This window comes from Camelus dromedarius, chromosome 8 (assembly GCF_036321535.1).
Source record: "Camelus dromedarius isolate mCamDro1 chromosome 8, mCamDro1.pat, whole genome shotgun sequence".
NCBI lineage: Eukaryota > Metazoa > Chordata > Mammalia > Artiodactyla > Camelidae > Camelus > Camelus dromedarius.
Genome location: NC_087443.1, coordinates 78,333,254 through 79,486,686, shown reverse-complemented (window position 1 = coordinate 79,486,686; position 1,153,433 = coordinate 78,333,254). Strand labels below are relative to the sequence as shown.

At 46.3% G+C, this 1,153,433-nt stretch overlaps 4 protein-coding genes, 3 long non-coding RNA genes and 3 other non-coding genes across 16 annotated transcripts; 6 read left to right on the top strand and 4 right to left on the bottom strand.

Annotated features, from left to right (window-relative positions):
* The first annotated feature begins 44,970 nt into the window (after positions 1-44,970).
* On the top strand, positions 44,971-48,904 carry LOC105104534 (uncharacterized). The gene is made up of 3 exons (XR_010382016.1): positions 44,971-45,079; positions 45,344-45,440; positions 47,525-48,904. It is a non-coding gene; the product is annotated as an uncharacterized LOC105104534 (long non-coding RNA).
* A 7,240-nt stretch (positions 48,905-56,144) lies between these two features.
* On the bottom strand, positions 56,145-60,913 carry FOXI2 (forkhead box I2). 2 transcript variants are annotated; one of them, XR_010382014.1, is made up of 3 exons: positions 60,418-60,913; positions 57,603-59,679; positions 56,145-56,994 (listed from the first exon to the last, which is right to left on the bottom strand). XR_010382014.1 is itself a non-coding variant. In XM_031461996.2 (2 exons), the coding sequence occupies exons 1-2, from the start codon at positions 60,911-60,913 to the stop codon at positions 59,237-59,239; spliced, it is 939 nt and encodes a 312-aa protein (XP_031317856.2). In that variant the 3' UTR covers positions 56,145-59,236. The 2 variants fall into 2 exon arrangements, 1 of the variants encoding a protein (XP_031317856.2); XM_031461996.2 differs by having other exon boundaries at positions 56,145-59,679.
* LOC135321851 (uncharacterized) lies at positions 59,699-71,946 on the top strand. Its single transcript, XR_010382015.1, has 4 exons — positions 59,699-60,402; positions 64,729-64,835; positions 65,468-65,645; positions 70,731-71,946. It is a non-coding gene; the product is annotated as an uncharacterized LOC135321851 (long non-coding RNA).
* Positions 71,947-150,370: 78,424 nt separating this feature from the next.
* TRNAA-CGC (transfer RNA alanine (anticodon CGC)) lies at positions 150,371-150,449 on the top strand. The gene has a single exon. It is a non-coding gene; the product is annotated as a tRNA-Ala (tRNA).
* A 120,660-nt stretch (positions 150,450-271,109) lies between these two features.
* On the bottom strand, positions 271,110-755,655 carry DOCK1 (dedicator of cytokinesis 1). 2 transcript variants are annotated; one of them, XM_031460760.2, is made up of 52 exons: positions 755,496-755,655; positions 706,180-706,263; positions 699,185-699,225; positions 696,040-696,095; positions 693,854-693,950; positions 691,399-691,547; positions 686,901-687,036; positions 685,851-686,008; positions 684,602-684,683; positions 683,902-684,037; positions 678,891-678,963; positions 675,617-675,759; positions 669,460-669,585; positions 665,194-665,318; positions 663,951-664,049; positions 662,958-663,030; positions 657,845-657,948; positions 657,266-657,449; positions 651,758-651,855; positions 645,928-646,017; positions 645,483-645,583; positions 641,443-641,577; positions 632,828-632,936; positions 588,316-588,386; positions 585,982-586,088; positions 568,789-568,916; positions 567,016-567,111; positions 452,543-452,644; positions 445,759-445,853; positions 371,255-371,333; positions 364,992-365,092; positions 356,644-356,702; positions 344,532-344,680; positions 333,776-333,861; positions 333,431-333,587; positions 327,917-327,957; positions 326,480-326,570; positions 322,813-322,932; positions 312,510-312,599; positions 311,554-311,658; positions 307,201-307,342; positions 306,994-307,072; positions 305,274-305,358; positions 302,546-302,632; positions 300,708-300,884; positions 299,746-299,829; positions 294,094-294,231; positions 286,984-287,129; positions 283,186-283,384; positions 278,221-278,374; positions 275,371-275,522; positions 271,110-272,115 (listed from the first exon to the last, which is right to left on the bottom strand). In XM_031460760.2, exons 1-52 carry the CDS (start codon positions 755,539-755,541, stop codon positions 272,020-272,022), a joined length of 5,661 nt encoding a protein of 1,886 aa, XP_031316620.2. In that variant the 5' UTR covers positions 755,542-755,655; the 3' UTR covers positions 271,110-272,019. The 2 variants fall into 2 exon arrangements, with proteins under 2 accessions (XP_031316620.2, XP_064344604.1); XM_064488534.1 differs by having other exon boundaries at positions 675,617-675,696.
* On the top strand, positions 457,846-457,918 carry TRNAA-AGC (transfer RNA alanine (anticodon AGC)). The gene has a single exon. It is a non-coding gene; the product is annotated as a tRNA-Ala (tRNA).
* Positions 500,950-558,379, top strand: INSYN2A (inhibitory synaptic factor 2A). Of its 3 annotated transcripts, XM_031461994.2 has the most exons (4): positions 500,950-501,108; positions 520,392-521,583; positions 541,546-541,617; positions 557,736-558,379. In XM_031461994.2, the coding sequence occupies exons 2-4, from the start codon at positions 520,397-520,399 to the stop codon at positions 557,917-557,919; spliced, it is 1,443 nt and encodes a 480-aa protein (XP_031317854.1). In that variant the 5' UTR covers positions 500,950-501,108; positions 520,392-520,396; the 3' UTR covers positions 557,920-558,379. The 3 variants fall into 3 exon arrangements, with proteins under 3 accessions (XP_031317854.1, XP_064344601.1, XP_064344602.1); XM_064488531.1 differs by lacking the exon at positions 500,950-501,108 and having other exon boundaries at positions 520,338-521,583; XM_064488532.1 differs by lacking the exons at positions 500,950-501,108; positions 541,546-541,617 and having other exon boundaries at positions 520,338-521,583.
* Positions 755,656-809,222: 53,567 nt separating the features above from the next.
* On the bottom strand, positions 809,223-809,295 carry TRNAS-ACU (transfer RNA serine (anticodon ACU)). Its single transcript has one exon. It is a non-coding gene; the product is annotated as a tRNA-Ser (tRNA).
* A 119,939-nt stretch (positions 809,296-929,234) lies between these two features.
* Positions 929,235-1,140,853, top strand: C8H10orf90 (chromosome 8 C10orf90 homolog). 3 transcript variants are annotated; one of them, XM_010993280.3, is made up of 10 exons: positions 929,235-930,034; positions 952,372-952,444; positions 1,063,821-1,063,912; positions 1,071,710-1,072,829; positions 1,114,258-1,114,542; positions 1,117,756-1,117,934; positions 1,120,045-1,120,222; positions 1,136,615-1,136,678; positions 1,139,745-1,139,844; positions 1,139,932-1,140,853. In XM_010993280.3, the coding sequence occupies exons 1-10, from the start codon at positions 929,531-929,533 to the stop codon at positions 1,139,968-1,139,970; spliced, it is 2,634 nt and encodes an 877-aa protein (XP_010991582.3). In that variant the 5' UTR covers positions 929,235-929,530; the 3' UTR covers positions 1,139,971-1,140,853. The 3 variants fall into 3 exon arrangements, with proteins under 3 accessions (XP_010991582.3, XP_010991583.3, XP_064344600.1); XM_010993281.3 differs by lacking the exon at positions 1,114,258-1,114,542 and having other exon boundaries at positions 929,238-930,034; XM_064488530.1 differs by lacking the exons at positions 1,114,258-1,114,542; positions 1,117,756-1,117,934; positions 1,120,045-1,120,222; ... (1 more) ...; positions 1,139,745-1,139,844; positions 1,139,932-1,140,853 and adding an exon at positions 1,100,321-1,105,914 and having other exon boundaries at positions 929,239-930,034.
* On the bottom strand, positions 990,233-992,399 carry LOC135321850 (uncharacterized). The gene is made up of 2 exons (XR_010382013.1): positions 991,312-992,399; positions 990,233-990,480 (listed from the first exon to the last, which is right to left on the bottom strand). It is a non-coding gene; the product is annotated as an uncharacterized LOC135321850 (long non-coding RNA).
* Positions 1,140,854-1,153,433: the final 12,580 nt, after the last annotated feature.

Below are 1,153,433 nucleotides of genomic sequence, written 5' to 3'. Positions count from 1 at the left end.
CTGACCAGTTGCAGGGGTGGACTGGAGGGGAGAGGCAGGCCAGGGATGCTCCTGTGGTTCTAGGGGTGGGGAGGGTGTGGGTAGCGGACCCTTCACTTGGATGGGTGACTGAGGAAGAGCAGGTCCGGGTCAGTGGGGAAGAGTTCACCTTAGGAGATGCTGTATTTAGGTGCATTTGGGATCCGGGAGGGAGGCTACCCAGGAGGCAGGTGGTCGTGTCAGCCGGGAACCCCAAGGATGATCTAGCTGATGCTTCTGGAATCTTGAGTCTGGGGACGGGTGATGGAGGAAGACATGGGAAGACATGAGATGTGAGAAGAGGCCAGGCTGAGAGCTGAGCCCAGAAGTTGTGCAGCTTCCCCCTACCCTCCTGAACACACTCTCTCCTCCAGGGCCCTGGGAAGCAGTTTCCCCGACACTGAGCAGGGCAGAGAGTGGGGTCACTCTGCAGCCCCCAAGGAACCTTCTCGCACCCCCAGCAGACTGTCCTGAAAAGGCCAGTGTGGAGCTCTCCCCAGATCAGTTTCAGAGCCTTGAGCTGCTGAGTGACAGCCCTTGATAGAGATCCCCCCTTGTTTACTGTCAACAGAAACCCGCTAATCTCTTCCTCTGCTGCCCCCTCATTTAAGCAGAAGATGACAGGGATTAAAAGGCCCCCAGAGAGGTGAGAAGCACAGGGCTTTGTCCTTTTCTGAGGGAGACTGGGGTGCCTGGAATCGCTCCCCCCAGGGACTCACGTCCCCCCTCTGTCCACACAGACCCAGCCTCAGCCCTGGGTGTGCACGGGTGAAACTAGCACACGGACTGTCGTGGACTTTTTCAGGGAATGATAAAGACCACGCCGAGTCCCTGCATCCTGTTTGTGCAGGAGAAATCGTCCCCTAGTGGGCAAATGGATGAACCTGGACATGATTCCACTGGAGACGATGGGAGAAGGGAAGCTGGGTGCCTCCGAAGTTGACAGGAAGGCTGCTCTGGGGTGGGGGCTCCCTCTGCCCTGGTAGGGGCTCCAGGTCCGGGCAGTCTTCCCGGGTTGACCCCTCACCTCCACCAGGGACGTCGGCCCTGGACCCCAGTTCCTCTCATTCACCTTCAAGGAAGAGAAAGCACTTATGTCGAGTTTGCAGGGATGTCTTTGCTGGGCTTCTGCATTTTCTCATTTCTCTGATTAAATTCTTTCTTTGGCTAAAGCTTTTCTACAGACAAGAGGCAGGCAGAGGACATGAGGGTGTGTCGGGGGGGCTGTGCTGGGAAGGTCCCATATGGCCCTGCTCAGTGACAGGCAGGCCCTCCGCTCATCCTCTTGTGCTGTCTGAGCTGGACAGAGCGGCTGCGACGTGCTTCAGAGGGAAGCTTCTCCTCCATCCTTCATTACGTCAATTTTTCATTCACTCAATGGTTTTCTCTCTCTTTGTTGAATGCTGTCTCCTGGGTACACAGTACTAGGGACGCAAAAGACAGAAGACAGGACATTTGTCCCAGGGGACCTGTTGGCATCTCACAAATCCCCTTTAAACCTCACCTGTTTTCCAGGTTTACAGAGGAAACAGCTGTGGGATAAACTCTTCGCTGAAAAGCACGCTAAACAGGCAAAGCTTTCAAAATTAGACACACGCATGCACGTACACACACACACACACACATGCACACACACTTGCATACGCACACTCTCTCACACACACATTTTGTTTTGCAAGTCATCTTAATCATAAAGGCTGAACCTGTGTGACAGATTTCCAAATGCCACATTCATTTTAACATTGGGACCCTGGTCTATGGTTTTTTCTCTTTTTTCCAAAGCACAAATTCATAAAACGGAAAGAGAAAACTTCTGTTTCAGAGAGAAGCATCACTCAACATCTAAACCTTAGTAGACAGGGACTGAAGCAAGTGAAAACCTGCAGTCACGTTCCTACTGCCAGACGTCAGAGGGCGCTGTGTCACGCTGGACCAGGTGGGGACACCACTGAGCAGGTCCAAGACCCTCAAGAGGACCTGCAGCCCCCATCCTCACACGTCCACAGCTGGCTTCCCCGGGTCGGTCACCCAGCAGCAAGCGACGAGCCTGCAGGGCAATGAGACCCAGTGCCAACCAGGCGTGGCGGAGGCGGCCGCGCTGGGAAGGCCAGGCCTGGCGCCGGGCTTTGAGTCTGGCCTTGTCCTGCTGCACATCAGCCCTGGAACCTTGAGCAGGTCAGTTCTGCGGCTCCCGCCTGTCTTTCCCAGGATATTGAGGATCAGTTCCCCGCAGTTAAGAAATGAGTGATTCCTGGATGCAGAGCCCGGGGACACCCCCAGTGTGTCCTTATCGACCTGTGCTGCTGGATTTACCTGGCCGCCAGGTGAAAGCCACACCGTGGGCCCTTAAATCACCCTGACGGGGGACCTGCCAAGCTGGCCCCATCCATCTTCATTCGTCTTTCGCCAACGCAGGGGAGCCCTCGGCCAGCGGGGCCTCCAGCGCATCCCGCCTCCCCTCATAGTAAGTGATTTTCAAAGCCCCCCAAACAAAAGGCAGCTTCTGATGGCGACTCCTCTCGTCACTTCTGAGCTTGCATTCTCTGGCTGAGAGGAGGCACGTTTATCGGAAAGCTGGGATTGTTGACGGAATGAGATGAAAATACCCACTCTTGCTCCAATAACTCCTTGCTGGTTCGTGTTTTAATTTTTAGGAAATGAACTGCCTTTCCTGTTACACGTTGACAGACTAGAGACATTTGAAAACATTTTAGTTTACACTTAAGAATATCATAGCTTATCTTTCCTACGAGGAAGGCGTGTGAAGCACACGGTTCAAATTGCACGCTCTCCAGAGTACAGATTTTGCTGAGATGTTATGTTAATAAAGCTGTTCAGTAGATCTCAGTGACAGCCTTCTGTTCTCAGAACGAGGTAAGGTTTCTGGCATTGTGAAATTAATACAAATGCCTGGGAGCTAAGGACCAGGGAGGTGGGGAGTGAGGGACGCTTTGAAACCAAAGCAGAAGGCAGCGTCCTCCTGCGAAGGCAGCGTGGGAAGCCGGCAGCTGTGAGTGATGGGGAGGGAGTCCCAGGAGCCGACGATCTGGTGCAGACCTGCCTGCTGTGTAGCTGGGTTGACTGGTTTTTTTCCCTATCGAATATCTTTTGGCAAACTCTGGATTCTGTGAGTTCTGTATTTTCCTAAATTGAGATCTAGGCAGCTCCCTCCCACGAGGCTGCAGCTCTGGGGACCAGAGTCCAGTTTCCTCTTTGAGTTGAAATCATTCGTCCTCCATCTGCGTCCCCACCGGCCCGCTTGCCCCAGGCCGATGGCTCCTTCACCTCTTGCCATCACGGGAGGTACAAGAAGGATTTCCTTGGATGCTTGCTTTGTGGTGCCTCTTCTCCAAGAAAAATGTCTAAAGAAGGAGCAGGGTTCGTTCCTTAAAAAAACTATTTCAGGTAGGTGTCCAAGGACCTCCCTGCTGTACAATTTCAGCAGGACACCTTCATCCACATCTCTCAGCTACTGTCTGGAGAATCTGGAAAGCTTGCTAGCAAAAGACAAAAAAAAAAAAAAAAAAAAAAAAAGAGGAAAGAAAGGAAGGAAGGAAAGAAGCAAGCGAGCATGTGGACACTCAGCCATATTAACAACTTGGAAAAAAATTTTAAATAGCAATGTTATAATGAATTCTCAGGTGAAATTTTTTCAGTTATGAAACATCTATTTTGAATTTTTAAATATTTTAAGCATTTTATTAAGGCATGTAATAAGCTATTCTTTGAAACCTGTTGGGCAGAATGAAAATTTAAAGCCATAACAGTGAAAGATGGCATGCTGATTGTAGAATGAGCAGAAATAATAGTGGCTATTGATTTTTTGTATCTTTTGTAACATAATTTTCTAACAATGCAATAAAACTCTTAAATTTGTGAAAGAAAGAAAGAGAAAAAGAGAAAAAGAAAGGAAGGAAGAAAGGGTTAGGGAAGGGAAGGGAAAGAAAATGAGAATGTTTAGAGGCTCCCTTTTGTTACATTCCTTTAAACAGAAAACCAGTTGTAACCAGCTGTGTCCTCAGTAACTTGCACCGCCAGCCTGCGGGAATGAAGGGGAACTAAATTTCTCCCCCAAACTTTTCCAAACTAAATGACGACTTTTTACGATTTTTAAAGCCTACCACTTTGGTGAGAGAAGTGTACACTCCCTTCATCTTGGCTTTTCTTCATGTTTTCAGGTGAACGTGATGGAGGAAAGTCCCAGAATTACGAGGCAGAATGTTTTACTTTGCACAAAAATTGCCTGGTGTCTTTCATTTGTACTGAAGGCGAGGTGACCCCAGTGAGAGTCCCTGTGATGGAGGAAGGTCACAGCACTGAAAAATTAGTCTAAATTAGTGAGAAGACAAGTTTTCCAGCTGTCAAATGACATTTCGATTGTCTTTACACTATCATCCATCTTTTAGAATTTGAGTGTTTCAACCCGAAGAAAAGGTTTTTAACACCAGACAAAGAGAAAACGGACTCCAGGTTGGTAGATCCATTCTGCACCTGAGGGTGAGAGGAGTCACACCCTCGCGCAGGTGCCTCCCGAGCATTCTTCTGACCTCCTTAATTACCGGCAACTTTTAAGGGCTCCGAATGGGCCGCAGCAACCCCTGTTGGCATCACCAAAGGAGCTGGATTTGGAGTTCCCACTAGAAGGAAAAATTGGGCTGTGCATCACTGATGGACTGTGTGTGTGTGTGTGTGTGTGCATATGCGTGTATGTGTGTTTACTACAGAATCTGTACTCACAAAATAGGTGAGGAAGAGGGGCTGCTTTATCAAAAACAGGCATCTCTGTGTCAGTGCCTCGCGCACCGATGTCAGTAGCAGATTATGGTCTGTAGAGGCTTTGAGGGGTCTCACCAGGGAAGCGGGCTGGAAACCCCAAGGTCTTTTTTTAGCAGAAGTGTGAAGGCGGCTTCATAATTTTCCAGCAGGATTTCTCAACCCCACACTATTGACATTTTGGGCCTGAGGCTCCTTTGTCACAGGGACGGTCCTGTGCGTGACAGGACGCTTAGCAGTGTTGCTGACCTGTACTCGCTGGATGCCCGAGGCCCCCCTCCTTCCCCTGGGCTGTGGCAACCAAAGGTGTGTCCAGACATGGCTGCATGTCCCTGGGGCGAAGTCGCCCTGAGTGAGGTCTGCTGGTGTAGGGGGACCTGTGTGTGTGTGTTTTACTGGTGACAGGAAGTTAAAGGGCCCCACAGATCCCAGAGAGCCCTCCACCGGGCTGACCCCAAGCCATCTGACACTTCTCTAAGGGACAGTGTTTTTTTTTTTTTTTTTTTTGTCCTGTTTACCTTATGGGCAGGTAGCCAGCTGGTGTCTTTGGGAACATTAATCAAATGCCTCTTGGAGAAGCTGCTCTCACTCTGCCTTGGGGCCCTGCCTTCTGCCCCACTCAGCCCTGATCCTCCTCGACCCCCACCTGATCCTCAGGATTCTTTGGGACAATGGTGACAAGGAGTGTTGATTTCAGAAGATGCATGAGCTCCGGGGGCTCCTGGCGGTTCCCAGGACCCACGTCTCTGCCCTCAGCCGCGGCCCTAACCCCCCAGCCAGTTTCCGCAGCCCCGACAGCACTTTCCTGATCAATGAGGGACAATCTGCCTCGAGACGTGGCTCCTTCCTTCACGTTTTTGGGAGGCAGCCGACTCTCCCACATTCCCCAGTTTGCAGCAGGCTGGCCCTGCTTGCAGCCACTGGTCTTCGGTCTCCTGGAACCAGGAGCCACGCACGCTCTGGCTCCTGGCCGTGATGCTGCTGACGATAAAGCTGTGGAAGGTGAGCGCCAAACAGGACTCCTGAGACCGTCCTGGAAGGCGAGGGAAGCAGTCCAGACTCACTTGGGATCACACAGCTGGTGGAGACAGAGTCTCCCGTGGCCTCCTCAAAGTCAGAAATGGGCGTCACCGACAGGTCAAGAATGGCCACCCTGAGCAGCTCCATCAGCCCGCCCTCCGGGGCGCGTCCTTTCTCTGAGGACCAGGCCCAGCGACGCAGAGGGGAAGAGCCACCCTTTCTGGCCTTGAAGACAGAAGTTCATGGCGTGCGGGTGGGGGCGGGGAGAGGGGTGGCGGTGAGGAGGACAAGGGATGTACCTCCAAAGATTTTCTCATGATCCGCCCACCACCCAGCCACAAATCGCAGACCCCCGACTCTGCCGTGCCCTGGGCCCAGGGGCTAGGACTCACAGACGCAAAGACGTGGCTCCTTCCCTCCAGGGTCTCAGGGTCAACTGGCTAGAGGTGGGGAGGGTGGACCATCAGCTCTGCTGTGGCCAGACGCCAGGCCCGTCGCGGGGGCGGAGGACAGGCAGGTGGCACCCACCTCCTCTCTCTGAGGAGGCCTCCCACCCAGTCCCTGGAAGGGGCCTCAGGGCCACGACCCCTGGCGGGGTCAGCCACCTGCCCCTGCTGGGGTGAGCTTGGCAGAACTCTGAGCTGGTGGCGGAGACTCGGCCCACCTGCGCCCCCGCAGAGGAGCTTGGGTGCTCCTGAGGCGTCTGAGTGGTTGTGTAAAGGAAGAATCACTAGGCTGAGGACGGGAGTGTGCGGGCGCGAGGACCGACGCCATGAATCATCTTAAACACTTTCATGAAGATGTTGTCCTTGTCCCTGCTCCCTGGGGACCGATGTCCAGATCCCACCTGTGCCTCATTCAGGGGAGAGAGGACAGTGGAAACGCAGCTCCCCAGCAGCTCAACTGGGGAGACTTTTGCCCCTCGAGGTCTTCGCCAGCCCGGGACCCAGGCAGTGGAGTTAATCCATTGAGCACATAAAAATATCAGACCTAATGAATTTTAGATAAACAACAAATAGGACGTATTTATACTAAAATTATTTGTTGTTTATCAAAAACATCCTGCATTTATCTGGCGTCCCCGCCAGGCATGCTGGGTCAGCTGACCCCTCGGGAAGCCCCCCAGCCTCACCCCAGGGTCAGCTGAGGGTCCTGCGCTAGCCGACCAGCAGGAGGGTGTCCGTCTCAGCCCACACCAGCCGCCACCAAGTGACCTGGAGCGGATCGCTTCGCGCCTCAGCTGCTGCTCTGGGACAAGGATAGCTCGGCTGGGCCATCTCCAAATCATCAGTCCATAGTTTAATTTCCCTTGGCTTTTTAAGTGCACCATCCATTACGTTAAATCCTGTCCAGCCTGAGAGAAAGCAAAACCTTCAAAGAAACTGCCAGGTTTGTGTCTCCAGCCCCACTGTTTTCAAACTGTATCCTTTAGGACAACAGTGGTTTAGACAAAATGAAATATGTTTTCTCCCCTCAAAACCACATTATGACCTGCCGAAAGGAAGCTGAAAATATTCTACAACTCTTTTCAAAGAAAAACGACCTGTCAGCATGAAGCGAGGCGTGCGAATTGCCAAGCCCCGTATTCAACCCAAAGCAAACACGCGGTGAATGTTAGCTGGAATTATTATTATTATTATTATCATTATTTTGTATTTTTCAAAAATTTGCTTGAACAAAAGATTTCTTTTATTGTGAGTGTCCCATGTGTGAGTCTGTGTGAGTGAGTCTCTTCTGCCTCGTTATGCTAGAAGCTCCGAGCATGTGGTTAATGTCCGTTATGTATTTTTTTCTTCAAGGCATAAAGTATTTGTGGTTGCTTAGTAACTGCTGTTGACTAATTAGCTGCTGTTCCATCGTGAATTATTTTTAATTTCAGAGTTTTTTTTTTTTTTACTTGAAGTACCATCAGTTTACAATGTTGTATCAATTTCTGGTGTACAGAATCCTGTTTCATACATATACATACGTATATTCTTTTTCATGTTCTTTTTCAGTTTCATTATAGGTTACTATAAGATATTGAATATAGTTCCCTGTGCTGTGCATTATGAACTGGTTATTTATCTATTTTATATGTAATAGTGTGTATCTGCAAATCTCGAACTCCCAATTTATCCCTTCCCATCCCCTTCCCCCCTGGTAAACATAAGTTTGTTTCTGTATCTGTGAGTCTGTTTCTGTTTTGTAAATAAGTTCATTTGTGTCTTTTTTTTAAGATTCCACATAGAAGTGATATTGTACATAGTATTTTTCTTTCTCTTTCTGGCTCACTTCACTTAGAATGATGATCTCCAAGTCCATCCGTGTTGCTGCAAATGGTATTATTTTATTCTTCTTTATGGCTGAGTAGTATTCCATTGTGTGTATGTGTGTGTGTATGTATATATATATATATACACCACATATTCTTTATCCAGTCATCTGTCAGTTAACATTTAGGCTGTTTCCACGTCCTGGTTATTTTTAAATAGTGTTACTATGAACACTGGGGTGTGTGTATCTTTCTGAATTAGAGTTCCCTCCAGATATATGTCCAGGAATGGGGTTGCTAGATCATATGACAAGTCTATTTTTAGTTTTTTATGGAATCTCCATACTGTTTTCCATACCATTACTTTGTAAGACATGACTGTTCTCTGGAATACAGTTTGGTAAACTCTGCCCTGCCCTATTGCCTCTGAATCAATTTTAGCGATTTTTTAAAAATTTGAATTAGCCAGTCATCTGATCAAGATGGACTCAAATCATCAAGGTTGGACATGAAATTGTTAACAGTTATAATTTCAGTCAAATAAAATGTGGAATATACACATTATTATACGTAACATAGATAAACAACAAGGTCCTACTGTACAGCACAGGGAACTAAATTCAATATCTTGTAATAACCTGTAATGGAAAAGAATCTGAAAAAGAAATGTATGCATTTATTTATATATACATGTATAACTGAATCACTTTGCTACACACCTGAGACTAACACAACATTGTAAACCAACTACGCTTCAATAAAAATTATTTTTAAAAATGCAGAAGCCATGCCATCTTTTATATGTTGGAGCATCTGATCTTCCTACAGAGCCATAAGCCAGGTTCCCCCAAACCCAGCACTTCCTGGGGCCTATTTGGTGGACTCAGTAATGGTCGTGCTTAACACCCCAGGCGTCTGTATACAGCTCTTAGATTATCTCAGTTATGCTAATGTCACCACGGACACTAATTTATAGCTTAACTACATCCCTTCAAGACCAAAAGACACCCCCTCCCCAGTCTAATGGGATTAAATTATCAAAACCATTACCAATGTGGCTAATCAGGAGCGGGCCTCTTGTACAGGGAGCCGCCTTGCGGAAGTTGCCGTGCACACATTCGTCATTCCAGGTGTGGAAAATGATCCTGGCTTCTTGCCTCTACCTGTCATCCTCAGTGTCCCACCGGCCTCGCCAGTCCCCGGCCTTTGCCCTCTCGCCTGCCTCGTCTCCACACAGCAGCCGCGGGGACGCTTTGGAAAGGCAGAGCTGACCTTGCAGTTTTCCTCTCTCTCAGCACCTAGAGCTGCTCCCTTTCTTAGGAGAAGGTTTTTCGTTAACACCCGAGACCATGGCTGCCTGGCCCCTCACTTCTGCCCACCCTCCTTGTGCTGCATCATCCCCGTTTCTCTGCACCCCCATTTCAGTGCCCTTAGAGCCCCTGGGTCTTCCACTCCCCCTTCTGCCCCAGGGCCTTAGCACGTGCTGTTTAATGACTGAGAAGTGCTTCTCTTTCTCCTCGCTGGTGTGCGTTAGTTTTCCTGGGCTGCCGTGACAAAGTATCAGACTGTGTGGCTCAAACAAGAGAAGTTTATCCTCACAGTTCTGGGGTTAAAAATCCAAGCGCGAGGTGGCAGTAGGGTTGAGTTCTTCTACGATTTCTCTCCTTGTTTTGTAGATGACCGCTTCCGCCCTGTGTCCTCACATGGTGCCCCGCGGTGTGTCTGTGTCCTAATCTCTTCTTGTGACAACATCTGTCATACTGGATTAGGGCCACGCTAAGGACCTTATTTTACCTGAATTGCCTCTTTTTTAAAAAGCCATCTCCAAATACACTCACATTCTGAGGTTCTGGAAGTTAAGACTTTCATATATGAATTTGGAGGGACACAATTCAGTCTATAAAACCATGCTGATTTCGCTCAGCCTTCAGACCTCTGTTACCCCCGAGGAGGGTGCACTCCCACTCAGAGGCACCCAGAGCCCCAGGTTTCTCTCCTTCGAGGCACTTGGCAGATGCAATTTTTGTGGCTGACATGGGGTTATGTGACTGGGGGCCGCCTCCCCCTTAAACCACATTGCCGTGTGGGCAGGCACCATGCTAGTTTTCCTGTTTGATTCTTTTGGTGACAGCTGCCAGCACATAGCAGGAACTCAATAAGAATCTGTTGAATGAAGGTGTCTCCACCAGGAAGGGCAGACCAGAGCTGCACTCCAGGCCTCCTCCCGGGACACACGCTGCCCCGCCGCTATCTTGCAAAAGGAAGTTATGGTCCTATCTTGTTTGTCAGGGGCTGAGACTCAAGCAGATCAGGAGTGCAGTGTGCGGGTAACAGAGGGGACTCTGATACCCACCCCCCCATCTTTTCAACAACTACTATATATAAAATAGATAAACAACGAGTTTCTTCTGTAGAGTGCAGGGAACTGTGTTCAATACCTTATAGTAACCTATAATGAAAAATAACAGGAAAACGGACATATGCGTGTGTACGCAGGACTGAAACGTGGTGCTATGCAACTGACACAGCCTTGTCACTGACTGCACTGAAACTAAGAAAAAGAACTTTAAAGAAACAGGATAATAGAAGCCTTGCATGATTTTTCACTGCAGAAAATGAAAAAGTATTTGTCACAAGTTGAATTGAACCCCTCTCCTTAAAAAAAATAAACAAATAAACAAATGAATAAATGAAAGGTCTGCTGAAGTCCTAACCACCAGTGCCTGAGAACGTGACCGCATTTGGAAACAGAGTCACTGCCTGTGATGAGTGAGGATGAGGGCACACCGGGGTAGGGCGGTCCCTCCCCCAAGGTGCCTGGAGTCCTCCTAAGAAGGCCACGTGAAGACAGGACACGCGGGAGGAGGCCACGTGGCCATGCTGGCAGAAATTGGAGTTTTGCTGCTGCAAGCCAAAGGACTCCAGACTTTGCCAGCAAACCATCAGAAACTATGAAGAGGCGAGGAAGGAAACCCTACAGGTTTCAGAGGGAGCACGGCCACCAACACTTTGATTTTGGACTTCCCGCAGCCGGGACAGAGACAACAGGCTTCTGCTGTTCTAAGTTGTCTGCTGTCCCGGCAGCCCCAGGAATCTAACCCAGTATTTAATTAGCATACATTTTTAAGGGATTTCTTTTTAGGCTTTTTTAAGATTAAAAATCTTTTTTTGTTGTTTTGGGGGAAGGTGATTAGGTTTGTTTGTTTATTTGTTTTTGATGGAGGACCTGGGGTTTGAATTAGGGCTGAACCCAGGACCTCATGCATGCTAAGCGTGCACTCCACCACTGAGCTGCACCCTTCCCCTTAGCATGCATTTTTGTAAGCCCAAATGTATGACATTTACTTATTACAAAGGCAAATCACCGGACAAGAACTACTGTTTTGGTGAACACCAATGTGTTAAATTTTGGTGTTCTTAAGGGAGTATGTAATTTTCTAAATTACAGCATTTAGAGAGTTAAAATAGGTTTGAAAAGGAAACTTGACTAATCTCTAGCAAGCACTTAATTTATGCCACTTACTTGGGCTGTAACTCTATGGGCTCAATCAGAAAACATTTTAAGACAGAAAGATGGTGTGAGTCACACCTCCCGCTCTGGTTCTTGCCAGGTGCGTGTTCCAGAGCGAGTGTGGGCAGTGACCCAGCCCGAGAGCCTGCAGGTTTCCCCTGGAGGCAGGAGAGGACGATTTTAGCCCTTCAAGGTGTGGATGCGATGTTGCCCAAGGTGGCACCTGGAAATACAAGGCGGCTCCTTCAACCAGCGCTCAGACACGGATCCTGCGACCGGTAGAAGGAACCCGGTGATGCCGAGTTACTGATGGGAGAGGTCATGTGAGGCACTCACTTAAGGAATATTCGAAGGAATGTTTTAGACTAATTTTGATCAGATTTCTTTTTTAAATTTAGCACTTTACTAGTTATCGACATCCAATTTAGCATCCGAAGACCACAGTAGACATGAATATTGCACATTGTTTCCTTTGGACAAAGGAATTTGGTCACTGCTTGCTGGCTGGTTCTACCTTGGGGTCTCTTTGAGGTTGCAGTCAAGATTTCAGGGGATTTACAGGATTCACAGGGATTTCAGGGACTGATGGGGGGTATAGTCACCTGTCTGCAGGTCGGACTGGGGCTGGAGGGACCACTTCCAGGAGGATGCACTCACATGGCCGTTGGCATGAGGCCTCACTCCTCACCACGTGGAACTCTCCACCAGGTGGTGTGAGCACCCTCACAACACGGTAGCTACCTTCCTGGGGGCAAACGATCCCAAGGAGAGAACAAAGAAGGTTCCTGAAGCCTTTTATAAGCTAGACATATCCACCGTGGTCTAGTCACTAGAATCAAGTGGCTAAATCCAGCCCACACCCAAGGGGACAGGAATTTGGCTCCACCCATTGAAGAGAAGAGGGCTAACAAACTTGTGGATGGAGTTTAAAATGACCACAAGGATAACAAACTCTAAAGCTACAAGAGGAAAGCCATCTGGTTTCAAGCTTCAGCCAGAGGGTCGAGTCGGGGTTCTTGCATCTACAGCTCCCAGGACCCAGCTCTGCCTCTGCTCGGGGCCTGAAGGGGACGGCTCCTCTCAGGGCATCTCTGGAAGCCCTGGGCTGGCAAAAGTCTCCAGTATTCATGTCCTGGGAACCTGGGATGTAAGCTGACCTCCCAGTCTGGGCGCTGCCCCTGGTGCCCACAGAGCTGCAGGCAGAAAGACTGATGGGGAGGATGGCCACTTGGGCTCCTGGGCTCCCTGGGTGCCCTCTCTTCCAGCCTCTGAGGAGACCGTGATGAGGTGGGGGCTCCCCAGAGTCACTGATGTGTGTGGAAGAGGACATTCTGCGGTCAGCTAGGGCTTGGGAGAAAGGAAAGAGAGTGGGAAATTACAACCCAGAGGCCGCCAGCGAGGAAGGCGGAGACGAATCCGGGCTCAGCTCTCTGGTCTCTGCAGTTCTACCTTCAGGGGACCTGAGGTCTTCTAGCTGACCTGCTCTTTGAACACAAATGGACACCAGACTAGGGCTCACTTTGGGAACCCAAGGGCCTCTTCTGGACCACGGGGCCTGGGCTTCTCTGACTGGTCCCCAGGAGGTCTGCTGTATTGATGGATGCTAGGATGGTCCCCTGAGAGTGTGTGACAGATTTTTCAGTGGTCAACCACAATTGTAACTGTCACACTCAAACATCATCTCTTAGGACAAGCCCTCAGTTCTGGGGACACCACTGCTCCCAATCACCACCCCCTGATCCTCTCAGACACCCTCTTCCCCCGTGAGGCTAGTGAACATGTCCCTCCTGGTCCCCCTCAACCCTCAGCTCTCCTTGTCTCAGGCAGCAGCTTCTCTGGGTCTGTTTCTCGTCTCAGGCTGTTGTTCTCTGTCCAGTGAAAAGCCCTCCTCCAGGCCCCTTGAAGGCTTTCATTCCTGAGCAGGGTCCCTGAGAATCAGAACAATAATAGAGTCAATGGTGACTGATACTTTTACTCTGAACCATGAGCTAAAGGTTTCACCCCAGACCTGTGCCCCCCGCAGCAGCTCCGTGAGGGAGGAGGGACGAGGCAGGCAGGTGCTCACTCACCCGTGTGTGGAGGACCAGCTGTGGGAGGCTCAGTGCTGTCTGACAGTCGGTGCTGTCTCGCAGAGCTTTCAGCGAGGGTGGAGACATTCTACCGTCCACACTGTCCAGGGTGGCAGCCACCCGCCGCACGTGGCCCTAGAGCATTTGAAATGTGGCCAGTGCGACTGAAAAGAACTGAGTTTTCACCCTTATTTAATTTTACCTTCTTCAGATAGCCATGTATGGCTAGTGGCTGCCGTATTGGACTGCATGCACCTTGGTGGTCCTGCCCCTTCATTGTTCACCCATGGATACTGAGATGCGGAGAGAGGAAGCCGGCTGCTCATGACCGCACAGGAGTTATGGAGAATAGAGTTTCCTCTGGCCGCAGAGTCCTTCCCACCCCACAGCAGCTTGCCGACAGAGGCGGGTGTCTGCCTAGCTGAGCAGCAGACAGGTGGGATGGACAGGTAACCCCTGCTTTGTCTGGGCCGGCTCCCAGCTCTGCTGGAGAACACAGAATCAAGACCTCCGATCTTCAAAAAGCAGAAGAGGGTCGAATGTGGGGACCTCAGCATGGAGCCCCAACGCAGCCTCCAAGGGTCCAGGCCTCTTCTGGGGGCCTCGTTTCAGGGCCTGCAGCACTCTGGGGACGATCTCTTCCCAGCTGACTCCCTCAGACACACCAGAACCCCTAAATGAGCATGCAGGTTGTGATCGCCCCTCCAAGCAATGTGAGAGCCTCTGACAGCCAGGCTAAGCCACGATTCCGGGGGCTTTCATTTTTCCCACTTAAGCACACACATAACGCTCTCTGATTGCACAAGGGCTTGTGGGGTATATAAGCCAGAGGTTTAGGCAAAGGAGTCGAGCCTGTTTGGCTCAAGCAGTCTGAAAAACCCAGAGTTGCATGTCAAGTATTATTATTTTTAAATGAAATAGGGATCAGGGTGAGTAAAAGACTAACTTGGACTAAATTGGCAAATGCATATAATTTACAAAATTATGCAGAAATAAAAGACTTCAGTTTCCTTTCCATCAAGGTGTATTCTGTGAGCAAAATCAAATCGTCTTACAGCCCTGCATTTGTGCTGTCAGGTGCTGGGACTAATTTGGGGGATTTTTTAGTGGAACTCTCGAGCAGTTCACCCCAGGAAGTCCATGCAAACTCTCAGGGGCTGCCCAGGGTGCTGCAAAGGCAATGAACTTCTGCTGGCAATAATTCTCCTTCTGCGAGCTGTTACCGTGGCAACCCTCCCCGGTACCCCGCTCCTCCCCAGGTGTTCTGAAACGCAGAGCACTCTCTTCAGAACCGGGATGCTCTCAGGTGCCGGATCCTCCGCCTGAGGAAATTGCTTTACTTTCCTCTGAATAAAAATTCATTCTTGCGGTGTCCTAAATTGAGAAAGACAAAACTGAATCATGTGAAGGTCAGAGGACCTTAACGGAAGCCAGCGATGAGCACCGTGGAATCATGGTTCCCTGCTTGTTAACCCCGCCCCCCGCCCCCCCCGACCCCCGTCCATTTCCACCCTCTTGGCTCTGCTCTGTGCACAGCAGGCTGACTTCTAAGTGGTATCTTCTGAGGGGAGAGGATGGGATATTTCTACTTGCTTCCTGCCCAGTGCTGCTTTGGGGGTGGTGGGTCCTTCTGCAACTCCACTCCTTTGAAATGAGTCCTGGACAAGCATAAAGGCACGAGGGACCCCTGCTCGGGTCCCCCACATCACAAGGCCCCAGGTGTCACAAACATGCACACACATCAATTCATTAAGGACCAAATGGTTGTCTCTGTCCCTTGAGAGGCGTACTGGAAAGGACCACCCAAAATGTGCTTTGGCACGGGGACTGTTTTTGAGCTAAAGGCAACCGAGAACAGGCAGATGCAAGAAAAGCTCTTTATCTCCCTGTAACTGCCTAAAAGTAGAGTTTGAATTTCCCCTTTTGTAAAGGACATTTATATTTATAAAGGAAATTTCCATTTATAAGGATTTCTCCCACCAGGAAGACAGCTACTCACTCAGGCAGACAGCTCTCATCACGCAAGAAACTCTTGTCTGCGCAACAAGACAGCCTGTATTTAACATACATTTCCCCCCCTTCCCAGCACTTGCCTCCCCACCTAGAAGTCTGACCCCCTTTTCTTCCTTTAGCCTAAGCTGGTATATAAGCCTCAATCTTCCAGCTGCCTCCTTGAGACACATTTTTCTTATTGATTGATTGATTGTTTTCTTGTTTTCGGGGGGCGGGGGAAGAGATAATTAGTTTATTTATTTATTTATTTTTAGAGGAGGTACTGGGGATTGAACTCAGCACCCTGTGCATGCTAAGCACGCACTCTACCACTTGAGCTAAATCCTCCCCTGCGAAACACACTTTTCATTGTGATTGTCCTTAAAGCTGTGTTATTGTTGCTGTTTTCTTGTTAATGTCTTTCATCAGCTTGACACTGGGGCCCCAGCCTAGGAAGGTAGAGGGGAAACAATTTTTCTTGCCCTACACTCAAGTGCCCACCAGCACCTGTCCCGTGACTCAGTCCTTCAGGCCCCAGGAGACACACCTTCACATCTCTTCCCCGAGTTCTCACACTGGAGGGCAGCCCGGTCCTCCGCTGTCCGGATTTGCGGCTGCACCACCACCCAGGTGGAGATGGATGCTGCTTCGGAGAGCAGGGAGGACTTGAACAGCAGAAGCTCTCAGACAGAGAAAATTCAGATTCATTCCTCATCAAATGCTTCCTCTCGGGAGCAGAGATGTGGAGACACCCGCATGACGGGGCATCAGTCACCCGTGGTGCCCAGCACACTTTCCATCTTCTCCTCCTCTGGTGGGTCTTACACAGCAGGTCTGACACCTTTGTCCCCAGGAGACGTGGCCTCTATTCAGCCAAAGCCATGCCATTTTGGGGACACCATTCTAAGGTCATGAATGCTGTCTTCTGCGTCTGCCTACAATGGGACATTTTGGTAAAACATGTATCAAATTAGACTTTGCAACCACTTGGGACACACAATGGAATGTTGAATAACTGCTGTGAAAGCACTCAGGTTTAACTTACATGAGATAAGAGACACACTGGAGGGTTAGGGAATAATGACAGAAGATTCTAGAACAATGTTTGAGTTCTGGTCTTTTGAGAAAAATCAAATTAATTTTTGAATTTGTGATGCCCACAGTTATTTGTTAACTGTTGCTTGCTGTTAATTAGTAAAATCAAACCCAAAAAAGTCAAGTGGATCATAGTTTGAGTATTTTCAGTTTTAAAAAGATTAAAAATGGTTTACCATTTTTCAGAGGAAAAATATCTAAAGTGAAAGAAACTACATGTGAGATATAAAGCTAAAGGGATATTCTGGAAAGCATATTGGAAAATTAGAACAAGAACGAAAAATTCTGCCTGACTGTAAAGGAGAAATTTCATAAAATAATCTTGAAATTAGCATCTGTAAATAAAATTGTGACGTCAAGTAAAAAAGAGAATTGAGCAAGTTGAACTCCATGTTGCTAGTTTCAGGTTTGTTTGTTTTATTTTTATAGAATTCCAGCTTTGGAAAATTTGACAGAGAAAGAACTAACACTGTGTACATTGAGCTATTGCTTTAAGAGATAGTGAAATTGCTTAATAAGTGAGAATATTCATATGATAAGATGAACATATTTTGAGTTTTTTTTTCAGTCAGGATAATTTATCATAGGAGATCCCATTACGGGTTTTGAATACGGCATGTAAAATTTATGGTTCGTTTGTGAATTTGAGCGTTGCTTAAAATTTTATCGCTGGTTCTAGTTGCTGCAGCCTCCGTAGGGCAGGCTTCCTCCAAACTGAATTTAAGGAAAGACATAACTAACTAAGAACTGCAGAAACGTTAGAAATGTTGTCTACTTGGGCATTATCGTCAATGGAACACAAGTTATGTAAAAATTTTGACTATTAAACATAATTTGTGATTTTCCGGAAATGAAGCCAGGAAAACAGATCCGGTGGGTGAAGTACATAAAAAGGTATGGATTTTGGGGCGTTTAACTATTCACCCGTCTACTGCTAGCGTATCGGCAGAGCATGCAGAGGTGGGTAAGAACAATCCAGCTCAGAAACTGTTGGTGTTTTGTTGGCTTTCAGACACGCACAACCACAGCTTCACGTGCGTTTTTCTATTTTGTCAACATGAAGACGTATTTATCATGGTAGGAGGCTGGAACACGTTTTATCTGGCAATTTGTTAGCTTGCTACGTCAGTTTAAGACATGCAGACTTGACACGTGGGCCTCCCCTGTGCACTTGCTGGCCTCTCCCTCCTCCCTGGCCTGCCTATGGCCCTGCGGATCCCACTCTGCTCCCACCCCTCCAGGCCCAGGAGCTTCTGGCTTCCCGCTGCTGCTGGTTGCAGGGGCCTCCGCCTCCTCTGCCGTCCCTTAACCCACCCGCGTCTCCGTCACCATCCCGGCCGTCAGAGGTCTGCGGACCCACCCTTCCGCAGGCTCTGCTTGTCTCTTTCCAGAACCCTGACTGATAGTCCCGGCCTGTTAGTGTTTAAGAGAACACCCCCTTGTCGTGCGTCCTTCGGCCCTTCCCACGTGCCCCATTATTCCCCCCCTGACGTTACAGGATGGGCAGGTTGCTGAGTGTTGCCTGCCTCCTCCCTAGACGTGAGCTCCCTGAGGGCGGGGCTCGACTTCCCTGCAGGAGCGCCAGGGCTAAACACAGTGCCTGCCCTGGAGGAGCTCAGTAATATCTGTCAGGTAACTGACTGAGTGAACTTGGATGGAAGGAGGGCGCATCTAAGTAACGTCTATGAGAACATCATGACTCTAAAATTCTCCAAGAACTGCCCCAGGGCACAGTTGTATAAAATAGCCAGTAAAATGAGCAGGAAAGTGGGAACTATTTCGAAAGGAACTGGATGGCCACCTGCCACACTCTGCGGGTGAGAAGGCTGAGGTAAGACCCTGAAATGCCACAGGGCCGGGCTCATGGCGGGCGTTCAGCCTGCACAGTTCTTGGTAAGTCCCCCTCTTAGTAAGAAACGGGAGGGATTTCTAAAGGCCCCTTCCCACCTCAGTTACTTTCTTAGATCAACTGCTTTAGATGGAGGTCAGGGTGTTAAAATCAATGCGGTTAAAACTGGCCGCGTGGAGGATTATAATCTTGAATTGAGAAAAACAGTTTGTGGCTCAGAAGAGCTCACCATGTCAGTTAAAGGAAGAACCCTCATTAGAAGGAGAGCTGCCTGATGTTTGGCTCCTCACCTAGATCCTTTTTTCCTTCCCCTCCCACAATGAGTTGCCAAGGACCGTGATGTACGGTCACATGGCAATTATCTGGAACCCCCGGCCCGATGAACAGTGTTCATTAGTTACAGGGATTTCTGCAGAAAATGGATAAGGTTGTGTGCGGGTCGGGCTGCCTGTGTGAGGAAGCCCTGATCGCTGTCACTCAGAGGGAGCGGGGAGGGTGGCCCCAACCGCGGAAATGGCTCCTTGGCGGTGCAGGGTGACAGGCGCACACTGCGCAGCTGTCGGCCGGCGTGGGAAATGAATGAGTGCCGTGGCAGGGTGTCAGGCTGTCTGTAAACAAACATTTTTGATGCATGCCATGAAGAGCTGGAGCTATTTTGGTGATCAATTTTGTACTCCCAGGAAGCAGAATTTAATGACTTGTCTGATCTCCAGAGCCCTCCATCACGCCAGCACCCACTGCGGGGAAACAGGGTCCCCACCTGCAGAGGTGGCAGCTCTCTGATGCGAGGGTCTTTATTTCATCACTCACTCTTTTACAATAAATCCATCTCCACCAGTTCTTACTTAAAGGCCGTTTAATTTTGTTTCTAAAGTCAACCCCAAAGGCCCCAAACATCACTGAAAGGTGGCTGCAGACAAACAACTGAGTTCCACAAACTTTTATTGAGCATCTACTGTCTACCGTATTCCTGGCTCTGTGTGGGGGCTGCAAAGACAGCGCCGAGATACTCACAGATATCTTCCCGTGCCATTGTCTCTGCAGCAGAAGGTGGAAAAGAGCTGCATCTCAGATTCCACGGGCTCCTGACTGATGAAGCCTGAGAAATTCTGCCGCCTTGATGATCAGGGAAGTGAGATGTGTGTCTAAGAATCCAGGTCCTCTGTAATGCACGTGGTCTTCATATCAGCTGGGCACTCCATGATGTGGGAACACATGGAAAAGGGTGCTTAAAAGGATTATATTTCTTAAAGCAAAGCAACCTCAACCTCCTCCCTGCCCCACCATCCCCGGAGATTCGGCGACAAGGAACTTCAAGAGGTTAGCACAATTTTCAGAACACAAGGGCCACTTTCCCCAGCTACACGCCAAACCTCCAAAATGCAGTAATTGCATAATTCCCTCCAAAATCTTATTTGAAAAAAGGGTTAAAAATGGTCAGTAGAGAATGGTTAAGTTTAGCTTACAGAAGCTCTGCATCCTAGGGGTGATGGAAGGCTGGTCTCACCCTTGAGAGGCTCACAGGCACCGTGAAAGAGACACGGAGGCAGTGGAAGCAAAAGCTATCAGACAGGCCTTGTCAGCCGGACATTTCACAGGGCTCTGGGTGGGCATCAAGGGCCTGCCTGCCTTCCTCTCTCTGCCCCCTCTTTTCCCTTTCTTCCATGCTCCCTGCTTCCTCCCTCCCTTCCTTCCTTCCTTTCTTCCTCCCTCCTTCCTTCCTTCTTGTAATGGCCAGTCTCAAGAATCTTCCAGCAGAGGTCACACTTTCCTTTGAGATGAAGCAGGTATTTTTTTTATTTGAGAGAATAACTTAACTGATTGTTCTAGGCTGTAAATTTCCACAATATCTGGAGAGATTCCACCGCGACATGAGGCCATTGGAGAGGTACGGGAGACAGTCTCAGAGATCCAAGCCACCAAACAGCTACTCATGCTACATCACGATAAAGGTAGTAACACCCACTCTGTTCACAGCCCGATGCCCAGAGCTGGCATTTGTGTTTATCCCCTCTCTGACGCGTTGGCAGAACTTGTGATGGGGACTCCCGGACGTTAGCCTTTCCCTTAGGGGTGTGAGTATCGCTGGGGCTTCCTTATCAAAACCTGTCCTGCCCACAGACTGCAGGGGCTCCTTGAATTCCCCGGGGCGGTTGCTGCATGGTTCAGCAGGGTTCTGCAGGGGAATCTGAGTGTCCCAACCGCTTCCAGTTTGCTGGGTTGTGAATTCATTGCTCATGAGGTTAGAGAGGGCTTCATGGACGGGGTGTGAGGATGGAGTATGGCTTTGGGAGTGTGTCGAAACTGGACTGGTGGAGGGAAAGAAGAAAGACACTATAACTCAGAAAGAGTGTAAGCAATTTACTCGAGATGTCGCATGGGGCATTCCTCTGGGTGGCAGTCCAGTATCTAGCACTAAATATCTAGCACTAAATACCGAGTGCTAAGATTTACGGAGCACTTCCCAAGTCCACTGCTCTGAGCTACGTGCCTTCCAAACCTTATTTCACTTGGGTTCTACAGATGGGAAAATCAAGGTTAAGTAGTCTGCCCAAGACTGCGTTGCTTCTAAGCAGTCAGACCCAGTAGCCTCATTGAAGGGAGTGAACTTCTAACCGTTACTCTAAGCTGCTCTCTCATTATACCTCAACTCGCAGCACAAGCGTTCAGCTTCACGTGGGCTGGTAAATACGGCCGGGGGACTGGTGTTTAATACGTGTACAATATGACAATCTTAGTACACGGTCAACTCTTCAATACGATCCAGCCCATTTACATTCAATTCACATACGATTCACACACACGCACACATGCACACGCACACGTAGACATACATACACACACACGCACACACGCACACACACCAGCTTTAACACTTTAAAGTGAGCTGGAGGCAAGCTTCCGGGAGTTTGGTCCTTGGCTACTTTGCTACTATAGAGTTGATGTCACGTGTCTATAAAGTGAAGGTCTCAGGGCCCCACGGAGAGGTCACAGCCCTGTGCAGGGGGCTTCTCCACACTTCCTCGTTTCTTATAAGCTCCCGTACTTCCCGACAGAATTTATGAACCCATTGCACTGAGGACATACAGGATGACAAAGTAGGAATGTTCCTTAGCTGCCAATTTGGGACACAAGGGGAGAGTTTAATGGTGTTACACAGGAAGTGCCATGAACTTACACACAACAGAGGCCCTATTTCTCACTTAGACCCCGCATGTGTTTCTAAGGAGATTTCACAGTCTCTCTCCTATCACCACAGCCCAGGAATCCTGCTCACGGCAGAGGATCCAAGACAGGGTCCGCACAGGAGAGCACATGGAACAGAGGCTGCGTTGGTCCCAGAAGTGCTGAATAAAGCCTGGTGCCTCACTGCTGGCCCCAGCACTGGGCGTACAAAACCGCAGGTGCCCAGAACGCACACCGCAGAAGAGCCAGTCAGAACTGTGCCCGCAGCGTCTGCGGAGGGTTATCACCAGCCCCTCGGGGAGAAGAAATTAAAATTCAGCCGCAGGACCTACTACGTGCCCTTCACAGCACTTTGCAGATAGCCGAGTAACTGCACACAGCTGTCATCAAGAACTGCCTAGACTCCAGCCGCAGGCTGCAAGTCCTTTTGTCTCGCCTTGGAATCCCTAAGTAAGAGCCCCTGAAGTAGTTTTATATTTTTACCTAAAGGATCTCCATATAACCATAAAACTCTAGATTCTGGCGTCCAGAGTGGGCAAACCAGAAAAGAAAAAAACCCCAAAACCAAAAAAGAAAAACAAACAAACAAAAAATCTCTTTTCTTTTAATTGAAGTATAGTTGATTTACAACGTTACCTTAGTTTCTGGTGTACAGCAAAGTGATATATATATATATATGGTTTTTTTCAGATTTTTTTTCCATTATAGGTTATTACAAGATATTGAATGTAGTTCCCTGTGCTGTGCAGTAGGTCTTTGTTGTTTATGTATTTCATACAGAGTAGTGTGTGTCTGCTAATCCCAAAGTCCTAAAGGGGCCCATATGTGTCTGGATCCAGACTGACCCTGTGTGCACAGCTGAACGGGTTCTTCTGTCCTGGGTGTTTCATGCCTTGCACACATGTGGTGGCCCATTTCGCTGTCCGGCTGAGGGAGAGGAACATGGATGGGTAAAGATGCTGAAGGGAGTGTGAGAGTTGGGGTGCTGGAAAATCAGGGTCTTGGCCAACCAAGATCAGGGGGAGACAACACTGACTCACAGGGACACTGAGTCTTCACAAAGCCCGTGCCCACGGTGGACACTCAGTTAACATTTGCTGAATAAGCAAATGAACAAAAATTATACTTTAATGCCACCTTTCAGGATCCCAGCATAATACGTATCCTACATTAGATCTTTTATATATTTATACAGATCTTATATATACACGTACTATTGTTAATACAGAAATCCAGAGAACGCGGAATGCTGAGTAGGTGAAAAGGCTGGGACATCGAGTGACCTAATTACAGAGATTCCAAAACACCTCCTCTGTGTGGGGAGTAGCTGGTGGACAGAGTACCAGATTCAGAGCACTCAGACCCTTTGGAATCATTCCTTAAAATCCCATGAAGCGGATAGAGCTTTCTTCTGGAACAACCCAGGACCCCAGTTCGCTTGGAGCAGCTGGAGAATGTTAAATCTTCTGTGTTGTTTGTCTACTGGGGGCTCCAGGTCACTTTTATGGATGACTCGTGTGCCCTGGAGTCCCTGACTAAATTTGTGAGTTTTCACTAAAAACTCATAGCAGCCCTAAACCTAACTATTCTCTTCAGATCTTGGGGATTGCATTCTGACATCACAGTCTGCCATCTCCTCTAATGTTTCCCATTTTATTGTATTCAGCACTTTCAACATTTTTTTGGGAAGCAGTGATCTGTTGATTTCCTGGCCTCCGGCTCTCCGTTTCTCTGGAATGAAGTCTCAGGGATGTTGGCATGCGGTTATTTTCAGCAGAAACCCCGCTCCTGTTAAATCACCATCACCCTGAGGCTCAGATCCCCTGGTCCTGGGGTCCTGCTGAGCCATTTGAAAGCCGAAGCCTGGGGAGGGGAGGCGAGACAGGAGAAGCCTGGGGTTTAAACTTGCATTTGCTGCCGTGCTGCCTGCGGGAGGTCACGGCTGCGTCTTTCAGACAATTCTGGTCTCCGCAGTGGGATGCTTATCAGGCAGAAAATGGTAAAGGAATTGCGCTGTGGGCTTATGGAGGCACTACATGGATCTCGGGAGAGCCAAGAACCTGCCTTCTGTCCCCTTTCTCATGTGTGCGAACCTGAGATTAAAGTGCAGGCAGGCAGACCTGGCCCCGGGGAGGGGGGGGGGGCACAAGAAATTGGAGCTAAGGGAGTGCTCTCCAGGGCCTGAATCAGCTTTATCCACCGACTCTCCCAGAAACTGACCAGAACAGGAAAGGACTCCTTGTTCAATTTTTTGTAACAGTCCGATCACACACTAGCTTACTCTTTACTTTTTTCCCCTCCTTTGTGTGGACTATTTCAGATTTTCCAGACTGTTTAGGAAATAAACAGCACCATTCACTCCAAAATTTAACAGCCACTGAGCTTTTCCCCAGTAACAGGTATCACTGAAATGAAAAGTGTTTTTCCCTCATCATCTGCTCCTGAGATAATACAGGCTTCTCAAAGCAGAAGAACATTCATTCGCTCAACAAGTATCTATTAATAACCTACGATGTGCCGGGGACTAGGCTCGGTGCAGACACAAGCCCTTGTCACCATCAGTGCTATGTTACCGTGGAAGCAAGCACAGCACACGTGAGGAAGACAGCATCCACGTGGCGGGAAGCACTATGGGGAAGCTATGCAGAGAAGGGGGTCGGGAGAGCTGGGAGCCTCCCTGCAAAGGTGGCACCTGAGTTTCAGTGATGGACGGCGCCCCCATGAGCAGGTGGAGTCTGGGACACTGGGATTTTGGCCTGGGGTATAAAGTCAACAAAAGGCGAGGGCATGGCCTTGCAGACCCTTCTGTCCAGACCCTTCTGTCCAGCTCCGTTCATTCCACTTGTGGAGACACTGACCCCTAGATGCTAACTGACCGAGCCTGCAGACATGGGGTTCCACAAGAACAGGCGTGGGGTCCAGGAACCTTGCGCCAGTCCTGGTGGCTGGAGTTTGAGGTGGGGATGGGAGAGTGTGGTGGGCACCGAGGCCACACGCCGACTGGGCCCTGTGAGAAAGGGGCTGCCTGTCCTGCTGTTCTTTGGGAAGTGGAGTCATTGCCTGCACAGATCCTCATCTTCAGGGGTGAAGACTGTCACAACCTGCCTGCCGGTCAGAATCATGAACCTAGAACTTGGGCTCCTACGGACGTGCAGAGGGTCCCCCCCCACCCCCAGATCACCACCTCTCACGTCCCCACGTCAGAGAGCAGATTTGCAGCTGTTCTAGGATGGCTGACTGTTAGCCCCCCTCCAAAGCCTGTCTCTGCGCACCAGCTCCTCCCTGCATCCACCTGGCGGCCGGAGCTCTCTTAACTGCAGAGATCATTATCAGTATAATAACGAGATGGGTTCCACCGCGGAGTCAGACCCCGCTGCGCGGCTGCGAGGTCCGCCCAGCTCAGTGCCCGGGTCCCTGCATCATCGTCAGATGCATCACTGGCCGACAGAGCTAATTGGGAGCTGGCAGCTTTGCCGGCCCTGAGATGGTAGTGGGTCACCGCAGCAATTTCGCACGAGTGCAAAGGGCAGCGCTGGGTGGTTTTCAGCTTTCTCTGTGAAGCAACAGAGCTGTTTGAATTCATCTTGTGTCAGGAGCAGAGGGTGGGCGAAGCCACAGCGAATGTGACAAACAGATCTCCACGTGGAATCCTTCACGTGCTCCTGACGGCTGTCTGGACCGCAGGCGGCTGGGTGTGGAGACATAGCTCCTCTTTCCCTCTGCTTCTGCTTTCTTCCTTTAGAACTACACCCTCCGTGAGAGGAGGCCATCCGTCAGACCGCAGCAGAGAAGCAGCCTTGTGCTGACCCTTTCTTACAGAAGCCAAAGGCACATTTAGACTCCCCCAGAGTAAACCTAACTGTTCATAACAAACCTTATTTTCCTAAGTGCTTATCCATACTATTCCTAAAGCATAGGCTCCACAGTTGTAATTAAAAACCAGAACCTTATTAAGAACTTAGCTTCCATTAAAAAGCACACACAGGATGAAACAATCCCACAAACACTGGCTCAGAAAGAGAGGGCTCTGTGGACGCAGGAGGTGGCATCTTAAAAATACAAGACGAGCTGGAGATCGCGATACTAAGTGAAGTGAGCCAGAAAGAGAAAGAAAATGTCCATCGTATGAAATCACTTATATGTGGCATCTAAAAAAAAAAAAGGGACACAAATGAACTTACTTACAAAACAGAGACAGTCTCACAGACACAGAAAACACACTTACGGTTGCCAGCAGGGAAGGGAGGTGGAAGGGTAAAGTTGGGAGCTCGGAATTTGCAGATTCCAACTACTATATATAGAAGAGATAAACAACAAGGTCCTACTGTGTAGCACAGGGAACTATATTCAATACCTTGTAATGGCCTATAATAAAAAAGACTATGAAAAGGAATACATATATGTATGTATATGTTTAACCGGATCGCTCTGCTGTACGCCAGAAATTAACACAACATCGTAAATTGCCTGGACTGCAATTAAAAAAATAAATAAATGGAGAAGACCAAATGGGGGTAGTGGTGGACGTGTCCCAAACCAATCAGTCAGCTCTAGAAGATTCACCGAGGGCAGAACAGGGCATTGCTGCTTAGGGTTACAATGAAAAGACAAGGCACTGTCACTAGGATAATAAGCTTTTCTAGAGCAGCATTTTCGACAAGTCCCAACGGCGGACACTGCCCACATAATGCGGTGCATTGTGGGGCGAAGCAGTGGGCAGTGCTCAGCAAGGGGCTCTGACTCTGCTCCTGTGCCACCCGCCCCAGGCAGGACGGTCCTGGAAACCCAGCATTCTAGGGCTGCCAGGAGGCAAGCAGAGATTGGAGGTGAAAAAGGGCTCAGGGGCTGAGGAGTGAGGTTCCCAAGCAAAGGCAAGTCTGGCCAAGGATGGGAGGCACACGTAGCCAGTGACGAGCGGAAGGCATCACAGAGAGAGGGAGAAAGCAGGAGGGCTTCCTGGGAACCTCCGGAGGGAGGCTCTGCAGGCCCCGCGCAGGACCAAGGCTCTGCCTGAGCTGTTTGTCTGCACACTCTTCCCGTCTGCTGTATCCACAGTAATTCCCAACTCCGTCCTCTCTCAGAAGAGCCACGGGGCAGCAATTATGATCCCATCTCATTAACTGTGCTTCCCTCCCTCCCCCTGCCCCCGTCCACTTCTGGGTTTTTTCCCACCCAAATCTTCAGGAAGGAATGCCATGGGAGATTCTAGAATGAAAAACCCATCTCTTTGTCTTTTTGACCAACCCAGTGGTCTGAGCACAGCCTTGGAAGCTGAGGTCCTAACCACATGCACTGGAGGTGACCTTGGAGCACCCCTTTGTTTTTGTCCTCTGTATTGACAGTCAACAGGGAGGAGCGTTGTCCCAGCTGTTTAGACTGTCAGCGGAGGCAGGTGTGGGGCTGTTATTCTGACCAGCGTAAAAGTAATATTTACTGTAAATCATTCGGGTTGCGTCGTATCTTCTAAACACAATCGAAAAGGAAATTGAGTTCTCTGTTCGATGACAAAAATTATGTCTCAGATAAGTGACTGTGTGGTCAATTCATTTTCATCCCAGGAGCTCTTGGCATAGGGGTGGCAAGAAGAAATCTGTAGAAAGTACAACTCCAGGGTCATTTAAGGAAATCTCTGCTGTTGCATAGCTTAATACTTCAGTTTCCAGAGAAACACTCTGATAAAGAAATCATATTGATCTGCCTCTTTGTCATATCAGAGCTCTCCACACTGAAGGAGTGGGATGGATTTAGGAATGCTGTCCTGTTTTTTCACTGGAAAGGAGACAACATATTGGTGTTTACCAGGCTGCAGGTTGTGTCAGAAACTCAAAGCTGTTGCCGTGGCAACCAGATGCTTTCGCACCTCTCTGCAATACTGCCTTGGCTTTGCTTGGACTGCTTCCCAAAGTGTCTGGAGGGTTATTTCCCAGTGGACATTTTGACCTGACGTTGCACTTACAGAATCAACCAAAAAACTCATGCAGTGAGTATTTATCTTAGATTCGGAAATGCTCAGAAATTTTGCCAAAAAAAAAAAAAGCAATGGTCAGTCAAAAGTCCGTGTGAAGCCTGGCTTAACAGCTAGGCAGGGTAAGAGGTCAGGACATTCTCTTCTGAAGAAACATGAATCTGATCCAAGAAAACAAGGAGCCATTTGTCATATATCATAGATGAAGTCAAACTTAAGAAAAAGCCATGACCCGACACAAGGTCTCAAAGCCTCTGCTGCAGGATGCAGCAACCCCAGAGGGAGAGCAGAAGCAGAAAAAGAAGAAGAAAGAGGAAATTTTTAGGGAAATGGATGCATAGATGTAGTCTTGACAGACTGTTCAAATCTGCATAAGAAGCCATGATCTTTAGCATAACATGGCCTACACCTGATACAGGTTCTGCTAAGTATTAATTCTGTGACTTTGAGAAGGTTACTTGACCTCTCTGAGCCTCAGTTTCCTTACTGGAAAAGTGTGGTTTACATTTTTAACTCCTGCAGGCTTTGGGGAGAAGCAAATACTGTACCACGTGTGAGCCCTGTGTCATGGTCTCTGACACACAGTAAGTGCCCAGTGATCCCCTTGGCTTTCTCATTCATCGTCTATTGGGCATTGTCAGGTGGTGCAGACATTCAGATAAACAAGTTTGAATGACTACTTTCACGGAGCTGACAGCCTAATTGGGGCAGGGTGAGTGTTGGTATTCACCTAATGTTCATACAGTGTGACCAGTCTGAGAGCAAAGGAACAAGGTGGCTCACCATACCAGAAGAGTTGGCTGAGGCTCCAGAGGAGGTGGCTCCCAAACCATGCTTTGCAAGAAGCTCCAGAGTTTACCAATGGTGATATAGCTGCAAAGGCATTCACGGCCAGAATGGCAATGGTGCAGAAGGTGGGGCTTCTTGTGGAGGAGCTTCAAGTGATGAGGCTGCAGCATTGGGCAGTCACCCAATGCCTTTCAGCACCACGGCCTCTTGGACAGTTCCCTGATCACTGTGTATATTTTGGGGGTGCTAAGGGACCACAGATTACCTTAAATCTATGAGTTCTGTTGTCAGAAAATCAGTATATACTAACCACTTGCTTATTTTTTAAAATAATAGTTTGAGATAGAAGTCACATACCATACAATTCACCCATTTACAATATGCAGTTCAGTGGTTTGCAGTATATTCACAGAGTCATGTAACCATTACTACAGTCATTTTTAGGACATTTTCATCCCTTCAAATGGAACTGCCTGTACACATCAGCGATCACTCCTCATTTCCTTCCAATTTTTCCATACACAACCACTAACCTATTTCTTTCTCTATGGATTTACCTATTCTAAATGTTTCATATAAATTAAATCATATAACATGTGGTCTTTTGTTACTCAGTTTTTTTTACTTAGCATAATGTTTCCATGATCCAACACTGTTGTAATATGTATCAGTACATATTCCTTTTTATGGCCAAAGAATTCCATTATATGGAAACAACACATTATTTATCCATTAACAAATTGTTGGATGTTGGGTTATTTCCCCCTTTTTGCTGTTATAAATAATACTGCAATAAGCATTCATGTCCAGGTTTTTGTGTAGGCATACGTTTTCATTTCTCTTGGATACATACCTAAGATAGAGTTGCTAAGTCATAAAGTAACTCTACATTTAACTATTTTAGAAACTGTCAGATTGTTTTCTAAATTGGATGCTCCATTTTACATTCCCACTACCAGTGCACAGGGTTCTGTTTTCTCCCCAACCTTGCAATACTTGTTATTGCTCAGCATTTTTATTTTAGCCATCTTGGTGGGTGTTGAGTGGTTTCTTGTCGTGGTTTTGATTTGCATTTCCCTGATAGCTAATGATTCTGAGCATCTTTTTCTGTAATTATTGGCCATTTGTGTACTTTTTTGAAGAAATGTATTCAGACCCTTTGCTTATTTTCCTTTGGGTTGACTTTTCATTATTGAGTCACAAATATTCTTTATATAATCTGGACACAAGTCCCTTAGCAGATACATGGTTTGCGATTTTTTTCTCCCATTCTGTGGATTGTCTTTTCACCCTTTGATGATGTCTTCTGAAGCACAGTGGTCTTTAGTTTCAATGACATCCAAATTACCTATTTGTTTTTTGTTGTTTGATTATGATTTTAAAACCTAATTATAGATGGCTTTGAAATTTTGGAAGAGTTCAGCTCTCTACATATTTCTTTTAGCATGTGCAGATAAGAACCGACCATAGTGTCTGGCAGAGAAAAAAGTGCTCAAAGAATGTTAGCTACAAAAATGGACAAAATAATAATAATACAATAAGGGAAACAACAACAAAAATAATACTAATAAAGAACAATAATTATTATTATACAACATTTGGCAAATTATTTACCTTCAAGATTGTTGTTTTCTTACCTAGAATGGATAAGGAAAGAAAAAGGAACTTTTAGTTTGGCACCTTGCAAGGTACTTAAACAGGTCAATGAGAATCCTGAAACCCAGAGAGGTTAAGTAACATACCTGTGAAAATTAATAAACAGAACCTCAGTTAAACAAAGTCAGGAGACCTGTAGCGGAAGCTGTCATGCCCTGCAACCATAGCAGAGCCCAACAGGAAGAAGGAAGACTCCTCTCCTGTCCTGCAAGGACTCAGCCAGTGAGAAGCCTTAGACTCTTTGTACACTGCAGCCCGCCTGACCTCCTCTTCCTCTCTGTAAAGTGTCTCCTTCCCTTGCCTTGCAGGGACTTGCACGTGGCTCGCTGTGGTTGCAGACCCCTAACTGCAATTCTCTGAATATCCCAAACAAACCCATCTTTGTTGGAGAAATACCTGGCATCCATTTGTTTCAAGTCAACATATCCAAGGTTACACAGTGAGCTGTGAAGTGGAATGGATTTGATCCCAGAAAGGACTGGCTCAAACATCTGTTCTTTTTCTACCATCAATGTAACACGTCATCATGAGGCATAAGAAAGTCTTGAGAATAATTTTATTAAAACTCCGTTCTACAGTCAGCACTCACAGAGTGTCAAATGTTTCGGTGGAAACTAAGAGGAAAGCAATCAATGATACTCCTTGAAAATCCGAGGTTACGAGATTTTCTTTCTGTTCTTTGCAAGTTGAAACTCGACTGGGTGCCATCTGCATAATGACACAAAATTCACTTATAAACTAAATTCCAGAAAAGATTCGTCTGGAGCAAGAAGGGAGGTCAACCAAGGCGGTGGGAAGGGTGCAGGGAGGTTCATGTGAGAATTGCATGATATCAGGTGTGAAAATCCCCTCAAAATGCTTGACCCTTGGGGTACCCCATTTTCCAGAAAATCTGGTATGAAGTGGGGGGATGGCTTGGTGGAAACTCCTGTGCAGGCTTCCTTCGTTTCCAGCATCACCTTGATAATGTCTCTGCAGGCAATTCATTCTGAGAAGTCATTGCAGTGGACCTGAGAATCAGAAATTGATTATTTTGAAGTGCTGATTTAAATTGCACATTGGCAGAAGTTGAATGCTGCAGGACCATGAGTTTAATTGATGGCAAGAGGTAGTCTCTTTTTGAGATGATGCAATCACCACATTAATTTTGCTGCTGATGCCTGTCTGGCAGGCAGGATGTGAGGGTGGGAAGTATTTGCCACCCCCAACCCCCAACCCCCTACCCCACGTGAGCGGTAAGAATACCCGTTACAGTGATCAATTCGCTCTCTGGGCCTGGGGCACTTCCTGTCCTAGTGATAAGGAAGTATTTAAGGCCCCAACAATCCCCTAAAAAAAGGCTCTCTGCAAAACAAGCAATCCCTCCAGAGTGCCTTGGGTTCTGGCCATGCTGTCCTGACACTGGAGAAGTCCAGCTTGCGTGCTCGTCCTGCCCCAAGCCAGAGCAGGTGCCAGACGGCGGCCCCTGGGACCACTAGGAAAGGTGCTGCCATCTCTCCCCTGGTGTTTCTGTGCCCAGAGGGTGGAGGTGTGCCGGGCTGGGCACACCCCCCAGGAGGACCCCGTGGAGTGATGTCTGCGGTACAGGCCTCCTTCTAGCAGCCCCTCTGCCTCCTGCACTTTCCGCCTGACTCTCCGAAGCTTGAGGAACAGCAGAGTTTTGCTTCCCACATTTCATTTCCTGTCGAGTTCACACACGGTTCTGTTTCTGGGGAGGCTGCCAACTCCTTGGGTGGAGCAACCCCTCTCAGCAGTTTCAAGTCTGATGTTGGCCTTTGGGCAAAACCCTAAGAAGGAAAAATTTCCCAAGGCTGCCTTTTTCTTCTGAGAAACAGCACCAGTTTCTCTGCAAAATGAACTTTGGATAAAGCAAAACAAAACAAAAATAACACCCCAATTCCCCGAACTGTTGCTTTAGACCAAAGGAGTGCCTGTCTGCAGCCTCCAGCTTTCCAAAGGCCACATCCAGGGTACACAGAAGGACGCTGGGGCGTCCCCTGACCTGCTCAGACAGCCTTGGGCCTGGAGGGGTGCACAGAGGAGGAGGGTGGGTCTCCTGCCAGCCTGTGGGCAAGGAGGTCTCCCACCCTTAGCCCTCCTCCCACTGGGAGAGGGAAGGCGGGTGTGTAGCATCCTTGGACACGACTCCCCTGGGAAGGCTCTGCTCTGCTCCTGGAAGATGAGTTTCCCCTGTCCCTGCAAGGACCCCACTGCTTCCCTACTCCTCCATTTCTTCAAAGTTCTGTTTTAAAGCAGACCCATCTGGCGCCATAATTCGGAGATGCCTTTTTTAAAAAGTTGAAGTGTAGTCAATTTACAATGTTGTGTTAGTTTCTGGTGTACAACGTAGTGATTCAGTTATACATATATGTATATATTCTTTTTCATTATAGGTTATTACAAGGTATTGACTACAATTCCTTGTGCTCTACAGTAGTTCCTCACTGTCTGTCTATTTTATATATAGTAGTTTGTATCTGTAAGTCCCAAACCCCCAGTTTATCCCTCTCCCCTCTTTCCCTTTCGGTCACCATAAGTTTGTTTCCTATGTCTATGAGTCTGTTTCTGTTTTGTAAATAAGTTCATTTGTGTCACTTTTTTAGACCCCACATATAGAGACACTACTTAGTCACTGATAATTTATTTTATTGACCTGGTAGCATCCTTCATAGATGACGAGGATTTATAGACAATATTGCCTGGCTCTCTCAGGTTTGTACATAAGGCCCAGAGAAGTTAGCTGTGGTCCCAGGCAGACAGCTAGCGGATGGCAGGCCCAGAGCTAGACCCCGGTCTCCCGGCCCTTGTCCAGGGCTTGCTTGACCAAGACAGACTGTCTCCATATGATATTTTAAATGGTGGCCGGGTGGGGCCTGGAGCAAGGGGGTTGGAGAGTGGAGAAATGAATGGTTCTGCCCAAGTGGAGTAACTGACAAAACGGTGGGAAGTCCAGGACCAGACGGGAGGCATTTTCAGACCAGCTGGCCTTGTGGTACCTTCTTCTCTCCCGGGTCCAGAGGGCAGCACCTGCAGCTTCTGTTACGATTAAAGGTCAGACACACATACGCCTGTGCTGAAGAGAAGCGTGACGTAGCGGACTTCATTCCCACGCATGATTCACAAAATCACTAAACTGACCAAAGCCTATTCCTGGCAGGGATTCGAGAACTTTACCTCACAGGAAGAGCACGTGGCTTCAAGGTCTTCGAGGAACTGGATGCAATGTCGTTGCTTCAGTCATTGTTGTTCTAGTTGGACACCAGCTTTTGTTTATGCCCAATTTTCCTCGTGTTCTGACATTTTCTAGAGCAAAGATGGAGATTATAAGTATTTTTTCACCTTCTGTCAACTTTTCACACTATTGTCCGGATGTGAACTTTTAAGGAAGAACAAGAGTCCCATACTGAGTGTTGAAATGCTCTCAGGAGCGAGAATGTCCAGTATTGGAGAGTCTGGAGCCCGGAGAACTTTCTCCACGACAGGAAGGGACTGCTCCTCCTTGTCCTGCAGGTGCCTGAAAACATCTGTGCCAGAGGAGAAAGCTGGTAAGTGGCTTTACCAAATGGCAGCTGGAGCCCTTCAAAGACAAGCTTCTGTCCCAGCCTTGGTGCGCATTCCTACGGGCATCGAGTTTCAGTGGGAAAGCATCAGTAAATAATATTTGCTTTGTAGGTAAATACTGGGTTAGGAAGCTGAGGAGCAAGAACTAGTTTGCTCTGGTTGTATGCAAATTGCTAGTCAAAGTGCAAGCCACGGGCTCTGAGTGGCCAAACCTGTCCAGCATGACCAGCTGAGCCATCCCAGAGGGTGTGTCTGTGCACGCATGCATGTGTGTGTGTGTCTGTGTGTGTGTGTGTGTGGGTGTGTGTGTGTGTGGTTGAGAGGGGGAAGTATAATTCAAAAGTTATTGTTTCCAGGCAAATGAGGAGGACCGTCTTCTCGTCCTCCCCCCATCCCCCGTTCTATGTCTCTTTTCTTCCTTCATTATCTTTTCAACAAACCTACTCAGAATCTCTCTGGTCCAGGCATAAAATAATGACTTCACCCTCTTCTCTTTGTCAGCACAAAATGGGATCCAAACCTGGTGATATGACAGCAGGACTGGAATGTCACTGCTGGTCAGTGGGACTGAGCATGCACACACAGTGCTGCACATGCCAGACACTCAACAAACGTTGGAGGTAGGAATGCATGAACTGGTGGCTCAGTCATCATTTTCTTGATGATACAATAGAGGTACAAATTGGCAGTTTTTCTTTGGCCCGGCCTCAAAGAGTAAGTGAGACAGAGCTTGGGTGTAAACTGACAGTTTGCCTTCATCACCTCCCCCGACCACCCTCCCACATCACTTCCCAGGCTACAAGAACTTTATTTATATTTCACACATTTATTTTGAACTTTGGCTAATTTTCCCTGGAAAGTCACGTTAAGGATAAGCTGAAAGTTTGCACTCAGTGAGAACCATCTGCAAGAGGCCAGTCAGGCCTGGTACGGTGGTGTTTCCACAAAATCATCAGGATTCCAGATGCCTTCCACCTTTCTGCTCTGCGATTCTCAGGGCCCCTGAACCCCATCCTCATACTCTCAAAATGGCTCCTAGAACTCCAGCCATCATGATTGTATTTTAGGCAGGAGAAAAAGGAGGGAGACAAAGAACAAAGGGCAAAAAGGCACACCCAATCTGAATGTGCCCCTAAAAGATTTTTTAGAGCTTCATCAAACAACTTCTGATCATATTTCATTGGTCAGAACTTAGTCGCAGGGCTACCGTATTTCCACAGGATGATGAGAAATGCAGGTTTCTTTTTATTAAACCAGATATATCTTCACCTCCCCAGTGATATTGGGATCTTATAGATGAAAAAGGGAGATTAATTATTATAAAGGTGATTAACTATCTCCATTTTCAATTAAAGCATTTAATGATGATCATTAAGAAAGAAGGCCTTTCACCAATATACTTAAAATACATAACCCACTAAATTTGAAAATATATGCAAATAAAACTTTAGGGATTTTTGTTATGACTGTTATATTCAGTTTTTTAAACTGACATATGGTTGATTTATAATATTGTGTTAATTTCTGGTGTACAGTATAGTGATTTATTTATACATATATATTTTCCTTTTCATATTCTTTTTCATTAAAGGCCATTACAAGGTATTGAATATAGTTCCATGTTATACAGTAGGACTTTATGTTTACCTATTTTATATATAGTAATTAATACGATTGAGTCATATTGCTGGGTATTTTTAAGGGAGAGATTAACTTAAAAATCAAAGTTAGAATTGTAAATGTTTTTAAAATACATTGTGCTTCATGGCTAAGATTTATTACATTCCATATGACTTCTTGTTAAAAAATTATTAAAGAAAATAAATCTGTAGTCAAATGCTATTGGTTAAAGAGTCACTAAAGTAATATTCAGAATTCCATCCCCAAAGTGGAGTGACGCGGGAATGAGAGAGCATGTTTAACTGTCTGAAGAAGAGGTTTTCATGTTTCAGTGTATCAGCAGCCCCGTTTTTATTTTAAGAGGCTTTCTTATTGAAGCTTATCTGTATGCATCACTTTTAAAGCCCTGAGAGACATTCTCCATTTACCCATCAGCTACTATTTAGATAGAATTTACAAAATAGCATAAAAGTCTACAATGCAGCATTTTAAACAATTCATACTTGCTTTTCTTTCAGTTAATCTGAGTGAGGTTTTTTTTTTTTTTTTTTTTTTGGTAGAGAGAATGCATTCTGATGACACTATATCTAAAACTCAGCAAGCGTGCACCCAGTGTCTGCTCTGGGACAAATGTGTGCTGGGCTCCGAGAACAGAAGACGACCAACGAGGACCCCCGCCCCCGTAAGAGCTGGCCACAGTGTAGACTGGAAATCGATGAACTGAAGGGTTCTGAAAGCAGGGAGCAGGGCACTGAGCAGGAGGGCTCCACACAGTGTTCCACAAGCCTCTAGATGGATGCGAGTAACTGCTTTCTTCCCAGGAAAACAGTCCTCAGTGATTCACTATGGCCCCTTTACTGTGCTTAATCACCACCCACGGGTGCTTTGCTGGTACTTTGGCTGAAGCTGATAAAACCAGGAACTGGCGAATGAGCAGGAGGCAACCCTATCTGGAGGTTCCTACCAAAACTCTGCAGCAGAGAAAGCTCTTCTCTGGGAAGTAGTATGAGAGGGAGGAGGGGAGATGGTGGTTAAGATACAGGACACATGCATGCCCTACCTGGTACAGAACATCTGAAAAATGCCTTGAAAGAACTTGTACCCTTGGGCAAACTAATCTCTAAGTCTCTGATCCTCTCCTGTACAACTGGTGATGGTAATACCTTCCTTACAGAACTGTTAGAAGGCTTCAATAATATCATAACATTACAGTGTTTGTCTTGGTGCCTGGCTCACAGAAAGGACTGAGTCAAAGATAACCTGTCTAGGAATGTTCACAGACTCAGAGAATTTGGGTCACGTGAACTTGTATGATGTCCAGTGATGCTGAGTAACCCTCTGCTCCGGATCTCTGCTGAGCTTGCTGTACATTTCAGCATGGATGTGAGAGGATTCAGAAGGGATGAGCAGCTAATAAGGACATAAAACTATTTTCTACCTTGCCACATGCTCCTGTGAAATCGTGCAGCAAAATTCAATTTAATGATATTTTATATCAGAAAAGAAACACACAGATTAGTTGTAAACAAGAAAAATCATGTCAAATGGCCTGAAAATGCAATAAAAAAATTTATCATTGAAAAAAATTACTAAGCAGTCTTTCATAACAATAAAGGTACATTGTAGAATAAGACTATAACTGCCATAAGTCTTTTTGTACCAAATTATATATAATATCATTAGCATCAGTATGCATGTATATAATAATGATAGCATCAATATGCATAAAGTGTAAACTCCAAAAAATGTAAGAAAAATGTAGACAGAAACACAACAGCAGCATAATAATTAAGGGAGCCTTAAGTAACCTCTAATAGCCCATCACAGACCTAGAACACAAAAAAATAAACAGATGATATGGAAAATATTTAAAACATTATTGATATGTCAAGCTTTATTCCATTTTACATAACTGGGAATACATTTTTTTCAGTGCCTGTGGGGTGCCATTAACATTGACTATATATCAGACCACAAATAACAACTCAGTAAATTCCTTCCAAAATGCAATTTCTCTGACATAATGAAATATGCTTGCAATTTTTAACAGATACAAAACTAACAAATCTAGAAAAGAATAATAAATAATACAAGTAATTGAAACTTCAGAAAAATCTCAGTTTCCAGTCCTGGCAGAGAAATTAAGTGGACATACAAGTCCCTATAGATGACAATACAATAAATTGGGTGAAATAAAATAACCAACTATTTAAAGACATTAGAAGGAATCCAGAGATAAATGGAAGCTAGTGAGGTTTAATTTCAAAAGACTGAAAACTGGAAGAGATGAATATTGTGAGTTTGTGGCTCACTGGACCAAGGATGCTGATCAACCCCAAGGCTAGGGCTATAAGCAGTGGTGGCTGCACAAAACATGATTTTACTTCCAGAGAACAGAGTTCAGAGCTGGCTGGGAAAACAGCTGACAATTGAAAGTGGAAATTACTGCAATATGAGAACCTCAGAAAGAATAAGACCCAAATTCAAAGAATAGACTCCAAAACTCTTCCTGACAGCTAATCATGAATATACAGAGAGGAAAGAGGAAAATAGATTCTTGAGAGATAAGCTGTGCAGAAACAGACTAGTGATTTTAATGCCTTTAGTAACAGCATGCCTTCTATAACCATGAGGAGACTTAGTGGCAGAAAACTGAAGCTGAGAGGGATTAAAGTGTTAGAGTACAGAACTCAAGTTCAGCAGAGCAGCTGAAAATTAGAGGAGCATTTCTAAAAGCAAGGAAAACACATAGAGGTTGACCCTCATCTCTGCTCAAATTCTTGGCTGAACACTGCATTTCAGAAGCACAGGGGAGATCAATAGGGGCCAGCCTCTGAAAGGAGTAGAAGAAACCACAAGAACAGGTAACAGCAGCTGCCTACTAGATGGAGACAGAATTTGCAGCTTGAATCCAGACAAAAGCCCAATAATCCTCAGAAGAATCCTGAGTCATTATCACATGTCATTTACATTGTCCAATTTTTAACTGAAAATTACTAGATTATGCAAAGAAATGGGAAAGTGTGATCTGTACTCAGGGGGGAAAGCAGCCAATAGAAATAGTCTTCAAATAGAACTATTTATTGGATTTCGCAGACAGAGACTTCAAAGCAGTAATTACAAATATGTTCAAAGAATTAAAAGGAAAATACTAAGATAATTGGAAAAAATACACTATCAATGAATGGATAGAGAATCTCAATAAAGAAATTAAAGCTATAAAAAAAATTGGAGCTAAAAAGCTTGATACTAAAATAAAACTTTCCTAACTGAGTTCACCAGCACTTTGGAGATAGCAGAAGAACCAGTGAATTAGATCAACAAAACTATCTACTCTGACCCAAAAAAGAGACTAAAATATGGAAGAAAAACAGAACTTCAGAGACCTGTGGACAATATTAAGTGGCCCATTATACATGTAATTGAAATCCTAGGAAAGAAGAGGGGGCAGGAAAAAAGTATATTTGAAGAAATAAATCTGGTGGAAAACATTATTTTACAGATTTAAAGATCTCAACAAACTCTAAGAAGCATAAAAGCAAAGAAAATTGCTCCTAAACCTATTGTAGTCAAACTGCTTAAAATCAAACGTAAAGGGACCATCTTGAAAGCATCCAGAAACAAAGTTACACATTACTCCAGAGGGGCAGTGATAAGACCAATGTCTGACTCAAATCACAGAAACTAGAAGACATTGGAACAACATATTCAAAGTGCTGATTTAAAAAAAAAAAATAGCACTGTCAATAATTTAAATAAATGAGCAAACCAAACCACATGAAGACAGACACATAGATACAGAGAAAAGAGTAGTGGTTACCAGAGGAAAAGGGAGGAAGGGGGTAAATGAAATGGTTAAAAAGGGTCAACTGTATGGAGATGGATGGAAACTAAAGCTTTGGTGGTGAGCACTCTGTAGTGTAGACAGAAGTCAAGATATAATTTCATATGTACAGAATGTAAATAATGTTATAAATCAAGCAAATATAAATACAAATTTTTTAAAAGTTGATATCCAGTGAAGTTATCCTTTCAAAATGAAGGCAAGATAAAAATATTTTCAGATAAATGAAACTTGAGAGAATTAATCAGCCGTAGACACGTTAACAGAAAAATGCCAAAGAAAATCCTTCAGGCTGAAGGGAAACAGCACAACTAACGTATTTATCAGAGGAAGGAGGGATACCAGCAATGTTAACTATGTGGGCACATATAAAATCTTATTTGTATATTTTCTCTTCTTTATTAAAAGATATAGGAGATGTTAGTACTGTGTCGATGAGCTATACCATCTATAGATGTAGAATGTAAGTTATCAGTATCACTAAGACTGTGTATGGAGATAAACAGGAACATACTGTTTTAAGCTTCTTATATCTTCCTCAAGTGACTCAATATTAACTCTAAGTAGTTTGATGTGTATTGCAGTCCTTAGAGCAACCACTTAACATCATGCAAAGAGATGTCTACAAAGCCACCAGATGGATTAAAGATGGACTATGAAAACGCTGATGAGCACACACGCACGTGCACACTAGGGGGTGAAGACGTAGGTGACAAGAAACAGATAAGACAAACAAACACCAAATAGCAAACTGGTGGTCAAATCAAATATCAGGCATGAGGGGAGGGTGTAGCTCAGTGGTAGAGTGTGTGCCTAGCACACACAAGGTCCTGGGTTCAATCCCCAGAACCTCCATTAAATATACTCTCTCTCCCCTCTAAATAAATAAATAATAAAAATTAAATATATATATATATATAGATAATGAAACTAAAGGCAAATGGACTGAACACCCTACTGAATGACAGGATACAATTCAAGAACCACCCAAGAATACACAGGGAACTACATTCAATATCTTGTAGTAACCCTACAATGAAAATGAATATATGTGTGTATGTGTATGAGTGAAACCATTATGTTGTACAGCAGAAGTTGTATACTGACTATACTTCAGTAAAAAGATATGCAAAAAACCCCAAAAACATTTTAAAAAACGAACCAACTATATACTGTTAGAAGATATTTACTTTGAAAAAAAGAAATAGATTGAAAGTTGAAGACTGGATAAAGATCTACTACGAAAATTTGAAACAGGAGTGGCTTCATTAATATCACACAAAATAGACTTAAAGACAAGGAATATTACTACAAAAAAGAACCTTTTTTATATCAAATAGTTTAAGTTTACTGTTTTGCCATGCAAGTCTTTTTCTTGTGAAATCAAATTTATCAATTTTTTCCTTATTGAGTGTGGATTTTGAGTTTTTCCCACTGAACCTGTATCAGCCTATTCAGATAGATGCACTCATATTTTCCTCTAGTGCATAACAAGTGTTCATTTTTTAAAATACGTACATCTCTGATCCATTTTCACCAGCATCTAAAAAGCAGAATAGCCATTAGAAACTTTTGCCTCAAAATATAGCAAAGGTGTTGATACAGTGCAACTGAATTACGCTGACATTTGATAGTTAAGAATGACTGTATTTTCAGTCGTATGTCCTTGTGCATTTAATTCATAAATAATCAGCAAGCACTTTTTGGATATGAAAGCAAAACTCTCCAAATATGTTCTCGGTTCACATCAAAGGGGTGGGAAATTTCACAAGCGCGAAGGAGCTCAGGTTTCTTACAGCCTTCTCGCTGGGATCCTTTAAAGTCAGCAGGAGGCTGCTGGGTCACGGCTGGGGAACGGATCACTTCTGGAAAAGGCAGAGCTGTGGTTTTGATTTCCCAGCATGACTGTGGTCATTGTGTCCTGCTTTGTTATTAGTAGCTTTCAGAGTGTCTCTCATAACTGTCCAAAGGGTGATGTGTGCCCTCTGCTAAGCCCAGCCCTAAAGCCTGAAGACGGGTCAGGTTATACAGCAGCAACGATCCAGGCAGACACCCGTGGGGGGCCAGGAACCTCCACGCAGGCACTCTCCATTCTCAGGGGTCTCCATGTCTGGCTTTTCACAACTACGATTTATGTGTGGCATTAGTGAGATCCTGGTTAAGGTTCTCATTTTATGGAGAACTCACACAGCTCCTATTTCTGTCTATTTAGAGAACATACTTCAGGATTAGGATACACATACTTACATTTTGTCTTCAGTCTTTTCTGGCTCTTAGATCAAGGTTTACTACTATGCTATTTCTTGTGAAAACCACATTGATTTGGATAGCCGTAATTATTACCAAATAATACTTATGAATAGACTGCTGAAGTCTATATGTAATGTATCTACAAATAATGACATCTGTATAAATCATTATGCACATCGCAGTTCCTAGGATTAGCGAACGTGGGAGCACATGAGGACCTTGCGGTCAAAGGCACTGATTCCGATGGTTCTAATGCATCACAGGCAGCAGGCTTGTGGGGAGAGTGATGCTCTTGGAATATTCTGCAGTTACACAGAGCTTCCGCAGACCTGCCAGCAGATGTGTGCTCTAGCACTTGAACTGGAATCTGCGTTTCCTCATCTCTGAGAGTTGGGTGTCCCATGGGGTGTGTGGATAGGATCCAGAAATCGAAGTCTTCTGGCTAAGGCCAGACTCCTGCTGTGGTTTCTTTGAGGTGAAATGCTCAGGCAGGGACCAGCCACTTAGATTGTCAGCCTCGACTTCTGTGTGTAGAAGATCATGATGGAAACAATCTACCTACCTTAGCGGGTGCTTGTGGAGCTCAGACGGATAATTTATGCACGACAGGCAAATTGGTCTCCTGGTTGTGGGAGGATCGAGCCACACTCTTTGGGTTCAAATCCCGGCTCTCTACTTAGCTGCTGTGCCATTTGGGCAAGTTACTCAAACCTCTCTGTGTCTGAGTTCCCTCATCTATAAATTAAAGATGGCAATGAGTGCTACTTCACAGGGTGACAGGGTGACAGGAATCAGCTGGTAAAAATCAGTTAGAATGAAGTCTGGCAAGTACTATGCATTGTTATTACAAATAAAGAAATTTTTTAGAAATGTTCTGGAACTGCAGAATAAATGATTAACATGTATTGTGCCCCTACCAAGGGTCAGGCACCTCCCAGGCAATTTATGTATATTTCCTCATTCAGTTCTCCCAGAATCCCCGTGAGATGGTATCCTGGGGAGAAGAGAGACCCTGGGAGCTTATGAATTAAACGATTTCCTCCAAGTAGCCCTGACAGCAAACACAGAGCCAGCGTGTGAAGCCCATGCCCAAGCCCTTTACGCTGGCCCATGGCTGTCTCCAGAAGCGACCGCTTCTGTCTAGTCCTCACCTCGCTAGGCCAGCCCCTCTTGGCAGCAGAAGCATCCTCCCCCTTGTCCTGGGGGTCAAGTCCCAACTGCCCAGAGGACTCAGCCCCTCCTTAGTCGTCCAGCCTCATCGCGTGCAACCCCTAAGCGTGGCCGCAGCCACGCCGCTCTTCCATGCCCCTGACACATGCCATCTCCTCTCTTGCCTCCCAGTCTTTGTACTTTCCTGCTGCGTGGAATACTTTTAATATTCTTGTTCAGCTTTTTGCTTAAACAAAATTATAGGTCACCTTGACACATAGGCAAAAGGCTTGGAAAACAATCTCCAGGACCTAAATTTATTTTGTTTGTTAGTGGCCTGTGCTGAAAATCGTCCCTCTCTGCAAGAGGAAATAGACAAGGACACAGAATATTTCTTACTCAGTGGGCTAAACACAGAAGGCTGTTTATCTGACGAAATCAGGCTGAGGCCATGGACCTAAGTAAGGATAAACTTGACTCTCCTTTGTTCTTTACCGTTAATTAGAGATTCTCTTCTGTTTTCCTTGACATTCAGATACGGAAGAAACGACTCGCTGAAATGTCAGATTATTTTACTACAGAGCCTGTTTTAATTTCTTAGGAATATGACCTTTCAAGCAAAGGCTTATGTCAACTCTGAAGGTGGTAAAACACGTTTTAGAAAAGCAGTATGAAATCATTAAAATGTTTATTGCAGGAGAGCAGTGGTTCATAAAAGACGCCTGTGATTATTGGATTAAATTGGGAGTAAACACACTAGCCTTTTATCTTTTCTCCCTTTGTTCCTCTGAAAATATGACTACAACCTGGGAACTCTGGCGAGGAAAAATGCACCCATCCCCAACTACCTGTATTTAAAATGCCTCTACACTGTTGGTGGGAATGTAATTTGGTGCAGCCACTATGGAAAACAGTAGGTAGGTTCCTAAAAATAAAAATTAAAAATAGAGTTACCCTATGATCCAGCAATCCCACTCCTGGGCATATATCTGGAGAGAACTCAAATTTGAAAAGATACACACACCCCAATGTTCATAGCAGCACTATTTACAATAGCCAAGACATGGAAACAACCTAAATGTCCATTGACAGATGATTGGATAAAGAAGTTGTGGTGTGTGTGTGTGTGTGTGTGTGTGTGTAGAGCATACTACTCAGCCATAAAAAAGAATAAAATAATGCCATTTGCAATAACATGGATGGACCTAGAGATCATCATTCTAAGTGAAGTAAGCCAGAAAGAGAAAGAAAAATACCATATATAACTCATATGTGGAATCTAAGAAAAAATGACACAAATGAACTTATTTATAAAACAGAAACAGACTCACAGATTAGAAAACAAACTTATGGTTACCAGAGGGGAATGGGTTGGGGAGGGATAAATTGGGAGTTTGGGATTTGGAGATACTAACTGCCATATATAAAACAGATAAATAGCAAGGTCCTACTGTACAGCACAGGGAACTATATTCAATATTGTGTAGTACCCTATAAAGAAAAGAATGTGCAAAGGAATATATCTATATGACTGAATCACTGTGCTGTAACCAGAGACTGACATGACATTGTATATCAACTATACTTCAGTAAAAAATAAAATAAAATAAAATGCCCCTGGAAGTTTCTGGTGCAAATATACCCGAAAGATGTCTTTCTTTCATCCCCTAAATTCTCTCTACCTGTGCTGGGGACAATTTTCTGATGCTTCCAACTGTCACTCCGAGAATCTGAGGCTCTATCTGTGCTGATCTGCTGGTGCGGACAGGAGAGGCTTCCTCCCGGAGGGCGCAGCCGGCGTGCACTGGGTGACAAGCATTCACTCAAGCAAGCGTTTCCGAGCACCGCCCAGTGCCAGGCAGCGCTCTTACCAGGGCTTCATGCTTTGCGAACCACACGCACTCTCTGCCACCAGTTCTTCTTTGGTTTTTGTTTGTTTGTTTGGCTTTGCTTCCAACCCTCTAGAAACTTAAAAACCATTCCTAGCTTGGGGCTGTATAGAAACAGGCAGCGGACTGGGTTTGGCTCCTGGTGGTGTTTCAAGGTGATCCTGAGATGAAAAACCCAAACACAGCCCCGCCCTCAAAGAGTGATGAGAAGTGCGCTGAGTCATCTATGAGAGGAAGGCAGGGGGTTGTGAAAACAAAGACCCAAAGGCCAAGCCCAGAGAGGGCCTCCCGGAGGCGGTGCACCGCCTAGGCGGGGTGAGTACGGGTGGTGAGGACGACCGCAGCGGGCACCCCGGGAGGAGGACGGGCCAGGAAAGGCTGTATGTGCCAAGTCAGCGGGCCAGAGAGAAACCGGAAGGAGTAAGGCCCTGTACGGCCGCTCCCAATAGACTGGGGGGGGGGGGGAGGGGCAGTGTCAGAGGAAGGCAGAGCCTTGTAGGGGGCTCAGAACTTTGGGTTTAAAGGGAAGAAGGAGCTGTGAAGGGTGTTAAGCCAGGATGTCAGGAGCCATGAGCCTGAGGCTGCAGAGGTGGGTTCATGGAGGGAGGGACAAGGGCAGGTGCCTGTCCAGAGGGAGGAGGCAGGGAGGGGGGCAGGAGAGGGAGGATGGAGCTTGGTCCTCTCCACTGACCTTGACGCTTGCCAGCCCCTCTTGGGCAAATCAGAGACCAGACAGAATGACTCGGAGGTGGCCCCAGGCTGTCTCCTCTGGGAGAAGTGCTTGCAGAGTAGCAAGAGGAATTTGGAGGTCGGTCTGGCTCTGACCCTTCCCCCCGCCTCTGGGATCTTCCAGAGATGGATCAAGACCTCATGCTTGCCTATCGACTTCATGCTGGAAAGCGAGGCTCTGCTAACAGACAAGCGTCCCCGCCCTTGCCCTGTGCTTGCTGGTAAGAGTCCCCCAGTGCGCCCAAGTCCCGGGTCTCGGGAGTCAGAAGAGTAATCAGTCTACGTTGTCCACAGAGAGTTGGCAGTGCAGTTAGGGAGACAGGTAGGCAACGTAGGGCCAACACAAGAAAGAGTAAAATGAGGTTAATCATTGGTGTTAGGAAGGAAGTTACGTGGGAAGAGGTGGGATGATGATTTTACAGGAAGGCAGTGTCCCAAAGGCCCTGGTGCTTGAAGCTGGAAAGGGTTATTGGTGCCTCTACTAATGGCATGTGAGTTCTGGGCAGAGTTGCACAGTTTTCTGGACATGCTCAATATTTCCAGAGGTGAATGAAGTGACTCTGTTTTGGGAAGCCAACCTTGGTCAAAGTCAGAATCATGCCTTGGGAAGAGGAGCGAAAAGCGGGGCAGAGACCCCACCTAATTTCAGCTGGTATCATATTCATGTGGACGAGCGTGGCTGCCTGTCCATCGGCTTGTGCCTGGAAAGCAAGGCCACCGTGTGAATGAACCTTCCTTCTCTTGTGCTGTTTCATGCCGGCATAGCCTCTGTCCTGAGCGCTGGAGAGAGTCACCAACATGCCCGAGTCAGAGAGACAAGAGCTATTTGAGGATAATGACTCACATTCATTATTAAGTGATAGTAACGATTCAAGCGAGACTAATGACAAATTTTCCTTTCCCTCGAAGAAGGAACTTTGTGCTAAACTGGTTTTTGATGATGCTTGAAAGATACTAAGAGGTCATTAAAACGCTTCTGCCAGTTTTGTGTTTGTATTGTACAAAACTTTAAAGAATCAGGTAGATTTACAGCAGGTAAAAGCGTGTAACTTTTAGGTCTTACATCAGTTATACGTGTGTTGATGAAATGCGCAGAAACGTGCATATGATTCAGCTGAACGTTTGATTTTGCTTTTTACAAAGGTGTTTTCTCCAGAATGGTGGGGTCATCAGTATGATGCTGAATTGGGGCACAGGAGGACAAACTCAATACCATTTCACATTCTATACTCATTAGAGGACCATTTGCGACCTTCCTAGAAAAACTCAGGCTCTAAATAGAAAGCAAATGTGATGGCCATTCAGGGCAGCCAGATAAAGTGGACCCTCTTGTAATTTCACCCTGTAGTTCTTGCAGGTGGCGGAGGGCGGAGGGAGGTTCTTACAGGAAGCACTGTTTAAAGTTCCATTGTTAGGATGAAATACTCCTATTTGTAAACCTCAGTGAAGTTGAAATAGTGAGTCTCTGACCAACATAGTCTTCAGCTGGGGAGAGAGATGGAGAGACATTCTGAAACAAGCTTTTTGGAGGCATGTCTGATGGAGGAAAGTTGTGTTGGTGGGAAGAGAGAAGCGAACTTCAACCTGAACTCTGTCCTATCACCAGCACATGACGTCATCATCAGACTGGTCATCTGGTACCTGCACCACTGCTTAGACAAGCAAAAAGGTCGGGAAGTCTGGTTTTCAGCCAGTGTAGCTAAATAGAGCTATCCTAAATATTTCATATAAAATTCAATTTAAAGAGGTTTTTGTAGTTATAAACCTTTTTCTTTCTACTGTTGATCAACTTATCTGTACATTAAAAAGGAGGCTATTCAGAGATACAGTTTTAAAAGTATTTTCATTTTTATTACATTTTTATCCCTTCCAATTTCAAGAGAACAATAAAACTTGATCATATATGTAATTTGATCAGATTTTTGTAGAAGCTGTAAGTTCCATATCATGATTATTTTCAGTTAACTATCTGGAGCCTGTAGGGAGTACTTAGGAGAGGAATTTTGCCTATCAAATATCACCTTCAGAAGCTGTGTTGCACCATCAGCTCTGAATTACTTCTGCTGATATTCAATGCTTGAGGTTGGCTAAATCTTGGACATGGTAATGCCCCCTGCAGCCCGAGTGGTGAGATGTATCACTTGCAAAGAGAACGTGAGCAAGATTTATCTGGTGTCTGACTGTTAGCTCATCATTCATACAGAATTTGAGTGTCAGTCTCTGGACAGAATAAATACACCTGTGAACATTGCCTAGACCAGTTGAAATTGGAGTAAAATAAAAATGTTAATGACAGTGGTTGCAGATCCTCTTTTCCAGGAAGGCTGTCGTGTTGCTGGGAACAGGCTTCTGCAGTGGAAGCACCTCGCTCTAGGCCTGGAATGAACAGACGCTCAGTACTAGGGGAGCCAAGGCATTCGGCACCTTGACGGAGGTGGAGGAGATACAGCCAGAAGTCAGCGGAAACACAGGAACCAAGTTTCACGGCAAAATTCTAGCTCCATAAGCTTTTTCCCTGGGAAGGTCTCCCGAGAGGTTACTCTGGATTCTTCCAACATCAGTGCCCTTGGACTTGGTTTCCAGTCCTTTCCCATATCAGGTCCCTCCTCAACTGATGGAACCTCACTAACAGGGGTCACATGCTCACCCCCACATCCCGCCAACATCTACCTGCTGTTCCAAGACTCTTAAGTCTTTGCTTGCCTGGTTTTTGCTACCAGAGGTGCCTGTTATTCAGCTCACATGGCGAATCTCAGCGCAACCTTCCAGGGTTCCTGAGTTGGAGCTGCCTCGAGGTGAAGCCTTTGCCGGCCCACACGCTACTGTGGAGATGGCTACAGCCCCTCTCCCAATTTCACTGGCCTCCTTGATTTACTTACTACTTTTTCTGACTTGCCTGCCAGCTGTTTTTCTGGAGTCCCAAGTGTATACCAAACACTCAAAGTTTGCAGAGAAAATAAATACATAGACCTGTTCATAATTTTGATCAGCTTTGTTCAAGCCCCTTAAATAGAACACTGATTCGGTCCCAAAGTAATTAATCTGTCTGATATTTTTCCCCTCTCGACTATTTAAAAAATAACGTGACTTCAGCTTAATTAGCCAGAAGCCGCTGTCTATTGTTTTATGAGGCAAGTCTGAGTAGATTTTAAAGCAATTCATGGACACTGTGTTTACCTTCCTCGTCTCTTTCTCAGTGAACGCCTGGCATTCCTTCATGGTGGGTCTTACACATTTACGTCTGATAATTTACTTAAGAAATGAAAACATGCAAATGAGGCAAGTAGGTGTTTAAAGACGTGTGGGGTTCTGCTTATTCCTGAGTTGTATTATTGGTCAAGACAACATTCGACTGCTGACTTAGTGTGTTTCTGTGAGGCAGGGATGGTAAGAGGACTGAGTGAACCGGGGCAAACCTAGAAGCCAGCCAGGTGACCTCCAGGCCAGGGTGAAGATAAAGGTCAGTGACACTTTTATCCCTCCATCTTATAATAGCAAGCCTTGTTTCTGTGCAGTAAACTCCCATTTTCAATTACAAGTTGCAATTTTCATATGGGTGCTTAGTGCGGGGGCTAATATTTTTTGCCTGTGGGTTTCCTGCCAGCTTCTCATATGGCAAGACATAGATAAGGGATTTATGTTCTGGGAAAAAAAAGTCACATATTTTTTAGTGGAAAAGAAAAAAAATATATGAATAGTCACTCCTTAGGGTGTGTTATGGTCTGAATGTGTCTCTCCCATTATTTATACACTGAAATCCTAATGCCCAATACAATGGTAGTAAGAGGTGGGGCCTTTGGCAGGTGCTTAGGTCATGAAGGTAGAACCCTCAATAAGTGGGATTGACGTTCTTATAAGAGACCCCACAAAGCTCCCTTGCCCCTCCTGTTGTGGGAGGTTAAAGAGAAAAGATGGCCGTCTCTTGAGAAACGGGCCCTCCCCAGACACCAAGTCTGCTGGCGCCCTGTTCTTAGACTTCAAGCTTCCGGACATGTGAGAAAGAATCCTCTGTTGTTCATAAGCTACCTTGTCTGTGGGATTTTGTTACGGCAGCTCCGACGGACTAAGACAGAGTCTCAGGCGTCACAGAAAGCATGTGTGTGCGTGGGGTGGATGTAAACGTGGAAAGGGAACTAATTCCTTTTGTCTGAGACTCAAGGGAAGATCCTTAAGGCTTGTTAGGGAAGTGGTGGAGATGGGAAGACAGAAAGGACACTCTAGACCAAAGGACTGGCCCTGGCACACTTGGCGGGGAGGTGGGAGGAGTTATGGTGGATGCAGAGAGGAGAAGTGTAGGGCCAGATGGTAAAGGACCTGGTGATAAGGCCCAAGTGATGAGGAACTTGACTTTATCTGACACTCATGGTATCTTAAGTTTGGTGGTACCCTGCGCAAAGGACTGGGGGCCAATGAAGTCAGGAGACTATTAGAATAGCCAAGACAGAGATGGTACGAACTTAAGCCAAAATTGTGGCAGGAGAGATGGAGAGAAAGCCTTTTAGTTAGGTGTTACCTAAGAATTAGGTTTGTTGAGAAAATAGTAGGATGTAGGGGAGGGAGTGGTCTGGTGTCTCGGAGGCCCATGGTGAGTCCAGGACTAGCAGCTGGCTTAGTAGTGAGGCACTGGCTTCTAGGCTGGCAATAGTGAATTTGAAAGGCTGATGTGGCATCCTTCTAACAGCTGGAGATGTGGGTCTGAGATTGAAGGAAGAAAGTGAGACTGGAAATGCTTTAGGACTCCCCAGCCATCTGTGTGTCACTTGGGGCTACAAAGCAGGGATTTTTTTTCCTTGTGTTCATCACTTCGTGACCAGACACATAGTGGGCATCCAATATATGTTGAGGATGGAGTAGGGAGGACTTCTAATTTCAGCACTGACATGTAAAGAGCTTGTAAGTCATTGCTCCCATCCTCACAGTGAGAGAAGGCTGAACCAACAGAAGACCAAAGACTTTTCTTGGAACCATCAGAGAGCTGAGGTCACAGGGCAAACTGCTACCCAAAATCTAGAAAGTCCCAGCCAAGATCTGCTTAGTTAGATCAGAAGCCACTGGAGAAATAAACTGTTAGATACACTTAAATGGGAACCTTGATGAATTGCTTGAGGCTAAACGTAGATTAGAGTGAGAGTGAAAAGCTCCCAGGGTCACAGTCTTAGTTTCTCCTGGACTTCCCCGAGTTTGTCTCCAGGGATCCCACCAAGTTATCATGATGAGGAGCCAAGAAAGTCCCATGATCATCTAGCTGGAGAAGGGAAAGGATAACCACTGTGAAATAAACCCAGAATGTTCTCCTTAACAAAAGCCTACTTTGCAGAGAAAATGAACTTTGCTAGAGCCTTACCTCCCTAGGGGAAGAGAATTTCTCTGACTCTAGCACCCACTGGTATTCTTGTCTAAGAAAAGAGAGGAGGTGCTAAGAAACACCTGTGAAGGTCACAGCCCAAGGACACAGGCACCCTCAGATACTGAGACAGAACCACAAAGTAACAGAATGTTTCTCCCCCACACACTTTGCCACCACACTAACAGGGGTGGATCAGAGCTGAAAGAACTACAAGATGCAGCTGTCTAAGGAGGAGGACTTCAGGAAGCCCAGAGACAGCAGGGGAGACAAAAACATGGACACCAGAGAAGCTTGAAAACTCTGGTGCCTACAGCAAATCTTAAATGCAGCCCACACTCTAGCCAGAGTAATATATGGCTTCACAATAAAGGCCAATTCACCTGTTTCTATTACCCAATCCATCATGTTTGGCTTTCTGCAAAAAATTACCAGGCATGCTAAAAGGCAAGAAAAAAACAGTCCGAGGAAACAAAGCAAGCATCAGAATAGGTCTCAAACATGACACAGATGTTGGAATTATCAGCTAGGAGATTTAAAATAACTGATTAATATGTGAAGGACTTTAATGGAAAATATAGACAACATGCAAAAACAGTTGGGTAGTGGAAGCAAAGAGATGGAAACCAAGAGAGAATTCAAAGGAAATGCTGTAAATTAAAAATACTACAACATAAATGGAGAATGTCTTTGATTGGCTCATCAGTAGACTGGCCAAGGAAAGAATCAGTAAACTTGAAGACAGATCAGTAGAAAATTTCCAAACTGAAATGTACAGAGATAAAAGAATTAAAACAGAATAAAACAGAACTGTGGGGCAATTGTGAAATGCATAACACCCAGGTAATTGGAATAACAGAGGAGTAAAGAAACAGTTGAAGTAATAATGGCTGAAAATTTTCCAAAATTAACGACAGACACCAAACCACAGATTTGGGAAGCTCAGAGAACACCAAGTAGGATAATTACCAAAAAATCTCCCACCCAGGCATATCTTATTCAAAATGCAAAAATAAAGAAAAATATAATATTAAAAGACACCAACGCAAAACAAATCACCATACAGTGATTACTGAAATATAGAGATATCTGCTACTTTTCCACAGTATATTAGCATAATAAAATGGTAAACTGAGTTGAGTAACATAGAATCTATGCATAGCTCTCCCATTAACTAGAAGACCAACTTTAAACCAATTATTTGAGCTTTTTCAAACTTCACATATCTTATCATGGCTGGAAATGAATTTAATTCCATGTGTGAACTCTGAGAGATAGGCAATGGCTTCCTAAAGGACAATGATGAAAAAGACTCTGAAGATGGAGCAGGTAAGAGTCCAGTGATTGATTATTAATGTCTGCCATGGGAGTGGGAAATGGAGAACTAAGTGTAGTGTATTAGCCATCCCTGAGATAATGATCTCACAGGGTCATTCTAGTTCTGAAATGCTTGGATTTTTAAATTACTTTAAACCAGTACAACTTTAAGTTTTCAGTTGGGAACAAATTTGATGATACTCATCACAGGTGTTTAATTTTTAGGTGGTGCCTCAATGCTGCAGACCCTCTGCTTGATACCAGAATTCAGATCTGAATAAGGAGCCTGTCCCAGCCTTCACGTAGAACCTCGGTGATAGTCCCCTAGACTTTTAGGGACAGTTAGTCATCACCTTTTGTTATTCACCACTATATTCTTCTGGACCTTCTCTTCTTAAGACTCACTTTCTCATTTCTTAACTCCTCCTTCACTCCCTCCTTACTTAACTGCTACCTTTCTCGACAGATGACTTCACCTTTTGCTTCTCAGAGAAAGTGGAGCCTCAGATGGGAACTCGCCCACCAACCCCTCCAGGTGGCAACTACAGTCTCTCTCACCTCCTTCCCTCTGATTGCTTCCTGATGATTGCTAATTGATTCCTTTTTTCTTTTCTTCTTGATCTTTCTAAAATTTTGCCCACTTTATTCACTTTTTAGAGAACCAGTGCTTGAGTTTTTGGATTGCCTATATTGTTTTGTTTTTCGTTTCACGTGTCTATGTTTACTGTTATGATTTCCTTCCTTCTTGTTTCTTTAACATCATTTATCTTTTCTGGCCATTTTTATTGAACACAGAACTCAATTATTTTTTATATCCTTTGTTTTTTCTAAGTAAGTTCTTTGAATAAATGTTACACTAATTGGAGGACACCCACTTCACAAAGCCCACAGCACCGTCTGGTTCTGTGCGAGCCTGTGCCAGTGGATGGTGAACAGGACACGCGTCTCAGCACTGGCTCCCATCCTGTCATTCTACACCCAGTTACGCTAAAATTCTTTCTTTCTTTCTTTCTTTTTTAACTGTAGATGACCCAAAGGGAGGTGGGAGGTTGCTGTATGAATGAGCCCATGTGAAATCTGAGCTGAAGAGGAGGGTCCCTCCTGAGAGGTTAGAAGAATGTGGAAACATCCATCTTGCTAGTTATTTGAAAATGTATAACTTTTTCCTGCTATAAATCTCATTTTAATTTTGTGACTGCACGAATTCATAAATATGATATGTGTACTAACAGCCTTACACATTCAAACTCTGAAAATGAAGAAAGTCCTGCCAGAATTGAAAAAATCCTGTTAATAAAGAAGTATTATTATTGCAGATTCTTACATGTCTTACATTTCCTACAAATCTTTCATGTATTGCCTATCCTAACCCAGACATTGTAGAAAAACTTAAAGCAATAGTGAATGAAAAACAGTTTATCTCTTAAGAACTGCATTACAAATGATTCTTTAGAAGTTTTTCTCATCCCTTCCCTTATAATTTCTTTCTTATGTTGCATTGTTTAAGCAATAGGCCAAATTGCTTTTAATTTCCCTCATTTAAAAATACAATGTGATTTGTTTTTAACAGACATTTACAAATAATCAATCAAACAAACCAATGTAAGTAAGGCAGTAAGGCCGTCTTGGTCCACTCCGGATTACAAAAAGAGCGTAAAGAATTAAGCTCCGACCTGTCAAGAATACTGAAACAGAAACCTTTCATTAAAGTACTAATTCTGCTGACTCCAGAAGCCTATCTTCCCCTAAGCTGACCTGCCCTTAGGCTTCTGGGAGTAAAGCGTTCCCAGCCCAGCAAAGTGAGGTCCAGTCAAAGGGCATTGTTTGATTCAGGGGCAGAAGTTAATGTGCGCCTTAAGGCAGAGGCAAACCGTGGTGCAGGCAGGAGTGAGGGCCAGCCACAGGTGATGGATTGCTGGGACAGATTAGGGGCCTAGAGGCAGGCAGACACCTGAACTCTTCTCGAAGTTGCAGTAAAAATTGTACACACACTCCCCTCGCCCCATCTTTCAGTCTTGTTAAGCCCAGGCCCTGTGGGGGGAACCCAGGAGCATGATCCAGTTCCTGTCTTCAAATCCTTCCTGTCTTTTGGAAGCTAGGTCATGATTTAGGTCCGGGGAGAGCAGAGGTGGCAGGGATAGGTGGCGCGGAAAAGGCCCAGCCATCGCTGGTTGATAAGGAATCACCCGTCTGACAGAGGTGTAGACATACATAGCTAGCCTCTCATCCAGGTGTGGCCAGCAGAGGCGTCAGCCTGGACTCTTCAGGGCATTGTTTGTAGTATTACTATTGTGCTCATGTTCAAAGTGAGAAACTCACCCGACCTTACTGGCTTCATATCCCATCATGTCTCTGACTTTTCCTCAGCACCCAGCCCTCCAGCACAGTGCACTCTGTCCAACAACCGTTGTTACCAGGGCTGTGTCCCATTCATTTTTGTACCTGCAGGGTCCAGCTGAAGTCTGGCTCTGCGTATGGAGAAGTCAGGAGACCAGGGGACCTCTAAAAGGAGGGAGAGTGTCTGGAAAACTTAGGGCACAACTATGCTCACTCATACACTCACTCATGCATTAATTCATTCAGTTTCTACCACCTGGGTGTCTACAATATGCCTGGCGCTGGGGATGTTCCTGTGAAATAAAGCAGGTGGCTCCTCCCCACATAGACCCCAGGAGAGGACGTACACAACTCCGGGGCCTTCTGAGGGGTGTAAGGCAGCACATCCAGGGGCCACAGGAGCAGAACTTTCCCTGAGATCTCTTTTAGGACCTGTACCTGAAGCAGGGAAGTCAGGGACAAGTGGTAGGTAGGTTCTTGCTAGTATAGCTCAGTATTATCTGTGGCTTCTGGAAAAAAACCACTTAATCTGTCTGAGCCTCAGTTTCCACATCAGTAAAATGGGGATCAGAATACTTTCTTCCTTGTGTGGTTGTGAGGGCTTAATGAGATGATATCCATTACATTTACCAGAGTCCTTGTCCTCTTGATGTTCAGTCAGTGTCGGGTGAAGGGGTGATTCTTGGGGATAGAGAAAGCTTCAAAGACCCATCAGTTCAGTTTGCGCTATATAAAGATGGGCTACAAATCTGATTTTTTTGCGGGGTGAAAATCTAATTTAACATACTGTTAATTTACCCCTGTGAACTGGATGAAACGAAGGGCATTTCACAATCTCTGTGTTCAGTCCCAGACGACAGTTCACCAGACAGGGCAGTCAGTTTACTGCAGGTGCTAGGCAATTAGCCTTGAGGGATGTTGTCTAGCAAATTTTACATTAAAAGAGAAAGAATTTCCCAACCTTTAACTAATGGATGCAGGGATGCACCAAAGGAATCCATACGTAGGAGCCTTGGAGAAGGGCCAGCTGTGGTCACAGTAGACGCTGTCTTCTGTTAACCATCAGATGACAGAACTTCTAATAAGAGGGCAGGTTTTATGTTAAGATTTCTAAATGATGCTGTTGGGGAAGGAAACAGATCACACTTGCTCCAGCCCAGGGCGACGTTCAACTCCTGGCCTAAATCACAATGAAGCTACAAAGCTGAGAAAGCAAACCCTTACTCCCCGAGTTACGGAAGTCTGGAATACACAGTGAAGTGTGCTTAAAGACGCAGTGTGGTAATTGTGTGTTTACAAATGATGGCTTATTGACTTGATCACAAAGTTACTGGCTTTGAAAAAAAAAGTTTTTGAAAAAAAAAGTTACTGTCTTAAAGCCAAATGGCCACAGTCCAGCTGGTAACTGCACATTGATCTCTGTTGCTCCCACTGGAAGCAGGCTCTGTGAGGGCAGCAGTGGCCCAGGGCGCTCACCGCAGGGCTTACAACAAAGCCAGGTACATGGCTGAAACTCAGAAAACTTACTGACTGCATCACATTTTACTAGGCTATGTGACTCAAGCCCGCCTGCATTCTATGTTCGCAAGTGCTCCTCTCCATCTGAAGTCAGATCTTGGATACAAATGTGATATTCTCACAATATTGTTTGAAAATATTACACCTTTGAGTATCATGGGTAGGTGCTGACACCTAAGGCTTGTCTCTTGAGGATGCTGGCCGTGACATGGCTTTATGATGTGAGTGTGTGTGTGTGCACGTGAGTGCAGATTTGTGCAGGGGAAGGTGCACTTCTGAGTACAGGTCATAGAAAGGTTGTGTGCCTACCAGGGACCCTTTTCAGTTTTCATCAGATCAGCTTCTGAAGACCCATTAACCCTTTGACTCAGCTCTTTTATCAGCAAAATCACAATGAACTTGTCTCTTGTTTCACTGAAAAGTTTTAATAATCACTGTATGGCCATTGACCTGAATAAAAAATGCCATTTAATTATAGTGGATACACTTAGGAAATTAAAGTTTAAAAGTTGAGCATGAACATCCCAGGGCAGCACCTTGTGTTCATCATAAAAATGGACACACTCAATGTTTAATCAATATGTGAATTCATATCTTGAAATCCAGTACTCACTTTTTAAACCTCTAGTTACCACACTCTTCAAATACTTATGACAAATTTTTGAGACTTCATCATTAATGGCTGTCCTTTGCACAGGGACTCCTTGATTAGTAAGTTTCCAGGGGAGGTAACATTACAATTTATTTTCCTATTATGCTCTTTGGTTTTTCAATCTGAAAATTCCACTACCATTTGGCAGTGGAGAGAATTCCCAATCATCTGGTACTCTGGCAGTTTGATCTTTCCCCTCTGAAGTTGGAAACACATCATTAACCTATTCAGTGCCACCAGAAATGTTAATTCAAACCAAGAACTGAGAACTTCAATGATACTCCGTTGTGTGCTTGTAACGTCATACCAGGGCACTCCTTTTGTAAAGGCTTACAGTTAGTTTTAAAACAACTTGGAATGTTCAAGAAAAAAGCCAGAGATTACAGCACCCACCCTTGACACGCAAAAGGGACAGTATTTCGCTATTTCAGAGACCAAAGAGACAGAGGTGAAGACAAGGCCTGGGCTCCGCGATGGGGCTCCAAGTCCCAGAGAGAGGATTCTCCTGGCCTCCTGGTGGCATTTCCTCCATCTGACCAACAGGAGCTGGTCCTTCAGTCTCCCATGTGCAGCCTGCTTTTGAAACTAAGATCAAATTCACTGAGTCCTGGTCAGAAGAAAATATTTGATTATAAACCAATTACAGGCTGCTTTGTGCTTTTAACACTTTGAATTTAGCAGTTTCTTTCCGCTGGGAAAATATTCCTTTGGGATAATGAGAAGTGGTTCTAAAGCTGATTGCACCAGGGCCCTGGAGGCATTCTGGCCCCCTCCCCCCAACCCCACCATGAGAAAACATATCCAGACACACGCACTGTCACAGAGGAGGCATGGATTCTGGTTTCCGAACACCCTGCGCTGCTAGAATTACTTTAAACTATGCATTTCTCACGGACATTCCATCTACTTGTTTATACCATTACCTACTAAAGGGAGAAAGCTTGAAAGGATGAACACATTTTTAAACATCAAAAAGAGACTTTTAGTCAAACAAACTAAAAGTTGAAAGATCATTTTGAAACTTTTTTCCCTCTATTTTAACAACAGAAAAACATGGTTGGAAGTAAAAAAAAAAAAAAAGGCAGCTTTGTACCAATTCCTAGCAGTCATGCAGCCATACTATACACTTTCATATACATATTTATCAGCCAATTTTCTCAAATCTTCATTAATTGTAAATTGTACATAGTACTTTCCCAATGCTGTCAAACTTACTTTATAAAATTCTTTTTCTCCAAGTTTCTTGCAAATGCAAAGTCTAAACTGAAAACGTTGGGAAGTGGTGGTGGAGTCTTTTAATGTATGAAACAGCATGTACATTCAAGTTACAGTACGTCGATGTTTATTTTTAGCATTTTAGTTTGTTAAGCAGGACTGAGATAATATTCTTTCTTTCATAAGGTAAGGATTTTCTTAAATTGTATTACGTTCTGGGAGTGTTTCCCCTAAAGAGATTTTGGCTTGGTTGTGTAAGTTTGGCCGGGCAACGTGGTATTATTACCACAGAGCTAGCACGTTGCAGGCCTTCCTGCAGCCGGCAGCAGAGAGATGCAATGCCGAGAGGTCTGCAACTTTCTGCCCCAGAAAGGTTCAGTGAAACACAACCCAGGCTCCAAATTCACCCCAACTCTTGGCTTGTCCTATACATGCCCCCAACCTCTCCATCTTTCTCTCTCCATCTCTCTCTCTCTCAAACACACAAGCGGTTCATCAGGACCACTGCTGGCCCAGCTCTAAGGAACTGACACAGAGCACCGCCATCCTTCCCAGCAGCAGCAGAAGCAACAGCGCTGGGCCCAGCGGTCAGGGTTGGAGTTCACCTCGGAAAACCTGCGCGGCCTACCGGGGGCAGTGGCTTGAGCTAAATCCTCTGCCCTACTCCGAGTTAACGGTGTCCTCTCCCTGCTCTCTCCCAGGGAAGGTGCCTCTCCCGAGTCCCCAGAGCAGAGAGGGTGGGCGCACCAGCTAAGCTCCTGCAGCTCCAGAAGGCACCGGTGACCCCCGGGGCCCTCAGCCGCCAGAAACTCAGGGAGGTACCAAGGCCAAAATTTCTCCTCCCAGTGGCTGTTGGCTCCAAAGAACCTTGTGCGTAACTACAAACGGAGGGAGGCAGGGGCTTAAATTCACCCAGAAGGCAGCTGGTCAGTGCAGGGAGGCTGCTAGGGCCCAAAACCAGGAATGAGGGGCAGGAAGGGAGAGGAAACCAGAGTGGCTTCTCTGGCCCGCCTCCCCTCGTGGGTTTGGGTGTGGCTGGGTGGGGGGAAAACCTGAAACCATCCTGTGACTCTAGGATGCTAGACACAGGTCTGGTGGTCCCTGGAGGCGCCTGGTCTTAGGACAGGGTCAGGGAGGCGGGTGCTGAGTGGCAGGGGAAGGAGCTGGTGTCCCCAGGGCTGCTGTGCTGGCAGCGCTCCCTCTTCCTTCAGCGCAGATCCGGCCATGAGAAAGTCCCTCTTCCACGTGTCCAGGACCGACTGTCCCAGGTCCAAGCTGGAAAGGAGGAGAAAATCCGCCAAAGTCTGGCCGGGGCATCTCCACTAGCACGAGTAAGAAAGCTCTTTGGAGGGGGCCAAGCTCCCCCTGGAAAAGGTGGAGCCCCCTGGGAGCGCGGGTTTGAGGTCCAGGCCAACTGGAATGCCAGAGGGCAGAGAGAGCGCCCGCTCGCCCCATCTGTACGGTCGCCTGCGTGAGGGGTGCACGACAGGCTGGCTCTGTTCCCTGTGGCCGGACCCCGGGACCCTCCCTCCGCTGCACTGACCGCTGAGGAGGCCACACGTGGGGCCCTCACGCGGCGGGAACCCGCGGCCTGAGCTCGGCGCCTCTGGACAGAGACAATCCCCCGCCTCCCTTCAAACTTCCGTCTCTTCCCGACTGTAGAAGAAGTGACCGACGCGGAAGCTGGTGGCCGCCGTCTGATGGCCAGCGGCGGGGCGGGGCGCGGGGCCGGGGGCCTGGGGACCGTGGGCGGCGACCGTGGTCGGTCTCCCGAAAGAAAAGTCGCCCGCCAAGGGCCCGGGAAAGGTACCAAGGCCGCCAGCCAGGGCGCCCATGGCCGAGGCGAAACTGGAGAAGCAGGCGGCAGCCTCGGGCGCGGGCGGGGACGACGAGGCGGGCGGGTCCGGGGAGGCGGCGCCCAGGGGCTCCAGCTCCGGCGCCGGGGCTCCCCCCGGGCTCCGGGTGCCCGAGGGGGCGGCCGCGCTCGCCTCCCCTCTCCTCTTCCTCTTCCTCCGGAAGTTCCCGTTGTCGAACATCTTCTCGCAGTTTGGGTCCAGGGTCCAGTAATTGCCTTTACCTGCGTAAGAAGAAAAAGGCTCAGCTCAGAAAACCCGGTGTTTGACGGAGGTGACAGTGAGAACGTGAGAAATGGAGGTCAGCTTCAGAAAGAGGCTCCCTCCGGCCCCTCCATGCGCCCTCACCCCCATCCCAAACCTTGAGCTGGCGCTTCCTACGGGATGGGGCCACCACAGCCAGACTGGAAAGAATGTGGACATCCCAGAAAGACCGGGGAAGGGCGACCCCCCGGAAATACAGAACCCTGCTAAGTTCAAGGTCAGAAAGAAGACCTATGAGGTGCAGAGCCAAGCAATCTCTACTCTGGCAGTCACTGCCGATGGGGCAGAGCCCACCACGCCAGGCCTCTTTGCAGACCCCAGTGCCTCCCAAAGCGGCTTGGCATTTGTCTTCATAGTCCGGGTAGGCACCCCATTTTACAGCAGAGGACGCAGGCCCAGAGAAGGAACTCCAAAGGTCGCCCAGCAGGCTATCTTTCCCGCTTCTTCCTTCGTGGGAGCGAGGAGAGAATGAGAGACTCACCCAGCACTAGACCTGAAGTCTACTGCCGTCTTGGAGCCTGTCTACTGGAGGCCAAGTACGTGTCTTCTTCCCATCCTCCTCCCCACCTCAGCACCCCCAAGCTGTGCAATAAAGACTAAGTTGTCCAGGGCCGCCCCCATCCACAGAGTGCCAGCAGCCCGGGGCGGGAATCCGCGGAGTCCTGGACAGGGCGATCAACCAGGTGAGCTTCTATTACCTGGGTCGTCCTCGTCGCGGGGCACCTTCTTGAAGCAGTCGTTGAGCGACAGGTTGTGGCGAATGGAGTTCTGCCAGCCCGCCTTGCTGCGCTTGTAGAAGGGGAAGTTGCCGGCCACGTACTGGTAGATCTGGCTGAGCGTCAGTTTCCGCAGTGGCGCGCTCTGGATGGCCATGGCGATGAGCGCCGAGTACGAGTAGGGCGGCCGCACCAGCCGCAGCAGCTCCTGCTGGCCCGAGAGGCTCAGCCACGCGAGGTCAGCGCCCGCCAGACCGCCCGGGGCTCCGAGGAGCGGGCCAGGGGCCGCGTAGGGCGGCGCGGGCGCGGGGCCGGGCGCGTAGGGCGCGGAGCTGAGAGCGGGCGCGTTCAGCCACAGGCGCGCGCCGACGCCCGCCGCGCCCAGGTCACCGCGCGCGTGGCCCGTGGGGTGCGCTGCCGCCCGGGCCTGGCCGTGCGGGGCCGAGCAGGGCCCCGAGCCGTCGCAGTACGCGGCCATGTCCAGCCGCTCCTGGGCCGGGGCGGGTGGCTCCGCGCCGAAGCTCATGGGCGCCCCATCCAGCTCGGCCGCCAGCAGCTCCCGGGTGCCGCCCGCCGGGCCCCGCCTTCCCCTTTAAATGCCGTCGGGGCCGAGCCCCAGGTGTGTGTCGCTTGCGACCCCCCTCCCCCACCTGCTTTGGAGGAGCGAATCCTCCATCCCCGCCGCGGGGTCAGCTTTCCGCCCCGCCCAGGTCCCGACGCGCCCTGGAGCCGCGCCAGTAATTCCCAGGCGCTGCGCTGCCTGCGCCGCCTCGGGCCAGAGTCGTTCGCAGCCTTTGCCGCCAGCACCCTGCGTCCCCAGAGATCTCACCCACTCTGGCCTCGTCGGGTTTTAAGGCCCCGCGGCTCTGGCTAACCTGCACCCTCGGGCAGGTACCACGCCTCCCGCGGGTCCCCAAGTATGCAGCGTGGGATCCCTGTCCAACGCGAGGTCCCCTTGCTCGCCCACCAGGGACCCCTTGTGCCTTTGAGGACAACGGGCTAAGAACGAAGGGCCACTGTGCTGGCCAAAGAGTCCCGATGAAGCCCAGGGGATGTCGTGGGGATGAAGCGGAGTGCAGAGGCGGCGCAGCGAAGGACACAAGGCCCGAGGCAGGGCCTGGCTGGACGCGGACAGTGGCTCTGGAATCGTTGGGGGTCGCCGCCCAATCAGCTTGAAGGCGGACCAGACCCCTGTAAGGGTGGAGACGCTGGAAGCTCGGGAGGCCCCAGTCATCCGAGGAATCCTTTACTCCGAAGCCCCGGGAGCCCGAGATCCCGCCTGGCTAGTCTGCTCGGTGGCTCGGGCACAGGGCGCAGCGGGTGGCAAAACTCTCCGCGGGGTTTCCCGGGACCCCGGGAAAACAAGGGCGTCTCTCCTGTGCCCCCGACACCAACCGCTGCGCCCCAGCTCCTCCCAGACTCCTCGGCAGCCCTGCCAAGGCTGATGCGCCGCGCAGGACTGGGGTACCTGGGAAGAGCAGGGACCCCGAGTTCTGGCCACTTGCCCTAGAGCGGAGAAGCGGTGATCAAGGTTCAGAGGAGAGGGCCCTGAATTCAGCGCCCGCGGTGTTAATACCAACCTTGTAGAAATGAGTCTTGCCCTGGGACCTCCCCAAGATTTCCTGGGGCTGTGAAGAGTCATGGTGAATGAATGTCAATTCATTTAAAAAACAAGGGTTCCAATTTTCCTGATGCCGACCCCAGCCATGCCGCCCCCTGCCCTCCACTTCTGGCGGTGTGGAGGAGGAGGCCCGGAGTGGGGCTAAAGATTAGATGGAGTAGAAGGCTGGGGCTCTGAAAATAAGAGGCCTAGTTGGAGTCAGCCCTTTACTGCTGGTGTGGCCTTTAGGCTTTCAGATTGTAATTTTAAATTTTATGTAAAACAAACAGTTTGTGGAACACGTTAACAGTTTGTGGAGCAGGTTAACAAATAGCCCCTCGGGAAGTTGTTACACTTCAGGGTGGTTGTCGCGGCCTCTGCAGGGACTTTGGTCTCTCAGACAAGGACAGGAAAGAAGCGGCTGGAACTTGTACATCGGGCCCCTCTGCTGGCCTGTGCCGGCCCTCCCCTTTCCACCTTCCCAGGGACTTCTAATTGTGGCAAAGGCTTACAAGTTGTGAGGATCCTGGTACCTTTCAGGACCCCGCCCCCCATCGCTGCAGGGACAGTTTTGTGGGGAGGGGGATGTCAGCACTTAGGATGGGATGATTTTTCTTGCTTCTGTCAAAACCAGCAGCCTGAACCACCTGCCTCTCAGTTTTGAGATTTTCAGTATGTCCTCACAGTTTTAAACACATATGTCCCCGTACATGGGACAAGATTTTCGGTGACTGTATCCTAAAGAAAGTGGCTTTCCGTCAGCAAAAATGGTTGCAGGCATGACTTGGCTGTGCTCGTTGGGAGCACACTGAGAATCAGCTCCCCTCCAGAGTAACCACACTTAGCTCCCTGAGAGTGGAGCAGGTTTCCAAACCTGACACTTTGAAATGGCTGCTGGTGAGGAGGCAGCTTTCCAGAAACCATGCTTCACGAGGATGGAGCATCACAGAAGTTGTGCAGCTCTTCTTGACCGGAACTATGCAGGTGATGGAGAAAAAGCGTGAAGAAGGGGAATACAGCCAGGTGGGCGGGCTTGACCCCACAAAGGGCAGCCCACTCTTCCCTTTGTCCCCGCAGCTGCTGTGTGACAGCTGCAGGGACACCAGGAAAAAAACTGGTGCTCCTTGTGCGGGCTTTTGACTGTCCAGGACTTCAAATGTAGAAGACGCTTGTCTTGGTGGAGTGACACGATGACTCGGAGAAGGAATCAATTGTATCTACAGTTAACTGTACTACGTGATAATAAAACCAGAGATCTTGAATGGACAGCCTAAGTCATGTCTTGTAATGTAAAAGAATTTAAAAGGATGAGAGTTCTTTCCAATTTCCTTTCATTTTAATAACCTTTCTTTCTGTTAATGTAACTCTTTCATTCCTGTGAGTTTCAGGACATCTAAGAAAATTAGATGACTCTTCATGTAATTTCCCTCAATTTTACATTCTAAAAGCCATCACGGTTTGTGCTGTGCAGGAGTGGCCGTGTTTTAATCACCTTTCTTTGCTTTCTGAGCCCAGTGCCCATCCTCCACCAAAACTGTAATCATTTCCTTATTTTTCCACACGTTGGACTCATGAGTATCAGTCGATGGAGTACAGTCACTTGGGGAAAAAAACGTTTTAACATTTGAGTCAGTCTTGGATGGAACTCTGATGAGAATTCTTTCCAAGAGGAAAAATAGATAAAAACAAGAACAACAAAAACTCAGCAGGAGGACACAATAAGGAACAAGGCTTTGCCTCCAGAGTCTTCCACTTCTCCTGGGTCCTGGGGCCTCTGCCCAGAGTTCCTAAACAGAACCGGTCCCCTCCTCAAACCTCTGCCCTGTTGCCTTCTCCTTCATCCTCGAAAGTGACTCCGCTGCCCACTTTGTGAGTAGGTCTCCCCAACCTTCCTCTCCCAAACTTCCAAGTCCACCTGCAGCTGCGTCACCCCTGTCTTCCTTCCTCTGGTCGCCGTGGGAGAGGCGTCCCTTCTTCCTCCCCACTGTCTCTCTCTGCTTCTCAGCAGCCCAGCTTCTCGAAGAGTTGCCTCTGTTGGCTGTTGGCCTGTTACCCCTCTGGAGACACACTCCTTCTGCAGCCCAGACGGGAGTCCACCCCCACGACTGCGCCGAAACTGCTCAGGCACCGTGTCCACTGGCCTCTGTCACCCTAAGTCCAATGATCGCTCTTCCTCATTTTGCTTGCCTCTCAGGAGCTCTTCGTACATTCCAGAATCACAACCCTTTTTCTACTTGCTTTTTCATTCCGTCCTCTGGTTTATTTCCTCTTCTCTGGCTCCTTCTCAAGCTCCGGGGTGGCCTGCCCTCCACTTAGAGCTCTGTTCCAGGCCCTTTCCTCACACTTGTGGCTTTAACTACCCACCATTAATTCTCGGTTTCTCAACGTCATCACTATTGGCATATTGGGTTGGGTAATTCTGTACTGTCCTGTGCACTGTAGGATGTTTGGCAGTGTCTCTGGCCTCTACCCACAAGATGCTGGCAATAACCCTCTGTTGTGTTAACCAAAAATGTCTTAAAGTATTGCCAGTGGTTCCCTGTGGGGCCAAAATCACTCCTGATTGAAAACTTCTGCATTAACTAATGATGCTGTCGTTTTTATCATCCATCTGGGCGTGCATTGCCTTCCCCCACAGCCATCCAGGAACTTCAGTCCAACAGCCACAAGGAACTGAATTCTGTCAATTGCAGGAATGACCTTGGAAGAGGACTAAAGTCCAGATGTGATGGCCAACACCTTGATTTTAGCCTGAGCAGAGAACCTAGCCATGCCTTGCTGGATATCTGACCTACAGAAGGTGAGCTAATGAGTGATACTGCTTTAAGCTGCTAAGTTTATGGTAGTTTGTCACACAGGAATAGAAAACTTAAAAACAAAAGCCAAACACCAAATGGAGCCATGTCACCCCAGTTCAGTAACCTCCACTTTGTGGTGACAAGGAGGTTCCTGCTTCTCATGGCGACTACGCCTTTCCTGGGCAAGACCCTGCCCTGTGTCCTTACATCTCACCGTGCCCTGTGTGGTACTCCAAGTAAGGCACATCCACTGATGTTCAAGGCTGACTGGTGGCTTACCTTTTTAAACATTCAAGATTGGAGAGAAGTCAGGGGTTTTTGGTGTTCGAATGGATCATTTACAATGTCAGCAAAAACTGTCCTTGATTTTAGCAGTTCTTGTCTTTCAAAGAGTGTTCCAAGCTCCAGAATTAGATATGGGTGCCCAGTTTTTCATTCTAGAAGGGGTCGGGTCAGGGGTTGCTGTGGTCAAGGGCTCAGGCCCGGTTATCAACCCAGTTTTGGCCTGAACCCTGTCTCTAGCAATGGGACTTAGGTCAATGATTCCACCTCTGAATTCCATTTCTCCCCCCACCTGTGAAGTGCTTTGATGTATTAAGTCTCTCAATTAATATTTATCCTGTTTCCTCACCAGCCCATGGTAGTTCATAACTGAAATTTACTTCAAACTCTTACCACTGAGAAAAATAATTGAAGCAACGTTGGACTGTGCTGACTGCCACACCTTTCTTCAGCTGACAAATGTAGGAGATGAGAACTTTAGCTACGGATAGACTTGGACTCAAGTCTTGGCTCTAGTCCCAAACACCTGGGTGAGTGAACTGTTAAACTTTCCAAGTCTCAGTTTCTCCATCTGCAAAGAGGCGCTAACAGTGCCCATCTCATAGGCTATTATGAAGACTAAATGTGATCACGCATGCAGAATTACTCACTGCATGGTATGTACTGGTATTCACTTTTTCTCATTCAGTCAATCGTCCATTGGTCTGTAGAAGGGGTCCTGACTTTACAGTTTGTCTCCCTACATGTTAAATATACTTTTGTACCTAAATATGTTATCCACATCCTTGATATGAAACTGAGGAAAGACTTTTTTACAATATATTTTCTCCAAGTATTCGCTAGTGTCTTACGAGAAAAAACCTGGCTGTACTGAAATACAATGTTTAAACAGATCTCACCTCACTGACTTTAAAACTATTCTAAATTTTATATATTTTCACTTTTATTCTAAAAGAGACCAAACAATGAACTTAAGTGTGTAAATTGTTGCTGCCTTTGCCTCACCTCTGTGTATGTGTGTACTTTGTTGTTGAATCCTTTAAAGGTAAAATATAAATCTTTTTGATTCTTTACCCTTAAACGCTAATCACTCTTAAAAAGAGAGACATTTTCCTATGTAACCACACCATTATAATCACAAGTAACCAATTAGCAGTAATTCTTTCATATTATCTAATACACACTTCATACTTAAATTTCTTCAATTTTCCCAAAGTAACTTTAGAAAGTTAAAAAGCCCTTTTCTTTTCAGAGCGGAGTCCAAAATGCCCATGAGAGCTTTCCTGGGTTTGTCGGGTTCCTTTTGTTTCTTTTATTCTAGGACAGCCCCTTCCTCCTGCTGCCCTCAAACTGTTTATTTAAAGGCATTGACTTTTTGAAAGAGCAGCTGTGCCATCAGGATTTGTCTGTTTTCTCCTGGTGATGTGTAACTTGCAACCATATTCCCTGCATTTCCTTTAGACAGGAAGTTAGGTCTCAGGATTGGTGCAGACTGAGATTACGTGGTTTTACCCCATCACATCGGGAGGCATGCAGTGCCAGGTTGGTCCCCTCTCTCTGACTCTGGGTTTGATCATTGGGCTAAAGGAGTGACATTGCAAAGGCCATTAGGAGCTAATCCATGGGATGATACTCAGATACAATAAAAAAAAAATCCAGTTCCCCGCATAGAGGTATCCACAGATAAGGATTGCTATTGACTTTTTTTTCCATTGATAGTTGCTGCCTGAATCAATTACTCTATCAGGGGCTGCAAAATGGAAATGTTCTAATTCTGCTATTCTTTAACATTCATTAACTGTCATTTTTCTATAAAATAGAGCTTTCTGTCATCAACTGGATTTACTTGGTTTACCCTTAACTATGATTTATATTAAAAACACCAGAAAATTACATGATTCTTTCCTTCACTGACCAATTCTAAGAGGAAGATGTTGGTGAAATAGTCATCTTTATTGGAAACAAGTTTTTTGTTTTGTTTTGTTTTTTTGGATTCCTCCTTGAGTATCATGATGGATGCATAAATTTTAATATGCACCCATATGCATATGTCTTAGGAAATTATAATTATTTTTGTGACGCTTATATTGTCCCAAACTGGGGCATTGGGAGTCCCTTTGAGCTGGCTGCTGCATCCTTTTGACATGGCCCCCGAGAGTCTTTGGATGTTTCTTTGCTGTTTGACACAAGCTATCCCGGCTTATTTTGTACTTTCTCTGACCCAGATCTTGAATCAGCTCTTTCTCTGGTGGGCCCTGGCTCCTTTTTAGAGGAGACCAAAATACAAGATGTAGGATATTTTCCTGGAGGGGGGTAACATTGCTTCTAGACCTTTCAGTGGACAGAGCTAGGAAATAGACTTTTAAAAATCATGAGTTAATATACTTCTTGTTAAAATTTAACACAGTTAAAAAAAAACTTTTACTCTATACCTGTATCTTATTTCTCTTACACTGACATCTGATTCCCAGCAACATTGATGATGTGGCTACTTCTCGCTCTGTCTCACAGTGTACCCCTGTGGCTTCAAATAACAGTCCTAGTAACATTATTAACAGAAAAACTACTGAATGAGATTTAAGATTCCTTTGCAGTTCTTTTTTTATCCTTAAAATACATCTCACTAATGAAGTATAGTCAAAGGAATACGTTATAAAGTCACTTGAAAATTTTCTCTTCTCTGTGTGGTCTGTTGCTGTTTTGACAGCTGAATTCACCTCATTTCATTTCATGCATGTTTAAAGCCTTGAACGTGCTGAGAAGTAAGAGGCTGGAAAACACACTTGGTAATTTACGTGTGAGGTGTTTATTTTCTTTTGTGTGTGTATTTAACAAATAGGTGTGATGGCATTCACGTAGCGTTACTTGAATGTTAAAAGTTATGGCAACCACTGGGATCATCGAAGGCTGTTTTAAGTTTTCATGGTAACACTCACTATCTTGCAGACAAGCAGACACTTTCAGAGACTGAGTGGGACAGTGCTAACAGTGGTAGGCTTTGACAACGAGGAACTGTCAGAGTGACTGGGGGTTGAATCCTGGTCCTGCCGATTATTAACTGTGATCCGGGCTGAGTTAACTTGGACCCTCAGTTTCCTCATCTCTACTACAGGAAGAGAAACCATCTCCCAGGTCCTCCCCTCCCCACTGGGCAGAATGATGCACACATGTAAGGCATTTTGCACCTGTCTGGGCACAATATATGTCAACGAATGTTATTAGAGTGACGAATAATTGTGCTTTTTCTCTCTTCACTAGTCTTTTTTTTAAAATAATTTTTAAAAAAATAATGAGCATGCCTTGCCTTCATTGTAGCAAATAAACAGCAAACTCCAGCAAGCTGGGGGTATGACAATGAATTCACCCTCTTTAGAATCACATGGTGGCTTCGTTGATTGATTCAGCCTCTTCTCTCTGTAATTATGTGACTGTAATGCCATCTAGTGGAAAGTTATAGAGTCTATTTCCTCAGGTAGCCCTATTTGATAAGGAAAAAAAGAAATCCCGTGTTTACATAACATAGTAGGGAGCTTAAGTTCCATTGCTTTCTTTTTATAAAGGTAATGAAATAGACAAGAGTAAGTAATATTCAAAATCCACAGTCATCAATAAAGATATTTTTGAATGAAAAAACTTTAAGGATATAACCTACTCTACAGAGAGGGTAGGCGTCTTTCATTATAAAGCTTTCTTTTATATTTTTTATGTTTGTATTAAAAATTCTAATGCCAATTTTTATGATAAACCTATTGAATATTTTTTAGCATCTTCAATACACAGGACTTCACAACAAGCATAGGTATTTTATTTAAGAGAAAGACCTATTGTAGTTAAACACCATGAATATTCCTTTGTTTTTTTTTTTTAAAGAATAATGTGTTTGGTAGACACAGAATACAAGCTTGTGGTTGCCTGGGGGGAGGGGGATGGGAAGGGACAGACTGAGAGTTAGAAATTTGTAGATACTGACAGGTATATACAGAATAGATAAACAAGATTGTACTGTATAGCACAGGGGAATATATACAAGATCTGGTGGTAGCTCATGGTGAAAAAGAATGCAACAATGAATATATGTATGTTCATGTATAACTGAAAAATTGTGCTTATACTGGAAATGACACAACATTGTAAACTGACTACAACTCAATAGAAAAAAGAATAATGTGTTTGGAATGAATATAAAGTTGCACCATTTGGGATGCTAAGCCCATCCGGCTTAGCAGCGGCGGCAGTGGGAGTGTCTGGGGGCCAGGGAACCAGAGTTCCCGTCTCAGTCTGCCTTTCCCCTCCTGCGTGACCTCTGGTGGGCAGAGTCCCCACCCCAGCTTCATCTGTAAATGATCGGGTTGGATGAGAAGGTCTCTCATTTTCCATCCTGTGCATCCTTTAATCCTGAGCTACTGGTTTGTGAAGTGAGGCCTGCTCTTTAAGACCACAGCTTAACAACTGTAGGAACATCTAAGTCCTGTTTTTACTGTGAAATGTACATAGTAATGTACCTGTAATAGATCAGGGTGGGGACAAAGATGCTCACGAATAGTGGATGGGGCATTTCTCCTCCTCCTGTGCTGCTGCCCAGATGTAACTCTGACTACGTCTTGTCATGACGAAATGTCAGAAGACCGTTTTCTTCTCAATTTCTTATCATTTGATTTCTTAAGATTACTCAGCTTCCCCTGATTCCTGACCACTTTGGTTCAGGAGTGAGTCAGGTCAACATATGCAGGAGGACAGAAGGGGCTGGGCTCCTGTCTTCTCCGTGCCCAAGATGCAGGTGGAGATGATGTGAAACCCTGGTCTGTTTGGCCACAAAGAGAAGGTACAGCTCTCACGTCTGAAGGTTGCGGTGCCCCCGGAAATGAGGAAGGCCTGAGTGGTCTTCCAGACCTTGCCGATGCTCAGACCGCCTCTAGCTGCTGTCCTGTCCTGACACCGAGCAGGAGCCGAGAGTGCCTGTGCCAGGGGTCAGAAGGACACAGGAGCTCACATCCCACCTCAGGGGCAGTGCAATGAGCATTTAAGAGCCTGGGCTCTGGAGTTGGGCAGTCCTGGCTTTGAGTCCATGTCCTTGCTCTGTGCCTTTGCCTGAGATACTAAACCTCTCTGAGTCTTACTATCCTCATGTGTAACATGCATATTGTAATAGTACCTCTTCACTGGGTCATGGGAGGATAGATTAAGTAATGAATGCTAAGCACCTGGTTAGTGCTTAATACATTGTTATTAAAGAGTAACTAATCTATATGAAATCTATTAATATTAATATAGTAGTTACATTTTATATTTTATCATATACTTTGTTATATGAATATAATTATAATTATTATAGGAATATATCACTTATATATTATATAAATTATTTATTATAGACTATATTATTTAGTAATATATTAGATTAAAATATTCAATTACATATTTATTATATAGTGCTACACTGATATGTTAAAAACTTTGTTGATTTGTTTATTTAGTTGATTTTCTAGGGTACCTGCGGAAGGAAATGATGCTCCTATTTCCACATAATGATTGCCCATCATTTGTTGTTAGCTTTTGCTATTCCCACATGTCAATTAGATCCATGTGGCTCTTTTTCCTCTTGTTGCCGTTTCCAGAAATGGAGCATTTTTCAGGGGCCACCTCACTGGGAGTTTGCTTTAAACCTTTGGATTTCTGCAACTTGGACAATTTTGTGTGTATGCTGTGTGATGCTCTCTGGGATGGACTGGTACCCTCTGCGCATCCCCTTTGACCTCATGGACTTCGTCTGAAGGTCCCCTGTGCACACACCAGCTCGAGCAGTATCTATGATGATCTGGAACTGAACTAAAGTGCTTTGTGACCACAGGACTCCCACCCCAAGCCCTTTGCCTTCCCAGCACTGCCTTCTCCTGGGTCAGTGGCCAAGAGTTGCTCTATTTCCATCAGGTTCTCCCAGGGGCTGGCGGGAAAGAAGTCATTTTCCTCAGCATTTTGGAAACATCCCCTGCATCTCTAGTTACCTTTAGGTAGCTACTGAGAGAACGGTGGCTCCACAGACATCTGTCCAGGTTGGCTGCACATCTGCAGAGAATTGCATTAAGAAAATTAAGCCAATTGAATTACAGGATGATAATTAGCTGTGTGTCCCTTGGGCACGGTGGAGGGGGCATCGGTTCAAGCTGGCCCATTCACCAGCAACGTCGTGGGGAGGAGCTGTTGCAACGACACTACGTGGGTTATAAGGAACAGGGCTGGTGGTCCAGCTTCCTTTCCCACCCAGCCTGGCTTTCCTGTTCACTGGCACTGTCTCTACCTCAGAGGTGCTCCTGAGGGGTGGACAGCCCGGCCAGGGAGGCGAATGAGCTGCTCTCAACTCGCGGTCAGGCTACTGAGCATCCCTGGGCCAGTGGGCACGTCCCTTAAACTTTCCCAAGCCTCAGTCTCTCCATCTGTAAAACATGCCACATCTCAGAGGGGTTTGGGAAGGATAAAAAAACAAAGACGTTGTAACAGCACTTGTAATGTTCTTTACAAGATGATGGGGATATTACACGTGGAATCTTTAAAAAAATGACACAAGTGAACTATTTACAAAACAGAAACAGACTCACAGACATAGAAAACAAATTTATGGTTAAAAGAGGGCACAGGAGGTGGAGGGATAAATTGGGTGTTTGAGATCAGCAGATACAAACTACTGTATATAAAATCGATAAACAACGAGGTTCTACTCTATAGCACAGGGAACTACATTCAGTATCTTATAATAACTTATATTGAAAAAGAATATGGAAAGGAATATATATGTATATATGTATAATTGAATCCCTATGCTGTACACCAGAAACTAACAACATTGTAAATCAACTATATTTCAATTAAAAAAATTTTTAAACTTAAAAAAGAGATTATGGGTTTTTTTTTTTTCCTCCATAGAAGACACTTCGTTGAGAAGTAAACATACACACCTTTTAAAAAGAAATGACATTCAATGACACCTCTACAAAACCAGAAACATTGTCAATGTTTACACTTCTTACCATTTATTTTTAAAGGAAAGAAATGGAAAGCTAACTTCAGCCTGACTGGTCTAAGTTTCCCCTCCAATATCAATGGGGTTGCAGCGATCAGGACTGGTTACTTTTTAAAAATAACAAATGTTGACTATAGTGCCGGATATTATTTCTAATTCTCATATATGCTTCTGCCCTTCGAGGTTTTTCTGTTGTCCTTTTGTTCTTCGAGGACAGAAGCCTCTGGAAGCAGCTCTCCCATCAGAAGCAGGGTTTCCGTTATCTTCTGCCGATATGAAGTTGCATCAGGCAGGCCGAGGTATGAGCTGCTCTGCTTCGGGGATGCCTGCCCCTGAGGCAGGTGCAGGAGGAGTCAGGGGCAGCAGCGGGGGAAGCCGCGAGCTCTGGCAGGAGCACCCGGAACAGCAGCGGGTGAGCTGGGCTCTTCCCTCGGAGGCGGGAGCCAGCAGAACACGGCTCCCGGAGTCCTGTTCAGGAGAGCAGGGACCGCGGGCTGGGGCTCAGAGGGGCGCTGGCTCCAGCAGAGATGGGGCAGCTTTCTGCAGCTCCTGAAGCCGCCGAATCACCACCTTGGTGCAATTGGTTTACCGTCTCAGTCCCCCGCGTTAAATCCTCTCTGATGATAATACCCGGAGCGGTGTCTGTTTCCTAATTAGACACGGACCCTTGGAGAGTTAATTTGGCGCTGGTTTCTGGATTATGTTGCTGTTTCTGTATTACTTTTAATGGTATGATTCTGAATCAGTGCTACCAGCCAAAATTGTAACACTTCACATCTGCACCTGCTTTGTGCGCAGTTTTTTTTGTTTTTAAAGCATATTCCTTTTTTTGGTCTGGGGGAGGTAATTAGATTTATTTATTTATTTTGTTTAAATTTTTTTTTTAATGGCGGTCCTGGGGATTGAACCCAGGGCCTTGTGCATGCTAAGCACACACCCTGCCACCGAGCTCTGCCCTCCCCACCCTGCACGTGCTTTGGAACACACAAAACCTCCTTACAGACATCGTTCATTTGAGATTTTTCCTGTGGTCCACGAGACAGGAAAAGTAGATGTCATTATCACCTGTATGCCAGTAAGGAAACAGAAACCAGGAGTGGCTCAGTAAAGCCTCTGAACTGCAAAACTCCAGCTGAAGGGTTATTTCACTTGTCGGAGGCTGACGTGTGGTACCCAGCAGTACCCGCCCCCAGAAAGCGCTCCCAGTGGGGGAAGGTGACTTCTCCACTTGAAACTTGACACGTCTCCTCCACTCTTGGTTGCGCAATGCCCTCTGGGTCATTTCTTTTTCCTCTAGGCTCCTCCATGGTCACCGCTTTAACAAGGTGGCCCCTACATGAAAGGTGCGAGGTTATGCCAGTTTCTGTGATTTTTTTCCCCTTGTCCACACATCTTGATCCTTATAAACTGCCACAAGGACAGGTGTAATTCTCAGTCAACAAGACTTTACTCAACACCTACTGTGGACCAAGATCTATGTTGAGCCCTGGAAGCCACGAAGCTGTCCGGAAGCCAGTGAGCCAGTGAGGAAGGTTGGAGGCAAGCGTCTACCTGCAGTGCTGGGCAGAAAAGGAAGGAACAATGCAAGGGCGCCATGTTACTTCACTGTGGAAACGTGATGTTGGCAGGGTCAAGAGGGCAAGGACGAGAGTCATAGGAAGAGAGGATGGAAAGAACAAAGGCACCAAGACAGAAAGACCTGGGACAAAAATTTGGAGCAGGCGAAGGTAGCCAAGCTTGTTAAAATTCTATGTCTATGCTCTATTTTCTTCTCTGAACCAGGAATTTGATATGTGCCCAAGTTACATTGGAGGTGAACATGCCTAAAAATATATCAAGACTTCTTCCCTGGTTCAATTCATTATTAATAAATGTTATCAATATTTCTCCAGGAAAGTCCACAAATCGGGTGTACAGCTTGGCAAATTTTCCCGGAGTGAATTCATCCCTGCAACCAGCACCCAGAAGTTCACGGCACTTGATCAGACGCCAGAGGTCTTCCAGCTCCCAGTCGTGGCTGCCCCTCTTGGAGGGTAACCACCAAGCTGACTTTTAACTTGGGTGAGTTGTGCCTGGGTTTGAACTTTATGTAAATACTAACGTTAGTATGTGTTGTTTTGTCTAATTCCTTCATTTAACATTTTTTATGTGTGTGAAATTCAGCCACATTGTTGCAAATACTTATAGTTCTTTTTTTTTTCTATAATATATTCCATTGTGTGACCATATCACAATTCATTTACTCATCTCTCCTGTTGGTGAATATTTGCACTGTGTCCAATATTTTGGTTATTAGGTATAGAACACCTATGAGCATCCTGTACCAGTCTTTTGCTGAAGATGTCTATGAATAGAATTACATACTCATGAGATATGTTCAGATTTATTTGATATTGATAACTTCCCAAAGTGACTTCCTAGCCCTGTCTGAAATTTGCAATTGCCCTGGTCCTCACCAACACTTAATATGTCCGATTTTTCATCTTATTGACTCAAGACCCTTTGGGTGGATGGTAAGGGTAAGGTATTCTCTTCAGGATTCATAATAGTTAAGTTCCATAAAGGAAGTCTCTTGCCCTGGACCCTGGTAGTGAGATTAGCAATGGGCTTTGTTTCGCTGGAGCATGTCACTGAGTTTCCAAATCTCGGACATTTTCTTCCCTGAGACCTCATATTTCTGACATGAGAGCTCCTTGTTACAGCCTGACACAGCCATATACTCTAATGCAGGCCCCCACATCCAGGTCCTGGGGGGACATTTTCTTTTCAACATAACTGCTTTTGATGTGAACAAGAACTTGAGCAAAAGTGAAATGTTAAGACTTGAAAAATCTAGTCGCAAATGTCTTCGGAACATTGCTCAGTGCTGCTGCCATTTTGACCAAAAAAAGTCCGTGAGCCCCTTTCTGCAAACGTCTACCTGCAGGGGAGTCACGCAGAGGAAGGGTGGAGAGCAAAGGGTTTGGGTTTGGGATTACTTAGTCTTGGGATTACTGCTCCTCCACGTGACCACCCCATAGCACTTTAAACACCAAACACGGTGACTCATGTAAGAGTGGGTCAGTAACTGGCACTCAGAAAACATTCAATATTAGAGTTAGCCAGAGCATGCTCCTTTTGGAGGGTTATTAGATATTTCGACATTTATTTTTCACATTGCTTTAATAAATTTAAATATGTTCATATTTAACCCTGTAGTTATTTCGTGTTCGTTTGTTATTAAAGTAATAAGTTATTAAATTAATAACATGTTTGATATTTAATGTGAAATATCAAAATTCCTTCCCCCGTCACTAACTCTATTCGCAGAGGTAACCGCTTTTGATTTTTTCTGTGATAGATGTTCTGAGGTTTCCTCTGTATCTCTAAATTATATACTTGAACGTGTTTTCTTTTTAAAATTAGTTTTCTATTTCTAAGTAATCGGGGCTTATAGCAAAACTTATTTGCTTCCCCACCCCTTACCCCATTCTGCTCCCTATGAATAATAACTTTTAAACCCTTTCACTTGATTTTTAAAATATTTATCTCCACCCTCCAAATAATATATAGATATTGTTATTGCCTGATTTGTCATTTTTTAGCTTCATCTATTGACTTCATTTTAAGAGATGAATTTTTTTTTTACTTACACCTAATCTTCCAACCCATTCTCTTAGTTTTGTATCTTAATTTTTACTTAAATGTATTTCCAGTGTTTCAGTTATTTTAATTATGTAAATATTATTCACTGCTGACCAAGCAGAATGGTATGATTACATTTTCTTTTATGTAAATTTTTACTCTGCCAAGGGTTAACAATTGCCTCTGTTTTTTAAATTTACATTCTTTCTCTTGAACATCTGACTGAGTCTTTCTAAACCTCCACACCCTCTACAAGGCTTCTCAGTACAATTCTTCACATAGTCTAACCTATGAGATAATAAATGATCTAGTTTTGTGTATGTATCTGAGAAATAGTCTTTCTGGAGTCCTTCCTTTAGATACTTTCTCTAAACCAGGCTGTTATTTTCATGTGGACTTTGCTTTGTCATTATTACAGGGAATTTCTTTTTTTTTCTTTTCTTCTTGAATCTCCTGCTTTCTGGGTCTCCTATCTTCTTCCTTCTTGAATTACTCACTTCTTTTAAGGTTGAGCACATTTTCTTGTTGCTTCTCAAGAAAGGGTGATTGGGAAGTACATGTTTTTCAGATTTCATACTTTGAAATTTCTACCTTCACTTTGATCTATCTGGGTATAGATTTACATGTTGCAAATTATTTTTACATAGACTTTTGAAGCTATTTTTCCATCATAGTTCAGTGTCAAAACTGCTGAGAAGTACAGAGTTATTTAGAATTCTTGATCCTTGGGTTATGGTGTGTTTTCCCCCCCTTGGAAAAGTTGAAGGTCTTCCCTTTGTTCTTGGGATTCTGAAGATTCCTGACTATGGGCTTCTATTTCTCTGATTATTTTGAGTACACTTTCTATCCAGAGGCTCATGTCCTCTGATTATAAAAATATTCACATCACCGTTGTTTTTAAATCATTTTACTCCATTATTCTCTCCTCACTCCTTCTGTGATGCCTGTTAGTCAGATGTTGGACATCTAAGGTTGAGCCACTATTTTCTCATCTTTTCTGTACTCCTAATCCTCTTTTCTTATTATCGTTCCACTTCCTGGGGGAATCCCTTGACTTTATGCTCCAGTCCTTCTATTAATTTTTTTTTAAGTTTTCTTTTTAACCAGAGTAATTTCTAATTTTTTTACAGTTTCTTTTGATAGCTTCTTATTCTTATTTCATGGATGCAAAATTCTCTCATATCTGTTTAGAATATTAACTGTAATTGTTTTGAAATTATTTTCTTTATCCTCTGTTTCCTTTGAGTTCATTTAATTTTTTAACATTTTAATCATTTCAATCTGTATATTTTATATAGGAGCCTCTCAAATGTCTAGTGATCCTAGGCTGCCCATTCATATTTAGGAATGAGGCAATAAAAAAAAAAAAGGCTGGTAGTTGCATAGGGGTGTGTGTGTGTGTATGTGTGTAAATCAGGGGCATCTTTTGAGTTGGAACCTGAATGTCAACTCAGAAAAAACATGGGGGCAAATTTCCTCAGTCTCCTGCCTGCCTGCAGAGCCTGCTTGTGGCAGTGTGCAGCTGGCAAGGGGATGAGGGCTTGTGCTTCCCTGTTCACTTTGTAGCTTTTCTCTCAATCTCCCCGGCCTCTCCCATCTTTCTCTGTGCCTGATGCTCTTCAGTCTGAGACCCAATGTTTTAGTTGCTCCAGAAATTGCGTTCTTTCTTTTGTGGGGATCTAAATGCTCTTACACCATCCCTCTGGCTTTAGCCCCTGATCCATCCCTGCCTTTTTCCCTAATCGGTACGTTCAGTTCTTAACATGCATTAGCATGTTCCCAACAACAGGTGGAGTCTAAAGTTTTCTAAGAATTAGCATCTGGGGACCGGATTCTCAGCATTTCCTGCATCCTCATCCTTGCCTTAATCACCAGCTCCTCTATCTCTGCTTATCTAGACTTCAAAACCTGTGAGAAGTTACAGAAATTCTAAAGCAATTGCTGAAACCAGATCTTCTGACCTATTTCTGTAAAATAGCTGGGCTAAGCATTAGATCAGGGCCTCCCTGAGTTAAGACTCAATGATCATCTTACCATATTAAGTAACAGGAGAATAATTTTGTGGGAACCACAAGTGTATAGAGTTGAGTGTCTGTAACCTGTTAGAGGGAGGTGTAACTTCCAAACACCTGAGTGTCACAGAGGAGGAAATGAATTGGAAAAGAACCCCCCTTGTGCTTCAGGGAGACATTCTTTGTCTGATTCCACTGCAGGGCGCAGCAGGGGTGTAGCTCAGAGAACACCCTCTTGTTTCAAGGACGCAGCTGACACTGCCTCCAAGCACTTAACAGCCCAGCTGGATGCTTTTGGGGAGTCATTATAGCACTGGTCCCTAATGAGGAGCCCCCTCAGCAAAAGTGAGTGAACCCCATGTAACTTAATCCTCAGGGCACCTTCCCTGACTCGCAGAAGACCTAAGTATGGGAGGCTTGATCACAGGCACAGTTTAATTACTCACATTAAGAATCACTCTTGGTTGGTGAGCCGACGCCCCAAATAGCAGGACTTCTCTTGTCAACAATTAATTACCCAGGGGGGAAAATTATCAGGGCTCTCATCAAGTCAAAGCAGGATGGACGCACAAATTCTTTCAAGAAGTTACCTGGGGTCTAGAATCTGCCTTGAAGGAAACATGGTTTTATTTTCAAAGTACCTTCCTTGAAGTGCAGAGGTGATCAAATTACTAATTACAAAGGACAGTTCCAGCTTGGAATTAACAACCCAAACCACCTTTGAACCTCTGCAGTATTAACTTCCTATCATGTGCAGGGTTGTTAATTTTGCCAGGAGCTACAGCGGGCTGAACCCCCCCAATCGGCTCTCCAGCCCAGAAACAAGCACTGACAGTGCTTTAGTCGATAACAGTGTCTGTCATTTCTAAAAGAGAAGGTCGCGCGCGGACTCAGTCTTTGCTGCAGCCAGGTGGATGTGCATTATCCGGCTCTTTATAAAACTGCTGCTTTCTGGAAAAAGCCGACAGCCGCATCATGTGTCCTGTACAGCGACTGATTAAATAGCTGTCAAAAGCCAGACTGGATCCTTCTGGTTCTGATTTTATCTGAGGCATAACTGAACAGCCCACATGCTGCCTGGTTTAGCATAGCAGCCCTGAAGCGCTGGACAGCGACCCTCCCGTTGAAGAGCAGGCCTGGTCCTTCCTGCCCCCACTGCCTTGTAGGAAATGCGGCAAAACAAAGTGACTTTTTAACAATCTCTTTATTTATTTACTGAGTGTTATTTCTGCACACTGCATTTCAAAAGGGGGTTCATAAATATTGTATAATTCCTTTAAATACCAGATTATTTTTTTAAACAGAAAAAAAAGATGTTAAAAATGTGTCTTATTGTAATTTTCCTGGCGAATAAATGCATGCGAAATTGCTGTGGAGGATGCCACAGTCAGAAAGCGTTTTGTGGGTTTAAAGACAAGTGTTGAAATGTGTTTTTTCATGGATTAGTCATATTCTTATTGTAAGATATCACTGCAATTTTTTTTTTTTGGATGAAGTCATTGGAAGGTAATTTAAATTGAATTGGTAAAAATGTCCTCTTCCCTCAAACTGTGTTTTAAAAAGTGTCCTGTGTGCTTTCTAAAGTGGAGTGGCTTTTCGTTGTTAATTGATTTACATGCTGTTTCAGACTCCTTCTGAAAAAGAATTTTTAAGAAATAAGATGCCCCAAACTGTTGATCTACTTCATTCTCCTTCACTGAAGTTTCAGAGAAATCTAGGAAGTAGAGACATCTATATTAATGTGTACATTCAAAATGAACAGGCAAGCCTAATTTTAGCTCTATCAGCCTTGACCGCTCCTTTTTAATCATTTGGGTTTGAACAGATATGCAAATAGAGGAATGAGACGTAAAGAACTCACAGTTTAGAAGTCACATTAGTGCTAAAATCACTGGAGAGGTGCACAGATTTGTAATTCATTCATTATGCTCTGATTCCAGAAACCTATGGCTCTATTAAAAATGGAAACCGGAAACCATCCATAATGTACAGATCCGTATGAATGACATGCTTGTTTGTAAATGTCAGATCTGAGAGGCCACGGATGCCCTCTGCACAGAAAGGCTTGGGTTTGCCTGTAAGCGGAGTGTCCGCCCACCCCTTGGCACTGGGAAAATGAAGGCTGATAAATAAATGAAGCCGTTTAGCATCCTCCTACACAAGTCTTGGGGGGGATAAGTCGAGCCTTTTAAAACTCCATAATAGAGTTTTTTAAACTTGGACTTCTACCAGTTCTCTTATTCTCAAGTCAAAATTAGTCATGTACTTTATACCAGTTGAGTAATAATATAGTTTGACCTCAATGCAAATGGAGGAGGTAAGAATCCAAAATGTATATCTTCTAGGAACCAAAGGAACCTCAGGGATCTAGTCGTGTGTAACGTTAAAGGAGAAAAAGTTTAGTCAGGTGTGAGCAAGGTTTTATTTTCTGGAAGAAGCAGGACACTGCGTGGCTGGCAGTATTCCAGAGGCATTTTCATTAAATCACGGCCTCTGTCTGAGCTCTGATGCTGGGGCTATGGCACCACAAGTCATCCGTCTTCTGGGCTAGTAAACCACCGTATGATCGATTCCTCTGCAAAGGATGGTCATAAAATTTTTCAGAGGTAACTGCAGAATTCTCATTTCATGAAACATCATGAAGTGATGCATTATGATCAATGTTTAATCAAAGGCAGGGATTAAAATATACAGCCAAGTCATGTCATGGCGGAAAAGGCACTTCTGAGATGTGGGTGCTAAGCAGACACAAAGCAGGTCCAGCTGGGCGGCTAATGGGCCTGGCCATTTTCATCCTGTGGCTTCTATGCAATGACTTCAGGCTTCATTTGACACATCCTCCCCCTCACTCCTCCCATCCCACTCCACCCCGCTGGCCCTTATCCTATGAAAACTTCACATTAGCGCTAACTTATACCTCCGCTGGAATTCTCTGGCAATCAGGCTTGAACTCACCAGGCAGGAAGACTGAGCCACCCACACAGAAGCAGAACAGAACAGATGCCAGATGCCTCAGAGACCGTGGTCCCCGAGGATGCTCTGTGCTGGCCCCAAGTTCCTGGGCAAAGAGGTGGCATTTATTTCCCTATGGTCTTTGAAAATAGGACAGGTGTAGAAATGGACACTCTGGAATCCCCTTCAAGTTCCAGGGTGTTTGCTGTCTCATTATTACTCAGCTTCATCACACAAGACCCTGGAAAGAATGAAAATGCTTCATTATTTATATGGTCCCACAGCAGCGGCACACAGATCACTCTGTTCGGTGCCAGTTTTTCTTCATGTTTTATGAATAAAGCTAAACATGGGGAAAGAAGAATACAGTAGTGTGCAGGAAAAGCAGTCTGACTTTGGAGGGAACTCAAGGCAAAGGGAGTCTTGCTTTAAAGGAGAGAACCTGAAAACACACAGGGGAATGATGAACATTGCCTGTTTCAGAATTCCAGGCGGTGGCGCGAGCTCTCCCGTCCCGTGACTCTCCCGCTCTATCTCCACTCTCACTTCCCAAAGTCAGCCAGTGGGCGTGACCGTTTCTTGATGGGGTCATTTTTTGGCAGCCAGGAGGCTCTCAAGTCACCTCCCATGGTCAGCTGACATTCATTTTCTCTTTGTCTTTTCTATTCCTTCTTCTTCTCTCCGAGTGGTGCACACACACGTAGGTGTCCTCATGATGGGGGCCCTCGGGTGACATATTCTTTGTAGCATACAACCCAGTGGCTTCACCTGGTGGCCACTCAACAGGTAATTCTCAGCGTCTTCAGCATCATATTTTATACTGGTGAGCGGGCTGCTGCTGATACCTGACACCTTTCAGGGGCCTTGAATTCTCTTTGCGAAGACCAGATAAACAAACACCACAGACCCTTGTCTAAATTACTGTTTACAAAGGACTTGCGTCCTATTGTTTTAGAAAATGACTAAAAGCATTTTCTTCCTGTATTAGTATTTCAAAGTTGATGAGTCAATACTTTGAATTGCATTGCTGAGTAAGCGTTTTTTAAAAAGGTAAGGAAATCTATACTTAAGTGTTATCTACCACGATCAGATGTCTTCTGTGCCTTTCAGTTATATTCTGGTAGCATCAGCACGCTGATAAAATTATGGTGAGTGGTATTTTAAGAAGCTGGGTAGTATACCTTTAGTGCAAAGTAAAATAAAATGAGGTGCCACTTTTAAAAACAATAGTAGGTAAAACTAAAAAGACACGCTCATTTCTTCATAAACACACATGTATGTATATAAACACGTGCATATGCATAGAACATTCGCATGGACATAAACATATGTGTGTACAGACACTTTAAATACAATTATGTCTATTGCTTGGCATTTCAGTTCCTTAATTTCATAGTGTCTCAGTCCTCTGTCTCCTTTGCAAGAGTGGGTTGGTTTCTTAATATCTGCCGATGAGTTTATTACATTTTCTTTGCTGCTATTGAAACCCTGATTTACTTTCTCTTGGGGCTGGGTTGGAACGTAAACAAAAAATATTAAACATCAGCAGGAAAGATGACTCGTCTCCTCCTCAGGTTTCAATCTGTGCTTCTGTTTATTTTGTTTGATCTCTAATTCCTTTTAACTTTCATGTTTTCACTCATCCTACCAAGAAGTAAATTTCATTTAAAAATAAAATTTCTGTGGATGTTTACAACTAATTGAGCTGTCTTTCCCAGCCGTTTAGTTATACTGTAGCAGGATTGCTTTTGCATCTCAATAGATGTCAGCAAACAAACATCTCCTGGAATGTTTGAATGAAATGGAATGAAATGAAGCCTCCTAAATGCATACAAAACTCAGTATTGTTTTTAAGTCTACGGTCCTTTAAAAATGTTTTTCACTCTCTGATCCTCATTCCCAGCACATTTTAGTTTGGTCTCGAAAGCATCTGCATATTCATTTACTTAATTAATGAATTTATTCTTGTAACACTAAATTATTTTCAGTTGACTTTTGGTAATGATAAGCTATTGCAACTGAAATGTATCTCATTGATCTTATTTTTAAAACATATGCATTTATTTTGACATACTTTAGAAAGTGGACGTGGGAGATGAAACATATTATTTATAGGGGAGGGCAATTGCCTGAACACTTCAGAACAGTGCTCATCTCTCTAAAAACATCTGCATCTTTCACTGAGCAGAATGTGCTAAGAGGAATATCTTTAGCCAAGGGCATGGGCCAGGATGGGGACAATTTGAGTTACCCCAAGAACATTGTCATCAGGAAGCTGGCATGTGCTGCAGCCAGATGCCCTTAATGGCCGTAATTAGAGTAAATAAATGGAGAAAAATGTTCGCAGAAGTGATCTATTAAAGTATAATGCAGTTGAAGCAACTGCTCCTTCAGACTAGTCCTAATACATGTTAACATGTTCAACGAAGTCCGATTAATCAATCTAGTTTGGTGCTGAAAGAAAGATGGACAACACAGTGGAACAGAACAGCAGATTAACAAAAGAATCAAACCAAAAGGGTAATTTATAATATGATATAAGTAAGCACTTCAAATAAATAGGGAAAAGAAAGGTGATTTATTAAAAATTATAACCAAACTATACACTGGTCTTTAAAAGGAAAATAAGAGAGAGATAAAGAGAGATTTCTATTTACTTCTTGAATCATAATCAATTCTAAACAGATTAAAGAGTAAAGCATAAATAAAATAAAATGAGATAAAATAAAGCTATAAAGCTATAAAAGACAAAAAAAAAACCCTACACATGAATTTATATATAATCTTGCAATATGGAAATCCTTTTTAAGGAGGGCATGGAACTCAAAGCCATAAAAGAAAATTGAATTTAATTACTTAAGTAAAGCCAAGAGACAAATGACAAACTAGAAAGAAATATTTGTGACACATATGGCAAATTAAGGGCTAATTTCCTTAATGTACAAAAAGCTCATAAAATAAATAAAAGAAAGACAACCCAATAGAAAATGAAGAAAAGGCAATAAACATGAAGTTCGTGGCAAAGAAAGTCCCTGACTAATTAACCTAGAAAATCTTATGCATAATTAAATAAACATAATGACATAGCACTTAAAAATCTATCTGATTGTTAAAAGTTTGACAGTACCAAGTGCCAGCTTAAGTGTGAAACCTGAAACCCTAGTTACTGTTGGTCAGAATATATACTGTGACAGCAATTTTTAGAGAGTTTTATTCTAATGTTTTAAAATTTAAGAAAATATGAACCAAGATGTCTGCTTACAATAATGGGGTAGCTTATTTTAGACTAATCCACACAAGATAATTATAAAATATTTTTTAAATGATTATTTGAATATACTAGAAAGTGATCCAAAAAAAGCAGAGAGTGGAGAGAGTTGAATGTTGACATGAAGGAAATGCATTGGGTGAGATTTGCATTAATGCATCCTTTTGCTTGAAGGCACTCACCAGTCTTCACTGGATGTGGTAGCTAGAAATGAAACAGAAATCCACGGATTTACTGCCTTGAATATTCAAGGCATAGAATTCAGACTTGCAAGATTTGCTGGAAAGTTATGAGGGGATATCCTAATACAGAGGAACCTGCAGAGGGAGGAGACCCAAAATCTGAATATGAACTCCACTCCAATCCTTGCTGACTTCTAAACTGCATATGCCTGGGAGAAGACTCTAAGGGACCTGACAGAAAGCAAAAATGGAAGATTGAAAGAAATGAGTAGAAATTTTAGCATCTGTCCACCCCAGGACAGAGTGTGGAGTTTAATTTATTCAAGTTTTTTGCATGCTGGGAAAAAAATAAATTATCTTCAGAGAAACATAACAAAACCCGGGGTCTCTACAATGTATCATCCATATTATTCAGCATATAATCTTAGAATGCTAGAAATAGGAAGGAACAGGAAAATGTGACCCATAACCAAGAGGAGAGAAAGGCAATATAAACTGACACTTCTGCAGGAACTAGATGTTGGAATTAGTATGTAAGAATTTTAAAGCAGTTTTATAAATATATTCAAGGACTTAAAGGTAAATGTGGCAATATGAATGAACAGATAGAGTATCTTGGGAGAGAGATGGAAACTAAAAAAAGGACAAAGTGGTAATTTTGGATCTTAAAATAATAATAATATATGAAATATAAAATTCACAGAATAGGCTTAACACAGCTTGGAGACAGCAGGAAAAAAAATCACTAAATCTGAAGATAAATGAAGACAAATTATCCAAAATAAAGAATAAAGAGAAAAAAGATTAGAAAAATATTAACAGACCCTCAGTGATCTTAGGAGCACTATCAAGTAATCTAACTGACATGTAATTGGAGTCCCAGAAAAATGGGAGAGAGAATGGAGCAAAAATATATTTGAAGAAATAAGGGTAACATTTTCTAGATTGGTAATATCTTAAACCTGTAGATCCAAGAAGATTAGCAAATGCCAGCACCACACATAAAAAGAACAAAAATCATCTAAGTGCATCATAGTTAAATTGTGGTAAACCACATATAAGGGGACAATCTTAAAGTAGTCAGAGAAAAAAGACACATTGGACACAAAGAACAGCAACAGAAGTAACAGCTGACTTTTCATCAGCATCAACAGACACCGAAAGATCATGGATGATGCTCTGAAAGCACCAAAAGAAAGATGCACTGTCAGTCCAGGAGTCTGTGTCCAGTGAAAATGTTCTTCAAAACGGAAAACAAAATCAAGACGTATTCAGATACAAGAAAATTGAGAGAATTTTTCACCATTAAAACTGCAATAAAAGAGAAGTTAAGGGAAATTCTTCAGGTTTAAGGGAAATGATATCACATGGAAAACTAGGTCTATAAAAAGGAATGGAGAGTACCGGAAATAGTAAATATGGGGGTAAATTTTTTTTAAAAAAACATATGTTTTTCTTCTCAACGTCTTTACAGCATATGATTGATTAAAACAAAAATGGCGCCACTCTATCGTGTGGTTTATAACATAGTTAGCTGTGCTTATATGACAACAAAGCAGAAGGGATGCTAGATCCTGGCCAGTCTCTGAACACGTGCCGTCGTGAGTGAATGAAGCCCGAACAAGGAAGAAGGCGCCTTCCTCTTCCGGGCACGTCCGGGCTGATGAGCAGAGTTTGGGCGGGACTTAGCCTTCCCTGGGCCCCTTGATTGGGCAAAATCATCTTCCGTACAAACTACCCAACTGCACACACAGCCCCTGGAGGAAGCCACAAAACCCTGGAGGGTGGTATGACTTTGACCTAGAATCCCAGCTTCAGCACTGGACAGCTCTGACGTTTGAATCCCACGTGCTCCAGGCGCTCGGTAGCTGTGAGAGCGGGAGCTAAATATTTAAAGTCTCCTTCTTAACTAAGAGAAGAGAAAGTCAAAATGTGACTTTTGCTGATACATCATTACTGAGTTTTTTGTTGTTTTTCTCTTTAAGTGAAAATGCCTGGAGGCATTTACCTTAATAGCCTTTTTTTTTCCAAGTAGCAGATTTATTGAGATATTAGTCACATGTAACTCACTCATTTAAAGTGTACAACTCAACTGTTTTTAGTATATGCAGAGTTGTGCAAACATTGCTATGCTCAATTTTAGAACATTTTTATCTCTCTCAAAAGAAAGCCCGTACCCTTTAGCGATCACCCCTCAGACCCCAACTCCATGCTCTGACCTGAATAACCACTAGCCGACTTTGTATCTCTCTGTGTTCGCCTAATCTGGACAGAGCGTAAATGGAATCAAAACGTGTGGCCGTTGGTGGCTGGCTTCTCACACTTAGCACTGTTTTCAAGGTTCACCCCGGCTCTAGTGTGGATCAGTACTTCATCCCATTTCATTGCAGGGTAATATTTCATTGTATGAAGAGACTGCACTTTACAACCATTCGTCAGTTAATGGAACTTAGTTACGTTTGCTTCCATCTTTCGGCTGCTCTGAATAATGCAGCTATAAACATTCATGTACAAGTTTTTGTGTGGACATAGATTTTCATTTCTATTTGCACTTAAGACACAACCACAAATCCACGTCATATCCTAAAGGCCCTACCTGATTGTCTTGCTCCCTTACTAAGCCCCAGACATATTGCCAATCTTCCACCTCCTTAAAGAAACCCCACCAGGTCTTCTGCCTGTGAAGTTTATCTGCTTGGAATGTTCTTCCCCCAGGATTTACCTGCCCGGTCCTACTCTTTTTTTCAGATCTCAATTTAAAAGTCACTCCTCAAAGCAGCCTTCCCTGATCCCCTTCAGAAGCTAGGCCCCCCTGCTATCCTCAGAGTAACTTGTCCTCTTTCTTGGTAATCTTTATCATGAAATGTGACTGTATTTTTATTTGTGTGATTATGATTTGTAATAGGAGTCTTATGAAGGTATATTCTCCTCTCCAGGGCAGGGATCAAGTAGGCTTTGTTTTCCATTGTATTTCCAACACTTAGTGGAGGCCCTGGCAGTGGGTAGAGGCCTGGCAAGTACTGAGTGAATGAATGAATAAGTGAATGAGTGATTGCACATACGGATGGATGAATGCATGAGGCAGAGGAGGTAGACCTCTTAGAAAAATCGGGTTTTAAGAATGGCCCAAGACTCAGTGTCACGAAAGGGTAGTCTGAGTGTGGACAAAAGCAGATCTCTTGACATCACCCTCCCTGCGGATTCCAAACATTCAGCCCCATTCTCTTATCAAGGTAGCGGTTCCTAGTGCTTGACTCCGAGCAAGGTAACGTGATTCGTGTCACGGCCTTGATGTGTCCTTTCCGAGAGCACTAGCAATCAGTGTGTTTCCTGATTACCTTTATCCACCATGAATAATTATTAATGTTATTCTTAGACCTAAAATGTGACTAACAAACTGCCCTCTTGAAAGGCCTCTTACATTATATATAAGGATCCTCAAGGTGCTGTTGACATTAGGTTGACGAGGCTGGGAGTTCTCCTTGGACTTTCTTTCAGGACTGGAGAAGGAACCAGGCCCTTTAAAGGGGGTTTCAAAGACCTTGTTCCTCTAAGGTTAGTGAGTGATACATTCTGATAACCTGAAATACGCAGGGGCTTACCACGTGCAGAGGAACACGCATGTGATTCGTTCACATGTGCTTCCTCATTTAATCTGTACAGTAACCCAACAGGATGTCGGTGATGTTGTTATGGCCATTTTGTGGTGAAGTCACAAGCTAAGTGGAGTGGGAGGACTTGCTCCAGGGCACCCAGAGAATAAGTGGCCGGGCTGGCGGGGTCCAGAACCCACAGTCTCCAAAACAATCTTACTTGTTGGACTTGAGAGACGATTCTGTTCTCTGACGTGATGGACGTCCACAAGATGTCCAGACATGGTCTCCAGAAGGCTCAGCAAGGCCATGACCATGACCCTTTCCTAATCAGCTCACAGTGTGGGTGACTGAAGAAGTGTCCAGACCACCTGGCGGTTCCTGTCACAGACGCCTCCCCAGTTTCCCACGAGAGTCTGCACACAAGACTCTCACTCTGGGCCCAACGGGGTAAAGAATCGCTTTCAACTTTACTACTCTTCACAAAGTGGTGAAACGACACAGCATTAAAAATACGATTCATCTAGGTTTCAGGTTTTCTAATCTACTCCTCTGGGAAACCATGAACCTCAGCCAAGGTCACTGCTTAAAAGGGAGGAAATGAGCAACTCAAGTATGTTAAAGGTAAGATTTCTCAATTTAGAGAAGCACGAATACTGGGGATGGTACAATTAGGGAAAGGCTCAGGAAATGACTTCCAGGATCAGGGAAGATTAATTCTTTTCAGACTGTGAGGACTTCAGGGAACTAGTCAGAGTCAAGGAGCCTCAGAGCTCGAAGTGACATTAGCGATAATCTCGTCCAATCTGTTCTTCTGACTGACGAATCTCCAAGCGGGATCATTTCCCACTGACTCACTGGATTGGCTGTTTAACACAGAGCTCCCCTGCTGAGAGCTGACTCTAATTTTTATCAAGTAACCACGGAATAAAATTAGCAGGACAGGAGAGAATTGTCTTGGATTCAATTTCACTCAACTCAGGGCCTGTGTTCAATTTGGCTTTTTCTTCAAATGAAAGGATGCTGGGATAGTTGTTCTTTTATGATATAACTAAAGTGTCAGGCTAAAGGTTTGCACTGCTTTTGGAGGCTTTTTTTTTTTTTTCCCAGAAGCAACCATGTAGTCCTTATCCTGATAATCCAGCGAGGCACAAGAAAAATAAATCATTTTTAGCCCAAATGGTACTGATAACTTCAGTAGATAGAATTTATGCTGCAAGCATTTTTATTTGCAAGGGAGCCACAAAGTAGTTTAGACACTTTTTTTTTTCAAGAAAAAATATTTTCGGGAAAAAAAATTGACCTAATAGATTACATGAGTTGAAGTCACTATTTAGAAGCTTTCTTATTTTCTGTGCTTGATAACAATTGCCTTGCCTGCTATTATTTAGAAAGTGATTCTTGGCTACAGAGAACAATTTGTCTTTGTTTTGTTTTTGTTTTTTTCTGTATATCGTCACTCTAAAATGCAACACTAGGTAAATAGAAATTCAAAAGCTAGATTTCCACTCATCTCATTAGATTTTTTTTTTTAGTGTTGAAAATAAACATGTTTTCATATGATGCCACATTTAATCATTTTCGATTCCTTGTCAGAACTATGTCTGACAGTCATTTAAAACGGGCTTGAGCTGGGCTATCACCAGATAAATCCATTCCAGAGGAAGGCTATCTCTTCTGCTGTGGACTCTGGAATTACACCTTTTAGCTCGTATTTTACCACATGCTGCAGAACTAGTGGCAAGCTGCAAGATGTACTGTCCTCTTGGGCATTTTTTCAAGGGAAAAAAGTCAAGGACATTACTTGCCAGAAAAATGTTTTTACGTGAAGCAGAATACATTTGTGATGTTCCACGGAAACTCCCCCTCACTAGCAGCCTCCCCCAAGCACAGCGCAAGAGCGACGGCTTCGACCTTCTTCCTGCCTCCCGCGGTGTCTCGAATGCGAGCCAGGGTCATGGGTATCATGTAAGGGCTCTTGGTGGACGGACTACCTTAGTGAAGGATGGAAGTGCTGGAGGCAGGAACTCATAGGGAAGGACTTTCAGACTCCACTTCTCTCACGGCAAGCTGCCTCAAACCTGAGTACAGAAAATGAATTCCGAGACAGAAAAAGGAAGCTCAATTTTCAGTCCCATTGAATAAGGGGGCTTAATAAGACAAGCCAGTCCTGCAAGAGAGCTTCCTGACAGGTTGAAGGACTTCTTTGTGCATATGGCAGCCTCCTGTCCAGTGGATGGTGATTAAGCTTAAGAAGGGTTCCTGGTTGTGTTCACAAGCAGTGTTCTGTCCCTGACAACTTAGGCCAGCTTTCAAGTAATTAAAAGATTTCAACAAATGTGAAACACAGGAGACAGGAGAAGAAATCCAATTGTAATGCACCTGAATTTTAGCAGGGTTGATGTGTGGGAACAAGGGGAACTGTGAAGTGGTTTAGTCCATTGAATGCTTTATTTGTTTTTAATGAATTTTGATAGATGTATACACCAATGAAAGTACTACCACAATCAAAATAGCTAACATTTCCATCACTCCTCAAAAGGTGCAATTTTCGAATTCCCGTTTTATAGGAATTGGGAAGGGCTTTGGAGAGTATCTTTGGAGTGTAGGGCTTCTACCCCATTTTGTGGATGAGAAAATCGAGTCCCTGCATGGGGAAGAGCTTCAAGTTTCCATAGCAAGTCTGCCCTTTTGATCCTATACTAACTTTGTTCAACAGGACCTTCTACAAGGTGGGGGGACTGGATGTAGCAAGGCCCTCTGGAGGCATAGGGGTTGCATACTCCGATGCCTAATGGAATCAGGCACATAAAGTAAAGGAATGAATTGGGTCAACATAAGGCAATTGTTACTCTCAATGCTGGGGAGGCAATAGGGAGTGGTGAGGTGTGAGGCCCATCCAAAGGGGACAGCTACTACCCAGCTCCAGCCTCCCATGCCCGTAAGTTAGCAGGCCCAGGGTATCAGCTGTCTCTGCTTTCCAAAAGAAGCCAGAAAACAGTGTGTTTGTGTGAAATTCTAAATTTTAAATTGTCGGTGACTAATTTGATTATGAAATTTGGTGAAGTCAAACAAAACACATCAGCAGGCAAAGTTTAGCTAGTGACTTACAGGTTGGAACTTCTGATGGAGAGGACGATCTGAGCTTGCATCCCAGAAGGCCTGCCGCCTCCAGGCCGGCCAGCCTGTGGACCGAGGAGAGTTCCAGCGTGGAGATCTTCATCTTCTTGGTTAACCAGCTGCTGTGAGTCAGGGCTTGAGAGGTGAGGCACAGCCTCTGGGCACTAAGAAGAGCTTTGTTCTGCTGTTGTTCCTTCAAGAAGAAACAGTCTGAACTACCCCACAGGCGTCTAAGCAGACATCTCTACCACTTCAGCATTGCTTAGCCCAGAGAGGTGTACACTCATTCATGCTACCTGCTAGGGGCTGGGTCCCACCCCCAGGGCTTGGATGCAGAGCATCCAGGAGGAGCCATTGCTCAGCTGGCCAGATGTTTCCTGTACCCTTGGGGTCCTTATACTTCCACATTAAAATGTTTCTGTATCATGTTGAGGAAAAATGTGGTATTCCAGCCTGCTTCAAAGGAGAGAAGAAACATTCTGTCCTTTCTTTTTGACTCCCAAATAGAAAAATGTCATAGGGTTTCTAAAAAATTATAAAATATGTTTGCACATTGTACAAAATTGCAATTATTTTCCTACCCTCCAGACAAAAGTAAACAAAACAATGCTAAGTTAGTTACATCCTGTTGTCACCAATGCATGAGACTCAATTCTTTTCATTCTTGCTTCTTCTCTTATATTTTCTTTTTCTTTCCCCTCCACGTGTTTTTCCGTGTGAGCCATTTCATTTTCCAGCAGTTTCACCCTGCACGATTTGAAATGGTGTTCAATAGCCCTTGCCAATGGGCAGTTTTCCCTATTTGTAACCTAAGAGCTCTCGGTAATGGGTTAAGCCTTTGTTCATTTTTCCTCACGGGTTGAGAATATCTTGAGAGCCCTGGGATTTAATTCCACAGAAATTCCTTAACTTCCCCGGGATCCGTTTTCTCTGCATAAAATGTGGGTAGGAATATATCGGACTGTGAGCTGATGTGAGAAGGTAGTGGGATAAGACAACTGTGAATGCAAAGAATCTGCCCAGTACTACATCCTCAGCTGGGTTAGTGCATGGAACATATATTTACCCACGAATAAATTGGAAAAGCAATTCAATAGGTGCATATGCTGATAGTCAGGAAGCACAATTTTATACATGAAAGGCAGAGTATTATATTAAACATTTTATTAATATAACTTTTAAACTAAATTATAGCCTGACTCCTCTGCTTTACTTTCCAGTTCATTTCATCATCTTTATGACTTTCTTATGGAGGCTGCCAAAAAATTCTCCATATTTCTTATAATATTATTTTTACCAAAATAATTTGCATAATCTTTAAATGAATAAATGGCTAAAAGTTTCCCTTATATTCCCACAGTTCAAAAATAATTATTTTATTTTTCTGTTCACTAATAATATTTATCCATATGGAAAACTTAGTAGAGGTATGTAATCATGATAAGCATTTTTATGTTTTGATGTATTGAAATATTATTTAGCAAGCAAAATATGTTTTATGCTTTCTCTTCACTTTTATGAATTTTAATGTCAGTAAAATACCTCGTAAGTTATTTCCTTAGAGTTAATACACCATAATTCCTGAAACACTCCCCCATTGGTGGGTACTTAGGTATTTCTCGTATTTTAACCTCTCACGTCTGACCACAGATTCTGAGAGGGTGAAACCAAGTCTGATTTACCATTCGTGAATGTCAGGGTCCAGTGCAGGGAACCAAAAGCACTCTAGATATTTTAAGAAGAAAATTTAGTACAGGGAAGTAGACGCCTACACAACTACGTGTAAAGGCTGAAGGCTGACAGATGAGGAATTAGACATTGTCACAGGAACCACTCTTCATAAGAAGAGAATACCCCCAAAAGCCAAGAAGGCTACTGTGGTCCCCACCTCTTAAGACCCACATCTCCGCAACCTGGCCTCCCCACAGGAATGGCCAAAAAGCAGAATCAACAATGGTCTCCACACACCTTTTGCTTCCCACGTCTCCTGGGAGTGCATCTAATTGCTGGGCCCTGATTTGCATCCAAGTTCCAAGCTGCCAGAGAGGCTGTAAAATGCTAGTTCTACCTTCCCCGGCCTCTGCAGCGAAGAAAGGCACACCGCATAGAAGTGGGCGTGGATGCTCAAAGCCCACCTCCTGCGCTCATCGCCCGTCATGGTCATAATCCCAGGAGTGATGCTTGGCACGTGGAGGTGCTGAGTCGTTCTGTTTTGAGTGAACGTACTGGTAGCTAGTTCTCCTCTCTGAAGGTGTTTGTGGCCTTTCTGGGAGACAGGTATGAGGCAAACTACAGTAAAAAGCTAATCAAATAATTTCTCAAGGCAGTACAGAGGAAGTGGCAATTCTCCGATTAGAAAGTCAGAGAAGGACTTTGTAAAGGATTACTATTAGTCATATGTAACACTAAAGGTACTTAGCAGTGAACTCAGACAGCTCTTAAATTAATTTGTCTGGCCATCTTCCCCCTTCCTTTTATGACATTAAAGCAGAGTGATACCAGGAGACATTTGCTGATTAAGTTTTCTTGTCTCTGTTGCCCCCAGTAATGTCTGTGGAGTACCACCACGTATACCAGTTCCTTCTGATGGGATCTGGCCCACCAGTACATACAACTTAGGTGACTATAGAGATTATCAAAGCCATGTAGAATTTGCTGCTGATTTTACACATCAGTGTCTTAAAGAGTGAGATAAGACCAGTATGTAATCTCCGGTCAGAAAAATTTCGTTCCGTCCCTTTGGGATATGGGGACTGCCAAGGCACAGGAAAGAAAAGTACTGGATTTGGGGAAAGCTGAAAAAAACTGTTTTAACATTCTACCTATGGAATATTTGGGAACACTTACCCCTCGACATTACTGGGTTCTCACTTGGGCGGAGGAGATACGACCTAAGTCATTGGTTTGAATATTCTTCCAATGAAATGATGTGCTATGTTACCTTGGTTAGTCCTCAGCAGGGGAAGGGTTGCTTGTTAGGGATCTGACACACCCAGTGGGACTTTGCCACAAGCAAACATCTCTCAGCAAGCAGGTTCAGTGTACCCGTGGAGGGGCTTGGTTCAATAGGGTTGTTTGGGTTTGTTTGTTTTTTTTTAATTATGGTAAAAAACACATTACATAAAATTTACCATTTTAACGGTTTTTAAATACACACTACAGTAGTGTTAACTATATATGCACGTTGTTGTGCAGCAAATCTCTAGAACTTTCTCATCTTACAAAACAAACTCAATACCCACTGAACAACTCTCAACCTCCCTTGACCCAACCTCCGATAACTACATTCCACTTTCTGTTTCTGTGAGTTAGACTATTCCAGGTGCCTCACGTAAGGGGATGCATTCAATATCTGTCTTTTTGTGACTGGGTACTTCATTTAGCATCTTCCATGTTCCTCCACATTGTACTCTATGACAGGAATTCCTTAGTTTTTTTAAGGATGAATAATATGCCATTGAATGTATATATATATACACAGACCACATTTTCTTTATCCATTCATTTATCAGTGGTCAGTTAGGTTTCTTCCACCTCCTGCTATTGTGAATAATGTCACAATGAACATAGGTGTGCACATATCTCTTTGAAACCCTGTTTTTAATTATTTTCTGTGAATACCAAGAAGTGATATTGCTGGATGGTATGACAAGTTTTTGAGGAACTCCCATACCGTTTTCCTTAGCAGCTGTACCATTTTACATTCCTACCATAAATACTCAAGTATTCTAATTTCTCCATATTCTTGACAGCACGTTAGTTTGGTTTTTTTTCTAATAGTGACCATTTGAACTGGCGAGAAATGATATCTTATTGTAGTTTTGATTTGCATTTACCAAATAATTAGTAACAAGAAATATCTTTTCATACGTCTGTTGGCCATTTGTATGTCTTCTTTGAAGATATGTTTATTTAAGTCCTTGGACCATTTTTAAATCAGGTTATTTTTGTTGTTAGGTTGTAGGAGTTCTTTATAAATAGAAAGGAATGAAACATTCTTTTGCATGTGGAGATCCAGTTTTCTCAACATCATATGTTGAAGAGATGATCCTTTCCCCATTGTATAGTTTTGGTTCGATAGAATTTTAAAATTAAAATTGTTTGAGAAGGTGTTATGTATTAAATTGTGTCCCACAAAAGTTCACGTGTTGAAGTCCTAACTCCTCATATCTCAGAATATAACCTTATTTGAAAATAAGCTCACTGTAGTTGTAATTAGTTCAGATAAGGTCATACTGGAGTAGGGTACATTCCTAATTCAATATGACAAGTGCCTTTATAAAAGAGGAAATTTGTACACAGATGCGCATACAGAGAGAATGCTGTGTGAACTTGAAGACAAACATGTACAAGCTAAGGAGACAGACCAAGTCATCTCTCTCAGCCTCACAAGGAACCAGTTCTTCTGACACCTTGATTTGGGCTTCTGGCCTCCAGAACTGTGAGACAATAAATTTCTGTTTTCTAAGCCCCCTAGTTGTGGTACTTTGTTACAGGAGCCCCAACAAACTAATACAGGAGGGATATAGTAGAAAAGTGGTTGAAAAGGGCGATTAGGGGCCACATCAAGAAATGCGGATATTTTGTATAGAAATTACATAAAGGGAAAAGTGAGAGTGATAGTTTAGGGTAGAAAGAGGAATCTCATACCTTGTGCTTTAAGAAAAAGGCACGTGGAGAGCTGATTGCCATGGTTGGGATAGGAGGCTGGGAGCTTCAGGGCCTCTCCTGTGGTCCAGGCAGGAAGAGAAGGGCCTGGGGGAGGCGGGGCTGTGGGACAGGTGGCTTTGTTGCTGATGAACTTTGAAAGTACTGCAAGGGAGGGAGTAAACCAGGTTCTGAGGTTGCAGCCTGGTCAGCCTAAGGAGGAATGGTTGTCAGGCATTCATTTTGGAAATACTGTTTTTGTGGAAAAAGTCCATCCGTATGGAAAGTGCTCAGTCATTTATGAGTTTGGAACTGGCCCTGAAGACAAAGCTGGAGATGTCTACTCCAGAGTTGGCAGCTTTAGGGTAAAGCCGAAGCTAGCACTGTGGACAAAAGCACCAAATCAGGGCTATAGAAAGAGGGAAGAGATTATGGTGTCTGTCTTTGAATGAGTCTCTTAGGTGAAATTCTCAGAAGTGAGGCTAATGGGCAAAGTCCATGCATATTTTTATGCCTCTAAATGTATGTTGCTCAGTGACTTTTGACAAGGACTGTACCAACTTATGATGCCACAGACTAGCATTGCACAAGTAGATCTTTTCCTATTATGTTTTACAATCGATTTGTGGTCTGTGCTTGAGCCATCCTTGACTTCCTGGGGGTAAATCTTGCTTCACCAAAATGAATTATTCTCTGAATGCGTGATTTGATTTCCTTTATTAGAAGTATACTGTGGTTCACTTCCCTGTTTTTACCATGATCACCATGATCATCACCATCAACACTGCTGTCATGTTATATTAGCAAAAAAGCTGGGGCTCACCCAGTGTTCCATGTCAGATTGCCAGGGAAGTCCTGAATTCACAGATGCAGTGGACGTTCATGTATCTGTTCCCTCCTTTCTCAATCTCTGCTTTATTCACAGACTAGATGTGACAAGGAGCATGGAATAGGACCAGCCATGCACAACATTGGAGTGAGGTCATTTGGGAGCTGAGAAAACAAGGAGCAGAATCTGAGGCAGCAAAGGAAAAGGAGGCTGGATAGGAAGAAGCAGATGATATCAATGATCCAGGAGCACCATCTGACTGATACCATAGTTCTGTTTAACTAGAGTGCCCCTCACAGACAAACTGCAGCAAGAAAGGGCAGCTCTGTGATTACCCGAAGTAAACTCATGTAGAGCATTCTCTGTGGTCACCAACCCAAAGCACCATCCGGTAAATCAGCCATTCTGGCATGTTATCCTTAGAACCCAGCACACAGCATAGGGATCCTCTGGACTCAAATGCAGTCAAGGGGGTTTGTTACATATGCACTTGGAGGTAGAGACTGAGGCTTGGAGAGAGATGGTACAGACCAGCCTCTCCCACAGAAGCATGCTGAGATCTACTGGACCAATATGCTGCTCTTCTCTATGACCTGACCTTTTGTGCTATGCTTCCTTTATGACAGTTATATTCCTAATTCAATGCCAAACCAGATAAATGCCTTCACCATGGTAAGTGTTGCCTAAAGAACTCATCTCTAACACAAGAGCAATTATGTCCATAGAGAATAATTTGTAGGGTGAATTTTTCACTTACTGTGATGCTCCTATTATTCTTTTACCAAGTGCAGTTATTATGATGTCAATGCTATGTTTTAATTAGTTTTTGTACATCTGTTAATCCAATTAGCGGCATTTTTTTTCTATGAGCATGATGAGTAGAGTTTAGCTAATGAGGTGCACATACGCACACAGAGCAGGTAAGATGATTGATGGCCTCACAAACATGGCATATAAAACATTTGACAAGCAATCTTCTGTTTTTAATAACATGAAACATTTTGAGGGAAGAGAAACAGGGAGGAAGATAAATCTATTTTTATAGAGCAGAGGAGGCAATGAAACACCATATGAGAAGGCCAAGTATGTGTTCAATAGGATTATCATTATAGGTGATTTCAATTATTCCAACCTAATTGAAAAACCTCTAAGGTATTCTGCACCACAGCCTCTGTAAGAAAGAGACATGCAGCAAAGAGCTCAGATATCTTCTGATTCAGAAACTCCCCAGAGCAATATTCCACATTCCTCACCTTGACCAAGATGGTGCCTGCGAATTAGAATTAGCCAAAGACACCAAGGTCAAATTGGGCTGCAGATTTATTACAAAGATGACAGGAGATTTAATTTAAAAACAGTATTTCTCTCTGCTCCTAGGAAAGTGCCTTCCACTGTGTGGTGCTTGCTGACTGATTGTAGACTAGGTGGAAGCCTTCCAGTCGCCTTCCAGGCTACACAGGCTCTTCCTGGAGTCTCACTTCCATAAGTGGGGCCATCTTTTGGGTAATACATCATCGGTGTGTCCTGTGCAGATTATCACACTAATATATCATTAGACCAACAACTTGCTTTGGTGATGGATGGCATAATAGACCCTGGGAGGAGCAATTCACTTGGTGATGGAATGCCCCCTCATTCTGATATATACGCACAGTGCTGCCCCGTGGCTCCTCTGTGAAGGAAAAAGGACAGATTTCGGAGTGGGTTTTGTTTAAGGAGGCACAAATGAAGCTCTTTCCAGTGGAATGTTCCTTGTAGATCATCCCAGAATATGATTTGTGTTCTGATTGTCAGGTGATAAAAGGACAAAAGCATATAAATCCAGCATTCAGCTAGATTCTAAAAAGCCCGTATCTTGGGCAGGCTGTATTCAAAGTTCCTAAAGGAGTGACCTCTTTAGGACATATGTGCCTCAGTCACTGGGGCAACAAGGGATTCTCTTTGATTTTCAACGAATGTGTTGCCCTTGGTGTCCGGTATGTCAGTTTTAAAAGGAGAGCTAGAGCAGCCTTATTTTCTAATAGATTAGGTCCACTCTTAGGGATGTGGGACATTCCTAAAAGTCAAACTCTGTCAGTCATAAGAAGGGTTTGATTCCTGCCTGGCTTAGCTATGGATTGCAGGTAGATCCACTTCAGCGCAGGAAGATAGGCACCATATTCATATACAGGCGTCACTCACACCCAGTCAAGTCTCTTGCTATTCCTAATCCTTAGGCTTGTCATTTAGTAAATCAATGAATGAGATTTCTCAAGTTTCTGGATGATTCTTTTGCAAGAAGCTAGTAGCACAAAAGCAAACTTGGAGCATCTTTTAACCATCTTTGGGTATTGCTCTAGTTTGGCTATTTCAATGAGTAGGGATAATGAAATGTATTAGGATATTGACATGCACACTTTGAATCATCATGGACATGATTAAGAACAACTGCAACCTCATATTATGAGTGTTTTAAATTCTAAGAAGTGTAGTCACATCGCTATCCAATTTTGAAGGCTCTCCACACATCAACCTATCATATGGGTTGGGGAAGAGTTATGATCCTCTTTTACAAAAAGGAAACTGATATGTGAGGGTTTAAGGGCTTTACCCAAGACTGTCATGCCCCTTTGGGTCGGAGTCAAGGCTGGCCACACGCCTATGAAGTAACGAGTCCCCCATCTTTCCATTATATCATGCACCTGCTGCTGCTACCCCATATATCATTTCAGAATCCCTGAAGACCGGAATGGTCCTTCCAAGTGAAATCCCAGCAAAATCAGCAGCAGCAGCAGCATTGTGAAATAAAGTCATGTGTAGAGGTGTTTTGCTGGAGTTATTGGAGTTATTTCAGCTGAAACTAAAATTCCTACAGTGAAGTAAATAGGAACCTCAGTGGACCTGAAGGACCTCAATGTTCCTGAAACCGCAATTGGAATGACACATTTGCCGGTTTAAAACTCCGTGTTGCATTCAACTGGAAAGAGACTTTTTGTTCACTTAGAAATACTCCTGAAACTAGGGAGGATAACACAGTCCTCCTCTCTGCCCCTCATGGATAAATAATGCCCAACTCTCAGACTTCGACAGACTCTGCTTCTGTTTAATTAAGATTGTATTACGGGCTGAATGTTCTTCCTGTTGCTTGGCTTCTCTGGGCAAGATCTCGCCTAGGGCGATTCTCCCCTACTAGGCACTGATGCCCGGGTCTGCCACTCATGCTGGCCTCCCACTCAGCTCTCTCAGCTTGCCGGGGAATTTCTACCCACTGGAGGTGAGACCTTTCCCCGCAAATCATGACTGTTTAATGTCACTCCAGCTATCTCCTGGTTCCCACTTTGATGGCAGAGAGCAGTCTGGCTGACACAAGCATCTTCTAGTCCCTCCTTTCTCTGCTGCCTCAGGCTCCTTGGTCGCATAGAATGGAAGGGTTCAAACCCAATGCCTGCAAAGGCAGCTCACAGTCCTGGAATAACCCCACGTCCTCAAGAATGACTGTGGAATCCAAATTTTGGTTTGGGTAGTCATTTATCCAACAATCCAACTCCAGTCCTTTGAACAAAATTAATTTTCACTTTTATCAAAGTGTTACAAATATATATATATATATAGTCCAGAGTTACAGAGTATTCACAAACTTCAAGAAAAAAAGCCTCTGTCTCCCCACCTCCTCCACCAGTGTCTCACTTTCCAGTGGGCAGCTCTTGTGATGGTTTCTGTTCTAGCTCTTTCCAGAATTACCTTCACAACCCTGGATAATACACATATACCTTTATTTCCGGACACATCAACGTTAAGTATTTTGCCCTCTATTAGATTTTTAGTTATAAACTCTTTTGTTATTTTATAATGGTTACACTGCAGATCACATTATGCTTCATTCATGTATTACGACCCACCGTAATTCAGTACTTTTAACGCTTCCTGGATGATCAATACTGTACTGCATTTGACTTCGATTTCCTCTCGCCTCACCTTTGTGTGTTTCGTGTCATCCATTTTCCTTCTACCCATGTTCTAAATGCCGCGAGACATCACAGTGGACGCTGCTTTCAACAGGCAACGTTCACGTACATTTACCCAGCGTTTACCCTTTTGGAAGCTCTCACTTCCTTCTTGCAGGTCATTGCTTCCATCAACATTCTTTTCCTTCAACCTGAAGAAATCTCTTCAGCATTATTTATTATGAAGTTCTGCAGGTGATAGAATCCCTCAGTTTTTATTTGTCTGAAAATGTCCTTATTTTGCCCTCATTTTTTAAATCCATAAAACTTCTTCTTTTGCCTTTTTAAAAATTGAATGTTACTTACACAGTTATGTGCACAAATCTTAAGTGTATATAGCTTGATATATTTTTATAAGTAACTAAGACCCAGAATAAAATCTAGAGTATTTATACTAACCAAAATTGCTCCCACAAACCCCCTCCCAGTTGCTGATCCCCAGAGGAAATTACTATTCTTTTATTACTCCGGAATACTTTTCTCTGGTTTTGAACTTCATAGAAAAGGAATTTTAGAATATACACTCCTTTACGCCTGGCTTCTTTCTCTCAAAATTATGTCTGTGAGATTCCATGCGTGCTGTTGCCTGAATCCGTAAATCAATCTTTTTCCTTATTGTGCAGAATTCCACTGTGTGGATTTACAATTTATCTATTTTTTTTTCTTGATGGACATTTAGGTTGTTCCAGTTTTTAACTATTATGAATAGTGAGGCCTTAAACATTTTTATACATGTCTCTTCTTGAACATTTGCACTCATTCCTCCAGCAGTGCAATTTCCAGATCACAGGGTTTATGTGTCTTTAGCGTTAGTATATACTTGGTGTCTCTTCCTGTCAGGACACTAATTGTATCGGCTTAGGGCCCCACCCCTATGACTTTATGTAACCTTCATTACATCCATAAAGGTCCTACCTCCAAATGCAGTCACGTTAGTGGTAGGGCTTCAACATAGGAAATTGGTGGCAGGGGGACCATTCAGTCTCAAACACAAATATTCCCTATGCACTTCAGAAGGAGTATTCTCTATTTTTATTTATAAAGTTTGCTATATTTCCACAAGATGCATCATTTTAGAGACTTATTTGTTTTATTTGATCCTCTGGATCTGACCTGCACTGAGAGTAGTATCTTAGTCTCTTGCTATTAATCTTTCTTTCTATAACTCCTTACATATAGTATAGGCTTTATAAAAATAATTTCTCTATATTTCTGTGCACAGGCATACTTTTTTTATAACTCTATTATTAATTATGGTTTTTAACACTTGAAAGTATACTTCTTTGTCACATGTAATTTTTTAGCTTGAATTCTACTTTTTTTCTAACATAAGGGATGCAAACCCTGATTTCTTATTTCTTCCGTTTGCCTAGTATTCTTTTGTCTTTCCCTTCATGATAGTCTTCCTAAATCACAGGGCTCCAAGTGTGCTTTTAGATGAGTTATTTATATACATCATTAGGTTGGGTCTTGCTCTGTGAGAAAAATTAAAAATCATTTTTTAATAGGTGAGTTACGTCTATTTGTGTTTACTGATGTGCTTGGTCTCAACTTTGTTATATTATATATTATAATTTCTATGGTTATTATGTAATATGTGCTGTGTTTTCTTCTCTACAGAATGTACTTTAAGAGAGCCTGTATTTTTGTTTGAGTGCTTGCTTTAATGTACTTAGCTCCCTACTTTTGTAAGCATTTGCTATCTGGTTGTTGTTTTTAATAGTATCCTTTGACCCCCACATGGTGTCTGTATGGTTTAAAATGAATTTATTCTATTTTTCTCTTTCCCTCTTCCTTGTGCCCTCATTTTTAGTTGCATTGTTTTTACTTCATCAAAACATTGTATCTGGATATTATTCCTCCACCTTTGTTTTACTCTTACATCTATAGTTAAATGTTCACAATCAGTTCTTTTCCTTCTATTTCCCTAATCTTCTCTTGATAGGATACAATTCACTCTCTAGAGCAAATCCTTGGCTCATAATTTCTTTCCTTGACATTCTTGAAAATGGTGCTCAATTTTGCTTTGCTTTATCTATTTTTTTAGAAGCCTGATGCTAGTTGATTTTTTTTGTTTGATCTTTTTGTTTGGAGAGACTTTGAATATTTTCTTTACCTTTAAAAAATCTAATCATTTTACTTAGGTATGTCTCAGAGTTCATCATTGTGGGTCAATCTCCTAGACACCCATGGACCTCTTTCATTATGTAGAATCAGGTCTTCTTTTTATTTTCAGAAAGGTTAACTGGATTATAGTTTTAAATAACAGTTCTGTTTCATACTTGCTTTCCAACTTTAGGGGCACCAATTAAACACATGTCAGGTCTTCTTTGCCTGTCTGACATTTCAATCACTTTTCCTCTAAACATTTGTCCTTCTCTTCCTCTTTTTTAACCTCATTTTTTCTTCTGTATTTTCTACTTTTATCTTCATGAGTACTCATTATTAAATTTTTATTCAAATATATATACTCTCTTGGGTACCATGATACATTGTTATCATTTGTGAGATGATAATTGTCTTTGTCTTGTATTTCTTTTCCAAATTCAATCCACTCTTGATTTATGTCTTCTTTTCATAGATGTAGAATTTTTTGCTTTGTTATGGTTTTTCATATCCCTGGGTTCCTGTTTAATAATGTTTAATTTAATTTAGGTTTGTTTGTTTGTTTTTACATCTTTATTCTGGTTTATGGTTATTTGAAGTGGAGAGGAGGAGAATTGTTATCAGTTAAAGTGTTTTGACTTTAATTTTGTGATTTATTCTTAAAGGAGCTTTGTAAATGAAGATTTCCTATGTTCCTACCATCCATAGACACAGTGGTTTGGGATGATTACAAGAGCATGTTCTAATGTGTAGTACAGTTTCTTTGATGGATGGCTTCTTTTTGGAGAGGGTGTGCACACTTTGATTTTATTTTTATTTTATTTGTCTTGCAGAATTTTAAATTTCCTCCCTTTTTTTCCCCATTACCCAATCTCCAGAGTCTCTTCCCTGTTGTCCTTTTTCCTTCAGAAACATAACTTTTCAAGCTGTCTATACAGGTCCCATGCCCACTTTTATGCTGGCCAGTGCTTTCATTGGCAAAGACTCTTTTTCAATATTTTCACTTTTACAGTGTACTTTCTATCTTTCAGGGTAATTTATCTCAGTGCCTTCCATTCTTTCTTGTGCAGCTTTTTCAGAGCTTCTACCAGTTCTCTTGGCAAACATTTGGGTAGACATTTGAAAAGCCATTCTGCTGGATCTTGATGTTTGTTTTTCACATTAATTAGCAGTATCCAGTGTTCTCTGCTTTTTATTTTTGAAGAAAGCATGGGATTTATGTGGTTTTATTTACTCTGTTTGTTGACTGGTGAAGTCTGCGGCAGATGTGTAAAGAGATTTATATTGAAGTACGTAGTCTCCACTGCTTTGGCTACCAGGAAATCTACCTGATGTAGTTCTAATTTAATTTAATCTGCATGCAAGGCCATTATAGAAAGAAAAAAAGATGCCTGTAATAATTTTCTTTAAAATTTATTTTGTGTAAAACAGTTAAATACTTGACAGTAAGACACATTTGTTTTGTAAACCTTGACTAAGAGACAATATAAATTCAATTGTTAATAAAATTAGAATATCAGTCAATACTGTGTCTCTTATTGAAAACCTCAGAATCACATGTTTAGTTAAAATTTCTGTATTTCATGACACTTGAAATTCTGGGCTGTGTATGAATCCTTTCTGTAGTTTAACTATGTCTCAACACAGGTTTCTTAAATATAATACCCATCATGCTTTCTAGAGATGGGTAACAGCAGCAGAACCAAAGAGAATTAAATAGGATTAAACTCTACAACCCACAGGATTTAACATTGTTGAAATTTTTTCAGTGTTACATGCTCATAAATAACTTCCTAACAGTGAGTAGAAGTTTGTTTATACAATATAATTACACTGCATAATGAGTCTTCCTGTTATTCAGATAATAAAGACAACTGTGATGTACTTTGGAGAAAATGCTGAAGTTTATTAAAGATATAAATTATGGATACAACAAATGGAAAATAATAAGCTTGAAACGTATTGTTCATATACTCACATAATTATTCTCCTATTTTCTTCTAATATCCTGCTGTTGTCTGAAATTTTACACCCTATTAATCTTCCTTGACTTTTTCCCAGAGGTAACATTACTATTAAACACACACACACTGATATGCACACAGACATTCCCATACAAACAGGCACCTTAAGAGAATAATTATTAGCATTGAAAGTGAATAGCAGTAACACTAAAATACAGAAGAGATAACAGATGTATCTTCTTAACAATATAATGGACTATTTTCTAATTTTCATCCTAAAATGTGTGAATTAGGAAAATGTGAACTTGGGGGAAGTCCTTGTACATGGAAAATACATAACTAGAATTTGGACTGTTATTTTTGATGTGAGTCTTTGAGCTTGGCAGGAATTCAGGTTAAAGTGATTTTGAATAACACCTGGCAGCCCAAAGGTTTCTGGGGTGTTTCTTTCATAGCCACAGAGAAATCTTGATTAAATGACTCTTCCTTATGGACCTTCATAATTCCTTGTGAGAGGCATGATTCAAGTTAATTTAATGTCACTTGAGGAAAAAGGGTAAACTTATTGACTAAAAGTCACTATCTATGTGTAACATTTATTCTCTAAGCATGAATAATCAAGAGTTGACTATGGAATCAATTCACCTTATATTAAATCACATCTTTTTCTGAAGTATTCAGAATATGTGTAACAGAGCAGGGTGGAAAGAAAGTGTTTCATTGCAAAAACATTCTGTGATGCTTTACAGGTTTTAAAGTGCATTTATGTGCACTAGCACTAAATGACCCACCTAAAACCTGTGGAATGTGCAGAATAGATATCATTATCCCCCATTTGATACATGGGAAACCTAAAGCTAGATTAAGTTGTTAAAATCCCTTGGCCAGACTAAGATAATGGGGATTGGGCAGACGTCTTCTGTCTCCTCCTTCAATGTTCTCAACTATATCCTTCCGCTTAATTGCTTGCAAATTGCTCCAGTATTCTCTAGTTAGAGAGTATTTTGGGACCCAGAACTAATGCTTTCCTCACGGCCAAGGCGTCTTTATTAACTTAGCGTCTGAACTGTTTCTACATCCTAAAGAGGTTTGGGGAATGGACGAAGAGAAGGAATCGGGGAGTGAAGGGATAAAAAATTATTGATCACTCAGTTACGGATGAGACATTTAGTCCCCACACAAACCCAGAATGGCAGCTCAGAGTTTCCCCCTTCTCTGATGTAGCTGAGATGTGTATACTCCATCAAAGGAGCAAAAGTCCTTGATCCTTTGGGGTGGAAAACTGTGCCTGCGTAGCCACTCTTCAGTCAACACAGGGACAGTAATTTCCGATGAAGCCTTCAGTGTCTGAAGTCATCGGGTGAATTTCCTTCCAAACCATTTTCTGGGCCAAATTTCGCCTCTGTTCATATGTCTTGATCAGATCAATATGAACCCAGCGCTCACACTTTCTGACACATTCATCTAAATCATATTTTTTTTTCTTTTTCTACTATGGAAAATCTATCTTTAAGACAGAGGTGAAGCATATTTTTCCACGTTAAAATAGTGCACACAGTAAGTCCCCATTACTTTTTTGTCATGTGTAATAGACACATTATTTTCACTGGAGGAAGAGCCAGATTTGATTCCTGTAAAGGAAGGGTCAGTAATAAGAACTTTATGAGTTTCAATCCCTATTCAGACTTCTTTAAGAAAGATCAACACTTAAAGCTCTGGTCCTGTGGTCTGAAACCCCATGTGCGTAAGAACAGACACACACGTGTGCACATGTGCACACACACACGTTAATGAGGATTAAGAGTCACACAGCATGAGACAGAATCAGTGTTACTCATTGCATTTTTATACTGACTTATGCCATAATTTGGGCTGTGAAGTCAGTATTTCAAAGAAGATATTTAAGGACGTAAAGGTATACGGTGTGGTTCTTTTTGCACTAGAAGTTAAGACCCACTTTCTAGATTCATAGCTTACCCATAGGAATATATTTCAGACAGATATTTGACACATGGCATACTCTTTGATTTATTAGAATCCACTTGATGCAATTTTTGGAGATAGCAATTTGGTATTTGAAAATTCAGGGCCAAACACTTTGGGTCGCATTATTGCTTGCCGTGTTATCATGGCAGCTATAATTAATACTTTTAATTGGGTCTCTCCAGGGTATTTTTAAACAATATTTTGATCTAAGTCTGTTAAGTGTGAAAATGCTGAGTTTCCCCTGGTCTGAAAGTGAGGCTCACTCAGGTGTAGAGGCACATCTTTCTGCAGGCAGCACGCTCATCACACGGAAGATATATATGCTTCTTGATATGCATTACGTTGACTTTTCTGGAGTAGGAGAACTTTCAATTTATACATAGGTCATAAAACAGCTTTGCCAGCTTTCTAAGTGGTTATTTAGACTAAAATGGAATCACTGAAATTTTGGAATTCTGGCTGAAATTCTTCTAATCAAGACAATTCATTTCCTGGGTGTTGAAACTTGGCATTCTGATATATATGATAAGCTGAAAATGATTAGAAAAAAGTAAGTGGACAACAACATACCCTTGTGTTCCAGCAGGTTGGAGCATTTAGACATTTCACAATGTCCTTTTCTGTAACTTGATGAAGCTCTATTATGTGTGTGTTTAATTTTGATAAATATAGTATTTTGTTATTTCATTCTCTTTCTTAAATGGAAGGTCTAGATATGCCTTTTCTTCATCCTTCTTTAAGCACTATTATAAATTCTGTTGGAGTGTTTCTAACTTTAAAATTTTATATTTGATATACCTCGATTTATACCACTGCTCTCTAAGTTAGGAACTTCAAACTTTCATTTTTCTAAGGTCATTTTTCATCTTTCCTGAATTCATCATCCAACTGAATTTAGAGATTTGAGTACTCCAGGGTAAATCCATCTTCTCAAGACTCAGAGACCTGCCTTCAGGTCTCATGGGTACATCTCACCTCTCAGCCCTACTCCCCAATACTCCATCCCTAGGTATTCACTGTGATTTCAGCAATTTGATTTCCACAGTCTATGAACGCTTGATGCTCTAAGCAGTGGTCTCCAAATGATTTGGTTCATTTACTCCAAAAGAAGAACTCTGAGAAACAACCTACCTCCTAAAATATTTAAAATTTTACATCCAAATGCTTTCATCATATGTGTAAAAGAGGCAAACAGACATAATTTCCAGATTAAAAGAATTTACATTTAGGAATAAAATAGCCTTCTGTTGCATAAATTTCAATTGCCCCAAAATGTATTTGCTACATTTTGCTGTTGTTTGAAGTACTGCCTCTTAACATTCTTTGTTAATCCATTCTTTTTAATGGGTCTAGTGGAATCTGATCACCATAGTGATTCAATTATCCACTATCATCCATTTAAGAAATATACAAACTATCCTTTAACAGTTAGAAATTACATATATTTTTACTGTTTCTATTTGAACTTGCATTTTTATTCCATTTCTGGAACAGAATTCTCTGAGTCTAATATATTTTAGGATTGAATGTTTTCTATTGATCAGCCTTTAATGTTTCTTTGTAAAAAACAAATATAGTATATACTTAAATTTAAATTAAAAAAAATTTACTGTGGTCATAAGGCTGAGTTAAAACAATTTATTCTGGCTGAGGCCACTGTTAAAGTACTATTAATATTGCAATTGACCAACACAGCATAACATATACACTTTAATAAGTAATTATTAAATGTATCAAATGTTATTGGAAATACATCTTTTGGTAAAATGGATGAAGATTTTTATAGTTGATTTAAATATGCATAACGAATATGGCTGAATATGACATTGCTGGAAATGTGACAGAGTTTGCATCTATCTCAAAATACATGTAAATACCGAAAGGACTTGTGACATCAGTGAATTGGTAAAAGGAGTTTCATGCTAACAATTCACTGGAATGCTTCTGAATTATATGTCAAAAATCTTAGTAATCTAAAATTTCAAAAAAATTAATTATCTGTCAGCTACTAGCTCTATTAATTTCTCCTTTAGTATTGTTAAAAGCAAAGGATTGGGAAATGCCTGAATTGAAAAAGAAATTGGTACCTATTCATTAGAGTAATTCACGTTCTCACGGTGACCTGGATATTTCCAATTACCCTTTGTGTAGGGCTGGGCTTTAGACCCCAGAGCAGCACACCAAAGTAAGAGATGTGCCTTTTTTTTTTTTTCCTGTTAAAGGGAGAAGGTGATTGTGATGGAAAAGGAAGGAAAGGAGAACTTGCATTCTCAGGGCTTTTTTTGGAAAGAGTAAATTTGGGATGGAGATTCCTTAAAAAACTTGGTTGGTTAAGCGTCCCTTGAAATGTTCAGGGACCTGAGTCCCCCACTTGAAGGTGCCTGAGCTAAGGCAACACGGTGGCATTTTGTGGTTCATAAACTTGAGTATATAAACAGAAGTTCTATCTTGGGGGTGAGGAGAGGCTGGTTAGACAAGTCTGTGGCCAGGTCCCTTCTTCCTCTTCTTGCTTGTTCTTTTGAAAATTTAGTATGCCTGAGAGGTATCCCAGGAATCTGCATCTTAGACAACATCCTCTGGAGATTTTGTTGCAAGAGTCCTGGACAAGTCTTCCTTTGAGAAACACTGGATTGCAGGAAAGATCTTGGCCAGGAATCTTCACTCCTCTGCCTACGAGCTGTGCAGACCCTGGGCTAACAGACGAATCTCTCTACACCTCAGTGCCTTCAGGCAGCTTTTGGAGGAAGTGATCTCATGAAGCAGAAGTAAGGGACAAGAGGGAGTGAGGGAATATGGATGCCTTGTGGAGCTGGCCACTGTGGATGACCAGTGATGCATTCTACTGGGACTTTTGAGGAGCCCTATAAATGATGTTTCATGATCATCCACCTGAGGTCAAAACTTAGAATCATTCTGCCCCCACCCCAAGTGCTAAGTCCCCGACACTTGCAGGGAGTACAGGTGAGAGCACCTGAGAGGGTGCCCGCGGCGCTCCACATCATGGGGAAGGATGGAGGGGCCCCGGAGGGAAGATGTAAGAAGCATCATGATCGCTCCATCCCTGCAGCCAACATCCTGGTGGGTAAGCGGTCTGGGTAGGAGATCTGGCGTGTTCTAAGGGATCTTACTGTTCTCTTTTTAAAAATTATGTCTGTCCCCATCCTGACTTTCAGTTCCCTCTGACCAATTTTCATTGTACTCTTTTCAATCAGAAGATTTTCTCTTTACAAAGAAGAAAAGAGCAACACGGGACCCAAATGGTCTCCGTCACACCCTTAGCACTGACAGCTGCCACCTGTCCTCCTGCTCATCTTTCTGCTTTCTCTGAAATTCTAAAAGCTCTTAGTTGACCTTGACGTTGATTAGGACCCAGTGTTTCCTTCAAATCTCTGCTGCTCCTTCTAGTCTTGGCTCAAATACCACCTCGTTTTGAACAACTCTCACTGCACATTTAAAATTGCAACTCACACCATGTCTCACTCTTGATTTTTCCCTCTTCTACTTAAATATATATATCTCACTTAGCACTGTAAAACACATTGCAATTTCCTTATTTATTATGGTTCCATTTAAGTTCCACAGGACAGAGGATTTTGACTTTTAGGTTCACTAACGTATCCCCAGCAGTTTGAAGAGTCTGACGCTTAGTAAGTGCTCAGTAAACATTTGTTGATTAAGTGAATAAAGTGTAAATAGTTCTGACACATTCCTCAGTAAATAACAGCCGGGTCTGACTTTCAGTAAGCATGTCGGAGTTTTCTATGGATTGAAGCTCGATGAATACAGTCACTGTAATCAACGCGGAGGCCTTAGTTGAATGAATAGCTTGCCTTGAGAATAAAAGCTCAAAGAGACAGCTCATATTATTTTTGACTGTTAACCATCAGGAAGAGATGGAGAGCTGGCGGAGGCAGCTGGCTCCCTTCCCAGCCCAAACGTGAAGGTGCCAAGAAAAGGAAGAGGAAACTGTATGGCTTTGGAGAAGGAAAATAAAGCCCATGAGGACCCCTGGGGACTCAGATGGAGTTATGACCTGTTTTAGGGAGAAAATAGCAGTAAACAGCGAAGGAGCAGATGGTGGGCTGGGCTGGGGGAGGAGCAGGTCGGGCAGGAGACATTAGTCGCGCTGCTGTCTCTTTGCTGCGCTGCCATCGCTCTCCCCGTCACCAACGTGGGCCCGAGGAGCAGCAGTGCCATCTCAGCACTGCGGGGGTGAGGGTGGGGGACTGAGTGTGGAAGAGCGGAGAGCCCCCCCGGGACAGGTGTGGACGTTCCGAGTGGCCCCTTCCCCTCTCTCTGCAGCCTGGGTCATTACAGAAAAGGGGAGGTCTCGCTGAAGAGGGTAGAAATGGGATTTTGGTTTGGACTATATTGAATATGAACAAAAGGACCACACTGAGTTGGGCTGAGATGAGATAAACCTGATTCCCCATCTTTGATGTGCTCTATGAACTCAAAGTGAGAATAGCTAGCATTTATTGAGCACCGACTGTATACCCTCTACTCGCGCCTCACCACTCAACTCAGCGTCGGCAATACAGATGGCAATCTCCCACTTTTCAATGGGGAATATGGAGGTTTTGCGTGGTAATACGTGTCAGAAAAAAGGGCTTGGCCCCAGGCCGGTAAGAAAGATCTTGCCCTTCCTTCTGCAACTTGTCTGCGTTTTCTCCTGCTGGACCTACTGTTGTATAAAAAGACACCTCAAAACTCAATGGCTTGTTATTTTTCTATGGAATTCAGGAGTGGTCAGCGAATTCTTTTGGCCTGGGGTCTCTCCTGTGGCTCAGTGGATGTTAGCCAGGGCTGCGGTCATCTCAAGCTTGTGTGGGGGAGGACCTACTTCCAGGACGGTGCATTCACATGGCCAGCAAGTTCCTCTCCACGTGAGCCCATCCACAGGCCTGCTGAGCACTTTTAACAGCATGACTCTGTCTTCCCTCAGAACAAGGGACGGAAGAGCTAGAGAACCAGGCAGAAGGTGTATTCTCCTAACGACTGAGCCTTGGAAACGACGCAGCATCACGTTCGCACTAAGTCTGGTCCACGTTCAAGGGAAGAGGAGTGAGGTGCCAGCATTTGAGGGAAGGAATGCCAAAGAATTTGTACATTTTGTTTTATATTCAACATGATTTTCCAGTATTTTTTAAACCATGGCAAAAAAAAAAAGATCAGTTCTAGCTTCAAACATAAAATGTTGTAATTTATGATTTGATGTAGAAGCTTAGTATACATCCTAATGTTTTTTGCCATGTTCTCTATATTTGCCCCTAAACAAAGTTTAGATTCAAAGCTACAGTTTTAAACAATAGCTATATTGTCATGTGATCAAACATGACGCAGAGTTCAGTATACATACCTGGCATAAGGTGGGATTCTCCCATGTGTGACCATTTCAAGTAAATATTTTGTATATAGTCTGACTTTGTGATTTGGGTTTATTTCCAGGGTCTTAGTTGATCACATTTTGAGAGTAATCTCTGTATCTACAGTAAAGTGGATTTACATCCAGAGAAGCATAACTTTTTTTCCGTACGGTTGGCCTATGAGGCTGTAATCTCTATAGAAAGAGAGAGAGAAAAAATTTTGAAAGAAAACTTATTGGTTGTTTTCAAACATTTACCCAAAATCCCCAAAACACCTCTCTCTCCTTAGAACTGCTCTCTCTCTCTCTCTCTATGTCTATATATAATATTTTGAGTTTATAGTTATTACTTCATAATTTCATAATCTAAGTATTTTTTAAATTCAGTTGTATAGCAGTTTATCAAACTTTAAACTTATAGTTGAACATAAATTTATTCAGTCAAATTTCAAATCTGCTTATTTCATATACGTGTCATAGCATAGAGTATCAGTGAAAAATCATTCTTTGTATCAAAAAGAAGCAACGTACACATTCTTTCAATGCACATTTGATTGAATTGTTGGAATCAGCTCCAGTCTACTCATTCGTAGTCACATGCACAGACCCTCACATCAGGAAGAATAAAGCACGTTATCAGGCTCTTAAAGTCTCTAATGAGCTGAGCATTTTCGAGCATCCCACACCAGTGGTGCCCAGTGCGTTAACAACCCCAAGGAAAACGACGGGTTCTGAGTTCAGGTCTAACAGGAGTGTGCTGAAGGCTGCTTCTGCTTCTGGAGTAAGAGCTTCTAAGTGCTATTGTCATAATTATCTCTCAAGCACAAAGTCCCCAACCTCATATTTCAAGCACATTCAACAAGGAGAGGAAATAAACAAAGGGATTACTTAAAACTCTTTGAGTGGTACTAAAATATAATCCCCCCAGCATTTAACAGAGCGAGCCGTTCAGCGTATAATGAACAGGACCTCCTGAGCAAGGAATGGGATGTTTCCAACAGGGGAGCATCCTGATGCCCCAAAGACAGGGTGTAAAACAGCAGCTTCTAAACTTGCGAAGTACAGGCGATTCACCAGGGCCGTGCTTTCTCTTATTTGACATGGTCCTGTAAGTTTCTAAAAAATTAGAGAAAATGATGGATTTTGGTTTGCTCTCGGTCAGCTTCTCTCTCTCTTTTTCCTTCTCTCCTTTATTTGCTTCCATATATCATATATACATATATATTTTTCAATAAATATTACAATCACTTTGAATTAAATACTGAAAGTAGAAAAAAAGTCCAAAGTCTTATGACCCTAATAAAATAACTGACTGTCATTTTGGAATATTTCTCTTACTTGGTTTCTTTGTTGCCTAGATTAAAACACACACACACATGTGCGTGGACACACGTGTGCACACACACACACACACACACACACACACACAATTAACTATAAATTTTCAAGACCACCTTAGAGTTTATTCAACTTTTCCCACATCGGTCAACATTTATTTTTAGTTTTTCTAAATGACAAAGAATGCTGTATTATATATCTTTGTGCGTACTTCCCCCCACCCATATTTAGAATTGCTGCCTTCAAGAAGTGAATTATTGGGTCAAAGAGTATGAACTTTTTAAAGATTTTGTACCTATTGCCAAACTGCTTACCAAGGAGTCGTGTCATCAGCAATGTAGAAGTTTGTCTGTGGTGCCTCGCCCATGCCAGCAGATTGAAATTAAGATTTATCCTTAACTTTCATGGGGTGAAATGGGGCCCATTCATTCAGCAAAGTCTTATTAATCACCTGCTGAAGACGATGACAAAAGACCCACTGCCTCTGTCCCTGAGGGTCTTACTGTCTAGGGGTGAGAAGGCTGCGGGGGAAACTTGCTCCCTTCCCCCTTCCAGGGGCAGCTTTCCCGAGCCCACGGGCCCAGGCAGACTGCTCTGGCTTGTTGCCCTCAAGGCTGCTTTCTGACAAAATATCGGCTAGTCTGTGGGATTTTTCGACTGTTCCCAGATTTCTGGGGATGTAGTCAAAGGTGGCCATGGACTCCGCCGGCTGGGTTCCTGTGCCCTGTTCTCACCAGCACAGTTGCCTAGACACGCTGGGTCCTTACGTGGAACCCGCCTATGAGCACGTGCAGCCGTCTCCAAACCAGTCACTCATTTCTGAGAATAACCCAGGGTGGATTTAGATTAAGGAGGAACCTGCTTCTCGTCTGTGGTTCCATTGTTCTGCAGAGGGGTGCTTGCTTCTTCCCTGCTTCTCCAGGATCCCGCCTGATCACAGAAGGTGAAGGGCAGTGCTGCACAAGGATCAAGGTCAAGGGCTTCTCTGTGCCTTGGGTGTCTCATCTGGAAGGTGGGTATAGCGATCATGTCTACCTGACAGGTGGGGTGTGAGGAACAAATGAGGTAAGGCATGGATAACCTAGAATTGTATTCTAGAATTATTTCAACTGTATTTCCATGCCCTTCTCCTATAGATGATTTTGAAACAAATCCTAGCCACATCATTTTATCCATAAAAATGTCAGTATGTATCACTGCAAACTAAACTCTCTCTCTAAAAAATACCACCACAGTACTATTACCAGACTCTAAAAACGAGCACTAATTCATTAACATCACATGTCCAGAGTTTGAATTTCTGCATTGTCCCATATTTATTTTAAGACTTTTTGTTTGAATCAAAATTCATATAGAGTTAATACATAGCAATTAATTGATAAATCTCTTTTAGTTCACAAGTCAGCCTCTCTCCCTCTCTCCATTGTAATTTATTTATTGAGGAAACAGAGTCATTTGTACCGAGACCTCCTCTCAGTCTGGGTTATGAAGAGTCTATCCCCACTGTGCAGATTAATATTTTCTGTCCATTGCATTCCCTGAAAATTGGTAGTTTGGTCCAGGGGCTTAGATTTTGTTTTTTTTTTTAACTAAAAAGTATGAGGTCAATGTTTTACAACCAATTAAATCATTTTTGCTGTTCATATTATCCTAAATTTGATTAGTAGGGGTCCCTTTAAGCTGACTCCTGTGTCCTTATTTTTTCTATCAATGTTGTGAAAATACATCTTATGTATAATAAATCGCATCCATTTTAAGTGTACAATATGACGAGATTTAATAGATGTATATACCTATAAAACTACTGTTATGAACAAGACACAGAATATTTCCATCAGCAGAGAGCGTCTTACGTCCTTTTACGTTTCGCCTCCTCCCCCTCCTCTGTCCCTGGGCAACCACTGATTTGGTTTCTGTAGACATAGATCTGGTTGATTTGTCTAGGATTTTACATACATTGAGTAATGGAGGATGTACTCCGTTGCATCTGGCTTCTTTCCCTCCACCTAACACTGCTGAGAGTCCAACTGTCCTTATTTGGTTCATTCTTTTTCATCGCTCTGCAGTACAACGTGTCGTTTGTCTGTTCACCCACTGTGGGCATTTGGGTTGTGCTCATTCTGGGACTCTTAAGAATAAAGCTGCTGTGAACATTTGGGTGGAAGTTTTGGGTGGACATATGTGCTCCATTTCTCTGGGGTCCTACCTAGTTTTGAAACGGCTGAGTGTATAGTAAGCGTATGTTTACTTTGGTGAGACTCCTGCTCAAAGCTTTTGCCCATTTCTTTTTGGATTGTTTGTCTTTTTATTAGCACATGTTCAGTGTTCTTTATATATTTTGAGCATAGGGACTTTTGACACGAATATATGTGTGTATTATATCATATATAATATTTTCTCCCATTGTATGACTTGCCTCATTGTTTTCTTAGCAGAGCCTTTCAAATACTAAAAATCTTAAATTTTGATAAAGACCAGTTTATAATTTTTTTCCTTTAAAGTCTACATTTTTGTGTTCTGCCTAAGAAATATTTTCCTTAACCAAGGTCACAATATTTCACCTATATTTTCCTCTAGAAGTTTCATGGTTTTAGATTTTACATATAAGTCTACCATTTATGTTGTGTAAGTTTTATCTGTCAATTTTTGTTTTTTTCCATGTGATTATCCAACTGTTTCAGCACCTTGTGTTGGAAAGACTTTTCTCCCCCCTAGAATTGCCTTGGTAGCTTCGTCAAAACTCAGTTGACTACATATGTGAGGGTTTGCTTTGGGACCCAGTTTTGTTTTGTATCTATTTCTTCCTTCAATATCATATTGTTCTTATTACTGCAGCTTTATACTAAGTCTTCAATCATGTAACATAAGTTTATTCTTTAAAAATTACTTTGGTTTTTCTAGCTTATTGCATTTCCATATAAAATTTATAAACAGCTTTTCAGTTTCTAACAACAACAACAAAAAGCCTCCTGGAATTTTGATTGAAATTAGACTGAGTCTATATATCAGATCCTAGAGAAGTGACAAGTTAATAACATAAAATCTACCAATCCAAACCAGGTCTATCTCTCCTTTTATTTAAGTCTTTTTAAATTTGTCTCAGCAATGCTCTGTGGCTTTCAGTGAAGAGGTCTTGCATGTCTTGTGTTAAATGAGTCCATCACAACTGGGATGAAGTTTAAAGTTTTCTTTCTCTGGTTTCTTTCTCTTCCGCATCCTATGACGTGCTCTCTCCCCAGGAGTGCTTGAGTGCTGTCTTGCTTCCTAACACAGTGAGATGTACTTTTCTAGCCTCAAGCCTGGAATGAAAAATGTTTCCAGGTAATTCTAGTTCCCCTTTTAGTGGAGAATGACATTTTGTCTTTAGGTTTTATCCCACTAATGATGCACAATCAATGTACTGAGTTCAAATACCTTGAAATAATATCTTATGTTACTTTTTAAATATACTGTTGGGTTTATGTGATCCCATTTAATTTCAGTTTTAAGTTTGCTTTTTCCTACTGATTTAATTTCAGTTTCTGCATATGTATAATGCTCACTTGGCTCAAAAGTTCCAACTGTGGGATCTTAAAGAACTCTTACATCCTCATCCCTCCGTTATTTCCCATACGATAATCATTTTTATCATCCTGTACATTACCTTTTTGAAAGCTTTGCTTATTATTATGGGTTCTTAGTTCCCCTTCTTTGTTATAGAAATTTACCATGATATCTATCTTGCCCTTCATCTTGTTTTTATCACTTAGTATATTGTGGAGATGACTTCATATAGGACATAGACGACTTTCACACTTGTTTACATGGCTCTATAATATTCCTTTGGATGGATGTAACATAGTGTCATCAACCAGCCTCCTGCTGAGGGAAATCTGGGTTGCTCCACATCTGTTGCTATTGTAAATAATGCCATTATTAATAACCTCATGTATGCATGGCTTCATATTTGTGAAGGGATATCTTCAACACAGGTTCCTAAAAGGATCGCTGGATCAAAAGTAAGTGCAGATGTAATTTTGTTAGATATTGCCTCACTGACTTAAGGTTTCCACTATTTTGTATCCCCACTAACAATACGTAAGAATGCCTGTTTCCCCAAGGCCTCACCAGCAAAAACAGTGATTCTTTTAGCTGTAACTAGAATATTTTCAGGGACTACTACATTTTTCAAGGATCATAGGATAAAACACACAGATAAAACTTGTAATGTTAAGACTTTGTGTGCATTATTCAATAAGGCAGTTTAGACCTATTCTAATCAAATCATACAACCAGGTATTTGTTCTTTTTACATAACTTCTCACTTCAACTCAAAAATCTTTTATATTTTCAACCTCCTGGTAACAAAATTTTTGAAAAACAAGGTCCTAGACAGTTTGGGTTTTGGCAACACATCATTTTTTTTTTAAATTAAATATGTAGGAAAAGTTTGATATTGAAGTATATTGAAATTAACTGCATTATTGCTGACTTAATATCCAATTTTTTAAATTATTTTCAATAGCCAGCCACCAGGGTTTGACACAAGAGCACACAAACACGTTGACTGCAGAATGCCACATCACTTTCATTCTTTATAACTGATTTGTAATTTTAGTTATGAATTAGTTAACTGTTATGTATAATTACTTGTAATTTTAGCTCTGCATTGCTGTATTAATACTAATTACGTACTGAGACATAACATGTTTACCTTGTTTTAAAAATTAATACAGATCCTTTCCCCATTTTTAAACAAATTGTTTTCTGCTACTGAGCTGTGTGAGTTTCTCACATATTTTGAATATTAGCCCCTAACTGGATATGTGGCTTGCAGATAATTTCTCCTGTTCTGTAGGCCGCCGTTTCATTTTGTCGATTGTTTTTCAGGTTCATCGTTCATGATGCTGACTTTCCTCCTACTGTGGAGATTCCTTTTTGCCCACTGATATGGAGAGCATCAGGCTGGGAACTGAAGGAGGAATTGGAGAAGTTTTCTTCTGTGCTAACGATGGAGGGCCGGGGTTGGGGAGCCAGATTGCCTAACGAGCAGTTCTGAAAGCGGGTTGTTTCTATTGGAAAACTTAGCATTATGTGAGTAAGAGGGGAGCAACCCTAAAAGTTAGTGATGTATCTAATGAAGGGATCAGGATGCTTGAAAGAGAATCATGATTAAACGCAAGCGTAATTAGAGAAACATTGCCTCCGTTAAAAAAAACTGATTATATGCAGATTGAAAATGGGCATCATGCTCCAGACAAAATTAATTAGATGATAATCACATTTTTGAACAAGGTAATTAAAGGATGGATCCTTGAAACACCTGAGATAGATAAGGCATGTTGCTCATAGGAAAGAAAGCTCAGTTGGTCTCAGACTTCTTTGAAAAACTGAAGCCCGAAAAACAGAGCATCACTCTTCACATGTTCTTGGGAGAGAAATGCTGTAAGGTCAAATTTTATACCTAGCCAAATGTTGACCCTGTGTAGAGATAATGCCATGATATCCTCACCTGTGCAAGGTCTGAGACAAGGTCTTTAAAAACTTACGTTGACATATATGCCCTGGCTAACAGAGAAATATTGTCTCATTAAATATTCCAGGTTGGGTTACTTATTAAAGAACAGCTTATAAGAGGTCAGCCAGTTAAACTGACAGCTAAATATGAATACTTATAACTGTAGTTCTAGAAAGACTGTAAATATAAGTAAGTGTTTATATTATAAAACCGGAGAGCCACCCTGCAAGGAATGCATTCTATATGGTTGAAATGCAAAGTATTGATAATAATAATAATTATGGCTTCAAATCAAGAATACGTGAAGTTCTTTCTTTTACCTGGAGCAAGGAGAAACAAGAATAAATTAATTCTTGACTTTATAATGAAAGAAATGCCGACTTAACTGTTTCTAAGAAAGCTTAAAGGTATACTCCATTAGTATTTTTTTTTAAAAGAGGAAAATTAGCTCAAGGAAAAGTAAACAAAGAAGCATAAAATGAAACTAGGTATAAAATAGGATGAGGGAAATGAAGTGGAAATTTCCAGTTGTGGTGAGAAGTGAAATGCTTTAATCATCACTAAGCATGTTTCTATGGATTGGATGTTTCAGAAAACTGGTTTTTGCCATTAAAATGCAGACTCCTGGGCTCTACAGGAGCTGGGTTTGCTAAAGTAGAGTCCATAGAAAAGAGAACAAGAACTTGTAGTTAAACTAATTCCTCTGTAAGTTCTGTTTGAGAACCTTGACTTAAATATTTGCAAGAGTTTGGATTAGATTTCAGAATATCCAACTGCACACGGCCTAAAGACATACAACTAAAAATAAAACTACAATCAAATGTCAAGCTGAAAGGATAAATAAAAAATTGATTAGGCAAATATAACCATAAAAAAGAGTGACCAAATTGATCTGAAACACAGCAGAATTTAAAGCCAAAACCACTAAATAGGAAAAGAGTAATTTGATATTGATAAAAGTTGTCATTCACAGGGAATATAATAGTTAGTAGACTATGTTGAAATGAACAAAAAATGTATAAAACAAAATATAAAGAAATTGTGAGAGCCCTTAGCTTTTCTCTCTTTCCCTCTCCCTTTCTTTGTATCCTAAAACCAAGGAATATTTATGAAAATTAGGAGCATGTAATATGTGATAAAAATGAACAATTCAATAAATTCTAAAAAGTAAAATTGTTGTTCAGATCATCTGGCCGTGCTGTAATTAATATGTTTTTAGCTAGCATCTATTGAATTTCTACAATGTACTTACATATTGGGCCATCTCTATTTATTATTGCCATCCTTACTGTAGGCTTTTCAGAAAAAAGCATTATATTTACTCAATGGATTAAGAAACTGTGAATCAGAAATGTTACAAAATTCGCCAAGGTCACTCAGAATAAGAGTGAGAACTTAAAGCTGTGTTCATCTGGGCTTTTTTTCTCTTATCACTGCAACTCACCCATCCATTAATTCAACACATATTTTTTGAGCATCTGAAATGTGCCAGCCATAGTTCCGGGTGTTGGAGTCCAATGATAAACGAAACACACATGGCCTTGCCTAATGTTCTTACAAGACAGTGAGGAAAACAAACATTAAAAATATGCATTATTAAAATTGGTAGTACAGGCTAGGCACAAACATAACTAGGTGGGTGCATTTTTAGACCCAGTGAACAAGGCAGACTTCTCTGAGGAGGTGGCCTGAAAAAGGAAACTTGAAGAATGAGAAGTCAGCCTCACACACAGCTGGGGAAGGAGCATTCCTCCAAGGGGCCCAGGACGGGGAAGGACTCTGGTGTGAGAGGAGCTTGCTGTCGGAGCCGGAAGACCAGGGCAGCAGGTACAAGCGGTTGAGAGCGGGAGCAAGAGGAACTGAGCCTTGAGAGTGGACGTGACCTCACTGAGAGTTCTTGAGAGACTCCACAACTGTTTGGATTTCATTCCAAGCGATTAGCAAGGTGAGAAGACCTTAAACAGGGGTTTAAAATCATACAATTATGTCTCTAACTGCTGCCTGGAGAATTGATTGGAAGGGAAGTGGGCATAATGGTTAGAAATCTATTGAAGTAGCCTAGCTGAGATATAATGGTCAATTGGATGGGGGTATAGGAGTAGAAATGGAGAAAAATCAGTGCATTCAAGCTATATATTAGTATAGAATACACAAGAATAGGTGATGGATTGAATGTGAGGAGAGACAAATAAGATGCTAGAATGGCTCTCAGTTTTCCGGCCTGAGCAATTAGATGGATGGCAGAACCGTATTTTAAGATAAGAAGATATTCTTTATTGTTTTCTGTATACATGCACATGTATCAGTCCCAGTCCAAAGAAACTAATAAATACTCGGGCTTTAAAAAAATAGTACAGAACAATAAAAAGAAATGAGTTAATAAGCCATAAATAGACGTGAATGAATCCTAAATGATTTTGCTTAGTGAAAGCGTTCAGTCTGAGAAGGCTATGCACCCTGTGATGCCAATCACATGACATACTGGAACAGGCACAAATAGAACAATAATTAAAGAAAAAAAGATCAGTGATTGGTGGGAGTTTAGGAGAAAGGGGGAGAATGAATAAATGAAGTACAATGGATTTTTTTATGGTGGTGAAATGATTCTGTATGATACTGTATGTCATTTGTCATGGTATTACGTATTGGTCAAAACTCCTAGAACTTTATAGAATCAAGAATAAATATTAATATAAGAAATTTTTTTTAAAATCACTTAGGAGATTGAGGGACCCTAGGATGGAATGTAGCATGTAATAAATGAGGCTAATTGTATGTATTACAAATATAAGAAACCACCTCACTGAAGGGGTGGGAGAGCAAGGTGCTGAGGAAGTAACATTATAAATGATACTGTAAGAGGGAAGGAAAAAGAAACGGCACACAGTAAGCTGGTTGATTCGTTGCTACCAATGGAGGTTCAGATTAACACAGCTGGTTGCACAACACATGGACACTGGACTACTGAACAATTAAGTTGGATGGATTGCAGATGGTGGAATAGGTTCATCACTTCTGTCTTCAAGTTCACTCGTCTTTCCTCTCCAGCTTTGTTCACTGATAACCTCTTTCAGTGTGTTTTTCTTTTCTTTCTTTTTAATTGAGTTATAATCATTTTACATTGTTGTGTCAAATTCCAGTGAAGGGCACACTTTTTCAGTTTTACATGAACATATAAATATAAATATATATATATATATGTATTTCAGTTATACATGAACATATATATATTCATTGTCACATATTTTTTCTCTGTGACCTGCTATCTTGTATATATTTCCCTGTGCTATACCATATAATCTTGTTTATCTATTCTACATTTTGAAATCCCAATCTGTCCCTTCCCACCACCCACCCCCTTGGCAACCACAAGTTTGCATTCTATGTCTATGAGTCTGTTTCTGATTTGTATTTATGTTTTGTTTTGTTTTGTTTTTTTAGATTCCACATATGAACGATCTCATATGGTATTTTTCTTTCTCTTTCTGGCTTACTTCACTTAGAAGGGCATTCTCCAGGAGCATCCATGTTGCTGCAAATGGTGTTATGTTGTCAGTTTTTATGGCTGAATAGTATTCCATTGTATAAATATACCACATCTTCTTTATCCAGTCATCTGTTGATGGACATTTAGGATCTTTCCATATGTTGACTATTGTAAATAGTGCTGCTATGAACATTGGGGTGCAGGTGTCTTTTTGAAGTAGGGTTCCTTCTAGAAATGTGCCCAGGAGTGGGATTCCTGGGTCATATGGTAAGTCTTTTTTTTAGTCTTTTGAGGAATCTCCATACTATTTTCCACAGTGGCTGCACCAAACTGCATTCCCACCAGCAGTGTAGGAGGGTTCCCTTTTCTCCACAGCCTCTCCAGCATTTGTCATTTGCAGATTTTTGAATGATGGCCATTCTGACTGGTGTGAGGTGATACTTCATTGTAGTTTTGATTTGCATTTCTCTGATAATTAGTGATATTGTCTTTCAGTGTGTTTTTCACTTCAGGTAATATTTTTTATTTCTGAAATTTGATTTGGGCTTTTTCAGTATTTTCCACTGACAAATTGGCACTGGCAAATGAATGCGGCACTGGCAAAAAACAGACATATAGATCAGTGGAACAGTACAGAGAGCTCAGAAATAGACACACATAAAATTTGCCAAGGCAATTGGTAGTAGAAAAGACAATGTTTTCAATATATAGGGCTAGAAAAATTGGATTACTAAATGCAAAAAAAAAAGGTTTCTATATCCCACCATGGAAGAAAAGCCAAAAAAAAGACACAAATGTACCTTAAATTATAAAATTGCTGGAATAAAACAATTTAAAGAATTATTTTTTTTAAATTGCAGTAAAGTCAGTTTCCAGTGTTGTGTCAATTTCTGGTGTACAGCTTAATGTCTCAGTCATACATGTACATACATTCATTTTCATATTCTTTTTCATTATAAGCTACTGTAAGATATTGAATATAGTTCCCTGTGCCATACAGTATAAACTTGTTTATCTATTTCATATAAAGATTTCTAAATGCTTTGCTTAAGAGAAAAATTTCTAAAATAGGACACAAAACCCCCCCAACTATTTACAAAACTTATAATTTAGATCCTATTGAAATTTGAAATGTTGGCTCTTCTAAAGACACTTTCATGAAAATGAAAAAGCAAGCCATAGACTGGGAAAAAATATTTGTAAAACATAAGAATGTGTAAAGAATCTTTAGGCTACAATAAGAAGAAGATAAAACAATCCAAGTGAAAATGAACAAAAGATTTGGACACTTCACCAAAGAAGACATCCGAATGGCAAATTGGCTCAACATCATTAGTCATTAGGGATCTGCAGATTAAAACTCTAGTGAAACATGACTTGATACCTACAGGAAGAGCTGAAATTAAAATACCCGAAATTACAAAGTGTTCATGAGGCTGTGGAGCAATGGAGCTCTTGTACATGCTGGCAGAAATGTAAAATGGTGCAAACATTTTGGAAAATAGTTTGCCAGTTTTTTATAAGGTAAACATGCACCTGCTATATGATTCAGCCGTTCTGCTCTTATGTATTTATTTACCCAAGAGAAATGAAAGCATTTGTCCACACAAACACTTCCACTTGCATGTTTATAGCAGCTTTATTCATAATAGCCAAGAACTGTAAAGAATCCACATGTCCATGAACTGGTGAATAAAACTGACCTAAAAACTAAAACAAAAGCACACCTATGCAAATGATTAAAAAATGATAATAATTAAAAAGAAGAAATATTACAGGTGATTTGAATTTCAATCCTAAGTATGAAATGATCAGAAAGCATCATAAATTTACACTAAAATCACTATCTTAAGAAAAATAAAATTTACTTCTTTTCAAGTGAATTAATTTTATCAGGCTAATGTGCAATAAGTGACTCTGCTAATTGGAAGATATTTTAATTAGTCTATCAATTTTGTATGCAAATGAATTCATGAAAACACTTTGTTCTCTTGAGTAGTTTAAACAATCACTCTCTAATCTTATTTACCTTCTTAATTTGCTTTGCAAATTCTTCATTACCAAGGTAAAATCCAAGTGGTCACAAATAGAGATGAGAAATATTTGAATTAATGAGGTTTTCTCATATCTCATTTTTAGATTGTGTTCTTCGTGGCTTCTTAAAAGAGAGGAATTTGGTTCCCAAGTTCCCCTGGAGACTGGCCGACCTCATTCTCAGCTCTGTGTGCAGATGCCTTGGCCAGATATGTGTCAGTGGCTCCATCTGCAGAAAACATCAATTTGACCGTGTTTCCCGCAGAGCTAAAATTGTATGTTATAGAGAGTAAAGAAAAGCATGAAACAATATTTTGGAGAGCTTTTCAGCATTAAAATTTTTCAAAAAAAAGGTTTTGGGTTAAATTGTGTTTAAATGTTTATTAATTTCATTAAAATGTTGACTTCCCTTCAAAACGATCCTTTGGGTTTGTAATCCTGGATTCTTTTCTGACATCTCTCTGTCACCTGTAACCCACTGACATTGTAGGAGTGCAGTTGTCTCCTTGATTTAAGACACTTTAGTCTGACCCGCTCCCTCCCCCAGGGTCTGAACTGCAACCCTCCCAACCTGCCCGCCATCAGGTCCCCCACAATCCACTCTTGTCCCCTCCGGAGAGAGTCCTTTCCTCTGCTCTTCCTAATTTTAACTCTCTTTATTGATTTTTAATTTGTTCACCTACCAGGTACTTCTTGAGAGCAAAGTCTGGGCTTACTGAAAATTTCATGGTTGCCAAATGAATGAAAGTTGTACCTCACGACTAACATATTCATTCAACAGATTTTTACGGAGCTCATGGAATAAAATGTGAACAAAGCAAAGTCCTGGATTTCACAGAGTTAACATTCTAGTTGGGTGAGCAAATGAAAAATACACAAATGTTAAATATAACATTAGATGGTGATAAGAACTCAGTAAACCATTGGAGCAGGGTCAGGGGATGGGGTGGCCAAGGAAGGCATTACTGATGCAGGAAAGTGGGGCGCGAGAGCACGGTCACGTCCCAGGCTTCGGCTGAGTCCCTAGGAGGTGCCCCGTCAGGTTCGCTGGCTTCACTCAGGAAAGAATTCAAGAGTGAGCCATAGTAGAGCGAAGGTAGATTTACTCAGAGAGATGAACACTCCATAGACAGAGTGCAGTCTGTCTCAGAAGGCCAGAGAGGCCACGAGGTGGGAGGTGGGGGACGTTCAGTTTAAAGTAAACGTGGATATGAGACAGGAAGGGGGCAGGGCACAGCCATTCCAGGGATGATGCAGCAATTAACATCAAAATGGTGAAAGGTTCAACCCCCCTAGGCCTTGAGGCTCAAGATGGTGGGAGATTTGACTGCAGCAGACCTTGAGCTGCATTATATTCCCATTGTAGTATATTAGCATGGTGAATAACATGCCCCTGGGCGCAGTGACAGTCCTAAGGCTTGCCACAAAAGGTCAAAGAGTGGGAAATGGCCAAATGTCTGGGAATCCCAGCCCCTTCCCCAGGCTAGTTAGCTTGGTCCTTCCAGCACCTTGTGGCCACCTCCACACTCTCTCTCTCCCCCTTGGGACACGGCCCGAGCTCTGTCTATGAAGCGTGTACCTACTTTTAATCTGAGCACCCAGCCCCCAAACCTCGTGGCCTTTCTCTTGCGTTTCAAAGTGTCTCTCTGAATAAAGCTACTTTTACTCAACTGTGGCTCCCTCTTGAATTCTTTCCTGCGCGAAGCCAAGGACCCACACTTAGTGGGGCACGTCCTAGGGACTCAACTGAAGCCTGGGACACGGCCCTCTTCATGCCCCACGTCCATTTTTCCTGCGTCAGATACACATTCCATAGACAAGAGACCGGGCCACCTCCTAAGGCTATGGAGCGGGGGAGAGACCTCGGGGTGTGGGGTTGCTGGTTATTACGGGCTCAGTAGCTTCATATGCTAACAAGTGGCAAGTAGGAAGATGATTCCAACTACTTTGGGGAAGGGGCGGGGATCCCCAGGCACTGTGCATCATCCACTTTTTGACCTTGTACAGGGAGCCTTGAAAGTGTCCTGGCACCCGTGGGAGGACCATTTAGCAGCTATTGTATTTCAATGAGTGGATATTGACACTCAAGGTCCACTGGGAGTTGAATCTTTCCGGGCTGGGGGCAGGAGTGGTGTCGGGGGCAGTGGGAGGTTACTGGCTACAGGGGGAAATGAAGTTGGGTTGGCTCATCGGTTACCAGGGAAACCAGCAGAGGGGCTGTCCCTCACCACCCCTTTTTATAAGCATAGTGGAGAGCTCTGATGTAAAGTCAGAACGATCACTGGCTGGGCCTGGGGCAGGTATGTAGGAAGGTCGGCCATGTGAGCAGGTGCAGGAGAAGCAGGCACTGGTCCAGCAGGGGATGTACAGAGAGCAGGAGAACAGCCATCTTTAGTAGCCTGACCACACCACCAGGGACACAAGAAACTGGGAAAGGTGAGGAACGGAGCCTCCGGAGGGGGCGTGGGCCTGCTGTGCCTTGACTCAGGACTTCCGGCCTCCAGAACCGTGAGGGAATAGTCTCAGCTGTTTTCAATCACCCAGTTTGTGGTAATTTGCTACAGAAGCCCCAGGAAACTAATTTAGGGCCTGACGAGTTTTGCTGGACCACGTTATGACGACCCCTTCTGCTGGACCCTAAGTGTCGCTTCTGCCCTTGGGGCCGCTTTAGTGCTTGACGGAGCAGTCTCCTTAGACACCTGCAGGCACTACGATCAGGGGATGGAGGACCTCCTGGCTGGTGAGGGGACAGGTCTTCTCGGTCCTCGTCCTGGTCGAGGTGCCCCCACCTGCACTGGCTGCCAGCTCAGCACCCTGCTGGACACGAGGAGCGGGTAATAAAAGTGACCTACCTTTGCAGCAACTTTACTTACATCTTAGGTCCATGGACATCTTACACGTCCACCTCCCTCCCAGCCATCTATTATGGTTAGTTGTCCCCTCCCCCCCACCAATGTGGTAAACGCTTGCATTGTGTGTAAGAAATGGGACCTAGTGAGTTTCCTGGTTTTATGGAGCTCCTACTTTAGGAGTGGGCACCAGACAGGAAGCAAATAATTAAATGAGATGATTTCAGAGGCAAGTGACAGAGGTCCATTTCAATCGGACTAAAGCTAAAAGAGAATTGTCCAGGTCATGTGATTGGAAAATCCAAGCGCTAAACCAGCTTTAGGTTTTAGGTAAACAATGTCATGGCGCCTTCCCCTCTTCCTGTTTGATGTGACCTGTCCTTCTGGGCTCACTGCCAGTGGTCTCTGCACACAGAGCAGCTGCGTGTCCACCCCCTTCAGCCTTTCTCCCCAGAAGGGCTCTGAGTGGCCTGGTCTGGTCATGTGCTCATCTCCCAGCCAATCGCTGTGGCTCAAAGAGTCATGTGCTCACTCCTGGGACCAAGGAGGTGAGTCCAGCGTCTCCAAAATCAGAGGGATTAAATAGGGTTACAGTGAGATGGAGAGCCTGACTCCCCAGGGAGGGCATGCTGATCAGATAAACCTGTCACCACGTGGTCCTTACTGCCACAGCACTCTCCATCTTCACACTGATACTCTGCTTTCATACATCCCCCCATGTCCCCCCACCAGCCCCACAGAAAAAAAGAGGAAAACAGCCAAGAGAGGAGAGAGGACAGCCAGCCCGGCTGCATTTGCTCAGTGAGTTCTCCCCTTGCTTTGGGGGAAGCTGGGAATTCATTCGTTGCGGGTCTCACGAGTGTCCCATTGTCTTGCAAGGAGGGACAGGGGCTCCAGAGCCTCTGGCCCAGGGCGGTTTTCAGCGCCTCAGAGGAGGAGCGCTAAGGACACGTTGCAAACCAAAGGCACTGGCTCTTTCGGGCTTGCGTAGGGTGCGGATTCCCTTCCTTACTACGCCCTCTTTAAAAAACGAAACCACAGCTGCCCAGCTGTAGCCAATGGGGTCATCTCAGAGGGTTTTGCCAGGGAAAGCCCGCAGGCTGGCATTAGCTTCTCCCGCAGCGCGCCGTCGGGGAGGCTGCGTTCACCTGCCCGCCGGCCTGCCGTCCACGCGCCGCAGCTGCTCCTCAAGCAGCTGCCACCTCACCAGGCCGGGGAAAACGTCCTTGGTGCAGCTACCAAGGGCCTCGCCAGGGTTTACGGGAGCAGATTAGACCCTGAAAGGGGGGCAGGATTCGAGCTATCATTTGAACCGGGACCTTGTCACACTTACGTGCAGCTGTCGCATTCAGAAATACAGCATCTTTTTTTCCTTCTAAATAGGCTGTTTGTCTCATCTGCTTCATTTACTGCCTTTTCCCCCTCTTTGGCAGCTGGGGATATAATAACATAACTGCTCAACTCTCTGCTGTTAACAGCCTTTTTTGTGTGGCCTTCTGTGGACGGGAGAGGCACTTTTGAAGAAAGAAATGTTTCCCCTTTCTGTAGTTTCGTCGATCATGATTTTCTTTTTAACAGCACTTCATTTTTTCCTCGCACGGCTTCAAATCCCCAGGATAAACAGAGTGGATCTACCTGCTGTTACGGAAAGACCCAGATGGCACGAGAACGTGGCCAGCTCTTTTCATCACGACGGTGTTTAAAAGAAGTGAAAGTACTTCTGTCTTGAAGTGTTACCGTCTGAGATGCTGAGACCACTCTGGTGCTGTGGGGTGCTTTCCTTGTGTTTGTAATGAGGAATTAATTCCGTTTTCTTCTTGTAATAAAGAAAGGGACGAGTCCCAACGTCTGAACTCTGGCGTGGTCACGATACTCCACTTACCTTCAGCAAGCTGATTCCTACAATTCCATGAGTGTTTATTAAGCTACGTATAGGCCTCTGTATCCCAGGCAAGGGGAAATGCAAAGATGAATTGTTCACCCCCTGCGCTTGGGGAGCTTGGTCCCCAGTGAGAGAGTCAGGCAGAGAAACAGCTACCTCTAAAGCAAAGCAGAGCATGGATGCTTTGCACAGCACAGAAAATATAGCCATTATTTATGATAATTTTAAATAGGGGATAATCTATACAAACATTGAATCACTGTGTTGGACACCTGAAACTAATATAATACTGTAAATCAACAATACTTCAATTAAAAAATGAAGGAAAGCAGGACACTCAGAGGGTTACTGAGTAGAGAGACACCCACTGCCCACAGAGCAGGACACTGAGGGAGGCCCCTTGGAGGGGCTGCGTCCTCTGGGCTTTAAAGAGTGAGCAGATTCGCTCTCAGGGGATGGGATGGGTGGTCAGGGGCCCAGCAGCATCGATGTCAGTGTTTCCAGGCAATGACGAGCGGGCAGGATTCCGCAGCCAGCAGTGACGGGGAGAAGGTGTGACTGCTGGGGACAGACTTTGGGAGAGCCTGATGGATCAGCCCAGGAGGCTGCAAAGTTTTCCAAAGGTGAGGGATTCCCCGAGCTCATCTGAGCTTCAATTTTCTTCTCAGAAAAATTTGACCCAGAATATCCTTCCCTTGGTGTCCTCATTCTTAGGAGGGGCATGCCAAGGAATTCGGGGGTGAAGTCTCATGTCTGCAATTTATTCTCCAATAATCCTGCAGAAAATGTCACCTACATACACAGAGAGAGAGAGAAAGAAGCAAAACATTAACAAATGTCAAGTCTAGAGGGAAAATGTTTGGGTGTCCACAGTGCGGGTCTTTTAACTTTTCTGAAAGTTTTTACGTTCTCACAATAAAGATTGTGAATAAAAGACAAAGCCTCGATTCTATCAGGGAGTATGAGAGGGTATAGACTAGTCAGTGATGTCCGGGTCTGGTGATTCAGCTCTGCTAGCAAATGCTCTGTTCCAACAAACACTGCCAGCCTCACCCCCGGGAGCCACGGGGCCGTAGACAAGACACAAGTCACTTGAGCATCAGTGTGGGCATCTGGCCCCCAAGGCTGCAGGGAGATTAAAAGCAGAGACTCCACTGTCTGAAGCGCACAGTGTGAGACCTGGCACACACCGCAGCTCAGGAAACAGCGCTGATTGTTGTTATTATCATCACAACTATTATTACTAAACTTGACCCTGAAATCTTGTGCAGTCCTGTTTCTGCCCAGCATCCGTGACTCGTGTTACAGGCTCAGAGCGGCGTCCCAGCGACTCTGAGGATGCAGTTTCCTGCAGTCAGTGCTGCGTTACAACACTCACCGCATCCCGCACTGGAAAACACGCTCTGTCTGTCCAACGTGATACACGGAAATGACCTCCCAAATCACACTGGTGAGCAGACTGTGAATATTCAGATCAACTGTAATGTCTTCAGTGGGGTAACCACTTGCTTTAAATTTTTTAAAAAATTCAAATAAGAAGAGAAAATAGTACTGCTTTTTCAACTGCTTCAGCAGCACCACAGTCCTTTCCACAATTTATTGTTTTCACACAAATAAAACGTTTCAGTGTGACAATAAATCGTCATAAACATGACGTGACTGCTCTGAAGACAGCCAGGAGAATCTCAAGGAGCATCTTTTCCCTGGTGCATTCTGGCCTTTCCCTCATCCCACTTGTCCCTGTAAAATGGCTTTGCACTGAACCAGGAGGCATTCTGCATTTAAAGTAGAACATTTAAGAGCATTGGCTCAACTCATCAAAAGTAAGCTCAAAAAATTCTCTATTGAAGCCATGTGTGTCTTTGTTTTGATGTTTGCAAATGTGAATAAACAGACACGTGTGCAGATCCCTGAATGCGAAGCAAAATAAAATGAGAGCGATTTAGTGCCTGTATTACTACCTGCACAACTGCCGTGCTCCGAGAAAATGCGACTCAAACTCTGAAGGTAACTGAATAAGAAAACCAGCCGAGTAAGACCGCCTCAGTGCAGCCACAGGTAAATTCTAGGTCACCAGAAGGCCTTTGTTCATTATCTCTACTTTTAAGTAGATTTTATTTTTTAGAACTGTTTTAGATTTACAGAAAAATTAGGAAGATGGGACAGTTACCTTGTACCTCACATGAATGCCCCCTATTGTTACATCTTACATCATTATGGTACATTTGTTACAGTTAACAAACCAATATTGATGTGTTATTAACTGAAGTCCGTACTTTATTCAGATTTCCTTTGTTTTTACCTAACATCTTTTTTCTGCTCCAGGTCCCATCCAGAGTCCTACATTACATTTATTTATGTCCCCTTAGACTCCTCTTAGCCGTAGCAGTTTCTCAGCTGTCCCCTGTTTTTTGTGACCTTGACAGTTTTGAGGTATCTGCATCCAGTTATTGGCCTCATTGCTCAGCCTGCCTATTTCTACCCACTTTTCCTTATAAAACTAGAAGCCTGCAACGTTGCTCAAAATCTTTGGATGACCTTCGCGAAAGACTTGTATTACCATGTCAGACAGAGCAACTGTGATTGGCTAGTAGTTAACACTTTTAAAATGTGCTCATGTTTAATAACAGATAAGGGCATGGGTGCTCAAAAGTTGCTTTCTGGTAATTAGATATTTTGAGATGTGTTGCAGGACCCCAATTTTCATTTTATTTAAAATTACAGTTTACTGCAATTTTAGACAAAATCCAGTCACATCAGATGAGTCTGTAGCTTTTATGCATTATGGGCATAATTACAACTGTCCTGTACTCATGCCCCTCTCACTCCGTAAACATATAATAATTGCCAGAAAAAGCTAGAGTCGGAGAGAAATTCTTAGAGGGAAGAGCAGGTGGATGGCATCTCATCCTTCTGTCTCCTTGCCTCCAGTTCATAAAGTCCCAAATCACAAAAACCTACGTCAAAGGCCTTTTGCCCTAAAGAGCTATTAGGTCTTTGACGTCCATGGGCCTACATCTTCCACTTACCTGAAAATATACCCAAGTGCCCTGTACCAAGTGCTTGGCATGAACAGGACAAACACTCGTACCTGCCTCTTGGATGAGTCTGTTCAGGGAGACAGACTTAGAGTGGGTAAGTCACTGTAGACCTGGTCTCCCTGTAAGTCAGGAGAGTTGCCAGCCTTGTGTTCCACTCTTTTCTCGTCTTCTCCAGTCTCTCTGATGCTGGCCTGTCACCCAATGGCATCTGTCTGTGTGCTGTTGTGTCACTCAGTACCCTGCTTGTGACCTACACCAGGCTGCCTCGTCATGGGTCAGCCCCCTCCAGTCCAGCTTGACGCTCAGTGTTGACTTGTTTGAGATTTCTCAGCTCCAACAGCTGCCCGCTTTGTTAGCCAGGCCCTGCTGCCCGGCCTGTGGGACACTGGATGGTATTCATGGCAGATACGACATTGCAGGAAAAAAGAGTGATTGAGGACATAGTAATCAAGACTGTCCAAAATAAAATGTAGAGAGAAGAAGATGGAAAAAGATTAATAGAGAATTAGTGAGCTGTCAGAAATTTTCAAGTGGCCTACTGCACGTGTAATCGGAGTCTGTAAAGAAGTATATCTAGAAAGAGGAAGCGAGAAAAAATATTTGAAAAATATAACAGCCAAAAATTTAAAAATCTTCAAGCGAAGTAGATTTTAGGGCAAAGAATATTACCAGAGATAAAGAAAGACATTTCATAGTAATATCGGAGTCAACTCAACAAGAGTACGTCACAACCCTAAACATGCATGTATTTAAGAGTTTCAGATAGAATTGGAAAGAAAAATAGGCAGGTTTAAAGTTGTCAGAGATTTCAACCCTCCTTTTTAATAACTACTAAAACAAGGAGACCAAAGATCAGTAAGGAAATCTGAAATTCACTTTGATAGGAAGGTAGCTGATTCAACTTTCTTTCGATCAGTGTAAATGTATCTTTTACCAGCGTATTACTTTTAACCTAGTTCCGTCTTTGTGTTTAAAGTGCGCGTCTTATGCGCAGCACAGAGTGGAGCCGAGTCTGTTATCACAGTCTGCTTTCAACCACATGAACACGATCAGCTGTTTAAGGACGCCCCACCAAACACAGCAGAATACCCGTTCTTTTCACATCCACAGAGAACATTTGCCCAAATTAATCAGATTCTGAGCTTGAAAACATGTCTCAGTCCATTTGAAGGGACTTGATTTATATAAGGTGCATTATCCAGCTACAGTGGAATTAAATTGGGAATCTGTGACAGACAGATGGCCACACCCCCCAGACCTCTTGGTCACACAACACTCGCCAAACCTGTTAGTTCTTTCCATGGATCAAAGAAGTAGAAATGGAGAGGAGGTAGTTAACAGATGACCAGCTCTCTCCCTAGCTTCCCCATGAGGAATCTCGAGAACAAACCGCAGGGACAAGGTAGCATCTAAGGAAAGAGCACGTGGCGTTGACAAGCCTGCACAGGCTGGGAGATGGTCCCTGGTCTCAGTGATTAACTGAGATCACTCCCCCTTTTCCCTTTAAAACCTTTCACGACTGAGCAGCATCTTCAGGGTTGGTCTTTGGGGAACCTGAGTCTGCCTTCTCCCCAGGCTGTTGGCTACCTGATTAAAAGCAACTTTCCTTTCTACCAACACCCACGCTTCAGGTATTGATTTCCCAGAGGCCAGCCGCCAGACCTGAGGTCAGTTACAATTTCTGCTCCGACATGTCAGGATGTTGGAAATTGCCACTCAGGTCCTCGCAACAATAAAAAGGCTGAACAAACTCTTGCTAGATGTCAGAGAACTGAGTTCACGTTAGGCACAGGAACAGCTTCTCCCAACACTGGAGAGAAAGACGAGTGAATATAGAGAATCACAGCTTCTGGGGACGATTCCCGGGGGTCCAGGTGGCCACTGGAGCCGGGGCTGGAGCATAAGAACCTGAGCTGCAACTGCCCAATGGCTGGAGGCTCCCCAGGGGCCGGCTTGAAAGCTAAAAACTCCAAGGGGACACAGTCGGAGCCCCACCCACCCACTCACATACACATCTGCAGGGGTTTTACCACTTGGAACCCCACCAGGTTCCCAAGGTGCAGATCAGAGAAAAATCATGCTTCTGGCAGGAGTAAGAGAAAATCAATCATTTTGAAATACATCCAGAGTGTTCTGTTCTCCATCACACATATCTTCTCAGCCTTTTGGCTAAGATCAAGTGTTCTCCATCATAAAAGCCAGCCTTAAAGGGAAAGTGTTTACCAGAGCTTGACCACCTTGGGTTTTACCACAAGGTAACCTACCTGGGGGAGGGAAACGCCCAGCTCCAGCCCCTCTAGCCTTCCTGTCCCACCTACAAGGGAAAAAGGAAAACAAAGTGAGCAGCCCTTGTGAAGGCCACACCCTGGGGACACAGGATCCCTGAGAGACGGAGACCCAATCATAGGAGCACAAGAGCCTGCCCCTCCCCTCTGCACCACTGCCGCTAGGGCTCCTGTGTGGTGACAGAGGCTACAATGGAAAGAACTACATGTCTCAGCCCTTCCTGAAGAAGAAATGTCTAGAGAACTCCAAAGACAAAGGGAGTGGGATACAGACACCAAAGGAAAGTAGCCTCTGACACCGGGAGCTACAGCAATTCCAAGAGAAACTGGAACCCCAACTTCTCCCTCACCTCCCTCCACCCAGTACATCATGCCTGCCTTTCAATAAAAAGATTGAAAGTGACTGAAAACAAATAAAAGCGAAAGGAAGTACATTTTTTTTAAGAGGACATATATGCACATATCATTGGAGTCTCCCGTTTCTTACCAACAGCATTGCTCCTACCCTGGACCCTGCTACCATCATCTCTTTTTCAGTCATCCTCTACTTCTGGTCTCATCTCTCCTCTACAATTTAGTGTCTCCTCTTCCTCCCCTGACCTTGGAGGTCAGGAAATCCAAACACGACTCTGTCCCCTGCACACGTTCCCTGAATGCTGACTTGTGCAGTCAACAGCAACACAGGCTTGACTCACAGGACTCCATCTTCATGGGGGACCCTCTTCATCCACCTTGGCAAATCTAACCCATCCTTGAAGATTCAGCTTCCCCTCCAACCTGCACATCCTTCCTTTCCACAACCCTCCATTCTGAGCCATCCTGGGAGAAGCCATTTCAGACCCTCTCCCACTCTCCACAAGAGTGATTCAGCAGGAGGGCTCCACAAGCGGGGGTATCCAGGTTCCTGGTTGTGCCATGCCCTCACCTGATGTGACCTTGTGCAAAAGCCACCTGTTTCTCTTGAGCCCTAGTGACTTCAAAATGAAAGAAATATCTCTCGGTCATTATCTCAAGATTACTGGGCAAGATCTTTTTTGTGAAGAATGTATGAATTCATAGAATATGGTTATTAAGAAATCATGTTCCATTATTTTATTTTCCACGCATTTGTCTTTTCTCTCAACTAATTTGCAAACTCCCTTCGGGCAGAGTCTCTACACTTGCTTTCTTTGTGATGCGCTGAGCAACATGTCCTGAAAGGTGCACGTAGCAAGCTCACAGTGAAGGCTTTTCTGAAACAATCACTGCTTTGTTGACTCAAAAAGACATTTCTGCAGACTGAGACCACTGTCATGTCATCCTTTCCTCATCTTCAGCAGCAATGTTTGCCATTGCACATTATGGATGGAAATCTTTGCAAACAAAATCTGTCTCCATAACTGAGTTAACATTTCATTATTTTCTACAGTGCTTTGTTTTGTTTTACAAGCAAAGCAACATGAAGTGGCTTTTAAATTTTTTTCAATGCAAATATGAAACGAATAGTCTTTTCTGGTCAGTAATGGCATCATATTTTTGTTATTTATCATTTTATATCAGGCATATTTCTGGGAAAATGGCAGCGATTGTGTGGTTAATTCTGGGACCATGAACATGGCAGGCTTCACACAGACTCCTAGCCATCAACTAATCAGAACTTCAAAATATACAGATATCTATGGGCACTTAATAGGATTTTCCTAAAATTACTGTATTTGAGGAAGGTAAACTATACATTCCATATTAACCTGTTACAAAATATACGAAACAGCTATGATTTTTCTTTTCAGTATTAACTTTTATAAAACTATATGCCAGGTGCCCCAATTTTATCTCCAACTCCTCAACTTCTTGGCACCAAATTGCCCTTTAAACTGAACCAGGAAGAAATAGAAAATATGAACAGACTGATTACCAGTACTGAAACTGAACCAGTAATGAACAAACCCCAGGACAACAAACAGAAGTCCAGGACCAGATGCCATCACAGGCGAATCCTACCAAGCACTTAAAGAGGAGTGAACACTTATGCATCTCAAAATATTCCAGAAAATCGCAGAGAAAGGAACAATTCTGAACTTACTTTATGAGACCTGCATCACCCTGATACCAAAACCAGAAAAAGATGTCACACAAAAAAAGAAAATTACAGGCCAATATCACTGGTGAATGTAGATGCAAAACCCCTCAACAGAATACTAGCAAACCAAATCCAGCATTACTTTCAGAGGATCTTACACCATAACCAAGTGGGATTTATCCCAGAGATGCGAGTCTTTTTCAATATCCACAAATCAATCAATACACCACATTAACAAATGGAAGAATAGAAACCATATGATCATCTCAGTAGTTGCAGAAAAAGCTTTTGATAAAATTCAACAACTATTTGTGATTAAAAACTCTTCAGAAAGTCAGTGTAGAGGGAACATACCTCAAAATGATAAAGGCAACATACGACAAACCCACAGCTAACATCATACTCAGTGGTGAAAAGCTGACAGCATTTCCTCTAAAGTTGGGAACAAGACAAAAATGCCCAGTCTCACTTTTATTTAGCATGGTTTTCTGGAGAAGAAAAAGACATAAAAGGAATCCAAATTGGAAAGCAAGAGGTAAAACAGTCACCATTTGATATGACATGGTACCACACATAGAAAATCCTAAAGAAGCCAGCAGAAAACTACTAGAGCTCACCAGTGAATTCAGTAAAGTTGCTGGATACAAAATTAACATGCAGAAATCTGTTGCATTTCAAAACCCTAACAAATAAAAATCCGAAAGAGAAATTAAGGAAACTATCTCATTTACTACCGTATCAAAAAAAAAAAAAAAAAAACAACCTAGGAGTAAACCTACCTAAGGAGACAAAAGATCTGTATTTCAAAAACTGTAAGACGCTGTTGAAAGAAACTGAAGACGACACAAACAGAAGGAAAGATATACCGCATTCCTGGATTGGAAGATTCGATCTTGTTAAAATGGCTATCCTACCCAAGGCAATCTACAGATTCAATGCAATCCCTGTCAAATTACCAATGGCATTTTTTCCAGAACTAGAATTTAAAAATTTTAATTTGTATGGAAACACAAAAGACCTTAAATAGCCAAAACAATTTGGGGAAGAAAAAAACAAAGCAGGGGGAGTCATGCTTTCTGACTTGACTATACTATAAAGCTATAGTAACCAAAACAGTATGGTACTGGCACAAAAACAGACACATAGATTAATGGAACAAGATGGAATGCCCAGAAATAAGCCCACGCACTTACAGTCAATTAATCTACGACAAAGGAGACAAGAATGTACAATGGAGAAAAGATAGTCTATTCAACAAATGATGTTGGAAAAACTGGACAGCTACACGTAAAAAAATGAAATTAGAACATTCTCTGACACCATATACAAAAATAAACTCAAAATAAATTAAAGGCCTAAATGTAAGACCAGATACTATAAAAATTCCTCTCAGAAAACACAGGGAGAACACTGTTCAACATAAATCAGAGCAATATTTTTTTGGACCTGTCTCCTAGCGTAATGGAAATAAAAGCAAAACTAAACAAATGAGACCTAATTAAACTGAAAAGGTTTTGCACAGCAAATGAAATCATAAACAAAATGTAAAAACAACATACAGACTGGAAGGAAATACTTGCAAATGATGCAACCAACAGGGGCTTACTTTCCAAAATACACAAACAGCTCATACAGCTCAACAACAGAAAATCAAACAACCCAATCAAAAAATGGACAGAAGACCTAAAGAAGCATTTCTCCAAAGAAGACTAGCAGGTGGTCAACAGTCACATGAAAAAACGTTCAACATTGCTAATTATTAGAGAAAAGTGAATCAAAACTATCACCTCACACTGGTCAGAATGGCCATCATCAAATTCTACAAATAATAAATACAGAAGACAGTGTGGAGAAAAAGGAACTTTTCTACACTGTCAATGGGAATATAGAATTGGTGTAGCCACTATGGAGAATAGTATGGAGGTTCCTTAAAAAACTAAAAATAGAGTTACTTTATGATCCAATAATCCCACTCCTGGGCATATATCCCAAGGGAACTCTAACTCAAAAAGATACAGGCACCCCAATGTTTGTAGCAGCACTATTTACAATAGCTGAGACAAGGAAGAAACCTGAATGTCTATTGACAGATGAATGGATAAGGAAGATGTGATATATATATATATATATCTACAGATTCAATGCAATGAATATATATAAAACTCAGACATATATATATATATATTACTCATCCATAAATATATATATTACATAAAATAATGAAATTTTGCCATTTGCAGTACTATGAATGGACCTAGATTATCATCCTAAATGAAGTCAGACAAGAAAGACAAATATCATATGATACCACTTATATCTGGAATGTAAAAAAAAGATACAAATGAACTTATTTACAAAACAGAAATAGACTCACAGACATAGAAAGCATACGAAAAGGGAAAGGTGGGGGGATAAATGAAGAATTTGGGATGAACATATACACATAACTATATATAAAATAGATAAACAACAAGGACCTACTATACAGCACAGAGAACTGTATTCAATATCTTGTAATAACCTATAATGGGAAGGATCTGAAAAAGAATAAATATATATAACCAAATCGCCTTGCTGTACACCTGAAGCATTGTAAATCAATTATACTTCAATAAATTTAAAAAATAGTGTAGCAACAAATATATAAATAAATAAATAATTTTTCTTAATTTAAAAAATTACCCTTTAAGACAAACTTTAAAAAATAAATTAACTGCGGTATGTTTATATAATGAACTGATAGTCAGCAGGAAAAAGTAAGAGTTTTTGATAGATGGAACAATATAGGTGACTCTCAAAAATATTATGTTGTGGAAAAGAAGTGAGACACAACATGATACTACGAATTTTTAACATGAATTTCAAAAACAGGCAAAAAAAATCTATGGTCATAAAATCAGACTAGTGGTTACACGAAGGGCGATGAGGGGGACATGTTCAGCGGGGTGCTGGCCACAGTGAGCGCACAGAAGTATAAGATGCTCACTAGCTGCTCGTTGAAATGTGGGGATGTTTCTGTAAACTATGCACCAGGAAGTCCCACTGAAAAAGACATCGTTGCAAAATTTAAGATAGTTGATTGTACAGTAAATGGAATACAAGCCTCTCTAAAAGAAGAGTTTGTTCAAAAATAAAGCTGATACTTTTGTTAAAAAAAAAAAAAGCAACAAAGATTAAGTGAAGACTCCCACTTCTGGAAAGGTGCAGTAGACGTACTTTGCCCTATTCTTCCAACTACGTACAACTCACTACCCCCAACGTTATATATATATTATAAGAAAACTCTAAAAGTGTGAAGAATGAAACTCGAAACGTGTGAAGAAGAGGGCAAACTATTAGGGACCTCGGGACACAAGGAACGAGAGAGGGCAGGGTTCCCTGGGCTTTTGTTTTGCCTCGTGGACCCCAAGCCCGGAGCGGGAGAAGCCGCAGCTGGGATCAGGCTTCATCACTGGTGAGCATACAAAATGGTGCAGCCATGGTGGAAAACAGCTTGGCAGTTTCTTAAAAAAATAAAAAAAGAAGGCTGCAAGTCCGCATGACCCAGCAGTGCAGTCGTGCGCATTTATCACAGAGAAACGAAGATGCTTTTCACACAAATACCTGTAAACGAGCGTGTGCAGCAGCTCCGTTTGCAATAACCAAGGCGGGAAACCACCCAGGTGCACGTCAACAGGTGAGCGATTGAGCCAGGCTGCCGTGACTCCGTTATCAGGGACAACTGCTGAGGAACAAGGAGGAGACTACTGATCTGTGCTGCAACCTGGATTAACCTCCAGAGAATTACACCGAGAGGGGGGAAGCCCATCCAAAGGCTCACATACTGTATGATGCTGTTTATAGACTATTCTTGAAACAACAGAATTATAGAAATGGGGAACAGAGAAGTGGTTGGCAGGGGCCAAGGAGGGTGCTAGAGAGGTTGGAAAGTGGCTTTAAAAGGGCAACGCGAGGGACCCTTGTGGAGAGGGATGTGTTCTGCGTCTTGACTGTATCCTGGCTGTGAAATTGTGCTGTAGTTTTACAAGAAGCTCCCCTTAGAGAAAACTGCACAAAAGGCACACAGGCTCCCCCTGTGTTACTTCTTAACAACTGCGTGTAAATCTACAATTATCACAAAATAAAAACCTTAGTGAAAATTTTTAAAAAGTCATGGGCGAGCCGGGTTTGACGGGGGCAGGGTGTGAGGGCACCTTCTGTGGAGGTGACACAGCTTCATACTTCAGGCGGGATTTGGGTCACACAGATGGGTGCACTTGCTGAAACTCAGCAAACGGTAAGGTTTGTCCACATGAGTGTGGAGACACTTCACATTTTAAAAAAGAATTGAGTAAAAGTGTCTGGACAAAAGCCACCATCCTTTCCAACCCTCTGTGGAAGCTTGTGGAGGAGCAGGGACTGGGCTTCTCTTGGTTCCCCTGGTTCCCGGATTGTCCTTCCATTGACCCTCCATCCTGCCCCTGCCTCTGTGTGTTTCTCTCCCCACTGCATTGCTTAGCTGGGCCCCTGCCCTTCACTCAGCTCTGTGTGCCACTGACTTAAAGGCAATCAGCTTAAACCTGGGTGTTAGCACCATCCCTGTCCTGAAAAGCTGCTCAATCGTTTCTGACTCTGGGACTCTCCACTGGTGGCTTCTGCTCAGGCTCTGGCCTCTTGTCAACTTCTGGACCACTTTTATTCCCCTCCCCCCTTTTGTCCTCCTCCTTGACTATCTGACCCTCCACTCTAGCTAGTTCTTAGAAAAAGCTTTCTGTGTCTCCCCCATCGCCCAGCCCGACCCAGGAATTGGGATAGAAGACAGGAGCTTGCCCAGAGGTCGCCTTCCTGGAATGACCTGTCTTGCTCCTAGGAGGTGTCAAGGCCACACTGGGATGGCTCTCCTTCCCGGGTGCATTAGGCCAGCCTTAAATTGTGATGCGCAGATGCTCTAAGGACCACTTGGACTTTCTCTTTCCAGAATCTCAGGCCTACATGGCCAGTGAGAAGTAAAGTTTCAGATGGAATTAAGGTTCATATTCAGCTGACCTGGAGATGGAGAGCTTTCCATGAATTATCCAGGTTGGTCCAACATCATCAGAAGATTCCTTAAAAGTGGAAGAGGGAGGAATTAAAGGGAGGATAAGAGGGGGTGTGATGGGGAAGCAGTGGCAGGGAGAGACAAGGTTGCTGGCTCTGAAGATGGAGGAAGGGGCCGCAAGTCAAGGGGTACAGCAACCTCTAGAAGCCAGAAAGGGCCCAGGAATTGAACCTCCAGAAGGAACACAGCCCTGCCGACCCCTTGATGTCAGGCCAGTGAAACCCACGTCAAACGTCTACCCAAGAGAACTATAAGATAAGAAATTTGTGTTGTTTGAGCAGCTAAGAGGAGGTGACTTGTTAGAGCAGCCGTGGAGAAGGATGTATAGGTCCTGTGATGGGGGAGTCGGGGGCACTGAGGAAAAGAAACACTGCCCAGGGGCTTTACAATGGAGCGGTTCACTTTGACACTCTTGTAATAATGTTCAGCAGTCACTGTTGGACCATCTCTGGGAAGTAGAACAACCTCACCAGGGTTTTAATGACTTTTTAAAAAAAAAAACCAGTTACATCATTCTAGGGGAGTCAGTTTTACCCCGACCAGACATTGCTATTTGAAAAAAAAGAGAAAAGAACGCAGGGGGTGGAGAAAAAGTCATTACTGGGGTGGTTGTTTTATAGGTGTTTTGGGTTTGGTTTATTGACTTCTGAGTTTTGGAAGCTGAGAGGATCAGAAGCTGGAAGAATCTTTGCAACTAAAATTCTTCTGCATTTTAATGACTTTTCCCTACACTTTTATAATGTTTTCAATTCTTTTTCGAAAGCAAGGTTCAAAATGATTTGCCTTTATCAAGTCCTTCCCAAAGCATTCAACTCGGTTTTCATAAGAAGTGCAACTATTTCTGCATTTATATTTCAAAACACTTCAAGGACAACAGGCAAGAACAGATTTGAGAACAGACACAACTGACTCCGTGTGAGCAGGAAACTCAGCAGGTGGAGCAGGCAAGTGCGTGGAGCATCTCCCTGGGGGTGAGGGTTCAGGGGCCACGGCCATCCATAGACGAAGAATCGATCTCATGTGCAAGGAACCTGTCCAGGCCATGGGAGGGACCGAGGAATGGGTGTGCTCTCATGGTTGTTGTGAAACCGACCAAAGCAAAATATGGAAACTCTGATCAGCCTAGACTACCGCCTGCCGATTTCTGCTGCAGGTTCTCCTTCCTGGGGGTGGCGTGCAATGCCTACAAGCAATATTTGGGGTTGGCTCCAGGAAGCTGATTGAGGATGTGTTTTGTTTAGGTTTCGTGGGAGATGTGATCTTCAGCTCCTTTCATGGATAAAGTTATCACAGCCAGTTTCAAGCCAGGAAAACAGAGTTGGATCCATACCCAGGTTCAGAGGTCTTGAATTCTAATGGTCTTAACCCTGCCCTGAGTGGCCCTTCATATGCTACCGAAGTGTCGGGGATTGAGAAAGGTCTAGACTCTCGCCCCACCTGCACACTGACAAGTGAGCCTGCGTGTTTTACAGGTGCTGGCACAGAGACACGATGCGCTGAGCCAGGGACCGAGGACTCTGGCATCCACATCAGACCAGGCAGCATGCACCCCATGTTCACATCAGCCCCCCTCCTCCCCCAAGTCCCACAGGGGTGACATGGAGTGGCCCTGATAGGTGCTGTCCACACAGTGTGTCTGTGGATTCCAGAGTCTAGGAGAACCCAGAATGTTGTAAAGGGCCACCAGCAAACTTGCCCAAACTTTATCTCCACGGGGAGACATTTGATTATCCTGGCGAGGACACAAATCTGCCCTTTGCCAGGAGACACTCTCTCTGTTTTTGAAGGTCACTTGCTGTGCAAACGTCCTTGGAAAGACAGCCCTGGGAAAAAGCCATCGGTCACTCCACTGAGAAGATGTGCAGAAATATTAGAGATTGTGGAGGATTGTCTCCAAGGTAGAGATTCACATACAGGACTTGAAACTGGCCCCAAAGGCAGGGGGCTGCTCCAGGCCTCTCACCGGCAGCAGAGCGCTTTCCCAGTCCCCTCCTTGACTCTCACCCACTTATCCAGTCTTATCCAGTGCACCCTCTCCACTTTGCTGCACACCATCCATTAAAGGGACCTGCCCAAGCACATTTATACAGGTTCTTTTTCAATTTCTTGCTGATTCGTCGTGAAATTCTGACTTCAAAATAAGAGAAGCCAATAAGCTATTTCCTACAATGTAAGTCCTGATGGCAAACTGACTAGTGAGGGTCCTCATTTCAAAGAGTAGTTAAGATTAATCCCTGCAGAAGAAAACTTGAAACGACCGGAAACTTTACAGCTCATGTAGGAGAGATTTGATAGAAATTTTTCTAAACTTGACAAGAAGTCTAAACAGTTCATAACATTACTGATAACTGAGTTTGGGAAGCTTAAAAACACACTTTCTAAATTATCAATAACAGAAAGTAAATGTTGGCCCACTAGGACAGAGGAGAGACTCAGTGGTCTTTCTAGTCGTGAGAGAGCCACTCAGTCCCATCTGGCAGCAGCTGGCTACATGAGGCCACAGAGCCCTTGGGATGTGGCTAGTGTGACGGACAAGGGATGTATGTGCAAGACACACACCGGGTCTTGAAGACTTAATAGGGAAAAAATGTAAAGTACACCCTTAATACATTTATTAGTGATATGTTATCATCAAATTTTGGCTATATTGGGATAAATGAGACATATAATTAAAATGACATTCATTTCTTCCTTTTTTTAATCTTTTACATTTTTAAGTGTGACCACTACCAAATTGAAAATCATAAATGTCACACATTTGGGGTTTGCATTCTATTCCTATTGGACAGCATTGCTTTTTAGAAAATGATGGCCAGATTGCTTTTGTATGAAAAAATAATCAGAGGATGCAGCCAAATACAAAGGAAAATCTTTCTTTTCGGGATCTTGTAATTAACGTTTGTGGATTTTTTTCAGGCTTTTTAAAATTTGTAATTTGCTATGATTTATCATTTTAAATAAACATTTATTTTTGTGCGTATTTATGAGTTTATCATTCTGCAGTCTTCTTAAAGAAGCACCGCTAAATTGTGTAAGCTTCATGCCCTACCAAACCTGACTCTGCCACGGGTGTCACGCTCCATGCTCGGCAGAGGGACTGGAGAAGCTAGTTAGTCCAGCGGTCGGTTCCTGGAAGTTGATTAAGAGACCTTTTAATGTGCTCTTTCCAGTTTGCATCTCATGAGGTCCAACGTAGCTATAGGAGGAAAGACAGAAGAAGAGAGGCGGACAGACGGGTGGAGAGGGGAGGTGGGCGAAGGGGCGGGGAGGAAGAGAATGAGTGAGGTCAACAACTATGGAAAGAAATACCTGTTCTCTATTCTGCTATCATCCCATGCAATATAAAGTCCTTCCTTTTCATCAGCACTGATATTAAAGAACAGGAAAGAATGAGTTAATGGAATTCAGTTCATAGAAATAGAGCAAGAACAGACCTCTTCTGGAAAGAAAGGAAAATGTTATCATAAAAAAGGCTGAGCAAATCTGCAGGCAGGACTGGTGATGGGGGAAGTCAGACGCAGCTCATTGACGAGCCTAAGTTTACACTGCAGGAGGACGCAATAGGAAATTTTCCAGTCATTGAATTTAAGGACAATGCAGAAAGGAGGAATTAAGAGAGCCAGGTGACACTGAATCAGAGACCTTCTTTACGCTTCAGCTTTGAGTACTCTGGTATTGAGGCTGTGCTTTCGCCCGCTGCAGTGCAAGAAGCGAGAAAATAGCAAAAATAGATGCAAAAAGAGAGGTCAGGTATTCCTGGGATATTAGCTAACCCGATGATGTAGTATGTAGCACACTACAGTGTGTAGTCTGTGTACAGGGCACAGTGTGCCGCAAGTATAGACACTAGGGTGCATAGTGTTCCTTTAAAAGAGAAGGAAGGAGAATTAATGTACCATTTTATGATGAATAAATAATTTCTCCAACTTGTAGGGGGTAGGGCTCAGAATAATCTGATGATCAGTTGAGACACTGCTGAGTCAAATGGTACACCTTAGTGGTGCATCACTCAGTACCCAGATTCCAGTAATCATACCTGACCCTGGTGATGCTTCCTCAGTCATTGTACATCATTCTAGCTCCAATGTGAGTTCTTTTCAGCCTCCTTCCTTTTTTCTTTATCTCCCATGCAGTCAGCCATCCACTTCTAACATTTTTTTCTTGGAAAGTCTCTGAAACCCACCTCTTCCTTTGCACTGTCAGCACCCTGGACAGGGCCTCACCCTGCTCATTTGTGGATTGCAGATTAAAAGCCATCTGTTGGAACAGCACACTGTAAGCAGTAAGTGCCATCCACACACATATGCAAAGTAATCTGCCTCCTCATCTCCTGTGTTTCCCAAACTTAACTCCAACTTTTCCCAGCACAAAAGGTCCATGTGGCCAGCGCTCCTCCCTGGGCTGGGAACGTAACATGATCACTTTGGTATCCATGTCTTTTTCCTCCTGCCCTTTCCCCTTCCTCCTACTGTGTCCTTCCCCCAACTGTCCATCAGTCCATCATGCACCTACCTGCTCACCTCTTCAGGCAGCAGCTCAGTTCCTCCTCCAGTCAATCACTGGTCCCTGCACCTGCATGGACCTCTGCCTGTGGATATTCCTGCTTTGGGAATCATTCCTGTTGGAGCCACATGGTGGTCCTCACTACTTCTGGTTTATACCTTACTCTCCCAGCCCAGTACAGTGACTCTGGCTTGCCCTTCCGTTGCCTCTCTGTCTAGGAGAGATGCACCCTTGGCCTTCTTTAAAAACATTCATGGAGTGGGTCCTGATGTGTGTTCTAAATCATCAAAGAGGAATTCAATTCAATATATTAAACTACTTAATATTTCTTATTTTTGTGTTTTTAAAAGTGGAAATCCACATGACCTAGTTCATGCCATAACACAATCAGTTTCAGTGTTTGAGGTCAGTCCTTGAGGGACAGTGTCTCCATCCATCATTCTGATGTATGGTTTCATAAGCAAACAGAGCTCTTGGTTAATAAATGTATGGAATTACTGGAGAGACCCCACTTAGAAAGGCAGAAATAGGCTGTAGCATCACCAACATAACTACTAAAATTACAGTTCATGATAATCAGAAGTTCCAATTCAAATCAGCTTAAGCACAAAACAGGGTAAATTGGCCAACAAAACTGGGAAGGATAGGGCAGGAAGGAAGGGCTTAGACACCACTGAGCCTTGAGTTCAAATAAGGCCCTTATTTTCGATTTTGGATTTTCGATTAAGGATTTTCGATTCTGTGCATCATTCCTTAGGTCCTCTGTCCCTATGTCGTCCTCATCTCTAGGCTCCTCCAGGTGATGGGGACATAGATTCTGCAGCTATGGTCCCACTCCTGCGCTGCCAACTTCTCCCCACCCACCTCTCCGAGTCCTTACCCAATTGCCCATGGCGGAACTCTGGTTGGCCTGACTTGGCCACGTGCTCATCCCTGGACGCATCACTTTGTTGGCACTTGGAAACCTGGATTGGTTAGGCCCACGGGGTCCCACATGGGGTCCCACGCCCACCCATATGGTCAAGCAGAGAGAAAGAAATCAGGCTGAGTGGGTGAGGGACAGTAAGCACAGTTATGGGCAGAAGCAGCATGCACGAAGCACACCAAGCAAGTAAAGAAAATGTGCCCCCTGCATCTAAACATTTACCTGGCTCAGTGTATTTGCTGGTCGTGAACAAGGACGTGCTGGAAGGGGCAGCATGAAGAGCTCAGGACGGTGATGTGTCAGTTAGGTCCTCTCAGATCTTCTCCAGATGCTGCCTGCTATCACTTAATTTGCCTTTGGTTTCTCGCACGGTGACCTACACCTTCATTTTCTTCCTTGTTCACGTGGGATAACCGAAGTCCTGTTCTGCCCCCTGCAGCTCTAGGGATTGCTGCTGTGTCTCCTCTCCAGTAAACATGCTTTGTTTGGCATCATAAACACTTCAGTATAAAGTACCCTTCTCTGGGACTGTCTCCTTGAAACTTCCAAATACCTCAAGATTACCAAATTCTGCAGTTTCCCTTCTTTTCAGCTCAAACACAGAAACTGATGAAAGAACAGAGCAGGTAAGACTGGCGACAGAAGGTCCTCAGAGGACCTTTGGTCATTCCTTCCAAAAGGGGTGGTTGTTGGGTAAACACCTTCCATGCTGAGATTCACACCGGAACTTCCTCCTCGTTCAGCGTCACCACACTGTCTTTGCTAAGCCCCACTCCAGTTTCACCAGCTCAATTTCTTAAAGGAATTATGCCATTATTTTTTAAATATCCTACCTCTGAATTATTTGAAACTTACTTTGAACCTAAAAGCAGTTTCAAAGCAGTGTTTACACAACGGGTTTCTCCAACCACACAACTGAGTGACCGACAAGAGCCTACTTCCCGACTCCCATTGAAACAGAACATGTCCTTGTGTCCAGGTTCTCTCCATCCTCGTCTTTCCCATTTTTCTTTGTATAAAAATTGTATCTGAGTCAGGGAAATTTATCCCTTTGTAAAGAGGAAACATTCGTACCAGTAGGTTAGGGAAATACAAAGACTGGTGTGGGTCACTTAATCACACGTACATCTCAAGACTTTCCATGGAAAACAGTATCAAGTTGGTATCCTCGGAGCCTGTTTCTGGTCTTGGCTTACAAGTGAGGCCCAGGAAACCTCTTTGTAACTTTGCTTCCTGGAACCTGGACACTCTGATTGCTTGAGTGTTTTTAATCCATAGAAGTAACTACCATTTATTGAATGCTTGCTATAGGACTGGCTCCACTCTAAGTGATTTCACTTAAACCTTACTGCAGCCCCTTAGCTGGACCCGAAAATCCTCCTTTGATAAATGAGGAAAGTGTGGCTTGTAGAGATGGAGTGCCTTGCCCCAGGTCAGCCAGCTGGCGGCAGGTTCCTAGGGCCAGAAACCACATGCCCCTAAGAGCTGCTCTGTCCAGTGCAAGATGGTCTGGGTACCAGCAGAACTTCATGTAGAAATGTTTTGTTTTTAATTCTTTTCCATTCATTTCACTATTATCCTTCGGTCTCTATAATGTCACTCAGTCTTCCCTTTACTGATAACATAGGCTCTTCAACTAGAGGCAAAAAGGATTCCTTAAGAAAATATGTAAGCATTCTAATTCCAGAATAATTATTGGGACAAAAGCTTCTTCTCCTGATGCTGTTGCTCAGCGTGGTCTACAGGAATGTAAGCTTGCCTATGCTTCTCGCCGACACAAGTCTTGTAGTGGGTGTGATGAGAAAGTCCCACGTTACCTTGACCAAAGATCTCAGAGCTCCCCAGTCCTGTGGCTAAAAATCACACACACAAACACACACACACACACACACAGAGAGTGACAATAACTCTTTTTAACTGTTTATGTATATTTAAAACCAGCTGTGAGATAAGTTTTCATTTAGAAAATTCACTTTCAGCATGGCAGCAAGAGAAAGGAGAGCCTTTGAAATTTTAAAACTTGTTAGTGATGAGTGATAAACAAAAGCACACACGACAGTATTTTGCAAGTCCTGCATCAACAGGACTTTGCCGCCTATGAAACGATGAGAGAGTAATGAACAGAGGTTGGACTCATCTGTCACCACTAAGGAGATCCCACGTTGGCAGCAGTTTATGAATTTTGGAGTATTTCCCCTCGCACGATTGGAAGCGTCATACGTTAGCAGTGTCAGTGAGCAGCGGTCCTGAGGCAGTGGCTTTCATTATTTATCTGGCATAATAAAAACACAACTCAGTACACAGAAAGGCTCGCAGAAGGGTATATAAAGTGAAGTGAGTTCACTCTACTTAGTAAAGAGATCGATAAGCAATGTGCCTTCTTAACCTGGGTGGAATGATAAGCATCTTACCTTTCACAAAGTTGTTTTCGAAGAGCATCTACACCGGGAATGCGCTGGGTTATTAGATACACGACACCTTTAATAAGTAAATGGCACGTCTGTGTTTTGATGAGCAGCCTGGGGTGGGGATGGTCGCAGGTGATGCAGAGCAAAAGGAGTGGAATGGAGGCATGGGCTGGACTGGAGAAGACCTGCTACCTGCAGACCCCCTGGCGAGTTGCGGCCCCCACCAGTTTTCCCTCACCGCACCCGTTCTCAAGAATATTCAGTCTCTTGAAACCCCTTATGGGTTATAATCAGGTCATGGGTTTTTGTAAGTATCTTACTTAAAAATGTGTTTCATCTGTAGAATGTTTGCTTTCTGATCAGAGTCCTATTTATGATTTTATTCAAATTAATTAGCATAATCTTGAATGTTATTTATAAACATGTCAGGCTTTTTCCCATTTAAAAAGAGAAGCATGCTCTTTACATTCTCTTACTTTTTTTTAAAAAAAAGCATAATTTGTCATAGATAAATTTTTAAATTACATATGGTGTCGCCTTTGGGGTGGGGACCAAAAACGTACATTAAAACATGAGCTGATCATTAATAACATGTGGTGGCTGCACTCCCTGGAGATTACCAGCTGTCTTGCCCTCCCCATCCGGAGCGGGGAGATGGGAAGCCCCTCTCTCCATCATTGGCCGCAGAAGCCTGCTTCCCAGTCCCCCCTTCAGCTCCCCTGAAAACACTGAAGCCAGACATTCCCAGCCTTGAACTGCTGACATTTTGACCTGGATGGTTCCTCACTGTGGGGCTGCCCTGTGCATGATGGGGTGTTTAGGGCACCTCTGGTCTCTACCTGCTGGATGTCAGGAGCGCTTTCCAGAGCCAGGCTGTGACAACCTAGAATATCCGCAGGCATGGCCAGTGCCGCATGGCGGCCAGTGGTTTTATACCTTCACCTCCTCTGCTCTCTGCTGGCCTCCAATCCATGACCCATGTTTATCCCATTTTATATAAGCACAAACTTGCTAAAATTTTGTTTTAAAAATCATTTTCTTAAGGGGTCCCCAACAACTATACTTCAATTTAAAAAAAAGATTCCTAAGAAAGTATTTTCAATTCTAACCAACAAGGGTTTACTTAACACCCACCTTTTGCAAAGCATTGAGTTGGTCCGTGTTTCTCTTTAATCAGACTTTTTCGAGCTGGTTTCATGTTTCTTTATCAAAGAAACAATTTCCGGGGGTAGTGGGGGTAGCTCAGTGGTAGAGTGTGTGCTTCGCAGGCACAGGGTCCTGGGTTCAATCCCCAGTACCTCCATTAAATAAAAAATAGATAAATAAAAATCAAAAATTCCATAAATGATAAACGCTGGAGAGGGTGCGGAGAAAAGGAAACCCTTGTACAGTGTTTAAAAAAAAAGAAGGAATGAAGGATGGAAGGACCAATTTCCAAGGCCGGAGACAGCCTACGAGAAGATTATCTTATTTTGCCTTTAATACTAATAAAAAATACTTTAATACTAATTAAATTTTTCTTTTGCAAAACCTTTCTTTTTGTCAGAGGAGGGAAGGAACTGAGGCCCCGGATTTAACTTGTTTCTTGATATGCACACTAACAGTATAAAGATTTGATTTTGCAAACTTTTGAGAGGTTTTGCTCCACCAATTCCACTGAAGGTGCAGAGGTATAAATCTTGGAGACGAGAGATGGATCCCGGAATCACCCCTCACTTGGGTCCTATGCTATCAACTTAGACAGCGAGTGAAGGCCACGTGCCTCGTGCGGCACAACGCCTTTCCCGTAGACCAACACTGCCACGTGTAGCTAACATACGAGACACATCAGCCAACTAAAAAGGCCAAGAAAGAAACATCACTTGCTTCAAAATAACCTACCAATTCAGCTTGCTTTCCTTTACAAAATCATAAGAATTAAAATAAAAGCCTTTGCTAGCATTTTTCTGAAAATACGCTAGGAATCTGAGAAGGCAAAGCAAACTTTTTTTGTTTTGTTTTATCCAGTTATTTAGAAATAAGAAAGCATAGCTTCAGAATTCAGTCTGCGGAGTCAGGAAAGAACCAGTTCATAGAAATGCTGCCAATGCAAGGAAAACAAACAAACGGACAAACCTTGAGCTTTTCCAGCAGAGATGGTTCTGAGAGTGCCTTCCTTCAGCTAGTTTCTTGTCTAGGTCCGTTCCTCGGCCCGTGACCCCCAAGGCTTCTTTGGAGCCAGGTTTTCCCCTGGGCTATTTAGAACCAGCTTTGCTGTGCGGTGCAAACTCAGTTCCATTTAGTATTGGTATCTTTTTTGTCCATCCTCCCACCCACCTTGTCCATCCATCCATTCATCTATTCACTTATTTATCAGACATTCGTCGAGCAGCCTCTCCCTGCCTTTGTGTGGTTTCTCTATGCCACATACTGTGGCCGGGGTGGAGATTCAGAAATGCAATGGCTCTGGCCCTGCGCCCACAGACCCTGCCGTCTTAGTGAGGGACTGCCTGCACACTCTGGGCTTTTTAAGACTAACAGAGCCACGTCCCCATTAGAAGAATTAGAAACGTGTCTCGTAAATATGGTTTATGTGGAACTGGGTAATTTAGATTCTTTTCTGACATTGTATCTGGGAGGGGCTGTCTGTGCTCAGGAATCGTTAGCCACTCACCAATCCTCTTGTCCTAAATTAGCAGCAGTGGTGCCAATAAGAAATGATTTCTTCCAGACTCAACCTCTAACCTTCACTTGCCTCCGCACCCACTTGCCAAGCCCTCTCGACCAACTGTGCGGAGCGCAAGAACCTGTCATTTCGGGACTGCAATACCCAGTATTAACCCCAGCACTTTCCGTGCCATAGAATTTCTCTGACATCTCAATGGCTTATTCTGTGGAATCACATTTGGTAAAGGGAAGAAAGCATTGGTGCTTAACCTTCTAGTCTAGAAAGAGCCCCCAGCTAACAGAGAAACCAATTGAAAGAAAATCTTCTTTCTCAAAATGTTATCTCACCAGAGTTCAGTAAAACCTGAACACCCAAATCAGCGCGAAGACAATGTATCCCATGAAATGTTGCAATATTTATTGACTAGCTTCCAAAGCATTTCCTGGATCTCTACCAATTAAAGGTTCCTTAACAGTCCATGAGGTTTCCCAGTTCACCGCAGCTTCACGAGCCCTTGATAGCGTCATTTTGGCCAATCTGCTTGGAAAAGAAATGGATGCCTATTAATACTTTATGCATATTTTCCTGAGTATGAGGGAACTTTTTTTCATCGGTATGTTGCTCATTTTTATTTCTTTATCAATTAATTGCCCCTTGGAATTCTTTCCCTATATTTATTTTGAGTTGTTTGGCTTTTCCTTTAATGTGAGAGTTTTTACTTCACATTTTCTGAATTTTCCCCCAACGGAATTCCCGGTCTTCCCCTTCCTTCCAAACGTGCTTTCCCCATCGTCTTCCCCACCCTGGGGGTGACGACTCCATCCTTCCCATCACTTATTGAAAAACACCCAATTTCAGTCACCCTTAATGTTCCTAGCAGTTTTTGTAAATTTACCCTAATTAGAACTTTTACTCATTAAAAATAAAAAAAAAAAAAGCAAAGTTGTGTTCAAGTTACTGCAACTCGGCCTCCGTATATGCTTTCAAATCAAATATTGGAGAGTCTTTGCACCTTGTTAGCCCCCACAAGGTGGAAGTTAGGATGACAAACACACACTGGTAGCGGGTGATCAGGAAGCTGTGTGGCGGTCCCCAAGACCACAGGAGAGCCAGCCTCTGTGCTGTGGCTTAAATTCCACATTTGAATGGTTTCTGTTGGGGGCACCATTCACTGGGCCCTCCTTCTTGTTACCGCAGAGGACCCACCTGTATCCTCATCTGAAGCTGACCTTCCACGTGTGCACTGCCGACCCTCCCTCACCCAACTCAAGATGGAGCTCCAGTGAGATCATCCTCTCTCTTCCAATCACCAGCTCTCCTCGCCCCCCCCCCCCGGGATCATTCCATAAATACATGGACCCCAAACGCACTAGACTTTCTCCTTCATTAAGGAAAGTAACACACAAAACAACCCAAACAACAACAACAAAACCCTTCCCTTTTCTAGCATTCATTCCTTGGGCCGTTTAGAACCCTGCCAGCCCTCAGGATGCTAAGTACCCTGGAGGGTGGAAAAAAGAACAAGCCACAGCTCATCCTGAAACCAGCTTCAGGAAGGGAGGTTAAGGCATTGGTCAGGGGGTCGGGGTTTCCTTGGGAACTGGGCCAGGGCGGGTATGGGCAACCAAGTTTCTGCATCTGTATTTTGTATTTGTAGTTTCAGCAATGGGAATTTTACTAAGTCTCCAGGTAAAACGATGTCACTAAAACGAACATAGCTCTTTTTTCAATCTGGATTTGCCCCAAGTCACCCCCACTCATTTCAGAGGCCCTCTGAGACCAGGTTGGCTGGGAGCTGAGTCTCCGTGGGTGGGAATCACACCGACTACTCCAGTGAGCCCCAGTGAGCTCAGGGAACAGACCAACACACTGGAACGTGAGCAGCTCCAAATGTGAGAAATTAATCAAAGTGGATTCTAAAGGTGTAATTAATTGTAAGTTCCTGATTAATCATTATTCATGTCATGGGATGTTTTAAGTCCCCCTAAAACAGATGCGCAGAGCACAGAGTTCTTTTTCAAGAGTCCTTCGGCTTTCTAAAGTGAGTTGAGTTTTCTGAGCTCTTTGCTGATTGGCATGGCCCAGTACCCCTTTGCGGCATATAAATTTGGACAGAGAGCTTCTTGGCACGTTGACAGTAGTTAACAGGGCACTCAACAGATGGCCCAATTGGTTCATGTTAGAAATAGACGGTGTTTGGAGAAGCTGTCACTGCGTACCAGTGACTTACTGAGCCGAGTCCAGGAGGGTGGCGGGGCTTGGGGAAGGGGGGCTCCTTGTTGCTAAATCTGCCCCACCTGCTCTGCAAGGGGCTCTGGAAGGGCCTCCAGGAGAGCTGCAAGGGGAAAAGCAGGAGCTGTCAGAATCAGCTTCCCCAGTCTGCCGGGGCTTCGTGCGTGCTTGACGTTCAGTAGGTGCTCAACAAGTGTTGAAAGCCAGGCTTCTCCTCCACTGGTGATTCAGTTTTGTTAAGGCAGAGTCTTAGTCTTGTGTTGGGGGATACATGGCATGGCTCGTGGGGGAGATGGGGTCAACTGCATGCACAGAGGGTGCTCAACTGTGCCCCTCACATTGGCACCCTGGCTCCTACTCTTACTCCAGTAACTTCCACCAGTGAGCTAGGTCGGTCCACTGAGACATCATGTAGCTGCTTGACCCCAGCCCCCTGGATGCGTGTTCTAAAGTGGGAGCCCCCTGGCTTGGGTCACCCAGATGCTCAACTGTCTTTGACCCACTGAGTATTTCTTAAGAGCATACCCCTGCCTGTAGTCCTTTCCTGGGAGCTCAGTGCATTTCCTCCCAAGGGAGGTAAGTGTGTGTGGCCCAGGGCTCACCTTCAACTGGGGGCTGAGGCTTAGGGAGCGATGAGATTGTCACCAGACGAGCTGGTGTTGAATTCAAAGACTGCCCTTGGGTCCTGCCCATCAGTTCACCTCCTTGAGGAAGTTGTGCCCCATAAACCCTTTGTTTACCAAAAAAAAAACACAGCTCAGCTAAGGCTCAGCCACAGAGAGTTCCCTGATGGCACAAACGCACTAAAAAGTGGAGGGTTTTATGAGTTCCTGTCATTCTTCATTTGCCATTTTAAGGTGTAATAATTTTTTTTTAACAAATTGATTTTCTTCTGTGCTTTAAAAAAAAAAAAACTGTCATTGGGAGTTTACTTGGAGGAAGTAAAAACTTGTCCTCGGTGCAAAATCTTGAACTGGAAGCCATTTTTCAAGAGAATGTGTCACTTCCTGAGCCAATGTTCGATTACAGAAAATAAAACTGGCCCACACAAGCTGGTTTAACTTCCTGCCATTCTTGCGTTGGCTCAAATGTTTTGTTTATCAAAATGCAACTCTGCCTGGTTCCAGCTGCAGTGAATTCTCGTGACAAAAAGGTTGCAAATTTGGCTCTTGCTGGTCAATGCCATTCTTTGTTTGCCCTGTTAAAGCATTATAATTTAAGAATTATATTTTAGATTGGGAACTTGAAACATGTAGCTTCAAAAAAGGGAAGGTAGAAGTCTAAGTTTGAGACAAGTGAAAATATGCCAAGCAATGAAGGCATTCAGAGCTTTCCGGAGGGACTGAGGTTTAAGACAGACATACCTCTGTCTCTGAAGCTTCAGACATTGAACTTGATGCAACGGAAGGTGCTTCAAACTCCACCAACACATCAGAAGTCAGAAGGATCAGCCAATCAAGAAGGCATGGATGTTCTTAGAAAGTTACTTCAAAGGTGAATTTTATAATTGTGGCAAAGCAAATACGCTTAAGTCTTACCATCTCTGGTGCAACAAAACTGAACGATAAGTTGTACCAAACCAAGACCATATGGGATATCTGAACACAAATCTGCAAGGTTTAAAGGAAATCTAAGAATATTCTTGTGTCTGGAAAAGGGTAGTCTTTTGACTACAAACAATGAATGAAAAGTGCAAGAAATAAAACTTCAGCTAAGCAGTTGTCTGACTCTTCCCTCAAGCTTGGTTTCAGAAATCCCTTGAACAATGAAATTCACATTACAGGAGAAAAGCAGTGAAGCCCTTCCCTGTCAGTGTGATTGATTCTAGTTTGGAACCGAATACAAGCAGCCTTGCTGGATACATACCCTTCTCAAATGGTGTGATAAGAACGCATCTGATTCTGATTGAAAGTCACCCTCTGCTCACATGAATGCATAAGAGACTGAGTGTATCCCAGTCCTTTCCCTTGCAGTTGGTGGATCCTGTTACATCAAGCAGTGTTCACAGTGCTTATGATGATGAAACCTATAAACACTGACCATGCTGCAAAGCACCTGGTGGCTAGGTGTGGCACAGAAATTTTCAATAACAGGTGGTTTTTTTTTTTTTTTTTTTTTTTTTAGTAATTGCAAGATTGACTGGAGGGAAAATGTACATTTGGATGCACTGATTGGGCTAAAATGATGACAGTTGATGTTTTAGTTTGGGTTCCTGAGAATCATCCCCTGAGATGATGTCTGTGAAAGTGTTTTCTTAAGAAGTGAGCATGAGGCAGCCTCCAACAAAGAGAGCTGTCACTGCCTACTGCAGTGAAAGCAGGTGTGCATGGCCACGGTACAGAATCAGAGGACGTGAGCATTGCTAGTACATCTACTGAGCTCCACTGCACACTTTATTAAGCATAGCACCCCTCAAATAGCCTATCTCTTGATTTCTGTGTCTCTCTTGGTTGCCTAGCCAATATCTGTTCCCCTCCTTTTCTGCATTAATGGGACCTTGATTGTGTCCCAGGCACAAGGTGCCCAGCTAAAATATGCACACTTCCAGCCTCCCTTGCAGCTACCAGTGGCTAAGGTAATACTTCATCTCTCTTCTGTCCTTTTTTCTTTCTGGTTGATGCCAGCCTGCAGGGACACCTTGTGACAGAAGATGACAAGAACAATGATGAGGGGACCACCATAAAGGCAGTGCAGGGCAGACATGAAAATGTGGAAAAGACTAGATCCTGGAGGCACCTGTACCAGCCCTTGATGGCCATCTCCTAAATTCTTGTGTTGTGGGTGAAATAAATTCCAAGCTAAACTGTTGCTAGTCATTATTTGCAGAGTGCTATTTGCAGCTGGAAGTATTCTTAACCAATGCCGCATTCAATGGAGTAGTTAAAACCAATCTCTTGAACAAAATAGACAGAAATTTGTTGTTTGCTTTTTTTTGGTCAAATTTTAATAAAATGAGAAGTGGCCTTGAATTTTTGTCCTGATCCATGAATATTAGCTGACTTGGATGAAAGAAGGCACTGACCAGAGTTTTCCTATTCATGGCCAAATTGTTTTTCTTCAAGGAGGAAAAAACACAGACATCATTTGGATAAGGGGAATGAATTCATTGTTCACCAAAATGCTAAAGAGTAGCTCACAGATCTGGTTTATTTTAGCAGATGTTTAACACTCTTAATCAACAATTTCAAGGGAAAATGGAATACATTTATTGCAGATGACAAGATTGTTGAAATGAAGATGAGCTTGGGAACTGGATGAAGACAATTGATCATGAAGACGATTAATCACTGGAGACTGTTGGCTCATTTACACGTGATGAGATTTACTGCATTTGCAGCAAAATAAAGTACATCATCAATCATCTTTCTTCTCTGAGAAATAGTTGTGATGACTGTGTGAAGGACTGACCAGGGTGCATCCCCATGTGCTCAGACCCCAAGCCCCCCGTTGTGTGAGTTGCAGCAGGTGTGATGGCCAACCTTCTCCACCAGGCCCTGAGCTCCAGGAAGGAAGGATGTGTCTCTCATTCCTTGTTTTATTCCTTTCCTTGGCCATATGATGGACTCACAAATATGAAATGACTAATCACAAGAGGGTCAGAGACCCCTTCAGTCTGCCATATGCACAGACAGTTGGCCCCCAATCAGAAGATGAGTGTATTGAGGTCCCCCCTCAGTGGGAACCTAGACACTGCCCTGCACAGTACCTTGGACAGCGCTAGGGGCTTCTCTCATTAGAACAACTCCAGCAATGGTGATAGAAAAGGCATGAGAACACTGATGCCGTTGGTACTCATGCATTTATGCCAGCCTGGACTCTTGAGACACTGAGCTAACAAGTCTGAAGGAAAAAGGACTCGGATATAGAACCTGATATACAGAGACAACTTTTTGCAGTTCAGTCCAGTTTGGGGAAATTTGCATACTTACTGCACCAGCATTTCACCTGTTAAACAACAAAGCAGGAAGAACATTTTTTGATGTATTTAAACTATTATTTTTCATGTTAAAGCACTCATAAACACTGAACTGGAATACAGAATTTGCTTATGATTGAGTGGCAGCAAGAAATTCCCAGGGGAAAAAATACCAACTGAAAAAAAAATCAAAAGAAATTTAAAGTGTTTTCCATTTAATTATCCCTCATGGTAGAGGGGAGGAACTGGTATGCCCACGGGTGTATGTTAAAGGGAAAAGAGGCCTTTTGGATATAAAATTTTCCTTCAAGTCTAATAGTTCATAAAAATGACATTTTATAGATTAAATTTCTTTTAATCTATAAAAATCAGAATAGTAGGATAAGTATGTTGACGGAATAAAAATTATATACATTTGTTGTTATATAACATTAAATTCTAGTGCTGAAGGATTGGCAATTGCATGTCCTTTTTATCCTTTTGTTTATAAAGGAGAGTAATTCAATGGAGAAAAAATACTCTTCAAAAACCATGCTGGAGTAACTGGACATTTACATGCGAAACAATAAACAATGAATTATACATTATACCATACGCAGAAAGTAACTCAGGGTGGGTAGTTCTAAATGTAAAACCTAAAATTATGAATCCACAGGAAGAAAACATACAAAAAAACCTTTATGACCTTGAGTCAGGTAAAGATCTCCTGGATACAAGCAAAAGCATGATTCACAAAAGAAAAAAAAGATATTTGGACTGTTCTTTGAAAGATACCATTAAGGAAATGAGAAGACAAGCCATGGACTGGAAAGACATATTTGTAAAACACATAACTGATAAAGTAGTTGTACCCAGATTATATAAAGAATACTCAAAACTCAATTATTAAGAAAAGAAAGAATCCCCATGGGCAAAAGTTTTGACCAGATACTCAGGCACTTTACCAAAGAAGATAGATGGATAGGAAATAAGAATATGAAAAGATGGTCAACATCATTAGTCATGAGGAACGTGCCAGTTAAAATGACAAGATCCAAGGCATACCTTTTAGAACAGCTTAAAAAAAAATAAAGAATACAAAACAGACCATCAGTGCTGGCTAGGATACAGACAGAGCAAGTGAAACTCTCATGTGCTACTGAGGGGAATGTGAAATGATACTTCACTTTGAAAAACAACTTGGTAGTCTTTTATAAGATTAAACATACATTTCATTTTAGACCCAGCAATCCTAAGCCTATATATCTACCTAAAAGAAATTAAGTGCACAAAAACCTGCACACTAATGTTATAGCAGCTTTATTCATCATCCTCCCAAATTGGAAATAACTTAAATGTCTATCAATTGGTAAATGAATGAACAAATTATGTTCCAGCCATGTGATGGAATGCTACTTAGTGGCAAAAAGGAACAAACTGCTGATAAATGCAAGGAATTGGGGGACTCCCAAAGGCATGATGCTAATTGAAGGAAGTCAAACTCAACAGCCTACATACTATTTTATTTCATTTATATGAATTCTGGAAAAGGCAAAACCTTAGAAATAGAAATCAGATCAGTAGTTTCCAGTCCCCAGGAGAAGGGGACTGGTTATCCAAGGGCTATAGGGAACTTTGTGGCATGATGAAAGTACCCCGTATCTTGAAACTACCACCAAGGTAGTTTCATTACTGTGTAGATTTGTCAAAATGTACAGAACCAAACACCCAAACAAAGCGACTTCTACTCAATGTAAATTCTCCCACAATAAATCTGTGGGGTGGGGAAGGGAAGAGACATGATAACCAAGTGCAGTGTGTGACCTCCACTGGATCCTGATTCAAAAAAAGCAGCACAGTGACAAAACAACAACATTAAAAAAAAAAACAGCTATAAAGACATTATTGGGACAGCTGAGGGGAAAAATTGATGCCCTATATGTAGGTCAATATTACTCCATAAATGGTGAATTTCTTGGACATAAGAGACAGCATGACTGTGTAGGGGAGTGTCTTTTCCTTGGCGCTGCAGGCTGAAGTGTTTAGGGGTGAGTGAGATATCAGGAAGTCTCCAAGTTACTTTCCAAAGTTTTCAATTGTTTAGGGAACAGACTGTGTGTGTGTGTGTGTGTGTGTGTGTGTGTGTAGTTTTGAAATTTTTCAAATAAAAACTTGGCAAAAGGATGTTTTAATCCTTTTTCATACAACAGGGTACCTTTGAAGAGGTTTATCCTAACAAAATAATTAAAGCTGTTAACAAAGATGCATAAAAATATACTCAACACTACAAGGTTCATAAAGCTAAAAATGAGAAAGTCTGAGATGTCCAACAATACAAAGTGGCCCCTGACACAAAAGTGGCACTCAGTACATCTTGGGGAGAGGGTGGGCAGTGCACAGAAAGAGCCTCCTTACAATTTGCTTCCACCTCTTATTGTTCTTGTGCCAACTGAATGACTTCAAGTAGTGGTAAAAACTTTCTTTTGAAGTCGTATGGCTTGAGGGAGTGAGCACAAAACAGGAGAGAAACTGTAAAAAGCCCAAGTGGAAAATGTTTAAAAATGAAGAGCTCTTTGTCAAAATCTTCCAGCCAGAGGCAGCCCTGGGGTCTGGATCCTGTCCCCAGGGATCAAGTCTGGGTCACTGAGTGACAGCACAAGGGCCCTGGATTTCAGACAAGTCCCATTTGCACAGCGCCGGTGCATCCCATGGAAGGGGAGGGCAGTGCAGGGGCCCTGGGCAGCGTTGAGGGGAGAAACTGGCAGATCTGAAGCACAGTAAGATGCTGCTTCTGATTTGCTCAAGCTTTGACCCCAGAAGCCAAGATGCTGGGGTGATGACGCAGAGGCAGAGAGCATCTAATGTGGGGAAACTGGCCTTCAAGGAGGTGTTGGGGATGCATTTGCTTCAGGGACTTGATCACTAGAGGAGAAGCCCCAGCAGTCTAGACTCGAGAGGAGCAGAGCCAGGAAAGCCAAGCACATCCTTCTGCATCCTGAAGACTCCGCCGGGAGGACCAGGGCCCGTGGCAGAGAGGACCTGGAATGCTGCGAAAGAGCTGGGACCATTTAACAATTGATCGCCAGCTCTTGCTAAAACCAGTACCGTCAGTTCCTTTAGGTCTTGATATCACTAAAGTGTCAGGCAGATTGGGTGTGAAGGGAAAAGCTTGGCAGCATTTCAGAAAGAATTTTTCAAGCAAATTGTCCTTTAACAAATTACAAGACTCATTTTATTTTTTTGAGATAATCTTTGAATATAATTTTAAAAAAAATTTTTTTTCTGGGGATCACTATGAAACCCTGAGGGAAAGTCAAAATGTTTGCTCTGCCCCTTAGTTTAACATTAACTCTACCATGAAGTTCAAGCATTTATAATATCCTGAAAGGGACACTTGCCCTGAAATATCGTTAACAATGTTGCAAAAATACTTTCTTGCCTGTAAACTCAACTGAGTTAAGCATTAAGTCTAAAGAATTCTAGAAAACCATGTAGCTAAAAGATAACATTACAGCGTAATGCCAGTGCTGAGGGACCTTTGAGAGTTTTTATCCTCCTATTTTAAGTTCTTAATGATTCTTCTCCCTTGCTTTTTTTTTTTTTTTTGGAGAAATGAATCTTGTTATTCAGGAAATCCTTAATATTTTCCTCATTAGTTGAAGGAAAGGGGCCCCAGTGAATCCATCTCTCTCTCCCGCTTCTATCTGACTGAGTTCAACTGAAACAACTGAAATTAAGTTTCAGTGTGAAAATGTAGTTCATGTGATTGTGATGTAGGGGTGGGGCACCTACACACAGTCCCAGACTAAGCTCTTACTGCAGTGAGCGCCCTGTGTGCGTAGATGAGGGTGCGTGCACACACACACGCACGCACACAATCACTGTTGTAGGAAACCTTGGAACAGGAGAACAGCTGAAGTCCTCACGCGACCATTCTAGTCCAGCCCTTGCATTTTACACATCAGAAGACTGAGGTTCAGAGAAGGCAGGCAAATAGCTCAAGTTCACCTACAGGTTCTAGACAGCCCTGAGATCACTGCCTCGTCTCCTTGTCCCTCTGTCCGGCCACATGGTGTGGAGGGAGCAGGAACTCATGAGTCTGAATACCAACCAGCCCTCTTGCTCGCCCACTCTGTGCGCTTCTGCAGGTCACTTATCTTTTCTGAGCCCGTTTCCCACCCTCAAAGTGGGGCTGGCATCACCGACCCCACAGGCTGAGAGATGAGAAGGGGTCATGTATCTCACGAGGTTGTTGAGGTGCCTCATTCAAAGCAGATTCCCAGAAATGCTGGCCTCATTACCTGGCCCCTGCCTTCAGGTCCATCGTGCTGATGCTGCGGCTGGACTGAGTGTGGACGTGGTCATGAGCTGACCATGGAGGAGACACAGTTGGCACTGCCAGTCTCCCAGCGTACATTCCGTGGGCACAAGTCCTGCTCCAAGCTCAGTAAAAAGGGACTTTGTAATGGAATAAACCGGGGAAACACAACACATTGTTCAGCTTTGGTTAATTCAGCACTTCCTGGATCCCATCCACCAACAACCTCCCGAACTAGGGTGGTCAGAAACACCCCAGATTCTGTTCTTCCAGCTGAAGGAAGCTAAAATCAAAGTAAACCTCAAGAAAACAAAGCAAAGGCCACCTCCACGGCTGAGATTCTCCAACACGGGCGAGCTTAGGTCACCCGCCCCCATGCTGTGGCCGCTGGGGCTGCCTCCGCCCACACGCCCCCCGGGACCCCAGCCTCACGCGTGACCCCTGCCCCGCCTCCAGTGCTCACATGAGCCTGGCTGCAGTGGGGGCTCCCGGTGGGAGCACTCCCTGCCCAGCCTGAGGAAGCGCCTGGACTGTGCCTGGCACACAGGACATGTTTAGCACGTGCTCCGTGAAACGGGAGCTCCCTCGACGCCTCCCAACCCTTCTTGGTAAGGAGCATTTCTGAACAAAGCGATGAGCTCCTGCTCCGGGCGTCACATTTGACCTGGATGAATGCGTGTAAGTACTGAGGTGGTGGCTCTGATTTTATAAAAGTTCATTAGGTCTTCAGTTCTTTCCATGCTTGACAGGTGTAGCTGTTTGTTCTGTTTTGTTTTGTTTCACTCTTTCTCCGTTGCTCTGTGTCTTAATACTTGAAGAAATCTCAGGTCACTTAAAGATGCTCTAAAGCCAAAATAACTGCTTCGGGGTATGTCATGTGCAAATTCAGAGATAAAGCTGGATCCCATTTCAGTGGGGAAGGAAGGACCACCCTCCGAGCCCTGAGAGTTTTGGAGGCTGCCAGAGGACATCGGCTGTGATGGTCAGGTTCCTAACCTGGGCTCTCCTCATTTTTATGGGAGTGAGGACAGCTGTCCCATGAACTGGGTGAAGTGCCCTCTGTGACTGAAATAGTGAAATTCAACGATTCCCATCGTTAACCACCAGTGCCCTCGAAAATGCTTTGCACTGTCACTCAGGGAGGGAAAGCAAAGACCTTCTTCGGATCATTTTAACTCTACCAAAGATTGAAGAATGACAGGCATTATGAGATGCTATTAATTTCTATGAGAAGAAGAAAAATTACCGTAAACTAGAAATTGTGATCTCTTTTCAAATGAAGGTGAAATGACTTGCTTATTTCACTCAGTGTAAAAGAAGGCAGTCAGAACCACTTCCTAACCAGCTGGTGGCAGTGTTCTCACTAAGAAAAGATAAAGTGCTATTATGCATACTTTACTTCTGATCCATTTTATCAAATGTTTAAGAGGATAGATTTTAGGTCCTTCTCACTAAAATGCTTGAAATGCCAACTAAACAATGCGAATCAGAGTTTTTGATAGATCCTGAGTAAGTTTCCACCACCAGGAGATTACATAAGTTGCATGAAGCAAGCTTAAGATATTCGGCATCTTTTCTACTGCGAGCCCCTCTGTTAAGGTTTCTACGAACGGACAGCGGTCCTGATAGGCTGGGGCTGTACTTGCACTGGCTAGTTTAGCCGTTGACTTGAGCTGTATGGCTAAGATGCATTCTCGATGGCTTAAATATTCCTCTTTCCTGCGTCCTGTCAAAGAGGAGAAGACAGTTGTATTTGCTTTCTCCTCTAAAATTATCCAACAAATCCTTTTCTCACGCATTTCCTGCAGACAGCACCACCGAGTCATACGTCACAGACACGCGGAGCGTCCCAGGTTTTATTTCTGTAACACAATCAGGTGAGAAACACGCCAGCATCCTTGCCAACGTTCAAGTTGCGTTATGCAGGGAGGATTGCCAATCAGGTCTGGGAATAACGTTGTCCTCCCACTGAAAGGCACCAAAAATATCCACAGCCTTGACCTCTCCATCTGGGGATAGGATTTACTCCTTCTCCAAGGGACTGAGTCCTCCCACCCATATGTGCTACTGGCACCATCTGCACCGTCTCCATCTGGGAATTGGATCCTGAACCCACACAGATGTACTCAAAGCCAGTGCCTGTACCCAGCAGACACCCTGACCCCTGAGCCCAGAAGGAAACATTGAGCCTCCCTGAGCAACTTGTCAGTTGGCATTGTCCCTCCTAGTCTGGACTCTGTGTCGTCTTACTCTCCCTGGGATCAGAACTGGGTTACTCTGTGTTCAGAGTTTTATTTCCAAGGGTACATTGGTCCCATCGGCATTGCATTTAGGATGATCTTTACTAACTCTTATCACAAAGTTCCCTTGTCCTCCCCTGCTGCCTATAAGATGCAGAGCTCTCCATACGGATGGAGGATTGGGGTCACCTGCCCAGGGCTGCACAGCAAATTCTAAGAAGATGAAACTGGCAGCCTTGGATTTGCAGTTTTCAGTCCATGAAGACCACTGCGCGTGAATGAAGTGCGCCCTGTTGATTTACATAAGCAGGGGTACAGAACCGGCCCCAAGGGCAGGAATGGCGTGGCCAGGAGCAGATGGGCCTTAAACAGTCTTCAAGTGGTTACTCCTGTCCTTACACCGTTCAGTCTCACATGAGCTTGCAGAGATGACTAAATACGCATCATGCTTGTAACCAAAACTGTTACAGAGAACTTACAGCAAGGCCATCCGAGGACCTGCGAACCCACAATGGCCAGGAAAGAGGAAAAAGCTTCCAAATGTCCTTGACGGAGACCTTGGCCAACGATCCAGGACACTCAAGTCCTCACGGGTGCTGGTGCTGGAAGGTGCGTGACATTTGATGCAGAAATGGAAGTAATCAAGACACTGAGTGACAGCACAGGAAGGCTTGGGGGCTCAGAGTAGCTGCTTTCAAATGCTCTTAAGGGGCATCAGATCAAAGAAAGGAGTGGACTTCAAGAAGTGGCTGATCCCAGCTCAGCGTTGGGAAGAGCTTTCTGACAATTCAGACCACCCTGTAGAGATTACCCCAGTGAGATCATTCCTACACGAAGCAGCAGAATGACTGAGTGCCTCAGCTCTACGTCTCTACTTACCAGCGGGCTTAGCATTTGGAGGGTATTTAACTCCTCTGATCTTCTATTTTACCTGCTCGTCCTACCTTTCCAGGGTAGTTACGCTGGCCAAATAAGAATGTGTATGATGGGTCCCAACTGGAACTGTAAACAGTATTGCGTGAAACGGTCCTCTTCTTTCAGAAGTGGAACCAGTGGCTGTCAAGAATATAGATAAGACAGTTCATCTGATAATAATAGTTTCATTCATTGAACAACTGGTATACCAAACCCTGTGCTCTGTCTGTGTATGTGATCTCAGGTAAGCTTCTCAGGAATCCTTGAAAGAATGCTGGGACCCTCATCTTATAAATAAGGAACTGGTTGCTGAGAGAGAGGACATAAATAGCCCAAATGAATGGGAATGCTGAGATGAGATTCCCAAATCCAGGGATCCACTGGACTCCCCTCCCACTCACCTGCTCTCCGTCTCTCCCACACCCCTTTTAGTCTAGAAAGAGGGTTGATATCCAGTGACTCTGACAGGGTCACTTACAAAGCAAAATAGAAGGAGGATGGTAAAAAGACGTGCGCACCTTCTTACAAGTCTCCTCCCACTGAAGTCAAATCATAGCCAGGAGATCAGCCTTAATGTAAAGATTGTTTGCTTCTAACTCTTCCACAGACCTGCCCTGCTCCTCTCTCCCACACGGCAGCCAAACCTGCAAGTGTATAAGGCTTGAGAAGATCAAAGGGCTGTCTGCAAAAATCTGTTCTAAATGGCTGTAAAATTATCCTTTAATCTGAATTGGAAATTCGGCAAATGTAGCCGTGATCTCCCAAGCGTACCACAAATGCGTGAACAGCTGGGCAAAAGCAAAAGCAACACTGGTGTTAATTGACTCACCTCAGACATGTCCGTCTTAGCCCAGCCTAAATTGGGAGAATTTCCCTGTGATATTCATTTGGTTTGTTAATGAATGATTATAGTCAGTTCAAGAGTGAGCTAAACCTTACAATTAGTGTCGTGAGGAAAGGAGGGGAAACGTGCCGGTGCGCACAGAGCAGACCAAATCGTGCATCTGCCAGTTCTGCAGCCCGAGGTCCAGGGCCCTGTGTGCCATCAAGACCATGGATCGATCAACCAAGGTGTCTGCCCAGAAAAAAAGTGTCTACGTAGCCTTTTCTTTCATTCTTTTCCTCCTCTGTCCTTTCTTCCCCTGCTCTCTCTTTTTCTGTTAGTTTTTAGTTTTATCAAACTTACACATGTGCATAGAGTCCATTCATCATACACACTTCCTTATAAAAACTGAAATCCCCCACTTCTCACCCATTTCCCCCCTTTTCCAGAGGCAACCACTTACTTCCATCACCTGCAGCTGATTATTTTGGAGTTCACCTCCATTATCTCCAAAGATAGGCTTGTATCACTTCCTGGTTTATTGGTTTTGGGCGTTATCCAGCTAAACCATAATTTTGGTGAGATCATTGTGGGTTGTTTACATGCTATGTCTCTGCTGCACCGTCACAGGTAAGCCACAGGCAAAGCTAAGGTTGCTTTTCTCTTCCCACACAACTTTCATTTTCCCTTGAAGTCATACTTTCTCTCTAATTTGCCTGATCGTCTACACATTTATCATTAATCCAGCCACGAAATCACCATTAATGGCATACTCTCCTCTCAAGACATTCAGACACATCAGGATTTTTATGGATTGGAACTTCCTGAGGAAGCATCTCCCAGAGCCTTCTGACCTGCTCCAACCTGGAACAGTTCCCCTTCATGCTTGGTTACAATTGTCCTCTGGATGTCCCGTCACCATCCCTCACAGGGTTCCCTTCATTTCTCTTCTAGCAGGATCACCTGCTTGTTTATCCCTCTGTCCCTACATTTCTCGATCTGTTCTCTAGTTGGTGTGAAGCACAGTCTTCTATAGGGTCCTGAGCAGGAACCCATAAAAAGCACAAGTCAGAGACCGCGCTTCTCTGCAAACAGCTTTATTTCACTCTCATGATTTACTGATAAGTTGGTTGGGTATAGAATTCTACCCAGAAAAGAAAGGAAATAATTTTCTTTGGAATTATAAAGATCCTACTCCATTGGCTTTCAGCTGTTCATTAGTGTTATTGAGAAATCTGAGAACTTTCTGGGACTGGATCCTTTGCAAGTCACCTTTTTTATTCCTTTCTAGGAGCTTATAGGATTTATTTTGTCCTAAATGTTCTGAAATTTCATGATGTGTTCCTTGGTGAGGTCTATTTTCAACTATTATGCTGCATGTTTAGGGTTTTCTTTTGAAATAGAAATTTAGGTCCTACATTTATGGGTTATTTTCTTGAATTATTTCATTGATGGTTTCTTTCTCTGTGTGCTCCCTTTGGGGACTACTGTTGTTTAAATACTGAACCTGTTGGAGTGGTCCTCTCATTATTTTCTTCTATGTTACATTTTCTCGTCTTTTTGTTCTGCTTTTGGGGAGATTTTCTTGACTCATATTCAAAGATTTCTATTGACTTGTGATCTCTGTTGCTGTTTTTCTTTACCAATAATGTTTTTATTCCTTGAATGTTCCTTTTATGTAGCATCCAGTTCTTGTTTTGTGGTTTCTTTATATTCTCTTATCTCCATAAGGATATTACTGATGGTCTTTTTTGTTGTTTTGGTTTTCTTTGATTTTTGATGTTACTGTTATTCTGCAGAGCTGTATTTCTTCTGAGTTGAGTTTTTCTATTTGTAAGTGTTGATAACTATCTTCCCTGCTAGACATTTTTCTCAGACTTCTCTTCATCCTTGTTTGCCTCCTTCTATTAAGGAGAGGGAGTTGCAGAGCTGATTGAAAGCTCCAAACATTGATGGAGGTTGTTATCTGTGAGCCCTGCTGCTGGATGAACTGGCTGACTCCTCATTTGGGAACTTTCAGTATTAGTATTTTTAGGTCTTTCCTTTTGCCCAAATAACCAAGGAATAGTCTCCCAGTGTTCTGACTAGAAGGTGAGGTTCATCCTTGCAGGATATGATGAGAGCAGAAGGTTGAAGTAGGTTCCCAGCATCCAGGATGGCCACATCCACCTGACCCATAAGTTCTCAGTAGACCACTCTTGCATTTAATCATGTCTAATTCCTCCAACCCAGGGACTCTCTTTTTTAAAACCATTGCCAAAGAATAAACTTCCAGTCCTGGACCATGCAAAAGGGCAGGTGAGTGGCGGTCACTGAGAAGACGAGAGGGGATCTGGAGGTCCAATTTCTTCTTAAACAGACTTCTAAACGTCCTCCTTGTTTTAGTCATCCCACTTTAACCTACTTCCAGAGGCATCCAGTACCACTAATTACTGGGCCTTTTGAGGATTCTGTGGTATAAATCAACTTAATTCTAATTTTTTCCCAGTCAGTTTAGGGTCAAGTTTTCTAGGGTCTGCTAGGTCATTGACCCCTTTCTGTCTTCTTTCCAACTTCCCAAATTTGGTTGCTTTTATTTCCCCTCTCATTCCCTTAGCCTGATGAGTTTATGCCTGCTTTAAAAAATTCTTTTGTGATGATTTTAGTGCAGGTACTGAAAGATATAAACAGATACATGCGTTCCTCCTTCTGTTTTTAACCGGAATGCCCACCAGTGTTTCCCTGATAAAGGCATTAAAGATCAGTGTTATCAGAAATCATTTTCTTACATCTACCTCAAATATCACATATTAATGTCTCACTCATTTTCTCTTGTCCTGTTTTCCATGAAGATGAAAGACAGCTAATCAATGTCTTCCTTGTTCACACTGTCAAGTATTCTATTAAACCACTATCAAACGTAAATGGAAGTGACTCCTCTCTTTCATTAAGAATCATCTTAATTTTTCATTTGTGCTGAAGTGCAGTTTGATCCATTGTGATTCCTTAGGTCTCTACTTATGCCTAACCAGTCATTTCTTAAAAATAAAGCAAGGTATAAGTAAGCAAATGATTCATTCATGTAGTCAGTAAGTATTTATTATTTTCCAGTCACTGTGTTAAGTGTAGGGATGGCAACAGTAAGCAAGAAAAATACGCTCTGTCCACAAGGACTTTACAACCTGTTCTAGTGGAGCACAGATTCTAGTGGTCATTTTCATACTGATCATTAAAATTCGGCATGACTGGTGACTGCTTCCCAAATGTGTTTGTGGTCACTCTGAATTCTGTTCTGCAGTGTGACGATACCACTAATGTCTCAAAAAAGTTCACAGAAGAACTGAATGATCATTTTGGATGCCAGTTTTTGAGACGGAGGGAATTCAGATTTCAGTTTCCATCAACTTGCAGGGGGAACATCGCTGGTCTTCTTGGCACATTTGTTATCTTTTATATGTAACATGGAAGTACCAGTTCCCAAATCTTCTTTCCCCAGTTCTAATGGATATATAATAGAAGAAAGTAACATGTTGTATTCTCTCATGGTATAGACTTAAGCTTAAACATTTTACATAATACATTTAGATTTGCCTGCCACTAAAAACTGTTAAAATACTTATGTGTTCATAAGAACTATGTTTGGGGCATGGTTATTACTAAGGACAGAAAATAAAAATTGAAAATGCAGTGTATGAAGCAAATCAATTTCAGCCGCTATATTTTTGCATCAGGCTGGAAGGCTGGCACCAAACTTGCACCTAGCAAGAAATAAGAGAACCATGTTGAAACTTGGAAATGAGCGTGCACCTATGTGGGCACCATGGATATACTTGGTTGTGGACTTGCCTGAGGGTTTCCTAATCACCCCGTGGAAGTGGCTACTCATGCCCCGTGTGCCATGCTGTCCATGGCCAGGAACCCAGGGAAAGCCGTGTTCTTTGAGGCAAGCATCCCTGGGTGCTTCCTCTTCTGCCTCAATCACCCTGTATGTCGTGAGTTAGTCAGGGTTCCCCAGAGAAGCAGGACCTATATACACACATATAAAAGAGGAATTGGATCAAGTGGTTGTGGAGACTGAGCGTCTCACAACCTGCTGTCTACAAGCTGGAGGCCCAGGAAAGCCAGTGGTGTAAGTCAGTCCGAGTCAGAAAGCCTGAGAACCAGAAGCTCTGACGTCCGAGGGCAGGAAAGATGGATGTCCCAGCTCAAGAAGGGAGAGAAAGAATTGGCCCATCCTTCGCCTTCTTTTCCCCTACTTGGGCCCTCAGTGGATCAGTCTACTTGGTCAAATGCTGATCTCTTCCAGAAACATCCTCATAGACACACCCAGAAATACAGTTTGCCAGTTATCTGGGCAGCCCTGAGCCCAGTCACACTGACACATAAAGTTAACCATCACATACCCTTTCTCCACTGAAGACTAGAATGTCAGTGCCCAAGGAAGGGCTGTAAAAGGAAGCCGGCCCAGGAGGGATTGTAAGGGTGACAATATCACCTCTTATTGCTCAGGTCACCTGCCCTGTTCCAAAAATCTGAGGGGAGGTGCTTAGATATTGAGAGTGACGAACCTCGATGACCAGGTCCAGTGCACAGGACATCAAAACAGCTGGCTGCTTAATTGTTTTTTCTTATCGATTCATTCTGGCAGTTTGATGCTTTATAGACTCTCTGGAAGACTCAGAGAAAGACTGTTTCGGAATAAAAGACCAATGGACAATCCACCATGAGGCTGTCTGCCCTGAATGGCTCCATTTTAAGAAGGACCTTACACAGTTTCAAGGTTGTCACCTATAAGTGGTATTTGTACACGTATATGTGGCTCATACATGCGGTTCAACATGGTACACACCACGTTCACAATGAAAGGCCCAACCCCTGGCCCTGGCCGACTGACCCAGCGGAGGCGCCTCCTTGTCAGTGGCTGAAACTGTTAGATGGCCCCGTAGCCAGCTACGCGAGGGAAGCTCTTGTACACAATGAGAGAAGAGTGAAGCCAACACAGAGGGAGAGTGGAGGAGAGCTATCCAGACAGAGAGAGCCTGGCTGAGGCTGAGCCCTGGTTCCGGTGGCTTCTGAGGTCCAGCCACAGTCCTTACTCCACATCCTTGTAACACACATCTTTATTCTTAAAGCGTGTTTGGGTTGGGTTCTTGCTGTCTAGCACCAAAGCAGTCTTAACCAGTACTCACCCCTACCTCCAGCGAGCACTGTCCCACCTTCCTTAGAGGCAGCTGTTACTGATTCCCTGCGGTTCTTCCTACCTCTGGCTCATGAAGCCAGAACAACATTTTGAGAGGCTGGCGTGCCTCTTCCATTGGTGATGCTCTATTCCCAGGGCTCACTTGGAGCAGCGTTTCAAATCCCAGTGAAGAAGGGGAGAAAAATAGGAAAGGAGAAAGTCTGCTGGGATCAAAGTTGCATTGAAACACACAGGACATGTCTCTCTCAGCCAGAAGTGGTGAGGGAAACCAGCTTCCAGGAGGGGTCACAGCCGCTCAGAGGGGAAGCTTCTTCCTCTGCTCATGAGAAACCTCCTTTCTGGAGCATGGAATCAACCGAGGGTGATTCACCACATGTCCTTCTGCCCTGGTTTACCTGCTCCCGCGATATTTCAACAAGCTTCCCGCGATATTTCAACAAGCCTCCCGCGATATTTCAACAAGCTTCCCGCGATATTTCAACAAGCCTCCCGTGCGATGAGAGCTGCTTGAGGACCAGGGTGCTGATTCTACCCCCCACCCTTCTTCTGTGACTCCTGCGATACGCCGCAGCGCGCAGCAGACCCTGGCATATTAATAGACTGTCAAGTGTCTTCCTTCACCAAGGATCTGATTGTCAGGCAATAAGCCAAATGTTTTTTCTGGTGCCCAATAATACAAAAAACTTGCCATATGATTCTGCCCATATCCCAAGAAACCAGAATTATTATGTTCTGATGTTTTGTATTAGTGGTTTCTCCTGCATCAAATCCCGAAACTAATTATATCACAACCAAAAAAAAAAAAAAAAAAAAAAAAACACTGCACAATTCAGAGGGCTGTCTGCAGTTTCAAAATTGCTCGAATTTTGGATTTCACACTCACAAAGAATTGCTGTGTCACCTGGATTTGGGGGTTAATAATAGCGCAATATACACTTAGCTTTCTACGTGTAAATTTTTCTGCAGACTTGAGTGCCAGCCCCAGATTAAACGTGGAAAAATAAACTTGTTCCCACAACTTAAGCAAATAAAATTTAGCTGAAGGTAAACAGACATCCTGCACAAACAGACTACTATAAGAACTCTAAAGCCTTACGACTTTTAAACTATGTGGTCTAAATTTTATAATTACTTTTCTTCTTTCTAGTAACTTACTATAGAGAAGAAGAGGCAGAGGAGAACAAAATAGATTTTTTAAAATCTACTTTTCTTAATTTTTAGCTTATTTTGCTGCAACATCTGTCTCATCATTTCGCCAAGAGGGAAAGACTTTCTTTTCTTTCATTAAGTCTTACATTTTGGAGGTTCAAAAGCTTTCAGCAGAACTTTTCAATAATATTTTCTTAGTGAAAATGTTTTCTTAGGAGGGGAGTCTCCTAATGGCAAGTGATTTCCCAAGCCACTGCTAGGTTTTTGTTTTTTTTTTTAATGCTTAATCTTAACAAGGAGGCATTAATCAGCAGGACTTGGCAAACAAAGACTTCAGATTTAGCTCCAAGTAAAACGCGGAGTCCTGAAGTTCCTCTTGGGCTGTGCAGTCTTAGAGCCCCGTGAGAAACACAGTGAAAGGCAGACAACGGCATCAGACGTTGGGAGACCAATTTCAAGCCACCGAGGATTACGGTGACAAGATGGGTAACAGCCACGTGGCCCGCCAACTTGTTAATTGGGTGTTTCTAGAGCAGCTAAATCATTTGGCTTGAATGACATAAGGCAGCATGTTAGTGTAAAAAAATGATACCTCTTGGAACTTTTTATTCTGACTCCGGTGTGCGATGCTTGAGGTCCATCCCATGATGCAGACAAGCAAGGTCATGGACCACTGGAGTCACAACAGTAAATTGCGGCAGATCACAGGAGGATAGGTAGTTAGACTTCCCACAAGGAACCCGACTTAGTTGATGACAAGAGACCACGATGGTGAGGTTGACGATGGTGGTGTGGTGTTAAGATGCTGCCAAGAGCAACAGCAACATTTGTTGACTGTTTACTGAGTATCAGGCCTCCTACTGAGTTTTTATATGTCTCATTTCATTTTATCTTTATAAAACTCTGTAAAATAGTTGCTATTATTAAAGGATATTTTACAGAATAAGGAACTAAATGCTAGAGAAATAGGCAATCTGCCCAAGGCTGCCAGCTAGTCACTGGTGAGCTGGCATTGCCTCTGGGTCTATGATGCAGAGCCCATGATCCTGACAGAGACCGGATGGGATCCAGGGCCTCATGATTCCAGCCCCACCTAATTCTGGTCATTGTTCTGAGGCCTGGAGCCCAGGGAGATCCACCTGCCCACACTCTCTCTGCAATGACATAGCAGTTTCTATTTCATAATCAAAGGACAGTTGAACTTCAACTGTCATCTTGCAAATGTCTGTCCCTCCTACCTGATACAAACTTGCTGCTTCTGACATGATAGCCTTAAAAAGACATCAAATTGGATAATGATTTAAACCTTCCAAAACTTCTTCTAAAATATCGAATGTAGCCTTTAATTAACTTTAAGAGTTACTAATGAGAACTTCTGACATCAACTGTAATGCTGGCCCTTTGCAAAGTCCTTATATAAATTTAAACTTTCTGGGATCCTGAACAAGAGAGTCCGTGTCCTCAGTGGCAAGTTTGTGCCTACTCCTTTTGAAATACAGCATGTTAATATCATTTGTAAATCAGACAACAGAGACAGTGCTTGCCATGAGAAACCACAGAGTCTACTACTCAAAAAAGTGTAGATTCATAATTAGTTCTAGGTCCTCAGCTTACTCCTGTAGATCCCGCTTTCATCAACTGTAACAGAAATTGCAGTATTTTTTCTCCCTATGTCTGTTCACATACTGGATGCGAAGTCTCCTTGAAAACTAAAAGGGGGAAGAACTTCATCCAAATGGAAGCCATTATTTTTTATGGTTATATCCACAAAATAAAACAAACAAAAAAAGAACCTTAAAAGTCTCATCCGCCTCCTCCTCCATTATGTCATCATTTTTCATGCTCTTTGGCAGGAGTTTATAATGGAAGATGCCACTGCCTGTTTTACTCCTTGCTGCTCCCAATTTATACGAGGTAGACTTTGAGTGTGCATTTGAGGTGGAGGGTAATTCAGGGCCTTCTTAGACCCACTCTCACCCTGGGAGTATGTTAGCATTCGTTCTGAAGCTGAGGGAAGGAAGTCTCCCACCTAAGAAGAGGATACCTTCATATTAATTTTGCTTGTTGAAAGCTTTATGTAATATTTTTAGTGAAACAACACCCTAAGGCAGGTTCCTTGGGCAAATGAAACGCTATGGCCAAGGTATTAGAGGACATCAAAGCTGTTTAGTAGAAACCAAGACCTTGGAGGAAGGGCTGGCATCAGACTTCAGCAGAAACAGGGAACAGTGAAGCCCTTGCTCAGGTCCAAGCTGCAGAGCCACGCAGGGTAGGGTAGAAAGCAAGGGGATCTCATTGGCTCACGTCAAGGGAAGGGTTGGGGGAATATGGCTTTAGGCATCACGAAATCCGTGGCCCCTTTTCTTCAGGGCCCAGTATTTCTCCATAAACCCGTACCACTCACCATCATTTAAAGTCTTCCGTCATCATGGACAAATGGCTGCCAACAGTGCCTGTCCTCACAACTTCAAGGCCACAGAAGAAAGACAGTTTTCCTTCTAAGAAGTTCAGCGGAAGTCTGGGCTTCACGTGCTAATCTCTGCACCCTCTCCTGTAGTAGCGAGCTAAGTGCACTGACCGATCACCTGAGAACAGGAGCGGAGCCCTTGGGGAACCACAGGTGGTAAGGGAGTGTGTCTCCGAAGCAGAATCTTCCTATGGCATTACCAGAAGAAGGGCGATGGGTGCTGGGTGGTAACAGACACTCCCCTGAGTCACTACACAAACCCATGTTTACCAAGTCAGTCATTTCATAACACTCCCTTGATTTCTGGAAACGAAGTCCAAATGCTAGACTTTGTGGTTAAAAATCAGGCTCTTCTCTGTCCCTAACGGAGAGACCATCTCACCAGCTCTGTGCCCACCGATATCCCCAGCACCCTCAAATGTTATCTCTGGAAAACTAGAGGAAACTGCCAACAAAAAGAATTTAAAATTTTGTATGTTAATCTGCAGAGATGTATACGTTCCTCCCCTCAGCCCACCTCCCATTCCCCGCCCCTCCCATTCCCCGCCCCTCCCATTCCCCGCCCACCTCCCATTCCCCGCCCACCTCCCATTCCCCGCCCACCTCCCATTCCCCACCCCTCCAGGGAAGGCACGTTATGTTATCAAGACAGCACCCATCACCCTGGCCTGAAGATTTGCATTTAGCCAGGGTCTGGTTGCTACGCTGAGGACACAGAGTAAGTACTTGGCTTACATGTGGTGGTCAAGAGGGCTTCCTGAAGTGGCCCCTCCTAGAACAAAGAAATAGTCTACACCAGAGATGTGCCCCACTGTTTGAGTTCTGAGAGACGAAATCCTAGTTTTTTCCTGCTTCTGGTGCTTGTTGGTTCATTGCATCCTGCTACCCAATCAGAAAAGGGTTGCAGGGAGAATGCCGGGCATTTGTGTCTGGTTTCCAAAATTTCTTTTTAGCAGATCTGTTGGCCCAAGTAAAGAGAAAGAGAAAGTATCATGGCAGAAATTAAAAGTGTTTTAGAAGCTGCAGTTATCAGAATCGACACTACAGAAACCAATTTAATAACATTCGGGACAGGAATGAAAGGTCACAGACCACACAGAGGCAAAGACAAAGAAATAAAAGGACAGAGAAAATGATGGCACTGGACCCAACAGATGGGCCTCCCAGTTTCTGGGCAGCACACAGCGGGGCTGCTTCGGGAGCCCAGTCAGGGATGCTGTCTGTCCTCACCCAGAGCGGCCGGCCTGGACCGTGGCACCCCCAGCTCAGATCTCAGCAGTGCAGCCAACACATACACCTGGTCCCAGGCCCACCCTCGGCCATTTCTCCCAAAGTCACCGGCTGTCTGCATCTGCATCCAACTCAACAGGACAGGAAGCTGCTGCTCTCCCCACTTCCAGGCTCTGATGAAGCTTCATATGATGTGACAGGTCACATGGTTTCCCTGGCAGCTGCTGGGGTGGGGAGCGGGGTACTGCTGGGCAATGCAGACCACAAGTACAGAGAAGTGAGTACCCCAGGGGCAAACTTTGATGGAAAGGAGCAAGCAGATCAATCTGACCGAAGACTCGGCAGGCAAATGATTTGCGCCTCCACCGCTTCGCCAATGAACCGTCCTAAGACCAGTGGCTCACGCAGCCGCAGAGTCCCAGCTGCGCTTTGTGACGGTGGCATGACCAGCTCATGGTGCACAACCTCGCGTTTGTTGTCCCTCCTTCTTTGCCTCGCTTCCATTTTCCTTTCATCCTTGCTGGCCTGGGGCTGCACTCCAGACAGAGGGCTGCCATGAAGTTGTGCTCATATTCTGTATCCTGGGGAATCAGACTAAGGTAGTGATCAAAATGTGATAGACATTGGATATTGAATATGGATATTGGTTTCCATAAATTATAGAATATGCAAGTAGAATTAAATGATAATAAAAATGTCAGAGATGACAACTTTCAAGAAAGTACCCCGACCTGGACAATTAACAGAAAATGATAGATACTGACATTTATCCTGATAAGATTACTGAACTTTAAACTGAATTTTTAAAGAAACTAAAATAGTTTACAAACATTCAGTAAGAAGAATTCAGTAAGACTCACAAGCAAAAGAAAAAAAATTAAAGACTGGCTAGCATTCTCAACAACCTCACAATTCCAAAAGAAAATGAAACAATCAAATGTCTACAAAATTTTGACAGAAAAAAAGTGCTAACCTCAATAGGAGTACTCAACAAGCTGTTTTCACATTAGAAGTCAGCAGAAGGGCATTCTAAATATGCAAAGAAGCCTGATGTACCTTTATGAAAATACACTTGAGGATATAATCTAACTCAGCAAGAGACGGTGTCCTGGATCAAAGACTTAAATAAAATCTTAAAACCTTTTATTATCTTGGAATGGGAACATTTTCTTTCCTGTGACCCAGTAGCCAGAAAATGTGAAGGAGAAAAACAAAAGATATTTGCAAGCTAAATACAAATAAAACAAAAATGTAATTACAAAATATGACAAAAATGCTGAATAGCCTATTACATAAGGGAGTTTTAAAATCAATAAGAAAAGATATCTAGTGGAAGAATAAGCCAGTTTCATGAAAAGGCAATTCATAAAAGAATTCCAAGTGTGTGTGTGTGTGTGTGTGTGTGTGTAAGTAAATGACAGATAAATGTTTATCCTTACCAGTAATCAAAAATTAAAAAGTGCAGATTTAAACAGTGTGATACTGTTTCTTACCTACAGTACTGGGAAAATTGAAAAAGACAAACGATGTTTAGGGATGTGACCGTTCCAGAGGACACCGTAGCAGCGTATGTTGAAATTTTAACCATTTTATAGGACACAGTACACAGTCTCACAACACACAATTCACAATTTAAATGTAGATACCTACTAACCAGCTTTCCCACATCCAGCATTTTATCATTACAAAGTAATTGGCCAAATATACAAAAGTATATATCGCAGCATTTTTCCTATTAACACAATATTGAATGATTAAAATGGCCATTCACTGAGGATGATTTAACTAGCTGTGATACACGCATGCAGTTGAATACTGTACAGACCTTAAACACAATGGGATATGTCAACATTCACAGGCATAGAAAGCAATCTATGCATATTGTGAAATTGAAGAAACAGATTTCAGAATGAGACTTAACATAATCACATTTATGTAAAAATGTATGTGTGTGAGTGCATGCCTCTTCTCCAAGTGCACATCACAAAGATGTCCAAACATGCTGAGAGAGGTCACCTATGGATAATGGGATTAGGGTTATATTTTTGGGGTTTTTTTGCCTAAGTTTTCCAAATGTCTGCTTTTTATATTTACAGTAAGATAAGTGAATATGTGTCTTTATTTTTAGAAAAAGACTTTAAAAAGTTTATGCCAACAGATTCACCAATGCAGTAGACTTCCTGGGAAGTTTTTCTTAATGTATGCCACCTTGGTTGTATCTATTTGGTGGAGACAAACGGACTAACCAAATTGGAATAAACAGGCTATTCGTTAACAGCTTGCCTGAGCCAGGGAGTTTGCCACCAACACTTGCGTTCAACAGAGACTCAAAGACAGACAAGAAGAGCACAGAAACCTGACAGTGCAAAAAGGGAAGGCTTAGGGTGAGCCCTGATTGGAGGCTGTTGTTCCTGGAGAGGTTGGAGGCTGGCTAACAGAACTGGGGATGTGTTAAGTGATTGGTTTGGGAGCATGTTTGACTTTCTCTGTTGGTTCTGAGGTGGATTTGAGAGTTAAAAAAAAAAAAATGGAGAAACTGGCAGTCATTGACCAAGTCCTGACCGTTCTGCACCAGTTGCTGCAGAAAACGGCTTCCCAGGCTGGCTGCTGCGGAGGCGTGGGTCTGAGTTGTCCCACTTGGTCTGGCCATTGCTTGTCTCTATATTGCTTCTCAAAGTACTTCGATTAATCTACATTATTAGCCAATCTATTTCCAAAGAACTTAGAACATTTCCCTTGCAGTCAGCCATACCAGCCTCCGTATTAGCTTAGCAAAACACTCGGGATAACATCCAAGCCACATTTCCATCATCAACTAACAATGCCCCCCTCCAAATCTTTACCAACTTAGTTTACCAGTGTGAGTTATATACCCAGTTTTGCATGCAGTCTTAAACTGGGATGTTCAGCACTCTCCTGCCGCAGCTGGCGGCCGTTTACAGAGCACTCAAGGGACTCAGCACTGTGTTAGGTGCATGCCGTGTATTGTTTCTCTCACTTCTCCCTGCCACTTTATTATAATATCACTGAGGGTTCCATTTTACAGATGAGGGAACTGAGGCTTGGAGAAGCCCAGGCTCATGTCCACAGACACAAGCTTATCGGGTGGGATGCTGTTTGAGCTCACACAGGTCTAAATCACAGCTCGTGCTTACACATCTCAAGAAATAACGAGACCCCTCGGAACTGACTTGGCCACACACGGCCTGGGTCACCAAAGCCCAGAAGAGACTGGGCACAGAACAGAGTGCACCAATTCTGAGCTGCAGATTTTGTTTCTTAATGGCTATAAAAGCACCTTAACCCATAATTCTTTTATATACCTGGAGGGTTTCCATCATGGTGGCAGGAAGCAGGATTCTAGCTAACGTCATCCTTTGGCAGTGGCCATAACTCAGTTTGATAATTACTAACCCACTTGCCCAGGGATATGAAAAGGCCCATCACGGACAGGAGAAGAGTTACACACCTCCTATCGGCTGTCTTCTCCAGTAAAACTTTTAGCAATTTTACTGCTGGGGAAAGAAATACTCTCTCTCTCTCTGTTCTTTACAGAAAAGTTAGTTTACAGCATCACGCCGGTGCTTGCCAAGGACGGAGGCAGCCCCTTCTAAATTCCAGGAGTTTCTAATTGAACGGGATCCAGTCATCTCCTAATTGCTTCTTTGCTCTCTCCCATGAGAACACATTTCATCATGGGAAACACGTCTTGGAAATTTCAAATACATCTTCATTTCCTTTCACTGTGTCCTTTTGGCCATGTTGCCTTTCTCTCAACGCTGTCTCTCCTACACTCCTGCTGCAGCCAGCTTTTCTCCAGCAGCCAATGCCACTCAAAACTGCCGAACTCTCCAGGGAGACAGCAAGGGTCTCAGTCTAAAGGCTTCAGATGCTGGGGTGGGAAGCCCTCCATCTCTGGAGTCAGACCACCTGGGTCCCCACCTTGGCTCTACTGCTCACAGACTATGTGATGCTGGCAGGTTACTTAACCTCTCTGCCCCGATGCCTTACCTTCCAAATAGGCTGGTGAGAGCACCTACCTTAGAGGGATTTGACTGTATTTTTAAAGGAATTATGGGAGTTGAATGAGCTCATACAGGCAAACTTTTCAACCCGTGCCTGGCATATTGTAGGACTCCAATAACTTAATTTTTGTTCTGTGGGAAAGCCTTAAAGTCAGTCTGAGTCTCAGCTCCAAAGTTGTTTGACAGGACGTGGGGTGCAGGCTGCTGCAGCAGCGGTGAAGAGGCTTGTCTCACGTGCAGAAACCTGCTGACCAGGCACCTCACAGACCTTCCTGCAGGCGTTGCTCGCCTACCGCCAACCACATTTGATGTGCAACTTACCCCTTCTCAGAGCTCTGGTCTAGAGGCAAGCGGGCGCCTCCCATAGCAAGGCAGTCACCCATAACTTCTGTGTCGACTCTAAAGAGACCCCCATGACCCTCACCTCCTGGGGTTCACACCCTTGGGTAAACCCTCCCCTCGAGTGTGGGCAGAACCTGTGACCTGCTTTTCGTCAATAAAGTGTGGCAGCGGTGATGGGTGTCACTTTCATGATTATGTTACATAGGGTGGCCACGTCCACTTGCTGGCAGATTCTTCCTCTTGCTGGCTTTGATGAGGCTGGCAGCTGCAGTGGGAGCCCACCCGGTAAAGACCAACAGCAGCCTCTAGAAACTGAGGACAGTCTCCTGCCAGAGGCTGGAATGAAATGGAGGCACTCAGGCCCTCAGCCACAGAGAACCGAGTTCTGCCAACATTTACGTGAGTTTAGAAGTGGATTCTTTCCCTGTTGAGCCTTAGAAGTGGCCTCAGCCTTGGATGACACCTGTATTGCAATCTTGTGAAGCCCTGGATTAGAGAACTCCCTTAAGCTATGTCTGTGATCCTGACCATCAGAAGATAACAAACGTGTGTTGTTTAAACCAGTAAGTTTCTGGTAATTTTTTTTTTTAATGTAACAACAGAAAACTAATACACAGTGTTAGTCAGGGTTCTCCAGAGAAACAGAACCAGTAGGGTGTTGTCAACAAAAAATTAATCAGTTGATCTAAGAAAGAAATAGAAAATTTTACTTGAGCCAAATTTGAGGATCGTATCTCAGGAAGAGCATCTCAGAAAGCGCTAAGAACTGTTCCACCCGTTTGAAGTCAAGGACAGTTACATAAAGTTTTTGAGACAGAGGACTCTATATTAAATGATGCATTATTGAGTTTACACATCCAGATCTAAGTGCCATGTGACCCCTTATCAAGACAGAATGTTATCTTTAAGGAGTTGCCTTATTGATGTGAGGAAAATGTTGTTCTTTATGGTTGAGCAGGTGTTTCTGCTGATGGTGATGTCTGGTCAAGGAGTAATGCAGATACACAATGCACAGAGAGGGCAAAGAGGATGCCAAAAAGCAGAGAACTTTTTTTTTAATTTTAAATTTAAAAATATAAATTTAAATGCTTAAGTTTCAGTTTTTCTTGTCTTGCCATAAAATATGAAGTTTCCTTCATAATGTATCTGTAACAGCCCATGCAATTATGCGGGCAGGGAAGTCCAGACCCAGGACAGCCGACAGAATGGGTCAGTCTGAGAGGCAGAGAGAGCGAGTTCTTTTCTACTCAGGCTTTCAGTCTGCGCAGGCCTCCAGGGGCCTGGCTGAGGGCCCCCCACATCTGGGAGGGCAACCTGCTTTACTCAGTCTGCTGATTCAAATGCTAGTCTCATCCCGAAACAAGAACACACCCAAAATAGCATTTAACCAAATGCAGAGACACCCCATGGCCCATTCAAGTTGACACATAAAATTGACCATCACATACATCTTCTCTGATTTCTTTTTCCTCTTCTTCATTTCATTGCCTGACATCATACTGTGGGCAGTTGGACATCACAGGTCACATGGCACCTTCCCTGGAGTCAGGGAGACCTGCCATTTACCAGGTATTGGACCTTGATCTCCTATGAGAAAGCCACTGGATCTCTCTGAGCTTCAGTTTTCTTGCCTGTACATGGAGACTACAGCATCCCAGTGCCCTCTCCCAGGGCTGTGGAGAGTAAATGGGATGCTATATGGAAACCACTTTGAGCAAAGCCCCACACCTGGTAAGTGGGAGCTTGGATATCACTGCAGAAGACTCTTTTTCTAATCAAACATTGAGTCCCACTTAGCAAAGCTTCCTTTAGGTTTGACTGGGTTTTTTTGTTTTGTTTTGTTTTTGCAAGTTTTCTTCATCTAAGGCATTAGCCTTTAATGGGCAGGGGTCAGCCAAGAATGTGTCAGTGAAAGCTCAGTCTCAACACCACACGGTGGAAGGCAGAGCTCAGAGGCAGGAGGCCCAGCAGCTGGACAATGCCTGGGGGCCCTGGTCTGCGTCCCAAGGAGAGGCGTGCTTGTACCTGCATAGCTGGATCCATCACAGTTTGTGCTCCAGGACAGACCCTGCCAGCCATCTCACTTTTTGTAGGTCAAGCAGGAGAGTGGATTTGCTTGCTGGGGAGAAACAGACTGAGCTGGATAGTCAACTGCTCAGGAAGGTTGCACATCCTGGCACTTATGAAGAAGAGGAGGCATGGGTCACAGTGCATCCCAGGCAGCCCAGGGGAAGCTGTCAGACCACCCAGAAGACAATAGTTATTCCCTATAAGAGCAGTAAAGCAACAGTCTTCCATCAACAGAGAAACTGCCTCTGCACTTAGCATGTGAGTTTACATGCAAATTAGCAAAGACAAACACCTTCAGAGGGAGGGGCAGAGAAGAGCCTCCTGGATGTTTCCTTTTTACTGTTATTGTCTTCGGGCCAAAAGGGGATGAGAATATTGAATGTAGAAATGGGACTTTGATGTCAGATTGCTGTATTCTGGGTCTTACTATAAGTGGGAGGTGAAATTCAATTGTTTTCAAGTTCTCTGTCCCTAAACTGTGGCTCCTTCTATGACTGCTCAAAAATGAATGAAGCTGAGTGTTTGGAGTGGAAAATTTGTAGCAGACATCCTTGTTTGTTTTTTAATGTTTCTGCATTAGAAATAAATCACCAACAGAAAGAAAGTGAGATGAGCATCTCAAAAATTCAAGTGTGTGAGTTTAAATCTTAATTCTTGTCTTTCTTTGCTTGGCCTTTCTAACCACAAACTTACACACTAATGTATCCTTCCTCAAAATTTGGTATGTTTCTATGGAAATCTCAGTTAAATGTTTATGAGAACAAAATGTTCCATATTCTTACAACTAGAATCCAGTGAAACAGAATTTCACCTTTAAGGCAATTTTCAGTTGATGGGACAGGAATATGACCCTCAGCCACGTTCTTTCAGCACCTTGGAGAGTGACAGCTCTCCTTTCTGGTGTCTTTGCCCAGTCAAGGGCGCCAGCTCAGTTTAATTATTTCCCAGGGCAGGACTATGAAATAGGCAGGGAAGAAAGGGAACGTGAGTTCCTGGATGTCAATCATAAAATTACTTACTGCTGCTATTGTTGAGATCTACTATGCATGCGTTTTATTTCTCATTCTTACAGATCAATGAAGGCTGAAAGATATATTTGATAATGTCATGTCTCTGCTCAAAACTCTCCAGTGCCTTCCCACGTCATTCAGAGGGAAAACAAAAGTTCTGACAAGACCATACAGAAACCTCCTACCTGTCTGGTACCATCTCCTTCCACTGTCTACCTGTTCGCTCACTCTAGGAATTTGGGGACTTTTACTGATCATTTTCAACAACACCTTCCCTGATGCCCCCACTCCTATCCTTCAACCCTCCCTCTTCCACTTCCTTGCTATTTCTCCCTATCACTTACTCCTTATCACCATCCAATGTATATAATCTTCTTGTCTCCAACCCCTCCTACTCCACTAAGAGATCAATAAGAGCAGGAATTTGGTCTGTCTGCTTAACCACTACATTCCCATTGCCTAGAACACTGTCCCTGGAATACAGTAGGTCTTCAATAAATACTTGTTGAGTAAGTGAGTTGACAAACCAGTGAACAAATGAACAGTCCTGTAAAGCAAGTAATATTAGCTCTACTCATAGGTGATGAAACTTGGGTTCAAGAAGATTCTCGGAGCTTGAGTGAGGTCATGCAGCTGAGTAGACACGGGCTCTGGGATCCAAGCATGGTGTGTGCCCTGGGGGTCCTTGGCATCCTGCCTCCCCAGCTCCTGCTTTGTGGTCCCCTTCTCCACACTCTCTCCCAGGTGTCCCCAGTCCTCAGGGATCTTTTCCTTCCCCTTCAATAAAATCTCTCCAGATGAGAAATGAAACTTAAGCGAGTGATCAAAATGAACCCACGGTGTTTCATCCCTTGGGATGCTTGCATTCTGGGGGCTCCTAACACCTTGCCTGAGGCTTTCGGCTCTAAAGGTGAAATTCAGGCCTCTGCCAACACCCCCTGGGAACAAAAGGAAGGGCAATGGGTCACTAACATCTGGTGACCTTCTCATTACCTGTGAACCGAGGCCATTTTGCGTGAAACCTTGAAAGAGGCAGCCTTGCTCATGACCCTGCAGAAACTGGTGCCAATGAGTGAATGTGACTCACTGGCCACTCAGGCACTACATTGCCTTGGGGTTCACTTTCTCCAGAGGTTTACATGGTCAGCCTTTGATCACCTCTCTAATGACACTATCTAAACACCACTTTTTTTTATCTTAAACACTTTATTCCTGAAACCTTAGCAAGAGGTTCAATTTCTTCTCAAAAAGGAGATTTCCTACCCACCAGCTTTTCCTCTGCTATGATTTTTAGAGTGCAAATACTTTCTCATCGGCCTTTTTCCCCCCGAGGTTAGAATGAGATTTCAAATCCAGAAATGGGGAGAGAATTTTTCCAATTATGTTTTCGGTGTTTTATTATTCCAACCAATCCATATAAATGCAAATAGAAAATTAGGATGATTCCCCTGCAATAAAAACCTTTCTCCTCCCTGCACAAGATGCCCGATCGACACCATGCTTACCATGAGCTTATTAATGCAGTATCTGTTTTTCAACTTTTCAGGAGTAAATAATATGTATTGGGCCATCTAATTAGCTCCCCCACCAACAATGCTCGGCAGATAGAGAGTATCAATTTCCCTGACAATCTTCTGCAGATTTTCCAGTTTACAGGGAGGACTTTATACCTCACACGTTAAGGCTCCTAGCACAGCAGATCCTGTGCGCCGGCAGGAAATCACTAAGGGATGCCTTCCTTCCCGGCATTTCCAGATGCTCAGTGGGGAGTCCAGGCTTGCAGTGGAGGATAAGAGAGTGGAGCTGCCACTGGCCAGTTGGTTAGATTTCTAAAGCTGCCCTCATGGGAACAAAGGCCAGGACCACAGGGACAGAAAGCAACAGGACATAAGGATCCCGAGTCCTAAAACGCATTAGGACATTTTCACTTCATCAGTATCTACACCAGTAAAGTGGAAAGTGTGACAGTTTTCTTGGTAAGAATGCCCTTGGTGTGCTGCAGGATTGAACATGCACACACACATTTATTAACTGAGATCATGAATCAGAGATTAATAACACATCATTTATAGCCAATTTGGCATTATCCTTTTAAAGAAAGTAACACCAAGAATTCCAGTGGGGGCGGGCCAGGTCCTTCCTGGAGTGGGGGGGCGGGGCTTCCATCAGCACAGTTATGGGGAGCGACTCACAGAGAGCGCCCCCCACTCTACGCCACTTCTGGGCTACCAGCAATCGCTCTGTTGTCTTTATTGTTCCTGGCAATATTTCTAAGTTTTAAGATTTAAAAAGAGGACAAATTTCAGAGACAAACAATAAGCCATGTCTAATATATTTGGTGGAAAAGGGTTCCAAGAGACACATCCAGAGGGCTCAGGTAAAGTTTTATTTCTGGTATCCACTGATCGAGGAAAACACAGTTGTATCATGAATCTTAACTTTGGTTTATTTCACAAGACTCTCTTGGAAGCTCAAATAACACATCCCAAAAACATTGGCCCTGCTAAGTCATTTCCGAAAACCACGTTTAAAAGAAAAGTATTCAGTATTATGATTTTACAGTATTACAGGCAGGGGAAAAAAAAACATGCCATTGTCATTATAGTAAAAAATTTATACTTTCTGGCCAACTTCAGATCAAAGCAAATGTGCCCTTCCCTACTCAGGAAAGTTACTCACTGATCACGTAAATATTTTATTCTCTCACAGTCAAAGTTTGACACAGGTTTACATTTTTTTAACTTAATTTATTCTGTATCAACACTGAGAGAAAAGACTTTTAAGAACCAAGAGCAGACCATTACTTAGTGAAAAAGATATAACCGACCTGCAGCACGTTAGTCGCACCAGACAAAGTCTGAGATTAATTCCCAGAGTCCTTTGCACACGTATTCATGTTTTTGCTCTTCGAAAGGAAGTTTTTTTCATCCCTGTGCCGACTCCGTTGCGGAAGGACCTTTTCATAGACATCTTCTCCAACACGGGCTGTAGAAAATCTAGTGTCTCGCTCCTGTCCATCCTGGCTGGGCGGCTGTTCAGCAGGATGAGAAAGTAATCAGATTTTCCAGACCCCTGACAATTGAGATGGGGGAGGAGGGAGGGAACACAGCTTTAGGGTTAAAAGCTTATTTCAATAGTAGCAATTTTCAAAATCTCATGGCAATAAATCCAGTATATCTAATACTTAGGGAGGGATTTGCTAAAATACATTATGTATTTTACCAAAATACAGAATACTATTTGGAGCTGTCTCTCCCCTTGTCAAATTTTTACACGACTTCTGTAATTACTGCTATTCAGTATTTTATCATTCACGGTGCATTTATCTTGTCACTATTACTTTATAAAGAATCTTTCAAGTGGTATTAATTAGTCTTGGGGATAGTTTTTTTTTTTAATTCACTAAGAAAAACAACCTATGATGGCAAAACTCCAGGTCTCAGTGGGAACCACTTTCCTTCTGGGGCCTGTCCTGGGCCGTTTGCCAAGTTTCTCCACGAGGATGTCTTTCTACCTGAACTTGAAAGTTGACATCTTCGTCTTTTCAATTTGGTTTACCTCCTCATCAGGGGTTCAGTGGCCTGGATAATGTAGGATAGTGTAGGGGAGGCTTGGTCACGGAAGAGATAAGACTGGATTCTTAGAGTTCAAATTGGCCATTGAGAACCTGCAGTTGAACCCCAGGCTTGGCAGATGAAGAAGCCGAGTACAAGAGCAGAGGGGCAATCGGTGGTCTTCTTCGTGCACATGCTTTATGGGCATCACCTAATTGTGTCCCCTCAGAAAGCTCTGTGGAGTAGGTACTACTGTTTACTCAGTTTTAATTTCCTTTAAGTGAGGAAATTAATTAAATGGCTTGCAGATACAGCAGGGATTTGAGTCGAGGCATCTGGGAAGAGTCAGAGAATTCCAGAAGTATTGGTCATGGGAAAACCAGTCAATAATTCTTACACAGTGTTTTACCCTGTGTTAACAAAGGCGCTCTAAGTGTGATATGATGCCATCTATTTTAAATCCCCAGCAAGGAGGGGCCTATGAGTCATTTCAAGCAATGAAATCACAAGTCTACAGTTCTTTCCAGAAATTCCCATGATATCACATTTATATTGGAGAAATAAAGCATGCAGTTCTAGTTATGAGATCCCCAAAACATCACTAAACATCCCCAAAAAGATACTGATGCACTTTGTTAATCAATGAAGGGACCCCTCGTCGAGCAGACTTGTTAACTGAACAATATGCTGCATTTGCCTGATTGATAAAGTTTATGAAGTTCACAGCAAGTATTATAGAAGCCTATACGTCCTTGGTCCACATAATCACTCACCCTAACGAGTCGAATTGGCACCATTACTACATGATGGGGTTATAACAAGAACAAAACTGTCACATGAAAAATTAGAAACATGGAAAATGCCTTGAAGGAACAGACATTTCATTTATGGACAAGGAGATCTGATAAGAACAATAGAAGAAAGAACACTCTTAATTAAAAAAAAAGTTGCTCACAAGTGCTTCTTGTTCAACAGAATTGTCATGAACAAAACTTCAGGGGAAAGAATAGAAAGCAATTAGGAAGACACTCGAGAAAATGCACTGATTTGTGGATTGTGACTCATCAACATGATCAATGCGGCGTCTTATAGAATCAATGACTGAATCAGTAGGGAATGCTCGTGGGAGTAAAACGGAAAAAGAAGCTGGCGTCAATAAACAAGAAATAGAAAAGTGACAGATGCAAAGATTAGTGAGAGGACCCGTAGGAGAAATAGTTAGATCATTATATTTGGACATGTATTTATTATTTAAGATTCATGTAGCATCTCATTATCCTAAAAGTGGTTTCCTAAATTACATTGATTTCAGGTTAAGTTTTAGTGAAAGAAAGGTGAAGTGGAAAATGCTCTCAGTGACAAAAGATATTTAAAAATGTTAAACCAAGTATTGACATAAAACAACTGAAATACCGTGCAGAACTAGCACTAAAAATTCCAAAGAAATTCATTTTCTGAGTATCTTGAACAGCTCAATGAATATTGTTAGGAGTTCAGTCTATATTCTTGAATAAATATATGAATTAATATTTTATATGATATTTCATTGAGAACTGGCATATTACCTATGTCCTGTACATGAAAAAGTTACCATCTTTGTAAAATTAAGAAATTTGCTATTTCTGAAAAATAATCCATTGCATTTTTAATATAGTTTTCAATGGTTAAATGTTCACTTTGATTATGAGTTGAAAGCATGTGGAACAAATAATTTGTCATAGGCAAAACAATTTACATTTTACATTGAAATGAATATTTTCCTATGCAAAGGCCAACTCCTAAATAATTCAAAACACATTTTAATCTATTTTGTATTATCTATAGTCACATAAATATTTCTTTTCACTAACTTCATGACTTGACTTATATTTTTTTCATTGTAAGCTCTAATAATAAGGGAAATTACTTTTCTGTCACGTATGCCTTGAGATTATTTTGAATTTACATACTCCACAATTTTAGTCATTTAGTCAAGCATCAAAAAAGAGAGGCAAAACTCTTACCTTAGGAGACAGAACTGGGTAACACCAGAACACAGGCATTGTAGAAATCAACAGAAGTAGAATAAGACTGAATTTTAACGAGCTGCAGGGTAGGAAAAAAAAAACCCTCAGAATAGTCTTATTTAGGCAAGTATAAATTTAAAAGCATATACAAATTCAATATTTTTCTTTGGGGAAAAATGCAGTCTTTTACCTAGTCATTATGGACTTCCCAAAATCTCTGTAGATGAGCGACTTTATTGCTAAATTCCTCACTCTTACTGTCAGATCCTCCCTGGGAGATCCTTTTATACCAGAAAAGTTCAGCAGTAGAAATATCATCACATCCCATCATATGTGACTAATTGGTCTGGCCGTGGCCTTTTGTTCTTGTTAAGTTGGAAAAGGACAATAACACAGGCATTGTCACTGAGCTACCAACGATTGACTTCATTTAAAGTTTGCCATTAAAAATGCCCTTCAAAAGCATTATCTTCTAAACCACATCTGTGTGACATAGGTGGTCAGAGGTCTCAAAAGGAACCAAAAGTTTGTTTAGCTCAGAGTTTAAACACTTAGGAAGGATAACAGTATTTCCTTGTATATCCAGACATCCTTTTTTCACAGATTAACACAAAAGGAATCATTACAAAAATAAATAGCATCCACCCAAGCAATGTGCACAAATTCAGCTTTCTACAATAGATTTCCTTCTTTTTTAGGACATTGGAGATTAAAGCAGAGAAACAAATGTCACCCACCCTTTCTTTGCCATTAATCATTCAAATAAAGGAAGGGCGTTATCTCCCTCCTTTCTATGTTCACCCCCAAAGTCCCCGGCCCAGAACTCTGGGAGAGCCTGCCTGCTGTGGCCTCCTTGTTCCCTCTAGGACGTGGAATTTCTCCAGGAAGCCTCTGCTGCCATTGCCCTCCAATGGGCATCCACGTTAAGAAGCGGATTCAGAAGCGCTGTGTGTGAACAGATGTTGTTGAGGCTTACAACGGAGGGAAACACCAGGGGAGGTGCTTTCTGCTCGGATAACTAGTGTTTATGAGATGGAGCCAACATTTTTTGACTACAGAGCAATGGAGGAAAACCCTTGCCTTGTCAAGATCAGCACTTTTTGGAGGACAGAGCTGCCCTCTGTCTGAGGCATTCGCTGCCCATCTGTCAGTCCACATCCTTTCTCTGCAAAGCTTCTACTCGGGATGATTCTCACATAGCTGTCAATCATGTCGTCAAACTGTGCCTTCCGCAAGGAGAAGCAGGCGACCCAACTCTCAAGAGAATCCAGATCACAGAAATTAGTGCCAGGCTGGGAGCTGGGGCATGTGACCCAACACCTTTGATCAAAATCCTTTTGGGGGCATCATATGGAGGCTGGGAGATAGCACCCCAAGAACAAAAAGAATGGGAGAGAAGGTGACAGCAACAGGGTTTTGTTGAGCGATGAGCAACTGATGGAGTAAATCTGAGAAAGGTGCCCATTAAAATGGTAGTTTAGTAACAGATCCTCAACAGACAAGTATTCATGGCAACAGTTATTTTCGAATGTGGTGAAGGTGGCAGTAAAAAAAGGACAATCAGCTGGATTTTTAGGAGACACTTCAATCGCACCTCCCCTCCCCTCCCCACGTCCCAAGTCCAGACAACTTCTGCTTTGGCAGAAGACCACATATTTATTCAAAAAAGATGGTAAAGCAGAAGGCCCCCTGACTGAGGGAACCAGCACAACACAGAGGCTTGAGGGGCACTTTTGGAAAACAAAGGTTGAACAAGTATTTTGCTTAATGCTGAGCCCCGTGGACCTCTTCCTTGACACAACTCCCAGCACACGGTTGGCTCTTTACCCTCAAGACAAGTGGAGGGAAGACCCGTCTTTGGGGCCCACCCTAACCTTTAAATGTCTGGTGCAAGGTGTTTCTTTCAAGCAGGATTTGATGGTGGTGAGAAGATAGAAAGCCAAGCACTGGATGCCTGAAAAGTGGGGTGGATTCTGGGCATTTCATGGAGGGGGAAATGGGGCTGGAGCCAGAAGCCTCCATAAAACTGTGCCCAAAAGTGGCTCACGAGGATTTTGCCCGGGGCTGACCATCTCCTTTGGTGACCCTGCCCGTCATGTGATGTCTGTGATGAGTATTTAATGTGCGAACCTGCAGAGACCCATTGTCAACGCCTAAAGGTTAGCACTCAACTCAGTCTTGGAATTTAGTGGACTTCTTATTGAAAATTATTCTCTTATCTGTCACAACATAACTGTCTTAGTCACCCAAGCCCTTTTCACATATTTCCTCATGACATCAGAGTGAAAGTCAGAGAGAGAAGGAACAAATTCTTTTTGACTTTTTTTCTCATCGGTCAACCCTAAAGTTGAGAGACACCTTCTGAATCATGCTTCAGAAGTTCAAGCACATCAAGTCAGACATATTTTGGACTGAAAAGATCAATGGAAACCTTTTCTCTTCTAATTTCCAGAGTTTCCTGTTACAACACCAAGAAACTTCCCCAAAGCACCAACTTTATCGTTGCTATGCTTGGCTCCTTGCAAAAAGTAGGACTTGGAAATGTGTTAAAATGATTTTAAGGGAACAAGTAACAAGCTGGAAAAGTTTAGCAGCTCAGCATAATTTAGGGTTTTGGTGTCTTAAAAATAATTCCACAATTGATTCCCTCGTCCCTAATTATAACACACATTAAGCCCTGCATCTTTCAGCATATATGGAAGAATCAATTTAATTTTACTGCTTCTTAATTCATACAACTGTTAGATACTCTGAAAGCATAATTAAAATGCAGAATGTGGCTAAGTGCATTTTTTTGTTTTATACTACAGTAGGCCTGAGCAGAGCTTAGGTTAATTTATTGAAATAAATCATCTCTCCAATTCCTGGCTGTTCCTAAAATGCTTTGTTATAGTTTTCACATGGGCATTCAGAACAGGCTCAGTGTTTAAGATCAAGGTTCTATGGAAATAAAAAGCAAAGAAAATCCAAAGGTGAGGGTGGAATGTAAAAAATGCAAACGATTGTTCTAGAGAGCTGTTTCTCAGGGTCGGTGCTGTTGACATTTTGGGGCTAATGATTCTTGGATGTTGGAAGCTGCTCTGTGTGTTGTAGGATGTGAGGCAGCTTCCCTGGCCTCAGCCCAGTAGATTTCCACAGCATCACTACCCCAGCTGGAACACCTGAAATGCCCATAGATACTACCAAATGCCCCCTGGGGGACCCGAACTAAATCACCTCCAGTGAGAACCACTGTTTAGAGATAAACAATCTCTTCTCTGTCTGTCTGTCTGCCTGCCTGCCCTCCTCTCTCTCTCTCTCTCTCCTGCCGGACGTGGAGAGTTGGCACAGACAAACCTTTTGCAATCATGGCATCACGCTTAACTGGCGGCATGTTTTCCTTTCTTGGTGATGCATAAAAATGGTGGTGTATCTTCTAATCGATAAAGTCTTAGATTCAATGAAATAGTACTTACTTTTAAAAACCATCAAAAGCAGTATTTGAGATAAATGGCTTGTATGTTACATGTTGATTTAAATAATCAGTAATAAAAATATGCTATTTTTTTCACTGATGTGTATTCTTAGTTACACACTTCTACCCGTTGTCCTATTTTTCTTACACTTTGGTTTTTATTTTAATAATACTCTGAATTTGTTTTTAAGAAGGCAGATGTTACATTAGACATTGTTTCATCATATCATGAATGGCATTTTGTGTAATAAATTCCATTCGTCCCTGATGTGATGTCTACAGCATACTACTTGGGTACCTGATGAATAGCAGCCTGAAATGGCCTTTCTAAAGAATCACCATGAGAAGAGAAAGTCCTGCTATAAAGCACCTTGTTCTGCCAGCGACAGCAGCCTCCTGAAAGCACTTTCGGGAACGATCTTGGCAGCAGCCAACACTTCTTTTATGAATTCATCAAAGAATCAATGAAGGCCCACTATCTGCCAGGAGCTGTGTGAGTTTCTGGGGATGCAGTGATAAAGAAACTCCACAAATAGTAAATACAGGGGAAATGAGAACTCCAAGGTCTGAGTGGGGGTGGGCACAGCACTTAACAGAGCTTGACCTTGACTGTGAGCAAGGGCAGAGCAGCATGTGCTCTCCTGGGACTGGGAAGAAGCCCATGGTCATCTGAGGACCCAAAGGTGGCTCAGTCTGGCTGTTGCAAAGCCCCCTTTGGGGAGATGTGGGGGGTCCCCATCACGCAGAGTATGTGCACCCTCGAGTTGATTCTGAGGCCCACAAACGCTGTCAAAGACCTTTAAGCTCAGGGAGCAGATCAGATCTGTGTGTTAGAAGAATGGTCTGGCTGCCAGGAGCAGGCAGAAAGGGAAAGTCAGTAACTGGGGAAGAAAGACCCCTCTGTGGGCTGTGCAGTTAGGGTCTCCAGATGAGAAGATGGGACTGTGCACTGGGCGCTGACAATGGAGCTGGAGAGGAGTAGATAAAACCAAGACAGTTGGGAGACAGAAGTTACAGGCACCACTACTGATTGGATGTGTGGAGTGATGAGATGATTCAGGATGATCTTTCTCGCCAGCTCATTGTAGTCACTCAAAAATGCAGTATCTCAACTCTGGCCACTCCTGTCCACAGCCTCCCACCCGCCTGCCCCTCCTTCTCTCTAACCACACAGGCTTCCAGTGTCTCTTCCTGCCACATCCTCACCATCCACTATCCTCCCGAGGTCCTCTCCTGCCCCATCACCCAGCTCAGAACCCACAGTCCAGCACTGTAATGATGTCCCCTGAAAGCACTTCTGTCTAACAACTGGCAAAACGCCAACCTTGTATGAACCCAGGTGACCCCAACTCTGAGCCTCACTCAGGGGGTGGCCATAGAAAAACCTTACAACAACAACGTTTCCTTGTCTGCTGTGAAAATACACAACCACACAACTCCAGTGAGCCCCAGCCTTGCCCATTGAGCATAATGTACCTGGTAAGTCAGTCCATCCTCTCAGTACATAAAAGGGGGACTCCACTCCTTCTCCCCTCTAACACTCCTGCAGTCCGTGGTCCTCCCCACACCACCCACCAACACAAATCTGAGCTGATGGCTTTGCCTCTTTGTTGAGAAAGCAGAAGCAAGGGCTCAGGAACTCTTTGGTGTTCTCACCATAAAAGCCATCAACCCATTCATAACTGTACCCGTGTGCTGGTTCCTGCCTTGCTGCTGTGGATAAACTCTTTGCTCCTGTTGGGGGCCAAACCCCTAGCTTCTCGAGGACTTTGTGCCCACACTTACCTCCCCTCTCTCTTCTGCACCCTCTCTCTCTCACAGATTACTATCATCTGCTAACAAACATGCTCACAGTTTGTATCAGAAAGGACATCGGGATGATTTTAAATATTGCCCAAGTGAGCTTCCCAGCCCATTCCTGCACCTCCACCAAGACCCTTTCTGTTAAAGGAAACAGAGATCTTACTAAACTCAAGGTCACCTCTCTGTTTCTATGTCACCGGATCGCTCAGCTGCATTGGACCCCGATCACCAGCCTCAGTCCTTCCTGAGACGCTTTCTCCTCCCAGCATCCATGATGCCACATCCTCCTTATTTTTCCGTCCCTCTCTGACTGATCCTTTGCCAACTCTTACTGGCTTTTCTTCCTCTTCCTGTTCACCTTTGAATGCTCCAAGAGCTCAGGCTCTCCCATAGACATCCTTGTCTCCCTGTGCAATCTCCAGAAAGAATCTCATAGGACCTTAGAGGTTTGCCTTAGCTCCCCAGATTTTATCTCCTCCTCTGACGCTCCCTAGAGTGTCACGTGCATACAGCCAGCACGCCTGACTCAGCCTCCGCTTGTGGTCCTAAAGTCATGTCCAGTCGTCTCCATCTCTATAAGTAGTGACACGACCCCTCCCTTGCTCAAGCCAAATATTCTTGGCTTTATCTTTGATTCTTTCCTTTTCCATAGCCTTCACATCAGCAAGTCCTACCAACCCTTTCCCCAGGGTGCTGTCTAAGTCCACCCACCCCTTCCGTCCGCCCACCGTCCTGCTCCCTGGGCACCTGCAAGGGCTCGTAACAGGGCTTCACTGCTGCTGCTCCTGACGGCCAGGGTCTCTGATGCACAATCGCCAGAGAGGTCTGTAACCATCTTTAATGATATAGATTGGACACCGTCATGCCAATGTCTTCTCATGGCACTGAGATTAAAATCCAGGCCCTCAACCCTAGGCTACAAAGCCCTGCTCAGATGGAGCTGGCCTCCTAAGGGGGTTGGCGATTAGAGGCTTGCACGTCTTGTTGTCACAGTTACTTGCAGGTAGTATCTGCCCGTAGTGCCCAAAGCCCAGAGGCAGTCCCACCTAACGAGCAACTGACCTGCTCAAAATGCCACTGCGCCTCACGACGGAGAAACAGTGCCTATAATCAGGGCTCAGCCCATCTCCCGGCTTCATCTACCCTCTCCTCCCAACCACACTGGCCTTCTCACGCTCTCTGAGCCTGGGATGCAGTTCCCTACCGGGCATGGAATTCCCTCTGACTCTGCGTGCTTGGCTCCACTTGCATTAGATATTGCCCTCAGGACCACTTTTTCAGCAAGGGTCTCCCTGAGCCCCCACTGAACCACCAGGGAACCCCGCACCACATCACCATCTCCACCTTATATCTTTGTTTCTTTTGTTTCTTTTAGGTAGTCTGCCTCAACAGACACGCAGAGAACACAGGATTCAATCATTTCTTGTTGAATGAGCAAACAAACGAAGGAAGGAAGAAACAAAGGGAACGAGTGTCTTCTAAGCAGCAAATAGATTGTGCAAAGGTTCATTTTATAAGAAGAGTAAACTTGTTCCGTTTTATTCTAGAGGAAGAATGTGTTTATTCAATGAATACATTTTAAGCGCCTGTGGCCGCATTTCCATATCCTGTTCTATCGATCACAGGGTGGCTGGGAGGGAAATGTGAACTATGAAATACCGGGTTGTCTTCTTCCTGCCTTTCCGGCCCGATGTGCCTCCAGTCACCCCCTCCCCACACCCTCTTCCAGCCACGATGGGGGAGCGGGAGCGATGCCCATGCAATGCTGATGGGGCCGTTGATCTACTTGGGTGAGGTGTGTGTACAAAAATGCTGGACAGTCACAGTCCCCAGGCTACACAGAATTTCCAGCAAAGGGAAGACAGTGGGAGCAGTGCCACTGGCCATGGGTGTCCAAGAGTCTTGAGAGGTCATACAGGGTACCCATGAGGATGCGCCTGGGGTGGCTGACCAGGTGTCCCAATTGCAGGGTGTCATGACCAAGTGGAGCCAAGAGGGATGGATGGATTAAGTGTGGTCATGGGCTTGAGGGGGAGGAGGACACCATGGTACTGACGGAGCAGAAGTGAGGAGGAGGCAGAGGAGGAAACTGGAGCCTCCTTCTTGGTGGGTCCCGTGACACTGAAGACACCAAGCAGAGATGGAAGTCTGGAAGCTGAGAAGGAGAGGTCAGGGTAAGAGGTGGCTATACCTCCTTTCTACGCATCTCTCTCCTCCGCACCCTCTCCCAGAGGAGACTGGACTAAGATGGCCTGGGGAACCGAGAACAGGGAGGACCCAGTATCGAGCATTTGACACGCACTGCCTCCTTTCATTCTCACCACAGCCTCACGAGGCAGGGGCTATTTCCAGTCCTCATTAACAGACGTGGGCCTGGAGACACCACCTGGACTCGAGTTTAGACATCCCGAGTCTCTTGTGATGCTCCAGCCAGGGCAGGACCCACACAGCCATGCCCAGGGAAGACCAGAGTTTGCAGAGATGACCATCAGCTCCTGGGGCTCAAACCTGACTCTCCTGCCTGCTCCCCTCCTTCACCCTTCAAAGGCTGTTTCCCAGGTGGTCTGAGCATCGTCAGGAGGAAAGCAGACACGGGGAAAAGGAGCAGCCCTTGCCGGGCCACTGATGCTCCACCAGCCCCCTCGTGGGCCTGGGGCCAGGAAGCGTGTCCCTGACAGCCCGGGATCCCCGCCGAAAGGCTCATAGTGGGGAAAAAACCCTCAGCCACTGAGGGCTGCTGAGGGGGGAACCAAGCCGTTAGATTTGCCGAGTGAAGGCTCTTCCCTGGAGGCAGCCTTCCAGGTCTCAGTAATTCCCGCAAACCCTCCCTCTCAAGGTGAACCTGCTGACTGCATTCATGCTTTTGACCTCTCTCCTTGTCTTTCTCCCCCAAGGCTTAGACAGCACATCCATAGATGCTACCATCTAGTTTTTACGAGCACCACGCTTATTTTCCAACTCTGTACCCATTTAAACTTTACAGTCTTTTATTAGGGTTGTATTCATGGACAAGTAAATACAAAGCACTTGAAACTTTATCTACTGGAAGCTTCCCCCTTGGCCCACAAGGTGATCCTGATCTCCCAGCTAAACTAACTTCACGTCATTATCTCTGGAAGAGAGAGCTTTCTGAGCTTCAGGTGCCTAAACAGAGTGAAGATAAATTTCTGTCTAACTGAAACTCTTGTTATTTGTTTTTTTACCATTTTGAAAGTTACTTTATTAAGATTTCTGAAGCTATCAATGAATATTCTGTATATATAATTTTCCTGCAAAAAGGAACATTAACCTGATTATAACTATGAAGTCTACACTACATGCGTTTTGAGTTTGGGGTGGACGGTTAACGGTCCGCGTGGTACAGCTGTTGCGTTGCCACGTTGTTATTTAGGCTGATTGTTTGCATACTGTTATCTGTGAACATAATATTTCAGCCATACCCTTCTGGCTACAACATGTAAAAGGCACTGCGATTCACTCCTGCACAAATGAAAGGTTTCGGAGCCCAATGAAAGCATCTCATTTACTTTAAATACGTGTGTCATTTCTCCTGATCTTGACTGATGTTTAGTTGAGAAGCATTTGTAATACAGATGCTGGCCGGAAGGGAAAATTAAATACCGGAGAAGTGTGGGTACGTGGGAGGAAGGAAGAGGGAACAGGAAGTTTCAGGCATGGAGCTGCTTCATCTGAAAGGCTAACCGAGCTGAGCAGCAAAGCCAGAGCACGTGGTCCCCCAGCCCGGGACAGAAGAGCCCCAGCCCCGGCGGCGTGACGCGAAGGCTTACGACGGTTGGAATCGTACTTGTCTTAACTCCCTGCCCTTTTCCTCTGCTGGCTGAGGATCTGTCACTGCGATCTACAGGTTCTACACAGTATCTCTCTTCCCTGAAAGAAGGTGGGAATGATACAAAGGTGGAATTTCACAGAGACGTTGCCTTTGGGGCTCCAGTCTGAACAGCACTAATGATAGTGTGTGTTCAATCTCGCTTTTGGAAATTACGCTCATCTTTTTTCAAATGTGCTTTGAGGCATTTGATCCTTAGAACCACTTTGTAAATTTCAGAATGCTTATTTTTGTTTTACAAATGGGACGGCTGAGACATAGGGGTAAGTGAGTAATCATCTTCGCCTCTCTGTTTTCTCTATCTGGTGGTTTCTTTCTCTCCAAGATCCACACCAGGATCCTTGGGGGAGAGGGGGTGGGGAAGGTGTCGGGAAATATGTTAAACTTGCCACTTAAAGGTAGCTCAGTTGCCAATAAGGGCCTTTTTCTATTTAAACAGGTGCCTTCAGGTGAACCAGGAGTGTTGGGGTAGGGACTCCATCCCTGGGGTTTCTCCTGCTGCCTTCCCCTCCCATCCCAGAGCAACGAGGTGAGGTAGGAAGCAACTTGTGGCAGCTGGCAGGGATTCCTGTTTATGGGCTGGTCCTTCCTGGAGTCGGGGGTCTAATACTGTAAACCCCTGAGACTGGCCTGACTCCTCTCGTAGCCTGCCTTGGCCACCCCCTCTCTCCCGGCCTGCTCACAGCCTTGCTAAGGGCCCTGTCCTCTCCGTGCCCTGACCACTCCATGCTGGGGCGACGACGCTCTACTCTTAGTTACTCTGTACATCTGTATGCCTTCTCTCAGGAGCAGCAGGAACTTCCAGACCTCTCCACTTCTACCCAATGGCTGATGGAAACCTGGGGAGTCATCTTCACCTTCTTTCTGGCTCAGAAAACAGCAGCAGTTTCTTTTCTTTTTTTTTTTTTTTTTGAGATTCATTTTTTTATGGTGCTTTTTTGTTGAGGGACAGTTGATTTAGAATATTGTATTAGTGCCAGGTGTACACCAGAGCGATTCCATCTTTATGTAGATTATACCCCACTTAAGGTTATTGTAAGATATTGGTTATACTCCTTGTGTTGCACAATAGATCTTTGTAGCTTATCTCTTTTATGCATTGTAGTTTGTACCTCTGAAGTTCCTACCCCTGTCTCGCCCCCACATTGTTCCTCCCCACTGGTAACCACTAGTTTGTTCTCTATATCTGTGAGTCTGATTCTTTTTTGTTACATTCATTCCTTTGCTTTATTTTTCAGATTCCACATATAAGTAATAATGTACAGTATTTATCATTCTCTTTCTGACTCATATCACTAAGCACATACCCTCCAGGTTCATCCATGTTGTTGCAAATGGCAAAATTCCATTCTTTTTTATAGCTGAGTAGTATTCCATTGTGTGTGTGTGTGTGTGTGTGTGTGTGTGTGTGTACACCACATCGTTATCCATTCATCTGTTGAGGGATGCATAGGTTGCTTCTGTATCTTGGCTATTCTAAACAGTGCTGCTATGAACACTGGGGTGCATGTATCTTCTCAAATTAGTGTTTTCATTTTCCTCAGATATATATGCAGGAGTAGAATGGCTGGATCATATGGTGGCTCTATTTTCAGTTTTTTGAGGAACCTCCATACTGTTTGCCACAGTGGCTGCACCAATGTACATTTCCTCCGATCGTGCACAAGGGTTCCCTTTTCCCCACGTCCTTGCCGATGTTTGTGGTCTTTTGATGCAAGCCACTCTCGTAGGTGCCATGCCCATCCTTGCAGGACTCCTTTTATGCTCTAAGAAGCTTTCCAGGCTCCTTGGCGCTGCTTTCATCTTTTCTGATTGTATATGCTTCCCAGGAGACTTACCAGCCCCAAAGTCCTTTTAGTAGTTGCAATTTTTTCTTCTTTTAAATACAGATTTCTGGGTGAACCCTCAGGAACGAGCAGGGTGGAGCAAAGGCGGACTATACTTTCACGATTTCCAGCCACACAATTGCACCAGTTCCTCAAGGAAGGGCCACAGAGAGGTGGAGTCTCCCGAGTAGGTCCTGCTCTGTTCCCAGGCTGTCCTGCTCCAGCCAAGGGGACCCGCCAACTGGGCACTGAGAGCTGGGAGGAACTTTAAGCAGCCAACTTCAACCCCAGATTTGAGCACCACAAATAATCTGGTTTGGAAAGATTTGTTAAGCCTTTTGGATTCTACTCCTTTTGGAATTATTTTATTTATTTTCCATGAATGCCCATTAGAGACTTGCCCCATTCAGCCCAAAGCATCCATGCATCTACGCGGCAGATCATTCATTTCCTGGACATTCATATATGTGCTCCAGGAGGAGGGCAGGGAGGTTCAGGCAGCAAACAGGGCAACCTGGCAATGTTCTGGATGTGACTCGGAAGCCGAGGCTGCACCATCTCTTCTTGGCAGCAGTTAGAAGGCCTGAGGGGCTGTCTCTGCCAACATGGATTATGATTTCACAGGCCGCTCTGAGAGATTCTAACGGAAGTTGCTGCTTGAGAAAGATGTCAGCATTACGAAAAAGACACCTGTCAAAGATGAAACCTCATTTCACTTTAGAATAAAGAGCTCCTTTGGATTCTCAGCTGAGTGTATGATAAACATGTAATTTCGCAGTGCAGCCACAAGAGTGAATTCCCAGTAACGCTGTGAAAACGCAAAGTTGCAGGAACGTGAACATATTATTTAACTTTTAACTTGAATGACAAATGCCCCCTTTTTCTGAATACCCACTGCGTGGCAGGTCCATGCCAGGCAGGACGCAGGTATCATTCTGTCACCACACCCCAGTGTGACAGGCATTGTCACCCTGTACAGAGGAGTCCCTGACGCCCTGTCCATTTAGAGTTTTGCAGTTGTTAAGAGACGTGTGCCCTGGCTTAATCAAGCCTAGAGAGATTGTGGGAGGCTCACAGAATTGAAGGAGGGTTTGAACAACTGTGCCTGAGGCGGGGGCTGGGCAGACCAGCATCTCAGTAGCAGGAACTCAGACCTGCAAAGTGGGATGTGGCGCAAAGCTGCCCTGGAGGAAAATTCCCACAGAGGAAGTCCGTTGGCCTGGCTGGGTCGTTAGACCTCACTGGATGGGTTCAGAGTAAGCAAGAACCATTGCATCAGAACCATCTGGAAAGGGGGCGGGGCCTTCCCCAGAGGCCAAGCAGAGCATCACTACAGAAGCAGCCCAGGGCCGCTGGGCTGCAGAAGGTGCAGACTGACTCGGGGGAGCAGACTCCTGCCTGAGGAGCAGCAGAGCGTAGGGCCGTGTGAACAGAGTCTGGAGCCAGGCGGTCCTGATGGACCCCTGTGCTCCCATGTCCTAGCTCTGTGATCTTCGACAAGTGGATTAACCCCTCTGTGCCTCAGTGTCCTCATCTGTAAACCAGAGCCAATAACAAACCCCAACAACTGCCTCATCAGCTTGCCAAGAAATGCTTTAGCACAAGCAGGATGCTCAGAACAGGGCCTGGTGCTGCGCGACAGGGCTGTGATTGCTCTCACCGTCCAGCCGCAGATCCCTGAACCGCTCCATAATCTGCTGAGCCGAGGATGAAATGAAAGTGTGGGGCCTTGTTCAAAAACAGTGGGAATGTCTAGACAGTAGCAGCAGATCGTCACCGCAGCGCAGGCCCTCGGGAGCGCGGGGCGCCAGCGGGTACACGGACCACAGGCAGCAACCGGCCCCGCCTGCATCACACGGCGGGCCAAGCAGGAATCTCAACACGGGACCGTCTCCTTACAAAACTCCAGCATCTCCTGCTCCCCCGCATCTCCTCTCTGTACCATTTATGGTTTTCTTAAGCACTACATCTGAGAAATAGCTGGGTTCTGTCAGGAGCTCAGGAACAAGGGGACAGGAGAGGCAGAGCCCGGTTCCGACAGCAGCCTCCCTCTTCCGAAGGGGGTGAGCAGCCCCACCCAGACAGCCGGGAGCAGACGGTGGGGTGGGCTTAGCGACCGCAATCAGCCAGCCGGCGCGAAACGTCTCCGGCCTGTGGTTCTAGGGGGAACCTGTGTGGGCAGAGTTAGCTATCAAATGATGGAAAGGACACCGGGTGGAAAGAAGAAAGGCCAGGAGTTCAGCCTCGCACCATCTCACGGTGGCGCGCTTTGTTAAGAAGTGACTGGCAGGAGACGGAGCCACACAAATTGTAAATGTCAGTGGGAGGCCGAGAGTAGATGCCTCTCATTGTCTGTCAAAGTTCCCTCTCAGAGACAGCGGTGGCGTCACAGCCGCATGGCGCTCCCAGCCCGGGTGAGGAGCCTGGTCTGGGCCTGAGCCCCTGGCTGGGCTTCCGCTCAGGTGCGGACACTCGTCCAAGGAGATCAGACACTCCCATGAGTGAGCATCCCAGTCTCGCCCCCTTTGCACCAAGTCTGAGACGCCTGCCTCGCAGGCATCGTTTCTGGACCTTGGCTGCTTGGGCCACAGATCATCTCCTCTAGTGATGTGGGACAATCTGTTGGAAGGCAGGAAAGAATGAATGCATTTCTTTCCTCTCCAAGGTCCCTAAGTTCACCATTTTTTAAGAAAGAAAAGTGGTACTGACTCCCTGCTGAGCCTCAGTGCTGGTTCTCATTGGCTAAGGTCCCAGGTGACCACATCATCCCTTTTTCTTGCCGTCCTTCCTGCTCCTCACTTAACCTTTTAGGGCTTATCTTTCAGCTACAAACAGGGGGTCAGTCCTCTGCTCAGCTGCTCTCCTGTCCCTGTTTGCTGATTCTCTGCCCCGACCCTGGGATGGGCTTTCCACGGCCAGTACCCGAGGCCCCCGGAGCAGAGGGCCGAGTGCGGAGAGCTGACATCCCTGGGTAGTCGTTAACCAGGAGCCGTCCCTGCACGGGGTGAGAGCGCGGCCGTCTTGCCCCCATTCGGGACCAATCTGAGACATCACTTAAGTGTCTCAGCCTGAAGCAGGGCCACATTGTGCTTTTCATGGTCCCCTTCCTCCCAAAAGAAATATAAAACTTCCTTCAAAAGCATCATTTAAAATGATGTTTTATGACTGCATTCATATAAAGGCAAGTTTAATCCAGGCCAGTTTATATTCTGATTTTAAGGGAGATATAAACACTTTTGTGGGCGCTGAACATATCGTGGGCCCCAGGCCCTGCCCCTGCTCTGCCTCGTGGGCCAGCCAGGGGGGCTGAAGTTGACTCTGTGGGAGGGTTGCCAGGGCTCACAGCCTCCCTCCTCCCCCTGCACCGCCTCCTCTGCCCCTCCTGGACTCTCCCGGGAGCTCTTCCAGCCCGCCTCCACCACACTGCTCCAGACACCCCGATCCACAGCTGCCGCGTTGCCTGTCCAAGCAGGGTCTGTCTCTCCAGCAGACCAAGAGCCACAGCTCTCCAACAGCATGTCCCAGTACCTCGCCTGTGTTAGACCCATAATAAGGGCACACAGCCAAATGTTACTGAATTTATCCATCCATTCATTCCTGAACAGTCCTTCAGGATAAACTGATGTCTGCAGACACTTTTTTTAACCCAAAAACAATGATGTGGAGAAAAAAAAAACACCCTGAACCTTAATTCCAACTTCGGGAGAATAAGGAACATGATTCCTTTGAGTGTCCTCTCTGTTGTTGACCATTTAGCCTTGGGAGGTATTGACTTTCAGAAAGAGGAAAAAGTCATTCAGAACCAGGGCTGAGAATTCAGTGGGGGATCAAACCGAGGTCTACTATTAGGATACAAGATGAGGCATGGCTGGGAAGCCGCGGGAATGATTTTCTGGCATATCAAATAATGTGGCTTTGAACAGCAGATCGAACCTTTGTCTGAGCAATCACTGCAGCACTGGAAAACACGGGTGGACTCAAAAAGTGATGCTTCTGAAAGGCAGTGGCAAGCTCCCGTGTGCATCAGTTCTGGGTTGTATTAAAAAGCACAGTCTTATCCCAGTGCCATCCTATCTCATTACATCTCTGAACTGTGGCATGTGTTGATAATCTGATAGGTCTTTTAAAATGTGATGTGCTTTGCAGATTAAATCAACAGAATCGCAGCTTATTCGAGCATGTGGGTAATCACCAGTAACGACCTGGGACCTCGCTAAGCTCTTATTTCCGTGATAAAGTGGGAATGCGATCACACACACACACTTCATAATGCTTCATTATCACTAGCGTCGAAGCCGGGGAGGCAGGAAATTCTGTGGATGTGGGACGCAGGCCATTTCTGATCCAGCAAAGGCTAAATCTTTCCAATTTGGCAACAGCCGGGACTCTTCAGTCTTCCCTCTGTAGTAAGTCTTTGACATTCTCAAGTCTGATTTCCACGCTGGAGTGCTAATTTGTGCTATTTCAGATAACTGCCGTATTATCTGCTTCTTTTAGTAACACTGCACAGCTTTCAGTAACACAGTCAGGACCACGTTTTGAGAGGCTTTTCATGGTGTGGGTGCGCTCGGCTTCCTTAAGTGATGCTCCGGGGATGGCTCTGCCCACAACGGGCCCCGCCCCACGGCCCCACCTAACTTCCTCGCATGGAAACGAGGATGGCTTGAGACAGGAAGAGCCTTGTCAAAATAAGCCAAAAAGATGGAAAAAACAAAAAGACACCATGTCATACATTTTATTTAGCTTTCTCCTGCTGACACTGACTCTCTTACAGTGATTTCACAGGTGGGTCATGAGACGGTATTAGTGGGGAGTTTGTCCTCTCAGTGGGACCCTTTGCCTGATAAAAAAAAAAAAGGAGGGAGAGAGAAAGAGCTGCCGAGCTGCTTCTGGAAGCTTCTTTCTCTTCTGCCCAAGGAAAAGCTGCTCTGTTCCACCCCCAAGGGAACTTAAGCGCTGGGGTCCCCTTGCTCATTTGGTAGGGCGGCGTTTCTCACTCCTAGATCCTGGCTTTGTGAAATCCATTCCTTTCCTTTCCCTGAGGAATATTCTGCACTGCCAACCAGTGCTTTTAGGGTTTTGCCTTGTGTGGCAGGGTTGGAAAGAGGTGGGGCAGGTACCCAGAGCAGGTGTGGAGAGGCAGGTAAGGAGAGAGACGCCGGGGGACCTGGGGCACGTGAGACACGCAGACAGAAGAGGAGCGGGTGTCGCCAGGCACTGGGTGTGCTGTTCACGTGAACGGAAAGTGCGAGGAAGGGCTGCGGGTCAGTTTGAAATGACTTCCTGTTGTTGAGCTGATACCTCACCTTCTGAGATTGGACTCCGGGGCTTTGGATTCAGGAGTGTTCATTTCAACCCAGGTGTCCTTCCCTCCTTCAGTCTTAACCCCAAGCTCTGTCTGAACCCAAGTTCTGCTGAACCTTTGTCCCTGTTGTGATACCATCAACACTGACCCCATCGTCTTTGACTTCCAACCCCATCATCTCCCATCTGGATGATGAGAGCAGCCGTCTAATGGATGCCTCTGCAGCCCCGGTCTGCCTGCTCCACACCAGCCAAGGTGATCTTTCAAGTGAGTATATATATGAGGGAATACTATTCAGCCATAAAAAGAGTAAAATAATGCCATTTACAGCAACATGGATGGACCTAGAGATGATCATATTAAGTCAAGTCAGACAGAGAAAGACAAATATCATATGATATCACTTATACATGGAATCCAAAACAAACTGATACCAATCTTATTTACAAACTAAAATTAAATTCACGGACATAGAAAATAAACTGGTTACCAAAGGGAAAGGGCAGGGGAGGGATAAATTGGGAGTTTGGGATTAACAGATACTTATTACTATATATAAAATAGATAAACAACAAGATCCTACTCTACAGCACAGGGAACTTTATTCAATTTCTTATAATAAAGTATAATGGAAAAGAATCTGAAAAATATATACATATGCATGTATATGTATGACCAAGTGGCTTTGCTGTACACCTGAAACATTGTGAAGCAACTGTACTTCAATAAAAAATAAAACAAAATTTAAAAATCACATTAAACTAACATTGTAAATCGACTACTCTTAAATAAAAAATAATAAAAAGAAATAAAGGGAAAAAAGATCACTGGCTTGGGCTGGTCTTTCATTTTCTCAGGAGCCACGTGAAAAATCCTCACCATGGCCTCTGAGTCCTTCCACCTCTGGACACGCCCCATTTTTAGCCCCATCCCTAAGCCTCCTCCTGTGCACCCTAACCTGTCTCCCAGCCACACCCTTCTCCAGATGTGACCGCACCACCCCTAACAGTCCTGAGAGAGAAACAAGCTGTCTTCTACCGCAAATGGCAGCTTTCTCCTGGAGACGCCAAGTTGTCCAAATTTCCCTCCCCCCATTTCTCTGTTGCCTTCGCTGACTCCACATTCCTGCATGTGAGTGCTGCTCAGGGCTGGGTCCTGGCCTCCCTCCTCCACCTGCACTTTCTCCCCAAGGATCTGTGTGCGTTCCCATAGCTGGAGCTGCCATCTCCGTATTGACGGTCTCGGGCGGGCATCTGAAGCCCCAGCTCCCCTTAGAGTTCCAGGCTCATACTTCAGCCTTGCTGTTTGGCATGTCCAGGACACTCTCTCAATTTAACAAGTTCAAAACGGAACTTTGGCTCTCTTCTGCGCACCCCTTTCTCTTTGTAAATAAACTACCTAGTTGTTCATGCTTAAAATCTGAGAGTTGTTCTTTTCCCCAGCTCAGTTCGTCAGCAGTTCCTGGTTATTTAACTCCCAAACACAGCTGACACTTGTCTTTGCTAGCAGCGCTGGAGTCCACGTCCCATCACGTCTTATCTGAATCCCTGTGACACACTCCTAACTGGAGCACCTGCTCTCTAAGGCTCCTCTCAAGCCCTTGTCCCCACCACACTCAGCTGCCAGAGTCATCTTTTAAACTCAGCCCTGGGGCTTCCCCCTCACTGTCCCAGGATAAATCCTGACTCTTGACTGTGTCTGTAGGGATCTGCATGACCTTGTCTCTGCCTTCTCTCTGTTCCTCAAAGACTCTCATTCCTTTGTGCCTCTGAGCCTTTGCACATGCTAATCCCTCTGCCAGAAATACTTTTCCCTCCCTCTAGGTCTGGTTCTTCCCATCCTTCATAGAAGCATACATGTTACTGAACCAAACTTGGGTCTGCTCGCCCATGTGTAGTAGAGCCAGCCTCCTGCTCCTGAGTTGTGGTGAAGGAAATTGCAGCATTATTCCAGGCGCCAAGCAAGGAGTCCAGGCAACTAGTGCCTGAAACACTCAAACTCCCCTATGGCTTTCAAGAAAAGGGTTTTAAAACGGGGGTGGGAGGGCTGGAGTGGGCGATCAACTCGTGGCTGTTCTTCTGATTGGTTGGTGGTGAGCTCACTGGGAGTCGACACCATCAACCTTCTGGTTCCAACTGGAGTAGGGTCCACTTACTGGTGGTCAACATACAGTTAACTCCTTCCTCTGGTGGGGGTGTCAGTATCTGCAAAACAGCTCAAAGGACATGACTCAGAATATCATCTACAGCCCTTGAGGAGGAATGAAATATCCTTGGCTTTGTTCAGTGGCTAAACTACTATTATTTTGCCTTGCTTGACTGTTTTTTCCTTCCTTTCTGTGTTTTCTCACTTCTCTGATTATTGTTTGGAACTTGGAGGGGGCCTAGGAGGCTAAAGTTCTTCTGCAGGCAAGAGGCAGGCAGAGGATGTGCTGGGTGGGTGTCTGTCCTGGGAAGGCCCCAGAGGGTCCTGCTCAGTTACATAAACACCACTTCTTTGGAGCTGCCTTCCCTGAATACCCCATCTAAAGTACAATTCAGCCCCCTTTTTGATTTCTTCATAGATCTTACAGCAGTTTGTAATTTTTTTTCATTGATTTCATTTCCATCTAACTTTCCCTATATAATTCACAAATCCATGATGGCAGAAATTACAACCCCCTTATACACGTTGGTGCTCCCAGAGCCAATCAGAATAACACTCAACAAACATTTGTTGAACAAGTGCTTTTTTGGACCCCATTCACATGCAGAATGATGTGTGTGTTAGTCAGCTTAGGTTAGGCTACAGTAACAAATAGACCTGCATATAGACCATGGATCTAATACAGTGAATCTTGCTGCTGCATCATCTATAGCCTGTTCCTGGTCAGCTGGGGGCTCTCCTCCATGCAGCAGTAAGGGACCAAAGCTTCTTCCATCTAAAGACTCCAAAATCACCAAGGGCCTTATAATTGTACTCAGCTGGCAGAAGAAGACAAGGGACAGAGGAAGTGGTCACTGCTCTGAAGTCTTGGTGCTGGGCTGGCAGCCATCACGCGTTCGCTAGAACTCAGTCAGGGGACGGCAAGGGGGGCTGGGAAAGAAGCCTTGGAGAGGAAGTGGGTTAGGATAAAGAATAGCCATCTCTGCCATGGTGTGAACACAGTGACGTTGCCTGGGGTAGGAGAGGGGACTGGAAGGCGACCTTGGCTCGGTCATGACCCCCCTGAAAGGCCCAGAGCACTTCACTTGGAGCGCCTAGTTTATCAGCCAAGGGGGAGGGTTCCGTGAGGCCCTGAGAAAGCACGCTCAACGTCTGCTGCAATTAGAACGGTCCAGGGGGTTTAGGCAGCTCTGCTTTCTTGCAGGCCCTTTAACTCTGCTATCATGAAACTCCTCTCTTTGGCTGTCCCTTTCTTTAAAGACCTGTGATTGCAATCGTTAGCGGGCAGCATTAATTACAAAGTTCTTCTTTGCTCCGAAACACTTAAGCTCCCACCTGGTGTTGCGTCCCCTTATTTTTATGCCCGTAGAACTGTTCCCGGTTGGAGCTTTAAGTATAGGTAATTGAAACTGTATCTTGTAGCTGGGTAATAAGTGGAGAGCCCATCCATCTGTCGGCAAAGAAGGTGGGTACTGTTTACGTCTCCATTGAATCTGCCTTTTGTAATTTGGGTTGCAGACGGCACCATCTGTTTCCAGAATCCACTTATCTGCAGTCGAACAAGAGGGTAATAACCTTCCTGGGCTGGATTCAATCCGCCCCTCACTCTGGCCTGCCGCCATCCTCCTGTCCCATCTGCAAGCATGGTTGACAATGGACAGCTGGGACCCCAGGCCAGCTCAGCCAGGAGAGCCCCACTTTCCTCCAGCAAAGGGGATGCGTCCTGCTCCCAACCAAACCCTTCAGTCCAGGGAGGAAAAAGGCCGGGAAAGCACCCCGAACTCGGTGAATCCGAACACATTTCTGTTACCTGGGAAACGACTCCCTTTGTGTCCTGGGATCTGCACAGACACAGTCTATAAATCTCCCTCTCAATGGTATTCGCATCTCGCCGATGTGCAGCATATTGAGAAAACCCTGACATTTGATAAAACTTGGATGGCAATCCACTAAATCTGATTAACCCCTTTTAGCATTAACTGTCACTTCCTGACACCCACAGCAATGCTAAAAGCTGGAAGCATGAGTCCAACTCATTTCAAGTGAGAACAGCACACCTCGGCTGCAGGACAGACAGCCTCCCTCACTTTCCAGCTTGGCCCGGGGAGGAGGGTGAGGGGGTGCCTGGAATAGGGTTTAAACCATCTGGTGTATTCTTAGCGAACCAGAAAGAACTCTGTAAGATAAGACAGCTGGTTGGTCGTCATGCCAAAGAAAGGTTTGGGGAGAATTAAACACTATCGATCGATTTTGCTGAGTCATCTGTGAACGATGTTTCAATATGAGATCATCGAGAAGAGAATTGATTAAAATTTGAATGCTTGTCAATTCATCCTTAACAACAGCATGGTTAAGAGTTTGGAATCATTATTCCTGCTAAATCCGAACTCACAACTGCCACTTTCTCAGCATCCTATTCCGTGTGCTCATTTCAAAAATATGTACTAAAAAGGACTCCCAGTGTGTCCATAAGTTTCCAGTGGTTGTTTCCCCAAGTTGCCAGCTATCAATGTCTCTACCCAATTTAGAGGTGTTATCCTGAAAGACTGACTTGTGCACGACTCCTTCAATGCCAGAATGAGATCACTGTTATTTGTGCATATTCAACCCTAATAGGAGAGGCTTCTAACTTTTGGAGAGTGGGGTAAAAAGCACTCACGTGGAACTGGGAAAGATCAGCAGAAGGGCATGGACGCTGGTGATCCAGGCAGGTTCATTTATGGGCCTGGGGCTCCCTGCTGTGGAGGGAGGAGAGAAACCAGACAAGGCTGCTCCCCAAGGGGGTTAACAATATACATTAAGAAACTCTGGTTCTACTTAAGTCAGTATTTCTATTTCAATATTCTGAGAGCTATAAGACAGCACTCATCTATAAAAGCCCTACTATGTGCCAAGCACTGTGGTAGGGACTCAAAGGCATCTATGTCCTGGTTTCTGACCTCAAAAGATTTATAACAGAGCTGGAGAGAAGTGTGCACAAAGAAGATGGATGGTTCAAAGCCTCATTAAAATGCCGGCAGGATGGCATCAGAATGGGAAACCCGTGATGTCATGTCTCCTCCCCGTCATGACCACGCAAGCAGATCTGATCCATCATGGCACTCACTTTGTCGGCACTGAGAAGTAGCTGCAGTTTTGGGGTTTTTTTTCATTGCAACTATCATGTATTGAAAAACATATCTCCTTGGAAGGAACCCTGGTGAACCAACCAGTGTCATGCTTATTTTGAACCTTTGTTTTTCTTCCTTTGGGAGGAGGCGAGGGCTGAGCACCACCCAGACTAGTCACTTCACATCAGAGCAATCAGTACTCCCTGCTCACCCCTCCTCCCCAGGGTCCTAGCCAGCTGCCACTTTACCTCTCTTTGCCTTCAATCCAGTGCATTGCCCAGGCAAAGCTGCTGCCCTTTCTTTACCCACATTCTGGGCCCTATGCTCTAGTTAGCCTCATCATGCTGGGAGGAGAACGTTTAACAGATTTCCTAAATGTGTCTGGTAGCGCTCAAAGCATTTTCAACATGTGTGGTTTGCACTGATCATAACACAGTGGGCTTGGATTTTTCCCAGCGTGGTCCTCCATCCAAGCAGCCACTGATCAGTTGTAATTGTCACATCCAAGGACACCCAAGTGCCATCCCCAGTGCAGAGAGCCTGTGCTGGGAGGAGAAGGAGATGCCTCCATGGGTCTACATCCCCTGATATTTCAAAGGCCAATCTGCCCACCCACTCAACGCTGAACCAGAGGTGACAGAGAAGGGTTAAAGCTCTGGGGGAGCCAAGTACCTGAGTGTGGAAGAGGCACCATGACTCCTCTGGGTGAGCCCAAACTCCCTGGTGGTGGGCTGGTGAGGTCTGGGGTGTGGTTCCATCCTGGTGACAGAGGAAGCCACCTGTTCTAGGACATTTGAGAGAGGGCAGCATGAGGGGATCTGACCTGCATCCCCAAAAATAATTTCAAAGATGGGCCAAGAGTGCAGGCTTGCCTGGAAGGGGCATTGTCAATGTCACATCGAGGCTCTCAGTCCTACCACTTGGCTGGGAGAAAGCATGATCCTCGGGACAGAATTGAGACCTGCAGGGAGGTTGCTGAGATGGGCATGCTTTGACCTTGACAGAGAACCTAGCAGGAAATCATACTCACATTTTGCAGAGACCAGAAGCCAGGAACGGCCAGACTGAAAAAATCATAGGTCATTGAGATTGGCAGATGGTCAGCCTAGGAGCAGACGTCATTTTTAAGAAAAGTCCTAAAGCAGTTCATCCATCAGCAAGTATCTCCTGCGTGTCTACCACAGGCAAACCACAATGGCAAGCAAAATCGACCTGGATCCCACACTCGTGGGGTTTACAGTCCCCTGGGAGGGACAGCAGTCTTCACCCCACCCCACAAACGGCGACGGGCCACTGAGGAACAGCTTGCTGTTGCTGCTATGACACATTGCCATAAACGCAGTGTCTTAAAAGCACTTCAAATTTATTTTGTTAGAGGTCAGAGGTCCAAAGTGAGTCTTCTAGGACTAAAATCAAGGTACCAACAGGATGAGAAAGAAGGAAATCCTGCCATTTGCCACAACACGGACGGACCTTGAAGGTACTTTACGAGGTGAGGTGAGTCAGACAGAGAACAACACTGCGCATCGCTTCTACGTGAACTCCAAAAAGCTGAACTCATAAAAGTCGAGAATAGACTGGGAGACACCAGGGGCTGGGGGCACAGGTGCCCTTGGGGACACGTTATTTAAGGGTAAGAACTTGCAACTAGTGGATAAATAAGTTTTGGAGAGCTAACGCACAGCCTCGCGACAACAGACAATCCTGCGTGATAACCTTCAAAGTTGCTAAGAGACGAGATGGCTATTGCTGTCACCACAAAAAAGAAATTACAATTACGTGATGTGATAGAGGTGTTAGTGAACATCGCAATAAATAAATGGAGCAAATCAATACTGCAAATCAGTACCTTAAACCAACACAATGTTGCATGTCAATTGTATCTCATTGAAAAATACATGAATAAATAAATAATAGAAACCCCATTTGATTAAAAAAACAATATTTCAGCAGGGCTGTGTTTCTTCGGGAGGCTTCTGGAGAAGATCTACTTTTTCCTTGCCTTTTCCAGCTTCTAGAGGCTGCCCACATTTCTTGGCTCATTTCCACTTCCTCCATCTTCAAAGCTCACCTCTCCAAACATTGTTTTTGCTGTCACATCTCCTGGTTCTGATTCTGACCCTCTGGTCTCATCATAAGGACCCTTGTGATGACACTGGGCCCCCACCCCAGATAATCTGGGACAATCTCCCCATCTCAAGGTACTTAATCACATTTGCAGAGTCCCTTTTGCCAGTAAGGTACCGTCCCAGGTTGCAGAGATTAGGACATGGTCATCTTCGGGGGCCACAATTCAGCCTATGATAATTTCTATTTGTTTGTCCTTTTAATTCTTTTCACTTCCTCCCCTCTCTCCACCATTCAAGCAGCAAGAAGGGCTTTCTCTGTGACAGACCTCCCCACCCCCCAAAAAAGTAGCAATAGACAAGAGGCGACCATAGCATATGATGATCTTGAAAGCTAAGGTGCTCCATTGCAAGAACCAGGCCCTTGAGAGAGAAAGGCTGATTTGAATTCCAAAAACCTCCATTTGGGAAGTCAAAAGCTCAAGTCTGAAGGGTGAGGGCATCATGCAAATCCATTAGATTAGAAAGAGAACGCACTTGTTTCTGTGCAAAAGGGGATAAAGTTTTTCCCAGCTGGGCGCAGGAGAGAGACCAGAGGCACTGGCATGGATTTAGGAACAGCAGATGCCTGAGAAATCCACCAGCCTGACCCCCGCTGAGGTCAAAACCTTGGAAAACGTCTGGGCTGCATGAACCATCAGCTGCCAGGTCCCTGTTAGCTGCCCTCGGGCCTCTCTGATGCTCAGAGCAGCCAGGTGTGGATGCCACTCCAGGTTCCCATCCTATGCAACCCACAATCCTGTGCCCTCCCTGGTGGGGCAGAAGGGCACCTGAGACTTCATTCCCCTCCAGATGGGAGTAGAAGAACTTGAAAAGGACTGATGGGCCCCACGGTTTAGGAAAAAGAGGGGGTGGTCAGCTTTCAGGAGCAGCTGTTGACACAAGAATGGAATGGGAGGGAGGAGCCTCACCCCAGAAGAAGCCAGCAAGGACCAAGCCAGCCCAGTTCCAGGTGACACAGGTGCTCCTCCGCCCTGATGGCATCTGGACTGCCACCCGAGAGTAGGCGCAGGGAAGGAGGAAGGGGACCCTGAGTTGCACAAGCACAGGCCCCATTTTGAGCATATTTAAAGCAGAAAACAACTGAGTTACCTTTAATGAGACTGACGGAGAAGTGGGGCTGGTGATTTTGGTTACAGAGAACTCTTATCACTTAGACCATAAAACCAGGGGAGAGCCTGGTCCAAATGGGATCGGTGGGCCATGCGCAGGGAATGATGTCTGAGCGGAGACCTGCAGATTTTATGTCATTTTGTAATTATCAGCTCTTTGATCCCCCTTAATACTTTTTGAAGGTGTCAACCTGGTGTCGTGTCTGTACCCAGGGAAAGAGCAATCATAACCATCACTAATTTAGGGAGGACAGTCGCTCGCTCAGCACTTTGTGGTATTGTCTCATGAACTCACCACCTTGGGCCGAGGAAGCAGGCTCCCTCATGTCTGTTCTGTGGATTAGGAAATCGAAGCTCAGAGAAGTTGTCACCCGCTTGAGGTCCCAGAATAAGGAATTCGCTGTCTGGCCAGAGTTTGTGCCTGGAGCCAATACAAAAGAGATCTGTCTTCACCCAGTTCTGAGGTGGGCAGCTGGCTGGGACCACACGGGGAGATCAGAAGAAGGAGGTTAATTCCTTCAACCTTCATCCTGGTGTCCCAGAGCCTCACCTGGAACTCAGCATCCTACCAGCTATTCTCTGCTTCTGACATTGATGTGCCTGCCTTCAGACAGGGGGACAGTTCTTAAAGTTCCTGGATAAACATTGCACAATTTCCTACAGCACCAATATTCCTGCAAGATTTGAAAAAGAGTAATGAGGTATTTGATTAGAAAATAATTTCAATGTTTTCTTAAGAATATAATTAAGCATACCGAAAGTTTGAGCATAATCTATATACAGACAAGTTGAAGGAAGAACAGCTTGTCCAAATAAACACCCACCATCTAAACCCACACCTGTCAATCATGGCCTTACCTGTCCAGATCAGTTGCTGTTGAACCATTTTTTAAAAAATTTTATGGAAGTGTAATTGACTTACAGTGTTAGTTTCAGGGGTACAAGAAAGTGATTCAGTTATATACATATACATACATATATACATTTTCTTTTCAGATTCTTTTCCATTATATATTATTACAAGAAATTGAATATTGGTCCCTGTGCTGTACAGTAGGTCCTTGTTGTTTATATACTTTATATACAGTAATGTGTATCTGTTCATCTCCAACCTCTAATTTATCCTTCCCCACCCTTTCCCCTTTGGTAACCATAGTTTGTTTTCTATGTCTGTGAGTTGTTTTTGGTTTATAAATAGAATTTGTAGGATTTTTGTTTAGATTCCACATATAAGTAATATCATATGATATTTGTCTTTCTCTGTCTGACTTACTTTACTCAATATGATCATCTCTAGGTCCATCCATGTTTCTACAAATGGCATTATTTCATTATTTTTTAAGGCTGAGTAATAGTCCACTGTGTATTTATACTATATCTTCTTTAGCCAGTCCTCTGTCAATGGACATTTAGGTTATTTCCATGTCTTGGCTATTGTAAATAGTGCTGTTGTGAACATTGGGGTGCATGAGTCTTTTTGAATTATAGTTTTCTCCAGATATGTTTATATACTGATATGTCTCCTTCCAGGGGAACCAAAAAAGGAAAATGAACTAAACATTTCATCAAGAATTTGGGGGTTTTTGTTTGCTTGTTTTTTGTTTGGGGGGAGGTAATTAGATTGATATATTTATTTTAATGGAGGCACTGAGGGTCGAACCCAGGACCTTGGGCATGCTAAGCATGTGCTCTACCACTAAGCTACACCTTCCCCCCTTTCTTAAGATTTTTTGAACTGTATGTCATTATCTGGAATTTGAGGACTCAAATCAATTTCTGTCATGATTAAATTTTAAAATATTAAGAATAAAAAAAGTAAGTTGCACACATCCTGACACTTTACTACTAAATATTTCAATCTGTATCACTTGAAAAAATGAACATTGAAAACATGGGTCATTATCACTGCTAAGAAAATGAACGATAATTTCCAATCTTGTCTAATGTTTAGTTCATGTTTATATTTAATCTGTGGTCCCCAAATGCCTTTTACAGCTAGTCTGTCTTCTCACCAGGATGCCATCAAGTTTCATGTACTGCATTTACTTTAGCTATGTCTCCAAATTAAAATAATCTGCCACTTATTTTTAACGGCTTTGGCTCTTTGAAAAGACAAGCTCAGTTGTCTTGAAGAATGTCCCATATTCCAGATTTGTTTGATTGTTTCCTTGAAGTGTGGCTTAATTTGTCTTTTATTCATGGACCACCAAACTTTCATAACTCATATTTTTTGAATGTGCATATTTTATAATTTGCACAATTTATATACAGTTGCAACCAGAAGGCTAAGAATTTGCTCTGAGCCAGGTGATTGTGCTAAGGGCATCAGCTGCATTGTCTCGTGGAATCCTCACAGCAACTTATGAGAAAGGCGTCCTGACATTTTGATTATGTCCATTTGGCAGTGACTGGTCTTTGAAGTGTTCATTTACCTTCTCAGGACAATAGAGTAAGTAGTTGCATCCGGATTTTAACCCAGATGCCAGAGCATGCTCTAAGCCTCACGCCTGTGCCCGCAACCAGAGCACAAGCCCTGGTTTAACCTCTCTAGACTCCTGACACATGGCACAATGCCTCTGCCTCTGTACAGACTCAGAAAGAGGAATGTTCAGTGAAGTTAGCCCTCTCCTGTAGCCCGTGATGATGTCACATAGGACACACATTTCTTGAATGAACGAACCAATGAATAACCATCTTTCAGGTTATCAACACAGCCTTAGATATTTAAGGTTCATAAAAATCCTAGATTGAGGAGAGAGTAATGAACAGGATGGGTTTTAACACCTGGTCAGTCCAGGTTGTCCTTACAGACGACTCATGTACATCACGTAGGATGGTGCTTACTTTACCGTAATCATGTAATCCTTTTGCAAGCATCCCAAGGTTTTAAACAGTATATTACAAGGAACAGGTAGTTTTGATGCTTCACACCTTGTCACAGATCCCCGTTTACTAAAACATTTTCTCCAAAGTAAGATTTTCCTCCCATGATCCTTTGCGATCTTGGCACCTGGGAAGCTGACTTGGATGAGTAAGGACAAGCCGGCCCTTTCTGCAGCCGGAGCCCTTGCAACACCAGCGCTGATGAGACAAAATTCATCCATAACTCTCGGGAGGCCAGAGGTAGGTGGCTCCCACGCAGTGACCATGAACTTCTGCCTTCCTGAGGGATGACAGGAAGTGGGTGTGCTGGAATCCAGCAGGGAGGGTGCTCTAAGCTCACCCTGGCTTTGCGCACTGAGTGCACACTGTTCAGAATTAGAGGTGTATATATGCATCAAACAGTGTGTATTTTCAGAGTGTATTAAAATATTTTGTGTTGATTTTCTCCTGAGAATTCCAAAAAGGAAAGCAAAAGTGCTCTCATGGTTGTTTGATCACTGTTTCTCCAGCAGGACAACGTGAAGAAAAGTCTGTGTCTGACTCCCCGACCTTTCCCAGCAGGAACCTGCAGGGCGTCTGCCCAGCATAGGTGCTCATCTTGCTAAAGCCACACTGAACAAGTGAAGGGTCTTGGGAGAAACTGAGATAGAAAAGAATGATTTCACATGGACTCAAATAGCACACTCAATTTCCTCCGCCTTGTTTGGTTTTTCAAAGGAGAAACCTAAACCCGTGTTCATCTCTTTTCCTGAAAGGCAATCCCTCCTTGAGTAACTCAGCGAGCCTGCTGACATTCAGATCGCCGCTCAGAGCTGCGGAGCTCACAAAACAGACTCTCATTTCTGGTCTCTGCTCCTAGAGCTTCTGATTCAGCAGACCTGGGATTTTTGCTCAGAAATCTCCACTTTTAATTACCTGTTGGGATGATTCTGAGTAGGCCCATGGTGGGAACCACAAATTTTTATTATTATTCAAAGCTAGCTGCAAGGTCAGCATACTTTCAAGGATTAATTTATTGCAAGATAAAATCTAGATCACCTCAGATGGCAGCTGGGCACTTAAAGCATCTCCATCCTCGGTGCACATTTGAATCACTTAGAGGAGCTTTATATATATATATATATATATATATACACACATATATATAAAATTCTTATTTTTTTATTGGAGTGTAGTTGATTTACAATTTTAGTTTCCAGTGTACAGAAGAGTCAGTTATACATCTACATACATACATTCATATATATATATTTTTTTTTTCCTTTTTTTTTTTCCGGATTCTTTTCCACTACAGCTCATTACAAGAAATTGAATATAGTTCTCTGGAGGAGCTTTTTAGAAATATGATGCTTTGCCCTCTTTCTAGATCTCTTGAATCAGAATCCTTGTGGCAGGGTCCGAGTGCTATTTTTAAGAGCTTCCCCAGAAGCTTCTAGAGCAGCCAAGGTTAAGGAGGACAGGGCGACTGAGTTAAATAAACCTGCTCAAAATACATCAATTCGGTTGCCTTGTGCTGACTTTCCAGGTCAATCAGTCAAAAAAAAAAAAAAAAAAAAAAAGTCCGTGCTTGTCATTTACCTTCATAATGGTCTACACTTTACAGAGAATAGTCCGTAACAGTCTGAATCAGGCAGGCCTAATCTTAGCCCGTTTTTCACAGACAGTGATGCCCGGAGAGGTAAACAGCAGTGCACAAGTTATCTCGGCTGCAGGCAATGAAATCGGCATGACGTTTACAGCCCCACGCCCGGGGCTGCTCCACTCAGCCTGCAAGTTATCAAAGGCGTGCTGCTGAGTGTGATCTCCCTCCAGTCAGGGGTTATTTGATAACTGCTTTTAAAAAATCCATGTGCTTTTTAAAGGTTGACTCTGAGTGGCAGGTAAATGTTTAGGGCAGAGGGGAGAATCCCAATCACGTGCTCTCCAGGAAGCCCGCCCGCCAAGGAGGGCCTGAATTTTCTGTGATGCCCATAATACACATCTTATTAAAATATGATCCGAAAAGAAAATATCTTCAAAGACAAGCAGTTAAATGAATCAAAAGTTTGTAATGAAAGGAATAAATGACTCAGGGAAAGAGAGAGCAAAAACAAGATGAGAGACTATATATTTAGGATCAGGCTTCCTAATTGACTGCAATCTGTAGTGCTCTGAATTTGACTACACTGGGTATAATTATTTCTGTCTAAATAATTTTGCAGACTTGCAGCATAATAACTCAGGATCACAAACAAGAATCAACTCTGCTGTGCTCACAGCACAGCAATAATTATGTTCTTGAGTTGGTACAGCTCCTTACAGCTTGGTGCAAAGTAATTATGTTTTTTGCTTGGTGCAAAGCATATTAACCTGCGGAAATTACAAACCATGAAGTGTAAAAACAAAAAAAAAAGTCTGTTTCTAATGGGAAAAATACCAAATTTGGCCTACTAAAATTTCCAATCTAAGTGAATTAGCTGGTGCTATGAGGCCTCCCTGAAGGAAACAGACCTGGTCAGTTCAGGAGCATCCCACATGGAGAGCACTTTTCAGTGGACTGATGTGAAGAGAGCTACCTCCATGCCCAGGAAAGATAGAAATGTGCACTTCATTGCAGAAAGAGCGCTGGGGTACTCCAGATCTGTGCAAGCTGATACGTGTGGTCTCAGTCATTCACTATTCTGTGAATGTCCTATAACGTGCTTAACAATTAGAGGTTGCCTCTGGGGAGTGATGAGGGTTGGTGTGGCATTGAGTAAAGTGTAATTAAAGAGAAGGACTCACTGGGTTTCTGCTGCAGTTGTGACGCTTTACTTCTTAAACTGGATGGTGATTTTGCAATATTTGTTATAGCATTTGCCATATTTTTGTCCATCTGAAATAATTTATAATTTCTGTGATGGTTAATTTTTATGTGTCAATTTGACTGAGCTAGAGGATACCCAGACAGCTGATGAAACAGTATTTCTGGGGTGTTTCTGGGAGAGATTAGCATTTGAATTGATGAACTGACTAAAGCAGCCACCCCTCCCAACGTGATGGGCATCATTCCATCTGCTGAGTACTCACATTGAACAAAAAGAAGGTAGGGGGGCAGTTCATGCTCTCTACTTGGGCTGAGACATCCATGTCTCCTATCCGCAGTGCTCCTGGTTCTTCGGCTTCCAGGCTCAGGCCACAGCATATACCATCAGTCCCCCAGTTCTCAGCCCTTTGGACTTAGATGGAATTACAGCATCAGCTTTCCTGTTTCTTCGTCCCGCAGATGGTGGGACTTACTGGCCTCCACAAGCACAGGAGCTACTTCCTGTAATAAATCTCTTCTTATCTATGCCTCTCTCTATATAATCTATATCTATATCTATCTCCTATTGGTCTGTCTCTCCGAAGAACCCTGACTAATACTATTTTGTTAGACAAAAGAATACAATTCAGGGAAGATGACAGGGGGTATATTTTGGGATTTTCCCATAATCTCTACATAAAATTAGGTAGAGAAACTACGCTGCTAGTCAAAACTCACGGACAAAATTTACAGCAAAACTAGGCAGTGAGATAGTCCTGCAGACTCCAAAATGCAAGCAAGTAGAGAAGAATCTCCAAAAGCCACCAGACTTCTTGGTGTCAGTATGGGAGAAAGTAGAAGAAAGACCTGAGAAAAGAAAGACCTCAAAACCGGTGACAGGTATTTACTGGTAGGCATAGCCTGCCAGTCGGAGAGCAGCAGCTGAGTCACGGAGAGGGTCTTGCTTCTTCCAGCAGTGAGAGAGGGCCAGGGACCCAAGTGAGGAAGGCTTGAAAGGTTTGAAGAGTCTAGCCTGTGAATTCCTGAAACTGACCCTCAGGACTCTTGTCCAGGACAGAGTTCCAAATTGAGAAGATATGGTTAGAGGTGCCCCAAAAATTGAGCAAGAAAGGGGTCCCAAATACAACAGAAATGGAAAATGAGATAAAAGCATAGAGGTGGAGGAAACAGAGCCAAGAAACAGAAAGCAGGCAGCCCTATTTCAAACATCGTATTTAAATAACAGATGACGGGGTTCTGTGAACTTAGGAAAGCTGTCTTTGAACCAGGTGTCCTTCTAAAAGTTAAGAAAAACTACCTTCATTAGGAAACAAAAACCTAGAATATAATCAAGATCAAATCCCATACAAAGTTACAATAATTAAAAACAGATTATGGAGTAGAATAACATAGTATCCCTTCAGACAATGAAAGCATTCCCAAAATTCATATTAAGAAAAAAAGAAAATTTCAAATTGCGCTGAAAGACATTAAGAAAACAACACAATGCACAAAAGAACATAAATCAGAATTAGAAAAACTCAGAAGGAGGTAACAGAACTCAAGAGACACTGGGAAATAAAAATTTAAACACAATCGGAAATGAGGATTCAACTAGAAGCAATGCAAGCCCAAATAAGCAAATAATTTCTTCACAAAAATAAGTGAAAATTAGAAAGAAATGAAAAAAGGATTTTTAAAAAAGATTCAAGATAATATGACAAATATTGAGGATAAACAAAGAAAATCCAACATATAAACAATAGTACCCAAGGAAAAAACTAAAGAAAAGACGCAGAATAAATTATACAAACGCTAATGCAAGGAAACTTTCTTGAAATAAAGAAAAGGATATGAAACTACATATTGAAAGAACATGCTATTTATCTGAGAATATTGACACAGAACCAATGAGAAGATATATTCTAGTAAAATTACTAAACTTCCTAAAAGAAAAAATGTGAGGAAAAAATCCTTTTATTATCTAAGCAAAAAGAAAACGTCATTTATAAGGAAAATAAAATTAGATGATTAATAAACTCAGATGATTATCAGATTATTTCTCCAGCACTGTTTCCATGCCAGAAGAAAATGAAGAGACATATTTAAGATATTTAAGGAAAGAAAATGTTAGCCAGGATATTATATCCAGCAAAGCTGATCTTCAACTAGAAAGAGCTCAGACAAATGGCTACCAGGATAAAAGAACTCAGGGACTATTGTTCATGTGAGATCTTTCCAAGGATTCTAGTAAATAACGAGCTTCAGAAAATCAAAAAGATCAGAGTCAGAAGCATAAGGACTGGCGGTGAGCATTAGATATATAGTTACTTGTGGAAGCAGAACAGTCTAAATGAGAGCTGGAAGGCAAATAGCGTAGTCTGTAATGGCCGAATAACCCGAATTTTAAATGTTTTCAATAATCACAATTGGTAGCAGTATTAGAATTACCATTATGAAACTCCAGTGTGTATAAGCGGAATGAACCTAATGAGCAATTTTGGAATATTCTATTTTTATCATCCTCTATGTACTTTAGAATCAAGACTCTTAGTGTAAAAGAAAAGATTCAGATGTTAATGCAGTTAAGGTCAAGTTAAAACCCTGCGGCCTTGAATACAGTTTGGAAATATCAGTGTGAACTCACATGTTATCGTATCTTTATTTGGGAGGAGAAATACACATATTTCCTGACTCTATACGCTGGATCTATAGACGTAGAGTAGCAGTGGTCATCCAAGAACCCAAACTGTGGTCTTGAGATACCATTTCCCAATAAAAGAAACCAGGGCTTAGAGAAATTATTGATTCCAGGTCTGGAGCAGGAGATGTATAAGACGAATTTGGAACATCTTGTCACAACCAGGTAAAAAGGAAACTGCTAACACTGCTTCCACTGATCAAATATGGGATAATTAAAGTGAGCGTCAGTAAGAATAAATATTGCAGTGGGTTGAAGGCTAACAAATGTATTTAATTCCAGGAAATATTAACAGGAATCATTTCATCGTCTTGGAAGCTGGGGAAATAGAGAAAAGAATCAAGCACTCCTTCTGTCTTTCCTGTAAGAACTACGCCTCTGGATGACCAAATAGTAGGTGAAGGAGATATCTCCTTAGAAAATTATTCCAGGGAATCCATGCAAGCCAAACAGTAGAATCAGAACAACACTGTTCTACAACCCCCAGTGAATTAACAGATCAAGGCACTGAGCACCATGGCTGCCAGCATTAAAGAGAACACGAACCAGATCCTCTTTCCTCCTAATGAAAGAACACAACTTGTGACCTTGCCAAAGAGGCCCAGCCTGAGTCTGATCCAGCCTAGGATCCAGCTGCCAAATTCCAGGAAATACGGGGAGGGGGGCATACTGAGCCACACTATGGTCGCACACTCAGCAGAGTTCAATCTATGGGAAACTATAGGTCAAATGGCTACACAAATTGTAAGGGGAAGACAAGGATGTAGATTACACAAAACACATCGTTTCCAAATATGGGCAAGATTAAGCTATAATGTCTAGAGATGACTTGAGTGACAAAAACATAAAGGCTCCCACGGATGGTTACTCTAAAAGTCAGATAGAAGTGACTTCTGGGCAGAGGAAGGTCTATAATTGCAATGGAGGGGAATGGAGGAATTCATGAGGTGACTGGCCAAATTCTATTTCTTGACTGATGGTTGCAAGATTATTTGCCTTATAATAAATCACTAAGCTATTCAGTAAGCGAATAAATGGTAAAAACAAGGATTACTAAATCGGGGATTAGAGTCCCCTAGGAGTAAAAGCCTGTCTCTCTCTCTCTTGCTAGCTGTCTCACTGGGGCAAGGCCCTTAGCTTTGCTGAGACTAAGTTATTCTCTCCATCAAAGTGGAGTTGAACTTGCAGTCTTAACAGTAAAAGAAATGCTCCCACCTCCATATTTTAGTCAAGATGGAATAGAAATGTGATAACGTAAGTAAGTTTCTCTGAGCCTCACCAGCACTTACAAAGATCTTGGGAAGGGATCTTGGAACATGAATATGGATCCAGAACATCTTGAGGCAGCTTTGATTTGGAAATAAGACTTCAACCATGCCTTTAGTGACCAGGGAAGATCGCTTGTAAAATGGGAATAAAAATGACACCTGTATGCCTGGGTGACGGTGACAACTGAGAAGATGAGTGGGGACCCCTGGTGAACTGTCGATGCCTCCACAGAGAGCGAGCCACCGTCATTGCCCTCCAGCGCCCTGGAAGGGGAGTTCTGCGTAATGGCAGGTGGAAGGATCAGCCGAGCCCCCTCGTCACTCCAGTCTCCACAGCATTTTCAGATTAATCCGTTGTTGTTTCAAAGTCACAGGAAACCTTTACTGCGTGATTGCTATGATTTGGGTAGCAGTGCTGGGCAATTTTCGTGGATTAGAGCATAAGCAACAGTATAAATAGAGTGAGACACAGTGGGGTCAAGTCGCAAGCTCGGGACGCAGTTGGAGAAGCGGGATTTCAGGCCCAGGGCTGGCAGCAACACAGCCCAGCTCTTCATTGCTAGGAGCGCCTGGTAAAGGAGTGTAGATGAAAAAGAAAAGCAACCCTCCTCAGGGCTTTTCCACCAGCTCCCTCGGCCCCTGTTGCCCCCACGTGCAAGCAAACCTGAGGCGGACCTTGCTCAGGGAACCTCCAACCACAGGTGCACCCATCGGCCCCGTGTCTCTCTGTCACTCCTGCCATGGGGCCACATAGGACTCATAGCCTTAACTCTCAGGTGGCTTGGGTTTTCCTTGACCCTCTACAGCCATGTTTCTGTCCCCAGGGGCAGGTCCCTTTGTCATCTCTTTTGTGGTCACTCTCTGCCAAGATGCTTCAACATGCTGTTGCTGTGTGAGCACAGGTGGGCTTGCAAAGGCTCTTACTGGAACACTGACCTAGTCTATACTGCCCTTTAAAAGTCGGAGGCAAATAGCCCAGAGGGTAAGGGTTTAGACTTGATTTCAATCTACTGGGGTGAAGTGAAGCCCAGGTTGGGAAGGCATGACCTGTCCTGCCTCTCAAACACCCTCTGAAGTATTGCAAAGAAAGGTATGTCCCTTAGCATTGACCCTAAGAGAGAAAGCTCTTTAAATCTCATATTTTATGTTCAAAATTCATATGATTTCTTAAATTTTTATTTTTTAGAAGACTTTATTTTGTAGAGCAGTTTTAGGTTGACAGCAAAGTTGGGGGGACATACAGAGATTTCTTATCCACCCCCAGGTCCCCCTACATGCACAGTCTCCCCCATGATCAATGCTCTGCGCTGAAGCAGTACATTTGTTACCATTGATTAACCTATGCTGACACGTCATAATCACCCAGAGGCCACAGTTTGAATCAGAGTTCACGCTTGATGTACATTCTGTGAGTTTGGACAAATGCAGAATGACAAGGATTCATCATTAAGGTGTCATACAGAGCAGTTCCACTGCCCTAAACATCCTCTGTGATCTGCCCACTCATCCATCATCCCTTCCTGCCAATTCATATGATTTTATATTTTACTTCTTTGTTTTCTGGGAGAAAATAGTTGCATCTTAAATCTAAGACAAATAGTTAAATCTTGTAATATAAAAAAAGTTATTTAAGAAAGCAAGAATAAAGGGGCCATAAACCTGATTTCAAAACTAGGCACAAAACACAAAAAGTTTAGAATAAAATAAGATAAGAGACCATTTCAATATATGAAAGCATGCTCCATCTCAGTCATAAAAACAGAAAGGTGAATTAAAGCTAACTGAAATATGATTTATTACCTACTTTATGAAGAAAGGCAAACATTGAAGAACACACTATTGGGAAGCCTATGGGGAAATAGGCTCTCTACATATTGCTGGTAGAAACACAGTTGTATGAACTCTATGTGGCATTAGCTAGCAAAATTGCTGTATTTGCCCTTAGCCAAACTATCTCCTTTCTAAAAAGTTTCCTTGAAGATAAACCTTCACAAATACAAACACACAGATGGTCAAGTTTATTACTTGTGGCCTCTTTTCATAATTGTAAATAATTGGAACCAATCTAAATGTCATTAACAGGAGACAAGTTGAATAAACCATGGTAAGTCCATGCAATAGAATACTATGCGGTCATGAAAAAGATAGGAACATCTCTATGCATTGATTCAGGGTGATCTCAAGCACATGCTGTTACACGAAACAAAGCAAAGTGCAGAACAGTATATATAGAATGCTACTTTGGGGGTAAGAAGAAAGGGGAAATACAAAGAAATTTATTATTTGCCTATTTTTGAAAAATAAAAAGAAATCCTGCAAGGATAACTGGAAATGAATGATGTGATTGTCTAGAAGAGGCAGGGGAGAGGAAACAAATTGAGAGCAGACAGTAATGGATAGGTGATTTCTCAGAGATTCTTTTACACACACACACACACACACACACACACACACACACACACACATTTATCTTTTTTAAATCATGAAAATCTTTTATATTTTCAAAAAGGAAAATGAAATACAAAAAGACAAGAAGAAAACTGAAAACTAAAAATCAAATGGAAGCTATAAAACTAACCACATATCAAGTTGGTAAAATAATCACACAGAGATGAGTTGTTTCAAGTGACATTTGAACACAATACTCAGAGTCCTGAATCCTCTGAGATCTATCACCTCAACAAAAAGAAAAGGAAATAAATTTAAACTTCACTTAGTGACTTCACTGATAGAAATCATATTGATGTAGTAATTCCAGAACATTTAGTGTAGAGTAAAGCAAATAAATTAATATGTTATTAGGAACCAAGATGTTTAGTGTAAAAGAAGAGAGATACAACTATAAAATCTAAGGCCTTTTAAAAATGTTAAATTTGAATTTAAATATCAATATTGAGTCATCTTTTTGAAAAATTCTAGCTTTTCCTACTGAGAGGGCTCAGAGGCAGTGATCCTACCTAGCACACAGATCTTGGTCTCTATGCACCGTTTTTCCCTGTAAGGAAATAAGGTTTCTTAAGACGGGAAATAATGATTCCAGATAAGAAAAATAAATGATGAGCCCGGGACATAATTTTGAGCCAGAAAACATAGAAATGCTCAAAGACCAAATAGACCTTGTCAAAATGCCCCAGGAGTCATCCTGGAGCCCCACTGACTAAACAGGGAATGGGTGGCAATCTGAACTTCAAACAAATGACTAATTCATAGAATAATAAAAATCTATGAGTCCATAGTGAAACCCTGGGATTGGGGGGGGGGGGGTTGCGCGGGGCAGACCATTTCCCAGTGTTGGAGATAACTTTATACCAACTTCTTACTCTGAAAATGGAGGAGAAAAATAAGCATTAACTCTGCATTTTTTTGAGAAACTTTATTTTTTTTCTCTACTTTATACTGGCAAGTTCTTCTTTCATAAGAATAATAATACCAAACGTAGAACTAATGATAAAATTATAAAATCACCCTTCTGCAGTCCTCAAGGAAATAAGTGATACAGGCAAGGAGAATCAAATGATGCCCAAATCATTCTGAAATGTTGGGAACAAAATATATTGCCTGGTGCCAGAGGTACCCCTTTACAGACTCCTGACTTCTCACAAGGGGAAACCCTACCTTTGCAGGGAGAGATCCCACTGTCACCTTTTATCCAAGTGGTCAGTTAGCATCACTATCAGAGACACGGGCCAACAACAGGCCCCCTAATGTGATGCATTATAACCTGCACATCATCGTCTAGAAAGCATTCTTTCCAAAGTTGTTTAGCCTGAATCTAACCAAGCCCTAGAACTCTAACTGCTGGTGTACGAGGGATAAGGGAACATACCAGACAGTGTCACAGGAGGAAATCATACCAAGCCGAACACTATGGGGTTTGGCGGGCTTAGTCACTCAGGATGGCTGTTTCTGAGTATGAACTGAGTCCGAAGCAGAGATTAAGACTTGGCCTCATCCCCAAAGGGCTCGTGTTCTGCTGGGGGACCAGAGCTTTTACAGACAGTCAAGGCTGAAATCCTGGTGCAACCACTTACTCTGTCGACCTGAGAAGTAACTGAACACGTCAAAGACCACGTCCTCGTTGTGAAAAGACATAATGAAAGTACTGAGATGTCTTCTTCCTGAGTTGCCTTGAGGCGTCCATGAGACGATGCATGTAATGCACTTAGCACAATTACCTGACTCAGGGCCAATGTTCAGTACATTTCGCTTTCTTCTTCTGGCTCCCATTCTTCTTTCTATAACAGCTTGAAAGCCATGACGTCATGGAGAAGGGCCAGCAGCCCCTGGAGATCACAGCTGGGGGGACAAGTCTCATCACACTTGGCAACTCCAACTTACTGAGGGGAGAGTCTGGGAGTACTGTGTGGGGAAAAAACTTTTTCTGAGATAGACACTTGATCTCTCAGAAAAGGAATTGCTTAAAACCTGAGTCTGCTGGACCAGAAGGGTTGTTTCCTGAAGTTTCTTTAGAGACTTTCTGATTTTGAAAGTAGATTTGAGACAGAAACTTGTATCAACTTCTAGAAATTCCTAGCATTAAGGGAAAAATGTTACTTCTTTTTCCTTCCAATTGTAATTCTCCCTTCTTATGTGCCTGATTTGATGGAGATAATGTCAGGGAAATAGAGTCAATAATGAGTTACGTGTGTTGCGATTTCCTGTGTCAGAGGTGAATGAAGACGTCTCCTGTTGAGCTGGTGCAGGAGCCACACGGCACAACAAACCCCATCCCCACCCCATCCTCCACTGGAACGGTCTTTGATACAGTTGTGCGCACAGGGATGGAGGGCGTAGGGAGATGAGTGCAGCCTCCCAAGACCCGCCTGTGGTTCTCTCTCCAAATCACTGGAATCCATGAAGGGAGGGCTCAGAGAAAGGACCTGTGAATACCAAGTCCATCCTCCTGGTACCCTCCACACCAAAATTAAGCAAACCCAGGATGCTCTGTGATGAAAGTTTACATTTTTTTTAAACTTATCTGCTATATCAGTGGTGGCAAAGCATTACAAAGTCAGAGGATCCAGAGCTACCCATTTTAAGGACACATTCTAGAGGTTCAACAGTGCAAAAGGTAGTCAGTAACATAGCCTCTTCGTACCCCAGACGCTCAGTCCTAGAAGAAGCCATTGTTAACAGTTCCTTTTGTATACTTTCAGAGATTGTCTCTCTAAGTATATAATAAACTTACAGTGGGCATCTTTGTCTTTATCCTGATCTTATTGGAAACATTTCTAGCACCTCCCCCACTAGATGGATGCTAGCTTTTAGCCTTACATTGAGAAAGACTTCCATCATGTCCTAGTTCATTAAGAAAAGTTTTCTACATTGACAAGTTTGGATGTTAACTTTTATAACATATATATTTTGCCCCCCATGGAGAAGGTCATTTGATCATTCCTCTTTGATCAACTAATATCTTGAATTATATTAATGGATTTCCTAATGTCAAATCATCCTTGCATTCCCAGAAAAAAACATATTTGGTAGTAGTAGATTTAGGTTTTTGTGATAGATTGCTAGAATCTATTGCTAATATTTTATTTCAAATTACTGCATCAATATTCATTGCCTTAGTCTTTTCGTTGTTTTATGCTGTATTTGTCAAGTTTTATTTTCTATGTGATTCTGGTTTCAATAAATAATTTAGATTATGTGTATTTTGAAGTTTTGGCAAAATTTGCCTCTAAAACTTACTGACAATTCTTTTTCTTTCATAGAAATTTATATACTTTGATGCTCTGGATCTTTGGACAAGTTTTCTGTTGCTGCTATAACAAATTACCACAAATTTAGCAGATTAAAACAACATCCATTTACTGTCTCACAGTTCTGTAAATCAAAATTCTATGCACGTTCACCTGTGTCTTCCGAGTGGGGTTGGGCAAAGCAGAGATCAAGACGTCAACTGGCCCGAGCTTTTAACGGGATCCCCAAGAAGAGAATCTGCTTCCAGGCACATTGAAGCTTTCAGAAGAATTCAATCCCTGGTGGCTGCAGGACTGATGCTCACATTCCTTGCTGTCCATCAGTGCAGGTCCACACTGCTCCCAGAGGCCACCTGCATCCCTTGACTTGTGGCCCCTCCACCCCCCATCCTGCAGGGGAGCCATGAGTCCTCCTTGTTCTTCCAATCTTTCTGACTTTCTCTTCTACCACCAGCTGGAGATAGTGCTCTGCTTCAAGGCTCATGTGACAAAAAAAAATCGATCGACGTAATCTCCCAATCTTAAGGTCAACTGTGCCAAATAACAGAACACAGTCATGGGAGCAGTATTTCACAGGTTCCAAGGATCAGAGTAGAATATCCTGGGGAGACTATGTTAAATATTCTACCACAATTTTTTAGGGCCAAAGGCTGGTAATTAATGTTTTCCATAAAGCATCCATTCCACCCAGGGTATTTATGCATAGTGTTAATGAAGCATATTCTTATTATAACACTTATTTTAATTACATTTATATTTGCTCTAGTTTTTCAATCTCACTTGTGATTTTTCTTATTGATGCTCCTCTCCTTCTGTCTTAATTATGTTGGCTAGGATTCATCTCCTCCACTGCAAAGAACTGCCTCTGGAACTAATGTATGAGTTCTACTGGGTTTCTATTTCTTATACATTAATTTCTACTTTTATCTTCATTATTTAATTCTGATTTTATTCATCTTAAATATTGTTTGATTTTATATTCATTATCTAAATGACAATTCATTTATTTTTTCAGCCTTTCTTGTTTCCTAACATAGGTATTTAAAGTTATGGAAAAAATTGTAATCTCTTGGCTACCTATAAGTTTTGATACATAATTCTTTGCTTATTATATTTTCTAGGTAATTCTGGTTGTTCTCTCCTCTCCAACTTGTGTTTGAGAGCTTTTAAATATCCAGGTGATAAAAAGTGTTTGGTTATTAATGGATAGTTATATTTCACTTTGATCAGAGTATATACTCTGTATAATTCCCACTTTTAATTTTAATTAAAATCCTGCATTTTGATTCTTTCAGGAGTTACAAATACCTTTAACATATTTAAACATTTCGTTCAGTTATCATCTTTATTTGCTTATTATTTTTGAAAGCATCTATTAAAAAATGAAGAATCCATGTATGTACACTTCTCCCACCTCCTCTACTTTATGTTTAGATGATTATATTCATGTTTAGATGATTCCACATTTCAAAGTTTGCAATATTTAGTCTGTTCTGTATACATAATTATCATATTTAGATAAATGTAATGTTAACCAGTAATCTTTGCACCCGGATTTTTTCATTTTTGCTAGATTTTGTTGTCATGTAATATTTTAAAGAAGGGCTCAAATACCCTGTATGTACTTATAAATGATTCAATTTTTATTCTTTTGTGTCTGACATTTGTACAACTTATTCCTCATCTTTAAATCCTAAACCATCTCTCTCCAGTTTCAATTCTGTACCAGTTCTTTTTGTTGCTATTCCCAAGTTCACATTCAGTCATTCTATTATCAGAGGCATTTTCTTCTGTTATATATTTGAAAATGTTTTCAGTTCCATTTCATCTTTGCTTTTTCCAAGGACACCCATTTTCTACAGTGTGCATCTCTCTTGTCCATCTTCCGTATAACATTTTCCTTAAAATCTTTTAAACTCTGCTTTTTTTCCTTTTTACTCCCCCCAATTTTTCCTTCATGTCCCTGACTGCAGATTTAGCAATGTCAATCTCTTTTTTACTGATTCTAATTTGGCATTTATTTCTGTAATTACTTGATTTTTCTTTTTCCACTTACTTCCTAAACTCTTCCAGTTCACTCATCACCACCTTCTGCTGTCTTATCATCTGCCTTTGCGTTTTTATAGCTCATTTATGTGTGCTTATTTCAGGGTGACTCTGCTGTCTTTTGTTTGCTAACATAGAGAAGTGTTGTCCACAAGTATCTGCTGTCTTGTGGCAGAATTCTTCCTCAGTTGTGATTTTGGATCTACATTCAATTTAGTACATTCTTTTTATTTTGCAGTATCAATTTTATTGTTCAGTTTTACTTCTGAGACCAACGTAGATTTTTTTTTTTTTTTTTTTTTGGTTGCTACTCATCTTTAAGTGAGTCCTTTCAGGGCCAGCCATTTGCTCAAGAATAGCATGGAGGAAGGGCCAGGAGAGTAAATGGAGAGAAGAAACTGATGGACATTGTCCCATCCATCAGGCCATCTGCCCTCAAGACAGGTCTCTGCCTTGGGCAAGCAAGAGCTTTGATTGGCTCACAGAGAAACAACTATTTACAGATCCTTCTGGTGGTAACTTAACGTTTACATCTTTTCTGTTGACTGAAGTCAACAGCTGCAGAGCCGATCACCACCAACTGTCTTTCTTACAGCATAACCCTCAGACAATCATCTTGCAAACATGCTGTGTCTGCAGGAGTCCTGCCTCAGCACTGCCTTAACCAGAATTCTGCAATGTCACAACACGCTCAGCAATGCTCCACCAGAACCCATGGTTCCAAATGGTTTGGCCACTTGGTCCTTCAGAACTTGGTTTACTGCCCAACATCTGCAGAGCCTTGCTCTTTCTTGGCACCCACATGACATTCCCCTGCTGCTAAACTATCAGGGACACAGGTGTGTACCCTCCGTAAGCAACGTTTGCATCCTGGTAAAAAGAGAGCCTTCTCACTGGAAAGCCACTCATTTTACAATAAGCCAAGACGACGTTTCTAAAAACATTTCTTTGAAGCCCAGAACTAACAGGTGAGGCTCTAAGTACCGAAACATAAAATGGCTTCGGGGTGCTTGCTGTTTATCGTTGATAAATTCAGTAGGAGTATTAGCATTTTATTGTTTTCCTGAGAGTTTCCACTTCTTTTATTTTTCTGGTAGCCAGGAAAATTGGGTCATACTATGCAATAAAAAATCTGCTGTCTGCATGTCTTCCCATGCAGTTACAGTGAAACAGCAGCCCCCTAACAGGACAACTCAGCTGTGATGACAATGTGTCTATGTCAACCTTCCCAGTATTAATATGGGAAATTTCCTGACACACAGCATAATGAAAGTGGAAGTGATGGATACAGCAAATGATTACATGTCAGAGGCATTATCAGGAATGCTTAACATCTGGATCTATTTTCGCCTCATGACCAAGATGGTATTAGGAAATCAGTGAGAGCTAGGCACTGGGGTCAGGCTACTGCACAGTGATGAAACTGCTGTAGTGCGGAAATTTTTTTAAAATGCTATTGGCAAAAATTAAAGAGTGTGACTCTAGGAGGCAGGGAGGGTGCTGGTGGAGCGCACACAAGTCAGAGGGGTTCAGGTCCTGTGAGCCTCTTGCATCTACCGAAATAGATCAAACAGAAGCAACGGCTTCTCCGAGAGGCTGGGATTTGTTTACCCAAATAGAAATACAAACACAGTTGTGGGAAAATGAAAGGTTGATTATAGAAAGGAGTTTGCAAGAAATAACAGATATGGTGCTGCATTAAAAAATGGTCATCTTCACTCCGAAATGGAATTGGACTTCCAGAGTAAAAGGAAAATCACTTCCATCGGGAGATATGATTGGAGTGGACGGGATTACTGACCCCACTCCTTCGTTCCTGTTATAGGGTTATATACAAATACAGCCATTGCTACAGTGTATCCCCTCCCGCTGTTGGAAGAAGTCTTCCACTGCCCACTGTTTTGGTCTTGGCCATATGACTCGAATGAAATGTTAGTGGACTTGACATGAGCCAAGGCCTTACATGCTCAGTTGGCTTTGGTCTCTTGTGTTCCTGCCACTTGCTATGAGAAACCCATGCCCCAGGGAGCTACTAGCTCAAGGAAAAACCCATGAAGAAGACCTGAACCCCACTACCTCACATCCTGGAGCCCCTGCCAGCCAACCTGCCACTGACAGCTGTTCAACCAAGCCCAGTCTAGATTCACCCCACAGCTTATTTCAAAGTGTTTTTTTTTAATGAAACTCAATAAAACTCAAGTCTCTGATACCTAGTCGAAAGTGGTTTGTCTTTTTAATTAATCAATTAATATATTTATTTTTTAATTGAAGTACAGTCAGTTTACGATGTTGTGTCAATTTCTGGTGTATAGCATAATAGTTCAGTCATACATATATATACATATATTCATTTTCATATTCTTTTTCATTTTAGGTTACTAACTACAAAATATTGAATATAGCTCCCTGTGCTATACAGTATAAACTTGTTTATTAATTTTATATGTAGTAGTTAGTATCTGCAAATCTTTAACTCCCAACTTATCCCTTCCTACCCTGCTCCCCACACCCAGTAACCATGAGAGTGTTTTCTATGTCTATGAGTCTGTTTCTGTTTTGTAAATAAGTTCATTTGTCTTTTTTTTATAGATTCCACATATAAGTGATACCGTATGGTATCTTTCTCTTTCTGGCCTACTTCACTTAGAATGACAATCTCCAGGTCCATCCACGTTGCTGCAAATGGCATTATTTTATTATTTTTATGATCTTTTTTAATGGCTTTATGTTTTGTGAAAATTCAAAAATCCTAATTATATGAAAAAGTTTACAACTTTTCATAAGATTTATTTGTATTCATAGCACATATTAAAAATTGTGGTTAAATATACATAATATAAAATTTACCATTTTAAGCATTTTTAGGTTTGCAGCTCAGTGGCATTAAGTACATTCACATGGTTGTGTGACTATCCCCACCAGCCACCTCCAGAACTCTTTTCATTTTGTGAAACTGAAACTCTCTATTCATCAACCAACAGCACCTCGTTCTCTGCTCCCCCATCTTTCTGTCTCTATAAATTTGTCCACTCTAGGTGTCTCACATGAGTGGAGTCATACAGACTTTGATTTTTGTCACGGGTTTATTTCACTTAGCATAATACCGTCAAGGTTCACCCATGGGGCGGCATGTGTCAGAACTCCCTTCCTTTTCAGGACTGAGTAATAGTCCGATGTATGGCTACACCACATTTGTTTATCCATTCATCTGCAGATAGACATCTGGTCATTGCCACCTTTTGGTTGTTGTGGATAGTGCAGGTGTGCACGTGGGTATGAAGCTATCTCTTGGAGACCCTCCTCTTAATTCTTTGAGGATATATACTCAAAACTGGAATTGTTGAAAATATGCTAATTCTATTTTTAATTTTTTGAGGAACCACCATACTGTTTTGCATATTTCAAAGGTTCTTAGAACTATTATGTTTTGGAGGCAGAAACAACCATACAGAGCACAGGTCAGGCCTCACATATTTTAAATGAGGAAACTCAGTCTTCAGAGGAGACTTCTATGTTACTGGTAGGTAGCTTTGTTAATTTCAGTTTTTGCTAGAAAACTTTAAATTTCGGTTCGAGAGACACTTCCTCTGCGAAACCTCTCCTGACTCCCCCAGTGGGCACTGCCTACCTTGTACCGAGGCCCCACTGCACCCTGTGTGCGCCTTTGTCTTCCTTTCTGTCTGTCCCCCATCCTGTTAGCCCTTGGGAGGCAGGGCCATCAATTTTTTTTATCTTCTTTTTTGAATCTGCAGTGATTTGCATAATTCCTAAGAGCTTAATAGATACTCATTGGAGACCTCAGGCAACACTCACCTCTGAATCTATCTCTCCCGCAGCCTCGGGCCACCAACATTTGGACCGCATCCCAGCTCCGCACACTCACAGCCCCTCGTGAGCTGGTTTCCTGTTCCACCAAAGCACAGGGCGGGCTTGGTCCCTCCCTCTGGGCCGGCCTCCCTGGCCTCGCCTCTCCTTCCCTGCTTGGTCCTGCTCTCTGGTCACTGCTCCTCTTTCTCAGGGTCCTTCATGGCTGTGTTCTCATCCTTGACCTTTGCTTGCTAGTCTCCTGTCCCTGAGAGAGTCGCGCACCCACAGTTTCCCCCAACCTCGCACCTAAGCACTGGCCGCTGACGTCTCCTCTGAGCTCAGGACCACTTTTCCAGGGGCCTGACAGAGGTTCCCACATGGAGAGACTTCAGTCCTTTACCCCACTCCCCTTGTCCTGAGCAACTTATTTTTGGTAATGGCCTTGCCATCCTCATTAAATCCAGAGGTCACTGCCATCTCTCTCCCTGACATCTGCTCTCCTGGCTCCCTTCCCTGTGCTGGTACCTCCGTTCAGGCATCTGCCGCTCCATCTTGCTGCCTCCAGTTTATCCTGCTCACTGCTCCCAGGGTGGAATTCCTTGAACGCCACATGAATCAGGCCAAACCCTGGCTCAAATGTACTTGCTGGCCTTTGACCTTACAGCCAGGCAGACACCTGAGCTGCCGGCGGCCTGCCCCATCACCCTCTTCTTTGTCCTGTTAGCTCTCGGCCAGGTGCTGGAGGGGCATGAAGAGTCTATGTCCTGGTCCCAGCTGTCACTTAAAACATCCCCTGGGAGAGAGCACACACACCCAAGTCACGTCCCCATCTTTAATACGGGTCGCTGTTTTCCGGTCTAAAGAGAGAGATCTCAGAACATTCCATCTCTGCCCAGACTTGTGGCTTCGTCCCTTCTATGGCAGAGTCCTGTGGAGAGCACCTCTCGCCCCCCACAGCTCCCTGACAAGCTGCCTCTGGCCTGCTTTTGGCACAGAATTTCATCCCAGGAGTGATGAGATGGCAGATCACCCTCTGACTCCCCTTTTCACAGCAGCAAATGTTTCCACCCAGACGTGGGGTGCGGACATCAGCCAGGTCAGGAGCTGCATCGTGGGCGCCTGTCCCTTTGACGGCTGAGCCAGCTGCCAAGCATGGTTCTGCGGCTGCTCCAGCCCCACGGGCGTGAGGGAAGGATCACGTGAAGAGGCTGCTGCCCGGGGCCATGCGGTTTAGCGAGGGACAGATGGTCTCCCATCTGGCAGCCTTGACATATGCTCGGCCTCAGCTGGAGATGAAGCCCTGGGCTCCGCTAAGTCCGCTCTTGGCCCTGACCCAGCAGCCTGAGTGCTACCAGTCAAGATTCACAAAGATGCAACTGTGCTCACTGCGGTCCGCACCGGGAAACCCAGCCGCGCTCTGAACCCACCAATCCGCAGATGCTGCAAGGTCTGTGGGGCTAACGAGCCTCTTCAATCAGACAAGATTAATTTTCAAGAGGCAAAGACCATTAGGGAAAAGAGGACACACTGCAGGGATGGAGGGTCTCAGAAGAGCTGATCCGTTACAGGCACAGATCCGCACCAGTGACAGGGCCACTTCCAGGGCCCCCAGTCTGGACCCACAGGCCCAGGGCCACAGCAGAATAGATTTAAACTCCAACAGCTGGGAACCAGCTGGCCTGATACGGCCCGCATGTGCACTTCAAGAATAAATTCAGGCCCAGACACTTCCTTCCCTGCATCATGAAAAAACAATTAAATCCCCTCTGCTCTAAAGAGCAGCAGATAGTGTACATCTCTCGGCCGCCCAGAAGGGCACGGGCGGCTTGGGAAGCTGCACTGATGTCCTTGAGTCTCTGAAGTGGGCTTAAGACACTGTCAGTGACGCTGCATACGAAATCAGCTATTTGGATTCTTCAGAGGAAACGCTGACAGGCTGCTCCTCCTGGCGAGCTCCTGTGTCAGAAATGAGCCCAGGGACAGAGCCAGGGGCGTGAGAGTCAAGAAAGCACCAATTCATTACCTAACGCAGATGTAACTTACCCATGGCCGCTGATGGAAGCGCTGGTGAGGCACAAGAGAGGAGGCAGGTGACATCTAGCTGGCTGTCAGGACGAGCCCCCCAGCGCAAGCCCCCCAGAGGAGACTGGTATGGCTTAGAGTGGGGGTGGGGGTCGAACCCTACACAAAAAGACAGAGCTGACTCGAGACCTTGGAGGCCAGAACCTAGCACTGCAAGTAATGACATCAGAAAGTTGGTGCAAATTTGGATGAAGATAAGAAGCCAGAAAATGTCTTCTAAGAAGCCCCAGGAAAGAAAATAAAAGGACGTACACATACCCCAGCAGAACTGCCGAGCAGGAAGGCTCAAAACCGTTCCAGTGAACAAAGGACTGTAAACACATTAGCTAATTTCACGCATTTAACAAATAATGACTAATCCTTACAAAGCACTTAGCAAGAGCCAGACTCTGAAGTCCTGAGTTTTCCCTGTGATCTTTACAAGGTAAGGATTGTCACCCCACTCCACAAACTGGGAGACACAGGGGGATTAAGTCAATCATTCGAATCATACAGCCAGTAAGTGCATGAGCTAGGGGTCTCCCCCAACCCGCCGCTGTCCTGCCCCAGTGTCTTTATTCTTAGCCATCACACCGTGAATCACACCACCAGGCCAAGAGCCCAGCGCAATGCAATTCTTACCATATTCATCGTGCTGTTTTTATTGTTTTCTTTCAAGCTAGTATAAAAATAGATACACGGTATGGTGGGCAGAAGAATGCGTCCCTCCCTAAGATGTCTATGTCCTCATCTCTGGAAACTGACTGTATTGGGTTACATGGCAAGGGGGATTAAGGTTGCAAGTGGAATTAAGTTTCCTGATCAGCTGACCTAAACCATCTTGGATTCTTTGGTGGGCCTGATATAATCACAGGGTTCTTAAATGTGGAAAGAGGAGGCAGAATTGGGAAAACCTACACTCTTCCTTCCGTTTCCCTTTACTCTTGCCTGGCTACCGCATTCGCACTTCTCACACCAGACGCGTGGTCTCTCCCCCACACCAAGCGATTCTCTCTAACACCAGCCAGATGTCCTATGGTTCAATTTAATCCTGACACTCCTGGAGTTCACGCACACCCCACAGGTGAAGGATTCATCCACAAGACAACACCTCACCCAAGACACCAATTCCAAGTAGCAGGTTCCAAGTTTACCCACAACTTCTGTCCAACTTCACTACAAATCACATGTTCCCACAATTTCCTTTCTGGGCTCAATTAATTTCCTAGAGCTGCTCACAGATCTCAAGTAAACAGTTCACCTTGTAGACTCCCAGTTTATTATTAAAGGATGTAACTCAGACATAGCCAGATGGAAGAGATGCAGAGGGCAAGGGGAGGGGTGTGGGCCGCCATAACTTCTCAGGGCTCCCACTCTCCCAGCAAATCCACGCGTTCAGCAGCCTGGCGCCCTGTACTTTGAGATTTTATGAAGACTTCATTGCGTGGCCGTGATTGATCATTTACTCAATCTCCAGCCCCTCTCCCCTTCTTGTAGGGGAGCGGATGAAGGTTTCAAGCTTCTAACCATGGCCTGGTCTTTCTGGTGACCCGCCCCCATCCTGAAGCCACCCACCCAGAGTCGCCTTATTAGAACAAAGACACTCCCATCACCCAGGAAATTCGAAGAGACTCGGGAGCTCTGTGTCAGGAACTGGGATCAAAGCCCAAATATCAGAACAGGAAATAATCCTAGCGCTTCGGTCACTTGGGAAATTACAAAGGTTTTAAGATCTCTGGGCCTGGAACGGGGAACAGAGGCCAATATATGTATTTCCAATTATTTCAAAGAGACAGAGGTGATCAGAGAAATTATTTGTGAGAAGAACTTGACCTGCTCTTCCTGGCTTTGAAGGAGGAGGAAGGGGCCACACACCAAGGAAAATGAGTGCCTCTCGAAGCTGGAAAAGACAAAGAAATGGATTTTCCTCTAGAGCTTCCAGAAGGAGCCAGCCCTGCCCAATTTAAATTTACTCCAGTGAAACCTGTATCATATGCCTAACATACTGGACTATTAGCTAATAAATTTGTGTGCCTTTAAGCCCCTGAGTTTGTGGTAACTTGTGACTTCTGCAACAGAAAACTAATCTCTAAGAAATGACATTTACTCAACCGTCCATGTGCCAGGTCCTCAGGTGTTTTCTTGTTCGATCCATATGACAATCCTAGGAGAACACCTTTATTGACTCCATTTTAGAGATAAAGCAACTGAGTCATAAGGAGATTATTGCTTAAACAATAAAAGGTGTCAGGACCAGAATCTGAGCATAGGTTTGTGGAGTCTACCTGCTTCCCACCAAGGGTCTGCAGTTAGAAAGGGAAGGAGGCAGGAAGGCCTGCAGGTCAGTCCAGAGACTCTGATGCCTCAGGGAGAGTTCCCAATGGAGAGGAAGATGTCAGTGTGTGGAGCGCCTGCCCAGAGTCCCTGCAGCTGGAGGTCCTGGACCCGAGCTCCTGGTTCCCAAGGGCTCTCTCAGCACGTTCCTTCTCTTGTCTCCAGATTCTCCCACAGGCCCATGAGCTCATGGCAGATGGTTCCCCAAGTCAACCTCAAGCTCCGTCTCCCGGCTCAGCAGGTGCTCACCAGGGTACCGTTGTGACGTCAGCCTATTGAGGTTCCGGCCCCAGCTCTGCTCCTGTGACCGCGGCAGCCAGAGGAGGTGCATGAAGCCCCAGGCCTGCATCCTTCCAGAAGGCTCTGTGTCAGCTGTTGCAGTGGCTCATGGTGATGAGATAATATTCTGCTCTTCTCGTGAAGTTACACTGCTGATTCAGCTGCCGAAGGGAGTGAGAGAGTTTGAAATTGAACTATTTTGCCCCCACTTTTGTTCCAGTGAAATTTTGAAAACAGTGAAATCATAAGGGAAAAATAAAAACCTGAGGACCGAGATTCCTTTAGAGTCTAGCAAGATTCCCCTTCTTTGTGAACGTTGAACCCCTCCAGACAATTACTTGTCGCCTAAAACTAGCAGAGGGAAGGCGAGTTCACCTCCAGATGAGAAACAGTGGTCGTTATAAATATAAATCACGCACTTTTTATAATAGACAGCACCTATCATTGGATAACGTGGAAGATGAAACACAGATCTGTGTTTGCAGAACAGTAAGTTACCACTGTGGGAAAGGGGGAGGGGGAGAAGAAGGAAGGATCGTAGCAGCAGAGATGGACCACTCATGGGACATTTAGGAATAAGTGGGCTGAAAACTAGGAAAGGTCATGTCACCGCCAGGGCCCCATCTTATTCAACTGGCTTTGAATTTAAATGGTAATCTATGCAACCCATTGCAACAGACGCTAATTGTGAACCTACTGTGTTCCAGCGCACATACACAGAGACGTCCACACCCGCAAGGAGCTCACACCTTGATGGAGGCATAAGATGGGCTGTATACAAACAGAAGCAGGACTTCAGGAATCCCATCTCTGTCATTTCTTATATCAAGAGGATAAATGGGAAAACCATATGGCCACCTATACGGATGCCAAAAAGGCATTTTCCAAGATTGCACATCTGCTTCTGATAAAACCTCTAAGTAACTGGGAGTGAAAATACAGTTTTGAAAATTAAGAGCATCAATTAGAAACATCAAGCAGGCAGCTTACCCTATAATAAATCATCAGACATTCCCATTAGAGTCAGAGTGGCAACTTGCCAGAAACGGCCACACAGGCGCACCCTCCCTCCGCTTGTGTGCCCTCCTCGGCGGTATGGCTTTGCCACTAGTCCCATGAGTGGTGAAGACTCTGCCTCCACCTCTTGAATGTGGGCTGGACTTGTGACATGCTGTAACAATGGAACGGAGTGGAAGCGACATCATGTGAGTCTGAGCTGAGGACCCTGGAGGCCCTGAGTTCCTGCTCAGGACCTCCGGGAGCACCTTGTGAAGAAGCCGGGTCTCGCCCACAGGGGATGCGAGGCCACGCGAAGCAGAGAAGGGCTCTCCCCGCTGACGGGTAGTACCAGCTGTTAGACTTGCCACTCTGCCCTGCCAAGCTGCAGGTGATCACAGCTGTACGCGGGATGCTGGGGGAGCCCCACGAAGGACATTCTAGCTACGTCCAGCCCAAACTGCTGACCCACCACATGATGAACAAATGACACAGTGGCTGTTCTAAGCCACCAAGTTTTGGGTGATTTGTTACCTGTGTTACTTTGCTAGGACTGTCAAAACAAAGTACCCAAACTGAGTGGCTTCAACATAAATAACAAAAATGTGTTCTCTCACTGTTTTGGAGGCCAAAAGTCTGAAATCAAAGTGTCGACAGTTCTGAGGACTGAGATGGAGGGAGCTGTTCCAGGCCCGTCTCCTTGGCTTGGAGATGGCCGTCATCAGGGTTCACATAGCATCCTCCCTGTGCGCATTTGCGTGACCAGCTTTCCCCTTTTAATAAGGACAACATCTTATGGGATTGGTGTCCACCCTACTGACCTCATTCTAACCTGCTGACCTCTGTGAAGCCCCAGCTCTGAATAAGGCCACATTCTGAGATACGGGAGGGTAAGACCTCAACATGCAAACTGAGGAGGGGGCATAGAATTCAAGCCCTGCCACCCTACAACAATATGGTCAGGAGCATAATCGCTGTTCTCCAACTTTTTTCTGAAAGTTTAATTACTGTAATAAAGCAAAAGTAAGAGGCAAATGTTTAAGTATCAGAAAGGAAAAGACAGGATGGTCCTTCCTGGAAGATTATCCTGCTGTCTACATGGGAAGTCAAAGAGCATTAACTGAAACTCTATTGAAACTAAGAAGAGCGATTCCTGAGATTCCTACATTTAACAGCAAAACATGTTTAAAAACACTTTCCTTTATATCGGCAATAACCAATTTGAATATATAATTTTAAAGAAGATACTTACAAAGCTTTGTATATAAATGTTCATAACAGCTTTATCAATAATAGCCCCCAAATAGAAAAAAAATCAAATATCCATCAGTAGTTGAATGTCTAAATAGCAGTATATTGATACAATGGTGGTTACTTTTGATAATGCATACATGTGTGGTATACACATATTTTATTAAAACCTGTATTCATTGTGAGTATAAAACTCATCAAACCTGTACCTAATAGAGATGCATTCATTCTACTGTATGTAAATTATACCTCAATAATATAACTTTTAAACATTCTAATGTTATTAAAGGGATAAATCTAAAAAAATTAGAAGACATTAAAACACAAAAAGAAAATTTAGAAGAAAATTTTATAACCATATGGTAAAAAAGTAAGTTAATTATCATGACAGCAGAGCGAAAGCCATAAATTAAAAATTAAAATTTTACCTTATGTGAAACATTTCAAACAATGTATCTATCAAAGGACATCAGCAAAAGAGTTTAAACATCAGCCACAAACTTGAAAAAATTGCAACATGATTGGCAAACAGTGGAGCCTCATGAAAAATGCTGGTCTAGGGTGTGAAGTGAGAAAAGGAAAAAACTCTTGGAATTGTCGGAAGTTAGGAGATCCAGGAACAGAGAAGATGGGGAATTTAGATCCACATGGATCTCCCAGGGAGGGAAACGGGAGGCTAGGCCGGCAGATAGGTCCTGCACGAGGTGCTCACCGTCCAGCCACGTGGGGTGGGAGCGGCAGGGAATACTCTCTCCTGTGTGTTTAGCTCGGTGCACGGTGACCTGGCTTAGCAGCTAATGTGATGCAGTCGATGACCTAAGAGACTGCACCTCCCCCTCCTTGGTTAAGTGTGAGGAATGATGAGAAACACGTTCTCTGCCAGCAGTTCCCAAACCTTTTGGTCTCAGAAACTTTACATTCTGAAAAACTACTGAGGACCCCCATAAGCTTTGGTTTATAAGAGTTCTGTTTCTCAACACTGTATCAGAAATTGAATTGTTTTAGAAATTACAACTAAAAATGCTTCTCGATTTTATTAATACATTTTAGAAGAATGATAAAGCCATTATGTGCTAATGTAAACAAATTATTTTGTAAAAATTAGCTATATTTTTCAAAACCAAAAAAAGTGATGAGAGGAACAACATTCCTGCGTGTCTCTAATGTCTGGCTCCGTAGAAGACAGCTGGATTGTCACATCTGCGTAGGAGCAGATGTGACAGAATGGGTTGTGATCTGTTGTCTTGGTTGAAGTGTATGAAGGTAATCACACCTCACACAGTCATGTCGTTGGAACAGAGCAATATTTTATAGCTTTTCAGATCACTGTGGCTCTCCTTCTTGCATGCTACACCAACACTCAACAAGCTATAGGTTTTTAAGGTTTAGCTGTAATGTGGAACCCAAAACCCCCAGCCATGATCTTTTTCTACTCCAAGACATTAAACACCACTGACCCATCTTGTACGTTGAATGAATTAATTTCTCACGCACGATTTTGTACCATCATGCACTGGTCATTTGGAAAACTGTTGGTTCACTGAGTTTGCAGGTCTTCCAAGTGTCGACACAATTCATTACACAATATTAAAAAGAAGTCGTATTTGTTAAAATCACCGCCCATCTCAGGAATCAAGTCCTGAAGTCCCCAGAAACTATACGGCTGATACAAGCGTTCCGCAGCTCCAATTTTCGCTTGAAGGCTTGAATTTTATCCCTGGCAAAAAATACTGTCAGTTGCTTTCCTTGAATTGACAAGCTCACTTTGTTCACTTTTGAGAAAATGTCTAGCAAATATTCCAGTCTGAGCAGCCCCAGCACGTCCGCCAGTCATGCTTTGAAGTCAAGATGGGGTCCCCCGGAAGAAGTGGCTTGTTCAGCTCAAAACAGAAAGCATTGCACGAGGGCTTTTCCTTGGGACAATGCACATCCCAGGGGAGACAACAGAAAGACTTTGTGTGCACGTCCCAGAATAAGAAAGAGACGTACACACAAGGGTCAAAGTTTAATAAAATTAATAGTTTTTGCTGCTTCATCAAAGGCATCCTTAATGAATCTGGCCCTTTTTTTTTTTTAATTGTGAATACATGAAATGGCCGTGAGGACAATTTGCTGCCACTGCTTTGATCCCGGCTAAGGCATAGGCTGCTCTGCCCACCATTGCTTTTGCACCATATGTGCAAATGTCGACACCATGAAGGAGAGGAATGGCATCTTAATATTATGAGAAGAATTTTGACTTCACAGAACCCCTGGAAGAGTCTCAGGGACCCTTGGGGTTACACTTTCAGACACACTATGCTAGGCTACTCCAAGGAAATCATCAGAAGTTTGCTCTGAGGTTTGGTCAAGCAATTCACTCCTGGGTATTTATCTGAAAAAAATGAAAACACTAATTCAAAAAGATACATGAACCCCAACATTTATAGCAGTATTATTTACCATTGTCAAAGTATGGAAGCAACCTAAGTGTCCATCAACAGATGAACAGGTAAAGATGTGGTGTGTGTATACATATGCAATGGAATGCTACTCAGCCATAAAAAAGAAATTTTGCCATTTGCAATAACATGGATGGACTTGGAGGGTATTGTGCTTAGTGAAGTAATTCAGACAGAGAAAGAAAAATACCATGTGATATCACTCACATGTGGAATTTAAAAAATAAAACAAACTAGTGAATATAACAAAATGCAATGGACTCACAGATCTAGAGAACAAACTAATGGTTACCAGTGGGGAGATGGAAAGGGGAGGGGCAATGATAGGGGGAGGGGACTAAGAAAAACAAACTACTGAATATAAAACAATTTAGTTATAAGGATATATGTACAGCATAGGAAATATAGCCAATATTTTGTAATAACTATAAGTGGAATATAGCCTTTAAAAATTGTGACTCACTATGTTGTACACTTGAAATTTATTTAATACTGTACATCAACAATTTAAAACATTTAAAAGATGTATGGTCAAAGATGTCACTTTCAACATTGAAACCGGGAAAAATTGAAAATAATCTGAATGCTCCAAAGGAGGACACTGTTAACTGACTGGTGGTGCATCCACACAGTGAAATGCTATAAAGCAAGTTGGGTGTCAGGTGAATTGGACAAAAGACAAGAGATTTTCACCATGGAGGTTTGCTGGGACATGCACCCAGAAGCATCCCTAAGGACAAGGAGGAAGCAGGAGTGAGTTGATGCTGTTGTGAAAGAGGACCGAGCTCGCCACACTTTTCAGAGGTAGCCAGAGGTCAAGGGCCCCAGGCTCTGCACCCTCCCCTCGGCCAGTCATGCGAGTGAGTGAAATGTGGACGGGCAGCCCCCTTCCTCCCTGCCGACGTCTGGGTCTGGCTCCGCTTTGAGCCAGGAGACAGCTCTCAGCCGCTGGGGGAATGAGTGCTGTCACCCTGCAGGGGGTTCTGGGTGGCGTAGTACAGCATCCATTGCAAGTTACTGAAGGAGAAGAAGCAATCCTATAACTCTTAATATGAAAAGATGTTTTCAAGTGGAATATGTTTCTAGTGTAAGTTCACATTCTGTACTAAAAAATAAGATCTCAAGAGTTTGTAATAGAACAGCCTGGAAGATAAACAACAAACTGCTCACGGAATTACCTCCGGTGGCAGCATTTAAGGGGAATTTTTTCTTTAAAAGCTGCTGGATTCTTCTAAAATGTTAACTGCATATATACTACTTGTTATTATATGAAGTAGAGTTGATTTACAATGTTATGTCAGTTTCTGTGTACAGCAGAGTGATTCAGCTATGCATATACATGTTCTTTTTCATACTCTTTTTCGTTATAGGTTATTACAAGATATTGAATGTAGTTCCCTGTGCTGTACAGTAGGACCTTGTTGTTTATCTATTTTATATATAGTAGTTTGTATCTGCTAATCCTAAATTCCTAATTTATCCCTCCCCCACCCTTTCCCCTTTGGTAACTATAAGTTTGTTTTCTAGGTCTGTGGATCTCTGTTTTGCAAATAAATTCATTTGTGTCCCTTTTTTAAGAGTCCACATGTAAGTGATAACATACGGTATTTTTCTTTCTTTGTCTGGCTTACTTTACTTAGTATGATGATCTCCAGGTCCATCCTTGTTGCTGCAAATGGCATTATTTCATTCTTGTTTGTGGCTGAGTAGTATTCCAGTGTGTATATATACCACATCCTCTTTATCCAGTCATCTTGTCGATGGACAGCTGGCTTCCACGTCTCAGCTATTGTAAATAGTGCTGCTGTAAAACATTGGGGTGCCTGGCATATATACTACTTTTATGACCATAAAAATATTTCCGGTTTAAATAAAAGCATAATGAAAGCTGCGTCCCCTTAGCCACGGTATCATGAGTACAAATGAAACAGTGTCCAAACCAGTCTCTTCAGACCTGAGAAAACCTCACCCGAGAGGCAAAGGGGCTCATCCATGTCATGCAGAAAGCGTCTGCATCCCCTGGGCCAAGAGTCCCATCCCCCTGACTCCCTGCTCAGTTCCCAGAACTTTCATAAACAAAGAGCTGGGGAGGGAACAGCAGAGGCACCCCGGGGAGGACCTGGGGTGTCGGGACTGATGGAGACAGCGGAGAGGGCCTTCGAAGCAAGGGAGTGAGCCCAGGTAGAGGCAGTGAATACCAGAGAAGGTCCTGGGAATGAGAAGTCGATCCATTTGGCCGTGCAGACGAGTGAGGAGCAGGTGAGTGAGGCTGACTTGGTGACCTCGGCAAAACCGTGGCACCTCAAGGACATATCGCAGGGAAGGGGACAAACAGCGAGGCAGAGGGGCCACAGAAAGTGTTCGAGCAAACGATCCTAGGATTCAGGGATGGAAGTCACACTCCAGGAAAACTAATCTGGCAGCTCAATGGTCCAAAGAGACAAGACCAGCAGAAATAACAGTATTGGCAATAAGCGGAAAAATGAGTTAATGGGATTTTGGAACAAGGATACAGCCTTTGGAAGTGAAGCCTCTTGGAGCCATGTAAGTGACCTTGAGGTGCTATTCTGCGCCTGGGCTCGGCCAAGGTATGGAGGGCTGTCAGAGAGCACCCATTTGATCATCGCCCGATTACCTCATTTGCCCCATTCACATTTCATGAGAATCTCCTCTGTGCCAGCAGGTGTTTGACCACGTACGAGATGTGATTAAGCTTCACATCTCAAGCATGTCCAAACTGCCCACGCAGGTGATCCAAGAAATTTCAAGCATCATTTGAGCAGACTGGGAAACACAGTCATGAACTCTGAGTAGCTGCGTAATTGTGTTATTTAATCCTGGGAACACAGAGAAGTCACCTCTGCGAAACTATTTTGCCAAGACAATGACGCCAGGGACCTAAGTTGTATGATTCAGCGAGCGTGAGAATGGGAACAGCTGTGGTGATGGAACCGAGCAGAAGCCCCGGATGTGGGTGACATCCACGATGTGGCTCGGCATAAAGACCAGCCAGTGGGGCACCCGGGGAGGCCGAGCCAAACCAAGGGCCCTAGACGCAGAAGCAGAAGAGCTGGGACACGGGCAGGGCTGTGCTGCTCCCAGGAGGAGACACAGAGCCAGCCCCCACCCCCCGCAACGGGCAGCCTTCCGCTGGGGGTGCCAACTGCGAGGCTGTTGAAGACTCTTGTCACTGGCTGGAAAGCCTGTTCAGGTCCATAACTAGGCCAGGCATCGGGGACTGAGTGAGAACAATCCCCATCTCCAGGATCTCAGATCCATTGATCTGGAAGCCACACATCTAACCAGCTCCAGCCCAAGTCAGCTGCTGACAGGTGTGTGACGGGGGGACAGACAAGGACAACGGGGTCTGATGGTGCCCGTGGCCTTTCGGAAGCATTGGCATTTCTGCTGTTGAGGGTGATTTTAATTGAAGGGAGGTGTTGCGATGAGGCTTTCTGAAATAGGAGATGATTTTCCCTATTTTTGAGCATGAAATTGTTTGAACACCCCTCCCTAAGAAAGTGTGGTCTTGCGTTTAGATGGCCCCCTGCCGCCCCTTCTCCTGTAAACAGCCCCTCCTGAATTCCAGGCTGGCCGAAAGAATTGCCCCACTTTGACATGTCACCCCACCCCCAGGGCAAACTCCTGCCATGAGTCTGCATTTGGAGTTCTTTATATCAATGGAACTGAGAAGTATTCTCAGAAAAATGTGAGGGAACCCAGTTTTTGAAGCAGCTCTCCTAAGAGGGGGCTGGGAATTGCAGAGCCTGGCTCCACTAGAACCCAGCAAGTGGCCCACGAGAGCCTGGACAAGGTCCGAGGGGAGCCCAAGACGGGCGGGACTGCGTGGGTTGGGCGGTTTCCAGACATGGCACCCCCATGAGTCTGGAGGGCTTGGTTTCCCTCCAGAGAGAGAGGGAGACATTTAAAGGGGACATTGGCAAATGGGGAGCCATAGAGGGGGCAGAGCAGGTGGAGGAGAGTCTGGCCTCCACGGAGATGAGGAATGATGGGAAGCAGGGGGGGTGGTTAACCTGGAGCAGAGTCTGTGGGAGCTGGAGCCCTGGAGGTGTCCAACCAGTCTTCTGTCTGCACCTCCTGAGAGCAGGGGGAGGGCCAGTAGCTGAGTCCTGTGGAGCCATGTTGACTTGGGCTCAGGGAGGGGACGACTTCCGGGTAGATGACGGCATAGTGAGCAGAGAAACCTGCTTGCCCGGCATTCACAAATGCCCTGGTTCTTCCTCACCCTTTGTCCTCCCCGAGTCTCTCCTTGGAGACAGTGGTGAAGCATCGCCGTGTGCTGGTCCTCAGGCTAGAGACACAGAGGTGACCAGTGGAGACACAGTCCCTGTCTCCGCGAGCCACACAGTCTAGTCAGAGAAGGGCTCAGTGTCTGCCCTCCTAGCGCAGCAGGAGCGCAGCAGTGTCGTAGAGACGGGCTCAGCAAACGACAGGCCTCAGGTCAAACTCAGCCTTCTGCCTGCTCTCTGAATGGTTTTACTGACACGCCGCCATGCTTCTTTATTTAAGTGTGATGATTAAGGCTGCTCTCAGGCTCCAAGGGCAGAGTTGAGTACCTACACAGAGACCGGCCCACGAATCCTATAATATTTACATTTAAAGAAAGTTTGCCCATCTCTGCTCTGGATGGGTAAACAGGCTGTCACAATACAGTGTCCAGGTACCTTACCACCCCTCAGGGACTCTGGGTGTATTAAAGGAAATAATTCATGCCAAGTGCTTAGTACAACTCTAGTGGCATAGTAAGTGTCCAATAAACCACAGCTATGGAGGAAGAAGAGGAGGAGAGGAAGAGCCCAGGATGCTGCAGGAACACAGAAACAGCAGCAGTGGGGGACATCAAGGAAGGCTTCCTGGAAGAAGTGATGTCTGAGATGATACCTGATGGATTCGTTGGAATTTCCAGGTGAATTATGGTTCCCAGGAAGTGGAAGCACATGTAAGAGGCAGAAGTGAGGGAAGACAGGATCCGTTTGAAACAAACGCAGCTTGGCCGGCGTGGCGGACGTGAGAGGTGATGTCAGGTCTGGGCTGGAAGAGCCAAGACACACATGAGGTTTATCTTGAGGCTCATGGGAATCTGATGAAGGCTTACTGGGGGTTGATGTCATCAGGCTTGCACTTTAGAAAGAATTATTCTGACTGCAATGTGGAGAATGCATTAGAGGGGCAAGTGTGATGGTCAGGAAACCACATTGGAGGCTTTTAGGGTGTCCGGGCAGGAGGTGGTGGTGGTGGTGGACACAAGGCTGTGGTGGTGGGATGGAGAGCTGAAGGACACAAGGTCCAGAGGAGCTTGGATGGAATGGAGATGGGGGTGAGGGAGAGGAAGAAGTAAAGGAGGTGCCCCCGTGTCCCAGCCAGTCAACATGGGTAGTGATGTGCTATTCGCTGAACCAGGGGATGAAACAGCAAGTTGGTGGATGAGGGGCAGGTTTGGCGAGGAAAAGCAAAGCGCCAGTGGGGACATCGTATTGGTCAGCAGGGAACAGTAGGCACACCCATCAGGGTAATAGGGGGATGACAGCCAAAGCACCAGTGATATGGGTGTGGGCAGGATTTAAGGGGCAGGATGGGATGATGATTGTCAAGTGGCAGGAAGGGACGGGCACTTAGTAGGTGCACTGTATGTTCATCGCTTCCCCCAAACTCCCTACATGTTATAGGAAACATTCATCTTACCTCTGCCATCAACAAAGAAGACTTGAAACCCATAAAGACATAGAAAGTCAGAGGAAATAAACTGACACTGCGACTGGGGAACCAAACTACGTAATAACTCACCCTTCTCCTGAGACAATAATTCACCATTCTTCTAAGACAATCTAGTGCCTTTTTTGGAGGAACATTTTAATCCGCAGACATTTTGACAATGGAAATCCTTAATGACTTAGAGCAACGAAAGCAAAATGCTTTATCAGATAGCATTTCACCTGATATTTAAAATAAACCCACAATAAAACTTTTTGTCAGGTTATTCAATTTTCCTTTAATATTGATTGTAATTAGTTCAAGCTGCAGCTACCTAAATTGTCTGAGGGAAAAAAAATAAAACAGAGCCTGCTTAAAAAAAATTAGCTACTAGCAAAGGATTGACGAGGGCAGGGAGAGGGCATTCTGTGTTTCTCAGCATCTCTTAACTGTTTTTGTTCGACAGGAATTATTTTATTGTCAACAGATTTGTTACAAATTTATGAACCATTTTAACCTTTTTCTGTTGCAGGGGGAACATTTCCTGGTGAAAGAATTTGAAGAAATTGTTCAAAGCAGATTCTTAGGTGGCATTCCCCTGCCCTCCCTGGAGACGTCCTGGGAGTGGGACGCACTCCACAGAACATCGCGAGAACAATCACTCGAGTCTGTCAAAACGAGCGTAATATTTAGGACGTTTAGAAGTCATCTTTGTAATACAATAAATAGAATGAAGCACCATGAGATTATGTGTGCCTATTGACCTATGAAAGTGAAAGAAATATGTGACCACATTAAAAAAAAAAAGAAGAGGAAATAAAATTCTTTTTATGGAAACATTTTTAAACACTTTACATCACTGGTCAAACATTTTCATCACTGGTCAAAATACCCCCACATTATTACTGGTTAATCTACTTTTCTCAACCAAAATTCACCTCTGACGTTCAGGAGAGGGCACAGCTAACAACCACAATAAATGGCTAGAAGGAGAGATGTGAAGGTCCATCAAGTTGATGACATGGCCCTCTGTAGGCAGTGGTCTCCGTCAGAGAGCTCTGACACAAGAGAAAAGGGCAAAAAGCCTCCCCGCTGCTTTTATTGCACAGTGAGGCGAACTGAAACATTTTCTTTTGTGTATAAATGTCATCATCTCACATATGAGCTTTGAGGATGAAAATTAGAATATGATCACTTGGCCAAACAGTTGCTCCTTTTCTTCTAAAGAATGAAAGCTCCCAAGTCAAGTTTCCAAGCAGTAATTAGACACTTGCTGTGTACAGTGCCTTAATTATGCCTTTCAACCGATGACAGAGTTGATCTGGTGAGTATTCATGTAGGCAACATGATGACAGCAGACTTTCAGTGTTTTGACCCAAGGACCCTTTTGCAAATTAAAATGATCTCCAAAGGAAATTCTGCCTTCTAAAAATCCTTGAAAATGACTATCATAAAGAAGAAAGGGTTACAACCTAAGCTCCTGATCATAAAATCAAAATAAAATCATATAAAAAGAATTGTACTCATAGAACATTTAAGGTGGTGGTAAATAGCCTTTCTTAAAAAAAATCTGTATATATCATATGGTATCTTTCATATGCCACGTGGAACAGTAGTTAATGCTACTAGGTAAGCACTGGGTTAATAGTTAGAAATTGAACATCCCAAGGCTGTTAAATCTACTGTGCACATTAGACTATTACAGTTGGTAGCAATTCATCTGGTCGTATACTGTAGGAACCAGGTCATTAGAACAAGGCAGTGGATGTCTTTTCAACCTCCAACTGTCAGACTGGATTGAGAATAATAGAGCTTGACAAGACTCAAGCTGAAAAAGGGTTCATCACAATGGATCTGCTGCAAGGTCTGAATTTTAACACTAAGGTAATATTGTTCTTTGGCTGAAAAGTTAGCTAATCTGTGTGTTTTTCTATGAAACACAACACTTCACAGAGAAAATGTGCGCCCAACCGACTCGAGAGTTATTGGCTTTGGAAATACATTATTCAATAAACATTTACAGATGTGTGTATTTGAATAATATGTTGCTTTAAAAAGACATTTGCTACTCTGTGTTGAGTCAAGTCCTCACCCCTGGGGGTTCAAATAGAAGGGAGACCTAGCCTGTCTTCAGAGAGGAAGGAAGACACTGACCCAAACTGGTTGGAATCACTCCAATCATGGTAATATAACTAAGTGCTGTGAGGACCCAGAGGTGATTCCGGAAAATTCTCTCCTTTATCTGAGGGTCAGGGAAAGCTGTGGAGGAGACAATGTTTGATTTTATCTCTGAATGAAGACAGAGTATGACAGATGAATGGGGAAGAGACATATTTAAGGCAAAAGGAATAGAGTGATTGTATATAATTTAATTATATTAATATTAATATATTTATATTTATATACACATACAAATATCTAAGTAGTAAAATAAAATATAAACATATGCAACTTTCTATGCCTTTGATAGTATACATTATTCCAAAATATACACAGGCCATGCACAAAAATTTAAAACATTCTAAAAAGTAAAGAATGTCTAGGTCACCTTCTCAGATCACAATGCAATAAAATAACAAATGTATGATTGAAAAAATCTAACCATTTTGGACATAAAACATTTCAATCCTCTAATTAATACTTGAGACAAGAAGGAATTCAGAATTTCAGTTACAGAATGTTGATATAATAATGACAATGGGAACTTTAAGGTAAAATCCTTAGTTATATACTCTTAGGTGCTTTTTATTATTAAATTTAAAAATTCTAATATGCTTATCATTCAACTAAAGTAGTGAAAGAGAAAAAACCTGAGAAAAACATGATGAAGAAATTAATCAAGATAAAGAGAAAATAATGAAACTGGAATATATTTTAAAAACTCAAAACATTGGCAGGTCCAAGCAACAGTTCTATAAAAAACAACAAAACAGACAAGCCTCTGGAAAATCTAATCAGGAAAAATTATTGATGACAAAAGCACACAGTTATGAGAGAGAAAAGATCATTACAATCATTTGAGAAAAGATCATACAATCATTTCAAAGATAAAGAATAAACAACTCTACGATAAGACATTTCAAAGTTTGAAATGGATGATTTTTAAAGAAAACATAACTAAACCAAAATCACTCTTAAAAGAAGTTGAAGACAAACAAGCCAAGAACAATTTTTAAATCTATCAAGGAGCTATCACAAAATCAAAAACTCAAATAAGTCAAAGAGAAAAATTAAAATCTATCAAGGTTCGACTTCCAAAAATTTTTAAAAAACAAACAAACAAACAAACAAAACCTCTTGTACCAAATGGATTTGTGAGTGAGTTTTATCAAACTCTCAAGAAATAGATCATTTTTATGTTCTTTTAATCATCCTAGAGCGTAGGAAAACATGGAAAATGTCCCAATTGATTGTTCCAATTTAAGAGAACTATATTAGTTATCCATTACTGCATAATATACTACTCTTTAAAAAACGAACATTTATTATCTCACAGTTTCTGTGAGTCAGGAATTTATAAGCAACTCCGGTGGGCTGTTCTGCCTCACAGTCTCTCGTGAGGCTTGACTCAACATTAGTCAAGGTTTTGGCTGGGGCTGCAGTCATCTGAAGGCTTGGCTGGGGCGGAACGATGAATTTCCAAGATGGTTTATTCTCATGACTGTTGGCAGAGGCCTCAGTTCTTTTCTGGCTCTTGGCAGGTGGCCTCAGCTCCTCACCATGTGAGACTCTCCATTGTGCTGCTTGGATATCCTCATGAAATGGCTTCCTCTAGGATGAGTGATCTGAAAGAGAGAACAGAGTGGAAGTTGCAGTGATTCTTATGATGTAGGCTCAGAAGTGACACATTATCATTTCTGCTTTATTCTTGCCATTAAAAGGGAGTCACTAAGTCCAGCCCACATTCAAGGGGAGGGGAATTAAGTCCCCCATCTTGAAGGAAGGTGTATCAAAGAGTTTGTAGGCCTACTTTAAAACCAACACAGTCTACCTTCTGGCCACACATTATTGACTACACTTACCTCTTCCCAAGAAGACTCCCCAAAGTCCATTTCCTTAGCTCTGTCAGCATTAAGTCCATCGCTTTTCACCTAAATCAGGTCCAGATAGAATGAGGCTCCTCAGACAAAGTTCCTTAAGTACAGATCCTCAAGTACACTTCGTCTTGCTTGGAGAACTGGGAACTATGGAGAAAAGTTATCTGACCCTCACACATCCAACACACAAGGGTGGGATGGACAGGAAATAAATGCTGACACTTGTTCAACGGGGGAAATGGAAGGCACAGAGAGGTCACCGTTCCAATTCTGAAATCCAGCCAGGAAAATGCTGTGAGGCGTTTTGTTTGTTTGCTGTTTCGTTCTGTTTTTTTTAGGACTCGGTTCTGTTCCTGTCTGCACTCTTGGCTCTATCCTCTAGACTCTTGGTTCTGCTTTCTGAGTCATCTTTTCTTTTTCTGTAAAAGGTAGCCACTTTTGCGTAGTGAAATCTCAGCTTGCTTCCTGCCAGTATAACTTTGGGGGTCAAAGTCCTCCTCATTTTGTCCTTTCAGTCCAAGGCAATGTTATTCTGCCAAAATGCTTCTTTTTGAAAGTTTGTGGGTCTCCCACAAATTTTATTGAAGATCCATCCCATTAGACAAAAGTCACAGTCATAAGCATCTTTTGAGATAAATCCTATTCTATCTTGAGCTTCTACTAAGGGAACACTCCCTTAAGGACCCCTATTGATTGAATAATCCTCTGAAGCACCACGTTGTACCTTTCCGAGGTCTAAACAAAGGATTCTAAGTAATACCCTTGACTTGCTCTTAGGCCGTACTTCCCTACGCGTGGCCTGAATTTAATCTTTACTTGAAAACCACTTCTTAATTTCAGCATTGCCTATTATCTGGAGAGATTTAAAAGTTTAAGAAACATTAACTTCTCACTCCCTTAATGTCTCATGATCTTTTCTTTAGGTTAACTCTCTCCCCTGACATTTTAGTACAAACAGCAACAAGGATCCAAAATGGATATGGATACCACTCCACGACCAAGCCATGTGCTTGCAGAAATGAAATGATCATTCAATAACAGAAAGCAGACTTCATCTTTATCACTTTGCCTAGAAATCTCCTTAGCCGCATCCTCCAGTTCATCATTCTACTTTTGACACTATCACAGGCGGCAGTGTTGCTGAACTTTGTGCCACTATATAACATGGAAGTCCTCTCCTCCAGTTTTCAGTAAGATTTCCCTCACGTCCTTTAAGCAACCACACATATCAAAGGCTGCCATGCTCCTGCAATTGGTCTCTTTAAGGCTTTTCAAGCTTTCACTAGCTTTCTTCAAAGTCATTCCAAGTTCAGCCCTCTGCCCAGTCCCAAAGCCACTCCCCCAGGTTAAGCTTTTGTTATGACAGCACTTGACTCTTGGTCAAGTATCAGTTAGGGTTCAGCCAGAGAAATAGGTCGCCAGAGCAGATCCAAAGGGACTTGACCGCACCGATTGTGAGAGCTGCGTGTCTCCATAAGAAAACTGTTTCCGTGTCTGAGTGGGGCTTGAAGTCCACAGGGCAGGGAGTTGGAAAGAGTAAATGCATGTAAAGTGGAGGAGAGTGAAGGCAAACTCGAGCCCACGAGCACAGGCTGGCTCAAAGCCTGAGAACGGACCAGAACCAACAGCCCCTTGTCTCTCGATGGAATGAGGGTCCTATATCTGCAACACTGCATCAAAAAACTAAACACACGTCTGGCCCTGGAGTCAGAGGAGCTAAAGGAGGATTCCAAGGGTGAAGCGTCTGCAGCCCCGCTGCAGCCCCATGCAGGTGAGGTGAGCCCGCTGACGGGTGACAAGGCGTGTGAGCTACAAAAGCACCTGCCCTGCCCTTCCGTGTGTACAAACAAAACTGGCTGCTGCTTCATCTGTACCCTCCAAATCGTACCCACATTGTCCCGTGGCCACACTAGCTCAAAGCGTACAAGGAAGATAGTCTGGCTAGCCAAGTGGACATGGAAAGCCACACACAAGTCTCCTAATACCGAAATGGGAAACCCTCAGGACACAGGTCACCTAAAATAAGATGATAAATAAATCTCACTTACAAAGATAAAATTAAAAATTCTAACTACAATATTAGCTAATGAAATGCATGAGTTTGTCAAATGGATATGAATGCCACTCCATGGCTAAGTAATGTATTTGCAGAAATGAAATGATCATTCGGTAATAGAAAAGTAATGAATATCTTTTCCTTTTTCCAATAAATTGACCGAATTATATCCCAATTGGTTTTGAAAAATGAACGAGTGAAAATACATTTGGAAGTCTAAGTCAGTAATAAGAGCCAAGAAAGGAGGTTAAGAGTAATGAGAGGAACTTGCACTGTAAAATCTCTAAAAAGACAGGTTTTTACTTCAAATATTTAACAGCCACCAGGCATGCCTTGGGCAAGACTGAAACTACACTGTGAAACATTACTCTGAAATCAGTGTGGAGAAAGCAGCACGATGTTCTGTGCCTCCTGGAACCGAAGGAAGTGTCTTTGAAGCCATCGAGTTCTGATGCTATCGAGCAAGTCTGTCCATCACATTTAATTCCATCACTGCCTACCACAAACCGTGGTGTTTCCCACCGGCACAGCTACTCCAGCTCCCTGTCACCCTGTCTCTCTGTCTCTCTGTCTCTCTCTGTCTCTGCCTCTCTCTCTCCCTTTCTCTCCATCTTTGTCTCTTCTTCCTGTTCGTCTTCGTTTCTTATTTTATAGAAATTAGTCTGCATCCTTCTTTTTCAGGTTTTAACTCTGAATGAAACATTGCATGGAAACAAGATAGGAAAATAGATGTAGCCGTGTGTGTGAGTGTGAGGGACACCCTCGTAATGCTTCGTTTACTGTTATCTCTTATGAGAAGGTTTACTTTGATTCATCCAGATTTGCTTTATATGCAGGTTTCCAGGAACACACGTGCCGCTGAAAGCTGCTTCAATTTAAAGCCAGTTGTGCAGTAAGTACCCGCTATTCTCAGACCAAACTTGCTTGTTTTGATCATCTCTCCTCCTTGATGTGTTGGGGGCTGGTGAGTGCCTGAAGGGACCACGGCTTGTGCACCAGCAGTGCCTTGGACCTGAGAATGGAGTCTCTGCAGCAAAGAGCTGCCTGGGTTGTTTGCCTGTGGAGACCGAGGGGGAGGGTTTTGCGTCCAGGTTGGATTAATTCCCAGAACGGAGACAGGAGGTTTTGTCAAAGTGGGCTTCCAGGTGGTCCTCTAAATCAGGCCTGCATTGCTACTCTGTTCATTATTTCCATTTCCTAGGGAAGAGTTCCTCCTCTCCACATGCTCCACTTGGGAGGATGCGGTTCAGGCCACTCATCCATTCAGCCACCCATCCATCACTGCGACCGAGCATCTATCATGGGCAGAGATCCAGGTGCTGAAAGGCTGGAAAGGTAGACCAGCTCCTGCCCCCGCCATAGGTGGACTCTGGCCCTGAGGCGAAAAGCAGGCAACCTTGCGTACTGTATCCTCTAGTAACGGAGCAATACACACCCTGGGGTCACCAAGCCCTTTTCTCACTGACCAGCACACTCCAGGCCTTAGTGTCACAGACGGCTTCCCTGGAGAAGAGGTCTGTTAACGCCGTCTGAGGACACAGCTTGCAGCCCTCCTAACAACATTGCTTCCACGGTGAGCGGACAGTACCCTTAAACATCAGGCAGTCTCCGGGGCTGCGAGGGAAGGAGCGGGCTGAGATCAGAGACCAGAGGACGCCGGGAGACCCCTCTGCGGGCGTGTGGCTCAGCTAGCGAATCAGGGCCAGCATGCTCAGGTGGTGGGGTGCGTTCCTCCTCTGTGCTGAGCCCACCTTGGTGGGGGGGGCTTCCCTGCAGGATTCTCAGCCACCTCCGAGGAGCTTTCTGACTCAGGGACCACGCCTCTTAAAGGCCTGCCATGCGACCAGAGAAAGACAGGCCTCCCAGGGGCACAGCAGAAGACCTTCAAAGGGAAAGCAGGAATCGGTGCACACAGTTCAACAGTGCTGATGTGAATGGACTCGGCCAGCCTCGACCAGGACGGCTGTCATCATAACAGCCAGGGATGCAGAGCACCGTGGCTCTCTCCAGCCTGCCCTGGGTATCCAGCTGTCATCTGCTCCAGCCTTGAAGCAAGACTCCTCCAGCAAGCACGTTCTAGGATGGGCAGAGAGAGAGAACTGGAGGCTGGACCTTGATTTAGTGAGTAAGCAGAAAGGCTGTAGACGTGAAGTGTTTCCCTGGGCTCATGGAGCTGACCATGGATCCACACAAGAACTGAGGCAGAAGACTCTCTGTTCAACAACTACTCCTTGGTAAGGCTCGCATGAACTCTCATGGCCGGGCAGGGCTCAGTGCGGACGTATTTCAGATCCTGGAATTCATTACAGAGGAGCTTAACATTTTATTAGAAGAAGAAATTCAGCAAGAGAGGCACTTGGATGCTTCCAGAGTCAATGCGCTCAGGACAGAACCGTACATCACAGGTTGTGGGGTTTTGAGGGCTTTTCCCTTGTTATTGCTTCTGACACTGGCTTCTGCTGACTTCCCTTTTCATTTTCATAACTTAGCGCTGTGTTTTAGCTCATTCAGCAGTTACTAGTTGTGTGCTCAATGTATAAAAAACCAGGAATGATGAAGTAATGGGAGCCTAAGAAAGTTAAAGAAAGCCAAGCCGAAGGAATGCTAAGCAGACTTTTAATGGGAGTGGAGTTGGGTTGAGCTGTGCGTCCAGGAGCAATTTGGACCAGGGGCTGAACTCAGTTTGAACTAGGTTTGGAAGGAAGGGATGGGCATGGCCTGATGGACCTAAGACAGGAAAGCATGCTGGGTAAGAGGGTGGGGCTGTGGGGACAGTATGAGACAAGGTGAGAAGTAGGGCTGTGTGGACCTGCAGGAGATGGAGGGGCATGGGGGAGGCCCCAAGCCCAGAGCCCACCTTCCCATCCAGGGTATGGCAGCCGTGCTCCCCAGGGCCCTCTGCTGGCTCGCTGTGGGCACTGCAGGTTTGTCCTGTGCAACTCCCTGCTGGTTTCAGAAGGCAGGCGGGCTGAGCTCTTGGTGAAACCCGAAGGCCCTGCCACAGGCTGGTCCAGCACACAGGTGGAGGGGCTCTGACTGCTTCCTTCTGGTTGCCAGTCCTATGTTGTTCTGTCCACTGAACCCACCTACCCCCACACTGGCTTGGCTGGCCTTGGTTTCCAATACTCTGCCCCCTCGTGGTGGGTCAGGGGTCCCTTCCCTGGGACCTCCCTCCACATTTACTGTCTAATTCATTGGGCCCACAGCCTCTGGTTTAGCCCAAGTTCCACCAAAGTGTAGAACCCGAGACAGGTAGTTTATTTTGGGAAGTGGTTTGCACACACATAGGAGATAAAGGGGCCTGCCCTCACCTGCCCACCTCAGGGCCGAGCAGCTGTAAGCCGGTCCCAGTACACACGCAGCTGACACTGACGGCCTCTTAGCGTGGCTCCTGGGCCCCGTCACACACCGCAAAGACGCCGTGTCTTTTCTACACTCTGGCCTCCTCCCGTGACCCCGTGTGCGGGGGCCAGGCCCTGGGAGCTGGGGGAAGGAGGCTGAAATCTCCTTTGGGCCCCAGTGGGTTTAACGCATCCGCATCACCTCCTGAAAACAGCCGAGCCGGGGTCGAGTGGAGGGTCCAGCGTGAAGCCAGTTAAGTCGGGGGTGAAAGTCTGGGTCTCGCGCAGCCTGTGAAGTGGATATAATCTGGTCTCACAATGCAGAGAAAGCGGCTGGTGCCCCGAGAAACAGAAGCAGGCACTCAACGAACGACCTTTCTGTTTTAACAGCTACTTGTGAGCAGCAGTTTCTAAAACACACACACACGCACACACACTCAAATGCCCAAGGTCACAGGAGATGAGCAGCTGCAGTGTTTTCCAAGAGCTAAGCCGGGAGTGCCGTGGGGCTCCTGAGTCTTCAGCTGTTGCTCAAAGCACCTGCTTCTCCCCCATGGTCTTCACTTACAAAGGGCAAGGAGTGGAGATGGCTGAACATTCTAGAACCACTCTTCTTACTCTGTGCAGGGGGCACGTGGCCCCCCCCCCCGGCCACTCCACAGAGCAGAGGTGTACTAGGAGACACTCGTGCCAAGCTCCCTGTGCTCTTGTGAGCATCACGGGGAACACGTGTGTCCTGAGCAAAATGCTACCTGGCATGTCAGCGTGGAGATGGGGACCTTGCTTTCATGGTGAAGCCTTGGCCACATTCTAAGTGAAAATTATGATTAAATGAGAGTTAGAAAGGCTCCCAGTGGTTCCCCACTATTTCATCAGCGCTCAAACACCAGTGGTGTGCTGCTGGTGTTAGCCAGGCAATTTGGGAAGCTCACTGAAATGAGATGGTGCTTTCAGGATGAGCGGAGCTGGGCTCCTTCCGACCCCAGAGATACCTTTAGTTACCAGCTTGGGTCAAGTACAGGATGACAGTGGTGCTATAAGAGCCTCACGCCATCTCAGGCAACGGAGGACCCCCCCAACATCCTGCAGAGTTAGGAGTGTTCCTTGTATCCAACTGTCTTCCTGCAGAAAGAACACCCACCCACCCATGGTGGCACAGTGACTGGTCACTTCCAGCGGCGCTGCCCCATTGCTTAATGCTCTTTGTCAAGCAGGAAGAAGAGCGGGGGAGGCAGGGCAGATCTCAGAGGAAAGTTGTTCCTTTAGTGCAACTGTGATTGAAGAACAAGCAAAGAGACGTAATGATGTGTCGGGTGGCGCTGCCGGCCGCTCAGCAGCAGTTGCACTGCCCATCAGGGATGCTGCCCTTCCGTCAGCCTCTGGCCAGCGCCCATCCACAGGCAAAGCCGCCATCGGCTCAGGGACACTCTGCTGACAAAGGCAAGTGAGGCATGGGAACATGGGGCTACGGCCAGATGGCCTAACTTAGGAACTCCATCCAGGTTGGAATCGCAGCTTTTCCCCCATCAGCTCTGAGATTTTGGCAAATCATCTTTTCAGACACAGCTTCCTCCACTGTAAAATGGAGTTAATCACAGCTCTTACTTCCCTAGGTGCTGGTGTCCAACATGAGATGGTCAAAGGACGCCGGTCATTCACGGTGGCCAGCGCTGACTGCGCACACCACACAGACTGTGTTGCTTCATCTTCTCAGCCACCACACCAGGTAGGGGGCCAGGCAGCATGCTTGCAGCTGTAAGGACCACACACCCAAGAGAAGGGCAAGCTAAGTGCCTAGCAAACAGAAGGAAAGAAGTAATGGAGAGGAGTGCAGAAATAAATGAAAGAGAGGGTCGAAGACCAGCAGAGAAAACCACCAAAACCAAAAGTTGGTTCTTCAAAAAGATCGACAAAACTGACAAACCTTTTGTGAGATGGACCAATCAAAATGAGACAACTCCAAACGCTAAAATCAGAAAGGACAGAGAAGACATGGCTGTCCCAACCTTGTGAAAACAAACATGCAGCTCAAACATTAAGAGAAGGCGTTATTTCACATGATTGTAGGTCCGGAGGCAGGGCCAGGCATGGGAGGTGACGGCTCAGCACTGCCATTAGGGACCCAGGTTCTCTCTGCTTCTCCGCTCCGTGTTCACCCAGTATTTCTCGGCCCTCTGCCTTCAGCCCATGGAAGGACTACACTACCCGCCCGGCACCCCTGCATGACTTGCTTTGGTCAGTGAAATGTGGACAGATGGCCTGGACCGCTTCTGGGAGGCTGTGCTGAGGCACCACCGTCTTTTCATCGTGCTTCTTCCCCAGCTGTGACGGGTTGTGGAAGCCGGTGTTGAAATGGAGCCTCTGCTGCCTGGGCCCCTGAGTGACTACGGTGAGCAGGTGCCTCGTCTTCTGCAGACAAGTCACGTAGCGTGAGTAGGACAGGCGCCTGTGTTGTTTTAATCCACTTAGGTTTCAGGGTGCTCGGTGCGTGTGGCTGATAAGCCACCCTCTGTGCCAGCATCATGCTGAGGTCGGTCCTCCTGATGATCACAAGAGAGCTATGCAGTGGGGCCAGCATCCCCATCACGGAGAACAAAAGCCTTCACTCTCAGATCCACCAGGAGTGAGAGAACCTCTCCCCCAAGCATAAAAAATAAATCTCTATAGTCTAATTGGGTCAAGGCAGGTGTCATGTTCACCTTCGGGTCAATAAAGGTCGCCGGGGTTGGGGGTGGATGTCCATGCTGATTGGCTGGAATGGTAATCTGCTGAGGTATCCACCCCGATCTCCAGCACATGGATTCCTATTATTCATATTACTAGCATCATGATTGATGCTAACGAGGGTGAGGCGTAGGTTTATGAGTTTGCTCAAGGTCAATAACTTGCACACGCGGCGAGTGGCAGAGCTCTAATCACGCTAGGCTGTCAGGTTCCAGACACAGAGTCCTTAGCGTGACTGAAGCCCTGAAAAGAAGGAAGGACTTTTATCTACTCATTCATTGCTTTATCTCCAGCAGCTAGAAAAACAGACAAGTGTTGAATGAATGAGTAAGACCTGTTCCATCCACCGCATAGGGACGCTGAGAAGATTCAGCCAGACGTTGTGTGTTTTAGGTTCCATCGGATGCTTGGCCGGGCTCACCGCTGGTCCGTGGTAAGCCATGGGGCTGGGCTCTGCCACAGCCACGTGTCCCTCAACCATTCCTTGCCTCAGTTCCTCTTCCATAAAATGGGAAGGGAAATACGTTGCCCCCCTGATCTGCTTACAAGGCAGTTTTGAAGAGCTGATGAGCTAACGAATGTGCAAGTACTTTAGAGAGGAAAGAGACTGACAACAAAAATAAATTATTATTATTATATTTTACATACAATAGCAATTCACCAACATTATCATTTTCTTGACCCACTACTGCAGTGATTAAAGCAGTGATTAAAGTTTGATGAACATCTTTCTTCTTTCCATTTCCCCAAACTCAAGATGGCATTTCCAGTCCCACCAGAGAAATTTGGAGCAAATGGCGAAAAATTAGCCTTGCCGAGAGCGGCCAGCCAGGCACCCGGTGCCGTTGGCCGGGGCTTGCTTCCTTTGGCTGCTCATTCTATGCATGTGACACCGACGACAGGTTCCCCAGTGCGTGCAAATTAGGCAGAGACGCAGGTCAGTTAGCCCCCTGGGGCCACCTGAAACCAGTGACTCTAAGTGTCCTACAAACTCACTCTCAGGTCAGGTGTACCTAGGGCGGGGGTGGGGGGGGTGAGGATAAGGCAAACCGCTGGCCACCCAAGGGGCGGGTTGACTGTGTCTGCTGGTCCTACACAGGGCGGAACGAGGGCAAGGATGGTGCACTGATCTGGTGACCGTCTACCGTTGACCCAAGCTGCAGCTCCAGTGCAAATGGACAAAACCTCCCTGCATCCATTCTGCCCCTTCGCCTGTGGAAGGAGCAAATGGTTCCCGAAGATACGGTACGAGGGGCCAAGCACACGGTGGAAACAGGGTAGCCCATCACTCTCCGTCTGCAGCAGGAGCGGAGGATTAGCAGAGGGTCCCATGGGTGCTGCCCTGGGTGGAGGGGACGCCGCCCGGAGGGGAGGGGCGGTGGCTGGCAGGGCGGATGCCCCAGTCCTTGCTCAGAGGCATCATCCCTCCTCTGCCTCCATTTGTGTCATAATCACAGAGCAGGCACTACAGAGAGGAGGGGGCAGTCCTTCCAAGCTCTTCCCTCCCCAACTGGGAAGAGCCTCCGATTGCCAGACTTCCCCTGTGGCCTTCAGGGCGGCTGGCAGGACCCTGGGAGCAAGAAGTGGGGACCTGGAGGGAGGAGAAACCTTCGAAAGTGGGGAGAACCACATGTGGAAATGCACAGACAAACGTTTTGGGTTAGGAAGCAGTGAGCTCTCCCAGGGTCGCAGAGGGAACCGGGTGCTGGGGAAGAGAGCGTAGGGGCCCGGGTGCGTTTGGGTTGAGGATAAACGGCAACAGGGATGGGAAGAGGGCATTTTTAAGCTGCTTTGTAGGGCTTTCAACAAACATGCCGACTGCTCCTCCTCTTCTCTTAAATTCAGCGGACTTCTGCGAGACCATTGGCTTCAATTATATTTTTCTATCCAAATGCTGCTTCTTTGAATCGACTTTTCTCAAAGACTAGCTCACCCAAGGTCCTGGCCACGGTGTGAAGACCAGCCCTGGACGGGACCCCCTTCCCCCAGCGCAGGGGGAAGCATTGTCTAGCCCGGGAAAGAACTGTCCACGTCGGCACGTAACAGTGCTCTCTCTCTTTCAGCGTGGTTATCCGCAAGAGGTGATGTGAAATGATTGCTACCCAAGTTATTGGCAGGATAATAACTCTGAGTAATTAACATCCACACAATTTGGTAGGGCGCTGCGGCGCGAACAGTCGTCTTCGTGATCTGCAGCCCAGGCTCGCAGCCGCACCGTCGTTAGAACACCAGCCGCAGCCCTGCGGGCTACTTTGTGATACTTGTAGAGAGAAGAATGAAGTGGCTCCATAAAGCAGCCCAATCTGCCGCTGATTTTTCGTACTGAGTTATGTTTAACACCAGCTTGGGGAGGCTTGGAGCCTTAAGAAAAATAAAAGGCTCACTGCTAAACTGCCCATTTCTGATCCAAAGTGAGCTCTGAAGATGCTACCATTGAGAAAAGCAGCTCGTGTGATGGGGGAAGCCCTGTGACCATTCTCTGCCTCAGCCCTTGCGGATGCACACCAAGTATTCTGTGGGTGGAGAACCTCAAAACTGAGGACTCCGCACCACACACGCCCTCAGGGTCCTTCCTGAGACAAAGTTCTGAAATTCACTTCCTACTTTTCCAAAACACACGTCTATTCCCGTTGGGGGCGCCCCCATCTCCCTGACTTCTGACAGCCGAGCAGCCAGAAGGGTGACGGCGGTGACCGCATTTCAGAGCCCGTCCTCACGGGCACTGCAGGTTCTGAAAGTTCGAGGCTGCCTCACGGAGGAGGCGAGCTCTGGATGTCCTGTTTCGTCTCTGCTGTCACATCTCTGATGCTGATCTGCGGGGAGCTGGGCCTGGAATGATGCCCAAATCACTGACCCTTTTCCAGAATTCCATGCAAATCCTTCTCTTGTCTCAGCCACGGGGACCAAGGCACCCGGGACCTGCACAATCCAGTCTTAAGTCTTTGCGTTGGATTCCCAGCATTCCTCCCCTGGGGCGATGTTATCCAAGGGGTGTTCAAAGGAAGAAAAGATGCAGCCACATGTCTCATCCTCTGCCCACCTGGCCTCCCAGCATCCTCTGGAGGCCGTCCGACCAAGGCTAAAATAGCAGGTCTTCCCTTCTATTGCAGGACACTCGTTTCGGAACACTAATGCTTCTGAAAAACTGAGAGATGCCTTTAATGTTGCTTTCTCATCATGATAGCTTTGCCTTCCAAAGTTTCCTTTCCATGCGAAAAGCCCTCAGCAAGGCAGCGAAAGCCCACAGACGCCGTCTGTGGTCCCTGCAGAGAGATCACGAATATGTCGGAGCTTAAAAATAGCCCTGCCTTTTCCAGGCAGCTCCCCACTTGGTATTAAGTGCCCTCCTCCCCAACGCAAGTGCTCAGAATGCTAGATTAACACGTATTTTTAAATAGTATAATTTATGCTGATTCAGAAATAGTTCCGTTCCCAAACTAATTATTTTTACCTCCCAGATTGCCACACTTTTGCACCAGCAGCTGAGGAGCCGGGGAGCCGTGACCAAGCATCTTCCCGAGTGGCTTCTGGACTCCTGGTCACCTCCACGCGTGGTCTCCGCAGGTGCGTCGGCGCAGCTTGCATACCATGTGCTCTGGACACGACCTGTGATAATTACAGGAGAAGGAAGGAGGCCACGAGCGCCATCCTCAAGGTCAGGGCGGCAGGGGAGACCCATCTGCTCCTGCCCAAGCCAGCACTGTGGGGCTGGAGGGGCTTGGTCTTGCTTGTTGGTCCCTCCTGGGGGTGCCATGTCTCCCTGCTCACCCCCAGCAAGCGCATCACAGACTCTGACGGCGAGGACACAAATCCAACGCCCACTGCCACCTCGGGGGCTTTTTGCTTTCGCTGAGGCGTGGCCCCGGTGAGGCTTCGTCTAAAGGAGGAAAGCTAGGAGGCCCCGCGGTCACACTTTCCGTTTCCCTCCAGTCCTTCGAGGGAAGGTCCCACCCCCCCTCCCCCGGGGAAACTGCTCCTCTCTCCCCGCTGTGGCCTTAGCGCCGACACCCGTGGCCTCCTCACCCCCTTCCCCAGCATGGATGTCTACTTTGTTGGGCCTAATAATGACCCAAAGACAAAACTGTCCAGGAAAGAAGGGAAGAGGAAAGAAATGAAGAAATGAGCCTTATTTTTTGAAGCATGAAATCCCTGAGAAGGTCTTAATGGAAGGAATCAAATGTCCCCTCAGTCACCTGCGATGGGGAGCACGTCCACGCGGTGAGACCTGGGGGTGGGGGTGGGGTTGGGGAGTAATCCTGGGACCGCAGGTGGCGCTGCTGCTTCTCAGGTCCGTGACTCCACCTGAAGGCTGAGCAAAGCCCGTGAGGAAAACGGATGCCACTGCCCTGAGCGCAGCTGAGGGTCACTAGGACGCAATGTGTGAGGGGAAGGCTCACCTGTGGTGCCTCCACAGGCAGGTCCCTCAGGGGCATGGGATCCTTGTGCTCTGGAGCGCATACAGTCCCCGACATGGCCCCAGCCTCGTACTATCTACATTGGCTTTCATTAGCCATTCTCCATACTCCAGACTCCACCCCGCTCCACCCATCATACTCCTCCGTGCCCCACCGTGCTCCCTTGTATTCTATCATGCTCCTTCATGCTCCTTCATGCATCCTCATGCTTCATCATGGTCCCTGTGGCTCCAATTAGAGGAGAACATGACATGGAGACTGTGTGGGTCCTCCCACCCTCAACACTGGCCCAGGGGTACACAGGACAAAGCCCAGGATGCTCACAAGGGCCTGGGAGCATAGGCCAGCCCCATCTGGACGCCACCCAGCTCCCTGAGTTCCCTCACCGCTCCTCCACACTGGACCCACTCTGCTGGTCTTCTGGAAGTTCCTTCAAAGTGCGGGGTTCACCCTCATGTCCGGGAGGTAGCATGCACTCTTTCTTCCACTGGAACCTCTCGTTTCCCTGACCCTCTTCCAAGTCAGCCCAATTCTGCTCATTCTCCAAGTGTCCCCCAAAGTCTGCATTAAAGGCCTCTCTGCTCTGCAGTGCCTGGTGGTCACCATGTGTCCTTCAGTAAACTGAATCCTGCTTGGCTGTTGGCTCATCCACTCCATCACCAGATTCTGAGATACAGGAAGGCAGGACAGGGTCTCTCTCCTTCACCCTCGTGCCTAGCAAAGGACCTGACATGTAGCCATAGACACACTTCAAACGTTTTATAAAATGGCACAGCCAGTTAAGAGAAAGGACAGAGAACAAATGAAACCCAGCGCTTCCCAATATTGAAAATAAATGTTAATTAGCAGCAACAGCTGAACAGGTAGAAACAGGTGTACAAAACTAAAGGAGACCGGGGAGGGGAGGAAATGATGCTGACGCTCGAAGGAGGATGGGATTACTTCCCAGCGGGAAGGGCAGCATGATTGCTGGAGGGCTGGGGGACCAATTTTGGAATCTTCAAATCTTACGAAGGTAGTGAGGAGAAGAAAAGAGGAAGAAGCAGGGCTCCTGTTTGAGGCCATTTTCAGGACTGGCCAGCTCCAGAGCCAGCCTCCGAGGAGCAGGGGGACCAGTGCACCTGGCCGCTCAGTGAGAGGCTGCAGCTTGAGGGGAAGCAGAGACTGTGACGGCGGGAGAGGGGGATGCCGAGAAGGGTACCCCACACCCCTGCTAGGTCACACGGGAAGGTCATGGCAACAGCCTCACTATAATGTAGCAGAGGAAATAAATTCTGTTTGCTGTTTAAACAGGGAAATCCTTGACCATGCAAAGTAGCCTCCTAAAGATGGAAATGAAAGACAGCCATGGGGGCGAGAGAGAGACAGAGACAGAGACAGGGAGCGAGAGAAGAAGACAGAGAGACACAGAGACACACAGAGACAGATAGACACAGAGAGACATAGAGAGAGATATAGGCACAGAGACACACACACACACACACAGACAGGGACAGAGACAGAGAGAGACAGAAACAGAGAGAGATAATGACAAAGAGACAGAGAGAGACACAGAAAAATGAAGACAGTCAGAGAGAGACAGACAGACAGCAAACACAGAGACAGTGACAGAGACAGAGAGAGAGAGTCCGGGACACGATGCTCAGCCAGCCCCACTGCCAGCCCCACGAAGGAAGCCGCTTGGGCTCTCCAGCTCCGGGGAACAAAGGACGATGTGGACAGTTCGTATGATTATCATTTGACGGAGGGAGAAACTCCTGAGTGGCAAGGCTGAGCGGTGGGCCTGAGTCTCCAGATTCTGGGCTTCGATCCAGGTAGCTCGACTCTAAAGTCACCTCTTTCTGCCAAAATACCGCTTTACTGGAGGAGGCTGGTTATGCCTTGTCCTTTGTGAACTGTCTGTTTGGACGCCTCATTATTCTCCAGCATCACGATGCGCCACAGAAACAGAACCAGTAGGAGACCCAGACATGCGATGAGAGGGATTTATTTGAAGGAATTGGCTCCTGTGATCGGGGGAGGGGGGGCTGGCAAGTCCAAAATGTGTAGGGCAGGCTGTAAACAAGCAGGAGCTGATGCTGCAATCTTGAGGAAGAATTTCTTCTTCTCTGGGAATCCTCAGTCCTTGCTCTATAGGACTTCAACTGATTGGACGAGGCCCACCCTCCTTATGGAGGGTAACCATATCTCCTTTACTCCAAGTCAGCTGGTTGGAGGTGTTCACCACACCTAACAAACACCTTCACAGCAATACCTGGATTGGCGTTTGATTGACTAGGTGCTATAGCTTAGCCGAGCTGGCACAGAATGCTAACCAACCATCGCAGCTTTTGCCCCAGGCTGACACTAACTCCTCAGTATTATCGCCATGAGCTCTGCTGTGCCGCACGCACACTTCCACAGTCCTCATTTCCCCTCTCAAGCTCGGGTCACTACGTGATGGCCCTCACAGGACAAGTGGGGAGCAGCTGCTCCTTTGTGCTGGTGAGAGACGAAAAGGGAGTGCCAATTTTCACTTATCTGGGAGAAAGGGGTCATTGGTCCAACAGGTTCCCTGTTATTTTTCTGAGTCATCACCAACTAAACAGTAGGTGTTTAAATAATTCGTAAAAGGCAGATTGAAAAAAAAATTACTTTAAAAAGCAACTAAAGTCCTAAAAAGTAATTAGAACTAAAAAGCAAAAGCTAAAATCCATTCCATCAGCAAAGACTTCAGTCCACGTGAAATATAAAGCCCAAAGCCCTTAAAGCCTCCAGAGCCAAAGAGCACAAAATCTGTAAGGAACTGAAAAAGATCAGATCTTTACATGAAAGAATAATCTTAACATTGACTTAAAAAAATACTTTCTTTAAATACTAGGAAGCAACTGTCAAGCACCAAGAGTGGTTTTTAAATAAGAAAAGTTTTTACACTCGTAAGACGCAGCTTATATACGATCTCCTTTTAAAATAGATTTGAGCAAGGCACATATTGAATTGGATAGTTAAGATGAAGATGGATGTGTAATAGACCAGGAGGTCTTTTGGAAGGTAGAAGAATTAAATCAAATTTAATGAATATATGAGAGCTGAATTTGGGTTTGAGCTTCCTGGCAACCAAAGCAAAGATAGAACATAAGATCCTTACCATTCCTGTTTTAAAGCAAATATTCTCAAAGAGGCAGAGGCAGTATTACCCCTAAGGTGGTGAAAATTGGTTCATGGGGGACCAAAAAAAAAAAATCTTACTTTGCTAATGTAAAAAGCATAGATAGTCATAAAGTACTTACATATATAGTATATGTTGTTGAAACTTCTTGATGGTGAATAATTAGAAAACAATGTTTAAAAAGGTTCCTTAGGGGGCAGTAATGAAGAGGTTGAGAAACACTGTTTCTGAGTAAAAGGAATATGTCATCGTATCTAGAGCGGCAAGCTGTCCCCTCAAAGCTCATTCTAGATGGAAAGTCTCACGAAGATACTTGATGACACAGAGGTCTGTTTCTCCTTGACTACAATTTTATAGCCCAAACTTGATTTAAAAGGCAAAAAAAAAAAAAAAAAAAAGAAAGTTGTGTCTGCCTAGTTTGAGAGGTTTTGTTTTTGTAAATACACTTGCATTTCTATAATTTATATTAGTAAATTTCTGTAAGACTTGTAAAAACGTGTCCAGTCTTCCTTTTCTAGCTGTTGTGTTTGTCACCAACTGTCCAGCTCTGGAGCCCAGGGAGGCCGGCCTGGAGGCTGGGGGGCTGGGGCTGAGGGGGAGGGAGCCCCTGGCGAGGCCAGGGAGGCCGGCCTGGAGGGCGGGACCGAGCACGCCCTGTGCTCTGGTGGAACAGGAAACCTGCACCAACAGCGCCTACACCACGAAGTCTGCAACCACCACCCACCCCCCCTCCCCTTTTAGTGTAAAAGGAGCCTGAGTGCTGACTCGGGGAGGACGGTTCTCCACGACGTTAGTCTGCCATACTCTCGCTCTGCTGGCCTTCCGAATAAAGTCGCAATTCCTTGCCCCAACTCCCCGTCTCCCGATTTACTGTCCTGCCGTGTGGCGAGCAGAACGAGTTTGGACTCGGTAACAAAAGCAGGACAGAAACAGCGGCTTTTATATTTGACACTGAGGGATAAAGACATACTTCGTCAGACACTGTGAATCTTTTTAAATGACATTTTATTTTTCATTGTCAATGATTAACTTTTGAGCCTACTAGAAGAGTATCATGATTATAGTGAATAAAAAAATATAGATGATAGAATACAAATATTAGGTTATACATTGTTAGTTTTTTTTTTTTAACTCATTGTCCACGAACATTTTTAGGACGTCAGCTTTGAAAAAAAAAAACCAACAAAACTTTATTTCCTTTTTTTTTTTACACTTCCCCCACTTAAAACTTCAGGACACACACTGAGAATCATTTGCAGGCACCTATTAACAGAAGGACCACAAAAACGAAAACAATTTCTAAAGACCATCATATATACACACTTTCTGTACAGAATGAGGACAAGAAGGAATCACCTACTTAAACCATCTAATGTAGTACTCATGTTTTTTTTTTAAAAAAAAGAGAGAAAACTGATCTTCCTCTACTCAGGTTTATTTTTCCACTTGATCCAGTATTTTTAATGTTGTTTTCACTCCATAAATTAGTAACTGTTCAGTAGCTGAGAAATATCCTATTTTAAATGATACCGAAGGAATTCAGGAACTTCCCCGAAAGGGCTGACCTTAATCGCCTGGTGGAGGTTGAAGAGACAGTCAATCAACACCATGTTACACAACCAGGTGCAGCGAGGGGGTTGATAAAACATCCTGCAGGAGGAAGCTGGGGTTCGGCCCGAGCAATGAGGGCTCGTAAGCTCACTTTCTACACAGGTGCTCCAGGAAAAGCCTCATCGCTCCTTACTGGGCTAAACTCACATCCATCAGGCTCTTGGCTAACGTGTCATTTGGCACAAAAAGAACAGACTTTTGGGCAAGACTTGGGCTCTGTCAAGACAGACAGACTCAGAAGCCTCCAACTTTGATAAACACGACAGCATATCCCAGACCAATAGCCACCTCGCCCCACGATGCGAAAGGCCACGCACCCCACGGCTGGAGCCGAGCTCCTGTTAAAGGAAAAGCAATTGCGCTAAGTGTCAGACATCCTGGGCCCGGTGAGGTAACCGGCAGGCGTGGAAGAAGGCGGGAGCGGGGGAGGCTGACGGCTGGCCCTGCAGACGGTGCCGCGGTTTCACTGCACGATCCCGGAGTCCACCGAGGTCTGCTTGCGGGTCGTCTTGGGCGGGGGCGGGGGCGGGGTCTTGCTGGGCAGCGGAGGCGGGAGATGCTAGAAGACAGAAAACGCACATTGTTGACGCTCCGACAGGAAAGAAATGGCCTCTTGGTAGGTCTGACCTGGCCCGGTGGTGGCGAGGGCAAGTCAGTCTGCACCCCTGGGCAGGAACTGGGAACTGGGAACCGCCCCCTCCCTGCGGCGGGGGCTGGCAGGTCTGCTGCTGGTGGCCACAGGCCTGTCTCTGATTAGCCGCTTTTCACAAAGCACTTCAGGCGTCTGCACAGCCCCTGAGAAGGGTGACCACTGGTCTTCACACATGCGATTTTTTAAAATCCACGTGCGACTGATCTAGGGCCCCTGGAAACAGACCAGTTTCAGAGCTGGGCAGTGTACGTGGTTAAGGACAGGTGAATGTGGGCAAAGCAGGACCCAGGGCCACCCAGGCAGCCTGGCTGTGCCACAGCTGGGCCTCCCTTGATCAGGACCCATGTGTCCCTCTTCATGACCCCTGAAGACGTCCCGAAACTGTTCAGGGACAATCAAGTCCTCTGAGGTGCTCTCCAGGGGTGGGTGAGAGGCCTTCCGTGCTCTCTGAAATGGAAAGGCCCCACTAGAGCGGGCCGGCCAGGCGATGGGCACCAGTGGTCACCATTCCAAGTCACCCACTGACAAAGGAGTTTTTCATCCACAGTCTCTTGCAAAACTGCAAATGGAGGGGGATGAACAAAGTTAGGAGAAAAGGTATAAACTCTTCATAAGAGAAGCACAGGATGTCATGAAATGGGTGAAGCCGTGTCCCAATAAAACTTTATTTACAAAAACAAGTGATGGGCTGGATATGGTCCATGAGCCACAGTCTGCGTTAGATTCCCAGGAATGAATTTACAGCTGGAAAGGTGATGGGAAAAACTGAATGGACCTGCCAGGGTGTGACTGGTGGAGGGCAGCTGGTCCCTTGCCCTGGGAACCCTCACGCCCATCACGGACACCGGACATGCACGAGAGGTTAAGATGTGTTGACCAAATAGGTAAATGAATGAGTGAGCGAGTGAACAAGTGAATGAATGAGTGAATGAATGAGCAGATGAACAAATAAACAGCAGGAAAAGCGCGGGCACGCCGCAGGTAGAACACACCAGAATGAAACCACAAAGCACTGTCCTCCAACGAAGGGTGAGGGTGGATTTTTAACAGCCTCTCCGTGGAGGTTCACATTTAGCTCAATGTGAGAAAAGGTGTTTCAAGGACATAATAGTGATGAAGCAGTCTCTTGCTCACTGCCCAGATTTCCCCCTGATTCGCAACAAATAAATACGGAAGTGATCTAGGGCCTAACGGAGAGTAGGGAATAAATGCAGAAAAGCAGAACTGATATGAGGGCATTTAACATTACAACAGGGGCAGTAAAAGAATTGACTTGTACATTTTTTAAGTTGGTAAGAGCACTGAAGAGAAGCACCGATTTCTGGGTCTGATAAATGTTGCTTGTTTACTCGTGGAAGCCACAGGTGACACAGGGCCAGGCCAACAGCCGGACACAAGCACATGCTCTGGGTGCCCCTTGGCGCCAAACACGAGCATGGCGGGCTCTTCACTTCTGAGTGACATGATGGCTCAGATTGTTGGTTCCAAGAGCCATTCTGAAAGAAACGACAGCTTAAAGGGAGAGGACTAGAGTTAACTATAAGCCCGGGGCCAGTCAGTGAGAGGGATGGGGATGTGGCTCATCCCCATATAGGATAAATCATCCTTATTCTACAATGGCCCCCTGAAACCCTACTGGTTCCAGTGACGACATCCAAACCCACAGGCGGGCGTCCTGCATGTGCCCTCGGCTGCAGGTGAACCAAATAGGAAGCCAACAGCAAGGAGAGTCGGGTCATCAGTGGAGTGGAATTCACCACTCCACTGTCAATGGGGCCCAAGCGTGTGTGCGCGTGTTCTTCCCTCCGCCCACAGTGGTGGCATCGGTGTCTTAGACGATGCCTCCCAGAAGCTGAGATGATCAAATGTTGCTGTTGAGTTGATTTGTAACAAAAATGAATTTGCTCCCACTTCCAAGTTCTGAGTGTTCAGTTCACGGGGGTATGGAGACCAGGGCCGGGGTGGGTGGAGGTGGGGGGTTGTTTTTCCAGTAAAATCAAGATATGAAAGTAAAGATGTCATCAGTTGGCTAAGCTGTTAGGAAAACAACACCCCAACCAGCCAGTGTTCTCTCTCAGCTCCCTGTGTCTCCTTTCATTCTAACTTGTAGTTGAAATCTGCAGGAAAGAGCAGGCTTACGTTTCTTTAGTTGCTATGAAACATTCCAGCTTCCTGAAAAGCCACCATGGGGCACCGGGTCCCTTCACCAGGGCTGGTCCCCCGTCGTGGCACCTCTAGGGCCAGAGGGTAGATCTGAAAGGCACTGCAGCCTCACAAGGACAGTTCATCCCTCCAGCACCAAAGATGGGGCCCCTCTGCATGTTTAGTTTTCTTGCACAAAAGGAATAATTCAATAATATTCTGTAAAGAGATCCCCTCTCTCTTCCACTCCTCTCACAAGAAGAGGGAGCTTTTTTTTTTTCCCAGTGGCTTAAAATAACAAACAAAAAAACATAAATGTTTGTTATTTTAAGCCACTAAAAAAAATAATAGGGAGAGGGTGTAGCTCAGTGGTAGAGCACATGCTTAGCATGCACAAGGTCCTGGGTTCAATCTGCAGTCTCTCCATTAAAAATAAATAAATAAAAACTTAATTACCTCCCCCCAGGAAAAAAAAAATTTAAAATAATAATACATGTTTGTTATTTTAAGCCACTAAAAAAAAGAAGGAGGAGGAGGAGAAGGAGAAATAATAAACTTGGAATTCAGTGAAAAAGTCTCCAACAATAGCAGTGGCCAGGGCGAGGGTGGGGCTGCCTGCAGGAACAGCTGGGACAGGGGCTTCTCGAGGGCCGGGCTGGGGTCCCAGAGGAGCACGTCCCTGTGCAGCGCAGCATCGACCAGCTTCTTAAGAAAGTCAGACAGACCTCTCCATCCCAAAGCTACTTTTCAAAACCAAACTGTCATAAGAATTGCACCCCAAGTGGAATGCCCTCGCAGGTCAAGCCTGGCCCTTCGATCCACCGGCTGGAACATCCCCCTTTGCCTTGTTCTGATGACACAGGAACCATGGGTCACACACCCGGGTTCTACCCCTAGCGACCTCTTTCCTCCAAATCAAATCTCCGCCTGCCCAGAGTAAACACGCTAATATCAGGGAGCAGGTTTCTATTTTGTGGAGGGAAGGACATGAAACCCCCGCGATTCCGAGTCCTGACTTACCCTCTGGTGAGGAGGCGGGGGTGGGGGCGTGGGTGAGCCCATCAAGTCCAGGTTCTCCGTCAAGGTCCCATAGTCGGCCGTGGTGCCTTTGAGAGGCAGAGGGGGCGGAACCTCGGCCACGTCCAGCCCGGTCATGCCATTCAGCTCCAAACCTGGAAAAGTGGGTGGATTCGAATCAAACCCACATTCCCACCTGGCGTGAATGCACACCGGCTGCTTGGTGCTCTCTCGGGAGAGGCAGGGAGGCGGGAGCACTTCATCCCACAGAAATGCTGGTTCACAGGGCAGAGGAGAGAGCAGGGAGGGGCAGGGCACGCAGGGCTGACATCCCCTCCCGAGGGCACGTTCTAGAGAGAGAACACTAACCGCCATGAGACCCCTAAAACCTGAGCTTAAGGGAGACCAGACCACTGGAAAAACAGCCGATCCCGCCTCGGCCCCCCTGCCTTGGTGGCATCTACACAGCTCGGTGTCACAAGGACTGCCTAGACTTAGAGGTTTCAGAGCCCGGCCAGGACTCTGCACCCCGCCTCCTGCATGCAGTGACTCCCTGGGGAGCTTCACTAAGCCACGTCTGATGGTGCAGCCCGCAGCCAGCCACCTGCCTTTCAAAACCCTCACAGCAGGAAAACCCGTGATTGTACGAAATGAAGTTGTTAGCAGTGGCAGCCCCTGAGGTCACTGCCTTACAGACACCAAGGGGGAAGCCCAGTTGATTTCTAAAGCAATCCGAACGGGGGTCGTTTACAAGCGGAGGAGGGACGATCATTAAGACAACGTATTTTCTCAGACTCTTAGAAAGAATTTGTCTTTTATGTTAAAGAGAGAAAAATGGACATTGTTGCTGCTGGGTTTCTTTTAAAGTTTTCCTCGATGATCCACGTGGTTACAAAAAAAATACCCTCCACGGCCTAGGAAGAGCTGTGTCGATTCACCAGGAAGCCCCGCAGCTGACTCAGCAGTGAGAAGGCCTGTGACCGAGGGACTGCCCTCGTGACCGGCTGCTCAGTCGTTTTCACTGGGTTACTTCTTTAAAGATGCCATTTTCACCATTGTTAAGTGTACACGTCGTGGCACTGATCACACTCATAACGCGCTGCCACCGTCACACACACATCTGTTTCATCACCCCACACACAAAAGTTCTGCCCACAAAGCAGTGGTTCCCCCTCCGCCCTCCCCACCAAGCCCTGACAATCTCCAGTCTACCTTCTGTCTCCAGGAATTTATTTTATTTCATATAATTTGGATCATCTAATGTTTGTCTTGGCTTACTTCACTCAACAGTGTTTTCAGGGTTCCCCTGTGTTGCAGCGTGTACCAGAACTTCTTTTTCTTAGTGGCTGGATAATATTCCATTGAGTGGATGTTTCTCTGGATGCACGTTTTTGATGAACTATTCATCAGTGGATGGAGATTTGGGTTGTTTCCACCTTTGGGCTACGGTGGGTATTGCAGTTATGAACACGCGCGTGGAAGTATCCGCTTGAGTCCTGGTTTTCAGTTCTCTGGGGCAAATGCCCAAGAGCCGACCTGCTGGGGCACATGGAGGTTCTGTGTTTCACTTCGAGGAACCACCAAAGTGTTCTCCTTAGCAGTTGCAGTGGTGCCCGTTTTCAACTATTTATAAAAAAATTTAATAAAATGTTTTTGAAGATCATTTGGTTATAGCATAAGGATGCGAAGCCATGACACCCAGAGACCGTCTCCTTTCCAGCGCCCAGAAACTCTCAGCGCCTCAGCCTCAACTGCTGTTGTAACCTTGACTCAAGACTGACCGGATGCTCTGGAATCACCACTGCTGCCCTTCAGCAAGAAGGAAGCAGGTGCTGAGGACAGGCGTTTGCGGCCCTGCACAAGCCGCTCCACAGCGCAGAGCGCCCGCCCCCGGACTCCTCCGGCCGCTGGAAGGCAAGTGGCTTCTCCTGGCCTCGCCTGCTCTGCGGCCGCCCTCACTCCCTGCTACCTTCTTGCTGCCGGGATTTCAGCTCCCTGGCCGGCCTGACCTTAGTGGTGGAAAGCTGGTTGCCAGCTGCAGCGGGTTCCACGGCATCCCTCCCCGATTCCCATCCACCCAGATCCCCAGAATATGGCCTTCTTTGGAAATAGGGTCTTTGCAGGTGTGACTGTTAAGGATCTCGAGGTGAGACCACCCTGGATTTGGGGTGGGCCCTAAGTCCCAAGACTAGTGTCTGTAAGAAGAGGTGAGAACACGGAAACACAGAGAACAAGGCATGTGAAGAGAGAGGAGGGACTGGAGTGATGCTGTCACAAGCCAAGGAACACCAAGGATGCCACCAGCACTGGACGAGTCAGCACAGATTCTCCCTGAGCCTCCAGAAGGAAGCAAGGCTGTCGATGCCTTGATTTCAGACTTCCAGCCTCCCGGCTGCGAGAGAATGAATCTCTGTTGTTCAGGCCACCAAGTTTGTGGCGATACACTGCAGCCCCCTAGAAACTGGGCAAAGCTGGAAAGCAAGTTATACCCTGAGCCCCTCAGCACAGCCCGGAAGTGGGTCTTCCCTTCCTGTTCCTCTTGGACACAAGGTCCCTGTGGGCGGCGTGATCCTGTGACAGGAAACGGGGGGCACTCCCTGTGCCTCCGTCTCCCCAAGGGCACAGGAGGTTTGGAGAGCCTGGACCAGCCCCACCCCTTTCGCCCAGGACGCCAGGAGCCCGCGACGGGGCTTTGGCCTGATTTTCTTTGCGGACACTCCCCGTAAGTCAGGTGCCTGTCAAAACTCTCTCCATCGGCTGGAAGGAGAGGAGGTGGGTCTAACTTCAGAGCCTTCGGTCAAGGGGGAGGTCACAGAACAAGGTCATGAATTCGGATGTGAAGGTCCCACTTACTGGACTGCAAACTGAAGCTGAGCTTGGCCCGCGGCGTGACCGGAGGGGGCGTGTGCTGGGAGGACGGCGACGACGGGGACACGGAGAAGCGCCTTTCACTCCCGATGACGTTGATCACCTGGCTCTTCGGTCTCTGGGGCCGCAGGGGACTTATCTATGTCGGAGGGACAGAAGCAGAGTTAGGGTCTGCCACGGGCTGAGTTATGTCACCACAAAAATTCAGATGCTGAAGCCCGAACTCCCAGGACCTGTGAATACAACCTTAGCTGGAAACAGGGTCTTTGCAGATCTTCAAGTTAAGATTTGGTTATTCTGGTGGGTCCTGATCCAATCTGATTGGTGTTATTATATAAGGGGGTAATTGGGACACACACCCATGCACACAGGGGCAGTGTAACAGGGAAGGACAAACCTGACTCCGTATTAGATCTGCTCCTTTGGCTCTAACCCTGGGCTTAGTCATGCTTAGTCATGCTGGTTCTGCACCTTCTATAAAAGAATGCTGCCTAGAGTCTGAAATACACAGGGTACCTATCCTGAAGGCTCTGACCTGTAAGCGTAGGACACTTTCCCATTCATACAGAGATAAAAAGTTACAGAACAGAAAATAACACGTCTTACTGGAGGTTTACAGGGACATCACGACCTGACCCAGGTGGTCAGCGGCAAGAACAAAGGATTCCAACACCAAGCAGTTTGCAACAACCACCCACACCCGCTCCCCTTTTTAGTATAAAAGGAGCCTTAATTCTGACTTGGACGAGATGGTTCTCCTGGACACTATTCCCCCGTATTCTTGGTCTGCTGGCTTTCTGAACAAAGTTGTTATTCTTTGCCCCAGCGGCTCACTCCCGATGTGTTGGCCTGTGGTGTGGCGAGCAGAACGCGCCTGGGCTTGGCGACAAGAGCACCGTGTGAAGATGAGGGCAGAGGTCAGGATGACGCTTCTACAGGACGAGCCACGCCAGAGACTGCTGGTAGACCATGAGACGCTGGGGGAGGGCCTGGAACAGACTCCCCTCACAGCTCAGAGGGAACCCGCCCTGCTGACACTTGGAGCTTGGACGTCCAGCCTCCAGAACCGTGAGGCAGCCAAACCCTGCTCCCTAGGCTGCCCAGTGTGCAGCACTTGGACACAGCAGCCCAGGGATTGCAGGCCTCCCGGGAGACTCCTCACCCAGTCGGGGGGGGGGTGGGGTGGGTGGGTGTCACATCACGTGTTTCTGGAGCATAAATGTGAGACAGCAGAGTCCCGCATGGGCCACTCAGAGCAGGTGAGAGCACACAGGGGACGCTCCAAAGGGTCAAGAGTGGAATCAGAGACCAGCTCAGCGGCCAGCACACCGCAGGCTCCTGGCTCCTCGGTCCTCCTTGGCAGGTACGTGAAAGGCTAGAAGCTTACTGAAGGATTCCCTTTACTCACTCCCTGTCTCCTTGCTCACGCTACACTATTACTGGGTAGGGATGCTGTCTGCTTTTCATCGCGCTTTTTCCTGCCAGTCTCTGACTTTTGGATGCACTTGACTTTTCCCACCTAAGCCTTCTCCTTGTTTGTAACACCAAGAAGTTTTATTTCTCTATTTCTGAGAACTTGGTCTCAGATCATGAGGCCTCGGGGAGCACGAGCAGTTCAAAACACTGTGAAGGAGGAGTAATTAGAAAAGTTATTAACCCAGCAGAAAAGGGGGAATCAATATCTCCCCTCTGGGCCAGGCGGGGCAGGCAGGCAGGGCTCCCAGGCTGGTGCTGGGGCTTGATTCCCGGGCCTGGTGGGTGGACCTGCTGGTGAGGGCCCGCGGCAGAGCAGGTGGGGGGCAGTGTGGGCCCTAAGTGGTCTGCAAAGGTAGGGCCTCCCTGGAGGCTACCGAGGCTGGAGGGAGGAGAAAACGGCTTACGCCTTTTGGTAGGTGGGGTGAGGGAGGGGACACTGGCCACCCGGCTGCCTTCCAGAACGATCCTGTGCCAGTGAGGCAGACTCTGGATGCCAGGCGTCATCCCTCATCTGCAGGAACCGGCGAGGTCCCTGCAGCCCAGCTGCCGTGGGAGGCCGGGGTAGCCTGGTTGACCTCGGGGCCCTGCCTGGGTGCGCGTGTGTGGGAACTTCTTGGGGCCCTGCCTGGGTGCGTGTGTGTGGGACCTGGCGACAGGGACTCAGGCATTGCTGGGTGCGTCTCCTATCGTCCCGACCCCATCCTGACGGCTCAGACAGCAGCAGGATACTTCACTGGGGAGATGCACACTGCACCTGGAGGGCCCCTCTCCTGCCCAGGCTCTGAGAGGCTCAGCTAAAGGGCATGAAATTACTGATGATGCAGATTCAGGAAGGAAGCTGAGCTCAGCCCCGCAGAAGTGTGGGGAGGCCCAATGGATGCAGAGCAGGGCAACCCCAGAGGCCCAGAGCGCCACTCCAGGAGTGGGGCTGCCGCCGCCACCCAGCAAACCTCCCTCCCACAGACCCCACCGGCGCACCTGCTCTGTCCGGCAGCTCTTGGCCAGTCCCATGCACGTGGGTGACAGGGAAGAACAAGTCTGACCCCCTGTTGGCTCTGCTCCTTTACCTCTAACCCTGCGCTCTGTTGCCCGCGCTCAGTCATGCTGGCTCTGTGTCTTTTGTAAAAGAACGTTGCCTTGAGCCTGAAATGTACAGGGCAGCCCATGCTCAAGGCTCTGACCTTTAAGGGCAGAACACTTTTTCCTTCATATAGAGATAAAAAGTTACAGAACAGAGAATAACAGTTTGTCTTGTTGGAGGTTTACAGCGACATCCTGACCTGACCCAGGTGGACAGCTCCAAGAACAAAGGATTCTGACACCAAGAAGTCTGCAACAACCACCCACACCCCCTCCCCTTTTTAGTATAAAAGGAGCCTGAATGCTGACTTGGGGAAGACGATTCTCCAGGACATTAGTTCCCCACCTTCTCAGTCTGCTGGCTTTCTGAACAAAGTTGTTATTCTTTGCCCCAACATGTCATCTCCTGATTTATTGGCCTGTCGTGTAGTGAGCAGATGAGTTTGGACTCGGTAACCCATGGAAGCTGGAATAGGAAACAGGCTGCAGGTGCCTAACTGTACTCACAGACTTGGCCAACACCTGTCACGCTGGATCAAGGACAGCAAGTCTGCCCACAGTGAGAGGTCAGATTTCTGGCCCCTCGAGCTGCAGCTGTGGTCATTCTGAGAATCCTTGGAGGCTGGCATTGGGGGGGGGGTCAAGGTTCTGGTGCGTTCTTGTGGATTTGCTGAGGGTACTCCAGGCCAGCTACTGGGGGCCCCACTTTGTGCTGAACTCAGCCCATCTTTGCTAGTGGTGTCTCTGCAGGAGAGCAGAGCCACGGCGGGGAGGGACAGAACTTGTACTGTGATGGCCAAGCCAGGAACGTCCTTTGACTTCACACAACTTAATTCTCATCAGCTCTGTCACTTGGCTCAAATTCTCTGAGGCCCTCGATTTTAACAACTCGAAGTAGAGCTTAAATAAAAATGTATGAAAGACTTGCACAGTGTCTGCACTCAGTAAATATTCAAAAAATGTTTCTGTTAATTCCTCCACCCAGTTACGGTGTCGGGAAACTTGAGAGAAAGGCATGTTGGCCAGTCCCAGCAGGGTTGCTAGCTTCTCAACTTCCCAGAAGAGCGGACAGGGAACACGGGATGGTCGGCAGAAACCTCTTAGCCCCCCTGTGGGAGGTCCTGCACCTGAGTGCTTAGTACTAGCCTCTGGCCAGTCCCTCCCCAGGGCCCCCCACCCTTGGGGGCCTGCCTGCTGCACAAACACACAGCCCAAACGCCTCACAAGGGCGTCCGCCTTCATGAAGACCGTAGTCGCAGCTCTGGGGTCTCCTTGACCAGCGTGTGACTGCTGGTCTCGGTGGCGCGTAATCTGGATGAAACATACCCTCTGGTGATCAAGAAACAAACAAGCAGTGAAGCAGGTCTTATGAAAAGGTGGTCCCACCCGAGCGCTCTGATCAAGCAGCCCTTCAGTGACAACCAGGACAGGTCGTGGGCTCCCACCCAGGGGAGGCACACCCCTGGCCGCCGCCTCTCTTTCAAGGCGGAGGCAGCCCTAAGCCTGACTTAACCTTTGAAGCTGACAGCCTATGAGAGCCTCTTCTTTATTTGTTTCCAGTCTACAAATAGCACTTTCTGAATAAAGTTCATCCCAGAAGCTGTCTGTGCCTCATCTTTGCGCTCAGACTCTAACCGTCGCTCTGCGCTGCTGGGAGTGGCAGCCTGCAGGTGCAGCCCTGGGACGAGAGCGTGCTGCCTGGGTCTCAGGGCCGTCACACACCCCGGACTCGGGATGAACGAGAGTCCCTGCTGGGATCCGTTTTTAATGTCAACTAACTGGCACGCGTCCTGTTAAGTCCCCGAAAATCCTTCTGAAAAATGGCCAAGGGATTTAAGCAGGGAGCAGACGAGGCAGGGAGGATAACACAGCACACGGGCAGCTGGCACCGCCCCGCGGGAAGGGGCTCCGGGACACTGGCCGAGCAGATTATAACACCCGGGCAGAAACTGTGGCTTAGCGATTTCTGGTCAGGAAGGGGCGAGGGAACAGTGTTAGCTGGGCACAGAGCACAGTTTTCTGACAGCAGAAGCATTCCTGTTCACCTCCTGAGATGTCTGAATGTATCATGGAAGCAAGTCCAACTTGGCTGGAAAGCCTAGACCCATGTGGGTCCTGCTGACAGCTGGCCCCGCACTGACCCCTTTCAGGATGGAGGATGGAGGCGAAGACAGGCGTCCTCAGAAGAGAGGCAGCTCTATTCTGCGCCTCTGGATGCCAGTCAGCATCAGGTTATATAAGGGGAGGGCTGCGGGAGACGCCAGAGTTTTAAGTGACTATTTCATAGCCAATTCAATGAAATCCAATTGACAGCCCCCTTGGCTATATGTAGAGGAAAGACAGGTCCCGGCAGCTACCGTACAGCGAGGGAGGGAAGGCTCCCTGTGAAATTACCGTTTCTGAAAGGATCACAGCCTCCGACTGCTGCAGGGGAATGTCGGTGGGTTTAAATTCTTTATCAAATATCTCTTGATGCTTGCTGTTCCTTTTTTCCTTCTTCTTGTCCTTCTTCTCTTTATCCGGGTCGTCCTTGTCCAGCTTGTCCTGGGACCGGGAGTGCATTTTCTTTGGCAGGAGCGGCTCCAGAGCGAACCTAAAGGAAATGGTTCTTTAAATCATTGACATCTTAATAGGACAACCGCTGCTGTTCACCCTGCAGGCACACATAACGTCACTCAACGTGAGCCAAGCGCTGACCAGGAACTGCCCAATTTTACAAGGAAAGAAATGATTTTAAAAGGGAGACCAGTGGAGACTTCGGTATGTATTACTGATTGCAATCATTGTGGTTTTGCTTCTCGATAAAAATAAACTGGAAAAAACAGAACACCTGTAGGACCATGGGGGAAACGCGAAGTCTGGCTGGATCCGTGATGACAACATCCAGCGACTATTGTTCATTTACGAGGGGAGGGTGGTATTGGGGTCTATTTCAGAAGGGAAGCCCTCATCTTTTAGAGATTCATACTGAAATATTCACGCATGCAGTGAGGAGAAGTGGACAGATGCTCAAGCAGGGGCCATCTGTATTGATACACAGGGAGATGCCTCCGTGAGAAATGAGCCAAATGTGTGGAGATGCCCTCAGTTCTTCAGCCGAGAACCGAGCTTGAAACAGAGGATGTGGGTTCCAGCTCTGCCACCTACTGGTGTCACTGCACGTCCTCTGACCACTGTGGGCTGGATGGCCCCATCCACAAAATGAAATGAAGTGAAAATGGTATTTGAGAAGAGATATGATCTCTTAAAAGAAGCCAGAGTCAGTCCCGTAGGAAAAACAGCCTGAATTGTGATTTGATTAATGTGTTTTCAGAATGTGGCTACCCATTGGTCCCACACGGTGAAGAGAAGCAAACGGTCGGCCACAGGGGTTCACGGAAGCCCCCCGCTGCCCAGTGTCCAGGCAGTCCCTGAGCCCAGTGGGGAAGCAAACCCCAGCCCCCGAAATGCGGACGGTCAGGACCGGGGTCTGGGGAGCCTGCCCTTGGGAGCTCTCAGTCCCCACTGCGACCTTCCAAGCCTGACTTCCTGGAAGGCCTGGAGACTAAATTGGCTTCTTCAAGGGGAGACTGACTGAAAGAAAAAGAAGCGTGGAAAGCCAATCACATTTTCATCCTTGCTGTGGTTTCTTTTAAACTCATTTGTGAATGGGACATTTACAGCAAAACCACTGCTCTGATTAAAAAGATCATGACAGCAATGTGGCTTACCAACACGGGAGAGGTAACGTGGAAATCGACACTTAGGTGCATCATTCACAAAACCACATTTCAAATCCACAGGAGATACAGATGGCCAAGAGCAAGAATCACATTTCCTAACTTTTGTTTCTCCCAATAAAACTGGTCGGGCAGCAGGATTTCAACAGTAATGGTACTGAATGCAGGCACTGATTGTCAATAGCTGCTAACAACACTGGAAGAGAGTCAGACACGATGTCCTTCTGAATGAAAGAACCTATGAAGTTGTCCTGTCCCCAGATCAAGCCTGAATCTGATCAAGCCACTAGGAGTGACCACCAGTCTGCAGGAAATACGCAGAACAGAGATACACATTCAGTAACACTATAGGGCGTGCAATCAGCAAACTCCAGGCTACATCAGAAAGCAACCTAGATTCTTCAACAAATGAATTATAAGGAACAGAAAAGAAAAAGGTAGAAGGGGAAACTTATTGATGAAAAGAGAATGAAAGAACTGTATCAACCAACCACAAGGTGAATATCTTATTTGGATAGGTTTCAAACAAACCGAAAAAAAATTGACATTTATGACACAACTGGAAATTAAAACCAGTACTGGATGATAATATGGAATGACTCTTCATTTTTCGCATGTGATAAGGGTAGTATGATTGCGGTTAGAATGCACACTGAAATGTTTATGGAGGAAATGACATGATTTTGAGATTTGCTTCAGAGTAATATGAAGGAGGTACAGGGTGGGGCATAGACTGAAACAGCTGGGCTAGGAGTTGAGGTTGCTGAGGTTGGCTTATGGGTGGGCACAGGTCCCCATTATCTCTTCTGTCCCCTTTGTTCATGTCTGAAATTTTCCATAATAAATACTTGAAAATGACTGATGAAATACACCAGTATTGACTGTGATCATTAAGGCATTCTGGGACACCTGGACTTTTCCAGCTGGATATACAAAAACCAATAAATCAACACCCAGAAGGCGTTAAAGATTATATCTATTATATTACAAGCAATAATCAAAAATCTTCATGATTTTATTCCAGGTTTTGCAGAACTTGTGATAATTCATGAAGGAAAAAAGAAAAAAAGGATTAGTGGACATCTTTTAGCTCAGGGGAAAAACCTGTGCTGTGAAATCCAGACGAGTGTATAAAGAACAAAGAGGAAGACAGGCTGAGTTTAAAATTTTTCACATTATGAGAAGCAACTACTGGCAGAATGAACTTTATTTGGCACATTACCTGCACTGTTTGGGACCAAAGCTTCATTTCCTCCACGTTTGCTACGTAGGTAAGGGTGGCAACCCTGAGAATGCACAAAAATCTGGACTCTGATAAAGATGGCTTCTAGTTCAAGGCTAAACAGATGACTCCTGGGAAGGAGGCAACAGCCGGAACTCATGTAGTTACACGTGCGGGACACCAGTCTTCTGCCTAAAACCTCTGGATCTCTTTCTACCCTCCTTGCTACATTTCTGGAAATATAAAAACCTTTTCATAACTAGCCTGGGGATTTTCTTGGGGAGAAGTCAAATTAAATTTCTTTAGCAATCTTGCTCTAAGTGACAAGCACACATGATTTAAATACTTCTGAATGGAGAATTTCCATATGGTCTTGGCCTTATAAGGAACAGACACTGATAAAAGTTACTGTTATGAAAAAAAAATGTGGGAACAGTTTTCAACCATCCATTGGGCACACTGGTCGGTGGAAACCACGGGCACTTGGATTGGAACTGTCCCTCGGGGTGCCCTGGAAGTTTGTGTCTGCACGTCGCAGGGGCCATGAGACTACGGGTTTGATAGGATGATGGATTGTAAACCAAACGGGCTTGGATAAACCCCACACTGTGCAAACTGGGTGGTAAAACAATTAGAAGATTTTCTCTGATGTTTAAATTGCATGTGACATTTTTTCTTTCAGTATAATCAGAACAAACTTTCCATGTACGCAACCCCAAAACACACCAGAAAAGTCAATATTGAAGTTCTCTTTGCAGGAGACAGCGGGAGTTCAGTGAATGTTTGTCTATTCCGTTCTTGTTCCCTTTTTAGTTGCTCTATGCCATCCTGTGCTTGAGAGAAAAACTGGGTCTCCAAAAATATCTTGCAGAAAGAAGGTGGCCCTTCCAGCCTACATGGGTGTGACAGCCCTGCCCTTGTATGACACTTTGGAAGGGAGCAAATGATGAAAAGTACAGGCAGACAGCTGGCAAGAAATGCACCACGTGCTTCTGGGACTTGTTGAAAAGGACTGAACACTCACTGGAGGTTTTAAGATTTCATGGAAATCTTACCAAAGTGGTACCCAAAGTCAGAATTTTTTCTCAAAGACTCACAAGACCCTGCGAGTCTTAGTGGGCCCTATGGTTGTAGAGTCTTGGAGAGTCTTCATTTCAAAGAGAGTCTGATTTGTACAAATCCTCTCAGTTGTGGTGAAACAAAGCCAGGGCCCCAAGTGGCTCCTCCAGGCCCCTCACCCATCAGACTCACCCATCAGAGCCCGGCCTGGAAGGGGTGCTGTCCGATGACAGGGACGAGACGGAGGCCACCGACAGGGGCCGGGAGGAAGAAGGCATCGTGAAGGATCGCACCATGGACCGGGGACGGCTGCCTCTTCTGTCATCCAGACTTGAGGGCTTGGGGAGACAGACAGAGAGGGAGAGAGACTTGGTCAGTGGTCTTAGCAGCCTGGAATCTAGACCAATATTGTCGATACTTTTATGAACAGTACATGTTCTTGTTCAGAGCTGAAGATGAAAATAATGGTATTTGGAAAGTTTTTTGAAATCGCATTTGATATTATGAAAAATACCAAAAAGAGCTGATTTTTTAAATTTTAAATGCAATTTTCTGTACCAAGACCACAATGCATCAACCTGTACCAAAGTCACATACTGATTAGAAATTTTAACTTATAGAATAATATCTATCATGGGACTAAAGAATTTGCAAGATCTTTAGATGAACTTTGTACATTTCTGCATACTGAAAAGCCATGCAGATCACCAAAATACATGGGTGCATAATGCCTGACCTTCTCTAGACTAAAATAAGATGCCCCAGCTGATTAACTAATTAATTGAAGGCAGATTTCCTCCCCTCCAGTGACTGGTACAATGGATTAGATGAGTCCATGGCAGAGCTGCTAAAACTCCTCCTACTCGCCAGAGAGTGGACGAGGGATGAATTCTAGAGAAAAACGGTCTCTGGATAGAGTTTTCCATCCTTCTTTGACATACCATTGTATATTAACAAAATAAGCACCACTGAAATACAGCACATGTCAACATCTAATTAGCTACAAAATGCCAGTGTACCCACACCCCTAGCCAGATGTTGGCACATCTGGGACCGCAGCTGCTGCAGAAGCTCCTTCCTTTAACCTGAGGATGCAGAAACCAGATTCCCATGGGGCACCCGTCTCTGTGTGGCTTCGACCTCCCTAAGCCCCAAACCCACGCCACCAAAGCTGGCATTTAATTCAGCCAATCACCTAGAGAAGACCTGCTTGGGACCACGGTTGATTACAGATTGTATAACCTCACTTCCAGGTCTGACAAGTGGGCCTGTATCTTAAACATATGTTTTGTATATAAAATACTGTTTGATCTATACGCTAACTCTTTAATGGTAAAAAGTTCAGAATTGTGAAAGAACAGTTTGAAGCAGGCACTGGTCAACATTTTCTGCAAAGGGCCAGATAGTAAGTATTTCAGGCTTGCAGGCCATAAAGGTCTCTGATCCAAGCGTGAAAACAGTCATAGACAATACAGAAATAAATGAGCACCTCTGTGTTCCAATAAAACTTTATTTAGCACCTCTGTGTTCCAATAAAACTTTATTTATAAGAACAGAGGGCAGGCCATAGTTTGCTGACCGCTGGCCCAAAGCAATATGCAGCTAGAATTTGCCAGCACGAAGGGTCTGGTCAGTCTTGGGCGTAGTACCAATGATGGTGTCATTGTCCATATCCAGGGAGACAGCCACTGTCATTAATTGGCTTTTATAAGGAAACTTAAAAGGAAATGGTTACTTGTAGATTCGCCCCAATTGTAAAAATGTTTCTGGAGACTCCAAGTCTACAATATCTTCTTCTCACCTTTTTTTAAAGGTTATATCTCACTTTATATTATTATAAAATACCGGTTACAGTCCCCGTGTTGTACAACTTATTTTTGCAGCTTATTTTATACCTGATAGTTTGTACCTCTTAATCCCCTGCCCCTAATGTTGCCCCTGCCCCTCCCCACTGGTAACCACTAGTTTGTTCTGTGAGCCTCCTTCTTTTTTGTTACATTCACTAGTTTGTTGTAGTTCTTAGACTTCACACATAAGTGATATCACTCAGTATTTGTCTTTCTGTCTGACTTATTTCACTTAGCCGAATGCCCTCCGAGCCCGTCCATGTTGTTGTAAATGGGAAAATGTCACTCTTTTTTATGGCTGTGTGGTGTTTCATTGTATAAATACACCACAGTTCTTTTTTAACCCATTCATTTGTGACGGACACTGGAGTTGCCCCTACACCTTGGCAATTGTAAGTAACGCTGCCGTGAACATCGGGGTGCATGTATCTTTTTGAATCAGTGGGGCTTTTTCATACATGTACCTAGGAATGGAGCTGCTGGGTCGTACGGTAGTTTTATTTTCAGATTTCTGAGGAAACTCCATACGGCTCTCAACAGCGCTGCGCCCATTTACGTTCCCGCCAACAGTGTAGGGGGTTCCCTTTCCTCCGCATCCTCGCCAACATCTGCTATCTTTGCGCTGACAGCCATTCCGCCAGGTGTCAAGTGGCATCTCGCTATGGTTTCGGTTTGCGTTTCCCTGATGAGAAGCAACGTGGGGCATCTGTTCACGTCCCTGTTGGCCGTCTGCACGTCTTCTTCAGAAGAATGCCCATTCAGGTCTTCTGCCCTTTTTTTAATCATTTTTTTTTTTTTGATGTTGAGTTGTATGAGAGGTCTATAGTTTTGGATGTTGACTCTTTCATTCATGCAATTTGCAAATATTTTCTCCCATCCAGTAGGTTCCCTGTTTTAACACGTTCAGACGGCAACCCAAGGCTGGAAGTGTTCATCTCGGCCAGCCTCTTGGCTGGGCCCTGGGAGCCTGTTTTGTGTCCTGTGGTCCCTGACCTTCCCAAGGAAGAGTCCTGCCTGCTACTCTAGGTGCCCCCCGACCACCCCGCCCGCCAGCCCGGCACCACTTGCCCAGCTCGGCCACTGGTCTGCTCTCTGGCATCTCCGTGCAACGCTGAACCCTCTGTACACTTGGAGTGAGACCTGTTTGCAGCCTCTGCCTTTCAAAACCCACACTCGCGCGGCAGCAGCATCTGAGGACGGCTCAGAGGTGGGGAATCAGCATTTCCGAAGCCAGGGTTTGTCTTTCTGAATCCCACCTGCTCGAGCCACCTACCAACCCAGGAGGGGCTGCCTTTCCCACCTCTCCCTGGCAACCGCCTCAGCTTGACTAAAACCCCATCCTCTCTGGGCCCAGGTGGGCGGCAGAAGGGAAGAGAGCCAGCAAGCAGCCTTGCACTCAGGTGACCTTTCTGGCTTGGCAGATGCTGCCTCTGTGGTCCATCGTCCACTGGGCACATGGAGACACAGTTCCAGGAAAGGCAGCTCTATTTACTGTGGAGAAGAAACACAACCCTTCTGACCTCTGGGTGCTGTGAGCCCCGTTGCTAAGAGAGCCCGGCATGACAGTTTCCATTTCTCTGATGAAATGATCTTCACAGCAGCCGTGTGATCCCAGCACCGAGTGAGTGGACGCACAGGAGGGAGTTGGTTATGGACCAGAAGGTGCAGACGGCCAGCAGGACAACCTCGTTTGGCTCTCGGGAAGGCTCAGAAGCAGCTGTGAGCGCCCCAGCCCCACCATAGAGGGCCGGCGCTGTCCCCCGAGGCAACCTTGAGTCCTGGTCGGGAGGCAAAAGCACAGGCGGGGAAGATGGGGAAGGATAAAAGAGGGACGGCAGAAGCGGGCTCCGGTGGAGGAGGGACAGAAGCCACTACTGGTCCTGCATTGGCAGGGCCCCCACTAGGTGTGGCCCTGGGCTCCCCTGGGCCATTCGCCTCATAATTCCTTCTTGACCGAGCAGCGCCTCCAGAAACCGAGCAACCAGGACTTGTTCTTTTTGCACCTGAAGCCGTTAGTCCCTCCCAGTCCTGACAGATGTGGCTCCGGCTCCAGGACGCTGTGAGTGAAGTGGTGTCTCTGTCCTGGCAGCGGGGCTGGCAGTGGGTGGGGAAGTTAGAGCTAGGGTAGAATTTTGATTCTGTCACGGACGATGTGACCTCGCATAAAAGTGGAACCACTCGACTCTGGACCTCAGCTTCCTCCTGGGCACGCAGGGAGTAACCATCTCACTGAGGGCCGGTGTGAGGATGCCACTCTGTGCTCATCTGGCGGAGGGGCCCGGACGCAGCAGGAGAGATGGGCCTGGCTGCCAGAGACTTGAGTGCTCAGCACTGGGACTGGGTGGTGGTAAAGCGACGAGGTGGATGAGAGTGGAGAAAGCTTCCCTGTTCCCCAACAGACTTGAAGAGGAGGATGAAGGACCGGCTGAGAAACACGGAAATCTTTTTCAGAAGCTTGTGGACAAACAAATGCCTCCTGTGTGCCCCTGGGCCAGCGAAGGCATGGGGGCCAGTGCTGAGTGCGGCTGAGGCCCGGGGTCCCTCCTCTGGGGACCCTGGCGTCTGCCCTCCTCACTCCCTAAGTATCAGGAGAAGCCAGCCTCCCGGGCTTTCACACAGGGAGCCAGCGAGATGAAGGGCAAAGCCGAGGGGCAGCCGGAGCCGTCGTGGCTTAGGAGTCAGAGGGCGCCCATGTCTTCCCTTCCCACGGCCTAGGCTGGCTCAGAAAACCTGACAAAATCGTTTATGTCCTTCCTATGGGGTTATTTTTAAATCCATCTTTTTAAAAACAGGATGATACTATATTGCTTTTCAAAGTATTCTGAGATGCTTGAGAGTTCTCAGAGTAGATATGACAGGAAAGCCTCATCCAGGCTGCTTTTTATCACCACATTTTTTCAGAGAATGACAGGGTATCTGTCTGGCCCTTTGTCTGCTCAAGGGAGGCTGGCGGCGGGGAGAAACTGCCTGCGGGGTCCCAGGATGGAGGGGACTCAGGAAGGTGGCTCCGGGGATAAAACACCCACGGGTGGGATACGCACCGTTAATTCTGTTCCCGATCGCGCTCCCAGTAGGCCTGATCAGCCCCTGGCTGGGGGGGATGCCCTGGCCACCCCTGCCGAGGGGCGGGACTTTGGTGGACAGGATGCCGTCTCAGAGTGTGGCGGAAACGGCTCACCGCCCGCCGCGGAGGGCGGCCCCACCACCCACACGGCAGCCCTGCCTTCCCGCCCTGGCTTCCCTCCTCCCCGTGCCCAAGCGCGAGCCTGCCCCCAAACTGTGAATCGCAGCAGAGGAAGGGCTGTGGAGGACGCTTCGTGACCCAGACAGGTCTCTGTTGTTTGAAATCCACATGGAATGACTGATCAAAGAGGAGGCTTTCACTGAGCGAGAGAACTTGGAGATTTCCCAAGTGTTTATTTCTTAGAAAGAATTAAAAGTGGCATCAGACTTTGAAAGAGATGCTTTGTGATACCCTCTGCAACTCTTCTTGCCACTCGACTCTGATTGTAATGAGTTGCAGGCTCCAAAGTGATGAAGCACTGCTTGCAGATGCTGACTTGCACGAAGGGTCCCCCCACGCAGCCCGGCAGGAGAGCACCCTGATTTCCAAGCCTGTCCCTCTGCAGCAGCTCCTGCCTGGCTGACAGTCCCAGAGTCCCGCCCGCGGAGTCTTCAGACCACAGCCCAGCAGTTGTGTTACTCATGGCTTGGTCAGGGTCATGCTCTGCTGGGGTCAAGGTCAAAGACATCTCATCTGAGGAGCTCTAGGTCCTGGGCTTGGAGGCACTGGGACCAGCCATGGCCGGCAGGGGTGGGGAGGGTGGGAGAGCACAGAGTGTAATCACAGCCAAGTTAACCCCTCGCAGGGGCAGGCCTGCTCTCTTATGTGTGTCTCCAACCACAAGGGCAAGAGAAGGAAATCTCCGCCACTTGCTAGTATGTGACCTTGGGCCAGTGAACCTTCCCGTGTCCCTGTTTCCTCATCTGTAAAATGAGGATGTCCCCTGCGCCTCCTCCCTAGCGTTGCAGGAATCAAGCAAGCTTGTATTTGTAAAAACCTCGGAAAGGTCCCTGGACCATGGTAAGCACTAAATTAGTATTTGCTAAATGAGATAAAGGTGCAGGGGAAGAAAAAGAAGTGAATTCAACAGAGAGCAGTGGAGGACTTCAGAGAACGGCAGGAAGATGGAGCTGGGCCAAAAAAGAAACCAAAACGGTGCACCACGTTGGACATTTTGGTTCTTTTATGAAAAGTGGGCTAACTTCCGCAACCACCTTCCTTTTGCAGGACAAGAGAAGACCCGTGTGCTTACATCCCCTCATGCCAGCAGGTGGGGGTTCTAGGAGATCAGAGAGGTCTCGCCGCCTCGTTTTGCCACACTGATGCTCAACTCCGAACAATGGGGAAAGGGGCCTCGGGCCATCTGCTCTGCCAGGCGTCTCCCGAGCCCACAAGCAGTCAAGGCTAGGACACACTGAGGCTCCCAGAAACTGTGAGTAATGATGGAAGCCCTGCTCTGAACCGCACACCACGGGGCCACAGTGATGCGTGGCGTCTGGTCCTGCCCCCAGAGCCTCTAAGACATGGCTCATCAAGACTGTCTCAAGCTGGCCATCAGACTTAAACTGTCAGGTATTTTGCCTCAGTAAGAATTACACGCCACTCTTTTACCATGCTTCTGACCTTAGCCCTGGCTCAGAAACCTTCCAAGAATTCTCAGCAAAAGCTCAGGTCTTCCCTTCACCCTGGAACTGAGCCTCCTGCCCCAGACTGACATTCCAGGCTCTTGGAAGTGGGCATCTTTCCAAACCCACCCTACAATTCATCTTCTGCCCGAGGCACAGCTGTGTCTGCATTCGCCTCTGGCCTGCCACTCAAGTTCGGCCTCCAGCCCCTGCGGAGTGAGCCCTTTCTCCCGGCAGTGTCCTCCCCAGCTCCTGCAATTTACCCTTGGCCAAGGTCAGCGGCCACTTCCTCCAGTAACAATTTCAGACCTCGGTAATCCACTCCTCCCCTCAAGGACTCTGACCGTGGCCTGGGCACAGGCTCCTCCTTGGCTTTGGGACACCTCGAGTGCTGTTGCCCTGTGTGTGTTATTTAACCCTTTGTGTGTGGTGTGACTGAAGGCGTGGTCTCTGTGAACCAGCCCAAGTCTCATGGGCCTCTGTGAGATTTTTAATGTTGTTCCACCGTCCGAAAGGGAAATGGTGCTCACAGCAGTGAGTAGGGTATCTGGTGATCTAGCAAATTCATGGAACTTTACTCACCACATTTGCAGTTATTGAAAGGACGTTGCTAGTTTTCTGGCAGATGAACTGATGAAGGGGCTGAGGGTCCCACTTCCCAAGCAGGCGTCACGTACACGACTCCTACTCTGCCCTGTGAGCCTGTCACAGTCAGACAACGTGACGCGGAGACACGCCCCTCCCCTCCGGCACGCTGCCCGCTTACCATGGTCCGGACGCCGTATTGCTTCTCCACTTTTTCCTTTAACTGCTTGAAACAGGCTTCCATTCTCTCATGAAACGGCCTCAGTGCTTCTGTGACTTTGTCTCCATGAATCCTGATCCCTTCGGCCAGAAACGGAATCTGAAAAACACAGAAGTTGAGATGCTTATTTCTCAGTTAAGGGTCTAGGGAGAGAAACGCGTGCCAGGTGGTAAGTGGTAACGTGCAAAACGCATCTGCTTTGGTTTCCCAATCAAACCGGCTGATTAAATTCATCAGCAGGCCCGTTACTCCCCCGAATCAGAATGTCTAAACGAAAAGCATTTGTGTTTGAAACTGGACATGTCCAGTGCGGTGCGTGGCACACGGCAGCCGCTCGGTCGCCGTGCCTGACTCGCACTTGACGATCAGCCTCAGAATGGACTCCTCTGTGCTTCCCACTTGAATTTGGGAAGAGCCGTGTCTTGGATTTGTTTAGCTATAATTTGATCTATTAGCAAAGGGTCATCATGTCACAGTGCAAACATTTTTTTCGCTAAGAATATTGCCTCTATTGTAGGGATTTGAGGACCTGATTCCAAAATGTAAAAATCTAATTATATGTGATCTATGGTCCTGAAGGATATTCTTATTTGGAAAGGAAAACCAAATTTGCTCTTCCTTAGAACTAAAAATAATCACATCTCTGCCAACACTGCTGTCACAAATATCCATGCCAACACTTCACCGCCAAGTGTGGAGACGCAGCTGACCTCTACAGACATCGCAGAGGCATTTTTATTCCGACCCAGGGGACCCTCCAGAGTCACTGCGGTTGGGGGTGGGTGCAAGGAATTTTCCTTTCTTTCCCTGAGGCTCGGACTGGGAGGTAGACACTCTTCAATGCAATCAAGCGAAGAGGCTTCCTCTTAATAATTTATAATTAAATCAAAATACTGATTAAAGACAGATTTTCCTAATAGGACAGAACTCCAATCTAAATGAGCAGACTTACTGGTACGAAGGATAACAAGTACACAATTGAATTTCATGTGAGCAAATTCAAGAAATCTTATCAAGATGAATCAACGCATAAAATTTATTTGGTTGCCATTTATAGCACGCAGCTGCTGCCGCGCGTGGTCCTCCAGGAGAGGAGGGAGCCAGTGAGCCCCGCCCCCACCCCGCGTTTCCAGCCCACCCCGCCCGCTCCTGGGCTCCACCCGCACAAAGTGCGGGACTATACCCGAGGTACACGCCAGGTTCCCCCTTTCGGCCAGTTATCACCAAAAGGACAGTGTTCAGGTGAGATTTCAAAAGAGATGGGACGTTTCACTATTCCATACAAATTCCTCTTGCAGACGGCGGCCTCCCCAGGGCTAGCTGAACCTTGTTCAGGTTCAACAGGAGCAAACGCTTGCAGGAATCCTTCTGCTTCCTGAGCTCCGCCTCGGGGGACAGCAGAGGCTGGCTGGGGACAACTTTAGGTGGGATGATGAGTGTGTTGTAAATACAAGTATGGGGTGCGTCTCAAGGTTAAAGCACAGACATTGTACACACAGAGAGCATTCTGATGCAGAATGGACCTTTCTCAGAGCTGCAAACTGTGGGCTGATCATTTCTGTGTTTTTTGGTTCGTCTGATAAAAACTCTTACCTGGCCAGATTCTTGACATCCAAGAAGCTACTTACTGGACGGAAGTTAAGACCGTTTAGTTCAGGTCTTGTACTGAATGAACTGAGACTTGGCAGGTGAAATTCATGGCGTATGAAATCTACCCCTCAACAGGCCCCTGTCATGGGTCAGAGAGCTTTCTACAAGGAGGGTGGGGTCTGGCCCTTGTTGTGTGTTTGCTTGGGGCTCAATTGAAGCTATGAATAAAAAGATGCTCTGTGCAAACACTCTAACATATGAGCTGCTTAATACAAATACAAATAGAAGGAACTGTCTTTGGGTTTCAACCCGCCTGAGCCTCAAAATCTCTCAGGCAGATCCCTGAACCCCACGCCCAGAGTGGATCCTAGAGTTTGCTCCAGGAGTCTGCGTGTCTACAGAGGCTCCCAGTGCCCAAGGAGCGGGGACAACTCCCCCAAAGTCACACCTCGAGTTGTTCAAAGTGAGCACGTGCGCTGCTCTCAGAAGACGCCCTTCTGGGCGGCAGTGCTGTGTCTGAGGTTTGCTCCTGTGTGTCTCCTGCGCAGATTCACGGCCTGCCAGCGGCACAGAACACTTGGAAGCAGTGCCAACGCGCCAGGAGCAACGCCCCTGGCGACCCCGGCTGCGCCTGCCATCAGCTGGGGATGGTGAGTGAGCTTGGTATCCCCTCTTTTTGCCTCTCGAAAGAGAAACACGCATGCCCCACAGCGGTTGGATGTGAGTCCGTGCGGATTCATCTTTGGACACACGGCAGGGATGCTCAACAACACAGCTGCGTCAGGGGAACAATGGAGCCGTGCCTTTGAGGAAGGGGCTGGTGCTCATGCGTGACCTGGTGTCAGCGGCAAGCCTAGGAGAGACCTGTGGCAGCCTGCCCGCAACCGCAGCTCCCGCCTGGGAGGAGCAGGTCAGCCCCACCACCAGCTGCCAAAGCAGAGCCAGGAGCTGCCTGCGACTTAATGACCAGCCTCCACACATGACTTTCGGCACTGCGATGGGCTGATTGTCCGTCAGTGACAGAATCTCTGCCAAGGAGCCCAGGGACTCCCACGAGGGAAGCCTCACTCTGCCCTGATGGAGTTTCAGGAAACAAACCAAACCAATTAACAAACAAAAACAGAGAAAAGCGTTCAGATAACCCCAAATACTTACTTTTAATGACCGTGTGACTCAATTACTGATACCAGGATACAGGTTTTCAAAACATTTGCAAATGAAGGCAAAATTGCAGGTAATGTTTTGAATATGTATTTTTCATCACTCTTTGATTTAATGAAGTTGCTAGAAAAGATTCTCTCTCTCTTTTTTCAGCTTTCCTGTGAGCAGCTTTAAAATTCATCCTTTAATATAGTTATAAGGGGTGACGACATAATGCTAACATAAAGTTCTCTCTGGGGAACAAATTATTTTCCTCCGTAGGACTTGAAACTCTTAAAATCCAATTTGCTGTAAAAGCTTACAGGAAAAAAAAAATCAATAGAACTTTTGCAGACCAAACTAGTTTTTGTGTGGCAATGGTTTTATAGCCTTCAGTGGAGTTTTGAATGTTGTACCCTTTGGTTTTTACAACATCTAAAATGCAGTCATTCAGACCTTTAAACCCTCTGCCTCTTTTTCAGTAACGCAAGGAGACTGCCTGCTTGAGGCTTATAATCTGTGCAAAGAAACCATCGCAGCCAAGGAGGTCCCTTAGATTCAGCTCCCAGGGTGTCTTATCAGAGAATAATTCCAAGGCAAATTGGTATCAAATGCCTATGGATTTGTGGCAAAGTCACATGCATTAAGATGGTTATTATAAAACAAAACAAAACAAAACAAAAAAACCCCAAAACTGAAAATAACAAATGCTGATGAGGATGTGGAGAAACTGGAACCCTTGTGCATGATTGGCAGTGGGAATATAAAATGGCACAGCTGCTGTGGAAAATAGTACAGGGGTTCCTCAAAAATTTTTAAATAGAATTATCATGCAATCCAGCCATTCCACTTCTGGGCGTACACGTAAAAGAAGTAAAGCAGGAAGTTGAACGGGTATTTCTGTGCCCGTGTTCACAGCAACATTATTCACAGTAGCAAAAGGCAGAAGCAACCCGAGTGCCCATCAGTGAAAGAATGGATAAATAAAATGTGTATACAGACAAGGGAATATTATTCAGCCTTAAAGAAGGAAATTCTGACATGTTATAATATGGGTGAATGTGAAGATACTATGCTAAGTGAAATAAGCCAGTCACAAAAGGACAAATCATGTATGATTCCATTTATAAGAGATCCCTTTGATTTGAAAAATCAAAGTCACAGAGACAGAGAGCAGAATGGTGGTTTCCAGGGCTGGGGAGAATGGAGACTTATTGTTTATTGTGTACAGAGTAGTTTTGCAAGATGCAAAACTTCTGGAGATGGATGGTGATGATGGTTGCATAGCAATGTGAATATACTTGATGCCACTGAACTGTACACTTAAAATGTTTACGATCGTACATTTTATGTTTTTATCACAATAATATACATATATATTTTATATGTATAAAATAAGTACTTGTAACTTGGCTTGAAACCAAAGTTCAGCCCTGCTCTACACGAACAGATCATACAGTCCAGGTACTGATGACAGAGAAGCCAGGACCAAAGTGCCACAGAGACATGTGGTCGGAGGAGTGGCCTCAGTGTTCACAACAGCACTACATACAATAGCATCGACAGACTACTGGATGAAGAAGTTGTGGTACAGATATACATAATGGAATACTACTTAGCCATAAAAAAGAATGCAATAATGCCATTTGCAGCAACAGAGATGGACCTAGAGATGATCATACTAAGTGAAGTAAGTCAGACAGAGAAAGACAAATACCATGTGATAAAACTTATCTGTGGAATCTAAAAAAATGATAAAAATGAACTTATTTCCAAAACAGAAACAGACTCACAGACATAGAAAACAGACTTACGGTTATCAGTGGGGGGAAAGGTTGGAGAGTGGGGAAGGGATACATTAGGTGTTTGGGATTAGCAGATACAAACCACTATATATAAAACAGATAAACAACAAGGTCCTACTGTGCAGCACAGGGAACTATGCTCAGTATCCTGTAATAAACCATAATGGAAAAGAAAATGAAAAAGAATATATATATAGGTATGTATGTATAACTGAACCACTATGCTGTAGACCAGAAACTAACACAACTCTTTAAATCAATTATACTTCAATTAAAAAAAATATATATATATATTTAAAATTAAAAAAAAAGAAAAGGAAGCCTAAAGAAGCGAGTTGCCCAACGTCCAGAGCAAGTAGGCAGGGCTTCCGCGAGAACCGGATCCGGGCACCCCCAGGCTCCAATAGGCACAAACGCACGAGCGCTCGCTTCCAACGGAGCACGGGACACCCCCAAGATCCACCCGGCCTTTTCAGACCATGTCCTCCAAGGAGAGACCCAGAAGGCCTCAGGAGCATGAGTAGAGAAGCCAAATCATATGTAGAATTACAGCTGGGAAAACACAAATGAAAACCTCTTCCCTCGACCCTGACCACAGGCGGGGGAACCGGAGGCAGGCGCCGGGTGGCCTCCCACCTCCGCCTCTCACACCAAGGGCATCAGCTGCAGCGCCCCTCCCAGGAGCGGCTGGAGCCACGCTCTCTAAGACATCACAGCCCTGACCTTGTGCCCAGTGATCTGTTCTGTCCACACCAGACAAAGGTTTTCCAGCAGGCACTCACCTGACCGAGGGGAGGAAACAGACTAGGCTCATCTGCAAGAGAGAACTTTCTAGGTGTTCAAATTCATGACTCCACCCAGGAGTTGAGTTAATCGTGGCAGTGGTGGGTAGGTTTATCTAGGAAAAACGTGGTCACACGCACTCTAGCCAATGTCCCAGGCCTCCATGCTGGCAGGTGTGCCAAGGTGGCCCTGGTTCTGGACTCAGCTTTCCTACCTGTCCTTGCCCCAAATGTCCCAAGTTCCCCCCACCTGTCCCATTCCCGAATGTCCCTGCAGGCTGCCATCGGACACCTACCTGCCATGCAATCAGGTCCTTGAGCTTCTCGATCTTTTCGTGGGCCTCCGGGTGCTCCTGCAGGTACCGCTCTGTAAAGAAGGCCTGGTGGAGAGAGGGAGACACACTCAGTGTGCCCGCTCAGCCGACACGCGTGTCTGCACACGTGCTGTGCACCAGGTCCTGGGGACAGAGCTGTGTGGGACACAGACCCACCGCCCGGCCCTCCCACAGCTCACTCCCCTGGGGTTGGACCCTCCCCATCAAAACAGCCAGTAAGGTCAACACAACAAATGGAGTCTGTTTCTCCTCAGTGATGTCCCGGTCCACGGGGCCCAGCACAGCCACCGCTGACCCAGGTCACTCAGTTCCCTGGGCGGCAGCTCCCAGGGGCTCCTGCGCCCGTGACCCCCACCCTGTGCCCTCCTTGGGCTGGCAGGCACAGAGCATTAAGGGCCTCAACTCTGCTGCTGTAGCAGAAAAATAGCCACCGACACCAAGTCAATGAAAGGATGAGAGGCCGTGGTCATGCTCTGAAGCTGATTTCCAAAATCAGGTAGCACTTGTAGTGAAGACCCCGTGTCTAGACCACACCCCACGTCGTTCAACTTCTGCCCAATCGATCTTACTGAGATATTTTCCGGGGAGACCTGCTGGCTGTCCCCACCATACCAGCTCCCTCTAAATATTCTAATTCTTTTGTCTTTCACTAAAACTGTACTGCTGGCCTTTAAGAATCCCAGGTCTCTGGACAGTCACCCGAGGGTCACTCTCCAGAGCTCCATCAGTGCAGCCCGGCAGGGGTGGAGGCATATGCCTGGGGTAGGGCCTTCACCGTCTGCAGCCTGCAGAGGCCGCCTCTGGGCTCAGGCACTGCTGAGCTGGCTCAGTGAGACCAGGGTGGTCTCTGGGCTTGGAGACGGTGTCTGGGGCCAGTCTGCCTCAGGACAGTGCTGTAAAGAGGAAGCTGGCGTGTCACGTGCCTTTTCGTAATTGGCAAAGCCGCCCATGACGGCGGGGTCCACGATGCCGTTCAGGAGCATGGAGAGGGGATTGATGGGGAGGCTGGGGTCGTCCAGGTGCTGCTGCACCATGCTGTTCAACTTGTCGTTGGTCAGCTGCATGGTCTCGATGGCGTTCTCCAGCGGGCTGATCTCCACCTGTGGGAGGGGGAAGAGGCCACGTATCAGGCAGCTGTCACATCCCCTGCCCTGCCCGGGCCTCCGCGGATGCCCTCAGCTCCTCGCCAGAGGTCAACACTTCCACGTGGGGCAGGCTTCCTATTCCCCGTGCACCTGTCTTCCTGATGGATTTTTTGGGCACAACCCATCACCCAACCCAAGCAGCCAAACGGACTCCCCAGGGCAGGGCTCCACTTCGACTGGCCACTAACTCCCGTTGCTGACCCCATTTGAGTCAAGAAAGAACAGCATCCGATTTTATCAAACCAGCAGGGCCAGCCCCTGTCCCAGAAGGTGCACCCAAGGCGAGGGGGGCAGGGGTGTCGACAGGAGGATTATTTCCGTCATGTGATTCTGGGATTACTCAGCTTCCAGCCCTCTTAGTTCATTAAAAATGGCAAACAGAGCCCGCGGCAGAACCACATCCTGACAGAAAACCGGGCTCCCCTCTCCACCGCGAGCTGCTAAGCGCCTTCCCCCGGAATCCCCGATTACAAAGGGCTTACGGGCAGAAGCTCATTAGGAGGACTGGTGTCTGTTCATGGAGGGGCCTCCTCTCCTGTCTGCTCTGACAGGCGTACCTCACCAGCTCCAAGTGGTGCCAGCCAAGGCTTGTCCTTCTGCCACCTGCTATGTCTCCTGGGCCTTTAACGGGTCAGGGCCCGCCTGGGTGTGACGGGGACAGAGTGGGAGCTCCCAGGGCAGAAAATGGAGGCGCCCACGGTGGAAGGAGGGAGGCACAGAGCCCAAGGGCTTCAGCGCAGGAGGAGGGGCGCCTGGGATGAGGGGGACCCCGCTGAGCACGGGCACACCCACGGAGAGGCCCAGAGCTCAACCAGTGTGGATGGGGGGCAAGAGTGGGAACAAGGCTGGGAAGGGAGGCTCCCGCCAGGCCTTAGGACCAAATCAGGAGTTTCCAAGGGGGCTCTCGGTAAACTGAACAGTAGGCACCACCCCTCTGGGTAAGTTCCTGCGAGGTTTTCACCAGACGTCTTGAGACACGGGAACCAAGCTTACATGTTCCAATCAGACCTTTTCATACCGGCAGTTACCACACTTTGCTGCTGCTGCCAGACATTCACCAAGAATCTTCTGGCCAACTCTGGTTCGTGTAAATGGAACTGCCCAAGAGCTCACCAGTGACGAGAGTTTAGCCAATGAGACGCGAGTTGCTATTTCTTTAAAAAGTGCCGGCGAGGGAGGGGTATATTCACAAGCTATTCTTGTTCAAAATGAGCAAGTCCTATTAATCAAGTTGTTTGCCACGTAAACGGCAGTAAAACCATCAGGAGGAAAGATCTTAAAACGTGTATGGAAATGGGAACTCGTCTTAAACTTTTCATTTAGTTTTAACAGAAAGAACTGTCAAAACAGCACAGCGATGACCAGGTCTGAATAATTTGTAACAGACGAAATCGCGGTTCTGGTTTGCTTGCACGCTGGAGGTGGCTGTGGTTTCGCAGCACGTCCCCTCCAGTGTTCCTGCACGGGGCGCGCGATTCTGGGTGAAGCCTGATGTGGGCTCTGCAGTGTGCGTGGCCGGCCACGGTGACCAGGTGGCACTTCCCAATTGGGGGACGAGGGTGTCAGGCTGCAGAAGAGGGGAGGACGGGCAGTCCCTTCTTGGAGGGGGTGCTTACCATGAAAACAGACTTGACTTCAAACCACCTTAAAATGCCAGGTAATTTATAGGCAGTTGTGTACACCGTCCTCTCGATCCACATATTCTGCAGAGGGAACACACACCACACGCGTTAGAAGGATGTTGCAGGTAGGTGACAGCTTCTGTCCTCACGGGGTCTGCAACGCTCTGGGAGGCAGGTCCCCCAGGAGCACAGGTAACATGTCACAAGCCATGCTCTGCTGCACTGTCAGTCACATGGGACACTGCGGTCCCCGGTTTCCTGGCCAAAGGTACCGGCTTCCTTGGTATTTGGCCAAAAAAACAATAATAGAAGAGTCGGGGAGAATCATCTACGTCCAAACGAGAGCGGTTCCCTCTGAACAAACAGGTTTTTGGAAAGGCTCCAACGAGTTTTGCTCAGTGTCTGAAAGAAACTCGAAGATGCAAATGCACTGAGGAAGACTGGGCTGAATAAAAGGACCTCTCCCATTCCGACAGCATCAGCCAGTATTTTAAGCTTGACTTTTTTTTTTTTTTTTTTGCATAACATATAGGTTTACATCAGAAAATAAAGATATGGAAACAGAAGGGAGGAAAATCACCCACTCCCCAGAGGTGACAACCTAACCTTTTACTGTCTATTGTTCAAGGCTTCTCACTAAGTATTAAAAACTGTGTGTCTGTGTATTTTCAATAAAAATACTGTTTTCAATCCGTATTCTTCCTAAAATGGTACATTACACATTACAGGGAATTATTTAACGCCAATAAATAGAACTCCACCCCTCTTTAAAGGTTGCACAGAACTCCACTGCCGGGGAACAGTCATTTTACCCGCCTCTTACTGCGGGATGTCTAGCTGGGTAACCTTAGCCTGGGGAACCTCCCAGTAACGGGGAATCATGGAGCAGTTTGAGTGTCAAAAGTGATCTAGATAAAAATAGACAGTACAATGGGATGTCAACATTTCTGGAGAACTGGACTGGAACTTAGAAAGCATCTCCTCAAACTTCTTAGATTTGAGGGGAGGGACCCAGCCGAGGCCCCCGGGACAGTGTCCCGGGGCGGGCTTCCATCAGCGCCGAGCCCCCGGGCTGATCTGGAAGCCTGGGGCTTTGTCGAGCATATGAAAGACTAAATCCTGTGTGCGAGGACCTGACGGGGCCATTAGGGGATTTCGGGGCCATTTAGGAAAAGCGCAGCCTCTGAGGCTCAGCGCAGCTCCACGTCAGCGTCCTATTATTCTTAGCTCTGCCCCGAATGGCTGCACACCTGGCGGCCTGACCTCCCTGTGTCTCTCCCTTCACAGGATGAGACCCGCCATGGCTGCCTGATGTGAGAGGTGTGAGGGAAACTCAGCAACTGCCCGCACATCCCGCGGTCCAGACACCACACAGACGACCATGAGGCTGACATGACGGAGCAGAAGCTGCTCCTACAGTCCAGCCCTCGGCCTCGGCGCCCAGATCGGGCCCTGCCCCTCATGATTACAGATAAGGATGCAGTGACCAGTCACTCAATAGCACGGGTGCCACAGTAACCAAGAAATAGGGCTTTGGTTTTGAAATAGCCAGTGTTGGGACTGGGGACAGCTTTAGAATTTCCCAGCTCCAAGGTCCCAGCTGACACACAGGAGACTGGGCTTGGGAGGGGAAGGGAAGTACCCTTTAGGAGCCCACTGGAGATTCACCGTCATTGCCCTGAGGACCGAAAGATGATAGGAAACAGGGCTTCAACGGGAGGGGGACAGAAGGCAACTTTGCTGGAAGTGCTCCGAGCTTCCCTTTGGGTCAGCAGCATGGTGCTAATTTGACCTTGACCTCCTGCACCCACAGACACCTATGTGTCTCATAGGTGGGTCCTCGGGGGTCCCGGGACTAATGCCTCCTCGAAATCTCGGTCTATTAGGGATTTCCAGAGGAGGTTTTCGGGGCAGGAGAGACAAACATTACCATTTCTTAAAAACTATGCTTTGTTTCATATCTTTTAAAAATGGAATCCGGGGGAGGGTATATAGCTCAGTGGTAGAGTGCATGCCTAGCATGCATGAGGTCCTGGGTTCACCCTCAAGGACCTCTGTTAAAATAAATGAATGAATAAACCTAATTACCTCCCCCCAACAAAAATAGAATAAAATAAATTTTAAATTAAAAAAAAACCTTAAAAAAATGTAATCCATTAGACCAGTTGTATGCATATTTTGTTTTAACAGACTACATGGATCTGTGTTCATATTTCCATGACTCTGAGGCAGTGTTTTCAACAAGGAACAGACACTGAGCAATGTGTGGAAACAGTTTTGATAGATTGTCACCACTGGGGAGGCTCTACTGGGTGGAGGCCAGGGAAGCACTCAACATCCTACGATGCCCAGGACAGCCCCCACCACAAGAACTACCCCGCCTGAGACTCAGCAGAGCCCAGGGGAGCCCTGCTCTAGTGCATTGTGCCATGGTGAAGCTCAGGTGGGGGCCCCGGACAGTGAGCCATGTAAGCACCTGGCGCCTCCGTGTGCTGATTTATAACAGAGACACCAGCCCCTGCTCCAGGACCCTGGGCCCAGAGGGCGACTCAGGTACAGGCAGGAGGGAAGCAAGTGTGCTCCGAGCAGTATCTCAGGGTCTCTGGACATCACGCACAAAGACATTTACTCCTGTACTGTGGTAGCCTTTGAGAACACGCTTTTCCATGTGCAGTTCTGCGGGGAGTGGAATAAGTTTGGGGTGGTTTTTTTTTTTTTTTACCGCAAATTCATTGTCTGGGTTTTTCTCTCCCTTGCGGATCGGACGAGAATATTCAAATCGCTGAACCTCGTTTACTCTGTAAAAACTGTAGAGAGACAGAAAAGTCATTAGACACTTAACCTGAAGAGGGGCTGATTTGCTGTTAGACACTTTTAGATTAGATACTTCCTAGAATTTTTGCTCTTAGATTTGCTTTTAGGGGTCTGGCCTCCCTATAGGTCACTGCATCCTTTAAAACATCCCCAACCTTGACCTGGAGCAAAAGCTGCTCGGCTGTCTCTCCCTGCCAGCCTGGAAGAGAGACGGCGGCAGGTGGAAACATTACCTTGAAGTTTTGCCTCTTCCCTGTCCCTGCAAACCCTCAAGGGAAAGAGATGCTGAGTAAGAGTGAAACGGGCAAAGACAGAGAAAAGGTGAGGCAAAGGGGAGATAGAAAAGGCCTTCATTCTCAATCTATATGTTTATCATTTTAAAATTTTAATTGATAACTCAACAATGAATTAAAACAATTTATTTTAATAATTTATTATAAAAATTTTTAAAAAGCCTTTGTTATTTTTAAAGAGGTCTTGTACGCTTCAGATTCAGATCTACAAGAGGCAGATTTGCAACCACAGAGAGCGGCACACACGGATGGACGGTGCACTCCCTCCCTTGGGGATGGGTGGGTTTCACGCACTCACCCCCCTGCGCTGAAATGCAGGCGGGCGCCCCATGTCAAAGGGAAACATCTGACTACCTGCTACGGTTTATACTACTTAATGCTTCTCTCTGAGAGAAAAATGCTGCGAAACTTTAAACGTGTGCCTTGTGAAAATGATCATCAATAAAGCACGTCCTGATTTACTTCTCATTTCTGTTGATGAAAGGTTAAAGAAATGCTAGTGAATTTTGTAGAAGAACCCAACCCACCAAACTTCAGGATATAACATAAATGCATTATTAGACCATCAAAGAGGTTAATGTTTTCACCGTAACATGGATCGAATAGAAGAGAAAATTCCTAACATCAAAGAGACATCTAGCGCAGGTGCTTTTACATCACTGCTAAGTCAGGTGCAATTCAATGGAGAGGCATAAAATCTTACTCAAATTCAGACAGCTGACTTGTACGTTTTAAAGAATCCCATATTATGTAGTCACCCTGTTGCAGGGGTGAAGGGTTTTTCTCATCCCCCACCCAGCTCTCCATCACGTGTCTGAATCCCTTTTCCTGCCTTATGGAATCTGAAGGCTCAGACCACACCCCAGGCACAGACTCAGATCTGTGGGGTGTGGGATGGGGCCAGTGCACTGGGGAAAAGGTCTGCAGGGGCTCTCCCACCTGGCGGGTCATCAGGAGACCTGTGCCCCCTCCTCCCTCTCCTCGTCTCCTGACCTTGGGGAAGGAAAAGCCTGCATACCCTCCCAGCCACACTTACTAACTTCCTTCCCTTCTTTGATGCCAAAAATAATTTGCTTCCCTGCTCTTCTACGTAAACAGAAAGAACATCTAAAAAGTTAATCGAAGGTTGAGATCCCTCCGTGACAGGTAAAATTTTTTAAATTTTTGCTGACCTTATGGATCTTTCCTGTATTTTTAAATTTATTTTATCCAAGTATAGCTGATCTACAATGTTGTGTTATTTTCTGGTGTACCGCGTAGCGATGGAGTTAGAGGTGAGATCTGCATTCAGCCTCTCACCACCCTCGTGTCGGGCAAGGAAAACGGGCTGCTTACCTTACAATCTGCTCTGACACAGGCCTGTGAAACTTAGGAGGCAAGTCGAGTTTGGGCTTTACTGTGAAGCACTGAATATCTGAAGATGAGGGGGGTTAAGGATCAGAAGGCAGTGTGGACATCAGGCAGGAGCGGAGCCCCGCCTGCACCCAACCACCCGAGTGCTGTGGTTACGTTACACCCGACAGGGCCGTCTGGAAAGGATACGCTGGCCGGGAGAGGCTTTAATATCGTCGCCTGGGGGAGACGTTGTCTTCATTTTCTCTGCGTTTGGAAACTGAGTTAACAGCCGAGCCTCGAAATCTTCCCGGCGTTCATACTCTTTCCCTCGGTAGATGAAGACCTTCCCCTGGAAACAATGACATTCATTAAATACCACCACAAGGGATGGGCCAGCAAAAGTTCACACCTACATGCACTGGTCTTCAAAGTGTGCCTGACGGTGTTTTGTTTTTTTTTTTCTTTAAATATCACTGAACTGAAGAACAGCTTGTAACCGCAGTGATCTTATTAATCAAGGACACAGGAACACAAGCCAGGTAAGTGAATACTGCTTAAGAAGCACCGAACACACCATGACTGAAGTCTGGTCGTTCATTTCAGTCTTAACAGTAACGAGCAATTTACAAAACCATGAAACACCAAGTGAGCAACTGGAGCCAGACTCTAGTGGACAGGAAATGGTCAGATGGGTAAAGACAGCAGGGCAAGTGGAGGATGTGCTGTATCTTTTTTTTTCCCCCAAGGCAGGCCCTAATTGAACAGTTTTCATCCTGCCAAAAAGAATTCAAGAGAGCATGAGATTAAGCTGGGGCCGTAGAGCCTAAACACCAAGTTCCCAGCTGACTCCTGTAGGTCCCAGTCAAGAGATGAGCAGAACCAGAGGGAAAGGTCCAGACCAGAGCAGAGAGGTCTGAGGCTCTTGGCTTCCCCTGGGGGTGGATGGCCGGACTTCCCTCACTGCCTGTTTGGAGTTGCTGGGTAACCATCCATCAGCGCATGGCAGGGCAGGATGCACAGTGTTCTCCGCCTACAGGCTGGGTTTTGTCCCTCTCAAATGTCACTCCTGTCACCTCCATGAACTCTGAGTTGGAGAGTCCCTCTAGGGGTCGTTTTGGATGGCCGAGCTGGGTGACCTTGGGGTGGGTGCCAAGCATACCTCCTGCCTGACACAGGCTGTCTTGCTGAGCCCCGTCTTGTGACACACGGTCACTCTCTAAATGTATCTGTAAGGAAAGTTCGGTTTCCAAGCTGAACAGATCTCCACACCTTCACGTATTCAACAGGTGTGCTCTGAGGCTCAACTGAGTCACAAAAAGGTGTCAAAGGGTAATGGGATGCTACGGCTGGTTCCTGAAGCCCACTACCTCCTACCACGCATCCTGCTACCTCTTGGGGCTGTCTTCTCGTCCGTGAAAACCCAGCAAGGAAAAGACATGGAGCAGAAGCCGCAGGACCCCCGTGCTTTCCCTCATTGGCCCTGGTTGTTGTTTCAAGCAGGGACCCTGGGCGAGAGGCTCCGGGCCAGCTGGTCGTGAGTCAGGTGCAGGCTGTTACCTGCTGTGACCACCGGCAGATGCCAGAGTGGAGCTGGGTGTGGGGGAGGAGGATGAGGACAAAGACAGAGGGGTCTTAGAGACTCAGCTCAAGGCCAAATTAAAATCTGTCTAATTAATGAATGTTCAAGAAAAAAAAAAAAAACACCGCAGCGATCCTATGGCACTCGATTTTCCCCCTTCCTTCGTTCAAAGTTATTTTGAGTTCTTATAAATCACTAAAGAAGGAACAATTTAAAAACTGAATTTTTTTTCACTTTGTGCTTAGGTATGTCTTAAAGTACCCATTACAGAAGAAAAATGTTCTCTTTCTCTGAAAAAAATAATGTCAAGCAGAAACCAAAGTAATATGGAGTCTTAATTAAAAATATAAATACACAGCATGGGCATCTTTTAAGGCCATAGAAAGCCAAACATTTCAGAAATTCAGGATGATTTAACGCGTAACAGGCCACCACGAAACTAGCATGCGTTTATTATGCTTTGCACTAGGAGGAAGACATAATAATAAAAATGTATATAAAGGCTTTAATAGAAAAACACTAGTGAGTTATAGACGAAAATGCTAACAACATTTTCTCCAAATGTCAATTACTTTGCATTCTGAAGTGATCCCTTCAAACCTGAAAACAAGAGGGAAATGTACATATAGTCAAAGATATTTCTTCCTTGTAAGAAACATAAATGTTAATCTGGATGCAAAACAAAATGGCAAAACAAAACACCCCAATGCGACTAATCCTTAAAGAAAAACCAAGCAGAAGGGACAGCGAGTCAGTTCGCAGAGGCTGTGTTCCCAGCACTGCATTAGGCAGCCAAGCATTCCACCCACTTTTTGGTAACTGCTCATGTCATTGTCAGACTGACCCCTGACAGGCGATCTGTGAAGTGTAATAAATATATTGCTACAGCCCCACAAAATTATTCAGCTGTGGCGGGAAAGTCAGTTCAATATTAATCAAGCCCGTTAAACTCTTTATTCGTACTTTGTATTCTGTCCTTTTGACGGGACAGGTGACCCAGTGTGGTCCCTGGAGCACGTGTCTTGTGTGCCCTCCCAGCACATCCTTGGCGTCCACCGGCTCAGGGACTGCCAAGTGCTCTCCCCGCCTTGTCGACATCTCACGATGCCAGGACAGAGCCGTGGTGGCCTTAAATCACAGCACTGTCCACAGAGCCCCCCGACCCCACGACAGATCCCAGCACAGCACAGGTCTGCTGTGATTTAGGGCCTGTCTCTCTGTCTCTCACTCTTTCTTAGACACACACACACACACACACACACACACACGGAGGTGCATGCACAGATTCACACACATTAATTAAAGCCTTGAGCAACAGTAGGTGACCTCAACTCCAAGCTCATTATACCCCTTGGGTTGTTTTTTTTACTTAAAATGAAGTTAACTTCAAAATCCTCCCTAGTTTAGGGCTTACAACCAAACATCTTTTATTCATTCTTCGGCAGGCAGGACTTTCTCCAGAATCTGGGTTTGCAATCTATCTCTGTCTTAGACATGTGCAGCCACAGTTGAATGATAAGGGTGATGGTGGCAAGGTGATCAGCAGTGACAGGGACAGGGCCAGATGCCCTGGGCACCCAGTCAGGACCCCCCATGAGTGATCAACCAATAGGTCACCTTGTAGGGCAGGTCAGCCCTGCAAGGGTAACTCGCTAATGTTTATCTAAAGAATGACAGGTCCTCACCAAGTGGGTCCTTCCTGCTGGTCCCAGTGTGAAGGGATGTCATGCCATCAGGGACTCCTGGGGGGTCAGAAACACTGGGGCCAAAGGAACATACCTCTGAGACTAGGAAAAATCCCCCAGCTGGCTCTCACTGCCCCACACAGCTGTGCCCTCCTGGGCACAGAGCTTCTGCCTCCCTAAAACCAGAGGCTCCCGCATGGTCTCCCAGGATAAGAGAAAACCATGTATCATTAAGAAAAAGGCTGCAACAAATGGCAGAAAATCATGACCCACAGGTCAATGGTATCCAAGAAGGAGTCTTTAAGAAACATGTAACAATTCTACTAGTAGGCGAGGCAGAATTTATTTATATAATTTCTGGCCTCCTGATGATAGGAAAATGGGCGTTTGGCCGATGGTCACAATATTTCTTCCATCATGTGTCAAGCAGCACATGCCTGTCTCAGGCCGAATCTGAGTTTCTAGCATTGGAAATCCATTTCTAATTTCTCATATAATTAAAAATACACATGTTCATAGCCGTGTTATTCATAATAGCCAAGACCACTCAAAGTCCACCAAAGGACCAACGGATAAACAAAATGTGGTTCATTGTCGTGAAGACACTGTGCTCCGGGAAGCAGCCAGACACAAAAGGACAACTCTGCTGTGACTCCACTTACATGAGGTTCCTAGTGTAGGCAAATTCTGAGACAGAAAGGAGAAGGGCGAGGTCAGGGTCTTGGGGGGAGGGGCAGAGAAGGGGGGGTTATTGTTTAATGGGCATTGAGTTCCAGTCTGGGAAGATGAAAAAGTCCTGGAGAGGGATGGTGGGAACAAATGCACAGCAAAGTTAACCTACTTGATGCCACTGAGCTCTACGCCTAAGAATGGTGAAGATGCTAAATTTTCATCGCATATCTTACCACAATCTTAAAAATACACATAAATATCTGAAGAAGAGTTCTATTAAGGAAAAACGTGATGGAAAGTTTATATGCAACTAAAAAGTATTATCAGAGCGGGGAGGGTGTAGCTCAAGTGGTAGAGCACCGGCTTAGCATGCATGAGGTCCTGGGTTCAATCCCCAGGACCTCCTCTAAAAATAAATCTCATTACCTCCACTCACCACAATAAAACAAAGTGATACAATAGAACAAAATATTAAAAAAAAAAAGTGCCATCAGCCCCTCTCTGGTACCCGAAGCCAAGTACAGAGCAGTTAAAGGACAGGGAGTCAGACTCCGAGCCACGGCTGTAAAGTCCAAATCCTTCCTGGGAACAACCTTGACCCCATCGAAACAGAATCAGAGTTACCCGAAGGAACGTGGGGAAGCCTTGTCCGTAGTAACCGACGGCAAAGTAGTCAGGCTTGGGTCTTATCACCTTGACGATGTTTTCATAGAACTGAGCCTGTTTTTTCTGAAAGGAAGAAGGAAAATGCATTTCAGGTTTGATTCAAGTATTTGAGCATCTGTTCATCTGGATTCTCCCAGTGGGCTCTCCCAGCTTCAGCGGTCCCAGGGGGTGGGAGGGGAGCGGGTGGAGGAGCGGTGCTGACGCTGGCGTCTGAGTGTGATCTCACCAGGAAGCTCTGTCAGCCCTCTTCACTCACCTTCCAGCATTCAGCAGGGGAAATGGACCCAAAAGCCAAGTCCGGCAACTCGTTGTGACTTACAGGTGTTTTAATAACCAAATGGGTGCCACAGAAATGACTTTTCTTCTGATTAAATGGCTGGTCTTTAGTATTTAAAAAAATGGTATCAGTCAGATACTGAGATACATCAGAAAAAAGAATTTAAAGGGCAAATTTCTGCTCCAAATGAATGATAAAAGTAACAACATTATTAAGTGATCTGCTGAACACAGAAATGACGCAGCAGAGGGCAGGAATTAGAAACTGACAGCTCCAGTGGCAGGAGACAGGTCCGGGCTGCCCTCCACCCACCACCCCCACAGATGGGGTCACCGTTTTAAACCCGTGGATACTGGTGGAGACTCTGGGCCGTGAAGACCATGGCACCTGGGCTCAGCGCTGTTTACATATAAGTCCTTCATAGGTGCCCGAGAGTTTGGTTACAAGGGCTCAGCGGGGAATAAAAAGTGAATACTCGTGGGCCAGAATCCAGCAGCAAATAAATCACTGCTGTCCTCCTGGACCAAACGGAGGACAATGGCCGAGGTCTGGGGAGACTCGTAGCATGAAACAGAAAAGACAATTCCAGGGAACAAGTTTCGATCCCGTGTTCACTGAAAGAGAAAGACCGACCTACCAGCAGCTCGCTGAGCTGTTCGTAGTCAAACATCTCGTTCTCGTACTGCTCGGCAAGTTCCTTGCCCAGGGCAATGGCCTCCTCCCACATCTGGGAGGAGAAGGAGAGAAACAGGGGTAAGAGAGACGCAGACCTGAGGCAGGTGGCCAGGTCGGAGACCCGTGACACGGCCATTTGTGAAAAAACGAGCTGGGAGAACGTTTGCTTCATCTGAAAACATCACACAAATACAGAGATTTTCTAGAGGCTCATGTCCTTTGGCTCGTACCGGGCAACTGTTGACCAGACTGGTCAGCTACTGGCTCATCCATCACGCTGGCTGCCGCCCCGGCCCGAGCAGTTGGCCGGCCCGCCCTCTCTCTCCTGCCCCCGGCCTCTGACCCCATCAGTGGGAGCCGCTGTGCAGCCCAGACAGGGAGCTGCAGGGTGACGGTGAGAGGAACATTTAAGTAAAAACCATGGGCCTGATTTTGCTACTTTCCCACATCATCCCCTTTAATCAGTGTCCATGGTCAGAAAGACAAGATGTGTTTCAACTCTAAATGAAGGCTTACAAGAAGTTTGTGTTACGCTTGCAAATACCATGAGGATATAAAACCTGCCATCGTTTTCAAAAGGAGAATTTTTTATGGTAATACTTTAAGAGTCGGTTTCCCAATTGGGTAACATTTATTAAAATGCTGATAAACTTTTGATGCATGTGGAATAATTTATTCATATGTACGGTAGGCCTCAATTTCCCTTATTTTCCTTGGAAAAAATAAAATGCAGTGGTTTACTTTAGAAGAACATGGAAAATATGGAGGATTTATCACCTCCAGGAAGCCTTCCTGGGTGCCACCCATTCTCCACCTCTGTGCTTCCATGAGGACCCAGTTTCCCCTACTTCAAACCTTTTGGTAATATGTTGAAATTAGAATGCTCCTTTGTCTTCCTCCTCAGAGGTTATAAGCCCCTTGAGGGCAGGGACTGAGCATTCTCAAAACCTCTGGAGCCCAGGACCAGCTCAATAATGTTTCTCAAACAGAACTGAAGGTTGTTGACTTGGAATCAAGAAAGTGTCACACCATCCCACATACTGGGCCCCCAGACACGCACCGCCCACTTCTCCACTGGAACCATCCCCACAAGATGGTAGCACTATCTTCAGGGCAAGTGATGTCAAGCTCACTGTATGTCCAGCAAGATGTCTTGTTAATGTCCTTCTCTTTGTCAGGTGGACATTTTTTCAGGTGGACATTTTTATTCTACCTGTTTTGCAGATAAGGAAGTTGGGGATCAGGCAGGTCAGCTGCCTGCCCAGGGGCATACAGTGGAGTGTCTCGACCCAGCTTGGTTGTTTTCCAAAGTTCTTGTTCTTGATGGCTATCTTAATTGGAACAGACTTTTTTTTTTTTTTTTTTCTCCCAGTTTTGGAGGCTGAGAAGTCCAAGGTCAAGGAGCAGGCAGATTCAGCTCTTGGTGACCTGTAGACAGCTGCCTTCTCCCTGTCTGCTCACATGGCCTTCAGAGAGCTCTCTCTCTCTTGCAGTTCTTATAAGGGCCTAATCTCATCACGGAGGGGCCACCCTAATCATGAGCCAATCTAAACAGAGACACCTCCCAAAGGCCCCGACTCCAAATACCAGCACGTGGTGGTTGGAGTTTCAACACAGGAATCCGGGGCAACGCAAACACGCAGCCTGGAACAATGACCATGTGTCAGCACTCCCAGCTGCCCCCCCACCCCCTCCTGCGGGGATGGGTTTTACAGAATGCGAAGATGGCCCCCAACTCCAGGCACCCACTGGGAACTCAGGGACCAGGTCCCACACCTGGAACACCCCTGGCACTGAGCCCTCGCCTGCCCGCTACTCTTTGCCTTTTCTTAGTGGAATCACCCTATCGAGGGGCTTACGTGGTTACTGAATCACCCAACAGACTTAAAATACTCTTTCCACAGCTACTACTTAAGAAACCATCTGTTATTTTTGATGAGAAAAAGCCATTCTGAAATTGCATTTTAATACTTTGAAAGACAATAAAAATAAGCCCAGAGTAGACAAAAGTGGCAGGGGTAGGACCAGCGCCCAGAGGAGAGAGAAAACGGCCCAGATGCCTTTCCTCGGACCACACACTTCTCTTCCCAGAACCCACACCGGCCTCCTCCATCCTGCTGAAGCTTTAAAACACGCCCTGCATCCTTTCCATACCTTGATCTGCTGCCCCAGGCAGCTCGGGGCCTTTGCCAGAGCCCAAGCTCACATTTCTAGGAAGGAAGCCCTTCTTTACATTGAACGTTGTTGCTTTTATGCTCCAATGACCAGTCCCTCCCTCGGCATATCTCCATTTCAAAGAAAACATCACCTTCAGTGGTAGTTTTCTTTCCCTGGATTTTTCTTTAGTTTTCCGCAACCTGATGCACCACTGTCTGAGCTGCCCAGAATGGTAGGGCTTCTAATTCACTGCTTGATCTGGTTTATCCTCCACGACAGATGAGGTGCTTTAGATATGTATCAAAAGTAATTGTTTTTAAAAGAAATATAAGTCTTGAGCAAATATTTTATGCAACTCACCCAGAGGTTACACGATTGGGTTTTCTACCAGATTTTCTATAAACACACATTCTCCTCTGTCCCCAACGTGTTCTCAAGGATTCTGCATTAAGGAGACTTTCATCTGATTTTAATTGGGTAGGGCTCTACAGGGTGTGGGTAACTCTTATTTCCAAGCTGAATATCTTGGAAAATATTTCTGTGCCAGAGAGAAAACAGATTCAATACGACCTAGATTCAGATGCTCTCGGTAGAAGAATCACTTTAACCCGTGTGACTGAACGCCCTGCCCTCGCTCCATTCTTAGACGTGCACTTGGTTTATGAGGTTTTTCACAGCCCCAAATGAAAAAACACCCTCTCAACACTCAGCTTTGTTTTCTGACGTGAAACCCTTAGTCCATTTCACAGCGTTCTTGGCATCGTTAGTTTACTCGCAATGTGGAGCATGACATTTCCACCTCCTCTTTTCATCGCATGGTCTTAGCTACGTTGTCTTGAGATGATCAACTTTTCTTAGCCTCCTGGGTTCAGGAAGTTCCATTTCTTCAAGTTTTATAAACAGAAATCTTTTTTTTTTTTTTTTGATAGAACTCCTTTGTTAGTTCCAAGACTGAAGTGGCCGCAGAAAACATATCAGTGATGGACTTCCTGCAAGGCAGACGTGTGACAAGTCGGGAAGGACAACAACAGTGACCTCACCGGATAAGCGAGCAGCAGCAGATGCAAGGGGAGGTGGCAGCCTGGACAGCGGCCTCTTCCAAGCAATTCAGGCCGGGATATCGGTGGGCAACTCTGGTGTAATTCGCTAACTAGTCGCAAGTTACTCACCAGTGAAGATGCTTCGTGGGAGGCTTGACCTTCAGCCATGTGGAGGTCAAAGCGGCACCGCACAGCCCGGGGAACCACTAGCTGGAAAGCCAATTCCTTTTAAAAAGAATTAACGTGTGGCAGGAATGCAGCCTCATCACTCAGAGCTGCTTCTGCGCCGTGAAGGAAACAAAGCCGCCCCGGAATGAGCAGAAGTCCGCTCCCTTCCAGCTCTGCAGCCATGTGAGGAGGCTGATCCGAGGTCTGCTCCAGGCGTCCGAGCCCCGCCAGGTGCCCGCCGCCTCCGGCAGTTCACACATCTGACGCTGCCCCCATTTGAGGGACACGGTGTGATCAGCTGACTGCCAGTCTCTGGAGACGCACCTGCCTTTCCTCACCCTGACTGCCACCTCCTCTCCCTGGGCCTCCACGTCTCAGGCCTGGACAACCGCTCCACCCCCACCCCCAGGCCCTCTGCCACCTTAAAGCCAACGTTACTTTCTGAAAAGAGGAGAAAAAGGCATCGTTGTTCACCTTCATAAAATCTCCTTGTGCCTTATGAAGCAAGTCAGACCTTCAGGAGACAGCCAAGGCCATGGCCAGACTGGCTCCCGAGTTCTCTGCATCTGGGTCTCCCAGGACCCAGCCTCTCCCACCCCGTTCCCGGCCAAAGACAGACCTCTCAGCTTCTCTAGAAAAGTGAGATGTCTTCAAGCCCCCGCCTTTACTAGCACGGTTCCTACTCTCTGGTGTCCCTGTCCCTCCCTGCCATCACCCAGTAAACGCTGTCTCGTTCTTTAAGGGCCAGTTTAAATGTCTCCTTCTCTGTGAACTCCCCCCACCCTCTCTCAGGGGAGGGACTCACTTCCACACTTAGGGAGGCAGACTCAGCGCCCAGGAGGCTGACAGACTGGAGGAGGGTGTTGGACACGTAAGCCCTCGTGACGTCACGCCTGGGGCGGGCCTTGCCCTCTCGCCCTGTTGCTCACGGGTGTGGGGTGGCACCTGGCACTCAGGAGGCCTGGTACCACGGGTGAGGGGTCCTGCTGGGCGGGACGTGAGGGAGCAGTGGTGTCACCGTCCCTAAACCTTGATTTTCTCATGCTTTTGTAATAAACGATTCTTTTTCTTTTTCTTGCTGGAGCAAATCACAATTAACACATGATCTCCTGGAACACTCTGGCCAAATTCTTGCTAACTGAACAGATTCTGGCGAACACCAAGATTTTAAAAAATGTTGGAAATGCTGGGAACAAGCCAAGAAGAGGGTGAGATTACGTTCCGACCTGCAATTCCTCTTCATAACCACTGTGCTCCTAAAAGGAAACTCGGAGGATGAGAAAGTCTCACCCCCAACACTTAGAAAAGAACTCCAACCATCTTGCCAGAAGTGGAAACTGGCTTCCAAACCCCTTTTTTTAGTTCACAAGATGACGCAAGACGCCTCGTTTTTTGACTCGGGCGCAAGGCAAAGTGTGAACTTGGTCGAGGCGAGGTTATTTTAAGGGAGAAGAAAACAGAGCTCCAGTTGGAAACAGTCCCAGAGCCGCCTCCACCACGTGGCTGTCAGCGACCTGTGCCGGCACCGCCGGGCTGCGTCCCGGTTTCAGGGGTGGTTGACGTTGGTTCCTGCTGACGCCCTCACTCCGACTACCTTTTCCTGAGAGCAGGGCTTCTGTTTTCAGTGCACTCTCCATGGAGAAGCCTGGCAATTTTCAGTGAAGTGCTTGGATTAAGGGCTTTATTGAAAATTACTAGGCCTCAACCAAACACAATGAGACAGACAATTCAGAGCATCTTCGGGGAAGAACGCTTGTCTGCCAAGATAAAACCCGACAGAGGGCTTTGTGGGGGGGGGGGGCGCTCCAACGGGCAGTAAAAAGAGAGAATGGAGAAGGAACCCGGGGTAATTATTAGCCAGGAAGGAGGAAGTGCTGAAGAATGAAAAGAGAAGCAGATGGAAATGACGTTCTGCGGAGAGAGAGAACCGGGGGGAAAGACCCAGGGCTGGGCTGAAAGACATTCAGAACTTTCTAAAACGGTGAAAAAGCAAAAATAAAAGAGCGATTTTGTGCAGAGGAAATACAGAAAGATAACAGAACATAATTCAGAAGCTGGGGTGTCCAATATAAAGGAGCAGAAAATCCATTCACTGTTGCCGCTTTCAGAGCACAGAGGTAGCGACACTTTAATACAAGCCGAGACCAGCCCCTCGCGGGCGCCGGGCCCCCCCACAGACGCCGCAGCGCGGTCCGGTCTGCAGGCCCGAGCTCAAGGTGTGCAGGACACAAATCTGCCCTGGGTTCTCTGAGTCCCTGCCACCCCTGAGTAGCGGTGTAAACTCAAAATAGCGAAAATTAGCTCGAGGATGTGTCAAGTTTCCACCTGTGAAGGACGTGATAAAGATTTCCTTAATCACATACGGTGACAGCCAGCATCACCGGAGCTATGACTGAGTCAGACCTTTGCCGGGTGGAAGGACTGTTTATCTAGGTTCCATTTTACCACCTCGTGGTCACCAGCCATCACCGGTCTGCAAGTTCAGCTGTGGTATTAAGGCCCCTTACCTGCATATATGGTTTTAAACCAGAACTGCATTCTTTTCTTCCTAATATGAAACAAGTGTAAAATCAAACCAAAGAAAGTCTTGTGATTTAAACAGTCATGTGCCCCTACTCGTGACAACCTCAAAGGTCCCCTGTGGGTCCTGGCTGAGAACCACTGTTCCAAACTGAGCACGTTCATTTGTTTCCCTCCATATGAGGCTACTTTTGCTCAAAACAAAACAAAGTAAGCCAGGCCATCCTTCAAGTTTCCATGGATCACTTGTCACACGTCACCCATAAGCCATTTCGAGGTAATTCCCCCAAAGATAACTGGGCACAGAGAACAGAGATGTGCGCGTCTAGTCCCTTCTAATGTCCAGGCCTTAATCTGCAGCAACGCCCTGAGCCTTGCCTTTTCCAGAAAAGGCACGAAGGATATTATTTGTCAAACCCCCTCCGACACCCACACCTGGCAGGTACAGCAAGACGACGTCTCGGTCTTATTTCCTAAACGAACGCGATTCTGAATCTGGCACAAAGGGCCAACTTTATCTCCTGCTGTCACCTCCTGCCGCCCCCGCTCCCCGCCTGGTGAGCCCCCGGCAGCAGGGAACGGGGGCCCGTCCTCTGGAGCTGCCTCTCCTGCGGTGCCCTGCCTGGCACACCGTTCCCAGCCCCTCCTGAAGTGACACAGAGAAATTCAACTATGGAGGAACAGGGCCCAAAGCCCAACACTAACTCTGGGGACAGCTCTGGTCTCACCTGCCCAATGGCGGGCAGCGTGCCACTGCGGGGAGCAGAGCAAACAGTAGCTTTTCTAGAACACGCACAGACGTAGGGAATTTCTTGGTTACTGGTAATACCCAAGAGTCCTTGGTTAGAACCCTGGGAGACGGGGGTGCCGCACACGCTGCCTTCCCTTCCCGGCACGTCCCCACTCGCTGAGGCTCCCTGTGGCCACAGGATTTGCTTCAGTCAATGACACGAGCAGAAACGCATGTGTCATTTCTGGGCAGAGCCTGCAGTGGCCGGGCGGTGACTCACTGTCCCTGAGGGGCTGCGGCCCTTTGTGGTGGAAACTGCTCACCTGGGTTCCCAGAAAGGAGGCTGGACCATCAGCAGAGGTGAAAAATAAACCTGGGATGTGCAGAGCCATTAAGATGTCAAGAGATTGAAACTCCAGCCTGCTCCAGCCCATCCTGGCTGATACGGAAGGTGAATAATTACTTCCTTCTGTTATTTTTTTCCCCAGGAAACTTAACGCTTGTTGATGTTAAACTGATTTCTTTCTTTTTTTTTTTTTTTCCTGCTTTGCAGCTAATCATCTGGGTACTTCAAATTTCATTTGATGAGATTTTCTCCCTCACCTGTACTCACCCTCACTTTAGCTTTAGAAAGATGAGTGAACTTCCGTTTCTTTTTAACATTCTCATGGAAAAGTTGCGGGTATTCAAAAGTGGCTTTGCAATCTGTTTTGCCAAGACAGCTCTGACAGCTGCCGTGGGGACAGGCCTCCTGGCCTGGGATGAACGAGTCCCTCTTCCTGACCGCAGGTTAGCCAACTGCTCACTTTCCCAAAATCACGCCTCCTCCAAAGCACAGGGACATGTGAAGACATTCCTTCAGCCCATTTCTCTTTTTACCTGCAATACTTCATCATTTGAATCTGTTTTTTCTTTTTCAAAAACCAGGATTTCTCAACCTCACCAGTGTCAATGGCACTACTGACATCTGGGGCTGGATACACTGTGTGTGTGGTGGGGAGGGGGTCAGGGGGCACTGTCTGCACTGCAGGGTGTCAGCAGGGACGGGAGCAGGGTGGGGGGCAGCAGGGGGCACTGTCTGCACTGCAGGGTGTCAGCAGGGATGGGAGCAGGGTGGGGGGCAGCAGGGGGCACTGTCTGCACTGCAGGGTGTCAGCAGGGATGGGAGCAGGGTGGGGGGCAGCAGGGGGCACTGTCTGCACTGCAGGGTGTCAGCAGGGACGGGAGCAGGGTGGGGGGCAGCAGGGGGCACTGTCTGCACTGCAGGGTGTCAGCAGCACTCCTGATCTCAATCCTCTAGATGCCAGTGGCATCTGTGCCCCCAGCCATGACAGCCTCAAAGGTCCCCTGTGGGTCCCGGCTGAGAACCATTGTTCTAAACTGAACACATTCATTGTCTCCCTCCATACGAGGCTACTTTTGCTCAAACCAAAACCCACTTAGTCCCTCAGTTTACCATTTACTGCCAGTTGTCCTGTTGTACGAACGTGGGTGTGTCTCATCTGTCAGAAATCACCCTCAAACACTGAGTCTCCACCCATTTGTTCATTCGTTTATCCATTCATTTCTTGATTCATCCAACAAGCCCCCCACCACCCCGTGTTAGGTGCCCGGCACCGTCTGCGACCCAGATGTGTGGTGGGGGGTTAACGTGTGTGGTCTCTAACCTCACGGAGCTTACAAACCCTGGGAGCCTCGCCAAAGAAACCCCCGTGCAAATCTATAGCTGCAAACTGTGGTAAGTCCTACAGAGGAGGAGAAGGGGACACCGTGGGCATCGGAGAAGAGGTGACACTAAGCTGATGGGAGGAAAGGAGCCACGGGCAGGAGCAGCAGAGGCCTGGCGGGCGGAGGCGGGAGGGCTGGTGTGGACGAGGACCCCAGGGGGTGGTGGTCAGGACAGAAAGAGGGAGGACGGAACAAGAGTTAGACGCGGCTGGCGAGCTCTCGGGGGCCAAGGCTGCGGGAGGCCGGAGAGCCCAGAATGGCCCCCAGCAAAGGCACACACGCCTCCGGCCCTGGTGACCTCGGACCCTCAGACTTCCCGGGCCTCCCCCTCCTGTTCTGCCCAACCCAGAGCATCCCCACTCAGCCTTCTATAGAACATAATAAGCCAGGAAGACAGCGGGGGAAGGGACGGCTCCATATTTTTAGCAGTTTGTTGAGAAATAGAATTCCCCTGGCTATGCTAATAAAATTGGAGCAATTGGCCTTAATCGTGAAAAAATCTCATTTTCTACGAAGAAATACGTTCTGTTCTACTACAGGAACAGGTGTCATTCACAGACCATTTCTGATCCTTATTTTCAAGTGGCCTCCGGCCAGTCCACACGCTATTCTGAGTATTTTGATTTTTTCATCCTGTGTTAAGGGCAGTAGGGAATAAGTAAAACACACATGATGTTTTTTCAAAAGGGTTTGGCTTATGTCAACAGTCACAAAAAGGGGCGCTATCCCCTTTTCCTGATAGAGGTGTTGTTTTGGGGAGAACGGTGTCCCCCCTACGGAAGAGATGTTGAAGTCTTAACCCTTGGTGCTTGTGCACGTGACCTTGTTTGCAAACAGGGCCTATGGGTGTGATCGAGTTAAGATGGGGACATACTGGACTGGGTGGGTCCTAAATCCAGTGACGGGTGTTCTTAGAAGAGGAAAATGTGGACGCAGAGACACACGTGGGGGGAATGCCATGTGAATCCGGAGGTGGGAACTGGAGAGATGTGTCTTCAAGGCGCAGGACACCAAAGATTCCTGGCCTCACCAGAAACTAAGAGAAAGGCCTGGAACAGATTCTCCCCTTGAATCGCGCTCTTGCAGAGAGCACGGCCCGGCCGGCGTGTTGACTTCAGGTTGATGGCCTCCAGGACGGTGAGAGAACAGATTTCTGATGTCTAAAGCCACCCCGTGTGCAGTACCGTGTGACTGCAGCCCGAAAAATCCTTAATACAGGTACCTTCGCCGAACTCTCTGTTCACTTTTCTCAAAGTGGAAGAAAAGCAGGTGACTGAGAAGGGTTAAGAATCCTGATAAAAGCACAAAATGCGCTTAGAAGTCACTTTGGTGGCAGATTTTAAAAACTTCTGAACTGAAGTCACCCCCTTTTCAATAGTTACTACTTATGTGCATCCCAGGAACTATGGCGATGAGCTCTATTAGCGGTTGATTGAAATGATGGCAGGTTGCCTTTCAGCAGAAATCAACAGCCAATTAATGGAGAAGCCAATTTTTGAGCCAATTAATGGAGAAGCTGCCAACAGGAGCGATATTGTTCCTACCATGGGATTAACATAACGGTGACAAAAGTAAAATGCAAACCATCAAAGGAAAACATTAGCTCCAAAGTGGCCAGAAACGTCCCCCCATCAGCGCCCACACATGGTTCTCTCTGGCAAGGACTATAAACATTCTTGTGCTTTTCAGTCCTGACTTTCTGCAGAGCATCTACAAACGGCATCTGACTTTTTTTTTTCAGTAAGATTTCTACTTAGAAGTGCTAGCTGGAGGGCCACGCATAAACCCTCCTGATACACAATTTGTAACAAATTTCTGGTTCCACAAACATCATGTGTTAAAAAATGTGTTCACAACGCTGCAGGAAGGTGTACATCAAGAAGCCACAAACAAAAGTAACTTTCTTTTTTTTTTTTTTTTACCTTGCCTTTGTCGAAGTAGTGGATGATTTCCTGGTAGAGCCGTTCTTTCAGCTGTCCCTGGGTCGCCGCCTGGTACCCGTCCCGCTGGGTGAGGTGCGCCGCGCACACGTCCTCCGACCACTGGGGGCAAAAACAAAGCGTGAGCAGTGCCAGGCGAGGGCACAGCCGTTGCCACCATCAGTCTACACTCAGGTCAGAAGGCACAGGAAGCTCTAAACTGGGCTCAGGCACGCGGGCCAGGATTCTGGGACCCTTGGAGCTACGGTCCTCAGGCTGAAAATGAGGCAGAACCTCTGGGCAGAGGTCTCATGATGGATGAAAGACCAGAAGAAGGCAGAGCTGGGTTTAGATTGATGCAGAAGAGAAACCTAGCAGGTTCTGGAAAGCACAGAACGGTCTGTCTGCTTGCTGATAATGCCTCGTAACACCTGGGGTGAGTTATGAACCAGGTGATTTGTGGCTGCCACAGTGCCTCACACAGGGCATCCCTGGGCACTGGCCTCGGTCCTGCATGGCTCAACATTTTAATCAACAGCAGAGGACGCACACAGATGCCCCTTACAGGTCATAAAGAAAGCTCCTGACAGACAGGGAGGTGTCTCTGTGTCATTAGCCCCTAAGCACGCTGCCGCAGAAGCAGGGCTCAGCTGCTGTTGGTGGAAGTGTCAGCAGGCTCAGGATGTGAAGGAAAGAGGTTCAGCAAGCTGGGGAGACACACCCAAGTGAAGGCAAGCTCATCTGAGACCTAAACTCCTAAACTTAGGCTCAACGAATCAGTGGCATTGAATACCAGGTTCAATAAAATTCAATATTTGGTGAGGACCTACTATGTGCAAGGCACTAGATCAAAGATGGATCAGAAGGTGCCTGAGCCAGAGAGAGTGCTATTACGAATCTGAGCACCATGATATATCATAACTCTGCAGAAAGGATTTCATGGGCATTTAACGGCCGAAGGCAGGTTGACTGCACACTAGGGGACCTTGGGAGGCTCCTTGGGGGAAATAATAAGGATAGGCTGGCTTATTATCAGTTGGACTCAGGAGGTGGCACTGGACCTGTTTTAAGACAGGACAGTGAGGACGCTGCCAAGAAAGCAGCAGGCCTGCAGGCTACCTGGGCCACACCTGGGGTGGAGGGTGCCCCACTGGACTCAGGGCTGGTCAGGCCACATCTAAGCAATGGGACCAGTTGTGGGGCCACATTTTGGGGGGTTTGGTCTGCAAAAACAGGGGGTAGGAGCCTGGGGACTGTGCAAGGCTCCCTAAGAGACTGGCTCTCACAGCACACATCCCTTTCCACCTTCCAGAAGTCAGAGGGCGTTCGGAGCACCTCGCGCTGGGCCCCAGAGCTCCAAGGAACGGGGTGCAGAGCAGGGGGCCAGAATGGCTCCCCAGATCTAGGAATGTCAAGTAAAAATGTGAAACCTTTAGGTGGCTGCAAATTTTTTCACCTTAAAATGAGACCTGCACTTCCCCACCAAGACTGGAAGTTAACAAACTAGACTATGGAGTATTCACGTGGCCAGATTTCTACTTTCATGAGAGGTAACAGGAAAATTCCACACGATTCTGAAATGTAGCCACAATCAAATAAATAAGAATTAAAAAGTTCACATTGCAAATAACTTCCTTGGCATTCAAAATCACCCAAAAAGTATTGGAGAAGCCAAACCCTCTACACCTTTCACTTAAACACTGAGATGAAATTACCTGATGGCTAAGCTGAAGGCTTATGTTTTGACAGCCCTTGTTTTTTGACAAAATGTCCTCAACCAAAAAAAGATTGTATTTGAGGATTTCTAGTTAACGAACAGGAATATAAAGACATGTTGAAGGATTTTCATAAAGATACGAATAATGTTCCTTAGAATGTTGATTAACCAACAGGAATTCACATTTACAGCAACATCAGAACATATTTAGCAAAAATTGCAAAATGTAGTGATGGAAAAAGTACGGAGAGATTAAGGTAGCATTCACCATCCAAGTGGAAAATTCAGAACCCCAGTGGAAAAGCTCATGCAGTCGGGCCTATTGATTTGGGTTGTGAAAGGTCTTCGTATGGTTTGTGAGGAACCCATCCGTGCTCAATAAGTGCAATGATTAAACAAATGATTCTTCGCACACATCTATCTATTTAACATTCACACACACGTATAAAAGTTTATGTACTAAGAGAGAGTAAGAGTGAGCCGGCAGCTTGTCAACCCCATTTTAATTTCCCTGGGGTAAAAGAAATAGCTTCGTAGTTTCCGAACCGCCTTGTTACTAAAGTTTGGGTCTCTAACAAATGAAGCCTGTTAGTGGGACGGCTGGGGTGAGATGCACTGGCTGAAATCTGTCTTTGTAAATGATGTTTCTTGGGAGAGATTCACATGGTGCACAGCCAAAGGGGCACCATGGGTGACTACTGATGAGGCGTTCAGAGTGAATGCAGTAATTTTCTTCGTAATGGACTCTCGTGTTCAGGCAACTCTCCCCAGTCCAGGGTCTTGAGAGCAGCTTGTGTGTATGCGTGTCACACAGGCTCCTGGAGAGTCCAGGGCTGGGCCAAAGGCTGGAGGGTTCTTGCTGGAGTTTCACTGCCCAACGCGGTGTCCTCCTTAACCCTTTCATCGCCCAAGAGACATTGCCTAATGCTCATTTTTAACGTAATCTTATGTGGCTTTCTTTCATTCAGTTTGTGGTGTGCTGGGGGCTAGTCTGAGTTTAGAGACAGAATTCCTCAAATGAGCAGTCTTTATGGAAAGACACTCAAACACAATCCTCATGCTCATACTGTTCCTCTTTATCTGGTTTTCTCAATTTTTATGAGGACACAGTGGGAAAGATGAGGTCATGACTTGCTAAAGTTTTAAAATATAAAACTAGAAGTTGTACAGCAATTTTGTCATCTACCCATCCATCCACCCACACATCCATCCACCCACACTTCCTTCCACCCACACATCCATCCATCCATCCATCCATCCATCCATCCAAACATTCACCAAGCTACTTAGTATGGGTCCACTCTATATGACTAACGGGGCTGAAGTTGGACATGGTGAAGAACACTGAATATATTACTGCAATAAATAAAATAAAAACCCACACAGAAGCCAATGTCCAAAGCTACTTGGGTAACAAAAGAAACACGGAGAGCAGCTGTCATGTCAGACCTTCCAGGAAGCCAGGCAGGAGGTCTAGCTGATGGACCAACTGGAGATCTCAATGGAACTCCTCAGAAGTCATGGAGAGAGAGGTCTCGATCTAGTCCCTACACTCCAGGCTAAGACAGAGAGGGGTAAGTGTCATCCTCTCTCTTAGCTGCCCTACCACAGAAATTCCTTCTTACCGATGTTGCTTCACCATCACTGAATCCTGCTGGCAGGAATAAGGAATCACAGAATCCCTAACTCGCTGAGAGCTGACAGAACAACGACCAGGGTTTAAGATGCTTAGTGGTAACGTGCTCCGACGTCTTGTTAAATTTGCATTCAGTCGGGCCAAATCTATAATCAAAGTACCTCCAAAGTACCTTGGTTTATGTCATTGCATTTAGCCGATACCCTTAAAATCTTAACTTAGAGGTTTACTAAAATTTGCGTCGGACAAACCAAATTTTAAATGATTGTATAATTTATAAGGACGGACTCACAGAAGCATGTGGGAATTTTTACTACCTTCAGAAGCTTTGCGTGGAGAAGCAAGGTGTAAGCCGCTTCCGTGTAGTTATCGCACTCCTTGTGCAGGTCACACAGCTTGTACAGGTACCTGAGATGATAAAACAGAGGCCCCTCGTAAACCACCGAGTAATTTGTGTTGAGAATTGCAAGAGCTAAATTCTCCCTTCAGTAGTAAATCCTGTCTTCTTCCCTCCAACGTTCACAATTCATAATGCTTTGGAAGCTTTGCATGCACGAAGCACTAAGAGAAACCAAAAAGAGTAATATTATATATAAACATAATTAATTATAACTAATATATAAATATTAATACATAATAACATAATATAATATGTATTAATATATTAATAATATATATATAACAAATATAATGTATAAATATTAATTATAATTAATAATATTAATATATATTAATTTAAGTCTTCTCTTTTCAGGGCAAAACGAAGATGGCACAAGGAGGTGGAATTGTGCTTCAGGGTTTCTCATTCTTTCTCATATTTTCCAGAGTTTTCTTCATACATTTGAAATGACATGCCACAGAGTTTGACTGTGATTTCTTACGTTCCTTTTGAGTCCAAATGCACAAAAAAAATCCATAAAAATATAAATCCATAAGAATAAAGCATGCAAGTGATCAGTCAATATGATCAAAAGAATTTCTCTGCCATAAAGAAATAAAAGTTGCTTTTTAATATAAAGCATGTTATATCCTACATGTTGGATATAAGAAACTGATTGTTTTCCAAAAGGCTTATTGTATTTATATGGTACTGTAGCTAAAGGAGAAAGTACAAAAACAGTCTTAGAAATCAAAAGTTAGAAAATCATGCTTGAGGTAGTAAACCCATCATTAAGCACTAATGCCACGTGGGTCACATCACCAGTCTGGTCCTCTAAGTGGTAATCTTGCCGAAATTTGACACTAGCCCCTAAAAGTGACCAAGGACACGCCCACCATCCTTGAGAAAAAGGCAAATGAAGGAGAAAAACCCAGCAGAAAATATAAAACATGGAATATGGTGTCAAAGTAAGAACAGATTGAAAATGTATAATATTGCCTATTTCTGATAAAGTTAAAGCCGGATTCTCATGTAATCATATGGCTTACTGGGAAACACTAAAATTTGTGGTGGTGCCTATATTCAAAAGGGTCATAGGAGTCAGTGAAGAGGAACAGAAACCCTGTGAAATAATCATTCATGGCTTTGCTTCTGAGCTGGCTAAGTATGACCCCCGCCCCAAATCTCCACGTCAGTGTCAACAAACGGCGCGAGGCCTGCCAATACCCATAGGACCCCACCACACTCCAGCTGTGAGCCTCATGACTTCCGACCAGATCAACCCCTGTGGTTATGAAACGTATCTCAGCACGGGCTGGACAAACGGCAACTACAATAAACACGCAGAAGGTGAGACAAGCACGATGCTTCGTACCTTATGTACATTTCTTCTCTTTCAATTTCTTTGTAGAAATTCTGAAAAATCAAACCACAACATTGTTTTAAGAAACTGGCTCTACAAAAGGTGTCACAAGCACATGAATTAAAAATTCACAGTTCTTTAACTTGTGGCTGAAACACAGCCAAGTGGAACCAGCTCTTTGGATGAGAAGCGTACATTCATATAAAATGCAAAAACCTCTTATACTGTTCTTCATTATTTTTAGGGGGGTGGTCGATTCTAATGAATACATTTCCCATACTTTAAACACTGTGACGGCTTAAATCTACTTCTGTCATTTGAAAGTCACCTGTCTTCAGTTAAAACAAGGTACTACCCACAGATATGCTATCTCAACCATTGTAATCTCATTAGAAGTGAAAAAAAAAGAAAAATGAAAGATCCCAAATTTGGGAATAGGCACCATCAACATGATGGAAAGCCTGCTGGGCTCAGCCTCAACACGAACCACAGGAAGGCAAGTGGCACTCTAGATCTGAACTGTCCAACATGGGAGCCACTAGCCACATGCATTCAAATAGAAAGTACACTTAATTAAAATTAAACGATGTTAAAAATGCCCGTCCAGTTGAACTTGCCACACACTTTGAGGCTCCACAGCCATATGGAGCCAATATTACTGTGTTGAAGAGTGCAGATACAGAACATTTCCATCATCACAGATATTTCTCTGGGATGGTGCTGTTCTAGACAGACCTTCCAAAACAGGGAGAAGACTGGTTGCCACTTGAAAAAACACTGTGTATACAGCACTGATGGAGAAGGTAAGTCAGCAGATTGTAAACAGTGGGCTATTTATGCACACTGTAAAATATTTTCAGAGTGACCATAAACATTTCGATCAAAATTCTATTTCTGAATGTGAACATCTCTATAAACACTTTAAAGTCTTTATCGTACACAAGGCACCAGAAAGGTACAGAAGAGCCACCTAAAAAGGCTCAAGGTATGGAAACGCCGTTGCCACTCTCAACGTGACATTTAGCACGTGAACAACGATGTTAGAACTCCTCCCATGGGTCTCTGCGCTGACTAGTGAACGTCACCATTATAAAGGCATCCAAGTATCCAATAAGATGAACTAGCCTGTTCATTAGCAAAAGAAGACATTGTTTCCACAATTTATCTCTCTGAAAAGAAATGATAAATAAATACAGAGAGTGAGAGGGAGAACATTTAGAAAGATGGACCAAGATTTTCCCATTTTGTAGCATCTGAGATTTGAATGTCCTCTGATTCACACGTTGTGTCTGGGTAATGAGGACATTTTCAGCTGACAACTCAGAGCAACGTAACAGAGAGAATCTACATCAAAGGCAGAGGATGAGCCCTTCCCTTCCAACTCTTAACCCGCCAGTGTTTACAAGCTACGATTTCACACCATCCTCTTTTGCACCACTATTTTTAATCCTTTCCTAAGCTTTTGATCATCCTCCGTTACAATTTCACAACGGGGATCTCATGCGCCCTTCATTCGTCTCTCTGAGATATGGAAATGTCTTCTATCTCCTGCCTGGGCAGAGTTCTCTTCCCTTCCCAGGACTTCAAAACCTCCCTAGAACCGAAGGACGTGCATCTCAAATCCCAATTTCTATATAAAACCTTTGCATTTCTTCCGCTCTGGCGCTCCACTTCTGAGCTCTGCAGGCAGCCTCCGCCCCTCACAGTCCTCTCGGCACCCGTGCTAATGTCTGTGGCTCCCCAAGTGGCCCCGTCGGACCAGGCCCCCCAGCTGCGATGCACATGCATTGATCTTTCAGAGCTCAGGCATTTGCATTATAGTCCAATTTTGTACTCCTTCATGACTAAGACACATCCAAAGATTGTTAGAACTCTAGCTGAAACCACCTTAATTAGCCTTGTAAAGGGGCCATGAAGAGCATACTTACGTCTATTAAAAAAAACAATGACTCTGCCACTCTCAGTCTGGGATGAGATGATAATTGCATAGAAGAACTAGGGGATATACACCCAAATCACTGACCAGTTGTTAAAGATTGCACGATTGTGAGGTGACAGTGCTATTTTACTTAATTACAAATGTTCGTTTTGTCCGGTGGAAACCAGTCCAATACATGTACAGACTTGCATGTGGAGGTACTTTAGTTTCATCGGGCAGAATCCCTGCTCATGTGCCTTATTTTTTAATTTTAATTTGTTTTTGTAAGTGACAGGAAGAGTAGAACATTAATGAGCCCACACAACCTAGAATGTTCCACCAAGTCCGTTAAAAAAAAAGTAACAGGGCTGGTTCTAAAGGAAATTTGGCAATGGATTTATGTTTATTTATTGATGAATAAATTCTGTGGTTTTTTAAATAGGTTTTTTTAACCTTAGGATTTTAAGGGGACTTCTGCTTAGCAGTAAATTGAGTACTTTATATATTTTTAAACATGTTTCTATATCCATTTTCATCTGGAGATGAATAGACAGATAAACTTTTATGAAACTATCTGTTTCACAAGAAAAGTACCAGAAGAAAAGGTAAAAATAGATCAGAAGTGTATTTATATGGTTAAACGTGATCTCAGCAGTGAATATTAAGAGACAGAACACGTTTCTGCAAAAATCCAGTTTCCTTGTTTCTCGTTACTCCATAGATCTACTCTGTTTTTTTAAATGAAAGAATTATGACAGGATGGGACCCACCATATCCTTCCCAGGAGATCGTTAAGAGTAGAACACTTGGCTCTTCGTGGGATGACTCAGGACGGGCCAGACTGGTGGAAGTTACCAGATGACAGACCATCTCAGGATGGGGGAGGAACACACGTTACTGCCAGGAACTGTGACCGCAGGTGTCATGACAAGAGCTTATTTTTCTAACCCTGATTCTGATTCTGATAAAAGGCCACGTTCAGAGCACATCACCGTTTCTCCACTAGGTTTCACGTCCTGTGGACATGAGAGATCTTCCTTAAAACAAAGAGTAGTCTCAGTCATCGAAGTTGGAACCCTAATAGACATAATAACAATTCTTCCTTCTGCACACACAAATGGGCCTCTTAGATCCCATCTGTTTGATCAGAGGGAGCAGTAGAAAAGATGTCCATAGCAGGGAATGATTTGGAAAAGGTTTCTGTTTCTCTCCTGCAGAAAAGTACTGATTTCTGTTTCGTGTGAACCACGCCGGCACCATGAAAGTAAATTACTTTGAATAGAGGCGAAAATGCAAGAAGACGACCGAGCAGGAGCCAGGCTCAGGTCTGTGCAAATGAAGGAGGCCCTTCCCGGGGGCAGAGCGCCCTACTCAGCGAGCACAGTCAGGCTACAGGTGGACGGGAAGGCAAACATAGCCAGTGGGCCAGATCTCGGGGATAGAAGCCAGTCATTCAGACAGTGGCCCAAGACCCTAATGCAAACGTACTTAATGTTTCAAGCTCACTGACCCTTTCCTGGGCCACGTCCAGTCTATTGATGAGACCCTTCTTCATTCCATTGTTTCAGATTTCTAGCATTTCTTTTGGACTCTTTTCTTAGAGCTCCCACCTTCCTGCTTGTATGACCTGTTTTTGCACAAGGCCTACTTTTTCCATTAGAGTCCTTAGCACATGAATCATAGTCATTTCCAATTCACTGTCTGATAATTTCAAACCCTCTGCCATATCCGAGTCCAGCTCTGATGCTCTGCCTCTTCAAACTGCGTCCTTTGCCTTTAGGATGTCTTGTAACTTTATGTTGAAGGTGGACGTGATGTACGGGGTGAAAGGAGCTCAGTGCTGATCCCTGCGGCAGTCTCTGCCCCAGAGGTTCTGCTCTGGGAAGCTGGGGTTCTCTGTGTCACCCTGTCTCTCCAGTTTTGAGGGCAGTAGCTTTCCTGGTGGACCGAAGAAGAGTGATCTAAGAGTTGTCGATTTTCAGTTTGCCAGCTTTCTTCTTGTGGTGCGGACGAGAGCAACAACTTCCAAGCTCCCTTTACATGTTGGACCAGAAACTGGACATCCTTTCTGTTTAGATTTTCAAGGAAGAGAGAACTTGCTACAGAAAATGTTGATCATTAGCCAAAACAGGTGGCCCCACAACAGAAGGACCGGGCTGAGACTGCACGAGCTTTCAGCCGTGAGCTCCTCACAGACTCCGTGCTGACGCTCAAGTGCATGGAAGGTAAAATACAGTCCCTTTTGTTTACCTTTTTAATCCAAACACCTCCGGTCATTCTCAAGAATGAATGATGTGGCCTGTTTCCTCCTGGCACAAAAATCCACTTCCAAGATCTCGAAGTGCCTGCAAGCCCATACAGATGGTGGGAGGCAGGGCAGAGCGTCAACCAGCCGTCAACGGCCGGGTGGTGATGAGGAATCCAGAGGCCTGAAGGAGTTGTGTTCTCCTGCATCCCTGCCCTGAGACAGGCAGAGGAAATTGAGGAGAACGCTACCAGGTCCGGGAGTCTGCTTTTCTGGCTCCTTATGGGAGCAGCAGAGAAGGAGGATGCAGAGAGATGCAGAGAGTTTGGGGGCCAGATCCAGGAGTCACAGGGGTCCTGAGAGCCATGAGGTTTGCCACCCACGCCCTCCAGTGGAGCTTGTCCAAAAGCTTCCTGAAACATCACCCTTAAGCATCATCGCCCCATGCGTCTCCCGATGCACCATGACTACATCAGAAACGGGGTGTCCAACAGCCTGGCCGTGCCACAGTGACAGCAGGTGCGCAAGAGGTGGATGGATGGTGGTGGCCACATTCACCCGAGCTGAAGTTATCCACATGGCCAATGTGAGTTTCTTGTGGCTTCCGTAACAAATTACTGGAAACTTGGTGGCTGAAAACAATAGCTAAACCGTCTCTCACAGTTTCAGAGGCCAGAGTCTGAAATCAAGGTGTCAGCAGGACCGCATTCCCTCCGAAGGCTCCAGGGGAGGATCCGTCCTGCCTCTTCCAGCTGCTTGTGGCCCCAGACGCTCCTTGGCTTGTAGTCACACCACTCCCATCTCTGCCTCCCTCTTCTCCACTGGGTCTCTGTCTTCTCCTTTCCTGTCTCTTATAAGACACTTGTCAGTGGATTTAGGGCCCACTTGGGTGATCCAGGATGATCTCATCTCAAGATCCTTAACTTTATCACATCTGCAAGGAATTTTTTCTCCAAATAAGGTCACATGCACAGGCTCTGAGGATGAGGGTGTGAACCTATCTTTCGGAGGCCACCATTCAACCCACTACGGGCCACGTTTACAGTCTCCGAGTAATGAAACCCTTCAGATCCGTAATCAGCAAGGATGCTACCCTGGTCACACAATGAGATGGCTCGTCAGTCTGAACCAACGGGAAGAGCACAGGGAAAGCATCCCGAGGGGAGATGCTTTTGCAGACGCGTCTCGAGCAGCTCTGCAAACACCTCTCCATCCCTCCCTCCCTGCAACAGACGAGGGAAACAAGCAAAGGAAACTGATTTCTGCAGCGCAAAGCTCGGTGACCAGCTGTTGTTAAGGCTTCGAACTTCTGGGTTCAGCTTCCGGCTTCCTGCAAGGATGAGAGATTTAGCTTTTCACTCACCAGCACGTTGACGGTGCAGCTCATGCGGTTTTCTTTGTTCTCATCGTGCATGATGGTTCTGTAGTCCAAAAGCCTCTCCATCAGGCGCACGACGAGCCTGACGAAGGTTTCTCCCGTTTTGGCGAGGTACTTGTGCTTCCTGCAGTGCTCCAGGAGGCTGGAAAATAATTACACACACCTCGCTCATCACCCTCAGAAAAAAGAAACCTGACTAAGGTGCAGTTAGAAATATTTTCCGTTATTAACACATTTTAATTATTTTCTGGGCTGCAAAGTTCATTGTCGTCTAATTGCAGCCTCTCTGACTCTATTCTGACATAAGTCTCACTGTTAATCAACACTTACATTTTATCAAATAACACTTTGTACTGCTCATCGCCTCTGCCTCCCTCCACTTCGTGATCCAGCTTGGTGATGATCTCATTTTCAAACTATAATGAAACAGAGAAGCGTAAATAACCAGCATGGCGGATATTTCATTTCGTGACTTGAGCGTCAAAGGTACATAAGTCGCATCATCAGATAATTGCCCGGTGCCTTTGAAGCCTGATTTCATTTAAGGGCAGCCACCCCCCGAGCCCCTGGGGATTTCTGATGGTTTCCCGCCCCAGGGGGAATCTTCCATTTCCTTCCCTGGTTAATGCAGCCTCCATGCATATTCTGAGAGCAGGAGCAAGAACCAGGGAAAGACAAGGAAATCATAGGAATTAAAAAAAAAAAAAATCAAGTCACAACATGAAAAAAAAAGTCCGAAACTTCATCTCGAGGAACAGTAACAGCTAAATTGTTTCCTCGAAAAGAACAGATGGTGTCTCACTTGCCAGCAGAGTTCTCTGCAATCTGGAAACATCCAAAGGGCCACTTCCCTGCCATTCCTTGATGGATCCTAGTGAAATAGCTCACTCTGGTTGAAAAATATTATTAAAAAAACAAGAGGAGCGATGCCTCTAAAGACAGACCAGCACACACCTCAAGCATCCACCCCAGGCCTCTCCTTGAATTCCCCAAAGCTCCTGGTGAAACTTCCAAGAGTATCAAGGTGGCAAAGGGTCCCCAGAACTGACGGATTGTCTCTCTGTCCCATGCTTTCAGGAAAACTTTGAATTCTGGAGAGGGGTCAATCTCCAAAATGTTTTCATGGAGGTCATGAAGCACATGGCTGATCAGACTGGAAATAACTACCTCAATAGTGACGGCCACACATCCCCATCTTCCCCACCAGTCCCCCATCCCCGCAGAATTCAGAGCCGCTTCAGTCCTGGGATAAGTGTACTGGCCAGGTGAGTGGCTGTGATGTGGGCCAGGTAGGAAGGAGGGGTCCCACACAGATGGAGATGCCCACACTGGACTGAAAGAAGATGGGCAAAGGAGAATTGAAGGAAACAACAGCTGGAATCTGGGTTCAGAAAGCAAGCACACCAGGCGTGTATGCGAGGGCCTCTGGGATCCCTCTGAAATACACGCTGACATTGCTTCCCCAGACAGCAGCCCCTGAGCCTCCCACTGTTGTTGGGATCCCATAAGAATTTCATCTCCATGAGAGAAAGACTTTTCTTCTCCCTTGGTCACTGCTGTATTCCCAACTCCTAGAACCGCGCCTGGTGTTGATGCTCTAATGGGATGAGTTACTGGATAGAGCTGGTATTAAATTGGAGCTGGGGAGGGCTCAGTGCAGCAGCAAAGGAGTGGGCAAGCAGGCTGCTAAGACACAACCTGCTCTCTTGGCCACGCAAGCCAAGTGGTGAACACACTCATCGGAGTGTCTGTCACAGGTCCTACAGGCACCATCTACTGCACTGAGGACTCCGCACCGCTATGGCGGTGACAGCTGAGTGTGACCCCCTGTGAAGCAGGAGGCAAGGGGTCTGCTGAGACCCAAGGAGAGGCCTCGAATGCGACCTTGATCAGGACACGCTGCCCGAAGCCACAATTTTATCATGCGACAGACGAAACGAAGGCTTAAAACAGGACTGGAGAGGAGTATTGATTCTTGCTTGACATCAAGGACTCAGTAACGTCACAGAAACCAGGACTTCAGTGAATCCTGGCCATTCTCTCCTTGATCCGTGCCATTGTCCCCTCCCCAGTAAACACCCTCTTTTTGATTCTGTTCAGCTTAAGAAGTTCAGGGATTTTAGGAACAGAGAGAAGAGATGATTCTGTTGAAGAAGAAAGAACAAGTTGCTTTTTTTTTCTTCACCTGAGGTCTCATGATAATGGCCTTTACTATAAAATAACCCTTTGATATTAATCCACTAATACTCTGTTCTTTATAGAAAAAAAAAAAATTCTGCCAAAGGCTTTTTTTGGGGGGGAAACTAGCAGAAGAGAGATGGCTTGCCACTAGACCAGAAGTTGGTGTTTCAAGGCAGCCCATCTTCCAGGTGGCACCTCGATGGGGAAGGCCAACTATTAAGAAGCAAGCACTGATGTTTAGAACAAATCACTGAGAGACAAACTAAGACTCAGTCTAATTAAAACACGATTCAATCCCACACGTTTAACGAGCATACAACTGAGAAGGCACAGAGACTGCAGAAAAACACACACAACCTAGGAAAACAAACACACACAATATTTCAACTTGCTCAGCACTGGTTAATCAGAAGGATTGGAACTTGGAGTCTACTTTATGGAAATGTCAGGTTTTCTGTGCTTCCACGTAAACCACGCTGTCACAAACAAGGGCAATAAAGGAGGCCCCAGCTTCTTAAGGATGCTGCTTATCAAATTTTGACTGATGAATTTAATGTTTTCTAAAAAGAGTGGATGAATGATAAGGAACGCAGAAGAACACAGCTGATTCTAATTTTACTAAACTCTCGTCTAAACCAGGCAATTTGCACAAACACCTGGCAGCCCTTTTCTGTTTATCAGCCAGGATTCAATGCCACGGATCTGCAGCTAGACTCGAATTCGAGGGCCTCCGTTAATTTTTACAGAATATACTAGAATCAATTTGCCACTCTGCTGTGAACTGTTATCATAATCAGAATTAAATGATCCTGTCCAACTAAATTGGAGAAAGTACATTTGCTATAGAGCCGAGCTGGTTTTTATCAGAATCATGTTTATTATCTGACTTGTAAATGCCTGCTGTCTGGTAATTTGCAACAGGATTCTGTACGTTTAAGATAAAATTAGCAAGGATTTACTGTGTTGCTCAAGGTGGGGGTGGGGGCAGAGGCTCATTCACAATAAAATCATTATATTTCCTCTCTTTTCTGAATCACCAATATCACTACAAAAATATCCACAGGGTGTCCAGCTTAAAATATTGAACAGAGCGTCTCTAAGCATCTGATACCAGCGGCCCTCTGAGCATATGAAACATAAGAAACCACATGTAAAGACAGGAATTTTTAGAAGGTTGCTGTTAAATTGAACACAGTGGAGGGTGTGGGGCGGGAGGGGCTGCGCTCACAGCGGTATTGTGTTAACACCGCCATTAACGCAATTAACTTAGAAAGGAACCATTGCTTTCACCACTCAGTGCCACCGTTAACCATGGGTTATTGGCTCCAGTTTAAAACATCATGGAGTGAAGGGTCTCCACAGTGGATAATCCAAACGCCAGTCCGCTTGACTCGGAATGCACAACTTCTGTTGGGGGTTAGATTTACCACTCTTGCTAGAACACACTTACAAATGTATTAAGTAAGACCAGACCTGCGTTCTCTGTGGTCAGCTCAGCGCATCAGCAGAGGGGTATCTCTGACCCTTCTACAAATAAATCTGAGTGCAGACATGCCTCCTTCTACAGCCCTCTGCTTTGCTGTGCTCTCAGAGACTGCGTTTTTGACAAATGGAAAGTTTATGCGTTGAGCATGTCTACTGGCGCCATTTTTCGAACAGCATTTGCTCCCTTGGTGTTTCTGCGTCACATTCTGGTAATTCTCGCAATATTTTCAACTCCCCGCCAGCAAAAAGTTTATGACTCGCTGAAGGTTCAGATGATGGTTAACATTTTTTTAAAACAATAAAGCATTTTTAATGAAGGTAAGCGCATTGCTTTTTTAGACACACTGAACAGACTACGGTATAGTGTCAACACAACTCATACGCACTGAAGCCAGAAAATTTGTGCAGCTTGTCTTATTGAGATGCCCCTTGATCATGGTGGCCCGGAACCAAAGCCGCGATACCTCCTAGACCTGCCTGTGTGGTTCCACTGTTAACTTTCTCCTGATTTTCAAGAATAGCCCCTCACAAGATACTGGAGGTATGACCATGGTTTTCAACCACCCCCTGGCGTTAGTTCCAGAAATGAGATCCTCTTTAGTTCTGCACCCCCAGTTGGAACTGGCGGGGCTGACAGAATTGCAGAACCACGCCCTTCTCTTCAGCATTACAGGAGGCATGAGTGGAAGAAAGTCACTTAGCCAGAAAACGTGGCCAAGAAGAAGGCACTGGTGTGGCTGGGCAGGGAGCAGCCTGGCTCTTCGACACCCTCGGGGCCCTGGGCTCACATGCTGAAACCCGAAAAGCAATGGATCCCCCCAAATCTCTCACTCAGCCTTGAATCCCTATGCTCAGACGTGCTGATATTTTTATGTATACGGTATTCCTCTTGCTTAACCGCTCTGTAAACTTAATTACACACTTAATTAATCTCTGGCGCTCCGCATCCCATGTTCCAAAATCCCTACATCCTTCCACGTCTGACAAGCAGGCAGCTCACTGACCTTGACGCTTCTGTGAAATGCTCATGAGCCTAGAGGCCCCAAGCCCCAGACCTGGAGTAACCTGGCTGGGGAACTGTCTGCTGCAAGGCTGTCACACCTGGAAACCCCTGAGACAGGTGCAGCTGCTCCCAGTTTCTACACAACCTAGACCGAGGACTGACCTTGGGGCTGTATTCAGTGACTGTGGACTCCAGGAACATGCCTGCACGGCGAGTCCTGTTAGATTTGATTAAAGGGGATTATGGGCATCTCTTTGCTGGGGGGCTTTTATAAACAGAATTCAATGTCATCAGCACTCTCAGGGTCCTAGTTTCCATGATCTCTCAGGCTGCTTTTGGGTCTGGGACTCAATGAAATAAAAGCCTCATTCTTGGGCCACATTTCCCCTCTAACCACCCAAAGCAACAGAATCAACCATTATTTTTTAAATGAAAGCAAAAGTAAACCAACCAACAAAATCCCAAAGAACTGAAGAATAAACAAGATAAAATCGCCACCAAACTTACTCACATTCACATTACAGCGCGAAATATATTGGCTTTGCCACCAAGTGGCAGAAGCTGCCAGCATCCACTTGGGTTGTTCAATTATTTGCTTCAGGTTACCAGCATGGGCAGTAGGAAGAGATTATTCAAGCAGGAACTCAGAAACCTCGCAGACACCAAGATCACTCATGTTCTAACACCGTTACAGTGAAATGGGAATTTCTGACGGTGGCGGAGCACCTCCCTGGCCCTCACAAAGACAGCAGAAAACAGCTCCATGATTGAAAACATTATTTGGCTGTGGAGCCTTTTCCATCTCATGGTTATTAACGGTATGGAGCCCAAATGGTCATTTGCTGCAATTCTCAGCTGTTAGTTTGGTGTTTTCCAACATTAACAAATGGAATTCTTTGAAAAGGTGCCAGGAGAGAACTTAAAGGTACACTTTTCTTAGGATGCAAAAGCCAGTGAGGCCAAGACTCAGAATGGTACTGATGTGGGGGCAGGGTTAGTTAAGGCCAGGTGAGGGCTCATCCTGTGATATCGTGGCTCGCAGGTCACCGTGGATGATGCAGGAGACACCAAGACAAGGATGCCTCCAAACCTCTCCGCGCTAGCCTGGCGGATGCTGAAATTCACTCATAGAATCTCCCCTTTGGAAAAAAATCAGGAGTTCCCAAGGTCCTCCATTTCAGTGTAAACTGCTACTCTGGGATTGGGGTGGGGTAGGTGGGCACAGGGGCCAGTGCACAAACCTGCAGGGGTGACCTGAGGAGTGGACGAGTGCCAAAGAAAGTGAGAAAGAATGCGTCTCCTGGGACTGATGGGCAGGAGAGGAGCAGCGGAGGGAGATGCTCCAGGAGAACAGGTGCCGCATCCGGGAGGTAAGAGTCTTAGGCCGGGAGAACCAGGATGCCCAGGGCGGCCGGCGTGCTGGAGGCTCGCAGAGCCAATGGGAGAGGCAGGGAAGATGAGAAGTGGGCTCCTGTGGGGTGGAGGCGCAGCATGGCCCCGTGGGCAGGGCAGAGGGATCACATGCGCGCATCGAGTCGTGATGGATGGTGGCTGGAGGGCCTGCGGTCAACAGTGGCCACTGAGGGGTAGGGAGCGGCCGCCCGTGAGGGACACAGCTGGAGTGGACATCCAGCGGAGGTTCGTGGTTGCACCCTGTCTCCCTGCTGATGGAGCGCCTACAACACAAGCACTAGGGGGTAAGGACAGCCTCAGAAGAAGGCCCCATGCCGCCCTCACTGCACCAACAGGGGGAGAGAAGGAACCACGGGAGGGATGGTTCTGATCACAGAAGTTACACGGCACCAATCCTTTCTACGGACCATAGATCCATAGCTGTGAACACCAGCCAACACAGAGCATATTATTTTGTAGGTGAGAAGGATTTCTAGAGTTCAAGGTCACTTTGCACGCATGTGGGCCTCCCAGTTCATGTGCTTCTGTCTGGTCCAAGCCCCTCCACGATGGGTCAGATCAGCTCTTCCCATTGGTCTCGAGCCCCTTCCTGCACATGTGCTCTGACAGGTACCTCCTTGGGCATCAGAGAACCTCAGTCAGCGAGTCTGTGCGGGGCTTACTCGCACCCGGGAGGACCTGCCTGGAGCAAGTGACGTCCACCTGACTAAGGCACGGCCTGCAGCCCTGGAAATACTGTCCTGCATCACCAGGTGGGCATGGGAACAGGTAACCCCATGCCACGCTATCCCACCATCATGCTGGACCATTCAGTGCACGGACCCTGGAGAGGCAGGAACAGCAGTTCCCCAGACACAGACAAGGTCATGCCTATTCTGGACGGAGATTAATGCTCTTTCTTGCAAAAGTGGAGACAGGAAAGAAGTAGCCTCTTGGAGAAACACACGTGTAAGAACATTTTAATGAAGTGCCCTCTATGGCAGCTGAAGAACACAGAAGCAGCAACTCTGGGGAACTTTAGAAAAGCCAGTTTGCAACACATGCTTTTGAAATACCAGTAATGGTTTGATGCAATTTAATCTTGGGTAAAATGGCAAGTTTTTCTTCTGAATCCTGCGGGTTCCCTTCCCCATTGCAACTGTAAGAGTATAAAACTGGACATAACGCACATTTCCCGAACAGCAGCATCCAAACAGCCCCGCTCTGAAAGACGCAGCAAGCTCTAAGAAACATAAGCTACATCATATGCTCAAAACACTAAGGTTTTGGAGGGAGCGTAATAGCTCAGTGGTAGAGCGCATGCCTAGCAAGCCCGAGGTCCTAGGTTCAATCCCCGGTACCTCTACCATTAAAAAAAAAAAAACCAAAATTTTGTATAAATGAAAAACCTTAATATCTCCCCTCACCCCATTAGGTTTGCACATCCGCTATGAAAGTGAAGCCCGCCTAAGCCCTCGTGGATGTGACTAATAAGGTCAGAGAACTGGACTGGTGGCGGAGTAAACAGCAGCCAGCCAGCCCCAGCCTGGAAGCTCCCTGGGCGGGAGGGCAGGCACAGCGGTGCCCTGCTGCTCTCTGCACCTGCCCACTCCACACACTCCCCAAGGGCAGGCCCCGAGCCTCAGGAAGAGCAGCCAATGGAGGACGAGAGTTGAACTGAGAACAGGAAGGAGTCAGAAAGGGTCCAGCAAGTCGAGAGACAAACACTGTGGTCCAGGAGAGCCCCGGAAGAGGCGTGGAGGAGACAGAGGGAAACTGACAAGTGACGGCGACCCACCACGGAGGCCAAGGGAGCAGGGCCAGGCCAGGCTGGTGGGACGGTGCCCATAAGCCGAACGGCAAGGAGCCTGGCGGAGACGGGGTGATGGGGACACGGCAGGTCTTGGGGGGATGGATGACATTGCACGAGGCATTCCCCCAGGGGGCTGAGACAGACTGATGGAAAAAAAAACGGAGATACCCGCCATGGAAAAGAAAATTGATTATTTCCCAATTCACAGGAACAGATGAATATAGCAGAGATTTTTCTCCAGTTTCAGCTTTCCTGTCCTGACCTTACCTCTGGTCTGTCCTACCATCTGTCTGCGAAGGCACCAGAGGTGACGATACAGATGAACAAGTGGCCAGTGACTCCTGAGCAAACAAGTCAAGCAGCTGCTCCTACTTACTGGCCTGAGTGGGGGCTCTTTTGCTGGACCTAGGTCTTCCTTTGTGTTTTTATTCACACACATCCAAGTGAGGCGTGTTTAATGCTAGTGAAATGGGGAAGAGTGAAGCGAATTCATGGTGTTACTCAAACAGTTTGGTTTTCTGGAAAGATGTCTGTTGATGTTGGAGAGATTCTGAAGCCACCACTGGGCACCGAAAACTGAGAATGGAAGCAAAAGTGGTGTGACTTTTGTTAGCTTTGTGCCATTTACTGACGAACCCAAGAGCCCTGTGATCTGGAGAAAATGAAGCACGTGTGCAGAAGACTGTCAGGTATTTTAAAACTACGGTGGAACAGGAATGAGAGAAAAAGAATGGAAGGAAAGGGGGAAAATTCAGAAACCAAACTCTCTTTCACACCTTTATTCCAATTGCCGTTATTCTGACCCAACGACTGCTTAAAAAAATGACAAATGACACGTTTTCAAGGCTTTTGGTCTTACATTCCTGGCTAGTAACATTCATCTATATAAACATGTTTTTCTCCTTTACCTGATTCTTTAATAGCATCTTTCCATAAGGTCCTTCTTTGAGCCTTGATTCATATAAAATTCAAAACGTCAGATGCATTTTCAGCCTGGGTAAGAGCATTTTAAATCTCAATGCCCAGTTCTGGTGAGCTGTGCAGTGAGACGGGACCGTGATTTAGTGCCAGCGGCAGGGGCAATGGGTTAAATCTCACAGCAACAAGATGGAACACTTTGGCAATCGTGTCCAAAGTTACAAAAAAATATTTTGAATCCACAATTGCATTTTTGAGACTGGACGCCAGGAAAACTTTGAAAAGAAATTCAATGAATATATTCACTGCACACTGATGCAGAGTAGTGAGAAGCTGCGAACGACCTACATGGCCAACTAGAGGGGATGGAGCAGAAAGAACAAGCCGCTCACTCTGTGAAACGTTGCAGCATCATTAAAGTCAGGTAACTGCACTGTAACCAAGGAAAACGTCCTTGACAGACTGACAAACAGAAAGACAATAACAAAAATGGGACAATATTTACATGACATCACACATGTACAGAGACTGATGGTCAAGGAGAACAAACCCAGCAGCTCTTCCAAAACCGTCTCTTTCTTCAAATAATCAAACGTAGGGAAATCTTCCTCACCCGAAAGGAAAGAAGGAAGGATGGAAGGAAAGAAAGAAGGAAGGATGGAAGGAAAGAAGGAAGGAAGGAAGGAAGGAAAGAAGGAAGGAAGGAAGGAAGGAAGGAAGGAAGGAAGGAAGGAAAGAAGGAAGGAGGGAAAGAAGGAAGGAGGGAAGGAAAGAAGGAAGGATGGAAGGAAAGAAGGAAGGATGGAAGGAAGGAAGGAAGGAAGGAGGGACGAAGGGGAGGCTGTATGGGGTTTGACTTTATTCACATCTCACATCTCTTCTGAGTAGCTTCTGTTTCATACCAGTTTCACAGCTCTGACCCGGATTCATAAAGATGCTCAGCGATCTGCTCAGGACCCCGCTAGCTCCTGGTTAAGCAGGGCCTCAGGGTCTGCCTGACTTCAGTCCACTCTTACTTACAGAGCAGGGGCACTCTGAACTTTGTATCTGCTTTTATTTTTTAAAAACAGGAGGAAAGCATACTCGTTTATTTAATACAAGTTTTATGTGAAACGGAAGCCTTCATAAGGAAATGGAGGTCTGAAGACACAGCTGGACCTGAGAGTTTTCGTGCTGGGACTGATGGCGAGAAGACGGCGGTGGAGGGATGTGGAAGGTCAAGGGGTGGGAGGTAAGTGTCGTGAACAGGGAAACGCAGCAAGGCCTGCTCGCTGGGGTTCTTGCTGGTTTGCATCTCCTTTCTGTTCTGGGAAGTCGCCCAGAACAACACAGCAAAATTGTTCTTCACAGCTGCTACTTCCGAGCAATAATGACAAACGCTGACCAGTTAAAACTTATAACCTATTCAGCTCTCTAAAACTGCAAAGTACAAAGGTGTGGAGGGAAATCTACTCTAAATACTAGATCGCACTCACATCACGTTTCCTTGATAGATGCAGTTTTGATTTCCACTCAGTGCAGGAATTTCTCACAAAATTCCTCAAACATCCATGTAAAGTGCTTAGTACATTAGCTTCCTTGAGTTACTATAAAATTTTAACAGTGGAAGCTTTCAGTTTAGAGGACCCACTCGCCTCCTGCCAAGCACCGCAACCAAACCGTCAGAGTACAACTCACTGTGTGCGCACGTGTGGGAACTCGTGTGGGTGTGAGGGTGTGTGTGTGGTGCACCCCCACGTGAATCCTTAAACACCGTATTTTTCTCATGGAATCCAGGGAAGGAGACTGTGCTAGTTTTCATGCATCAGTTATTCAGATTTTGTCCTTCCCCGTGTGAATACAGTATGCTTCAAGTACTTTACACACTCTTTCTTTAAGGAATTCTCAACAGCTTCCATTGCACACATAAAGAAGACCAAGACACACACTTAAAAGAATAAAGGTAAAGGCTCTGGACTTAAAAAAATACCGTTACTCGGCAAGAAGCAGCCAGTCTGAGAGGTTGCAGTGACATCTGATCAAACGCTCTGAGCGCACATAGGAAGGAGGGTGGAAGACAGGCTTATTTAGTTTGATGTGGAAGTAAATCCAGATAAAGTAAGTAGGTAAAAGCTAGCAATCCTCCCCAAGAAGAGAGGCTCTTCCACAAGGAAAGTCCCTGGACTTTTCTCTCTTAAGCTGGAGGGACTTATGTTTTCCACGCTCAACACGTGTAACTCGAGAACCATCTAAAGTCCTTCTCAAGGTTTTTGGGCTCTTCCCCTGTTCTCTCCAAGCCACGCCCACGTCCTTACCATCTGGAAGCTCCGGGTGGAATGGAATTCACACTGCATCATGTCGAAGAAGATGGGGATGGTAGCTTTGCGCAGTTCGGTCTCAGGAATCAGTGTCATTTCTAATATCGGGCCGACCATTTCCGGAATGAACTTTATCTTGTGTTGACCTTGAATAAAGAAGTGCACGATTCAGAAACTTTTTTGAAAAAAAAAAAAGGATTCTGAAATGGGCTTCAATGAACAACAACAAAAAACCTACAAAGATCATTGTGATTTTGAATGCGAGGGTCTTGGGAACGTGTATTCATTTCTCACCTGCAGGCAACAATTTTGAACGTGTCCAGCCTTTAGTATAAGATGTGGACTATATTCCAAACGTTGTAAGTGAAGCTATTAGAAAAACCCATCCACTATAAGGCCTGCAGTTACGATTAGTCTGTCATAGACGATAAACGTTGTTTCACAAATAGACAATCAAATCGCACGCATCAGGGTCATGGGCGGCTAACCGGCGCCCAGTTTGGGAACGAGCAGGGCTGGGGGACGGGCCGCTCAGCATCTCATTTTGTGGACAATTAGCAAGAGCTGATATAGTAAAGGACTTAGAGTGGATGGTCTCTCGGGCCCCCCTCTAGCTCCAACCTCGTATGAAAAAGAGTTTACCATCTGGACACCCCATGCACAACGCTGAGTGATTTCTGTAACATTCCCAGTGACTGCAACCCAGGAAGTCACAGCTGGGCCTCAGAATATGAAGCTGTGAAGACAGAAAGGATTCTGCCTTCTTTGACTACGAAGTGATAGGAAAATGCTTATTTAAGTAAGTAGTGTATTAATCTTAGCTCACCTATCTTGTCCACATTTGACTTTTCTAAAGAATTCAGGAAAAGGATTCTCAAATGTTGTTTTTTAAGCAAATACTATTGCCATTGTGAATAATAATAAACACTATAATATTAGTTAATATGTACTAAGTACTACCACCTGACAAGCCTTGTAGAAAAAGTCTCATTAAATTCTCAACATAAAATAAATTTCTTCTGTGCAGCACAGGGAACTATGTTAAGTATCTTGTCATAACCTTTAATGAAAAAGAATATGAAAACGAGTATATGTATATGTATGCAGGACTGGGACACTGTGCTGGACACCAGAAATGGACACATTGTAATTGACCTTACTTCAATAAAAAATTTTTTTTAAAGTAAAAACTGAAAATAATACATCATACCACCTCACAGTGCTGATAAAACAATTTAAAAAATAAAGTAATAACTAACAAAATAATTCTCAACATAATTTTATGAGATGGCTACCATTCCTCTTTTTTAAAAATAGACTTTGTTTTATCTTTTAATAGGCTTTGCAGCAAAACTGAGCAGACGATACAGAGCTTTCTCCTATACCCTGGCCCCCATTATCAACAACCTCCACCAGAGTGGGTACCGTCCTTAACTCTGTTTTACAGATGAGGAAACTGGGCCATTCCCCAAGCCAGTGTGCCGTACGGTGGAACTGGCGGAAATTCAGCAGGACTGGAACCCAGGTCTGTGGTTCTGAAGCCTCGGCTGTGCCCCTCATTCCCTGCCTGCTTGTCACGGGGTCCTTCCAGGACACCAGGACTCTCCATCTCCCCGTGATAGAAAGGATGCCGGCCGGCCGCATCACTCCCTTATCTGTCTGCTGTAATAATAACCCAGACGCAGAGGACGCGACCTGTCATTTCATCTAGCATTACTGCAGTATCACATGTCTAAACTGAGTCCTCCGGAACGCAGAGACTGGCTTCCTGCAGGCTCCAAACCTTTAGGTTTATTTATTTTTCTTTTCTATTTCAATTGCTTTTGTTGGAAATCTGGGTGTCACACCTTTTGAGGTCTCTGCCTTGGATTCAGACACTGCAAACTAAAAATCTCTATTTTTGATTTTTTTTTCATTATTTGCTGCCATTGGGTCTCACCCAGCAGTAGCCTCCCCACCCTGCCGCATCTAAATCCCCGAGGGCTGGGGGTGATGTAGGGGTTGCTTAGAACTTGAAGTGAAACACGGCACGCAGAGGGGAGAGGCTGGGACCCCCACTACCCGCTTTCACTGCCTGGAGAGGAGCTGCTGAAAACTCATTTCTAAAAAAAAAAGACGGGGCTGGCCTTATTTAAGGTGACATAATTAGAGGTAGGCCCCATCAAGAAAGTGGTCTTTTTATAATTCCAGCAGCCTTCTTGTCTTTAATTTCAGGAATCTTGATTTATTTTCATTTCACCCATTACAATTTACTTCATTTTGTTTCCAACATGTAACAGAATGCACAAGAATTAAATGCTTGAATGAATTATTTACAACATTTTTCATTAATGCTCGTAATTCGTCCAGAGTTATGCAATCTTACTAACATTTTTACACAACCAGGAAATAGAATGGGTACTCTAAAGAATTTAGTTTACTTTGTAACTCAGCTAGCACAGATTTCTGTAAAGAGACCCATCAAACAAATTTGGCTATTACAAACAAAGACACTTAACAAAACATACAGTCCTCATAATTGGCCTAAATTAATGTGTGGCTGAAATTTGCATTGGGTGGTCACATCTACAAAATGTAACCTTCAGGAAGGAATCTGAATATAATTAAAATCTTATTAACCTTTACTAAATAAATAATATTTTGACAAAGGCTCTAATAACATGATTCTCATCACTTCCCCAAATGCTGAATGTTTCTGAAAAGTATGTAACTGACGCAAAGTGTTCTCTTAAAAATGCTATTATAGTCCATCTCTCAGGTGACACTTTTCTTGTATTATGCCTAAAAAATGTCAGAGCCAATGTTTCAGAAAACAGATGATGGTGACAGCGAGTTGTTCATCACCGCAACTGGAGTGCCACCGAGGGCTCTCCGTCACAGACAGCCAAGCGGGGAGGCCTGAGCATGTAAGGGAGTGACAAGCAGTTGTGGATGCAGGGTTTGGAAGAACACATTACAAAATCCAAGGTGTCCTAAATGAACTTACCCACAAACAGAAACAGACTCACAGACATAGAGAACAAACTTATGGTCACCAGGCAGGCAAGAGGGTGGGAAGGCACAAATTGGGAGTTGAGATTTGTACCTCTTTGGGGAGTGCTGGCAATATTAGCTATCCTGATTGCGGTGATGGTTTCATGGATGTATACACCTATCAAAATTCATCAAATTGTACATCTGAAATATGTGTAGTTTACTGAACAAGAATCCTACCACAAAAAAGGTGCTGTAAAATAAAAATTGAAACAAACAAAACAATACAACAAAACAAAGGTGTCCTAGTCTCGATTCTTATCCCTCCCATTCATACGGGAGCCACTGGCCGGGGGCCCAGCGCTGAGCTCTAGCCTCTGTCATACCCCCGGGGGTTTAAACTTCAAGCACCAGTGATCCTCAAGGTGAGTGAAGGCCGGGTGATATTCTCCAGTATTCATCTCTTTTCCCTTTTTTCTTGGCATTTGCATTATGGATTTCCCCTGGAGCATCTCTTGTTCAAATTTAATGATGAACTCAGGTTTGGAATCAGTGGGGCTCAAGGTGAGTCCTGAAGTGTAGACTTCAGGAAAAAGAGGGCGCACCTTTTTTTCTCCCCTTTTGAGACAAAGGGAGAACAGACTAATTATCGGATCAGAATGGGGACCTTTCACCTCTGGTCACCTTGCCAAATTCCTGGTTACCACTCCCCGATTCGTGACAACCCGGCGAGTCTTTCTTCGAGTTACAAACATGCAGCTTCTTTCCTGGGAACCCGACCATGCTGTCTCAGGGCAGCGGGGACCTCCCTCATCCGCAGCCTCCCCCCGGGTGTTTGGATGACCTCCTGACAATCACGAGCGTTCAGAAATCTGGGACATTAAACATAGTCCAATCCCGGGAAAATCTCCCTAAACACACAGGTAGACAGAGCAAAAATTTCTGTCACCCAGTCAAAGGGATTAGGCCCCACTGTATACATATGGGTTTTCATGAAAAGCACACAATTTTTCCCAGTCTCCAAAAATACCCATGAAGGGAATCCCTGCATGACAAATATCCCAGGTGGAACCTGGCCGATAAAGATCTTGCCGTGAGCACATTTGTTCCGGCCAGACTGGACAGCCGGCGCGGGCTCCAGTGTGCTGTGTGTGATCAAGAAAATGCAAATCGAGGCAACGGAGGCAAAAGTCAGATCAGGTGCTCAGCAGGCAGGCACGCGGCGCGCGCTTTGATAAATAACTGAAGAGCTGGGTAAATAAGCACATTTCCCCCTCCTTTTTTGGAGAGAGTCTGCCTTTGATTTCTCCTTTCACACTCAAAATGTGACAGGTTTGGGAGGAAAAAAAAAGTGCTGCTCTGTCTCACGGGGCAGCGCTGTGTCTGCACTTGCATTAAATCAAGCAAAACAGACCCGGATCCTGGCTCTGAAGCGCTGCACGGAGGCGGGATCGGAGCCGCTCAGACTAGACGTGTTACTGGAAAGACTCAAGGAAGAAACCGTCTCACGGAGCATTCGGCTTGGGGCCTGACCCAGGGATAGGTGACTAATTGTAAGATGGTAAATACATCTGACTTCTATTTTTAGTTTCTTGGGTGAGCTGTCTAGATCAGATGGTCAATATGTTATCAAACCTGAGCCCATTTAGGGGGGAAAAATAGCTGTGTAGGAAATAGGTTGTGGACATCTTGGGAAATTAAGATGTGCCGTTCATGAATTTCTAGAGTGGCGGCCCCAGCAGTGACACTGGCAGGCAGGTTCCAACACCTGAGATTCACAGCAGGAAAGAAACAGCCAGGCTGCCAAGGGGACCCCTGAAGGTGACCCCACAGAGCTAACTTTAGCCATTTTGAGGGGCTGCCTGGGGCAGATCCCATGAGCCGCCAATACGTTTATTTTTTTTTTAACTTTCAAAAATAGTTTAACTCTTTTGTAAGCAAGTAATGCAATCATGTCGGTTAATGATTATTTCTTGCTGTTACCAAATCCCTGCCCTGAACTGACCACAGTCATGGTCTATAATTGACCTCTTGGCCACTTCTCATGTCAGAGTCAAAGATCCCAGCTAAAAAGCCGTCCAACACAGGTCTGATACATTCATTACTGTATTCAAATCAGCAACTGAAAACGGGACATTTGCTCTCTCAACTGCATCCTTTTACATGGTGGATCAAAAGTCTCCGCTGCTTGACTCAGCCTATTTGGAGCATAATGACAGATCAGGTCAAGAGGACCAACCGTTTTAATTGGTCGAGCCTTCACAAGGGCCTGGAGGTGGCTTCTCAGAGAAGCTCACCTTCCTTCGCTGAAATCATGGACAAGGAGCAAAAGAGGAGTCAGTTTCAAGCGGTGGTCGAGCTCAAGGATTCCAGAGATGACCTTGAACATACTTTGAAAAAAAAAAGAAAGAAAGAGGAGAAACCCTGAGTGTCAGGAGTGCCCGTCCGACAGGCCAGCTGGGCTGGGCGGGTTTGGGAGCTCCTCAGTGCCAGGTGGCGGCCCTTCAGGTGCCGGCCAGAGAAGACGGAGCTGAGCTGGGACAGCAGCTACTATTGGAAGGAATATATCTCAGTATGTTAATCATCAGTCTGAACATCTCCCTGGTGTCTCTGCTTACCCCAAGGATGAAAAAAATATTACCAAGGGGTTTTGGAACGAAGCATTTGAAAACACCTGAAACTGTCCTTTTAGGGGAAATAAACTAACTCAGAGTTTGTACATTACAGCTGACATTGAACAGTTCAGAAGACGGTGTTGGTTCTCTCTTAGGAAGGGCCAGGGTGAAGATGACCTCAGAGACGGCCCCCGTGCAGAAGTGCATCTGGTCCCCGCGAGAGCCCGGCCAATGCCGGGCGGAGTTCGGATCCCCTCTCGGTGGGTCCTGGCACCTAGAACAGCCGTGGGCTCCCACTTGTCCAGCCGAGAACAACTCCCTCCTTGCCCTCTCTCTGGATGTTCCTTCTGGCCCTCGCCGGCCCCTCCCTGTAATGGGGCTACATACAGAACCCTCCTGGCGGGAGTCCCGCAGTGTCTGGGCTGCCAGGAAATACGACAAATGCACCTGTCAGAGCCAGATCAATTAAAATGAATCGTGAAGGGTCCTCTTCCTTGTTCCAGGAGGCTCAGCTCTTCACTACTGAGATCATTTTATATATATATATATATATATATATATATATATATATATATATATATATATATAAAGAATTATTGAGCCTCAGGGTTGGAAGGCTCTTGAAAACTTCCATCCCATGTCTTCATCTTACAGCCTAGAGTGCTGAGTGAGGGAAGCCTGGGCCGACAGAGTCACGTAACTGAGGCCATGCAGCCAGGCAGGGACAAGGGAGCCTGAAAACTCAAGTGGGACTCAGCAAGTTACCTGACTCGAGCCCAGGGCGCCCATTCTCTCCCCAGGGATGGCAGGAGGACCAAGCGCAAGACAGTGCCTGGAAGGTTCTGTGTCGGAGATGCTTTGACACCAAGAGTCAGGACTTAGATGATGGACGTTTAAGCTGCTGCAGCAAAGTCCTAGCAGAGAGTTTCCTTAAGGGGTCAGCTGATGCCAGGACTGACACTCACACTGCGAGGTGAGTGGGATCTAGTCCCACTGAGAGTGCAGGGAGAGCTGCCTTTCCGACCAGCTCCTCTTCACCTGGGAGCTCTTGCGGGGGATTTTCAGTCTTGCAAACCCAGCTGCCACCTCATGTTAAACCAAGGTTCTTAAGTTCCATGTTGTTGGTATTATCCACAGAGTACCTTACCGTCTTTCCTCCCAAAAGTGTTGTATGCTTATTTTTTGGGGTAAAGACCTATTTGAAAAAAGACTCCAGTATGACTGAACCACTATGCTGTACACTGGAAGCTGACACACATTGTAGACTGACTTACACTTCAATTTAAAAAGTTTAAATAAAAAGGCTCCATCCTTCATATAAATGGAAGGACCAAGAACATTTGGAAATTCTAACGTTCCCTAGAGAGGCAACAGGACCTCCTTTCACACGTTTGTGGACATCCGGGCACTCGAGAAGAATCAGGTGTGACTGAAACATGCTGTACATCAGATGCTGACACAACATTGTAAACAGACTAGACTGCTATTAAAAAAACAGAATTCAAAAAAAAAAAAAAAAGAATTAGGAGTCAGAGTCCCCTGAGGAAACCTGGCTTCGGGTGAAATGAAGTCGCCGTGAACTCGCTGACCCTCAGCCAAATGCTGGCCCTCAGAGCCCCGTCTGCTCGGAGGGTGGTGGAGCCAGTTCCACGCCTTCATCGAAAACCACGTTGCCTTGTGGCCTTCTGCTCACGGAGCGTAGATCCATCGGGGCCTCTTTCCAGCCACAGAGGGAGCTATTCCAGAAGCAAGCAGGTTGGGGTGCAGCTAAGTTGCCCAGACCTGGTGGAACAGGTGAAACCCAGACACAATGGGGTGACCAGAGAGTGGGTGGGCGGCCGCCTGTCTCCTCCTGGGGGAGAAGAGTCCTGGGGGAGATGGGAGAGCGGAGCCCCACTCCCCCCACAGCAGTCCAAGGTGGGCCGTGTGTGCCAATATGAGGGAAGACAGCAGAGTCCTGGTGACTCTTGAGGCTGAAAATGCAACCAAAGCCTTTCCCAGGACCGAGTGGTGCTGCAGAAAGATGCCCGGGGCCCCCGAGCACAAAGCAAGCTGAGGACAGGGGCCAGGAGGAGCTGAACCTCAACCAGGAGAGAGGCCAGGTTCACAGAGGACACACAGGTGGTGAAGAGACACCAAATCATAGTCAGTTATTCCTTTTCTTTTTAAAAAAATATTTTTCCTTTTTTTTTTTTTAACAGATTTGGGTTTTTTTGGAGGGGAGAAGTAATTAGGTTTGTTTGTTTATCTATGTATTTATTTATTTATTTTTAATGGAGGAACTAAGAATTGAACCCAGGACCTTGTGCACGCTACTCTACCAGAGTTATACCCTCCCCACGTTTATTCCTTTATAAGGAACTTACCCCACAGAATGACATGTCATAGTGGCTAACATTTTACTAGAGAATTCCTCGTTATTTTAATTCACTTATTAATAAAATTGTATTGATTTCTTACCAGTTTTACTTTTTCTTTTCTTATTCATTGTGGGAAGAATAGACTGAAGATGAGGTCCACCTTCTGACATTTTCATACGAACAATACGGGATCGTTAGCTAGAGGCATGTGGGTGTACAGCGGATCTCTAGAATTCACGCATCTTGCGTAACTGAAACTTTGCACCCTGCCCAGCACCTCCCATTTCTCCCTCTGCTCACTCCTGCCCCTGGCGACCACCCTTCTGGTCTCTGCTTTAATGCTTTAGTGAGTTTGACTCCCTTAGGGAGCTTACATAAGAGGACTCATGAGTGTCTGTCCTTCCATGGCCGGCTTAGTTCACGCTGCACAATATTTTTCAGCTTCTTCCACATTTTTGCATATGACCAGGATTTGTAGTTTTTCTAAGGCTGGAAAATATTTTATTGTGTATATATACGACATCTTTACCCATTCCTCCATCGATGGATAGATAGGTTGTTTCCACATCTTGGCTATTGTGAATAATGCTGCAATGAACAGGGGAGTGTAGATACCTCATCCAGATTCTGATTTCAGTTCATTTGGACCTAGAACCTGGAGTGAGATTGCTGGATCTTACGATGGTTCTATTTTTAATTTATGAAGGGCCCTCCATACTGTCTTCCATAGTGGATGCATCATTTTACATTCTCACCAGCCGTGTAGAAGGGTTCAAATTTCTCCACATCCTGGCATATGTGTGTTTATCTTTTATTTTTTTCATAGGAGCCGTCCAAATAGGTGGGAGGTGATAGCTCATTGTGGTTTGGGTTTGCATTTCCATGATGATTAGTGATTTTGAGCATCTTTTCAGGTATCTATTGGCTATTTGGATACCTTCTTTGGAGAAATGTCTGTTCCAGTCCTTTGCTCAATTTTAAATTGGTTTATTTGGGGGTTTTTTTGCTATAGACTTGAAAGAGTTCCTTATATATTTTGGATATTAACCCCTTATCAGACATGGGGTTTGCAAATACATCCTCCTAGTCCATAGCTACCTTTTCATGCTATTGCCTCCTTCTTTTCTTGTGCAAAAGCTTTCTAGTTTGACGTAGTCTACTTGTCTTTTTGGTGCCACTTCCAAGGAATCACTGCCAGGGCCAATGTCAAAACGCTTTTGCCCTATGGTTTCTTCGAAGAGTTTCATCGCTTCAGGTCTGATGCTTGTCTTTTGTCCGTTATGAGCTGATTTTTGCACATGGTGCTAAGAGTCCAATTTCACTCTCTTGCATGTGGATATCCACGGTGCAGAGCACCATCTGTTGTTCACAAGCCACTTGTTGAAGTGGCTCTCCCTTCTTTATTGTGTGTTCTTGGCTCCCCTGTCGAAGATCAGCTGACTGCGTATGTGTGGGCTTATTTCTGAGCTCTCTATTCTGCTCCACTGGTCTAGAGAGCTGTCTTTATGCCATTACTATGCCATTTTGATTCCTATAGCTTGGTAATGTATTTTGAAATCAGGAAGTATGATGCCTCCATCTTTGTTCTTCTTTCTTTGGATTGTGTTGGCTACTCGGGGTCTTTTGTGGCTCCACATGAATATTAGAATTGATTTTTCAATGTCTGTAAAAAATGCCACTGTGATTTTTATAGAGAAAGCATTGAATCTGCAGACTGCTTTGGGTAATACGGACACTTTAACAATATCAAGCTTTCCAATCCATAAACATGAGATGTCTTTACATTTATTTTGTGTCTTTTTAAATTTCTCTCATCAATGTTTTGTCGTTTTCAGTGTACAAAACTTTCGCCTCCTTGGTTAAGTTTATTCTTAAGTACTTTATTCATTTTTATCCTATTGTAAATAGGATTGTTTTCTTAATTTCCTTTAGACAGTCTGTGTAGAAATGTAGCTTATTTTTTTATGTTGATTTTGTATCCTGCAACTTTTCTGAAGTTTGTTTACTAGTTCTAACACTTTTGGGGGGAGTCTTTAGGGTTTTCTACATATACGATCATGTCATCTGCAAACAGAGATGGTTTTACTTCTTCCTTTCTGGTATGGGTGACTTTTATTGCTTTTTCTTGCCTAATTGGTCTGGCTATGACTTCTAATACAGTGTTGAACATAGTAGGGGTAAGTAAGCATCCTTGTTTAATTCTCAACCTTCGAGGAAAGCTTTCAGTTTTCCACCACTGAGTAAGATATTGGCTGACAATATATAACTTTTATTATGTTAAGTTACATTCCTTCTGTACCTATTATGTTGAGAGTTTTTATCATGAAACGCTTTTGAATTTTGTCAAATGCTTTTTTGGCATCTATTGAGATAATCTTATGATTATTATTCATTCAATTAATGTAGTGTATTGCTTTTATTAATTTGCACATGTTGAATCATCTTTACATTCCAGAGATAAATTCCCCTTTTAACGTGCTGTTGAATTCGGTGTGCTAGTATTTGGTTGAGGATTTTTGCATCTGTATTCATCAGAGATGGTGGCCTATAGTTTCCTTTTTTTTTTTGTAGTGTCTTTGTCTGACTTTGGCATCATGGTAATGCTAATGTCATGAAATGAGTTTGGAAGTGTTCCCTCCTCTTCAGTGTTTTGGAAAAGTTTGAAAAGGACTGGCATTAATTCTTCTTTAAATGTTGAGTTGTATTCACCAGTGAAGGCATCTGGTCCTGAATTTCTGTTTGTTGCAAAATGATTCAGTCCCTTTATTCATTATTGGTCTGTTCAGACTTTCTATTTCTTCATAATTTAGTCTTGGTAGGTCATATGTTTCTAGGAATTTATCTGTTTTTTTCTAGGTTATTCAATTTGTTGGCATATAATTGTTCATAGTAGTCTCTTATGATCCTTTTTATTTCTGTGGCATCTGCTGTAATGTTTCCTCTTTCATTTATGATTTTATTTATTTGAGTCTCCTCTCCTTTTTTCTTAGTAATCTAGCTAAAGGTTTGCCAGTTTTATCTTTTCCAAAAAAAAAAAAAACAACTCTTAATTTTGTTGAATTTTTCTATCCTCCATTTTGTTTATTTCTGCTCTAGCCTTTATTATTTCCTTTCTTCTTCTGACGTTAGGCTTACCTTGATCTTCTTTCTTTCTTTTTTTTTTTTTTTAAAGTTCCTTGAGGTGTAAAGTTGGGCTGTTTTATTTGAGATCTTTCTTCACCAGTAAGTCAACACTATAGATCAAATGGACCTAACAGACCTATACAGAAACATTTCACCTAACAGCAGCAGAATAATCATTTCTCTCAAGAGCACAGGGAACATTCTCCGGGGCTGATCACATGTTAGATCACAAAACAATTCTTAAAAATTTTAAGAATACTGAAATCGTACCAGGTATCTTTTCCTACCACAATAGAATAAAGCTAGACATCAGTAACAGAAGGCAAATTGGAAAATTCACAAACATGTAGATGTTTAAATTTGCACTCCTGAACAACCAAGGGGGCCAAGAAGGAATCAAAGAGGAAATCAAAAGTTATCTTGAGACAAGTGAAAAATGAAAACACAACATACCAAAACTGAGCTGCAGCAAAAGCAGTACCGAGAGGGAAGTTCGTAGTGATAAATGGCTATGTCAATTTCTTATCTTAAACACACGTTATCTCTTATTGTTTTGATTGTGCAAGTATTTATGCAACCACCACTTGGTGGCAGTATACCTAAATACAGGGTCCAGTTTTGAATAAGCAAATAAAGTCTTTTGAAGGGAGATGATGTGAAAGTAATTACAACATGCAGTGTCATATATAACAGTAGGATGAGCTACATCCTACTGGATGGCTTGATTCATGAGGGAACGGTAGTGATGCCCAGGAGTAACAGTTCCAAGGCAGAGCTGTGCTCACCTGACACAAGAAGACACTCTATTGATTTTTCTGTACCGCCCCCCTCAACCCCCATCAGATTTTCTTCCCTTCACTTTGGTCTCCCATCACCTGTTCACTGAAAGCAGTTACTGCAAAGGTAGCAACTGCTCGCCGAAGAACAGAAGCTGTTCGGATTTTTAAGATGCCCAGATGCTGACAAACAGGACTAGTATCATTGCTCCCCACTTATTCAAGAGATTGACTGTGATGCCTTGAAATACCGGTTACTCACCAAGGTTGTACCACATGTCCCTGATTTCGAAGCCAATCTGTCTCCTCATATCTCCGTACCTGAAAACCAGGGAGAGGAAAAACGCTGAGTCACTCTATGGAGCATCTGAAAATCAGACCTGAATTATTTTTAAGTGTAATTAAAGTCTCCCTTCCCTGAGACAAACGGAGTATCAAAGCTTCAATTTCTTTTGCCACCAAAGGGAACTGAAGGAGGAGGGACCACACTGGGGAATCTCACTCCCCCACACCACAGATTACAGAGGCTCCGCCCTCTGTGGGAACCTGGGGGAGGTGTGGAGAGAAAGGAATTCAGTCTCTCCTGGCAGGAGACAGACACCTGGCTTCTTCGGCCTGAGGGGGAGTCTGTTTTCCCTGCCTGTCGTTAGCATCCAGGCACCACAGACACCAAAAGACTTCCTACAACCCTGCACACAATAAACAGTTCTCACATGTTAAAATTAAGCCCTGGAGTCTTAGAAATAGCTCCAAGTAGCTCCCGTTCCTCTTTAAATCATTTTCAAGGTAAGGAAGGGCATAACACCAAAAGATGTCAGCAAATACTCCCCCCATTTTTGTTTACCATGGAAAATAAATGCTAATTTCCCCCCCAGTGGGTCAGTACAGGGGGAGTGTGCTTCATGAGTAAACAGAATTTGATGCTTCAGAAGATAAACCTTCATTAGTTTGTGAGCAGTTTAACTTTTTTCCTGTACTGCCTAAGGAAAAGCTGATTATATTAAAAATAATAATTTGCAAAATTATCATACAGCGTTACAGTTTAGCAGCTGTGTGATGGAGCCTGCTCTGTGAGTCCTTGTGTCAGCTGATGTGGAAAGAAAAGCTCTGATTACAGACGACTGAGTTGTGACTTTATAGGTGAAGATCCCGGCTGATAAACCTACCACAGCTGGCTACCACCTTACCAGTCCCCAGTGCCCTGAACATCTGGGTGTCGCTTACAGCAGGAAAGGACCACAGACAGTGCGATCATCTCAACCAAGGAACATAAACCCACCGCGCAGCTCCTGGTGGGCGAGGTCAACCTTGGGAGCATCACAGCTGGACGGCAGGTACCACGGCACTGTACACACGGAGAGACTGAACAGAGAGGGGGCAGCTACACCCCGACCTCTGAGGACAAGTTGGTCCTGAGAGGTGTATGTGTTACCTTCCAGCCTAGCCCGACACCAGGTGGGCACAGATGCAGGTTAATTCGATGAGTGAGAGTGAGCCGCTCTCTGCCCAGGAACGCTCCAGTTACCCACTCCACAGTGAGGAGTGGCCTGCCCACACTTCAGTCACTAGCTGGCACCCCAAAGTGCCCAGGGGCACCCGATCTGAGCACCAGTAAGGCGAGAATCCTTTTGAGACTTGTAGAGCCACCTTCCAATCTGCTCTTTGCTCCTACGGAAGTGACACAGGGATCCCAGGAGCTCAGGCCCGGAGAGGATGCAGTTGGCTGCCTGGTGACCGGGGAGATGGGCGTCCTCCCGGCATTTAGCAAGGGGAAGAGGACCGTGAAGAAGAGGACGGTGCTCCATCCAGTACAGATGCTTCCTTCTGAGGATGGTGGGGGACGAGGTGCCTCTCAGGGGAGCAGGTGTCTGGGGAGTTGAGGAGCGTGGCATCGCAGGCAGGACCCCGAGAACGCAAACACCCCGGCCCCTGCCACTACGTGTTCAGACACAGCGAGGAGGCCAGGGGCCCAGAGGAGGTGAGACTCGGTCCCAGGGGTTAGACTGTAACTTACAGACTAACTCAAGCTTTAAAGACTCTGCCAACCACCAAGCAATTCCTCCTCATCCCAGGAAGGTATCTCTTGAAAAGTCCGCAAGGTGAACACTAGGCTGATGGTCACCAGTGGCTGCCCCTCTCTGGCCCCTGCCTGAACTCCCTCGCTCTCTCAGGTCTTACAATGATTCTCCATTCAAATTATACCCCGAAGCTCAGAAGGAGAAAGTGCAGGGGAGTCTCGGCACTGTTTGGGTTTGGATCACCAGGAGTGACCCGATGAATGTCTCAAGACATACAGTGACCAGAGCTGGACTTTTGTCCAGAGCTGGACTTGACTGGGAGGCCCAGGAGGAGTGGGGAGCAGGCCCTGCTCCCTGGTCTCTGTGCGGCGCCTCTGCTCACGGTGCCAGCGGAGGGTGGGGGGGTGGGCAAGGATGCCTGGGTTATATTTTTCAGTCACACATTACTCTTGTTCATGTGGAAAATGACATGACTTCACAGTATTTGAGAACAGGGGATCAGCAAAGATCTGAATGCATATCCCTCATGAGAGGCAGGCCTCCCGTATAAAGCTGCTAAGAACGATGTTTTCATAGTCAAAGAAGACACAGGTGCTCGAGGCTGGTGCGAAGGTCACAAGAGGAGAAAATCGCTGGGAGGTGAAGGGCAGGACCGAATCTTTTCAGCAAGACTGATCTTTTCTCTAATGTTAGTAAGAAGGCAGCTCTGACGAACCCCTACACGTCTCAGCGTAATCCCCAAACAGAGTTACAGCTGTCACAGGGACTTGAGAGGGATTCCGGACCATTTGTATTTCTTCTCCCAAGGAGGGGAGAAAAGGCAATGATGGAGAGTATCTGGCTACTGCGCTAGCTGGAGACAAGTCCAGAGCCGGCGGCAGCCTTGGAGATCATAACCAAGTTCACCCCTAGCAACTTCTAGTCAGGGGAACTGGGCTAGTCCTGGAGAGAGAAGCGGAATGACATGGCCAAGGTCAAGGGGCAAGGAGAGGAGAGACTGCACGTCCTCGACTCCCAGATCTGTGCGCTTCCCCCAGAGCACACCCCTTGAGGACCAGCAAGGGCAGGCTCCCACGATGTCACGGCACAGCACTGCGTCTCCCCTCCCAGAGTCTATGTGCCTCATCTGATTCTCACAGTGAGACTAGGAGGGGAGGAGGGCGTTCTGCAGGCATCCTCCCACCAAGGAAGCAGTGATTCCTGGCGGTGAAACGATAGGCCTGTCTCTGCAAAGCTGGGGTCACCTGGCGCTCCCCACTATGCCCTGCTCACCCAGTGAGTGAACACCTTCAAACTACCAGCCCAAGGGAGCCCCCACGAGACAACCTGTAGACAGCCCAGGCAAATCTCAGATCCCATATCCAGGCTTAGAACTCTGACCCCAAATAGCAGGAATCTAGTCTCTGAGACCTTCTCTCAGCACCTAGTTTCCTGAACCTTTACCCCAAGAAGCAGAAAACCCATGTCCACCAGAGACAGCCCAAAGTTGAAGGTAAGGCCAACCTGAACCCAAATCTGAGCACACTGAGAAAGTTGCCTGACCACTCCGGCCCTCGGTCTCCTCATCTGTCATACTGGGATAATGATGGTATGATGCCCATCTCCCAGGCTTTGGTGAGAATGAGGAAATGTTGCCCTTGTCTGTCCTCACAAGCAATGAAGCCAGCCGGGGTCCTTCCATTAAAAGTTCAGACTGGGCCTCATCACAGCATCCCCTCACGGCTGCAATGATCATTTAGATTAATTTGTTCAGAGTACATTACTCATTGATTCATCAGGTACTGCATACTTACTCGAGGCCACACACAGAGCTAATATGGGAACATGAATATGGGAATATGAATATTTATAACGTGTCGAGAATAGGCAAGACCCATAGACCTTGGAAGGCTGTTAGCTTGGTAGTAGAGATGGACATTAAACAATCACACATACACATATATGTATATATCACAATTTTTTTGACCTAACCCCCTATGCCTGTGAATGTGACCTTATTTGGAACAGGGTCTTTGCAGATGGAATCATGTTAAGATGAGGTCACGCTGGGTTGGGTGGGCCTTAGGTCCAAGGACTGGCATCCTTACAAGGAGAGGGAAACAGAGACACAGGCACACAGGGAAGAAGGCCACGTGAAGGGGGAGGCAGGGCCTGGAGGTACACAACCCAGGAGCATCCAGGATGCGGCCACCAGCAGGAGGAAAGAGAGAAGAGGTCTCCCCTCTGCACCTCCCGAAGTAACCAACTCTGCTGGTGCCTTGATTTTAACCTTTGACATCTGTCTATAAGACAGTGCACATCTGTTGTTTCAAGCCATTTACTTTCTTTGGCGATGACTCTAAGAAATTAATACAATGGCCCATTAAGTTGCTTTCCTGGCCCAATAAAGGGTTGAGATGCACAATGTGAAAAACGCTATCTTAAGGAGAGAGAATAGAACGAGAAGGCCCAACAGCAAGACTTGAGGAGCTCCACCACGTAAGGGCTGGATGGGGGAGCCTGAACCCGACAAGGGAGCAGAGGGGCCAAAATGCCAGGAGGAAAACCTGGAGTGGGGCTCTGGGAGCTGAGAAAGAGCTGGAGCCCTGGGGCTGCAGCCAGAGCTGGGAGCAGGTCGGGGTGAGGAACGGGGAGAGGCCTGCAGGTAGCTGGAGGGAGATGATGGGTGAGGTGAGACATTTTTATTTTTATGTGAAGGACTGATAAGTTCCTGGGAGGTGGGAGGAGGCGGGACCCCAAACACCACTGATGGGAATGAGCCTTATTAGACACAGGGGTCTGATATGTTCTCCACTGCATAAAGCTTTATCACATTCAGTAGACTACAGCATCACTAAAAGAGGCCATGGTATAGATTTACAATGGAATACTACTCAGCCATAAAAAAGAATGAAATAATGCCATTTGCAACAACATGGATGAGATTATCATACTAAGTGCAGTAAGTCAGTCAGAGAAAGACAAATATTATGTGAATCTAAAAAATAATACAAATGAACTTACTTACAAAATAGAAACAGACTCACAGACATAGAAAACAAACCGACGATTACCAAAGGGGAAACGGGGCAGGGGAGGGATAACTTAAGCATATGGGATTACCAGATACACACCACTATACATAAAATAGATAAGCAACAATGATTTATTGAATAGTACAGGAAACTAGTTAGTATCTTGTAATCTAGAATGGAAAATAATCTGAAAAAATATATAACTGAGTCAGTTGGCTGTCCACCTGAAACTAACACAATATTGTAAATCAACTATATTTCAATTAAAAAAAATAATACACCATGACTAGTGCATGTGGGACACAGCTTGTTCAAAAGGACCCTGGCACAGGTCACTGCTTGTTGAGTCTGTCTCCCTGGGTCCCCTTCTGACTCTTAGTTTGTAGGGAATTTACTTGGGATAATTTGATCCTCTTGAAAAAAATCAACATAAACATAAACAAACATGGTGAAGCCCCTCCTCAGATGCACTCAGTTGGATCCATGGACCTATAGCAGCAGACAGGCTGACGCGGAGGCAGCCAGAGGCTAGTGTACAGGTGGGCATCACTCCACTTTCAGACCCCAGGGCCCTGCCTCTAGAAAAATAACCACCTGAATTATGCTCCGCTGAGCCCCAATCAGCACCCAGCCCCACTCGCTCAGACTAGCGGGGCTCATGCCCGCGTCGGCGGGCCCCTCGCCCTGCCTCAGTCCAAGTGCTCCAGGCCCAGCCACTCACTTATGCTTCACCCACCAGCATGTCTCTGCGAGTAGAGCCGGCTGTGCCCCTCAGAACCCGATGTCCCCTTTGGAGACTGGCTGCCTGCTGACATGGGGCTCAGTCAGGCAATCTGGCAGACACCCACCCCAGCTGCCTTCAGCACCAGCCCAAAGCCCACGCTGATGGCCTCCCGGGCTGAGTCCCACACGCCCACCCAGTGAGCACTCACGTTCCCCTCCCAACATTTATTTTTGCACGTCTACCTCCCCCCATGACTGCGAACTTCTTATCTTGGGGTCCCTAGCACCAGGACCTGGCCTGAGTACAGAGCACACTTTTGAACAAATTAAAACATTTCTAGGCACTGGGAAAGTTAAGCATTTGGCTAAGACGGTCTTCTAATATAATTTACGTAGATTTTGCTGTTTAGAAATTAAAATTGCATGTAGCTTATAAAGTGTTTAACGTAAAGCAAGAAGCATTAAGAATACAACAAAGACAGATGAACCCGCCCCACGTCCTGGCCACTCACACGCATCTCACACCCTGGAAACACTTTGTCCTCAGCGGTGGTCACCCACAGAGCCTGCGCCCTGGGGCAGCGCCCCTGGGGCTGCACAGGGGATGAGACAGTCCTGCCAGAGTCTTGCCAAGACAACTTCTGAAGTGCTTGGCACTTCTCTCCTCGGGGGAATCCGCGAGAAAATTTCAAAGGGAAAATCCTGACTCTCTTACCACCAGGGTTGTGAGAAAGAATACAGAAAGAGGGGGAGATGCCAGCCGGCTGTGCTTAATTTCCCCTGGCTTTGAAGCTTCAGAATGCACAGCTCGACGCGGGAAGCCAATGTTCCCCTCGGCGGCCAAAGCCCTGTGTGGGGAACGCATTTATTGGTGTTGCTTTAGCTTAGATGTTAACATGCTCACACCAACAGGAGAAAGGGCCCCAGAGAGAGGGCCCTGCCCTGGCCCCGAGAATGGTTCTCACAGTCAAATGGTTTTCTTCTACAAAAGGTGAAGCTCTTTCCAGGCAGATTTCTGGCTTAAAAGCACTTCTCCACAGGCCTCTCTAAGGGTAGGATGCACCGTGAGCTTGGCAAAGGAAGGGCCCCATCCTTGGCTGGAGCTGGCTTGGATCCCAAACTCACCACCCCCAGGAGGCCCCGCACACAGGTGGGCAGGAGAGTCACCTGCTGCCTGACGGCATGACCAGGGCCCAGGCCATCGGGGCCGCAGACAGGACTGGGAGTCCGCGGCGGTGCTCCCAGCGCGCGCCCGGCATTAGTGTTCCCACTACAGACAACCTTCACCGTGACAGCACCTCATCAGGGACAACAGCCACGTAGCCGTCCCCAACTTCCTGCCACACCGAGGGGATGTGAAGTCCCGCAGAGTGAGAGCATCCTCGCTGAGCCAGCCCCCGGAAGGTGCAGCCTGGACAGTCTGTCTCCAGAGCAAAGGCACGTGATAAACCCCACTGGCTCCGCAGTGGGGAGGGAGGGGGACACTGCCGCTGCTGCTGCCGCTGCCCCGCGCCTTCCCTGCTGTCACCTGTAGGCAGCCACTGGGACCACGCCACTCTGGGTGCATTTCCCTTTTTGAACAATGACCACCTGCCTACATCGATGACCAGAAGACTTGAGGCTTCCAACTGTGGAAGCCTAGAGGAAGATGGCCAGGTGAACGCTGACCTGACTTAGACGGGCTCAGGGAAGGACTGAAGGAAGGTTCTCGAAGCAGCACAGGTGAGCATCTTGGGCTCAGAATGACTCAGCGTGTGACACTGGCCAGGTGACTGTTCACTATGCGTTTCACCTCGTCATCCGGAAAATAAAGATAAGAAGACAGCCTCCGGAATAGCTTCGGTTTTTGTCTGATTCCAGGTGAAAAACACACTTAGAAAGTCACCGGCAGGTGGCGCGTGCTGGGTAAATGTTTGCTGAAAGAATTCTTCTCCCCCGGGGACAGTGCGCCTTTGATTTGGCCTGCAAGTGAGACACATGCTCATGGGACATGAGGAGGGCTGCACAGCGGTCACCTTCTGAGATGCCCTGAAATCTCGAACCTCGGAGACAGCAGGGGGCTGGCACCACCTTGCACCCGTCCAAGTAACACGAGGGGATTACAAAATGACAAATAGGGACCCCACAGCAATGCAGGGACAATCTGAGAACCCTTCTCCAGAGCACTTATGAAAGGGGCACTCAGAGAACTAGAAATTAGTGAAAGGGAGGTGGGAAGAGAGAAGGCAGGGCCCTCCGAGGGCCCAAAGCTTGGGAAGAGACCCAGGCCAGAGCTCTTCTCCTGAGTCAAGTCCAGGGGCTGTGTGGGATGCCGGGGGAGGAGCCCAGCCGGGATCTTGGCTTCCCTGGAGCTTCTGAGAGGCTTTTAGGACAAGCGAAGGGCTAGTCAGGCCGTTCAGATCGCCCACCTGGAAGAGGGGAGGGTGGTCCCTTGCAAAGAAGGAACCCCATACAGCCCTCACTCCGCAATGAGTAGTTCAACCACGCCACTGGTGCTTCCATCGGAAGCTTCCTCGGTCGAAGAAGCACTGGAGAACGAAGCAACGAAGTAAACCACACGCCGAGTGACGTCAGCACACCGCACCACGAAAGCAATTCTCTCCCGAAACTCCCACGCTGTGTGGCCCTAACAGTCTTGAACCACACTGACTTGGAACCCACCAGAAGGAATCCTGCAATTTCAGATCTTGATTCATGGGTTGGAAAAGGCAATACTCAATTCATGAGTTGAAACCACCCTTTCGTTACACCGTGATTACATCTCAACTTACACCCAGTTGGCTGAAAGGCCACAAGAAAGCTGTGCTAACAGTACTGCGGGTCCCACCCGTGACATCAGGGCTCCGTGGACTTACTTGTTGAGGATTTTGGCTCTCTTAGCACTTGAAAAATTCTCCAGTTGCAAGGACTCTTGAGTCAGGAAAGCGACAGCCAGGTGAAAGTAGTTGTTCCACAGCTGAAAACCAAACAGGGAGATGCTAAGTGTTGAACAGATTAATACAGGATCTCAAAAATGCCCTGAGATGTTTATCATTCGCCTGCATCCACACCTGAAATGTTATGATGGGTAAATTTCTGGAGTCATGAAATGAATACTCGCTGAGTATGTCCATGTTTCAGACCAGGTAAAGAACATTTAAATGAAGACAGGCTTCTGGGATCATGAATGGGGACTTTTGTTTGCTCATTGGTGTTCAATAAACGTCACTGGTGTGCACCTCGCTGCCCGTGGGAGAAACCTGGGACTCATTCCGGGATTTGTCCTTGGCGGCCTCCCATCATTTCAATCAGCAAGTCCTTCTTCTTTCTCCTTCTCCATCCCTCCCGAGCCCACCCACTCCGTCTCAGTGCCGGGATATCACACAAGCGAGGTCAGCATCCCCCTCACAGACCAGAGCAGCCGGCCTCCTGTCTCCCGCCCTGGCCTGGTCCTCTCAAGCCCACTGTCCCCGGCCCAGCGGGAGGGAGCTGACACCATCTCAGCCTGCTTAAACCTCTTCAGGAACTTTCCAGGCTTCCGTGCTCAGAATAGGCTTTGAAGGCGAGTCCCGTGGCCTTGCCCCCCTCCCTCCCCATCTCAGCACCCCCATCCACACTCTGCACCCCTGCCTTCCCACCAGACGGTTGATCAGACCCTTGGACCTTTGCAGACGCCGGGCCCACGTGCCTCTCCTACACCTGGACTAGGTGTATTTGCCACCTCTTTGTCCCCGCAGCACCTTGGTCTGTTCCTACAGGGACACGGATCACCCCCAAATCGCCCTCTCTTTCGACGCACAGTGCGAGGGGTGGGGGCCAGACCCCAGGCCTGGCACAGAGCAGCGGTCCCTCGGTCATAACTGGTATTTGAAGGATGAGCCCGTGGGATTTCTCAAATGCAAATTAAACTCTACGGACACCTCCTTCGCATGGCTCCCACCACCTGCTCCTTCTCTCAGGGGGTGGCACCCACGGCTGGGACGTGGGGGGAGCAGGTGAGAGACAAGTGGGGAGACCCCCCCTCCACCCCGGGAGCTGCAGAGAGGGGCTCATTACAGACACTCCCCCCCGACTATCATTGTGCCACAGGACATTTTGAAGGAAGTTTCACCTGCCCCCGGTGGGCGAGAGCCTGGCAGTTTCCAGCCCACGTCCAAGCTCCCAGGTGCTTTCAAAGCCCTTCGGAAGAAATCTGTGGGTGTTGATTGTCTCATTGACAGAATAGTGATGATATTTATTCTATCAAATGAGATAGTTACAAAGAGTTATATGAAAATAACATGTTCACAATGTGATCGGTTCCCTGAGAAGTAAGTGGGCATTTTAAAGCCTGGATGCAGCTACGACTGTGCCAGGCTTCATTCATCCAGGACTCCTCATGAACAGGCACGTTCTTCAGGAGGACAGCCACTCATCTGATGCCGCATGACGAACCAGGTAAGTGCCAGTCCTCCCCTTTCCCAGATGCGGTTCAGAGACTTGCCCCAAACCGCAGAAAATACATGATGCAGCACAGGGGGCTCCAGTGGGCCTTCGGGGATGTCACAGGCCACACGCCTTCCTAACCACAAGATGCTTTCTCTTTTAGGCCCCTTTACCATAGAACGGGGGGCTCACATCAGTAAAGTATGAGTTGCTTCTTTTGTTTCTGGAACTAACACCTCCCACTACGGCCGTCCATCCCCTAGTGACGCCCCACCCTCACTGCATGGGCAGGGTCACCACTGGCCACTTTCGGGTCAGGGGCAGGACTGCAAGCAGGACCCAGATGTATTTTAAGCATACCTGCTGCCCATGAAAGCAACGTTAGCACAAACAACGGAGCTGTCTGTTTTAACGCCAGCTTCACGTGCTTCCTGTTTCTCCTCTTCATTCACAGGGCAGCCAGGACGCCAGCTGAGCCTGGGAGCCTAAAAATCCTGCCTGGGAGATACTGATGGGAACAGGGTGGTCAGATGCCCTGAGGAGGGACGTTCCCTCATGGCCTGCATGCCTGGGGACACAGAACGTCCACCTGTAAAGGAAGACTGGGACCCACAGGAGATTTTATTTCCTTAGGAACGAGGAGGCTGTGTTGTAGGCATCTCAAAAAATCTCTCGGCCATTGTCAGAGGCAACGGGGCGCCCGGGAGGTAGAAATACATCACATCACGACTTCTGTGATGTTCTTCCGAAGGGCACAGCCCGGGTCTAAGCACTAGGGAACATGAAACAGCCCAACTGCGGGGCCGTCTGCAAAGCCAGGCCTGTGCTCTGCGGAAGCGCAGCCCAGGACGGGACGCCCAGAGCGAGGAACCGCTCTCGCCTGGAGGAGACGAGAGACACGCAGGACGGAACGGGGAGCGGGGTGAGCAGGCAGAGCACAGAGAAGTTTTAGGGCAGTGAAACTATCTGTATGATACTGTGATGGTGGACGTGTGTCCTTGTAACAGTTGTCCAAACTCAGAACGTCCAGAACATCTACAGTGAACCCGAATGCAAAGCCAGGACTCCGAGTGAGGATGGTGTGTCCGTGTTGGTCCCTCAGCTGTAACAAAGGTACCACCTTGTTGGGGTGTGGGGTGGGGGGAGGCTCTGTGCTGGAGGCAGGGGGCGTGCGGGAAATCTCTGTACCTTCCTCATAATTTTGCTGTGAACTTAAAACTATCATCAAAGAATAAAGCCTTTAAAATCATATAAAAATACAAACATTAAAAAAAATGGAGATATGAGAACTAACGGACTTGGGTGACGCTGACCTGTGAAGGAGGTGCCCGGGACAACTGAACTTGAACACGGTCTGAGGACTGGTTAGGAGTTATGACAATGTGCGTTTCCTGAGGGCCTTGCTTGTAGGAAGTCTTCACTACAGATCTGAGGAGGTGACAGGAGTCAGAAGTGGCAGCTTACTACGAGAAGGTTAAGAAGAAAAGTTCTTGGTCCTGTACCTGCCGGAAATGAGAGGTGGACTGAGGAGGGACAGAGGGAAGCAGAGGGGACATCACAGCCCACAGGGAGGAGCAGCTAAAGGAGAAGGATGTGCTAGGGGAGAGAGCCGTGCAGGAGACACGAGAACGTCAGAACACAGAATGCACCTTGCTGGAGCAGCCACTGCCTGGCGCACACGCTGAAGGCTGCTCGGCCCTAGGGCACCCCAGCCTCCCGCTGGGGGTGGCAGGCTGAAGCCCTCCAGCGTGGGACAATCAAATGCATTTCACACTGGCTAAGAGACAAGGACCACAAGAGCTCATCGCAGTATGTGGGTGGGTGTGCATCCAGAGGACGGTACCCATGAAACAGTGTGCAAGGGCAGTGATAACCAGTAAACCCACACTCATAGCAGCCACACCTAAAATACCCACAATCCACCAGCAGGCGATGGGCAAGGCCTCCGTGGACAAAACGAGAAACCCTAGTGAAGGACACACACAAAAACACACCTAAAGATTCCTGTGTGGGGTGGAGAAAAATAAATGCTGCTAAGCAGTCCCCCAAAGGCCGTTACATTTTCCTCACAATTATTTATAAATCCAATAGCATCCCAATTAAAATAGAAACAGCATTTTTTAAAAAAGTTTTAATGAGGTGATTTTGAATTTCACCCGTGAGGGAAATACACAAAAAGAGTCAAGATAATTTTGCAAACGCACAGTAACAAGGAAGTCCTGGCTCTATCAGCTGGGTATAAAACCAGTAGGTCACAATGCAGAAAACAGCTGAAACACACATGCATTTGTAATGATGGGTTTTCTCAGCCACATGTCAAATCACTGGGAGAGAAGAACCTACTCACAAAATAACGTGGGCAAAAGTGAAGTTAAACTCTGACCTCTAACACTAACTGTATAAATCCCAAATGGATTAATTATTGGAAAGTTAAAAAAAAAAGAACTATAAAGGTATTAGCAGATACTAACTACATGAAACAAACAGTGAAACTGAAAATCAAAGAAGGATTTGTCAAATAAAACATAAAACCCAAAAGCAATACATGAATAGGCAGCTTTGACTACAGAAAAACTAAGTATTTCTGTATGATAAACCTAAACCCACCACTAGGCTACATCAAGAATTTCAACTTACAAAAAAGTACGATAAATAGCCCAAGAGAAAAATGAGCAGAGGAAATGATCAGACAGTTCATCCTAGAAATCCACACACCAGTAAGTGCTCTCAACCCAACTAGCAATCAGAGAAACACCAACAAAAATAAGAAGCAACAATTTTAAAGAAATTGGTTGGGAGAAGATGCTAGACAATGTCTGCTCTCAGAGAAGGCTGGTGAGATTGCAAATTGCTGGAGCATTTTAGGAGGGTAATTTATCAGTGTCCATCAACCTTGAAATTTCTTACCATTCAGCCTGGTGATTATGCTTCCGGGAACCTATTCTACAGCGAAGCGGCACCGAGATGCCTGTGTCACACCATGTACAGAAGCGCCGCGTGTAAAGGGGAAAAACTAGAATAGCACGCGGAAGTTCGCAGGAGTTGGTGCTGGTGCGTTTCTGCTGCGGACTGTGACGGCACTGAGCGACACGGTAGGTGCCACCCAATTCACGGGAAAAGCCGAAAGCAAGCAGGTGCAGGGCCAGGTCCAGGTCCAGCTGACCCTTGAGCAACTTGGGTTTGGACTACTCGGGTCCACTTACAAGTGGGTATTTTTCGGTAGTAAGTGCTGTCCTACCACACAGTCCGCGGTTGGTTGAACCCGCGGATGCTAGGAACCATCAATACGGAAGACTCACTATAAATCATACTTGGATTAACCACTTTCCCAAACCTCTCCCACACTGTCCAAGATCAACTGTAAATGCTTAAAGAAGCCTCAGGAAGAACAGACAACAATTAATTACACGTCACCCGACGGAAGGGAAAAGGGTGAAAGGGTGGGAAGGGGTCCTTCACATTTTATTCAATGTGCCAACTTACACAGCATAAACATTTGATGAGAATGTATCTGTGTGTTAGGATATGTGAGAACAAACATTAAGCAGAGAAAATAATACAAAATTTTAAATTGTGAAAAATAATATGCCCAGATACATGGTACCTGATATATTATTATATAAAACAAACATTGGGAATTTAAAAATGATAAAAGAGGGAACTATATTCAATTTCTTACAATAACATCTAATGGAAAAGAATCTGAAAAGAAAAAATATGTATGTATGTATATGTATAACTGAATCACTTTGCTGTACACCTGAAACTAACACTGTAAATCGACTACACTTCAATAAAAAATTAAAATAAAAAAATGATAAAAGAAATAAGGGCACCGGCCCCTAAGAACTTAATGTAATAAACTAAGGCTCATAGTGGCTATAAAATTTCAAAAGACAATGAAAAGGGAAGGCAGATGGGTGTGTAAGTTGTGTTATCTGGTAACCTGTTTTTGAGCTGGATGGCCGTCTAGGTGCACATAAATTCTTCTGGCTCCTTCTCAGTGAGCAATCCTGCCCGGGGAAACAAACTCCTCTGCACCGGGATGCTTTTACTTGCAAGCTTTAGTAAACAAAACTAAGTAATAATGATGATGACAAAATCATATTAGCAGAAATGTACCCGCAGTACAGTATGAGAGCCACCAATACCAGATACACAGCAAGAAATCATGCCAGGCAAAAATCCGTCCTTACCGCAAACACACGCATGCACTCTGCAAACACACAGCCCTGGGTGTCGGCAGGGTGGGACGTTCTGCTGGGCGAAGGCCACTTCGGGTAGCACAAAGCTGGGAGAGGATATATCGGGGCAAACTGAGTTCTACAAGCAAGCTGGGCTCAGTGATGCAAACCCACCTCCCCTCCTGGGCTAGCCCTTCGCTCTCCACACTAGGACGGTCTGAGACAATCTTGGCAGCCACCCCTCCTGTGAGACACGGCGGCCTCCCAGCTCAGAGCATCCCTACTTGTCACTCTGATTCAATACTTTCACTCTGAGACAGCTCCGTCGCCTTCCTTGCTAAACAGAACACATATCCCAAAGACATAATTTTCAATCCTCGGGTTCCAATAGCACATATTGTAAATTCCATTTCCACATCTTAGATGGGAAACCAACTAAGCTCAAGGATTAGAAAGAAAAGAAATTGGCGCAGACTAGCAATTTGTTTTAACATGATTTCAACAAAGGTCGTGTCTACCTCTTCTCTTACCTGCAGCTCAAAGTTGGCTTGATCCAGAAATTTTTTGTTCAGCATATCTGCATACTGATTAATCGCTCGCAGGAAGACTCTGAAAGATCAAGAGAAAATTACATAATTACACACTTCTGCTCCGGCACTTCTGTAGGTTTGGCATTTCAATTAGCTACAATCCGAGACCGTCTGGAAAGTAAACTCTCTAAATCCCATAAAAAGCTGCGAGGTTTGGCCAATGACAAGCCCAGAGATTATATGCAGATATTCTCCAGATTAATCAAGGAAGTGAGTGCAGGGAGCATAAAAGATACAGACCAAAATAACAGCATCTGAAAGCAACACATGAAAAGTGTCATAACAATAGTCCAACTTTAAAAACAAAGAAAAGGTGCAAGTTAAGTCTTTTTTTCTCATCTATTATTAAATTGGTCTTTGCTTAGTTGGCTTTTTAAAGTTAAGCATTTGAAAGTGCTGTTCCATGCCCCCATCAGGCTTGGAACAGTTTGGTGAAGCTTGGAAGCATGGCTGATGCCAGTATCATTTGCCCAACGCTCCAAATGCTAATTCTGGTCACTGTTTACTTGTTCAAATAAAATTTTAAAAAAAAGCTTTAGTAGAGATAAGAATGATTAGACAAGAATTCTAGCAGGAACTTTATTCATTGATTTCATTGATCAATCTTAAACAAGCAGAACAAAATATCACCTCTTCCCAATATGTTGCCCTTTACTTTTCTATGATGGAATCTGCAACCTGGGGCTGTCGTAAATGACTCCAGAGTACTAAGCCTTTCACAAGCTTGCTCCTTCAGTAGATTTGTTTTATTACTCTTGAGTGTGTTTACAATAATAAAGCCTAGTCCAGACACTTCTTTTTAAATGACCCTTCTCCCTTTGCACAAAGGCAAGATGCAAAGAATGAGCATTAGGTCACAGATAATAAACTTAATTACCCTTCTGTTTAGGCAGCAGGAAACAGCCAGAGAGTGTAAGCACAATCTAGGTTACTTACTAGGAACTGGTACTCTCTGACAACCTGACCGCTTTAGCTATGCATGCCTGGAGAAGCTCCCCAGCCCTGACGGTCCCAGAGCCACTGAAGGCCAGTCAGCCTGGGAGGAGGGAGAAAGGGAAGGTCCAGCCTGGGAGGATGGAGCAAGGAAGGTCCAGCCGGGGCTTTAAGGAGGTCCCCAGCACCACCTCCCACCAGAACCTCCTGCCCAACACCCGCTGTCATCCCAGCTTCCCTCGCATTCTGCTCGAAGAAAGAGCATTTGCAAGCATCACTTCACTGAGACCTCTCAGTGGGATCCAGGACCAAAACGAGGGTGACAAATGGCCTGTGCAGGAGTTCGCTATCCTAGTCACTGAAGAAAACCGTAGCCAGAGTTATTTGAATTCTTCCCCGAGGGTATTAAGAAATCACCGGAAAGGAGGAATCTGTGTTGTAAGTGACTGTGCACGGAGGGACAGGAGGACCCTGGCCTTGACCATGAACCAGGAGCAGACTGGGCAGCAGGATCTGTCAGCCACAGGGCTGCCGGATTTTGCCACTACTGGATGTCTAGTTAAATTGGAAAAATAGCTCTTCTGGCTGAATTCTGTAACTTATTGAAAAAAAAAAAAAGCTAAATATAGTGAAATAGAGTAGGGCCCTCTGGGGCCTTCCCAGGACAGACCCCCCCTCCCCCCGACCACCCAGGTCCTCCACCTGCCTCTTGTGCCTGTATACATACACACATGTATACCATATGCTGTCACTAGTGTGTGGAATTTTAAAAAAAGGACACAAATGAACTTACCTACAAAACAAAAACGGACTCACAGACATAGAGGACTTATGGTTACCAGAGGGGAAAGAGGGTGGGAAGGGATAAACTGGGAATTTGAAAACTGCACCTCTTGGGGAGTGATGGAAATGTCAGCCATCCTGACTGTGGTGGTGGTTCCGTGGGTGGATACATCTATCAAAATTCATCAAATTGTACGTCTGAAATATGCGTAGAACTATACAGGGGCCACACCACAGTAAAGGTGTTAAAAAAAGAAAAACTTTACTGAAAGAGTAAGTTTCATCAGCGAAATAAGAAAACACAGAAACAAAGGGAAATAGTGAAGCGAGACAAAACGATTGTTTAGTCATTAAACGAAGGCAAGGACATCTAGTTCCGCCTCAAGGGCTGTAGATAACATTCTGAGCCCTGTCCTTCTAGCTGTTTTGTAGATATTGAAATCCCCACCAGGTGGGAAAAGTTAACTACATGATGACCAGACTGCAGCCGTGACGGAAGCTGCCACAGTTCCAGGAACTGGCCTCAAAAAATGGGAACAGACCGACCCTGAACTGGAGAGTAACTGTACTGAAAACAATCAGGGCGATGCTGCCCAGATGACCGATGTCAAGATGACTGTCAGAGCTGTCTGTGCCGTTCTGCACGTAGCAGCGCCCCCTCCTTCGGCACACCTGAAACTCCCCTTTTAAAAGTTCTTCCCACTGATCAGCAGTGGGGAATTGGCCTTTGGACTCAAGTTTGCCTTCTTCCCTGGTTGCCGGCCTCTGGAATAAAGCGAACTTTCCTTTCTAACAACACTTGCCTCTCGAGTATTGGCTTTTGAGCAGTGAACAGTGGAACTTAAGTTTCAGTAACATTTACAGTATCCTGACAAATTCATCCAGGACCAGGACTAGATCCAGCGAAAGCCTCGTATGTACAGGTCACCTGGAAACCCGAATCAGCCATCCAGCCTTGGCCTGTGGTCACCTGAGTCATGTCCAGCCCTCAGAAGCGTGGGATGCAGGGCTCAAGAGAAGATGCTCTACCCCATCCACATGACCCTTGGCAACCGAGTTCAGGTAGCATCTGGGTCGTGCCCTGCCCTGACCCCGGTAACCAGAGGAGCTCCCCCAAGTGTCAATGGCCACAAACACCCTTTTTCCCCTTAACTTTTCCTTCAGCTTTGAACTTGGTTGTTCATTACAGCACCCCAGGGTCCTCATGAGCTTTAAATGTCATGAGCCCCGCCCCCCAGCCTCTATGACAAAAATGACAAGTTCACTTGAACATGCATTATTATTACAGGCTAATTATCTTGCCTCCAGATAACACCCAAACAGTTGCAATATGCTACTTCTAATTAAGCTCTGGAACAATTTCAGCTAGTTAAATAAAGATATTGCTCAAAGAGACTTAAAAAAATATGCCACGCTGAAATAATATGAAGGCAAAACAAAAACTTTTTAATGAACAGACAACTAAGAAGGACCAGTGCTGAGAGAGATTCTATCATTTAGATTCATTATAAATTTTTTTGAAAAGCCAAGATTAAAAAAAAAAAACAACAAACAAATAACACAGAATGCGATTTGTAGGGGGAACTAAAGGGAAGATCAAATAAAAACCTTAATCAGCGCTGCAAACAACGCTGAGCCACTCAGTCTCCGTGCAGCAAGGACCCTCCGCCACAGAGCCACCTGGGACACAACGGACATTATCTCCTACCTTTCACACTTGATGGGATTCAAAGTTTAGCAATGCCCCAAGTCCACGAGAAGATAAATCAATTGGCTAGGGAAAAAAAGGCCAGAAACAGAGGCTAACTTTTAGGTCAGAACATTTAATAGCTGCTGTAACTCACGAGTTATTTCTCATAAAGCTCAGACTAGGGGAGATACATCAGAAAATCACATTAGAAACTTCTGCAGAACCACTGGAGGGACAGGAGGACCCTGGCCTTGACCATGGGCCTTGCTCTATCTCACATTCAGTCGAAGACTGGGGAGAGGAAGAGCCAAGCAGCTGGACGGCAGGCCGCCTGGCCAGTCTGAAGTGAGGGGCCCCAGCCCAGCAGAGCTGAAGGCAACGAGAGGGGGACGGGGTGCAAGCGGGCTCTCCCCGGCGTCCCTGGCGACCCTGTCCGCGCCAGGCACTGCCGGAGCTGTGCGCAAGGACAGGGAAGCCCTCCAGACTGTTCCCAAACTGTCCTGTCTGTTTATTCACCCGTGTGCCCACAACGCCAAGTGGGCATCTGGCACCTCACGTATGTTCACTGTGCACGAGCCACAGGAATGAATGAGCAGAGGGATACGGGTGGGTGGGTGGGTGGGTGGATGGACGAGCTGACCCAGAAGATCAGGCCCTGACCACAATCAGGGGGCTCAGAGAGGCTAGAATGTTCCGTAGCCCCCGGCTCGGCCTGGAGTCCTTGCATGGCTACTGTGTAGACTTTCTGGTGTCAGGTTCAGCTCTTTCGAGGTTCTCACTAACCAGATTTCTCATTAGGCACTTAGCATTTATGGCTGAGTATTACTCCCTCAGCCTCCTCTCCGCTTCCGGAGCTAGTTCCTCGATGGCAGAAACCTTGTCTTTTACACATCAGGACTCACCCACTCCCAACCCCGCCAAGCACCTGAGAGGACCCCTGGCCACTGTGCATATTCAGAAATGGTCTGATGTAAGGAAACGTTAGTTTGTAACTGCACTAACAGATCTCTCAGAGCCAGCAGTAGGTCCAGAAGCCCCCACCAGCCAAACAAAACACACACACACACGCACACACGCACACACACACGCACACACGCACACGCACACGCACACACACACATACCCGGAGCCTCCTCTGGTCGGGGGGAGGTGAGAATCCACTCTCCGGCAATCTGAGTTTCTCTTTATCCTCCCCATTCAACATTATTACACATAAATGCCAGGACACAGTGATTAGAGGTCATGCCTACTGTTCATAACGTTCCTGGATCCCAAGAACATGAGGATGAGGTGTCTGCAGGGGATGGACGGGGGTGGGGGTGTGGAAGGCAGAGAGTGGGACACAGCACTGCTTCTGCACTGCAGAAAGGGAGGGGTTGGGGAAGAGATCAGTCACCCCATGAACCAAGCGAGTCATGTCTCATTCCAAGCCATGAGAAGTAAGTCATTTCTAAAAATTACTAATGGCCTGAAAACTAAATGCTTTCAGGGATGCTGGCCCACGAGGCCAAAATGACTAAGAAAAAGGGGAAGCCCGTACTTCCTAGAGCTCTTTTCAATCATTTTTAATCTCTGAAAGGATTTATTTATAATCTAAAAACTTTAAAGGTAAAACCAGACGCACAGAATAAATAATGTAAAGAGAGCCCAAGGCAAATTAAGCCGTCTCCCAAAGCCTCGAAAGTCAGAAGGTCTAGATGCAGTGCCTCTGAGACATTCAAATTATGCACGGCAAATGGCTGCAGATTTTATTTCCAGTGACCCCATGGAAAGAACTTTCGCTCACTCTTCTGGGAAGCAGTCTTGTCTCCAGAAAGTCAGAGTCAGCATCTTTACCACTCTTGTCATAATTCGGGGGCACCATGAGATAGAGAACATTCATTCCCAAGGCTCATACAATTAAAAACAAACCAAAAAAATCCCAGGAAGCTTCCCTTGACCTCCTCCTCTTCTACCTGCACAGTTAACTGTGGTGAGCTCCCACCAGGAACAAGACGCTGTGCTGTGATTCGCGATGGTGTCAGATCAAATGGTAGCAGTGTAACTGATGTCTACATGTGCGTGCGGACAGACCCCATAACAGTCTTCATCCATCCAGTTCTATCAACTGTCTGTCTGTCTGTCTGTCTGTCTCTTTACATTCATGTAAACATTCAGCTACAACAAGACCTCCAAAAGTTGCTCAAGTTTTTGAGGTTCTCATATTCTCAACTAACACGTAAAGGTACCAAATTATGGGGACTCAAGCTCCCTTGAACTTTGAATCTAAGGGTTTTTTTTTTTTTTAGCTTTGAGGTTAAAGATAAGAAAGAGGTAACGACACATAATTATAAGTCATTTGAACACTGTGACCTCCACTGACACTTTACAAAGGGTGAAAAGGGGAGACATACCCGATGACTCTACGGCCGCAGGTGTTTAGGGGACAGGCTGACGGTCATTGGGCCGGGCTCTATGCAGGAGGTGGCCGCGGACTTCCAAGCCTGCCAAGTCCAGGCATTTTCCACAGGGCATCCCGCCGGCCCACATCCCCACTCTGTCGCTGAGTAAAAGGGCCGCGGAGGGCTGGCGAGCCCCAGCAACGGCCCGCCCCTAAAGCTACCTATCGGAAAGCAGTGTGTACTGATCAATGAACGTAGCACCGTCCTGAATAATTATGTGTTAATTGAGTAGAGGGGAACTTTGACAGCGGAACATAAGCAGGAACCAATTTAACTACTAGAAGCTCCTGGCACAATTACAGTCACTAAAATGACTTTATTATGACAGAGCCGCCGGCATTTCTCTATCTCTGCCACCCGGTGTTTGCTGCCAATAAAACTGGGAGATGAGGGGCCTCGTTACTACACAGGGAAACACATCGGGAGTGTGCAGGGCATCCGGTGCCAGACAAAGCCCCATTTCTCAAAAGGTGACACCGTGGAGCTTTTCCTATCCCTCCCCCGAACTTACCTCACGTTGCATAATTAGGCCGTACAGTTCAACACGAGGGCATTTAAATACCTCCGCACTCAAACAAGAGTCGCTCTGGGGCGGCCAGGAGGGAAAGCCCTGCGTCTTTTCACAAAACGTTTTGCCCAAAGTGGTTGGAAAAAAGGAAACACATTTCAAGTGACAGGTTCCATCCCTGCAGGACAGCCAGTCGAGGAAAAGCTGCTGGAAACTTGCCTGAAACCGACTGCCGCGGGACTCAGGAGCGCTGGGAAGGAGAGGCGACTTAAGGTGAGGTGATGAGAGAGATGCTGCGGACGTCGCATCAGTTCCATGGGATGAGCACTCCCCTCCAGCTGACCAGCTTTGGTCAAGTCAGTGACTAAACAGGATCAGCTGCTCCCCATGGTCAGATCTTGGGTGGGGAGTGAAGACTACTGCACACAGAGAAGTGACTTCTAAGAAAGACCCTGGTGTGTCGAGGTGGCCCAGTGCACAGAAGGCGGGGACCTGGGTGAGACCTGCCTCCAGTCTTTGCGACTTGGGAACCAGTGGGAAGATGGGTGTCGCAAGAACTTTCTGGGAATGAGGCTGGAAGGGGCGGCTGGGGCCAGACTGTGGGGAGTTGGAGATGCTGGGGTACAGAGTTGGCTCCTTTCTTCTTCAAATCAGTAAGCCTTCAATGTCCATCAGACTCAAGTAAAATCCAAATTGCTCTGAACCTTTCCGCTGGCCAGCCCTGAAGACGCCAGCTGAGTCCGTGAGTCCCCCAGGAGTGCAGGGAATTCCCAGGGAGCATCTTCTCCAGACTTAGACGGTCTCATCCCTGCCGGGGTGGGGGGAGGTGTATGGGCTGGGCGGGGGGGTGGTCTCCTTGAGCAGAGCTCTGTGGGCCCTGGGCTGCTTGTCTGACGCGTGCTCAGTGCAGCTGCACTCCGGACACCTCTTCTACCTCAGGTTCCCACCAAAACAGTGCGTGCTGCCCACAAACCACAGCGGGCTGAGGACCAAGCACCCTGAAAGTGGCTGGACCGACCCCAGCCCTCCTGCTTCCTCTCCTGCTCGACCACCCCTTCCATTCCTGCTGCTCTGCTGCTGAGCATCTACCGAGCACCTTGCATGTTCCACACAGTGTTGTTATTTCATAGGAGTCATGGGGTTTAATGCTCACAAATCTCATGCGGTATGAATCACCTAATATTTTTACAAATAAGGAAACGGAAGCTCATAGAGGCAGACGTGCATGTTTCCCAGCAGGCTTAGGTCAAGGTCACGATCGGTCACAACTATGCTGCCTTCCTTAGGGACATCAGTCAGTGTGGTCATCATGATACAAGTGTCACCCTACAACCGTGGCCCTTTTACACCGTATTAAGGAAACTTTCCAACAGATACGAGCAAAGGAACCCACGTGCTCTTCACCTGGCTTCAACAGTGATCACCTTCTGCCCTTGACTGCTTCACTTCTTCCCCATCCTGTACCTGCTCCCACATTGTGACTGTTACGATTATTTTAAACAGACTTGACTTCTAACAGCAGTTGTAGGTTCTGAGCAAAATTGATTGGAAAGTACAGAGAGTTCCCATGACCTCCCTGGCTCCCCGATTACTGACATCCCGCGCCAGAGCGGCACCTGTGTTGTAACTGATGCGCTTACACGGGTTCATCATCATCACCTGCAGTGCAGGCTCATTCGTGGCATTGGACACTCCATGGCTCTGGACAGATACACAATGACACAGAGTCACCACTGCAGGACCATCTCGAACAGTTTCACTGCCCTAAAACTCCCCGTGCCCTGCCTGCTCGCCCTCCCTCCCTCCCATGAGCCCCTGGGCCCCCGATCTTTATGGTCTCCATAGATCTGGCTTTTCCAAGGTCTCACGTGGTTGAATCATACAGTATGAAGCCTTTGCATTTTGGCCCCTATTATTTTTAGATGCTTTTCTAAGTTAGTTTTTCCCAGGTTTAAGGCCCTTAACACTGAAGGCACTTTACTGCAAAGAATTAAAACACATTCTCTTGTCAAACTCTTTTCTAACTCATCTTGGCAGCAGAAAGGGCTTGCCTCCCACAGGGTTCCTGGGTCAGCCAGCCTCCGAGCGTCTCTTGCCCCACACTCCCAGCTAACGAGCAGGAGGCTCGTGTCACTGATGGGCTGGATGGTTTGGGGTGGGTCGCTCTGCAGAAAATAGGCTTTTAACATGGACCTCCCCGGGCTTCCCTGAGGTCTCCGTGTCTGCAGAGGAGCGGCTGCTGTCTCCCGCGTGGCATCCATTACCGTTATGACTAAGACACACACGCACGTCGCTCTGTGCATAACTGGAAGACGAACCCTCCTCCGGCTACTTCTCACCAAGCGCGCTGGCCTCAGAGACCTCTCCCATCCTTCAAATGGGAGGGTTCCCAAACCACAGCCTCCGGCCCAATTTTGTAAATTAAGATTTAGGCGTCCTTTTTTTTTTAAATAAAGGCTTTAAAAAATTGTGGTAAAGTACATATAACAAAAATTTACTATCTTAACCATTTTTAAATGTACATAAAGTTCAGCGGCGCTAAGCCCATTCACATTGTTGTGCACCCATCACCACCCTCCATCCACAGAACTCCTCTCTTAAAGCAGACACTCTGCACCCATTAAACAGCCACTCTCTGCTTCCTCCAGCTCCCGGGCCCTGGCAACCACCATCCTACTTTCTGTCTCTATGAATTTCACTACTCTAGCTTCCTCGTATAAGTGGAATCACACAATATTTGTCATTTTGCGTCTGGCTTACTCCACTGAGCGTACTGTCCTCAAGGTTCGTCCATGCCGTGGCCTGTGTCAGGATGTCCTTCCTTTTAAAGGCTGAGTAATATTCTATTGTGTGGATGATGCCACGTTCTCTTTATCCCCTCATCCATGGATGGACACTTGGGTTGCATCACCTCTTGGCTACTGTGAATAATGCTGCTATAAACACGAATGAACAAATATCTCTTCAAGTCCCCGCTTTCAAACCCAGAAGTGGGGTTGCTGGCTCATGTGGTAATTTTGTTTTAATTTTTTTTGAGGAACCAACCAATTTTCCACAGCAGCTGCACCATGTTACATTCTGGCCCACAGTGTACAAGGGTTCCAATTCCTCCACATCCTGGCTAACACTGCTGTTTGTTTCTTTGTTTTTCAGTCATTCTAATGGGCCTGAGGTGGTACAAATAAAGTTTTATTAGAACACAATCATATCCATTCAAGGATATTCTATGGCTGTCTTCTCACGACAGCAGCAGTGTTGAGCAGGTTTCTGGTCCTTTACAGAAAGTCTTGCCAAGCCCTGCAAAGCTGTGCTTCAACTCTGATCTGTCTCTGACACAGATTTTCAGAGTTCTCCGCTTATTTCAGGCAGGAGCCACAGCTCACGTCTGCTTCCTGGTATCAGAATATAAAACTTGTTGATCAGAAGGAATTAAAAAGCCCCCTCGAAAGCTTAGAGAAGAGAGCTTCCCTCTTCGCGCCTGGAAGTGGTCTTATCAAGAGTCAGGGGAAGAGATTTGGAAACCAAAGCAGGTAAGTTCCCTCCATGTGCACCTCCAGGCACCATGTCTTAACTAACAGCCTTATTTCAGGGTCAAGTTTTAAAAATGAATAAAGCCCTCCCCGCTACTCTCCATTACCTCCTTCTTCCTACTCTCCTCTCCTCCCCAGTCCTGCCTGCCTCACTACTGCAACATCACAAAGTAAGTGTTGACTGATGTAGGGGCACTTTGTAGAGGGGAAAAGTCCCTAAGACAGAGACATCAGGAATGCCCCCAGCAAACCCTAGAAAGTGAGACGTCTCTACCGATGGAGGGGCATGCAAGGGACAGAGTATCCTCACTCTAGAGTCAGCCACACCAAGCAAGCGAGGGTCCTGGCTCACCCCAAAGCCCCTCCACCAGCACCCCAGTGTCCGTCCGGCAGGCCTCCTCCCCCTTCTCCCAGGGCCTCCTATTGCTCCCCTGATTACCAGCTGGAGGTGTCGAGTACAGCCACGGTGGACCCGCCCAAGGACAGCCTTGGGGAGGACAGGCCAGAGGGCAGAGGAGCCGGGAGGGAGAGGTGACCAGAGAGCCGGCCCTTGGGCGTGGGGACCGACTGCACCAGAAGATCTGCCCTCCAGGGTGTGAGAGTGCGTGGACCTGTCACTGGGGTGTTTTCCGAGTTCCCAGTATGTGGGGTGGGGAGGAGGGGGCAGAAATGAGGAGTCAGGAGTTTCTATTCAGCGATGACGTATTTGGGGGATAAACAGCGGTGATGGTTGCACACACGGTGAATGGAATTAATATCACTGAATTGTGTATAGACACGTGGTTAAAGTGGCAAATCTTGTGTTATATATTTTACCCCAACAAGAAAGAAAGGAAGGAAGGAAAGAAAGAAAGAAAGAAACAAACAAACAAAAACACAAGAAGGAAAGAGAACAGGATATTTGCGGAAGCTGCAGCAGTGAGAGCCATGATTTTTCCGTCCGCACCCCCACTACCAGTGTGAGTTACTGCCGTGATTTCCAAGCCAAGCCAAGCCAACACACACAAACCAACTTGGGAATAAGAACCTGTGACCTTTACTCCCCAAAGAACCAAGCTGTTCAGATCTGTTCTGGAAGGAGTGGGGCATTAACAAACAAACGTAACACAAATAAGTAGGAATATGATAATAATAACAGCCACCCACGAGACCTTTACGCCCCTGGTATGTCATTTCTCCCTAATCCGACACAGGACAGAGGTCACTTAGCAGGGCATGTCTCAAATCTGCTGCAAGTCCATGGAAGGTCCAGCTGTGCTGAACCTTCATTCTCTACAGCCCCCAGCCATGTGTCTTACATAAAATACAGTATAACTGAACCCACTTGGTAAGCCCATGAAAGCATTAAGTGGTCTGAGGTCTTGAGCCAGCTGCAGGGCTCAGGGCAGGTAGCCTTAAGAGAAACTAGGACAGTTACACCAAGGGAATGACTCTTTCTAGTTATTCCCTGCTCGGAACATACTAGCGAGGCCTAGAATTTTCCTGGTTCATTTTCAAGACTTGCTAATGGGCACTGTCATCATTGAGCAAATGAATGTCATTTGCTTTGGGCTCATTTGCCAAAGGCTAAGAACTGGAACACGGTTTTCTGCTCCCTTGGGGGGCTGAGCGCGTGCGGGGAGCCGCCACCTGGCAGCTGGCGGTGTTTTCAGCAGCTCCCCGTCCTCACTGGCGGCTGGGGACCTCCCTGGGCTGGTGGGCCTCCCTGAGTGCGATGCCCCCTCGGAGAGGAGCTGAAGGAGAAGCACAAAAAGGGAGGGACGTGGAGAGACCGGGAGCCTTGAGCCCTGTGCTTAAATCTCACCCCGTCACTTACAGACTGTGCACATCCGTGGGCAAGTGAGTGAGCACCTCTGAACTCCAGCGTGCCTTACTGAGGGCCGTGGAGGGGGCAGTTAGAGGACTCGGTGTCTGCAAGGGGCCCGGGTCATCCTAGCTGCTCAGTATTCGGTAGGTGCAATCGGGCACGTGATAAACAGACAAAAGATGAAGGCCTCGGTCCTCTTCTTTGCTATTTGTTACAAAAGAGGCCTGTGAAGGATCTCAGCTTGTAGAGAGCACAGGAGAGTGGAGCACATCAGCGCTCAGGGAGGCTCAGGTGCTGTCCAAGCTCTTGGGGAAGGAGAACATCTTGAAACTTCAGCTCTTAGATTTCTGAGGGGCTCAGAATTCTCATCACTCACTTAATGAGTGTATGGAACCTTCTTCAACTATCTTTGTCCACGGAGAGCAGTTCAGACAGTACCCAAGACTTTCATGGGAGGGGCAGCTTCCCAAGGCAGAAGTGGGGGGGCCGGTGAGGCTCACGTCTGGGTTTTGAGACTGGATCCAGGTCCAACAGGCACCGCGTGAGGGCCTCCTGCCCCCGGGTAGGTTTTCTGCTGATGCATCACAAAGGACCACGAACGTAGTGGTTTCAACAACGGTGATCTCATGGTTCCGCGGGTCAGAACCCCCTGGGGGTTAAACTGAGTCTCCTGCTTCAGGTCTCAGAGGCCGAGGCCCAGATGCTGGCCAAGGTGGATTCTGGGGGGAGGCTCTTAACTCCCAAGCTCATCCAGGTTGTCGGCAGAAGCCAGTTCCTCGTGGTTGTAGGTTTGAGGTCCCCGTTTCTCTGCTGTCAGCCAGGGTCTGCTCTCTGCTCTTAGGGGCTCCCTGCACTCAATCCCAAGACGCCATCTTCAACTGGCCATGCTGAGCCTTCTCACTTAAACTGTCACTTCCTTCCTCTGCTACGAGCCAGAGAAAACTCTCTCCTTTTAAAGGCCTCCAGGGACCACACCAGGCCCGCCCAGATAACCTCCCTATCTTAAGGTCACCTAATTATATCTGCAAAATCCCTTTTCCCAAGAATGATAATGTATCTTATTTATAGTTTCATTCACACTCTATCAAAGGAGATTCTCCAGCGCAACTTTGGAACCACAACCTCCATGCCAAACGGGTTCTTCTGGGCCCCACTTTCAATCTTCTACAGGAGACTAGCCCCAGAGAGAGAGAGAGAGAGGCTGTCATCATGGAGTTCTTTCCTTTGTTGGCCCCTGGGCTGTTCTGAGCATTTGTGACAAGACGAAAGAGTCCCTGGAGTGAAGGGGCGGCGGGAAGATAAAGCTGGAAATACCAAACTGAACCAGGTCATGCAAGAATGAAGTGGCTGTTTCAGGAGGCCACTGTCTGCAATCCGCTGAGTGACACTTTCTATTAAAAGGCATAACCGTATTCTGAGCCCAGGATGTCATCGGATTCCAAGTTAATTTGTTCGCTGGATTTAGGGTAGCAACCCAGAACACAAGAACTCCCAAACTGAATAATGATTTTCTTCCCCATACAGTCCATAAAATCACCTAAATAGTCCCTCATATTTACCTAAGTCCTCTGATTTATACTAAAGAGATGAGGCTTCCTTTTTAATGAGAGTAGTGTGGTCCTGCACACTGAGTAATGGAACTAGAGATTCCTCTGCGCATGTTCTAACCCTAAGCAAGCAAATGTAAAACTGGACAGTATCAAATCTCAGCGGTCAGTCAACTACAGCCCATGGGCCAAGTCCAGCTCTCTGCCTGTTTGTGTAAATAAAGTTTTATTGGCACAGAGCTATGCCCACTCATTTACATGCTGCAACAGAGAAGGAATAGGCCAGAAAGCTGAAAATCTGGCCTATCTATTACTTAAACAAATGCTATTCAAGAAGCAAAGATCTAATTACCTACTCCGATCACTAGGAATAGTTCCCACTACTTTTTCCCTGTAAACCAATCAATCCCTCCCTATTTTCTAGTTAAAAATCTGTTTACTTTTTACTATGAAGACCGTTTGATCTTGTTTATTCTTTCCTGGATATAACAGTGAGCATTCCCACATCCTCAGCCCCAGCCATCAAGCATCCCTGAGCTTTTTCCTCAACAAAACCCTTGCCATGAGCCCAGAAGGCTGGGATTCAATACTTGGATGCTGAGAGGCAGGCAGCGCAGTGGCTGAAGCTGGGACACCAGGGATACACGGCCTGAGATGAAATCCAGGCTCGACCACCGACCAGCTGTGTAAGCCTTGAGCTGGTTTCCTCATCTACACAAAGGGTGTCAGGAGTACACTGACCTGCTAGGTGAGCAGAAGGCGTGCACAGTGCCTAGCACAGTGGCTGGAGCACATTAAGCACGAGGTAAGCATCAGGAGGTCTGAAAATCACCCCAAGAACTTCAACAGACAGTGCTAGTTTAAGGGATAAATTCTAAGTACTACTGTGGTCAGTTGGTCACCAGCCTTTGATCAGAAACCCACATTCCAGCAGAGATTTGGGCAAATGCTTCAGCTAAGACTTATTTTGATTAAAAGCAGAAATGTGAGAATAAAAATTGTTTTTATTATTTTCTTGTATGAAATCTGTGCTTTCTTAATGAACGAAATGGGTAACAGAAATGGGCTCTCCTAGCGGAGCTCAACGTTATGCAAGGTGAGTGGATGAGCTAAAATAGTTTAGAACCTCTGCCCGCTTACGTGTGAACAGGGTGCATGGGTCTCAGGAGCCCAGTATTGAGGGAAGGGGCCCAAAGCCCGACCCTCTGCTCCAGCATCAAGCCACTGGTTTGGACAATTCTGGTTGCCTGATGGTGACTATAACCTTAAATGAATCTTGCCTCCGGAGACTTTCTCAACGCCTAAAATGACAGAGAAGTGGGGCTTCTTGAAGTCTCAGAACAGACTGTGTGCATCGACTGTTGGTTTCTTAATAAATGTCTGTGTGGTGGCACTTTTGAGACAGGAGGGAAATGGGCAGGGCACAGACATTCAAGGAGTGACAGAGCAATTAACACCAAAATGGTGGAAGATTCAACTCCCAGTTGGCCTTGAAGCTCAAGATGGCAGCAGATTTGACTTCTAGTAGACCCCGAGCTTCACGATATGCTTATTGTATTATATTAGCATGATACATATCATGCCCACAGGCGCCAGGACAGTTCCAAGGGTGACCATAGAAGGTCAAACAGTGGCCGGTGGCCCAATCCCTGGCAGTCCCAGCCCCTTCCCCAGGGTGGTTGGAATGGTCCTCCCACTTGTTGGCAAGTGAAGCTGCCGAGCCCATAAAAACTGGCAACGGCGTGCCTCGTGGCTGCCTCTCTGACTCCCTCGTCTTCGGAGACGGCCCATGCTCTGTCTGTGGAGCGTGTACCTACGTCTGCTTTAACCTGAGCACAACCCCCACGCCTCGTGGCCTTTCTCTCGCCTTCTGAAACAGCCTGCACTCTATGTAGTATGTACCTCTCTAAGTAAAATCTACCTTTACTCAGCTGTGGCTCGCTCTTGAATTCTTTCCTGCGCAAAGCCAAGGACCCACACTTGGCGGGGCACGTCCCAGGGACTCAGCTGAGACCTGGGACATGGCCCTCCTCTCGTCCCACATTCGTTTTTCCTGCATCACTTTGATCTGACACTTTCTTTCATTATCATCTGGTAGCAAAGTGGTGGAGAACAGCTACACATTTTAAATGAAGAACAGCTAACAGCATCTAAGAAACAGAACCTAGAACTTGCCTTTGGTCAATTCCCAATAGGAACTGGGTTTCTCCCATTTATGGAGCAGTAACAGACAATGGACTGGACTTCAGCTCCTACGTCTGCAAAATGGGCTTAGAGAGAATGCTGCCTGGGCACTGACATACACAGGGGTCCCCAGTCCTGCCCCGGAACCTCAGTGGGGCCCAACCAAGCTGTCTTCTCAAGCTGCCCCTTAGGAAATCAACTTTCCTGTGGTTTCTAAATTCTAATGTTGACACGCTACTTTAACGAATGCCCAATTAATGGCAAGGATGAGATGACAGGGATGACAGTGAAGGCTGCCTCATGTCTCCCAGGAGATGTGGCTGGTGCTAGGTTGTCAGCGGAATTTGAGATGGGTTATTTCTGCTCAGCCCATCTCTGTCATTTCAGGTCCAGGGGTTGAAGGCATCAGAAGCAGATTTCTCATCCTACAACGGTCTCCTCTGAGTCAGCATATCCAACACACTTCTCCAGGGCCTTGAGAATGTCTGTGATCACTCGCTGATTCCTGATCCCGTGACAGCACACAGGTAAGCTGGGGAGAGCCAGAGGACCCCTCCTGGCTCCCTGAGAACCAAAACCCAGCTCTGTGGGAGCAGCAGCCTCCCTGAAATAGTTCTTTCCACGTCTGCGGCAGCCTCTCCCCCTGGAGGGGTGGCACGAGGCTCAGATGCACGGTGGATTATCTCACAGATGACTCTGACCCCACGCAGCAGGGAGAGAAACGCTGAACACCCGCTGAGATGCCGAAATGCCCCGTAGGAGAAAAGTAGGCTCTTGCTCAGCACACACGAGGACGAGAGGGCTGACCCCGACCAAGTAACTCTTAGGACTCTCCTGCATGCTCGTGGACCGGCCACGACGGACAGGCGGGAACTGTGAGGTCAGCGCTCGCCCAGGCCACCCAGACAGCAGGCACGGAGCCCAGAAGCCCAGTTACTGCCCATCCTTCTCCCCGCCCCATGGCTCACTGGCCGCTTGGTGCGGAGAAGGTGGAGGCCAACACCTAGACTCAGGCCCCCCACGGATACAACTGAGCTGCCTGGCATTCCCCGGAGGCACCCTTCACAGGGCATTTACATTTGGCCTTTAGAAATACGTGAGGGAAACTGCTGCTGAAATAGCCTGCCTTCCTCTTCCACAACTGGCTGGAAGGAGAAGCAGGGACTTTGCTCGAGTCCCAGAAGCATCCCTGGGGAGACAGCCCTGACGGAGGGACGTCCCCGAGGCTGCGGGGGGCGTGCGTGCAGAGACCACGTGGAACAGAGTCTTCCAAACACTGTCCGGCTCGCTCGGGGAGGGGCTGGGGGAAGGCCGCGTCTCTAGCTTGCCCAGGAAACGTTGTTTTATACACTGGGCAGCCCAGCCCTGGGTGCACCACACTAGGGGTTGGGGGCTGGGGTAACTGCACGGGGGCCGCACAACTCCAGAAGGTTACACGGAAAGCGTGGGTGGACATCATTCTCCACTTTATACTTGAATGTGCAAAAGGTGGAGGAGAGAGGGGTGGGTGGCAGAGGTGGGACTTTGTACCCACGGGAAGTGGCTGAACTCACCACCTGTAAGTGACGTGTGGGCTGGATGATCCTTAAGATTCTTGGGCACTAACGTGGGGCGACCCCATGATATCTGGGCACACGGGGAAGCCCTCATCGAGGGCCAGACCAGGGGACCTGTCATCTCTACTCGCCCTTCCGCTCTCCGTGCCCCCACCCCAGGGAGCGGGTGGGGCACCGTAAAAGGGGAGCCCAGGATGGAAGGAAACTCGGGAAGGTCTGTGGAGAGAGGGGCAGAGGCTTCTGAAGAGCGGAGGGTGGGGGGAGAATAAATGCTGTTCCCTCTTCTCCAGGCTGTCATCCCACTTGCCCAAAGTGAGAAGCGGCATCAAACATTTATGACCGTCATACATCTGATTATTTTTTTACTTTGAGATAAAGAACATCTCGATGAAACCGCCATTTAGAACAAACTCCACAAATGTCAAATTAAAAGAAGCAGAGGGCACAGCAGTCCTGCTTCGTGCCGACTGGTTCTCAGGGTCACAAGCAGACATCACGGCGAGTCCCGGACTGCGGCCTGGCCCGGGTTGGAAAGACAGAGGCCAAGGACAGGGAAAGTGGAAAGGACGTGGGACCAGCAGAGGGGTCTGGAAACCAAACCCTAGAAACCAAAAGGAGTTTCCAAGTAGGAAATTCCACAGGGGCCCAGCGACGTTCCTGAGTGCACTGCTTTCTTACTGCTGCTGTAGCAAATCGCACGGTAGCTGCATCAAACAACACAAATTCATTATCTTACAGCTCTGGAAGACGGAGGTCCAGGAGGGTCTCCCTGGCTAGAGCGGAAGTGTCAGAGAAGCTGCACTCCTTCCGGGGGCTCTACGGAAGTTCCACTTCCTTGCCTCCTCCAGCTTTCCACTTGCCACCTGTAACCTTGAGACCCCTGGCCACGTAGCATGATGGATTCACAGGGACGGGGAGGATGTGGGCATCTCTGGGGACTTCTGCTCTGCTTACCGCACTGATATAATCAAAGGAGCTGGCGACTGTAACCATGGAGGGAGGTGGAGGAGAGGGGAGGGGAAGGGAGGAGAGGGGAGGGGAGGGGAGGGGAAGGGAAGGGTTCCTGTAGGCTGGGCTGGGGCTGACTCATTTCCACACCAGCCAAGTCACATCGACTGTCCCATAAATATTTCTAGAGCAAACGAATGCCGAAAGGAACACATGAGATAGATTTTAAACTTCAGATTTGTTGCCACCATTGCTCCAGCCCCTTCACTGCTCTTCCCAGGTCCAGGTTTTGGGCTCCTTGCCCTCCCCGCCCACAGGCTGCACACCCCGTCTGCCTTGGGCCCATTTCTCAGCTTGCTCTCTGGTTTGCCGCCCCACTTCCTGGCTCTGACCTCATTTTGGACCTTCATCGGGTCCACAGTGTTGGATTTGATGCTATCAAACCTGACGTGCTCCCAGCCACGTGGACGCGCGGGAGGGAGCCCTGGGCGTCCCGTTCCACTTCCCCAGCCGCTCTCTGGCTGCGCTGGCCCCTGTGTGTCAGCAGCCCCAGCCTTCCCAGCCAGCCTTCTGGAAAGGCTCAAAATAGATTAAAAAAAAAAAAAAAAAAAAAAAAAAACCAAAAACCTAACTCCACATCTGCCCCTGCCTCCCTGCCAGATTCCTTCTGTTTTGTTTTGTTTTGTTTTTTCCTAAATGACCCTTTTTCTTTTTCCATGCTCTTACCCTAACTACAGGTCTGTGCTAAAGAGGGAAGGGGTGAGCCAAAGGGTGCGAGTCTCCACAGCCAGGCCCCAGAATCCTCTGCTCAGTAGATGGCTGCTGGGACAGAGAGGGAAAGGAACCATGGGCGTGGACTGGGTGGTCCCTTACTGACCTCCGCCTGAGAAGCCCAGCGGGCAGAGTCCAGGGCCGGTAAGATGTGAAGGGTCAGGGCTCCGCATCACGGGCTGATTCCAGATTGAGAGCCAAGACGAGTGGATACGGGCTGGCACCCCGATTTCCCCTTTCTCGAGGAGACTGTGAGGCACTCGTGCAGGAAGCAAGCCAAGGAGGAAAGACCCAAGTCTGTTTGTGCCAAAGCCTCCGCTCTTTAGATGCCATTAATAAAACAAAGCTGTTCAGACACACGTGGCCAGGCTGTGCTCTGCTTCCAGAAAGCCTGGTGACCCAAGGGCTACCTTTTCACATGACTCTGATTTTCGGGAATCAGACACTGCTCGGCCCGAAGGAGATGGAATCCAGGATTTCCTTGTTCAATCTAGTAAATTGCATTCATCAACACAATAGTTCCAGTCTCCACATTACTCCGCTTTTCACCCCCCGACTGCGGCCACAGCCACGGCGTGCACTGACTTTGCTACTAACAGGAGGCAACTGGGTGATCATGGGCTGATGGCCATCCACCTCACTATGCTAAGTGGCTTATTACCCAAGAACACATGTGGAAAGTGCTCCGGGAAGCCCCGCCCGCTGAACACATGCAAGTCAAGCCCCTTAATTGAAAATATAATCTGTATTGCAGAGATTAAAATATATTGGATTCATTTTGGCTCTATTCTTCCCCATTGTCCCACATACATTTTCTTTATGCTACACAATCAAATTAGTTCCCCTGCTATGGAAATTATTTCCACACAATAAATCAATTTTATGGTGAAGCGATGACTGAATGTCCTATTTAAAGGAAAAGCAAATCAGGGATGGAAACAGTTTTCTTACTGATGTGATCAGTGTTCGCACCGTAGCCTTTTGGCGATATCTGTCGGTCTTATCTCTTTTGATTACTTCGTTTCCTTTTCCTCCCCTTTATCTCCTTTGGGGAGGCTTCAGTTTTGTGTGGGGGACAGGAGGAAGGTGGGAGCAAGTCAGAGAGGAAGAACCTCTGCATTCCAGCCTCGGGTCAGGGACGGCGCATTCCCATCCTCCCAGGAAGTCATCCTGGACCCCCTGCCGGGAGCAGCACAGCCCCCCAGGGGCTCTCCAGCCCCTCGTAATCGTTACTTCTTCACAGCATTTATTAGTTGCTGAGTTATATGATCTAGTTATATGTTTGCTGGGTTAATGTCTCAGCCCCCACCCAACCAGAGTAGAAGGCAAACTCCCTGAAGGCAGGGGCTGGCTCCGTCCTATTCAGCCTCAGATTCCCGGCCTCTGCAGGAGGGCCTGGCACAAAGCTGGACAGACAGCCAAAGACCTTACAAAAGGAGATGACGCTGTGACACGGAGGCCAACGCACGATGAGCTTCATTCCGACTGGGGGTGGGTGAGGGAGGAGAAGTGTTTATCAAAGGGGTCTTGGGGCCCCAGCACACGGACTTCTAGAAGGAACCTAGGCCCCACCGACCTTGCAGTGCTTCCCATGTGCAGGGCCTTTGCATATGCTGTTCCCGCTGCCTGAAGGGCTCCTGCTTCCTGCCTGGACACACCTGGGTAATTCCTTTCAACTCCCAGCCTTCCCAGACCCACTCATCCCTCATAACATGCTCCTACAGGACCATGTACCTCTCCATCAGGGCACCTGAATTTCATTTGTCATTAGAGAGTCACTTGTTTGGTGGTTTGAGCGGAGTCCGGCATCCTCTCGCCGACTTTCAGCTCTATCTTTGCTTCCATCTGTCCCCAGCACCTAGCCCTCTATGTGGCCTCAGCAGGCACTCCGTAAACACCTGACCAGAGGGAGAATGAACAAATGCAGCCACGAAAATGATCCACAAGCTCATTCATCACTTTAAATTTGAATGCGGAGGAATTTAGTCAGTTAGTGTCCATTTACGGACATCCCTACGGACATTTCTACCTTAAGGTGGGACAAGAGAAGGTTCATAACTGCTGAGCCCGGACTGTGGCCCAGATATGCAGCAAACTGCACAGCAGACACCCTGCCTGCCTTCAGAACAAAGGCTCGATGATGACCCAAAGGCCCCTGTCTTCCTGACCCTTCAGCATCCTTAAGGCCGAGCCTATAGGCACGAGAGCAGCAGCAAGTTCCACAGCTGGCGACGTAGCGCACCTCCCAGCGTGGGGAGGCTGTTAACACCCTGGGTGAGTCCAAGTCAGAACTCGGTCCTCCAGGAACACATGGAGCCAGGGAAGACACCAGCATGTTAGCAGCATGCACAGAACAGTCAGAAGTTGGAAAGACTTAATGTTGTAAGAGGTTCAAACCCAAGTTCATTATCTCAACTAACCAAACCCCATGAGATGGCGCCAAGAAACATCGCTGTGTTGAACTGCCATCCAGGAAGCTGTAGCACATGGCGGGGTTTCAGGAACTACCTTTTCAGCGTTACTCGTGAATGCATTTGATCTGGACTCCAAAGCCGGATATTGGACGTGGTGAGTGCGTTCTCGTGAGCTGACTGTCAGTTCGGTGGTTATAAATGAATTCAGGTGATCAGAGGAGCAGTGCCCTGCGTGAGGACAAAGATACCTGGACTCCAGGTTGGACATTCTAGAATTAGGTACCGGGCAGGCAAACAAAGACAGAAAAATCTGTACCATTTCAACAAATCAAAGGATTCCATATTATACATCGAGTTTGAGGGGAAAAAAACTCTCATTTCAATGCTGTTTTGCAAAAGGTTGTAGTGGACTAAGCCTTTCTCTCTGGGTCCAAACAAACTCAGATGCACAAACTGCATGAGAAAAGCACGGCTGTTTTTACCTCGGGATCCATGCATCAGAACAGAGCGCGTGTCCTCGCTCCCAGACCCACGGGCTTATACAAAAATACACACTTAATGAGGTCACAGAGCTGGGACTGAAATGGCTGAAATACATAGTGTGGGCCCAGAAAAACTGTCAGCAGAGTCTCAAAATAGCTTTACTAAGGTCTGTCAAATTTGGAGGAATAGTTCAGGAAAATGATACAACAGCGCGCACGGAGGCCGCCGCTCATCGGAGCACGAGGCGGCCCGGTGAACCAGGCTTGGGGTGAGACATCTGATTACTGAAGGGGAATTTCTGTGTTCCACGGGGACATTTTTCATGGCCTTGGCATGAGGGGCGAGGTCTTTGTTCTCGGCGGGATGGGCTATTCCCAAGTCTGTCTGCAGGTGTCTGCAAATGCCCTGGGGTGGGGCCGGGGACGCGCGCAGCAGAAGAGGTGGGGCTGCCGGGGGAGGGGAGAGACGGCGGCCTCAGACCCGTTTTGTGGTTTCCCCATCCTTGCGTGTTCGTTTTTCCGCAGAATAACGCTGCGTCGTAGACCCTCACTCAGTTATCTTGTCAGCACCACCCTTTTGAGGTGAAAGTCATACATCTTTGTTAAAATCACCCACGGTCCGAAAAAATAAACCCCAAGGTGTCACAAAAATAAGAACCCAAACACAGCACTTTCAAATACAAAAAAGGGAGAAGAAATGAAGCTTTTGGTGTTTAATGCTCTATTCAGAAGGAATCCAAATAAAAGCTAAGCAGGATATGGATGGCTTTTTACAACTTTTTCTCAACATGATTTCTGATTTCTCAAAAAAAAAAATCTGTAATTTCCTCTACCTTGTCACCAATGTTGCAGTTTTGCTATTGGAGAAATACAGTCCACCCGTCTCCTTTTCACTGGAATGCTAAATAAAAGTAAGGACTCAAATGCTTGCTTCCCAGTGGTTGAGAAGGATGCATGGAACCATGAGACCCAGCTGATGGGACTTCAGGGGCAGCCCTCATGAAAGATGAAGAAAGCAGGGCTCCGTATTCGTTTGCTAGGTTTGCTGGGACAAGGCGCTGCGGACTGGGTGGCTGACACAACAGAAATGTACTTGCCCGCAGTTCCGGAGGCCGGGAGCCCGAGCCCGAGGTGTCAGCAGGGCTGGTTCCCAGTGAGGCCTCTCTCCTCGGCTTGCAGACGGCTGCCTTCCCCCGTGTCCTGCATGGTCTCCGTCTGTGTGTGTCTGTGTCCTGATCCCCTCTTCTCACAAGGACACCAGTCACATTGGATTAGGGTCCACTCTAATGACCTCATTTTAACCTTGATTATCTCTTTAAAGGCCCCTTTTCCAAATCCAGCCATATTTTGAGGCACTCGGGTTAGGACTTCAACATACAAATTTTGGCTGGGACACAATGCAGCCCATAACAGGTTCACCCCATGGAATCTTTGCCGTGGGTCCCGTGACGCACCTATGGGTACTGCTGGTGTTACTTTTTCCCCTTGTCAATGCTCCAGGCCACCATATCCTAATTCCTGGTCCCAGGGAGGGGACAGCTCGGCATGGTGCCAACTGGATAGCCCCTTGGCACAAGGAAGAAAGAGCTGGCTTGGTCCAAGCCTAGGACCAGGAAGCACCCCTGGCCCAGCTGGGCGGGAACGGGGACTTGCTGCTCCCAGGGTTCGCTGCTCACGTCTGCAGTCATCACCTTATCACCATCACCATCGGTTTTACGGGTCTATCTGCCCATTTCTTTGAAAGCAGAGCCCAACTCCTTCATCTCTGAATCCCCGATTCACAGAGTAAAGATACAACACACATATTCTGAACAGCAGCCCCTACAGCGTGTGGATTCAGGGTGTGTCAAGCACCTGTGTAGGTCCTAGGAGGGGTGAGCCAGGTCCGGGTTCATACATAAATGAACTTTCCGATGAGACAGACAAGGTTCCTTCCCCCACAGCCATTGCTAGTGCAATCTGCAGAGACTCAGAAAACCAGCTCCCCTTGGAGGTGCTTTCGGGACCCAGGTGCCCCCTCCAGATCTGGTCACATTGTGATTCCTAGTTTTCAACAGAAACCTCACGTTGGAGACAAGATACGTGTGGCTTTGCCTATATATATACACATGCATTCAAAATTGCTCAGAGGAGCGGCAGCTCTGCGGCCAGAGAGCATTCAAAATAACTGACAGCTGAACGAAACCCATTTACAGTGGAAACCGCCAGACTTGATTCGGACCCTCCCCAACACCAGTGTGACGCTCATCTCAGAAATCAGCAGGTGCGGCCTTCCATGGCTCATCCAGAACGCGCCCCAGGGGACCGTCATTCATTTCGGAGAGGTTTTGGTCCTTTGTTATTCCTTTTCCCTTCCTTCAGCTCATAGCTGAGAAAAAAATGATCTCCCAAATCATACTTAAACACACACACAAACACACATCCCAACCGACTCTAAATATTCCCACTCCTGAGAAAAAGCATTTCCACGGCCTGCCCTTCCTTGTTTTCAGGATGCCCTAAAAATAGACATCATTACAGTAGCCCAGGTCCCCGGAGGAATTTCATGTCATGAGCAGGCTCGTCAGCCCCCGTGTAAAAACAGGTGCGTGTGAGATGCTCTGAGTCAAAAGGAGTATTTCCAGTTTCAATATTCTTGGGCATGAAAAGTCATTTTCTCTAAAGAGTGCAGTGCTCCAAAAAACACCACATAAAATCTGTTCCACACAAAATCTCTTAACAGAACAAATCAATTGTGTACATCAGAGAGCTGCTGTATACAAAAATAACACACCGAGACCGAGCTCAAATGAAAATGTGCACAAGCTCAGAGCCACGCCAGATGGGAGCCCGTGCGAGCCAGGAGTCCGTGCAATCACCGGGCAGGAGCTTTCCTTCCAGATCAGCTCCCTCTGCCTTTAGGTGGATCCATCTCAAGAAAAGGCACCTGGCGATACACCTCCAAAGGGAGGTTCCAGGCAAACCCACATGGACGTCAGGCAATGAGAAATGAAGTCATTGACTCAAGGAGGAAATACTTCCTTTGACAAGGGCTTTGCTAATGTACGGGGATTTTGGAAACATCACTGGCTATTTTGCTGACTTCAAAAACCTCAAACTTGAGCAGTCCACAGGCTCCGGCCTTTAGCCCCCTTTGACGTCTCCGTAAGTTCACGTCTTAGTGGGCTTCGGGGAGCCAGTGCTGCCGGCAGCCTGCAGTGAAAGGAGAAGGGGCCAGAGACCTGCGGTCACACTCCACTGCTGCCTCTTGACAAGTGCCTGAGCTCCGCTCTGAGAACTTCTATCTACAGAACGAGCATCGACTGAGCTGCGTGAGGATTATATGGGGAAGCCGATGTAGAGACAAAAATGAAACAAACGCACCTCAGATCCATTAGGATGGCTCCTGCCAGGAAGGGAGGAAGCGGGGAAGGGAGGAAGGAAGGAAGAGGAAAAAGGATTGGTGAGGACTTGGAGAAAGTGGAATTTTCCTTCACCATTGGTAGGAATGTAGACTAGGGTAACCGCCGTGGAAAACAGTAGGGAGGTTCCTCAAAAAGTGAAAAACTAGAATTACGATCTGCCCCAGCAATCCCACTTCTGGGTATATATATATATACCCAAAATAACTGCAGGCAGGGTCTCAAACAGGTATGTACACACTCATACTCACAGCAGCATTATTCACCACGGCCAAAAGCACAAGCAACCCAAGTGACCACCGACAGATGCACGGCTGTGGTCTACCCACGCAACGGGACAGGAGTCTGCCTCAAAAAGCAAGGGGACTCTGGCACACGGACGAGCCTTGAGGACATTACGCTCAGTAAAATAAGCCAGTCTCAGAAGGACAAATACTGTCTCATTTTCCTTACATGAGGCATCTAGACTGGGAAAACTCACAGAAACAGAAAGTAGACGGTGGCTGCCAGGGGCCGGGGGAGAGGAAAACGTAGAGCCAGTGTTTGACGGGCACCGAGGTTCAGTTCTGCAAGGCGAAAAAGGGGCCAGCACAGTCATGTGAACATACTCAACGTGAGAGAATTGTGGGCTTTTTTTGTTGTTTCTTTTAGGGGGGAGACAATCAGGTTTATTTATTTAGTCAGTTTACTGGAGGTACTGGGGGTAGAACCCAGGACCTCGTGCACGCTGGGCATGCGCTCCACCACTGAGCTCTACACCCTCCCCGAGAACGGTGTACTTTAAATAGTTTATGATGGGAAGTTTTATATTATGGATATTTTGTCACAAGTAAATTTTTTAAAAATTTAATTAAAATTTAAAAAAAAATACAGTCAGCATGCCTAAGGCACAGGAAGGGCTCACGACATTGTTTTGTCAACATCAGCCCATGGGTTTTGCTGCTGCACCAAAAAGTCCATTCCTAGGTGAGGAAACAGCAGGGTAAGGGGTCTCTTTTTGCTCTGTGGAAAGGGGGAAGCCTTATCTGCTGCGGGTGCCAGGAGCCCTGGGAGAAGATGACGTAAGATTCACTGATCATCAGAGGCTGCAGGATTGGAGACCATCCCAGATAATCAGAGAGATCGTGAGGGGCCAGACTCAAGACCACGGCTCACAGAATGCTTAAAACAAGTCCCAGGACACCGGAGGAAGGGAGCGAGCATGACCGGGCCTGAGGAGAGCCGGAAAGGAAACAAGAACTTGAGCTGTTTCATAAATCCTGGACCCACCGCATGAAAGGCGGAGGGACCTTCCTTCTCCTCACTGAGGCTGAGTGACAAGGGACTGAGGAGCAGGTGAACCGGGAGGGCGTCAGGCTGGGTGGGGGCTCAGTCCCATCTCTCTTGGGAGAGGCCCCAAGTCATCTCTCTGAATGGTGACTTGCAGCAGTTGGCAGCTCTGCCTGCGATCAGCAAGGATGGATGAGAGCCCTGCTCTTCAGCGTGTGCCCCACGGAAGAGCTGCCTTAGATGTACCTGGGAACTTGCTAGAAAATGCAGAGTTCCAGGCTCTTTCCCAGATCTTTTGGATTCAAAGCTGCATTTTACTAAAATCTCCAGGAGATTCGTGTGCACAGTCAAGTTTGGGAAGCACTGGGGTAGAAGGTCCCCTGGCCTATTCTACTTTGCACCTCATCATATCCAAGTATCTGTGCATGAAAAAAATAAAACAAAACCCACTAAAGGAGCTTTAGATCCAGACTCAACTTGAACTTAAGAGCAACACATGCCTGCCTGCATCACACTCATTTGAGATGAATTTTCTGCCATCGGCTTTGGTCAGCCATTTCTCTTCTCCTCTTCTGACTGTCATCTAATAAGACGTAAGAAGGGATGAATCAGCCGCCTAGTTTGGGGCATAAAGAGATTGTAGTGATGTGTTCTAGCAGCCCCCTGGAGTTCACTTCCTTCTATTTCATGACAACCGAGGCATTAAATAGTCTTAAATCATCGGGCTGTCCCTTGCCTGCTCTGTGACCGCCCCTGTGGCTTCGGAAATCCGATATGAGGAATCGTTCTTCATGGCAACCTCCGTAGCTGCAAGCCGGGCGATTTAGAGAACGTTTTCACGAGGACAGTTTCTCCAAACTCTGCTTCTGTTACAAATTACTCCCTCGTTTTGACAACACTTACAAAATATGCAGTTTAAGTAATACAAATGGGTTATCAAATTTCCATGATGTAAACCGTCAGAAAAGTTGTTCCCTATCAAAAAATCCATAATAAGGCAGCGTCAAAACTCAACTATTAACTTCCCACCCAGCTAACTGGGCATTCAGCTATTGGAAGGGAACGTAATACGCGTTTCCTTCATTTCCCAGGGGCGGTGGGGTGTGGGGTTCAACATGCGACAGCCTCCCATTCATAGGAAACCCCCAGTCCTAGCTCTCTGCGTTAATGATCACCAGAACCTTCATTAAAAATGCAGAACACGGTACTCCCGTGACCTAGACCATAAGATGTGAAGGGAAGTTTTTAACATTGTGAATCATCCCATTGAAAATTAAAACGGTCCTTCAGAAGGCTGGACCCTGATAAGTCCCAGAAATGGTCAGAGAAACAGAGAAATGTGGTCACAGCTGTGTAATGTCCTAACGATAAGATGTATATAATCCCAGACTGAGCTCAAACAGAGAGTGGGTCCTGCATCCCAGGTCCCCCCCACCACGGATGAAGAGCAGGGATGCAGGGTCCGTGCTGGAGAGGCAGGTGGTCAGATGCCTACACACCGACCACGTCCCGGCGGGCACGCAGAGACTCACAAGGATTAGCAGAGGACAGTGCGGCTCCGCCGCGCCGTGCCAAGAGAGAAAGCCCCGTGGCAAGTCAAGTAGTTTCTTTTTTTTGGGGGGGAGGGGTGATTTTTTAATAATTTCCTTTTTTTTAATTCTTCTTTTGTTTGTTTTTATAGTTGTTGTTTTTTAGGGGGGGATAATTAGGTTTATTTTCATATATATATATATTAAAAATGGGGATCCTGGGGATTGAACCAGGACCTCCTGCATGCATTTTACCACTGAGCTATACTCTCCCCACCTCAAGTGGTTTCTGAATTTCCACAAACCATGGAGCCCACAGGATTGGATCAAGAAACACAATCTGAGACTCATCCTACGGTGCTGTTAGAAACAGAGCAACCTAGTCCACCACCAAGTAGACAGGATAACTCTAGTCATGTCCCCAGGGATCTCCTCCTGGTCCACGAGGCTGTCTTAAAGGGAACCAGCCCACCAGGGGCCATCCCATCACCACACGGGGGCCACTTACAAAGCCAGCCAGAGGGCTCCCTACTCCAGCCCCCCTCCCCAGAGACTCACCTTCTGGGCTGTGGCAACCCCAGGAAAACAAGTGGCAGAAGAGGTAAGAGATGCTCCTGAGGAGACAACTCCCACAGGAAGACTTGGTGGCAAGGCAGCAGGATGTCCCAGAGAGGGAGGCATGGCCTGGGGTGTGTCTGAAGAGTGAGGGTGGGGAAAGCAAGCGTTTAAATGCAGCCTTGTGAAGCCCGGGACGTGGGCCAGGAGCTCTGCGGTGGAAAGGGTCAAACGGCGCTCAGACTCAGAGCAGGGCCTCCCGGGGGGAGAGGCCAGGGCCATGGAGTGTCCGGCTGCCGCTTACGCCCAGGCCACGGCTGTGGGAAGGGCACCACCCTGCACGCCAGCCCTCCCAGGATCTGGGAGGAGCGCAGCGACCTGCAGGCGGCGGGCCAGGGGCCCTGTTCACCAGGACAGACGGCGCGTGGAGCACGAGGATCCCTTCTGAGGATTTGGTATCCAGTTTCAGAGACCAAGACCTAAATCATCACAGAGGAGTGGGTGGGCGGGAAAGGACGGAAGGTCCCGCCGAGAAATGCAGACCTGGAAAAGGCAAAATGGCAGAACATGACCGTGTTGCACTCCGTGTGGCCATGACACCCCATGCCAAGGACCGAGCTGCCCGAGTGCGTGCAGACGGGGGGAGGATTTTCTCCTGTTTTTCATAAAATGGCAAAGCTGTCAATCAAAGTGATGAAAAGGCAGAAAAATGAGGTGCCTTCCGCTGACTTGCACACTTCAGTGAACTCTCTCAACCACTTTCCATCCACTTCAAAGTAATGCATTGAAGCCATCAAATTAACATAAAAAACTGAAATGAAAACATTTTCTTATAAATGGATCTTACTTTTATTCCTAAAACGGTTCCCAAATTATTGTCTGTGTATTGCATCTTTTCAATTATAGCTAATTTAACGGTTACACTTTGCACGTAATACATGTAAATATTTTTCTTAATTCTTATCCAGAGAGACATTACGGTAAAATTCCTTTTAAGAAACCAGGACGTTCTGATTCTCAAACTTCAATTTTGATGCCTCCCTCATGGCTTTACTTTTGGTTTAATTTCGTAACGGCTAAAAATCTAGCATATAGAGATAAATTTAAAAGCCCCCCAAACAGTTATCCAAGCTTCCCATGATGCAGTCAATACAAACAAAACATACTTCCTTGATAAATTCATGAGACCATAAAGTGCCAAAGTCAGAGAAAGGAGACCTAAGGCTGAATGTAGGACAAGCTTCCACATGGAAAAAAAAACACCTCATTTCCAATGACACTAATATGTTTTCAGGGAGTCAATCTCCTGAGTGCCCCTAAGACCCCCTATGATACCTAAAGCTTTGCTTCTGCATGCAATTATGAACCAGGTTTTTGTCTGAACACCCACAATCACTGCTCCTGAATGTGTGGGCCAGAGGCACTGCATTAGCATAAAACACCATGAGCTCATTTAGATCAAAAAAGTAAACATGGAGACGTGTCCCAAAGAAGAACAGTGTTTCTGATGACCCACTTCTGAGGTGTTCAAGTTGGTACACCAACTCAAAATCAAATACATATCTAAACTATCCTTGAGTTAACCACATAAAACATTCAATCCCCAATGGCCTTATCTAGGTACACAGATGCCACGATCCTGGATTCAAACCACCTGATCAACCATGTAAAGTTCAGGGGACCGGTCCATGAAATGAGCAGATGAAAAGAACCCAGCTCTGAAGAAAAAAACTCCCTCTGAGACCAGCCAGAAGAGACGGATCAATAAGCTTCCGCCTCAGTGTAGAAATGCCACAGCCGAGGGACATCCCGACCCTGCAGCTCAAATGCAGTCCCTCTGGCTTCTTTCCTGCTGGCAACGAGCTTGCCAAGCTAACTTAAGATTTTGTTCTTGAGGATGAAATTTTGAGGCTGGAGAGCATTTCCTAGTTCCTTTTTGCCTAATCTCCTTGAGGGCACATCAACTTTTTTGCATTGTGTTCCCAGACTGCCATCCTGTGTGCTAAACATGCATGCCCTTAGGGCAGGACCGGGTCATGCACATCACAGGTGTTCCCCTCAGCACCTAGCACAGGGAGAGGCATGTGCTGGGCACTCGGGTACTTTAGAAATTCTCTTAAATCATTTTCAGGGAAACAGGTTCCCGAGTTCGCCGACACTCAGAGTATGCTGACCAGTGTCCAGGGTACAGCGATGCCACTGCGGCCCCAGGCTCCTTCCTAGACCTCTGGGCTCTTCTGGCCACACTCTTCAGAGCACATCATCCCAAGGTCCTTGCCGTAATTAAATAAGATATGAAGCAATGAATTATAAGCTTCCCAAAAGGAAGAACCATTTTTTTAATTAAATGGAATGATTTGAAAGATTATAAAGGTAAATAGCTTCAAATTGCCTGCAAAATGAGGCATGGGCAAGACAATGGGAAAAAAAAAGAAAGAAAGAAAGAAAGAAAATGTGAAGCTCTCCTAACTTAACTTTAAAGAAATCATAGATAGAACTGATTGCATTACAAAAGTTCATCAGTAGAGTCACATTCAGAAACAGGCACTGGCCCTCCATAAAAAGATCAGAGGAAGAAAAAGAGAAAAAGCTAGATTTGTGTGTTTTATATAAAAATAAAATGATTACAGTATGTGATAATCATAAGAATAGCTTCCATTTTTTTCAGTTAAACACCTAGACTTCTGGTCTAACTGCACTGCAGAAAATTCCTCCTACTCTTGACATCTAACTGAAAGTCACCAGTGGATAGAAGACACTTCCGGAAAGGAGCTGACGTTTCTCTCTTCGGTATGACTACTGAAATTGCAAAAACACACTAGAATTTTGCTGGTCATAAAGGAGGAAATTATTTTCCGAAGTACATGACGGACTGCTAAGATCATCCCACATCATAGACAGCTAATAACAAGTTGCCAAGGTAACACCTCACAGAATAGCATGGTTTTGATCATTTGATAATATGGGTAGAGGTCCCCCCTGCCTGCCGTTCAGTTTCAGCTCCTGCCCCTCAGTGCCCCTTGGGCCACGTGGAACTCTGCATCCTGAGAGGCAAGAAAGCTCTTGTGTTCAGCACCACTTCACATGCTGTTCCTTTACCCCCACGCCCTCTCCACTCTCACTCTCCCCCTCCCAAACCGCTAAACATCTTGTAAGAACAATCCCCAAAACAGCTTCTCCGCTGAACTCCCCCAGTGTCAGGCTGCCCCAGAGTGAATCCTACCAGTCAAAGAGCCTACACTGGGTTTTGAACATGACCCCAAGTTTGCACATTTCAGTGCACCGTGATTACATAATACCCTTTCATCCTCCACAAAAAAAGATTTTTAAACCCCAGGACCCAACCCAGAAGAGGTCAGTAACTGCTGAGTAATAAGACTAAATTAAGTGCCTACAAAGACTCTCTCTTGATGAAATTTGATTCAGTCTCCGCTGAGCCCTCTCCTTGACTTTAGCCCCCCACACTTGCTGGGCCTTAATAGGCCAGTTTTAGCAAGAATCCTGCTAAATCAATTTAGATAGGATCCCCCTTCCTCAATATCTAATCAAATTCTTCACCCCCCACTTTGGATATCCGGTCTTCCCTCCATATCCCTGAGTTCTTCGTCCATGGATTCAACCTTTTATATAAGGTGCTTGAGCATCCTCAGATTTTGTTATCCACAGGGGGTCTTGGAACCAATCTCCTGAGGATATCAAGGGACCGCTGTCCTTGGCTGGCCTTCAGCAAGAATCCTGCTAAGCTTCTCCAGCAAGAATCCCCCAACCCTGGATGTCTCAGTAATTCTCCATCCACTGGTCCTCCCAACCGGTTCCTTGGCTGTAAATCTCTACTTGCTCTTATTGCCCTTGGAGTTGAACCCGATCCCCCTCCTGTCATAACTGTCCTGACACCCATCACAGCCATCCTGAACAAAGTCTTCCTTACCATTGTGACAAGTGTCAATATATTTTTAAAACAATGCACAGAGTTCTTGTATTGTATTGCAAACAAAAACACAAGATTTAATCATGCTACCTTTTGGTAAAAAATTTTAATATAACACTAGTATCTCAAGGGGCTAGAAATTCATAGGAGAAGGCAGCTTTTCCAGTGTGCTCCCAGCTGCACTTTTACTGCACACAGAGCAGGCGCCCACGTCCACCTCACATGCTGTCATGACAAGACCCATGTGGAAACGTTTCTTTGCCACGGCTGTTTAAACACAGGCATGCATACCTCCTTCAGGTGAGAGCTGAGAAGAGGCTGGGCCTGGAAACAGTACACATACAAACTCTCATCACTGACCACAGAGACTTTAACGGAAATAATACAGTTAAAAACCCAAATCGTTTGGTTGGTCCCCTTCATCACTCACTCCCGAAACGACCATTTGCACAAGAGGGCCTAGACTTCCCCAAAGAGCCACATGAGAATGGATTCTGCGGGGAGACACCCTTGCCATCCTCAAAGTGACTTTAACCATGGGAACAGCCGCCGCTTTGATTCAGAGGCCAGCAGAGCTAACAGAGAATGACAAAGTCTCAGAACCCCCTCAGAGAGTGCTCCAGCCCCACAGGACTTTCCTCCTGGCTCCCTCCCTTCAGCTCAGGGCCTGTCTGTCTGTTCCGTGACGCCGGAGCACGCCTCACCCACCTGCCTTCCTGCACACTCTCCCTGGGGCTTCAGGTGCCTGGTGAGCTCGGGTTGGCCAAGCAGAGAGGTCCAGGCTGGCTTGAATTTCTCCAGGGCAGACTGAGGGTGGGAGACACAGGTCCAGCATTTGAGACTCTTACCATATGGGCAGAAGGGACCCTGGATTCTGAGACCTGCGGGCTGACCCAGAGGACTACTGGAAAGAAACAGGCCCATGAGATCATCACCAAACAAAAACACACAGGTCTAGTGGCAGCAGGCTCCCAGGGTGCAGTTGCACATCCTTAAGTAGCTGACTTGATATAAACCCTTGCCCACAACACATTCAGTCTTTTTTCGAATACTAAACCCTGGATGTACGCATTCACAGGTGACCCACAAAGCCTTGGGAAATTATCCCACCCGATGAAAGGGAAGCTGTTTTGCAAACACCTGTCATTTCTCCTACCCACCCCTCAGTTTAAACAAACAAACAAACAAACCCGATAGTATAGTACTCGTTAAAGTTAGCTTTACAAACTAATAGTCATTAAATCAACCAAATATTTGGGTCATTTTGCTGGGCTCAATACACAGAGCTAGAAGCTCAACCAAGGAAGCAAAATCTACTTTTCAAAGCTCTTGTTGAATCACGTTCTTGGGTAAAATGGGCTTGAAGAGATACAACCATTAGCAACTGGACGGAACCGACGCGCTGGCCCCAGCATCCCCAGTGCCATGGCAGCCGCGGCCCCGCGCAGCCCAGAAATGCACTTCAGCCTCTCAACTGCAAAAAGCTTCAAAAAAGCTCCCCTTTGTTGGTCTTGGCTTCTTTTCTAGAGATTCAATCACACCGATGCTAAGTTGTCTCTGCTGAGACAGGACCAGCGGCTGCTCCTGCCAGGGGAGGTGTGATGCTAACATCGCCCAAATGGCTCCAGTATTTGAACAAGGCTGGAAGGTTAGGAGAAGCTGGTGTCAGTTCTGTATCTGTATCTGCAGTGGAGGGGGGTACCTGGCCCTCACGCCAGCCTGGAAGCGTGGTGGGGGACTGGAAGGGTCTGTCACCCCCTTCAAAAGGGCCGGGAAGAAGGGATAGAAACTTCCACCACAAACACAAAATAAAGAAAGTCGGGGGGATGCCCCAGGGAGGACAGACAGGCCAGCTGGAGAAGGGAGGGCGAAGGCCTGGTACAGCCGTCCCGGGGGCGGCCAGGCTGCAGACCAAAGGCCCCCCTCCGCCCCCTCCAATGAACCGCGAGGAATCCCAGGGCCTGCAAAGGAAAAAGAATGTACACTGGAGCAAAGCCCCTGGCCCCAGCCTGACCATCAAGCTCATGATGTAAAGGGGAGGGGCAGCCCTGCTCTGTTCCGTGGCCTGACACAGCTCTTCCGGAGGGCAGTCCCCCATGGACCGTGTTCCTACGCATTTTCTTGAGTTCCTGCTGTCGCCTCCAGGGTCCTGCGGATGTCTTTGTCCATATCCAGTCTCTCGGTGGCTCTTTTCCTACCTGACTTTTTCTAAGTGACTCAGAAAAGAATCAGAATTATCGGGAAAGCACAAGGAGGGTGGGGCTGGGTGATGGAGGGGCAGGCAGAGGGGAGCCGATGTAGGAAAGAGGCTTTCCGGGTCTGCCTTTCAATGTCCCCCTTCACATGGTGAATGCTGTCTGGCAATTCTCAAGAGCTCCGTGGGGACGTGGTTCCCGTGCCGCAGTCCACCAGGGTGGGCTGTCAGGGGAGGATGCCAGCTCAAGCCTGAGGCTGCCACTGGCCCGTGGAATGTCCCTGAGAGGAAAGGCCAGAACTTGCTGAGCCTATGGACGTCACTGGTCACCGTCCCTTCTGTGGTTCCCCCAGCCTTTCTGCCTGGATCACCTCCTCCCAGCACACAATGAATGTGTGGGAGCTGGCTTGGGAGACAGTCAGCCCCTTCAGGCAGGGATGTCCCAAGAAAGGACACAGAGTCTGGGAGAAATGACACTGAACATTTTTTAAAATCCATCTCTCCAGAAAGGCAGAAGTAAAGGGACAGGGTGCAAGGTCTGGTTTCACTGAAGGAGGCGAGTATGTGGTACCAACACTTAGCTGAACTTAGCAAGTCTTGTCTACCTTTGACTACAGCATGGTGACCTTCCAAAGTCACCAAAATGATCCTGGGAGGTCACATCAGGACTCAACCAGACTGGCAGAGATGATGTGCCAGTGTCCGCGGACTGCCATAACAAATGACCACACACAGGTGGGTAAGACCACAGAGGTCTATTCTCTCACAGCTCTGGAGGCCAGAAGTCCAAGATCAAGGTGTCAGAGGGCCACACTCCCTCAGAGGGCTGTCTGGGAGGCTCTGTTCCATGCCTTCGTCTGAGCTCGTCGTGTCCCCGGCATCCACTGGAAACCCATCACCCCATCGCTGTCTTCACTGTCACACGGCATTCTCCCTGCATGTCTGTTTGAGACTCTATTTCCTCTTCTTATAAGAACACCAGTCACGGGGTTCGGGCCCACCCTACTCCAGTATGACTTTAAAACTTGATGACATCTGCAAATAATGTTGTATTCACAGGTACCGGGGTTAGGAACTCAGTGTATCTTTGGTGGGACATAATTCATCCTGAAACGGATGCCTTAGCTGGCTGCAACACACCTCCCCTGAACACCCATACGTCATCTGTCACATTACGGATGAAACAATCACCAGGCTTCTTGTCACCCCCGGGTAGATTTTCCTCTTGTCTCTCACGAGCAGGGTCTTCATGCTCCTTCCCCAGGCAACCAAAATGCAGGAAATCCCTGACAAATGTGCCCAGCTGACTTTCCAAAGCGATGTTCTGCTCACTGCAGGCGCTGGGCCTCGTGATGTAAACCCAGAGAAGTTTGCGAGGTATTTCTCTTGAAATCAACCGAATCAATCAATCAAAGCGGCTTTTATGCATTTTCATACCATTTAACAAGGCCCAGCTCTGAGCAGATTGTCATCCTCCGCACTCCCCAGAAGCAGACAGCAGTCTTGGTTGCAAGACTATTCACGGCCCAGTCGGGGAAGAGAGGAAGGCTGAGGGGAAATGCCTTCTGGCTGACAATGGTCAAAGCAGTGGCCTGGTTCACGCGTGGAGAACTGAAGGATATGCCAGCAAATTTTAAAAGAAAGGAAAACTCCCATTAACTCCACCACGAGAGATAATTTCACGAAAAGATCTCATTTCAGTTAATTTATTAGAAATGCAAACAAGCTCACCCTGTGCTAGCATCAGCACTAGGAGTTCAAAGGAGGGAACGCACTGCCCAATCAGGCCCGGACGGAAACCAGCCCTAAGCAGAGGGACTCACCTGTGGGACATCTGATGGGCCGGCCTGCGATTTTTGATGAGAATTACCATGCAGACATTATCTGGGCGGGTGCTAGGTTTTGAGGGCACGGAGCACGGTATGAGAAAGTGTGCAGGGGCAAACGCTGAAGTCATGGTGCTCCTAACTAGGAGCCACTCTGATCTTAATAACAGCGTTTCAATTCACACTGAGTCACACATAATGGATTATTTTCCCCACAGATAGCTTATGATACAGGCTGGGAATAACTGCTTTTCCCATTGTGGTGTGTGGTGAGATCAATTAAGTAGTGTGTGTTTCCCCTCAGGTTAATGGAAACCAAACTCTGACATGAACACCATTCAGACCAGCACGTGGAGAAGGCCTCCCGGTGGGCAGCGGGGTCGGGGGTGGAATTGGACTCTCGCCTCCACAGGATGCTCACAGCCACCATCACCTTCTTCTAAAGATGCTGCCTGCACATCCCTTCCCAGTGAACGGACTTTCATGGCAAGGGCTTCCCAAGCTAACGCGAGGGGAGTTTGGCTTACAGTTTCAATATTCCAAAATGCTGAAACACAACCACGGAGAGCTGCTAAAATGTACTGCTGTAAAACTGGGAGAGGGGTGTAGCATGGTTGAGAGGTGCTTTGTATCTCTGAGGGATAGCATTCCGTTGTTTAATTATAAGAACTCAATGAGGACACATCCCACCTAAGGCATCCTTCCTTGGCTTCAGGCCGGTCTTCTCTCTCCTCTGCAGCTCACTGCCCCCTTCCGTGAAGATGGTCCCCAGGACAGTGTCCCACATCTCCCCTGGGGCCCCAGTCAGGGCTCAGTATTCTCATGACCCCTCACCTCTCTGCTACCTACCAGGACCAGCTGTTCCTCCAGATGCTACTTGCTTCTAAGCTCCAGGCCTGTCCTCTCACGTTCCTACTGGTCAGCTCATCCTCCCTGCAGGCATCTCAGACTAGGCATGTCCCAAAGCAAATTTACAGCGGCTTTCTTCCCTTCCAGACCGACTCATCTCTAGTAATAGCGTCCAGCCTTGTCTCCTCTAGGCCCCCTCCTTGCTTTCTACGGCTAGCCAGCTGGCGCAACAATGGATTCTAACTCCTGAACACCTCTTGCTTCCTTCCCTCCCTGCTGCTGATGTCCTAGGAATTGCGAACTGCCCACCCTCTCCACCGGCCTCCCCGTCTCCACAGCAACCTCACCTGAGGCCACAGCAGGTGGTCCAGAACACCTAACGCAGTCTTCTCCTGGTGGAAACTTGAACGACCCCGCCTCCAGCCACGAACGGGACACGGCTCGCATCTCACACGGGTGACGGGGCCCTCTAGGATGTACGCCAAGCTGCTTCACTGTCACGTGCCCCTGAGATCTGGCCACACAGGGCTGGCTCCCCCCACACACCAATCTCTGCCCTCCGTGGGAAGGCCCCCTCCTTCCTCACGTGCATGCCATGTGAAGGCCACCTCTGCCGGTCTCGCTCTTCGCTCTCTCTTTCTCTAACAGTATCATCCTGTATGTTTTAAAAAGAAATCGGTGGACACAAGGGAACAGGTGATTCTCATTTTCTTCTCTTTGCTTGCTTGTACGTTCTAAGTTTTCTATGGGAGTTCCTGCTGGAACTCTCTTGGAAAGACTGGGAATGACGCCACTGTCCCAGAGCGTGGGTTTCCACACACGGACCCTGTCTTCTTTAGATCATGCTCAACAGCTGACCAAGAACATGGTGTGAAAAGCCACGACATGCCATCCTGTGAGCAGCCTGACGCAGACACCCAGGACATCGTCAGCTTCACCTTCAGAGACTTGACCCAGGAGTCCCTGCGGGGATGTTAGCCACACGCATGCTTCCAGGAGCCCTGTGGCTCCAAGGGATTTCACCCTCACAACCTCGTCCTGAAACTGGCTGCGCACAACCCTGGCCTGTCCAAGGGACCAGGGGTTTGCAGAAGGTCAGCAATGAAGGAGATGAGCAGAGAATACGTAGGGTAGCAACTGCGTTCCAGACACATGAACACGGAACCAAGACCAAGTGCACGTGGGGACCAGGAAGACTCCACCTTCCATACGGGCACGGGGCCTGGGTGGCACCTCGCAAAGCGATGGCAGGTTTCTGGTTTGCTTGCTTGGGCAAGGACGCATGCCACGTCCGCCTTGGAGCCAACACCATTGCTCTGTTCCCTGAGAACAGACCATGAACCTGGGCTGGACTGAGTGCGCCAAAGGAGAATGCAAGTGACATGCGAAACTCAGTCCTGGCCCTTTGGGGCCCAGACAAGGGGAGCAATGTTCCTTCACCTCCCGAGCCACACGTACGGGAGGGCACATCCACCTGCCGGCCACCTGGCTCTCTCCTCAGAGCAGCAACTCAGTGCAAAGGGAGCCCCACGTCTCTGAAGCTCCCGGACCCCAAATACCACCACCCTCCTCGCCAGTGTGCCATGCAGAGGGCGCCCCTGGCATCCCACGGGGAGCTCTCAGCCAGCTCTGCCGCTAGCAGACCCCTTTGTCCCCTTGTCCTGCTGAGCTCCTGGCCAGCAGGTTTGCCAGGGCACTGCTGGGGCTCTGAAATTTTTTCCCCCTCTGAGCCTTTCATGTTACAAATTGAGCCTGTCAAGTTGGGACTTGCCGGCCCTGTTTCTAATGTCCCTAACAATGGCGAGGCGGCAGACGGGGGGCCGGGAGACAGGGCATGAAATCCATCTGCCAATATCAACTCTCAGGGGGTCGAGTGTCGCTTCTCATCACCAGCAGGTTCCCCGGCAAGCACAAAACACAGAGCTGGTCGCCGCGGGTGAGCCATGGGGACAGTTTTTATTTCTTGTTACATAAATGCAGTCAATGGCCTGGCAAGCGGGCAGGCTGCACCTTTAATCGGTCACCTGGAATCCAGAGACGGAGACACAATGTCTCTGAAAATAAGCCCCTCACAGGTAGTCACACCACACCCAGGACTGGTCAGTTCTCACAGCGTTAACACCCATTGTTTTGAGGCCTCGGTGCCATGTTATTTGGGGCAAGTGACCCCAAAGCTCTGTGACAAACGCTGGGGGCCTATGTCTCTTGTCAAGACACGTAAAGTCCCAGGAGCACTGTTTCACACGCCCACATCCACAACTCTGCAGCGAGGTGGCCAGAGGACATCGGCCACAGCGATGTCCCAAGCAGCAGAGAGCATCCTGCGTCCCTCTGGTCCTGGGGCCCCGGGAGAACTGTCAGCTTCTTTCCCTGGCGCTGGCTTACGGGTCAACAGAGCCCACGGGGGCTGGAAATATCCTGTCTTGCGTAGACCTGGAGGCTCCAGCAAACATTTACAGATTTTAAAAGGGGAAAAAAAATGGGGAGGCCAGGATTGGTCACACTGGAAATGCACATACTGAAAACTGTCCAAGATCAGAGTGGTCTGTCGGGGGCCAGCGGTGACTCAGCTCAGGGAGGGGGACGAAACACACCCAGAGGCGCGGTGGGCACGCGCACGCAGACTTTCCTAGGATCTGCTGCTGCCGTGTGCTCGTGAGCCACAGACACTCGCTCCAGGGTAGCGCCGGGCAGAGCCTGACGCGGCCAGGGACCGGGGAGGGGGGGCACACCGCGCAGGCAGAGGCAGGGCGGAGAGCCCAGCGTCTCCCCGGCCCTACGCAGGCCCCCTCCTGCGGGGGCCCTTGTTTAATAGACTGTTACTATTCATTAAACAATTAGGTGGGGTGGTTTACTTATTTCTTAAATGAAGTGCCCTGTTGCACTGGACCTGGCTTGTAACTGGACGTGCTGTCAGGCCTCAGGTTCCATCTACCGAAGCCGATCATAAGCAGGTCACGCCCACTGCGACAGGAGGCCAGGCGGCTGGGCTCCGCCTGCCCCGAGAGGCGGAGAAATAGCAGAGCCGCGGGATGGGAGGCCGCTGCCCGGCGCTGGCGGGCGAGCCGCTGAGCCCCGGGGTGGCCGGAGCGAGCCTCCCCCCCCAGGTTCTCACAGCGGGCGGACCCAGCACGGCGCACCCCTGACCTGTGACAGTCCCCCTCCTTGGCTGCCTGCTCGCTACACACGGGGACGGGTACCAGGCCTCGGAGCCACCGAGGCATTTGGAATCCCACTCAAGGACTGCGAGAACGCACGCTGAGGGGCAGGTATAAATTTCTGTCGGAGAACGGGAGCTGTGTACATGATACCGAGCGGGCGGGCAGCCGTGTTCCCGGCCTGCCTCAGGGACGGAGGGGGACAGTGGCAGGGAGAAATGACGCTGGCACACACGAGAGGCAGCGAGGGGAGATGCTAATCAAGCCACCCACGCTGACCTTCCCCGGATGTCCCTCTAACCCACGCCTCACCCGTGCCCGCGTGGTCCCCCCCGTAAGCCCACATCACGCCTGCACTCCTCTGGGCCTGCGTCCCGACCCTTGTACCAAGAGGCGGGACTAATTCAAAAGATGTGGATGAGAGGATACATCACACCTTGCCAACCTCGACCCGTCCCAGGAGCACCCAGGGTCTGCGTGTCCACGGGCGAAGCAGGAGGTGCTGCCACGTCCCAGTTACAACATGCAGCTCCAAGGCCCCAGCACCCCAAACCCTGTGTCCCAGGTGCTCATAAAACTGCACAAGCAACCACACGTGACCCCGCAGCTGGGCTCTCCATGCGTTTGCACAAGAGAAATGAAAACTTACGCTCACAAAAGACCCAGGCGTGAATGATCACACCTTTATTCATAACAGCCCCAACGTGGACACAATCCACCTGTCCCTCGATGGCTCAAACCCCGCAGTACGTCCACACTGGGCGAGAGTAGGCAGCAATAAAGGGAAAACTGCAGGGACATACAAGCCCGCGGGTGGATCGCAAGGGGACTATGATGAGTGAAAAAAAACAAAGCCAGTCTCAAAAGGTCACACACTGTACAATCCCATCAACATAACATTCCTGAAAAGTAGAAATTACAGAGGTGGACAAGCCACTAGCGGTTGTCAGGATCAGGGAGGGCGAGGAGGAGGGGAGCGGCTGTAAGAGGTAACAGGGCGGAGCTGGTGGGACAACCGTCTGTGTCCTGGTTATGGTGCTGGTCACATGAATCTACACATGGGACAAAACCGCATAAACCTAACTCTACACACATGGGCACACAAACAAATTTAAACTAGTGAAATCTAAAGAAAGTCCATGGATTGTATCAACGTCAATTTCTTGGTTGTGATATTTTATAGTTAAAGCAAGATTTTACCATTGGAGGAAATTGAGTGAAGGGTATACAGTATCTCTCTGTATTATTTCTTGTAACTGCATGGAAACATACAGGTATCTGAAAATAAAAACTTTCAGAAATACAAGTAAAAAAACCTGTTTCTCACTCAAAACTACCTTTGCCTTCATTCTGAATCGCACAGAAAAGGGCCTTGATTGTATTACATACATAGACACACAATAAAAACGCATGAAATGAAAAGAAAGAGTAAAGCCTCTCAGGAGTAAAATTGTATGATTCACAATCTCAATCAACACCCTCTGGGTAGATAGATAGATAGATACGTAAATAGGATCTCTGGCGTTCCTTTCGGAAAAACCCAGGCATTAAATAAATCAAGATATGTTCATAGACCAAGACCCTCTTATCCTCTCAAAAGATGACAGAAACAGGCCCACAGAGAGTTTCAGGGCTTAAAAGGCTGGACAGAGACTTCCAGTTTCTGATTAGCACAAATAGCCCAATGAAAATTCAACAATAGAAATATGTAACGCAAGGCATGGGTTCACCAGCAGATTACATCTCAGAAGAAGAAAAAACTAGAAGATATTTCAGCAAAAGCCATCTACCCTAAAATACAGGCATAAAATGGATGGAAAATACAGACAAAAAAGAGCATAAGGGATGCAAAAAGTCTAACACACATGTAACTGAGCTCCAGAAAAAGGAGAGGAAGGGCGTGAGGGAGAAGGGATAACACAGATACCAGCTGAGGGTTTTCCAAAACATTACGAACTCCAAGCACTACAGAAACCACACACCGAGGTATATAAAGCTACATCGAGATGCCTTTTTGCATGAGATAGGTTGGCAAAACCATGTACGTTTGGTGACATGCTGTGTTGGAAAGACTGGGGGAAAACAAGCACGCTCGTTTATTTCCAGAAACGCTCCACTGAGCAGCCCAATGGAGTAGGACGGGATATTTACCAAAATGGCACAGGCACTTGTCTTTCCATCTAGTCGGCCCACTGCAAAGAATCCATCTCAAAAACACACTGGCGAAACCATAAAAAAGCATGTGCACAAAGCTTTCACTTGAAGCACCACACAGCAAAAGAACAAAAACCACCAAATGTCCGTTAGTAGGAGGCTGGCTGAGTGAACTACAGAATATCCGTGCAATGAAGGACAACACAGGGGCAAAGACAGTGAGAAATAGTCCTATATGCTGCTGCTAACTGGATCTCCAGAATGTAAAATTCGATGAAAAAACCAAGTATGTATAACACGCTATCACTTAAGGGATGATAAGAATGGGAAGGGAATACAAATAGGGGTGTGTTTACTTATATTAAAATGTAAGTAACCATGTACCGAGAAAGGGAGGGGAAGAAATAAAAGCACTCTAAAGACATCTGTTTAGTCTATCTGAAACACATAAGTGTACAAGAAAATAAAACAGCAATCACTAAAAATCTAACAGAAGAAATTATGCTAAATATCAAATCGATGACTTTAGTTATACAAAAGGAATCACCTCAAATGTGCGCAAAACACAATAATTTGACCACATAGTTCTTGCGGAATACTAAAGAAAAAAAAACCTATTCTCAACAATCATTTTGTCAGTAATAATGCTAGTATTGCTATTCTGAAACATTTTCATCCTTGTGTGTGTGAGAAAAATCTACATTATATGCTGTGTATTCTATATCCTACACTATGTATTATAAATTATTAAATATTGTGTCACTTAGGTACATACATATGGACAAAGCAATAAGTAATTATGCTAATGTCATTAGAAACCAAGATTTTTAGTGTAAGAAAAAAATGACAAATAAAACAATCAAAGAAGCTAAGTAAAAAAATCCCTAATTCTACAGTTGGAATTGGGACCATCAGTGTGAATTCACACTGTTGCTTTTTCTACTGAGAATGTATTTTCAGCACTGTCCGCTAAAAGACCTAGAAACAATGACTAATTCAGTTTCAGTGAGCACCCTTATTCCCCAGGTTATGACCTCTAAATACCAACTCCTGTGAAAAGCCATGAGGCTTCACTGGCTAATTCCAGATCTGGGGCAGGAAATGTACCAGATCAGCCCGGGGCACCTTGTCGTATGAGAAAGCCAAGCCATTGTCCAGGATGACTTGGGCTGGGTGAAAAAGACCCAGGCATCCACACGAAGAGAGGCCAGCTGGCCCAACATGGGACAATTTGAGCAGCAGAAAGAGTAATGATGTAAACAGACTGAGACACGTGATGATTCATGATAATCCTTGTTGGACAGATGCTAGGAACCCAATCACTGTTCAGAAAATAGTAAATAAAAGAGGCAAGCATTTATCCTTTTGTTCCTTTGAAAACTGCTCTTTGGGGTAACCAAATCTTTTGTGAAAAAAAAAAAGCTTTCGACTTTATGAAAGAATCCAGCTAATAAATGCAGATAGAGTAACAGATTAAACAATAATATATTTTTGTAAGCCTCCCCCAAATAATGGACATAGTCAAAGATCATCATCGGTTGCTAAAAGCATGGAGTGAACACTACTACACGTGTAATAAATCTCAATGAATGGAACATGCTGACACCGCCTGAAGACCCTAATCAATTCAGCGTTTGGGACAGACGAGAAGCGCTTCCCAGTGTCCGGCAACACAGAGAACCGCCTGCCCGCCTCAGAGGGACTCTTGCCGAACAACAAGAAACAAAAAAATTAATCTCATTGTGTTTGTAGATATATCAGTTTACTGTGGACAGGGAGATCCAACTTGCAAAATCCAGAATGTGGGAATTTCTACAGGACAAACATGGCAATATTTTCAGTAAATAATTTTTTTTTTTTAAGTGAGAGGCTAAACCTAAAGATGATAAGAAACTCATTAGATATAATAACCAAATGCAATGTTTGTGCCTTGTCTAGACACTGATTCGAACTCTAGGAAATGCACGCAAGATAATGTTTTTTAAGGTATAATAATACACTGCGGTGGTAAAATTTTAAAAATTCTTATTTTAAGAGATACTGAATTATTTATGTATTACTTGGGATTTGATTCAAAATAGCTGTGAGAAAGACAAAGTTCGGCTGAGACCCATCACAAGTTTAGCCATGGGTAACAGTTAGAGCCAGATGATGGTTGTAACAGGGAGTCATTATACTCTCCTAATTTTCCGTATATGTATAAAAGCTTCCAAGTTAAAAAAAAAACAAAAAAGAAGAGTACATAGGCATTAAAAGCCCACTGGAGAAAAAGAGCCTTTGCCTGCAGATGAACTGTAAGACTTTGTAGAATAAATGAAAATCAAAAGGTAGAGGAATGATGGTCTTCAAGAAAATAATTTGTTCAAGCTGGAAAAAAAAAGTATGTGCCCGCCTAAAATGTTTTTCCTGAAATACGCTTCAAAAATGAAATCAAAACAAAGACAAACAGTAAAGACAGAATTCAAACCGGCAGAGACCCCAGTGTTTCTCACGCAGGAAAAAAAATGATCCCAGGCTGGAAAGCAGGAGACGCACAAAGGGTCATCATTCAATTACCGCGCAAAGGAAACAAGACAGAGCTGCCCGGGAAGTTACCCCGAAGGAAGGCAGGAAAGCGGAGTTGCAAAAGGCAGGCTGGCAGCCGAGTCCAGGAAAGCACACTAGGGGCTGAGTCCCCCAGGAAGGCCCCTAGAAAAGGGGCACTCGGGGACACCCTGCACCAACCACAGGAGGACACCTGTTCTGGCTTTTGAAGGATGATTTGAGAGCGAGGTGCCACCCCTAGGCTCGCTGGAGCCCAATTCTATCACAGCAGCTCACGGAATAATCTGCTTAGACAGTGCCACTGAGCCCGGAGTGAGGTCTTTCAGGTAAGTTCTTACTACAAAGTCACCGTTTCACAGAGAGCATATATTCAGGCGCCGAGGCGGGACCGCTGAAGTGTGTTCTTCAATCTGAAGAGCATCCTCAGATCCCCCACGTCACAGCCACTTTGCCCGCAGCCGCTGATAAAGACCCCAGCACCCAGAGGACAACATGACCTTAGTGGTCCGACTGTCCCTTCACCGAATGACCCCACCTGCCCCCCTAGCTCCCTGGACCTGGCCCTCGGCAGATGGGACAGATGGCACTGGGGGTCCTCAGCACGAGGTCCCTCTCTAACCGCCACACTGAAGGTGAAGCAGGGTTGGGGAGCTGAGCTGAGAAGCGACCCCCACCCACTGTTAAAGCCAGGAAAGGAGACAGATGCACACACACCGGAGGGGCTGCATTAAATGGTCATGTGTGGGCGGCGAGCCACTTCACTTTCTATCTTCCTATACCTTCCCTAATAAACACTGATTTCCTTCACAAAATAAACAAACATGTCAAGCATAAAATTCAGCATCATAAGATTTGCCTGTTTCACACTCATATCTAATGCAAATCCAATCAGAACTTGAAAATAATAATTTTTGATGGGAGATTTAACAGAATAATTTTGAATTTCATTTGGTAGAAAAACAGATGAGAACACTAAAGAAGAATCAGAGAATGAGTAATAAGGGAGCACTGGTGCTGTTAGAGATTAAAACACACCATGAAGCAGTAATAATTAAAACAATGTAACCCAAGAATAAAAGATTTGATCATGGAAGCAACAGATTGCTCAGAAATGATCGATGGCATTACCTAAAAAAAAATTAATTAACACTTTTAAACTAGGGAGGATTATTTAATAAATGATGTTGTAATAACTAGTTGCAATTTAAAAGTAAATTCGGGAATATTTAGCACAAAAAGTCAAATTCCAGATAAAACTAAAACCTTAAGTATACAATTATAGAATAAAAATAAAACCTAGAACTGAGTACCAAGTTTATGGATAGACGATGCCACTATGGAGAAATCACAAAGAAAAAGATGGAGAGATACAATAAGTTTAAAAATTGGCTATAAAATAACAAAAGTATATTTTTAAACAACATAACCAAATGAGGTGGCAAACAACAACACAAGAAAAATATCTGTAGAAATATTAAGTCAGTTAATATGAGCATTGTATTAAAATGCTAGTAAGATTCTTAAGAAAAAGCATTAAAAGCCAACAGATAAACAGGCAAAGAATATGAACAGTTTACAAAACAGAAACTATCATTAGAAAGAAAATGAACACCAACTATTTTCTCTTGGAAATAATTGAAAAAATGCAAATGCAAACAAAATGCGGCAACTTTTTGCCTGTTAAATTAACAACACTTTTTTTTTTCTCAAAGATAATACTGAATTCTGGCAAGGGTGCAAGAAAATTGGTAAAAACCCTTTTGGAAAGCAATTTGACAATCCCTATCAAGCCCCAGTAATCCCACTTCTGGGAATGCGTTCTAGGAAGTTAATCCAAAATCCAGACAGAACCCCTAGGCATGAAGACACTCATCACAGCATTATCTGCAAGAGATGAAACCGGAGAGCAAGCTAAGCACGAGAAATCGAAGAGCGCCCTGGCGCATCCCTCGACAGAGTCACGCGGCCAGTAAGGACCGTGGCGATGACAATCCTGTAGCAACACGGGAGAGCGTCCGGGATGGACAGGTAAGTGAAAAGACTTGTACAGAATATACTTCTACCACGATTACCAGGAAGCAAAACACACATGCAAGAGGTCTGCCCGCAGCCAATTTGAGAAGAGGATCATAGGTCCTGTTTTCACTCCTTTCAGGCCAGGGGCAGGATGGGTTCATCCCTCCTATAATATGAATGTATATGATGTATTGAAAGGATACACTGCGATTCTCCGCTGCCCTGCGAGACTGGGCGCAGGTAGCACGCCTTCCGGAGGCTTCGGTAACTCCAGGGTGAGAACTCGGGTTAAGACCACAGAACTGGGCTTGGCCCCTGCTCTGGGCTCTGCTCCGACCTCACTGGCTCCTTTGGCTCCACGCCTCCCCTCCCCACCATGACCTGCTCCTTGCAATAATCACTGCTGGTGGCAGACAAGGAGCCCAGCAGTCCCACCCAGAAGCAGGGGCGTGAAGGCACAGCTGGGAAAAGAAAGCTGAAGATTCATTATTCAGTGCAGCCGAGCAAAAGCCCAGTGCGACGCTCCGTGAGACTGGCGTTCAGGGCCTTTCTGCAGAGCTAAGCAAAGGGCACCAGAGCCCAACACAGCCGCCAGCGGGGCTCCCTGTCTTTGCAAGTAGGATCCACAGAATGCATTGCTCCTTTAGCACATCCAGAACCCACAGGCCACGTGGGCCTTGTGTGGAGCACCTTCCACATTTATCTGTTCTCACCTGGTGGGGAGGAAAATGGTGGAAAAGGAGTTGGTAAACCCATGACTTCCCTCGGTCCCCTCTGACAGTCCTCAATATCACACTGTAGAGATTGTCTTTTTTTCTTTTTTTTTCCTTAAAAAAAAAGAGTCTGCCACTAAAAAATGACAACGGGTTGTCACCAAAACAGAGCATGCTCTCAGGACTCAGGATGATGTTGGAAAAAGCTGAGGGAAAAAGAATAGGGAGCCAAGAGAAAGCTCACTGCTGCTGAAGAAGCAAAGAAAGGAACCAGGAGGGATGGGAAGACTGAGGGGAAGGGGACTGGAGGGGGAGGGGAGGGAAGAGGGAGGGGGAGGGGAGGGGAAGGAGGGGCGGAGAGAGGAGAGAAGCTGGCTGGAGACATGGCGTTGACGGAAAGGTGAAGGTGTGCTGGGGCTTCCCTCGGGTGATCTTAGGTTTACACTGGCTTTTTTTTTTTTTTTTAATTAATCTTTGCACTGGAATTCTGACCACTATTTATTCCTGGCAGATCACCATCTGGCGGCTGGAGCCTCAAGGTTTCTGAGCACATGTCGGCCGGAAGCCAGCTGACCACATGCTTACCTGCACCGCCCCGTGATGGGGAAGGTGGCCGGCATCTCTAAGGTTCACAGGGGACCACCAGCCACATCCAGCGACCACAGAGTCCCATCCCTCTGCGCCTTCAGCCTCTTCCAGAAAGAGGAAAAGGCCCCAGCAGAGGCGAAAGGCCCCAGGGTCATCTGTGCTAAACTCAAAGGCCCCAAAATTTGGAGCCTTCTGGAAGATTCTCAGCTCTGTGTGCCCAACATCCTGAGAAATAGGACATCACTGAAAGACGAAATGACAGCTGTATTTTCAGGCATATGTGATTTTGCCAGTCAAAGGAATCAGAATCACTGTGAATAAAGATGCTTCGCAGGATTTTAAACTCCACACATTTCCACTCTTTCAAACTCATTCTCCCACTATGATCTCAGAATCAAGTAGGTTTTGAGAACAATCTACTCACTTAAAGTGGGTGGATTTTACTGAATATGAATTATATCTCAATAATGTTGATTAAATAAAAAAGTCACTTACAGAGGGACTGGCTCCAGCTCCCTTGAAACAGGGAAGCTGCTATAAGCGGTAACTGATTACTTCCCCTCTTGGAAGAGAGATGAATGCTTTCCCCTTTGGTTCCTCACAGACACTTGTAGACCTCCCCTCCTCCCCCTAAATAAAATAAAATAAAAAGAAGGTTTAAAAGCATCAAAGCATTAATTATGCCTGTTTACGTACATGAAACGTCACATACTCTAACCAACACTCAAGATAACAAAATTGTCTTTGCTGAATAAAACTCTGGTGGCAGACAAAGCAACTTAAGTCCTCCCTGACTTTGGGGGTGATGTCATAGTCTGGTAAGATTTAATAGGTGCCAAAGAGCCTAATGCCGAAGAGACAGCGCAATCTGCCTTCGAAGAGGAGACTCAAAGAAGGGGGATCATCCCCACCGAGGATGAGACTGCGTGGAATTTGTATGAAAGGAAAATGTGTGGTCAAAGCCCCCATAAACCTTGCACCAGAACATCCTAGAAGAAAACAGACATGTAGATACATACTTGTATCTCCTGGTGGCAGGAGGAGAAAAGGAGACGAAAGTGAGCAGGTGCTGTACCGACCAGCATTCCAGGGTAACTTCCGAGCACCTAGTAAGCGGCAGGTCCTGTTCTAGGCATTCATATATTAGGGCCAACAGGACAAGCCTTGCCCGTTTCAGCAGGTGGAATGACAGCCGCCCCCCCCCGCCTCCCTCAGAGATGTCTGTCCTGCTCCACGGAAGCTCTGAATGTGTGTTGGGTCACGTGGCAAGGGAGCAATCAGTTTGCAGAGGAAATTTAGGGTGCTGATCAGGTAACCTTTCATCCTGAGTTTGTCATTCAGGACTCCTGTGATCTGGCCATGGAGTGCCTCCCCAGAGCCCTGTCCTGCTAAATCCTGTGGACCCCTCTGCTCAGCCAACCGGGGTGACCAACTGATTCCCTAACCCGGGCCCTGCAGAGCTCTGAGGTCTTTGCGTACTCTCTTCCCTCAAGTCAGAAGAACCTTTTCCCTGCTTCTCTGGCCAGATCCTGCTCTCCTCCCGCAGCCCAGGTCCCAGATCTCCTCTGCAGGTACTCTTCCTGAGCCCTGGTCACGGGATCCCTGCACTCGCGCCCAGAGTACCTGGTCTGTATCTCCGTTCAGAGCCCACTTCTTCCCCATCCCGAGGTTTAGCCTTGACAGTTTCCACACCCTTCCTAGACAGGACTTCTCCCCGAGAGAGGGAGACAAGGCGGCAGGGAGGGGGGGGATCAACCAAGCTGGGAGCTGCAGTGTCTTCTACAGTCCCTTCCCAGAAGTGATGCGTCATCTCTGCCCTACAGGGTAGTCAGCGTCCTCACCCCTGTTACCCCAGCCTCAGGGATGGGGCCAGGGTGCCCACGGTGCCAAGTCAGCACCTGCTCATATGACTCAATGGCTACCTGCTTCATTTGTTTCTCAAAGCATCCCGTTCCAACTGGTACCCAGCCCTCGAGACGAGAGTCCTTGAGCATGAGATTGGCTTGAGGTGGCTTCTGCAGGCCGTTCACTCCCACAGGCTCTTGGGGGCCCTCAGCAATGCCAGGGGAAGCACAGAGTCAGGAGATGGGAGGAACCCAGCCTCACATGTGCACCTTCCAGAGACGTCACACCTGCCAGCCGCGCCCATGGACAGCACCGACCCCCGCATGCAATGAAGGACTTGTCTCCTAGTCCCTTCTGCAATGATGCGTCCTTTTCTGTGGCCCCAGCAGGGCGACAAGCCATCCTGTGGCAAATGCTCCCAGCAAAGGCGGTCTCTGTGTCACTGCCCGAGAGCTCACGCGCTCTAACCCCTCTATCAGCCTCTCGACAAGCCACAGGACTGCCTGAGGCCGTTACAGGATGCTACGCCATGGCTCGACAAGCCAGTCCCTCCTTCTTGCTAACTTTCTACCAATTAGGACTTTGGCGACACATTTCAGGAAAGCCGCCGCTTTATGAATTGGCTTCTGGAAGGACATTAAACAAATCTACTCTTCAATTTAAAAATAAAACTGGATCCATGTGGCAAAGCCCAGGGGTCTCCACTTCCAACCATGTCAGAAACACAGAGGCAAAGTCTCCAGCACAAACCAAACAAGGAAGCCAGGGAAGTTATCTAAAACAAACACCCACTAAACGGAAATGTATTAAAGAAGGCTTCACTGTAAATTCCAACGGAGTAACTTGCTAAACTAAACAGTGTCAGTGATTCACCAACTTGAGGAATAAAACAGAGACCATGGGGCTGAGCTTCATTTTCTTTGGATTATTTTACAAGTGGAAATGCTGAAAATATTCCTTATTTTTCTAACCTTAGAGTGGGAAAAAAATGAAAGGGAGGAAAAAAGATAGATATCTTTAATTTCAAACCAACACAGGTTACCGATGGCTGTCTTAAGCCTCTCAGTGATGCTGGAGAAGCAGGGCATTTTGCATTTCTGCTCTAAGCCTCGAACTCACCTGCACATCACTGGGCTCTGCAGCCACTGATCTGTGTTCTGAATTCTCTGATGTCGAAGTGCCTGGCAAGAGGCTAAGTGCCTTCAACAACAGGGAACAAATTGCCAACTTTGTCCCCAGCAGTTGTCAAGGCTGAGTGAACCCCCTGCATTTTGGCCTTCAATTTCCCAAGTGTCTGAAAGCTGTCTGAATGCCAGGTGATGACCAAGGGTGACGATGATGCTGTGTGAAATGTGTATTTTTGTCTGAGTTAAAAAAAAAAATCCTCTTCAAAAAAAAAAAATAGAGGTTTACTACCAGGGCATTTCACTCAAAGAACAAAGGTTTCTCCCTTTTTTGAAAAATAAAACGTGCAAAATAAATGTTTTAAACCACAAACACATTTCTTTAAAAAATGAATGTGCTCTCAAAGCATGATATTTGACTCAATTTTCAGGTCATGTGTCTACCATTTTACTTATAAGGAGATATTATGGAAAAGCCGCTGCTGTGAAGAATGAGAAATGATGGAGGGAGATCAGTGTTTTCCTTGCGTGTGATAATCCCTTACGCACGGCCATGCTCCTGCGTCCCTCCCGAGTTCACAAGTACAAGACCTTGAGCTGCCATCTCCTAGTGTCGCTGCAGGCTGGGGACAGTGCAGCCGGCTGACAGGACCTTCCTTCTGGGCTGTTTTTCTAAAGCACATTGCAAAAAGCTCTGCCGTAGACAGTACCACATTCCTCTACTTGAATTCCAGCCACATTTTCTCCTTGAGCAAACTCAGGCTCTCCTCGCAGCTGGGTCCTGACCTGTCGGCTTCCGTGTTCGTCTCTGCATTGCCCAGTTTTACCAAGAATCTGGCTAACTCAGGTTAGGCAGAATCCCCCACCCTCAATATCTGACTTATGAGCCTTATGACCTGGCATGTGATCTGCTAAATTAGCCTCAACTTCAGCTTCCTCACCTGCAAACTACAGGTCACAGCCTTCTGTGGCTGCTGAGAGGACTGAACGAAAGGGTGCAGGGAAAAGTGCAGCCCAGACTACAGGCTTGATAAATATCAAATGCTTTTATTATGATCTTTATTATCCTGGATAATAATTCCCATAAGATGCCCTTACTCATAGAAGCGTCTAGTTGGGGCTTTCGAAGCTGTCGCAAAGCATCATGAATACTATTTTACTGTGAAAATGCCAACTGCATTGATTTATATCCCTTGGTAGAAGATACTACATTGGAAAATTATTAAATATAAAGCAGAAACAATAGATTTATCACATATTCCTTGGGAACCCAGATGTGCAGGGCACTGAGCATGAATCCCAGGGGCACAGCAGCTGCACTAGGCGGTGGGTCTCACGCTGGGATGTCTGTTGTTCGTACCTCAAGAATCCAACTCGGTATTTATTTTTGCACCACCTTTTTATAAGCAGCGGATCTAAATGCTGGATGTCATCTCCCATTTTATCACACGAAGGAAACTTTCTACTTGGTAAACAATGAGCTTCTCATTAGTTTGCTAACATCAATGACTACATTTTGACAAGAAAAAGCACATCTGTTGAAAGGAAAGCAAAGTAAGCTTTTCCTCTCTTCTCTCTTCACCTCCCCGGGCCCGGCCCCCTCCCTGGCCGGTCTCACAGCCTGGGTGGGGCTCTACCACGTGCTCAGTTAGCACCTGATCAGGTACCACGCCAGCCCAACAGCTACTATGTGATCTCATCTGTTACCGCGGGATCAGGTTCAATCCTCACGGCTAGGGAAGTGAAGTCCACTTTCTTTTATAACTTTCTGAACTTACTTTCCCGGCACTCCCTCAATCTCATGTAATTTCCCCCAAGATCAGACGAGAGATATTCAGGGGAGAAGTGCGAACAAAACCTTCCGGTTCACTGAATTCTAGTTCTGCTCTATTTATTATTTTTCTCTCAGATCTTAATAAAACCTGGCCTCATTTTTTGAGGATCTGAGAGCTCAGCAACCCCCCATCTCTGAGAGGCCAGCAAAGAGCTAATTAGAAACAGTAAACACCAGGAGGTGTATAATTACCGGCACTGTACTCAGTGCTAATTTAAGCATGCCAATGTCCCTCTTCTTGGGATGTTCAACACTATCTGGTTACGTTTCTTTCTCCTAATGTACACGAATTTAAGGGACATCTGTATGCAAAATCCTTTACACCCAACACCAGTTAAGGAGGATCTAATTTTCGCTTTAACGGAGATTTTTCTTTTTTTTTAGTGTATACAACAGTGACACCACGGGTTCCACTAAGAGCTCTCCTGGGATGGTATCCTGGGACCTCTACAGCGAAGAATACAGTGCACACACACAGATGGTACGTGCACACAGTGTGTGTTCCCACCCCGCTTTATACCCAAGAAACCTGTTCTCCTAACTGCATAAGTTACTCAAAAATTATACGAAATGACAAAACATGACCATGAAAAGAAAGCGGACTTTCATCTGAAAATGAAGTCAAAGCTTTGAAAAGACCAGAAGGATGACTCACTTTAAAAACTGCTGTAAGTCGAGGCGGCCATGAGGCAGCTGGGAGACTCCCTGGAAATCCAAGAGCTCCAACTGCTCTGCAACTGCTCTTCAGTCTTTCAGTTTTAAAGGCGTGAAAACTCACTTGTTGGAGATGATTTATGCCAGAAAGACAAGGTGAAGTGCTCATCAGTAAACCCAACTTAAATGAAATAAACAAGGTACAATGACTTGGCAAACAAATGGACCCTGTGAAACGAATGTGCATTTACATCTTACGGGGTAACGTGTGCAAGGTATGCATGTATTACCTTTGTTCAATGATCTACCACCTTCACAAATGTTTTAATGAACAACCAATAGTGTTCAAGATTGTATTGGCTGAAACACTCCTGCCGTATTGAAAACAGAGAAATTTTTTTAAACTGAAGTATAGTTGACTTATAATATTGTGTTAGTTTCAGGCATACAGAAAAGTGATTCGGATATACACATATACATACACACATATATATATTCTTTTTTTCAATTCTTTTCCATTATAGATTATTAAAAGATATTAACTATAGTTCCCTGTGCTATATAGCAAAGCCTTGTCATTTATCTATTTTACATGCAGTAGTGTGTATCTGTGAATCCCACCCTCCTAATTTTATCCCTCCCCTCCGAGAACTTTTTAAGTCCAAAGGCCATTAGAATTTCTGGTGCTTGAAAGATTTTTCTAGTTTAGTTTTTTTCTAAAAGGGAAACTGATTATGTTCCAGCTGAGCTTGGCTCTGGACTCATGGAGACAGCCGAGTAGAAGTCCCTTCACCACGGCTGCTCCGGCCGACAGCAGCACCTCCAGCTGGACCAGAGAGATGAGGCACTTGGACATGGACATGATCAGTAAGATGCATCTAGGCCATGAGCTTTCCGAGCTCTCTGCACCCTGACCTGCTCCTCGCTGGCAGCAGAGACACGCATCTTATGTCACTGAGGAACTAGGAAAGTGAAGTCAGCAGTTGGTAATTGCCCATAACACTCAGCATGTAATTGCTAAAACTCCTTCCTGCCTCCTGCAACTGAGTCGTTGAAAAAGCAACGGCCTCATGGAGACCAAAGAGTAACAGTGATGATGTAGGAAGAATGTGGTTCTCCAAATGTCCGCTGCACCCAAGACTTCCTGGGACTGATGGAGAAGCTCTGAAGAGAGCTGTACGTTCTACAGCTCTAAACAAAACAGAGAAAGGCTAGCAAGCCGCCAGCCTGAAGTATCCCATCACTGGGACCTGAAATGTTCTCTAGGCCAGAGTGCATCCTGGGTCCCTGCTTTTTCCTCTGTAAGGATGCAGGGGTGAGGAAGACAGGAGGAATGGAAGAAAAGAAACAAGACCCCAGTCTTCCAGGAGTTTCTAAACTGAATCAGCAGAGGAGGAACACCAGGGCAAATGGTCATGGAAGATGCCCAAGCGCATAGAACTCACAGCCAAGGGGAGGGAGAGCAGCGAGCAGGTCAAGGTACCTCCAAGCAGATGTCTGATGAGCCCCCATTCAAAAAAAAGAATGCCCCTAAGCTGAGCCTTACAGCGGCTGCGCGCCCACACGTCAGGAAGCCCTTGAGCACAGGACAGCTGCAGAAGGGAGGGGGGCCCTGGATACAGGTCCTCTCCCGGGGGCTCTGGTCCCTACTTACCTGGCTGACATCCCAACCCAGTTCTCCAGGGACCACACAGCAATGATGCAAGAGTGTGGGAGGGAGCTGGAAGAGGGCTATTTTGAGAGCGTAGAGGGTTTTGATGGCTAATAGAGTTTGCTGAAGCTTAAAAGACAAGATCCATCTAGAAATGTTCACAGAAGGATGATTTTACATGAGTTATTTAAAGCAGTGTATCTTGTTAGACTCATCTGCTTGTGAGGCCTCTCCTGGGCTTTATGTAAGCTGGCGGCATGAGCCACAAGGACCTCGTAAGTCTGCATCCGTGAGTGTGTGTTCGCAGGGAAAAGGGTTGCGGGGGAAAGATTCATCTGGACATCATACAGGTATCAGTGTATCATTATCACTGACTGTTCTCCAAACCCCTTCTTGCTAATGACTGGCTTCATACTTTAGTGAGAAAATATGAAAACGAATATAAGTATGTTCATGTATGACTGAAACATGCTGTACATCAGAAACTGACACAACACTGTAAACTGATTATACGCCAATAAAAATATAGATAATGAAAAAAGAAAAGGAAATAGAAACCATGCTGAAATTTTCTCATCATCCAACCCTCACATCTACACCTGCATTGACATTTGTATCCACTCTGTCTAATCTCCTGTGACAATGGATTCATTGTCCTCATTCCTATCAAAGGCCAGCCCCTCCCCATCCATCCCTTCGACTCTGACCTTATGGCTCCCCCGACCTCCTCCACCACACCCACCACCATCCCTCATCTGCTTCTCTCTTCACCGACTGATTCCCCCAAATGCCCAACCATCAACCACAAATACTGTATAAAACCCACCTGGCATCACAGTTCCCCGGACACCACTGCATCACTACATCCTGATGGAGGTGCCAGGCCGGTGTGTCCACTCTCCCCATGACCCCTGTGGGCTGGTTTCCCCTGTGACAATTCCACGGACACGTCTCTGCTCAACAGAGGCAGAGACTTCCGTGTGGCCGGATCCTCTGGTCACTTCTCTGTGACCTCACACATCCTTTCATCAGAATTCAACATCGCCCTCCCTCTCCTGACTCTTCTCCTTTGGTGACCTGTCTTGCTCTGTTCATCCCCTCCCTGTGAGCATGCCCTGGGGCTTCCGCCTGGTCTGCGTCTCTCCTCCAGCCTCGTTCCCTCCCCAGGTGGCAGGTGGCCTCGGTATCAACCCAGTTGTATCTCCTAACCTTCCCTTTCCTTTGAACTCCAGTCTGAATTTTGGTTGCTGGATGAACCTCTCTATCTGGCTGTCTCCTGGGCATCTCCTGATTTAACCAGGCCGTGCATTCTCAATGGGATGAATCTCCCCTAAGAGGGTGAAAATTGATTCTCGGGGACGGTGAAGAGCGTTTTAGACATTATACTGGACTGTGGTCCTTCAAGCATACCTTCCCCTACAAACCCTTATGCTGTAGTACCTCATGTCTCTTCTTAATTAAATTTAAATCTAATTTAATCCTTCTCCTTAGGAGGGTGATAATGAAAAAAAAAGTTGATAAACATGGAACTTGGCCAAAACAGAGCTTGTGAGTACCCCCACCCCCAAAATCTGATTCTCCATCACATTAAAGTTTCCACCAATCCCTTTTGACTCAAGCCAAAAATCTACGACTTTTCCTTGATTCTCCATGTTCCTTCCCTCCCTCCATACAGTTTGTAGCAGGTTTGTTTGACCCTGCTTCCAAACCATGCCCCAAATCTCCCACTCCCCTGTCTCTCTCCAGGGACCATCTGAGCCCAGGCCACAGCCGTCTCTTACCTAGATTATTCCAAAGGCTCCTAACTGGACCTCCAGTTGGCAGAGTTTTCTCTTATTCTCTAGTCTCTGTAAAGCAACTCAAACAGTCTCATAAAAACAAAAATCCCCGATGCCATTCCTCTGACTTAAAGCTCCCAGCAGCTCTGCATGTCAAAATAAATCTCTGATATGACAGCAAGACCAGCCTTCTTCCTGCTCCTTCTCTCCTGCATCTAGACCCACCCGAGGGCCTGGGTACCACCGGCTCTCTCTGACGGGGACACACTTCCATGTCCTTATGATATGGGCCCCAGGCCACTCCGCTGGAGAGCCCTTCACTGAGCCCCTGGTCTGAAGGATGCCACCTAGCTGTGCCTCTCACTGACTCCCATTCAAATTCTCCCAATGGCCCTCACCACCATCTCACGTCTTCCAAGTTGCCTCCTTCATTTATTGAAAGTTTTAACTAAACTTAAATCTCAGAATAGGTTTAGATTTACAGAAGTTATCCGGAGAGTTCCGGTCCGTACACCTCACTGTTTCCCTGGATGTTAACATCTTACGGTACCGTTGTCTCTGCGATGGAACCAGGACTGCCTCCCTGCTATTAACTAAACCTCAGGTTATTCGGATTTCACTAGTTTTCTCCCCATGTCCTTGCGCTGTCCCTGGATCTCAGCCCAGTTACCACGTCGTTCACAGTCTTCCTGTGTCTCTGGGTTCCTTTTAGCTGCGACAGTTTCCCGGCTTTTCTTGATCCTTAATGACCTTGATAGGGTTGAGGAGCACCTGTCAGGTATTTTGTAGACGGTCCCTCCATCTGCACTTGTCTGCAGTGTTCCTCTCAGTGAGGCTTAGACGCGCTGACGTGCTTGGTGGTGTTTCTCGGCCATCTTTCCCCAGAGTCCCTGAACTCAGAAGGCTGAAATGCCAGCAGCTCCTAGAGGCTGAGTCAACTCTGCCTCGTTCATTCTGTGTCCCCAGAGCCAGACCAATGCGCGTCCCACGGTAAACCATCAGCACACGTGCACTGACACACGAACTAGGACACGCTGCACAGCACAGCCCGCGCCACAGAAGGGTTCCTTACGCGTTACAGCGCCACGCAGAATCTTACATCTGCGCCTGAGGGCTTCACGCTGGGTTAACGATGCTCACATGTAGTTAAGATAAAACTCCATCTTTTGTCTACTGGCAACATCTTTCTCTCTCCTTATCTCAGTGGGAACAATGTGATTTTGAGAAAAGCCTTCCTTCTTAGAGGCACCAAATGCTTTGTTATTTCCTGGTTTGGTCTGGTTTTGTTGGTTTGGTTTTGCCTTTATTAAGATACTGTGTGTCTGCTGCAGGCCAGTGCCTGGCTGTACAGTATCTTCTGGACTGCTCATTGCAAGCCAGGAGTATCTCCACTTCAGGAATGAGGAAGCTGAAACTTGAGGAAGCTAGCCTGAGCCTCAAGCTGGTCCCTCAGCTTTTGTGACCATCCATCCCCTGTCTCCTCGTTTTGCTTCCTTGAGCAGCTGTGTGGCTGAAAGAAGCTAGGACATTTCCTGAAACATGAGGTCCATCAAATGCTTCAGATGGAAGAGGAGAGGGTACAAAACTCAAAGGAAAACACCAGGAGGGAGCCAGGGAAGGGATGGAGGCACTGAGAGCTGGAACTGGAAGGTCTCAGCAGTGAATGTGGAGGACAATAGGGTGGAATTGGGGCAAGACATGCAAGCAAAAGTTAAAAAAAAAAAAAAAAGGCGACATAACTAAAGAGACAGGGTGACCCAATGCCCATCACTTATGGAGTGAAAAATAAAGACACCTCAAATCACTTACAGAAGGTGTCATTTCTGCAAATAAGGATCGCCAAATTATAAAGTCTGGGAGCTGGCAAACTTGAAAGCTCGTGTGCTATTTTCATCCCTTTGTCGAGGATTTCCAGAAGACAGGAGGCATCTTTAGATGTCCCTTCACCTCCACAGCCATTCAGTAACAATTCTTTAAATCCCAAATTCGCGTGCGGCTCCATGGTCAGCGCTGGCCTGACCCTCGGCAAAAGAGGGGAAAGACCTGTTCTTGAATAGCTCAGCTTTGAAGCCGAGATGGGTTATTTCAAGAAGATGAATCTAGAAATTCAAAGGGAATTACTTGAAAGAAATAAAGGTCTGAAGAAAGTGAAATTTAGCAACACAGTAGAACAGGATCGTTCGTCTAAAAGAGACACAGCCATGTGCACATCACCCCCACCACGGGACCTAAAGGTGGCCTCCTGCTTCCTATGGGGCTCTCTGTAGAAGCCCCTGTGGGCCCCCCCAAAGCATCCAAACACAGTCAAGAGTGTAAATAACTAAACTGATGAATATTCCCTTTGATGAGCAATAGAATCATGAAGAAACCAACAGAGTGAAAAGGAAGCATGTGCCTGAATCGCCCAGGCAACAGGACGGTGGTGCCTCCTCACCCACCTCCCCTTCATCAAAGCGAAGCCTCGTGACCGTGGGTACAGAGTGTGTCCTTGTCCCCCAGACCTCACTCCTGCGTCGGGCATTGCCTAGCCCTCGGAGCACGTGACCTTGAATCATCCCTCACAGAACACATCAGAAATCCCACCAAATAAGAAGAGTTTTTCTGGAGTCTAAACTCAGCAATTTTCACTGGTCTCAAGACAATTGCTGCAAACTCTGCCTCTCACTGGGGCATCTGGGGTCGCGGGCGGGTGACTTTCACACTCAGTCCCGCGTGTGGCTGACTGGAGGCTGACAGGAGCTACCAGATCCTTCTTCCTCTCCCTCACGCCCCGAGCTCTAAGCTGCCCTGGCCCTGGAGGCCTCGCTGGGCTCCGACCCTGGGCATGCTCATTCCAAGGGCAGGTAGTTCACAGACCTGGGTGCACTGATGTGCAAGGTCACAGCCCCTCTGACAAAGGATCACACCTCCGCGGCCCCAGGGGACCTGGTCACTTTCCTCCAGGAGAAGTTTCTGGCCCCAGCGCCCCGCAGATCTGCAAACTGAACAGGAGGCAGCCCTGGGGGGCGACATGCTCTTCAAAGTTGCTCAGATTGAACAGGAAGGTGAAGGGCGCTGCCCAGTGACGACCCCCGAGCCCGCAGCACGTAGAGCAAATTCTCTTTGGGGCCATGGTTCTGGCATCCTCACAACTTCCACTGTCTGGGGTGACAGAGAACTCAGGTTCGGGGACACCAGTGTTGCTAGACAAAGGAGGTCAGGGTAGCCAGAGGACAGGGGCTTCATCCCCCAGCAAGACCACGAAGGGACATGTACCCGAGGGGTGTGGAGAACAGCCTCCTGGAGCCTCAGGTGGGCCACACAGCAGGACTGGCCCCTGGCCCCTTTGGCCTCGCCGCCAGGACCAGAGTCAGGGTCAAAGGGAATGTTGATCCCCTGAAGGTCGGGGAAGTGGACGTGCACGGCACTTAGCACGCAAGGTCATCCCAGCCCACAGGACGGGTGGGGGCGGGGCTCTCTCAGGGCAGGAACACGTTGAATCACAAAAGTTTGCCACCTGCAGTCCCCACTGTGGACTTATCTCCCTCCATGAAGCGGGATCACTGGCACTGCAGAGAGCTCGACACAGACAGCCCGCATGCCTGTGACCCCGGGCCAGCTCCACTGACCTCAAGGCAGAGAAAGGGGGCAGAAGCCCCCGTAGCTGCTGGCTCTCCAGGCTCCCAAAGCCCCACCCCTGCATCCTGCTAACTCAGTGACGACCATCCAGGAACACTCATCATGGGAGTGGCGAGGACACGCCCCCCAGCGCTGGCTGAAGGTGACTCTCTGCTGGGCAGTGGCACGCACCGCCGTGAATCCTTGCAGGCGGCTGGGAGAAGCCGAACCACTGCCCCTTGGTGTGTTTGAACCAAGGTCTGTCAAAAAAAGCAGGTGTGCTTCTCCACCTACGAAAGGAGCTCCTTACTGATGCAGCCTTAGTGACCTTGATGGTAACATTACAGAATTGGGGTTCGCTTTTCCACCCTGACTTTCACCCAGGTGACCATGGGTAACATGCAAAGAAGGCCTCGGTGCCCTCTTCAGATCTGACATTGAGGACACGTTCTATTATGTAAAACAGAGCAAAAGCAACTCCAACCTCGCCTCTAAGAACCTTCCTTAGAAATTATCATCAGGAAAACATGGGCCTCCCCTGGGGAAGGCAGCAGCTCCTCTCAGATCAGACCCCAAGGAAGACAGCACTCACACTGCCCCGCACTTGCCCGGGCATGGAGACAAAGCCCGTAGGGCTCCCTCCAGCCCCCACTTCCCCCAACATTCCCAGCTCACTGCATGTCTATTTTCAAGTGCCATGTTGTGTATATGGTTTCTTTAAACTGAAAAACCACCCCAATTCTCGTTACAGGCAGAACACCAATGATAAACAGGACATTTGCCTTCTCTCCCGCTTTTCTCAGTATGAGAGACTCACTTCCTAATGCACTGGATAGTGGGGATTAGCTCCATAAGAGAACACCTGACTATCTGACAAACACCACTCAGAAATGCCAGGCTCATAAATTATATGCAAATCATGTTTACTTCCAAGGGTAGCTCATAAAAGAGAAGCACTCCATTCTCTCCAAATCAAGCTTAAATCGTAGGTTTAATATCCAAAATAAAGAAATCTCTCCAATATTCAGCTTGCTTCTCATATTCCATTTCCAAATCATCTGCAGGTTAATAGCTAATTAAAAACACCTAGCACACAATGCACTGCAGGATCAGATAGGAATGAGACAGCCATTTACTTCAGTCGAGTAATAACATTCAGCTGGAAGAATCAAATCAGGCTCCTGACCCCTCAGTCTCAGGGACATTAGGGAGAGCAGAGAAGAGGCCCGCTCCCTCCTGGCAAAGGACGAGACCTTCCAAGGAAGAGCCGAAGCCGCCACCTGTCAACACCTCCTGGCTGCCGAGCCCTCTGCAGCCGTGACAAAGGAGGGTCATGACAAAGGTGTGCAGGAAGAAGGTGTGGAAAGGTCCCCAAAGCAAAGCCACCCTGGGAGGTACAGATGTTTCAGCCTCCTTCAAAGGAGCCCAGCACCACCCCCAACTTTCTCAACACATACCTCCCATCCCCCCATCACAGGTGAGGAAGTCAGTCTGATAACTTCAGATTTTCTGGCTCTCGCATGAAACCTCACTAAGTGCTTTTCCCCCTGAACATGATGAATGAGGAGAGAGACAGTCTGTCGAGTACAATCACAGAAAGGGAAAGATACAGGGGGCTTCCGTAACTTCCTCTCCCAAACCTCTGCATCCCAAGCAGCCTCAGGCTAGGGACACAATGGCAGCAATTCAGAAAAAAATGGGGAAAAGACCATTTCTGCATCGAAGTTGATTGAAAGCTGAGAAAAGTGGCACATGCTAAAAAGCTACCGTGAGGTCAGGCAGCCTGAGCGCTCTGTGGACAGTTAATATTTACATGCACAAATATTAACCTTTAGCACTTTCTATCCCATCCTAAGATGGTGTGTACCCACAGAGTCAGTGCACAGTGCGGGTCTTGAGCAGGAAGAACGGCTCATGGTGTCTCTGATCCAGAAATGCAGGGAGAGCCTTTGGGTGCGGGGCTGTTGTTTTGAACCATTAGAATCCACTGAACTGAAAAGAGCAAGCTGTCAGAGTTCATTTTCTTCCTAAATCAACCAAACTGTAGAATAACACAAAATATTTCACTTTATGATATAATTTGTATTTTCAATTTACTTGCAGCTCCGGGAATTTGACAGGTACAGTATTAAGTAAAAACCCTCCTCTGAAGTCTCATTGGAAAGGTTAACCAGAAACAGCAGACTCCCACAGACAGCAGTCTCCCTGCAGTTTACAGACCTCCAGTCAGAGGCTGGCTCGCACAAACACAGGTCTCTCTCGTACATTTTTGTGGTAAACTTAGAACAACTTTCAATTAAGGAAATTCACTTGCTAATAGACTCTCAAGAGAATAAGAGGCATGATTTGTTTATCATATTCCTACATCTGGAATTATTTCTTTGTGGACCCCCAAATCACAAGGATAACTGCGCTTTCTTCCTGGAAAAAGAACTGCTAAACAGTACGTCATGCGTTTTATCAGCTGACTTTGTAATAAGAACATTGCTACTGGCATTCACTCTTTTCAGTCAGGCAGTTACTCAGCCACTGTCTGTTCAGCACCTACTATGTGCTGGACAGCGACACCGGACCCTGAGTACCACTGAGATGATGCGTGATTTCCCTAACTTAGCATCCAAGAATCATGCACAAATATACAGAATTCCACGAAAACATGCCAAGTGACATGGAGAAGCATCTTATATGAGCAAAAATGTATAGAAGCTGTCACAATCTCAACATTCTGATTCCATGGAGAAATGACATTAAGAGTATTATCATCTCTTAATAGATCTGCAAATTTACTACATGTGTGATTTTTTTTTTTTTGTTTAACTTAAGTATTCCACGGTCAGGCTGAAGATGGAGACAAAATATTATTCAACTTTATTTCCTATCTTGTGTCTAGAAAAGAGCAGAAACTTGATAGATAATCGTGTAATTCCAAGTTCAGTCTTCAGGGTGATTTCACGTCAAAAACTGCATTTCAAGGAGCTTTCACACAGAAAAACTGTTAAGCCCTGCCATCTGGATGGTCACCATGCTTGTTAAGACCCACTGACCAGCAGGAAGTCCACTCAGTTTCTTTCTACAAGAGTCCTCAAGGATTTTTTTAAGGAAATTTTTTCAAATAAAAAATCTTAATGTCAACCAACAAAAACCACTATTGAGAGGGGAAAGAATAAAACAAAAAAGAGGAAAAGATTTCTGCAACACACATCCTTGAAGCAAGGTTCAAAGATGCACAGATAAAGAAGATGTGGTGTGTGTGTGTGTGTGTGTGTACAGAATGGAATATTTATCAGCCATGAGAAAGAAGGAAATCCTGCCACTTGTGACAACATGGAGAGAACTGAGGACATGATGCTAAGTGAAATGTCAGACAGAGAAAGGCAAATACTCTATGTTATCACTTCTATCTGGACTCTCACACACACACACAAACTAAAATCTGCCAGAAGAGACTCGCTAATATTTTCCACATGTCTTATGTACCAGGCACTGGCAGGGGCAGCCCTGCGATCTACAATCTTATTCGTGTGACTCCAACACCCACCTTATTCTCATCATCACCTGAACCTGAGCCACGCCCACAGGGATCTGCTGTGAAGCCGGAGCACCTGGCAGGGCGTCTCGGGGAAAACTGCCTCCAGTTCTCAGGCATGACCCTATGCAAGAAAGTGTGCCCCAGGCATCCTCAGGGCACGGCTGCCATCATTTATCCTAAGGGTTCCTGTCTTTTCTGGGGTCACTTGAAGGGTGGCTGAAAAATGTGGAAATAGAGAGAAGAGGGTCATTGAAATGGATCACATATATTTCTATTATTGAACATTACTGAGACCCAGTTTTTCCATCTATAAAATGGGAGTATAATTGACTTTTTTTTTTTGAGTCAAATGATTCTTTGCAGTAAGGGACTCTTACGGACATGGAAGGATGTTCAGCAGCATCACAGGATTCCACCCACAGGATGTCCAGTTGTGATAACAAAATTGTGTGTGGACATTACCAGATGTCCTCTAGGGGGCAAAATCGCCTCTGGTTGCGAACCACAGAACAGACACCTATGACAATGCTGTCAACACAGCAAGCAGTCAATTGCCCTCGGCTTCCTTCTCTGCCCAGTCTAGACATAAAATAAAAAGCATAAGACCAGAGGGTCTCACTCTGCACAGGCTTTCTTCAGAGTCCCAGGAACTCTGGAGGTAAAAATTCAGGATGGAAGAATCTGGAGAACGACCTTAATAAGATATATTTCCTCCATTTCGTTTTGCATTGAGAGCATTTCATGCAAGACAGAGAGGGCACTTGGCTTCATTCCACTTTGCGTGAAGTACATCCTCCAGCATTAAGTGTCAGCAGGATGGGGTCGTCAACACCAGCCAAGAGCTCACAGCAAGGTGTGCACTGTCTTGGAGAATTTTAAACAGATTTTGCCCTTTCAAAACTTTCCTTTCAAGCAAGCTTCCCTAAATAAGAGTCCTGGCTAAGAGTGCTTCATCACTGCCATTCCTTGGAGAGTACTTTGATTTTTCATCTCTGAGTTAAATAAAGAGGCAATTTGAATAAAACCCAACCGTATAAAATATCTATGCTATGTGTAATAAATTGGTTACCAACAACCAAGTAAAAATCTGGAATTATGTTTTAATTTTACGCCAAGCTTAATTATTAAGAGCAAAAGCAGGCACATCATAGGATAACTGCATGGAAAATGATAAAATAACTTATGAAAGCGCCATGAAGGAAAACAGAACTCCAACTAACAGCAAAGCACATGCGCGTGGGCGCCTCTTCGGGCCATGGAATCCAGAGCGCATTCCTAGATCCAAACCAGTATCTGTCTTAAATTTCCGGTGCTTCAAGTTGGCACCATCGCCCGGAGGAAGAGCTCACATGTTTCTCCAAGAGATGAGCCAGAAATGCACTCAGTGACAGCCCAGGTGGGCCCACCTGAGGAAGCGGGCCTGGGCCTCGGAGCCCGCAAGCTGGGCTCTGAGCTGCAAAAGATCTCAGCTGAGGCCAATTTCCCGGGAGCGGAGTAAGGCTCAGAGTGACGTTATGAAGTGTATGAGCGAAGTAAAATGTGCGCATGCTGAGCTCTACGGAAATTTTCATTCCAGAATGTTTTCATTATACTGACTTTGAATTCCTATTTCTTCACCTCAGAAACAATCTGTATTTTTTTTCCTTTTGGTCCTGAGCGAGTTGCTGTTGTGACAGTGTTTGTCAGCCACTGCATACTGTTTCTGAGGAAAAAATGATACTTATATGTACTTAAAATCATCAAGCCATTGGATATGCAAAACCTCAAAAGGAAAGCAGTGATTTAAAAAAATTAATTAAAGACAACATCAATTAACCCCCAGGCTTCAAAGAAAGGGGGAAACAAAGATGTTGAGAAGAAATTATCCAAGAGTCTCTTGAGCCCAAAACGTTTTATGTCAGCGTTTTTCACTTGCACAAAGATTTCAACTGCATGACCTTTCACAGGTGAAGCGTTTCCTGGAAAGGAGGTTGAGCTGGAAAGAACACACGCAGTTCTCTCAGACTTGACCATCTTCTGATTGTGGATGGTGCCATGGTCCTTGAGGCAGGTCCTCAGAAAGTGGGGACCCCCACCATCGTCGCTCTCTAAGGCAAAATGGTACATTTTCTCTGATTGATGCCAAGGCACAGATCGGGCAAAGGACTAAAATTCTTCCACAGCACTGAAACCACATGGTACCTGCAACCAGCCTACCCTGCAAAGTCGCTTTCCAAGCATTTCCATGACATCCCCCTAAGGAGTCTGGCATCACAAAGGCGGAATCCCTTTCTAAGCCTTACCACCCTTTCCTGTCCTGACTATATGCCAATTTCATCTTGGTAGAAACATTCGTGAGCTTGCCCTCCTAGAGGCTGATACAGCTGATGGACACTACTTATCAGTGGGGAAATGTGCCATCTTTAAAAAGAGAAAAATGGTCCAGTAATACAAACATGCATGGAAAATTTACCCGATGAAAGGGACGGCACGTGACTCCAACTGTGTAAGCATGTCTTGTATACATTAGGTTGGTGGAAAGGTAACGCATTATGTTCATGGACTGAGGAAGACACTTCCTCGTCCAAAGATCCCTGAATCACAGGTGAGAGAGGGAGGAGAGGAAGTGAGCCTGCAGTCAAAAGGCGCCGAGAACGCAGACCATGCTCACATCATGCTGGACTGTGCTGTCTCCACGGGGCCATGATCAAAAAAATGAGAAATGCCCAGACACAAAAAATCAACAGCAACGTGAGCTCACAAATTCCAAGCTGGGAAGAAATTTCAGGGCTTAAAGGTACAAATTTAAGAGTAAAACTTGTTCAGACGACATCAAACCAGACAACAGTTTCTGATTGGCGGTCTCCAATATTTAAATGGTCAACAACCAGACAAGACGAACTTGGGCAGGTCAGCAAAATCCACTACGTTCGATAAGCTAGTCTTTCAAACGGGTCCAATTACAACCTACCTCTCTTATGGCCAGCGTGCTGACCAGTAACATCTTAAGCGTCTCAAAACTGAAATAGTAATAAAGTCTCCCATTTTCCGTGGGCACAATTTTGAGTTCTCAACTATTCCTTAACTGTGATATTCTCTTGCTCAATGTGTCACATAGAAAGATCTGCATCACAAATGGCCCGTCTCCGCTGACAAATCGCAAGGATCTTTTTTATCACCCAGGGAGAATTCTGCAACCCATCACATTTTCTTTTGTGCTCAGTCTCCCAGGCAGCTTCAAGTCTTCTGGCTTCTAAAAAGCTTCAACTCTTCTCTTCGGTTTTGCGTGGTCTACTTTGTATTCACGGTCTACGAATCCTTACTTGTAAAACATACCAAGTTCTGTAGGAATGTGTTTAGGATATTAAACCACAAATTATCATTATAACCTCCTTTAGGCCCCAGCTAAATGTGGACAAAGGCAAGAAGTATGAGACACACAGTCGACACTGAAAGAGAAGGACCCCTGAAGGCAGTTGATAATCATAGCTGCGAACTGTGATAGATCTGAGAGTGAAACAATGGTGGTCTAATTTATTCTTCATCCTGAGAGGAGGAGGAGGCAAGTGGCAAGGGATCGTGACAAGGTGAATCCAGGGAGTTGAATTTCTTAAAATTCTGCTGCAAGTCTGAATGGTTGACAAATGTAGGAAAGGTTTTACTCTGCGTTCCGCAGTCAATATGAATACGAAAGTCTAATTTAAAATCTGAAAATTATACCCAGTCTTGCCAGTCCTGCCCCCTGTTTTCACCCTGTGGTATACTGCAGAAATGCCTTTTGCAAGTAAATTAAAGCAGTTAATAACAAATGCTTCCTTCGAGGCGAAAATTCAGTCCAACCAACACTCATTTCCTACCAGGTCACTCCTATGCTTTAAAATCCTAGTCGGGTTTAGTAGTGTACCAACCCTCTCCTGGGGTGAATTCAAGCCCTAAGATCAGAAGAAAGACACGGAAACTCAACCAAGTGGTCACACTCCTGTTAACAACCAGAGGGAAGCGGCAGCATAATTCTTCAACATCAGACTAGGCTACACACACCACAAAGCATAAACCTAAACATTGTAGCTGACAGAAGTTCAAGGGTGGCTACCAGCACTTGCATGCTAACAGCGAAGGTCTGTGCTTCCAGTACAACTTGAGAGCTTAGCTGGAAACTTCGCCTTTGCTTCTCTCTGGGCAGATTAAATAGCACTTCTGGATGTGAACGCACAAGCACACTTCTACTGTGTCTGAATGTGCTTACCTTAAATGTCACCTTGGCATCTGGAACCATCCTCTCCCAGAGCAGAGCTGCAATGTCAGGCCATCGCCAATCAGTTTCTGTCTTGAATACAGCAACCAAGTGACCACCATCCTTTGGGATATTCATTATATCCCATAAATATGATTCTTGACTTACAAGTTGTTGCCCAAAACTAATGGATGCCGTCTTTAATTACATTTTATGAGCCCCATGTATCAAAGAACGGTACATTTGCAGAGACAAGGCTGGACAAGCACACAAATATTCAAGAGACTGTAGAGGCCGATTCTGTCAATTTCTAAGCTGTGGGTGGTAAAACTGCATGTCCAGCTGTGCCATTAAAGCTTAAATACAGACTCCGGAAGCTTCCGAGACTCACTGCTTACCCTACAGAGGCAAGGAAGTCTCTGATGCATGACAGGAGGAGGAAAAGGGAGGTCTGGGAACATCCAAGACAACAAGCTATTAAGTGACAGGAATAAAAAAGTGCAGATAGATGATGACATGGACATAGTGTTCTATGGTGTCTGTAATTTCTATAGAAAATGGTTGTATTACAGTATCAGTGAGATTCTGCCTTAGAAGTTCACAGCAGGACTCCACAGAGCTCAGCGATGAATGGTGTCCCCAACAGCATATATTTCTTTTTTTCTTCTGATTATATGTGTTTAAGTATAGTTGGTTTACAATATGTTAATTTCTGGTGTACAGTACAGTGGTTCAGTTATACACACACACACATATATATATATTCTTTTTCATTATAAGCTATTACAAGGTATCGAATATGGTTTCCTGCGCTCTGCAGTAGGACCTTGTTGTTTATTTTATATATAGTAGTTAGTAAATGCAAATCCCAAACTCCCAATTCTCCCTCCCATTCCCTTCCCCCCTGGCAACCATAAGCTTGTTCTCTATGCTGGTGAGTCTGTTTCTATTTATAAGTTTATTTGTGGCCTTTTTTGTAGATTCTGCATATAAGTGAAATCATGTGGTATTTTTCTTCCTCTTTCTGGCTCATTTTACTTAGGAACAGCATATACTTCTAATGGCACCAAAAAGCTAAGTAGGAACATCTTGACTTCAGTGCTTAAAATTTACTCAAATAAGTAGTAAACCTTGGGAAAGTTTTTCTTTTTTTTTTTTTTTTCTAAAGACACTAGAATTAAAAACAAAACAAAATGAAATACTCTCTGGGAAACAGGAGGCTATGGGTTCTGGGAGGTATGGCCTATATTTAAAAACTGGCCCTACCACTTCCCAGCTGTGTGTCTTTTGGCAAGCCAAGAAACCTTCATGCCTCACCTTCTCCATCTGTACAGTGGGCATGAAAGCAGAGGCTGTCTCAGAGTGCCGCCGGGGGACTGAGGACAAGACCACTTGCATCTCCCCACAGAAGCGGGAGCACATCAAACGTCAGCCCCTCCTTAGCCCTAGGATGCAAACGCATCGCACAGCACAAAGAACGTGGGTGCCAAATGAAAAATGAGATCAACTCGTCACTCTGAAACAGGCATTGAAGCAATGATGTTAAAGCAAACTGACAGGTCACCAAGTCAGATGTCAAGATAGTTTTAAGTTGTACCTCGTTGACTGCACAGTGGCAATACCTCCTTCAAACACCCAACTGATTCAGCTTCTAAAATCCAATATTGTGTGGTAATCGAGGGAAAGGGGGTGGGAACAGATAAACTGGGAGTTTAGGATTTGCAGACACTAACTACTATATGTAAAACAGATAAACAAATTTCTATTGTAGAGCCCAGGGAACTATATTCAATATCTTGCAGTAACCTATAATGAAAAAGAACACGAAGGGGATATGTGCACATGTGTGTATAACTAAAACACTATGCTGTACACCAGAAATTGACACGGCACTGTAAAATACTATACTTCAACTAAAAAAAAGGTAAAAATAAAATAAAATAAAATAAATAAAACCCAGTATCATTTACTCAACAGAGGGGTTAGTATTTTGAGGCAGTGGGGACGTAAGAGTGAAAATGACCATGATCACAGCCCCGGCTTTGACCAGCAGGTCAAAGGCCCCCTCCGTGGCCTGCTGTTCGGCTGCTCACGTTGGCTGGGGAGCTCCTTCCTGCAGGACGTGTCAGCTGTGAGGGGAAGACAGGTTTGCTGGGGCTTCTCAGGATCAGAATCTCTGCAAATAATAGTGCTCTACTTGGTATCAACAAAGCCCCCCTACACATGTACACAGACACATACCCGTATGTGCCTGCACACACGCACACAACCACACGCATACACAAACGTCCCTACACACACCACACACACTCACACAAGCGCGCGCGCACACACTGCTCATCCTTTGGAAGCGCTGATGGAAGAAACGCTGTCGGCTGGAGGACGTGGCCTCAGACTACTAGAATTCTTGATGAGACAGTTCTGTACAACATTTTATGTACAACATAAAATAAACCGCAGGGATTTTGACATTCCAAGTGTTTCCCTTGGCGTCATGTCTTTTAGGGCTGCAGCCCACGTGCACACTGCACAGGAGAACGGGACAGCCTTCCGGCTCCACACTCTAATGCTATCATCACCGACGCAAGACTTTATCCTCAGACGTCTCCAGCATCTTCCTTGTTAAGAGGACACAGCAGACTGGGGCGTCTCCCTGGCAGAGCTGTCTTTCCCAGAGGACAAATAACTCTCCTCCGGTGGCTGAGACGCAAAGGTTTGGGTCCGAAATGCCACCGCACGCCTGCACCTCGGTCCCGCGGCTGGGCCCTGCAGAGGCGCACGTGAGGGTGGAGGCAGGGACCGGGCTGGCACTGGTGGGCGGTGGGGGGGGGGAATGCACGGTCCCTGTGAGCCGCCCCCTCACCCGGAAACAACAGAACATCCTGGGAGAAGCGGGACGTGGTCTCCGGAGGAGGAAACTGACCGCAGCGGTCCGTGCTCTGAGTCACAGGCCACGTGGCTTTCACCCCCGTGCAGTTCCGGACCTCAGTGCCGGCAGGAGGAGGCAGCTGACGGGGTAGAAGGAAGAGGAAATGCAGCAACCATGATGTGACAACTGAAAACAGACTCTCGGGCATCATAAAAACAGCATAAAAAGAAAGTGTGGCTGCACATTCCTCGACGGGGTGACAGTTAACCTCGGTGGAACCACTGGCAGTGGGGTCACTGAGTCACACAACTTCGGAGAGCAGACGGCATTTGAGCTTTGCAGGAGCAGTGCCCCCCGCTCCCCTCCGGTGTGTGGAAAGCACAGCCTGGGTGCCCGGACACGGCCACTCTGCAGGGGACATGCAGGTCGAGTCCACACGGCGTGCCCATAGTCCACACCCACCGTCTCCCCGACCGCGTGTGGGGCTGCCCAGCGGCCTGACACCAGCGTCCTTTAGTTCTGCTGGGCGGTGGGACGGAATCTGTGGTTTCACTACTGACATGGCAAGTCTGTCTACCTGGTCTAGTTAAAGCAGAGGCCCCCGGCCACCTCACTGCTAGACAGCGAGACTGGTTTGCCATTTGGGGCTACGGCCCCCGGCAGAGCCAGGAGCAGCTGAGTCTACGCACAGATCCGAGACAGCCGACGGCGTCTGCTGTTTGCATGTTTGGTTACGTGGAAAACAGGCCGTTAGAAACGTGAGCACTGCAGCTCTTCAGACTAATTCTACATTGTCACCCACAAAAGGTGACCCTGATAGAGGGAGAAGGAAGACTACTCCTGCTTTAAGCTCCTCCCTTTCTGGGTGAGGATTCAGATCCCAAGAGAGACCAGGTGGGAACACAAGAAGCCGAGGCCAGGACCTGGGTGCTGAGCAACCCCCAGGCCACATTTCTGTCTACAGCTATGAGATGCACTCTGAATTCCCAGATGTTGTCTGATGCGTGGAAGATTTCAGCCATGGCAACCTATGACGTAATTTGGTTCTGTGGTGGTTGTTTTATGGGGGGTAATTAGGTTTATTTATTTATTTTTAATAGAGGTACTGGGATGGAGCCCAAGACCATCACGCAAGCTAAGCACACACTCTGCCACTGAGCTATACCCTCCCCACAATGTGACACTTTACATGGACAACACTCCCTTGGGCTCCATCGTAGCAGAGGCCTGCTCAGAGCCCTGCAGCTTACGGTCCACGGGGCCGGTTTCATCCCTGCTGTCCCAGAAAGTCGCACTACCCAAAAAAAGGCAAAGGGAAAGGTCCCTGCTGCTGTGAATTTGTTCACAGGGTGGACAAACTCATTACAAAGAGGCAAAGCCATCAGGGGAAATGCAAATTAAAACCACAGTGAGATACACCACACATCTATCACAAGGGCTAAAATAAAAAGTGGTGACAACAGCAAATGCTGGCAGGGACGCGGAGAAATTGGATCACTCTTACATAGCCAGTGGGAAGGTGGGACGGGGCAGCAACGTTTGGCAGTTTTTTGCAAAACTAAACAAGGAATCACCATGTAACCCAGCATTTGCATCCCTGGGTGTTTGTGCCAGAGAAATGAAGACTTAAGTTTACACGAAAACCTGTACAGGAATGTTCACTGCAGATATACTTGGGTCTTTTTTTGGGGGGAGGGCTTAAACTCTACATTATTCAGCATCGGGATTGCAATCTCTGCATTCTTTTATTTTTATTTTTTTTCTCTTGTTTTTAATTGACATAAAGTCAGTTTACAATGTTGTGTCAGAGCAGATATACTTGTAAAAGCCCTGAATTGGAAATAGTCCAGATGCCCTTCAACAGTAAAGCGGTCACACCATCTGTGACACAGCTCTGCTAGGGACACTGCTCAGCAGTGACAAGGAACAAACCATTGATACAGCAACTTAAACGCACCTCCAGGGAATTAGGCAGAGGGAAAAAAAAAAAAACAGCCAATCATCTCCTAAGGTTACATACTGTAGGATTCCACTTATGTAACATTTTTGAAATGACAACATTTTATAAATGGAGAATAAATTAACGGTTGCCAGGGATTTGGGAGGGGGTGGGGCAGTGTCACTAATAGGAAAGCACCTCATGGTGAAGGAACGTTCAGTGTCTTCAACGAGGTGGTGGATTCAAGCATATACACGTACACGTGTGAAAAAATTGTATGAAACTAAACAGAAACACTAAGCACAAGTAAAACTGGGACAATCCGAGTAAGACGAGTAAATTGTACCCACGTCGGCTCCCCGGTTGTGGGATGACGCTGCGGCTGCAGGAAGCTCGTCACGGAGGGAACCTGGGTAAAGAGCTCACACGCCCTCCTGTCTTACTCCTCCCACCACACCGACTGTGAATCTACGACTGTCTCTGTAAACACCGCAGCAAGAAAGAAGGGGAAAAAAGAAGCCATCACAAGCTTCTTCTAGAAACCACATGTGCTGGAGAATCCTATGATCTTTGTCGGCACTCACAGAAATTATAAAACCCGACCGCTGGCCAACTAACCAACAGCGCCCACAAGGAAGATGATGAACGCAGCACATGTTTCATATTTAATAAATATAATGAAGATGCTCATGATTTTTTTAAGCTGAAATATGCAAAACGCAAACACTTTTCAAAAACTCCCATAGAGCTGAGAATCGCTTTGGCTAATGCATACAGATGGTTAACGTTAGATGGGAAAACCAAAGGCAAACAGTACCCCTCTGCCCTCGACAAAGGCTAGAGGGAGGGCAGACCCCGTTCACATCTGTTCTTCTCCAGTGGGCAGAGCCGGAGTTCTCAGCGCCAGAGCCCGGTGCTGGCTCAAGGAGAGCACCAGGTCTCCAGGCCCATTTCTCCAAGGAACTATTTGCATCACGGACGGCGGAGCCCCCTGCAGGTGGCGGGAGCGCCCCCGCGGCATCCAGGCCACACCAGCATCCCCACCAGACGTGACCGGGCACCTCCCCAGAGGAGAGCGTCCCCCTGTACTCACTTATTCTGCATCATGTTCATGATCACCCAGTCGAAAGGGTAGACGTTCTTCCCAATGAGGTTCTTAAACATGATGAATGTTTCCATCAGGAAATCCTGAAATGCAAAAAAAAAAAAAAAAAAGACCATTGAAATAGCCTACCCAGAAAAAGGTGAAGACCAACCCCCCCAACCCGTGAATAATGACATTATAAATGACCTCATTTGTTTTTTTAGTTGAATGGAAACATACAAAAAAGTAATGAAGATGTACTTCGCAGGGGCTGTGTGTTACACTTCCTCCTTTCTGTTTGCCTGAGCACCTCCTGTCCCAGAGAACTTCTTCAAGGACATAATAAAAAATAATCTCTGGGCATGTCTCTCTAAGAGTCATACAGAGTAAATCCCCAGAGGTTACAGAAGTATATATGCATACTCTTCCTGCTTAAAGGAATACGTTTTTCCAAACACAACATGCAGGTTGTAACTATTTCTTCCATTTCCTCTACACACATTTTTCATTGCGAACAGGGCCTGTCAGGTTGATTCTGTGGTATTATTACCCTTTCCTTTTCCTTATGTAATTTAACAAATGAAAGGCTCCAATAGGAACTCCTGACCATCTGCACCTATTCAGCTGTCCGTAAATCATTAGAGCATGTGGTCACGCTGCCAAACTCTTCTGTGTGGCAGCACTAAATCCATGGGCTCCCCAGTTATGCCTCTGCTGTCTGGTGGATGGCTCTCCGCATTTCACTAGTGGTGCCCTGATGCCCCATCCTGCTTCCACGCTGATCAGACTGGCCCTGGCATCAGGAAGGAGAAGCCATCTCCTGGTGGGGCCGCTCGGCGCCTGTCAGAACTAGAATTTCTTGAATTTGATGGCTTAGTGCTTGTTCTGAGCTACCCTGAACGAAGCAAGTGGTTACCCTGAAAAGCACACATCCCGGGGTTCCAAGAGGCACCACCCCTCAGGATGGGGTGGGAACGGGGCAGGCGACGAAGCATTCACACAGGCAAATGGGGCCGTGTTCAGAGTTGGTCCAATGAGCGGATGTTTCTCATTTATTTAATCTACTGAATTATAATGAGGTACAATGGCTGTGAAGACCAAGGTGGTGAACAGAATGGAAGCAGCCAAGAAAGAAATTCCCAGCACAAAGTTCTACCCAAGAACTTCTTGCAAAGAGACACGATTTCCATTACAGAGCAGCAATAAGCCGGTGTCCAAAGACACGTTCTCTGCAACGTTAACAGCAATGCCAGGTGCCAGGGAGCCACGTCTGTCACGTGAGATTATGTCTCGAGCCCCCTACCCTGAATAAGAACGTAAGCAGCAATCGTGATCACCTGTTTTATAACAGAGGCCTCCAGTGCAGGAGAGGTTAGGAGCCTGGGCAGAGTCAAGACGGAGAAGTCAGCCCCATGTCTTCCAAACTCTGCCCACAGGAGCTCTGACCCCCAGGTCGCGTGAGGAGGGGTGCTCCAGGTGCCCCCTGACGCAAGAAACAGCTCCCCTCCCCACTTAAATGACTGAAATTCCTATTTCACTACTTAAGTTTCCCCACTTTGTCAAGAGTTTCACGTTTTAATGACCGGGTTGCCTACTTTGCGGCTGAGAGCCATAATTTCGTCACATCTCTATTTGCATGAAATTGCTGGCTTTCTTGCTGATCACTCCTCAAAGCCTAATAATTGAGAGACAGGGTCTGGTTTTTATTATTCTGGAAGAGAAGCATATTTTCCTAACTCCATTTCTTTTTTTTCTCTAGGAAACACAGTCCCATTCTTCATTAGTATGGCTCAGCTGTTGAATTTTGGTGCTCTGCTGATCAAACAAAACGCTGCAGATTGTGGGAGATGAGGTTTTGCAAGGCTTCCCTGTCGGTCTGCATAATTCACCAGCCATGGCGGCGGTCCCCACCACTGCCTTTGCCTAGAACGGCTGATGAGACTGAACAGACGACTGCACAGCTACCTCCAAGTCGACGAGGGGAGGTGGAGGATTAATATGGGATAATTTGTGAAAATTCCATCATTTAAATCAATTCATTCTGGTTGCATTTTTTAGTTTGATTATTCACAGGATGCTCCATACAATAAGTGGACAGCCCTAACCGCAGCCATTAATGTCTTCCATAGGCACAACCTTAGTTTATAAACCCGTCTGCTTCTGTCCATCCCTAGCCCCACTTACTTGGGTAACTGGTCATCCTTTTTCACCTGGACCATGGGAGGGGAATCCTAGCCCACCTACCTATGTCCATTCTTGTCCCTCTTGGTCCCCACGCTTCACTTAGAGTGAACTTTTCAAATTACAAATCTGATCAAACTATCAACACTTCAAACTCCCACTGAACTCATGTCCCCAGGGGCTTCCCAAAGTCTTAGATTAAAGCCAGAGTCTTGATTCTCAGAAGTAGGAAGTCACCATTCTGGAGTAACTATTTCAGACAAGGATCATCAATAGATGCTAAACTTATCAGATGAAAGATTTCCATAGGACCTTTGCCAGCGTTCTGTGGATGCCAAAATATCACCTAATGATTACCTAATAATTGCAAAGGGGCATGTATCTTCACCATAGGGGGCTCTGGCAGAAACTCCCTTTTAACCACGTGATCAAACCTAGCATCATCGGTAGCAGTCAGCCTGGCATTTCCAGCCTCCCCACAGATACAACAGGAAATACGTAACACTAACTTCTATTTCACTTGCCAAAAGGGTGAACTTGAACTTTAGATCAAGCTTTCAGTTTGCAGGACGTAAGCCTTCGCAGAAACAAATCTGCATCCAAGGCAGCACTCAAAACTTCCAGAACTGGGGACAGTCTGGCTTTCTCTCTTCAAAATAAATAAATTAATAAATAACAAAGTAAATTGAAATGAAGTGAAATAAAATAAAATAAGCAATGCCATGAAAGGAAAGAAAAAAACAGGGTGATAAACTTATTGTAGGAAAAAAAATAGATGAAAGAGAAACAGCCAAATATAATGGGTGAATCTGGACTGGCTGCAGACTTGAGAACGCCCACAGCAAGGACAACAGGCTAGGGAGAACTGAGGAGAAATCTGGATACAGATGTTGTGAAGAAATGGTTACGTTCTGGAAGGACCATCAGGCCACTGGACATCGTCTTCGTTCTTGAGAGAGATTTGCTAAACCACTTCCATAGGTCTCGTGTACTTACAGGATTTGGCTACAGAGAAGGAGATACATGGAGATACGCAGAGGAGGCGAATACGACAAAGCGCCTGCAACTGCTGAATTCAGATGACAAGAACAATGGCTTTCACTGCACTGTGCTCTCCACCTTTCTGTATGTTTGAAGTTTTTCATGATAAACAGACGAAAGAGTACAACCGAGATGGGAGAGTCAACTTGAGACCAGCAGACTGTACCCCTGGTTTTGATAGTGTCCTATAGTTTTTGCAAGATGCCGTTGGGAGAAGCGGGGTGAAGCACTCGCAGACGCTCTGTGGTACTTTTTACAGCTGCATGTGACTATAATTATCTCAAAATAAAAAGTTTACTCAAAAAATAAATGCTTTCAAATAATTTTAAAACAGGGGGAACATAGTAAATAGATGACATAGGATTTGAAACCAAACAAGCAGAAAAACACAAAGCCTCTTAGCATGACCCACGGGCTCCTGTGCGGTTTGATGCCCCAGCACGACTCCGGGCCCACCTCACCCCCCATACACTCGGGCCCCGGGCACAGACTCCTGCACACGCTGCTCCCTCACCTACAGTGCGCTTTCTTCTGTTCCTCAATCTTCCACAATCCTCTCCTTTGCAAAGAAGGCTTCCTGAGCACCTGACTCAGCCAGCCTGGCTGCTATACAAGGACCATCCTTCTGGACCATGGCTAACCTGGGTTATCTGATGGACTCCCTGACTACCTGTAATAATCTCCACTAGCCTGGGGCCCACAAGAGCAGAACCTGTCCGCTGTCACTTCCTCCACCTTGTTAACACGAAGTTGGTCTTCAGTACATTGCTATTCAATGAATTCAGTATAAAAGGATTCTGCACCCTAGACTCATCCAGTGTACAGAGTCTTTTTATAAAGTTTCATTTACAGGGAATGGCCACAAGAAATAAAGAAACAGATGCTCATTTCCATCACACAGATGATTAGATAAAGATGTGGGGGGTGTGTGTGTGTACACATATATATGTATATATACAATGGATTACTATTCAGCCATAAAAAAGAATAAAATAATTCCATTTGCAGCAACATGGATGGACCTGGAGATTGTCATTCTAAGTAAAGTAAGACAGAAAGAGAAAGAAAAATACCATATCATATCACTTATATGTGGAATCTTAAAAAAGAAAAAAAAAAGACACAAATGAACTTTTTTACAAAACAGAAATATATTCACAGACATAGAGAATAAACTTACAGTTACCAGGGAGTAAACGGAGTGGGAAGGGATAAATTGGGAGTTCGAAATTTAAGGATACACACTACTACATAGAAAATAGATAAACAGCAAGTTTCTACTGTAGAGCACAGGGAACTGTATTCAATGTCTTGTAGTAACTGAAAATGAAAAAGAAAATGAAAAGGAATATATTGTGCTGTATGCCAAAAACTGTTTCCTTGTTTATCTATTTTCTATATAGTTGTGTGTATCTGTTAATCCTAAACTCCCAATTACCCCTCCCCTCCAGCCCTTAACCCTTTGGTAACCAAAGTTTGTTTTCTACATCCATGAGTCTGTTTGTGGTTTGTAGGCAGTAATCATGAGGGGACGAGAGTACGAATGCAGGGTGTCATTCTCTTTCTTTTCTGGTCTTTCCACCTCATGTTGTGTTCCACCCTCTCACTGTCTTGGGGTCCAAGGGCCATGTGAGAGACTGCACAAGTGACAGCTCTGAGGCATGTGACTTTGGTGTTGACAATAGCTGTGATTTTACATCGGAATGACTCATCCAACTTTCAAAAAAGGGCTAAATTTGAAAACCTGAGGTAGCACTTCATACGAGGAAGCAGTCTTGAGAAAATGAACTAGGCTCTTTTCATATCGCATTACTAATTATCCCCCAATTATTTAACACGAAATGATCTTTTATTTTTGTGAGCGGTTTTCAGAGCAGAAAAACAGTCAGTCTCCGAGTGGAGTTAATAGATAGGGACACACTTTACAAAGGTTCCGACAGATGAACAACAATAAAAAGGGTTTACCATCCTTGTAGTATGAATTCGTGATATTCAAACCACAAATGCCGTTTTATCACGGAAATCAAATCGTCTGCAAATAGCTGATGCTCTGAACTACCGTGTCTAAGGAAACAACGTCCCTGGGGAAACCAGGACCACGACACGTACCGAGTAGCTGGTGGCCGCTCTGTGCACAGAGAGAGGGCACACACTTGGAATCCAGCAAACGACGGTCATTTTCAAACACCATTTTGTATAATCACTTTTCACGACACACTGAAGCTCCCTGTCAACAGCACCACTTAGCAACTGAAACACTTTTAACAGTTTTCAGGTGTCATAGGATTTGGATCATGTGACTGTTCTGATAAAGGGCAAATTATGAACTGGGGTCTTAATGTGTTCAGCATGGCTAATGCTTCTCACTCAGAAAACTTTATTATTCAGCCTGACCTGTGGTCCAAGAAATTGTTCACGTGGGTTCAGCTACACTTATGCTTCCACTGATCAAGACAGGGTGGAGGGATACATGCAGCCTGAAGTGTTTCACATCTCAAATCTGATTTTATGAAGCCATGATCACTGAAGACTCACAGGACAGAAATGTGGTACATATGACACTGGTCAGTATACCCCTAGGTTAAACTGCTCGTTAATATTAAAAATTAAAACTAAACACACAGACACACAAACACATACACATTCCTGCTCCTTGACTTTTATTTGAGGAAAACTGCTGTTTCTTAAAGCATAGATTTTTGTCTCCTTAGAAATTTAAATACATATATTCATTATTATTTATTGTAGTACTGTATATAGAAATTTAAGTATGTACACCTGCACACCTATATATAGTAACAATTAATAAGGTATTTTTTTTAATTAGAATTAATCCTTTTGTAGAAAGTATTAAATGCATTGTCCTCTTCCCATCCCTTAATAAGACAGATGTCACTGCAACCAACCTTGTCCTACAAACACCAGTAGAACTTGCTGTCGTCTGTGAGATCCAGGGGCCTTAGAAATGGAATCTGTGCTCCCAGACACCAGAGTCGAGGTGAACCTCTCCTCGGGGACCCTGCGGACACATTTTGGTCGCAGCTTTGCAGGGGACATGTCCGGTGGTCAGGGACGTAGCCCCTAAGCGATAAATCCACCTCTATCGTACTTTTCCTAATTAAGCTCCATCACAGTTGTACCGAGGGGGACTAGAGAACTATTTCGAGAAAAGCTAATGAGCTTCCATGATTAGAGCTAATTAATAACAGAGCACGACTTAAGGCTGAAAATGCTCTCTGGCTTCTGCTATTGAAAGTCAATCAATAAATGTACTGGAGTTATGGTAACATCTCCACATTTTCCATGACTCCAAAGCATGGGAGAGAAAAGAACGGAAGTTCTCTGGCCTGACACCCTGAGTCGCTCCCCAGGTCGGCATGAGGAGCCCGTGTGCACGCCAGGACCCTTGTCTTCCTACAAACACACCTTTAGTTAGACCGTCCGAGGTGGCTTGTGAAGTCAGGTGCAGGCAAGTCCAAAATCATATTTTAAACAGAAATATTTACATCAGTGTCTTTTCAAAAAGGCTGGCCTCGACACACGGTTATATGAAAGTCAAAGTTACACTCACCACCACGTCTGTCCTCATCTTCCCGAAAGTCTTGATTAAATGGGCGTAATGATAATCTTCCATTTGCCGTAAAATAGCTGTCATACAGGCCACAAAGTTCCCCTGGAAACAAATCAGAAGGCTCGGTTAGACGAGGGAGAGCGACACTCACGGAAGAAGGAGACGTAAACCGAGCCTGGGCTCAAAGCCTGTCAGGGAGAAGCCGGGAGCGTGGCTGGCCGGCTAAGGACCGGGCACTCCAGCCTCACCACCTTCTGCTACCAGTCCTTCACTCTAACTACATCCAGCGCTGCCTGATAGATGGCTGTCCAGTCCGGAGAAAACAAGTTCTAAATATTTTTGCATTAAATATGCAAAAATGCAAGACAGGCTTGAAATCACCGCCACTTGCGTTTTGTGCTCTCTGCAAAGTCGCTGCCCTCACTATCAGACGCAATGCGTGTGCAGCCCCTCCTCTTGGGCTGTGGCAAAGAGAGGGCTTTTATTTCTCAAAATCTGCCTGTGTCCCCCTTGACCAATTTGAAGGCAGTCACCACCAACTCCACAATGAGTTATGGTCCAGTTCTCCTCCAGGAGGAGAATGTGAGGAGGAGGGCGGCCTCATCAGAATGTAAAGCGGGAGAGACGGGACTTCTCCTTCCAGGCAGAGCCGGGAGGAAAGCAAACGAAGGAGGGAAAAGAAACCAAACCAAATCAATACATGGAGAAAGTAAGGGGCCAGGGCATTTAGCAACAGAAGCAGCCAGGGTGCGCGTGGCTGCAGGTGTGGACGGGTTTGCGTGCGCAAGTCTGTGCACGTGTGTGTGTGTGTCTGTGTGGGGGCCAAGGGGGATTTGGTCCGGCGGGTAGTCAGGCGGTTAAACAATCCTGTTGCTGTTAACTGCCATGTATCACTTCTGAGGTTCATGGCTAACAACGTCCTAAAAGCCTTTCTTGCTTTTAAATAATTTTCCCCTAAATTAATGACATTTCAAAAAACGTGGCACATTATCCTTTCTCCCACTAAACCAGTACAAGTCTGGCAAAATTATAGGAGGAGACATACTTTGAGACATGTCCCTAATTCTGCCTTATTAAATGAGTTCACAAATTGCATTCTTTCACTAACTCTCCTTTTACAAGCAATATATTTGAACGCCTAAGTGTCTCTTGTATTAATTTCAAATGTACTCTCTAAAGTGAAATGCTAAAGTCCAGTTTTTTTCTGATCCATTTTATAGCTGTAATATACATGTATGCTTCCAGATGAGTCCCCAGAGGGTACATTACGTGAGTTGAACAAATACATTAATGATAATATGGTATCTTCCGTTTGCCCAGAGACGTACATTATTTGAGAATGGTAATAATTACTGAGATTTAGATTCCAAGTTGGTATTCAGGGAAAGAGCTAAGTAATGCTGGTTTTACACTGAAAGAAGGATCTGTAAAATGGCAAAATGCCTATTTATGAACATGAATTTTTAAAATTTGTAAATATTTGGCATCCTCTTGAGTTCAAGAGGAGCTACATTTGTATCTTCTTTACACTTCATGAGATGCCATCTTTTGGATAACGGTCTTCACAATGTTACATGTTGATAGATTACAATGTGTCAGGCACTACGCAGATTACAATGTGTCAGGCACTGTGCTGCAGCCATTGGAATCATGGCTCCATTCCATCACACCACAGATTCTCTTCTTGTCCCATTTTATAGGCAGTAAAACTGAGGCTGAGAGCTGTTTCCCTCTCAGTGAGTATATCAAAAACCAGCTGTGAACTCAGCACACCGGCTACAAGTTGGATGCTTACCAGTGGAGCTAATTTTCCTCTTTTTTTTTTTTTTTGGTATATCGAAGTATAGTTAGTTTACAATATTGTGTCAATTTCTGGTTTCCAGCATAATACTTCAGTCATATATGAAAAAACATATATTCATTTTCATATTCTTTTTCACCATAGATTCATTTTTCATATTCATATACTTTTCTACCAAGATATTGAATATAGTTCCCAACATTCCTCTTATCTTTTTAATTCTTTTTCCAAGAAATCTGAGGTCCCTGCCAATGGCCAACATGAGGCAGAGACTCCCTTTCCTGTACGTCTGTGGTCATCAGAGAACGCTGGGAAGAAAATACAGAAATGTAAAGATGGCCATAGACAAGGCCCCACTGTCTGCCCTGTGCGGGACTTTCCCTACTAGACAAGGCACTTTTCTAGAGCAGGAGAAGGCCTCTGTCGGTCCAGGTGCACCTGGCAGGAGCTCGTATTCATTTTCTGCAGGTTAAAAGAGTAAAAGAATAGGGCCTGACACGGTAGAATCACCGAAATCAAAGTCAGCTACATAGAATTAGAAGCAATAAACCTATGTACTGTCCTAAAAATGCTAAGCTGAAAGAAGAAAGAAAAGAAGACCCCAGAGCAGTCTTGAAAATGCAAAGGGCATGAGCACTGAGTAATATTAATGAAAAAAAAAAAAAAAAAAAGCTAGTTCATCAGGAGTCCAGCCAGACACTCAAACAGGTGACGTGGACATACTCAATTTAGAGAGCAGAATGCCATATAATGCTGAAAAATTCATGCAAGGCAAAGGCTAGGGGAACTGACACGATGTAGAAAATGAAAAACTGAAGAGAACAGAGCAATTTCCATAAAGCAAGTCTTGGGAATTCTTCAGTGGCGGGTCAGGAGGCCTGCTTGTGGAAGGGGACCGTCACAGAGAGAGAAACTAAATCTTAACAGCGATGAGAAGTGACTGGAGTAGCTGGAGAAGGAGATCAAGGGAGGTCACCATCACGAGTCAGAGGTCAAAAGGCCAGGAGGTGCAAATGAGCTCTTTACTTAACCTAAGGAAGTGTTCCAGAAGCACAGTGTACTGTTCAGCCTTTCCTTTCTTAGAGGAACCAAGTCTTGCTACTTTGGTCCCTTCCTAAGCTGAAGCTGTGGACCTCACTCCCAGAGAGTTAACACGCCTGTCAGATTTCACAGAAATGCCCCTCCCTTTCCTTCGGGATGGAGTCCCATCCATGGGGCCAGTATCTTTAGAGAAGAAAGTGGCGGACACCATGGAGCGAGACTGCTCTCCGCGGAACCCTGCAGGGCAGGCTGGTGGATTCTGAGGGCAGATGCAGTAGGTGTGGAGAAGCTGCATTTGAAACCAGCAATATACTAGAAACAGGCATGGGGTAGAACGGCAAAAAGAAACTTATTCTGTAGGCTCAGAATAAAATCACTCTTCTGTGCTTTTCAGTTGATTTATTTGAAATGCATTTAGAAGTCATGGGAAGCTTTTATCTTACACAGTGGGTAGGCTGGCAGTAGGCTGGGGATGATTGTGCAGAACTCCTCCTGGAACCTGAGCCTGGGGACCGGGTTCCAGCCCCAGTGGCTGGGTAAAAATGAGTAAATAAATAAAAATAAGACATATTCCTTATGGCTTCAAAGCCATGCAAAAGAGGAGCAGAGAAGTCAGGAGGCAGTTGCAGAAAATTTAAAAACCAGGACACGGAAGGCCTCATAAACAAAAAAAAATGTGAACTTCATTAGTAATCAAAGATGAAAATGGTATATCATTATTTGCCTGCCAAAATAGCAGAAGAGTATTTAAGTGGTGATAATGGTAGCAAGGACGCAGGGGATGAGCACTCTTACACGCCGCTTGTGGGAGCACAAATTGCTATAACCTTTTTAAAAAGCGATTTGGCAACAGGTCTGAAAAGTCTTGGGAGAAAAATACTCATCTCCTCAGGATAATTCGACTTCTAGCAATGCACCTAAGGCAGTCATTCAGCACGAGAAATGTTAAGCCCAAAGATGTCTGTTGCATCCCTGAAAACATTTGAATGTCCAACAGCTGGAAACCGTATAAGCCATATGGTATTTTGTAGGATTCCGAGATACGATGCAGGACGCCCAGTTCGATTTGAAACTTAGATAAATATGCCCCAAATATTATCTTGGAAATGTTGCATGAGCCAGTCCTACACTAAGAAAATCATGTGTTGTTTATTGCAAGTTCAAATTGAACTGAGGGTCCCATATTTTTATTTGCTAAACCACACGGCCGCACCATAGGGGCAATGATTAAATATTATGCAACCTTTAAACATTAATCTTGAAAAGAGGAAACACTTTAAGAGCACGAGAAAATGTTCACAGATGAAAAGCAGAGCTAAGTATGGTACATATTTCAGCAAAATCAAGAATACAGCACAGGAATTAAAATAAATAAAAAGAAGAAACAACTAGAAGAAAAGATACGAGAGAGTCACTGGAGTGGGAGAATGACCCCAGGTTACTTTTATAAACAGGAAACAGACTATTATTTTAAAAGGTGGTCCTGAGAGAAAAAGATGAGTTCTCCTTTTCCTGTCCCTGTCCTGAGTCCCCACTTCCCACGCCCTTATCCTCAAAACTCTCCTTCACGGGGCTTCCTGGTCCATGTGGACCAGGTCACTGTTCTCATGGCTCCTCCAGCCCAGGACTGACCTTGCCTCTGAGCCCTCCAAGAACTACCCCCCACTCCCCAGTCTGACATCTGCGTGGGACCCCAGTGCTCTGGGCAGGTGGGTGGGTAGAACGGAGGACAGGTAGACTGGAGCACTGGTGGTGGCGCAGGGGACACAGGCAAGTGAATATAAGATGTCACTATAGAATACGTAGACCAAAGGGTCGGAAAAAAAAAAAAAAAAAAAAAGAACAGATTTTGGAGAATGGGAACATAGGATGAGTCCTTTTAAACGGTATCTTTTGTCCTCTTTGCCCAGTTCAAGGTCTAAGAATGAGCAAATGAACTAGAAGGACAAAGTCCAAGGTGTTTAATTCACGGTCCTGAGTTGTGAAGATGCACCTCCTTTACATAATAAAGTCAGACTGAGCCCTTTGACTTGAACAGTAAAGTATGAAACGGCTCTTTGTAGTTCTGTCAACCAGTCTAGAATGCTTCCTAGGACCCTGGGGCTCACATTTTGCATGGGGCACGTGGGCTGGGCAGAAACTTTAACGCTCTTCCAAGTGCTCAAAACACCCAGGGATTTTGGAGCAGGTCCACATGAAAAAGCCGTTGGAGCTGCAGACAGAGCCCCAAGAACACGGAGTCTGGAGGGTGGGCACCAGGTTTGAATAGGAGGAAAATTCCATTTATGAACTAGGGATTCCACTTCATGATGGCCAGTGATGACCTGTGGAAGTTCTAAACATGCTTTCACACAGGCAAGCACTCTGAAGAGGAACAATCATTTGTATGTTTCATTTCAAATATATCGATGAAAACAAACCTGATTCATAATCATCAATAAAAATGAAAGAAAAAGTGGGGGGAGGGTATAGCTCAGTGGTAGAGCGTGTGCTTAGCATGCACAAGGTCCTGGGTTCAATCCCCAGTACTTCCATTAGAATAAATAAATAAATAAACTTTATCCCTCTCCATTTTTTTTTTATTACAGAGAAAGTAATCTTCCAGTGATATTGCTAAATGAATCGTAGTGAAGGTGGGAAGATTTATGACTTGGTGGATACTGAATGACTTTCATTTTGGGGGACATTCCAGCCAAAGAATCGATGCTGTATGGCAACATTATGAAGACAAGAATATAGAGAAAGGGGATGTAGCTGAGAGTCGAACCCTCTATTTCAGAGGCAGATGTGGCATGAAATAAACCCCTGTATGGATAAGCTCTTGGACAGGTAAGATGCAAGCCCCTGAGAGCACCAAGGCTTTTTGTTTTCGAGAAGGAACACCAATGGTGAAATGTTTAAAGATCCCATTGGCTATGAGGAAATTTAAAAGAGAAAAATAGGGAATCTAAAAAGATAACAGAAGGAATATCTCAAAATGTCATTAATTGGCCCATAGTTTTCTCCAAAGTTTCTGCAGAGATGATGTTTGTGAAAATATACTTAGGGGCTTCTACACAGCAAGTGAAAAACAATTCAAAACATGCACTCATCTGTTTCCTCACTGAAAATTGACAATAAAGAACATTTTTTAAGTTCACAAACCTACAAAGACCAAGAGAATGAAAAGAGACACAGCTGCAGACGTGACAATTCTGGAAGGTGGCAAGTGCATGCAGGGCTGGCTGCCCGCTGCTCCAGAGGAAGGAAGGGGGTGAGTAGCTACCAGGACTCCTGTTGATTCTGGGCACAGAATCCTAGGAAGGGTCAGAAACTGGACATGCCAGGGACTCAGAAAGGGAGGCACATGTGAGTTGGAAGTCAAGAGCACTGATGTCTTTAAAATGTGAGCAATATGCCCAGTCCCAGCATGTCCACCAAAAGGAACCTGCTCACTCCCGGCTGGGGACCATGTGTTTATCGTCTGGACAAAGCAGAAGAGACAGCGTGGCCAGAGCCTGGCTGAAACTATCCAGTGATTAGAAACCAATCACTGCAAATTCTCTACTCTCCGCTCTGATCAGTTCCCAGGAAAGCAGCAAGGAATTTTCAACTAAGCCCTTCCTTCTGCCAGGCTTCGTCCTAAACTAAACTGAAACAGGAGGCTGAAAAAATCCTCTTTGGAGAAACTGACCAGCCCAAGAGCATAATCCACTAACCTCCCATCGAGATTCTGACAGTGTGAAAAGCTCAACTCACATGGGCTTGCCATGCAGTGAAGCCCACCAGCCTCCAAGCTCCGTGCACACATGGCAAACAGAGGGTCAGATCAAGACCGCAGCACCTCATGAGTGAAGTCAACCAAGCATTGATAAAGGAGACCAGAACAAACAAAAACAGAAGCCAGAGGAATGGAAGAATATTTAGAAAATATAAGAGCATTCAAAGAGCTATCATTATGACCCTCAGGTAGACACGAGATTATATTCCTAAAACAAGAACATAATGTTATGAAAAGAAATAAGGAACAAAGACAAAGGAAGGTTTTTGGAATATTTAAGCTGTATAAACAGAAATAAACATTTTAATAGAAGTGTTGGGATATAAAACTAATGAAATCCTCCAGGAAGTAGAATAAGAAGGCACACACAGGGGAAGAGAGAGAGGGAGAGAGACAGAGAATAAGAACATCAGAGAATCCATTCAAGAAAGTCAATATCTAACGACAAGGAATTCCAGAAAGAAAGAACACAGAAAATGGAGACAAAAGTACTTTTACAAAATGATAGAAGACTCATTAAAAAACGATTAGAACTAGAAAATGAGTTCATCAGATTGCAAGATACAGGATCAAAATACAAAAATCAACCATCTTCCTATGCATTAACAATTTTATCCAAAAATAAAATTCAGAATAAAAAATCCATTTACAAAAACACCAAAAAAAATGCTTAGGAATAAATTTGACAAAATTATGTAAGACTTGGACCCTGAAAACTACAAGGTAGTGTTGAAATAAATTAAAGAGGACCTAAATAAATGGAAAGGTACCCCATGTTCATGGACTAGAAGACATAATATTAAGATGACTATACTCCCCGAATTGATGCACAGACTCAACACAACCCCTAAGAGGCCGAGTTCCCCTGAAACTGAGGTCCTCTGCCCAGTTTATGATGAACTTCTACCCAAAATGCTACTCCCCTTCTCGTCCAACACCTATTCCTCTCAAGATCAGGGGCATCAAAGGAGAGGGGGGATTGCAACTAGCTGCAAGCCCCTGTGTCCCTGCCCTTTAAGTAAAAGGATTTGGTTCAGTCTCCTGGGCATCCCCCGAGTCTCAGAGGGCTGGCTCAAGAGTTACTGATTAGCAAGAGTGAAGATGTGGAAACCAAGAATACCCACTGGGCCAGGAAACTGGTGCTAACTTAGACTGAACACCAGCCACATAGCAGAGTCATAGAAATACCAGTCCCTTAAAAGAGGTAAAGGTCTGACACACAGTCTCAAGTCGCTTTTAAAGGAAGCAGACCCTCCCAGATGGAATCTGCTGGCTGCCAGCACACAGACCCCAGGTGGGTGGGAACCAGACAACTGGTGACACTCAAACCTTCACTCTGATGCCAGCCAATCTGGGAATTGAGCACAAGTTGATCACACATCCTCCTTCACGCTGCCTCTAAAACTTTTGTCTCCTAATTGGTAACTTGGAGATGGTCTTAGAACATGAGTCCGCCATCTTCCCAGATTGCTAGCCTCCTGAATAAAGCAACTTTTCCTTTTCCACCAACACTTGTCCTTTGAATATTGGCCAGTCGCCAAACTTGGGTCCTGTACCAGCCTCATCTGGTCACACCTATCAAAATTCCAGCTGGCTGCTGGGCAGAGATTGACAAGCCAGTCACAGATGATGAGATTTTGCATGATTCCACTTCTAGAAAATGTCCAAGGTAGGCAAACCTATAAAGGCACAAAGTTAGATTCGTGATTTCCATTGGAGGCTTGGGGGAAACAGGGAGTGACTCCTAATGGGTATGGGTTCCTTTCAAGGTGATGACAATATTCTAAAATTTATAATGGCAACAGTTAAACAACCCTGTGCATACTGAAAACTCTTAAACTGTTCACTTTAAATAGATGGACCTTATGGAATACAAATGATACCTCGATAAAGCTGTCAAAATTTTTTCAAATAAAAATTAACCAAACAATAGAAATAATTTTTCTAAACTGGCACACGTATCCAGAATGAAACAGCCCACTGAGTGTCAAGCATGATCAAGACTCATATTTGCAAGAGTTTGGAACACTGGGGATAAAACAAGGATTCTCAAACATTCAATGACAAAAGAAAAGCAGAGAGTTGTAGGTGTGGATCAGGAATTGATCATGGAGAGGATGGCACAGGGAACATCTTTTCCTCAGGACAAGGCAAACTATTCACCCTTGTAAACCAAGTAATGTACTACTCAGATTTAACAAAATAATAATGTGCTCAGAAAAGTCCATGCGAGTTCCAGGATCCTTGTGAAGTTGTTCTTTCCCTTCAGATTTGTGAATTGGATATGAGAGAGTATTTTCCACCTTTGCTTTGATTTCTTCACTTACTTATTTTCATACCACACGAAACTACTTAACCCTTTTAGGATGGGGTGGGGGGTGTTTAAGGAAGAAAGGATAATTGAAAATGCAGACAAACGATGTTGTAAAATGAAGAAGACAGGTGCCCTGTGAAATACATCAGAACGCTGAAGATTCACTGCTGTTCTTTGCAGAGTGTTTTATGTCTCATTAACTAAAGATGTGATTAAGTATAAGATATAATAAAAAGGCTGAATCAGGTACCATGTTAACACGAAGATTCTTGAAATATGGATAGTCACTCACATCATTTGAACTTATGACACCTTTCCCAGAAATACAAATCAGGGTAAAATTGAGGGCTGTGTTCTGTTCCTTTTCTCCTTTAAAGAGAACTTCAGTCCCATGAATCTTTGATCCAATGTATGGTTAATTTTCACTCATTTAGTTTTCAGAATACTGTGATTCCTGATTTTATAAAGAACCATAGAGTGAAGAATGTTTGTAAAAAGAAGCTATACAAAATTAAAAGTAGTGTGATTCAGAAACTAAACCACCGAATTCTGCGAGCTATTTCCAACTACTAGCAACAAAATTAAACCTGTATCTTAAATTTAAATTGGGTGCTTAGTTGAATTCATAGCGTACCAGTATTTCATACCATTGCAGACATTATAAGGAAAGAAATCTAATTTTAAAAACAAAATCAATTTCAATTTTATAGTGGCAGTAATCGTAGGAAGATGTTTATAGGCCAAATACACCAAAAGGGAGTATCTGGATTTCACGTTACCCGTAACAATTACTTGCTGCTTATCCAGGAAAATAAATTAAACACATATTCACATTGGGTATGAAGGATAAAAACAAATTACAATCACATTTTATGTGTACAACTACACTCCACGGCACAGGGGTCGAGAATATATACTTTGTATACAGTTTCTTGATATAATTCATTTGTTGCTAACACAAGTCAGAGAGTAAAGCAGAACATTTTATATTCATTTTCATTAACTCAGTCAATCAGATACTATGTATTAGAGCCTTAGAGAGTTTAGGATTTTCCCAGTTTTGTCCCGTGATGTACAGCACCTGTAGATAAACGGTAACAGAAATAAGAATAACTCCATCTTAATAACATTTTGCCTTTGAAGGAAGATGAATATGCCTGAACATTTTTAAAATTGATTTCTGTCCGTAAGGACACTATTATCACCAGAGTTATAGATTAAAGTTGAAGCTCTTTCTTGGATAAAATGAAATTCCTCTGTATGAATCATAAAAGGATACTGTCTTCAATATTATTTATTTTTGATGAGCTTTGAGAAGAAAGCTATGTCACATACCAAGTATTAAAAAAAATAATGAATCTTAAAGAGCATAAAGCATAGTTTGGAATAGGAGATTACTGTAGAATAGAAATAGAGATAATCTCATTTATAAGACATTACTTCTTAGGAAATAGTTATTTATCCCTAAATATATACATCAGTTGTGTGCAGCTATATGCTCAAATGCACCACATCACGATACATCACCAGCAGCTTCTCTGGTTAACACTGCGTAAGCCCCCAAAGTGATGCTGTTGCTAAGGGCCTTGGTTTTATTTTCAAAACCTCCTACTATGGGGAAGTGTGACTCAATCGGGGAGGACGCAAGAGAAACTTTGCAGAGCAATGTCCCTGCCTAGCAGGTGTGTAAGAAAACAGCGAGCAACAAGCACATGCCCCTGGGGCTCCATGTCCACCCCGTCCTCCTCTTTACCACTGCCCTGAGGAAGCTGAAGGTCCCCAAGATTCTGAGGAAACGAGGCCACTTGGAATACGCCAGAAGAAAGTGAAGGGGTAAGGCCAAAATGATGAGAAGATTCAAAATGGTACAGAGTATTGACCAGTAAAAACTCAGCAGACACTCAAAGAGCAGGCGCTGTGTTGAAAGCGTGGGGCTCCGGGCGTGGTCAGAGGGTGAGCCGCACACAGCCCCGGCCAGGATGAGCCCGCAGGGGCTGGGACACAACGCTCTCCCAGACCCATGGGACCGAGTCAGAAGGACACGGGAGGGCGCTGGAGGGGGTTCCCCTGGCCACAGTGGGACAACTGAGACAATCTCAGTGTGAAAATGAACACTGAGAGCAGTGGATTAGAACACTGGGAATTCTGAAAAGTCCATGATTTAATACTGACACACAAACAAGGGTACTGGGGGTTGAGGGAGCGTTGGAATAAAAGGCAAAGGGAAGGCTCTTCCTCACAGACCAAAAAGTGCAGGACAAAGTTAGGAAATCGCAGTTTCCACTCCTAAAGGGAAGGCTGATTTCAGCAAGGATCCTCGATGGAGGCTGAAAATGTCAGGTCAAAGGGCCTTGGGGAGGAAGCTGCTCACTCAGTCTGAGAGCATCACCCCGCACATTCTTCCTCATTACTGTCTGTGCCCCCTGGTGTGATGGAATGTGAAGGACACATTATCCCTGAGTAGTATCTTGTGCCAAAAATGTTAAAATCTTAGGGCAATGAACTGAAAGACCCAGGTTATGGGACACTGGACAAGACAACTGGCCTGGGCTCTTTAAAAAAGTTAGTGAGGATGAAACAGATAAACAACAAGCTTATACTGTACAGCACAGGGAACTATGTTCAATATCTTATAGTAACTTATGGTGAAAAAGAATATGAAAATGAATGTATGCATGTTCCTATATGACTGAAGTCTTGTGCTGCACACCAGAAATTGACACAACATTGTAAACTGACTATGCTTCAGTAAAAGTACATTTAAAAAAAAAAAGTCAATGAGGAAATTTCATTTGGAGGAAATATTAGATCATATCAGGAAATTGTTAACTTCTGTAGATGTTCTATAGACCAGGTAGCAGAATTATTCTTAGGAGATGAGAGAAATAACTAGGGATGATGTGTTGCGATGTCTGTGATGAACTTTTGGTTAAAAAAACAAGTTTACAATTCATATTTACAAATTTTACAAATTTACAAAAAATTTACAAATATACAATGAAGGAAGGGCAGGGTTAAAGCATATGTGACAAAGTGTTAGTAAGCAGTGGATCTGGTTGACAGGTACTTAGGTTTTGACTGCAATATTTGTTCAACATTTCCGCACCGACGAAAAACTGTAAAATAAAATAACTTCTACCCACAGTCTGCCGGAGAAGACGGTGACATGTGACAACAATTAATTAAGACGCAAGGTTACAAATATTGTAAGAGGGAGTTGTCACAGGCGAACAAGGGAATTCTAAGGAGGAAGTATTTCTTTTCCAACTATTACTGATTATAATCACTGGAATATAAGCAACGATTGAGCTATTTTAAGACACAACTGGGGAGCAGGGAGGAGCAGTGGAGAGCCGCAAGCACCCCAGGCCCAGGAGTCTTCACTCAGGAAAATGTCTGAGGAGCGAAAATGTAACTCGATGGAGAGTTTTACTGCCTTTGCGTATAAAAGCTCCACCACACGCGTTCTCCTTAAATGCGAGAACGGTTCGTTTGTTTGGACGGCTCATTGTGGATGTGTGTGCTGGCCTTGACAAAAATACTCTCCAAGGTAGGAAGAGTGACAATATCCCATTTCCCTGCCAAGTATAGATCCTAGTGTCACTCGCATCCCTTTCATTAGTTTACAGTACTTTTCTTCTTGTAGTCAAGGTTTACAGGTGTGTGTGTGTGACAGAAATTTAGCTTAGGAGACACGCGTGAAGGCTTCAGAGGCAGACACTTCAGAATAATCACTTAGCCAAGATCAAGAACACTGTGTAAAGTAGAGCAGGCTATTCAACCTGTGTCTTTTTTAGGCACATGAAAACATTCTAAATCTTGTATTTGGTGGTGGTAACACAACTGCACACATCCTTCAAAATTCAGAACTTAGAAGCGTGGATTTAACTACATAATCTTAAATACGTATGCAGAAGGAAGAAAATTTGAAAATTGTAAAATCCGCTCACTACAAGTGGTATGCAACCAATATAGGTATTTTAGTGGGTTCCTTCTTGCTCTCACATACATACAAACAGACTAGTTCTAATGCACACGGGATCGCACTGCAGTTACTGTAGCTTTGAAATGGTCCTGATGTGTCCAAGTCCTGCCTCGGTACTCTGGGGTTTCGCTTTTTCCCTGAGTGCCCGTGCCAATTTATTCTTTCACATGAACTCTAGAAATACATTATTGAGTTTGAAACAAGTCCCACTGGAATTTAAATTGGGACGGCATTGAATTTTCAAATTAATTGAGAAGGCTCGTCGTACCAGCCTTCTCATTTACACGCACACAGCGTCTCTCCTTTTGTCCAAGTCTACTTTTATGCCATTCAGGAGTACTTTTGTGGTTCTCATCCTATGGATTTTAAACGGTCCTTTTCTAGTTCCTATTGGGAGGAGAGCTTTTTTCCAAAAAGAAAAACTTTAATTTTTTCTCTCTATTTTTATTTGTATATTTGAGGAAACAATCGAATTTGAGGTATAAACTTTGTAATGGAACTTAGAGAACTCTGTCATGACTCCCTAGAGCTTTTGTTATGGGAGGGGGCGAGGGAAGATGTCAAAACAAATCAACCCAACATCTGTCAATAACTTTGTGTTGTCCTTTCCAGTTACTATGTCCTATTTCTGTTTCTAGACTTACTACAGAGGCTCTCATCACCAAGACGAAGACCAATGGTAACAGTAAGAGCCAGGATCTCTGTTTTCTTAGAGACTTTAATGGGCATGCATGCTTTTAAGGTCTAATTTTTTATTTTTAATTTTTTAATTGAGATTTAATTGGCATAGTTTAAGGCATACAATGTGCTGATTTGATAATTTATATACTGCAATAGGATCACCACCTTATGGTTAGCTAAGACCTCTATCACATCGTATAATTGCCATTTCTTTTTTGTGGTGAGAATAGTTAATACCTAGTCTCCTGGATATTGGCTTAAGAAAGACTTTATCGGGGGGAGGGTACAGCTCAAGTGGCAGAGCACATGCTTAGCACACACAAGGTCCTGGGTTCAATCCCCAGTGCCTCCTCTAAAGATAAACAAAATAAGTAAACCTAACTACTTCCCCCCACTAAAAAATAAAATAAATAAGTCAAATATATAGATACATAAATAAAGAAAAAAGAAAGACTTCATCAGGTTAAGGAAAATTCCTAAGCTGGAGACCATTGATGACAAAGTATGTGAAGCTAAACAAATAGGGTTATGGATGTTAATACCCTATAAGAGCCTTATGACTGAAGAGCAAAAGGTTCAGCAATGAAGTTATGCATCAAAAGAACACATAGAGACGCTTTTAAATTCCGGGAAGAAAGGTGCTTCCCCCCAAAATAAATGTGTAAGGTCAAGCTTTAGTAATACAAAACTTAGAAGAGGGCCAGCTCATTTCCTAGGAGGGGAATCATTTGACAAACAATGACAGAGGCTTACTGTGTATCAGCCAGTTTTCTCAAAGCCCCGTGAAGCTCCCATCTATTGGCTGTTGATAGGGAGCGTATTGTCAGCTACATTTAAACATCAGCTTCACTTGTCAGAGTTGAGGTGAAGTAGCACCTTAAGGAGACCCTCTTGACTTGGCAAGTACCATCATGACTTGGCAAGTATACACTGTAGATATTGTCACATCGCATTTTGCAAAAACAAGACAAAATCAAAAAACTTTCTCGGATGTCCAGTTGTTGAGCAAAACACTCAAGGGGCTATTAATCAAAATACACAGCAAGTACCCAGAGTTACATAAACATTATTCACATCTCCTATGTATTTCTGCACAGACGTAATGAAAATTCTAGACGAAGCCATTCCACTACTCTTATCAAAATTTAGAGCTGCTGTTTGTAATTACCAATCATAATGGTGACTGCCGCAATTTTAATTAGGGCATATAAAACCCTGTTTTTTTTGAGATTAAAATTCATATATTTTGAAGATTTAACTTTTTAACATGACAATCATAGACATTTCAGTTACTTGACTCACGTGTACAAATAAAAAGGAACCGCCACAAGTCACATCAATTTCCCTTCACCTGAGCCCGAAACTCTAATCACAAGTCATAGTGAGAAGATGTAAATTGGGAGCCACTTTTCGACAGATGTTCAGCCAAGATTTTTTATTTATGTTTTATTAATCTTGCTCAGATGAGATCTTAACAGCATGTAGTGGAAGGTAAGCCCACAAAGTCGTACCCTAATGACTAATTTTAATTACTTTCCCGAATCACTCCTTGTTTGCAAAATTGAGTATGTTTTTCACAAGCTAATTATCTGGCTACACAGTGAAAGGTTTGCAAAATGTAATGCTCCAAGTTCCTGCCTCAACAAGCAGCATATGAGATAATGAAGCCCAGTAGTTTTGAATTTAAATCATCTGTTTTGGTGTCATGGTGGGGCAAAAGCAGAAATCTAGGTTGAAAGGTTAAAGAGAAGCATGGTCAATAGGAGGTATGTGTTTGAAAGAATCGGAAACCTCACACAACTACGTGGAAAGGAAAGGGATTCTGGAAAGGAAATCATCATTATTGGGGATAAAATCATTATCACAAACCAAAAGCAAAGTGCAGCGCCAACGGGGACCAGTGCACAGGCCTATAGGGCCGTCCAGGAGTTGCCCCACCCCTCCCCGGCCTCTCCCTGACTCCGCTGCTGATATGAGCTGAAGTGTGTGCCTCCCAAATTCACATGTTAGTCCTAAAACCCCCCCGACCCAGAGCCTCAGAATGTGAATGTATTTGAAGGTGGTGTCTTTAAAGAGGCAAAAAAAGGTAAAATGAGGTCCTCAGGGTAGACCTTCACCTAATATGACTGGTGCTCATTAAAGAAGAGCTTAGGACCCAGACCCACAGAGGGAGGACCATGTGAAGACGCAGCAAGCAGGCAGCCGTCCACAAGCCAAGGAGGGGGACCTCAGAAGAAACCAGCTCGACAGGATACCTTGAACTTGGACTTCTGGCCTCCAGAACCATAAGGAAATGAACGTTGGTTGTCGGAGGCACTTGCTCTGTGGCGTTTGCTACGGTGGCCCTAGGACCTGATAGAACCTCCTGCCCCTCATGGCTGCAGTCCCCCTCTCCACGGGGCCCTAGAACACGCCGGCTCCTCCCCTTAAGAGGCCGCCTGTGTCCTCTGTGTCCTCCGACGAAGGCTCCTCCCCACTAAGACGGCCTGAGCCCCGCCCTCCGCTCCTTCAGAGCTTGGCTCCAAGGCCCGCCTTCCCGGTGCTGAGCCAGCACAGCCCGGGCCCCGGCCCCGCCTTCGCCTGCCCCAGTCACCTTCACACACATCACATCGTCCACCTGCTTACTAGAGCCGTGCTTTATCAACGCTCCCCACCAGAACAGAAATCGCATGAGGGCAGGGATCGTTGTTTCCCTCGCCAACGGGCCTCTGATACCTAGAAAAGGTCAACAAACCTGTGACTAGACGGACTGAATGCCCATTCCGTTGTCATTAAAAAAAAAATTAAAGTGAAAGAAAAGAAGGCCTGATACAAGCAAATAAAAATTACTCAGCCTGGCAAAGGCCATGATTCAAAATACGGAGAGGGAGATTCTAGCAATTAAAAAGAGAAGGCACTTCTCATCTAGTTCCCAGATTCTTTCCAGTCTTTTTAAAGGTCCCTGAAACCTCCTGCTAAATAGCACCTGTTCTGAAGAAATTCAGGTGCCAAAGCATTTTTGACAATAAACTTGAGATGTGTGTTCTGAGACACTGACACCACCACCACAACTTTTTTTGTATCTAAAAGTACCGAGTTCATGTTTGCACAATGTCTCTGGGGCAGGGTTTGCCACGAGGGTGTCTGAATGTTGGAAACACCGAGGATGCACCTAGAGCTGCTCTCTAAAGAGCACTCTCTCTCCATGACATCCTTTTCAAAGCAAATTTAAACCCTGCCCTGGGAAAAAGAACTGCCTGGTGACTCTTTAAAGCATATCTGCCCGGTCGTTTAACGGCAACTGCATTAACAATGACAATGTGATACGCTAGAAAACGTGTGCAATGGTGGACGTGGAGTGAACGCCCCCGGCCCCATTGTAAGACAGAAGCGTGGTCTCGGAGTCTATTAACTGGGCGGCCACAGGTCCCGCTCCAGCACACAGGGCCAGCCGCGGCTTCCATCGCCGGCAAAGCTTCACTCGTGACTCAGTCACACCAGATCCTTACAAGCCTCCTTCAAATCCCAGGGCCAAAGCAAAAACCAGAGAGGGCTGGTAGCATCACAGACAGCCGCGTAATCCATAGCAACGAGGAGGCAGCAAAGCCCATTTTGCTAACAGGCTTGTTACAGCACTTGAGAGAACCGGGGTGCCCCCTGCCTCGCAGGATGGAGAGAGTCTTCCCGCCACATCGGCGCCTGGGCAGCGCTGCTGTGACTCGGACACGCCTTCCTGGAGCGCCTGCCGGGCACACCTCACCTCCGCTCCATCAGGAAGGAGGGAAGCCGGGCAGCCCAATGATCCAGCTCCCCTCAGTCTACAACCTGCGAGCAAAATCCATCTGTAGGAAAAAACAGGCACGGCAAACGTGGCTTGCTTTGAAATATTAAACTTATCTTCAAATTTCTAATATTTTCACATGACTTTGCCAGATGGAAAAATCTACTTGATGGCTACCAAATACCAGCCACAGGGTGGGCAGTCCAAGTCCAGCTAAGGGTTGGAAGGTTACCGAGGAGGAAGCAGCCAGAAGCCAGGGGAATCCAGCAAAGCGGGCTCCTGAAAGGTCCGGAAAGTCCTGTCTTTGCCACGTGTCGCTCGGAGGGAGCTGAGGGGGATGGCTGGGAAAGTCACCGTGAGACTTGGCTTCCGATACGACTGTGTCTGAGCCTCGGTGAAACCTCACTGTCAGTCCCCCAGGGGAAGAGTCACAAATCAAAGGAGGCCTCACTCCGACTCCGCCAGCCTGGCATGATGCACGAGGTGCTTTCTGCCTGCAGCCGTGACAGATGGACATCACTGTGGCCGCACCCCTTTCTGTGTACCACCTTCCTGGGGCAAGAAGGAAGCCTTTTTCAATCAGAGGGCAGCATTTCCAGTCCAGGATGCGTAGGGGCATTTCCATGGGGACAAGAATCAGTGTAACATGTCCAGACCACCCACTGCAGCTGAGCATCCCAGATAAACAGCTGCTAGAAGATGGTTCAGGATGAAGATAGTCGGGGCCTAGTGAGACGCTCACACCCATCTCATGTCTGCTTCCTGCCCATCAGACGGGTGCTCGGGGCGTATCTGAGGACACAGAATGGAAGCCTGAGGAACACTGCTTGTCAAATGTGCCGGATAGAAATTGCTGCCAGCCATGCCCAGAGCCGAGGGAGGCCCACATGGCAGAGACCTCCAGCTCTCATCTCACCTTGCCCCTGCCCTCAGGGGCTCTTAATGATGGCCAGGTGTCTTCACCTGGCAAGTATATCCGTGCGGTCCTGACCCTGGAGCAACAGGACCAAAGACCAAGGCAAACGCAACCGGTGAAGAAGAGGACGGGCAGGGCCACCAGTTGCAGGTGTGGTCGGCAGTGACGGAGGGCTACACGGTGAGTGGCAGGAGTCAAGAATGGCTGCGCTGGGCGTCAGTGTACACAAGGACCTCGGGATCATCCACTCATATCAACAAACACACGCATGGCCACTTGCTACAGGCCCAGTCCTGTGCTGGGGCTTGGAATATGAATGGAAATCAGCCATCACGGTGCCCCTGTGTCTAGTGAGAAACGACCCGTTAAGTGAGCAGTTGTGCGCAGCGTGGCGGGGCCAGGATGGGGTGACACGGGTGCTTTAGGGGAACAGGGCAGGGGCACCGAGCCGGGGGGAGTGGGGGTGGAAGCGGGAGAGGCTCAGGCCAGGCAGAGGTTTCCCCAGTCACAGTGGTGAAAGTCTCAGGGTCTGGCAGCTGGGTGCCTCTTTACAGGAACTGATCAGAGAGGCAGGAAGTGGGACGGACGCAAAGGCAGGGCCATGGGTACCCGACAGGGGAGGCAGGGGGCTGTGGGCCAAGAAGACAATGGGCCTGGCCAGGAGCCCCTCCCCATCCCACTTTTACATTTGACCCTTCATCAGAAGCTAAGAAACAAGAGGCCGGTGGGGACCTCAGTGCTCGATTTTATTTGCCTTCAAGTTTCCTGTCTCTTACGCACGGTCATTCTACTTGCAGACTGGACGCTACTCTAGTCCGCAAGCACCATCAACATGGTGGGGAAAGTTGCCTATTAGGGAAACGTCAAAGCACCGACAACTCTGGCGTTCACTTAGAAATGGGCTTACTGTATTAACTACTTCCTATGGGTGGCAGGTTTTATTTGGCTTTCTGTTTGCACACTCTTGTACAGGAATGCAACTGCTTTCCTGGCAATGACAGAGTGAGACAGTGAAAAAGGTACCTCTGCAACTCCCAGGCGTAGGTAGGAAACAACCTCGTGGTTACCAGGGGGAAAGGAGGTGGGGAGGGTTACACTGGGAGTTCCCGACTTGCTGATACTAACTACTATATATCAAACGGATGAATAGCAAGGTCCTGCTGTACAACACAGTGAACTATATTCAATACCTTGTAATAGCCTATAATGAAAAAGAAAATGAAAAGGAATATGTGTATGTATATATGTGTGTATAACTGAATCACTATGCTGTACACCAGAAACTAACACGTTATAACTCGACTATACTTCAATTAAAAAAAAAAAAAAGTACCTCTGCAGCAACTTGTAAATTTCTTTCTTTCTTTTTTTTTTTTTTTAAACTGATTAAGCCCTGCATTTGGTTTCTGGCAGCCTGGGTCAACAGGAGATGGTGAACGGCATAAACAAAGAAAAGGACAGGCTTGGCTGCGTCCTGTCTTGTGTCCTGTCTCTGGGATTAAAAGGAAAGAGTGATGACCAGAGAAAAGTCAAGATTTGCACACCGGAGGACACACCGTGTGTTGACCTTTTCTCTTCGGGGAAGTCTTTGTACACACCCGCCTCTCTCCTGCAGCATTGATGGGGAAAGTGGGACAACACTTTGCTTGACTGACTCAAACATACTCCTTTCCTGTCATTACCAATAAAGCATTCAATTGTGTGTGTGTGTGTGTGTGTGTGTGTCAGTTTAGTACTTAGAAAATTCAATCACCTGCTAACAAATTACAGCTCTTTTTCCATCAATTACTTTTTATATTTTTGACACATGCAAACATGACTTCCAAATTTACTGGCAGAGAGAGAGCACGCAGTTAATTGGTGGAAAATGTGAATTTCAGAATATATTTTGTAAACATAGGTTTTATGTATATAAAGTAACTTACTCAAAAATAGACTACAAGAATATATATAGTAATTTTCGGATACTTCTTGTTTAATGGTTACATATAACTTTTTTCTTATTCCAACAGCCCAGTTAATATATTCAAGTTCATTAAAATGCATTTGAACTTTCTATTTTGAGTTTCTGAAAATTTTTATTATATACACTCCTTGCCCTCCCCAAAACTCCTGCTTCATATTTTCATTTATTTTTATTTGAAATTCTTTATTACAAATAATTTAAGCCATGGTAAAAAAAAATTATATGTGCATTTTAAAGCATTAGCATTTCTTAATAGTCTTTTTTCATCCTAAAAAACATGGTCCAAAGTTGTCTTTGGATATAATTAAAACAGGTTATCTTTTCTTATTAAATAATTAATGGCTTTTCAAAAAGCTGACTTGCCAGCGACAGAAAGTAAATATATAAATTTTTAAGGAGCATGTGAGCCCAAAGCACGGCTATAAACACATATCCAAGAAAACATCAGGATCCTATTTTTGTTGCGAGTCTCCAAGTCATCTGGATCAGCTAAGTGGCAGAAAGCAAACCCCAGCTGGCGGAACTCTCAGAGGGTTATAGTAGCTCCTTTCTCACTCAACAGCACTTCTCAGCATCATTTCACTCTATCCTTTCACCCTTGGGTGAGCCAGGAAACGTGGCGCCACCCCGATTCTCACTGTCAGCTAAGAATTCCTGGTTCCCCTGCATACAAGGCGAGAGGGGTGGGCTAAAAGGGGGACCTAAGGAGAAAGGACCGGTGTCAGTAGAAAGGCCAGTGCCCTCCAGGCACACACATGGCTCAGCCGGGAGCTCAGTGCTCTCCGAGAGCTTGTAGGTGATGCTCAGCCTTCTCTACCGGTTCCCTGACGAAGGATAAGAGGTGTTCATATTCTACTAAATAACTAGGGACTGAAGGAATATTAGCAAAATGGAATTAACAGGCTCAAAAAAAAATGGGTTAAATAGCAGCATGCAATTAAATGAAAGGCACTAAAAGACGACTTTGACAGGACTAACTGATTTTTAGCTTTCTAAACAATAAGCATCCACAATTTAACAGTTAATTTTTTTTTTTTTGGTACGTATTCCTACAACTAAGCCACTTCCTTTCAAAATATCCTCATAAGACGCTGGTTTCTGATGTTCCAAACTTTTTGCAGATCATTAACATGAAATAATCAAACATGTTCATCACAGAGTGGTCTTCAGGGTTGACTGCTTCGCTGTGACCCACGTGCCGCAGTCGTCTGAGGTGCTGATGGGGAAACTGGGCGAGCGCTACGTGTGAATGCACCTTGGCAACTTTTCTGTGTTCTACATCATAAAGCAAATTTATTAAAATAGGAGAAGAGGGAACACCAAAAGCGGGGGAGGGGGAGTCTCTATCTAGAAAAACTGTAAAATTCATCAACCATGAAAACTTGTTTATTAGGTAAAGACTTCTAATCAAAAAGATTAACAAAAAGACTCTTGCATGAGTCAGCCTAGTGCTGCCCGATGAAGTCCGTCCTCATGTCAATTCAACACACTCTGATCTGAGAAGTTTTTTAAAACTTGGATCCAAACGCAAGCTTGAAAAGAGATATTTAAATTTCACAATCGCAGTATTCGTGGGTATGCCAAATACTTCTGTAGTTCCTAGAAGCTTATGGTGAAAAAAGGCAAACTGTGCTGATCAGGCAGTGATGGGGTGACTTTTTGCAGAGATGTGGAGAGACGCATGACAGAAAATGATTTAGTAAGCAAATTACGCAATTACTTACAGCAGGCCATTGGTAAGCACAGATCTTGATTTACAACAAATGCTGGAAACATCAGCGTGCGTACAATTCAACATCTGTACCCCTTCGTGCTGCTCCTGGAAGCTCAGACACAGCAGCTTCCCTCCCCACACCCGTGGCTAAAGGCTACAAAGACGAAAGTCCGGAAAGGTGCTATTGGATCAGCACCTCTCCGATGGAACCTCACTGAATTAGAGTCCAACGCTCCCACCACGGCGGTATTTGGCTGCTCAGGAGGTCAGCCTACACATGACTCAGCACTTCACTCTCTTCTGAGCGAGGCTTCAGAACAGAAAAGCTGAACACCACAGGATGCAGAACGTCCCTCGTCAAAGGTTTACTTCAGTAGTTTTTAATTGAAAAAGCCCTAAGCCCTATATTAAATGAAGGGAAAAGCTGAAGGAAAGACAGGCCACGAGGTGCAGGTTCCACACAAGAGATCATCGTTTAGAGGCACATTCTGACTCCGGAACTGCCCATTGCACTGCTGCTGCCCGAGGCCGGATGGGTGAACTCTGCCGGAAAGCCCCTGGGAAGCTATGATTCGCAACAGAGGCCAAAACTGTTTCACAGTGACACCTCAAAGGAAGGGACATTTGACCTGGAAGGAGGTGAGACTTTTTGGACATCCCCCTTTCCACCGTTTCCATGGTTCGCTGTGAGCACTGGAGGAAGGAAACTGAGGATGAAAGCATTCGATGCTGAACAGAAGCCGAAGGTGGCAGGTCGCGCTGCCACGTGGTCCTCGGGAGAAGCCCCCTCGAGGATTCCATCAGTCAAACCGCAGCTTAAACTGGAGACGCACTGAACACAAACACACACGCCTTTTGACTCTAACTGCACACACGTGAGTACCAGGACCTCACGTGGCCCTGGATTAGTGTGCTGGGGGTCCCTGAACAAAATACCGCACGCTGGGTGGCTTGAGCCCAGCAGTTTTCTCACAGATCTGGAGGCTCTAAGTCCAAGATCAAGGTGTCGGCGGGGCTGCTTTCTTCTCAGGCGTCCCTTCTTGAGGTGCTGTGGCCGCCCTCTCCTGCTTCCTGATGCAGTCGTCCCTCTGCGCACCTGCGCCTCTGGCATCTCCTCCTCTTCTTACAGGGACACCAGTCATGCCGGATAAGGGGGCCCACCCTGCCGGCCTCATTTTAACTTAATCACTTCTTTAAAGACTTGCTCTCCAAATAGATTTAGAGTCTGAGATACTGGAAGTTGGGCTCCCAGTGCCAACTCATCATTGTCTCATAAATCACACCCAGACTTCATTCTCTCCAATGACCTAGTACCCCCCACCCCAATCACCACCACTTATGGACAAAATGGCCAAGAGGTGAGTCAGTAGAATGATGCGGGATGAGGAAGTTAGCAAAAAGCTAACTAAATAACCCCAAACAGCAGTGAACATAACCGAAGCCTCTCCTTCTGCAGGGCTGCTCTGAACAGATAACGAAGGTCCACGTCCACCCTCCTTAGGACTCGTGTGTTTCAGCAAGTCCAGTCCAACCACAAAGAACCAACAGTTTCTTCCTGACCTGCCCTCCACCCCAAATCTTCCTTCACCTAAAAGGAAAACCTCATGGATAATCCACAGACCCAACTCAGAATCTGGAGAACTAAATAAATAATATCCTAGAAGTCTGATTGTCCTTTGATTGGGAAATGAAAGCACAAAATAGGAGGAAAAATAGCGAAACAGCCCTGAATTTCAATATGGCGGAGACAGCAGGCATCAACTGTGCAGAGACGTGTGAACTGTGAAAAAGCCCTGCCTTGCCTCAGTGCAAACTGTGTGATCACTGCCAAGAGCACCCCTGGCAGGTGGAGCACACGTGTGGGCAGGAGACTGAGCCGGGCAGAGGTCAGCAGCCACCCGTCCTAGTCTTTGACAGCAAGCTATGCAAGTTACCAGTTTTTCTCATTTAAAGACGCGTCCCCCATCCCCCGCCCCAGGCGAAAAATTAAAAAGATTCCTCCAGAGCAGAAGGTTACAACGTGATTCCATTGTGAACCAGAGTTCTTCATCTGGCTCTACTATCAGTGATACAAAAAGCAAAGTAGCAGACTCTGCTTCGACACCTCAGTGTTCTCCACTGCACGGTCTCACATGTACTTACTGCATCGTAAGTCAAATGGTGCTCGCGTGTCTATAAAGGAAACCACACTCAAATATTTTGATGTTCTCTTAATGGAAGTAATTACATTCTAAAATTTTTCTATCTCATAAAAATCTTTTCCATGTGGCATTTTGCCCTCAGATAAATGGTACAAGGATACAAGAAAACTTAATTCTTCAATTTGCAAAAGCACATTTAAGCGCACTCAAATTGCCAGTATGTTGGCCTTATATGTCTGAAGCATGACTGTGCTATTGTTTCCATGAGGATCTCCAGATAAGGAACTGTTAAGTGGACTTACCATTTATCTAACTGGACATCTTTTAAAGATACACCTTTGCTTCTGTAGACTGGGATGAAAAATCCCTAGGCGCTCTGAGTCTCCTGGCAAAGCACAGTATGCTTGACAGACCACCAGTACACACAGTAGGCTTCTCATTATTTTGGCTTCCAGCAAATTAGCATATTATCAGTTTATGAGAATTATAATCCAAACACAGTACCACTAATGAAATAAAACCCAGCGTGAAACTGCTTAAACTGCTTATACTATGCAGTTCCAAGGAAGTAATGTGCAGAATCCAATTAAAAAACCAGTTTTCATCTCTTAGAGCTGAAAATCATGAACAAAGTCGAGTTACAGTGAAAGGAGAGGGTGTTAGCAGGTGTCCCATGAACAGGTTCTGGGTCCAGTAGCATGAGATGCCTGGCTTTGGAATGTTTCTTGCTTTTCCCTGCCCAAACCTTTCCCCACCTCCAGCCTGCTACCCCTCTGTCATAACAGAGCCTCTATGAGGACACGGGCAGGGCTGCTGGCTGCAGCACTGAATGCCTAGCACCTAGAACATGGGCATTGGTGATCACCTGATAAACGCGGCGGCAAGTGAATGAACGAGTGTCTCCTCCACCAATCCCCACTCTCCCCTCCTAGTCAGCCATCAGCTGGAGGGAAGAGAACAACGGCCAGTGCGCACCTCTCTTTGGACCTGACTGGATCAGAGGTGCAGGATGAACTACGCAAGAACACCAAACCCTGCCCCTGATACAGACACAGAAATGGGAAGGCGAGGGCTGCAGTCAGCAACTGGGAGGCACTGCCCTGCTGGAGTAGGTCTCCCCAACCAGTGATTCCTCCCCGTGAAATTCTGCTCAGATCCTCACCTGACGCCAGCCATTCCTAGGAGAACTCGACCATCTGACAATGGTAGCCTTCTATAAATTCCTCTCCCTGGCTACAGTTGTGAACACAGTGCTCTGAAGGCCAAAAATTTTCTAGCAGCAGGCAAGAGCATTTAGGAAATTAACGAACCAGAATCCTATTACCAGTAAAATCTTGCTTTAGTGTAAGGACCAAGCTGGTGCCATCGTGGGACTGGGCACCTCAGTGGTCGACAATATGGAGTATGGAATACGACCAAGAGGTAAAGTGATGGAGTTCAAACACACTTGGAGCAAGGCAAGCTCCTGGCTGTTTACTGAGGTCCATGGCTGGCTTTGAACCAAGGCAACATTGTTGCTTACCAACATGATGCATAATAATACGTGGTACATAAAAAGCCATTTAGACTTTTTCTGATTTGTGGATATCATTTCATTTATATCGTTCAGGCTTGCGATTAAAATTTGATTTTCTGTTTTGCTCATCCAGTCTCCCAAAGTGACATATTTAAGTACTTCTTCAAAATGTTTTTGACCCAGCAACACTGCTTGTGGGAGTTGATCCCAAGGAAATAAACCTAAATAGAGAGATATTTTGGCCAATAGATGTTCCATGAAGCATTATTTATCCCTAAAAATGACTTAAATATTTCATAGTTATAAAATAGTAAAGAAAAATAAAGAACACTCAATTGGTTGAAAAAATTCATCATTAAAAGTGGGTGTCTGCAGAGCTGAGGATACCATCAACAAAACAAAAGACAACCTACAGAATGGGAGAAAATATTTGCAAATGATGTGACTGACAAGGGACTAATTTCCAAAATATGCAAAAAGCCTATACAGCTTAATATGAAAAAAAAAAGTAACCCAATCAAAAAATGGGCAGAAGACCTAAACAGACATCTCTCCAAAGAAGACATGCAGATGGCCAACAAGCACATAAAAAGATGCTCAACATCACTAATTATCAGAGAAATGCAAATCAAAACTACTATGAGGCATCACCTCACACCAGTCACAACGGCCATCATTAAAAAGTCCACAAACAATAAATGTTGAGAGGGTGTGGAGACAAAGGAACCCTCCTACACTGCTGGTGGGAATGCAGTTTGGTGTAGCCATTAATGGAAAGTAGTATAAAGATTCCTCAAAAAACTAAAACTAGACTTACTGTATGATCCAGCAGTCCCACCCCTGGGCATATATCCAGAGGAAGATATAATTTGAAAAGACACATGTACCCCAATGTTCATAGCAGCACTATTTACAATAGCTAAGACATGGAAACAACCCAAATGTCCATCAACAGATGACTGGATAAAGAAGTTGTGGTGTACATACACATACACACAATAGAATACTACTCAGTCATAAAAAAGAATAAAATAATGTCATTTGCAGCAACATGGATGGACCTGGCGATTGTCATTCTAAGTGAAATTAGTCAGGAAGAGAAAGAAAAATACCATATGATATCACTTATATATGGAATCTAAAAAAAAAAAAAAAAAAGGCAGACACAAATGAACTTATCTACAAAACAGAAACAGACTCACAGACATAGAGAACAAACTTATGGTTACCAGAGGGTAAAGGGGGTGGGAAAGGACAAATTGGGAATATGAAATTTGCACCTCCTGGGGAGTGATGGAAATGTTAGCTATCTTCATAGGTGTATACACCTGTCAAAACTCATCAAATAGTTCATCTGAAGTATGTGTAGTTTACTGTATAGGAATCATGACATGATAAAGGTGTTAAAAGTTTTTAATGATAAAAAGTGGGTGTTAGGAAGACAAAACAACAACAAGAGAAAAGTGCCTGTCGTGGGAGATCAGAGATGAATCACCAGTAAGACACACAAGTGAAGATCTCTAGCAAATGGTGGGAAATGCAGGTGCAAAACATAGACGTTTGCAGAGAAGTCAAGCTTTGTGCAGGGGGGAACAGAAGAAATAAGAGAAGTTGAAAGAAAATATTAGGGGACCACAGCACGAGGACAGCTGCACTGGAAGATGCCATAAAAGGACAATTTAAAAAAGTGCTCAGAGAGGTGGAATAAATAAAAATTAGAGTCATAAGGAAAGGATGACAGTGTATTAAAAACACAACAAGCACATTGTGACAGAATGTCAATTCTTTCATATACAATGTAACACCAAGGAGATTACTTAATCTTTCTGAGTATTGGTTTATTCATATATACATTTAGAGTGATTATTTCTACCCTCAGGTGTTGTTTTGAACCTGATAGTCAGTGTGCCCCCTTCGGTCTATCCATCAGCAACAAGAAAGAGGTAATCAAACACCCCGGAAAGATCCAGGAGGATGGGGACTGGTGGCCAGGCGAGGGACGTGGTTATCAGAGGATGTTAGGGACTCCAGGACAGAACAGTTCCGGAAGCGAGAGGTGACAAGGCAGGAGAGGAAGAGAGAAGTGGGGCAGGAGCTGGCTGTTCTCCAGGAGAGGCCGGATGGTGAGCAGAACAAGACAGAACAGAGCTGGGCGATCTGGCTTGAAGGAGGGGCGGACCACAGCATTGCTGAGGCCAGGGAAGTTCTACGCCCAGAGCAAGAATGGAGGGGCAATGCAAGAGGTCCTGGAGGAGTGAACGCAGCAAGTCCTGAAGAGGCGAGGGGAAGAAATGGGGCGCACACAGAACCGGCTTTGACAAGGAGACGGCACCTCTGTGTCCAGCTCAGGAGAGAACTGCAGGCAGGACGCACAAAAGCAGGCCTTCTGAAATGAGTGAAGGAGAAGGAAGTCAAGACCACGCCCAGCTGATGCCCTGGATTAAACGTGTTTACGAAGCACGAGCTGCGTGCAAGGAGCCCAGAGTGGACGGTTGTGTTATCTGCGAGGCAGCAACAGGGGACACGGTGGATGCTGAGAACAGGAATAGGAAAGCACAGGTCCCAGCCGCACTCATCCGTACCCTGCAGTGCCGCCTAGCAAGGCAGAGCGCACAGAATCACGGCCACACGCAGACGTCTCCGAGGCAAGGGTCACGGCCTGGTCCCCAGCAGGATCCCAAGGCTGGGATTCCCACCAGATGGAAACGGCTTCAGGCCCGGCAGGACGTCTGCGTCGCACAAGACGTGTACCCGCTCCGAAGGGACGGCATGGGGTCACACACGCTTGTGCAACTGCTTCCTACTCAGGACTGAATCCTGTGTTAAATTAGCAGGTTGGCAAATTCGCCCATATTGAAAAGTAATGAGGCAAGGCAACCCTTCTGAAATGTGGGGTGAAGACGTGAGTGCGTCTCCTGAACAGCAAAACTCTGGAGCAGCGGGGGGGTGAGACACATTATCGCTCCATTAACGAAATTGGGACTTTATCAATGAGCCTTCTGCCCGTGTGGGAGAGTGAGTTTGAGCCTCTTCATTTTCCAGGAGACGGGACAGTCCAGAGGCTGCCACATCACATCAAAGCCACGCCCAGGTGTGGGCTCCGGGGCTCCCTGCTCCCTCTGCAAGGATAACACAACTTTGACAAGTTTCCACGAAGCAGCAAGAGGTCTCCCCTTAAAAGCCGGCAATACTCCCAAAGGCAGGCCCTGTCTCCTCTGCTCTGTGCTGCCCTCGTGTCTGCACCGTTCGCTTTTAATTTTTTTTTTTTTTGAGAGGGGGGCAGTAATTAGGTTTATTTATTTATTTGTTTTTAATGGAGGTACTGGGGATTGAACCCAGGACCTCATGCAGGCTAGGCATGCACTCTGCCATTAAGCTCTACCTTTCCCTACCTTTTTTTTGGGGGGGGGGGGACCAAGTATTTACTTCTGTGTGGAGTCTGGTAGAAGAGCTCACAAAAGCTACTTCCAATCTGGATACTTCAGAGTCAATATAACAAATGACACCTTGACAAACAGGTTCCAGTGGCTCACAAGGGACTCCGAAGGGGAGCTGCTGTGTTTTGTTTTCCCCGGTGCAGCCCACGCATCTGGCAGACTGCACAGCTTCTAGAAAACAATTTCATTCATGGATTCCGCAATTAACTCGCAGGTATCAGGGATTCTATCCCGGCAGTCCCTGCGAATAAGCCCCCCTGCCACAGCTGAGAGACAGTTACCAGGGAGCACCAGCTCCATGGGTTTGCATGTCAGGTGGAAAAGGGGCAGTCAGGTAACTGAGCAGCAGAAACACAAACGAGAACTTGGAGCTGCATTTGAATAGAAGTGCTGTGGTTCCTTTAGGCTGAAGGGACTGGGTAAGAAAAGGAAAATCTTGCTGCCACTGCTCATGTCATTTAGATGGTGTTGCAGTTGTCTTCTGGGATTTTGTTTGTTTGTTTGTGTTTGCTACCCCCCCAAATGGATTTTGATCATTTAAAAAATGTCCCTAAATCATCCCATGTGCAGATAGGGTTTTTCTGCCTTTCTTCTCTTTAGCTCTGTATAATGTATCTTGAAATCAACCTTGCAGAAGCATATTTTAAGCTTCTGAATGGGATCTGGATACAAAAAGTGCCCATCAGTCAAAGAGGATTATCAAAGCCATCCTGTCTATTTCAGGGTCTAAAAAAACAAGGCAGAGCTATTTGTTCACAATCCATCACTATTCGTACCCACTAGCAGGAACTCAAGATAAACAGGGTACAGAATTCAGCTGAGGCTTCTGTTGTAAATTGTCCTGGTTCAAAGCCCTGGGCTCCCAGGGGAGCTGGAAGCTCAAAAGAGTCGTTAGGGAGAAAGCCCAGTTCAGGACACCAGCATGCCCCCATCACACAGCAGGTGTCCGTGTACATTTAAAAATGCATCCCCATGAATATGTCTGGATCAGGAAAAGAGAACAGGGAGCAGCTGAGGAGGAATCACAGTGGTCGTGTCTCTGTTTCAGGATCACTGTGCAATTGGACTTTCGAGGCCCAAGAAGGACGGGGGGACTCTCCTGGTCTAAGGATGCATTTGCCTAAAAAGGATGTAGACCCACCCCTGTACTCCCAGGTACACAACCCACAGAAGCTCTTGCACAGCTGTGCCCGGAGATGGTGAGATGGACGATCTTAATGGCACAGTTCTAACCACAGACACTGACCCCACCCATACACCCAGGCACGAAGAAGGGATGACCCGGTCGGGAGGTGTTCCTCCAAAAGGAACGAACCACAGCTGCACCCATCACCACGGAGAGATTACAAACATTAAAAGTAAAAAGCACATCACAGAAAAAATATGTATTGGATGATTCAAGGACTACAGCAGGCAAAACATAAGAAAACACTTTTAAGGGAAACACAAATAGGTGAGGAAGCTGTAAAGGACAAGGAGATGACCCAAAAATCTGACTGCAGACGACATCAGAAGAACGTAGAGGCACACAGCTAAGGGCCCAGAGAGCATCTAAGGAGGCTGGGCTGGAAATGGCACAGAGACTCATGTTACTATTCTTTTTCAACTGTACAAATTAATGTATTTACTTGCTTGTACGCATGAGATGTTTTGATTTGAAAGAAAAAAAAGAAAGAAATGATGCTGATGTCCACCATCAGTCAGCTGGAATAAGGCAGAAACCTGGACAGTGGGAAAGTGCGTGGCTCTACATGTGACGCGTAGCCGGCGGAGCATCGCTTCCCAAAGTGTGTTCCCTGGAACACTGGCCACGACACGCTTCACAAAAATAAAGAGTTCCCTAAAAGGAAAGTCAGGGAAACATTGCAATGCTAAGCCCTAGCTCATCTTCCACAAATTCACAGTGTACATTAACATATGAAGGTCTCTAAGGAAATTGCTGTAAGGCAACACTTCCACTTGGTTCAACGAGGGGTTATCCGATCTTACATGACCAATCCACTAGGTAGAACTTACCACGATGCCAAAAGGAAATGTTTGACAACACCCCAAAATATGCAGCTAAATCATATAAATCCTACCCTAGCCCAAAAGTGCACAAGAGCACTCAGAAGAAGTCAGATTTCTCATAGGAACGTCTACGTATATGATCTTTCCAAAGCAGCAGAAAATACCATTGAATTAAGAGTTTGGGATTAACAGATACCCAGGACTATATAGAAAACAGATAACAACAAGGACCTACTGTACAGCCCAGGGAACTCTATTCAGCATCTTGTAATAACCTATAATGGAAAAGAATCTGAAAAAATACATATATATGTATACATATAACTGAATCGCTTTGCTGTACACCTGAAACTAACACTGTAAATCAACTACACTTCAATAAAAAATAAAGTTAAAAACAGAAAAGATCACTGATCACGCTGATTAAAAAGGAAAATTACCTGTCATGTTCTCCCTCTACCTAGGATGCTACTAGCGGCCCACAAAGCCACCCCAAACACCTCTCTTCCAAGTACAGTCTTAAAATAACTCTTCTACCGTGAAGAACAAACTTGGATGCACTGGCAGCAAAGATAACTTGTACTAATACATTTGTTCTAAGGAATTAGGGAAGCCGTTAGTCTTCAGTTTATAGCACACGAGGAATGTTTAAAGAATATTCTGGTAAAACAAAACAAAACACTTAGCTCTGCTCTAGGGATGACAGGGACGCCCAAGATGTATTATCAAATAAAGCAATTTGACAAAACTTAACACACTTTCACCATTAGATCCTCATGGCAATTGTGCTCCCCAGTATTTACTCAAAGGAGTTGGGAACGTATGTCCACATAAAACCTGCACGTAGGTGTTTGTAGGAGCTTTACTCACAATGGCGAAAATTCTGAAGCAACCAAGATGCCCTTCAGCAGGGGAATGGCTAAATAAACTGTGGCACATCCAGACAATAGAATGTAATCCGGCACTTAAAAAAAAAAAAAAAAGTGCTATCACATCATGAAAAAAAAAGACACTGAGGAACTTAAATGCATATCACTAAGTAAAAGAAGCCACATAATGTATGTATCCAACTGCATGGCATTCTGGAAAAGGCAAAACTGTGGGGCCAAAAGGATCAGTGGTTGCCAGGGGTTGGAATCTCAGGGAGGGATGAACAGGTGAAGACACCCAGAGGATTTTTAGGGCGGGAAAGGATTCTGTGTGATACAAGAATGGTGGATAGATGCCATTCTACATTTATCCAAACTCTTAGAGGGAAAACACCAGGAGTGGACCCCAATGTGGACTAGGGACCTTGGGTGAGAATGAAGTGCCAATGTGGGTTCATCAAGTATGAGAAACCTCCCACTCCAGTGGGGCTGCTGGTGGTGGGCGTGCTGTGCATGGGAGGGGCAAGAGGGTACACCGGAAATCTCCGTACCCGCCCCTCAATTTTAATGTGGACCTAAACCTGCTCTAGAAAGAGGCTCAAACTGACACAACATTGTAAACTGTTGTAAACCTCAACGAAAAAACAGATAAATAAAATAGAATAAAGGAGAAAAGGGCTCAAGTTAAAAAAAAAAAAAGCAATGAAGAGTGATGTCAATATATTAATTCTACTTTGTAAAAATACACAAAGAAAACTCTCTTCTCTCCCTCTCCGTCCTGACAGTAATCTGGACTCATTTGTGTAAATAAAATATACATGTATGCTGAAAATCGCGTCAGTGCTTATAAACAGGAAGGAAGCTGTGTAAAGACGTACACCAGCGGCCAGCGCTGCTTGGGACATGAGAGGACGGGAGGGGGACTGGGGAGAGAGGGGTGAGATCTGGCTTCGCACGCGCTTCCGTTGTGCTATTTTCACTCGCTACAGAAAGCACGTATTACCGCTAAAATGTGAAACAAGGAGTTTGGGTTGTTGCTGGTTTTTTTCCCAACTGAAAACACTTCTCCAAAGTTAAACTTAAGAAGCAGAAAATCAGACACATTCTCCATCCTTTGGGGGGACAGGCGGGGGAGTGGGGAACAAAAAAGTGCTGACGAAACAAGTCACCTAACTCACAAGGGGACTTCAAGTTCACGGCAGAGAAGCCTCCACCGTGGAAGGGCATGTAATAGGTTTGGTAACGTCATCCTTCACGGAGAGAAAGAAGTCCACACAAATACCCCAAATGCTCATAAACGGAATGAAGGCTTCTGAATCACTGGGCGCCGGGGAACGTCCAGAGGGAAAAGCTTAACTCACCTGGGTGACCTGAAAGCACAAAGAGGAAGCGAAGTCAGGGCTCTGGAAGCTTGAAGCCCAGTCCTCAGCAGCCAGCAAGTCCCTGAATCAAAGGCTTCTAGTATTAAAGCTTTTTCACCTTTTCCTGGAAACCCCTTTCAGATTCTCCATGGATTCTATCACCTGCTTACATACTCCTTCAAGCACATGTGTACAAAATAACATGTAAAAATGAAATCTCCCTTGTCTTGAAATGCAGCTCGTGTTGTCAGAGTGACCACATGTACGTGTGCTTCAAAAAACCATTTCCTACGCGTGCAAAGACCAAAATGATTCTTGAAATAATCTCGCACTCGTCCTCAGCAGACACATCATCGAAGGCCAGTGGGAAGACGACTGAGCAATCAGTGAGCGGATGGTAAATAGCCCTCCTTCCTTCAGGAAATGCACAGAGCCAAGACGACGCACCCACGGGGGGTGGGTGTTTTTCAAAAGCCAAATGAGATAAAATTCAATTTTACAAATCGAGAAGATAAAACCCGTTTTGACTACTTTTGCAAAATGTGCTTACTCTCTAAATCACGGACTCTTTGGAGGAGGAAAACATTGCGGTCTCAAGAGTAAGTTTAATCTGGTTTGCGAGTCTCAGCCTTTTTAAATGGCGCTATTTTCAAACTTTGGAATCGCGGCACACGCGGTAGTCCTTTGGAACATGCAGCAGACTTGTTGACAAGGACAGGAGATAATCTCCCAGATTCTCACCCATGTGAAAAAGCAAAGAGCCTGAGTCAGGAGAGGGTGAGTGTTCACAGGAGCAGCTTGTGCCGGGGGGCACAGCCCGGGAGGACTCATGGCTCCACCCAGGGGGTGGCTGGAGAGGACAGGTGGACCCCCGACTATGCCACCTTCCTTTTTAACCAACTATGTGCGTTACTTTTGATTATATTTTTATAAAAAGTATGGTGCCTGAATTGTTTTTACTTGACCAATCATCTAAATCTATCATTTCTACTAAGGGAAAAAAAAAAAAATCAATGTATAAAAACTGAGTAAGACGGGGGAGGGTATAGCCTAGTGGTAGAGTGTGTGCCTAGCATGCATGAGGTCCTGGGTTCAATCCCCAGCACCTCCATCACAGATAAACAAACAAACAAACAAACCTAATTACCTCCCGTTGCCAAAAAAAAGAAAAGAGACAGAGAAAGAAAAAAAACTGAGTAAGAAAAGCTGTTAAATGTTAGAGGCAAATAATGATAACATAAAAAGCACAGAGGATTTCTAGGGCAGTAAATCACTCCGTGTGATCCTATAATGGCGGAAATGTGTCATTCTACATGTGCCCAAACCCACAGAACGTACAACACGAGTGAGAACGTGTAATCTGTGGACGCTGGGCGATCGCGATGTGTTAGCGTAGGTTCATCGACTGTGATAAGCGTCCCCTTCCAGTGGGGGATGTTAACAGTCGGGGAGGAGGCTGTACATGTGGCAGGGCAGGGGGTTAATGGAAATCTCTGTACCTTCCCCTCTATTTCAATGTGAACCTAAAAGTGCTCTAAAAAATAGACTGGAAAAAAATTCAGAACTGAAAGCTGTTACATGTCAGAGGCAAATATAACAACAATAAAAAGCACGTAGACAGCTCTGCTTCTGAGGAGCACCTGAGCCTGGTCAGACCCTGCCTCAAGACCCCAGATCCACAAATAGGGCGCAGCAGTCCCTCCACAGTCCCCTGGAAAGGCAGAACAGAGGAGACACAGAAGCCGGCCTAGCGAAGGCCAGTAGCGGGTCTTGGGGCGCACGCTGGGGAGGAGCGCTTCTCCTCCTAAGGGGCCTGGTCGCACCTGGACTGCTAACCCACCGAGCAAGACGAGAGAGACGCCCTCCCTAATGGAGGAGACAGGCAGACCCCGCCTGTCCAGCAAGGTGCCCTTGGCCTTCCCCAGCTGCCCCTCCTGCAACGGTGGGCAGGGCTGGGCAGCCCAGCTGGAGCTCGAGAAAGGATGCCAAGGGCCGCTGGTTGTAATGCATTCAGTCATTAAGCCCTTGTCACATTTCAAAATCAACTCTAATAATATTCTTTTATTTCGCTCTTTTAAAGAACTTCAGTCACGCCGAAGACAAGGCAGCAGAGGGAGAGAATCTGCATTGTGCTTTCAGTTTTCCTGCGCTGAGGAATCCTTGGGGAAGGAGAACAAAAAGAGAGAGACCAGTAGAGGTCATCCTGCTCCCAACCTGGAACCAGCAGCCCGGCTACTGCAGGGAGATGGAGAGCTGGCCTGGCCCCCGCGTACTCAGGGCCTCTACATCAGGGAGGTGCGACGCGGGACAGACAGCAGAATCACAGGCCAAGCAAGCGGAGCAGGAGGGAAAAAACAAACAGCCTGACTTAGCTCCTGCGCGCCCTGCGTTTCCGGATTCCTGGGCTCAACCTGAGAGTTACTTCCCGGGAATCTCAGAAAGCCCCCTTCCGACTGCATTAGCTTCCGGTTGTACTGGGTCCCCCATCTTTGGAAATAGATTCTCAGGCACAGGCCCTTTTACAGAGACGCCAATGCCTCACGTCACCTCCTCGGCGATCCAGGGCCTCCATGGAGACTTGGGCAGAGAGGAGCAGGGGCTGTGCTTCCCGGGATGAGCACTGGGGCCGCGTCCTGGGCGCTGACGGTGCCCACAGCGCGGGTCGGAGGGGGCAGAATGCAGTCCTCACAAAGTAGTTTCTAGAGGTAATGGGACAATAACCACCAAATTTAAGACTTCATAAAAAATTTCATTCTCGCTGCGAGGGAACCAAGGAACTGAGATAGAAATCTTTTTTTTCTCTGATTGCAAAAAAGAAAAAACAAAAAACTTGGCATAGTATCGTAATGTGTCTGAGTGACTATAAAGCGGGAATGATGACTTATACCAGCTGCACAGAAGCCAAGCTTAGGAATTCCTTAAGCCAAGTCTCCATGCCCTTGGAAAACAGCAGAGAGGACACTGAAACCCTTGAGGCCCTACTAGGGTGAACTAGAATTAAGATGAGAAGTCTCAGGGAGGGGGCCCCGGGGAATTCACGCGCTCTGAGGGTCTGCCTGTCTGGGTGTAGCGCTGACAGGAGCAGGCGGGCACACCCCTTAGAACGGCAGCTGCCATCCCTGGGTCTCTCTGAAGTTCTTCCGATAAATTCTACATGGAACACTTAATTGTCCCAGCCGTGGGGCATATTTATTCCTACAACTAATTTGATGGAGCGCTGACTGGTGTGAATCATTTTCTTGTATTTGTACTATTTTTCTATTTTGCAAATCCATCATTTAAAAATGAAAGGCAAAAGAGTATGTGTGTGTGTGTGTGTATAACTGAATCACTATGCTGTACACCAGAAACTAATACAACACGGTAAATCAACTAGACTTCAGCAAACAAACAAACAAATAAATAAATACGATGAAAGGCAGCGCCAACCAAGGAAAAAAACTGGAGCAGCTTTGGGGACTCCCGTTAAGCCTACCCACTGTGGGGATACACTGAACGAGACAGGGTATCAGATTCTCAGTTCTGACAGTGATGGTGAAATCTGTCCTCTCCTCAAGTCCAGGCGAGTCAGGACTTGGTCGCCAAAGCACACACGGGCTAACCCCATCCCGAGCTTCTACTACCCCTGGCTCCTTTCTCCAACTTTCAGGGAGTCTTGAACGCGATTTTCCCACACAGAACGACCCCAGATTCTGCCTTCTTTTACGAAAGCCCAAATCAAGCCCTAGAACACACACACAACACACTCTTGCTTGCGCTTTTGTTCTTAAACTCCAAAGGCAAGGTCAACCTTCTCTTAACTTCTGTGTGTTAAACATTCTGACTCACCAAGTGAAACCTTAGTAGGAAAATGAAAACTAGCTCTCAGAGCTGCCACTCGCTGTCAGCTAAAGGAGGGTCTGAGACCAAAGAACTGCCTCTGGATATTCAAAGGCATCGCAGTGCTTCCAAGAGTCATGAGGGAGAAGATAAATCCCAAGGCGCTTTCTTCCATGAAACACACTTGGGAGAAATGCAGGGTGATAGGTTAAGATCTTCACTGCTAGGTAAACACGTGGCTGTCGTCAAAGAGAGATGACGTTAACTGCCGCTTGGTAAATCACAGCACAACGCACAATAAACTGATTTCAATGAATATAATAAGGCAGCCCGCAGTCCTAATGACAGGCTGCACAAAAGTGTCGCTATATAAAACTAAATTAAAAGTTTATCTCATGTCTTTAGAGAGTACCACAAAATACCAACAGATAATATAATACTGACAAATTTCAAAGAGCGGAGACAATACACAATGCAGTTTACTGAGTACAGTGATCACTGTGTCACACTTTTGGCAGGTTTGAAAAAATGATAGAAGGACACGACATCTCTGCTCCCTGATAAATTTGAACTTGAAGAATAATATAACATTAATTATGATATTTGACTGGTTATTAACCCTTTAGTGAAAAACACTTAATCATTTTTCTTATGGGTACAAAGAACAATTACAGAAAATTAACTATTTATCTTAACTGTTTGGAAATGACTAGAACTATATATATATATATCACATCAGTAACCATAATAGCTCCTGTATTAAAAGCCTACAGCAAAGATACTCCATTTGGTTTCATAAAGCACCTAAATAAATCAGCTATAGATGAAAATCCAATAATAATTGCTCAGTATCATCTTGTGTTGACTTATCTTGACTTAGTATGTAGTGTTCTCTCCGGGGGTGTGAAAGTTCAATAGTCCCAGACACACACACCTTCCCTTTGAAGAGACCACTGCCTTTTGATCCCAATAACTAGGCTATTCCCATAACCACCGAAGCATAATCTTTCTGGTACACAGTGACAAAGACGCTGCCGTTCCAGGATTCTTTGTTTTGCTTTGTGTTTTGTTTTTCCTACTATGTGAATCTTGAGGCATTGAATTATTGTCTGTTACTCAAATACTAACAGACGAACAGCTCCATCACCACATCCCTCACCAGAAGTCATCCTTGATAGGATATACTGATCGAATCCTGCTCAAATCTCAGATGCAGTCATATTACCTAGAACCCAACGCATGTGAGAAGCAAAAGGGAAAAATACTGTTTCTTGTGATGAATCAATTGCTTTATTAATTTGTCCTTTAAAATGTGGGCCTATATATGGCATCAGAGTTCTTCAGAACAACTTATACTATGAACCAGGGGTCAGCACACTAAAGCCCGTGGGCCAAATCTGGCCCACTTCCTGGTTTTATAAATAAAGTTTTACTGGAAGTCATCCATGCTCATTGGTTTACCTGTTGTCTATGCTCCTTTCCTGCTTTGACAGCAAAGATGAGTTTTGTATGGCCCACAAAGTTGAAAATATTCATTATGTAACTCTAAGAAAAAGTTTGCAATCCCTACTATAAACTATTCTTCCCAACAAAAATGAGGTAGTCAAGTCAGCTGCCCAAAATGTGACAATCACCCATGTTCTCAACATACAAGAACAAATGATGCTTTGTTTTCCTGGGGGAAAAAGGGACAGTCCTTCCAGGTCTTCCAAAGTGTGCTGGTCCATTCAGGCATACACTGAAAACACACATGAACATCTATGTTTTGCCTCACCGGAAGCTGAAAAGTTCTCTGATATTTCTGGAGAAGACTCCTAATTACCCACAACTTCTTGGTAGTGGTTCTGATGTCAAGATTCCAGACCTACTCAGTCCTGTTAGTTGACCTCTCTGTGCTGCTTTCCTCACCTGACATGGTGCTGACAACCACAACCTAGGTTCACAGAGCTTTTAGGAAGACGAAGTCCTGCCTTATGAAAGCTGCCTTAGAACCATGACTAGCACAGAAGAACCGACAGACATAAAGAGAGTTGGCTCAATGAAGACTAGAAAACGAGGGTGGCAGAGTTTTGTTGTTCCCCATGAAGGTCCAGAATGTAGTAACAGTGAATGGAAGAAAGAGGGTACCCGAAACCTGCCTTCATTTCATGGAGAACAGGACCCAGGATGCCAAGGCTTGTCATGATCCAGAATAAATCAGCATATATTTACATCAAATATTTAATAAGCCAGTAAGTCTATTTACATTAGGGGCGGAAGAGTGTTGGTTATTGTAAAAACAGGAATAAACTCAACTGGACAAGGCCTGTAGAAGCACTAAGAACACCTTAGCAAATTCCAATTTATTGTAACTTTGAAAAGTGCTGTAGGCAAAAAAAAAAAAAAACATCTTCCAAGATGCTACCCAACCAGCCCTTCGATTCACACATCACGTTAACATTCACATGTTTGTACATCGTAACATTGTGGAGGGGATGAAAGTAAGAGAGAACTTGCAAAGTACGCAGCAGCGCCTGGTCCTGTGGGAGACATGTCCACTTCTCTTTCTTAGCTCTGGTTCACACTGACTAAATGCCACCCCGAGGACAGAGGGGGACTTTAGTGAACTGAGAACACTGACGTTCTGCTCTGAAAACCCAAACCGTGTCCAGACTACCTTACTCCCAGAACATGGACAGAAACTCACCACAAACAATTTCAGAAATTTCCAGCGTGTAAGTGTACTCAGACCTGTGTGTCAACAAGAATGCGTGTATAACCAAGGACGGATGTGTCTGAACAAGAGTCGATTTTGCATTGATTACATTTGATGCAAAAGACGCAGTCCTGCGAAGTCAAGTATGAAGTAATTTTTGACAAACTGAATCCCTCTAAGGGGATGAGAGACAGTAATTATCCGAAAGGAACCTTAATCAAAATGCGCATTTGGTAAAGTGAAAGCTATCAGCCTATCTGTTGCCCAGACACACTTTCATATAAGGAGTTTGCTTAAAGTGAGTTACACACACGGATGAACAACTCCTTTACAACACTGGCTCTATTCTGTATTCAAATGTAGAGATTATGCATGCTTGTCAAGAAAAAAAGAATAAAGAAGTCGATGGGCGATCTTGGCATTTTACACAGTATATAGATATTATTTCTGCTTTAGTGGAGCTTGTTCACATTTCATGGCAAACATCAGACACGTCTCAACACTTGCCATATGTGTCACACTTGAAGCTGATTTCGCTACAGCGATGTTTTAAAGTGTCCTGTAAGTATAACAAAGCATGCTTGTCCATCGGAAAAGCAAGAATTCAACAAAGAACCCAGTATATGCCTAAGGTGCAAAAGGAAAACATTTCCTTGGGAAGCCACGGGCCCTGAGCTGTGGGCGTCGGAGTTGGGCCACTTACGTGACCGGGAAGAGGTGGTTACCAAACTGCAGAGTGGCTTGAATCTGTTCATTTTCTTATGAGGGTTGTCTAAAATACCCAATTGAATTCCTGCGATTCGCTCACAACCACAGAGCCCGAACGTGGAATTCCCGGGGCTGAGACCCAGAGCCTGACATCCAGAAGCCACGTCCCTAGTCCACGACGGAGTCGGCAGCAGAGGACTCCAGAAGTGAAGATGTTCATTAACACCCAGGGACCAAACAAGGAAAGGGCCAACAGCTGATGGATCTGCGGGTGAAGATGCTGGCTCTTCACTATTTTCATGGTGTGAATGAATCACAACTCTTATTCTAAGGGACTAGGAAGTGTCATCAGCAATTTCATGTGACAATATTTACTCTGCTGGGGAGAGGAGGAGAAAAAGGACCATTAAAATAAATTTCTTCATTTTCGTACTTGGATTCAGGGAACAAAATAAATCATCAATAAATTTCATCTACTAGAACTGCGGGGCACACTGCTCACAGCCCAAGACACCCTCATAAAAGGACAATTCTGCATTGATCAAACGCAACAAGGTGATCCACATTCAAGTAGGCAGAGAGATGTAAAGCACAAGATGGGCCAGGAGGGGACAAATCACGATGAATGAGGACGTGGTGACCATTTCGGGCCTCAGCTCTCCGTCTCGAGAAGACTCCCTGACTGCTGAAAGGCCCAAGCCCCCGGGAACATTTTCCATATTGAACAAATTCTGAAACAAATACTGGGTGCCACACTGAGAACGCAGACACAAAAGTGAAAAGTCCCCTGAACCTTGACACAGAGTAACAGGTTTCTCCACTAATTTTCTTTCATCTTCTGGGTGACTTGATGACCAAATTCACAAGTCAAATTCATTATTTTTTTTAAATGCCCTGATTTTCAAGTTTCTTCTTTTAATTTCCAATGAAAGAGCCAACGAATGAACATCAATAAGAAAAAAGCTTTGTAGGATTTGCCTCCCTCACTGGGATGAAATTCGTGACCTGGGATATCAGGGCCCCTCCCCTCTGCTGAGCTCAGAAGCAGGGCAGGAACCCGCCAGGGAGCTGGGATCTGTGGTACAGGTGTCCCAGTCAACCTTGGCCGTCTGCACGACATTCTAATGGTATGTACTGGAACCTCTGGCACTCAATTTTGTATTTTAAAAAGTAACATTGAAAACCAAAATGTCTTCTTCTCTTTGGATCCTGTAAGAAGTTAAATTCGTATAAGAAATGTGTTAAAATATGTTTTCGGTTATTGCTTTCATGTTAGTTAAGGGTGCACTGGTATTAACAGATGGAAACCCAGAAGTGAGCTTCTAAGGCAGGGCACACGTTTAGAGTTTAGCGCTGCTCCAGAATGTGCCAAAACACAAATTAGGCAAATTGGAAACGGGGGGATCTGCAACCCGACAGTGCAGTGGAATTAAAGTAATGGCCTATTTAATTTTCCAAGGATTCAGTAATATGAAAAAAAAAAAAAAAAAGAAATGTTGATGAAAAACATGGAACTGAAAATCTGGGTGTGACCTTAGAGGTCACCAAACAGAAGTAGGGACTTTTTTAAAGACTGTATGTATTCTTCCCCTTTGGAACTTGGCCTGTTAAAATGTTTCACATTCTTTAAAACAAAAGATTTAAAAACAAAATGCTTGCTTCCCAGTGGGTGGTCGCTTGGTACCACGTCATCCGTGATCCATGTTACTAAGCATTACTAGACCATCCTAATACAGGGTCATTGTGCACGGCACTGGGAGGACCTGAAGTGGGCTTCTGTGGTATACAGGGAACACATGCAGTGATGGCTTGTTTTTATAGTTGTTATTCAGTGAGGAAAATGTGGGCTCACAACACTGAAGTTACACAAGCTTAAGGTGCTATACAAATTTGACATGATTACATATACGCTGCTCCAGGGACTGTTTTTACTTCAGAGTCTGATACAGTGATCAGAGGCAGGACAGGGAGTAAAGGTAAACCAACACCTGGTCAAAAACATGCCCCGGGCAGCCTGGACACGTGATCTGCTTTATGAGCGGCTGGCTTTAGCAGTTCACATTTCTGGCTGGAATCTGTCCTGTGGCAGAGCCAAGCTGACACCACGACAGCCTGGAGGCTCTGGACACAGGCAGCTGGTGTTTCCAGGAGAGGGTCCCACAGGTTAACACCAGTCTTCAAGTAGGACCATGATGTCTGACCAAGGCGTGGTACAAACACAGTAATGCTCAATCTGTTCCTGGGCGAAGCTCAAAGTGATGTGCAAAGAGTAAACCTGAATGGGGCAGCGCACCACTGTAGCATCTGGCAGAACTGGATTTGAATCTACACTCCACCACTTTCTGGCTGTGTGACCCTGGAGAAATTACTTAACTTTTCTGTTCTTCATTTAGGAAGAGAGTGTAAGAGTATCTATTCCATGGTCGTCTCGTGGGGACAGAGGGAGATATGGCACAGCGTACCAGGTGCGTGGCATTCTGGACACATCCCACAAAGGAGGACCATCATTATGGTCAATGGGGTGGGTAGAAGGAGAAGAGTGAAATAAGGGGGGTTCTGTTTTCTTCTCCCTCTCCTTGCCCCCATCGCTCCCTGGTGTCTGTGAATCCTAAGAGCGGAAAAGAGTGCAAACAAGGGAATATCTGTACCAGATACCCGACGGCAAGCGCTGCAGGGAGACCACGGTCCTCCCCGTGGCCCGGCCCACACTGACCCCAGGCTTGTGTGCACCAGGGCAGGCAGCTCGAGAAACGGTCATCAGTAGACTTGACACCAGCAAAGTGGATTAGCAGAGCAGACACTGAAATCTGAAAGCAATTTTTATCCCTTCTTAACCTAATTCTGGTCAAAGGTATCATTCTTCAGCCTGGGCATATTACCTGTTTTATGAGGAGTTGACTTCAGCAGGCTCAAAAACACTGCCAGTATTACCAGCAGGGATTAAGAAAAGCCCCTTAGCCATCCACCTCATCTGGAAGAGATCTGCTTCCCAGTAGATTAGATGTGGATAATGAGAAATCCTCATGGACCCCATCACTGAGACTCACCGAATGAAGGTCAGCTAAATGAGGTCCGTGCATTTATTTTCCCAGCACATCCACCTAAGGGAAAGGGGTAGAAACTGACCTAGGAGAGGGGAAAGCCTCTGGGTCTGCAGACCCTGCACACGAGGGGCTCCGAGTGTGGAGGGAGAGAGTCAGAGCGCACGTCCACCCTTCACCATTTCTCATGTCTCGGCTGCGCGGTGTGTTCAAGAAAACCTACAACCACCTTTGTTCTCTTTAAAAATAAAACCACTCCATTTCCTACAGGTAAATGAGATTCACAATGATGCGTTTTAGAAAACCAGGGATTTCATCTAGTCTGCATGATGTTCAGTTTTTCCAAACGTAATTGTGTTCCAGGATAATATACCACCTCTCCAGAAACTCATCTTGGAAGGAAGGGAACCTAGGGGTAGGGAGAGCTTCTGGAACAGGAACCAGCACTTGAGAAACACAGCTCTGACTTCCACCAGGAGGAAACGTGGCTTTGTTGCCGGGACAATGGAAGAGCCACGGGCAGGGGACTTCACACAGAGGGAGGCTCTTATGCTCAGAAAGTCAGTCCAGAAAGCAGACAATAAATGCTTGAGCAGAACATGATAAAGGGAGAGATTCAGAGGGCTTTTCGCTAGTCCCCTAGGCTAAAGATGAGGTCGGGCTGGAGCCCCTTTGAGTGCTAGGTCTTCTTGAAAGAGGAAAGAAAAACATCCTGATGTGACTGATCTCTCCCCAGCAGATTAGGGTCCACCTGAGTTACCTGCCCTCTGTAGGGGTTAAGCTTCCTTGATTTGTACCTACAGCTTCTGAACTGAAGGGTGGAACCTGCCATCACAGACACAGGCTGACCTGACAACCACTGCAGAACATTAAAGGACGAGGCAGGAAAATCATTTCCAAGGTGAACTCTATCAGGATGGCATCTGAGAGTCAGACAGATGTTCAGCAGCTGCCTCCCAAAGAAGGATGCTCCAACATGCAGTTAATCAAGAACGTTACCTACTACAGCAGCAAGTCGGCCAACATCCCTCTTTTCTCTTGGCTTGGGTTTTGGAGAGAAAGGGGCTTCAAAAGATACAAGGTAATTTCACTGACTGATAAGCTGGTTCATTTAATGGGATAGATTACTGGGGAACATGGGTGTAGACATGGCAAAGATTGCAGTGAAAATGCCCAGACAGAATGGAGGCACACGGAGAAAAGAGAACATCTCGATGAATCTTTCCATATGTGTCCAACTGTGCAACCACCTACGTGAAGATACACAGAAAGCAGTGTGGCCCTGTGCACACAAGATGCTCAAAAATAACCACCGTCCAGACATTTACCACCACTGGCAACTTTTTCACCTTCTTGGACTTTATTTAAATGGAATCACATGACATTTAGTGTTGAGTCTGGCTTCTGCTGCATAAGGTTTATGAATGCCACACCTGTTACCACATCACCAGCAATAACTGCTTTTCCTGACTGTGTAGTATTCCACTGTATAAATAAACCCCCCAGTTTTTATCCATCCTACTGTAGACAGAAATTTGGGTTATTTCCAGTTTGGAACACAGATGTAAAAAAAACTGTAATGAACATTTTTGTACATCTTTGACTTGCATATTCTTGTCTTTTGTAATGTGGAAATTGAGACATCAAAATTTACTAAGCTGTAGGGCTGAAAATCCAACAATTCTCTACCTAACACATGTGCATTTCCAAGAGGGAGGCAAAAGAAGAGAGACACAAATATTTTCCTATTATCTGTCATGTACTTTCCTGTATTTTTATTCTTAGGTGCTTCTGCTTTCAGAAAATCCCCCTTTAAAACTAGCCAATTTTCCCTTTGCAAGTCCATCTTTTCCAGCAAAAAAATCTGAAGCAAAATGTAAGGCACGAATTTTTACCTAATTGATTCTTAAAGTGAATCCACTTTCTACCAACTTTAATTCTTTTTCTGAGGAAACTGAACCTAATGATTCATTCTAGACCCTAAAAATACACACACATCTCATCCATTAAAAAAATAACCATAATGCCATGGGAGTCTGTGAGCAGGAAGATAGCTGAATCCCCAGCGTCCTCAGCCAGCCCTCAGCACAGCGCTGGCCTTAAAGATTAGAGCATGATAACCCATGAACTGCACCCACATGGAATACCTCTCGACAGCCACGGTATGGGGAAACAAGGTTTCATGAATAACTACATCCGCAAAGTCGAAGACTTGCAATGAAGCAATATAAGAGACCAATGCTTTTGTACTTCAAAAAAGAAAGGGGATATCAATGATTTTAACAGACTCAGGAAAACAATTGTAAGTCTACTAGACAACTGAACAACTAAAAGTAGTCTTGATGATATGGAAACGGTCAGTTAAATTCTCCTCTTCGTATTAAGTGAGTTTCCTAACCTCTCAATTACAGCTTTCCTTTTGCTGCCTAGAATTATATACATCACATGGATCTCAAACACCTTTGTCCCTGCAGCTGTTCCCTTGTTGCCACCTGTGGCTCTCCTCTGTCCTGTCTGGTATGTGTTTGTGCATTTATCTTTACCAGTGTTCACTCAGGGTCCCTCAAAATTTAGTTTTCCATTACCACCAGCATCATTTCAGGATTTCCTGGCAGCTTTACTTATGGTGACATGTTTAAGAGATGGAAGACAGATTTCACTTTTATGGATTAGCAATAAAGCAAGATTTACAGGAAGTTCCCCCAGACTCCTGGGAGAGATTACTGAGCCCACCGTAGCCACAGCCCATCCCCAGGGGGGTATATTGGAGGCATCCACGGTGACAATCCTTCCCTCCTGGCATTAAATGTCCCCAAGCCCTACCCATCCCCAACATCAGTTCCCTCCTAGGCATAACAGGGGTTACACGTTTCCAGGCTGCTCAGGCATCACCTGGCAAATCTCTCCAGCCAGCCCCACCAGCATCACTACCAGCGAGAGAAGTAAACAGGTTAAAAATTAGACTTAAGGAATCTAGGTTAAAACGGGATAATAAAAAGAGTGCAGTGGGCAGAGTTTACATCCACAGGTTCAGGATTCCCTTCCTGGGTATATCTGGATGCCAAGGGTTGTAGAGTTGCGTCCCAAAGGATGAGCAAAAAGGAGATTCTAAGATGTTTTTCTTGTGTAATATTTGGATACATCACTCCAAGCATCCATGTATAGACAAAGTATTTCATATAAAGCAATTTATAGAGAACAGATACTATATAAAGCATGGAGCTAAGCTCAGGTTAGCTCAGTGAACAAGGACTAAGCAATGGCTGGCACCCGGGCACAGGGCTGGTGAGAGGGGCAGGAACTCAGGGATGAGCGGGCAGGGGTGTGTGAGAAGGCAGGGGTGTGTGCACCGGCAGGTAGCTGTGTCTGAAGAGGTGGGTGAGAGAAAGGACATTAGCAATTGTCTTCCCAGCTCACCCTCCAAAGCCTGTCACTGCCCTCCTGTCTAACATTTCTCTGAACTTCCTTGGTAAATATTAAAACCAATGAATGTGGCTACTCTCAGGTATGTTCATGGAGAATAAACTTCAAGCCCCAAGCCTGAGAAAATTTAAGGAGCCAAGAGACCCGCAGCTAGCTGAATGCCTAGTCCCAGGTCCAGGCACCAGCTCCTGCCAGGAATCAGGGAGGCCCCTGGGGCAGCTGCTCGGAGCTCAGAAGACCTACTCATTGGTGGATTTGGGGGGGGGGGAGAGGTGTAGCTCCTTGTGCATCCTAGATCTCTGCCTCCCCAAGTGAGCTCAACTCTGCCCTGGAACAAACGCAGCCCGCGCCCTGTGGCATCCGCAGGTGGGTGATGTGTGTGAGTGCAAGGGGAGGGTCCTGATGAGGAGCAGCGGCGGCCCTGTTCTCAGTGTTCCCAAATGTCAGCGGGCAACCGACCCCTCCGGCAGTCCTGCTTCAGTCCTCAGGCCAGTCACAGCTGGCCCGCCTGTCAGTCTCCACCCTCAGGGGCTGACCCCGGCTTGGACTCCAGGTAACTAGCCCCTGACCCTGGCCTCCGCAAGGCAGCACTCCGCAGGTGAGGGGGCAGGCGCCTCAGCCCCCTGCGCTCCTGGATTTCAAAGCCCCGCTGGGCCGGGTCGGCTAGCACAGCAGGCGGCCAGCGCCCCGGGGACCCCAACGACCCCTCCCGAGAGAAAACGCGGGGTCCCCGCCCTCCGGCGGCGGCTCCGAGGCGGCTCCAGGGTAGGCTCAACAAGTTCCCGGGCCGCGCAGCGCCGCCTGCAGCCCAGAAACCCGGAGGACGCGCCGCGGTGGAGCCCTGCGCACAGGCGGCAGCCGCCGCCGGCTCCTTCCACCGTCTCCTCCGGCTCCGGCTCGGGCGTCGGCGGGCGGGGGCTCCTCCACCCCCGCCCGCTCCACTCTCTCCGGTTCCCCCACCCCACGCACGCGGCCCGGCCCAGCCCCGCGTCGCCCCCGCCCCCGCCCCGCGGGGCCCGGGGCTCCGCCCGCCTCGGTGCCAGCCGGGCGCACTGGCGGCGGGCGCGCGGCTCCGGCGCCCTGTCCTCCGGCCGCCGGGCTCCGCGGAGTAGCTGGGACCCGGGGGCGGCGGCAAGGACTTCCCTCCCGCTCCCTCCCCCTCTCCGCCCCCGCCTCCCGGCCCCTGCTCGGAGATCTCGCCGAAGACAATTGCAGTAAATGAGGACATCGGAGGAGCACGAAGCCGGGTGGCTGTGGCTGGCTCCGCCGCGCCGCGAGCAAGCGAGCGCGCGGGCGTCCCCGGAGCCGGCCGAGCCGCTGCCTCCCCGCGCGCGGCGCTGAGCCGGGCCGGAGGGACGCGAGCTGCGGCGCGGGGGCCGGCCGGCCGGGCCGGGCGGGCCGGGCCGGCGGCGGTGGAGGGGGCGGGCGGCGGGCGCGCAGCTGGCCAAGTCTCCGGAGCCGAGGCTTCCTCCGCGCGAGCCCGGCGAGCCTTGCCGCGGATGCCCTGCCCAGAGTGCTCCGTGCCGCGCCAGGCTTGCCCGGGTCCGCGGCGAGACATGCCCGAGCCAGGCGCTGCACCGACCTCGACTTATCTGTAAGCTGCGAAAGGTAAGCGGAGCCCCGCGCGCCCTCCGCCTGCGCTCCGGCGCCCGCTGCACTTGGCCGTGGGCAGAGCACATCCCGGACGGGCGCCGACCCCGGCTCAGGCGCTCGCCCTCGCCCCCGAACGGGCTTCTCCAGGACTCGGCGGCTCCCGGGGCCAGGATGCGCCGGGGCAGCCGGGAGCGGACCGGGCGACAGGCGGGGGCGGGGGCGGGGGCGGGGGGCGAGGTTATGCAACTGCATCTGGCGAGGACGGGTCGCCGAGGGGCGTCCGGCAACTTTGGCTACGGTCGGGGAGGAGCGGGGCTGCAGGTCTGCGATGTCGGTTCTAGATAAACGCCACAGCCTCGAGAGCGCCCGACAGCCCAAGCCAGGCAGAATTAGGGGGATCTGGGGGCGGCCGTGGCCCTGAACGTTTCGAGGCTTTTAAGTATTTTCCAAACTAAAGCGAACTGGCAAGTGCGGCTGATTAACTTCGGGGGGGATAAGTCCGAGTGGAGGGGCCCTGACGCCGGCTGCGAAGGAGAGGCGTGAGCAGGAGCGAAGGCGGATGCCCACGTGAAATGCCCGTCTCCTCCCGCGGCGCCAGGGCTTGCTCGGGTTGGCACCTTCCCGGGGCTGCGGGCCGGGGTCGGCGCCCGCGGGGATTCCGGGTGCTTGGCATCGCGAGTCAGACCGGGACAGGCGTGGGAAACCAACCAAGGCTGCAGACCGAGCGAGCGGGCTTGCTGGCTGGCGAGCGAGCGCAGGAGGGAGGAGGGCGCCCGCGGGCCGGCTCGGGGCCGGGGCAGCGCCTGGAGCCCAAAGTCAAGCGAGTCTGCGTCTTGCTGGCTCATGCTCAGGGTTTCGGCTGGCTTCTCCACCGCCAGGATAAAAAGCCTGTCCCTGTGCCCTCAGCATCCTACTACCCAAAAACATTCCACAGGGAGATGGAGCTAGCGATAAGGGGATGCCAGGAGTGGGGGAGGAGAGGTGCCTCTGGAGTAAATTGGGGAGAAAAGGATGCCTTTGGCTCATCTACAGAGCGGGGCCCCAGCCCTGACCCCTCTCCTGCTGCAGGTCTGTGCGCGGAGGCTGGACGCCCGGTCGGGCCCCTGAACCAGAAGCGGCAGTGAAGCAGTTTAATTTGACCTTGTCAGCTTAAGCGCTTAAATCCTGCGGAAGCATCCCGAGGTGAACTGGGACGAGTGGGAAGGAACTTCGGGCCAGCCCAGTCTTGGCTGGGAACCCACGCGATCATTTCACAAGACTACAGCTCAGAGGAGGAGGGTCGAGGCCGGTGCGTTTGGAGATTTTCCCTTGGACGAGGACTTACTAGGGGGTTCCCTTTCCATTTGCCAGAGGGGAAATGTCAAGGTTACCGCGCTGGGAATTTGATTGCCAACTACCACCCAAATTACCTGCCCTGGGCCGTTCCTCATGAGTAGAACACACATGAAAATGCTTTAACCTCATTAAGCTTATACTCCAGATCCAGCGGAAAGTGTAACCATCTTTTCACTTTGCGGAGGCGGAAAAAGTGCCTGTTTTTACTATTCACGTTGTGTGCTATGTTTTACATTCATATCCTGTTGAATGTTACTTTCAAAGAAAAGTTCCTATTTATCTGTGCCATTTTTTTTTTTGCTAGAATGATTAGCAATCATGCTATCTGCTCAAAGGAAAAATGGAAGTCCTGCCATCTGCATGCCTCACCAGATATTAATAATTCACTATCCATGTTTACTACTTACATTAGATGGCAATGCTACTCATGATGGTTTTATTACAGGCGCATTTGGAGAAAAAAATGTCTAGCACAGCTATCGTTAATTGCATGATTTTGCATAAATTATGTTAGCTACAGGGAGTTTGAGTTTTCTTCACTTCACTAAATTCATCATTTCCTTAAAGATAGGACGATTCAGTTTAATTTCTTTAGCTAAAGGAAAGGCCTCTACTTAAAGAAGGGTGCCCTTGAAAAGCAGAGGATGACTTTAAAATTGCTATAGTTTATGATCTTGATATTAGATGTTAGCTTTTACTTAAATCAGGCCCATCATCCTATTGAGATGCACAACCACTGGTGATGAAGTAGGTTAACAAGGCCAAAGCCGGAAAGCCTTGAAAAGCCCTGTGGAAAGTTGGAAACCCTATTTCTCTGCAGACTTTGGGGGCTTCTCTGCCACAAGTGCCTTCCCCACATGCAGGGGAGGGAATTTTTGTCTTTTATTTCTCCGTCTGTAGAGAAATACATTTTAAAGTAGTAAATTAATAAAAGACTCGTGCACGGAAGGCATCAGTCTACCAGGAAGATTCCTACACGATAGAATAAGCAGTCAGAAAATAAAAATGATTCTCAGGATGAACAGTCGAATCCAGCAGAGCAGTTGGACAGATGTGTTCACTTAGCTCGACATTTGTATTCTCTTGTCTGCTCTAACCCATGGCTGTCTCATTTAGAGAAACAACTACTGAACTCTCTTGTATGAGAAGCAGATTACTAATGTTGGGGACAGGCTGCTTCTCAGGAAATAATGATAAAGAAACCACAGCTACACTGCAAAGCGGCAGTCCTACGGACTGGCATCAGTTTAAGGAGGCAGTGACCAGGGCATCAGGAACGTTTTATCCTAAAGCTCTGGGTAAGCCCACCAGACACCTGAGCAGGTGCACAGCAAGGCTGCTGCTTAACCCGTCAGTGGCACCCAAGAAGCTGAGGTAACCACACAAATGATGCGTACTTAAGGCAGACCACAGGCATCTGGGGGAATATGAGGTCATTATGACTCCCCAGATAAACCTGGCATTGTTATTTTGAACCATTCCTTCATAAACAATTCCCTTATCCAAACTGACTCCCCTGAGCACCTCACTGCCCAGCTCACGAAATTAGCTGACATAATTTATGAAACAGGTTTCGTCGCTTCACATATTTGATTTTAATATTTCATAACATTATGGAGTGACTTCAATATTTTAAAACAAAATTTAGTGTGATTGATATTATATGACAACACTTTTATTACCAGGAAATTTGCATACAAACATTTGGATAAGTCTTGATCTAATATTTGAGCTAACCTACAACCTAAAGGTAGTAAAACATTATAACTTTTAATCAGTTTACTTTTAAAGTATATTTTTCTTATATATTAAGGACAGAATATAGAGATTTGGTGCCAAGTGAATCCTGCTGGGATTCACATAAACAAGTTATTTAGATGTCGATTCGTATTAAGTAGGAAGCCGTACAAATTACAGGTTTGAACCTTTGGACCATGTGTGACAATACATCTGATTATCCAGATCCAGAGGCCTGGAGTGTCTCCAAGCACCCAAGAATCTTACCTCTCAGATTTTAAAAATGATATAACTTTGGGGACATTTTTGGGTTCCAAACTCAGTTCCTGATACAACCTCTTTCAGAGACCCTTCCACCATAAGCCACCATGATATTCAGTGGAAGTCTGAGTCGTGCGTACTTCAGACATCATTCACACCCCAGTGAATGAGTTGAGGGACTTTGCGGTATACAAAGATAGTATCAAGTGACAAAAAAAAAAAAAAAAAAAAAAAAAAACCCTCTAACCTGACAGCTCCGTGTCTTTCTGCTGAGTGCATGTTCCTAGCTTTGATTGAAAGTGAGAGAAAATTAACTTGAATACAAAAAAGCAGATATTAGGGACAAGAAGGACTTAGGTTTCTAAATTATAAGCCTTTGGGCTAACACCATACATACTTCCAAGGGATGTGGAAAGAAGTCTTCAGATTCAGTATTTGCAACTATTGCTTCTACAGGGTACTGAACTGATTATTCAGACTACTGCACGTCCACAGACATGCTCTCTTGACCAAATCATCTTGAGATTAGGAAGTCTGAGCACGGGAAAGAGCAGAGAGAAGCCCACGTCTGCACAGTGTACTGTCACCTGAGTTATGTTACTATGGCCACGGCTAGGGAGAATGAACTTTTTTAAAAATCATAACAGCATGACAAAATGTTGGTTGAAGTTTATATCACAGTTACTACGGAAAATTCCAATTCAGTCCTTAATCTAGCCTTGGGCGTAAAATGAAATATAGTAAACTACAGCATATGACAGACATGAGAAGGTGGCTTTGGGATGCCAGAGAGATTACAAGCAGCCATGCAAATAAAAGTGCGTCTCTCGGCTCATCAAAATTCCAGAGAGAAAGGGCAGGTAGGGGAAGCTGATGGTCTGGGGGCCTCATTTCAGCTGCTCAGTCAAGAAACCACCGTGGAGGTACGGCATATTCACCGCCAACCTTAATGAAGCTGACCAGTCTTTGTTTGTGTTTCTAGGGCATTCCACTGGTGATGGGGGCCCCTCCATGCTGGCTCTTCCCTGGAAAGTATCCCATGTTTGCCATTTGCCCATTTCTTTATCTTTTCCGCATGCACATAGGAGTTAGACTCTGAACACCCCATATTATCTGCATTTTGCTCTGCAGAAGTTGCTGACTTGTAGTAAGTCACTTTAGCATCCCTGGAAATGTAATGGAACTATAAAACCTGGCCTCTGATAATGGCCAAGCACTGGAAAGCAGATTGGTATGCAGATGGCTTGGTCCAGAAAGGACGGCTGGTTTGTGGAAATGTACACGGCAGTAGTAACAGTGGCTGTGGCAATGTGGGAGGTGTTGCAGGATGCATGAGAGGTCCTCAAGAAGTTCAAGGCCAGGAGGGCGAGAGGAGGTGGGAGGGAGGATCAGAAGAGGCCATACGGTGTGCTTTGGAGGTTCCCGGGCAGGAAGGGGAATTGCTCTGGCTGAGACAAGGGTTGAATGGTTCTCCTGGGTCCACACACACAAATCCTGCAGCTTAAGCACAGCTGCTGGGTGCTCAGAGCAAGAGCCTTGTAGGGGAAGAGAAAGAAGTGACAGTGGACAAAGGTTTTGGTGTGTAGATCAGTGAGTAAAGAGGGAGTGTGAAGCCAGTTTGAGGAAGAACCAGAAGGACAGAGAGGTCCTGTGCTCATTGGTAATGGGTACCCACTGCACGTTTTGAATAACATACATTTCCGGAAGACGAAGTCTTGATGGCTAGAGATAAACCAGAGAAGAGGAACTGGAGATCAGCTGAGAGAATCTGACAGGTGAGAATTAACTGGAGCCAAGGGTGACTGGTGACAGTGGAAACTGCCGGAGAGTTCACTGGGTCACTCCCAGTCGTGAGCGAAACACCCTGGATGGCAACAGATCTTTGTGACATGGCTAGGTGAAGAAGATATAAAAGCTGCTACTACCCCAGGCAAACAGTGTGCTTGGGGGCATTGATGGAAACAGAAACTTTCCATCGATAAAGGTAGACACGAATTACTATCTAGATATGATTACTATTAGAAATTTGAATTTGAGTTTCCAACTGGAAATATTATTTTCAAAAATTGGGTTTTCATCATCTCCTACTTCTTAGAAGTTCCGTGAGAAATACTTCCAAAGGATTCACAACACAAATTCGTAAAGGACCAAGAATAGTACTGTCTAATAACAGGCACTTAATAAATCTCTAAGGAGGCTATTAACAATAAACCTAGTCAGTGATTTTGCTAGAAATTCAGGGACTCCAGATTGGACAATAATTCATTTTCTTCCATTTCAAGTTGTACTTTTTTTGAAGTAGGAATTAAAAGGAAGTCTCGTGAGAAGCTGGTAACAAGGATGACAGTTTCTAGAGATGGACAGTCCTTAGGTCTGGGCTACTCGGTGATAAGGAAAGAAAACAGTATCAAAGGTCGGGGGTTTTCTCCCACCAAACTCAACCCAAGAGTTTCCTTTGGTGAAAATTCACATGGGGAGAAGTTGAGTTTTTAAAGAAAGAATGTGTTCGAGTTTAATGACCTAGTATCAGAGTGAAAGAAACAAAGGAGAAGTGAGGAACTTTATCTTGCCTCAATCAGGTAGACTAAATGCTCTTGTACCCCAAACGCTGACATTTTTTTTGGTTGAAAGGAATTTTCACTAGAGATTTACCGAAATACCGGAGAGTTCACTGGGTCAACTCAAGACAACCAGAAGACATCTGTCTCTTGGACTTGATCCCTCTCTCTCAGTCTGACACCATGACATCAAGTCCATCAGTGTATCGCTTCTTTTAAATCAATGCCAGAGTGGTACATAAAGACGTGGGGGGTTTGTTTTTTCTTTTCTATTGGAATCGCACGGCACAAATGACTTAAGACTAGCATAGCTTAGGGAGGTGAGGCCGGGAACCACTCCCAAGAAAAGTTCATCCCACTCGCAAGTGTGGAGAGTTTGAAATTTTTTTAAATGATGAAAAAGACTTAGTTTCTCAACTTTTAAACCATAGTTTTCATTTGACTTCTGGGGCCATTGAAGAGCCTCGGGGTAACTGCTTTCCTCAGTTACTTACTGTGTGTGTTTTTGTCTGTTTTAATGGTAGTTGTTAGTTTGACGGCTTCACAGTAGTAGTTCCCACCCTTGTTGAATTTGTCTTGTTTTTGCTGTTTCTATCTGTCTCCGTACATAATAGTAACTCTCCTCTGCTCTATTTATTGTGTCTATCAGATTTGCTAGTGTAGCGAAAATTCCCAGGGCGAGGCTAAACGATGGGATTCATCATGTGGTTGGAACACTGGATCTATGAAAATACCACCCGGTCTTGCTGGGCAGCAGAAGCTCAGGGGAGACACCCCCTCTCCATGTGATGTGGTCAACTGCTGAGTGAGCAGTAGAGAATGGACTAGAATCCAGGGTCCCAGTGCTCAGTTCATTCCCAGTGACCATTTAGATTCTACATCAAAGCATCAGTGCTACTCTGGATCTAAAGAGTCTGTGAAAATGACCACCGGCATGCCCAGCTTTAAAGTACAACCTAGGACAACTGTATACTTTTTAATCAGCCATCCAAGGTGGAAATTTTCCAGGTGGTTCCTAACATGTCTCTCTCAAGTAACGTAACCAGTGTCATCCACACGCATAATGTATTCTTAAATGCATTGTCCTTGTCACCATCACTTCATCACCAGTGCAGCATCACCAAGACCATATACTGAGGGCTTCAGAGGCACTGGCCTCCTGAGGCCTCACCACAGACCAGAGCGGTAAGAGCTGTGCCCAGGCGACCCTGTCCACATCTGCATTCCTGGTTCTGCCAATTACTCTCTGGGTGACGTGGACACGGACTCACTGTGCAGTGGCTCAGTTTCTCTACCTTTTAAAAATGGTAGCTTCCCCTTCAGAGAGTATTTGGAGAATGCACCATTGGAACATACATAAAGTGCCAAGTGGTACCCGACCCACTGCCAAGCAAGGTCGAACCATTAGCTCTTACGATTACCTTTACCCACCCAGGTTATATAACTTGCTCGGGATTCTGGGCTAATTTGGGGAAGGAAGGGCCAGAACTCAAAGCCAGGCAGGCAGGCAGTCTCTGAACCCCAGTTCTTAAGCACTGCGTGAAGATGCTACATAGCCAGGGCCTACCGTGACAAGAAAAGACGAGAATGAGGGACTGCTTAAGGGATGACCTTGAGTAACCCCTCGACCATTTATAAAATCCTGCATGTAAATCATTTACTGAAAAGACTGGCACTAATAACTGGTCTCAAAGCCCAGGTCCATGGAGAGAGGAGCTGCCCCCACCCGCAGAATTCCCAGGAAGGGGCAGAATTGTAGACATGCTGCATCCCCAACCAGAAGCATCAAAAGATAAAAGGTGTGCACATGCCATATGCCTGCTGTATACCTGCCAGCTGACAGTTTACTTGGAATTTGACATTTGATAATTAATCCATATTAATTATAATAAATAATATTATAATAATAATAATAATCCATAATAAAAGAAGGCCTGTACTTTAAATGGTGACAATGCCAGGTAACTAACTGTCCCATTCTGTGGGAGAGGGCTCCACCTCCACTGCTGATCTGGGAGCAGGGCCATGGGTTCCGTTTGGGCATCAGCAACACTTGGTTGAGTCCCAGGTTCATTACAGAAAAAACAGAAGGGGACACCCTCCTTGCTCCCCTGGGACATTGTTCATTCAACCCTTCATGCAGTAAATATTTATGGGTACCTCTTCTGAGCCACATGTTGCTCTCAGCTTTACGGATACAGCAGGAAATGCAAGAGAATAAGGGAAACAAAACGAAACATCTTGGATGCGTTATCAAACTGATCTTGGCTGCCCTGTCTCCAAAACCAGAAACTCTGGCTGACCTGGACTGTGGGGTGGGGACCAACGGGTTTCTGCTAGAGAGTCAGGCCCGAGGATGGAGCCCTTGAGGAAGATGTGTGTTTTCCTGCTTCAGCCTCCCACAGGGTTCTTTTCCCCTGTGTGGTCGGAAATGCTTTCTTTAAACAAACAAAAAACTTGTAAAAGGTTCCACTTCTTCAACATCCTTGCTCTCCTCCAAAGTTTCAGGAAGGCCAAAGTATAGAGAGGTCATTTAAGGAAAGACTTTTGTTTTCCTTTTGAAAAAAAAAGTATTTTTAGGATTCTGATGTGCACAGAGAACCGTTTCATGATCAGCAAGTCTGCTTACTCACTACGATGCTCACTTCTTTTCATGAACCCACACAGCCTTATCCCACTGTTCTCTCCCCGTTTCCTACAATCCCTGTGAAACAAGAGGGTTTCAGTCAAAAGGAGATGCTGGTGATTAAGGGACAGAGGCAGGAACACAGAAATGTCAGCTTACAGTGGGATTATTCATTCAGTTTAACACTTGTGCTTTTTGTTGTTGGGAAAATGACACTGTAGGATGTCCAGCCTCAGTGACCTGTCCTCGTCTTGATTTTTGTTTTGCCCTGGGATGAACTGTCCAGGTCCTCCAGGAGAAGGAGGGCTGCTGGAACTGCCAATACGGGGCAGCGGAGAAGCTGACAGTCGTGGCTCTGGTCCGTCAGAACTGTCCGTGACTCTGCCCCAGTCCACAGCACCCAGATGTGACGCGGCTGACCGGCGCTGGCTTTGCCGAGCGCCACCCCTTCCTCTCCTGTGTCTGCCTGTCTGTCGTCTGTCTGTGTGGGTCGAGCCCTCACTGCCTCCCTCCCAATCTCTCTCTTCTCATTTCCCTATTTCCCTTTTCCTTCCTCTCCACGTTCATCACAAATAGTGTGCAGAATTATATTTCCAAGTATTGATTATATTGAGTACAATTTTATACCCTATGTTCTCAATTCAAAGTAAAGAAAAATGAAATGTTCGTTATTTCATTCAACACCTTTGGGCCAAAACACACAAGCTCTGAAGCAACCTGATGCAAAGGTGCACCCCCGACCTTCTGTTGACTTTTTCCCCCCAAAGATCTGTGGTTCCTCCTCGACAGCAAAATCCAGAGTCCAGTTAGAAGCCTGAGATTACAACAATCCACCGTCTCTAGGAGCTTGGGTTTATGTCATCCCAAGCGACTGAGATTTCTGAATGAAACTGTTCATTTATTTTGCCTCTATCACATCCCACTTCCGAGAAGACATCTGGGTGATATAAGAAAACAAATACGCAGTAACGGTCTCGATGTACTTTATAGTTAAATATAAAGTAACAACACATCGGAGCCATCCACTCATTTTTGTGAGTGTGCGAGTCGTCTGTTTCACCCCCGTCGGCACAGAAAAAAATTTCAAGCAATACCATATAATGCGCCAAATCCGAGAGAGTTACTCCAAGGTTCAGGAGATAAAAATCTCTGGACACGGTTTTACTTAAACTAATCAAACTCCGTCCCTTTCCCTTCCACTCATCTGGTTCCTACCCAGGTTTCAGAATACACCGTGTGCCACCAGATCTGAGGGTCCAGGCTATGCAGAGAGAATTCATGGAAGCCAGTGATACTGAGTACCCACCCCAAGTCTGCTTAAAATGCCATGGGTACATCCTCCCGCTGGGAGGATGCTGGGATGCATATCACTCTATTCTTAAACTAATTAGCAAGGATCAGAGGCTGACAGAGTTGAAGAGAGAGGAGATGCTTAGAGGAACCTGGTCTACCCAGCACTTAGATAAGCGTAAGAAGAGAGGACTGACACTTCAAAGAAAAGTGACTCATGCTTTAGGCCCACTTCTCCACGTCTCCCAGGTGAAGCCCGCCCTGACTCCCCGGGAGACACTCTCTGCACTTTCTTCCTGCCTCCATGATGGTTCAGAGCACAGTGGGCTCGTGCTGTCCACAGATGAATGTCTTTCTCATGCCAAGCGCTCCACATTGCCAAGGACTGTGCCTCGGTTTCCTGGGTGCCCAGCACATGGTATGGTGCCTGCGTCACCCTCGACCTGCAGGTGCTGGTCACTGAGTCAGTGAAGGCAGCCATGAGGACTGGAGGAGCGAGGGAAGGCAAGACTTGACCTGGACCATTAAAAAGGAGGGTGGGGCACAGCCCTAGACCAGGAACCACTGGTAGTAAAGACACAAAGTAGGGAGTCACTGTGGTATATGGTAGAGACAGTCCAGGAACTGGCTCTACTTGAGGAGAGTTTGTGAGTAGCCATGAGAAATCTAGAGAGATCATAGGATGGGAAATATTATAGAAGAAATATTATAGATCCTAAAAAAAAATTGCTTTTTGGAAGCACTACCAAACTGGGACTCACATAGGTATCCACAGAGGAGAGAGATGTGCACTTGAAGTCTGGACTTTGAGGACCTGTAGGACAGAGGGATGGAGAGTTGAAGGCAGGGTTTGTAAAAACACCAAGGTCAGAGTGGGAACAGAGTGAATAAAAAGGGAGAAATCAATAGGTGAAGCAACAGGAAGGAAAAACAAAATCAAGGGACCTGGTGATGAGTGGCTTTGGGGGGTTAAATAGGGAGTGAATTAGGCAAAGCAGCGTCAGCACCTGGTAAGGCACCGGAAGAGTAAGAGGACTGAGAGACTCGCACTGTCCTACGGGCTGTGGATCTCTAGACCCCAGTGCAAGGCAAGTTCAGCCCTGCATTTAACCCTGGGGGCTTTCACTCCTGGCTCGGCCGGGGCGAGCACAGGAGCTGTGTTACTGGGTCGAGTACAGACCGCCACGGCCTCAGGCCATTGCCCTGTGCCGGACCCCCTCCCAGGAGCGCACACTGAGTCCTCCGGCTGCCAGAGACGCCCCTGAGCTCTTCTTACCCAAGGAGGCAAACTTCCAGCGGCATCAGGACAGACGGTGGGGGCGGGGCGGGGCTTCGTCTCGTTTACAAAGTAGCTGCTTACTGTTACGCATGGAGAAGACAGAAGTTCACAGTAGCTGTGGGTCAAGGAAAGAATGAAAGAACCAACTGAGCTGGTGGAGTAGAAAATACCACCAAGATCAAAGAGAAGTAGTATTTATATTAAGGAATAAAATGTGGCAGCTATTTGGATGTTACAGGATGTGACACACAGACGCTTTCGTTTGTTTTCTCTTTATCACCTCCCACCCAGAACCATGGTATTTTGGGTTCTGAACACTGAAAGTTCACCCTAAATGCACCTGCACTGAGTAACCATCAGTGACTGCTAGGAACATTCCTCTGGTTTCCACGCCCCCAGTGACTGACTGTATGTTCTCTCTGCCGAACCTAAGTTCTGTCTCCACTGACAGCACCTTTCTTCAAGGTGATGAGCTGTTTCTGAGGTCCCCCTCATTGTTCATCAACCACAACGGAAGGAAAGAAAGGGGGTCTTAATTCATGTCTTTTGGGTCCACTCAGATTAAACAACCCCGGCATCATTTTTAGCCCAAGAATCACAGGAAGAGCTAGAGAGCTCAGACCAAGCACTCTCCACACTGGACCATGGCTGACAAAATGCGTCAGAGCTGAGGAGGCCACACATGTTGACGCACGACTTTTTGTTCAGATGGGCGGTAGTCTCTCTACACTTTGCTGTCCACTTATACCTAGAAGCTGATTACAAGAAATGCTCATTTCTCCCTGTCTGTCCTGGCTTGCTACCTCTGCCGTAAACCCAAGACCTTGCAAAGTCTACAGTTCAGCCAGACCAAGGAAACACAGGAGACACATTACCAAGAGAAACACACGGGGTATCCGTTTGATGGTAATAGATGGACACTCACATGGCCTTGCCTGAGAGACAGATTGCATCTTCAACTCTAATAGATTTCAGTTGTAGTGAATGGTTACCTCCAAAGAGAAGCCCGACCCGGGTGTTCCAACATGGAAGCCTGAGATTCAGCTCGGAGAAGCGCAGGGGAAACCTACTCTTTTGAAATAGTTATTTTTGGGGAAAATTACTGTTCTGATTTTAGCTTCAGATGTATCATCAGTCAAAACATGCCATTTCATAAAAAACATACGGATTCATCCATCAGGCAAAGGACTCCCAAAGCCCATTCCAATATACACGTATTCTCTCTGGAGATGTCCATGAAGTCTGAGAAAGGGAGGCCACCCCACATTCTAACTCCAGCCTCTCGGGGTTTGGCCCCAGACTACCAGCCGATCGCTGCTTAAGTACCTGGAGCCATCAGGGAACAGAGCAGGTGAGATACTTGCTACTGTAATCTGAACGCCCTCGTGAGCTATGCTCCAAACTAAAGCCCTAACATTTCCTGTAATTGTCATACCAGTGGAGGAGAGAAGAGAAACGGGGAAATTAGTTCCTTTTACTAGTCTTACAGATGATTTTGGTGAGTTCCTGGAACCAGTTTTACTGAGTTACTTTTGGACACTTCGTAAGCAAAGCTAACTGTGGCCAATAAACTTTCTAACACTGACATCACATCTCATTTGGAGGAGACCTTTTTTCCAGTTGATTTCTGCCACTGTTATAAAATCTTGCTAATTCATTTCGAATTTTGATTCCATTTGGACAGAGGATGAACAAAGGTTAATGCCAGTATAAGCTGAACTATAATATAAGTCGAAGAACTAAGTCAGTCGTGAAACACAGAGGAAGAGGGAAGTCTGGTCTGATGAAGGGGGCACCCTCTGGGTCTTATAAAACCTCAGCATGTTTCAGACCCAGGTATCCATGTATAAAATGGATGGTTCGCTTCCTCTGTTCTCACAGAGAGGCTGTTCACATTACGCGGCAGAAGTAATTAAAGGTTTTCTGCAGGTTAACGTGTGTTTTCTGAACTCAAGAGGTACGAGTGAGCTAGAGCCCTACTTAGGATGGGATTTCTTCTGCTTTGAGATCTGCATCAAAACTCCGGGAGTGCCCTTGGCCCTGCTTCCCCCCGGATGGTCCTCCATCCCTAAGGACGGAGCCTCACTGCAACGGTCCACCTGGGGGCTTCCTCCCGTGGGCCATGGCCCTGGGTGCCGAGACGGGAGCACCCCCCAGCCACTACACAGTCTCAGAGAGGTGCCAGCATTCTTTGGCTTACCTAACTTCAGCCCTCTAAATCAGTGACCTCTGAAGAGGAGAACAAATGTCTGGAAAAATATCATTTCAGTGTATTAAAGGAAATTAAACAGGATAATGAATCTAACTAAGACACCGTCCAAAATCTATAGCAGTTAGTGTCGCCCTGAGGAAAGGAGGAGTTTACATTTTGGAGGAATCCATCATTGCCTACAGAACAGGTCTTAACGTTAACTATTTCAGAACAGAAATGACTTCATCTCGTGGGTGAGGCTCTGTCTCGTGTCCCTTTCCCTCCGGGAAGCAGTGTGTTAAAGAACGGTACATTCCTTTCCACCACTGCCCCCCTCTCAGTAGCCTAATGTTCAGGCATTTCCTCTGCACGTAGAATAAAATGCTGACCCAATTAATCCTGAATTCCAGCCAGCATCTTTGACGCCAAGGTGTCTCAACAGCGGGAAAGCCACGAGAAAAACCAATAACATCATGCAGTCCCTTTCCAAACTCATCGGATTGCTTGCCTAGCTTTTTGGCTGTCCACTGACTGATGGGACACTGGGACGTGTCTTGGCAAGGCCATCCCCCTCCCAGCCCCCACTGTCAGTCGACTGCATTATGCCACATATATCACAGCACAGGGCCAAGTTGGAAACCTCGCGGTCCCTGCAGACACTGAGAATGAGCCTAACCCAGGGGTGATTCTCTCCTGTCAGTTGCTGAAATCCCACAAGGTTTCCTCCAGACTATGAATGCAGATTATAGGTCAAAACCATTTGACTCCTAGTTAAAACAGATGGCAAATTCCCCCCAACAGTGAGTTTTCTCACATAGTGACATACCTTATGCTAAACACTCCCTGGCTCTCCCAGCCGATCCACACACATCTGTATATACGTGTGTGTGTGCAGATGCACATTCCTTGGCGGACACGCGCACACACACGAACACTGGCTGTACTTGGAAATTCATTTTCTTTCTTTATCCAAGGCTTCCTCAAAATAATAAAAGATGACCTTTGGGAGACTGCTTGTACCCAAATCTAATCATTTCTGAGTTTCTCTTATTCTGATCCAAGCGTTCATACTTCGCAGAGGCCTGATCCCATTACTTTGCCTAAGGTGTGGACTGATTTACCCTGTGTTTTTTTTGTAACTGGCAAACATTACATATAACATTACACCTCCCCCCTACAAAAACTGGAAAACCAAAGGGAAAATAAACCTTCCAGAATGCACCGTCTCGATGCCACAATGACAACCATTTCTGCTCATTTTCTTCCAGGACAATTTGGTAGAATGCTTTCTTTCCCTTACCATTATTTCCTAAGCATTTCTCTACGATACTAAATAATCTTTATAATTATCATCTTAATGGCCACACTGAGTGAATGTACACCATAATTTACTTAACCGTTTACCTGTTGTTAGGCATTTAGTTGCTTCCATTTTTCACTCCTTCAAGCTGGAATGAACACTTTTATATAAGCAATTAATTTAAAGCGGCATGCAGAGATGACACTCCATCACTAATCTAAAAATACAGGGTTTATATATTTACAACTCACATTTGATTATGAAATTTAATTTGAGGGTAATTAAGACATTTATATTCCAAACAGCTCCTCGACGTCTCACTCTCCCCGAGCCAGCCAGGCACAACCATGACTTGCCATTTTCACCTTAAGACAGCACAGTCCAATGAATTCTGAAACACAATTTTCTTATGAAAAATAAACTTTATGAAGTCTGATTTTTAAAGCCAGGAGATTAACTCCACGAGCCAGAGTCCGTGGTTCTCTGGGGTGACCCACTCAAGGCAAGCCGTCACTGAAAACGCCACTTTGGTTTCATGCTCAGTCCAAAACTCAAGGCAAGCCTGGCTGAGTCTGTGCTCCGGGACCAGGTGAGTTCCCGGACCTCCCTAGAGGTCCTCTGAATAACCTGTGCCCAGATCCTTTGTGGCAACAGGCTAAGGAAATTGCTCAGATGAGTTCCAGCTGTTTGATGCTTGATGCGGTTTATCACAGGTCACTTCAGGTTACAGATTTCCCCGGGCAGGCCTAGTGGTCTAATGCATGAGTCTTAAACGGATGCAGGGTGCAGCCCCCTGGCTTGCATGACTCTGAGCAAGTTTTGGAAGAAAACTTGTGCCTGTTTCTCAATCTGCAGCGTAAGGATAACAATAGTGCCTCCCCATGAGGCTATCTGGAGGGTCAAGGAGAAAATATAGGTGAAGTGCATAGGACAGTGCCGCCATCTGGTTAGGGACAGTGGCACATAACGTATGAACCGCCTGTTCATGTCACGCTGTAACGTGTACATTCAACTGCTGAATGAACGCATGAAGGAACAATGAATGAATGAATGTGCCAGAAAGTTCCACTCGTGGGCTTCCATCTAAAGAATGTCTAATCTCCTTTCATAACAAAATCATTTTCTTAATGGTAATCACTAGAAGCTTGATACCCACCAGTGAACAGTAAATGAACACCTTGGAAAGACATGTCCGGCTTAATATGAAAGCACTTCTTAATGTCCTGGAAAATTCCGTTCTGAGCTTTAGAAAATGTTATCCAGCCATCGGTAGAACTCATAACCTCATCTGAAGGCAAAATAAGTCATCTACAAAACTCCTTGGTATCTTTACTATCAGTGGAGTTAGGACAACTCAGTGACTAGTACTCATAGGAAAAAAAAAAATTCAGCCACAACAAACTAAACTGATAAAAAAAAAATCTTATTTATTATTATCACTTGTACTAATAAGGAAGTGGTTTTTATATACTTTGCAGCTCCCTGTAAAACAGAGACAAGCTTAGGAATTTTTATTATTATTATTTTGCCACTGGCAATTAATTCTTCTGATTTGTTGTATTAGTTTGATGGTCGGGTCCAAGCCTCAGAATATCTTTCCAAATGAGCAGACTGATGTAAAAAAATTATTTCAGTGCAGTTCACGGCAAATTGTGATGATGAATAGCATGGTCGGACAAACTTACTCAGACACACATTTTTCAGGAGTGGCAGGGAAAAGGCTGAAAAATTACTAGTAAATTGCTTTTTGTAAAAATGCTCTCTTTCAAATTTTCCCTAGTATGAAGGTCTTCTGCAGAACCGTGGCACAATACATTCTGACATAACCTGGACAACAAAGGCACTAAAGAACGAGTATGGGAGTGAGGTTACGATTCCATTTCTGTATTATCCCCACCACTCCCCATACTCTTCTCCACATGAGGTCCTGTGTGTGCATCCTTTGAACCTGATGGGATAAGTGTCTCTTAACCATGTGTATTACCCACCCTTAGCAGGCATGCTCCGTCCTGCCCATCACCCATAATCTAGTCCCGCCTGTTCCTCTCCCTTTTCCTTCTCTCCAAACCGGCCTAGTTTTTTGAGTCTCAAATTACAAAGCTCTCCAGATATCCTCAGTACCTAGTAGAGCACCAGAGGCCAGAGAAGGCCTGTTCTCTGCCCTCTCCCAACTGTCCTCCGATGTGATTGTTGCAGATGAATTCTTTTGTCAAAGGACACGTGTTTCAATGGGGCAAGGACGTGCCTCAATGTCGGCTCAGCACAGAGCTGGATCTTGTCCAGACTGGAGCTTCAGACTGGCACTTTGCAGACCCCTGTCCCCCGGGAGGTGGGACAATGCCATCTGCTCTTGGTCTTTCCTGTGGTTCCACTCAGGCCTTCCCTGCCAGACACATCCTAGCCACCCAAGGGTGAACGGTCTAATGTGTGGTTCTTAACTGGGGACAATTATGGCCCCCAGGGCCATTAGTCTAGGGATATTTCCGTCACTTAGGGGTGGGAGTGCTACTAGTATCTAGTGGTGAGACGGCAGGACACTAGTACACGCTCTACACGGCCTAGGAGAGCCCCCACAACCAAGTTACCCAGCCTCTAACGCCGGGAGTGCGGAGGCTGGGAAAGCCCCGTCTGATCTAAACCTGGCTCTGCAGGGCTGTTTCTGATGCCCTCTGACATGACCACCAGTTCACTGTTTAAGGCATAACTGATGAAGTACTTGCATTTTCTCTAAGCCTGTCATTCAGTACCACTAGTCAAGTCCCGGAACGCGCCAGCACCGTGCTGGCCCGAGATGTCAACTCATGCCCCGGCCTGCAGGGGGTGGTTCTGTAACTCACTCGCAGACAGGGGCTCCAGGCTTCTCTCTCCCCCTTCTCTGAACCAGCACGCCCGCTGGCCTGCAGTCCCAACTCAGTAAGGACTAAGGACATGGGGAAGTGTCCTGCCTCGGTGTTGGCTGGACACCTGAGATATGAGAACCAGCGAAGACTCAGGGGTTGGGTAGATCAGGCTCCTGTTCCTGCCTGGATGCCTTCCTTGCTGTGTGATCATGAACAAGTGACACAACCTCTGTGAAACCGTTTCCTCCCTGAAGTGCGGCACATGGCACTGAAGGTATTAGGTCTGGTCCTCCGGTACCAGCAGAACACCTTGAGGCCCACACACGCACTGGCTCCTGGAGTGGCAGCCCCGAGTCACACAGGGCCTACGGCATTTCCCAAGAAGTGCTCAGGGAGGCTGTGTGCCGGGTTCACAGGCTCCCCCATGACAACACGAATGGTTTCCGGACAGCCGGGTGGGGCAGAGCAGCCCGAGCCTGTGCTGGTTCTGCTCCAGTCAGTGCCCTTGCCTCTCCTGGCCCCTCGCTCGGACGCCAGGGCCCTGCACACCCGAGATTCCTCCCATCTGTTTTCTTCTTGAACACGGGGGGCGGGGAGGAGCGAAGTCACAAACAACATACTTCACTTTATTTTCTCGCTTTCAGTTCCACCCTCAAGAAAGTTCTTCCATGTGCAGTAAACAGCTGTGAATCTGCCTAATAAAGTGAAGGCATTTTACCCACTGGTATTCCCCCAGCGCAGTCCTTGGCCACCTGCATCCTTTTAAGTTGCAGTTAATAATTCAGCCCAGGATGAATTTGCATGATTAACATAAAGCCTTGTGATTTTATTTTCTTTCAGGATTTAAATCCTGAAACCACCACCACTGTGTTCATTTTCAGAGGTTGTGATCAAAACACAAAACTTGATTCTAGAATGAATCATTTCTTAAAAAAAAAAAAAAACACAAAAAACAAAAAGTATTTTCAAATACTGCTCTCCACAGAATCAAAGAAAAGAGTTGCTAACACAGACTTTGGAGATGCAGGGAAACCCGTGTCCTTTCTCTGGCTGGTGTTAACCCATCAGAAGCAGAGATTCATCCTCTACGGTTCTCCCATAAAGGAGCATGGCCCACTACCCCATGACATCCACATGGCTAACATACAAAGATTTTAGTTCAGTTCCTCATGGCAGGGCTCTCCATGTTTATCTTTTTTTTTTCCCCAATAATAAATTGCTTTTAAACATTTTTTTATTTTGGGGAGAGGGTAGGTAATCAGGTTTATTTGTGTATTTTTTTAGTGGAGGCGCTGGGGATTGAACCCAGGACTTGTGCTCATTAAGCATGCACTCTGCCACTGAGCTATACCCTCCCCCGCCACCCCGGTTATCCGATCGGGCACTAGAGTTCCCAGTAAGTCTTTGAGAGAAAATACCAATTCTCTTGGATCCCAATAGTAGATTAATCACGTCATCCAAAAAAAAAAAAAAAATAGTAAAAACGCAAACCAAATAAGTTGCGTTTGGAAACCCATCTGCCTCTGAAGTGGAGATGTGTGTGTGAAATGGCAATTTGCAGAAGCGGCAGCATCGTTGGGTTTCTTGATGAATATAGTAAAACAGGTTTGTCTAATGGGGAAACATGCATTACTATCAAAAGGAAACCGAGTGTATCCCACACGGAGAAGGAAGCAAGCTTTAATATCTCAGAAGCATTTCAAGCTGTGCCTGCCAGCGATTCTCCGCCTGTCTGATTTTCCTTAACATAAAGGCCGACCTCACCTGTTTAAAAATAATTAGGGAGCCGGCAGCAGTCCTTCTGGCCAGAAGCCGGTGCTGCCCGTGTTTGCATGCGTGTTTCCACTGCACTGACACGTCTGTTGCTGTTTCCGAATGCAGGAACCATGGTCAGTAAGGAAACCAGCAAATGCGTACTCACGACGGCGGCGAGTGAAGTGGAGCCTGCCGCCTGCCTGGCCCTGGAGATGAAGTATGCCCTGGATCCTAACCGGCAGATTAAAAAGCGGAATAAAGCCCTGCAGGTGCGGTTTAAGGATATCTGCGAGGCGCAGAACGAGCAAAGGGACCCGCAGCTCTCCTCCGGACAGCCGGGGGGCAAGCGGGAGGCCAAGCCCGCGTCCTGCCGGGCCGCCTACCGCAAATACATGACAGTGCCGGCTCGGAGGTCCATCCCCAATGTCACCAAGAGCACAGGCGTGCAGACCTCGCCAGACCTTAGAAAGTGTTACCAGACTTTCCCCCCGGACCGCAAAAAAGGGGCTCTCAACAGCATCCCTGCCGTGGATGCCTTTAAAAGTCAGAACAATGGGTTTGTGGTAGATGAGAAGGAGAAGATTGAGGAAGGGGCCGGGGAGGAGGCCCGGCCGTGGGGCGCGGGCCGGGTACAGAAGACGACGGCCTTGGTTTTCCATTCTGACGAGCACGTGGACGCGCTGGACCAGTCGGCCGGGGTCAACTGCGCAGGGCCATGCAAAACCCTCGACCTGCGCCGCTGCCGAGACGCCCCTCCGCAGAACTCCGCGCGGCCCGCCTCCCAGGAGCTGGAGTACCAGCCGCACGCAAAAGCAAAGCACGACAGGCCGACCCCGGACACCGACGAGCCCGCTGCGCCAGCCCCCGGGCGGGTGTTTAAGACGGAGGTGGCCGCCGTCTACGCGCCCGCCCTCAGCGCTCAGGCCCCGGAGCGGGCCTTGTCGAACTCCGCCCCATCGAGCGAGCTGTCCCTCTGCCCCGCGGCCGACCAGCAGCGGAGGAGAGCGGCGCCGGCCAACGGGCTCCGGGCCCCGCCGGGCGCTGCCGTGACCTGCTCGCCCCCGACGCAGTGCCTGTCCCCCGAATGTCGTGAAGCGCCCCTGCAGACCCAGGCCCTGCCGGGGCAGGAGCACCAGCCTTGTCCGACAGCGCTCGCTGTGGGCGAAGAATGCCAACAAATCGTGCCTCATACGGAAGTGGTCGACCTGAAAGCACAGCTGCAGGTGATGGAGAACTTGATCAGCTCGAGCCAGGAAACCATCAAAGTGCTCTTGGGGGTCATCCAGGAGCTGGAAAAAGGAGAGGCCCATCGGGAAGGGTATGTATGTTCACGATTTTCTTTCGGTGCTCTGTAGGCTCACCACCCTTGGGGACCACCGGTAGCCCCCAAAGCCCAAATCCACAGAGGCTAAGCCAGCATTTCTGTGAACAGGCTGTAGTCGAAGGACAGAGCAAGTTCAAAGGGATCCCAGGTCGTTTATGCCGCTAGACCTCCTTTGTCCTTCCCTGCAAGGTTTACGTGTCGGTTAGCGTCACCTGCCTGGCCTGGCATTCAATAACTATATTTTCAATGAACTGGTGGATCGTTCCTTTTTATCTCCCAGGGCTATAAAGGTTTATGATATTGATGAAGGATAATAGGTAAGCCAGTCAAAAATATCTAAGCAAGAAGCCACTTGCCTCTTAGGAATCACGTTACGGAAGAGAAAAAAAGAATTATGGCATTCTGAAAAGTAAATGCTGACTTGCTTATGCTAACTAATTGGAGTAACACTGATATTCTGCACTATATGAGGTTTTATATTTTATAAGCAGACAATGTTTTTTCCCCTTACTTGGAACTCACAGAAGCAATGCCCATCATTCAACAAACCTTATCTGTGTATGATTAGGAGAGAGACACCTTTCCCCAGGAGCTGCCCTGTGTGTCCAGACGGGCAGCAGAGAGAGGGTAACAGCCCGTACCGTCTGCCGTTGATAACAGATGGCTGAACTTTGTTTCCCGTCTCTTGAACTGGAAACTGTGCAGCAGCAAATTTAACAACAAATGACCTCAAGATAGGACATGAGTCTTGAGCCCCTTAGCTGAGAAGGCCAGACGGTGTGCTAGGCTGACACAAAACAGCCAGCACTGAGCTGGGTCCCCGCTTCTCGAAACAGTGTCATGGCTCACTGGCCTTTGTCTAGACTGCCGGCCATTCCCTTCCCCAAAACTGTCTAGATTCCCTCCAGCCCATGTTCTGGAAGGGGCGCCTGAGGCAGTGCCCTGTGGTCTCCCGTGATTAGCACCCTTCAGCCTGTAGGCTCCTACCCCTGGCTAAGTGAGCTGGCAGCCAGTGCAAAGATAAGCCAGGAAATGCACTGCCAGGGCAGCAAACCACCCCATGCACAGGATTGTTGTGGCTGAGTTACATCATGTTTGCATGTTGTAAACAATGGGGAGAAGAGAAACTCTATGTTCCGAGGCAGCGGGTGAGACTGAAGTCCTGGCCCCAGAGGCAAGGTGCCTGGTGCAGGTCCTGCCCTTGGTGTCTGGCTTCTCCAGCTCCGTGCAGGTTGTCCATGTACAAAAGGAGTTAACCCCCTACCTCCTATGACCTAGCATTGTTTGTAGCCGAGATTATTAAGCAAAAAGTGTTGTTAGCCAATCACAAACCAATCTAATAGTAAATTAGTAGTAACCTAACATTACAGAATGTTTTCAGAAAGGCTTTGCTCGATCTTGGGTTTACATCTCCATTTTCATCCCATTTCATTCATTCAGACTTGAATATATACAGAACCCAAAGCAGCTCACTAAGGGGGGTCTGTCGGGGATTTGTGGATTAGTAGACCATGTTCCCACAGAAACAGTGAAAGTCCCAACAGGGACCCATCGCTGACTTCAGTACAGCTGGTAGTGACTTAACCCAGACCAGGACAGAAAGATCCCATCACCAGGTGGGAACTGTAATTCAACAAATAGCATAAAGCCAAATGCATGGGCTAAAGAACATGCATCTCCTGGGGGAGGAGGGGGTTGGAATAAACAGCGGCATGGGATTGAATACCCACAAACACCCCATGAAAGAAGAACTGTTTTCTACGCATAGGCTCCCGCTCACACTATTAGAACAAGTGTGGAGATTTGCTTTAAATGGGACTCCTGAGTCTTCTGAGACTGTATCAGCTACAAAGTGGTTCTGAGTTATTAAGACACATCGAGGTGGGAATTCTGGTTCTGAGGACTTGGGCAAAGGCTGCACCTCATTTCTTCACCTGTAAGTAGTTGATCATCACCCGTCCCGCAGATGGAGGGTGAGGAAGGCAGGGGTGACCTTCTCGTGCGTTGAGCCCAGGGCCCAGGGTGACCTCATGCATTGAGCCCAGGTGCATCTGAATAGGTTGGTGTCTGCTGGTGGCATTGAGTGTTGCCTCCCTGGCCCAGCAGTGTTAGGGTCTCGGGAACACTAGGTGGCCCCGTATCTGACTGCAGAGGGATGAATGCACCCCCACACCCTCAGCACACAGGTGGTCCCTGAAAGCCCTGAGCTGCTCTGTCTAATGCAGTGGCCACATGTAACTCTAATTACAGTTGAAAATTCAGTTCTTTAGTCACATTAGCAACATTGCCCAAGAACCACATGTGGTAACTGGCTCCTACACAAGACAGAGAACATTTCCATCATCACAAAAACGCCTTCACCCAGTATTCCCAAAGTACAGTGCCTGGCTCCTCACCGCAGATCAAGGCAAGGATGATCTGACTCAAAACTCAATCTCTAGTTCAGCTGCTGTCGCACAGGACAGGTTCACAGTAGACAGGCAAGTACGTATCTGGGTGAACTCCCACATCCGTTCCTAGGAACCTTCCTTTCCACTTCCCTCTCTGAGCCCTGGGACTCAGACAACAGTGAATCTGGTGGTTTCAATTTCCCAGGCCACCTTGAAGGGGACCTGTCTTGTTCAATGCGCGGGGCCATCAATTTGCCCAAAATTCAAATTTCCACCACGCTTTTCCATGTCAGAACATAGGAGGAGACAGCAGCCTCAGAGGCGGGCAGACAGGAAGCAAGCCCCATCGTCATGCCTTGCTGAGGCGTCTGGGTCCAGCGCAGGTGGGGGAGGGGTGTGCCGCTGCATCTTCAACACTTGGCTCCTGAGGGAGGGGGAGGAGCATTTGCAATTTCCATGGTATAAATACTGCTCTTGCGGCCAATGTCAGCCAGCTCACAAAATCCTGAAAATGGAACCTTCTGCTCCTCTGAGCACCAGACCAGTCCCCTGAAGGGCATGCACTAGGACGGTCACTTTAAAAGAGGAATTCACAGGGCTGATTTTATGCACTCGATCTAAGCTGGAAAACAGGAGTTTTAGTAGCATGAGGAATTCACAGGGCTGATTTTATGAACTCAAAGCCAAGAAATGTTATCTTATCATTGCATCTCATGGTAGAAAATAGGAAAAGTCACTTTACTTTATGTAGATGGTTATACAGTCATTATGTAACGTGACAAAGAATTTCATGACCAAGTTAAAATATTAATGGAGTTTAGCCTAGAAAACACTCTAGAGTTTATAAGTTATCAACCGTGGAGAATCCTCAGAAGCTGGGTACCATCTATGTCTCTCCCCACCCTCCACCCCCAAATTAGCAGGGAAGGGTCTGCTTCATACAGAATTTTACCTGCATTAAGAGGAGTCTCGGGGGTGGGTGTAGCTCAGTGGTAGAGTGCATGCATAAGGTCCTGGGTTCCATTCCCAGTTCCTCTGTACACGAGGGGTCCAGTGAGGACAGGCATCCTGTGTGCATTTCAGAGCTCACGACTCTGAAAAGAAGTGACACGTTTTGCCCGCATCCACACTGCACTGCAGGCTTGCGCCTGGCCTGGTGAGGCCATGGGTCACACTCGCTGAACTTGGCTTAGTGTGGCCACGGGCAAATTACACTGGATGTATAACTTGAATAGAACTTCTCCCCACTGCCGAGCTTGTTCATGCAAGCTCACCGTCGGGTCGGCACGGGCTGCGTTACTGAGTTAGCCAGGCAAGCTCTCTGCGGTAGTTCTCCACACCGTGCACAGAAATATCTGTATCACCAGCCACGACCGGTTTCGGTCGCTTCCAAATTATTTTTCATAAGAGATGCTTTCACTACTCTCGTTTGCTTGTATAGACTTCTGAAAGGCCTCGGCAGAGCACGTTTCCGGCTTAGGCAAGTGACTTAATCTCAGTGAGCTTCACTTCCATCTTCTATTAAACAGAGATGGTAGAAGCTGAAAGACGATGTCGGCAGAGGTCTTAACAATAACCAACACACAGTGAGAACTGAAGAAAGGACATATCCTAACAGGAGCATTTCAGTAGGGCACCTTCTATAAGCGGCAGATGTGCAAGAAGTATTCAGGATCGTGCCTTTTTAGTCCCTTGTAAAATGTCCGGGCAACCCTCTGCATGCATGAATGCCAAGAATTATCCTGCTGATCTCAGTGCTTTCAGTATTATTCTTGTCTCTGCCTAGGAAGTTCAGGGTCACCCAGGCTATCTAAATAAGTCACTAAGGTAGTCACTGAAGGCTGAGAACTGGGCAGATGCGGCACTGAGTTTAAAACCCCAGCCAATTCTTGTTAGAGTCGTGATTCCCCAGAGCAGCTGTGGGTGGCTGGGCAGGAGACCCTCTGACCCAAGGGTGTGGGGCTGCAGCGCTCAGGGTGTGCTGTCAGCAGCCACCCAGACGTGGCACTTTGGCAGGGAGACGGCTGCTGACTTCTGAGACCGTGGCACCCCACACGTTCAGTGTCTTGAGGGGTTCACTGGCTGGTGATAGCCCAAAGATACTCTGTCCTTAAGAGAAGACCCGAAAACACTATGAGAGGCTTTACTCGAGCCATCAAGCAAGAGGGCAGGGTCTGCCGCTGCCCAGAGTGAAACAGGTTCTTTCACAGGTTCGGTCTCTCCCAGCATCTGCCAGGTGTCACCTGCAGGCTTGGGTGTGGGCGGAGGAGGGAGAAGCCATAGAATCTAGGCCAAACCGGGCCCTTAAATGTAACCAACAGGCAGGGATGAAATCATGAGACTCTGGGGGTTTTGTACTGAGTCACAGCACATGTGAGACCATCACATAAGAGGAGAACATCCTAAACAGCCAACGAGCCCATGGAGCCGGTAGCTTGCAGCAAGGGCTATCAATCCAGTGAGTCAGTCTCCCCCACGGGGTCCTAGTCAGCCTCCCCCGGAAAGGGATTTCTCCACGGCGGGAGGCCCTGTTCTCCCGAGTCCGAGACACACAGTGATAGGAAAGGAAAATTAGCCACGGGACTCCCCTGACATCAGGGGCCCTTTGAGGACAGCATTGTCAGCGGCTCTGTGGGCCAAGGAGATAAGAGTAAAGCTCTGAGGGGCAGCAACGAGTTAATAACACAAACCCGGCGTGGCATCCTGCAGTCATGTTTCCTCAACTGTGTTTTCCTTCTCATCACTGAAACAAGAGAGGCCGCTACAGAATGGGGGAGGGGTGCCTACACGCAGAGATGGGGGCCCAGGCCGGCAGCACCTGTTTCTCGGAAGACCTCGAGGTCGGTGTCCGACGTAGCAGAGGGCTGCAAACGTTTTCTGCCAGAGGCCGGAGAGTAAATACTTCAGGCTTCGAAAGCCGTGTGGTCTCTGTTCAAACGATTCAGACCTGCCACTGCCTCGTGAACACAGCCGTATACAACATGCGTACGAGCGAGTACTGCCGTGCTCACGAAACTGGACAGAAACGGGCACGGGCCACTCGGGAGCTCCGAGCTCCCGTTACGTGGGCTTGTAAATGGAGTGACCAGTTACTCAACTAGAAACCCAGTGACAATATGCGTGCAGGACAATCCCACATGAGACTCCCTGGAGACAGGTGGATGGTCCATTCATAGGTTCACGAGGCTTCTACCAAGAGTCTCCTAAGTGTTGAGCACTGTGCCAGGTAAGGAGAGGATACAAGTCAAATCAACTCAGGCCCCCTTTGAAGGGTTCATAGGCCACTGTACAAGCCTGCACTTAATCGTTCATCAGCCCGTACGGCCATCAGGATCTTACTCTGCCAGGGGAAGGGTGTGTGTCCTAAACACATATCTGTAATTTATACGTGTATACACACGTGAATACGGACAGCCTTTCGCTAAAGCATGAAAAAGGTCTCGCTCTCCCAGCAGCAGTGCGAGGTCATCACAACACGTATTTCTACGCGGCGACTTGCTCTCCCCCAGACAGTGATGCTGGTGGACAGACATTACAGACTTGCTTTACCTTATGTCCTGATCCTGACAGATCACTCAGAACCAGGCACTCCTCAGAAGGACCTGTCAGGGGATGAGAAATCTCTCTGAATTTTCTCTAATTATCCATGCCCAAACAGAATAAATACTGCATCGCAATTACAGAGGAAGCAGGAGAGGACGGTTTGATTTGTTTCAGTCACAGAGCAGAAAGAGCCCGCAAGGAACAACCAGGCGCCACTGCAGCAGCCAGAGTATGAACCCGGGAGCCGACGAGGCCCCAGCGTGGGGCGAGGGGGCCCGACGGTGGGCACCCTGAGCCCCCTCCCGGAGCCGAGGGGGGTGCTGGGCGCAGTGGGCGGTCCCACCTCAGGCCGGCCGGGCGCCCTCTAGAGGGCGCCTGCGTTGCTTTTGCCGAAACCCAGACACTTAATGGAGACCAGGGTCTTCCACCTGTGAGCGGGAACGGCCGCATTTCAAAGGGGGGAGGGGGGCTCCTCTGTGGTTCTGCAGACGATCCCCGTGGGTCGTCTCTGGGATGTTGGGCGCTGCCCCCCGGGCGTCTGGCACAGCGCGTCACAGGACAGAGGGCGTGGGAGCAGCAAGGGGAGAGAGCAGCGCGCGGCACTGAGCTCGGGAGCAGGAAGGCTCTCCGCCTGCCAGGTGCACTCCTGCCCCTCTGCGGCCCCTATCTGAACGGGATGAGAATGTCAGCGCTACATTTTCTAATGTTCCTGATAAATCAGCCTCGGTGTCTCTGCACATCTGTTGTAAACCCGAAGCATTGTGACACACTGCAGCCAGTGGGCTGAGGCTGCCTCCCGTTCCCGTGGTTTACTCATCTTCTGGGAACCACCCGGGTTCTGCAGAGAGCCGGTCCTGAGCGGGCGACTGTGCCCCGGCCCTCGGCCCCACCTGGGCTTGGGGATGGTTGTGAACCCCTCCAACCTCAGCGTCTGGCTCTGTGTGTTAAGAAGCCCCGCCTCCTGGGCTTCTCTGGGAGATGAAATAAAATACTGGGGACGAGGCTCTCGGCCCAGGGCCGTGTGTGCACTCCAAGTCATGTCCTTCCGAGTGCCCCTGTGACCCAGAGGCAGCTTCCAGGTGCCCCGATGCAGGGAGGTGATACAGGAGAGCCAGCGTCAACACCTCCAGAGAGCTTTTCTCGTTGGTCTCTATGGGCAGGGTGATTTCCAAGGATCGGGAGGGGCTGAGGATGACAGAATGGAGACATCAAGCTTTGCGGCTGTTTTCAGAGGAATGTACAGGGAGAGTTCACTTGGTGTCACAGGCAAGGCAGCTGATGTGGAGTCAGGAAGCGTGGGACTGTTCCCAGCTCGTCCCAGCCTCGCCCCTCTGAGCTGCACGTTCCCACATGAAAGAAGGACAGTCCACATGAGACAAGGGGCTCCTGTCTGACCTAAGAATGAATTCTCCAGAGATGTCCATGAACATCATAATTTCAGCCACTGCCATAAAATACATACAGAAGTTGAGAGAGAGAGAGAGAGAGAGAGAGAGAGAGAGAGAGAGAGAGAGAGAGAGAGAGAGAGAAAGCCACACAGCCCTCTCTGCGGATGTCTGTTAAGAAACGCAGAGTGGTCCCGCGGTTAGGTTCTCTTTCTCCTCCTGACACTTCTTCCCTCCCTTATCTCTTCCACTGCTAAGCATGCGGGAGCTGACCTCTGTCCTGGAAGCTTGCAATCCTTTGAATGGTTTTCAGGGGAAACCCCCCTTGTTTTCTTTTTCTTTCCTAACTAATGGATTTCATATATTTGTGATAAAATAGTCAAGTTCTAAGCCCCAGTGTAAGTTAGCCTCCTTTATGATTTTGAAATAGAAGCACACATCATACTCTCTCCGGCATTCTTTCCACTTCACGCACAGGGCTGCGGTGAGTCTTTTCTGTAGCTTATATTTATATAACGTTATAACTACTATTTTTAAGTTCTTAAACAATAATAAGCCTTTCCACCCCTAATATGAAAAATGAGGCAAATATATTTGTGAGACTACAAAACACATTCCAAATTCTTGCTTTGGGCTTCATGTAGGTATCACACGTACTTGAAAATGTAATTTAAATAATCTTCCTGTGCAGAATGCTAAAATAGATTTCAAATACCTCTCTAGCCTTTTAAGTTGGTAGGTGAATAAAAGCCTCACCACTGAGCCACTAGGCAATTCAGACACCCCATTTGTAGATAAAATGAGCAATTCAAGGCATGACATGAACGTTTATGGAGTTTATGGATTTGTGTCCCAGAATTCGGATTAAAAAAAAAAGAGAGACGAAATGTAAGTTCTACTTTTCAAGTACTTTTTTAAAAAAATCTCATGCAATTTCTGCTAAGCTATGCAAAAATGGTTTGAACTCAATTTCCCATTGGACCTGGAGGACAGTTCCAGTGAAATGAGTCTCTCCAGGCAGGGCACCCAGCGAGCTTATCCACTTGGAGCATCCACAATATGGTGGCCATTCTGCATTGGCTTATTTAATCCCCAGAATTACCCTGTAAGGTAAGAATTATTTCCATCGGGAAACTGAAGCTTGGATAGGTTAAGTTAACATCCCCAAAGTCAAAAGGCTGGGGATAATAGGAAAGACAGCACTCCCACCTGGACCTGTCAGGTCCAGCACCAGCCTCTCCTTCCTCTGAAGATGGGAAGCTTGCTCTGTCCACACAGATTTTCAAAACAGGCATTTTTGTTGCTACTGCAATTCTGGGTTCTTCCTTCGACTTGAAGGGGTCAAGAGTCTCCTGCAGCCAGACCTGGGAAGGCCCCTGTGAATTTATATTCTGAAGAAAGCATAATTATAATGCGAGAGGTAGCAGAAACCACCTTTGAAGGGATCCCAGGAATAAAGTATGTTTTTAAGAACTCATAATCAGTAAAAGGAATCCGCTCTGCGAGGTAATTTCAGAAAAATCAAAGCTATTGATCTGGGAAGTCCGGGGACCCACATTCATCCATGAGTACCCTTCCTGGCAAAACCACTTCAAAGCTTTCACGTACCATCCGTCCCATGACCGCACGGGCCCCTCAGGCTCCCCCTTAATCAAATTCACGTCCGAATTCATTTAAACAAAAGCCTTGAAGGAAAGTTGTTAATGCCCCATAAAAACAAGCCAGTCTGTGTTTTAAAAGCCAGATTTGAATGGACATTTATGAGAAATGAGTTCCTCTAGGTAGAGACAGTCTTGAAATGGGCATATCTTGACCAGAAACTGAGTAAAAAAAATTTTCTGTCAATATCTCAATGGTTACAGCACCAGAACATCTCCCCAGATAAGCATCTCATAATTGGACATGAAGAATTTGCTAAATGATGACACCAAAATGCAAAGGTTTTAATCTTCAGCCACACGCGCTCTGAAGCACTGGTTTAAAAATAAGTCTAACGTCAGGTTTGGGGAACAAAGACACAAAAACTCCTGAAGAGCAAGTTCTGATTTAAAATTGTTAACTAATCTGCTCTGAAAAAAAAAATCAGAAGAAATTACAAATCAGAGATAAAAGCACTGTGGCAATTTACCATTGGAACCACCGCCCAGTGCACAAGACTCCTGCTTTCAAGTTCAAGTCTCGGCACATTACGTGACGTGTGAGAATCCTCGAGCTGGGGAGGAATGCCGACCCAGAAAAAAAATGTTTTAATGCCGCAGACACATTCCCATTTTCATTCTAGTTTGGTAGCCAGTGCCACCAAATTCGTTTTCATTAATTTTCAATAAATTATAGCTTATGCTTTATCTCTCCTCCAGGAAACAAGTTAATCAACTCAGCCTCAGCTCAGCCCTCAAAAAGCGGTTTTCTTTATTAATAGCTATTCCTGATGCCCTACGGGGCGAGGGCCTTTTTTGGTCATTATTGTCACCATTCTGCAACTTAGTGCCTCCTTGATTTCAGGAATCTATGAAAGAGGCTGCAAGCTTTGCCCTGTTTGTAATGTAACCAGGCAGTCTACACACAAAATAATAATGACTCTCTGCCCTGATTTTTACCTATTATGACTTTAGATTATGGAAATATGGTTATACAACAGTAAAAAAAAAAAAAAAAAAAAAAGTCTTGCCCTAAAAACAGTGCTCATCTCTGTCTCTGACCAAATCTGCATGCCCTTCTGACAGTACTAATAATGACTGTGCAGTAAGACTAATAATATCCCATCGTAAAAGGAAGGAGGCAGAGAGCTAGGGCAGGGCCTGGGCAGAGGCAGGGATCAGAAGACGGGCCGGCGGAGGGGCAGGCGGCTGAGGGGGAAAGCAAGGAGGCCAGCTGGAGGAGAGGCCCACAGCCTTGAGTCTTCCCACTGGCTGGCATGCTGCACCCACTCCCCATTTCACTTTAATTCTCTGTAATGAAAACAGGCCTCAAAGGCTTTCCTAACAGCCAGCGCCTCCCCAGAATTATAGTGTCCCCACGTTTGGGGAGCTGCTGGGTCCGCTAAAGTTAATTTGTCAACACTGTCGAAGGAAGCCACCGACTTCATTATTCATAGGCTGTGTCTCAGTGAAACTTGTTCACCAGGTTGCTTCCGAGATAGAGCAATGACATTTCCCAGGGGTGCAGAGGGGGCTGGTTTAGGTGCAGATGGAGCCATTTACTTTAATAACAGAGTGTTGGAGGCAGAAGATGACTGGCCTTTTCCACTTTGGGGAAACTTAAGATGGGATAGTGGTCATACTTGTAGACAGAGGTTTTCCCCTGATCCAGCTGAGATCATCACAGAACTGACCACCCTGTTCTCCTTCTCAGAAGCACAAGGGTAGGACGTCTGTTAACCCAGCAGAATACTCAGGCAGGTTCTTTATTCAGTTTTTTATTCATTCATTCATTGCCTCATTCATTATTCATAAAAATGTTTCTGGAGTACTCACTACACTTCAGCGTCACTCCAGTGTGAGCCCCAGATGTTCATCAGGGAACAAATACCCACGTATCTCTGCCCTCAGGGTGCCGACATTCTAGGCGGGGAGACACACTGAAAGCAAAACCATAACTCAAACAGATGGCATGTTCCAAGGTGGTAAGTGTTGTGGAGAAGTTTCAAGTAGAGAAGGGAGGAGAGCACTGACTCTAGCAGCCATTGGTGGTACACACCTCCAGCCCTGCTCCGCAGAAGGTACCAGACTACCTGCTGGGACTGGGAGGACAAATGAAGCCACGTCCATGGCCACCCACATGCTCTCAGCCACAGGGAGAAAGACATGTCTATGATATCATCAATGTCCACTGTCTGGAAGGGTGCTGGGGATATGCCAGAGGCTGTGCTGGGCTGCCCAGGAGGGAACGGAGGAGCTGGTACAGACCAGGGATGTTGGTCCGAATGAATGAGCACAAACCTGCCCCATAGAAGGGGAGCTGCTTTTCAAAGTTAAGCAACTTATTCCCTTTACGTACCAGCAATTCCTTCAGCTTGGAAACGTATGTGGTCTAGATTTCAAGTGTCTTGAGGACAAGGGCTGTGTTTTATTCATCCAAGCAGCTGCTCCCAATGCACAGAACTGGCACACAGGAAACATCCCGTGAACTGAACACGCACACATGGCGAAAGCCAGTTACTTATTTTGGCTAATTTATAGCCAAGCGCTTGAAGGCCTATAATTACAACACTACGTAGAAATAGCCAGGATTACTGAAAATTACCCTGTGTTTAATAAGCTCACAAGGGAGTTTGTATATAGATCAAAAGTCCACATCTCAATTCCTGGAAAAAATTAAGTCAGGGTAAGACAAATGGGAAAATCGCAAACTATAAATGGGCTGTGCTCTCACACGTCATTTTGCAGTAATTTGTTTAGACCTCAGCACAATTTCCAACAAGCCACAATCATACATAGTGTTGGGGTTCCCAGGTCAGCCCTCAAGTTGTCTTCAGCTGAACTGAGACTCAACCAGACAGTACTGCAAACTCCAACAATCATGTTCATAGAGGGATTTATTCCTTCTAACACGGGACTTCAATGGTGCCAACCAGAACAGCTCTTGTTTTATACAATGGCCGTCTGGAACATTCCTGTTTAAATTCAGGAGGATCATATGAGTGTGTGCAGGGAGAAGTATCTGATGTACTTCAATCTCAACAAGAGATTCCTTTCCTTCAAAAAGAAGTCCTAGATGAACAGAGGAAACCAGTAGTCAACGGGCCTGGCCTTACTGCCTGACCTACCATCTACAGACGGAAGGGCAGAAGGGAGAAATCAGGGTTGGATGACGACTGCTGCCTAAAGTTCTCTAAACACAAATGATGCAGCGATTACAATACAGAAACACCAGTGCAGGCACTGCTCTCCCATAGTCAAGGGACTGAACGGGAAACATGGAAGCGAGTCTTTTAAAGTTTTATTTAAATGTCAAGTAAGAGCTGCCAAATTCCGCTAGAACAGGGACTAAACCAACCCTCACAGACCGACTGAGACAAAGTTATCTTCCCAATGAATTTTGCTTTTCATTTGCACTTGGATTCATCCTTCCATGCATCCACAAATCTTTATTGCCACCTCTCCTGTGACTGCCACGCCAGATGCTGGCTGGGCAAACAAAGAAAAACACAAAGCATGCCACCACGATACCAAGTGGTAGGCGCTTTGGTGGAAAGTCACCGAGAGCTGGCCAAAGGGCACCTGGAGAACAGGTGACAGTGCAGAATACCGAGAAGGCTTCAACAGTCAGACATCCCCAAGGCAGGGGGAACCAGGGATGGCGCAAAGAGCTGGGGGTCCTTGTTAGTCTGTGCTCTTCAAAACACAACCTCAGGTATTTTTTTTCTTTCCATTTTATATGTGTGTGTGTATATATATATATATATTTTTTTTTTTAATTGAAGTATAGTCAGTTTACAATGTTGTGTCAGTTTCTGGTGTACAGCACAATGCTTCAGGCATACACCCTCAGTTTTTGAAACAAACACACTGCTCTGTCAACTTGGGGATTCCTGGTCCCTAGTGAACACAGAATTGCTCAGCCTAACATACTAAGTCGGCCACTGGCTACAGAACGGCTCCTCTCAGCTCCGGGGAAGAGGAGACCCGGCCATCCGTTGCCAGTGAAAGCCAGTTCTGCCTTTTATTGACCAGTGGGTGTTCTTGGCATTTGTTAGGAAAATCGACCTCATTGTTTTTTAACAAACTTAAGTTGGATGTTTCCCAAATCCTGACACTTAATAGATCAAGTAAATAAAACAGATATGGTTGCATTTCCATGCATATAGGGGTAAATTCACGTTAGCCTTTAACCAAACAGCTGATATAGGAGATAATTACAATTCCAGGGAATAATCTGGCCAATTCCGAGTGTGAATTTGGACTTAGGACAAAGCCAGAACTACCTCCAGACGTGGCCTTAAAACATACAGGGAGGGGGGTCACTGAAAACAGCTGAGTTTGACTATTTATGAAATTTCATTTCCCACAACAAAAGTAGAGGTATCACTTTATGCCTCTAATTAATGTCACTTTGAGACAATTAAGTGGGAAAGCCCTTGAAGATGCTGACATAAATGATGGCTTAGTTATCAAGAAGGGACAGCTGGAGCACAATCCTGGGCTAGGATGCAGAAGAAAAAAAATTGGTTTTTGGCACCCAGTGAGAAAGCTGAAAGAACAAGAAAGATCAAAATCAGGAGAATAAGTTAAAGTGCATAAAATTATCCAGAACAGACATCATGCTGTTTTCTCTCTTTCTCTCTTTCTTCCTTCCTTTTTTTCCAGCAACCACTGTCTTAGCAGAAGGCCTAACACATACCTTTGATTTAATTCAAAGTGACAACCCCAGTACCCCAGGTAACCAGTGTTTTGAAGACCCCATTTAAAGGATCAAGCCCTGATTTTAATATTACACAACATGTCTTTTGCTTTTGTGCTTTTAGAAACTCTAAACTGGCTGAAAATCACCATGTCATTTAAAAGACCAACAAATTAGCACCAGGGCCACTTGCCCTGGGTGCCCTGCACGGTGCCCCGAAGCAGAGACAGAGGAGGGGCCCCTCAGGGTGCGTGCTAACACACCAGTGATGCTGGTTGAGAGGAGAATGCTTTTTTGAAATCTAAAACCAAACACTCCATTTACAGTTCCCCAGGAATGCCAGAAGAGAATTTTCCATGGGGAATTTAAGATCTTATGGAGAAAACAGTGTTGTGGGTCATGGCAGGAGAAATAGCACATTAAAGTCAATCTAATAAATTCAGTACTCATAATTACCAGTCATTACCATAGAATTATATCCTCTTTCCAACCATGTTTCTCTGAGATGCTTATAACTTCGTGGGGCTTTGCTTCTGATAGCAGGCACTGTAAGACACATTTTTACCCATTCCTGACATTTTCACCAAACAATTTGGAGGGAGGGGGGATGGAGACTCAGAGTTGTCAGTCCCCGCTCTCCGGCCCCATCTTCAAGGTCTCAGAGACACTGAGCCACTTGGATATGTGGCCAGGAAGAAAGCTTTCGTGTGACCTTTCTCTGACATTTCACAGCACCCACTCCTACCACCCAGGGCCTTGCTATCTTAGATCTCCCTGTGATGAGTCCATGAAAAAGCAGATGCCGCCTGTCACTCCTGTCCCCTGCTCTCCATCCCTGCCTCCCAGGACACAGCCGTGCTACAGCTCAGGATGAAGCTGGCAGGCGTCCTTCCTCCTTGATGGTTCCCGTGGCTTTGTTATAAAAACCGCCACACCTGCTCTGCCCTTTGCCTTCCCTTCTTTACTTTTGTTCTTTCAGTCCCATTCCTCGTCGCCTCTTTTGCTGTTGATCTGCAGTGGAAATACCTGAAGACTTGCAAACCCCAAGTTGTCACCAATGCTGTCTATTTCATATAAATGTACAAAAGTATATTTTTATCTTCAGGAAGTTTTGATAATGACAACTAAAGAATTGGAGCAGATTCAGCAGAAGCTGAAGGTAGCTAGAAATCGATGAACTGCATGCTGAGCCAAACTTGAGAATCCCAGGCCATTAAGGAAAGGAGGACCCGATGTTTTCTTTGAACGGGGATGCCCCAACTAGACCTCCACACTGTCTTGGATGAAGGACACTCATCATACTTTCTTTAAAGCACAGCAAGGTCTTGTGAAGAAATCTGGTTCAATACAGAGCAGAAGTGGAAATGGCTCTCAAACTGGACTCCACCAAAATTACTTTGTAAAATTAGCTTGTCCAAAACCTTCCGCTTTAACAAATCAAGGACAATTCCTCCTCTGCTCATTCCACAAAGTCCATGCTCTTTTTACATCCATATTAATTTCATAACTCGTGTCTAGTCTCTTTTACCTACCACCCTGACCAATGAGTGCCCAAAGGGGATCAAGCAAGGAGAGGGTCAGGGCCCCAGAAATGGTCCCTGGGTTACAGCTGTGATCTGGAGGGATGGGGGGCAAGAGAGTCAATGGAACGGAAAAGACAGCACCTTGGACGCTTAGTGCTGTCCTTGGTGCTGAATGTTAGGCTTTCCCCCTCCCACCCACCCCCACCCCCTAAAATACGTTGCTGAGACCAGAAAATACTGACAAATGGCACCTCACAGCAATGGGGTGATAAACATCAGGTGCTGCAAAGATCATGTTTACAGTGATTAAAAAGAAAATCCCTGTTTCCAATGAGCATACTTATCATTGGGATCCACAGATCCTTTCATACTAGGAAAAAAGTGAGGACCAGAGCTTTTCATAATTTATATTTTTCATTTGCTTTTTGCACTCGGCATTTTTTTTCATTAGATTTGTCTGCTACTGGACTTAATATGAGAACACAGAGACTGACTGTATTATTTGGTTAATAAATTAATGTTAACCAAACACCCAGAGTGTAACCAGGCATTGTGACAGGCGCAGGGTTACAAACCTATGTAGGTATAGGTTCCTCAAAACAGAAGAAAAGAGAGCCTTACAGAGGTAGCAGTGAACGTGCAAGACAGAAAATTTATAATTTTTGATCAAGATGGCCTTCCTCTGCAGCTTTCACATCAATAATCTAAGCTCTCTCTTCTCCAAACTTCTAATCACAAAAGACCTCTAGCCCCGCAGTCCATGGAGAAGTATCTGCTCCAGCAGTTAGGTTTTCCGTTTGCTCCTCTTTGTGACAATGGCAATCCGGAAAGATAATCATTCCAAGTCTTAGCTTTATGACTTGTTTCCAAGCGAGAAGGAAAAAAATAGGGGAAATTCCATAATAGCACTTTGTGTTCCCTATCCTGTAGAAAGAACTTATCTGTTTTGTCTGTATTTGGAGAACACAATCATTCAGATGCTGCAACACAATTATTAATGGGACCATAAAATTATCAGCGAGGCCAAACCCTGCATCTTGGAAGCCCCAAGGACAATTAGATGGATTATTAAAGCAATAAGCACAATGGATTACAGAGTTTAAGCCCTCTATTCAGAACACCCTCATGCTTAATAAATTGTGGTAGACATACCTCGATTGACAGTAGCTACTGGAGGTAGCCTATGACTTCACCACATGGTTAGTTTGTCCACAAGGGCAACACCTTAACTTTTATCCACAATCTAATCTCTCATTGACATCCATTTTTATAAACTACCTCTTTGGACTCCAAACGTTTGAATACTTTAAAAAAAGAAAGGTTGTAAACAAAACCCTGGAAACACCCCAAGAACCCTTCATGGCAACGAGATCCTGAAAATACTTCTCACACAAAGTGAAAACATGACTGATCACCAATTCTTCCTTTAAATTAGCTTTAAAAAGAGTGACCACAGCTATGTCTCCCTATAAAGTAGACATATGACTCCTTTGCGTATTCTCGGCCAAATCATACTGCATCTCAGGACTGAGTGAGTTAGGTTGGGCTGTAAATAAGAGAACCAAGAAAAATGAAAATGAATGAAAGAGACATTACAGAAGGAGAGGAGTGAGAGTAAAAGACAAGAGGGAGGGTGTTCCACGTTGTTCGTTCATCCATATATGAGAAAGCCTCTACAGGGGCTTCCCAGTAAATTTAAAACAACATCCAAAGAGTCTCCTATTCTACGTGATCTGATCTGTCTCCCTTCTCTCCCCTGCGTTCCGTCTATTCCAGCCACACCAGCCTTTTTTTTTTTTTCTGTCCTGCAAACATGTCAACGTCATTTCCATTGAGGTGTTCACCTGTGATGCCCCGTTTGCAAAACTCGTCCCTGGATCTTCAGATAACTGACTGTTCTTTCATTACCATCCAGGTCTCATTCCAAATGCAGTGTCCTCAGTGTGTAAACCAAAGCCACCTCTTGGCAATATCTCCTTGACACATAGCAGAATCCAAAGCCATTCATTTCCTCCTTCCTTCATTCACTCATGTGCTTATGTGTTGCCCATCTGGCTCTCCCACTCGGCTCTAAGCTCCATAAGGACAAGGACTCTCTCTCATTCCAAAATGTCTCCTCAGTAGCCAGAATGAGGCCTGACACTTAATAGGCACTTAATAACTATTTGCTTACTGACTGTAACGGGGAAAGAAATGTGTGCTTTCTACAAAGTGATAAGAATAGTCTGTTCAGAGAGGGCTGAAAAAAGAAAATTTATAACAGAAGAACTCCAAGGTCCTGGAAGAGAGTCCTCTTGTGCATTTCATGGGCCTGAAGCCTTTGTCCCGTCACTGCTGGATTCACTAACTGTCCCCAGCTGCCAGTTACACATGGTGCAGGATACTGGTTCCAACGTGCAAGCGGGGCATCACGGAGCATCCAAAGCCTGGGGTCTAAGAATAATGAGATCCCGGACCTGAAGTGTTACTGTATTCTCCTCTGCAAAATGAGGTAGCATAATTAATTTGAGGACTCAGGCTCTAATGAAAGTGAGACACTTGGGAACTCCAAGATGCTGGGCAAGGAAGGGCAGTTGGTGTTGATGAGGTTTGATGGAGATTTGCCCCGAGGTCTAGAGCAGGAAGGTTCTACCAGTGAGGAAGTCGGGCTTTCCTCAGAGCCCAGTAAGGGTCCTCCTCAGACAGTATGGTTAGGAAATGCCCCTGCTTTTGCCTGTTTTCTTTTAAAAGCCTGACCTTTAGCATGTGGCTAGTGCACCTAGACCACAAGTACGTATCCTCTTCGCTGACTGGTGGTTATTAGACACCAGTGCAACTCCCGGGGGAGCAGTCCCTTCCCTGCAGCGCAGCCATCGGCGTGACTGCACGTTCTGCAGCAGACACATCCCTGTGAGGACATGTTCTCGGGGACCATGCTTGTTTCTCTGTACAAAATGACCGTGGTCAGACCGGGGCTTAGGACCGAGCTCTAGTAAAATCAGTGGGATGGAGAAAGACCTTTTATATGTCCCAAGGCATGGTGGGCGAATGGAAACCGATGTCTGACACGGAGGAACCCTGCTACGGTTTCGACAAATCTGGAGACGGGGGGGAAGGTTCAGGAGGGACGTACTCTGGGGGCCAGTCATCAGGAGGAAAGGGTTCAGGAAGAGAGGAAGGTGGAATGCACAAGCTGCTCCCTGCTCCCCTCCTGACAAAGCCTAGGAGAGAGGAAAAGACCCCAGGTGGGCACCCCAAGGTACCCAATACAGAAGCGATGGGAGACAAAGGGCAACACGAACGCAGTGGCAGGTGATTCCAATCCTGGCTCAAATATAGTGGGTCACAGGCAATGACTGGCAACACTCGGGGGCAGAATTTAGTCACTTGATTAATCAATGAAATGCACAGAACTCAAAAGTCATGGCCGAGTTTACCAAACAAAGCTCCCTGGGACCACCTGGCATGAGGTGGAAAATCCTTTTGCCAAATGTTTATGTAACACAAAATATAATGAGGAAAACAAAAGTTATTTTCCATTCAAAACCCATGACGCATACAGGAGAAGTGTACACAGCGCAGGTGATAAAAATATCGACTGTCGATGTTGACAGAAGACCTCTGGGCACTATGATCATGTTGAGTCACTCAAGAAATGTAAATGTGCCCCCAAAGTGTGCATAAGCCAACTCAGATGGAGGCTCTTCTCTGCCACCAACTTAACAGATTCTGGTCATCATGTCTGTCCTTTGATACAGAGTAATATTCAGAATAAAATATGCCAGCACATTAAAAATATCAGAGAGGAAAGGCCAGCCAAAGTGGTGGATAAAACATTGTGTAACTCCTCGAGATTAGCTTCTTAGGGTGACTGGGCCAAGAAGAGACATACTCAAGAAAATCCTCTCAGCAAACCTTTAAGTCTCTACAGCCTTCCAGAATATACCCCAGAAAATACTCTGAGGTTATTTTTTTTTAAGGGAGGAGAGTCTGCATCCCCACCATTCCCCCAGAAATGTCTAGTCTCACAGGGCCAACAGAACTCACCAGAGAACGTAGCCGGAGAAGTGTCAGAAGGCATGACTCTGCAGTGTGACACTCTACCACACAGGGCAGCAACATTTCTTCTCCAAAGAGCCAGAGAGTGAGTATTCTGAGATTTGCAGACCAAGGATATTATAAGTACTTACGTAAAAATTTTCACTATTGTTTATTATCAAAATTTTAAATTTCATTTATGGACACAGACATTTTAATGATATTAGTTTTCATGTGTCCCGAATATTATTACTCTTTTCATGTGTCTTAACCATTTATGAACGTAAAGTTCAATCTTAGCTTGCAGGATCAAATCAAGCCAAGAGTGGGCTTCGCCTGAGGGCCAGAGTCTGCAGACACCTCCCCTAGCAGGCGAAGAAGCGGTGGGGCAAATGCAAGGCCATCAAGTCAGCATGAGGGGGGTGGTTTCCCCTCAGAGTTTCTTTAGAACACCATAAATATAACGCTGCATTGAAACATCCCAAATTCTCTCTGCTTGTAACAAAATCGGATTATTTACTTCATCCAGTAGCTGTATGTTCACATCCCGGATTTAATTTAAATATCTTAGCTGCAGAAGTCGCATTGGTTGTATACAGTAAACGCAGAGACAGGAGCCGAGCGGGAAACACATTAATCAACTTCCATTTCCATGATGAGCCGTGGCATTGGGAAAGCATCTGATTGGAGGTGTCTGCTCTAGAAAAGCCCGCGACCACCAGCCACCACGTGTAATGCTCTCCTGTTCTTATCTTGTAGGCTTTCATATCGGACTGGGCAAGACACAGCTAATTGTGACACATGCAGGAACAGTGCATGTATTATCTATAGGTATGTTAACATTCTCCTCTTCCCACTTTTTTATTATGAGTGACAAATGATGTTTACCCACCAATGCAAGACTCATCTGGGGCCATGCTGGGGTGATTCTATCAGACAAAAAGTAAAGAGCCGTGCCTGACCATAATTCTAGGCCACTTCTAACTACCCAACCCCAGGGACAGAGTCATGGGATGAGGGAGAGCTTGAACCGTGTCTCTTGCAAATGCATCTTAGAGGTTTCAAAAACTGGTGTACGTTTGATGGCTTGTTCCCGCAGAATCAATAGTTGTGGGCGCTGTACTGTGTGTTCCAGAACAGCTGGGATATATAAGCCCTTCAGATGGTCCAGATCAAAGGCTGGAAACCACACTGTATATGCCAGGAGTACCAGAGGAATCAAATGTGCAGTTCATTTCCTGGGAACGCACCAGGATGGTGGCATTTACATCCCTTGGGGCACCATCCCCTGTCTGGAGCCCTGCGGCGGGTCCTCGTGTTTTTCAATTTGAAATGTGTTTAGATTACGCACATCAACACGAACGCAGCAGACTCTCGACAGGCAACAAGCATGTTTGGCTTTTGGCAATAATTTAGGATTTTAAGACATGATCACAACCTTCAGAAATGTTACTGTCTTTTTTTTTTCTTTTCAGAAATGTAATTTTCACATATAAAATATGAGAGCAATAAGAGATGTTATGATTTAGTTCATTTTTTAAACTAAGCCTGAAGAACAATTTTAGTTGATTTGCCAAAATATCAACAACAATAAAAAAAAAACCCTGCACAGTTATACATCTGAAAATGTGTGAAGGAACCCCACCCGCTCTCAACCAAAAAATACCTTGTGAAGAGACCTTTCAAGTTATCACCCTCTTATCAAGAAGGCAGAGACAGGGAGAAGGTATAAATGTCTTTAAAATGGCAGGGAGCTTAACTCCACACATTCCTGGGCCCGTCACACTCCAGTCCAGACAGAGCATCCCAGACTGGGCTCCAGGGTCTTTAAAAGCAGAGTTTAAAGGTCACCTGGTGACCTGGTCTAGTTGTAGCAGAAGAACCCACAGGGCAGAGCTCTGGTACCACCCCAGCACAGTCCTTCCTACAGAGGCCCTCCACCCAGCTGACACTGCCCCCAAGGGGACACCTGGCAAGTATGGAGGGAGGTATTTCCAGCTGTCACAACGGGGGAGGTGCTCCTGGCATCTACTAGGCAGAGCCCAGGGATGCTGCCAACATCCTATGATGCATAAGACAGCCCCACGACAAAGAGTCAGCCCGTCCCAGTGTCTCCTGTACCCAGATGGAGACGACCTGCCTTGGCCTTGCAGGAACCGTGGCCTAGTTACAGTCTAGCAAAAGGCACACACCACCTGCTAAGGCCTCCTGGCCGCTGCGGCTGCCTGACTGCCCTCCACCGCTAACAAGGAGGAGGTGGGAAACAAGCACCCAGGCAAGACAAAGTCAAGACTCCACATCCAGACTTCTCAGAGAAGTGTGGCTGGTGGGATCTCTTCGCCACATTCGGACGGTGGGAGAGAATTCTGAGTCACAGTGAAGGGATACAAAGTGGCATAAAGTAACCCGTCACAAAACCAGTCACTTAGGGAAAGAAGTAAAGCATACAAAGCACCTGGCATACACCCTCACCACTTAGCTCTGCTGCTCTGGGAGCTGAAACTCCTCTGGTCTCCCTGCAACAGGGCAGAAGTGAACGCAGATTTCCGGAGAGGTCTGGGAGAGCCAGCCTGATGACATGGACACACTTAGCGTTTTGTGGGGGGTTGAAAAGATAATTTATTAGGGCGCTCTGCAGTGTAACTGAAGTAACTTAAATAAATTTTGCCCTATATCCAGAAGTAACTTGCACAGTCATATTAAAAGTGATGTAGCAAGTTTGTGAAGGAGAGGCATTAGCCCAGAGTGGTTCTTGTTTGGAACTGGCTCAACCAGCTGTCGGCATGAATTCCGCTACAGGAGCCACTGGCCCACAGCTCATTAGAACTGGGCATCCCAGCACCACAAAAATTTGACAGCTTTTAGCATAACTCCCCAGCTAGAGGGACTGAGGCACTGTGACCACTTAGGTTACCTCCCGCAAACTGAGAACAAGCCTCCCTACTCACAGGGACTTGGCATCAAAGGTGTGACCACAGAGACTGTTGATTTGGTGGCCTGCATCTTCAGGAAGTGAGTAGAGCGGGGACCTTTAAAGCTACAAACCCTACAGTCAGCCATCTGAGTGAACAGAGCATCCCAGGAGGGCTGGTACTGGAGAAGGTGTGGAGTTCTAGACCTCTCTTTTAGGAAAGTATCTTAAACCCCTCCCCCCATCAGAGCGATAACATAATAACATTTCAGCTGGGCTCACCCTGCCCCACAAAGACAGTCTTCCTACTATTAATTCAAATAGAGATCTCCATATTAGTACCAAGTTGGACATATATACTCATCAAATTCTGTTTCCCAATTTCCTTATCACTTCATATAGGATGTCATTAAAATTTAACAGTTACCCTTGACATTGGTTACTGACACTAGACAAGAGTTTTCTGAGAGCCACAGATGATACGTGAGAAGGGAAGGCTCACTTCTGGTTGACTAATTGGAACACCAGTCGAAAGGGAAACCGTGAACTTAAACATGTTACTTGAATTTGAATCGTATCTATTGCGGTCTTATGTTTACATAATTTAAAGTTACGCCAAGGTGAGGCCCAGATGTTTCCTGGGTCAATGAGCACCACAAGGCTTCCAAGGTATCTTCATGGGCTGCACCCACTTTCCTTCGTTTGAAATGGAACAAGGTCGTAAGACCGAATCTGGTTTCAGGATCCTTCTGGGTGCTGCTATGTCCCTCTCTTTGTCACACTCAATACTTTGTGGCATTCTCCTCTTTCCAAGGCATCTAGCCCACAGAAATAATTCTCTCTGGCCTCCCTTATATTTTGCTGGTTGATGTAATGCTCAAATAAATCACATCGTTTCAGTGGTGAGCACAAATGGCATAAACAGATCCAAACCCAGCATCCTCTTGGTGAGCGCGCAGCTGGAGAGATGAGGACCGAGGGTCGGGGGCCAACAACAGAGAAGCCTGTTTGCCAGGAGCATCCAGCCCTGTGTAGGCGGCGGTCACAGCGTGGGGATCACCCTGGTGGTGCTGAGTCCAGCACCTCGATTAAGGGGGCTTCTGTAATCCCACCAGAACACCAAAGACCGATACAAGAGGGTGAAGGGGAAACTGGACTGGCTCTCGGGAGACTCTCGGCCACCCGATGCTGCCCTCGTGGCTGGCAGTTGTTAATACGCCGAGATAGGCAACTTCCCCCAGGGCTCCTTTTTGCCAAAAAACAATGGGCAGGGTGAGCACGGGGGATTTCAGCCAGAGGATTTCTCAGTTTTCAGTCAATCCTGTGATTCTTCAAATGCCAACTGCTTCATGGAGACTGGAGGTTTCTTTGATAGAAAAGCATTCAGAACTCCACAGGCCTCGGGCAGAAGAAGTGACCTGTGCAGGTGACCCCGGAGCAGTGCACAGGGGCAGCCAAAACATCCCAGATGTGAGCCAGAGGGAGTGTCCAAATTTCAGAGACTTAATGATTAAAGTGCATCTCTCCTCACAGAGGAAGTTGCAGCAAGTCCTCCCTCAACTCCTGCATGCGCTCTACCCAGAGACGGTGCCATCGGACGGGAGGAGATCAGCTCAAGATCAGAGTCCTGGCAGTTGGTCCCATGCCTGGCTCTGGCCCCCAGGTACCAGGGTCTGCATCCTCGACTTCACCGATGTTCTGGGAGTCCCCCTCCCATCTCTGCCCATCTCCTTGGTCTTTCCCATAGGATGCCTGCAGCACCTCAGGACTGAATAGGTTAAAGAAATTTCAGAATAAAGACATTTTAAAATGCCAAAGGACTGTGGTTGTCCCAGAGCCTGGACGAACACGAGGGGCCAGCAGGGCTGCCAATCTCCACGTGTTGCAATTTGTCAGACCTGCTTGCTGGCGGGCAGGGAGCCCTGGAGGTCAATGAATTTGACCCCGCCTGTCTTGCATTTACACACCACTTTTCACTCGAAACCCAATTACCCTCTCTGAGCCGCGTGAGAATCCACCATGTTGCCAGGAACACGTGGCCTAGAGACGTGCAAAGGGCACCATGTCCAAGATGCAGCCGCCTGCGTTGCTGGCAACATAGTCCTCGGATAAATGTATGCCTTTGCCATGCATGGCGGTACATGTTTCTCTGCAAAATATAAGTCTGTCATGGAAATATACAGGGCTTGGAAAAATACATCAAAGGGACAAAAGATCTGGAAGAAATTTCAGGGGAAAAGGGCTGCCAGCACTGCAAGCGGGCCTGAGCCTGAAGCTCAGACAGCGGGTGCCTGCCTCTCTCTTCGGCGGGGCATCCTTAGATCTCCAAGTCCTGCAGGATTGCATGAAGGGGTCGGGAGGTCCCTCCCAGCTCTGAGATCCCGTGAGTCGGTGATCTACAGTTACGAAAGGAAAGGGGTCCGAGAGCTTCAACCGAAAATACACATGGAGGTAAAAGTCTAGACATGCACAGGGCATTTCTTAACCAAATAACATCCATTCTTATGCTGGCAAATCAACTTACAGGGAGCTGAACAACCATCCCTGTTGCCATGTTTACTAGCCACTGAAACCCCGTAACTGGGAATTTTGAGGTGGTTGACATGATTACATTCTCCCCCTAAAATGATACTCCTTCAATTGTGATCCAGACCAATTGTGAAATTCTAACTTAAGACCATCTCAGCATGAAACAAGGTAACAGATACAAGCTTTAGTTTCTTTTAGTAAAACTTTTCTGGCTTATCATCCTTATTTCCTGTCAAAATATGCTATAATTATTTCAGAAAATGTTTTAAGGATAAATTACTAAAATAATCTTTGCTCATCAGCAGTCGAAATTTTTTGTGCCCAGACTCTCTCAGTCTTCTTGTCAGACCAACCTGATGAGTCATCCATCTGCTCATGAGTCACCCTTTGTTCAGATTCGGTTTCAAAAGGGAACAATGAAACGTACCATTTCCCTGCTTGACCGAAGTGGTTAATTCGTAAAATAGCACCACCACAAAATGGCCTGAATTCAAATCTGTACATTTTCACGAGGACAGCTCATGCCAACCTCAATTCAAAGGCTTTGGGGAACGAAAGGGAGGCTGAAGAGACAATGATAATGATGATTCAGATTAATTAAATGGGATCTTTAGCAGAATTTAAAATCTCCCTGTAAAGCATTAGAATTCCTGCCATTAGTTACAAGACCTGAAGCAACTGTACCCGCAGGAGAGCACTGCCCACACCTGCCTCCTTTCTGTCTCTTGGGGCCACCGCACAGCTGGCCCGGAGTGACACGGATAATTGTGCAGTGAATCAGTGAGTGGGCGCGGCACCTGAGGGGATGGGAACGCCGCGGGTCTGCCTGTCGCTTTGTCTTGACGCCACAGAGGGAGGCAGTGTGCAGGATGCCCCGGTGTCTACACCGTACTTTCATTATCTGATATGACCCACTGGTCACTGGTTGTCAAGCAGAGACAAAATTTCAAACAACCATTTTGATAAAACACTTGAGCCCCTTCCATTCGAGGCTTATATGCATTTTTTAATTGAAGTACAGTCAGTTTACAATGTTGTGTTCGTTTCCGGTGTACAGCATAGTGATTCAGTTACACACACACATACGTATATATATAGATACATTCCTTTTCTTATTCTTTTTTATTATACACTATCACAAGGAATTGAATATAGTTCCCTGTGCTCTACAGCAGGACCTTGTTGTTCATCTATTTTATATGTAGTTAGAATCTGCAAATCCCAAACTCCTAATTTATCCTTCCACCCGACCCTTTCCCCTTTGGTAACCTTAAGTTTGTTTTTCTATGTCTGTGAGGCTGCTTCGGTTTTGTATATAAGTTCATTTGAGCCTTTTTTTTTTTTTTTTTTTAGATTTCACATATAAGTGATATATGGTATTTTTCTTTCTCTTTCTGGCTTACTTCACTTAGTATGATGATCTCCAGGTCCATCCATGCCTCCATGTAGCTGCAAACGGCATGATTTCATTTTCTGACAGCTGACTAGTATTCCACTGTACATAACATACCACAGCTGCTTGGTCCAGTCTCCTGTCAGTGGGCGTTTAGGTTGCTTCCATGTCTTGGCTATTGTACACAGCGCTGCTATCTTTTTGAATTAAGAGTTTCCTCCAAATTATATGCCCAGGAGGGGGATTGCTGGACCATCTGGTAAGTCTGTTTTCAGTTTCTTAAGGAATCTCCATACTGTTTTTCATAATGGCTGCACCAAACTGCATCCCCACCAGCAGTGCAGGAGGGCTCCCTTTTCTCCACACCCTCGCCAGCATTTATCGTTTGTAGACTTCTTAATGATGGACTTTTTCTGACCGGTGTGAGGTGATACCTCATTGTAGTTTTGATTTGCATTTATCTGATAATTAGCGATACTGAGCATTTTTTCATGTGCCTATTGGCCATTTGTATGTCTTCGTTGGAGAAATGCTTGTTTCAGGTCTTCTGCCCACTTTTGGACTGGGCTGTTTGTTTTTTGGTTATTGAGTTGTTTGAGCTATTTGTATATTCTGGAAATTAAGCCCTTGTTAGTCGCATTGTTTGCAAACATTTTCTCCCATTCCGTAGGTTGTCTTTTCATTTTGTTTATAGTTTCCTTTGCTATGCAAAAGCTTTTAAGTTTAATACTATATATAGAAAACCCAAAAGACTCCACACAGAAACTCCTAGAGCTGATAAACAAATTCAGCAAAGTAGCAGGATACAAGATTAACATACAGAAATCTGTTGCGTTTCTTTACACGAACAATGAAATATCCGAAAAGGAAAGTAAAAAAAAAAAAAAAAATCCCTTTTAAAATCGCATTAAAAATAAAATACTTCGGTATGCATTCTTCAGCAAGGATTCTTCATGGAACTCCTAGAAGACGATGAGCTTGACCCCAGACACTGGGAGATGGCAGGACTGGTGATCTGGCTGAAGACAACCCACGCGATCCCGACCACAAGATCCCATAAACAAGAGAGCTTATGACAACAGAGAGCCTTCTAACAGAAGGTGTGGGCCACAGACACAGTGACGAAAGGCAGGGTACAGGGAGCTACAGGACAGGGTGCTCAGCCGCCCTGGGAACAGCTGGCTCAGGGGAGACAGGATCATCTCAAGGGGTACCAAACTGGGGAAGGTTTAGATGTGTTCTCTGGAACACCCGCCACCACCCTCCCCCGGGCTAGAGGGTTAGGACAACCGGAAGGATCTAGAAACAGAGCATTTGCCAGGATGGAAGGGGATGCCTTGCTGGCACATGTGCGCTCATCTCTACAGCTGCTGGGGAACTTTCCAGTACATCACAATCTTCAACTGCTTATCAAGGAAGTTCCCCAAATCTACAAGTTCCTTTTCACAATGCATTGGAGGCTTTCAGGAAATTCGAGGATAATACCCTAATATTATGAGCTTGAACAAGGAATTCACAGAATTAATGGTCTGCATTTTCTCAAATCATCACTGGAAATTCATGGCATCACCAATAAGAACACAAACTAGAAAGCTGCAAAGATTCCAGATAAAGATCCATCTGCAGGGACATTTCACTGATTCCAGAGTGCTGCAAAAAGGGAGCTGGGGAGGGTGGCCTGCCATCAGGACAGCCACCAGAACTCGGCCCCTCACGACTAATGAAGTCTTACTATTAAGAGAAGTAACTGCATTTCTATGCAGAACTGGGGCCAGTTCCAGCCTGCCCAGAGCCCACTTGGAGTGGAATCTTTGCCGCCTTTGTCATTTAGTGATTATCTCTTAGTGGAAGTGCCCTTTCCAGGCCTGCTTCAATTACCACCCCTGTGCATATTAAGTTCTTTAACAACATGAACTGATGTGGAGGAAATTAGCCTTTTGTCTACTATTTAGTGCTCTGTTCCTGGTATTTCCAGTGAGTGATGGGGCGGGAGGAAGATGACAGGAAGGATTTCCCTGGATTATACCTAAGGCAATGTTATTCTGGTGCAAGGAAATATGTTTTAATAAAGTAAATTAAAAGTCAGGGGGAAAAAAAATGATTTAACCAACCTCAAAATTCTCCTTGAAAATTCCCAAAACCAACAATCCAAATTTGTATATTCTATTAGAATTCTAAAGATAAATAATTTCTTCTTCCCCAATATACAAGGATTAGGTTTTAGTAATCTTTAGTGACCTCTGACTAATGTTTAGTATCAAAAATGCTAATATGTAACTGATTACAGCTGTAAAATTGAAAACTGATTACTCAACATATTATTTGTAAAGCAATTAGTTAAAATTTATTCAGCAGAGAAAGGTTAATTACACTGATAGCCCTCCTCTTGAGACCCTCCAAGGTCACAGTTAATAAGGCAGCCACCTATGTCCAAAGCAGCGTGAGGGTAATTCAGTGTAATTCAGTTTTAGGTGACTGTGGAGATTTCTCTACAGGTTAGAGACAGGACCCAGCCCTCACTGCAGTGCCCTGACTGAGAGCGTGTGAAATTCCTCGGGGACCCAGTGACCTCAGAGAAGCCACCTAGGGTTTGCCTGGACCGCTCAGCTGACTCTTTTCTCTTGTCAGCCCCCTTGAAGGGACTGGTCCCATAGACATCATATCCGTGGAGGCACAGGGGAGCCTGGGGTTTAGACCAGTCACCGGTGACGCCGTAAGACATGCACAAGAAGCTAATGGTTTTCTGGTCTGTGTGCTGACAACTGTCGCCGCTCCACATCCTGGTCCTCTCTGCTCATGTCAGAATACGGGGGCGCCTGAGAGCATCTCCAGCTCAGCATTCTGGGCTGGTGGCTCAGAGGGGTCAAGTTGCTTTGCACATTAACTTAAGCACTGTGACCTCAAGATGTCATTCCTCCCCGGGCAGAAGAGTGCCCATCCTCGAGATGAGAACAGCAGACAAGGTGATGACCAAGATCCTGGCCGAGCCTACTCATGTTGCCTGGCTGGGTGTCCCACCCCAGGCACCTGCGGGACTCACTACATCCCATTCTGGAGGGTCGTGTGTTTTCTCCTTTTAATTGCAGTTACAATGCACTTCCTGCCCAAAGGTGAAAAATAATAATAATTGTGTGCTCCCCGTGGAGGCCAGGGCCGGCAGGGAACTGGCAGTCTACATGTAATAATTATCCATCTCTTCTCAGTGTATTTTCTGACCTGGATGGCTGGCTAGGAGTGTGGCCTCAGATATGCTTAATACACGTGACGCTCTTGTTAGTGAAATTATCATGGGCAGAGGTTATAAACAGGACCTTGAGTCCTTCTGCTAGGACCTCCCTGTGGTGAAACATTATGGGAGGTTAAAACGTGGTTCCCTGATCCCTTTACATCGGGTGGGCCCTCAAATTTGGGCCCTCGGATGCAGCCTGCATGCTAAACCAATATTTGTATTCAAAAGGAAGTCACAGACGAGAAAGATACTGAGGCTGGGGCTTCAGTCAAGCATTAAAGGAGTGACTATTCTCCTGTGCAGACAGGATAAATAACAAGATATTCTCAGAAAGGTCACTGTCTAACTGTAACTTTGGATACTTCACCGTATAATTTATAGCTAGAATAACCGGCTAATGTTCAGTTTTTTATAGCCATAATCATAACTTCCTTGCCATAGCATACCATGAGAAAAGGACAGGTCTTATAGTTGAGGTATTAATATTACTGAATACCCATCTAATTCTGGACTTTTCAATCTTACAGCAGTTCTGTGAACTCTGATTAGGCACCAACCGTGTGAAACAGTGGTGGGGGAAGGATTCAAAGTTATGATGAATCATTTCTGTGTTCAAATTATTAATATTGGAGTATCAGACAGGACTCATACACATATAATAGGTATATAAAATATGGGCGTTTTTCCTGCACCTGTGTTCATTCTGATGAATAAATTATAACTAGAAAGCAGCAGCAGCAGCATTCTGCGGAGACTGGAAGCCAGGGGGTCTGGGGTCCTCTCAGCCCTTTATTTCAGTTCAGTAAACAGAGGACATGTGCTGAGTCTGTCACTGTATTAAAGGCATCACTAACAAAGCTGAATTCAACACAGCCTGTGCCTTAGTGAGTTCACAGACCCGAGAAAAAGGAGCAATGGTCCAACATGAGCTGGACAGGCTGGTACAGAGACCAGAGCAGTTGGTCCAGGGTTTGGACAGGACGCAGGGGCGGGCAAATGTTACTCTAGAAAACCCATAGAGAGAAGAAACGACAAGTGACCTAGGTTTAAAGGATGCACAGAAGTTTGTCAAGGAGTCTCAGGTTTCCCTAAGGTGATTCTGGTAACTGGAAAACAGGTCAGGGCAGGAGAAAGATGGTGCGAGGACAAACGAGATGAAGTGGAACTGGACTGGACTCAGGCAGGCAGCGGGGAGAGAGGTGGGCGCTGGAGACCGCTGCGGGTGGCTGCACGGGACCCAGTGATGGGAGCCAGCGGGAGGGGCGAGTCAAGCTAGGTCCCTAGTGCCTGGCATGGTGGCCGTCGGCAGCGTTTGGGAAGCCAGGGCAGCAGACTGGGGAAACATAGGTGTGCTTTTGGCCAAGTTGGATGAATGGGGCCCCTCAATATTCACCCAGAGAGGCGTCTGGGGGAGTGTGATGGCTGTTTTGGGTCCTGGTTCTTCCACTGCCTAGAAGTACAGCCGGTGCACATAAACCAAGGCCCAGAAGAGAAGAGTCTTGCCGGATTCAGCTGACTTGCAAGGGAGAGATCCCGGCCTGAACTTGGAGCTACATTTTGAGCTGCCTCTGAACAACACTGAGTACTCCATGGTGCTGTCGGAAAGCTGGCCAGACATAAACCGTTCTGTTTTGGGGACACTATTTGTCCCGTTCAGATCCATGGGAGGGGCCCCGCTCACCCCAGCGCGCTGGCTCTCCCGGGCTTGTCCGTGTTTCCGCACGTGCGTGGTGGCTCCATGGAAGCTCAGGTCCTGAAGAGGGGGTGATTTACCCACAGTGGCAGAGCCTGAGTCTGTCCGAGCCACACTTACCGCGGGGGACCCTGCAATCTGATTCAAACAGAATTAGCAATGGAGGCCTCCGCTCTGCAGTCCACTGAGCCCGACTGACACTATTGAGGTCAGAGAAATCAGGGATCTCAGGATTTCTTCCAGCCCAGAAAACACACAGTGCCTGGGAACCAACTCACCAGACCCTTCACTGCTCCACATAGGGGATGGGAGAAAGGGATGTTCTAAATACATTCCCCTTAAATTAACTCGCGGAGCTGGTGACAGTTTGCTAAGGGAACTGTGGCAGGGCCCGAGTATTTATAGGAGCAGCAGACAAGCAGAGCATCCACTGGAGACGCCGGGACGACGCTCCTCTGCAGCACCGCGCGCAGCCGTGGGGAGAAGTGTTACTACAGAGCCCAGCAGAGGCTCCGGGAGTAGAAAATAAAGCTGGTGCCAGCTGACGGAGCAGCCTGAGGTTCGAGACGGATTTTTATTTCTTTGGAAATGTACAGAATAATAATTCTGTAAGAAAAGCTCCTATACCTCAAACTTTCACCTTTAAGAGAAAAGGACTAACCGAAGAAATTAAGTTTGCGCCCCGCTGCTTTAGTCACTGATCACAGGGAGTCACGTGGATTCACAGCAAACGGCTCTCGGTGGCAGGAACGCGGGCAAGGCCTCGGTTCCCGGGAGCTCTCAACGCAAGCATTTTGCTGGATGGTTTTGGGAGAGGGGGTTGCAGGCAGGGAAAGGAGAGATCTGGAGGTAAACGCTAAGCGCTCCCGGGGATTCAGATCTTGTAAACAGCCCCAGCAGTCCTGGGACCACTCCGCATCAGCCGGCAGCCTGCATTTTAACTCAGGCATTAAAGGAGAGAACACCTAGCACAGGTGAGGCCGGCCTGACTCCAGCCCCTTCACACTCAGCCTCTGAAACGCTACAGTCAGGACATTTTCCAGGCTGCTTCTCCTCCCGAGGTTGAAGCATTCAGCATGACGTGCGTGTCCCCTCAACAGTGCATGACAAACACCAGACCTCGCCTGTGGGGAAACAGGCGACACCACCAGCAGCCTCCTGCCTCGTGCGCAGCTGGACATCAAGACCCTGGAGGTTGCAGGATGCTGTGTAAGCCCCCAGCTGAGTCCTAAGAGATGAGGACAAGGGCTGGAGCCCAGACTTGGAATGTACACACTCCAGTCTGCTTGTTCAACTGGGCAGTAAGTCTCAGAGCTTGCACTGCTCTGGGGAGAAAGGTCCAAACCACAAGGGGCAGGCATGCTGCCCTTGACGGAGCTTAGAAGCAACATCATGCAGAAAACCACACCAGGGCCTCCAGCCCACAGGAAAAGAGCAAAGAGACTGGGAAGATTCTCCCAGGTTCCCCTTCACAGAGCGCAACTGGCCACTGGCAAAGGCACGCTGCTGATCCTGCCCCTCCTGTGCAAGACCTCACTCTGCAGACTCTTCCAGAGAAGGGCAAGTCAGGAGTGGAAGTAGGGGAGGCAAGCTCTGAACAGAGGCTGCTGTGTGTTTCGCAGCGTTAAGTTTCAGAATATTCTTTGACTAAGTTCTGATAGGATGGAGCCGGGTCACAGATTCCACTGGGAGTGGGTGACCTGCCAGCAATGCTGCCTCGGTGAGAAGCCCTGTTTATCGGCATCGAGGAGGGGGCTCACTGGGGGAGGAGAGCCAGGGGCCAACATCACTGATCGAACCAGTGGGCCGGGGCAACTGGGGCGGAAGCTGACATGGATTTGGCCTCTAAGGCTCATGTGTCAATTCTGTAAATATCACATAGGCCACTGCGTGATTCAGGCCCTGTTGCAGGTGCTGGGAAGAGATGGGATGACACCCAGCCTGCCAAGGCACCTGCATTTGGGGGATGGGAGCAAAGTGATACAGAAACAAATACATTATTCGTACTGAGCTCCGAGAAGGAGGGAGTGGTGACAGGGGATGTTTCAGAAGGTGCTGGAGAGTCAGTGGGTCACTTGTGCCTGGGGACAGAGGGACAAGAAGTGGCCAGCCATGCCACGAGCCAGGACAGGTGCTCTAGGCAAGGAACAAAGTCCCAGCCATGAAGACAGTAGCCTCGTCTTCAGCAATGGTGGCAGCGCCCACACACACCATCCACAAGGCAGCACCCAGGGGCCCGCCCCACACCCACTGTCCTGTGGATCAGTGTTGAAGCAAAGCGAGGACCGTCACTCCTCCACCAGGCAGCCCCCCTGAAGCCCCCCAGGACCTATCTGTACAGCTCACTACGTTAAACAGGGATGAGTTCTGGGCACAGAGTCCAAGTGCCCTAGAATGTCCACCTGGCTTCTGACCAAGTTGTCTGAGCAAACCAGGGCAGCAGGTGATGCTTTAGTCTGGCCATTTGGCTGCTAAGACTGAAGGGCCCTTCCCTCTGTGTCAGCTAGAGTCTGCCAGACTATTAACCTTCGGACGCTGCCCTCTCCAGCCAGCTGTCTGCTTCAGAGTCGCCCAGGTGGCTTGGTGTGTTCCTCCTAAAACAAGAAAAATCCGCCAGTGGAAAATGGAGAGCAGCGTTCGGAGCAGTGCATATTGTTCCTGTGGGTAGTGGGGTGCAGTGCTCCAGTTTGCCTGGCTGGTGGCCAGGTGCCACCTCACAAGCAGATGCACTGCAGCTGGGGGGTCACAGGAGGGGCGGGAGGTGCCCGGCTGAAGGTCACCTCACTGCAGGCACGTCCCTGCAGGCACTCACAGCCACACACGCTCCCTCCACCAGGAATCTGCTCCTGGGTGCAGCTTCTCAGTCATGGGGGAAGTGCAGATAGGAATCACCTGACAGATGAAGTCGAGTCATTTTGTTAACAGGAAGTCAGATTAGATTACTCTGTGATTACATGGTTCCGCAGTGTGATAAATTGGTTAATGACAGGATTCCCAATGCAGGGGCTTAATAGGAATTCAATAATTACAGGTACCCAGAACTGTACTGTTAGCCTAGGAAATGCTAGCACCACCCTCTGATCTAATAACACAAAACCTATCTGGGACTATTGAAATGGTTATGAGCCGGAGAGCTTGCTTTCAATGTCAACCAAGCACCTGGATGATATTACTCTTTTGTACCCAGAATACCGTATTGGCTACTATAACATCTCAAGACTCAATGGCAAGGTTCTTGTTTTCCTTGCTAAATGTCCAAGTTGAAGAATTCGTTAATAGATATTTTTTCATCAATGTTAGCTCTTGTTCCCATTATAAAATTAGTGCTCAACAGATAATAAGGACAAAATCATAGCTGAATTGCATCCTACAGTTTAGGGAACTTTTTCACTGACTTTTTTTTTTCTGGTGGGGGGAACTGGGGAGATCCTTATCATAACTCAGTGAGATAGGGCAGTAATTACTGTATCCCTTGAAGTGAACCGAACTGAGCCCTAAAAAGGATAAAGGACTTATCTGAGCCCCTCCCACCCCCCCGGCAGCAAGTGGGAAAGCCAGGATGGAAATCCCAGTTCTTCCTACTGAACCAGTAACTGAGGCTCGTGTTTCACAAATGCAACGCTTCTCGACATCTGCACTTTTCACAACTGCCCTTAAGAGGAACTACGCCCCCACCACCCCATATTCTGGAATAGCAAGCCACGAGTTCACGAGGTTCATTCTCCTTCCTATAAAATGCAGCATAATTCAAAGAGGCCCTTTGAAATGAGGGGGAAAAATAATTCCTGTTTTGGGAGTGTAGGGAGGGTGGGGTGGGGTAACTAGCCATAAACTTCTCTGACCGTATTTTAAATTTTTTCAGTAATATTGTAGTCTTTGATGATAAGAAAAATGGAACAGTGGATTTAAAACATAAAATGGTCCATTAGATGGGTCTTGAACTTGTTTTTCAAAGTCCAGATAATACAGCTTTGCTGTTTTGTCTTTCCAAAATGTCAAAATTTGGCTAGGATTAATGGTTCTCTAAATCAGGAGGGTATCATGTTTATAAATGGTTTACGGTTCCACTGGATGTAAAATGTTATGAGCGCATATATTATCCTCATTGCTGAGCCTTTACTGAAATCTACTGACATTCAGTCTGGCATCCAGAGCAGACGTGGGAGGAGCAAAGGGTGGGAAGACCCGGAGGCCTGGGCTGAGGCAGCACCCAGGTTCAAACCAGAGGGACATAGGCGAGGGAAGCAGAAGAGGGGCGAGGCCCCTTGCTCCTGGGCTCGGCACAGAAGAGTCATGGGGTCCTCTCCGAAACTTAGGGGGTCCACAGCGGTCCTTTCCAAAGCCGTGGAAAGACAGGAGGACTCCAGGCAAGCTGCAGCGTTCTTGGGAGACATTCACCAGAAACAAGACACACTTAAAGAATCATCTTGAATCCTGTCATTTTAACACAGACACTAACACTGCTAGCAAGTGTCCTTCCACGTGGCTACGCGATTGCACCTTCTGGCTTCAGCAGTGCGATGACAATTATGGGTTATTTTCATGGAACACTATTTTTTGCCTGAAAAACTGCCTTTGAGAAGGACTGGGTGACATTCAAATGGTGTTGACTAGATAAAACACACTCTTTCCCCCAGCGTTGGATGTGTGGGCTCCTACCAGGTTTTCAGACAGAGATTTTGCAAGGAGACCATAAGACAAGGTCATTTCACTTTACAGCTGTTCCAGGTGAGAGAAATGGATGTCTCTGACCTTGTGAAAAGGTTCACAATTGGGGTGTGACCCCTGAAAACTCACATTTTCTGTTATCTGTATATTCCATGAAGCGCATGTGTGCAGTCTATAGACAAGCAAAAGGGTTATCCACATGCCACATTTCTCATTTCAACAAACATGTTATATCCTTTCACACAGGCTGTGTACGTGAACAAAACTTCAAACGTTTGCAATGAAAACAAGTAAGTTATTTTTCAAAGAAAATGAACCTATTTGTGACCTACAGCAAAAACATATGATAGCCAGTTGCTTAATGTTGAGTTGTAAAATTACATTATAAACATAATATGAATGATTAGTACCCTGATAGGGTGTCATCAAATTCTGCTACCATCAAGAGAGATCTTTTTTCTTCTTTTAAGGGAGACCTTTATATATGAAAGACCAAGCACTAAATTCTTCTCTCTTTCCTTTCTAGTGTGGAGCTAGATTTTAAGCAACAAGAAGACAAACTCCAGCCAGTTCTAAGGAAACTCCATCCTTTCGAGGAAACTCAGGTTGCAACCCCGCCTTACTCTCAGGAGACGTCCGCCTCCACTCCCAAGCAAAAATCCAAAACTGAATCTAAAAAGCACGGACGATGGAAACTCTGGTTCCTTTAAAACTCGTGGTGTGTGGAGTCTCAAGGCCGTCTTTAAAACCCACTGGAGTTAAATGTAAATCCTTTTCCAAAACGAACAGGATGGAGCAAACTGTGGCTGACTGGGCACCGCCCCGTTTTCACCCTGCTTTTACCAAAAAGGCCTTTGTAACAGATAAGTAACAGGAGCAAGGCAGTGAATGTCACTCCTTGCCAGCTGCTCTTTTGCGGATGTAAAAATCTGAAATGAAATCTACACAGTCAAAGATGCTGAGTAAAAATTCTATGCCCCCATCCCCGATCGGAAAATATTACGTTATCAACCTGCAAACTGGCAGGTGGTCACTCTGTACACAGCTAAAACATAATTATTTTCAAGCCTTTACTTTTTTTAAAAATACTGAGAAGAAACAGTAGCCCTTACGTTTGCAAAGGACTTCATTTTTATGTTTACTTTTGCAAATAAGCGGGGGGCGGGGGGGTGGGCGGCAAGTGCGATTTTCAGCACATCAAATTCCGGAGAAAGCACAATTTTTTTCAAGTGGTCAGAGACCATGAATAATCTCTAAAAATGTGACTCTATGTATATTTGCCTTCATGTGCTGTAGCGCTAAGCCAAGTGACCACATCTCAGTGTCACATTGACACCTCAAATTTAGCATTCGCTTCATCTCCAGACCTGCGACATGCTTACTGCTCATTCTCCAAATGGCCAGCAGCCAGGAGTCCCCGAAAGTCAGGACATGCCTTTAATCACTGCAAGTTGACAGGGTCAGAGCTATTGGACACTAAGCTTTCATAGATCTCATTTTTAATCTTTTGGTACCCAAAGGCCAAGTGATAAATTCTGGCAAGAATTTGAAAACACCCATAGAGATACACAATGGATAACACAGTCACCAATAAATCACAGACGTCCTCTGCCACGGGAAAGTGTTTCTGTGGATCAATCCCTGAGACATTGTTCATCACAAAAGCTCAGCCAGACGTTTTATACAATTCGTTATGCTTTGAAACAACTGTGGAAGACCTGACCATCTCAGAGAGAAACAGCGTGCTTAGTTTAGCGGCTGCCAAAAAACCAACTTCATGTCGCCTACATTTAACCTATTAGTAAGTCGTACTAAATGACATACCTAGGGGAAAGCTGTGAATCAAATGTTTTTAGGTCTTTTTTAAATAAATTGTGACACTTAAGGATTCTCTTTTGATTACACATTGCAATAGGAATCTTAGTTCCTTTATTTTTTCACACATTCCTTTGCACCTACGCAGGTATCTTTTTATAGAAGTCAAAAGCCCCTCGTCTGTTAATGACTTTGTCTGTCAAGTCTTGGCTTTTCACAATAGGAAGTAGAAATCTTCTTTTGCCTTTTTTGGCACAACTTCAATTTGGAGTCGTTTGTGAGCGTACAAGACAACCGAGTCTTCTCGTCTCTCTGCAGCAGTTTCCTAGCTAATCTCGTGTTCACACGCACCCCTCATCGATTAGATGCCAATAACAAAGCGGTCAGCCTTGGTAAAAGGATCTCCACCTGCGTTTCTCAGACTGGAGCTATTTCTTGCCATGCATTTTCCTCCTGACTCAATAGCAAATCTATTTTCATTCTAAGTGTTTTGATTCTGCAAGGACCTTAGTGATCAGCAATCAGACCTGGACTTGAAAAAATGTGAACGGAGGATCTCGTGTAAGCGGTCGTTGGGGGTTACTCAAACTATAATTGCAGAGGTAGGCTTTTACTTAAAAGAAAACCATGCATCTTTGTGGAAGATATGAGGACACAAATCCTTGAATGTCAGTTAACAGAATTGAGAAATATTTTTGTGCGAGAAGAAGGCTGAGTAAGTTGATCCTGACCATGAAAGAAGTGCCATTGTTTCGTGTAGCGATAACATTAAAAAAAAAAAGTGTTTCATGTATTTTATACTGTTTTTAACTAAAGTTATAAAAATGTTTGCAACAAGTTATCTCTCCTTGTGTTTTAAGAATCCTCACTATCTCAGTGAATTAAAATAAGGGTGTTAGCAGCTTTCTAATTAGTTCTATGATTCTGTCTAAACAAGAGGACATCCTAGTCAACAAAGAAGCGTCAGTGTTTGAAAGCATCTAGACCCGAAAATAAACAATAAGAATTAACATTTTGGGATTCAAAAAGGAAACTGAAGATAAACTCATTCCTATTAAAAAAACTAAACTATCTTCACAATAGAAAAAAATATTTTCAAAACCATTTCATAGTTTAATTGCAGTGTGTCACTAACAGATGATGACTCTTCTCTTAGAAAGATTTAAGAAAAACCTTTGATACAAAACCAAGGTAAAAAGTCCAGTGTTCCCTTATATGTAGATGTACACATGGCATTACGTATAGAGATTAAATTATTATACTTGTCACTAAGTTCTTTATTAATTTTTAAATAAAAAAAAGTCAAAGGTAATGTTCTGTGTGGCTATTAAACTTCTTTCCTGGTCTCAATAATTTGGGAAAATAGAAGTAATCTAAGAAAAGAATAATAAAGGAGAGCTGTTCAGGCTGAGGAAAACCCCCTTGGGTCTTCAGGAGAGGAGACAAGTGTGGGGTGTGGGAACTGCCCGCTGGCCTGGCCTGGCAGGGGAGGGGGCAGGGCTGGGATCCAGCTCAGACTCAATTTACCAGACCGCACACCCTGGCATGGGCGTCAGTTGCCAGGGGGACAGGATGACTTTTAAGGGCAAAGGGCACTGTACCGTCTCCCAGCGGCATCTGGCTAACAGTCTAATTTTTAAGGACCCTCAAGAGGACACTGAACTCATCAGTGCTTCCAGGGCAAAGCCGGCAATGCCCCGCTGGAACCAGATTCTCTCCAGGTCATCCATCAAGCAGATCCCCAGCCCCAGGGGATCAGCCACCTCCTTTCTTCTTCCCTCCCCTGGGTGGGAGACAGGTGCCCCACGTGGGCTGAGCACCCTGCCCCTCCCACGGGGACCAGCCCCAAACCAACGTCCACTCTCAAGGGAGAAGGCCCCCTAGAAGCCTAGGACAGGAGAGGTCACCACCCCCTTTCTGGGTCTCTGCACTGGCAATCTACTCTCAAGGACAGGGGGACCCCTGTGGGCTGAGAGAGAGACTCCCGCTGCCCTCACAAGTTCCTCTGGGGCAGAAGGGGCGTGGAGTACAAGCTGAGTGCAGAATGGGGAGGGAGACCCACTGCCCGGACCAGGTTGGGGGTTGCTCCCAGGCAAATTCTGCCACCATCGGTGAGCCACACACTGGTGCTGCCTCAGACGTCCTTGCTTTTCAACAACTAGATACAGGGAAGGACATTCGGCCACATGGATGCCACCAGTCACTCTGCAAGTGTGCCGCTAGCCTCCAAGGAGAGGTCCCACGCCTCTGCATCTGCTCCTTCGATCTCAGACCCTCCCCCAACACCAGCAGAGTAAAGTCAAGGAGTGAATCAAAGTTTGGGAAAACCTTGCTCTCTTGGAAAAGACACATGAAGTTGGCAGAAGTTTCCCACGTCCTACAAGGCCGCTGAGGTGTCCACTGCCATGGAGGCCCAAGAAGTGGCAGGAATGGCGCCATCGTTCGTGGACCAGCAGCCGGCTGACTCCGGTCTCAGACAGTTACAAGGAGCATGCCTTGCAAAGCCGTTCTCCTTGGGGAGCCATCGTAAGCAAGGCCGATCTGAGATACACAAACCTCGATTCCAAGCCAGAAGACACACCATCAAATTCAAGGGCTTGCTTTCTGCCTCTCATTGAAACAAGCAAGAACAGAAAATAAGAAATTGGCCAAAACCCCCGCCATCCCACGCGTGTGTCTGATGAACACGCCCGCGTTTACGGAGTCCACCACTACCGGAGTGATTCTTCCGGGGCATTTCCATCGGGAGTAAAATTTGACTTGATCACCAAGTGAGGCAGTTTCCCTGGCGCAGTGTCACCTAAAGACCACAGCAGCTGCTCTCCACACTGACCTATCTCCTCTTATCTGCAAAAAACTCGACCACTGGCACACTGGCGTGGGGTAAGTATATGCAACCGATTTACTTACTGGAAGAGAAGAGCTATGTGATTCAGAAGTGACATTCCACTTTGTGAGTTAGCAATAACTAATCCTAGGACAACGCACAGCATACATTCGGGCAGATGAGGGCACGTGAAGGCAGCACGCTGCCTCCTCAGTAGCTCAGTAATTAACTTAAGATTCGGCCAGGGATGAACACGCAAGAACCGTACAGCGCATTTCACCCACGCAATGACAGGGCTTTTATTTTCTCTGCAGTAAATCCACGGTCAGTGACCAGCCTTGAAAAAAATGCTAGGGCCACAGAAATACGAGAAAGGCAGGAAAAACTGCTGTACTGATCTCAAATGAAAATGAATTGATGAAGTCATCATGATTCACAGGTGCACACACATTAGGATGGTTTTCTGTGAGTCGCATGTTTTCTAAGTAGATTTTTTCACCCAGTATACAGTTAGAGACACTTTTTATAACACTCATATAGAAACGCCAAACACTGTCCATTTGAAACTTTTAAAATGTATTGCTTTTTTTGCAAATGAAGATTAAGAAAAGCATTTCTTTAAAAGCGCACTCCTACATAAACTGCATTGGAATACACATTGCAAAATGAATGTTTGTGCATGGGGGCGTAACATCTTTGCAAAAATATTTGGCTGTAAGTCTTGGTAAAAGGGCTCAATTCACCGGGAGACCAATTCTATTACACTAGTTTCCAGATAGGAAGCATGTCAAGTGCTTATAAATCACGCAGGTTCAGAGCAAGCAGCGGGTTTTCACTAACAGCACCTTCCCCACCAATGATGCTGCTGTCACGGTGAAACACAGCCCACCCATCAGTGTCCCCTGCAGTTGGTGTCTGGAGCGGAAACAAAAGAGCATCCATCACTTGAGTCTGCGAACAGGAGGTCTGGTGTGCGTGAGCGCAAACGGAGAAGAAGAGCAGAACTTCTCCCTTGCCTAAGCCGACTGCTGTGAAGTTTTCCAAGGGAATCCTCCTTTTGAAGAGGCCCACATTTTCATGTTAGTGAATTAGCAATTTTCAGTCTTCTGGTGTGTATCCAGGCCATAGAAAAATCTTTAAAAGTCCTTCTCACTCAATTACATTTTTAAAGGACCCATTAACAGAATATAAATCTGATCATTTGAAAGAAGCAGTAGCGGCTGGTGCCACCAGCGGAGGAACAGGAGTGAGCGCTTCTCACTCCGTCTGCTCTCAGCCCAGCCTCGTGCGCACGCGCTCACTCCAGCAAAGGCACAGGCATGTGTGTGTTGGGGACGGGGGGCCCAGGTCACCGATCAGATGGGTGGGCAGGCCACCTGTCCACAAGACGAGAACACCTGAGCCACCATGGCCCCCTGCTCAGGACCCTATACAATGACCAAGAAGGCGACCCGATGCTGAGGGCCTAGAACCCTTGTCAAGAGGAAGAGAGAAAGTAAATCTGAAATCTGATAATAGAAAACTCAGCACTTCACGCAACTGTTCTACAGTATCAGACCATCCTGGGATATAAAACGTCACCTTAATCCTGTGGTGAGGTGACTCCAAGGCTTTGGTGTTAGGGCGTTTTAGGCACCCACACCATCTACAATTCTAAACTCGCCAAATGGAGTTTTGTTTAAAAAAAAAAAGTACAAGTACATTGGGACCACGGTGTATTTTCATCCTGTGCGTGAGATGCATTCCAACAGCCCATTTCGAATATAATGTTGAAAGGTATGAAATGAACTAAAACAAATGATCTGCAGCCAGCTGCGTGGTGTGGATGAGATACCCCAGACACAGATAAAGAGAAGGCGTACACTGTACATCACGGCTTATCCAGTGACGTGCGACGTTCTCCGGTTCTCGGTCCCATTCATAAATCGACGGGGGATCTGCCCAGACACAGCAGCATCCCCAACTGATAACTTACTCGGACGGACACACAGGTCACATTTCTATCTACTATGCTCGTTGACCATATCATGGAATAAATCGTTAAGTGAAGCAAGGCTATTCAAAACTTTTTTTTTAATCCTTTTGATTTTTTAAACGCATTCTCAGTGACTACGGGGAATCTGTGAGCTGATGCATAGCTACGCCACTTCCATTCCATTGATGCAAAAAGAGCAGCAGGAACATAGGCCTGGAGCCGCTGTGTTACGATGGATGGCATGTTACAGCTTGCCCGGAGCAGGCCCAGAAACCACCTTCTGCTCTTTTTCCACTCGGGAGGGTCCACGGATGAAGCTTCTCGTCCACCCTGGCAGGGATATTTATTCCCCAGATCTTCCTTTCATCTAAATTCACGGAGCAACAACAGTGACATTAAGAAGTGCACGCATAAATCTGCATGCAAGTGAGGTCGGGCTCGCCGCGCGGTGCAGCGTCCCCGGCTCGGCGCTCCGTGGCCGTCACAAAGGGGACACGCTTCCTTGAAGACAGAAACATGCTTCCCAATGACTCGCATTTTAAGTGGGAGCTGTCCTCCCTGGACACATCCTGACGCCGTCATCACTCAGTAAACAGTGACACTTTATTCAGATGTTCCCCTTCGCAGGTTCCTTCCCTGACGGCCTGGCTGGTTCCATAAAGGAATCGCTGGGCACTGGAGGGGCCAGGACTGGGAGGAGTCAGCATAGGACCTAAATCCTGCTCCTGCTTCTGGAGACTTCCGCTGGGGAAGGACAGGGCAGTGGGGAGCAGGCCTGGGTGCGGGCAGTTCGCCCTACTCCCCCCGCTCCCTGACAGGGCCCTGGACCCCCGCCACCTTCTCAGTAGGAACAGGGCCACAGCTAGGTAAGACTGATCCTGCGTTCTCCTTCATACCCCCTTGTCTGAAGGTGCAAAGGCCTTCCCAGGGCCTCTAAGGGTTCCTAGAACACGTGGGTTCCTCCAAGCCCGTAAGGACAGCGATCTGGCCCTTCCATTCAGGAAATCCTAGCATTTCATCCATGGAAACAACTGAGGGTAGAAAACAGAAAGGCTTATTCCTCCCCTGGACGGCTGCCTCCCTAGCCTGGATGCAGATCTAGGAGGGATTCAGAGCCCTCCTCAGTACCTCCTGGAACACCGCTGAGATCAGCATCATGAGGTTCAGTCTTACAGAGGAGACCGGGAACAGGCAGCTCTGGCCCCAGCCAGGGCTCCACACAAGCACTGATGGACTGGCTGTGGACTAGGACCACCGCCCAGCTCTCCGCCGGGCATTTCTGCAGGGGCCTAGGCATGACGGACGTGAAGATTAAGGAGAGTCCCCCATAGTGATGCGGGGCCCAGCACACACAGCGTGCTCGCTGAAGAACGGCTGTTATTACTGTCGCCGCGATCATCTCTATGCCGGAGAGATGAGAAACTTCCCAAAGGCATCCTAGACCATGTGGTCTGAGAGAAGTCGCCATTCTAGATCCTCTGATTGAGCTGTGAGCGCGTCCTACACTCTCTCCACATCCCAAGGTCCCATCCATTCTGGGCTTCCTCCCGCCCTCCTCTGCCCAGTTTCACTGTCGGCCAGTGCACCGTGCCCCGAGCGAACACAGCGCTAGGGTCAAGCCCCTAACCAGAGACAGGACCACCTCATCAGTTCACTTGCCTCCCCATCAGCCACCTCCCCCCATCCGCCCATCATGAGCGCCCACCAGCCACTCACTGTAACTCCACGAGAGCCAGAATGTCACCCCACCCTCTCTGGTCCAGCCATTCCAATACAGGTCTGAGCGGAATGACACCAATCTTGGTTCAGCTCTAAGTACATATCAGTCGTTCTACTCAGGGGCCTCCCACAGCTCCAAGGTGAGGGTTCCAGGGCCAACCCCAAGACGACAGGACCACCGACCCCGGGGCGCTCCCAGAGCCACCCCACGTCTTGCTCCATTGGACTCAGTCTCCACCCTCCTATGCAGAAGTGTTTCAAGACTGGAGAAAAAAATAGTTCAGACAAAGAACATAAAGAAGCAAATTTACTTTTACAGAATAATGGAAAAGTACACTGCAAACAGAGCCAATTTAGACGGAAACATTTTATTGCCTAATTTATCCATGTTACAGCCCAAACCTAAATGCGACGTACCTTCAGAAGGAAACTCTGCATGTAAGGTGCTGAAACTCTGACACATAAACTAGACACTTTCACTGGGTGGAAACATACGAAGGCAGCAATCTTCCACCTGCTGGGATGCACCCCAAACCACACACCGCATCCCTTCTGTGGTGCCAACCACAGAAACCAACACAAGCCCAGCGGTCCGTTCCTGCTTCACGGTCTGAAGTAGACAGATATGCCACCTAACTTCACCCTCCCCCAGGCTAGGCAGAAAGAACCAAAGTCACCCAAGGAAGACCGATGTACCTAGTGTGATTGCCGGTGAAAACTCGACCTGGATCTTTGTGCTTCGATTAGGAAAGTTATTCTTTTGAAATGCGCTCAACCAAACTTAGTTAAATGGTAACAGGTACCAAAGATAAAATAAATTCAGCGGGACCCACACGGGCATCTTCTGCCCACGAAACCAAATTTAAGAGTAAGGATGGTGAGGAGGAGAGTGGCAAACTCTGGACAAAAAGGACCATTAAATAAAACTTGAAAGACAGTCTAAATGGCTGTTAAAACTTTCTTGAGAAAAAGAGTAACAGACACCATTCCCTGTCTTGACAATCTGTTTAAGAGGAGCACCTACAATACATTAGAGTAGACAATGAAATAGCTAAGCCAAGTGCCTCAATTACTTTTTAAGGCCCTTCATAAAATTTTATTAATGGCATCTTAAAGGTAAACACATAGCAAGAAGTTGCCAGAAGAATAAGGACTTAGAAGAAAATACAAAGAAAATACACATCCTGTGCTAGAAGTCAGCAGTGAGAAATGTCCCCCCAAATGTGGTTTTGCTCACTCTTCAACTTTGACACTTGCTTCTAGAAACATGGGCAATGAGCACATTGAAGATATTAGACTATAAAGGAAGGCACCCCAACTGCCTGCTCTACGGCAGTGAAATAAGATTAGTTTCAAAAGGCAGTTGGAAGAAGACCAACAATATATGGATTTTCAGGCTTGAGAGTAAACGACTTTTCTGGGAAAGGTGCTCCCAGGAAAGCCCCCAGGCGTGTACCGCCAAGCACTTACGATGAGTTCCGAATCCCGCCCCATGGAGATGACTGTTCGGTTCACTGTCCGGAGAAGCTTTTCCATGATGATCTGGACGTGCCTCTGAGTCGGCCCCTGCAGGAGGACACACCAGTATAAACCAGCACCTCAGACAATCATTAACATGCGAGCCCTGTGGCTGCTATCGAATCCATTTACCCTGTAAAGAGTAAATCAATTACAACCCTTAACGAGATGAAAAATGGTCCTTGTCAGAGGCAAAAGCCTTCACAAAGAAAACTCAAGGCATTTTATTAATTATAGCCCATTAATGATAATCTGTTATATAATCATAGTAATTTAATTTAAGAAAACCTTAAAAATAAAAGCAAATCTGTTCAAACAATATGATGTTTATGATCCCTGATTAGCTCACCAATTAGTTTTCTAAAGACACTTGGCCATTTGTGAACAGAAGGCCAGCAGATAACAACTGGAGATTGCTCTGCATGTCAAATCTGAATAACGTGAGAACACTCACACAGAATTGAACGTTTAAATATCATTTTAGCACACGACCTGAAATCCACAGTTCCGTAGGATCTTCTACCGATAAAAAGATGCTCCTCTATTGTGCGTGTGATGGGACTGTTGATTCTTCGTCATGAACTTTAAATGTATTTAAATAGACTTTCAAGGTGCTTCCGGACAGGCCGGGCAGGCACCACCTTCCCCATGAGGTTTGCCTACAACCTCTTCAGTCTCGACTTTTATCCAATAAGAAAAGGAAAAGGCCTTGAATGGGACCACTGGAGGCTGGTCTTTGGGAGGCTTCCAAAACCTTCCAAAGGCACTGCCCCAGAAGAGTGGCTGTAGCCACCACTGCAGTGAACTCACTGACCTTATCTCTTTCTTCAAGGACACTGCCCAGGCTCCGAGAGCATGAGCAGGTGCAGCAAGGAAGTGGGCAGGACGGGTGGGGGCGGGGGAGGGGGAGACAGGGAAGGTACCTGGAAGTCCTGCCGGGGAGCTGGAGCAAGCCCTGTGGACCTGAGAACCCCGACCCATCTGGCCGCAGCTGGAGGCACAGCAGGGCAAAGCCCTGCACACCTTTCCAGACACGCCTGGGAAACCAGTGACTGCACATGTGCCCAAATGTATATGGTGAGGATATGCCGGGGGGGGGGGGCAATATGGTCTGACATTTCCATATGTGCTTGCACCAGCTTTTAAGACAAAAAGTCAGTGAAATAAGCATACAATTGAGAAATGCAAAAGGAAACACCATTAAAAAAAAAAAAAAAAAAAAAAAGGACAGCTAAGAAAGTACAGAAAGAAACTGCCTGTGGGGAGAGGAACCCGGAAAAGGGGGCAGAGAACTGCTCTCCTCAAAGCTCTCGGAAGCATCAGTGACTTTAAAACAAACAAACAAAAAAATGTGTATGTATTACTTTCATAAAATAAGAATTGAAAGAAAGACTGTGGGCAATTAGCATCCCTTTGTTTATTTCCAGTTTTTAAGATCAAAGCCTTCATCTGACCTCAGATATCAAATCTAAGTCTTGGGAGGCGTGTGCCTGAGAAGTCACAGGAAACAAACTCGAAACAGCATGGAATTATCATGCTTTATACATAAATAAATAATAATTTGAGGATGCGACTCTTTCTGCAAGAGAAAGGGTAACCTTTAAAATTAAGGCCATTCTTTTTTAAATGAATTGAGTGTGCCTTGGTCCTGTGAGGCTGGGTTTCTGGGGTTTGCAGGCGGATGCTTCCTGCAGGGCCTGTGAAGGCAGCCCCGCCGTTACTCACCACGTCCTTCCGGTACAGAACCTCCAAGATGTTACTGAGCAGTTGGCAGCAGGCCTCCAGATCTTCCTGTCTTTCCAGATGGTACTTGAGCTGATCCGTCATCATGGGAAGCAGGATCTCTCTGCAGTCTGCAGGGGACACCGGGTTGCCAGTCAGCGGGGGACCGCCCCCCCCCAAGATGCCACTCTGCGTGCTAGAAGCTTGTTTCCCTAGCTTGTGACACTGTTTTCAAGCACGTCACATTTACATTCTCTCCAATGTGAAACTGACATCTGGAGGGGGTCAGATTACTTGACTGGCAGGAACCCCCGTTTTGCTATAAGATAATCCACACACATACACACTCACATGTGCGCACATATGTGTCTGTGTCACCGTGTAAATATACAAGGGTAATTCACAAACACATATATAAATACACATGCACATACATCCCAGTGTGCACGCAGATACAAACACAAGCACACATGCTGGGGTCTTAGCTAATTTTCTGTGCTGAACTGTAAACTTACTGATTTGTAAGTATAGAAGGAATACTTGTTGCAACAAAAATTATTTGAACTGCAGCTATTCTCACTGTTTCCTAGGAGGACCAAAGCATGGTTCCTTTCTGCTCCCATAAACCTCCGAAAGGCTTCTGAGTGCTAAATTCTCCACTTGATCTGTACTCATTCAGGGACGACGCTCTGCTGGGCTCACACCTGCAGAGGCACAGTCTGCAGAGGGCTGAGAGCTCAGGATCTGAAGGGAGGCTGTCTGGGTTTAAATTCTGACAGCCTCCTTGCAGGGTGATCTCAGGCTGAGCTGGTTACCTCCCTGAGCTTCTCTGCGCCTCGGTTTCCTCATCTCCACCACGGGCACAATGGTACTAGCTACTCATGGTATGAGGCGCAAAGTGCTCCTGCAAGGCCAAGCCTAACGGCCTGGGCCTGGCACAGGTTAGATGCTCAGGACCAGGTACGTGCTCTTACAATGTGACACAGATACTAGTGAAGAGTCCCCAGCCCTTCCCTGGCCTCCCAGACCCCTGGGCTAATACAGATGCATGTGAGGGAGGCAGCAGTGGGGAGCAGGCATTGACCTTGGAGGTGAAAGTTAGGGAGGCCTCCTTCAGGAGGCAGTACGTTCACCTGCTGCAAAGTGAATTAGAATTTCCCACGTAGGGTGGGTAATCCAGGAAAAGAAGCCTATACACAAAGTCAGGGAGACAGGAGCGTATGGCATATTCACAGAGTCACATGCACAGTTCAGGCGGATGGGGAAAAGAGGGGCAGAATAAAAGACTAGACAGGCAGTTGGAGTTCATCCTGACCATGATGGGTGAGATGGAAAGGGGTAGAGAACTGGGAAATGCTGATGGGGAAGGGATATGATCAGATCAGAAGACTAGAGAGAGCCTCTGTGATGGCGTCCAGGTAGGGCAGGGGAGCTGAGAGGCACAGAAATGGGCATTTAGCTACTGCAATAGTCCAGGCAAGAAACAGCAAAGGCCTGACCTACTGCTGCAGTAGTAAGTTTGAAAGAAGAGGCCTTGAACAAAAGCAAATTGGAGGCAGGCTGAACACGGTGGTGGGTGATAAACTGGACAGGAGGGTGGGGGCTCCAACGCCCAGCATTCTCATGATGAGTCAGCAAGGCTCGTGTGATGCCATCCAAGGACAGGAAACTGGGGACAGAAGGGCATTTAAGGGAGGAGTAAAGGACCAGGGTTTGGTTTTGGACAAGCTGAGTGTGAGCTGCCCGTTGGACATCCAAGTGGTCCAACCTCGGAGGCAAATGGAGAGAGTTCTAGACCTTGGAGATTTTCGGCCTTACGGACCGAAGAAGCGACAGCCCGAGGCTGTGATAAACACCAAGTATGTGACTAAGGCCACCGAAGAGGGGTGTGTAGAATGAGGGGAAACTGATTCACAATCAGATGTCGGCACTAGCACAGGGGATGGAGAGGGAGAGGTGCGGGATGAGACAGATGAACGACGTCTCCCAAACCGAGGGAGGGCAGGTGCCCCGCGTGGCCCAATATGGTGTCAAGAACAGGCAGAACAGCAAAGCCCGGGAAGCGGCAATTAAAAGCACACAGAGTGCTTCTCAAGACGGCCTCCCGGAGGCGTGGTGGTGCCATTAAGGGACGCTGGGGTCTCCGAGTCAAGGATCACTTGGCTTTCCATTTGTCTTTTAGATAGGACCACAGAAAGGATGCTCAGAAAATTAAAGGCAAACAACAAACCAGACACAAATAAGATTCGAGATGAAATGCAATTACTAATTGTCTCTTCCAGTTGGGAAATCCCGTTCAACTCCAGCATCAGCCGCCCTCCAGCATGAACTATCTGTTGACAACACCAGTTCTGCTTTTTGAAACAAGCCCAGCCACCGTCATGCCTTTAAAATGCAGAGCACGAGAGAAAACGCAGCAGAGCTCTGACACATTCACTATCCTGAGCTTATTTTTAGGATTTTACATTTTGGGACTTCCAATGTTAATGATACATAAAAGCATGTTTTGCAGCAATGTTTCCCGAGGTTTTCTTTCTTTTTTTATAATAAAAAAAAAAAAATGAACACGCAACATGGGAATGGCTCCTGAAAGTAGGCAGAGACCCGCTTAGCAGACTTCCCCAAGGGCCAGGGGTGGAGGCGGGAGTCAGGTGCAGACAAGGAGATGCAGGAACAGTGCTCGCCCTCCCCCTTCTCTACCTTTCTGCGGATTTCCTGTAGGAAGCGATGCCAAGGTATTTTCAAACTCTGTTTAGACTTAATCCCTAGAAAAGGACTGATCGCAACTCCATTTTTCCAGAATGAGTTTTGTTCCATGAATATATGCATTTACTCACTGATGTCCATTACAGGCACCAGAAGTAACGCAGACGCTGAAATGCTGTGCATCTTCCCGGCAGGGGCCGGGCAATTCAGATGACTATGATGTTAGAATCACAGCAGGTCAGGGATGAGAACACAGCATGAGGAGAAAGCGGAGAAGGCGCTGTCCCACGGGGACCAGGATGGTCCCTCCATGTCAGATGCTCTTGGATGTCAGGGGCCCTCACACGATTTCCTATCTTCTCATCCAATCCTTCCTGCAATGCCAATGGGTGAACCCAAGGCCCCATGGAGAGGGTCCCTCCAAATGCCACATGAGAGAAGAGCTCCCAAGAGCCAAGACGGGCTGCCAGTTTAAGAGGGTGCACAGGCACCCAAGGACAAAACAAGTCCAAGGGAAATGCCACAAGAAAATGACCTCACGGCAGTGAACCCAGCCTGAAAACGCATCTGCCCACAATGCTGACCCACAGCATACACAATCTCCACAAGCATCTCAAGTCCAATGTCTTTCCTACAGAATCCTGACGTTCACAAATTACGTCCACCCTCAGTAGCTCGTGCCCTGCTGGCCTTAAATTAACCACAACACAACAACCAGTGTAGGGACCACACTCCAAATTCTGAGAACCCAAGTGGCTGGGAAGGTCCCTTGCCTGAGCTGCCTGAGTCCAGCCCTGCCTGGATGCATCCTCAGGGTCCCAGGCAGAACATCTCCAGGATGAGTCCCCTTTCCCTTCCACCTGGAACACATATTCCAGGATGACCACCCTCGACAGGGGGAGAGCCTTGGCTGGCCCTGTGCACTTGGTCTTCCCCATCGCTGCCACCACCATACTGGAGGGAAGTCTGGAGAGTCCAAGACATATCAGTGGGAGAAGTAACAGACCCGAAGACCTGAGCAGGTGAAGATGGACCCTGACAATATGAGTAAGGAAAACAAGGGACTACGTGGGTTTAACAAAGCTATGTTCTGACACAAATTTGGGAGGAACCCAATAGCAGTGGAAGGCCTCGTGTGGGCTGGCCAGCCCAGGCTGGGAGCAGGGGTGTGTCCTTGAACAGTCCTGGAAAATCACAGGAACGCAGTTCTGGACTCAGAGATGGCAGAAATGGCTCTTCGGGCTCCAGCAACCCAGATGCCCTGGCCCAAGTCCATCCCATGTGGCCCCATTTATCTGTCACGCTGGCCAGGCAGGGGTGGACTTCACCGTTCTCAGATGTAATTGAGCGTGTTGGTCTCATTTGTCAGAATTACTCCAGGGTGGAGGACACGATGGCTGTCCTGCTCGTCTCCTGCACCGAGATGCCAACCACCATCTTTGGCTTCCTGGTGGGAACGCCCACCGTCCCCCCAGCCCAGGGTCTGGATAGCTCTGCTCATTTGTTACCCAGTCTCTTTTGAGGAAAAATGACCAAACTTTTGGACACTTCACTGCCATTCTGTCACTGTAGAGACATTTTATTCTCTGAGTCCCCAAGGACATAAAAACCCATCTGTTCTCATCCTTCGGATGGACGCACAGTTTCCACACTGGGCTGTTTCCAGCATCCACAGGATAACTGGGGCTCCAGCTTCACCACCCGCCCCACCTCTGGCTGGTCAGGACTAATTGGGGCCGGGGGATAAGCACATTTCCTGAAGAGACAAAATGAGACAATGTGAGCAGAAGGACTTGGTGAGAGCAGTCCAACGTGCCATGTGGAGGACCACCACCTCCCAGCCCCAGGAGAGAGCTCCGGCCCCTGACCACATCCCCAGGCAGGAGCAGCCAGGGGTCCAGGCTTTCCTTATCGGCACTGACCCCACACATGTGTGTGAGTGTGCGAGTGTTGGTCCGGGTTCCTGCGCAATGACAGGTGCACGGTATCAAATTAGAGTCTCCAATGAGAAGCAGGTCTGCCTCCCAGTGCTGCCCCAGCCACCCAGCAGCCCTCCCCCCCAGCAACAGGAACCTCATTTTATAAAGGACTCCTCTTACTCTGCATTTTACCTCCTGTCAGTTTGTTCAAGAAGCGGTGGGACCCAAGTCTGGAAATAACACTAAAGGTCCTGAAATTTTATTGTAAGTCAAGACAAAAAAAAAAATCAAGAGCACAGAGGAAGGGACGTGACTTACACACACACACACACACACACACACACACACACACTCTCAGGCCTGCAATGAACTATTTTAACTGTCTCTGGCAGTCAAGGAAGAAGACTCTCCCGCCATATTCTGAACGTCCCAGCTCAGTGTCCTGAATACCCTTCTCTACGAACAGAATGTCATTCCTACAGCATGACTTGCGCCGACATTCCCAGTAGGTTCAAGACAGACAGCCTAGGAAGCTGGCCACCCAACCCCCAACTCAAAAACAGAAGAAAAACAACCAATGAAACCAACCTTTGTATTTTAAAAGGAAGACATATTTTAAATAAACTACCTGCAGACAACGCATGGAAAACAGCTGCAGCAAATACTTGACCAGAAGTCTAGGAACGTGGGCCAGTCTATTTGACTCTGTTTGTTTTTAACTGAAGTATAGTTGATTCACAATGATGTGTTAGTTTCAGGTGTACAGTTTCAGGTGTGTATATATATATATGTGTGTGTGTATATATATTCTTTTCCAGATTCTTTTCCATCACACGTTATTAAGAAATACTGAATATAGTTTCCGGTGTCATACAGTAGGTCCTTAGTGTTTATTTTATATACATTAGTATGTGTCTGTTAGTCCCAAGACTCACAGGGATAGAAAACAAACTTTTGGTTGCCAAAGGGGAGAGAGAGAGGAGAGATAAATTGGGAGTTTGGGATTAAGAGTCTATTCAATTTTGGAAAAGCCTTTTAATCCCATTAAAATTCAGTTTACCCAAGCACATAAGGAAATAAGAAAATCCACCTTGCTCATTCTTTGCTTTGGATCTTGTGCAAGTTACTTAAACTCTCTAAGCTTTAGCTGTCCTTAACCTGCAAAATGGGCATGCTATTGTCAGCTCCCCAGGTTTACTGTGAGAACCAGATGATATAATGTGTGTATCTGACAAATGGTAAGTATTCAATAAATGGTAGCTGTCAATAACAGTAACAGAAGTATTATTATGCCAAGACAGCCTTTTCAACAAAGTACACACACAAAAAAACGAATGCTTTAGAGTTTGTTATCCAATAAGGTAGCCAGTGAGCCCCTGAAATGTAGCCAGTGCCACTGAGGAGTGGAAGTTTTAATTTTAGTCAATTTTATGTAATATTCTAACTTAAATGTAAAACATGACACCTGATTTAGTTATTGGAACACTGGAGCAACTGGGGTATGTGAATCTACTTTTCCGATGGTAAATTTTATTAAATGTTAAAAATGCACATCGAGTATCTGGGATGAAAATTTAGCATCCAAATTGAGATGTGCTATAAATGTAAAAACCACACTGGATTTCAGAGACTTCATATGAAAAAAAAGGATTGGAAAGTATGCCATTTGTAATATTTAGATCAAAGTCATGTTGAGATGATACTTCAGATAAAATATATTATTAAAATTAATTTCACCAATTGCTTTGTACTTTTTTTTTCCACTGCGGACTCTGTAAAATTATAAATGACACGTGTAGCTGGCATTCTGTTTCTGCTGAACAGCGCCGTCTCAGAGTATGCTAGGAAGCAGATGTTAAAGACCCCCCGTGCGATTTCTCATTTTAATGAACTGGTGTTCATCTCTGGAAGGAGAATCAAGGCCACAGCTTTCTCCTGTCAGATCATCTTCACATGTACGTGACTGCAGGCCTCATCAGCGCCCATTAGTCTGAACCGAGGCTTAGATCTGACGCACAAGGAAGCCAAAACTGGTTAGCACAGTTGTTCTGGTTTTCCCTGCCGAGCACAGAGGGGGGGTGCAGTTGGCCCGTGGGCCCAGACTCCACGCAAATCTGCCGTGGGGATCAGAGGTCCTGCAACACACCAGCCACCCTTCCACACCCCCTTTCCCAGTGTGATCCACTATGATTACAGACAGCAATAATTCAGCATCTGTTCATCCTCAGCTGTGTAGGCTGAAGCCATGATGATTAATGCTCTGGTAATGGGCACAGAGTAAAAAGTATTAATCTTTATAAAAGGTATTCAACAGGCATCATCAGCTTATAAATGTCTGTGCAGAATATCCGTCCATAACTCCATTACAGCCCTACACCAAAGCAAGATGAAAACACAAGGATGAATCTGTCCACTGAAAACATTCATTTTAGAAACGTTGAGTAATGTGCTTCTTAATTTTAGTTTGGTCACGTTAAACAAATGGTCCATAAAGTACATTTAATGACCTTGAGCCTGTTACACAGAACTGAGATCCAGATTCACACTTTTAAGGAGAATTAAACAGTAAGAGCCATATAAATGGGGGAGTGCTTGTTATTCATCTTTTATAGACAATCATCTTATTTATCAACAAGCTAAGAACTCTGTACCCACATGATTCAGTTTGTTGAAATAATTTTCTCCCTCCATACAAATCTTCAAGCACCAGAAATGCAGAAAACAGAGCCAGTAACAGAAGGGGTCACTGGAGCAATCTACCCATGTCCAAATTTTACAGATGTGGGAACCAGGAGCCAGAGTGTAGGGAACAAGCAGCAGCTGAGCCAGAATTAGACGCTTGATCCTGAAGCCAGAGCGCCTTAGAGTGAAGGATCCATGCATGTGCACGTGTGTGTAAACGTGTAGGATTCAGGTATCTTTCCATGTCAAACGCAGACTGAATTTTTCCAAGAATCATTTCAATTCACTGTAAGTCGTGACCATCAGCAGGACTGGGAGGATAAATTCACATCAAGTAGCCCCAAGTATGTCAATTTTCTTTTCTGAACTTTAGTTTCTTTGCTTGTAAAATGGAGTAACTACAACCGCCCTGCACTGTGTTTCTATTTCTATTGACGGGTAGCACCTGTGTAAGTATTCTGGTCAGAAAATCCTCAGCACCACTTGGCTGAGCGCTGAAATGATTGAAGTAAGATAATCTGTGTGTCAGCTTTGAGGTACCCAATGTCACAGAATTTTAATTGAGAAGGTGACAAAGCAATTAAAGATATCTTGAAATTGGAAAGTAACATGGCAAGATACAGATTGCAGAACAGGAAAAAGAAACTGGTCAAAGATACATCTTCTGGATGAAGTCACTAGGCCTAGTGAAAAGCGTGTCATCTTTTGAAAGAAGGGAGTGGGGCAGCAGATATTTGGGGTGCTTTAGTTTGGAGAACTATAATAATCATGGTTAAATGTCCATTAGTAATAACACTTTGTCAGAAGAAAGAAATAAAAGAACCAATGGAGAAAAATCTCAAATGAGTCCCATTTATATGCAGATGAAAACATGATAAAGACTCAAATAAAATGCCAGGGAAGATAATGTCCGACATACTGGTGAGGCCAGGAATCTCCAGGTGGATGGAAATCCATTAAGAAGGTTGCTTGATATGTATAGAAGGAACTCTACAAGTCTGCCCTCTTTGGACAGAATCTTACTATGTGGGGGATGAGAAAACAAAGGGAGGAAAACAGGTGTGTATTCTTTTACCCAGGAGAGTGGAGGTAGCCAAGAATAATGGTCTTGGCCAGTGTGGCCCAGCACACACTCCTCTACTGGTTGCCCCCACAATGAGCTATAGTTAGGAAATAATGTTAAAACCATATGGTCTGTCCACTCCATCTTAAGGGAAGGTCTGTGTCCTCAGGGAGGGGTTCATGCAACAGAAAAAAAATAGGGTCTAGAAGAACATAGGAGACTGCAGGCTGACCTGGGGCTCCTCCACTGTCCCAGGCCAGTTCTGTAGGCAACATACGGTGCAGGTACAGAGCTAAGCTCATAGGGCCTGGAAGAAACCATGAACTAGAGAGACTCAGAGACTTGCTGTCTTGGTGCCAGTGTGAGCATGATTAGATATGGGACAATCAAGGCAGCCTCTTCTAAGATGGCTCTTGATGCCGCCAACATCAAGCAACAGGGACAGGAGTCCACTCAGAGGTGGATGCAAAACAAAGAGCCAACAGACTATGATAAAGGTTAGAGCAACTACACCCTAAGGAGCTGTTGGTAGTGCCAATTTGACCACAGAGGAAGAGAAGAGAAAAGGCTATGAGAACGCCATGAGCACACAAGCACAGCACTACGTGGTTTATTTATGTTTAATCTATGTGTTTATTTATTTGCATGTTTGTATTTTACCTTGTTCTATGTGGCATTTGAAGTGAACTCAGTTTTCAGAATGCATTACTCACGGTAGATGTGAAACAGTTTAAGGAATGAGTAGGTGATGGATTTGTAACAACTCCTTATATCAGCACCATGGTGGTGGACAGCTCCCTGCCTGGGATATTGCTCACAGTCTAGGACTTGCTACTTAACTCCTGGGTCGTTATCTGTAAATTAAGAAAATTACTCTTTTCCAATTACACATTTTTAAACTGATGGCTCTGAAGCTAACCAACAATCCTGAGCACATGGTAGATGCTCAACAAATTATAATGGAATTGAAATGGATATAATTAAGAAACTGAAATTGAGTTCACCCTCCAAGATTCAATAAGCCATTTCTAAAATGCTGCACTGTTTTAACAAATGGTCTTTTCAAAAACACATATAATGAAAGTTATAGAGTGATCTACAGAATGAGGGAGGAAAAAAGGTACAGTACTTTACAGATAAAGATTAAATTTTTCTCAAGGCATGAAAAGATAAAAGAGGAGAAAATTGTGTTCATATTCCATCATTACTTAAAGAATTAGTCTTTGGGGTTCACAGCTGGTAACGTTCATTAGAAGTCATTAGCACAACCAGCTAATTAAAGTATTCCAGAACGCTATACGAGTGGTACATTAAGTGATTATGGCATACGACGGTCCCAACCCCAATTTTTCTTTCTGTACAACATCCATCAAGTTAACAGAACTATTACAGAGCTCTGGGTTTAAGATCCCTTTCAATAAAGAAAAACATCTCTCCATTCTCCATGGTGGAGAAGCTCGGGTGATTTTATTTTGATTTGTTTATGGATCCAAGAAGCATTAATAAGGTATATTTTACTATAGGTCCGTATTAAACAAACAGCTTTTCTTTCTATGATTTAAAGCACAACAAATTGATTAAGAGGGCAATTTTTTAAGTGATATAAATTTTCTACCTTCGATCTGATCACAATGAAAATAGTCTAGAAATCTGACTTCGACAAGTCCTAAAAGCTAGTCTCGACAGGCACCTGGGCCTTTACCCTCATATTTTAAAGGGCTGCTGTAACTAATGTTTCCACCATTAAAAAGGAGAGTTTTACTCTGCTTGATGACTGGAAGAATCATTCACCTTGAAAATAAGAATGAGAGAAATAACTGAAGCTCTCTAGGCCTACATTTTAAAGAAGCTCCGTATTGTTCAAAAATGGAGCACGAATGAAGTTTTATGAGGCTAATGAGCACTGTCTAAAAGGAGCCTACTTGTTATATTGAAGGAAAGAGCCACAGGAATGGGCAGAGAATGAGGGAATGGCACACTTCCCATCCCTACTCACTGCTAGATTCCAACCATCATGGGAAAAAATAAACACAAACAAACGAAAGGGTCCCAGTGAATAATAAGCTTAAAACAAAGTAATCCACCAATAGTTAAATTAAACTGAACTACTATGAAGACCATAAAGGGTCCCCAAAACATATAAACAGCTCAGACAGCTTAACAGCGAAAACAAACAACTCAATCAAAAAACGGGCAAAAAACCTAACCAGACATTTCTCCACTGAAGACATACAAATGGCCAACAGGCACATGAAAATATGCTCAATATCACTAACCATCAGAGAAATGCAAACCAAAGCTACAATGAGGTATCACCTCACGCCAGTCAGAATGGGCATCATTCAAAAATCCACAAATGATAAATGCTGGAGAGGGTGTGGAGAAAAGGGGGCCCTTCTACACTGTTCATGGGAATGTAGCTTGGTGCAGCCACTATGGAGGACAGTAAAAACTAAAAAAAACTAAAAATAGAGTTACCATATGATGCAGCAGTCCCACTCCTGGGCATATATCTGGAGAAAACTCTAACTCAAAAAGATACGTACACCCCAATGTCCATAACAGCATTGTTTACAAAAGGCAAGACGTGGAAACAACTTAAATATCCAGAATAAAATAATGCCATTTGCAGCAACATAGATGGACCTAGAGAACACCATATTAGATGCAGTAAGTCAGGCAGAGAAGGACAAATATATGGCATCACTTATATGTGGGATCTTAAAATAAAAAAGATATAAATGAACTTATTTACAAACTGGAAATAGATTCACAGACATAAAAAACAAACTATAGTGACCAAAGGGGAAAGGGTTGGTGTAGGGGGAGGGATAAATTAAAAGTTTTGGATTAACATATACACACTACTATATATAAAATAGATAAACAAGAACCTACACTATAGCACATGGAACTATATTCAATATCTTGTAATAGCCTATAATGGAAAAGAATCTGAAAAAGAATATCTGTATTACACGTATATGTGTAACTAAATCACTCTGCACTGTAAAATTATACTTCAATAAAAATAATAAACAAATAAGAAAAAATAAGGGGAGAAGAAAAAGACTATAAAGGGATTGTCTTAGCACTAAATCTTCAAATCTTTACTCTCCAAATCTTACACTACCCTACAGAAACAAGCTATGACTCGCGGTAAGTATACAGTAAGCTCTAAAGGAAGTCTGTCAATTGCTTGGTCACGTTCAATACAAGTCGATGGAAAGATCAGATCTTGAAAGGCAAGGAAACTCAGTGTTGATTGCGATGAGCTTTCCCAAGGTCTCGGGTTCAGAACTGCAGCAGAAAGGAGCCCACGTGGGTAAAAGCACGTCTCCCACCTTAACTCAAGGGCTTCTCGCAAATACGTCTAACGCTCCTGACTAATTTAAAAGTTAATGCTCTCTAAGGTTGATTTCTTTTATTCCAATTTCTATAACATTAATGTAAAATGGGGGGGGGGGGGCAAAAATCCTAAATCTTAGTGTCCTGGTGTTTATTTTAACTCAATTACGTTTGAACTTTTCATTTCTATAAGAGAATTTAAGCTTTAATTTTCACAGCTTTTGTCAGATACATGGGCAACAATATAATCACATGGGAACAATGCTACAAATGCACAAATTGTGAAGCTTTGACCTTTCCGTCTCTTTGTGTCTTGATTTGAAAATCTGCTCACTCCATGCCACAGATCCTATGCAAGAGTCATCTTTTTGTGAAGCACATAATCTATTTAACTAGCTTTCAAGTAGTCAAGTCACATCTCCAGACAATGCTTGGAGCCATTACCGCCCATTCATTGGCTGTCAGTGCACAGCATGATAAGGAGTCCAGGCCCTTCGCCTCAGCTGGGGAGCAGGGGCGGGAACACCCAAGGTGGGTTCCAGCCCCTCTGCACATCCTCCCTTCTCTGAAACACTGCCATTCACTCTTGAATGCAAGCATGCGTTTGACACCCTCACAAAGCGAGGAGATGCACTAGGACTGCTGTGGTGCTTGGGGTTTGCCTCAAAATATCTGGGGAGGAGCAAAGAGAAAGAAACAAAACTGACTATGACTTGATCGCTTTTGAAGCCCAGCGAGGGGTACGTGGGCATTTGTTAAACTCTTCTCCGCAATTTTCTGTGTGTTCAAAACTTTCTGTAATTTTAACAAAGAGCTACCTTGAGTCCAGAGGTAGAGATGAGCCCAGAGGTAGAGCCCCCTGACCCCACTTCATCTTTCCAGAAAACAGGGGAATCATAAAATCAGAAACAAAGAGAAGATGATCCCAACTTTATAAAACTGCTCACAGCTGACCGTCTGTATCTTACGTCTCTCACGAGTCTTCTTTCTCTCCTGTTACTTCTCCTCAAAGACACCTCCTTCCTCCTCCATGATCAACCCATTCAGGGCCCAGACAGGGAGAGACAGCCAGCTTCCCCGGGTGAACCCAAGACCTCTCCTCCCTTAGATCAAGTGAACTGCACATGCACATAGCTGGTCAGGCTTCCTCCTCTGCGCTGCTCCCTGGGAAAGGAAGTGCCAGATTTGAACACGCATGTCTATGTTTGTCCATCCAATAAGTATGCATCGTGAGCCAGGCACTGTCCCAGGCCCCAGCGGTAGAGGAATAACAAGATGGACAAGAAGGCCATGCTCGAGAACCTTCCATTTTAAGGAAGGACCACAGGACCACAGATAATACGCAAGCCAGGAAGGAACACCCTGCAGTGGTTTCACACTGGAGAGCGGCAGGAGGAGCCGGGGGCAGGGTGTCTGAGGGTCACTTACGCAGGGCAATCAGAGCGCCTCTCGGAAGATGCTCTCTGGGGAGTCCCTCTCTACATTTCATCCAGGTCTACTTTCTTTCGCCTCATTTGACTTGATAATACCCTCTGCAATGAGGGCAGGGTCTTCTCTGTCATTTTTCTACTGAGTCCTCAACAAAAATGAGAGACATGGCCAACATGCACTGCATGTGCATTAGATGCTGAGTGTAAATCTCAGTACTACACAGGCGTCCATCTTCAAGATGCGTAATGTCGGCAAGAGGAAAAGGGCAGCTGGAGAAAATAAAGGCCGGAGGGAAACTCATCCGAGGTCACTGAGTTAGCAGGTAAGAGGCAGGACTGGAACCCGGGCAGTCTGACCTTAGAGCCCACACACACAGTCCTCTTCCGGACTGTTTGCTCCCATCACACAAAGGGCTTCAGAAATAAATAGTTCTTTCTGAATGAGGAGTTAAAATTATTTCTAGGAGAAACCAGTCATTCGTTTTATTTTTTACTCAAAGCAAAGGGAGAGGGACACGTACGTAGAGAAAAGGCTGATGTGGTGACACCCAGCCCTGTGCTCTGAGTGGCCGGCTGTTGCCGGTGGGGCGGGAGCACTGGCGTTAGCAGTAAGTGGGTTCACGTCTAGGATGTAGGATCTAGGATGGCCAGGCCAGCACTTCAGCTCCTGAACAGTCTCATATTTGGGGGAGATTTCTACATTAGGAGCTCTGTTTCCCCAGTACAGAAGCCAGAACTCAAATCCACAGCCACCTTTGCAAGGACAAGGCAGACTGTGTCTCAGGTTCTGCCGAAGACAGCAACTGGAAGTGAGCAGCGGGAAGGACGGCACTGTGAAGACTTCCTATTGACTTCAGACCAGGGTGGAGGCGGGAGAGGCAGCAGGGGTTGCAAGGTCATGATTTAGAAGGAACACTGCAGCTGGTGCACCTGGTGCACCTGCGAACAGACGGAAGTGACAACAGCCGGGGTGTCCACAGCGCTGGACCCAACACCGTCCCATGTGCCAAAAGACACATCTCCTGTTGTAGCCTACCAAACTCAGCCGGCCGCGCCCTCTGCTTCTGCGTCCTTTCAGAGCACAGAAGAGGAGCAAGGCTGAGCCACTGGGGGACCCAAATCTAGCAAGGGAAGGCTTTCCTGCAGAGAAGCAATTCCAGTCTCAGAATTCACTGCCAGCCTCACCGCACCCATTCCTTCAAAGTGAGCCTCTTAAAACTATGGAATAGCTTTGATATTGGAGGGAGACAAAAAGAAATACTTTAGCTCAAAGCAACTAAGTGAGTCTCTTCTATGAGCAAAGCAACACCCAGTGCTGATGAGCAAAGACACGCCCTGGAGCCCAACAGAGGCACCAGAGGAGCCACACAGGGATGTGTTCTGACCGCATCCCCCGAGAATGCTGACAAAGGTCTAGCCCATTCAGAAGCTCATGTAGCTAAACCTACTTATAATACGTCCTAAAAAGCTAGACACAAAAGGAGTTCGTCTGGCTGATTCCCCTGGGATCAGGAAGGAGGGCAGAGACAACTACATTTCTTACAAATTAACAAGAAATGGAACAAAGCAAGAAAAGCACACCATCATATCTCATCAGGAAATGGCTGGGCTTTAAATACTTATACCAGATGCAGCACAGAATAGTTTGCAAAAGGAATGACATCTTTGTCAAGAATAGACCGTCTGGGCGATTTCCACTGGTAAGCCTTTCCTGACGAGGAGGTAAGATGGCTCTTGGTAACTCTGAAGAAGCAGGGGCTTGCAGATGAGAAAAACCAGGGCTGTCCCCACTATCTTCACACAAAAGATTCTTAACACTAGGCGAGGCCATTCTCCCACTGGACAATGCATTCTGAAACGCTTCAAGGCACAACTGAGCGTCCGGAAGCACGTCTGAGCTGCCGATTACGGCTCAGACAACTTCTACTGATTGGACAATTCTGGAGCTGCTCGTTAAGACACGAAGCTGCAGGCTAACTCTGGCTCATTCAGCCCATGATCATTTTGGACGCACATATTTCATACAATCTCATTTACTATGTTGGGTGCAACCGACTATTAAGATTAAATTCCTACCTATGTAATGTCTAGAAACAGACTAAGTTAATCATTCCAAAATATTATATAACCTGGTAGCTCGCTATCAAACAAAGCTAAGCTTTTATTTGCATGTTGCATCATTCCAAAACAAGACCTGAAGCAGTCTGTGATGAAAGACTTAGAAAACCGGAGTGAAAACAGAAATGGGGCATGGTAGAGAAAAACAGAATTGCCAAACACACAGGCTGGCATAATTCCCAAAATTAAACAGTAAGTTTGCCTTCAAGCTTTCAACCAGCTGAAGAAATAGAGTAAGTTTCCATAGAAGAAAAAGTTCTCTTAAAATATATTCTTAAAAGAAGATCTATTTTAAATATTTTTAATTGAACTGTTATGCCTTAGGTCCTTACTCAAAGGGACCTCATCCATATGGCACGTGAAACAAAGTTTTGCAGTAGAAGTTTTGAAATATATGTAAATATGTCCTTACTAAGGTCTTCCCTATGTCAACATGCAGTAACTGCCAAGCACAATCAATCCACTGGCAATTGTTATTTATTGGCAACTGTTAACTCAGGGGAGGCACTGGTGGTGGTGGTGGTGGTGGTGGTGGTGGTGGTGTGTGCGTGTTTGCGTGTCTTCGGGTTGGATGGCTGAAAAATGTGACACTAGTAACCTACCTGATAAGACCCAGATATAATATTTTCAAGGGATTGTATTTGCTGGTAGAAAGTTTAGTCAACATGGGAAGAAATAATGAATCAGTGTCCCCACACACCACCTCTATCACTATGCCTCCTTGAGCCCCAAAGTGTCCCCAAGCTTTAGAAGACACCTGGAAAATGAGCACCTCAGCGTCCCAGCCTTCCAGTGAGAGCCTGAAATACAGACGGTTGGGATTACTGTCTTAAAGGAGATTCATCTGCTCTGAGTCCCAGACAATGGTGGCAACTGACTTTCTTTTACAAAAGCAAGAAAAAAGAGGAGATGTGTTTGGAGGGGTGGAGAGGGTGCTGTAGAAAGCCATTCACTCCTTGGTTTGATGTGTTTTCTCGAGAAGAACACTCCTATTCAAATGAAGTCTTAACATTTTCTCTTAACGTAAGCCTTAGCTACAACTGTAGACTCCAGCGAATTTTATGAAGTTAGAGCAAGAAATAAGATTAAAAACATAAGAGTCCAGCAGTCCAGATGGTACAAAGAACAATCCAGACAGACAGTGAGTTCTCAGCAGGGACATCCCGGGCCCGAGCTGCTCCATCCCTGAAACAACGCCACGCATGAGGACAAAAGAAAATGAATGAAAAGAGCCAAACGTCTGGACACAAAGGGAATAGAGTTAAGTCTGTGCCTCTCCGTCAGAATGTCACTCAACAGTCTTCACATCTGCTTCCAGTGAGTGAGGAAGGTTGTGGAATTATGCAAAAGTTTAAAGCTTTCGATAAAACTTCTTGACAAGTGTAAAATATTAATTCAATCTGTCCAAATATAAAGAAAGTGATTAATAAAAAGGGCAGGGAAATATAAGGTGTTCCTCAGGATAAATGAGTTGAGGAATCATTAAAATTCTTATTCCTTTGAGCAAAGCTTGAAGAAACTCTGCCACAGAATGCAAAGTTCAGAATAAGACAGAACCATTACTTCTAAATTTAAAGGGAACTTGAGATTTTTCATTGCAATCATCTCAGTGGAAGTAAGTGATTGCCTCCCCAGGACAGACAATCGCACATCTTAAAGGCTACAATGTATGCTGATTACCCCAGGGCTTCGGTGTGCACCTAAATTACAAACTATGGGGGTTTGCCTTCATTTTTCACAGATCTGTTACCTATAGTACATGTCAATTACCACTCAATGGTAAGGGCTAAATCTTCCTGTCTTGTAATGCAGCAATTTTAAATGGTTGCAACCTTGCCACTCCTTTTGGCAAAGGAGAGAATTCTGAAGGGGCAAAGTCTACAGACAATGACAAATGTGACAATTTAATGATCCTAAGGGTTCCACTCACCATGCTGTGTGAAGAGATCACTGTGAATTATTTCAATCAAGCAATAAAGCTTCTGAATGGTCAGCAAACCCATGGGAACATTCAGGATGAAATCAGTAAACATTTTGCTATAAAAAGAAAAACACAAGTGGAAGAATTTAAGGATACATTGCAGAATGATCCGACATGATACAAGATAGTAAAGAACCACAAACTCATGAAATGGTCATTAAAATTTCCCCAGAATGTTGCAGAATGCCCAATATACAATATGAGCCAGAATCTCAACTGAAAGAATGATGCTTTAAAATGTTATTTTTCACTTCACACCCACTAAAATGGCTATAATCCAAAAGACAGCCAATAACAAGTGTTGGCAGGGATGTGAAGAAATGGGAACCCTCATACCATGTTGGTGGGAATGCAAGATGGTGCATCCAATTTGGGAAACTGTTTGGCAGTTCCTCAAAATGTTAAACATAGTTACCCTATGACCCAGCATTGCCACTACTAGGTATATACCCAAAAGAAACAAAACCTTCTATATGAATCAGAGCGATGTAATTCATAACACTGGAAAAGTGGAAAAATCCGGATGTTATTAACTGATGAATGGATAAACGTAATGTAGTCTATCCATACATTTCATCCATAAAAAGGAATGAAGTCCTGACATTAGTAAGACCTTGGCAACATTATGCCAAGTGAAAGAAGCCAGGGCACATATTGTATGATTCCATTTATATGCAGTGCCCAGAAAAGGCAAATCTATACACCCAGAAAGTAGGTGAGTGGTCTCCTAGGGCTGGAGAGGGAGTGGGCGTTGACTGGCAATGGGAACAAGGGATCTCACTGGGGTGAGGAAACTTCTAAAATTTAGTCATGGTGATGATGGAGAAGTCTATTTCACGATGTAGGAAAACAAGATGTCTTCAGTGTAGGAGTTGATTGTAAAATAAAAGATGTAATGTTGAATTCTTTTAGGGTTCTATGGGTGTCTGCGTGTGTGCGTTCACTTGGGCACAAAAGACACCAGAAGGACCCGGATCCCAGTGGGATGAAGTCTGAGTTATTCTCTTCTGTGATCTCTTCTCTTTCATCAAACAGGGAAAAATACACCCAGGATTTTCAATGTCATTTTTCTTTTAAATCAGTAGACAAGGTTTTGAAGGGGGGCCCACGCATGGAGAAAAAGCCATGGACCACGAGCAGATGGGACTGGTCCTGGGGAAGGGGGTCTTCCTCGGATCTCCAAGCCCAAGGTGCAGGCACTCGCTGTGACCATGGACGTCACCCCTCTAATGAACGAGGGCCTGATCCCTGTGCCCCCCAAGGACAGTCTCAGAGTGTGGCCACAGTCTGCCCACCCAACCACAGCTCCCCTCATGGTCTGTGTTTCTTCAGCCCTGAAGGTCTCAGACAGGAGCCTTCACTGGAAGCACCAGTAGGGATCTTTAAAACCAAACAGCTGGGCCCCGCCTCCAATTTCTAATTCAGACGATCTGGGGAGGAACCCAAGATTTTAGTAACTTCCCAGGGGCTGCTGATACCGCTATTTTCTGGACCCCAGTCTGAGCCGTGGTGCAGGGACGGGGCACACAGAGACCCGGGGGGACCAACATGCCACCGGTGGGCCCGCTTGTCCCTCCCTTTCTCATTCAGGGCCTGCAAAGCTGTCACCAACACTGTCAGTGCCTGGGAGCAGAAAATAAATGTGTCCATGCGGGACAGTAAATCCTCAGGCACGACAGACCCACGATGATTCGTGGGGAGAGCAGCTCCCCAAGAGCCCCTCGCCCTTCACGTCCAGGGCACGACTGACCCAGGGAGGACATAAAGTACACGAAGGATGACCGTTTTTCATTTGGTTTAACCGCCCATGGGACAGATGGCCCTTTACTAATATTTAGGTGGATTTTTTTTGACAAATCAGATGGTGTTATCGCCTGCAGATAGCTGATGGTGTCAAATGTTAAATCAAAACCCAAACAGGGTGCAGGCGAGGACTGTGCTGTGGAGGTCTGGGGCCACAGAGGCCATGCACCCAGCTGCTCTCAACAGCTCTTTTCCAAATGACATCTGTACAGTCAACAACTAAGCCTGGGCTTGGACAGATTAGGGAGATAGATAGATAGACAGAAGGGAAAAAAAAAAAAAAGACTGGTTCTCCTTGGGGTCAAACACCACATAAAGTCATAACCAGCAAAGGGCAACAGACACCACCACCAGCATATGTTCCAGAATGGTCCAGGGCACTGACCTACTCAGACATGACACAGGAGCCCAAGCAGCCCATAAACTAAGTGCACTGACAAGGAGGCCCACGGGAAGGCGTCACCCTGGGTGCTTCCTTACCTGAGCTCCTTGGGATCAAACACCAATTTCACATCGTTGACGATGGCTGGCAAGTATTTCAGTGCCGCCCCCTGCAAAGCAAGAACAAAGAAGGATGCTGAGCTTAACAGTTTGGCAAATGTTAATATGAAGCTGTTAATTACTATGAAGAACCACACACATACCACGAAGAGAAAGATCACTTTCCAGATGAGAAGCTGATGGTTAAATAGCAACAAAAATAGGGGGGGGTGTGGGGTGGGGGGAGACTTTGATCCACAGACAATGGAGATTTGTTACCTGGTTACCCTGATACAAGATAATAACTGGAACATTAGCAGAAACCAACATCCATCGCTTGCTCATCCAACATCTATACTGCGCTAAGCTTGTATGTGATTGTCCCCTTAGCCCCAGGTTATGGCAAATGAAGACCTGTGGCCTCGGAAGAATTCTCCACCATCAAATTCACATTCAACAATTAGAACGATCGCCTTTGGTCCAGCCCGAAGAACGATCTCCCGTGTATCTAGGTCCCTTAATTTGGAGTCATTTTCTTCTTCGGGAACTCTACCTCCTATATTCACAGTCTGTATCTTCTAGAAAACCTGCACTTTGAAAAAATAGGCTGATGGTAATAACGACAGATCCTGACATGTGCTCTGCACTGTGCTAGACTCTTGTACGTTTTATCTTTAATTCCAGCAGACCTCCTACAGGGAGTTAGCCGTGTGTTGGAAGGCAAGGAACCTGACAATGGAGATGTTAATTACTGTGCCCCTGATCACAGCGCAAGTACTGAACTGAGCTAGAATTAAAATTCATTTTTAGTGGGAAGCTAGAGCCTTGGCCCTTTCAATCTATAATATCCAGCTGGAAAAAGGTCCTGGATTTTGAGTGCTCTGACCCTGGCTAAGCCCCTTCTCTGCCTGTGACTCTTAAGTGACTCCTTCCACCAGGCTGGGATCGCTGTCCCTGAATGAAGTGGAGGAAAGTAACACTCATGTCAAATACCTCCAGGGGTTGCAATAAAGCTCAAAATCTAATTGAAAAGCAAACTGGAAAACACTTTGAACACTGGAAAACACCACACCTATTAAAGAAACAGTTGTACACATTGTTTTCCAAAAGCAAGGAGGCAGAAACCCACTTTAAACAGAATACTCTGAATATATATGGTCAATTGACTTGCAACAAAGGAGCAAAGGCCCCCTCCTCCTCCAGCACCAAATGAAATTCCTTCCATAGCTCACACCTCTTATAAAAACTAACTTTAAATTGATCATAGATCTTATATTCTTAAAACTATAAAACTTCTAGAAGAAGATACGTGTGACTTTGGGCTAAGGGAAGATTTCTTTGACACCAAAAGCATAATCTGTAAAAGCTGATAAACTGTACTTCATCAAAATAAGGAACTTCTGCTGAGAAAAAAAGATGAGTCACACACTGGGAGCAAATAATTGCAAATCACATATTTGATGAAGATTTTCATCCACCGTATGCAAAGAATTCCTGAAACTCAACAATAGCGCAATCTTTCCTCCAGAAAAGGCCAAAGATTTGAAGAGACACTTTTTCCAAAGAAGACATACTGATGGCAAATAAACCCTTGAAAAGAGGCTAACCGTCAGTAGTCACCAGGGAAATGCAACTTAAAACCACAGTGAGATACCACTAACATCTATTAGAATTGCTAAAAACAAAACAAAACAAAACAAAATGTGACAATGAGTGTGTATATATCCATGAATAACTGAAAAATTGTGCTGAACACTGGAATTTGACACAACATTGTAAAATGATTATAAATCAATAAAAAATGTTAAAAAAAAAAAAAAAAAACAGAACAAAACACCTGACAATGCCGAGTGCTGCCTGCAAAGGCTACTGGTCTGAATGCAAAACTGGGTCATCGACTTCGGAAGAGAACCTGGCAGTTTCCGATAAAGTGAGAGATGCACTCTGCAAGTGGCTTTGCAGCTGCAATCCAGAGCCTCCACCCTGGAGAAACGAAAACCTAGGTTGACACAACACCCTGTGTAAGAATGTCTGCAATTATGTGCAAATGTCAAAACCTAGAAACAACCCACGTGTCCCTCAAGAGGGGAATCCAAATAACGGAACACTACTCGGCAATTAAAACGAACAAACCAACCAACCAACCAAGCCAAACAGATAAAACCCAACTGCATCCTGAGAAGTAAAGCAAGACAAACTCAAAGCACCACAATGAGGATTCCATTTGTAGAACATTCTGGAAAAGGCAACAGCAGAGGGGTGGAGGGCACCTCAGTGGGTGCCAGGGGGTGGAGGTGGGGGAGGGCTTGTCCACAGTGGGCGATGGAGGAACGTAGGGGTTGCTGCAACTCTTCCATGTGACTACGTGCAAACTATACCTTCATTATTAAAACAAATAAAAATATAAGACCTAGCGGGACAAGCATCGAAAACACTTTAGAAGCTTCTGGGCCTGAGTCTCAACTCTGGTGCCTAAGAGTTAAGGAGTCAGACTCAAGTCATTTCACATGAGTTCGGGTTTCCTCACGTGCCACGTGTGAATATTCTGTACCGTTCCAGACACTCTTCCAGGTGCTCCACTCTCCGGACAGCAAAGCCTCAGGACAGTCCTGTGAGAGAGGTCCATGACCATCTCCTTTCACAGAAGAGACAGGAGAGGCATGAATAAAGTCCTTTGCTGGGATCTGGGGCCAGTCTTTACACCTTCAAGGTTGAGAGTGAAATCACCACACTCAGCCGGCCCCACAAACCTCAACGCCCCACAGTCAGGAAGATGAAATACAGGCACGCCAGGTCGACCTGCAAATCCACTACAGGACCACTGGTGTTTGTGCCCAGGCACTGGCCCCACCCTTCAGTGCCCGTTGGATCACCAGATGGCAGCTGTCTGCTCTGAGATGCAACTTTTGAAAAGAACGTTAAGTAGAGACAATTGCATTCTGGCTTCGAAAGTTCTGCTTCAACTACTTCCGAGCTGCTTTGAAAAACTAAAAAATATTTATTGTGGCATTTAATAATAAGCATTTACATGGCTGACTGCTCGGGCCCAAAAGTGTCTTGTCTAGTTTGTGATGGTTCGGGGGGGGGGGGGGAAGTGCCACCATCAAGGGTTTTATCCTGCACCCAACCAAGCAGCATCTCTGGAGCCACGTGCTAAATACAGATCCACAAGGACAAACAGACAGCGGCAAACGAGACAGGCCTCTGTGGCCCACCCTCCACTCACTGCCTGGGGGCCAGAGGGCGCGGCATTAACCAGGCAGGCTGGGTGCCAGAGCAGGGCCCGGGCTCCCCCACCTGACACCACAGCGACATCCACAGAGGATGGGCTGCACCCGCTGTGATCCCCAAATGCCGCTTAACTCAGAATCCTGCCTAAGTGACCCAGATGCTAGGGATGTTACGGCTTACAGTTCAAGAGGGTTAGAGAGAAGGGGGAGGAACCACAAACCAACAGCAGCGCCTCCGTGACTCCCTGGCTGACAGAGCTTTGTATAAAGTCACCCCTTAATCCTCAAGAGACCCTCCACCTCTTTGCTTTCCACCCCCAGACATGGGCCTTGCTAGCTGAGGACACCACGGTGTCCCCTCCAGGCTGACGAGCAGCCAGAAGAGGCAGGGGGAACGCTGACGCCACCCACTGCAGCCCGGCTCTGCTGGGGAAGCACGCCCCACGGCCCACTCTCGTTAAACACTGGTTATCGATGGGAAACACAAGTGTCCTGGTTTGTGCTCGCACTGGAGTCAGGCTGCTTCACTGAATTCAGGTCTCTGTCAAGAGGAAGGAGCTGTGGCCTCAAGAGCATCTCAAGAAGCAGAGCACAGGACAGGCGGGGCGGGGCCCCTGCACACACACAGACGGCGCAGGGTGGGACCACATCTGCACAAAACACCTCCAGAAACAGGAGTCCCGACTGCAGACAGGAGAAGCAGGGTGCGTGTGAACCACCCGCTGTGTGAACTCAGGAAGAGGGCCTAACGTCCGGGCGCCTCTCAGGGTGAACGGTGGGGCTCACAGCGGTTAACAGGGCGGCGGCTAGGAGAGCGGGATGAAGGGACCGGGCTGTGGGGGTGACGGTCCGCTCCCCCAGCTCATCACCAGCGCTCAACAGGCTACCCCTGGCTGCGGCAGCAGGGGAGTGCACGGAGGTGTGCAAACACGAAAACCGTCTTGAACATGCAAAACTCTCCACTCTGTGAGAACTTTCATTGATAAAGTCCTGCACGAAGTGGTAAATGCTGAGCAGAATCATTTGCCAAATCACAGGGATCGCCAGGAATGCAGGGCACCTTAGTGGTCTCTGTCTCTGTCTCTGTCTTCTTTTTATTATTTTTTTGTCAATCAGTTCTCTATGTAAACACAGTCTTGCTCAGAACGTGCGAGGTCTTGGGAATGGCAGGGGAGAGGCCAGGATACCTGGTCAACAGCCCCTCCGCCAGGGAGGCCCCCAGGCCTTGGCTAGGTTCCTGCAGGCAGTGGGAGGGCCACTGCTCAATTCACTGGGGGCGTGGGACGGGGAGGGGCGAGGCCTGTGGGATGTGCCCGAGAGACAGAGCTGGCTTGGAGTGGGGCCTCATCCTCCATCCCGCACAGGGGTCTGAGCCGTGGGCCACGTAACCTGTGAGCACACCTCTAGGTGACACGGCCCAGAAGAGCCCAACATAGGAATTTAGATGAATTCATTGTTTTTAGCTTTTCATCTCCTGTTTTTTAAGTATAATTGAACTTAACAAATCAATGCTTGCTTTCTAAGAAAGTTATTTCTTCAGATTTGACTTTAAACCTCTCTAAATTAATGTAATGGCAGCTTTAAGTCCGGGCTTGCCTTTCTCTTTGAAGTTAGTAAAGCTTTCATCTATCCACCTGAGGATGGATGGCTCCAATTCTAAATGCATTTGGGCCTCGAACAAGTGTGCAAGGACCCACTGACATGCTTACAACACACACTCGAGTCCCTCACATACGCAGACACACGAAGGCTTTAGGTAAACATGAAATTACCACCAAAACCAATAAGGTTCCTCACCTCTGAGCAGTGATTAAAAGGTGGCAAGCCATGGAAAGATACAAGAAACAAAATCAGTGGCCAGGGGTAAAGCTATTTCTACCTATATTAAAAGTCAGGCAAGTCGCTGAGTGTCCCACTTAATATCGGGTTCATGACATAAAATCCAGGCAACTCTGAACTCCTGGTATCCATCAGTCACCACTAGGAGGAAGGAAAGTGAAGTCAGAACTGAACCAAATGGACAAAAAAAAACACATCTCCATTGAAGTTCTAGAGACAAAAATGAAACCCATAAAACAAGTATGAGACAAATGGCAGAAAATGCTGAAAGATTCCTAATTGATGAAATAGTTCAAGTTAAAGACATTAAATAAATTTTATACTGTTCTCTAAGCAAATTTAATTGCCATGCATCTCATGAGAATGCCAACTTCATCCAAACTGTAAAACAAAACAACAAGCGCACTTTCCGTCTAGTATCGGTTTCATGTTGTAAGTGTCTCTCTGGCTAAAAATATTACTACTGATGATGATTAATAGACACTATTTTAGGATAAAGTTCAGGCTACATTATTCAGCATAATTATTTTAATTAAATCCATTAGCATACCTTTATATAAGATTACAAGAGCTATCAATGATACAAAATAAGGTTTTCTTGAATAATGTATGAAGCAATTATTAATTTACATATTTCTCAAGAAAACGCATATTAAAATGATTCCATTTGGAAGTTTTGAGCTAAAATAGATAGGGTCCACAGATTCTCCTTTCAGACTTAAATGTTCCGTCTTTGGAAGATCTGGGGCAAAGCCAAGCAGCCTCAGAACAGAGCATCCTGATACAGGAAAGTGTAGCCAGACCCCTCAGCCAACAGGTGTCCCTGGACCGGCGCTTGTATCTTTCGTGGGGAATGAATGAAACAGGGCAGATGGCTGGACATACAGCTTCATGCAGTTAAAGAATGGAAACACGTGGCACTTTGGAAAGATTCAAGGATGTGACACTCTGCGCCACACTGCTGGACACGCAGGAATCCAGAAAAAAAGAAAAACGATGACAATGATTGCTTATGTTCCTTAAATCGTATTAAAGACTGCCTCTATCTTCTGTATCTTGAATCTAAAAATACCTCTTCTCTTTGTAACCAAGCTTCCTGTAAGCAGATTCCAGTCTTTAAAATAGCATCCCTCATCTCCACTGCCAATGCTATGTTTCATTCAATCCCCAGTGGCAATTCAGCAGTTGAAGGAAATCACTCCTCTGAGTAGTTTTATGTTGAACTATCACAAAGTCCAAGCGAAAAAGTTAATGAAAAAAAGCACGAACTTACTAAGGTTAAGATTCTTCAGTGAATCCAGTACAAACTCCTACACTTAAAAATCAATTTGTTATGGCCAACAGTGAAAAGATGGTCAACATTCCTAACCAGCAGTGCAAATTAACCTCAATGAGATGCCACCTCACACCCATCAAGACAGCTACTATCAACGACAGCAACAGAGGATGGCAGGGATGGGCAGATTCACTGCGGCTCCTGTGCACAGTTGATGGGAAGGTTAATGGTACAGCCACTAAAGAAAGCAGAATGCAAGTTCCTCAAAAAATTAAAAATACCATCTGATCCAGCAATTCCGTTTCTGGGTATTAATTCAATAGTAATGAACTGACTGTACTTCAATTAAAAAATCAGTTGCATTTCTTTACACTAATGATGAATCAACAGAAAAAGAAAGTAAAGAAACAATCCCCTTTAAAATAGCACCCAAAGTAATAAAATACCTAGAAATAAATCTAACCAAGGAGGTGAAAGACTTATACACAGAAAACTATAAACCATTGATGAAAGAAATTAAAGAAGACTTAAAAAAATGGAAAGATGTCCCATGCTCCTGGATTGAAAGAATCAATACTGTTAAAATGGTCACACTGCCCAAGGCAGTCTGCAGATTTAATGCAATCCCTATCAAATTACCCAGGACATATTTCACAGAACTAGAACAAGTCATAATAAAATTTATATGGAACCATCAAAGACCTAGAATTGCCAAAGCCATTACTGAAGAAAAAGAAAGAGGCTGGAGGAACAACTCCCCCAGGCTTCAGACAATACTATAGAGCTACAGTCATCAAGACAGCATGGTATTGGTACAAAAACAGACATACAGACCAATGGAACAGAATAGAGAGCCCAGAAATGAACCCACAAACTTTTGGTCAACTAATCTTCAACAAAGGAGGCAAGAATATACAATGGAATACAGACAGTCTTCAGCAAATGGTGTTGGGAAAACTGGACAGCAGCATGTAAAGCAATGAAGCTAGAACACTCCCTTACACCATACACAAAAATAAACTCAAAATGGATCAAAGACTTGAACATAAAGAAAATGCAATTAAAAAAAAACAAAAGTAATGGACGCAAGATCTAGAAGATACATGTGCACCCCCACATTCACTGCAGAACTATACACAACAGCCAAGAGGTGGAAGCCATACAATGCCCATCAATAGATGAACGAATAAAGAAAATGTGGCCTGTGCACACAATGACATGTGATGCAGCCCCCGAAAGAAGGCAGCTCTGACATACGCTGCTGCACAGATGAACCCTGAGGACATTATGCTAAGTGAAATAAGCTAGTACAAAAACACAAGCGTGATTCCACTTCCATCAAACTTACAGAGACCCACAGCAGGACCGCGGTTGCCAGGGGCTGGGGGAGGGGGAGGGGGTTGTTGTTTAATGGGGATGGAGTTTCGGTTTTGCCAAGACGAAAACGTCCTAGAGATCTGGTGAACACAGTTAACGCCACTGACCTGTACACTTACAAACTGTTTAGACAGTAAATGCCACGTGGCTTTTACCACAGTTAAAAACAAGCAGACAAACAAACGTTTGCCGCGGCATCCTGGGAGAACACCAACAACAGGAGGGAGGCCTCGCCGTGTTTCTGGTGGGAGGGACGTCATCTTCGGTGGCAGGGCTGCTTTTAGCACCTCCAGCTCCTGCCCATTAAATGCCAGGTAACCCCCTGCACACAACACACATCACACACAAAGTCACTGTCACAATTAAATGATGTCCCTGGCATTCCCAAACAGCCCCTGGCTGAGAACCACCAGGGTAGACAAGAGCCTTCACTCCTGTGTCACAAGCAAAGCCCCGACAGGCAGAAGTCCCCAGCCCTGGGGTCAGCCTTGGAGACCAGGGCCTCAGGAGTGACAGGCTAGCCCCTCCGGCCACGAGCAGCTTCGCTGCCCAACGATGTGCCCAGGTACGGGAACAGGCTCAGGTGTGGCCCCGCTCTGTGCTCATCTCCCTCTGCTCAGTGGTAAGACTCCGTCTGCACCTGTTTCATCCCTGGTGCCCTGGTGCCCAGCAACAGGGACGTCACAGGAGTGTTCGGCCAACGAAGGAATGAATAAGACAACAAAGGGCCAGTAAAGGGAGCCACCAAGCCTCAGAAACAGAGCTGCAACGCTCAGCAGAGCACAGGGCCCCGCAGGGTCGGGACGAGACAGCAGGGCCATGCAGCAAAAAGGTCAGGGCAAATTAAGACATAATGAGAACAAAACCCTCTTCTCTGGAGCCACCGTGCTCTCCTTAACCTCCTAAAATCCATTTGCCAGGAATGAAGTCATGCAAAATAGGAGTGTTACTATAATCTAGGCAAGAACAAATTTGAATTAAATTATGAACTTTTTTTTTTACTTTTTACTGGCATAGCCGTGCAACGAGGAGGCACAGGGAGCAGGGGATGACCCTTCAAATAGGCCTCCACAGCCTCCAAATTGGCGAAAATTGGCTACCTGTCTAGACAGCTTCCCGAAGGCAGAGCATGTCTTCCAAATGATGGCGATTTTCTAAAACACACTTGAAATTCAGAAGTCCACAGACGGAGAAACGGTCTGTTCAAAGCATCTTAAGGGCCTGAACTGCAGGGAAGCAGATTTGAAAACAGCAAATGAAGAATGTAACAAGCCACACTTGTGTTTTACTGCCGGGCTGGATAATCTCACAAAACGGAGGCTCTGAGGAATGGAAACGGGTGGACGAAGGGGCTCCAGCAGACATGGAGGAGGGAAGACGGAAGACGCAGGAGGGAGGGAGAAAACCAACAAGGGGTCTTCCCCACCCTCCCAGCGCCTCCCACTGCCCCATGCTCCAGCCCACCCCCTCCCCCACCACAGACGAACCGTCAGATGACAGTCAAGGGTGTGGAGACACTCAACAGGCAGACGTGGTCAAACAGGGTGAAGAAAGGCCCTTCTAAGAGAGGAAACGGTGAAAGCAAGCACTGGGGTCCCAGACACACCCTCCCACCACTCCTGCCCCAACCCCAAGCCAGGGGCACACTGGCTGCCGGCACCCCATACACAAGCCAGCCCATCGTGGGTGGAACTGTGCCCTCGACCCCCAAAATACGTGGTTCTAGCCCCTGGCACCCACGAATGTAAACTTATTTGGAAACTGGGACTTTGCAGATGAAATCAAAGATGAGGTCGTACCAGGTTAGGGTGGGCCTTCAATCCAGTGCCTGTGTCTTTGTTTATTTATTCATTTATTGTGACTTACTTATATTCATCTACTTTTATGGAAGCATAGTTGGCTTACAATATCATGAGTTTCAGGTGTACAATCTAGTGATCTGATAACTTCATACATTATAAAATGTCACCCTGACCAGTCTGGTTGCCACCTGCCACCATACGAAGGTATTACAATGTTCGTGCTACCTTCCCCATGCTGTACGTCACACCCCTGTGGCTTATCACTGGAATTCTGCTTCCTTCCATCACCTTCACCTACTCACACATCTCCCTCCAGCCCCCTCCACTCTGGCGACCACCAGGGTGTCCTCTGCATCTGTGAGTTTGTTTCTGTTTCGTGATGTTTGTTCATTTGTTGTGTTTTTTTAGATTCCACGTAGAAGTGAAGTCACACGGTATCTGTCTTTCTCTGTCTGACTTATTTCACTTAATACCCTCTAGGCCATCCACATTGTCACAAATGGCAAGATTTCATTTTTTATGGTTAATATTCCATTATATATATAAATACACATACATACATATATATATATATATATGCACACAACATCTTCTTTATCATCTATCGATAGGCACTTGGGCTGCTTCTATATCTTAGCTATTGTAAATAAAGCTCTGTAAAAGAAAATAAAGATGATTTTCTGGTAAACCGAAAGGTCACTCAGATGACACTTCAGTACCAAATTACTATAAAAGTTATAAACACCCGTACAGGAAAGGACCCGAGACCACCTGCTTTGAGTGGCACAAAGAGCAGCATGTCCAAGGCCCCTGGGGGCGGGGACGCGCCTTGGTCAGGGATGACAGAGCCAGGATTATGATCCCACCTTTCCAGGATCAAACCCTGACGCCTCCTCCCCCACCCTCTTCTCTAGCACATCAGCATCACAGCTGTGGTCCCTCCAGTATGTATGGTCTAGCCAGCCCCATCCAAGAGAACTTCCTGCAATGATGGAAATATTCTATAGGTGCTCTGTCCCAGGTAATAGGTAAATGTGTCTACTGAGCACCTGAAATCAGGCTAAGGTGACTGAGATACAGACATTCTAGCTTTATTTACTCTGAAAGGATTTAAATTTACACAGGGCAACCCAGGTCCAGAAGACACACTACAGCGGCATTCCTCAGTGTGTTCATTTCACCCCAAAGTTGGTCCCTGAATCGTGGGGTATGGTGATACTGATTTCTCTCGTTTCCCCCAGGGGAAGAATCTTGTGAGAATTAAACGGGATCCACAGGGAAGAGGTCTGGCGCATGGACAGTGCTCAGTCATCTCCTGGAGGACAGGGTCCGGGTCTTCCTGGCCCTGAGGCTCTTCCACGTCATAGGTTCAACGATTTAGGAGGCTGTAAATAACACTGATGGTGCCGTGTTTGATTAGGAATGCCGGGTTTGACAGGATGCACTCCTGGAAAATATATCTGTTGTGGTTTCTAAATTCTCGACATTGATCTGCTGTCCCATGACTCTGACCTTCTGGACAGCCCCCTCTCCTGCTCGGGGAAAAGCACGTCATGAACTTTAACTCCTTGGATCTTGAATCTCAGTGAAGACCCTAGATATTAGAAAACATACAAGACAGCCCTGCATTTGCCCACAGAGAAGATTTAATACAAAAAAGGAGGGGGGACTTCTCCCTGTCAACCTTCATGGGTAATTCAGGAGTCCACAAAACAAAAGGAATGTCCACTAGCCAATGAAATAAAGGGAATTACTGTTATGACCGACTCTTAGGTCTAGTCCCAAAGAACAAAAACAGGTGTTCAAAGAAAAACTTCTGCAAGAAGGTTCATACTAGCCCTACTCACAACCGTCAAAGAGTGAAAACAAGGGGAGGGTCACAGCTCAGTGGCAGAGCACATGCTTAGCGTGCACGAGGTCCTGGGTTCCATCCCCCGTACTTGCAATTAAAACAAAAAATTGAGAAAGAATGAAAACAACTCTAATGTCTATCAACTGATGACCGGATCCACAAAACGTGGTTTATCCACACTATGATTCCACCATTTTAAAACGGAAGGCAGTGCTGACACAGGTTGCAACATGGATAAACCCCGGAAATACGCTAAGAAGCCTGACACAGAGGCCACAGGATTCATGCTGTCATTTATACGCTAGATCCTAAACAGGCAAATTCATAGAGACGGAGAACAGATTAGTGGATGCCAGGGGCTGGGGGTCGGGGTAACAGGGCATGACCACACTGGGAACTGGGATTCCTTCCATGGAGGTGAGAAAGTTTTGGAACGAGGCAGAGGTGATGGCATCACGGGACTATGAATGTACTAGGTGGTCGCGTTAAAATGGTAAACTTTATGTATGTCCATTTCACTACAGAAAATTAGTACTGAAAAAATGGACTGTCCCCCGACCATGAAATGACACACAAAGGACTGCTCTTTACTCGAGCTGTGACACGTGACTGACCCTCACGCCAGTTCCCAGCAGTGACAGACAAACACCTTGGAAACAGCATGGTGCCTCCAACCACCTCGAAAATGAGGCATGAAATTAGTCATCATCATAATGATTCCAATGTCACTGCCTGGTTCACGGGGAAAGCTATGTCTCGCCTGAAGCAAGCCGCCATCAACGCTTTAATTAAGCAAAATGGGAGACAATCCACCAAAGCAGAAATCCAAGGAAACGAGAAAGGCAAGCCACTCCGATGTCCCCAACACTGACGGCTGCCCCAGAAGGCCACCCCCAAACATCCTGTCATACGTTTTCATGGTTGCAGCTCGCAAACATTTACTGTATAGGTCAGAGGATTTAAAACATGGACATCCAAATTAATAGCTTGGTAAAAATGTACTCAGAGACCCAGAATGGGGGCTTCTTATAAATTATTGCTGCCAAAATAAAGAAAAGCTTTGGGTTAGGTAATTAAAAGTATTTCCGCAGGTCAGTCTTCTCCTCCAAAGGAAAAGCTGGTCAGGAAGACTAATTATCACCGTTCCAGACACCAGCTCGGGGCAACAACGTCTCTCCTGGAGACCAGAGCATCACCCCTCTGCTCCCCACGTGCCCCCTCACCCCTACGGCCGCCCTGACCTGGAAAGGCAGAGCCAGCCTGGTGCCCGGACGCAGACAGCCTGCCCTCCTGGGTGGGGTTTTCCTTCCTAGAATTTTAGCTGCAAGGACCTGAATCCTCAGGTATCCTGTGATCATGCGGAGGTGGGAGCAAGAAGTCACGATGGAGGTTGAGATGAGAACAACGGAATGGAAGGAAATAACGGGGGGTGGGGGGGCCCGTGAAGGCAGAAAAGGAGAGGGGAAGGCTGTGGGAGCCGACTGTCCATCTGTCCTTCTGTTTGAATGGAAGAGGTGGAGGAGCGGGTCGGTCTGCTCCAGGAACACAGGAGCTAAGAGGGGAAGGGGCCACAGGAAAGGGCTCCATGAACCCCCAGGGAACAGGTCCGGGACAAGAATCACAGAGAAACCGATACAGGCGGGCCCGACAGGACAAAGGAAATCCCAGCTGGGCTGAGTCACCGGAGGAGGCAAAAGACAAAGGACTGGATCAAGTTCTGGGCACCTTGGCAAGATCCCCACCACTGGTCCACCAGGCGGCGGGCGAATCAGAATGGTGAGGAGGGAGGGAAAAGGTCAATCCCAAGTTCAGGCAATTGATCAGGTTTTGCTGTTACAGGTGTTGCAAGTCCGCTATGTTGTAACACCCACAGGAGAGGTGGCCCCAGATCGAGGTGTCAGCAGGTGGAGGACCTCCCTGTGTCTCTCCTCTTTCTTTCTCATAAGACAGGATGGAACAGGGTCCCCCCTCATGGCCTCACTTAACCTGAATGTCCTCTCTAAAAGCTCTGTCTCCAAACGCAGTCCCATTCTGAGGTGGTCAGAATAGGGTTTCAAATGTGAATCTGCTGGGGACACAGTCCAGCCCACACCCTGCTGTTCCCTCTTCTCCCTCCTTTGTGCAGATGCATTTGTTTATTAATAAAAAGAAGTGTTTTTTTTTCCTTCTACTTAATGGGGTTCTCACTGTTACAACTTGTTCACTGGAGAGCACTGACAAAGGGTCTTTTGGAGGAAAGGCAACCCCAAGAGGGGAAAGTTCAAAATCTACTAGCAAAGACATTCTTTCAAAAGCACGTTCTCCAGGCAGCCCCACCCCCAGGCAGGCGAGAACAGGCACTCCCATCAGGACCACATGGACACCTGTCGACTGGCCACAGATAGCCCCCTCCCCAGGGACCCTGTGCGGGGGATTAGAGCCCACGGGTTATGAAACCCCGCACAGTCAGCACCCTGAGGGCACAGACTCTGCTTCTGCTCGTGACTGTAGCCCCACAAGGCGCCCAGCACCTGGCAGGCGGGCGAGGTGAAGGCACACGTGTGGAGGGCGCTGTACAAGATGCTCCCATTGGGTCTTTGGTCTAGATCCTGGGGGCTAGAGAAGGGAGAGAACGCTGAGGGAGCGCTTCCACTCCAGACAGCGACGCCGTCCCCATGCACGCACGGGCAGCAGGTCAAGTCATCTGGACACGAGGAAGTAAAGAAATGGCTCTGGTTCTCATGTCCTGGGTCTGGAACAGCACACAGAGCAGGCCCCAGGGATGGGCGACTCGGTGCATAATGAAAGGGGTGGCCAGGAGAGATGGCCACTGTGCACACGGAACCTGCTCCCAAGTGCCACTCAGGCCACTGTGTGTGCAGCTCATGAGCCCCCGTGAGCTGGGACTGGCTGTGTCCAAAGACCACCTCCTCCTGTGCCCACACCAGCTCCCAGCACCTGAGCACACTACTTCCAGCTGGAAGCCCCTTCTCCTCCCTGCATCCCGCTTGCTCAACGCCCCCTCCGCTGGGACGAGTCGACCCCAGCCCTGCAATGCTCCGCAAGGATGCGGAGCTGAGAGCTCTTCCCCGGAGAACGGGGGGCCGGAGCCCCCCTCCCTCTACAGCCCCACAAAGCCTGCAGGGCCCCCTGCAGGTGTGGCCCCAACCACGGCAGGGACATCCACCCAAGGAGCGCTCCAGCTCAGTCCCTCCCTTGCTGAACACCTCCAGGGATGTGTAACCCCGGGAGGCCCAAGTCCCAGCTTCTCTCCCCAGGCAGCCGGGTCACTCCCCGCTGACTTTTCCATCCCCCAAAGCTAGGCTCAGGCCACTTTTATTTCTTTCCAGATTCCTTTTTTTTTCTTTTTGCATATTCTCTTTTCTCATTTTTTAAAAAAATCTTTAATTGAAGTATAGTCAATTTAAAGCATTGTGTTAATTTCTGGTACACAGCACAGTGATTCAGTTATACATATATATTTATATATATTCATTTTCATATTAATTTTCATTATAGGCTCTTATGAGATATTGAATATTATTCCCTGTGCTCTACAGAAGGAACATGTTGTTTATCCATTTTATATACAGTAGTTAGTATCTGTAAATCCTGAACCCCCAATTTATCCCTCCCCACCCCCTTCCCCCCATAACCATAAGTCTGTTTGCTATGTCAGTGAGTCTGTCTCTGTTTTGTAAATAAATTTGTTTGTGTCATTTTATTAGATTCCATATATAAGTGAGGCCAGGTGGTCCCACATCCTCCCCTTTGCCTCTGCCACCCTCTGCTTCCTAACTCATTCACGGAGTTCTTGACAAGGCAGCAGAGATGCCCCTGCACTGGGAATCCATCAGTCCCTTCCTCGGATACACATGCAGGCACAATTCAAGACTAAAACCAGCATGAGCTTAACCTGTGGTGAATGGCACCATTTCATATCGACTTGGCTAGGCCACAGCACCCTGCTGTTCAATCCAACACCAGTCTGGGTGTCACTGTAAAGAAAATGTGCAGATGTGATGAATACCTACAATCAGGCGACTTTACGTAGAGAAGACTATCCTGGGTGAGCCGAGTGGGCCTCACCCAATCAGCTGAAATGTGTTAAGAACAGAACTGGGGTTTCCCTGCAGAAGAAACACTCCCTGTGGACTGAAGTGTCCGCTCCTGCCCTGGAGTCTCCTGCCCTTAGATTCCAGACTTCCCCAGGTCACTCGACAATCACGTAAGCCAATTCCTTGTAATTAATAAACATACATCCTATTAGTTCTGTTTCCTAATGGGTGCCAGACTGGCACACCTCCCACGCACATCTCCAAGCCCTGCGTGGGCTTCCCCGGATTCACTGGACCAAGCACACTTGAAGGGAAGGGCCTTGCCTAGCTCGGCGGGTCCTCACGGCTCTGCCCGCCGCCCCAGCAGGACACTTGGGAAATAACTGTGGAGCAGAATGGACTGGTGCTCAGTCATCACACGCTGAATTAATAAAATGGGAAAACCAATAAATGCGCAGCCAATTTACAAAGGCAAGAAGCCTGGCTCCCCATGAGTTACTCACTCACTCACTCACTCAACCAAACTGCACTGATGAACAAGGACGTGTTACAACTACGAAAAGGATGCTCAGCAAAGCTGTCGAACCTGCTGGAAGAAACCTTCCAAAGTCCAGGGTTTTTCTTTCTTTCTTCTTTTTTTTTTTAATAGTGCTGACTCCTGAGGAAGGTGCCAACACTGACCACTCAGCAGACATGAGGTTCTCAGCCTCTCTCAGGCCTAAAGGCCTCTGTAGGGGGCTGCCCTTAAACACGAGAGCCACGGGAGAGGCAACATAAATCCATTTACATTGACTTCCCAAAAGCTGGCTTCAGATTCGCTTTTCCGGGTAAAAGAAGTAAGATGTACCTCTTGGTTTTCTTTCCTAGATACAGTTCAAATAAATTGCAAGCACCATAATCATTGTTATTTTCAGATACAACAACAAAAATGATAGATTAATCTGAACCAAAACAAGAGCTCACATAAAGACATAAAACAAGGGCAAAAGCACAAAAACCACGTTGAGGCATCTACTGTGCACATGAACAGTAATCAAGTTAATGGCTTTTATTGATTTCTGACAGGTATGTTTAACACAGACATGGGAGTGACATCCCAGTTTGCAATCTGGAAAAATGGAGATTTTGCTCCAGAAGAAGGCAGTGCCGGCTCCCAACACCGAAGAACAGAGAAAATGTCAGAGAAGACGGCAGTAAGCAGCATGATAATAAGTGAAAAGGACAAAATCACCCATTTCCAATTTATAAAGGTTTGTTATTTGAAGACTCCACCGCATGCCTGAGCTGTTATATGATAAAGAAAAATCTGAGATGTTTGATGGCGGCCAACTGGTTATCCAGTTAAATAAAATTTGGAATGAGTTTTACAATTACACTTACAATTGCCACCATCGAAACAGAAGACCTGCTAGCTTTCACTTTGCCTTTGTAAAGGATGATTTAGAGGGAACTGGAGAAAACTCTGAAATTAAATACAAAAGCAACTGCAGGAAAATAATTACATTTATTGGAAAATGATATGACAGGATCATCAGAGAAAATGAAATAATTCAGCTCTGGATCTTGGAAGGCCTAGAATTTGACGAGCACAACAGCGTATCAAAATAAAGTGACGAAGAAGAGAGCTCAGGATGAGAGTCCCCATTTATTTCCAAGATTTGTATTTAGAGCCAAAAGTCATCAATTTCTTTTAATGACCAATTAATATCAAAACTACTTTGGTTCTGCTTTATACAGATGGCCCTAATGGATGCAAATTTCTAGCTCGCTAGTGCCACTTAAAACATTTGATCGCAAAGGCTCAGCTGCAATCCCAAACCCCACAGAACCCTTGAGAGAGAGGAGGGGACAGGCAACACTTCTTGGGAACAAACTCTGCAAACCAATGTTCCTTCCACAGCAGCACATTCAAGAAGCACCCCTGCCTGCTCCCACTCTGGGTTAACCCTTGATTGGTTTCTGGAAGAAATGCCTATGATTTCTCAGGGATCTCCCCCAACCACAATCCACCCTCCTAACAGCTCCAGGGACCAGCCCTCACTCAGTAAACCGCTCATGATGGGTCCACAGAGCAACGCCCCCCACCTCCCACCGTCATTAGCACCACGACCTGAATCCCAGCATGAATTATTGGGACTTGGTCAACGCCAGCATAAACGTTATGAAGTAACGATCCATCTTATTTGATGCTCTCAACACTGCAGAACTTCTTGGCATCCACTTGAGAAGTTGTTTCGTCTCTTGGTAAACGACAAGCCCACTTTCTGAAAACTCTCATTGCTCTGGCAAGTGTAGCGTGTGAATTTAGTACACACATAACATGAACAGAGGCCCTGATACCAGGCCGGTGCCCTGGGGACAAGCTGTAGAGAGCATCCCCTTGCACCCACACCTGACCACGTTCCTTCACATCCTGGAGCCTTCTGGGGGCCCCCATGAACGTCTCTTGCCAAATCCACTCCCACCACCCAGGTGTATGAACTTCCTAAGAGTCAGGTGACCCTGGATGTGTGACAGCACTTAATTTTCCCAAGGAGAGAATTTCACATTTTGTACACTTCAATTATATATACTCTTACGGATATAGATAAAAGCCAAGTGTCTGGCTATCATACTTCATTAAGTTATATGCACTCCTGTGTAGCATCAGAGTACCTGGATATTGATTTAGAAATATTTTTGTCCATTCTCAGATTTCAGAAAGCTATTCTATATCAACTTTTCCTTGTACCTTTGATATTAGAGTCTTAATCATCACCAGCACTCATTTTTTGGTCGTCATTTTATGTCAATCTAAACTGCTTACAATACAGGACTTTTTATGAACCACAGTAAATTCGTTTCCAAGCCACAGGACCCCACTTATATAATATTAGCAGTTTTACTTTTACACATTCATATGATCTTTCATGATCTCTGCCATGTAACCAATTATTCTATGTTTTAAATGACCTTTAAAAGGCTTATTATAATGACATCCAACACTTGAGTTCATGCTAGCAGGAAACTGCAAAATGTGTGTTAAATTTCTTTGCTCCTTTTTTATCGATTCTACCAGGTAACCTTTCAAATCATGACAACTAGCATCAAGGTTTCGGGCTAATGTGCTTCAGTGTGTTTTTTAAATAAAATAATGAGAAGGATATTATAAGGCCTCAGAGAGAATGCTACCTAACTTCCAAGACTGAGAAGCAACTGTGGGAAGCCCAGGGCTGGGCCGGGACACTGAGGAGAGCAGGCCGGTTCCACCCCCTGCACATGGGGGCTTCTACAGATTTGGTATGTTAGACCTCACAGCAATTTCCTCCAACTTCTGCACATCCCAGGACTGAGGGAGCCTGGTCCTTCTCATGTCCCTCACTCATTCAGGTCCTCTCCCAGGAGCTAAGTAAGACTCTCTTATCTTTCCATCTCCCCAGCACCTTCCACAGTATCTGGCCTTGAGTTGGTGCTGGCAAATATTTGCTGAATGAATACATGCACGAATAAAATCACCAAAACGCTTAAAAAAAAAAAAAAAAGGCGTAGTATCCAGAGCTGGGATTTGGGGAACAGAAAGGAGGCCTCTGTTTGAAAGAGTTCTGAAGTCACCAGCCCTATGTACCCGTGTGCCACCTAGGACGACCCTCCATGTCCCCACTGGACTGAGATAAAACAAGAAAAACGGACACAAAGATAGCTTTGTAACAACCAAAAGTTTTAAAAATTTAGACCTGTTTCCCATCTTGAGATGGGGGCCCTCCTACTTTAAGAAGGTAAGAAAGTCCTTTCTTAAATTAAGTGATAACAAACAGTAGTTGATTTTTATGGCCGATTATCACTAAGTGATGGATGACACGGTTCTCTGCTGTTTCTCTCTCCCCTGACTAGGACCCGCTCCCCACGTCCTGACCACTGACAGCTCTCCATGCTGAGAACACTGCCCGGCAGCTACAGAGGCTCAGCAACACCTGGCGAAGACAACTAGTTTGTCGGTGCCAATTTCTTGTTACTGGTCCACCTGATTCGGCTGTTGTGCAAAAAAACCATCAAGGAGCCCACGCAATAAAGAAGGCCGAGGGTAAGAGGACTCTTGACCTCCCTTTCTTCCACCAAACTGTCCCCAGACTCCAGGCCCAGGGCTTCCACACTGCAGAGGCCAGAGGTTGATGGCATGGGGGAAGAGTCAGGTTTGGGGTAGACACGGGCTAAAACGCAGACATGGGATTACAGGATGATGAACAAGCCTGGAATCAGAAGGCAGAGAATTCCTACTTTCCATCCCTGCTGGGTGAAGGTGGTCTCAGTGAAGCCCCTGCCCCAGGCTCCCACCTCCCCACGTCTCCTTCCCACCTCCCAGCTTCTTCATGAGGTAAAATGCCTCTGATCAACCCTCCTTTGCAGAAGCCACCCCTCATCAAGCACTCCTCTGCACCCTTCCTCAGCTTTGCAAGATTCTGTGACATAAGACACAGGAAACAAGTGGTCTCTCTGTCTCCCCATCCCAGGAAGGCAGACCCGCTTTGTTGAACAGAACACTGCACCCACAGGACTACGAGCAGCATTTGTGTTTTTTCACATAGGTTCCCAAAGAGAAGTTGGTGGACACCGTGAAGATGGTCCCAACACCGTTACACTCGCAGGCCGGTCTAGGGAGAGAGAGAGTCTTCTGCACTGCAACTAGATTTATCATCTCGCCTTGTTGCTGAGAGAGGGGCTTCGAACCAGATGCATTCACTTAAACAAAAATAAACCAGGAAGTAATTATAAGGAAGTAACCAGACCCCTCTCGAACCCCAGTGCTGCAGCAGGGAACATACACTGTCAGCTACAGATGGCCTTACACACGACCTTCCTAGCTGCAGCGTGTAACAATCACGTGCCAGTGAAGACCTGATTAGTGACAGCTGACGAAACCACCACAGTGCAGCCAGGAAGCTCCTAGGTGAAGAATTTGAGGATAAGGAAGGTAAAAAAGAAAAAGAAAAAAGAAAAAAAAGCATTATTTAGTCATCAAATGGCAGGGCAATATTATGCACAGTCAGCACTTCATATCTGCGGGTTTCTCACCCGCAAATTCAACCAACCTCAGTTTGAAAATATTAAAAAAAAAAAAAAATCCAGAAAGTTTCAAAAAGCAAAACTTGAATTTGCCACACTCTGGCAAATATTTACATAGCATTTACATTGTATTTACAACTATTTACATAGCATTTACATTGCATTTACAACTATTTACATGGTGTTTACATTGTATTTATAACTATTTACATAGCATTTACATTGTATTAGGTATTAGAAGTAATCTAGAGATGATTTAAATTATGCAGGAGGATGTGTTCAGGTTATATGTAAACATTAGGCCATTTTATATAAGGGACTTGAGAATCCATGGAGTTTGATATTGAGGGGGTCCTGGAACCAAGCCCTGAAGATATCAAGGCTTTAGAAACAGGATCTCTAATTTTAGAAACAGGATTTAGAAAGACTTAGATTCATTAAGAATACTAATGTATTAGTGGCAATTCATCAAAAGGAGGAAAATTACATTTTAAAACTAGAAACTCATCATTCTGCTTACGACAAGCATCAGTAGCCTGATATTGTGATCAGTCAAACATCTCAGAATTCTGACACCCAGTTAACAAAGCATAGCAGAATGGTTGTCTATAATTTATTTTCTCTCCTGTGTCATAACGTAATAAAGGGACAGAAAACTCACTCAGTTCTAAACTGTTAAACAGCTTCTTAAAGATTTTAAGTAACTTTTAATAGGTTTTTCTTTATTCTTCTATGTCTCACAGGAATTTGTTTGGAAGATTAAGAAATCACCTTAGGAAAAACAGAAAACAGAACTCACTAATCATCTTCCATTTAGCCTTTTATATGAGTAAATAGGGAAATCATTTATAATCACATCCATTATAAAGAATTCAAATTATTCCACTCTGTTTTATTATCTATCAACAGGAAGCGTACTTCCTCACTATGAAGTTCAGCTACCGTGTTTATTGTATGGTTAACTCTTATTTTAATAGCCAATGGGTTTCTAAAATCAAAGCAGTCAGGTCAGGCGTCGACACCCAAAAAGGCAGTGAGGTGAGAGGCAGACCCAGGGCACACTCCCCAGCCACACGAGGAGGCGGCACCACCAAGGAACCAGGGCTGATGGGCAAGCCTGGAGGTGTCCCAGAAAGCGAGGCACCAGGTGTTTCACACCTCCTTGGATGCCAGAGGCAGGTGCATTTACAGAGCAATTTTCCGATCTCCAGTTGATGTCTTCATTTGGTTGTAAGGTGCCAGGCCAAGCGCTCAATGGAAAAGAGTCTTGATCTGCTGGGGAAGCAGGGTGTGCAAAGGAATGTCGCCAACACACCTGCTCACTGTGGTTTAAAAAAACTGCGGATTCCTGCAGAGGACGCTGCACCACCCGCACGAAGCACAAGGTGCCAGGACAAAGCGGTACAAGTGGCCCCTGCACCGGGTGTCAGAGGCTGACCGGCAGGACCCCCAGGACAGATGAGGGGAGCAGACACTCCAGGGAGACAGACCTCCGCATGTAAAGACTCAGAGACAGAAAAAGCACAGCATGGCCAGAAGGTGAGCCGTCCCAAGGAGAGCAAGGGAGAAGTGAGGCTGACAAAGGCTCAGAGCCAGTCAGGAGCGGACAGATGCTCAGGGCACGTTGTGGCTCCTTCCGCTCCTGCCAGACAGTCGCTGTCACTTCTTATCCTCCCCTGAAGCCTCCAGCTTATCTGTCCCCCGCACACCAGACCTGGGGAGACACCAACTCCCCGGGCCTAGAGGGACTGGGTATGACCTTACATTTCCATGCACTGAAAAAGGAGGAAACAACTGTGAGGAAGGGAGGCTCCTGTGTCCTAGGGAGGAAATGCTACCTGGTGGGAAAACCTTCCTCATTCCTACAATTAACCTTCACTGGCCTGAGGTGTCAGCAGCCCATCACAGTGACAAAGAGAAAAGAAGAACTAAAATTAAAAAAAAGCTACAGCTTTGATTAAAATCACAGTAGAAGCCAAAGGGAAAGAAATCAGGACTCTTATTCAGCCTCTTTGGGGTCAACTGTAAAGAACCAGCATACGTATAGGTGCCATGGGGATGATGAACAGTTCTATCTCTGATTGCAAGGGGATGAGAGGGTGTGTACATTTTCAGAGCTCTTCAAGTCATAGAGTCAAGAGAGCTGAATTTAGCACAATTTACAATAGCCAAGACATGGAAGCAACCCAAATGTCCATTGACAGATGACTGGATAAAGAAGCTGTGGTATATTTCTACAATGGAATACTACTCAGCCATAAAAAAGAATGAAATAATGCCATTTGCAGCAAGAAGGGTGGACCTGAAGATCATCATACTAAGTGAAGTAAGCCAGAAAGAGAAAAAAAAATACCGTATGATATCACTTATATGTGGAGTCTTAAAAAAAAAAAAAGACACAAATGAACTTATTTATGAAACAGAGACAGACTCACAGACATAGAAACAAACTTATGGTTACCAGGAGAGAAAAGGCATGGGAAGGGATAAATTGGGAGTTCAAGATTTGGAGATACACACCACTACATATAAAATAGATAAACAACAAGGTCCTACTGTACAGCACAAGGAACTATATTCAATACTTGCAATGGCCTATAATGAAAAAGACTATGAAAAGGAATATGTATAACTAAATCACTGTGCTGTGCACCAGAAATTAACAGAACATTGTAAATCGACTGTACTTCAAAAAAGAGCAGAATTTATATTGTAATTTTATTGAGATGTAAATTACACTTCAATAAAAGTGATCTTAAAAAGAACTCACGATAAAGGGACCATGATTCTGTTTGTCCGGGGCAGAAGAGAGGAACTGCAGAGACGGCCCGAAATTCTCAGCTGGGACACACGCATTCCTACCTACCCCTCCACCCCAGTTTTGGGAAGTTCATGGCTATGGAAGTTGCTCTCACTAGAGAAGCAGTGACCAGTGAGGTCCCTGGAGCAGCAGAGAGCACCAGAAAAGAGACTGAAGCAGATGCAAGAATAGTGAAGACAGAAAAGACAAGAACCACGCTGACCCTTGGGTTTGGTCGGTTGCAGGGGGAGGACCCGAGGGACACACCCTTTCTCAGACCTGGGCACCACGGAAGCATTAAGCAGTGTGCAAGGTCATTATCCACCCTTCAAGGCAGTTAGTCTCAAATGAACGACAACGCACACACTCAGGGTCCACGGAACGTGTGCAAATCAGTTGGCGAGAGCTGTCACACATACAGACTAAAAAACTGCCAGCAGCCACTTCTTCCAAGAGGGTGAACATCAGTTGATACTTACATGCCTCATAAAATCATTATATATCCTAATGAATGGAAATATAAATGGATTGGTTTTAAATTCTCCGCAAGTGGCATTTATTTTGCCAAAATACAGCACCACGGGTTCAGGAACGTTTCAGACAGAGATGACATATTTAATTCATAGAGATAGCAAAACCCCATTTAACTACCTTGGGAGGCCACGAAGGGCCGAGAGTGAGATCACACCAGGCTCCCGGGAGGTTATGAAAACAATTATGAGCTAATGAGCAGGCGCCGCGAGGGCCAGAGAGGACAGCGGCAAATTGCGGGCTGGCTAACTCTCTCCTCGCTCATGACAAAAATGAGACCAAAGGTGTCACTCTAAAAATATTAAATTATTGGGTAGGAAAGTCCAAATTCAAACACAGAATAAATAAAACTGAGTTTTTAATAGCCCAGCATTGTAGATAGGCTGGTAGAGACAGACTCGGTGTGAACTGCGATAGGTAATTACAAGTACCTACTTAGGGCTCCTTCCAGCAAGAACAAGCAGGTTCAACTCTGTGAGATGACTGAGCCAGGGAGGCCAGAAACACCCAGAGGACCACGGCTACCCACTGCCCGACGTCTCCAGATGATGTGGCGTTTTCCATGGCCAGTGGAATGCAGCCGCAGTGAAGAAAACCTCAGCGGGGGGAGGGTAGAGCTCAGTGGTAGAGCACATGCTTAGCATGCACAAGGTCCTGGGTCCAATCCCCAGTACCCCCACTAAGTAAATAAATAAACAAACTTAATTACTTACCCTCAAAAAGAAATTCTTAAATAAAATAAAATATTTTTACAAAAAAGAAAAACTCAGGATGAATGGACATTAAATAGCAATTGTGATACCAAAGCAAGTACCAGTCAAACCCTGGACCGTATGAACTGGGGTGGGGGAGAGCAGGGGGAAGTGGGGGGCACAGCGATTAGTAAAAAGTCTGAGGTAGGAATGGTAACGTTTCAAAAGCAAAATGCTATTACTTTCAAGTTTTGAAAGAAAATGAACAACCCAGCTTAGCACGATATTGGCAAGAACTCAGAATTTTCAAGCTGGAGGTGGACCTGGAGTTCATCACATCCACACTTGTTGGCAGAAATCTGGTGGAAAGAAGAACTGAGGGCTGGTGTATACCGTGGTGCCTAAAAAGATTCTGTTCTCTAAGGAGCTATAAGCGTGGCATCAATGACTCAATCCTGCTCACGATACGAAGTCATCCAGCAGTGCTTCATCTTCCTAGCCGCGAGAGGTGAACGGCAGCCCAGCCATTACATTAATTAACCCAAATTGTGCATAAGTGGGGTGTGAGTGAGACTCTGCTCCACTGAACTTAACATAGTGTCAAAAAACACGAGCTAGACAAAAGATTTTAAATATCATACAACTGGCGTACTAATTTTGGGAGCTACGATTAGTTGAAAATACAAAGACACAGCACTTCTAACGGACTGACGACTGCATTACACACACTCAACTGCCTTCTTGTCAGCAGCCGTCTCTGTACACACTTATGAGAAATTATTTCCCCATGCAAGCAAATATGGCATTTTGACCTCTTCAGCCTATGCAAAGTTTTCTTTGATGTTCACTGTCTATTTTAAAGAGATGACTATTTCCAGAGAGAGGATCACACACTGGTGTAAATGTAGAGAGAACCTCAGAACATAGTTTAAACCCTTTCCTTTATTTTACAGGTGGGAACAGGAAAATTCAGTGGAGTAAAATTTTCTGTTTGAAGGAACCAGAGCTGCTGAGGCAACTGGCATTGAAAGGCTCAGACCCCAGACAGGAAAATGGAAGAAATGCACCCAACACCATGAGTAAATCCACCCCACGTACAAGACCAGGGATGTTGTACTTTATTCTTTATTTTGATGGTGTGGGTTACATGACACAATCATCTGTCAAAACGGAGTAGGCTCACACATCACATTTGTGCAATTCAATCTACATGAATTACATCTTAATCTAAAATTCAGCTTTTTGATAAAGGGATTATGAACAAAACCACCCCCTCCCTGCCCCCAAAAGTAAGTAGATTAAATATTCGAAATAAAAGACAAAGATTTCATATCAGGAAAAACAACATCAATATGCTGTCCTCAAACATGAGAACACAGAAAGGTTGAAAATCAAAGGATGAAGGAGCTGTTGTATGCAAACACTCACCCACAGGAAGTGGGTGCAGTATTAAGACATGAGAAACCACCTAAATCTTCATACCTTGAACCAGTTTCCAGATGAGACAGCACCTCCCAGCCCCTAGTACAGTGTTTTTCCCACCCTGCCAAGGAGGAAAAGGCTTGGCAGAATGGAAACTGTTGGCACACTAGGAGAGTGGAAAGCCCACCAGGCAGGCTGACAAGCCAGCAGCCAGGGTCCTGGACGGGAAAGAGAACCACGAAACACAGAGGGCGGGGCCAGGAGCCACCTTCCCGTCAGATGATGACTCCGGACACATCACACCCTCTAGCAAAGAGGACTGACACGCTTGGAAAGTCATCATCATGTTCTACAAATTCATTTCACACGTGCAGCGCATCACCTCTCCAGACAATAAGAACACTGAGTGAGGAACAGGTGCCGGCCCCACCTTCCCGCAGGGGCTTCCCGGGGACCATCAGCGGCCCTGGGGAGGGCTCCCGACGAATGCCACAAAACTCTTAAAGGGACTTGCAAGATTCCAGAAAAACTTTTTTCCAATCAAAAACATATTTCACGTACAGATGCAACTGAAGAAAGGTATCCCACGATGAAAGTAAGAACTAATCAAGAATTCCCTAAGATCAAGTTTCTAAGAATTCATGTAATTGTCACACTGAGACTCCCTGGGGGAAAGTCCATTTTTTTTCCCCTTTATTTCTTCCTTAGGAGACCCTGCCCTTTTTTTAAAAATGTGACTTTAGATTAAAAAACAAACCTCTATGTCAGTTCTCTGTGAGTGAGTTCGGAATCTCAGAGATCACTATTTGATTATCGGAACACGCTCGCCTTAGGTGGGAACGAACCAAGGCTGTCCGCCTCCATGCTCCATGCCCCCTGCTCCGGATGGAGCCCTCCACGCTGGACCCTGGGATGCTGTCTTCCCCCAAACCAATCCATCCTGCCATCTCCACCCTCTCTTCTTTTCCTTCTCCCACCTGGCCCCATCCTCCTGCTCTCTCCTTGGAATGTCCCTCCATCTCTACTCACACCAGCCCCTAAAGCTCAGAGCCAGCCTGTCTTACCTGGCGATCTCAGTCCATCTCCACTTTCTCTGGGTCCTTGTGTGGCCTGCAGTCTCCCTTCTGGATGCCGAAAGATGCAATAACGTACCAATGCATCTGTCACCTATTTTAGGGACTAAAGACCTGCTTTCCCCCTGCAGACAGGAGGCTATACCTTTCTCTGTATATTCCTCATGGCCTTGGGTCTGTGTGAGTCCAGAGCTGGCACCAAATGAGCACTCAAGAGGCTGTGAAGTCAAGTATCTACTCTGCGTTATCCTTGCGTACGTGTTAAAAGTGCATATATATTAAAATACCAAATCTGCCGGTAACGCCAAAGAACACAACATCTAAAGCAGACCAGGAGAATCACTTAAGGTTGTTTTCTTGGTAAGAACTTAGTAAGCATCAGGCAAACTAACTGCACAGACGTTTAAGTTCCCGCAACACACAACATTTTTTCCCCAAGAATAGTCCTCCTGGCCACTCCCACAGAGGCACCAGCTCCCTACTCCCTATGGACACACAGGCTACTGGCACCTACCCGCCTACATCCATGGAAGTCCGCAAAATGCAGTGAAACTTCAGGCAAGAAGGCAGGGAGGAAAGTGCAGGCGTCACTGAGGAAGTCCTGTGCCCAAAGAGAAGTAAGCAGGAGAAATCAGAACATGGAAATGTCCCAGGAAAGAAGGAAGGGAGGGGCAGGCTCTATAGGAAGATGTGGACTCCAGCTCAGGGGCAGTGGGCAGTGTGGAGGGGCAGTGGACCAGGCTGGGGCAGTGGGCGGGGCTGAGGTAGTGGGCAGGGTTGTGGGGCACTGGGGGAAAGGGGCAGTGGGCGGGGCTGAGGCAGAGGGCAGGGCTGAGGTAGTGGGCAGGGCTGTGGGGCAGTGGGTGGGCGGTGTGGAGGAGCAGTGGATGGGACTGGGGCAATGGGCGGGGCTGTGAGGCAGTGGGCGTGGCTGTGGAGCAGTGGGCGGGGCTGTGGGGCACTGGGGGAAAGGGGCAGTGGGCGGGGCTGAGGCAGAGGGCAGGGCTGAGGTAGAGGGCAGGGCTGTGGGGCAGTGGGTGGGGCGGAGGCCCAACTGCAGAGGTGTAGAGCCAGGTGGTGTAGAAAAATCCCTTGGAGCAGGAAGAGGACCAGGAGGGATGGAAAGGCCACCTGAGTGAGGCCTGGGATGCAGTACAGAGAGCCAGGGTTGCCTCAGAGTCACAGAGGCACACCTGGAGACCCTCCCCACAAGGTCAGCAGGGACACTGCCTTAGGCCTTGAATTCAAAGGTTCCCATTGAGGTTTACACTGAGACCCCAGCTCTCTGGTTCTTTGTGTTTCCTTAATTATCATTTTGGTTGAGCTTTGTGGTGTCATGTACTGTCAGGTAGTTCTGAATTTAGCAGCATCTCACTGGATGCTGATTTAGTCCAACCAGCAAGTCTCTCTGTGCCAACGGGAAGGTATCGCCTATTCTGTGTAAGGAAGTTCACTGTCCACTGTGTGGGGACACAAAGCAGGGAACAGCACTGGCCAAATATTTACCATCAACATATCTGACATCTATAGTCCATGTAGAAACAGAAGGACTTCACACGTGATCATGACCAAAGGGCTGACAGCGAGGAATCTCTCAGCGGCAGATTTATGTGTGTTATTTTACAGTACATTCCTGTCACCTGTCTTTGAGAAGCAATCAAAATAAAGAAATAAAGTTCTCATTTAAAAATAGTCCCCCTATAGTTTTTGTTGGTTCAAGATTCTGTGCTAGGCAAAGTTTTAATGATGAAGCATAAAGAACACTCAGCTCCCAGGCCAGCTCGCTGCCACCCAGGGCTGCCCGCTGCGCTGGGGTGGTACCTCTGGCTGCAGAAGGAAGGAGGGAGACTAGAAGGATAAGTGCCTGACACTCACATGCGAGACATGCCGAAAGGGGAAGATTCAGTAAGTAAATCGCATAACCTGGAGCCCTCCTACACACCGTGGTTTGTCCACATGTTTACTCAATGGACCTGGAAAAATATGGCAGGAAAAAGAAGGGGCCAACTGGTAGACCGTGTGAATCAGCAGGGTCATTATCAAGGGTACGAGATCCCCAGAGCTGCTCCCCTGAAGGATGCACTGATGGGAACATAGCAGCAGAGTCACGACCTACCAGAAACTAACAAGATGATCAGCCTCATCAATGGCAGTAGGAGTAGTGTTTTTTTTCCATCTTCATATAAAGTGTATCATTTAAAAGAAAAACAATGAAAGGGCTTGCTGGTCACCTAATTCCTCAGCCATAGCACCTCTGTACTTAATCTTGAGTGGTGGCCATACGAAACGTGTAATGTCACAATGTGTATTTCCTGGAATTCTATGAAAATCTCATTTTCAGAAATTAATTACACTTTAGTTACATTTTATTTAATCAGATGATGAGGACTGTTGTTCTCCCTGAATCATTAAACTGGAGAGAAGACAATTTATGTTTCCAAAAAAAATTAATAACTTCAACTAAGAATCAGTCATTGTATCTAAAGGTTACACAGGCAGGAAAAAAAAATCTGCTTTATTCTAATAAGATATGCCTTGTAAAGCCTTTTCTTTCCTTTACCTCTTCACTAATTCAATGTACCATATTGAATGTATAGGATTTCCCAAATAATTCTACTTGAATTATAGAAGTGTCACATTCACAGTTCATGGAGAATAATACTGGTCAGCTTCTCATCAAAATTATTCTGCCTGACACAGGACTCTTAAGTTTACAGTGTCATGCATAAACTTAACACCTGACTCGACAGACCACAGGGAAAGCGAGGGGCTGAAAAATGGGAAATCAATGGCGGACCCTCCCTCACAGGACCACTCCGTCCCTGGGTAAATTCCTGAAAAAAACTCTCGATGTGAATTTCCCACTCGCCAACTCCCTGATTCCCCAAGGTTAACTACTTGAGTGCTTTTGACATTTGACATTAAAGTCCACGATTTCATCCATACACACACAAAAATAACATACCCCCCATGAAGTTCTGAAAAACAGCTTGAATGTAATTTTGTAATTATTGGATAGAAGTATCATGGAGCTGATGATTTTTTGAAGCTCAAGTACGAATTTCCCACCCCCTGCACTTGCTGATGCTAGAGCAGCAGCCGACTCGTTTCGAGATGAAATTCTTCCCGGACATATTTAAGGTCTGGGCTCCCCTCGGGCCTCAGCCTGGGCTACTTGGCATGCCGGCTGGAACACCAAGCCTAAATGAAGGTTTTAACTACCCTTTCCATCAACCCAGGGGACAGGTCCAGAGAACAGCTGCAGAACCCATTTCACAAAGTCACAGGCTTGCACTGGCTTCGGCCACACACGCAAACGTCACATCACCACCTCTCCGCACCCCCTCCTCCCTCCCCCACCCCCGCTAGCTGCTTTTAGCTCTCTCTCCCCTCTCCGCGGCAAGAAGCCTCTTCTTTTCGTTTCAACCTCCTTGAGTTGTTTCCCTTCAGGGATGGTCCCTCCTTCACAGGAAGCAGGTTAATGAGGGTTTTTCACAGGACAGTTTTGGCCTTGAAGAGCTAGACAGTCACTCCGTGCCCTCTAGGATTATAGACAGTAAGAAAAGACAGAGAAGATCGCTTTTCACCCCTGGGCACCGTTCCGACTATCTAACACCTTGCCCTCCACCCCAGGGACATGAATCAATTACCTTCCTTCTTTCTAAAGTGAACTTCAGTTGGGTTTGCCCGATGAGGTTTCCGTAGCTTTCTAGTAAGACCCGAAGTCAAGGCGCGTCGGTCCACTGGCGCTGTTCTCTGTCAACACTGAGTAGACTGTTCTGGGTTTTCTGCCTCGTCCTGTTAACTTTGGAATCGACTTGTCAATAGCAACACGGTAACTAGCTGGGATCTTGACCGGGATGGCACTGAATCTACAGGTCAAGCTGGGAAGACATGACGTCTTAACAGCATCTTGAGTCTCCTTACCATAAAATAGATTATCTTTCCATAGATTGAGCTCTTGTTTGAGGTTTGTGTAATCTGCAATCAAAAGAGGCCTCAATCCACAAAAACTTACAAATAAAAAGAACCTACAAAAACCTACATCGGGGGGAGGGTATAGCTCAGTGGTAGAGTAACCTGCTTAGCATTCATGAGGTCCTGGGTTCAATCCCCAGTGCCGCCATTAAAATAAGTAAATAAACCTAATTACCCCACCCCCCCCAAAAAAGCCCCAACCAAAGAAACAATCCTACATCATATGCACTTATAAGTAGCATTCTACAAGCAAGGTGCACATGAGCCTTTGCGGACCCTGTGTCTTCAATTCACTCGGGAGACCCCGGTTTCGACTGGTCAAGATGGCTTTGACCCTGTTTTAAACTCCCTCATCCTTCCTTGAACTAAATCTCTGAGGGGCTCCATGGGGCAGCGGCAATTTGAATATCCCAGAGAAGAGCCAGTGGATGTGGGATGTAAATGTTTCCACCAACGACTCTGCTATTAAAATGCACCGACTTTACACAATTCCGTTTTCCACCCCTCCCTTTTAAAGGCTTTCTGTTATCACTTTTCCCGGGCGCCATGGTGGCCCTGCAGGGATCGCTGGAGATAACATGCATCAAAAGGCTCTGATGAGGGAGAGCCCCGCACAAATATGAGGGATTAAGGTTAGCTCATGCCCCATAATCCACCTGCACAAAAGCAGCAGATAAGTTCTCTGCAAACCATACAGGAGTCTAGGTTTGGTACTTGCCTCCGCTGTATTATGTAATGTAACCAAGCACCCAGTAGCAACCAGAGCTAGATCTGCGCACACCCCTCCAGCCAACCAGCCGGCAGCACCGCTAAGCAGACGTCAGAGGAGGGGCGGAAACTGGACGCTGTCTGAAGAGAACAAAGAAACGAGAGCCCAGCCCTACACAATGGGGCTGTAGTCAGAAACGACAGGTGGATCTACCTGCAGAGGATGTCCAAACGCGAGACAAGAAGTAAAGAAGGGCATAGGAGCACCGTACGGCTGCCCAGGGAGCATGCTGCCCGTGATGCAGGGAGGCGGCGTTACTGACACAGTGGTCCCAGAAGGACAGAACTTTTTTTTTTTAAAGGCCTCATTTGAGGAAATTTAATGTTCAATTATCAGCACAGCAACTGATCTCAGGGTGACAAGCTTTTATCCTATAAAGGCAAGAGACATCAGATCCTCACCTCTCCCTCAGAACTCCGCACTCTCTCCCCTAACCCAGCAACCTCCTTCCTCCCAAAAAGTCTCTGCAGAAGCTGACTGGGCTAACTTTTACTGGAGAGTGGAAAGGAGAGAGAGCTTTTAAGCAGGGTCTCAGGAGAAGCCCACCCTCGATGTTTACTCATGCTACAATCTTCACCGGTCTCTTAAGATGCCTCCACCACGCAACTGCCTGAGCCAAAGACCTGGGAGGTGATGACCCCTCCCTTCCCCTTCCGCACCTCCCCCCTCAGACACCGCCACAGTCTGTTTGTTACATCAGCGAGTCCCTGCCTCCTCCAAACTCTTCACCAACACCGTAGCCCACTGTCTCAACCGGGAGCCATTTGGTCCCCACCCCCAAGCTCTGTAAACGTTTACAATGTCTGGACACACTTTTGGTTGTCACGCCAGGGAATGCATCGGGGTGTAGAGGGCAGGGATTCTGCTCGCCATCCTGTGGTGCACCAGACAGCCCCACGAGCGAGAATGATCTGCTGCAAATGTCAGTCGTGCTGAGGAGGAGAATGCTGCTGTGCCCCGGCCCCGCAGTCTCCCACCTGGATTCCACGACAGCCTCTCACCCCACGTGTCCTTTCTTGGCTGCTCCATGCCATTCTGCAGACAGCAAGCAGATGGCCCTTTGAAAAGCCGGCTCTGGCCTGACCACGCCCACTCCAGTGGGCTCCGAGCATCCTAAGCAGACCCACAGGGCTCTGCCCCACGCGTCCCGACCCGCCTCCCCACACTCTCCCCACACTCTCCCCACAGTCAGCGCCGTCTCACTGCCCACTCTATTCAACCTCAAACACTGATCTTAAGGTGAGTTCTCCAACGCACAAATACCCTCCTGCCCGCTGCTCCTACTTGTCACTTCCCCCACCTCGAGCTTTCTTTACCCAATTCCTCCTTGAGACATTCCTTGAACTCTGCAACTAGCCCTGACCCCCTGATACACCTTGTCATCCCATCCCTTACTCCCTTTAAAAGGACTTATGACAATCCAAAATTAGAGATTTATGTCTATGCTTTGCTTAAAATCATACAACTATATATTTAGGGGTATGGTTACTTGATTAATATCTGCCTCACTCACTTAAATGGGAACAGAGATCACATCTGTATCATAAGTGCCATGAACCCAGCACTTCACACAGTGCCCAGCACACAGAATGAATATATCAGTAAGTGAATTTCTAAAACAAATGAGTAAATAAATGAATGGTGAGGCACTAGACATAAAGCCATCCAGGAGACCTGCTCAATGTCACAGAATACTGAATAAGTCCTGACTGTGATGGATGAAGGAGAAAAGAGCCGATGGCACTTTGCCTGTTGGCAGGGAGAGGCAGCGGAGGCAGGGGGCATAGATGAGGGAGGGGAGCCAGGGGAGAGACCCCTGAAGGCCAAGGTCAGGGGTAAGGAGAAAGCAATCACTCCAGTTTCTAAACAGGGAAGCCACGAATTCGAAGGCGTGCCTTTCCACTAGTGAGCATCACCACAGCGGGCAGGACAGGCGAGGTGGCTCGCAAGTGCCTGGAATTCTGCAGTTCCACATTAAAGGCTTGTCCCCCGACACAGGTAGGAACATGAGGGCAATCAACATGGAGGAAGCCCGTCGCAAAATTTAAGGAACGATCAATGACACTAACTACTCCTCACTGAAATCATTCACTGCAGGCTTCAAATGCTACAAGCAAAACTCCTAGGATTCAACAGTGGAAAAATTAACACGATGAAGAATTATTTGATTAAGCAAATGAATGCACATCAGTTCAGGCGTTCTGAACTGGCATGAAGCCATTACAAGTACCATGATGACTACTTGTTAATAATGATAAAGAAAAAGGAGTAAAACGAATGGTATCTATGTTGTAACTATAAAAAATTCTCCCACACGTGCACCATAACTCAGGCAGGAAACCAACACAAACGGTGGGTTTGCTGAAGAAGAGTGAACAGGAATGGTTCTGATTTCTGCTAAGGCTGCATTTCTGCTGGTTCTGAAAAGTATTGTGCACGACAAATGGGGGCGGGGGGGAGGCAGAGAGCAAGTTTCTCCATCCAGACAGCTCCAGATCAGTCTGGCCATGTGGGTGGTATCTCAAGGGTCCAAGGGCAGCAGCCAAGAAAGCTGTGGAATTCCCGCCAAAGGAACATGGCCAGAAGAGAGATTCCAGAAATCCAACGCCGGGCAAATGCTCTCCAAATTATAAACTGGTGGGAGCTGGAAGCCCCCACTGTCGGGTGAGTTCAAATCACTCAGCCAGACTATGGAACTCTTTACAGAGTCTGGAAACCACAGACTGGAAAGCAGCGTTTAAGGGAAAAACAAAAAAAAAGGAAGCATGTTGAGACAAAAGTTTACTAAGAGAATGCCCTAAAATATTTTCTTCACCATTTTTTTCTGCTGGCTCTTTTTTGACATGAGTCATGACTTCACTTGCAAGTGTCTTATCATCTCTGTACAAGGAAATCTTGTGAAATCAGAATAGCCCAGAACATCGGGCAGCTAGGGGCTGGCAAACCAGGAGACGCCAACCCTAAGAAGCCTGCCACATTCCCACTCCTGCTGGGCCCTGGCCACTTCCAACACCTGCAGCATTTACTGGGCACCGATCAGAAATGAAAACTCCGGGCTAGAGTATAGCTCAGTGGTACAGTGCGCAGTTAGCAGGCACGAGGTCCTGGGTTCAGTCCCCAGTGCCTCCATTAAAATAAATACATAAATAAACCTAATGACTTCCCCCAGCCCTAGGAAAAAAAAATGAAAAACCTTGGGCTCCCTCCCCAGAATTAGAGAGTGGGAATCTGCATTTTAACAAGCCCTCCAGGTGACTCGTGTGCACACACCAAGCCTGAGAAGCGTGGGTCCCTTGGGCTATGGGTACCTGGCCCAAGGGCGGCACCCTCTCCAGCCCCTTTTCCAACCGCTGGCCTGGGTGCCACAGGTATCCTGAGTCTACGCTGGCCTCTACCATAGGTCGGATTTTATCCCAGAAAAAGCTGCATTCAATTCCTAACCCCCAGTACCTGTGAATGTGACCTTCTTTGGAAAATAGGGTCTTAGCAGATGTAATCAAGTTAACACAAGCTCATACTGCAGGAGAGAGGACCTGGAATTCCAGATGAGAGGTGTCCTTATAAAAAGAGAGACACACAAAGACACCGACACATATGGGAACACCCTATGAAGATGGAAATAGAGATTCGAGCGATGTATCAACAGGTCAACTAATGTCAGGGCCGCGGCAGGCAGTGAGAGAAGCCTGGAGGCAGAGAATGGGCCCTTGTGTTTGTGCCCCGCCCTCTCGATTCATATGCTGAAGCCCTACCCCCACCATGTGATGGTATTAACAGGGGGCTCTTTGGAAGGTGATTAGGATTAGACAGACTGGGGTCATAAGGTTGGGGCTCTCAGGATGGGATTGGTGTCCTTAGAAGGGTCACAAGAGCACTTGCTTCCTGTCTCTGCTCTCCGCCCCCTGAGGATGAAAGAAGTCAGCTGTCTGCGCCTGCGATGCGGAGGAAGGCACTGCCCCTGCTGGCACCCTGATCTTGGCCCTCCAGGCTCCGGACTGTGAGAAGGAAATTCCTGTCATTTATAAGCCACCCTGTCTACGATCTTCTGTGGCAGCAGCCCAAACTGACCAAGACAAACACCCAGAAGGAACTGTCAGAGAACAAATTTCTGCTTTTAGCTGCCACGTTCGCAGTGTGTACTTGAAGCTGCCCGAGGAGGCTAAGAGCACTTCCAGGCTTGGCTCGGCCCCCTCAGCCCTGGGCCCTGGGGCCTCCCTCTCTCCCCTGTGTGAGCAGAACTCTCCACAAGGCCCGCCGCTGATTCTCAGGCAGGTTGGGCCGTTCCCCTCGTGGCTGTCTTCTCCTGAGTTGCCAGACTTCAGCAGCCAAATATCGTGTTCCAAAAAGTCCTACCCTGAAACAGACAGCACGACCTGGAAGGTCGCCACCCAAGCCATCTCATCCTTGCCACGCAGATGATGACAGACTTGCAAGCAAAGCCCCGACTCACGTGCATCACACCCTTGGATCAATCAACACAGTCAACCACCCCCTCTAAAAATTAAACAACAAGGGAAATACTTTATTGTTTGCTCTTAGTCTATCCTCCTGGCTCAGATGCTCCCAATTTCTTTAAAATACACGCTGCTCTATGACAGTTCCCACGTTTCACTGGCTGACTTCCTCAGGGCCCAGAATCGTCTGAGCTAAGGGAGTTGGACTCCACAGAGCTCCTCTCTCCTTACCTGACTCAGCCACCCATCCTGCACCAACAGACGCCACGGTTACACCAGCAGGTGGCTTCTGAGGATCAAAGCCCCCCAGCCACACGACACCACCATGGAGTCACTCAGCCCCACAAAGTGTAGGAGGAAGTGGAATCACGGACAGAACCAGGACTCGAGTGAAAACCAAGGCCAGGCAATCGCGTGGAACAAAACAGCCCAGGTGAGAACGGGGCACGGATCCATCACACGGGGAGCCAGTCCTGACGGCTCTGCTCCTGACCTCTGCAGACCTTCAGAGCATCTGGGAATCTGACTGTGCCCAGCAAACCGGACAGAACAAGCTCTCTGCCACATCGAAAAGGGTCGACCGGGAAGGTAATTAAAGTACTTTACGGAAAGGAAACCTACAAGCAATCTAAGTGCCCAAACGTAGAAAAAGGGTTAACTAACTTCTGGTACAACCACGAGGTAATATAACCTTCAGAAATAAGTTTTTGAAAATACTAAAGGATGGAGGGAAACGCAGGTGGGAAAAAATGGTAAAGGTATATGTGTGTGTGTGTATATATATATATATATATATATATATATATATATATATATATAAATCCACATATATGTAAATATACGTACATAGACACCATACATCTGCATCTCACACAGCATCATAGATACATGACAGCGCTAACTAAGGAGAAAATGCAAACAATTATAAAGACAAAAACGCCACCAGTGTAACCCAGGGGACGTGTGATGACAAGGGAGCCTTATTTTCCTTAATTGACTTTTTGGTATTTTCCACTTTTCTAACAAGATCACATATTACTTTTAAAACTGAGCGCAAGGACACAGGAAAGCCCCGCTTTGTTTACGGGAACTGATAAGACTTCACATCCTTCTGGAAGTCCTGAATGCAGCGCCTGAAGGGGAAAACACAAGGGCCCAGGAGGCAGGGCCCCTGGGCAGGTCAAAAGGTACCTGTGAAACCTGATTTTCTCATGGCAAGGAAATCCTGTTATTTCTGACCCCTGTTTGTTGTCATCCTTAAAGCATTCAGATAGTTCTTCCAGGGGACAAAAATATGCTATACTCACAAATTTGTGAAAAGCAGCGTGGACTCCAGACGCTAGCTCAGAAATGAAAAAGCAGCAAAAACATCTGACAAGGAATTACTTTAGAAAAAGGCAAGGAAGTCGCGTTCATCTCAGGTCGGGGTATTATTTTTAAGGAAATGAAAAGCATGCTTCTTGGGGGGCAAAACTCGCCCAACAACTGTAGTTACTGGGCTGCAGTATGGCTTATTTCCCACGCAGTTCCTTCTGGAGAAGGCCAGGTGGAAATGGGACCATCAGTGCTTACAGAGGCAAGAGGCGGGGATGCCTGCCCCCAGGGGCAGCCCCCCGGAAGGCAGGCGAAGTCTCAGGCATCTGTGTGCCAACCTGAGCTCGGGTACCTCAAATTCAACTAATCTTCACCCCAGTCAAATCCACCTGCTGATAGGGACCGTCACTGAGGGCCAGGGACCTGTGGCTTGACCAGATGATGGAAGACACACAGAAAACTGAGAATATTTAATACTACACTAGACAGGAGAGACAGTAGAGGAAATCTAAGGAAAGGGAAAGAACAGTGTTTTTCAAATGTGGGCTGAGCTCCATCAGCCATTCAGGAAATAAATTCAGTGCCTGTCAAGCAGCAAATTTTTTTAGTAAAATGCATTAGTTCAGAATAGACTAAAGGATACCAGAATAGAATAGAACATGCCAGAGTACATCACGTGGAAAAAAGGGTAAAAACTTTCTCAGGAAATAAGATTTTTCAGCTTCATATACACAACACACACACACACACACACACACACACACACACCAAGACTATATTTCTTATTATGGGTCATGGTCAGCGTTTCCCCTGCAGAAAGTTCTGGAACTCTCTAGGCAGTTTGCAGGGTGGTCTCTTCCAGGTTCGTCCCACAGAGTTGTTAGTCAGATTTGTAGAACTGAGTGAAAATGTCAGTGCCTGTGTGGACTCTGATTGCAAAGCCCCAGATGCCCCAAATCTAGCACTGCAATCCACGAGTGATCAAGAAACAGAAGCCCCGTACAAAAACAGACATATGGACCAATGAGACAGAACAGAGAGCCCAGGAATGAACCCACAAACTTTTGGTCAACTAATCTTCGACAAAGGAGGCAAGAATATACAATGGAATAAAGACAGTCTCTTCAGCAAATGGTGTTGGGAAAACTAGACAGCAGCATGTAAAGCAATGAAGCTAGAACACTCCCTTACACCATACACAAAAATAAACTCCAAATGGATCAAAGACTTAAACATAAGACAAGATACAATAAACCTCCTAGAAGAAAATATAGGCAAAACATTATCTGACATTATACATCTCAGAAATGTTCTCCTAGAGCAGTCTACCCAAGCAATAGAAATAAAAGCAAGAATAAACAAATGGGACCTAATTAAACTTACAAGCTTCTGCACAGTAAAGGAAACCATAAACAAAACAAAATGACAACCTACGGAATGGGAGAAAATTTTTGCAAAAGATGAAACCGACAAAGGCTTGATCTCCAGAATATATAAGCAGCTCATACGACTTAACAAGAAACAAACAAACAACCCAATCCAAAAATGGGCAAAAGACCTAAACAAGCAATTCTCCAAGGAAGACATACAAATGATCAATAGGCACATGAAAAAATGCTCAATATCACTAATTATCAGAGAAATGCAAATCAAAACTACAATGAGGTATCACCTCACATCAGCCAGAATGGCCATCATTCAAAAGTCCACAAATGACAAATGCTGGAGAGGTTGTGGAGAAAAGGAAACCTCCTACACCGGTGGGAATGCAGTTTGGTGCAGCCACTGTGGAAAACAGTACGGAGATTCCTCAAAAGACTAGGAGTAGACTTACCATATAACCCAGGAATCCCGCTCCTGGGCATATACCCAGAAGGAACCCTTCTTCAAAATGACACCTGCACCCCAATGTTCATAGCAGCACTATTTACAATAGCCAAGACATGGAAATGGCCTAAATGTCCATTGACAGATGACTGGATAAAGAAGATGTGGTATATTTATACAATGGAATACTATTCAGCCATAAAAAAACAACAACATAATGCCATTTGCAGCAACATGGATGTCCCTGGAAAATGTCATTCTAAGTGAAGTAAGCCAGAAAGAGAAAGAAAAAAAATACCATATGAGATCGCTAATATGTGGAATCTAAAAAAAAAAAAAAAAAAAAAAAAGAACATGAATACAGAACAGAAACAGACTCATAGACATAGAATACAAACTTGTGGTTGCCAAGGGGGCAAGGGGTGGGCAGGGACAGACTGGGCGTTCGAAACTTGTAGATTCTGACAGGCATATGTAGAATAGATAAACAAGATTATACTGTGTAGCACAGGGAAATATATACAAGATCTTATGGTAGCTCACAGCGAAAAAGAATGTGACAATGAATATAAGTAAGTTCATGTATAACTGAAAAATTGTGCTCTACACTGGAAATTGACACAACATTGTAAACTGACTATAACTCAATTTAAAAAAATGTTTAAAAAAAAGACTACAGAATATTGTTTAAAGATTTAAATATGGTTTATAGTTTTGTCCTTAGAATATATGCCATCAGGGATAAAATAAATTGAAACTATGTTATGAAAAAAAAAAAAAGAAAGAAAGAAACAGAAGCACCTGTGGCCAACACAGCGGGGTCGTCACCGGGGTCTCGTCCTCCAAGAAGCTTTACAACCAGCCCCGTGAAACTGCCTTGACTCCCCTTCAGACATCCGCAATTTCTTCTAGTGTATCCCCAAAGTTTTTTAACTGCTTTATGCATAAACAGAGGACATGTCCACTTCGATGGGAAGCTCCCCAGGGAATGAAGTTTATGCCTTTACAGCCCCAGAGCATCTGATACAGAGCTGTTGTCCGTCCACATGGACGATGGCATGGTAGGGGCCCTGTTTCTGGTCCAACTCATCACTGGTGCCCAGCAACTCTCTCTAGGAAAGCTGGATGGAAAAGAAGGGCAACCTAGGCTTAAATCATCCCTCTACCTGGTCCTGTGGCCTTGGGCAAGTTCATTACTAACTTCATGTAGGATTACTGTCAGGATCATATAAGATGATAAACACAAAGCACTTAGAACAGCAAGTGATCGATGAGTATCAGCTGCTGCTATTCCAGTCCTTGGAGCTCGTGCTTCTTTCTATCAACCTTTGGAATTAATCCTTTGGGAGGCTTCCAAGCATCCCTCGGGGCACTCTCCGTGTGTCTCTAAGAATGAAAGGCTAGGAGAGTTGGCCTGATTGACCATGAAGATTTCTGAACGGCAGAACCTGGAATCTGACCCGTTTCTCCAGGCAGCTGGAGAACATCAGAGCAGCAGCAGAAGGCGACCATCACCAGCTGTGAGCTGCAGGGACACGCTGAGCTACAGTCAGGAAATGAGACGGGCAGGTGCAGCACTGAGGGTGTGGGTGTAAAGGCAGGTTCTGTCGTAACTGCGTCAGGAGTAACTGAGCACCTGAACAAGCACGGTGGCTAGAGAGCACGGTCAAGGTGAGCAGAGGAAAGAGAAGGCAATGGGAGAGAAAGACCACGTCTGGCCGGGAGATGCCGCATCTAAGTGCCCTGGATCGTACGTGCGGGAGAGGCAGACCGTGATCACATTGGGGGAGCAGAGAACAGACCCAGAGCACGCTGGCCAGAGGGACAAGGACCCGCTCACGGGGAGGAAGGAGCGAGAGAAGTGTGATGACAAAGAAGGATCCCCAGGGCACCTGCTGAAGGCTGAGGATGTCCGGGGATGGCTGTAGGCAAGTGAAGGGGGCAATCTGACGTGCAGACAGAAGATTCTAGACTGAGAGGAAAGGGTGAGGAATCGGGACCCAGAGGGAGGAGTAGGTGGGAGAGGCCTCAGGACAGACACAGAGAGAAAGTTAGTTTCAGGTAGCAGAACGGACTCCTCTTCTTCAGAGGGCAGTAAGAAAGGAGACTGATGCTGGACAGATCTCAGATGATCTTCTCGGTTCAGCAGACAGATCAGCATCATTTGCTAAAGGTGGGTGGCGTGGGTGCTGAGCCTCAAGCTCCAGAAGCTGCCAGAAATAGCTGCTAAGATAAATTCAACAAGAAATCTTTTTTTAAAAAGCCATTTTATAAAAAAAAAAAAAAAATAACATGGTACGGGTGCTGCAGAAAATGGTAATTCCTCAAAAACTTAAACATCTGACCCAGCAATTCCATGTCTGGGATGGACCTCAAAGAAGTGAAAGCAGGGCTGGGACAGTGAGCTATCTGTAAACTTACGTGCAGAGCAGCGTCGTTCACAAAAGTCAAGAGGTGTTAAAAGCCCGAGTATCCATCAACAGATGCAGCAAATAACAAAATTTGGTAAATATATACAATGGAATACAATTCTGCCTCAAAAAGGAAGGAAATTCTGGCACCTGCTACGACACAGACAAACTCCAAGGCTATTATGGTTAGTGAAATAAGCCAGTCAGAAGAAGAGAAATACTATATGACTCAACTTATATGAGGAACCTGGAGGAGTCAAATTCACAGAGACAGGAAGGAGCAGGGCGGGGTCGGGGCTGGGAGGGAGGCTGGGCAGTGACTGCGTGATGGGTACAGAGCTTCTGCTTGGGAAGATAAAGAGTCCTGGGGATGGATGGTGGTGCTGGCTTCCCATCAGTGTGAATGTCCTTAACACTGCAGAACTGTGCACTTAAAAATGGTTAAAGTGGCAAATTTCCACGTTATTTAATATAATAATAAAAATAATTTAAGGATTTGGCTGCAGCTCTGAGACTGAGGGGCATTAACTGAGGGGCAGCAAAGCAGCACAGAGGGGAGTCGGTCTCCAGAAACACACGGAGGCCCCAAAGCAAGATCAAGAAGTGGAGGCGCCCCGAGGGCACCAGGCAGAGGCGTGAAAGAAGGCACCAGCCACACATGGGCTGTGCTTTCCTCTCCCAGTTAACAAAACAAACAAACAAAAAAAAAAAACATTTACCCAAGTCTGCTCCCTTGTGTGTGTGCTCGCTTCAATTAAATGACTCTGGTAAAAATTCTGAGTCCAATGGAAGGCAGTGCTGTTGAAAATTAATTTTGATGCCATGGTTATCCTGCAGTTAGCTATGATCTGAAATCCCCCCGCCTCTCTCTTCATTGAGGCGTAAAATGCTGATGTGAAACCACAAGGTGGGTGTCGGTAGTGGCTTCTGTCCTGAGAAGGTGACTGCAGGGTGCACAGTGCAGCCATCCCCACCCCACAATCCCAGCAGCTCACCTGAACACCACCGAGAAGGCACAGAGCAGGCTGGCCCCACCCCTACTCACAAAGGACATCACGTCCACAGAGCATCTCCAAAATCAAAACAGCAAACCAGGGCCACCCTCAGGAAACAACGTTTAACCCCTAAGAAATGGCAGTCTTTGTCATGTCTCCCCTATGTAAGATGAGTCAGAGCTGTAATTCCATTTCAACGGAGCAAAACTTACAAAGTTAAAACAACACACAAACGGGGTCCCATGACAGGAATCCTTAAATTTCAGATGCTGAGAAAGTACCTATTGCGAAAGAGCAAAATAAAAAACTAGCAGCAAGGGAGGTGACATTTCAGATAGAACTCAGTCATCTGTCTTGCAGATGTAAGGTTTGCACCAACACACGGACGTCAATGAATTCACTTGGGTCTTATAATAAAACACCCACTGAAGGAAGGACTTCCAAGTCTGCAGTCACTAAACGCTTTGACATCAGGGAGGTGGGCAGACATAAGTCAAGCCCAACTCAATTTAATAACATAAGAAGTCTATTTAGACATCTAAAAGCACTTCTGGGCTTAAAACTTCCTGTCACTTATATCTATTCTTAGACTACCTGCGTCTGTTTTTCTGAAATGCCACAGGATTTGGTAGTAAATGTACTGAACACACTGCTAATTTTAACTTTCAAAAAAGGCAGTTGGAGGCAGTAAGAAATTGCCAAAATAATTAATCCAAAACTTTAAAATCCGCACCACATGGCTTTCTCTGGAAGTCACCAGAGACTTTACAAGAAATTAGCATAAAGACGGAGAAATGATGCTGGAGAATCCCACGGCCCTGCCGGACCTCAGAGATGGAAGACACCGCCCGGCTATTCCTGCGCAGTTACGCTGGTTCCCCTGTCACAGCCGCCGGCAGGCAAGTCTGAGCGCACGTGGATCTTTTCCCCGGACTGAAAAGCTGGGAGATTACTTTCCCAGTGCCTTTTTAAGACAATAGCCATAAAGATGTCTTCTGAAAGTATACATTAAAAGAACATTCAGAGAGGAACGTGAGAGTAGAGGCCGCTACCAGTCGTGGAGTGAGCGCTGCAGGTTGGTCATTTGGGAGGAGTCTTGTCCTTTGAAGGAATTAGCACGGGCAGCCTCTTCTGCACGCAGTCGGCCACATGGAAGTTTCCAGAACGGGGATGCTGGACAGTGCGCAGGTGCTGGGGCTGCTCCCCGGCCCTCCCCACGCCCTGCCTCCTCGCCTGGCCACACTGGCTGTGTCCCGGAGACCACTCACCCCACCTGAGACGCCGGCATCCTCCTCCCAAAGGCCCCTGGGTGAGAACAGGTCACGAGAGGTGGTGAGAAGAGCCGGAGCCGGGGACGCGGGTGCCGGGGACGCGGGTCCCTCGCCCGCTCTTCCGCACGAGACTCGCTGCAGGACGACGATGCGTCGCCGTGCGCTCAGGTCGGACCGACGCCTGGGGCACCTGCAGCCTCCGCCGCCCACGCCTGCTGGGACCCTGAGCCCCCCTGACAAGTGACCTGAAAACGCCATCCTCACCCACTTCCCCAGCTTTCCGAAAAGGAAACTGGGAACCTCTCCTCGCCGCGGAGCAAAACGATAACCCTGGCAGCATTTAAAGCAGCGACGCAGGACGCGAAAGAATCCCACGGCGGGCGGGTGACCGCGGTCACCGCAGAGCTGCTCGCGGGCCTTCGGCGCAAGTCCCGGCTCCGCAGGACGTGCGGCGCCCGTTCTCTCGGCCCGCGGGGCCCCCACATCTCACCCGCGGTCGGCGCTGCTGCCCGCCAGGCCTACCTTCACCCTGACGGTCTGGTCTGACACGCTGCTCATCATGTCGCTGATGGACCGGAACAGCTGCACCAGAGACTCCACGAAGTCAGCCTCTCCTTTGTTTTCATACAGCCTGCAAAGGAACACACGCATCAGCGGGCCTGGCGCGCAGCGCATCGCGGGTTCCGCTCCTGCATCCGCGGCCGAGAAAGGCGCCGCCTGGATGGCAGGGTAGAAATGTGAGGGGACGTCCTCAACAGCCACCCAGCACGCGAGGCGACTGGGAAATGAGATTAATCTGGACCACTCAGCTACGGAGATACGTCTTCACACGGAAGAAGTTGATTTTTAATCATCCTATTTGTTGCTTTTTGCATTGTAACAATACAACCTGAAAAATGCAGAAATGCAGAGTATGAGAGAGAAAGAGGAAAAAGAGGAGTAGGAGGGGAGACAGCAAGGAAGGATGGAGACATCCAGCTTTAATTAGACCCACAGAGATTACATCATTCATATTTTGGTGTAGATCCTGCCAGTATTTTTTAAACCCATAATGTCACGTAATTGACCATCACAAAGACAACTGACTAAATTTAACATGATCTTATAACCACTTACAAATGACATTATAATAGTAAACTCGAAATTACTTGATTTCAGAGTAATGATACTATAAAAAATGCTTCCATCACAGAAATGGTGGTTCCGGGAAAACATTCAAGAGGTGGAGCATAGTCAATAAATGGATACTAAGGAAGTTACACACTGGTTACATGTACGCAAATATGTGTTGCTCACTGTAAAAAAGTTTCATCTATATTTATTAGCAGTCACTTCAAGTTGCTGCGTTATGAAAAGCAGTATGTGTGCATTTTCTTTTTTTTCAAGTGAATATGTATTTAATTGGTTTTTACAACTTACTGTTCTATATGCATAGAGATGTACATATCATATTAACAAAACTGATGGAAATTTTCTTAACTTCACCAGTTCTTTTTTCCATTTTATATTGTTATTGAAAAACAAACACTGCAAATATTGCATGTAATACAAGTGCATTTTAAAATGCTACAACTCAGATGTTTTATTAATATGGACTAGTTTTCTGCCTAATTAGAAGTATACCATACATGAAAACTTGTGTGCAATGGAAAATTTTGTAAACTAAGTGATAATCAATCACCCTAGAGGTAATCTTATATTTAAATGAGTTCCATTGTAAAGCAACAAATTCTGCCTAAAATGGGAAACTGCAACCTAGCGCATCTGTTTTGTAAAGAGTTTTCCAAATAGGAGTTTGCATAAATTGAGTATCAAACAATCACAATGATGGGGTCATGAACTTCTGATTGCAGGTTACATGGAGCGAGGTTTGGCAGACTTGCGCAGATACTTGGGGAGCCTTAAAACATGCAGTCATCCATCCCTCTCCCCCACCCCCAGTATATTTGCCAATTCCAAAGGCTCCATACGGCAGGAGACTAAAAACCAAAATGAAAACATCTGCAAAGCAGAGTGGAGTTTTTATCAGTCTCCAGAGATAATGAACAGTGTTTGGAAAATGCCAGGGAGAGGGGCCCCTGACAACACAGCAGATGCTCAGCTGAAAACCCTGGGAAACCAGAGGAAAACCAGTTAAGACTGAGAACTGCCAAGGGTACACACAGCCTTGACTCAGAGCAGCCTCTGTATAGTCAGGGTTTAGCCCCACTTTCTCCGCGTAGAAGGGGAAAGAATGAATTACCTCTGGAAGAAGATCACACCAGTAGGAGCTTTGACAGTTTTACATACTCACAATACTACATTCAAACAAAATCACTAAAGACAGAAAAACACATGGGGCCAAATCAAAGCAGAAAAGAAGAAAACAGACACAGATCCACAGGTGATCAAGACATGGTAGTTAACCAGTAGTTCATCCTATAACAAGAATGTCAAAATAAATATAAGTATTATATTGTAAATAGAGGAAAAGGTGGAAAAAATAGAAAACTAGAAATCTAAAAAATAGAAATGGAGAAAATAGAAGATAAAATAAAAATTCTAGTAGAGAAATGAATCTATAAAAAACAATCAAATGAAAATTCTGAAACAGAAATATAATACCTAAAATTAAGAATTCATTATATGGGTTAAATTGAGATTAGACAGAATTAAAAAGAGAAGCAATGAAATGGAAGACAATCGACAGGAAAATAAACAGAAGCACAGAGACAGAAAACATAGAACAGTGTGTCAGAGACGCAGAGGGCACAAGGAAGAGAACTAATGTTCATGAAACTGAAGTTAGAAGAGGAGGTGAGACTACAAAACGACAAAAGCAACATTCAAATAGATAATGCCCAAGAATTTGCCAAAATTAATAAAGATATCAATCCTAAATTCAAGAAGCTCTGAGAATAAAATAATGCCATTTGCAGCAACATGGATGGACCTCGAGACTTTCATTCTAAGTGAAGGAAGACAGAGACAGAAAAATAGCATATGATACCACTCGTATATGGTATTAAAAAAGGGGGGAGGGGACTATGAACTCATCTATGAAACAGAAACAGACTTGCAAAGTTACTAAATAATCTTTTGGTTACCAGGGAAAGGGGGTGGGAGGGGATAAATTTGGGAGTTTGAGATTTACAAATGTTAGCCACTATATATAAAAACAGGTGGGTTTTTTTTTTTTAAGTTTATTCTGTATAGCACAGGGAACTATGTTCAATATCTTGTAATAACCTTTAATGAAAAAAATATGAGAAGAAATACATGTATGTATATGCATGACCGGACTATTGTGCTGTGCACCAGAGATAGATACAGTGTAACTGACTATACTTAAATATAAATTTTTTTTTAATTTTTAAAAAAAGAAGCTCTGAAAATCCAATGGAGGATAAATAAAAAACAAAGCATTCCTGTGCCATCCAGAGTAAAACTGCTAATAACCACAGAAAAAGAGGAAAATGGTAAAAGTAGCTAGGGAAAAAGTTTTAAAGATACTATTACCTTCAAAGGTGTAACACCCAGTCTGATAGCTGACTTCTCACCAGAAGTGATGGAAACCAAGAGAAAACAGAATCATATCAAGAAGAAGAAAATAACTGCCAGTCTAGAATTCTATATTAAATGAAAATATCCTTCAAAAACAAAGATAAAATAATGATTTTCATACAAACAAAACCTATAGCAGACTGTAACAAGAGAAATCCTACACGAAGTTCTCTGGGCTAAAGGAAAAATTATCCTCTAGAGAAATATAAAACTGAAAGAAAGATGGAAAAACAATGATAAATATGAAATGTATTGACTGAATCCTAACTATACAAAACAGTAACATCTTACGAAGTTTAAGATACATGTAGACTTGAAATGCATGCAATAACAACACACAGAAAAAGAGGAAGTACATGGGGCTAAAGTCTTCACCTTTCTTAACCACGTCTTGTATGACCAGGGAATGGTAAAAGTAATCATTTGAATTACTCTATAAGAAGTCAGATTCGAATGCTCTCATCTGCAGGATAATCATTAAAAAAAAAAAACAGGTAAAAGAATGTTAGCATGTTAAGAGAGGAGAAAATTGGAAGATAAAACGAAAATTTTGATTGGTAAAAAAGAATGAGAAATGGAGCAGTAAAGGGGAAACATACAGACAACACAGGTAAAAGAGAAAATTAATAGAAAAGTAGTAGAAATAAACCCAATATATTATTTAATTACATTATGTGTAAATTATATATACTCAAAAGGATTTTCAGACTGGATGAAATAAAAATAGAGCTCTACATTGTGTATAAGAGACATACCTTAAATACAAGGACGTATATAGTCTGAAAGAATGGGAAATGGCATTTCATGCAAATACTAACCAAAAGATAAAGGGAACCTTTTCATTATAAGGAGTAAATCCACAAAAAGAAGGTCACAGCACTAAAGCTGCATGCCCCCAATAACAAACACAGCTTAAAAATCCATAAGGTATAATTAATGGCTCTTTCTTATATTTAAATTTCTACCGAAAATTCCTCAAGAATGAAAACTGAATTATTAGTTTCTCAATCACCATGTTTAAAACATCGAAATGGTTAGTATTTTATAGCAATCCTGATGAAGCATCTTTCTTTCATGAAAGGGAAATCGCTAGAGTTTCAGTGTCTTGGTTTTATTAAATAAACCAAGAAGAATCACGTGTTTGACCCACCTTGAGGTGGAGGAAGGGATAAGAGGAAAACTCAAGAGGGATATCAGCAGATTAACAGACAAAACCTAGTCATCACACCTTGCTCTGTGTAAATGTTGTAACTGTTCACTGACAAGGGACAACTAGATCTTTGTCTATTAACTGCATTCTATTTTTGGAATCTGGGAAATGACAGCAAAATGACAGATCTGCAACAACTTACTCATGATCAATGACTAATTATTCACCAAGCTAACACCAGGTGACAGGCAGACACTCAACAAAGCACCAGAAAGACAGAAGAGGAACTCAGCAACAAGCAGCTTCAGTGACTGCATTTAGAAGGTCTGTGCAGAACGTGCCTGTTTCCTGGCTCTCCAGCTAATGTGATCCGCCCACACAGAAAACACAGACAACAAAACCAGTGGAGAAATGCCCCCGGCAGTCAGGAAACTTTCCATGGATTCCTCATGAACCAAATGTCTTTAGACCAGAGTTTTAAAACCGCTGTTCTCAATTCTAAACAAAATGAGCTTTCTAAACAAAACAAAAAGTATGGATTTGCATGGTGAGAGAGACAGTGGGGGCGGCAATGATAAGTTTCAGTATCTTCATCTCCAAAGTTCCACCTCTTCGTTCTTTGGGAGAATAATCGTTGTCAATTAGTGTGGAATTTTACAAAGCTACTACACTATATGAAAACAGAGTACATCAGTCTGAAAGGAGAAATATAAAAGACCTCAAAAGTTCATTCCACTTGTCAGTTCCAGCTATGAGTGCAATTGTGTTTCTCCCAAGGTAACAGACGTGTTGCAGGTAAGAAAATGAGAACCCGAGTTGGATTTATCCCCCACGTCTGAAAAACCACGCGCCAGAGCTGCTTAGTACTCGTCACGAATCAAACATCCCAGACATCTGTGCAGGACAGAGGATGGCTTTTTCCTTAAGTAGCCTATACGAAATAGGAATATTATTTCACCTAAATGCAATGCCTTTGATAAGACAGATGAAGACCTACTGAAATGGGATGGTGAGGGCTGGGGTGAGGACAAGACATGACTAAGAAGCTTCAGCCCTTTTGTCTATGATTTTAAAGTCATAATTTTTTTTTCCTCCCACAGATTCTTCTCGGTAATTTCAAGCTACAGATTTAATTTTTAGAAGTACTATCACATCTAGACAATGTGGCTACAACTGTGTTCTAAGTTTCGAGAGGAATGTATGTCCTTGTCTGCCCTCAAGAACTGTAAAGGTAGCCAAGACACACATTTGGGAAGCATTTGGAGAAAAAAACTAAGGTCAAAAAACTGTAAAAGTCCGAGACAGGCAGGGCTCCAAAGCTCATTAAGCATTTGGGAAGGAAGGACCCCAGTCACTACTGTATCTTTCTCATCGTGAGATGAGATCAGGAATGCTCAGACAAGGGTCTTGGACGGTTCCGGAAGCTGCACTGCTTTTTGGCAACTGCTGCTACTTGCCTTCTGACCTCTCTGCATTTTTCGTCTTGGACAGTCTCAGCTCCTGACAAACATGTTATCCCAGCAAAGACACTCAGTAGGGGGTAAAGCCTGGCTCCTCCCACTCCAGGACAAAGGCTGGCACGCGGATCACAGTCCCTGCCAACACCACGCTGCCAAAGGCCAAAGCAAAGGCATTCCAAAGGATGTCTAAACACAAAACACTTCCTGGGTCAAAGCAAGGGTCTGCAGAGTATTTCACTCCATTTCTGCACAACACAGTAGAACTGAATCACATCTGTGGACCACTTACTGCTCCAATGACTTAAAGAGATACTACAGACAGGAGTCTCAGAGATTGACCCCCACGCTAATCCCAAGCTGATGGGGAGGAAAGGCTCTGAGGGGCCTAATTAAATAGGATTTTCTATCCCAGAAAAAGTTAAGGATGTTCCAAGCTGTCAGGTAACAGAAACTGTTGGTTAAAAGTATGAGAAAGAGAATGCTAATTGCCCAGCCAGTGTATATTTCTCCGTTACTACTTTAAATAAAGAAATCTGACTTTGTTGACAGCATCAATAAACCCATCTAAAAATCCTTTCCAACCTCCCTGGGATCTAGGGTGATCAGGTGACATATTTCTGGCCAATGAGATGGCAGCACATGACACTTCGCAGGGACTGGGGACAGCTCTTTAAAAGGAGAGTAAGTGGAAGAGCTGTTTATCCCTCACCTTCCCTTCTCTGTGGCCTGGAATGCAGTCCTGATGCCAGGAGAGGCAGGAGCCACCTTGGGGCCATGAGATAGAGAGACAGACCCCTAAGGACGGTGGGGCAGAGAGGTAAAAGGAGCCAAGGACCCAAAATAAGCAACCAGAGAACAAGGGCCTGCACCCCGGACCCTTCCTCTGGGCTGCATGTCAAGTGGAAACAATTTTAAAAAGTCAGCCTCATCTCACTGAGTGATGTTAACCTGGATTTTTCTGTAACACAAAGCCAATCACATTCCTCACCTCTATAAGATCAATCAAACTCAGTAACATTTCTAGACCATGGTTCTAAGATCTCATGCCATTTGTGTTTTGAGGTTGAAAGAGATTAAGGAGAGACAGAAATGATTTTGCTACTGGTCCACTTAGGTGACCCCAATCTTTTCTAAGCAGCATTATTTTGTAAAAGATTATAGCGTTTACAACAATAGCAGAAACACACTGACCATCAGTGCACACACTTCTTCTGATTATTAATCTCTAAATGAGAAGGAAGATCAGCAGTGTGCTTAGGAAGGAGATGGGCATTATCCAACCCCTGACCCAGTGTCAAGTTGATCACACATCATATAAGATTAAAATTTTTTCAAATGAAACATGACATAATCCACATCTCCTGTTTTGTTCCTTCAAGTTCATCCTCTCACCTGAGTGTATATTTTGGTTTAGAGTAATCAGAGATTTAAAATGAGTGGAGAAAAATATAAAAGCAAGATAGAGGATGCCAAGAAGTTTACTTCCAGAGAATTAATTTCATTGAAAAAATAAAATAAAATGCAGGAATCCACTTGCCCATCTTTCACAGCTGACAGAAAATCATCAGTGGCTCTGACCTCTAAGAAAAGAGAAAGCTTCAACCCACATCAAGATTCACACGTATACACAATAAGCAAAATTTAAGAGTGTGCCTATGATGTCTAGCCAAGGATAAAAGCTCAATGGCCTCATACCGTGTGTCTTCGCACATAAACATGGCAGTGTGGAGACTGCTGTTTAAATCTAGGAACCCCAGAGTAAACAAAGCAGACACAAGCCCTGACCAGTAATGCAGGGGCTGTGACCACTGGTCAGTGGTGGGTACGACCCCATCTGTGACCTTTTCAGCTCTACACACTCAATACCTCGCTCCTCTGGCTTTATATGCACCATGGTGTGCACAGGATAGGATTCTGAATACCTCCCCTTTCTCCCCCGGCCCTCCTGGAGAAGCCAACATGAGGCCAACAAAGATCAAGTGGAGAGTCAACAGGGAAGCCCTGGTATGTGTCCACACTCGTTCGATTCCCAGTATTCACTGACACGCTTGGTGATGCATTCTCAAAATCAGAGGGACATTGGTCCTTCAAGTCCATCCCTGTGTTTAGAACTCACTATGAGAACATCAACCTCAAATAACCCACATGAACCAACAGCACTCACTGTAGGTCACCCAAAGCAGCTGTCCTCCAAAAGCAGCAGCAGAGGGAGTCCACCTGGACACCCCAACACCCAGTCTATCCCTTTTCACATCCCTTCATTCAGAGACTTAAAGATGGTAGGGCCAACTGAAAGCTCATTGATCTTAGCACAGTTCTTCATCTATAGGTGTCCAGGGAAAGATACCAACGTCCTCTATAGAACAATGAAGTCAGCATTATTATTACCTCAGTCCACTTCAAAGGCCAAAAACAATTCAGAAATTCACCCAGACTGTGTGTGAAACCCATCCCTAAGCTAGGACCCCTCAGTGTCCATTCACGTGGCAAAGTCATGGGTGGGAGTCTCTCCCTGGAAATAAAACATGATCCCAATTGAAGGAAGGAAGAGAGTCTTCCCAAGTGAGGCAATTTGACTTGATTTTGGCTTTTGGTTGTTGTGGCTTATTTCTTTCACTTACGTTTGTTCTATGGGGGGCTTCTTTCTCTACAAGATACACTGAAAAGAAGTTCTAAACCCTGGGTATTCACCCTGCACTACCTTTGAAGAATTGTGAACACTCTCAGGAGACAATGTTTGACTCACAGCCACACATTTCTGACTCAGGAACAGGACCCGAGACTCAAACTCAGTGCTTGCGTTGGGGAGCAGTCACTAGGGGTGGGCAACCCCCACCCCCACCCCAGCACGGCTATTTGTCACTGCTGCGTCTTGCTAAAAAGCAAGGAAAGGAAGGGAAAAAAGGAGAGGAAGGAAGAAGGAAAAGGAAGGAAGGAAAGGATTTCCTGAAACTCCTCCGCAGAGCCAGCACGCTGATACCTACTGGTTGAACAGTATCCGGGAGCGCACGATGAACTTGAAGATGTATTCTAAAGCTTTCATGGCTTTATACAGCTGGTCACTTATTCCCGGCTTCTCAGCATTGTCCACGTAGTTCCTTAAAACTTTGGTCAGCTTCCTGGTCACAGTGGAAACACAAATTAACAAGTTCAGAACATGACAGCATCTCAACTCTTAACTGGGACAGAAATACACAGGTGGGTTATTTTTATGTTGCTTCACACTTATTAGTATATGCATATTTGTGAAATGTATTCGGAACAGATTAAAAGTGACCCATAAAATAATTCTCAGAGGAGCGAGATCTGAGCATTTAATGAGCACTTTCTAAGTTTTAGATGTTTTTCTAAGCATTTAAATGTATTATGCAATTTATTCTTCACAGCAACACCGTAAGGTAAGTGTTGGGCTTTATCTTTAAGTTACAGATGGAAAAGCCCAGGATTCGGTAGGTAAACCAGCTTTCCCAATGCTAATAACAGAATTAAAGGGACCTCCTTTGTAGCCGTATCTACTTTCACGATGCCCCTTTTTTCTCATTGAGCGTGCGTTATTTCCAAATGATAAAGGCAGCAGTAGTAATAACCAATTTTTAATTCTGCCCAAACTTCTACATTTTCTACCACTACTGGCCCATAAACTAATAATTATTGTTCATCGTTCAGAAAGATGACCCTCAAAGTGATGCCGTCTAAATCATAAAGCAACAGTTAAATTAACTTCAGTATACTTTCAGCTTTTAGTTCATGGGCTAGACTGTAATTCTCCAAAAGATAGCAGCATATGTAAAAACCTGTAGGAAGACAACCCAACAAGATCACTCATTAACCAAACTTCTCCACTCCCCAGTGTTTTATGTAATCTACAAGAATTCCCCGTGGCTTTGAAACATCCATCGCAGTCATAAAAATAACCTGCTAGGGTCCTGACAGCACTCCTGGTTAAGCTGTGAGCCAGGATGCACCAGACTCTTACTTGAGGTTATTATAAGACACTCAGAATAGCAACTATAACTCTGCTGGTAGATGACCTCGGAACAGCCCTCAGAATATCTATTTTACTGATAAATCACAATAAAAGCCTTTTGGGGGACTGAGTGGCTGTAAAGCCATGTCTAACAGTAGTCAGGCTGCAGAAGCCTAGGAAGGAAACCTGACGTTGTTAGAACAGCCTTCCTACCAGTGCGCTGAAGAAGGTAGACCAGAAAGATGCCTTCCCACAGGCTCCACTGGCCCCGACGCTGGGAAGGGCATCTGCTCCTAGATGTCTAGAGGTGGTTCTCAGGGGACAGCAGAACATCTCAAGTCCTGTTGAAAACCTGTTTCACTGAGTTGAATTTCTTTTCCCAGACTGATTGGACCACACATCTTTTCTTCTTAGACCTACAGCTACCCAAGGAATATACACTCCACAGAAATACTTTTTGGAAATTCTTCCAAAAGATTAATCAAATGAAAGAATAATAAGAAGGAATGATTTACTAAGAGAATCACCCAGAACCAGAAAATAAATCTGAAGTCAAAAGACCCCAATCCGTGTGAGCCAGGCCATCTGTAGCTGCAGAAAGATCAAACTCCTTGGTACTTGACCAAACAGGGCATTGGTTCAGGGAGAGGGACGCCTGAACCAGCTCTGGAAAAGACAGCTCTGGGGACAGAAAGGAGCCTGTCCTGCTGGTTTTCTGGAAGACCAGCCCCCAAAGCTGATGCCTCCCTCCTCGCCTGGACCAGCACCGGTCTCTCTGATCGTAAACTACCGATGCAGGAGCTCCTGCTCTCTGAGAGCCGGGATGCTAACAAGTAACCCCTCCGCCACAATCATCTTTATTTTTTTTTTTAATTTTGATTTTTTTTGCCGGGTGGGGGAGGTAATTAGGTTCCTTTTTTTTTTTTTAAATGGAGGTACTAGGGAATTGAACCCAGGACCTTGTGCACGCTAGGCATGCACTCCACCACTGAGCTAGGCCCTCCCCCACTACAGTCATTTTTAATTTCTTCTCTTGGTGTTCTTTGTGAAATAAGGCTGCAGATCTCAATACTTATCAAAGGAAAGAGTGAGAAACAACCTGGATGAAAGTCTAACCTAAGTCCATTCGTGCCAAGACTTCTAGACAGGAGGGGGCGAGGGACCTGCTGGGATGACACTCTGTGCCAGAACGTCCCCCCAGGCCAGAGGACACGGAAAGCATTCACTAGTGCGGAGACAGCCTTCCATGACTGGGTTGGAACTGTGCGAATCACAATTACCTCCTCTGGCACTTCAAGGAGAAAACACTCAGATTCACACTGCTGAAGAACCACTTGGGGTTGTTGCTCTACCAAACATGATAAGAATACTTATTTGCTGAAATTAAAATGTCCTTTTCAGCAGATGATGGAGAATGAATGAGCGGATGCTAACTCACAACTCAGTCTCATCATAACTTGAAAATAAAATGGTACTTTCTGTGTTTCCCACTGAGTAACTTGTCCAATGCTCCCTGCTTTCCATCTTCCACCTTTGAGAACGGAACAGCACCCTTCTTGTAGGGGAGAGGGGTGCCAACAGGAGCATCTGGAACATAGCACGGTGACCTTGTCACCGTTCTGATTTTCTGAAATTGAAGTACAAAATCTAATCTGAGAAGAGCTGTTTGGCCGTATCTCAGCAAAAAAGGAACATCGTGAAGGTGACCCATACGCAGTCATGTCACACTGAGAGACGCGCACAGGCCACCTCCTAAGCTGTGCATGGGCACCCTTTTGGCGGCCATAGCAAGATGGTGCCACTTAATGAGAACCTCCCCACGGTCTGTCAGGAACCGTCCGAAGTGCAGACAAGCGGGGCCTCTCCAGCGAGACAACAGAATGTTTTAAACAAACATTTATTAGCAAGCAAGCACAAAGCTTGTCACAGCTTGTCCTGTCCTGTGTGCGCCAGGACATCGGAGCTCTCTGCCCATCGGGGCTCCACCCACCGCCTCGCAGTAAACATGTGCTCAAGCATGCTTGAGCTCAAAAACCGGGAACAGGACTGCTGGGCTTGAGAAACAGTCAAGGATGACAGGTTTTGACCTAAGCATGGTCAAGACACAGACGGGAGCTTCAACACTACTTCCAACTTCCATCATTTCTAATGATTCTAGGGGGAAGGGTCTTAAAGAAATTAAGTCTTTCTTTCTCACTGCAACTCACACAATAAGAAGTCTGAATACATGCCAACAAATCCCATTGTGAGAGAACGAGGAACTCGCCCTAATAATTCTAATAATAATGAAACCTAACTACTGCTTAGCGCTTTCTAAGTGCCACGGATTATTCCAAACACTCAACATGTAATAACTCATTAAAATCCTCAAGGAACCCTACGGTCCTGCTGTTTTACAGATGAGAGGGCTGGAGCTCAGGGACGTTAATCAACTTAAACTTGTCAGGGACAGAGTGGAAACGTAAGCCCAGCCAGCCAGGTCCCCGGGTTGGGGCATCCCCACTAGGCTTGCCGGGGGCGCGTCCCACCAGACCCACAGGGCATGTCTAGCGGTGTGGGGGCAGACGGGCAGGCAGGAAGAATCTAAGTTAGTCACAGCTGCAGCTTCTGGAACAAAGGGAAAGGCACTCTTTAAAGAGCAAAAAGATACATTGAAAAGTACAAAACTGAATTTTATTCACACTAAATAACCAATCATCTCAAAACAGGAACACATCCATTTATTCACTCATCAAATGCTTGTCGGGAAGCCATGGTGTGGCAGGCACTCGGCACCCACGTATCCGTTTCATCAAACACAAACTGAAAATTTCAAAGACAAATAGAAAGGTACGGAGAAGAACAGGAATTTATTCAAGAATGTTCTGATACTTCCTCACATACCTCTCTCAGCAAGATTTTTAGGTCTGTTAAGAGGGAAAGAATAATAAAAATTATACCAATAAATTCAGTTTGGGGAAGGGAAATCCAGACTTACGGGCAAAAGTACATGGAAAAGGCTCTTACAAAAACAGACAAAAAGAAGTAGTGGTTTTAAAGCAACAAAAAAGAACTTACGTGTAGGCTAATGTTGCACTGAAGTGTTTCTTAATGTAGGTTTCCAAAACAGGATTGAAATGCTGAAATTTTCTATCAGCAATCAGTCCAATGATAAATACCTGTGAGATTAATATCCATGTTAGCAAAAAAAAAAAAAAAAGGCAGACGACTTTGGAAGCGTCATCTGAAACCTTGGCACCGTGCGGTGCACCAAGGAGCGATGACATTTCCAGACAGAAGTTGGTCGACCAGTTTCCCTCACCTCACCCCACACATTACATCTGCCTAACTATAGCCTTGCAGTGAAAGAAACTTTCTGCCTCTCAATTCAGCTGCTCTGATTGGGTTTACAACTGGAAATGCTTTCAAGGTCACTGTGATGGATTCCCGCCCCCAGCTTCAAAGGCTGCAGCATGAAAGTGCCCCTTAATATCTGAGCAGATGCAAAGTCAGAGCGTCTTACCAGAGCATCAAACACTAATGTATCAAAAGTCTCGCTCTCCGAGTTCTCCATCATGATGTTGAAGAGGGCATCCAAGGTGTCCTGGAGGAACTAGAGAGACACAACAGGTCAGCAGACAGAGCAAGCCCGCCCAGCTCCCCCACTGAAAACAACGCCCATTTTTGGCAATACTGCAAACACCCACCTTTCCCAAACAGCACCTACTAAGCTAGGAACTTCAGGGATTTTTTGCAGCCATTAGATGCACACGACAAAAATCTGAGACGAATGAATTTAGAGCAAAGGCATGCCACCCTGAGTCGAGCAGAGGAGGACGGGCAGCAGGGAGCTGCCTAGGGCCCCCTCCCATGGGACCTCTCCAACCCTTCTCCTGTTTTTCATCACAAACAGTGCAACAGCAACTCGGGGAAGACTGGTTCTCACTCGTTCCGGACACTCTGAGTATGGGACCCGAGCTAGCAAGTGCGCCGAAGCCACACAAGGAGCAATTTCTGGTATAATAAAGGACCTTCTGCAGACGCAGGTGCCCGAGGACAGAAGAGGTGTATGATTCTGAAGCTGGTAAAGAGCAGAGGGCCAGGACATGCTCAGTTTATTCAACAGCAATTTAGAAATTCCTCTTCTAGCCTACTATGACTCACCAAATAAACACTGCAGCATAGAATGGCAAAAACATCATGAATTTAATTCAGAAAGGAAAAACTCAGAAGACTTCAAAGTTTTGTCACACTAGAAAGGGGCTTTGAACACTAGCCCCATCCTCCCCTGAAGGATGTGTAGGATGGACGAAAAGGACTCCACTGGAAGGAATGAGTTCCCTGTTTGTGGAGTGGATCAAGCTGAGGCAGAATGCCATACAATGGACTGTTGGCCATAAAATGGAATGAAGTATGGTGACATCATTATTAGGCACTGGACATATGCAAATCAAAACCACAGTGAGACACCACTTCACCCAAACTGGCAGCTATTCTCAAAATGACAGACAATAGTTACGTGTGGGAAAGGATGGAGAGAAATTGGAGCTCTTATACGACACTGGTAGAAATGAAAAACCACACAATGGCTTTGGAAAACAGACTGACAGTTCCTCAAAGGGCTAAACATAGATTTACCATGTGACCCCATAATTTCATTCCTGGGTATGCAACCAAAAGAATGGAAAACATATGCCCCCCACAAAAACTTCTGCACAAATATTCATGGCAGCTGTACTTCTAATTGTCAAAATGCGGAAACAACCCAAATGTCCATCAGCAGATGAACAGATGAACGAACATGGCATATCCATACAACAGAATATTGACTATTCAGCCACAGAAAGGAATGAAGTTCTGCTACATGCCACAACATGCCCTGAAACCAAAAGAAGCAAATCAGAAAAGGCCGAATATTGTCTGATTCAATTTACATAAAATATCCAGAATCGTCAAAATCCAGAGACAGACGGTTGCCTGGAGCGTGGGGAGTGACAGCTAATGGGTATGGGTTTTTCTTTTTCCGGTGATGGAAATGGCCCGAAATGAGAGTGGGGACAGCTGTACAACTCTGTGAAGACAGTGAGAACCTCTGCATTGTACGAATTGAAAGGGTGTTTTCTGGTATGTGAGTCACATGGCAATCAAGTGGTTCTTAAAAACAGAAGGACAGGGGAGGGTACAGCTCAGCAGAGCACGCGCTTAGCACGCACAAGGTCCTGGGCTCAGCCCCCAGTCCCTCCACTAAATAGGTAGGCAGGTAGGTAGGTAGGTAGACAGACAGACAGACAGACAGACAGACAGACAGACAGACAGATAAAAAAGATACCTCCCCACTTCCAAAGAAAAAAAGCACAATTAAAACAAAGGAGTAAGGGTCCCCACAGCCGGGACAGAAGACTGGCTGAATGAGATCCCTGGACCAGATCTTCCTGGGCAGCTGGGCCCATGCACAGAACCCCTTCATGTCCCCACAGAGGATCTCAGACGGTTTGAGCCCCAGACCGAGGAACCAAACCCGGGGACTCGCCCCCCAGCTGGTGCTCACTGCCTGCCCGGCGTGAGCTGTGGAACCCTGCAACAGCCCCACATTTAGTGCCCCACAGCTCTCCTTCCGGAGGGAGGACGTGCTCTCAGACCCAGTAAGAGACCTGAGGCCCGCCCGGCATAACACCCTCATTCTAGTCCACTGCGCCACCCACCACCTAATCTGTGTCTCATATCAACGGCGGGGGAATGAAAGCACCCTGACCAGGAGGCACTCCGGTCTGGACGTCAAGGGCTCCGTCAACTCTGTAATTACTTAAGCCTGAGCCACCTCGTTACTTTTGTATCACTGCTCTTCGTTTTCAGGTTGTAAAAGCTTTGCAAAGGTCAAAACTTAACTCCATCTGCTAACAGCCCAATGTTCCTGCCAACGGACTCACCAGGCGCCGGCCCTGGCTTGTCACAGTTTATGTAAATAAGGCGCATGACCCCACCCCCAACCCCACCCAGGCAAATGACACAGAAACATGACTGCAGAGAGCTGGAGCCTTGGGTATCTGGCTGCAGTCCCAGAAGTGCAGGGACACGCGTGTTCTGCAGGGGAGCCCTCCCACAGGGCCACAAGAGGGCTTCTTTCGACATTTGCCCTCGTTCCAAGGCTATCCACCAGAGGATCAAAATCACCATTTTCACTTCCCATCAAAATGAGAAACTGCATCTTTTACTAAATGGGTGAATACTTTTCTCAGTCTATCAGCAGTGTTCTCTTTCCATTGCAAGTTATAAACATACAGAAGGGAGGCCTTGAATAAGTCAAATAAAACCCACAGTCCGTCAGCATCCTTAACAGAATGAAAGGAGGGTGGGAAAGGATAAATCAGGGGTTGGGGATTAACAGACACACATTACTGTATGTAAAACAGATAAATAAGGACCTACTGTACAGCACAGGGAACTATATTCAATTTCTTGTAATAACCTATAATGGAAAAGAATCTGAAAAGAAAAAATATATATGTATGTATGTAACTGAATCACTTCATGTACACCTGAAACTAACATTGTAAATTGACTATACTTCAATAAAAATTAAAAAAAAAAAAAAACAGACTGAAAGGAGACCCATGCAGGGTGGGGTTCCCTCTGGCCCTGGCTCCCATCAACAGTCCTGTGGCCTTAGATGAGTCAGTTCACGGCTCTAGGCCCACAGGGTGTTAGAACACAAAGAAAATGGGAAGGAATAAACTCAGGCAGAGCAGGTAAGGGGTGGACGGGGCACCCAGGCCTGGGGGGTACCACTGAACACGGGAAGAAGAGGGAGAGATGTGAAACCGTCTCCAGGCATGAACGACAGAACCTGCTAACAGATTAGGTAAGAGGAACCAGGGAGAGAACAAGACCAGACGATTCCAGATTTTCCCCGTTAAGTGTTAACAACAGGGCAACCAAAGTGTAAGTAATTCCTCATGTGACTCGGGGACTTAAAAATGACAGCGGACACGATGCCATTAATTGTGTGTCTTTTAAAGTTATGTTAACTTACTCGCCCAGTTTCCGTCTGAATTCGGGAATTTACAGAGCCCAGGGAAGTTTAAAATGCAATTAACATTGTCCAAGCCAGGAGAAGAAGACAAGGACCGGGAAAAAGATGATTAAAATTTGAAGATTAGTGAGGATATGTTTGAATGGGGATACGATGAATTTAGGGCAACAGCGCCACCACATTCATTTACACTTAAGTTAACCACACTGCTGCTTAATTAAGGCCATTTTAAGTAATTAATTTTCCCAGAGATAAGGGAGTCTCCCTCAGCAGGCGCCTCTCACAGAGGGAGAGACACAGACCAGGCAGTGGGGACCTTGCTCACGGGAGACCGCGAGCGGGGGGCAAGCTTGCTGCGTGTCAGCCACAGTGAAGCCCCGTGAACACGGAAACGCACCCCCTCAGGTACAAGGAGAAGCCGTGAACAGGTGGGAGGCAAGGACAGCCTAATACTAAAGAAAATACCAGAACCACTGTGTCTGCACCAAGTACCAACTAAAGAACCACAGAATCCGAGCCCTCAGCGGGATCCCCGATCATGTCAGGCTGACGGTCCTGCCTTAGAGGAAGACCCCAGACGGTCAGGGACACTGCTCTCAAGCCTCCTCTGTGTGATGCTAACAAGTGAGCCCAAGGTCACGTGGGAGGAACACGGCCCAGACAAGGCTGAGCGCTGCGAAGTTTCAGACACACCGCGTCCCTCTCCACATCAGTGACAGGAGGTCTGGGTGAGCCGAGAGCCAGGGTTAAATTAACAGCGGGGATGGTAACGACAATGATGATGTTACCGAAACTCGGGTCGGCTGCTCGCCGCTCCAGAGGCAAGCGTTGGTAGAAAGAAAAGTTTTATCCTGGAGGCCGGCAACCGGAGGAGAAGGCAGACTTATGTCCAAAGGCCAATTCCCCACTGCTGATCGGTGGGCAAGAACTTTTAAAGCGGAGTTTCAGGTATGTGTGGGGAGGGAGGGGGCTATGTGCAGAACAGCACAGTCAGCTCTGACAGTCATCTTGAATTTGCTCATGCAGTCATCTGGTCAGCGTCACCTTGATTGCTTTAAGTCCAGTTAATCTTCAGTTCGGGGTCAGTTTGTTCCCATGTCTTTGGGGCCAGTTCCCGGAACTGTGGCAGCTTCTCTAATGACAACAGTCTGGTCATCATGTAGCAAACTTTTCCCACCTAGTGGGGCTTTCAGTGTCTACAAAACAGCTCTAAGGACAGGGCTCGGAACATTGTCTGTAGCCCCTGAGGAGGAGCTAAAGGTCCTTGACCTTAATGACTAACCATGATAATTTTGTTTTGTTTGACTATTTCCCTCTGTTTCTATATTTTCTCATTTCTCTGATTGAACTTATTCTTTCACTAAAGATTTCCTACAGACAAGAGGCAGGTAGAAGACACGTGGCAGGGGAGAGGGGATGTCTGTCCTGGGAAGGCCCCATAGGCTCCTGCTCTGTTTCAATAATGATAAATGCGGAAACTCCCGGAGGACCTCCCAGGGGCCAGCTACAAGCGACCTTATCTCATTTAACCTGCACAACAACCCTCGGAAGAAGGCACTCTGTCTCTCCACTGAACAGCAGGGGAAGCAAGGCTTAAAGGGGTTATTAACCTTTCTCAGCCCCACAGCAAGGACCCTTGGTTGATTCCAAAGCCCATTACCATCACAGTGAAGCCAGACTGTCATCCTCAACCAGAGTCCACAGGACGTCTGTCTCTTGGAGGCATGTGTTCACATCCAAAAGAACACATTTGTTACAGGGATTATACCCAGAACCCCACAAAGTCAGACATCGTTTTATTGTGCTCGGCAGATACTGCGGGTTTTACAAATTGAAGGTTTGTGGCAACCTTGTGTTGAGCACGCCCATTGGCACCATTTTCCCAGCAGCATTTGCTCACTTCGCATCTGTGTCACATGTTGGTAATCCTCGCGATATTTCAAACTTTGTCATTGTTATGGGATTTGTTACGGATCTGTGATCGGTGATCTTTGGTGTAACTGCCGCAAGAAGTCACCCCTCACGAAGGCTCAGGTAACGGTTAGCATTTTTTCTAACCATGAAGTATTTGTCACGATGGCGTATACATGGTTTTGTTAGACACGACGCTGCCGCACGCTCAACAGACTACACTACAGTGCAAACATAACTTTCATACGAACTGGGGAACGAAATAATTTGCGTGAGTTGCTCACTGCAGTGGTCTGGACCTGAAGCCACAATATCGGGGAGGTGCCCCTGTATGCCTTGGAAGGCAGTGTCTACATCTAACGATACACAGCAGGGCAGCAGGACAGCCAGGACGACGTGCGACCCTCGTTACCTTCACCACTTCGCCACCGTCGACCTTCATCAGCTGTCTCAGGTTCTGCTGCAGCAGGTTGGTGTTGGAACGCCACTTCAGAAGCCCCAGGAGGTCCACTGGAAACGGAAAATGAAAATGAGTCCCTCCCAGCGAGAACTCTGTCTCCCTTGCTCATGTATCATGTGACGTCCCCTACGTAATTTTCTGAACAGAAAAATCAACCCTATTTGGAAACGTTCGCCAGCCAAATATTTCATTACTTTCCAGCAACATACTTGACGCCTAGTGTGGCTGAATTCATCACTTCCAACTACATTTACCATGAAATGATGTCCACGTAGAAGCTTTAAAAAGGCATTTGGGAGCCTACGAAAGAAGGACTGGCCTTTCCGATCCACGAGAAGGCAGAGCGGAGCGGCAGCAGGCCTGTGAGGCCACTCACCATTCAGGGCTGTCCCGGCAGCTTCTCCCAAATGGTTTTTCCCAGTTTGAGAATCAGATTCTTATTTTTTTTTTAATAAAGTAATATAAAACAATCAAGGCAAACTCAAGTACTGAGCCTGCAAGGCTACAGTCCTAAAGGACACAAGCACCCTGGCCCTGAGACCACTGCTGGGCTGAGTCTGCAGCCCTCACCCAGGCCTGACCCTTCCATCAGTTTTATGTTTATTTCCTAATAGAAAAATCACAAATTGAACATATCGATTTTTGCTACTCAGTGTGGAAGACGATGCTGAGAAATGATTTTGTTTACAGAAGCAAGACGTCTTTAAGCCATGAAGACAGAATCCAAAACATCTCTGGGAAAGGACGTGTGCCCACACAATTTTCACTTGAAGTCCTATTAATATCCCATTACGTGAAAAAACACCATCAGGAAAAGCACATCTAATTTACTGTTTATGCTCATCAGGAATGAACTTTTGCTCCAGAAATGGGCTCCGTAAGAAAAACCCTAGTTAATACTGAAAAGAAAAACGGAATTTTGACAATAGATGGAATTTCAGGGAACTCAAGACACCAATTGTAATTTGAGGATCAAACCACACAAAAGGCATACGTGCGATGAGGCTCCAAACCCACACTCTCAACTTGTGGCCTCACCCCCTAGGAAAGCTGACAAAGGGAAGAGTTAAAAACAGGAAAACACAAAGGGGACAGCATCCTAGTGTCCTGTGGAAGAGACCATGGAGATTCAAACACCAGCTGGGCCACGCCACCAGTATATGACCTTGGGCAAGTCCCTTCACCTCGGTTTTCCTATCTGAGCAATGGGCACAATGTTGCCTAAATCAGGGTTGGTGCAAGAATTGAAGGGCAAAACATGGAGAAAGCACTTGGAATGATGCCCAGCAGGAAGACCAACAGCAGCCCATCAAAGAGACAATCAGGAATTGAAAATTTTCGGTATTCATCGTGAAAGTTAACCTGTTTTAATTTCTACCCTAAGTGAAATAATGAAAAAACTACATTCTGTCCAAACATGCTCTCAGTCCCAAGCTAAGGGAGATTTCCACCTCCCAAGAGTTACCAGTGGGCATTGTGTTTTTTGTTTTTTTTTTTTAATAATTGAAGAACAGTCAGTTACAATGTGTCAATTTCTGGGGTACAGCACAATGTCCCAGTCACACATATACATGCACATATTTGTTTTCATTTTCTTTTCTATTAAAGTTTACTACAAGATATTGAATATAGTTCTTTGTGCTATAGAGAAGAAATTTGGTTTTTATCCATTTTTATATAGTGGTTAACCTTTGCAAGTCTCCAACTCCCAAATTTATGCCTTCCCACCCTCTTTCCCCCAGTACATAAAATTGTTTACTATGACTGTGAGTCTGTTTCTGTTTTGTAGATGAGTTCATTAGTGTCCACTTTTTTCTTTTCTTTTAGATTCCACATATGAGTGATATCATATGGTATTTTTCTTTCTCTGTCTGGCTTACTTCACTTAGAATGACGATCTCCAGGTCTATCCATGTTGCTGCAAATGGCATTATTTTATTTTTTATCACTAAGTAGTACCCCATTATATAAATATACCATAACTTCCTTATTCAGTCATCTGTCAATGGACATTTAGGTTGCTTCCATGTCTTGACTATTGTAAATAGTGCTGCTATGAACACTGGGGTACATGATCTTTTTGGCCTAGAGTTCCCTCTGGATATATGCCCAGGAGTGGGATTGCTGGATCATATGGTAAGTCTATTTTTAGTCTTTTGAGAAATCTCCATACTGTTTTCCATAATGGCTACACCAAACTATATTCCCACCAGTGATGTAGGAGGGTTCCCTTTTCTCCATCCACACTCTCTCCAGCATTTATCATTCGTCCATTTTTTAATGATGGCCATTCTAACTGGTGTAAGGTGATGCCTCATTGTAGTTTTGATTTGCAACCAGCGGTTTTTTAACGGAGACTCATTAATCTGGATCCCATTCATGCAAAGTTAGTGGCACTTTGGATAAGAGCGAGCCTGACGTTTACCTCTGTGTTGTAAATTTGAGAAAAAATACAGCTGGGTAAATCAGCAGGGACAAACGCCTCTGAGGAGGGGGAGCTTGTCCAGCCCGCCAGCCCCCCAGGTCCTCTCCTCTCGTCTCATTCCCAGGAAACCACTGCACTTTGACCTGTAATAATTCTGTCCCATGACTTCTCTCTAATTACATAGCAAGCTGACTGAGCAAAGGACCACATCTCCTACTTTTTTTCGTATCTCCCGTAGCATCCAGCATAAAGCTGAGAACAGAGAGGTTTAATACAAACCTCAATGAATAATTCAGCCACCCTTTTCCCTAAGTAATGGAACTTTGGAGTAACAAATCATGGTTTCAGAGAAATGGCTCCCTCAGAGGAGAATCTGGGGCTCAAAGCCAGACGCCAATGGAGGCAGCTCCGGCTTGCACACACCTGACACACCACCATCCCAAAAAGAGGAATCACTGGCTGGTGTGAAAGGAACAACAAAAGACGTCCCCCTGACTCTTAGTGAGCGAGTTACCACATCGGGATCTCCTGGTTGCCCGGCAACAGCTGCTGCCGAGACCAGGGTGCTGTGCCCCTCGGTTCCAGGGAGGGGACTACCCTGCGTCTGGTGAGATTCAAAGAGCTTGGAGGTGAGAGGAGGGGTTGACTCATCCCCTTGGGATATTTCTGTGACTTAATACCTTGAGGATGTCCTAGTTTGCCATCCTCTTCTCCAGGGATATGTGGGTTTAAGAAGGATTCTGTGGGTCTCACAACCTAACTGCTACTCAGAACACTGTTTTAATGGGAAAATACATTCAAGTCCCTAATAACCACTCCAAACTTGCTTTTGGAATACAACCCACGCTCTGGGATGGTGGCTTCCTACACAGTGAAAATGGCGAGACACAGCAGAACTTAGAGGGCCCCACATACGGGAGCTGACTCACTAGAGAGGCTGCCACTGCCCTGAGTTAAAGAAGAGCAGTGGAGCAGCCATCAGGCTAGTCAATTATTAGGGCCAAATCGAGAGAGTAACATCTGACCTGCAGGGTCATCCTTTCCATAACCCAGCGTCAAGCCAGCACCCACCTGGTGGACGGCACGTTCCCTGGGCACTAACCACGCAGGCTCCCTGTGCATCCCTGACCTGCCCCTGCATGCACAGAGCCCAATGCCCCAGGGAAGGGCGTTCATCTGTCTATGGAGCTTACTGCACAGGCTACAGTCATTCTTGATGCTTCGATAAAGTACCCTGATGAAAAAGGTAAATGATAAAAGTAACGTTGGAGAGATGTATCCAGATGGCCTTCGAGCGTTTGAGTGATGTGTCTCCCCCCACGCCCCCGCCTAGCTCCCCTGTGAGACAGGAGGCAAGAGCACAGGTTGCACAGCCCGGCACGGCAGGGCAGACAGCAGGCGGTGCTCGCTGAAGCAGGGCCGGCACGCCCAGCCCAGCGCGCTCCCTGCCACGACGCAGGGCCTTCCAGGCGAGGGGTTACCTCTGTCCTGTGGTTATCCTGTTAAAGTCTGAATGCTGACTGTCCCCTGGGCAACCCGAGACTACTACCAAGATGTACAGACAACCCCCAGGGACACAATTCGTGACAGCCACAGACATTAACAAGCAAAATCCCCATCGGGCGGCTAAGAGGGAAAAATTGGATTTTCAAGCCGATTTTTGAGAAAGCATAAAGCTACTTGGCAGAGCTGTGAGCCCATCACCTTTGGGGGACTTGAAATGTGGGATCTTGCACAGGAGGCTCGGCCTCGGCCAGACAGTGTGCTCTGAATGAGAAGCAGCCACGGCCGAACAGCCGTGCTGCCGGGAGGCCACAAACAGCATTAGCAACGCAGAGTGGCCAGGGCCACAGGCACCAGCTGATGCTGTGTTACAGCCACACTTGGGGTGAGTGCATCGGCAAAAGGGGGGCCTTACCTCACCATCAGGGAAGTAGAAATGTCATCAAAACCAACTTGTAAAACTAAAAATCATTGGTAATTACCTTAATGAACAGCTGGGAAAGGGGGAGACACAGGGAGAGTAGGGGCCTCACACCCAGAGCTCCCGCGGTGCTCACAGAGCCCTCCTACAGAGGCAGGCACTGTGACCCGTGCACAGATGAGGAAAATCAGCTCAGAGCCTCCAGTTCAAGGTCACTCCCAGGGTTACAATTAGCACAGGGCCAGGGCTCAAGCCCCAGGCTTTGGTCTGACTCCAAGTCACTTGAATTTTCCTTTATACCATTCCACCATCCCTTGATCAACAAGCTTTTATAAAAGTAAATCCATTGCAGAATATAACTCAGTCATAAAAAAGAATGAAATAATGGCATTTGCAGCAACAGGGATGGACCTAGAGATCATCATATTAAGTAAAGTAAGTCAAAGACAAGTATCAGATGGTATCACTAATATGTGGAATCTAAAAAAACAAAGATACAAACAAACTTATTTACAAACCAGAAACAGACTCTCACACATAGAAAACAACTATGGTTACCAAAGGGGAAAGGGGCAGGGGGTAGGCATAAACTAGGAGTCTGGGATTAGCAGATACACACTACTAAATGTAAAATAGATGAACGACAAGGACCTACTGTACAGCACAGGGAACTAATTCAATATCTTGTAATAATCTAAATGGAAAATCATCTGAAAAAGTATATATATGTATATGTATAAATGAAGCACTTTGCTGTACACCTGAAACTAACACAACATTGTAAATCAACTAGACTTCAATTTTTTAAAAAAAGATTAATATTATAGCATATTAGAGCAGGAAAAAAAAAGTAAATCCGTGGCTTGATCTCTCTTTAAGGTTAATTCTTAGCGTGAAATCGGGATGTGAATTTCAGAGCAGAATGGGTGTCACCACCTCTCTCCTCACTCATGAAGAGCCACATGGGCCACCACAGTGGGATGGAGTGAATGATTCGCAGGCCGTGTTCGGGCACTGATAGAGGCCTCCTCCGTGCAGCGGGAAGCACGAGGAAGATGGGTTGAGGGAGCAAAAACTCCCAGGGTGAGCACATCTCTACCCCTGCCCTCACCATTCTGGGTCAGCTTGGTGGAGCACACGAGTGTGGAGATCTGAAAGGAGTCTTTGCTGATGGTGCAGCTCCCCAGACTCTGCATGCTCTTGCCCGTGGCCGAGTGGCCCTTCTCCTCCAGCTCGGCTTTCGTGGAGGGCAGACTCAAGTACGTGCCGGCGTCTTCCAGCTTCTTGGCTTCGGCCTGTGGGTTTAACGATGCAACATGTCAGAGGCCGTTCACAAGCACATGCCATTTTTTCTATCCCTTGTTACCCTTAATCCTTTTAAACAGCACGATATTTGCTCTTTATCATTTGCCAAACTGCTTATTTTAATGATTTCCCTTATTCCTGGAGATTAATTCATGGTCACAGAGCATTTTTTTAACACAGCACCTCATGTGTTATTACACACATCAGTTTCTCTCATTAGGAACAGCAAAAAAGCTGGTCATCTGAAATGTTCATCTGCATAATTAAATGTGGCCAGAGAATAGTTTTCTCACAAAGATGGGAGATGTCCACTCAGGCCAGGAAGCCCAGGAAAGTCTGAAACATTTAGCAATGTTAGCAAGGTTGTGCCAACAGGACGGGGTACCTTATAGACGATGAGGTCGTGCTCCCCGTCTCTCAGAGTGGTGCCGTCGTATCTCATCAGCTTGACAAAAGCCAGGGCAAATATCTTCTCAGATTTGTCCTTGGCTGCAAGAGAAATCAATAATCATTCCAATTGCCGTCACAACAAGACAACATCATGAACGCTGCTGGGGCTGCCTGTCTGAAGCAGATCATGAAACTGTATGGACAGATGTTAACACGTAAATAAGGAGACACAGACGACGTTCGCCTATCCTAAAGGGATCCACGGTGCCCAAATTAATCTGTAAATTCAAAGCAACTCCAATCAAAATCTCATGGGAAGGGTTCCTTGTAGGACCTGAAAACAGACTCTAGAGTAAAGGGCCAACAGGAGGAGGGTGGTTTTGAAGAGGAACGTGGAAGAAAGCCTGCAATACGGAAGGCCAAGAGTAACCATGAAGGGGTGGTAATGACGATGGTGTGGTTTTAACACGGGGACTCACAGACCAACGGGAACCAACAGGATATGCAAACACAGGCCATCGCACATGACCACCCGGAAGGGGCAGACCGACCCTTCACTAAGGAAACAGACCGTTAACGTGGAAAAGCAAAATAGATGGACCCCAACCTCACAGCATCCACGAAGACGAGCTCCGGGTGGACAACACCCCGGAACGTGAAATTTCACTCTCTTTGCAAGAACGTTCTTCCCCCAGAATCTGCCTGTGAGATGCATCCCCTCACTTCACTCAAGTTTCTGGTGAAGTTGTCACCTGCTCCGAAGTGACCAGCCCGCCCAGAAGAGTCCATGAGTAACCTGATCACACTCCTTTGCCTCAACTGACCGATCTGTCTTCATAGTCGCCATGGGCTGAATTGTGCCCCAAAATTCTGATGCCGAAGGCTACCCGTCATGTGGCTGCACTGGAGAAAAGGCCGGTAAGGAGGGGCTTAAGGTTAAATGGGGCTCTGATCCCACAGAAGGGGGGCCTTATAAGAAGAGGAAGGGATGCCAGCGCTCTCCTCTTCCTCGTGAGTTCGCAGAGAGAAGGCGGCTGTCTGCAAACTAGAAGAGGATCCTCCCCAGAATCCGACCACGCTGCCACCCTGATCTCAGGCTCCCAGCCTCCAGAACTGAGACAGTACATCCCTGTTGTTTAAGTCACCCAGCCTGTGACAACAGTCCTTATCACTACCAGATCACCAGGCCTATAACATGTGCGTGTGTGTGTGTGTGTGTGTGTGTGTGTGTGGATTTGTGGTTTATTGTTAGTTTCACCCACTGGACTCTGGCACACAAGAGACGCCGTGTACTTTTTCACTGCTGTTTCCCCAGGGCGTGAAATAGCACCTGCCTTACATTAGCTGCTTGAAAAATATTTGCTCTAGTTGGGGTGACGCCAACATATATGTTCTTTCAGATAACAAAGAAAACAAAAGCTAGTGGTCTGTGAAAAGGTGAGGGTGGGAACAGGACGATCGGCTGGATGGTTGGAGAGTCTCTCTAGATGCCGAGCGACATAGGACCCGAGATGTAAACCTTTCAGGAGAAGAGATGCCAAATACGGAGGCCCTACGTGGGACCGAAAGCCGGTGTGGCAGGTGCATGTGGGCAGTGAGGGCTCCAGGTGGGCAGGCGCCAGGCCAGGGAGAGAACAGATAAGGAGTCGGGACTGAAGAAACGGATGTGTGATGAATTTTCCAAGATGCCAGCTGAATATAGCATGGGAACGCTGAGTTTCAGAGCTAGAAGACACCTTTAAAATTAGATGTCCCAGATTCTCTTTTTAGAGGTGAAAGGTCAGAGGGCAAAGAGCAATACATCCAACCACCTTGGGTCAGGGGCTCAAGGTATTTACACTGAGACGCCACTGCATGAGACACCATGTCTCATTCATCTCTGCACTCCTGGTGTCCATCCATCTCTGGCACACAGTAGGTGCTCAATGCATTCCAGCTAATTAGACGGATGAATCAGTGATGGACCCACCAAAAATCAAGGATAAAAGCAAAAAAATGTTGTCTCCTAGGAACTGAGAAAAGAACTTCGTAACACAGTTCTAGAAAACAGAAAACATCTCAGGGCTCAGATGAGAAAGAAGGGATTCTTTTAAGTCTGGACTGACATGAAAACAAGTAAAACTTGTCTCTGTGAAAGCAGCTGTGGTTCAGGACTCGGGACCGACGCCGCCAGCAGACGGCCTCCCCTGATCCTACTCATTAAGAAGCACAAATTTTAAAAGTGCACCTTTTATAAACAGCCTGCATATTCGCATCCAGGGAATGGACTACCTCTGTTACATGGTCATCAGCGGTCTTTGCAAGGCAGACAACAAAATTACAAGAGCTCAGGGGCCACAGGAGACGGCCACGTGCCCCAGAGAGCGGGCTGGGGCTGGGGGGCTGCCCACCCCACCAGCCCCGACCAGCAAGGCAAGCTCAGCTCCCAGCAGGCTGGACCCGGAAGCCTCACAGCCGCTCACGTCCATGTGAAACACCAGCTGAAGCGCCTGGAATTGCTAACAAGTTGCAGAGGAGTGTTAGAGTGTCAGGCGGTCACGTCAGCACCAAACTTCCCAACCCCAAGGACAGGTCCTGGGGTGAGAAATCTCATCACTTGCTTCCTTTACGGGTAAAGCAGGTCAGATTGCGCTGGGGGCGGCGGGGGGGGCGTGCCGTGTGGCCCCCGTTCTTTCTCTCTCTGACCCGGAGCACCCGCAGAGGCCCGGCAGCCGCCCTCATTCCAGCCGTGGACAGCTCGGGGCTCCGTCAGCATCACGCTCCCCATGACCCCACACACTGAGGCCGGGGAGGCTTCACTAATTGTGCAAATGTGTCGTGGTATAGCGGGTGACGGCCTCGCGTCTATAATGAGCACTTAAAACTAACAGGAGAAACAAGGATTTTAAAATTAAAAGGCTACAGAAGAGACCCCTCCTGACCTAGTGGAATCAATCAGAGAGGACGAGTTTGCTACAAAGGGGGAGCGCATCTGAGACGAGCCCTCTGTGTGTGCTGGACCTTCCTGCCCTGCGGCGGGCCCCCCGCCCGCCCCTCCCCTGCAGCCCACCCGGCCACGCTGTGCCTCCTGCTGCTTCACTTGTGCCACTCCGGCCTCCAGGACCCGGCTGAGGACAAACCTGCCCCAGAGTGCCCCCCTATTCGCGCACCCGACTCTGCCCGCCCCGCACCTCTGCCTAACTCACGGGATGCGCCCAGGCCGCCGCTCTCCACTTGGCTCTTGCAAGCTGACCTCACTCCTCAACCCCAGCCTAAGTCCTGCAAGAGGAGAGAACTCTCTCCGTGAGCTGCGTATACAGCAGGTGCTAAACAAACACCAGGTGCCGGCAGTGGCCTCCCCCAAGGCCGGGGTGTGTGAATGCTTAGACACAGGGACAGGGGTTCGAACCAGAGCTCTGCCACTGACAATTAGAGGACTTTGGGACACCAGGGGGTGGGTCTCTGAGCCTCAGTTTCCTCCTCTAATGCGGGAAGTGATGAGCACGCCGATACCCATGGGATTGTTGCAGGGACTGATCTAAATGAAGGAGTGAGACACTGTGCCGGGGGCAGAGCAGGAGCGCAGTGAGTGTCAGTTAAGTGGATGAGTGGGTGTCTGTGTCCAACATCTGCACCCATCCAAAGTGCCCTGCACAGTGACAGCGCCCGGCCCACCGCCTGGCGGCCTGGATTTGGCCCTCAGGCAAGGGCACAAAGGTGGGCACTGCTCCGCAGCTGCCCAGACTTCACACCCAGCGCCTCCCACTCTTTTTTAGCCCCGACCCCTTCTTAGCCGGCCCCCTGTTCTGCTGAAACACTGAGACAGGACGGGACCAAAGGATGCTCGCAATCCCCACCCAGCTCCAACCTCCACACCCCCACCTACTTTGACAGACCCCGTGCTGTTCTAGACCCCTGGGCTCAGCCACCTCCCGGCCTCACCCCGCTGCACACACAGCTTCGAGCTGGTAGTCACACTCCACCCACCAGCTCTGTAGACCTCCAGCCTCTCCGACACCCCAGAGTGACTATCATCAGGGGCAAGGCTTCTCACCGGCCCCACACAGGGGTCTACGTCCCCCAGCTCCCAGCCTCCCTCATGTGTTCACTCTCCCAGGCTCCTCTCCTCACCCCGCCTCTGCAGGCTCCCCACCAAGGGGAGGGCGCAGGAGAGGCCCCCAGAAACAGGGAGAAGGATGCATACACCATCCCAGGAGCAGCTGCTCTGCGGAGCCCTGTTCTCTGCCAGGCAACAGCCGCCTCCGTCTCGCTTGGCCATCCAGACCCACCCCACCACGCATTCTTCTCCTCAAGCTAAAGACACACAGAGCCAGGGCTGAGGACCCCCATCTGTGTGGCCCTGGCCCCCACAGGGTCATTGGTGACAAGCACGCCCACCCAGACCACCCCCTCCCTCGATGCCGCCACACACAACAGTAGCCGACTCTGATTGTCACTTATGTTCCCAAATCTTAGCCCACTGCCAGATGGATACAGACCACAAAGGCCAGGAGGCGTGTCTTTCTTTTGGGGCATCTTGTTTAGTGTTCAGCCCAGGCCCACGCCCTTAGCACACAGTGAATTCAACACACGTGATAAGACAAACTTCAGCCATCGATAATAAATCCTTTTGCAACGTGAGTGATTCGAACACCAGCTCTTTCCTCCAAAAGTCTCGGCATCACGGCCGGGCTGCACCAACAGCCACGGGGAAAGGTCGGCCTGAGCTCCAGACGCCCGTGGCCACCAGCAAAGACAGAGAGGTCTTGCTCAAGGTTTCCCAGCCCAGCATAACGAGCATTAAGAGCCAATGTTTTAAATCTATTTGTTGTGTCTCAGCGACTCTTCTGCCGGACGGCACCATATTACAAGTCAGAGGGGAGAGGGGAAACCAAAGGGGAGAGCAGTTAGTCATAGCATCTCATTGAAAACTGCGAGAAGAAAATGAAGCTCTCCTGTGATCAGCTCAAACCAAGGCCACAACGCTTCCCGGGGAAAGGGTCACGGGGTGGGGGCGGGGGACGAGCCGAAGTGTCAGGACCTCACGGTGTTAGGTAACCTCGTTCTAGAACCATCTGCAGTGAGTAAGTGCATGAAAAACATGGGTAACAAAGCACTTGGTGACTCACAGTCCTGGGACGATCTGTGTCGGAAGGTGAAGCGGAGGTGACTGCGGTTCACGTCCTCGATGGGGATGGCCACCTGCGGAACAGAAAGGGCAGTGAGCGCCTCCGCCAGCACCCCCTCGCGGGACTGGACTTACTCTGCTGGAGACGCCCTGCACAGGGTGACACTGCAGGGTGGGGAAAGTCACACCTGATCCCCTACAGGAGTCTCCCCAAGGCAAACGCCTTCTGAAAATTTACACAAGATAATACCGTCCAGGATGCCAAGCTGCCTGGGCGAGACGGTGGGGTTTTTTTTGAACATCCTGATCCTCACTGTTCCAGAGTCTATTTTTACAAGTTGCCATTTCCCTTCTTAGCCCCGACTCGGAGGTGTCTGTCCTCCCTCCACAGCGGTGGGGACCTGCCCTCGGCTGCAGAAGGAAGGCTGTCCTTTTGTGACTTACAGTAGAGGAAAAAAATGCGTGCTGCCTTCAAGCCAACATTGTCCCTAATCTCAGAGCTAACATCTGTATTCCAGAGCCAACCGCCGGCCTGGGGTTCCAACACCCAAGCCCCTGGAGTGCAGGCTGCGTGGGGGCGTCGGCGAGCTGCAGGGAGTGCCACGGGGACAGGACCCACCTCCCCAGCGATGTCCTCCGCATATTGTCATCTCTATTTTTGTTACATTTGGGGTAAAGACAGCATGCCACACATAAAACAGACCCGGGAAGAGAAAGACAATAGCTATCTGTAGAGGACTCTGTCATTTGTCTCCATGAAAGTCCTATTTTTATGTCCAAAAGGAGATGAGACTAAATGTATTCCAAGAAATGCCAGTGTGGTTCCTTAGCAACCTTGAACGACTTTGCTGAGGGAGCCACGGAGCCAGCTGAGGGTGCCCACCGGCGGGCAGCCCCGGGCCGGCTGGCGGGGTGGGAGGTGGGGACTCCCTCGGGGTACCAGTGAGCGTCCCATAGTCGACCCCGTGGGATCAAACGACCACGTGAAGGATACCTTAACGGTCTCAAACCAGCGCGGCTGCTTCACTTGGTAGTAAATCACGGACTTGTACTCTGAAATGGCTTCATCACCAGCGCCCGGGAAAATCACGTGCTTTAAAAGAAGGTATACAGAGGTCACATCAGACCTCATAGAGCTAGACACTGCATACACCCCCCTCTCCTCCCACCCCATTAAATGAGCCAGAAGGAGCAGCAGCACTCCAGGAATGCCATGCACCCCATCGCCAACAAGCACGCTCCCCGCCGTGGAAGGACGTCCGTCGGGAGCCCGCGTCAGCATAGAACCAGGATCTCAGACACTGAAGATCTTGAAGGTTGCATAGTCAGTACAGGGACGCCAAAGCCCTCCATCCTTCATGCTTTTACATCTGATAACGCCGACTCTAGGACCTGCGGGAGCTGCCTGGCTCACTCAGGGGCTAGAGTGAGGCCAACAGACCAAAAAGCACCCTTTCCCCTTCCTCCAGCCGTAAACACTGACCACTCAGCTCGGAGGAGAGAGACTCCAGTCAAGCCCACTGGCAGCACCACCTCTTTCTAGAGAGACTGGGCACGGGCCTCCCGGAGAGAAAGGATGCCCCCCTGCCTGCAACAGCTGAGCCTCAGGGACACACACAGGGCACTGCGCTCAGCCACACGGCCCAGGGGGGCCGCGGCTGGAGACCGGCAACAGAGCGGCAGCAGGCAGGGACGTCTGCCCGGGCATCCTAGCCTCTGGTCCTCAGGCGGCCACGGCCTCTGAACACCTCCCAGGACACCAGCCCTGCCGGCTGCTGTGACCACATAGGAGAACTCGGTAACCAACCACCACCCCCCAGGAAAGCACCAAGTTGGAGGCCCAGATTCAAACCCTAGTCCCACCTCTCATGAACTCTGACCCTGAGCAAGTCGACCGATTTCTCTGGGCCTCAGTTTCTTCATGTCTCAAAAGATGCCAAGAACAATATCTGAACTTCCAGTGTGGCTGTGCTGTTTGAGCCTCGGGTTTACGCCACCAAGTGGGGCACCAGGAGACGGTGTGGCTAAATAGGTGGTCAGGACCCCAGAGATGTCCTGACACAGGCCAGCTGCCGGGACCCGCTGGAAACCAGCCCTCAAAGGCGCGGGGAGCACGAGAGGAAAGAGCAAAGGCTCCCCCCAAGAAACGGGCTTGTGTCTTTCCACGCTCTGTAGCAGACCGAGGTTCACACCTGGAAACTCCAACACTACCGAGTGAACTACGCAGCGATACATACCTCCAGCCGCTTTCCGTCTTCATCATAAACAGACACTGTAACCTCAACATTCTTCGCCGTGGTCTTGCTCCCTTTATCGAAATCTCCTTGAACCAGTGTTACGTAGATGTCGTTTCGAACATCACCTGGGGTGGGGGGAGGAAATTACGCCTTCAGAACCAATCCATTATTCATAGTGTAACCGTGAATTCTGCCGAAGTGTCTAACTCACCACCTCTTCTAGCAGAGTGTCATAAATACTGGATTAGATGATTATGAAATATTTTCTCCCAAATAGCCTCAGCGTTTAAAGACATGACAAAAGCAATTTTGTTAAGACTCGCAAGAAAGAGGAAGATGTCACGGCGCCTAATTATCTGCTTGGCTCTTCACCTGAGCAGAGGAGAGCCTGCACCCCATGGGCAGCCCGGGCTGGGCATGGACTCGAATGCTGCCAGTGGGTCTGCGCCGACCCAGCCCCCCAGCATCCAGGCAACCCACATCACCCCATGTTGGAGCACAGCTGTGGGCATCTGCGTCTCAGAAGCCAAAGAACATCACACCATCAGCTGGCACACCGAGGAGAGCGTGCAACGCTGGCCTCCTCTTCCTTCCACTAAGGAGCTGAACGAAAAGCAGAATTCGAGCCACAGGCCAAAGTCCTGAGTTGACCCCCAGGATCAGGGACTAGAGATGGGTCAAGAGAGAAACTTCCTGCAAAGGAGCTTCTCTCCTCCTGGCGGGCAGCTGTCAGGATGCTGAATGGGGCCGCAGGGAGCAGAAGAACAGACCTGCGCATTTTAAAGGGAGATGGGCCTTAAACTGTGCCCCAAAAAACCAAAAAACATCACATAACAAATGAGCTCAAGACGCTTCTTCCTACTGAGAACACATGAAGTGCCTGGTAATGGTCCGACTGGGGAAACTCTGCAAGCTTCGTTAGCAACGTGATTTAGAGGCAGCGTCGCTCCCCAGTGACAGCAGCTCTGCTGTCTGTCTGGCCGCCTCCCACGCCTGACCCACCTGCTCTCCCACAGGGGACACGGGGAACGGTTTTGTCAGGCGCAGTAGGCGACCTGCTCTAGGCAAAGAACAAGGATCCGTGAAGAAAATAAAATCCCCTCGGTTTCTTGCTCCTCTTTTGCTTTTGAGAGTGCTCTACTCTGGATCCAACTATTAAATTCAGCTTTCATTTAAAAATCATTATTATAATAATCCCAGTGGGTTGCTACCACAGCTGCAGTCACTGCTGGGAAAGGAAGCCGGGCGGCAATCACCAATGCTGACCACGGAGCTGTGTGACCTCAGACACGCCATGAGCCTCCCGGGCCCCTCACAGCTAAATGGCCTTACCGATCAGGCAAGGTACTCCGGGCAACATCTCCGCCTGAAAATTCTGTCAAAGCACAAAATTGCTAATCAAAAAGCTCCAACAAGTTCCTACAGCCTCATCAGCTAGAGAAGCATCACGTGCCGGGGCAGGGGGTGGTCCCACCTCATGGTCTCCTTCTCCACTACTCCATCCCAGAAGTAAGGTCAACACCACAGATGGGCACAAACCAGAGGCTCTTACCAAATAACCCTGGGCTGCAGGGTTCTCATTCTGGGGCGGAAGGAGCTGGAAGCCACCCAAACCTCCAGCCATCTCCCCAGCTTCCCCACCAGGATCCTTCAGAAGGACCCCAGGATTTCCAATGGGTCCTGGGAAGCCTGGAGAACTGGCGACAAGGCTGACATGGCCAGCTCTCCCGCTGCGCAAAGGAGACAGAAGCATGTCTCCATAGCGTCCAGGTGACCAGAAGGGACAAGGCATGGTTTCTGCCAGGCTAAAGGCAGGCGTCTCTCCCCCAGGGGGCAAGAAGCGGTACCCACAGCCTCCCAGTGACCACTCCCCACAGAGAACCCGGGGGACTCGCCCAAGCCAGGCCTGCTCACTCCAGGGACCCCAACACCTGACTCCACACATGCAACAGGCCAGAACAGTGGTCAGCTGTCTAGTTTCCCCATGTATCTATTACGAGATTATTGTGGAGGTTTAGACCAATTACAAGGAAACACAACCAGTGTGAACTAGACATTTTCTGTCTTTCCCTTTGCACACGGGTGACCCCAAGGTCACCCAGGATAAATGTGGGACAGTGAAGACATTATCTTCATTCACAAACTCACATCTCAAATCCAAACGCAAACCATATGTCCACTAGGACATCCAAATTAATCTGCTGCATATAGAACAGACTTGATGCATTCAAGCAATAGCTGTTCCACAGGTTTTCTTTTTTTTTGATGGTTAGTGTGTTTTGCCATGAAGTATTTTTTTAACTGAAGCATAGTTGATTTACAATGTGTTAATTTCCGATGTACAGTATAGTAATTCTGTTATACAGAAACATATTCTTTTTCATTAAAGGTTATTACAAGCTATTGAATATAGTTCCCTGTGCTCTACAGCTGAACCTTGTTGTTTATCTCTTTTGTACATTATAGTTTGCATCTGCAAATCCCAAACCCCTAATTTACCCCTCCCCGCCTTTCCCCTTTGATAGCCGTGAGTTTGTGTTCTTCCTGTGATGTCACACTTTCCTCCTACACAGGTGAACCGCCATGATTCAGCGTAGCCGACGCCAGATGTCTTTCAGGTCGATTTAACAGACAGAACAGACAATGACCCACGACAGCCCTGAAAGGCAGAGGGAGTAGAAAGAACACGTCCCTAAAACGCCCTAAACAAAGCAACACGTGACGGCAGGCACGCTGAGTGGCCGGCTCTGCCTACGGACAGACAGCGGAGCCCTGTAACAGGAGGCTGCAGGAAAACATCAACCGTGGGGAGGTTTGGCGGCATTTCCACCGCTCATTAGCCACGTGACTTTAGGCTGTGGCTTAATCTTGATGGGAATCAGTTCAACTCCAATTTGTAGGCTTCCAAGATCCATATGTGGATCAAGCTACATTACTCATGTGAGCATTACCTGCAAACCAAAAAGTATCCCATCGATGTCAAGGATAAATATTAACATGCATCCCAAGATCTCATGAGAATCAGAGCAGACGATTAACACGAATGTTATTTGGAAACCAAAAAGTCACATGTAAATACCAGAGATTAACCGCACCATGGGATCTCATTATCAGTTTAATAAGCTTAAAACCCATGACTGGGCTGGGGCCACACCAGGATGGTAACTACCACACACTGAGCAGGTACCAGGTGTGGACATTCACACGCACCAGTCGTGGAACCTGTGCATTCACCTCCGGCAGGTTATGTGCTGGGCTGTCTCTCTGCTCCTCTTCCCTTCTTTTGACCAGATGTCCATCCAGACATGCGTAGTGTGTCCCCATCTCCCTCATACAACCCTTGCAGTTGGGAGGAGCTGACCACTCCCAGAGGTCCCGGTGGCCAATGTACATATGCCACCACCTTGGCCCATGGCTGTCCAGGGTCCCCAAGGGACCTGAGCAGTCAGGCAGGGTGACACTTAGCTTCCTTGTTAGGAAACACTGGGTGAAAAGCACGTTGTCCTCTTCAGGACACTGGGATGTGGGAAGAAAATGGAAGCCAGCAGGACTGGTCCCCAGAGGATAAAGTCAACATGCAAAGGATGCAGCCCAGCAGAGGGAGCTGCGAAGAATGCAGCCCGTGGTCCAGGCTGACCAGGCAGCTCTGTCTCTGGTCCCCAGTTACATGACCAACAAATACCCTCAGGGCTCAGCCATTTGAGTTGCCTTGTGCTTTCTATTACTCACACCCTAGAGCATCCAACTCCAGCCAGCCCTACAGGTAGGAGTTACTACTGTTCTCACTCTTCGGATGAGGAAACCACAGTTAAGGGAGGTCAGGTAACTTGCCTGGCCCAGGAGGTGAATGCACGCGGGCATCTCGATTAAGGGCAACTACAGAACAAGGAACAGCAATGGGTTTGCTTCTGATCATGACAGCGTTGACCCCAGCTGGTGACAGAAACCCAGCTCAAGGTCTCAGGGCTGGGCTTCTGGCAGGTGCTTGTTTCATCCCCTTGTCCCTGTCACTGTATTGCCGGGGGCACGCCACACCAGCCCTCCCAGGAGAAACCTCCTCCCCTCGACCTGAAGCCGGGTGGTCAGCCATCACGCTGCCCACAGCTCCTGCAGGGATGACCCAGGCCATGCTGGGGTTTCCACCCTCAACCCTCTGCTTGCCCGAGCCCTTGCATCAACGGCACTCGTCACAGCCAGCTACAGAAACCTCCCCACGCCGGCCGCATCCATCCCGCGCTCAGAAGGGTGAAAGGAGTCCATTCTCACCAGGCATGATGATCTCCGGAAACCCCGTTTTCCGAGCCACCGCTGTGGTCCTGTCCACTAAATGAGGAAATTCTTTCCTGATCTGATGGATATCTCCAGGAAGTAATTTCAATGTTACCCACAAACCTAGAAAAACAACGGTTGCATGAGTCACACTGTATCCTGTCCATCTTTATGTCTTGTACATTTTTAGAAGACGTTTTCACGACATCAATTTTGATGAATGAGTGGCTTTTCATTCACAGCTCGACACCTTAAGAGAAAACGTGGGTGGATGAGAAAGAAAGGAGAGCAGCCAGGGAAGAGGTGCCAGCACAGGGGAGTTACCTGCATCCCATCAGCTGGGATGCAAATCTCGCCCCGGAGGAGCCTGCCGGCGAACGAGCATTAAGAGCCGTTCTGTGCCACCTCCACGCAGGACAGACGACTCTTTTGAGTTGATATACATTTAAGATAAATCAGAAGGTGGCACTTTTCTGGGAGTGGATTGAGAAGGCTATCATTTTCCATTCTCCCACGAAGGATGATAGCAGAGGAGGATGGGGTTGGGGAGGTAAATTCACAGCTTCACGGACCTGTAAAGGTACCAGCTTCTCGGCAGCACCTGGGCTTTTGAGAAGAGGAGGCACGGAGCACAGAGCTGGGGGCCACCAGCAGGTCACCCACACGACCAGGAGGGACAGCGGCAGTCTGGGCAGCCCCATCCCTCTGTTTCACAGCATCACAGCAAAGGAGGGACAGATGCTCTGGCCGCCACTCAACTCCTTTCTCCAAGGGGAAAAATGACTTTCGAAGCCTCTAAACAAGACACAAGGATGCCCTGGAGAGAGCATGGTGAACCCGAGATCCGTGCGGGCCACGCCCTCCCTCGGCAAAGCTGATGGAGAATCGAATTCTGTATAAAATACTGGAGCAGCAACCAAATGATACGAGGGAAGAAAGCAGACCCTCTACCAAGTCAAGCACAGGAGACAAACTTGCTTGTTTCTGTCAGACATTTCCAGGGACCATGCCTTTTCCCAGGTGGGGAGGGAGGTTGTCACTATCAGGTGGCAGGTCAGGGTCTCCAACCTTGAGACCTCGGCGGCCTGGCCTGCTTGCTTCCCGCTCACTCAGCTCTGCAGGACCCCACCTGCCCATCAGAACAGAATGGCACCCATCCTCACTCACACCACTACTGCGTGTGTGTGCACGTGAGTGCGTGCCTGTCTGTCCCGCTGGTCCTCCTCCAGATGCGTGCTTCCAGGGGGCAGGCACCACGAGCCACTGCTCAGTTCGGCAGCCTGCACTCAGCAGAGGGCATGGGAAAACCACAGACCTTATCCACAAATAACCTTCATTCTAAGCGGAACCAGAAGACATCTGATGGGGACACATAAGGAACACATCTGAGGCTGCTTCTGCCCGAATGTTCCTCACATCTCACTCCCTGTCCCTCAAGGTCCCTGGTCTTCCAGCTGCTGCCTGTCCTCTCTGCAAAGGTTTACATGACTTGAGGTGGAGGAAGTCCTGTCACTGATGATAGCTGATTCTTTGCCAGCGGGTGAAACCCCCATCCTCTTGCCAACTAGACAGTCCCTCTGATTTATTCAAAAGCATCTCACGTGCACCTACTGTGTGCCAGACACACACTGGGCACTGCAGACCCAGGGCAAAGACTCACTGCATCACGGCCAGGGGATTAGCTTCTATTCCATGAGCCAAACCTGAACGGCTGTCTCAGTGAGGTACGTGCCTACAAAGAGCTTTCTAAGGCACGTGTGGAGGGTGTGCGTCCCAAGACTGCGTCCCGGACGTCACAGAGGCTCCCCGGGGGAAGGAACATGGTGCTGAGACCTGAGGGGTGAGCAGACGGGAAGTGAGGGGATTCCAGGCCGGAGCCCCAAGATGCAGGGGGCAGAGGTCTGCGATGTGGCCCGGAGGCAGCACAGACCTGACCCTGTGGGGCCTGCCAGCCGAGGCAGGATCTCTGGGCCCCCTGAAGGGCAGCAGGGAGGCCCAGAGGAGGAGCAAGGACCAGAGTCGGACTCCACAGACTGTACAGGACCAAGTGGGTGGGAATTTAGAGGGAGCTGAGGACCCCATGGAGGAACCACTGCAGGATCCCAGGCTGATGCTGGCGGGACTTCAACACCGGTGGTGACAGTGGAGTCAGCAGCCTGGAGGTCACATCAGAACTGGAGGAAGGAAGGGTGGAAGGGGGGAATGGTTCTCAGAGATGGTGACAGTTGTGGGCATGACCAACAGCAGGTGCTGGGACGTCCAGCATCTGGACGGAGTGGTCCTAAAGGGTGAGAGCACAGAATGAGGAGAGAGAGAAAAAGGCCCGACCTGTTTCCAGAGGACCTGCTGACTTTCAGAGTTCGCGCAGGGAAAGAGAAGTCAGGATATGGGAAAGCAGAGGGCAGAGAAAAAGGAAAACCAGGAGTAGGTGTGTGGCCAACAGCACAAAATGCAGCCCGAGGACGGGGAGCACCTGCAGCTCTGGGCCACGAGGGGAGGCCTCGGCGAGAGCCCTCCTGAGGGAGGAGGGGGGCAAACGCTGGTGGGAGAAGACAGAGAAGGAGAAGGGGGGGCAGGTGAAAGCCACTCTGCTGAGACATCAAAAGTGGTGTTGAAACATAATACCCACAGACAGAGGTAAAAATTTTTGTTGTTGTTTCCTCGTCTTTTCTTTCCTTCTATACTCCCCCCTCCCTTTTTTTTAACATATAAAATTCCAGATCATGAGAGAGAGAGAGTTTAAAGAAATAAGAGAGAAGCATAGCCAATAAAAAGAGGTCTCTAAAGAGTTGTTGGGGGTAGCACCCCATCAGGGACACATGTATCATTGCTCAGGATGTGCACTGCACAATGCAACTACAAAAGAAAGGCAAGTGGGAGTTAAATCCAGCACACATTCTGTTCACCAAGCCTTGTATCCTGGCAGGGATGCATCTCTCCACTCCCCCAGAGGAAGGACCCCCTCTTTCTAATTCACAAGCTGGCACAGCTCTAGACATGTAGGACAGGGGCAGATGGATTCTCGAAGGGCCGGGCACCTAACCCCTGGCTCTGCCCTCCAGTAGAGCAGACCCAGTGAAACGGATGCTCGCAGAAGTGCAAGGGGAATTATCACTGTGGTTGCCACGAACTTGCTCCCTGCTGGGGACATCAGGACGCAGCTAAGGCTTCTCAAGTCAGAGTCCACAAAGCTCCCAAAGGAAGGACTATCTCCAGAATGAATCCAACTTGAAGACACTTATCAAGGACTTTGCAGGGTATGGTGAGGTCATGACTTAATGGGCTAAAGGTAAAGATGTATTCTTTCCAATACCTTTTCTTTCTCGCCAACACCAGCTGCTCAATTATCTTACTTGATAAACCAGTCACTCAGGGACACAATTTGTTATAACACAACTTAAACACAGTGGCTAAATTTTCCCAGTTATACTGGGTTTAAAACACTTTCCTCATAGGAGGAAATGAGGCCAATTTTCAAAGAAAAAGTACATTTTAGGTTGACTCTTATTTAACCAGAGTAACTAAGAACAAAAGGCATTAGCAGACACATTTCAAACCACAGTAGCAGAAGTCTGGGGGTGTCTGAGGATTTAGCGAACACATAAAACACCCAGCATCTCTGGGTTCAGGGTTCCGAATAATTTAGGCTAAATATTAAAGATGTCAGTTATGGGGGGAGGGTATAGCCCAAGTGGTAGAGCACATGCTTAGCACACACGAGATCCTGGGTTCAATCCCCAGTGCCTCCTCCAAAAAATAAATAAATAACTAAACCTAATTACCTGCCCCCCCCAAAAAAAAACAAGATGTCAATTGTGACAAGTAAACATGTAGATGTAAACCCAAACTGGGCCAAAGCCTGGAGACCAGTTCAGAAGAGACAGGCCATGTCCCCCCAGGTCCCTTTCACTGCTCCATGCACTTGACTAGGATCTGACGGGTCACCACAGATGGAAACACGGAGCAGCACTGGGCAAAACCCCACACACCAAGCAGCCAGCTCCATGCTGCATCCGTGGGCCCCGGCTCTCTCAGCATTTCCTGGGAGGCACTGAAGCAGGCCTGAAAACGAGCTTGAAGAGACGTCACTCCGCCACTTCCTGCTTCACAGTAAACCTGAGCTAGTGAGGTGGCCCAAGGGCATCCTGGTTCAGGAAGGCACCAGCCGTCCCTCTGAAAACAGTCCATGGTCTTGTCTCTTAGTTCTCACTGTGACCTGAAAGCACCACTCCTCCCCGCCGGAGTTCAAGGAAGGAGGGGCCCTGTCATCAGCCCATCTTTGTGACATCGGTTTTGGCCGCAAGACCAGTGAGGCTGACAGGCAGGCCCTCGGTCCTCTTTCCGAGCCAGTGCCTGCTGGCCTGCCACCCATCCCTACTTTCCTTCGTGACTCTATAATAAAAGTTGATCAAAACTTTGATGACTTTGCAAGAGGAGTCAGGGGCCTGGGTGCTCCCCCCCCCACCCCCGGCCCCCGGAGAGTGGCTCCAATCAAACAGCTTTAATTGGACCTTCCTGTGGTTTTCAATTAAAGTGCAAATTGGGAGGGCTGGTAATTTATGAGAGGACGGGTCCTGGGTCAGCTGAAAATTGCTCTGTCTGCCGGCGACACGATTCATTAACATTTGGGGTTGGGGCTTTTGTTTTGTTGTTATTTTCCAGGGAAGGGGGTGGCTCACACCAAATGGAAGCCAAAGGTCCCTGTGGAGCAACATGGGCCGCTAATTCCTCCAGAACATTCTTCAGGCTTGATTCACAGGCTTCTTTAGAATGATGGGAAATGAATCAAGATAATTGTTTCTTAAAAGTCTAGCGACATAAGGCAACTAGACAATGAAATAGGTCTATTCACTGAAGCTCTGCCGAGTTTATGGTTACGTCTGGATCTAATCAAGAACTGAGGTGGATTTTCCCACCAGCGCTAAAAGCAGCCCCGGGTCGGAGTGATTCTGAAGGTGACTTCCCCTCCGGCTGGAGGCGGGGCCTCAGTAAACAGCAGCCCTCCTGGCCAGCCGAGTGCCAGCTGTCACCAGCCCGAGGTGGTTGATTCATTGCCTCTGCCAACAGAAGGTCAGCTGCTGGGAAACTTGTCAGTGTGGGATTAAAAACAATGACGGCAACACAGGCCGTGGGGGAGGAGAAGTCCCCGCCACCGCAGAGCGGAAGGGGAACTGGTCGGCAAAATGGAGCCAGTTTCCCCGGGGGACATGCTGGGGGGGGCCCAGCAACACTGCGGCAGTGACTAGTTCACAGCATGAGAGGGGGAAAACCAGCGGGGAAAAGAGCACGCGGGGAGGGGGCCCACGTCAAACGTCTCTGTGTTTCTCCAAACAGCAAGGTGAAAGCACAGGCAGTGGGCAGTTACTTTATCCTCCCGCGAAGTCATTCAGGTGTTCGTAACAGAAGAGGTGGCGGGGCAGGTCTGAGAAAGGGAATAAAGAAGTCGCTTCTAGTCTCATCAACTCTGGGCCCTTTCCAAACACTTAAGTGTATCTTAGTCAGTCTTCTTCTCCCACCCAGGAGGCTGGCTCTCAGCAATGCTTACAAAGGTGATCAGCAGGAAAAACCTCATATGCTGTACATCAGGGACAATGAGTGCCCACCAATATCCAACACTGCCATCACCATCGTTATCAGAATCATGTTATCAACATTATCATCTTCATCATCATCACCCCCATCAGCATCATCACCACCACCACCATCATTATCACCACCATCACCATCATTACCACCACCATCACCACCACCATCATCACCACACCACCATCATCACCACCACCATCACCACCACCATCATCACCACAACCATCATCACCACAACACCATCATCACCACACCACCATCATCACCACCACCACCATCACCACCACCATCATCACCACCACCATCACCACCACCATCACCACCACCACCATCACCACACCACCGTCATCACTACCACTATCACCACCACCACCACCACCATCATTACAATCATCACCCCATCAGCATCATCACCACCACCACCATCACCACCACCATTATCATCATCAGTATCATCACTATCATCACCATCAATATGATCATTATCAAACTAAAATCCAAACCACACAGCTTTGTCCCAAGTTCATGTAAATGGACATTTAGAGAAACAAAACAAAATAATACATACCCTGGCCCTTGTGGTTGACTTCTTTGGCAGCAATGACTTTGTTTATAACAGTCTGAAGGAAATCATTCTCCCCTGCCACCCTGGGTGAAAAACGGGATGACATGTTCAGCGGCTTGTGTCGAATGGCGTCGTCCAACGCGAGCCTGGAGGGCACGGGACGACCAAGACCACAGGAGACAAAGGGGCACAGAGACCCAGAGGTCACGGTAACAGGGGAACACAAGAGATCATCATCACCGAGTGCGAGAGAGAGGCATCATGAGTCAACGCACGACAAAGGACAGGATAGGTGACAAGAGAGACAGGAAGAGCATTGATCAGGAAAATGCTGAACCACACAAGAGAAGTAAGGTAAACGAGGTTGACCCTGTCCCCAGGAAATAAATGTGCACCATGGCTCCACTCCATGTCTATCAGACAATTTTAAAAAGGGGAATTTAACTAAAAATAACATAGTTGGACAGCATTTAATACCAAGGAATGTTTATGGCCATTTCTGCTATTTCAGTAATTCTTGACCATACAGCACAGGTCAAGGGGCAGGTGCTTTGAAGGGAAATCAAGGCACAAAAAAAAAAAAAAAAAAAAAAAAAACCCTCTGACCTAACTGCTTGGGAAGCTTGGGAAACCACCACCCTACTCCATCAGACTGGGTACCGAGTGCAGCCTCAAATGGTTAAATGTGAAAAGAGCGGCATTAAATTGGAGAACACAACTGCCATGTCCGAAAAGTAAAACAGTGACACAATTATGACTGTAAACGTTTTGTCAAGGTTTTGGGGACCCATGAATGAGCTTTTACGAGAGGCTGCTCTAGGACCAGGAGAATAAATACAAACAGGCGGCATGGGCGAAGGGAAATACCACGTAGCACAGCGAAGCACAGGAGGCAGTGAGCAAGAAAATATATGGCATGTACATGATGTTTCAAATTATTTCTAGAAACAAGGACAAATGTTATTTATCACTTGAGACCCCATGACTCAAGAGAGCTGAGGACTGTTTTAATTTACTCCGCCAAGTAAAAAAGACAGAGAGTGAGAGAGACATGTACACTGTGCCTCCGTCCTGAAAACCTCTCCTGTGATGTAATAAATCAGTCTTAATAGACCAAAATACGGGTTCATTAGCAAGGCATTTCCCAAAGAACTGGTTTCACTGCTTGTTTTGCTATTAAAATCATGCTTCTCTTTTGTCTCTAACATCGAAAATATTAATCTATTAGTCTTCCTTTCACGGAACAAGTAGCCTCAAAGTACAATAAGACTTGAACATGTAAGAATATTTCTTTAAGTGGGTATTTCACTACACGACAGAAAAAGATGGCGGCAAGAAGCCATCTCAGGTAGGTCATAACGTGTCCCGGTGACATTCAGATTAGTGAATCTGAAACCAATAATGCCCCTTGCTTTTCAAATCCTAGCCCAAGTTCTTTTTCCCTTGATTTTTCCCCAGAGACACCAAGAGGCAACAGGTAATTTCAACACAGGGGTACACTGGGGACATCAGGAAACTCTGAGGTCTAATATATAAAACAGCAATCAAACAGCACTGGGCTGCATTTGCTTCTCATGGCCAAAAGAAGCAATTTAGTATTATCTCTTATAATGATGCATTTTATTTGTTACCTCAACATTGGCCCGTATTCAAAGGTGATGTTCCCCTTGTTTACTAAAGAAACTTCCAGATTCTGCAGAACTGAGCTTCCTTGGTAACTATCTTCACTGGGTTTGATTCCAAAGTACCACCATCCAACAGAACGTTCTAGGATGATGGAAATGTTCTCCACCTGCGCTGTCCAATATGGCAGCCACTAGCCAGCTGCGGCATGGAAGGGTTTAAACGGGACGAGTTGTGATCGAGGAACTGAATATTTAATCTTATTTAATTTTCTTTAATTTAAACAGCCACACGTGGCTAGTGGTTACTGCGTTGGACAGAAGAATACATCTAAACAACAAAGCCATAAAACACCTGTGCCTCCAGTTGTGTGATGAGATACAAAAAAAAATGAACCCCGACTTCAAGCACATTATCACAGGGTTTTCTATTATTCTTACGTTGAGAAGATGGCAGAAATTCCTACCGAGCCATGCTACAGGACGCTATCGGACCAGATCACCTGCCTGCAAAGAAAACCACTCTATTCCATCTTGAACAAGTGGTTCTCAAGCCTGGGGCTGAAGGGGTGGTCCGCTGGGCAAAGACAGTGGTGCAGACAGAAGCGACCTCACACCTCCTGCCCCACCCGCCCCGGGATCTGACCCCTTCCACCACCCACTAATATCACTCACCGCCAACCACCCCAACCCAGTCAACTCCTGAAAACAACACAAAAATGTCTAAAATAAAATTGCATCAAGTTGGAACCACTTAAACAGAAACAGGAATGAGGAGAAAAGACAGAACACAGGGCACTACAACAGGTCATTCTAACTCAACTGATCGTCATCCACTCTGCACAGGTTTCACACCACCAGGAGGAAGCCGCCTCTTGCAACTAACCTAAACCACTCTAATTCCTCCTCCTCTCTCCCCACCTCTGTCTGAGGTGTGGAAGTGCCCTTGAAGGGACTACCCACCATTATCCAGGTGCCCTCCAGCTTTCATCTCCAGGGAAGTAACACCAAGTCTTTGAAACTTTTCTAGGGGATCTACCTTCAGATCAGAGAATCAATTTAATGAATCTCCTCCAAGTGCTTTCCCAGCTTCCCACACCTCTCGACAGACGTCAGGTCAGAACTAGACAACCCCCACAAATGGCAAGCACAGCCAGAGTCCACCGTAAGCAACACAGAGACACAAAAGTCACCAGCACGATCATTTCCTTAAAGTCTTATTTCTCGTTTTACAAAAGAATTCATCCCTGTTTTGTTTGGTTTTTCTTTTTAATTGTAAAAACAGCAATGTCCCGTGATGTATTTGAAAATATTGTATTTTGCAAACGTGAATAGCTGCCAGAATAAATCAATTACGTAAAGAAATATTCATGCTCGGAGTGGAACTGTAATTCTGCATGTCCTACACGATAAGGCACTTCAGGGATCACCTGGAGAATCTGCTACTTGTGAGACTATAAACAAACTCTAACCCCAGTTTCTAGTGATGACAAAAATGCCACGCACCCCAGCAGTGACTAAACAGATTTTCCATTATTATAAAATAATCAGTGCTATCTGTGCTGAGTTGATCAACTTAACTATAAAGATAATTATCCCAAACGTACATTTCCCATCTTCTATCTGGTTAAGTACTTTGATTGCTCTGTACTTACGGCTGAAAGGGAATGAAATGCTGTTTGTCTTCATCATCTACTTTTCCATTGATTATATCTGTGACATCCATCACTGGGGACAAGAAAAGAACAGAGATTGTTTTGCTTAAGTGCTAGAAAGCAAACAAACAGAGCAACATCAGAATGTCTTCCAACTACAGCACAAACTGCATGGTGGAATGTTTTGATATTCAAGGGTAAGGGTTTTCCATGGCTGAAAGATAAATTAAGTTATCTGAAAACACCGACCCAAATAGGGTCCGGGCTCAAATGGCAGCATCCCAGTTAATAAATTCCTTCTCCTAGTATCCAACGGGCACTGACTGAGCTGCACTGCCCAAGAGAACTTGGTGTGATGATGAGATATTCGATCACACGGAGCACCCAAAAGTGGCCAGTGTGATGGAGGAACTCAATTCTTACTTCGACTTCATTCATTTACACTGAAATACCATGCGTGGCAGGGCGACCACACAGGACAGCACTGTGCGGAGGCCTCACATCACTTACCACACGCCCCCAAATAGGGAAACCGTAATGAAGTGGCTAAGGTCTGCCCATCCCCATGCTGGCGTCTGCAGACACTTTCAGCAAACATTTGAAAGTTAATCCCCACACTTACCTACTGGACGGCTGAGGAAACTAGGCTCAAAGACACGAATGAACTTGCCCAAAATGTGGTAGCTACAAAGTCCCCAGTGCCCCAGGTCTGAAGAACACAGTGAGAAACCCCCAGAACAGCCCTTGGGGTGCTGGACACGTATGCTCTCCACCCTGCTCAGCCTCCACCCCTGACCGCGGGTAAGTGAACGACACGCCTCATTTATGTCCTTGTGCACGATCCTTTCCCGAACGACATAAGATCATATATTAAAAGTGGGAACAATTTCCATTTCTGCCACCTTCCCCCACCCAAAAAAGTGGGGAGGCATCTGTAGGACCAGAACAGAAGCATCTCCCCTATTGTGAAGATGCTCATACGCCCAAGACCACACTTTCACCACGTGTCAGAACCACCAAACAGCTCGTTTTTCAGCCAACATCCAATCAGCCTCTGGTCTTTGCAGCAACAGCTGGGACACTCAGCTATGGGCTAGAACAAGGTGAGTCTGAACCTGGGAGACCTTCTCCTGCAGCCTTCCTGTGTCTGCAGACCTCTCTCCTCCGTTAGTCTGTCTGACGGTGAGTCACCCTGATGGCCCAGCTCCCTGGTCAAAGCCCCCGTCTCCAGCCCTGGCCCCATCAGGAGCCCAGAAACTACTGGCAGGAAGTCAGCACGTGAGCAAGAAACACAGCCTCGGTCGGGGCACCAGGAAGTGGAAAGCAGCCTTGGTTCTGCTACCTCCTAGGGGTGACAGCCCCTGGGACCCCCCGGACTTAGGCTCGGAGTTGAAGGCATTGAAATTGCCTTCCCCACATCCTTTCCCCAGGGCCCTCCCTCGCTGCTCTGCAGCACACAGGCCTCGGCCACAGAAGTTCTCACTGCAGCTGGGACTTTGGGCCCTAAAAGGTGCCCACTGTCAAAGGGGGATATGAAGGACTTGGAGGGGGTCACCCCCAAACTGAGAGCCCAGGGTCTCTACATGCAGGGGTGAGGGTCAGTCTTAGAAAAGCCAAGAGTGCAGCTGTCTGTAGTCACCGTGGGCGTGTGACAGAGGAGGACGTGAAGGGCGCAGAAACAACATCACGCGACACCAGCAGTAGGAGGAAGGTGGCGTCAGGACGATGGCAGTGGAGGAGGGACAGCAAAGGGAGGAAACCAGGAAGGAGTGACGGGAAACGCACCGCAGGGGGAGGGGCCGGGCAGGCTCAGGGTGACGCCCAGTACCACCCGCTCACAGCACCCAGGCCCGGAGCATCGAGGCGGCCAAAATGCACAGCAATTCCACTTCGAGGGCTTCAGCCTCTTCAAACAGAAGGGGCACAAAGATCCAAGTTCAAGGCTGTGCACCACGTACCTGCCAAACCTCAAAGCTGAAGACATCCCAAAGCCCCAAAGCAAAGGGCCACTGAAATAACAACACAGCCACAGTTTGCAGCCATGGGAAATCCGGATTTCTGAATATTATTAATAAAATGAAACGTTCACAACATAAAGTTAAGTTTTTTAAAAAGATAAAAGTACAAAATATGCAATGTGAGTATACTTCACACTATGAACTGTACACTTGAACAGGGTTAAGACATAAAAAAAGAGACCAGAAAAAGTGAACAAATAAACAAACAACAAAAAAGTATGGTCTAACAGAAACAGACTCACAGACATAAAAAACAAACTTAGGGTTACCAGGGGGAAAGGGGGCTGGAAGGGATAAAGTGGGAGTTTGAGATTTGTGGACACTAACTACTGTATATAAAACAGATAAACAACAAGGTCCTACTGTAGAGCACAGGGAACTATATTCAATAGCTTGCGATGGCCTATAATGAAAAGGAATGTATGTATGTATACGTATGACTGAATCACTATACTGTGCACCAGAAATTGACACAACATTGTAAGCTGACTATACTTCAATTAAAAGAATTTTTAAAAAGAAAAATAGAATGAAAATAAGAGATAATGACATGGAATGTGCTTATGATGATAATGAAAACACAAAACCTATATATAGGAAGGCTGAAAAAAACTTTTAAAACAAAGTATGGTCTGGTCGTGTTTCAAAAACTTAACATACCACACACAAGGGGAAAAAAATTATAAACAAATATACCAAAATGCCATGACATCCAACCTTGGCTACACAAAATTAGGAATGAATGATGTTTTCATTATGCTTTTCTTTCTTTTCCATCATTTTTACAATTTTACATCACTTTCACATTATAAAAAGGTCTTTTAAAAAGCGACATCATATTTTCAATAGAAGGCTAAGAACTGTAGGCTTAAGAAGGTCCACCAACGCCTTGCTCATGTCAGCAACCTGGGCCCCGCCAGCAGTGTGCAGCAGCCTTCCAGATAAAGCCTCAGGATTAAATTTGGACGTGGAGATGCGGCTGGAAAACAAATGGGCAGAATATGATCACCAAAACGTTGATCAATATCCTGAGATGTCCCTTCTTCATGAGACAGAGAACACGGGGTCAGAGGAGGTATGGACCGAGTGGGTCAGAGGCTCAGTACCTTGAAAAGAGGCCCCGGGGCGTGCTGAGGCCACCCTGCAGCAGGCAGGCACGCGGTCAGATGGCAGCCAACCGCCAGTCACCACATAGCCCGCCGTGGCACAAAGGTGATGCTGGTTAAAGCACAGGTCTGACTCAACCATCTGGCATGGGGTCTGGGCAAGAACACGTTTTAACAGCTCCCAGACTGTGTCTGTGAAGGTACAAGTGTGTATGAGAAATACACTTTGGGCTGAGAGCCGCTACTTTAAAGTATTTACCCGTGTCAAAAATTTACATGATCACATCACACGATGAAACGCACTCCCTCCGTCTCAGACTAAGAGATCTCAGGAGGAAGCTGGGAAATATACAAGCAGAAAGCTCAAGTCCTGACTTCATATTCACAGAAGCACACCAGCGAAACAGCTCCAGGAGGGCCAGCCCCCCCTGGGAGGAACCAGGAAGGGAAGTGAGAACTGCCCCCTCTGCCTCAATTTGGCTGTGAACCTAAAACTGACCTGAGACTAAAACCTATTTAAAAGCGGTCAAAACAGCATGGAAGCAACCTAAATGTCCACCAACAGATGACTGGATAAAGAAGATGTGGGGTGTATATACGGTGGAATACTACTCATAAAAAAAAATGAAATATAATGCTATTTGCAGCAACATGGATGGACCTAGAGATTATCATTCCAAGTGAAGTAAGTCAGAGAAAGACAAATATCATATGGTATCACTTACATGTGGAATCTAAAAACATGACACAAATTTACAAAACAAAAACAGATTCACAGACATAGAAAACAAACAAGGTTACCAGGAAGGGGATGGAGGGATAAACCGGGAGTTTGGAATTAGCAGATACAAGCAACTGTATATAAAATAGATAAACAAGCTTAAACAAGCTCCTATGTACAGCACAGGAAACTATTTTCAATATCTTGTAATAACCTATTATGAAAAAGAATATGAAAAGGGATACATATATAAATGTGTAACTGAATCACTATGCTGCACACCAGAAACTAACACAACGTGGTAAATCAACCATACTTCAATTAAAACAAAACAAAATAAAATAGGTCAAAACCAAACAAAATTAAACTAAGCCCTGAGTTTCCTGGCAGCCCAGGCAAAGAATCCTTCCTTTGCTGTTGGTATAAGAAATCCAGCACTGCATCAGAAAGGAAGAACTTTTCTCACGTGCATATTTATACAAATCCCAAGAATCACAAAAAGGACAAGAAGAAACAGAGGGCTGCGTAATGAAATACCACTGCAACCGTCACACAGTGAGAGGAAATCATTTCCCAAATTGTGAAAAATGAGAGTGACGTTGGAAGAGGTCAGCCAGTGTGAACTTCCGGGGGACGCTCTCCTCTCCCCTCAGCCGAGGGAACCCCTCCCCCACTGTTCTCATGCTGCCACCAAAAGCAGAACAGAACAGAAGAGGAATGAAGCGCACACGTGTGCAGGATAAAAAGCACCTCTCTGAAGACAACCACATCGTCCCCGCAGTTTCATCTCCCCGTCTCATCATCACTCTGACCATTCCGTGCAAATTCATTCCCAAGTTAGTCGATCGCCCAGCCCAGAAGCCCTGAACCTCTCCCGGGACCGGCTTCCCTCCAGGAGGAGAATGTGGGTCAGGGTCTCCTCCAGGAGACTGGATCCACTTGAAAACCAAATACATGATTTACGTTTGAAGCCTGGGGAGCGAGGCAGCCTGGGCTGCAGGTCGACTTGAAACCACAGAGAGAAGAACTAATAAGATTTTTCTTTTCTCTGCAACAGAAAAGCTTATAAATCAAGCGGCCCACTGTCCAATATTCAAGAGCAGCTGGTATTCACAGCGAATGGGATGATCTTGGCGCTCGTAAGGGAAAGGAGAGAAATGGATTACCGGCCACCCCGAAAGGCCGCCGCAGGCCCGAGGTCAGCTTCCTCGTGTTGTTGTCCCTCAGCTCCATGCGACCCACGCGGACGATCTGACAAACAAAACTGATCTTCTCCCGTTTCAGGTCTTTGCTCCCGAGGTCCTAGAAATATTAATTTCCATAAATTACTTGGGAGAACCATTACTCAAGGCAGGTTCAGTTGAAACAGACGGTAAAAAAGATGGATAGCAACTCTTTTCTCCAACCAGTTTTTAGCATTTCAATAAGTTATTCACATGACAAAAAGGAACGGAATAACAAAAGTCAATTAGCATTAAATGAATTTGAGATCCAAGTTTAAGAGACATGTTCAATGGCAATGGAGTAAATCTTCATCATGGGGATTCTAAGGGTAGCTAGAGACCCAGAAGATTTCTGGGCAGTTATGTTATTGTTACTAAATTAACAAGTGGTGGGGAGGATCAGTGGTCGAGCACATGCCTGGCATGCACAAGGTCCTGGGTTCAATCCCCAGTACCTCCATTAAAATAAATAGATAGACAGATACCCCTAATTACCTCCCTTCCCCACCCCACCTGCCCCCCAAAAACCCCACAAGCACCCCAAGGAGCCATACTCCAGTGTGGTGAGAGGGCAGAAGGGGGTCATTAAAAATAGTCCTTAGAATGGTGAGCAATTCAACTGAACATCTCTGGATGCACTTACAGTGAAAACAGCTCGCAAATTATGTAATCTGTCTATATCTTTAGGCAATCCGGAACTTGACCAGCGAACCAGGTAGTTTTCACTTAAAAAAAAAAAGAAAAGCAAAGCAAATTAATTTTCCAAATAGAACAGGGTACCAAAGGTACATCCACACTGACTTATAATTAATACCACAGAGGTCCATTATGCAGACAAATACATGAGTTCAGAAGTATCCTCAGCATCAGACAGACCTATTCGTCCATGAACACGTAAGTAATTTCCCCACAGAAGACAGTATCCAAGGACTGCCCTTACAAAATTCTTGAGGCTTTAATTGTGGACATCCAGGGTTATAGTTGCAAAGGAAATATTTGCAAATGGCATTTCAGAATTTATTATTAAAAGCATATTTGTTCATTTGGAATGGCTATAGTCTCAAATTCACCATTCGCTCATTTAGACCATAAAGTAAAACTGATTATTTCAGAGTTTGAAACAAACCAAATATAACGTAAAAATACATACTGAATCCTACATCAAAAAGGATCACAGTCCTTCTCAGAAGTGGGAATGAAATTCACCCACTTGTTCCGTTTTCTGTCATATACTAGGTTTTAAAATATTGAATAATACAAGCGAAGATTCTGGAGTTTTCAACACACACACACACACTCATACACACAGACAGACATATGCTTCGCACATAGTTTAAACTACATTTTTTCCATCTGGACAAAGAGAAAAGTTATACCAAGGAACAAAAACAGTAACTGGGAAAGAGAGCACGTTAGAAATGACAGAAATGGCAGACAGGATTTACAAGATTTTACTCAACCAACAGTAATTGAGAGCCTTGAAGCAGCAGTTCTAGACACTGTATCCCAGCCCATCATCTTGGACAAATAACAGTAGGTCAAAGGTCCAGACTTGACATTCACAGAGAACAGAAGTTCAAAAAAACAAGTTTAAGACAAGAGCGATACCGGAGGGGTCCACCGTCACAAAATCCTATGAAGACCTCCCAGGGAACATTACTTCCATCTTCAGTTGCTCAGTCCTCAAAACATAACAAGACTCAAACGTTACAATCCAATATCCACATACGCGCAGGAAAGTGGCCCCGGCCCTGGTTCAGCAACCTGCGGGGAGCCTGGCTGGCCGATTGCCCCAAGGGCGCGCTGCGAGAGCAAGACTTTGTGGTGGTTCTGATGCCATTTCCCCAACGGTAACCAGAGAGGAATGTCGGCAGCCGGGGAACATCACTGACCTGATGAACTTGGACTCCACAGGGTCATAAAGAGACATGAGCACTTCAGCGTCCTCTCCTATTTTACACACCACATTTTTGAGGTTGACAAACAGGGCCAGAGAAGGTGTGGCAGCAAATTTGGCTTGTCTGTTGATATCGATGTTCTGCTTTTGAGACTGGAAGGAGACAGAAAACAGTAAGACAGAAAGCCGACATGCGCGACACTCGTGGCTGATACCTGCTTTCCTCATTCCCCGCAGAACAGAAAACCAGGTGTGACGAGTTGCAGTAACACGGCAAAGCCCTTCACGCAGTGTCTTCCTCGTCCTCACTCGACCTTCTCGACCCATGCACGCACCCAAGTGAAGTAACAGCGCCCCGCGCAACGGTCCCCGTCCCACGACGGTTTGTACTGAGAGTTCCCTTCAGAGATACGACACGTTCAGGGGTCCAGTCAATGAATCAGAATGGAGACTACATGTGTATGTAGTTGCTTGTTCAGTTTTTGGTTCTCCCGTCCTGTGCTCCTCTGATGACATCTCTGTCCTGTATTTATCACTATGTCCTCGGAACCTGGCACACAGTAGCTGCTCAGTAAATGCTTGCTGAATGAATAGACGGCTCAACCAGCCAACCAATTTCTGATTATCTGCTACATACAACATACCATTAGAGGCCATGGAAGATGAAAAAGATCTGTAAGACATAAGTTTCCTGCCCTCACTGAGCTTAGAATATGTCCCTCCCCTGCTCCTATCAAAGAGGAGAAGCAAAACCAAGCTCCGTTTCCCATGAGCTGAGACCACAAAGTCAGTGTCATTAAACTCCTGCCCCCTGAGCGGAGCCACTCCCCCCCATCCTGGGAACAAACGCTTTCAGGTCATCAGCAGTATGTTTTGACGGTGGGCTCCATCCCATCCATCATTGTGTGAGATACACTGCATAGCTGCGCCTGTTCAGGTGCTTCTTAGCGCAAATTCTGGGCTTCCCTGTTGATGGTTTGCTAACATTGTAAACCGCTGCTGAGAAAATGGACTCCATGTGTGTATCGCAGGGAGGTGAACTTACTTTTTCTTCTTGTAATCTTTCCTCCACTTGTTTGGAAGCGATTTCGTGAGCTCTGAAAAGACTAATCGTGCTAGTTAGTTCTGGATCCAGAATGTTCCCATCTTCATCTCTCACCACCAAGTCCAAATCAAGGATTCTAGAACAACAAGCATTCAGAACGTCACAGACACGAACCAAGGGCTTTGAATTCTCTAATTCAACTGAGCAGATTATGAGCAGCAAAGAAAGTCAGGGTCATCCACACAATATTAGGGAACATAATTCTGCAAGGTCCTTTTCTTTAACTTAAAATGTATTCCCTTGGAATTAAATTAAAAAATTGATTCAATTTTGACTTCCACTGCCATAGTGATGCTGTCTTACAGATTTTTACAAAGCCCAAATGAAATGCGTATTACTAATTACTATGTGAAGAGTGTGGACCATTTAAAGCACACACATGCTATATCTATGTGTGTGTATATATATATGTGTGTGTGTGTGTGTGTGTATATATATATACACATACATATACACACATACATATACTAGGGTGTGTGTGCACATATGAAGCACACACAGCCAGTGGTTGGGGAGCGGTGGGAGGGAGGAGCGGCTGGAGCGGGGCATACCCACCACTTACTCACCACTGTCTCTGGTAGGTTCCCCACAGCACTTCCCTTCTACCTAGAGTCAGTTCTAATCCTTTAATGAGCCCATCAGATGATTTTCGATAAAGATGTTCTATTGTGTTTCAACATGAAACATATGGAAGTTATCCACCATAATGTGAAGCAACTTCCTGGCCAGATGGCTAAATGTAGTAGCCAACTTAAAACACAAGCAACATCTGGCTAATAAATCTGTTCGTCTATGTCTGGAAATGTTTTTTGGCATCATACTCACCATTTCCCCAAATCCAACGAAATTGTTGGGTGATTTTTATCACAATTTTTATTTAAAGAATGAACAAAGGCAAGTCTATAAAGAAAGAAACCAAGAGTTGTGCTCCAGTGATGCGTTCTGGTTTTCTTTTACTAAGACATGAGGATCTCAACCACAGATGCCTTATACTTTGCCTTTGGGATTTTCTTCCTGCTCTTAACAAGTCTGCAGAAGCAGGAAATTTTTATTTCTTTTAACCATAAGACCAAAGAAAACGTCTCTTGAAATAAAGATAAATTTCAATTAGCGAATGTCTTCACGCGTTACAAGTTTAAGAAGAAAGTTGACTTGGCAATCCAAACTAATCTCTGACTTCTCTGAAGGTCACCCCTAAAGGTACGTAAGAGTCTGATAACACGTCAAACAGGTTTAGTTTTGTGAGTGGTGCTAGACCACAGCACCATTTGTGTAAGGCAGTCCCCAAAACCTCATTTTTTCCTTTTAATATCTGTTGAGCAAATTCACTGGTGGTGAAACAGGACCAGCTGGGCCTGTCAGCAGCAGGAGGGTAAACATGCTTTTAAACAAATAGAGGCTTTTCGCTTTACACAAAAGCAGCCTCAGTAGTTGCAATGATGGTGGGGAGCCTCAAGAGGAACTTTTTTTAAAGCCTTTTAAGATCCGATTAGCTGTCTTCCTAACATGATTCACCAATGAGGTAAAACCCCTCCCTCTCAAATATTACTGTTCATCCCCTGGGAGGAGTCAGGGCTTGTGTGGGTGGACATAACGCTAATAAGAGTTGGATTAGTTCTGTTGTGGGCAGGGTGCGTGCCGGTGTGGGCGGAGTTAATGCTAATGAGAATTGGATCAGTTCTGATGTGGGCAGGGTGAGTGCCGGTGTGGGCGGAGTTAATGCTAATGAGAATTGGATCAGTTCTGATATGGGCAGGGTGAGTGCCGGTGTGGGCGGAGTTAATGCTAATGAGAATTGGATCAGTTCTGATGTGGGCAGGGTGAGTGCCGGTGTGGGCGGAGTTAATGCTAATGAGAATTGGATCAGTTCTGATGTGGGCAGGGTGAGTGCCGGTGTGGGCGGAGTTAATGCTAATGAGAATTGGATCAGTTCTGATGTGGGCAGGGTGAGTGCCGGTGTGGGCGGAGTTAATGCTAAATGAGAGTGGGATCACTTCTGATGTGGGCAGGGTCAGCGCTGCCATGGGCAGAGTCAGTGCGGATTAGGGTGAGGGGGGCTTGGTTCCGGTGTGGGTGGAGCCAGTACTAGTGTAGACAGAGCTACAAAGCAGCGGGCTTTAGGACAACTGGCTGGATGATCCTGCAGACCACAAAGAATTAGGCTCCCTGAGAAGCAGAGGCGCTGCCGCACCCCAGGCTGCTGGGTACATCCTGCTACTTACATCATCCCTGCCAGGTCAGATGATCAGACCCATTTCACAAAGAAGGAAATCTAGGCTCAGAGAAACATCTGTAACACCCCAGAGCCTGGAATCTGAGCCGGAACCCTCTCTTTCATGCTCTTTTCAGAATGCCATGTGGAAACTGTCACAGGAAGTGGCCTGTAAGGGGTTTTCACACAGAGCCTTCTATATGATGTTCTCAGCCAGTTCAGGCGGTTCTGAATCCAGAGTGAGCTTCCCTTGCGAAGCTGCATCACAGCAGAGCAAGAACTCTAACCGTTAGAAACCAGTTCCGTGGAAGCCCAAAGCACCTTTGAGGAAATGGAGGTGGAAACTCCCTGAAATTACAGGCAGAACTGTGGGTGTGTGTTACACATGTGCCTTTTCCTAGAAGTGCTCCATGACCTCGTCACATTCTCAAAGGTCTCCCAGAAACCGTTTTAAAGTCAGAATTTCAACACTGTGATTTTACTTTGCATTAATTGTTTTCTGAAGAAGGAACTAGAAAGACAGGCCCAGCGCAGTGAGCTTTAGAGAAGTTATGCAGTAGACCTGAGTTCCTTGGGCCAGAAACTGTCTTATTAAGGACTGCATTTCCTATTAAAGTAGTAAATTATGTTTGGAAACACTTCCTTTCTTAACTAGATTGTTCCATGACATAATGTATTTTGGTAGCTTCCTGCAGCCAAATTAAGCAGGTGGTTTCTGGACATAAGCTCAAAATATGATCCTGCAGCAGAAAATAAAATCAAAGCTGCAAAAGTTAGGTTTTTTAGGCAGGTGGGCTTGCAAAGGGTTTCACTGCAAAGTATCTAATATCCTATACCCGGAAGTCTCTGGCTTTTAGGGGAAAAAGAACCCAAAACCCTTCACCTTCCAAACACTACATCTTAACTAATAATGCAGCTTTTAGAAACTTTTCACACTTGAAAGTCTGAATTATCAGAAAACAAAATTATGTTATAATGCTGATTTTACAAAGCGGTGCTTTAGTTTTTCCCGGGTTCCCCTCAGCTGACTGGCTGGGGCCAAACCTCCCCTGTTCTCTGAGCTTTATGTTCTAATGTGTAAAATGAGGGAGTTGGACTAAACCAGAAGTTTCCCAATCTGCTGGGAAATCTGGGATTTCCAACCAGCATTCAAGACATCAGCAATCAGAATCTTAAGAAGTGGATCCCAGGATTCCATATTTTGAAAGCTTTCCAAGTGACTCTGATGTAGACCAGCATCTGGGGACCCTGTGACCCAATACTTTTCAAGGCTTCTTGTAGCTCTGACATTCTATGAATAATCAAATTGTTATCCAGGAGGGAAGGGCGTGGCCTCATTCTGGTTACAGAACCTGGCAGAACTGGGAGATTGCAGGATTTGATTTCCTGAAAACATGAGAACACGGCCCTCCATGGGACAATGAGTGCACTGTAGCTGAAAGCTTTGAAGCAGAGCTGGGCGGAGGCCCGCTGCAGATGGGAACTTTTGCACAAGACATACTCCAGTCAATTATATGTTGTTTATATCTGAAATTCGGATTTAGCTGGCTGCAGTTTTGTTTGTCATCCCTGCACTGGTGACAAGTTCTAAGATGCCCTTTGATATCCCTTCCAACGTTCAGAACTTAGGATTCCACAGAAAGAAGCCTTGAGCTTGAGGGCAGGGTGTAGCTCAGTGGTAGAAGGCATGCTTAGTATGCACAAGGTGCTGGGCTCAATCCCAAGTACCTTCATTAAAGTAAATAAATAAATGAGCCTTATTACCTCCCCCCAAAAAATAGGAAGGAAGGAAGGGAGGGAGGGAGAAAGGGAGACAGAGAAAGGAAGGAAGGAAGGAAAAAGAAGGAGAAAGAAAGAAACATGGTGCTTGTTACTGCACAAAGTACCCTCAAGTCTGGACTCCAGGTCAAATACTGTCAGCTGAAAGGAAAAGGTCCTTGTTGGAGAGGGGGGGAACCATTGTGGGGTCCCCACTGGAAGAGTGACAATGACAGGTTACCCCAGGCCCAGCTTCCTAAGGAGAATCAGTTTTAACAAGGACTCAGAAAACTCCCAGTTTCCAGGATCCAATAGAAAATACCTCACCCTTTTAAAAATGAAAACCGTACCATTATTTTGCTGTTAGAAGTTTTGTTTTATCGTATGATTTTAGTTCTCCTCAAGGCTTAGGGTGATGTTATTATTTTGGATAATTTAAGCATGAAATCACCTTTCAAATAAACAAACCTGTTTCCATAATCGATTTTGGCAGTGACCTTCTTCTTGAGTTCTTTGAGCTCATCCTGCGGCAGGGTCCCGGAAAGAATCTGCGACCGCCATTCAATCAGGTCATAGATCATGTGTCGCACACTTCGGAACATCTCCCTGTTATCTTGCTGTACGAGGGGGGGAAAGCCAATTGTAAAGCTTTCGATTGAAAAGAGCACTGAGGATTTTTTTTTTCAAATATACATATATATATGCTTTATATTATAAGATTCAATTAACCTCAAATTCAAGATGTTTCTTGAAACCAGAACGCATTGTATGGAATTTGGTTCCCATCACACAAGAAAAGACTGAAAGGATGAAAAGTCACACGCTACCCTCCATGTTCTAGCCAACATTTCAGAGCCTGTGTCCCTGAATCCAGAAGTTAACCAGGGCAGGAGCTGGACTTGGAGCCTCAAAGCCAGCCTGTGCACCTCTAGCATCTGGTCCGTGAATGGGCAACCCTTGTAGCTTTCACCCCGGACGATGCTCAGCACACCAAGAAACTCAGCCCCGAGGCCTGGCTGTCAGCAGGTCAACAAGACAGCAACATGGCACTGGGCTCGCCTGGGGACTGGTTTATTTGGCACGTGCACAGAGGCTTCTGCAAGAGGCAAAATCTCAATCTACAAGCTCTCCGTGTGCTTCCGCCAAAAGGGAAACTCAAATAAGACGCAAAGTTCATACTTTGTATCACTTTCAACATATTTTGAGGGGTCTGACGGCACAAAGAAGACTAACAGTTTTGTAACCCCAAGAGCACAATTCATCACGGCAATCAGGGATTACCCAAAGGGACAAGAACCCCCTGGTTCCTTCCATGAAAAGAAATCTAGGTGAAACTTAACTTGATACAATTCTAAACATCAGGGTGCTTACAAAACATTAAAATGTGGTCACTGCTACTTTTTAAAGTAACCTCTCCTCCACAGAGCTGAACACCTCTCCCCTACTATTTCTAGCCTTTGACCTTCTTTCTAGGAATTTCTAAGTTCCCTCATCACTTCACATAATGCCCTAACAGATTATTTTACATCCATGGGCTCTTCTTTATAGCATCATCCTAATATTGATTTCTTAAATGAACATTGAAATTAGTGGTTTATACCAAAATTATGTTTTCTTCCCTCTTACTAATCCCCCTTGTCCACTTTTCCAAAGCATTACCAAATATCTAAAATGGTTAATACTTTCCTAGCTTGTTCGTAGAGCCACGGGGTGGGGGGACGCCTATAAAAATATTATAAGCATTTTTCTTCAGCTTTGCACAAATCTAACAGTGTAAGCCCCTACGAGGCAAATGTAAATTTTCTGAAAGAAAAGCAAGGTGATCGTTAGAAATGCCTATCCCAGGGCGGCATGGCTAAAATCGTGTCCACTAACACATTAGCGTCAACTCCTGCTTGTTTTGCTGCCGTATTTTTGTTTAAAAATTGTTAAGTTGAACACGAAACACCGACTCCAAAATTGCTCAGATTTACACAAAACATTCATGGCTAACTTTACGCTTTTAGGTTTTCGAGAACATTTGATGAACAATTACTGCAAGTGCTTATTACCGTGCATTTCTAGGAAACCACTGTATAATCAGAAGCAACACAACTGCCCGGAGAGCAGCTGCGGGACGCTGGGAAGTCTTCTATGTGCCCAAGAAACTGCCACACCGCCTTCCCTCCAGGGCCCTACCTAGCTCTGCGCTGACAACATTAGCGTATGAGAAACCAACGCTCTCAAGAGGAATACGGGCTTAACAGAAGATAATCTTCTGCAAATATGAACTTACGTGCCAAGAAATGCCCAGAGGGAAAATGAAACGGAAGATGTCAGGGCCCCGGCTTCACCACGTTAATAAAGGCTTCTTCCGTAATCAGGGGAACTGGACAGTTACACACGAAGCCAGAACGCAAACTATTTCCCTACGTCTGAAACGGACACACGGGTCTAGAAGACTATGCCGTTTTTCTCAAATGATAAGAGACATTGTCTACAGGCAAACAGTGGCAAAGACAGTAATCACCCTCTACTGCACCTACAAGTAAGCACCTATGACAGTTTAAAAGCAGATTTTCTTTTTCATGATCAACATATAAATTTGGGAGGGAACACCAGGGCACAATGCCTCATCCTGTCTTCCAAAGCCCGAAAGTGCACCATTTCCCGCTCCAACACAAGGGCAGGTGAAACCCAGGGCCCCTTCCTTTCCCAACACCGTATTGCAGTGAGCATGGCCGCACCCCACACAAAGGAGGTCAAAGGACACATAGTCCCCGAGGGCAGCCAGAATCCCGGGCCAGGCTGCTGAGCATGACCCGCTCCCACAGGTTCTGCTTCTGAGGTTCTCAGAATAAGGAAACCTGTCTGATGGGTTCGGCAAGGTCCAGAAAGACCATTCTCTGTTGTTAAGCTCCAGCTCCACATCCCATGTTCTCACCACGTAGAGCTGCCTCCAGATGGTGGACCACTCTCGGAGTGTCGTGGTGACTTCCTGTATGAGCGGAAGGTCGCCTGGGATGACCGTTTCATGTTGCCTGGGAGGAAGGGAGGAAAGCACAGAGACAGCCATGGCATCATTAAACCAGGGGCGCCTGGTCGACCCCAAATCTAGGCCACAGAGTTCGATATTTAAGCAAACGGCAGGAAAATACACAAATAAGACCACGTCCACATAGGACTACTTGCATCTCCAAGGACGACAAGTAGTTCCTGGACAGAGCCTGAGACTGCTCATACGTTGCCCTCCCTGTGAGCCGTCTAGCTCATGCGTCAAGGTAAGATGAAGGAGGCAAATAATATCCCATCCGAACGTCAAGGTCTGGGAAGTGGAAAGTATATTCATAATATATGGACCATCTATTTTATAGACGCCATAAATTACAACCAATCTGTGTGGCATTAAAATGCAGGTTTGGGAGAAGATGATTCTTGCGTCTCCATCATGCAGAAAACTCATTATGTGATGATACAGGAAGCAGTTATCCTTGGCGAAACATGAGCGAGGGCACAGCTTTCAAATGTCCGTAGGAACTCTTATCTGATCCCCAAATTCCGATTGTCCTCTTTCCCTTTTCTCTCCACCCCAGAAGGTTAACCCTTGACTTAGTCTTAGCTCACAATCTACTTGTGCCCTGGTTTTCATCAACTGTTGTTTTCGGTCTCATGCTCTGGGCCGGGCATGGTGCTACACAGAACTCTTACCATTCGGGACTGAGTAAGAGACTGAATTTGATGGCTTGTGAAGTTAGACGGACAACCTGGCCCCAGAGGGTCAAGTCTGAAGGCAGGAGGTTCTGTGCCAGGAGGGAGGCAGAAGGCAGCGCAGTCTGGGTAGGGGCAGCAGAGGGAGGAAGTCAGGACCAGGCCGTCAGTAAGAGCTTTCACAGGAGCCCAGCGCATCAGCAGAGCAGCTGCTTCTAAGCTGTCTGTTCCACCAGTGCCCCATGCACTGGTCCACACTGGGGCGTCTGACACTAACCCAGTGAGGAGAACAGAGGTGTCTGTCTGCCTGTCCGTCTCTCCAGCGGGGTGTGTGACCTTACTTACCGAGAATCAAAATAGTCCCTTGTGCCTTTTACTATTACGCCTCATAATTACATTTTGCATACACTCTTGTATACATCAAAGGGCTTTTAAAAAAATTACTCCCGTACAGTCTGACTTCCAGACTGATTCCAATACAGACTGACATAAAATACATTAAAATCACTTATTCAGCTATTAGCACAGCAGGGTGGAAGTTTCAAAACTACCCTCTTTTCCTTCCCTTTAAAACTTTACCTACAAAATATTTTATCTGTATAAAAAAGGACCCTATTACAGGTCTTCACATTTATGCCTCTAAATTAGTTTCTTCCTTTTAATTATGCATCATGGAATGGCAGAGCCCGGCCTAGTCCTTTGCGTCTGTTAAAAGTACAGTGCCTGGAAAGGCAATTTTGTAATCAGCCAAAGAGATGTCATTATGCAGCAATCATATGATTAGTAATTTTATCATTTACACATTCACCCGGGTGTGAAGACGCAGCAGAGACGGAAGAGGAAAGCACCGAATGCTCTTTCTTCCGCATTCATACCTGGCTATTCGTTTGCCATTCCTGCCTAATGGGTTCCTGTTCCGCAAATATCCTTTTAATGATCTTATACATCAGTTTTATGACCTCTAAGAGATATACATCACAATTAGGCAAAATGTAAATTCACACATGTCCCAATTTAACAACTGTTGCTTCACCCTGAACTCCATCTCTATCACAGCCTGCAAGGTCTTCGAGAAAAATGGGCCCAGAGCTGGGGGCCACGCAGCCCCCTGCCTAACGGGGGCCCTCACAGAGGAAGCTTTCCAGGTCAGGGGGGCCCTCACAGAGGAAGCTTTCCAGGTCAGCATCGGCATCGTGGAGGACAATGAGCAGCTACGGTGCTGACTTAAGACTCTGTAAAAGCTCAAAACCACATTGCAGACAATTCTAGATCCAAAGTCCCCCTTCTCTCCCCAAACTCTTGTCACATCAGGGCCAGTCACAGCCACTCTCCAGCCCCCAGCACTGCCCTGCCATTTGAAAGAGTAACAAGGCCAAGTGTCATGACTGCATTTCTTCATTTAAACATTAAGCCCAGACTCACCCTTTTCCTTCAACTATCGCTTCTTTAAGATGAATATACGAAGCAGGAAATATACCCTTAGGGGGAAGAAAAAAGACAGTAGTTTTTATTAGCAATATGAATACTGATGGCAAATCAAACAACTGCCCTGAAAAAGGTGGTGGTGGGGAATGGCTGGATCGCTCTTAAATCTGCAAGCAGAGTCTCATATAAAACATATCAAAGAAAACAAAGACACGGGAAAGATGGCGACTCAGTGTGCTTGTGCTTCAAAGAGGCTGCAGATGTCTTAGAGGAAAACAGGAGCAATCTGTCCGCAGAGAAAAAATCCCACCGGGCTGTCCTGTGTCTTCGCCATAGGTCACACCTCGTTTTTACTGCCGACCTCGACACAGGCAGGTCAACAGCCGAGTGATGCCTAAAAACGGCTTCCGATGATGCTCTCCACTGGTTCCTCTCTCAAAATGCTAAAATTGTCATCCAGTTCCTTGACACCATTGACATCACAGATGCACTGTGCAGGCCCACGGGTATGCTCATTAACCGCCAAACAGAGGGGCCATCCGATAAAACAGAAATTGAATGAATTTCACCTAACCTGCCTGGCTACTCCTGGGGGGAGCACCAGTTTGCATTAGGACAGCGTTCTGTATCCCCCAAGGGCACCGCACATGTGGGCTCAACAGATGGTTCCAAGGGGGACAGGTCCTCGAGGGGGAACATTCAGTGTCAGGCACGGTCCGTGAAGAGCCAGGAGCTCTACCCAGAGTTTCATCCTGCTTCCTGAGTAAGCACAACACCTCCCTTATGGGAGTGAGGCAGAGGAGGGCACCTGGAGGCCAAGTAACAGGGCAACAGGCGCTGGGGTCCCGGACAGCACCACACAAACCAGGCCTGGCTTCCTGCGTGACGTGAGATCGATCGCACACAGCAGAGAGTGGCACTGGTGGCTTCAGGCACCTGCTGCAGGAACACAAGCTTCCAACTGGGCTTCCCTGGCATCTGGCCCAGAGGATTTACACAGGAGATCGAGAAACCACAGCTACCAGTCCTGCTCGGGAAGGGCACAGGCACCTCGGATCACCTCCCTGGCTGCCAGGAAAGTGGCCGCCTTTCATATAAAGAAGAATTATTACAGAGACGGAAGGAGTCGGGCAGAAAGACAGAGGTTGAGCAACAAAGAGGACCGGGGAGACCTGAGGCTGGACAGCGGCATTCAGGTCCCATTCTTTGAGACACCTCCTGATCCCAGGACGGTCTCCAGATGCACTTCTGATGTCAACAGCTGAGCACTCAGGGGAGGGCAAGAAAACAAAGAAGCCAGTCTCACCCCTGTGCATGTCCACAGGCGGAGACACCTCTCACTCTCAGTAAACCTACTGTCAAGAATCATGGAGCCATGGAAGAAACGAGGCTGGACACAGCTGGAGGCTGGAAACGAGCAACCTCTCCAGCCAGGGCGGACAGGCCCAGCCCAGATCTGCTACACAATTGTGAATACATACAAAAGGATACTTCCTGAAGGACCAAGTCGGGATTCTAGGAGTCAAGTCCCTTCTCCGCTAATACCTGGGGCAGGGCGCAATGCAGAACCACCACCGCTTTAAGCTTCAATTTCCTCACCTGCTAACAAAGATTTTAGATGGAAAAATAAATACACTTCTACCCAGCTCTCCTGTCTCAGTGAGCTGTAAAGTCAGGGCCCTCTGGTGCAGGGCAGGAGGCATTAGGGCTCAGGGAGGCACGGGGCAGGGGGAGTAGGGACAGATCCCACACTGGGCAGGTGGAACCAGACACCAAATGCCAAAGAAGCACCAAAGAAGCGCAACATCCCCCCGGGGGTGCGCCGAGCTTGTGCAATCGTAGCTTTGTCACGGGGGTGGGTGGTCTGTGAGCCTAATCTCTTTATTAATAAAGTCCTCAGTGGTGGCTTTCTCAGATGAAACTCAGGTTTTCATCTGCAGGAAAACATTCTTGATTATAGAAAGAACAGTCAGTGTGAGAAGAGAGCCTTCCCCGGAGACATCTATTCCACCGTCTACCTGGTTGGACTCTACCCTGTTCACACCTCGGGGCTCCAGGTCATCGGACGTGCAGAGCTCACAGCCCCCTCTGAGCTCGGCGGGGTGGGGGTGGGAGGGCCTGGCTCCAATCTGCAGATCAGGCTCATCAGTATTCCCAACAGCGCCTCTCACGTTAGGACAGACCACACCGGAGGAAGGCTGCAGTGGAGCCTCTGAAATGACTGTGACCAGAGGATGGACCGCTCCCACCTGTCCCGCACGGCCTGGGTGCGGGGTGTCTGGGAAGCAGCGAGGCCCCAGGCTTGAGCAGCTGACCTTCAGAAGACTCAGTTACAGGCTCACGACCACAAGAGGCCTCCAGCCGAATGAGGAGATAATGAGAGGCCAGGCTAAGAAACAGAGATAGAACGAACCATCTGTCAAGCCTAATTCGATTTTATAAGTTAACGTGGACAGCCGCAACTACTGCTTAGAATGGACGGTACTGCACAATCACAGAATGAAATGGAAGAGCCATAATTAGATTTTGTGAAGTTAAGAATGGAAAAGCCACAACAGAGCGACGTATGGGACCGTCCACTGCAGGGATGGAGGTGTAATTGCACGTCTTAGCTTCAGAAATTCAAACCACCACGCGTATAAACTGCCCGGGGAAGCAGAACCTCTTTGTTTTGCAAGCCAACATAAGCGGTATAAAAATAGTTATAAGCAAGAGGGCAAGAAGCAATGTGAGTGCTGCAAGTCTGTTCATCTACCATCAAGGATTACGTAAGATTGAAAATTGGGAGCAGGACGTTTTTCCTTACGTCGATATACCCAGATCATTCTCTTACACATCCTGTGCTTAAACAGGAGGCAGAATTTTACCAGGAAAAGAGGATCCACCTTTCAGGAGAACAGGTCAACACCACCCCAAAGCCCGGCCATTCACTCACAGAAAGGACATTACAATTCCTTCATACGTGTGTTGTTCAGAAGAAAACAGTTCAGGGCAGCCCACATTTCAGCCCATATATATATATATTTTTTTTTTTTAATTCAGAGAAAGGGACGTGTAAGGACAACTCAGACAGAACTGGTTTCCTCTGCTGGTGGGGCTTCTGAAGGGACATGCACTGTGTTTAATAGCAAGAAGGACTTACCTTCTTGGACTTTTTTCTCAAGGTGTAGCCTCTGTACCACCCTAAACAGACACAAAATTGAAAGAGTTAGTTCAGGGAGACAGCGCAGGGCCCTAACAGCACCTTCGCGTCGCGGAGAGCCCCTTGTTCTGCAGAGCCGCGAAGTCAGGACTGCTTCACCACTACATGTAAAATGGATACATGGCAAGGTCCTACTGTGCAGCACAGGGGACTGTACTCGATACCTTCTGATGGCCTATAATGAAAAAGAATATGAAAACGAATACATGGATACAGGTATACGTGAACCGCAATGCTGTACGCCAGAAACTAACACAACATTGTAAATTGACTCTACTCCAAATAAATAAATAATAATTTTTTTAAAAAAAGAAATCAGTAATCCTAAAGCTTTGGCGATATGTTACGGGGTTTCGTAGAGGGCGTGTCAACACCATGCTCGGGGCCTGGTTAGGGACCTTCACAGACAGACCTCCAGCTCCTTTATCTCCATTTGCCACACATGGCCTTCAAGGTGTCAACCTGAAGTTAGGAAGCACAGCTTTAGGAGGAGGAGTTGCCCTTCAGACCACAGTGCCCAGGTCAGTTCCTTGAGTGGGCACTTTCCTGCCTCCCCTCCGCCGGATGGAGGGGGTCACTGCCAAGTGCACATACCAGCATCCTCAGATCACCCATGGCTGCCGCCTAACAGAAATCCTATTGAGAGCTGACTTCCTCCCTCCTCGGGACAGAGGGGCTTCGCCCTGGAACAGCCATGATCACACAAAGTGCTTCTGTGGCAAAGACTTGACGCCCAACAGGAAGCACCAGGCCCAGGAACACGGCCCACCTACCCCTCGGGGTCTGGCCTAGACTCCAGTTCCCACCCCGTCATTATGGGGAGGGGAAGGAAACAGAGCAGAAGACAGACATGCTACTAGCACTGCTGTCATGAGCTAAACGCCACTGGAAGAGGACATTTAACAACGGACCGGACCTAACCACACCCTTGGCACCTCCCCTGAGGCTGAGGACAGAAACATCCCCACCCAGGGGTCCACGGTCGGTGACCAGCCTCCCAACATCCCCTCTATAGCAGGACGTCGGCAGATGTGTCCTGCTTTAGGCCATCTCGCCCCAGGAAAGGAAATCAAAAGCTCAAACAAATTCTAATTCTGCCCCCTCAGGAACAAAAGGACACGCTGGAGAATGCTGGAGATGTGGAAAATGTGTGCTGGGTAATCTTCAAGGGAACCACCAAATACTGCGGTTTTATACAGTATCAGAAAGTCATGGAACCCACACCTCATGGCCTTTCTCTCGTCTTCTGAAACAGCCTACAGTCTAGGTAGTATGTGTGTCTCTAAATGCATCTACCTTTATTCAGAAAAAAAGTTATGGAAGCAACCTAAATGTCCATCGACAGATGACTGGATAAAGAAGTTGTGGTATATTTATACAATGGACTACTACTCAGCCATAAAAAAGAATAAAATAATGCCATTTGCAGCAACATGGATGGGCGTAGAGATCATCATTCTAAGTGAAGTAAGCCAGAAAGAGAAGTACCATATGATATTACTCACATGGAATCTTAAAAGGAAAAAAAAGACACTATGAACTCATCTACAAAACAGAAACAGACTTGCAGACATGGTAAACAATCTCATGGTTACTGGCGAAAGGGGCTGGGAAGGGATAAATTTGGGAGTTTGAGATTTACAAATATTAGCCACTATATATAAAAACATCAAAAAAAAGTTTTTGCTCTATAGCACAGGGAACTATGTTCAATATCTTGTAATACTCTTTAATGAAAAAGAATATAAAAAAGAAAAAAAAGTCAAACCTCGGAAACCAGGGATGAGGGTGCGAAGAAACTGAAAATGGGCCAACACTGCACCAATGACCGCACACCTCTTACAAAGCAGTAATTTAACAACCAGAGTGGGGAGGAACCAGGAAGTGATGGGGCTAAAGTCGTCGTGGGATTATTAACAGATGCTTTCTGAGCATTCAGAGAAGATGGAAACTGTCAGGAACCTTGCAAGGGATGTGCTAAGAGCTAGATCTGGCACTGGGCTCAGGTGGGACGGGGGAAACCACGTCACGAAGGTCCTGGGTCCTGCCCAGCTCACAAGCGCCCGCCTGAAGATGCACAGGACATCACCTGCGTCAGGTGTATCAAGTCCTGCTGAGCACTGACCAACCAGAGAGCCGAAAGCCAGATGTGACCAAACCATGTCCTGGAGGACAGCATCTACCTGCCCACGGGGTGTTCTGGAGCCGCCCCGTGGACCGTATTTTGCAGGCACCACGGGGCAGACCCAGCCCGGAAGATGCAGGTTCAAGAAGCAACACAATCATTCTGAGGAAGATGATAGTCCCAGCTGTGGTGCTTCCAGAGGGCTGGGGCCAGGTGGCCGGTCACCTGGGACAAGGCGCAGGGGACGCCTGCCGGGCGGAGGTTGGGCCGGAGGGCAGGGTGGTCTCCTGTGAAACCACTGCCTAGCAACACGACTGCTTTTTCCAGTTTGTTGTGACTTGAACTTTGTCCCTGCAGTGAGATCAAGTCCTAACTCCCTCTACGTGGGGATGTGACCTTATCTAGAAATCAGGTCTTTGCAGGTAATCAGATTAAGAGGAGGTCATTACGGTGGACCCTGATCCAATATGACTGGTGTCCTTATAAAAAGGAGAAACAGACACAGACCGGCACGGGGAGAACCACGTGTCCATGAAGGAAGAAACTCGGCTGCTGCGCCAACGAGGGAAGGGAAGCCAAAGATGTCGGCAAATCCCCAGACGCTAGCGGACCCACGTGGGACAGCGTCTCTCAGCCCTCAGAAGCAACCAACCCTGCCGACACCCTGACCTTGGACTTCCAGCCTCCAGAAGTGTGAGAGAACACACTTCTGCTGTTTAAACTCCCCACGGTGTGCTCCTTGGTTATAGCAGCCACGGGAAACTCAGACACAGTCCTCACAAAGACCTTCCGCTGACAGATGCTGGTAGCAGGGAAAGGCACTAAGGTGCACTGGGGAGGAAAAGGGATCATTGTCACTTGTAAAGATCTGAATAAATTAAGTTTCAGTGCTGTGGTTTAATCAAAAGAGTAACTTCCTAATCTTGGTGCAAGGCCCGCGAGCCCCCTCAGGCACAGCACGCGGTCCCCAGACATCTTCATGGAAGTGAGCAGGTGGCAGGATCAGCACCTCCCTGGAGAGTCACTGAACCAGCATCGGTGACCCGGGCCCACCTCTGCTGCCTGGTCGGCCCTGGGCGCTGCTCAAAGGCAGACGCAGACCCTGAATGACCCCTCAAGGGCCTGTCCCCCACCACAGTGACCTGGCGAGTTCTTTCCTTGTGTTCTGTGCTTCCAGCCTCCATGAGCCTGAGACAGAAAAATTAATCATAACTCGAAAGTAAATGTGTTCTTTGAACCTTAATCTAAAGAGTGATCATCTAGAAATTACATCCTCTGGAGCAATCCCAGGAATACCCTGAACAGGATCACACAGGAAAAGAAAATTAAATTTGACAAACAGGAAGAAATTTTCTTAGATGAAAAGGGGGAGGGGCAAAGAGAAAGGAAGAAAATACCCAAATACAATCCATGAAGTTTGAACAGAACGAGAGGGAAAGAGCAGAAAACAATTATTCCATTGTTCTCTGATGATAATAAAGCCACCAAGTTTCCTCAAATCAAAACTCCTTCCCCAAATGCATTTCCCTGATCGGAATCTGACTAAAACCAGTAAGACAGCCATCAGAAAAGGGAAACTCGGTTTATGTTACAGGGTCTTTAAAAAGATTGGTAGTGACCTAAAATGAAAAAGAATATGAAAATGAATGTGTGTGTGTGTGTGAGACTGAAATACCATGCTGTATACCTGAAACCGAAACAACACTGTGAACTGACTACACTTCAATTAAAAAGGAAAAAAAAAAAAAAAAAAAACTGGAATATTTTAACCAGAACTTGGAAGACTGAGGAGTCCAGAAACCAAACACTCACTGAGGAATCCTTTCTCGTGATGCTGGCCAAAAGTCAAATGCCCGCTATCAGATTTTTTTTTTAAGTTAAATGTACAACAAAGATCATTGACTCGCCTAAGGCTTGTTTAATGAGTGTATTCTTCTGACGCAGCAAAGAACAAGAAGTCGCAGCCCCCACTGCCCGGGCTGCACAGGAAACGGTTATCTATTCAGGAATGACGTCACTGCTCCCTGTCCATTACCCAGGATTTCAGCTGCAATGGACCGAGGGCAGAAATAAAAAAGATGTAAGAGCATTTTTCCCTTCGGATCAGAAAAGTGTCTGAGATGAGAGGTTTGATCCTTAACCTTTATTTAATTTCTCTGTATCCTCTCAGCCACTGGTCACATATACTGAGAGCAGATAAGGCAATCTAACCGTCAGCTGTAAAAACTGAACACAAGCCAAACACGTCCATCACAGCTCCTCGTTCACCTAAGGACCAGGATGGTGTTTGCAGCATTACATCTGCTTCCAGGCAAACGTCATTAAAGCTGATCCCTCCCCCAATAGGACATGTTTTAGGGTAAAAGGTGCAAATGGAATGGAATTCTAAGCCAGCATGTGTCAGATGGAGAAGTAAGGGACATGGACCCGGGTACGTTGATGGGTTTGGGCGCAGGAACACTGGGGCAAGCCGCAGCCTGCCTGGTGTCCGGGAGCTGAACACCAAGTGCAAAAGTGGATTCCAAAGACGGAGTCTGAAGCTCATTTTGTGATGACTGTGGGATGCCTGCAATTTCCTCCTCCCACTCCCACCTCCTACTTGGAAGGGTTTGGCTAAACCCAATCCTAAAGCAGTTGTGCTGTTGGAATTATCGATTTTAATCAGTTCTTTTTATTCCTATGTTATTTTGGGAGTCACCCTTTCAAACAGAAAATAAAACCACTAACGCTAAAACCAATCTCACAAAACTTCCAGATGTGAGGAGTCTCCGAATCCAGCTCATTGTGGCTTCTCTTCTGTGCAGCATTAAAACGAAAGGTGCCCCATTTAAATCATTTGCAAAACACTAAATATGAAAAGCAATTGTCTGAAAAACCAAGGACATCGGAAAACCACAGTCATCGACAGTATATTTATTGGATAATGTAACAACTGTTTCCCTGGACCAAAAGCCGCGTGGCTGTGACACTCTCTGTTCACCCCAAAGAAAACGGGGTCAGAGATTTAAAAAAAAAAAAAAAAGGAAGTAAGAAATGAGAATTTTGGTTCCTCTGACGAAGTTGTTAACAAGTCCGAGAGCATAAAAAACCTCGCCCTTCACATCAACCGCCTCAAAACAATGAGCTGAAACACTAAAATATCTCAAATGTACTTAAATTTTTTTTTCGAGTCTGACTCTCGTTGGGTTCGCCTCTTTCCCACCAAGAATGAAGGCCATGAAACTCCCGGCAAATGGAGCGGTGAGAGCGAGGACCAACTGCAGGTCAGACGGCCGGCAGGCGGGCCGGGCTGCCCGGCGGAGCCCAGCCTAGTCAGAGCCAGACGGCTGTCAAGAGGAGGCCAAGGGTCATGCCTCTGGGAGACAAGATGAAAATTCTCAAGAAGCTGGGAGAAAGCACGAGTGACGCCGACGGGGGGAGCCTTCCTGACATCAGGGAGGCAGCCCTGCACACCGTTAGGGAAAAACGAGGCCACGGGGCCAGCGTGGAGGATGTGCCCCCGTCTGCTCCTAGGTGCTCCGCATCCCTGACATGAGCATCGAGGTGGAGACTGAGTTAACCTTTGGGTGGAGGGTCAGCCCAGAGAGGGGCGGCCGGCGACGCTGCAGGCCAAACGCGTTTACAAGCAGCTGGAGGAAACCACCGGGAAGGGCGACCCAGGTAAGAGTCACGCGAGCAAGGGAAGGTTTGAGGAGTGTCGAAATCACTGCAGCCTGCGAAATTTGAGGTTGATGGAGGAGGAAGAATGGCTACGTGCCCAGTGGGCACCCGAGTACTCCAAGCAACTCCAGAACCTGGGGTCAGGGCTAGAGGCTTTGGACCTCAGCAGGGCTTCAACACCCAGGAGATGCGCCTGGAAGTGCTTGCCTCCGAAGACTTTCAGGGAAGAAGACAAAAATCCAGAAAGCTTAGAGGAAGCTACGGACAGGAGGTCCCTTATTTTTTGTGCTAGTGCCATAGGTGACAAAATGATAAAGCCATCGCTGCTTTATAAAGACCCCGATCCCACCCGTCTTACAGAGAAAGATTAAAAAACACCATCTTGTTTTCTGGCCATGATTAACAGTATCGTTAACAGATGACTTCTTTCTGGACTGGTTTCCTAATTGTTTTATCTATCAAACCTGCAGTTCTTTAACAGAAAAAAAGAACTCAGAGTGTTACTAATCTGGACAGATGTCCCAGGCACCCAGACTCACTATTCTTTGCTCATCCTAATGCTGGTTTTGGGTTTCCCCTTCTGGAAAGCTCCAGCTCTCTTCAACACTTGGCTCAGGGTATGGCTGAAGCATTCAGCAGGTGTTACACCACACAAAAGTTTGACCATTCTGCTGACTATTGAAAAAAACCCTTACCTCACTTTGAAAGAAACATGGCAACAGTAAACATTGCTGATGCTTTGGTAGCGATAAGTGAGGTGACGGATGCTCTAAAACCAGCTGCTCTTAATAAAGTCTGGAGGAAACTTTGGGGGAAAAAAATGTTTTTTCCAGTGGTCAGTTATTAACAGTCAAGATGTACATACATTTGCAAAAAAAGGAGAACAATGGGGTTTTATTTTGTAATAATGAAAACAACTATTTCAACAGAAAACTTCAGAGGTTAAAAATTTAGGAATTTAGTTTTAAGTTCATCTTAATTAAAAAAAAAAGATTTAAATAACAGATAACCTCACTACATGGTGTCTATCATGTAAGAAAACCCATCATATACCCTTTCCTAATAGGGTGATGCTTTCCCTGCTAGGCACTGAAAACGTGTGCCAACTGTACAGAACTATAAAAGGAAAAACATCAAAATAAATACGCACCTTCGTATGTTTCCAAGATATGCACGGTGTCTCCTATTTGTAAAGAAAGTTCATCTGCTCCCCTGGCATCATAGTTATAAAAAGCTGTTTGGAGGGAAAAGAGCAAAGACGATGTTAGCAGAAGTGGAAGTAACTTATGCTGGATTGTTTCTGCCTGCTTTTAATATTGAAATATTCAGTCTTTGCCTGGCTTATCCTCTCTGAGACCCACAAAAGTGGCCTTTCCTTCAAGGGTCCTCAGTTTAAGTAGAAGAACTTCATAAATACTCATAACACCAGACAATCGTAAGTGACTTATGGTGGTAGAATATGTATGATGTGAAATTTCCCTTTTTAACCATTTTAGGTGTACAATTCAGCAGTATTACTTACACTCACCATGTTACCCTGCCTTCACCACTGCTAATATCCAAAACCTTGCCATCACTCCAAACAGAAACCCCATAACCATCAAGTAGTAACTCCCTGCTCCTGCTCCCCCAGCTGCTGGTAACCTGTAACCTACTTCCTGTCTCTGTGAATGTGACGACCCCAGCTACCTCATGAAGGGAATCACACATTATGTGTCTGCCTCTTCCCCGTAGCACGAGGTGTTTCAGGGTCCATGCATGTTGAACCACGTATCAGAACTTCATTCCTGTCTGTGGCTGAGTAATGTTTACAAGAGGAAGAAAACTGAAGGCACTGTCAACAATGCTTCGATGATCACTTCATATACTGTCTTATATTTCCATTAACAGATTTTTTTATTAGATGACTTTTTAGTTTCTATGAATCAGTTACACATGGACTGAATAGTCTTTGAAAACAAAGTTGATTTTAAAAATGATATAGCCACATCATAGAGCCAGTGTTGATATGAAGCATCAAAACTACAATCAAGTAGGCAAAACTACGTCTCATATTAAGGAGAAATCCTTAAAACTGGCACCACTCAACAAATGTCTGAAATCCCAAATGTCTATCCTGACATAAAGCAGTTCTGTCCCTCCCAGTTTAGCATGTAAAAGTCATTCCATTAAATTCAGACCATACTTTTGCTCAAGCGTTAGGAGGTGAAGGTAACTATCCCAGCGAGAAAAGGATGTTAAAAGGTGCTTATGACCTCAAAATAGTCAATTAGCCCACTTTCAATTTAAAAACAAACTACACACGCACACACACACACACACATACACAGAGGGATTCTGCCTAAAAAGATGTCCAACTTGAGATAAAACTCATCTTTAACCTCTGATTGGTATATGTATGACTGAAACATTATGCTGTACATCAGAAACTGACACACTGTAACTGACTATACTTCAATTTAAAAAAAAACCCTCTGATCAAACTCTCATCCATCCTCCCGGAACTGCCAGGCGAGTCTGCCCTTTACAGGCACCTTTCCCGTATCCGTCTCTGGAATTCTTTGATCACTTCACGTGCAAACTTCTCCAACAAGCACGGTGGATCCTCCACCACCCGACCAAGCTCGCCTTGCTTCCCAACCACACGCTCTCGGTCCCTTGTCCCCGCTTCTCCCTCCATGAAAGAAAGAAGCCGCCCATCCCACACCTGTGTGTCCCAGCACACCCCTCCCCCAGGGGGCCCTCCCCCAGGTGCCACCTGTCCCCGAGAGCCAAGTCCAGGTAAGTGTCTGCTCTTTCAACCCCCTCTGCCAGCAGGCCAAGCACCGAGCCCACGCCCTGTCATCAGCTCCATAACCAAGCTCCGTTCGTGGCCTCCGGAGGCAGACGGACCTCCACCCCTGAAGACCCGGGTGACCCCCAAGGAATGACCTACACCCTGCACCGCCAGCTTCCCTGGCTGCAAAGTAAGGATACTGAGATCTGCCTCATAAGATGGTGTGTGCACTTTGTGTCTTACAAGAAAATAATGCTGCCAAATAATGCTTAAAGAAAATCATGCTGCCGCAGTGGGGTGCCAGCAGGGAACACTCAGTAAACTGTAAAAGCTCTTATTGTGGTTGGGGTTACTTTGTTTTTACCGCAACAAAGACTTCTCTCGCTACCAGACTCCTCTTTAAAAAGCCAAAGAGAGCAGATTACCACATGTTCACAAAAATTCTAAAACACCAATATCCGTATATACGTAGAAAATTCTTTTTTCCCAGGTATTTTCCTATATATTCACCAAAATTCATAAAATTTAAATGTCCTCAACTGACATTAATAGTTATTAGTAGTTATTAAGTTTATTTAGCATTTTATGGTGCATATTTAAGAAGACATAACTGCATTAAATAAAGGAAGCCAAGAATACATGCCAGCCTGGCCTTGCCCAGCACAACCACTTCCCTAAGCCTCCAGGAAACATAAATGCATTTATCACCATTCTTAACAGCATCTCGGCCAGCATGCCTCCTCTATTACAGATGCGGAAAAAACACACACGTCAAATACAATACAAATAAGCTAAAATGAACACGTCCACTGTAAATACACTCAGGTCCCTGTGAATTTGAAAGGCACACACGCACAGACCTTTAAGTAGTGCCCCCTCCATCTCTGAAGAAGGCAGAGAAAAGCAGTTGTGAAAATCTCATACAACAGAGACACTGCAAATTTAACTATGAAATGAGCCTTAAAGACTCATGATGTCATAGATGAAGGGAAAAGTGCCTCCAAAGGTGTATGCACGTGGCCCCAAATGACCACAACACCGGCGCTCCACCGCCCCCAGCCAGTGTTTATGCCTCTTAGTATTACTGCCTAAACAAGTCCATATTTAAAAGCAAATTAAAAGACTCAAGTATAGAAGATTATTGGGCAAGGAAGTGGGAGGGACGGGGAAGCGTGGTAGACAGAATACAGGCCCACGGAGATGTCCACTTCCCAATCCCGGGACCTGTGAGGATGCAGAAGGGGCTCTGCGTGTGACTGGGGTGAAGGCCTCGAGATGGGGGCGCCACTCCTGAGTTACGCAGGTAGGCGCCTTATGACCACAGGTTCCTTAAGAGCAAGACGGGAGGGTCAGAGTCAGAAAGAGATGTGACACCGGAAGAAGAGCTCGAAGTGAAGCAAGGAAGGGGCCACAAAGCAAGGAATGTGGGAGCCTCCAGGAACTGGAAAAGGCAGGTAAAGGATTCTGCCCCAGAGCCTCCAGGAGCGCAGCCCTGCCGAAAGCTTGAATTTAGGACTCTGATATCCAGAACCGTGTGAGGTTACACATTTGCATCCTTTTAAACCCCTAAATCTGTAATCTGTGACAGCAGCCCCGGGAAGCATTCGGGAGGTATGCAGGGAAAACAATTGAAAAGTGGTATTTTGTGGTTAATTTATTCACGGCTGAGCCATTGCGGACATTTGCGTCTGACACGCCTGAGGCTGAGGTTCCCCCAGTTCTTGGATAATCGAAAAATGAGAACAATGCAGGGATTTCTTTCTTAAGTAAACCCAAAAGTATTCACCGCAATAGACGATGCCTTACTCTGATTATATGACCTTTCAGAGCTGTTCCTTTTGGGGGCGGTGAGAGCAGAGACAAGAAAGACCCGAAGCATCTTTCCTTTCTGCGGGATGATGATGGGAGATGGCATCTGGGTTTAAAAGTGTCTCTACTTGAGAAGCACAGAGAAGGCAGCCTTTCTGCAGTCCGCCTTCTTTATCTCCCCGATGTGTGAGGACGCGGGAACACCTCCACAGGAGAGCGTGGTCCTCGCGCGTCCATTCACATCTTCTCAGAGAGCGCCGCTCACCTCCCTCTGGCTGCTGGGCTGTATGCTTAATCGATTCCTTCTCCTCAAGGCCATTGACCTTTTTTAATAGCCAGTTTGAGACGGCTTCGCTGGGTGTAAACGCACGTTCACATGAATTTCTCAATCCTGGGCTGTAGAGTCCGGCGCAGAAGCCTGACGTGTTACTCACGTGAAAAGTGAAACGGGAAAGGAGGTGGAGATGACCCAGCACAAAGCTTCTTTCCCAGGATGGTGGGGGTTTTGTTGTTGTTTGGGGGTTTTTGGTTTTTGTTTTATTTTGTTTTGTTTTCCCCTGTAAGAGTCGGCAAGAGCCCAGAGTGAGGAAGCACGTGGATTTTTTTCCCCAAAAAATAAAAAAGTAACACTTTGGTTTGTGCTCTATACAACTTAGATGCATCAGAGATGTGGAAAAGCCAGCGTCATCTCCTCTGCTCAATCTCTAGATCACCCTAAAAACGGCTGCCCGGGGATGTAAGGCAAGACCACCGCTCCTGAATCAGAGAGGAGGGCTTCCATCTGCACCAAGATTATTAATAACACTGATGGTGGTAGTGCTACAGATGCAGATGATGGTGATGACGATGATGACGGTGAGGGCAACGACGATGGTCACGACGCTGCTGACACTGATGATACCGGCTGATGTTGATGCCGATGGTACTGGCTGACATGTCCCGGGTATATTCCGTGGGGTGGCGGCAGGCTAAGAGCTTTACATGTTCAAACTAATTTAACCCTCACGACAGTCCTAGGAGGTGAAGATACAATTTTTCCCATTTCCCTCAGCCGTGTTTGCAGCAATTCAGCATTGGCCTATAAGTGAGCTGCCAGCGAGGGACTGTGCAGCGCCAGAGGCCAGCCTAGACGAAGGGCCAGAATGCCAAAGCCCTGCGGGTCTCTTCCTCAACCCTCACCCTCCCTGGGCCTCAGAATGCCCTCCTGACAGCTCCCTGCAGATCACAACATCCCATTTGGATCCCCGACAGGCAAACGTGCCTGTCCGTTCCCAAAGCCCAAGCTGTGCTAATTCCTAAAATGCAAGGTTGGTTTAACATCCAAAAACCAATGAATGTAATTCACCACATTAACAGAGGAAATGATAAAAAAAAAAAAAATCATATGATCATCCCAACTGGTGCAGAAAAAGTATTCAATGAAATGTAACTCCTATTCAGGGGAGAACAAAAACACCTATTCGATTTCTCCGACACTGGGTGGAGGGGGAGGGAACCACTGCAGTCTGTCAGCCCATTTAAGAGATGACAACACAGAGCCCTCTAGAGGAGTTAGGACTTGCTCAAGGTGGCACAGTGATTGGTCCCCGGGACCCTGTGGTGTCCCTTCCAGGCTGTCTCCACCACCCCACTCTTCCTGACCCAAGCCTTCACCATCTCTCATTGAGACGAAAAATAACATCTCAGCTGGTCTCCTGTAGAAACTCTTTTCCTCACCAGAGTTACCGTCCTTAAGCCTTACTCCAAAACACTACACAGTTTCTCTTGGCTTTCTGAATAATGGTTAATTTTGCAGCACAACATTCAAAGTCCTGTGGGTTCTGACTTCTCCAATCTCATTTCCCCCTACTAGCCCCGCTCCAGCTCCACCTCCCCTCATCCCAGGTCTGCCACAAGCTGCTCCTGCCCCTCCTCCCTGCACCTCTGAAGACCCCACTTTCTACAAGGTCTGCCTTTAATTTCACATCCTTTTCCAAATCCTTTCTGAATTCTGACTTTCTCACCAACCAAGAAAAAGGTATAGTCACCCCTGAATTAACAACTTGCTTCCCAACTTTCCTGTAACATTACACAGCCTCGGGAGGGCTGCTTGTCTTTACGTCTGTCTCTCCCTCCAGCCCAGACTCCTTGGGGGAAGTAAACACGGATTCATCACTGGATTGCCCACAGGAGCTAACACCATGCCTTGCAGGCACTCAATAAAAATTCACTGAATTTAACCAGACCACAAAACAGCCCTTCCCGCGAGGCTTGCAAGAGAGTGAAAGCAAACACTGTATCATTTGTTCCTCTTCAAAATGATCTTGACCTCTACAGAAAGATCCAGGAGCCCGAGACTTAATCAATAAGACAGAGAGACACAGTATTAGCTTTCCCGGCCCAGCTTTGGGTGTCTTCCATCTAATGAGATAATCCGCCATTAGCGCTCGGGTTCCCAGCCTCCGTAAAGCACCAAAGGTGTGGGCTTGACCACACACCACTTCTCAAATCTGCTCGACTCCCAGCTTCTCTCTCTATTCCACACGCTGTCCCCTTGAAACATGACTTCGGGATTGCAAGGAGCAATTTAAAAGTTAATTAATTCTTTTAGAAAGTCAATTTGTGAAAATTAATTGCTCTGTTTGTGATCTCATTCCCTTTGTCTTGCCTTCAGTGGGAAAAAATGTTCAACAGCACGCGTCTTCTCGGGGCTGGGGAAAATGCAGACCGTGTCCTTAGGGATGGGGGCACGGGCCCTGTCTGTGCCCCCTGCAGCGCTTCATTCCAAAGGCTGCCCGTCTGCTGTCCTTGAGTTTCACGCTCCATGCCCACCACATACATCCGGTGACCCCCAGCCTCTGTCTGGCTCCTGCTCTGGTCCAACACGGGGCTGGCATTGGTATTACAGAGATGAGCTGAGCATGATGCACCCCACAGGCTGGTCTCCAAGGAGCAACCTTTCCACATACCAGACCCACTCAGAGAAAACAATGTAGAAAGAATCAGAACGTTATACACATCCTTTGAACTTGACTCTGGGCAGAGACCAGCTCCCCATCCCCACCCTGTATCGGAGCTGGGGACTGAGTTTCCCAAGTTTTATTGTCAAAAAGGGATGGCACCCACTCAATCACCAGCTTCTGTGAGCCACAGCCCAGTCCTTCCATCTGTCTGATACAGGGCAGGTGACTCCAGCAGGGCTAGAGCCTCCCGGAGCCCTAAGCTGTAATGGACCAGAGCACTGCTCTCACCATCAGTCTCACTGGTGACCAGCACCTAAAAGTACCTGACACCCAGCACGACCTCTAAGGTGGATGGAAGAAAGGAAAAGGAGAGGAAGAAGGAAGAGTCCTAAGGACACCGCTGCAAGTATTGTCTCTAGTATTTGTTAAGATACAACAAATAAAAAGGATAAAATACTTAAGAACAAACATAACCAAGAAGGCAAGAGACTTGCACACTGAAAGCTACAAAACGGTGCTGAAAGAAATTAAAAGACACAAATACATGGAAAGACAGCTCATGTTCAGGGACTGGAAGACTTAATATTGTTAAGATGTCAATGCTACCCAAAGAGACTTACAGATCTAACGCAATTCCTATTAAAAGTCCAATGACATTTTCACAGAAGTGAAAAATCCATCGTCCCATGGAACCCCAAACAGCCAAAACAATCTTGAAAAAGAGCAAAGTTGGATGCCTCACACTTCTTGGTTTCCACTCTTACTACAAAGCTATGTAATCAAAATAGTGTGGTCTATAAAGACATGCAGACTAATGGAATGGAATAGAGCCCAGAAAGACTCTCATACATGTGGGAAATTATTCTGACAGGTGTTCCAAGAACATTCAATGGAGAAAGAACAGTCTTTTCAACAAATGGTGTTGGGAAAACTGAGTATCTGCATACAAAAAGCATGAAGAATCTTTCACAAAATTTACTCAGAACTGGAGTGAAGACATAAACATAAAAGCTAAAACTACAAAGCTCTTAGAAGAAAATACAGGAGACAAGCTTCATGGCATTGGATTTGGCAGTAATTTCTGGGATATGACACCAAAAGCGCTGGCAACAACAACAAAACCGACAAACACTGGACTCCATCAAAATTAAAACCTTTTGTGCATCCAAAGGAAATTATCAAGAGAGTGAAAAGGCAACCCACAGAATGGGAAAAAATATTTGCAAATCCTGTATCGGATAAGGAACTGACAGCCAAAAAACATAAGGAATTCCTAGGATTCAACAATAAAAAACAGACAATGCAATTTTAAAAATGGGCAAAGGACTTTTTTTTTTAATTAAAAACATACAACACAATTAAAAAATGGGTAAGGAAATAAACATTTCTCCCAAAAAGATACACAAATGCCAGTAAGCACATGAAAAGATGCTCAGCACCACTAGTTAAAAACTATACTGAGATATCATTTCACATCCACTAGGCTGGCTATTATTTTTTTAATGGAAAATGAAAAGTGTTGGCAAAGACATGGAAACATTGGAAACCTTACAATGCTGCTGGTAGGAATTAAGTGGTCCAGCCACTGGGGAAACAGTTTAATGGTTCCTCAAAAAAGTACACTTAGAATTACCATATGATCCAGCAATTACACTTCTGGGCATGAAGCCGAAAGAACTAAAAGCAGGGACTTGAACAGATGTTTGTACGTTCATGTTCAAGGCAGCGTTATGCACGATAGCTAAAATGTGGAAGCAACCCAAGTGTCCATCAACAGACAAATGGGTAAGCAAAATGTGGTAATATCTACCGTGGAATATTATTCAGCCTTAAAAAGGAGGGAAGTGCTGGCACATGCTGCCTTGAACACATGCTAAGCGAAGTAAGCCAGACACAAAAGGCCAGAGTCTATAGTCAGTTATACGATGTCCCCACAAGCATTAAATTCATAGAGACAGAAGGTAGAATGGTGGTTGCCAAGCGCTAGAGGGAGGGGGAACGGGGAGTTATGTGTAATGGGTGCAGAGTTTCGGTAGGGGAAGGTAGAAAAATCCTGGAGATGGACGGTGTGACGGTTGCCCAACAATGTGAATGTGCTTAATGCCACAGAACTGTACAGGATAAGATGATAAATTTATGTTATGTCTCTTTTACCATAATAATAATAATAATAATAAAGATGCAGTGAATAAAAAGAAAGGTTGCTAACGTCAACGAGGAAAGTTCTTGGTGGATTCAGCATGTCCCATTTCTGTGAGCTCCAAAACATTCAGTGGCCCCACGTACAAACTCCCAGTGAGAGGAGCAGCTTCCCTTCCCTGTTTCAACATCAGGTTCAGACCAAAAGGGGACACCAAGGGAACCTGAAAGCGATGGGCTCAAGGTCACAAAACACCTCCAGCTGCACGTACCTGTGCGGGTCTCACAGAATATCCACGTTTCTAAAAAGAATACCACTTTCAAAGTCACAAAGTTACTTCTTTGGGGTTCGTATCTTGTTTTCTTAGGGACAGAGAGATTGTTTCTCTGCCAGTGAAATCCCCCCATGGGAAGATTTCACACAATGTTTGGATATTAAAATCAAGGAACTCATCTAAATCATTGAAGAAATGGTGCAGGGGCACAGTAAAATAAAGGAGCTGTTCCTGGCTGTTCATTATTTCTTTTTGCCTTTTGGATGGAAAACAGGTGGGAGAGATGGCAAAGATAAGGGTGTGAAAAGAAATACATTAAAAAGTCCCCTATTAAATTCTCATTGAACTGATAGACACAATTCAAAGATATTTTAATATCTTTCTTTAGAATAAAATATCATTGTATGTCTTATCCACGACTAGCCAGCAGCTGTCTTACTTCTATCTAAGTCCGAAAGGTCCCAGTGCCCCAGACAGGCAGGTTTCTGAGGAAATACACTGGGCTGTGGATGGGTCAGGCTTTATTGCTTTTCCGTGACCGGAAAAATGAGTCCACTTTTCCACACTTTTGTCTCTTTTTGTCTTTGATAAAGTCCAAGCCAGGAGAGGAAAACCAAGGACTCCCTTATTGATAGTCTTGGCAGATCCACCCACAAACCAGAGAAGACTCAGCTGACCTGAAAATTATCTATTTTTTGCATTTAATTTTGCTCAGCAGCAAAGAGATGTAGAGAAGAGATAGGGGGAAAGATTTAATCTCTTTAATCATCCTTCTTCAGGCAGAAAGGTTATTGCAATTTAGGGAAATACATGCAAGTTAAATAGCCCAGCACTTGCCTCCGGGCCACGGAGATTTTACAATGACCTCACCCCACAGGGCAGGCAAACCCCACCGAGGGCCGGCGGGCTGAGGCTCCCAGCGGACGGCACTGCTGACCAGCCAGCCGTGCGGGACCTGAGCCCGGTGACAACCAGAGGCCGGTCCCAGTCAGACTCCCAGTGGGAACACCATCAGCCAGGACACATCTTACTTTTTCTGCTGCAGCCCCGGCCAGGGTTTGCACACCTCCCACTGGTCAAACAGGTTCTTAAAGGGCACAGTGAAAACACACAGGCCTGGGAGACAGAAGACGAGACAGAAATGGACCCGGTCCCCACCCCGAGGGACACACCGGGAAAAAGGAGAGGACGAAAAAATTGGGCTTAGACCTATTTCTTTGTGACCCTCAATGATCAGGTCCCTTTGACACATGCCCTCATTCCTCTTCCTGAGCTTAGGTGAAAAGCTTTATTCAGTTTGTTCCATAGAATGGAGCCTCACCTTTCCTCTCCTTTTTTCAAACAATTCAGTCTAATGTTAGTGGTGACGAATAAAGGGAAAGACACCCAGAACATTCTAGAGTGCTCATTTGTTTTCCTTCATGGTCCCCCCATCCTCCCCCAAAACAAATCACAGATTAAGCTAGCCATCACCCTGGGGGAGGCCTGTGCCCTTGTGTACACGTAAGCAGAGTTTCCAGGCGACTGAACCGGAGTCACCCCATACGCCATCCCAGCCCCAGGACTTTGTGCCAAAGCTCACTTCTGTCTGGAATGCCCTTCCTTCTCCCCTTCACCTGGCTTGGTCCTCCAGGTCATCTGTCACCTGTAGGAAAACCTTCCAGGTCATTTCTCACACAAAGAGGGCGTTGAGCGGCCCTCATATGAGCCCAATGGTGCCCTCTGCCCCCCTGACCGAGCACCACCAGAAAGAAAGTCAGTCTGCCGCTTGCTGCAGGGCACACCCATAACAGGTGCCCCAAAAGTGCCTGTCACCTGGAGCCGGAAGAAGGGCCCCCGCCTCTGGCCTCTATTCCACGCACAGTTCTTCTGAAACACCAGACAGCAGCTCGCCCCTCACCTCGCCGCTCCCCGACCCTTTCCTCACCCACCCTGCCTCCTCTCCATCCTTGCACCCTTGCTTCACAGTGCCTGGCACTCAGCGACACCAACGTTGACTGAGTGACTCATTTAACAAATCAACATAGGGATTCAAGGCGGTAAAACTATTCCCTGAATCCTAAATCCACTGGAAGACACTGCTTTTTTTTTTAATTAACTTTTTAAGGGAAATACTGGGGACCGAACCCAGGACCTCGTGCAGGCCAAGCACACACCTACCGCTGAGTGACACCCACCCTACCCCCAACACTGCGGCTCTGTGTGCGTTCACTTCACATCGGAAACTGAAGTTAGACCAGGGTCTTAGTTAACAGAGACAACTTCTAACACCTCAGTTCTGACAGTCTCACCAGGGAGGCATGTGTCCCCAGGAAAAAAAAACAGCACCAAAGTGCGGATCTGCTTTCCTCTGACAGGGATGCGTGTGGAGAGCAAAACCACCCACAGCCTCGGCATCGGCCCCAGGAGCGTCTTTGCCACGCCCTCCTCTCCTGCGCTCCTCTCTCCTCTCACTCACTGAGCTACCAGGACAGGGAGCATCATCTCTGCAGGAGCAAACCAAGGGGAGATGCCCAAAGCCTGAGGGGCCTGCACACGGGAAAGCTGGAAGCTGCCCTCAGAGCCTGCCTGCGCTCCGGAAGGGAGGCGCGTGCTCAGATGTGGGGATGCCAAGTGCTCATAAGCAATCCCTCGGCCGAGCCACCCAGACACAGCCCTCCTGTTCCCTGATGGGAGAAGCAACACTGGGCAGCCACAGCCTGGCCCAGATGCACCGCGTGGGGAGAAGGGACATTTCCACACTTGCAAGGGGAGCCAGGAAAGGGGAGGAGCACCTGTCCCAGCACTGCCTTGAAGGAGGGGCTTGGCCAGCCCTGGGCCACCTGCCTCTCGGATCTGTTTCCTCAGGCGTGTGGACAAAGCTGATCCCAAGGCCTTCCTCCAGCACCTGCCAAAGCCATCCAGTATGCGGTTTAAGTCCCTCAGGGACACAAGACAAACCTTTCCTTAGTTAATCGCTAGGTAAATTTCCCTCCCACGCACAGACGCAGACAGGGGAAGGCACCGTGTTAATTGAGCGGTGTTTGCGGGTGGGCTGCCCTTCACAAAGCGGACCACGGGATGAGCTCACAGACCTCCTGCAACACGGGCACCCAGGCCTGAATGCAGATCCCAGAGGAGGCATTAAACAAACCAGTGCCCAGTGGGAGGGTCTTCCCTGCCTGCCTGCCCGCCCAGACCTGGCCTCCAGGGGCTGCCTTTGAGCCCGGAAAGCATGCGCCTCTATCCTCCCCCATCAGATTGCTAAGCCCACACCTGGCCAGACTTCTCATGCTCTTGAACGTGGCTGTGAGTTCACAGAACTCCCAACAAGGCTAAGGCAGCATGCCTTGCCAGCAGAGCAAGCTACATAATTTTCAGGGCCCTATGCAAATAAAAGAGTTAAGTCCCTCGTTCAAAAATTATTTAAAAGACAATCAGTAAGGTTATTATCTTAAAAAAAAAAGGGGGGGGGAATTGTGCGGCTACAATGGAAAACTTTGGTTGTTCCTCAAAAACTTAAATATACAATTGACATAAGACCCAGCAATTCCACTTGTGGGTTTATATCGAAAAGAACTGGAAGCAGGGATTTGAACAGATATTGCATTTTAATAACTGCATTATTCACAAGAGGTGGAAGCAATCTAAGTGTCCGTCGATAGATGAATAAAGAAGCAAAATGTGGCATACACATGCAATGGAATATGTTTCAGCTTTAAAAAGGGAGGGAATTCAGACACACAAGACAAACATGGATGATTCTGGAAGACATTATGCTGAGGGAAATCAGCCAGTCACAGAAGGAAAAATATTGTACCATCCCATTTATACGCTGTCCCTGGAGTAGTCAAACTCATAGAGACGGCAGAATGGTGGCTTCCACGGGCTGGGTGGACAGGAGAAATGGGCAGTTGCTGTTTGATGGGTCTAGAGTTTCAATCTGGAAAGATGGAAAAGTTCTGGAGATGGATGGTGGTGATGGTTGCACAACAGTGTGGATATACTTAATATGACTGAACTGCACACTCAAAAATGGCTAAAATAATCAATTTTATGTTATGCATCTTTACCATAATTTGGAAAAAAAAAAAGTGCAGGGTCCTGCGTGGCTGCAGAGGTCTCAAGCCTGTGAGTCCGGCTCTGGCTCCCAAGGAGGGCTCTCTTTGCAGGACGCAGCTGCCCTACTTTGCAAGGGCAGTGCTTCTCCAGCAAAGCTACCGCCAGCCTGACGAGCAATGTTATATTTTAATAGTCATTTCAATTGACTGTAAAAATACAGCATCACGTAATAAAATTGCTTTTGCACCGTGGTAGAAATACTTAGCAAGAGATGAGAAATACTTAGCAAGAGCCTATAAAAACCTATTTACTTGCTTATAGAGTCGCTGCTGAACAGAACAAAAGCAGAAGAGGATCAAGGGAAGGCAGGAGAGAACCCATCCCAGAATATGCATGCAACTCGGTATCCACCACCGCACCATACAGACAGGAAACACTCAGTAGTTTTTTAATGCAATGAACCAAAATGGAACATCTCCCCACTATTTCTGTTTGTTTCTTTTTGAAGCTCCATCAGATCTGACAACAGAAAACACTTCATTTCCCTGCAATTCCCTGTTGTTCCATCTCACTTGCCGCAGCATGCTGTAGCTAACACCAAGGCTGACCATTGAGAAGCCACGGCACCCACCAACCCCACAATGGCTCCCCTATCAGTGCAGTTTCCTAGGGAAAACCCCAACCACAAATGAGGTGTATCCTACTCACACTGTCCCTGTGAGGCCTTTGCCCCAAAGGCATTCAGTGAGAAAGACGGGGGGCTCAGCATTGCCACCAGCACCAACACCACCACCACCATCAGCATCACCAGCAACACCAACACCACCACCACCATCACCACCATCACCTCCACCACCATCACCACCACATCACCTCCTCCACCACCATCACCACTACCATCATCACCACCACCACCATCACCTCCACCACCACCATCAGCATCACCTCCACCACCTCCACCACTATCACCACCACCACCTCCACCCCTACCAACTCCATCATCACCTCCCCTACCATCACCACCACCATCACCACCACCACCACCTCCACCACCATCACCACCACCATCACCAACTCCATCAACACCTCCACCAACACCACCATCATGGTGATCATAGCTAAGCTTCATTCCGCACTTACTAAGACCAGACTCCCCACTTTAAGACTCCACACACTTCCTCACTTCACCCCACAGTAGTCCTGTGATGTGGGTGCTAACGGCATCCCCATTTCTGCCTCTAAAGCTCTGAGCAAAGAACAGGGATGCCGGATGTAACGAGCCGTGGGCATCCTGTGACCCCTGGCTGGGAGACCGCCCTCCCCGGCTGCTCGCCTCACAAAGAGCAACTCTGCGGCTGCTTCACAAAGGTTTCAGAGCACTTCCTCTGTAGCCAGCCCCGCTGTGCTGCCAAGGGGCCAGGACAACTGGGGACAGTGTCAAAGCCCCATATCCCTTACTCCAGAAAGCTCGAGACATCATGAAAGAACTGCATTAATCCTATGAATGGAGCCCCAGTCTAGAGGAAGAACTTCCTTTCCATGTCACATCTGGCTAAGCTCACCCTGCAAGCAAGCAGTCACCAGAACCTCCAAGATTTCCAACCCACCCAGCGAATGAGGAATGTTTACCACCCAGGATCCTAGGTGAGCACCGTGGGGCAGGTGGAGACTCACAAGGCTAACAAAACAAGATGCCTCCACCCAGGAGAGCTCACGGTCTCAAACCACCTCCCTCGGGCCAGAAATGGAGCAGTGACTGATACATATACATACATTGCAACAGAGCTCTGAATGGAAGCCAGGTCTCCAAATGACACCACCACTCAAAACCATAATGAGAGCAATTAAACTGTGACCTGCAGGGGGTGGGTAGAGCTCAGTAGTAGGGCACATGCTTAGCACGCACAAGGTCCTGGGTTCAATCCCCGACCTTCATTAAAAAAAAATTTTTTTAAAGAAAAGGAAAAAAGAATTAAACCATGACCCAGGAACAGCCACAGGCCTGAATGCTTCTCAAGGATTACCTAATATACTTACCGCAAAACTTGACAAGGGAGTTATTGCTACGATCAGTCCCATTTCACAGGTTAAGAAACTGAGGCACAGAGTATCAAGTTGCCTGCACAAAGTCACAGATCTAGAAGGAGAAGGAGGGGAAGATCGGCCATGGGAGCCGGGCAACAGACTCCGGCATCTGTGGGGCTACAAACACCCGGGAGCTCCACCTCCGCCGGAGGCTGGACAGGGCTATTGCTGCCTGGCCACCCTCCTTCTGGCCCTCCCTGAATAGCTCTCATAAAACCAGGCGGAGAGATGTCAAAACAAAAGTCACACAAAATATCATCTAATCTCACACAAGGACTGTCACAAGTAAACCTTGTCACCAAGTCCTCTTTATGTGAAATATTCTCTAGTAATACTTTTCCTCTCCAGATCCTTCCGGCATCAGTCAAACTCCTACATTTTCCTGTCTCACAGGAATTTATAGTTATTACACGAAAAGGACATTCACTATCCCATGCTCTCATCACACAGGGAGATCCATCCGTGTCCCAGCTCTGCCCTGCTCCTCTGAAATAAAACCGGGGAGCTACCTCCCAACGGCCTGGGGAGAGAAGGGGTTTGCAAGGACAGATCCCATCTTAGGAACACTTGTCACCCACCTACCCAGTCAGGACCACCATGTGCAGTTGGTAGGTTGTTGACTGCACGAAGTCTCAGGGAGGAAGGGGCAAGTAGGAGCTGAAATCCAGCCCACCTTGTGCTTGCCAAGCGGCAGTTCAGCCCCAAGGGGACACCTTTCTGTAGTTCACAAAGGCACTGCCTGGTTCAGGGGCCGGCCTGAAGCTCCCACATCCCTGCCCAGAGACAGGGCACTACATAGGAATAGAGGGGAGCTGTGAACCCCACATCTCCAGGGCCCAGCGCATAGTGACCATGCAACGAACAGCCCCAAGACTCCACTGGGACTGCACAGCAGACAAGGGGAGAGCAGGCCTCAGGGTGCCAGGCAGGGAGCAAAGCATGAGGTCCCTGAGCAAGGAAAGCTCTTCCTCCAGGCAAGGGTGGGCAGGATGCGGGAGGGCACCCCGGGCGAGGGGGCAAAGGTGGGAGGGCAGCTATAAAGGGAGCCTGATGTGGGGTAGGAGGCCTGGGGGAGGGCGGGGGGACCGAAAGCCCAGCTTGCTGGTGAGCACAGCAGCCGGGCCTGCCTGGGCCGCTCTGAGGACCAGGTGAGGTGGCACAAGCCACACTGGCCCCGACTTGGGGAGAGGGGAGGGGGACAAGGGTCCCCTGTGAGGGAGAGGATGGGAAGTCAAGCCCAAAGCACCAGAGGAGCTCAGATACACCGGCAGGGGTGGGGAGTCGGGTTAATCGCAGCTGAACAGCTGGACGCGGGAACCACAGGTTTCTTAAGAGGCTGAGACTCCGGGAAACAGGGCCTCCAGGCCGGAGCGCTGGCCCTCAGACCTGCCCGGGCATCTGTCCGCTCCCTCCTGCCACCGGAGGGCGCTCCTCCAGCCCCCAGTGCGCAGGCAGGAAAGGCTTCACATATATACACAGTGTATACACATTTTTTCGTTTTTAATACTAGATATGCTAACTCTATACTAAATACACATTATATAATTTATTTTTAGTTTTTCAGCTAGGAAAGGTTAGAGACCCTTCCACCTTTAATACAGAGCAGCGCCACCCAGGACAAACAGGCTCGCAGCCCCCATCTTTTGGAAGAGTTGTGAAGAGTTTTAATTACTCCAAGGGAGGGAGCGTATCTGTGGCAAACTACTCTCCACCCGAAGGCTGAGTGAATGCCGGATGCTTCCGTGTCTTCCCCCCTCTCAGTGTCATCAGGACCCGAGAGCCAGCATTTGCAATTCTTCTTTGGCTGTTCCTACTTTTCGACAGACAGCAGCACCTTTAAGCAGCAGCGTGGGGCGGGCCTGCAGGCTTGTAAATGCGTGTCTTGTCGACTGTTCTGCCATGATCTTCACTCCTCCTTTATCACTCCTCCAAATCTAACTCTGCCCAAGTAAGCCACACAAAACAGTACGTTTTTCTCAAGGACACAGAAAACAAACTACGGTTACCAAAGGGGAAAGGGCGAGAAGGGATAAATTAGGGGTTGGAGATTAACTGACACACATTACTACGCATGAAATAGATAAACAAGGACCCACTGTAGAGCTCAGGGAACTGTATTCAGTTTCCTGTAATAACATATAACGGAAGACAATCTGAAAAGAATATACATACATGTGTGTATACGCATAACTCAATCACTTTGCTGTACACCTGAGACTAACATTGTACATCAACTACACTTCAATAAAAAAAAATTTTTAGTGGAGGTTTTCAAAATCTGTCAATGAAAATAATTTTCATAATCTATGTGTGCAGGGACCTAGACCGTGGCCTCACCTTCCTGCGAAGCACAGGCGGTCCCCCTGCGGGATGGGCAAGAGTCAAAGGCCGTCCCACGGCCAGGCGAGCCTGGCAGGATATACTGCGGGTGGCACAGTGTTGCGGGGGGAGGTTACAGAGACATGCGTCTCCGGGTACCGCGGCCTCGGATGCTGGGGTGCGGGCTGCCAGTGCTCACGGTGCAGGCACCCCTGCCGGGAGCTGCCTTCTGCCCTGGCAGCCTCCTTGCCAGGAAATGCCTAGGCTCCACCTAGGGTGACCCCCAGCCAGCGGCAGGCTGACACAGAGCACAGAAGGCCAGCCCCCTTGCCTCGAGGGGATCAGATCCCAGTACTGGTCACACTGGGAGTGTCTCTCCCCGTCCTGTCTACTTTTCTGTTTCCCTCCCGGCTTCTCCTGAGAGCCTCCCCCCGTCCGTCGCTTGGCCAGAATCCCATCCTCAGGCTCCGCCTCTGTAGTACCAACTTAGAAAGGGGAATACTCCTGACAAAGAGGAAAGTACAATGAAACTCGTCAAGGAAAACCTAACTTCTACAGCATCTCAAGGTGAGAGAAAGTTCCGCTCTGGACCAAGAGGAAGTGAGAGGAGAGGGGAGAGAGAGAGAGGGGACAGGAGAGGGAGGGGAGGAGAACAGAGCTCAGTTTCTAAAACCAGCCCAGAGAGGTTAAGTAACTTGACTGAGGTCCCGCAGCTTAGAAGCAGCAGTGTCAAAAAAGCAAAGCCTTAACCACCACTCCCAGAGCCTCTCAAAAGTGTCCACACCATCTCCACCAACCCCGTGTGCAAATGTCAACATGGATGATAAAACACAGCGTGAAACGATAAATGGGTATCAATGACCATCGGCAAGAAGCATTTAGGGCATTTCATTTCCTCATTCCACTGATCAGGAGTCAGCAGCCACGGCCCACAGGCCAGTCTGGCCTGGTGCCTGCTTTTGCAAATAAAGTTTTGTTCATTTGTAGTGTAATGGGAGGGAGTTCAGTGGGTGCCCCAAAGCACCCAAACCACAGTTTTGAGATACGCGCAAGGACTCCTACAACCGTGCAGCTGACAGGCCTGGGGAACATCTTCCTCCCTCATCCTCAGGTGACGAGGAGCCTGTGGCATCTCAGTCCAGACAGCACTGCTATCCCTCCCACTGCTCACTCCCTGCAGGCTCCTTCCCACAGGACAGGACAGGCCACTACATGTGGGGACAAACACACTCAACTCAGCCAGGAGCAAGACAGCCTTCACCTGTGCCTCACCCAGAGAAGTACCTCCCCTCTCCCCAAACGTAACCCCACTCAGGATCTATGTTTTGATAAGATTTCATTCCGTGATGTAATCTTATCTGTTTCCAAAGGGGCAGCTCCCTTTCCATCTCAGTGTCTGTGAAATCCAGGCCCGTGTTCCTCTGCACTTAACTATCAGGGACCCCGACAGGAGGCCAATGCAGGGCACCCCAACAGCCTGAGGGGCCTGAGGTCACCAGGACCCCCCAAAGGCAGAGACACAAAACTCAAGAGACTGGGACGGACAAACTTCCAAGCTGGCCATCACAATCCAGCCTCCTCCTGGTCACACCCGTGTGGTCTTCTCCCCATCAGGGTCAGCGGGACCCAGTGACTCACTTCTAGCCAATAAAACCCAGCCGGCGACAGGCGGTAACTTCCGTGATCAGGTTAGAAAAGGACTCTGGCTTCTGTCTGTGTGTCTGTCCGTATCTCCCACTGCTTACTCATTTTTGTTTGAACTGCCCTGTGAAGAGGCTCAGGTGACAAGGGCCTCTAGCTAACAGCCATGGAGGAATCAGCCAACAACCACAATGTGCACTCAGAAGCAGGTCCCGCCCCGGCTGCATCCAGAGGTGACCTGGGCCTGAGCAGCAGCCTCATGAGAGTCTGAGCTGGAAGACCCTGTAAAGCCACATTCCTGACCCAGAAACGGAGATAACAAACAATGTCTTAAGCCATGGAGCTTTGGTTTATTTGTTACACAGCAGTTGATAGCTGACACAGAGGAGCACTGGCAGAGCTGATCCATTCTCTGGTTTCAGCAACCTCAGTCCCAAAGCTCTCCAGGCACACGTGGCTCTCCAGACACTTCCTCAGGGCTCTACCTCCCTCTCTGCCCACTCAGGCTCCCTCCATCTCGCCCCTGAATCTTGCACCCCAGGCTCACAGGCATCACGGCCACAGACACCCTCCACCGAACACCTCCTCCCTAGGCCTCTGCTCTTGGGTGTCCCCCTTCTCAGGCCCTCCACCTGAGGCTTTCAGGTGTTCTGCCAGCTGTTTCTCTTCTGTGCCTGAGTCATTGCTGGCTCCTGTCACCATCCCACCATCCACGTGATGACTCTCACCTCTATCAACAGGGCCCCGAAGAATCTGACGGTCTGTGGGTCATCCAGAGACACCTCGCACTCAGCTCTCCCAAACTGGGCTGACGCTCATCACGTAAGGCAGCAAAGACTTCCTGAACGTCCGTCTCAGAGTCCCTCTATCTCCAGGACCCCCCACCCCAGACACCAGCAGAACCACCCCTCCTGCCCCTCTCCCCACAACCAACCAGTCACCACCTTGTGTCATTTATCCTAATATTTCTCAAATGTATCCACTTCTCCCCAGGCCCACTGGCCTTGCTATTGCCCAGGCCACCATCATCTCTCCCCTGGAGGGCTGCCATCACCTCCCAATTGCCCACCTGCTCTCCAAATCATTCTCCAAACCACTGCTTACAGGATCTTTCTAGAACAAAATCTGATGATCTTACTCTCTAGCTTTAAAATCCTTAATAACTACTCACTGATGGGAGGATGAAGTCAGATTCCTCAGTAAGGCTTGAAAAGACCTGGCTTAGCTTTCCAGCCTCAGCTTGGACTTCAATCCATCCTCCACCCACCCTTAGAAAGATCCAGACTGAATGTCTACATCCCATGCATTCTTGTGCCTCTGGGCCTTCACATATATTTATGCTACTCCCAGCCTGCCCTCCTTCATCTTATTAATTCATACCTATTCTTCACATCACCCACTAAGATGTCGCCTCTTCCAGGAAGCCTTCCTTGATAGTCCCCTCTCCCTCCTCCTATCCACCACTCTGTCTTGTGGTTGCCTACTCACTTACCATCCCCCCATAGCCATCTTGGTCCACGTTGTATCCCGAGACCAGGCCCAAGGACTAACATTTTGTAGGCACTTGGTAATTATTTACTGAATGTATGCATTTAGCTAACTCATTTACAGAGAAAGAAACTGAGGCATGCAGAGGTTGACTGGCCTCAGGTCACCCAGCTAGCAGTGACATAACTGGGAACTGAGCCCAGGCAGTCTGGCTCCAGAGTCTGTGACCACAGGAAAATGAGCCTTTTGGAGAAAGGAAGACAGAATTTCAAAGTAGGTCTAAAAGCTTTTGTTTGTTCATTTTTAATGATCATTTCTAGATGAAAAAGGAAAGGAAATCAATATTTTTTAGGATAGTAATTAAAATCACAAGTGCTCATGAAAACTGAAAGAATCTATAGTGAAGTCGTGAAACACATAATCTATTTAACCATTTTCCAGAAAGAAATGCCTTATAAATAAATACCCAGCCAGCGGAATCAGCAGCTCTCCCCGGCTTTCTATTACAAGCTTCCCAAAAGGACAGATGGTGGGTCTCTTTTAATGAATTTTTGTAATGCTGAGTGTATTTACAGTAAAAATAAGCAGGGTGGTATTTCTCGGCTTCATCGTGGGCCCCAGGTTCCCAGAGACGGCTGCTCCCTGGAAGCCGGCTCAGTCCATTAAGGCAACTCCCTGCAAATCAGAAATGAGAAGCAGATTCATCCACTTCTCTTCGATCCCAGTGCTTGTAGGTCTTTCAAGATTTATTTCCACTGTAACATCATGCACCCTGCTCCCCAGTGGATCAAGCACACGTTTCAACCATAAATGAAAGGTGAGCTTCACGCCACTGAGACCAACTAGGGGGAGAGGCCCGCCTCTCCCTGGGCCCATTACTCGGACTCAGGAGGCACTGGCGGACAAGCGGACACCACAGACTGACAAGTCCACAGCCTGCACCCTAGGGCCCCCGGCTCCTCTCCGCGTGAGCTTAGCATCCACATCTAAACACTCAAAACAAAGCAGCTTAAAGACATGCAGAGAACCACCAGCGACAATATCTTCATATGGGATTTTCAACTCTTACAAATGCTGGTTGAGAAAGGAGACTTTTCCAAGAAAGGCAATTATACTCAGACAGGTAAAATCCACACATGCTATTTGACTACGATTTTGCCAGACTTTTTTTTTTTTTTTTTTGGTCGGGTTGATTGATTTTGTTTTGTGTTTGTGTTCTAAAGGGCGAGGGTATGGCTCAGTGGTAGAGCGCATGCTTAGCATGCATGAGGTCCTGGGTTCAATCCCCAGACTCTCCATTAAAAAAAAAATCATTAAATAAATAATCCTAATTACCTCCCCCCTCCAAAAAATAAAAATAAAATAGAAGTTAAAAAAAAAGATGACTAAAGTCAAAACTAGCACCATAAAGTAAAAAACTTCATTTAGGTATGTTCCAAATATCCATAAAATTGCCAACTCTTTTGTCTGGATCTCCTTCACAACCACACAACACAGACCATCACACTTTCTTTATCTCTCCGTCCACCAGATACCAATAAAGACAGGAAGCTCCAGTTTCCCAGAGGTTAAACTGCTGAAATGCCCTCTGGTCAGAGCTCAGGGCAGATAAACCCATCAAACAATATTATGAAAAATATGCTCCCAGACAAAGACCCAGCAGATTACTCTGGACCAGCAGGTTCCTGAAATATTGTGATGGAAAAATGTAAACATGCAGCTGATAATTACTTTGGTTGTTTATCCATCTGTTTGCTTTCTCGTATATAGGGTTTCATGATCCCATTTAATCACCCTCAAAAGAACTATCTTGGTGAGTTCACAGGGCAACGTAATAGAGTCACTATAATTCAACAGACACGTTTGAGTTCCCTGATAAGACAAAAAGTCAGCAATTACTGTTTGTTATCACAACTCCAAGCTCTTGTCAATACGATTCAAATTTTACTTGATACAGTAATTACACAAACCCTGGCCAACTACAAAAGTCTGCACTCTGAATTATTTGCAGTGAAGAGCCTGTTTACTGAAATAGGTACTTTGAAAGACTATATTGAGTATGAAATGCCCCAGATTCCCTGTTACCTAATTTGGAAAATCACCCCCTGGTTTGAAAGAATAAGCAGAATGATTAGTTACATGGACCACCTCCTCTTGGGACTGATTTATTTCAAATCATTCTCAATCAGCTCCCAACAAATTAACCTAAATTATGAAGCAAAACAAGTCACTGAGTCCTCAAATGCCCCAGAGTCGGCCACCATTTCTCAAAACCATGCTTAGTGCACTGGGTCAATTTCTTGTCAGTTTCTGAAACAACAAGGAAATGTCCAAACCAGAGGCAAACATATACATGTAGGACCTTCCAAGGTTAGAAAGGCATTTGGGTGGAAGCAAAAACTGTGCCCCCTTTCTTCTCTTTCTTGGCCCCCCTCCAAATCTGTCTTCCCCTAGACTCACTGCCACGCCAGCCCTGACCCAAGGCTAGGGCCAGCCACCAGCTCACCAAGGCTGCTGCTCAGGCCAGCCTCTGGGCATGACCACCGGAGGAAAAAGAGCCCAAATGAAGCAGCCACCTTCACTTGGGAGCTTGTGCCACACTGATGGCCAACGAGAGGGACCCAGATACAGAAAGCCCCAGTAGTATGGCTTCTGGGATTACCAGATAGCAAACCAAAGCGTCCAGGAAGAATGACAGTAGCTACTCCAGGTCCAGGTCCCTGAACGAGAACCAGAGAACACTGATCTAGAAGATCAAGGGTAGATTATTACCAAATCAAACTACTGCCAGTCAGGGAAAAACTGAAGGATAAATACATTCGAATGAAAATAAATAGAACACTGACATCCCTTAAACTATCCACCAAGAAATACACCGAATACACTGTGCAGGGATAGAAAAATGTATCCAAAAACTCTTAAGGAATCTCAAGGGACTGGAATAGCCAAAGCAATCTTGAAAAAGAAGAAAAGCTGCAAGACTCACACTTCTGATTTCAAAACTGACTACAAAGCCACAGTAATCAAAAGAGTGTGGTGCCCGCGTAAAGACGCACACGGAGACCCACAGGGCAGAACAGAGAGCCCAGCAATCAACACTCACATGTACAGACAAGGGATTTTCAGCAAAGGAGCCAAACCATTCAACGGGGAAAGGACAGTCTTCTCATCAGTGGTGCTGGGAACACTGGACATCCACATGCCAAAGAATGAAGTTGAACCTTTTCCTAACACCATGTACAAAAATCAACTCAAAATGGATCAAAAATCCATTTCCTGGGGTAAAAGATACATAACACGAAAAAGGGGTAAACAGGTCCACCAGGGAAAATTTGGGGAATCTACCTCTCCAGACAGCTTCAACCATTTCTCTCTGACTTTACACTAACCTTTTTTTAAATTCTTCTTAAGTGGGAATTCTGTTTTTTTCAGGAAAGATTTTGAACAGTCTTAATCAATAGTAACTACTTATGCCAGAGGTCTGCAAACTGCTGCCCCCACCCAAATCTGACCTGCCACCAGTTTCTGTCCAGCAGTGAGCTCAAGAATGTTTTTTTTGGGGGGGGGGGATCCAAACGAGAATATGTCACGACATGCAAAAATTATACAGAATTCAAATTTCAGTCCACAAATAAATTTTCACTGGGAACAGCATGCTCTCACATTGACACCTCGTCTGTGGCTGCCCTGGGGCCACAACCACAGAAGTAAATCCATAAATGCTGTGGAGTCCACAGATTAGCCGAAAATATGGACTTGCTGGCCTTCAGTAGAAAAAGTTTGCCAGCGCTTTTCTAGAAGAGCCCCAATTTCAACTGTTCTGCAACACAGCTCCCACCAATCATCAAAAGATGTCCGAACCTTAATATTTCAGCCTCATTTGTTCAAATATTTACTAAGCACCAGGCTGTGCCAAGGACGGCCCCACACAACAGGGGCACAAAGACAGGCGGGCCAGAAGCCATCCCTGCCCTCACAGGGCTTCTAGTTGGACGACAGAGACCAGTAACCAGGTGGTCGCAACATAGCCTGCAACCTTGGTCCCTAACAAGCTGGATGTTGTGGGCAGCACATAGTAGGGGCACCTGTACCAAGCGAAAGGCAAGTGCCCAAGGGACTTCCAAACCTGAAAGAAGATCAGAGAGAAGGGAGAAGAAGAGAGGAGGGGAGAGGGCAGAAGGAAGAGAGAGGCACAGGGTCAGGGAGGGGCACTCCAGGTTGAGAGAAAGGACATCTTCGCTTACCAAAGACATGGCCCAGCTTGTCTGTGCCTCCAAAGCAGTGATGAGATGAGCCAGGGGCAGCAACTGAGGCCAGGCCAGGCCCAGAGGAGCCCCGCTGGCCCTTGAAAGAACCGGCCTCCAGTCCTCACGTCCTAGGCAGGCCTTCGCGGCTGCCAGGCAGCCAGGACCCCTCTGGGGGCCACCAGTCAGGTTTGGAGTCGAGCAGTCATGAGCTCCCATGTCCTGCGCTCGTGGGCTGCACAAGCCCACCACACGGGAGCATTTTCTAGACAAAAGCCACACGAGAGCTCCGTAATCAGAAATCCACAAAATGGACTAGCATCACGGCTCTATACATCACGGCGTTCTCCATAGAAAAAGCTAGATGAAAACCAGCAACGCTCCACTGAAGGGTTTTCATGTAGCCACGATGTAACAGCCCACATTTCAAAAGAAAAGTTACATCCTTTTCATTATCCTTATCATCATCCTGTTCCTATAAGGGCTCCACCAGGGAGGCAAGACAAAAATAAAAATGAAAACCCCACAAAATTCCAAACAGGCTATAGCTAGCCGGGGTGCTGAGCCACAGACAAAGTCAACATGAGCTTGTAGCAGGTGGGAAAACAGATAGAGCTGGCACCCATCTGTTAAGCAGGAATAAAACCCCACAAACCTGCGGTGTGGATTTAAAGCGGCTGTCCAGCCTCGCTACAATGTATTGCTTCTCATCAGGTAACCGTGATTTTCTTAAGATAAAGTTGAAACTCATCTTCAGCTATCTGCAGAATTTATCAGGCTTGCATCCTAACCCCAAGTGTTCTGACTAGGAAAAGGGGAACCCAGTGGTGCGCAGCTTCTCTTACAAGGTGGGGGGGTCTGCTGTGGCCGGCGAGTGACAGTGTGCACGTCCCGCTCAAGGTCACAGCTAAGCTCCACACTGGTCACACAGAGGCATCCCTCTGACGTCCCACCTGGATGACGGATACACGAATGGCAAGACAAGTAAGGACCAAGTGGTTTCGTTTTGCGTTTGGGGGAAATGAAAACCCAGATTTTATTTCGACTAAAAGATAACGGGTCCTGCAAAATCTTGGCTTGCACGTAATTAATGCCACAGTGTTAAGCATCCATCAAATGACTTCAAACTCTTATGTCAAGATTGCTGGAGGACCCCACGTGCTGAGGGTTCAAGTTGCTTCACAGGTAACGTGCACCTCCTCGGACGGAACGCTGCAGGCCTCAAAGGGAAACACATGAATAAGCACATCTTCATTTACAGTTGGGTCAGAGCACACGTCCCTGCCCTTCTGTCCTCCCGCTCCCCAGCTACCGCCACGTGAAGCCCAGGAAGTTCAAAGATCTTCACACAATCATCGCATATCCTTCAATCACTGAAACACTTAAACGGGGCAGGAAGCAGCCTGCTCCCCGGGACACCGAGATCCCAGGCGGGTTGTGGTCTGGGCCCCCCCTCTTCCCTGCCCCTCTGACAAGGCAAAAGATGAATGTTTAAAGGACACCGCTGCCCCTGCGGCTCGGCGCTCCTTACAGCAGCGGCTTCACCCAGCAGCGCCACGTCAGCCCTGAGACGCCGCAGCACCGTCAGGTACCACTTTACCACCTACACGTGCCTCCCCCCGAATAAAGTCGCACTTCCACCTCAGCTACCGATCTCAACACTCACCCTCCCAGAATCTGTCCCAACCGTGGGACGTGGACACCAGCAGATTAGCGCCTGGCAGGGGGCAGCCTCACAGAGGTCGACCCGTCCCGTCAGTGTCCCTGGTCCCTGGGCAGTCCCCTCATCCCGCTGTCCAGTCACTGTCCTCCCTGACCTCCACCAGCCACCAAATGCCCGCAGGCTCCCTCAAAATCTAACCAAGGCAACCCTGAGAAATGACCTGAAGGACATTCAATGCATGAACCAGTGATGACATGGCACATGGACTTCGGCGTGACCTCGCTCCAGGACACCTGCCATTCAGAAAAGCTCCCCGGGGGCCAGCAGTAACCGAACTGAGTCCCAGGAGGAAGGGACTCAGAGATCTTCAATTCAACCACCCGGGGACTTCCTGAGTCATCCAGGTGTGCACACTCCCTCCGGCGGTCCGTGGCCCTCCAGGGGACAGTCCCCCCTTATCTACCCAAAGCGCGTCCCCACTCTGGACCCTTCAACCTGTATTGCTGGGCCTTGCATTTCTCTGGCGCCACCAGACCTGGTCTCCTCCGCTGCTCCAGTCAGATTCCATCTGCTGAGGGATCAGCCACGTGTCCCCACATGGTCTCTCCTGCAAGCCTCCAGCTGTGTTTGTCCAGGGCGGCCTGGAACACTGTGAATGTCGCTTTCCTAGCAGCCCTGTCACCCCGCTGGTGGAGGTGCTGGAACAATCATCTCTAGGTCTCCCCAGGAGCCCAGTTTTGAAGACCTCCCTTGGCCATCTTGCAGCCTGCAGCCGCTTTGTGTCCCTGCTGGCGAGACTCCCTGTTCAGCCTGGCAGAGGCTCCTGCGATGTCCTTACACCTGTGGTCCTACAGCTTCAGGGCCTCTCTGAACGCTGATTCTGCCGTTCAGCTTTGACCATCTGCCAACTTCTAGAATCCAACAGGCAGGATCCCCAGAGAATTAACCTTCTACCCATCAATACCCTAAAAATGATCACGCCAGCCCTTAAGAATATGCCCACTTCCACTCCGTCTAGTTAACAAAAGACTTAATGGTTTTAAAAAATAATAATAAAATAATAATAAAATTAAAATAATAAAATCAAATCAAGGAACCCCCCCCCTCAAAAAATAGAATAAAGTGGTTGGAAAAAAAAGAAGAAGACAATGCCTTTTTAACATGCGAATATTCCTTGTCACCTCTCTGGACAAGGGCACTGATCTCGGCAGACTGAGCTAACAGCGATGCCAGTACTCCACCAGGCACCACGGAAGCACTCCATCACTCTCGCCCTAACTCCCACGCCAGCAGGAAGGCAGAGTCCAGGTACGCCGGCTGCTGATAGAGGGAGACACTGCAGCGCCTGTGGATGAGAGCAGCGTCCGACTCCAGCCTGAATGCAGGAATTCTGTGGTGTCCCCGCGCCTGCTCCGGGCCAGCTTCCATAAAGAACACAGAGGAGGAGAACTGGACCCACCCAACAGGTGAGGCCTTGGAGGCAGGAGACCACGCCCCCACCCCTAGGTGGTCGGGGCTTTTGAGCTTCCAGTCCCACCCATGTCTCTCCAAGTCCGAGCCCACGAGAGGCTCCCCGTGAAAGCACGCGGCTGTCCTTCCCACCCAGGTCGTCTGGGAAAAGATGGTCCAGATCTTATTCTGAGGAGCTCCCCAGAAAGGGCCTGGACCTTTCAGGGACTTTATCTATCAGTTCACGGCGTCACCTCCTGGGATCTGATGGAACCCCTTTCCTAGAAGCCCCGGCTGGCTTCTCTAACCAGTCTGACCTCTGCGATAAAGGGTGATGGTTGTCCCATGTCCCCAGGTTGTCTGAAGCTCTGTCAGTCACACCACTTGGCTTTAGTGAGATCCAAACGGCGGTCAGCCCAGCAAGTCAAGAGTGACAGGACCTCAGCTTGAGCAGGTGGACGCTCCCAGCAGCTGCCCAGACAGAGGAACTCACCTGGCCCTGCTCCGCTGCCAGGTCCGGCCCGCTGACCCCGGGCAAGCCCGGCGGGGGTGTGTCTCCCAGGGGGCAGCTGTCACCCGGGTTTGTGGTCTTCCACCCATCGTCTTACTTTTTCTCTTTCAAGCTGTTCTTGTTGCTGTTGTTTTTAATATTCTGAAGCTTCTAGTAGCTACATGATACAATTTTGTGTGTGTGTGCGCGTTTCCCTTAGAAAAATTTTTTTAATCTATTATCTTTCCAATAACCTTCTGGAAATGGGGTTTCTAATAAGCTGGAACTAGATCTAATCAAGGTTATTAGATCTGTTAGATCAGTTTATTCGGAAACACTCACAATTAGTAGCTGTGGTAGGTTAAATTTTGTCCCCCCAAAAGTTATAGTCAAATATCTAAACCCCAGCACCTGTGAAAAGGACCTTCTTCGGAAACAGGATCTTTGCAGATGTAGTTAAATTGAGACAAGGTCATGTTGAATTAGTTTCTTATGATCTTTATAAGAAAAGGGGATTTTGGACACAGAGAAACACAGAGAGCACACCATGTGAAGACGGAGACAGAGTTTGGAGCGATGTTGCCAGGAGCCAAGGACCAGACGCCAAGGATGGCTGTGAACCGCCAGAAGCTAGGAGTCCAGCCCCCCTGCGTGGGCATCATCCCGCGCCTCCTCCCCTCCTAGTCCCGACACCCAGCCCTGCTGTGCCTGGGGGACACCTGCCTCTGACTAGGAGTCCATGCACATCAGTGGACGCATCCCCTCCAAGCACTGATACGGAGGCTGAAACACCTTACTGCCCTCATTCTACTTCCATGTAATTCTCCCCGGTGAATTGTTAGGAGCCACCTCACCCTGGATGGCAGAGCCGCTGAGTCCCAGAGGACCAGACGGAGCAGGGGCTCCCAGACGACCCTACACATTTGGGGATCCAGCAAGACATGAGGACCTCAGGGGGGGCTGCATGGGGCAACTCGGCCAGAAGAACTCCTCACTCCAAAGCGGACCCCTGACCCTGTCCATGACTCTGAGATGCTGGCATCTTTACTGCTCAGCAAGCACCTGCTCTTCTGTCCAAGAATCTTGCAACTGATTTGAACACAGAGTTACCATACGGTCTGGCAATTCCACTCCTAGGTCTGTACCCAAAAGAACTGAAAACAGGTGTTCAAACAAATAGCCATCCGTGAATGTTCACAGCATCACCATTCACAATGCCCAAAAGGTAGAAAGAATCCAGACGTCCGTCAACAACAGGTGAATGGACAGGCAAACTGTGGTGCAGACACGCATGATGAGATACTACTCAGCCACACAAAGGAATGGCACACTGACACGTGCTGCACCGTGGATGAGCCTCAAACACGGGATGCCAAGTCAAGGTAGGCAGACCACGAAGGCCACACATTGTACGATCCAGAAAAGGGAAGTCCACGGAGACAGAACACAGGTGGGTGGTTGCCAGAGCTCAGGGGAGGAGGGCAGTGGGGAGAAACTGCTTCAAGGACAAGGGGTTTTACTTTGGAATGACGTAAGTGTTTTGAAACAAAGTAGAAGACGTTGCACAAGGCTGTGAACGTAGGAATGCAACTGTATCATGCTTCACGTACCTTATGTGAATCTCACAGCAGTATATTACCTCTTTTGTAAATCCTGCAACTGATTCATAAACTGACAACTGTGTCATAAAAGTGATCCCCTGCCTGCCTCCCCACTCCCCCCACCCGCCTGCCACCATGCCCCCCGTGACTTTCAGGCCCAAGTTCCCACTCTCTAACCTGGCTTGCAAGCCCTTTGCCCTGTCCCCAAGTCCCCTCTCCCCTGCATCCCACACTGCAGCCCGGGCAGACGTCCCCCCGGCTCCTCACCATAGAATACGCGTTCTCTCCTCCCTTTCCTGAACTCAGCACCCTCAAGGCCCACCCAGAGTCCTCGGTGAAGCCTCCCAGACAGCCCACCACCCACAACTGTGCATCAGACCCCTTCAAGGCCAAGGACAAACACTTTGTGTCCCCATCGCTGCGACTGTCACCCTAGTTGCTCGAGAGCCAGGCCAATAAAGAACATAACCTGGGTGTGAACTTTTAAATCCACAACAACACTGGGGTGGAAACTAGTATTATCCCCCGTCTCCAGAGGAGCAAACCACAGCATGGAGGGTGAAGCAGTTCTAAGAACTGCCAACCAGCAAGGCAAGTGGTCAGGACTCACCCCCAGTTCACCCCAACTGCAAATGGTCTCTTAACCCTCAGGGATTCTGCCTCACAACGATCCAGCCCATAACAGGACCTGACAACACACTGCAGAATCAATCCTGACACAAATAAAGTTGCATGGATTTGCACCCAGACCTGACTTATGCAGACACGGCTGCAAACCCGGCTCCCTCCACCTCCCCAGACAACATCACTTCCGTGTTTTGCACATTGACCTCCTCGCAGTCCTTCTGGACGAGAGACGCCGCCCTCACACAAGATGTATGAAAATGCCTCTAGAGATGAAATGCCCACAGCCCAGCTTCTGAAAGGGACCTGATTAAATCCTTACCCGTAAGACCAGTCTAGACTCAACAGATCAAACCCTTCTGGCTCAGGGCAACACTGGCTGGGTGGCAAGTGTGCAAAATAATGCTTATAAATGGAAGAAGCGAAACCCATTTCCCCTGAATTACTGGGCAATTGGGGGCTGGAGACTTAATAACGCCGGGCAGGTTGACAGGTCAGGCAGCAGGTTCCGCGGAGGCCCCAGGGGGCAGAGCCAGCCATCAGCCAGGGCACAGCTCCATGCAGTGAATCGGGGTTGAAAGCCAGGGCGAAGTCTGCAGGGAAAGGGGTCCGAGGCTGCCCTGCTCCTCCTTAGGCTCCTTCCTTCCACCTGGGGCCTGGAGTCCATCATCCACTGTTTTATACTCAGAATCCAGGGCATGTCCTCACTCTGTTCATGTTTTATTCTTTCAGCTTCTCCAACAAGCCACACATCCCAACTCTAAACCTCAGACAAGCAGGTCCCTCTGCTGAGAGCCCTCATCCGCTCTCCTCCCCTGGTACCCGCTGGAGGTCCCCCAAGTCTCTAGAAATGATTCTGGCTCCTGCCAGTGCAGCCAGGCTGTCCAGCCCTGGGGAGACACCCCCCCCCCAACTGCCTTGCAGGTGCCCTCACCCTTCAGAGCGCTCAATCCCAGCATCATAACCACCTGGTCCCAAGTCCGTCCCTCCCACCAGACAGTGGGCAACCAGAGGGCACCGGCTACGTTTGCCGTGTTCTTCAGTGAGACCCCAACACCGAGAAGAGTGCCTGCCTGGTAGGCTCTGACTCCATGCCCACTGACAACGCATGAAGGAAGGAAGGAAGGAACTCAAGATAGGCTCTCTGGAGGGCAAGAAAGAGACCACTTACTCAGAGGCCAACCACAGAGTGACTGCACCAGAAGCATCTCCAACGCACATTTCAGAGCCTTCACTCCGGGAGGGCTGGCTGTTAATTAAGCTTTTGCTATTCGCCCCAAGTTCCGGACAAGACACTTCACATCACATCCAAACTGAAAGGAAAAAGCAAATCAAAGAGAGACTAAAAGCCGTCAAATGTTATCAGACACCTGGTACATTCATCACCACCCTATTCTCCAGACAATTTTCTCAAAAGATGACACAAAATACACCAGGACACGAGCTCTCTGAGCACCTGCTCCTCACTGAATGTAGACGGAGCACAGGGCACAGAAGGTGAGGCCACTGTGACTTCACGCATCTCTCTTTCCACGTGGCCTCGCTCCCAGAAACACCTTTTCACCTGGTTTCCAAAATCATTCCTCTTAAGGCCGTCATCACAAATTTCTGCAAACTCGGTGGCTTATGACAACAGACACCTATTCTCTCACAATCCTGGAGGCCAGAAGGTCAAAATAAAGGAGTGGGGAGGGCTGGGCTCCCCTCCAAAGCCTCAGCGGAAGGACCCTCCCATTCCACCCCCAGCTCCTGGTAGCCCCAGGTGTTCCTTGGTGGCCCTTGGTGTCCCCCGGCTCATGACAGCGTAACTCCAGTTTCTGCCTCCATCCTCACATGGTCTCTCAAGGGTCCCTCTCTTCTTACAGAGACCAGTTCTGTTGAATTAAAGGCCAACGCCAATCCAGGATGACCTCATCTTCACTAATTAACTCAGATCAATTCATCTGCAAAGGCCCTATTTCCAAGGAAGGTCACATTCTAAGGCACAGAGGGTTGGGACGCCAGCCTCTCTTCTTTTTAGGGGGGACAGAATCTATCCCGTAACATCCTCCACCTTCCATTACAGAATGTTGATTAAATGATCTAGTCAAGATACCACGAGCATAAGGAACTGAGTTTTCATGTGAATATGTAAATATATGCAAATATTTACATGTACATGTTGTTTTCAAAGTTTAATTTTTTTCCTTTGTCTACTTTTCTTGGACATGTAAATTCAGACCGAAGCTTGCAAGTACTTTAGAACCGAGAACGAACATCGAGTAATTTATGTGGAAATCTGATGATTCTACTTAACGGCTCTCTAATCTCTAATCTTCTTTTATAAAAAACAGACTGAAGTACACTGAACAGAGTGGCTTTGTCACCAGGGATCCATTCTCAGGCTCACGACGGTGTCCCCAAGTGCTGAGGGATTAGTAAGTGCCAGTATTTCACACCCTTCACGTTGCTTACTCCGCTCCACAATCATAGGAAGCCAGTGTTATTATTCCCACTTTACAGATGTGCAAACAGAGGCCCAGAGAGGTTAAGCAACCAGCCCGAACTCAAACAGGAATTCAAGGGTCTGAACCCAAGCCAAGTGCCTCCCCCATGAGCTCAGCTTTCGGATTTCAGGGCTGGAAGAATCTCACTGTCAACCTGGTCAACTGCCCACCCTCCACATACACACAGCAGGCACACCCCACCATGAGAGAGCCCATCTGGGAGGTTTTCCGTTTTCCTATCCCTGCCATGTAGGATTCTCACAGCTACAGGTGCACAGCCTCCCTGCGGGTTCCCCAGGAGGGCGCCCAGCCTGGCCGGACACAGCATGGTCACACCAGCACCAGCCAGGCCCCCAGTCCTTGGCAGCCCCTCATACTCCCAGGGATGCTGCGGGTCACCGACTACTTTCTAACCTCTGATTGAAAGCTGCCGCAGTAGTTTATTCCCATCTCCCTGCTGATGTCACAGGACAGCCTCCTCTGATGACATCAGAATTCCAGAGCAAAACCAGCCCTCTTCACCTTCCAAGGCGAAGATTTCACTCACCAAAAGCGTAAGAAAATCTTGTTCCATCGTTAAGTCATCTGTCCTCAGAGGAAGTGGGTGTGGGGATAACTTAGGAGTTTGGGATCAGCAGATACAAACTACTATACATAAAACAGATAAACAACAAGGTCCTACTGTAGAGCGCAGGGAACTATATTCAATAGCTTGTAACAACCTATAATGAAAAAGAATCTGAAAAAGAATATATGTATGTATGTAGAACTGAATCACTGTGCTGTACACCTGAAATTAACACAACCTTGAATCAACTAGACTCCAATTAAAAAGAAAAAGTCATCTCTACTGACGCTCTAGGAACTGCCTCCACGTCTCTTCTCAGAAAGGAAGGAATCGGAAGCAGCTCTGCTCTACGAGGGTCGCGTGACAGCTCCTCTAATGGCGTCACTTCACTTAGTGTCAGCGGCCCCTCGAGGTTTCGGATGGTCCACACAGGTGCAAGGATGACGCGTTCACGCTGCAGCTTGTGTGTGGTTAGAATGTCCCCATGACTCCCCTGAGTGCTAAGTGAGAGAAGGCATGAAGAGACCTGAAGGCTGAAGTGAAGAAGCTGGACCAGGTAATTCCCCCAGCTCTGTGTGTGTGTGTGTGTATGAGTGTGTGTACACACAATTATTTTGGAACATACGCAGAGGGCAAATTAGGCCCACTGCCCAGCAAGGAGGGCTGTATGAAACTAGAAGGGTTAATAAAAACTGAAAACAGGAATCAACAGCATCGTTCCATTTCTTCGGCTGGTGCACTTCCAACCACGAGACGAATCACTATGAAGTCAGGGATAAAGGCGGGAAGCCCAGTGAAATGTTTCTAAGCTGGTCCAAAACTGGCTGTAGGCTGACACATTTAAAGAAAATCTGCAAAGCCGCTGCACGTATTTGCAGGTGAGCAGCAGACATTGGCAGGTAAATCAAATAGCGACTTAAAAAAATGGACATACTAATGCTACACTGTTTATGCCACGATTATTAAAACTTTATCCTTAAGAAACACTTTCATCCAATCTTTCATTCCCAGGGACTTCGATTCTTCACTCTGAAGGCTCACTCCACGTTAATCCCACCTGTAAGTGTCTACCTGTAAATCACGGAGATCAAAGCAGGAAACGGCACAGACAAATGTTTTCGAGTCCTTGACCACATCTGGTCCCCACCGGTAACTGTTGGTCAGATGAAAACTGCGAAATGGAGATGTTATTTTCTGTTCAACTGGAGGCAACACAGCTGAAGAGGCAGGAATCCTAAAGGATTGGATTTCTGTCAAATCACTTTTTTCTTTAAACATTTCACTCAACTTTCCTGCCTGCCCCCACCCTCCGCCCCAGCATTTCAAAGGCCTCCTGTGTCATTAAAGCAAAGCTCTGAAGGGGGGGCTGCCAGAGAGGGTCCCAGCCTCACTCCACCGCCACAGCCCTGGTCCCTCAATCAGTCAGAAAACCGAGATGATGTGGCTCTGTTGGCTTTAAGAGTCTACGAATCTCCCATTTCTCTGTCTACTCTGGACACACAGAGATATGCTTGGAACCGTGGTTATTTCTAAACAGTACATTATTTGGAGACCACCTGGGAGGTTTTCACGTCTTTCTACCCTTCATACTGCCTGCATCCTTTTCATAATCAGTACATAACAGTACTACAAAAGTAACAAGTCATGATTCCAAAGTTCAAAGACCCTAAGACTCCAAGCCAAGGGTCGACCAACCATGGCTCGCAGGACCAATCCAGCCACAGCCTGGCCGTGTACCACTCATAAGCTAGGAATGGTTTTCACCAATTTTTTTTAAATGAAGTAAAACTCATATAACATAAAATTAACCAGGGGAGAGGGTATATATAGCTCAGTGGTAGAGCCCGTGCTTAGCATGCACGAGGTCCTAGATTCAATCCCCAATACCGCCATCAAAAAATAAACAAATAAACAAACAAACCTAGTTACTTCCCCCTAAAATAAAGCTGATCATCAAGATCCAAAAAAAAAAAAAATTAACCATTTTAAAGGGTAAATTCAGTAGCATTTCGTACATTCACAATGTTGCAAAACCACCAACTCCATCTAGTTACAAAATATTGTCATCACCCCAAAAGGAAACCCCACAGCCATCAAGCAGTCACTCTCCGTCACCCCCCACAGCCCCTGGCAATCACTAATCCGCCTTCTGTCTCTATTGCCTAGTCCGGACATTTCACAGAAAGAGAACCGTAAGATAGATGTCCTTTAGGGTCTGGCTTCTCTCACTTTGCATAATATTTGCAAGGTTCATCCACGTTGTAGCGTGTATCAGGTTCTCCCTCATTTTAATGGAGAAATACTGTTCCATTATATAAACACGCCGCGTTTTGTTTATGCATTTATCCACTGATGGACCTCTGGACTGCTTCCGTCTTTGGGGTACTGTTCATAGTGCTGCTGTGACCCTTCGTGTACAAGGACTTCTCTGAACACCTGCTTTCAGTTCTTTTGGGGACAGACCTAGGAGTGGAATCGCTGGGTCATACGACAGTTCTATGAATTAACCTTTTTTTTTTTTTGCAGTGGGAGGTAATTAGGTTTTTATTTATTTATTTTAATGGAGGTCCTGCGGACTGAACCCAGGACCTCGAGCATGTTGATCACGTGCTCTACCACTGCGCTATGCCCTCCCGCCTGAAGTAACTTTTTGAGGAACTCCCAAATTGTTTCCCAGTTTTCACATTTTTAAATGGGCCCATTGTTTTAACATTTATATAAACACCAACGTAGTAGCCTCAGTTTTGTCTCTTGGCCTGCAAGACCTAAAGCATTTATTACCTGAACCTGCTACAGAAAAAGGTTACTGATCTCTATTCTCAACAGGAACGTCTTACTGTTCCTTTTAGTTGTTCAACGATTTACAATTACAAAAACTTCAGTACAGACGATCTACTTTGATGTCGCTGTCTGCAGCGGCAAGACCATCACCTGACCAATGATCAGAGGCCCTGAAAGCTGTTTAGAGCCTCACTGGGGTCCCACAGCCCCCAAAAGGACTCACCACTCTCTCCCTTCTCAAACCTCCGCTTTCCTTCAACTCTCCCTCCGCCTAATCCGGTCCCTGGGATCAACCACGCCAGCAACTGAACTAGGAAAGCTTGTTATCGGAACATGACGTTAAAGAGACTTGAGAAGTGGTTCTGTATCAGTGCTGAGAAGAGGGGGAAGCAGAGCAGGGCATTCTAGGAACAATAAAGTCACACAAATGCTGGCGATGCCCCCCAGTTAGCTGAGGAACCCGTGAAGGGAGGTGTGTGTTTCAGCTGCCTGGCCCCCCAACGTCACCAAACATGTAGGCAGCATGGGACCAGGTATCCACGTTCATCCACGTTGGTTCAGGACAGAGCTACTTTTGGGGCAGCCCCCCACAGTCAAGGGTGGGGGAGCTTTAAGGCTGTTTAACCCCATCACCCACTGGCTTCCTGAGCTGAATCTGCCACATGTCCTAGAAGTGGCCACCATCCAGGGATATGAATCCCCACCAAGAAGAGACTCATGGCTTTCAAACTAGCTCCTGACACTTGGCTGAGATACAATCTCTCTGTCCCTTCACCTCCATTCAACAAGATGTGCCTGGGACCACACAGGTGCAGAGAACAGACAAACACAATTCAGCCCTTGTCCCCAAGGGCTCTCTGTCCAACAGGGGACATGAGTAAGAAGTACACCAGTGGCTCTCCAAAGTAGAAGCATGTTCTGGAACTGCAGAGAGTAACATGGTGGAGGGCCCCTCACACAGCCCAGGTGAGTCAAGAAAAGGTTTACAAGTTGCGCTGAGCCTGGAAAAGCTGGACAGGTGGAAGGGAAATAAAGGGGCTTCCCAGGCAGACAGAGGGGCATATGCAAAGGCACCGTGGCACTGCCAGAACACGCAGGGTGGAATGTGCCAGAGTGTAAGGATGGAAATACCACCAGACAACAAGGTCAGCCAAACCAAGCCATCTTCCCTTCTGCACCTGGGAGTCCCCAAGATGGGCTCCCATCCCCATCACCCCCTCCCCTTGGCCCCTCCGGGCTGATCCCCAATGCAGTACCCCCTATGAACAATCTGAAGAAACTTGGCAGCTTGGCCACAGGGCCTGGAGGACCAAGACACTTTCCTGCCTTTGAAAAATAGGCAGCAGAACACACACGATGTTCGAAGGACTTGAAAATAAATCTCGTGAAGTTAATAGAAGCACAGCAATTTGGAAGAAAAATAATCACATTTCCCTCCTGCTAAATCATTATTTGCCCCTGGTAAAGTCAATTATGTTACAGAAAATAAGTTATTATTTTGGGGGGAAAAAACGAGTCTTGATAAGTGCCTTTATTCCAGCAAACACAACTCCAAGAGCGAATGCTCGAGTTCCCATATTTATGAAGGTCGGTGGGCAGCCTGAATGGTATTTCTTAGACAAAATAGTGAGCGTGGTCCATAATTCCCCAGGGAATCTGCATCTTTCCTAGGCCCTGACCTCTAAACTGCTGCTTGTTCTCGGAAAGAAGAAACATGGCTGGCTTCTGACCATCTTTAGACAGACAGCCCAGGTGTCAGGCTGTGCCCCCCAGCCCCCACCCCGCCAGGCTCCCTCCTCCTCATCCTCTTGCCCAAAGCACACGTTTTGGGCAACAAGTCCTGCAGGTTTCTAATTTTTCCTCCTAAATATGCAAGACAGGCTTTGCTTCTAACAACACAGCCCTAACACTACAGCAAACAGCTACAGCGTGCTGACCAGGTGGTGGGGGCTACCCCAGCACTTCACCTACACCAGTGGTCCCCAGCAGGGAGCCATCCGGCCCCCAGGGAACACGTGGAAACATCTGGACCTAGTTTAGGTCGTCACAAGTGAAGGAAGGGGACTGCTAATAAGATCTAGTGGGTAGAGGCCAAAGACCCCGCCAAGTACCCCGCGCTGCATGGCACAGCCTCCAACAACCAAAAAGCATCCAGCCCAGAATGTCAACAGTGCACAGGTCAAGAAATCCGCTTTACATGAACTCGCTCATTTAACCCTTGAGCATCTCTGTGAGGTGGAAACTAGTGCCATCCACACAGTCCACAAGGGAGCAAACTGGGGCCCAGAGGGGCTGCCCCTGGAGCAGTCTGACCTGGCACTACGGTCCTGGCTAGGATGGGGCAGCCTCCACTGGACGTTCCTGCTTTGCAGTGATGTCACTGAATATTCGAGGGACAAGGCACTGAGCCTCAGACAGGTCTGCTCCTGGGCAGCGGCTGCTACTGCTGGGCAAAGCTGGTGTCCCCACATTCAGGCCAGCTGCTCCAGGCCCCTTGCTTTGCAGCCATGACTAGGACTCATGCTCCTGGCCACACAACTCCATCAGCCCAGAATCTGCTGGAGGGGACTCCAGTGGACGAAATTAAGGGAAACCAGGGAGGAGGGTATAGCTCAGTGGTAGAGTGCATGCTTAGCATGCATGAGGTCCTGGGTTCAATCCCCAGCGCCTCCATTAAGATAAATCAATCAATCAACCTACTTAGCCCCCTCCCACAAAAATTTTAAAATTAAAAAAAAAAAATACTAGGACAAAAAAAAAATTTTTTTTTTAAATGGAAGGGAAATCAGAGTGCTGTGAGCTCTGGGGAAGGCTGGCCTCTTGTCTCCTCCATCCTGACTCCCCAAGCCTGTAAAGTGCCTCCCCTTCCCCAGACTCTCTCCACACCACTCCCCTCCCTCATCCCTCAAGACTCCCAGGCCCTGGAGACTAAGGACAATTCTCACTGGGCCCTCAGTCCTCACACACCCCTATCCTGCAGCCCAAGGTTGGGAACAAAGGGACCAGTCAATCCCAGAAGGGATGGGGGCTGGGGTGCGCAGAGGAGCTGAGTCTGGCACAGACCCTATCGAGCTAAGACAAGAAATTGCAGACCGTGACCTGGGACCAGCCAGGCACCCGGCGGGACAGGAGGGGAGCAGGAAATGAGGCCAAAAAGGCCAGGAAGGGCATGTTTAAAGGGCTTCTAAGCAGGCGGCAGCCTCCGCAGTCTCAGAAGTCTGACCAGAGAGCCGGAGAGCTGGGATGGAGAAGGCAAACGGAACACGCTGGTTTAGGTGTGAAAAACAGATCCACGTCCCTGCAACCCCCAAAGCTCCAAACACCACAGAGTTTTCTCTAATTCTCTAATTCACTTAGTGGCAAAAATCTAGCCTGAGCGGAGATAAGGCAGAAGTGACTCTGGATTCCCAATGCCTACGATCAAAGCTGGCAAGTAAACAGGAAGAAAGGAAGGAAGGAGTTGTGCGAAGGCACCGTTTCCTTCTCTCGCTAATTTCCCTGTGCTGGACGGGCACGGCGCTCATCCCTGAAGCTGGGACATGCTCGCTCCATCACGACTCACCTCTACCTGCAGGGTCAACAGCCCAGGTGAGTGGCTCAAGCAGACATGCCTACGATGCTAATCAGTTACCAGACAACTCGTCTAGTTACAAACAAAATAAACATTCCAAAACTTCAGGAAAAGTAAAGCTCACGAGGCCACGCTGCCCTTTTCCAATAAAAAAAGTAATGAAAACCATCACGAGAAATTGCATGTTTTCTCTACAATAAGTTAACACCGACACACTAAGGGAATCTGAGTAGCACGTGTTCCTGTGAAAGCTCTTCTGCATCCATCATCTGGCAGGAGCACAAGCTGTTTCCTCCCAGCTCCAGGGGGCGGCAGGGGGCGGCGGGGGGCGGGGGGCTAAGGCTCCGGCAGGCCAATCAGCCAGCACTAAGTCTTGTGCCCTGGCCTGGATTCCAGGCGTTCTGACTCCTGATCCAGTCTCCCACACCATCATGTCCCCTGACTCCACTCTGAGTTACAGTTTTACCCTTGCTTACCCCCATAGCCTTCTCCGGTGCATGCTTAGTCACAAAGACAAGTGCTGCTTCAGAAAACGAAGATTCCACTCTGATAAAGACACAAAGGCCATCGCTTAGAAACAAAGACACAGTTCTCATAAGCAGGCTTTAGTGACTATCTTCCGACGCCAAAAGAACTCAACAGACACAGGAGCTGGGTCTGCAGGGGCCACCGCGTACACTTCAGGGTGTGAGGTTAGGAACTGCCAATAAAGATGAAGAGGACCGATTTAGAAAGCAGCTTTCCTTATGTTCACAGTCCACCCCCCTGCCCCAGCACCCTTCTGGGTTAAGTACACAGAGAAGCACACCCTGAAACCTACAGGACGTAGGTGGCAGAATCCACATCCGAGGAGAAGGCGGCACGTGTGCCCGTTCCCATCTCTTCACATCTCTGTAGTGGTCTGGACATCCCTTCTGCTAAGAGACTCTCAGGGACTAAAAGGGGTCTTACAATCCCATGCTCAGTGCCCCTAATGCTAAGGGGTCCATCACAGCTCTTCCCGATCAATAGAAAATAAGTACCAGTGGGAACACGTGGAGGAGATCCGCATGGTCCCCTTCTGCAGGGCACACAATGGGTCTGGACAGGGACTGAGCTCCGGGCAAAAGCATGTGACCAGAAGGGTGGACACCACCTCCAGCCCCAGCTGGGAAGAAAAGCTCCTGTGAGCTGTCCTTCCTCTTTTTCTCTCCCCATCCTAGAGTGAAAAGGCAAGGGGCCCAAGATCCTGGCGGAGGGTGGGGCCACAGGATGGAATCAGCCTTGGTCCCTGGATGACTAGATGGAACCGGGCCCCCAGCACTCCCTCCCTACCACCCTCTGGGGCTGTGACATGAGGAAAAATGAACTTTCATTGTAGGAATCCAGGGAAATGGTGGGGCTGTTTGTTACAGCAGCAAGCCAATCCTCATTCAAAATGGAAATCACGGGAGTTATACTTACACGTAAAAGTGTCCCTAACATATCCAAGTAAGTTCAACAAAAGCACTCTAGACAGCATATAAACTTTGTATCACACCAAGGAAAGGCAGCAGCAAACTGCAACTGTAAACAGCGAGTGGGCCAGGATGAAGACTCTGAGTCATGTTTTTGATGAGAGACGTCTCCGGGGAAACCTCAGAGATCTGCCTTCATCTGGTCCCCTGCAGATCCCTGGGAATCAGTAGGAACTCCGACTGCTGATCTGACCTCAGAGTTAACATGAAAATCCTAGGGAAGCCATTAAACATCTCTCCACATCTTCCACCCTCAGCCTACAACAAGCAGGGGCTGAGAAGGACCCAAATTGCTTTAGTCCCCCAGTCAGCCTGGGAGGCTCGGCAGAACCCGAACTAACTAGAGGTTCAGTCTCAGGGAACACAAGGCTTCTACTTACAATCAACAGTGAACGAAACTAGCTTTTACCAAGCAGACCGGGGTCAGGTTGGTGCTAGGCTCTCTCTTTATCCCCAGAACTGCCCAAGGAGACTGGTGTTGTCAACAGTTTTACAAAGGAGAAGCTTAAGGTAAACAACTTGCCCAAGGCCTCCTGGCTAGCAGGAGAGGGAGCTGAGATTGCAAGAAGGATCTCTCCCACCCCAAACCTGTGGTCTTTTGGCACATACTGTATGCTAAAAGAAAACACCTTTTCTCCTTCAGGAACCCAAATGAAAATTAAACAGCCTAGAAGGTATCTTGTCTGGGGTGACTCCACCTATCTTTTGAAGGCATTAGGGCACCTGGGTTCAACAGCTAAATTTCGTATCACGCTGGTGCTTATAAATGATCATCAAGATGCACTGTGTCATTAATCTGTCACAAGCCAACACCCTCCCCTGACCCATTAGCTCCTGAAATTAAAGCACCCTTGACCGCCCTGGGCTAATGCAAGCTATGCCTGGTGTGACTGGGCTGGAGGAGCCAGCCTCCCAGGCTACAAGGTAAGGACCATCCCCTGAAGTTCTTCAGCAATACTGGTACCCACAGCCCCCGCACCGTCGTGAAGGGCTGGGATTCCGGATCCGGCGTGGGCCTGGCCACTCTATTGGCACCACAAAAACACGGTTGGCAAGAGACTGGAAATCTACCAAGCAGGAGGTCTCAGTCTCCTGACACTCACGGGGGTGAGCAGGCAGGTGGGGCCTGATGAGATGCCCCTGAGGAAGAGTGGTTCTCCCGCATCCCAAAATGTGTAGGACCACACTTCAAAGCTAGGCAGCTTCCTTTCAGGCCCCAAACTACCTGTCTTACTGTCCTGTTGTCAATTTGATTACAAGGAACTTCCAGGTCTGAACACAGAAACTAGCTGGAGTCCTTAAACTAGGCATCGTGGAGGGAAGGAAGGCTTTACACTGTGACCTCCCGCCCCTCCCCTTCCAGGCACCCACCAAGCACTGGGGACCCACCACCTGACAGAGAAAGTCACCCAGACGGTGGTTCCCAAAGGCCGAGCGGAACTCCCAAGGAAATGTCTTTGGTCATGACGGTCATACTACAACGGGATGATGTGTATCCCCCAAAATTCAGATGTTGGAGCTCTAACCCCCGTACCTCAGAACGCGACAGTCTCTGGAGACGGGTCTTTAAAGAAGCAACTAAGGTAGAATGAAGCCATCAGGGTGGGTTCTCATCCAGTACGACTGGGGTCCTTATGAGAAGAGATTAGGACACAGACACACACAGGGGAGGACCACGTGAGGCACTGCGAGAAGACGGCATCTATAAACCAAGGAGAGGGCTCAGAAGGAAGCAGCCCTGGGTCCTGACACCTGGATCGTGAACTTCTAGCCTCCAGAACTGGGAGAAAATAAATTCCTGCTGTTTAAGTCACCTAGTAGTGTGGTCCCTGAAGGCAGCAGACAAATGGCCTCATCGCTCAGCATCCACGGGGGACTGGCTAGAACTCCTGTGGACACCAAACTCTGTGGATGCTCAAGTCCCTTATATGAAACTGTGCCTCCTCCTCACTGCTTACTGCCCTGAAGATTTTCTCAAGAAGGACTTGAAGAAAAGACTGAAGGAGTCTGAGAAGTGAGCATCTGGCAAGCAGTCAGCCAATGTGTAAAGCATTGCGTATTTCCGCACAGTCAGACCTGTCTACCGGCTTCCCACCCCGGGAGCTTCTCTTCAAACTGGACTCGGGGCCCCTCCCTTAACACACTGGACCATTTCACGGCTCGGCGGCCCTGCTCCTGCTCTCCCTCCCACGAGCACCAAATCCATCAGCAGCCTCCCCGGCATCACAGCACAGGCTCACCTCCCAAATTATACCAAGATCTTCTTCAAGGGTGGGCTGCAATTAGAGAAACGCAAATTCGAACCCCAATGACACATCTCTCAGATTGGCTCAAACAGACAAGAGGGAGAAGAACAAATGTCAGCGAGGATACGGAGACACTGAATCACACATGCACGGCTCGTGGGAACATAAGAATGGCACAGCCACTCAGGGAAAGTTTGGTAGTTTCTTAAACAGTCAAATATGCAATCACCGTACAGTTCAACAATTGCATCCTTAGGCATTTATTCCCGAAAAGGAAGACTTCCGTCCGCACAAAAACCTGTGTGTGAACGTTCATAGCCGTTTCATTCGTAACAGCTAAAAGCCAGCCGTCCTTCAATGAGTGAATAGTTAAACCATCTGTGGTCCATCCATACCATGGGGCACTACACAGAAATAAAAAGGAACAGACTCTCGATACACACAGCCACCTGATGACTCTCCAGAGAGTCATGAGGAGAAAAGGCAATCCAATCAGGTTACAGACTGTAAGATTCCATTCATGTGACATTCCTGAAACTGTAAACTTCTAGAAACAGAGATTAATGGTTGCCAGGGATTACTCCTGAGGGAAGAGGGAAAGCGGATGTGGGTGTGGCAACAAAAGGACATTCGGAGGAGTCCTCCAGGTGATGGGATCCTGGGATGCTCTGTACCTTGCCTGTACCAGTATCCTGGTTCTGATGTTGTGCTGCAGTTTCTCAACCCTGGGGAAAACGAACAGCGGACACAAGGGATCTCTCTGTGTGATTTCTTACAACTACCATGTCTATAATTATCTGAAAATCCAAAGTTTAATGAAGAAAAAAGAGAGAAGAAAGAGGGAAGGAAGAAAAGAAGGAAGGATGGAAAGCAGAGAAAAAGAAAGGAGAGAGAAAGAGAGAAATTGCAGGCACTCTGGGGCCCAGGAACTGTGGCTTCTCTGCTGTACCCCGCACAGGACACACACTGCCTTTTTTTTTCTTTCCATCATGTTTTCACTACCTGCATCCTCAGAGGTGACAAGACCACAGAGAAAGAACTATCCACACACCCTAAGACAATCCTGATAAGACGTCTGATATTCTGGGCAAACATTGGCACAACAATAAATTTAAAATTTTTATAATGTTTCCAAAGTAAAACCAGGTTTGTAGAAATACAATATGCCCTAATTTGGTTTTTCTGCAACCCCAGTGAATGCGTTTCTATTTACTTACGATCAAATCTAATTTTTCTTTCCTAAAAGCAGCAGCTTGCTTGCTACCCTAGACAACAAAAGGGATCTCTCTTGCAACTCCCACACTCCCAAATTTATTGGGATATTACATTATTCCAAGCAATTCTCATCGCTCAGAGCTAATCTGAATACACACGTCATAAATGTCAACACCAAGCAAATGTCACTTTCCCCGAACATGGGAGCAAACCTCCATTAAAGAAACCAACTTTGGAAGAAAAGTATTCCTCTGCCACCACGGCTGTTAAATCCTAACAGGAAATCATTTGTCACCACATTCCTCAACTGTGCTTTATCAATGAAAAATTACTAAAAGCACCACTCCACCAAGGGCTTGGCTAATCTCACACCTGGAGCTTCATGCTCTGAGGACAGTATCTCCGTGAATCCCCACTCGTCTTTGCAGTAGGCAGGCTTAGCTCCACTTTCCAGATGAGGAAACTGAGGCTAAGAAAGCAGGAGTAATGTGCTCAAGGGCCACGGAACAACTAGGAGCCAGGAGTTAAAAAGGTCTCGTTGCCAATGCCCACACCCCTTGTTTGAGCTCTGCCTGGAGTGAAGGGCACACCTAGGTCACAGGACATCTTTCCACCTGCTTCCCAACAAAGCTAAAGGCTGCCCTCCACGCCACCTCCACCACGTCCTACTGCTGCCATAGCAAATCACCACACCCTGAGCAGTTGAAAAACCACCCACTTTCGTTATTTCACGGCTCTCCAGGTCGGACACCCAGTGGCCCTGGGTCTCAAAGCCAAGGTGTTGGCCGGCTGGCTCTCGTGGGAGGCTCTGGGATGAATCCTCCCAGGCTTATTTCAGGGGCTTGCAGAATCCAGCTCTGATTGTAGGACTGAGGGCCCCATTTCCTTGCTGGCTGTCAGATGGGGCTGGCTCTAGCTCCGAGGCCTCTGATCCTAGCAAGTGGACTTTACTTACATCCCAGGGCCAGTAACTGTGCATGGACCCCTTCCCAGGCTCAGAATCTCTCTCTTCTGTGACCAGCTAGAAAAAGTTCTCTGCTTTGCGGGCCCCCGTGGATAATCCAAGGTCATCTCTTCATCTCAGGGTTCATAACCATAATCACATCCGCAAAGTCCCTTTTGCCCTGTCCCACATCATAGTCACAGGTCTTGGGGACTAGGGCGTGGACATTTTGGGGGGCCATTATTCTGCCTCCCCCACCATCCCTGAGATGTGCGCACACCATCCTCAGACGTGATCTGCTGCATCTTTTCACCTCATCTTAGGAACAAGATCCATTCGAACACAATTTTACTGGTGTTGACACTTAAAACTCTGCCAAGCTGGGGGGTGATGGAAAAGTTCATCTGGCCCAACCCCTCCGGGTGACAGCTAGGTCAAAGTTCATGCCTGTGTTAACAAGCCAAGTCTGTAAACACTGACCACCAAACTGAAGCCCAAGGGGAGAAATAAACAGGGTGGTAAATTTCACAGGTCACCACCTCCCTTCTAGGGGAGTGATTCCTGGGGAAGCAGCATTTCCTGCCTTTGCTGAGGAAGCAACAGATCAGCTGTTTACTCCTTGCCCGATTTTACAAAATAAATAAATAACTGAAGTGTCTCATTTACAAACAATACTTCTAACAGATTCTAAGTACTTGCAAACAATGAGCTGTGATTCATGTTTCAAAATGAGATGGAGTTTTACCATTTTCTTTCCCCTCGTGATTCATTCACAGGCCAAGTCAGTGGCTGGGTGGAAGCACCACCCGCCCACAGGCCCACCAGAGCCCATCCAGGGAGACACAGCCCTGTTGTGAGGCTCCCCCCGCCCCAAATCGCTGTGGACGGTAAGGGGGAGCTCCAGTAATTTTCCCTTGGGCAGAAAGAGCCAACGAGCTCGTGGGAATGAATCTCTACTCCTAGCACCTACGTCTTCCCAGCCAGCACCCTTCTTGAGAACCAGCTGACTCTTCCCCCAAGCAAACACCCGGACAAGGGGGGAGCCTGATGTGTGCGTCCTTGGCTTCCCCCTCCAGCCCCACCACCCCAAATCGGGGGTTCCAGATCTGTGTGCCCTCCCCCACAGGGGGCTCTAGTCATTTAAAGCTCCTTCTGGTGCCGAGTTGTGTTTTCATTGTCATTTCCACCCAGTTCAGCTGTCTCACCTGGGGAAATGAAGCAGAACACCCCGCCCCTCTGCCTGACAGCCACGCACACCTTTCCTACAGTTGCCTGGCAAAACCACCCAGGATACTGTTCCTCTTTGGAAACTTTCCAACATGGAGTTTTCTTACAACCAAAGTGCTAGCCAAAGGTGTGATGTTAGAAGTCACCACTGTGAGTGCTAGCAAAGCTTCTGGAAGGCATGTGACTGAGTGCGGAGGGACACAGCCATGTTCCTGCCCCCAGCCGCCTCCCCAGTGGGGAGACCCCGCTCGCGCTACTTGTGAACAGCCCCTCTGGTCTCTAGACACAATAGCCAAGCCACTCTACAGGTATCTACCTCTGCAGGCTTCTCGCTGACACCATCCAGGTGTCCCAAAGAGAAGCCCCTCCCCCATCTCCTGGTGAGTGCAGTGGGAGTGAACGTGAACTCCAGAGCCACAGCCAGCGTTCAGTTTCAGGATGGAGCCTTTACTAGCAGTGTGAGCTGGGTGGGCACTTAATTTGCCCTCTGCCTCAGTGAAATGGAAGGGACGGTAGTCCTCACTGCAAGGGGGGGCAAGTCCTCAGCAGGAACCAGTGATACTCCCAGCCTCACCACAGGGTGGTCACTCTCCTGTCCTTTGCCCGCCTCCTGCCTCTCTCAGTGCTCCAGCCCCTCCTCCATCTCTCAGCCCTGCGTTCCCAGAGGGTCTGTCCTCAGCCGTCTCCTCACACGTACCAGCCCAGCAGTCTCACCACAGCCCAGACCCCCAGTGCCACCACACACCTGAAGTTGTCCCAGCAGGAATCTGCACCCTTGAACTTCCCTCATCAAGGGCAGATTGACAGGGAACTGTCTCTCTGGACTGAAACCATCTCTTTCAGGATGCTACTTAACAAACTCAGCCGCAGTCGGAAAGCCCACTGCTGTTGACCTTTCTGAATGTGTCTGAGCCTCAGATTCCTCACCTCTAAACCGGGGGTGGGAAGGGAACTCAGCCTCCGTGGTCCTGAAGCAGCCCCGCATGTGGTACAAGCCAGTGTGGGCCCAGAGGGCACTAGAACTGTCCCACTGTCCAAGCCAGTTCCACCATGCCTCTGACACCTAGCAGATAAGCAACAGGAATCACAGAAAGAAAACAGAGGGCCCTGTGGACTACAAACACCCAGGAGGCATCCCCAAGTCAGAGGGCCAGGACTGAACCAGAGCAGCAGCGGGAGTGGACAGGACACTCCGGGAGTCCACCCCGCACTGCAGGGCAAAGGCTCAGAGGCAGGAGAGCGGGGCGGCGGGCGGGCTGCAGGAGCGGGAACCCCAGGAGGGTGCAACCTGCCATAGGAGAGAAGGCCAAGGTTACAAAAGGCCTTAAAGTCGGGCAGAGTCCGGCCTGGCTGAGGAGGTGGTCAAGGACCTCTTTGGATTGCCGAGCAGGAGGAAAGAGAGACTGAAAATTAACCGGGAAGACGTGAGGATGGGGAGGGCAGCGGCGGGTCCACACTGAAGCCTCCGGTGGGCAAGTTAGAGAGAAGGCAGGAACCCACAGGCCTCGGCAGGCCGGGCTGCAAATCCCCGCGACCAGGGCAGCCGCGCGCACCGGGCCCCGGGGAGGGCTGTTTGTTTTGCCCTTAAGGAAAGCCTGGCTCTCTGGAATGTGTACTTGGTCCGAAATGTAAACTTACAACTCCCCCTACTCCCCTCAGGAAACGACAAAGAGCAGCGGAGCAAAAACAGGCCCCCGCCCTTCCCAGCCCTCCCTCCGGCCCCGCGGACCCCGGAGCGCTCAGCCGCGGGGGTCCGGGGCTCCCGCACCGTCCAGGGCGGCGCGAGGGGCCGGCCCGCCCGGGTCGCGCACGCCACTTCCCACCAGGGCAGAGCACAATTCTTCGCTTTGATCACTGCAACTCGAAACTATCTACCCGGAGCCCGAGACACTGGGCACAACTTTCTCCGAAAAACAAAAAGGCGCGGCAGAACAATGACCCCGGCGCTTCCCCGCGGGCCCGGCCAAACTGAAGGCTTCGACTGTGGGCAGAATACAACCGAGGAGTCGGGGGCAGCCCGGGAGGCTCCGCCACTGGATGTCGGAGGGTACACCCTCGGGCTATGACACAACCCACCCCACCCCCCGCTCTCGCGTGTCCCCGGCCCGGCTCGCCCGGGCTCCGGAGGGGGCGCGGGGAGGGCGCGCGCCCAGGATCGGAGGGGGCAGTGCCGGCCGACCGGGTGTGATCGGACACTCGGGCGGGACGGAGACGCGGGCTCCCGGCCGCCGCATCCCGCCCGCGCCGCCCGGGCCGCCGGCAACAGGCTCCCGCGCGCCCCCGCCCGCGCCCCGCCCGCCCCGGAGCGCGGCGCGCGGGGCAGCGGGGCGGCGGCGGCCGTGCTCACCCACGCCGTATTTCTCCTCCCTCTTGGTGGGCACCCAGCGCGTCATGGTGCCGCCGCCGCTGCTGCTCCGCCAGGAAACTCCGCGCCTAGGCCGCCATTTTCCATTCCTTTCGAGCCGCGACAGGATGGGGTGGAAAAAGTTTGCGGCGGAGGCGGTGTCATGTGGGACGGGGCGGGCGGAGCGTCGCGGGCCGGATGGGAAAGGCAGGGAGCGCGGGCGGGAGGAGGGACGGCGGCTGGCGGCCGACTGCGCTCCCGCCCTCGCGCCCCGACCCCGCCGCCCGCGCCCCCCCCCCCGTCCCCCGCGGTCGTGGCCCAGGACACCTCCACCAAGGGGGCACCCCCTCAGGGGCGCCGTCTCCTCATTACCCGCCGAGTTTCTTGGCGTCGGGGAGCCCTCCCGGGGACTGGAGCTCATACACTGAGGGGCTGCGCCTTCGCGCGGGGGAGGTGGGGGCAAGGGGATCCTTTGCAATTTGTGAAGCTTGCGGCTTGCACAGCTCTGGAGTTAGACCCGCGCCTGGTGATGTAATGTCCCCAACTCGGGTTCCGCCTTGTGGGAGAGGCCAGGAGCAGGTCAAACCTGCAGGTTCCCAGGGAGGAGCCGTCTGGAGCAAGTGGTTCATTCATTCATTTGACAAATATTAACTGAGCACCTACCCAGTGGCTGGGTGGTGGGAACACTAGACTAGCCAAGCTAGGGGTGCAGAGGAGATGAGTATAACAAGAGATGGGTGGGCTCCTAGTGCTTGGGCACCGACACCCAAGGCGGGTAGGAAGAGAAGGCGCAGCGACAGTCCGGGAATGCTTTCTTGAGAGTGACCTCTTGCTTGGGTGCGAAGGCGTGCAGGTTCCGAGAGAGGCAAGGAGGAAGAGGCCGGCAAAGGCCAGCTATGGCCCAGAGACCTCACTCCTTGGTCCTCTAGAAACTTCTGCTAGCTGAGCAGGACTCAAGGTCTGTGAAGTGGGGAAAGAGAGGAAGTGGGGAGATCCGTTGGTGGGGAAAGGAAACCCCAGGCCAGGCCTGGAGCAGACACCATGCTCAGCATGCATTAGGTCCTGGGTTCAATTCCCAGGACCTCCATTAAAAATAAATAAACCTAATTACCTCCCCTAACAAAACAAACAAACAAAAAAGATGGGGCTTCAAATTTCTCCACAGAAAAACGTAAAATAGCACACACATACCCTCACTTATTTTTACCATAATTTCAGAAAAGAATGGAAAGGTTAAAACTAAGAAAGGGAGGAAAGAGATAGCCTCAGAATGAAGGCAGCCCATTAAATGGAGTAAATTTAGTTTCATGGAATATTAACTGGCTGTCCTCCTCTCTCATGCCCCCAAGAACCAGTGGCTTGGGTGCCTTCAAGGAGTGGAGGAAGGAAGGTAAGAAGATTGGTGTCTCCCTAGGGTAGGGGCAGTGGAGCTGGGGCGGGGGCCGGTAGGGCCTGGGCAAGGCCAGAGGGGCCACCGTTCTGCTGTAGAGAATGTCCATCACCTGGCCTCAGGGCCGTTCTGAGCCAGGGAAATCTCAGCAATCCACCGAGAACGCAGACTAATTAAACACTTCAGAATGCCCCAAGAGCTTGTCACTTTGAATGACTTGGTCTACAAAGGATAACAGATGACTTGAGAGTTTGTGGAAATCAATCACAGATTCATAGAAAGTTGCAGGCCTTGTTTTACTGAGAAAGAACTTAAGTCCCACGGAAGGAAGAGGACTGGTCTCCAGTCACATGCAGCCTCATGCATGCACTTAAAGCCTTCTGTGGAAATTAGAAACCTTAGGAGCTCAGGCCCTCAACCCATGGCCTGGTGACTCTGACCCTTGAAGGAGAAGTCTGGTGGAGGAGAAGTAGGGCAGAGACAAATGACATGGTGGCATGACCTACTTCAGATCAGAATGGGCTTGCGTGAAAAAAGTGAAAGTCCAGACTTTAAGGAAATGCAGATGCTAGGTAGGTGAACTGCTGAGTGAATGGCATGTACAAAGGTCCTGGGGTGGGAAGGAGCCAAATCCTTCAAGGAACTGAAAGACCATTACGGCTAAAGCACAGAGAACAATGGGAAAGGGAGGTGGAAATTAACCTGCAGTAGAATTAGGAACTCGGAATTCTGCAAAGAAAATCTGGAAAGCATTCTGGCGATACTGAACTTATCTCTCGTGCCCAATTTCAATTTTGCTTGTGTGGCTACACACTGGGGAAGATGGCGCATTGTAGTGAAAGACCGGGGACTTGAGAACCATGCAGACCTCGGAATCCTGGCCTTGCCATAGTCAACTGTGTGACTGTTCTCCTCTGGTTTCTTTTTTTTTTTTTTTTTTAATGTTTTATTTATTTATTATTGTATTATTTAATTATTTTTGTTTTGGTGGTGGAGGGGAGGAGGAAATTAGGTTTATTTATTTTTAGAGGAGGTGCTGGGGATCGAACCCAGGACCTCCTACATGCTAAGCACGCACTCTACCACTTGAGCCATACCCTCCCCGTCTCCTTCCGTTTCTGGCCTTTCCTGTTTCTAAGCTTTGGGGTTCTGAGACCCCTACATTAAACTAGGGCTAATATTACCAACCTCGGGGCTCTTCTGAGGGTCAAAGGAAAAGATATGCCTGCACAGGGAAGACATCTAGTGATGCTTGGCTTCCTCATCTGAAGCTGCTCCCAGGTTCCTTGCTTGACAACATCATGGTTCACATTTTCCAGAGCAGTTTCCACTGTCACCCTGATAAAGGTGACCCACTGAATATATCAGTAAATGTGGTGTGGGATTTGTATACTTTTGTAAGACGGTCATATAAATAAACTTCTCCATCAGAATTTTAAAACTCCAGAAGGACTATGAACCGTATGTTGAGGACAGTCTGGTTTTGGTCCTTTTACTGTGATGTGTGCCCCAGCTTGGCTAAGCTGTACATGTGGCCACGGTCTTTGCAGCCCTGAGAGGTTTGTCGGCGTTCCCTGGCTGACTCCGACAGTGGTCTCATCTAGCGGCTCTAAATTGAATCCGGGCCCTGGCTCCTTGCCCTGTGGTTGCATGAGCTCGGGACTGGCATCATCTCCAATTCCAGGAGCCCCGGGGGTTGTGGCAAGTTGGCATTTTTAACTCTTGAGTCGACATGTCTGGGCCATGTCACATCACACGGGACTGGGGTCTATACCGTGCTTGCAGATGTGACCCGTGGGGCTCCCAGTGACCCAGTCCTGAGCATCAGTGGGAGTTCAGACTACTGACCCCCTCCCAAGATGTGGCAGAATCTTAAGATAGGGCCATGAAAATGCATAATTAATATTACAGTTTCAGATTTTGAAAATTAAAATTAATTTTTTTAACTTGAATTTTTTTTCCATATTCACAGTGCAAACTCTGGAGGTAAATTCACCAAAGTCTTGCCTGGTAGAGATACCAGAAGGCACAGTGAAGGGCAGGGGCGTGTCCATCTGGTGAGGAAGAGGGGGTGCGCGGATGACAGTGCGCAGGGATGTGAGCGTTTTACACACTTCAGCCAGGGGCTTAATGACAGGCTGCCGGCCACCTGAGAGGGGAGGAGCATGGTCTGCAGTGAGGCTTCTAGCTGCTGCCTGCTGGACCCGGTAGCAGATCTTCACATCGCATTAGATGACCAGGCATGGGGTCACAGTGCATAATGTCACACAGAACCAAAAAGTATAATCAAGACTTTAGACCTAAATTCCAGTTTACTGGAAATTTAAAAAGTTAAATGGCATCATAATAACTGCAGATGGTCCCCGACTTAGGATGTTTCAACTCAAGATTTTTCCACTTCATGATGGTACAAAAGCGATGTGCATTCAGTACAACCTGACCTCGAAGTTTGAATTTTGACCTTTCCCTGGGCTAATGACTCACAGTCTGATCCTGTCCCGCGATGCTCAGCAGGAACAGGGAGCTACAGCTCTGGGTCAGCCTCGTGATCACTAGAGGAAGTAAGCAACACACATACAACCGTTCTGCACCCAGACAACTGTCCTGCTTTTCATTTTCAGCACAGCATCCAATCAATTGCATGAACTATTCAACAACATCATTATGAAACAGGATTTGTGTGACATGATTTTGCCCATCTGTAGGCGAACTCAAGTGTTCTGAGCACGTTTACGTTAGGCTAGGCTAAGCAGTGATGTTTGGTAGGTTAGTGTATGGAACGCATCTTCAGCTTACAATATTTTCAACTTACAATGGATTTATTGGGACATAACCCCTTTGTAAACTGAGGAAGGTCTGTACAGTCAGATGAAGATAGAAGGTAAGGTCTTCCAAAGGACACTGGTCTCGTGTCATCAACAAGTCAGTATTATTGAAAAAGAATGGGTGGATGGGAAAGAATTGTTCTAGATCTTACGACTTAAGAAATATAACATTCAAAGGTGGTCTGTGACTGGATACTGTTAACAAACCAACTCTAAAAGATGTTAAGGGCAAGAGAAGATTTTAAACTGTGGACCAACGTTGGATAATATTTTTAAATTATTTATTTTGCTAACTGTAATAATAGATTTATTGTGGTTATGTCCAAAAAAAAAAGTCCTTATATTTTAGAGATGCATGCTGCACTGTTTAAAAATGTTTGTAATTTATTTTAAAATACCACAGCAAAAACAAAAAAAGATGAAGCAAGATTGTTCAGTCTAGGTGACAGGTTTATGAGTATTTCATCTCTCTCCTTTTTTTTTTTAAAAGTCTGAAATTTTTTATAAAGAAAGTGGGGATGGAAAGTGCTTGAGACTTGAAAACCAGCTTGTGAATCAGCAGCCTGGGCTGGCCTGGCCGGTCACTTGGGCTCTGCCTCATGGTCCAGGTGCACGGCTCCACGTACTCTGTGATGATCATTAAGGTAGACCTTTAATGTTAAACTTCAGCCAGCACTATAGGGCGAATACCTTGTTCAGCAGAAGTTGCTGCGTGCTGAGCCAATGTGCCTTGGGGGCAGATGTGACCGTGAATATAGATGCAGACCTAGCAGTCTTTCCCACACTGAGTACACACAGAAATGAGCTCCGGGGCTGGGGGCCAGGACACTGGCAGGACAGGGAGCATCCTGAAATAGAAGGAACCCTGGATCCGGGTGACAAGGCCTGTGGCAGTTGAGACTTTGCCCCTGGAAGCTGGGTTCCCTCAGGGTCAGAAAGTGTAGGGTAGTGGTCACAGAATCAGACAGACTCATAAGCAACACCTGGGCAGCAACACCTGTCCGACCCTGGGGAAGTTACCTGGATGCTCTAAGTTTCCTCATTTTTAAAATAGTCTGACTTCTAGAGCATCTTGGAAATTTAATAAGATAATGATCACAGAGCATATGCACTGGTAGGGCCTCCAGATGAAACAGTGGTTTTCAGGTACCAGACATCAGGCAACGCAGGACTATGGTCCCTGAAGAAGGGAACTGAAGGAAGCACATCCTATGGCTGCCCAGCTGGCTTCTGGGAGGCGATTTCTGGACTGCAGCACAGGAAGGACAGCTCAAGCAAGCCTGGGTCTCACTCACTGAAGATAGATGCTGGAATTCAGAGGAGCCAAAGCTGCTAGGACTTGCAGGTCGGAGGACCCAGGAGGAGGGGGCTGTCTGCACAGAGAGAGAATTCCAGAGATCTGCAGAAGGGCTGCCCTGAGTCTCTGAGTGTTATGCATGTGTGGACTGAAACTCTGTGAAGCTGGCTCTGGAAAGAACACTAGGAAGTAGCAGGCCCTGAGTAATTCCCAGAGCTCACACAGTAGTCCATGTTCCTTCCGGCCAGAGTGGAAAGACCCCAAAATATAGAGTGGAAAAGGGGAGTCCTTCAGAGGATCCCACCTTCCTTGAGGGGCTAATTAGCCCTCAACTAAAAGCTGCTCTAGTGAATAATAAAGCTTAAAAGCAAACTAAAAACAATGAAACTGAGCCCAAGTAACTTGTCACCATGCCAGAACAAAATCCAATGCTACTTAAAAGAGTACAATAAAATCCAGCACCCAGCGATCTAGAGTTGACAATGTCTGGCATGCAACCAAAAATGACCGGACATGCAAAGATGCAGGAAAAGATGACCCATAAGCAAAGGGGAAAAAAATCCACCAGTAGAAACAAATGCAGAAACAACAGGGATGCTGGAATGAGCAAAGTCCTTCAAACATTGTTATCAATATGCTCCAAGTGCCTAAAATGTAGAGGAAAACACAAAGATAGTGGGGAAGGAAGTGGCATCCATAAAGTCAGAGTCGGTGCTCATAAATGGGAGCTGCGATTGCTGTCCTGGGACTTGTGGTAGATATCTCAAAGGTAACTTATTCTAGCTGGGAAATTCTGGGGTTCTCACAGCCTCTTCCTTTTAAATGTCTTTGGACGAGACCCTCCCCGTACCTGATTCTGAAAATGCTCACTGCTTTGGACAAGGGGTGAGGAGATAACCAGAAAATATGGTGAGTATCTGCCCTCCGCCATCCTGGGGCGGCATCATCCGGGCTGTCCTCTGGACACCCACTGTTAGGCACTGAATACTGTTGTATGTTGAAGCCCTAATCCCCAGTAAGATTGTGACTCTATTTGGAATTGGGCCTTGAAAGAGGTGATTAAGTTAAAGTGAGGCCATTCGGGTGAACCCTGATCCAATCTGACTGGTGTCCTCGTAAAAGGAGGAAATTTGGACGCACAAGGAGACATCAGGGATGCAGGCACAGAGAAGAAAGGCCGTGTGAGGGCACCACCCGAAAGTGGCCACAGGCAAGGCTTCAAGGAGCAACCGACCTGCTGACACCTTGAGCTCAGACTGGCGGCTTCCAGGACTGTAAGCAATAAATGTCTCCTCCCTGGCTTCCCACATAGCAGCTGTCATGCATCCTCGCCCAGACCTCCTTGAAAGCCAGGGACTGGCAGCTGTTGCCACCTGACAGCTCAGACTGAGGGGCAACACTTCCTCTTCTGAGCCTCGCAGCCTGGCCCCTGGCCAGAGGCTCCTTCTCACCCCCACAGAGGCGTCCAGGTGAGGCGTCCAGGTGAGTGTCAACCCATGAAAAGCCCACCGTGGGCAGGCCCAGGGGTGGCAGTCAGGGTCTCAGATACACATACAGGGTCACACCCTGGAGGCTTAGGGGTGTCCAATGGAAAGAGAAACTCAAACCACCTGGAGGAATCGGGGAAAGTCAACAAAGAGGAGGCCATCTAGGGGAGAAGGTGAGATGGGAGGTGTCACTCCAGGCAGAAGGAAGGGCGTGAGGAATGGCCGAGGTCAGCGCCTGTGGGTGGGTTACAGGGCCAGAGGGGTAGGGAGGCGGCCACCAAGCTGAGGGGTGATTGTGATTTAGGAAGCTCACCCTATTGGCAGAAGGGAAGATGGACTGGGGAGAGAGAAACTGGGTCTAGAAAGCGAGTTAGGAGGGAAGAGGGGATGAATTTGGGAAGTCCTTTCGAGTTTTGACTTTCGCAAATGAAACACATGTGACAAATTTACTGAAAATGTGCCCACTAGTGCGCTAAGAGTGTATAATCCTCACAGGGACCCGTGAGTTTGGTGCTGTGGTTAGCCCCATTTTCAGATGAAGAGACTGAGGCTCCTAAAGCTTCTCTGTTACTTGCCCAAGTTCACAGCTAAAAAGCAGTAGAATCAAAATGGACTCACAGACATAGAAAACAAACTTGTGGTTACGAGGGGGGAAGGCAGGGAGGGGGTGGAGCGATAAACTGGGAGTTCAGGATTTGCACACACTAACTGCTATATATAAAATAGATAAACAGCAAGGTCCTACTGTATAGAACAGGGAGCTCTATTCAATATCTTTCAATAGCTTATAATGAGAAAGAATATGAGAAGGAATATGCATACATATGACTGAAGCACTATGCTGTACACCAGAAATTAACACAACATTGTAAACTGACTGTATGTCAATAAAAATAAATAAATAGTCTGTATAGGAAAAAAAAAAAGCTGTAGAATTAAGATTGAACTCAGTCACCCACAGGCACCATGACAGTCCCAAGGCTGACCACAGAAGGTCAAAGAGTGGCTAGTGGCCCAATTCCTGGGAAACCCAGCCCCCTTCCCCAGGGTGGTTGGAATGGTCCTCCCACTTGTTGGGATGTGAAGCTGCCGAGCCCAAAAAACCTGGCAACGGCGTGCCTCGTGGCCGCCGCTCTCTCCCCCTCGTCTTCGGAGACGGCCCGTGCTCTGTCTGTGGAGCGTGTACCTACGTCTGCGGAGCGTGTACCTACGTCTGCTTTAACCTGAGCACAGTCCCCACACCTCGTGGCCTTTCTCTCACCTTCTGAAACAGCCTGCACTCTATATAGTAGCTATCTCTCTAAGTAAATCTACCTTTACTCAAAAAAAAAAAAAAAATTTGAACCCAGTCATTGTAACGCCAGACCACAGATGTTGAACCACCCGTGTGAATTTGGTCTTGGCAGCACATCTACGAGGCAGCAGGGGAAGGCGTTGTTCTACGCCCGCCTGGTACCTGAGGAGGTTGATGGGGCCCCTGGGGTTGCAGCCCCGGCCTCCAGATGTCTAGTCCTCAAGGACAAGTGCTCACGGGGGCTCCCTGGCTCTGGGTCTTAGCAGCACATAGAAGCCGAATGATGCTCAGCACGCAGACCACACAATGGCCACCTTTAACGCTAGACTGAGTGGATACCCCTGTGCTCTTGGAGGAGGTTAGACATGATTCCATGTGTCTTTAGGGTGAAATTCAAACTGCCTGGAGGAATAATAATCAGTGTCCCAATACCAGGACTGGATGGAGATCCAGGCCAGCAGGGCAGCCAGGTGGCTCCTCTCCTGGTGTGGCCTGGGCCAGAGAAGCTGTGCTGGGAGCAGCCTTCACCTCCCAGCTCACCGCCCACCCCACAGGCACACCCAGCGCACCAGGGCAAATGCTGTGCTTCTCAGCAGACAGGCCATGCTAACAGGTGCTCCAAGGGCCTGCACCCCTCTCCACCTGGCTCCACCCACACTACTCCTGCCGGGTCCCTGGACATACACAACTTGCTCAGGCCCGAAAGGCCACCTAAGCTGAAACCTTCCTAGGTCAGTGCTGTACCCACCCCACCTCTCTCCCTCTGGCCAAGGCTAGTGCTATCCCAGCCTGGGTCAAAAGTCAGCAGGTGAGGTTTTATTCAGTCTCCAGGCAGTGAGGCCCGCCCTCTGTGGTACTCCCAGAAGCCCTTCCTCCTGGGAGGGCTGCTACCTGGACTGACTTACCTGGTCCTGTAATTACCTCTGACTGCCCCACAGGATGGGAGGGAGCCTTGTGCATCTTATCGGCAGAGCCTGGCACTTGGGGCTAATAATAGCGAGATGAAAGCAATAATACTACAAAGAGACAGCCTGTATTGAGCCCAAGTATTATCTCACTTAATTACCGCCTATCATTTGCAGATAACTGTGCTTGGAGCAGTGGTGAGTATGCAATAGATGTCAGCTACTACTATCAACAGAGTAGGAACTCAGCAGATGTTCGTTAAGTGAGCAAGTGAGCACATGGGGTGACTCGGCCTCGATTCTGGGTGCCACGGGGACCACGCACAGCATGGACTGTCAGTGGTACAAGCTTACGTCCCTGGCCTGCAGATCAGCTGATCCCCTGTGCAAGGGTGCAGCTGAGTGGCAGTGGGGACAGGGCCCATCCCAATTAAACTTTTCTTGAACCTGCACAAAACTCCCGTGGCTCGGCGTCACGGAAGACCCACTCTCGGGCCCTTTCACCCGAAGACAGTAAGCCTGGGCTCACAAACACGTTCACTGACAAGGGTGAACTTCACTCCCGGGCCCCGAAGCAGGTTCTGCCGAGTTCAGCTGTGGACTTGGTGAGAACCTCCAAGGCAGGGCCACAGCCAGACGCAGGCAGGCACACAGCTGTTACCCAAGGGCCAAGACCACAGACAATGAGGAAGTGGCTTCTGGCCTGAGCCAGATGCACACCCTGGCCCAGCAGAGGGTCCTGAGGCACACGGGGCTCAGCTCAGGGCAGGAAGTGGGCAGGCAGGCCCGATGCGAGCCGGGCGCCGAGCAGGTCCTGGGGACACAGTGATGACCGCCCCACAGGAGCTCCCACCTGGGAGAGTTTGGGCCACCACAGACTAAGAAACAGCTACTGAGAAGAGCTGTAAAGGTAGGGATGACAGAAAGAGCAGAGGCCTACACCGCCCCCACCCTCCTACCTCCCGGGGGACTTTTGCTTGCCCACTTTGCTATGATTTGCTTAATATTTTTCTTAAAAAAAAAAAAAAGTAAGTTGATTTTAAAAAGGAGAACCTGGGGGGAGGGTATAGCTCAGTGGTAGAGCACAGGCTGAGCAGGCATGAGGTCCTGGGTTCAATCCCCAGTGCCTCCATTCAAAAAATAATAATAATAAAATTAAATTAAAAATAAAAAGGAGAACAAGTAATTCTTGTCATAAATAGAAAGGAACTAAAAATAAAGACCTGTTCAATATCTTGTAGTAACTTGTAATGAAAAGGAATATGGAGACGAGTATATGTATGTACATGTGTGACTGAACCATTACACTGGCCGCCAGAAATGGACACGTTGTGAACTGACTCTACTTCAATTAAAAGCAAAAAGAAAAAGGCCTGACTATGTGAAGGAAGTGTTTGTTCATGTGCCCACTTTAGACCCTCTGCTGTCCCACACCAGGACCCTCTGCCCTCTGCAGGGCCCCTCATCCCCGAGGGGAGGCCCGGCTGAGGGGCAGGGGCACCAGGAAGGGTTTCCCAAGAGGGTGGTTCTGCAGGGGGGGCCCGGCCCTGCAGCAGTCACGGGCTGCACAGGGCAGGTGGCGAGGGCACAGGTGAGTGAGAGCAGGAGCGGGGGGTGGCAGGGCCCCACCAGCAGAGGGCGCGGCAGGGCGCGGGGGCCGCGGGGAGCTGCTCGGGGCCTGAGTGTGTGTGTTGGACTTTATAGCCCGCATCTGGTGTCCCAGAGGGGAGACCGTCTCGGTCTCACTGTAACAGAGACACGGTAGAGGGGTTGGGTGGGGGTTGTACTCACAGACAACAGACATGTATTGCTCACAGTTCCGAGGGCTGGAAGTCCGAGATCCCGGGCCAACGTGTCTGCTGAGGGCCTGCTCCCTGGTTCATCTGGCTGTGTCCTCGCAGGGCAGAAGGGGCTCAGGAGCTCTGCGGGACCCCTTTTATAAGGGTGCCAACCCCCCTTATGAGGCCTCCACCCCCAACCAAATCACCCCTTAAAGGTCGCACCTCCTAACACCATCACATTTGGGGTTAGGATTTAACGTATGAATTCTGGGAGGACACAAACAATCATGTGACCGAGCAGGACCCTGGGGGGCCTTGCAGGGTCAGACCCCTTCCCTATATCCTCTGCTGCAGCTCCTCTCTGAAGGACCCGGAGAATGGTATCTCATGTGTATTTCCTGAGTTTCTCAGATGCTTAAAACCACCACCAAAGGGAAGAAATTAACTACTTGATGATCAGGAGCACGTGGCCCCCAGACCTCCTGGCGCCCTTGATAGTGCTGACCGCCCTGTTACCTCCACGCCAACCAATCAGAGGACTGTGCACGAGCTGATCATGCACTCTGTGACCTCCCTCCCTCACCTGGCCTTCACATATGCTTTGCTGAAACCCTTCGGGGAGTTGGGGGTTTTCTTGGTCCTCCTTGCTCAGCCCAGCAACAAACCTTTTTCTGCTCCAAACTCTGATGTTTCAGTTTGTTTGGCCTCATGTTGCAGCGGGCACACGGACTTGCCTTCAGTCGCAATCATTCACGGGGATTCTGTCTTACCGGCAGGCAGAGCCACGGAGTGTTCAGCGGGGAGCCCCACTCATGATAAGACATCAATCAGGAAGCCATCCTGCCGGGATGGAGTAGGGGAGACCCTGCAGTTGGAGAAGCAGAGTTTGCCCAAGGCCGAGGCTGTGGGCTGCCTGTGCCCAGCCCTTCAGTGCGATTTCAGAACTCTGGATACGGGGAGATAAAACCCCGAGGAAACCGTTCCTGGGCCCTCCTGGCCTGCCTTCCTCCCTGACCCGCTGCAGGTAAGAGACCAGGTTAAGGGATGCTCAGGGAGGCATTTGGGAGGAATTCTTCCTACGTCTACCACACTCCACTTGAACTCTGATAAACAAAAACCCCCCTCCCTCACCCCCCCACCCAACCCCAAGGGGACACATGAATGACTTCTGGGGTTGACCTGCATGCTTTTTGTCATGTTATAAAAAATTAAAACGTCAAGCTATTTTAATCGTATCATAATTGCAATATGCCTAGAATTCCTACTTTGGATGAATGTGGCTTTCACAGAGATCTTTGTTTTCTGAAGTTCTTTTTTTTTTTTAAATCAGCAAGATCAAACGGTTTTAAGAAACAGGTGCTCTTGGTGTATTTTTGGCCTCCTTGAGTTTCGTCTTTTCTTTCTGCAAGTGAAAATAGTGATGGAGAATTTCTGCAAGAACAGCACCACTTGAATGGGGTTTCCTAAGGCTATAAACTCTGTAGCTTGAGGCTCTCCTGCTGCTTGTGAAGGAAACCAGTGAGGGTGATGACTCAGGGCAGAGGAGCCGCAGGGAAGGGATCTCGGCCATCCAGTTCTCCCTGCTGCCAGTGGACCAGGCTTCAGAGTCTGGGTGGCCGCCCCGGGGACCACAGGCCTCCTAGGGAGGGCAGGAGGGTGGCCAGGCCTCCTTTATTCCCCGCTGAGGCTGGCACACCCGCAGCTGAGAGCTCACATTACCGAGCCTTTGCTTCTACGGCACAGTGTTTGAGATACCGATTTGGGTTCCTCCCCTCCTGTTTCCCTTATTCTCCCTTTGGGCCAGGGCAGCGATGCTCCAGGCAGAGGTCCCTCCCCGCAGGGGCTCCCACGGGCAGGAAGCTTAGGGAGCTGGCAGCCAAGAGCCCGCCCACGTAGCTTTACCTGCTGCTGAGTGAGTGTCAGCTGTCCCCTTGGTAAAAACTTCACGCATCTGTACTCCTCTTGAGTTCTCTGAACATCTTTGCCACCATTGCTTTAAACTCTTTCTCAGATAAGTTGCCTATCTCCTCATCACTAATTTCTTCTTCTGGGATTTCATTTTGTGCCTTGGCCTGGGAGATATTCCTCTGCCGTCTCATATTGTCTATCTTTCTATTTGTATTTTTTGGTAGGTTAGTTACGTTTCTCGACCTTGGAGAGGTGGCCCTCTGTGGGAGACGTCCTATGTGTCCCAGCAGTACACTCTTCTCTTGTCACTCAGGGGCCAGGGTCCGGCCATTCCCACTGTGGCATCTAGTCTGTGTTTGTGGATTCCTTCCACAGACTTTGGGATTGGTTTTTGGTTTTTTTTTTTAATTTCTGGTACCTGCGCCCTGGTGAATGAGGCTGGACTAGAGGTTTATGCAGGTTTCCTGGCAGGAGGAGTGGGTGCCTTCCCATTGCTGGGTGAAGCTTGGTCCTGGACCTCTGGTGGGTCAGCTGGCCCTTGGGAGAATTGCCCCGCTGGGCTGGACCAGAGCTCAGGAGCCCCGCAATCACCCAAGGGCCAATGACTGATGGGCAGGAGGCTCAAAACAGGACTTTGTGCCTCCAAGTGGGACCATGCTGGAGCAGTCCCTGCCCCGCTCCCCACCTCCTGCCTCAAGGTTGAGGTCAGGCTGAAGCTGGCCCTCCTGCTGAGTCCCTCCCTCTCCTGCTCCTTCCTGTCCTTCTCCAGAGAGCACTGCCTTCGCAGGGGACCACTGAACAAGACTTCCCTCCTCAGGCCTGCTTCTAGGGAAACTGCCCTAACCTTTAAAGAAAGAACCTGGTATCCTGGGTAGAGGTGTGAAGGGAGGGTGTTTGTATAGTCATGGAGAGAAGGGGGGGCTGCTCCTCAGATTGAGAAGGGGACCTAGGGACACAGGATCCCAACACGGATGCTGCCTACTTCAGCATACAGCCCAGGCCCAGGTGGGAGGTGTTGAGCTCCACAGCCTGGTGGGCAGGGATCATGATGGAGACAGTGAAGGCCAGGGGCCAGCCTTTGACTTCTACTCCCTCAGACGTGTGTGGAGTCTGGGGGTGTCCTAGAGATTCAGGGTATGGGAATGACAAAGATTCCTGCTCTGAGGGGGCTTGTAGTCCCGTGAGGGACAGGAAATAAGTCAGCAACAAATAAATCAGGTGGACAGTGGGAGAGGATGATTTGAGCTGACCCTGAGTGAAGAGAAGGAAGAGGTTTGCAAAAATCTAGGGGCAGAGTGTTCAGAATTGAGGGAACCCCAAGTGCAATGGTCCTGAGGCAGGAACACACCTGCTGGAAGCTGAGATCAGAGAGGAGACCACTGGAGTCTGAGATGGGGGAAATGTTGCGGGGGAAATGGTGCGAGGAAGAAACCATGCCTTGGCATTACTCAGTGTTGTGTATAATCATTTATTTGTATGCATATACTGGTGGACACACAATATATACAGAATACAGTGTAGATATTTGTTGTTATGTGTGATCATCCACAAGGGCCTCTGCCGTGCTGGGCCTGTGTTGTAGGCTGGGGCTCTGGGAGTGCAGAAAGCTCCTAACCTGGAGCCCCAGCCTTTTTGAGGTCCACCTTAATGGTGTAATTCCACATTTCAGAAACAACAATAGATATTCTTGTTATTTTTTAAGTTCACATCTACACTCACAGCAGCTGGGGAATGGCTGCTTCTGCAGGTAAAGTCACCTGGGCCGACACCCCCAGTATCTACCTTGATGCAGAAAGGGCTTGGACTACAAAAAAGGCAAACCTTCCCTTGGCTTTGATGCTGGGTTCCTTTTCCTTGAGCAATGCTGGGGGGATGTTTTTGACTGCAGTAGTGGGGTTAAGGAGTCAAAGGGCAAGCCCAACATCTCTGTAGGACCCTGGTGGCCGTGTTTGCTAAATCATTGTCCCTGGAAGCTCAGAAGCAAGGTGCAGATGGGAGGACCCGGCCTCGGGGCATGGGGGGAGGGCGGGGTAGAGCCAAGGTAAGTCTGCAGGGAGGTCTGCTCACACCTCCTCAGATCCATTCCTAGTTCGAGGCGGGAGCCCTTGGCTAGCTCATGTCCACGTGGGCATGGGTGACCTTAAGTGACCAAACTGGGCTACTGTCTTCTAAGAAAATTACAGGGTCTGAGATTGTCTCCTGGTTAATCTCAAGCAGAGAATAGAGAAGTATGTTTTTGTTCTCTTGAAGAAACATGACTTAATGCTATACTGAAAGCAGGGGCTGTGTGGGTGAATTTCTCCATTCTGAAGACCAGAAAAGCCATCCAGAGTCTTGTGAAATTAAGTAAGAGGACAATTTTTTTGTTCATTCTGATTCCTAGAGAGGCTTCAGACACGTCTTTGTCTTAGAGTTATTTCATCATGTGTGGAAAAGAACAGGAGCCCAGTCAGCTCTTAGCTCTCAGCAGGGAAACTGTCCTCATGGGATAGACTTTGTTTTCACTTTTAAAAAATTTTTATTACAAAATAAATCACAAATTCAGAAAACTTCACAAATCAAATACATGGCTCAGAGAATTATTTCAAGGCAAACAGTATCAGCTTAAGGAATGGAGCTTTGCCAGCCACCCTGGAAGCCCCTTCAGACGCCTGTCCCAATTATGGCCCCTTCTCTGACTCCAGATGCAACCATTATCTTGACTTTTAATTTCTTCTTAAAACTGATTTTTGTAATCATACAAATGCACATTCCTAGCCACCATTAAAGGAACACCATTTCTCTGTTCACAACACTTCTGACAACAACTGTATGGATTTTCCACCTCAAGCAAATCTCCAGTTCTCCCACACCACTGGGTGTCCTAACGTTTAATTCAGTTCTGCCACTTACCTCCCAAAGTTAATGCCAGACCCCGCAGGTTAAGGGCTCAGTCCCGCAAGACTGTCTCCTGACTTCAGGTGCCAGTTGCAAGTAGCGGCTGCCCAGGTTACCCACACTTCTGTACGACTTGGCTACAATTTGGGGGTTCCCAGGACTCCCTCCTCAGGTTGAATACCTTGCTATATGGGCCCACAGAACTCAGGGACACATTTTATTTACTATTACTTCTTTATTATAAAGGATACAAATGAAGAGCCAGATAAGATAGGTACAGAGGTGAGGTCCAGAGGGGTCCCAAGCACAGGGACTTCTGTCTCCATGCCATTTGGGGTGCACCACCCAAAAGTCCTCCAAACCCCTTTATTTGGGGTTTTTATGGACTTACTGTTATGTAGGCACAATTGATGAACTCTTTGGCCACTGGTAATCACCAAGGATGCTGAACATTCCAGCCCTCCAATCACAGGGCTGGTTCCTCTGGCTACCAGCCCCTATCCTGATGACTTATCCTATCTAGAGACCCGCCAGCTAGGAGTCATCTCCTTAGCATACCAGAGACACTCAGAGCACTCAGAAGATGCCAAGGATCTTAGAAACTCTGTGCCAGGAATTGGTGGGAGTGGGTGGGGGGAGAGAATGAATATACTATGTATTTCTTATTATATCACAGCTATAGTCTTGCATTAAAAGCGTTTTTGGTTTGTCTTTCAAGTCTCTTTTGATCTCTAGGTTTCTCCTCCCTCTCTTTTGTTTCCTTGCAGTTAATCTGTTGAGGGACCCTTGATCCCGTAAAGCCTCCCACAGTCTGGGCTTTGCCGATTGCACATTTATCATAAGTTGAACATGTTCCTCTGTCCCTATATTTCCTGAAAATTTACAGTTGGATCCGGAGAAGGGATCAGATTCAGGTCAGGTCCCTTTGGCCAGACTGTAGGAGGCATTTAATAACCAGTTTTCTCTCTCTTTGTTACGTGAGCAGGCTTGGGTGCTTACTGCCTTTATCTGCTAAGTTATCGGGGATGCTAAGTCGTGATATTCTAATTCCACATTTCTTGTTTCATTGATTAGTTGGGCTATAGTTTTAAAGAGCTGTTCCACCCTCATCTACTACTTGGTTTCCCAGAGGAACTATGCATACAGGAAAGGTAGGAAAATGTTTAATTTTTCTTTAGTTAACAGTTTTCAGGATGACAGACTCTTTCTCTGTACCTTCCAAATGCAGTCCTCATTTTTTGGCCATAACTTTATGAAGTTAGGGATTTAAACAGATTGGGGGTGGTGTTTGATCTATTGAAATTATTATCTCGATTGAAGCTCGCTGTCCCATCTTTGGTCTGAGGAAGGCATTTCACATTAGCTCCTGGGTCCTCTTGACATGACCCTCGTCATGTTGATAGCTTTTGTGCTATATGGCATTAAAAGAGAGTTCAGGTCATTTATTTATTTCCTGCTCCAGACCTATCAGCAGTTATTTCTCCAAAAAGTGCTGGTTTCTTTCAGTGAGAAACTGTATTTCAAGATGATCTGAGGTCTAGGAATGCTCAGTGCTATTGGATTAGGTATTGTTTCTCAGCCTTTTCAGCAACTTCATATATACATACACATCAAAAATAAATTAAAAATCATATATATGAAAAAAAACTTCTCCTGAGTTCATATTGATCTTCCAATTCAACCTTAAGACTCCAGAGCTTTGACAAAATGTCTTCTCTTGTTTTTTTCTGTTTTATCTATAACTCCTAGTTTTTAAGGACACAGGGGATGACAGAATTAATACAGCCCATAATTGGGCATTTCTTTTATCCCATATTGAGTACTCAGAAAAATAGTACTAATCTATCATGAATGTATTTTAATATTTCTTTGCACATATGGGCTCCACAATCTCTAATCCCCCATTAAAAAAAAACAGTTGTCTGTACCTACACTGTCAGAACACATCCTCATGATTTACTGTGGCCTCTACCTTTCTTTTCTTCTTTTTTTTTTTAAAACTTTTTATTGATTTATAGTCATTTTACAATGTTGTGTCAAATTCCAGTGTAGAGCACAATTTTTCAGTTATACATGAACATATATATATTCATTGTCATCTTTTTTTCTCTGTGAGCTACCATAAGATCTTGTGTATATTTCCCTGTGCTACACAGTATAATCTTGCTTATCTATTCTACAATTTTGAAATCCCATCTATCCCTTCCCACCCTCCGCCCCCTTGGCAACCACAAGTTTGTATTCTATGTCTGTGAGTCTATTTCTGTTTTGTATTTATGCTTTGTTTGTTTGTTTTAGATTCCACATATGAGCGATCTTACATGGTATTTTTCTTTCTCTTTCTGGCTTACTTTACTTAGAATGACATTCTCCAGGAGCTTCCATGTTGCTGCAAATGGCGTTATGTTGTCAGTTTTTATGGCTGAATAGTATTGCATTGTATAAATAAACCACCTCTTCTTTATCCAGTCATCTGTTGATGGACATTTAAGCTGTTTCCATGTCTTGGCTATTGTAAATAGTGCTGCTATGAACATTGGGGTGTAGGTGTCATCCTGAAGTAGGGTTCCTTCTGGATATATGCCCAGGAGCGGGATTCCTGGGTCATACGGTAAGCCTATTCCTAGTCTTTTGAGGAATCTCCATACTGTTTTCCACAGTGGCTGCACCAAACTGCATTCCCACCAGCAGTGAAGGAGGGTTCCCTTTTCTCCACAGCCTCTCCAGCATTTGTCATTTGTGGCTTTTTGAATGATGGCCATTCTGACTGGTGTGATGGCTTCTACCTTTCAACCCTCACTTAATCTTAGTTCTACAGATAGTGGTATAGTTAATGTTTACCCCCAGTCCTCATGACAGTGACAGTCTGATCATTTGCGATCTGAAGCTCCTTCTCTATTAAATTCCCCAGGAATTGTTTATGGAAACACTACTCCATGCTTTCTTGCAAGCTCAAAATAACTTGTGTTTATATTTGAAAGGCAGTTTTGCTGGATATAAAATCCTTGGCTTTCAGTCCCTTTCCTTGAGTTTCTTAAATAGGTGCTCCCCCCCCAACCCCTGCCTTCTAGCAGGAAGTTTTATGGTTAAAAACCTAAAGTTGGTCTAACTTTCTTTCCCTTACAAATTCTTTTTTTTTTTTTTCTAAATGCCCAAAGTTTTTTTTTCTTTCTCATCTGTTTTTGTTTTTTAAACTCAGTAATTTTACTAGACCATGTCTTGGCGCTGGTTTTTCTGGGTCAGTAGTCTCGAGTGTGTGCTATGCTCTTTCAGTACGTAGTTTCATACCCTTCTTTTTTAATTTCAGGGAATTTTTCTTGAATGATGTTTTTAATATTTGTTTTCTTCCCCTGCCTTGATCATGTTCTTAAGGGACTCCTATTATCTGCATGTTTAATCTTCTTTGCCTACTTCAATATTTGCTACTTTTTCTCAAATCTTTTTTTAAAATTTCTTTTTGATTTAAAATACTTTTTAAAAAAAATCCACTATTTCTTTCAGGCGTTATCTCTGTCTGTTCACTACTGTGTTCCTTCTAACTGGGTCTTCATTTTTAGTATAAACTTTTCTTTGACGTCTAGTTCTTTGGCAAGTTCTGTGATCTCATTTCTGAGTTTTCCTAAATGTCGCTTACTCGCATACTGTTTCATTTTAGCTTATCTCGAACTAATAGGTAAATTTTGATTTGTTCTGTTATCTCTGGCATGCTTTGATCATCTATTGGAATGTTTATTCTGACTCTTTTTTGGTCTTTTTCTTATAGTCATTCTGTATAGGATTTGACTTCATTACTTGTCTGTTTCTCATTTTGTGTATGTGGTTTATTTTGAAGTATAGTTGATTTACAATGTTGTGTTAGTTTCAGGTGTACAGCAAAGTGATTTAGTTTTATATATTATATATATGCATGTATGTGTGTGTGTATATATGTGTGTGTGTGTGTATTCTTTTCCATTATGGGTTATTACAAGAGATTGAATGTGAATGTAGCTCCCTGTCCTGTACAGCAGGTCCTTGTCGTTTACCTATTTTATATGCAGTAGTGTACATCTATTAATCCCAGACTCCTAATTTATCCCTGCCCCACCCTCTCCCTTTGGTAACCATAAGTCTGTGAGTCTATTTCTGCGTTGCGTATCTTTAAGTGAAATTAATTCTCCTGGACTTTCCAATGAAGACAGTGTTCAGGGAAGCCTTTCTAACTCCACAGAGCTCCCTCCTCTGGTGTTCGTGTGTCTTATTAAAAGACACGGCAGTTTGCTTTGTGAGGGAGGTTTCCTGAATCTAGTCCCCTTTCCCAGTCTGGTCTGAACCTTTTCTCACCTTTGTCTCTGTTGTCCCTGCCCTGGGTCATTTTATTCCATCCCCTGAAGTTCCTCCTCTGGGGGTGTCCTGTTCTAGAAGGAAGCCCTGGCAGGGCTGACCTGAGAGTCTGCAGGCCTGAGCTGCCCCAGCCTCTCCTGCCCTTCTCCCCACGGGCCCTGAGGTCACTTGCTGTTGGAAGGGGCCAGACCCTTCCTGGTTTCAACTGCTGCTCTCAGAATTCCCCTACATCTTTTCTTTTCAGTGACTTTTAATTACAGTCCCCTCCTTCTATAGTTGCACTCCAGCTAGAGGTAGCAGATGTGCGAAAGTTTGTCACTGTCATTTGCTATTACAGTGGGAGGAGGAACAAAGAATATCTTCTAGACACTCAAACATCAGCCAAGAGCTTGGCAACTGAGCTTCTTCTAAAAATTAATGGTTCATAATGTGGTTGAGTGAATACTCTAGATAAATAGTAGGTTGACTGTCTTCATAATCATATCATAGCTGAAAGGAATGATAAGTGAGTGTTTTAGTCTCACATCTTAATTTGGAAAATTTTGATTTGATTGTAATTTAGGCCAAATTAATCTTTTTTTTAGTTTTCATTAATATCAATAAAAATATTTAATTCTAAGATTAATTGAGTAAAAAGATAACATCTTAAATCTTGGACGGGTCTGCTCATCTCTGTATTAAAATAGAAATGAACTGAAAGATTATTTTAAATATCAGTCTACTTTTTTAGGAGCTGGTTTAAGTTTAAAAATTAATCTTTAAAATGAACTGAAAATTCCTATTTTGTGACAGGTGGGGAAAATCCAGTTATGGATCATTTATAGTCCAGGGTGAATAAGAATATTCTAAAGAGAAGAATAATCGGTTGAACGTGGTGGGACCATGGAACTAGGGTGGCGGCCTGAACAGAGGTCGTTGGGAGATAGCTCTTCAAGGGGGAAAAAAGAATCTAGAATCAGCCATTTAGCCGTTGGTGGAGCAGTTTAGCTGAGTGTAAATGTGTGGCCCACGGGATCTGAGATGGACCAGCTGTATCATAATCCACGGACCCAGGTGAATTTTTCTGCACCTGCAGACAATTCCCAGCATCCTGACGACACCCTACCTTGAACTCCGGTTCCTCTCTCCTCCCCTGTTTGAAGGCTTTCTTTGGCACCTGAAGCCTGCGCAGCTTAGTGGAGTGGAGAGCAGCTGCCTCCAGGCATAAACTTCACCCCGTGGGGAGGGGGATGGTGGGAAATGCTCTGCTGGGCATTCTCCACCTGGCATCTCAGGGGACCCCTCGTGGCAACCAAGGAGCATCCTGCTTATCCATGAAGATTTATCAACTTTCCTCCCTTCCTTGTTCACTTTCCTCCCTTGTGCTTCCTGGGATCGCCTTCCAAACAGCTATCTTCACTCGAGTCTTTGTCGTGGTGTCTTGCTTTTGGGAGCAACCAATCTGTGCTACTAATTTTGGTATTACGTCCAAAAATCTTCAACCTAGTCCCCTATGTCCAGACTGTGGAAGGGAGGTGGGGCTAGCAAAGGTGCAGGCAGAAAGCAAGGATGGGTCGTTTCAAATCCCAGGTTCTGATGGGAGGTTAGAGCTACCTTTTGATAGAGACAGGGCGTTGGCCGGCAGAGTGCCTTGGCCTTAACCTTCAGGTCACCTAACCGGCAGCCTTTGCTAGACTCTGAGCTTCCAGTGCCCTTCACCTGACAGTGTGCCTTCCCTTGAGATCTCCCTCCAACGACCGCCTGACAGATCCACAGATATGAGTATGGCAGGCAGCTCAGCATTTTATTTCTGGATGTCCGTGAACATGTAGGCTTTGCTATTAGTAGACATTCACCTCTAGGAAATTCCATTAACATGAATTTGTTCTTATGTGGGATCACCCCTAGATGCAGTTTCTGCACCTGCAGCATTGATGCCCAGCACCTGGCACGTGGGCACATCGGCTGGGGCACATCTGGCTGGTGCCCCTGCGAGGCCCAGTGGGCACGCTCAGCGGCCTCCTAGCGGGTAGTCGTTGACTGCTTTCCCTGTTGCAGCAGGAACTTTGAGATGTCAGTGGTTCGTGGATCCCAGGACGGCACTGCAGCAAACCAGATGGGTGGGGATTCCTCCTGCGGCTCCTCCAGCCCGTGCCCAGCTCTCAGCGGTGGATGTGGCTCAGGGCTGTGCACTGTGGGTGCTCAGCGTCCGCGGGTGTCTCTGCATCAGCCCTGTGTGGCACGGGTGGGTTGTTCATATACCTCAGGGCCTCACCCTGAATTCAGTTATTATTTTTAAATACTATAGTTCTTTCTTTCTTCTTAAACAACTTTATTGTATAATTTTTGTAAGTAAACTACACATATTTCAGATGTGCTATTTGGTGAATTTTGATAGATGTATACACCTATGAAACCACCAAGATAGCTAACATTTCCCTTACTCCCCAAGATGAGCGAATTTCCAACTCCCAGTTTATCCCTTCCCAACCCCTTTACCTCATGCTAAGCATAAATTTGTTCTGTGTCTGTGAGTCTTATTCTGTTTTGTAAATAAGTTCATTTGTGTCTTGCTTTTTTAGTTTCCACATATAAGCGATATCATTGGCATTGTTCTCTAAATTGTCGCTTTCAAATGCCTTCTCCAATCCTTTTCTTCTTTTGTCTCTGCTCATGGCACCTTTGAGCACGTGTACATGTCAGGAAAGTTGTCTTCCTCCCCGATGCAAGTGAGAGCCCCCACGTTTGGCTCCGTGAAGGCAGTTTCTCCCTTTCATTCCTGTGGCCGCGATGACCCCTCTGAGCTAACCTACCTTCCTACTATGCTCTGCCCCAGGCGTGGACACTGGCTTCTGGTCTGGCCTTTCTTGGCCCAGAAGACAGGAGCTGGCACTTTTAAAAAAGCTTTTGGCCATGACTGTAATTGCAGGCTCATTTGTTCATGCATTCAACATTTATTCAGTTAACATTTGTTGAATGTCTGCCCTGTGCTGGGAAGCACCCTCACCCTGCCCTCTAGGAGATCACCATCCAGTTGGGCAGGTGAACCGTTAGACAGTTGACTGGGACACATCAGATGCACCGGGGATGACGGGCACCCAGAGGAGAGGCGTGGCGCCAAGTCTGAGGACCCAAAGACGTGCCAGTGGAGGTGATGCTGTGCTCTGGGGGAGGGAGTAGAAGTGAGCTGGGGAGGGGAGGAAACAGCCTTCAAAAAGAGAAAACAGGAGTGTGAGTAAAGCTAAGAAGGCACCAAGCCGCCTGTTGTCTAGTACAGCTGGAGTGCGGGACCAGACAGAAGGGTGGGGAGCAATGAAGTGAAACTGAAATAGGAGGGCAGGGGGCAGGGCACCACCACTGAAGGAAGGACACAGCAGCTGAGGACAGGACCAGCTGGCTAGAACCAGGATGGCAGAAGACGCGACCTCCTGTAGACCTTGAGCCCCACCACAGGCTCATGTACCACATTAGCTGCTAAGTGACGCTCCCACAGGCGCCATGGCAGTTCCTAGGCTGACCATAAAAGGTCAAAAGTAGGTGACGGGGGTGTTTCCTGGAAATCCTCCCCGCTTCCCCAAAGTAGTTGGAATAATCCTCCTACTCATTAGCATATAAAATTACTGAGCCCAGAAAACCTGACAGCTCCGCACCTCGTGGTCGCGCTCTCTCTCTTGCCTTCTGAGACGGCCCGCGCTCTGTCTATGGAGTGTGTATCTACTTTTACTTTAAACTAAGTACCCCCACACCTCTCCATCTCTCTCTGTCATCCTTCTGAGATGGCCCACATTCTGCCTATGATGTTTGTATCTCCTAATGCAGTTTCCCTTCTGAGGGAGACCGACCGCACGCTGTCTGTGGAGCGTGTCTCTAAATAAACTTGCTTTCACTTTGCTATGCCTTGCTCTTGAGTTCCTTCCTGCGTGAGGCAAGAACCTATTCTCCCACATCAAACCTGGAAAGGTGGGAAGGGGAAGGTCCAAGTGGGAAAGAATGAAGTTCTGGGTGGAAAGGGGAAAGGTCGTGGCTGCTTGAATTTAAAGACTTCTCCTATAGGCACCCCTACGTGTTGAGTGAGTCTCAGAGTGATCGCGTCTGTTCTGCAGAACAGATGAGGGACTGCATGGGGAAGACTGGGCTAAAGATGTCTGTCCAGAGGGCAACGGGTCTGGGCAGTGATGCAGGCAAGTGTTGCCAGGGAGAAGTGACGAGAGCCTGGCCCCAGGCAGGGAGTTAGGATAGGACAGGAGCTGATGGAACAGGTGGAGTTAAAATAAGAGACCGCAAAGAGCTAAAACCTTTCTAAATCGGACTCTGGTTGTTGGCACAAACAAATGACCTCACCCTCAGTCATTCAGGAGTGGCCTGTCCTCAAGCAAGTTGTCACATGGGGAGTGACGGGGTGGTGGCTCCATTAAACCCACATCCTTAAGTCACAGAGCCCACATCTAGCAGACAGTGATCTTGAGAACCTGATGATGAGTACTTAGGGTAACACAGATGATGCCATCTTCACCAGGCTTTAAGTCAACACGTATCATAAACTAAATTAAGATTTTAAAATCTGAATTTTAAGGAGAAGGTCTCTGGCGATAGGTCAAATGGGATCTGAGAGTGCCAACTGATACCCAAGAGCAAAACCTGTCTCTAGGGGGAAAAGTCCTGCCTCATTCCATTTAATAAGCCCAGTCCTTCTTTCCTTATTATCCTGTGCTCTTTGCACATCCAAAGGGTTTGCCTCTTTGAACAATAATAGCATGAAGTTTTAGCTTTGCACAGCTGTGGGCCACTCTGACTTCTGGATTCTTACATGATAGAGGTTCACAAAAACTTGCCTGTGTTGGTGCATTTTTTTTTTATAATGTCTAAATTTAAAACCTATACTTTTGGCTTCAGATAGGTTTTTTTTTAACTGAAATATAATCCTGACATATAATTACAGGAAAAATGACAGACCACAATCCAAATCTCGATGGAAGAAAACCCAGGCAACAGATTGATAGCATGACTATAAAGCTGTCACTCATTGCATGGCACTGAGTAGCCAGCATGAGCCAGCATTAGGTGGAGGGGGTGCAGGAAGGTGCAGGCTGTGGGTTAAAGAGGAAACAAACATTTCTTTGAAGTTTGAGCCCAGGGATTGTAAAATGGGCCATTTTACTTAGTTCTCGTCATTCCTGGTGTCATTGCTTTCCCATCAAGCTCTGTAATGTGCTCTGTAATGTACAAAGAGTTAATTGCAACGATGAAATTGATTTACAGGAGGAATCAGGAGGGAATGTCCTTGACTGGACTTCCTAGGCACGCCTTTCATTTCATCATGAGTCTCTGGGGCGGGAGGACAGTCATCTCGCTGTTCTTGCAGCTGGTTTAGTTCTCAGAAGACCCTGGGGATGCCCATTTTTGGAAGAGACTTCACAGCTCGATTCCCCTTTGTTTGGGTCAATTCAAACATTTATCCGTTCTTCATTCACTCACGCGCTTCTCGGGGACGACAATGTTCCGTCACTCCTCTCAGCACTGGAGTGACAGTGGTGAGTGAGGCCGGGAAGACAGACAATAAACAAAGGAACAAATCTATAAACAGGAAAACAAGATGATGTTAATGGCTCTGCAGAGAGTGAAAATGGGAGGAGGTAATGGAGGACGGAGATGGGGAGAGGACATTGAAGACTCTGCGATGCCAGGATGAGAGAGGGGCTGGGGAGGAGGGCCATGGCCCAGCGTGAAGGATGAACTTGGCGTGCTTTAGGGCCAGACACGGCCGCATGGCTGGCAGCGCATGAATGAGGGGAGAGTAGCTGAGAGGCAGACCAGCTGGAGGCCTGGAAGGCCATGGGAAGGGTTCAGTTTTCCTCTAAATGTTGTAGTAAGCTTTGGGTTTTAGGCTGACAGTAGTAACACATCCCATGATGTTTTTAAAAATTCTGCGAACTGCTCTACTGAGAGTGTTACTGAAGGCAGGTTCACGTACAGACGCAACATGAGGCCAAACAAACAGAAACGTTGGAGTTCGGAGCAGAGAAGGGTTTATTGCAGGGCTGATCAAGGAGGATGGGGTGTCTCCAGCCTAGGAAAACCCTAAACTCCCCAAAAGTTTTCAGAAAAGCATATTTAAAGGCCAGGTGAGGGAGGGAGGGAGGTCTCGGGGTGTGTGATCAGCTTGCGCACAATCCTTGGTTGATGTGGAGGGAACAGGGAGGTTGACACCATCAACCCCTGGGCTCCAGAAGTTCTGGGACCACGTGCTCTTGATCATCAAGTAGTTCATTTCTTCCCTTTGGTGGTGGTTTTTAGCATCTGGAAAACTCAGGAAATACACATGAGATACTATTCTCTGGGTGCTTCAGAGAGGAGCTGCAGCAGAGGATATAGGTGGATGGTGGGGTGTCCTGCATGGGTACAAGAGTAGCCTGGAGAGGGGCCTAGGGTCAAGGCGGGATACCCATAAGGAGGTGCTGACGGTCCCTGGAGATTAGGGTGTCATGGTCCACACTGAGGTGGGTGATGCGACAGGACTCAGTGAAGGGCTGCAAGTGAGGAGTGGGGAAAAGAGGGGGCACCACAAGGACTCCTAGATCTTTTGCTTGAAAATCTGGGTGGGGGGTGGGGTGGTGGTTACTTAGGTGGAGGGGGTGCAGGAAGGTGCAGGCTGTGGGTTAGAGAGGGAAATAAAGAATTCTGCTTGACCACTTAGATCTGCGATCATTCTTAGGCATCCGAGGAGCCATGTCAACAGGCAGATGGATCCAGAAATCTGAAATTCTTGGAGATGAGAGCAGGAGATTGGACGTGGGGGTCAAATACAAGGCATTTACAGCCTGGAGACAGGATGAGATTCTGGGAAGACTGTACAGAGGGGAAGGCGAGGGGGCTCAGAGCAGACCCTAGATCTGCCATCAGTGAGGGAGGAGGAGGAGGAGGAGCTAGCAAATGAGGCTGGAGGAGCACCTACCCAAACAGGAGAGAGCCCCAGAAAGTGTGGGATCCTTGCAGGCAGGGGAAGACAGAGGAGAGGACACTTGTTTGGTAACACAGAGCCCATGTGTGACTTTGATACGAGCAGCCTTGTTGAAGTCATGAGGCCTGTGTGGAGGGGAGAGGGAGACAGAGAGCAGAGACATTGATTTCCAGTGCAGGTTTGCATGGCGATGCGGCGCCAGAGAGACAGGGGGACATGTGGGAGCCAGCCCTTGCTGCAACCCAGAGCACCAGGGACACTCGCTGAGTTGGGAGGAAACTCCCGCGAGTGTTGTGTCTTCAGAGCCAGGAGCAGGAAGGCAGGCTGGGTGTGGCTCAGACGCAGAAGGATTGGATGGTTCGAGAGGGACCTTTTGGAAATCCTTCGAAGGCCACTGAAGGGTTACTGCAGTGTGACATCCATCTATAGACTGGGAGTGCCTCCTCCTCCAGGCCTGGGCACAGGCTCTCCTGCCTTCCAGAGCCTCCCCGGCTTGTCTCTGTGTTATTGCCCAGGGACCAGCTCCTTCCAGAGCTCTTGTGCTCCCAGTGGATGAGGGATGGGAAGTGGATCATTAGGGTAAAAAGGAGGTAGAAAATGTGTTGGTCTGGGTGTGCCTCCCAGGGGGGTTCCTGACATTCATTTGGAAGACGGTCCCCTAAGGCATGCGGTCAAGCTGACACCTTTGAATCCCGAGGTGGGGTGTGGTGGGGAACAGTGGCGTTGCTGGGGGGTGGTGGAATTCAGTAAAATCCTGGAAGGGGCAATGCATGATCTCAGTATGAATCCGCATGAAACAAGATGCAGACCAAGTGCAGCCAGATGGCTGAGACTGAAGTTTGCGCATGGCTCCCCCTGACCAGGGGCTGCTGGCGATCAGAGGAGAGGTGAGGACAGAGGCCTCTTCGTCCACAACAACACATCCCGGGCCGGCCGTCGGTGATGGTGGCCGTGTGGCCAGGCAGCACTGCATGTGCCCTCTCTGATCGACCAGTCTAGGGCCTCAGACCCTCAGCTGGAATCAGGCTGGATTCCGCTTCAAGTTCTTGCCAGTGAGATATTAGCGTGGAATTGTGGCCGGGTCCCCAGGACCGCCCTGCTGGCCTCCAACCACAGCGCCTGATTCTGGCATTGACCCCAAAGGAGCCGGAGTCAAAGTTCTGAGTTCTCTGGAAATGCTGTGGCATTCACTACTATCAGTCCCCCTCATTCCTTCCGATATCCATTTGTTTCTTAAAACGGCTTCCTTGTCATCTGCCAAAGACCTCTGCTTTTTCTGCTCACCTGTTTCTCTCTGATTCTTCCTCTGTTTCTTTGTTTTGCCTGTCGTGACTCATGCTGCCCCCTGGCTCTGTCTGGTTTCTTCTTGGTTACTTGTGTAAATCCTTTAAGCCATGAAGCCGGATGACTCAGCAGTGTCCTGAGGGACTGAAAGAGTTAAGATGGATTTTCGTTAGGAAGTGACTTCCAGGGTTGTGGAGGGAAAGGGGCAGGGACTAGGAGTTGGGACTCTGGGGCAGACAGGTGGAGGCTCCACCTGACGCTTCCTAGTAGAAGGATGCTTGACAGGTTGTTACTCTTTCTCACCCAGGGCTCCCATGCACGGTTGTGCAGGCTGTGCACTGCGCAACTCCATTCATATAGAAGTCTGCATGAGCAGCTCCCGCATGGGTGTGCTGTGCACAACACCCACAGCCCACGAGCAGTAGCCCTGATTCTCTGCGTCTGTTTCCTTCTCTGCGAAACAGAGTTGATGATCTCTTAGCACAGGATCCTTGGGGAGGATTATGCACAGAACCCTCCTGGTCTGACACTGGGCACAGTGTATTGGTGAAGCTTGTGGCAATATGTATAAGTGGACACCGAGAGGTGTAGGAGTGGCCTTTGTCCTTGGATGGGTTTACATTCCTGTTTGCAATGCAAGACAGACCCCTTAAAAATAACCACTGGGAGGGAACGTGACCCTTGGGTGGAAACTACATGTCTTGGCCGCACCCCCCTTGCCAGTACCATCCCAGTGCAGACTGGCCAGAGTCCCAGCGCCGGCATAGACTCCCCTGGAATGCTTCTGCTTGTTCATGTGTGTGGCGGGTCAGAAGTGCCAGGGAACTAGACTTTGGGAGTAGGCTTGGACCCAGCTTCCTTGTCCTCTGGTTGGGTAGCTCAGAGACAGGCGTCCTACACTGGCTCCCAGTTTCCCCAGCAAGATGACGCTCCTTCACCCTGGGGGAGGCTGGCTGGATGACGCTGCTTTAGTGGCTGCTTTCCATCCCTGGTCTTATTCTCCACCCCCTACTAGCATTGCCGGCCACCTCCCAGGTAGCTCCCCGCATCCCAGTTCTTGTCTCCAGATCCAGGTGCACCCAAACCAAGACAGCAGTTCCCCATCGCACTCCTGCCGAGTCCACATACATTCCTGACATGTTATCCCCGAAACCACGAGCACCTGCAGGGCTGAGCTCAGGTCTTATTTGATGTTACAGCCCCAGAACCCAGCGCAGACCTGGCACATGCAAGGTCCCATTCAATACACGCTGAGTGTGAGACGTAGGCCGAGCGTCACCCACAGGGCACACCTCCAGGGCTAAGAGAATCCGAGTGTCTTTCCCTCCGTATCTACTGGGGAATGCGCTTCGTCTTTTTCACTGCAAGTTTTACTGAGTGATCGTTACAAATTCAGTCTGTAATTTCAGGTAGATTTTACTGCAGAGTCTGGAGAAAGGGCAGGTGGAAGATTCTTGAAGCATAGTGTATCATTCCTAGAAGATTTTTGCCCAGGGACTGCCCTCCCCTTTCCCCTGAGGACGTGGATGTCTGTGAATTGCCAGATCCAAACACCCCTCAGCCTGCAGCGAAGGTTTTGGTGGAGTTTGTGAGAGTGGGCCTGGGGGTAGGAGCCTGCCTTCCCTGACCGCAGAGTGGCTCTGTGTCCCTTAGCCCCCTGCGTGCAGCCAGCGTGGCCTCACTGCCCAGAACTCACCGTCACCAGGTAGGTGCCCCCACTTCCTCTGCTGCCCCCTGTACTGAAGGACAAATCTACCTCGGATTAGTGTGAATGTTTGGTACCTACATAATGTTTCACTGCCAGCTTCTGACCCTCTGCCTGTTGGCAAGGACTACAATTGTCAGCACATCTCCAGCGTGCTTCCACGGCTACCCAGCCTCAGGGTTGCAGCTCTTTGTCTTGATTTATGATGGTTCCTTTCCAGCCTCCCCGTGTTTGTAACTCTCCAGACATCACACAGGTCCTGGAGCAGGTCGCTTGACTTCGCGGTGCCTCAGCTTCCTTGATAGAAAAGTGGAGATTGTGGAATATATAGAGTCCTTGGAGGATTAAATGAGATGATAGTCCATTTAAAAATGACGTTTAGCACAGTGCATGGAATTAAGTGTTCAATCAATGTAAGTTATCCCTGTTAACATTGCCAAGCCATTTAGTTGGGTACATGCATTGCTGTTCAGACCCCTTTTAAAGTCTCCTTCCCCCAGAGGTCTTGTATGCATCGTGCCCGACCCCCTGGGTCACCTTGGCTCTGAGAGCCTCATTTACAATCACCTGCAACCCTTCACCCAGCTCCCATGGATGACCCCTCTCCTCCCACCTCTCTGGATTGACCACTCACTTCTCTCTGGGGTATCTGTCCCATCAAGCCATTTCTCCTTCACATCCAAGCCAAGGGCAGAGGCTGACCATGGGAGGATGGGAAGGAGGTGGCATATGGGCTGGGCCTCATGGCACATGCTGGGACTCGGGTTAGGATTCAATGTCACGTCAACCCTGGGCCCAAAGCACACGCACCGAGAGCAGGAAGCAGCCGAGGATGGAGAGAGTCCCAGGGTCGGCTCCTGCTCTCGGGAGCTCTACTGCCCCATCCTTCCTTCTGCCCTCCAAGGCTGCCTTTGCGCCTGGATCCCAAACCCCAGCCCTGTAATGAACACTGGCCATGTCCCGTCTCCAGTCCATCCTTCACCGTGACGCACCCTCAAGCTTCTTCGACAGACATTTTTATCACCGTGGCTGACATCCCTGACACCCCTGGTCATATGCTACTGCAATATTTATAGGTTTGTGGATTGCAGATCCTGATAAGGGGAGGAAGGTACGGAGGTGAATCAGATGCCAACAATGCAAAGTTGAGCTGGGCAGGGCTCAGCTCTCGTTAATGTCTCTGTAAATCATCCCTTTGCCTCAGGATGCTCAATATTTTCTTATTCATCTCCATTTTTCAAGGGGAAAGTGTTCAATCTGTCAAGCCAATTCTTTATGAATGGCTTGTCAGTTGGAGAGTCATCAGGTGGTGTCTCCATGGACCTCTGATTACACAAGAGCGCTCGGGAAGGCTTGACACCTCCTGGTAACGTCCTACTTAGGGTCCTAATTGATCAGCAGTCACTGCCCTGCCATGTACCAGCAACTGCGTGGGGGCTGTGGCTACAGAGTCCAATAGGAGTCAGGCCCTCAGTCTCCCCTCAGGAGGCCCCTCACTTGTTGGAAGAAGCACCTTGGTGAGTATTGCTATGGTGGCAGTGGTTAATGCGTCAATAGAAGTGTGTCCAGAAGACCTTAAACAGACCTCAGCGGGGAGTGGATTACCCACTGTGGGGATTCAAGAAAGCCTTTGCAGGGGATGGACTTTATAATAATATTTTTTACCAATTGTGGTAAAATGCATGTAACATAAAGTTGACCATTGTAACCGTCTCTAAGTGCACAGTTCACTGTTATGCAATCAATTTCCAGAACTTTTTCCTCTTCCTAAACTGAAACTCTGGACCCATTAAACAGTAAGTCCCCTTGCTTCTCTCCTCCCCTCATTCCCTGGCAACCACCATTCTACCATCTGTCTCTGTGAATTTGGCTTCTTTAGGGACCTCATATATGTGGAACTATATAGTATTTGTCTTTTGGGGTCTGGCTTATTTCACTTTGCATAAAATCTTCAAGGTTCATCCATGTTGTAGCATGCATCAGAAATTCCTTTTTATGGTTGAATAATATTCCACTTTACATATATACCAAATCTGATTTATCCATATATCCTTTAATGGGCATTTGCGTTGTTACCACCTCTTGGCTATTGTGAGAACTACTGCTATAAACATGGTGTAGATTTTTGGTTTTTAAGTTGAGTCTTGAAGAAGTAGAATTTCACTGGCAGAGCAGAGGAAAGTAGGAACCAGAAACACACACAGCATGTGCAAAGACACTGGATCATGGCAACATGGTGGCTTGGGGTTCTATGTTGCTGGGGCCCACACGAGTGGTATGGGGTAAGGGGACATGAGACTGGACAGCTGAGTGATCTGGAATCATGACAGGCCCACGTGCTATAGAGACGGCCCCAAGTCACAAGATGTCATGATGTGAAGGTTGTGATTTGATACTATGCCGCTCAGGAGTGGACCACATTAAAAATGTTCTGGGTCTTAAAGGAGCACCCAGAAGTAAACATCCACAGTTCCTGCTCACCAGTCAGGGGGGACATGGCCACGTGCTCTGGTTACTGAGCTGCTTATGAAACTGCTCTAAACCCAAAGGAGGATCAACACCAAATCCTGCCACGTGGATGACAAAACTTCCCATAGCTGCTCAGTCCTAAGAATTCTTGAGAACGGGGACCTGTCTGATTCTAACAGCTCTGTGATCTTGGGTGAGTTACTGAACCCCCTGAATCTCAGTGTTTCTATCTGTCCCATGAAGGACTTGGATGACTTTTGAGAATCCTTAAAGCTCCCCAGAAGACTAAGTACTTATGAATTCTACTAACGGTCCCGTTAAGTACGCTCCTCTAAGCTCCTATTGCCTTGCAGGAGTATGAATCTACAAAGTGTTGACCTTAGACAAATCGCTTAACCTCTCTCTGTGTCCTTGTCTGAATCATCATCATCTGTGAAAAGGGATGTTAGGAACAATGCCTTCCCATGCTTTGTCCTGCAGGTCACTGTAAGTGTCCGTATGGAACTTACGAAAGAAAGCATTTAGGGGACGGTGTCGCTGCGTCTTTAACAATTTATCTCACTCGCTCCCCTCCCTGTCTGGGACCCACCAGGCCCTTCCCTGCCTTCTGGTCTGTGCTCAGGCCTGTCCCTTCCCACCTGGGGCCGCTACAAGCCCTTTCCGTTCTTCAAGTCTCAGACAAAATCCACCTGCCTCTCAAAACAAGACCCCCACCCCCGACCACACAGGATGAAAATGCCTCCCTCCCCTTGGAGAGGGTCACTCAGAGTTTTCTGATCATTATTTATGAACTTGTGTTTCTTCCCCTTTGTCCAAGGTCGAATGGTGTCCAGAGGCTGGGGTTGACAGGGGGAAGGGGATACAGAATGAGAGGGACTGCAGTTGGGTATGGGGTTGCGTTTGGGATGATGTAAATGTTCTAGAACTGGGTAGTAGTGATGGTTGCACAACATTGTGAAGGAGGTACTAAATGCCATTGAATCATACTCTTTAAAACAGTTAAAATGGTACATTTTATGTCATGTGTATTTTCCCATAAAACCAGACAAAACAGCCAGGGCAAACAGATTCTGGAAGGAGATTTGTGTGCAGGAAGGCAACTGGGAAGAAGCCTTCAGATCAACGCCACTGGGAGAGCAGGAAGCAGGGCTGGGTGAAGGGAGAGGTCAAGCCGTGATGCAGTTGCATACAGGCTCCTTCTCGTCACCTGGGGGCCCTGGAGCTGGAGCAGCTTCTTGGCAATGACCTCCTTGGCCAGGCCTTTATACCCCTTCATGGACTGGTCTTTGGAGGTGGGCTGTCCCCAGGTGGGACACGTGCTCTTATGCTTGGCGGCCTTCGTGATGTTTGGAGAGAGACAGCTGGGCGCCATCCTCTGCCAAGGCTCCCAGCAGTCGGGAGAGAGAGTGACTCAGTGCTGAAGGGGGCCTGGGCGGCACAGCCCCGCACCCAGCCTCCAGACCCCAAGCCCCGGGTGAGAGGGAAAGGGTCTTGTGTGCGTGCTCCTGCCCTGCGTGTCCCACACAACCCCTGATACGTGGTAGGCCCTTGGCAAACAGCTATTAGGTGGGTGAGTAAATCAGCAAATGAGCAGCCCACAGCATCAACAGCTTCAGGCCGATCACTTTTGTTTTTGTTTCCAAAAGGTTTTCTTTTAGTTCTGTTAGTTTTTTTCTCTTTTTTAAATACAAGCACACAAAATGCTGAAATTTGTATTCATCAAGAAGGTGACATACCACAGGTGAACAGGACTAAACTGAAGGGTATATACATATTTACTACATTTTATGTTTCTTTCTTTTGCCAGAAATTGGAATGAACTAGGTGATAGATATTAAATTATAAATATTTTTAAACAAATGTGGAAAAATTTGAGATACATTGATATCATGAGCAGTGAGGACTGCAGATTCTTCAGCCAGGGACACATCATGTTTAGCCTTTCTGGTGTTAGCTCAACACAGCTGATGGAGATTCTTTGGTTGTGAGTTTGGAATATGAGCATAAGTGTGATCGATAATGTTATCTCTTATTTTTACATCCTGTTTTTTTCCTACTTTTTTTAATTGAGGTAGAGTCAGTTTACAATGTTGTGTTAATTTCTGGTGTACACCTTAATGTTTCAGTCATCCATATACCTACATATATTCATTTTCAGATTCTTTTTCCTTCTAGGTTACTACAGGATACTGACTACAGTTCCCTGCACTCTACAGCAGGACCTTGTTATTTATCTATTTTATGTATAGTGGTTACTATCTGAAAATCCCAAACTCCCAATTTATCCCTTCCCACCCGCTTCCCCCATGGTAACCGTAAGTTTGTTCTCTATGTCTGTGAATCTATTTCTGTTTTGTAAATAAGTTCATTTGTTTACGTCCTGTTTTAATGTTGACTGTTGTTCTAGAACTTTCCTGGTTTCTCTGCTTGGGGCTCCCTGGGACAGTCCCTGGGAAGAAGCACTAATTTCTTTTTTTTTTTTTTTTATGGTGGTCAAGTATACACAAAATATAACACTCCTTTAACTATTTAAAGTGGACAGTTTAGTGGCGTTAAGCACATTCACATGGTTGTGCAACTGTCACCGCTATCCATGTCCAGAATTTTTTCATCCTTCCAAGTGGAAACTCTGTCCCCATTAAACTAGAAGTCTCCATTTCCCCATTCCCCCAGCTGCTGGGAACCTCCATTCTACTTTCTGTCTCCATAAATTTGTCTATTTAAGGCACTTCTTATAAGTGGGAATCTTACTCTTCTGTGTCTGACTTATTTAACTTAGCATAATGGATCCTGTGCGTGTGTGAGGGGAGGTAATTAGGTATGTATGTAAGTATGTATGTATGTATGTATTTATTTAATGGAGGCACTGGGGATTGAACCTAGAACCTCGTGCCTGCTCAACAGGTGCTCTGCCACTGAGCTTTACCCTCCCTCCCAGCATTATGTTTTTAAGGTTCATCTGTGTTGTGACATGTGTCACAATTTCATTCCTTTTTAAGGCTGAATAATATTCCACTGCACGGACAGAACACACTTTGTTTATCCATCTGTCTGTCAATGGACATTTCAGATGTTTCCACCTTCATGAGTAGTGCAGCTGTGAACGCTGTGGCCAAGTACCTGAGCTCCTGCTTTCAATGGTTTGGAGTGTATGCTTAGGTTCATTTTTAATTAAAGGGGGTTTTTACTTTTTTTTTTTTTTTTCTAGAGGTGAAAACTTTGGCCTGAGGGAGTAAAAGGCTTCTATATTTAAAAAAAATTTTTTGATTTACTATGTTTCTGCTGTACAGCAGTGATTCAGTCATATGTGTGTATGTATGTGTGTGTATATATATATAATATATATATTCTTTTTCACTACAGGTTACTATAAATATCTTTCTAAATATAAATTTGAAACTTTTGTTTATGGGACAAGAAAGCCTTTTTGAAATAAGATCTCTGCTTCATGCTAGAAACCAGAAGAGATTGCAACATCCTAATCATGACAAATTTTTTTAACATTTTTTATTGAGTTATAATCATTTTACAATGTTGTGTCAATTTCCAGTGTAGAGCACAATTTTTCAGTTATACATGAACATACATATATTCATTGTCACATTTTTTTTTCTGTGAGCTACCATAAGATCTTGTATATACTTCCCTGTGCTATACAGTATAATCTTATTTATCTATTCTACATTTTGAAATCCCAGTCTGTCCCTTCCCACCCCCTGCCCCCTTGGCAACCACAAGTTTGTATTCTATGTCTGTGAGTCTGTTTCTGATCTGTATTTATGTTTGTTTGTTTTTTTTTTAGATTCCACATATGAGCGATCTTATATGGTATTTTTCTTTCTCTTCCTGGCTTACATGACAAACTTTTGCACGTGTGTGTTTATGTTCTTTGGAGGTGGGGGCAGCCACAGCTTTCGTCAGAACGTTCCCTCTGAACGGTCTAGGGAAGACTTCTTCTTTGTTTCCCACAGCTTTTGCTCCCGCAATCCTTGGTGTCCCTTCCTTTGCAGCTGGGTCACCTCAGGCTCTGCCAGCGTCCTCACATGGCCACTTTCCCGCATCTCTGTGTGCCCTTTCTTCTTACAAGGACACCAGTCATCGGCTTTAGGGACCACCCTAATCCAGTGCAATCTCATCTTAATTCCATTGGCAAAGACCCTATTTCCAAATAAAATCTCATTCTGACTTTCAGGGTGGACGTGGATTTTGAGGGGACATCACTCATCCCACTGCAGGGGGGGGCATTATTCTGCCCTCCACGGACACAAAAGAAGCCCCCTGACCTTAGTGTTCCTACTTAGATCACTCCAATCCTGGGCCTGAGCACTGCTCTCAGAAGAACTTGAGGGAGATTCTTAGAGGCCCATGTGCCCCTGGGAAGACCAGATTCTCAGCTCCCACCACAAACTGCCCGTCTTATCTCAGCAAAATGCCCAGGAGATCAGCCCAAGAAAGCATCTCTGATCAGAACTGGGTTTCTCTGCTCTGCAGCTTGTGGGGACGTCGGTAGCCACAGAAATGACTGTCGGGCACCTTGGCCCGGCAGCGGGTTCGTCTTCTCCTTTGCAGCCGTCTTTTCCTTCCTCCCGCTGTATCTGCGCACTCCCACGGTCATGGCCTTCGCCAGTGGTCCTCAGTCTTCAAGCTAGAATTGTTTGGAGAGCTTTTAAAATGTACTGCTGCTGAGACCTCGTGCCCAGAGATTCTGACTTATGTCCTCTAGGGGAGGCCCAGGGAGCAGAACTGTCAAAATTCTTTCGAGCTGCTTCGAGTGCACGGCCAGGCTTCGGAGCCACTGCCTGGCCCAAGCTTCGGAGCTCTTCTAAATCTTTTTTCGTTTTTTTTTTTTAAACTTCTAGTCACTTACAGATTTGCAAACATCTCCCAGTCCGTCACATTTCCATCCATTCTGCCCATGTGTACATAGTTCATAAGGAATTCTTTTTTTTTAAAATTATTTTATTTTATTTTTTTTGGTGGGGGTAGGTAAATAGGTTTATTAATTTTCGGAGGAGGTACTGGGGATTGAACCCAGGATCCTGTGTGTGCTAAGCATGTGCTCTGCCACTTGAGCTGTACCCTCCCCCAAGGAATTCTCGATTCCGACGCGCAGCTCTTCTAACTCTTCACCACGCTCTGCCGCCACCTGTTTTCTAGCTTCCCTCCTGCAGCACCTCCGCCACGCAACAGGCTTAGTGACGCCCCGAACCTGTGGCCTGCTCACCAGGCAGCGGCAGCGTCCTTAACCCTCGTCTCGTGTCTGAGCTCCACGTGCCGCTGTTCACATCCCGGTCTTGTAAACACTCTCCTTGGAAGACTTGAACTCAAGAATGACATGATTTGACGTAAAATGTTAAAGACCATTCCAGCTTCTGCATGGGAAACAGACTGCAGGGCAGCAGGAGAGGCAGGGAGACCCGTAATTCAGGTAACTTGGAGGTCCCTGCCGGGACCCAGGAGCCAGGGGACAGTGTGAGGACTGTTGCAGGGATGGTAGCGGTCATTTAGGGATATGTGGTAAAGGTTGCACCCTCAGGACTCGCTGATGGATTGGATGTTGGTTTCGAGGGAAAGAGCAGAGTCAAGGTGAATCTGTGCTTTTTGTCTGAGCATCTGGGTGTACTGTGTCCTTTGCTGAGATAGGAATGCAACGTTGGGTCAGTGGAGGCAGAGGGACCTTGAGTTTGGTCTTGGACATGACAAGTTGGAGAGGCCTATTAGAATCCAAGAGGAATTTTCAGATCTGGAAGCTCAGAGGAGGGGGTGGAACTGGAGATACGGATTTGGGCTTTCCCAGTAAATGTAATATTTAATGTCATAGGACCAAATGAGGTCACCTGGGGAGTCAGTGCAGATAAAGGAGTAAGTCAGGGGGTTACACAGTGATCAGGAAAGGGGCAGGATTTAGTAAGAGAGATTGAGAAGGAGGAGCCAATGAAATCAGGGGAAAAACCAAGAAATCCTGGCATCTTAAAAACCAAAGAAGGAGTTCCATAAAGGAAATAAAGATCAGCTGATCTAACATACATAGCAAAGCCATCGGGGAACAGCAGCACTGACACCTAACCACTGGACGTGGCCCTGTGCAGATCTCGGGTGGCTTGGCAGGAGCAAGACGCTGGTGGGACAAAGGTCCAGCGGGGGTGGGTTCTGAGAGAGAAGATGGAAGATGTGGTTGGTGGGATAACGACCTCCCAGAGACGTCCATAATGGGGATCCCTGGAGCTTGCATATCACAATATTACATATTGTGAGCATATTACCTTACACACAAAAGGTGCCACTGTAGATGTGATCCAGTTAAAGATTTTGAAATTGGGATATTATTCTGGATAATTTAGATGGCAATGTAATGAGAATGGTCCCTATAAGACAGAGGTCGGAAAAGGGAGGGGAATGGATTCCTACTTAGAGCCTCCAGTAGGAATGCAACCCAGCTGATATTTTGATTTTAGTCTGGCAAGACCCACTGTGGATGTCTGACCTCCAGACTGTAAGATAATACATGTTTGTTTCTTTAAGCCACTGAGTTTGTGGTAATTTGTTATAGCAGTCATAGAAAACAAAAACAGGAGAGAAACCCAGGCCTGTTTGCACGGTGTCGGGGATGATCGGGATCTAGCGGAGACCTGGGTAGATGCAGGGGAGCGAGGGGCGATCCCAATGCACAGCATCCCTGAAGCAGCCAGGGCGGCCGGGACCCGGGACCCGGGACCCGAGCGGAGGCGCTCAGCTTCACCGCACGGGAGGGAAGCCACACAGTGTGATGTCCGGATGGACAGATCGCAGGACTTGGTCAAGGGAAGATGAGAACATTCTCTTCTGATGGTTTCTGTTGTCTCAGTGAAATAAAGAGGGAAGGTTATCAGCTGAGATGAAGAGGAAGAAGGAAGAGGAGAAGAAGTTACGATATGGTCATTCAGAGGGTGGGTTTAAATCATTCTACTCCTGATAACTTTTCTAAAAGGAATAATCGGAGAAATGCACAATGTTTTATACATAAGACTGTGTCTAACAATATTGTTTAAAACAGTAAAAAAGTTGGGACCAGCCAAAACAGATGACAAAAGGTGTTTAACCAAAGAAGTATGTTGTATCCATGATGGATTACTCTGCAGCCATTAGAAGCCACACTTTAGAAGACCATTTAATTAAATATGAAAATGTACCATCTTGCTAAGTGAGAGTGGTTACAAAACAAATATGTACAGAATGAAACCAATTTTGCAGAAATAGTGTATGTAAATATATGCATAAAAAGACTGTAAGGAAATACATAAAAATGTAAATAATGATTATCTCTGGGTGAGGAAATTACAGGTATTTTAATGTACCTTTCATATTTGTCTTCATTTTTATTTTAAATAGAAATTATTTGTATAGTATAGGGCCCCTAGGTGTTTGGAAAAAATGAAGGGAAAATAGTCCAAAAGGGAAGGACTTGGAAAGCAACATTTATTGGTTAGTTACTACGAAGTCGATGTACATCTGTTATTTAATGATCAGAACAAGCCAAGAAGTAGGCATTGTATTCACATGTGACTAGTGAGGAAATTAAGGCTCAAAAAGTGAAGTAACTCATTCAGCAGCACCTGCAAGAAGAGGCTTGAGAATCAACTCCATCTTCTCTTACTTTGTGGCTCCCCATTTGCCCCGGTGCCTGGAGTTCTGCCAGCCAGCTCAAGGGCCACCGACCTGGGAGAGACCACATCACTGCCTCAGGGCTTGTCCTTCGGTTAACGAAGGGAAGTTTTTCCTGAATGTTAAGGTGGACACTGGCCAGGCACCACACTCTTCACTATGAGCAGTACATGCCATGGTAAAAACACTGCAGTGGAAACACACACACACACACACACACACACACACACACACACACATATACATGTGAGCACACACACATGTGAAATTAAAGACAGTCCAAGGTGAAGCCATACCGAGTCTGGAATGTTCTACGTGTGAAAAGAATTCATTTCCAACAATGGTTGGAATCTCTTATGTGTTGAATTATGTCCTCTAAAAAGATACATTCAAGTCCTGGTACCTGGGAATATGATCTTTTTGGGAAATAGGATCTTTGCAGACGTGATTGAGTTGAGGTCATACTGAGTTAGGGTGGACCTAATGCAATTTCTATTGTCTGTCTAAGAAGAGAGAACTTTGCACACAGAGGCTCAGGGAGACAGACAGGAGATTGTTTTGTGAAGATGGAAGATGGAGGCAGAGATTGGAGTGATGCGGCCTGGAGCCAAGGAATGCGAGGATGTCCAGAAGCCACCAGAAGCTGGAAGGGAGGCAAAGGATGGGTTCTCCCTCCGAGCATTCAAGAAGATACCAGTCTTCCCAAAGCCTTGATTTCAGACTTCTGACCTCCACCAGAGAGTCCATTTCTATTGTCCTAAGCTACCAATGTGCTGTCCTGGTTAGCACAGCCCTGGGAAACTGATAAACGGTCACAAGGGGAAAAATGGGAATTGTGCTTAAAAGGGTTACCATGAGTGCTTGAGTTTAGGGTTGCTTCTGAGTCAGATACCTCTTGTCAGTGGAACTTATCAAGGTCATGGTCGCACATTCAGGTCACCGTGCCTGTTCCGCTGCCTGGAAGAACCTTTGGATTGTGCAAAGGCAGGAGCTCAGTCCCAAGACTGGAGACTGGGACTTGGGACAATGACATTAGACTTGGGGCAAGATTGCTGTGTCTGAATGTGTGGCAGCCAAGGAGGGTTGGGCCCACTCAGCAGGATGGAGGGGATGGGACAGGGAGTTGACATCCTGTGCTTAGCGTGTTGGCTTCATCAGTGGGGCAGGAATGCACTCAATTATTAAACTGACGAAAGTGTCGGTCAGGAAGGTCGTCACGTCCTTGCTGATGCGCCTACATGGAGGTCTTTTTGAGTGACGGTGTAGAGGCACACAACTAATACGGCAGCCACTGACCACACGTGGGCAGTCACAGCTTTTGAATTTTCATTTTCAATCTGCATATGATAAATCACTATTTTTGATGTAGGGTTTCATGAGCTTTGACAAACGCATGGAGTCCAGTAACCGCCACCCCAATCAAAATGCCAAAGAGTTCCATCTCTCCAAATTATTCCATCAGGCTGCTTCTTTGTGGTCCAACCCCTAGCCCCTGGTAACCACTGATCCATTTTTTTTATTCCTATAATTTTGCTTTTTCAAATTTAAGTTGAAATTAATTAAAATTAAGTGAAATGAAAAATTCAGTCTGTCAGTCGCACTAGCCCTGTTTCATGCACTCAACAGCCATGTGTGGCTCATGGTTACCAGTTTGGAAAGTGCAGATAGAAAACAGTTCCATCGTTCCAGAAAGTTCTATAGGACAGCACTGGTGAAAGTACATTTATTCAGTGGTTTTTAGATGTTTGGGGGCCATGTCCCCTCTAGGATCCTCTTCCTAGAAAAAGGCACAGAACACAGACATACATAGAAGTCTGGTGCACATTTTCGGGGCATCTGTTGACCCCTTTAAGCCCCTCCCTCAGGGTTAAGATCCCCAAATTTCACGTAAACTCGAAAGTCTAAAAGCGCTTTCCTCAAGCCTCGTTCTCTGCTTTGTGTCTTCAAGGCAGACCGCAGACCAAAGCGCTGTCTTGTGATCTTGCTGTTTGTCTTCAACGTGCCACGCTGACAGGCAGTTACTCACGGAGATTACTCCACGCACGGCGTTCGCCTGCTGGGCCGCCGCTCTCGGCTGCAGGAATGGGCTCTTGGAAATCATCATTATTAGTACATATGAATCGGGGGTGTTTGAAACGACTTAATGGAAGTGTGGCTTCTCTCTCGCATTAAATCTTCTTTGTTAAAATGTAATGGTAAAGTAGTTTCAGAGAAAGCTTAGCATGGTTAAAAAAAAAAAAAAAAAAGGTCGCTTGTTCCTTAAAACAGTGTTCTCGGCAACTTTTGCCCGGATCAGTTTCCTTCTGAAAGCTGCTTCTGTCCATTCCACGCTTCAGGGGCAATCGCTGTCTTGGCTTCCTGATGCTCCCTTGTCCCTAGTTTCTGTTTGGTGCTGGATCCTGCTCAGCTCCCCCAAAGACGTGGGGAAACCTTCCTCTGTGGCTGCACATCCTTTGGTTATAAAATGCCCCACATGAAGTGGGAAAGGTCCTGGTTTAACTGTTGCTAGTGGATGCTCATACATGGGTCCTGGATCACTGTGCAACGTTACTGCATCAAAGGAAGACGTTTTACTGACTTGCGGACACGCACCTTCCTTAGAGCAGAGGAAATCCTAACACATGAAGAGGTTACGTGGTCCACATTTTAATGTCTCCTCTGATAACCAGGGCTGTTGCTTGGTAACCTAGGTGTATTCTTGGATCTCCCAGTCCCATGCCTGCAAGATAATAGTAACTCAGCTACACACTCTGGGCCCCCTGGAAAGCAGAAGACCCTCGCCTTTTGATTTCTGCAGGTTCCCGTGGTTTAGCTTCGCATGAGGCGGTCAGACCGGAATTCTTGTAGCTCATCTTTATTTATTTATTTCTAGGGGGAGAGGAGGAGATAATCAGGTTTATTTACTTATTTAATGGAGGTACTGGGGATTGAACCTAGGACCTCGTGCTTGCTAAGCATGCACTCTGCCACTGAGCTACACCCTCCCCTCCAGACTGGAATTCTTGATTTCCTCCTTGAAGGACTCTTCTCCTTTGTTCTGCCTCTTGTGCTTGTTGGTTACCTCCACCTTATGGTGAGTCCAGCTGGGACCCTACACCCCTTCTCCTGGGTTTGTCACCTACCTTCCAACTGCCACGAGTATAGGCTGCTTCCACGTAGGTGAACGTTTCCTGAAATTTACAGTCATGGAGAGCAGTCCCTTTGCACAGCACGCAGAAGCATTCGGAAACCCCACACTGTGGACTGCTTTCCTAGGAGCACGCGTGGACCCTCTGCAGGCACGCTGCCTTCTGCCACTTCCTGGCTCCAGTCTTCTCCCTTCTCTTTCTGTTCGTTTCTCTCTTCTTTTCCCTGAGGTGTGAACAGACATTGCTAACCGATATCTCTAATGTAGAACAGCTTGGCCCTGTCTTCTGTGCCCTTGGTTCTTACCAGCACCCACATCCTCTGGACCTCATTTCTGCTCCATATTCACTAGGACATTTGGGTTGCAAATGACAGAAAACCAACTCAAGCTAATTTGCTTGTGGGGGTGTGTGTGTGAAGGTATTCTATTGACTCACAAAACTCAAGAGGAAATAGCAGGGTGAGGGCTGGCTTCTGGGCTGACTTGAGGGTCTGGAAGTGTTCCCTCTCAGTCCTTTCAGCCTCTCAAAGTTTGGGAGATTTTTATATGAACAGCTTTCTCCAGGGAGTGGAGCCATGGCTCCAGGCAGTTCTGGACTCCCCTTTAACTGACTTGCCTCCAGAAAGGAAACCAAGAGCTTTCCCCAGCACCTTCAGGTAGAACCCTCCGGGCAAAGCTCTGATTGGCCCACCTTGGGTTACACACCCACCCCTGGACCAATCACGGTGGGTGGGGGGCGGGTGTTGCAACCTGGGCTGGGAGCTCTCCCCTGCAGTTACTGAGGCAGATTCCAGTCCAGATGCAGGGATAACGGGGAGCCAGCAGGCTAAAAGCAACAGCTGGTGCCTAGAGCAAGCTGACCGTCCGTCAACACGTTCACCTCCGCAGGGGCAGCTCCAGACCAGAAACTGGGGCTAGAGATCCCAATGTGCTGAAGGTCTCAGGACTTACCCACCGCAGAGGTGAGGCCAGAACCAGGTAACTCTCCTTTTCTGCCTCTAGGGAGGGTCTGTGCAAGCGAGACAGCGAGAGTATTTTGGAAGCCTAGAAGTTATGTCTGCTCCTCTAAGAGGTGCTTTCAGTACAGTAAGTAGGGCCGGAAGGCTTTTCAAAGAGATCATTTCACTCATCCTGTTCCTTACACAGCCTGAACGGACAGTAGCTGTCATGCCCTGAATCTTTTCCAAAAAGGTGCACGTGGCCTCTCAGCGGTCAGTGTTTATTAACCTTAAGCATCTGGAAACTCTTCCTTATTTTCCAACCGAAATCCTTCCTGATGCAATTGAAAATCATTTCCTCTCTGTGCTCAGGAAAGGGAAGCCAGATGGCCAGTATTGTATGTAAAATAACTTTTAATAAACTTGGTGGGATTAGTGACCCATCATGCAATACACCCCCCACCCCCGGGTTAAATAGTACTAATTCCACCAGATTTTTTCTCTTAGGGTTTATTTTCTACTTCCTGAATTATCTGAGTTTCTTTTCTGTAGACGGCACTCAAGTTCTTGTAATTATTCAATGTGTGTTGAGGTGTGGGATGGTATTAAATACCAGTTAGGCAGAGAAGAATCAGCAAAGAGATTGCCAGCGTTAAATGAACACAGCTCCAGAACAGGTGACTCTCGACAACGCTCCAAGTATGACAAAGGTGGGTAGCCCCAGAGTCTAGCCATTCCCAGCTGGACATTTTGAAAGGCCATAACAGATGACAACTCACTGCATTTTCATGTCTGTTTTATTTGTGAGATATTTTTTGTCAGTTCTAGATCATTCGTTGGGATGGAGTTGTTTTTATTGGACCTAAAATGAGTGCACGTTTCAGGGAGTAGGTCTAGGTCATGAGCATGGGCAGCTTTTGAGGGACTATTTAGCATTTTGTCAGGTGGCATTACCATCCCATCCCATCACGGAGGACAGAGGAGGGTGTGGCTGAGCCTTTTCTCACATATGGATCCCCAGATGGCAAAAGTAACCATCCCAGTTGTTAGTCAGAAGGCAGCATGAATTCCAACCTACAACCCTGGTGTCAAAGAAAGATGCACCCAGGAACATGAATATGAGAGGAATGACGTCTGGCTCGCTGGTGAGATCACGGATCCCAGGTGAGGTCACAGATCCCAGGTGAGGTCACGGATCCCAGGTGAGAGCAGACCCAGGAGTCCTGTTCTCTCACCAGTGCAGGAATCCCCAGGCAGCCACTGCAGTGATTGAAAGGAGGAATTCACAGCTTTAAGAGCTGAAAGAAAGAATGAATGAATGAATGAATTGAAGGTGGTTCTGATTACTAGGGAGATTTTTTGTTTTGAAAGTTGGAAGTTTGTATCTTTTGACTCCCTTTACCCACTTCACCCCTACCCCAACCACCCTCTACTTCTTACGACCACCAATCTGTTCTCTGTATCTACGAGCTTTTTTTTTTTAAAGATACTATAGATAAGTGAGATCTTGTGGTATATGTCTTTCTCTATCTGACTTATTTCACTTAGCATGATGCCCTCAAAGTCCATCTGCTTTCTTGCAAATGGCAAGATTTTATCCTTTTGTTTATGGCTGAAGAATATTCCATTTTCTTTATCCATTCACCTGTTGACATACACTTAGGTTGTCTCTGTGTCTTGACTCTTGTGACTAATGCTGCAGTGGACATGGGGGTGCAGACATTTCTTCAAGATAGTAATTTTGTTTCCTTTGGATATAGACCCCAAGTGATATTGCTGGATCATGTGGTAGTTTTATTTTTAGTTTTTTGAGGAACCTCCATGCTGCTTTCCATAGTGGCTGCACCAGTTTACATTCCCATCAGCAGTGTACAAGGCTTTAGGTTTCGGTTGGCTTTAGGTTTTCCTTCTTTGGGGGCATATAGATGGATTCTGCTTCTCCCTCAAGGTGATGGCTCATGAATAGCTCCTTACTGCTGTGCAAGCTGAGCACTATGAACTCCAGAGAATGCCTGTCATGTCATTCCCTATGGCAAAGGGGCCCCCTGCAGTTGTTCAGTGCACAACCTGTATGGCTGTCCGTGTCAGCCCCATCAGTCTCAAGCCCTCTTGTGAAATCCTGGTCCCTGTCTGTGAATGGGCTCAGCACCACCCACTACAGGAGCAGTAGATATATCCAGGGGAGCGTCTGAGTGTAATAGACGAAACACAACATTTTATGCTGTTCTGTTAAATTTCTGTTGATATTTGTAGACGTCTACCGCCTCATAAACTTTGTTTTCAATTATGTATGCTCACAAGCTGTTCCATTTTTGATACGTTTAGGAAAAGTTCAGTCACATTTTTGGAACCATAATGATTTCCCATAAAACATCTGATTCTGAAATTCCGTAACTATACAGCACACACAACATAATGGCAAGCAAGCCATGCTACGTATTACCTGCCTTTATGCTGTCATTAAAGTTATTACAGCTTTCCAAACAGTTTCTTTTCAATATCATAAATAAAGCTCCTTGGGTACAGGCCATTTTAAAAAATATATATATCTTGGGGGTCCAGTATTTACTTATCTTTCTAATAAACATCGTATTTCTGCTCAGCCCAGTTTCTTCAGTGACATTTGTATGGAGGTGGACTCTTTAAAGATGCTCTCTCACCCAGGGGCCCAGCACACCTGGAAAAGGCACGGTGGGCAGAACAAAACTCCTTGGGTACTGGATCGGGGGTAGATCATGGTATGGAGGCTTAGCTGGATGAGAACGGTGCATCTCAGTAGGTCACGGTATGGATCCTGGTTTAATCACCTTAAGCCATGAGGATTTCTACTTTTCTAAAGGAGAGGTCAAGGATGTGCGGTCAAGGGAGGTTTGGTCTGATCAGGGCGTAACCCTTCTGTTTTAATATCTTTGCAAAAGCTAGTATTGAAGAAGGTCTCCATCCTCTAGGAATGCGATGAGGAGGATGAAGAGGGTCTCCGGGGAACAGTGAGACCATTAGGAACCTGGATGTGTGATGCGGGCTCACTTGATGCTGGAGATGAGCAGCCAGGGGTCCAGGAGTCTCCCCGTCATTCAGCCTGTAATGACCAGAGTTACCAGGGACACAGCCAACTCTAGCCCCTGTGGGCTGCAGGTGAAGCAGGGGCCTTGGGGACAGTGAAAGCTGGCATTCCCTCGAGCAGTCATTCGCTCCTTCATTTGTTCATTTATCCACTCATCAATCTAATTCCTTTGCCACCAACATTTGCCCTGAATCTCTTTTGGAATAAGGCAGGTTTGAAATCAGGCAGCAAGCCAGACAGCAGGGGTGGCACCAATTACTGCCCCACGTGCTGGTCGGGGAGGTACATCTGGCACCAACCTGCCTGCAAGATGCTGACAGGCCAGTGGGAAGGTGAGATGCATGGGAACAGGGAAGCCACGCCACAGGGTAGAAAGAAGTCTTCACAAATAGAAAGAGAATGGAAGAAACAAGGCAGGGTCTCAAAAGGGGCTGTTTGATTTCCAGCTAGAGGGTCAGGTGTTTTGTTTTGTTTTTCCAGCTCTAATCTTTCTTGCAAGACCTTCCAAGAGCAAATCTTTGATCATCTCACTCCTGTGCTTGGAAACCACCAGTGACTTCCCTTTTACCTGCAGAATGAATTACAAGTGCCTTGGCATTACACTCAGAAAGGGCCCCCTTCTACCCTGGAATATTCTCACACCCTCTCCCTCCCAGCTTTTATGCCCCAACCTGATGATCTCATAGCTTGTTTTCTGAGCATTTCTCCCCTTCCTCCCCTCTTCCCAGAAACTGACACAGGGATGCCCACTTCCCCCCACCCTATGGTGCCAGTAGAGGGGTGATGATGTAGTGGGTCCTCCAGGGAACCTCGGGAGAGCCAGGTGCTTGGAGAAGAGAGAGAACCAAGATGTTCGGGGCTGTGACACCTGGCGCCATGGGAGTCGCTTGTGCGGGATGGGTGGGATTTAAGAAGACCTAACAGGGGACCCAGGCTGAGAGCACCATTGCCTGGCCACCTTTTAAAGCAAGTTTAATTTCTAGATTTCAGACACACTAACAAATCAGAGGAGATGTGTGCTGGACGTTCTGAGGGAGATGGATTCCATTGCTTTTATAACTTAATGGTACTGTGATAAAATGTTTTATCCTGCCTTTGAGAACTCAAATGACTAATGTTTCAATAAGCGATTTAAAAAGGGATTTTGTCCCCATGACAGCAATGCTTTAAATGCCATTAAATAAAAGCTTCAAGATTTTTCTTTAGAAATGAAACATGATAGGAAGCATATGAATATAGGCTGGTTTCTGTGGACATACAATCCAGAAGGTACATCCGAGTGGGGGCACGTTAGCGGTCATAACCACAACCACGGGGTCCTTCTGGCTATCACAGGGCTTCCAAGGACCCTTGGAAAATCCTTCCCCCACACACGGGTTGCTAGAATCCCTGGAGTGAGTTCACATCACAGTATCCTGAGAAATTTCCCTGTGGAAGCTCGGAATGGTCCCTCCCCTCTGACCTCAGTAGCTTTGCTCTTGGGCCAAGCATGTAGGGTTTTCCGCCCAACTGCATTCCTTTTCGCTCTGCACCGGGAGCATCTGTAGACCCTCCTCATCCTCTTGTCCTGACCATTTCATCCCAGGAACCCCTCCCAGAGCCCAATCCAGCATCAGTCATGGGTTAAGCTCAATCTGCATTTTAATGGGATGAAAAATAATACCTAACTTTTTTTTAGAGGATCCTAAATAAATTAGTTATTGATTGTCAAACACCTTGCAGGTGTCATGTAGGAGGCAGCTCAGTGAACGGGCCTGAATAATTAATGGCAAAGCAGAGGTAGGAGCTCGGGCCCCTTCCTTCACTGACCCCTGTTCTCTAGAAACTCACTCAGTCCTCAGTCACTGGAAAAGGGTGACTGCAGTGAACTCCTCTGTAGGGGAAGGCCTCCTGGACACGCAGTTGTCACCAGAGCCCCCTCTTCAGGAAAACCAAAATTAGCGATCTTAGCTGCCTTGCGCATAGGGGTGACTATAGGTCACCTTCTCTCAGGAAAAAAAAGCTTTATGATTTCTTTAGTAACAGTAATAGATGGTCACTATAGGAAATCTGGCAAGCACAGAGAAGCAGGAAGGAGACTCTAGCAACACACGCTCGTCACCCAAAGACAGTTAACACTCTGGCTATTTTCCTCTGGTATGGTGTTAGAATTCTCCGCATTTTTAAAAAAATGCACTTTCCTTGGTCTTCATATGTCTTTATATGGCATAGGCTATTTTGTTTCCTGTTAATATTAGATCATAAGCATTCCTAATGTTGTTATAAGCGCCGTATAAACATCATTTTAAGTAGCAACTCAGTGCATTGCAATTCTATTATTTCCTCAAACCATTTCTCGATTGTCCAATATTTAAGCTCCAGATCATTTGTTTTCGGCAATAAAAAGCAAGTGAACAACTGAAACCTCCAGACCATGGGCTTAGAAATTAACGCATATCCCCCAGCAGGAGAGGCCCTTCCCTTCCCAGCCTCCAGGGGGCGCAGTCACAGGCGCCACAGTGGTTTCCACGTGGGTCACTAATGCTTGGCTTTGGAGACCAAATATTAGTCCACATGCCCTGTGATGCCACAGAGGAGGGCTCACAAGCATTTGTTAAATTGTCATTCATTCATTCAGTCAGTCACTCGACAATTATTGTGCGCATCTGTGCACCAAGCAAAGTGCAGCTCTGAGGATACACTGGTTGAGCACACTGAGAGAGGCTGGTCACTTAGGGCCATGTGGCTTCAAGCTGGTGATGGAGAAAGGGTGGCTGGAGCTTCCTGGGGGGCCAATGTCCTTCCAGCAACAGGGAGTGTAGGGGGGTGCAGGTGGCCTGGACACCGCCTCCCACCCTGTGCGTGTGGCTGATGCATGACGCGGTCACAGCAGGTGTAATTAAAGAGATGTATGCTAATTCTTAGCTTAGTTAAGGGATATTAACTTAGACAAATGAAGCTCTCCTTTCCCAATAATTAGGTATCCAAACAAACATGCACTTTTCTCCCCAATTAAATGAATGGAAACTTTAAACCATGGAGCTCGGTTTCAATATGCCCTATTTTTCTACTGGTTTCCACTCCACTGCCTCCTTTAGCTTCACGAAAGCAAACGACACTATAAAAAAGCATAATAAAATCATAACAGTAAAAATATCCTTTTGATTTTCGGAGGACATAAAACGCTCATTTACAACTGGAAAAAAGACACCAGGTTCGGCTAACATGTCACATTGTTTCCAAGAGGATATAATTTCAAGGGCTCAAAGGATGGTGGCATCCAGGTGACACATTTCAAAATTGTCTTTAACAGAAAGCAGTAATGTCTATCCCTTTGTGCATAGAGGATGGATAGTATGCAGCAAAGTTGTTTTTTTTTAAATTAAATTACAAAATTAGTGGAAGAAGGAAGGATACTTGATGAATTATACCCTCTTTGATGTCGGCCAGTGATTTCCAAAGCGCATGTACTCCGTGTACTATGCATGATGCTTTCGGTACCATGAAGACAGATGCCTTTTATTTTCATGTTGGTGGCTGCAGCCTGTGTGTGTGTGTGCACGTGGCTGGCTGGCCCTGGTGAGGCAGCCTGTGAACAGGGTGAGGACGGGGTCCAGGAAACCATTCCCCTTTGCTGCTGCCCCCAGTGTTTTGGACTTGAGAGAAATTTCCAACACTGGAGAACTGGGCTGGGCACAGGCCACCCCTCTGCTGTCCAGGACGTGGTGTGGCGTGGATTTGGCTTCAGGGTGCAGCATGTATAGACCAATGAATTGGCTTAAGTGAGCACAAAGTGAGAAGTTTAAAAAAATAGGTATGTTTACTGTCAGCACGTGTGAAATTGTAATGGTCAGTGTCTATGGGTGTAGGTGGGATTCTGGCTCAAAGTTAGAATGAGTCCTACAGAAACCACAGACATGGGCAGAGTCCCACCTGGAAGCAGACCCCAAGCAAAGAACAAGCCCAGTGGTCCTCGCGCTTCCATCTAAAATTCCACCCTTAGCTACTGTTCGAATTCAGATGCCAGAGGTGCCCACTCTCCCCAGAATCATGTGTGTCCTCTGGGAGTTTCCTGCAATAAACGCAGGGCTCCAACAGTCAGGTCTGGGCTCCAGGAGGTGGTGAAGAATTGGTGAACTCCCGCCTGGGGAGGGGGCGATGGGGAAGGCATTGCTCATTTGGCCCGTGGGGAGCTGAGGCCCACCCGCAGGAGAGTGGGACTAAGATGGGGAGCTCAGCAGAGGCAGAAACGCCCAGTGACCCGACAGTGGGTGCCAGAGCCCCCAGTGGGTCCAGCTCTCTCGGATCCCAAGAGCCTGGCCCCAGGGTGGGGTCGTCACAGCCCAGGCGACTTGGGTGGATCTGAAAGGCAAATATTGAGTCCCCAGGGGGAGGGGACCCAATGGTGTGATGTCAAGTCACACCCTAGACTCAGAGTCTGGCCACATGAGATGGTTGACGACTGTGGTCGAGTCAGGGCTTCCTTCCCTGGTGGCCACGTACATGGAAAACTGCAGAAGTCAATTCCCCAACAATGACAACAAAATCCAGTGCAACAGATGCATGAAACATCTTGGATGTAGGCCTTTCATGTTGTCTATCGCACAATCTTTTGTGATGAAACTTTCATGATAGGAACTGCTATCAACATTCTCATTTCACAATGCTATTTGCAGCAACATGGATGGACCTAGAGATGATCATATTGAGAGAAGAAAGTCAGACAAAGAAAGTCAACTATTGTATGATATCACTTAGATGTGAAATCTAAAAAAAAATGATACAAAGTCTATTTACAAACCCAAAACAAACTCAGGGACATAGAAAACAAATTAGGTTACCAAAGGGGAAAGGGTGGGGAGGGATAAATTAGGGGTTGGGGATTAACAGAAACACATTACTAGGTATAAAAGAGATAATAAGGACCTACTGTACAGCACAGGGAACTATATTCAGTTTCTTATAATAACATGTAATGGAAAAGAATCTGAGAAGAAAAAAAAATTTATATATGTCTATACATAACTGAATCACTTTGCTGTATACCCAGAACATTGTAAATCAACCTCATTTCAATAAAAAATGTAAAAAATATATTCCCATTTCACAGGTGAGGAAACTGAGAGGTTACAAGGCAGAGACACAGCAGATGGAAGTGGAAAGCTGGCTTGGGCCTCACAGTCAGACCCAGGTGTGTGGCCTGCCCTCCCCAGCACTGCGTGAGTGAGCAGACTGATGGGGGAGGACGGAGAGCGTTTGGGACACGTGCTCATGCAGCAGCTGTGGTGCGGTCTCCCTGCACTTCTAGGTACTTTGGGGACCAGGGACAGTGCCTCTCCTCTCCAGGCAGGGTTGGACCGGGACCACACTGCAACACCACAATGTCACACTCCGTGGGGGTCTTCAGACAGACCCGGGGAGGACCTGGATGTGCTCTTTCCTGTGTGACTTTGGGCACATGGCCCCGTCGTCTGCTTCTTGCTTTCTTCGTGGGTAGACAAGAGGAACCCCCGTTGCCCCGAGTGCTGTGAGGTTGTCTGTTTCCCCAGAAGACTCCTTGAGGGATCAGGCTTTGAATTCCTCTGTTTAACTGGCCATCAGCTGGGGCACCCTGGCCTTTGAGACTTAAATGGACCCCAGCCCCCTCTTCCACATCCAGGTGGTTTTTGCCACCCTAAGGGGCTTCAGCTCTCGTGGGCAGTCATGTGACTTCTGGGTTCCTGCCCTTGCCGGGCACCACCCCGCTCACTGCCACCCTGCCCTGGAGCTCGTCCTCAGCCCCCTCTCTCCCCGCATCTCTCCCTGCACCACTCACGCGAGGCAGATCTCCCCTCCATCTGGCCGGGGGTGAGGGAGTTGGTGTCACGAGGGGAGAATGCAGCATTGATGGGAGACAGCCTTGTCCTTCAGAGCACACGCCCCCTCAGCCTCCGTCCCCTGCAGCTCCCCGCAGCCTGTCCTGCGTTCTGCTCCTCTTGGACAGTGCGGGTTAGGATTTTTTTCTTTTGCTGCCTCTTTTTCTAAGTCAGACATCACAAACCGGTGTCCTGCCAGCCAGGTACCTGCAGCTCACGGGTGTTTTTTCTTGGGACCACCGCCTTTGGAAGTGTTTGAGATAGAGGCCAACATTTAACATTGGGTGCACTGCCGAAGTCTGAGTTGCTTTTGCAAATAAGGACAAAGTGGCAAAACCAGCCCCTCTTCCTGTGTAAATCAGTCTGCCCTTGAAGGGGGCTCATGTTCTCCGCTTGGCCAGAGTCCTGCCACCTGACGGCAGGCAGCTGGGGAATCCTCCTGCGGGCTGACCCTGGGCCTTGGGTCTCACTGTGCTCAACCCGAGGGGCTAACCGAATTATTCTCCTAAGCCGAGGCAGTGATGGCAGCTGTTAGCATTTGTCTGTCTGTTTATGCATTTATCTGTCCATCATCCATCCATCATCTATCTTTTTAAAAAAATTTTTGGGGGGAGGTAATTCGGTTTTAATTTATGTATTTATAATGGAGATACTGGGGATTGAACCCAGGACCTCATGCACAGTAAGCATGCGCTCTACCACTGAGCTGTACCCTCCTCCAAATCATCTTGTTTGTTTTTTTTCCAACTCTACCACTACCTTTGAGCCTGGAGCACTTAGCACAGGGCCTGGAACACACTAGGTATTCAGTAAATATTTGCCAAACCAATTAACAAATGAAGGCAAGGCTCAGAGACTCAATTACCAGCCTGTCACAGGTTCACAGATGGGTGACCCAAAGCCCGGTCCAACCCTCCTAGGGACCGCTTGGTCCCCAGTCCCCTCTGGGTCAGGCTGGGTTGTTCTGGCCACCACAGCCCCCTCTCTGCGCTCCCCTTGCTCCCCGCCTGCCTCGTGCTGCCTTTGGCCACGTAGCTGTCCAGTGCTTAACGGCGTCTTCCTGGTGACCACTGGGTGGGCACCTTGCTGTCCACAAAGCCCCTTCAGGTTGGGGCTCCATGGAGAGACCCCCTTTCCACTGAAGAGTCCATATTCTCATGGGTGTTTATCAAGCAAGGTCAGGTCCCGACCCACATGTGTTGGTCTTTCCTGACTGACTCTGATGGCTTTTTCTGGAGCTTAGCTGTGGCAACAGTAACAATGGCCACCATCTACTGGTCTCTCACTGCAGGCCACAGACTTGTGCCATCTTGTGGCACCATGACAGCAGCCCTTGGTTAACACCACTCAGTTGGTCAGACACACAGCCAGGGCTTGGCCTCAACCTTGCACTTGACCTCTACGTGAGGTCAGACCACGGCCCACGCGCCACATCCCAAACACAGCTGCTACCTGTTTTCTGTTTTTTTTTTTAACATTGAAGTATAGTCGGTTTACAATGTTGTGTTAATTTCGGGTGTACAGCATGCTGATTTAGTTATCTATTCCTTCTCATATTGTTCATTGTAGGCTATTACAAGATATTAAATATAGCTCCGTGTGCTATACAGTAGGACCTTACTAGTTACTGTTTTTTTCTTAATGGCCATGAGATAAGAAATTTTACATTTTTAAATGGTTAAAAAAAAGCAAAAGAGGAATAATATTTTGTAATACATGAAAATTATACAAAATTCAAATTTCAGTGTCCATGAATAGAGTTTTGTCAGAACGTGGCCTGTGGCTGACATACTGTCTCTGCCTGATTTCAAGCAGCACCAGTGGGGCTGAGTGGCTGCACCGCTCCTGCTGTGTGCCTCAGAGTCTAAAGCATTAGCCATTTGCCCTTTGCAGAAAAAGCTTGCCCCTTCCTGTGCTAGGCTCTGACCCAGCATCCAGATTTTGGGGATTAAGGCTCAGAACCCAGGCATTTTCAGAGAGGAGGTCTGGGTGTTTGGAGAGCTGGGCCCTGGGGGTGAGGGGAGGGAGGGCGTGGAGGTGGGGGAGCAGGGCTGGGGAGGACCTGGGGATATTTCAGCACAAGCAGGTGCTGTGTATCTCACCCCGTGTCCTCAACCGGCAGCCCTCGGTCAGCCCACAAACATCTATTGGCCCAGACTGTGCTGTGTTGAGATATGGGGTCAGGACAGTGCGGCCTTGCTCTCAGGCACAGGGTCCGGGCACCCCTGAAGGATGGGCAACTGTCGTCATGGTGATATGACGGCCATGCCAGTTCATGGCTAGTTTATGTGCTTTGCACTTGTACCAACTGGTCATCCGGGAGGGTAAATGCACAACTTTTTTTAAAAATTACAATGTGTCAATTTCTGGTGCACAGCACAATGCCCCAGTCATGCATATACATACATATATTCGTTTTCATATTCTTTTTCATTAAAGGTTATTACAAGATGAATACAGTTCCCCTGTGTTACACAGAAGAAATGTTTTTAAAATCTATTTTTATATATAGTGGCTTACATTTGCAAATCTCAAACTTCCAAGTTTATCCCCTCCCATCCCCTTTCCCCTGGTAGCCATGAGATTGTTTGCTATGTCTGCGAGTCTGTTTCTGTTTTGTAGATGAGTTCATAGTGTCCTCTTTTTAGATCCTGTGTTTCTGACAGGCTTGCAGGTGCTGCTGCTGCCATGGGCCGGGCCAAGGCTGCCCTGAGCAGTGAGGCTCTCGTGCTGTGGTTTTCCATGTGTGGATTCTGGACCAGTAGCAGCATCTACTGAGCCCCTCCCAGACCCTCGGACCAGAGTCTTGAGGCGCAGCCCCGCCCTCTGTGCTTGAAGAGTCCCCTGGGTGACTGGGAGCTTACTTGCACCTGAGAACACTTGCTCCAGTCCCTCACTCCTAGACCCTCCTCCCCTGTGCCGAGTCTCCGCCCATCTATTCAGAAGCCAGCTGGGCTTCCTGCCATGACTTAAGAGAATCATTAACCATCCTCTGATACCTAAATCCCAGAGGCCTTTCACCTGGAGCAGGTGAAGCAGATTGCCCTCAGGAGCAGCAGCTCAATTATAAGCCAACGCCTGCAGTCTGGAGCCTCTGCCTGGGTAATTTTCCATTCGGGGGCTCATTTTTGAAACAACTGCTTGCTTTCTCTGTCCACCGTGTCTTAGTATGCAGGCCCCGTTGCTCCCTTGAGAGGGAGTCATGTGGGACGTACTGGGGTGCCAGTCTCAGCTGCTCTGGGACGCCCGCCAGGCTCTTTGAGATGCACCCACCAGGGGCCCCCAGAGGCATTCCTGAAGCTGGGACCTTATATTTTAAGTCACACCATCCCAAACCTACCTTCCCAATAATTGGGTTCATCCGTTCAAGCATTTTTGTGTGATGCAGCAATAAGAGAAAGACATAATTTTATCTTTAATAACAGCACAAATTACATATTTTGGAGAGTAGAAAATGATTGCAGAGATGAAGTGTTAGTTTCCTAGGAACCTAATGAAAGCCTCTTTCTATAGAGTGAGGAAGTTAACCTAAAACCTATTGGAAAGTTTATGTTTGCACTGCTGCTAATTTCTATTATGAAAATACTAAATTTTTATTTTCATGATAGGATTTAATTTGTAAAATTGCCCTTGTGTTAGCAGGTGGAGCTCTGGGATTCTGGAGCCCTTATTTTGACTTTTGGCTTTTAAATAAATGAAGCTTTAAAAATGTCGGGAGTAATACTGAAATAGAATGTAGTTAGGTTTCAGTGACTGTAATTGTGATTACAATTAGATGACTGTAACGATACAAAAGACACATTATCTTTATAATTTATGATCCTCCTGGACCAAACTCAACATCTTAAAAATACAACACTTCAGCACCATCTGGGAGATTTGCCCAACAAAATTATGTATAAACAAAGTTCTTTATTGACTCGCTGAGATCCAAGTGGAATCAATTATACATTATTGTTGTCTTTGTCGGCACTGCAAAGTATACGACAGCTAAAGGCCCACATTCCATAAATCATCCAAGTGTAATTTCCCAAGGGGCTAAGTTTTGTGTGGAAACAAAGCATTGTTGGTATTTTCTGCTTAGGTCTTTGGTCCTATTCAGAGGCGAGTCTATCCATTTCCCTTGAGATCCCCGTGGTCTTTGCCAGGTTCACTGAACTCGGCATCAAGTTCTGCGCTCAGGTTGTGGATCCCTGGAGCTCAGGCTGAGCGTGGGGCACAGGGGAAATGGATTCAGGTGCCTGCAGGGAAAGCAATGCCTTTCAGTTCCATTGTTTCCACCTGCAGTGCAGTCTTGTCCACCTTCTGAGGCGTCCATATTTTGCAACGTAAGTGAAAGATTTTACTGGGCTAAATGTTGCTGAAGGAAAAAAAAAAATCACTTGATTTCAGAGATGTGGCCAACCACACCTCAAACCCTGTGGGCATGGAGTATACATTCTGTTATTCTGTTCAGGGTTATCTCAGAGCCCACGAGGGAAGATGCTCTGAAAATGACAGTCCACTGACAATTAAAATATGCCAACAGTATGCATCTCCAAGAAAGAGATGGTACCATGGAGGACATGATGTTCGTGTTGCTGAATCAGAGAGGAACGTGCTGGTGAGAAGACACGAGAGGAACCGGCCAGGGCTTTCCCATGTGCAGTTTCACCCGCGCGGTGCCTGTGGTTGGGTGGCCCCCGGGCAGAGGTGAGGAGCTGGCTGACTGAGGATGGCTCTTTGACCTCCTCTGGTGTTGGTCTAGACTGGGCCAGGGGTGGTTCTTAGGTGGTCTTCTGCCTTTCGTCTTTAATATACTCACTCTGCCAACATTTCCAGAGCATCACTTATGAGCCCACGATGGGGCTGTTATTGTCAACATCAGCCAGGCGGGGAGTCAGACAGCAGTTGGGCAACTGTCGTCAGCGTGGTGGGTTCACGGTGGGAGAACCACATAGGGACAGGAGATGCCCCCTGAACGCCACTTGGAGGCTGTAAGGGGGGGAAGTGAGTCAGGCAGAGTGGGAAGAGGGGATAGACTAGGCTCCTGTCAGGAGGTGAGGGTCCAGAGGGAACCTCTGAGGACTGAGTGGGTTGGAGTGTGGGAAGAAGGACTCAGGGATGCAGAGCCTGGGGAGGTTGGTGGGGACAGATCAGGTTGGATCTTCCAAGTCCTTGTGAAGGTCCTGCCTTTATCCTGAGGGCGCTGGGGACCCACTGCAGGTTTATTTCAAGTGGGGGCAGTGATGATTCCAACTTGCCATCCAGGATGCTCTTTCTGGCTGCCTGCAGAGCACGGGCGGGGGGGCAGTTTGGAAGCAGATGATGATTTGGATCAGGTGGGGGCAGGTCAGATCGAAGATACCAGATGTGCATGTGCACGTTCTCAATACTTTAATGAAATACTCAGCTGCAGGCTTGTTCTTTGCAGGGATGTGGGGTCAGGACTGGAATCTCCACTTTTCTGGTACCAGTCACCATCTTTGCCTTTCATTCTTGAATGTCTCTGCCTTTCCCACATTGACTTCTGATCTTGCAGACTGGGCCACACCATCCTTTGGCTGGCTCCATCCCTGGGGCGGGAGACACCAGGACCCCTACCCCCTAAGTCCTGGTAGGGGGAAGAGGAAAGTCTTCGCTTCTCCAGGGTGGTGGCCAAGATGGCTCTGTTTTGACCATGAATAAATATCCAGAATTGTTCCTTGGCTCATAGAAAGCACTCAGTAAGTGCCTGCTATTATTTCTATTATATGCTTCTATCAATAGTAATATCCTTAGGCCTGTAATAGATGCCCAATAAGTATTTGCTGAATATTGAATGGTAGACAGATGAGGGTTGTGCTAATTGATAAAAACTGTGGCTGAATAATTAACTTTGGAACCAGGAAGTCTTTTACTTTGGTATTTTTCTCTTGGTGAACAGCTGTGTTCTAGTAAGGGTTTTCATCTCTTTCTAGCTTGTCAAGTGAGACAGAGTGGGGAATCAAGGATCCTGGATTCTTTGATCTTTGGGTGGGTGAAGCTGACACACCTGAGGAGGAGTGTCCCCCCACCCCACCCACCCCTGTTCCCTTTCCTGCCATGTGGAGGATCTGTAGGTAATGAAGCCATTCTATCATCTTGAGACATTCTCAAGCCCGAGAAAGGCTTTGCAAGGAGCAGGGAGTCTGGCTTCACTGAGTGGCAGTTCAGGATGGCGTCCTCAACTGTCACCAGGTGTCACTGTGGGAAACTTTCCCAGGAAGAAGGTCTCCTTCTGACACAGCCCCCAGCACATCATTCATTGGGAAATTGCCTGTCTCCTGTGTGTGTCGAGATGGAGAATTCCCCTGAGCAGAGCCTGAGAGTTTCTCTTCCAAAGAGCCGCTAAGCTGCTTCTTACCAAACATTGAAAACCAGATAAACTATGGTTATCCCTGGTGACTGGGGACCCAGGAGGCTCAGAGCTGTGTTCAGGGAACAGCTGCAGTGCCGCAGTCCCAGTAATTATTATGAACATTGCATTTCTTACATGTGAGCTAACGCTTTTACATCCAGTTTCTGATTGGATTCTTGCAACATCTCTGTAAGGGCAATGCCATGACCAGCCCCATTTTACAGGTGGGAAATAAAGGCGCAGATGAATTTATTGACCCGTCTAAGATCCCTCGGCTGGTGAGTGATAAAGCTGACCAAGGGTCCCGGAATCATTCTCTTCTTTCTTGTTTCTATTTGCTGGTGGCGCCAGAGATACCTGAGTGGGGTGATGGATCCTTAATCACTAAGAGCAGAATATGCAAAATTAAATTCAGTCTATTCTGAACAATAATAAGAACTATGCCTGGAAGTGTTGTTTATTCTCTACACTGAAATCCTTAAACTCAATAAATATTTATGTAAACGCAGCTCTTACTAAAGATTTAGTTCTTTGCAAAAACTGCTTCTAAATGTTAATAACTCTGAATAATTCTTATTGTATTAAAAATGTGTGTTATGAGATCCAGGCTGACTAAACCAGGGCGGTATGTGGCGGTATGAGGAGGTGTGCATTCATCCCATTTGACAGGTGGTCAGAGAAGCCCTACTATGCTCTGGGCTGAGTAGGAAAGACGATGAGTAATCTGTGGTCCATCCGTGTGTCTCACACGACTTAGCAAGTTAGCACGAGAAATACCAACTCGCCACCAGGCAAGGCACATGGCGGAGTGCTGTCAGTGGGAAGGGAGAAGGAAGCAGGGGCTTACCGAGCCTCTGGGCCGCCGAGTTCATCCCACTAAACCCGCATGGGAGTCCTTCCGAGGGGGAGTTTCTGCGTCTGTTTACCAGATGGGACTGTAAAGAGTTTACTCAAAATCTCACGGTGAACAGAAAGCAGAACCAGGCTTCCACCTCTGGTGGAAAATCCCAGGCACGTTCTAGGACTCCACGATCTTCCATACACCCTTCTGGTTTCTTTAAGAGAGGTGCCAGCCAGGCGTAACAGGTGTGGAAAAGCAGATGTGGGCACCGCTGGGGAGAATGGGAGGTGGGTGGTTGGGGTGGAAGGGGTGAACTCTCTCTCTGGAGGCATAAGTGGTCTGTGAGGCTTTTTAAAAAAAATTTTTTAAATTGAAGTACATTCAGTAACAGTGTGTCAGTTTCTGGTATACAGCCCAATGTCCCAGTCATGCATATACAAACATATATCCATTTTCATATTCTTTTTCATTAAAGGTTATTACAAAATGTTGAACATAGTTCCCTGTGCTATACAGAAGAAATTTATTTTTTTAAATGTATTTTTATATACAGTGGCTAACATTTGCAAATCTCAAGCTCCCAAATTTATCCCTTCTCACCCTCTTCCCCCATAAGATTGTGTACTATGTCTGAGTCTGTTTCTGTTTTGTAGATGAGTTCATAATGTCTTCTTTCCTCTCTTTTTTAAAGATCCACATATGAGTGATATCATTTGGTAATTTTCTTTCTCTTTCTGGCTTACTTCACTTAGAATAACGATCTCCAGGTTCATCCACGTTGCTGCAAATGGCATTATTTTATTCTTTTTTATGGCTGAGTAGTATTCCATTGTATAAATAGAGCATATCTTCTTTATCCAGTCATCTATCGATGGACACAGGTTGCTTCCATGTCTTGGCTATTGTATATAGTATTGCTCTGAACATTGGGGTACACGTATCTTTTCGAATTTAGAGTTCCCTCTGGGTATATACCCAGGAGTGAGATTGCTGGATCATATGGTAGTCTGTTTTTTGAGGAATCTCCATACTGTTTTCTATAACATCTGCAAAAATATACATTCCCACCAGCAGTGTAGAAGGGTTCCCTTTTCTCCACACCCTCTCCAGCATTTACCATTCTGGACTTTTGAATGATGGTCATTCTGATTGGTGTGAGGTGATACCGTATTATAGTTTTGACTTGCAATTCTCTGATAATTAGTGATTTGAGCATTTTTTTTAATATGCCTATTGGCCATATGTATGTCTTCATTGCAGAATTGCTTGTTTAGGTCTTTTGCCCATCTTTGGATTGGGTTGTTTGACTTTCATGGTTATTCAGTTGTATGAGCTGTTTATATATTCTGGAAATTAAGCCTTTGTCAGTCACGTCATTTATGAATATTTTCTCCCATTCTGTAGATTGTTGTTTTGTTTTGCTTATTGTTTCCGTTGCTGTGCAAAAGCTTGTAAGTTTAGCTAGGTCCCATTTGTTTATTTTTGCTTTTATTTCTATTGCCTGGGTAGACTGCCCTAGGAGAGCATTGCTAAGATTTATGTCAGAGAATGTTTTCCCTATGTTTTCTTATAAGAGATTTATTGTGTTTTGCCTTATATTTAAGTGTTTAAGCCATTTTGAGTTTATTTTTGTGTGTGGTGTGAGGGAGTGTTCTAACTTCATTGATTTACATGCTGCTGTCCAGTTTTCCCAACACCATTTGCTGAAGAGACAGTCTTTCCCTGTGAGGTTTATTTTGAAGGAAGACTGGCTTTCAACAGACTCGGTGGGGTGGCATGTTTTTTCTTCTATTTTTTTGAGATATAACTGACATACAGCTCTATATAAGCATAAGAGTTTGATGTACATATATCATGAAATGGTCATCCCAATAAGTTTAGCGAACATCCATCATCTCATTGGGGTGGCTTTTTTGCAGCAGAACAACAGAAGTAAAAAGAAAGAGGCAGGCGAGCACGAATGTTGCCAGGGAGTGACTTAACAGCAGGACGGGAGGCTAACTGGCAGGGGTACGCCCTGGGGTAGGGGTAAGGAAACCTATGTTGGAATCGGACCTTGAGTCTGAATCCTGGCCCAACACTGGCTATCATTGTGACAGGGTGATAAGAACCTTGTCAGAGAAGCACCTAGCACAGCACCCGCCCAGCACATAGTAAGTGCTCAATGAACAGTAGCCACATGGTGCCACATGCTTGTCAAGAAATGGGAAGCATTTCAGGGTTTGGGGGACAGAGAAAGATGTGATCTGTGCCATTGGGTTCCTAAGTTTCAGGATCTATTGGTTCTGACCCTTCAGAGAGCTAAACCTTTTTTTTTTTTTTTTAACTATTTTTAATCCTTTTTTTTTTTTCTATAAGGCTTCACTCTTGTTCACTGTTCATGAGAGCTGGCCATTGCAGCTCAGTGGAAAAATAGGAAACGATGTTTAATTTTTTTAGATTGTTGTCTGTCTCCAAATTGGCCCATTTCTCAAACTTTCAAAAAAAATTGTGCAGATTGCAGTTTTGTTGCACCAATTTTATAAACTTTTACAGTGTGATACATGTTATTTTTCAGATTTAAAACAGAGGTTAATTTCTCAAGGTTCTTGCTGTTTGCTGCTTGTTTTAGCAGCATTTGGTGGAGGGCCTTTTATGTATGTTTGTAGTAGATGAAAAATAAACCAGGTTGTAAATCCTTTTTCTTTCTTCCTTCCTTCCTTTTTCTCTTTCTTTTATAGCAAACCATGTACCAAGTTTTTAGTCAAAATTGTGTAGGATAAGTTAAATTGCATTCTATTAACCAATATGAGTGTCTTCCTATAAGTATAGCTATGTTGAAATAAAGGTTTAAAAAGCAAAAAAAAAAAAAAGTGGGCAGAAGTTGTTGTTTTTTAATTGCTTAGTATGTTAACTTATCTAAAGAGGAGTCACCTGTTAGAATCATGATGGCCGTGGGCTTGAACCAAATACCTGTATTTCTTCAGCTGCCTTTTGGATGTCAGAATTCTGCCACTGTCTGTAGGAATGCTCCTGCCCCCGCTTATAGTTCCACTTGTTCCACTTACAGTGATTACAACCTGTAACAACTGTTTTCTTCCTCCTAAATGTTCATTTAACTTCATAAAATTAAGGGAAAAGGGGAGGAAGGGGCCATTATTCATTATTTGCGAACAATCGTTTTTAGGTTTGCAGTCTTTGTGCGTTGGTATGTTTATTTAGGTACAGTTGTAAACCCCTGCTAGTGTAGAACCTGGCTCAGAATCACAGTCACTATGATTTACTGTGTTTCCTGAGTGCTGGGCAGAGGGCAGGGGGCTTTCCATACTGCAGAAAGTGTAACAAAGCTCTGAGCACTGGCTGTGGGTTCAAATCCCTGCTCCCTCCTCCACTAACCCTTGTGTGCAGAGCTAAACCTAAGATGACAGCTAGCCTTCACTGATTCCTTCGAGCCAGCCATGGGCTAAATGGCCCCATATGTTATTTATTTGTCAAATATCTCTATCAAGTATGTGATCATATTATTCCCATTTTATAGAAGAAATAGAAGCTTCAGGCAGGTGAGTAGCTTGTCCAAGATCACAGAGCCAAGTGCAGAGTTAGCATTTGCCTTGCAGCATGTTGGATCAACCTCCTGTGAACAGAGCACACATTTGAATTAATGAAAGAAGGTTGTCTCAGAAAAATGTATTTTTCTTATTCTTAAAAGTGAAGCCATGCAAACACATTTAAAGGTCATTAGATACGTTGGATTTCTGAAAACTCCAAAACGCCTGTCTCCAGTCTGTACTCATGGCAGAAAAAGGTATTTAAAATAGAATGTTACAGTTCGTGGAAAGTTCCACAGTTGGTTGGTGTTTAATGGGAAGGACGTGGATGGGGAGAAAATAACCATCTGGGCCAACCTCCAGTGGAGCGCAGACCTGTCCCTTATGCGACACGCTTGTCGTGACTGGGACTCACACGTGTCCCCAGGAATGACGTCCCGTGCACCCTAACCACACATAAAGGAGTCTGGCTCTGTCCTGGCCGAGGATTCAGGTTGCATTTAAGGACTTGTCACTGAGGGGCCAAAGGAGGATGGTGACTTGTCAGAAGGCGGATCCCAGATGAAAGCCTGGATCGGAAAAGAACCCGCTGGGAGAAACCCGGCATCCAGCGCCGGGCCCGGCACAGGGCTACTCAATAAACCCCGGAGAGGGCTGAGTGAAGGGGCTGCATTTCAGAGAGGGGAGCGCGAGGCAGCATCAGGGAGAAGCAAGGCCCAGGAGGCACATCAGGAGGAGAGAGGTTCCAGAATGAGTGCGGGGCTCCTCAGAGCACCTGGACCCTCCTGCGACACCAGCCTCAGCAGGTGGACTCTCACAGGGATCCTGGCTGTGTGTTCACCTTCTGGCCTGGTCTCAGCTTGGTCCTTTGACCCCAGCAGCTGGAATACGACCACCTGGACCGTGAGGCCCCGCTGGTCCAGCTTGAGTGCCTTCGGCCGGGATGTGGACATGACTCTCCAGGTTGACCTTTCTCGGGTTGCACTAGAAACCAGGGTGAGGACCAAGTCCCTCTAACTTGGTGACTGAAATTTCAAACTGTTTTCCCCCGGGAACGGCAGCTGCAGAAACCTCGCTCAGCACTTAGTTTTCCTGCTGTTCCCCCCTCCCCTGGCCAAGTGGAGCTTCACTGGTCACTGGTCCACGTGGAGCCTCACTGGTCATACCTGCATTTCAGGGCCAGCCAGTGACTTGGGGTGAAATTATTCACAGTCATGGGGCTCCCTTTCCTGTGCCTCCCTTTGATTGGATTTCCTCCTTAATGTCTTTTTTTAAATAAAATATTTATTTATTTAATTGAAGTATAGTTGATTTCCTCCTTAATTTCTAGTCACCTTGGCAACCCTGAATCTCTCCCTTGAGTCCTCCCCCCAACAGGCTGTGACGTTCCTTGAGAGCTAAGTGACCCGACCACGCAGAGCAGAGCGTTCTTGAAGGAAAAGCAATTAGACGTGGATTCCACCCAGCGTGACTCCTTCTCTCAAGGGTTGAGCTACCCCCAGTTTCTGCCTGGTTTTGGTTGCTCTCCAGTGCCTCCAAACATGATTTTGTAAAGATTTTGGCCAGAGTTGATAATTACTATAACCAACATGAGGCTTAGTCTGACACACACTGCTCTGTGACTAGAAGGCAGAGCTCTAATAAAGTGGATAGCTTCATGTTCTGCATTTTGTCTTGCTCCTGCTATGTTTCTGAACACTAATTTTGGTTGTTTCCAATATGATTTGAATTCTGCCCCCCGGGGAGGCTAAAGTAACTGCCAGCCCTAAAACTGTGGCCTCCCAAGCTACTTCTTATCTTTTGGGTTTTTTTAATTGAAGTAATTTGGATGTAATTTGAATTTGTAAATTTTTAAATTTTTCTTTGATCTTCCAACCTGCTTATCTTCTTTGCTGTCTTATAGTATCTGTTCGAATCTTTCTCTCTTCTTTGATTTCTTATCAGAGAACCAGGTTGCCTATTGTCTTAATCCACTGGGGCTGCTGTAATAAAGACACCACAGATGGAGTGGCTTACAAGCAACAGGCATTTATTTCTCACGTTTCTGGAGGCTGGGAGTCCGAGATCATGGTGCCTGCGGGTTCCGTGTCTGGTGAGAGCCCACTTCCCAGCTCACAGATGACGCCTTCTCCGTGTCCTCACGTGGTGGAAGGGGCAGGGGCCTCTGTGGCCACTTCCATAAGGACACTAACCCCTTTCATGAGGGTTTCACTCGCATGACCTAATCAGCTCCCGGAGGCCCCAGCACCGAATACCATCACCTTGGGGGTGAGATTTCAGCACGTGGATTTGGGGGGACATAAGCATTCCATCCACTGCACCTGGGACATCTTTCAAAAGAGAGGTCCTCTCAATCTTTAGCAACCATAAAGTCAGTGGACTTTTTTAAAGTCCTTCATCGTCGCCTCTCTGTTTTGGGACGTGGCCCTTCCTCTTTTTCTCGGGGAATCTCCCTCAGTTCAGATGCCACGTCCCTCGTAAATGAAAATGGTGTCTCGTCACGGTTTCTCCTTTTCACTGACCTCGTCTGCCCATCAGCTGGTTTGCTTGCTGCGTGATCTACTCTATTCACAGATCCGACCAAAGGCTGATGAGGAGAGCAGCCTTTCAGGACCGTGACACTAACTCCTATGGACATTTCTGAGTAGCTTAAAATCTGAAGATGTGCCTTGTCTCCTGGCATCTTCCTTCCCCATTTTCCCCATGTTTTACAGCACTCTGCAGGCATGCATCCTTCTGTGCTTTGGAGTTGTGGCTCTTTCCCTGTTTCTTTGATGCTGCCATCATTTTCAGGTGGACTGGGGTGGCTTTGAAAGGGGTGGAAGAATAGGTTTACTCACCCATCTTTAACCAGAAAGTTCCCCTTGCTCCCAATTTTCAGGGGTCATAAATGACTCAGCAAGGGTACAGACAGTCCTTGATTTTGCACGGTCCCAATGTGCACCACCGTGCAAAGTGAAGACCACTTACACTCATCTTGTTTCAGGAACTTAAAAAATGAAATAGGCACACATTTCATATTTTCCTTTCATATTTTCATAAATGTTTATATCTTTTTTGAGGCTTGAAGAGTGCACCATAAAAATGTTTATTTCTTTCCCTTGTTTCCGTTTTTGTTGTTTCCTAAAGCTAGGGGTGAGCTGAAGATGATCCGTGAGGCAGGGGTGTTCTCAAACTTGTGTGGAAGGGGTTGATGTGTGAGTTTGTTTCAGAAGTGAGCGTGGTCTGGAGGGACCTGGAAATCATCATTCTAAGTGAAGTAAGCCAGAAGGAGAAAGAAAAATATCATATGATGTCCTTATATATGGAATATAAAAAAAGGACACAAATGAACTTATTTACAAAGCAGAGACAGACTCACACTTGTAGGAAACAGACTTATGGTTACCAGCGAGGGGGGAAAGTGAGTGGGGAGGGATAAATTGGGAGTTCAGGATTTGCAGATACACACTACTATGTATAAAATAGATGAACAACAAGGACGTACTGTACAGCACAGGGAACTGTATTCAATATCTTGTAATAGCCTGTAATGAAAAAGAATATGAAAAGGAATTTATTTGTATGCATACGAATCACTATGCTGTACATGAGAAATTAATACAACATTGTAAATCGACTATACTTCAGTTAAAAAGTAAATTTAGGGAGAGGGTATACTCAAGTAGTAGAGCACATGCTTAGCATGCCCAAGGTCCTGGGTTCAATCCCCAGCACCTCCTCTAAAAGTAAATAAATAGACCTAATTGCCTCCCCTCAACAAAAAAAGTGAAACAATTTAAAAATTAAATAAGAATTTAAAAATAGTAACCAAAAAAGGAGTTAGTGTGATCAATATTTTATGGTCTAATGTGGAACATTTCATATTATCGTGATGGAAATGGAGACTTTAGACTGTTTTAACTCAAGCTTAGCGATCACAGAGAAGGAGAAGGGAGACACTCTGAGAGAAAAGCAGGGAAAGCAGAGTCCAGAGATGAACCTTGATCGCCTTTTGCCACATTGGTCCCTTTTCCTGCTCTTCTCTCCCAAAAACTGTGCCGCGAGGGTGGACGCAGACCCAGCTCCTCCACTCCCTACTGTGCTGGGAGCTTTTTTTTGACTAGGGCGTTAGGGCTAACCTAGGGGAAAACGGGAGCTTCCTATTCCAAGTTAGCTTCCTATTTTGTGCCCTCATGTCCCCAGCCTGGGTTAAGGGGAACCACCTTTGCCTGAGGGAAGAGCTCACCAATGTGTTTGCCAAAACAAAATGGCAGCTTTCTACCCAGAATGTAGAGATTCCGACAATTCTTAAAGTTTGTGTCCATGGTTTGAACTGTTAGATTGAATGAAAGAACGTTACCCATACTGGACAATATGTGCTGAATGCCAGGTGAGTGTCCTGGAAAGTTCTGGGCAAAGGCTTCCCACAGTGAAGTGGGATGAGTGGGTGAAGTGTCCTTGGGGGCAGTGGGATTGACTTAGATGTGGAGGCTTTAGCCCCGTGGAGCAGGAGGAGGGGAAGCTCAGGGGAAAGGTATGAATAATCCTATGGCTGCTGACAGCACATGGTGTACCTGGAGGGTGGGGACATCTCAGGAGGTAAAGGGTACAGGAAGGGAGCGGCTGTGTGACACGGTTCACTCGACATTTGGTCCTGGGGTTCTGCCATCAGAGCCAGAGTGCCTTTGTGTGTGTGCAAAGTTTAACAATAAACCGCCAAAGGCCATGTATCCTGACCTAAACGTAATTTTTAGCTTTTACTGTGCAAAATTTCAAACATATAAACAGAATCATACAGTGAACCACCAATATGCCCATCACCCAGTTTCAACAATTATGAACATTCACCCATAGTTTTTTTCATTAGTATTTATACCCACTCTCCCTGACACTTATTTATTTTTACAGTTTTTTTTTTTTTGAGGTACTTTGCAGCACATACTTCTTAACTGTGTTCTGCAAATAGCTATTAGGTCAGAGGTTTTATGGTGCCGTTCAGATCTTCTGTATTATTGCTAATGTTTCTAATTGTTCTATCCGTTACTGAGAGAGAGGTACTAAAGTCTCCAACTTTGATTATGGCTTTGTCTATTTCTCCTTTTTAAAAAAATGCTAATTTATTCTTTTTTAATTGAAGTATAATTGATTTACAATACTGTATTAGTTTCAGGTGTATAGCATAGTGATACAGTATTTTTACAGCTAATAGTCCATTAAAAGTTATTACAAGATAGTGGCTCTGATTTCTTGTGTGATACAATATTTCCTCATTGCTTATCTAATTTGCACATAGTAGTTTGTATCTCTTAATCCCATACCCCTAACTTGCCCCATCCTTCCCTCTCCCCTTTGATAACCACTAGCTTGTTTTCTGTGTCTGTGAATCTATTTCTATTTCACTGTATACATTTATTTGTATTATTATTTTTTAGATTCCACATACAAGTGATATCATGCAGTATTTGTCTTTCTCTGTCTGACTTAATTTACTAAGCATAATATTCCCTAGGTCCATCCATGCCGCTGCAAATGGCATTAGTTCATTCTTTTTTATGGCTGAGTAATATTCCATTCTATATATATCCCTATCTATTCGTCTGTTGATGGACATCTTTTTTGTAAGTCAGTTTTTGCTTCATGTATTTTGAAGCTCTATTATTAGGGATACAATTATAAGTACACAATAATACAATTATGAATATGTTGTGCCTCCATGCTATGTTGACTTTTTTAAATCCCTGCTTTCTCTTTGGTAATGTTTTTGTCTCAAAATCTGCTTTGTTGGATACTAATGTAGCCACTTTAGTTTTGTTATAATTAGTGTTTGCATGGCATATGCTTTCTTCATGTTTTTACTTTTAAGCTATTTGTATCCTTTAAAAAATTATTACATGAATCCTTTGTAGACAGCGTATACTTGGGACTTAAGGGTTTTATCAGTCTGAGAATCTCTGTTTTATGATTAGAGCTTTTAATTCATTTACATTTAATGTTATTGATACAGTTGGAGTTGGATTTAAGTGAGCGATTTTGCCATTCTGTATTTGTCTCATTTGCTTTTTGTTTCTCTGTTTCTCTTTTTTTGCTTTCTTGTGACTTAATACACTATATATATTTTTTGGTTCCTCTTAGGCTTTTTTTGTTACCTCTATTTTAATTATTTTTTCTTTTCAGTGGTTCCTGTAGGGGTTACATTATGTGTCCTTTATCACTCTCAATTTAGATTTAACATTTTACTACTTCAGGTACAATATGGAAACTTTGCAACAGTGTAAATTAGTTCCTCCAATTTACTCTACTAGTACTGGAATCTGGAACTCACCCTTTAAAAAAATAAATAAAAAATACACAGTAAATTTGCAAATTTTTCTTTCGGCATTCAGTTCTATGGGCTTTGAGACATGTGTATCTTCATGTAACCACTACCGTAATCAGGATACAGAACAGTTCCTTTACACCCCCCCCCCAAATGCCCTCGTGTTATCTTTCTGTAGTGACACCTTCCCTTTACCTGTCATTCCTGACGGCCACTGATCTGTTTTCCATTACTTTAGTTTTGTCTTTTTGAGAGTATCAAATAAATGGACTCATATGATATATAAACCTTTGAGACTGCTTCTCTCCTGCAGTGTGTCTCTGCCATTCACCCAAGATGTTCCATGTATCAATAGTTTGTCCCTTTTTTTCTTTTTTACTGCTGAGTGATAGTCCATTGTATAGGTGAGCCACACTTTATCAATTCCCCTGGTAAACAAGATTTGGACTACTTCCAGCCTCTGGCTTTCACCATAAAGCCATATGAGTATTTGTGTACAGGTTTCTGTGTGAGCAGAGGTCTTCATTTTTCCTAAGGCAAATAGGAATGGGATTGCTGGGTCATATGATAAATGAATATTTAACTTCATTTACCTGCCAAGCTGTCTTCAAAGTGGCTGTGCCATTTTGTGTTCCTCTTATCAACGTATCATAGTTGCAGTTGCTCCACATCCTGGCCAGCATTTGCTATGGCCATTATTTTAAAAAGTTCTAGTCATCCTATTAGGTTTATCGTGGTGTTTCACTGTGGTTTTAATTTGTACTTCTCTGATGGCTATTATGTGCTTATTTACCACCCTCATATAGTCTTTGGTGAAGTGTTTGTTCAAGTCCTTTCCCCAGTTTAAAAATTGTGTTGTTTGCTTTCTAATTGTTGAGTTTTAAGAGTTCTTTTATATTCCGGATATAAGTACTCTGTCAAGCATGTGATTTGTAAATAATTTCTTCCAGTCTATAGAGCTTGTCTCTTCATTCTCTGACAGTATCTTTGGATGAGCACCAATCTTAAATCTTAATAAAATCCAATTTATCAATTTCTCTTTATGTTTTGTCTGTGGATAACCTGTCAAACTGTGGTTGCTGAGTGGGGTTAAGAGTGGGATACCCTGTCTTTCACCATCTGCTGACGTGCTGTCAATTATTTGTAACAGATCATGATTTTCATGTTATTCTGTGAACTCTTCATCTTACCCCAGATTCTGATGGTTTTCCTTTGAAAAGTTTTATCATTTGTATTTTATATTTGGATCTGTGATTCATTTTTAATTAAACTTTATGTAAGTCAAGTTTTATTGTTTTGCATATGGATGACAATTGTCCTACCATCATTTGTAGAAACATCCTTCTTTTTTTTTTTTTTAAATTCCTCCCTCTCTTTTCTCTTTGGTAACCATAAGTTTGTTTTCTATGTCTGTGAGTCTGTTTCTGTTTTATAAGTAAGTTCATTTGTATCATTTTTTAGATTCCACATATAAGTGATATCATATGATATTTGTCAGTCTGACTTACTTCATATGATAATCTCTAGGTCCATCCATGTTGCTGCAAATGGCATTGTTTCATTTTTATGGCTGAGTAGTATTCCATTGTATAAATGTACCACATCTTCTTTATCCAGTCATCTGCCAAGAGACATTCAGTTTGCTTCTATGTCTTGGCTGTTGTAAATAGTGCTGCTATGAACACTGGGGTGCACGTATCTTTTTGAATTAGAGTTTTCATCTTTTCTGGATATATGCCCAGGGGTGGGATTGCTGGATCATATGGTGACTCTATTTTTAGTTTTTTTTTAAGGAGAAACATACATCTTTTTAAAAAAACCTCTATCTCTCATCCTTCTTCCCTCCCTCCCTCTCTTTCTCTCAATAGAATACTAGAGTGCAGTAAAAAATACATGGAATATACAGTAAAAAAAGTACATCTCTCTTTCAGCACAGTACGCTAGTTTCTCTGGTTACCTCTCCAGAGGCAGAAACTGTGATAAATTTTTAGTGGATTCTTCCAATGAAATTCTGTGTATATGTAAGTATAAAGATATATATCTCTTTTGAAAATACAAATTGTCACATCCTCTATCCACTGTTTATTGTCTTGCTTTTTTCACTTAATAACATTTTGTATTGGAGAACACCCCATATTAATACAAGAACTGCTTCATTCTTTTATTTATTTGTTTTTGCTTCATTCTTTTAAATAGGTTTATAATATTCCATTGTATGAATGACATCATTTATTTAACTGGTTCACACTGATGCAGCCTCAGGAAGTTTCAATTCACCTGCTATTCAGTCATTTCCTTCTAATGATCTTATTCATAAGAGTTTCTGGTTCCCGTGAAAGCCCAAAGAAGTAGGTTAACATCCCTCCTATTTTAAAAAAATGGCCTAATACAGCAGAGCTGCTTTCCCTTCAATGAAGATAAAAGAAACTTTCTCCAGGTGCAAAAGAATTATCTTCAAATAAAATTTGGACAGAAATACATCAAGAATGTCTCTCACAATGAAACTCCTCTCTTCAGGAACAAGGAGGCAGTGACTCTTCGGGGCATTTATAATGCGGTTTAACAATGGAATTAAATGGTCTCATTTCTTTTCACAAAGTGCCCTGCTAGAGGAGCTATTTCTGAGAAGAGCTTCTGTTTCTATCTTCTGCCATAAGTGCTGCTCACAGGTCAAGCAGACCTATAAACTTGAACACAAAGACCTTCTTGCAGCCACAAATTTACCCACTGTGTCAAAGCTGATACAAAGAGTGGGAAATGGCAGGATGGCGGTGGTCTGCTAGCTCTCCCGGAGGTGCTGAGACCCCTGGTGTTACTGATGAGTCTGGATGGTTAGACTATCTGCCCAAATGTAGGAAATACAATAATGATGAGAAAATATGGTCAAATTTGGGCACCTTGTCATTATACGACAGGCCACAAGAACCTTAGACTAACATTTAAAATCAGAGGAAAGGAAGCTGATGTGGTGGATGGAACGCAAAATCCTCCTCCATCATCTGTGAAATGTGGTTCTAGGGCAGGAAAGGTTAATAATTTCTCGTAACTCTTACCACCCCCATTATTTAACTTGAGAAGACTTATTTTTTTCCCCTGAATTCAAAGTACTTGGCTCAGTATATTTTAAATCTTCAGGGCTAAGAGCTTCATAAAGGTGAATGAATACTGTCTTGTGTTTGAGCTGTGTCATAATTTTAAGGTCAGATACTACAACGTTAGTGACAGAAGCTTCTGGAAAGAAGATTCCTTGCTTTGATTACGCTGGCTGGGTCATTAGGTCTCCATTATGCTCATAGCGGTCGGCTATGGCAGAATGCAAACCATTGTGTTTATGACCTGAGAACTCTTACAGCTAAATGGAAATGATGATATTAGTTCAGTGACACAATTACACTATTCGGTTCTGGGAGCAAATATGGAGTTGGTCCCTAATGTGTTTTAATTGCCCGTGCAACTTTATGGAATTTTTAAGCGTTCTGCACATTTCTTCCTGCACAGATAAGCTTTTCTCCCACTTCCTTTCCAGCAGTGCAGTTTCATTAGCCTATTCTGAATTCTTTGTTCTTCTGATCATTTGCAATTTTCTGTTCTGAAGTGTAGTCAGAGGCAGTGACAATGGTTCTAGATGCCAAGGCAACTAATAGCAGTTACCATTTATTATGCACTTACTGTATGCCAGGCTTTATTTTGGGCACAATAATAAGAAATTGATAATTATACTTTTGGTAACATCTATTGAATGATTGCTATGTGCTAAACACTCTTCTAAGTGCTTTACATAACACATCCATATTATCCTCATGAAAACCCTATGAGATACGGTTTATTTTTATCCTCATTTTGCAGACAAGGAGGGCAGAGAAGTCAAATAAAGGCCTAAGTAAGTCAGCTAGCTAGTGATGGAGAAAGGAAGTGAATGCAGGCTCTGAGGCTTATGATCCTCGACATTCTGACCACCGACCTCCTGGATGATAGGCGGAAATTCATATGCCAAGTGTTCTCTGGCCTCCATCCCTGGACAAGCCCCTGGGATGGCACATCGCGTCATGAAACATGAAGCCAGGCGTGGACTGCCCCGTTTCAGCCAACACAGAACTTGGAGTCATTCGTTCAACCAATGCTTGCTGGGCTCTGGGGGCCCATCTGGGGAAATTAACACACACTCAGCTGCTGAAAAACGCTAGGCATTAACGAGCGCTCAAAACTGGGTGTTATGGGAGCGAAAAGGAGATAAAAGACGTCCAGTGGCTTCGCAGGTGCGAGAAAGACCACCTGGGGTGGACGGACGTTGAGACGTCTTGTAGGATGTATTAAAGCAGGACACTCTGAGAAGAGGAGCGAGGGGCTTCCTACACAAAGAGCTTGGTAATCACAAGCCAGCCACTTAAACGCTCTGGGTCTTGGATCTTTTTAGGAAAGTCACAGGCAAAATGAGGAAGTTAAATTTGATGACCTCTAAGGTCACTTCCATCTTTGAAATTCTGTGATTCTCTCAACTTAAGCCTTGTGGGCATTGAGTAATGAACCTGACAGCATGCTCAAGAATTCAACAAGAAATTTATCTAATTGTATCTTAGCCATATTCACCCCAGAAAGTCACCTGCTGACTCTTATTTGCTAGTAGAGGGCTCTGAAAGTTTTTCTTTCTTTGGCTCCTTTCCTGAATCCCTTACTAATTTGCTTTCTCTTGCAGCCACGAAACATCCCCTGGAGTATGGAGTGTGTTTGACTGGGCAGATATTTTAATGTCTTCAAATGTCCATTGAAATGTTTCATGTATTAAACCCTCAGTGTGATTAATTCATCAATGGACATTTAAAAATATTTAGTTCTCTTAGTCAATTAACAATAAACCTTTGTTAAGCATCTATTAAGTATCAAGAACTGTGCTAATAACAGGGCATATAGCAGTGAGCAAATTAATCTCAGTTCTTGGTGTCTTGGAGTTTACCCTCTAGTGAATTACATCATTACCATAGAATCAGAACTCAGATGCCCATCCTGGCTCTACTACTTATGAGCTGTGTGACCTTGGGCAAGTTACCTAACCTCTCTGTGTGTCAGTTTGCTCCTATGTAAATGGAGGCTTTCTTGGTAAGTGCAATCCCAGAGCAGCAACAGTGAAGGAAAAGGGGAAGGAGGCAGGGAAGGCAAAAAATCAAATATAATGTGACACATTATTGAGCCATCAAGATCTTTACAAGAAAACACACTGGGCCGACTTCCAACAGCCTGTGCAGGACCTCCATGTCTCAGAACAGTCTGTTAGGGTTTGGAAGGGAGAGCTTCTTATCTGAGGGTTGCTTCTAGTCTCTTCCCTCTTGTTGGTCAAATTTTGCCCCATGGACATTAGCTTCCTGGCATTCCCATGCTTGTTACCAGCCTCTCCAGGCAGCCGTGGGAGAAAGCAGCTCCTCCCCAGCAGCTCAAGTGCTTCCTTTGGGCTGGAGGTGGTGGGAGGTGCCATGGCCCCCATGGGGTTTCCAGTGGAGACCTGCCTCTTGGAGCTCTGGGCCTAAGCCTGAACCCAGCCCTCGTCTGGGTGGCTGAAGTCATGGGCAGGGTCAGGAGACTGACTAGGTTGTGGTGGCAGAGGTGAGATTCTCACTGAGCAAGCAGCCAGGGCCCCAGGGGTGACTGGATCACAGGACCAAGCAAACTGGGTTCAATATCAGAAAATGCGTAATTTTCCCACTAACTACATGCCATTAATATGTTATTAAACAAATATCTGATTATAGCATATGTATCATTTTTCCATGGCTGTATAGTTCCTCAGTGTTTATAAATTGTATCTTCATGCTATATTGCTAGGCACTTAGATTAGTGCCGATTTTGGGGTATTCAATCAGTGCTCTGATAAATATCTATCTGCGTATATATTTTGGATCATATTTCCTTGGGATATCTCTCTAGAAGAAGGAAAGCCAGGTCAGAAAGAAAAATTATGCCTTCTGTGTTAAATCAGTGTGATTTTTGAGTCTCGGACTTTTGAATGTGTCTCTTGAGCACTTGAAAGACTCTCTTGGCCTTTGAGGCAGACTTGGGGGTGAGACTCCTTGAGTAATGGCTGAAGTTCATGGCCGGCCACAGGACGTTAACAGAAAAGTCACTGGTCAAGGAGGCAGGAGACCTGACTGAAGTCACAGAGTCAAATGTCCACAGGACCCCAGCAGAGGCGACAACTGTGGGAGCCTGGTGGGGATGGGTCACTGGGTGGGGATGGGGACAGTGGGAAAATGTAAACTGCATGTGTGAATGGTCAGCACATGGGAATTGAAAATACTCAAATATAGAGGAAAACAAACAAAAATAAAACCAAGCTTTGTGGGCTGGCCAAATAAAACTCACCTTAGAAGCAAATCTGGTTATTGGAACCTAAACTTGATGTATCCCCAACTTCTCAGGACTTCGGCTGTAGGATGGGGGGGTCACGTCTTTTTTCTCGGGATGTTCTGCAGAACTTCCCTCTCCATGGATCTCACTTTGGGAAAGACTTTGCATACAAAGTGCATTTCTTTCTTTTCTTTTCTTTTTTTTTTTTTTCCATAGGAAGGCAAATTTTATTTCTCTAATGAGAACTTTGCAACAGCTGTTGAAATGGGGTTGGTTGTCTTTTCCTCCCCCAATTTTTAAAACTGAAGTACAGTTGATTTACAATGTTGTGTTAGTTTCTTGTGTGCAGCATAGGGATTCAGTTATACACATACAGACACATCCTTTTTCATTACAGGTTACCACAAGCTATTGAACATAGCTCTCTGTGCTCTACAGTAGGACCTCATTTATCTGTTCTGTACGTAGCAGTTCGTATCTGCCGATTCCAAACTCCCAATTTATCTCCCTCCCCGCTCCCCCTCCCTTCCCCCTGGTCATCATAAGTTTGTTTTCTATGTGTCTGAGTCTCTTTCTGTTTTGTAAATAAGTGCGTTGGTATCATGTTTTTAAGATTCCACGTATGAGTGATATCGTATGATATTTGTCTTTCTCTGCCTGGCTTCCAAAGTGCATTTCTGAAACTGCCCCTGATAGCACTACCACCGTGAACTGTTACCACGCCAACCAAGAGCGGCTTTGAAAATGGGTGTTTTAATGAGCTTCTGGAGCCTTAACTCAGATAAGTGCATGGAAGTAGAGACAATAAACCCCCATCATTAGCTTTTCAGACTCCAGCTGTGTGGGAGCCACGAGGTGGGAAGGAAACACGGGGACCTGCACTGTGTCTGGCAGCGCTAGAAACTTGACTTCCCGAGCTGCCCTGGCTGGTTTCCTGTCTTCGTGCGTCCCTCGGGTGGTGCTGCATCTGTCCTCTCCTCAGCAGGACAGCAGGCTGTGCCTGGCCGGGGATGTTTGTCTTGGGGGCTGGGGTGGCTCGTGGCACCTGTGCTGCGTGTTTGCTGCTGTCGCTTTGGGACACTGAGTGCCCAATGTATTCCTCCTGGGAGGAGAGCATCTCTGACAGCATTTTGTAGAGGAGCAAACCCTGCTTGAGGTCATCACAGAAATGCAGTAATGCAGAGCCAGGCTGGTCAGACCCCGCCCGCGTTCCAGTGGGCTAAGCCTGGACAGTCAGGGGAGGCTCTGTGGAGGACGAGAGCCCCAAAAGGCACACTGGACTTGTAGGTAATCAGGGAGGAAGTGGGGAGACTGAGGGGACATTTGAAAGACTGGAGTTGGTGGCATCAGAGGAAAAATGAATCTGGACTCAGTGACAGAGAAACTTCACTTAAAAGGATGGTTGTGGTGGGGAGGGGACTGCTATTTTAATAAGGAGGACGCTCGACCAGAGCTGCAAACTCTCTAAGCGCAGGCAGAAAGGGGAGTTTTTTATTTGTTTAATTTTTTATAGGGAGGAGTCAATAGGCTAGAAAGAACCAGGTATGGGGGGAGCGGAGGTCAGACAGTGTATCAGGGACTGTTTGCCCCTGAGGTCAGCCAATTCTCTGGAGGGTCTTTAAGAAGCGTTTGCTCATTGTTCCAGAGCTGAAGGACAAGTTCAGGGGCTCTAGGGGAGGGGAGAGCCTGATGAAGTCTGGTCGAGTCAATTTAGGGGGCACTTTGTCCAGATTGGCCAGTGGGGACGCAGTTCAGCTCATCATTTCTGAGACGAAGAATGGGCACTGGGGGGCCTGCATCCGGCTTTCTCGTGGGTAAACGAGGGGCTCATCTGGGATGCTGACCGAAGCCCTATGAGGCAGGGCGGTTCTCTGCAGCAAGCCGCTCCTGGGAACACAAAAGGCAGAGGCGGGATTGAATCAGCTTTGTTTCCCAGAGCACAGGACTCAGGAGCGCCGGCCATCACCAGCAGGAACAGGAGCAGGCAGCAGAGGGCAGTCGGCAGGCAGAGGGAAGAGTGGCCTGTGAGCCAGGGTTGGGGGACAGCGGAACAGGCGCCAGGCAAGGGGTTGAGCGGCGGCGGGTGCGGTGGCCGGGCGCCCGCCCTTGTCACCTGCACACTTGACATCATGGGTCGGACCCTGACTTTTAGGAGCTCTTCTCTCCAGGACAGTTGATCCCAGAGGGAAGAAGAACCATGTGACCGCCCACAGAACCGTCCAGGACAGACTTCTTGCTGGTTCAGGCAAGAAGCTTCAGGCTTCAAAGCCATCTGTGTTGAGGCGCTGACCCTTGAAAGTGAGGACCAGGAGAAAGCCTCAAAGCACTGGAAGACGAGATGACATTCTGGGCTCACCCAGCATCCTTCAGCCATCTAGTTACCGTATCTGATGGCGGACGCTGAGTCTTCATTGACACAAACAAGGCAGAAGATGCTCGTTCTGTTTGGTAAGTTCCACGTTCCAATTAGAAGCATGTACTTAACTCTAATTTTCTATCACACCGGTTGGTCTTTGCCTTGAAAGATCCATTTAATTATCTTTGTTTAAAACCTACAGGGTGTAAATGGAAGCATCTGTAGAGGAAGACTACTTAAAAAAAAAAAAAGCCATAAGTTTTGGGCCAAAGCCCAATTTCCTTTCTTTTTGGTTGACGAAGAAAGATTTCAGGGGCTCTTTTTGGAGGCAAGTCGGCTGGAAATGAGGTTGTGGGGCCCCTGGATCGCCTTGGTGGTGGTGGGGCTTCCCCCGGTGGGGCCGCTGATTTCAGGGCCTCCAGTAAGGGAGCGAAGCCAGCGGGGCCTCCCGCTTCCTGCCTCGTGCCAGTTTTGCCTGTGCAGCGGGGACATCCTGGGATGTGACAGGGAGCGTCCAACCACCAGCCTCCCTGTTTGAGTCCCTGATCTAGGATTCCGTGTCAGCCTTGGGATTTGTTCCTTTCACCATCGAACAACCATTCTAGTGAAGACAGAACCTTATTTTAACTTTGTGATAATTCCGTAGGGAGACACTAGCGTTACCTGCAATTTATAGATGCCACCAAAATACAGATTGTGCGATGGTGGGGATTTTTGTCTGTTTTATTCACTTTTCTATCCCTTGCATCCTCCCCCAAAATACCTGGCACTGAGTGGGCGATGTGCCCAAGAGCAGAACTGGAGTTTAGACCGGCACTTTTCATCTCTTTCTGTTTGTCACCTTGGATGCCTCTGTTGCACACATTTCCACCTTCTGTAAGATCAGTCTAGGGGCTGTCTGGGTCAGATGAGTTCAAGAGCCCCTCCAGGTGGATTCTGTGACCCTGAAGAACCACGTCTAAGGTGGAGAGCCCACCTGGAGCTACTTCGCTTGGATCTTTGCATGGGATCTTTTGCACAGTTGGCCTTGGAGGCTGGGGCGGGAACTTCCTAGCTTTCCTGGGACTGGATAGTCCTGGCCCAGCCCGGCTACCCCCACAAACTGAGAGGCTGCTCAGGGGCTGAGCCTACCCGGTAGCTGACGGAGGTCCTCTGTCAGCCTGGGGTGATGGGTGTGCACATTGGGCCTGGCCCTGGCTTCTCTCAGCTTTCCTGATGCTCCTTTGGCCTGGGAGTGACCTGTGCACCTGCTCAGGCCTGGATGGAGCTGTGCCACCCCCGTCCCCCCTCACTGAGGGCAGTGTCAAGTAGGGGGCTTCGTCTGATTTCTGCTCCCCCATGTTCCCCACAGGGAACCTCATCTGTGCTCTTGGGCCGTGCCTACCTGGAGCCAAGGTCCCCTTCAGATTCTAGGTGAAGTCTTGCTGCCTTGCAAGACCTTCTCATTTATCTTCTCAGCAACTTCTTATTTCTTCTTTCCCTTATTTTTTTCTCTTTGCTTATTTCTGGACTCAATTATTTCCACCTCCTCTATTGCATCCTGTTTTCTCTATTCCCTACTGTGCTCTGGCTGTATATTATATCCCCATGTGTGCGGGACATCGCCATGTGTGTGTGGATGTGACTTCCTCTTGGCTTGGCGAGGCCACCCCCACTCCCTGGGAGACGCCGAGACCTCTGCTGTGCAAAGCCCACTCTTTCTTGTTGACTTCTTTACATGATGGTTGCCTCCACGAGACTGATTTTCTTCAGGCAGGTGCAGTCTAGAATTTTTCTTGATTGCACTGGTGTCAGACTAGTGCCTGGCACAAAACAGATGCTTCAGTCAACATTTCTGGTGCGACCTGGGAGCTCCCCACCTAGAGTGGGCACTCTTCAAGCAAGGGGGCTGCTCCCAGGAGCCCTTTGAGCTTGGACTGATGTTCAAGAAGGATGATTTGAACCAGCCTCTGGCTGGTAGGTGGTGGGGAGTGTGAGGCCCAAGGAGAGCGGGGGTCATGTGTTTAGGGCAGAGCAAGGAGTGTCCCTGACTGGTGGGGCCCTGGGGCCTTGGCACTGCTCCTCTCTCTGGAGCAGAAAGCAGCTAACAGGGTGGTGGCTGTGCCGTTCAGTAATCAGGGTTTAAGCTGACGAGTTAATAGGAGCCAATCCTGTTAACTGCCTGACGAGAGAGAGAGGGAGAGAGAGAGAGACAGGGAGAGAGGGAGAGGGAGAGAGGGAGAGGGAGGGAGGGAGGGACAGAGAGTCCTCACTAGAGAAGTCAAGCAAATGGAAATGAACCCACTGCGTTTCCTGATGAGGATGAGTGAGAGGACAGGCTTGGGTGTGCGGCCACACGGGGCTCCCCAAATCCGCAGTGGGGACACCCTCCGGCCTTCTCCCCGCCCTAGGGCTAGGGCTGCCCTGGGAAACCTACTTCCCGAGAGAGCAGAGCACAAAAAAGAGGAGGTGACCCAGTGCCTCCTCTGTCTGCAGCATGTCGGTGACCCAGACCTTTTGGCCACCCCAGTGGGACCACCTGCTCAGTGGACTTTGGAAGCCTGCCCAGCAGGGGAGCATCTCTTTGAGGAATTAGGTGCACAGACTTGCGAACTGTGCAGCTCTGGTCATCATTCTGGCCTTGACATCACCCACGTGGTGTGGGGGTATCTCAGGAAAGCACTTTAACTTCTCCAGGCCTCATTTTCATCATCTGTAAAATGGGGATGCAGGTATCCCCTACTTTTAGAAGGTTCCCTTAATGCTACTTCACTTTTATGAAAGATTTGTTAATACTTCACTTTTATCAAAGACCTATTAGTACCTTTCTTTAGAAATCGGAAGATGTTCACTTTTACAAAAATAGATGAGAAGTGAAAATTGCAAAAGTTGTGTTCTATGTTCATTCTGCAAGAAGCGGTTATAGGCAGCGTGCACCCCGAGCAGAGGGAGTGGCCCCGCCAAGCCCCTTCCCCGGGAACTGCACTCGGCGTCTCAGCATCCAGCCGCCAGAGCTCTGAACTGTGTCTATGAGCATCTGTGCTTGATCTTGATTTATGTTGCGCACCTGTTAGCAAGATGTGTCCTAAGGCGATCGCTTCTATGCTATTTCCATTACAAAAGCCAACTGAAATCACATCAAAGTTCATAGGAAAGTTCATAGGAACCCTCTGCTTTTGGATAGTTGGGGGGAAACCTCTTAATGCCAATTCCTCCCTTAGGGGATGCTGTGAGGGTTAAATGGGACACTGCGCATAAGATGCTCCGCCCAGGGCTGGCACAATGTAAGCACTCAACAGGTGCTGTTAGCTATTTTAATTTTTATTTTTGAATAACAGTGTTAAGCTGGTCTCCTTTCCAGGGCACCTATGCTCCCGTGGTAACGAGTCCTAAGATTTTTAGACGTTGGATTTCAAAAGTCCTTTCCAGTTCTCAAGTTCCGTGGCTTGCTTTGACTCTGCTCAGTTGTGAACGCTTAGCAGAAATGAAGAACTTGAAAAGTGTGGCATCTCTTAGCTCCCTGTGCTCTGGGACAAGCCAGCTCCATACCGCCCCCTCCCCAGCTTCCCAGGGGACCAGAAGTCCTCCCAGGAAGAGGTTCAGTGGCCTGTTTACCTACCTCTGATGCCCAGAAGAGACACACGTCCTGTTTTCCACCTGGCTTCACTCCTCCCAACCCACCACACCGCACGCGAGCTAATGTTTAATCTGGTCCCCCTGCCTGATTTCTGTTGGTGTTTTTAAGTATCTCATTCCCTGCGACGTGATCTGTGTCTGGGATTCTTTTCCCTAGATGCTTTAACTGGCACTTATCCAGCAGGAATCTCATTTTCTTATTTTCTGGCTCTGTCTATAATCTCCTTAGGTCCATCTTGACTATTTGTCTTTCTTCCCTGATGTTCCTCAAACTGCCCTATTTAGTTATCAGGAGGCCACAAATGAGCAGCACAACGTTTGTGATTCTGCTCGCCCACCTCTGTGTGGCCAGCATGCATGCCTGCTTCCTCTTGTTCTGGTTTGGCATTTTAAAACACAAGCCACTCATTCTTTGAAGATATTATCCCCAGCCCATCTGATCCTTGAATAGTTTGCCATGTGTCTGCATCTTGCCTATAATTGGATATGATTAAATCTGTTTAGTCCAGAGTCAAGTTAGATTAACCAGTCATGTTGTTATGATGGACATGTTGATCGATTCAATCTTTTTACATTTTTAGTTTTGCAAATGTGTTACCTGGATTTCAGAGTTCTGTGAGGTTTTTAAAATTTGACCTCTGTTTCCTATCCCTTTGACTGAAAAAAAATATAAACTTTTAAAAGAACAGTTTTAGATTTATAGAACTGTTGCCAACACAGTACAGTTTTCTTATATGCTACACCATTCTGTGTTGACATCTTACATTAATATGATATATTTGTCACAATTCATGCATCAAAATTGATGTATTATTATTGGCTGAAGATCTCAGTTTATTTAGATTTCCTTTTTACCTAATGTCCTTTTTCTCTTAATTCCATCCAGGACCCCACATCACATTTGGGCGTTATGTCTCCTAAGGGTCCTCTTGGCTATAGCAGTTTCTCAGACTTTCCTTGTTTGTGATGACTTAAAGAGGTTTGAGGATGACCAGTCAGATATTTTCTAGAACGCCCTTCCATTGGGATTTGTCAGATGCTTTTCTCATGATTAGACTGGGGTCGGGGGGTTCGGGGAGGAAGGACCGCAGAGGTAGAGCGTGCCGTTCTCGCCGCATCACACCCAGGGCGCATCCCATCGGCGCGACTCATGAGGGCTGGTGTTGCCCTTGGTTGTCCAGCCTCGGCTGTGTTTGTCAGAGCACTCCATTACAAAGCCAGGCTTCTGTTTCCCCCTTTCCCTACAGTGCTCTTGGGAAGAACGTCACCAGAGGAAGCCCACACTTAAGGAGCGAGGCGCTACGGCGCCCTTCCTTAGAGGTGGAGTCTGTCCATAAACTACTTGGAATTCTTCCACCCAGACGATTTGTAGACTCTTTCTTATTCACTGACTTATTTAATCATATATTTACATCAGTATGGACCCTACATATTCATTTCGTACTTGGGGTTATAATCCAGAATGACTTCATTTGTTTTATTCTGTTGCTCAAGTTTTTCCAGTTTGGCCATTGGGAGCTCTTTCGGTTGCTCCTGTTCCCCTTTGAAATACTCCCATCTTTTTTCTCCTTTTTTAGCACTTCCTTGCACCATAGGATGCTCCAGGCCCATCTTCTGTATTTCCTGTAATCAGCCATCCTTTAACTAGCCGTTTCTCTAAGGAGCCCTGATTTCTTTCGTTGAACAATGGTGTTAGAAGCCAAGATCTGCTGCAAGTTGTGCTTGTTGCTACTGGGGTGTCATTGCTTTTATATCCTCTCAGCTGACAGAGCAGTGATGCACGCACATACTAGTCCAGGTGTCTGTACGTGTTTCTTTGTGTGACCATCTGTATCTATATCAAGCTGACCATGAGTTTGGCCTACTCACACCTCCAACTCTAATCCATTCCCATTCTAACAGTGAGAAGCCTGACCCCTGCCATTTATTAACTGTTCGCTCCCATTATATATGTGTAATGGTTTCAGAATTGTCAACACAGATCCCCCAGGGAACAACTTTATCAACTAAGGTGCTTGGGTATCACCTACATGTATAGCCTCCACTCATTTCCAAATTTCTTAGCTCAACACCTTATTCCCCATCCCACTCAGTGAGATTTTTTCATATATATATATATTTTACTGCATTTAGATTCTTCTGTCACCTTCTGTCTTCCATCCTGGGATCCTCAACTTCCTCAAGTGTTATAAATGATAAATTTGCCTAATTTGCATACATTAAGACTTACTCTTGGTGCTGTCAAGTTCTATGGATTTTGCCAAATGCTTATCATCTTGTATTCATCATTACAGTATCATACAAAATAGTTTTGTTGCCCTAAAAGTCCTCTGTGCATTCACCTACTCAACCCTGGCTTCCCCCACCCCCCACCATCTCCCGGCAACCATAGATTTGTTCACTGTCTCTATAGTTGGTCTTTTCCCCAACAGCATATAATTGAATGGATATACCATAGTTTGTTTACCTACTCACCTATGGACATTTTGGTTGCTTCCTGTTTCTGGCAATTATGAATGAATATCATATAAACACATATGTGCAGTTTTTTATGAGCGTAAGTTTTCAAATCATTTGGGTAAATACCTAAGAGGGCAATTGCTAGATCTTATGGTAAGGCTATGTTTAGTTTTATAAGAAATTTCCAAACTGTCTTCCAAAGGGGCTATGCTATTTTGCACTTCCAACAGCAATGAATGAGAAGTCTGTTTTTCTGCATTCTTTCCAGCAGTTGGTATTGTCAGTTTTTATTTTGACCATTCAAATAGGTGTGCAGTGGTGTCTCCTTGTTGCTTTAGCCTTGCAGTTCCCAAAGGACAAATGATGCTGAGTCCCTGGTCATAGGGTTATTTGCCATCTGTTCATCTTTGTTGAGGTGTCATTTCAGGTCTTTTGCCCATTTTTTAATTGGGTTGTTTGCTTTCTTATTGTTGAGTTTTAAGAGTTCTTTGCATATTTTGGCTACAAATCCTTTATCAGATACATATTTTGAAAATATTTTCTCCCAGTCTGTGGCTTATTTTTTCATTCTCTTATCAGTGTCTTGTGCAGAGCATCTGATAATTATAATAAAGTCCAACTTACCAGTTTTTTCTTTGATGAGTAATTTCACTGATATTGCATTTAAAAATTCATCTCTAAACCCGAAGTTATATAGATTTTCTCCTATGTTTTCTTCAAAAAGTTCTATAGTTTTGCATTTTATATTTAGGTCTATGATCCATTCTGAGTTAATTTTTGTGAAGGGTATAAGGTCTGTGTCATTATCTTGTCATTATTTTGGCATACAGATGACCAGTTATTTTTGCGCACAGTACTGTAGTTGAAAAAACGATCTTTTTTTTATTGAATTGTCTTTGCTTTTCAAAGATCAGTTGACTATGTTTGTGTGGTTCTATTTTGGGGCTTTTTATTATGTTGCTTTGATCTATGTGCCTATTCTTTCACCAGTAGTGTGTGGTCTTGATTATGGTAGCCTTATAGTGACTCTTGAGATAGGGTAGCGAGGGTCTTCCAATTTTGTGCTCCCTCAGTATTTTGCATGCTATTCTAGGTCTCTTGACCTTCTCCATAAACTTTAAAATTACTTTCTCAATATCTGTAAAGTAGCATGCTGCTATTTTGATTGGGATTAAGTTGAATCCTTAGATCACATTGGGAAGAATTTACATCTTAACAATATTGAGACTTCCATTCCATTAATGTGGAATATTGCTCTATATAGATCTTCTTTGATTTTTCATCAATGTTTTATAGTTTTATGTATATAGATCCTACACATATTTTGTTAGATTTATACCTAAGTATTTCATTTTTTGGATGCTGTTGTAAATTATTTTCTTTTTCATTTCAAATGTCAATTGTTCATTGCTTGTATAAGGAGACCAACTGACTTTTGCATATTAACCTTGTATCTTGTTTCTTTCTTTTTTTTAATTATGCAACTTGCTTTATTTCTTTTTTAAAAAAAATTTGTGGGGAAGTAACTAAGTTTATTTATTTATTTATATTAATGGAGGCACTGGGGATTGAACCTAGGACCTTATGCATGCTAGGCATGCACTCTTAACCTTGTATTTTGTAATCTTGCTATATTTTTTTATTAGTTCCGGGATGTTCTGTTTTGTTTTATTTTTTTGGATGTTGGTTGTGTTTTGGTTGATTTTTTGGAATTTTCTACATAATCATGTCACCTTAAAACAAAGAAATTTTATTTTTTCCTTTCCACTCTATACCTTTTTTTAAAATTGAAGTATAGTCACTTTACAATGTTGTGTTAATTTCTGGTGTACAGATATATATATATATTATATATATATATATCCCTTTTCATATTCTTTTTCATTATAGGATATTACAAGTTATTGACTATAGTTCCCTGTGCTGTACAGTTGGACTTTGTTGTTGTTTATCTATTTTATATATATATATATATTTTATATATAGTAGTTAGTATCTGAAAATCCTGAACTCCCAATTTATCCCTCCATTTCTCTCTTTCCCCCTTTATGGTAACCATAAGTTTGTTTCCTATGGTTTTGATTCTGTCTCTGTTTTGTAAATAAGTTCATGTGTGTCACTTTTTTCAATTCCACATATAAGTGACATCATATGGTATTTTTCTTTCTCTTTCTGGCTTGCTTTATTTAATATGACAATCTTTAGGTCCATCCATGTTGCTGCAAATGGCATTATTTTATTCATTTTTATGGCTGAGTAGTATTCCATTGTATATTTTCATACCACAACTTCTTTATCCAGTCTTCTATCAATGGACACTGAGGTTGCTTCCATGTCTTGGCTGTTATAAATAGTGCTGTTATGAACACTGGGGTGCATGTGTCTTTTTGAATTCACTCTGTTTACTTCTTACTTTTTTTTCTTACCTCATTTTGCCAGCTTGCACCTCCAGCATGATGTTGAATAGGAGTGGTGAGAGGGAACATCCTTGTCTTATTCCTGGTTTTAGGGAGAAACTGTTCAGTTTCTCACCATTAAGTGTGATATTTACCATAGATTTTTTAACAGATGTCCTTTATCAGATCGAGGAAGCTACCCTCCATTCCTAGTTTGCTGAGATTTTTTTTTAAATCATGAATGAGTGTGAGATTTTGTCAAATGCTTTTTCTGTGTCAATTGGTAATATGATTTTTCTTCTTTAATCTGTTGATGTGGTGGATTGCGTTGGTTGATTTTCAAATGTCGAACCAACCTTTCAGTCCTGGAATAAATCCCACTTGGTTGTGGAATAGAATACCTTTATAAATTGTTGGATGAGGTTTTCTAATATTTTATGAGGATTTTTGTGTATGTATTCATGTGAGATATTGGTCTGTAATTTTCCTTTCTTGTAGTTTTTTATTTGATTTTTTTCATTTTTTAGGGATATGCTTGCTTCACAGAATGAATTAGGAAATGTTCCCTCAGATTTGATTCTCTGGAAGATATTGTAAATAATTATCATTCTTTCTTACTTAAATGTTTGATAACATTCACCCATGAAACCATCTGGATCTGGTGCTTGTTTTTTGGAAGAGTATAAATATTAATTCAATTTCTTTAAAAAATATAAAGCTATTCAGGTTATCTGCATCTCCTAGTGTGAGTTTTATTAGTTTGTGTCTTACATGGACTTGGTCCATTTCATCTAAAATATTAAATTTGTGGGCTGAGAGTTGTTGGTAGCCTTTCTTTGTTATCTATTTAATGTCCATGGTATCAGTAGTGATAACCCTTTTAGATTTATGTTATTGATAATTTGTGCCTTCTCTTTTTTTCTTCATTAGCTTGACTAGAGTTTTATCAATATTATTGATCTGGCCAAAGAACCAGCTTTTGGTTTTATAGATTTTTCTCAGCTATTTCCCTGTTTTCAATCTTACTGATCTCTGGTGTAATTTTCATGATTTGTTTTCCTTTCCTGCTTTGGGATTCTCTTGCTCTTCTTTCTCTAGTTTTTTTAAGATAACAGATTAGATTATTGATACTATAGTTTTCTTCTTTTCTAGTAAGTGCATTTTAATGCTGTGTATTTTTGCTCTAAGCAATGATTTTACTATATCCCACAAACTTTGATAAGTTGTGTTCTCATTTTAATTTAGTTCAAAATATTTTTACATTTCTCTTGACACTTCCTCTTGGAACTACATATTATTTAAAAGTACGTTGATTCACTGCCAACTATTTGGGGGTTTCCAGCTATTTTTCTGTTACTGATTACTGGTTTAATTCCTTTGTGACCTGAGAGCACACTTCATGTGATTTCTGTTCTTTTAAATTTATTAAGATGTATTTCATGGCCCAGAATGTGCTCCATCTTGCTGAATAGTCCATGTGAACTTTGAAGAATGCTTATTCTGCTTTTTTGGCTGGAGTATTCTATAAATGGCAATTAGATCAAGTTGATGGATAGCATTATTCAGGTCTCTTGTATCCTTATTGATTTTCTGTCCACCTGGTCTATCAATTACTGACAGGGATGCGATGAACTCCAACTTTGACAGTGGATTTGACTATTTCTCCATTCGGTTGTATCAAATTTTGCCTCATGTATTTCAATGCTTTCTTGCTAAGTGCAAACGTCTTTAGGACTGTTATCCTTTTTTAGAGAATTGACCCCTTTATCATTATGCAGTGCCCCTAATAATTTTCCTTGTTTTAAAATCTGCACTGAAATTGAACAGCTACTCCAGCTTTCTTTAGAACAGTGTTAGCTTGGTCTCCCTTGTCCGTTCTTTTACATTAAATTTTACAGTCTCTTTCACGTAGATAACATATATTTAGGTTTTTTCCTCCCCCTCTGATGATCTTTTTATTTTAATCATGTTTAATGTGATTATTGATATATTTGGATTAATATATCAACTACGTTTGTAACTGTGTTCTGTTTATTGTCAGAATCTTCTTTGCTGTCTTCCCTGATTTTATTTGAGCATTTCATGTGATTAAATTTATCTACTCAAAGACCATAGCATTTATACTTCTTTTAAAAAAAAATCACTGCTCTAAGAGTTTACAATATTCGTTTTAAAACTAATTAAAGTCTACCTACAAATAACATTGTCCTACTTTATGTGTAGTGAGGTTGTCTTATGAAAGAGAATTCCCAATTTCTCCCTCCCGTCCTTATGACATTGCTGTCATTCATGTCACTTACCCATTTCTTATAATCACCGAATACATAGTTATTATTACTACTTTAAATAAGTAGTTATCTCATAAATCAATGAAGAATAAAAAATATTGTTTTTACCTTCATTTATTTGTTCTCTAATACTGTCCCTTTCTTTACATAGATTCAAGTTTTTGACCTACATTATTTTCTTTCTGCCTGAGAAAATCTTTTAATGTTTCTTGCAGGACAGGTGATGGGTTTCCTCAGTTTATGTTTATCTGAGTAAATTTTTCTCTTTCACTTTTGAAGAGTAATTTCTCTCAACATAGAATTCTAGATTGGTATTTTTGTTATTTCAACAGAAAGGGTTTCACTCCATTCTCTGTTGCATGGTCTCTGATGAAATGTCTGCTAAAATTCTGTTTCATCTGTAGGTAAAGGATTTTTTTCCTTCCCTCTGTCATCTTTCAAGATTTTCTCTTTGCCATTGGTTTTCTGCAGTTTGAATATAATATGCCTACATGCAGATTTTTTGGCATTTATTCTGCTTAATCTTCTCTGTTCTTCTGAGTCTGTGATTGGATCTATTATTAATTTTGGAAAGTTCTTTGTCATCTTTATTCAAATATTTCTTCTGTTCCATTCTGTCTTCCTTCAGGTATTCCAATGATATATTTATTATACGTTTTGAAATTGTCTCATCACTCTGGAATGTTCTGTGTTTTGTTTTTTTTAAATTCTTTGCAGTTTAGTTTGAAGAGTTTCTATTGACCTATTTTTAAAATTAAATATAGGTGATTTACAATGTTATGTTAATTTCAGGTGCACATTGATTGACCTTTTTTAAAGCTCACTGATTCCTTTCTGGGCCATGTTCGTTCTGCTCATGGCTCATCAAAGGTATCCTTTATTTCTCTGATTGTGGTTTTTGATTTCTTGCATTTTCTTTTGAGTCTTTCTGAGAACTTCAGCTTCTCTGCCTGCATTTCCCATCTGTTTTTGCACATTGCCCGCTTTTTCCATTAGCGCTCTTAAACGTTAATGATCGTCATTTTACATTCTCTGTCTGGTCATTCCGACGTCTGTGTCTTACCTGAGGCTGGTTCTGAGGCATGCTTTTTCTCTGGTAGCTGTAAATTCTTTCCTTTTCCTTGCCTTGTATTTTTTTTCATTTTTAACTATTTTTAAGTGTTCAATTCAGTGGCTTAAGTACATTCACAGAGTTGTGCAAGCATCACTAGCCATGAAGCAGGTGGGCGCCTGCAGGATGCGTGTGAGGAGGATGGTGCAGGCAAGGTCAGCGTGAGCGATGTGGGTTCTGCATCATGTCTCCGGTGCAGCACACCCTGACAGAGTGCGGTCGCCTCTGAAGTCTTGAGTGAATAAACGGAAGGAAACATCTATTTTACTTTTTCTTTTTAAAAGAAGCTGATCATATTTGGGTTTAACTTCTTAAAGGAGTAGAGCTATCAAATTTGTTACATAGCCCGGTTCATCTCAGAGTCACTGGAGAGTTTTAAAAACTGACTGCATGTGTGGATTAGAACCCGAGATTCTGCATTTTTTTTAAAAAAAAAGTGTTTATTTTTATTTATTTTATTTGTTTGGGAGGGTCCTTGATTTTTATTATATTTTATTTTTATTTTTCATGGCGATACTAGGGATGGAACCCGGGACTTAGTGCGTGCTAAGCATGTGCTCTGCCACTGAGCTGTACCCCGCTGCCCCCAGATTCTGTGTTTCTAACCATTACCTAGGTGACACTGATGCTGCAGGTCCCAGGACCACACTTGCCATGGCTCTGACTCAGCCCATTCTCTGGCTTTGTATTTAATGTCCTTAGGAGCTGGTTGATTCCTTGGGTGAAGCAGCCTGATGACCAGGCTGTTGAAGGTGCACTGCAGCTGGGGTGGTAGCAGGCTAAAGCACATGTCCCCCCTCGGACTGCAGTGGCTTCCCTGGAGTCTCTGAGAGGTTGTTAAAATCACAAACATAAGTGGCTGTCTGCCCCATCAGGGACTGTGAGTCAGTGCACACCTGAGTCCATCCAGAGAGTAGATATCTCCCCATGATCAGGATGGTATCAAGCCGGGTAAGGCTGCAACTCTCTCCACACTCCAGAAGGGTCAGCGAAGGGAGGTTTACTCAGTGAACTCTGGGGGCTACTTTGCCATGAAAAGAGGCCTGGAGTCAGCACATCGTATTTCTCTGCTTCCTCTTCCAAAAATCTCCCTCCACAGAAATCGTCCAAAAATGAAGATGTGTATTTTAAATTATTAGTCTCAATAGTTTGCTATCAGCCTCTTATCCTAGTAGAGACAGGAACTCGGAAATGGCATCTCATTCTGAAGAGTCTTCTGGATGAGAAGTTTCCATTTCCTGTAAGTTATTATTTATATGTAATGCAGCTATTGTCACTTGTCAGATGAACCCCCAGATCTTAACAGAGTGGGGGTTAAGCTGGGCGTGGTAATCTTAGATGCCCATGGCTCTGCGCCCCCAACACACACACACACACACACTCACACAATTGGTGTTTTGAAGATTTAATGTTAAAACAATGTTGGCAGTTGAGTCAGTAATTACTCTTTTCTTGGTAAGAAACCTGGAAACTGAGGCCAAAATGTTGAATGTGCTGGAGAGAGGATTTCAGTCCACAAGTCACTGGGACCTGACACGCATTCTGTCGCATGTGACTGTCCCACCCGGCGTGGAGCACGGAGCTTCGTTCCTGTTGCCATTGTATCAACATTCTAACAGCTACGATTCTAAGTGTGTTCACAGTGCTCTTGTAAGTGGGGAACACCTTTGTGCCCTAAGATCTTGTGTTCCAAGAAACAATTACAACACCTAAGGTACATTTTATTAACCTCAAAAATGAAATGTGTGAACTGTAGGCTCGGGCATTGGACACATCAGTGAGTTCTTACATACACTCATGCATGGGAGTGAAACCCCACACTCCCTCCAGCTGGGTGCCAGCCTCCTCCCTGCCACGCACGGATGGGTGGACACCGCTGACTGAGCGACTGTGGTAGGGGTTCCAGGTGTGGGGTGACTGGACCACTGCTTCCCTGTGATACCGGTGTTTCCACGGAGCTCCAGGATGCCTCACGTGTCCCAGCTGCTGACTCGAGTCCCCCTCAGTGACTAGCAGTGTGTGGCAGTCTCATTTCTGGGAGGACCAGCTAGGTTCACACAGCCACGAAGGGTCAAAAAGTCGTTTTTTCCTTCCCTAAGAGCCTGCGGGACTCCCAGTGCCAAACGCTCTTGTTCACGGGGCTGAGATTCATTTTCTGTGTGAGGCAGGTTCGGAGACCTGTTCCGCTGTAGGAAGCTGGCTTCTTGTCTTCGGCCGCAGGCTGTTGGACTTACTCCATCTCTTCTCCTGTCGGTGTAAAGGAATAAATTAACATACAGCTCTCTCCTAATTGCCTCGTTCTGATGAATCGCCCTTTTGTGTCTGAGCACTCAGGCTTTCAAGTTTGAAGGGATGACAATGGAAACAAATAAGGTGGCCATTTTGGATTAAAAAAAAAAAAATACTGCTCCGTGCTAGATGCTGGGAGGATTTAGAAATACCCGAGCAGCGCCCATCAGCAGCGGACAGTCTCTGACTTGTTTGGGCTCCTGTGTTTAGAGAAGTCACTGTGTTGGCTGGATTTCTAAGAGACTGCAGGGCTGCCCTGTCCAGTAATGGAACCCACCAGCCACGTGTGGCTACTGAGCTTTAGAATTGTGGCCACTCCAAGTTGAGGTGGGCTCTGAGTATGAGACACACCCCAGGTTTCACAGGCTTAGCAGGAAAAAGAGAAAGTAAAAACATCTCATTAAGGTTATTCATATTGATTACATGTTATAGAAAAAACACTCGGGATGTGTAGAGTGAACTATAATACGTCATTAAAATGAACTTCACCTATTTCTTTCTCCCTTTTAAATGTGGCTACGAGAACATTTATAATTACTGGCATTGCTTCTATTGGACAGGGTTGGTCTAGATGGTTCAGATTATCGTGCAATTTAAGCAAGAATATACCCTCTTCACAGATGATGTCAAATCAGCCTGGGGCTCGTTTCCGCTTCGTATTGCCCACTGCGTGGGGAAGCTTCCATGATGTAGCCACTGACTGGAAACTCTTTTCAACGCCCAGGCTGTAGTGCTGCTGGAAGGGTCATAGTGTTTCACAAAGACCTCTGGGAGTTTCCTGATGCCCAAGGAATATGGCTGGTCGTCCACGTCAGCCTGGTTTTCTGGATGTCTGAGAACTTTGACAGTAAATGGCCCAGTTGTGAGTCTGACTGTGTGCGCCACATATCTGTTCATTGTAGGCATAGGTGACGTCTTTAATTGGCTTTATGGAAATAAAAAGTTCAGTCCCATGCATTGGTTGGAATCACATTTTTGACATGTGTATTTAATACCTGGGTAAAACTGGCCAAGTCTCAAAAAAGCTGAAAACCTAACATTAAAAGGCAGTAAAATTAAGATCAGAGAAATATTAATGTGGAAATAAGAAAGTGTTAAGGGAAGTATAATTGCAATTTATAGAACTGAAGCGTACAGTGTGTAATGTAATTGTACTCACACGCCTCTCTCATGGCCTCATTGTAGGACATTACTTCTCTTCAAGTATCTTCCTTCCAGATGCCTTGGAACTACTTCTGTGAGTTCCTCAAAGGCTTCCAGATTTAGCAAATGAAAATACAGGATACCCAGTTAAATGTGAATGTCTGATAAACAGTGAATAATTTTCAGTACAGGCATATCCCATGTCATGTTTGGATTTTGCTTATACTAAAAATGGTTTATTGTTCATCTGAAACAAAGAGTGTTGAGGATCCCCCTGCCCCACGCTCTCCCTGCCCCATCCCAGTTTCCCACCCTGGCCTCCTGCAACTCAGGGCTCCGCTGTGTCGTCTCAGCCACCATGGCCCCTAGAGGGCACCCCTCTGCAGGGGCCGCTGCTCGCGCTCACTGGCCCAGGGGGTGGAAGGCTGTGGGAGGTGCATAATAGCCTCTAAAGGCGTCCGGGTCCCAATCCCTGGAGCCGGTGAGTATGTTACTCTGCATGGTAACAGGGATTTTACAGATGTGGTTAAATTATGAGTGTTGCCGGTGGAGATGTCCCTGGATTCTCCAGGTGGGCCCAGTGTACTCCCGAGGGTCCTCATGAGGGAGGCGAGATGTCAGAGCTGGAGAAGGAGATGCAGGGATGCAAGCAGAGGTGGAGTGATGCCGCCGTGAGCCAAGGAAGCCGAAAGCCCCGACATGGCAGAGAAGGCAGGGAAACAGTCTCCCCAAAGCCTCCGGAAGGAACAGTAGCCTTGATCTTAGTCTCCCAAGACCCACCGTGGACTCCTGGCCTTGAGAGCTGGAGGGGCGACGTTGCATTGTTTTAAGCTGCTGAGTTTGTGGTTATTTGTTACAGCAGCAACAGGAAACTAATACGAGTGCTGAGCTCTGCCTTCCCCTTGGCTGCTCTGGTCCCTGCAGCACAGCAAAGACCAGGTTCCCACTTCTAGAAAAATATTAACGACAGAGCCATGATCAGAGGAGCTGTGCAGAACCACACTCGAGCCCTGCCAAGGGTCTTCCACAGCCCCGCCCTAGCTGGGCTCACGTCTGCTGCTGCCTCCGCACTGGTGCACCCCCAAGATTGGCCCCAGACCCCAAGGCTCAGAGGACATTTTCCCCTTAACTCTAGTAAGAAGTCCGTCCAGGTTTGGTCTCTTTAGGATCATCCGTTTGCCCCACCAGCCACACAACATGAGTACATTTCTCCAAGCTGGGTCACCTGGTCGTAAATCCCACCCACTGTCCAGGCTGGGCTGGGCTGAGAAGACGTCTGTGTCCTTCTGAGTCTCTCCTGTTGGTGTGACGTGACGGATGGGCCTTTGGGTCCTTCCTGTAGCTCTCATCACCCCATCTGTGCCACCCCGAAACTGCTGTGAGAGCTCGCCCACTGCTCTGTCAGGACACACGAGAGAACGGGCCGAGGGCAGGCTCAGTCCTCACCGAGGAAGGAAGCACTTTTCCGTCGCTAACACCCTGCGGAGTGGTGCTCTGTCCATCTGTCCACAGGAACTGGGGACATCGCAGAGGTGCGTGGCGCCCGGGGCCACGTTTCCTCAAACCCCTTCTTTCCAGTAGAGCCTCTTTGCTTTGCAGATACTGAAGGACGTTGGCTGGTTTCCCTGGAACTAAGGAACAGACAACATCAAAATGCAAAGTCAGGCCTCTCCGGCTCAGGAAGGAAGCTGCTCACAGACGTACACGCGCTTTCCCTGTTTCTCCTCATCTGGGTTCAGAAACACCCTCTCGACCCATCTTACCCCGGGCTCTCACGTTGTGCAGTTCCTGTGTGAAAGGGACTCGGCCACTGATGCCGAGACCTAGAGTGAGGACACAGCCGGGAGCTTAGTGGAAGCAACTGCAGAAATCGCACGTCGGGGGTAAATCGCGGGTTTACAGCATGCGGGGCCGGAGTCGGAGCTGCCAGTCACAGCTGTGTATCGGGGTGGTTGGTTGCACAGCGTCACTGCTCAGGTGGCTGAGTTTCCCTAATGTTTTCTTCTTCTTTGAGACGTTTCTAATTTCTTACTAAATAGAAAAATACCCCTTTCAAGCAAGACTGCCTGTAGGTTTTCGGTTACGCGGAGTTGGTGCCGAGAAAACACATTCTAGTTGGATGACAGTTGGGAGGGGAAAGGAAGACAGGACTTAGTGAGTGTGTTTCGGGATTCCGCTTTAGCTGGGGAGAAGGGGACACAGAGCCTGAGGGATTTTCAACCCCCAGCAAAGACGCCGGAAGTGGTGACCGTCCAGTTTCCTGCAGTGTTTCCATAAGTTTTGGGAATACAGGAAATCTGAGCATCTGAGTCCATCCGAGAAAGTGAGAGGACAAAACACCCAATGGAAGCGATGGGACGATTTTATCATTAACCCTTTATGTGCTTTGCTGAAGGTAAAGATTTTTCTGGTGAGGGGAGGGGGCGTTGGAAGGAAGGAAAGCTCTGCTGCGGCTCATAGCAGACCTCCCAAGTCAGAAAAAGAATTTAGAAAAAATTTCCAAGGAGAAATATTTTCTTTTCAAAAATAAATATTACTGAAAAGAAGAGACTTGAAGCAGGGCCTCCCCAGGTGCCACGCAGAGGTCCCCCCGCGCCCTCTTCCCGAGCACGCCTGATTCAGGTAAATCCCTGGGTGCATTCATTTTTTGCTTCTGCAGGGCCCACAGTCTCTCTGGCCTGTGCCGTCTTGAGTGGATAACTGCCCCCTCCCTTGATTCCACACGCAAGGCACTTGTGCCGGTGGTGGACCTGGAGGAGTGTTGGCGGCCATGGAACCACTTTGCTGACTCACAATTACGTATCAGCTATTCTGTCCTTCAGGGCCCTTGGGACCCTCTGTGTCAAACTTCCCTTCCTCTCCCCCGTCCTCTCTTCTGTCCTTGACCGCCAAATGCAGACCAGCTTAAGCCCATCTTTTGTTGACTTGTTCAAAGCCAACTTGGGCTGTGGGGGGGAGGTTCTTACTTTAAACCCCAAGAACGGATTATTGTGGTAGCTTCCTAAAGACAGCCAGCACCCTCCCTAACAGAAGGTTGGTGTTTCCATTAAGACAGTTTTTTAAAAATCCTTACCACATAAAGACTGCATTATCTGCACTTTAAAGTTATATATCAAAAAAGCACGTTTTTGCAACATATATGAAAGTTCAGCCTTGCGTTAGCTTAATAACAAATTCACATTTTTTTCTATCATTAAAACAATGAATTAAAAAGATTCAATGAGGAAGTGCAGTAGAGCACAGGATTATCTTATTATCTTCATTAAATATTTCCTGAGAAAGTGATAATTACGGTACTCAAACTGTCAAAGCCAAAATGAGTCACAAGACAAATATTGTAGTTAAACCTTCTAGTCCTCCAGTGTAGGCATTTGCCTAAAAAATATAGGTTTCTTAGTTCTTCTAATTAACAGAGGAGAGCTTTCTCAGAGGTGCAAGACATACAATCCCGTACCAAGAGATTCCATTTAAGAAAACTTGCAAGTTGTGAATATAAACTCTGTGGTCATGTGACATCATTTTCTAAAAGGGAATTAGAGACCTGCGTTAGAGGACTAGCAGCGTCATTTGCAGTCAGGATCTGCCATCCTGGAGTATTTGTAAACAGATTTATGAGCATATATGCCAGAGATATTTGCATATTATAATTTTTAATTTGTCTGGTAAAGCCACATGGAAACCTTTAGTTGAAGATTTTCATGGAAATTTCTACTCATCCTTCTAAACAGGGAAAAGTTTCTAAAAATGCCTTCAGAGGCTGGCTTACAAAAGAGAAAAGTAACTTGTGTCATCTTTCCTAGCAAATAGGTGACTTTTTCCAGTAAGCAAGCATTCCCTTCCCAGATGAATCCACTTTACTTTCAGGCATCTTCTATTTTGACTCTGGAAAAGAAACTCTCTCCTCCCCTGGCCAGGGAAACAGTATACCCCTAAACTTTCAGGGAACCGAGGATTCAGGACTGGCTGTACCTGCGTCTCCTTCAGTTTCTCTACATCACTGCTGATTAAGTATTCAAGCATCATTTCTTTCTTCTTTGGGCATTTCGTAGTTCACAAACACAGACCCTTATTTAGCATTATTCTCTTCTTCCATAGCAATTGGATTATCATTCCTTCATGAAATCTCAAGATTGGTGTTGTGGTTGCCAGCTAAGCAAATCTGTCTAGGTGACTCAAAGGGGAAGCCTCAAGTGTAAGAAACATTTCTGAAAATTTCAAGACAGAGAAAAGACCAGAAGCCGACAAGTTTCCTTTTGAAGGAGGCATTGAATCTCCCCCAGGGGAATTTGTTTTAACAGATGGATTTATGGCAGTAAATGAGGATGGCGTGCTCCTAGGAGACAGGTGCTGGGGGGCCGTCATCAGCGAGCCCGGCCAGCCTGCTCTCTGAAGGCAATGACGGCCCAGGGAGGAGAATGGGTGTGTAGGTCCCTGGTTTAACAAAGGCAGCAACACAGCAGGGGTCCGGGACGCTTTCCTGGCAGGTGGGTCAGAGCTGGGCCTCAAATGCTTCTGCTAAGCAGAGATGCGAGGTAGGGAAGGGTGCTCCAGGAAGAGCACCCACGTGAGCAAAGGCTTGGAGGTGGGGAAGCCCAGGGCATGCTTGTGTCTCGTCCAGCACTCTGGTTCCGAGGAAGCACGCAGTGCACGTGAAGGAAGAGGGTGCTGGGCAGGACCAAAAAGGAGCTTGAATGTCAAGCTGAGGGGATTGAGCTGTACAGAAAGCAACGTGAGAGGTGGACACGGGTCCTGGAGGTTCTTGAATTCTGGGACCGCATACTGTAATTTAGGAAGCTCTACTTGGCAGTTGTGTAGGAAGAAGAGACACTTGGGGCTGGGCAGTTGATAGGCTAGCGTCCAGGAGAGAGGCAATGATGACTCGAGAAAAAGGTGGCAGCAAAATGAATGGAGAGGATAATGCCATTTGCAGCAACGTGGATGGACCTTGAGGTGCTCATACTAAGCAGAGTCAGTCAGTCAGACAGAGAAAGACAAATATATGATATCACTTATATGTGGAATCTAAAAACGTGACACAAATGGACTTATTTACAAAACAGAAACCGACTCACAGACATAGAAAACAAACTTATGGTTACTGGGAGGGGGAAGGGAGGAGAGAGAAGTTAGGAGTTTGGGATTAGCAGATTCATACCACTATACACAGAACAGATAAACAACAAGGTCCTACTGTACAGCACAGGGAACTACATTCAATAGCTTGTAATAACCTATAATGAAAAGGAATATGAAAAAGAATATATATGTATAACTGAATCACTATGCTGTACACCAGAAACTCATACAACATTGTACATCAAGTAGCTTCAATTAAAAAAAAAAAGCCAGCGGGCAGACACATCTGAGCGTTGCCTTGTCTCCTAGTCCAGCCGCAGTGAAGTCTTTTCTCTATGAAAAAAAAATAAAGGAACAGAAAGACTTGGTCATGTGAGTAGGGAACAGGAGAGAACGCTCAAAGATGACTGCAAGGTTTTCACATTGGATGACTGGAGTCTTGTTGGTCCAACTGGGTAAAATAAAGGAGTTTGAAGTAGAAGTTAGTTTGAGAAAGGAGATAGAAATTTCGTTGGGTCTATAGTGAGCATGAAGGTCTGCTGGGACATTCAGGGGAGGATATTGCATAGGCAGGTGACAATGTGGACCAGGAGCCCAGAGAGAGTTAGACTCAAGGGTCCTCAGGGGGCATTAGCTGCAGCCCAGGACAGGTGAGAAGGTCCAGGAAAGACGACGTGGAGAGAGTGAGAGAAAAATTGAGCCAAGAGCTGGATCTTCAGTTGGGAGGCACAGGGAGAGGAGGGAGAGGGAAGAAGCCTCCAGCCTGGAAGGGAACATGGTAGTAGGAAGTATCTCCTGTTTGGGAGGGTCCGAGTGTGTCTGCTTGGAGCAAGTAGAAAAGAAAAGACGGGGGAGGAGAGCCACGATGGAGCAGCACGGAAGAGCAGGGGAGAGAGGATGACGGGGAGGAGGGCCACTTCTCCTCGATGGGGAGAAAGGAAGAAGCCACGGGACTATTTCCGGAGACACTCTTCTCTTTGCCACAGCAAATACCACCAAATAGCAGAGACGTTTATCTCTTAGAGATGTGAGTTAAGTTAGCGTATGCTAAAATCATGAGACTTCACACTGTGTGGTGCTGTCCAACAACCAGAGAGCTTGCTGGTGATGCTCCAGCCAAAGAGGCAGTGGAAGGCCAGCATCACCTAAGGAAAAGTCCGGCACTGCGTTGCATTTGGAGATTGGACCACATTTCCTTAATTACGCTACCTTCTTTGTGCCCTGATGTCTCCTGTCTCTGTAACAACTGCTTTAGCATCTAAATGTGGATAATCATTTGTGTGTATTGGGAACGGCTTTATTTGCATAGTGCCTTCACGCACCTTTGATCCTCACAGTGACGGCGTGAAGAAGTTAGGGCAGTTAATACAGGGTCTCCTTGTCCTACCAGTAGCCTGGGATGCTGGGACCTTGGGTGATTTACCAAAGTCACACAGGGACAGTGTTGGGACCAGGAATGAGCTCTTTTACGCTGATGGAGTTTTCTTTCCATAACATGAGACATGGGGTTAGATTTCCCCACTGGGCACCTGGCATCTTCCTGGTGCTTCTTTTGTGAGAGAGAAGCCAGAGTCCAGGCGTTGTCTGTGAGGTAAGGACTTGGGGTCAGGTCTGCAGAAACCAGGCTGAGTGTGGTCTCTTCCTAACTACTCCAGAGAGTGGGAGCTTTGCTTCTAGAGGGGCAGTGCTCATGATGGCTCTGTGACCGTATACATGATTGCTCTCATTTGTGGGGTCACGCAAATTGACTGTCTGATGCAAGAAGACCCAACAGGTGAGGGGCAGGGAAAGCAGAGGGAGGTCGGGGAAAGAGGTGCGCCTTCGTCTTTGAAGCAGTGCTCGGCATTCAGTAGGGGCGGTGTCCCGAGCGGAGCAAATCCAATTTAAATTCCTGATAAATACCTGCTGTTGTCATTTGTGTAAGGATGTCAGTTTCCCTTCCATCCCTTTTTACAAAGAATCCATTAGTCTTGCATGACCCTTCAATTACCCTGTTACACAGTCTGGAGAAAGTAAAAGTTATTCCAGTCGAGGGAAAATCTCCTTTTTTCCTCTCCTAATTACTTAAACAGGAATCAGACTCTAGAACATTCATAGTCTTTTCTTACATCACATAAAATACAAAAGAAAAGTTTCTATGGGTTTTCCGTACCATCAATACCTTGATCTCTGTGCGTGGGATCCACCCCTGTCCACTCACTCACTCAGAAGACTTCTGCAGAGCACCTGCTGTTTGCCAGGAGTTGGGATGAATCCTGGAGACCTTTGTCCATTTGACAAGGGGCCCATCTACCTCATCCAGGAGACTAGGCACATTAGGGCTGCTCCAAATCAACCCCAGCAGGGAGGGGTTATTATTATACTGTTGTGAAGTTGCCTCTGCTGATGGCAAGCCCACCGAACAGCTTCGACTTTGTGTAGGTTTAATTCTTGGAAAATTTAAAATAATTACCAAGTTATAGAAAAGTTGCAAATGGAACACAAGGAAAGGTTTTCTGGACCAGATGAGAATAAGCTGCCAAGTTGATGCTTCATCTTCCCTGAATGCGCCAGGGAATTCTTTATAGAAAAGACAGCATCTGACCTAAGTTCTAAAAAATGGAAAGACTTTGACTATATGAGGAAAGACCAAAGGGCACCCCAGAGAGAAAGAATAGTTTGAATGAAGCTAACTAGATAGAAAATTAGGGAGCACACAGATGACCAAAACATCAGGAAAAGAAGATGGAGAAGATGGCAGAGTAGAAGGACGCTCGCAGGTCACCCTCTCCCACAAATACACCAAGACCCACATCTACAGACCCACTCAGCCAACCAGAGCACCTGTGGAACTCCGACAGAACATCGCCCTCTTCAAAAGATAAAGACGCCAAAAATCTGGTAGGAGAAAAGGAAAAAAGAAAGAACAAAAGGCAAAGCAGCGCGGGACGGGTCCTGCGGGGAGGGAGCGGCAAAGGAGGACTGGCGCTCGCTCGCTGGGTCTCCCCTCTCCAACTGAGAGGCCAGCGGGACGGAGGGGGAGACTCCGAGGCTCGGATCTGTACAGAGCAGCCCTTGACTAACAGAACTAAGTTAAACGGGCACAGAGCGTCCCCCCGACACCCAGCCTGCGAGGCGGGCCGGCAGCGGCGGGCAGGGCCAGGCTGCACAAGCCGGGCGGAGGACGGAAGTGGCTGCACGGAGGCAGCCCCCGGGGAACGCAAGGGGCTGCGCGCCGTGGCTGTGGGTGCACAGGGCAGAACAACCTGGGCCCTCCATAAAAAGCAAGGTTGATGTGCTCTCGGGGGAAGGGTGCACACCCCCATCTCTGAAAACCCGCGGAAAGTTTTCGGGGGAAGAGAGGTGGGGCTCAGGCACAGCCGCCATATCCTCCACGCTGAGCACCCAGGCGGGGGCGGGGGTGAAACCTGCATCCTAACCGAAGGGCTTAGCAGCCTCAAAGGCCAGACTGAGACTGGCCTGCAGCCCGGGGCAGACAGGATCCTTCCATCCTGGTCCCTCAGAGAACTTGCTCCACAAAGACAAACAAGGAGCTGGGTTCTGGCTTGCAGCAGGGACAAGGCTGTCCCTCGGTCTTCCCCGAGCCCACCTACTGAGCGCCGACCAGGGCGGAGCGCGCAGCCGCACAGACAGCGGAACTACCGGCGGCGCAGGTAGAGGGAGAGCGGCCCTCCCGCCTTTCGGGCAGGAATACAGCCCCTGACCGAGGTGCTGGGAGGGGGCATGACCCGCCCTCCTACCTGGCCAGTCTGCAACATCTGACTGCGGCATCCGGAGGGGCAGCGACCCGCCTGCCCACAGCAGAGAGCTGCACCTGACCCAGTGTTAGGAGGAGGCGCGATCTGCTTGCCGACAGGTGCTGGGAGCAGCACAGAAGAGGGGGCCAACGGAGGGCCTCTGAAAACAGCAAGCTGAGCTTCCAAAACAGGATGAAGAAAGACTTCACATTAAAAGCACACAGACTCCAGGGGAACATCGACAACCCCCCCCCCTTTTTTTTAAATCTGTTTTTACCTGTTCTATTTTCTATTACTCTCTTAATCTTTACTTCTTAATTCATTTCTATTTCTCTTGGGTTTTGATGTCCTGCTATTGATTAGACACAGGTTTCAAATACATCTATTCATCTCCCCCCCCCTTTTTTGTAAAGGTTTTAAAAGGATGTCTCAACCTGATTAATACTCTGCTTCAACTCACTCTTCTATTATTCATTATACACTGTTTTCAAACCCTCTTTCTCCCTTCTTTTAAAATACTTTCTCTCTCTCTCTTATTTTTTTTTCTTTTTTTCCTAAGTTCTATTCCTAAATAGGCATCAGATAGATAAAATCCTTAAGGACCAAAATAAACAACTGATACTCCATAAACCACAGTGCCAAAGAGGTATGAGCAAGATGAAGAAGCAGAAAAACCTTTCCCAATTAAAAGAACAAGAGAAATCCCCTGAAAGAAAGATCAACAAAATAGACATCGATAGCCTACTAGATCAAGATTTCAAAAAAGAAGTGATCGAATTGCTGAAGGAATTAAAAGAGATAGTGTTTAGAGATATAAAATATGTCAAAAATGAAATTGAAACTATAAAGAAGAGCCAAGTAGAATGGGTAAACTCATTGACAGAGATGAGGAATGATCTAATAGCTGTGCAAAGCCGACTAGATAATGCAGAGGAACGAATTAGTGATCTAGAAGACAGGGCAATAGAAAGCACCCATTCAGAAGAACTACAAGAAAAGCAAATAAAAAATAGTGAAAATAGCATAAGGGACCTATGGGATAATATAAAGTGTCCCAATCTTCACATAATAGGGGTCCCAGAAGGAGAAGAAAGATCAAAGGGGATTGAAAAGGTTTTTGAAGAAATCATGACTGAAAACTTCCCAAACTTAAAGAAGGAATCAGATATCCAAGTACAGGAAGCTCAGAGGGTCCCAAACAGGAAGAACCCAAATAGACCCACACCAAGACATATCATATCATAATCAAGATGGCCAGAGTCAAGGATAAAGAAATGATTCTAAAGGCAGCAAGAGAAAAGCAAAGAGTAAGTTACAAGGGAACCCCCATAAGGCTCTCAGCTGATTTCTCTACACAAACACTACAGGCAGAAGGGAGTGGCAAGATATATTCAAAGCCCTGAATGAAAAAAAGATGCAGCCTAGGATCCTTTATCCAGCAAGGCTATCCTTGAGGATAGAAGGAGAAATAAAGGGTTTCACAGACAAAAAAAAAAAAAAAAAAAAAAAAAGCTGCAGGAGTTTAGCAACACTAAACCCATGCTAAAAGAAATATTGAAAGGGCTATTCTAAATAGAAAAGCAGCAGGATGCTACAGAAATGAGAAACACACAACTGGAAAGGTGATAACTCATGAATTACAAATAAAGTAAACATGAAATTATAAAAGAAGACATACAAATCACTGAGAGTGGGAGAGGGAGGCAGGGAAATATAGAATATTTTTTTCTTTCTTTTTTAAAATTTTTTAACAGTAGGATGGGTTTGAGATCATGTTACTATCAGTTTAATAAAAACAGTTATAGTAATGGGTTGATAGATTTACAAAAAAGGGTAACCACAAGCCAAAAATTTACAAAGGAGTCACAAAAATTAAATAAAATCCATGATAATACAAAGGAAAATTACCAAACCACAAAAGGAAGAAGAAAGGAACAAAGAGGATATACCAATTCAACTGCAAAGATAAGTTCAAAATGGCAATAAACACACATCTATCATTAATTACGGTAGATGTTAATGGACTAAATGCTCCAGTCAAAAGACACAGAGTGGCAGACTGGATAATAAAGCAAGAACCTTCAATATGCTGCATACAAGAGACCCACTTTAGGGAGAAGGACACATATAGATTGAGAGTGAAAGGATGGAAAAGGATATTCCATGCAAATGGAAAAGCCAAAAAAGCAGGTGTTGCAGTACTGATTTCAGACAAAATAGACTTTAAAACAAAGGCCATAAAGAAAGGTAAAGAAGGACATTTTATAATGATTAAAGGAGTGATACAAGATGAGGATATTACACTCGTTAATATATATGCACCCAATATAGGAGCACCTAAGTACATACAAGAAATACTAACAGAGATAAAGGGGGATATTGATGGGAATACAATCATAGTTGGAGATTTTAACACTGCATTAACATCACTAGACAGATCTTCCAGACAGAAAATAAACAAGGCAACAGAGAAATTAAATACTACAATAGAAAAACTAGATTTGGTGGATATTTTCAGAGCATTACACCCCCAAAAAATAGGATATACATTCTTTTCAAGTGCACATGGAACATTTTCCAGGATCGATCATGTACTTGGGCACAAAAGAAACCTCAACAATTTTAAGAAGATAGAAATTATCTCAAGCATCTTTACTGACCACAATGCCATGAAACTGGAAATCAACAACAGAGAAACAAAGGAGAAAAAAAGGAAAGCATGGAGATTAAACAATATGTTATTGAGAAAACAATGGATCAATGAGGAAATCAAAGCTGAAATTAAAAAATACCTTGAGACAAATGATAATGAAAGCACAACCACTCAAAACCTATGGGACACAGCAAAGGCAGTGCTAAGAGGGAAGTTTATAGCGATACAGGCCTTCCTCAAAAAAGAAGAACAATCTCAAATAAACAATTTAACCCACCACCTGAGTGAATTAGAAAAAGAAGAACAAAAAGCCCCAAAAAGCAGGAGAAGGAAGGAAATAATAAAGATCAGAGAGAAATTAAATACAATAGAGATTAACAAGACCATAGAAAAAATCAACCAAACCAAAAGCTGGTTTTTTGAAAAAGTAAATAAAATCGACAAACCTCTGGCCAAACTCACAAAGAAGAAAAAAGAGAGAGCACAAAGTAGCAAAATAAGAAAGGAAAATGGATAAATTACAACAAACAAAATAGAAATACAGAATATCATACGAGAATATTATGAAAAACTATATGGAACCAAACTGGATAACCTAGAGGAGATGGACAAGTTTCTGGAAACATACTGTCCACCAAAACTGAATCAAGAAGAATCTGAACACTTGAACAATCCGATCACTAGAAAGGAAATAGAAATAGCAATTAAAAACCTCCCTACAAATAAAAGTCCAGGACCGGACGGCTTCACCGGGGAATTCTACCAAACATACAGAGAAGAACTCATACCAGTCCTTCTCAAACTCTTCCAGACGATTGAAAAGGAGGGAATACTCCCAAACTCATTCTATGAAGCCACCATCACCCTGATACCAAAACCAGGCAAAGACACTACAAAAAAAGAGAATTATAGGCCAATATCACTGATGAACATAGACGCCAAAATCCTCACCAAAATTTTAGCAAATAGAATCCAACAACACATAAAAAAGATTATACATCATGACCAAGTGGGGTTCATCCCAGGGACACAAGGCTGGTTCAACATACGCAAATCAATCAGTGTAATACATCACATCAACAAGAGAAAGGACAAAAACCACATGATCATCTCAATCGATGCAGAAAAAGCATCTGATAAAATTCAACACCCATTTATGATAAAAACTCTCGCCAAAGTGGGTATAGAGGGAACATATCTCAACATAATAAAAGCTATATATGACAAACCTACAGCCAGCATAGTACTCAACGGTGAAAAACTCAAAAGCTTCCCACTAAAATCTGGGACAAGACAAGGATGCCCACTATCACCACTCCTATTCAACATAGTCCTGGAAGTCCTAGCCACAGCAGTCAGGCAAGAGAAAGAAATAAAAGGGATCCAAATTGGAAAAGAAGAGGTAGAAGTGTCATTATATGCTGATGACATGTTACTATATATAGAAAACCCTAAAAGGTCCACACAAAAGCTACTAGAGCTGATTGAAGAATTCAGCAAGGTAGCAGGTTACAAAATTAACGTTCAAAAATCAGTTGCATTTCTTTACACTAACGATAAATCAACAGAAGAAGAAAGTAAAGAAACAATCCCCTTTAAAATAGCACCCAAAGTAATAAAATATCTGGGAATAAATCTAACCAAGGAGGTGAAAGAATTATACACAGAAAACTATAAACCATTGATGAAGGAAATTAAAGAAGACTTTAAAAAATGGAAAGATATTCCATGCTCTTGGATTGGAAGAATCAATATTGTTAAAATGGTCACACTGCCCAAGGCAATCGACAGATTTAATGCAATCCCTATCCAATTACCCAGGACATATTTCACAGAACTAGAACAAATCATAATAAAATTCATATGGAACCATCAAAGACCTAGAATTGCCAAAGCATTACTGAAGAGAAAGAAAGAGGCTGGAGGAATAACTCTCCCAGACTTCAGACAATACCACAGAGCTACAGTCATCAAGACAGCATGGTATTGGTACCAAAACAGACATATAGACCAATGGAACAGAATAGAGAGCCCAGAAATGAACCCACAAACTTTTGGTCAACTCATCTTCGACAAAGGAGGCAAGAATATACATTGGAATAAAGACAGTCTCTTCAGCAAATGGTGTTGGGAAAACTGGACAGCAGCATGTAAAACAATGAAGCTAGAACACTCCCTTACACCATATACAAAAATCAACTCAAAATGGATTAAAGACTTAAACATAAGACAAGATACAATAAACCTCCTAGAGGAAAACATAGGCAAAACATTATCTGACATACATTTAAAAAATTTTCTCCTAGAAGAAATAAAAGCAAGAATAAACAAATGGGACCTAATGAAACTTACAAGCTTCTGCACAGCAAAGGAAACCAGAAATAAAACAAGAAGAAAACCTACGGAATGGGAGAAAATTTTTGCAAGTGAAACCGACAAAGGCTTGATCTCCAGAATATATAAGCAGCTCATATGACTCAATAAGAAAAAAATAAACAACCCAATCCAAAAATGGGCAGAAGACCTAAACAAGCAATTCTCCAAGGAAGACATACAAATGATCAAAAAGCACATGAAAAAATGCTCAATATCACTAATTATCAGAGAAATGCAAATCAAAACTACAATGAGGTATCACCTCACACCAGTCAGAATGGCCGTCATTCAAAAATCCACAAATGACAAATGCTGGAGAGGCTGTGGAGAAAGGGGAACCCTCCTACACTGCTGGTGGGAATGCAGTTTGGTGCAGCCACTATGGAAAACAGTGTGGAGATTCCTCAAAAGACTAGGAATAGACTTACCATATGACCCAGGAATCCCACTCCTGGGCTTGTATCCAGAAGGAACCCTACTTCAGGATGACACCTGCACCCCAATGTTCATAGCAGCACTATTTACAATAGCCAAAACATGGAAACAGCCTAAATGTCCATCAACAGGTGACTGGATAAAGAAGAGGTGGTATATTTATACAATGGAATACTACTCAGCCATAAAAACCGACAACATAATGCCATTTGCAGCAACATGGATTCTCCTGGAGAATGTCATTCTAAGTGAAGTAAGCCAGAAACAGAAAGAAAAATACCATATGAGATCGCTCATATGTGGAATCTAAAAAACAAAAACAAAAACAAACAAACAAACAAAAACAAAGCGTAAATAAAGGACAGAAATAGACTCACAGACAGAGAATACAGACTTGTGGTTACCAGGGGGGTGGAGGGTGGGAAGGGATAGACTAGGATTTCAAAATTGTAGAATAGACTACACTGTATAGCACAGGGAAATATACACAAAATGTTATGATAACTCACAGAGAAAAAAATGTGACAATGAGTGTGTGTATGTCCATGTATGACTGAAAAATTGTGCTGAACACTGGAATTTGACACAACATTGTAAAATGATTATAAATCAATAAAAATGTTAAAAAAAAAACATCAGGAAAAGCAGGATCAGATCATGTGTCACTTTAGTCTTTTGGTTGGAACTGGCAAAATCCAACACCCGTCAGCTAACGATAAATGGACTCTATTGTTTCATTTACATGCAAAGTCAGGGGTAGCCTTAGGCGTGGCTCAAAAATATCCTGACGCTGTTTCTCCCCGTCTTGTCACCTGGCTTCAGCGATGGTCTTCATCGCAGACAGGCTTTTTTTTCATGACCATGGAATAGATACCACAACTCCAGTCCTCACATTTCTCAGCAGAAAATAGCGTCTTTCCCAGGAGACCTAGAAAAAGTCTTATTGCATTTCATTGCCTCCATTTGGTCACATGCATGTCATTGAGCCAACCAGTGTGTCAAAGGAAATGTGGTTTCTTCATGGACTGGCTGAGATCTTGCCCGTGGGCTTCACCTCCGGAGCTTATCCTCTGGGATGGGGCCAGGTCTCCTCCAAGAACAAGGAGGGAGTGTTTGGCAGAGGTGGTTTCGCAGAAGGAAATGAGGCTATGGTTACAAAGGAAAGTGGAATAGACTCCAGGAGGTCAGGAAAAAAGCCCTAAAGTCCGTAACAGGCAAAGGGTTTGAGGTCAGATCCCAAAAGGCCTTGAATGCCAGGATGTGCTTGCTCAGGGGGTTCGATGTCTAGGCACCTGCTTTGATGTCTTTTCAGAGTAATAATATTAAGAATGATGACAGTGACGATGATAACGATTTGCTCTGTGCTAGGCATGGCCGCACGGCCTTTACTCACATGAATTCAAGTTGTATACGTTGTGAACCTAGCACAGTGCTGGGTATACACCGGCCACCCAGTAAACATCCGCGGACTTGGTCACTGTGTGAAGAATGAGGGCAGCGTGGTCTCCAGGGCTGCAGGGAACCAGACATCCTGGAGCGTGTTATGCTTGTTTAAAATGTTTAAACTGCAGAAATGGGAATTAATCTCTTTGATGACCTTACAGTAAATAAATCCATGGACAAACTTACTGATTATCTTACTTGTATTAAATGGGAGTAAAATGATATTATTTCAAATTAGATGCTGAGGAGAAGCACGGAAATGCAAAGAAGAGGCCACTAATTAATTATAATATTGTTTATAGTAGCGATCAACAGATAAAAGGTGAGGCAGCATTAAAGTAGCACAAAGCAGTATTAGTATGAATGCCATGACCTGCACAAAATTACAAACCTCCCTAACTGCCAGAAGATTAAAGACAGAAAGATAAAAAACCAAAAAGGCCACGAACTGAAGGACTCTTACATATATTTCTATTTACATGTGTATGTGTGTATAGGCGTGTATATACATATGTATAAGTACACACAAGTACATGATGTGATGGAACTGAAACAAAATATGTTGATTAGAATAATAAATGTCAATCAACTTAGATTATTAAAAGGAGGATTTGCATTTTGGGCACCAAAGAAAAATCACCAGCACTATGCCCTGTATAGGAGATGCTTCTAAAGTGAAGAGATCCAGGAAGGTTACAAACACAGACTACATGAGATGGACAAACACAGACTACGTGAGATAATGAACAGGTAATATAAAAAGAGGGATAAAAATGCAGGAAAGGAAACTTGATATCTGGCAAGGTAGAATTCAGATCAGAAAGCGCCATAAAAGACCAGGAAGACTGTTTTTAATGTCAAGGCTACAATCACAATGCTAGTTACTAGTTACTAGTTTCAGTTACTAGTATGTAGACACCCAATGACATGGCAACAGTCACAATGAAGAATCTATAAAAGACTGCAGGAGAGCTCATCACACATAAAAATGTTAGACTTAACCCCCTCCTCTCAACTGAAGCAGCACTGAGTGGACAGAAAACTAGTGAGAACACAGAAGACCTAATTAGCATAACCAGTGAGTAAATCTTATCATACGTATAGGAAGCCAAATGACAGTGCGTGAGAAGACACGTTCTCTTAAAGCACATGTGGAACATTAAGGCAATTGACCAAGTCTTACCTCCCAAAGAAGATCTCAGTGAATTTAAAGGAGTAGAAATAAGTCTGGCCATAAAATCTGATTCTCTGACCACAATAAACCAGAAATCAACAGCATTAACAAACAAAAACATCCTTCCATTCGAGTATAAAACACCACCAAGCACTGAAAGCTAAAATCCACAAGGGCTGCCTCAAACTGAAGAACTTCTGCACAGAAAACCGAACAACAATAAATTGAAAACAATCAATACATTGAGAAGGCAACCTACAGAATGGGAGAAAATATTTGCAGACCAACAGTCTGATAAGGGGTTAATAAGCAAAATATATAAAGAACTGAAACCAAAAATCATTACTACCAACAGAACCGCAGCAAGAAAACACCCTCTGTTATAAGGAAAACACTTGGGGGTTTGCTGCCAAGGTCGGGAACAAGAAATAGAGCTCACCATCTCTCCTACTGCTTAACATTGTGTCGTTGGCCAAAGCAATCGGGCAAAGCACTTACAGAGTAGATATCAGAGAGGAATATAAACGTAACTCTATTTACAGTTAATATGATCATGTGGCAACCCAAAGAACGAATGGGAGACTGCTATAAAATAGTAAGAAAATTTAGTAAATTAACAAGTTATAAAATCAACACACAAATCAACGTTGTCATATATATAAACAAAAGCCAGTTGGAAGACTTAATGAAAGAGAAGACTGCTTCCATAACAGCAAGAAAGGAAACGAAATACTTAGGCATGAGCTTGTAAAGAGATGTCCAAAATCTATGTGGGAAACTTAAACACCCTGGCAGATACAAAAGGGGCCACGAACCAGTGGAAAAACATGCCATGTTTTGGATAGAAAAATTCATTTTCTCATATATGTCAGTTCCTTGCAGGTCAATTTGTAAATTAAAGTTGATTTCGAAGAACAAGTGAGGAAGATTCACTAGGAAAACCCAGAGGAAGGTGCGGCAGAGGGGTGAGGAGCACAGGGTAAACATGCTGTGAAGCTTCTAGAATTAAAACAATAAAACATGCCAGGAAGGCACTGTAAATAAAATCCTGTGGGACTGGTGCATGCATAGACAGACCCATGGAGCAGAGTAGAAAAATCTGGAAATAGATCCAGCTGCGTATGGAAATTCCGTGTAAATACTTTTTACTTAATAAAGATGGGTCTCAAACCAGCGAAGGCAGAACAAGGACATGTTCATCCTTTGCTCAGAGGAGGTGACAGTTGCAGGGTGTCCTGGGCTGGAAACTGTTTCACCCCAAATTGATGTCCTTCTCAGAACCTCAGAGTGTGATGTTTGGAAATAGGATCATTGCAGATGCCATTAGTTCAGATGAGGTCACGCTGGACCAAAGTGGGCCCTTCATCCAACATGACTGATGTCCCCATGAGAAGAGACACAGGGACGCACAGGGGGAAGGCATGTGACAATGGAGGCCAAGATTGGAGTTCTGTGTCTCCAAGCCAAGGGATGCCTCGAATTGTGGCAACAGCAGAAGTTAAAAGAAAAGCATGGAACAGACTCCGCCTCTAGAAGCTTCAGAGGGAACCCAGCTCTGCAACACGGCCATTTCACATGAATGGTCTCTAGAACTGTGAGAGGAAAAGTACCTGTTGTTTTAAGTGCCACCCAGTTTGTGGCACTGTTACAGCAGCCTCAGGACGCTAACACGTCGGGTGTTGAGACAGAGAAGCTGGCCAACAAGAGACAGGACCCTCCAGCCTGTGAGGACCCTGTGGTGGGGGGAGTTAGGGACATAAATCCTTTGCTCTTACTTCCTTCCCTCCCACGATCTCCTGGTCTGAGCACCTAGCATGGTGGCGACTCGTCAGATGCAGCTACGGGGCCCCTGGAACGTGGCTCACCCGCACTGGGATGTGCTGTACGTGTAACACGCACACTGGATTGCGAAGACTTGCTGAGAAAAGAGATTGTAAAATATGTCATTCATCAGTATTTTTTTTTCACATTGATCACAAAGGGACATGGTAATGTTCCAGATACATTGAGTCAAATAGAATCCATTATTTAAAAAACTTCACTTACTTCTTTTCACTTTTTAAAATGTGGCTACTAGAAAAGTTTGCATGATACAGGGGGGCTCACCCCACTGGCTGGTATTTTATTTTTGTTGAATAGCGCTGCTGAAGAAGCCAGAGGGCAAGCCATCCTGCTGAGATGGTCCATCTGGTCAGCTTCCTGGGTCTAGAACGAGGGGCTGGGAAAGGAGGAGAGTGGACCCAAAGAGGCAAACAGAAGATATCTGCACACGCACCTACTATGTGCTGGGAATGATTCTACATGAGTACCTACTATGTGCTACAAATGATTCTAGAGACTGAGAATAAAGCAGTGAAAAATCCAGGTGAGAGAAGGCAGTGCCTTGGGGTGGCAGCAAAAGGGATGGGGAGGGAAGGAGGAATTTGAGTAGCTAGGAGGCGACATCGACGGAACTGAGGGAGACTGGACTGGGGAAGAGGGAGGACCCAGGCCTGCAGATGGAGTGAGCGAGCGCACGGGGCGCCCGCTCTTGAGGCAGCAACAGCTATAAGCTGCAAGTTTGATGTGGGTGAGGAGAGATGATTTCCATTTTGGAAATAACAAATTTACTTGTGAAAATTGGCTGAATATATGGAACCAGAGATGAAGAAAAATCATGGACTAGAGATGCTGCTTTGGGAATTATCAGCACATGCTACAAATCATTGCCTCTTAAATATTTTTGGCATTAGTTACCTGAGACACAGACACTGTGGCCCCAAACTGCCCTGTTCTGCTTTCCAGTTGGAGAAATACTTCTGATAACCGCAAAATTTCACAGCCCAAAGCATTCTGAGGGAATTACTTTTATAACAACAAAATAATATATTTACAATATATTTATCATTATATAATTATCTACAATAACACCTCACAAATCTTAGCAATAGGATTCTGAAGGGTTCATCTTTGTACCATTACATGTTGTCCTAAATCTGGGCTCTGGAAAATTATGGGCCAAAAAAATGCGATGGATGCTAATAGACATCTCATTACATAGCCAACCAAATAGCTCACAAGAAATTAAAGTGATAATGGAGTCAACCTAATAAGGATTTCTAATTAAAATGGAATAACAGCAGCAAACCCAAACCACAACGACTCAAGGCAACGTTGACGACGCATTAATGACGAAGCATTACCCCCGAAAATTCCAAGTGCTTATTTGCGCAGGAAGTAGGAGAGAAGCAATACTGTCAGGCAGAATCCTCAGTAAATTCTTATATGGGTCGGATTTGAGTTTAAGAACTCCAAATTTAGAAACACATTTCATGGGTAACTCTTAGTCCTATAAAAATAAAAGACTTTGGAACTGCATGCCACTTGTCTGTTAGAAAAGAAAGCAATTTGTACAAAAGTATTTGCACATAAGTATTTTCAGCCTGTCCTATTCCTCTGCCTGGGGGATCCTGGTGTTTTTTTGGTGGGCTTTGTTGTGTTGATCTGCGTAGGGCGTGGAGAAGAGAAGAAATCTTGATTGATCACATAAGAAAATAGGAGAGGAACCTGTGATAGAAAGATGGATCCTGAGAGCCCAGATGGACTGGAGGGTTTTTTCAGGAGGGGGTTGGAGGAAGGATGCTCAGGGAGAACTTGAAAGGCGAGAGATTCGGGAGGAGTGGCTGCCCAGAGGAGTGGGACTTCGACAGAATTTGCTACCTCTTATGAAGGGCCAGGCACTGTCATTGTCTCCTTGGCATTAACAAGCTAAATGGCTCTTCAAGTTTTGGCTGTTGGTCCTGTTTTCCTGTTGCATTTTTGCTGGGTAACAGCAGGAGATTTCCGAGCCTCAGGCGCAGGGTGAGAATCGTGCTGCGGGTGGTAGTTGGAAGTCTGTGAGCTGATGAGATTGCTCAGGGTGGGGACATAGCACAGGAGTCCTCCGTCAGCAAATCCTCCATCCACTGACCCTTGAGAACTGCTGTCAATGGCTCTCGAAAGACTTCACCTTCGTAAATATCATCACTCTCTCCATGGAGGGGTCAAAGCCCTTCCACACATAAGGAGTGTCCTGCAGTGGCTCAGAAAAGCAAAGCCCATTGGTCATGACATCCTCAGGGCTGGTAATTTCCAGTTCTTCAGACCCCCAGCTCCTCTCTGCTCTCCTTTGCTGGTGGGGAATGACATCTGGAAACACGGTCCTGTAACCGATGTAAGAATCCGTGTGTGTGTAGATAGGGTGATGACAGAGTAGATTTTACACTCTTCAAATTATTGAGAACTTCAAAGAATTTTGGTTAATGTGGGCTTTTATCTAAAGAGATTTGCCACGTTGGAACTTACATGAGACATTATAAATTATCAATTAATTAAAAAAGAACAATAACAGACCTATTACATGTTAACATGAATCACATATTAATTTTAAAAACCTGTATTTTCCAAGAAAAAGACAGGGAGAAGAGTGGTGCTGTTTTGCATTTTTACATCTCTCTTTAATGTCTGGCTTAGAGAAGGCAGCACCATTTTCCAATCTGCTTCTTCGTGGAATGTGATATGCTTGGTTAAGGTGTACGAGGAACGCCTGGCCTCACACAGGTATGTAGTTGGAGGAAAGGGGACCATTCTAACAGTCTTTTCAGATAATCATGGTTCTTTGGCTTTTATACCGTATTAAAACTTGGAAGTAGCAGTGCGCCCGAAGTTAGTTGCAATGTGGAATATGGAATGAGATCAATCGACTTTTCATTTCTGTTATATTAAAATCCACTTTTCCGTCTTGGACTTTGAACGGATCTTTTCCCCACCTGTGATTTTGTAACATCGTGCCCTGGCCACTTGGGAAATACTGGTTCACTGGCTGCAGCAGCTCTTCCGAATGTTGATACAGTCCATTAAAAACTATCAAAAATGACACTGGTTAATATCAGTACCAATCACATCAAAAAAGCATTTAGATATGGGAAGAGTGTCCAGCTCATGGGGGCATAGGCAAGTTTTCCAATGTCTAATTTTCACTTGAAAGCTTGGGATTTTATCATGGGCAACAAATAATATCAGTTGTTTTCCTTGAAGGGACAGGCTCACTTCATTCATGCCTAAGAAGACATCTGCTAGTTACCCGAGTCTGAATAACCATAGTTTGTCAGAGGTTCGTTGGAATGGAAGCAGTGTTCCATGAAAAAACGGCTAGTTCAGTGCACAATTCAAATAATTGCACAAGAACGTTTATTCAAGACAACTGTTGTCCTGTTGAACGCAGCGAAACTATTTCATGTGTAGTTCCCGACTTTGTCACAGGGATGTTCACAAATGCACTCTCATGGGTGGAGATGAAATAAAATGAATAGTTTTTACTACTTCATCAGGAACATTCTTCAGTGAAACTAGCTCTTTTTTCTTTCAGTGAACACACAGCAGTGAAGGACACGCTGGTGACTAGAGCAATTTGGTGCTGTGGTTCGTTGGTTGTTAAGGCAGCAGGAGTTTCACTCACTGTTGTTTCCACCATCAGTGCAAATGTCAACACAGAGGAGAAGGTGCATAGCATCTTGGTGGTGTTGTGAAAATTGTTTTTGTTTCACAGACTCTTGGAAAGGGTGTTAGCAAACCCAAGGGTCCACAGACATTAGCTGGTGAACTGCTGGTACAGTCGATGCTCCTTATTCACGGATTCAGTGTTTGCTAATTCATCTACTGACTGAAATTTATTTGTAACCACCAATGAATACGTACTGCACGTTTGTGGCTGTTTGTGGACAAGCACATGCACAGAGTGGCTTAAATTTCGTGGCTCAATGTGCACGTTCCTGGCTGAGGTCAAACAAGGCGACCTTTTGTCTTCTTTTCTGGCCTTCAGACCATGAACTAGTGTTGTTTATGCAGTTTACTTAGTGTCGCATTTTCAGCTTTAGTTTTGTGCTTTTCGTTGGTGGTTTTACCATTGAAAATGACCCCCAAGTGTTGTACAGAAGCACTGTCCAGTGTTTCTGAGCACAAGAAGGCTGTGATGTGCCTCATGGAGAAAATACATGTGTTAGACAAGTTTTGTTTTGGCATAAGTTACAGTGTTGTTGGTTACAAGTCCAATGTTAATGAGTTAACAGTACATGTAAGGTGTCTTTAGAGGGGAGGGTGTAGCTCAGTGGTAGAGCGCATGCTTAGCATGCACAAGGTCCTGGGTTCAATCCCCAGGACCTCCTCTAAAAATAAATAAATAAGTAAACCTAAATACCTCCCCCTTAAAAAATTAAAAAAAAAATAAGTAAATAAGGTGCCTTTAAACAAAGACACACATTAGCCAAGGTTTTGTATTGATCAGTAGATGAAAATGTGACCAGAGGCTCGTAGGAACCTAATCTTGCATTTCCTTTAGGGACAATGATTCAATATTCCCCAATGCAGTGTTCACGACAACTTTATAGACCATAACTTCTGCGAATAATGAAAACCGACTGCATAAGGGAACATGGCCCACATTGACTATCGCCTTTCGTTAGGCTAGGCTAAGCTCTGCTGCAGTAACACCATCTCCTAAATCATAGTGACTCAGGATGATGAAGATTTAGTTTTTAACTGATGAACATGAGTTCACTGTTCATTGTGGGTACCTCCTTCTGGGACACAGGCTGACACCTGTGAACATGGCTGATCATAGTGGCTGCAAGAGGACATATAGCTCATGGACATTTAAAAGACTTTCTTCTGGAAGGCGCATCATGTCTGCTCACTTTTTATTGGCCAAAGTCAATTCCATAGCCACACTGAATTTCCAGAGGGAAGCTAAGGGCAGTCCTACCTTGTGTTCGGGAGGAGAGCAGACAGTACTGGGTTAATAGTCCTAGTGATCATGTTCCTTACATTTCACTGACTCTTGGGTGCCATCAGTTGAAAGTACACCATTAATTTATCTACCAACAAGAAAGAAAAAATGCTGCTCATTAAACCATGACACGCTATCCATTATGAGACTCATTCCGATTTCAAGGAGGTTAAAATATTAAAACACTGACACTTAAAATTGAGGAAATTTGGGAGATGCTGGAGGAAAACTAAATATTATACTGGAATGTGAAAAAGTAATATAAATGATCATAATTTTTATTCGCAGCTTATTCTTAATGTCTTATTACCTTGAAGTATAATAGTTATTATGCCTATCAGGGTTAGACCAAACTCACTGATATGTTATTACTTTAACTTTTTATTCTTTATTTTTAATTTTGGGGGGGCAATTAGGTTTATTTTTATTTATTTATTTGTTGGAGGTACTGGGGATTGAACCCAGGACCTCATGCATGCTAAGAACATGCTCTACCACTGAGCTATACCCTCCCCACTTAACTTTTTATTCTTAAATAATTATAGGTTCAAAGTTAATTGCAAAACATGTATAAGGCAGTCCCACATACTCTTCCCAGTTTCCTCCAATGATAGTATCTCGTATAACTATTGTACAACATGACAACCAAGGAACTGATGTCAATGCAACGCACGGAGCTTATTCAGATTTTACTCATTTGTGTGTGTGTCTAGTTCTATGAAATTTATTAATGTGCAGACTTACAGAAGCACCGCCCAGTCAAGACACAGATCACTGGTATGTTTCCTGCAGTACCAACAATACATTTTATATACACGAGCTCAGTGTTCAGGGGGTGACTCAGACCAGACAGTTGCCTTTTTGCAACTTCCAATAAAATTAGCAGTCACATTGATGATTATCTTGATTTCTTGAAATACCCTGGATCAGCTTGAGCAAGGAGGGTCATCTAAAACAGAAATTCTCTGACTTGAAAGTAATCTGTGAGAGGTTTTTAAAAAGAGCTCCTGAGGCCTCTTAATTTTACAGTGAGGTCCAAGAGGCCGTGAGGAGATCGAGACAGGAGAGGTACAGAACAGGCATGACTGTTTGCATCAGAGTCTTCATGTTTTCAGAGCTCATCTTTAGAGGAAAGGGGGCGTGACTGTGATTTAAAGATGTCCATTGCCTCCCATCGGGTTGCACACACACAGAACCTAAAACCACACACGGGATTGCAGTACGTTTGTGGCAGTTGCCTTCGAGGGACCGCTGCATCCCTGACGGGAGCTGTTCTGCATGCTGTCTTGTTTGTTTAGCCGATGCCCTCAGGAGGTAGGACTCCGTCCTCTGTTTTCACAGATGAGAAAACTATGGAAGCTAAGTGACCTGCTCTGTGGCACTCAACCAGCTGGTGGCTGGACTGGCCCCGCGCCCAGCTTCTCTGGCAGAGAGGTTGTGTTCTCCCACCGGCAGTGCTGTCTTTCTTCGTGGCTGAGCATTTCAACCGTATTTATGTTTTTCCAGCAGATCTGGAGAGAACCCACCAGAATGTTAGAGAACCTATTGCCTCCTCTGCCAGGTGCCTGTATGACAGAGGGGGCAGTCATTCTTGTCATATTTCTTAGTGTTGGTTGCTTTACTTTCAACTTCAGATACTCTTTTCCCCTGGGCCTTCCATGCCCCCAAGCCATCCATGAACCAGTTCCTTGGTCTTCCATGGGGCAAGTCAGAGAACCGTGTGATGGCTCAATGCAGGAAAAAGCAACCACCACCAGAGGGCGCTGTAACCCTTACGTGGTTGATTACCTCCAGGACCAACCGCCCTGTCCACTTTCCCAACAGAGAGACAGGTGACTTCTCCGAGATTTACATTCTCTTTTGACTCAGGCGTCGCCTGATGTGGATAAATCACAGTGGTTGCTCCATGTTATAGAATCCTTATGTGCTCTGCTGGCATGTTGCCGTTGGAAGAAAACGAGCCACTTTAAGGCATTTCCCCTTCCATCTCACGGTGATGGATGAGGATGGCTGAGGCTGCTTTTTCCCAGAGCACAAATGTATCCAGCTGCTCTCTTTAGATACCACCATCCAATTGATCCCGACACTAAAATGTAATAAGTGGAGTCAGAGAAAGGTCAGCAGATTGCCTGGGATCACAAGCAAAATCCTAGCCCCCTGGCCCTTGTTGATTCTGGTACAGTGCAGCGTTTAGGTGCCAGTCAGCTGCTAAATCATCCAGAAGGGGAGAGATACGGCTAGGGAGGCGGAACGCCAAAGATTTCATCATGTAATGGGAACTACTGTTTTCTCTAGTGTCAAGCTGGTTTTAAACTCTTCTGACCACGTAGAGACTGGTATTCAAAAATATAGTGATTTGAACATCATGGAAGGGAAAACATGAGACGGTAACAGGCTAGTCCATTTATAATTTAGTCCATTGGTTCTTATGCTCTGTGCACAGACAGCATCTTTGAGAAAGGAAATCCTGTGGTAGAGACAGGATGACTGGAGTGCCAGTGGGGCACCACTATCCATCCAAGAAAGGGCAGTGTCCCCCAGGTCTTTCTTTGGAGACACTTGTTGTTCTTTAGTCTGTAGGTGGGGAACTGCCTTGAACAGGGCATCAGCCACGTGTGTTCTGGCTGAGCGCTGACACCCCCTCTCCTGTGAACATCCCTGAGCTTGGTCTCAGCAGGTTGCATGATAAATGCACCCTCCCGTATCTCACCCAGGTTCCAGAGACCTACTGGACCTCAGCATGCAATGACCCCTCCCATAGAGATCTGTGTTTTCATTAGGGTTGGGGGTTTTAAAAAATTACAGTTATTCATTCTAATAAAAAAAAATAAAAATCTCCTTTATCACTCCCTCCCTATCAATTAAATTTTCCGGGTGTAATCACTGTTCACAGTTTAGTATGTATTCTTCCAGAACTTTTGCTATGCACACAGAGACGTACATACACATTATATACTGGTACACAGCTTGGTTTTTTAAATACAAAGTTGTGTGTGTTCTCTATATTGTGGCCTTCTTCTAATAGCCCAACATGGGCGCCCTTCCAAGTGGCCACAGACAGGCACCTCGCTCACTTTAGCTGCTGTGCAGACTCCATGGCGTGGGGGCATCTTCATTTACTGACCAGTTTTTACTGGAGGACTTTTAGGAGGTCTATTTTTTGCTGTTACAAAGCAAGACTGTGGTGAACACCTTCTCACAGATGTCCTTGCCTGCATGGAGTTGCTGTGCATTTCGGTTGTGCTGTGCATTTAACCAGGCATTACCACAGCAGTCTAGTTTATTTTCAGTGGAGGGATGTTGAAGAGGAGACGTTTTAATGTTGAGGAAGATGACTATGGAACCGTGGTATTGGGAGGGAGAGTTCCCTGATCACAGAAGAGGCAAACAATGACCCCCCAGCCTGTGTGGTCCTGCAGTCAGGGCATCTGGTCAACCGTGGTGATTGATGGACACTGCAGTGTGCGCCCTTTTTTATGATAAAAAATATCAAACATCCAGAGACTCATCATACACCCTCTTGATTGAAAAGCAGCTTCTAAAATCCCCCTTCCCACATTTATAGAGTTCAGATTCTAGACAAGGAAGTGACAGCAGTTGTGGGGAGGCTTGTCCACCCCTCCTGATGTCAAAGAAGCCAGTTCATCTAGAGAAGGATGTCGTCTCTGTGTTTCTTCCTTGATGCAGCCTCTCTTTGACTCTCTCTCTCTCTCTCTCACACACACACACACACACACTCGTTCTATTATTTCAAATCAACGATGACACTTTTCAAACCATACTTTGCTCTTGTGAATTTCTGCAAAGCATGTACTCCACTTCTTTAAAAAGAAATCTGTTTTTTTCTTCTTCCAGTAAACAATCAGCATCAAACATCGGCTCACACCTCATAAAAGGCCCAGCTAACCTCGTATTTCTGTATTTTTGTGATTAGAAGACCTGTTGATGGCACATTTCCAATGATCTGAAACAGCCTCCCAAGATGGTGCCTCTGATGGCATCGAGCCAATGGGAAAAGCTGAATCAAGAGCAGTCAGCTTAAAGCATATCTGGCAAGATTAATCAATAAAGCCATTTGCAGAGCACTTACGAAGGGCCATGCAGTGTTAACTGCTGGATGTGCAGGGATGATGAGGACAGTCTGTGTCCTCTGAGCAGACAAATACCCTGTTGGGAGAAAAAACAGTTGCCCTTGTTGGAAGGATAGTGGGTTTAGACCTGGAAAGGCTCACAGACACTTCGGTAGATGGTGAGATACCATTTTATACACGAGGAGACTGCGTCGCAGAGGTAAGGCATTGGTCCTTCTGTCTAGAATCAAGCCTGCTGGTCTGCGCCCGTTCCTCCATGCCACGCTGGGTCCCACTGGAAAGTCAGTTGATGATACAACAGGCCTTCTTAGGGTACAACCTTAGAGACCCCTCTGGTCCTCAGGTCTGCATGTCCTGAGGGATGTTTCCCTCAGTGGGAAAGTGGCTAAAATCTGAAGCTAACCCAAATGATGAAATAGAAAGGTCAGAATGGTGGGAACAGCTCAAGATTTACAGCCTTTTCCCCTCCTCCCCAAGGCTCCTTTCCTATCAGCCTCTAATTCATCTCTGAACCTCTGGGATTTGCATTGAGTTGATTAAGAAAAATTCAGTGGCATTCCACCTAAGAAACAAATATCTGACTTCCTGTGGAAAAAAAAAAAAAGGAAAACAAAATCTGGCATCTCAGGGCTACCTCCACGCTGGTAGCATTGGGTGGAACTCTGTAGCTGCAGGTCCTTTCGGATGGGAGCTACCCTTCCAGGTTTGCCACCGTCCCAAACAGGCCAGCTTCCCTCATTTCCTGCCCCCTTTTCCTTATAACCTTGGAGTGTGTGTCCTGAAACCAAGTGAATCACTTCCGTACGCTGCTCACCTGTCAACCTGAGAGCTGGAGTGTGGAAGCTAATGTTTTTAGCTGCTGGAGGAGGCTCCCAGGTGCCAGAGCTGAGGCTGACAGCCACAGTGCCCTTGTCCTGAGGCCCCGCTCAGTACCCAGAACAGCTTCCTGCTGAATCATACTGTCTTTAGAAAGCCGCAAGTGGTAGATAATAAACAATGTAAGTGGGGCGAACACCAGTGCAGCGAAATCCCACTTGGAGAAGTTCAGCTTTCAGGCAAATGCTTTCAAGCCCTATGCCTTATTTTTTTTTTCAATTGAAGTATAGTCAGTTTACAATGTTGTGTTAAATTCTGGTATACAGCATAATGTTTCAGATATAGATATAGATATATATTCCTTTTCATTTTAGGCTATTGCAAGCTATTGAATAGAGGTCCCTGTGCTATCCAGTAGGACCTTGTTGTTTATCTATTTTATATATAGCAGTGTGTATCTGCAAATTCCGAACTCCCAGTTTAGTAAGTCCTGTGCCTTGAATGGGGGTGGCTTCCACTGAGCGGACGGCATCTGGCCCCTCCGTTCTGTCTCCAGGAGCTTCTCCTCCAGCAGACCTACCAGGACCACAAGGACAAAATCATCGAGTTGCAGTGTTGTCAGTAGGAATCATGGAAAGTGTATTTCATGCCCCCAGGAGTCGGCGCTCTGATGTTAGTGAAGTGCTACACAGATCTTTGATCTCATGGCGTGTGGTTTGACGGATGATTGTCATCCTCATAAGGAGAACGGGAACTTGTGGGGCTCCAGATCAAGGTGGTCCTGGCATTCAAAAAGAGCAGTAGGGATTCCTTCCTGTGGAGACAGAAAGAGCGTGCGCATAAAGCAGCAGCAGCAGAAGCCAGATCAGCGTCCGAGGCTCCGTCTCGAGATGCAGCAGGTTAAGAGCCAACACGGTGATCTCTCCTCCTTTTAGAGCCTTTGTCAAGGACAACGGGAAAGTTTCAGACAAGAGGCAACTTTGACGGGCTTTCAAAACTGCACACCCGTCCTGTATCGTAGCCACCATCCCACACGGACATTCATTTCGTTTTAGGCAGTGTCGAGAGCGAGAGCCACTCTGGGAAAGAAATCTAAAAGCTGGTGATTGGAACCCACAGCCTCAGGCATCCCAAGGCTGAGTCAGCGACAAGGCGAAGGTTTGAGTGCAAGTCCCTCTGGGTCCCTAACAGGAATGTATTCCGTTAATGTCATGCACAAGGAGCACTGACAGGGTGGAGGGCACAGCTCAGTGGCAGAGCATGTGCTTAGCACGCCCGAGGTCCTGAGTTCAATCCCCAGCACCTCCGTTAAAAACAAAACGAAACAAAACACTAACAAATGATAAAGCACAGCCAAAGTTTTGTTCAACTGAACCTATTTCAGTGGACTTTTCTGCAATTATAAATTGTGTCACTGGTTTAATGTTTGAGTCAGTGGCTGATTGGAAATTCAGCCCCTAAGCTAGAATGTTCTCCATTTTAAGCCTTGAACACACAGGGATGTAGGTGTGGTTGCTCCCCAAATTCAGCTTCACCTGGACTGGATTTTGGAGCTGCTGGTTTTCGCCCTTCCTCAGACTTCCTCAAACATCCCAAGTCTCCTGAAGTCACCACGAACGATTTACTGAAATTAGTTCACTTCTGTTCTGAAGCACTGACAACGACTAGCTGTGTGGATGAAGTCAACGGATGTGGATGGTGTTAATCTAACGTGTCAGGTCCTATGTAGTGAAGTGTAAGGCAAAGAAGGTAATAGTCATTTTTCTTTTATAGTTACAGCATCCCCAAAATGTTTCCTGGAACTAACAACATGGTTTTAAAACTAAAAACATTTTTTTGTTGACATGTAGTTGATTTACAAAGTTATGTTAATTTCTGGTATATAGCATAGTGATTCAGAGGTACATGTATATATGTATGTATGTACATAAGTATCCCTTTTCCTATTCTTTTTTCATTGTAGGCCATTACAAGGTATTGAATACAGTTCCCTGTGCTGTACAATAGGACCTTGTTGTTTATCTATTTTATGTATAGTAGTGTGTATCTGCAAATCCCAAACTCCCAATTTATCTCTTCCCACCCTCTTTCCCCCCTGCTAACTGTAAGTTTATTTTCTATGTCTGTGAATCTGTCTCTGTTTTGTAAATAAGTTCTTTTGTGTCATTTTTTAAGATTCTACATATAAATATTATCATACGATATTTGTCTTTCTCTTTCTGGCTTACTTCACTTAGTATGACGATCTCCAGGTCCATCCATGTTGCTGCAAATGGCATTATTTCATCCTTTTTTTATGGCTGAGTGTAATAGTCATGTTTAAAACCTGGAAGGGGCTGATACTATTGAGTTCCTTTTCTGTTGGGTTTGTTTTCTTTATAAATTTATCCTGAGTGTGGACTGTTTCTAAGGCACTGATCAGGTCCATGGTTTCAGGGTAGGTGAAGAGTGGAAAACACCACCCTACTATTCAGTATTTTAAAGTGTTTTCCCTGAGCTACTTGCATCAACATCACCTGCACAATCTGTTAAATATGTAAATTCAGTTGCCTGCCTCTTGTCCCCAGACCTAATGAAGGAGGCTTTCTGGAGGAGCAGCCCAGGAGTACACATGTGGAGCAAATACCCCAGATGGCTCTCAAGCAGGTACAATTTGGGCATTTGTGGATATTTCCAAAGTCCCACATCCTGTGATTCTGTATATTGTGGGAGTGATGGAAGAAGTAACAGCAAGCTTCCAGTCTAGTGGACAGAGCCACAGGGTCAACGTGTCACTAAATCCTAAATGATCTGAACCCTCAAGACATTTCAATGGCGAAACACGTTTTGGCTTCTAGTGAATGCGTCAGGTTTCAGCTTCACCTCGAGTGACATCGAATGAGTTATTTAATCTACTTGAAACCCAATTTTGTTTCTCTCATTAAAGAAAGCGCTGGCAGAAAGAGTTGAATTTTAATCCTCACCTTCATTTAGCACAAAGGCTGAGGACAAGAGGGTCACTTTAAAAGATGAACATTTTGCCAAAGTGTGGATAATTTAAACAGCTTAAAACACAAATGCGCTCTTTTCAGAAGAGAAACTCAACTGCAAACTGAAATCTCAATGGTAAAATGGATTCTATCTGAAGCTAGCCAAAACTATGAAATAGAACGGTCAGAATGATGGGCGCAGCACCAGATTTGCCAGCACTTTCCCCCCTCCCCACGGCTCCCTCCCTATCAGCCTCTAATTCCTCTCTGAACCACTGGGATTTTGAAGGATGAACATCTTGGAGGGAGGAGAGGATGAGATGGAAGGAGGGAAAATGTGGGAGAAGTTAATCAAGGAGAAAAAGAAGCCAGTGTGTGGGGCTCAGTGCTCATCCTTCCGAAAAAGTGAATGGGAGTTAAGTTGCCAGAAGGACCAGCGCCTCACCACCCTCGAGCCATCGTCCCCACGCTCCCCAGCCCCGAGGATGTGATGTGGTCCAAAGCATCTTCACTCTACTGCCTGCTTCATCAACGCTGGGCTGCTCTGCTTGAAAACAAAGTTGGGTGAACGGAAATCCTTTGCTCAGGGCAAGGGAAAAAACCTGCTTCTGTGGAATCCAAGTTCTTAAACCAGCTTCAGTTACTCACCAGATAACCCATGGAGACTTGGTTCCTGAGGAGAGTCCTGTGCTTTTGCTTGATGCATTCTTGCCTCTCTGTTTTATTTATGTGTTCTTTTCCCCAAAGAACATCAAATGCTAGAAAGTTGACCGTGCTTGTGGTAAATGCGAGGGTGATGTAGGGGGCATTCCCACAGTGGAAGGCGGGACTTAGGAAATTTGGAGAGCGGAAGGGACAATGGTGGCTAAGATCATTTGGGAAAATAAATATGATTTGTAGGTTGGAGTTTTTTTTAAAGTTGGTTGTTTAGCAGGAGTTGCAGGAAAATGTATATAATTAGTAGTCACACAAGCTTAAGACACAATTCTTTTCTAATAATACATCTATATGGCTAAAACTCTTCTTAACAAATGAATACAAGTAATGCTTGTTCTTGCTGGAATATGTCATAATGGTTTTCTAAAGTACATTATTAACCATCATGACAGCACCGTGAAGTGATTATCATTCTAACCGTTTTTATAGATGAGGAAATAACTAATAGAAGTCAAATGACTTGCTTCACTGGCAGAAGCAAGCTTGTTGTTACTAGTCTTAAGACTTTTTCTCTCATACCCATCCCATTTCTAGGAAGAAAATTATTGAAAACAGTTGAGGGTAGTTATTTATTTTTATCAGGTCACTGTGGCTGGAGCAGTTGGCTTGGGAAGACTCTGGAATGCAGTAATGCATGTGAGTGCTTACCGAGCATCGCTGGCTTCTTCTTGACGCCTACTGCCTGACGCGTCAGTAGAAAGCACAGTGGAAAGACCTTTATCTCTTTGAATATTAACCCACTGGGAACCCGACCTAATTGAGGGAGAACCCGTAATGAAGTGTGCCTGATCTTTTTTTTCTTTTTCATAATGAGTTACCACAATGTCTTAAAATAGAAGATGAATGTCTCTTAGATTGAACGTGCAGATGATGGTGTGTGTAATAGGGACTCAGCACGGACCCAGGACCAGTCTGATCTCCCAAGAGGAAAGCATCACTGTCTAGGGCTAATTCTGTCCATTTCTCGTGCTTCATTACTAGGCTGGTGAGAGAGGCATTACCAAGTTAATGGTCTTACCCCCTAAACTGGGACTCAGTGCAGTGGTCGGTTTGTGAGCACTAAGTGTGAGCAGTGTGTCCTGGAGAGTGAGGGCCCGAGAGGGGAAGTCACCGGAGGCCAAACCCAGAGAGTCCAACTCCGCGTGCTGGCTGCCTTCCCAGGCTTGTGGCTTGAGACTCCTCTGCGGGTGCAACCCTCCTCCTGGGCTCCTTGCTGTCCTTCCCAAGCCGGGTTCCCCTCCAGGGGTCCACACTCCAGCTTAGGATGCGGAGACCCTCAGGCTCTGGCAGACCACGCCTTGTTCATCTCTCTGTCCCCAGATACCAGAGTGGGGCCCGGCAGGAGGTTGGCGCTCGGGCAACATGTGCTTGTGGATGGTCACGTCTCGAGCACTTCCTGTTCATCCGCCCCCAGAGCCCCACGTCTTCTTCACACACTCCTGACGCTTCCGGTTCTCACCCACTGTAGGGGTCACGCTGCCCGGCCCCCTCCTTGCTTCTGAGCTCAGGCTTGTGTTAGCTCTCGCTTGAACTCAAAGCGTTCCTTAGCGCCTTTGAGCACCTGCTGTTTGCCAGGAAGATCCTAAACTAACAATGTCCGGTGAATATGACTCATCTCTTACCATGGAGCTCACAGAATAGAGAATTTTCATTTTTTCCTTTTCCAGATTTGAAATGTATCAAAACAAATGTATGATAACAAAAGTGAGTCATGCTCATTGTTTTAAAAATCACGTCCTGAAAGTATATAATTAAAGCGTGGGAGACTTCTATGTTCTTTTAGACATTTTTGCAAATGTATATGTAGATACATATGTGCATATAGATACATACATTATTTTGTTACATGTTTAGCAACTTGTTCTTTGAATTTAAACCTCAGATGTCTTTTTAGGTCAGTATAATAGAGGCATCTATGTATTCTTTCTTTTTAGACTGTGTAATATTTCAAGGTGTTGAATAATTACTGAAAAATTCATAAAGGCATGGAATAATTCATAAAATGCATTTATTCATTCATTTAATAAATATTTATTGAGTGCCTTCAACATGCCAGGCACTGTTCCTGGCCCTGGAGATAAAGAATGAACACAGCAAAGTCCTTGTCTTTATGATGCTGACATTCTAGAAGAATAAACAGACTGGTAAATATACTGAGTGCCAGGTGTGTAGGAGAGGGAGTGTGTGTGGAGGGGTTACTGTCTTCTATAAGGTGATCAGGGAGGATCCCTCTGGAAAGGGTGCATTTGAACATGAAGGAAGCAAAGGGGTCAGGAGACAAATCAAGACAAATGGTTCTAGACACTGCAGTGGTGTCCTGGGAAGTAACTAACAGCCAGCCCTCTTGAAAAAAAAAAAAAGAGATTTTATTTGCAACGGTGGCTGATTTCCATTGTATGAACATACCCACCATAGCTGATTTTAAGCCGTCAATAGGATGTCCCTGAATGTGCAGTCGGGAAGGGATGCTCATAATGGTCTCCCGTGAGCCAGATCCAGCGGGCGCCAGTGGGCTCTAGCACACATTGAGGCAGACGGCGTCGCTGTGTGGTCCAGGGGCAGCCCGAAGGGCCATGTGGGTGGAGGGACTAAACAAGGGGGAGAGAAATAGATGAGCGTAAAGAGGTGGGCTGGTGCCGGGTCACGCAGGGCTGATAGGCCAATGCAAGAACTTTGTTTTCCCTCCATGTAAATGGAAAGACTTTGGAAGGTTTCAACCAGAAGAGTGACTTGATCTGACTTACATGTTTGAAGTGTTGAGATTACAGGAAGGTCAAGGACCAAAGCGGGGGGAGGGAGGAAGCTACAATAATCCAGGAGAGCTATGCTGGCGACGTGGCCCCAGATGTCAGGGAGCAGTGACTGGACGCCGGGTGAAGTGTGAAGGAAGAGCTGATGGGGTCTGCTGACTCATGTGATGTGGGGGTGGCAGAGAAAGAGAAGAGACAGGCATGACTCCAAGGCTTCTGGCTCCATTAGCAGGAGGAATGGTGCGGCCACTTACTAGGGTTGTGACCGTCTCAGGAGGAACAGATTTAGGGGAAGAAAGCGGGAGTTTCGTTTTGGATATTTTGAATTCATGAGGTGCATTCTGCATGCAAGGGGAGAGGCTGAGCAGGCAGCTGGAAATACGAACCTGGAGTTCCAGGCAGAATTCCGGAGCGAGGGTTATAAATGTGGGAGTTCATAGCCGATGATGGACGCTCTCACCGAGGGAGTGGATGCAGATGGAGAAAAGGTCCTGAGGACTGAGCGCGCCAAGGTGTAGAGGTCAGGAGGGTGCAGAGGGACCAGGAAGGGTCCCAGGAAGGAGCAGCAGGGAGGAAGGAGGAGAGAGGATGCAGCAGGCAGAGGAGGAATATCCAGCCAGGTCAAATTGGCTGACAGTCAAACGAGATAAGGACTGAGGCGGAGCGCAGGGCTGAGCAGCCTGGAGGTCACTGGTGGCCTTGAGGAGAGCCGGGCAGTGAAAGCCCGATGGGGGTGAATGGCACAGAAAACGGGAGGTGGGGACCTGGACCGCTGTGAGTACAGCAGAGGGGTGGGGTGGAGGGAACGTAGGATTGAGAAGGAGCCGGATGACTTCAGTTGTCTTATTTTCGTTGCACAGCGTACATACCAACCGGAACAAGGCGCAAAGTCCCGTGTTGATAGCTCTCCTACGGCTGTAAAACCAGCCCCAGTGATTCATCACACACAGACAGAATCACGAGAGCCATAACACCCCAGTCACGAGAGCGTTATGACAGATGTTGCTGTTTTCTTGAAACTGAGTCGCTGATGTTAGGTTTCCCAGTAGAAATAAATGTACATTTCCACGTTTTTAAAAATTTGTTTGTTGTCTAATTGGTCTTTTAAAGCTTTTTCCTTTGAGCCCACTGGGCACCGCCACCTCCCTGCACTGCCACCTGCCAAGGCTGGAAATGATGGTCTGCTGGAAAGCTACTGGGAGTAATGCTGCAGACAGAGGAGCAACAGATCAGGATTTACTTAACCAGCCGCCTTCTAATCGTGCATCACTGAACGTCCCGGTGAGGCCACACCTGGTTCCCCTGTCTCTAGACTTTGCCCTTCTCACTGTTCATCACACTCTGTTGCCAGATTACCCTCCTGGAGCCCAGCTCTGATGAGGTAACTGTCCGACTCTGCCCAGAAGTGATCAGTGGCCCCACTTCCAACCACATCAAACCCTTCACGTCGTGGTCGGCATTCACGGGGCTGCCCTCTCGGGTCCCAGTCTGTCTTTCCGTGGAAGGGCTCAGCATTTGTGACAGTGGCCAGAGCAGTGCCTGCTCCTGCTTCATAACCATGTATTCCCCTCCACGAGTCCGTGTCACCCATCAGAGGTTACTTCTGTTCCCGGGAGGCCTCCGATGTGTCCCCCAGGGTCTCAGCTCTTGGTGTTTCTTCTCCTCACGTGGTGCATCCCTGGATGCTGGGGTTTCCAAGCGCCACATCCACACCACATTCTGAAACTCCTTCTCGGCAGGCTAGTTGTGGTTTTATCACATTTTATACATTATCTGGGCTCCAAGCTGTAGGGGCAGGCTTGTCCTCGTCATCTTCCACCCCGACCGGGCTTTGCCCAGACCCTGTCCACAGCTCAGACCTGGCATTCAGTGACACTTCCTTGTGCCTGGCAGGGTGCTCAGTGCCTCTGTGCATCATGTAATTCATCTGCAGACAGCGTCAGAAGAAGGTGCTTTAAAAAAGCTCTTACTTTGCTTTACGTGGAGGAGATCTTTGCCCAAGGTCAAATATTTGGTGAGCAGCAGAGCTGGGACCGAGCCTGGGTGGGGAGCTCTTTATCCTCCATGTCCTGCCATCGACTGTCAGCTGATGGCCCTGCTGAAGGAATGAATGAATGAATGGGTAGATGGCTGGGTGAATGAATGTGTTGTGCAAAGGGTACCTGAGTGTTTTATGAAAACCATCGTTCTTGCTAGGAAAAAAAAGACATGCCTCTGACCAAAGAAGCAGCTCCCTGGCACGTTTTGTTGGCATGCCGGTGACGCTGTGGCGGGGTGCAGGCTCTGTGGCAATGACACGGTGAGGTCACGGGACAGGGTTCTAAGATGCTAATAGCTCATGTAACAAAATGGACATCCTTGCCCACTTGCGTAGGTCACCGACTGCTTGCTCTAACCCAGATATTTCATAGCATAAGAAGATATCCAGAAGTTATCTCTTTGCCTCTCAGATAGAGCATCTTCATTGAAAGAATCAAGAGCTTAAAAATGAATTTTTAAAAAAGTCTTCTTTAAAAGTCAGTGTTATTTCAAGAGGGGAAGGTGTCCTGTATCTTACCTGCAGATGAATAAATACAATCCGTGGCTCTCTCTGTGCTTCCTCCGTCCAGACTGTGAGTTATCAAACACTTAAATATTTAAAGCCTCAAATTAACTTCAAGATAACGCTAAAACGTACCCGTGTCCTCTACCCTGATAAGCAGAGCAATGGCTGATTTTAAATGAACGGCAAGTGTGCAGGCTCTGAGTCTGTTACAGAAGCCCTGCAATTTGTATGCCTGGCAGAGCCCGTGCTTTCTCTCTACATTTGAGCAAGACTGGTGCTCATTAATGCCAGTGACAAACGCGGCGTGGTTTCCAAGCGGCAGCAGTGGGACCGGTCGGCTGCGGCTCGGGCCTGCCTGGCTCAGCTGGGAGGCCACCAGCTGCCTCCGAAGCCCCTGTCGGGTCAACCCCCAGCCTTTGCACGTTTCACAGTGTAGACACACTTGGTCTGCTGTGGTTCATACAAGTGCCCTGGGGACGGGTACCTAACTGCCTTCTTACAAGTCAGGAAACTGAGGCACAGGAAATTTGAGTGCCTTGCCGGAGCTGGGTGCTTCTTTGTTACTTCCGCCCCTTGGGATTTTTGCAGGTCAAGCTGACATTGTCTTTTAGAATTAAAATGTGTACAACTTTGACCACACAGTTGTGCTCAGAACTTGGCAAATAAAAATTGACATGGAAGCGGGGAGGGTGTAGCCCAAGTGGTAGAGCACATGCTTAGCGTGCACGAGGCCCTGGGTTCAATCCCCAGTGCCGCCTCTAAGAAGGAATAAATAAACCCACTTACCTCCCCCCACCAAAACCCCCCAAAACTAAAAGTGACATGGGAAGGTCTCCTTGTCATATTGTCGAGGCAAAAAAAGGGGGGGGATATGTGCAGAGGTATGTTTGTAAATGCTTAGTGGAGAGACATACAGCAATTGCTACTAGTGACCACATCTGGGGAGGGACACGGGAGGGGTGGGAGTTTCAGGGACCCCTCCCCCTGTATGACTAGTGGTTCTACTCTTAGTAGATGTGGTGGCAGCAGTTTCATTGCTGACAACAGCATTGTGGGAATTCTTGGTTTTTTGATAGAGTGTCACAAACATAAGACACAAGGGTTTAGAATCCCTACTTTTCACTACTCAAGATTCAGAAGTGGCTTGAAAGGAAGTACGTGCATGGGGCTGGGTGCCCCCAGAGAAGCTCGAGGGCTACGTGATGCCTGATATTGAACATGAATGTCAGCAAGCATCTCAGGTGATCTCTGTTCACAGCTCCATGGAACCTTGTGCTTTTTTCTCTAGTGCTCATTACAGTTGAAATCAACCAGATTTTCTAGCATGTAATTATTTCCTAAATGTCAGCTTTATCCTCAGGACCGTAAGCTTCTGGGAGGTAAGGATTGTGACCGACTAACTGAATGAATGAATGAATGAATGAAGGGATGAATGAATGAATGGATGGATAAAGCAGACCCTGTGCTGGCATGGATCTCTTAATTTTCCTCTAATATTCTTAAAATACTATTTAAAATTTGTTTGTTTGTTTGTTTTTGGTTTGTTTTTGAAGGGAGGTAATTAGGTTTATTTATTTATTATGTATGTATTTAATGGAGGGACTGGGCACTGAACCCAGGACCTCGTTCACGCTAAGCACGCTGCACACTCCCCCTGGTGTGGACATTTTCTGATGGCCTCACACAGCACCGTGGGCAACCAGTACTTTCAAATGCATTTTAGTGAAAATATGTTTTGCTTAAAGATCCCACAAATTGTAAACAACCTGGAAAAAAATTCAACTTTTGTTTCTTTCCCTGTCTTCTTCTCCACCTGACATAGGAGGAATAAGAGCCAGTACTCTCTGGGTGACTGGCACAAGTCCATCTCAAATTAACGTAACAAAAACAAGCAGTTTATTGGGTCATGGAAACTGGCCTGAGGGCTGGGACCTCATGACGTCATGGGCCTGTCGGCTGTCCTCTCCCTGGTTGACGCTCCGAGGCTTCTCCCTGTGGTGTCTCATCCTTCATGTTGCTTGAGAGCTTCCTCCATGGGATCGTGGTGCCACCAAGGTGTGGGGACACAAGGATGACCAGAGACCCATGGCTCCCCTGGTTAGAGACCCCAGGCACAGGACAGCTCCTCTGTCACGGCCTCTGTGTGTAAGATCCCAGCAAAGGATGGGACTGACCCGTGGGTCTGTCCCCAGGCCTGGGCTGTGGCCATGGTCTGCGCTTGGGTGAGTGGCCAGGTTGGGAGTGATGCTTGGAGAGGGACCCACCGCACCCACGTGGAGGGAGTGACACTCAGAATAAAAGAGACGAAACCCCCTGGGGCTGGCACCCCAATGTTTGTGCAGTGAGTCGAATAGAATCCCCATTAATAGCTGTCACTTTGGGTGAGCCTTCCATGGACTTGCAACACAAGCAGGGAGCGCGCTTCCATCCCCCTCCTCCCCAGGGTTGCTGCCCCTTCTTCTCTCAAGTCTCATCCGCAGACACCAGCCTGCAACAGTAAACAAATGTGTGAAACAGGCCCCCAGCGCTCTCCTAGGTACACACGTTCCCATCCAGAAACCACTGAAGGCGCTGAGTCACTGCTGGGGCTGCCATCACCGGTGGCCACAATTTGGGTGGCTTAAAACAAGAGCTTACTCTCTCACAGTTCCAGATGTCCCTTCTCAGAAGGCTCTGTGGTAGAATCCTGCCCTGCCTCTGCCAGCTTCTGGGGGTGGCTGGCCACCCTGGGGGCTCCTCGGCTTGTGGATGCGTCTCTCCAGTCTCCGCTCCATCCTCAGGTGGCCTCTTCCCTGTGTGTTTGTCTCTGTGACTCTCCTTCTCTTCTTATAAGGACACCTGTCATATTGGATTGAGGGCCCCCCCAACTCCAGTGTGACCTCATCTTAACTAATTACATCTGTAATGACCGTTTTCCAAATACGGTCCCATTCTGAGGCTCCAGGAAAAATCTGAATTTTGGACGGGACACTTCAACCCAGTACAAGAGCTGCAAAGAAGAAAAGCAAACAAAATGAGATAACTCAGTGGCTACTGAGGCCGAGTACTTTGTCTTTGCAAAACTAAGAGAAAATAGAAAAAAGAGCTACAGAGAAAAGCGAGAAGGGAAGGACACAGCAGGGAGAGGGCAGGTAACATTTCTCTAATGAGGAATAGCCCGCAAAGCCTTTAAATTCCGTGCGGTGTTGAGGGAGCCCTGACTTCTGGCTCGAGCACCGGGAGCCTCGCTGCCCTCAGCTCTGTTGCCACGTGACACCATCCTGCCCTGAGACTGAGGGCTCCAGGCTGGCCGGTGACATCATCCTTAACTGCCCCGATGGACGAGAAGCAAGGACAAGACTTTTCACAGAGTAAGTTATTGTGCCAGGAAACCGGCTTTCCTTACCCCTTTCCCTCACTCTGGAGAAGGCTTTGGCTGCATTTCCTCAGCGAAAAAAGGTCCTCGACTTCCCAGGCGAGAAATGAGTGTGAAAATGTTTCCCAGATGTGCGCTAGCTCTGCAGTCACCAAAGCTGCGCCGCGTTGGAAAGCTCACCACGTTCCCTGCGCCGTATTCTCCTACCTGCTGAGCTCATCTAGAATACAGGTTGCTCCTTGATACCCACCCCTTGGAAAAATAACAGGACCCCAGCTGAGTTGGCAGGACCACTGTGGAAATTGTGAGCACTTGGCAAAAGGTCAAATGAATGGCTGGAGTGGAATTTTTTCTTTCATTGAACAAGCTGGCGTGTGCTTGGTTTTGGCGATACAGGATGTGAAGGACGTGGCTCCTCTTTCTTTTCTTTCTTTTCTTTCTTTCTTCTTTCTTTCCTTCCTTCCTTCCTTCCTTCCTTCCTTCCTTCCTTCCTTCCTTCCTTCCTTCCTCCCTTCCTCCCTTCCTCCCCTCCTCCCTTCCTCCCTCCTCTTTCTAAAAGGCACCATCTTTTTCAAGGGTTTGTAACCTGGGACCCATAGGTCTGGTGATCCGGGCTTCAAGGTCTGAGAAACATTAAAGCTCACTGAAGTTGTGTGTCTGTGAGGGTAAGCGGCTGTAGTTGCTAACACTTACTCAGTGCCCATCACGTGCTGAAGATTCCGGTCTGGACGGCATTGATGATAATAATTTCTGATGCCTTTCCACTTTTAGGCTCTCTTTAGCATCTTGTAGTTAAGCTGAGTCTACTGAAATATTTACAGAGAAATTTAACTGTTTCACTTTTATCTCATCACTCAAACTGTCATTGCCAATCTCTGAGTTGAATGAGCATCTCTGTTTCAAGATCCTCCTGAAACAGTTTGTTTGCCTGGCAGGGATTCTGCCACCCTTTCAGGGTACACTTAGAACTCGGCATCTCAAAGGCAAAGCTGTAACAATGTCCAGGAGCGTCTTGGCTCTAACTGCTCACTAGAACCATCCGGGAAAGCATTTAAACAGCGCCATGGATGGCTAGGTCCCATCTCCCAGCGGCTCAGGTTGAAGTTCAGCCCAGCAGTCAGTGTATTCTAAGTGTCCTCCAGGTGATTCTAACTAGGATGGAGAGGGAGAACTCCGAGCTGAGAGGCTGTGGGTGGATGAGACCCGTCTTCCTGCTCCCTCAGGACCCACGTGAGCCATCAGCCTCGCTGCAGTGGGCAAATGGGTTTGCAAGCCACTGGGAGTGAGGTCAGCAGCGTGGATGGACCAGGGCAGGGCTGGTTGCTGTGGGTGCTGGGAAGAGACTGGAGATTTCCAGCAGCTCTGCCAGCCCAAGAACCTATAATAAGTTCCCAGCTTGGTCGTGATAAAAATAAATAATAATTATAATGAACAACAGTAACAGCACAGGTAGTGCTACATGGCAGCCAGTCCTCTAAGAGCTTTTCGGGCATTAATTTATTTAAATATCAGTAAATGTTGTGGTTCTTCTTCCATCTGCTCAGGTCAAATAGGTGATTGAGACATTTTTAAAAAATTGAGGTATAATTGACATACAACATTGTGTAAGTTTAAGGTGTGCCATGTATTGATTTGATACGTTTATATATTGATACATATCATATATTGCAATATGATTACCACCGTAGGGCTAGCTAACAGTTCTATCATATCACATAATTACCATTTCTTTTTTGTGGTGAGGACATTTCAGATCCAGTCTCTTAGCAACTTTGAGGTTTATAACACAGCATTGTGGACCATAATCGCTAAGCTATCCATTAGATCCCCAGAACTTGTTTATCTGCCAGTTGTCAGTGTTTCCCCTAAATAGTATCTCCCCTCATGCCCGGATCCCCAACCCCCTGGGAACCACGATTCTACTCTGTCTCTCTGAGCTCAGCTTTTTAGGATTCCCCATATATGTGAAATCATACAATATTCACCTTTCTCTGGCTTATCTCACTTAACATAATGTTCTCAAGATCCATCCATGTCACCAATGGCAGGGTTGCCTTCTTTCTCGTGGCTGAACAATGTCCCATTACACTTACATATTCCATTATATGTTATACATCCTGTATATAATACATACATCATATATCGTGCCTGCTTATCCACTCATCCACTGGTGAGCACTGAGCTTGTGCTGCAGTTAACATGGGGGCGCAGAGATCTCTGATGTTTTCATTTCTTTCAAATCCATAACCAGAAGTGGGACTGATGGATCTCATGGTGGTCCTATTTTTAATTTTTTAAAGAACCTCCATACTCTTTTCCACAGTGGCGGGAACAGTTTACATTCCCACTGACAGTGCACAAGGGTCCCTTTTGCCCACATCCTCTCTGACACTTGTCATCTCTTGTCTTCTTGAGGAACATCATTCTCACAGGTGGGAGGTTTCCCTTTTCTCTGATGATTAGTGACGTTGAGCACTTTTTCATGCACCTCTTGGCTATCTGGAGTCAATCTTGATTTTCCTTTTACTCCAAAATCCTCCCCTGATCCATTAGCACGTCCTGTCAGCTTTGCCTTCAGAATACATTCCCCTTTGGATTATTCCTTGTTCCCTCCTCCAGTGTTGTTTTATCTTTTGCCAGGACTTCTGCAATGACCTAGCTGCTTTCCTTACTCCCATTCTCCTCCTCTTTCTTTTTTTTTTTTTTAACATTTTTTATTGATTTATAATCATTTTACAATGTTGTGTCAAATTCCAGTGTAGAGCACAATTTTTCAGTTATACATGAACATATATATATTCATTGTCACCTTTTTTTTCTCTGTGAGCTACCATAAGATCTTGTGTATATTCCCCTGTGCTATACAGTATAATCTTGTTTATCTATTCTACAATTTTGAAATCCCGTCTATCCCTTCCCATCCTCCGCCCCCTTGGCAACCACAAGTTTGTATTCTATGTCTGTGAGTCTATTTCTGTTTTGTATTTATGCTTTTTTCGTTTTGTTTTGTTTTGTTTTTGTTTTTTAGATTCCGCACATGAGCGATCTCATATGGTATTTTTCTTTCTCTTTCTGGCTTACTTCACTTTGAATGACATTCTCCAGGAGCATCCATGTTGCTGCAAATGGCGTTATGTTGTCGGTTTTTATGGCTGAGTAGTATTCCATTGTATAAATATACCACTTCTTCTTTATCCAGTCATCCGTTGATGGACATTTGGGCTATTCCCACGTCTTGGCTGTTGTAAATAGTGCTTCTATGAACACTGGGGTGCAGGTGTCATCCTGAAGTAGGGTTCCTTCTGGATACAAGCCCAGGAGCAGGAGTCCTGGGTTCTCTTCCTCTTTCTTATCTGCCCGTCCATTCATTGTGTGACAGCCAAAGCCATTTTTCAAAGGACATAAGTCTAATTGTGTCATTTCCTTGTTCAACCCCCACCCTCAGCCCAACAGCTTCACAACATATGTAGATTTATATGTAAACACCTACTGTGTTTAGGAGGACCGACGCGATCTGGTCCTGGCTACCTCTGAGAACTCATCCCTGGCACCTCACTTACACACCCTAGACATGTTGTCTTCCTTCTGTCCCTGCCACAGGGCCTTTGCATTGGCTGTTTCTCTTGTCTGACATGCAGATCTAGATCCCTAATCTTCCCATTCCTTGTACTCTCACTTTATTTTGGTTTCTGCCAAAATACACCACTTGCCACAGTCCTTTCCTGAACATGCAGCCAAGACCTTCTTTATCCCATAATCCAATCTGTCTTTACCCTGGTTTACCATCTGCCACTGCCTGATATCAAGGTATGTGTTTGTTCACCGTCTGTCTTCCCCACTAGAATGTAAGCTCCGTGAAGGCAGGGACTGTGCCGTCACGGACACGCCGTGTTCCCGGTCCTTGGTGAGCGTTCAATACGAAACATGGGAGAATCCGTACAAAAACCTCATGGGGCGCTGCTGTCCTCATTTTATGTCTGATCAGAGTCCGTTGTCCTGTGATTGGCAGTTGGCCACACGTCATCATGCAATTGATCCCTTGCCTTCCTTGCAGCATCTCTGTGATGGAGACGGGGCTGCTATTGTGACTGTTCTCTGCATTTTAATGATAAAACCACGAGGCCCTAGGATAGTTCCAAGACTACACACTTTGCCCACGAAGAATCCATGCTCTTTTCAGCATTGTGCTGCTCCCCAGTTATTGACTTGTTTTTGTTTGCTTGAGTTTCTAAGTGAAAAAATTCATGCAGAGAAAGCTTTGCAAACAGTTGAAAGCAGTTGGAAAGGGCCCTGAAGCTGTCACTGGCATTGGGGGCAGCCAAGTGCAACTCCTAACCAGAGAAGCAGCTGTGAGAGAAGATGGGGAACTGGGGATGAATGTTTGGTAGGTGGGAGCCCCTGGATTTAGTGTGTCAGCTTCCCTGTCACTAATGTTACAGTTTGCCACTGTGGCCGGGGAGTTTAGTGAGCAATGCCAGTGCTTTGCCCCCGGTTAACACAGGGGTGAACAGGTGAGTATCAAGTCCACGTACAGTCAGTCAAATCAACTAAGCAGTCACTCAGATTAGTCTTTCTGGAGGTAAGCCAGTGTTCCCTTTTGTGCTTACATCTTCAGCTCTCAGAGTAAAGACCAAAATCTTTTCCATGGTCTAGAAGGCCCAGCAAGTTCAACCTCTGTCTGATTCTCCAGCCTCTAGGGAGACCCACTGCCCCACTGGATTGAGAGGTTTCCCGGGACACAGGACTGTCAGTGCTAAAACTGGGACAGTCCCAGGAAAATGGGGATGTTGGTCACTCTAGTGCTTAACTTACTGCCCTTTCTGTTCATGCTGGCCTCTCCTGGTGCCTCAGAGAGAATGAGATCACTTCTACCGCAGGACTTCTGTCCATGGCTTCCACTCTACATGGAGTGCTCCATTCTCCCTTTCATTCTTCTGATGGTTACTGATGTTGAACTTCCTTTCCTGTGTCTGTTGACAACCTGTATGTCTTCTTTGGAAAAATATCTGTTCAGGTCCTCTGTCCATATTTAAATTTTTTTGATGTTGAGTTGTATGAGTTCTTTGTATATTTTGAATATTATCCACCAATTGGATATTTCATTTGCAAATATCTTCTTCCATGAAGGAGGCTGCCTTTTTGTTCTGTTGATCGCTTCCTTACTGTGCAGAAGCTTTTTAGTTTGATGCAGTCCCATATCTTTACTTTTGCTTTCCTCACCCCATTGCCACAGGCACAAATCCAAAAAAATACATTGCTAAAAATGATGTCAAAGAGTGTACTGCCTATGTTTTCTTCTAGGAGGTTTATGGTTTCAGGTTTTACATTTAAGTCTTTAATCTATTTTGAGTTGATTTTTGTATATGGTGTAAGAAAGTAGTTTGTTTTTTTAAGTATTGAGTTGTATGAGCTGCTTGTATATTCTAGAAATTAAGCCCTTGTCAGCGTCAACATTTGTAAATATTTTCTCACATTTTGTAGGTTGCCTTTTTGTTTTGCTATAAGTTTCTTTGCTGTACAAAGCTTATAAGTTTAATTAGGTCCCATTTGTTTATTTTTGCTTTTCCTTCTATTGCCTGGGTAGACTGCTCTGGGAGAACATTGCTAAAGGTTCATGTCAGAAAACGTTTTGCAACCATATAGGTTTGCGTTTACTCATGGGTACTCTTGATCTGCGTGTCTGTTTTGGTGCCAGTGCCATACTGTTTTGATTACCATAGCTTTGCAGTATACTTTGAAATCAGGGACTGTGGTATCTCCAGCTTTGTTCTTCCTTCTCACAATTGTTTTGGTTATCAGAGGTCGGTTGTGTTTTTATACAAATTTTAAAATTGTTTGCTCTAGTTTTGTGAAAAATGCCATTTTAATGGGGATGGCATTGAATCTGTTGATTGCCTTGGGTAGTGTGGTCATTTTCACAGTAATAATTCTTCCAATCCATGAGCATGGTATGTCTTTCCATTTGTTTGTGTCTTCTTCAATTTCTTTTATCAATGTCTGATAATTTTCTGAGTACAAGTCTTTTACTTTCTTGGTTAGATTTATTTCTAGGTATTTGATTCTCTTTGGTGCAACTGTAAATGGGATTGTTTTCTTAATTTCTCTTTCTCAATGTTTGTCGTTAGCATATAGAGATGCAACAGATTCTGTGTATTAGTTTTGTATCCTGCAAATTTACTGAGCTCATTTATTAGTCTAACAGTTTCCTGGTGCCATCTTTAGGGTTGTCTGTATATGGTTTAATGTCATCTGCAAACAGTGACAGTTTTACTTCTTCCTTTCTAACTTGGATTCCTTTTATTTCCTTTCCTTGTCTGGTTGCTGTGGCCTGGACTTCCAAGAGCTCTTTAATATTCACTTAAGTGAAGTTTGGCAATAAAATTTCTCCTTTTTTTTTTTTTTTTGGTCTAAAATGTCTTTGTTTCACCATGATCTTTGAAGGATTTTTTTTTTCCTTCTAGGTTTGAATTCTAAGTTGGCAGTATTTTCTTGAAGAACGTTAAAGTTTTTCCCCTCCCATTGGCACCAGAATCCATAGTTTCTATTGACAGCTCAGCTGTTAGTTTTTCTGTTGGTCTTTTGAAGCTAATGTTTTCCCTCTCAACTGCTTAAATGATTTTCTGTATATTTTTAATTTTTATTAGTGTTATAATATACCTCATTATGGGTTTCTTTGTACTTCTGTAGAACATCATGGATATGTGAGTTGATCTTTCATCAGTTTGAGAACATTCTCTGCCATCATGAGTTCAAATATTGCTCTGTCTCATTCTTTTTCTCCTGTCCTTCCAGACCACGAATTATATACATATTAGATATTTTGACTGCAACCCCCATACATGTAAAATGTTTCTTTCTCCTTTTATTCCATCCTTTTTTTTCCCTTTCCATGCTTCTGTTTGGGTATTTTCTATTGATCTGTCTTCCACTACAGGTCAACAATCCTGTATTCCGATTAATGAGTTTCTAATTTCAAGCTTTATCTATTTCAGTTGGAGAATGTCCATTTAATTTTTTTTATAGATAATAGTTGTATGTTAAAATGACTTATCCATTATCCATTTAAAAAATTATCAGAAACATTAATTATGGTAATTTTATAGTTCCTCAGTTAATTTTAATATCTGGATCCTTGTGGATATGTTTGTATTGTTTAGATTTTTTTTCTTCTTGTTATTTGGTCATGTGATTTTTGCCTTTTGGTGTAGCTAGAAATTTGTTAATTTAGAGACCCCACATGGTTTTGTTTTTCTCTAGATGGGACTTAATCCTTGTCTCTGCTGGGAACAGGGAGCAGTGGCTGATTACTCCAGTGCAGTCAGGGTTTGATTGAACTGATGATGCTTTGCAGCCTTAGGAAGGCTCAGTTTCCTCTGATGCATCTCCGACCCTCCAGGGTTTTCCTGCTAAGATGCAAGTTAAGGCTGCAAGGCTGCTCTTCCTGGAAGGTCCTGGATGCAAATCTTTGTCCCTGACACTGTGCTTTTCAGGAGTTTACACTTAAATTTTTAGCTTCCATTCTACGTAGCCTCAGAATTTGGCTAACGTTGAGAGGAAACAGCCCTGCCCTCTGTGCTGGCCATCATGAGTACACAGACCTTGGTGTCCGGGCTGGTCCTGAGCCGTGGTCCTTGTGATGGCAGCAGCTGGCTCGGGGATTAAAGCAGCTCGCTCTCTTTCACGGTACATCTTATGTTATTTACGGTTGGCTCAGCACATAGTGCCAAGTTCTGTGTGCTCTGTTATTTCATGGCTTGGGGGGAAAGCAAACAAAACCTTATAACAAGAGGAATTTTCTTCTCCTCCTCCTCCTCCTCCTTCTTCCCTCCTCCTCCTCTAATGTGAAGAGGAAATGTTGAGAGGAAACATTCTTGAGGACTCCCCAACGTCTACCAGAACTCTGTGGCCCTCCACCTGGATTTTCACTGAGCTTCACGATATTTTCAGCCTTCTTTCCATACTTAGAATTGGAAAAGGTCTCAAGAGTATCAGCAGCCAGTGACAGCCAGCTTTCCTCTCGAAAATTCTTCTTTCTCTGGAATCTTGGTTTTTCTAACGCTCATTGCCTTAGTGGCTCTCTCCTGCTTCCAAACAGTAGATCCTCACAAACCTCCAGTTGTTGGGAGCACAAGTGACCAAGATCCCCAGCTCTGTGCCCTGAAATCCATCACTGCCTTTGTGCTGAGGCCACACTGTTCATGGGCTGCTCTCAGCCGGTGGCTGAGGGTACCGTGCACACTAAGGCAGACCCACTCCTGGGAGATGCAGGACTCCTCTGCCAGCTGACTGTGGCTTCAGGGCGTCCTAGGGGCTCTGCCCAGCCTTCCTCAGCCTGCACTGCAGCCTGGACCATCTCTCTCCCTCCTTTTTCTCTTTCACTTGCCATCAGACTTGCATCACGGTCTGATGACTATTCCCAGCTCCCTCTCAATTTTCTCACAAAGCATTTTTTTCCTAACAAAGTCATTGCACAGTCAGTCTCATCTTGATGCCTTGTTCTTGGAGGATCTGGATTAACACAGAATATTTCTATATTTTATATGCTGTGGCAGATATCCTAGGTGGGGGCATCAGTCAGCCATCAGTTACCCCAGCCCATTTGGACGTGAATGTCTCAATAATGTTTTGAACTGTTAATCTATTTTTTCCCTAGTATTTTTCTATTCACCTTAAACATGTTGCCTTTAGGGTAGGGATGGTAAGGTAAGCTTACCTGAAATTCAAGAAAATGAAAAGGGGATTTTCAGCTTTTATTTCAGAAGCTGAGGTGTAGATGGAAGGTAAGTCTTAGAAGGAGACTTAGGGAGTCCATTTTCTTGCTCTAGAGAAGGACTCTCCTGGGTTCTTGCCGGGGAGAGTCAGAAGGAGAAGCCAGGAGTTAGATGCTAGTGTGCGAGTCTGACAAGGGGCTTGTTCCTTGCCCCACTCTGTGCTCCCAAGGATTTTGGTGAATATTTCCAAGGAGGGGAGATGATAAAACTTCTAAATAAGCCTCAGTATCTTAGAGCAGAGGAGGCCCAAGCCCCACTGCCTGGCCGGGCCCAGGAAAGCAGCAAATCCTAGTCCCCCACTGTGTGCAGCGCACCAGCTCAGGGGTGGACGTGGTGGGCCAGGGGGTCTAGGCAGAGCAGGGCTGAGACACTCCAAGACACTCCATGCAGTCCCAGAGCATCGGGCAAGGGCTTCTGGAGTCTCCTGTGTCCCTGAGAGCAAGAGTTTCCAGATAAAACACAGGGCATCTAAACCTGAAAAGGTAGGGGGAGCAGGTGGAAGTAGGCAGAGATGGCTGTGGAGCTGACAAGTCCTGGAGCCTGGGCTGAGAGGGCTTCACGTGGACCCCGTTGACCTTGGCTGATACCTGAGCCTGGGCTGAGAGGGCTTCCTGTGGACCCCGTTGACCTTGGCTGATAACCTGGAGCCTGGGCTGAGAGGGCTTCCCGTGGACCCTGTTGACCTTGGCTGATACCTGGAGCCTGGGCTGAGAGGGCTCCACACTGACCCCGTTGACCTTGGCTGATACCTGAGCCTGGGCTGAGAGGGCTTCACACTAACCCCATTGACCTTGGCTGATACCTGGAGCCTGGGCTGAGAGGGCTTCATGTGGACCCTATTGACCTTGGCTGATCGAGCAGATGCCACACAGGATGTCTCCTAGCTGCCAGCAGAAACTGATGCTGGTGACTGGTGACTAGAGGGGATGAGAGTTCCATAGCAGCTGTCACTGGCACAGATGACACCAAGACCCCCACCCCATCCCCCTTCTCTGCTTGACACAATAACCACCCCCGCTCCATGAATTTAGAGGCCAACCCAGGAAGAAGGGGGAAGGAGGAGCCTGCAGTGACAGTTTCATTGCTGCGTTCATTATTTGAGCTCCGTGCATGCTTCTGCAGATTCACAGTAGCCTCATATTTTATGAAAATGTATCTACCCTTAGCAAAGAGCATCTCTCTGTGGGGAAGCACAGGAGTTCAGGACCTGCTACAGAAAAGACGGAAGTTCTCCGTGACCTTAGGAAGCTCTGTTTGCACTTGGAGGCCATTTGGTGATGAAGGCCCCGGAACAGCTATTCATAACGCCCCATTTTGAAGCTCTCAAGAGCAGCAGATGCTTCCGAGGCTGAGCAGCTTGGCTAGCCAGACTGTGCCGGGGTAGCAGGAAATCATGGGGAGCCAGGAAAATTCCTGATCTTAGAAGCAGGGTCCCTTCCTACAACGGCCCAGGGTCCCAGGGGGAAAGGGAACTCTCTGGGCAGGTGCGTGAGGAGACAGCCCTGCCAGCAGGAGGGCTGGGGGGCTTGGAGGAGAGAAGCTGTTCAGGGGAAAAGACAGCGCTAGACCCGGGTCCTGTCGGAGGCTGAAGGTCGCTGGGCGAGGCAGCCTGAAGGGGGCAGAGGGGATGTTGAAACTGTAAGTGGCCCTGGAGGGAGGTTCAAGTTCCACGGGCACCCAGGGACACTTTCTGGAGGGGAGAGGTCAAAGGGGAGTGTCTCCCTCCCCCACCCCGCTCTGTGAGCCGGGGGAGATGTCGGTGGAGGACAAAGCCCAGAGTGGAGCGGGAAGAAGGGCTGGGAGGCCCCAGGCGCCTCCCTGGTCCTGGGCCCCTTCCGCGCTCTACGAGCTGCATCCTCTTGTCTCGCCCCTCCCCGCTCCTCTTTTCCCTGCTGGCCTTGGAGTCAGGCCACAGGACGAGCCCAGGATGTCTGGGTTTGTCCCGGCTCCTTCACTTGTTGCCACTGAAACTCTGAGAAACCTCTTACTCTCCCCGAGCCTCAGTTTCCCTGTCTGTAAAGTGGAGATACAGTATCTGATGCAAGAGTCAGCTCCCGATCAGAGTTCGAGTTCCCTTAGCACTTGTCCCTTAGAGAGGCCTCCGGCACTCCTGCTTCTGCTCTCTGTCCCCTGGGACCAGGGCCCAAACCTGGGGGGCAGAGAGGGACAGGAGGCACAGAGGGGATGGGGAGATTCGAACCTTCTCCTGGTTTCCGCAAGCCTTTCTCAGATGCTCCTGCCCGGGACGACTGCTGGAGATGGAGCCCGCAGACCTCCCTGTCTGTTCTCGGCTCCAAGCTCAGCTGGGACGGGGAGGCCAGTGTGAGCCGGGAGACCTCCTGTCCAGGGGGCGTTTGCACCCAGGGAGCCGTGCTCTGCCCGGTCCCTGCACACCAGACTCATTCCTCGCCATTCCCCACCTCGCACTCCGTTTCTCCAAATCCCCTCAAAGGTGCCGAGACTCTCGTGCCCCTGGGCCCCTGCACCTGTCAGACTCACCCCAACCTCTCGTCCTCCAGTGCCTCTTCTTACCTCCACTCCTCATTCCCAGGTTCCAGTCTAGCCAACTCCAACATTTCGTTTCCCAGTTTTGATAGCGCTGCCTCCAGGAAGTCATCCTGACTGACACCCTCCCCTCACCCCAGTTACAAACCCGTCTTCTGTGGCCACAGTGTCCCGCTTTCCCTGTTGATGCCTTTATCACATAGATCATCACTGCTGGCTTCCTCTTTGTTTTTCCCCTTAAATTGTAAGCTATGGCTGGTAGGGCTCTTTTCTGATTGTGGTAAAATATGCATAACACAAAATTTACCCTTTGAACCATTTTAAAGCAGACACTTAACTGGCTTTCAGCACATTCCTAATGTTGTGCAACCATCACTGCTATTGAGCAGCAGAACGTTCTCGTCCCCCAGAGAGGAAACTCTGTACACATTAAGCTGTCATGCCTCATTCCCCGCTCCCCTCTAGTCCTTGGCAATCACCAATCTATGTTCTGTCTCTATGGATTTGCCTATTCTGGACATTTCATAGGAATGGAATCATGCACCACATGGCCTTTTGTGTATGGCCTCTTGGCGTGTCATCAAGGTTCATCCGTGCTGCAGCAGGTGCCAGGGCTTTATTCCTTTTTATGACCAACTAGTATTCCATTGTTTGAGCAGATCGCATTTCATGTATCCAGCCGTCTGTTAATGGGCATCTGGACTGTTTCCACCTTTTGGCTCTGGTGAGTAGTGCTGCCGTGAACATTTGTGTAGAAGCTTACGTTTAGACACTGATTTCAGTCCTCTTGGGGGCACGCCTAGGAGCAGAATTGCTGGGTCATGTGGTACGATACGTTTAATTCTACGTTTACTTTTTTGAGGAATCCCCCAGACTGTTTTCCACTGCAGCTGCAGCAGCTTGCATCCCCCCGGCGATGCACGAGGTTCAGCTTTCTCCACATCCTCCCCCACACTCCTTATCCACCCCTTTAACAAAACGCCAGCTGTCCTAGTGGGTGTGAACCGGCCAGCGGTTGTGCTCCCAGGACCCGGGGCACTGTCGGCGGCTGGCAGGACCTCAGGACGGATCTGCCCGCGGAACGAGTGACTGTCCCCTTACTTGGTCCAAGAATGGCCACTCTTGGTCCATCAGACTCTGAGCTTCTGTGGGCGACTCTGCGCAAGGTCGTCCGCCACCCTGTCCCGCAGAGCTCTTGAAGTCCGCCCCGCAAGTTCCCAGGGGCAGGCCTAACTCCTAGTGGGGTCCCCAGCCCTGGGTGTCGCCTCCATCCTGGGTCCTGCAGTCACCAAGCAGGCATCAACCTGCTGGCTTGACACCTGAACCCTGAGGACGCTTCCGGGTCTCCAGTCCTGCCTCCTGCCTCCAGGGGCCCTGGCCCAGGGCAGCAGAGAGGACAGCTTCCAGCGTTTCCTCTTCCCCACGTTTCTCTCGTTGCCACCCGAGCTGCGTGGCACTTGCCCCTCGCTGTCACTTAGACTCCCTGGGTGCTTTTCATCCTCTTAAAATGCTGCTCGCAGGAGGCAGGGCTTTGCCTTCGAGGGCTGCTCTTTCCTGTTAAATCGCCCGGCAGCAGCTTGAATATTGACAGCTGTTATGGCCGAAACCTAGCACATGACACAGGGTTTTCCTTTTTTTTTTTTTTTTTTTCATTCCTATTTTGGAGGCAGTCTTACTGGGAAACCCTCTTGGCAAACACCAATCACATCCCTGCCCGTGGGGCCTCCGCTTGGGACCAGGTCACAGATGGGGCAGGGGCTCAGGTGTTTGTTTGCAAACAGCAGAAACTAACATCAGCTGTCATGAAACCCAGAAAGGCACTTGCTGGAAGGGTGTGGGGCGGTGCACAGACAGATGGAAAGCTGGAGACCCCACCTCAGAGGGGCTGCTGTGCTGAACTGGGGAGCGATGGTGAATGAGTGGCCTCTACAGGGAGCAGCATCCCGGGCGGTGGGGCTGGGGGGCCTGGCCATCCCAGCATCACCGCGTGCTATGTCGGAGAGGGACGTCCCAAATGCCAAGGGTGGCGGCTGCTGCAGGAAGTGGGGAACAGGTGCAGGCAGGCAAACACGCATGTGTCCTCCGCAGGGTCCAGAGGGGGTTCAGGAATTCCCCAGCGCGTAGCTGGGGATTCACGCGGCATTCCTGCATGGGTTCTTTCGAGACAACCAGCAAGAAAGAGCTTAAGGATCATGATCCAAGCTTTTTCCAAAGATGCTCCAGGGACGCATGCATCAGGATGGTTTGGGGAGCTGGTGGATCCCATGGGATTGGAGTCTCAGGGGCTGAGTGGGCTCACAGGAAGTGTTGGCACATTTCCTTGGTGGTTTTCCTGTAAATGTCATCTTGCCCTTCAAGCTCTTTGATTCCTAGGGCCACGTGCTGGCTGCTCCCCGACTCTGTAGGAACCGCATTCCAGGAATCTCCACTCGTGAAGCAAACCCCACCCAAAGGTGAGGGCTCTGAAGGCTGGAAGCTGTGGTGGGAGAGAGGAGGGCGGAAGAAGGGTGGACGCACTCGAGCCAGCGATCAGCTGGCCTTTCTGGTGGCAAAAGCATTCTTCTCCATTAGCAGCAAAGGCTGAACTCCTGTGTCATTTTTGGACTCATGTAAAAAGGAGACTTCTTTTAATGGGTGATAAATAAATAACAACACACACTGTTCACTGAGTGCTTAATCCTCGCAGTTTTCCCTGGCAGCTCTGAACTGAGGATGCTTTCTACTCCACACCTTGTGTTATGGGTCAGGAAAGGGATGCAGAGAGACATCCAGCAAGCTGCCCACGGCCACGCGGCGGGTGGCAGCAGAGCTGGAGGGAGTCCAGGTGACCTGCTGGCAGAGCCAGCCTCTCAGCCCTGTGCTGCTCCAATTTGTTGACACAGGATTTTTACAGATGGCCAAAGATCTGCCAGTGTGGGCAATGTGGTTATGTCCTTGTGTTTTTGTTCAATTCCATTCTATTAGGACAACATTTCCTAAGAGGGGAGCAGAGGAGACAAGGTGACTGACAAAGGATTGGTTCTGGGGAGGGCTCTAGAAATACAAACCCACAACGCTGACGTGACAGCATGATGCACGAGCCGTCTCCACCAGGGCCCCTTTCTGTGCGGTGTGGAGCAGTGGGCGGGACAGACGTGGAATCAAGGAGGGCTCCAGGGAGAAGGTGGCCATGAAGCCAGGAACTGGTGGATGAGTAGGAGGTCAGCAGGTGGACAGACTGGGAGGGGTGGGGTGGGGAGGGATGGGGAATGCCAGGCGGAGGGCACGTGTGCCTTCCCTGAAGCACGAAGACCCCAGGCCAAGTGGTCCAGTGGGCTTTGAATGGGGAGAGGGAGGAGGAAAAAGGGGCGGTGAAGGACTTAGCGAGGGAAAAATGTCTGGAATGAGATAGGAAAGTGAGGCCGGATTACAGGGTCCTGCACTGATTCCTCGGCACCGCCCACTATCCCGTGATTTAGTTTTCTTTGGTGCTGTAACAAATCACCACACCTGAGTAGCTTAAACAACACACTTTTACACCCTGCAGTTCTGGTGTCAGAAGCCCGAGGTGGGTTTTACCAGGCTGAAATCAGAGGTGTAGGCAGCCCGGTTCCCTCTGCAGGCTCTGGGGAAGCATCTGTTTTCTTGCCTTTTCCAGCTTCTAGAGGCACCTGCACCCCTCCTGCCCTCTTCCTCCATCTTCAAAGCCATCAGTGGAGGGTGGCCTCCTCCAGCTGCATCTCTCTGGCTCTCTTTTCTACTTTTAAGGTCTCCTGTGATTATATTAAGCCCACCCAAGTAATCCAGGATAATTTCCCTATTTTAACATCAGCTGATTAGCAAAATTAATTCCACCTGCCACCTTCATTCCCTTTGCAATTGTAACCAAACACATTCCACAGGAAGGGGTTTGGAGGTGGACATCCTTGGGGGTCACCGTTCTGTCCACTACGTCCTAGAGTCACTGAAGGTTCTTAAGTTGTGGGGTAACATCAGAGTTTGAGAAAGGTGATCTTGGCAGCAAATATGTAAATACGATCATGGAATTCCTTTTTCTGCCTCTCATGGATAATTCATTTTCTATATTCTTATTTTAATGTCACTTTATGACATTTACAGAAAAACGCGGAATGGCAAATTTAGAAGTTTACACTGTGATGTTTACTTACCTGTGTTTTCTCCACATTTATTGATATTTTGCCTCAGACCACAAAGAATTTGATGTAACTTCCCCAAATGCAAGTAATACACAGTCACTGGAATAAGTAGTTGGGAACGGGGAAAAGAACATTTTAAGTAGGAAAAAAATGAAGCTACGAGGTTAGTTCACTGCTGACTGAGGTGGTCCATGAACTTGGCCTCAAGCTTCCTAGCTCACAAAGCAGAGAGAGAACCAGTTACAACATTCACACTAGCAGTAAGATAAACAGGTGAGTTGCCTGCACAGATGACACACCCGGATACGTGGGAATCTCCGCTACGGGTCCTCACAAGCAACAGTGCTGGTTTTTGCAAACTTTGTCCTTGGAAGAGCTGTACTGGCGGCAGTAATAACCTTTGTGTGAATGCCAGTTTCACGCAACGTCTTTTTTTTTTTTTTTTTTTTGGTGGGGGAGGTAATTGGCTTGTTTACTTATTTAATTTTAACAGATGTATTGGGGATGGGACCCAGGACCTCGTGCATGCTAAGCACACGCTCTACCACTGAGCTGCACCCCTCCGCCCCACAGTGTCTCTCAATGCAAGCAGGTGACTCCAAGCCAAAGTACATTTCAGTGAACAATACCACAAAGGGCTTGCGGGTGGGGGGCGTGTTTCTGGTATCTACTGCTGCTTTAAAACACCCCAAACTTGGAGCCTTGACACAACAACCACAATTTATTATCTCGAGTTGGCAGGCTGATCGGGTTCAGCTGGGGAGCGGTGTTGTAGCATCTGTTAGGGCTGCAGCATCTAGGAGCTTGGCTGGAGCAGGCATCCCACACAGCGCCCTCACATGGGGGCGCTGGCTGTCAGCTGGGGGCCCTCAGTTCTCCTAACGTGGCTTCTGGGTTCCAAGAGAACCACTCTAAGAGCGAAGGGGAAGCTGTAGACATCTGGGGGGAGGTAGACGTTCCAAGGTCCAGCCTTGGAAGCTTCACGGTGCTACTTCCTTTGTGTTCTGTTGTCAGAATAGCTCACAGGGCTAGCCCAGATTCAAGGAGATGGAACATTGATGCCACTGCTTGATGGGAGAAACAGCAAGGCGCCCGCAGCCATTTTCAACCCATCGCAGGGGCCAAAATAATGACCAGGTGTGCAGGCCCGTGGCAAGCGGGTGATGCAGGCATAAAGTTTGGAAAAGCTTGAGGGATGGTTGGGCTGCAGTCTTCCCAGCAATCCCCATAAATATCAGCTCCTGAAAATAGTGTGCTTGATAAAAATCAGAGAGTCGGAGGGAACAAATGGTGTGTTCCAGCCGGGGTACAGAATACGACATTCTGCGTCGTGGACTGAAGGAAGAGCTGTGTGTTTCGAGCAAATGGCAGGAGAGTTTCCTCCCCTTCCAGGTTATTCTTCTCTTCAGCCTTTGGTTTTAGTTTAGTGCCACAAAAATGTCACTAATCTAACAAAATTGGGTCTAGTCAATCATAAACACGCCAAGGGCCCTCTGCGGTGGTTCAGCGTGGCTTCAACGCGGCTAAACTAGACTTGGGTTTCCAGACCCCCCTTTCCTGCATGATCTAGCAATACAGTGGGTCAAGGGAACTTTGTGTGAGATTGGAAGCTTGCAGTGAGGAATAGGGCCCTGATTTTTGATGCTTGACTACTGGGAGCTTCCAAGCCTCGCCCCTGCCTCGCTCCCTCATGCCCCACACCTGGGCAGCTGAAGAGTCAGCTGGATGCACCCACCTTTTGGTGCTGGTGGGAAAGGGTGAACCATGAGAGCGCTCGCCTGTGCTTTGGAACCCGCATGTCAGCCCCCGCCCCGACCACAGTCGCCCACCATGTCTGTCCCTTTCCTGCTTCTCCCAAGCCATTCCAGTCGTCTCCGGCTGGAGGGACCAGCCCGGCTGCCCTCCAGAGCCTTCGATGACATGAGTAATCAGCCTTTTCATCCCCTCTTGGTGTGAGTGTGATGTCATCAGTCTTGACATCTGAGCCAAACTTTGAGTGTGTGTGTGGGGGGGGGGCGGCCATCTGCCTGTGCAGGTGACCGTAACAGGTGGCTGGGAAGAGAAGGCGCTACTCTGTAAGGGCATCGGAGTCAGAGGCTGGGAGGTGCCGCAGGTCCCAGCGGCCTCTCACCTCTCCGCCCCATGGGGAGCTTCTTCCCCGGCTCCCTGCCCGGCTGGCTGTGAGCAGCTCAGGGGAGAGGTGGCATCTCCTGCCACCTCTGCACTTGGTCTGGGCCCTTCACCCCGACCTGAGCTGACAGCGGGCCCGGCCTGGCCCGGGGGGGGGCGCTGGGGGGAGGGGCTCTTCCCTGATCCATCGGCCCCGCTTGGAGTTCTCCTTCCATTTCCCCCACGGTTGTGTAAAGTTCGTCTTATGGTAAATCCCTTAATGTGTGCAGCTCAGGGTGTTTCTTCTCCCCTGATTGAACCTTGACTGATAAAATAACTCTCAGACACTATGGTTTGTTTTTTTTTTAAACGGAGGTACTTGGGATTGAACCCGGACCTCGGCATGCTAAGCACGTGCTCTGCCACTGAGCTGTACTCTCGGAATGACCATCTGCTCCAAACCAGTACCACAGGGAACTCGGATTTTGCCCTTCCCGTGTCTGTAACCCCTTCTCCACCAGCTAGATGCCTGGCTCTGGGTGACCGCTGGCACCTCATTACCTCCCAGCTCTCTGCTAAATGTCATGGCGCCTCGCCCGTGTGGGCCACATCTAGTCCTCAGCCAAGGACTAGGGGAGCCCCGTGCACAGCTCCCTCCTTTCTGGCATTTCCCCTCACAACTTCCTACTGCCTCAGCTGCACCAGACTCCTCCTTCCAGCAGGACCACCATCCTGTGTGGGGAGGGCCCTCAGCACTGTTCCAGGTGTGCCTGGTGTGGCCCTTCTCTCGGGGATGACCTTCCCGCCCTGCTCTTTGCCCAGAACCTCAAAACAGTTGCCACCTGCCTTTCATTCAGGCTTACGTATAGCTCTTGTCTTGGTCTGCTCAGGCTGCCGTAAGAAAGTACTGAGGGGTTTAGACAGTGGAAACTGATTTCTCACAGGTCCAGAGGCTGGAAAGTCCAAGATCAAGGTGCCAGCAAGGCGGGTTTTATTCCTCTGTGCTTGGCCAGCAGGCGGCGCCATCCTGTGGGCTCACAAGACCCTTTTGTGCGCAGAGAGAGGGAGCTCTGGTGTCCCTTCCTCTTCTTACCAGGACACTAGTCTCATCATGGAGCCTCCGACTCTCATGACCTCCTCTGATCCTAATGACCTCCCAAAGCCCCCACTTCCAAACACCATCATTTTGGGGGGGGACTCTCATGACTTCCTCTGATCCTAATGACCTCCCAAAGCCCCCACTTCCAAACACCATCATTTTGGGGGGGCTTCAACATAAGAATTTTTGGGGGGAAACAAGCATTCAGCCCATAGCAGCATTTTCGGCAAGAGGAGAAATCTGAAACCAGTCACTCTGTCATGGCCAGACCTGGAAGTCTCCATTTAGCATTTTTTGGGGGGCTGGGGGAGGTAATTAGGTTTATTTCTTTAATTTTTTTTTTAATGGAGGCACTGGGGATTGAACCCAGGACCTCATGCATGCTAAGCCTGTGCTCCACCACTTGAGCTATATGCTCCCCCCTTCATTTAGTTTGGACTGAACACCCCAGAACACTGGATTCAAACTGCACTGTCGAGCGTTTTAACTCTTGATCACGTCCACAGCCTGCCAACATGTTGGTAGAATAGATTCAGAACGGCATGCTTTGAGACCACAAGGCAAAAGAAAAATCAATTCTGTATTGTGGAAAGCAGAATAAACTCATTTCTTTTCGCCTCCTGTTGAGCTCTGAGGCGTTCGTATTTACACTTTATCAGCGTGTGATGATCTGTCAGAGATGAGCACCACCGGCAGCTCTGAGGCATCAGTGCTCTCCTCCTTGTGCTGTTTTCTGTGGGTCTGGAAAACGCTGATATTCCTGAACCTGGGTGTTTGTTTTTGTCCATTTTCCCCTGATTTATAAAAGCAGGACATACCAGTTTTTGCAAAATTGGGGAAATAACATGAAAGTATAAAGAAGAAACTTGAATCACCAATAAAGTCATTTAAAGATAATTATAGATGTTCCTTCAAATATCCCGGTGTGTTTGAAATAGGCATGTGTTGTTTTTTTTTTTAAACCTGATTATTCAAAAATTCCATTATACGTGTGAATTGTTGAACATGACAGTGGAAAGGACCTTCAAGGATCTTTTGTCTCAGCTCCTCGTTCTGCAGCTGGGTACACTGAGGCGGGGCTCAGGGGGGCGGGGGTCTCTGCATCCTGTCTGCATTTTACCAATTGTGCCATGTCTGTGTCATCTCAGTACCATCCTAGTAGTATAGAGAAGTAATCACTTTTCCTAAAAACCGGTACCTCACCAGTATAATTAAAACATTTGCCCGTGTCTTGCCCCCAGTTCTGTCAGGCACCCCACCTTATCCTTGTCCCCAGCGACCAATGGGAACTGAGTTAGCCAAGGGTGGTGTCTCTGCTACCATCCACATCTCTCCTATGGATCTTTTTATAGATTCCAAATTAAGACGGAGTTGAGAAAATCTTACAGTCCCAGGATTCTCGTATTTTAATTTTTTATTTTACACGATTTTAAATGTACAGAGGAGTTGTGAGGACAGTAGCAGTTTCCCTCGCCCAGCTTCACCGAGTGTTAACATCTTACATACCCACAGTCCACTCGTCCAAATTAAGGAATCAGCATTGGTGCAATGCTGTTACTGAAACTACAGGCTTATTGGATTTCCCCACATTTTCCACCAATGTCTCTTTTCTGTCCCTGGATCTAATCCGAGACCCCACATGGTGTGGCGTTTAGTCCTCATGTCTTCTTAGCCTCCTCCAATCCATGACACTTCCTCAGTCTTTCCTTGACCTTCATAATCTTGACACTTCTTTTTTGGGGGGGGTGGGTAATTAGGTTTATTTATTTTTAATGGAGGCACTGGGGATTGAACCCAGGACCTCATGTGTGCTAAGCATGTGCTCTACCACTTGAGCTACATCCTCCCTCCCATAATCTTGATGCTTTTGGAGAGTAATGATTGGTCATGTTGTAGAATGTCCCTCTATTTGAGTTTCTCTGATGTCTTCTCATTATTAGGCTGAAGTTATGGATTCAAGGGCCCACAAAAAGTCATGTGCTGTCCTTGTCTCATCATACTGGGGGCACATGATACAACATGATTCTGTACTGGTGATGCTAACCTTTTAAAAATTTTTTTCTTATTTTTTATTGAAGTGTAGTTGATTTACAATGTTAGTTTCAGGTGTACAGCAAAATAATTCAGTTATATATACATATATTTTTTCAGATTCTTTTCCATTACAGCTCATTGTAAGAAATTGAATACAGTTCCCTGTGCTGTAAGTAGATCCTTGTTCATCTGTTTTGTATATAGTAGTGTGTATCTATTAATCCCAAGCTCCTAATCTATCCCTCACCACCCCTTTCCCCCTGGTAACCACAGTTTGTTTTACACATCTGTGAGTCTATTTCTGGTTTGTAAATAAAATTTGTATTTTTTTTAGATTCCACATATAAGTGATATCATATATTTATCTTTTTCTGTCTAACTTACTTCACTTAGTATGATCATCTCTAGGTCCATCCATGTTGCTGCAAATGACATTATTTCATTCTTTTTTATGGCTGACTAATATTCAATTGTGTATATATACCACATCTTCTTTATCTAGTCATGGTGATGTTAACCTTGACCTTTGGTTGCAGCACGTCTGCTAGATTTGTCCACTTTACAGTTACCATTTTCCTCTTTCCATGCTCTATTCATTAAGGGATTCTCATTTTCAGGACTGTGCTGATTGGGTAAAGCAGAGAGGCACAAAGGACCCCCCTGTTTCTCCTTCTTGCCTCCCTTGGTGAAGACAGTCCCGGAGCAGTGATTCTCAACGCTGGCTACACACCTGGGAATACCTTGGTCCCTTCCCGAGAGCAGTGGTTCTCAAAGTGTGGTTCCCAGGCCAGGAGCATCCGAGTCACCAGGGAACTTGTTACAAATGCAAATTCTTAGCTTCCACCTCTGACCTACAGGTTGAAAGCTCTGGGGGTGGGCCAGCAACCTGAATTTTAACCAGCCCTCCAGGTGAGGTTCTGATCTAACTGGTCGGGGGTGTGGCCTGATCCGTGGGCATTTCTGATTCTAAGATGCAGCCGAGATTGAGTGTAACTGCTGGAGCCGTATGCCGATGTCAGGGCTGGCTCCTCCATCAGACGGGCCCCCGCGGGCTGCTCTTCGTCTGAATAATGGCTTTTTCTATTGTTTACGGCAGATTTTTCTTCGTCTCTCTAATCTGTATTATAAAAGAGTAGAAATGTAATTTCCCAGTTAGCTTATATTCTATATGAAAAATGGCTAGTTTGAATCAGACAAAAGAGAAGACATCTTTCAAAGGGTAATGACCCCTGTTTAGTCAAATGGCAGCCTTCCCGGTTCATGGCAAGAGGAGGGAGCAATTCATTTCTCCTAAATTGGTTTTCTTCAGGCCATCTCCCCCTCCCACAAAGGAACAGTTCTGAGAAAACCGCCTTGTGGATAAAAGGAGGCTCGGGACTTCAGGTGACTTGGCTCAAGGTGTGAGTGGGAGTCAGGTGTTTCCACAGCTCTGGGAGCAGTTCTGAGATTCAAAGAAGAAATTCTCAGAATGTGGGGACTTCCCGTGGGTGGCATGACTCTGCATTTGAAACTTCGAGTGTCCTCCGAGTGGCCCTGGGGGTGCTTTTCCGGCCTGGGCGCTGTTGAGATTTGGGGCGGTTGTGGGGGGCTGGCCTGCACATTGTAGGCTGTTAGCTGTAGCCCTGGCCTCTGCCCACGAGAGGACACAGCACGCTTTCCCAGTTTGTGACAAGCACAGATGTCACTAAATGTTTGCCGATTGTTCCCCAGGGCATGGGCAGGGAGGGCACAAAGGTCCTCAGTCACGAACCACTGGTCCTAGGAGACAGAGGTCACAGGGGCCCTAACCAAACACCAGCCAGTGGGTCCAGTGGCCCTGCAGTCAGCTCTCCGGCTTCCCCAGCCTCCTCCCCACCCGGCCCTGCTGGCTCTGCCCTTGGCGTGGCCCCCAGCTTCTGGTTTCCAAGCCCACCCGCCTGGACTCTGCATCCTTGCCTGTTTGACTTCATCTGTGGTCTCCATGGCAGCTCCCCACGCCTTGCGATGCATTCCAACCAGGTCACCTCCGACTGTCAGGGACAGCCAGGTGGCCTCAACAGTCTGTGAGTGGCCTTCAGTCCTCAGGCTTCTAGAACTTGGAGGACACAGAGACCCAGGCGCAGGGGCCTGGAGTTGTCCACCTGCCGTCTGTGCATCACTGCTTCTGTAGACTGGCTGGCTGAGTGCGGGGTCTTTTATGTCCACGTACTGCATTTCACATGTGTTTTTTGCTGGGTTCCTGAGGGTCATATTTCCCCTTTCCTATAAATATTTGTGTTGCTTCTTTTTGAAAAGGGTTTCCTTTTATTCGACTCAGCAGGTTAATGGAATCAAATCTTTAGTGCCCAGAACTATTCCAGAAAGCATATCCCTCTTTATCGCAGTCTTTGCCTTCCCAGGAGACTCTGATTCTATTGGACCCATGGCCGCTGGCCTCCACCGCCTTATTCAGTATAGACAGCACACATTTTTCAGTGGATTGTGTGTAATATTTCACTGATGCCCATCACAGGGGGAGCACACTTTCTCTTTCAGATGTTTCACATCCAGAAGGGAGAAGACTTTTCCTAGTAAGGAATTCCCATCCACTATACGCTCCAGGACTTCCCCAGATGAAGGCATCCTTACAGGAGGGAGGTGGGCAGAACATCAGGCCTTGCTGAGACTTTGCTTTGAAAACCTCTGGTTTCTACCCTGCAGGATAAGTAGGAGCACCCCCACCCCCACCTCCACGCAGGGATCAGATACCTGTGAGGGGCGGGGCTCTGGCAGGAGCCTCCTCAAAGCTGACCACACCCACCAGTTGACTGAGTGGCTGGGGGGGCAGCCATGCCCTCTTACCAGAGCAGTTCCTCGTGTCAGGAGGGATGAAGAGAGGAAAGAGTGAGGGGTGTGTGGGCCCCCTGAGATTCATCCACAGTCTCTCTTCTTAGGAAGTAAGGACTCATGAAGTAGGACCTTGCCAAGCGCCACTGGCTTTTGTTGAGACGGTTTGGCTTCTCACCTTGTGAGGGTGTAGGCGAGAACCTCAGTGATTTCCGACGCCAGTTCTGGCCCAGCAGCAGTGTTTGCCTGGGGGAGGAACTGAGGATCGCGAGGCTGCATCCAGGCTCAGTAGGACCCGTGCCTTGATTGACTCAAGATGTCTCAACAGGTCCTCAAAGGAAGTGGTGGGATTTGGTGGGTGAGATGGAAATATCCACAGAACAGAACACTAACAGGGGCTTGGAAGAGAGCTCGCAGAACATCAGAGGGCTGAGAGAGGGAGTTTGTGTTGAGTTTGGGGAATCACAGAAGGCTTCACTTAGGATAAACCTTACTGTCTGCCTCTCATTTTGGCCACGGTGGTCTGAGATGGGTGTTGGTGCATCCCAAGTCAGTGATAACTTTGAATTCCCCGATGACTTACCAACAGGCAGCTCTGTATCTGCAGGTGTTCACTTTGAGGAAGTAGAGGACAGGAGGCCTGAAGCAAAGAAAACACGTGGCTTAATGGGTGCAGGAAGAATGGTCCAGGGCTCAGTGGTTCACATCCACATGGTCCATAGTGTCTTATATGGGACTGTTGAGCCCAGTTGCCTTCCCTTGGTCAGACTTAATTTGCTTCCCTGGGTCCTCACTTCTGGGTCTTCTAAGTTCATTTGCTACTGAACTTCTGGGCACACACTGAAGCTTTCTGGATGGGTAAAAGTGCCTATAAACGCGGCATGGCGGGAGAAACCGCCCATCTGGCCAGGGGATCCTTTTCCTAGCAATGTTTTCAACAAATCTGTGAAGCAATTTTATGTCCCCTGCGAAAATCCTGGCAGATATTAAATAGCAATCTTTAACATGATTAGGAAGACTTGATATATAATGAGAAAGTTCCTCTCTGAGTTATTTCCAATTTTGTTTTCCCCTAGGCTGGAAGTAAAAATTGATTAGCACAGCCCTCTGTGGCTGAACTCTGAGCCACATCCCAACTGTGCAGTGGGAACCATCCCAAGAGTCTTACAGGCAGCTGGCCGGGCCCAGCACTCGGATGCCCGATAGGTCCAGCCCCCAGCGGCCCATGGGCCGCTTGGCCATTAGCTATGATGGTAGTGAAAAAAGATTAGCCAGATGGTCACAACATCATTGGCTTGTGAACTCTTTGTTTCTCAGAGTTTCCAGAGCCTGAAGATTGTGTGTTTGGTTGGATTAGACATGAAATGCCAACTGTGTGTGGGGTTTTATTTTAACCAGCTATTAAACACAAATTATTTCTAAATAATTTTCACAGTGAGTGACTATAAAGGATGGAAACCCCAAAAAAAATGTTATGTGAATTGTTACCTGTAACCTGCATGTTAAGAAACTGTATCTCATTTGATTCTTGTGGCTTGACAGACACTTTCTCCTGGACTCATTTTACCCTCCTCTGAGACCTCTTTTTCTCTGTGTCTCGATTTTGGCCCCTGTCTGGGCTTTGGCCTGCCCAGTCCATCTTAGCAAGAACCCCCGACCCTTATATCTGATCAAACTTCCCGTCTCTCACCTTTGATATCTGATCTCCTTGGCTTCCCTTTAGCGAGAATCCCCCTGGCTCTTGATGTCTCCCGTTGGGAATTTTCCCTCTGCTGAGCCCCTCACTCTGCTCCTTGGCTTAAATCCCACTTGTCCTTGTACTCAGAGTTGAGCTTGGTCTCTCTCCTATTGCAACAGTCTTGCATGAAGTCTTCCTTACCATTGTAACAAGTGTCAGAATAATTTTCCCTTTAATGGGCTACTGTCCAAGGTGAGTAAGGCTAACATTGTCCCTGTTTGAGTGAAGAAGACACTGAGGCTCCGACTGTTCCATCCACAGAACCAATGGCAGTGCTGGGACTAGAGCCATGGGGACCTCAGCTCCAGGTGGTGGGGTCAGTTCTGCCTTTGCAGACCACACACTCTGCCTTCATCCCTTCAAGCCAGACATCTTGAAGTTTCTTTGGTTTTACTCCATGTGGCCAGAAAGAGAGATGTGCAGAAGGAAGGGCCCCACCCCAAAAAGGGTGGAGAGGGGAAATAAAAGTGGAGGAAGGCAGTGAGTTGACCTCTGGGTCCCCTAGTGACCAGGCTTCCTTGAGCTGCTCATGTAACTCGTTTTCATGTTTCTGCTTCTGCTCCTGGAAATAATCCTCAGGGTGGAGTCTTTAGCTCCGATTCAATAATCCCCAAGTAGGTTCCATTTAGAATAAATGGGAAGGTCACTTTGAGCTGGCTGTGTGACCTTGAGTGAGTTTTTAACTCCTTGATGCTTTGTTTTTTCTTGTGTTCAGCATCAACATAGGAGGCAGCCAGCACCAAGGCTAATTCTAGTTATACAATTTAGTGAGCCTCGTATTTGAGATTATTGATTGTGGAAAAGAGGGTGGAAGATCTAAGGAGAGGAGGCTCCAGTTACTGACAGAATTTGGAATCAGGGTCTCAGCTCCCTTTCTCATTGTTCTTTCTTCTCTACTGTCCACGGCAGCCCATGGTGGGCTGTCGCCAAATCTGACTCACTAGATGGAGTGACAGCTGCAGTTGGCCCTTGCTGGATGCTGGGGTCAGGAGCGTGGGGCACGAGAGGATGGGTATGTCCCAGGTCTCAGGTGAGTCCCTGGGATGCACCCTGCCAACTGAGGGTCCTTGTGCAGGGAAGAGTTCAGGAGTGAGCCAGAGTGAAACGAAAGCAAGCTTATGTAGAGAGAGACACATTCCACAGACAGAACGTGGTCTGTCTCAGAAGGGAGAGCGCCCTAGGGTTCAGGGGATGGTTAGTTTTTATGGGCTGGGTGATTTCATATGAGAACATGTAGGAGGATTATTTCAACTCTTTTGGAGGAGGGGCGGGGATTTCCAGGAATTGGACCACCCCCACTTTTTGGCTTTTTATGGTCACCCTGGGAACTGCCATGGTGCCTTGGATATATCATTCAGCAGCTAATGTCTTACAGTGAGCCTGTAACGAGGCTCAAGTTCTGCTGGGAGTTGAACCTTCTGCCATCTGGGGCCTAGTTGGTTCTAACCAGTTTTTGTCATATCCACAATGGCTGTATCGTTCTTATGATGGTTGTTCCCTGCCCCCCTCCCTCCTGTCTCAGCATCATACATAATACACATCCCATAGTGCATCTGCTGATGAAGGAAGCTCTAATCATCAGGTTGCTCACTGGATTTTGGGGGAGGACAGGAGGCAAAGCAAGGGAGGATGCACCTCTGGATTCTGTGTTTAGCTGAATCTCTCAGGAGTGCCCCAGTCTCAGATTCGTGGGCCACTGGCTTCAACTTAAGAGAGGAATTGATCTCCATTTGCAAGACTGCAACACACACTTACTAGCGTCTTTCCTTATTAGCTGGGCACTTGGCCATGCTCCCGGGTCCTCCTCAGAAGATTTTTAATCTTGTGCCTGCCATCACCACAGTCATGTCACATGCTATGATTGTGCGCACACCCACATCCTGGTGGATGTGTTTTTACAGGCAGGGAACTGTCTCTGGACCTCTGATAATTAGCCCCTCAGAAGTACCTGCTGAATCCCTGCTGAATACGCTACTGCATTTCCTGGGAAAAACTCTGTGACAAGCAGTTAGAATCCCAGCCACAGGGTCGGGAAGGAAGGACTGCGTCTGTGCTCTGCCCGCCCCGTTCCAGCTGTGTGCCTGTAGTCCACTTGCCTGGCTTCTTTGAGACTTGATTTCCGCACCTGACCCAGGACCGTTATGAGAACAACATGAGCATCTTTTGTGTTAGTTTTAATGGAGCATCTTATCTGAGCAGAATGAGATTTGATGGGGTGACTTGCTCCCCTGGAGGTTTCGAGGGTGGCTCTGAGTTAGACCTGAGCCAGACCTGAGCCAGACCTGAGCCTGTCTCTGTGCTGTGCACCTGCCCCGGGGAGACGCCCTTTTCACGCCTCACCTCACCCTTCACAGTATCTACCTCGGCGGTGGTTGTGAGGGTTAAATGAGCACCTTCTCTCCATTAAGCTCTCTGCTCAGCGCCTGCAACACCAGCTCACCCAGTGAGTGTCAGTTATGTACCTGATGTACGCACCATGTGCTTTTCTTCAAGTATCGGTTTTATCTTAGAGGTACCACCCTTCAGCAATCAGAGGAGTCATTTTTAAATGTTTTCTTAAACTTGTTTTTCATGAAGAGCAATGCAGAGTCAGTCCTGGACAGAAAAGCAGGAAGAACACGTTGCCCAGAGTAGCACTAACCAAACAGACCCCCGGTGATGTTTTATATTCTCTCTGTACAGTTTTCTGTGCATATAATTTTATGTTATACAATTTGCACTTGCTTTTTCACTTAGACATTTCAGTTGTTTCTTTTTTATATTATCATTAGCACCTTTGCCATTCAAATATGTCTTTTCCCTCACTTCACGTGATTTCCTTTGGATGTCTCCTTACCGGGGTACTGGTGGAACCTTAGCTGGGGATGGGAGGGCAGTTTTATCTTGGGTCCTTTGGTCTCCTTGAGTTCTTCTACTTCTAATTTACTAATCGGCATCAGTCCATGGCGATGGGTTAAAGAAGGCTCACTTATTTTTAAAATTAATACTCATATGCTAATCCTAGAGGGTTGTCCGTCTCCCTGAGCGAGTCCAAATGCGTTCTTGAAGCTACAGTGATTCTCTGACTCAGTTCTATGCATGCTATTGACACATCTCTATTTTTCTAGCGTTAGGTGCTCCACTGTAACATGTCACTTATCTGTGCATTATTTAGGAGGTGCAGTTTCCTTTGTGATAATGCTTTCTTCGAGATAATTCTGCAGCCATTGTGGGAGGGAGAGAGGGTGAATATATCTCTCTGGTTTTGTGAGGAGAGGATGTCTTTGCTGGACTCAGAGGCATCTGGAAGAGTCCCTCCAGTGACTGAGAAGTTCCTTTATCTCTGCTTTTCCTCCCTCTCTTCCAGTCTTCCATTTTCCATCATACCCCACACAAAGCCTGTCAGGTAACACATTGTAAGGTCTTGGGCTTAATCACCTACAAGGGGAAACAGGGAAATCTGAGCTCCTACTGTGCATGATTCTAGGCACTTCCCCGAGATATTTAAAAGTTACTCTTTCCCCCAACCCTCCAAAGGAGACAACATCTTTCCACCCATTAAGGAGTAAACTAAACGTCATTGGTGTAGGCAGAGAGAGTCCAGATGGAGACTCCAGTTACTCGATTCCCAATAAATCCTGGCCCTTCTGGCAGTGTGATTCTTTGATCTATCCTTGTTTTCCTTGTGTCAATGGGTTTCTCTCTTTGTCTAGTGTAGCGTGGTTGGGTTTCTGTCACTTGCAACCCCAAGAATCCTAACACACTCTATGTTTGAGCTTCCACTAGACTGTGAGCACCTTGAGATTAGCTACTGGGTCCATACTTCTTCTGATTGCCAGGAGAAAAAGGAAGAGCATTTTCTGAAATAAAAATAATCAATTGGATGAAAATTGAACTGAGCGTTTGAAATCAGGATTATTTTGCAACTTTGGGCCTTATAATCCTGTAATATAAAGTTTCTTTCAATTTGAAAATTCCACCAGTTATAACAAGCCATGAGTCATAGGCGCTTGGAAATTCTCATCATGAGGACTTGGGGTTCTTCTCAGAAGGTCATTGGCAGCGTGTCCCTAAAGCCCTCGCCAGAAGCCACTCGTGAGCGGCTGGTAAATTAGAAAGAAGGAAGAAGAGAAGGCGGGGGGGGGGGCAGGGCAAGTGAAGCTGACGGCCTGGAAGAAGCCTCTGGTTGAGGAAGAGGGGCAGATGAGAGACCCCATGTCTTTTTTTCTTTCTTTCAAGTTTTATTTATTATTTATTTTGGCAAATTATTAACTTAATGAATATTCATAATATAATATTGAGTGGATAAAAGAGATGACATAACCATACAAATAATGATCTTCAGAAATCTAATGAAGAGGCTACGTAAATTCTATGTCTGCATGTGCAGATAGAAAAAGAAATTAAATGTGCTCGTCCTGCATCACCTGGCGCATCCTAGCCGGCATGACTGGCTTGACTGTGAAGTACAGAAGTCAGCTGGTGTAGGAGAAAGCAATGTGGGATTCATGGTCAGAATAGAAGTGCATTCTTGGATCCTAAACACAGCGAGGACAGGCAAGCCTGACCAGGGCGCTGGGGAAGCGCTCTCTCCCCTTCCACCTTTGCTGCCAGTCTCCTTGTTTCCGCGCCCGGCAGCCCAGCTTCTCAGGTCTCCCCATGCACACGGCCCTGGCATGGTTGGCCTTAAACAGCAGCCCTCAGTCTCCTCACCTTCCAGGTTAGTCTCTCGGAGCTACTTGGCTCAGTCTCTTTGTCTCCAGTGACAGAGCTTCTCCAAGAAAATTTGATTGGCTAAACTTGAACTGACCCTCCACCTCTCGCTCAGTCATCTTGCAAGTCCATGGGGTCATGTGATGTAAGGAGCTCTCAGCACAATCTGCTTAAGAAAGCATTGCAATGACTTTAAAATTGGAGCAACCTTTGCAAGTAATTAATATTTCCATAAGCATTTTAACTGTAGAAAATGACTTACTGCTTTTCACTTAAAAAAAAATTCCAGGTCCTTATGAGTATTTCAAGAACGACCCAGACTGCAGTATTCCTGATGTACACTGGCTTTCCTGGAGGACACCTGCTATGCGGTGAGGCGGCCTTGAACTTCGCCTTTAAGCCCTGTCCTATCTGCAGTGGCTTATGGGGCTGTCAGGTGGCAGTATTTTATGCAAATGAACACTCCCTGCTACGAGGTTGTCTGTTTTCTAATTTAACACGTGTGAGTGCTCATGTCATCCTTGAAAGAAATAAGGTGAAGGAGCAACAGCGAGATAAACGCGACCAGGGAACACGAGTCGGGGAAGAAGCAGCTCCTGTTATATTAGTCTGGTTGCTTTCTACATCGACTTGATTGATAAAACAAAAGCAGGACAAGACAAGATAAAGTAAAAATGGGGCTTAAGCTTATTAATCAGATTAAAGGCCACAGTGCAGGAAGAATCCTGTAAACAATGGCTGAGATTAAAAAAGAAAAACGGAAGAATGTCCCCGTTTCCTCTAACAGACAAGATAAGGAGAAAACGAGGCAACGTTGGGGAACTGAGTGACAGTGGCCGAGATGCTTGAAATCGTGGTGTGTGGTCCTCCGCTTTGCTCCAAGTAAATACACAGGGTCTCTTCTCTTCCTCCTATTTTGTGTCTTTTGTGGGTGGCCTTGGGTCATGTGTGGAGAGAAGTGGGGCTGAAGTCAGAAGGATGAACAATGACCACGGGGTGACAGGTGGAACTCATTGGCTCCTGGGAGAGGCTGGAGCACAGATAGGTGCCAGGACTCCATGCCCCACTGGAAACAGCCCCAGGCAGAGTCAAGTCCAAGAGGAATCTCCTGGTCTGTCAAGGCCAGAGATAAAAGATGAGACAGCACGAAATCAGAGATCCAGCATGTAATTAGGATGCCCTGGGTAATGAAGTCAAACCGAGTTTAAATATTGTTTGGGATTAATTTGCTTGTGCACCTGGTCAGTCCAGAGCAGGCTGGACTTCAGGGATTTTTTGATTTGGTTTCTCCAAGTCATCAAAGGCCTGGTGCTGTCAGGTATTGTCCTCAGGGGAGATATGGCCATAGAAGTTTCAGACTTCACAGCCCCCTCCTGCTCCATGCAAAAGGAGTGAGGGTCTCCCTGCCTGCCCATACTGGGGATGAGCATCTTCCTTGGAAACCTCAGCAAATTCTCCCCCCTCCAGAGTGGAACTGGAATTCAGCCAAGACAGAGGATGGTCAATGGCTGGACCTACCCGAGGACGCCGCTGAGGACGAGCAGGAAGGATGCTTTGAAGTCAACCCTGGGCGGTGTCATCCACCCAGGCCTGGAGATGTGTGTCACAAGTTCCTTGCGCATGGGGCTGTAAGAAGACCAGCCACAGTGGGACACCTCATGGCAGGCTCTAATTCCGGGAGGGAGAGCCCTACCCTCTCGCTTTGGGGGAAGTGGGTGAGCTTGGTCCCAGGAGCAGAGGTTGAGTGGATGTGGCCACGGCTTTGAAAGGTTCAGCCATCCAGGGTTTTGCACGATGGCAAGCTGTCCCTGCAGCAGGAAGAGGTCCCCAGAGAGAGTAATGCCTGGACTCTCCTTGTCCCCACTGGAGAAAGGGGAGGGGAACAGGGTCAATGTCTCTGGACCCACAGTTGCCATTCCTCACCCAGGTTTGATGGCCTGGTGGACAAGGACTGCGTCCCCACTGCCCCTCATCACTGCCAGCGCAACTTGGATTACCATGCTTCCCAGCCCGCCACCATCTTTAATCCACACCGAGGAGAAAACAATTCCAGTTGTGTGAGCGTCCTCCAGGACAGGGGGCTCCAGACCACTCCCATTGCTCATCACCACCAGTAAAGAATTTTTAGGGCACTCCTGATACAGGCCCAATTTTTGTCTCTAAAGTATGACCACGACCTATGGTATGAATGTGTTTTACACAGACACAGAAAAAAGATGAGATAAAAGTACATGTAAATAATAGACATAATCTTCTCCCTCACACCGTGGACACCGGCAGGGCCCTGCAAGTGCCCAGGCCAGCTAGGGGCCTGCCGCCCCAGAGCCACCAGACCTCGGGGGCCTTGAGAACAGGCGACGTGTTTGGTTTCTTTATTAATTTTTTTTAACTGTGGTAAAATATACATGACATGAAATTTACCCTCTTAACCATATTAAGTGTGCAGTTTGGTGGCATTAAGTACACTAACATTGTTGTGCATCCATCTCCAGAACTCTTCTCATCTTGCAAACTGCAACTCCACAGCCAGTAAATAATAATTCCCCGTTCCTCCTCCCCCGGCCCCTGGGAACCACCAGTCTGCTTTGCGTCTCTATGAGTCTGACTACGCCAGGTACCTCACGTAAAGGGAATCATAGAGTATCATCTAGGAGTAATGCCTTCAAGATTTGTCCATGTCGTGGCACATGTCAGAATTTTTTGTGGCTGAGTAATATTCCATCATACAGATAGATCACATTTTATGTATCTATTTATCCATTAATGGACACTTGGGTTGCTTCCACCTTTTGGCTGTTGTGAAAAAGGCTGCTATGAACATGAGTGTGCAAATAGCTCTTCTAGACCCTGCTTTCAGTTCTTTTGGGTTTATACCCAGAAATAGAATTGCTGGGTCACATGGTGATCCTGTGTTTAATTATTTAAGGGTCCGTCATATTGTTTTCCACATTGGCTACACTGTCCCATCTTCCCACTAGCAGGGCACAATCAGGGACCATGTTTTACTTAACTTTGTATTCCCCCTGCCTTGAACTGCGCCTGGTCACCTGAGGGCAGCGCTCAGGCAGTTCAACAGAGTGACGATCTGAACAAGAGGTGGCACGGCCCCCCTGAAACTCCGGGAGGGTCGAGGGAGCCGACAGCGTCAGCTTCAGCTGGGGTGAGGCGGGGGTGGGAGTGAGAAGTCTGGACACTGATCAACAGGACGTCCCACCGCGGGCCGCCCAGTGGAGCCTGGGCTTGGACTGCGAGTTACTCGTTTTCCGGCTAAGATGCCAAGAGGGCTGTCGCTCCTTTCTTCAGAGGACTCAGGCTGTGTCTTTACTAATAAATTTAAAACTATTTTAGCCTTTGCAATTGGCTGGCAGGATAGATTCTTCATGTAAAAAAAAAAAAAACCCAAAAGTAAACTTTCAGACTTTCTATTTTCTTTTTGTAAAGGGCGTGGGACAGGAATGGCCCCATGTTACTCAATTATTTCATTTTTCCAAAACCAGGCTGTTTCCTTCACTTCAAAATAGGGCTGTCAACCAGTTTGAATGTTAACTGCAGGGCGAGGAGCGGAGACACCTTAGCAAAGGCAGAAGGCAGGGAGGGAAACTGGCGCTGGGGAGAAAGTGGGCTGAGGAGGGCACTCTGTGGTCGGCCCTGGGGAGGAGACCCGGAGTCCGATGTCAGCATCCCCGTGGTGATGGGCTGGCCAGGAACACAGGCCAGATAATGCAGCTGAGGGTGGAGAGCCCCAGGGCTGAGCTCTTGAGGACACAGAGAGGGGACAGCAGACTGGCCCTGTGAGGTGGCCTTGCCTCACGCCTGGGGCCGGGCGCAGGAAGTGGGAACAGTGGATCGTGTGTGCTGGACACAGACACTGGCCAGACTGGTCCAGCTGGTTTCACCCTCCTGTTGTTTGTCCCCCTTGGTATGTGGAGGCCTGTCAGACAAGTGCTGAGAGGGGCTCGGGGGGTGGTCCACCAGGTGACGAAGAAGGAACACACCTGAGGGGATCTCGTGGGTGTCCTCGCGGGCTTCCTAGCGGACGTGAGATCCCCCCAAATGCAGCTTAGAAATAGAATCCTGTTCTAGAGAGGTGTGCGCTCTGCTGAATTAAACCCAAAACTCTTAATAGGAATTTATCGCCCTAATAGGGAGACTCCTATAACGGGGGAGCAGTTACCCATTCAACAAACATGTGCTGGGCCCCTCCTAGTGGCAGGGATGGGGCTCAGGCAAAAGACTGGTTTTGAATGCAGAAGAAGATAGCTTTGCCTTTTCTGTCGAGGGCCGAATAGTAAATATTTTTGGCTTTAGAGGCCAGTCTGCGTTGTCATCACTCAACTCTGCCGTCGAATGAAGAGCAGAAGAACTGTAGATAATACAGACACGGTAGGGGAGGCTGTGGGCCAGGGAAGCTTTATTTACAGAAACAGGCAGTGGGCCACACTCAGCTCACAGGCCAGAGTCTGCAGGCCGCTGGTCTTGTTTACAGATGGATGGATGGCTGAGGTGGCCAGAAAATTCTTACTTACATTCATATGAAACGGTCTAAAAGGTAAATCATCCTGGGCCTATTTTTCAGAAAACACACATGGAGTATTACACATCTTCTTTTGTGGATGTGTGTGTGTTTGTGTGTGTGTACACGGAACAGGTTTTTATAACGTTTGGGGAATCAGGAACCCGCCCACACTGGTTGGCGGTGTTAGTTTTAGAGGATGATCTAATTGGCCACGTGTGTTTCCTCTGTAAAGTGGGGAGGGAATCTCGGAGTTAGCAACTCGGTACCAAGTAAGGGGATTCCTTGGAGGCTCAAAGAAAGCCCGTCCTCTGAGCAGGACAGGACTGCCTGGCACAGAGCAGGGCCTGACTGCCCGTGGGTGCCTGGAGAAGGACATTCTCTTTCAGTAAGTGTTAGCTGTGGCCAGGGGTGGGCCCCCATCCACAGAGGTGTCCACCACTCTGCAGGGGGAGGGCTGGCTGCTCCCCAGGCTGCCGCCCACCTGCTGTCCCGCGGGAGGGAGGGGCTGGGCTGGGAGTCCTGGAGGTCGGCAGTGGCCACGCTATCGGCTGGTACTAAGTCTGCGCTTTCCCCGGGGCTTGGGTGTTCTACTGATAACTATTGGATTTCAGGAATTTGTTCAATACACTCATTGAAAAATTAATTCATACGAGCAAGGAAGCATGGCCAGGAGTGACAGTGAACACATTTGTGGGAAGAAAAGGTGGGCAGAGTAGTGCGTCCCCTGGGCCTGTCACAATAGGTCCCACCCACAGCCAGGCCTGCGGTCCGTTTCTCCTGGGAGGACAGTGGCAAGTGGTGACAACGGCCCGAGGATGCAAAGAGCAAATGGAGTTTTATGTTTCCGTAAAATTTTGACCACAATCTTCGCCGTTCTTCCTGCTTGCCAAAATACGCACTTAAAAATCAAACATAGTTTCTAACCAAGTCTGGTTTTCTGTATTCACAATGTATTCAGACATTGGAGGGAACATGTGAAAATACCACTGGTTGTCTTCAAATAGCTTGCTGCCCTTGGTGAGCTTGAAGGCTACATGATCTCTCCCTCAGGGTGGGTGGCTTCGGTTTTCAGGGCCTTAGAAGTAGCTTTGAATGTGGAATTTGACTAGTTGGCTCAGAGCTGAACACACAGTGGGCTCGAGGTAGACGATTATTGATGTCTCGAAAGTGGGGGAAGACGAATCTTGTGGCTGAACATGGCAACATGGTTGGTGCCACTGATCCACCCTCCCCTTGGAAAGTTAGGAGAAATGTCAAATGATTGTAGTTTCCAAACATTGTATAATGAAGCAGAAAAAAATTTTCCATTTACAGAAGAGAAAAAGGTATTCATAGAAGAAAAGATAGTTGATCTTCCATTTTAATACTTTATTTATTATCGTATTATTTTATTGGCAGAGGGGAGGTAATTAGGTTTATTTATTTTTAATGGAGGTACTGGGGATTGAACCCAGGACCTCGTGCATGCTAAGGATGTGCTCCACCACTTGAGCTCTACCCTCCTCTCGTACCTTTCATTTTATTCATCTGTTGAACAAGCAATTATTGAGCACCTGTGACTGATCACGGAAACGATCACCCTTTTCCATGGGTTGATGCTAAAACCCAGCACAGCTGACTGATTTGCAAGGGCATGGAGTTCATCTAGAAAACTTGCATTCTCTTCCTAACCTGGTTAGAAGATTTGGGCTCCCATAATCAGCCATAGTATTCTCAGTCCTTTGGTTTTGTTCTAGAACTCCAGCGGGTGGAGACTGAGAGGAGAAGGAGGAATACACGCACTGATTCCACGTCAGAGAGCCCTGTGAGTTCCACACAGCTGTTTGAAAGGACGATTGTTTAAATGCCCTTGCAGCAAGCACTGTGCCTCTGAAAAAGCTTCAGCTCCCACCTGATAAGTGAAGTGTCCATAAATAAAAATGTCATCTCCCCTGAAAGAGAAATCAAATTATAAATTCAGAAATTCATAGTCATCTGTTTTTATTGTTGCCTAATGCTTGTAGATCTGTGCAGATCCTGCAGAAAATCAGCCCTGAAGCTGCATAATTAGGATGTCTTTCATAGTCGTAAATGCTAATCCCATTGGAGAGCAGATTAAGAATTCACAGGCATAAATTCCTAGCATCAGGTACCTGTAGTTCCTTTTCTTTTTGAATAATTCATTATTTAAATACTTCCCTGCGTATCCTATACAGCGCTGCACATTGTGTCGGGGCAAGGGAGAAGTAAGAGACTAATTTCACATATATTTCAACACTAAATACATTCAAGGCTCATTTATGTTGATTTGGTGTCATTGCGTTGCAACTGCTAACAATGGTACAGTTTTAGTTAGCTTCCCCAGGGGCCAATTTGGGGAAATTAAGTAGGGTCTTCTGTAGGACATTAATAAGGTCAGAGATCTAATTTTTATAAATGACTGAGTTAATTGGGTTAAGGAAAAAAAAATAGCAGGAGCTTCAGGTAGTTGTTTTCCATAAGGAGTGAGGATTATTTGCAGTCAATATGGCTTCAGTTAATGCTTCCCCGCTCTTGGCTGTGGATGCTTTATGACAAAATGTATGCACGGCAATTGAAAAGTGAGGAACTGTGGTTGACTTTTGCCCCTGCAAGGCCAGCCCAGCAGCCCACCAGTCATCCTTCAAGATGTGATGCAATATCCTTTCTTCCTTGAGGGTTTCTCAGGGTCTCCATCAGCTGCTGCAAACCTTCGTCATAAGAGGCACTCACTGTGCCCTGAGGACCTGCTCGTCAGGCGTCTGTCCCACTGCTGGGCAGTGAGCTCCTCGTGGAAGCCAGTGTCCCCTCATCTGTGTGTGTCTGCTGCCAGCACAGTGCCCAGCACACAGAAGCTCCCTGGGGTGTGTGTAGCATGCCTGCTCAGTCTCCACTGTGTTGTGTTTCCATGGGAACCATGGCTGCCATCGCTTGGGTCTTGACCTTCGCATTGACACCCTTGGGAGAACCACAGGTGGAACCAGACTGTTTTGTTTAAGGAACAGGGAACCCCACTGCGTGATCTTGGGACAGCATTTAATCTCTAAAGGTCTGTTGTCTTAACACCCAGTTGAGAGCGTTGGCCTAAATTACCTCCGAAGTCTTTTCTATCTCCTACTCTGTTTTTGTTCTCAGCTTCAACATTTCCATTGTCTCCAAAGGGGGAAGTTTAATATTCCACTGCCCAAGACCTAGAGCTGCTGAGTGTGGCTTACGAAGCTTTCCCCGCCCATCCTGTGGCTTTCCACGTGGAGACGGAGAGCAATTCAAGGGGCATCCTTGCTGAAAGCCAAGAGGAAGCCGCCTGGTGAGGAGAGCTCTGTGTGTGGACTCGGAACACAGTGCTGGTGCTTGTCACCTGCTCTCTCCTGGCCCAGACCCCTGAGTCAAGGCTTGTGGTTTCCACTTCTCAACTACCGGGTTAACAGAAATGCTACCAAAAATGACGTGAAAAGGAATACATCAAGCATCTGCATTTCTAAATGATTTGAATTCGGAATCTAATAATTCTCAGCATCACTTAAATCTCCACTCTATTTTATGTGTGGAAAGAATGTTACCAAGTCCAAGCTTGTGCTGCTTGCTGCACAACAGGCCAATAAATCGAGAGATGAGTTATTGGACAAGGAAAACCAACTTTATTCAGAAAGCTGGCAGACCGAGAAGAGGATGGACCAGTGTCCCAAAGAACCACCTTCCCCAGGTTAGAATTCAGGCTGCCTTTATACTGAAAGAGGGTGTGCCTGGTCGCTGCAAGTTTCTTGGTGTGGGAATCCTTTGCTCCTGCAGCTGTCTAGGGAGGTCCAGTCCCAATGTTCCTGTAAACTTCCAAAAAGACAAAAGCTATTCTCTATTCTGAAACTTTTTATCTCTATATGAATGGGAGAGTGTTACACCTTTAAGGATCAGAGCCTTGAGAATAGGCTGTCTATTTCAGGCTCTAGGCAACATTCTTGTACCAAAAGCAATAGAATATAGAGGTTAAAGTATAAGAAACGGATCCAATACGGAGTCAGATCTGTTCTTCTCTATCACCAGAACTGTGCGTAAAATAATTTGGTTGGAACACATGCAATTTTTGTTTGGAAAGGATGCCCTCTGTGACTCTGTTACACACTATTTTCCTCATCATTTCACTCACCCGATCCTCTGACACCCCGGTTAGTGGCAGGTGTTATTATTCCAAGTTTTCTCTTGGGGAAACTGAGGCTCAGAGTGGTGAGGGGACTCCCAGGGTTGGCTCAGGACCAGCGCCCTCAGCAAAGCCAGTGCACTCCCGCCGGGTGGCGGCCAGAGCTTCCTACCAGAGCTCTGCGTCTCTCATGCTGGTGCGTAGTCATCGCTGCATTCAGCCGACTTCTCCTTTTCACTTGAATGTGTTTCTTATCTTCTCCAGGGCTGAGGTCACCCTTTGTGTCAGGAGGAGCCTGTTCCTGTTGCTTTTTCCATCCTGGCAAGAAAAAAAGCAGAGATTCTAAAAAGCAGCAATTATCACTCCTGGTTCCTTTGTACAGCGCCCTGTAAGTAACTTATTTGGATTTGAGGGGTCAGAGACTGAAAAACATATTGAATCTCACTGTAACTGGGACTTGAATGCAGCGGGGAGAGAGAAAGGTGTCTTTGAAATCAGACACGGTTTTGAGCCACCGGAGAACACAAGTGCAAGTGCTGGAGACAGCTGGACAGCAGCGAGGAGGCGTATTTTTATGGCGCCTAAAGGTCACCGTTGAGGTTCCCACACGCACATCTTGCGCGCTGTGTGGCTGGGGTTTGGGAACGACTAGGTCTGGAGCTGGAGAACTCGGAGAGAGGTCACAGCCAAGGCTTGCGAGCCGAAGCCACACGATTCCGCGTACCATGCGGCACTCCGGAATCCCTACAAGGCCTCAGCAGCAGGTGTCTGCTGCCCACCACGCGGAAACAGCCATCCGCCGGACTTTTCAGATCAAAACGTTTAGCACTGAGTTGAAAAACCATGTGATGGTCATGGATTTCGTGAAGAGGAACTGGTTTCCCTCCCAGAGAAGAGCCAAAGTTTGTATCATCCATATGTATCAAGGCCTGAAGACAGCTGAGCAGACAGCCAGCAGATACGAGGTAAGGCTGAATCTGGCCGGGGAGCAGTGGGTGCACACCTAATTCAGAGAAATGGAGTGTTGCTTATCAGACAGACAGCTCAGATGTTCTATCTGGTCTAATAAATTAATCACTGGTTTGTAGTTTTCCCCAAGGGATTTGGGAAAGACACTCTCATCTCTTAATTTCTTTCAGTTTTTGAAATCCGGGGAGTGGGGAGCATATTGGATGATTGTAATTGACACATGACACACGTCTGCATTTAAAACATTTAATACTGCTCCAAAGAGTTGGATAATTTGTATCCACATTTAGAAACTGCAGTACATTTCTGTGAGTGAAATATTCTTAGCTCTGTAGGTTTGCAATCATCTGTCTTAAAAAAAAATTCCTATTTGTTTCCTGATGTGTTATGAGAGAGAATATCTATGCCTTGCATTAAGTTAACATAGAATGATTTAAATTATGCCAGTAAGAATGGACTTTTATTTTTTTGAGGGTGAGCTCTTATTTTCAAGCCGAAACTACTTTTCGTGGGAGAAAAAGGGAGAACTTGGGAGATTTAGAATGTCAAAGTGAGATAAACACATTACTCTGAAACATATTTGTATTCTGCAACTAGAATAAGCCATGAGCAGTGATCCTTCAGAAGGTAAACACACGAAATCTGATCAGCCCTTTATTGTACATGGAATAAATTATAAATGACAATGTAATTGATTCCCATATAGCTCACTTACCCATCCCTTTTGATAAATGTAACATGCAAATTGCTAATGTTTTATGAAAAGGTAACCTTTCTGAATACTGATGCTGTTACTAGGAAAGACTTTCCGGGAATGCTGGCAAAAACTCTAGGTCTTTTGTTCCCCACACTGGGCACCCTTGTTCCAGGGCAATGTCAGAACCTGTTCTGCAGGGTTCAAGGCTGGCTTCTCCCAGTGCCAGCCCTGGGGTTGTGAATTTCCATGTTCACAACGGAGACATAAAGGCCACAGAAATAATGGCGTTAATTAAATTCAGTAATGGTTGTTCATTAGTTCATTGCCCAATCAACCAGAGCAAAAGGTGTGCAATTAGAATATAATTGAAGGAAACCAGAGATGTTATTATTCACAAGTAATTAATCGGATGGGGACAGAATTTTTATGATTGTATAATTTTCACTGAGGTTATTTTTCAGTCTTCCAGAGAGAGAGAAAAACTTGTTGAATTATATCATCTGGCATTTTAAAAGAGTGTTCATGGCCCCATTGGAAACTCTAAATGGCAAAGAGCAACTCTTGTGTTCCCAGTTTTTGGTATGCATAAAACATTCATTCCAAAAGCGACATTGATGGTAACAATGTGGAAAAGTGCATCTTTGTAGAAGGTTGTACAAAACGTCTAGTGTACTGAGAGTCACAGCTACAACATTTTGTGTGTGTGTGTGTGTGTGACCCAACTCCCTCCCAACCCCCATTACTAAATACAGCCATTGAGACTGCGTGCCTGCTGTCTGCGTAACCTAGAGCCTAAATCTTATTAAAGTGAGTTTCAGACCCACAACAGTCAGGCTGGTCAGCTGGTCAGTCCTCACTCTGTCTGTGATTTGAAAAGTGGTCCAGGCAGGACCTGCTTCCTCCGCTCAAGGGCAGGTTGAGTTTGAAAACCATAAGATAGGATCTGTGCCTCCTGTCCCTCCACATTCCTAGCTCTGTTCTTTTAGTAAATATTTAAGAATTTAAAATTGTCCACGTCCATTGAACTGTTTTTTTGTTTGTTTGTTTTAACATTTTTTATTGATTTATAATCATTTTACAATGTTGTGTCAAATTCGTGTTCATATACACACTCATTGTCACATTTTTTCCTCTGTGAGTTATCATAACATTTTGTGTATATTTCCCTGTGCTATACAGTGTAATCTTGTTTATCTATTCTACAATTTTGAAATCCCAGTCTATCCCTTCCCACCCTCCACCCCCCTGGCAACCACAAGTCTGTATTCTCTGTCTATGAGTCTATTTCTGTCCTGTATTTATGCTTTGTTTTTGTTTGTTTGTTTGTTTGTTTTTGTTTTTGTTTTTTAGATTCCACATATGAGCGATCTCATATGGTATTTTTCTTTCTCTTTCTGGCTTACTTCACTTAGAATGACATTCTCCAGGAGCATCCATGTTGCTGCAAATGGCATTATGTTGTCGGTTTTTATGGCTGAGTAGTATTCCATTGTATAAATATACCACCTCTTCTTTATCCAGTCACCTGTTGATGGACATTTAGGCTGTTTCCATGTTTTGGCTATTGTAAATAGTGCTGCTATGAACATTGGGGTGCAGGTGTCATCCTGAAGTAGATTTCCTTCTGGATACAAGCCCAGGAGTGGGATTCCTGGGTCATATGGTAAGTCTATTCCTAGTCTTTTGAGGAATCTCCACACTGTTTTCCACAGTGGCTGCACCAAACTGCATTCCCACCAGCAGTGTAGGAGGGTTCCCCTTTCTCCACAGCCTCTCCAGCATTTGTCATTTGTGGATTTTTGAATGACGGCCATTCTGACTGGTGTGAGGTGATACCTCATTGTTCGTATTGTACCCACTGGGGCATGTCAGCACCATTTAGGTTAGGAAACCAAGCAAGAAGGCAATTTCCTTGCTCGATTTCCAAGCTGAGCTGACGAGAGCCCAATTCACGGCCTCTACATCCCGTTAGACTTGGCCCCGTGACCCCTCCCCTCTTGAAGACTCCAAGGCCATTGGCTAACCCGCTGGGGCTTTAACCGTAAAGTACCTGATAGGGCGAAAAATGAGCAAGGTCACTGGAATGACCTCTCAATGTGCAAAGTGCTGGACAAAGGAAACTGGCTGGTTCTCCAGGAAAAGTGAGTTTGGGAGATTTTGTTTCTGTAAAAACCTTATGGATTTCAATTCCTTCCCAGAAGGACCTACAGACCTGCTTGAGTTGAGTTTAAGGGCTAAGACTGGCTTTTTCTAAAACTGTGGCCTGAGTCCTGTCTGTGTTAATGCTTGGAGATACTGCCTCTTATCTGGGACACACAGGGACCCAGCCTAACTCTGGCCCAGGGATGGTCCAGCCACACTCATTCCCTTACTTCAGTTGCCTTTTAACACTCACAGCAAGTGGATGTGTGTTGCCGAAAGGCAGCTGGAGTTAGAAACAGATGGTGTTGAGGGTGCTGAAGATTCTGGTCCTCACGTTTGCAAAGCCTCCATCCCTGCGGCCTCCAAAATGCCCAAAACGATTTAAAAACACAATATATTAAAGGCCTTTCTCCTCCTGCCTATGTACCTGATAAATTTCAGACACCAAAATAGCCATAACTGGGCAATGAGATTTGAGTTCTGGCCACGGTCAACGTCGCAAGCATGGCCACATTCTGAGATTCTCTGTGAAGCAGAGCGTGGATGGCTTCCCTGACATTAGGAAGCAGGGAAGCCACGTAGAATTCAGAGATGTGCTCAGATCTCCCAGAGTCTGAATGTGAGCTGGCATCCGATAATTGATTGTCGAGAACTTTCTGATGGTCGGCGCAGGCTGGGGCACGCCACCAAGTCTCACCCATCTGTCTTCCTGGAGGTGACAGTTTCTACTACATTTCCTCATTAGATGAATCAGGGAAAGTTTGCATCTTTAGTAATCGCCATTTGGCCATACTTTTCCACATATATCCAAATCTGTATCATTTTCATCTCCTCTTCCTGCTCATCCTTATTTTTTTTTTTTTTTTTTTTTTGGATTTGGCTGTGGTGCTCAGTTCTGCCTGAATATAACCATCATGGCAAACTTCTATTTTTTATATTTATCTATTTGTCAGATATGCAAAAAATTGCACATCTTTGATGTTTACAAATCGTTTTGATGGGTTTAGTCATATGCTCACACCCGTGGTGCCCTCACCGCAGTCAAGGCACTAAACATATCCATCACCTCTAAAAATTCCGTGTGCTCTTCTGCCTGTTGCTTTTTTGTTTGTTCTCTGGTGGTAAGCACATTTAACATGAGGTCTGTCTTCTTAATGCATTTTGAGATAGTAATGCCACACTGCTGGCCGTAGGCACTACGTTGTGCAGAAACGCGCTAGTTCTTACTCACCCTGCATCACTGAAGCTTTATACCCGCTGAGCTGCACCCCCCGCCTCCATGGCGCCCTCCCCAGCCCCAGGCAACCACCATTCTATTTTCTGCTTCTTTGAATTTGCCTGGTTTGAACACCTCATAGAAACAGAGTCGTGCAGCGTTTGTCCTTCTGTAACTGGTTTATTGCACTCAGCATCATGTCCTCTGGTTTCATTCATATTGTCACCAGTGGTGGGGTTCCCTTCTTTTTTAGGGCTGAGTAATACTCCAGGGTGTAGATAATACATTTTCTCTATCTGTTCATCTGTCAGTGGACATTTGGGTTGTTTCCTCATGGTGAACTTTTAAAACTACATATGCCTGAGGCCCAGCCAAGGCCGTTGTGACCCAGGGTGACTGTTTGATTCTGTTGTTGTCCTTTATAGAGAATTGAACTTTGTTCTGGCATCAGGTTGTGTTACTTGGAAACACTTTGATCCTTCTGAGACTTCCTTTTTGGCAGATGTTGGTCTTGGGCAGTGCTTCTCAGTGTTGTCCCCCAGAGGATATTTAGTAATATCTGGAGACATTTTAAAAAATGTTTTAAAATTTTTATTTATTTAAAAAATTGTGTTTTTTATTGAAGTGCAGTTGATTTACAATGTAAATTTCAGGTATACAGCAAAGCGATTCAGTTATACGTACACATATATATTTCAGATTCTTTTCCATTATATGTTATTACAAGAAGTTGAATATTATTCCCTGTGCTGTACAGTAGGTCCTTGCTGTTTATCTGTATTTTATACAGTAATGTGTATCTGTTGATCCCAAATGGAGACGTTTTTGACTGTGACAACCTGGGGCAGATGTTACTCATACCTACCGGGCAGAGGCCAGGGCTGCTGCTAGACATTCTGCAGTGCGCAGGACAGTCCCTGCCCCCAGAACAAAGAGCCGCTCAGCCTGTAAGGAGCCCTGATCCGGGGCTAAGTCAGACCCACCATTAAGACGTGATCTTTTGCTATTTTATTTAAATGGAGGGACTGGGGACTGAACCCAGGACCTCGTGTGTGTAAGCACGTGCTCCACTGCTGAGCTGTACCCACCCGCCAAGGCATGAGCCTCGTGAGGACTCGACTTAACGTCCTGTGTGTGTGAGACCTTTCCACCAGGGCCAGAGGGAACACAACTGTCCCAGCTCTGGCTGGAGTCCTGGCAGGGGCTGGCTTCCTACTTAGGGAGCTTCTTTTCCTGGATTCAGGTAGTTTCCCTTAAGCACGTGCAGATCAACATTCAGCCAGAGACCGCGGACCCCCCTGCAGGTAGCTAGGACTCTCTTTCCTTGCAGCTCTTTGGTGTTTGGCCGCACAGATTCTAGCTGCCTCGGCCTCTCTGAGTCCTCACCTCTGCCTCCTGTGCTCAGTGAGGCCCCGGGCTCTCTCAAGTTTCGCCTTCCCAAGACACGGCCGGGAAGCTGCCTCTAGGGTGGAAGATGGTAGGGTTCACCCCTCTCGTTCCCCCTCCCTCCGGGATCACAGCCCCATACCATTTGTTGTCCAGTGTCTGGAAACAGTAGCTTTGTATGTAGCTTTTGTCTGGTTCCCGCATCACGGCCAGAAGCAGACGTGGCTCCCCAGGGGGTTTTGATGTCCCGCTAAAGTTGAGAAACACCACTCTGGGCTCCGATGAATGTTCTCCAACGGCTGAAGTGAGCCCTTAGGTCGTGTGGAATAAAAGCCCTCAAGTTTTAAGTGCTTGGGCCTCAAGATAAGTTTATTCAGGGAATGAAGAAGTCGCTTGAGGCCAAATAGGAAGTAAAACAAACATCCCCTTTCTTCTCACAGTTATCAAAGGTGCAGAACAATGTACCTAATTCCTAACCAAGCTGGAGAGATTTAGCCAGATCAGAGTCTACCCAGTCTCACTTTTCTTGCTGAAGACTCGGCCTCCAGCAGTGTTTTTACTGGGATGTGCGGGTGGCTCTGGCTGCAGTGAAGTCACCGATCCCTCCAGAGTGAGGAGGGCTGAGAAAAGGCCATTTCACAAAGGATAATAAATCCTTCAGTTAGCTTTGCTACCGAATGAACAGGTCAGGATCCTTGGCCTCATGCCCAGAGCCTGCCTCCTGCCTGAGAGCGTGCTTGGTGTTCCTCCCAGAGTCTCCTCGCAGCCTCAGCCACTCATCCTTTGACGATGTCTGGTAGCCTCTGCCCAAATGCAGGAGGAGGGAAACCAGAGGCCAAAGATGGAACGACCATCCTCAGGAATCAATGCCGCCCGCTCACCGGATTCCTCCAGCCCCTCTGTGCACCTGTCAGTGGGAGGCTGGTCGTCAGGGGACAAGGTCCTGAAGAGGCGCAAGAGGTCAGAGGTCTGAGATGAGTTTTGTCAGGTCAAGAAGCACACCTGGTGACTGAGGTCTCCGCGTGAACTGCACCATGAAGGGCTATTTCAGGTGAAGCACAAGTTGATCCCGAACATTCATCGCCAAGTCTCATGAGATCTGACATCATTTTGCCCAACTTCCACCGGGAAATTGGGCATGGATGGGGGGACCATGTCCCACATTTCAGCCAAACCAAGGCGGGGGAGATGGTCGGTGGAAGGTGGTGGTGTGGCTAAGAGCGAGGGCACTGGATGGAGTCTTCCTGGGGTCTTGTGGCTGAGTGACCTTGGCAAGTTTCTTGACCTCTTTGAGACTTGGTGTCCTCATCTGTGTTCATGACAACCGTGCTGCCGTCTACCTTACAGGGCTGCTGGGAGGCTTAAGGGAGGTAATCTGTACAAAGGCTGCGCCTCGGGCCCGGCACGGAGGCAGCATGCCGTGAAAGTGATTCATCTTTGGCATTTAATTTCCATTGTGCCTTTTTCTGCCATCCCCAACTTTGTCGCCGAGCCGTGACATGAAGACATGGCCCTCGGGCCCAGGCTAATTGTGACCAGTGCTTTGATGATGCTGTCTCTGTGCAAGAAGTCCTGTTTAAAGTGGGTGGACATCCCCTGCCCTCCTTCTGCACACTCAAAGCGCCAAGGGACAGGGACTTACAACCTTCTAGACTCTTCGCTTGTTAATCTCCATTCCCCAAACAGCTCAGAGATTACTCACCAAATTGTCTTTCAGCTGAACGGACAGTTTCTACTCAGAGCCCACCCAGTCCTGTGGTCAGCAGCAAATCCCATCTTTGACCAAAGACTGTTGATGATGTGAGTTCACACACATGTGAGTCCTGCCTGGTAAAGCCAGAACTGAGTCGGGAAGCATTAACGGGGCATTTTTCATGTAAGGTGCACCCTCCCGTAGAAGACTTCCTAGGATCTAAATGACGTTCATCACCTCATGAAGGACTGAATGGCTCTTACATGTTAGCGTCCTGTAGAATCCTCAGGAGAACTTTCTAAGTAGACCATGGGCTCTGAGAAGGCTGGGGTCCAGAAATCTCTATTTTTAACATGAAAGCCAGGGGATTCTGATTCAGCTCTGAAACTTCGACAGGTCTGAACCTTTGATCTGGAAGTTTCAGACCAATGTTTCCCAGCTGCATGAACCAAGGAGAAAATGACCGAGAAGGCCACGTGAATTGGCTGTGTTGAGAAGGCTGGTGTGGAGGGCGGGGGGGGGGGGCGGGATTTGGGAGGAGAGTGGCTGGACCACTGTGTGCGAGGAGAGCAGAGATGGAGATGGAACAAAGTGGGCTGTGTTGGTTGGTCCCTGAATTGCCTCATTGATCCTGACCACAGCTGTGCAAGGCACATGGAGCCCTATTTTTCCAAAGAGAAAATTCTGTGAGGCCCAGATGCAGGCTGCACAGAGACACCGTTAGGAGCGGCAGAAGGAAGATTCTGCCTTAGCTACATCCTGCTCTGCGGCTGTGTTTCTTGCATGGTCTTGGGGGAGAAGAGAGGGAAGCAGCATGTGTCCTGACAGCAGTAGTTGGGGACCCAGGGCACTTCGCAGGCGGCCCCAGAGAGTCACCTGTGGCAGAATCCGGTGGGAAAAGGCAGTTAGAGTCCCACTGATCCTCTCTCTCCTTTGGCTTTAGGCATCTTTCCTTTCCGTGGGTTTTTCACTAAGCATCTCCTTCCATTCTTAAGTCCCACTGGGTTCTCAGTCCCCTCTGATCTTGCCGTCCCAGGTTCTCGCCCCTCTTTGGTGGAGGATATGAGTTAAAGAGGAAATATTGGGCCAGATTGTTTTAAAAAATGTACGAAGTATCTACTGTGTGCCGGGAGCTGTGCCCGGTGCTGGGGGCACAGAGGTCCCAAAGGCCGGGTTTGTCCCCTTCACATCATCTGGTGGTGGGGCAGCCATTCCGACGAGTGCCACGTCTGGGCGTCCACACGGAGCTCTAGACCCAGAGGACTCAGCAAGGGAGAGCCTTGCGCACATGCTCTTCACCGAGGATTTGACGTTCCCCGTGGCCGGCAGGGAGAGTGAGGATGTGGAGTAAGGACGGAGCAGGGGAAGGCATTTCAAGCAGAGGGAGTGGCAATTTCTAGGTGGTGGCACAGGAAGGCAGACCCTAAACAGAACCCAGTAGCCTCTGGAATTCCAGCTAGAAGTCACAGGACAGAGTTCCCGAGAGGAGGGACCAGGCAGAGAAAGGGCTCCGGAAGTTTGTGGCAGTTCCCTTGAGTCTGTGGCTGGAGACCAGTCTGCCCTGTGAAACGCCACGAGGCCAAAGAACCACTGGCAAAGAGGGAACAGTTGCTGGGCAGCTACCAGATGAACAATTCTCAGCGCCCGCTCAGGGCCACGGATCGTTCAAGTCCCCCGCTATCGAGGATGTAGGGACCTTGCTGAATACATGGTAAATTCAGTAGAGATTCTGGAAGGGTCATGCCTTGGAAGTCTACTAAACTAGTCCTAGAGTAAAGTCTTTTCTAGATCCATCCTATAGCAATTTAAAACACAGCCCTTGAAAAAAATCAAGCTTTTTCACAAGTAGCTTAACTACCTGCCAGAACAAAGTCCAACACTCTTTAAAAGATTACAACAGCAGATACTAACTATATAAGATAGATAAACAACAAGTTTATAAAGTTTATAAATATATGTATAGCACAGGGAACTATATTCAATATCTTGTAGTAACTTATGGTGAAAAAGAATATGAAAATGAATATATGTATGTTCATGTACAACTGACGCATTGTGTTGTACTCCAGAAATTGACACAACATTGTAAACTGACTCTACTTCAATAAAAATATATATAAAGTTTAAAAATATTACAAAAAAGTCCATCAAGCAATAATACAAAATTAAAAATATCTGGCATCCAGACAAAGCCTACTAGATATTCAAAGAAGCAGGAAAGTGTGATTTTAACCAGAAGAAATTATGATTAATAGAAGCAGATTCATAAATGGATGGAGAGATGATAGAATTAGCCAGCCAAGACTTTTTAAAAAGCTATTATAAATACTATAAATATATTTCTTCCCCCTTAAATTCAAGGGTTTAAGGGAAGATATTACCATAATGGGAAGAGAATTAGTTGATATGAAAATAAGCCAAACAGAACTTGCAGAGAAGAAAAAAATGACACTGTCATACTATCTGAAATGGAAGTTTTGCTAGATGGGATTAACAGCAAATTGGATGCTACAGAGGAAAAGACCAGTGCAATTTCTAACTGAAGACAAGAGAGAAAAAAGGAGAAGGAGGAATCTCAAAAGATCAAAGATACATACAATTAGACTCTCAGAAAGAGTGAGGATGGGGTGAGAGCAGAAAAAAGATTTGAAGAAACAATGGCTGAAAATTTTCCAAATTTAGTGGAACTTATGTTAAAGCATTGCTTGTCAAGGATAATATAAACATATTTATAAAATATATCATCAGATATATATCATCAAGATTGGCCCATGTTGCGTTAAATAGCGTGTATTTCCATGTTTCCTGACATGGTGGACCATAGCGTCACTAATCAGCGTTCTCCAGTCCAAGGAATATGTTTGTTTTCTTGTGCTCACTCTGCATAGATTAATTGAGGCAACTTGTTTATTTACTTATGACTGAGATAATGCCAATTTAGTGTAGGATCATAGATAGTTTCAGCTCTGATTGGCTACTTAAAAAAAGCAAGACAATCTGGCAGACACTACCTGTGTTACTGAAAGCAGGTTCATATGCTGGCTGCACCATGAGGCCAAACAAACTGAAACGTCGGAGCTTGAAGCAGAGGAAAGTTTACTGCAGGGCTGATTGGGCAAGGAGGACGGAGTGGCTTATGCCCAAGAAAACACCGAATTCCTCGAAGGGTTTCAGCAAAGCATATTTAAAGGCCAGATAAGGGAGGGGGTCCTAGGGCACGTGATCAGCTCAATTCTCTGATTGCTGTGGAAGTTACAGTGGAGGTCAATGCTATCAGCCCCTGGGCGCCAGAAGGTCTGGGGGCCACATGCTCTTGATCATCAAGTAGTTCACTTCTCCCCTTTGGTGGTGGTTTTAAGCATCTGAAAAGCTCAGGAAAGACACATGAGATACTATTATCTGGGTCCTTCAGAGAGGAGCTGCAGCAGAGGGTATGGGTAAGGGGTCTGACCCTGGAAGGCCCCCCAGGGTCCTGCTCGGTTACACTCGTATTATTCTTCTATTGTTGCAAAACAAATTATCACATAGTTAGTGGCTTAAAAAACACCTATTTATTATTTCACGGTCTTGTAGGTCAGAAGTCCTGGTGTGGGTTAGCTGGCCCCTCTGCTTAGGGTCTCTCCAGGCTGAATCAAGGTGTCAGGTGAAGCTGTGATCTCATCTGCAGCCCGTCTCCTCTTCCAGGATCCCTGGTTATTGCCAGAATTCAGTTCCTTGTGATCGTAGGACTGAAGTCCCCATTGTCTTGGGGGCTCTCAGCCAGCACGCTCAGCTCCTAGAGGCTGTCCTCAGGTCCTTTCCATGTGGCCCCAGCCAGATGGGTTTGTTTGCAGTTCACAGCATGTTTGTTTGCCTCTTCAAGGCTGGCAGGACAATCTCTGCTGCTTTGAATCCCTCTGACTTCTTTGAAAGACACACCTGATTAGGTCAGGCCCACCCAATGTGGTCTCTCTTTGATTAACTCAGCACCAGCTGATTGGCAGCCTTGATTGCATCTGCAAAATCTTTTTGTCATATAACATAATTTAATTGTAGAAGTGATGGCCCATCACCTTCACAGGTTCTGTTCACGATCAAAGGATCGAGAACGTATGGGACATGGGCCCCCAAGGGGTGGGAATCTTGGGGGCTACCTGAGCATTCTGCTTACTACACTGTATTTAGCATTTTCGTGTCAGTACAAAAAAGGAAATAAAAGGAGTCCTTGGAATTGGAGGCACATAGGTTTGAGCCTCTGTCTGGGAGCTTTGTAAGGAAAGGGGCCCCTAGTCTATTCTTGCTCATGACTCTGCCCCCAGTACCAGGTCAGCCTTCAAGAACCATTGTGGAATATATGTATGAATGAATGAATGAATAAACAAAAGTGCATAAAGTGTGTTTTAGAGGAAAACCTGAGGCCAGGGTGAATAATGGCTGATGACTTTGCATAAGGAGCTTCGTCTGATTGGATACGTACATTAGGCTCCCTTCCAGATTCACTCATCTTTTAGTGACCGACAGACAGACAGTCAGACAGACAGACATCAGCTCTAATTTGCCTAAATGAAGCTCCAAAATAGAAGTCACTCCTTTTACCTCCCTTTTCATTAATCAAATTCCGAATGAAGAAATTGCTTAATTTCCTCTCTGAGTCTAATTTATATCCTTTCTCCACCCAGAAAAGACTCTGAGACAGCTCCCAAAATAAGTATCTTGGAAAACATCCAGGATTAGGAGTAATGGTGTATCAGAGAAACAAACAGGGCTGAAGACGAACGGGGGGATTCTTTTCTGAAAGTAGCCAATAAATTGCTTGCCGTTTTATATCGAGGACAAGAAGCCTCTTCCCAGCAAAGCTGCCCACGGTCAGTGGTGAGGGGGCCGGCCCCTGAGCGGCCACCCCGAGGTGGCTCAAACCCTGTGATCCAGTCCTCCCTTTAAGAAAGTTCACAAAGCTCATTGTTTTAGCTACAAATAGCTCCTCGGCGCCTCAGCGATGAGTTCGGGCCGCTGCTGGCTTCTCCAGCTTAGCGGCTTTGGATTGCTCTGTAGCTTCAGAGGAAGGCTGTTGAGTGGTGATGGGCTCCACCAGGTGTGTGGAAGGGCCTGGGTCTCGGCGGATGGACATGCAGAGGGCCCCCCAGTGTACGGGCAACGCGCGTGCTCAAGTCCACGTCGTGCGCTTCTCACTGTTGATATAACACCCACGAAGGCAGCTTTGTCGTGCTGCTGCTGTGTGCGAGCCACTGTGTGGGCTGTCAGAGGCAGGGGACCAAAATCTGAAGACTTTCCCTGCAGTAGTTCCACAATGAATGGCCGCTGACTCAGGTTTGGCTGGATAATTTGTGGGGAACAGGACAAAAATGAACATGTGGTCCCTCATGGTAAAAAAATCCATGCAAAATGTCATTTACGGCCTTAAGTATGTCCTTTTCCGTGGTTTCTCTTGTTTTGCCTCAGTGGTTTTTATTTGCTATTTCATGTTGGTCTCAGGAAAGAAAAATTAAAATTTTAAATGATTACCGTGAACTTTACTGTTCGTCTTTAGATTGTGTAATGCTGGGTTCAACACAAACATAAAAGCAATTAACTCATATCTGGAATTACTGAAATGATACAATTTTCATTTTTTAATCTCATCCGTGCAGATATGTATTCTTACTAGAACAATGAAAACGCTGCAAACACCAGTTCAGATTTTAATTTCATTCCTTGGTATAAGCATATTTTACCAACACTCTCTGCCTTCAGTTACTGATGAGTCAGGAGGGACCAAAAGGAAAGGGAACTGGGGCTGCTCTGTCTCTCGCTCTCCTGTTCCATGATTTTCAGCACGAGCAGTCGGCTAACACAGTGACGTGACGTGTGGGAACGGGTATGAGGGGCTTGCTCGTATTTGTGTTTCTCGGAACTCTCCAGCCCTTTTCCTGCACTTGAAGTAAGTCTGGTTCCAGTGGAAAGCATGGCCTCCTCTCGGGGCTGTCAGCCCTTTGCTGACTCCATTTTCGGGGTAATTTGCTTACTTTGTACTCACTTTGAGTCTTGCTGAACGCCCACCCGTTGTAGCTTCACCCGAATTCTGTGATCACAGGGCACCCGAACACTCTCTGTGGACGGAACAGCAAGGAAATCTACAAACACACACGTTGGCCACGTCTTTCTGCTCACTTGCGTTCTCTGCTGTCCTCTGGGGTTTCTCTACAAAACGCCAAGTTCACAGATAAAACTATTAAAAAATTCAAGGTGGTGCAGGCCATAAAGGGAAGAAATGGGTAAGCTGGGCTTCATCGACATGAAAGATGTGTGTGCATCAAAGCGCCGTGTCAGCCGCGTGGAAGGCCGCCCACCTGCACGTGGATGGACCTTGAGGATCTTGTGCCGAGTGAGATAAGCCAGTCACGGAAGGACGTACCTTGTTGGACTCCACTGTTTGGAGGCAGCTGGAATAGGTAAAGTCAGAGACAGAAAGTAGAGGGGTGGCTGCCAGGGGCTGGGTGGAGGCGGGGAATGGAGAATTACTGTTGAGTGGGAATGGAGTTTTGGTTTGGGAGGGTGAGGAAGCTCTGGAGACGGATGGTGGTGATGGCTGCACAACGGGGTGAGTGGGCTTAATCTCACTGAACTGGACACTTAAAATGGTAAATTAAAAAATATATATTTAAAACTTTTTTGAGCTCTTATTGATTTTGCACATTTTAAAAATTCTTTTCTTTTGGTTTTTTTTTTTTTTTTTTGAGGAGGGGATTAGGTTTATTAATTTATTTGTTTGTTTTTAATGGAGGTACAGGGGATTGAACCCAGGACGTCGTGCATGCTAAGCACACACTCTTTCACAGAGTTGAACCCTCCCCTCCAAAGTGGTAAATTTTATGTTATATGTGTTGTACAGCAATTTATGAAAAATTCAAGAAGGCGATGCTAAGCCAACACATGGCCCTCCTGGGTGCAGAATGGGAGCAACAGCAGGGGTCTCCTGGTGAGAATCTGGCCCTGTTCTAACTTGTGTCTATAGATGCCTAAGATGGGGCTTTTTCACTAGGTGGTGAGATCCCTGAGGTCGGGGTCCCTGTCATTTCTCTCGCTAACTCTGTTTGTTGAATTGAAACTCTAAGCTAAATTGGAGCTTATCCATGATACATTAAAAAAAAATCATCCTTATTAAGGTATAATTTGCATACATTAATATTCATACATTTAATAAGTGTGCACCTCATTTTGTTTTGACAAATGCATACAGTCGTGTAACCAGTACGAAGTCAGGAGGTAGGGCATTTCCACCGACCCAGAAAGTTCCCTCGTGCCCTTTGCACTCAGCGTTCCCCGCAGCTCATCCCTGGCAACCACGGCTCGGCTGCTTCCTGCCACTTTGGTTTTTCTGGCCTGGCATGCTCTGTAACTGAAATCATGCACTATGCAGCTTTTTTTTTGTGACCGTAATAAGTTTCTGCTATGACTTTGGCATCTTAATTAAATAGATGATGTTCAGTTGAGGTGGCAGAGGGGTGAGGGCTTGGGCCCTGATTCAAGTAAACTTAAATTTTGATCCTGACTCTGCCCCTTAATTCCTACTTTGATGAACTCTTCTCGTTTTCAGCATCAGTTGCTTCATACCTGGGATGGGTTTAATAAATTTAGCGCATCTGTCGGGGTGGAAGAAAGTGGGGTCACAGGAAGACAAGGCGGTGCTCTGTTCATCATACGATCACGGTAACGTTAAGTTGTTTATCATGTTGCTACTGATGTTACTATTAACCATAATACTAAGAAAGACATTTCCTCACCTCTCAGTTGGGAGCCCAGTGGTACCTTCCTTCTGGAGTCGCCATGGAGATTACCTAATCCCTGTGAAGCATTTAGCACAGTCCCTGGCACGCGGTAACCGCTCTGCCGTGTAGCTGTTACTGCGTTTCCGTTACAAAGCCATTAAGGACCCTGTTCTGCTATTTCTCACCAAGTAAAAGTCATCACTTCTAATTCTGAAAAGGAGTGAAAGTCAGCTAGAAAAAGGGCTCCTTTTAGATTGCTTTCTGTCAGTCTGGCTAAAAACAGTTGTGAAAAGCAGTCACCAGTGTGAGATAGGCAGCCCTTTCCCCCAGGCCCAGGGGAGGAGCTCCTGTGAACAGGTGAGCCAAAGGACAGGAAATACCTTCATCCTTTTCTTCTTTTTTGTCTCATTTTCTTTGGAGGAAGAGAAGCGACATCAATTGAGTTAACGTTGTAGGGCTGAGTGGGTGACTGAATTCTCAGAACTTTCCCAAGTGTTCCAAAGTCAGGGTAACTTTATGGCATTCGATGTTGAAGTATTTCAAGCAGTTTGGGACTCTAACGGAAGGAAAGAAGACTGTGACAGTCAACAATTAGAAGGGAAAAAAGCTTCCACAAGGTACAAGAAATGGATTCAGTTTCTGGAATCATCAGCTCCCACTTTAAAGTAAGGAGCAAATGTTGCAAATGATAGGAAACATAATAGAACATACTGAAAGGAAAACTCAAGGAGTCAGGGGAAATCTACCTCTTTGATATACAAAATAGTTCAGCTAGATTTGACTTTGCAACTGGGTAATTAACATGCCTAGATTATGGTGTTATTTCCCCCACCCCCACACCTGATGTTTGCATAAAAATCTCCAGCCACGTGCTTCATCATTGCTGCTCCCATTTACCCCTGCAAACAGGCAGGGGCTGAAGTCACTGGTTGGAAAACAGAGTGAACTCTCTGAAGACCCCCTTCTCAGTAGGCACCCAGGGTAGGCTGTCTTCCTCTGGGAGTCTTAGGAGAGGAGGAGTGATCGAAATAATGTATCTTCTTTACATCCTGATTTGTCTTATTTTCAAACCAGAACCCCACCACACCCCCACCTTGAAAACCAAAGTGAAGGAGAAGCAAGGAGGGACTGAACTGTAGCATCTTTGTTCAGATCGTAACAAGGGAGCCGTCCCACCATTTGCAATCAGATGAGGGATATTATCTCGGTAATAAAAGGCAATTGAGAATCTAAATGAAAAATCTAATGCTCTTCATGCTGATTTATTCTAGATTAGAAAAAGTTAAACCAGATGTAAACATGCAGAGATGAAGCATGAAGAGGGCATCGTGGCAGAGTGATAAATCTCAGTTTTGAGTTGTTATAGGTGCAGGGTTGCGCTCACCAGAAAATACACCATTGATCCATAAACTGCTCGGACATTAATTATTGTTACAGAATAGCGTTCGGAAGATTGAATGCAAACATCTCACGCTGGCAAAGAGCAATCATTCATCTCGTCTGGCCCTGGAGAGTGTATCCCAGACCCCAGAGGCCGCGTTAGCCCATCGGCAGTTCAGCCTGGATCCATCCACATCACGTGCTTGTTATCCGCCCTCTAGCGGGACCTCCATCACCCCCAGAGGAAGGCACTGGGATGCTGAGAAGAGATGGCCCTCTTCCCTGTTTCTCTGTTGGCAGACTCCCACAATGTCTGCCATTATCCCCAAAAGAAGACCCTGCCGGCTAAAATCCATCCTTGGTCTTTGACAAGTTCAGAATCTCTCCTCTGTTTCCCTGCCATCCAGGCAGGTGTCCAGAAGAGGCAAAGTGGAGGAGGGGGTGCCTCCGTGTAGGTCTGGAAATCCCTGTTTTTCACCTCTCTCTTCTTTCCTGGGGCATATGAAGTTTCAGGCCCTGTTTTACTTGCTCAATGCTTTGCAAAGTCCACAAACCATCTCTGCTACCTCCCTCACCTCTGTACACACAAGCACACACACACGCACACACGCTCATGTTAATCTGGGGAATGCTGAGAACACTAGTTCTGGTTGTTTGGGCTCTGGTTGTTAGTCGCTCTGTGATGTAGAGCAAATTACTGAATCTCTCCACACCCCAGGGTCTGTATCTATAAACAGAGATAATGTCTATCTTGTGGGGACTGGATGAGGGATATTTGGAAAACCTTAACCCAGAAGCAAGTAAATTCATTAAATATCTGTGGTACCAATCCGCAATCCACCGTCCAAAACTCTTGGGGCCAAATGTAATTCAACAGTGACTTCGTAATTTTATTTCAGAAAGGTGGTGCTGCCTACCCCTCCCAGTGGGATCTGAGGCAGCACCCTGTAATTAAGCTCACTGATGTTTCTGCAATAAAATATATGAATATTCACATGAAATGGAATAAATTAATATCATAAATAGCCTCAGGTTAGTTCAGGTAAGTCTTTGCTGTCAGATTAGTTTTCTACAAACTCCTAGAGAAAAACTCTCAGCTTTCAGAGCCTCCTGGATTTTAAAATTGCACATAAGGGATTGTGGGCCTGTGGTGAGTACTCAGATATCATGACGGGAGAGTCAGCAAACAGCAAAACCAGCGAAATACAGTAACGTATTTGCTCATTAGAACACAGCTATTATGGCAGGACTTGGGAGGATCCAATGAGAAAATGTGAGTGGTTTTGTAAAGCATTTAGTCTTATACAAGTGGAAAAGTTCCAGTATTATGGCACCTACGATGTTCAGATCTTGCTAGCACACAGCTTTTGGCTCCTGATGGAATTCATAGATCAATTTGCTGTCAATGTGATCAACATCCTCGCTGGTGTCAGACTTGACTACGGGATTTCTGCTGGCGGCAGTGTTACTGAGTCCAAACTTGTTCTGCTTGCCACACGACAGGCCAATAAATTGGGAGACGAGGTGCTGGGGCAAGGAATAATGACTTTATTGAGAAAGCCAGCAGACTGTGAAGATGGCAGACCAGTGTCCTGGAGAACCATCTTCCCCAAGTCAGAATTCAGGCTCCTTTTATACTAAAAAGGGGAGCGGGGGTGGGTGGTTGTTGCAAACTGCTTGGTGTTGGAATCCTTTATCCTTGCAGCTGTCCACGTGGGTCAGGTCGTGATGTCCCTGTAAACTTCCGACAAGACAAATGTTATTTTCCATTCTGCAACTTTTTATCTTTATCTGAACGGGAAAGTGTTACACCTTTATAGATCGGAGCCTTGAGAATGGGCTGTCCTGTACATTTCAGGCTATAACCACATTCTTTTACAGAATGTGGGCAGAACCAGCAAGACTAAGCCCAGGAAACAGGGCTCAAGGTTGCATCTAAAGAAGCAGATCTGAAGTAAAGTCAGGTTTTTCTTCCCTGTTATAGCGGCGCTGGGCAGGTTGGGCTCTGTAAGGTGGCGGGTGGTGAGGTGAGGTGGAAGGAACGCCAGACCAAGCTCAGGGGGGCTGGTATAGGTGCCCGAGCCACCTTCTTCTTGAGCATTTATGTCTCTTACCCTCTCTGAGCCTTGGTTTCTTTGTATAAAAAGCTCAGTGTGTCCTGGCCACATCTCAGGGACTTTGTAGACTCAAAATGAGGTGGTGTGTATGGAAGAGCTTTTGCAGACCAGAACATTTCCTATGATTGTAAAGTATTATGATTCTTTTAATGTGTTTGATCCTGATCATAGTTTTCTGCTCACAAGGAGTCATGGTAATTTCCTGGGTTCCAGTCTGGGCTCCTTCTCTTGCTTACTAGGTCTATGTGACTTTAGGCAAGTTACTTAACCTCTTTGTGCCTCAAATTCTACTTCTGTAAAATGGGAATAATTTCTCTCGCAGAGTTGTCATAATTGCCTGGCTGCAGTGAGCCCTCAGTGATTGCTCCTGGTGTGACCCCAGGCTTGAAGTAGGCTCAGCAGCCTCTGGGAACAGAGGTGGAAAAGAGGTCTTAAGTCTTTCCCTCTATTGTGTGGCCTTGGTGAATTACTGTTGCTGTTCACTAAATAACACACTGATGGCCTCAGAGGCCTAAGAGGGGGCAAAGTCTTGAATGGACTGAGTTAGGAGTCGCTTAATGATCACTCCTGTTGGATCCTTAGCTGACACCATGTACAAAAATTAACTGGAAATGGATCAAAGACCTAAATGTAAGACCCAAAACTATAAAACTCTTAGAAGACTAAAACTATAAAACATAGGACAAAGGCTTCAAGACATTGGATTTGGCAATGATTTCTCAGACATGACTCAAAAAAGCATAGGCAACAAAAGAAAAAAATGGACAAATCAGGCTTCATGAAAATTTTAGAAATTTGTGCATCAAAAGACAGTATCAACAGAATAAAAAAGCAACCCACAGAATGGGAGAAAATATTTGCAAATCATACGTCTGATAAGATCCAGAATATCCAGAATATATAGAGAACTCTTGAAACTCAAGAACAAATAACTCAATTCAAAAATAGGCAAAGAACTTGAATACACACTTCTCCAAAGAAGACATACAAATGGCCAATGAGCACATGAAAAGATACTCAACATCACTAATCATTGAAAGAGGGGGGAGGGGGGTGGGAAGGGACAGACTGGACATTCAAAATTTGTAGATACTGACAGGCATATGTAGAATAGGTAAACAAGATTATCCTGTATAGCACAGGGAAATATAAACAAAATCTTGTGGTAGCTCATAGCGAAAAAGAATGCGACAATGAATACATGTATGTTCATGTATAGCTGAAAAATTGTGCTCTACACTGGAAATTGACACAACATTGTAAACTGACTATAACTCAATTAAAAAAATGTTAAGAATAAATACATACATACATACATACATACATACATACATAAGTAAATAAATAAAAAGAGAGAGATGCAAATTGAAGCTACAGTGAGATACCACCTCACACCCATTAGAGCGGCTACTGTGAAAAAAAAAAAAACCCAGAAAATAACAAGAGCTGGTGAGGACGTGGGAGAAATTAGAACATTTGTGCAGTGTTCATGGGAATGCAATGGTGCAGCGCCTGTGGAAAATAGTATGGTGGCTCCTCAAAAAATTAAAAATAGGATTGTCATATGATTCCGCAGTTCCACTTCTGGGTATATATCCAAGAGAACTGAAAGGAGGATCTCAAGGGGATATTTGTCCAACATGTTCACGGCAGCGTTGTTCACAACAGTTAAACATGCAAGCAACTTGTGTGTCTGCCGACAGATGAATGGATACGCAAAATGTGGTGTATACATGCAATGGAATATTAATCAGTCTTAAAAAAGAAGGAAGTTCTGTACAACATGGATGAACCTTTGCGGACATTATGCTAAGTGAAATAAGCCAGTCACAAAAATGATTCCACCTATATGAGGTACTTAGAGTAGTCAGAATTGTAGAGACAGGAAGTAGAATGGTGGTTGCCAGGCTAGGGTGATGGGTAAAGGGAGAGTTACTGTTTAATAGGTATAGAGTTTCAGTTTTATAAGATTAAAAGAATTACGGAGACAGATGGTGGTGATGGTTGCACAGCATTATGAATGTATTTAACGCCACTGAGCTTTCAGAAAAGGTTACAATGGTAAATTTTATTTTAAATATATTAACCACAATAAAAAATTAAAATTAAAAAATATATTGTATGTTAGAGTTGATAAAACATAGCTGGAAAACATTGCATCTTACATAGGCTGCAGCTAATTTCAGCACATGAGTCAAGGCTCCAGAAAAGAGGCGCTAATCTAACATGTACACAGGACTAAGCTTGAACACACAACTGAGCATAAGGTGCGAACTCTCCTTGTTCAGAAATCACCAAAGGTTCCCTGTCACTTAGGAAATAGTATCCAAATATGCGTGGCATTCAAGGCCACCGTGACATGTCCTTATGTCTGCAGATGTGCAGGTGTGGAGACTGTGGCAGGAATTAGGAGCATTTTTGTAGTGTTTTAACTTTAATTGAATTATAGTCGGTTTACAACGTTGTGTTAATTTCCGGTGTGCAGAGTAGTGATTCAGTTATACACATGTATTTATATATACGTATATTCCTTTTCATATTCTTTTTCATTATAGGCTATTACAAGATATTGAATGTAGTTCCCTGTGCTGTGCAGTAGGGAACAACCTTGTTGTTTATCTATTTTATATATAGTAGTTAGTACCTGCAAATCCTGAATTCCCAATTTATCCCTCCCCCTGTCCCCACTTGTCATAATGTTAATAGACACAGTAACACACGTGCTCTGATCTACAAAGCCAGTCCCTGCTATTGGCGGTTTTGGGTACTTCTGGGGTTTTGCCATAATAAGCCACACTGCAGAAATGTCTTGCATGAATATGGCTTTAACGATATTTTGAATTCGTTAGAAATTCGAGCATTTTAAGCTGGGAAGGGACATAACCAGATTTGCTTTAGAGAAACATGACTGGTGACACAGAGGAGGGAAGGGGCTGCTGGCATGGTGTGGTCTTGGCAAGAGTTCTGAGGCCCTCCATGAGCCTCAGAGAGGGGAGCAGAGGGAGGCGGGGAGGCAGTGGAGGGGGATTTGGGAGATGCAGCCCCCAGGAGGTGTTGGTACCACACATCCCATGGAGCTGGCTGGGAGGTGGGCGCTGGAGAGAGCGAGGTGCATTTCAGTGTCATGGATCAGAGTGACTCAGTGGACCGCGTGGCAGGCAGGCCTGAGCCGGAGATGAGGCCGTGGTGCAGGGAGCGTGGCTGTCTGCTTCCAGAAGGTTTGGGGCCAGTGGGAAGGTGAAAGGAGGAAGGTAGAGGGTGTTCCTGGAGGGACTTTTCTGGTTTCACTTTTAACTCAAGAAAGATTTGGAAATGTAGTTTGAGACGTGAAGGAGGGCAAAGTCAAAGACTGAGGGAGATGGGGGTCCTTGCTGGTGCACGATCTCCGAGGAGATGCAGAGTGGATTCTAAGGGCCACTGTCTTTTCTAAAGACCTTTGTCTTCTGGCAGAGAAAGTCAGGGTCACGATCATCCTTGCAGACAGCAGAACACTTTTGTATACATTAATCTTATTTCCCGGGCCTTGACGGCTAATTCCTGAAATTTGATTGCTCATGGTTAATCAATTTATCAATATTTATTGAATGTCCAGTTTCAGCTCAACCCCCATCAGCACTCTGCTGGGGCAGGCAACAAATATGGAATGTGATTCTTTGATCTACTAGCAAAATCCGTGGCCAAACCCACATTAGCCGACCTGTTTTTCTTCCTCCCTGCTTCCTCCCTGTGCACTTTGCCATCATCAGAAACCCACCCTTTCTTCACTGGCGGAGTTGACCCAGGAGAAAAGGGAAAGGAGTATTTTCATTACCATCTGGAGTTCTTTCTTGGGAGAAAGGAGAGATTCTAGGGACATGTCTTGATTTTTTTTAAAAAAAATCATAACATACATTATTGAAGATTATCTATCTGGAAAATAAAAATATCAAACTGGGAAGGTTTCCATTTCTCTTCCAGATCCAGAGTCGGCTCTTCTCATCCCCCAAAGATCACCCTGCCTGGGAAAGAAACGAGAGCCTTCCAGACTCAGGTAAGAACTCGCCTCTGACCAGGTGGTGCTCTGTTCTAGCCTTTATTTACTTTCCCTCGCCTTTATTTTTATTAATAATGAAATGTGCTTTGGAGAGTAGTCTCCCCCTCACCTGAAATGAGAGCTCTGTGACTCCGACAAGATTTGAGGCTGATTTGAATTTCCAAACACACAGGCTTTTAGGCTGGCAGTCTCCAAAAAAACAAACAAAGCAGAAGAAATATTGGTTGCCTCAGGTAGTGCCTTCAGAAGCAGAGATTACCCAGATCGCTGAGCGTGGGGAGGGGGGTGAGGCCAGAGCAGAGCAGGCACTCCGCTGAGAATGAGTAATGGGACAAATACAGAATCTTCTCAGAACTGGAGCAGGTGCAGTTTAAATACACGCACAGTATCAGTGCGTTCATAAATCATTTTTTATGAAGCTTCAATTCATAGCCACTCAACCATAAAAACACTAGGTGAGATGGTTCCAGTTCCTAACTTTGCTCAGTTTGTTAACATCAATGGCACGAAAATAGGCTTTTCCCCTCCCTTTTCGTGAGAGAAATCCTGTGGATTTAAGTCACATTGTCTGATGGGACTGTAAGGAGACTGCTGGGTTAATAGGATATTTCAACTCACAGACTTTAGCAAAAAATAACTTTGAAAGACTTGTTTATCACATCGCAAATTTTGTCTTTTAATCCTCACTTGAATTTGAATTCGAAACTGTGGCAGATGAACCGATACATGTGAAAATGTGTATGGGTGTGTCCATGTGTGTGATTATACATGTAGACATTTGTAGCTGCTCGTTACCCCTCACCACCTGCCTCCATCAGAGCTCTCAGGGGTCCGAAATCCTTTCCATAACTGACACAGTCAACCCGAGACAAAAACATGATTTGCAAGGAGCTTTCCTAGTCGATCCTTTCTGGAGCCCCCAGAGCATTATTTATAAGCTTATTTTTCAGTAGTAGCAGATTTTTAGTTTGCATCCTTTGAAAACCTAGCCCAGAAATGGCCAGTGATGAGAATGTGAACCCACTGATAGAAGCTTCTGGTGGTGTGGATGGCAGCAGGCTCAGGGCACACAGCTGGTCACCGGCACCCCACCGGGAGTCATTAAGAAGAATGCCATGTTTCCTCGGGGCACTCAGAGGGACCTGGGAGGACAGTCCAGCCCAGGTGACCTCATGCGGACATGTCTGTCTTCTTTTCCCGAGGACTAGGTCAACTTGAAATGCACCTACATCCAACAGGGATGTCTGCTCACGGGGTAGGTAGCAGTTTGATGACTTATACACAAGTACAAGCTAGCCATGAGGCCAGAGGTTAGCCATCCAGGCCACAGGGAATGTGCCCAAGCAACCCGGGTGAGAAGTGAGACACGTCTCCTGGATTTCTTTCCTTCCTTTTAGATCAATCAGTACTTTGAAAGTTCTCCTTATGGAAGAATACTTTAAAGGCAGTCTTTAAACTCTGGTGGAAGGCAAGGAGTTGTTAAAGAAAGAATCAGCCATGACGCTTGTTAAAGAGGGTCAGCAGGTTTTATTCAGGGACCACGATGGTGGGTCTTACAGTAGGGAAGCGAGATTAGGCTCAAACATCAAATAAGGAAAAGTGGAAATTTATAGCCAGGGAGCAGGGAGGCGGTCAAAGGATGGAAGATTTCTAAGAGGAAACATCAGAGGCAATTTTGGCTAAATTGACTTGACATGTGGGGAATGAAGAATTTGAGCAGATATCGAGGGTGGGGGATTTTCTTGAAATTGACCCAGCAGGATTCTTGCTAAAATTGGGCAAAGCGGACCAAGGACAGAACCCAAGAGTGAGGCGTTGTCAGTAAGAGTTCTCAGAGGAGACTGACTCAGGTTTGGTCAAGGAGAGTCCTAGTCGGAGTCAGCACCTGTGTGGCCACCATGCTTCTGCTGGGGGCTGGCTTTCTGACATGTCCCCACGAGGCCGTTCCCATCTGTTAAAGAGAAATTGCACTGGACACTGGTTAAAAATAGCAAGACAGATTTTATTCGAGCTACTGCAGCAGGTGAGAGACTTCAGTACAGAACTGAGCTCAGCCCTGACTGCGACAGGGCAGCCGGGGACCTACAGCGGGTGGATGGAGCGAGGGACCCCGCAGATGGAAAATCACTGAGAAGAACCTGATTAGATATTGGGGGGGGGAGGGGGCTTGATTAGATATCACAGGTCAGGGAAATTCTTGTGAAACCAGCTTAGCAGGATTCTCTCTAAAACCGGATTCATTGGGATTCTTGGGCCTGGCGGGCCAAGACAGCAAACCTAGATGAAGCCAATCAGGAAGAGGGCTCTGAGGAGCCTGACTGAAGTCTGGTCAGGGAGGGACACCTGCCAAATCTCTTCTATGAAGAGTGGCCTCAGCTGTCACCTGTGCCCCTGAGCTCTCTGTGGTCAAACTTGCTCCCTGAAGGAAGAACGGGGAGTTGGTTTCGGGAATAAGACTCCCGTCCCAGCACTCAGGAGAAAGCTCCAGCACAAGGACGGGATCTTTGTCAGCCCTCTCAATGGCTTTGGGAAACCCAGAGAGCAGAGGGTTTGGTCAGGCTCGGAGTTGCAAGAACCAGAAGCACACTGTTGCAGAGGAAAGAAAAACCATTGTAAGGAAACCAGTGAACTTTGTAGAAGAACAAGCCATCAGGTTGTAGAAAGCACAGGAACCAAGGAGGCTCCCTGGGCTCTGGTAGCAAGAGTGTGGCCCTTGGCTTAGAGCTACCCTAACAGGAGCCGGTGCCTGGCTCTTATAGCTCATGTCTCTCGATTAACCTTCTCAGGCTCCATCCTTATGCACGCATTTCAGGTCAGGAGGCAGGCTTAGAAGTTAGGAACATGGCTTCTATCTGATATAAGTATTGCTACCCCAGTTTTCTTTTGGGTTCTGTTTGCATGGAATATCTTTTTCCATCCTCTTATTTTCAGCCTGCATGTATCTCTAGCACTGAAGTAGGTCTCTAGCATATATATGAGTCTTATTTCTGTATCCAGCCACCCGGTCTGTGTCTTTTGGTTGGAGCATTTAATCTATTTACATTTAAGGTAATTATCGATACATACGTTCTTATTGCTATTTTGTTAATTGTTTTGGGTTTGTTTTTGTACGTCTTTCTTTTCTCTTCTTTTTGTTCTCTTTTCTTATGGTTTGATGACTAGAGAAGTTCCTTTAACATCTGTTGTGAAGCTGGTTTGGTGGTGCTGAAATCTTTTAGCTTTTGTTTATCTGTGAAGCTTTTGATTTCTCCATCAAATCTGAATGAGAGCCTTGCTGGATGGAGTATTCTTGGCTGTAAGTTTTTCCCTTTCATCACTTTAAATATATCATGCCATGGAACATGGCTTCCGGACATCCAGCCTTATGGGTGCCTGGCTGGCAGGGCAGTTTTCCCAGAAGGAGCCCATGGGCCAGGCTGATGTCCCAAAGGCATAAGTAGGCCCCATGGATCTCAAGTTTGTCCAACTTCTGCCTGATGCCTGATGTCTGAAACTCCTCCCCATCATTCCCACGCAGGAGTAGGAAGCCTTTACAGAGAAGGCTGACCACATCATAAGACCCAAGGACAGGGGACGCACTCTATCTGAAGGTGGCTCATGACTTGCTTACACAGCTGGAATTGTTAGAAAGTCTTTAGATTTTGTTGGGCCAAAATAAACAACCTTCTTTATTTTTAATCTCTATTGAGTAGGCAAAGAGGAGCCATTAAATATTTTCAAGTTGCTAGAATGAGTGATCTGATCTGTGTTCCAGGAAGACATCTCCACTGTGTAATTCTGGGAAGGAGATGCTACGGGTTTTAGGCCAGGGCAGGGGCAGGGGATGCTGGAAACAGTGGAGCACTGGGAAATGGCCTAATTATTTGTGGGCAGTTGGGATAAGGGAGGAGTTAAAGATGTTTCTGGGTGTGGGGTGCTACCATCAATGAGGTGGGAAATTCAGGCGTCAAGGGCTGGTGTTGGTGGAAGGATCTTGAACTGTGGGGTTTGGACGCTCTGCATGTGAGAGGCCACCTGGCCTAGATGTGCAGGAAGCAGCTGGAAGTTTGGTGCTGAGATCATGAGACAGGTCAGGGTGGTGGATCTCGATGTGAGCATCTTTACCGGTGGGTCAGGAGAAACCAGGAGAAGAGCTGAGATTAGTGCAGGAGAGAGTGTGTGAGGTGGGACAAGGTGGGGCTTCAAAGCCTCAGGTACCCCCAGCATAAGGTGGGAAGAGGAACCGTCCTGGGAACCACAAACCTGTGTCTGGTTTTGTTTTTCAAGTTGAGGTATCCAGTGTCAGTGTGGATTTCGCCCTCAGTTTGTCTTTTATTTTTGGAAAAGTCTCTCTGCTTCCTCAGGTCTTAGACAACAGTGGTTTAGGAGTCCCCCATCGCCTCGGGACAGCTCTAAAACCCAGTGATGTAGGTGGTGACCTATGTTATGGAAGCTAGGTCAGTGTGTCTGGGGTCCAAACAGGGTTCAGAGCACTCACGCAGGAGAGCTGAAGTGAATGTCGTCTTTGGATTTTCATTTTTGTTTCCTTCCTTTGCACAATTCACTGTCTTGGTCATTGGAAATTCCAGGGCTGGGAGGGGCAGGGAGTGGATTTCTTAGGCTGAAGTTTTCCTCTTGGCAAGGGCTCTGAAATCCGTTGGCCTGGGTAAAATTTCAGTTTACTATGATTAATAGGATCTGAACACTAAGGGAGAAAAAAACGTAGGAAGGATGACCGTTTCTGCCCAAACTCACATCTGTTTACAAAATCAGTGGAAGGTAGGAAGTCCTTTTCCAATTTCCATCCTGCATGTTATAAAAAGATTCCATTCACCGTTTCCCCATCACCAGGCTACCTGTCTGCAGACGAGACTGCTTGAGCTAAGGATTTAGCGATGTGGAAGAATCAGGTGCCACTTAAGCCACTTCTGGGGAAATCAGTTATAGGAAATATACGTAAAGGGAATTGATGATGGTCATGGGGGATTTTTAATTACTAATTCACTTGGCTTACAAAGGAAGGTAGGACAGTATGAAATTTTTTCCCTTCTGATCAATTAAGCCTGACCTTTACAGCTGGCAGATTTTAAAGGGTGGGTCTTTGATTGATGAGTAGGACAAAGTAATTATATTTCTGCTTAAAACCTGAGGATAACTGTTGCTTTATTCCAGCTCTTATAAAAGCACAATGATTTGCTTCCTTCATAATCATAGTTTCGATTTTAATTCATAGAGTCGAACAGTCAGTTGTGCCAATAAAACACACACTCTTGACCTCACTTTGAAGAAGAGTTGTTCGTACTATACCTTAGACCCCCTGGATCTGATGTGAGCCGTGTTTCTTTCCTCGTCCAGAAGTCGTTTGTAATTGCAGCCTCTCCGTGAGCAAGGTACAGAAGGGATGCCAAATTTATCTGCTTGATTTCCCTGAAAAACATGTTTTTTTTTTTCTTTTCTAATTAAGGCTCTAATTGTGGGAGGAGAGCCATGTGGATTATTTTTTTTTTTAACAGAGCTGTTTGCTCACTCTGCACTTCTCTGCCTTATTATAGAGCCCTCCCTGCCCATGAGGAAGGTTCCTCTACTGAGCAGTGGTTAAGAGTACCTTTAATCAAAGCAGTTTCTCTGGTCAAAAGCCACATCCATCCTCAGAGAGCCAAGTATAAACCCCCTGGCACAGCATCTGATGCGCTTCTCCCTCTGAGTCCAGTTCATCCTTCTAGATTTTTCTCCAATTGCGTAGCCTTGCAGCGCCTGTACTCACACCTGCGTATCTTTGGAGAGGCTCTCCTGAAACTGACTTCTATGTATTTCCGTTGAGAAAATCCTTCCTTCTTCATGTGTGTTCTCCGACTCAACTCACCCCGCCCCCGATCTCCCAAGGGCATTTTGTTTGTCCTACAGTCATGGTCCTTCCAGTGCTGTCTTGTTTCCCTTGTAGATTTGCCTTTTGTTTTCCCCTTTAAGACTGTGGGCTCAGAGGGCAGGGACCTTGTCCCTCTTGACTCCACGCTTCCAAGTTCAGGGACTCGGCCGCAGAGGGTTCACCAGACTGAGCAGCAGCATTTGTGTGGAGGAGCTCCGTGGAGCCCACTGCCTCCAGGGAGCCCACCTGACTCCCCCAGGCAAGCCCGCGGAGCAGGCTGGGAGTGGGGTCACATGGCAGCCGCTGAGCCCCTGACAGGGAAAGCGTCTGTCTTTGGCTTTTTCCAAGATTCTTTCAAGCGCTTCGCATGACTGGCACCTGCCCTGTGACTCAGCCCCCTTTGTTGAGAGGGACAGCCCTCCCCCCAAGCGGCGTCTGTGGAGTCTGTCCGTGCTTTCCTCACACAGCCTCCAGCCACCCTCTTCTGCAAGAGGGAGGTGGGACAAGGCGGCACAGCCTCTGATCCCCAGAGAAGAAAGAACAATTATTCCTGCCTTCAGAGCATGACATCGGGAGACACATTTGGGTCTTTTGTGCCAACTTGTGTAGGACATTCTTGGAAAGAAAACAGACCAAGTTGCCTTTGTCACAGGGGCATGTGATGGTCCGTGTTTGTTCTCTGATGAATAATCGTCATGCTCATGTCCCCTCCTGAATTCTGCTTAGTGCCTGCCTCGGTCTCAACCCTCAGTTTTGCTGCAATCACCCATAAATAGTGCAGTGAGCAACTTCCTCCCGCTGTACAAGAGTCTGCCTCTCACTGCATCTTCGCCCATCACCTGGTACATAATCCAATTTTAAAAATAATTGATGAAATAAAGTACTAAGCAGAGAGCTCAGCTGAAGATTTCCCAGTCATGTAGCTCTGTTTCAGGGAGCTGCATCCAGCCAGATTTAACTGCTCCCTCTCACAGTCTTGGAAGCTCAGTTACTGCCTCACGTGTACTGAGGGTCTGGGGAGGTCGGATGCTGGGATGACGTGGACGGTCCCTGAGGGCCACTGTGCCTCTTGCTTAGAGTGGTGGAATGAGCTTCAGTTCATTTCCCCCTCGAAGCGTGTGTGCCCTTCTTCCATATTTCTGTCTCTCTGAACTCAGAATTGCTGTTCCGTCTCAGAAGTGTCGCCACCATCCATCTGGTTGGCCAAGCTGGAAACCTTGGGAGTCTTTCTGCCTCTCACACTCCCACGTCCAATCCATGACCTCGTCCCTGTGATTTACCTCCTGCCCATCTGATTCACCCTCTTCTCTCCACCCCGGCCGCCATGTTGGCTTGGGCTACTGCACTAGTCCGTGCTTCCGTGTCTGGTCTCCACCCAGAGATAGAAGGGGCTGTTTGGGCCATGCCGGCCCCTACTTAAAACCTTTCCATGCCTTTCAGTTGCTCTTAGAATAAAGGCAGTTCTTGCTGTGGTCTGAGAGGCCCTGAGGGCACTGGCCCCTGAGCGCCACTCCCTCCCCTCCCTCTTTCTGTGGCACCCCTGCTCCGTGTGCCTCCTGTGGGGGATCCTTGTACGAGCTCATCCCTCTGCTTGAGCTGTGCCACCCACTCCCTTCTCCCTAGGTGCCCCTGACTCATCCTACAGATCCACCCATATGTCCTAGAAAAGCCATCCCCAATCTCAAGACCAGCCCCCCTGCAGGTACCCGGAGTCCACCTTCTTTGCTGCACTTATCATAGCCATGTTGTGTTTATTTGTATTTGACGAGTATCCGTCCCTTCATCCAGACCGTAAGCTGCACAGAGCTTGCCAGCACCCATGACAAGCCTAGGTACCCCATAAACACCTGCTGGGGGGATGAGCCAGCTGGCTGGAGGAAGGGGCTAAGTCGGTGATGGAGCCTGGAGAGCCACAGGACAGGGGATCAGACACAGCCCTGTGGCTGACCTCACAAGGACTTTGAGATGATGCACAGACACTGTGTCACTTTCCCTGTCTGCCGTCTCTACATTCACACTGAATTTCTCTGACTCTCTCTTCTGACCCCATCTTCACAATCTCCTTCCTTGGACTTCATCACTGTCTCTCCTCCTGGCGTTGCCTGGCCCCAGAACCATGGGCCCCAGCCTGTGTGGAGGTCCGCGCTGGGCTTAGACATGATTGCTGGTGTGACTTCAGGTGGCTTTAAATTAGAAAGGTTTATTGGTTTCTACTTCCTTATTAATTGTTAGTTGTATATCAGGAGCTCCCCAAGAGAAAAATAACACTTACAAATAATTGTGTGAAGTCACGCACTCCTTCCAAGGGCTGTAGATTATCAAGAAAAGGCTGCAAATAAAAGGCACATTCCCAAACTCTTGTGGGTCCCACTGTGTGGAATACTGCTTGTTTGGGTGAAAGATTGTTTTGTTTTGTTTTGTTTTGTTTTGTTTTTTGGAGTAGCTTTTGCACCCAGCTGGCCATCTGAAAAAAAAAGATTTCTGAAAAGAAAAAAAGCATCTAAACAAAGGCAACGTAAATTGAAAGGGACACATGGAATTAAATGTATTTTTGAAGCTTATTGTGTTTTTAGTATCACGATCATGTTCGTGTCCAGCTTCTCAGCACAAAAGGAAGGTTTATCCGGCAGTGACTGAGGCAGAGGGCCCGAGGATCTGCATAAAGTCACGTCCAAACAAAGCCAAACTGGCTACCCTCTTTGCTTATTTTAAAATACCGGTGAAAATACCAGTGCAGGCCAGAAGATCATTCTTGTGAAGCAAGGACTTGTGGACGGATTAACTCCTCAACTGCTTCATTCTCTCTCTCTGGGTGTGGTTTCGGGCTCACAACTTGCCTTTAGCTGGGGGAGGGGGGTGAAATGCAGTGGGCGGGGAGGACCCTGTCTGGCTGAGCAAGACTTATGATGAACGAGGAAGGTCTCAATTGCCAGAAAAGGAAAATTAGGGCCGACAGCCCTTTCCAGCTGCCCAGGGAGCGCAGACTCTCTGTCCTGGTGCAAATGTTTCCCTGTGTTCGAGCAGGAGACAGGTAAGATCTGGCTTCTCGTTCAAAGGTGCTATTGTTCTTGAAAAGGCCTTGGCTTCATGTCACGTGTCTGCCTGGGTCCCGGAGCAGACCTGATGTTTATAAAAGCTTCCGGAACATTCTTCCCTCAGGCTGATACTTGACAACACCGCGGCCTGACCTGTGAGGGCTCCTGAATCTCATTTTAAGAGCTTCAGCTGTGAGGTTTTCTGTTTTTCAAAACGGCCTTGACCACAGAGGGCTGCGCTTTCTCTAAGCGGTTTAAGTGACTTTTTAAATGGAGCTCTTCCTTAAAATGGAATCTCATGGGAAGCCAATTTGTCAAACAGACGCAGAGGCGCTCAGGCCAAAGGGGGGGCAGTGAGCACGCGTGCCCAGGTGGGCCCTCTCCCCTGAGATGTTCCAGAAGTCCAGGCGTGTGTCGGAGCGTGACTTGAAAGCCATCATCCTCAGGGCTGGGAGGAGAGCACAGACCATTCGAATAAACATTGATCGCCTCCTCTCTGAACGCTGGGACTGCGCGCAGTTAACCCGGAGCCCCGCGGAAAGAGCAGGTTATCCCTGCGGGCAGCCCGCTTTGACCTGGAGACGTCCCCCGCTTCCTTACCGAGCGGCGCTCGAGTTCCTAAATCCCACTCGATTTTCTGGCTCTCGTGAATGTGATTATCTCGGCGCCTGTGAGCCGGAGCCGGTGCTGCAGGTTGTCCCGTGGAGGGCCGCCTCTCGTGGCATCCCGCGGAGGGAGAAGAGGAGGACCGGTGCTCGGGGTCTTCACTGGAAGCTGGGCTGAAGCTAGCGTCTGTAATGGACTGTGCTTTTAAAATTCCCTTCCTTTTCCGGTATTAAATAGCTTTACTTTAATGACCCTCAGCTCATAGTTTCTTTTAGATCCTTCATACTGGCCCTGGCAGGCCTCCAGCTACTTATTCAACTCCGAATGTGGCTTTCTTGAATGGCTGGCGTGTGCTTAAGTTTGATTTGTTCTTTTTATGGGATGGAGGAGACGGTCTATGAGGGTGATTAAACCTCAAGATGGGCAGCCGGGGGAGAGGATGGCCAAGCCCTGTGCCTGGACAGCTTTGAAAACAGGCCATGCTGAGGGTCAAGGACTGCCCTTCCGGAAAGCTGTGCTCCGCGGCGGAGCTGGGGAACGTGGATTCTGAGCTGGGGGTGCCTTGGGCATGAATTAAAATTGGGGTCAAAGGGTAATGTTTCTGCCTTCGGAGACGAGACTGGAAGCTGTGTTCTGGGGTGAAACTAGGAGGCGTTGGAAAACCCCAGCTCTACCACCGTTCCTTTTCGAACGTGACTGGACTGACCTCAGTGAGACTCAGCTTTATGGTTTGTAAAGGCGGGGATGATAGTACCGCCCTTGCCTGGTTGTCCTGGGGAATAGTTACAGTGGGCATAAAACCCTAATCCTAAACGTTTGAAAAATTTATTTTACTGTCATAACACTTAGCGTGAGATCTACGCTTCCGACAAGTTTTTAAGCATGCAGCGCATTTTCGCTGACTGTACGTGCAGTGTGGTTCGGCCGATCTCTAGGGCTTATTCATCTTGCTTAACTGAAACTTCACACCGGTTGATTAGTGATGCCTCATCTTCCCCTCCCCTCACCCAGTCCGTGGCCGTCACCATTCCAGTCTCTGGTTCTATGAACTGGGCCATTCTAAAGAGCCCCCAGAAGCGGAAACCGTGCAGTATTTGTCTTTCTGTGACTGGCTTACTTCACTGAGCATAATGGCCTCGAGATTAATCCATGTTGTCATTGCAAGATTTCTTTATTTTTAAGGGCTGAATAATATTCCACTGTATGTACAGACCACCTTTTTCTTTATCCATTCATCTGTTGATGGCCATTTCAATAGTTTCCACGTATTGGCTACTGTGAACAGTGCAGCCCTGGATGTAGGAGAGTAGATATCTCTTCCGGATCCTGATCTCAATTCTTCGGATAATACCTAGAAGTAAGACTTTTGGTTCATAGGGTCATTCTAATTTTTTGAGGAACTTCCATACTGTTTTTCCTAGTGGCTGCACCATTTTGCATATTCAGTAACACTGTCCAAAAGTTCCAGTTTCTCCACATCCTTGCCAATACTTGTTATCTTTTGCTTTTTAAAATTTTTTAAATTTTTTGTAAGAGCCATCTTGACAGATCTGAGGTGTTATCTCACTGTGGTTTTGGTTTGCTTTTCCCTGATGACGTCTGACTAATCCTAATTGTTGATTTTTAAATTAGCATGAGGATAACAACTCTCTCCCCAACCCACCAAAAAAAAAAAAAAATACAGACTCTTATAGGTTATAATTCCTTTTCTGAAACATTCTGTTTAAGCCGTATGTTGGGGGAAGGGGAGAGAGGGTGAGCCGAGGTGGGCATACAGACAGAGGGGCCACCTGTGATCTGTGATCCGTGGGCACACTCCACGTCTGCCACACCGGGACCCTGGGCAGCTTTCCAGCCGTTAGTGACACCCGCAGTGGGTCACCATGCTCAGCCCATCCCCGTGCCTGCCTTCCTCTTTATCCCTGCCACTTTGCCCCAGATGCTTTCATCCCAGCTTACTGTGAAGCCTCCTGCCCCACACCATCCCTGGCCATGAGCCCTGCAGTGGTCAACTTTATCCCTGTCCTTGGCCACGTTGGTAGGCCGCCCCTAGGAGGGATCAGACCTGCTCCCCTGGCCTGTGCTTCTAAGCACTTCAGTGGGTGTCTGGTGACCTCCTTGCCTGTGGGCTGCTGCATCTCGGGCAGACTCTGCTGCACCATCTCCAAGGACTCTCCTGGCCCTGGAGTGCCCTCCTTCCTCTCTTCACACCCTTTCTTACCCTGCCTCATGGGTCTCTGGGGAATCCGTGGAGTGATGATGGAAGAGGCCCACGGAGTCTGGATGTCGCATGCTCGCAAGCAGGGTTGTAGCACCTTGGGGGAGGGGGGAGCAACATCGGGACGGTGGCAGCAGACGCCAGAGTCAGGTCGGGATCCGTGTAGATCCAGAATGCCGTTTTGTCAGAGGACCCGGCTGGGGCAGGGGGAGGGGGTGGATCGGGGATGAACAACAATAATAGAATTCAGGTATCTGTTGCCACAGCGACACCAAAAAACTCCCCCTCCCCAAGACTCAGTGGTTTACAGAATAATAAGAGTTTCTGTGTTTCTCGAGCCTCGAGTTGGCGATTTCGGCTGATGGTTCTGGTCTCTTCTGGGCCTGCTTGTGTGTTTGGGGTCGGCAGGCTGTCGGCTGGGGCGCCGGCTCCGCTCAAGCCGGCTGCATGGGGTGAGGGCCGGCGGGGCGGGGCAAGAGCAGAAAGAGAAATGCAGAAACACGCCTGCAAGCAAAGCGAGTCGAAGGGCAGCACTCAGACTCTGGAGGTGGAAAAACAGACCCCACCTCTCGATGGAAGGAGCCACAGAGCCCACTGAAAACGTGGGGTGTCGGGGGGTGGAGAACTGGGGCTCCTAATGCCATCCGCCTACCAGCTCCGTGCCTGGCGCTCTGCTGGGCGTGCGCAGGGCTTGGGCCTTTTCACTACCGCTCCAAGAGGAAGGTACACCTGTGTCCATTTGATAGATAAGAATATTGAGATTCAGAGAAGATCAGTAACTTAGGGGGCTGCTGAATTGCTCACCCTTAAGTGAGGGTCATGTTTTCTCCCTTGTGTTCTCTGATGGGCGTGAATGCACTGGAGCACATTATGTGCCTGGTACACACTGGATGCCTAGGGATGCTGGCTGCCTATGGGCCTGAAATCAGCGTGCCCAGGGGCCACACGTGTCCCCATGTCACTGTGGCCCCTGTGCCTGGCACAGCAAACAAGGTCCAATACACTGCTATTCAGGGCTGCATGGCAACATATAGGGTCCTGGAAAGGCAGCCTCAAGGTCGGACAGATCTGGGTCTGATCTGATGGGTCATTTACTAGATATGGGATCTCTGGTTTTGGAGGCTGGGAGACTGTGTCTTTTGAAAGTCACTCCTGGAGGATTCTAATCTCCTCTCTTCTGTCTGCATGTTGTCAGTTTACATGGCTTGGAATTCTGCTCCCTGGGGTCACAGGGTTCCAGCTCTACTGCGGTACCCGCAGCTACACAAATGAGGACAGTGTCTGGTCCCCCACCGACGCCTGCCCCATCTGCTCTTGCCACTTCTGCAGCAGCTGAGTCTTTGATCTGGTCAAGGTCGAGTTAGGAAGCTGCACCCCTGGCTCCTTTGTGACGATTCCATCGTCTCCATGTTTCTCCTTGTACATCTGCGCCGTCCTTGGGTCCTGGTGTTTATGCTGCCTGGCCTTGGTTTCCATCTTCACTGCTCAAGTCCCTGCCATCCAGGACATCTGGAGATGCCAAAGGCCTGGAGATAGAGGTTGTGAACCCGAATGGTGCCCTCCCGTTTTACTGAGCGCTTATTCTGTGCCAGGGACTGAGTGGGGTGCTGGGTATGCAATGTTGAACTTGACATCAAAGCAACCTGCCCTCCTGAAATTTATATTCTAGAGTTCAGGATGGACAGAAATCAAGGAAACAGACAAAAAAGCAGCATGAGTAAAACAAGGAGATAAGAGAGAAAAACAAAGGGACACCTGCTTTAGGTCAGGGAGGTTGGAAAGGTGTTTGCCTTCCCAGGAGCCAGGGTAGCGGGTGCTTCAGGCTGAGGAAGCAGGATGTGCAAAGGTCCTGAGGAAGGGAAGAGCCTGGCACCTTCAAGGAACTAATAGGAGACCCAGGGTGGCCTGAGCATATTGGCGGGGGGTGGGGGTGATAGGAAAAGAGACTGGAGAGGTGGGCGGGAGATGGACCAGGATGTCCAGATGGAGGGCTGTGCCAACAACAGTGAGCTTTGTGTTCAACACAGAAGTAACTAAAGGATTCGAAAAGAGGGATTCATTTTGCTTTGTGATAAGGCCACTTATGCATGCGTGTAACCTAACTCAGAGAGTGTCCTGGTGTCTGTGCCTGATTAAGGGTTTTGTGTGCACGTGTACTTTCTGAGGTGCGATGCATCTCTCTGTATATAGACGGACTTTTAATCAAGCCTTTCAGCATAGTTTATATATGTTTTTATAATTTCCTTGCTGGTATAAATGTTTGTATTTGAAAAAGTTATATGAGGGTATTGCATAGAAGACTTACCTAACCTTATAAAGTTGAATCATAGTCATTGAATTTTAGGAAGGACTAATTGTTGAGCTTTTATGAAATACTGGGTTTAAGTAAACTCCATACTGGGCAACACCAGCGTGTATTCTATGAATATCATTATTTTAAATTAAGAATTAATGTTTAGCATTCCTAGATTACGTGTTAAGTGTCTGATATAATTTGTAAAGAGTGTTTGTCTCCCGTCTTTACTTAAATTTAAAATAGAGTTCATATTCAAAATATCCAAAAAAAAAAAGATGTTGTGAGATCTAAAGCCTATATAATTTGGGCAAACTTGTTTAAGAAACAGGATGCGAAATGACAAGTGGCAAGCTGCACAGCCCTGATGGAGGCTCGGAAGGGCATCCACGTGGGTGAGGGGCCCAAAGCTTCCTCTGCTTCACCCCAGATCCCCCTTAACGGTAGGAATGAAGGGGGCAGGAGTGAATGCAGGGAGATGGACTTACAGGCCCACAGCAGCCGTCCGGAGAAGAGAGTGGTGACTAGGGTGGTGGCCTTGGAGCACGAGATGCACTCAGGTAGGTGGTGGAAAGAAAGCCCTAAGGTTTTGCTCAATGCTTGGATGTGGGCAGTGACGGCGTGGAGGAACTGAGCATTATGTCATGTGAAGCATGTTCCTTCACCTTCTCAGTATGTCTAGGAGGTACTGATGATCATCTTATAAAGAATTTTTTATTGCATTATAGTTGGTATACAGTATCATAGAAGTTACAGGTGTACAATACAAGGGTTCACAATTCTTAAAGCTGAGACTGCATTTATAGTGTAAAATATTGGCTGTATTTCCTGTGTTGTACAATAGATCTTTGTAGCTTATTTATGCCTGGTAGCTGTACCTTTAATTCCCTCCCTGTGTATTGTCCGTCCCCCTTCCCTCTCCCCACTGGGAACCACTAGCTTGCTCTCTATCAGAACATCTTAAGTCCAGAAGGAAGGAGATGGACACTCGGAGGCTTCATGAGCTGCCCAGGTCTCAGAACTGCTCAGCGTCAGGTCGAACCCTGGCTGGGCTGCCCTGAAGCAGCTGCCTGCAAGTCCCCTGTCCCCATGTGCTGGGGGGCGGGGATGTGGCAGAGCAGGCGCTGGCGGTCACCCACTCCCGGGGATAGTTGACTTTGGACTAGACACACACAAGTTTTCTCAGATGAACTTGAGAAAGACTCTTTTTCCTTCTCTTGTCTGTCTCTGCTCTGCGTTCCTCTCCCACTGCTGACCCGCACTAATCTAACCCCAGGGTCCCTCTGCCCAGGCTGTCTCATCTGGGGGGTCACCTTTCCCTCCTCCTTTGCCTCCCCACCCCCAAGCCCATTAGCTTGCTCACAGGGGGACCACACTGGGACCCCTTCATCCGAGCATCTTTGGGACTCAGCACACAGCAGGCGTCCGGTCAAGTTTTGCGGAATAAAGTTCTTTGACATAAAGGTGGAGTTATAAGCTGATTCCACGCAAGGGCTCCAGGGGTTAAAGCTTTCTTGTTAGTAAAATAGGACAATGATAGTCCCCGCATCACGGGGTCACTGAGAGGATTAAACAAGTTCACGTTGACACCGTGCCTAACGCAGAGTGCACACATGGGCTATGGTTATTTTTATGATCTGTGTTTTAAGAGGAAAGAAAGATGAACAATGTCATATAGTTAATGCAAGATAAAATGCTAAGAAATATTTGCAAGTTAAAAGAGAAGTTGGCGAATGCAAAAATTAGGCTTGGAGCAGTGAAGTTCATAAACAGCCTTTGGGGTCTGAGATCCCCGCCCCGACTCACCTTTCCCTGCAGCCACCATTCATCAAACCCTGAGCTGTGCGGCCCTGGCCCCAGCCCCGGACAGAGCTTCGCCGAGCTGGTGGCGGCTGTCTTCGCTGAATACAAAGTATGCGGATTTACTAATAGGAAAGGATGTCCTATCCACCCGGAATGCGAAGCATGCAGAGCCCTGTTATTTATAAGCCCATTTTTCTACAAATGGCTTCTCCTCCCTTGTAAGCATCAGTTTTTCTGATGAGTTTGACTCAAATTTTAAATATGTGGAATTTAAAATTACTTTGGAAACTTTCCCCCTTTCAAGCCATCGTCTAAAGAATAGATGCCTTCAGATGTCTGCATCTGTTGGGCAGCTGGAGGCGGCACCGCCCGCTTCCGCCTTTAACACCTGTCATTTGTCTGCGAACCGACTTTTCTTGATAATTGAGATGTGCTGTGCATGGAGCTGGGGTTTTATTTGAGGGTGCTGAAGACGGACTTCGGCCAGATGTTTCCCCTTCATTAGAATGTGTCCATCCGACGTGGCTCATCAGAAATCTTTGCTGGAGGGGGTCTGCCTCTGTCCTCCTTAGAAGGGATAAGCTGGGCTCCTTGTTTCTGTGCCAAAATGACGGAATTAGCGTTTAAGAAGCACTGTCGTCATAAAAGTTTTCACCCTTGACAATTAATGCAGGAAGAGGTCAATGATGGGAAATTAATGCTGCAGAAATCAGCCTTCAGCATTCCTGAGCATTTGGGGCCCGAGATGCCACATCTGAAGGCGGCCTCTGCCTTCCAGTCCCAGTGAGGGTGTAACTCTATGAACACCGTTTGTGTCTTGAATATTAATTTCTGGATTGGCAGTGTTCCAAGTAGTCCTATTTAGACAACAGCTTCTTACACGAGGGCCATTCAGAGGTCTCCGCGGAGGTCAGGTCTATGCCAGGAAATGGCAAATGCTGTACAAGGTTGGGGGACCCATGGAAGCAGCCTCGTATCTGGAAGGAACGGGGCAGATACAGCCCAGCTGCTGTGTAATGAAATGCGATCACTAATTGTGCTCCCAACTGTGAGGAAAACAGATAGTGAGGAGTGGGTAGGTAAGACTGGCCTCAGAGAAGCTGCAGGGACCGGATGATGGACAGGAGGGTGATGTTAGTGGCCAAGGAGATACCCAACTTGGGAGCGGTGACTGCCAAGTATTCAGAACTGTCCACTCAGCAAATCAGCCCCAGCTTACTTGTTACTGAACTGTTCGCAATGCTGAGAAGCAGGAGCCAATGAAACACATCTGGGAGGCTGAACTCTCACAAGATCAACACCCCTCCCTTTGGCTCAGTGTTCCCAGTGACGGTTGAAACTCAAGCAGAGGGCTCATTGTGAACGCTGGAATCCTCCACCAGTAAGGAACCCATGAAATAACGACAAACATTGTATTCCCTCAGCTCCATTCCTTCCTTCCTTCCTTCCTTCCTTCCTTCCATCCATTCACCCGGACTTTCCTTCATCCACCCAACATCTAATGGGTTCCAACTTTGAGAAAGGCCCTGAAAATACCTAAATAAATAAGACACAAACCTGGGCATTTTGAATTTCTTACAACAAATGGACACTTAGAGACCCCAAGAATGTGAAAGCCAAATGGATCTTTAGAGACCCCCTTGTCCTATTCAACTGATAAGGAAACCAAGTCACAGAACAGACGAGTGACCCAGTCCGGCCAGGCTGGACTCCGGGGCCTCGAGACTGACAGTGGCGGGAGCTCGCCCACGCCACACTGCGGAGCCCTCTTCACGGTGAAGACAAATACATGCGTTACAGACTGGGTATAAGTCCATGCATTTTTTTCCCCCAGAGACACCTGCTAATTTTGATAAGGACAATAAGCAGACCTCTTATTCAGAGAAAACTGGCTGAGTGTGTCCTGGAATAAACCAGATGTAGTCACACGGACATGAAAACACGGTCTGCCACGCAGCTGGGATCCTGGTGTTCTCTTTGCTGGAGGAGCCACGAGAAATGGTGGTGTGTACCCTCAGCCCATCAGGCCTCCCCCTCCTTGCCTGTCTCTGCCAAAACGCAGCAGTGAACTGCAAGTGATTTTTCTCTTACTAACGGTGGGTCACCCTCTATCCCAGGCCTCATTTTTATGTTATGTTATGGTATGTTATGTTATGTTATGATTTTATTTTAACTTGGAGCAGCCCAACCTCTGGAGTTTCAGTCTGGCTTCAGGACTGGAGGCATGAACCACAGGGAGACAAGACAGACATTTCTCCTTTGTGGGTTTCCCCTTGGGCACCGCTCCTCTAGATCAGATGCTGCCGCCTTGCTACTTCACGACCAGGGACCACACTGAGTTTCCCCTGATTATCCGTGAGGCCTATTAAGGTGGAACCATTCCTCAGAAATTCAAACGCCCAGTTTATCTCCATTAGTAAGAAGAAAATCACCGCTCTTCCATGGCCAACCTGGTTGCACTGAGCTTTGTTTCAATTTTGCAAGTCGGCCTTTGTCATGGTGGCCACAGTAGCTGCTGGAGGGAAATGTCCCTGCAGATGCCAAAGGAGTGTTCAGAAGTGTCAACAACCTCAAGGACCGTTGCACTCTCACTTAGAAATCAAGGTTGCACCTTCCAGGTGAGGTGGTTTCAATGTCAGCCCATTGCTTTCATTGCCAGCACCAGCCTACCCGGGAAGCCCGCAGCGAAGGCACCGCTAGCACTCAGCTATTGATTTCTGTGATTCAGTGTTTCTGCTCAGGGCATATTTTAGCACTTTTTAACAGATCAGCACAATCGTTCAAGGATCAATCATGATTTCTTCCTACTGATCCATTTTAACGTGATAGCAAAGATGCGGTAATCCTTTCTGAAGTTGGAAGAACGTAACTAATGCCGGGGTAAGGGTGTATTATTCCAGCAAAGAGCCTTTCACGTGGGAGGCAAGGTAGGAGGCTGCTCCTGAGCTGCCCTGGGCATCCATGCCCCTGAGCTGAGCTGAAGCTGTGGCAGGCAGCAATTCACCCAGAGCCCCCCCGCTACTCCCCAGGACAACGATGGCTTCTGAGAGGACAATGGTCTCTGTAGCACCACAGGGATGCAGGATTGGAATGGCTTAAGGCAGATGGACAGAGAGATGGAGGTAATGGCCTGTTTTCCATGATTACTTGCCCTTTTTTTTTTAAATTGAAGTACAGTCAGTTTACAATGTTGTGTCAATTTCTGGTGCACAGCACAACACTTCAGTCATACATGAATGTACATATATTCGTTTTCATATTCTTTTTCACCGTACGCTACTACAAGATAGCGAATATAGTTCCCTGTGCTGTACAGTCATGATTGCTTAAGTTCAGAGGAGAGCAGTTTATTTACCAAGAAAAGAAAGCTGTCTGAGGCCTTCCCACAGAACATCTCCAATCTGAACATCATCCACTATGGGAAGGAAAGATTGCAATAAAATTCTGGCAGACAATGGAAGAAATGAAGTGATTGAATTTCACTCCTCAAGCTGATTTCTGCGTTCCTACGTTGCCCACTCTGTACTTCATTTGGGTCTTTGATTGCTTGAGAGAAAGTAAGGAATTGGCAACGAGGTGTCAACCCTTTTTAAAGAATGTGTGTTGGGGAAGGTTGGGGTGTAGCCCAGTGATGGACCGTGTGCTTGGCGTGCACAAGGTCCTGGGTTCAATCCCCAGCACCTTCATTAAGGAAAAAAAAAAAAGAAAGAAAGAAAGGAAAAGAATGTGTGTTGGCTTTATCCAACACTGCTTCCTCCTCACTTCTGTCCCCCGAACTCCTCTCCTTTCTCAGGCTTTGTCAGAACCAATCAGATGTGAGACTGGTGACAGGAGACCATGCCCTGAGAGAATGCTCTATTCTGGGTCCAGACCCCTAAGGATGCACCGCTGGTTACCAGTCAAACAGGATGCTGAATACTTTTTGTATTTTGTAAAAACATCACTTGGTCAAGTCAGTGTGGGAAACACTGGGTGATGGAAGTGAGCTGTTTTGTTTACTGAGGGGCTCTTAGAACCCTCATTACACTAGTGGGCATATTTGAGCAAGTTCTGCAAACTTGCTTGGCCTTTGCACGACGAGCCTCTTACAGGACATGTCACGTGGAACGTACATGCGGAAAGGCTGTTCCGGCTCAAGGGCTCTGGGGACATTTACTGAGCGTCTGTTTTAGAAGGGTGGGCCCTGGGGCCCAGTGGGAAAGGGAAGACCAGTGTCTGCTTAGACATAATCCCTTGCCTCCAACAAGGAAGAGTGGGGAGGATTCTAGGACCCCATCGGGCACCTTGCTCAGAGCCGCTGCAGCTCCCTGTGTCAGCGTGGCCATTGGTCCTCCAGACCTGAAGCATCCTTCACTTGTGATTTCACAATAAACCACTGACAGCTCCTTGAGGGAAAGGGAAGGGCGGGTATTTTTCTACCTTTCGCTGCCCAGAGCCCCTTTCTGTCTCCTCCCAGCACTCTGAGTTCTTTCCAGAGATAACCTGACTCACTGTGACTGGCCTCGCTGGGATAAATATGGATGTCTGCTCCCTACCAGGGAAGCTAACGTGGTCCCTGGGCAGATGTCCTGCCAGACCCTTCCTCTTCCCGCTCTGGACACTTACCATGTACCCTCCAGGTGACCCAGGGGATGCTCTCTTCTAGCGTGTTGACTCTGGAATGAGCATCGAGGAGAAAAGAAATAACCACAGGTCATACGGCTCAATGTTCTTATCCCGATCGTGCGTCCGGCTGTAAAACCATTCTTGACACTCCGAGCTGTTGGGTTCCCAGGAGCCCACTTAGCTCCTGCCAGGTTCCACATTCTGTCTTCTCAGCAGTTCTGTGAGCTCCGTGAGTCCCGCTGGCTTAGGTTAGCCAGAGGCAGTTCCTGATGCAAACTCTGAATGGAAAACAAACAAGAGAGGACCAGGTTTCATCTCTACTGCCAGCACTGGAAAAACACCTGCTGAGATTTCAGAGCCTACTGGCTGAATTGCCCTGCGAAGTTCCTCCTCTCTTTGCGTTATGAGATTAGACCCAAAGTCACAATGATGGAGTCATTCATTCAACAAATATTTATTAAGTCAACATGGTGTTCTAGGGGCTGGGAGGGTAGCCACGAACAGTCAAGGACCTGGCCACACAAAGCTCTCATTCTACTTGGGGGGACAGACACACAAAGATATAAATTGTCAGATAGCAGTGGGCTCTGCAAAGAAAAACAAAGGAGGGTGTTAGAGAGGAATGGGGGTGCACTGCCTTATACAGGTGGTCAGAGAAGACCTCTTGGATAAGGGACATTTGAGAGACATGAATGAAACAAGTGTGCTATGTAGAGATTTGGAGGGAGGGGCAAAGTCCTGAGGCTGGGACAAGCATAGAGTATTGAGAATAGCCCAGAGGCTAGTCTGGAGCTGATGAACAGGGGGGCCATGGGGGACGACATCACAAATGGGGGACCCCTGAGGCTATGGTAAGACTTTTGGCTTTTACTCAAGTTGAAGTCGGCAGCCTGGGGAATGTTTTGAGCAGGGGAGAGTGTGCCCCTACTTATGTGTTTAAAGCGTTCCTCTGCGGTCGGCAGGGATGCTGAGCTGTGAGCACGTCCGGCAGTTCGTGGAGCTACCGGTCGGGCAGGGATGGGGCCTGAGGCCATGGGCTGAGCTCTTTGTTCTGACTTCTGTGTCTCCCATGGGGACAACCGCATGGAGTGTTTTGAAATCGGATTATATTGTTAATATTTCATGCAAGGCTTTCCAATATCTCTACTTAATTTGTGGCAATGAGAAGTATGTATGAAAATATGGGCTTGCGCATGTAAATTAAATAATTTTATGTCAAGGAGATATCTGAAGGGTTGTTGAGATTTCTTTGCATAATAGCAGTGTGTGCACCTTTCTGACGAAGCAGGGTTGGCGCTGTCAGAGCCAGGGGCTGTGGCCGTGTGCAGGGGCGTTCTGGACACCTCTAGTGGTTTCTGGGGAAATGGAGACTGAGTGATGCTGGGGGGCTGCTGAAGTAATGGGGGAGGACTTCCCAGAGCAGGGTTCCTCAGCCCTACTGACACTGGGTGGATGACTGTGTGTGGTGGGGTGCGCCCCGGGCACTGGAGGATGTTAGCAACACCCCTGGTTTCTACCAGCAGCAACCCCTCCCCCTAGTTATGAAAACCACAGATGTCCCCCGACGTTGACAACTATCCCCTAAAAGGTAAAACTGCCCCAGTTGAGGACCACAATCATAGAGTGCTCAGACTTAAAAACAACACTAACAGAAAGAAAAAATCCAGATTTTTTTTTCTTATTCACAAGGAGGAGAAAGCAGAGCCTGCCAATTGGGAGGAGACAATAAAGAGAGGAGAGGTGGAGCTGAGTCTCCTTTCTCAGTCTGAGAACATGATTCATCAGCTGAGACAGAAAAGGTTGATCTCGATGGAGCTTATTTTAATTACTTTCATTCAGTTGATAATAGATTTTTGGGTGCCACTGTGTCCCAGGGTGAGGGGTGAGAGTGAACATAAGAGTGAGTCAGACACAACCCCTGCAGACAATTCTAATACTCGATGCCAAGGGCTACGATGAGGGGAAAATTGGGGTGCCAGGAAGACAGAGGGGAGGAACACCCCAACCAGCACGTGGGAGGGAGAGCCTGGGGGGATGTTTGCTAAACTGGGAATTGGAAGAAACTGAGTATAAGGCAGTTCAGGGATGAAGATGGGGCAGGGATGGTAGAAATGGCAGAGAACAGTACATTCAAAGGCCAAGAAGCGAGAGAGAGCTCAGTGCATTCAGAGGAGTGCAGATAGTTCAGTATCATTGAAAGGCAGAATGATTGTAGAGTATCAAAAATGGGTATTGATGAGTTCATGCAAAGTCAGTGGAATTCTTTCTAAACTTTCGTATTTATACTATGTCATACAGATTTGTTTATTTACTTGTTTATTTATTTATTTAAATGGAGGTACTGGGGATTGAACCCAGGACCTCGTGCATGCTAAGCATGCGCTCTACCACTGAGCTATACCTTCGTCCCCCTATACTATGTCATATAGAGGCATTTTTATTAATATCAAGAAGGAGGCGAATGGCCTCAGAGAAAACAATCCATAGACTGTCAGACTGAAATTGCTAAATTGGGGGCTCTTCTTCATGACAGATGCCACTAAAAATAAATATACCATATGTCATCATTATCATAATAAATGATCAACATCTGTTAATTCCTTCCATGCACAAAGCACAGATGGCGACAATAGATGGGGAGGAATACTTGAAACAAACAGGACTTCATTCACTCAGTGAATATTGACTGAGCACATGCTGTGTGCCTGTCGTGGGCCAGCCTCCGAGGATATGCAGATAAATTCCACGTTGGCCCTGATCTGAAGGAGCCCAAGGTCTAACAAAAGACAAATAACTACTATGTTTGTCATCTAAAGATGTGTGCTGCAAATTGAAAAGAAATATATTAAGACCTTGCTGTATCAATGCACAAAGGACAAAGAAGGAGATGTAACTTGAAAACACATAGAAAACATTCAACTTCATCTTAAAATTTTCAATTAATTCACCATGTGTATGTTGAAACTGATTATTGCCAGTGGTCATGTAAACTAGTCAAAGCTACGGGGAAGAAATAATTCAAAAAGAGAAAACAACCAAGCACTTGAAGATGTTCATTACAGTATTATCTAGCCTAAGAAAAATCAGAAGCAACCCAAAAGGTTAGTAGGAGGAAAAAAATTATGTAAATTTTGGAAATACCCTTTATCAAATATTGTGTCTATTTATGATACAAGTTATGAATAAGTTGCAGTAATGCAAAACATGCCATAATTCTTATGTCAAATTAAGAAACAGTGACTAATTAAACATGTGAAATAAAGACCAGGCAGAGATGCATTAAGTTTATAATTGTTGAATTAGTTGGGAATAGAAATTATTCCTCTCCTTCCATTTACTGAAACTTATAAAATGTATGGCATCTGTGAGTTTAAAAACAAATTAAAACAAATGATTCACAATGACTCTAGCATTTTTCTTTCTCCTCCCTGATGAGTCAAAACAACTCTGGGTTTGCTGAGTTTTCCTTCCCTCTGTGCCCTCCACCCTCCAAGGAGGGTCTTCTATTTTTTCTAACTTCTGTGATGGAAATTCGGAGAGTGCGCTAAATTGGGGAGGAGGAAGGTGCTCAAGAAATACAAATAATGTTGAATTATTTAAAAATTCCTTTTGTTTCAATGGACTATGTTCTTTTTCTCAAGAAACTGTCTTGCAGATGAATCACGTGAGTGACTATTTGATAACATAAATTTTTAACATGGTTTAATTTTTTTGTTGGCATCTGTATTTTTTATTGAAGTATAGTTGATTTACAATATTATGTCATTTTCAGGTGTAGAGCATAGTGATACAGTATTTTTACAGATTGTACTCCATTAAAAGTTATTACAAGATAATGACTATAATTCCCTGTACTATGCCATATATCCTTGTTGCTTATCTATTTTATACATAGTAATTTGTATCTGTTAATCCCACACCCTAAATTTGCCCATCCCTGCCTCCCTCTCCCCACTGGTAACCAGTAGTTTGTTTTTTATATCTGTGAGTCTGTTTCTGTTTTGCATATACATTCATTTGTATTATTTTTTGCATTCCACATATGGTATCATATAGTATGTCTTTCTCTTTCTGACTTATTTTGCTAAGCATAATATTATCTAGGTCCATCCACATCGCTGCAATTGGCAGAACTTCATGCTTTTTTATGGAAGAGTAATATTCCATTGTGTATATATACCGCATCTTCTTTATCCATTCACCTGCTGATGGGCACTTGTGTTGCTTCCATATTTTGGCCATTGTAAATAGTGCTGCCATGAACACAGGGGCAGGAGTGGAGTTGCTGGGCCATACGGTAGTTCTGTTTTTAGAACTGCTTTCCATAGTGGCTGTTTTCCATAGTGGCTGCGCCAATTTACATTCCCACCAACAGTGTACAAGGATTCCCTCCAGACCCTCTCCAGCATTTGCTATTTGTAGGCTTTTTGATGATGGCCATTCTGACCAATGTGAGGTGATATCTCACTGTAGGATTTGAGTTCCTCTAGTAATTAGTGATACTGAACATCTTTTTATGTGCCTGTTGGCCATTTATATGTCTTATATGTCTTCTTTGGAAATTTATCTATTCAGGTCTTCTGCCTATTTCTTTAATTGGGTTGTTTTTTAATTAATTAAAGCAAAAAAGTTAAAGCAGTCAAGGCAGTGAGGAATTTGAGCAAGGGTGGAACAGAGACCTCAGATATGACCTACATGCACACAGTCACCTGATGTGTGACAAAGGGAGTGATGTGGGGAAAAATCATCCTGAATCAGTTGGAAATATACTGAAAACATCAGTTCCAGGTGGGCTGTGAAATGTTTTCCTAAATGAGGAAGCTAAAATATCTAGGTTTTAGAAAATAACATGGGAAAATATTTCCATGATTGCGGGGTTGGTAAAACATAAGACGCTAAACTGTAAATGAAAGGATTGTCCAACTGGATTATTTTTAAATTAGATTGAAATTGAGGACTCTTGAGCATCAAAATGCACCATGCAAGATAATAAAAAGCAAGCCACAGAGTGGACTGTGATCATTGTGATGGATAAATAGATAGATCTAATGAAGATTTTGTATCCAGTATTGAATATGTGAAGAATTTCTATAAATCAGTACAGAAAAACAACCCTTTTTTATTTTAAAAATTTTATTATTTTTTTAATGGAGGTACTGGGGCTTGAATCCAGGACCTCATGCATGTTAAGCACACACTTCTGCCCCTGAGATATTTCTCTCCCCTAAATGACCCCCCCCTTTTTTAAATGCTAAAAACTTGAACAGGTCCTTCATGAAAAGGAATATCCAATGGCCAACAAATACATGAAAAGGTTCTCAAGATCATCAACCATCAGGAAACAATGAGTTATCACCCACTAATGGCTACAATTAAGTAGACACTATCAAGTGTTGGTGAGGATTTGGAGCCGCTGGAACGCTCATACGTTGCTTGTGGGGAGTATGAACTAGCACGACGGCTTCGGAAAACTCTCGGCAGTTAGTGCTAAAGCTGCTCACGTGCACGTCCTGTGAGCGCGTGATTCGACTCTTACGTATATTCCCAGCAGGGACGTGTGCCTCTGTGTCCTGGAACACGTGTATGTGAATATCCAGGACGTGATCTTCTTTGTAACAGACATTAGCAGGCCACAACCCAGATGTCCGTCAAGAGCGAAATGGACAAATACATTGTGACAATAAAAAAGAGCAAACTTCTGCCACACACGGTAAGATGGTGTGCATAAGGCTGAGCAAGAGAAGCCAGGTGCAAAGGAGTGGCTGCTGTGTGCTTCCATCCATACACAGTTCAAAACAGGCCAAACAAATCTCCGGTTCTGCTTGAAGTCAGAATGATTAACTCGGGGTGGAGAATGAAGGGAGGAAGACATGGGGGAGGCTCATACCTTTTAAGAATTAGTGTGGTGCTTGTCCAGATGTGTTCCCTTTGTAACAGGTACCCAGCTATGCATCTGTGATTAGTCCCTTTCTCTGTGACTGTGTCACACTTCAATAAAGAGGAACTGAAGTCTGACTCATAGGAGAAAAGGCAGAGGTGTTTGATTTCTGTCTTTAAGCAAATAAAAAATTTTGTTTAAAACAAGGAAGGGGAAGTCTAGCTTATATCCAGGGAAGTGGAAAATCAGACAAGCATACATTAACGTAATAGAGGACTTGGCCAGAGAGGAAGAAGGAATGGTTGAGAATAAGGATGCTTCAAATTCAGCAATGCTTTGTGGGGAGGTGGGAGGCCTCTGTCTTAGAATCTTAGAAGGAAACAGATAGTGTCGCAGCACTAAAAAGCTTCCACATCAAAGTCAGGAGCAAAGCTGGATAAAAATAACTAATTTCATTGGTTCTAACACACGCATTTTGTCACGTTTTATCATTTCCGAAGCCTAGATGCCTCACACCGTCCATAGCGCTTGGCAATTAATGGTACTGTCTTTTTTTCTTAGGTCCAGGAAATAATGGTTCATCAATATAAGATTGTAAGATTGAAAGGCACCTTCAGTTTGATGAAATATGGTAATAAAACCCTGTCTAGCTTCAAGATTCCCTTCTGAGCCTCACAGTGAGGGAGGCTTGTTCCCTTAGGAAAGCGTTTTCTATCCCTCCTGAGGGATGTTCCGCAAGAGGGTCAGAGGGGCATCACCCATCATGGGCACTCAATAACTATTACTCACCAGCCGTGGCCCACAGCCAGCTCTGAATAAAAACTGGCATATGTTAACTTTTATTGCTTATGGATTTTGTGACTGCTGGTCTCTCTCTTTCTCCCTCCATCCCTCCCTCCCTCTCACTATGTAATCCACATTTGCAATGGCAAACCCAAAGCAGGACAGACAGAGAGTCCATAGGAGAGGATGATTTTTCTCTTAAAGAGTAGGATGTAGGAGCAGAAAGAGAGGATCGCAGACACAGACAGGGACAAAAGTCTTGGTCAAGGCTCTTGCCCTGGCAAAGACCACAGAAGCCATTCAAGCCAATGAGGTACAGCGCTTGCAGAGAATGAATCTAGAGGCTTGTGTATCAGTGTGTGTCCATACCCAAAGCCTCAATGTTCAGCCGTGAAATATTCACCTGCTAAGAAGACTGGCTCTGGGCTGGAGGCGTGTCAGAGCCCAAGCCGTGATGACTCCGCCCAATGGTTTGGAAGAACCCAAACCAGTCATTACGCGTAGAAGGTACAACATCTCTATGGGTATTTAGGTCAGTGGTGTTGTTTCGCTGTGGCGCTTGTTCTTGCCAATCTGTAAGCAGAACATTCTTTTCACTGGCACCCTGGGGAGAGCAACGGAGATCAAGCACTGGTCTTGTAACACTCCCTGGTTGGAGATCAAATTGGAAGAAATGCCCCAAATTTTCTCATTTGGGTGAGGTGTAAGTGCACAGAGTAATTTGGGGACGTTAAAGAGGAGGCAGTTCAAAGAAAATTAGCCCAGCAGATAGAGAGACATTTGTACGGTTCAATTGTGCACAACGTATGTTTCACTTTGCCTCTGTTTGGGTCATGAGAAACAGGAAGATGTTTCTCTGGGTAGGAATTAAGTCAGTTTGGTTTTCTGACAGCAAATGGTGCCCAACAGATTTAGCAGAAACACAGTCCAGGGATTTGAGTCTCCCATTGTTTCTCAAGTTAGATTAAGTTGCCCTGGTTAGGAAGGGGAGGTGCAGGAAGCAAGAAGCCGGGTCGCACATCACTGTTGCAGCCCCACTTCGCCGGGGCTCCGGAGGTCACTGGGTCAAGAAGGGAGGGCTTGTGTTATTTTTCTTTCTGCCTGAGATTCAGTTAGGAGGAGACAAGCGAAGAGCAAGGATCAAAGGTTTTGTTCTTCTAGTGGCGCGCATTGCCACAAGCCTGGCTTTAATCATGAATGGCTATTAATTAAGGAGATGGATTGCACAGACCGGAAGGACGAGGCTCCAGTACCCCAAAGCTCTGCTCTGACCTTCAAAGTTCAGTTAGTGGACAAAGAGCCACCACATTGCTCAGCAAGGGATGCCAGAAGTTGCCAGGGAGTTCACACTGCATGACTGTCTTTGTGCCTTGGCCCACGACTGCAGGGCCTTTCTGCCTCTTGAAACCCTCCCAAGTCCCAGCTTATGTTCCCTGTCCCATCTGAACCAATGCCAGCTGGATGCAGGGCTCTCTGGTAGAGTCAGTGGGATGGGTGGGATCATATCTGAATGGTTACTTGGTGTGCATCTCCTCCATCTCCCACCCAGGTGAGCCCTAAAAACCTTTCTCCCAGGACAGCCAGGCATGGGTCTCCTACTGTTTGTTGGAAGAGGATCGCTACAGAAGTAGAAGCACAGATGGCGGCAAGTGCTCAGTTACTAAGTTCAAAAGCCCTTGGTTTAAATGTGAGGCAGACAAATTTTTTTCCCTTTACATTTTTAAATTTTATTATTTTTTATTTTTTTAATTGAAGTATAGTCAGTTTCCTGATGTACAGTGTAGTGATTCAGTAATACATACATACATACATACATACAAATATATACCTATTTCTTTTCATTATAGGCTATTACAAGATATTGAATATAGTTCCCTGTTCTATACAGTAGGACCTTGTTTATCTATTTTATATATAGTAGTTAGTACCTGCAAATCCTGAACTCTCAATTTATCCCTCTCCACCCCCTTCCCCCCTGGTAACTGTAAGTTTGTTTTCTTGTGAGTCTGTTTCTGTTTTGTAAATAAGTTCATTTGTGTCATTTTTTAAAAAGATTCCAGATACATGTGATATCACATGGTATTTTTCTTTTTCCTCTGGCTTACTTAGTATGGTAATTTCTAGGTCCATCAGTGCTGCTGCAAATGACAATATTTCATTCTTTTTTATGACCAAGTAGTATTCCATTGTGTATATAAACCACATCTTCTTTATCCAGTTATCTGTCTGGTTGCTTGCATGTCTTGGCTATCATAAATAGTTCTGCTGTGAACATTGGGGTGTGTGCATCTCTTTGAAATAGTTTCCTCTGGATATATGCCCAGGAGTGGGATTGCTGGATTACAGGAAGTCTATTTTTAGTTTTTGAGGAATCTTCATATTGTTTTCCATAGTGGCTGCACCAAACTACATTCCCACCAACAGTGTAGGAGGGTTCCCTTTCCTCCACACCCTCTCCAGCATTTATCGTTTGTGGGCTTTTTAATGATGGCCATTCTGACTGACGTGAGGTGATAACTCATTGTAGTTTTGTTTTGCATTTCTCTGATAATTAGCAATGTTAAGCAGTTTTTCATATGCCTATTGGCCACCTGCATGTCTTCATGGGAGAATTGTTTGTTTAAGTCTTCAGCCCATTTTTGGATTGGGTTGTTTGTTTTTTTGTTTGGGTTGAGTTGTATGAGCTGTCTGTATATTCTGGAAATTAAGTCCTTGTTGGTTACATTGTTTGCAAATATCTTCTCCCATTCCATAGGTTGTCTTTTTGTTTTGTGTGTAGTCTCCTCTGCTGTACAAAAGCTTATAAGCTTAGCTAGGTCTCATTTGTTTGTTTTTGCTTTTATTTCTATTACCTGGGTGGACTGCCCTAGGAAAGCATTGCTATGATTTGAGAATGTTTTGTCTATGTTTTCTTCTAGGAGGTTTATGGTGTCTTGTCTTATGTTTAACTCTTTAAGCCATTTTGAATTTATTTTTGTGTATGGTGTGAGGGAGTGTTCTGACTTCACTGATTTACATGCAGCTGTCCAGCTTTCCCAACACCACTTACTGAAGAGACTGTCTTTATTCCATTGTATATTCTTGCCTCCTTTTTCAAAGGTTAATTAATCGTAGGTCTGTGGGTTTATTTCTGGGCTCTCTATTTTGTTCCATCAATCCATATGTCTATTTTTGTACCAATACCATGCTGCTTTGATTGCTTGTAGCTTTGAAGTATTGTCTGAAGTCTTGGAGGGTTATGTCTCCAGCCTCATTCTTTATCTTCAGTGTTGCTTTGGCAATTCTGTTTTGTGAGTGTGTGTGTGTGTGTGTTTGCGCGCACGTGCACGCGCTTCCATATACGTTTTAAGATTATTTGTTCTAGTTCTGTAAAAAACATCCTGGGTAATCTGATAGGGATTGATTAAATCTGTAGATTGCTTTCTGGGGGCAGACAGATTTGAATGCATATTTGCAGAGCTAATTTATTCCACCCCCCAGAACAGATTAAAAAAAAAAGTCACAGGCTTAAGAGGAGGACCCTGTCAGACAAGAATGGCAGGGAACTGAGAGATTTTTGGCTTAGCAGACCACAAGCACCAGCACTGGGGGGGGCTGCATATCAACTGTCTAGCATAAATGTGCTCATTTGTGCCCTAAGACATTGTTCAGCCCCACATCCAGCCATCACAGAGGATGACTCCCATCCAATGGTCCAGATAACTCAGAACCCCCATCACTGATGCCAAGACCTCAGACGCCACTAAAGGTGGTGGTGTCCCAAGGGAGGGTGCCCAGCACATGGCCAAGTTGGAACCAGATGAAAACTGGGGATTCCATGAAGCTACAGCAACGAGACAGACACAGGATAAATCTAAAGCCTAATCCTGGCATTATTTGGACGTTTCTCTGCCTCTGTACTCTCGTAACGCCTTTTCCCCTCTCTTACAGCAAATACAGCGGCCTCAGTAAAGACTCTCTCTTCTAGTGAGGGAGAGATCATACCTTACTCCTCTCTGGGTCCTCACAATGCCTCATAATCATTATACTGAAAAAAGATGTTTGCTGAAAAAGAAACCTTAAGGAGATTTCATTAGACAATAAAATGTAAGGAAATTAAAAGGAGGAGTCAAATCAGATCATTGTACTTAGACTTTACATTTTTTATAGCCTTACTTCAAATGCATCTTTTTCACCAATAATAGTTATTGAGGTCATATTATGAACCATTTCTAATAATTGTAATATCTTGGCTTAGATACTATTTCAAGTCTTCTCCACTTTTCTCTCAACAGAGGAGAGATATTTTGCTGGCTTAGGGTTCTCACACTGTCTGGGGTAGTTTGTGACAGGTTGCTGCAGAAATTGCCTCCAATGAATCAGGCCTTCCTGTAGCCACATCCTGGGGTGGCTTCTCCCACCTGACTCTGGGCTGGGCCAGGTGACTTGCTCTGGCCAAAGGGATGTCAGCAGCTGCAGCGCAATCAGAAGTTTGAAAAGTCTCTGTGAGGCAGGGCTCAGCCCATCCAGTTTCTGGGAACCTTTGTGCCTCTTGTGGATAAGCCTGGGCTAGCCTCGTGGAGGATGAGAGCGCGCGTGGACGGAGCCCAGGGGCCCAGCTGAGAGCCCAAACATGTCAGTGAGGCCGTTGTAGACCATCGGGCCTCAGCCCACCGGACTAGGACAGAAGCAGCACGCAGCCGGTGCACAGAGTCATGCACGTATTGTTGTAGGTACGTGTCGTTCCAGGACGCTGCATTTCGCAGCACTTTGTTACGTTGGAACTGATCCACAACTGAGCCCAGAAGTTGGTGTAGAAAGATCTATTTCTGCTGCTGTATTTCACAGATGATCTCAGATGTTACCAAAGTATGTACATCTATTCAACAGAAGCCAATGCCACTCCCCTTTCTGGTCCTATGTCACCCCTTCTGGGGAACCCTTTGGGGCCCATACGTCTGCTGTCTGCTGGTCCTCAAGTTTGATGAGTCTTTGCTGGCGTTGAAAGAGCTGAGGATGGAAAACCGTGGAAGGGCGTTGGTCCCGGACTGGGACTCACCTTAAGAATGGGGTAACTGGTTTCCTCATCCAAATTCCCAGTGCCCCATGTCCTCCTCCTCCGCATGACTCCCCCAGTGCAGAGACGTGGGAAGGGCAGGCGTTATCTGTTATCTGGATTTGATAGCTCAGCTTAAGCCCTGAGCAGAAGGTGTTACAGGCTCTCTGGACTCTGCCTTTCTCTAGCCTTGAGTCTACTAAGCGGGGACGAGCTGTGCTTATTCTTGACCTTGTGATATTTTTGGAGAGGATTACCACATTTTATAAATGTTTTTATCCCTTTTATAAATGGTGACCAGACACCTCGATTCCTGTCCCATGTCCATGACCTTGAGTAAGTGGTTTAATTGCCATGGCTTCTCTGTAAAGTGAGGACAATACGACCTTACCTGCTCGAAAGTGGGCAGGTGGAGTCCCAGGAGCTCCGTACTCCGACCTCTGTGGTCTTACTCAGCTTTCTCTGGGTCCTGCAAAGACTTCCGATCGTACCCAGTCTTGAAGCTGCTTCACAACTACGTTGACTTTTCTCAGTACCCTGCTGCTGCTCTGGGATCCACCGGACGAGGAGATCAGATGGTGACACCACATAATCCGCTCTGATACAACACAGACCATAGGCCTTTACAGAAGGAGAATGGCGCCAGCTTTAGCGGGGTCCATGGTCCCCCTGCTGCCTTTGGCGGGGAGCACGGGCGAGGCTGCCCTTCACGCGTACTGAATGAGTGGCGGATGACAGGCCATCACAATCAGCAGCTCCCCACGGGGCCTCTCGTGTTCCGTTCAGATGTAAAATGCTGGACACCTGGGGCCCCACATAGACTGGAAGGTCACATCCAGAGAGAAGCGTTCCCCCGCTGCCCTTCAGTCTTTACCTGAGGGTCACCTACTGGTCAATTTGCTTTGTCCTGATGGAGAAGTTACTGATTGCCTCCTTAAAACAAGACCTGGCAAGAGCTAGTCTGTCTACAGTGATTTAAAGCGGAGGAAAGTTCTGTGGAGAACTTGATTTTTAGGTTACTTTGTGTAATTTTTCAGATTTGAATTAGTAATTGCAAACTTTTTATGAAAACTTTTTTAAGGTTTTCTGGGGGGAGGGTCTTTTGGGGGGGAGATAATTAGGTTTGTTTGTTTATTAGTTAGTTAATTAATTTATTAATTAATGGAGATACTGAGGATTGACTCCAAGACCTTGTGCATGCTAAGCATGCGCTCTACGACTGAGTTATAACCCCCTACCCCAAGTAATTGCAAGCTTTTTATAAGTGGATTGAAATGTTCATCTGTAGCTTTGGTCTTTGGCCATCATATAACTTGTGGCAAAGGACAGATAAGGCTAGTGCCCACTGATATCTTCTACACAAATAGTAAGGAGTATTTGCCTCCATTTCGAGTATATGAAGAATAGACTCTTTGAATATTAATAATTATAAGGACGTGTGAATCCACTATCTGGGACGCCTCATCAGATTCCAGCCCCAGGATTCAAGGCTGACTCTGCTTTACTATGCGACACAGCATTGCTGCTTCGAGGGTGACTTTTTTCTCCTAAAAACCACTTGGTTAACATTTCTAACACGCTGGAAGCTGAAAAGTGTGAAATGACTGCTAATTATTAATAGCACATACACAGCAAATTCTTTTCTTATGGAAATGCATGATGTTGACAATCCTTCATAGAGGAGTTTCCAGAAAGAGCTTATTCTGTATTTTAGGTGTTTCTCATCCAGACGTTGAGGTTTGGGTAGTTGGACCCCGAGGAGTGAACAGAACAGCTTCAATGTTGCTGAACTGATTGGAAAACATGGTAGTCCGCCTGTGAGGTCTTGTGGTCTAATTTTTGGCATTTCTACCTCAAAATATACACCCACTCAGCCTTTCTTTGGCATCCCCAATAATTCTGAGCCTCTTTTGGATGACTGGCAAAATGAGCTATGGGAATGTGTGTCATGGGTTCTTAAGGGGAGAGGGTCTGGAGACAAAGCCCCTCTGATTAACGTTTCTCCCAGGTGGTGATGTGCAGGGCCCCTAGACTTTCCTCTTCCATGCTGTCCACTAGAACTTTCTGCAATGATGGAAATGTGTTAAATCTGCACTGTCCAATGTGGTAGCCATTGGCCACAGGGGGCTATTGAGCACCTGCAATGTGACTAGTGTGACTGATTTCATTTCACCTTAATTAATTTAAACTTGAATGGCCACATTAGGTTCATGGTTACCATATTGGACAGGATGGCTTTAAGCCCTAGAGCGTGTAGAATTCATGCCATTGTGGAATTTGTCTGGACTCTTAATCTGCTACTTGGGCTCACATCTACTCCATGGCCTTTGGGCTCGAATAGAACTCCAGAAATTGTGAGGTGCTGGGGAATCAGTTCTAGAATAACCCCTTAAACATGTGATCACTTCAGTGGGGAGTTCAGATAGCTGACTGAAGCCACCTTAACAAAAATCCCATCTCCTGGAAGTATTTAAGAACAAATACAGGGCTATCATAAAAAGTCAGATAATAATATGTGTTGGTGAGAGTGTAGAGAAATTGGAATCCTCATACACTGATGACAAGAATGTAAAATGGTGTATTTGCTCTAGAAAACAGTCTGGCATTTCCTCAAAAGTTTAAACGTGGAATTATTGTAAGACCCAGCAATTCCACCCAGGAGAACAGAAACATATGTCCACGTAAAACTTGTACACAAATGTTCGCAGCAGCATTATTCATAATAGCCAAAAAGTGGAAACAATCCAAATGTCCATCAGTTGATGAATGAATCAATAAAATGCAGTGTATCCATGCAGTGGAATATTATCTTGCAATAAAAAGAAATGAACTATTGATACATTCTACAGCCTGGATGAATCTTGAAAAGATTATGCTAAATGAAAGAAGTCATCACAAAGGACCACATGTTGTATTATTTCATTTCTATGAAATTTCCAGAAGTGGCAAATTTGTAGACAGTGGTGGCCTAGGGCTGGGGATTTGGAAGGAAAAAGGGAGTGACTGCTAATGAGTATGGCGTTTCTTTTGGGGGTAATGAAAAAGTTCTAAAGCTGATCATGAATATGCCACAATGGCATAAAATTGATCATGAATATAGTTGAATAACTCTGTAAATATACTAAAAAACATTAATTGGTATTTTTTAGTGGGTGAATTGCATTGTATGTGAATTATATCTCTTCTTTTGCTCTAAAGTACTTTTTTATTGAATGAAAGATTCTTTAAATTGTATAGTGCTTTACAGTTTTCAAAAGTTTCATACACATGATTTCATATAATCCCATAATAACCTCTTCTTTTTAAATACCATCCCCCTATACTGCCCCTCCTCCCTCCCTCTCCCTACTGGTAACTGCTAGTTTGTTCTCTGTATCTGAGCGTCTGCTTCTTTTTTGTTTTATTCACCAGTTTGTTATATTTTTTTAGATTCCATGTTAAGTGATATCATACAGTATTTGTCTTTCTCTGTCTGACTTATTTGTAAATTATATCTTAATCAAGTTGTTATGTTAAAAAAATACATAAAGTTAAAGGCAAATGGAAAAAAAACAAAAAACAAAAACAGAACAAGTACAGAGACTCCCTCCCCTCCTCTAGTCACAAGAACATGTCTGGAGTGTGGAGTCCGAGGTGCGGTTTCCAGGTGGGATTTTATTTGAGCCCTCCTTTCTGCTGACTTGTTATGAATCTGTTCTTCATTTATTAACTGTGGGTGGTGGAGGTTTGGTTATAGCTGTGTATTAAAATAATGACTATGAGAGTCAATTAATCCCCATTCCAAAGTGTTCTGAAGCATTTGATTTAACATATGGACAGAATTAAAATGAAAATGCAGTAAACATGACAGAAGAGGCCCCTGCCCTCCCCGGGGCTATCCATTCCCGAGGACCATCATGCCAAAACACTGCGTTGGACCCGTACAAGTCCATTGGTCAAGGGCCTGGAAGGAGACAGAGAGCATGTTCCATTTGAGTAATTTTAGGAGAGTTTAAAAAAAGGACCATTTATAAGGTGTGGGCAGGGGGTGGTGCCAAACCCTAGGACTTGTGTCAACATCTCTTCCCAGTCCCACCAGAGGTGCTGAGATGAAGCTGGATTACAGATGGTAGAGTGTGGGAGGCTGAGAGGAATGAAAGAGTCACCTACTGGAACCAGACTCTGCCAGCCCACAGAGGGCCCAGGAATCAATGCCCCAACCTCTCTGCTTTTATAACCTACCCGTGGCCCTTTGGGGAGCCCTGTCATTCTGATCCATGCAGGTCAGCCTGCCAGGACCAAGCACAGGTGGAGAAGGGCGGAGTGGATCTGGAGAGGTAGATGGGAGATGTCCTGTATAGGACACAAGGGTGAGAAGGATGCACTGGCTTCATCAAAAACATCGTTAAGAGAAATGGGCAATTTTGGATTTGTCTTATACCACATGTATATGGCGGCGAAGAATACAGCGACTGCTAGTACTTCGTGGGTGGTGCGACGGGCTGGCTGTCTTACCCACCGTGAAGTTTTGTACCTTCCGTGCAAATGTCAACTCAGTGGGGAAGGCAAACAACATTCTGGTAATGGTATAGAAATGATTTTGACCCCGTGGAGCTCTGAAAGGATCACCGGTGTCCCCATACTTTAAGAACTGCAACTTTAAGAGATGCTCACTTTTAAAAGCTTCCCCGTGAGCTTTCTGGGTTATTGCTTTGACGATTCTGATGCCTATTGTCCCTGGTTGTTTTTCATCATATAATTGAATATGAGGTTTGGAAATGAAATCCAGGGGCTATATTGCTTCCTCCACGTGTGGCAGGTTCATTGTGGAAATGCAGGGATCCTTGCCAGCATTTGTGCAAAGAATCCAAAAATAGACACCCCCACCAAGACAGCTACATTACTGACATTATTGAACCCGATTCAGTCAAGAGCTGAGCAATTCTTAGCTTCCATCCACAACTCCACTCCCGATTCTGAAAGGTTTAGTGTGCTGGTAATCTGCATCCTAAGAGCAAATCAGTAGAACCCCTCGACGCTTCCCAGAAGCAGACCACAGCAGGTGGAGCACCTAGACCTTTGTTTGGTTTATTTTTCTGGCATTAAACTACCTGATTTCGCTTGCCAAGAAAGTTGATATTGGACAGCCCCCTGAAGAACACCCTTCACGAACAGCGTGAGCGACCTGTAGCATCTTCATGGTTTTCAAAGAGAAAGAGAGATGCGATGGTCACCAACCAGTGTGAGGGCCCAGCACCCACCGGGGAGGACCAGCCTGCCCGAGGCTGTCGTGGGCACGGGCCAAACTGGTTTTCTCCCTCAAGTGTTTTAAAACCAAACTCATTTCTCACACTGACGATCACCTACAAGAGTGACATTATTCATCTTTTTCATATAATTTCATTTCTCAAAGGACATTCTTTTAATGACAACAGCAATATAATCCCTGATGGGCATTCTCCTGTCTTGCAAGTTGCTTCCTGGCCTGCGGGCAGAGCTGTTGGGGATCCCTGGGCCCCCAGGGCGCGGTGGGATACTGTTCACATGCTCTCACCCCAAAGTGCATTACCTCTGAATAGCTACTCTGTAATTTGAATTATTTCTTCCACTAATTTCAAGGCTGCCTGTTTGGGTCTCGACAGCGGCCACCCTCTACTTCAATTCATGCATGGCATTTTGAAAGTAGAGAAAGTAATTAGAAATACTAGAATTGATTTTCTTTATTAGTAGCAGGAATTTTGTTTAGTTTTTCCTTGCTTCCTCTAGTGATTCTGTTTCATGAGGAGCCACCTCTTCTGGGTTTCTGGTGATTCCTCCACTCTCGGGCTGTCAGGGCCCCTGATCCCAGGCCTTGTCCTTCTTAGGCTCTGGGTCCAGTTCCAGAGGCCGCGATGTCACCCCTGGCAGGATGCTCAGCAGGCTTCATGTCTAAGAGCAGGTGTTGTCACGGCATCTGCAGGAAACCAGGAGACCTGAGACCCTACCTTTCTCCCTGGCTACAAAGACTAGAACAGAATGTCCTCTGGGACCAGGGTTTGGGAGGATACAGCCCAGTTCTTCCCTCTTCTGTCTGTTTCCCCGGGACCACTTACACAGGCTGTTCTCCTGGCCCCCTGCTGGGAACAGCTATTTTGCAGAAACAGTGGGACTCCTCCAGGGTCCTCTCCGATCAGCCCCCAGAGGGAACAAAGTCCTGCTTTGTACCCTGCAGGGCTGGCCCTGCCCACTCCCCACAGGCCCGGTGGCTGGCCCTCCTGGAAGAGGGCCCTGGGCCGGCACTGAGGTTGGGAGAGGAGAGCGGAGGAGTGGGAGAGACCTGTTCCTGCCTCCACATCACCGCTGGTTTGGCCCCCGGAAATGCATGCTCCTTTGAGGGTGTTTACAGCCATCCATATTCATGACTTGTTGGCCCACATTCTGTCTCGACTTGGAATAAATATGAAGCCGTTTTTCAGAATGAAGTTTTGTGGGCTTTTTATCCCCATCTTAGTTACAAGGTTAAAAATGGCCGTTAAGTGATCAGCGTGACTGAAGACATGCAGTAACATTCATTTGAAAAGCGACTTCCTTTTAATACGTGAAATCCATTTTATTACAAAGTATCTCTTACACCTAGTTTTGCCTTTTTTTCTGAGCTTTCCTGGGGTGGCACCAGATCAAAAGGGTACGTTGGAGTGAAATGTCTACATTTTATGCAGGTGCTCTGTGACCAAATCCCAAGATCCATTAATGCAAAACTATGCACACCTAATGTGCCCTATTATGAAAATGTGGTTTATCTTACCTGATTAAACTGTCAGCTCTTATTAAAATGGATCCATGCAGCTAAAGAAATTCAAGCTTGGTGGAACTTGCAGAGATGCGTAGATAAATTGTTACCTCGGTCAAATCTGTGTCTGTTATCAGAACCTCAGCCTTTTCTGACCCTTAGGACGCTGAGCAATGTGGTGAAAACCAAGTGTCCCCCTCTGTGGCTTCTGGTGGGGGGAGATCCTGAAATGAACTTTGCAGGTTGTCTGGGGGAAAGGAAAAAATGCCATGTCTGCATCTGCACTTCTGGGTTTTGTAGATTATCTTCCCTGTCTTGAGTGGTAGAGATGAGGTTCTCCCTGAAGACGAAAGACTTTTCACTCAAGCAATTTTCTCTCTTTCAAAAAACTGCATATATATGTGGGTTTTTTTTTTTCCCTTTCAACTAAAGATCAAGACTGAAACAGGAAATGAAGGATCTAGACAGCCAAACAATTCATGCAAAAATAGTGGATAAATTACCTGAAGGCTTTTCTTTTTTTCCTTTATGAAAATGTGGCGCAGGCGAGGGCCCCCAGGGGACACGGGGCATGCGGGGTGGGGGCTGTGATTTCCCCTGAGGTGCAACCTTCCTTAGGAATGGAGGAACGGTCAGGCGGAAGGTCAGGGCCAGGCTGCCAAGAGGATTGCTTGAGAGGCCAGAGGGCTTCTCTCAATGTGCATTTTGGGAAGGAGCCCGGGCCGCCCTGGGAGGAGGGGTCTTATCAAGGTGGGAGGAAATAAAAACGTCCTGGAGGAACTGAACACCGTGCAGAGCCAGGTTCAGGGGATGCAAACACAAGGTCCTGCTTCTCAGGCTTGTCCGATCGAGCTCATCTCCGCCTTTGTTCTGACTCACCTTGACGAGCCAGCGTCTTCTCTCAACTCTGCATCCGGCCGGGAACGCAGCCGGGAGGGCGGCCGGGAGGCAGCCCCTGACGTCAGGCTTCCTGGGTGGCTCTCTCGTCCTCCCCTCAGCTTCCAGGGCTTACAGGTCGTCAATCACCCAGCAGAAGCTTTCCCCAGATCCAGATATTTGTGTGAACTCAACCGCACTTTTGCGCCTGCCTTTTAGGCCTGCAAGGATCCTTTCACAGATTAACTAGAGCTCTAGAAATAATTGCCGGGGGCTGCTTTCAGCCCTTGAAACGTACAAGCACACTTCACCTTCGCACTAACCTAGGAGGTAAGCGCCGCCGTCAGCTCCTTTTACAGATAAGGAGACAGGCTGCATATGCAGCTCACCGAAGGTGGGGGCAGCCAGGGGTCAAACCCAGGAACGCTGTCTTCTCCGAGACGTGAGATGACCTGGATGACGCCCAGATCTGTTCCTCCGGGTGGCAGCCTCTTCTGGATTCCCAAACGTGACTGATGCAAAGCACTGTCCCCTCCCCCGCCATCTGCCCGTCTTCTAGTGTCCGCCTCTCCCCTTGCCCCCTCCCCACCCACTTCATCCCTCTGCCCCATCACTACCCTGCGGTGCTACATCAGCCCTTTCCCCTGTTATTGTAATTGTCTGTTATTCTGAATTTTGAAAACTGGCCATTTGAAGTCGATTTCAATAATGGGGTGAGTAAACATCTCCATATTTCACCAAATCCAAGATTCAGCAGTTGTAAGAGTCACCATTTTAAAATTTAAAAAAAAATTGTTATTGAAGTATAGACGGTTTACAATGTGTTCATCTCTGGTGTGCAGCGTAGTGATTCAGTTATACATATAGATATACATTCCTTTTCATATTCTTTTTCATTACAGGCTATTACAAGATATTGAATACAGTTCCCTGTGCCCTGCAGTAGGACCCTGTTTATCTATTTTATATATGGTAGTTAGGATCTGCAAATCCCGAACCCCCAATTTATCACTCCACCCCTGTAACCAGAAGTTTGTTTTCTCTGTCTGTGAGTCTCTTTCTGTTTTGCAAATAAGTTCATTTGTGTCTTTTTTTTTTTTGGATTCCACATACAGTGATGTGGTATTTTTCTTCCTCGGTCTGACCTACTTCGCTTAGTATGATCAGCTCCTAGTCCATCCATGTTGCTACAGATAGATTCCGTATTGTTGTGTGTGCTGCTAAGGAAGGCCAGAAGAGAAATCTCCGAACCTGCCAGTTCTGCTCTGACACACCACCCCCGTGTGTCCTGACTGGGAGAGGTTAAAGGCTCCCAGCAGCAGGGCAGACTGGCTTACAAACCGAATCCCTGGTGCTTGTTCCCATACGGGCTCTGACCAAACCCGGGAAAGCAGTGCTTGGCTCTGCTCCTGCCTCTGAGGGCTGTGTGTTCCTGGGACCCACCTGGGTGCCAGAGGGACACTTCTAGGAGCAGGGGTCCCCCTGCGAGAGGGGCAGGGCCCCAGCCTCCGTGACGCGGGGCGTCTTCGTGGGTCCTTAGGAGGAAGGCTTGCTGGTTATTCTGGTCCCCAAAGAATATCTGCGTGGTAGGAGCCTTAGAGCATGGAATCTTATCCAGCCTCTGAGTTCTAGGACAGAACTCTAAAAATCACCTGACTCTATTAAAATTAAAAAATAAGTCATTTAAATCAAATGAGATGACTGGTGCCTAAATACACCGAAATGGCAAGAAACTGGAAGAACTGGTTATTTGAGGTCAGGCATCATTTACTGTGCGTTGAGGAAAAGGGGAAGATAAATAAAACACAGCCCCTGGCTTCAGTGTCCCTTAATTGAGGTTGGATATTGCCGTGAAACAGACGTGCAGAAGCGCGCGCGCGCGCGCACACACACACACACACACACACAGTCGTTAGTGTGCAGCTGGGCCTGCAGTGCATCTTGTAAATTTTCTGGTTTGAGCACAAAGGATCTAGTTATCTTTTTTTTGTGGTTGGAAATTCATACATTATGGGATGGGTTTTCCCTGGATGGGGTGCGGGGGTGATCCTCAGTCTCCCGGTGCCTCCTCTGGAGTCTGCACCTGGCTGGCGTTTACTTAATTTTTTTTTTAACTTGTTTGCATTTGTTTGCTTTGGTTGCCATGTGGACGCCCCTCAGCCTTTCACCACTTCCCAGCCTGTGCTCCGGGTTCCTCCTCTCTGCACACAGTGCAGGGTTGGCACGCAGGGCAGAGTCTGCACACACCGGGGCTCGGTGGGTGTTTTCGTCAGCCTGGCGGTGAGAGATTTTCCACAGCATCTCCCGGGGGAGACGAGCCACTCGGCTGCACTCAACACACCAGCTGGGGGGCGCGGGCCACCTGCGCGTCCTCTTGGCCACAAGGAAAGTCACCCCCTTGTGCCTCACCCCCCCATGGATACTTGGTGCCCATTAACGTGAGCCCTCTCTGTGCTTTCATCTAAATAGTGTGATTGCAGTGGCCAATATGAAAATTCTTTGAGAAATGAGAGGCCTTCTGTCTCAGAACGTAAGAAATGTCTCCCCAGTGGCATGGTGAAAGTGATGTCTTCCTCCTCCCGTGTTTCATCTCGGATCTCTGTTCTAAGAATGAAAAAAAAAAAAAAAAAAAAACCACATACACACAGTGCTTTCCTGGTTGGGAAAAACCAGCCAAATGTGACCCCCCACCAAACTCCATTCTCTATTTCCTTTTAAAAGAGGCAGTTAGTGTTTGTTGCATAATGAAAGAAAAAAGCACTTTAATTAATATTAACAATTGGAAGGGGATTAGTGCCCAAATCCCCTACTACCAGTCTTCCTAATCCACCTCTAATTGTGCACACAGCTATCAGTGAAGCACTTAAAACCCTGCGAAGCCAAGGAGGCTGCCAGAGGGTGGCAGGTCTCCCTGGTGTCTCGGAGGGGCGCGCTGTCTCCTGGTCTTTCCCGGGGGTCTGCCCATCCATCCACTGATGGCTCCAGGAGCCTCTCCTGGCCTGGCTTTCTCAAAACGAGAAGTCCAGTGGGGCCCAACCAGCTTATCTCTGTGATGCACAGAGTTCTGCTTCCTCTGTCGGGGAGATCTCACCAGAAGGCGCAGAGGCTGGAGAAATGTGAAACAGGCAGAGGCAGAGAGGCACACGGACCCCAACAGAAATGTCGTCGAGTTTTGAAATTACTGTCAATCAAATAGCACCTAAAAGTTTGCCAGCAGGTATATATGTGGGGAGTTTTGTTGAGAAGATAGAACAGGGCTGGGCTGTAGACAATGACAAGCCAGCAATCCTTCATCATTTAGTGGGGGGAGGAGGAGAGAAAGAGAGAGAGGGAGAAGGAGGTGGGAGGAAAAACGGTATATCCATTTGCATCGTGCACCCCTCCCCTCACTCCATCAATACCGGAGACAGAAATGGTCCCTTGTGAACTCACAACTTCACTCAGTTTTGACAGCTTACCTAAATCAGCTCAGAAGGACCACCGCTGAATAAGCCCATCCACGAGCTGATGACAGCTTCCCTCCTAAAGACCAGCTCGCATGCCAACTGCAAATGAAACGGTGCGCAGGAAGAGTCGCTTAATTGCAGGGCTGGTAGAGGAAGACACAGAAAATGTGTAAGTACCGAGGAGCCTGCAGGCAAGGGGCGTGAAGCTGTACAGGTGTGATGGATGCTTAAATCATAACCTGTTGGATGGCGTAGCTGGAGGACAAGGCAGGTTTTGTTCTAAATATCTGCTTCCAGTGGATTTGGCGCTCAAAGATAGTAATTTCCATGTGGTCAGATTATAGGATGTTCAGAAAAGGAAAGATGTCAAGAGGATATTTGCTATTTCTTTCTCCCTTCTAAGAGAAGCATACCAGATGCAGTTATTCATCTGGGTTTATAGCATGTTGCACAGGAGGGTCAGAGGCCAGCTCTGCCAGGCCCATCATCTCAGTGCCGAAGCTGCTGGAGAAGTGATGCTGGGGAGTGAGTGATGCTCAGCGTCCTGGGTGTGGGACCGTCTCTGCCATTGGCTGGTGATGATGAAGCAGGACCAGGAGCTACTCCTTGGAGTTCTGTCGGGGCCAGGGCTGTTTACAAGAGTAGGTCATGCTACCCTCCCTTTCTTCCTCTCGTGTTGTGTCACTCGGGCTGTAAAGCAGCTCATCTTGTTGTGATATTTACAGCAATGGCTCAGATGACACAGACAGACGCTGATCAGATTGTAGGGAAATGCTTCTGTGCCAGATGCCGGAATCCAAAATGAAAGGTAGAAGTGAAGAAGATGGCATTTAATAGGGACTAAGTACAATCACTTCCCCAAATCCAGTCAGTCATCAAGTTCTGCTGATACGTCCCTGGAAGCTCTCTCTCAACTGCACGCATCTCCCTCCAACATCACCGTCCAGACCAGCCACGGTCCTCTCGGGTCTCCTAGTTGGTGTCTCCTTCTCTACTCTTGATCCTTTCCAGTTTACTCTCTTTCCATCAACCAGCTGTCTTGTAAAAATGCAAATCTGATCCAGTTTGTCAGCTGCACCACTTTGGCTGCCCTGAGAACAAATCCAGGCTAACTGGCTTGCTTCCCAAGATTGCGAGGCATCTGGAGCCCGGCCTCCTCCCACCTCTCTATCCCCACCGTGCAGTTCCTCAGACACACTCTGTGTTCTCTGACCTCCAGCCTCAGGAGTGAGCCGAGACCTCTGCCTAGAACATCCACCCACTCCTTTTTCATTACTGAGTAATATTCCACTGCACAGAGGCAGCACTGCGGTGATGAATGCAGTTATGCACATCCTCTTGGAAATCTTTGTGAAGATGCACGGTTTTATTTCTTTTGGGGGTAAGTCCCTAGGACTGGAATTGCTGGGTTGTGTCATAACCCTATGTTTAACCTTATAAGAAATTGCCAAGCTTTTCTCCACAGTGGACTGTTCACATTCTCCATGGCAACATATGAAAGTTCAGATTTCTCCACACCCTTGTCAGCACAGGATACTGTCTGTATTTTTAGTTTAAATCAGTTTTATAGGTGTCTAATGGTATCTCACTGCGGTTTTAATTTGTATTTCCCTAATGACTAAGGACGTTAAACATCTTTCATGAGCTTGTTTGTTATTTGCCTGGCTTTCTGTATGAAGTATTTGTTCAGACTTTTTGCTCATTTCTTAAAATTGAGTTGTTCATATTCTCATTGAGCTATAAAATTCTTTATATAATATGGGTACAAGTCTTTTGCCAGATACATGTAATGCTCCGATTTTCTTCCAATAAATAGGTAGCTTGCCTTCTCACTTTCTTAATGGTGTCTTTCAAACAGCAGGAGATTTTAATTTTGATGAAGTCTGATTACCATTTTTTTTTCTTTTATGGTCAGTCTTTTTGGCATTTGCCTAAGAAATCTTTGCTATCCTAAGACACAAAGATTTTCTCTTATGTTTTATTCGGAAAGTTTTATAGTTTTAGCTTTTACCTTCAGACCTATGATCCACTGCAAGTTAGTTTCTGTGCACGGTGTGAGCTAAGGGCTGAGGCTCATGTTTTTTGCTTGTCCAGCGAGCTCGGGGGTTTCCAGCACCTGAGATTAGGAGCCACGCTGGGTGTGCACGCATCCACAGAAAGGGGTACTTACCTAGGGCTGGGCCCTCCCCCAAACCCAGCTGTGCCCCTCCGCTTTTGTCTCTGCTTTCATTGGTCTTCTGCATAGGGTTTCATTTGAACAAAGGGTTCCACATCTAACAATATTAGAATTCTGTCTAATCCCTAAGTTGAAAGATGGGGAAGCTGGGCTCCGGGAAGGCTCCAGTTGGCCCAGGTGAATCCTGCCAGGGCTGGGGCTGGAGACCAGATGTCCTCCCATCTGTATCGCACTTTCCCTCCTCCTCCCCCTCCCCACCTCCCGCCCCCACGCTGCTTCTGGCTGAGAGTTGCTGGAGATTCCACAGCATTCCTTATTTGCAGTTTGCCTTTTCAGCACTTTAAACATTGAAAATGGGCAACCCGTCCAGCTGAACAATTTAGATGGTCTTTTCCTGATGCTGCCACTTGCAGGGGAAATGAAAGATGGGTTTGTCAGGAGGGGTGGCAGCTGTCCAGGGGCTACGCAAGCACATTCTGAATCTCAGTGGAAGAGCCCAGCCTGTCAGTCAGTGTGGAGCAGAGGTCAGCTTCGTGGGTATCAATTAGGGCTTTCTTCCTCCTTCCTCTTTCTGAAATGCGGCCTGACAGTCTGGCGATCCGCTCGGGTCTCCAAGTTCTCCACGCTTGTCGCCTAACCGAAAGCCAGAGGTGCAGGTGGAGGCACAGGAAGGGCTGAGTCCTGCAGTCCAGGAGCAAGGCCAGAGCCTTCCCACATCCTTAATGAGGCCCTTCAGATGGCGGGTTAGAAAATGAACGAGTTCTCCCTTTTTTTCTAATTTACTTTTTTTTAAATTGAAGGAGGGTAGATTTACAAAGTTGGGTTTCAGGCGTACGGCATAGTGATTCAGTTACACATATGCATATATTCTTTTCCAGATCCTTTTGCATTACAGGTTGTTGTAAGATACTGAATATAGTTCCCTGTATTGGACAGTGCTACCAGCAGGTCCCTGTTGTTTGCTCTCTTTGCAGCCCGCTCCATCCCGATCTCCTCCCTCCACCACGGAATCCGCTGGTGTCCGGGTCACCAGGGTCGGCCGTGTTGCCGTACCTCCTCAGGAATGGCTGAGACAGTGGGTCACGTTCTCCTTCCTCAGCCCTTTTCTGCCCCGGCCTTCAGGCCACTCAGCCACCTGCTGCTCCTTTTCCTTCTCTGTCTTCTTTGCTGGCTCCGCCCCCTTCCCCAGACCCTACGTCTTGGGGTGCCCCTGAGCTCCATTTCCGTATCCACGTGCTCATCTCCGGAGGTGCACCCTCCTGCCCCGGCGTGTTGAGCTCCACCCGCTGCTGCTGGTGGCCGCTCTCACTCAGAGCTCCCACCTGACCTCCTGAGTCCACACCTGCCCGCAGGACCGTCCACCTGGATGGCAGCTCAAACTGGCACCGCTGGTGGTTTCCCCTCCAGACCTTGCCACACTCCTGCCCTCCTCGGTCTGACCAGTTTCAGCAACACAGCCATCTTCCCTCAGGCTGCTCAGCCTTCCGTCCCGGCTTGTAATCGACCCTTCTCTGCTGCCACCTCCAAAGCGAATGCAGCTGCAAGTCCTGCCAAATCCTCCCTCAAAAACAGATCTTAAAACCACTGCTTTATACCATTTCTACTGCCATGCCCCTTGTCAAACCGTGTCCCCTGCCCCTGCCCCAGTGACTGGAATCTCCTCCTCGTGAGCCTGTCCCGCTGCCCCTGCACGGCCAGGGTCATCTTCCTGTTGTCTCCCTGCCCCGCCTTAGAACTCTCCAGAGCCTTCCCCCTTCCCCTTACAGTACAGCCCAAACCCCTGAGCGTGCTCTTGGAGCTGGCCTCCTGCCTCCTGTCTGTTCCCCACTCCCTGGTCCTCCCCATCTCCTTTCTGTCTCGTCACCATGGCGGGGTCTTCGTCTCTCAGGACCTTTCCTCTGGTGACCCTCCTGCCTGTGGTCTCCCTCTGAATCTGTCACGGTCTGTCCTCATTGTCATTCAGCCACACAGAGTGGACCTCCCCCTCCGTCACCATGCACCATGCCATTCTCCATCACTAGTTAGTCCCCTCCCTGGCTTGGACCAGCACCTGGGTTGACTTACCTGTGCGCTGGTGCATTCTCTCCTTCCACCGGGATGGGACCACCTGCAGGCGCTGTTCACCCCATGTTGCATGGAGAGGAGTATCTGGGACAGGTGAGGTGCTGACATGAGCTGACCGCTGTCACCGAATCCCACGGTTCAGGGGCGCAGCCACTCAGCCCACATCAGCCCCATCCAGACTCTCCCTAGAGGTGACCGTTGCCCACATTTCCATGTATATCCTTCCAGTCCTTTTCTGGACGTTTCCATTTCCATCCATGTACTTACATTGGACACACAGGTGATCTGTCTCCATTTTGGGGCTGCTTTTGTGTTTGATGGAAATGAGATCTTTGTATTCATGCTGCCCCGCAGCTGGCTTTTATCACCCAGGGCTATGCCTGGAGGGAAGCGTTCCACTTCAGCACGGTGAGATCTACCTCGTTCTTGCCTCGTTCTTGGTAAAACCTGCCTGGGCTTCTACAATGACGTAACTATCCAGCTGTCGATGGATGCACGGCTTGTCTCTGCTCCTGTGGTTCTAGAATGCTGCCCGCCGTTCCCTCCCTGGGTTGGTCCTACTTTTCTGACCTCATCTCATCTTTTTCTGCAGAAGCTCAGTCACCACATGGCCCCCCCGCCCTCTTTCCCACCCGCCCCCTGCGGAGTTAAGGTGAACACTGTCTTGCCCAGAAGGCTGAGGAAGCTATTCCCGGAGCACAGACAGTGTAACACCCTCTGCACCCACACAATATTTGAAAACAAACAAACTAAAAAAATGATTTTTTAAGACTACGAGGTAGCAGAGAGCATAAAGTAGGACAGGAAATAAATAGAGAAATAATAAACCTCTTAGGAAACACCATATGCCTCCATTCTCCTGGCCGTTCTGAGCTGTCCTCACCCCGCGATTTCTCCACCATCCTCCCAGCTCTGTGCACGGCAGTCGCTGTGCTCTTTCTCGTGTTAACACTCGCTCCTCCTTGGAAGTCCTCTGCCGCGTCCTCTTGGCAGCTCCTTTCCTCCTGTAGATCAAAGAGTGGGATGTGCATTGCATGCCTTGAACCCGCACTTCACCAGGGCTCTTTTACTTTTGGTTCTACCGAGCCGCTGCAGACTCAGCCTGGCTGCGCTTCGGAGGTCTGTGAGATGGCCGGGGGCTGAAAAAAAAAATCATTTTAATGGTTCCAAATGCGAAAGGAGAAAGTATAAAATTAACACTTAGTTAAGTGCCTACAAAATATTACATTATGTCAGCTTATCAACCACACCTCCTTTCAACTCAAAGTTCTATGGGGAGGGGGGCATTTTACTATGATTCATAGACCGTGATTTGCAAAAGCCTCAAGATGCTCTGGATCCCATCTATGCTTTAAAACATGAATTATCCAATAAAATATAAAAGGGGCCAAAAACAGTGAGATGTCCCTGTTGTCACTGCTCTGACATCATTGGGCTGTGACATCACCAGTGGCCACAGGTTGGTGGATTCCAGCATCCCCAGGCGTGAAACTCATAGCTCATGTTTCTTCTGCTATTATAATGTCGTGACTAAAAATGGATAATTATAGAATCACCTTTGGATAGTTCCTGTTGTTCTGATGTAACTGTAACCGGGTTGCCTCCTTTGCTGATGGAGAAGAGGACGTGCAGGGGCCTTTCCTGCGCTGGCCTCTGAGAACAGCTTCATCCTGGGCTTTTGTCCAAAGGCAGGTTCCTGAGGCTTAGGGGTGGGGGGAGTGTAATGTCACCGAGGAGCCGAATCTGTGGTGGCAGGACCGAGCACAGACTTTAAAACTGAAGCACTGCCTCATTAAACCAGTGTTTCGATCTCCCTCGGATGGTTAGCCCCCCCCCTCTTACCTAGGAACTCAGAAGGTCTCCAGAGTCTCCCACCCTCTGCTTCTGACACTTCTTTCTCTTAACTTTTGGGGATTAGGAGACCCAATTAAGAAAATGCTCTCTAGGTATATGCCAGGCAGCTGTATGAAACGTAAGACCTTCAGGACAGAAACAGATGCAAATGGCCACTTCGAAGGTGCCAGGCGGCAATTACTGACCTGTTTTTCTTTTTTTTAATCTGTTATTTTGTGAACAAAGTGAGACCAAAAAAAAAAAAAAAAAAAAAAAAAGGTGGGGTGCATATCGCGGACAGCCGCATAAACCGTGAATTCACCCACGAGGGGACATCATGTTTGCTCAGACCAGCTTCTGAGTTTCTCTTGCCTGACCATGTGGGTCGGCACCCTGGGGGCCCACCTCAGTCAGGGCTCCACAGATACGCTCCTGCTTAATTAAAGCAAAGGTTTTACGGGCAGCCGCGGCTGGAGGATGTGAAAGGCTTTGGTTTCAAGACAGCATCCTCCATCTCTTTCTCCTTGAGCAGGTTTCCTGCGGCTCCCATTCATCACACCTGGACACTGGTCTCGGAAGGTGTTCCTACAATGTAGATGTATGGTAGCCAAACCGTTCCTCAAGTAATTCAGGCTGGATATTAGAAAAAAAAAATGCGCCAAAGGCAAAGGTATGGAATTAGGATGCGAAACCACTTAAACTTTGAATTTACCGTTCACATTTTGAGAGGCTGGGAAAAAAAATAAGCTGCCTCAGTTTTGGGATGGAGGTAAGTTACTTCCACGCTCAGTAATTTTCAGTGATTCCCTGTTGCTTCCAGCAGTGGGTCTCAAACTCAGGAGCATCAGAATTACCTGGAGGGCTTTCTTAAAACTCAATTTGCCGGGCCTCGTGGTAAAGTTGTCTGATTCTTTGGGTCTGGCAGGAGGAGAGAGTCACTAGAGAATTTGTGCTTCTATCCAGTTCCTGGGTAACGCTTCTGAGGCTGGGGCTGGTGCTGTGGCTGGGGACCCCACTTGGAGAATCCCAGCTTCTGGCATAAGGTCCAAGTGCCTTGACCCGGCACTGAACATGTTCAGTGTCTGGCCCTGACTTGCTTTTCCAGTCTGATCTCCAACTCAAACATCCTTCGCTTGAGTCGCACAGAATGCTCTCTTCTTTGTACTTGCCCCACGCGTGCTGGATGTAACCGTCCTTCCCTCACTCCTTCCTTCCCTCCCTCCCTTTTCTCTTCCAATGCCCGAATCCCATCTTCAAGGACTCAAGCATCACCCTAATTCCTACCTTTGTTCCTTTTGCCTGGAGCAGCTGGAGACAGGCAGGCATCGCAGAAGGAACTCTGTCTCCAGCCTGGCCCCTCTCCGTCCATCCTCCATGCTGCTCGGAGGCGTCTCCCAGACAGAACTCGGATTCCACGTCTGCTCCTCTGCGCGCATTCCTCCAGGGGCCCTGCGTCGGCCACGGCCAGTGTTTGGCTGGGGTGTGCGTGTGAGCGTGTGCACACACTTGCGAGGGGAGGGAGGGCTGGTTAGACTCACCCGCGGAACTCTAAGGGCATGAGAATTGTGAAAAACTCTTTAAAAAAGTAAAGTTCTAAAATTTCAAAATAAAATTCTAAAAATGGGATAATATTCCTCAACCCTCACCTCCAGATTCCACACTCAAGTGGATGAATGTCAGACACTTTCAAATCGGCTGGATTCTGAGAGGGAGCCATGGGGGGGGGTTCTCTTGGGCTGTTACCACAAGGACAGGGACAAAGTGTGGGGCAAACAGAAACGATGCATGTCTCCTGTGGATGGGAAGGTCCTGGCTGGCTTCCCTGGGTTCCGCTGACCCAGCACAGAGCGTGCCCTCAGCTTGCATGTGGCTCTGTGCTCGGTCCTAGACTCCACGGGCCGAATGCAGGAGGTAGTCAGTGAGCATGTCGACGTGTCTACAGACGGGCTGGTGCTGTTATTGGGGGAGGGGGTGGTTCCTTTCCAGGACAGGGCACTGAATATTTTTAATTGAAGTATAATCGATTTACAGTGTTGTGTTAATTTCTGGTGTTCAGCAGTGATTCAGTTATACATATAAATATATTCTTTTTCATTCTAGGCTATTGCACGATATTGAATATAGTTCTCTGTGCTAAACAATAAGACCTTATTGTTTACCTGTTTTATATATAGTAGTGTGTATCTGCAAATCCCAAACTCCTAATTTATCCCTCCTCACCACTTTCCTCCCTGGTAACCTTAAGTTTGTTTTCTCTGCCTGTGAGTCTGTTTCTATTTTGTAGACAAGTTTGTTTGTGTCATTTTTAAAGTTTCCACATATAAGTGATGTCATATGATGTTTTTCTTTCTCTGTCTGGCTTACTTCACTTACTATGGTCATCTCTAGGTCCATCCATGTTGCTGCAAATGGCATTATTCCATTCCTTTTTATGGCTGAGTAGTATTCCACGTGTATATATATACCACAGCTTCTTTATCCAGTCACTTGTCAATGGACATTGAAGCTGCTTCCATGTCTTGGCTATTGTAAATAGCAGAGCACTGAATTTCTATCCAGTTTTGCTTGTCATTTCCACTAGCCTGTTGGGTGGGGGGAGATGGGAGGCTGGACATCTTTCCTAAGACAGTAGAGCTGGTGGCCCTGGAGGGTTGAAGAGCTGAGGGACCTGAGCACGGGGACTCTGGGCCGGGTGGCAAGCTGGGCTGCAGAACCAGCTACAGTCATCTGTCCTCACAGGGCTCGAGCTTTGACAGGACAACAGCTCCTTCCAAATGCTGAGGGGACCTGCCCACCGCACCAGGCTGAAGTCTGAGCAGAAGAATGCCAAGAAATGATTATTTAAAAGCATGGAACTGATAACGCTCACCCTCATAAATATGAAACAGAATGAAATTTGAGAATATAAATTCCTCACCTTTAAGTCTGAAATATAAAGCTGGATAAGGGATCTTTTGGGCAACCTAGGATCTGTTTTCGATATAAAACCTCAAATAGGGGGAAATGAGTTCTGAGGAAGAGAGATTTTTGAGCTCTTTGTATCAGAGCTCATAACGGCTCTTCCTCTCCAAATGTTTCCGAGATAAAAGGAAACTACCTTGAGATTTAATGTGCAACTCTTGAGTTTTTGACTGAAAAGCATTCCTTAAGCTGAAACGCTTGTGTCGGTACACGCACAGACACACACGCCCACACGTGCGTGTGCACACTCACATGCGCACTCAGTGTTTTCTGCCCTTTGGTTTGGCAAAGTGGTCTGTTGGGACACTTTTCGCAAAAAACACAGATTTTGAGCAGCAGTCCTCACCTAGGGGTGACTTTGTTCCCCAGGGGTCGGGTGGCAATGATGTCTGGACATGTCTGGTTTTTATGGCTGGGGAGAGGTCCTACTGTCACCTCATGGGTAGATTTGTCCTACGGTGCCCAGGACAGGTTGCCCGACTGAGGGTTGTCCAGCTCAGAATGTCAAATGTGTCAGCCCGGGTTGAGAAACCCTCCATAGAATGACTCTGGCCTTGAGGGAAGAGTCTCTTGATCTGTGATTCTGTGGGACCACCACCTCTTCCTGAGGGTGGGGCGTGAGGCCCATCTTCAGGTCTTCAGTAGTCCAGCACACCTTTCATCTCGAGACTTCGGCTCACTCTTCGAGATCATTGGAGGTCGTGTGGGATATTGCTTGCCTCTCTGAACTATGTCATTGTCAGGATGTTTAGAAAACAGAAAAGAAATAGACTCATGAGAAAAAATAAAAAGCACCAAAAATGAAGATACAAGTCTCTTCGTTCATCTGCGTAGTTACATTGTTGCGTCCGTCCCCCACGCCTCTCACTGAAATTGAGGGGCTGCTTCTCACGTTTAACTATGGAAATTAACCTGGACTCTGGAGATGCCAACCCTCTTTCCCTGCTCTGTGTGTAGACTCTTCCCCTGATCACAGCAGACGCTTCCACAGTGAAGGCTGGTGATTTTCAGCTGGTGATTTTCAGCAGGTTTCAGATGTGCAGGTCCACACCCCTGTGCCTTCCACACCTTCCGTGCAGGCTTAATAACTGTCTCAGGTTTCACCTAAATTGTGGAAAAGGAAAAAAGGAAATCAAAAGAGATAAACCAAGTAATCAAAGTAAGGTAGGCAGCCCCACATTCCGAATCAAAACTGTAGTAGCTACTGAGAAGGGGAGCAGAGAAGATGCACTCTACTCTCTAAGAGTGCCCTGAACACACACTCAGCACAGACCTGAGGAATCGGCGGGGTTCTTAGCTGCAGACCACAGAGTTCCCTGATGCCAGTTCAGATGATTTATGAAGGGACATCCTGGGAGGGGCCCTGGGAGCAGACTACCACCAGAAGTTGGCACCACAGCTGCCAACCCCAGAATCACATGGCCCTCCGAGACTGGCACACTGCCACTGTGCCCCAGTAAGAGGGTCCACAAGATTCCTTCTGGAGCTAATCTCTGAACCAGTCAGTAGGGATGTGTCTGATGGGTGGCCTCGGAGCCACATGTCTGCATCCTAGCAGTAAAGCATGCTGGGAAATGTGGTTTTGTTTGGTTGTCTTTGTTTAGGAGTGCAGGATTCACAGTGTGAGGAATTTTCAAGGTACAGGGAGGTATTCATCACATTTTGTCTGTGATATTGGCCCACGCGTCCGCACTTTAACATTGGCAAATGTGAGCTGCTGTTCAATTTAGACTCTAGCCATCAGTTTTGTGCCTATGAAGACAATGACCAGCCTGTGAAAAGACGGAAGGCAAAAGTCTCAGAAAAGAGAAGAGAGGAAACGTGGTCCCCACGATGGAGAAGCACCTGCAGAGCCCAGGACTGTCTTTGGGGCCGCACGGCATAGGTAGAAGGCGCCATGGCAGGATGTCCCTGGAACAGCCCTCTCCCAGCTGCCCCAACTCAAGGATGTGCTCCTAGGAAAAAGGCTGAGTGCTCTGCCCTGGCGCACACCTGCTGGTCAAACTCTGAGGCTGGCACCCTCCCTATATTGCGGCCTTTTCCTTCTCATCATTTGAATTCTTCTGAATAAAATTCCCAGCCTGAATATTCCTTAGTCCCGTTTTGTCAAAGGGGCTCAGTGAGGCCGAGAAGGAAGAAAGTGGATCTAGAGGAGGCCGCGGCGTGGACGCCCAGGGCTCCCTGCTCTGCAAGGCAGCCGGTCCAAGGGGATTCTTTCCCAGCCAAGCTGTGAGTGAGTTCTCTGGTTGGACACCTGTAGTTTTGCCTTGTGAGTGTAGGTTAATGCTTCCTGTAACAACTATGTCAGGACTGTTGGAAAAATTGGGCCCAGAAGGTGGGAGAAAACTGGCGATGTGGCTAGTCCCTTAGGGGTGGGGTGTGGCTAGTCCCTTAGGGGCGGGACAGAGAAAGGGTGGACATCTTCCAGAAACACACACACTTCTCGTGTATGCGAAGGACAGGTAGAGGATTAGCATCTCGTCTTAGTGGTCTTTTTCTTTCTCTCTTTTTTCTTTGCACTGAGAGAAACCAACTCCAATTAGCTTTTGGAAAAATAAGTTAGAAAAGAGACACATTTGTGACAACATGGATGGACACTGAGGGCATTATGCTGAGTGAAATAAGTCAGATTAGAAAATAAAATAATGTATCATTTCACTTATATGTGCAATATTAAAAAAAAAAAAAGAAAAGCTTAACTCATAGAAAACTTGAGATCAGACTTGTGGTTAGCAGAGGTGAAGAGGGGGAAGGGAAAATTGAAGAAACGTGGTTGAAAAGTACGAACTTCCAGTTATAAGGTAAGTAATTACTGGGGATGTCATGGGATGACTCCAGCTAACACTGCCGTGCTATGTGGGAAATTTGTTAAGAGAGTAAATTCTGTGAGTTCTCGTCACAAGGAGGAATTTTGTTTTCTATTTTCTCCCTTTATGTTGTATCTATATCAGAAAATGGATGTCAATGGAACCCACTGTGTTAATCATTACACAACATATGTAAATCAAACCATCATCCTGTATGCCTTAAACTTTATATGGACTGATGGATGTCAATTACTTCTCAATAAAACTGAAAAAAATTCAAGTTAAAGAAACAAAGAAGTCAAAAGCTAAGAAGAAAAGAGACAGATCTCATAGGATCCAAAAAGAGTTGAAAATCTAGGTCTCAGGAAAACAGGAGTCAGGGTGTCCGGGGGCCCCAGCAATAAGGATTCAGGTGTTCATGGCTTTCCCTCCGGTGTTCATCTTTAATGCACCTCCATCCCACCCCCATACTTGGTAGCTGTTAGATCGGATTCTGGATGCCGGCCAGCACAGGGATAGATTCCCACCTGTCAGGTGTCTACCTCCAGGAAATCCACTGTGGCCCAGGAGAGGCACAGTGATGCAGCACCAAGACCCACAAGCTCACACTCCTGGGTGAAGATCGTTCCCCAGCAGAAGGACAAGGACAGGAGCCAGACACTTGGGCTGGTGTCCTGTCCACTTCATGGAAGAGACTTGTGACTGGGAACAGACTGTTTAACCACTCAGCTTCTCCCTCTGTAAAATGCAGCTAATAATAACCCTGCACTGTGAGTTGTCCAGAGGATGACTCTGGGTTAATACGTGCAAATATTAATACCTTCCACATGGGTGCACGGTAAGAAAGATCTCTTCCATTACTTCACCAACATATATGTGTATGTCATATATATATACACACACACAAACATATATATATATATATATATGAAATATTTTGCAATAAAATTATGGAGCTTTCAATAAGAAATTGCTCCTGGAAATCACTTCTGTTGTTTTTGTCTGTGCTCTAGCTCTGAATAATATTCATGCTAAACTTTTTCCCAAGTTTCAAACAATCTTTGATTTGAACAGAGTTCAATGAAACGTATTTAGTGTAAAATCACATCAAGAAGTAGAGATTTGTGAAAGCTTTGCAGAGTGAAATCTCGCAACACCTGTATGCAAGTGGTTGATAAGTTCGACCTGATGGCCCTGCTTCCTGAGAGAAAATGATCCAGGCTGTGCTGTGGCTACCCGGGCAGCTGGCACGAAATGCCTGCCCATAAGAGCAGAACTGGCTAAAAAAAAAAAAAAAAACAACTTTTAATCGAAGTGCACAATCTACACGTGAACATGTGTGCACCCGTCAGAAGCACGCAGTTCCACGAATTTTCACAGAATGAAACATCTATGTAACCAGGACCTCCGTCAAGACATAGGACGTGCCCAGCCTCCTGGAAGTTCCCTGTGTCTCCTTTGTGTCACTCCTGGGATCAGTATACAGACCAGATATGTCAGGGTTGGCCTGTCTTGTACCTTGCGGCAGTGAAATCTCACAGTATGTACTTTTCGTGCCTGGCCTTTTTCACACCTTGTGCTTGCGAGGTTCATCCATATTATGGCATGTTGTTGTGGTTCACTTATTCTCCTTGCTGAGTGGATGAATTTCTTTGTGCAAAAGTACAGTTTATTCTTGCATTCTCTGGTTGTTGGGCACTTGTGTAATTTCCAGATTGAGGCTGTTGTGAAAAGAGCTGCTAAGAATATTCTAGAACATGTTTTTGGATAAACATAGGAAGCATTTCTATTGAGCATATACTCAGGAGGGAAGCAGGGGGTCACAGGGCAGGCTGAACAATTTTGCAAGTGGTTTTACTAACACACACTACCAGCAGCACTGTTATGAGAATTCCAGTAGCTCCGCGTCTTCACCAACACTTGGCATTTTCCAACTGTTTCACTTTGGTCATTCTGATAGGTGCCTCGTGGTTTCCCGTGGTGATTTTAATTAGCCTTTCCTTGATGATTAATAAAGTTGAGCACGTTTCTCTTTGTTTATTAGCCACTAGGGTATTCTCATTTGTGAAGAACCTAAATCTGTTGTCCATTTTCAGTTGTCCTTACTAATTTGTAGGAATTCTTTACATATTCTGGATATGAATTCTTTGTTGGATATGTGTATTATAAATAACTATTCCACTCAGTGGCTTGTATTTTCACTCTCTTAACGGTATCTTTTCATGAATAGTTCTTAATTTAATATCACTAAACTATTATTGCATTATGTATGCATTATGAATAATCCGACTATTTTCTGTTTGTGACATTTTTTGCCCACTCTAAGGTTGTTAAGATGTTATTGTCTAAGTTTTCTTCTAAAAGCTTTATTTATTTATTTTTACCTTTCACATTAAGACCCTATCCATCTGGATTGATTCCTCTGTATGGTGTGAGATAGGGATCCAGAAATGTTTTCCCCACCATGGATATCCATTTTACCCAATCCCTTTTATTGAAAGGCCATCCTTTCCCACCTACATCAGTGTATCACACTTGTATACATTAGGTGATGCTCTGTTTCTGGACTCTATTCATTTCCATTTTTATTTCATTTCTATATTTTCATTAGTATCACACGGTCTTAATTTTTGTAACTTAGGGTAAGTGTTGATGTCTGGTAGTAAAATTCTTCCAGCTTTGTCTTTCTAGATTGCCTGGAATTTTCATATAAATTTTAGAATCATCTTGTCAGTTTCCACAAAATGTCTTGCTGGAATATTGATGAGATTGTGATAAATACATGGGTCAATTTGGGGAGATTTTACATCTTTACAACATAAGGTCTTCTACTCCATGAATATGGTACATCTCTCCATTTATTTGCCTCTACTCTATTTCAGTAATATTAAAGTTTTTAGCCCAGAGAATAAAAATCTTGCACAGCTTTTGTTAGATTTATTCCTAGTTTTTTTTTTTGATGCTGTTATAAATAACTTAATTTTTTTAATTTTTCATTTTCTATTAGTTTGTTGCTAGTAAATAGAAATACAGTTAATTTTATATCTCTTTTATACTTAAACAACTTGCTAGTTCAACTTACTGATTCTAACAGTTTTTAGATTCTTTTGTGTTTTCTATATACATAATCATGTTATCTCTGTATAATTGGGGATTTCTTTCTTTCTTTTAAATACTTCTGCATTTTATTTCTTTTTATCTTACCTTATTTTACTGAGTTGGACCTCTGGTATCATATTGAATAAAAGTGGTTGAAGGAGGAACATTTATATCATTCCTGATCCTCAGATGAAAGCTTTTAAAATTTTATTATTAAAAATGAAATTTGCTCTGGATTATTTTTATAACATTGGCCACATTATTTTTATATCTTTCAAGGTACTTGTGTTTTCTTTTTTTCCTGTTAATTTGTATATTGCATAGATTGATGTATTAAACGTTAAACCACCCTTGAATACCTGCAATAAGCTTCACCTGATCTTGATGTATTGTACTTTTTACATATCAGTGGTTTTGATTTAATAATACTTTAAGATTTTTGCATATATGTTAAAAAGAGAAACTTGCCTCTCATTTTCATGTCTTATAACACCCATTTCAGGTTGTCATAATGTGTATTTGAGGTAAACATATTTTCATGTGTTTAAGAGCCAGTTCTAACTTTTTTCCTGTGAACTACCCATTTATGCCCTTTGTCCATTATTCTCTTTTGTTGTTTTTCCTTTTATTGATTGTAGAGGCTCTTTATATGTGAAGGAAATTCATCTTTTATCTGACATATGAACATCAAATATCTTTCTGCCAGTTTGTTATTTGTCTTTTGGTTTTGTTTATGACATATTTTTTTTTTGCCAACATGCAGAACATTCTCATTTTTTAGGTTGTTGAAGTTTTTAGTTTTTCCATGACTTCTGGAGTTGGAGGTCTTGCTGTGAAGAGTGTTCTTACTAAGGTTATTAAAACAATCCCCCTTTTGTACTTCTAAGACTTCATTTCTTACTGTTTAAAACTTTAATTAGTAGAATTTGTTTTGGATCAAGGAACACGATGCATTTTTGCTAAGCCATGTGAACTACAGTAAGTAGTTGGACCTTAAGTGCCCCCTGAGCAGGACTGAGCCCTTTTTCTCCATGGTTCTGTCTTCACACACTCTCCATGCAAGAGGTAGAATTTGAACAAATCTCTCAAAATGTCAACCAGTGTTTATGGAGGGTTAAAAAGGCAAAGTTTAGATAACTTTCCTCTCCTTTGAGATACTTTCTAAGTGCTCCTTGCGCAGACATCCTGACGGATACAGACGGAAACAGCAGAGCTTACTGGACGGAGCTACCGGGCTCTCCTGAGAATGTTGGAGGCGGCGGCGCTCTCCCTGAGACGTCTCAGAGGCGGGAGGGGGAGCAGGAGTCTGTGCTGCAGAGACGGGCTCATGGAAAAGCGATCAAGGCAGGGACAAAGCAGGGTTCTGGAAGGCCCTGGTGTGCTCAGGGTGGGCAATACATGCAGTGTGACTATATGGGCTCATTTCTGGAGCCAAGGCTACCAAGAACAGGGGCCAGATCAGGGTGCTTTTCAGAAGACCATTTGAGGTTGTCCTGTCCCCCATCTCCATCAAGGTCTTCCTCTGAGGGGGCGCGGGTCCCTGATGCTGGTTCTCCCACCAGGAGCGCACAGATCTGACTACTTGGGCTGCTGTTATGTACCTGGTGCCTCTTTGTTTTGGTAGCTGGTGGTCTGAGGTCTTGGGGTTATTTAGCTTGAGGTCCTAAGTCTCCTATCCCAGTCTCAGGGCAATGTTCCTGTCCAGTCACTGGTGGTGAGCTGTACTGTGCTGCCTGGTGGGTGGAGGGTCACCCTGGGAGCCAGGTCCTGGTCCCAGGTCCCCGTCACTCATCCCCATCCTGGAGGGTCACCCTGGGAGCCAGGTCCTGGTCCCAGGTCCTCCTCACTCATCCCTATCCTGGAGGGAGAGGCTGAGCTTCTCCTTTTCAGCCTGGAAGGGAAACAGATGTTTCATTTGCTTGATTTGAATGTAATGCTAAAGATGCAAGGTGAGAACACATTCGTTATTCATGTGTTGCCTCCTCCAGGGGTTCAGGGCCTCCGAGAGGCTTCCCTGTGGCAGAGCAACAGGTGATCGCCCCCCATCCAACCACCCAGAACTTCTGCAGCAGGAGCAGCAAAGCCACCCTGATGCCCGGGTCCCCAGCTGCACTGGTTCTGGGTGACTCAGGCCACAGAGCTCTGGACTAGCCCTCCTGAGAGGGTAAGTTGCCCTGGTGAGTCTCCCCCGCCTCCTTGGGTTGCAGTGAGGTTGTGGGAGCCTTTTGTCGGGGTGAATATGAAGGATTCCTGTCTTTGGAAGGTGATTGCTCATGTGACCTCACTTCTAAAAGAAGGCTCTGTGCGTGCATGCCCCCAGAAGAACATTGTGCTCACTGGCTGCGTCTTCTAATTGCCTTTACATTTCTGATCTCCGCTTCTTTAAAAGGCACTGGCACCGAAGCCAGCATTTATTTCCCTGGCAATCTCCTGCAGGCAAGAGCATCTTTTTTGATGGAAGTAGATACAGCTGTGGGCCAAGGATGGCTTTGTGTACAGGAAGGGATGGAAACACACTGGAGACCACCATTTGGGGGTATGCTGGCAGGGGATGAGTCGGGAAAGGTGTTTTGGGGTCTTGATGAAGATTCTATTAAGACTCAAATAGTTTGACTCTTTTTTCCTTTTAAATGAGATCTTTTAGTTTGAAAGACATGGAGAGAAATGGGAAGTGTGGCAAGGAGCACAGCTGAATCCAGTTTAATGAAACATAAAGAGTTCTTGGGGACCTCCCAGAAGAATTCAGGAGTGAGATATGGACTGGTTTGGCTTCTTATCTCTTTTCAGTAAAATACCTTTAGTGAAACTGGAAGAAATAGTACACTTGAGAATGATTTTACAACAGTTCCCAAAACCCTTTCCAAAATTTCCATCAGATAAATCTCAGGAATATCAGTGCATTAATCCAAAGTTTTCAGAAATTCAGTGAGAATCCTGTGTCATCTCTAAATTTTCCTAATTAAGTTTTAAAGTAACTCCTTTTATTGCTTCAAAAGTCATTGAGCATTACATTATACTACCGTGAAATAAAACTGCGCTAACTGGAAAGTAATATATTAACTTCTAGGAGTCCATTTAAATGCATCTGATTCCTGAGACTTAAAGAAAGGGCCGGCGTGGTGGGAAGGTGCAGGAGGAAAGCCAGGCAGTGTGTAGAAAGTCCACTGGGCAATGGGAAATGCATGGAACTCTCCACTGATTGACACTAACTGTAATGAAGTCCCTGCCCTGAGGAGCTGCTGAGTCTGTAGGCGTAGAGCGTGCTGTGCGGGGGATTAAAAGGAGAGAGATAATGCACCATAAACTGGGGTCTGCAATAAAGTGGGAGAATATGAATGATCAGGGCAGAGTTCTGCATGCAGCGGAACACCAGTGCTCATGGCCAGCGTTTGCTTTATTTTATTTTTAAAGAGATATTTCTTTTAGCTGCACGCTGTTGCCTCTGGGGCACAAGGATCACAACGAATCGTAAATACAGCCCCCGTGCAATGTGCTGGATCACCAGCTAAAAAGAAGCAGCCCTTTCTTTCCTTCCTTCCTTCCTTCCTTCCTCTCTCCCTCCCTTCCTCCCTCCCTCCCTCCTTCCTTCCTTCCTTCTTTAGATCAAGGTGCTTTCCCTGTGCTTCAGAACTTCAGTTTTGGGGCCTCTTCCAAACTTGATTTTTCCAGATCATGGTTTGATTTTAGTAGAGACAATCACAAGATTGTGCATTGTGATGTTGTTTTGTATTGAAGCGTTTATAGCATTCAGAACCTTAGCCTGGTGACCACAGATGCCCAACAGGTTGTGCTGAGAGATAAGACTGTGCGGCCAATAAACTCCCACTCTTGTCATTTTCCCAAGACACACCCGCACCGCTCCGCCTGCCCTCTGTGTCTACTTGTTTATTTTCACGCCTCTTTTGAAAGCTTTTTGCCAGGATACATACTTGGCTCATTGCTCTCTTTGTGGTCCATCTGGATCGGCTTGATGATGACATGCTGGTCAGTTTGCATCAGGCTGTGGGTCCTCCGAGGAAGGACCAGGGATCCAAGGACAGACCAGTGTCCCTGTCCCCTCTGTACCTGACGCAGAGCCTGGCACAGGTGGGGTGAATGGGCTTCCCAGGTTATGAGGAGCAGAGACCCACTCAAGTCCCTTCACACAAAGACAGTTTATTGTCAGGATGCGTGTTGCCATCAAGGAGGCAAGAGTCCCGCTGGACAGACCCAGGAAGAGCTGCGGCTTTTGCATCAGGCCTGAGAACAGATCCTCTCTTTACCCCGGAGCTCTTGGGGTTCATACCCCTGTCCTCCCCATGGCTGCCCTCTGGCCGCCCCTCAGGCATGCTATTGCTCTACACCACCACCCCAAGCTGGTGTCCAGGTCCCCTCTCGCTCCCCGAGACTGCTCCCAGAGGGCGTTCTCCTCGCTTTTGGCAAAGTCTGGCCGGAGTGAAGCACTACCAGCAGACGGCCATGCCTCCCTCCCCCTGGTTGCCAGCACCCATTCTCGCCCCAGCACAGCCTCCAACCCAGCCACGACTCCAGCCCTCCTCCTGCCAGCCTGGCCTTTCAGTTCCTTAACTTCCTGTCTTCATTCTTCAACCCTCCTCTGCTCCCTCCTCCAGCTTTCTCAGCAGATGAACTTGCCTCATTTGGCATTTTGCACGGTGAGCTGCAAAATCTCTTGTCTTCCCCACTCTGCGCCCCAAATGTGCCTCTGCCCCTCCATCCTTTCCCTCATTCCTCGATGGGCAGGATTCCAAGGTCCCTGCCCCGGGCTGTACATGCCCCTTAAGGGCGGGCCCAGCCTGTGAATAGGGTAGGGTGCTGCTCCCATGATTAGGACACTGAGCGGTTGAATTTGAGTAAATCAGAAAGATTATCTAAATGGGCTTGACCCAACTAGGAGGCCCCTTGAAAGGCTCAGGCCCTTGGTGAGGTCAGAGACATTCCTACCTGAGGGACATTCGTTGTGCTGACTTTGAAGATAAAGGGGCCATGTAGTGAGTGGCCCTTAGGAGCTGAGAGCAGCCCCAGGTAAGAAAATGGTGACCTCAGTCCTACAACCGCAAGAAACCAAATCCTTCCTCTTCCAACCTGGATAAGTGGGGACGAGCACATCAAACTCCCACGAGAACACGGCCCTGGATGACAGCTTGGTTTCAGCCTTGGGAGACCTTGAACAGAGAGTCCGGGTGAGTCCTGCCCAACTTCCGACCTCGAGAACCGTGAGATAATAACTTGAGCGGTTTGAAGGGCTCAGTGTGTGGCTGTCACACAGCAGCAGAAAACCAGGACATCCTCTCTGTGGCTGAGGGGGTTGCCCATCTTTCGGTCTATGGCCTAAGCCTCCCCTCTGCATCTGCTCCCATCCCCTCTGCCTTCTCAAGAGCATCTCTCCAGGTATGCCTTATACAATCTCACTTGCCTCTCTCCTGGACCATTTCCATCAGCATGCAGACCTGCCCCATTTAAAAGATACCTTTTCTTGGGGGGAAGGTATATCTCAGTGGTAGAGCACATGTTTAGCGTGCATGAGGTCCTGGGTTCAATCCTCAGTACCTCCCCTGAATAAATAAAAATAAATAAACCTAATTACCTCCCCAACAAAAACATTTAAAAAAAAAAGATATCCTTTCTAGAGCACGCAGCTCTCTCAAGGTTCCCTCTAGTTCCCTGCCTCTCTTCAGAGAAAACTCTGCCTCTGCCAGGGTCCTGGCCTCCTGCTGGGGAGTCCCTTCTCCCTTTGTCTGCGGGCTGCTTCCTCCTGGTTCAGTGGCCCTTCGGAGAAAACTCTCTGAAGTGTCCCCACTCCTCCTCCGCCCACTGCTCTGCCCTTTGCTCTTGCCAAGGCCAACAATGGCACTACCTCTCCATCCTGGTGTGATCTGACCTCCTAGCAGTGTAGGATGGCCAAGCCTCCCTCTTTTTTGGCTCCAGAACACCACCTTCTCCTGGTTGGTTTCCTTCACTTCACTGGCCACATCTTCTGGGTCTGCTTTGCCGGTCAACCTCCTTTACCCACCCTAGCCTGGACGCTGCTCCTCCCTGTCCCTTCTCGGACACTCCTGCAGTCTCTTTATGCCGAGACCCCCCATTCTTGCCCCCTCAACGCTACCTTAGAATGGGTAATCCACCTCTCAGTCTGGACACATCTACGTGAAATGTTCCACTTCCTTCCGTCCTGCCCCCCAACCTGCTCCCCAGCCCTCCTGCCTCGGGAGGGAAGCTAGAAGTCATGCTTAATCCCTTCCCTTCCTGCCCTCCCTGCACGTGCTCCATCAGCAAGCTCTGCATGTCCCGCCTGAAAGTGTGCTTTCTAACTGGTCTCTCTGCCTTCGCGCACATCTTGGCTGTTCCCCACACAAGAGCCGAAGTGCTCTTCTGAGATTGTTGACTTCTGCCGTCGTCTATGCCGCTGGTCCTGGCTCGCTGGTCCTGGCTCACAGTCCTGGCTCACCAGCCCCAGTCTGCGCCCTCTTTCAGATCCTCATCTCCTCAGGGTCCTTCCTGCCTCTGCCCGGGTCCTGGCCTCCTGCTGGGGAGTCCCTTCTCCCTTTGTCTGCGGGCTGCTTCCTCCTGGTTCAGTGGCCCTTCGGAGAGGCCAGCCCTGTCCCCTCACCCAGCAGGGCTCCCCTCAGAGCCTTTATTTCAGCCCCATGTTGTCTCCATCATAAACGTTCTGGAACTCGAAAGTAATTCTTTATGTTTTTGCCTCTTTTTTCCCCCTTATCTCCTGAAGGGCAAGGATTCTGTCCAATGTCTTCGCTGTTCTGTCTCCAGCATTAAGCACGATGCCTGACTCGTGGGGGTCCTCAGAAAATATTAGTTGAATTCAAAAAATAAAAAGAACACCCTCAATTGTTGGTTTGTTCTCCTTCAAGCAAGCAAAAGATATTCCATTCGATCCGCTCAGTAGCCTCATCACGTGGGTATTAGGACCATGAACATTTAAAAGGTAAAGAAACCAAGTCAGAATGAAGTGAAATAATCTACCCGAGGTCACCCTTTGTGAATGTCAGAGTCGGGGCTCGCAGACGGGCGTCCCGGCTCCGGGCAGCCTCCCAGTCCTACGCCTGGAGGGGTGATGCGTCCACTCACAGGACGATGGAGGGGAGTCAGTAATAATAGATGTGACGGGGAACTGGTCTTCGATGTGATGGCTGACGTAGGAGGGAGCTGCGGCGGAGCAGGATTGATTTTAACCAGCGTCCGCGCGGGGGCTGGCAGCCTTAGGTGCACCTGCACACCCGGTGCTGCGGCGTATCTGCAAAGCTGTCTTCGCTCAGTTTCAAAGCAGCAGCAGGAAGGTGCTGGGCCCCGTGTCTGGAGCTTTTAGAGAGGAACGTGGCGACGGGGCCACATCAAAGGCTGACGGGGCTTCGCTTCCCTCCTGGATGGAGGGTTGTTGCTTTCTCATCGCTTTGTTTTCTGTTCCCAATTTGTTCAAACGTCAAGGAGCTTTGAAGTACCTTAAACCGGCCCCATGCAGCGCCCGGGAGCACCGAGTGCTGAGACGGCTCCCATTTCGCTGGAAACTTGCCAGTTTTCCAGAGGCTAATTCAGAAGGATGTTTTATTTACTTTTTTATTTTCTTACTGAAGTACAGTCAGTTACCATGTGTCAACCTCTGGTGACAGCATCATGTCCCAGTCATACGTATACACATATATATTCGTTTTCATATTCTTTTTCATTAAAGGTTATTACAAGATATGGAATGTAGTTCCCTGTGCTGCACAGAAGAAACTTGTTGTTTATCTACTTTTATATATAGTAGGTAATATTTGCAAGTCTCGGACTCCCACATTGACCCCTTCCCACTCCCTGTCTCCCGAGAAGGACATATTAAAAAGCAAAAATTGGGGCTCCTCTACGTGCCTTGTTTTTAGGGAGGGTGACAGCAGATTGATTGATGTACCAGTCTGAAGGTTGTATATAAACATATATATTTTAAGCCTCGGGTCAGAGTCTTAGTCCTAAACTTACACTGGAGTCAACACAAAGACGTCTTCATGTTAATATTTAATTGGATGACTGGGGGAGGGAGGGGTGCAGAGAAGGCACTTAGCAATCATGCCACACACAAGTGGGAGGCAGGGAAAGGAAGGAACAGAGCCAGCCTTCCTGCCGGAGCGGGCGTGGGTAAGGCTGGCCGCTCCCACGTGACATGGGGGAGGTTGCTGTGGTTTTAACCAGTGAACTTGTCCGGGATGCACAAGGCAGGCCCCCTCCTGTTGCAGACAAGTGCTCCGAGTGTGTGCAGAGGCCCTTTCAAGCAGACCCAGGGGTGAGGGCTGGTTGGGAGCATACACCTGACTTGGCTCTCCGCGTAACGACCCTCCTGCCTTCGGGCCCTTTGCCTGTCCGTCACCTTTCTCCTTAGCGGGACGTTAGGCGGCTTGGGGTTGGGAGTGTGGGCTCTGCTTAAGTCTCATTTCCAGCTCTGCCAGCTTACAGTGGTGAGACCTTGACAGAGTCACTTAGACCCTGTAGACTGGAGGGAAGAACCCCTCCCTAATTCACAGAGGGCCTTGGAGACTAGATACTACGACATCTTCAATCCCCTTAGCCTCACCCCAGGCCCTGTGAGCACTGGCGGTGGCCACCCAGGTGTCATTCCTGTTTTTCTTGTTTCTTACTCTAGTTTGCTACTAACATGTTCTGAGACCTTGGGAAAGTCACCTTGGGACCAGTGTCCTTGTTTGCTAAGCAAGAGGGCCCAGCTGTGGGTCTTGCTAGAAGATGAATGCATAGTTCGTTGATTAAAGATGTTCGTCCTGAGCTGAGTCCTGGCCTTTGCGCTTGGGGAAGGGGAGGGTGGCCTGGCAAACCCTCTTGTATTTAGGAAGTCACAGCTTAGTGACAGTGCAGTCAGGGCCTCCTCTGGGCTGTGCTAACGAGGGCTCCGAACACACGGGGACAGGAAGGGAGCTGCCGGCCAGCAGCCCTCCTGGGCAGCCAGTCCCACTTGGACAGAGGGGAGGGAAGCCGGCCAGCACCTCGGCTGGGGAATTGAGGCTTCATCCCAGGCCTGAGCACTTTCGAGGCTGTTTCCTAATTATGGAGACCTTGCTAGTCACCAATTTTACCCTCCTAATTCAGCTCCCAGTCGGGGGTTCTTTCTAGCTTGACTTCCAAATTTACACCTCTCCTGCCTCCCTGCACTCTCATCTGGAGGTGTTGATGGGTGCTTAGCATCCAACAGGGGCCTGGGAGCCCCGGGGAGGGGAGGAGGCTGGCTGCCCTCTGGCTCTGCCTGCGGTTTGCCTGGCTTCTGTCTCTGCCCTTTGCTCTGCTTGGAAGGCAGAGCGGTTCTCTGACTGTCCCCTCGTTTAATCTGCGGCTGCCGTTTGGGACGTAACGTCTGTCCGTCACATCCAAGCCTCGCTGCAGTGCGGACGTGCAGCGTGGGCGGGCGAGGTGACATTGGCTTTTGAATTTTTTCATCAGGACCACTGACGTTCCAGTCGCACAGCCCCATCCTGAGAGCACATTTGAATGGATTCAGCACAAACGTGTGTGGCCACGAGAGAGAACATGTAATCATGGGTGTGTAAAACCCGTGTTCGCCGCTGGCTTCCAGCGAGGGGCAGCTCCCAGGCTGCAGTTTCATCACCACGGACTCACCCGCTCCTAAGATATTCAAGCCTCGCAGATGCTTGAGGGAACCGTGTAGTGAATTCTCACCGTAGTGTCAGGAACGCAAGCAGGCCAAGTCGCCGTTAAGACGAATGAGAGGGCGAGGGCCCACGCTTCGCAGCTGGCGGCGGCTGTGAGTTACACTCCTAGCGCACTTTTCAGAGCTGCTTTCTTCCAGAACACCTCCCGGTTTTTTTCCCAGCCGTTCCGATACCCTTGACTGCACAGGTCGACTGCATTTCTGGTCCACTCCAAACACCTGCGGGACAGAAGCCAGGGTAAAGCCCAGCCCGTCGTGGTGGTGGCTTTAATCACCCACCGGAGTTTAGTTTTCATTTATTCCAAAAGGCTTAAGGAATGCACTTTCTACGCTGGCTTTGTAGAACCAGTGATACTGTCCTAGAAAATCATGTTGCCTGCTTCTGTCAGATCTCTGGGCTACAAATACATATATTTTTTTTACCTTCTTAAGTGGTTGGGAAAAAAGATAAGAAAAATCTTTAGTGATGTGAAAATTATATGAAATTCACATTCGGTGCCCATAAATAAATTTTGAGTGGAGTCCAGCCAGGCCCATGGTTTCTGTGTTGTCTGAGGCCACTTCCGAGCTGAGTGGCAGGGTTGAATAGCTGTGACAGAGACCGTATGCCCTGCAAGTCTATGACATTTCCTCTTTGCTGAGCCCTGGTGAGGAGAAGCAGGTGCCTAGGTTGGGATGGCTTTGGTCCCTTGTCACCACCAAGGGACCACTGTGCTGGCGTCGCTCACGCAGGGAAGAGCTGTATTTCTGGTCAGGTTTGTGAGATCTCTCTGGTCTGAGACCTCTGCCATCCAGTGGCACTGAAGGCTGTTGTGAGTCAGGGCCAGACCCACAGCCAGGCTTCACCCAGGGGTGAGGCGGGGGCCACGTGACTGTGTCCATTAAGGTGAAGGCGAGGGCCTCCAACCATGAGCTCAGAGCGCTGACGACTTATTATTTGCCATTTATCACCGTGCCATGAACATTCAGCAAAGTGAAAAATAGTTTGCCAATGAAGTAAAGTGGAAAATTAATTTCAGTTTTCCTCCTGTTGTAAGTAAATGCAGAAATTGAAAATGAAGGCTCTAATCGCTGGTGTATTTTATCTCAGGCTGAGTCTTACCCACTAAAAATTGGGGGGGGGGCTTGCTTATTTATTCTGAAAGTAACTCTTACTGGCCCATGAGCGCTGTCCAGCAAGAAGGGAAAAATTCTCTTTTATATGCGGTTTTGCCCAAAGCCCAAGCTTAAGATTATGGGGGAAAACCTATGGAGTGGTTGTGTCAAAATATGACATTTATTGCCAAGAGCAAATACTGCGAACTGAACAGGTACAGCCGTCAGCAGCCTGACTTCATATAAGCTGCTGTTGTGATGGGAAGAGCCAACTGTCATGTAGTTCTCCCCCATGTCTCATCTCACACTGTTATCAGTTATGGAGAATCTAAATTGTATTTTCTCGGAAACTGTTGAGGACCTAATTTCTGGAGAATTCCCACCAAATATTTTCAGCATGAATGACCAGGAACTGTTAATAAACTCTGGGAAAAATATTCCTCACTTGCTTCCTCTAGGAAACCAACTCTAGATTAAGCTGTTATACAAAATAGCCTAACTTTGCCAGTTGGCATCATGTGGGAACAAGGTAAGGCTGGTTGCTTGGTTGGTTAGTTAGTTTTTTAAGCCATTGGGCTGCTGCTCATGTTGCCAGGGGAGAGGTCCTTGTCTCACGCAGGAAAGAATTCAAGAGTGAGGCACAGTGAAGCGAAAGTAAGTTTATTCAGGGAGAATATGAGGTCCAGAGACAGAGTGCAGTCCTCAGAAGATACACATTCCATAGACAGGATGCGGTCCGTCTTGCTCAGAAGGGAGAGCGGCCACAAGGTGTAGGGGTGGTTAGTGCTTATGGGCCAGGTAACGCTAGCGAGTGGAAGGTTTATTCCAGCTATGTTGGGGAAGGGCGGGGACTTCCAGGAATTGGGCTCCACCCACTCTTTGGCCTTTTACCATCAGCCTGGGTACTGTCATGGCGCCTGTGGGTGCGCCATGAGGCTCAAGGTCCACTGGAAGTCACATCTTCTGCCGTCTTGGTTCTAACCAGTTCGTGCCCTGTCCTCAGCGGCTGTGCTGTTCCTCCAGTGGTTGTGCCCCACCGCCTTCCCTGCTGTCTCACTTAGATGCAGCAGAGATGCTCTGACTTCTCTGCTACCTGTCTTCTGACCAATTCCACCAGCACTGACTCAGCTGTGACAGTTCCAAGATGTTCTGCTCAGCTCTGGGATGGAAGGAGGAAGGAGAGGAGATGGGGTTGGGGGAGTGAACTGGACCAGCCGCTGCTCTGAGCTGTGGCTTTCCTCCTTCAGTTCTGCTCCCAGTGGCTGCTCTGGACAGCCTGGAAAGAGACCTGATGCAGACACAGGACTTTCCTTTGTTGACAGAGAATTGACAGGTGGCAGCGAGGGTCATTGGCAGATGGGATGTCAACTGCACATATAAAAGTTCTGCCACATGGGGCCCATGGATGTAGGGACAAAGCTTGGTGTGGATTCCACCACTTAAGGATGGATGTGCCTGACAATGGGCCTCAGGAGATGTTGGAAACATCTTAACTGCTTACTTTAAAAAGTCAAGAAAGCAAATAATCTGGAGTGATTATCAAAATGTTTAACAACTGTAGGGCTTAGGCACTGGCCTATGAATGATTAATAAGTAAACGTGGCTAGAGACAATGGTCCAGGCACACCAGAGAATATTGGCCAAATATCAGAGGCATAGAATATTTTTAGAAAAGTTTTTTTTTTAATTACTAAATAAAAGTGTTTCTGGCTCAAAGGGATGAAATTCAGTGATGAAGAAAATCTACTTTTTCAGACGGCCACATTTCTCAATAATCCTAATATTGAGATGATGGCTCTTCACGGTCTCCAAAGGCATGTGGCCATCGCCTTCCCCCAGGTGGCCTGATGTAGTTCATCTGCCCTTTGCCCCGCACCTGCCAGATATGGGCCCTGAGCTGGGTCTTGGGAATTCAGAGTGCACAGCACAGCCCTGGGGGCCCAGATCGTAGTGGGAAGGAGAGGGGTGGACAGGTGTGTAGTGGTCAGCGTGGGGCAGGCTGAGGGGCATGGAGCAGAAGCCCAGCTTGGATGGGGTAGGGGGCTCAGAAGAAACATCCTGAGGATGCTCAGAGGAATCTTGTAGGATGGGTAGCCAGCACTAGACAGGCAGTGAAAGGAGGGGAGGGTGCAGAGACGAAGATGCCGTGGGTAAGGGGAGAGGGTGTGCCCCAGACACCAGACTGGAGAGTTTCAAAGGTCTTTAGCGGTGGACGAGGTGAGGCTGGCCAGCTGGGCGAGGATCAGATTGCAAAGAGTCTTATACATCAGGCCTCAGAGCTTTTCATCCTGAAGACAATGAGAAATGGTGAAGGATTTTTAAGGTGGAGGGAGGGCTTGAGTAAGTTTCGAGTTTCTGTTTAGAAAGGTTCTTCTGGCAACGAGACCAGAGGCAGGAGACCAGGAATGATTCTGGTAAAGTAATGCAAGCATGAGGGGATGGTAGCCAGATCTGGGATATTCGCAGTTGGAATTCATAAAAGTGGATTTGATCTGGGGCAGGGCAAGGGGAAAGGGGCTGGGCAGATGCATCACCACAATCTGGAAAAAAAAAAAAAAAAAAAAGATGGGCTCCATACGTGAGGCTGTGAGAGGGAAGGGGAGATAAGAGACGGGCTTGAGAGATGTAAGAAGGGGCAGAGCAGCCAGCAAGACGTGGCCGCTGGCTGGGAGGGTGAGGGGGGCCGCAGTTTTGTGACTCAACAGCCTCCTTCCCCCAGAGAGAGCCCTTGGAAGGGGAGTGGGGGGGAGCAGTCACATGCAGGATGTCACCCCCTTTCACACTTAATTCTGTACTGATGGTAAAAGCAATACCCGTCTGATGTAGGAAATTTGAAAAATGCAAAAAAAAAAAAAAAGTGGGGAGAAGAAAGAGGCTGCCCATTCATATTATCCAGTAGTGAAAAAGAGCTGAACTGGATTGAATGGCTCAATTAAACAGAGCAAAAAAGCAAGTCGTAGTGGGGAGGGGGTAGCTCAGTGGTAGGGTTCGTGCCTAGCCTGCACGAGGTCCTGGGTTCAATCCCCCATACCTCCATTAAAAATAAATAAATCAACCTAATTACCTTTCTCCTCAACAAAATAAAAAATAAAATTGATTTAAAAAAAAAAGAAAAAGATCACAAAAATATGAATAATAAAAAGTGGTAGCTCACAGCGAAAAAAAAATGTGACAATGAATATATGTATGTTCATGTATAACTGAAAAATTGTGCTCTACACTGGAATTTGACACAACATTGTAAAATGACTATAACTCAATAAAAATGTTTAAAAATACGAAATAAAATAAAAAAGCAAGTTGCAGCAGAGTAGAAATGATATAATACTATTCATAAGCATTTGACAACATACAAGGTGGTGCTACACATTGCTAAAGGAATCATACGTACACGTGTATACAAGCAGATCGTGGGAAGGCCAAACACCAAGTTCAGGGCAGTGTTTACTGGAGGAAGGGATGTAACTGGGGAGAGGAACCTGGTTTGATAATATTTATTTTTTAAGCTGAGTGGAGACTATGCCTCTGTGCACTTTATTTTTTATTATACCTCTATATGTCTTAAATATGTTACGATTTTTTTAAAGTCATCAAAAACCCACCACCTGAGACCATCACGTTAACATGTTTCCTGGAAGGACCCTGCACTCCTCACTTACCGAAAGCCTTCACAGGGATTGCCCGGGCCCCAGAGCCCTGCCCACCCCTCTCCAGGTCAGGCTTTCTGGCTTGTGCCCAGGTTTCTTGCCTGGGGTCACACTTGAGGGTGCACAGCTGTGAGCCTGGTGTTTGGCTCTCTTGGCTTCGGTGAGATCTCTCTCGTGCCCTTCTTTTCAAAGGTCACAAAACAGATGGAAGAAATAGACTGTCTGAGTTGCCACTCTTGATTAAGAATCAAAAATCCACGATTCAACCCCTGGAAATAAATCTGAAGACCTCCTTGCCCCTAAAGGGTTTTTTGTTCGCTCTCACCCTGGGAGAGAAAACCCACCACCCAGGACCCTAGTCCTGCCGTAAACAGTGCACTGCTGGTGGGATGTGCTCAGCTGGAATGTTCCACAGACTGGCTCATAAATTGAATTTCATTTTCAGAACCAGGATGAAATGAAGGAATAATTTCACAAACTATACATTTATTGAAATTATATCAAAATAAGCAACGAAGGAAAATTTCTCTTGGTAATATAATTTCAAGGATCATTTCGTAGTTTGCAGCTAGAAAGGCATTTAGGTTCGATAACCACGGGGAGAAACTGCTCTACCTTGAACTTGGAAAAAAAAAAGACGGTGTCACTTTGGTTCGCTGTGCTGAATCCTCTCAATGTACCTTCCTGTACCTGCTTCTTACATTTTAGCCCCTCTTTAGTGCCTACCATTGATATTTCGCTGTCTTCCATATCATAGGTCATGTATCACTTCTTCCCCATGATAGGCGATCTGAAATTGTTACTGTGGGACCCAGCGTTCGACCAATAGTCATTTTGTCCCACGTGTCGGCACATCTTGACTCACTGCCAGGCAACCAGCTGGTTCTGATAATATCAGAAAGTAGAGATGCACTTAAATGATCTGATGCAGGCTGAGCCAGACATTTTTCACCAATTTTGGCTAACATGAGGATGACTCACTTTACAAATTCACAGGCATTCACCAAAACTGTATAATTTCACAGGAGTTTTATGGCAGATTAAAATATGAAATTGACTCAGGCGCAGACAGGGCGATATCTTTGTGGAATGTAATCATTTCTCTCTATTTCTAAGAATGAGCAACTTCTGAAGTGAGCTAGCCGTTCATGTAGAGAGGACTTCTAGCTGCCTCCTGCTATCGGCGTTTCCATGTGATGCTGATTTCATTTGCATTGACCCAAGTGTGGATCTGAAGGGTTTTTAGCTTATTTTAAACAGTGTGTGATGAGACATGTAAGCTAATGTGTCAATCTCTCCCAGTTCCTTTTCTATTTGGAGCTGGTGCTTGAACGCTGCTGTATGTTATGTTTTATTTACCAAACCCTGGTCCCTCTCGCCCAGAGCCCAATCAATTTATATGGTAAACATTCAAGGTTAACCCAAAGTCAAGTTGTAAATTAGTAAGAAATGAAATGCCGATGAGTCAGGTGGGACCAGCTTTATCACCACCGCAACCTTCCTTATTTAATTTCCTGGCTTTAAGGTGGAGTCCTACTAACAGTGTACAGATGACATATCTCAGAAGAAGTTGCTTCTTTTGTGTGGACCACAATCAGATTGTCTTCTCAGAATAAGAGGGATAGTCCAGGGAGATTTTCCAGTATGGTAAAAGGCTCTCGAGGAAGGCGAGTGCTGTGAGAGTTAAAGCCAACAGCCAGGGTTTCTGCAGATCCCAGGTTCTTTGATGCACCTGATAATCAGCCGTCCTCCGCATTTGTTTCCTTCCCTGTCTTGATGCTGGCTTGACTGTACTGCACATTTTGCCAAATGCAATAAAAGGTATAATCAGCAGGAGCAGTCATTTCAAAGACTTTGAACTTTGATTTTCATATACCTTTTCTGAGACAAAAGAGAAAACAGAAGTTATTTAAAAACTACCAGGTTAATGCCTAAAACGCATTGCATTGCTCCTAAAGAGATTCTAGAAGAAACTAGTGGCAGGGGCTGGGACTGGGAAGAAATCTATTGTTGTGATAGTAAAATTAACGATAATAATGTATCCCTCTTTTGAGTGGTTGCTGTGTACCTCGCCCTGTGCATAGTGGATTTTTAGGATTATGTTTAATGAGATATCACATACACGCACCAAAACTCATGAATGTTAGGTGTGTGGCTTGGTGCATTTTACACATGTATATACGCCTATAACCACCACCCAAATCAAGATAGAGCACACCCGGCAAATCAGAAAGTGCCTTCATGTCCCCTCCTCATCCGTCACCACCACCTCCACCTACCTCACCAGGTTCACCACTGTTCTGACTTCTGTTGCAGTAGGTGACTTTTGCCCATTGAATTTCATGGAAATGGACTCATGCAACCTGTACTCTCATGTATGGCTTCTTTTGCTTGACATTAGGTCTGAGATTCATCTGTGTCCTAGTGTGGCTCATTACCCTAGTGTTCTTTTCCATAACCACATAGTATCCATTGTATGACTATACCCTCATTTATCTGCTCTCCTGTTGGTGAACGTTTGGGTTGTTTCCAGTGGTTTGGCTGTTATGAAAAGAAATCTACCAAAAAGACTTTTGTTTGTGTCTCCAGTGGACATGTTCATCCATTTCTCTTGGGTATATACCTCGAAGTGGACCAGCTGCATCATACAGTAGGCGTAGGGTTTTTCTTAACTTTGTGGATAGGGTCCAACAGTTTTCCAAAGTGGCTGTATCAACTTACCCACACACTAGCAATGCATGAGAGTTCTGGTGGCTCTGCATCCTCTGCTTTCTATTCTCTGGGCCCTTTTTCCTAGAGACATTGTATTAAATGACCTCAAATGGAGCTTATGACCTAAGACATGAATTTGGAGAAATTGTGCCCTGTGTAGGAATCTTACGCTGCTTGGGTCTGCTAAGACACAGCAGGTTGCATTTAACAAGGTTGTTTCCATTCTCCTTATTGGTTTTCAGTTTTTCTGCCTCAATTTTTTTTGCCCAGTTTCTCCCTAGATGATACTTTATTCTATGAATTTAACCCAGAATGCATTTATGAGGTGTTTCCCATATGAAAGACTATAATATATACCATATAAAAAAATGAATAGGACCCAGTTCTTTGTGCAAGGAGTTTTCAATCTAGTGGGCGGAACCCATATGCCATCAACCATTGCACCAAACAAAGTGGACTGAATCCACACAGAAGTGGTCATAGCAGGGGAAGCAGTTACTAGTTATTGAGCATTTATTATGCACGAGGCACCCCATGCACATGTTCCAAATGTCCTCTCTACCCTCAGGGAAACCCTTCAAAGTAGATTTAATTATTGCTCCTTTATAGAATTGAGACCTGAAGGAGGTGGGTGCCACACTCAAGGTTTTGCAGCTGGCATAGGAAGAGCAAAGTCTTACATCTAGGACCATCTGGGGCCAAGACTGGCTCTGCCTTCCCTTCCCCTCCTCCTTGACCCTGAGAGGGAGAAAACACAGAATAGGGCTAGATAAAGAGAAGTGACATTAGAGATGATTTTAATTAAACTTTCAAAAATTTCTGAAATACTTACAGATTCACAAGTAGCTTTAAGAAAGAACACAGAGATGTGACTCACACATCTTTTCCTTAATGGTAACATCTTACAGAACTTATAGCACAGTATCACAACTGGTACATTGACATGGATGCAGTCAAAACATGAAACATTTCCATCACCAGAAGGATCTATCCAGTGGGACTATTATACCCACACTCCCTCTGTCTTGCTCCCACCTCTCCTCAAGCCCTGGCAATCACTTCTCTGTTCTCCACTTCTGCCATCTTGTCATGTCAAGAACGTTATATAAATGGAATCACGTAGCATGTAGCTTTTTGGGATTGACTTTGCACTCAGCACAATTCCTTAGAGATTCATTCAGGTTGTTGCATGGATAAACAGTCCATTCCTTTTTATTGTTGAGTAGTATCCCATGACATGGGTATATTGCAATGTGCTTAACCATTCCCTCATTGAAGGACATCTTTTTTTTTTTTTTCTAGACTTTTTGGTTACTGTGAGTAAAGCTGCTAGAGACATTCAGGGATAGGTTTTTTGTGTGAACACAGATCTTTATTTATTTGGGATAAGTGCCCAGGAATGCAATGGGTATGTTGTATGGTAGTGAAATGTGTCTTTATGCCTTTTGATCATTTTGTAACTAGGTTATTTGTTTTTCTTACCATTGAGTTTTGAGGGTTCTTTACATATTCTAGATACTAGCCCTTTGCTGGATACATGGTCTGCAAATATTTCCTCTCATTCTGTAGCTTGTCTTTTCATCCTCTGAACATATTCTTCACAGAGCAAAATATTTACATTTTGATGGAGTCTACTTTATCAATTTTTCCTCTTTATGGTTCATTCTTTTGAGGTCAAGTCTAAGAGCTCTTTGCCTAGCCCTAGATCCTAATGATTTTCTCCTGTTTTTTTTCCCTAAAATATTTATAGTTTTACATTTCATGGTTAAGTTCATAACCCAATTTAATTTTTGTATAAGGTGTGAGACATGTCAAGGGTAATTTTTTGGTTTATGGATGTCTAATTGCATCAGTGCCATTTGTTGAAAAGACCATCTTTCCTCCACTGAATTTCTTTTGCACCTTTGTCAACAATCAGTTGAACATATTTGTGTGGGTCTATTTCTGGGCTCTTCATTCTGTTCCATTGGTTTATGTGTCTTTCCATCTGCCAGTACCACATAGTCTTGGTTACTAAAGCTATAAAATAAACCTTGAAATAGGGTAGACTGGTTTCCCCCACTTTATTCTTCTTTTACAAAATTGTTTCATCAGTCCAGATTCTTTGTATTTCCATATAAACTTTAGAATCCTCTTGTCTATACTTTCAAATTGGAAAAGAAGAGGTAAAAGTGTCACTATATGCAGATGACATGGTACTATATACAGAAAAACCCTAAAAGGTCCACACAAAAACTACTAGAACTAATTGAAGAATTCAGCAGGGTAGCAGATTAAAAGATTAATGTACAAAAATCAGTTGCATTTCTTTACACTAACAATGAATCAACAGAAAAAGAAAGTAAAGAAACAATCCCATTTAAAATAGCACCCAAAGTAATAAAATACCTAGGAATAAATCTAACCAAGAAGGTGAAATACTTATACACAGAAGACTATAAAACATTGATGAAGGAAATTAAAGAAGATTTTAAAAAATGGAATGATATCCCATGCTTCTGGATTGGAAGAATCAATATTGTTAAAATGGTCACACTGCCCAAGGCAATCTACAGATTTAATGCAATCCCTATCAAATTACCCAGGACATATTTCACAGAACTAGAACAAATCATAATAAAATTTATATGGAACCACAAAAGACCTATAATTACCAAAGCATTACTGAAGAAAAAGAAAGAGGTTGGAGGAATAACTCTCCCAGACTTCAGACAATACTATAGAGCTACAGTCATCAAAACAGAATGGTATTGGTACAAAAACAGACATATAGACCAAAGGAACAGAATAGAGAGCCCAGAAGTTAACCCACAAACTTTTGGTCAACTAATCTTCAACAAAGGAGGCAAGAAAATACAATGGAATAAAGACAGTCCTTCAGCAAATGGTGTTGGGAAAAGTGGACAGCAGCATGTAAATCAGTGAAGCTAGAACACTCCCTTACACCATAAACAAAAATCAACTCAAAATGGATCAAAGAATTAAACATAAGACAAGATACAGTAAACCTCCTAGAAGAAAATATAGGCAAAACATTATGTGACATACATCTCAAAAATGTTCTCCTAGGGCAGTCTACCCAAGCAACAGAAATAAAAGCAAGAATAAACAAATGGGACTTAATGAAACTTACAAGCTGTTGCACAGCAAAGGAAACAATAAACAAAACAAAACAACAACCTATGGAATGGGAGAAAATTTTTGCAAAAGATGAAACTGACAAAGGCTTGATCTCCAGAATATGTAAGCAGCTCATATGACATAATAAGAAAAAAATGAACAACTCAATCCAAAAATGGGCAGAAGATCTAAACAAGAAATTTTCCAAGGAAGAAATACAAATGATCAATAGGCACATGAAAAAAATACTCAATATCACTAATTATCAGAGAAATGCAAATCAAAACTACAATGAGCTGTCACCTCACACCAGCCAAAATGGCCATCATTCAAAAGTCCACAAATGACAAGTGCTGGAGAGGCTGTGGAGAAAAGGGAACCTTCCTACACTGCTGGTGGGAATGCAGTTTGGTGCAGCCACTGTGGAAAACAGTATGGCGATTCCTCAAAAAACTAGGGATAGACTTAGCATATGACCCAGTCATCCCACTCCTGAGCATATATCCAGAAGGAATCCTACTTCAAAAAGACACCTGCACCCCAATGTTCATAGCAGCACTATTTACAATAGCCAAGACATGGAAACAACCTAAATGTCCATCAGTAGATGACTGGATAAAGAAGAGGTGGTATATTTATACAATGGAATACAATTCAGCCATAAAAAATGACAACATAACTCCATTTACAGCAACATGGATGTCCCTGGAGAATGTTATTCTAAGTGAAGTAAGCCAGGAAGAGAAAGAAAAATACCATATGAGATCGCTCATATGTGGAATCTAAAAAAAGAAAAAAACAAACAAACAAAAAAAACAGAACATAAACACAAAACAGAAACAGACTCATAAACATAGAATACAAACTTGTGGTTGCCAAGGGGGAAGAGGGTGGGAAGGAAAAGACTGGGAGTTTGAAATTTGTAGATACTGACAAGCATATGTAGAATAGATAAACAAGATTATATTGTAGATTATACTGTATAGCACAGGAAAATATATACAAGATCTTGTGGTAGCTCATAGCAAAAAAGAATGTGACAATCAATACATGTATGTTCATATATAATTGAAAAATTGTGCTCTACACTGGAAATTGATACAACATTGTAAACTGACTATAACTCAATAAAAAATGTTTAAAAAAAATCTTGCTGGGTAGGATTCATATTAAACCTGTATGTCCAATTTGGGGAGAAGTGACATCTTGACCATGTTGACTCTTTCAGTCCATGAACATGGAATGTCTCTCTATTTATATCTTCTTTGATTTTTTTCATTAGTGTGGTGTCATTTTTAGCACACACATTACATGATTTGTTATATTTAAACTTAAGAATTTCATTTTTTCAAACAACTATACATGATATTTTAATTGAGCTTTGGTATCCATGTGTTCACTGTTAATATATAAAAATACGATTGATTTTTGTATGTTTATGTTGTATCCTGCAACCTTGTCACATTAACCTCACTTAGTTCTAGGGACATTTTTTGTAGATTCCTTGAAATATTATATGTAGACAATTATGTCATCTGCAAATAGAGACAGTTTTCTTTTTTTTAGTCTGTACACCTTCCACTTCCTTTTCTTGCCTTATTGCACTGGCTAGAATTTCCAGCATTACACTGAATAAGAATGGTGAAAGCAGACATACTTGCCTTGTAACTGATAGAACGTTTTAGGCTTTTCGTAGATTTTGCAAGTATTTCTGAGAATTTTTATCATGAGTCAGTGTTGGCTTTTGTCAAGTGCTTTTTCTCCATTGATATGATCATGTGATTTTTCTTTTTAGCCTATTAACATTGTAGATTACATTGATTTTTGAATATTGAACTAGACTTCTATTTCTAGAACAAACCCCATTAGTCATAATGTATAATTTTTTAACATATTGCTAAATTCTATTTACTAATATTTTGTTAAGGAGTTTTGCATCCATATTCATGTGGGATATTGGTTTGTAGTTTTCTTTTTTTGTGCTGTCATTATCTGGTTTTGGCAGCAGGGCAATACTAACTTCATAAAAAATCTGGGAAGTGTTCTTTTTTCTGAAAAGAATCATGTAGAATTAATGGTAATTTTTTTGAATGGTAGGATTCTTGAGTGAAACCATCTGGGCCTGGGGATTTTTGGGGTGAGAAGTCTGAATTAGGAATTTGATTCCTTTGATAGCTCGCTATAGTGCCAAATTATGTATTTCATATGGAGTGAGTTGTGGTAGGTTATGTTTTCAAGTAGTTAGTCCCATTTCATCTCAGTTGTCAAATTTATGTGTTTAGAGCTGTTTGTAGTATTCTTCCATTGTCCTTATGATGTCTGTCAAGTCTGCAGTGATATCTCTCTGTTTTATACCTGGTATTGGTAATCTATTTCTCCTCACTGTCTCTCTCTCTCTTTTTTTTTTTTTGATAGAAGTTTGTCAAGTTTCTTGGTCTTATCAAACACCAGCTCTTTGTTCCACCAATTTCTCTATTGTTTTTCTGGGTTGTTTTTTTTTTAATGCCATTACCTTCTGCTTAGCCTTTATTATTCCCTTCTTTCGGCTTGCTTTGGGATTAGTTTGCTGTTCTTTTTCTAGTTTCTTGAGGTAAGAGCTCAGATTATTGGTTTAAAACTTTTCCTCTTTTCTGTTGTATGCATTTAATGCTATAAATTTCCCTCTCAGCACTGCTGTGTCCCCCCAATTTTGATATGTTGTCTTTTCATTTTCATCCAGTTCACTATATTTTTTAAATTTCCTTTGAGACTTCCTCTTTACCTCATTGATTATTTAAAAGTGTGTTGCTTAGTTTCCAGATGTTTGGAGATTTTCCTCTTATTGGTTCCTAGTTTAATTTCACTGTAGTCAGAAAACATACTTGGTATGATTTCAATTTTTAAAAATTTGTTGATGTTTGTTTTATGGCCCAGGATATGGTGTATTCTGGTATTGGTCCCATGGACACTTGGAAATAATGTGTATTCTGCTGTTGTTGGCTGCAGTGTTGTATAAATGTTGATTAGATCTTGTCAGTTTTCAGTGTTGTTGAGTTCTACTCTGTCCTTACTGATTTTCTGTCTAGTTGTTCTATCAATAGTTGGGAGAGGAATGTTAAAATCTCCAAATATAATTTCAGATTTGTCTATTAATCTTTTCAGTTCTATCAGCTTTTGCTTCACATATTTTGCAGCTCTGTTATTTGAAATGTACACATTTATGATTCCTATGTCTTCTTGATAGATTGACTCTTTTATCATTACATATTGTCCCTCTCTCATTCTCGTAATTTTTTCATGCTTTAAACTCTGCTTTATTTAATATTAATATAGATACGCTTGCTTTCCTTTGATTAATATTTGCATGATATATCTGCTTCCAGTCTTTTGCTTTCAGCCTGCTCCTTTTTCTCTACTTGGAGTTTCTTGTAAATAACAAATGGTTAGGTCATGCTTTCTAATCCACTCCACAAGCTTTTGCCTTTCAATTTGTGTATTTAGACCATTTGCATTTAACATAATTACAGATATGTTAAGGCTTAAGTCAACCATGTTATTTATTGTTTTCCTTGTTTTCCATTTCTCTGGTTTTTTTCTTCCTGCCTTCCTGTGGCAGGAATTTCATCATGATTTAACTATAGTATTTTTCAGTACGTTTGTATGGCTTTTTTAGTGGTTAGTCTAAGTATCAGGTATTAGATGTGATATTCTCGGTATTACATTATATATATATGATATATATACACACACACACAAAATATATTATAAATATATATAATGTATGCATATAAATTATATATAATGTATGTATACAATGCAAATTCAAATGATCTAAATACATGAATGAAAAGAGATTTGCAGAATGTGTTATAAAACATGACCTAACCATTTGCTATCTACAAGAAACTCATTTCAAATAGAGAAATATAGGCAGGTTTTATATATATATCTCACAGTGTCTTGTATCATCTTTTTGCCAGTTCAAGTATAGAAACTTTACTAAAATACTTCCTCTATATATATTTAGGAACACATCAGATGGTGTTACAATTTTTGATTCAACCATCAAACATAATTTACAAAACTCAAGAGGAGACTCAAACTCAAGCCTATTGTGTTTACCCATCCTTTTGCTTGCTATGTTCTTTCTTCCTGATTTCCAAGTTTCTCTCTTTTATCTTTTTCTTTCTTTAGTGAACCACCATTAGCCGTTCTCTGAGGTTAAGTCTGCTGGCCACCACATCTTAGTTTTTGGTTTTTGTTTTTCTCATCTGAGAATGTCTTGATTTTTCCTTCATTCCTCAATGATATTCTAAGTATAGGATTTAGGCTGAAAGTTCTTCTCTTCAACACTTGAAAGTACTGTCACTTCCCTCCTGCCTCCATGGTTTCAGGAATTCCAGTAAATGGATTTACCGAATGGAGAAAAGGAGAGAGGAAGAGGGCTATTTAAATATTATGAGACATTTTTGCCTCCAGGTTACCTAGCTGTCTTGTCATCACATAAATGGATAGAGTTAAGCCTGAAGCAGACACTGCATATTGATAAGAATAAAGAGCATAATTTAAAAGGATTCTTAATCAGTGATTGAAAAATCGAAACATTTGTGTTTCAGTTGGCCAGGTACGCAGGTCATGATGCTTCCTTAACATAATGAATGGGGATGAACGAGGAATTGATTAAGGCCACAGAGGCACTTTGACCAAGAGGGGTTAGGATATTGGAAAACCACCCATGGCGTGGACATTTTGGACCAGAATGGTAGTTTGTAGGAGATAATTACCGTGCTCAGTCTCATCCCATGTCCCATGGGCTGGGTGTGACCAGGTACTTGGAGATGTAGGAGGGTGTCAGGGGGCAGTCATACCCTGAGGTGGCACGGGGGTGGGGACAGCGGTGATCACAGATGACCTCAGCTGGGCTCTAAGTCACTTTCGTGCATGGGATAACACGCACCGTGTCTTTTAAATAATGGTTCCGAGTTCGTCTCTTCTGAAAATGACTGTGATGTTTAAATATCATTTTGCCAACACCAGGGGTGGGGAAAACCCAGCCTAGAAATTGGCTTGAACATTTGTCACCCTGCCAGTGCTGATGACGAGGGAGGGAAAGATACTAAAACCCACCAGATAATCAAAGCTCCTCCACCCTTTCGGGAGCACATGCAGTGGGATCAATAGGGCAAGGCAGGGACATTACACCACGTGGGAAAGTGTGGGTTTCAGTGTCTCTCTCCCAGGCCAGGCATTATGTGATTACTCACTCACCTCACTTAAGAAAAATCAATTCCGCCCTAGCATTGCCAGTGGCTGTGGAGATTCTCCCCTCCGACTACATCATTCTTCTTTACGTTCATTTAAGACAGTCTTTCCAAAAGCTCCACTGACAAAGGGGAGATGCTGAATGTCCCGAATTCTGTCGACTCCTTAAGTGGAAAGGAAAACAAAGCTCTCTTGTGTGCTTTTTCGGTGGAGGATGCTTCGTGTGGTTCATTTTTGTCAAGTGAGGTGTAGGTGGAGCACTGTCCAGAGTGACAGGTGTTGTTTCAAATGATGCCCCCCCAGCAGGGGTCTGGGTGTGGAGAGGAGGGCGGGGCTGAATCCCAGAGGCAGATGATTGACAGGCCGGAGATGCGAAACCGACTCACTTGCAAGGATGGACTTGAGGGACCCAGAGAACGGAGCAGATTGTTTTCCTGCGACGCCCAGGGCCGGGGTCTGTGGCACCTTTGATGCACAATTTCCCACCTACAAGGCCAAATGTGTGTCACAGAAGTGACCGACTAGGGCTCCTGGGCCAGATTCATCCCACAAAAATTCTCTGGTTGGGCTCTAAGGGTGTTTCATGGTTTACTCTGAACTTGTTGACAATATTGAAAAATTGGGAAATTTCAAATGAAAATTCAGGCGTAGGGTTTCTCTTAGAAAACCAGCAGGTCTGGCAACAGCAGGCCTATGCTTCTATCAGCTGAACGGAGAGGCACCCACCACCAGCGGAGGCTCTCCGCTTCACCCCAGCCCCACCCACCTGCTGCCCGAGTCCACCGCGCCTGCGGCTGCGGCCACCGCATCTGTGTCCCCGGCGGGATGACAGCCTTGAAGCTGAGTCAGTCACACACCCAGCCCTTCAGGGGAGGTCAAACTGACACCCGCTCTTGGAGTGTCCTCTACCACTTTTCCCCGAGAAAGGGTTTTCTTGAAAGTAACAGCGCTGCTAATGAACATTGATTTTTCTTTCTAACAGTTTATTTTCCGGAGAACAACCGAGAGAATTCTTAAACATATGCGCTAATGGTGGGCAGCACAGGCACGCAGAGGTGAAATCTGACCACCGGGGAAAAGCATTTGAGTGCTGGTCCCGGGGAAGGGGTGGTAACCAGCTTCACATGGACTGAGAGGTGGCGGGAAGGGACCTCTGGGTGGTCAGTCTGCCCGCAGCACATCTTCTCTGTTCTCCGCAGGACCTGTGCTCACAGCTGCCAGAGCCCCCATCACACTGCGCTAGATAGAGCTGCCTGTGAATTATCCATCTCCTCTTCCAGAATGTCAGCCCTTTGAAAGGCTAATAATATCCCACACTGACTGCACGCTTAAGGTGCGCCGGACACGGCGCCAGGCCCTTTCTCTGAATTAACTCACCATGTCCTCCCTGTGACCCTCTGGGGCAAGAGTGTGGCATCCCCGTTTTTCAGATGAAACAGCCAGAGTACAGGGGCCCTTGGTTACCCGTCAACGGGCAGAGCCGGCAAGTTTGCATATTTATAAATTTGTTGAAGTGTGTCTAAGCCGTGTGGCACTTGAGTGATTTGATTTTTATGACAACCGCTTTATGGGACTACATATTATCTGTTATAGTGTAAATCATATGTGTTTACAATTTATTGCCTTACTGAGTTGTTTACATAAATCATGTGTATATAATTTATGGGTGATTTAACGGATGTTCAAGGACAGTTAGGGACCAAATGGTCTTTCAGGTTTTTCTTTGAGGCTCTCAACAAAATCAACACCACCCATTTACAGATACTATTTTTTTATTTTGTTTCATTTTTTTTAAATAAAGAACGTAGCAGTGAGAATACATACGTCTATCTTGGGGCATGTGTGGAATTGAATCCTGTATGTGAAATTGATAGGTCACCAGACATGTGAATTTTAAATTTCTATAGGTATTATCAGATTTACCTCCCCAAAACCCTGTACCCATTAAGCAGTCATTTCCTCCTCTCCCCTCCCCCCAGTCCCTAGTAACACTAATCTGTTTCCATCTCTGGATTTACCTATGATGGATAGTTCACTTAAAGGGACTCATACAATACACGACTTTCGTGTCAGGCATCTTTTCCTCAGCACGACGTCTCCCAGCTTCGTTCCTGTTGTAGCAGGCATCAGTACTTCCTCCCTCTTGATGGCTGAGTATGATTCCATCATACACACGTGCGACAACTTGTTTATCCATGCATCCCGTGATGGACATTTGGGTTGTTTCCATCTTTTGGCAGTTGTGAATGGTGCTGATAAGAATGTTGTAGACAAGTATTTGTCTGAGTACCTGTTTTCCATTCTTTTGTGTGTGTGTATGAGATAATACGGTCACATGGCAATTATCTGTTGAGCTTTTTGACGAACTACAAGACCATTTTCCACAGTGGCTGTGCCGTTTTACATCCCCACCAGCAATGTGCGAGTTTCCATTTCTCCATATGCTCCCCAAACATTTGTTGTTTTCTGGTTTTTGTTCTTTTTTCTTTTAGATTTAATTATAAATATAATATATATATAGGTGGATATAATGTAATATTTTATGGTGGTTTCTATCTGTATTTCTTTAGCGATGGGTAATGGTGAACGTCTTTTCATGTGCTTGTTGGCTATTTGTATGACTTCTTCGGAGACACGTCTATGCCATTTTTAAATTGGGTTGCTTTTCTTCTTGTTGTTGAGTTGTAAGTGTTCTTTACGTATATTCTGGATTCTGGATCTTTATCAGATATATGATTTGCAACTATTTTCTCTCATTCTGTAGATTGTCTTTCGCTTTCTTGATAATACCCTTTGCTGCACAATTTATAGCTTTAATACATTCTATTTAAATATTGCTTTAATTTATGGTTTCTCAATTGCCAAAGAGTGCCAGCATCTTTTTAATGTATATTATCCGACTGTATTTATTTTTCTATGAAATCCGTGTTCAAATCATTTACTCACTTTCCTAATGTGTTTTCTTCTGATGTGATCATGAGTTACGTTTAGAGTGTGGGTATTCACCCTTTCAATATTTTCTTTCTTGTCTGTTGCTTGTCTTTTAACTTTGTATGTAATAACACTTGTCATATGAAAGTTACTCATTACTTTATAGGTCAGTTGTTAATCTTTTATGGCCTCTGGATATCTTGTCTTCTTTAAGAAGACTTCCACTGTTCAAGTTTTTTTTTTCTTCTATTATAATTTTTTAATTTCACTTTTTGATGTTTATACCTTTAATCCATTTTAAATTTAGTTTTGTGTGTGACTTTAAACATAGACCATGACATTTTTTTATCCTCAGATGGATGACTCATTTTATGTGCTCTCATATTCCCTTTGATTTGAAATGTCCTCTTCATAGACTAAGTTCCCAAATGTACATGGTTGTCTTACTCTCTGTTTTATCCAGCTGATCTATCCAGCTTTTCCTTTGCTGAGACCACACTGTTTTAATTAATATAGCATTAGGGTAAGTTTTGAAAGGTGGTGTGGTAATACCCCACTCTCATTGTATGTCATCAAATTATCTTGGGTTTTGTTATACATTCTCTCTCCACATGCGTTTATGAATCAGATTATTAATTTTTTACTTTATTATTTGATTTATTTATTGTCAGTTTTTAATTAAGTGTGAAATGTATAAATTAATTTGGGCAGCATTGACTTTACAATTTGACTTTCTCATCCAGAAACATGTCACGCCTCCCCGTGCACTTAATTTTCCTTTTATTTCCTCCAGCATAGTTTTATGATTTTCTTGACATAGGTATTTCATGTTTCATGTTAGATGTGTCCCTGGGTGTATAATGGTTTTCTTGCCATTGTTAATTATTTTTTCTCCTAATGGTTTCTAATTGATTAGTGCCACTCTTTATGAAAGTTAGTGATTCTTGGGAGTTGCTTTTGATCGTGGTTAAATCACTCAGCTCTCCTAGCAGTTGTAAAGGTTTTCAGCTTAAATCCTTGGGTTTAAAGGCGGATAGTCATATCATCTGAAATAACGAGAGTTCTGTCTCTTCCATTTCAACTTCATGCCTCTTACTTCTTTATTTTATGGTGTTGGCAGCCCCTCTGGGACCTTGGGCATGCTTGCTGTGTTCCCCAGTTCTAAACTTCCATTATTTGGCATTTTGTGTTTTGTCACAATAAGTCTCATTATTTACGTGACATTCAGAAGTTAAGTAGCATGTTGAATAACTGCAGGCTAGGGAAAATTTAGCTTACAAGCTTTTCCAGACACATTGGTCTCAGCAATTTGACCTGTTTTATAAAAATCACAAAAGAAGCATTATATTTATTTTGCTTCATTAAATATTTTAAATCAGATTTACATAATTGATCACTTTCTTTGTAATATATTTATAGAATGAAGTTATTTAAACAGCAGTCTGGCTGAAGGTCTGCATGACCAGAAGAACCAGGAAAATGCATTTGTTTAGCTGACCTTACCTTTTTAACCACACACTGGGTGGAGATATCTTCCTTGATATGAAACACTTGCCCTGTCATAAAGTGCTGCCACCAAGACTCCATTAACAATAAAGAATTCTTCCTTCCCTATGTGTTTATTTTTCCCAAACATGGTGACCTTGTCTGTCTTATATAAGCTCACCTTCACTGCCCGGGGGAAATTTTGGCCTCTTTGTGCAGTGGGACAGAACTCCAGCGCGGACTTTTGCCTCCTCCGTTCATAGCAGTTTTGTTTTTCCTGCTAAATGCACAAATCCAAATTACAGTAGAGTTGCTGAGTATTCCAAAGGTGAGAAATACTTCCAAAATGTCCCTCTCTGCCAGTGAGGCAGCAAGGTTGCTCCAGGCCATCTTGCTCAGCTCAGGACCATGGGAGCTGCCCCCAACCTAACCAGTGGCCCTAGAAGACACAAAGGTTTAAAAAACTTCAAAGCTGATTTTGCTCCAGACTCTGCTTTCTGCGGCAGAAATCTCCTGCCCATCAGCCAAGGACCAGTTCCTGGCTTCCGCTCAGCTGGCAATATGCCTCCTGTCAACATGTTAAATATTTCATAGTGCTTGGCTTTTGGGTTTCCCTGCCCTGGTTAGCAGTTGGCGGTGCTGTTAGCTACTTTGGGAGGAAAGCCCTCACTGTGGAGTGACAGGAAGCTACGTGCAGAATAAGCAGAGGGGGAGCACCAAGGGGGCTAAGAACATGGGCCTCCCCGGCAGTCTAGCTCCTTCACTTAGGAGCTGTGGGATGCTGGGCAAGTTACTTCACCCCTCGAAGCCACAGTCTCCCTATGTGTGAAATACGGTTCATCATACACGGGTGGGCATCAGAGTCCACTGAGAAAGGGAACTGTTACGTCTGTCACAGTGGATGGTACACAGGAAACAGGAGGACTAGTTGCCTCAAATGGGTGACTTAAACAATAGAAATGTGCTTCGTAGTTCCAGAGGCTGGAAGCCCACACCAAGGTGTTGGAGGGGCTGGTTCCTTCTGAGGCGCTGAGGGAGGATCTGTTCCAGGCGTCTCCCCTGCTCCTGCTGCTTTGCTGGCCACTGCCGGCCTTCCTCTGCGTGTAGAAGCATCAGCCTGACCTCTGCCTTCATCTGCACGTGGTGCTCTCCCTGTGTGTCTGTGCGTCTCCATTTCCCCTTTTTACAAGGACACTAATCATTTTGATCAGGGGCCCACCCTCATGACCTCATTTTAATGTGATTACCTCTGTACAGACCCTGTCTCCAAAGAAGGTCCCATTCTGAGGTCCTGGTGGTTAGGACTTCATCATATAAATGGGGGAGGGGACACAGTTCAAACTATGACAATATTCATTAAATATTACCAATTACAAAATTTCAATCATAGATCAAAATCTGAAGAATTGCCACCAAAGTAAAGACACATCAGTTCCTCTGCTGGGCTGTAGAATTTCTTAAGCATCCCGAGAGGTTTTAGACAGAAAAGAGTACTTTTTTGTTGAGCTGAGTTGCAGGGAAACCTGAAAAGTGGTGAAGAATCCGAGGATCTTAATCTTAGAGGGAGACAGCGGTGAAGCTCAGACACAAGACTTTGGTGCATGTTCTCTGTCACTGGGAAAGCACGAGGGGGAGGAGAGCGGGGCCCCGCTGCGAAGGCTTTGCTCAGGCAGCTGCAGGCAGTAGCTGTGTCTGTTAAAGACGTTCCGTTTTCACAAGAGCCAGGTAACAGGCGGGAGTTTGGGGGTGGGGGGGCCGGGTTGCTAAACAACGGAGTCTCATTTCCTGGGAAAGCCACGCCCATGTCGTTCCCCTTGTCCGACAGGTGTCTTCTTTGGTTACCTTTAGGAAATTGATGACAATTTGGAATTTGGGGGGGGGGTACGTGGAAAGGAAATGTATATATGTAATCAGTTAACAAAATCTAAACGTCAGTCTCTCCTGTTGGAAATGACATGGTGACATTTCCTTTGTTGCTTCTTGGCTCCTTTTCTTATTGAATTGTATGAGCACCAGGGCAGTCTGACTACTGGCCCTTAGCAGAAGTGGAAGTTAAGGATCTATGGACTGTAAAGTTGAGGTGTAATATCAAGCCTTGCTCCTTCTTTACTTTAAAATTTCAAGTGCTAGTGATAAAAAAGCAATTACCTGTTATCTTTTGTTGGGGAAGAAGACAGGCACCAAACCCGCTTACATTCCTCTTTATTTTTACGTCCTCGTGTTTGTTTCATCTTAGGCATTCCTATTCCAGCTTCGGAGGACTCGGCGAGCTGATGGTCAGCTTGCCGAATGCAGCCCCTGGATGCTTTCTGTTTTCGGGGAAACCCAAAAGCCACATGATGGAGAACCCCAAGGCTCCCGGTCGGGCAGGCTTCCTGCTGCAGGATTTTCAGGGCTGCCTTTGATGGGCAGCCATCTCATCAGACTCAGACAGGGCCCTGAAAGAACTCAAGGGCAAATGTGTCTGTAAGAACACAAATGTGGCTTGACACATGGTTTGTGGTGGACGGTGTTGGTGTTGAGAGCATAGGCAGAAGCTATTTCCTCACGGCCAGCGTGGCTTGGTGGGGAAGCTTTGGGTTGGAGCTGAGCAGGGCTGAGCTTGAATCCCTGCTGTGCTCAGGAACATGGGAGCAATTTTCACTCTTTCCTGAAGCCTGGGGCAGACTCCAGACCAAGACTGACTGCTGAGAGCTGATTGCTTAGCAAAAACCTATTGGCTAAGGCATGTTTACTGCCCACCGCCTCTTACCGCCCTCTCCTGATCGCCCTCTCCCAAGTTCAATGCTGTGTCAAGGCCTCGCATCCACAGAGGGAGGGCGTTTTGGGACAAACAATGGGGCTGGCTGCCCCAGACGGAGGCCCACTGGTGCCCTCTGGTCCAGGGCAGCACCACTAAAGGCTCCTTCCAGAATCCGTCACTTGCACACGGGGACTGCCTGCTCTCCTGGACACCAGCCTCTTGTAAGATTCTGTTCTACCTGTCACCTAATCATGGGCTCTGTAGTGACAGCTCAGACTGTTCTTGGGGACGAGGAGCCCCTGGTAGGGATTTTAGCACTCACACCTGATGTGGGCCTGAGCTAGCAGGCATCTGTAGATACACACGACTGTATATAAATAAACAACAAGGTCCTGCTGTGCAGCACAGGGAACTCTATTCAATACATTGTAATGACCTGTAATGAAAATCAATATGAAAAGAAATACATATATGTATAAATGAATCATTATGCTGTACACCAGAAATTAACACCACATTGTAAACTGACTCTACTTCAATAAAAATAAAAGAAAATGGACTGATATGAAATTACAAAAGAAGAAGAAGAAGTTCAAGGACAGCTGTACTTCGTCCGGGGGTCTCCGGGCTCATTGCTATTCACGTGGCGTTGCCTCCCCAGCGTGCTCTGCAGGGAGAGTCCTGACCGAGGACAGCAGAGGAGGCGAGGGCGTCTCTGTTGCCTGCAAAAGAAATGGCTGGACTTTCTCCACATTTATTGCCAATGGGAAGATTCAGGACAGATTAAAGACAAATGAATTTTTTAAAAACTCTTTATCTAATGAGAATTCCTGCTGCTGTGGGTTTAAGTCGTGAATACTTTTCTCAGCATCTCTTTTCCATCCAGGAAATTCATACAAGGCACTTGATTTTTAGAGGTCTGAGCACAACTTCATGTTTTTGCAATCTTGTGGCAGGAATCTATTAAGAATATGGTGATGTTGTATTTGGGGATCTGTTTAAAAATGTCCTCGGACTCAGAATGGCCATCATTCAAAAGTCCACAAACGATAAATGCTGGAGAGGCTGTTGAGAAAAGGGAACTCTCCTACACTGTTGGTGGGAATGTAGTTTGATGCAGCCATTATGGAAAACAGTATGGAGATTCCTCAAAAGACTAAAAGTAGACTTACCATATGATCCAGCCATCCCATCCCTGGGCATATATCCAGAGGGAACCTTAATTCAAAAAGACACCTGCACCCTAATATTCATAGCAGCACTATTTACAATAGCCAAGACACAGAAACAACCTAAATGTCCATTGACAGATGACTGGATAAAGAAGATGTGGTATGTTTGTACAATGGAATACTACTCAGACATAAAAAATAATAAAATTATGCCATTTGCAGCAACATGGATGGACCTGGAGAATGTCATTCTAAGTGAAGTAAGCCAGAAAGAGAAAGAAAAATACCATATGATATCATGTATATGTGGAATCTAAAAAAAAAAAGACAAATGAACTTATTTACAAGATAGAAACAGACTCACAGACATAGGGAACAAACTTATAGTTACTGGGGGGAAGGGATAAATTGGGAGTTCAAGATTTACAGATACTAACTAATATATACAAAATAGATAAACAAGTTTATATTGTATATAGCACAGGGAACTATATTCAGTATCTTCCAGTAACTTATGGTGAAAAACAATATGAAGAAGAATGTGTGTGTGTTCATGTATGACTGAAGCAGTGTGCTGTGCACCAGAAATTGACACAACATTGTAAACTGACTGTACATCAATAAAAATATATTTTAAAATGTCCTTGGACGATCTGTCTGAAGTCCTGAAATAAGTAATACTTACCTGTTGTGAAGGAAATCAGAACAGAGATTTCCTCCGGAGAGATGGGGACAGGGGTTGGGGTGGGGGGTTGCCTGGGAAGGAGCCTAAAAACACTGGTTGGAATCTTGGTCACTTTCTGTATCTCGATGGAGATTTAGGTTACACCGTTGTACTTGTCAAAACCTACCAAATAGTACCCTTAGGATTTACGCATTTCAAGGTATGCAAAGTTTACCTTAAAAGAAAAAAAAAACAGCCTTTAACAAATACCAAACTCCTTTAAATAAGTAATAACTCTATGCTAGTCATACTGAAATATTTAGGGGGCCTTGTACTCAGGAATGTATCTTACTCTGAAATGCATCCCCAAATTGATGGATAGGCACACAGAAGGATTGATAGATGGATAGATGCAGATTTCAATGAAGCAATGTAACATGTTAATTTTACTATCTAGATGGTGAATTTTTGCCATAAAATCTTTTCAAGTTTTCTATATAACTGACATTTTTCATAATAAAATGTTGGGGGAAAAACTCAAGAACATTTTCCTGGGACTGAAGTGAAAATTGGTCTTTTCACGTGAGCAGGATCTCAGATGTCCTGAGCCTGGGTATCAGTTCCTTGTCAGTGAGGTGGAGGGGCCTGATTCTGCTCCTGGGGTGGTCGCGACGTCCACAGAGACTCGCCAAAGGACACAAGCAGGTGCAGACCCCCTGGGTATTGCAGGGCAGCGCTCTGTTCCCACCGTGGGGGTGCAAGACGGGCAGGTGCTCACCGGAAGTTCCCAAATCTACCAGTTCCTCCCCATTTCTGCCAATCAGCAGAGGGGATGGGGAGGCAGAATTAAAACAGTAACAGCAGACAAACCTGGAATTTTTTCTCGGAATTTCTATATTCTTGTCAGACAGATGCAGGCCACACAGACCAGTGGCACTATTGTCTTTTCTTCCTTTGGGGGTGAGAGACATGTAGGAAAGCAGTCTCTGTAGACATCAGGAAAGAGCTGGCCGTGTCTACTGGATCTTGGTTGATGACACCAGTAATCCTCCCAGGAAACAAGGGACCGTGTATCTCAAACATGGTAATAGCCTCTGCTTGGCAGAACGCCTTCCAGCCAGATCCAAAGGGCCCAGAGATTTGGAAGGAAAAATGCCCAGTTACAATGTTAAGAGCAGGCACGGGGGAGAAGGGCAGATGCGATGCCAAAGAAAATGAAGCGGCAGAGAGAAGATGCCCAGAAATTCTCAAGGGACAAGCCAGAGAAGTAGGGCGCAAGAGGCAGGCGTTCTGAGATTATTTTGGAAGCATGGGATATGAATCTCCCAACAGACCTGAGTTTGGCACCAGCAGGTGGCCCCTATGTTTCATGGTGGGGTGGAGCCCAGAGCTCCAAGGAAGGGTGAGGGGAGGGAGAAACGACAGACACCTCCCAGATCATTATATTTCTTCCTTCTTCCTCTTTATATGTAGATACATCCTGGGGGCTCTGGTCCAGTCTGGCCCCAGCTTTATGGGAATCCTGGCCTCAAAAGGTGCACATGGGGACCCTGGATGGGGTTCACCCCTAGAGCATATAGAATTCAGCCCAGTGCAGCAAACATATCATTAGCCCTTTTTTAAAAATTAAGTTGAAGTATAGTTGGTTTACAATGCTGTGTTAGTTTCTGGTGTACAGCATAGTGACTCAGTTATACATATATATATATATAAATATATATTCTTTTTCATATTCTTTTTTATTATAAGTTATTACAAGATATTGAATAAAGTTCCTTGTGTGATACAGTAGGACATTGTTGCTTATTTTATATATAGTAGTTTATCTGCTAATCCCAAACTTCTAATTTATCCCTCCCCGCCTTTCCCCTCTGGTCACCATGAGTTCGTTTTATTGATCGGCAGCTGCCAGACTTCGCTTCTGCTGTGTGCCGGGCACGGGGACTGAGAGCTCTCCAGGCGGGAAGCAGTTTCCATCAATGAACTGATGCTTTTGCTCCTTTCACAGATGGGAAATGGGCTCTGAGAGGTTGATTTTTGCTAAAGTCAAAGTTGGCGTCAGGTGCTCCGAGGTCAGAGTTCTTTCCGCGTTGCTTTATCTCCCCAAGCACCAGATGAGGTGGTGGGGATACCAAGACGGAGAGACCCCTGCCCTCCGGAGATTGCAGACCACTGACTACAATACAGTGTGGAAAAGTGCCCTGGAAACACGGAAGCGCAACTGGTTGGTGTTTCCTGGGGGCAAATCTTCTAGGGGGATAGTTTGAGCTGGCCCTTAAGTGATCAGACAGATCTCCACTGAGTTGAAAGGGACTTAGTTCTATGTTTAGAGGACTCAGGAAAGATACTACTTCCTTGACGTCTGTGTGGTGTGGCTGGGAAGATATCTCAGCGCAAGCATGTTGAGTGTTATCCACGAAGCTGAGAGAGGCCCCCAGAACGCTGCTGTCGGCAGTCGTGCCGGGTTTATGTGGGGTTAGAAATTCAGTAGCAAGCTGTGTTTTTAAGCACTTGCTTTGTGCTCAGTCTGCATATGAGTCCTGACTCCATTTACTGGGGTTGATCTGGGGTGACCCCACTTTGATCAAGCCCCTTAGAGGCTCCAGGCTCAAGCCCAGAAGGCACGAGGGCGTTGTCTTCTCTGAGTTCCTGGGGCCAAGGGAAGTGCTGAGGAGTGAGACGAAGATGCAGTGGTGATGCCAGCCCCTGGGAGGGGCCTCAGGCCTGGCTCCATGGCCTCTGGGAAGGTGACACTGGCAACGAGGCAGCGTGGCTTCCACTTAGCATTGGGACCACCCAAGAAGATCATCATAAAGTGACCCACCTTAGGCAGACAGGGCCATGGGTCAAGTTAGAATCAAGGAGGCTGAGATGCAATGAGAAAGAAGGAAACCAAACTTAGCCCAGCAGCTGGCCTGCACATCGGACACTGGGGCAAGTCCGCCCTAACTCCAGGATCGGGTTACCCACGACAGGGAGCTTGGTGCCCTGGATGTGGGGGTGGGCCACCTGCATTTCTATGACACACATAGCTGCCTGGCAACCAGCCAAGTGTGGGTTATTTCCAACCCAGTGAGGGTGGTTGAATAGTTGGTAATTCCACTCGGTACTGGGTCACTTGTTTCTTTATTATTAAGCTGTAAAGATTCATTATATATCCTGAGCATCTGTCCCTTGTCAGAAATAGGGTTTGCAAATATTTCCTCCCAGTCTGTGGCTTGCCTTTTCATTTTTCTTAACAATTTCTCCTCCTGAGCAGCAGTTTTTAACTTTGATGGAGTCTAATTTATCATTTTCTTTTCTTTTATGGTTGTTGCTTTGGGTTTCTGCATGAGAAAACTTTGCCTGCTTCCAGTTCACAAAGATATTCTGCTAGGTTTTCTTCTAAAAGTTTTATAGTTTTCACTTCAGTGTTCGGTCTCCAATTCATTTCAAATTAATTTTTGTGAATTGGATGAGGTGAGGGTTTGGATGCATTTTTCCGCCCAGTGGAATATCCAGTCGTTCTAGCACCATTCCTGGGACCAGCTGTACTCAGTCAGGGTGAACTGATCCTATCTGTATGCTGTTGGATTCTGTTTACTAATCTTTTTTTTTTAACTTTGTGTCTATGTCAGGTTTTTCTCAGCCTCGGTGCTGTTGACACCGGCCTGGATGACTCCCTGTTGCGGGGCCGTCCTGTGCATGTTAGGAGAAACTGTGGTCAGAAGTAGGGAACTGATTTTGGTTTTTAAAATAATAACTTTAATTTTTGTCTATAGGTTCCTTTGTTTTGCAAAAGCTTGTAGGTTCAATTAGGTTCTATTTGTTTCTTTTTGCTTTCATTTCTATTGCCTCGGTAGACTGTCCTAGGAGAACATTGCTAAGATTTATGTCAGAGAATATTTTGCCTATGTTTTCTTCTGGGAGGTTATGGTGTCTTGTCTTATGTTTAAGTCTTTAAGCCATTTTGAGTTTATTTTTGTGTATGGTGTGAGGGAGTGTTGAGTGCAGGTCAGCTCCCTGTGTTTCCCCTGCAGAACTGCTAACCTCTAAAAGGAGCAGAATTTCCTGTGACCCTGCAGCCTCATTTGCTCCAGCGGGTTTTGCTCCCAGTTGGCAGAAGAAGCCTTGAGGCCGGCAGTCTCCCTCTCCATTCAGCTTCATGTTCGGCCCCACCAAGCCCCACTGGACCTGTTTTTCAAGCAGCAAGAGCTGCTCTGCTTGCTTTTTCTTTCCAAGCATCCTCATTTACTTCTTTATCCTATTTTTGGTTTTCATGATCTGTTCTCATGCTTCTAACTCCCCTCCCTTAGCCTGGGAACTGCAGATTATCCCTCTTTTGGCCTCGACACCTGGAAGTGCTGAATCTTGATGTTTGTGCCCTTTTTCACATTCCTGAGACCTGGAGGACGCACTGCTGGTGGCTTCTCAGGCATCTCTCCTTTCGTGTCTCTGTGCAAATACAGAAGAAAGGCCTCGCTGCAAGGCTGGCAGGAGATCTGTTATTCCTGAAGCTAACACTTCATCTCTCTCTAAAGTTCAAGTTCATTAGTGAAACTCCCTCTGTCTTGTCATTCTAGTCTCTGATGAGCCCATACTTATTTTGCAATCGAGAGTAAAAATGTTGAATGATCCTAGTAACTAGCATCATTAGCTTGTGCAAGAATATTAAGCTGCATATAACCTCCGTGAGGGCAGAGATCTGCTGTCCCGCTTATTGCTGTGTCCTTGGGGTCTGGCCCGGTGGCTGGCTGTGGCTGATGCTATATAAATGTTTGCTGGGTAAATGAGGAAATGAATTGTAATGTGTATTTTCTGTGCGCCAAGCCACATGCTGAGGGCCCTCAGTGCCTCCCTTCTCGTAGCTCTCCTACCAGTCCGGTGGATTGAGGTCATGATCTCTGTTTGGGAGATGGGGGAGCTCTGTCAGAGAAAAGTTAAGTGGGTCATCTAAGTCACCAGCTTTATTTATTATTTATTTATTTAATTAAAAATTATTTATTTTTAAGTTTATGTATAGCTGATTTACAATGTTGTGTTAGTTTCAGGTTTACAGCAAAGCGATTCAGTTATATATATACATATATATACTTTTTCAGATTCTTTTTCATTATAGGCTATTATAAGATATTGACTATAGTTCCCTGTTCTGTATAGTAGGTCCTTGTTGTTTATCTATTTTATATACAGTAGTGTGTATCTGCTAATCCCAAACTCCTAATTTATCCCTCCCCCACCTTCCCCTTTGGTAATCATAGTTTTTTTTTCTCTATGTCTGTGAGTCTATTTCTGATTTTTAAATAAGTTCATTTGTATCATTTTTTTTAAGATTCCACATATAAGTGATATCATATGATACTTGTCTTTCTCTGTCTGTAAGCCACCAACTTTTAAGTGTTCAAGTAGATTCAACCAAGAACATTCTCTTAAGCCTCTGTGCAGTAATGCTGCTCTCACTGAAGCTAGCTAGAAAGGAGATGCTGTCTTAAGGGAGTTTGAGAGTCACTGTTGTTCCTGTCACTCATTTAGGGGGGAGGAGAATGGGAAGCATCATTCCTAGGGCGGCTATAAAAAGACAAAGAACCCAATTTAATATCTAAGCAACGGACCTGAATAGAAATTTCTCCAAAGAAGATATACAAACGGGCAATAAACACATGAAAAGATGCCTAACATTATTCATCACTAGGGAATGCAAATCAAACCCACAAGGAGATAGATTCTACTTCGTAACCACTAGGATGGCTGTAATAAAAAAGATGAACATTAATGAGTGTTGGCAAAGATAGGGGGGACGTGGAACCCTCATACTTTGCCAGTGGGAGTGTAACGTGGTGCAGTCACTTGGGAAAACAATTTGACATCTCCTCGAAAAGTTAAACGTGGAGTTACCACATGACCCAGCATGTGGACCCTAGGTACCCACCCGTGAGAAGAAAAACATATGTCCACATAAAACCTGCTACACAAATGTGCGTGGTAGCATTGCTCATTACAGCCCCAAAGGGGGAACAACCCGGGTGCTCATCAGCTGGAGAACAGATGCACAGCATGCGGTCTGTCTGTGCGGTGGGAACACAAATGCACTGTGAGTGTTCTTCAGCCATAGAAGGAATGAAATTCTGACACATGCTACAGCACGGATGGACCTGAAATATGTGACACACAGTGAAAGAAGCCAGGCACAAAAGCCGTGTGTTGTTTGATTTCATTTATGTGAATGTCCAGAGGAGGCGAATCCAGAAAATGCATATTAGGGGATTCCGGGGTGGCGAATAGTGGGTATGGGGCTTCCTTGGGGAATGATTATTCTGGAATTAGGAGTGGTGGTGTTTGCACAAATCTGTGAATACAGAAACCACTGGATTTTACACTTTAAAGCATAAGCTTTATGGTATGTGAATTATATATATATATTTCTTCCCTTCCTTCCTTCCTTCCTCCCTCCCTCCCTCTCTCTCTTCCTTCCTTTCTTTATTTCTCTCTCTCTTTTCCTTCCTTCCTTTCTTTCTTTCTTTCGTTCTTTCGTTCTTTCTTTCTTTCTTCTTTTTTTTCTTTTAAGTCTACTACAGGGAGAGAGCAGCCCAGCCCAGCTAGATGGGGTGTGGTTAGGAGATACCTTGACTGACAGCCAGTGATCTGGGATCTTTATTAGATCTGATGGAGTGAGCCTGACTGCCAGTTTCCAGCCAGGAGCTTCTCTGGCAAACCCTGCCCCTACCTGAGCCTCTGTTTTGTCTTTCTTTTTCTTTTTTTTGGCGAAGTTGCAGGTGAGGACAAGCCTCCATGTATAAGGGAACAGTTCCCCTTGTTCTTGCCTAAGTTCAGGACCTGTAACATCAGAGGGACTAGCGGAGGGCCCAGAGTGCTAGGATCTGTGCTCCATTGAACAACAACACAAAAATCATAGCCAGCAGGAAGAGCAGCCTTGTTTGGGCGGCCCAGCACAGCTGACACCATTCTGGAACAGAATAGATAATCTTGTTGGAGAATTTTGTCTAGAGGCCACTTTGGCTTTCCAGGTGGGAGTACAGGATGATGGAGGTAGTGTGTGAGTGCCCCCAAGCCTGGGTTTTTCCTTGAATGATGGGCTCCTGGATCTGGTCCGGTGACAGCAGCTTTCTCCCCAGACCCCTGATGTGCGGCGTGTGGCTAATGGCTCTTATAATGAGAGATTTACGACTTGGAGCTTCCAGACGCTGCACCAGCCTCATTTGTCCAGCTCGCGGCAGACCCTGTAACCATCTCTGCGGGCTCCTGCTCCAGGCCCCAGACAGGCTCCGGCTAAGGGAGCCGAATGGACGAGAAACAAGAAGCCACACAGACCCACAAACAAGAGTCATGATGCTTCTTGTGAAGGAGAGGAAATCCATGCTGACATCTTAGGAAAATAACCCTGGGGCTTGTATACAGGGCGGCCCCGAGCTAACAGCTTCTCCTGGTCTCTCCGGAGCGCGTGGCTCTGCTTCGGGGCTGGACGTGGCTTCCGGTTCCTTTGTAGGGGGTTTCAAAGGTGGCCCGTATTCCTGCCTTGTGCGTTGGTTGGCACCCAGCCCTGAACTAAAGGCATCATCCTGCAGAAAGCTGACTTGGTGGGGCCCCCGCTGCAGCCTGGGTCTCACGTGGGGGAACCTGGGGACAGAAACCGTCACCTCTGAAATCAAACCACCCCATGACGCTCCATACAGTTTGATGATTCTCAGTCAGTGAGTGTGATGTTCCTCAAAGGAGAGAGGGCGAGATGGTGCCGTTCCCCACTTTATGGAAGATGCGAGCTCCGGTGGAGATGCTGCTCGCTCACACACCCTTCCTCAAATGTCCCCAGCACCTCGCGGCCCAGCCACCGTGGAACCAGACCCTCTGGCAGAGCTGGGTGGTGTCCTGGGGGCCATGCAGGCCCCTGAACCCTCCTCATGATGTAGACGATGCTGAGTGGCAGCTGCAATCTGAGCCCCGTGTCCCTGCTGCTCGTCAGGACTCCTGCCAACTCGTGCTGTGTTAAGGCCAAGAGAATGGAGGACAAATCCTCCTCTTTCCTCCTCTCCCACTGCCCCAGCCCAGGACCCCTGCTTAGGTGAGGCCGCATGTTCCCTGGGACCCTCGGTGACCTCTCTTCCCTGCCCAGGCCCTGGTTTTCTCTGACCTGGGCTCCCAGCTCACCAAGTCCTCCCCGAGGGGGTGGCACCTTCTCAGCCCTTCCTGTTGGAGCCCACGTGGAAGATGTTTGGGTTACTTGACACAGAGACGACCTGTGCTTAACTGCTTACTTCTGTCAGAGGCTTCAAACGGGACCCACCCTCTCTCCCCCTCCCCCGTGCTTGTGGGGCCAAAGGGAGGAAAGGACAGTTCTTTCAAGACAACTACTAAACTCTATCCATGTGGCCAGTTCTTTGTCCTACCTCCCCGTCGAAAAGGACTCCAGTGTTTGCTAAGAAAATATTAGGTAATAAGACCAAGACAGGACCACAGCATGAAAGGCAGAAAGCAACCCATGGACAGAATTGAAAGCAGGGACTTGAAGTGACATTTGTACAGCCATGTCCATGGCAGCGTTGTTCACAGTGGCCAAAAGGTGCGAGCGGCCCATCCATGGACCGGTGGACAGATAAACAGTGTGATCCAGCCATGTCATGGAGTATCGTTCCCATTTTAAAAGGAGGAGGATTCCGACACATGAGACACTGGACGAAACCTGAGGGCATTATGCTCGGTGAAATAAGCCCTTCACAAAGGGACGGACACTGCGAGTCCACTTACACGAGGTCGGACAGTGGTCAAATTCATAGAGACAGGAAGTAGGATGGCGGACGCCAGGGCTGGGGGAGGGGAATGAGAGTCATGATTTAAAGTGGGCAGAGTTCCAGTTTGGGAAGGTATGAAAGTTCTGTGGACGGATGGTGGTGATGGCCGCACAAGACTGTAGGTGGATGAAATTAATGCCACCGAGTGGAACACTTAGAAACGGTTAGGCTGGTACAGTTTATGTTATGTGCGTTTTACCGCAACTAAGGGGGGGATCCCTTAAAAGGAAATAATCAAATCATGTTGCATTGAAAAAGATCTCATTACATCTCGCTCCTTCGCTGGGCTGTGAGCTCTTCAAAGATGGGGACTCCTGTGCCGTGATCATCTCTTACCCAGCACCTGAGTCTGGTCCTCCAGGACGTCAGGGTCTCAGTACCCGTTGGCTGAACGGCGGTCGTGGTGCGACCCCGCTCGGGCCGCACACGTGGGCAGGCGGCAGGCGCAGAGGGCTGGCGCACGTGCAAGGTCACGTCTGGCCGCGCGGTCCTCGCCCCCGGGCCTCAGCCCGGCTCCCGGGCTAGACCCCCGCCGCAGCCACACGGAAAGCAGGCCCAGGGGCCGCGCCTGGACGCCGAGGGCAGAGGCGAGGTGCCTGTGAGTCCAGGTGTGTCGAGAATCGGCAAGAGCCCGAGCGGCCACGAAAGCAGTGGGCGGGTTTTACTTAATAGTGGGCGGGTCTTATAACATTCCGCATCTTTATGAGAAAGAGGAAAATTGCGTAAAACTGTGGCTACTGATACCTTCCATTTTTTTTTTCAGGGCCCATTGTGTGGCAGGCAGTGTGCGGAAACCCTTGGAAACCCTTTCTTCCCAGCCCCTCGGTTACCTCTCTCACCGAGGCGCAAACAGCGGTAGAATGTTCTAGTGCCAGGTGTCACCTGGCCTTGTTGCCCAAACCGTCTGCTCTCTCAGGCTTCATAGGAGGTGTTACCAGATCTCACGGATTCTGCCCCGCTTCTACCTTTTCTAGGTGTTTGGTGATCATGAGTATTGCAAACCCTCAGCTTGAGGCTTTTGGACAGGTGATGCTTGGCAGGTTACTTCAGTGAGCTCAGCTTTCCCAGCTGTAAAATGGGAGTAAAAATTGTGCCCTACTTGGAAGGTTGTCTTGAGTGTTAAAGGAGATAATCTTTTAGTTCAGCGTCTGTCTTGCCGTGATGGCGCAGTACATTTTAGCCACTATGATGTTACAGTGACATTGACCAGACTCAAAGCTCCGTGGGGTTGTCCAGTGACATGTGCCTTGTTCCCCTGTTTCTGAACCAGCTTGCAAAGGCACTGTCCATTTATACAATGACCCGTGCTATCTATGCCTTATCCCAGGGGATAAAACACCATTTTCCCTACAAAACAGTATGTTGCATTTGAAAGGCAGTAAGTTATGCAATTTACCGTGTCCCCTATTTGGCCGTGGCTGCGGCAAACTCACCCTTAGCTTGTGATTCCTCCGTGCCGGGGCCACATTTAGCCCAGGCTTTATGGTCCAGTGATTTCTCCAGCTCATCACTTGCTTCTTTGATCACAGTTTTGCCAGTTTTTATCTGTGTTGTTAATTATAAGCTACCTCAGATGTGGCTTGGTATAAATTATAAAACAATATTCATTATAATTTAGTGTCAAAGGTGTTTTATTAAATTGAACTAATCGATCGTTCTTGTAATAGCTTTCATGGTAAACAGACTGCCGTGTTGCCCAATTTTCTAGATAAACCAGTTTGCAAACATTGGTTAACACGTATCACAAGTGGCTTAGACAAATTAATATTGTGATGTTATCTGAATGTATGTTAATAATAAGGGCACTTTCCAACGGTAAAAATGATGCTTGGCAAGAGAACCAGCATCATGAAAACAAGGTGAAAAATAAAGTAATGAGAAGTTGAGGAGAGATGTGTGTCTGACTGTAGGCGGTAGATGAAATAGTTCTTTGTCTCACATCGAACAGGGCTCTGCGGAAAACTGTAATGGTTGTGCCAATTTTTTTTGCTTGTCTACAAAGCCGCAGATACAAATGTCAAAGTGATGATTGCTGTCCCTGCTCAGGAGAAACAGCACAGGGTGGTCTCCCCCCCCCTTCCCGGGTTGCCGCGTAAACATTCTGGTGACTTCATCACAGGTAAAGCGTCTCCAAACAGCGCGGAAGGTGGGAACCTGGCTCATTCTGAGAGGAGTTACAGACACATACTGTGGCTGATTTTTCTTTCCTTTCGCCAAACACGTCCTTGTCATTAAAAGACCTTTGAAACTAAGTAAAAAGTCTTTGAAACGTCAGTGGAATATGATCAGATTGCCTGAGAAAGGTATGTTCTGATTTTCCCCCACAAACATAACTCTTACCAAAATAGAAAATAATGTGTTCGTTCAGTTGACAGTCAGCAGTTGGCCAGGCACCCAGGCACGGTGCTGGGCATGAGGGGAAGGTGCCAGTAAGACGTCCTCTAAAGACCTCTGTCAGCGTGGGGAGACAGACTCACAGACGGATGGTTACAGAGCAGCGCGGTGAGGACACGAGGCAATGACAGCCTGTCGGGGGCACTGTGCTGAGTGGAGTTGTGTCCCCCCAAAAGATGTGTTCAAGTCCTAACCCCAGACCTGTGAATGGGATGAGGTCACACTGGGTTAGGGTGGGCCTTCAATCCAGGGACTGGTGTCCTTATAAAGAGAGAGATTTGGGGACACAGAGACACGGGGAGGATGGCCGTGTGAAGATGGAGGGAGACCAGTTATGCCACCTTAAACCAACGAACGCCGAGCTGCTCGCAGCCTCCAGAAGCTAGGAAGGTGCAGGGAAGGATTCTCCCTGGATCATCCAGAGAGAGCACAGCTCTGCCAGCACCTGGATGCCAGACGTCTGGCCTCCAGGACTGCGAGAGAACACATCCCTGATGTCTTAAGCTGCCGTCTTCGTGGTGCTTTGCTGTGGAAGCTCTCGGAACGAGTGCAGGCACCAGCACAGGTCGGGGGCACGTGGGGAGGGGCAGACCGACAGCCCTTCCCGGAGGCGGTGACCGTGAGCTGCGCCCCGGGGGCGAGGCGTTAGCCCCGCGGGGAAAGGGGGCAGGGGGCGCCTGAGACCGAAGACCCAGAGATGCTGAAGCAACCACGTCCAGAAAGTGGGAGGGGGCTTGTCTTCAGGACTTCCGTCCTGGTCTCCCTGAGCCCCCGGCGCCCTGCACGTGTGTGTGCTCGGATTCTTACGGGTCTGTTTCCCAGGTGCTGTTCCGCAGAGAAAATGTATCCCTTTTCATTTGAATTTTCAGAGGCGCGTGTGACCTTCACAAGGTCACAGATTGGCAGTGCCAAGGGGATGTGGGGGAAACTTGACCGGAGACAAGGCTGGTGGGGTCACCGCTTGATTGTGACCTTGCCGAGACCAGGCAGCTTAGGGAAGATTAAGCCCATGTGACGTAGCAGTCTTTTTTCATAAAAGAAACCAAGCCCTGCTTTCAGCTGGACAGTATAGGTGAGGGGAAGGGTGGGTGTGGAAGGGGGGCACCTCAGTTTCTCTTGTGAGTGATGGGAGAATGGTGCCACTTGCCAAGGAAGTAAACGAGGAGGAGGAACAGACGGCAGTGGTGGCAGCTTGAGGGGAGCTGGTTGGTCCCTTTTGGAAAAGCTGAGTTTGAGGAGACATGGAGGCAGCTATGGACTGGTGCCCAAGGGGAGATCAGGGTTCTTCCTTGGCATTGGTCTGAGATTTGGTTGGGGGGCCCAGGGGGAGAATGGAGGGTGTCAGGGGGAGAACCCACAGAAGAAAGTCAGACACATAGCCAAGAGGGAGGAAGACGGTAAGAAAACAACATTGTCCAGAAGTCAAAGATGGAAAGATGTTCCAGAAGCATTGGGTTAACAGGGTCCAGTGTCACAGAGATGATTCACTTAATTCAAATCTGAAAAGTGATTCTCTCTGAGAAACATCCACTTTAAAATATTAAGAAGGGGTATCGTTAAAGGCGGGAAAAAATTCTGAGTGAACCTTGTCTCTTATCAGACGAGAAGCGAGGGAAGGCGTTCACAGCCTGCGAAGTGGGGATGGGAATGTGCCGGCTCTGGCCGGGATGCAAATGACACAGATATGGAAACAAGCAAGCTCGCTGAGCTAACAGGAGGCTGGGGCGCTCATCACTTACGTGCGACGTTGATGGATTGATTCATTAGGCAATGCGTGATGTTGCTTGTCGGCTATTTTCCCACAGACAGCTCAAGCAGTGTTGGGTGCCGTGTGGGAATTGTGTGTGATTCCTCACCTGTGTCTCGGGCTTCACCCAACGTGCTATGTGCTGTTTTCCAGAGACGCTGGATTTCTCTGTGCTTACACTTTTCCTTAAGCCATTTCCACTTTCCTCTCTTACCCCTGCTTGGGCGGTGCCACCCTCCCCCCACCCCACGGCCACTTTCGTCTAAATCCACCCCATCCCACACCTCTCCTGGGTCCCTTGGCTGGCAGGGCTCTCTCGGTGGCTTAGTGGGGCCAGAGGTAGCCAAGCTATGACTTCCTCTTAGAGTCGTGGGAGGGGATAGCATCTCGCCGCCTCTGCCTATTGGCCCAGGGCTTCCATCACCTTCAGAGCCGCATCAGCTCCTGCTCAGTTGGATTCCATCCCTAAAGCACACCTTCCTCCAGGTAGAAAGTTGGGTTCCAGGAGAGCCTGGCTCAGGTTCTCATGATGTGTTCAGTTCATGTTGCTCTGACACTTGTGGCCCCTGGGAAGGTCTCAAGGGCGGGAGTGGCTTTGGATGAGTGACTCAGGCTGATAGGCACAGAAGCAGGTTCCATCCTTCCAAGCATCTCAGGAGAGAAACCCTCGTCAGACAAGCGCCTGCAGTTACACACTCCCCGGGGCACAGAGGACACTGGACACCAGACACAGCCAATCCCTAAACCAGCAAAAACCGGGTGGCTAACTGGGCTGATATTTAGTTTGTTTCAAAATAATAGCATGCTGCCATTCTTGATGGCTTCATCTAACTGAGGCTGTTGGTAAAAAGCCCCCTTTCAAACCCCTAGGTGTGTTTTTCTAAAAGCTATGGGATGGTTGTGAATCAAAAGCACTTTGGTTTCCTCCTGGGGCCTCAAACTCACCATCTGTACAGGAGCTTGCTGGTCTAAGACCAGCAGTGGTCCTCGACTAGAGCTGCAGGCAAGGTTCTAGAAGGCTGAGCCCCACCCCAGAGTTTCTGAATCTGTAGGTCTGCAGGTTAGTAGGTGGACCTGAGAATGTGCATTTCTTTAAAATTTTTTTTTACTTTTTACTTTTTAATTAAATGTATACAGCAAAGTGATTTAGTTATACATACATACATATATCTGTGTATATACACTCTTTTCAGATTCTTTTCTATTATAGTTTATTACAGGATATTGAATATAGCTCCCTGTGCTGTACAGTAGGTCCTTGTTGTTTTATCCGTTTTGTGTATATTAGTATATATCTGTTAATCCCAAATTCCTGATTTGTCCCTCCCCCCATTTCAAACCCTTTGGTGACCATAAGTTTGTTTTCCATGTCTGTGAATCTATTTCTGTTTTGTATATAAGTTCATTTGTGTCATTTTTTTTAGATTCCACATGTAACTGATATCATATGCTATTTGTTTTCCTCTGTCCGCTTCACTTAGTCTGGTAAACTGTAGGTCTACCCGCGGTGCTGTACATGGCATCACTTCAGAGAACGTACGTTTCTGACAGGTTACCCCATGGTGTTGAGGCTGCTGGTCTGGGGCCCCACTTCCGGAACCCCCACTGTGAGTCAGCACCATGAGCTGGAACCATGTTGTGTTTCCAAGAAGCAGAGCCGAGGCAGGGCTGAGGGGTGTGAGGGTGGGGACGCTTTTCGAGGAGGAACCGTGAGAGCATTAGGGAGGCCTGATGGGGAAGGAGGGCTCTCAGGTGCAGTGTGGCCCTCGTTTTATGCTCTGGAACAGACAACAGTGTTGCCCTGGCTTTTGTACCCCTGAGTCACCTTTGGCTGTGGGCCAAGTTGGAGAAAGGCTCAGCCTTCACAGAAGCTGGTTTTCAGGGGAGAGCAAAGCCGGGACCCCTGACCGCTCCCCTCCCGACAGCCAGAGCAGCGAGGGAATGGGGTGGGGGAGGAACAGGGTCAGCTCTGTGTTCTAACAACAAAGGAGCGAAGCTGGGGTCCATGAAGTTGCGTAAACTTCGCAGAGCGGCACCACCAGCATTTGGACCTGCCTGACTCCAGGGACGAAGCCCCGTCTGGCATGTGTCCTACAGGCGCTCAGGGCCTGCCCACCCTTTTAACCAGGTCCTGGTTTTTTTAACCAGGACCATTTCCCGATGCAGAGTGGAGTTGGCGGATGGCCCCGGGACAGGCATCTGCCCCCGCGAAGCTCTGGGACAGGCCAGCTTGCGCTGTGCAGGGAAGGAGCAGACTGGCCTGGCCACCTCCTGGCCTTGCAGCAGGAGCTCTTCTAGAAACCAAAGCCAGGGTTCTGCTGTGTTCTGTATGGGAGACACAGACCCTGGCAGCTAGGAAACCAGCCTTGTCCCTGCTAATTTGCCCCAAATGTCCACCAGCTTTGCCTTACCCAGAGGTGCCAGGGTGGGGCCACCAAATGTGAAGGGATTCTACCAGTGGTGACAACTGTGTGGTCGGGGGGAAGGGACAGGAGATGTGGCAATTTAAGGAACTTGCCTAAAATGACTTAAACTGCCCAAGTGGTTAGTGTCAGAGAAGGATTTGAATCAGGGTCTTTCTTTCCCCCCAATCTCTACTTTTCTTTTCTTTTTTTTTTTTTCTTTCAATATATTTTATCCTGGTGAAGTGACAAAAGTAGATACAAAATACTTTTTTTTAAACTACAGTTAACTAACTTAGAAAAATAAAGCCCCTAAAAGTTTAAAAATACAAAATAAATTTTCATGTAAAGAACATTTAAAAATACATCAGATGATAAAGTCTCCACTTTTAACCATCCTGGTAGCTCCCCTCCTGATGCCTTTGGGGGCATGAATTCATCAGGCACGCTCACGCGTGGCTATAGTCACACCTCAATTTCACCCAAAAATAGGTTTGTAACTCTGAGTTACGACCTACTATTTGTGTAGATGCTCACACACATTTGAAAAAATGTCAAATGTTGCAGTCACGGGGTTTATATGCTTCTGATTTTTTTCTTTTAATAAATACTGCATTGTAAGTACTTTCCCATCTAGTTGTCATTTTAAAGGCCCTGCATTCCAATCAATACACCTGTTTCAGTCTCCCCAACTAGGTCTGTGATGGGCGCAGTAATGGTCCCCTGAAATATGCCCACATCCTACTCCCTAGGACCTGTGAGTGAGTATGTTGCCTTGCATGGCCGAAGGGACTCTGGAGGTGGCATCAAGTTAAGAGCCTTCCTGGGTTTTCTGGCAGGTCCAATCTACTCTCAAGGGTCCTGATAAGAGTGAAGTGGGAGGGTCACAGGAGATGTGATGGCGGAAACGAGGGCTGCAGTGACATGGGACCATGAGCCAAGCGACGTGGCAGCCTCTTGAGGTTGAGAAGTGTCCCTAGACTCTCCCACGGGAGTGCAGCCCTGCCGACACCTTGATGTTAGCCTAGGGAGGCCCGTCTTGGGCTCTGACCTCCAGAACTGTGAGACAGAACATCCGTGTTGTTTAAGCCACTGAGTTGGTGGCCGTGTGTTACAGCAGCCATAAGGCACTCATACACAGCCCTACCTGTCATCTGATCACAGCCGTCTCCCTCCTCCCTGCTAGAGGTGGTGGCCCTTCTCCATAGCTAACGTTCACTGCATGCTGTCAGATTCTGGGCACGGTGCTCAGGGCTAGTTATTTAGGCCACTTAGTCTTTTTCAGGCACTCTGTGCAGTAAGCACATTTCACAGCCAGGAACCAAGGGATGCCGAGTCACTCGCCCAAAGTCGCATGTGTCACCAGGGACCCTGGGACTCTGTGGTCTGATTCCAGTGACCACTGATGCCTTGGTGATAGTGACCATCTGGGCCCAAGTCAGGGCGGGGGGACGAGCTGCCTTGGTCCCGCTCATTAGCAGTCACAACCAGGGTCACTGATCCAGCACCATCCCCACATCCCACCCCAGCCCAAGGACTTGACGTTCGTTACCCTTAGTGTGTGGATGGCGAGGCTACATTTTGTGGATGAAGAAACTAAGAGAGGGGGAGCAACTCACCTACTGCAGGTGAGCTCGGGGCTGAGCTGGGATGCAGACCCAGGCCTGTCTGGCCCCAAAGCCTGTGCCGCCTGCGGAGTTCTTAACATGATGCCGCATGACCAGAGCCAGGAGATGTCCGTCTTCATCACCTTTATTGTCAGTTCATCATTATTCATCGGCTCTGCCCAGAAATCCATGAGATCTTTCAGGTCTTCTATTTGCGTTGCCCAGAAAGTAATCTGTGCATATCATCTTGGATGACTGTCTCCGTCACTCAGTACAGATGGAGGCACAGCCACACATCTCAGTAGAGCTGGCGGGGGCTCTGTCATCACCCAGGGGCAAGCTGTGACATGAACAGGTTTTGGATGGGTCAGTGGTGGCCCTTGAAATTGCCTCGAGCCATGTCCTGACCCCTTTGCAAATCTGCCAGACTTGAAAATACTACAGCTTATCATTTTCCCCAGAAAATGTTTTAAATTCTATCTAAATGTTTAAATAGACCCTTCTAGTGAATTGATAAAAACAGGATGCTAACGTAGAGGACGGCTTCCTTAAATCTCTTTCTCATCACCTGTACCAGCAGCTGCGAAACTATCCTTTGCAGCCTTTGGCCTGTGATTTTGTTTTTTCGGTCATGTCTTTGTCTGGTTTTGGCATCAAGGTGACGGTGGCTTCATAGGATGAGTCTGGGAGCGTTCTCTCCTCTTCAGTCTTTTGAAAGAGTTTGAGAACGATTGGTGTAAGTTCTCCTTTGTGTGTTTGGTCGCATTCCTCAGTGAAGCCATCCGGTCCTGGCCTTTTGTTTCCTTTGTAGCCTTTGAAAAATCACTTTCGGGGGGCAGGGTGTAGCTCAAGTGATAAAGCTCATGCTTACCATGCACAAGGTCTGGGTTCAATCCTCAGCACCTCCATTGAAAAACCAAATAAATAAACCTAATTACATCCCTCCTGCAAAAAAAGGAAAAAAAAAATCACTTTCCCCGGAATAGCGGCATTGTGAAGGCAAAACTGTTACCCTGGACTGTGGAGACGCGGCCACACAGACTGTCCTCTACCCCACCTTCCCGTGCTCGGTTCACGCCCTGCATTACTAGCAAGACGCCCAGGCAGGCGTCCCAGTACCGCTGGCTTCCATCGCGGAGTGCTTTTCCCCTCTGCCCAGTGCTCGTGAGGCGTGCGGGGCAGGCTGGGTGGACGAGGAGCTTCCGCAGAGCGATTCCATAGGCACGTCCATCGTTTTCAAGCTGGCTGATGGGGAGCCAGGACCAGAACCCGGGCTCCACCACCTTGTGCACTTGAACCTGATGACTTCTTGGGCTGTCACTGCGGTTGATGTTTGTGTGGAGGGCGGTCCACGGTGTCCCATTGATCCTCACAGCATTATCCTCAGAAGTTCCCAAGCGTCTTCAGTATCAGTGTCTGAGTCGCTCAGTGCTCCTTCCAGGACGGTTGCAGCTGCGTTGAGAGTTTGGATGAAAATCCGTCTTGCAGGTCAGCCTTTCTTAACCCCATACTGTTGAGGGATCCTCTCTTCTGCTGGGTGTAAACTCAGGATGCTGGTGAATGTGCAGAAGCTAAACTTGTTTAATTAGGACCGAGTCTAGGAACAAAAAAAAGTGCCTGGAAGAAGGAAGCTCGTAGCCCAATAAACTAAGTAATAATGAACTCGGAGAGCTTTAAACGGAGAGGGCGGGCTGAATGAGGGAAACACGGTTTTATCGTGGGTCAGAATATACTGGATTCACTGTTGGTTCACAGAATACTTTAGGTGATACTCAATTTTATAGTAAAGTTATATACTCCACTGTATCCTTTCGTATACTACAAAGTAGCAATATTATCTCCTTTTGCCTAGGATTGCCGGACAACCAGTACAGAACTCATGGTCAAATTGCCCTTAAAAATCTCCAGTCTGATGTTACAGAGAAGAAATCTGACTTCACCGAGGTAACATATGTTTCTAACTTCTCGTGGTCAGCACAGCGCAGCCAGCTGTAAATCCTGAGCACTGGCCTGCTTGTGATGTGTGTGCATTTTATTTTGTTTAGTCAAAAATGGAATCAATGCGGCAGAAAAGTCTAACCGTCAATGACTAGGACTTGTTACATTAAAGTATGCACTGTGTATTCTATTATTCTCTTATAATCTTCACCAACAGTTTGTAGGTTTGCAGTATTGAAGGTGAGTATGGTGATTGAATCTCAATTTTAAACCAAAATTGATCTGCTGGAGAGAGAAGATGATGTCATATATAGCATTTTGAAGGTGGAGAAGAGGTAATGTGAAATCTAACAAGCTACTACAGGCATTTAACAACTGCAAAAAGTGTCAGTGGTCTCAAGGAAGAAAATCAGAGGTCATATGTATAAAATGAACCGTTTCTGACTCCAGAGAGCAAAGAACTCAGCACATGGGGGTAATATGGACCATGGATCACCTGCCAGGCTCTGTCTGACTTATCTCACCCTTCCCACGATCCTGGGAGGGAGGTACAGTTGGTTTTCCGTATTCACCGGCTCTGCACCTGTGGGTTCAACCAACCGTGACTTGAAAATATTTGGAAGGAAAAATTCCAGAGAGTTCCAAACAGCAAAATTTGACTTTGCCACATGTCAGAGACTATTTACGTAGCATTTACATTGTATTGGGTATTAGAAGCAATCTAGAGAGGATTTAAAGTCTACAGGAGAATGTGCATAGCTTATATGCAAACACTCCACCATTTTATATAAGAGACTTGTGTAGCGTGGATTTTGTTGTCTGAGGAGGTCCTGGAACCAGTCCCCCTTGGATACCGAGGGGCGACTATATTATTATTATTATTATTATTATTATTATTATTATTATTATTATTATTATTATTATACCTATTTTGCAGATGAGAAAACCATAAAGTTCCCATCGCTCCGGGAGTTGGCTTACCCCATATCTCACAGCTCACGAGCTGTCAGGCTCCGGAGCTCCTATCCTGATCTCGCTCTGAAGGGCTGGCCGAGAGGAAGGCTCATTCCAGTGAGCAGAGCTTAAAATAAGGACTTTCCTGCCTGAAAGAACTGTCCGAGGTGTTGCAGTTTATAAGGCTCCTGTTGTCTTTCACAAGTGGAAATTCTGCCACTAGCTTTTGTGTAATTCTAAGAGAGAGCAGAGTTCTAAGAATCGATCCCTCATGACGTTAAAGTAGCAAGGGTATCTGTAAAACATAATTTTGTCCCCCAAAATGCTTGTCTTAGGTATTATCCTTTGATTTAGCTCTGCGTTTAATAAAGCTCAACATTTCCTTGGAGACCCCAGGCCTGGAATTTCACATGATGGAGGAAGGACACTCTTCTGAGTCTTGAGATTTAGTCATCAATATTTAAAGCCATTTCTATGTGGAACACGGAGCTCCCGGTCTGAAGATGCAAAGATGTGGAGCTATAATACTGTGTCCCCTGGGAGCAGGGGCAGGACCCTCCCGGGTTGCAGAGAGGGAAATGAGCTGGGGGAGCCGTGGACCACTGAGAACCACCCCTGGGAGGAGAGGCCCTGCTAAGAAAGGGAGGATAACGCCAAGGCCAGCTGCTACTTTTTTTTAAAAAGAAAGATACCAACTGAAGATCATTCCCATCTAGTTTTCACAGTGAGCTGGCAAACTTCAGCATTTCCCTGTTTGGTCATTAATGACAGAGATCTTTGGGGCCATGTGGCTGGGTCTCTGTAACACACACACACACTCTCTCACACACACACACACACACACACATACAGAGACATTCATGTACTCAAAATTGGTAACTGTCTGTGACTGAGTTAAAGAACTCCCAGAAATCACATCTTCTAAACGTCTGCGTTGGAACGATCTGGATCATCCACTTCGACCACGGCAGTAGTGCAACTTTCAAATCTCCCTCCTAACTTTGAGCTCGTCCCTGTGCGTTTGTTATAAGGATGCTGTAAGATGATGAAACACTCCAAACGGATGCCCTTCTTCTGTAACGGCCGTAAATCTCTGCCTCTCCTCCCGAGCCTGCACAAGATTGATCACTTTTCCTTTCAAATTCATCGAAGCCATAGAAATGATATGCAGACACTTCTTCAGCCAAGTGATTACTTAAAAGAGATGAAATATGGAAGAGAGTTTTCTTTTTTTTAAAAAAAAAAAACAATGTTTAAATTTTCCTGGTAGCAAGAATAATGGCAATCTTATGTAGACACTTAGGAAAATACAAATATATAAATAAGAAAATATTTATATATATTTCTTTCCTTTATTTTTCCCATGCGTTTTTAAAACGTGACTGTAATGTAGATCAACAATTTCCCATAGCATTTAAATTCTTTGTAATCTCTAATTTCTGCAGAAAATGATGCAGTTGTGCGTGCCATGATTCACTTGCCCAATCCCCTCTTAAAAAACATTTAGATTCTTGCCAGGTTTTCCCTGTGATACATTCCACTGCCCTGAATCCTTTGGTTTCTAGTAAATGTGTGGAAAGCTAAATATTTCAGGCTGGAGAGGGAGAGAATCTCCAATTTTTCCATTTTGTCTTAAAAATCATTCTTCCCTGTTGTTGCATACCAGAGTGAACCCATACACTTGAAAACACTCTTACGTTCAGGACGAAATACCACGATGAGGTTGGCAGATTACCTGGTAGTGATGATCCTAGGTCAACCGGTTAGGAGTAAGCATGCTTGCAGCTAATGGGGAGGTAACAGCAGAGTGTATCTGGGGGCAGGGGGTCGGGGGTGCGGTGGGGGGATGGGACCACAGGCTCCACTGGTGAATACAGTTGTAGGTTGCAGAGCAGCTGTGGAAAAGGGGAGAATTGTCTCCTGGAGGAAGGTACAGATTTCAAAGCTATAGATCCTTCCGAGAAATAAATTGCTGCAGGAGTGGGAACACCCTCATTCCGGTGGTCCAGACTCTGATTTCCCTGACCATCTGCTGTTTATCTCTCTCTTACTTCAATTTATGAAATGGAGTCCTTCTCAGGAATATGCCTTAAGGCATAAGTATAAACTGAAAAAGCCGTCAATAAAATGCATAAAACTACGAAAGCCGTCACCAGCGCTACAAAATCATGTTTGAAACATTTAAAAGAAATCAATATCTTAGAGCAGCATTTATGAAAAAGAAAATGTGCCAACGCCGCGTCCTGTGGTGATGGTCAGGAAATGGGTGATTTACGACCAAAGCAAGACACGAAACCCAAGTACTCATTCGACCTTTCTCTGACCTTGAATGTGCTACTTTAAATACCAGATCATTTTCTTCCTTTCAATTCAAATCTTACATCAGTTAATTTTATTTTAGATAAAAGACATCTTTTCTCAAAGCCATGTTCAGTTAACCTAGTAAAAAGGACAGAAAAAGTGACACCCTGAAATAGCTGAATTGGGGGAAGATATTTGATATAAAAGATGCAATTACTTTTTAAAGAAAATCTGTCCTACTTTAAAAGCAGTAGGCAGATAGGAACCTCAGGTTTTCCCTCTGTCTCCTCCCTTCCTTGGTTTCCCAGCCCCGGAAGCAGAATAGGACACAAAGTGATGTAGTGGACTGAATCATGTCCCCGGCAGATCTACGCGTGGAAGTCCTCACTCCCAGACCTCAGAATGTGTATTTGGAGAAAGGGTTTTTAAAGAGATGATTAAGGCTAAATGAGGTTATTAGGTAGAATGGGCCACACTCCGATGCAAGGGTGTCCTTAAAAGAAGAGGAGATCAGGACATAGACACGTGCAGAAGGGGGAAAGTGCGAAGGCACAGCAGGAAGGCTCAGAAGGTACCAGCCCTTTCCATTTCCTTGGGTTTGTTCCTTGGGGCTCTTGTTAAAGCTGAGTCCAAACACCTGAAAAAACTCAGTGGCATTTAACCTAATAATCCTTGTCCTGGCAGTTTGATTACCTGCTAGATGTTATCTCCATTCTATTAACTCCATGAGGCCGGGAAGTTTCCCAAGCACCCAGCACAGAGCCTGGCACATAGTAACTGCTCATTAAATCTTTGTCTGCTGAGTGAGTAAACGGTTTGACCATGACTCCACGTTATGAATGCAGAATTTGCATCTAAAATAGTCACTTTCATTTCACATTCACATTAATAAAATTTGCGTGTATTAGGTTTGTAATGGGTTTATTTCTGTTTATGCAACTCAAGTAAACTCAAATGCACTCGTCAGAAATGCCAGCGAAATATGGCAGAATTTCAGTAAAAATACCCCCTCATGCCTCCGAAGGTTTGCTTGTATCAGACACCCAGCGATTTCTGCTGAACCACAGGACAAGGCAGAGCGTGGAGTTAGTTACATAACATGTTCATATTTTGAAAGGGATTTTCACGTCTCTCATTGTTTTTAATCTCCAAAATGTCTGTATGAGGTTGAGAAGGCAAATAGATTCTTCTTGGGAACTGGGCTTCCATCAGCACCCACCCCCCGGGGGCAGTGTCACCCTGACATACTGAGCGGTGACGGAGCCTCATAAACAAGCTCAAATTCACACCATTTATTATCTCTCTTCCCTTGTCTGTACCTGGTATCAAAGTCACAGTAGTGCTTGCCAGGCCCAAGGTAATGAAATGGTGGCCGACTCTCCTGCCCACCCTTCTGGGCCTCTAGGGTCTCCCGCTGCAACACCCACAGCCCCCGAGCAGCCCCGAGGGGCTCCTTCCAGCACGTGGGGCCCTGGGCTCCAGGCGCTGCCTCCCTGTCTCAGCTCAGGTGGCAGGAGTCAGCTTCTCCTAGGCCCTTGTTCCAGGCTGAAACGGCCTTCACCCAGTCCTGGAAACTCACCCCTTGCTTCTGACACCCCTTGTTCATATCAAGGCCAAGGCTCTCATGGGATCTGGAGCCTGGAGGGAGGGGTACCATCTTAATGTCGGAGACCAGAGTTCAAGGAAGCCTGGAGTCCCCACAAGAATTACTCTGTTCTCTCCTTGCTTTGTAGCTATGGAAACTAAAGCCTCCTCCAAGGTCCTGGGGCCAGTCTGGGAGCCCCAGGCTCAGGAGGGGCCCCAGGAGGTCCGGGTCCTGGACAAGCATCCTTTCCATCTTATCTGTGCAGGACAATCACCTGGCAGATGGTTAAAGACACAACTTCTGGGCCTTACCCACAGAGATCCTAGTTTACCCTAGGTCTAGGGAGGGAGGGGTCAGAAATTGGCATTTTTAACCCCCCAGGTGTTTTTGATATGGGTGATCACTGGCCGAAACTTTGGGAAACATTGCACTGTAAGACCAGTGCTGCCCGGTTTCCAAGACGGCTGTTTGTTTTTCCTTCCAAAGCCAATGTCAGAGGAGTTCCTACTGGGTGTGATGATGCACTTTGTAGAGTGCATGGGACCAATTATCAGCATGAAACTTAATTAAAGTGGGAGGGACTGCATACAGGTCAAATGGCCTGGAGTAGGGACCAGGTGAACTTCAGTTTTCTGATAGGGAAACTACAGGCATGGAAAGTGCTGTGGGCAGGTGGTAGGGAGGGGAGGGGAGAGGGCGGAGCGCCAAGCATCCAGGTGGTTCTCCGTGGCCTGGCTCTGCTTTAAAAAGCAGTGACGCCTGGGCCCCTCCGCCGAGGGTTCTAGTGGAATTGCAGTGGGTGAGGCCTGTGCCTTGGGGTTTTTACAAGCTCCCAGGTTACTCTCCTGTGCAGCCTGGGCTGAGAACCACTGAAGAGGAGGCCCTCCCTTGAAAGAGGAGGTTTCAAGCAGAGCCTGGCTCACACTGGCCGTCTGGGAAAAGGTAGCCCGGTGCTTTGTTTTTATGTGTATTTTTAGTGGTGCCCCTCTCCATTTCTTCTTCCTCACCTACCTCTTGTCATCTTTTGAATTTGCATCTGACCACGTGTCTTTAAAGCATAATGACATGTAAAGTGATGGAGACTGCTATGAAAACAAGAAAAAAAAAAAGAGGAAAAACCAAGAAATACAAGCTGTCCATCTTCCCATGTCTTAATAGAAGGATGCGGTGGGACTTGGACACTAAGATCACACAGCCGGGTCCTCCTGTCAAAAGTCCAGCTGGACGAGTGCAGTCCATTAGTTGAGTAAAGGAATAGTAACCCTTTTCTAAAAAAAAAAGCCTCCCTTTTCTAAAAAAAAAAAAAAGTGTTTGCGATCATCAAACACAGGCCATTCCCCTCCATGACTCTGTTGGTGTTCCTCAAAGTGGTGTTTGTGTCGATGGGGATGTTAGATTTCCATAATCACCTCCACCAGGCCCAGGAGCACCTGAATGCAGGTGAACAGCCTTGGCGGGGGTGGGGGGTGGGGTGGTGGTGGTCAGGATTCTGGAGGAGGCGGGACTTGGGGGCACAGGTTTATGTGGGGATGAGTCAGCGCTCCCCCTTGGAAACAGCAAATGAGATTACAAGGAGCCCCCTCCCTCCCCACACCTTGGTTCCCAGTTCCCTAGCAGAGCCATCCACCTTTGCTGGTCTAGACTGGAATTCAGTGGCCCCCGGATCGCCTACATCAGGATGACGGGGATGTTGGTTAAAATGCGGGTGCCTGGGCCCCACCCACAGACCTACAGAATCAGTCTCGGGGGAGCCTGGGTGGCCTGCAACCATAACATCTCAGGTGATTCTCAGGCACCGTGGAGCTGGAGAGCCGCTGCTTCTGTGCTGAGCCCCAATTATGCCTACAGGCTCCCGGGGTGATGATTCTGCAGGCAGCGTGCGTTGGACGGTTACCAGGGTTATTTTGGATCCCCTGCAGTTCATGCTGAGGGCTCATTTTAAGCACGTAGAATAATGAATGTCAAAACGGGGGCACAGGACCCCGCACGCACTCCCTAGCGCTGGGTGTACTCACTCTTACGTGGCGCTTTCTGCAGTGCTTTATGCATACACGTGATAAAAACAAAATGAGGACAGAACAGAATCTTCTTCCTGGCCTAGACCTGGTGAGATGCTTTATTAAAAAGCACAGCACATTGTTTTGGACACACTGGTGATTTACTGTCAGGACACAGGATCTGCTGATTAGGAAGCACACAACACCTTGATCATTATCCTGGATGAAAATCAGGCTCATGCAACGGAGCATTGAAATGCAGCAGAAGTACATCTGTCTTGGTCCAAACCCCCACCCCCATCCCGTTCTGTTATGTGATGGTCGTGGTCACTGTATTAGTCTGGGCAGTTGTTGTGCTTGGGTGTTTAATTTGTTTCAGTTTTTGGACTTTGACCTCTGTGATGCCAAGCACGGGGAAGCGACTGAATCCCAGTCTAGGCCAGCAACAGTGGAGGACTGTGCTGGGGAATTAGAGACCAACGTGGTGGGGGTGGCTCCTTGTAACCGCATCTGCTGTTCCCAAGGGAGGGCGCTGACTCATCCGCCACACAAACCTGTGCCCCAGGTCCCGCCTCCTCCAGAATCCCGTCCTCCCTCCCCCATGAGGCTGTGCACCTGCATTCAGGTGCTCCTGGGCCTGGTGGAGGTGATTATGGAAATCTGAGCATCCCCATCGACACAAACACCATTAAATAAACTAAGAAGAGACGCCCAGCAGAGAAAACCAATTCTGCAGTCAGAGGGACTTTTTCCAGAATGTGTAACCACTTTACAAACAAGTCTGGGTTTCCTGCCCTTTGGATGCTCAGGGGTGGTGGGTGTCAGGTGTGTGATATAAGGCCTTGGATGAGAAACTCCTGGGTGCTGAGACTAGAGTTCTCCAGCCTCCTCTTGGCCCTCGAAAGAGCTCCCTGCCTTGCATTACAATGGCCTGCTTGAATAATTGCAATCTTTTTCCACTTGCAGGGGACTCTGGCATCGCAGAACACAAAGATGATTTCATCCATAGTCATTTCACAGCTGATTGATGGGAAAAAATCAAGAGAGAACGGGGCCGTGCTGCCGGTGCCGCCAGCATGTCCCATGAAGCCGCCTCTGGCTAATCGCAGCGCAGGCACCATTCACAGGGCATTTGCGTTCCTTCCCGGGAGACTGGGAATTCAGACACGGCTTGGGGAGCGAGGACCTGTGACGGGCCTGCCGCCCAAAGAGGAGAAGCCGCCGTGCAGTGGCTCCCCGAAGGGGTTTGCCTCCATCACCATCACGGCCAGGAGGGTGGTCCCCCCGGCCAGCACCCTGGTGTGGCAGGCCGTTGAGGACCCACTCTGCATCAGATGCAGGGCCCAGGACACTCTGCTCGGGGACCCCCCTGCTCTGGCCAGTGGTGCCGATCCAAGTCAACACCACGGACCTTTCACTTGCGCAGGATTCTCCAGAAACAGCGCTGTGATGAGGCTGAAGGTCCCTGAGGCCCACGCAGGGCTGTGTGCGGGCCACGAGTACTGGATCACCAATGTGGACAACAGAGGGGGCAGCTTTCCTCCTGGCACCCTGCGGTCTGGAAAAAGCCCCCCGGTGTTCAGCTCCTGTGTCCATCTCAGAGTGTCTCAGCAGTGTCCAAACTCCATCTACTACCTGGACAGGTCCCTCTCTGTCCCCATTGAGCCACCTCGACTTGCTGGCCCGAAAATGCACAGATCCGTCCTGTCCCTCAGCCTCAGCTGCAGTTCACACACATTGACACCAGATGGAGCAGCTGGCACAGTGAACGCCGAGCCAATGAGCAGAGCCCTGAAGCCGGAGCTCACGGAGGGAAGCCAGACCCTCCCAGGCCCCAGCTGGAACCTGGGTTTGCAAGGTTTTTTGAAGGAAAACCCATCATTGGGGCGGGTGCATTCGGGAACCATGAGGACCGGCCCATGTCCTTGGAGGGGCTTTCTTCCGTTGGAAACCCCAGAATTCGCAGATGCAGAAACTAACCAGGTCACTGGAAGAAAAGGGCAGGAGGACCAGGCAGCTCGTTGTCACATCAGCGGTCACGCCAACCAGCTGTCCATTCACATCCCCGGCTGGAGTTACACGGCAGGTGAGTGCTTCTCCCAACCCCCCTGCCGCCGAGCGCAGACCCCTCCCCTTCAGGTGACTGGTTTAAATGCATCGTCAAGGTGCGTCGTGAGTTTCTCGTACATAACTTACTCCGAGAGCAGTTCTCGGTGGTTGCTCTGCTGCACTCAAGGTTGACCATTGATAGCTCTGTGTTGGTGTCTGGTTTAGACGGATTTTCTTAGACGATACTTTTGTAGGTTACAAAAGGCCTCCCCTCAAAGTTTTGTTTCCAAGAGGAGTTCCAGACCAAGGAAAACACACCCCCAAATGAATTTAACTGAGGCCCTGGTCATTCCAAAACAGGTTGAGAAGCACCAAGGGCCGGCCACTCACAGATGTTCTGTGTCTCTGGTCCAAACAGCTGCGTATCTGGAGGTTCCAGAGCGCCACACTTTTGACTTTTCAATCAGGTAGCCGATAGTGATGGCCTGGCCTCAGGAACCTAGACCTCAAAGCTCCACAATGCAGTGTATGTGCGTGCGTGGGCATGAGTGTGTGTAGTAATCATGGGACTCTTTCAAAAAGGGGCAGACTGGGGACTCCCCAGGACCACAGCAGAAGCAGCTGTTTTCTGTTTCCTTCGTTGTGTTTTCTGGGAGCAGCTTGGCCAGGATTTGTTGCCGGTTCTGCCATTGCCAGGGCCAGACAGGATGTCCGAGGTCTGCTGTCCTGAGCACCCTTTACCTGTCTGGGGAGACTGGAATGGAAGTGGAGTGGGGAGCAGACCTTAGCCAGAGGCCAGATTTCTTTCCTTCTCTGTGTAAACGTCTGAGTTCCAGCTTTACTTTCTGCAGGAGACTCTGGTTTATGAATTAGTGACTTTCCACTGGGGAAAATACTTAAAGATATAGTAGGAAAATTGAAAATGCAGCATGTGCGTAATAACTTTACGGTGCAATTTTTGTCCATTAAAAGCTTTATTAATTAATAAAAATGACCATAAAACATTTTAAAGCCATAATGTGCATAGAAATGTTAAATGATGTAATTAATTTTAACAAGTGTATGTATATTGAATGCTTAGAGATTTTTAAGGCAATTTGACATGGCTTTCAGATGGATTAGACTGTTGAATGCCTCTGAGTCTTGCAGACTGACTGCACGAAGGAAAACGTTAGACACTGTCAGTGTTGCAAAGATGGGCGTCACTTTCAAATTTAAAGAAATTGCTCGAGCCGGCCACTTCCTCTTCCTTGTCGATAAAAATTCTGGAAATACTCGGCCTGCAGAGTTGTAAGCTCCCTCAGTGAAGCACATGCTAGTCTTTGTGCCACGTCTCAGGTGTGAAATAATCATTTAGATTTATAGCATTTTCACCAAAAGATCCTGAAACGTCACAAGAGCCGGGTCTCGCACACTTACCTCGGAGGAGAGAAGCGTGAGCAGAGGAAGTCCCCCATCTTATTTTTGGCTTTGGTGCAGAGACTTCTGATTGTGACTTTGTGAAACGACTATTTCTGTAACTGATTTTCATAGGCAAAGCACGAGTTAATTTCTCCTTCCTGTGGGTCGGCTTCCTTCAGAGCAGCTCTCATCCCAGAGAGTCACACCTGGAGCGTCTGAGTGGTTCTGAATTGCGTGGCCTCATTCTACCATTTGACAGAAGAGGCATGAAGGCCAGACCACTGTTTTCAGAGCTGCTGATCTACTATTTTCCAGCACATTAAACGTGGACAAGCCACGCTAACTCTCTGAGCCTGTTCCCTCCTCTGGGGAGCTAGACAAGGAGGTGGATTTCGTGATCTTGAAGGTCCCTTTAAGCTTGAAAAGACTTCTGCTCTATTTTTCTGAGATGAAATCTATAAGGGAAAGTGATTCCATGTGACTCTGGGTCCCTTAGTCATGAGGTTCAAATCTATAGAAACTTGGGGTCACTGCTTGGGTCACCCGCCTCACTGTGTATAAATGTGCTCACACACACACACACCCTTGCACTTTTGTGCTCTCTCACTAAGAAACTAATTTGCAAAGGAATGTATTTCTTACCAGGTGACAAGAAAGCACTTCTTGTCCACGCTGTAGAATTCTTGCCTGGGATTTAGAAGCACAACTCAGGCAGTCTGTCCAAGGATAATCTACACGAGGCTTCCAGGCCGAGCTCTCTGACCTTCAGCCTTGACAAAGCTTTTTAGCCTTGATGCAGATGCTTTCTGACAGCAGCGATGCTCATTAAAACTCCAAGGAACTGTTTGTATTTTCCTGTCTGAAAAGTGGAATCTTCTCTGAAGCATTCTTGACAGCCTCCTGTGGCTACACCCACTGTTAGTGGTCTTCATACTTCATAGTTACTGAATCCTTTTATCTGAAGGATTCCAAAATACCGCACGAGCGGCGCCCTCTCTGGCCCACTTACTGACACTCAGCTGCAAGGTAGGTGTAGTCTGGGAGATTCTACAAATGGAGGCAAAGCCATTATAGCTCTAGTCGCTAGGTCATCAGACAGAAAGTCCTATAAATTGTATTCTTGAATGAGCCTCCAGGACATGCGCTAGAAAGTTACTAGGATTAGGGAAAATGGGATGCCATCAGATGCTCTGTGCAGGGCAGACGCAGCGCTCCCACAGACCCGGGCACCTGTTCTCTTTTCCGAGGCTGAGGGCTCAGGAATTGGTTCCCTCTTTGTTCACCTCCTCAGTCTCTGTGCGTTTCTTACTGACATCTCCTGTGAGCACCTGCTAGATGGGCATGGTGCAGATCCCTGCTGGATAGTGAGGAAGAGCTCCATCAGCATTGTCACATCCTCATCTGCATCCACATCCTTCTGTCAATACCTGGGACACATCCTACAGAAATCCTAGACGCCAAGCCCTGGGCTACATCCATTGTATTCATGACTTTGAATCATTCAGATCTTTCTGTAAAGGGAATCTCATTATTCCTACTTTGCAGACAAAGGAGGCTTGAAGGTTAAATAATTTGCCCGAGCCCACCTGGCCATTAAGTGCTGCAGCTGAGAACAGATGTGTGTGTGGTAGGGAATCTCTGCAGGATGCGCCCCATCTCCACCAGCACCATCAAGGTGATGTCTGAAACTGCTCATGGACATATAGATAATACCAGCATTTGGTGGCCAGTTCACCTGGTAGAATCACTAGAACAGGCTATACAGTTAATTTCTAATTAAATGTAACAAGCCATGCCCTTTGGTAGTTAAAACTGATTGGCTCAGAGATCCTTCCCAGCCTGACCCGTTCTCCGTGCTGTTCTGTGGGACATACCATATTGATCTCCCCCCTGGGTGCTGCGTACCTGAGCCAGTATCGACTTCCATATGTTATTTATTGCCAGTTTTGTTGCGCCCTCGTGGTCTGAATCTGGAACGTTCCCCTGTTCTCAAAACAGTTAAGTAGATGGAGCAACCTCCTGGTTTTGTTAGATGCTTTTGGAGAAGACAGGGCTGAATGCACTCTTGGGCCACATCTGTCTGCCCCAAACGCTGATGCTCCAGGTGGACCCTCTGTCTTAGAATGGCCCGGTCAGCACATGGGCTCCTGGTGGTGCTGGTCTGAGAAGTCCCAGTGGAGTTTATGATCCCTGGTGACCAAAGATGGGAATGACTGGAGAGGAAGGAACCCCTGGCAGATCACTGAATGGAAGCTGTGCCCACTAGCGTTGTGACACAGCAGTCTAGCCGTCAGTAGTGAGTGAGGTTTATCTCATGTAGAAAGCACTTAGACACCACGCAAGGGGAGACTCTGACACCACGTGTGCATGCCCAGCCTGCCAGAGAGGCCTGCGTTAGACTCAGCTCTGCGGTCCCAGAGAGACTTCTTGCTGGAGATGCCAGAGACATTTGAGGAACCCCCAGTTTCACAAATGTGATGTTTTTCTTCAATGATCTAGAACCGGGGTTGGCAAACTTGTTTTTTAAAGGGCCAGGTAGCAACTAAGTTGGGCCTTCTGGTTCATGTGGTCTTCGTAGCAACTACTCAACTCTGGCGTGGGAGAATGAAAGCAGCCGCGGACCGCGCATCCGGAAATGAGCATGGCCGTGTTCCAATAAAACTTTATTTACAAAAACAGGCAGTGGGCCAGATGTAGGGTGCTGGCCGTGATTTGCCTGCTACTTATTGTCTGTCCTCCAAGACAGGGTTTGCCCTGCTTACCAGTATTAGTTGCTAGAGTCTCTGGAATACTACGCATGGGCACTTGTTGCGAAGCTCTTAGGAATGGCGATCGGGGATGGGAAGGGAAGGAAGCGGGGCGGGCAGAGGGAAAGGTGGTTCTGGGACGCTGTCGTAATGAAGGCCTGAGGGGACTCTGAAATTGGGGTGGCCCTTCAGAGTTACTCTGCCTGGAGGCAAGGAGGCTGGCCTCTACACCCCTCGGAAGAGGATGTGACCCTGGGTGAGCCTGCCAGCGGCCACAGTTGTAGCGGACGCTGAGGACCGGCCTTCTTCCTGCAGGACCCCCAGCTGCAGGGGGACGACATCCTTCATCTCCGAGGGCGGGTCTGGGTGCACCACAGCTGGCCATCCTGCCGTTCAATCTACTCTCTCCACTCCGTGGTCTCAGAATTCTCTAAAACAAGTCAAGGCTCACGCAAGGCTGGCCCTGGGGCTGTGGGGTGGGGACGTGCGGTGTGGACCAAGACACCTGTAGGAAGAGAGTTCTGCTCTCCCGCCCTGCACGGTTTTTGTTTTGTGTTCTAGGCCCTCCACACATCTAAGCTCTGTTTGTTACTCGGGACGTGCGCCCTTCGCTGCCCCACCCCCACAGGCACCAGTTTCTCTTTCTCTGCCTTCGCGCTGCTCTTCCTTTAGCCGAGGACAGCCCCCTTCTCTCTTCAATGTGACCAGTTCTTTCAAAGCCTTTTGATGTTTTCTTGGAGTGTTGCTTCCTCTGGGAAGGCTCTCTCGCACTTCCGACTGGTCCTACCCCTGACGTTCATTCATTCACTCAACAAACGCATATCGAGCCATCGGGCAGGGGTGGCGACTTGGAACAGGGTGGCAGTGGTGCTGAGAAGCCGTCAGGTTCCGGGGCTGTTGTGAAGGTGAAGCCCAGAGGGTTGGCAGTGCCCCTGGGGACCGGGAGTGCTGCAGGGGGTGTCCGGCCCTCTGCGGGCCCCTGAGGCTGCCCCACCCCCTCAGTGCTTCCCAGCCGGATGGGGACATTTACACCCGCTGCCTGCGGCTGCCAGCGCTGTCGCGGAGCCCAGCCCGCACACTCGCCTGCTGGGTGAGGACCAGGCGAGCAGTCTTAAGACGGGGTCTAAGCTGCAAGAGGAGAACTGGGCAGAATGAACTTCTGTGTCTTGTTTTGCTGTGAATAGTAAGAGAAACCAGGGAGTGTTCAAATCAGCTGATAAATGAACAGTGACCGGGACCCCTGGTGCCAGCAACAGCTGAGAGCAGGGACGAGCGGACCTCGGCCCGGGGCCAAACCGTCCGTCCACCTGCTCGTTTCACTGCGCACAGTCCTGTGTGTTCAGTCGCAGGCTGGCAGCGGCTGCTCGCACCCTCCAGCTGGGCAGTTGGGACAAGGCCCGGTGCCCCAGTAAGCCTGCAGCATTTACTGTCTGCGCCTTTACCGGGAAGGCGGGCCAGCCCCAGCTCAAGGCTGAGCTCTGGGAGGCTTTGGGCGGGCCGGTTCCCACGAGGTCTCCATTCCTTCATCTCTGCAGTGACCAGAATATCTTCACCTGTGGGACAGACCAGATTATCTCTTGACCTCTTCTCTCCTGGCCCATTAATTTATGCATTTCTCTGGCTCTGGTTTTCTATCACAATAGCTGTTTAGACAAGTCTGATTTTCAGGTAACTCTTAGAATGTAGGAGAGATGCTCAGAGTCAAAGGGCAAAGCCCCCTCACCCTTGACCTCCATGACCCTGTTTACCCTGGGTTCTCCTCTGCCTTTTCTGACCAGTACCTTCACGGCTTTCTCCGAGTCTTTCGTCCCCCTCCCTCGATGCAGGTGCCCAGCCAGATTCACCCTTGGCATGCTGCTCTCCTGCCCCTTGTCACATCAGTGGCGAGATCAGGTCCTTCTGGGTCACCCACCATCCTCAATAAGTGGTTGGCATGTGTCCAAGCCTGGTACCTCCTGCTAGTGCCAGACCAAAGTCCCATCACTCCTGTGGCATTTATGGTGTCAGCCATGGTACCAGGTGCTGACCAGGTGATGGGTGAGCTTTCGGTTCCTCAGAGCTGAAGCAAAGCCCAGACATGGTCTCCCCACTATGCATGGGACACACACATCCAACTGGTACCCCTGAAATATGTGTGTCATTATAGATGGTGGTCAGTGCCAAGGGGAGGTGAGGACCATGCAGGAGTTGAGCAGGTAGGCCTCATTTAGAAGAGGGAGTTTGCTGAGATCTTTCTGGGGGAGGGACTTTTCAACTGATTCTTGAAGCATCAGGAGAGGACCAGCTTGTACCAAAGTTTCAAGGCAGAGATGAGCTTGGCATTTTGCAGGAACTTAGACATGTCTGCAACACAGCAAGAGGTGTCAGCTCAAAGCTGAAGAGGTGAGCTCAGGAAATGGTTAGGGTCAGGGGCTTCGGGCCCAGAATGAGGATTTACAATTTTATCCTAAGAGCAGTGAGATGCTATGATATAGTGTATACTTTAAGAAGCTCACTCTTTCTCATCAGAAAGTAAGAGACTGAAGGAGGTAAGGCTGTTGCCGTGGGAGAGGTAAGAGCCATGGTGGAGGCTTGAGAGGTGGGAATATAGTCTGATGGTGGAATTCACAAGTCTTGAACATCCGTGAGGTCAGGAGGAGGGGAAAGAGTGGGTGGCAAGGATGACATCGACTTTCTTGCTTGGGCACTGGGAGATTTGGGGGCTTTTTAAAAAGACTGTATTTTAGAGCAGTTTTAGGTTCATATTAAAATCGAGGGGAAGGTACAGAGATTTCTCATTAACCCCATCTTCCCAAATGTACAGCCTCCTCCCCCACCATCAGCGTCCCGCATCAGAGTGCGGCGTTTGCTACAACTGATGGACCTGCACTGACCCCTCAGTATCACCCAAAGTCCGTGGTCTATGTTAGGGTTCACTCTTGGTGTTGCACCATCCATGAGGTTGGGGAAATGTATATTGATATGTGTCCACAATTACAGTGTCGTCTGGAATCGTTTCACTGCCCTGAAAATCCTGTGTTCCCCCATTCATCCTTCCCCGCCCAAACTCGGGCAACCACTCATCCTTTTACTGACTCCATAATTTTGCCTTTTCTAGAGTGTCCTATGCTTGGAATCATACAATACGTAGCCTTTTGAAACTGGCTTCTTTCACTTACTAATATGCATTTAAATTTCTTCCATGTCTTTCCATTGTGTGATAGCTCATTTCATTTTAAGCACTGAGTAATATTCCATTGTCTGGATGTACCACATTTATTAATCCATTGACCTAAACAAGGATGTCTTTTTTTTTTTTTAACATTTTTTATTGATTTATAATCATTTTACAATGTTGTGTCAAATTCCAGTGTAGAGCACAATTTTTCAGTTATACATGAACATATATATATTCATTGTCACATTTTTTTTCTCTGTGAGCTACCATAAGATCTTGTGTATATTTCCCTGTGCTATACAGTATAATCTTGTTTATCTGTTCTACAGTTTTGAAATCCTGTCTATCCCTTCCCACCCCCCCACCCTCTTGGCAACCACAAGTTTGTATTCTATGTCTATGAGTCTATTTCTGTTTTGTATTTATGCTTTGTTTTATTTTTTTGTTTGTTTGTTTTAGATTCCACATATGAGCGATCTCATATGGTATTTTTCTTTCTCTTTCTGGTTTGCTTCACTTAAAATGACGTTCTCCAGGAGTATCCATGTTGCTGCAAATGGCGTTATGTTGTTGTTTTTATGGCTGAATAGTATTCCATTGTATAAATATACCACTTCTTCTTTATCCAGTCATCTGTTGATGGACATTTAGGCCATTTCCATGTCTTGGCTATTGTAAATAGTACTGCTATGAACATTGGGGTGCAGGTGTCATTTTGAAGTAGGGTTCCTTCTGGATGTATGCCCAGGAGCGGGATTCCTGAGTCATATTGTAAGTCTATTCCTAGTCTTTTGAGGAATCTCCATACTGTTTTCCACAGTGGCTGCACCAAACTGCATTCCCACCAGCAGTGTAGGAGGGTTCCCTTTTCTCCACAGCCTCTCCAGCATTTGTCATCTGTGGACTTTTGAATGATGGCCAACCTGACTGGTGTGAGGAGATACCTCATTGTAGTTTTGATTTGCATTTCTCTGATAATTAGTGATATTGAGCATTTTTTCATGTGCCTATTGATCATTTGTATGTCTTCCTTGGAAAATTGCTTGTTTAGGTCTTCTGCCCATTTTTGGATTGGGTTGTTTTTTTTTTTTCTTATTAAGTCGTGTGAGCTGCTTGTATATTCTAGAGATCAAGCCTTTGTCGGTTTCATTTGCAAAAATTTTCTCCCATTCTTGGTTGTCTTTTTGTTTCGCTTATGATTTCCTTTGCTGTGCAGAAGCTTGTAAGTTTCATTAGGTCCCATTTGTTTATTCTTTTATTTCTATTGCTTGGGTAGACTGCCCTAGGAGAACATTTTTGAGATGTATGTCACATAATGTTTTGCCTATATTTTCTTCTAGGAGGTTTACTGTATCTTGTCTTATGTTTAAGTCTTTGATCCATTTTGAGTTTATTTTTGTTTATGGTGTAAGGGAGTGTTCTAGCTTCATTGTTTTACATGCTGCTGTCCAGGTTTCCCAACACCATTTGCTGAAGAGACTGTCTTTATTCCATTGTATGTTCTTGCCTCCTTTGTCAAAGATTAGTTGACCAAAAGTTTGTGGGTTCGTTTCTGGGCTCTCTGTTCTGTTCCATTGGTCTATATGTCTGTTTTTGTACCAATACCATGCTGTCTTGATGACTGTAGCTCTATAGTATTGTCTGAAGTCTGGGAGAGTTATTCCTCCAGCCTCTTTCTTTTTCTTCAGTAATGCTTTGGCAATTCTAGGTCTTTAATGGTTCCATATAAATTTTATTATAATTTGTTCTAGTTTTGTGAAATTTGTCCTGGGTAATTTGATAGGGATTGCATTAAATCTGTAGATTGCCTTGGGCAGTGTGACCATTTTAACAATATTGATTCTTCCAATCCAGGAGCATGGGACATCTTTCCATTTTTTAAAGTCTTCTTCAGTTTCCTTCATCAATGGTTTATAGTCTTCTGTGTATAATTCTTTCACCTTCTTGGTTAGATTTATTCCTAGGTATTTTATTACTTTGGGTGCTATTTTAAATGGGATTGTTTCTTTACTTTCTTTTTCTGTTGATTTCATCGTTAGTGTAAAGAAATGCAACTGATTTTTGAACGTTAATCTTGTAACCTGCTACCTTGCTGAATTCTTCGATCAGCTCTAGTAGTTTTTGTGTGGATCTTTGAGGGTTTTCTATATATAGTAACAAGTCATCGGCAAACAGTGACAGTTTATCTCTTCTTTTCCAATTTGGATCCCTTTTATTTCTCTCTCTTGCCTGATTGTTGTGGCTAGGACTTCCAGGACTATGTTGAATAGGAATGGTGATAGTGGGCATCCTTGTCTTATCCCAGATTTTAGTGGGAAGCTTTTGAGTTTTTCACCTTTGAGTACTAACCTGGCTGTAGGTTTGTCATATATAGCTTTTATTATGTTCAGATATGTTCCCTCTATACCCACTTCGGTGAGAGTTTTCATCATAAATGGGTGTTGAAAAAACAAGGATGTCTTGATTGCTTCCAAGTTTGGGCAATTATAAATGAAGCTGCTATAAACATCCTTGTGCGGGTTTTTATGTGGACATACATTTTCAACTCCTCATGTTTAAGCAACACGATTGCTGGATCATATGGTAAGAAGAGTATGTTGGTTTTGTGAGAAACTGACAAACTGACTTCCAAAGTGGCTGCACCAGTTTGCATTCCCATCAGCAACAAATGAGAGTTTCCGGTGCTCCACATCCTTGTCAGCATTTGGTGGTGTCAGTGTTCTGGATTTTGGCCATTCTAATAGCTGTGCGGTGGATCTTGTTGTTGTTTTAATTTGCACTTCCCTGATGACATGTGATGTGGAGCATCTTTTCATATGCTTATTTGCCATCTGTACGTTGTCTTTGGTAAGATGTCTGTAAAAGGTGTTGGTCCATTTCTTCTTTGAGTTGTTTGTTTTCTAACTGCTGGATTTTAAGAGTTCTTGGTATATCTTGAATAACAAGGGAGAAGATTTTTATCCAGGTGAGGAGGAGCGGAGGAGATCCCAGGTGCCATGTGAGCAGGTTATGTCTGAAGTGTCAACGGATCAGGCAGGTGCAGATGGCAGACTGAGATGGGCCAGAACAAAGCTCTAGGCTAGAGTTAAGGTCTGGAGAGTGTTCTCCCTAGGTGGTGTTTTATGCCCCGGAAATGTTTAAGAACAGCTGGGAAAAAAGGACAGGAAGTGACAAGGGTCTGGGAACATTCACATTTAGAGGTCTGGCAGGAGCAACCGCACTTCTCCTGGTGCTCCAACCACCACATCCTCTGCTCTTATTTCTGAGGTCTTTGCTGTGTGTCCTGCGCTGTCCCAGATACTTCGTTAATTTTAATCCATTTGCTCCTCCCTAAAAGTCTATGGGATAGGTACATTATTTACGTCATTGCCCAGGGCTGCATGGCTGGTTGGGTGGGGGTGGGGTAGACATCATGCTCATGCATCTGGCTCTGCTCCCATGGCCTCTTGATGACATCTGAGGCCACTGATGTCACCTTTCTGCTCAGATTTTCTTCTGCTCTTGGTAAGGATTCTCGTACCTCCTGGACCCCAGGCTTACAAGTTTGCATCATCTTTGGACTCTTGTCTTCCTCTCCCTTGCTGCCACATCAAATCATTGGCAAAGTCAAAAGTCTCTTCTGTCCTTCCCTTTTTTCCCATGGCCACAGCCACTAACCTCATTCAAGCCTTTAGTATCTTCATGAAATTTCTATGCCCAAATAGATTTATTTTCCTGACTATAAAATTAATGCCTTCTAGGCAACCGAGAATAACAATAAGCAAAATAAAAGGCTCAGTACCCTTAAATAATCACAGTTCATATTTTGGTATGTTTTCTTCTGTTCCCTTTCTATGCATGCCTATTTTTCCTTTTAAATAGCAGAGATCCTTCTGCGTATGTAATTTCCCTCTGGGTCTCTGTGCTTAGCACTCTATCATAAATTTTCCCTGAAATTAACAGTATTTTACAAAGATAAGTTTTATTGACTATGAAATGGTGTGTCTTATGGATATATCGTAGTTTAACTATTTCTTCATTGTTGGTGCTTAAAGTTAGTTACGTGTTTTTCACTTTTTGGAGTAATATTCATAGGAACACTTGGGGCATAAGGCTTTTCTGTATGCTGGATTATTTCCTTTTGGAAAAAATCCTTGAAATGGAATGTCTGACTCAGAGAGTATCGGCCTTTTTAAGGTTCTTGACACACATGCCAGATTAGTCTCCAGGAGGAACCTAGGTGAAGGCCCTTTCCACATGTGCTGGGCCAGAATTAGGTGTTAATTTGCAAATCTTTGCAAATTTCCAGATGAAAACAACTATGCTGCTGTGGTTTGAGCTGGCATCTCTGCAGGTGCCAGTAAAAGGGAACATTTTGCTTCATGGTTCCTGCTTCTCACCTTGACCTTGGCCATAGCTGACTCAGTGCCACTCCCCCACCCCCACCCCAGAGTTGCCTTCCCTCTTTAGGCCTTGAGGGTATCAGCGTTTGGGGCTGAATAATGCTCTGTGGTGAGGAGCTGTCTGCGCACTGTAGGACATTCAACAGCATCCTTAGCCTCTATCCACTAGATGCCCGTAGTCCTCCCTCCCAGTTGTGGCAAACACAAATGTCTCCAGACATTATCTTGGTCATTATCAAGCTGGCCAATCATCCTTGGCTGAGAACCACTGACCCTCACTGGGCCCCACCGTTACTGTGACCACCTGCTTGGCAGTCCTCCTCACTGACCAGACCGCAGCCCGGCCTCAGTGCGCCTTCCCAGTTCCACCTCTCAAGTACTCAACTCCCAGAAAGTGTATTGCCTTTTAATGTGATGCATGGGGGTCATTTTCTTTCCCCTAGACTGCACCATCCTGAAGGTTGGGCTCCAAGCCTTCAGCTCTCCACGCCCAGCAGTGAGCCGCAGAGCCCGGCACACTTGCTCAGGACCTGGGTGCCGGGCAGAGGATAGGTCATTCTGATGACCCAACAAAGCCTTGCTGATGTCAGGGTCAATTAAAAGCTCAGTGTCTTTCCTTCTTCAAACCATCTCTCCCCATGGTCATATCCAAAACCTCCCTGGCCAGGAAAGGGTGGGGAGCCATGTGAGAGTCACTATCCAGAGGTAGGTTGTGAAAAGTGAAGTGAAACCCATAGCATCCCCACTTGGTTTTAACACTGAAGGGAAAAAAATTCTCAAAATATTGTTTCTCTCCAAGACCTCAGTAAGAATAATCAAGTATTGTCATGGAAGAACCTTATTATCCTTCAGATGGTCAATTTTAATGTTAAAAAATAGAAAATGTGTGAACAATGTTGCAAAAATCGTTTGAACGTTTCTGGGTTTTTGTGGGGGTTTTTTGGTTTATTTATTTAACTCTTGGTAAGGCTTGATGATCTTATGTTATTTTCCATAATCTTGAATATGATGTTTGGAACATTCCCCAGAGTCTGGACGGTCTCTCAGTTTTGCTCATGTCAGCCACCTCCACTATCTCTACTTTTTTTTTTTTTTTTCTTTCTGAGTAACTCCCTCAGTTGTATGAATGGGTTGTGCCCCCATGTTGTTTAGGAAGTGGTCATTCTAATGGACCACTGGCTCATGTTTGCCTGGGATAGAGTGCAAGTAATGGACTCAAGGCCTATAGCAGTCTGATAAGATAATGGTCTGATCTTTTAAGAGAAAACTGCAGAGCAGCCCTCTGTACACAAATGATAAACCATAATAATCAGGGTGGCTTAGCAGAAGCACCGTGGATTTGGGAATGAGACCCATCTGAGCTTCAGTTCAGGCTCAAGGTTGCTGGCCTTGTCTCCTCCATGAGGGTGTTTATGTGAGGACCGCCAGGCAATGTGCTGCGTAGTGGGAACTCAGTACTTTTGTAATTATCATTAGTATTCGGTGTCATCTGAGCTGTCTGCGGGAAATCAACTTAGACATGGTCTTGGAAAGAGGAAGTGGTAGTAACATGGTGAATTCTGTAAGGAAACGTATTCCGGATATAGATGACCCCTGGAAAAAATGGGAAATGTGAGAAATAGGTGGTGTGTTTAATTCCTTTGGCTTGAAGAAATTTTGCTATTTTCCCAATTATTTCCATACAGATGCTCCAATTTTTCCAAAACATGTGATTGTATTTTCAGTGTTCCTGACTTTAGAGAATAAGAGATGAGTGAAGATGGTAGGACCAGCCCAAAAATTTATCTTAAACTATGTTGTCCAGGTAATTTGTTGTTAAATGCAGAAATCTTTTTCACATTGCTATCCTGAGGTCACTAGTTTCCCACATTAGGTCATAGTTACATGAAGACATTACTGTGGATGAAGTACCACAGTTCACATCAGGGGCATTTTAATGATGCTGCATGATTCAGGGACTGTTACAGAACGGTGTGGAAAAGATATTCTTAACCAGGGGAGGGCATCAGACACATTAGGGATGCTTTTTCAAAACTGCCTATGTTGGATCCTATGTTAGAATCTGAGTCAGTGCCTTTTTGGTTAAAAGCTCTGATCTGGAGGATGTAAGGAAGGAAAAATCACTTTCCCTCCACCTTTCTAAGTTCTCCCTGGGATGCCTATGACAAAAGACAGATTAACGAGAGAAAAACAAACAGAAGTTTATTAACATGTATTCCTCATGTGTACGTGGGAGATACCTGGGGAGGATAAGTAACTCAAAGCAGTGGTTTAGAACTCTGGCTTATACAGCATCTTCAACGAAGAACAATAATTTTGTAGAGAAATGACAGGGCAAAGGAAAGCATTTTTAGCCTTCCAAGGTTGTCAAAGTGGGAAGGTAATTATATGGGAGGAAAATAATGGTGGATAAAGGCTAGTTAGTAAAATGTATTATGTTGATTCCTCTGATGCCATCTTCCCTCAGTTGCCTTCAGCTCAAAATAATCCTTATACCAAGTGGCATATGTTGGGGTAGCAAGTTCTGCTGCCCTGCAGGACAGCATTTCCCCTCTACTGTGTACCTTGATTCTCACTACCTAGGGGTAATGGTCAGATCCTGCAAAGCTGATGTGCCCAGGAGGTCCTGGGGCAGGTGCACATCATAGGTGTTCTCTTTGCAGGGAACACAGCCTCTGTTGTGCCGCTTATGGTTAGGACTTGCTCCCTCCTTGCTCTTTCCTACTCTGATTTTTGTGATAAATTTCCTGAAGGAATATTCAAACTCACAGTCTGGGTGAAGAGCGTGTACATTGGCCCAATAGGTGGTGGGTGTCTGTAGAATCAGAAGTTAAAGACAAATGCTACAAAATTCAGATTTTCTTCATCATTTTCTCAATTAGCCGAAGCACTGCATACAAGGACTGCACCATTTTGGTCTTCTGTAGGACTGCCTTGCTTTCCTTGTGTTCTGTTGTTGAGTCATAAGCCCATGTTAAGGATGTGGGTCATTCATGTTATTCAGTGCCATTTACGTGGGCCCCACAGGGACTAAAATCTCCACTCTCCCTCTTCCCAGAGTTGTGCATCTTCTGAACAACTCTGGTTCTTAACCCCTCAGAGGATCCGACCCCAGCAGTTCCTCATGTTTCTCCTTCTTTGTGGTCTGTTAGATGGTTCAGAGCCAACTTTGAGGTCCCACTCTTGCAAACATGCAGAATGTTATGGTGATATTTGGTGTTCTGGCTTGGCTTGTCTTTCCTGTGCATAAATGTATATGTTGGTTGAAATGAAGGGAAAAAATACAGAGTTTTACTTAAAATCTGCTCCCACCTTGGGCAGGAGGCTGATTGAAAGGCCAGGCTTGTAGCTGAACAAGATGATATGGAGTCTTTGGTGTATGTTCAGCAGGTAAGTGGCTCTGGTGTTTTAAGTTAGAGGCTTATCCATTTTTGAGTATAGATGGGCCGTATTTAGGTGATTTTGATCAGACTGCCTATGTAGATAGTGAACAAATGACTCTAAGTCCCTGTGGCATCCTGTCCGGCATCCTCGTGTGTGTGCGTGTGTGTGTGTAAAAGACCTACTGACCCACTTCAGTTCAGCAAAGGTAGCAAAGACCTACTGACCCACTTTCACAGCAAAGGAGCTGTGAAAAGTGGAGCATCAGAGCCCAGGCAGCGGGGTTTGGGAGAGGCGGTCACAGGGTTGTGCGCTGGGGAGATTCAGCTTTGCAAAACATCGGGGAGAATTTGCGATCATGTAACTGATTGTAGCAAATCCTGCTGTGAGTCCTCAGTCCCAGGGTCCACCTTGGCTGATGGCGTTGCTGGTTGCACTATGGTTTCCCTCCACGTCTAACATCATCCATGAAAATGCTGCTAAGAAAAGGGCATAAATGTAATCAGCTTCTTCTCCAATCCCATTGCTTTTGTTATGCTTTCTCCCCCTCTTATTGAAAAAGTAAAACATATGCATTGTAAAAATTAAAATGTAGATGAGCAAAAAGAGGGAAATAGAAAAACCAGCCATAACTCCACTACCCACAGATAACAGCATTGTGAATGTTTCAATACATCTTCCCAAATAGATTATTTGGATCCTCTTATGTATAAAACAAATTTTTCTTTTTTTTTTATTTTTCCTTTCCTCTCCTTTTCTTAACAAACAGAGGATCATGCAAAACACCATTCTAGAGGCTGCTTTTTCTCAACAATGGATTATCAAGTTCCTGTTCATGTCCTACAAATTCTCCTATTAATCAGTTAATAGCTACATAGGCTTCCATTGTAAGGATTTACCTAAGCTATTGTTTGAAAATCTTGTTAAATAGATTGTTTCCATTTTTGCATTTTTATAACCAATTGTTGATAAATGTCCTTGTAGAGAAATCGTTGTGGGCATTTCATGTGCTTTCTTGAAGCCAGATTCCTAGAATTTCTGGGTCAAAGGATGGGTGCAATTTTAAGGCTTTTTGATGTAGATTTCAAATGATTTGCTAACAGCCGTGTCAAGCTACACTCTGGATACCTCAGTAGCGTCTCCCTTGAACATACACGAACGTTGGGTATTGACATTACAAAAACTTTCATGTTCTTTTGATAAGTGAAAAATCACATTCACGACATGATCATTTGTACTTTTTTTAACTTTCTCATGTGTTTTTTTATACATCGGTATTTTTTCTTCTTTTGTACATTTCCTCTATTTCCTTTGGTCATTTTTCTTTAGCCTGTTTTGAATTTTTATTCATGTTAAAAATATCCTTTTGTATTTACATTTTAATGTTGTTTATCCCACTTTTTTAAGCTTTGGATTTGGAAATCATTTTAGCTTAACAGAAGAGTGACAAAGATAGTACAGAGAGTCCCTGCATATCCTGTATATGTAGCTTCTCCTTATAGTCACAGTACTTTCATCCAAGCCAGAATTTCTGCCTTGGCACGCCTGGCACCTTGGGCTGGATGATTCTCGGCTGTGGGGGCAGGGGCTGTCTTGTGCATTGTAGGATGTTTAGCAGCATCCCTGGCCTCCACCCATGACATGCTGGTAGCACCTCCCTCTTCTCCATAATTGGCAACTGAAAAAGTCTCCAGACATGTTCCCTGGGGAGCAAAACGACTTGCATCTGAGAATCACTGGTCTGAAACTAAGCAATTGGTATTGCTACAGTGTTATTAACTGAACTGCAGACTATTCACATTTCACCAGTTTTCCCACTAATGTCCTCTTTCTGTTCCAGGATCCCATCCAGGATACCACATTGCATTTAGTCGTCATGTCTGTTTACGGTAATTTTTGACATTCAGATGCTTTTATTATCTTCTTAATCCTCTCCCCTTTGTTTTTGCTGACAGACTCAGAATGGGCTTGTCTCGCCTACATTCCTCTCTAGCGCCTTTGTTTAAATCTGTTATCTTTCTGGCTGTGTTTCCTCGGATGGTGTAAGGTTGGGATCTATTTTTCATATCGGTTTGCCAGTTGTCTGTGGACTGCTGATGGGACAATCTTTGATTACTTTACTGGTTGGAAATACCAATCATATATCAAATTTGTGTTTATACAAGGATTTTCCTGACTTACGCAGTTGTTTTCTTCTAGAAATTTTTATGCCACTTGAATATTATGTGACTCCCAAAAGCTATTCCGTTACCATCTATGGATTTGAAAGATGGGAATCTTTCAGATACTTCCACATGTAAAATGTTTGCATTTGGTGTATCTCTTTCCCGAAGGATTCAGGTGGTAGGCACCACCATACTTTTTCAAATTTTAATTTTATATTTTAAAAATGTTCTCTCAATCTGATCCTACATGCTCATTTTTGTTTTTAATTAGTTATATATTGAGGTGTAATTTACTTAACATTAAAGTGCACACATTTAACCTGTATGCCCGTGGAACCAACACCACAGTGATATACAGAATATTTCCATCACCTCAGAAAAAGTTGGCTTCTTTTCAGTCAGTTTACATCCTCCCCCAGCCTCAGGAAACCGCTGATTTTTTTTTCTGCCATTATTCTAGAATTTATACAAATTAAAGCAAATCGGGCTTTCTTTGTGTAAGGTTTCTTTCACTCGGAATCACTTGAGAATCACTGGTCTGAAACTAAGCAATTGGTAGACTAATGCCTTTGAAATTCTTCATGTCACTTCACCTATCTTTCCACAATGTTTTGTAGTTTTCATTATAAAGATCTTTCACATATTGAAAGTATGAGTGTAACCTTATTTATTTCATAATCTGAATGCTAGAGTAAATGAATGACACTGATTTTTATAAATTTCATTTCCCACTTTTTTAGTTACACATACAAACATAGATAATTGATACCCGTACAGTGACCTTGAATTCCACAACCTTGCTGAAAGCACTTAATAATTGTAGTTTTTTTGTAGATTCCTTAGGATTTTCTATGTACACAATAATATTATGTAAGAACAAAGTTCTGTCTACCCTTTTTTCATCTTGATACCTTGAATTTTTTTTCTTGTTTTATTGCACCAGGTAAGACACACAATAAAGTGTTGAAAAGAAGTGATGAAAGCGAGCATCTTTGACTTCCCCCCTTGTTAGCTGTGGGGGTTTAGCAGAGAAGGACAGATAGAAAGGTTTCATCTACCAGCTTGAGGAAGGTTGCTTCTCTTCCTAATTTATTCTCTCTTTTCATTCTGATGAAATATATATAACAAAACATTTACCATTTTAATCATTTTTCTGTGTTCAGTTCTGCAGCATGAAGTATATTCATTTTGTTTTGCAACCATCACTGCCATCCAGGCACAGAACTTTTTCATTTTGTAAAACTGAAACTCTACCCATTAAACACGAATTACGCCTTCCTACTCCCTGTTCTCGGTAACTACCATTCTACTTTGTTTCTATGAATTTACCTAGATACCTTATATAAATGGAATCATGCGGTGTTTGTCCTTTTGCGACTGGCTTATTTCACTTAGCAAAATGTCCTCAAGGTTCATCCACGTTGTAGCGTGTGTTAGAATCTCCTTCCTTGTTAAGGCTGAATAATATTCTATTGTATTGATGTACCGTACTCTGTTTATCCCACTCATTTGTCACCTGGATTGCTTCCACTTTTTGGATATTGTGAATATTGCTGCTATGATCGTAGGTGTACAAACATTTGTTTGAGTTTCTGCTTTAATTCTTTTGGGTATATACCCAGAAGTAGAGTTGTTGGGTAATATGGTAATTCTATGTTTAATTTTCTGGGGAACCGCCATACTGTTTTCCATCACAGTTGCACCATTTTACATTCTTACAAGGCTGCCAATTGCTCTACATCCTTGCCAACACTTATCTTCTGTTTTTTTTTTTCCTTTTGGTAATAGTCATCCTAATGGATGTGAAGTGGTATCTCATTGTGGTTTTGATTTGCATTTCCCTAATGATACCCTAGTGAATTTGAACATCTTTTCATGTGCCTATTGGCCAGTTATCTTCTTTGGAGAAATATCTATTCAAATCCTTTGCCCATTTTATATTCAGATTGCTTCGCTGTTTGTTTTTATTCCTGATGTGATGAAAGCTTTTATCATGCATGGATGTTGAATACCGACATGCTTTTAATGTACCTATTGGGATAATAAAGGGGTTTTTCCGCCTTCATTTTGTAAATATGGAGAATTATGTTGATTTTCGTATGCTAAATTAACTATATATTTCTAGGTTAAACCATACTTAGTCATGATGCATTATACTTTCGAAAAATAAATATGTTGCTGGATTCTATTTGCTAATCTTTTTAAGATTTTTTTTTTCATTTGTTTTTAATGAATACTGGCATGTCATTTTCTTTGAAATGTTTTTGGTTTTGAAATCAGGAAAATACCAGCTTTATATAATTCAGGGGGAAGTGTTCTCTATTTCTGAAAGAGATTTTGGAAGATTAACATTTATTTCTTGAGTGTTTTGTAGAAATCACTGGTGAAGTCATCTTGTCTTGAAGTTTTCTTTGTGGGAACCCTTTAATTTTGAATTCAGTTTCTTTAATTGAATTCTATATGACTAGTCAGAGTTTCTATGACTTCTTGAGTCTGATAATTTGTGTCTTTCAAGGAATTTAGCACTTCGTCCAAGTTGTTGAAATCATTGCCAATAAATTGCTCATGATATTTTCTTATTATCCTGGGATGTGTAGTGATTTATTTATTTCTGATACTAATAATTTGTCTTCTCTCTTTTCCTTATCAGTTTAGCCAGAGGTTTATCCACTTTACTGAACTTCTTTCCAAGATCCAGGTTTTGTTCCATGATGTTTCTCTATTGTTTGCTGATTTTCTATTACATTGATTTGCTTTTAGCATTAATTCCATGTGTCTATTTATTCTCGTATTTATTCTTCTTTTTAATTTTTTAGCTTAAGGGGGAAGCTTAGATCAAGTACTCAGGTCAAATGTTTTCATATAATCAGTTCAAGGTATAAATGTCCTTCAAATATTTTCCCAACCTCTAATATGATGGTAAGCTTCCTTCTAATTTTGATATGTATTTTTTCATTTTCATTTAGTTCCAGATATGTTCTGTGTATACTCCAATATCACCTTGTTTTAATTATAGCTCCATCATAAGTTTTAATATCTGACAGGGAGAGATGAGATTATGACCTCTACTCTGTTCTGTTGCAAAGTTTTATTAGCCATCTTATGCCTTTATGTTAGCTAGAAAACTTAGACCATTTATACTCAGTTTGATTACTGATATATGTAGATTCATTTCACTCACATTATTTAGGTTTCCTATTTGTCCTAACCTTTCTGTCTCTTCGTGTTGAATTAATTTTTTTCTCATTCTATTTTTCCTCTGCTAGTTGGAAGTTGTACTATTTATTTTTATCCTTTCAGTCACCAGCTAGAAATTGTAACATGCGAACTTACCAAAGCCAAAAGATGATCAGTATTTTAATCATGTCTCAAACAGCTTATTAACTTGGAGCTCTCTCGCTTCCATTACTGTCTCAGACAGACGCATTACTGCTATTGTATCTTTTGGTTCTATCTTGCTTTGTTCTCATGACTCCTCCAAATTGAATGTAACTTTTATAAAAATCAGTGTTTAGATTTATCTTATGTTTTCCATTTTTGTGCTCACCTTGTCTTTATGCATGTCAGGTCTTTGCTGTTGATAGCAATTTTCATCTTCCTGAAGTATATATTTCAGATGTTCCTTTTGGTGGTACATCAAGTAAAGGGACTTTTGGTGGTTAAACTCTCCCAGGTTTGTTTGGGAATTGGAAAAGGTGGAAATTCTAAAAACATCTTCGTCTCACCATGTTCTTAAAAGAAGCCTTTGCAAGGTTTATGATTCTATGTCTACAGTTATTTCCTCTTAGTCCTTTGAAAACATTATCCCAGTGCCCTAGGCTTCTGTTGCTGTGAAGAAGGCAGATATAAGTCTAATTGTCATCCCTGCGCACTGTTTCTTTGAACAGTTTTTAAGATGTTCTCTTTGTATTTGGTGTTGTGCTTCATTTGATGTTACTAGACGTGGGTTTCTTTTTGGTTATTTACAGATTCGTTGTGCTTTATGAAAATAATGGTTCTTTGTAGTAGTTCTGGCAATTTCCCAGCTATTTCTTTATTTCCTCCCCTTTATTTCTGCTACTATTGCCTTTCAGTTCTGATCAGGTGTATTTCATATTGCCTCATTCCGTCCTCCTTTCTTGTAGCCTATCTTTCGTACTTTATTTAACTCTGTGACGCATTTAGTAAAGTTTCTTAGGTTTATAATCTACTTCACTAAGTCTACGTTCAACTATAACTACATTGATCAGAGTTTTAAATCTCCATGCATTTATTTTTTTATTTTTAAGAGTGCTTTTTAGTGTGTGTGCTTTTTCTTTTAAATCACTCTGGTGAGTTTTGTAGTCTCTTGCTCCTCACTCATAATTTTGACTAACTTTTTATTCCTTGATCCATACTGTAACTTTGGATCCTGTGCCTGGTATCTCCAGCACCCAGGGTGTGTGTGGATCTGATTCTGCAGTCTAGCTTGTCCGCTGGCTCTTGCCTTGAATGCCTTGTGATTTCTGGTTCATACGTATTGTTGCTGTTGATTCGGAACTCATGTTCGTTGGAACTTGACCTGTGGAAATTCTCTGAGTCTGAGACAGAGGACAAGTTCCTCTAGAGATTTCCAGGCTCGCTCAGGTGGGCTTGCGTGATGCTAAATTTTCAGCTTGTAGTTGCTCACCGTAAGCAAGCTGTGTAAATTTTGGCCCTATGCCTGTGATTATGACCTGAGCGTCTATGCACTGGTTTCCATTCTCAGGTGCCAGGGTTTGTCTCCTACCTTCTTTGTCCTCAAATCCGAAGCTCTAGATGACCAGAAATCAGCAGTTGCCCTTACGGCAACTGAATTTGTTCTTTACTTTTCTTCTTGAGCTCTTACTTGTCTTTCTACAAGCTGAGCTATACAGGTAAATGCGCATTTATGTTCAAAGTTTTTCGTTGTTACAAAGCATAAGTATTTTGGGATATCTAGTCTACCATATTACAGGAAATACAAGATCTCATTCCTTTATTTTTCCCAGTAGAATTTTGTAAAGTTGGCCATCCGTAAAAAATAATTCTAGGATTTTGGAGGATGGGGCTTTAAAAATCTGTAGATTAGTTTAATGGTCATTATTACAAAACTGATTTTCCTATATGTATATTAAATACCTCTTCATTTATGCAAGTAGACTCAAATCATGTCTATAAAGTTTGTTGTTGACACTATTTAGCTTCTCAAACATGGTTAGTTTTTTTTTAATCAAGGGATAAATCAGAGTGACCTATTTTACATGTTATTAGAATTTCTCTGCAAACACATGAAATAGCCATCAGATCACATGGTGATTTAAATTTTTAAACCATTAATGCTGGGCATTTAGCTCATTTCCTAATTTTTACCACTATAAATATTACTTAATGCATATCTTTGTGCACATTTTTAACTACACTTCTGCTTGTGTTCTTCAACTGTTTCCCTGGAAGAAGAATTGTTGAGTAAATGCTTTGAGAATCATTAAGGCCTTTGATTCTGTATTGCCAGTTGCTTTACCAAAATGTGGCAGCAGTGTGTGCTGCCAATGGCACTGTAGGAGTTTCTGTCTCCTTACAGTCTCTCTAGAATTGAGAACATATATCTTTATGCTTTGCTAATTTGATAGATGAAAGTATCTTATTCTTGTTTAATTGCAAATTTCAAGTAAGACAAAATTACAGTAGACCCTGGAACAACAGAGATCTGAGCTGTGCAGGTCCACTTAAACGCAGCCTTTTTCAGTAGTAAATGCTGCGTTACTACACCATCTGCAGTTGGTTGAATCTGTGTATGTGGAACCACGTATATGGAGAGGTGACTGTAAGGTTATAGGCGGGTTTTTGATGTCGGTCCCTCTAACCCCTATGTTGTTCAAGGGCCAGCTGTATGTGTTTGTTGGCTGTGTGTATTTCCTGCTTTGGAAATTGTCTTATGTTCTGGCTTCCCTTCAGCAATTTGAGTGTCAGGGTTCCTCCCAGGAGTCTTTACTGTTCTCTTTGACGTCACGAGGGACCTTGATGATCAGCCTGCACCGTTTGGGACCCTGTGCCCTGAGCCCTCAGTCATTTTGAACTTCCACTTGACATTTGCGCTATTGCGTTCTGACTTCTTTGTCTTTAGAGAATTGTTGTTGTGACAACACAAAATAACCATGGCTGTAGAGGGAGCTGGCACACACACAAAGAGAAGTGGGAGGCAGCTTTAACACATTTTAAAGTTTTATTGAAAACAGAGTACACACGAACTACTGTGCTCAGCACTGCTGATGATACAGGGAAGAGAAAAATAACTTTCTCTGTCCCAAGTTACACACAGGCTAGTGAGAAACAGAGAAATGCAAAGTGAGTCAAAGTCAGGCTGATGGGATAATCCAAACCTTGTGCTGAGGGCGACTGGTTTCCAATGAGAGAACAGGTGACGTTTCAGGGAGAAGATGGTGCGAGTGGAATGGCGCACATGGCCGATCCAGAAATGCACCATGTCTTGGAGAATGACAGATAGAAAATGTATTTGGGTCCCTGGAGGCTTGAAGGGTTGTGAACAGGATGCTGTAACGGAGAAGAGGTTCAGGACCCCGGGTGGAGGGTAGTCCTCAGCAAAGATTTCAAGCCTCCCTCTGGGGTGTCGTGGAGCGTTCCAGGGCTACGAGGAGCAAGGTGACAGTAGCTGCATCTGATTGATTTGAAAGCCGGGTTTATGGAAGGCAAAAGCCTCGTTCTGAAGGTGGAGTCCTATAGTCTTAGGATTTCCTTACAGAACTACATCCAATGATCGCAAACCACAAACCGAAAGCAGACATGTGTCTTCAGACAGCTTTGACTAGACTGAAGCATCCCTGATCATGGCAGGCTCAGCTCCGAGCTGCAAATGAGCTTTCTGCTTTTCTCCTGAGCATTGATCAAGTCAGCACGCAGGCCAGGATTAGCAGAGAAAGGATTGGAAAAGGATTTTTAACATGATGTAATTGGTTGTGAATCGTTAATTACATTATAAAACTTAACGCACAAAAACTGGAATCTCTGCAGCTGAGTTGAATTAGTTCCTCCAAAGGAAATTAGACTGCAAGTCAAAAGACTAGTGAAGACCAGAATGTGAAGTGTTCGGGAGTATTTCTCTGAGGTTCCACCTGCCAAGCATGAAATACCCTTAGTTTAGTACCGTGCAACTCCCAGCTGTCCCCGCCGTGTGTGAAACCTGCCGTCCACGTGCCTGTCAACAGGGTGAACAGCCTTGCTTTTTAAAAGATTTATTTAATAACAGCTTTATCGGGATAAAACCACATATCGTAACTGTCTTGCAGTGTGTTGCTTCATCCAGCAATATCTTCCAGACGATAATTTTAAAATGCATTGAGTTTCTGAAGGCTGCCTATTGTTACATATTATTCAGCAAGAATGCCTAGTGTCACTCACAGGTGCGGGAAACTTAAAATTGAGGTTCGCCAAACCCAAACTGGTTCCTTAACTCCTTTTCCAGGAGAGAAACTTCCCCTTAAAATTTGGATGAATTTTTTTTTTTTGCAAAGATCACACGCCCCTTCTAATCTCAGACAGTCTGACATCTTGCTCTCCCCAGCTGACACATCGGGGTCTGCTGCCTGGTCTACACGGCCTAGAAAGCTGACATGCTGCTTCCTTCCTGAGAACTGCCCTCACATGGCTAGACTGGTGGTCGTGTCAGGAAGGGAAAGCGTGTAATTTCAAATCCAGGGAAAAGCTATAGTGGCAACGACTAGCAATTTAGGAAGTAAACGATTTCAGTCAAAGTGTGATTGGGCTCTTTGCTCCTCTGTCTCCGCTCTTAAGTCCACGTGGCTTTCGTCTAATTTTCTACTCACCTGTGCTTCTGCTGAGATAGTGTGCAGAGAGAATACGTGGAGTTGGAATTGGTCAAATTTGCCACTTCAGTTTATGAAAGTTTGGAGAAGAAAAGGGCGTGAACTGGTGTCCTTGGAAGTGAAGTGGTTACAGAATGATCCATACACCTGAATTGTTGCTGCTGTCCAGTCTCTGTTGGGCTGGGATGCACGCAACCTGGTGTTCTCCCCTCTCCCCTTGTCCCTGTCGGATGTCCCCGCCTCCCCTGACAATATAGTGGCCCAGTTACTGCAAACAAAGTTCTCCAACACCCTCCAGGGCAGAGTGAGCGATTTAGAAAAACCAAAAGGCCAGAAGAGTACAGAAACGGCCCTGCCATTCAGGAATTAGGCTTCGTCTCAAAACAGGCTTTTCCTGCCCTGAGCCCACTGAGACACAGGATCCTCTGAAATAATATGCTTGTGTTATTATAAGAGGGAGGATTGGGTTTATCCCCCAGGATAAGGTGTTGATCCTTTTGTCACAATTTCCCCAACTTGCCCACTCTGTAGGGCCAGTAGCCAAGTCTCTTTGCTCAGATCACACCCCTAGCTCATCACAGGGTGCCTGACCGTAGGCGGTACCTAAGAAATACTTGTGAATGTTCACCCCTAAGTAAGTGTCAAAATTTCCCTGATGATGCTTGTGGGTGGGGATTCTGTATCTCTTCATTATCTCCGATTATCTGGTCGGCAAGTGAGGCTTCAAGATACTACTGGGCTCCTCATGTGCCAGAAGCTTGTGAAGACATGAGCCATGAGTTAATGATGATGTGTCACTTGACAAATGTTTATTGAGTGTGCCAGGTGTCATCTGGGTGCTAAGTACTGTAGTGGGCAGAGCAAGGCCCCCGCTCTCGTGGAACTTACTCTTGAGTGGCTAGAGATGGGCAGCAAATAGAAGCATTAACGTGAAAATTTCAGGTGGTGATAGAGCTTTTGCAGAGCACTGGAATCAGGTGATGTGACTGAGCTGGTTACATGCTGGCTCCTTTAGGCAGAGAGGGCAGGGAAGGCATCTCTGAGTGACATTTCAGCCAGGACCTACATGATAAGGAGCCCACCTTGTGCAGGTGGAGAGGATGAGCCTTTTAGACGAAAGGAACAACTGATGAGATGCCCTTGACGTGATACAGAACAGAGGTGGCACATTCAAGGGACAAGACCAAGGCCAGTGGGGCAGGAGTGCAGGGGGTCCCGGGGAGCTCAGGAAGGTGGGCAGAAGTCCGATCACACTCAGAGGAGTTTGTGATTTATTCTAGGTGTGATGGAAAGCTGTTGGGGAGGTTTAAGCAGAGGACTGCATGATTTGATTTACAGTTTCTCAGGGTCTCAGGTGAAGTCATCAGAGCAGGAGAGCCATCCAGGTGAGCGGTAGGAACGGTGATGGAGAAGAGGGCATGGCTCCAGGTAGGTGTTGGGTAGACTTTACAGGACTGGCAGATGTATTCCGTGCAGAGTGGAGGGAAGGAAGGAATTGAAGTAGTGCCTAGACTTGGGCATAAACAAGACACTAAATTAAGGGACAGGATGCTTAGTTCAAGCCCCACTTAGTCACATTCAGACATAGGAGATGGTGAGCAGACCACTGTGTGTTCATCGGTCCCCCGGGGGGGAACCCGCATTGCTGGACAGTGACTAGATGTGTCTGTAGGTTCCAAGCACTGGACCTAGTTGTGCACAGAGGTGTGACCATGTTTAAAGATGTCTGCAAATTCAAATAATGGGATGAGTAAAACACACAGTGAAATGATCCTAGAGGGAGATTAGGAATGTTAATGCCAATAGAAGACTGAGCAAATTTTGCCAGTTTTAATAAAATACTACTCTTAAGTGAGACAAGGCAGACAGGAAGTTCATTTTCAGAGTTGCTACCTTGTGAAGATTTGAGCCTGGCCCAGGGTGCTGTTGGTGTTTTGAATTCTAACATTTTACCACCACCTTTAACCGTGTAAGTTAAAAAGGATGTTGGTGTTTTTAACTGTGATTGTTTTTGTTTTTAACATCTGAGAGATACTGATTAAATCCTTACTGTACATAATTATAAGTGAATAATGAAAGTCGTTAGGAAAATAAAATTTCCTTGTAAATCATTTTCTTTCCAGTAAACTTTTCTGGAATACAGCTCTTATTGTGAACCATGATACAGGACCATTCCATAGTCTGCCAGCTCAGAAAACCTTTCCGTAGCCTGATCATCAAAGAAAAGATGGGATGTATTTTTCAATGGATAAAAAGAAAACCGTTACTTAAACGGTGCTCGTATAATAAATTGAGCAGGACTCCAGATCATCCCCCACCTGAACCTACTTAATGACAAGTAACCTATCTGCTATTATAATCGGGAAGGAACGAGATCTCTGGGGCTGTGAATCTCTCTGATTCCTTTTGTTTGTGTTTTTACGATCCCAAATAGAAACAATACATATGTTTTCCTTCACCACATTTTATTTTTAGAAAATCTGGAAAATGAAATGCCTTCGTTGCAGCCATATGACTCCCATTAGCCTTAATGGGAGAAAGGCATCTTCAGAAGGAAAGGAGTTATCCCCGAGCGTGTAAATCACAGCAGGCCGTAGCCACGGCCACGGCCAGGACTCTCTGCAGCGCACTTCATCAGCTGTGTCCTTGAGGTGGGTTTATCCAAGTCTGGCTCCACTCATGATGAGTTGGGACTGAACCATCAGGGTCTCTTGGGGGCTCAGCACCCAGAGACCTCTTCTCTGGCCCACCCCAAACCCTCCAGCTCTGGGCAGCGGGTGATCTGCTGTGCTTATTGGAAACCCCATGCCTTGATTGAACCCTCTTCTCACTACAATCTCTTCCCCGATTCCAGGGCATACCTATGTGACCTAGACCTTGTCCCACTGAGACTGGACTTTTCCAAGAAATTCTGTTTCTATGTGTAGGTTGACTGTGTTTGATGCCCACAGGGGCCTGGGGTGGGGTGGAGGTTTGGCATGAAGCTCGCGGTATGCTCCTCGCCCCTTTCCCCACCCCAGTGCGGAGACTTGCATTCCTCTACATCTGACCAAAGTGGTCAGGGTACCTTTGAAGGTGAGAAGGGTGAAAGAAAAGATGCAGAAGAGGCGGGGCTGGTGTTTGCCCCCTTCAGGCTCACGGTGTTTGCACTGGAAGTTCACCAAGGGCCTCTGATCTTCTCCAGCTCCTGCAGGTGGCTCTACGCCTTTCTCTCTTGCTTGTTCCCCGGCAGAAAAGCCCCTGCATGATTCAGGGCAGGGGCCTGGCACAGTCATGGGACAGCACAAGGTCACTGGAGCTGGAGAGCAGAGTCCCCTCCCCCAGAGCTCCCGCAGGGCCGGGAGGATGGCTCGGTTTGTCCCACGCAAAGGACCGTGCCCATCCCACTATATAAGGTGGCCACAGAACCTGACCCGCGTTGACCTTCACTGGCCTTCATCCAGTCAATTTGGCAACATGGGCAGGAAAGAGACTTTGGGCGTGGGGTTGGAACAAAGAATGAACAAACTGTCTTCATTCTCTGTGCCTCCTTGGGTATGTATTTTTTATTAGATTTGAAAGAAAGGACAAAGTCTAACCATATCACTTAAGGGTCATATTTTTAAGTCTGTCCTTTAGATATGGACCACTTTAAGGCTGGGCAAACTATAACAAAGGCTCACCTTTGCCCAGTGCATTACAGTTTTTAAGTTTTCACATTGTCCCATATCCTTCTCACAGAGTAGGATGATTACTATCCCATTGTATAGATGAGAAACTTGAGGCCAGCTGGCGGGCTGACCGGTGCACCATCACTGGTCAATGGGAGGCAGAACCAGGAGGGAGTAGACCCCAGATCTCCAAATGTGTATTCCTGATTCTTTCCATCCTGTGTGTTCTGAATGTCTTCCATCTTTCTGAGAGGATGTCTTGGGCACAAACTTGGCATCCTGGGGAGGCCTGTGCCCCACCCTCTCTGAGGGATGGAGCAGGTACCGAGTCAATGGAGCTGACCTTGCGGGATTCCAAGTAGCTGATGTCCCCATCTCTGCTGTCCAGGAAATTGGGGGACACTGTAAACCATGCTGAGATGCATCAGGATGTTTTAATAAATGTGGTGCAGGATTTTACAAACCTGTTTATGCCATTTCTGGTTAATCAACAAATACAGAGACAGTGAGTCATGGTACAGAGTTATCGAGAAGTGACTTTCAGTTGTCTGAAAACTGTTCTCTGTGAAGTTTTTTTTTAACCTATCACAAACGACCACTTTCAAAAACGTTTAAGTTTGAACTAACTGTGGACTTACAGACACGGAGCACAAATGGCACAGTTTCCTTGTGTCTTTCACCTGCTTCCCTGGATGCGAACATGTCTGATGTTAACTGGGACCATTTTAAGAGGTGTTTTCTTAAACAAATCAACAAGCACCAATGCAACCTGAAAACTGCCTGCCTGGAGACTCCGCGTTTTAAAGGGCACTGTACTCGCCCTGCAGCTTGGACCAAAAGATTCCTTTGAAAGGCATCAAGGAGAAACAGTAGCTCCAAGGACAACAGGAGCTGGACAGAACCAGAGGGTGGAAACCAGGCGAACTGCCTTTCTAAGAGAACTTTTAGAAAACTTGATAGGGGTGTTTAGAAGTTTAAAAGCCCAATGAAAACCAATCAACTGTCTTTTTTTTCCTCAGTGCTTTGAAATCAAGAATCCAGATATTCTGCCCAAAAAAAAGAAAAAAAAAAAAAAAGACGAGGGTTTTGGTATAGGGGGAACAGTGCCCATCCTATAGTCACTCTGTATAATTCACTGCCAGTGGTGCACGTTTATATAAAAGAACACTCAGCTGTATTAACTGAACATTTAAAAATGTCAGAAGGAAGTTATTTCCTCTCCTGGCCAATATGAGTCTGAATAAAAGTACACAGGGGTCTCTCCTTTCCCCAGAGTCGTGTATTAGATATTGGTTCAGAAGGAGCTTGTAATTTTTTGTGATTTTTGCCTTTTCCACTTTGCTCCAAAATGATGATTTTTTTTTCAGTAAAGATAGTGATAAGTTTATTTTTTGCAAAGAAATCCCTCCCCTCTTTAGGGTGTAAGCGAAATTCTTCTATTAGACACAAATATTCACTGCAGCATTTAAGAAACAGTTGAACGTCTTTCCGTTTTCCTATGCCGAAGTTGCCTCTTAGGGCAAGCCCATAAAATAAATATGCTGTTTTTTATGACGAGAAATAAGTGAGGAAGTAAGTCTACGTGAAACGGGAGGGATTGGAAAGTGAGCGTTTATCGGGTACAGTGCTACCTGTTTATTTCACTGGGCGATGATGGTCATTTGGGGAGGGACCAGGGAATGAGAGGACATGAAATATACAAGCCTAGTAGTTTCGGGAGATGGAGGCAGAGAAAACCAGCTCCTGTCAAGGGTCTCACCCTTTGCGTTCGGACTGGACTGCGACTTGGTCAGCCCGGATTCACGCTCTTTTAGCCGCTTGACTCACTCGGCTTAGCTTTTTTCATGTGGCATGTGCTTCGCTGCAGAGGCCCTGGGCAGTCTCTCCAGTTCTGATATTCAAAAGTAGTTCTTCAAAGGGGGCAGCATTCTTAGAAGCACACAGCGCCACATGTTCCCCGCTGAGTTTGGGATGACATGATTGAGGTTTGAAAAAAGCGTCTGGGAAAACCAGAAAACTGTTGTCAGCCAGGCAAGGAAGTGCTTCCAGCGGTCCCCACCGTGCTGAGAAGGGGAACCCGGGGCCTTTTCCACGGGAATCCCACAGCCCTGGAATTCACTTCCTTTCCTGACATGGAACCCTCTGAGGTATTTTTATCTTCCCCAAATGGGGTTTCCAGATCCTGTCATGGAAACGAGGGTCTGACTGGGGTGGGAGGGAGGAAGCCGACTGACCTGGAAAGGCAGGAAGTGGAGGTATTGTGTGTCAGGCAAGCCCGTCTCCTTCCTGGCCGAAGCCCCCCAAAGCACTGAAATAGGGGACTCCGGACAGTCAGAGCCCTGAAAACACACGTGGAAGTTGACTGTGTCCCGGAAAACATTTTGAGAAAGGGAATTCTGAGATCAGAGCCCTCAGCGGTATTGTAAAATCCCTAATTTTGTAACTCACTCTTTAGGCCCAGTCTTTGATCCTTTTAAGCACTTCAGATCGGCTCTTTAATTTTGTTCATTTCCTTCACAACTCAGCACGAAATCAACCAGCTCCTGGCTGGCGTCCAGGGGCGCGAGTACAGCTGAAAGGCCGGCTGCTTCCAACACCTGATGATTCTCATTTCAGCCGAACTGTGTCCAGTGAGTCCCAAGCAGAGTCCTGTGCCCGTTTTCTACTCATTTTTGTAAAGAAGGGGGAGATGCAGTATATACTGAAATCACTGCCAGAAGGCAAGCAGGCCGCGCGAGAGCGGCAGCCCTGCTGGGGCCGGAGGCAGCATCGCAACTTGCTAACGTTCAGCGCCCAAGTGCAGACGCTGCCGTAGGGTGTCGTTCACAAATGTGGGAACAGCAAGGTCTGCCTGTGGCTGGATCTCCCGGGGTTTACGCCAGACCCGTCCAAGGGGATTAAGGCCTTCATCTGTCCTTAATCTGCTCTGGACGAGTCCTCTCTCGCTGGTTTGGCTGGAGGCCACCCTAAGCTGCCTGCAAGTGTTAGTATCATTAGAGATACTAACACGTTTTGTGTTTTGCTGCCCTTTGGCTTTCAAAAGGGCCTTTTCTACATCGTTTTGACGTGTTCCTTAACTTGGAAACCCTGCTGGTTTCTGTCAGTCAGCTCCCACACATCGGATTCATTCTTGGTTTGGTCATTTGAATTTCTCAGGGCAGGAGGCAACACCCTCAGTTCAGCACCGGATCTGCGCCTGGTTTGTCCAAGTGAAGTCTGTCTGTTCTGTGTAGGGCTGTCATTCCCGGGGCGCCCGACCCGCCGCCCTTAGATCTGTGCCTTTTGCCCTTGGCTTGTTTACTGACAGAGGACAAGAGCCAGCCAGCCAGTGTCACAGGCGAGGTGTGTGGACCATCTTGTGAGCCCACGAGAGTGGGTTCCTAGTGGTGGGATTTCTGGGCTGAAAGGTGGGCTCACCTGCAGCCCTGCCGGGCATTGCCCATGTTCCCTTCGCTTGCAAGCTGCACTGAATATCTTTTTCTTTTAAGGAGCAAGTTAAGTCCATTTGCATTCATTGGAATGACTGATGTTTGGTGCCAACTTTGTCATAATTTTGTAATTTGTATTTTGTTCTGTTTGCTAACTGTCATCTCTAAGATATGTAGTCATTGCTTTTCATTTATAATGTTTTTTCTGGTTTTTAAGAAGATTTGTATCTTTGTTCTAGTGGTTACATTTACACTTGTACCTTTTTGAACGTCCTTAGTGCCTGGTCTGAGCATAGCTGAAGGGGTAGGAGCGGCTGGGAAACCAGAAGTCTAACCTGGGAATCTTTAAAACTTCTTTCACAGTCTTCATCCCCTTAGAGGTCCACGGCAGGACTGTGCGTCCCTCCGCTTTGACCAATGAAACTGACTTTGGCCATTGAAACTGAGCGATTCAAGGGCTTGGGAGTGGAAGCCCTGATGGGCCAGTGCAGACAGTCTGTGCCCTTCCTCCCACCCTCAGGGGTGCAGAAGCAGAGGGCCAGGTGGAGCCGCCCTCAGCCTCTGGAGGGCTGTGACGAGCAGGGACCCTGGGGTGACTCTGGGCGTGCAGTCTGTGCCGTGCCCTCCTGGGAAGGGGCTCCAAGGCAGATTCTGGTTTCGGAGTTAGAGGTGAGGTCTGAGGCCCTGCCTTTAACAAGGTCCCAGGTGTTGGCGCTGGCGTTTGTGGACCACATTTTTCATAGCAAGGTGCTGAGTCACAAAACTTTGTTTTTGTTTTTGTTTCTTCACTGCATTATAACCTAGTAGGTCTCAAAAGTGTGGTTCCTGGAATAGCAGCCTAGTACCCACCCACCACCACCCCGGGAACTCAGACATGCCCGTTTCGGGCCCTGCTTCGTGTCTCCCGAGTTGGAGATGCTGAAGCTGGGCCATCCTGGATTCTGGGTTTAACAAGGCACCCCCTGTGACTCAGACCTGTTTTGCCGCTAACCTGCCGATCTGGACCCAGACCTCCATCCATGGGGTTAGATCGATTACAGCTTGTGTCTAATTTTGAGTAACTACACATCCAAAAAGCTGTGGCTTGACAATGTAAGGGTTTATGCTTGTTGTCAAAGGAATCCAGGGGTGGGCAGTCTGGGGCAGGCATGGCCTGCCCATGGCATTGTCAGGAACTCAAGCCTCTGGCTTCCTGCTCCCCTTTTCTTGAGGTGACCCTCATCATTATGCTTTCAGGGTAGTTGCCAGGGCTCCAGCCATCACATCCAAATCCACAGTGAGTACCAGCTAGACATCCCTCTTGAGACTTTCCCAGAAGTTCTCCCAGAGGACTCCTGTTTATATCTCACTGGGCATAGTAGTAGCTGACCACAGCAAAATATGGTTTTTACCCCACTACTGTCTTGAACAAATGAAGATTCTCGAAGTAAGAAAAAAGACATGAATAGATACCGAGTAGGCAGCCAGCCAAGTTTTCCACAGAGATGATTAGGACTTGAGGTCTTCTGGGATGATGTTAAAGGTATGGAGAGAGTAGTGTTCTGTGAGCTATAAGAGTCACTGTGTGTGGTCAGAGAGTGGGACGGTTTGATTTACTGGTTCAGAAGAAGAGCAGCTCTGGGTATGGATACATTTCAGGTATGGAATTTGGTTGTAGAGTTGGGGCTGGAGTGGAGGTGATGGTCATTGGCTGGAGTGGAGGTGATGGTCATTGGCTGGAGTGGAGGTGATGGTCATTGGCTGGAGTGGAGGTGATGGTCATTGGCTGGAGTGGAGGTGGTGTCATTGGTAGGGGAGGTTAGAGTGGAGGGTGATGGTCATTGGCCGTAGAAGGGCTGGAGTAGAGGTGATGGTCACTGGTTGTGCGGGTGGAGTGGAGTGGAAGTGATGGTTACTGGTGACAGGAAGGGCTGGAGTGAACGCTCTTTCAGGAATCGGGAGATCAGGGTCTTGTTGTTTGCACTGCTGCATCCCGAGTGCTCTATAACGCTACCTGCTACGTGGTAGGTACTCAGTAGATAGTTGAATCGAATATAAAGAGGTCAACAGTTCCTTTGAAAGAGCAGGAGAGACCCACACTGAACTTTGTTTTCTCCCTTTCTGGAGTACTGAAAACTCAGATGAGGACACTGGAGTAAAAGTCTGACCCGGGGCCACCCCTCCCCCACTGCATGCATGCTCGCACATGCACGCGCGTGTACACACACACACATACACCCTGGGATGAGGACGGGCCCTGTGCGAACATTCCACTCTGCAGGAGCCTTAACCAAGATTCTCCTCTGCTGCTCCCTTTGACATCTGGCAGGTCAGTTTGATTTTTTAAAATCAATTTTGACCATGCAGCATTACCTGCCTGGTAATTCTCAGAGCACCCAGGAAAATCAAGAGGAGAAGGAGAGATGAAATCCTGCCAGAATTATCAAGAAAAGTGGAATGGTGGCCGGCAGTAGCAATAAATCTTCCCAAACCGTAGTATGTTAACGAGCCTGCGTTTTTATGTGCTGCTGGTGTGGAAGAGGGTGCTCCTGTCTAGGTAGAAGCTATATCCAAAATGGAAATAAAAGAAATAAAGAGAAAAAGGCATGTATGACTCCCCCATAAATGTACAATACCTCCCAGAGAAAGTCGCCGTGAACACGTTTGTGAGTGACAGATTGTCAATGACTTTTATTTGCTGTCTTTCAAATTTGATGGTGATCATTTATTGCCTTTACAATTTAGAGAAAAGAAAGTTTTAAGAAAATAGGCCTTAATGAAAAAATTATCACTTCGAATCGTCCCTTTTGGAACCTTTAGCAACAAGTTTTGAGAAAAGCTTAAAATGTTCCTTTTCTGTGCTTCAGGAATCTGGGTCATGCTTTGGAATAAAGGATAATGGGGAAAATTGAAAATCTGCGACTATTTTCTTGGTGGAAGGTAGAAAGGTATGATCTAATAATTAACTGGAACTGTGTCTCTTATCACCTGCAAGATTGTCAAGGTAATCCTTCTACTAGGAAACAGGCAGGCAGGCACGTGTGGGTTCGCGTGTGCACCCGTGTATGTGTGGGTGTGTTTTATTTTTGCCCTTCCAAATATTTTTTGTAAGTTTTGAGACTTTTGTTCAACAACCTTAAGAGTCTAGGATCATGACCTAATTGGAAAAACAGCTCCGTCTCGTTAGTGTCCGTTCTAGACTCTCTCTCGGGGACAGGATAATCTATGTGACTCTTTGCAGCCATGGCCTGAATGAGCCTTTCCCGTAAACGAGAGCTGTGTGCACAATTCCCCACATGGTACCTTGAAACTTGGCCCTAGAACAGTAATAATGAACACGCTGCATTTTCTTTTCCTCGGCATCCAGAGAGCTCTTCTGAGCCCAGGGCTTCATGATTTTGTCCCAGCACCATATTGACATCTAACAACAGCTCCCCCCACCCCATCTGCTCTGGGTTCCAAAAGAAGGGGAAGGCTCTTTCCAGAGACCAGTAGCTACTGCCACCTCTGTCCCCAAGCTGATTTTATTTCCTGGCCATCGCCCCACCCCCACCCCCGTTAAGTCTACTTCTTTAGGGAGAAAAGTTTGGCGCCTGTAGCAGAAGAAACCTGTTTACTGTCTAGGAAGGGCTGGCACGGACAGGAATTCTTGTTTCCTGAAAAGGGAAGGACTCGCTCGTGTGTTTCCCCCCAGCCCAGCCGATCTCCGTCTCCGGACGCCCCTTCATCCTCGCTGTCTGACCTTCAAGTTGCAGCCAATTCCCCTCCGGCTCCCATTTCTCCTCCTTCCTCTTCCCGAAGACGCCAACTCCAGCTCTGCTCCTACCGCGTGAACGGGCTTTGGGACCTGCAGGTCCCCAGCACAGCTTCTCCTCCCCAGCCTCTCCTCTTTGTCAGGAGCTGTTTATCCCATTTGCTGCCCCCTCTCTCCTCCCTTTCTGCCTCCCTGCCTGGGCTGCAGCATCTCCCTGTCGAAATTTCACAGAAATATGCTGAAACAATTATTGGCTGATTTTAAACAGAAGTCTGGATCGGGTGGGAGGCAGGGTACCAAACGGACACCCCTTTCCCCATGAGGAAATCAAGTTTTCATCTGCAGCCAAGAGGAAACCTTGGCCAGTTAAAAAGGGAACTACATTCAATTTCTTATAATAATCTATAATGGAAAAGACTCAAAAAAATGTATATGTATAACTGAATCACTTTGCTCCACACCTAAAACTAACACAATATTGTAAATCAACTATACTTCAATTTTTTAAAAAAGCAGAAAAAATACCCACCAGCCTTGTCCAGTGTAAAAGCTCATCTGCTTCCTCTGTTGGTCGTTTCTCTATGGGCCATCAACTAACTCTACCTTCTTTCATTTCATCTTCCGTGTCCTGTAATTCCAGATAGTGTGAGGGTTTCTCTCCTGTTATTGTGTTTCTAAGACACAGTCAGTTGTAAGATGGTCCAATGTTTGAGGGGAGAAAATGTCACCTCTGGAAACATTCACATGTGGGAGAAAATGAGGTCTTGGATTCAAGGAAGCCGACTTTGTTCAGCAATGTTTCTTTGGTTGATTGGCTGGTTCCAGTCTGTTTTCAGGAGGCAGGAAGGTCCACGGGGCTGAGGCACAAACCTTGAGAGACAATCTTTGTAGTGAGCTGGTTTCAGCTTCAAAACCAAAACACCTGTAACAAATTTAAACTAATTTGAAGATAAATGATTCTAAAATGTGTTTTCTATGTTATTTACCTGCCTTGGGCTGTTAAGTGTCCCCAAACAGCTGTGCTCTCTGGGCCGGTGTGTGTCTTCCGTGGTTTTCTCGCTCATCTTTTGCGGTTCTTCTGACAGTCCGGCTGCTGTGCTGGTCCCCCTCCTTAGCGACCGCCCTCCACTTGCTCATTTCCTAATGGGAGCTGAATTGCCATAATCATTGGGATCATGTGCCCGTGGGGGCTAGTGACTCAACAGGGGCACGTCTAAGAATATGAAAGATTATGCATCACCCTAATATTTGGAAAGAAGCAGTAAAACACCATTTTCTATCAGATTGGTTCATGATGGCATTTTCCATCCAAAGGAGGCAAAGTGTCTTGAGGCACAGACAGCTTCTTCTCATTTTGTGCCGAGGGTCTGTGTGCACTGGTGATGGCCTTGCCTGCTCCAGGTCAGGTCTCTTCCTGGCTGGTCTCAGTGCTGGGTCGACGAGGTCCTCGCTCTTCCCTCCCTGCCCTGCACCTGGGGCAGCCCAGAGCCCACATGTCAGCACAGAGAAGTGCCCTGCTGGAACTTAGCTCTCAGGTCCGCAGTTGGACACAGTGAGGCCGGGAACAGAAAAGGTGGTGCAGCCCAGTGCCCCGACAGTCTTCCCGCCCGCCAGCCCGGGCCGGCCTCTGGTTTTCAGAACTCATCCAGGGCTCACCTCTGTCTCCCCAGAATCACATCCCATCAGTTCTCAGGGAAGCTGCAGTCTAGCCAGTCGGCTAAACTCATCTCCTGAAAGCTTTTTGCCAACAGATGTGATGATGTCCTTACCTTAAGACAGCTGGCTCTGTGCCTGCTATTCAGATCTTTGATACTGGAAATACATTGTATATGGGATCTACATAGGTGGGAAAATTACAGACAAAAACAATGAATTGAGCAACACAAAATTTAGGTGAGCGGTTCTGTCTGGGTGAGCGTGATCTGGGAGGGGCTCGGTGAGGACGGCTGAAGCCCACGGAATGTTCTGCTTAATCTAGGAGGGTACATGGGGGCTCTGCTTAATATCTTTAAGTTATAAATAGAATACATTTCACAACAAAAAATGAGTTTTAGAGGAACACAAGTAAGCACCGTACAAGGTCCCAGGAGCTCAACTCTGAGTCCAAGAGAAGAGTTTAATGGAACTCGTGAGCGCTGGGCAGGTCCTTTGGTTGTTCCTAGTGTGCAGCTCAGTCCTGGGCAGGCGAGTTCGCTGGATCGTTGAGCTATAGAATATCAGCCACGAGGATGATGCAACTTAGAGAAGGGGATGGAGGGGCTGCCGCTGTTTAAAGGAGACCCACGGTGCCCCAGCCGCCCCCCCCCCCCCCCGAGCGGCAGGCTCAGGAAGCCAGCTTTGCGTTTCAGTCCAAGAAATAGAAACGCCTGGCAGAGGCTAATGGTTTATTCAACTTCTCCTAAGACGGGCAGAGCCCCTGAGCATGACAGGTCTTCACAGGGGTGATGGAGTTTAAAATTTGGGGCATGAATAGAGAAGTCAAAGTCCAGCCTGCACGCAGAGTGTACAGGAAAAAGAGATGTGGCTGCCTTGCCTTGGGCCAGCCTGCCTGAGGACCAGTGACTGACAACCGTGCGTCTCGGAATCCACAGAAAGGCCTGATCGATACGTTGTCAGAGAAGTGTTTCTTCGGCTGCACACTTTTCTTTTCCCCAGTTTACGACCGCATTCCCCTTGGGAGTTGTTCTAACTCTTTCAACTCACAAGTTGGACATCTGACTTGCACAGAACCATTCACACAGGAATTTACATCGAACCAGGTAGATAATTAAGAAATAGGTAGGTAGGTAGGTCAATAGATAGATAGTTAGGTCTCCATGAATCTAAATAATATGTTAATTTAAAGAGTCTAACAGCAGAGGGAACTAGCAGATTGGGACTGCATCCCTGGTGATTAAGTTTTTGATTCTTTAAGAGAACTTCTAATAAAAGGAAGCAACAGAGAAAGGAAGAGCTATTTTAGGACTTTTTTGCTTATCATTTTTTCAAAATTGAAGTTTAGTTGATTCACAATGTTAATTTCTGGTGTACAACATAGTGATTCGGTTATATATATATATATAATCTGATATATTATATATATATATATATATATATTCCCTTCCATATTCTTTTTCATTATAGTTTATTACATGGTATTGAATGTAGTTCCCTGGGCTGTGCAGTAGGTCCTTGTTGTTTGTCTGTTTTATATACAGCAGTTTGTATCTGCCTAATCCCAAACTCTTAATTTATCCCTCCCCCTGCCTTTCCCCTTTGGGCACCATAAATTTTTTTCTATGGCTGTGAGTCTCTTTGTAAATAAGTTCATTTGTATCTTGCTTTTTTTTTTAAGGTTCCACATATAAGTGATATCACATAATATTTGTTTTTCTCTGATTTACTTAGTATGATCACCTCTTGGTCCATCCATGTTGCTCCAAATGGCATTATTTCATTCTTTTTTATGGCTGAGTAGAGATTATGATAGTACATACTTAAACAGAATTGACAGGTTTTGAAATACACAGTTGGAAAGATTTTTCTGTACAAATTAGGAAAGCCCGACTCTGCCATAGGAAGCCATATCCCCTCTCCAGTGACAAGGTCTGTGACCGCCACCATTTAGGGGTAGTTTCTGCGTACCAGGCTCAGGAAACCAAGAGGTACCCTTGTTTTGTTGGTTTGTGAGAAAAGGAAAGTGGGGTCCACCCCCTTGTTGACTCTCCCACCTCAGTTGCCACCACTGGGAAGTGCTCTGAGGGGACCCTCTGTGTTCCATCTCTCCCTGCTGCCCCACATGGCCTCGCCGTGCTCAGCCTGTTCACTGTCTGGGACTTGGGGACAGAGGGGCTGGAACAAATTGCAGACAAGTGACATTTTAAAAGAAGTCACTGTTCTAATCAGTGCCTGGTAGCCACGGGCTTATTTCATTTTTGTATAAGACATCTGAGAAAAAATAGTGAGAATCTTTGAAGATTATTCCAGTGACTCCCAGGATTTCTTTTCTGCCCTGGTGAGCAGAAGGTGTGGACATCCCACTGGCGGCCGTGTGTGTCCGCTCCGGTGGCATCAGAATAGGGAGGAGACGGTGCCTGGTGAGGAGTTACTACCTTCTTTAAAGTGAGGAACTTCTAAAAATTTATGGAGTATCCTGAAAGATAAAGAAGGAAAACCAAGAGTATAAAACAGGAAAAGAGTGAAAAGAAAGTCTTCCCTCCACTCCAGTTCCTGGTCCTGCTCTGCCCTCTCCCGAGACGATGCCATTCCCGGCATCTTCTGAGTCCTTCCTGAGATTTTCTGAGCAGATGAGCATTTGCTGGGGAAGCAGACCCGACACACTGTCTCCACTTTGTTTTGTTGACTTGATAACGTACCTGAGAGATGGTTCCACATCTACACAAGAGCATGTGCCTCCTTTTTCACTGCTGCAAAGCATGAATATCCCATACTTTCCTTAATAGTCACCTATTGATGGGCGTAAGGTGGTTTCCAGACCTTTGATATTACAATGTGGCAACAAGCAAAACATTGTACACATTTTAAATCCACTGCTTTATTGGAGGTGAGCATGGAGAGACTTGGCATATTACCTCCTGCCTATTACACTTGCCATAGGACATAACCTGGCATCAATGTTTCTGCAGTAGTAATGATAACTAAAGTTTAGTAAATGCTTACTATATATCAGGTACTTGCTAAACACTTTAACAGGGGTCATTATTTCATTATAGTGTTGTCTTGATTTTAACATTTAATATTCATGTTAATAATATCCATATATATTATATAAAATATAATTAAACTATATAATTTTATGTATAAAAATAATTATATAAAGTTTATAATTTATGCATAAAATATATTAAATATTAATTAAAATATGCAAATTCGATTTTATTATATAGTAATATAATAATTATAATTATATAATACAATTATATAATTTTTGTAATTTCATACTTTATGTATAAAATTTATATAATTTTATGTATAAAATATAATTATATAAAATGTAATTATATAAATTTTAGAAAATATATAAAATTTATAAAGATTGTTTTAGAACATAAATTATATATTAAATACTTTAAATATATTTTATTTATATAAAATATAAATATATATTATGTAAATACAATTACATAAATTATATACATACATTGCTTATTATTTAAATAGGTAGATTTATTGTAAAAAGAAATGTAATAAATAAATAGTATTTGATATCATTATCTCTTACCTCGGTTTTGTGGAGGAGGCAGTGTGTAAGTGGTAGAGGTGGGATCTGAACCCAGGCATCTGGCCCCAGTGCCGAGCCACACCCTTGCCTGCCTGCTGCTGAGAAGGTCTTCAGTGCTCCAAGGGCACGAGCGAGCACAGACTCCTTGGCCGCGTGCACGGCAGCCGTGTGTGGGGCGGAGCTCCTGGGAGCCGGGCCGGGCCGATGCCCGTGCGTTGCTAGGAGACCGCTCGCGCGTCGGCATCTGCGGCTCCCGTCCTCCCGAGACCGCGCCGCGGCCCGGTAGCCTGTCTCTGGGAGAGTCTGGCGTGCAGACGTCAGTGCGTTAGATGTGGGCTCGTCAGAAGTTTTGAGCACAACTCTCATTTTATTTTTGGTAGAACCAGAAGTATTTTCTGGAAGCAGTGAGAAGCAACACGGAGGAGCACGTGTGACCGTGTCGGCTCCCCCAGCGGAACAGAGACTGGTTAACCATCTTCCCGATGGGCCAGGCTCTCCAAGCAACCGCGGTCAGCCTAGTGACCTTTCTGAACCCGCAGAGAGTCCATCGCAAAGCTTCCTGAAGCCCAGAATCCCCGTAGCCGGGTTCCTTTGCCCCCTCCGAGATTCACGCACGTCTCCGCAGGAAGACCGTGGTGTTCAGGTAGAGAGAGAGTTGCCCCGAGGTAAGGAGCAAGGGAGGCAGGGCTGAGGTGATTCTTCCTCGGTACTCGGAGGGGAAACGGTGCGGGGTCTTCCCGGGCCTCAGTTCCCCCAAGCTTCCCTTACGAAGCTGCCCCTTTTCTAACTGTGTGAGCACAGTGAGGGACAGGACTGGCAGGTTTAAGTGGTGGACAAGTCCTGCCTCCCAGGCATGGAGAAGGCAGTGCCACATGGGTCAGGAATTCCCAGCCCTACTGCACAAGAGGCCAGCATCACCTGAGTCTGAGAAGAGGTCCACTCCCAGGTGCCCTGCAGGCCTTTGGGCTTAGCTAGGGGGGATCTGAGATGCTGGGGTGGCGGCCCTGAGGGCAGCGGGGCCACCAGGCTGACGTGGTCCTCTGTAACTGATGAGCTAGGACGATGGCTGCGGGGTGTAGGCCACCACGTGTGCTGGGCACGGAATATATACAGGTGCGCTGGGCCTGACGCCTTTGAGATAGGTCCCAATCTCAGTCTCTCACAGGGGACGGGACCAGGAATTCAAACCATGTCATTATTACTTTAAAGGCCAAGTGGAGGACCCCGACTAATACTGCAGTGACCATTGATATATAAAAGAACATAAGAATGAAATAGAAAAAAGATCAGTGGTGTCCAGTTATGTCAGTGGAAAAGTTAGACTTCCTGTCACTCTGAAGATTTTTCCAAAGAGCTATAGATAAGGACAGAAAGAAAAAGATGATAGAGCTTTGGGTTGTAAAAGTTAAAATATTTATGGTAATTGATAAATATAATTTCTCTTCGAACCTAAGTTAATTCTCTAGTTCTTTATTCATTAATTCATCAAAGGAGCATTTACTGAATACCCACTGTGTGCCATGAAAGAAGCATTTATTAAACACCTACTGTGTGCCAGGTACTGTGCTCAGTGCTTCCTGCCCTCCAGGTGCTCTTGGTTAGTGCCAGGGATATCAGGGTCATAACTGTGTGTGTGGTGAGCTATCAGGAAGCCGAAGACAACCCCAGATGCTCCAGGGATTGGGGGGGTAGACACCGAGGCATCTTCCTCCAGGAAATGGTTTTGAGAAAGGACCTGAGAGCTGAAGAGAGATTTAAAAATCAGACCCGAGGGTGAAGAGCATTGCGGGCTGAGGGAAAGGCACACACAAAGCAAAGAGCTGATGGAAAGCACATGGCTGGTTTGGGGTCCAAGGGACCAGAGTGCAGGGGTGAAGGGGAGGCCTAGTGTGAATCTAAGGTCACATGAGTCAAGTTGAAAGGTCCTTATAAACCCACCAAGGGAGTCTGGACTGGAGGCAGGGCTGAGCCCTGGAAGGCAAAGAGACCTAATTAGATCTGCCCTGACGGTGACTGTCTCCTGGACAATGTGGAGGAACAATGGGAGAGGGTGAGGCTCGGGCACCCGGCCAGAGCTGAGTACAGACTGTGTCACTGGGGAGAACCGGCCACAGCAGTGGAGACAGACTTTCAAGATGATGGGCAAAGCTTGGTTGTGAGCATGGAGGAAGACGGGCGTGTTCCAGCTGCCCTCAGGTTGTTGGATCTGGTGGTGTGCTCGGTGCTTCCTGGCGGGGAGGGATGGAAGGAAACTGGCTTCCCCATGTACAAGGTGAGCTCGGAGGAAGATTCACAGGAAATGGAGATAGTGTGTTGGAAAGTATAATTACCTCCAGCGGAGGGGGACTGGGGGACAGATACCTGGGCTAGTGGTCGGGCCTGAAGCAGGGATGAGGGGAGTGGCAGAGAAATCCTCCAGAGAGAATAGGAGCAAATGCTTAGAAGAACAAGGAGAAGGGTCTGATAACCTCGAAGTAGCATGTTGTTGGTGGAATCAAAATTGGTAGCTGGAGGTGGAAGCTTCACCATGAACAAGCCAGGAAAAGTCTGATCTGACACGTTATGAATCCACTCTACTTCAATTAAAAAAGGGAAAGTCTGGTCTGCCTGTAGGGCTTACAGGTTGTAGGGTACATTGATGGATTTTGAGTGGAGATAGGACAGCTGGTCCAGGCCAGACCAGAGAGGATCCAGATATGGACGATGGGGGTTGTAACTGGGGGATCAGAGAAGAGTTTCACAGGACCATGGAGGCATCCTGTGCTCAGGTGGGCCTCCTAATGGCCACCTCTCTCCTCCCAGCAGAACTCCCAACAGCACCGGGGCTGGCAGTGTGGAGAGATGCAGAATGAGAGCGACACAGTCCAGCCCTCACGGGCGGGAGTCTCAGGCTCGTGGGGGTAAAGCATCCCGCCACGGGCTCGCGGGTGCTGCTGAGGGTGTGGCGTGTGACCACTGTGGGAGCACAGAGGGGGCAGGATGGAGCTGCCTCGGAAAGGGGAGGGCGGCTGCTTGAGAAATTGGGGCTCGGCCTGGAGGTAAGAGGTCACTGGGTGGAGCAAGCAAGGGGGCTTCATGGAGATAAGACAGCGTGCAGATGAGCAGCGAGGAGGATGCTGTTGAGTTTCAGAACCAGAGAGGCCTGGTGAGGCTGTGGTTGTGAGACGTGTGGTGGGGGAAGCTCAGACAGGAAAAGCGGGCCAGGACAGACGTTGTGTTCCGGGCAGAGCAGCAGGTCAACGAGTGGTCAGTGAGTGTGTGCTAACCTCCCCTTCACCACCCCAAGGGCTGCCCAGCCCAAGGAGCTGCTGAATCAACTCATCCCTTGACTTTTTCCATGAAGGAATGTCAGAATGGCCCCGGGGCGGGGGGGGGGGGCAAATCCAGCACTGAGAGAGGAAGAGGGGGCCAACTACGAATGTAAAGCGGGTGATATTATCCGGCAAATTAAGGGGAGGGATAAATAATTGACCACCACTCCTCTGTCTTACAGCATTAGCGTAGCAAACCTAAGATCAGTGAATGCCCGGTCCCCAAACAACCCAGCTGTAATAACTGTACAGGACACACTCAATATGAAGCACAGGATAGAAGAACTTCGCGTTGTGAGCAAAGGCATTCAGAACGTCAGACGCCCGGGGAACACCTTCGCTGCGCGGTCAGCCTGTCACGCGGTCTGGCTGCCTGTAGGCGCTCTTCCCTGTGACCGGGGCAGCTGGGCGTCTGTGCTGAGATGTGATCTCGTCACTTAACGAGGCCCATTAATAACCTGCTGGCGTTTCTATTTTCAAAATTGTCTTCTGTGTCTAATGGTGTTGAGGAGCCAGGAGAAAATCACTTGGTGCCCTCTAAATGGCATTCTAAATCTTCTCTCCCAGGGGATTACACGTGCTGTGACTTGGTGGTTAAAATAAAGGAATGCAAGAGGAGGGAGGACCCCACCACGCCTGAGCCCACGTCCCCAGAGCCAGCGCCCCCCGGGGGACCAGTGGCTCACGACCTGTCGGAAGACTGTCCTGAGAGCCAGCGTACGCCTGCGAGCTCCTTGACCCTGCAGGTAAGGCCTTCTCTGCATCTGGACTTGAATGTCACCAGGAAGCCCCTGACCCCATGGGCCCATGAGCTCACTTCCACTTCTGAGGCTGGAGACCTGACGCTGCCTGGTGGCTGTGTGACTCTGGGCAGGTCCCCTAACCTCTCTGGGCCTCTGTTGCACCGTGTGAGTACCAGAGATAAAGACGACTTCTCCACTAGGCTAGAATGGGGCTGGCAGGCCATCAACAGTGATTGGAGCAATGACTTAGCATTTGTTGAGAACTTTCAGGTGCCCCAACGTGGGGGAGGGGTCACTTCATTGGCGTCAGAGCCTTCCATCCTCACGGCACCCCTGCGAGGCAGGGGTCCCTATAACCCTGTCTTCAGATAAGAACATTTAGCCCTTGAAAGGTTAAGGAAGTCCCAAAGTCATGTGGCCGTGAGTTCAAGGATATGGAAGCTTTCATTTGGTGCCTTTTCCCATTTGTAGAAGTAATGTGTACAAATATTTTCAAAGTTCAAAAAACACACAGGTATAAAGATTAGAGGGTAAGCATCCTGGAGAAAGCTTGCATGGCAGCCGCCTTCTGAAAGGACACAAGGTAAGTTGGAAACTGCCCTGCAGCTGTGCAGCTGGCTTCACCTGCCCACCCCTGCAGCCCTGGGCCTGGGTGGACCGATCATGAGAGACGGATGCTGTCCCCAGCGCATCCCGAGCATCCAGCCTCGGGAGGGGCCTCTGGGCAGCAGCCACGCATGGGTCCTCAGGCCGTTCCTGGGGGCCGGCCCTCCAGGCCCCAGTGACTTGTGCCTGGGACCTGGGGCTGGCACCTCGGCAGCCAGCTGGCCAAGAGACCCCTTTCCTGGCCCAGTGGCCAAGGGCACATCCATGACCTAGATGGAGCCCGTGTTGCCCTCCCCCGGGAGCTTTGAACTCCCGGCAGGGCTGGGAGAGAATTGGGGCAGGGGACATCTCTGCTGCGGCAGCCCCTCCCAGGGGCCTGTGTGGAGCACAATTCTGTGCAGAGCCGGGCAGTGGCTGTGAGGGGTGTGATGTGGATGAGACACGGCCCATGCCGCCCAGGACTCACAGCCAGGCATGGCGGGAAACCTGTGTGAATCACCTGCGCTTGGTGGTCTGTGAGGTTGGGCTGGCAGATGGCACCAGGAGAGCTGGAGCTGGAGCCCCTGGCGCGGCTGGGGTAGCCCTCTAGGCCGGGGCGCCGCTGAAACAGCACTTTGCGAGGAATAGCAAGTGAGGACAAGGAAAGAAAGGGTGGGGAAAGGGTGGGGCTCCCACAGCTGCAGGGTCACCATGTGATCTCCCAGATCACGACGAGCCTCAGTTTTTGCCTCCGTCAAATGGGAATGAATATGTCTGCCTTCCAGAATCAAAGTGGGGATTCTCAGACAATGAATACACACAGAGCACCGGGTTCAGTGTCTGGTCCAAAGCAGAATGAGGTCGCGATGGTTATTCTTTCTCAGTAAACCTGTGCAGGTGGTCAGTGCATGCTCGGAGCGGGAGGAGGGAGAGGCTGAAGTGGAAACACGGGAGTTCTGACCTCCTCTGGAGTTTGCAAAATGATTTTGCATAGGCAGAGCTACCTCGCCAGCTCTTCCTGGGAGGAGAAGCTGTTTCTGTTAGCCGCGGTGCCTGTTTCTCCTGAAGAGACACGCGTGTCATGCTGGGTGTGGGGTAGTCTCCGGCAAATTAAGGGAGTTCTGTGCCGCTGAAGGCATCCATCCCCCAGCAGAAACAAGTGACTCACTCATCAGGCCTCACTCCTTTCCCACCCATGTCGCGTTGGAATATGCAATTCAGGGCATTCCGATTTTGGTCTGTCGGAAATGACTGAATCCACAGGTAGGAGAAGGACTGGGTAGAGGTGTGGCTTTGTGTCACAGTCTCAGAGTCGGTTGTCATCAGCCGTGCTGCATTGGGGCCCTTGGTGCTGACCCGGACTGACCACCAGGTCCTGTGTCGTCAACACGTGGAAAGTTAGCATCTTAGAAGCCACGCGACGTGCTCGTGCGCTGTGCTGTCGATCTGCTTCTGGTCCAAACCTGACGGATGTTGCCTTCCTGCATCGCTTCTTCTAAGAATGAGGTGTTTTCTCTGCTCCTCTTAGGAGGCACTGGAGGTCCGTAAACCTCAGTTCATTTCTCGCTCGCAAGAACGTCTGAAGAAGCTGGAACACATGGTACAGCAGAGGAAAGCCCAGCAGAACGAGAGCCCGCGCCCGAAGCAGAGTCTCCTTCCTGTCCGTGCCAACAAGAAGCAGTTCACCGTTCCCCACCCTCTCAGCGGTAAGTTGCAGGTGGCTGGCGAGGGCTGACGAGACTGTGGGGTCTCGGGGCTGGAACCTTCCCCCAGAGCTGATGGTCCAAGTGATGATCTGACACATGCAGGATTTGTATGCACTCAAGTCCCCAAACTTCTGTGTCGTCCAGCCTGCCTGGGGAGCCAGCCCCCTTCGAGAGATTAGACATGGGCCCCGAATTCAGCAGGGAGAACTCGGGACACAAATGTACTGATTTGGCTGGGAAAGAAGCCACGCGACTGCAGCGGCCAGGGTAGCCAGTTCAGATTCTTGGCTCCTCACAGATATTTGCAAGAGCTCCCCTTTGCCCTTTATAGATTGTGAAACAGGTCCCAGGGTGAGAGGTTGACTCCAGCTTGTCTACATCAACATTCGTCATCTCGAAACCCCTCTCCTGCTGTGAGCTCGGCGTAGGAATGGCCGGCTTTCCGAGCACTGGGAGGCCGGGGTCTAGCAGGCCCTGGGAGGGCGGCGCCCACTGACTCACGAGAGAAGGAGTTGTCAGGAAGCCTCTCTGGGCCAGGCCCCACACTGGGAGCTGGGGAGAGTGCAGGGAGCGAGGCTGGCCTCGGTCTTTCTTCGTGGAGCTTATAAACAGACTATTAAACCATCAAGGATAACAGTAAGAGACAAGGGCAAAGGTGGGGACGTGGAGGCCTCTGCTGTTGGCCTGCCAACTCAAGTCTTAAAATCTGGAGGCCTGGGGAAGCCTCAGTTTTATCCCTTTGGGTAGAGGAACAAGACCTTTCTTCCTAGGAAACTGTTCTGGCCCCGAGGAGGTGAATCATGGGTATAAGTCTGAATAACAGCACTCTGGGGAAATAACCATATTCAATAAAATGCAGCTTAGCAAGCATCACTGAGATCTTACGGGGGAAATGAGGGTCGGAGGACAAAGGGCGTTGTAATAGGATTCCTGTTAACCAGGGGCCAGCTAAGTCTCCCTCACCCACCCAGAGCTCTGCGGGGGGCTTGTCCGAGACCCCACCACGAGCGGGCTTGAATGCATCCTTCTCGTGGTGAAGGATGCGGCAGATCACCTCCCCAGGCACACTTTCCAGGATGCTGAGAAAAGGGAATCAGCAGCGTAAGTACTGGCAAGGAGGATGCAGCTCAGTGGTAGAGCGCGTGCTTAGCCTGCACGAGGTCCTGGGTTCATCCCCCAGTCCCTCCATTTAAATAAATAAACCTAATTGCCCCCACCCCCAAAATTTAAAAAAAAAGGACAAAACAGAATGAGTGTGCAAAAACTTCCACTGGCGTTTGGCAGAGACTCTATTTGGGTGTGTTCTCCATTGTCTGTGCCTCAGCAAAGAGCAGTTTGGGTTCAGGTGCAGCTGTCTCAAGGCGCTATGAGAGACCAGATATCAGCCACTGCTGGGGGCCCCTGGGGGCTTCAGTGTCCAGGCTCGTCCTGGGGAGGCCGCCAGGGTGCCTGTGGTGTGGGGGCCACTTGGCCTCAACATTCTTGAAGATCCTGCCTGATGAAAGCGGTCGGATAAACTAATGTGTTGTCAACAAATATAAAACAGTGTCACATTACAGCTCCACATACTCATGTAGACCCCCCAAAAATGGCAACTAGGAAGCTTCCTTTTCTCTCAGATCCCTTCGCTTTGTGTAGGAAAAAAAAAAAAATGGAGACCCGTGGACTTTTGGGAATTTGGTACGTGTGGGGCCCTCCGTCTTCACCCTCGGGGCCAGCTCCCTTCCATCTGTGCCATAGCACCTGCCCCAGGGGTCCGGAAGAGCATCACCTCAAATGTCAAAAGGATGCTGCCTTGATCGCCTGTGCTAATCTCCTAGGGCTGCTGTAAGAAATGGCCCTAGCCTGCGTGGGACAGTAACAGAACTTTGTTCTCTCATAGTCTGGAGGCCAGAAGTCCAAAATCCAGGCATCCAAGGGATTGATCCCTCCTGGAGGCTGAGGGAGGAGCCATCCTGCGCCCCTCTCCCAGCTCTGATAGCTTCTGGGCTCCTTGGCATTTCTCGGCATATGGAAACCTCATTCTAACCCCTGCCTTCTCCCTCGTGTCTGTGTGTCTTTGTGTCCAAATTTCCTCTTCTTAAAAGGACACTAGTCATTGGACTAGGGACCACCCTCACTTTAACTTGCAGACATCTGTAGAGACCCTGTTTCCAAATAAAGCCACGATCACATGTACAGGGAAGGGGCTCTGAATGCATCTTTTTGGGGAGACGTAGTTCTATCCACTCCATCATCCAACTGTGATGTTTTGCCCCAAACAGATATTATCCTTACAAGTTCACATTCCTTTGAAGGAAAAATCTTAAAATCGTGTATAATAATAAAAGGCAATCCGACCCCATCAATAGCTTTAAGTAACCTAGCCACCTATTTTTCCCCCAATTCTGAGACAGTCCTACCAACTAGAAGGCTGTGGGCGGGCTTCGGCGCACAGCTTTACGGCTGCTTCTCTGATCCCCGCGGTGTTTATGGTTGATGAGAGGTTTACCCTTGTGTTTGTTTGTGTTAGGTCAGCTCAGTCCCACAACTTCTGCAACCAGAGCCTCATGTGAGCTCGGGCAAGGGCAGGGAGTGCTTAAGGCCCCATTAAGCAAGTCTACAGCGCACATCTTGTCTTCAGCCTGTCTGCTGGCAGGATGATAAAAGCGAGATGCAGATGTTTTTCGTACATGCTAAATTAGTTAGTACATCACCCGCCTGAACGAGCTCTGGCTATGGTGTCAAGATGTCGGTTGGAAGGAAGAGTCGGATTGCTTTTGAACTGGGGGCGCTGCCTCTGATGGGGCTGGCGCAGACCTGAGGGGTTCAGGTGGGAGCTCTGACGGCTGACAGATGCCCCCTCGGACGGGGACTGATGTCAGGGACACTGCCCCCCTTGGGCCCACGGGCCAGCTCTGCTTCCTGTTGGCTAACGAATCCTTAGGCGCCTCAGGGCACAGGGGCGGTGACACATGTGTGCAAACACGCATGTGAGTGCACGTGTGTGTAAGTGTTCACTGGGCTCCCTGTGTGGAGATGAGGGATTTCTGAGACCAACTGAGACTACAGACAGTCCAGGAAGCAGCATCGTAAAGGTCCTGCCTGCAGCCCCAGCCTGTCTTCACTGACTAACTCATCACCTGCAGCTTGAGTTTGCAGAGCTGATAAATGCACGGCCCCTTTCCTTGCCTGGTGGGCCGCCTGGGCCACCTTGCCTGGCTCCAGCAGTGACACAGCGGAGCCTCTCCATCCTTCTCTCAGCAGACCTTTCTTGATACCCCACTGTGCGCCACGCCCGGTCCCTGGTCTCGCAGACCTCCCCGCCTCTTGGGGACAGCACACAGGTAAAGAGGCAGTGACCTTGGGATCTGCTAAGTGCCATGAAAGGGGGTTGCCATGGAAACCCTCAGGCAGGCGGTGGACTTGCTCCCACCTTGGGGGTACCTGAGGCTCCTGATGGAGGAGACCGTGTACGGCGTTAGGATGAGTAGAGACTAGGCAGACGAGTCGTGGTGCAGGGTGAGGAGCGCAGGATGGTGCTGGGTGAGGCCGTGGAAGCACCGTGGGGAGCGGTCGCTGGGTGCCCAGTTCAGCTACGGCTGGGCTGTAAAATGGGGGAGGAAAGCAGAGGGGGAGAGGGACCGGCCAAAGAGGAGCCCAGGGAGGTTACCAGGCTTTGTATATGCTGCCCGTGAGTTTCACTGTGTTCTGTGGTCGAGGCTGAGACAGGCGCTCCAGGTAAGATGTGACGGGGGCTGGCCAGGCAGGGCAGTGGAATGCAGAAGGGTGACAGGTGCAGGGGTTCTGGGTGACAGCATCAGTGGAACGTGGGGCTGCCAAGTTTGGGAGAGAAGACGAGACTCCAGGAGGCTGGAGGAGGAGGGCAGGAGGCCGGGCTTTGCTCTCAGTGTCTGAGGTCACTGACTCTCATCCGTGGGCCTCTCTCTCCTTCCCAAGTCAGGGCTTCGCCTCTGCACTTCTCCAGGGCTGCCCAGGGCTACAGGCAGGGCTTCTTCCTCATCTCTGCTCAGCTCCTGGGGTCTGGGGACTGGCGTCTGGGGCTGTTCAAAGGCTGACCATCACCTGGGAATCAGTGTTCCAGAATGAGCCATTGCTTCTGCCTTGGGGGATGAATCTGGGACAGGACGGGCTGCAAGCCTGTGGGAAGTATCGTTCCCGCACTCATAAGTAGTAGGCCTAGTGCCTCCCAGTGACCAGCCTGTGGCTTTATCCTGCCCCACTGCAGCTCCCCAAGCTGGGCCCTCACCATCTCCCCCTGGTCCGGGGGTCCAGCATTCCAGCCTCCCTGGATTCCCTCTGCCCCCTGCTGCCCAGACCCCTCCAACCTGACTTGCCCACCTGCCTGCTTTTCCCAGTTGGTCTCATTGGCTGTCCTTCCTTACCTCTGGGAACATTCACAATCAGGGGCCCCAAACCACCTGACAGAAGCCTTGTCTGTCCCTCTTCCTGCCTAACCTTGCTAGCCTGTCTCAAGTCCAGCCTCTGTCTCAGTCTCTCCCCCCAAGGCTCTTTCCTCTGATTCCTGTGATGCACGACTTGGGCCACGTGGGGACTTTCACTTCTCACTTGAGCACCTTGTTCTTTATAAGTCACTGCTGCCACCTGCACTCAGTGCCAAGGCTGGTTCAAGAGCCTGGCAGTCACAGCCCAGGGCTGCCTTACCTCTGTCTTGGCTTCTTTCCCCTCTGGCTGACTGGATGGTCTTTGTGGCTCTTCCAGATTGTCCCTTAACCTGTGAATGTGTAGGAAACCCATCAGGAAGACGGTTTCAGGAAAACCCCTCTTCCAGGAAGCCCTCCCTGACTACTCCCATCCAGTTTCCACCTCCCCACCTCTTCCAGTCTGAGCCCTCCAGTCTGTTGTATCTCTCTCTCTTGCCTGCCTTCTTACCTTTTCACTTTGGATTATGGTCCTGTGGGTGTACCAAAAAATTTTCGATTCTAAATGCCAGCAGGCGCACAGCACACCAAGTCACTCAGGGAAGCTCTCTCTGCTGCATGTAGCAAAGCAGACTCACTTAATCTGAATTACATTATCCACACTTCCCAAGGTGAGCCAAGTCCTACCCATTTAAATCATGGAGCAGTAGAGGAGTGGAATTCTCCAGAAGGCACTGCAGAATGCCTTCTCTGGCAGATCTGTTTCCACTGATGATTTTTGGCTGGAGCAAGTATTAAAATTAATTTGCATTCCCTGAGCGTCTAGCTGTAGCAGTGACCCAGCAGATATGCGATGGCTGGGGAAGTCATGGCAGTAATAAGAATGTGCTGTTCATCACGCAGCCTGCTGAGCGCTGGCCACACCGTCCCTGCTCTGGCTGATCTGATCTTGTGAATGTCTTTCCACCAATCATCTGAATAAATATTTGGGGCTAGTTCTCCCAGTATTACTCACAAAGGAATTTTAAAATGTACTTATCAGATAAAAGTAAATTGTTACTTCATCCGTCTGCAAGGAAAACAAGAAGCGTGATATAGCGAAAAGACCATTTCCCTGATTCAAAGTCATCTGCATGTACGCTATTGCTGGTGTCCTTCACGGACTGGTGAGAAAGGTGTTGTGTCTTTTTCTAAGAAACAGGGGAAGAAAAGATCAAATTATGTCTGTTGATCAGCAGTAGACCTACAGGACAGTGTTCTTTCCAATTAAAATAATGTGGAGGAAAAACACAGAACTGCAGAGTGGTAAGGAAAAATGTCTTGATGGGAAATCTCCCAATTGCCTGGATTTTATTTTCCAAATGATTTCCCTTTTATCCCACAGCGCAGCTCAGCAATAAACCTTGCAGTGACACCAAGGATATAAATCTACTTGGCAACCAGCATGAAAGTTTATTCATCATCTATAAATCACCATATTTTGTGGTTCTCTAAAAAATGCCGGGAAACCCTGGAATTGGAGCAAATAAGACTTTTATATCCATAGCCAGTCTTTCAGACATGTACTGGATGTTGCTGTTTGGTGAAGTGTGTGATCTGAGCCATTTTAAAGTTCCTTTGCATGAGTAATTTAAAGTTGCCTTTCAACACACACACACGTTCTTAAGAAAATGTGAAAGTACACCGGGTTTTCTTTATATTATATAAATTACATTATCTTTCTATATAAATATATAGATTAAATCCTAGTCTATAGTCACAAATAACTTTGAAAATTGAGAACTAATTATAGCTTCTAACATTGTGCAGTTTTCATGTTTCTCCCTGGCTTCCCTAAACCTAGACTATGCAAAGTGCATGCCACAGGGAGAGCAATCCCTTCAGATTCCTGGAGAAATGTATTGTGCACTGTATTCTCTTAGAGGTTTACAATGCCCAGTGTGTGTTAAAGGCACTGATAAGTCCTGCAACAGTGAAGACTGCTTACATTTGTTTAAGCTCATTTTCCCTAAACTTCTTTGACCTTGGAATGCTTTTATCTAATTCTTGACAGTCCACATTTGAGACATAGCTCTAGAAATCTTTGCTTTTGTAAATATCTACCACAATTTGCCAAGAAACCCCAACCCCAGAGTTCCAATCTGCCATTTCCCACAGAAATTTGGGGCTGTGGGAAGGAGGTCTCACTCTCATTATCTGAATCCCTTTGGTCTAGCAATGTCTGAAAGCGACAGTTGAAGGGCCTGGGGACCCCGGGCAGTGGGGCATGGTGCCGATTTCACAGTCTGTGGCTGGCTTGCCTCATTGGAAGTTTGTCCAGAGACAGGCTCTGCCTGGACCTCTCTCCATGTGGGCTGCCCCAGCATCTGTAACAGTGCCATCACGCTGTCACCCAACAGAGTCCATCAGAGAAAGAGGAGCCATTCACAATCCCTTTGGAAAGCACTTCACAAATGTCACAATAACCAGGGAGGGTGGCGTGTCCCTACCAAGAGCTGAGAAAGTGGCTAGAGGGAGCAAGAAACTGCCGGGGGACTGACTGTGTAACTAGGGCAGAGGCTGGCTTTCCCTGTGACTCAGGCAGCTGAATCAGACTATGCCACTGGGGGCCCTGGGACTGGTGACCTGATTGTCTGTTTCCATGGCATGGAGAAGTTCTCCAAACCCTCAGTGTGGGGTGGCTAGACTCATTAAGTGAAAATACAGGATGCCTGGTTAAATTTGCGTTTCACAGCATCAAGACATCTTTTAGCGTACGTATGTCCCAAATATTGCATGGGATATACTTATGGTAAAAAACGTTTCATTGTTGATCTAAAAGGCAAGTGTAACTAGGCATCTTGTATTATATTTGGCAAGCCTTCCTCAGAGCCTGGGAACCCATGTCGGGACTTGATTCTTTTCCTAACGCTCTTGTTACCTTCTCTCAGGGGTCCTCGAACCTGAGCAAGTGTCAGAGTCACTTGGAGGGCTTGTGACCTCTCAGACCACTGGGCTAGCCCCAGGATTTCTGATGCAGGGGACCTGGGGTGGGGCCAAGCATTTGCATGTGTGATGAGTCCCCAGGCGTTGCTGACACTACTGGTTCAGGGACTGAATGGGAAGCAAAGCCACAAGGATGTTGGCATTTATGTGAAAATGTAAGGCTCACTTTGAGAAGCACAACCATCTATCTTCTGCAGAGCACAGACATCCCCTTGATTCCATCAGTGATAATTCTCAAGCCTCTGTTTTTCACCCTCTTTTAAATTAATTAATTTAATTGAAGTTTAGTTGATTTACAATGTTGTGCTAATTTCTGGTGTGTAGCACAGTGATTCATTCATACATAAATATATATATTCCTTTTCAGATTCTTTTTCATTATAGGCCATTACAAGGTGTTGAATATAGTTCCCTGGGCTGTACAGTAGGACCTTGTTGTTTATCTATTTTGTATATAGTAGTTAAGATCTATGAATCCTAAATTCCCAATTTATCCCTCCCTACCTCCTTTTACCCCTGGTAACCATAAGTTTGTTTTCTATGTCTGTGAATGTGTCTCTGTTTTGTAAATAGGTTCATTTGTGTCTTTTTTTTTTTTTTTTTTTTTTTTTTTTTTTTTTAGATTCCATATATAAGTGGTATAGTGTTTGTCTTTCTCTTTCTGGCTTCATTTAGTATGACAATCTCCAGGTCCATGCAAATGGCATTATTTTATTTTTATGGCTGGGTAGTATTCCATTATGTGTGTGTGTGTGTGTGTGTGTGTGTGTGTGTGTGTGTGTGTTTGTGTATTACAACTTCTTTATGCAGTCATCTGTGAATGGACATTTAGGTTGCTTCCATGTCTTGGCTATTGTAAATAGTGCTGCTATGAACATTGGGGTGCATGTGTCTTTTCAAATTAGTGTTTTTGCCTTTTCCCGATATATGCCCAGGAGGGGGATTGCTGGATAATAGGGTAAGTTTATTTTCAGTTTTTTAAGGACTCTCCATACTGTGTTCCATAATGGCTATATCAAACTACTACCAACAATGTAGGAGTGCTCCCTTTTCTCCACACCCTCTCCAGCATTTATTGCTTGTGGACTTTTTAATGATGGCCATTCTGATCTATTTGAGAGTATACCTCATTTGTAGTTTTTGTTTGCATTTCTCTGATAATTCACGCTATTGAGCATTTTTTCATGTGCCTATTGGCCATTTGTATGTCTTCTTTGGAGAAATGCTTCTTTGGGTCTTCTGCCCACTTTTGGATTGGGTTGTCTTTCTTTTTGTTATTGAGTTGTATGAGCTGTTTATATATGCTGGAAATTAAGTCCGTGTCAGTTGCATAGTTTGCAAATATTTTTCTCACATTCTATATGTTGTCTTTTTGTTTTATGTATGGCTTCACTTGCTGTGCAAAAGCTTGTAAGTTTAATTAGGTCACATTTGTTTATTTTTGCTTTTATTTCTATCGCCCTAGGAGAACATTGCTAAGATTTAAGTCAGAGAATGTTTTGCCTATGTTTTCTTCTAGGAGGTTTATGATGTCTTGTCTTACGTTTAGGTCTTTAAGCCATTTTGAGTTTATTTTTGAGTATGGAGTGAGAGAGTGTTCTAACTTCATTGATTTACCTGAAGCTGTCCAGCTCCCCCAACACCACTTGTCGAAGAGATTGTCTTTTCCCCATTGTATATTCTTGCCTCCTTTGTCAAAGATTAATTGAGTGTAGGTCTGTGAGTTTATTTCTGGGCTCTCTGTTCTGATGCATTGACCCACATCTCTGTTTTTGTGCCAATGCCATGCTGTCTTGATGACTGTAGCTCTGTAGTATTGTCTGAAGTCTGGGAGGGTTACTCCTCCAGCTTCATTCTTTTTCTTCAGTATTGCTTTGGCATTTCTGAGTCTTTTGTGATTGCATATAAAGTTTAGGATTATTTGTTCCAGTTCTGTGAAAAGTGTCCTGTGTGTCAGTTCTGAGGCCTCTTACCTACTGGCTTTGAGATCTGAGGCTAGGTTACCAAACTGCAAGACCCCAGTTTGCTCACCATTGAAGAGAAGAGCCGCTTTCCTGAGTCACAGGATTAATTAAATCATGGTGGGGCCCCCGGGTGCTTAACAAGTGCTGCTAGTTAGCATCCTTGCTGCCATTGGCGTCTCCATGGTTACAATGCACTTTCATATGGACCATTCCCGTGAGACCTTCCAAGGACCTTTAAAGCAGATACTGCCCCTGCACTGAGCAGAGACGGAGGGAAAGTCAGCAAGCTCGAGCCACCAGTCCCAGGGCACAGAGCGCTGAGCTGAAGCCTAAACTGACCCACAGGCCTTCAGACTTGGACCACAAAGCGACCCTTTTCTCACAGTGCAGAGAGTCAGGCCAGAGGAAGCATCAGCCTGACATCATAAAAGCACCATGCTTCATTTACTGATGCTCGTATTATTTTCATGTAAGCAGAAACACACGATGAATTTCCTGCCATGTGCAGTGAGGTCACTAATTAAATCTCAGCAGCTGGGTGAAGCTGCCCAGCTGCCTCTGGTTTGCCTGCAACTTCCCCAATGTGCTCGTTGCAGGAAACACCGAACATGGCTTTGCCAGCGCCAGCAGGGCTCCCCCCCACCCCGCCTTAAAATGCACATTTTAGGCAACTGACAGGAGCCCTTGGCAGACGCTCAGTTTCTAAGCATCTGGTTTTGAGTAAGGATCTGGGTTGGTTTGCAAATCTATGACCCTGCAGACACCAGGGTGAACTGAATTTGCACGGTTTCATTTTGTTCCAAGGTGGCCTGGTGCCGGGGACCCAAGATAGGAAGGAGGTGGCACGGAAGAGAGCCACCACCGATGGGGGCCAGCCTCCCTCTTCGGCCCCGTGGATTTCATGGGGAGGCTTAGACCCCTTTGTCCCTTGCTACATCTCTTGAGGAGTAACTGGAAGATAAATAGAAATGTTCACTTTTGGTGTCTTTGGCCACAGAGCTGCAGTATGAACCAGGGCATCAGGGATGTCGGTCAGGGGAGAAGCAAATAGACTAGAAGGGACTCCCCCTTGTCCTCCAGGGGTTCACGAGCCACTTGGGGAGGGAGTTGGCCAGGTAGACAGCCAAGTAAACCGAGTCTGGAACCGTATAGGAGAGGACCCTGGGGGCCGGGGGGGAAGGGAGCTTAGGGTGGAGCTCTTGGGTCCAAGAGAGAGAGAGGTGGATAGCATTGGGGATTGTATTAAGACTCCATTTCTCTCCAATAATTGTCTTTCACAGACATGCTTGACTTGGAGATCTGGTTCCTCTAGTTGGGGACACTGGAGCCGTGGTCCCCAGGCCTTATCCACCAATGCCGCATCAAGGCTTCTCCTGTTACGATCTGTGGGAGGCTCATGGGCCTCCAGTGTGCTTGGTGGGCCGTCCTCCTTGCCACCCCATTGCCCAGGTGTGAGCCCCTTCTCAAATCCATCCTTTAGCTGCCAGCTCTCTATCTGTTCATGGAAGCCTTGAGATGACGATCCAGCTCTAACCTTGAGGATAAATCTGTACGTGCAGGAGCTGAGCTTTCTGCCAAGAGAGCCATCTTCTCATCTCCAGCCAGAAGCCCTCTGACAGCTCACTTCTTGTACTGAGCCTGAAGAGAGAAATAGATGTCTCTGCAGACTTCTGGTCTGTTTTTCAGTTCTTAGTTTTGTATGCCTTTTGCCAGAAGGGTCGGAAAACCTCGTTGCATTTCCAAACTGTGATATCAGCATCTCTTTCGTGTCTGAGTGGTAATTGTCACAGAGCATCACTTTTATCTAAAAGGAACATGCAGGGTCCACCCACCTTCTGGACCCAAGAATGGGCTGCTCAGCAAGTGGATCTGACATTCAGGAGCAGGATTCCACAGGAGGGTGGAAGGGATTCCCAGCAACAGCTTTTATCATCACAAGGGCACTTTGGAGGCAAACAAGCTATGAGTCTTTAACTCGCTTTTCTATGGCATAATGCACACTGTTTAATTTTCTGGAGGGCTAATTAGTCCAAGGTAGACCACTCGGCAGTTGCCAACATCAGCAAATCAGAGGTCTCACCGAGGCGAGCAGAGTGGAAATGATGTGCAAGTAGCTGCATTTAACTCCTGAAAACCACGATGTGATTTTTCTAGTGGCAGGAAGGCCACTGCTCACTGGCTTTGACACTGACATAATGAACAGCCTTGTGACCTTAGAATACACGCATACTGAGGTCCTATCCTGGAGGAAGAATCCTCTAGAGATTTTCCTTCTTATATTCCTGTAGAGATTTTCTTCCTTAAAACAGCCTATTTCCATTCCTTTGGGGAGGCTCAGACTTTAACAGCAGATTCTGGGCAGTGTGGACCTGGCATCTCCACTCCAAACTGGCTGTTGGCTTCTGGCCGGATTCTCTCCACCAGTCACCTGTCTCGGTTTTGTTTTTTAAGATGGGGGAAGCCCATTCGAAAGGATGCTTCAAAGGTGCTCAGGGTGACTGCAGAACATCAGCTTCTGGGAGGGCACTGCAGTAATAAATCCAGTGTGCACTTGATTATCGTTTAGATCACTTGTTCAATAAGAAAAATGAAGCTTTGCAATCAGAGCTGCGGGTACGGGCTCTGTGCGGAGGAGACTGAGCTCTGGCCTCATGAACAGCTCATCGTGCTGGGGTCCGGGTGATCCTCCTGGTGACACTGTCCGCTGTCTGAACGTTGAGGCCACCTGTCCCTGGGCATGCACGCGTGTTTGCACACTTGTGTGGTGAAGTTTATAATATCCCCGTGTCTTTGTAGAGATGAATGGGACGTCGGGGCTTGGCTTTCGCTCAGCTGCGAAGAACGGCCCCAGAAGCACCGAAATCTTGGTCCCTGGTTGTTTGCTGCCTTTGAACCAGGCAAGGGCTTGGCGCGTCTGGCCTTGTCGCGTGTACTTAGCAACAGGCCAGCAGTTTGGATGAAATAATGAGCAGACACAAGAGATTCAGGGTTTTTTTTTTAAAAAAGGATTTTCCAGAAAGACAGAAATGGGCAATTTGTGATTTAATTGGGGAAAAAAAGTCTATTTGAATGATAATGAGAGATAAATAGATCCTCAGTTCTCTTTCCTCCACATTAGTGAATTACAATACACGAAGCTCCCAAGAAACACGGAAGACCCGTAAGCAGGCTGAAAATGGTTCTCACCAGTCACTTTAATTTTATCAAGGCAGAGTCTCCCTTAAAAGGGAATTGATAAATAGGATTTCGCTGTATTTTTGAGCAAAGAGCGTGCAGAACGGATTCCATCCCATGAAATAAGGTCCCCAGCGGAGCCTGCCGTACGTGTCCTCGAAGAAGCCTCTGTTGCTGCAGGCCGGGCCCCCTGGCCCTGCTGTGTCTCTGCCTGGGCCACCTTCCTCCCGGCCCTCCTGCCACCCCTCCTCCCACCATCAGGGCACCTCTTTGTTTTTCAAGATTCAGCTTGGCTGTCTCCTGCTGTGGATCCTCCCCAGCCGCGCCCCTTCCCTGGTGGACCGTGCATCCCCCGTGAGCCCCTCCCTGCGCAGGCGTGGGTCCTGGCATCTGAAGGCTTCAGGTATCTGGCTCTCACGCTGGACTCTGAGTCCTTAATCTTGTTGATCTTTGAGTCAGCCGAGCGCCAGAGAGGTGAAAACTCAACAGTCATCAGTGAAGGATTGTTTCAACCCGAAGCCTGGTTTTCTCTCCCATCTTCACAGCTCACTTTGCTCAAGTTCGGTGTAGACAAGTCCTGCGTCCTCCCACTTCCCAGCTGTGCTGAGCACTACCCTCTCTGGCTTCCCCGGAGGCGATGGACTGACCTGTCTCCCCGCTTCCTGCCATGTTTGAATCTCCTCTGCCCTGTTCGTGCATCTTCTGAGCAGTCGCTGGAGTCATCCTTTGACGATCCATATCGGATCTCCTGTTTAGAACCCCGCATGGCTCTCCGTCTCTCTTACTCTGAAGGAAAACTCAGCAGGCTTGCAAATCTCCCTAATAGGCTTGCAAAAGCCAACACGGATGATTCCCACCTCTGGTGCCCAGTAGAATCATAGAAGGTTCTGGCACGGATTCCAGTGCTCATGTGAGGAAATCGGATTCCCAGGTGGTGAAGGGCAGCCTCGGTGGATAAGCACAGCTGTCTTTGCTCTCGCCTCTACTCCCTTCTGCCCTCGTGCCCTCCTCCCTCACGCTGCGTGCGCCACGGCCCCCGTTCCTTCCTTCCTCGCCCCTCTGCTGGCCCCCACGGGTGGTCATGTGGGTCGTGGTTTAAGTATCTCCTCCCCTGACCTCCCCAGTCTCCTCTGACCGTGTGGCTGTGATTCGGTTTTGTCATAGCACTTACCCAATACTTTGCAACTGGTCTGTTAGTTAACTGACGTCTCCTTTGACAAGTGAGGTCTCAAGGTCACAAGATGTCGTTTTCTTTCCCTCCTGTGCATCCCCTGAAGACACAGTAGGTGCTCGTTAAATGCAGAAGGAAGGAGGAGGAGAAAGGAATTTAGGGATGGTCTCACGGGAAGTGGACTAGTGCTTGTCCACGCTTCCAAAAGGCCGATTCTGTGCCCGGGGGTTGGTGGCGTGTTCTGAGGCTAACAGCATGTGTGGACGTGGCTGCACCGATCTGGACTGAAACCCAGCTCTGCCACTCACGTGTTCACTGCAAGAACCTGAGCAAGAAACCCTTGGCCCTTTGAGCTTCGATTTCCCCAGCCCTAAAATACAAAGACTGATGAGCAGGTCGCAGGGTTGGGGTGAAGATCTACTGAGATTCAGTAAGCACCAACGGTCCATTAGGGATAGTAATGCCGACCCTCAGGTATCAGCCTGTCCCCTCCCCTCTGCTTTGCCAGTTCCCCTCTCAAAGTGCCAAGTAGAGTTCTTTTCACTCTAGTGACTGGGGAGCCGTTTGTGACACACTTGATTTATTTCAAACAACTTCCTCCAGGGAGGTAGGGCCCCCCTTTCGTCCCCTCTCTTTCCTGGTGGGCCTGGTGTTGTTATGAAAACTCAGAGTCAACAGCAACCAACCGAGGTGAGGGGTGGCGCCCACCAGCGGGGGTTGGCCCTCTTGGATACAAACCTGCTTGTCTTGCACTTAACATGGGCTGCTGGGCCCAGAATTTAAAACTGTGCTGAGGCACAGCAGGCCAAGAAGAATTCAGGGGGAAAAAAAGAAAACAAAGCAGCAGAGGTGCCAAACAGCTCACAGATGTTTTTATTTCCTCTTGGAAAAAAAGACTGAAGCTTGATTGTGTTATCAGGTGCTCTAAAGAAACAAACTGAAATGAAACGAAACAAAAACAAAGCTAATTTCTGAGGTAGACCACATATAATTGGATGGGGATGATAAAAAGGTTATACATGCGGCTTGTCACAGTTTTGTCCCCTGGGGGCACCAGGAATGTGTCCACAGTGGCCTCAGCTCGCTCCCGAGCGCGCCTGGGGAACGCCAGAGCGGACTGGACTCATTCTCCGTCCGAGGCTCCGTCTCCATGTCTGTGAGTGCGAGACCCCAGATGGACACGTTTGCTTGCCCGAGACCTTGATGCTCTAAGGCAACACCCATTTCTCTGGAGCGCAGTCGGCTTTCCCTGAGGCCCTGGGCTCTGGCCCGGTCCCGTCTGGAGCGCGAGTGGAGGACGGGCACTGGGAGGCACCTCGGCTGATCTTTCTTCACAGCGCCGTTGGCTTTCCTCATCACAGGGCCCAGCACCTTCCGGGAGACTGGAGGGGTGTCCCCTGCCCTGGGAGAATCCTGATTTCTTCCTCCTTTCTCTTATTTCCCCCTTGGATTTCCTCTCTGAAGCTGAGCAATGGCGCCATTTTCCTTTTTCGTTTATAACCAGACAGAACACAGGCTGACCGTGTCATTTCCGTCCTGTGATTCAGTAGCTGTGTTACAGTTCCCTGGAGCGGGGTAGACTTTTCATCCCTACCTCTGTTCCCCCTTCTTGTCTCTTCCTGGAAATGTCTGCCTGTTCTCAAGCCTGAGAAGTCGCCAGTGGCTCCACTGGAGAGCTGAGCGAGGGGGGCGGGCCCAGGTCGGGGAGGCTGATGGAAACCTGGTGGGGTCTGGGCTGGGACCACAGGAAGCCCCCCTCAACTCCATGGTTCTCGGCAGGGACGCTGAGCTGCCTGTCCACGTGTGCTGAGTGAGGCAGGTGAGCTGGTGACCGTCCAGGTGTCCCAGACGGTGTGTGTGGCGGCTGCTCAGCTGCTCCCCACGCAGTGAGCACCCCAGGAGCAGTTTTCTGGGCCAGACTCGGCTAATCTATGGGGCTGAGAGTCTCACGGAAATTTCAGGGTTATTGCCAGAGGGTCTCCACGGTTTCTCTTTTAAACACAGACCATTTTTAAATGCGCCATCTGAAAACATCATTGTGGTTAATAATATGTACTGACACTAAAAAAAAGACATTCCGGACTCGGTGACTTTTAGCCACTAAGCACTTTCTCGAAGGACACTAGGCAGACGTTACTATCATGTTGTCGTCCGTGATACTGTTTGACACTGGAGAGGGCTCATTACTCCATCAGAAAGGATGCAGAGGCTGAGCGTCCTGACGGAGGGCTACGGTTGTGAGGGAAAAATCTTGCTCCCGAAGTATTCTTGCGATTGCTGGGAGATTTCCTTGTCCTCAGAGGCACCCAAAACCTAGTGTGGAGATGTTTCTACGGACACAGTGACCTCACACCCAGGGCTGTGCTCTGAGAATCACACTGACGCGTTTTGCGCCCCCTTGGCTCTGCCCCAGCAGGCCGTGGCCCCTTCTTGCTCAACAAAGCAGGCAAAGGAGTCGCTGTCCACAAAGTCTGTGACGTGCTCACCCTGGATGTCACGCTGTATTTAACTCCCGTCAGGCCGCCCTGTCGGTTTTGATCCCAGTACCGCAGTTTACGGTGTGTGTCTACCGAGTCCTGCGGTATTTGTTAACAGGCTGGGGCTGAGACTGAGACCCACGACGGAGTGTGAACTAAGTCCGCCACGATGTTTCTCAAGAAACGTGCAACGTCCGGACCTTCTGAAATGAACCTTCTTTCTGTTTTTTTTTTTCCAGATAACTTGTTCAAACCCAAAGAGAGGTACATTTCAGAGAAGGAGATGCACATGCGATCAAAAAGGTACTTGGTTGTGTCGCGTGAGGTCGGAAGAAGTTGGGTGAGGGGGGAGAGCTGGCTTGATGAAACTGGGCGCTGTCCGCGGGGCCGCTATTTCCAGGTCCATGTTTAAGGTCTGAGGTCTTCTCGGCCATGAATTTGAAAAGCTGGCTAAAAGAAGTACGGTTGTCAGATTGCGCCTCTGGATGTCAATGTTGTTCTTGGAAAACCGTAGGAAAGCGGTGGGTCTTGGATTTGGACTGGACCTGGTAATTGGTCTCGGAGAGATTCCCCAGACTCATGACGGGGCTGTTTCTGTTCTTTCCGCTTGGCGCCCGGGGCAGGTGCTGTTTGTCATGGCGCACCTTTGCAGGTAATTTTATGAGGAGGAGAGAGACGGGGTCTCCTGAGGGCCTTGACGGGCACGGCCGGCAGGGAAGCATCCCCACTTGGAGGCCGGTGGCGCGTGGGGACCAGCAGCCGGCCTTCCCGGCGCTCCGTCCCCGGCGGGCTCCACCGCAGCACTCCCTGTTCTGCTTGGCAGGTTGCTGGCCTAGAAGCCCTTTCATTCTCACCAACACACAAAAGCTGCCGTTCTTTCTGAGACCTGGCCTCCCAACCAAAATGTAATAACTCGGCCGTGTTTGCCAGGTTCATGCAAGTAAAATGTCGTTAGCTTATAACAAGGTGTCTAGCTCTGGGAGGAATTACGATGATGAAACCAAATTGATAGTGTAACTTAGGGAAACCACTGAAATCGGAAGAACACGTTTCTCCTTACTCCAGGCACAAAATCTCTGCTTTTACCCTGATTGTATTGTTTCCGTGATAATTAGCCAACCTTGGATTATCTGTTGGGAACTTCTTTGTAAATAAGAAAGTGGAAGTGAGGAGAAAGGGGACCATCCCATTAACGACCTGATTCACAGCCTCTAACTGGAGTTTTTAAAGGGCCACTGGGTTTCAGGTCCTGCCGCTTCAGAAGTGCAAAGTTGTGCGCACCTCATGCCAAAAGTATTCCCTTTTCAACTTCTTGGGAAATTCAGCCAAATTTCCCCCTCCCCGTCCCCAAACCCAAAGCTGCTCTTATGGAGACTTGCAATTAAAATAACAGCTCTTAAAGCAGCGTTTATGGACAGAGTATCACCCTATTGTTTTACTGAAGAAGACACCGAGGCTCCGAGAGGACCGATGAGTGGGGTGATGCTGCTACACACGTCGTGGCTTCCCCAGCCAGAAGCAGGGGCTCGTTGGATGCAGTCGGTCCTGGGGTGTCCACTCTGCCCTGCGGGCTGTGCCCTTAGTGAGCCCTGACCCCGGCTCACAGACCTCACTCACCCCTAGGATCACACCAGAGCTTTCTTTGCTTTTGTCTCCTTTCTTATTAATTATATTGTTGAATCGCATTTTCATCTTAAAAATTCATACAAAGGAGGTAGCTAGAGCTGAAGTCCGTCCTGATCAGCTCCGCCCTCCCTCCCCGCTTCCCTAGCCTGTCCTGTCTTCAGACACCACATGCCTCTGATCCATCCCGTGTATCCTTCCAGCCCTTTCTCTCTGCCTGAAAATAGACCTTTTTTTAAACATAGGCAGTTACCTAATTCTTAGTCATAAATGGGATCACAGTGTGTATTACCCTTCTGAAGCTTGTTTCTTTCACTTAATGTCTGTGAGGTCTTCCGGGTCAGCTGACGCCGACGGTTTCCTCATTCACGCAGAGTGGCTCGTTGCATAAACGCACATCACTTACGTAGGGCGCTCTTTTAACAAAGTGCCACAGCAGAGGCTCCAGGGGTGGGACCTGGGAGGTTTTATCCTAAACTCCCCGCATGCTCGGATGGTCTGTATTCGGAAGGTGCGTCTCTATGGATCCAAAGGGATTTCCACTGTGGGGCTTTGGGACATGTCAGCTTTCCTACTGACCCTACAGTCGTCTCCTGGTCCTTTCAAGAACAGCTCCTGGATTTGGCAGTTATGTGTTCATTTATTCATTTAGACCAAATTGACGTCCACGGCATGCCGGGCGCTGTACGTGGTGTGAGCAATTCCTGGGGCATTTTGTGCTGCATGACTGGGAGACAGCGTTGCATGAAGTCAGGCTGGAATCCCAGCCCCTCAAGCACCAGCGTCCAGACCTCCTTGGGGCTGGGCTTGGTCACTCACAGAACAGCGGGACACTGGATGTTGTTCCAACTCCAGCGAGGATTAACTGAGACAACTCATGTCAAGGGATTAGCCGAGTGCCCTGTAACCAGGACAAGGTCAGCGGCTGATGTCGCCATCATCCATGTTGTTATACTCTGTAATTCTTATTTTAACAGTGGAACGTGTTAAGCAGATGCTGTCTGGCTTTCAAACACAAGGGAAAATAAAGAAGAGATGTTTAGCTGAGCACCGTGTGTACAGCACCGCAAAAGCTCAGGCCGCGGCGTGTCCACTGTGCCCTTGGAGTTTAGCAGCAGTACTTAAACCATCTCTGATGGGAAGTAGGAAGGAAGGGCCCAGAAGAAGGGCCCCTCAGGCCCTGCTTTATCTTGGAAGCTCCTAATTTGACACCAGGACAAGAACATCACACTTAGGCCCAAGATGTCTAGGGGAACAGCTGAATCAGGAAGGCAGCGGGTGAAGAACCACACATGCAGTTTACGTGTGTGTTATTTCAGCACAGTTCCTGCTGCTTCCTCTGATCTGCCGCTCCTGTCCTGAGTCACAGGAAGGCAGAACTTGAGAGGCAGAAAGGCATTTGGTAGAAGGGAAGTTTACACGCAGAGCGGCAAAGCGGTAGGGCTGGAATCACTCCCTTTACAAGGCAGTGGTTAATTGTCACAGAGAATGCAGAGACAGGAAGAGTGGCTTCTAAACCAACAAGCAGCCGCTCCAGCTCCGCCTTGGGTGGGACTCTGGGCTGCGCGGCCTGGGCCTGGGCCGCCCACCTGCAGACCGTCAGGGAGCCCCGGGGCTCGGTGTCTCACAGACGCAAGGTGGCCCACGGGCCACCTGTCCTCTGAAACAGAAGAGCCTGCGGCCAAGGCAGGACGCGGGTCCATGGTGTCTTGCAACCATTCAGAGTGTTTTCTGCATCTGTTTCAGAATCTATAATAACCTGCCAGAAGTTAGAAAGAAAAAAGAAGACCAAAAGAAAAGGGTGATCTTACAGAGTAACAGACTCCGGGCCCAAGTCTTCAAAAAGGTAACGGCCCGGCCGCCAGCAGGTGTGACGCGTGTGGCGCACAGATGCTGACTGTGACCTTGACATCTCTGTTTCCTCCTTCCCTAGCAATTACTGGACCAGCTCCTTCAAAGGAACGCAGTCTAACCGCAGGCTGCCCTGCTGACCCTCTACCTGGACCTGGGGTGACTTCAAACGCTGGATAAACCATTAAACTTAGCATTATCTTCATGACGTGAAACATTCGACTTTTGATTTTTTTTTTTTTTCATAAAGAAAAGCACAGCTTCCTAGAATTGCTGACCCAAACTAAGCAGAAACAGGAAACCTTTGTGGGGACAGGCCACCCAGCTGTCGTGGGGTAATCAGCTCAGCGGAACCCCCTCGATGCAGTCCCTTCATTTTTTAACTTCTGAATTTTATCATTTGCTTGTGATATTTTCCACCTATCTTCTCCACCCCAGCAGAAAGGCCGTGTGCGCTCACGTGCACTTCGATGCCTGAGAGCTGGGTTGTTTTTTTTTTTTCTCGTCAAATTTCAAGGACCTGAATCTATCACTTTTAAAATACCAACCTCACCTTCTGCCCCTTCTGCCCCTTCTGCCGACTCCGAACTTCAGGTCATCACACAGTGTGTTGAAAACCTCTCCGGACGTGTGCACCATGGAACACTGGAAGCCAACTTGGGAAATAGGCGGGGCTCAGCTGGAGAGGAGGGAGCGGTGGCCCGTTGCTTTGTGGCCTGGGGTCAGAGCAGCCCTCTCCACCCCCCACCCTGCTCCCGGCTCCTTTCTTCATTTAGCACAAGAGTCTGTTTCTGTGGAATCCGTGAGCGCAGAATTGGCTGGAAAAAGTTGTAGGTAACTTGGGTGTTTTCTGCAAACCCTCCACCCCTGCCCCAAAAAGAGCTGTGTTGCTGACAACGGCCTGATGGCTCCAACTCTGCCATTTGTTCCTGCAAACATTTACAGTGTCCATTATTTATAAGTGTGTGTTTGGGGAGTTAACAGTTTTTACCAAAAATGGAAATAAATGCAATTATTACAAAAATTAAAGTATCCGTGCTCTGTGTTATGAATGGAGCAGCCAGTGCAGATGGTGTTTAGAGAGACGTAGCCTGGGTCCAGCGGGGGCCTCTGACCTGCTCCCGCCCCTCTGCCTTCTCACCATCACAGCACCCAGGTCAGAGCCCCAGGGCTTCCCAAGGCCCGGGAGAAGGTTGTTCCCAGGAAGCTGGCATGGGAGGAGCAGGGGAGGCTGTGGAGGGAAGGTTCGGGATCCTGAAGACCTGCATCTCCCCAGGAGTCTCCACAGGAATGAGAAAGAAGTTTAGGGGATTAGGCACGAGCCCCAGTGACACTTCCGTCCCCTTCCATTCTCCCACTGCTGTAGACATTGCCCCTTTTCCTAGAATGTCTCTCGTCTGCTTGTCTGTTTTCCAGTGTCTCTGGAAAACTCTTTCAAAGCTCAGCCTCTGGGTTCTCTCCTGACACTTCCCATCTGTCCTGCTCTCAGGATGAATCAACACATCAGAACCTGTGCCGTCTTGCCCAGCACGGTTGTCTGACCACACCACCAGGGGCACAGACTCTGGATTCCCATCTTGCCCACACTGCTCCCTGGTCTGTGGTCGAAGGCAGAGGTATCAGCCTGGATCCCATCAGGAGAGAGGAACCGCACAGCAGCTCCAACAGGGAAATGTAATGTAATGGTTCTGAATCATAACAGAGGTCTGGAGTAACAAGGGATTGGCTAGTGAGGACTAAAAAGAACTCGAATACAGGTGGGAATAGCAGATACAGGAGCAGTGCTGCCCTGAGGAAGAGCACGCCCTCCGGCCCTGGGCTGAGGTCTGGATATTTCTGGAGACTCAGTAGTCATGGCTCAGCAGGTGCAGAGGAGTTCCTGGGGTACCATGTGGGTGGATCCTGCTGGAAGTCCACTCTCTGGGATACAGGGGAGCTGTCCTGTCTACGGCACTCTGCTACAGCAGCACCTGAGGGAGATGCTGGGGCGGCAGCTGGCCATCCAGAGCTGCCGGCTGCTTGACTGGTAGGAACTGGGGCTGGGCTGAAGATGCCATGCACACTGGCAGGGATCTGGAGCAACTGTCCTAGGTCTGGGAAGCCACGCCCTTCTCCTCCTGCGATGTTTCTCCTGCTCCCTCTACTGGCCAAGTGTGGCATTGCACCGGGAGGAAGAGGGAAAACATTCCAAGGGCCCAGATCCATTTTGACGGAGCAGGCAAAAAGGGTGCATTGGGAGGTGCAGGATGATGCACTGAAAACTGGCACAGCTGGTTGTGTAAGCTTGCCTCAGTTTGCTCATCTATCAAATGGAAATAATTACAGTGCCTCTTCCTTAGATTTATTATGGGAATAGAATAAGCCAGTGTGAGCCGAGTGCTTCAAGGAGGAAGGACCCTGGCAAACAGCCTGAATGTTTCCTGTTACATGTACATAGACGTGGACAGAGTGTCCTGAGAAACCCTGAGCACAGGGGCCACCACTTGTTCATTCTCATAATCCCTTTGCTTGGCGCTGAGAAAATGCACCAAAAAGATTCTTGAATTTTGGGGCATTGCTTTCCAAAAAGTGGATTTATATCAGCTAACATCTAACTATCTCAGGATGCCTGTGTGGAGCCAGCTTTTTTTAAATGCCCATGAAGGGCTTTCCCCCTTTGCAAACCTGATGTCAAGTCTTAACATCTAAAGAATAAATGAAAACCCATTTGTGATTAAATGCCACTGAATCATGTGTTTCTGAGGACAGTTCTTAACTAAGCTACCTGAGGTGGAGTCGTGAGTGGGACTGTGTGAGGTCTCGACTGGGCGGGTCGTTCCTCTGGACAGCCAGCTCGGGACAAGACTGCAAATTGAAGTTTTGTCTTTTGCGCAATTGATTTTTTTCCCTCTAGTGTTGTTGTAGCTGTTTGTTTTTTAATGCTAGTGAGTGAATTTCAGATGCTCAGCATTTCTTTTCTGCTCTAATGAGGTTGTAACAGAAACATAATAAGATTATAATAAATATGAAAGTAAAGGCTTGAGTCATAATAGCCGTCGCTATGTTCTGTCCAGAACTGGGCTCCCATTTGCTGGATTCTCTTACTGAAATCAGACTTTGGGCAAGACTAGGATTTTGAAATTCTAAGCAGAATTTATCATTGTGACTTCAGTGATCACATTCTGTCCTGGAGCTGATTTCTCTGCATCTGAGTGTGTCTGGGTTCTGGCATGGGACACTCCTTCAACGACAAAGCACGTAGCAGGAGTTACAGTTTCATGGCTGTGAGCTCGGACCAGGGATACCGGAGAGGGACAGACCAGACCGGGCACCAGGCTGCCTCACTGTGGTCTCCATGACTTCATGTCGAAGGAGAAATTCCTATTTTAGTGACTTGTCCTCTCTGCCAGCTGGTAATGGAATCATGGAAAAACAATTGCCTGGGATTTTTAGCCGCTGTCTGCTGCCAACAAACTTCCTGGAAGATGTGTGCTCCCTGAGTGAGTCAGCAAGTGCTTGCTCAGATGAAATGGGGCTCTTTGAAAGAACTATTTGTGAAACAACCAACTGTCAAGGTGTGGTTGAAAACCCTGTTCCTTAAGAAGCTCTCCTGTGTCAACACTTACTGGTATAAAAATCACAGCGCCTGGACCTGGTTTCCAACTGTATCGAGTGGCCAACCGTCTGCGTGTGAGGCAGGTCCAGCTGCAGAATAGGGGAAGGGGATGTGTGGCCACCTCACCCCCCTGGAGGGTATCTGACCGCAGGATCCGGCGGGCTCTGGGTTAAGGAAGTCAGAAGGCGATGTTAGAGGGTGATTCACCGTGGGTTTGTGTGAGAAGGTTGGCATGTGCGTGAGAAGCAAAGGAAATGATCTGGGAAGTGATTAACATGAGCATCAGCAGATGCTTCAGCGTTACAGAGCTCATCCTTATTCGTACTTTCATCAAGACTCGATAATGATCCCTGAATGTCTGGCTAAATAGAAACTTTTTGGAATTGGCTGCCACTGAGCTGAACCAGGTACGCCAAGGGCGCCAACACTTTGGCCATCACTCCAGCCTCCTCTATCCGTCCCCCGTTGACAGGCTGCCCCCCACCTGTCTGGAGAGCAGGCTGTCAGAAACTTCGCTGAGATTCCGCGGCCTGTCCGCCCACAGTCCGGCTGCATGTCTGGGAGGGGCGGACGCCTCCGTGCAGATGCTTTCTCCACATGGAGCGTGGCCACAATGTTGGCGCGTCTCCCCCGGAACTGAGGGTTTCTTTCAAGCCCTGTCAGCTGCCTCAGGCAGAGTTCTGGTCCTGAGACCCCCAGAGATGTCTGACGTGTGTGAGGTGGGGGGAGGCGGTGAAATCTCTCTGCTTTTTCTTCTCTAAGAAGGACTTCACATCCGCATCCTGGGTGCTGCTGTTGCCTGCGGCCCGAAGCGTGACTTCAAGCAACGGTTTTTCTCTCGGATCTTCGCACATCCGGGCCTTGACAAGGGGGGAGCGGGAGGGAGGGGGGAGCCCTGACGTGCCCCTAGGACCTTCAGAAATGCGGGGTGGTTCTTATCAGAGCTTAAAAGGAAAGAGAGAGAAGTTTGTGGTCTACATGGCAACCGCGGGGGAAAAACCATGAATTTCTTTAAATCTTTTTTTCTGAAAGAGTGCCCATAATGTCGCCCACACAGGAAGAGTGTCCTGTGGTGCCTTTCAGAGCGGCCTTCCTCTGCTCACGCAGCTTCACTCTGCCGCCACGCCTGAGATGGGCAACAGCTGTAAGCGACATCAGGGACAAGGCGCTACAGCCGCTCCCTGCGTTCGCGGGGACGGCGCGCACTGCCCCTTCGTCCAAGCCTGCGGAGCGGCCCGCTTGGCTTGCCCACTGATGTCAGGGAGAGGGAAATTGTGAATCTTCTCACTGCTGCCGATGTATGAAAAACAAACCCACACGGTGTGTCATAGCCACCGTGGTGCCTCGTGACTGACGCTATTACGCGGAAACCGAAGGAATTAAAGTTGATGGTCTGCTTAGCGGTTACATGTTGCCAAATATGTGCTTAACGTTAAAACCTACTGAGCGCACGTGCAGAATTTTTGTGTTTGTTTTTGTTTAAAAATATACCTGGAGGCTGGTTAGGCCGGATTTAATTATTATATGCAGACATAATTCTAATTAATCTTGCTCTCTCAGCTGAAACGTTTTTTGAATCAAAATGACAAAATAATCCAGGATATTTTTCTGGGTTTTTGGTAGCCACGACATTTCATTAGCAAGGCTAAGCCTGCGTCTCTACAATGGATAGCAAGTAGTTTCGCATGGATTAAACTCAGGTGTGTGGCCATCCGTACTTCTAGAGGGTTGGAATTGATTCTGATGGGCGATGCGTGTTTTTGCCGAAATGTTTGTTTCGGATTGGGGTGTTTTGACCCTAATTTCCAGTGAGCAGTTGAGTTAGATTCCTCCACCTCCCAGCCCTACTCCAAAAGAAGAGAGCCCTAAGCTAAAAAAAACAAAAACAAAAACAAAAAAAACGAACCCAGGACCCTGTCAAGTGTTTCTAAAAATGATAGCTTAGAACATTTTTCTCTTGCGTGTTAACCACATGCCACACAGGGAGACGTTTTTCCTCTGCTCGTCTTAGGTTCCCAGATAGGGCTCTGTAACAAAAGACAGACTCACACGGCAAAGACAAGCAAGTTTATTAACATGAATCCTCATATGCACATGGGAGAAACTCAGGGATGAGTCAGACAGCTTCTGGGTCCTCTGACAGCAGTGGGCCTGACGTGGACTGAGCGTTTGTGCCCCCCACACTTCACCTCGTGAAGCCTGAGCTCCCTGTGTGACTGTATTTGGAGGCAGGGCATCTACAGAAATAATGAAGGCTAAATGAGGTCAGGCGGGTGGGGCCCTGATCCGGCAAGATTAGTGTCCTTGTAAGGAGAGACAGCAGAGAGCTGGGGCTCTCTTTCTCCCGGGGCACGCGGTCACGTGAGCACACAGAGGGCGGCCGCCTACCAGCCAAAAGAGACCTCAGGATGAAGTATACCTTGCTGGCTGGTACCTTGATCTTGAACTTCTTAGCCTCTAGAAGTTTGAGGAGTTTTTTTGTGTGAGACACCCAGTGTGTGGCATTTCGTACAGCAGCCCACGTAGACTAAGGCAGGACCTTTGCTGTCCTCTGTAGCCACACTGTTCTTTGCCTGTTCTGCTGGCATCTGCCACCCATGTCTACAGCAGGTGAGCTCTCTGAGCTTGAGCGGCTGGTCCCCCTTGCTGACTGGGCTCTGCTTTTACACTCTCAGGCACAGTGTATCCCCCTGAGGTCTGCCGTGACTCCCCTGGACCCCTGGTCCCTGTGCTCTGCAGCCCTTTGTTCTCGCCTGTATAAACTCCCTGAGGAGTTTCCCAACCAGTACCATTAGCTTCCCTGTCTACCCATGGGGCACACGGCTGTTGCAGGCAAATGGGGTGCTAGAGGATGGTCATGTCCCAGGTCTTGAGTGAGTTCCTGGGACATGCCCTGCCAAGTGAGGGTCCTTGGCTTCTTGCAGGAAAGACTTCAAGAGCGAGCCATAGTAAAGTGAAAGCAAGTTTATTCAGAGAGATGCACACTCCATGGACAGGGTGCTGTCTGTCTCAGAAGGGAGAGCAGCCCCCTGGTACGAGGGTGGTTAGTTTTTATGGGCTGGGTAATTTCACACGCTAACAAGTGGAAGGATTACTCCAGCTATTTGGGGGAAGAGGCGGGGATTTCCAGGAACTGGGCCACTGCCCACTTTTTGGCCTTTCATGGTCGGCCTGGGAACTGCCATGGCGCCTGTGGGACTGTCCTTTAGCAGCTAATGGATTACGATGAGTGTCTAACGAGGCTCAAGGTCTGCTGGGAGTTGAATCTTCCACCATCTTGGGCCTAGTTGGTTCTAACCAGTTTAAGTCATATCCACAATGGCTAGGTCATTCTTTTAAAGGTTTTGCCCTGCCCCCTTTCCGCCTGTCTCACGAGAATATGCTGACAGCTTCCTACATGCCCCTGGAAAGGCCTGGAAACACACTGGAAAAACAAATCCCTCCCTCTGTCCGGCCGCAAGGACATGGGTTTCTTGTCCAGGTCACTTCCTGGATCCTCGCTGCCTCTGGCATGTAGACAGAGAATCGCCATCATCTGGTCCCTCAGGTGGAGCCCGTAACATCCTAATGAAACTTGAGTTTTGAAAATGACTCCCCCTCCCCCACGAAGCTTGGCTTCCAAGACTGTTCTCGTGAAAGATGACGAGAGAGGGGGCTTTAGGGTGCAAAGCTGCTCAATGGTCTCTTCTTGTGTTCTGAGATCTCTCCATTCCTTTCTTTTCTGAGGCAAAAAAACCCCATGGCTAGTGAGCAGGTGCTCCCCACACATTTACAACGCACGCCCAATTCACAGGCATTATTCTCGGAAGAGCCCTCGGAGGCGGCAGGTAACTAAGCTCTGTGTGGCCTGGGCCGGCTTCCTCTCAAGGAGAGCCCGGGGGCGGTGCGCACGTTGGGGTGGGGGGTTGCTTCTAGGTCAGGTAAGGACGGAATGGTACAACGCCCGAATCCCTCTTAAAAATCCCTAGGTGCTCTCTGGAAGGCAGGTTAACTTCTCTGAGTGCAGGCCTGCAACCCGTCAGTGTTTCCTCCAGCTCTGAAACAGATCGATTGAACATCAGATAAAGAAACTGGTATGTAGAGGGCTGTGATGCACACAGCTTCCTTTAAAATACTAGAATCCCACTCAGCATGGTGAGACGGTCAGACTTTGAGAAACAAGGGACCATAGATTCCCAGCTCCCACGTGGTCCTCCCTCGGGACAGGGGTCTGAGGTGGGAAGATGAGCATCATTCAGTGCTGGTTACGTTGTTCCCCCTCCCTCCCCTGAGCTGGTGTCTGAATTAAGAGAAGCATGTGAGTGTGCCGGGACCCACAGAACCATCTCCATTTTCCATGAGCAAACAGAGTAAACAAGAGGATGAGTGTCACTGGCCCAGGTAACGTTGCCGGGGTGGGACTGAGATCTGAAGCACGCCTGCCTCCCTGCAGGATGGTGAGCCCCTCCGCTGACACCGCGCTGCACGTGTGTGCATGTGCCTAAGAACTGGAGCCGCAGACATACTTTGGCATTTCACCAGCATTTTAAGTAGTTTTACTGACACCGAAGAGACTGAGACTGGAAAACGGTCAAGGAAGACCGTTTTCCAGTCCCTGGCTGGGGCTGAAAATTAAACTGACAAAGATTAGCAGGAGAAGGCAGACAAATTTATTTAATAAAGGCGACATGTGAGCCTTCATTAAGGAATGAACTCTCCAATGGTTAACCGTGAGTGGTTTTATACTAGCTTTGATGGAGAGTGGAACGTCGTGGGAGAACGTGGTGCAACAGAGGGTCTGAGCTAGGGGTGGTAAACTGTGGGAAACTTGGCAAGACCTGCTTGTTCGAATTTCTCTCTGTATCCCTCCATCTCCTGAGCCAATGATGCTCCTCCCTTCCTCTGGGTACAGGTAGGGCACCTCTCACAGGAGGGTCTTATGACGGCCTCAGGGAGGAGGAGGAGGAGGAGGAGGTCAGAGAGCCTTTCCTGCACCTGCCATTTCTCAAATTCCTATTATCTTATGTGCCGAGGCGCCATATTGTGGGGTTGCATGTTCTGAGCTCCATCAGATGTAAATTATGGAATAGGATCCCTCACAGCTTCAAGGGAAGAAAATGAGAAAATATTTGACTTGGAAATTGGCATCCGTAGCAGTGAGATGTCCGGTGTGACAGAAGAAGGAAGAATTCAGTGGGTTTCTCACAACATGGGAATAATGGCGTAATGTGAAGTTTCCAAGCAGACTGGGAGCACCCGGTGCGGGGGCGGGGGGTGCTGTCATGCTTCTCCTCCCCAGCACCGGGCACCCATGGGTGTTAGGATGTTCTCATTTCAGTGTCATCAGCCCTCAGTGCTTAGTTTTTTTTGCTACATCTGGACCTTGCCAGCTGTTCCTCACTTTTCTTCCTTCTGTGTCTCGCTCCATCTGGGAAAGTGAATGTGGCACCAAGTCTCTCTTCAAAGTCAAAGAGAATGGGACAGACAGACCTTTTTCAAATTCTGAGCAGAAACTGCCAAGTTGAAATCACATTCTGAGATCTGAGGAAGACTTCCTGTGTCTGCATGTAGATAAGTGACAGTCACCTTCCCCAGCTGGATTCTTCATAGCCACCGTTTTGCCTTTGACGATGCTCAGAGCTGTGCCTGATGTGGGGAGAAGGGACCATCAGAACAATCTCAGCCAGAGGTGGAAACTTCTGGGTTCTGAAACTTCCAGCTTCCATCAGTGAAGGGACTGAATTCTAGATAAAAAATAACAGTCAGGTTTCATCAAATACAGGTCATAACTGCACTGTGATACAAAGACGTGAGCTTCAAGGCTTATAACTTTCTCTTCCTTCTAGAGAAGTCGGCATTTCCCTAAACCCATGTATTATTAATAACCCATAAAATATTAACTTTATCTAAAAATGCATTATTAACAATGCAATCTGTGCGATCCACACGTTGGTTTTCTCCAGGTACTTTATTTAGAAAACCCAAGCTCCCTCTTCCTTGATGTTGGTGAAAGAGACAAGTCTACAAGTGTTGCTGTGTAAAGCCCAGGAGAAGTCACGATCTTGGAGACAAGCAGTCAAGACAGAATCAATAATTCTGTCAAAAAAAGCAAGATTTCAAACCAAAGATTGCTCCCGCGAGTTAAGAAAGCACAGAGGGGCTGAGGGAGGAGTAGGTCTTTAGAATGCACTACATGGTTTTTGCTTTTGTTTTTCTTTCCTGTGGGCACTTTCGGAAGTAGGATCTAAAGCCCGGGAACCATCACAAGGCCCACCACAGCGATGCCCCGCTGTCTCCAACGTACATGCTCACAGGCATCGTAGAAAGAGCAGCAGTAAGATCGCCTCATTGCCTCCTGCTTGTGGACCGTTTTCTGCTTGAAAACAATGCACGGGCTTTGCTCTTTGCCGACAGCCCCATGTGTTACCACTCGGTGTGAATTTCAGAAACAGTTACCGTTAGCAGGCACACATCATAATCCAAGTCTCTGAAGGGGAAGAAGGAAACTGTTGCCTTCAATCTTTATTTACTCCTGTTGTGGGACTCCCAGGATCCGGCCAAAGCTCGTCTCCGCTGCCTCTGAGCACGCTGTCCTGGGAAGGGCAGCTCCCACATATGGTTTGAATTCAATTAGCCAGATCCTCTGAGAGGCACTCAGGTACCGTTTAGGACATTGCTTCTTGAATTCTCATTTGCAGCCTCGCGAATAATGTTCCAAAGTCATTGGACCATAAAGAGTTTTCATCACCCTTCATTCGAGTCAACGGCCATCACTCACTGGTGGACTGCCTGCCTGGGGCGCTGTGCTGGGCACCGCGGGAGTGAGCCAGAGGGGATGCGGTGCGGGAAACCAAAGTGCCAGAAGAAAACAGGTAGATACATAATGTATAGCACGTGGAAGGCAAAACCCTTCCGATGAAAGCAGAGGAAGGAGCATTTCCATTAATGCTGAGCTGCCGTTCAAACGAAACAAAACTTAAATTGGGTTGTCCATAAATGAGAGGCTATTGAATGTCAAAAGATATTACGAGCAAAATAAAAGAGCTGAAGAGCAAGGGGGACACACCTGTGAACGACATGCTAGAGAACAGCAACTTTATAAAGGCCTCGTTCACATCGCCGCAGGAGAAACACTCCAGGGGGGCAAAGCGCGTGAACGGGCCCTTCACGGAAGGAAGGGAAGTACTCCACAACCTTGCACGAACGCCAAACGTCACGGGTATTTGAAGAAATGCAATTGAAACTGTTACCCCAAACCAGAGTTCGCTTGGTGGGTGTTGAACCCAAAGCCACAACCAAGCCAGAGGGCGGGAGCAGGAAGGGTTTATTACTGGTGCCAGGTAAGGGGACTACCTGGGGGATCTTTCCAAAGCAGCGTCTCCCCAAACAGCAAAATTGGGGGTTTTAAGCTCAGGGGGCATGAGTATTCATGAAGGGGCTGGAGCAGGCGAGTTCAGCATAGAAGTGGGGCCAAGGTCGACGGAGTCCAAGCTTTAGTTGACTGAAGTCGGGAGGGTCAGCATCATCCTTCCTCCTCCACCTGGGTGGGGGCCTTAGTTCCTGCAGAACCCAGACACTTACCAGATGTCACGTGCATCCCTCAGGGAGGAGCGAGGGCTGAGCTTAATCGCTGCGCTCTGGTTTCCTGACTGCTTTCCCCTTGTCCCTGCACGCCCTCGCTTCCCTTAGGATCATTAATGACTGAGACCCATGCACGGGCCAGGCTTAGACCACAGAATGGCTCAAGCCAAAAATGGCTCCATGTACGTGAAGAAAGCCATGCCTGGTTCCGCTTCTCAGGGAACCCCCTCTCCTCTCTGCTTATAAAATGACGAGACAGTTAAACCTATCAACATTTCCTTTTTTCCTTTTTTCTCAAGATTGCACAAAAGCTGTAGTGAGCCCACAGGGCACAATGTGACCCCGAGGGGTGGGTCTCCATCTATCTGTTCCTCCCCAGATCTAAGACATCCGTCCCCTGCCCCGCCCCCACCTGTGCTCACCTGGAGAGCAGCTCTGCTGCTAGGGATGCGGGAAGGAGAGGACACCCCGGGAACCAATGCCTCCTATGAGCGGAGGTGGAGGGACTCAGAACTCGGAGCTTTGCAGGGAAGCCGCCAGGCTGCCAAGAGGCAGATGGGGAGGGGAGATGGCTGCAGAGAGGACAGGCTCAGGTGGCAGGTCGGAAATGCCAGGCTGCACTCCTTGCAGCCGGAGCCCCTGACAACCCCAGGAGCCCACAAGGGCCCCCGCTTCCCACCTGAGCTGCTTGGAGTGGCTTCTGTTTCTGGCAGTTGACCAAGAAATTCTTCTGCGTGTCGAGTGGTGGAGTGATTTAGCAGGACCTGTCCAGGGGCATTTGACAGTTTGTCACCAGCCCTTCCCAGTAAGGGGATTTACCAAAGAGATTCTGTCCAGAGACAGTTGATGAAATATTTTTATTAGTGAAAAACTGGAAACGACTTAGAAGTTCCACAGGAAGGAAACTGCTTATCTGTAAGATGGTATGTAAATGTCAGGGCAACATAGTGATGGTAGATGTGGTGTTAGAAAGCTGCTACTAAAAAAGCTAAACCATGTGAACCCTAAATTGGCGTTTTTATGCATAGGGGAAAAAAAACCCAGAAACTATATTACCCCAAATCTATTAATGTTTTATTTTGAAATAGCATCACATTTATAGGTCAGTTGCAAGTTGTAAGTACAAAGATTTCTCAAAAACCGTCACCTAAGCTCATGAGCTATTCACATTTTGCCACATTTGCTTTCGTATTCTCTCTCCCTCTACACGTGCACACACACAAGTAACACTGTGACTCGCTCCATAAAATGTGTATCATGATATATGTGTGTATAGTAGGTGCATTATGTAATTTGCAGGTAACTTTATATGATATGCATGTAAAGATGTGTATTGTTTATATTTTACATGTATGACATGTGCATGTAACATGCATATTCTTATGTATGTAATATTACACGTTATTTAAAATGATATATATTCTTTCTTCTGAACTATTTGATAGTAAGTTACAGAAGTCGTGCCCTTCTCCCCCTGAATAGTGACTTATATGTTGTTTTTATTTTCTCCTTTTTTCTTCCATGTTTGCCAAATTTTCTACTTTTGTAATTAGATGAAAATAGTAACATTGTTATGTCTTAAGACATAAATTTCAAATGTTTCCCTCTCGAATTTTTAAAGTACTTTCAAAGTTACTGGCGAGGCAATGTTGATATAACGCTTTTTGAAAACTTAGAAATACATAGTTAAGCTTTAAAATGTGCATTTCTTTTGAACTAATAACCTTACTTCTGGGATCCTATTCTAAGAAACTCTCAAGTTTTAAAAGGGCATCATGTAAAAAATTTAATTACAGTTTTCTTTTTAAGAGAAAAAAAAAATGTGAATAAGCCAAACATTCAACAACAGGGAAGCGGTTGTGAAAACCGGTCTATCCATTTGAAGAAATCTTACGCGTGCATTAAAATGACGTGCGCTGAAGCGTGAAGAACTTGTCACCCCTGGGAAATAAATGGCGATGTTATGACTGATGGTTTGGCTGGGTGGGGTGTGTGTTTGGGGGGGTCACACTGAAAATGCTCTGGTGGAGCTGCCAAGAAAGATGCCCTGCTAACTGGGGAGGCCATCTGGTCTGCGGGCCAGGCTCACCTCTCCTTTCAGGAAGGGAGAGCCCTTGAGACCCAAACCACGCTCGCCTGGGGGCCCTCCACCAGGGACAGTGGGCACGAGGGACTCCCCAGCAGCACAGCAGAGAGGACTGACCTTTCTCCCCATTCCCTGCCCAAGGTCATTCCATGACCGCTGGCTGCCTTCCCTCCCACTAAGCCCACGTGCGGCTCAAAGTCTTTCTCCGTACAGCATTCGGGGCGCCCCCATGCCGACCGGAAGCGACCCTGTGAGGTCGACCTACCTGCCCGCCGAGCCAAGCCTTGGAGGTAACAGTGCCAGTGGGATTCACGGGCCATTCATCCTGGGAGGGGGATGCGGG

Bases quoted from the DNA above. Each gene is read 5' to 3' on its own strand.
- C8H10orf90 (XM_010993280.3), top strand. From the start codon at position 929,531: ATGCAGCGGGGAGAGAGAAAGGTGTCTTTGAAATCAGACACGGTTTTG. The intron at 930,035-952,371 runs GTAAGGCTGAAT...TTTCTCTTCCAG, and splicing joins AGACAGCCAGCAGATACGAG to ATCCAGAGTCGGCTCTTCTC. The intron at 1,114,543-1,117,755 runs GTAAGGAGCAAG...CTTCTCTCCCAG, and splicing joins AGAGAGAGAGTTGCCCCGAG to GGGATTACACGTGCTGTGAC.
- FOXI2 (XM_031461996.2), bottom strand. From the start codon at position 60,913: ATGGCCGCGTACTGCGACGGCTCGGGGCCCTGCTCGGCCCCGCACGGC. The intron at 59,680-60,417 runs GTAATAGAAGCT...CTTCTTACGCAG, and splicing joins CCGCGACGAGGACGACCCAG to GTAAAGGCAATTACTGGACC.
- DOCK1 (XM_031460760.2), bottom strand. From the start codon at position 755,541: ATGACGCGCTGGGTGCCCACCAAGAGGGAGGAGAAATACGGCGTGG. The intron at 641,578-645,482 runs GTAAGTTCTTTT...CACTGTGACCAG, and splicing joins AGTGCAACATTAGCCTACAC to GAAGCTGACCAAAGTTTTAA. The intron at 307,343-311,553 runs GTAACTCTGATT...CATTGTTTCCAG, and splicing joins GCTTCCCCACGTTCCTTCGG to GGGAAGGTCTTCATCTACCG.
- INSYN2A (XM_064488531.1), top strand. From the start codon at position 520,343: ATGCGTGTTTCCACTGCACTGACACGTCTGTTGCTGTTTCCGAATGCA. The intron at 521,584-541,545 runs GTATGTATGTTC...CTTATCTTGTAG, and splicing joins GGAGAGGCCCATCGGGAAGG to GCTTTCATATCGGACTGGGC. The intron at 541,618-557,735 runs GTATGTTAACAT...TTTCCTTTCTAG, and splicing joins AGTGCATGTATTATCTATAG to TGTGGAGCTAGATTTTAAGC.